The sequence below is a fragment of the Sorex araneus genome, chromosome 4 (assembly GCF_027595985.1).
Source record: "Sorex araneus isolate mSorAra2 chromosome 4, mSorAra2.pri, whole genome shotgun sequence".
NCBI classification, from domain to species: Eukaryota; Metazoa; Chordata; class Mammalia; order Eulipotyphla; family Soricidae; genus Sorex; species Sorex araneus.
This window is the reverse complement of record NC_073305.1, coordinates 57,703,541-58,734,758: the sequence shown is the minus strand read 5'-3', so window position 1 is coordinate 58,734,758 and position 1,031,218 is coordinate 57,703,541. Positions and strand designations below refer to the sequence as shown.

Genomic DNA, 1,031,218 nt, shown 5'->3' with positions numbered 1-1,031,218 from the left:
ACACTAGAGAAGATAGCATAGAATTGATAGTAACAATAATGGGGGTACATCTTTCAGATACAGACAACTTCTTTCATCACCCAACATCTTACAGCTAAATCAGTGTGTCAAAATTGGGATTTAAAATACATATATATTATACTTTAGGTGCAAAACTAAGGCACATTTCTTGCAACAATTATGACCAAGGCAGGGGACAGGAGTGTGGCTCAGTGGTGGAGCACAATGCGTGACTCGAATGGGTGAAGTTCTGGGTTTGATTTCAGCAGTAAACACACACACACACACACACACACACACACACACACAAAGTAAATAGGAAGCGTCTCACAGTACTTTTCTAGTATAGGAACTGTTGGGGGTGGGGGGGTGCAGGAAGGAAGAAAGAAAATGGTCAGAAGCCCTGAAATATGCTAAGTGACCACAGAAGATAACTAAACGGCATAATCAAAAAGACAAAAAATGAAAAGATGGTGTCTCTAAAACCAGGGTTAAAAAAGGAAAGAAGAAAAGAAAAGAGGGGAGCTAAGGAAGGAGGAAAGGAAAGGAATCCTTCAAAAAGAGAATTAACTGAATCCTAGCAAGAGATCTTAGGTCCTTGAATAGCATCCCTCACTGAAGGAACTGGAAGAGGAATGTGGATAAAGAAGCAACATAAAAAAGATCAGAGAAAAAGCACCACAGTCAAGTGTTTGGGTACTCTTGTACAAAGAAAGCTAAGGAGACTATTTTGGTTTCTTCAGTTTTCTTTTTATGTCTTTGGGATATAATCTAACATTTCCTCTTCTTTTCCTTTCTCTTAAAATAAGTATTGAAGGGTGCACAATTTTAAGCAAGAATCTTTGGGTGACCATAAAATAGACTCAGAACAATCAGGTCAAAAAGTAGAACTTAATGGGCAACCTAGACAACCTTCCCAGTGCCACCTCCTTTCTCACTCACCAGAGACTCGTTCTCCTGGTATCTAATGGTATCGCACACAAACACACACACACATTGGTTGTAGTGTTCATACATGAGAATGCCATGCTTGAATGGTCACTCACCTGTAAGTGGTATGGCTCACACACTGTAGTTGTGTTTGTGGAGAGTCACACTCTGAATTCACCCTTTTCAAGCCATCATGTAATTAGAATCACAGGATTACTCTTCTATATGGACCTTCTTTTTGATCTTTATGTTGTTGGTGTATCTGTGAATCATCAGTATGCCAATGTGTGACTAAATCACAATTTATTCATGTTAAAATGCTGTTTTTAATTTTGGGCTATCATGACTAATGCTGCCCATGAATTTCTTTGTACATGTCTTTCCTTCAACCCCTTCCCTCTGCTGATGTTGTGAAAACAGTACTACACACACATACACAACACACAAACACACACATCAGGTTTCCATGCTTGAACTCCCATTCGCCTTTGAGTGGGGTGGCTTACACACTACAGTTGCTTTGTGGAGAGTCAAACTCTGTGTTTGCGGTGCTATCACACAGCTGATTGCAGTGTGTCTAGAAATCAGTGATGGTGCTCGGGTCACAGGCAGCAAGGCTGTCAGGTACAACTGATAGAACTTCCAAGATTATGAGGATTGCATCAGGAATTGATCTTATCACTTCACTCTTTATTTATTTATTTATTTATTGCTTTTGGGGTCATACCCGGCGATGCTCCTGGCAGTGCTTGGGAGACCATATGGGATGCCAGGGATGGAACCCAGGTTGGCTGCTTGCAACGCAAGTGCCCTACCTGCTGTACTATCACTTCGGCCCATTCACACTTACTTCAGCCACTAAGCTGATTCCTCACACCACCCCACTCCACATGTCTTCTAGTGTAATGGCTGGGTCATTGGTATGTTCTTTTTTAGGAGATATCTCCAGTTTCTCAGAGGATGAACAATGTTATAGTCTCACCAAAAGAGCATCCAAGTCCCTGACATCTCTAGGTATTGATTTAAATATTCAACATTTTGGTAAGTAGTAAACTGCTATACTATTTAGGTCACTGATAAGAAAAGTGGAGTAATTGTCTTTTAGTGTAAGTACTGGTTGTTTAGGTAGCCTCTCTATGAAGTACATGCTTAAGACTCCTCCTCACATTTTACTTTGTTGTTTGGGGGCTACACCCATTGACACTAAGGGCTTACTTCTGGTTATGTGTGGCAATCACCCTTAAAGATTGCTCAGGAGCCCATGTGTAATGCTGAGGATCAAACTGGGGTTGATACATATAAGACAAGCACTTTAACATCTATACTAACTCTATAGCCTCACCCACTCCTTCTTTTCGAGGAAAATTCTAGAGCTATTTGAAAATAAATAGCTTAGGGGATATAAGAAAAAGTGCCATATGGATGGTGAGACTTGGAGTTCAGGAATGTTCACCAAATGGAAAAGCATTGATTTTTTTAATTATCAGTTCACATACCATTGAGTCCACACCAATGGGCACTGCTGGAAAATTCCACACTTGATCTTATTTATTCTCTGTCATCAGGCAGCAGTTCCTTTCTAAATCATCCAGTGTGATCTTGCTCCTCCTATAATTAAAAGTACTCAAAGGTTCCCTGGCTAAGAAGAGAATGAAGCCCAAACTCAGTCAGGTGGCAGGCAAAGCCATGTGTGATCTAAGCTACCACACCCCATCTACCCCACCAGTCTCTAATAACTCTTCCTGTGCTTTGTAGGATTCAGCCACCTCTATTAACTTTCACTTCCCCTGTGTTCACTTCCCCTGTGCTCCGTAGTTCTTTCCCCCAGAGGACTGCTTTCTAAGCACCTTTTCACATCCTTCAAATTCCAGGCTTCAAATTTCTCTTCCCCAAGGAATGTTTTTCAAATGCCACCTACATTTCAGCACCCATTTCTCTGATAACAGTCTCTACTCTTTAGAATATTCATCACACCATTCATGAATCTATGATTTGCATCATTAAATGTTTTGTCTAGTTTGTTTGTTTTGCATTTGAGGAAGCTATGAGCTGCACTAATTTCCCTGCTCTAGTCTCATTGGACTTATTAAATATATGGTTGGTAAGTGAAGTTTGAAATTATAAAAACATGGGTATATGATTGCTACTCTCTTTGAAAAATTAGTCTAGGTGGTCTGAATTTTGAAAAGACTTAAATGGTATAGGATTCAGAGAAAGGAGAAGGAAAAGAATGTTTTATGGAGGAGGTGGAACTTGAGGAGTACATAGACAAAAACAAAAGGATACAGACCTTTTCTTTTCTGTGAGAAGTTGTGTCACTTGACTAACACCATTTTATTCTATAATTGAATAATTTAACAGTCACCAGATACATCTAAAGAGATTGAGGAAAATGCTCATTGTTGCAGTGAAACTTGGCTTCAGAGAAGGATTTATGTCAGAGAATGGAAGAATCAAAACAGGAAGAGTAAAGTTTCAGAGGACATTTAATTTCATTTAGTTTGGGTTGTTGGTCTGCATATCAGAAAGCTACCCAGTATTTTAATTTTTTCAAAATATTTAAAGAATTTTTTTAAAAAATAAAATAGAACAGAGTTATATGAAACAAAAAATGAAATCTTCTCTTTCTCACCCCCTTCCCCCAAAGTAGCCATTGCTAACAGATGGGCATACAGTCTTCCAAATATGCTCAAATCATACACAAATGTATTGGATATATATATTATAAGTATATATCCAATATCCAATTGGATATATTTATATTTTAAATATATTTTCAAAAATGGAATTCATCCTGAGCTTTCTAAAACAAGTCACATTTTTCCATGATCAGTGGGATCACTTCCATGTCTGCAGATAGATATATATCTATATATACATTTTCCCTATAACTTTTAATGGTTGCACTGTACGTAAGGCAAGACTCTGGTCAAAGAATAAGTAAGAGCAAAGTAAGGTAAATTGAAAATTTAAGATGAATTTAAGAAAGATCAAAACTTAATGGAGGAAATGAGCCATCTGTGGAAATGACCCAAGAGACTGTGAAATGTGTGACTAAAGAATTTCTGAAACACCCCAAATCCAATCACAGTCTAACGGCACTGTATAATAATGATTTGTTTATGTGTCTGCCATCCTGCTAGACTGCCAACTTCTTGAGGCCAGAGACCAGGTATCCTTTGTGTACGCCAGTGTGGTGTGGTGTCTACAATACAGTAAGAATTCAATAAAAGTTGGTTAAGTTGAATAGATACACATCAGAGATTCACACCTGACTATTATCACGAACAAGAAAGCATACACTAAATTTATTACAATGTTTTCCACTTGTATAGAGATGAATTGTATATAAAGCAAAGAATCACAAAACCTTAAAAAAAAATCCCTTCACGTCTGAAAGAAACCTGAATTTTCTGTGTAGGCATGAATAATTATCTGTCATCAATATGAGTTTCTATAATTTTAGGAAATTAACCAACAGAGGTTGTTTCATTATTGTTCAGCATAAATTCTAGCATAAATCAGTTCTTTTTATTTAAATTTTAAAAATTCAAAAGAAGTGTGTTCTTTGTGGCCAATTTCCATCAGCACATGATTAACAAATCTGAAATGGAATCAAATTATGCACAATTCTGCAATTCGTGGTAAACAAATTTTTTAAAAATCAATATTCATCTTTGATCAAGGTTGTTTTGCTTCATCTAAATACTAAAATTATCATCTGTTTTCCTTCTTATAAAACCATGCATTTTATCTAAAGTTATAAAGCTGCATTTGTTAGAGCTAAGCAAAACATGAGATAAGGGCTGGCCATGGGAAAATCTGCCAGTAGAGTTCTCTGCTCTGATGACAATTCATTGAAGGTCAAAGAAAAACACTACACAACAAATTAATTACAATCATCAGCTAACAGAGGGATAAAATAATCACAATTTACACACAAAATAGTAGGAACACAAAGGCAACAATAAGCTCAAAATACACAAAATTTTTTCTTATGTCCTTCGAATTGGTGATACGATAGCAAAAAAGCAATTGTAAACATGGTTAAGTTGGCATACTTCCCTCTGTCCATCAGAAATGACTTGGCTTGTTTCCTGAGTGGTGAATACCATTGCAAAGAATAAACAAAGCTTTGCTTAAATAAATCTCCAAGCAGGAAAAACAAGTGATTGAAGATAGTACAAATTTCAGCAAAACTGTTGGAAATTTTGGAAGGTACTTAAAATCAAAGGCAACCTGGGGACCGGAGTGATAGTGCAGCAGGTAGGCATTTGCCCTGCACTCAGCCAAACCAGGTTCGATCCCTGGCATCCCATATGATCCCCCAAGCACCGCCAGGAGTAATTCCTGAGTGTAGAGCCAGGAGTGACCCCTGAGCATCGCTGGATGTGACCCAAAAAAGCCAAAAAAAAATAGGTAATCAAAATCAAAGGCAACCTAACCCAGATATTGGTGGTATCTGGTGTATTTTATGAGGAAGCTCTGAGTAGGTTTCAGATTCTAATGTCACTTTATTATTGGAAATGGCATCAATGAGCTCACTCACTTTCTTCAGTCACTCCAGGAACAGAACTTTGAGCACAATAAATTCCTCTACAGCATTCTTCAATATAATTACTTCCATTTTGAATTGAAAAAAAATACCGTTCAAAAAAAATCAAACATCAAGAATATAGACTAAAAATTCCAGAGCATATGGAGAGTATTGACATCTCAATGTATTTGGAAAGTTTGAACTCTTCAGAGGATGCTTTAATTAAATGACAATCTCTAGTTTCGTGATATTGAAAGTTGAACTCCTATGAAATGATTTTTGGCAGGATTAAGAGATGTCTTTCCTCCAAAACTCACAGAATAGTTTTGATAAAATAATTCTGAGTAGACAGGAAATCATTAGTTTCATAATGATTTCCAATTCAAGAAAATGGGTTTCTTTCTACTCTGAAAATGTCACACCATCTCTGAACTATTTCTTCTAACCTAGTACTCCTTTCTTACATATTAGATTTTTTGATAAAAACATTTTTCAATTTTAACATCTCTGAAATTCGGATTTAACCTTCTACTATAAGAAAATAAACCTACATTGTATTTATCTTCTACTACTGCCAAACCTTCATACTGAAGCTGCTATGTGCACAGTTTGGGGTTAACAACCCTTGGGAGAATTCACTGAAAGGAAATATATGACTCACAAAAGTGCTCTCCACATAGTGAACTGACTACAGAAATAGCTAGGAACCAACTCAGGAGACAATATGAAACAAGTACTTCTTTCCCCTATTATATTAGGGAAAGTCCTTAGGAATTGGGAATCTAGATCCTATTAGAAGAAAGGAAGGGGATTCAACTAAATGGTGAAAAGACACCATATTGTTTTAAGTTCCCTGAGTTATCATCAAGATTAAATGCAAAGTGATTTTTAAAAACTACACCTATGAAGGACTGGAGTGATAGCACAGCGGGTAGGGCATTTGCCTTGCACTAGGCTAACCCAGGTTCGATTCCTCTGTCCTCTCGGAGAGCCTATCAAGCTACCGAGAATATCCCGTCTGCACAGCAGAGCCTGCAAGCTACTCGTGATATATTTGATATGCCAAAAACAGTAACAAGTCTCACAATGGAGACGTTACTGGTGCCCGCTTGAGCAAATCGATGAACAACAGGACGACAGTGCTACACCTATAAGGTGCTTGATGAATATTATTAATATTTTACTATAAATAATTTCACTAGATCCTATTAGAAGAAAGGAAGAGGAGTCAACTAAATTGTGAAAAGACACTAGGAAGGAAAGGAGGTAAGGAAATTAAGAAAAAAGATTCTGTGGAGTTAAGCAAATCTTGGGTCAGATTTCAGATAATCAATCATATCTTTTTTTTTTATACTGAATCACCCTGATGTACAGTTACAGACTTACAACTTATGTTTCAGTCATACAATGCTCTAGTACCCATCCCTCCACGAGCACCCATTCTCTGCCACCATTCTCTCTCTCCTATTGGGTGTTGTGGTTTTCAATAGAGGTATTGAGTGGTCATTGTTTGATCTAAAGTCTACTAATCAGTCATATCTTGACCCATGTCACCTTAGGCAAATTTTTTTTATTTCCCTTGGCCTTAGTTTTTTCATTTGTAAGATATAAATTATCAGAATAATACCATATTGTTTTAACTTCCCTGGTTTATCATCAAAAAGAAATATAAGGTGCCTTTTAAAAATATACCTATAAGGGGAATGGAGCGATAGCACAGTGGGTAGGGCATTTGCCTTGCACGCAGCTGACCTGGGTTCAGTTCCCAGTATCCCATATAGTCCCCTGAGCACTGGCAGGGGTAATTCCTGAGTGCAGAGCCAGGAGTGGTCCCTGTGCATTGCCAGGTGTGATCCAAAAAGCAACAACAACAAAAAATACCTATAAGGTGCTAGATAAATATTATTAATATTTAACTATTTAAGTCTGGGGGATTTTTTGGAGGGTCACACCCAGCAGGAATCACCCTACTCTGCTCTCAGGAATCACTCCTGGTGCAGCTCCGGGGGCCATATGGGATGTTGGGGATAGAATCCGAGTCAACCAAATACAAGACAGCACCCTACCCACTATTCTATCACTCTAGCCCTTATTTTATTAAGTTTTTAAGAGTTTGTCACATGTTTTAGATGCTGAACAAATCACAAATACAACATATAGTGATTACTGCCCTTTAGAAGTTGTATTCTGCTAATACATTTCCTCCTCTTCTCAAAAAAAAGGGTTTCTTTGTTTTTGGTTTTGGTTTTTTTTTTATGATGAGCTATGGATTGACTAGGCAGGAAAGTGTTAACAAACTTGTCTTGCTACACACTTCAGTTTTTTGTTTTATTTTTATTTATTTATTTATTTAGTTTGCTTTTTGGGTCACACCCGGCGATGTACAGGGGTTACTCCTGGCTCTGCACTCAGGAATTACCCCTGGCAGTGCTCAGGGGACCATATGGGGTGCTGGGAAACAACCCGGGTCGGCCGCATGCAAGGCAAACACCCTACCCGCTGTGCTATTGCCCCAGCCCCACTTCAGTTTTTCAGTGTTTAGTTTTGTGTCTTAGGAAAGAAAATCTCCCTCATGTTTACATTTATTTGTAATTTTCTTTGTTTTCCTTAGACTGTGAATCTCAGTAAACAATATAATTTCAAAATTACGCCTCCATGGGGTATTTCTATCCCCCCAATTCTTTTCACTGATACAGCAGATAAGAGGTGAGGACCAGGAGAGTTAATTTTTCAGCTCTTCAGGCCTGTGGGGAAGGAGAACCAAGACAACTCTGGTCATAAGTGAATGACCTCAGACAAATAACAGAACTATAGTAGGAAACCAGGACTGGTTGCAATGAAGTGGCACTGGGGGTGAGAGGGAGGCAAGGTCAGTGGGGCACCAACATTAGATGCTGCCATCACTCCTCTGCAACCATGGGCAGAGGCTGTGGTCAACATGTCCTGAGGACAGCAAGTCAGAACCAGCATTTCTCACGCAGGAACATGAGTATTTCTTCACCATGCTATACTTGGAAGTGTCCCAAGGGTAGCAAAATGCATCACTCTACTGGAATACAATGGGGCAAGAAAAAAGAATAAAGTTGATGTATATATATAATGTACTATATATATATATATATATATATATAAGCACTGGAAAATTTTCAAGGTACTTCTGGCATCTATAAAGGCACATCAGCATTTATAAGAATTGAAGTAAAACTATACAGCTGTGTGTGGACCAATGTCTATCTCTACACACATTTTCCTCAAGAGATTAGTTAGATTTTTGTCTTCCCAGAATCCAGATTCAAAATCCCTGGAAATAAAGGGGAAGTGGAGTTTTTTCTCCCTGACTCCACCTGCTACATTGAAACTAATGAATAACTGTCCTACCTCACACACATGATTCTTAAGAGGTCCTAAAAGCATGGTAGCCTTATTGGACTTTTGCTGGGACATCCTGTGACAGGACTATAGCAGAAGCAACATCCCAACCAGAACTGTCCTTGTGACTGCTTTTGGTTGTGTCTTACCTCATTTGGTCCCTTGGTGCCTGACTTACTAGCTTCCCTACCCTTCAGAGATTCTGTGAGTTCCTTTTCTCCTCTTAATTCCTATTGTTGTAATTTAGAGCACTGTCATATAAGAGTTTTGATGGAACTGATATCAGTGGTTACCTCTGAGAAAGGGATCAGAACAGAGGAATGTTTTGCTATGCAGACTTTTTTTTTACGGGGGAGGGTCACACCTGACAGACCTCAGGGTGTCTGTCAGAACAGTTAGCACAGTTCTGGGACACCAAGGATCAGACCCAGGGTTCCACGTGCAAAGTATGGGCAATAGTCCTGTGAATGATCTTCCTGGCCCGTCAGTGCATAACTTTTAATGATGTACATTGATTTTCTAAATTTAAACAATGTACATCTTAAGGGATTTTGAACAGTTTACTTTTGAGTAAGTTTACTTTCTAAAATGCCCCCAGTAGAGTCTGAGCGCCAGTGAGTAGAACAGTGTTTTACACGACACCAACACGAATTCAATCCCTGGCATCTCATATCGTCCCCCAAATCCCACCAAGTGTGATCTCTGACTGTAGAGCCAAGAGTAAGTCCTGAACACCACAGACTCCAAAACAAAACAAAAAAAATTAATGCTCCAAAGAGTAGTTTCTGAGAAAAATGAGGATTAAAGTAGGATTTCAGTAGTAGTTACAGGATGGAAGTCTTACACTCTCTCCTCTGCTCCTGTTCTCATACCAGGGAGAAGTAAGAGTATTTGGCTAGAAGTTAAGTGGTCCATGAACTTGAATAGAAAAAGAGAAGAGAGGAAATCATGAAACCATACCCATTTTGGCAGTATCTTTGATATTGTCACCCAGAGAAATCAATTATTTTTTATGAATAGTCCTTATAATTTCTTAAAATATAGTTTACATTCATAAGTACTTTTTATTTTTATATCTTTTTGATCCATATCCAGTAGTGCTCAGGGATTACTCCTGGCTCTGAACTCAGAGATTACTGCTGGTGAACTTGGGTGACTATCTAGGATGTCAGGGATTGAAGCCAGGTTTACTGTGTGCAAGACAAATGTTCTACTTGCTGTACTATCATTCCAGACCAACTCATAAGTTCTTTTTAATTACCTTTGTTATTAAACCTGCCACTCAATCTTATTTAATGCAGTAGGAAAGATACATATAAGTGTATAACACATTTTGTTTTGTTTTAGAGCCATACCCAGAGTGCTTACTTTCTAGCTTTGAGTTCAGGGATCACTCCTGGAAGGGCTCATTTGGGGTGCCAGGGATTGAACCCACGTCAGTCACATGCAAGGTAAACACCCTACTCACTGTACTATCTTTCCAGGCCCTGTGCAAAACATTTTTTAAAGACTTTGGTAATAATAATCAGACCAAATGATTGGTTTCTTGTGGCATCATATGTATCTTATCTTATTTGTTTTAGAACATTATTCTGAGAAGGGGTCCACAGACTTATAAGAGTGCCAAAGAATTACATGGTGACTGTTCACTACACAAAGGTACACACACAAACACACACACACACACACACACACACACAGTGAGAACTTCTCCTAAACCTCTTTGTCCTTCATTTCCTTATGCCATTCCTTGTTTTATCCATTGTTTCTCTCTTCCTCACTTTCTTAGCTATCCACCAGATGCTATAGTTTTTTCCTTTTTTAATGCACTTTTTTAATACACACTATAAATTATATACTACCGCTACTTGAAATAAAGTAATAAAGTAATAAAGCTACTTGAAATCAAGCTGACAAAGTAATTTAACAAACTTCACTGTCAAAGGATAATTGTTCATATTTTGTGTTTCTGAAGAGACTGGGAACACTAAGAGTAAGGCATGTTGGGTCTCATGCAGACTAGGTATGAGTTTCGGCTCTACTCACCCAAAACAGGGACTTAGAATAATCACTAATATCCATCAAGTCTCATCTACTGAATCTGCATATGGGAATAACCTACTCTATAAGTACTTATTACTTTGCCTATTTTATCCATATAGTGTTGATGCTATAACAGTAATGCTAATAATTATTATGCTTAAAAGGGCTGGTACATACTAGGAAACTAGTAACAGTAACATAATGAATCATAAGTAAGAGACTTAGGATGGAAGAAGATCTTCCTCCTCCTCTTCAGAGTCTTGATTTTTTTGCTTCATACTATGATATGTTAGAATCTCCTGCCCCCATGCCAGGCTGTCTTCACCAGGGCTCCCTTGGAGGGGGGGCAGGTTGAGTTTCCCTCTCTGCCCCAAGCAGAACCCCGGCAGCCAAAAACCTCCAGAACTCAGCCACAGCCATGCTCAAGGCCACTCGTTATATGTTCGAACAAGCCTCACCCATGAAGGAACCAACAGAAGAACCCAGGTATGCGGAACCCATGGCTGAGATCTCCAAGCCTGCTAGGATCGGGACTGAGCCTTCTCACCCAGATCCCCAGTTTTCCAGTACCTTGGCAGTCACACCCACAAACTGACCCTGGCACCATGTAATCTCATCAACCCCCCCCCCTAGATCCAGAGACTATAAAACAAAGCTCTTGGAAGAGAGTGATGCAATTTTTCTTTTCTTTTTTAAATTTTATTGAATCACCGTGAGATAGATAGTTACAAGCTTTCAAGTTTGGGTTACAATCACACAATGATCAAACACCCATCCCTCCACCAGTGCACATTCCCCACCACCAGTATCCCTGGTATACCCCGCCTTTCCCACCCTCTCCCTGCCTCCATGGCAGACAATATTCCCCATACTCTCTCTCTACTTTTTAGGCATTATGGCTTGCAACACAGACACTGAGAGTTCATCATGTTTGATCCATTATCTACTTTCAGCATGCATCTCCCATCCTGACTAATTCCTCCAGCCATCATTTTCTTAGTGATCCCTTCTCTCTTCCATCTGCCTTCTCCCCTCCACTCATGAAGTAGTCTTCCAGTTATGGGGTAATCCTCCTGACCCTTGTATCTACTGTTTTTGGGTGTCAGCCTCATGTGATGTTATTCTATACTCCACAAATGAGTGCAGTCCTTCTATGTCTGTCCCTCTCTTTCTGACTCATTTCACTTAACATGATACTCTCCGTGTGACACAATTTTTCTTGGAGCGCGCGACCACATTCACAGCTACACGACCTCTTTATTTTTATTATCCCCCACTCCTCCCCCCTGCACAGCAGGGCCTGGCAAGCTACCCATGACATATATGATATGCCAAAAACAGTAACAACAATGTGCTCTTTGTCTTCCTGGAGCGAGCAGTCACCATTGACCTACACTAGCATGTGACAGGGACAAATGAAGATGTTACTGGCACCCGCTCAAGCAAATTGTTGAACAACAGGATGACAGTGACAGTGACAGTGATACTATGATATGTTGTTAAAACTTCATCAGGGTTGGGGCTGGACCGATAGTACAATGGGTAGGGCGTTTGCCTTGCACGCGGTCGACCCGGGTTCAATTCCCAGCATCCCATATGGTCCCCTGAGCACTGCCAGGGGTTATTCCTGAGTGCAGAGCCAGGAGTAAACCCTGTGCATCGCCAGGTGTGACCCAAAAAGAAAAAAAAAAAAAAAACTTCATCAGGGTTATCAATGGTTATTATAGCATTTTAAAAAATCACGAGGGGCTGGAGGGATAGTACAGCAGGTAAGGCATTTGCCTTGCATGCAGCCGACCCAGGTTCGATTCTCAGAATCTCATATGGTTCTCCGAGCACCGCTAGGAGTAATTCCTGAGTGCAACACCAGGAGTAACCCCTCTGCATTGCTGGGTGTGGCCCAAAAAGCAAAAAAAAATAAAATAAATTTTTAAAAATAAAAAAATTAATTTAAAAAGTCATGAGTAGGAAACAAAAGTCTATTGATAACCATATACATGATATTTATTTATGTAGTCCTTTATGATCTGTAGGTAAAAACTTAGTCTATACACATAAGTCAAAAGAGTATACTTAACCATATTAACTATGTTAAATAAGCATATATTTGGATTTAATTTAACAATAAGGACAAACTTATTTGTCAAATTTTTTATCCTACAGTCTTATTAATAGAATATTAATTTTCTCTTGTATGTTATTTAGTACTATATCCACCTCCACATCCAGAAACCTATGAAAGTGTGGATGAGAGTAGTTCTGCATTCTATTTATAAATATATTTTATTTCCAATGTATTTTATTCTCCTTTTAACTTTTTTAATTGAGATCCTGTGTTTTACAACGCTGCTATTAGGGTTTCTCATGTACATAATTCCCACACCACAAAACTAGTGCACCCCCTTTCTCTCCCAAGAACCCCAAAAGTTCTCCCTCTCAAGTTCCCCCAACTCAGTTTTATGGGTAAGTTCTCCCATTTTGTTGTCTTTGGACATTTGTTCCTCTCCTGTTGTGTCTCTTTAAGTCCTATATATGACAGATCATTCTGTGTCTATCCCTTAACTTCTGACTGACTTCACTCAGCATAATATCCTGTAATTCCATCCATGTTGCTGCGAATTACATGATTCTGCTCTTTTTTAGAGCTATGTACTGTTTCATGCTAGGTATATACCACAATTTCTTGATCCATTCATCTATAGCTGGGAATTTGGGCTGTTTCCATATCTTGGTTATTGTACTCAGTGCAGTAGTGAACATAGGTGTGCATATACCTTTTTAAGAAATTCTAATTTTTTAAAAAAAATCTTTATTCTAAGGAGGTCACAAATTTTTTATTTAAGTGGATCGGCATGAAAAGTTTCATGCTAAGTGAAATGAGTCAGAAAGAGAGAGACAGACATAGAAAGACTGCACTCATCTATGACATATAGAATAACAGAGTGGGAGACTAACACCCAAGAATTGTAGAAACAACTACCAGGAGGTTGACTCCATGGCTAGGAGGCTGGCCTCACATTCTGGGGAAAGGGCAACTCAGAGAAGGGATCACCAACTATAATGTAGTCGAAGGCCATGTGGGAGAAGGGAGTTGCGGGCTGAATGAGGGCTAGAGACTGAGCACAGTGGCCACTCAACACCTTTATTGCAAACCACAATAGCTAATTAGAGGGAGAGAACAGAAGGAAATGCCCTGCCACAGTGACAGGGTGGGGTGGGGGGGAGATGGGATTGGGGAGGATGGGAGGGATGCTGAGTTTACTGGTGGTGGAATATGGGCACTGGTGAAGGGATGGGTTCCCGAACTTTGTATGGGGGAAGCATAAGCACAGATGTGTATAAATCCGTAACTGTACCCTCATGGTGATTCATTAATTAAAAATAAATAAATTTATTTAAAAAAATCTTTATTCTAGAACTAAAATTAATATCTAACAAAAATTTTAAAGTCTTTTTCTTCAGCTGAAAACTAGGTACCTTCTAAAATGGTGGTAAGGATAATGTAGTAGTATGTAGATATAAATTTAGGTGAAAATAGTAGTATTAAATGTATATGTAAAGTGTAGTAATAATACATAACAGAAGCACCAGCATACACTGAAACCAAAGAAAACAAGAAGTCAGTGTCTTTCTATTAGCTATAATCACACTAAGAACCTTGACCCATATTGAGCACTGTTTGATGGCAACTGGGGAAAACAGTTGTATTTGTTAACCAACATAAGACCTACTTTCTCCTTAGACACTAATCATATGGGGGGAAGTGTGCAAAACAAAAGTGAATAAAATAAGAGTTGTTCAAAGTGCTCTAGCTGAGTTCAAGGTTATACAAGTCAGATTTTTAAGAGGAGGTAGGGGCTGGGGATGTGATTCAAGTAGTGGAGCACAGGCCTTGGCCTCAATTCCTGGCACATTCGGCCACCAGAGTGCTGTTGGTGGCCCTGTGACTCAGAAAGGAAGAAAGGAAAAAGAGAGGGAGTAAAGGATGAACTGATGGAGGAAGGGAGGAAGAAGGAGGAAAGGAGAAAAGGTAGGAGAGAGGGACGGAAGGAAGGAAGGAAGAAAGGAAAAAGAGAGGGAGTAAAGGATGAACTGATGGAGGAAGGAAGGAAGAAGGAGGAAAGGAGAGAAGGTAGGAGAGAGGGAAGGAGAGAAGGTAGGAGAGAGGGAAGGAAGGAAGGAAGGAAGGAAGGAAGGAAGGAAGGAAGGAAGGAAGGAAGGAAGGAAGGAAGGAAGGAAGGAAGGAAGGAAGGAAGGAACTTTTTTTCAGCTGTTCAATTCAATAGACCAAATTTACTTGCATTCCAGGTGGTAAGGGTGATGGCAGAAGCTAAAGTTGAATGAGAAGGGCTCCAGAACTTCATAGCTAGGAAGATTAAATGACAAGTATTCACTCTCAAGAGTTAATTCCAGAGGCATTGGCAAAGGGCACCACCTTCAGAAGTGAGTTTTAAATTTTTCTAACACCATGGGGAAGCTGTCAGCAAAAAAAGCAGACTGTGGAAACTCTACAGGACAAAAACAAGAAAAACAAACAAACAACAAAAACAACAAAAAAAAACAACCCTTTTTTTCCAGAGACAAATGGAAAGGGAAACAAAAGAAATGGAGAAAAATCTATAAATATAAAGGACCCTAAAGACATAACAATCATAATGAGTGGACCTCTTTTGGATCATGCTTTAAACAAAAGATTATTTTAAAGGATCATATTTAGCCGCCCCTCTTGGAGAGCCCGGCAAGCTACTGAGAGTATCTCGCCCCCACGGCAGAGCCTGGCAAGCTACCTGTGGTGTATCCGATATGCCAAAAACAGTAACAACCAGTCTCACGATGGAGACGTTACTGGTGCCCTCTCGAGCAAATCGATGAGCAATGGGATGACAATGACAGTGACAGCGACAGTGACATATTTAGCAGAAAATTAGAAATATGAATGCTGGGCTCTTGTGCTAGTAAGGAGTTATTGTTATATTTTAAGTGGTATGTGGATTTATTATATTATAAGATATGGATTTTTTAAATATGTGTACAAAATCCCTCTTAACAAGGTTTGGATATGTCTGAGTTTTGGTGGCAGCGCTGGAACCCAGGGTCTCACACATACAAAGCATGCACTCTATTCCTAAGCTACCTCCCCAGTCCCAAAATTAACTTGTTTTTCAATAACCAAGAGAAAGTCAGCAGAAATCATTATAAACCCTGCAGTCTCTGACTGAGGACATGCTTAAAACCTGCATGAAAATCTAGCACTTGAAGGAAATCTTCTTTCTGCCCTCTCACCTATCTGTTATGGTCTAGGCAAGACCTCTCATCTCATTTCTAGTAATTCATTTGGCTCAACTTTCTGATTCTTTTGCTAGATATGGATGAAATTTTAGTTTTTGCGGGCGGAGAGCACACTGTTGATGCTCATGGCTTACTTCTGGCTCTGAGCTCAGGGATCACTCCCGCAGGGCTCAGGGGACCATATGGGGTATGGTGGTTGAGCCCAAGATGACCATTATACCCAGTCTATTTTTTTTTTTTGCTTTTGGGTCACACCCGACGATACACAGGGGTCACTCCTGGCTCTGCACTCAGGAATTACCCCTGGCTGAGCTCAGGAGACCATATGAGATGCTGGGACTCAAACCCGGGTCGGCCGCGTGCAAGGCAAACGCCCTACCTGCTGAGCTATCATTCCAGCCCCTGTACCCAGTCTATTTCCAGCCCCAGTATGAATGTGATTGGAAATGCTCATGCTGCCCTGTCAGTGTCTACTTCCTGCCAGCCAGGCTATATTCCTAATATATCTGACCCATAGTCAGAGCACAGTTCTTTAGGAGCTCTTAGGAAGAGCACAGACCACCCTGGCCTCATTAATCTGAGTCTCCTGTTCAAGAGGGCCAGACCTCCAGCTACAGGTCAGAACCATCAAGGGACCTAGGAGTGAGCTGGCTCAGGAGGGAATATTTCACAGAGGTGAAGGCAGTTTAATATCTTTGTTTAGTTTTGGTTTTGGTTTTGGTTTGGGGACACACCTGGCAGTGCTCAGGTCTTACTCCTGACTCTGCACTCAGGAATCACTCCTGGTGGTGCTTGGGGGACCATATAAGAGGCCAGGGATTGAATCCAGATCATCAAGTACCCTCCCTTCTGCACCTTCTCTGGCCCTTAGTCAGTTTAATTTGACTGGGGCCTTCTAAAGAGCAGTGAATGAGGCAGAGATCTCAGGGAAATGCTCAAAATCTAAAGCAATCTGAAATCAACATGAATTTTTTTGGATGCAAAAAATATGACCCCGGCTCTCCCTTTCCCTGGCAAATTCTCCTTTGCTACCTTTCCTGTATTCCTTCCTCTATTTTGTCTCCTAGGCCTGTACAATTATTTCTATAGTCCAAGTTCTCCATAATTTAGCACCTAGGAGTCCTCAGGTAAGAACATAAGGGCAGAAATAATAATTAGCTACTAATAATTAGCTAATAATTAGCAGAGCCTGCCAAGCTTTCCATGGCATATTCAATATGCCAAACATAGTAACAATTTTGGTATCATTCCTCTTACCCTGAAAGAGCCTCCAATGCGGCACCGCTGGGAAGAACAAGTAAAGAGAGGCTGCTAAAATCTCAGGGCTAGGACAAATGAAGCCATTACTGGCACTCACTCAAGCAAATCAATGATCGATGGGATTATAGTGATAGTTATTTGGGACGTATAAATATTTAAATTAAATATTTTTAAATGATAATGCCTCACAATAGTGAAAGTTCTGGAAAGAAGATATTGTGCCCCATTTTCAGAGGAACATTTGTCAGATGGTATCTACAGCTTTCAAAACGTACAGATCTTTAGCTATAGTAATTCTGCTTCTGGGAATTTGTCTTAAGGGAATTAGCTATGCACAACATTTATGTGTCAGAATATTTATGATGAAACTATTGAAAAATTAATTGTGAACAACTTAGATATCAAAAGACTTTTAAAGACTCTTCAATGCATGTTAAACCAGATAGAAACTTTCATGGTGACAGTGAAGGTGTACTAACTTTTCCATCAAAGCATAAACATTAATACCATAATAACCATAAAATATAATAAATAAACTATAATTTCTCAAACATAATAAAATAATCTGTCACTGTCACTGTCATCCCATTGCTCATCAATTTGCTCGAGTGGGCACCAGTAACGTCTCCATTTTGAGACTTCTTGTTACTGTTGTTGGCATATCGAATACACCACAGGGAGCTCGCCAGGCTCTGCCGTGCGAGCAAGATACTCTTGGGGGCTGGAGCAATAGCACAGCGGGTAGGGCATTTGCCTTACACGCAGCCGACCTGGGTTCGATTCCCAGCATCCCATATGGTCCCCTGAGCACCGCCAGGAGTAATTCCTGAGTGCATGAGCCAGGAGTAACTCCTGTGCATCTCCGGGTGTGACCCAAAAAGAAAAGGGAAAAAAAAAAAGATACTCGTGGTAGCTTGCCGGGCTCTCTGAGAGGGGCAGAGGAATCGAACACAGGTCAGCCAGTGCAATCGCTGTGCTATCGCTCCAGGCCATAAATCCCATAATCCATAATTATAGATTATTAATCCATAATCCAGTTGATTATAAAATAGAGCTGGAGGAAATTAGAGGAGGTAAGGCACTTGTCTTGCTTGCAGTTGCTGTGACCATAACCGTGGCTTGAATCCTTGGCACTACTTGTAGTCAGCGGAGCACTACCAAGTGTCACTCCTAAGCGCAGAGCCTGGAGCAGTCGCTGAACACTTCTGGGTGTGGCCTTCTCCACCTGCTCACCCCCCAAAAGAAAATACTTAGCAGAGTGCTAGAAAGACTAAAATTATTTTTTCATAGCATCTTAAACATGGGGAGAGATTCATGATATTGAAAAGGGGAAAGACATTTAGAAAATTGTACATATTACAGGAGGACAACCTTGTAAGTGCATAGAAAGAATATATTACAAAGCATTGTGCAGATTGCAGTGATTTCTGGATAGTAGTATTCTGTTCAATTCCAACATTTTTCCTAATTCTCTGCTTTCCCCAAAAATATTTCCATAGAGACTTTTTAACTTGGGGTAGAGGCAGGGGGCACTCCTTCCTCTATCTACAAAAACAAGTAAAGGCAGAATAAGAATTTTGGGTTTTGCCCTCTTTCTCTTCCTCCTCTCAGGTGGAGAATGGTGGCTATAGGTAGCGATCAGTATAACACTAGTGCTAACTGTTCACTGATGGTTTTCCATTGGTCAGTCTCTTGACAGTGTGGAGTTCTTTTCTGTGCATGTTCTCATTAGTTCTCACCTCTCAGTAAGGAAGTAGAAGTTCAACTCTGGTCAAAATATGAGCAACGGGGACTTGTAGAACGTGATTAGTTTGCTGTGTACACAGAGCTTCTAACTTGATGTGATTCCAGAACCCAAACTGCCTTAGATACTCTGTTCTTCAAAACCCAGAATGAAGTTTCATATTGTATTACAGTATCTTACAAAATGCCATGCTTCATAGAGACCTAAACTCACTCACACCAGAATTCAGTCTCCAGGAAAAGCACCAGGTTAATGAGCTGCTAATGAGAGAGTTTGCCTCCCCATCAGGGAATCTCTTCAGAAGCCTCTATTTATTAGTTCAGCCTACTGACCTCTATTAGAGATATTTCTCTTTTAGTCTTCAACCATCCTAGCCATGCCTATATTCGTTAATGTGTTTCTAGGCACATAGCCTGATTTACAGAAAATATTTAAGCATGCCAGTTGGTTGAAGGATGGGATGTAAGTTGCATGAAGTCACAGATTGTATATTTCTTGGTAAACATAGTATCTGTGACATCATGATGGTGTCCAGTACAAAAAATCTTAAGATAAGTGTGCTGCTAACAAATCATGAAATATACCACCTAACATCTTATCTTCTCTCTCTCTCTCTCTCTCTCTCTCTCTCTCTCTCTCTCTCTCTTTCCCTAAGCCAATAAAATTCTTATTGTTTTGAAATCTTGCCTTCTACAATAACTTGATAGTAGAGTCTGTCATGCAGTCATGTTAAGTAAAATATGTCAGAAGAAGGACAAATACAGGATGATTTGGGGCTGGAGCTATAGTACAGCACTGGGTAATGTGCTTGCCTTGCACATGCCTGACCCGAGTTACCCGAATTCAATGCTGGGCATCCCATACGGTCCCTCAAGAACTGCCAGGAGTAATTCCTGAAGGCAGAGCCAGAAGTAATCCCTGAGCATTGCCAGATATGACCCAAAAGCAAACAAAAAATTTGGGTACGTAGTAAACTTGTATACCCAAAGCATAAACATTAATATTATTGTAACTATATTAGCTCTATTCCTCTGTCCCTTTTGGAGAGCCCGACAAATTACTGAGAGTATCCTGTCCTCACGGCAGAGCCTGGCAAGCTCCTCATGTTGTATTCGATATGACAAAAACAGTAACAAAAAAAAAAGTAACAAGTCTCACAATTGAGACGTTACTGGTGCCTGCTCAAGCAAATTGATGAACAACAGGACGACAGTGCTACAGTTCTGCTATATTAGCTCAATAAGTATCAAATAATATAAAATTTATTATGGCTTGCTCTTCAGGCCTTTATTCTCCCTTGAACACTATTTCACTGGCTCATCTGTTTCTTTACTTGCTTTTTTCCATGCTGAAGAAGCCTGCATTCTCTCTCAAATACATACTTCTTTCTTCCTCTCCCCTCACATCTTTCTAAATAAATTTCAGTAAAAAATATCTTGTTTCAAAAAAATTTATTATATTTTTAGTTCTAAATAGAATACCAGCTCTTAACGTCTTCTTCTATCTTAAATATTTTGGTAGTAGCTTCTTGCTATCTTTAAGTGATAAGATTAGATTTGCAACTGGTGCTACTCATAGAATTCACCAAGGATTTACACAAAGGGATTATCAACTATTTGAATTAAGTTCTATATTCCAAGGCTTTTTTCTACTAAAATAAATGTCCCCACCCTCTTTCAAAACAAAACTGCTAGTTCTGCTAACTGGGTCACTTGCCAGGGAGCCAATATCCTGTCTCTCCCCACCACCACCTGCCCCACCACCACCCCCAGTTTTGTCAATGGCCAAGACCTAAGAGTTGAACTCTAAGGACCTGCCAAAGCTTTCTATTAATGTCAGTTCCTACCAACGTCCTATACTCTCAGCCTTCTGCCTTCAGCCAGAACCTCCAGCTCCCAAAGCAACTGGCCAGATTGTATCTGGAAAGTTTCAGGTGGTTTCTAACCCAAAAATTCATCACCTGGAACCTAGGCAAAACACACAGGTCTAAGTTCAAAAACAGCCACCTTCTGCTTAAGTCTTGGCTGAGAAGGAGCCTTCAAAATAGCTCCCCAATTAAGCATTCCTGAGTGCATTGCAGCTATCCTGGGAAGTTGAATCAACAGCCCAATTACCCCTCACAAATGTATTAAAAGTTTGGGTGAAGCTTGTTTTTAAAAGTCTAGATGAGGACCTGAGCGATAGTACAGCAGTACAGCAGACAGGGCATTTGCCTTGCACAGGGTTGACTGGCATCCCATATAGTCCCCCCGAGTACCACCAGGAGTAGTCATGTCAGGACTAACCCCTGAGCATCACCAGTGTGACCCAAGAAGCAAAAAAAAAAAAAGAAAAGAAAAAGTCTAGATGAGAAATCAATCATCTAGTTCAGAGGAAGAAATGAAAGGGGCATTTCTCAAGAGGCAGGTGAGGGACAGAATCTCTTTGGGGAATTAGAAGAGGGGGCAAGTCAAACAATCTCCTGCTGATGATTTACACATTTAAGAGATATATAGCAATTGTTATCAATATGTAGAAATGTTAACAAATAAATGCATTGCATTTTACAGAGGTAAAGAGGTACAAAGAAAGGTATTTGAATTATTATTAAAGGTATTACAGCATTTAAATCACCATAACTGTTAAATTTTATTGTGCACGGTCAAAGGAAATTTAACAAGTCAGAACACTGATCAAGAAACAGAACCTTGGGGGCTGGAGCAGCACATAGGGTAGGGCGTTTGCCTTGCACCTGGCTGACCTGGGTTCGATTCCCAGCATCCCATATGGTCCCCTGAGCACAGCCAGGGGTAATTCCTGAGTGCAGAGCCAGGAGTAACCCCTGTGCATCGCCAGGTGTGACCCCAAAAGAAAAAAAAAAACAAAGAAACAGAACCTAGCCAGTAACCCCAGGAGCATCTCTTTTGTGCTCCAAGGTGTTGCCTGTTTTTGAATTTTATCTGATGAAATTACCTGATATGTAATCTTCTGGTATTGGCTCTTTCCTTTAACATTATTTGTGAGTTTTATTGATGCTGTTTGACTGAGTACTGCTTTAGTGATTCTTATTGATGTATAATATTTAATTTTTGTGGACTTTGCATCACTTAGTTATGGTTCCATTCAAGAATTAGCCAATTTCTTGGGACTGGAGTGACAGTACAGCAGGTAGGGTATTTGCCTTGCATGCGGCAGACCCAGGTTTGATTCCCAGCATCCCATATGGTCCCCTGAGCACCACCAGAAGTAATTCCTGAGTGGAGAGCCAGGAGTAACCCCTGTGCATCACCAGGTGTGACCCAAAAAGCAAAAAAAAAAAAAAAAAAAGTAGAAATAGCCAATTTCCAATTTAGAACTATTACAAATACTGCTGCTGTGAACATTCTAGCACTTGTTATTTGATTGATATAGGCACAAGTTTCTGGTTGGATACATGGATACATATATAAAGAGTGGAATTGTAGGTTAAAAGCAAAGCAAATATTCTACTTTAGCAGACATGCCAAACAATTTTCAAAGTGTCCTTATTTACATTTGGGCTAGTTTTTTAGCTCTGGGTATTAGCATCTTGTTTGAAAGAACAGACTCTGAAAACTCTTAACAGTTATGTGGAGTTTCTATCAACCCAAGATTATCAGTGTTTGCATCAATATAATGGGCACTGACGTCAGAGAAAGTGAGAACTAAATAGAGTGGGTATTTAGTGCTATGTCTGGCATGTAACAGGCACAGTAATAAATAACCATCTATTGATTGTTTCCATTTTTAATCCCAAATTCCATTTATTAATCCATTTATTAATCTGCATGTATGATGAAGAAAAAATAGACAACCAAAGAGAATGATTCTTGGTGGGTTCTAAATTATGCCTTTATGCATTTTTTGGGTATTAGGATGAAGACCAAACTCTTTACCAGGTAAAGAGAAAATGAATCTTAGAGTCTGTGAGAGCCCAAGGAACAAACAACATCAGGAAGAAACTTTGTGGTTCACAGATATAAATGGGAAGCTTCTATCAAGGTCAAATCTAATCAAACCAAACCGAACCAATCAAACATGATAGCAATGCCTGTCTTTCAGCTTCTCATCCAATGGACCATTCAACCCAGCCTACATAGTCCAGCAAACTTGCAGAAGTTTGAGTGAATATGAAATCAGCTGCCCTTACCCTTTTGCCTTTCCGGTCTCTCCTTTTCCCTGAAGGCTTAACTCCTGCTCTCACCACTTAATGCTAATACCTTTGGGCAGGCTGCACCGCCAGAGTTTAACCAACTGCCAAGTTAAATAATGCAGAGGATCCTAAGCAGATCCTAGGCCATTGGTCACCCTCCAAAACACCTTTCAATTTTATACGCACACAAAAAGATCTATACACTTATTCCAAATATTTATATATGTGCTCACATTTCACATGTGTATAATATGTAATGCATAGATAGCACTGTAGCATATAGATAACGTACAATTCTTCTTCATCAACAATTGTTCCTTCAGGTTGAATTCTATTCATGTGTCAATAGGAAATGCTTTTTCACAAGATTACTTTCCCCCCCCACACACACTACACCTCTTAAAATGACTCGTTCCCCTGGGAAAGTTGCTGTGTCGAGTATTGGATCAGATTGCTAATTAACAGGCATTTCTAGTGAAGGGCTGAATATAGCATTGAAGACAGATAGATAGAAAGATAGACAGACATATATACACATACATATATACGCAATATGCGTGCATGCATATGTATAATATGCATATATGTGTGATTACATATTCGTCCAAGGCAGAGGAGAGAGCACCAAACTTGCACGGAGAGAGACTGTGGATCTGCTCTCTGGGGAGATTCAGCTCTGGCCTAAGACCGCGCAAGAGCTGCCCAGATTTCCGAAACCGCGGTCGAAGTCCTCTGAGGTGATCGCGGCGGGGGTTGGGAAGATCCTGGAAATCCTGGTAGTTTTGCACCAGCACCCCTCTCCCCGCAGATCTACCAAACTGGCTACCTTTCCTGCTCGGGGTGAAAACCAGAGTGCGGGTGCACCACCGAGATTGCCAAATTACTCCCCGAACGCTACGGGGCACGGGGTGGGGGAGAGAGAGGGGGGTCGCTAACAGCCGCCGGGGGGCAGCGGGACGGGCGCTCGGCCCCCCTGGCTGCGCTCGCCGCAGCCTCCCTGAGGACGCGACGCGGACAGATGAAGACGGCTGTGGCCCATCTGTCCCTGCAGGCCCGGGCCGGTACTGAGCTCCAGCTCTCGGGGCCGGGATCCGGAACCGGGAGTTTTCTGGAAGCGCCGGGTCTCGCCTGCCCGGGTATCTGGGGCTCTTTGTCTCCCGGCCGCCCGCACTAATCCTGCAAACCGCGCGCACCGAAGGCGGAGGCCCCTGCGCCTTGGACGAACCTGCCACTGGCAAGCCGGTTCGACTGTTCTCAATTTAAAAAAAAAAAAAAATAGCTTCCTGGGGGGAAAATAGGAGGCGGCGGGGGAGGAGGGGAATAGCAAAAAAAAAAAAAAAAAAAAAAAAAAAAAAAAAAAAAAATCTCTTTAGAAATTAATCTATTTCCAGTAGTGGAGGACTGACACCATGTAAATCAGATCCTAAAAGTCCCGTTGGAAAGAAGGGAAAGAGGGAGAGAGATTGACGAATCCGTCGAGTTTGTTTGTTGTTGTAGGGAGCAGGGAGAAAGAACCTCTCTGCCGCGTGGGAGTTTCCCCAAACTGCAGCCGTGAGCTTGCCGGCTGTCCCACGCGGCCTGACTCCCGAGGGCGCCGGCAAACGAGGAGGTCGGCGGTGGCGCAACCCTGCAATCAGGTGAGAGGAGAATAACCATATTCAAAATAAAGACGCTTCTTGCCTAGCCCCAGGCTATGTGATCCCCCCTCACCCCCCCTCCAGCTGGAATTGCAACATCCAAAAGCCTGTCTTTCCCCTCCTTGATCCCAGAAGTAGTGCAAATGTGTGTGTGAGCTGTTGGGCTCAAGAAAAGGACTTTCCTCCGAGGCTGTATACATCATGGGAAGGCGTCTGCTAAGTATTTTGCTCTAAGAAGAGAGTGATTGGTGGCATTAAAAGAAATTTAAACAAAAGTCATCATTTCAGCGTTTGAGTCAGTGACCATAAAATGACCAGAGATTGGGGTGGGGGTGGGGGGACAGGAAAGGGGGGTGAGGCTCAAGCAGCTCTAGTCAACTATATTTAATATCTTTAATATGTCTGCAAAAGAGAATCCCTGGGAAATCAATAGACAGCCACCAGCTATGGGCTAACCTGTGCAGCCTGTAAGAACACTGCATCCCAAGCATTGCAGTTGAGTCAGGATGCCCCAAACTTGGTGTGTGAGTGGACCGGTCTCGATATGACAGCCCATGGATGTTGTCCCCAACAAGGGGGGGGGGGGGGTGCAGGTCAGGCCCAGTAGAACTGAAGAAGCCCAGGCCCTAGCACCCAACTCCTCAAAGTGGGAAGAACACAGGCCTCCCATGGCCTTTGCGGCCTGGCACTGCTTCTCCACAGAACATGAGGCATTAAGGCTCAAGATGGGCCAGAGGGACCCAGGCAAAAGTTCTATCCATGGGCACAGGCACCAGGAAAGAGTTGCGTGGGAGCCTGAAGACTCAGAGTTGATGTACAGGGGTTGCTGCCCGGCCATCAAGCCAGACTACCACCAAGAGTGGCAGATTTCCCCAGGGCAGTCTAGGAATCCAGCCCCTGGGTCCAAGTCCATGCTGAGGTCTAGTTGGGCCTCTCTTAGGCGGTGACTTTGTGGAACCAGGTGAGATGGTCTGCGAGGCATGACGGTGAAGCCCCAGGCACCATACCTGCAGGTGGAGCTTATAAAAGGAGTCTGTGCAGGAGAGACCCTGCAACTTCCGGTCTGTCTCTACCAAAGTCTCCACTCTCTCCTGCAGGGAAAAGTCTTGATTTCAAGGCACAGGACTTCTTTAAAACAGTTTAGGAAACTTTGTTTTCCATGATCCACATCCCTGAAGCTCCCATTTATTCCTGGAGCCTCTTATTTCCCTTTCAGTTTACTTTTTTTTGGATTTTTCCCACATTAAAAATGTGTGGGTAGAAAAAAAAGTCATCCCTAATTTCACAAACCCCCCTCCACCAAGTCCTTCAAAATGATCAGATTTTAATTCTCAACACTTCTCATTTTTTTAAGCATAGAATGAAGGGAGAAAGAAAGAAAGAAAGAGAGAGAGAGAGAAAGAAAGAAAGAAAGAAAGAAAGAAAGAAAGAAAGAAAGAAAGAAAGAAAGGAAGGAAGGAAGGAAGGAAGGAAGGAAGGAAGGAAGGAAGGAAGGAAGGAAGGGAGGGAAAGAGAGAGATGTAGAGTATGAGAATAAATTTGGAGGGTGGGTGAGCAGTGAATCAAGACCTCACCATCCCCTTCACCATGAACCACATTTCCTGAGTCCTCTATTATTCTGCCTGAAATCATCTCGTTTACAGAAAATATTTGTTTGCACTATTAGTTGGTACTGGAGTTAATTACTCAATGTGTTAACGTGAAGTAATATGTATAAAAGTAGGATCAGTGTTTATTGTGTGGGTGAGCTGTTGAGCGGTGCTTGAATAAACTGCAATTAGGGTTAGATAGAGATTAATTAACATGTGAGTGGCAAGGTGTAAAATAGTTTCCAACCCTCCACTTCAATATAATCTGCAGGCGAGGGAAGGAGAAGTTTGTGGAAGCTAATTAAATACTTTCATAAAAGCCAGTGTATTCACCCAACATTTGGAAGGAGAGGCACATTAGGGGCAACTTGTTTTTACCCAAATGTTTTCTTTCTGTGGAGGTAGCACTCCTTTGTGATGCCGGGAAGAGAGAGGTGGCTTATGCAGCTACAAAAAGCGCTGGGGATGGCAAGGCAGGTTCACGGGAAGCCTTTGGAAGCCTTTCAGCCTGATGGAGCATTCAAACCAGCAGATCTTTGGAGCTGCTGCCGAGATCAACAATTTCCAATTTGGAAAGGGGTTTGGGGTGCAGTGCTGGTGGCTGAACAGGATTCACAAGAAAGTCGGGATAGGAATTTGGGTTTTGAGCCTCTTCGGGTATATTGATACGGTTTCAGTGTCAGGGTGAGTTGTGGGTTTGTTTCATGTTTGATGTGTCTGGGTAGGGGGCGGGAGGTGTTTCATATGTGTTTTGTTTTCACATTAGCACAGAAATAGGGGTGAGTGTGCTGGATCTGGAATTCTGCTTCTCTGGACTATATGGAAATATTGTCTTGCAGATAAGAAAGCCTCTTTCTAGCTTTGAAATCTGTGTCTGTGTGTGTGAGTGTGTGTGTGTGTGCCCGCATGTGGTATGTGTGTGTGTGTGGGGGGGGGGTGTTTCAGAACATACTTCTGACTGCTGAATTTAAGGGCAGTTTTAGCTTGGCAAAGTGAAAAAACTAACCCACTGCTGTCGAAGCCCAGCTTACTTTCCCTCAGAGATCTCTTTGTTTCTTCTTGTTTTCCAAGGACACTTTTTCTTTCCTTTACCTGCCTTGTCACTATCCTGTCTGAAATTTCACTTCAGAGGGGGAGTGAGAGGGAGAAGTTCTGAGACTGAAAAAGGAGTGTTTTGCCTGAAGTTTAAACTACACCTTTTCTTGCTCCTATCTCTGATGTTTCCCTGTTCACGAGGTGCTTGCAGCTGAGTCCCCAGAAACAGATGCTCCACTCCTCACCATCCCCTTTTCCCAGTGAAAAAGGAGTCTTTGCGTCCACTAGCACTTTTTTGGGGGGTTCCACAAGATCATGAGTCTTCGGAGATGGAATTCACTATCAAATCCTCAGCCCTGTTTGCCCATATTATACCCATTGTAATCCTCTTAAACTGTGGTTGCCGCCACAAAGCTCGCGGGCTTGTAAAAGCCGGCTGGCAAGATATGATTGTCCCGCAAACAAAACCGTCTGAAAGTTAAAAAAAAAAACTGCACCACCACCCCCCCTTTCCTAAACCTAATTCTCTCGCTGGCTCTCTCGGTAGCTGCCCCCCCTCCCACCCTATAAGAACCCTCAGCCTGGACCACTTTTGTTGTCGCCCAGAGCACCCGGCCTGTTGAAAGTGCTGGAGCGTCTTTGAGCAGTTTGTTGTGATACGCAGGTGGAATGGTCTGCAAACAGATGAATTCAGCTCCTCCAAACCGAGCGCGGAGCGCGCTGCTTTTGTGCGCCAGGCACAAAACGCTGAATTCCTCCGAACTTACTTGGGGCCTGTCTAGAAAAGGGCCTTTCTTCCCTCTGCTTGTACCTCTGGCCACACTAAGTCTCTGCCCGCCCCCCTTCAGACCCCCTCCCTCTCCCCTCTGATAATCCTTCTCTTTATTTTAGAAAAACACAAAACCCGGTTCCACGCGGTGCTTTAGTGGCTAAAAGTGAAAGAGCTGCCTTGGCAGAATTCAGCTCTATGAATCACTTCGGAAAATTGGTTCGACTGAAAGGCCTTAGGAGGAAAAACGTTTTAATAGGATCCAGGGGAGGTTCTGCTGTTTCAATCTGCTCCTTAAACAGGTGGAGATTGGACCTTCTCAATTATACAAACAGTAAGTACCCATCAGCGGGGAGAGTTGCCCTCCGAATCCTCCCCGCACGCAGCTCGAAAGCAGCAGAGCCGGGCTTTGCCTCAGAAACCCGATCACAAGTCAGCGATTCTGATCGATTAGGATCGCAAGCAGTCAACCCTCGGTGCAGTCTCCCCGAGCCGCCGGCGGGGAGCGGGCTAGCGAGGGGGAGGCGCACCGGGCGGGCTCCGAGGCCCACGGGGGGATCTGGGCGCGCGGCCTGGCTCCTCCGGACGTACCTGGGGTACGCTTCGGGGTCGTCCCTTAGGCGGCGAGAGCTCTCTCCCGACCTCTGACGCCAGCCCCGGCGAGCTTGGTTTTGCATAAATTAATATTTACCCGTTAACAAGTTCCCCCCTCCAAACGCGGCGCCCGCGTCCATGCGCCACATCCTAATGAGGTAATTATCATTTGCGCGTGTTCGGGGCTGGCGCCGGCTCCGTGGGTAAATGGCAGTTTATTAGCACGATGCCCAGCTCGGCTGCAGAGGGCTAAGGGATACTTTGGCGACTAGACGGACACCTAAGGGAATTTGGGGGCGGCGCGTAGAGGACCTCCAGCCCTCCCCGTATCCCCCAAATCTGTAGGCCCCCAAAGTTGTGAATCACGCACGGAACTCTGCCTGGGTTTGGGCTCCTGCTCCTTCCCCCCCACCCACCCCCCTCCACCGGCAAAACCATCACGATTCCTCCCCCTCCCCCTCCCGTCTCTTCCCTCCTTCCCGATTTGCGAACCGCTCGCACTTTCCCGAGGGGAGCGCGGGCGCCAGTTGCCTCCTTTTAAAGTTTGAGGGGCGGTGGCGGCGGCGGCCGGCAGGCGCGGGGGAACACAGGGGCCGCTACGGGAGCCGCGCCGCCGCCCATGTCATTCCACTTCAAGTGACTTCATGTGATGTCAGCTGAATGTAAAAGACAGTGATCTCACGCGGAGGGGAAGATGTTTGCCATCAAAATGTGACAGAGGAGGCACGCTGCATGGCTCGGAAGGCATCTCCTTGGCGGTGGGGGAAAGAGGTAAACGCGAGGTGGCTGCGCGGGTCGGCTTTAACTTTGCCCCATTCCCTGTCCGGCTCCCAGCGCGAGTGGCGAAGGCCGGGGTCCAGGGAGCGACTTTGCGGAGGGGGTGGGGGGCTAATTCGAGGCTCCTTTCTTTCTTTTTTTCTTTCACCCTCTCTCTCTCTCTCCCTTTTCTTTGTAAGCCCTCCCCCCGTCTTTCCCCTTTCAGCTGGGGCTGGTGGGCTCCTTTGCGCACCGGGTTAATGGGTGGTAATTTGGTACCCTTGGGTGCACTTTATTCTGCCCCTGTTCATTTGAATGCAAATGGGTGACCTGGCCCCGGCAAGGTGCTTATTAAATTGCGGTTTCCCTCCCTGCCTTTTCCGGAATGCAGACTTAGAGGAGTGAGGCAGCACCCTGGCCCAGTCCGGCACAGCTCTGCTGGGCGCGCCATGGCCAGCTCGGCTTCCCTGGAGACCATGGTGCCCCCGGCCTGCCCACGCGCTGGAGCATCGCCGGCCACTTCCAAGACCCTGGCCTTCTCCATCGAGCGCATCATGGCTAAGACGACGTCGGAGCCCCGTGCGCCCTTTGAGCCGCGGCCGGGGGCGCTGGAGGCGGACGGTGGCCAGGGCAAGAAATTGCTCAACCTCTGCTCGCCGCTGCCCTGTATGATCCCCCTCCAGCCCTTAGGCTACGAGGTGCCGTCCAAGACGCTGCTCAGTTACTCGGAGCTCTGGAAAAGCAGCCTCCGGGCGGGCGGCGGTGGCGGAGGAGGAGGCGGCGGCGGTGGGGGCGGGGGGGCTCCGGTGTGCGGCGCCAGCGGCTTGTGCAAAACCAACTGTGGCATGTGCTGCAAGGCCGAGCTGGGCCTGGCGCCGTCTGCGCTGCCCGCGGGCAGGGTCATCAAGCCGCAGGTCATCAACCAGGCCGTGGGGCTGCCGGCCAGCGGCTCGCTCTACTATTTCAACTACCTGGACTCGGCCGCGTACCCGCCGTCGGAGCTCCTGGGCGGCCACCTCTTCCCGTCTGGCCTCCTCAACGCCCAGGCCCCCGCCGCCCTCGCCGCGCACCCCAAACTCTTCTTGCTGGAGAACGCCAAGTTGGCCGGCCTGGCCGCGGACAAGTTTGCCCATCCGGCCCCCTTTAACCATAAGGAGCGCTTGTCCGCGCCGCTAGAGCAGGTGCTCAAGGAGAACTCGGCCCTGACAGCCGAGCGAGGCGGCGTCAAGGGTCACGGCAAGCTGCCGGGGAGCTCGGCAGACGGCAAGCCCAAAAACTTCACATGCGAGGTGTGCGGCAAGGTGAGGTCTGGGCCAGCGGGGCGGGAGGCAGGGGGAGCGGCGGGGACTGCTTTTCTAGCCACCCAAACCAAGCCCCTCTTTCCAGTTGAGGAGCGCCTGGGTAGCTGCCTACTCCAACCGGGGCCTAGCTGGGCCTCAGTCTCCTAGTCAGTAAAATGGGGATGCCGTTGTCTGAGGCTGCTGAAAGGATTGGCGTGGATAGTGGGCTGGGGATGCTTGCCAAGCGGAAAGGGGTACAGGTTTCGAAAAGGGGTAGGAAGGGCTGGTTGGATGGGGAAGGCAGCGCTGGTCTTTCGCCACAGATGCACCACAAGGTCCCCCTCGTGTCCTTTCCCAGGTGTTTAACGCTCACTATAACCTCACCCGCCACATGCCAGTCCACACCGGAGCCAGACCGTTCGTGTGTAAAGTCTGCGGCAAGGGCTTCCGCCAGGCCAGCACACTCTGCAGACACAAAATTATCCACACCCAGGTACGTTACCCCCCCCCCGAATCGGGCTCCACCCGCTCGCCCAAGGCATTGGGAAGAGGCTGGCCAGGTGCGCCCCTTTAACCCTCCAGTGGACTCAGGTCCTTTCAAGGCGCCCCCTCCCCTTCCCGGAGGGCCTCTCCCCCCACCCTTCCCGAGAGCCTTGGCCTCACTGTGCCTGCGCCCCTCTCTGCAGGAAAAGCCGCATAAATGCAACCAGTGCGGTAAAGCCTTCAACCGCAGCTCCACGCTCAACACGCACATCCGCATCCACGCGGGCTACAAGCCCTTCGTCTGCGAATTTTGCGGTAAAGGCTTTCACCAAAAAGGTAATGTGCTGGGCGAGGCCCTTTCCTCACCTCACCTTGGGACTCAGCGGGTCACGGTTAGCGGGAAGGCAAAGAAGGATCCGGAGAGTGGGAGCGCGAGAAATGGCAGGCTCAGCTCCGCTTTTCTTTGGAATCGGGTTGTGCCGGGCTTTGGGTAACGGCTCTCCGGGCTGGGTTAATAGATCTCGCTGAATTCGGGCAGGCTGCCCTGGGGGGATTCCGAATTGGGGAGGTGGCAAGGAAAGTAAGTGCAGAGGGTAAGTGTAGTGGGGACAGGGAGGACTAGTAGCGCCGGATAGCAAAGGCATCTCTTTGTAACTAGGACTCCCTTTTCAAATTAAAAAAAAAAAAAATCAAGGCAAAATGCACCTCTTGGGAACAACTTAAGACTGGGGGCCGGGGTCTGCTGCTATCCCCAGCCCTGGCGTTCTGCTGGGATTTTCCATGGCGCTTTCGGGTCTTCAGATGGTGGGGGGTGGGGGGGCGAGGAGGGGGAGTAAGCGAAGTAACTTTTAAACCGAGGAAGAAAATTTTTTTTTAAATGAGGGCCGATGCTCGGGTTTGTGCGAATTTCTTGGAGCGAGGCTGCAGTCGGGAGAAGGAGCTGCTGAGACTCGGGGCTGCCAAACTTTGCAGGCCGGCGGAGCACAGCGGGAGTAACGCGGTGCAGGCCCTCTGGCTCGGGCGGGGCAGGGCCCGGGGCGGCTCCCGGGTCTCTGTGCTCATCCCCCCCGCCTGAGCCCCCAGGCTTGACGGCGACCGAGTTTGACAACTTCTTCACTCGGAGAGGTCAAGCCCGCCTAGCGAAGCGTTGCCTTCCTTGAGCGGGCACCTAAGCCAACGCCCCCCGGGACGCCTCTCACCCCCACCTCCACCTCCGCCTTCATTCCACATCGGGACCCCCTACCCTTCCCGGCATTCCACTTCATCCCCTCCCCACACTTTTGTTTGGTTTTGTTTTTGGTCTCCTGTAGGGAACTACAAGAACCATAAGCTGACGCACAGCGGCGAGAAGCAGTACAAGTGCACCATCTGCAACAAGGCCTTCCACCAGGTCTACAATCTGACCTTCCACATGCACACCCACAACGACAAGAAGCCTTTCACGTGCGCCACTTGCGGCAAGGGGTTTTGCAGAAACTTTGACTTGAAGAAACACGTGCGCAAACTCCACGACAGCGTGGGCCCCGCCGCCCCCTCCACAAAGGACCTGACTCGGACCGTGCAGAGCTGAGAGCTACTGCCTCACCCTTCCTTCCGACCCCTCCCACCCTAAAACAGATCACACGTATAAACTTATTTCTAAAATTAAAGGAAAGGAAAAAAAAACTATAGCAGAGAGGCTAAAATCTATTTATCGAAACCAGCGTATTTTTGGAAAGCTACACGTTTCCTCGATGACTGGCAGCAAACGCGTGGCTCCCACCTTTGTATATTCGGGGAAATTTATTTAAACCCAGTGCGCCGAAACATAGTGACTCGCCTCCCAGGCCTTGGCGTCTCCTGGGGAGGCCGGTTTTAACCCCCAGCTATCACGTGAGCGCCCCGGAAGCGCGCGGCGCGCCCGACCGTCTTTATACAGCCTTGTAAATCCTCCTGTACAAGCCAACCAGGAATATATACCTACATAACTCAATAAACGGAATCATTAGTGAGCGTTTTCTTTCCCCCTTCTCCCCTCGCCGTGAGGTCAGTTCCGCACCCCCTAAAAAAAAAAAAAGGAAAAAAAGGAAATAGATGCTAGTAGCATTTTCCTTCCCGAAGGCGACTTCCTCTAGGGCGCAGGGATCAGGGTGAGAAAAGAATCGGTGTTCCTGTAGCGCTTGCGTGTTAAGAACCCCTCCCCCACCAGCAGGAGCAAGGGTGCAAAGGCCTACATCTGCCTCCACGTGGTGCCAAGTTTCTATTTGGTGACTGTTCCGACGCTTGGGATTCTGGGTGTTGCCTTATTTGGGTAAGATTTTTTTTTTTTAAATAGGAGGGGTTAAAAGTGTCCGGGTGCTGCCAGAGCGGTGTGGGGTGCATCCTCGAGCTGAGCGTGCAGTTCTAGGGCAAAGGGCTCGCCCTGGCGCTTTTGAGCTTGTCTCCCTCCCGGCTGACCCAAACGCGGAGCGGGGGGTGGGGGGTGGGGGCGGGGACGGACAGCTCTTGCCCCCGGTCTTTTCCTGGAGGCGAGAATTGGAGGTTCAGAGCCCCCCTCCCTGCCCGGCCGACCTTTGCGACTCAGGGATCCCCACGATCGGTCTGGGGGCCCCACCATCGGGTGCGGTGCCGCGGAAGGGCGCGCCCGGGCCCCCGGGGCTCCCCGAGGGGCGCGCGGTGCGTCTCATTCCTGAATAGCTATCTCCGCTGCCGAGCACGCTGATGAAATGATCTCACGCTTGCTTTCTAAGTAATGACCCAAATTAAGAGAGAAAACAGAGACTCTTCAAACAGCATTACATTAATCATCTAATCATTCCCAGGAGGGGGCCGCCGTCGCCGCCCCGTTTGATCCGAATCTGGATAATCAAGAGCTCGGATTACTGGCGCGGCGCGGCCTCCCCCCCCACCCCTGTCGCCTCCTCATACTCCCCCCCCCCCCTACACACACACCGCAACGCCCCGCTTCCCGATCTCCCGCCACCCCACACTCTTAATATTGGCGCAGCAATTCAGCCCACGTCTCCTGGAACCTAGTTTCCCAGCGCGGGGAGGAAACGCTGCGCGGGGTCTGGAGTGCGCTTCCCCGGAGCGAGGGCGGCGACGGCGGGCTGGGGGCAGACCCCACGCGCGTTTCCTCGGCAAGTGCAGGCTGTTTGATAGAGGGGAACTGATTCCAGCGAACGGAACCGAAGGGAAGTTCCGAAAGCTACGTGAGGTCGAGTTTTCCCAGTGGCCGGTATACAGTAGGCGCTCGGCTGCAAGGGCCACTGCAATCCCCAAAGCTCGCCTTTTCTTTCAAACGTCTGCTCCAAGTCAAGCGCTCGACACAGTTTATCGCTAAATGTTCACACACCACTCACGCATGGGGGTGATTGTTCCCACTTTGCGGATGGTCTGAGAAATTGAAATGGAGACAGAGATCAGCTGAATGGCAAGTCTCGGGGCCCCAGACAAGCGAGGGCCGGGATTCGAACATCGCTGCAGCCCAGCGGGGGCAGCTCTGTCCTGGTCGCAGCCGAAGGTTGCATGTCTGGCCCCCACCCAACTCGCAGACCCATTGCGCGGGGAAAGAGAATTGTCGATTTTGTTTGCACAGAGGACGGCGACAGCTTCCTCAGGCTGTCGCGGGGTATTTTTAGTACCTCCGATTCAGAAATAGGAACGTGTACATTAGAATTCCGTTTCCTGAAAGGAGAGCGTCCTCGTTTTTTTTTTTTTTTTTTTTGTATTCCTCCCTCCCCGCCCCCTTCCCCAAGTCTGGGAAGACACAGCCAGGGGAGGGGGGAGACTAGGACTAGGAAGCGAGAAGAAATTTAAATGTTAGTTCGAGCTGGCTGCAGTGCGCTAAGGGGAGATAGGAACCCAGCGAGATAGATGAAACTTGGTGGATGCTACAAACCCCAGGACCCCCCAGGATAGATGAGGAGACCTCCCAGGCTAAGATATAGAACTGTCACCTTGCTGTCCCCACCCATATGGCTGTCCCTGGATTGCAGACGCAGCAGCTTTCCTTGTTCTTCTGGGTTTTATTAGCCCACTCCACATTTCTGGGATATCTTGAGTGCCCTGAGGACACTCATCTTAACCTAAAGCCTTTCTTTTATGCCTTTTGGAAAGGATCCTCCTTAAATATGCTTCTTGAGATGAGACAATCAATAGTCAGGATAAGCCCCCTTCTTCCTAAATAGTTCCAGAACTTTGGACAAGAAACAAGTATCCCAAAACTTAGCGGAAAGGCCTCCCCTTAGAGAATTGGGGGTTGGGTGGGTTGTTTTGTTTTTTGTTGCCCCCCCCCTCACCTGGTGGTGGCTCAACTTACTCCTGGCTCTGAGGTCAGGGATCACTCAAAGCAGGGCTTGGGGGACCAAATGGGGACTGAACCCGGGTCAGCTGCGTGGAACACAAGTGCCTTCCCTGCTATACTGGAATTGGGTTATTAAATAATCAGCCTGCTGTGAAAATTATGCTCATCCTTCCTCTTAAGAAGAAAAGATACATTGAAAAAAGCAAAAAAGTAGATGGGCATCCTATCCGCAGAGATAACTTTTAAATCATCAAGAGGGCTCTTAGAATCTTTTGTGTAATAACATCACAAGAGAAAGACACCTGTCTCTGGAAACTGGAGGGATGGGGATGGGAGGGGGGCAAGGGTGTCTGTGAACTAGAAGGCAGGGGAAATCAAGCTGAGGGGCGGAGCAGGACGCAACTCCCTCCAAGACTGCTCATTGCTAAGGCACTGAGAGCAAGGGGTTGGATAACTGGCTCTGGGGGGAGAGTAGAATCTCTTGCATATTCCAACCTCTGTGGGGGTTGTTTCCTCATAACCTGATTGTTACTTAACCTTCACACCCCTTCCTGTCAATCGCTCTCACCTGAGGAGGTGTCATTTCACATCTGGTGGTAATTGTAGATAAACAAGAGTTCTTTGGTATCTATAGGGTTTAGCTCTGCTTTCCACAGACTTGAAGTCATTCCTTTAAGATGTCTGTTTCCTTCAGGTGTGGCCTCAAGAAAGGATTCCTTCACCTGAAAAGTAGTGCGAAAGGGAAAAAGGAAACTTCTGCCTGAATTACTAAACACCTTTCACAGCCAGGGCATGTCCTGGAGCCAAGACTAAGCCTTTTCAGTAACCATATTAACTAGGATTGCTTCTTAGTTATTCACCATGCATCGGAATTGATGGGTGCAAGGTTTTGTTTTCTGCTTTTTATTTCTCCCTCTTTCTATTAAACATGACTTTTAGTTTGCAAAATTCACAAATGACTTAAACAAGGTAGTCATCAACTGCATAATAATATTCTAACCTTGATTAAATCGAAGAGGCCGCCCTTAAAAAATATTTTTTTAAATCAAATTGCGGGGGAGGGGAATTCTGTCACAGACACAAAAAGACTCCAATTATCTTTTCCCCTACAAGATGTTTGTTCTGTCCATGACTGCTCACACTTCAGCAATCTTGCCAGCAAGACTCAAAAAAAAAAAAAAAAAAAAACCTCCTTCTTCCAAAGCCACAGCCTTGTACATAACAGATTGTACAGTCCTATTGCCTTAGGCGGGTTAGAGGTTCCTCTCTGCAAAGAGCGACACAGAGAAGTTGCCAGCATCCAGACACATTTTGGGGGGCACTGTGCTCATTCTTGCCTTGGCTGCAGAAGCAGATCTATACAGTCCCCATTTCACTCCTCAGCTTGCAAGAGGATAGGAAGTTGGCTGAGCTAGACCCAAGAATTACAGCATCGAGCCATCCAGGTGTGTCGGCGGTGAATGGACTCAAGGAGGAAAAGGGGGAAGGGTGGGGGAGGGGCTGCCAGAGAGAGGACGGAGTCTTGAGAAAACGCTGGGAAATAAACAACCTCAAGGCAGCTGCGTTGCCCTTTTCCCTGCACTTCCCTCTCAAACGTCTGAGCAACCGGTTTGCTCCTAGAAACATGTTAATTGCCAACGGAGCTCATTAAGGCATGCACATGCAAAACACAGCAAGAAAGATTAAATGGACAAAAGCGCAATAATGAACTGTCAACAATCGGGCCCATCTATGCGACCAGGATCACTCAAGAATGAGGCATTTAGAGGCAACAAAGGATTGTCTGGGACAGGAAGAAAAGACGACCTAGACTTTTGTTTAGTCAACACAATTGATTACAAATGAGAGATTAACAGGATAGCTTCAGATTTTTTTTAAAAGAGGCAGAAAAGAAAAGTCCAATTAAGTCCACCGAATGTTAACTACATTGCGTTCCATGCCTAGCCCCAAAGAAATTCTCATTAAACCATCCCTGGCGATCCCTTTTGGAAAGTAATTTGTCTCCCTGATGGAGCAGAGAAAGAGAATCGTGTAAAAGAAAGCGTTAGTTCTTGGCACAATGAGCTTAGGAGACACACTAGAAAGAGCCAAAGGGGGAGTTAATGAGCATCTGACAAACTGCTTGGATTCAGGCCTAGAGAACAGCCATGAAAAGATGAAATTGGCCAACAACTATTCTTTATATCAAACATAAAAAGGCCAATCTGAAATGGGGCTGCTCAAAACTGGTTGAAAGTACATAGCCAGAGAAAAGAGAGCCCCAGCCAGCCCCCTTGGTGGACACTGGCTAGAGAGAGACAGAAGACAGCAGACCAGAGGCTAGGAAATGGGCAGAAAGTGGACACTTCATTGCCCAGCAAAATCCAGCCCCAAAGTTTTGGAGGTGCTGCTTTAAAGCTCTTGGTACCCACTCTACTACTTTGGATGGTACATTCTTTTTTCCGAAATACAAGTGGCTAGTCTTGGGGCATCCCCTAAAGGACCCTGTAGTCTGGTCATTAGCCACTGCCAATCATCAAAGCACTTGTCTCAGTTCTAGAGCCATAGGTCCCCTCAGGAGCACCTTATGTCATAGTTCATACTCTTCTACTCTCCTTCCTAGTGATCACCCCAATATATCTTGGCAATTCTGCAAGGAGTGGAGGTGGCAAGGAAATCCGGACACTGAATATATAAGACTTTGTGGAACCGATCATGAAGTATTTATAGGGAAGAATGCTGGGTCACATGCAGTGGTACTCAGGAATTATTCTCGAATTGATGGTTAGGGGACCATATGCAGTGCTAGGGATCAAACCAGCATCTACTATGTGCAAGGCAAGCACTTTAACCCCTATACTGTCACTCCAGAGGAAGTATTTAAAGTATTTGTCATTGTTCATCTCATTCTAAGAAACCACTCATTTTAATCTTTCTTTCTTTCTTTCTTTCTTTCTTTCTTTCTTTCTTTCTTTCTTTCTTTCTTTCTTTCTTTCTTTCTTTCTTTCTTTCTTTCTTTCTTTCTTTTTCTTTTTGAACAAAGCAGGTCAGTAGTACATGTCAATATGAGAATCAAATTATATGGTACTAAATGTGAACATCCAGGGATGGCAGAAGGATTTGGAGAGTGAGTGTCAGGTCAATAGAATCTAAGGATATGGTGCAGTTTTCAGCTCAGCCCACCACTAAGGAGCTCAGAAGAAAGACTGTGGCTCCTCGTGCCTTATTTAGCCTATTTTTGATATGGGACAAGTGCCATCTCAGATACTAGAGTGCAGCATTTAAATCCTGATTCTAGGTTTTGTAGTCTTTCAAATCCTTGGTAACAGCTATCACATCTCTGAGGGCTTGGCTTGCACTTCAGGATTTGCTCATGCTTCATGGGGGAAAAAATATTGGTGTCTAGAAGTTAAGAATGGGGGGAAAGGAATATACCAATTCAAAATAAAAAACATCACCTGAGATTAAAGACTAGTTCTGGTTTTCAAAGCACAGAGGTGTTATAAAATCTCACAAGGCATGTTTCCGGAAAGAGGAAAGAAATGAGCTTTACTGTTGCAGATAAACCAGTCTGATATAATTAGTTCTTCACCAAGGCACCTGTTAAGGCCACATGAGCTGATGTGATCACCACTGTTTCTCTTTTCCACACGCTCTTATAGTGCGAAGTCATATTTGGAGTGCTTTTTTCCAGAGCTTAAATGCCCTTGGTTTGTCCTTCAAAGAGGGTGGTAGCAAAATGTCTAGGGGAGATAACATCAGTAAGGAGAAGTTGAGTGAAGGGGATAAGGCCTGGGGTGCATTTTCAGAGAAGTCGAGTTCAGATTCTAGCCCAATATGGGGGAACTGACTTTTTGTTTTCTTATTGGAAAACAGCACTATACAAACACAAACACACACACGTACACAAATGCACACACACACACACTTATATGTGTATGCTATTCCCTCCTTCTCCTTCCCGTCATTATTTTTGTGACATTCATAATGACCAGGGTTTGTACACACGCCTCACTGTTGCTAGCACATTTTTAAAATTTAATTTTATTTGGGGGTGCGGGTGGGGGTCACATCTGATTGTGCTCAGCGATCACTCCTGGTAGTGCTCCAGAGGATCATATGGGGTGCAAGAGATGGAACCCAGATCAGCTGCATACAAGACAAGCTCCTTACTCACTTTCTTTCTAGCCCCTCTCTGGCACATTTTTCCAGTGATGGTTTGGACTGGAAGACACACATCAGGTTGCAGTGCAGACGCACTCGGGTACTTGTGAAAAACTAAAGCTCGCCGAGGGGCACTTGCGGGCTCTCCGGGCGGCTCCCTCTCACCACCCGTGTTCGGTGCTCTGGAACCACAGTGTGTGGACTGGATCAGGACAGCCGGTGGTCAAGGACAGGCGAAGGAAGAATGAGGACCAAGCTGGTTGCTGATTAGTTACTGTTTATTCAATCTTCCATCTTTCTCATCTCCCGCACTCCCAGCTCCAGCCTCTCTGCATCTACTTCAGCCTCTCTCTAAGTCTCTCTTCCTACTTGTCTCTCCCACCTTGCCCTCTAGGCTACACCCAGCCTGGTAGCAAAATCAACATAAGAAAGCCCTTCCTGAGGGTAGGGCATTCCAAAGCCCTTCCTGACTCTTAAGGTTTTTTTTTCCTTTCCTTAGTCCAAACACTAACATCTTAATACTAGTTATTTTTGTATGGACATAGCAAGAGATACATTGAGGCTTGCAAGGCAGCTCTCCTGGCAACATCTTGCCACAGACTCAGACCACAGCACTCAGGCCAGATTAATCATTCCTCACCCTAGCAGGGTCCGAATCTAGTTATCACTGTTTGGATCATGACAGCATTTGTCCATGATCAAGCTCTTAACTTATAGTTAAGCATTAGGCACTTTGGCCAGGCCCATCTCGATGCCAGGGTAGCACACAACTCACCGCTTGCCCTGGGTCCGTCTCGTCCTTCGTTGGGACCCTGCTTTTGGGGGTGCTAGGAAGTAAGGGCAGCTGAGGCTTAGGTCGAGAGAACAGATGCCCAGGAGGAAAATATCATGTAGAGTCAAATGACTCCCAGATTACAAAAGCATAGCATTTGCTAAGTCTTCCTGTGTCCATACAAAAAGGACATTGCTCTGAATAAACTATGCAAAGGACTCAAGGAGAAGAGAAAAACAGTATTTACAAGTCAACAGAACACTAAGAAAGAAGCTACAAATAAACAAAGAGGAATGGGAGCACTGTAAAGGGAGTAACCCAATAAACCTAAACTACCTGAGGCTATGTTATCCTGCAGGTACTCATGAGGGTTTGCACTCCATTTAGTTATGGTGCTTGCACATATGCTCACCGTGGATCAGACTCTTAGCTGAAGCATCTATGTCGTGTGTGATGATACATGCAGTGCTCATTGCAGTGCTCATACATGTTGGCCAGAGGTTGCAGTTCCTGGCCCTGGTTCTCAAACATCTTTTAATTGTGGTACTTGAAAAGGTTTGTGCATCTTTTGCAGTGGTTACACACACCCAGCTGTGGTGTGTCAGCACCAGGGATCAAATTACAGAGCTGCATGGACATGCTCAGGACAATTGGGATTTGGAAAATTTGAAGCAGAAGCTGTCAGTCCTTTTGCTTGTCCTTTGGGTCTGAAAACTGGCCATAGTATGATTGGCCAGGCTCCTCCTCTGACTCATATTGATGTGAAGCTAAAACAAGTTAACAAATTATAATTTAGTATAGTACCTGGCTTGGACATAGAATTATTCTAGCAGTTAGCAATTATTATTAGGAAAACAGATTACTAATTACTTAAATTACTAAGCTTTAATGTGGCACATTGTTAAAATTTTATTATTAGTCACTGTCACTATCACTGTCACCCCGTTGCTCAATGGTTTGTTTGAGCAGGCACCAGTAACATCTCCATTGTGAGACTTGTTACTGTTTTTGGCATAAGCCATGGGTAGCTTGCTGAACTCTCTGAGAGGGGCAGAGGAATCGAACCTAAGTCAGCCACATGTAAGGCAAACGCCCTACTCATGGTGCTATTGCTCCAGCCCTTTAGGAAAACTCTAATTAATAAACTTTAATGTGGCAGTTTATTTTTTAAAAATTTTACTTGTGTAGTCTTGTTTTCTCCTCATTATATTTTAGGTAGATTTTCTTGTCGCCATTTTACAGATGAACAAACTGAGTTCTCTGAGGATTCCATAAAAAATTCCTCTAGATGATATTGCTAATGCTTCATGAAAAGGAAACAGATTATTCAGTTTGGCCACAGTGCTATTGTACTAATATGTGAGAGGATCACAAAGTCAGGCAAAAAAGGGAAAAATATGCCGCCTAATGATAGTTACTGAGATGCCAATTCAGTGAATTGGTTTTGTGACCCTGGAATTGGAATTTTGACCCAAAGCAGTTGGTTTCTCAGACCACACTTGGGGAGATATTGCTTTTTGGGTGGGGGTCACACCTGGCGATGCACAGGGGTTACTCCTGGCTCTGCACTCAGGAATTACCCCTGGCCGTGTTCAAGGGACCATATGGGATGCTGGGATTTGAACCCGGGTCGGCCGAGTGCAAGGCAAACGCCCTACCCGCTGTGCTATCTCTCCAGCCCCCACACTTGGGGAGATATTGATTTAGCACTTGCATTCAACCTCACATAATGTAGCCTTTGAAAGACAAAAGCATCAACACACACACACACACACACACACACACACACACAAATACCCATGAGAGGGGCTGGAGAAATAGTATAGCCAATTAGGAGCTTGCCTTGCGCACAGGTGACCCAGGTTATTCCCGGGCACCACCTATGGTCCCTCAAGTGCTACTAGGACTGATTCCAGTAAGCCAGGAGAAAACCCTGAGCACAGCTGGGTGTGGCTGCCACCCAAAACAAATAATATTCACAGGACACTTGATTATGAAGATAAACTTAGGCATTCAATTCAGTGTGGTTTGGGATGCGCTAGTGGACATTTGCTATTTCTGCCTCTGATCTTCATTGACCCATCTGGTGACAGTATCAACCTCTCCTTCGAAGATTTCACCACACCTGTCTCTTGGTGTGCATAAAGTTAAATTGGCGCTGCTGTGTTACTCCACGATGATCAATTGACCTAGGTTTGACTAATGAAAGCACAGCAGTTTGCTGACTACAGTGATTAGCTCGGGGGGGGGGGGGGGGGGAGGGGTCACCTGACCTAAACCAGGTCAATAAAAAGTCTACCTACCCAAGCCTATCTAGAGGCTTGATTAGGCTGTTAGCCTGGCCTCTCTAGCATAAACATTTCTGCTACTGCCTAGACTGAAAAATTTCTTACAATGAGACTATGAAGGATGCAGAATTGCAGAGCAGATACTAAGACCATTTGGGGGCACCGGAGAGATAACAAGGGATAAGGTCACGCCTTCATGCTGCCTATCCTGGTTGAATCCCCAGAGACACTTGATTCCCTGCCGTCCTGCAGGGCCCTAAGCACTGTGGAATGTGCCCCCGTGGCCTCAGAGGCACTGCAGCACCGAGGTGTTGTCCAGGTAATTTCCCGTCCCTACCACAGATGGATCTCACATTTAACCAGCAGCCTTGCTGTAACTGCAGGGGGCGGGCCTCTTGGTCACAGCTTGGAAACCCACGGCCCTGCCCCAAGACCTCGCTGGATGCTAGTGTGACTGAAGCCCACACGGAGTTCATAGCTATTTGTTCTAAAAGTCCTCTAGGCTCTAAGACTCCTGGCTGAGCCTGAGTAGAGGAGAGAGAAGTCTGAGACATGGCTCTGCAGGAAGTGATGCCTGAGGTTTAGGAGGCATCGGCTACGGGGAAATAGAGGAAAAGATGTATCGAGCAGCCTACTTGGAAGCCCAGAAGCGAAAGGAAGAAGGTGAGTTGCAGTTTGGTATGTCTGGTTTTAGTATCAACAGATGATGACTTTGAAACCTGGTTCTGTTTCTGAACAGCTGTGGGACTTGGAGGGAAAGGAAGAAGGTTGGCCTTCTCCAAGCCTTAGAATCCCCTCCTGAAAATAGGCACGATAATACTTGTTAAATGGGGTTGTTATGACATGGTGCAGTAGGGCTGGGCAAATAATTAATCAGTTGCTGGTAAATGCCTGCAGTCGTTAATCAAGACATCTAAATTTCCTGCTGCTCATGTGGAGTGCTCTTCTGGAGCTTGACATGTCTTTGGGCAGAGATTAGTATCCCGTCTGTGCACGCGTGAGATGCCAACGATACATAATAGACTTTGGAAAAACCAACTTAGCAAAGACCAGCTGCTTTCAACGCTGGCCTCTCTGACCACAGTGTCTCCTCTTAACATTCCAAGACCCAGGTGACTTTAAAATCTTTCATATTAATAAGATTTAAAGATACATTTAAAGAAGACAATATATGTAAAGTACTGGCACATAGTTGTTGTTTAGTAAATTATAATTTGGGGATTAATTAACAAATAGGGGGCTGCAGTGATTTTTGGCAAAGTGGTTATGGATGCTACAAAAGAAGGGACTATGTGCTTTGCTCACTACTGTGTGTTCAGGCCTTGACACATAGTAGGTACACTAGTAGGAGTAAGTAGTTGACTATAGCTTCCACTCCACTCTCTTGTAGTTGGAAAATTACCGTATTTTGTCTTCTGGGTGGTCACTTGCACTCCTGTTCTGTAGTGATTCCATCATAAATAATAAGTGAAGGTCTGTCTGCTATGTGGCGTGTTGCAGTAGGCATACTACTATAAGAAAGACACATTTTTGCCTTGTGGATCTTATCTCCTAATGTTGGGAAACAGTGGACAAGCCAGAAATGATAACTAATTAATTTCAGATTATGGCCAGCAGGAGAAAGGCAATAAAGGAGTGGCCTTATAAGATGTGTGTGGAAGAAGTCTGCTTGAAATAGGTGACTAGTACAAAGTCTCAGGAACTAAGAGAAGCGTTGACAGGACTTACTGTCAGTTTCTGGAACTAGTCCACTGGGACTTAATAAAAACAGAACAAAATAACCCCCCCAAAACTTTCCTCTTTTATGGCACCCATTTTTCAATTGGTCACACCATCTCAAATCTGCTTGGGACTCACAAAAGGATTTTTTTTCTTTTCTTTTTTTTTTTTTTTTTTTAAGGTATGCCTCTGAAACCAGCCTTCTTAGGCAGCACTGCTGCTGGCCATTGACCCAGATCACTTTCCCACTGAATGACACGGGAATTGATCAAAGTGAAAAATTTTATAGAAAGAGATACTGCTGCCATGTTTTTAAAGCGTGCGTTTCCCAGCCAAGTCTCCAGATGGAATCACCGAAGCAACACATCCTTGACTTAAATGTGACTGTTTAACAGTTATATTGGGTAGGCCATATTTTTCCACAAGGAGGTGGTTGCTTGTCTTAGGAACTTGAGACTCTTAACAGACTTTTGGGTGAGAGCTTTCCAGGATACCACTCTTTTCTCTCACACTTCCTGAAGTCACAGAAGTCAGAGACCTAGCTGCAGTGTCAGGAAAGGAAATGACAAGAGTGACTGTTACCCAGCACATAGGATGATGAGGTTTGTCGGATGTCTTTAAGTGCCAATGACTTCCGCTCAGGCACGACTCCTGAGCAGAAAGATGGCTCAGTTTACTTTTGTCTGACAAGCTCCTATGTTCCCTCTTATACTTATAGGTATTGGGATTTTTTTCTGAGTTACGCTTCTCTATTCAGTACTGATCACTGGAATTATGCTATAGGCCTCCCTGCCATTGCAGAGAAAGCTTTTTCTGCGGTTTGACCCTTGAGGACAGTGAGATACTACTACAAATAAATGATGCTCATTTATTCTACACAACTGTGGCTCAATCTTGCATATCCAGAATTGTCTTATTTCTGGTCTTTTCAAACCTAGTATTGTCACCATTCTTTTCTTTAGTTCACCTCCCTCTCTCTATCCTCTCCCCTGAATAATATTCCTGTGACTTCCCTTCCCACATAAATTGGTCAGAATTGTCTTCTGCGGGTTGCACCAGAGGTACTGAGGTAGGGTGGCTTTACCATACTTGACCCTCCTTCTATTTAAAGTCCTAAGAGCAAAACAACTGAGGTTTAAGCTTGGGTATTCCTGCTTTGTGGTTTTTGTCTCCCTAAATGCCTTTTTTTTAAATTCTGAGAAAATAGACATGCACGAACTAAGTGACAACTTCATGGAGTAAGAAAATCATTCATCCACACCCTAGACTCAACATTCAGAATAAACTGTCTTTAGAATGAAGTGGGATGGAATGGGTGGATGGGTGGGTGGGAAATGAGTGTGTAACTCTGAGGTAGAACAGTTGCTTTGCATGGGTGAGTTCATGGGCTCAATCCTCAGCACCACAGCAAAAAAGAAAAAGAAAGCAAGAGGGCAAGAGACTTGGTTAAACAACTCAAAGAAGAGAGAAAACACATAACAGTGGTGAGATTTTTTTCAGTTGTTTTGCCTTCAAGAGAGCTTTCAGGAAAAAAAATAAAGAGATACAAACAAAAAGTATAAGCTCTTGGGCTGGAGCGATAGCACAGTGGGTAGGGTATTTGCCTTGCATTCTGCCAACCCAGGTTCAATTCCCAGCATCCCCTATGGTCCCCTGAGCACCGCCAGGAGTAATTCCTGAGTGCAGAGCCAGGAGTAACCCCTGTGCATTGCTGGATGTGACACAAAAAGAAAAAAAAAGTATAAGCTTTTGTTTGTAAGATAAATAAGTTCAGAGATATAAAATACAGCATAGTAAGTAGCACTGTAGCACTGTCATTCCATTGTTCATCGATTTACTCAAGCTAGCACCAGTAACGTTTTCATTGTGAGACTTGTTACTGTTTTTGGCATATCAAATATGCCACAGGTAGCTTGCCAGGCTCTGCCATGTGGACAGGATACTCTTGGTAGCTTGCGGGACTCTCTGAGAGGAACAGAGGAATTGAACCCAGGTCGGCTGCAAGCAAGGCAAATGCCCTACCCGCTATGAGTAGAAAGTTTAAATAATTTAAATGCTAATTTACAAACACATTATAAATATAAATGCATTGTACTGCATTTTATGCTTGAAAGTTGCTAAGAGAATAGATTTCAAATGTTCTTGCCACACATACACAAAATTGTTAGGGGAGGGTACTGTTTAGCTAACACACAGTGATAATCATATTATAATGTATTTTTTGTGTATCAACATGCAGTACACTTTAATGTTGCTTATATCGCAATCAAATGAGATGATGGGAACTACAGAGAAAATTTTGAAATAAAATAACTCCCTTTCCTATCACTCCTAAAATACTCCAAAAACCCAAGATATAGCCTATATCCTAGTGTTTTGTTCCACCCCACCCCCACCCCCTGCAAACTCTAGGAACAACTGGGGGGAAGTCTATTAAAAAATTATCTCTTAGTAGCTAAGGTCAACTATTGGGGCAGAAAGAATGCTGCTTTCCTTCCCCAGGTTCTGAACCTGGAAGTTGAGTTTTCTTTAACTTGAAGAACACAGGTTCTCCTGGGGCCTGGAGTGATAGCACAGCAGGTAGGGCATTTGCCTTGGCACGACCGATCTAGGTCCCCTGAGTGCTACCAGGAGTGATTCTTGAGTGCATGAGCCAGGAGTAACTCCTGTGCAATGCCGGGTGTGACCCAAAAAGAAAAAAATAAAAAAAGAATACAGGTTCTCCAATTTCACACATTGAGGGAAGAGAGTGTTATTTCTCTATCACTGTGTCCTTTTTTCACTGGAGGTCCCAGAATACCACCAGATGTATCCCTGGTGCCACTAGCACCATAAAGGCAGATAGCTCATTTTCTTGGGCACTGAATCAATTGGCCCCAGTTGCCTGAGAATTACCAAGTGTACCCCCTCTTTTCAAATTAATATAATTTCACCCCAATACTCGGTATGCTCCATAAAATGGCCAGTCAATATAAATAGAAGCTCAAGGTAAAAAAAAAATAAGCGGGCAGGAGAGATAGTGTAGTGGTAAGGCACCTCCATTCTCTGGACTCTTGTTCAACCCTCACCACCACATAGGGGTCCCTGAGAACTGCCAGTGTGACTGACCACCCCATCACCAAGAAAGGAGTAACAAGGTAGCACAAATATGCTAAGAACCTTTATAAAAAGGTTACTAAGAGAGATGAGGCTTTGACAGAGAGCTAAGACTCCGGGAAGAATAGTGGGCTATACAAAGCTGTCAGTCTTCAAGAGACACCAGAAAATAAAAAGAACAGCTTCCCTGATCAGATTTTCTTGGAGATACCCTTCTTGTTACCTCCTTCAACCTTGGCTATTGTAAAGTACGTGCTTGGAAGCCCTCAGACTGATCAAGTTCTTATAGGTTAGCACCAGTTGGGTTGTGTAGTAACAACTAGAAGGTGCTAGCCAACTTCAGGCATGGCACAGAGTTAATGGAAAAAGAAACGCAGGGAGCCAGAACTCCCTGACTGTTGTGGCTGATTCATGAAAATGCATGGCTTTTAGTAAAAATGTCCTGTTGGCCAGAATTTTCCTTCATAAAAATTTCTCATATGTCTTGTATTATAAAATTTGCAGGTTTTCTCTGGGGCTAAGGGCAGAACAGAGTTGGATGTCTTGAGTGAGCCAGAGTAAACATGTGATTTTAATTCTAGGTGTAGGATTAATTTGAAGAAGATGTACAAGGTCTCTATAGTTTTCTCTTAAATGTATAAAACAGACATAAGACTACTGACTATCTACTGCCAAGCTATATTGTATTAGGAAAAGAAGGCACTGGTGTTTGCAGTTGCATCTCTTGAGTGCTTTGTAGAACTCACAAGTGGCTGTTCTAAACGTAAAGTACTTATTCACATCATTTCTGGTTAGATTATGGAAAATCAATAGCTTTGGAAGTTAGTGTTCTATATTCCATCCTCTGGGGAAATAAATGATAGAGAGAAGAGATTTGGGAATTTTAAATGGTCCCAGGTGTTTAACAGCGACCGATGTCTCCTCCACTTGAGTTTTCCCATGCCTGGCCTCTTGCACAGCTCTCCCTTCTACTCAGTCCAGGCTGTTGGGCCTGCTCTCTCTTCAATCTCTCTCTTGCTGGTTCCTTCTCCCCTAAAGAATATGGCTTACTTTATAAAGGTCTGTTTGGAAGGGGAGGATTTAAATAATAAAAGGTAGCGTCCTTTGAATGGAATGGGTTTGGCCAACAAAGGGGCTTGTTCTTGGAGAGAGCTTTCATCTTCTCTCACTCCACTTCATCATCCTGGATGTTCTTTCTATTCTCCCTCTCTCCACATTTCCTCAAAGTATGTGCCACAGCCATGTGTATCCTTCAGTTTCTCCCTAAGCACCCCTGTAAATACCACAGAGTGGAGTCGTGTCATCAGTATGTGTCCTGTGTCCAGCATCATAGCATCCAAAAATCTAGGTGTGTCTGAATCTATTATGCACCACCTCTCTGAAACATATTCATGAGTTTGAGGCTGTTGATCAATACTACAGTGGGCAGGGCTCTTGCTTTGCTTGTGGTCAATCCAAATCAACCCAGGCATTGCATATGGTCCCTCAAGTACCCCCAGGAGTAATTCCTGAATGGTGACCAGGTGTAACTCCTGAGCATTGCTGAGTGTGATCCTCCCGAAAATAGTTCTGTGTTGAAAATGATATACAAGGCTCAGATTGTGACTTTTGCTGCCTTCATGTTCTCAGAGTGAAGAGTAAAAAAATCAAATCAAAAGAATTCATATTCTACTATGATTATTCCTTATGAGGAGGGAATTTTATCCATGTCATCATTATTTCTATTACTATTTTAGTTTTTGGGCCATGCTATTGCTGTTCAAGGATGACTCCCGATTCTGTGCTCAAAGCTCACTACTGGTTGTGCTTAAAGAATGATATGGTGTCTGGGATGCAACGGGCCTCTTGCATGCAAAGCTTGCACTTGCACCCTTTGAGCTCTTCCCTGTCTCTTGATACTGTTTTTATTCTCTCAAACTTGCAAGGCATATGCCATTTTGTTTGGGGATAAAAGAGGCAGCAAAGGTTTCATTTGGACCCCAGCTGTTACAGGCTGAGCAGGCATTTGAAGCCAGATCCATCTCCCAGTCTGTGCCCTTTCCTCGTCTCCAGGAGGTCTTTTCTTCTGCACATGACCAAATTCCACGCCTCCTCAAAGCTTAGTTCACGTGCTGCCTTCCTCCAAATGCCCTGTGTGAGTCATCTTCAGAACTCTTGCAGCTTTGTATCTCTAGCTCTCTTTCCGTGTTTGATGGTTTTCTGCCTTGGGTCAATAATTTTTCTGGCTGGTCTCTTCACCTGGGCTTTCCCAGCTGGCCTGCTGTGATCCAGCCCAAAGCTCCAGCTGCACCCGGTGTCATTCTCTCCTTCCTGCTTTGGAAGCTACTTATGTTGGGTGCTGTTTGCTCTTTGTTCTATCTATAATTTCCTTTGGCGCTCTTGAACATACTCTTCTTCCTCCCTGGTGCTTTTGTTTCTTTTTCCCTTTGTTTTTAAATTTTATTTTCATAAATTTTGTTCACAATAATTGATTTATGTCAATATTTCAACACAATATTGCTCCCTCTTCAATCCACCAATATTTCAACACAATCCACCAATATTTCAACACGAATCCCACCAGCATGACACCTTCCCACCACCATTATTTTGAATTTTTCCACCACCACTCAAGCCTGCATGCCACAGGCAGATGCTTGATAATTTATTTTATATTGCTTGTTATGAATAGATTGAGATGTGGTGTGGCCACTTTTTGTTCATGCACTCCGAGAATTTTAAAATTTTAAATAACTGGGGTCCAGAAACATCTTTGCAGTGAGCTAATCGGTTCTGAGATTCACTTGTGAGTCTCTGAGTCATGGCTGAATTGCACTTAAATTACACCTGGAGGCAGTTTGTGGGTGTAACAGCTAGGACCCCAAAGGGTAGAGAGATGGGGAGGTGCTGCCTATCCCTGACCCATTGAGGCCTGGAGTTTTCAGTCACTGGTCCCATGTACCTGGATTTTTTTTTTCTTTTTGGATCACACCCGACGATGCACAGGGGTTACTCCTGGCTCTGCAGTCAGGAATTACCCCTGACGGTGCTCAGGGGACCATATGGGATGCTGGGAATCGAACTCGGGTCGGTAAGGCAAACGCCCTACCCGCTGTGCTATTGCTCCAGCCCTGTACCTGGTTTTTTTTTTTCCTTGGGTTTTGGAAGTTCAAGACTGCCAGGATTAATTTGGGGCCGGTGGAGGGATGATGCCTGCTCCTGTCTGGGGCACCCCAGTGAAATCTGCCTGGCTCAAGGTCCAAAGACATCTCTGGGCCAGTCGTTTGGTTCTGAGATTCATTTGGAGTTTCTGGATCATGGTCGTTAGTATGCTTAAGTGTGGTGCTTCATTTTCACCAGCATTATGTTGAGCTAGCTTATGTGTCTCTTTTAAGGCTATTTTATGTCATTAAAAAAAATTTTTTTTGGGGGGGGCTGGAGCACAGCAGGTAGGGTGTTTGCCTTGCACGCAGCCGACCCGGGTTCTATTCCCAGAATCCCATATGGTCCCCTGAGCACCGCCAGGGAAAATTCCAGAGTGCAGAGCCAGGAGTAACCCCTGTGCATCACTGGGTGTGACCCAAAAAGAAAAAAAAATTTTTTTTTTAGCTGAGGGCCTCAGAGATACTATTCAGGACTTCACACTTCAAGACTGACACACTAACCACTAAACTGTCTCTGCCCCCTGGGCCACTTAATTTTTTGGTGGTCTCTCCTGATGGTGGTTGGGGAACTAGGTGGTGCCAGAGATGGAACTCTGGGATCCCACATGAAAAACATGTGTTTCAGCTCTTGAGCTATCTCTCTGGCCCCCTCTAAGATTACTTTAAAAATCACCTCCTCATACCTGCATGTTGGTCAAAAGTGTGGTGTGGTAGCATAGTACTCACAAAACATATAAATATTAAAAAAATATAAAACTATCAGGTCCTCTGGGAAAAAAATCTTGATTCCTAGACACAAATAGATTTCTTAGTGTATTCAGCTTGGTCATCTTTATGCCAGGTCCTTTCCTTTGTTTGAAGCATTATTACACTTAGCAACTATTTCTGCAGGCCATTTTCCTTGCTTTTTTTTTTTTTTTGCCCACTAGCATTTATATTCCATGAGAGCAGTGACCATGTCTATTACGTACATTTGTATATGCCCAACACTCAACTCCTTGACCCAGCACAGCCCCACGGTAGGTGCTCAGCAGAAACTTGTTGAGAATTACTGGATCGTGTATGTCATGTCAGTCTGCTCAGAAAGCACTTCTCAAAGCACTCCAGTGTTTTGTCATTTACCATTCAGTCAGAGCCGTATGGTCATTTACTTTTGTTTCTGGGCTCACCATCCTTCTCTTCCATACACTAGCTACTCTGACTGCCTTGCTGTTCCTCACACAGACTGTGCCCCAGGACCTTTGCATTTGCTCTACCTTCTGGAACCTTTCACCTGGTATTTGTTCCCCTGGAGCTACCCCTCGTTTCCTTCAGGTCTTTCTTTATTTTCCTGACAGTTCAAGTATGAAATGTTCCCTTACATGCAAACTCAACACCCACACTCTTTATTTTGCTTCCCAGCCGGGGTCTTTATATGTTTTCTTCACTGCTCTAGCCCTCAGTTCTCAGAACAGCATCTAACACAGCGTGCTCAGTTTATAGGGCTAGTGCTCCTTCTCATCTGCTCTCTGATTTTTCATGGCCTCAGATTCCCAGCAAGTCTTCACTGACCATCACTTTGAAGAATGGATCAGTCTGTCACTTGTTACTAAATAGGGTACCTTCAAAGAGAGTGCCTGACACATTAGAACAAAGTGCTGGTCTTCAGCCAGCATTTGCAGGCTGTTTGAAGAAAAAAATACTAAAGTAATATTCGAAGTCTCAATTTTTACTCTTCTCCCACCATTGGTCAATCTGTCTAATCATTAATTACACACATTGTCTTTTATGTGAGTGTGTGTGCGCCAGTGTTCAAACCCAGGACCTCACATGTGCAAGGCAGGTGCTCTATGCTAACCTTTATCTCCCGGCCCTAAGTAAATTTAGTGTGGTTTTGTTTGATTGTGTGTTTGTTTTTGGGTCACACCCGGTGATGCTCAGGGGTTACACCTGGCTGTGCACTCACAAATCACTCCTGGCAGGCCTGAGGGACCATATGGGGTGTCCTGGGTTGAACTTGAATCGGCCGCAAGCAAGACAAGCACCCTACCTGCTGTGCTATCTCTCCATTCCTCTAAATATTTTCTCTTCTCACTGCTGACATTTCACATGATTTCCCATTTTCAGACTCCATTTCTTTCTATTGCAGTCTATCTCAGGGGCCAGAAGTGGAATAGTAACAGCACCACTGGCTTGCATACATTTTAGGTTTAAAAAATGTTTTAAAACTCCCCCTTTGTTTCATTCTTTTCTCTCCCCTTTCTCTTCTTGTTGCTATTGATGTTACAATTCATGCATCAAAGGTTGTACTCATTCTGTGTGGTGCCTGCACATGTTTTCTGGGGATTACTCTTTTTTATTTTTTCTGGAGAGTAAGCCATAAACACCCAACTGTGTTTATGGCTTATTCCTGGTTCTATGCTTAGGGATCATTCCTGGCAGTGTTCAGGGGACCCTGTGTTGTGCTAGGGACCATATGCAATTTGCAGTTGGCCTTGAGCAAGGCAAATACTCTGCCTGCTTGCCCAAGGGTGGGGTGGCAGTACTTGAGTTGTGGTACTTAAAAACATCCTGGTTGTAGGGCTCACTGGGTGGGTGGGTGGGTGGGTGGGTAGTTGTCATCACTCTGGTATGCACACATGTGCTCTCAAGAGTCCTATTTCTTGACTATGATGCTCATACATCTTTTAGGGGTGCTCAATGGGGGCTATGTCCTTTGAGTTGAGGTGCTCAAATACACCTGACTACATACAGTGGGATTGGAAATTGTCCACAACACCAGGGTCATAGCAAGTTGAGTTTCCAGGCTCAGAAATCAGATGTGTCAGGAATGTGCCCGAGGCATGTGGTGGCTCTAAGGATTGAACTTTGCACTCTATGTACCCCCCTTGTATTTACTTGTATTTACAAGGGGGGTACATAGAGTAGCCCCTGGTTCCTTAGCTTTGCTCATAAGAGAGGAAACAAGAGGAACAGCCAAAGTTGAAGTGTTGAGTTTGGAGCATTTTCCAACCTAAAGCAAAAACAAAAACAAAAACAAAACCGTAGCTCAAGGGTTACCTTAATTTGTATGACTGTTATTTTAGACCTTTTAAAACACTCTTTCATTTAATTGCTTCAGATACTGTCACTGTCATCCCATTGCTCATCGATTTGCTCGAGCGGGCACCAGTAACATCTCCATTGTGAGACTTGTTACTGTTTTTGGCTTATCGAATACACCACAGGGAGCTTGCCAGGCTCTGCCGTGCGGGCAGGACGCTCTCGGTAGCTTGCCGGGCTCTCTGAGAGGGACGGAGGAATCGAACCCAGGCCAGCTACATGTAAGGCAAATGTGCTATCGCTCCATCTATTTCAGAAGAGTATGTAGACCTCAGGTTTACATCAGTTAAAGTTAGCTGTATGTCCTACGCTGTGTTGACCAATAAAGGCTAACTCCAGTCTTTTTATTTATTTTTTTTATTGACTCACCATGAGATATAGTTCCAAAGCTTTCATATTTGAGATTCAGCTATATAATGATTATACATCCATCCCTCCACCAGTGCACACTTTTCATCACCAGTGTCCCCAGTATATCCCCCCACTCCCCCACCTTCTGCCAATCCCAGTCCTCACCCTGCCTCCACAGCAGGCAATTTCCCCAATACTTTCTCTCTACTTTTATTCAAGCCTGCCTGCCAGGGGCAGATGCTAGATCATTTATTGTCCATTGCTCATTTTGAATATTATAGGTGCCATGGGCGCGCGCTTCTGGAATCCTAGATTGTAAATGGTTGGGTTCCAGAGACATTTTTGTAGGGCACTAACCCATTTTGGGATTCAATTGGGTGTCTCTGGATCAGGGCTGTTGATGTGCTAAGATAGTGCCCAGAGGCACATTGTGGGGGTGACAGCCAGGCCAGTGAGTGGGCGGGGAGCTGGGGAGGGACAGCCCAGCACCTCTGCCACCATGCAGCATAGAGATCTAATCCTGGAACCCGCATACCTGGGCCTTGCTTGTGGAAGCTCCTGGTCACTGCGATTCCATCTGAAGTAGGTGGGGAGACTGCACCTGCTCCATCTGGGGTGCCCCAGTGAAATTGGCTCGGTATGGGGCCCGGAGAGATCTCTGACTCTGTGGTGTCTTCCAGGACTCACTACTGTGTCTCTGTCTTTTGATCTCTTTTGAGATTTATTTAGGGGTCTCTGGAGCAAGGCCAGTAATAGAGTTTATAGGGTGGCTCTGGAGTTGGTTTGTGGGGGTGACTGCCAGTACTTCCATGTGTATTGGGAAGTGGGGGGATGTAGTCCACCCCAACTCCATGAAAGCCTGGAGATTTCAATCACAAAACCCACATACCTGAATTCTCAGCAGATTATATCTTGGGGTCTGTCCTGAGATAGTGGAATAAGGCTGGGGGCATGGAGGCAATTTTGGATTGTGGAAGCAAGTGGCTGCTGGGGGCTCTGCTTGGGCAGGCACAGGCCAACCTGCCCCTCCCACCCTTTACCCTCATCTCTTCAGCCATGTGCAGGTTCGAGATTAACAGTGGCTTTTGATCTCTTTCGAGATTTATCTATGATCGATAAAATAAAGCCAATAAATGAGCTTGTATAGCTGAGCCAGAGATGGTTTGTGGGCATGGCTCCCACATACCCAAGTTTTGGCTGTTTAATTTCTTGGTAAACTTGGTCCCACGTCGTTGTGGTACGGCTAAAGGCATAGTGGCAATCTTGGGGTGTCAGCAAGCCTGAAGGCACCATCAGGCTGCTCATGCACTCGCCCTGCAGGTACAGGTAGACCTGTTGGTGGCACCATACCCTTGCTAACTCCAGTCTTGATTCTACAGCAGTATGATTGTGGGTCAGGAGTTGTGGGCTGGCGTCAGCTTGTGTGCTCACCGGGTTTTATGATTCCACAATACTCAATAGGGTTGTCTGATTTTTTTCTTTGTTTTAACAAGTGCCTTCTTTCACTGCATAGAACTTACTTGTTTAGCAGAGATCTCAGAGTATTTTCTTGCCACCCTTCATCCTTCCTTTTGTGTTCTGCATGCTTCTTAGTATTTAGCAGTCTCTGCTGCTCATGCCCATCTTCTTGTCACTGCCCACCCTTATTTTCCAGCTCCTTGAAAACAGGAATTGTAGGGGTTCTCCAGAAAATTTGGTGAAAAAGTGAATAGATCCAAATATTTTGATCGCTTTTCCCTTTCTTTACCATTGGGTAGACCTATGTGACCTAAATGTGAGCCAAGCTGTAATTACTGATCATAGATAATTGGTGGTGATAAAATGTCTCATTTTAATATTTTTTAAATTAGGCAAACACATTTGCAAAATCAATAACTTATTTAATCGCCCTGAGTTTTAAACAAAGACTATTAATAGTTTGAAAGCTTCTGAGGGAGACCTGACTAGAAATCCCTCTTTACGCTTATTTTATAAGGTATGAAATATCACAAAATTTTAAAGTATTTGAAAGTTCATGAGTTTCTATAAAAACTCACCTTTTGTTCATTCCAAATGCCCCTTAAGCCAAATAATTCAAAATCCTCCAGAATTTGCTTCTGTTCTGTAGCACTTAGACTGATCAATTTTCAGAAGTTGTAGGAGAAGAAAATAAATTCTGTCTCCAAATGATGTTTATAATCTCATATCTAAATTAAAACATGTCGATTCCACAGCAATAGTCACTATGGAAATAGAAACATATAGGCCTCGATTCTAAATCAAGAGAGTGTTTAGCTGGGTGGTATATATTTTCCATCATGTTTTTGAAAAATCTGTTACAGTGTGTGCATTTTGAAAGGCTTGGATTTGATAAGCTTCTAAGAAATAGTACATGGATGGGTCATATTAGAATTAAATGTACTTTGTATACTTTGAAATGTAGTTTATTATTTCTGACACTATAAATGAAAATCCAATGAAGCTTTTAAATTTTATGTGATTTTTAAAAAATTACCAAAAATGTATTTGAAATAAATCTGTGGAATCCTTCGTAGCAGGAAAATATGCATAGACATAGCTCCATTCAAATTCTTATAAAATTCAAATGTTGTATTAAGAATACTAACAAGTATAGGATTTCAGAGCTGAAATAGAATTGCCACTCACATCTCAATTTACACCTAATTATCAAGCTTAATTTAGTTTTAGGAACTGTTTAAAAATATATTTGCTAGTTTAAAAAATTGTCGGCTTTAAAAAAACTTCAAAGGTAATAATAGAAATAACTTATTCTAAAAGTATACCATGTCAAAGAGACTTTAAACTTATTTAGAAGTTTTAGAAGTTAAAAAAGCTTTTCCCACTATTCAGATGAATAAATAATATATATTCTTTCAAATGTTTTCCTGTTAGTCAAGAAATAATCCTACAACACATATCTGCATACCCACTATGTGCAAGTCAGTGCTTTAAAATGGAATGCCACTTCTCAAATAACATAAAACACAGGCTATGGTCCTTTTGCTTTAAATATCATGAGCCAGGCATGTAACTCCTTCTGATAAAGTAAATATTCTCATTTTAAAATTACATAGTCCCTTTATTTCAAGGAGCTCATGATGTTTTTGAGTCAAAACACATTACCTTCATATTACCCTCATGGACTTAATGGAAATCAAGTCCTACCTACCTTCTCTTGCACCAGGCATGTCTGTCTAAAAATTAGAAATGGGAAGTAGTGATTCTACATTCCTTGGTGAAGGCAGACAGGGTGGGGCAGCAATTCTGCGAGTTCTTTGACCTGCAGTCACTCATCACCTGCAGAAAGAGGATGGCCTGTGCTCCCCTTCCCCATAACAAAGATCTGTAGTCTTCTCTCCCTCTTTTCTCACTCCAAGTATTCGATTAGATCAGCATCTCTCCCTCTGCTGATACTTAAGCTCAGAAGCCACCTGCTTATATATACTGTGCGGTGGTATGTAATAAAATAGGTCAGTTCATCTTGGGTCTGTGTTCAGAACTTTAGCCATTTGGACATCTTTTTTCGTGTACAGCTTGTCTCATAATTAGCCAGAATGCTAAAATCTTTCTCAGTAGCAGCTGACACCTTATAGTCATGCCTCCAAATGTATTGGGGATAACGACGTGTGAAATTCAGATGTGTGAGGTTTTTCTCCCCCCCTCCCTTTTGTTGTAATAGGGTTAATTCAGGCATCATTTTTTTTTCTTTTGTCTGCCGTTTTTCTTTCTACTCAACTTCATGCTCTTTGTTAGAGTACCTTGAGTATCTCAGAGGATTGTGCCGTTAGGATTCTCCTTTGGTACCACATCAACCTGCACATTTAAGTTTTTGTTTAGCTACTTTAGTCACACAGACTCGCTTTTAGTACTAAGTTAACAAATAATGGATATGAAGTTTTGCCCTAACTTCTGAAACACTAGTGTTATTTCAAGCTAGTAGCTGCAGGTAACCTGGAAGTGACTTAAGTGGTAAAGAAATAGATCATTTTAGGCACCGGGAGGTAGGCTGCATACCTAGCATGCGTACCTAGAATCTCCCAAATACATCTCATTGTGTCACTGGAGAACCACAGTGTCACCTGGGTGGCCTAGTTATCACTAAATCCACAGAGTTCAAAAGCATGACTTCCTTGGGCCCTTGCATTAAACCCCACTGCCCTTCTTAACCCCTGTGCCTCCCGAGGGAGGCAAACAAACAAGAAATGGATCACTTCACATTATAAGATTAAATTACATAAAATTGTTATAAGTTGGAAGTTAGAGTTTCAGGTTTGTTTGTGTGTGATTCTTTTAGATTGAGCTTCCTTTGCCTGAAGTTTTCTTGAGGCTGTAGATGCTGTGAGTTCTAGTCTGGCACACAGCCTGTTCCATGTACAAATGAATAATCTTTACTCCCAACTTTTTGCAACTTAATTTTCATCACAGCCATCTTCCGACCTTGTTTCCTTCCTGTGGGCTTCCTGATCCCCTCTCCTCCCACGTCCTACTGGATAGTTCCCCTGGCTAAGTGATTTTCACCTGTGGCCCCTTGACATATCCTGGTGTTGGTCAATGGTTCCTGTTTAAGAATTACTGTTTTTATCCTTAGGAGCACAAGACACTTTCCCAGCATTTGTCCTAGTTGACTTGATTTCATTAGCCAGGACTTCAATATTGTTCCAATCCTAAAATGTCACTGGCAAGGAACAGGGGCCAAGTATGACTGGCTAAAATTAATTGGAGTCTATTTCTTAGAACTGCCATTTGAGGTAGGGCAGCTTCTTGGAAGCACTCCAAGTTTGGAGAAAGGTAAACTCTGGCAAAAATGAAGTTGCAGTTAAGGGATGGAGGAAGCAGCAATGTAATTGAATGCCAGCCAAGTGTCTGCCACACATAATTTTGGGAAAGAAGGCAAGAGAGGTAGTTACAAAGTCAGAGTGGCATTTTTGAACAGATGAATGCTTTCTCCCAGATTAGCAAAAGGAAGATAGAGTGTAGAATACTATTTTGGATCAATGTTGTTGCTTTTAAATCCACATCTCACCATAATATATGCACCAGGTATAGATACTCAATGCTGGAAATTCCACTTAGTACAAAAAAAGTATTTGTCTTTAAACAACTGTAGCAAGCTCAGAGAGATGCTATAGGGGTTAAGGTGCTTGCCTTGCATGCAGCTGACTCTGATTTGATCCCCAAACCATATTATGGTGCTCACCCCTGATCACCACCATGAATGATCCCTGAGCACAGGGATGAACCCTGAGTACTTGTAGGTCAGGCCCGAACAACCCCCCTCCATTTTTTTAAAGCTGCTTATACGGTTATTGCTCTTTATAAATTAGTAACATAATTTACAATGAGAAGGAAGCGTTTAATAACCTTTATGCCCAAAGTTCAAAATATTATCAATGTGGAGCATTAATTAGCTGAAATAATATAAATACAGTCTTGATTTGTTTTCCTCTAAATTTGATTTGACATTTATATTAAACCCAGAATTGAAAAAAATGTTTTTGATGGTACTTGGCATATCTTTATACTACATTATGTGTTGCTGTAGAATTTACAAGATCAACATTTAGATGTCACCAGAGAGACATACATTCTTGTACTGTGATAGACATTATCAGGCACTCCCAAACTAGCAGCAGCTATTTACATTGAACTTAAATAGATGACTATGGAAATGTCAAGAAGCATTACATTTTTGGAAGTTGAAAACATTGATGAGAATAGGCTTTTTGCTTTTATTCTGCATTCAAGTGACCAAAAAGTGTCGTTGGTGCTGGAATGACTCTGTATGGGAAGAGCACAGACTTAAGGCATCCAGAAAATCACAAGCCCGGCATCATTACAAGTCTTTCGTGATTCAGGAAATCAATTTAGGGGGTCATCCACTAGCATTATTTTATCCTCATTATTTAGCTATTTAAAACCCAATCAAAAAATATAGAAAAGCATTATGCACAGAAGAATAGATTCATTTGGTTTGAATTTAATTTCTTTAAACCATGAAACATTTTGAGCATATGCAAAGTAGAGAATAGTATAATGAAATTCCATATTTCCTAAAAGTCAACAACTATCAAAATTTTGCAAAACCAACTTTCTCTCTTAAATATTTTCTGGTACATCTATTATTATTGTTGTTGTTATTATTGGGTTGGGGACCATATCTAGAAGTGCTCAGGATTTACTTCTTGCTCTATGCTCAGGAATTACTCCTGATAGAGTTTGGGTTACTGTCCATGGTGCCTGGGATTGAGCCAAGGTTGCATGCAAGTCAAGTGTCAGCTGTACACTTTTTTTGAACCCTCTGATATACTTTAAAGTAAATCTCACACATTATCTTATTTTATTACATTTTCATTTTCATATGTATGTATACATAAAATGCCATAATTTAATTATATAACCACAATGTAATTGTTACCAATCCTGGCAAGACTGACAATTGTTTGGCATCATGTAATATCCAATCTCCAAAATATTCAGATATGCCAGTTTCCTCAGCAGACCTTAAAACTCTTGAGAGTTGTTTGAAATTCAGAACTTTTAGTTTGTGTTTATATATGTTTCTGGTAATCACAATGTGAAATAGAGTTTTTAATGTGGGTTGTAATCAACAACATTTTGGGAACTTATTGCTGAGGGCACTGACAATTTTTTTGCTTGAAAGTCAGCAAACTTTCCTTCAGACGGGAGAGTCAGCTTCTATAGATGCTAATCAAGTTTAGTAAACATCTTAGCAATCAGCTACTTTTATCCCCTTTGTGGAACTACAGAAAAGTGTTGGTTCCCTTTTTCTAACTGAAGTGTCAGATTTTCCTTATTTTGGATATACAAATTATTCCTTTTTTCGAAGGCTATTAATTCAGTTACTGTGGGTTCTTGGCTAATTCAAATCAGAGGAAATGCAACCTTGTCTCATTTATTTCTATAGGGTTGAATTAAATAGTGGAGTAGCAGGGTCCACACCAGTGATGATCTGCTTGTGGATGTGGGGGGAGCCAGTGATTGGGCCTGGCAGTGTAGTATTCAGGCAATGCTTCAGGCCACTGGGGTTACACTTGGCCATGTTTGGGGGCTATGTAGTGCTGGAGGCTGGACCCGAGGCCTTACACATGGTTGTTAAGTGTTTTATTACTTCAGTTATCTTCCTGACTCCAGCCTCAGATTTTAAAAGTTGCCTTCTTGGGTCTGAGTGACAGTGCATTAGGTTGAATGAATTTTGCCTTCAATCCCTGGCACCCCAGGAATAAGCCTTGAGCACAGCTAGGTGTATCCCCACCCCCCCCAAATAAATAAATATCTCTTCCTCAAAGAAATGTTTTTAGAACCTTGTCTAACACTAAGGTGAAGGACACAATGGCAAGAGCAAATGTTTAGCTATGCTATACATTTATATTTCCTTTTTTCCCCTCCATGTTAAAAAGTTTGGGAGTTGCATGAAAATTTTCTTAAGCAACTATTCTCAAAGGTTCATTGAAATATCAACACTACCCCTCTAGCCAGAGGGCCTTTGAATATGCTACTCCAATTGTCGAGAAAACTCCCCCACCCATTGCTACACATCCTACTTTTTCCATTCCATCCTGTCAGTGCCTTTTCAGCAAAACCTTCTCACCTCCCTAGGTCATATTCCCCCATTGTGTGTTCTGACAACTTGGAAACAGTTTTTGGTGTAGAAATCAGATGATAGTCTCCAATATGAAGTTCCACACCTGAGAAATGTCGTTCTGATTGTGGCTTATTGCCCTGTGGTGGGGGTTCTTTCTAGGAGAGGACATCTTTCCCTAGTCTCTTTCTCTGATCTATCTGCATACTGTCCCTTTGTTCCTTGTGGAATCTCTGTTCAGGCAGAATTTAGGTCAGTTTCATTCTCCTTTACCCCTTTCTTCATCTCCCACTGCCCCATATGAGTTTTGTATTGTTTCTAACATGACCAGATGTCACCCATGCTTGATGGAGGTGCTCACAGACTTTAGTTATACTGCTTGCCAAGTGTCACTATTTGGTTGCAGAGCTAGCTGGGCATTGCACACTTTTTGTTGTGGCGCTCACTGGGAATCACAGTCTTTAGTTGTAGTTCTAGCATGTTTGCAGTTGCACTGCACCAGAGATCACACAGTGTGTGTGATGTCATGGATTCCAAAGCAGGAAAGTGGTGGCAATCACTTCAGGCATGCGAGGTGGTGGCAGGGATCAAACTTGTATTCTCACTGGCCTTTGCTTGCAAGGTAGATGCTGTTATGCTGAGTGATCTCAGAGCTCCTTTGTTCGATTTCAGGTCAACTGATCCAGGTATGGATGTAGATTTGCTATAGTCACAAGAGGATATACATATAGATACATCCCACCATCTTTGCCCTTTCATTTTAACCTCAGCACCTGACACATTTTTTTTCTTTTTGGGTCACACCCGGCGATTCACAGGAGTTACTCCTGGCTCTGCACTCAGGATTACCCCTGGCGGTGCTCAGGGGGCCATATGGGATGCTGGGAATAACCCGGGTTGGCCGTGTGCAAGGTAAACACCTTACCCACTGTGCTATTGTTCCAGCCCAGCACCTGACACATTTGAATAAAATAAATATTTGGTAAATAAAAAAATGAAGAATGAGGAACTGAAAGTAGTTAAATATGTGGACTGAAAACATCTTATAGTTATTTATGTGACTTTCTTTCAATTTAAAGTTTTCCCTGGGATTTCAAAGAAGGTAGGATTTGAGTAATTTATGAGATGCCATAATGTGTGTGTGTGTTTTTTTATGATCTCTGAAAATAATGCAATGCTTTTCTTTTTTGGCTTTTGGGCCACACCCAGCAATGCTTAGGGGTCACTCCTGGCTCTACCTTCAGCAATCACTCCTGGCGTTTCTTAGGGGGCCATATGGATGCCAGGGATAGAACATGGGTCAGCCATATGCAAGGCAAATGCCCTCCTTATGTGCTATTGCTCTGAACCATAATGTTATGATTTTCATAAACAATGGTTATAAATTGTGAGAGTGACTTAAAGATAATGATGGTTCTTTCAAGGCAAAAAAAATCCTTTGTGATTTTTGATGCATTATAAAATGTGTAAAGTGTCAGCTATTGACAATTTTCCCACTGCTTTTAAAGCTACAATTTACATTAGAGAACTAGGTGAATGGTGTAGAATCATTGTAGAAAGTCCATAATATCCACACCTAGGTTAACCACTGTACTTAGTACAATAACTAAGATATGGAAACAACCCAGATGCCCAACTATGGATGAATAGGTCAAGAAGCTGTGGTATATATTCATAATGGAGTACTATGCAGCTTTAAGTAAAAGCAAAATTAGGCAACTTGCAGCACCATGGATGGAACTAGAAGGTATCATGCTGAGTGAAGTCAGCAAGAAGGAAAAGGCCAGATACAGAACAGTCTATTTTATATGTGAGAGATACACAGCAAGACAGCAACAAAGGTCCAAATGCAATATAGTAGGATAACTGATCCACACAATTGAGTTGGGGGGATTAGAAGGAGGAGTGTTGGGGTACTTGGCAGAGGGAGATGGATATACTGGTGATGGGTATAGTGCTGGAATAATTATTAATGATACTGTAAGTCATAGAATCTCAATTAAAATTAATCATAGAATGAAAGTCTTTAATACCTAGTATGGTACATAAGTTTGTGCACATTGACCTAGGCAGTCTGGCCTCTTTCTGCTACTTCTTGCTTCAAACTTTATGTTCTAACAGTATGGATTTATTCTTAAAATATTCTAAGCTTTCATTTTTTTAACAGTTCTCTTCTAAATACAAGCCCTGTCCCAATTCTGTTTCTAATTTCCTCACCTACATATTTTCATATATTACCTGTGAAACATTAAAGTATAAAGGATAAGGTCCACTTTGACAATTGCTTGCTTCTGTACCCTCCAGTACACAAACACATATAACCTCTTCATAATACAAATAGTAATACAAAATTGTTGGCTACAGATCTTAAATAAATGATACTGGATATTTCTGTAAAATAAATTTGTAAAATTGTCTTGAAGATATTCTATTATTACACATGGATCCATTTCATGACTTTTAATTATATTATCATAGTGAATGAATAAATAATAGGGTTTTAAAATCTGTTTTTCTATTATTTATACTCATTATTCCTAATTTCAAAATATGCAAATCAGTATTTAATGAGTATTCTTTTACTTGCCACTTGTTGAACTGTGCGATTGTTTTTCTAGAATAGCATTGAAAACGTTGGGATATGGCAACACATTTTGGGAGTTTTGGATACTGCAAAGTTTCTCTATAAAGTTACTTTATTTTCTCCAAATCTTAACCAACACTTATTGTAAATTTGTGTTTTCCCACTCTTATAACTGAGAAATGGTCATAATTCAGATTTTGGTCAAATTCAGATTTTCCTGATTATTGTTTCAATTTAGTATTATTTCTTATAACCTTTCACCTGTGAGAGGTGGTAGTAATTTTTTCCCTGTGAATCTTATTCTTGGCTGTTCCTGTTTGGACATAGATTCAGTCTTGTGGATCTGGGTTTCTCTGTTGTCCCTGGCTGGTTGTTGTTCCTGTTATTATGTTTTTCCCCAACTTCTCTTCTTGTTAGTGATGGTGCTATATAAGCAGTCACTTCTTTTTAAAAAAAAAAAAAAAATATATATATATATATATATATATATATTGGCTTTTTGGGTCACACCTGGTGATGCACAGGGGTTACTCCTGGCTCTGCACTCAGGAATTACCCCTGGCCGTGCTCAGGGGACCATATGGGATGCTGGGATTTGAACCCGGGTCGGCCGCGTGCAAGGCAAACGCCCTACCCGCTGTGCTATCTCTCCAGCCCCTTAAGATATATTTTTACTAAAAACATATTCATTGAGGGCCAGACAGATAGTATAGAGGTTAAGGTGTTTACCTTGCATGACCAATCCCAGTTGCATCCCTGGCATCAGACATGGGTTCCCTGAGCTCCACCAGGATTTAGAGCAAGTATGTTCGGGAAAACGGTGATGGAAGTGGTGAGAATAGTCAAGATTTGAGACTATGTAGAAGGCAGAGCCAGTGTGACTGGCGGCTGAATTCTATGTATAGAGGGAGGAGAAAAGAAATGTTGGAAGTAAGATTTTGAGCTGACCTATTGAAGAGGTAGTGATGACATAGCAATAGAGAAGAGTGGTGGGGGTAGTTTTGAAAGGGGGATATCTTTAACTCTTTTTTTGAACAAATTGGGATTTGAGCTGAAATAGTATGAGGGAAATATCAGAACTGAGATATTTGTGGTTGTCCCTTTAGGCCATTTTTTTCCCAAAGTGGGGCGATATTGCTTCCTGTGGGATGCTGTGCTGACCAGGAGCAAGTGATCGTAACCACAGGTGTCAGTGTGTTGTGCATGTGAGTGTGTGCGCGTGCATGCTTTCACCTTGCTAAAAGAAGATGGATATTCAGGGGGAAGCTAGTGATATTTGAAAAGGGGGTAGTAGGTCAGATGAATTAAGGAACCCTGTTTTACAGGATCAGATTTAACATCAAGAGCTGGGTAATAAGATTGATGGTGTTGCTAGAGTGGTGCATAAAGTCAGAGGCTGAATAAGGTACCCCTCCAATACCTAGTTCTTAGGAAAGGAACCAGTGGAGAGGAGTTGTCAAGACTCTGGAAACCAAGTATAGAAGTACTTAGATAACAAAGCAGTTAATGTCTCAGAGATGCCAGAGGATGTGAGGCCCCTCATCATTCATTGAGAAAGATGAATGCATGGGACAAAAAACACTTAGACAAAAAGCCTGGTGAGTTCAATTTGGTTTGTCTCAGTAGATTGAACTGGAGAGAAAATCAGAGGTGAAGAAGTGGAAATGCCCCTTGTTTGTAAGGACTGGGCACAGCACACATGGCAGTTTTGCTTCTTTGCCATCTTGAGATCAGAAGTGTCCTCTTCTACTCAGAGCAAATTAAAGTTTTTCTTTTTCTCTATTTTCCCCCTCAATCTGTTTTGCATGGGGTGTTAGAATTCCTTGTTTATATCTTTTGTAAGCATCCTATTTTGTGTTTGAAGCCCCACTGAACAAGAGCTGCTAAGGCAGTCACCTCATCCAGAATTCTGAGCCCTTCTAGCTTCAGTAATACATTATTTGTTGAAATTGAACTTTTTTGTTCCTGATTCAGCTTGAAAATGGGGGATGAGTTAAAAAGAAGTCTTTGTCCAGTTCAGAGGCATTTTTGGCAAGCAACTATGTAATTTTCTCCAAAACATTTCTCATGACTACAGGTTAGGGCACTTCAGGGTTGATATTTTTGTTATTAAAAAGTTAATTTAAGGGGCTGGAGCAACAGCACAGCAGGCGGGGCGTTTGCCTTGCATGCCACTGACCCCGGTTCGATTCCCAGCATCAAGTGTGGTCCTCTGAGGTAATCCTGAGTGCAGAGCCAGGAGTAACCACTGTGCATTGCCGGGTGTGATCCAAAAAGCAAAAAAAAAAAAAAGGTTAATTTAAGGGTGATAATTAATTTTAGAGTGATAATATAATGTGAAGGGAACTTGCCTTGTCCATTGCTTACCCAGATTCAATTTCTAGCATTTGATATAGCCCCCGAACAACTCCAGAAGTGAACCCTGAGCACAGAGCCAGGAGAAAGTCCTGTGCATTGCTGAGTGTGCCCAAAAAAACCCAGTCCCTCGATTCATAAGTCTTTGCTTAAAACATTTTACTAATGAATGGTAATAATGTTAATTTCACTTTGGATTCATCCTATTTAGTTCGAATTTAAAATATGTGCTTTGTGAAAAGTGTTTTCTTTCAACTGGTAATTGCTTCTCTCTGGCTTTTCTGGAAAACTTGTGAGGTAGTGGGAAGAAAAGTGAAACAGAAATAATGATACTGAGTCAGTCCTCAGCTATGAGAGGAATCTGTGGTGTGACTTCAACTGTCACTTAATGTCACATTGCTTCCATCTCACTATCATTTGATGATTAATAATTTCAGTGTGGAATGTACTTTTCCTATAAAAAGTACCTTTGTCACCACATATTAACACTACTTCCGATGATTCGCAAGGATCTCTGAGGGAAAATAAACCTTTGATTTCAATACTGAGCTTCTTTTAATCTTGCGCCATATGAAAACCAATGCCAAATTATTTTATCTGGCATGCAGTCTCATGCTGTTTCATCTTGAATAAATGTTCTCATCAAATGCACTTTAATTAAGAGTCTGATCAAAAATCTAAGTTTTTCTTTTTAAAATATTAAAAAGGGTTCCTTGAGCAGGTGCTTGGACTTAGGATTTGATTGACTAAAAATGAACAAACATTTGAACACAACTCTACAGGCAAAACAGTCTACTCTTATCTTTAAATTTTTATATTCAGGAAGTTATTTTTTTGAAAGTATGAGCATGTCAGCAAGACCATTTAATCCTAAAATTTTCCCCAGACTTAATAATCATTGGATTCATTGCTAAAAATGAAACGAAAATAAATTTTTAAAAAATATTACAAAGTTGGACTGGAGAGATAGCACAGTGGGTAGGGCATTTGCCTTATATGTGGCCTACCCGGGTTCGATTCCTCCTTCCCTTTTGGAGAGTCCGGCAAGCTACTGAGAGTATCCTGTCCACACGGCAGAGCCTGGCAAGCTACCTGTGGTGTATTCAATATGCCAAAAACAGTAACAAGTCTCACAATGGAAATGTTACTGGTGCCCGCTGGAGCAAATCAATGAACAACAGGACGACAGTGCTACAGTGCTTGCAAAGTTACTCATAGAACGAATTGCAAAGGCTGTTAGGAATTGTCAAGATTAATGCTGTTCAGTACATTTTGAATTTTTCAGTAACTGATTTAGAAAAAGTAAAAAGAAGTGAACTAATGTTATCTATATATTGAATCTAAATTAATATATAATCAATAAAAAATAAACAATAGTATTTAGTTGATACTGTTTTTGAAACCTCATGTTATTTTTATTTACTTTTTATGGAATAACCATGAGATACAGTTACATAGCATTCATATTTGAGTTTCAGTCATATAATGTCATGTGTATTTTATAATCAAACATATCTTAGCTAATTTTCATTGGACTACTCTTGATTTTTATTTAGATTTCATAAAAGTTATAATTAAAAAAAGATTCACACATCCAGGTTGTTTCAAGTTGTTCTCAGTTTTTCCAGCTCCATTTAAATCAATAGCCATGATTTATTTTTTAAAAAGCAGGAGATGCAGACTAAATCCTTAATGCTGTATTAAAAGTTCAATCAATAAAGGTTAATGTACAGCGCACAAAACAAACTCCGGCTGTTTCTACCTTTATTTTTGAAAGTCATTTAAGATTAAAGGTGCAGTGACAAAAGAAGGCACATAAAATTTTAAGAACAGTTTCCCTCCATTTAATAGTTTTCAGATTTTATATAAATACTAATTTTTAGGTTCTCTACTAACAAAACTACAGAAGAATTCTGAAGAAACACTATACAATAATTCACTCAGTTTTTAAAATCCAAGCATATTCTATTGAAGGAAACTGAAGTGCTAAATCTAACGTGAAAATGATGCTGGGGTTGCAACAGGGAAGCACACAAGTATTAAATCTTAGATATTGAAAAAGTGAAGATTGAGAACGTAGTGTTGGTAAGTAGGATTCTATTCAAATTATAGTTTCAAATACAAATTTGAACTTCTGAATTTTATTTAAGTTTTTGTTTCACTTTTGGGGCCACACCGACAGTGCTGAGGGGTAACTCCTGGCTCTGCACTAGTGATACTCAGGGACCAAACCCAGGGTTAGACTGCCTGCAAAGCCTTATCTGCTGTACTATCTCTGTAGCCCCAAGTTTCCTAATTTTAAATAAGAGTGACGTATTTCATTAATATATTACCTCCCCCAAAGGAAAAAACATTTTGAATAACACTTGCCTTATTAACAATTCCCAGTGTTTTACAGAATTTTTGAACTGAAATATAGATGTTTTGAATTTAGAGATGGATAATTTGAACTCAGAGCTGGATCACTTTTTTCACTTAATTTCAAATGGAAATATTTAATAGAACACAGCATTTAAAACATAATAATTGTCAAACCTATTTTTTTATGAGCTTCTATAGACATTATAACAAGCTAACAGATTACGGTGGTGGTGGGCTCTAGAGAGAGGATCTGACCCAGGTTCCATCCCTGGCGCCACATAAGGTCCCTTGACAACCATCAAGTGTGATCCCTGAGCACAGAGCTGGGAATAAGACCTGTGGCCCCCAACAAAAATAAACATAAAATATAGCTAACACTAACCTTTTAAAAGATAGGTGGACAACTGTATTAAAACAGAATATAATGCATTGTTTACTGCTAGAAAAATTTTCTAAGAGGAATTAACTTGATTGATCAGTACTGTGTGTAATTTTATTTCATAAACAAGATTTAAATCCAATAACTTATGCTATATTAAGGTATATTTAGTGAGGATTTAATTGTGATGGTGGTTACATAGAATCTATCATTTGGGGGCTGGAGCGATAGCACAGCGGGTAGGGCGTTTGCCTTGCACGCGGCCGACCCCGGTTCTAATCCCAGCATCCCATATGGTCCCCTGAGCACCGCCAGGGGTAATTCCTGAGTGAAGAGCCAGGAGTAACCCCTGTGCATCGCCGGGTGTGACCCAAAAACCAAAAAAAAAAAAAAAAGAATCATTTGAACTTTATAAAAGTATACATTTTAGGTGCTGGAGTGATAGCACAGTGGATAGGGCGTTTGCTTTGCACGAGGCTGACCTGGGTTCGATTCCCAGCATCCCATATGGTCCCCCATGCACCACCAGGAATAATTTTTGAGTGCATGAGCCAGGAGTAATCTCTGTGCTTTGCCAGGTGTGACCCAAAAAGAAAAAAAAAGTATATATTTTAGTTTTAAACACCTGTAAGATTTTTAAGACTATAATCACCACCCATCTTTAAACCTATTTCTTCTCCCAAACTCCCAACACCTTCTCTCTCAGCACCTGTTGATCATTTTATTTTGTCCATTAATTTCATTACTCTATGCACTTAATGTGAGTGGAGTCAATATAATCTGATTGTTAAGCTTATTTCACTTGGCTTAACATTAAGGTTCATCCATGTTAAAGCATGCATTAGAATGTCCTTATGTTTTGAAGAACAATTATCTATCACATTAAAGTCTCATTGATGCAACACTGCAGAAGTTGAAAGGGTACACTTGTGAAGGGGGCAGTTCGGTGGTGCGTAGGCTTACTCTTGGCTTGTGTTCAGAGATGACTCCTGGCAGGGCTTGGGGTACCATAAGTGGTGCCATGGACTGAATTTAGGTCAGCTGTGGGCAAGGCAAACACCTTACCTGCTGTCCTATTTCTCCTGCCCTAAGCGTACAATTTTTCATCTTGTTGGTGCACATTCTTTCTACACCCGATTAGGTTGTTTTTGTGTTCTGAGGCCTTACCTGGTAGTCCCCAGGTTCTCTTTGCTGGAGAAGAACTTCTAGTGGTGCTCAGGGGACCATGAAGTACAGGGAACCAAACCCATGCCTCCTGCGTGGGAAGCATATGCTCAGAATTCAGCTTTCTCTCCAGTCCCTCTATATCCAATGTGTTGATGGTTTTCTTTTTTTTTTAATTAAAAAAAATTTTTTAGGGTTACACCTGGTGATGCACAGGGGTTACTCCTGCTCTGTACTCAGGAATTACTCCTAGCAGTGCTCAGGGGACCATATGGGATTCTGGGAATTGAACCCAGATTAATCACGTGCCAGGCAAACACCCTACCCACTGTGCTATCGTTCCAGCCCCCTGTATTGAGGGTTTTTATAGTAAAAATATGTTGATGTTTTTCTTGTATCTATAGAGATGATTATTTGGTTTTTATATTTCATTCATTTTTTTGCCTTCCTCTTTCTTTTTTTAAAATTTTATTTATTAGAGCATTAAAAAGCCATTCACGATTGGATTTCAGTCATACAGCATTCCAACACCCATCCCTCCACCAGTGTACATTTCCCAGCACCAGTGTTTGGAGGTTCCCTCCCATCACCCCCCACTCCCCACCCCCTCTCTTTGGCGGGTCTCTTCTCTCTCTCTCTCTCTCTCTCTCTCTCTCTCACTCTCCCCCCTCTCCTTTTGGACATTGTGTTTTGCAATACTGCCTTCCTCTTTCTTAACTAAGAAGTGTCACTGTCACATTATACGGAGAGCATAAGGCCTGTTTACAGATTTGTGTAGTCACTAAAAGCAGCTCTACAGGATTATAAGGTTAAAAACCTCTAAACTATATTTCTAATGTTGGGGAGAATTTCAGTTTGGGCTGTCTCAGGTGTTTCAGAAATCCAGAGCTTATATCACTGTCACTCCCACCAAGAACCTCAAAGCCAGGCTGTGGCAGTACATTTGTTCTTCTTACCAGGTTAGAAATCTCTTGATTCATCTCTCCTAATTTTATATCTTATTTTTAATTTATAACTAACACAAAAAAGAATATTTCACTGTTAATATACTTTGTTATGTTTCTTTCTCCCTGAATTTTATCTCTTGCATCCCAGAGATAAATCCTACTTGATCATGGACTTTTACTGATGCTTTTACTGTCACTGTCATCCCATTGCTCATCGATTTGTTCGAGCGGGCACCAGTAGCGTCTCTCATTGTGAGACTTATTGTTACTGTTTTTGGCATATCCAATACACCACAGGTAGCTTGTCAGGCTCTCTGAGAGGGGCGGAGGAATCAAAAAGCCCTACCGCTGTGCTATCGCTCCAGCCCATCCTTTTACTATGTTGTTGAATTTGGTTTGCTACTATTTTAATTTTATTTTTAAGGTTTTTGGGTCACACATGGTGGTGCTCAGGGGTTACTCCTGGTTCTGCACTCAGGAAATATTCCTGGCAGTGCTTGGGGGCCCATATGGGATAACAGGGATTGAACCCAGGTCAACCACATGCAAAGAAAGCAACCTACCCTCTGTATTATCTTCCCAGCCCCAGTTTGCTGCTATATTTAGAATGTTTGCATAGATGTATCCATCATGGAAATGCTCTAGTATTTTTTTTTTCTTTTTGGGTCACACCTGGCGATGCACAGGGGTTACTCCTGGCTCTGCACTCAGGAACCACCCCTGGCGGTGCTCAGGGAACCATATGGGATGCTGGGAATCGAACCCGGGTCGGCGGCGTGCAAGGCAAACGCCCTACCCGCTGTGCTATTACTCCAGCCCCTCTAGTTTTATTTTCTGCAGTACACTTACCTGCTTATTGTATCAGGATAATTTTGGCCTTACAAAATGAATTCATGAGTGTTTTTGTTTTGCTTTGGGACCACATCTAACTGCTGATTACTTCTGGCCCTATACTAGAAATCATTCTTGCTAGGGCTCAGAGAACACTAGGGAAGCCAGGGATCAAACCCAGATTAGTCGAATGCAAGGCAAGTGTCCTACCTACTGTACATTTCTCTGGCCCCTTCATGAGTTATTTAATTTTGGGGAAAATTCTGAAAAGAATTGATTTTTTTCCCTATAAATGTGTGGTAGTGGGAGCTGAAGGGATAGCACAGCGGGTAGGGTATTTGCCTTGCGCGCGGCCAACCTGGGTTAGATTCCCAGTATCCCATATGGTCCCCTGAGCACTGCCAGGGGTAATTCCTGAATGCAGAGCCAGGAGTAACCCCTGTGCATCGCTGGGTGTGACTCAAATTCTACCACACAATTTTATTTTTGCTTTTTATCTATTAAGCCATCTAGTGTTGAGAAGCTTTTGATTACTGATTTAATTTCCTTGTCATTGGTCTGCTCAGATTTTTCTAATTATTTATGATTGGATCTTGCATCTTTCTAGGAATTTATTCATTTATTTTAGATTATCCAATTTATAGGCATATCATTATCCATTGTGGTCTCTGATGACCCTGTGAATTTCTGTATTATCAGATGTAATGTCTTCCTTTTAAATTTTGAGGGTTTTTTCAGTCAAGTTAAACATTTGTTAACTTTATCTTCTTAAAATAAAATTCTTAACTTTGTAACCCTTTTCTGTTGCATTTATTTCTGGTCTGATCTTTGTTATTTCCTTCTTTCAGTTATATTTGGATTTGGTTTGTTCTTTTATTAACTTTTTAAGGTGTAAAGTTAGGTTATTTGAGAATTTTCAGTTTTCTTAGTATAAATGCAGAAGCAGTTCTTGGCTATGAACTGCTTTGCATCATTACGTAGATTTTGTGTGTTATGGCTACATTTTCATTCAAGAGATTTTTAAAATTTCCTTTATGATTTTGTAAATTCATTGGTTGTTCAGGAAACTATTGTATCGGCTTGTTTGTAAAAATTTCAGCTTTTTGTTTGTTGAATTTTAGTTTCATTCCCTTGGGGTTAAAATAGATTTAGTATTCTTTTTTTTTTTTTTTTGCTTTTTGGGTCACACCCAGCAATGCACAGGGGTCACTCCTGGCTCATGCACTCAGGAATCACCCCTGGCGGTGCTCAGGGGACCATATGGAATGCTGGGATTTGAACCCGGGTCAGCTGCGTGCAAGGCAAACGCCCTACCCGCTGTGCTATCACTCCAGCCCCAGATTTAGTATTCTTAAATATCGGTTTTAAATATCTTTTAAAATTTATTGAAACTTATTCAGTGCAGTATCACATATCGGCAGGAATATGTTCCACAAGCGGGGCTGGAGAGATAGCACAGCGGGTAGGGCGTTTGCCTTGCACGTGGCCGACCCGGGTTCGATTCCCAGCATCCCATATGGTCCCCTGAGCACTGCCAGGGGTAATTCCTGAGTGCAGAGCCAGGAGTGGCCCCTGTGCATTGCCAGGTGTGACCCCCAAAAAAGCAAAAAAAAAAAATATATATATATATGTTCCACAAGCATTTTGAGAAAAGTGGTAATTTGTTGCTTTTAGATAAAGTGAGTTATGAATGTTCATTAGTTCCATTGGGCCTAATAAAGTTTTTTTTTTTTTTTTTTAGCTACTGGTTCATGGACATGTTTGTCTGCAGGTAGAAAAAGCTTAAGAAACGGTGGTCTAATCTATGATTGGAGTCCAGCATTTCTTGGTTTTGTGCCATACCCAGTGGTGCTCAAGGCTTACTCCCGGCTCTGTTTTCAGGGGTCAGTGCTGGTGGGCTCAGGAATCTTATGGGGTGCTGGGAATTGAACCTGGGTTGGTTATGTGCAATGTAAGCACTCTGCCCACTGTACTATATCACTCAGACCAAAATCTGCATTTTTTCCTTTTTTTGGCCTGGATAATAAACCTTCCTTGGGTATGTAAATCTCCTACTATACTTGTCTATTTTGTTCTTCCTTTAGATCTTTTAGGTTTGCCCAGTATGTTAGGCTCTGGAATGGTTATTAACTTTTTATAAATTGACACCTTATTGTTTTACAACAGTTTTTTTCATCTCTATGACTTTTAGCTTAAAATTACTTTTGTCCAATGTACAGAAAACTATCCCGCTTTCCTTTATATGCCAAAATTTCTTCATTCTTTCCTTTGGTGATAGACTTAAGGTTTGTTTTCACCTTTTGACTATTATGAATAAATACTGTTATCAGTAGTACTGTAGCATTGTTATTCCATTGTCGTTCATTGATTTGCTTGAGCGGGCACCAGTAACATCTCCATTGTGAGACTTGTTGATACTGTTTTTGGCATATCAAATACGCCAGGGGTAGCTTGCCAGGCTCTCCCCAGTGGGCGGGATACTCTTGGTAGCTTGCTGGGCTCTCCGAGAGGAACTGAGGAATCAAACCTGGGTCAGCCGCATGCAAGGCAAACACCCTACCTGCTGTGCTATTGCCCCCAGTCTACTGTTATGAGTATTGATGTACAAATATCTGATGAAGTAATGAGAATTTCTTTTGTATTATTTATCATTAACCTATCCATTAAACTTACACAATTTCCAGATTAGATATGGTGAAAATGTTGCTTCACTGGAAAAATATCAACTTAATATCTGTCAACTGGGGAGAAAAAAAGAAAAACTCTGTTCTAGACATATTTTCTGAGAAGTTACGAAATCAGCTTTGTTTTCTTGCATTGAAAAGACATTTTAGAAATTCATACTCTATTAGGTCTTATTACCTGCTATTTCATTTTAAAATCATTAACACCCCGCCCCCACTGTTCCCCTGTGCCTTTCAAAATCTAAGATCCATGAGGACACGCACTTTTTTTTTGCGGCTGCCTATTTACTGCTTTATTCTCTGTGCTTAGAAATGTGTCTGCTGACACAAAAGAAAGTCAGGAAGGGCTGCTGAATGTATGAATGAAGCACTCAAATGTTATGCACCTTTGTGTTACTACAATCACTTCTAAAATCTCTACATCAGACTCTGCCTCTAATTTGATGGTATTGTCCCAGTGTTTTATTTTGTTCAACAACAGAAAAGCTCCTAGGTTGATAACTTCAACTTAGGAGGTATAATAAAAAGTACTTTGACTTTGACATCAGGGACTAAATGACCAATTATCATTAAGAGTTTTAAAAACATTTCATTGTTTCCTCTCAGTGCAGAGAGGAAACAATGTTGGTTTAGTTACTGAAAGTATAATGACTACTTTGTAAAGACTCTAACTCTGTTGTTGAGTCATAAATTAACTTTTTTTAAAAAAAGAAAAGCAAGAAGTTTTAAACGCTCCACAGTGTATGGACCAGGTCCTCTTTCTTGTAAGCAAGGAAATTTGACTCTGAGAGGTTAGATAATGACCAGAAGCATTTTCCTAGCCTCTTTGTTAAAGTCATTTTCTATTTCTTAGATTTTACTTAGGATATAATCTCAGTTCCAGTAAGAAAGGGTGATCACAATGCCAGGGTGTCAAATCCGAAAATCAGTTTTCCTTAATTACTACAATTTGACATGTCCTCATGTTTGTCTCAGAAAACTCTAAACATTCTTTGATTAATGGTAGGGAATTAAATTTCCTATTTAGACAAATTAACTTCTAAATTTCTCTCTCTCTCTCTCTCTCTCTCTCTCTCTCTCTCTCTCACACACACACACACACACAGTCACAGAGCTATTATGTATTATTTAAACTTGAAGTTTTCTCAAATTAATTTCTCTTCTGCTCACCTCCATATTTTCCACTCCTGTTTCCCCCATTTGAACTCACAGCCTGGATATTGCCTAAACAGTATGTGTATAAATATACATGTACATTTATATAGTATATATACACACACATACATTTTAGTATCCTAATTTAAGTAGGTCAAAATAGGCTGTTGAAATTGTGTTCTAAGTCATGTAGCTCTTTTTAGACAGTTTTTTTTTTTTAAAAAAAAAAGGAAAAGGGAACTCTTTAGAATTTTTCTTTTTTTCGCTTTGGGGACATCGTCAGAAACGCTTAGGGCTTACTTCTGGCTTTGTGCTCAGGGTCACTCTTGGCAGGACTTAGAGTATCATATGTATCATATGTGATGTTGGGTACTAAACTAAGGCAAGTCAAGTAGCTTATTCCCCCCAAGTACTATCTCTTGGGCTTGGGTACTTATAATTTAATTTTGTCTCAAGTTAAAATCCTTTCTTTTTAAGGGGGGAATATGAGTCCAAACTTATGTGGTGTCAGGGCTTGAATCCATGACCTCACATGTGCAAGGGGAGTCCTCTATCACTGAGCTATGTCCCTAGCCAACACATTATTTAGTAAAATAACAAAAAAAAAAGTGAAATGGAAAACATGAATTGGCTTAAAGTAAAAAGACAAATGAATATACCAAGAATGCAGAGAATATGCTATGTGGATAAGCTCTTCCCAGAGCACACGGAATTATTTTTAAGTTAGAAAGTAGCTCCTTTGACTCTTTAGCACCTTAGTGTAATAACTTCTCATACTGCAAAAATTTCTGCCCAAAAGTACTGTGAATACTTAGGCATTTTCAGTAATTCAATAAAGACTATAGAAACATTTTGAAGACACCTTTACTTGGAAAACTCTATTATCCAAAGAAAACATGAATTCACTGTTTGCATGAATAGAGTAGGTATATAGAGTATTTGGGCACTGAATGTTGTAAAAAACTATGACCAGTTTCTCTTTGATACCTATCATGAACAAAAATATATATCAGGGTGGTTCTTCAGCCTTCCTTATAGAAAATAATATCTGGAAATTTCTAAAGGAAGATAATTTATTATGATGACAATGATGACATTTAATTGGGGTACCTAGTTCCCTATTGGGATTTGAAAACAAAACATACACCGTTGATCCCCCCTACCATCTCCACCCCCATCCCCCCAACCCATACTGCATATGACACCTTGATACCTTGAGCACTGCCAGTAGTACAATCTGAGCATAGCATGTCATGCTAGCCCCACCAAACACACAAACAAAATCCCAAGAAACATGTAGTACCAAGACTGGAGCGATAGCACAGCAGGTAGGGTGTTTGCCTTGCACTAGACCAACCTGGGTTTGATCCCCAGCATCCCATATGATCCCCCGAGCACTGCCAGGAGTAATTCCTGAGTGTATGAGCTAGGAGTAACTCCTGAGCATCACTGGGTGTGACCCCAAAAGCAAAACAAAACAAAAAACATGTAGTACCATCTAAGGGAGGAAAATTTCTTCAGGAGAGAGTTGGGTTGGGGGAGAAGTTTCTGTGGTATTAACTAGAAATGAGAGAAACAGTATAGCCAAAGCATGGAAATACTCTTTTTCTCTAAATCAGAATCTATGGTATATGGACCCTAGGGCCCTTTTTAATTTTTTTTTTTAGCCAAGAACTACTAGTAAGTTAACTAATTTAGGGGAGAAAAATCCTGAACCTTTCCTGAGATGATTACATTGCTGTTTGTTTTATATTTTAATCTAATCTACTGGTGATTTAATTTACAGAACTCAAAGTGTACACTCAAATATTTGAGGACGTTAACATATCAACCACTGTTTAATTTTGGAATGTGCCTACTTGCTTGACACAATATTTTACCATCTCAACAAATGTTTAGCCTTTTTTTCACTTGACTAAAGAGAAATAAGTTTCACATTGCTTCATTCACCTTCTTATGTACATATGCTAGGAAAGATTGGATGTTAAAAAAAAAAAAAGAAACCTTCCTCATGTTCCTTTTCGACTACATCTAAATCTGTTTACCAATTCAAAGCTGCTAAAAAGCCCTGCATTCTCCTGTTAAATCAACTGGATGCCTAGAAACCAAACTGTAATGTAACAGAGGAAAAATTATCAATTTATTTTTGTGACAGAACATTCTTGAGAAGGTATAAAATTGTTGTGGTCTCCATGCCAGTTCTCTTTTTTTTTCTTTCTTTCTCTGTCTTCCTTTTTAAAAGGCTTTCAGCTTTTAAGCTGATACTTTTTATAGTTATATAACAGTTCTAATATTTTGTGACATTTTGTATTGTGACACTATAGATGAAATTGTCATCGGACTGACACTCTGTGCTGTTTATTCCTTAATTACAACTGTTAACACTGTAGAGAAGTGTGCTAATGTGCCAGCGCATATTATGAAAACAACATTATTGTTACCCACACCAACACCCACTCAACAGGATATTTCCAAGATGATAGTTTAAAGGAACTTATCAGCACAATGGACATTTCAGTAGGTTTTTTTTAGCTTGTTCTATTGTCTTTTAAAAGCACAAATGTGACATTTAAAATCTTAAATTGCAATGAATGTATTGTTAGATTCTCTTTACTATCATGTGCAGAATCTACTATTAAAAAAATTCTAATTTTTCTTTGCTTAAACAATAGTTAACTGAGGAATCTCAAAGCTACTTATGGTTTTTGACCCAAGCTTTATTATTGACTGCTGTTTCAGAAGTAATGAAAATAAAAGGGAGAAAGGGAAGGCAAGTTTAAAGATGAAATGATGGTAGAAAAGTTATTTACATTCACAGGGTTGATGATCATTAAACCACCACATTAAAAATCTAATAACTATTCCCAGCTCTACTAGGTATTTATTTTCAGAACCATGTCTGAGTTATCCTAAAATACCAGTTCAATTTATTATCCCATAACTTTTAGAAATCTCATTATATTCGTAGCATGTTGGGCCTCATATATATTTTGCTATTATGCAAGTGTTTAAGTGTTGCTGATTTCCCAGTTATTACAACAAACTTTAATAGTGAACAAAAAAATCACTTTGAGCATAAGCCTTGTTCCTATAATGAAATACCTAAAAAGTAAAGATGTAAGAAAATGCAAAATCAAAGCTAAGAACTGGTTGTCATTATTTAGGAGAATGACTGTAGATGATCTTAATAAACACACAGTACTCATTTTGTAGTTTATTTAATAAACTTTCCAAATATCAGTGCTTTTAAACATTTTCATCACATTAACAAAAGGCAAATTTATAAATTAATAATAGGTCTAAGTGATAGCTCAAATAACTGAATAGATTCTCTCCTATTCACCTTCATTAAGGAGCTAATATGAAGAAATTCATTCTCTCAGATTAGAGACCTACGTATTTATTAAGATTTACTAAACAGGTTGTTTGTTTATTGTTTCAAAACAGCATGTGAAGTTAGCGCTGTATCTCATTTTGAATGGTACTTTTTCCTTCATTTTGATTTTCAGCACCAATAGGATGTGGTGCTCTTCCTAAAAGAAATTGTTCCCATTTGGGAATATATTCTTTCACTGATGCCCAGTAAAGAGTCTGGAAAAAAAAAATCCAAAAGTAAAAAGCATATCAAGCAATTGAACTTGGCTCTTCATAATAGTCTAAATGTTTATTCACTTAAATGTGTGTGTGCATGTACACACACACATAAAATGCACTTCCTCCACAGAATATTTTATGTTAATTTAAGAGAAAATTCTGGCTACTTACTAGTGTTAATTTTCAAATTTCTCTGTAAAACTAGAATCTGGCAGAATGACAGGCTTTAGAATTTTATTGTGATTTTACACGCCCTCTTGTGGCCAACCTTGTGATTATTACCAGTAGTATAATTTAGAAGATCATTAACTGTTTTTATTTAAGGCTCCAACTCCCTAGATCAGATGATTACCCATACTGAAATTATTATAAAATGAGAATGAAATGACTAAATGTGAACAACTTATTTAAATTAACATAAAGGTTTGACCTGGAATGAGATCAAGAACTGAAATCTAATACAGTAGAGGATTTAGGTGGTTGGACATTTCATTTTGGATATAAAATACAACAAAATAAGTGCATCTACTATGTATTTTACTTTTAGATAACTTGATATGAAAACTCATAATTCGCATTTTTTTCTGATGAGAAAATAAGACATTACTTAGTCTAATAAATTTTAAAGGTGCTGTACTATTTAACTGACTATAACAGTCTATAAGGGCTAGGAGCTTTTGTATCACTTCCATGCTACATTTATGGGCTTTGAAGGTTTCTGAATAACTTCCCTATGGAAGCCAAAGAAAACCAAGTTGTCAAACGACTCTTGTGATTGGAAAGTATTTTCTATTAGATCACCATTATCAATCTCATTTTTGGAAATTCAATCCAAAAGGTAGGTAATATTTGAAAAATTAGGTAATGTTGTGAAAACATGATTGATGGATTATTTGTAAGAGCATTTTAAAAGGCTCAGGGCTTCTGAGCTGGAAATGGAGAGATTTTACTTATCTATACAACTGTGCATGTGGTCTGAGAAACAGCCCAACATACTTAAAATAAAGGTTATCCTACTGTGCAAGACTAGCAAAGAAAAAATACCCACCGAGGACCGTGGTTGGGAGTTTCTCCACTATTCATAGCTGGATTAACTCCTATTGTGTAGGCGCTGTACAGGCCAGAGTAAGGTTTTGGAGAATTCAACAAAGAAAAAGACATGCCCAACGCACAACTTTGTACCAGTTTTTTTTTCCATCCTTGATCACTGCCCTTTCTTACTATTCTAGATGACACAGAAAATTGAGGGACACATTCTTAGCCTTTAATTTTTGAGTCTGTTCACATCTCTGGTTAGGAAGCAAGAAAAAGCTGTATTTGAAAAACAACATTAAAAATATAAAAGCAAACTATTCTGTATGTAATATATTCCCTTTCATCCCAAACATATTCTTATACCAAATATAGTTCATTTTTTGTCAGCCATCATCTCAGTCTTTTCTTAAACTGAGCAAAACAAAACATACAAAAGCTACACTGTAGCTTGTGAGAGTAGGATTTAAATGGTGTTGGTTGAATTTTTGGTGAAGGGACTAAAATGCTACTTCTAACAGCAGACAGCAGAAAAAGCAATTTGGTAAGGCACTCTGTCATCCTAAGACTTAGTGCAGATTGTCTGTTATGGCTTCACAGGATAGTTGCTTTTAATTGACTAGCTGAAAAGATGCAGGATTTTTATAAAATTTTCACTTGATAATAACATTTTAAAATTGAATCTTACATGATACTGTGGACATAGACACAGCAGACAGATTTAATTGTTTTACTGAATAAATCTGGGAAATGCACATGTAGGATCATTGGTTTATAATACACTGTTAACACAATGGGATCACTTCTATTATATTTGCTCCTTAAGATTCTCACCTCAAGAGAAACCACCTCAGGTGGTAGCGATGAGTGAATCCTGGTTTGTAGAGACTTTTCTGCTACATCTATATCCTGTAACAGATACCAGCATTTAAAAAACAATGTTATCACATAACATACATACAAACATTAGTTGAAATAGCAATATCTGTATCCCAATTTTCTTTACTCTTCCCATTTGAAGTGATAGAGGAGGATGAAGGTACGAGGCCTGATCAATGATTCATTAAGTTTCAAATGGAGAGTACAGAGTTTCTTCGTTTTAGTAAAAGATATATGCGAGGTGGTGATGGTGGTTTTCCCATGTTCTGCCTTTTTGTTTTAAATAGCTGATAACTGCCAGTAATTTTTGCAAAAAAAAAAAAGTTTCTCTAAAACCGGTCAAAGTATTAACTTGGCACTAACATCACCTATGAACAGCCAGATGATTAAGTATAGTCAAGTATTTAGATACTAAAAACACATTTAGGCCATGTTGTTCTAACCTTGCAACTGAACAGTTTGGGCCAGGAAGACAGCTCTGAAGGCTGGGATGCATCCCCACACTGTGTGGTCCCCAAAGCACCGGGCCAACAGAAGGGCACCCCCATCTCCCCACCTTCACCCAGAACTGATGGGCAAGATCCCCAAACAAAAACAGGGGAAAAGTGGAGTTCCACTATGTCCAAATCATATTGTCATATATTAGGACCACACATTTCATTTGCTGAATATTCCAAAATTGAAATTGTTTGCTTTGGTCACACCAGCAGTGTCCTAGGCTTACTTCTAGCTATATGCTGAGATGTCACTCCTAACTGTACTTGGGGGACCATGTGGGGTGCCGGAGTCAAATCTGGATTGGCTGCATACAAGGCAAGTGCCTTACCCACGGTATTGTCCCTCTGTCCCCTCCACTTAAAATTTTTGTATAAACATAATGCATCATGCATTTAAAAGTTCAGTCAGACACTAAAGTACTACGTGACAAAAATCTTTGCAGTAGCTACATTTTTCTATACTAGGTTTCTAAGAATTAGAGTGATAGCACAGCGGGTGGGGCATTTGCCTTGCACGCGACCAACCCGGGTTAGATTCCTCCATCCCTCTCAGAGAGCCCGGCAAGATACTGAGAGTATCCCGCCCACACAGCAGAGCCTGGCAAGCTCCCTGTGGCGTATCTGATATGCCAAAAACAGTAACAAGTCTCACAATGGAGACGTTACTGGTGCCCGCTTGAGCAAATTGATAAACAACGGGAAGACAGTGCTACAGACAGTGCTACAGAGATTTCTAAGAAATTTCCATGGCATGTTTTTGTTTTTTGCTTTTTTGGGTCACACTGGCGATGCTCAGGGGTTACTCCTGGCTCCGTACTCAGGAATTTCCCCTGGCGGTGCTCAGGGGACCATATGGGATGCTGAGAATCGAACCTGGGTAAGCCACGTGCAAGGCAAATGCCCTACCCGCTGTGCTATCACTCCAGCCCCTCCATGGCATGTTTTATGCTAGGTAGTAATTCATTCCGCTGATGATGTTCAAGCACTATGCTTGAACTTCCACTTTGACCTGAAAATGTATGAATTTTATCTTTTAGTTTTACAAACACAGGGTAACAACTTAATTCATGTCCTGGGAAAAATTCACCTTGATTATTAAGCACATGCCCAGAAATGAAAGACTCTTAAGTTGCTACTGAAACAACTGAGCCCTTTAAAAGATATGTTTCTTTTGGGGCCACACCTGGCAATCTTCAGGGTTCACTCCTGGCTGGCTCTGCACTCAGGAACTGTTCCTAGTTGTGCTCAGAGTACCATATGGGATGCCTGGGACCGAACCCTGGTTGGCCATGTGCAAGGCAAGCCCCCTGCTATACTCTCTCTCCAGCTCAACAACTGAGCCCTTTTAAATGTTCCCCAAATCAGCACGATGTTGTCTTGAGCTTGCTTATGTTTATCAGGTTCACAGAGGTCTTGGTTGAAGGCCATGCAAATTTCCTCTCCTGTGAGCTTAGTAAGTTGATAGGAAAGAGAAAGTTCTTTGATCCATGTATAAGCACTGGAGCAGTCTAAGTGCAGGGCTGTTGGACAGACGGAGAGAGATGGAAAAGGGCGTGGGAGTGGGGTGTGAAGAAGCCAATGCTGAACAGGAGAAAAGAGATAGCAGATGGTAGCAGCAGGAGCAAGGAATGGGTGTGAAATGTAAAAGGGAAAAACAGGAAATTCCCTAAAGGGACTCCCCAAAGTTGCACAACCATTAATGCACCTGCTGTCTAGGAGAAGGTGATTTGAAGGGGAAAAACATCAATTTAGGGATTAAAAGCCAGTCTATTAGCGTGTCTCTCCTATACCAGAAATTTACAGCTACATGCATGTGACAGAGCTTTCGGTGCTGATGCTACAACAGATTACAGATGACTATAAATCTTCTGTGGTTCCAATGAGATTTGTATGATCTTACAAAATAGATCTTACTTTTATAAATCACACAGAACAAAATCAATTATACCGTCATTCTAAGAATAGCTATAAGTTATTAGTGGCAGATCTGGATGCCGCTAACACTACTAGAGAAAATTGCAAACATTTGTGTTCCCCAAATGAATGGCTAAATAGGGGCAGAGTTAAGGTTCAGACCTTGCAAACTGCATAACCTGGTTCAATCCCAAAACCACATAGTTCCCCAAGCACTGCCCAGTGCAGCCTGGGAGGCCCTGAGCAACCCCAGGTTGGCACTGCAGGGGGGGTTGCATTGAACTGCAACTACTGGCCCTTGCATTGAACATTGAACCACCAGCTTGGTTAGCTGAGAATCTTCAATAGGGCCCACCAAGACTTCTGAGCACCACTTGGGAACCCCCCTACCAGTAAAAGATCCCAGAATGAGGATAAGATCCTCCAGAAGAAAACATACCAGTCAGGACTCATGGCCTGATAGAGCAGGTCTATGGTTAGAAACTTCACTGGAATCTCTGGAGCCTTACACAAAAAGATTATCACCTCTTCAGAGAACTTTCTCTTTAGCTTAAGTGATATTTCACATTCTTGGATGCTTTGCTCACCTTTCTGATTCCTACTTCTCCATTTCTCCTTCTTAATCTAAGTAAGGGCTTTCTAAAAATTGTGACATTTTGCAGAATGATCTCTCTCATATGCGGGACTTAAAGATATAAAGCGGAACAGCAATAAAGATCCAAATGGGAAAACTAACACACAATTGAGCTGGGGTGCGTGAGAAGGAAGGATGAGAGGGAGAGGAGGGAGACAAGCACACTTGTAATGGGTATGGTGTTGGAATTACATCCATAAGATGCCATTGATAATAGTACCGTAAGGCAAATCTAAACAGGTAAAAGTTAAAATATTGCAATATCATCTTTCTTACTTTTCTTAAACCCTTTAGGATTTCCCCCCCTCTAGCTTCAGCTATTACTGTAAGAGAGGTGAATTACTTTTCTTTCTAGTATTTCTCATCTTAATGAAACTAAGCTCATTTTTTTTTTGAATGTAGTGAAAGAAAAATGGTGGCAATTCTAGTCTCTCTGAGACTTAGCCTGTACCCTTTACCTTCAAGTCTCTTCATTCTGGTCATTTCAATTTCAAAGTTCTATTGGCTACCCCTTCAGAATGTCTCTGCTAGCCTTCCATACCATTGTCAATGCTGTGGCCTTATTATTTCACTTACTACTTCAAATATTTACTGAATACTTTGACTCATGCCTAGACTGGCTCTCATCTTTCATCCATACTTAGCATAGAATTGATTCATTTGGCTAAAATAGAATTTTAAATACGTCCTTTCCCAGATTAAAAATAAAAAAGATCTTGCACTACACAGAGGAGGAGGTATGAATTTCTTAGCCCAGTTGAGAAATCTCTGCAATTTCCTATCAGACTTTTTGGTGGGGATTGTTGGGCCATATCTGGCTGTGCTTAGGGTCACTCCTGGCTCTGAGTGCAAGGATCACTCCTGGTGGTGCTCAGAGGGTCACATGGATCTCTAGGGATGAAACCAGGATTGGCCGCATGCTAGGCAAGAGTTCTACCTGCTGTACAATCGCTATATCCATGGACATCAAACTTTTGTAGCAGTTACAGCCTAATACTTCTATATGAGGACTTTATCTTTAGCAGTTGCCAGAAGATAAGGACTACTGTCCATATAACCTTTAAATCAAGAAACTACCCACATGTCGGGCATATATTATTCATTATTTATTCAATGAAAAAATGACTGTTGTGAAGGTTTCCTGAGTATAGACAAAACACATTTGTTTAAAAATTGACAGGAGGAGGTTGCTTGCTTTTCTTCTAAGCCCATGTTTGCTCTTGAACACTTACCTCTGTCTGTCCTCTGCTTTTTCCACTCTGGGGAAGTCCATGTTCTCTCTTGAATATATATTCCGTTCTTTCTCTCCCCTCACACTAATATAAGTAAATTCCTTTCAATAAGCTCTTTTCCTTTACTAAAAAAACCCAAAAAATCCAAACCAAAAATGTTGATAGAGAAAATGAAATAGTGGAGAGGAAAGAGACTAATTTTACTGAAAAATGCTTTATTGTCTAGTTTTATAGGTATACTACTAGCTCGTTTCAAAGAAAGAATTTTGGGGATGGGTCCCATCCTGTCCTCATAAAATTCAGGTCAGTGAACAAAAACCTGTACAGAAAAGCTGGCACAAGGGGTGAAGCCAACAGTTCATTACCAGGACCTGAGGGTGTGATACTGCTCAGGCCTTGCAGTGCCAGTGATATCTGGGCCACCCTGGTGATGCTGGGAGTCTCTCAGGCTGCACCCATCAATGCTCAGAAGACCATGTGGTGACAGGAACTAAACTGAAGTAGGATGCAAGCTCAGCATGGGCTGTAACTGCCGTAATGATTTCCTAGCCTCTAGAATAAAAATTTTAAATATCATCTAAAATTGGACTGGAGCGATAGCACAGCGGGTAGGGCGTTTGTTTGCCTTGCACGCGGCCAACTCGGGTTCGATTCCTCTGTCCCTCTCAGAGAGCCTGGCAAGCTACCGAGAATATCCCGCCTGCAGGGCAGAGCCTGGCAAGCTACCCATGGCATATTTGATAAGCCAAAAACAGTAAAATCAAGTCTCACAATGGAGACATTACTGGTGCCCACTCGAACAAATTGATGAACAATGAAATGACAGTGCTACAGTGCCTCCAAAATTGAACAGGAAATGAAATAAATACAAGTGCTCTCTAGTTTGTTTAATAAAAAAATAACGAGAAACAACACATTAAATGTTCTTGGAATACAGTATTTTTGTGGTAGAGGATGTTTGGGCCACACCGGGTAGTGCTCAGTGTCTACTGTGCTCAAGGGTCATTCTATGTATTCCTGGGAACCATGTGTGCTGGCAATTAAATCAGAGTCAGCCACATGCAAGGCAAGAGCCTCACCCCTGACTAGCTCACCATTTTGGAACCCAGTATTATGATTAAGCATTCTTCTTCTTTTTTGCCTTTTGGGTCACATCCAGCGATGCTCAGGGGTTACTCTGGCTCAGCACTCAGGAATTACTCTGGGGACGGAAGCCAGGTTGGCTGCGTGCAAGGCATTTAAACGCCCTACCCACTGGACTATCACTCCAGCCCCTGACTGAGCATTTTTAATAGGAGCATTCTTAGTAGGAAACGCTAAAAGAAACAAACAAAAAATGTGTTTTTTATAACACAAACTAGACAGCACTTGAATTTGTTTCATTTTCTGTTAAATTTTGGATGATTTTTAAAATTTTTATTCAGGGGGTGGCACTGGGAAATCATTATAGCAGTTACAGCACATGGTCCGCATGCACCCAACCCCAGTTTAGTTCCTGTCACCACATGGTTCTCTGAGCACTGATGGGTGCACCCAAGTGACCCCTAGCAACACCAGGTTGGCCCAGATAAAAAATGTCTCACTGAAAATTATTCTCAGTATCTTATAAAATATTATTTTATCCTGAGGCAGGATAAAAAAGTATATTGGGTATGGAACATTTTTTGGTAACAGATATTTGTGGTTATAGAAAAAAGAGGTTAGAGGTAAGTTGATCATTTTGTTTTATTTGGAGGCTACTCCCACTGGTGCTCAGGGACCCCAAGCCAGCTAGAACTAATGCCTGAGGGCAGAGCCGGGAGTAAGCCCCTTGCACAGTAAGGGTGTGACCCCCTAAAAATAAAACAAAAATACGTTTCTCATATTTGACCTAGAGAGATGGTTCACAGGACTGGAGCACAGGTTCATTCCCTAGCACTGCACATGGTCCTCTGAGTGCCACCAGGAGGGACTCTCCAGCACCAAGCCAGGCATGTACCCTACCCACTGCACTATCTCTCTGCCTCTACCCCCACCCCCAGGTGAATTTTAAGTGAAATACCTGAAATCTTGCAACTGAATTGGAATTTCTGATAGGAGTTCTTGATATATTTTATCTTCAACTTGCCATAAACACCTCTACTGCCCAGACAGTGGGTTTTAAACATACTCCCTACCCAAAGAATACAGGGCTCCTTGGAGAAATGGTCAGTTCTAAGCAGCACATGCAGGTCATAAGCCTGGAATATCTCATCATGCCAGAAAGAAAAGAAGGTATCAAAGACTATTCAGATCATGCCAGAGGCGTTCAGAAGCTAACTTGAGGAGGCTTCTACTAGGTAAAAACAGGTCAATTTGAACCTAAATAAAATAAAAATCGAAATGAACTAATAAATTTCAAATCCAATGTATACTTTTAAAAAAATTGCAATATAGTACAGTTGGTCAGTTTTGGAGTACACTAGAGAATAAGTTTTATTACTTTGAAAAATACATACAGAAAAAGGTAGGGCTGGAGAGATAGTACAGTGGGTAAGATTCTTGCCTTGCATACAGCCAACCCAAGTCTGATCCCCAACACCCCTTATGGTCCCCAGAGCCTGCTAGGAGTGATCCCTGAGTGCAGTAAGAATTAAGTCCCAAGCACAGTTGGTTATCTCTACCTGCATCTCCTGCCCTTCTCCAATAAAATCATCAGGCACTTATCCTGCATTTTTTATATGAATAAGTATATATTTCCCTCCTTGAAATGCACTGCAATATAGCCAGATAATTGAGAAGGGGAAGTTTTTCATTCTATCAGGATACAAATGTGAAGGAATAAAAGGCTGACTATGTTTTTGCAAGCCCTAAAGAATACATTTTGGTAGAGTGGTGACCAATGGTGATTAACATTTTCCAAAGAGAGAACCTGGCATTATAGAAGTATTTTTCTCCAAAGCACTAGATGTGACTCTATATTCAGAGGCCACTACATCTGCACTATTAATGCAGTGTCCATTAGTCTCATGTGGCTAAGTGTGTGAAATGTGACAACTTCAAATTGAAGATGCATTCTAAGTGTAAAATACTGATTTTGAAGATCTAATTACTAATTTTATAGCAGTTGCAATTAAAATAATTTTTATTTTAGCAAGTTTGACTTGTTTTATTAAAAGTGGCTACTATAGGAGCTGGAGTAATAGCACAGCAGGTAGGGCGTTTGCCTTGCATGCGACCGACCCGGATTCGAATCCCAGCATCCCATATGGTCCTCTGAGCACCGCCAGGGGTGATTGCTGAGTGCATGAGCCAGGAGTGACCCTTGTGCATCGCCAGGTGTGACCCAAAAAGCAAATAAATAAATAAATAAATAAAGGTGGCTACTATATTTGATATGCCAAAAACAGTAACAAGTCTCACAATGGAGACGTTACTGGTGCCCGCTCAAGCAAATCGATGAACAACGGGATGACAGTGCTACACTGCAGTGCTACTAGCAAATTTTAATTACTGAAGTGCGTTGGTTTGCATTTTGTTGCACAGAGGATGGAGATGAGAATAGATGGAACCAACCTCACTTTGCTTTTTTCGCCGATGGGGGTGTGATTTGGGTTTCAAGTGTAATGTTCAAGGCTATTTCTTGTTTTAAGTTCAGGAGTGATCCCTGATGGTGCCTGAGGAGACCATATGTGGCGCGGGGGATGGAACCACGTAAGCATGCAAGGCAAGCACTATCTTTTCAGTTCCAAGACTCACTGTGCTTAATAATTATTGAATAATCTTGATAAGCATAAGGAAGTTCATGCTGTCTTTTCAACATAGGTTTGATATTGTGTGTGTGGGATAACAATGTAAATGTTACTCTATGGCAAAATTTAGTAGTAGCCTATAAATATGCATTGACTCGAGATTAGAGAAAATGTGGGCACAAGAAAGACACTGAGATCTCTATCTTTCAGCTCCTGTACAGAGCCCTTCCTCCTAACCAAGCAATAAATATGTTTTATATATGTAAATTTATATATTTTGAATCTGACTATAGGAGGTTTGGTTTTCCTGATGGAGAAATTGGTTTTCCAATTTCTGGGACAGAAAAAAATAACTAAAGCATAACATATAGTTCACTGATACAAAGGACGTAAATGTTCAGGAAAGTTACAGTTTAAAGAAGAAAATGAGTCCTGCTGGGAGGAAAGAGGAGTCACGGTCCTGTACATCACTGACGGTATCTCTCCAGGAAAGCACAAGGGAAACTCATCAATGCAGGCATTCATTCTCTCTAATCTGCTCTAGCACTTTCCCTTCTTTCTCAGCCTGGAGTGTTTGTCCATTATTCTCACCAGATGTTTGTTACCACAACATTACTTTGGGTAAAAACTAAATGTTATGGGGAGGATGATGGTAGATATGACAATGTGTAGTCTGAAAAAACTTAGAGGATAAAGATTTTCTCCTACTCTTCTAAATCTATACCCATTGTGTATGTTTTGAAATAAAAATGGATGCATTTCATTTTATTAATACTAATACAAAAAGAGCTTGTTTTCCAAGTTTCCTACTTTTCATATTTACTTAATCTTCACTTTATATTCATATCTATTCTTTAATTATCTTTAAATCTTTGATAGAATTAGTCTCCTTATTCTTTTTCCAGAATTCTAGTTAATTTCTTGAACTGAAGAAATAGCTCAACAGGCTGGAGTACAAGCTTTACGTGCAGAAGCTCTGGGTTCAATCCTGGGCACCACATATTCTGCTGAGCACCACCAGGGTGGACTTGGAGCACTGTTAACGTGTCCCCAGTACAGTATCTATTTGACATTCTTGCTTTGCTTAGTTTTCTACATGTAGCATTGTCATCCTGTTGTTCATCAATTTTCTCGAGGGGGCACCAGTAACGTCTCCACTGTGAGACTTGTTGTTCTACATGTAGAGAAAATTTATTCTAAGATACATATTTTATTGGGCTTTTAGTATATCTAAAAATAACAGAGAGGAGGACTTTAGAAAAGCAGTGTAGTTCCCAATTAGAATTAATGACCTGTCTCCATTTAAATTTTCTCTAAAATCTCCCACTGTTGTATAATGACTTTATATCAACCATGTACACACCTTAAAACATTCCTATATTTTTAATAACTGCATTGCTAATGTGAATGAGAATACATATATTTCAGCTCTCTAGGCTTACTACAACTTAATTTTTTTATCCTTACTCACCCTATACCTATACATAATACACTGGTTTTAAATTTTTTTCACAATTGTTTTCTAAGTATTTAACCATATGATTTAAAAATCCTATTCTTATCTTCCTTTCCAAAAGTTAAAGCTTATTCCCTTTTTAGTATATTGGTCAGAATGTCTAAACAACTGATAAGAGGTCATCATTATCTTGTTTTTGTTTTTATAGGATCGCTTCCAAGTTTTAAAGGAACCATTTGTGTTACTTTAATTAATGTTAAAGATTTCTTTATTTTTTAGCAGTCGGGCAAGTATTTCCTGGTACAGTGCTGCTGTACCAAGCCCACCACAAATGCCGGTTCTCTCCACTATCATCTTAAGGTTCCCCCAGCCCCCGTTCCCCTTTAGCACTATTAGATTACAGCTCTATTGACTGTATCCAGGGTTTTTCCCATTGGGGACTGTCTAAGGCCTAATTTCATTCATCTTTTAAATTTAAGTAGTATTATTTTAATTTTTACCTTTTAGGTTACTTAATCAGTGCTCAAAAGGCCCTGGAGTCCCTTTTAGGATTATTTGCCTGGTGCTCAACACCAGCAATGTGGGGACCACTGGCTGTACTCAGGGGCTACTGTGCAGTGCCAGGAACTGAACCCAGACCTCTATGTGCTAGACATGTTTAGTTATAGCCCCTTTGAGTCCTGGCCCCTGGAACCATATTTAAAGAGCACCCTTGGCAAGGATATTAGCAACAGTTATCTTATGGATTCCTCATTTTCAAGTAAATGGATTAACTCAAATCAGTGGTTTTCATAGTTCTTAGAGCCATAGCAAGGCATGGAAGGGAAGACTAAATAGATTGAGTTTTTGGTCAAAGTTGGTCTACTTCTATTTCACATTTTTGAAAACATACTGAAAACCTTTAAAAGGGAATTTAATCAATATCCTCTTCTTAACTCTTTCCTAACTCAGAATTCTACAACCAAGTTCCATTTGCTTTATTTATGTTAATTTTATGGTAAATTAATTAAAATAACTTCCAGGGCCAGAAAGATAGCTAAATGGACTGGTGTAAATGTTTTGCATGCAAAAGGCCAAAGACTGAGAGCACTGTATAGTCCACTGAGCTGGTACCACCAGGAGTGACTATTAGAGGAACAGTCTCTAAGCACTGCTAGTGCTCCCAAAACATGTATTTTTAAAGTTAAAAAACATTATGGAGAACAAGATAAAAATTACGTATACAACTATTCAGTGTATGTAGAAGGATAGTAAAGAGCCTTCATTTCTAATAATAATCTGTGTGCAATAGATGCTCAATATTTATTGAGACTGAAAGGAAATGTACCAAAATATACTCATTTCTTGGTGGGGGGTGATGTGGAAGATAGGTCATTTTATTATTTTTGTTCTTTCAGGTGTTTACATTGAGAATATATCACTTTGATAGTTAAGGGAAAAACACCACATCAAGGTGATTTCTCAAGACTATGAAACTAGTTTGATTATTTTCTAGATATGATGATGATTTTCCACTATCTTACTTGCCTACATTTTCTATTATTTACCGTGCATTCAATACTAAGTGGATCGATCTTATATATCTACTCATATTTGTTCCAAGTCTCTACTTTTGTTTTGCTAAAAAGCTATCAGTACTATACTAATCTCTATGTAATAAGTTGGTATTACTATATATATCTCATAGTGCAGATGTTACTGGTAACCGCTCAAACAAATTGATGAGCAACGGGATGACAGTGATAGTGATACAATGATCTATATGAATATATATGGAAAGTGGGAAGGAGAGTTCTAAAAAGTTCTTGCTACCTGCAATATTATGTTATGCTATATATACATGTGTGTGTGTGTGTGTGTGTGTGTGTGTGTGTGTGTGTGTGTATGTATATGTTCAACCTTCTTTCCTATAATTTGCCAAGCGAGTTAGTGCTAGTATTCATGAACATTTATAGGATTACTCCATTCTTCTGGTCTTGGTCTTCCATAACAGTTCAACACAATGCCTTGCTTTCTGTCTATTCAACCCTAGCTCCAGATTCACTTTCTTTGTAAGTCTTCTTTGTAAATCTAGACTATTCTGCCCTTTAATAGTGCTCTATTTTTTTCACAATTACTGAGTAGTTCGGGTAATTTAATATTTGATCACACAAAGTTTATTTGTGTAACAACCTATATTATTGACTAAGTCTTTAAGTTTCTTGAACTCAGACTTACACTTATTTTTGATCTCATTTTCTGCCCAGAACTAACTCAATAGTTAGGCACACATTAGTTATTTGACCATTAAAAGAATGATGTCCGAAAATCAAAGAGGGTATTACCTGAAGTTGAATCTTCTAATTTAATTTTTATGACTTTTCACAGCAAATTTCAGATTATCCTATGTATTTCCACTTAAAAATAAATATTGCGAACACCATTGGGCAAGTAAGACATATGGCAATATAGAATGCTTTGGTAGCACTATGGCTGTGACTTAAATTACTGTGGATCAAACTGCCAGAAACTGAGAAGATAACTGAATTTTCCTCTTCCTTTATCCTCTAGTGAGGACAGAAGATAACTATATCATGCCTATCGATGAAAATATTTAACAATAAAAAACTGAAAACACTGCTTTATAACTTAAATAATATAGCCTTACTACCAAATGTTTTAGTCATAGGATCTCTTGGAAGCTTCAATGGAAGCAAACTTTAGGGTTTTAATTATGGATGAAGCCATACAATTCTGGAAGCAAAGTATAGCAAGCAGCCAAAAACGTTGCACATATGATTTTACTACAAATGGGCACATTGGCCAAATGGTGAGGCCCTGCGCAGTTGCACACTTTGACCACCTCCTCCATCATCATCAAAAGAAATGTAGGAAATCTGTTATCTAGGATATTGATTTTATGCGTTGACTGTGATACCAATAGGGCAAAATTCAATTATCTTGTTTTTTATGATATTAAATAGTTTTGCATTGGATCTAAATGCATGATAGGTACTTCATGGTGTTTTATGTCTTATAAAAAAAGATAAAAGATGGAAAGCTGCATCTTGTATTTCTTCTTGTGCAAAAATAAACTTAAAATTCCTTCTGTACATAGTGATTTTTTCTCCTAGACTTAAAACACTTATTGTAAGAAAAATTCAGGTTATTTTTTCATTTAAGAAAAAAAAAGGCTGGATCCTAGGATGCAGCTCAGTGGTAGAATATATGGATATAGGCCCTGGGTATGCTCATTTGTACCACTAGAAAAAGAAAAAGAAAAAAAAGAAACTAACTGTAGTTAATTCCTATGAAATAAGACTTTTTAAAAAAGATTTTTATCTGGTACTTGTCCACCTAATGAGTTTATAAATTATAATATGCCTCAGAACAAAGAAATTACTAATATCTTTTTAAAAGGTGGGGAAATTTATCTACTTGAATTATGGAAACTTACCTTTAAAAGATTAAGGTTCCTTTCAAAAGCAGTATCAGCTGCTTTCACCTGAGACGTCTTTTCCATAATTTGATCTTCAAATTTATTCTCCATTTGTTGAGTTAGCATTAATCTTTGTGATATTCTAAGACAAAAAATGATCAAGATTATATAAAGTATAAAAATCATTTGGTTTAACCAACATAAAAAAATTCATTTCTTAATTACACCCCACTTCAGTTCAACCTATTCTGAAACCCAATCATTAAGGTCAGAAACACAGTTCAATACATGTTCAAGTGGGCAAAATTATTTTTATTTTCATTAACATACATACCATAAGTACATGCTTCTGTTTTTTCAGCTTCTTTGGTCTTTTGAAATTATTTTAGAGTGTTGAAAGTATGTTTTAATTTTTTGGTGAAAATGCAAACTGTAATACATATCCCTTTGTACACATACTTATATATACCTCCCCAGACACATACATTGATATAACTTGCTATACGAAACCTTCTGCTTAACACTTCAATACCCCTGAATCTCATGTTACACATTTAGAATTGTGCTAAACTTCCATATGTTGGAAGAAGCAATAAAAATATTTTTTCCCTCTTTTTCCAAGAGAAAGATGATGGTTCCATATATGAGTGAGAGGCTCTGTGTATGTATGCATGCTCACCACAAGGTAAAACAGTAATTGAAGAAAAATGTAAAAAGTTGTAATTATCAAACTAAATTTTTGTTTATAAAATACTTTAGAAGTTTCTAACTGGCCCAATGCTGATCTTCTAGGTTTTTGGCTCTTTACAGTGATAAGAAAATATTAAATGGTTAAAAAATAGTATTCATAGCCATCTATTTCTTTAATAGGGAGATTTTCAAACACTGTTTCACATGGCTCTTCTTGAGGATACAATTAAAATTCTAGATCTAAGTGGTTAATTTTTGGTAAGGAAAGTATTGTAGAAAGCCAAGGAATAAGAGCTGGTTACTAAAGACAAGGAAAACAAGAGGCCATAACAGGAAGAAAAGACAGAGGAGGAGAAAGCTACTAAAAAATATAAGTGCAGTTTTGGTTATACCGTTTGCCAGGCCCAGGGGAAAAAGAAAATATAGGGCCTCTTGTTAAAAATTATGGATTTCAAGATGGCAACAGTAGAGCATTAAATCATGTACAGGCCTGTGACCAGTTGAAATAATCCCTGGGTAAGAGCCAGTGTGAAGCCTAGGAATATGAAAGGAAAAATGAATTTATCTAGATATTAGTAACAAAAGTAAAGTAATAGAGAACAGAATAATACCTTTTAAACTTTGCTCTTCTTAATAGACAGCGACATTCCCTACCACTCAAATCTTTCAAGTGTGAAACATTTAAATGACACACTTTCAGAATTTTTATGTTTTTGGGCCACACCTGGCTGATAAGCTCAGGGTTTACTCCTGGATTTGAGCTCAGGGAGCTGTATGTATTCCTGGACATCAAATGTGGGTCAGCCTTCAGTATGAGTTAGGTCTGAGTGCCAATACAAATGCTATTGTTCCCCACTTTTAAAGTTTTACGTCTTTCTGTGCACCCAGTATTCTACTAATAAAGTCAGTACAATTTACATACACCAGAATTTTAAAAGCAAACTTAGATTTCTTCATGTCTCTTAGAAAGGCAAATTTCTTGATCAAAGAAGTAATCCTAATCCAAGCTTCCTTATAAACTTTCTGCTAAATAGTAATAAACACTTAACATTACTTCTACCCTCAGCTTTATTTTTGATTAGCTTTAGTGCCTCAAACAACTGACTCTCTCAGAAGAGAAAAATAAAACTTGAGCTATATTAGGGGCTAGAGCACAGTATGCTGGGCACTTGCCTTGCATGTAGCTGACCTGGGTTTGATCCGTGGCACCCCATATGGTCCTCCAGCACCTCTAGGAGCAACTTCAGAGTGCAGAGCCAAAAGTAATCCCCGAGCGGTGTTGAGTGTGGCCCCCAAACAAAAAAAAACCCTTGAACTGTAATAATATATAAAAATAAAATGCACTTAAAATGCACTTAAAAGCTATTTTCCCATAATGCATAGTTTTTCTCATACCAGATGGGTCCAAGAATACCAGGAACCACGTAAACTCAATGTATTTCACATTCTCCCCTCTTTTTACCCCCTCAGTGTCTAACCTTAGTCAGAATTTTAAAACAAACAAGCAGTTGGTATTAAGATTTTATTGAATCAATAGAAAGAAATAAACACTCTATAAAAGTCAACACAGGAACAACACTGCACATGCATATGTGCACACACATAGAAAAGCAAACAACTGTGAGAACTGATTAGAGACTCATGGTCTCTATTAGAAGACTGCTCAGTTTTACATGTTTCTTCCGAACAGGGAAGTATGTTCATGTTCACTGGGGGAAAGCACAGTTGGATCCCTTTTACCTTACCTTGGCTGCTCTAGACACTGATGGAGAAAGTTTAGGAAAATACATTTTTCTTCTATTTTTGCTTTTGGGTTTTTGGAGCACACCCTATGATGCTCAGGGGTTACTCCTGACTCTGCACTCGGGAATTTTTCCTGGTAGAACTCAGGAAATCATACGGGATGTCAGGGACTGGGTCCGCTATGTACAAGGCAGGCACCCTACCTGCTGTACTATCTCTTCAGATGGGGAGAATACATTTTGATGCCACACTTTATATTATGAACAAGTTCACCTGGATGGAGTTGCTTGGGCAAAGATGACAGGGATCAAAGAGAACTGCTCTGAATGCTGTGAGCCTGAAGGTAAAGCATCTGGTCTGATGAAGATACTGAAGGTGCCTGCCCCAGGGGAAAAAAAGACAGGTGAAATTCCTTCCTGGAATGAAGCAGTGGCTTTCCTAAATGTAGTGAAATTTATTAATGACTGCTGATCTGCTGAGTGGTCAGCGCTGAGAAAGAATTCTTCTTTTACACACACACACACACACACGAGGGCATGTTCCTACTCCAGACTCAGGCGTCTCATAGGCGGGAGTGCAGGTCTCAGGACACACACACACACACACGGTCGTGTAGGGCTTTCCTACTCCAGACTCAGGAATCTCACACACACAGGAGGGAGTGTGGGGCTCAGGACACACAGACACACAGACACACAGACACACACACACACGAGGGCATGAAGAGTGTTCCTACTCCAGACTCAGGAGTCTCACAGACACAGAAGTGCACAACTCAGGGTACACACACAAACACACACACACACACAGGTGGGTGGCTAGACAATCTAACTTTCTAAAATTTAGGAGTCTCACACACACACAGGAGTGCAGGGCTCAGGAACACACACTCTCTCTCTCTCTCTCTCTCACACACACACACACACACACACACACACACACACACACACACAGCCCCCCCCCCCCGCCCCACGTGAGTGCAGGCTGTTCCTCCTCCAGGCTGTCTGGTCTTCAGCACCGCGGACAGCGGTCGCGGCCGGCCTTGACTCTTTGGCAGCAGGACCCGCGCGTGCGGCGCCCCGGCCCTTCCTCCTCGCGGTGTCGGTGCGGCGCCAGGGACCCTGGGAAGGCTCGGCCGTGCAGCCACTCACTTCCTCAGTCCCGCCGTCAGAAGGCACCTTTTGCCTCTCCACTCAAAGACCCGCCCTCCCGCTGCCCCAACTTCCTCCCGCCCAGAGGAACTTTCCTCGCTCCTCCGTGCTCCCCCGCCGCCATCCCGGTGGGGGGGAGGCTCGGCGCGCGGGCATCCGGGACCCCCACCTAGCGCCCGCTCGGCTGCGGGACTTCACTCACCGAGCGCCTCCCTGGGCGCTTCCGGGAAGGTGTCCGTTTCCGTGTCCACGCGCGTCCCGGAGCCGGCCTGGGCGTGGCCACGCCGCCATCTTGGCGTGAGCGAGGTGACGTCATCACGCCGCCACGAAGGCCGGCCCGGGCGGAGGCGGGTCCCGCGCTGACGCTCTCGGGGCTGCGGGCGCTCTGCGTCCCTAGCAGTCGCGGGTGCAGAGTGCTGGCGCTGGGAGTTCAGTCTCCAGGGCCCTGAAGAAGCAGCACCTGCACGTGCGGAAAGGGCTCCCGAGAACGCAGGGGCTTTGGGTTCGACTGTGCCTGAAAGGAACCCCGTGTGGGGCTTGGCAGGTGCACAGGTGCTGGCCGAACAGAGGACTTAGTTCTCCCAGGGCTTCTCTGCTGAAAACGCAGCAGAATCCCACCCCCCTCGCTCTTAGCTAGGACAGTAACGACGATCCTAACAACTGCCGTCAGGAGTTTCTGGCTTGCTTATTCTTAGCTGTTAATTTTCTAGCTTCGGTTCATTCGCTAAAACCTCTCAGTGTCCCGTCAGATGCATTTGACAAACAATCACGTTGTTTGTTGTTTGAGGCTGAGGGCTTTTTCATAGTTCAGGACACACTCTTGGTGCACCCCTTAGCATCATCCTTTCCCTCTAAATAATGGTGTGAGGTTTGCAACCTGATCTTACATCTTGAGGAAGAAATGACATAGTTTTCTTTTTTTTAGTATTCAAATCATTCTTTATTAGTTAAAACTATGGTATTCCTGTAGGTTGCTTAAAAAGATAGAAGAAAAATGAAATTTTCAGTGTATTGAATTGTTCAATATTCACATTTTGTATTTTACAATGTTTAAAATTTTAAATGTTTAAAATTTAAAAATAAATACATGGCAGTGTTCTAACTAGAAGTAATGTATCATTAATTGTTATAGATTATTTGTCTTCTCAGTCTTATTTCACTTCCTTCCTTCTTTCTTTCTTTCTTTCTTCCTTCCTTCCTTCCTTCCTTCCTTCCTTCCTTCCTTCCTTTCTTTCTTTCTTTCTTTCTTTCTTTCTTTCTTTCTTTCTTTCTTTCTTTCTTTCTTTCTTTCTTTCTTCTCTCTTTTTTCTTTCTTTCTTTCTTTCTTTCTTTCTTTCTTTCTTTCTTTCTTTCTTTCTTTCTTTCTTTCTCTCTTTCTCTCTTTCTCTCTTTCTCTCTTTCTCTCTTTCTCTCTTTCTCTCTTTCTCTCTTTCTCTCTTTCTCTCTTTCTCTCTTTCTTTCTCTCTTTCTTTCTTCCTCACCGCGAGATAGTTACATAGCTTTTGGGGTTTCAGTCATAAAACGCTCGGAAACCCATTCCTCAGAGTGTATATTTTCCACCACCAATATCCCCATATCCCTCCAGCCACCTCGCCCCGAGCCTGCCTCTATGGCAGGCACTTTTCATAGTTCTCTTCTTAAAGTGACTGTGTTGTAAATTGCAGAGTAAGGACTGTAATGCAGGTGTCTTTTTTTTTTGTCCCAACCCACAATGTCCAGAAAAAATTAGTTGCTACTTAGTTACCTTTGCACTTGATCTTTCTTTTCTTGGAAAATCCCCTTCCCTAAATACTTTCATAGACCCAGTTTCTCATCATTCATTTGCAACTTCCTAAAAAAAGAATCCCTGCATAAGGTCACATTTCCATCTTTCTATGTCCTCCCTTTCATGGGTTTTCTCCGCAGTACAGCACCATTTCACAGTATAAAATTACTTATTTGTTTACCAATACACCCCCTTACAACTTTGAACTTAAGTTATGTAACTTTGAACTTATGTCTTATTTGTTGCTACATGCTCAGCAACTAACATTTCTTGACATGCCCAAGGATATTTTTGAATCAATGGATAAAATAATCTTATGTATATTCTATTAGAATTTGTAAGAGTTCTGTATTTATTTGATAGGACTTTTAACAGCCTTAGTAAAGATGAAAGACAGACCTCTCTCAAAGGGTCCTGTTTTCCTGAAAAGAAATTGAACTTTTTGCATGGTTACATCCCATTCTCATCTAACAAATGAGGATTTTCCTTAATTTTATAGTGGTTTGCATAAATTAGAGAATAAGAGACTGTATATGTATAGTTTGTGTAAATTTGTATAGTCGCACAATAGGGACACTTTAAGCCTTTCAACTTTGAGCTGAGTTTTTTGTTTTACTTGGGGGCCACTCTCAGCTGTGCTTATTCCTGGCTCTGCTCTCAGGGCTCAGCGAACTATATGTAGTACTAGGGATCAAATCTGGCTTGACCAAGTGCAAGGTAAGCACCCTCCCTGCTGTACTATCTCTCTGGTCCTGGGTTGAGATTATTTTTTTAGGTGAGAAACTTTTTTTTTTGGCTTTTGGGGCCACACCCATTGATGCACAGGGATTACTTCTGGCTCATGCACTCAGGAATTACTCCTGGCGGTGCTCAGGGGATCATATGGGATGCTGGGAATCGAATCCATACCGCATGCAAGGTAAATGCCCTACCCGCTGTGCTATTGATCCAGCCCCATTAGGTGAGAAACTTAACAGCAAACCAAGAAGTGCTTTGGAAAATTTCTTACGGGTGATTTTTTTTTTAAATAGTACTGAAAATTCATTGAAGATGCTCAGCTTTTATCTAGATTGTGGTTTTTTTTAAAAAAATATATTGTAAAAGCACTTACTTCCTATGTAGAAATCGGCTAGTAGCTCCCCTCATGATTGAACCCCATCTTTTTGAACTATGAGTTGCAGCTCCATATGGGATAACTTAATGTGGAGGTCATGAAAAAATGTTTAAAATTTGTTCAAAAATAAATTCCTTTATCTTTACTATTAGTCATCTTTTGATGTGTATACCTCTATAATGCTGTCTAAAAGTATTTTGGGTAAAAGTTTGTGCTTGAAAAAAGTTTGAAGAGCCCTGATCTAGCCCACAGCTGATACTCGTCTATAAGACACCTGACTGGGGAGGAATAATCACTGGCTATTATATAACCTGTTAGGATGCAGCTACTGTATTTCTTGGGTAAGTTTGGGTGCTTTCTCAAGTGACATATTCATGGTTTACCTGTAAATTATTGCAACCTGCTAAAATTACACCTGCCCCATAATTGGGTATTCTGTAAATATGTAGTGAAGCTAAATTTCCTGAGAATGTTCTAATTGTTTCCTTAGCTTCATCATATAGAGTGTTGCCATTGTTTAGAGTGTTTATTGTCAATTCTATCTATCTATCTGTCTATCTATCTGTCTATCTATCTATCTATCTATCTATCTATCTATCTATCTATCTATCTATCTATCTATCTATCTATCTATCTATCTGTGAACATCTGTATTATAGGTTTCTGCCCTAAAGTACTTAGAACCAGGCTGGGCTTAGGGTATACATAAAAAAGCTAGAGAATGACAACAGATAACATGAAAACTATTTATTGAGTGCTTATTCTGTACTAGGCACTTTGCATAACTATATCGCCTAATCCTTTGAACAGTGCTAGGAAGAATACTGAACTTTTCCTTATTTTTATAAGTAAGAAAATAAGCTTAGAGAATAATTTACTTAAGATCACTTGCTAGTAAATTAATTCCATCTTGTTCTATGTTTGTATTCTAAGAAACTGCTATCACCAGAATGTTTAATTTCAAAGTATTCTTCAGATTGTAAGAGAACTAGAGAAGAAAGGAAAGCACTCTAGGCTGGCGTAGTCTAGAATAGATACTTTGGATTACTGAGGTGAAGTTTGAAAATGGAGGTTTGTTCTTGTAATTAGGCATCACAAGTGGGAGGAGAGTAGGTGTGATACTTTAAATAAAGGAGGCAGCATACAGAAGAGTGTGTATGGGAGTATATCTGTGGTGAGAACCAATAGAAAAGAAGCATTAAGGGGAAAAAGGTTTTCTCATTTCCCCCAGTTTTGAAGACTTCATTTCTGATACCGGAGAAGTTCAAAATAGAAGTTTGTCTGCTATTTTTACTATAAGTCAAATTGCTTTGTACAGTTGCTTTTCTTTACTTTGAAGTAAAATCATTAGAATTTTATCTTTACCACAGACTCCGGCTGGAGCAGTAGCACAGCAGATAGGGCATTTGCCTTGCACACAGCCGACCCAGGTTCGATTCCTCCACCCAGCTCGGAGAGCCTGGCAAGCTACCGAGAGTATCTCACCCACACAGCAGAGCCTGGAAAGCTACCTGTGGCATATTCAATATGCCAAAAACAGTAACAAGAAGTCTCACAATGGAGATGTTACTGGTGCCCACTCAAGCAAATAGATGAGCAATGGCATGACAGTGACAATGACCACAGACACTATTGCCTATCTTAGCACTGTAGCACTGTCATCCCATTGTTTATCGATTTGCTTGAGTGGGCACCAGTAATGTCTTCATTGCGAGACTTATTACTGTTTTTGGCATATTGAATACACCATGGGTAGCTTGCCAGTCTCTGCTGTGCGAGTAATGTCTTCATTGCGAGACTTATTACTGTTTTTGGCATATTGAATACACCATGGGTAGCTTGCCAGTCTCTGCTGTGCGAGTAATGTCTTCATTGCGAGACTTATTACTGTTTTTGGCATATTGAATACACCATGGGTAGCTTGCCAGTCTCTGCTGTGCGGGCAGGATATTCTCAGTAGCTTGCCGGGCTCTCTGAGAGGGACAGAGGAATCGAACCCGGGCTGGCCGCGTGCTAGGCAAACGCCCTACCCGCTGTGGTATCACTCCAGCTCAGCAACAATATATTTATTACCTATCTTATTATGGAAAAAATATTCTATACTCAGAATGTACCTGAAGTACTTTAAATTTACTCTTATAGATTTTGATCAGAGAAAAATTACAATCACATACCTCTTTGGGGGGCTGGAGCGATAGCACAGCAGTTGGGTGTTCGCCTTTCACACAGCGGACCTGAGTTCGATTCCTCCGCCCCTCTTGGAGAGCCTGGCAAGCTACGGAGAGTATCGAGCCCGCGTGGCAGAGCCTGGCAGCTACCTGTGCTTATTGGATATGCCAAAAACAGTAACAATAAGTCTCTCAATGAGAGACATTACTGGTGCCCACTCAAACAAATCGATGAGCAACGGGATGACAGTGACAGTGACCTCTTTGGGAACTTTTGTCAATGAATCAGCTATCATCTCAGTCCAATAAAAGTCAGTAGCAATGCAAGTGCTTCACCAATACAATAGATAAATTATTATCTCAGTTGGTGCCTACATTATAGACATTCTTTTGTTTTGTTTTGGGGCCACATCTGGCAGTGATCAGGGGTTACTCCTAGCTTTATGCTTAGGAATTACTCCTGGTGGGCTTGGGGACCATATGAGATGCTGAATATTTGGAGTCAGGTTGGCCATGTGCAAGGCAAATGTCCTTCACTCTGTAATATTGCTCTGGCTTCTACATTATGGACATTCTTAGGTAAGAGAACAAGGCTATGCTGATAAAACTATGTTCAATCTTAGAGATTTCTGGTGAAAAGTTGCATACACCTTTTCCTTCTTGAGAGAACAAATAAATCTTGCTAGCTCTGAAATTCACTTGAGAAAGCCATGGAATTTTCAAATGAAAATACACACAATAATTTTTAGGAAATAATTGGTATGTTGTATGCATAAGAAATAGGTATGCATTTTACTTCTCAAATTTCAGTAATTTAAGGCGAACAGAATCCTTTTAAATTGTCACACTTCCAACTGTGTATCATTAACAAAGGCATTCCTTTTGCAGTCTTGTTTCCTTGATTTCCCAGAGGTTTCCAATTCATTCGTTAGTCTCTCTAGAACTCTTTAACCCAGGCTTTTCTTGAAATGGGAATTTCTCTTTCGTAGTCTTTCTGACTATTTTTTAATTTTTTCCATAGTTTTCTTCACCATTTGTCCTAATAATTCTATATCAACTTTATCATTAATCCACTATTAAGTAATTCAGAACCTTCATAGGTGCAGAACTTGATTACTTGGTTCGTATGCCATTGTTCTAGTCATATTTTCATCATCATTTCCTGTATAATCTCAAAAACTTTCAAATGCATTTATACTTTCCTTTGAAAGAACTGGAGTTGCAATTTTACTGCATTGCAATCTCTTTTTTTAGGATCTAATGATGTGTAAAAATATCATCAGAAAAGTCTACATTGGCTCAATGCATTTAGGACAGATAATTTAAAAGCATACCCCCCTCTACCTCTTCATCCACCCCCCACCCCACATATCTTTCAGTTTATGAAAACAGTATGAGTGGTGCTGGAGCAATAGCACAATGGGTAGGGCATTTGCCTTGCACATGGCCGACCTGGGTTTGAGCCCCGGCATCCCATATGGTTCCCCGAGCACCACCAGAAGTGATTCCTGAGTGCAGAGCCAGGAACAACCCCTGAGCACTGCCGGGTGTGACCCAAAAAGCAAAAAAAAAAAAAAAAGAAAAAGAAAACAATATGAGAAAATCTTGTCGTAGTTTTAATATTTTATGTGAATATATTACTTAGCATTTTAGGTCTTATTTTCAAATCTGATTTTACTCTTTTCAGTTCTATTTAGTAACGACTTTCACATATTGGAAGCTGATTGATTATATTGATGGTTTATCTTACAATTACAGAAGTGGATATGGATGCCCTTTTTAGCATAATAATATACATGGGGAATTGGCACTTTCCCGACAACCATATTTTTCTAATTAGAAAGATGAACTCATTGTTTAATTATTTTGTGGGGGACTGTTTGGGTCACATCCAGTGGTGCTCAGGGATTACTCCTGGCTCTGCATTCAGGAATTACTCCTGGCAGTGCTTGGGGCATAATATGGGATGCTGGGGTAGAACCCAGGTCAGCCGCATGCAAGACAAGCACCCTATCCTCTGTACGATTTCTCCAGGCCCCTCTTTAATATTTTATATTATGTCTGCATTTCTTTTGTTGGAGCAGGGGTGGTTTACACACCTGGCAATGCTCAGGGCTTACTCTTGGATCTGTGCTCAGGGTTCACTCCTACAGGACTTGGGGGAATCATATGGAGTGCCTGAAACTGAATTCCGGTCAGCCAAATGCAAAGCGAGTGACTACTGCTGTACTCTCTCTCCACCCTCAGGTCTGAATTTCCTATCTGTGGAAATTAAAAAAGGTAAACAAGGAAGCCAGAGGAAAAAACTGAAAATTAATTTTCTTTAAGGTTATTAATATTTTTCCACAAGTCCAAACTTGTATTGGGTAGCTCTTTAGTTTGTTTATACATTCCAAAGCAGTGTTTAAATTAGATTAAACATAAGCCTCACTTTTATACTAACTTAAAATATTTGTAACCACTGTAAATGTCAGTAGCATTTTGAAGATTGTGTTGTTATCTTTTACAATTTTGTTATCTGAAGAATGTGTTTGATATGAAATAGGAGCTAAACATGTTGGCTTAAATTCCTAAAAAATTCCAAGAAAATTAATAGAAGGAGAAAGAAATGGATTCATTTTAACTCTAGATGGCAGTTAAACACAGCTAACAAAGACTAACTTGTTTGAATAGAGAAGCACAAAAATAATAACACATATTCTATTCTATTATCCAGTTAATTATATTCTTAAAACAATGTCTTAGATTGATATTATTAAACAAACTTGTATATAATGTAATTACACATAGTAAAATAGTGTAGGACTGTAATTGCAGGCTAGTTTTCAGCTGATAATAAAGCATACACCTGTGTAATGGTTTGTGTTGCTTGTATCTCATTTTGTCATTTTTAGTAACATTTAATTCAGTGTAGTTTCATTTTATGTACAATTATTTACCAATATTAATTCAAACAGTATGCCATTGGGAAAACTATTATAGATTTAATGTCCCAAAGTTTTTAAATCTCAGCAAAGGCTATATTTATGAAGAAAATTGTTCTTTGAAAGGGCACTTCATAATCTGGAGCTGATAGCCACAAGTGTCTGTTTGACGTTGCATTTTACTTTAACTTACTGTTCATTAAAATATACTTTGGAAAAGACACTTCTACTTATGTTTATTCACTTCACAATGCTGGCATTGCAAATGGCTTTTGGGACACTCAGATCATATTTCTGATAGTAATTTTAGGGAAAAGAAAAAACTTGCTAGATCACATTTGGTTCTTGTCATTACCTCTGGCATATGATTACTATACATTGATATGGTATTTAGCAAATAAAATTAAAGGTTGTAATGCAGCTTCAGTGAGTTTATTCTGATTCTTCAGGTAACTTGGAAAAGGATGCATTATATTTTGAAATAACTAATCCTTTTATTTTGGTGGGATGAGGGTGCCAAGACTTCAATGCAGGGCCTCATACGTGTTAGGTTTGTGTACTTCCATTTGATCTCTATTCCGGACCATCTCATCTTTTACCAGGTTTCCCTTATCCACAGATCAGTGTGTCACAATATTTTTGTCATTTTGGGAGGCCACACCCAGCAGTGCTCAGGCCTTTCTTCTGGATCTGTGCCCAGGGATCATGCCTGGTAGGCTCAGGGGTGCTGGAGAGAGAACTTGGGTCAGCTTTGTACACAGCAATTATCCTACCCATGTACTGTTTCACCAGCCTTCCTATCAGAATGTTTGTATTTGTTGTTCCCCTGAGCTGTAAAGAACCCTTTCTCACCCACCTTTCAAAAACTAGTCTCTCGGGTCCTGAGAAATAGTACAGGGAATAAAGAATTTGCAAGCAGACAGCCCTGGTTTCATCCCTCGCACTGCATCTTATCCCCCAAGTGCCAGCAGGAATGTTGTCAGGAGATGATCTCTGTGCCCCGAGCCAGGAGTAAGACTTGACCTCCCCGCAACATCTCTCGCCATCATTTGCTGCCTTCCTACTGTACTTTATTGTTTTACCCGCGCATTGTTGAATATTGCTTACTTTAAAATTATATGGACAGGGACTTGGGAAAGAGTACAGAGGATAGGGCATTTATCTTGCATGCAACCGACTGGAGTTCAATCGTCAGCACCACGTATGCTCCCCCAAAGCCTGTCAGGAGTGAATTGTGAGTGCAGAATACATTAAAGAACTTTGACTTTTACAGTGATAAGTTTTATTTTTTTAAAGGAAAGGTAAAAAGGACAGTTTGCTATATTTGAACAGACTGCAGTTTCAGATTTGCCACTTAATAATTAAGTTTTATCATTGTCAAGAAAGGGAAAATATTGACTTCTTTCTATTCTTCACACTCACATCCTCCCCTCCCAACCCCCAACCTTCAGTGTTAGAAATCAAATCCATAGTGTCAGCAGTCAAATCCCTGCCCTCACACAAGGGCTGTACCACTGAACCACATTACTGGTCTCAGGGGACCATACAGAATACCGGGGATTGAACTCGGGTTTTACCTATTTCAATGGCATTTATGAGAAAGTATGTCTGTGTTATGAGACTACCACACAGTTTTGTTATACGTGATAAAAATTTTGTTATAAATTGTTTATCTTAAGCTTAGTTTTATCTCATGGATTTTGGCTTCCATGACAGCAAGGTCCTAGTGTATTTTGGTTCTGATTTATTTCATAAAAATTGCCAGTTCATATTTCTTTAAAGGTTGTATCTTCTTCCATCTGAGATAGCATGAACTGAAAAGACTGATAAAACTATATTTAGCATGTCACTGTCACTGTCATCCCATTGCGCATCGATTTGTTCAAGCGGGCACCAGTAACATCTCTTATTGTGAGACTTATTTTTACTGTCTTTGGCATATTGAATACGCCATAGGTAGCTTGCCAGGCTCTGCCGTGAAGGTGCAATACTCTTGGTAGCTTGCTGGGCTATCCTAGAGGGGCGGAGGAGGAAATAAAAGTATTTAGCAATACTCTTAATAATAATAGAAATACTTTTTTTTTATAATAGATCTTGCAGTAGTATCCTTTGACTTATATTTCTTGTTAGACTTTTTGAATTAATTGTACAATGTTGTTTTAGACTTAGAGAACTGAGTAGTCAGTTTTAATTCTGGAACCTAACAAAAGTTAACTCTCAAAATTCATTAATAAGTACATAATTTAATTTTTAAACCCTCAGAATAAAATTTCTCAGGAAAACAGGACTAGCAAATTATTGAGGTATTTCAATTTTTGAGGGGGTAACACCCAGTGATGCTGGGGGTTACTCTTGGCTCTGCACTCAGAAATTGCTCCTGGTGGTGCTTGGGGGACCATATGGGATGCTGGGGATTGAACTCCAGTTGACTTCATGCAAGGCAAATGCCCTACCCACTGTACTATCTCTTTGGCCCCATGAGGCATTTCTTAAAATTGCAAAATACTATTATTCACAGAAAAAAAATCATTGATCCAACTAGTATTTTTTAAAGTATGCTTTACAAATGATGCTTTTAAAAAGTAGTTTATTGTTGTGTTTCTTTTATTTATTTATTTATTTATTTATTTTTTTGGTCACACCCGGCAATGCACAGGGGTTACTCCTGGCTCTGCACTCAGGAATTATCCCTGGCAGTGCTCAGGGGACCATATGGGATGCTGGGATTCGAACTCGGGTCGGCCGCGTGCAAGGCAAACGCCCTACCCACTGTGCTATCGCTCCAGCCCCTGTTGTGTTTCTTTTTAAAAAGTATGTATATTTTTGGTTTTTGAGGGGAGGCCTTACCTGGCAATGCTCAGGACTCACTCATGGTAGGGTTTAGGGGACTGTATGTGGTTTTGGGGATCAAATCCTGGTTGGCTGCATGCAAAGCAAGTGCCCCGCTTGCTGTTCTGTTACTCTGGCCTTAATTTATACTTTTTAATTTCCTTTAGCACAGAGCTATGAATAAGCTCTGAGTACAGCTGGGTGTGGACCAACCACCAGAAAAGAAAAATATTTAAAAAATTATTTGGGGTAATATGATTTACAATAGTAATAATGACAGAATTATATGCATAAAACATTCTAGCACCTCACCCTTCACCAGCATGTGAGCTTCTCTTCACAGTGACCCTTCTTACTCCACAATACCAGCCTCCCCACATCAGTGAGGTACTCCCTAATAAAGACAGGTTCTCAATTTCTGTTGTGTTTGGACATTTGTTGTCTCCTTACTATTTTTTTATATGCCAGATATAAGTGAGATCATTCAGTATTTGTCCTTCTCCTGATTAACTTCACTCAGCATGATCCTTCAGTATCACTTTTTTTTTATCTTTCTCTTTATTTAAACACCATGGCTTACAAAGTTGTTTATAACGCATTTGTTACAGGCATTCAGTATTCTAACACCAATCCCACCACCAGTGTTACCTTCCCTCCACCACTGTCTCCATTTTCCTAACCACCCCCCAAACCTGCCCCACTACTAGGCACAAAATGATTTATTTTATATTGCTTGTTACAGCTAAATGGCTAGTGGAATTATCCAAAAATACTCCAGTGAAAGAAAACTTGTGAAAATTGTTATATCACACCACGGGAGCATTGAGTCCTTGTCTGAGGTTTATTAAGCTGTTGTTGTTAGTGGAGCCTCCTGTGTTATTGTTTGAGCTTAGTTGACTCAATGTTACTTTCCCATCTAATTTGTTGTGCTTGGTACTGGGGTGTCAGTATTGTAGAATGCTCCAGAAAATCCAGAATATTTAACTGGGTAATGGTTTAATGTTTACATTATAGCACTATCATAGCATTATTGTCCCTTTCTTCATGGATTTGCTCGAGTGGGCACCAGTAACATCTCCATTGTGAGACTTGTTACTGTTTTTGGCATATGGAATACATCACGGATCCCATGCGGGAAGGGAGATGCGTGCTGAAAGTAGACTAGAGACTGAACATGATGGTCACTCAATACCCCTATTGCAAACCACAACACCCAAAAGGAGAGAGAGAGAGAGAACAAATTGGAATGCCCTGCCACAGGGGCGGGTGTGGTGGGGGCGTTGGGATTTGGGGGTGGGAGGGATACTGGGTTCATTGGTGGTGGAGAATGGACACTGGTGGAGGGATGGGCTCTCGAACATTGTATGAGGGAAACACAAGCACGAAAATATGTAAATCTGTAACTATACCCTCACGGTGACTCACCAAATAAAAAATAAATAAATTTATAAAAAAAGAAAGAAATTGAATTGAATAAAATGAAAAAAATATGTCATGGGTAGCTTGCCAGGCTCTGCAATATTTACATGTCCTCCCCCTAAAAAAATGAGTTTATATGGTAATCGTTGTGTAATGTGGGTGTGGCTGCCAGTCTTCCAGAATTATGGAAGGAGGGTAGAAGGAGGCTACATACAAGAGTTCTCAGCTTAAAGACTGAGGTACCTGGAATTTTTAGCAGTTTGATGTCTCTGCAGAACTTTGTCATGAGGCAGTGGAGTTGGGCCATTGTCAAGGTGGAAGCTGTGAGGGTGTGGGTGCGGCTGCTGGAGCTGGGAACTCAGTCCACCTCCTCTCCAGAGGTTTTAGCTGGGATGCTGGTGTACCCGTGGATTTTTATGACTAATTGATTTCTTCCCAGATTTAATCATGAGTTTGCACATTATAAGATTTAATCATAGGATGATGGATGAGCTTACGTGGTGGTGGTCCTGGTCCAGTGTTTCTTAACCTTTTCCTGTGGACGCCTTCTGACCTTGTTTCCTTTCTCTGGTTGCCCTGTCCTACTGATTGGCCCTGCTAGTTCTGTGGTGTGCCCACTCACACCCCCACTTATGTGACTTTCACCTGTGACCCTGTTAGAATATCCCGATGGCTCAGTGAGGTTCATATGGCCCTCTGTTGAGAAGTAGAGTTTTATTGGATGCTGCTGTGGCAACTCTCTGCCAACTACAGCAGAAGTTGTACTTATAGTAGATAGAAAATGTGTACATAAAAGGAGCCTGGCAGGGGTGAACTGTCAGAAGTGGCATATCACTTTGCCAATTCTTGATGAACCGAAAGAAAGCTCAAGGCAGGTACTCCTCATCCATAGTTTCAGAGAAGTTAGTTAAAGGAAATGAGTTTTAAAAAGGCTGGCAGATGTTTAGGAGAATCCCAATAATGAACTTCCTGGTTTCAGTCAGCAACATATAATGGTTAACTGCTGTCATTATTCATGCGTACACATAATTTATTTTGTATATTTTAATGAAAGACATTTGTTCACTGTGTTGAATGAGTACAAGAGCCGTTTGCTAATGTACTGCTTTCAACTTAAATCACGGAGGCATTTTTACTATTATTATTCAAATAGGGATTCAAGTGCTTGCTATCACTAGATGATAAGGTTACAGGCTTTTATGGAAAATAAGAATAATTAAATACAGAGTAGAGATATATATCATTATGTGACCATCAGTGCCTAATAAAATTTGTTTAAAGTTAGAAAAGGATAACTGAATTTGAACTAAAATTTTACATTGTCTTACAAATACATGTATATAGAGGAAGTCTTATCAAAAACTTGTAAGAAAATCTGGTCTATCTTTGAGAAAGGCATATGTTCTGGAGAAAAATATAAGAAAACTGAGCTGACTTAGAAGAATAGTTTTGTACTCTGTGAGAATTCCACTATTATACACATATCTTCAGTTGCTCTTACATTTAGGCAAAGCCCAAACTCCTTACTTTGATTCTTGAGGTTTTCAGTATTATGAACCTCAATCCAGGTTTTCTAAATTCAACTCATTTTTTGGGTGATGGAGATTTTCTAAATTCAACTCATTTTTTGGGTGCTGGGATAGCACCCAGCAATGCTATCCTATTTCCTTTTTCTTGCATGGTTCGGGCTACCATGTGTGGTGCTGGAAATTTGAACCAAGATTGCAGCAACATACAAGGCATTTGCCTTAACTTCTGTACTATATTTCTCTACCCCATCTCAGTTTTTTAGAATTAAAATTTTATTTTGTGCAAGACTTTCTCTAATAATGATACAGAAAATTGTCATGTTACCTATTTTGTCACCAAAAGTTATCTTTTATAAGGTCCAGCTAGTTTTGTTTTGTTTTTCTCTCCATTAAATACTGTGGCAATTATTTGGCCCAAATTATTTAAAAATTAGCAAAAAAATCAATTTATCATTGTTTTAGAAGTCTGGTACGTTTCTTAAAAGATTGGTTTTGAATCTCTATGATCTGGATGATCTACTGCACTCACCCATATGAGACATTTATAAATTAATTTGCAGGTTGGGGAAATTATTCAGTGGGTTGGAGCACCTACTTTGCATGCTGGAAACCAGGGTTCAATCTCCAGCAACTGCATGATCCCCCAAGCATCATGCTTGGAGTATCTCCCAAGCTCCCCTGGGTATGCACTGTAGCACTGCACTGTCATCCCATTGTTCTTCCATTTACTCGAGCGGGCACCAGTAACGTCTCCATTGTGAGACTTGTTACTGTTTTTGGCATATTGAATACAAAAACCTCAAAAATAAATAAATGGGGTTGGGGAGGCATAGGAAATATTTAATTTAGTAGAGAATATTTGGTTATATGGTAAAGCTTAAAGATAAAAAATCCTGTGCAATCTTTTGGGAGAATAGGACACACAATTTTTTGGGGGTCAGGCAGTGCTCAGGTAGTTCACTCATGCTGATTCTTGGCCTAGAGGGCAAGATAGTGCAATGCTATGGTTCAAGGAGACTGCAGTGCTGCTGGGAATCTGTGTTTCTAAAGACCTAAGGGCCCCTCAGTGGTGTTTGTGGTCTTCAGGGCCACACACAGTGATGCTCGGGAGATTGTGGTGCTAGGGATTGAATCCAGATTGAAGCATGCAATATAGCAAGTGTCCTAACCACTGTACTGTTACCCTTAAAGAAGCTTAAGTGAAGTGAGGTTTTTCTCCAAGGGGTTCAATAAATTATTAGTATTATTAAATTTAACTTGATTTTTTTGCATCTTTGCATGAGATAATTTTATACCTAGTAACCTATTTTGACATGATCCATACCATCTTAGTTTAAGCATGATTGATCTTTCAACATTTATTGAATTCATGAGTCATGAAAATGAAAATGTTAAATAATTGGGATTTAAATTTTAATTCCTAAAACAGCAAGAGCTCTAAGATAAGTAATCATAATTTTATTTGACTTATTTCTTCCTTCGATATTCATTGACATTTTGGCAGAGGAAATGGATCACCTTATTAATATAGTAAGATATCTTCAAAGAACGTACTTTATAGAATGTCAGAGTCTGTTATAAAATAGGAAACATCTCGGGGCCGGAGCGATAGCACAGCAGGTACGGCATTTGCCTTGCACACGGCTGACCCGGGTTCGATCCCTGGCATCCCATATGGTCCCCCAAGCACTGTCAGGAGCAATTCCTGAGTGTAAAGCCAGGAGTAACCCCTGAGCATCGCTGGGTGTGACCCAAAAAGCAAAAAAAAAAAAAATAGGAAACATCTCTTATTCATAGCCACTTAGCATTATGATTATGAGTGACCAGGAAGACCAGTAGATCTGGGGTGAGGGAAGATTATCACTGACAATGACAGTGGTACTTGGAAAGGAACAAGAGATACAGAAGATCAAAGTTGGCTGAGGAGAAAGAAATTGCTGTTTACATTAGGTTTCAGGGCTTGGGGGTGGAGGAAGGGCACTGTGCTAGTAGTGATAGTGAACAAAACCCATCTTTTCTTAGTTCAGTGCAATATGCTACATTTGGTATTTGACATTAACAAATTATATGAAGCCTTCTGTTTCACTTTTTTAAAATTATGGAGCTTTTTCTTTCTTTCCTTTTTTTTTTTAAAAAAAAGCACTCCTTTGAAATGTATTGAGGTTTAAGTCATTAGAAGAGAAAAACAGAGAGAAATATTCAAGTTTGGGGACATTATTTGTTCATTTCTTGCTTCTGCGACTGTTTCTGGACAGTCAGATGTATGGGTTGCTCTCACTGCCTGCCTTTATTCCCACTCTCCTCCCTGGCTCTAATTTGACTTGATAAGCTTCTATATCAGTTAAAGAATTATCTCAACATGAGTGTTCAATTGCAGGAACTTGGGTAATCAGTTTCAAAATTAAAAGTTTGGCTATAAAATTCAAAAGTAAAACAATAGTACAGGCTATTTATAAGACAGTTATTAATTGACTATCTTCTGGCAGCAGTCCTACAGGTAAACTTTAGTTTATGTTATCAAAGAAGAAAGCAGATGTAACTTGTTCTAAATCATTGTCAGAAAGGGGCACAGTGAAACTCTGTCTTTTCACACAGTCGAGCTTACTGAAGGGGAAAATTTCTTGTTTATATTGGTACTCCATTATCTTTTTAATTCTTTCCTTAAAAATCATATCTAGAGCCAAATAAATTTTTTTGTCTGTTATGGGGTCACACTTGGCAGTGCCCAGGTCTATGCTTGGGGCCACTCCTGGCAGTGTCCAGTGGGCCTCATGCAAGGCAGGCACCCTTCCCCTCTATACTATTTGTGGGGTTTTGGGCCATACCCAACTGTGCTCAGGGATCACAACAGGCAACTATTTTATCCCTAAAACATAAACGTTTGGCCTTGTTAACTGATGTCACCACCATTTTAAAAAACATCATGTAGCTTCCTGGTACTCATTTTCCCACTACATCCTTGATAGCAGAAATGAAGGTTCCTTGTTAAATCCCAGAGAGTAAAAGTCATGGAATAGAGGACTGATACTTTGCACAATAATTGTTGCTTTACAGAACCATTAAGTGTAGACTTAGAAGTAGTTAGGAATGTGAAATAATTTCTCATACTGGTTTTTAGCATTTAAAAATAATAAAGTAAAACTTCTATTATAAATACTTCTATTCTTTTTTGGGGGAGGGGATGTGTCATACCCAACAGTACTCTAGGGCTCTTCTTGGCTCTGTACTTAGGGTGACCCTATGTGGCCCTGGGGATTTGAACCAGGGTTGGTCAAGTACAATGCAAATTCCTTACTACCTACTGTTTCTCTAGCCCTACCACTGCTGCTACCACTGCTGTTCTTGATAACTGATTTACCATTCTGAGAAGGAAGAGAGATTAACTTATTCATAGAACCCTTGGAGCTAATTGAAAGAATTTTCAATGAGCGGTGTAAGGGGACAGAAGAGTTGACTATGGTGAATTAGAGTGTGTGTGTTACTTGTGAGACCAAAATTTTAAACTGTTTAAACCTGCATCTTAATGTAAAATGTTTCACATTCTAAATGAGGGTAGTAAACAGTATGAATTTAGAAAATTGCAGTCATATAAAATATCTGAACTGAATATGATTTATAAGCTAAAATATCTATGAACTTAATATGATTTTTAGGTCAAAAATTGTGACTGTTGGTGTATTCTTGTAATGAGTGTTGAGACCCAATGAATATAATTTTTGGAAGACTAAGGTTATATCATCAGAGATATATGGGGTTTAGTTTTTGCAGGGGGAGGTGTAGTAGAGGGGAGAGTGACTATACGCAGTCCTGGGGATTGAATCAAGGTCTGCCTCATGCAGGCAAGCTTCTTAACCTCTGTACTATCACTCTCTGACTCTAGATGTATTTTTTTTTTATTGTTGTTGTTTTGTTTTGCTTTTTGGGTCATACCCAGCGATGCACAGGGGTTACTCCTGGCTCTGCACTCAGAAATTACTCCTGGTGGTGCTTGGGGTACCATAAGGGATGGTGGGGATCGAACCCAGGTCTGTCGCGTGCAAGGCAAACGCCCTACGGGCTGTACTATTACTGCTCTAGGCCCTCTAGATGTATTCTTTAATGGTGGAACTGGTCTTCAATGTATCATAGGAAGAGTTAATGTATTATTTCCTACATTCCAGAGATAGAATAAAATATCCGCACTTTTATCTCTGTATTAGGAAAATTTGGGCTGTTTGTAAAGAGTTAACTCTTTTTAAAAAATTTTATTATTTTTTAATGAATCACCGTGAGAGTTAACAGACTTACAAACTTTCATGATTACATTTCAGTCATCCAATGATCAAGTACCCATCCCTCCACCAGTGCCCATTCTCCACCACCAATGTTTCCAGGTGGAGGGATCCTGCCACCTCCCCCACTTCCCCCTGCCTCTGTGGCAGGCACATTCCCTTTCACTCTCTCTCCTTTTAGGTGTTATGGTTTGCAATACGGCTACTAAGTGGCCATCATGTTTGGTCCATAGTCTACTTTCAGTACACCTCTCCCATCCTGAGTGAGCTCTCCAAGCATCATTTATTTGGTAGTCCCTTCTCTATCTCAGCTGCCTTTTCCCCCAGCATGTGAGGCCAGCTTCCAAGCTATGGAGCAATCCTCCTGGCCCTTATTTCTATTATTCTTGGGTGGTAGTCTCCCATTATGTTACTGTATATTCCACAAATGAGTGAAGTTGTAATGTTAACTCTTGCTGTGGAGCCACTAGAAATGCAGTGAATAGTGGACCAATGCTATCAAATTCAGTATCTCTATTTGGAAATGTCAAAATTTCTTGTTAATAGAAATAATTGTAGTGATATTATATGTTTGATGTATATCTTTTACAATAGTTTGGCCAGGACATGTCCTTAATCCTTTATCATTAATATTAAGGAGAAGTTATATTTAGTTTATATGCTTGAGAATGCAAGCATATATATATATATAATATATATATATATAACTTAGCAGTTGATCCATAAAGTGAATAAATTTTGATCCAATAATGTAGGTGAAACTTTATTTTGTTTGCTCTTAAGAGAACTCAGAAAAATAATTGGTTGCTGCCTATATAAAGATGACACCTAATATTAATTCTACTATTATGAAAACTAAAATGAGAAGTTAGTCTTTATAAATGTGATGTGTTATTGGAGATTGACTAACCCAATCTCATTGAATATAAATATTTTCATAGAAATGCTCACACTAATACATCAAAAACCATACTTTATTTTATGTATAGCAATACAATTTACATATTAAATAACACTATAATAGAATGATTTGATATAGTTTAACAGAAGAATAAAGGGAAAATTTTCAGGTTACAAAACCCCTCCCTCTGAACAAATAAAAAAAAACCACCACCACTTTTTCAATGGGTCAATGCAACAAATGTGTTCAGTGACTAATTGTCTAATTCCTATTGCACGAATGATCAATGGAATTTAAAAAAGAAAACCCAACTTTCACAATCACTGCCTCAAAGAAATAACACATGTTGGATTCTTTTGGAATGCAAAGATGGTTCTTGCTACTTCAATACACAGAAAGTTGAACTCACATATCCACCACCAAAAACCACCCTCAAACAAAACGCAAAAAAATCCTCAAAAAACAAAAAGGAAACCCAAAAACCAAACAAAAAAAAAAACACTATGACAGAGTTGAAACTAGAAAAAAATTAGCTTTATATGAAAATATAAAATTCTATGATTATATACCATAGATACAAAGTTCCCAGAAGATGCTTATCTAAGCAACAAAATATTTACAATTTTAATGATTTTTATCTATTTCAAAATGAAGGGAAAGAAACATGAGTCCACATGAAGGCTGAATTTTTTTCTCTTATTTTTTTTAAGAAACAATGGCTGCTTGCTAGTTTCAAATGTCCTAACAAAAAAGGAGTCACTACCCCAAATGTTGGAGAGTTGCGACATTTTACAAAATTGACTGTCTCCTTTTCTGGAGATGTTTATTTTTTAAAACTCAAGATATTTTTCTTGAAATTAATTATCCTCTGTAGAAAATGCTTCCCTTTGCAAATATTTAACAAAAATACTAAAAACAGTTTAACAGCTAAGACAAAGTAGAGGCCAAATATTATTACAATTTCTTTCTATTTGTAGCATGCCTTCTTTCTAGAGATAAGTGAAGCCAATAGTATATGTTAAATGGCAACTAAGGGAAAGTGCAAAGGGGTAAGTTGAATTACAACTATTTTGGAAAAAAAAAGCAGGCATTTTCCCTTCATATAAAAACTCACTGGCACCATTTGAACATAAACTTTTGAACATAGGAGTTGGAAATGCATTTTTCAGTATAACTGCTAAATTCTTAAGACAAGCTACATTCTGATTTTATTTTTTAAATTATGATAAATTTGGGTATTTTTTTGCTTAGAATTAGCAATATGTATCTTTGGTAAGTTGGTAACTATATTTTAAAATTTAAATACAGTATATATGCATTTAATAAAAATTTATAACAAGGCAGTTGTGCTGTATCTTTATAAAATAATTAAGGTTATTTGTTAATTTCAATATGTCATTCTGGTCTTCAAACAGCTGGACCTCAAACACTAGAACCTTGTTTGATCTTATTAAACTCTTCAATTTGCAATAATGTAAAAGCTCCAGGGTGTAACATTGGGAAAACCAATTCAGTTCAACTCGTATTTGAAATTCAGAAGTCATTTTACATACATATATATGTGTGCATATATATAATATTGCGGTTTTGGATCTAATGAAGAGTTCTAATAGGAATGAATTATTTTTTTCTGATGTCCAGCATGGCCACTTGGTTACCACTGCAGTTCAATTTTGTACGTGTGCATTTTGTTTCTGAATGAACAGACCTAATTTCACACACCTAAAAAACATAAAATAGCACACACTAACTTGCAATAGCTATTTCCCTTCCCCCTGAGTGCAAGTAGTAATAACCTTATTATATAGTTAAGCAATGTGCTTAGGTTTCAAAGAAAATGAATGCCATCTTTGAAACTATCTGCCTCTGGAAAGATGCAAGCATATTTTTGCCAATAATAAATGAAGGATTTCTTTCATTTGTTGAGGATGGAGGAGTTATCCTTTATTGAGGATGCACTCAGGTGAACATGAAGAGCTGCCAAATACAACTATCCTTCGTCAAGTGTGTTTGGACCATTTGGACAAGATAGGCAAATAGCCATTGCTTAAAGTTCAGTGGGTCAGATTTTGTGGATTTTGGTTCATACCTGCTACAGGCGCACAATTGCTCAGAGAACTTCTAAACCATCTTTCTAATGTTTCTGTCCTGTTTCTTTCCTTCTTATGTCATTATTCTAACACCCACGTAAGAGATAGTCACAGAATTGTGTTGGAGGGTATGCATTTCCATGAATTGAACCCTCTGTATATAGTACAGAAGAAAATATCTGTCCTTTGTCTTCTTGCCAACATTTACTTACATTAAGCGGGGGGGGGGGGGGAGCCTCACAAATAGATGCCTTTACTGAGATACTTCAAGTTGGACATTACCTGAATGTCCAACTTGAATATTAGGTTTGAGGGGAGAATCCACTATGCCAACTACTGAGAAGAGCTCTTTCTAACACTTTATTTGACTAAAACAATCCACTTCATGGTATGAAATAATCTACCTCTTAGAATATTCTGAAACCTTCTCCCTTCCTGATTCCTCTTAACCTTGTGGCAGTCTTAGTGATCCTAGAGTCAAGATTATCCCTTAAGCTAGAATTTTCTTGTGTCACCTCTGGTGGAATAGAGGGGCAGTAAAGGTATATCTGTCATTTACCACTTGCAGTTTAGCAAACTTAGCTCACCTGCACCCCTTTTTATCAAGCCTGGTTTACAAGGTTCATGAAAAGTGTTGCTTGTTGTTCAAACTATGTGATGAAAAGATGAAATTAACCCTGGCAAGTCGCATAGTTCCTGAAAATGTTGTTGACTTATGTTGACCTATGCACCTATGCATTGAAACTCCTGGATTTGACCTGTAGCCTCACTTTTTAGCAGTCCAGGTCTGTCAGCACTACTTTGACAAACCAGAGAAAGTCGGCTCAAGAGAAATAGAATCTCAGTGCTGATTATCACTAGTGTTTTTAACATCTATCCAGATAGTATGATAGTCAACAGGATGGATTTTTTGTTATTGTTGTTATTGATGTTTATTAATGTGAAAAATGAAGCCATTTTTCTTTGTAACAGTTCCTATTCTGGGGATGATTTATTGAAGTCATCCCTTAAAAAGCAAATATTCCACAGAAGCAATTGATCTTAGCACGTAGCTTATTTTCCTAAGTGAAATAACTTTTCTTGTGAATGCTTTACTTTTTCCTTTAAATACTGCATGGTGACTGTAGTTTCACATATTAAGCCAATTAACTTCTTTGGGTTCTGTGTAATCATTTACTTTTCAGAAGTTTATCTATTTTTCAGGTCAAACCACATGAAAGCAGACAAATCTGTCTTCCCCTTTAAGTGTCTTTATAGCCTCTGACTCAAGATTCTAATTTTCTTTCTCCAAATCAGATGTATACATGTGTGGGAGTCTAGACAAACCCAAGACTTTTGCTAATACAGTATTTTCAATTTAATCTTAAGAAGAATGTATGTAATTATAGAGATTCATCATGAAACATTTGGCAAAAATAGAAAATGTTAACTATATAGGTAGTTTTTATTAGGTTGCTATATGAATAATAGGAATTTTAAACAGAACTAGACTCAAAATTAGATATCTGCAATATCTTCCTTTATCTGCTGTGAGGTATGGTATAAAACTAGGAAGCATCCATGTAGAGTCACTAAAGGGATTCATAACTCAGTTGTATAAGGTATTGCCTTCTCTGTAAAAGATAGCCCTGATTTTGGGGTGAGGCTATTTCAGAGTCAAATGGAAATAAAACACAATGTCCACATAGCTACTGTGAAAACTGTAACACAGAGATATCCTTTATTTTGACACAATTGGGCATTTTTAAAAAGCTTTGAATATAAGTTTGTAACTAATAAGTGATGTTTACATGAAGCAACTCTTAAGCCTTCTAATTGCCTAATAGATATATCTTCCATCATAAATGGAATGATTTCAAGGCCATGATACTGATAGACCTTAGTAACTCCCAGTAGCCTGCTTTTCTTGAAGAACAATGCTTAACTACTTGGTTAAAATACAGAATGCATACATTATTGAACAGTGCCTTAAAAAATAGAAAAGAAGAGGGCTGAGGAAAAGTAGTACAGCATTGCCTGCTAGTAGAATGCAACTGCTTTAGCAATATAATAAGAATGATGATAATAATCATAATAAACTCAATATTCACTGTCATAACAAAGACTTTCACTGTACTGAACTAAAAATAGCATGTGTGTTGTCATGGAATGTCACATCGGGGTTGCTTTAATATTAGATTATAGGCAGTAACACTGATCATATAGTGCAAACTAGGTAAAACCGCGTTTCACTGTGAAATGAACAGAGGTGCAAATGCTCAGTAGGATACCATTAAGACATAAAATGGCAAAAAATAAATATCAAAACTTTTATCAGTGTAAAAAAGTAACTGGGTTATTGTATAACCTAGAGTCTGGCAAAAAAGGCCTCAAAAAAGTTCTCAGTCTTCCGAAGTTTTACAAATTACGTGCCCTTTCCGGATTTCAATCACACTAGAGATTCCATACTCTCGGCGGGGTCTGATTCATCAGCAATTAGAACAGCACCATTTTTGTCCACTGCCATGGGGCCATTTCCATTTTCTTTAGTGCTGACCAAGCTGAGCATTGCTTTATAGACAAACTGGTATTGTTCCTAAAAAACAAAGAGGAAGACATTTCATTTTAATTTAATTTTTTTCTTTTGTACATTTTTTACCTTTCTACAGGACTGGAATGATAGCACAGCGGGTAGGGCATTTGCCTTGCATGCAGCCGACCTGGGTTCAGTTCCCCCATCTCTCTCGGAGAGCTGGCAAGCTACCGAGAGTATCCCGGCTTCACAGCAGAGTCTGGCAAGCTCCCTGAGGCATATTCGTTATGCCAAAAACAGTAACAAGAAGTCTCACAATGGAGATGTTACTGGTGCCCACTCAAGCAAATCCATGAACAATAGGACGACAGTGCTACAGTGCTACCTTTCTACAATTTATAATTTTTTTCAATTTCTTTTTAAAAAAGGGAATCACTGTGAGATATACATTTAGAAAGCTGTTCATGATTGGGGTCAGTCATACAGTATTCCAACACCCATCCCTCCACCAGTGTCCATTTCCCACAACCAGTGCCCCCAGTTTCCCTCCCACTCTCCTCTATGCTTCTCCCCCTGACTCTTCCCGCCACCCCCTTTTTGGGCATTATGATTTTCAATACAGATACTGAAAGGTTATCATGTGTATCCCTTTACCTATTTTCGACACTCAGCTCTTGTCCAGAGTGATCATTTCCAAATATTGCTGTCATACAGGCCCCTTCTCTATCCTAACTGCCCTCCACCCCCTCACATCCCCCCCAGTCTTCCTTCCCCAAAGGAAGACTCTGTTTTAAGCACAGAGCAGCTTGATTCTTTTATCTAAGCTGGGAATACTTATTAAAAATCAGTCACTGTTAAAAACATGCTTGAGAAATAGAACACATTTGTGCGAAGAAACATTCAAAAATTGTTTGAATTCTTTCTGTTTTTGGGTCACACCTGGCAATGTTCGGGAGATACTCCTGGCTGTGCATTCAGAAATTACTCCTTTATTTCTGAGGTGCTTGGAAGACGATATGGGATATGGAGGACTGAACCTTGGTTAGGGGTGTGGAAGACCAAAGCCTTCCTGCTCTCTCTCTCCAGTCCCCCAAAATTGAATTCTTATAATCCAGAACCTTATATCTTTTTCATCTGTTATTGTGGAACTAATTTTTCCCCCGTTAGCCATTTCTTTACTGTTTGCTCTAGATCACCTCCACACGCATGCACGTGCTAAGCTCTCTGGACAGATCTCTCCTAGCATTTCCCTCGCCACCTGGAAAAACACCGACTCCTCTTCAAATTTCATATCACCTTTGTCTTCCCAGAGAGAGCTACATACTTCTTTGTGCTATTATAACATCTTGTTTATACTTCTATTAATGTTCATCATTAGTTTTCTCTTTTTTTTTCTTTTTTAAATTTTATTAAATCACTGTGAGATAGTTACAAGCTTTCATGTTTGGGTTACAATCACACAATGATCAAACACCCATCCCTCCACCAGTGCACATTCCCCACCACCAATATCCCTGGTATACCCCCCCTTTCCCACCCTCCCTCTGCCTCCATGGTAGACAATATTCCCCATACTCTCTCTCCTTTTGGGCATTATGGCTTGCAACACAGACACTGGGAGGTCATCATGTTTGATCCATTATCTACTTTCGGCATGCATCTCCCATCGCGACTGATTCCTCCAGCCATCATTTTCTTAGTGATCCCTTCTCTATTCCATCTACCTTCTCCCCTCCGCTCATGAAGCAGGCTTCCAGCTCTGGGGAAATCCTCCTGGCCCTTGTATCTACTGGTCTTGGGTGTCAGCCTCATGTGATGTTATTCTATACTTGTGGAACTAATTATTAATGTAGACAATTCATTAAGGATATCCCTATAACTAGATTATGAATTTTTATACTAAATTCATAGGTTATTAATTTCTTGGACCTCAGCCTATTCACAGTTGTGACCAGGTAATTCTTTGTTGTAGTGGGACTATGTTGTGCTTTGTCAAATGTTAGCAGAATTCCTGGGCTCTACTCAGTAGCTGCTAGAACACATCTCTGTCCCATCTGTGATAGCCAAAAATATCCTCAGACATTGTCAAAATTCCCCTTGGAGGCTAAATCACACCACTGTCCTAAAGAGAGAGTCTGAGTTTCAATGGACGTGCAGGTTTCACAAAAAGCCAGGTACTTACAATATCTGTGAATACTCCGGGTCTCATAAGATTGATCATTTTTGCAACCTGGAAAACATCCACAGCATTTTCATTCTCCAGTTGCTGGGACAAAGTGGTAAGGGCACACAACATTCCTGCTGAAACTGCTCCATACCTTAAGAAGAAAAGAAAGTGCTATCTCAGATTTACTAAGGGAATGAATATACTGGAATGCAATTACCATCACACACATTGACAGACACTAAGTGGACTGTATATTGAGAACTATTCTAGAACTCAAGTGAAATACAGGACAGGAGACAAGACTGAGAAAGCAGGATAAAGGAGATATTTGTTTATGAATGCAAAATCTCCTAAATTGGTTTATCAGATATACTGACTTGATATTTAAGATGGAATGAGAAGTTTACCATAAGATAGAAAATTTGATGTTGCAAAAAACTTCTCTGGCCCCTGAAAGAAATACTTTAAACAATACTTTAAACAACTCAATATCTTCATGTACATGCACACTGGATGAACACAGTAGAGACACCAATGGGTAGAAGAGCTAAGTCAAGATGCACTGTAGTACAGGGAGGTGCCTAGATCACCCTTGACCCCAGACTTTAGGTTTCTTTCCTTCTCAAATCCTCCCTAGAGGGAAAGTACTGGGGCGCGGGGGTCAAAGGCCTCAGGTACATTAGCAGTGTAGAGAAGTGAGTATAGCTACAAATCCGAACCACAGAGTAACAATGAAAGCAGGAGATCAAACCACAGCAACTGAATAAAAAATGTGCCTGTCAAGGAGGCCGGGGGTGGGGCAGGGGGCTGGGTCGGAGGGAACCTGGGGTGGGAAGTTAATACTGGTGATGGGACTGGTGCTGGAACATAATATTCCTAAAACTCAACTATGAATAACTTAGTAAAATTAATTCAATAAAAAATTAAAAATGCCATGCATTTCTCACAAATAGCTATTACCAGTTCAAACTCCACCATCAAATGCCTGCTGTAGAGGTAGACTGAGAGTGGGACTGGAAAGAGGGAAACTGGAGACATTGGTGATTGAAAATACTCACTGGTGCAGGGATGGGTGTTGGAACATTGTATGACTGAAACCGAATCTTGAACAACTCTGTAACTATGTATCTCATAGATTGGAAGGAAGGAAGCAGAGGGAGGAAGGATGGATGGATGAAAAGATGTTTGTCCGGGCTGGAGAGAGTACAACTGATAGAGCATCCATGTTACACACAGCTGACCTGCGTTCAACCCCCCAGAAACAAATATGTTCCTCCTATTCCCAACAGGAGTGACCTCTGAGCACTGCTTGGTGTGGCCCCAAAAGCTGGGGGTGGGGGGCGGGAAGCGGTGTGGTTTATTTTTCTCACTATTTTGAATTTGCTGTGCTTTTACTACTTTGATGTTTTTTTTTTTTTACTTGTGTTTTATTTTGTATTTTATTTTGTATTTCCTTGATTACCTGGGGAGCTGAACATCTTTTTATATGTACGGATTATCTGTATTTTCTCTTCTGAGATTGTCTATTAATATACTTGGATCATTTTTCTACTTAGTCTCTTTCAAGTGAATTCATCAGAGGTGTAATATCTATTGTACATGTTACAAGTATTTTTTTCAACTACTTAGTTTTTCTTAACATTATGGTTGTTATACTGAAAAATGTTTAGATAAAATAACATTTACTGATGTTTTGGTTTTGGAATTTCAGAAATCTTGTTTGAGAATGTTAATTTTACCTTTGTAGTGTTTCCTTACATTTTCTCACATTTTAATCCCTATCGGATTTAGTAAGTCTTGATATCTGAGAAAGCAATTCTCCACAATAGTTTTTTTTGGGGGGTGGGGGGAAATTGGACCCAGTTCAGCCTCATGCAAGGCAAGTGCCTTACCTGCTATACAATCATTAGATCTCTTTTCAACAGTTGGTGCCTCAAACATACTTAAATTCCTCAAGCATATTTTCATTTTTTCATGTACCCTCATTTCCAGAAAACTACTTCTCTACATTATCTAGTTTCACATACTTTTGAAACTAGATTGTCAAGGAACCAAACCGTGTTATTAGGATATTGAATATATAAAAAGGCTTGGAAGAAATTTAACATTTTTTGAGTTTTTCTATTATGAACATGATGTACTTTATTTTATTCTGGTCCTTACTAGTTTATTCTGGTCCTTAACAGCTTTGAATGAGATTTCATAGTTTATTTCATAGTTGTTCTTGGGTTTTATTTTGGATCAAATCCTAGATACTTTAGAGTTTACTGATTTTATGAGTAGACTCTTAGGATATTTTCCCTTTGGATTCTGTTAATAAATGGTACAGATTTTCACATGATGAACTTGTATCTAGAAATGTTTTATGTCATTGAACTTCTTTTAATTTGTGGATTTTCTAGGCAGTTAACTGCATCCTAGTCTTCCAATAAAGTAAGTTTTGCCTCTTTAATTTTGATACTTCATCTATCTTTTGCTTTTAGTTATACTGGTTAGGACCTCAATACTTTTGCCTTCTAGGACCTCAGTAGTTTTGCATTCTAACACTGCAAAGAGGTAACACAGTATTTTCATTATGTTATAGTAAAGATTCTATGTTTTTAAAATTAGAAAATTTGCAATAAGTGTCATATTTATCAAGTTAGAAAGAATATTTTTAAAGCTAATGAGATAGTACAGGGATTAAAGTATTTGCCTTGTATGAGACCAACCCAGGTTCATATGGCCCCTGATCAGAGCCAGGAGTAGGCCTCAAATATGGCTGGCTATGGACTCAAAATGAACAAAAGGATTATTTTTACTTTAAGCTCTTAGTTAGAAAGCTTTTAATTTTTGACTTAGAAGTAGCACTGTCATCCCGTTGTTCATCGATTGCAGGCACCAGTAACATCTCCATTGTGAGACTTGTTGTTACTGTTTTTGGCATATCAAATATGCCATGGGTAGCTTGCCAGGCTCTGCCATGCGGGCGGATTACTCTCGATAGCTTGCTGGGCTCTCTGAGAGGGATGGAGGACTTGAACCTGGGTGGCCTCGTGCAATCAAATGCCCTACCCGCTGTGCTATCGCTCCAGCCCCCTCTGCGTTTCCCAGTATCTATTATTCTATTTTACTTTTGGGTTTTGGGCTAAACCTGGCAGTGCTCAGGGAACCATGATGGTGCCAGGACTGAACCAGGGTAGGTGACATGTAAGGCAAGTTCTTTAACCTTTGATGAGCTCTCTGGTCTTCTATAAATTATTTTTAAAAAAGTGAGGGGGATACCATCCTCACCCCACGTTGGGGATGATATTGTCAGAGTGATTCGCCTATGTAGTGGGTACTACCGGAGAGTGCTTTTCTGTTTATCTTCAAGATAATTTCCAGGAGGATAACAATTATCACCACCCCAACACACACAAGGGTGAAAGACCCCGAAAGTCTGGGGATCTTTGCACTGAATCTTTTGTTATTATTAAAATATAGCCTGGTCAGGTCCTACTGGTTGGCAACCATTATGCAATGAAATTTGGTATATGCCAGGCTTTCTCACAGATAAAGTGAGAAACAACTTTATCTCATCAACTTAGTCTTAATACTTCTGTGATACAGGCACTGTTTCTATTTTGAGGTTGATGGCACAGAAACATTTAGGTGAAAGAACTGCTGTAATCTCATTCTGTAGTATTATATTTGAGCTATTATATGCAAATAACTCACTGTGTGTTTGCTATATGTCACATACTAGGCTTAGTATCTAGATTGAATACTTTATTAGTATAGAAGTATATAGTCTCAAATGTTTATGTCCTTGACTCAGAATCATCAGTGCATGACTTTTCATTTCATCTCTTTTTCCTCCTACATTCTGAAGCAAAACTTGGTATCACATTCATTTTTATTTTTGGCATAAAACCAAAAAGGGGGCTTAAGAATAGTTTATCATATCAAATGAATAATTTTCAAAAGGTTTTTAAATTTCAGATAAATGGTATCACTGTATCATTGTCACCCTGTTCCTCATCGATTTGCTTGAGCGGGCACCAGTAACGTCTCCATTGGGAAACTTCTTGTTACTGTTTTTGGCATATTGAGTACACCATGGGTAGCTTGCCAGGCTCTGCCGTGAGGGCAGGATACTCTCCGTAGCTTGCCAGGCTCTCTGAGAGGGACAGAGGAATCAAACCCGGGTCGGCCATGTGCAAGGCAAATGCCCTACCCGCTGTGCTATCGCTCCAGCCCTTTGTTACTCATACTAAAAAAATAAATAAATAAAAATGGTATTGGTGTTTTTGAGCCACATTCAGCAGTGCTCAGGGCTTACTCCCAGCTCTGTTGTCTGGGATCATTCCTAGAAGGCCTGGGGAACTATATGGCATGCTGGGGATTGAACCCAGGCTGCCTAAGGGCAATGCCAAGTCCTACCACTGTACTACTGTTCTGACCCCTCATTCTACACATATATTGTTATAGGTATTGACTTGATGATACCCTACTTCAGGAAAACAGGGTCTAGATTTTACATAACTTTTTCTTTTGGAGCTTAACACCAGGAAAAAACAATGAATACAAATGGCAAAAAATTGTAACCAACCAAATAATTACATTCCTCTCAGTAGGAAAAAGTAACCTAGACAAAACAATTTTATATGTGTTTACTAGATTCAGTATAGTCTAACACATTAATATGGCCCTCAGATCAGAAACATTTTAACAGGGCATCTATTTTATCCACTTTAATTCTATCAACATTTTTCATAAAGACAGTATCCAATATGTTTACTTAATACTTTCATGATTACATTTTTGAAAAGTAATTTCAGGATGTGGGGCAGAATTCCAAGACCAGAAAAAATGGTAGATAAATGGTAGTTTTAAAAAATATTTTCTAAAAAAAATATATATGTATATATATATTCTGTATTTTGCTTGAATTTTGTTTCCACCATTTCATTACTATTTCCCTTTGCACATACATATACATACATACACACATATATATAAATACATATATATATATATATATCGGGGTTTTTTGTGTGTGCTGGTCTTTTTTTAATTATTTTTTTTGGTTTCACTCATACAATGTTCCAACACCCATCCCTCCACCAGTGTACATTTTCCCCACCGATGTCCCCAGTTTTTCTCCCACCTCCTCATTCCCACAGCCTGCCTCTGTGACAGGTACCTTTCTTTTTGTTTGTGTGCTCTCTCTCTCTCTCTCTCTCTCTCTCTCTCTCCTCCCCCCCTCCTTTCCTGCATTATGATTTGCAAGGGGATTGCAGTTTTGGGCTGTGAACATGACTTCTGGTGCTTCCAGAAGTATAGGGAATCATTTATTTATGGGTCTCTGGAGCAAGGCCAGTAGAAGAGCTTCTGTGGTGGCATGGAGTTGGTTTGTGGGGCTACTGTCTGAGTATAGGGAATATAGGGCAGCTTCTAGGAGTACAGGAGGGGGAAAATCCTTATACCCGAATTTTCAGCAGGGTAGTATCTCAGCGAGGTCTGTCCTGGGACAGTGGACTCCAGATAGGCGCATGGCGGGGATTTTGGGTTCTGGGCTTTACCTAGGAGGGTACTGGCAAACCCACCCCCCTCTGAAGTTCCCCAGCTGTCCAGCCTTGGGTGGGTCTGAGATTAACTGCAGCTTCTGATCTCTTCTGAGATTTATTTATGGGTCTCTGAAGCAAGACCAATAACTGAGCTTGTGTGGCTGAGTCAGAGGTGGCTTGTGGGCGTGGCTCCCACATAGTTAACTTGGTCCTGAGTTGTTGGGAGTTCAGCCAGAGTCACAGTGGGGTATCAGGAAGTCTGAGGGCACCATTGGGCTGCTCATGCACTCGCTGGGGGTCTAGGCTGACCTGCTGGCAGCACCACATCCCCTGAGCCTAGGAGCAACAGCAGCAGTGGCCCCGGCAGGGACCATGACTGGTTTCAGGGCTGCTGGTGGGCTGTAGCCCCAGTCCAGCAGAACCTGACCAAGGGGACACACGCCCCATTTTTGCTCTCCAGACAGTGCTCAGAGAGGATTTCCTCCATAATATGCTGCAGGAGGCATGGGCTGGTTTGGGGTGAAAATGATGGCAAATCACTGGGACCCCATGGTAGGGACACTGAGCGCCTCTTCAACCCTAGGACCTCAACACCTGTGCTCTGAAGCTGTGCTGAGTCGGACCAGAAGCGCCTATTCAAACCCGCTAAAACTGCTGCCACCCATAGTGCCAAGAGCTGAGGGACTCCGCCAACATCCTCATGTGTCTCACTCTGGGCCCGCAATCTGTGGCAGATGACTGGCTGGTTTTGTTTAATGGTGTCTCCCTGTGCCATAATATCCAAGGGGCACCCACATTCACTCACGCAGACATTCTGTGGCCCCTTTGGCTGTGTAGAGTGCTGAGAGCTGCCCTCCCTCAGGAGCTAGTTGCAGTGCCCCTACATCTTGTCCATTTTCCTTGATCTTATAATTCCTTGTTGTATGGATTTATCTTGAATATTAGGTGTAAGGATTTCATTATCTGGGTGTCATAATTTGGGGGTCTTAACTGCATTGTTCATTCCAATAATGTACTGTAGTTAATGTGAGTTATATAGGAGCAATTTACCAAAATTCCATTTCTGGTCAGCTAATGTGAGCAAACCATTTGTGTCTATAAAGTCTATGGTCTCTCTAGATAATCTTTCTTGAATATACTTTTTAATTAATTTTTTTTTGGTTTTGGGGCCACAGTGGAGGTACTCAGTGTTTACTCCTGGCTTTATGCTCAGTGATTACTCCAGATAGGCTCGGAAGACCATACGGGGTGCCACAGATTTAACTACAGTTGGCTACATCTAAGGCAAATGCCCTATCCATTACTGTTCTGGCTCCTGGAATGTGCTTCTTATAGCACTGTTAGAATTGTGCCGTTCAAATATTTTCCTAAACATTATTGTTCATATGTTCAGCCATTATTTCTTTCTCTTTAATCTCTTCTCTTTATGGATAACCATAACTTTCATATCCTACTTTAATTTACGCAATGCATTTGTATAGCAGTTCATGTCTTTTTTAATTTATTTTTTTTAATTTTTAAATGAATCATTGTGAGGTACAGTTACAGACTTACAAACTTCCATGCTTATGTTTCAGTCATACAATGATCGAGTACCCATTCTTCCATCAGTGCCCTTTCTCCACCACCACTGACCCCAGTTATCCACCCCACCTCTGTGGCACGGCATTCCCCTTTGCTTTCTCTTTCCTTTTGGGTGTTAGATGCGAGCTCATGTCTTCTTGAGCTTTAATTAATTACTGTTTTGTAAGATTTGTTTTTGACTCATTTCATAGTCTTCCTTTAGATAATACCATCAAAGTATATTATGATCTGTGATTTCTGATGCTCTGTATCTTGTTCTTTATGTGTTACCTATCCTTAGGGTTTGAATGGTATTGGATTCACTTTTTTTCTCCTTCTAGCTTGGCAGTTGGTGATTTGTTTATTCCAAACGTGGACTGACTTTTTAAAGAGGTAAAGGTTTAAACTGATGAAACAGGTTTAGGGTCCTCCCCAGCTCTTACTATCAATGGGGGGGGGGAAGAGAGAGAGAGAGAGAGAGAGAGGGAGAGGGAGAGGGAGAGAAGAGAGAGAAGAGAGAGAAGAGAGAGAAGAGAGAGAAGAGAGAGAAGAGAGAGAAGAGAGAGAAGAGAGAGAAGAAAGTGCCTGTCATAGAAGGAGGTGAGGAATGGGATTGGGGGGTGGGAGGGGAAAGTAGGGACATTGGTGGGAGGAAATGTACACTGGTAAAAGAAGAGGTATTGGAACATTGTATGACTTAAACCCAATCAAGAGCAAATTTTGTAACTGTATCTCACAGTGACTCAACTAAAACAAACAAACAAACAATGCAGAAAAAAGAAAAAAGTTGGCTTTGGGGCCAGTGTAAGCACATCTGTGATGTAGGGAACAAGCTTGCCTTACTGCAGATGACCCAGGTTCAATCCTTGGGTTCAATTCTCAGCATTCCATAAGGTCCCTCCCCCAAGCACTAGCGGGAGTGGCCCCAAAACAAACAGAATAATAGCTGGCCTTACCTTTCTTAGCTACTCTTAAAAAAGGAACTAAATTTAAATGAAGTACCCAACAAGATTTACAATGACTAGAAACGAAGTCAAATCTGTCAAATGCACAAATACTTTGAAGTATTTTCTGCATATTCTGCATTACAATGAAGGAATAAAGACTGAAACAAAAAAGGCAATTCCTTCTTAGAAGTTTAGTAATTAAGTAGGATTAAAGAATGTCAAGTTTCATGGATTTGCACTTAACACTACTGGGGGCTTGGGGGATACAAGTAATTTATAACCTAGATAAAACACAAATATCATATAAATTCACTAGCTTTGGTAGTTTCCCACTTTCTCAAAGGACTCAGTTCAAAGCAATGCTTGTTAACAAGTTCTACTGAGAAAAAAAAAAATTAAAAGTATTCAGACTGCCTTGCCTATACCTAAGAAAGCACTTTCATTTCTTTCATATTTTAAGTGCCTGGTGCAGAGTACTGTTTACATACATTTTAAAACACACCCCAGGGTTCTCTGTATGTAGTCACAGTGGATAATATATGTTCCCATTTAATTACTTTTTACTGTTTCCTAAGAATACAGTCCAGAATTAGAATCCTGCTAATGGGAACTCAGTCCAGCTTCCCCCCAAAAATCATTAGGGCAGACCTCTAGTAGGAAGCATATCACTGTAGGAGGACACAGGTGAGGAATATTTTATGCATAAATCTCTGTTATATTGTAAATCATTATGCCTAAAATTTAAAAAAAAGCCATCTCAGGAAGACTAACAACACAAAAACCTTTCCCTGGACTAAGAAAATGTGAGGTGAGAAATGTTTTTATTTTTTAAATTTTTTAATGGAACACTGTGAAATACCATTACAGACTTACACACTTTTGTGATTACGTTTCAGTCATACAATGGTCGACTACCCATCCCTACACCAGTGCCCAGTCTGAGGTGGGAAATGTTTAAACCAGTGTGAAGGCTCAGGCAGATTGGGACGGACTCTGGCCAGCTGTCTCGCTGCACTGAGTGAGTCCCTTACTCTGAAGTGCTCTGTGGTTGCCTTCTGAACATATTTTTGATTAGTGAATCTTGCATTTTTATCTTATACTGGATCCCACTAATTATATAATTTTACAGTGCCTATTTTCTCATGAGAAATGAGGATCCTTAAATTGCCAGCCTAATGAGATGGTTTAGGATTAAAAAGCTAAACTAGTTTTGTTCTGAGGGCATCTTTTACAGAAAAAAGTGGATATATTTCTGTATCTCCCACAAAATAACTAACTCAGCAATTAAAATAATTATTAAGGATCCTTCCAGAGCTTTTGTTTGATTGATCTTTATCTCTATTTACTTTATCAGAACTAGAACTGGAGATATTAAAAAACAAAACTGTTGAAGCACGCATTGCACAAATTGTCATAGTAAGGGTATCTTTCCATGTCACTGTCACTGTAGGGTGTTTGCCTTGCATGTGGCTGACCCAGTTAGATCCCTAGCATCCTATATGTTCCCCTGACAGTCACTGTCATCCCGTTGCTCATCGATTTGTTCAAGCGGGCACCAGTAACGTCTCTCATTGAGAGACTTATTGTTACTGTTTTTGGCATATCCAATATGCACGGGTAGCTTGTCAGGCTCTGCCTAGAGGGCTCGATACTCTCGGTAGCTTGCCGAGCTCTCCGAGAGGGGTGGAGGAATCGAACTCGGGTCGGCCTCGTGCAAGGCAAATGCCCTACCACGGTGCTATCGCTCCAGCCCAGAGAAAGGACTAGTATGACAATAATAGTTAGAAATGATCACTCTAGACAAAAACTGAGGTTGAAAGTAGGAATATACATGATAATCTTTCAGTATATTTTACAAACCATAATTCCTTAAAAAAAAAGAGAGAGAGAAGGAAAATGCCTGCCAAAGAGGCAGGCAGGGGAGGGGGGAGGGGTGAGTGGTGGAAGAGAAACTAGGGACACTGGTGGTGAGAAATGTATACTGGTGGAGGGATGGGTGTTGGAACGCTGTATGACTGAAACCAATCATGAACAACTTGGTAACTATGTATCTCACTGTGATTAGTCAAAAAAAAATAGTGGGTGTCATGAACAATCTTAAAATATTTTCTTAAAATCAACACTGTATTTGTTATCAGTAAAATATTTTATTTTTATACTCATCTATGGGTTCACATAAAATTTCCTTAGACAAAATGGGGTAGCAAGTGGAAAAGTTTAAGAAACCTTGACATATGGCATCTTCTGCGTAATTTAAAAACAGCTGAATTTCATGGTACAAAATGTTAAGATAAATTGTGATTTCAAGAAATGCAGTCTATTTTTTAATAATATAATAAAAATATTAGAAGCCAAGAAACAGGCATACTAGAAAAAAGTTCCTAACAGGGTACCTTGGAACAGGTGTTTTATGTTATTTGTAGCCAGTCAGTTGGGAAAAGCTCTAAGAAAATAAACTGCTTTACTTACATTTTTTTTTTCCACTTCTATAGATAAATGCTAGAAGTTTTTACAAGTTTACTTAAAATTTTCTTACAGTTCTTAAAACTTTATGATTTTAAAAAATTGTGGTGCTGGGACCTTATACATACTAGAAATCTACCACTTGAGCTATATCCTTGGCCCCTGTAAATTGCTTTTCTGGTTCTTGCAACAAGATTTAAGCAGGCAAAATGAGACATGGGGTACAGTTCACATCATTCCATATGGTTCCCCAAGCACAGAGTTAGGAGTCAGCCTTGCTGGGAGTCACCCAAAAACAACAAAACAATATGAAACAGGACTAAGTTGTGTTAGGCCTGACTTCACCCTTGAGAATACAATGAGTTACTGGACACAGTCATGTGGACAAGTCGTTATCATGGACATGACAAATAGGAATGACACTGGCGAGGATCTGCTGCTCACCTCTAGGATGAGTTAGAGACAGTTTCAAAGGGAGTGACTTTTAAAGTGTGCGCTGAATGAAAGGGCATGTAGAGAAGAGAGAGGAAATGGTATTTGCAGGGGTAAGGGGACAGATTGGAAGGGTAGCTCGAAACATAAACTTAGACCAGAATGTGAAAGAATGGTACTCTAAACAAGACTTGGTAGTGAAGGGGGGTGCATTCAAAAAGAACTGGGTGTTTCTGGTTTCTATAGCTGTGTGAATGGATCAGGCGGGAAGTGTTTAATTTGATTTTAGATATGTTAAATTTGAGGTGCCTGTAGCATTGAGGTAGAGAAAGATAAAATGCAAACCAAGGTAAATGGCATTCAGAGCACAGAATACACTAACAAATCTTTGAAAATTGAAGGAACAGATACATTAGTTTTTCAGTAAGGGATGCACTGCAAAGATATTTGCAAATCTACTGTGTATTGGGCTGGAGCGATAGCGCAGCGGGTAGGGCGTTCACCTTGCATGAGGCCGACCCGGGATTCGATTCCTCCGCCCCTCTCGAAAAGCCCGGTAAGCTACTGAGAGTATCTTGCCTGCACGGTAGAGTTTGGCAAGCTACCTGTGGCATATTCGATATGCCAAAAACAGTAACAAGAAGTCTCACAATGGAGATGTTACTGGTACCCGCTCGAGCAAATCGATGAGCAACGGGATGACAGTGACAGTGACTGTGTATTATTTTTTTTACATTTAGCATAAGATGTCTAATAGCTGAATTAAATAAAACAGTTCCATTTAACTAGTTTTTCTTTTTTTTCTTCCCAAATATTACAATGAAATACAACATAACTGTATTACCAGCTTTGGCAGAAACTCTCTGGAATGCTATCATTAACATTGGAAGCAGTCTAAATTGATAAGATAGTGATGCTCAGAAATTACTTAAAAAGCTGATCTGAATTAGTGGAGAAAAAAGTTTAGAATCAGCCCTAACTTCCTACTCTGAAATTTCATAGACTAGTAGCAATACTGTTTTGATGCTATTGTATTTCCAAGGTTATTAGTGTGTCACACTTAAATTAATGTTTTTCTATTCTTAATCTAATAGTCAGGCCTGCAGGTTGAAATAGCCATTGTTTTCCTAAGAAAGACCACACAATGCTTTGGAAACAACCAGTAATATAGCTTTACATTCATAAAAGAGGGTAATTCATTATGATCCAGCAATACTTCTCCTAGCCTTTTATCCACAAGATATTTGCATCCCTTTGCTTCTAAATCATTATCAATGGCCATCAATGAATGACTGATACAGAAATTGTGGTGTATAATTCAATGGGATACTACTCTGCTGATCAGAGGGGTTGGGTTGGCACTGAAACTTTGGTGTTGAGTCTTGCACACATACAGAATTTCAAAGGCAATGCTTTAACCTGAATTATTATTGTTTATACTGATCATTTAATAAGTATAATATATGTACTGATAATATAATGTATGCACAGAAAACTTTTACTCCTTCTTTCTGGCTTTTGAGCCACACCCAGAGATGCTCAGGAATTACTCCTGGCAGTGCTTGGGGGACTATAAAAGTATGCCAGGGGTCAAACCCGTCAGCCATATGCAAGGCAATGCCTTATCCACTGTATTATTGCTCTGATCTTCTGGTAACTTTCTAAGTGAGCTACCTTATAAATAAAATAAGAGGAGGTACAGAACCAATGCTGTATTGGCAAAAAAACCCCACAACCATATATATATATGTTTGGTAATATAGAACTTATAAGTCAATTTCAAACTTGAAGTTTGAGTTCAAATACACATTGTAGGTTTAAGACCCTTCCTCTCTTGCGGATGTGAAAGAGTTTGGATTTGAACAATATTCACAGAGAAGCTTTTCTTCTTTCAGGGTATCTTTTCCACGACAGTCAGGATCACCTTATATGGGCAGCACTAAGGTTTGAACTTGTGGTGCATATTTTAAATAGTTCCTTCTATAATAATTGTTCCCTGAAATTCAGTGTGATTTGAATGTGCAGATACTTCCTCAGATTGTTGAAATCAAAAAACCCTTTCCACTATTCTAGCTACACAAAGAGAACTAAAGATTTAAATGAAGAGAAAGGCACATACTCATCATGAACAATGGTGGGGCCATCCCGTGTTAAGGCCTCTTCTTTGATGACATTGATCAGCTCGAAGGTACTGCTAATGGGAGCATCCGGGTTAGGCCATTTGGGACACTGAAAGTGCCGAACTTCTAGGACATAGTCATCCTACAACCAACAACAGGAGTCATCACAGTCCATTTGTTATCACACTTTTATAATTTTCACAAATCTAAGTGTGGCTGGTAAGAAGTAAAATGCTAGGGAGGCCCACTGAACATAGTAGGTCATGGTTGTAAAATAGAATCCTGCTCAAGCACAAACTTCAGATGAAAACTAGAAAAGTCTATATTTGAGTCTACCAATAACATCAAAGAGTTTAATGTAAAATAGCTATCTTACTGAGGGGGGGAAAAATCACCTCTGCAACATTGCAGGGATTACATTTCTGATGGCAAAGAAAAATATCTTGCTTCTATAATTAGGTCAGTAGACCTATTTGTATGCATATCTCAGAGGAACTATTATATTTCAGCTATCCATCTTGAAAAAGCAAATATTTGAAGGAAAGGGAAAGAAATGTACATACTTAAAATTTAGTGAGGCTCAAATGTCTGAGTCTTTCTCCAGGGTAGTAAATTACTTCATTATTGCTTAGGCTATTAGGAGGAAGTGAGGTTCAAGTTACCTGCGTAGCTTCAAGGATAAAGTCATGAATGATAATTTGTTCTTCATTGGAGAGGCACAGTCTGTCTTTGCTGATAAGGGTGACAGTAAAGGCCTCACAGTTCATGGATTCTTCTCGACTTGGCCAGTATACAAACTCATCTTCTGCCTATTGGAAGGAACAACAATAGAATTTTTCTGCCCCGCTCTCACATTTATTTTGGAAATTTCTTGAGATTCATTTTTGTCATTTTCCCCTACTTTGAGGAGGAGGGCACACCCAGAGGTTCGAGGCCATGCTCAGCACTGAACATGGGGCTCCCCACATTTCTTCAGTAGTATAGAAGTATATCCCCCATCTAATCATGTGGAGTTCAGTGGTGACTGCATTCTGTTGTAAAATAGACTTCATACATAATTCTGGGTACTCCGCACTTATGTCACTGTAACAACCAAAGATGCTTCTTCTACGGGGGCGATTATATACACACAAACCAATCGTGAAGCAAAAGAAATGACAGTACAGTGAATGCTTGGACATGAAAGCCCATGTTTCACTCCGTTTCTATACATTCTCCTGAGTAATGCCAGAGGTGACCCCCTAGCTCGGAGCAGCTCTGAAGCCAGATGTGACCAAAATGAAACAATAAAAGAGGCAGGAGAGTCAATTACCTTCTGTTTCACAATGGCTTAAGCATCTAAAACAAATTCATTGTTTCCTATGATTTCTAAATTACAATTCCACAGTTGATTAGCATGTTACAAAATTCTCATAGACCTTATTTAGTATTATACAACATACTAGAAAAGTAAGGAATTAAAAGATTTTTTATCATGTAATTTTACAGATGGGCTGAAAATCTTATATTGTTTAAAATAACACTGCTAATAAATGTTAACTGAGCCTTTTGGAAAGAAGCTGTGCAAAAGTATAAAGTGCTATTCAAAAGGTAATATGTTCAACATTTCTAAAAGAAAGATACATTAAAAATCACTCAGCCTTTTATCATGCAGGTGTTAATTTTGAGTAGCTTGATGACTTTTGTGAGAAAAATAATGATCATAGAAAACTTTACTCCTTTTTTAATTCAAATGGCAATTACTTTGTTTACATATATATACACATATATGTAAACTTTAGGCATTTATCCTGAAAATGCTTTGCTACTACTACTAAGTCAGAAATAATTCAGATAATGTTCAAAACAAAGATGATTTTGTTTAATCTTACACTGTTGCATTAGAAATGAGCCAGGAGTCCAATAAGACTTATCACCCTTTCAAGTTTCAATGCACATTATTGCCAAGTACATTTTTATTTTTAAAGCTCAGCATAAGGGGAAACAGATTAGCAACTGGGTTAGGCTATACAAAAGCAGTTTCTGTCAGGTTTTAATATATTTTGTCCAAGGAAGTAGGGCCTTTTTAATGGACTGGACCTCCAAATTTAATGTATAAGCAAAGTTTAAGCTTAGGACGAGATGCAATTCTAAAATTAATATAGTATGCCTTCATTTCCATATTTGAGAAGTGGGATAACAAGGAACATTTTAGTAAGGGAAGGGAGACATATATTGAATATAGATTTAAATTAAGGAATAACTGATCATTTTGAAGAACTATGAAATATGCTACTCTATAATTCTGGTCTCCTAGTCATTCTGCTTACAGATTGTTACTTAAAATGTATTTCAGTGTTTTCTGAATTACAAACTGGTGACTTTTGGGCTAGTCACAGGATTGTAGAAAAATCACAGTAATCTGACTTTCAGTCCTAGATTTGTGATCTCAGACAGGAATAAGTACAGCCTAGCACTGATGGGCCTCAGAGGGACATAGTTCAGGGAGTTCCCCCTACAGACTGTGGGTCACCTGACTCCGATACTGGAAATCCAGTCCTTTCCATACAGATGAGCTTTTGGTGACTGTTCTGTTAAGGGGTAAGAGCAAAATACTGACCCATCCAGCAAATGAACGATTTCAAAAACATAAGTGCCTCCACGTGGCAAACAGAATAGACCTCGATTGCCAGCTAATTTGAAAATTTACACTCTAGTTTTTAGTTTAATATTTTCAACTTTGTTGCCACTCTCTCATACAGAACAGTCTTGGTGTTCCGAAGCTAAATGTGACACAGTGAAGAAGTTCCTGTTGACTGGGCACACAGTCAAATGCATGTCATCGAGTCTAAGGGCTCAATCACAGCCTTTTTCTCCCAATTAAAAACACAAACCCTCTAATTGACAGGAAAACTGGCCCTTAGTGTGAATCTTGCCAATGTGGGGGGAGGAGAGGCAGGTCAGGGATGGGGACCACTATGATAACGATGGAAGGTAGTGATCACTTTGGGTGCTGAAAGGATACAGTAAAGTAATATGTATGATATCCTCTTAGTAAGAGTATTATAAACCACTGTGCCTGCCACAGAGGCAGGCTAGGGAATCGCAGGGCATGGGAGAGAAACTGGGGACATTGGTGAAGGGATTGGTGTTGGAACACTGTACACGTGAAATCATGAATAAATTTGTAATTTATGGAAATCTCATAAAAAAGTTAAACTGGAAAAAAATTCAAAAGCTCTAATGTGACACTTCTGGAGGCACATCCATATTGTTTTCACTTTGTGGGCTTATAATGTTCTAAGTTAGGAGGATCCAACTAATACAGTGAGATCTAAGTGCATTTCTTTCTTGTTTCTGGGGTTTACTCCTGCAAGGGCTTTGATCTCTGTGACACAGGAGATCAAACGGTCAGCTGCGTGCAAGTCAAATGTTCTATGTGCTCTACTATCACCCTGACCCTATAAACATAAATATTTAAGCATATATTTATAACTTGATCACTCTCTTACATATAGCCTGAGTTCCAGAGGGAAGAAAAAAGAGGTAAGAGTAGCTAAGTCTTAAAAGGACCTCTAAGTTGGCATAGACTTTCCTTCCCTGTATGGACTTAAAAAAATAAAAAATGCTGTGGGTGCATGCTACGCTGTCATTATGAGACTGGTTCAGACTTCAAGTTGTAAAGTCTAAATTTCATCCCTATAACCTACAGCCATTATATAGCCTTGGAATGAGGTGTCAAAGTAATTTCCACTCATGGCTTCACAGATCTCATTAATGTATAGCAGAATGCTTTCCTTACCAAGCTCTGGTTGTCTGGCAGCATGACAATGATCTGTGCATTGTGATCCCAAATCATTCGCCAGAAATCTTTCGTAGTATGTGGCAGAGGATGCTGGGTTATAATAAATTCATTACTCCTATAATAGCCCTTCAGTTAGAACAAAAAAAAATTAGTGATTGTGAGCCTTATTTTAATGAACTTCATATTAATAAAACTTATATTTGCAAAATAATTCAGTAATATATTGATCACACTGAAATAGTTAAAAAAAAAAAGACAGTACATTGGGGCAATTTTTGGATGTGCTTGCAAGTGCAGACAATTTTCTCTCCACATGTAATTCACTTCTAGTTACCCCTGCTGTTTTTACTTACTAGTAATTTCAACAGTTATTCAAAAACTACATGGGTGAAATTAACAATAAAATTAATTCCTTAACAAGCATTTTTGTTCTCCCACTGCTTAGGTGACTTCTGTTAAAGGTTTCAAGATACAGAACTCTCTGTAATTTTGATATTACACATTAAGAAATTATTTGAAAAATGCAATCAGCCACCTAGGTGGTATTTGTTCTTTAGCACCTTTCAGTTTAATTGTCTTTATTTATAATTAACTGTTGACTCTCACCATGATATAAGAAGCATTAATGTAATCTGTTCCTTTCATTCCAGGCAATGGTGCAAGGCCCACTCGAGCACGTTCGGCTATTATAGGGGGGAAAAAACCAAAAATATCACATTTGTCTTATTATATACACAGAACCAACCATGCTTTCTGAGACTGACCCAAGGAGTAATAGATCTCCCCGATGTTCCTTTCTTATTAAGATACACCTATATATTTTTTACCCAAGTCAAAGTGTTAGCTAAGACAATGTAAAATGAAGTTTTGCCACACATTCTCAAAAGAACACTGATATTATAGGAATGTTTTTTTTACTATGATAGAGGTTTTCACAGCAGGTCACTGACAATACTCTGTACAGAGATGACAGGACTTTAGTAAATTCTTTAGCCTGATTTGATATTCTTCTACTAATTTTAACATAGTCTTTTGCCAACCCGTTGCCCATCTCTCCCCATAAAGGGCTTAGATACACTGGCCTTTTCCAGTAGAGATTCTCTCTAATAATTACCCCTGCCTGTCTAAACAGTTTCCTCTTCTGTGTCTTAAGTTACGTGTACACAGGGCATTGACGGCCTTGATCTGAAGAGCCTGAATGATAAAATGATGCAGTTACACAGAATAATCCATGCCTGTGATTTAAGAGAGGGCTAAAAAGCTGTTATTGTGGCATTAACACAATGTGGAAGTAATCTAGTTCTTGAATTTGAAGGTTCCTAGCTTTCCTGTCATAAAAACACAGATTCGGTAGACACCACCATGTCTGATTTGACTGCTGCTCTAGCACAGTTTCTTTCACTCTGCATACTATATAGTCCAATGAAAAACTAGTGCATTCAACCAACAGGAGCTGATTTTAAGATCTTACATGGCACAACTGAAGAATTTCTGTTCTTTTCTTTGTTACATTCCTTCTGAGCACTAAAGCATTCCACATATTTTGCATTACACTGTGTGACCAGCTGAAAAAAAAAAAAAAGCAAGACTTTAGTTTTTCATTCAAAAGTAGATTGGTATTAACCAGTATTATTCTGACAATCATTTCTCATTATATATCATTGGTATAGTGTAATGCTTTAATATTCTATATTATATACCTTAGATCAAGTTCTAATGTGAATTATTACAATCAAACTGGAAAATTAAAAAACTAATGATCAAGTGCTTGATGAACAGGCATTTTTGTGTGTATCTCAGTAGATGTATATCTCTCAATTGCCTTTGTTGTATGCTTATTTTTATTACCAAGTTTTAGCTTCTCTGATGTGTAATGTGAGCAATACCTACTTAATAAATTATATGAATTTTCCTATTGATTGTCAATATTTCTGTGATTTTTTTCTGTAATTCCTCATAAGCACTGAAAATTAAGATAGGTCTACACCAGAAAAGACTGCTGAATGGCAATAAACGATTATCACTTTTTTGAAGACAAGAAAATTCTAGGTTCTCAAGAAATTTCTGTCAAAATAACATTATTCTGTCTGTTATACATAATTAGCCCAGGAGTTGGGTTACTCTTCCTTCTTGACTTCTATTAGTGATAGGGAAAGCAGGGTACTCAAAGTATTTAGGAAGAGTCTTTTCCAAATACTTCAGTATTTATGTCAAAGCCCTAGGTAAAGTGGTTATGCCTATAGGAAAAAAACACTAAACTAGGAACGTGGTTTCCAATGGAATGAACTGGTTTCTTTGATGTAGGTTTTTAACAAGTTTGCATCAATATATACTGCGGCAATGAAAAAGGCAGAATTTTAGGAAATATTGGTATATATATTTTTTGGGGGGTTGGCAACTCCTGGCTCTGCAGATGGGACTCTATGGGGTGCCGGGGATCAAACTTGGGTCGACTGAGTGCAAGGCAAACACCCTACCCGCTGTACTATTTCTCCAGTTTAGATACTTTGTTTTTAAAAACTCACTTTAAAACAAGCACAAACCTTCACTACTAATAATCTCAAATGGTTTGAAGAGTTCCATCATATCAGTAATCTATCTTTCACTTCATAGGACTTGTTAAAATTTGCCTGGAAATTTTTGCACCTTAGAGTCAAATGCAGTTTCAGAGCTTGTGGAAAATTTTACCATAAAAACAAACTGCACAGATTAATCTTATTTCCATCTCTGCATAAAAGAAAGATAGAAAATAGAAAAGTACTTAGTGTTTAAAAATGACAATGAATTCCTTGGGATTTTTTGGATCTTAAAAATTACTTAAATACACGTTTGATGTACTATGTTTTCTTTGATGAGGGATGAGGGGCACTGCGTTGAGAGCATATGGTGTGCTCGGGATCAAATCCCACACAAGCAAGGTAATTTTCTTACTGGCTGCCCTATCTTTCCAGCCCCCATAGAGATGTTTTTTAAATTTTTTTAAAAATAAAATCTTCCTTGTTCTATCGGCCAAAGACATTTATACAAAGAACAACCTTAAACTGTTTTTCCAGTCTTGTCTTTCCTCCGACACCTGGTATGAGGATGCTGTTAACATAGCTATGCAGCTGATTTGAAGATACTTCTGTCTCCTTTCCAAGAATGGCTTCCAACAAGGCATCATGGATGAAAATGTACTGCTCCTAAAAGGAATGATATTGGTAGTTAATCAAGGAGAGCTCTTAGAGGGTAACCAATTCATCCTTCCTGAAGTATACCTTTGATTGCCTCTCCTTGTAAGGGCCTCCCCACCAACCCCCTTCCTTCCCCCAATGTAGGCCTGTAGCAGTGAAATCCTGCAGAGTTCAGCTGGGGGATTTGCTTCAATATTTAGTTGCTTATTCTTTTTAATTTATTCTAGGGATAGAGCAAGTGAGGGAAGTATATTCAGTGAAGGGCTTAAGAACCATTCACTTACATTTTTGAGGTTACACAGCATGTTTTAAGTCTCCAAATCATCAAATACAACTGCATCTGATTTGTAAGTGCTTATTTAAGAAAATGCAGATTCAAGAACTATAGCGATATTAAAAACTTGAGCCAAAGAACATTGTTTTTTGGAAGGGGGCCACACCCGGATTGATACTCAGGGAACTGCACCTGGGTCTGCTGTGTGCAAGGCAAGCACTTTAGCAGGCCCCCAAAGACCATTATTATGGTCAGTGCATGTTCTAAGTCTGCAAGTGACTTCAAGTTCTACTAGAGTAAATTTGTGTCCTCAATATTATGACTTTCAGTTAAAGCACATGTAGAATCTCATGAGAATAGGGATAGGTAATTCTTACCTCAGTCTGGACGAGGTAGTTACGCTGTGTCCTGATATGCTTCAGGAATCCCAGGACATTAACTGTGCTTTTGTCTTTTATCTGTTGCAGCATGCTGTCTATTACAATATAGGTGCCTGTCCTGCCCACACCAGCACTGGAAGAAAGGAATATACTCAACTAGTACCTTTTGCTTTCTGATGTCAGAGACTGTGGATTGAAAAATAATTATAATCTAAGTGTCCAAAATATGCCTGAGCAACATAAACTAGTCGTGGCTATAGCATCTAACAGCTTTATTAGGACATTTCTTACCTCTTGAGTTTCAGTGAGGAGCAGAGACTACCTTTATGTGAGGATCTGGGGAAAGCTTATATAAAGATACAAGTTACCTTATTTGAAAGCAGCCTTTCCACAACAGAGTCACATTTCTTCCTCATTTTTTTTTTAAAAAAAGGACTCAGAAAGAGCCAGGTTCTATAGTGCAAGCTTCTTTGGGAAGAATTTGCTAATAAGTGCTTCACAACTTCAATAAAACCTAAGTCATTTTGATAGACAATCAATTTCAATAATTCCTAAATGTATTAGCAAAAAATATACAATTCTCATGGGATTTTAAACGGATGATGGGTTCCAGATTCTGCAAGGACTTTCTTTGTGGAAAAGATAGTACAAGAAAAACCTAAAGAAATGCTTAGAAAATGCTGTACAGCTATATAGCATAAATCACAGAATAAGCAATTTCTATTTGAATATCAAAGTGAAAATTAGCCAAGAGTACAATTTCAAGTAAAAGCATTTTTTTTTTTTTACGCAGCCAGTTAAAGACACTTAGTTTAGGAAGGAAAACAGGCTTTCCCTGTGCATATTTTAATATAACATGTATAGACTAAAAATCTGAAAATAAACTTCTTTTACACACGCAATACATGTCATTTGAAGCAGTGATTTCAAGCCCAAGAACGAAAATTTGTGGTTGAGATGAGATTTTTATAAATTAGGTACAGCTGATAATTCCTACAGTGGGGGTTTTATTGATAAGATGTTATAAAAAGTAGAGAATTCATCCCAAACGCAGATTGAATTTCCTCCTCTGAAGCACAGACACATTCTTAAAATTTATAGAAATTCCTATTTTAGAATAACTTCTTGTTACAGTAAAAAGACTATTTTGGTTTTGTGTGTGTGTGTGTGTGTGTGTGTGTGTGTGTGGGGGGAGAGGGGATTTGGGCCACACCCGGTTGTGTTCAGGGGCTTAATCCTGGTGGGCTAGGGATAAAATCCCTCCTGGTCACATGCAAGCCCTATCTACTATACTATCTCTCCAGCCCCAAAGTCTTACTATCTGAATCAAACAAAGAGTAGCAGGGGCCACGCTCACTTCATGTGCTGAATCCCAACTAGAAGAGGCCAGCCTTACCTGCAGTGCACCAACACGGGCCCCATCTCTGGCAGGCGGGCTGCAGAGGATCTCCGCACAAAGGTCAGGACGGGGAGGGCGTACTCTGGAACCCCCATGTCAGGCCACTGTGTGTAGTGATACTGGATCACCACCCTTTCATTCTGGCGACCCTTGGGATTTCCCTTCTGACCCTATGAAAAAGGTGAAACCAGACATCTGTGAATTGGGGCTATATTCTGGCCAAAAGAATACAAGGACTAGATAGTAAGACATGAAATTGGTAGGACACATAACCTATGATCTTGACTTTTGCTGGGCTGCGTTATGTCATCTAGGTGACCATCTCATCCCGTGAAAGAGATTACCTACCAGGATGAGCAGGATCAGGTAGCATTTAGAACCATCTAAATTATTTTGTGATTTGTCTACAAAGCCTCCAGGTTTCTGCCTTAATCTCTAAAATCAGCAATAAGTTCATCTCATATTCATAAATAAAATTTGTGATGTAGTTTAAGTGGTTTAACTGTTTACATTTTAACTTTGTTGGGTGAAAATCTCCCCCAAGTAAACCACCTGGTAAGATGTTTCCTTTCAAGACCTCTCAAAGCTTAATTTGGGGGTGTGGGAAGACTCAGGGTCCTTAACCAGTCAACATTCAAACTTGCAGGGTGTTTGGCCCTATTATAAAGGCTATTATCTAGAATGTAAGTCTTCTGTTAAACATATTTTTAAAATTTTTTTAATGTAAACAAAAGCCACAACTGTTGATACAATTCTAGGATTACTACTTCTAGCATTCTGTCTAGCCAGTTGTAAATTTCTAAGGGGAAATACATATTATGTGCATTAATTTCTTGTATTAAGTGGCAGAATATGATTTTTACATGCATATGGTATAATTAGTATTCCTTGAAATATGCTGTGGGAAGCAATGCTTTAAAGCTTTCAGGAAATTACTCAATCTGGTCAGATACACTGTACTAGGTGCTTTGTGAGGATCTTTCCTACTAAACACTGATGTCAGTTAAAAGGGTGAGGGGGATGGAGGCCATTTGTGGCCTCTCTTGGTGTAGTGCTGACAGCCTGGCAGTTCACTGTTTCAGCGCCATGCCCGGAAGTGCTCAGATTCAGCCCCATGGATCAAATGTGGGGTTCCTACATACAAAGCATGTTCTCCAGTTCCTGAGTTATCTATCTGGCCATGCGCACTCACTCTTTTTTATTAGTTTACCTTTTTCACTTTTGTATTTCGGACTGAAAAACGACGAATGGTATAGCAGGCGTGTACTTTTGTGCTCTTCAGTGTGACGATAATGTTTCCATACTCCTCACTATTCTCGGTTGGCCAATACTGATCACATTTTCGCTATAAAAAAGAAAAGTTGCAAGCACAATTTATGACACGAATCTGTTGATACAGTGATTTAAAGTGACTGCTTATAATTTCATTCCACAGTGACCCAAAAAGGGCTAAATTGTTTACGGGACTGTATTATCCCGAAAGACGTAATCTCTGGAGAACTTGAGCCAAAATCATTTTGGAAATAGGCCTAATATTCATGATCATCTTTCAACACATGCTGGACTTTACAGAGACCCAAGAAAGAAGCCTATATATTTGACCTGTGAAATATGTGCATATACTATATCACAAAGGGAACTTAAGTATCAATTAGAAGACTTAGCTGTAATCACAGTAAATTAAACTTGGGTCACCAAAGGCAAATAGAACCCTACAGTTAACATGAAGAAAAAGTGATTCTAAATTATGAACCTGAGTCTTAAATTAGCATCCTATACAATCTAATACATTCTAATATATTAATCATTTTTTAAAAAAAGTTCTAGTAATAAAGGTGTTAAAGTGGGGTTTTATGTCCCCTAACCTAAAGTATTAGTGACTTTTTTCCTTTTCATCTATATTTGCAATGGTCTTTCTCATTGTTCATATCGCACCTCAAGTATCAGCTCCTTTAAAATATCTCTATTGTATTGTACAATATCCTTTACAATATATCTCTATTGTATTCTACAATATCTCCTTTACAATATCCTATTGTATTCTACAGTATCTTTATTAGAGGACACATCCATTCATTCTGCAGAATTTCCCGATAATGCCCTTTTCATCCTCCATCACATTTTATCCACCTCTACCTGTGCTTCGCTGTCCCACTAGACCACACGCAAAGGTTGAATACTTTTAATTTCTGTAGCTCTTTATACCTGGTCAAGTCTTACTCTGAAGCAGGTAATTTATATTTTAATATTTCAATGATACTTCATAGTTTTTTAAAAATGGAGATACAGGATTATATATTAAGAGGTTCTTACTCTTCCTTTTTCCACAAGGTTCGTAATCATAATAATGATTCCAGTGTTTTGCTCCCAAATCATCCTCCAGAAATCTTCAAATGTAGACTTTAAAGGTCCCTGGGTGGCAATGTAGGCTTTCGCTTTGTTGTAACCCTTCAAAGATGACACAGCACAAAGGAAGATGAAAGCAGTATCACAGAACAGTTAATAATTCAAGTGCCTTCCATATTGAATAGGCCATGTTTTTAGTGAGAGCTCGGTGCACTATTAAAACACACACGGCAGTCTCTGCAACACTCTTCCATCATCACGCAAAGGTTTACAGAAACATTTCTGACTTACATCGACATAGTTTGCATTAATGTAGTCGCTGTGCTTAGAGTCTTTTCCTGGTAAAGGTCTTAACTTCACCCTACTGTGATCATCTATAAAGAATGAAAGGGGGAAAAAACAAAGTAAAAACAAAATGTATAATTCAAAAACTAGCAGTACCCTGAAGCATAAAACAAGGCAAACTGGTGATGTGGCATCTCTCACAGTGCCCCCCAAAACCTCATGGTAGAATTTCAAAAAGTTCAAAGATACAGATTTCCAACCCATCTCAAAAACAAAGGCTCACTTTTATCTTATGTTCTATTTGTGAGTGCCCAAGAAATGCAAATGAAACCCTTATTAGTTTGTGTAAAACAAGTGCAGTCCTTCAAAATTTCCCTATCCTATAATTTAAAATTAAGTTCTAAGCCTTTTGATTACCCTGGCCCTCATCTCTTCCTTGCTAAAACAAATATTAAAAGGTTAACATCTGCTTTCAGGAGATTCCATTGCTAAATGCTGTAGGACTCCCTGTTCCCCAAACAACCAAAGTGATTAAGGAAACCAGAACTAATCTAAGAGTGAGCTTACTGCAGGAGTCTGAGGAATGATCAGATTTCAGAATTCATTTAACCTTGTGAACAAAAGTTGTGGTAGTGATATCTGCATCTAGTGGAGCAACCAAGTTAATTTGTATTTTTAGGATGAGAAATTACATGAAAGAAAGATAAGGTCATAATTTTATTACCCTTATCTAGGAATACAAAGGGCAAAAGCCTTTTTTTTTTTTTTTTTTTTTTTTTTGCTTTTGGGTCACACCTGGCGATGCACAGAGGTTACTCCTGGCTCTGCAGTCAGAAATTACTCCTGGCAGTGCTCAGGGGACCATATGGGATGCTGGGAATTGAACGTGGGTCGGCCGCGTGCAAGGCAAATGCCCTACCCGCTGTGCTATTGTTCTAGCCCCACAAAAGCCATTTTCTGATTATAAAAATCTAGCTCAAAAATGAAGCCCAATGACTAGATTAGCCTCGGCAAGGCTAACCTCTGACTAATGTGAATGTGGGCTACCTGAGGCACTTGGACACCAAATGGTTATGCTTTAGCGGCATTGTATTATTATGTATTATTTCTCAGACTAAGAAATAAGAACACAGGATATGCTATTGCCATGCCTCTAGACCCCGAACCAGGCTGTTTCATTCAGGGAGGGTGAGGCCCTTCCACACCCCAACCGAGCCAGCCCAGACAGCTGAAAACCTCCAGAACTCAACCACCACCATGCTCACGGCCCCTCTCCACACACTTGGACAAGCCTCACCCACGAGTGAATCTATTCCTGGACTGCGCCATCTCGTACTTACACCCCAATATGCCAAGAGTAGCAAACCACATTTGATAGGGTTTAAAGCAGAAGGCAACCGATCTTAAGGGGAAATATATTTATACAGATATAGATACAAGCACAAAACGCTCAACCTTAACAACATGTTAATCATCTCTTATAAAAGGGCTTAATGTCTCCTGGGTGAAATTCAACAATTTCACACTCTTTTGTCTAAGAAATCTTTGCTTCATTTTTAGCGGATTCAAGCAATACAAAAATCTACTATTTTGGTTCTGCTTTGGGGGCAAGGTTTGGGGTTCGGGATGAAAAAATGGTTGTGAGAAGGTGTAATGGTGGTGGGATTGGTGTTCAGATATTAAATGTAATCAAACATTGGGATTTAGTTTTACTTCTTAAAACTAAATTAAAAATTTTTAAAAAAAGAATACATGCTTTGCAAGTTGTCAGATCCATATCTGACTAAAACTGTAAAAGACTGGATTCCTACAGTGAGAACAGAGGCAGGGTATCATGCTGGTGTCTGCATATACCTTGAAAATTGTGATGGTGCCTTGAGAAAAGGTTTTCCCTGCATTGTATTTCTTAATTCATTCACACAACAATTGTACCTGTTCCAAAACACTTACATATTACTTTACTCTCTTAAGGGCATTAATGCAGGAAAAAGATCAAGGTGACAAAAGCGGTATGTCCAGAGCCTGACCCAGGAAACGCCGTAACTCAATTCTCTTAACTGGGGCTTCATGTAATCTGCGTTTGTGAATGTATAACCTAACCAGAGATGACAGTTTTCCAGCAAAATGCCACGAGCCTTGGGCATATAACACAGCAGCTGCTTCTATGTGTGTCTTTCCTCATCGCTGTCACATACTTTTACCGAAAAGGAGGAAGTAAACTTTATTTCTAGTTTCTTGACTTTAATGGAGGTTGTTGTGGTGGAGGGAATGATGTATGTGAATATATATAGGTACCAGGTATATACTTGTACATAACTCTTGCATTGTATCCTTTAAAATGATGCTTAAGGTTGGACAAATTCTCATAATTAATATAAGATGGGCCTTGACTGTACTGGCCAATAAATAAGGCCAAAGTAATCGATTTAAAGACTGGAGAGAAAACTCTTTCTTCCTTCCTTTTTCTACAACTTTATCTAGAGGAGGAGTTAAAACTATATTCCTAAGTAACAGTTTATACCTAGAAATCCTAAAGAATCATAAACTATAATAGGACTAATAAATGACTTTATCTGAGGTTGCAAGATGCAAGAGTAATGCAAAAATAAACTGCATTTTCTGATACTAGCAGGAATCTGAAAGTAACTTTAAACAAGGAACTCTACTGAAAATAGCACTGAAAAAAATCTTAGAAGTGTGGTTAATGGGCAAGAGCAATAGTACAGTGGGTAGGGTACAAGCTTGCGGCTAATCTTGGCATTCTATATGGTCCCTGACCACTGCCAAGGGTAATTTCTGAGTGCAGAGCCAGGAGTAACACGTAAGCGTTGCTAGGTGTGGCCAACACCCCCCTAAAAGTATTCACGGAAACTAAAGATAATGTCAGTGCAATGACAGAGACACCATTTTTATGGCTTGGAGAATGGAACACTGCTAAAGTGGCAGCACTCCGCAAATTAATCTACACATTCAAGGCAATCAAGATAAAAATTCTAGCTTTTGTTCTGTACTAGGTAAGTTGATCTTAAAAGCCATATAAAAATACAAGAGATCCGGGAAAGCCAAAAAATCGTGATAAGGAACATAGCTGAAGGACTTATAGCCTTCCAATTTTGAAACATTCATATAGTATTATCGAGACAAAGTTGTAGTGCTATAAAGTTAGATGTATATATTAAGGAAACAGAATCAATGATCCAGAAATAAACTTTTACTCAGTTGATTTTTCAATAAGGGCTGAATTCAGTGGGGGCAAGTAATTACTTTCAGGAAGACAGTCAAAGGACTGTGCATAGTTTGCATGTCGGAGCCCCTGCTTTGATCTCAGGGTACACCAAGGACTGACCATCAGAGGCCTCCCACCAAAAGAGAAGTATTTTCAAGAAATCGTGTTGAAACAAACAATATGAACATGCCAAATGTAAAGCTGGAGCCCCAACTCACAACATACACAAAAGTAGCTCAAAATGTACCAGTGATCTAAATGGAAGTGCTAAAATGACTCTACTTTGTTTTGACACATAGGTATAATATCTTAAATTGAGCAAAAGTTACTTACATATGATATAAAAATACAGGTAACAAAAAAATTGTCTTTCATCAACAAACAGCTTGAAAAACTTATGTTTCAAAGGATGTCATCAAGAAGTAAAAATGCGGAGGTATGGTGCCGCCAACAGGTCAACCTGTTCCTGCGGGCGAGTGCATGAGCAGCCTGATGGTGCCTTCAGGCTTCCTGATACTCCAAATGTGCCGCTGTGCCTTTGTCTGGACCCCAACAACTCGGGACCAAGTTTTACCAAGAAATTAAATAGCCAAAACTTAGCTATGTGGGAGCCATGCCCACAAACCACCTCCAGCTCAGCTATACAAGCTCATTTATTGGCCCTATTTCAGAGACCCATAAATAAATTTTGAAAGAGGTGAAAAGCCACAGTTAATCTCGGACCTGTGCATGGCTGAACAGACTGGGGTAAATCAGAGGGCGGCAGGTTGGCCTCTGCCTATCCAAGCAGAGCCCCCAGCAGCCCCACATGATTCCACCATCTCAGGACAGACCTCACCAACATATAATCGGCTGAAAATTCAGGTATATAGGTTTTGTGACTGAAATCTCCAGCTTTCATGGAGTTGGGGTGGGCTATGTCCCCCCACTTCCCAATACACATGGAAGTACTGGCAGTCACCCCCATAAACCAACTCCAGTGCCACCCTGTAAACTCTACTACTGGCCATGCTCCAGAGACCCCTAAATAAATCTCAAGAGATCAAAAGCCAGAGATACATCAAAAACGAGTCCTAGAAGATATCACAGAGCCAGAGATTTCTGCGGGCCTCATACTGAGCCAATTTCACTGGGGCACCCTGGAGGAAGCCGGTGCAGTCTCCCCGTCTACTCCAGATGGCCCTCATCTCATTCTCTAAGCAAGGCCCAGGTATGCAGTTTCCAGGACTAAATCTCTGTGCTGCATGGCAGAAGAGGTGCCAGACTGTCACTCCTGGGCTTCCTGCCCACTCACTGGCCTGGCTGTCACTCCCATAATGTGCCTCTGGGCGCCATCTTAGTGCACCAACAACCCTGGTCCAAAGACAGAGCAATGAGTCCCGAGAGACACCACAGAGCCGGAGATCTCTCTGGGCCTCCATACTGAGCCAATTTCACTAGGGCACCCTAGATGGAGCAGGGGCACTCTCCCCACTGGGCTGTCCTGGTTGAACAGCACTGGTCCAGATATGCTCAATTGAATCCAAAAAATGGTTTAGTGCCCTGTAGAAATGTCTCTGGAACCCCCACTTACAATCTAGGATCCCAGAAGCGTGCAGCCACAGCACCCAAGATATTTAAAACGAGCAATGGACAATAAATGATCTAGCATCTGCCCCTGGTAGGCAGGCTTGAATGGTGGTGGGAAAATTTGAGCAAAACATAATGCTCACAAGTAGAAAAGAAAGTATTGGGGAAATTGCCTGCCATGGAGGCAGGGTGAGGACTGGGATGTGGCGGGCAAGGGGGGATGTTGGGATATACTGGGGACACTGGTGGCGAAATGAATGTGTGCACTGGTGGAGGGATAGGTGTTTGCTCATTGTATGGCTGAATCTCAAACATGAAAGCTTTGTAACTATCTCATGGAGATTCAATTAAAAAAAAAGTAATATGGAGTTCATGTCCAATTCAATCAGCTTAATCAATGGCTGAATAAATAGCAGTACTCCTACATTTTAAAAAAAAGTAAAAATGCACAGAATAAGAAAAAATATTTGCAAATTATGTATCTGGTAAAAAACCTGTATTAGAATGTATAAGCAGTGCTCTCAAGCCATTAATAAAAACGTAATTAAAAACTGAACGAAAGATTTGAATAGTCATTTCTCTGAAGATGACAAATAGCTGATAACTACATGAAAAGATCTTCAATGCTGCTAGCCATTAGGGAAATCCAAATCAAAACTATAATGAGATAACACTTCACACCCATTAAGACTGTTAATATCAGAAACACAAAGTAACAAGCGTGGGTGAGAATATGCAAGCACTGAACCTTCAGATATTGCAGGTGGGAATGTAAAATGATATAGCCAATTTAAAAAACAGTTTAGTAGCTTCACAAAATACTAATACTGTCGTCCCATTGTTCATCGATTTGCTCGAGCGGGCAGCAGTATTTTTATGTGGGGTGGTTGGGACACATCTGGCGGCGCTTTGGGGCTGCCCCCATCTCTTAGGAGTCACTCCTGCTGCAGCTTAGTAGCCAGGGACCATCATCTGATTTCACAGATTGAACTTGAAACTCCCAGGTACTTGGCTCAGCAGGCCCTGCTAACCCCCCATACTTCAACTGCGGGTCTCCACCTGTTCCCTCAGTGCCCTCCTGACGCCCAGTCCTCACTGAGGTCCTGTCACTGTAGAGAGTGGATACCCCCTGACTGTGACCATCAGAGTTGCTGGAGCCCAGGGACTGTCCCCAGACGCCTTCCTGGGACAGCCTGCCCCTGTGCCTCTCTCCCAGTCCCTGATGTTTACTGTCCTCTCACTGTTTTCATGGTTTCTCTTTGGGTTTTATTTTTGCGAAAATGGAAGGGGCTGGAACCAGGCAGGGCCCTGGGCTATGCACCTGCTCTGAGCACCTCCCTCAGACCAGTTAGACGGCACAGAGCAGAGCCTGCCACACGCCCAGCAGACCCCCTCTGCCAGTGAGACCCCTCGAAGGGGCTATGGCTTCCCAGTCTGCCCTGGTGAACAGCTGGGGCAGCTGGGGGGTACTGGAGAGTGTCGTGTGGATGAGGGCAGCCTCTCAGGCTCTCAGTCCCCAGTGGGCTTGGGGCGTCCTGGAGCCCTGTGCTCAAGTAGGGGTGGTGTGGGTGGAGACTTTGTAAAAGGCAGCAGAGCTGCCCCTTGCCCTGAAATGTTATTGTAAATAAACGGATTGCTCCTGAAAATTAATAAATTGCACTGTCACACTGTTATCCCGTTGATCATCGATTTGCTCGAGCGGGCACTAGTAACATCTCCACTGAGAGACTTGTTGTTACTGTCTTTTGCATATAGAATACGCCACCAGGAGCTTGCCAGGCTCTGCCGTGCGGGCGGGATACTCTAGGTAGCTTGCTGGGCTCTCTGATAGGGGTGGAGGAATCGAACCCAGGTTGGCTACGTGCAAGGCAAATGCCCTACCTGCTGGGCTATCGCTCCAGTCTGAAAATTAAAAAAAAAAAAGACTAGTTCTGAGACCAGCACACTACTTTACACAGACATTGGGGCAGACAACAATATGCCATGATATCGTCAGTATGCCGATGCTTCCTGGTAAGAGATGCCGCATGACATGGTATATATGCAATAGTGCATTAAATTAAGCCACCCACATTTAAATACTACAATCAAGGTTTTTAAAAGAAAATCTTGGTGAGATATTCCCATAGCACTTAAAATTTACCAATTTAAAGCTTATTTAAATTTCAGTGGTTTTAGTGTGGTCAGAGAGTTGCAGACCTACTACCACTTTCTAATCTTAGAACTTTTTTTAAATTGAATCACCGTGAAATAGACCATCACAAAGCTCTTCATGATTGGGTTTCAGTCATAAAATGTTCCAACACATCCCTCCACCAGTGTACATTTCCCACCACCAGTGTCCCCAGTTTGCCTCCTACCTCCTCTCCCCACCCCCTCATCCCCACCCCCATCCCACCCAGCTTCTGCCTCTATGGCTGGCCTCCCCATCTCCCACCCCTCCCCTCTCCTTTTCTCTCTCTCTCATTATGCTTTGTAACTGTGGTGGCTTTGAGTTGTGGCCAGTGAAAAAGCTTCCATGGTAGCGCTGGAGTTGGGTCCTGGGAGTGACTGCCAGTGCTTTAAGAGTGTAGGGAAGTGGGGTGAGGTAGCCCACCCCAAATCCGAGAAAGTTGGAGATTTCATTCACAAAACCCTCATATCTAAATTTTCAGCAGGAGAGTATCTTCGTGAGGCCCCTCCCAGGACGTGATGTGCAGCTGGAAGCAATGGCAGCAATTTTGCATTGTGGGAGCAATAGCTGCCAGGGGGCTCTGTGTGGGTGGGCACCAGGCTGACCCACCCCCAATGTACCCCATTTGTACAGCCTTGTGTGGGTCCAAGATTAACTGCGGCTTCTGATCTTGAAAGCAACAGTAATCACGCCCACGAGCCAATCCAACTCTACCATGGATGCACTTCCACTTTTATCATATTTGTGACCTTGGGATTTTGTTGGACAGAACTAAGGACATGATTGCAAGGATAGGAGATCCTTCACCTAAGAAAGGAATAGATTAATTTCCTAGTTTTAGAAAGATTTCTTTTAAACTCAGTTTACTTTCTCAATTCTTAGTATTTCTGTTTGTACTGGATAAAGCTCTCAGGCCCGGGAGATGTTTCAGAGGGTGGGAGGGCATGCTTTACATGTGGGGGCCCCACATTTGGTCCCCAATGCTGATAGCCCTTTGAGCACTAGTGGGTGTGCTCTAAGTAACAAACAACAACAATAAAACACCCACAACTAAAGCAACCCCCTCCCCCAACTCAGCCCTTACCAGTGAAAAGCAATGCTAATATAGTCAGGTGCCCTTCAAGTTTTGCTTCTCCGTATCTGACATGAAACCACATGATGTGTTTCAGTGACACTTGGAACATTTTCTTCCAATCACCTTATTATTAAGCTGAGATCCAACAAATTTGTGAATAAGAAAGGGGGCAGATGGGCTAATGAAAGGTTTAACTTCTAGGTATAATTCTTTCTTGACATCTTAATTCTGATTGGATTTCAGCTTATGCCTGGCATAATTTTTGCTTTCTGGCTGAAGAAGGATAAAAGTTTATTACTCACATGCTAAAATGTTGATGTATCTGTTTTTGTGCTTGTTATCTGGATGATTGGAATGTTCTGCAGTGATGTTCATATCAGCCGTACAGCGTTGGACTTCCTAGTGAAGAAAACAAACAGAAACATTACAAAGAGTTTCGGGGCCAGGAAAAGCTCAAAAGGTTGGAGCACAAGCTTTGTCTATGAGTGATCCCTGGTACTGCATAATCCCTTGAGCACTATGGGGTATGGCCTGAAAACAAAAGATTTATAAGATTTTAGGCACATCTGCAAAAACAACGTTGCAGAAAGATAGGAACTATATGCACACATACAGACATTAAGTATTTACACTCCCTCACCACAGTCATCATTACCTCCCAACTCAACTTCAGATATAATCACTGGCATATTGCTAGCAAATGTGTGAAAGATGTGAAGTAAATAATAGGATTCCATTTCATTAATCATCTACTTTTAGTCCAGATTTCCACCCAGGCCTGGTGATTATGAAACAGTACCCTTTTTTTTTAATATGTCACAGTCTGATGAATGAGGAAACTATGCAAGTAGATGTCAGTTAAATGTGATTAACAAGAATGAGAACTGAGGTAACTTATGGGACCTAGTGGAGCAGAGGAAGACTTCAGGCAGGAGATGGTTTACCTAAGTCTTAAGGATGCGCAGGAATATTCTAAGAAGTGGTATATATTTCCACCATAATTTACAATATGCTTATAAATCATCATAACCTTGTTTTATATCAGGCACCAGACTATGAAGACTCAACTAACTGCCACATGTGGCATAAGAATGTAGGACCTGAAGAATTATCTGTCAGTTGGATTTTATTCAAACAATCCTTCTTTAGAAAAACAACAATGAAAGATGCAACTTTTCCTGGCTAACTCTGCCTGGATATAAACATCATCCATTTCTAAGCATAAGGTTGCTGAAAAGCCAAATTTTTCTACAGTGTGTGCTTTCAACCCAAGAAAGTACTGCAGTTAACTAATAAGGGAAGTCATTAGCGGTGCACAGCTGCTACCAGGAGCAGAAGCAAAGTGACACAAAATTAACAGGAGAAATGTTTTACATGGAACAGATGTAACAGAGTTTAGGATCATGCGGGATTGTTCCACAAAGGAGTTGCAGGGCCACTATGGATGTCTGCATAGCATTTACATTAGGGAGGAGGAAAACAAGGAACTAGTTGTTTTTTATAGTGACCAAATTCTTCCCAGCTAGGAGTTCCACTATTCCTCTTCAAGTAGGAACTTGCTGTAATCAAAGAATTTGAAGCATAAACACAAGGGTCACACACAAAGAATAAAAATGCCACTATAGCCATTATTACAGTCCTTTCCTTCTTATTAAATATGATAGAGTCTGATGTTTTTTGTTCTTTTTTTTTCCCCTCAGGAGTAAAGGACTGGGCTATACCTGGCAGAGCTCAGGGCTGATTACTGGCTCTGCACTTACAGATTACTCCTTATAGTGCTTGGGGGACCAGAGGCATTGTCAGAGATGGAACCCGGGATGGCCACATGCAAGATAAGGACTGTATCTGATGTCTTAGCTCTCCAACCCTATTTTCCATTCTACTACAAATTAGTGTATAAACTGTGAATTGGAAAATGCTGATTTAAAGGAACTTAAGGTTGCCATTGATTCTTTTCTCTAAAATGAGAACAAAATATCAGCACTATGTATGTTTGGTGACAGTGAGAAGAACATGAGCAAAACTCAGAACATTTGGGTGGACATCGTTAAGAACTCAAAAGCCTAATGCATACCTGCCCTTAAAAAGTTTCAGGAGCATAAAATATTTGAAAATGGATTTGTATTCTGGAAAACATCAATCCATACGCAAATTTCTGAAATGAGTGAACACCCTTTTATTTCTTGGTTTTTGAAGGTGATACCCACTACAGATACTTAGCTTTATAATACTTCATGTGACGTTCATTTTATTATTTTTTCCCATGTTGCATGGCTGTGATCACACTAGTTATAGACTGAGGTTGGCCGTCTGTAATAAGATAATGCAACTGAGCAAGAGTCAGTGGGAGCAGCTGTCTGCACTGTTTAAAGCCGTCATTCAATACGGCCAATCAAACTCTCTGTTATCTAAAACCCTCAGTCAGATCTGATCCATTTGCCTTTATTTCACTTTTCCAATTATTTGAATGACAGGAAAACAAAGAATAGTCATAAATAATGTTAAATCTGATTTTATTGGAACTCAGGGGGTTTGCCTCAGGCCTTCTAATTTCGTCTTGTAGTTAATAATGTCATCTGTAATTCCTTGCAGAACTGCTTGGTTCATTTAGATGCTGATAATATCATTTGATCCTGGAGTGGCTTTTCTCCATCAGAACTGGCATTTCAAAGTTAATGTGATTTTAATAGGTGTAAAAACCCTTTCAGGTGCTGCTCTGCCAACAGGGTGACAGAGTCAGTCACCTACTCAGTACTGACAAACAGTTGAGGACACAAGCTTGTTTAGGTTTTGCTGTCTCCATGATAAAGTTGGAATTCTCAATTTGAACATTCTGTGTATTAATAACCACACAGCCATGGGGAAAAAACACCAGTTTAAAACTAAACAGATGCAAAGATTCAAAAAAGAAAGGCATTAAAATTTGTTATACTCAGAATTTTTTTTTTTTTTTTGGCTTTTTGGGTCACACCCAGTGATGCTCAGGGGTTACTCCTGGCTTTGCACTCAAGAATTACTCCTGGCAGTGCTTGGGGGACCATATGGGATGCCGGGGATCGAACCCGGGTCTGCCTCGTGCAAGGCTGTAGGGAGCCATTTTACCTTACTTATCTTATCCTATCACAATTTGTTTATCACTAGCTAATGCCCATGCCACACCTAGCAAAGGTTGCCACTCCTGATCCTACTGATCTTATCCTATCACCATTTGTTTATCACTAACTAATGCCCATGCCATACCCTGCATTTCTATTGGGGGTCCCCGCATGCATACTATACCACCTCCTCCCAGCAGGGAGGTATAAATACTGTACTGCCATAGAATAAACGCCTTTTCTCCCTCCTCCAGGCTCTGTGTCTGTTCATTCGGCTGCATCCCCTTCTCAGCCCCACGAAGGGTTCTCCCTGCTGAACAGAATGAGACCTCCACATCGATCTCCACACAAGGCAAATACCCGCATATTATCATTTTAGCTCCTATACTCAGAATTCTTGGGAAATGGTCTAGGCTAACTCCTAACTTCTTAAACCTGGTGACCCCAGGTTAGGTATGAGGTTACAGTTATGGAAAATTTGTTTTAAAATGAATTTATGATTGTCAGTAGATGTTTGACTTGTTTATTTTATATGTTTTGGGGTCACATAAAATTTTGTTGGGCAAAAAGAGGTCACAAGTGGAAAAAGTTTAGCAGTCTGAGCTGCTCGCTTCCTGCCTGGAGTCACTGATGAGAAAGGTGATTCAAAAGTCCACCAAGATCTACTGTCTGACCATTAAGTCAAACAACCCAACAGAATAAAATTACATCTAGAAATCTTTTAGTTTACTTAGCTTCATAGAGCAAAAGGTAGAGGAAAGTAGGCCAGCTAGAGTGGTTGTGACATCATTAGTTCTTTTTGTTTGTTTCTGAGACAACATCAGGGATCAGAGCTTACTCCTGGCTCCACTCACTCATGGCAGGGCTTAGGGGTCCAAGTAGGGTGCTGGGGATATAATCCAGAAACCCAGATCAGCCACATGCAAGGCTAGCATCTTACCTGCTGTACTATCTCTCTGGCCTCTTCAGTTCTTTTTAAAATGAATACAAAATCTCTTTCCCTGAACTTCCTTAGATAATCTATTACTCTCTATGAAAGTCTTAAAAATGTAGTAGCCTGTTACCAGTTATCTTTTTTTTCTCAGTAGAGCCACCAAAAAGGATTAACACCACTATTTTATAGTGCTTCCCATTTTCCCTAAATTTGAAGATGTCAGCATATTAGGAAACTATTCTATTATCTTATTGCCCCCTTTATGTTACTTCCTTTGCTGTTATTTTCAGAAAAAAGGCTATTCTTCCATCTGAATAGCTCTGATTTGAAACCTTTCAAACCAGGAAAGATGGGAAGGGACAAAATTAGAACAACGCCTTCCCCTTCCCCGACTCTCCTCCCTCCACTGCCAAAACTACCAGCTAATAATGCTTAAGCTATAAAGTTCAACAAAAGCTTCTAGCCACAGTATTTCTTACAAAATAGAAATAGGATGCAGATGCCCAGGATTTGTTAACAGGCATGATCCTGATGCAGCAAAGCCCATTTTAAGTCAGATCAAGTTTACAGAGGTGTAGCTGATTATTTTGAATAATTAAATGGTGTCAAAACCAGCTGTGATGAATAGCACTGGGGTCTCAAATCATAAATAATTGAGACACTGGAGTTGCATTTGATCATCCTGATCAAATTCTGTTCTCTAGAGGATAAATGTTTGTCCTGAATACCATCAACATTGTTAAACGCCTCAATATTCTTGCTCAGTCATCCAGCCAACAGTCAATTGAACTAAATCACTTTAACACCACACACATTTGCTGTCCTCATGAATACAAAATGTTTGACTTTAAACCATGTTCTTTTTAGTTGAACAGAAACCTTTTTTGGGTAAGCATCTAATAGCCACATTAAGTACCTGACATGCTTTAGTTTGTTCCATGAAACATATGACATTGCTGAATAAATCAGAATTCCTTCTTTCCACCACCTTTGCTTTGATTTAGCTCAAAATAATTTTAAAAAAACAACAAAACCCAAGAACAAACCGAAAAAAAAAAGTCGAAGAGATTATTTCAAAGGAGTTGTTGATGTAACTGATGTAATATGATGGCCTCTCTGGACCCTGGAATTGCATATATACAGAGACTTCGGGTTTTATTTTTATTTCTCATTGCTCATGAAAATAAGTACACCTCCCAGCTGAATGGTTTCTAGTGGATGCCACAGTACTCCCTTCTGTTATTCATTTGCTTCCCATGAACACTTTTGTGAAAAGAGGTGGGCAAGTTATCATCATCATCATCATCATTTCCATCTTAAACTAGAAATAAGACTGAGAAAGGAACCGTCTCATCCACAAAGCTAGAAGACAGCTGAGCTGCCATGAAAACTTGGCCTCCTCGACACGACTCTTGCTGCCAGAGATGTGCCTTAGTTAAGCGCCTCAGTGAAGAAAAGGGCAGTCTGTTTAATAGCTCCTCATTGACACCCTGTCACTGTTGAACTGGCACAGAACCCAGAGCTGGCAGGGTGGAGTGTGCCGCTCTCTACCTTGTTTCCTGCATACCAGTTCTTCAAATCAGAAGGCTGTGCTCACCCATGTCCTTGCTCCAAGGATTAATAATCAGAAACGCAACCACCATCAACATTTGTACGGCTAAGCGATTATTCTCAGGCTTTCAAGGACATTGCTGAGGCACTTTTCCCAACAAGTTTAGCAGGGAGGTGGTATTAACACCATTGCTTTCCATGACAAAAACTGGGGATCAGAGGGGAAGTCATTGGTCCAGGACAACAAAGCTTGCCAATATGGGGTCTCCAGCCACTTACTCAGACTTCCATACCCTGCATCCGCCTGCTATTCTAGTGTGTACCCTAGAACTGAACTCTACACTAGGATGGCTACAGCAATTAAAATTAAGAAGTGAGAACCTGGACTGGAGCGATAGCATAGTGGGTAGGGCGTTTGCCTTGCACTCGGCCAACCCAGGTTCGATTCCCAGCATCCCACATGGTCCCCTGAGCATCGCCAGGATTTATTCCTGAGTGCAGAGCCAGGAGTTAAACCCTGTGTATTGCTGGGTGTGACCAAAAAGAAAAAGAAAAAGAAAGAAGTGAGAACCTGAGTTTGCATTTTCTAACCCTGAGTCTGTCCCAGAGGGCATACTCAGGATACTTGCAACTGAGACTGGGGAAGTTTGGAATGGGGGGAAATTCCTATTAGAATAATAAGGGTTAAGTAGAAGAAAACAAAACACTAGAATCCACATGCCAGTGCCTCAGTTATTCTTTTGTTATGTTTATAATGAATCCTTTTCAAATTTCCCAAGAGTTAGGTCTCTGGAAAATAATTTCCAGTTTTGAAACATACCTCAAAATCCTCGGAGAACCCATGCTGGTTATTAGAATAGAGCTCACCAATGTGTTTGACAAACTGTTTGACAGGAATGGCTTCCATATCATCTGTGGGAATAAAACAATATTCAGAGTCACAGAGAATTCTTCCATAAGATCAGTAACAAATTCTTCCACAAAACAAATAATGGGTATAAACAGTCTGATAATCTATTTATTGAGCACAGATATTTGCATTTTGCATAGAGTAGTAAAATTGTATTACCTGAAGGAGAGTTCCACAAGCAGCCCTGACCTCTATTTTACATTAGAATCTCATAATAATTGCAAATGGTACAAGCTGAGTTAAACAGTTCTTAAGGCATGAGAATAACTGCATTTATTTTTTTATATTCAGACCATTTACATGGTTAAATGGCCCTTTATACCCTTAACCAAATATGCCACGGGTATAAATTGTATGACCAATGAAGGCTTTTCTAAGAGATAGCTGCTCAATGGCACCCAATTGAATGTCTACTCTTTGAAGTCTGAGTAATCTTTGGACACAATTACAGGTAAAGGCCACCGTGCTAGCTGCTTAGTTTTGGTAACTTCTACATTTAAATGTTCAGCATTTTAGTTCAAGACAGCTGTGTCTACACGATGCCAAATGATCAGTCAGACTGAATTAACTGGAATGTTTTTGTGTTGACAGACTAGGTATAGAGCTAGAAAGATTACGCATCCCACTTTATTATAGTGTGGACACTTCAAAAGGACATGTTCCATTCCTGGGCCCACACTATGTTACAAGCTGATTTATCCCGATCCAACTGACATTGAGTACTGAAAGAAAACTGCCACACCCCACTAAGCAGAGCTCCCAACCTCCTTCCTCCCTTCTTCCCTCGACCCTCCCCCGCAAATATTTCCTTTTAAAAATACTTCGCAGAATTTGAGATAAACAACAGACATGACATTTACTTTATTCAGAGTGAAAGATCTTTGGCAAACGCACAAACATCTAAACTGCCACAGATGCTTTTCTTAGCAAAGGGTATGAAGATCTGTATGTGTAAATGAGGTCCTACTTTGGCAAGAATGTTATAGATCCAGGCCTGACAATCTGATTTCTCTTCATCTGGTGACAGTTAACATTGACTATGTCATTCCTTCTTACTTTCTTTCGAGAGAGCAAAGCTCGAGGGTGGCTTTTTGCATCTATTGACATTTTCAAACTTGAATCATTCTTAAGTGGAAAATAGCATCTTTTATACTTTGTTTAAGAAGGTGACTTCTTCGTTCATCATCCAAACTGATTAGCACGGAAATATTACCTTTCAAATACACAGTTCTCTGTAAGCACAAATTATTTCTGTGTGAACAATTAAAGACCTAATCATTTTAATAGGCCACCTTATGAAAAAAATTGCCAAGTTATTTACAAATATTTCAGGATTGAAGATGTTCATGAATATGCAATCACTTTGCACGCCCAAGAAATCTATAGCTCCCGTAATGATGTAACGAGCATTAGCAAAGTAAGCAGAGCCAAAATGTTTCCCCAGAAGATTTAGCATAATGCACAGTTCAGGAAAAATTTCCAAAATTATCCAATCACCTCACTTAAAATGTTGATATGTAAGCACGTAATGATCAAATGGCAGAGCAGTTCATTTGAAATTGAGAAAAGGATTAATAGACACGAATTTGGAAAGTCTCTAAAAGATTAACTCAAGGGTAAATTCATCTTTGGACAAGAGGAAAGAATGCATGAAATGGGACACAACCGAGCAGATCACAATTGCTCCAACATACAGATGGCAGCATTTCTCTCCTTTCTAGCTAGAAAGGAAAGGCAAAATACTATTTCCAAAGGCAGGGATAATGTTAGTAGTGTGATAAGCTAAGGATCACATTTATTCTATTATGACCATTAAGAAATTGGTTATTCTTATTGAATTTTATGGTGCCATGATTAGGCAATGGCTACTTCACAAGTATCATGCCAGCTTGAGAGCTGTTTAACTCTGCAAAGTGAAAACCACAGCACTCTAAAAGTCAGACCTCAAGTCATTGCAGCAAATGCGTTTAGCTAAACAAGTTTTCCTAAAATCTTTTCCTTCCAAAGTACTCAACTCTAATAATCCACCTAATGCCACACATGCTCAGAAATCAGTCCTCAGGTTACATCCACAGCTAAATGCAGAAAAAATCAAGAAAGTCAGTAAGATAATCATGGAAATTTATCTTACTAGTCTAATATACTTCTTTACTCCAGAACTCTAGCTACACCTCTGTTTTTATAGGCACTACCAGTTATGCCATATAACTCTCAGACACGTAGCACAAGGCACACACTTGAACACATTCATGCCCGCCACTGTACTGACCACCAACAGCTAACCAGATAGCACATCATTTTTTTTTAATCAAGATAAATGAAGCCAACGGGTCATAAATCTTTTTTTTCCTCAGTAGTGAGATTAAAGATAAGGTTATGACTAATTAGAAGTCCTAATTGTTTTCCCCTTACATAGTTTTCTATTAAATTTCTCTCAACATGAACCAGCCAATTATGAAATTAGTGTAACTAGCAGAAGGCCAAGCAATTAGGCGAGCATCAAAGACCTGATCCACTCGGTCTGTGCCTGGAAAGCCTCTGGGTTATGAGATCTCTATCTCTAAGATGTCACTTCATATCTGAGTTTCATCACCAGGTGCAGAAAATATCATCTGCACTAGGTCTGGGCCGGGCACTTACTGGGGGAAACATATACCTTCACATGTTCTCCAGAGATACAGGTATTGTTTCCATATTCGCCCTTGTTGAGAAATTGAGCTCAGAAAGATGAACTGAAGGTTGGAGTAAGGCAGCAGAAGTGGGCTGCAGACCCAAGCCAATGCTCGTTCTGATTTGGAGAGAGCCGCTCTGGTCTGGGTCAGAGTGAAGGGGAAAGTACTGGGAGAAGCATTTACTGAGCACCTCGACAAAACAAGGTACCAAAGATGGTCTTTGCCCAAGGGCAGTACTTTTGCTGTTGTTGTTGAAGTGATGAACTTGAGACACGAAGAGGAAGAATGGGGCATAATTACATGGGGACGACTACAAGGGTCATAAGAGGGAAAGTCTTGGATGATCTAGGTGAGAATCAACGTTACTGATGGAGTGGTGATGAAGGAAAAGCATAAAAAACAAAAGATTAACTGGAATCCAAGTGAAGGTGTTTTCACTAAGTACCAGTCAGATGGGAGATTATGATGGCGTAACTTGAGCAGAGCAATGATAAAGTTGGCGAGAAGAGAACCACTATTTATCAAGCCTTTTTAAGGAGGTAGGGACTGTGCTGAGAAGTTTTCATACATTTATTATTATAAGAACTCAGTAAGAGTGACATTCTGGCCTCACATCACACACAATAATTTTGAGGCCTTTATGCAATATAAAATGAGTGCTGAGCCCCAAACTGGAATTCCTATTTATTTGGAAAACTGAATATCTTCATTCATAACACACCACAATTTCGAGGGAAAAAAACACAGAATTAAGCAGAGTACAACAGTTAGTATTTTTTAAATTAATTTTTAACTAATTTTAATCAGAATATTTCTGATAAAACACATCACTTTATTATTTTGTCCTAGTATTTTTTCTTATAGAATTTTCAGATACCATAGATGTAAAGGCAAAAATGGGCATACAACTGTTACCACTATAATATCACTTGTCAGCTGAGAATCAACAGCTAAATTATTAATATTGGCATTAAAAATATTATAAATGCTTTACTCTAAGATTTTAACCTTTAGTTGTTAGAATTACACCCTGAGGTGTTTTATTTTAGTCAAAGGCCTTTTGCACCATATTTGATGAAAGTTAAAATTAGCCTTTCTGGTTTGTACCCCCCCAAAAAGGTAGACCATCTACCTCTGGAGAATAATACATCAAAGATACAGGATCCAAAAAGAAGAAAATAACTTCAAAAATCTTGACCTCAAGTGAAAGACTGCAAAAAATAAGGAACAATGCATTTGAATATAAATAAAATAAAATAAAAAGCTGTTTCTGAAATTCATGATTATACCTCTACTGTACCTGAATTTTGGGAAACATTAGAATGAAGTCACCCATATTCTCTTCAAACTACTCAAATATGTTAAATTTACTTCCTCTTAAGACATAATAGATCCACAAAAAAGGCACACAATTAGCTCTCCTGGCTATTTTTGGTTTGGCAGCAGGAAAAAAAAAATCAGCACTGGCAGCTGTCTGCAGATATCCTCCACTGGGTGGCGCTGCAGGGGGCACGGCTCAGTGGTAGCTGAGTTTTTAGTGTTAATTCAATAAAACTGTAGCTTGTTACTCTTACCACCAATCTTGATAGGAAGCTTTCTGTGTATTGGGCATCCGGTAGCAATGGTCTGAGTGGAAATGACAGAGTCTGACAGTTCATTGGTGTGGTTTCACTTCTCCATGTTCCCTTTTCTCATCGAGAAAGCGGGAACCTTATTCACAATGCATTATGAAAAGTAGATGCTTGAAGTATTTGTATGAATGCTTGACAGTAAATGCTTAGTAGCTGTGCTTTAGAATTAGGTGCTATTCATTTTATGTACATGGCCCCTGTGATTTAGGGGCTGTGACTGCCCCTAATTTTTGGATGGGGGAAAGTGTGGCCTGGCTAAGGTGCACTGTCATTATAAAGCAGGGTAAGGCTGACTCCATAGGTTCCTTATGACCTCCCTAGACCTTAAAGTGAACATACACTTTGAGAAAGTAGAAACCATATATTTCAGAAAGTGTTTCATAAAAAAAAAAAAAAGGCTGACAGTTACACTTTATCTTTAATTATAAACAACAAGTACCAGGAAACTTCATAATAGCAGACTGGTCATCTTGATGTGAGATTAAAAAAAAAAAGTGTTTTCACATTTACCTCTTGCCCGGGATTCTTAGCTAGTGGCTGGAAGGAGTACAGCAGGTAAGACACTAGTCTTGCACGTGACTAACTGGGGTTTGATCTCAGAACCCCCACATGGTCCCCAATCCTCATCAAGAGTGAGCCCTCTGCAAAGAGCCAAAAAACAAAACCCAAATCCCAAATACTTATCTGCTGATAGCGTGTGTGCATGTGTGTGGCGGGACAGATTGCTGAATGACTCAAGGACTTTTCCCCACCTTTTTTTTTTTTTTTCTTTCTGCTTTTGGGCCACACCTGGCAATGCTCAGGGCTTACTCCTGACTTTGCACTGAAGAATCACTCCTAGCAGGACTCGGGGGACCAAATATGGTGCTGGGTATCAAATCCTGTTGGCTGCTTGCATGGCAAACACCTTATTCACTGCACTCTCTCTCCAGCTCCACTAAGGCTTACCTTAAGAAAATTATCCTATTTGTTTACTGTGTCGGTTCCTGGGTTTATAAACAACTACTATTAAGATTCCAGAAAGCCATAAGCTATTCTGTAACGGTGTCTGTAATGTTTGTTTCACCCACGGTAGTCCCCTCCGTTCTAATTCCCAGTTTGTTTATGGCCAGGAAGAAAGTATAAAGCCCCAGCACAGTTACTGACCTGATCTTGCTTAGACCTCTCTTCTGCTGTGCCCAGGTCTCAAGACAGAGGCTGTTTATGTTAACCATCCCCTGCTAGAAGACAAACCTGCACTTCTGAAACTCAGTCCCCTTCCTGCCTGCCTTCTCAGCCTTTTAGAGACCAGAGTTAGGCATTTTTCTATTCTTGGTCATACCTTTGTGTCAACTTTGGAAGATAAAGCAATATGAAATCAAAGAACATTATCAAGATTTAAGTTACAGAAGAAGGACACAACAAATAGATTTCTGTCTAAATCAGACTCTTACGATGCAAGGAGTGCTGTGGAGATTAGAATATTTTATTTCCTGCCATAACAAGAAATCTCTCTTCATTTGTGACACAATGAAGTCCATAAAGAAAGGGCTTCATTATAGTCAAAAGACCAATGAGTCTCCTTTGGAAATAATCTCTGTATAAATAAAATATGCCAACAAGGTTGGTTTAATCCCATGGGTTTAAAACTGCATGTTTAAAGCCCCTTTATATGCTACACCCTGCTGAAGCCAGTGACCTTCAAATTATTAAGATGCAGTTTAACTGCAGGAAAGGCATGAATCATTTCTAAGCTACACGTTAACAGCAACATTTTATTTTGTAATGTTCCTGTTACAAAGTTAGATTTTCTAATTTCTAGAGAAAAGCATTTATAAGGACATTAGTATTTGACAACATGCACATTCAGAAAAGCCCTTCCAATATGCTCAGTAAGCAAGTTCCTTTCATGAGCCTAAGTTCTGATTTTGATAACTTATATATAATGAAAATCTCAAAGAGCAAAGTAATATACAGTGAATATAATTAGGAGGGAATGTGCATATGTGATTCTTATTAATAAGCGAAGCAATGAAATGTTATTTAAGCTTATTGGTGCCAATGAATGTTCCCAGAGAAAATACCAGATTTAAAAGTTATTATAGGGCTGCAGAGTTAGTACAGTGGGTAAGGCACTGCCTTGCACGCAGACAACCTGGTTTGAACCCCAGCACCCCTTATGGTCCCCCAAGTCCCTCCAGGAGTGACCCTTGAATGCAGAGCCAGGAATTAGCCTTGATGGCCACTGGGTGTGGCCCCAAAAACCAAAAAATTAAAAAGTTGTGTACATTAAGGGTAATGTGACTCTTCAAAGACAAATTTGTGACCACACTGTATCTTAGAAGGAAAGCACATGAGGGGACTGAGAGATTACTGTCTACAATTACGCTTCATTACAGTGAAATGCTAGAAAGTCATTTTGAAAATATGTTAATAAAAAAATATTAAGAATTGAAGCCCTTTGGGGCTAGAGCGATAGCACTGCAGGTAGGGCGTTTGCCTTGCATGCGGCCGACCCGGGTTCGATTCCGAGCATCCCATATGGTCCCCTGAGGACTGCCAGGAATAATTTCTGAGTGCAGAGCCAGGAGTAACCCCTGTGCATCTCTGGGTGTGACCCAAAAAGAAAAAAAAAAAGAAGCCCCTTATTTCTTTTGTAATAGTTAAAGTTGAATAAAATTAAAATTCTACTTTCTTCATATACCATGCCTGAGAAGTAGGCACTGCAATTCAATTTTTTTAAATCATTTTTAAAATCCAACATCAAAAGTACTTGTTTCATGTTGGGTAATGACTCTTGTGTTCTCTTGGGACTAACCTTATTCCAAGCCTACACTTCCTTGCATTTCCATATTTTACAGAATGTGTATGAGACCAGAAAAGATATTTTCATTTTTAGAAGAGTATCTCTACTATATTAAACCAGAAAAACACACTGCAGAATTTACATGCTCAAATTTGTTGAAATTAGTGAAACTGATAACTCAGAATTCCCCAAACATTCCTGTAATGGCTCTTTCAAAAGATGAATATAAAAAGGTTAGTAGGGGGCCAGAGAGATAGTACAGCAGGTAGGGTGCTTGCCTTGCAAATGACACACCTGAGTTTGATCCCTGGCATCCCTTATGGTACCTTCCTGCCTGGAGTGACCCCTGAACTCAGAGCCAGAAGTAAGCCATGAGCACAGCTGGTGTGACCCCCAAACAAGACAAACAACAAAGAAAACATTAGTACCAAAACTACCTTTAACCAGTTGCCTTTTTTATAATACAAGTCAATGAAAGATGAAAGAGAAGATGCACATTTAAAAACCACCTTATTTCATTGACACTTTACCCAAATGAAGAGGCTGAAGTCTTGAGCTATCAGAACTGTCAGAGCAGATGCCAAGAAGTGGCGGAGCCATTTCTCAGCATCCTTGCTTTGAAGTCATGCAGAGAATCCCAACGTTAGCTCCCCCATTTATCTAAGTAACCCTGGGTAAATGCATCTGATCCTCAGTTTCCCCATCAACTGCATATCAATTGCATCTGGCTCCATAGGTCTGCAGTGAAAATGAAAAGAGCATGTGGCTGGTAAATTCCCAATGGACATAAAATGATGCATTTTCTTAAAATGGCTCAATATGAACTACATTTTAGGGACAGCATACTACATATTTTACATTGGTGAATCAGGAGCTCTATTTTTTTCTGCTTTGTTTTGTTTGGGGGGGGCATACCTGTCATTGCTCAGGGGTTTCTTCTAGTTCTGTGCTTAGAATCACTCCTGGCTCAAGGGCTTGGGGGATCATGTGGATGCCCCAAGGGGCTTCTGGGACCACACAGATCCCAAGTTGGTAGTGTGCAAGGCAAGCACCCTGCCCCCCTGTACTATCTCTCCAGTCCTTAGGAGTGCTATTTTTTTTTATAACAGTTTGGGAATGGAATTTCTAATTTCAACACTATTGTACATTATTTTAAGCAGTAAAATGATTGTTTGCTGGTGGTTATCTGAAAATAATTTTTTTTAATTGAATCACCTTGAGATACAGAGTTACACAGCTGTTCCTGATCCGATTTCAGTTACAGTGTTCCAACAGCCATCCCTTCACCAGTATACATCTCCCACCACCAATGTCCCTAGTTTCCCTTCCCCACCCCTTCCCCCCAGCCTGTCTCTATGGCAGGCACTCCCCCACCCCTCACCTTTTGGGCATTATAGTTTGTAGTACAGATACTGAGAGATTATCATACTTATTTAGGAAATAAATTTTTAAAATATAGAAAGTAAGAAGGTTAAGTGATTAAAACATTGATGAACTTTGTGTTAAGATTGTCTGATGATAAGACAATGTCTTGAACAAAGAATAACTGGTATCCAGTGAGCAAAATAACCACTCCAGGATCTTATAATGCTCTATTTTGGGGAGTAAGATGAGATTAACCCCTCAGGCAATCAATCATTTAAAATGACTCCCTTAAAGTCTCCATTAAAGTTCTCTTGGAAGCTTTAATAGCGAAATATATTACAATTTTATTAAAACTTTTTTTATTTTTCTGATACTGAACTTTCTTCTTGAAGTAATAATGTAATAATCAGAAGAACCCACTGGAAAGTTTAAGAAAAAAGGGACTTAAATATACTTTACAAGTTATAAACTATTTTATAAGTGAAATGAACTGAACAGGATTTTGTGATTTTGTTTAAGAAAAGATTGTGAACAAGCTGTAAATGCTTTTTAAAAAAAAGTCACATAAGGTAACAGCTCCCAGGGCTGGAGAGAGGAGAGATACACAGTAAACGAGGCGTTTGCTCTGCACTCAGCTGCACTGGATTTAATCACCTGAAACCCCATTTGGTACCCAGAGCCTCACCAGGGTGATCCCTGAGCACAGAGCCGGAAGCCCTGAGCATAGCCCAGTGTGGCATCAAAAAAAAAATTAATAGTTCCCTGTCACGGGACGAAGTCAATTTGTTTATCTGGGCATCCCCTCCAGTTAAGATGATGCCATCTATTTAAATACCCCACTTCCTTGAAAGATTTAAAGAAATTATCTTTATAAACATGTTCCAACTCCTCAGCTATGATGCCAGGTAAGGCCAACTGAATACCATGGAGTTCGCAGTGAAGAATTTTACAGCATTTTCCTTTCGATGAACAGAGACAGTTGTAGTAATTTCACAGTTGAAGATTTCACATTTAAAAGAAAAATAACATCTTTAAAGAAATGCCTCTGAGTTGTGCATGTTTAACTTGGTAATTAAGTCAGTGGATGGAAAATGAAACACAAAACTTTCCAAGTCGGCCCAGGGTTCTGGTGGATTGAAAGTTCTCAAGCCCAACTCAATCACTAGTGGCAGTGAGCCACAGGCCACTCCAATGGAAGTGTTCGATGACAGACATTGTAGTGAACCCGGGAACCAAAAACTGCCTGGTGTCTGTGGCTGCTGGGATAAGAAATGCCAGGACTCAGAATGCATGATCCTAACAGCTAACACTTCAGGTTCCCAGAGTGCTTCATATGATGCTTAGAGGAAGGCAGACATCCTCTTCTTCAATAAGATTCTGGGAACTAAGGCTCAGAGAGGTCATGGCAGTGAACAAAGGTTTGTTTCATCATGAATGCCAGGGCAAGATCCTAAGTTTTTGATTTCTGGTCCAGTGGGAAAATAAATATAAAAAATAAAACTTTAATGACAGCTTGACAAGTGCCTCAGGGGCTGCAGAAATAGCTTAATGCTTTGATGTAGGAGGCCCGAGTTTAGTCTCCAGCATCTCAGGACCCTCCAAGCACATGTCGGAAGTAATCCCTGCATACACAGTTGGGAGTAGCCCCTGAGCAAAGTCAGATGTGGAACCCCAAGAAACTGACAAGAAGTATTTCACATTATGCCCCCCTTTTAAATGGGAACAACTGCAAGATACCCAACAGTTGTGTTAACAGATTAATCAGAAGAGAGAAAAGTTCAGAAACATTTTCTTTTTGCTTTCTTTCTTCTTCTCCTTCTCTCTTTCTTAATTTTTTTTGAGCCATACCCACCCAGTGGTGCTCAGAGTTTACTCCAGGTTCTGTGCTCAGGGATCTGCCTTATAGGAAATTAGGGGCCTCCTGGGATGGCAGAGATTGAACCCAGGTAGGTCGGATATAATGCAAGCATCCTACCCATTGTACTTTCACTCTGGCTTAAGCATTTCTTGAGGTCAACACATTCTAGGCGATGTTAGAAGAAAACAGTTCTATATAGTCTATTGCACCAATCTGGTAGATCTGACAAAACTACTTGTTTTATGGAAATGGAAAACTGGTGATTGCCATCTGCCTCCTCATTAAGTCGAGTCTAATTCATCTTCCACCCAAAAGGGGGAGAGCAAGTAGAGGACAGGAGTTCACACAAAACTTATGCCATTGGTGTGGAAATCATTTAGCAAGCACAAAATGGTCCAATGTGATTTTTTTCTTCTACCTCATTTCTTTTTTGTCCCTGCTTTTTTTGGTTTGGGGGGTTCAGGGACTACTCCCAGCTCAGTGCTCAGGGACTGTAGGGCAAGGGATTGAGTCCTGGCTATCTGCAGGCAAAGCATGTGTTCTAAAATTCTGGGCATTCTCTCTGGCCCCTCTACTTATTTCTTATGACAAAATTTTGAAAAGCTTCTCTAGGGAGATAACCTGAGTGGTGAGAACGGGGCCAATCCTAGCACTATCTACTGACTTCACCTGGAGAGATAAAGCCCCTAACCATGCTATGACTAGTAACAATTGGCCAACAAATTAAGTACTCCTTACTGGTTCTTGGCAAATAACTTACATTTCTTTAATAGCCACAATTGTGAAGCTCAGACTATAAGAAGTTTATAGAATTATAGAGTTGAATACCTGCTATTTACCACTTACTAAAACTAGCATTAAGGAGACACATACATTCCTTTATTTATTTATTAACTGGGGTTTTGTTTGTTTGTGAACCACACTCAGCGGCACTTGGGGCTTACTCCTGCCTCTGCACAGCGATCACTCCTGGTGGTGCCCAGAGGACGAAATGAGGTGCCAGGAATCAAGCCTGGGTCGGGCACGTGAAAAGGCAAATGCCCAACAACCCACTCTACTATTTCTCCAGTACCTATTTTCCTTTTTGAAGCTCTTATTTTAGTGAGACATCTACAAACAAGTAAAACAAATGGTATGTGAGGTGGTGAACGCTCTTTTAGAGAATGAGGCAGACAGTGCGGGGAGATGCAGATGTGTTTGTGGGGAAGCTAGAGGAGAAATGTGTAGATCTGGAGTGATAGCACAGTGGGTAGTGCTTTTGCCTTGCAGGTGGCTGACCCAGGTTTGATTCCCAGCATCCCATATGATCCCCTGAGCACCGCCAGGGGTAATTCCTGAGTGCAGAACCAGGAGTAACCCCTGTGCATTACTGGGTGCGACCCAAAAAGCAATAAATAAATAAATAAATAAATAAATAAATAAATAAATATAGAGTAGAAATGTGCCTGCTTCAAAAAATTCTTGGCAAGATGATGACTATATGCGATATCTAAAATATGTATTTGCAATTACTTGGTGGAACCCAAAGGAAGAAAGTTTCAAACTGGCAAAAAGTGAAAAACATCAAAATCATCAGAGTGACATTTATCTACTAGGACTAAATGCCACTGTACTTCTACATCTTTTTTATCTTCTATGTCTATGACTTTTACTAAGATTTACTACTGTGTCATCAAGCCTTTCACCTAATACTGGGTGTCCTATCTCATTTTTTAGCAGAGGACAAAAGAAATATTCACCAGATCAAGACTATGTCCCTTTACTTCCACCCATATCTCCCAAGAACCAAAGTTGTAGCACAAAGATATTATTTTCAGATAAAAGATATTAGGAAGAAATTCACTTTTGAATCTATAGCAGATCAGTTTCTAAAACATTTGTCAGCACAGGGTAAGAATCGAAATGCTATATAATTCACATGGATTACAAATATGCAAGATTGACCTTTTTTTTCATTGTTACGTCTTTCCCTTGCACATGAATCTATAAACCATTAACTCAAGTATTTGTTTCTCTTTAACAGGATTTCATTACTTTGCAGATATGCACAGGAGCAAAGAGTCTGTGAAATTTAAGTCTCTTAGACTGGGAAAGCTTCAAAAGACTATAAAAATAATATTTTGTCATGGCTGTCACATAAAGCTGAGCACAAAAGGGGAACACAATTAGTCCATTGTAAATAAGAGCAGCGTCTGACTTACCCGGAATAGGAATAATAGGAATACTTTCATTAGGGACCACCCGAGGGGAGCTGCTATCTTCCACATAGAAATGAGCTGTCTGAAAACATTTTCTGTGCAGGAAAGAGAAAACAGGCAAAACAGTGAGACCAGCAAACTATACTTTGTCTGAGTTCATCATTTTTCAAGTCTTCTCAGACTTTCCCAGCTTTTCCCAACCCGTTGCACTGTGCGCATCCACGGAAAGGTGACAAGATGCAGGGAGGACAACACGCAGCCTATTGAATTCACCACAAACAGCTCCAGAATATACATATTTGATGATGCCACACCTATCCGGAGAATCAAAAGGGAAAGGCATGGTAATGCACTACTCAAATCCCTGAAAACTTGGCATGGACAAAGTAAACTTGCAGCACAAACCCTGAGGAGCAGTCTGCAATATTTCTCAACTTGACCTGTTAAGAGGACTTCACTGCTAAACACCCAAAACCAAGTTCAAAGCTACACCTCAAACCCTCCCCCAGAGCAGTCCTGGGAGCCCAACTCCACAATAGCACCACATTGTTAGCACTGAGCAACGCCCCCCCACCCCCACCCCAAACTGTAGACTGCTCTTGAAGGAGGGTCAGAGGGCGCTGAAGGGGGCAGACCCTCAAGATCCAAGGCCCTTGCCAGGCAATATCTGAGATGACAAGGACCCTTCAGTGTTACCTCCTTTGCTTTCGGTTTGGTTTGGTTATTACCTGTACTTCAGGCAAAGCAGGGAGCAAACACTGGTCATCATAGGACAGGCAGGGAACAGAAAAGCCATCAAGCAGCTCGCTCAGCCTCTGCCTCCTGATGCTGGCCGGCCCACAGCTTCCCAGCATTCACGTCACCACTCATTTCGGCCCTAATGAGCTGCCGGAAGCACAGGCTGAATATTTAATGAGGCTGCTCGGCATGAATGGCTATTGTGACCAGAGAAGGGTCCCTGTTCATCTGGCAGAGGGGCTTCACAATAGCTGGCCCTACTGCTGGGTCTTTTAGCCAAGCAGGCGGCATCCTTCTGGTGCTCCGTGTCACTGGGATCTGTCCCACTCCGCTGGAGGACCCCCCCCCCCCGCCCCCGCCAGCCCCATCCAGCACACCATAGCTTTGCTTCACTCTTGTCTGGGAGTTTATATTCCAACTTTCCTTCAGAGCTGTCTTTGCTATTCCACTCCCAAATATCCCGGGATGATTCTAGTGGGCATATCAAGTTGCTATGAAGCCAATGAGGGGGGGTTGGGGGTCCCTAGGAACATCAAGCAACTCTGTGAACTAACGGAGATTTCAGTGACAGTCAGGCCTCTAAGTTGGACAGATAATGCCACCTCAGCTGGACTCGCAGCAGCTAGAACCAGAATCCAAAATGTCACAGAGCAGTATTTGTCTTGAAGCGGTGCCTATTTTTAGTGGAAAGGAGCTCTGACCCAATGGACATTGGGGCATTTATCTGGACGCAGTTCGGACTGCTGCTCTGTACCAGGAGGGCTTCTGGACATCAATCACTCCCTCTCTTGGCACACATGTCACATGGTTCTCAGGCAGACACCGAAGAAAAAGGATTTCTTTCTATGAATCGCTTGGCATTGACACTGTTTTTCTTTTCTTTAATTTCTTTTTTTTTTTAACCACTCATTTAGTTGCCTTTACCAAAATTTGGAAATCTTGGAGTTGGCCTAATGACATAAATGCAGAATGTATTAGGGCTTGGAAGGCATATGAATCTTCTACTGAATGTAAAGAGACGGAAATCAGGTGAAAAAAAAGAAAGATCTGTCATGTTCATGTTTGTGCTAAGAGCTTCCTTGTTTTTTTTTTTTTTAATCAAGTTTTTGACTCTGGATTTTCTCTACCCCCCATGGGTTTGCAGATTTTTCAGAATGATATAAAAACAAAATAAAAATATTAGGAGTTTCAAAAGTGAACTAGAAAAAAAAAGTGAACTAGAACATTAACCATTTGATCTTAAAATACCTAAGGAAAAGCTGCTTTTGTCGAGACCTTGGACTATCAAGTGTTCAGTAGCCTCCTAAAAGTGCCTAAAATAAATGATATACACTCCGGTCATTTTACATAGTAGAAGAAAAAAAATCTTGCCCAGAGCCAAACAACTTGTTTTGCTATTGTAAGACCATAATTACTATGCCTTACTTCTTAAATAAATAGCTGTTCGGGTTTTTTTAAAAAAAGACACTTTACTGGCCACTTATTAAAGTCAAGTGATTTGGAAAGACCATAGCAGGGTTTTGTTATTGTTTTTGTTTTGCCTGGAAGGAGGTAGGCTGACAGTTTGTTATGTCTCCAGCTACATGTGGAGTTAGAGGCACCACATTCCCCGCCCCACAAGCAGTGTGTATTGAAGCAAATCACACGCCAGTGTCCCATATGCTGTTGTATAATGGATTTTCCCTGGAGCAAAAGAGCTCTGTGATAACCGGAGAAGACAGAGCTCCGGGGTAAAGGTCATGTCTGGGAGACACAGCTGTCCCCACCTGCACTTCCGCACCAGGTTTCAGCATGTCCCACTAAGAGGGGATGTCCTCTCATAAAATAAAGATCTGAATGGACTCAGCAAACTCTGTTCTACAGCACCGACACACAGCACGGGACAAAATGACAAGTTCTCTGCAATTTCTTTTTTGTTGTTTTTGGGCCACACCTGGCAATACTCGGGGGTTACTCATGGTTCTGCACTCGGGAATTACTCCTGGCGGGGCTTGGGGGACCGTATGGGATGCTGGGAATTAAAGTCTGGTCAGCCGCGTGCAAGGCAAGTGCCCTCCCCGCTATACCACCACTCCGCCCCCTCTTTGCATCTCTTGGGAGCCTTCAAGCCTGTCCCAGCATTCAAATTCATATTCAATACACAATCTTCACAGAAAAAATGAGGAAGGGTCCAAAAAGAGGAATGACCCCTCTGTAGAGTGAACATGAGTTCAGAACTGATATCGCATATTCCTGTATTATAACTTGTCATTTCAGGGCAATCCAGGAAAAACTTTGTTTTTGATTTGCTGTAGTATCCAGGAACAAAAGGTAAATTCCGGTCTTTTTAGAAGAGGAAAAAAAAATTTTTTTTTTGAGGGGACCGCTGTGGGGTTGAGTCACACCAACAGTCTTTAGGAGCTACTCTCAGCAGAGCTAGGGATTGAACCTTGGCTCCTGCATGCTAAGTGAGTGCTTCAGGCTTTTGAGTCATCTCCCTGGTCCTGAAAACCTAAGTCTCAATGCTTCTAATCACTTCAACTATTATACACCCCAAGGTGCAGTTATTCTCCCTAATTCTGAGGTCAGAGGACTAGAGATCAAATTTCTGTAAATGCTCAAGTGTGTCACTGGACATACAGCTTCAGTTTTCTATCAAGGCCCAATTCTCTTCTAGCTAAATGGACAGAGCCTCACCACACTTTTTATGTTTTCATCTTTTTCTTTTTCCTTCTCTTTTTCTCACATCTCCTACTCTGAATCTTCTTTAAGAAACTAAGAACAAATAAAGAATTAAAAAAAAAAGTTTTTTAAAAAAAACCTACTTTTGTCTGCAAACAATGCACATTGGTTATCTTCTTACTTTTTGTAGCAGCCTACATTTGATTGCCCTGAACTTCCCAACTTAGATTCATCTTAGTTAGGAAAGGTTCTGACTTTAGTCAACATCTCCCTGCCTTTCTTTCCTCCCCCATTTACATATACCTCAGAGTAGTTAAAAAATTTAGTTGATTTTCAATCAGCACTGCACATCCTTAGTTGGGAGGTTTAAATCACCCATGAAGGAGATCTCCCGATGATTTTAGCCAAGCAGGTGCAAGATGGGGCAGAGACTAGGGTGGATGAGAATCTCCCAGAGGATTCTGATTTGACCAGTCTATGGTTTAGCCATCACTGTGATCAAGGAAGATAGTCTCAGAAATTCTCCATTAATCCAGGAAAGCAACCAAAGGAATAAAACCATCTTGCATGTTAGGTACCACAAAAGTTAGATTTCAGAATTTACAGAACCGCACACGAGTTAAGAGTGTAAGAATCCAAGGGTATTGGGGAACAGAAAGAAAGTAGAACGGGTAGGGTGCTTGCCTTGCACAAGTCTGATCCGGGTTCAATCCCCAGCATCCCATATGGTTCCCTGAACTCTGACAAGAGTGATCCCTAAGTAAAGAGCCAGGAGTAAGCCCCAGCACAAGGGGAGTATGGCTTCAAAAACAAAACAAACAAAACAAAAAGAATTTAAAGACTTTAACATAAAATTATGTCAAATCCAGAAAGAAAAACTTTCTTACACGCACACAAGAGTAAGAATTTCCAAGGTCTTTTACTAAATTTGTTGTAACTGAGCAGCAGTGATAATACAGTATGCAGAGTTGCATGCAACTGGCTGAGTTTGATTCCCTGGTACCACATCTGGTACCCACAGCCCATCAGGAGTGATACCTGAGTGCAGAGTCAGGAATAAGCCCTGAGCACTGCACACTGTCAGGTGTAACCCCCCCAAATAATAATAATTTAAAAAATTGTTATAACCTTACAGGTAGGAGGGCATTCTCTAACCTGGCTCAAATTGTTCAAATGTCCCTTGTATTGAATAATAGTATGAGAGGACAGAAAAAAAGATTTTTCAAATGGAAAAAAATATTCCTCCGAATTAGGTCTCAAAACACTCTTTGCACTGGTTTACTAGCCAGCATAATAAATTTTCATTTTCTCTGAAGAAAATGAATTTGATTTTTGGCTTTTCAAACAGTTCATAATGTGTGTTTGGGGAGGAGGTAGGGGGCGTCATAAGTTCCAAGGGCCCTGTGACTTAGACACATCTGAAAGCCACTAAATTATTACATGTCTTTCTGAAATCCACTTCCATAGAAAAAGTTCCAGGGCAGAATTACAGGAAACATCTTCCTCTGCATGAGATACTGTTTCCTTTATTCAGACTCAAGAAGTAGGCAGGCCAGAATAAAAATAAAAGGATGATGGCAATCTGCTGGTGCCCCAGTTGGTCACACTTTTCATTTCCCTCTAGGTAGGCATCTCATCACACTGGCGAGAGCCAACTGTTAAAAAATAGCATCTTTCGAGGGCCAGAGCGATAGTAAGTGGGTAGGGTGCTTGCGATCCCCAGCACCCCATATGGTCCCCCGAGCCTGCCAGGAGTGATCCCTGAATGCAGAGCCAGGAGTAAACCCTGAGCACAGCTGGGTGTGGCCCAACCCCACCCTCCACCAAGAATCAGAACCGTCTCTTGTAGCAAACACCCCAAAGACACACCAGTGCTGCAGGGGCTTAGTCAAAAATGGTAAGAAAAAAAAATGGTCAAAAAAATGGTAAAAAACTTTTCTAAGTAGCAAAATGGGAATAAGCTTCTTGATTATCCTCATTCATCTCTTTTGAGAAAACCAATGTGGGCGTGCATATTTTAAGAATTCCTAGAAAGGCCTGACTGGAAATCAAATAGATAACGTGATACTGCTTCTGATAGCTCTTCAAATTCTGCGGGCTCTTTCCAGCAGCTCCTGTCCTCAGAAACCTGACAGCCCATGACCGCTGTCCACCCTCAGCTGGTACCTGAGGCCTGGTTGTGGGCCTGTTGCCTGGAGGGACTTCTCTGGCTTCTTGTCATAAATATTTGCATTTTGGTTAAAATTTCGAAAAGCAACCTCCTATTCTTTAAAGTGAGGAACATATTTTGAAGTGACTTTTCCCCAAATCAACAATTCTGTGCTTGCGAAAGCACAGCACATGTCAGAGTTCATCATCCAGTTAGAATGTTGTAAATATCAACCAGGTATCAATAAACAGTCAATGCCATGGAAACACACACACACACACACACACACACACACACTCACGCACACTCACGCACGTACGTACACACACCATAGTAGCACATGACAGATCCCGGTGTGTTTAATTGGCTCTCTGGGCTAATAAACACACACACACACACACACACACACACACACATGCATACATATACACACACCAGCTGCTCTAACACTGCTTTATCAGTATTAATAAATACTTAAGTCACAGGGCTCACTATTCACATGAAATACAGCCAACTACAGAATTAGCACCCCATCTCTAGAGTCCCCTACTTCCTTCCAGGAATCTCACTGTCCTGAGGCAGAATTCCCAAATGAGCAGCCTTCTGCACAAACCCTTTCCTATCCACCTTTTCTGTTTTTCCATGCACTTGCTCAGCTCTGGTACATAGCTGATGCCTTTATTCAGCCCACTTTCTGCCTTTCTGAAAGGACTCTGAGGGTAATTTAGGCGGCCAATCCTATCCAAAAGTCTAGTGCTAATCTTGAATCTGGAATGACAGAATCCTGGAAAGGGCTGAATTCTACTTCTTACAGCCAGGTATTAAAAAAGTTCCTCAAAAGGCAGGCATTCAGCCCTGCCTGCAAGGAGAGGTTTTCTGAGGTCTCTAGACATCTGTATCGATACACCTGAGCTGTCACAATCCTGTTGTGTGACTTGTCAGTGTGACTACAGGACAATGCAAGAGAAGGAGCAAAATATGCTTTGGAGATTCCAAGGAAAACCGGGTTTACCAAATAACCAAAGTGTTGATACATAGGGATTAGAAAGCAAGTCACTGTCTTCAAATTAAGCTCAATGGCTTTATAATCACATCAGGGCGACAGAGTTAGTTAGCAGTGCTGCTCAAAATGCTAATTGGGGCAGTTGGCCGAGCTGCTGCTGCATATTAATTAAGCAATCTTAACTGATTTATATACTGCTTTCATTTAAATTTACAGTGGCACGCCTGCTAATAATTCCATTTATTCTGCTGTCAAGTACAGAACTCACATTAATATTTACTTTTGTAAATGCATCTGTTGTAGTAAATGTGTATGAGCCCCTTATAAAGAGAAAGTTGAAAACGTTCACATGCCTTCCAGGAAAATGATTGAGAGCTGTGTGAAAAAGACAGGGGATTGATTTATTAGGGCAAAATGTTTCAAGAAACTGAAGTGACAAATAATAACAATGGAAGGAAAAGGCAGGGGGGGTAGTTGCACTTTTGCTCAAGGAAAGAAGAGTGCCTGTTTGAAATAACGTGGGGTTCCACTTGGAAAAGAGCCCAAAGGAAGTTCTGAATTGAGATTTTTCATATGCAACTGCTCACTGGCTGTTAAGATTCCTTGCTGCATGTTAAATTATTCTGTTTGGAAAACTCAAGTTTACACTTAGAGTATCTTTTCAGGAAGGGATCTTTTAGAAAAAAAATTAAAAATGTGTTTCTCATTTGCATAGCTCCCAAACCATAAAAAGGGGCATGTGATCTGAATGTGCTTTTGGGGATCATCAAATGGCTTATTTCACATCAGGACTGTTCTGGAAATCCTGGGACATATGGTTATCATACACTGGATAATGGGGCTTTGTCAGATGTGAGGAGAAAAGGAAGGAAAAGAAGACCGCAAAGTCAGGTGAAAGAGGAGACAGACATTAAAGGAGAAAGCGTTTTCCAAATATTTTGGATTTCATATGGTGTGGGAGAAATGTCCCATTCCCCTCTTGTTGTACCTACAACTGACAAGAAAAAAAACCTCTTAATTTCAGTGAGATTTGCATATGAACTGCCTGTAGTGATCACTTTAGGAAGGAGATTTGTTGTAATAACAAATCACATTGGTATACTTTCTTCTAATCACTAACTTTGTCAGCTCATCAAGGAATGGGAGGGCTTTGGGAGAGAGGAGAGCTGCTGAGACCACATTTTGATGAGTTGAAGAATCTCAATGGGGCAATTCTTAGCATAGCTGACTTCCTGTCAGGGGATCACAAAGCAGGTCTTCCCAGAGCTCTGCACCGGGACCAGAAAAAGTCTGGAAGTCAGTGGCTTTGAGGAAATTGTCTTATACCTAGGCCCTGGCCTGGAATGTTTTGGAAGTCTAGAATTCTAGATTGAGTTGCATGGTGTGGTAGGAGAAATGCAAGGGGAGAAGGGGTTTTGTGTGTGTGTGTGTGTGTGTGTGTGTGTGTGTGTGTATACTGCATTTCCTTTATTTTCAATCATTTTAAGACACTGACACAATCCTCTGATTGTGGAGGTTAATGTGACAGCCCAACACATTTTGGTGAGGGACAGGAAATGGAGATTTACATTTTATTTGCTACACATGAGGTTTTGTAGCTATCTAGCAAAACGATCTGGTGAAAAGCTTCTGGCAACTACTTTCATTAATATACTGACTAAAGTCAGTAAATTAGACATTTGCTATGATAGTGATATTTTATGCTCCCCACACCCCTTTATCCTTTAGAGTGATAGAAAGATCAAGAAAGGTTTTATGAGCTCCTTAACTGAGTGACCCCAGATGGTAATACTTTTTAAATATTTGGGATCCTGGTAGGAAGAAAAATGTTGATTCAAATATCACACGATCCATGAGAAAAAAATGCCAAATAATGTAAGAATTTTATATTAAATTTAAGACCAAAATACTTTATATACAAAGTGGCCTGGCCAAGGGAGACAGCTGAAGGGCTGTAGTTCATACTTTGGTACAGGAAGCACAAGTCTGACCTCTGGTACCATATGGTTCCCTGAGCACCACTGGGAGCAATCCCCATGCACTAAACTGGAAAAAGCCTTGAGCACCACTGGCGATGTCTCCAAAACCTAGATTAATAAAAATTCAAAGAGTAGGACCTGGAGAGATAGAATTTAAGGCACTTGCCTTGCATGCAGCTGAGGTCGGTTAAATCCCCAGTATTGCAGGTGGGGCTCCTGAGCATTGCCAGGAGTAAGCCCTGAGCACAGTCAAGGAAGACCTCAAAACATAAACCAAAAAAATTTAAAAGTAATTTCCAAATGGACAGAGACGTCTCAATGATGACTCAAACTCCAGAAATTAAGAAAATAGTGAGAAGTAAATTATATGAAAATCAAAGAAGTAGTGTAAAATATGCAAAAGGCAAGTTACATATTGGGGAAAATACGTGTACTGCTGATAAAATTCTCTCAGAAGAAGATTAACAATACAAAGGAAGAAGGGGCAAAGGATATAAACATTCATTTTCATGTATAGGAAAATAAATACAAAGGGCATTTAAACTTATGAAAGACGCTCAACCCCACTTAAAAGTAAATATATTCTTTCTCCAGGGACGTCAGCAAATATGCTTTCCTGACACACATCGTGTGAGAGGCCATCTTGGTAGCCCACCAGGAAGGGCAACTTGGCAGCATCCATCAAAATTACAAACGCATGGACCTTGTGAGACAAGCCAATTTTATGGATTCATTTCACAAGAAGACTTATCCACTTGCAAAATGACACATAAAGTTATTCACCACAGTAATTGTTGGTAATGATGGTTATGGGGGTCGGACCTATCAATACAAAGAAATAGCATGCTTCCAGACAAGGGAAGAAGGAAATGACAGATGCAGAGAGCAAGTGGGACTAGGTAAAAAGAGCAAGGCTGATGGTAGTAAAGAGACTATGCCACTGTGTACAGAATGTGAGTGTAAAGGAGGTGAATGGGCATGGATTCGTGTCTCTTTATACGCCTCAATCTTAGGCTCATGGAAGACAGATCAATGGTCTTCCTACCTATTTGCAGGGGATAGAGATCTGGGAAGATGCATGATTTGAGCCTTTTTGATTTTTTGCACTGTGTCAAGTAGAACCTGTTAAAAATGGAAGTAACTTTGAAAAATCAAGTGCTTCAGGTTGATCTTCACTGGTGTTTTTTCTTCTCCCTTCTCAGGGATAATCAGTGATCATTTCTGGTGGACATGGTCCTGCTCTGAGCAATTCTGTCCACCACCGCCCTGTGCCAGAGAGGACGGTGTCATTAAGAGGTGAGTCCCAATGGCACAGCCATGGCCAAAACCAGTTGAGTGGACAGAGGTGAGAAGCAGGGACTGTTATGCCAGCAGCCTGGGAGGGAACAGATTTGCTGAGAGGTCCAGAGGCTTCCTAGAGAGCAGCTGTGGATGAAATTAGGTCAGGAGGCTGGGGAGAGGAGGAACAGCAGCGGGACTGTGGGTGATGTTTTGCAAATAGAAAGAGGAACTGTGACACTGGAGGCAGGGAGGACCGGGCAGAGCCAGCTTGCTAGGATGGAGATCTGAACTCTCCAGGACAGGCTCTCTGTGCCTCTGTGTCTACTGTTTCAGCGTAGCTGGTGTGGCTTACTGGGTCGTGAGTAGGGGGTGTTGCTCCCAACTCAAACTGACTGATAAGATTCCGCCCACCCAACATTTCCTGGACTCTTCCTCTTTTTATTCCTCATAGCAGCCCCAGAAAAGAGTGAACTCTCCTCACACCCATTTTGCAGTCCCGGAAGCTTAGGTTCAGGTGCTAGCTAACAAGATGCTGGAGGCCACAGAGCCAGGAAGAGGTGGAATTACATTGCAAAGTCACATCACCCCGTGTAAAAGCCTGTCTTTCTAAAAAATATTTATTTTTTAATTTTTAGTTTTATTTTTTGCTTTTTGGGTCATACCCAGCAATGCCCTGGGGCTACTCCTGGCTCTGCACTCAGGAATTACCCCTGGCAGTGCTTGGGGGACCTATGGGATGCTGGGGATTGAACCTGGCAAACGCTCTCCCTGCTGGACTATTGCTCTGGCCCCTAAAGCCTGTCTTTCTTAACTACACATATACAGATCTCAACTACAGATGTATCTTACCTACAGATATGTAGAAAGGCAAATGAAACTAGATGATTTAGAATGAGGTGGTTTCTACAAATATGCGAAGTTTCCTGAGAGAGTTCTAGACCTGGACAGAACAGATAGCGCCTCCCCCAAGCTTCTGGCACTCAGACGTAGAAAAAATAGAGTTTCTGAGGATCAAAGATCAAGCTCCAAAAAGTCCATTCCAACTTTCCCACTTTGGGGCCAGGTACATAAATCGAGTGAATCTAGTCGATGTGGCAACATTTCTAGAGAGGATGCAGAAACGGCACACACACTTATCTCTAGGCTGTGCTAGAGGCACAGAGGCACAGTTTTATAATCAAGAGCACATTATATGTATAATGGACTGGTTACAAGCAATATTTTAGTGATGCCCAAGTTCTCTTTCTCTACGGTGAAGGGGTTCTATTTCAGTTTTCCCCCTTGGAGTTTTGAAGACTTCAGGGCCAGGCAGTACAGGAGGTAGAGTGCTTGACTTGCGTGCAGCTGACCCCGGTTCATTCCCTGGCACTGCCTATAGTTCACTAAGCATTGCCAGTCGTGACTCCTGAGCACAGAGCCAGAAACAGCCTGAGCACTGTCAGGAGTTGGTACCCCCCCATCCACAGCCCCACGCAAAAGGAAGACCCCAGTAAGTATAAAAAAAAATCCTGTGAAGAAGCGTTATCAATGCCAGCAGTTACTGATCCTTACTACAAGGTAAAAATTATATCATGCAGTTTAAAAGAAACTAGATCTTGAGTTTCTCATTAATCTTCTACATTAGTCTTACATTGTGCGTTCTCGAATCTCATTGGTATAACTGATATTACTGATGACTATTTAAAATTTCATCTCAATAATGTGACTTACCCATCACTAATAGAGCCAAATCTATGTAAAAATTCTAATGTAAAGAAAAAGTTCTTATGTGAAAATCTCTAAATTGAAAATACTAAGACCCATTCAAAAGACAGTATGAACCAGTGAATCTAATTATCAATTTAATATAAAAAATCAGTTACCATATTAATATTGAATGGAGTTTGCTTACGATAAGTCTGGCAGAAATGTTATCATGGGGATTATGTGTGATGATTAATATCCCATTATACTTTTATTTCATTTAAAACTCTTTTAGTTTAATGAAAAACTTATTCATTTCTGTTCTCTTTACTTTTAAATGACCTACAAATTGAGGGTTTTTCAAGATATTTTTCATTGGTAGGGCTATTATGCATGCATAATATGTTGTTTTTCTTAAAGCTTTACAACATGCAAACATATGAAATTTGAAAAAAAAATGGATGCAGTAGACATAAAGACATACAAGCACAGAATGCCCCCAGTATAAACCATCCTAGAAACAAAAGGCACCCCCCAAACTGCAAAGTAAAGCTGAGCAAGCACATACAGGACATCAATTGGGACCAGCTACGCGCAAGCTGAACTGCGGTTTGTGGATCTTACTTTGGGGGCCAGGGAAGAGCAGGCGTGTTTCAGCACTTTGCTTTTGTATAAAGGGATTTGATCCCCAACGCAACAAAACAAAACTCTGGCAAGCCAATCCCAGCCAAAGAGACACCCCCCTTAAGCTTGACTGCCCCTCACCTGCTCCCCTTCTCTCCTCTCTCCCCAGAAGAAGGCACTTCACGGAAACGTCTGGGAAAGCCCTTGGACTTTATTTTGTTACACCCTCTAAATGGACAAAAAACAAAAGAGAACAGGTATAGATGACAGTACTTGCACTTGGCCACCACCACGAGTTCCACAAGAATGCCTTCCCCCCACAACGAGGACACACCCCACCATAGGGCCCATCAGGAGACTTCCAAAAGAGAAAAAAAAAATATATATATATATATATATATATGCAAGATGGCTGGGTTAAGGACTTTTTGTGCTGAGGTAGACATGCACTTGATCTTAGCCAAAAGGCCGAGAAGCTATTGAGGTAGACATGCAAAATGAGACCTTTGTTCTTAAGAAGTGACTTGGTGTTCTAGAAACCTGCATTTCTGACAGGGGTTTGGGCCACACCTGCAATGCTGGGGGTTACTGTGCTCACGAATGACCCCTGGTGGTGCTCAAGAGACTAGATGCACTGCTGGGAATTGAACTGGGTTGGCCACATGCAAGGCAAGTGCCTTGTCCCCTGTATAATTCCTCTGCCCCCTAGAACCTGAATCACCTTAGGTGTTGTAAGGAGACCCCAAACCCAATAGTGACCTTTCTTATTTATTTTCTTCTTCTTTTTTTTTCTTTTTGTGTCACACCTGGCGATACACAGGGGTTACTCCTGGCTTTGCATTCAGGAATTACTCCTGGCAGTGCTCAGGGGGCCATATGGGATGCTGGGAATCAAACCCAGGTTGGCTGCGTGCAAGGCAAATGCCCTACCCTCTGTGCTATGGCTCCCCTTTCTCATTTCTATGCCCAACTCTCTCTCACTCTAACAAGCTGCCCTGGCAGACAGGATGGCTTAAAATACCATTAAAATAATGGGAACAGGGCAGGAGCTGACTGGATATCATTTGAATTTTTATTCTACTACATATTTCTCTGCATTTGGTGTTGCAAACAGACCAGGGCTTTGTCTTTTTCTCCAAGTACTCCTCTGATTTCTGAACAAAAAAACGCCTTCCTGATTCATAATATATGCTGTGGCAGATGGGGGTGAGATATGTCAGGGACAGCAGTTGTTAGGTTACTACGATGTACAGAGTCCAATATTTAGTGTCTCCTACAAATGTGGACAACCGGAGCCGCTGAGACTGCCCTAACCATTTGAAAGAAGCACTTTTGTCACAGAAAACCACTTAAGGGTCATTTAATTACGGAGAATTCCCAAACCACCGGAGCCACAGAATTTCTTGCTGAAAGAATTCCTATTCTTTGCAAACTCTTGATAGAACAGCAAATATAAACTCAGATATACAGAGGGTCTCTATTTTGGAAACTTTGTAGAGCTTATCCCTGAATGCAGGTATGGAATTCCAAGTGACATCTATCTGTTAACTTCTGATTTCCTGGATAGCTTTTTGCTTGTCGGAATAAACATACCCTAACTGGTGGAGGAAGAAAGGGTGGGAGTGTGCTACGATTCAGAACTTCTTGTCTCCCTCTATTGAGAACATTCTAGAACTACAACAACTGTCCTTAAAACATCACCAGCAAGCTCTGCGCAGCTAGGAACATTAATCTGAAGAAATCACGAGCGTGTTGGAGTGTTTTTGCAAATTTTCATAAAAACTTGAAATTTGCAGCTTCCTAAAATATTTAGACTTCTTCTCAACCCTTAGCCCTACTCAGAATTCTGCCAGAATCACTCTTTCGGGAATTTTGGAGCGGAGCCGGCTATCTCCGCAGTTTTTCCTCACACACAATCACAGGCGCTTAAAACTACCACCCGTAAACTGACAACACTTTGCTGAAAAGCAAATGCCACAAAGCCAATTACTAATATCTTGAATAATCGGGAGTTACCTGAGCATGGGGAGAGAGAGGATAGGGTCAGCCCTGGGAAGAGAGATCATTTCCTTCTGAGAAACCCCCAGAAAGGTGTCGGGGTGGAGGGCAGACAGAATGGACAGGAGTTTTCGTTTCTGTGTAAAGAGAGTCTCCTTAAAAATGCCTCCAACCCCCTTCTCTTGAACAGAATGGGCCCTGACTTCTAAGGATCACGGAGTATGTTTAAATGGCAACCTTTAGCACTGAATCTCTCCCTGCTTTTGTCTAATGACTGTGTGTCAGCCTGTTCCAAGAGCTTCGTCTGGCATCTCAGGGCCAACTCGACAGCAGGGGGCCGGTTACTATAACAACTGACAGCTCTGTGAATTCTGAAAGGCCCCCAGTAGCCTTTTGGGAAACAGTTATTGAGCAAAAAGTTGCCTGGGATCGGCAACATTAGCAGCCATGTGACCCAAATCTCCCTGCACACAGCTGCACAGAGAAAAGATTTAAAAAAAATAAAAAGGCTCCCACCTCCAGGAACAGCTGGGGACCCCAAGAGACTTCCCACTCCCGTGCCTTTTAGCGTCTCTGGGTGAGACGGTGTCATCGTACACTCAAACCCTCTGGGGCCGGTCAGATTTTTGCATTCTGAAATGTGCTTTTGCTTTTCCCACTAGCTTGACACGCTACCAGGTTTTGAAAAGCTGAACTATAAAAATTATACCTAATAATGAGAAAAAAAAATATGACCTCAGAAAAAATGGATAGAGATATAGATGCAGGTTCCAGGAGGAGGGAAGGGACAGGGGCAATCATCTGTTTGGAAAGAAAAATGCCTGTCTGGAACACCAGCGGCCCTGTGGGGGGCTGTTTGCAAATGGATAAAGGGGATCACAGAAAGCTGCCACAAAGCATGATTTGGGAGCCTGGGTTTTTCTAAACTGCAGAAAAGTGGAACAAACCAATCTTCCGATGCTCATTTCCTCTCCCAAACAAACTACAGAAGAGCCATAGGCTGACCCACGGCCTTTGTCCACGCTGAGGCCTCCATGACGTGGCTTTGAGTCTGCAGAGCAGAAAGGCAGTGTGATGTGGTTTGCTCTCTGCCCGACTGCTTTTATTATATGTTCTGTGAAAATCACTGGAAGCATCCTGGCCTTCAGGAAGCCTTCCCCGGCTCCCTCTCCCCCTGCACCCCTTCAGGAAGCCTTCCCCGGCTCCCTCTCCCCCTGCACCCCTTCAGGAAGCCTTCCCTGCCTCCCTCTCCCCCTGCACCCCTTCAGGAAGCCTTCTCCGGCTCCCTCTCCCCCTGCACCCCTGGCTGTAGTAGCTCCCGACCCTTCATCCTCTCTGGCAGGTGGGCAACAGAGAGCTTCACTCAGCACCCACCCTACCCACACTTAGTGCCACCAGAGGACATCAGAATAATGTCACCAATTTGGCCAAGTATTGGCATGACCCAGATAACTAGAGTCTTAAGTAGAATCTTAATCTTCCTATATTAAAAAAGAAAATCCAGATTTGTAATTTTTAGTTTATTTATTTTTGCTTTTTGGGTAACACCTGGCAATGCACAGGGATTATTCCTGACTCTGCACTCAGGAATTACCCCTGGCGGTGCTCAGGGGACCATACGGGACGCTGGGATTCGAACCCGGGTCAGCCGCGTGCAAGGCAAACGCCTTACCTGCTGTGCTATTGCTCCAGCCCCCAAATCCAGATTTTTTTAAAGTAATACTTTTAGCTACTAAAACATACCTGGAACATGTTTGTTTAAAAAAATTAACCACTTCTGAAGCCCCTAAAAAAGCCTTACAAGTTAACTTTTCTATCAGCACATTTATTTTATCAGCTTGCAAGTTCCTTTAAGAACATGCCATCTCATCTTGCTGAGTCTCCAGTGCCTGGAATAAACTAGATGCTTAAGAAATGTCTCTGTGGCCAGGAAGTTAGCTCAGTAGGTTGGTGTGCATGCTTTGGCATGCTGGGGCCCTAGGTTTCACCCCTGGCACCACATGGGCCTTCAAGCACCTCCAGGGCTCCAAGCCAAGTATAGAGCAAGGAGTAATGCCCAAGTACCACTGGGTGTGAGCCCCCAAATAAACAACAGTCTCCTAATGAATGGGAAAAGGGAGGAATAAATGGGCAGCACATAACAGGTCTTAGGTCAACAACACACACCTCTAACCAACATGTGAGTACCTCCCAATGCATACTACTACGTGATCCTGGGCCAGTCACTCTTTGGAAACCGTCTCCATCCTGCTCTCAAAGCAAGTGAGGTGAGTGCACTCCCACACCCAACTGTAATGAGGACACCATGATTCACTTTGATCCCGCGTTCACCGACCCGCGGTTGGGAACTGCTACCTGTGATGGTTCCCCTTTGCCACACTGTTCAGTCACTTGCACGAGAGGAAGTGTCTTGACCATGCTTGTTCCCTTTGTGGCTTTGTTGTGATGAAAGAGGGGCAAACCTTAAGCCAAATCATGGGCATTAATCTGTAAGCATGCCCAGGTCAGCTGCTAGAGCAGATGTGTGGGGCTCCTCGGCAGCTGTGAGTTTCACTGCTGCCGCCAAAATATAGGCACCACCGCCTTCCACTCAGATACACGTGGTCAGTCATTCTGAGAGCAAGAGAGGAGTGTTCCCACAAGCCTGCAGTCGACTTTCTAACGCATCTGTTTGTTTGTAGGAGCCTCCACAATGCCAACACAAATCCACAGCCCCACATGTGCAGTTTGCACCCTTTCCTAATTATTACACTGTCTTCTGCTGAACAGTCAGGGAACGGGGGAAAATTGTAATGTCAACAAAACTGAACAGCATTCATAATGAGGAGGCACCAACACATGGCAACATTTCAGAGCATCTAAAGATAGGAGGGAAAGACATTTTTCCCTCCCGTGTCTGCCTATGAAATTGCATTGGTATTGATGGATTTACTACTGTATTGATAGTTGGCTAGGTTGCTTAAAGAGATTCATGAATTTCTTAGTTCAGAGCATGAACTTCTTGCAATACTAAATTTTAACAGATTTGAGGTTCTAATTCCCACTTAAAAATTTCCAGTTGGGGCCAGGGATGATAGGACAGGGGTTAAGACATTTCTCTCACATGCAGCTGACCCTGGATCGATCCCAGAACTGCACATGATCTTGAGTATCACCAAGAGTAATCCCTGAGGACAGAGACAGGCATACCTGAGCACCACCCAGTGTGGCCCCTCCCTCCAGGAAAAGAATTTCTAATTTTCTATTTCTATTTATTATTCAGTACTGTTCTGAAGAGATAAAATTTGTTTTATGTTCTTGTAAAATTCTCTTATTAGCTAGAATTATGGTCAATAGGATGCTAAGTGTGTGATGATAACCCTGATCAGTCAGAACTTAGAACTGATAGATTATGCCAAAGTCAGCTTGAAGTACACCTGAAAATAGTTGGTCCTCCTGAAGTTTTCTTACATGACTTTAGCAAATTCCAATCACAATACATCTTTGAACATATGGACATGCAGAATAAAATTGCTATGGAAGGAAGGAAATGTCTCCAGGCAGGCTACTCTTTATCTAGACAAAATACTGGAATGAGGAAAATTGTTAGTTTGAGTCACAGGTTAACACTATGGTTATTTATGTTGTCTGAGTTTACAGAGCCTCAGTTTCCTAATCTGTGAAATGGATGCAAGTATTTCTTGGGATTTCTATGATGATGATGATGATGATGATGAAGATGAGGGTACATCAACTTAAACTCAGTTTAAGGTTTAACGAAGCTTCCTCTAATTCAGCCAAACTGTGTATCCACTCAATCAACTTAAACTCACTGACTCAGGTAAGGTCAACGTTCAAAGAAACATTTATATTCATTTTTCCCTTTCAATCTTTTTGGCCACATCAGTAGTGTTCAGGAGCTGCTCCACCCACAGTGCTCTCGAGTCAATCATGATGGTGCTTAGGGGACTATGTGGTGCCAGGGATTGAATCCAAGGCTCCTGCATACAAAGCATGTTCTTCCACTTTTAAGTCATCTCTCTGGCCCCAATAATAGATTCTTCAGAGCTATGTAAACCTTCAGAGCTATGAGGCTGTTTCAAGGTGAAAACTTGGCTTATCAGGGAGAGAAAATCTACCTGTGAATCAATTTTCTAAAAATTATAGGGAAAAAAAATCAAATCAAAATTACCTTTGTAACTCTTCACAACTCTAAATGGGATACCAATGTTGTCTCACAGTGGTTAAGTCATTCTGTGAAACAAATTAATGGATGCGAGGCCCTCCACATGGATTTCATACCTTGTATACAGCTCTTTTCCCAATTTTACCCCAAACTATGTAAATAAAAACAAACAAAAAGACCTATGCCATTTCCCCAAATCCCCCCTTACTCTCCATATGCCAGCAGCTGCACTACTTCAAGTCCTTGTAGGACAGTCGTTAGAACCCTCTAAAGTAACTTGTGTGACAAAGCAGGGAATCCAGAGCTTTGGGAATGTCTGACTGTGGTAATTCAAGGTGCATAATGTTACCATCCCGAAGAGGCCAAAATGGCACTATAGGAACCATCTGCTTCATTACTTCTCGCCTTTTCCGTAATTTCCGGTTCTGAACCAAAGCATGGTGAACATGCACTACAGTGCTTCAAGGGCACACACAGGGTACCCTTTGCCAAAGGAGGCAGACTATCTGCCAGCAGGTCTGAGTTGATTTTATCATTATTTAGCGACACTCTCTTGTCCCAAAGCATTTTGCGTGTATTTGTGAATACCTGCACAGTACCTTAAGCACTGCTGTGGATTTTAGCGCCTACATTTCTTCAAGGTAAATTTTTACAAGAAGCATCAGAAGAGATCTGCAGTAACCTACCTGGAACATCCCAGCTGACAATAATTTAAAGTCAACTTCTATCACAAATTCACATTACTGCCTGTAAAAATATAGCCCAGTTTCCAGTGGGGCTCTGGATGTGTTCTGGTTCATGAAAAAGTCCCTGAGATATCTACTTGTATTTTTAGTTTGGGTCAAATGTGAAGTCATGAGGCTAGTGAATGGCCTGCAAAAGGATCCCTGCCAGGAAATATACTCTTTTTTTTTTTTTGCTTTTTGGTTAACACCCGGCAATGCACAGGGGTCATTCCTGGCTCATGCACTCAGCAATTACCCCTGGCGGTGCTCAGGGGACCATATGGGATGCTGGGATTCGAACCCGGGCAGGAAATATACTCTTCATCCACTGACTCCAGTGGCATAAAATAGCTAAGGAAGTATCTGGCACTGCTCATAAAATACAACTTATCTTGTGTCTGTGAGGCTAAACATCCATCCGTGGCCAATGTAATCTACAAGCTCACAGCAGTGAGGTTTTCCTTCCATTGTGGGGTGTTGCAGTGGAGAGTTACAAGCTCCCCTCAGTTGTTCTGGTTCCCTGAACACTCCAGAAAGAGGAGTCCGGTGAAGGGAGGCTGGCTGCTCAACCCCATCAGACCTCATGTGGAAGAGAAGTCAACTTCATTGTTGTTGGGGTGCGGGAATGTGTCTGCTGGGGCAGCTAGCGAAGCTTTCTCTAATTCAGCCAAACTGTGTTAACGAGGCAGCCCATTGAGCTTCAGAGTTATTTTGGAAGGGAGGCGTGAGTCATACCTCTGACCTACTTACTTTGGGAAGTGCCTCGCTGGCATTGCTTGTGGCCCATGAGGAACATCACCCAAACAATTTCATTCACTTTATAGTCACTCTTTCACTTGTGTGACCCAAAATGGTTCTGCTCAGTTGGATCACTGACACTCAGACTATATTTCATCCCAAATAGATGTGTTTTAACTATATCTGGGATACTTTGCTCAACTGAGATCATCCAATTCAATGAACTCTAGAAGGAAATTCTAAAGGTTATTTTCAAATAGTGATGTTTAAGCAGTGGACATGTGCTTCAAAGGTTATTTTTAAGCAGTGGACATGCAACTGGACATCATATATATACAGTTACAAGATGTGATCACACTATGGGACAACATTAATTAAGAGCTATAAATCTTCTTTTCTTTTCTTTTTTCTTGCTTTTTGGGTCACACCCAACAGTGCACAGGGGTTACTCCTGGCTCTGCACTCAGGAATTATTCCTGGCGGCGCTGGGGGACCATATGGGATGCTGGGAATCAAACCCGGGTCGGCCGCGTGCAAGGCAAACGCCGTACCTGCTGTGCTATCGCTCCAGCCCCATAAATCTTATTTTCTTTATTAAAGAAAAACTCTGGGCCAGACAGATTGTCCAGTGGGTAAGGCACTTGTCTTGCATGCAGCCAACCTGGGTTTGATCCCTGGCACCCCATATGGTTCTCTGAGTACTACCAGGAGTGATCCCTGAGTACAGACTCAGAAGTATGCCCTGAACACTGCTGGGTGTAACCCAAAACAAAAACCAAACAAAAAGAGTAACTTCTTTTTATAGACACACCAAAAAACTCCTATCTGCAAATTCACCAGGAGTCAAGCAAGTAACCCTCAAGTGAGTCCTGAGGCACAATTTCATTTTCCCTTGTCTGTTTTTTATAGGGGCCACACCCAGCCTTGAGGAATCTGGGGCCAGCAATTTAATACTTGGCCTGGAGGTGTGGGCCTGGAATTTGGTGCCCAGACCTAGTGTTACTTCAGGGCTATGCCTGACTGTGCTCAGGGACCACGGTAGTGCTGGGGATCAAGCTCAGGGTCTTAGCATGTGCTGCTCATTTGACCTGTCCCCCTGGGCCACTTCTTTTTCTTTTGAAAGATGGGACTTCTTGGAACCAGAGGATGGCTCCAAAGGGCCCATTATGTGTTTAGCATGTGGGAGCCTTGGTTCAATCATACATCAGGCATCGAGCTGGGAGTAATCTTGAGCACTGCCAGGTGTGGATCCCAAAATAAATCCTAAAAATAGATTTATTGTTGACTAAAAATATTATAAAATATCAGGAGTATATAGCTTTATTCCTTTATGGGTGAAATCTAACTGGCTTATTTATTTGGAGTCTCCCAAGGAGGTTTTCAGGGGTCCCTGAGGCCATTCTTAGTGATGCTCAGTTGGTCACCAGGACCACCCTAGTGGTGCCTGAATAGATCCTAACATGCCCGGAATTCAACCTGGGGCCTCCACCCCCCAGGAATGTGCTCCAGTCCTTTTGAACCATCTTCAGGACCCCTCAGACCTGTTTCTGTATAGAGGACTCACCACACTGCCACAAAGTTTCTGTTCCTTCAGCTACTCTAACTAGTCTAGGTTCTGGCTCTCTGACCCCAAGCCCCATGCTCTCCTCCCAAGCTGACGGCCACTGACTTCCAGCAGCTGCGTGGACACCAGCCTGAGTTCCCGAGGTGCACTCTCCTCCCAGACTCGGCTGAAATGTGGCTCACAAGCTCTTAGTGCCACTTGGACCCGCTCCTCTGCACTCTCCTAACTCAGTTACATCTACTCCTCTGTCTCTCCACAGAGTCGCCTCTCTAGGATGCCCACCAGGTGTGGCAGGACTCTGGGAGCACTGGAGCAGGAGGAGAGACTGCAGGCCAGTCCAGTGCCCAGGCCATAGGACAAACAGCGAGTTGGTTGAGAAATACTTGGCTTAAGCCTTCTACACTGCCGCACACACTGATAATCCTGCAGCAGGGGGGGATTCAAGTGGTCTCGATTACCATCCAAGACACAAGGCCTCGGTCCTAACTCAGCGCCCGTGGCTGACTGTGTTGGGCTCATGGGCCTGCCTCCTTGGCGGTCCAAGGTGTGCTCTTTCGGGCAAAGGCCTGCTCTCCTGGACTCCAAGTTACCAGTTTCTTTGGAGATGACACAGGCCTCTTCTATCGGCCTGGCATGGTGTCTAGTGCCACCTTGAGTGGTCAGTCTTAACACAGGTGGTGTTGATAGCAACCCCCGTGCACAGTGCTCCCGAGTTAAACAGACAACCCAGGCTCACAAGATCTTTGAAACCTCTTACCACCAGAACACTCGGGCAAGGAGGAAAGACCAGAGTCAGTTCTATGAGAGGCCACTTTGGAACTATACTCAAACCATTATAGAAATTCCCTTTTCTCTAACGGGGGAGGTGGAGCAGATGGGAGTTGAGCTTAGGTAGAGGCTGCCAGGTGGAAATAGTCCGAGGGCTGAGGACTCCCCAGAGAGGGTGAGCAGCTCCCAGAGAAAGAGACACACACCCGTCCTGAGGTTCTGCCGCACCTCTGAGTTCAGCTGGGCCTGGTACATCTGGACATTTCAATTCCGCGAATCAACAAATTTTTGTCCTCTGGTGTTTAGCACATTTTGAAGTTTTTTTCTTTTTTTTTTTCCTTTTTTAAATCACAACACAAGAGGGTTCTTCTGACCAACACACAGCCAGGGTCTCCTGCACACTACTTAGCCCAACATCAGCACCCAACCTGTGTGAATTCCCGGCCAGCATCAGAAAAGCAGGTGAAGCCCACGCTAGGGTCTGGCCCGCTAGTCCCAAACTGACCCTCACGCATGCTCCTCGCCCACCGTGCATGGGTGCGAGGCATTTATCTCCGTGGTTAAATAAGCCGGAGTGTCCTGCAGTGGAGATGGTCCTGTGTTCCAAATCCACTTAGCGCAGAACCCTGGGGAAGGTAGTTGGCCTTGAGTTTCTGGGTCTTCCCTTTAAAAAGGGAGGCAGTAAGGGCTCCTGCCAGAGACCTGTTGTAAGATCACAGGAGACTGGATGTTTCCCCAAGTGCGTGGGGGTAAACCAAGACTCTGAACGTTAGCGAGCACCACCATCACTCTCATGGCAAAGCAGAACTCACGGGGAGGGAGAGTTCGATGGGCTGAACACGTGCTCTGTATGCAAGAGGCCAGGGTTTGATTCTTGGCACTGCATGGTCCCCTGAGCACAAAGCTCGGAGTAGCTGAGTACTGTGATGAGCATTGCCAGGTGTAGTGCCCCCAACCCCCTGAAAAATAAAGGAAAGAATTCAATGATTTCAGGTTTCTTTCCCTGTTATTTATCAAAGCACTGAATTGCAGTGACAGGAAGTACAGACACTAGGAAGCCAGATGTCTAACAGGCTATACACGGCCCCCGTGGAAGACGCAAGGTTTGGTTATCCCAGGACCAGGCACGCCTGAGGAACCAGACTCAAAGGCTTCAATGCTCTGCTTCTGTCAAGTCTGCTCACCAATCAGCTGCCGCTACTGAGCCTCAGAAGGCAAGGGACTGGCACTGTTATTCTAGCTTCGAACTCGCATGCCCAGAGGGAAAAGCACAGCTTTGCTGCATTCACCCAGTTTCTGTGTGAGCTCCCCAGTGCTTTCTCTCACATTAATGATTTTTCAAAAAGATGAACAGGAGAAAAAAAAAAACAGAAAAAAAGATGAACAGAAGAAAAAAAAACAAAGCCCCCAGGCTGTTCTCATGTACAGCCCATTCATTCATCCTGATGTTAAATCATTTTTTTCCCCTTTTCTCTGTAAGAATTTTCTTCTTCTCACTCACTCATGTGGAACAGCATAAAAAGTTTGGTAAGGGCTGGGAAACAGATGGCTCCATGGGCTGAGCCACTATGCACGCAAGCGCCCTGGGTCTGAGCCCTGACATACATGGTCCCTGCAAGCACTGCTGTGAGCAGCCCAGGAGAACCCTGAGCACTGGGTTATGCCCCCCACACCCCCCCACCGCAAAGTCCGAGAGGCTGGAGATGGAGTGTAGGGGTTAAGGTGCTTGTCTTGCATAGAGTTGACCCTGGTTCAAACCCCAGCACCACATACAGTCCCCCCGAGTATTATAGGGTATAGCTGGAGAGGCCCTGAAGGATGGCCAGGAGAAGCCCTGAGCCAGCAGTAGCCCTAATGGCTGCCAGGTGTGGCCCAAGCAGGGCGGTGGGGAGGGGAAGGAGGGGAATGAAGGGGGCTAGAGAGCCAGACTAGGGGTTAAGGTGCCGGTGTTGGAACAGGCCGAGCAGGACATCCTTGGGTCCTAGCACTGAACTCCTGGCATGGCCACTAAGACTTGGGAGACCCAACAAATGACAAAACAAGACAAAAACCAAACAAGTTTGGTAAAGGCGTCTGCCCAGATCTTCACGATATAGTCGAATGGTCTGGTTCCTTTTATTTTTAAAGCTCTGCTTACTTTTAAGGACTGGGTGGTCAGCTTGTAGGGCTGGAGTATAACGCTTTGCATGTGAGAGCCCCACAGTTTAGTCTCCTATATGTATGTACAGTTCCCTGAGCACAGAAATGGGAGTAGCGCAAATACCACCTCTCCACAAAAAGTGAAAATTAAAGCTCAGACTAAACAAAATTTTGAAAATATACAGATATATGCTCATATGGAAAGCATTATAATTAATTTTAAACATGAAATATTAATCCTCTTCAGTACTTATTTTCCATTTGGACCAGGTTTTTTTTAACAGTACAAGGTGCATCTAATGGGAGGAACTTATTCTTTCCACATTTCTTCTGCTGAACCACTTAGTGTTCAGTCTGCTTGGCCACAGGATCTGAAATTCTGCTTTGTCACATTAGCCTGTTCGGGGCTGGGCAGAACATAGAGGACTAAGGTGGGCCAATCAGAGACAACCTTGAGGTTTCTGCTGGAACTGCTCTCAGGACAAATTAATTTTTGCTGGGTCAGGTGTGGGTCTCTCTCTCTCTCTGCTTGGGGAGATTTTTGTGGCCATAATCAGTAGAAAGGAGAGTCAAGAGATGGGCTTGCTGATCTTTGGTCACTTCTACAGGGCAGTTAATCCCATGGTAAACAGTCTTGATGGACCAAAGGATCCAGATAAATATGTCTGCCAATTGCCTTTTTTCTGGGGGGGGGGTGTTGGGTCACACAAGGAACCATATATGATGCTGGGAATCAAACCCAGGTTGGCCACGTGCAAGGCAAACACCCTACCTGATGTACTATCACTCCAGCCCCATCCAATTGCTTTTTCTTGGGACAAGGATGAAACAGCGGTGACATTTTGTGTCCGGAAACTCATATTCTGACACTAACAACCAAGGACAGTAGAGACAAGGGCCACGAAGATTGTTTCATGGTTGGAAGCCTGCCTCATGAGCTGGGGAAGAAGGCAGCTGGGATAGAGAAGGGATCACTAAGTCAATAATGGTTGGAGGTTCGCTAGGGGTGGGAGATGTGTGCTGGAAGTAAATAAAGGACCAAACATGATGGCCTCTCAGTTTCTGTATTGCAAACCATAATGCCCCAAAGTAGAGAGAGAGTAAGAAGAAAATTGTCTGCCACAGAGGCAGGGGGTGGGGGAGGGGTGGGGGAGGGGTGGGGATGGCAGGAGGGATGCTGGGGATTTTGGTGGTGGAAAACGTACACTGGTGGAGGGATGGGTGTTGGATCATTGTATGACTGAAACTCAATCATGAGAACTTTGTAACTGTACCTCAGGGTGATTCATTAAAAAAACGACTCATATTCAAAATGCACATGATGCTTGATCAAGCTGCTCTGTGGCATGAGCACTTTAGTCACTGGTAGATGCCTGAGTAAACCTGAGATGATCTCTCCTTACTCCCCTGCTCTCGTCAACTGGGGACAGGCTTCAGGATACCGCCAATCTCTCAGCAGACCCTCTGCTGCTTCAAATCCATCAGTGTCCCACTGATTCCCACCTCCTCTGAGGCATCATCACCTTCTTGTCCTAGCTCAGTCTTCTCCTAACTGGTCTCAGTGCTTCTGTCCTTACTCCTCTTCAGTCCCTTTACCACACAGCTGCCAGGAAATCCTAATGGCAGATCCTAACACCCTTCTGGATAAAACCTGACACAGAGGAAAAGGTGGCAAGTATTATAATGGTCCGCAAGGCTGTGCATCACTCAACCCCCATTTTTCCTGCTTCTTTCTCACTCCCCACCTCCACCCACCCCCATTTTCCAGAGCTCCAGCCACATCTGCCTCTTGCTATCCAGCAACCTGCCTCTGGGCCTTTGCATAGATTCTTTCCTCTGCTTGAAACTTGTGCCAGATAAAGCCCACTTAACTTCCTTCTTTTTTAGGACATGATCAGGTATGAAAGAGTTAGATCTTTAAACACTCCACAATAACTTAAAATCCTAGCAAGCCCTTCTATTTCCAGGTTTTACTTACTCCACTACACACTTAACACAACCTAAGATATATATATATACATATATATATGTATGTATATATATTGGACTTACTTCTTTGCTTATTGATTTCCTCCCTCACTACAATGTAAAACCACAATTCCAGGGATTTTTTCTCTCATTTGCTCACGTTATTGTTATTTTGCTCTAAAATAACTGAATGGAAAAGAAAGGGGAGAAAGGGATGGAAATCTGATCCATATTCATCACAATGAAGCTTGCTAAAGAAAGGGCAAAAAACACCTATACCTGGAGAAGGGAAGGCATCAAAGGCCAAGTGGGCCAGCCGGCTCAGTTCATTCAACTGCGTAAACACTTCTGCACAGAAGCTATAAGCTTTCCATGGGAAATATCGAGAACCAGTCCAAGAATGACGGCAACATGAGGGTGGCTTCCAATCAGCCTATTTTTTTTTTGTCTTTCATGTATCAAATATTATATAATGTGCTCATTTCCCCTGATCACCCAGTCTTAAGCAAATGGCTCTGAAAAGAAGGTCAAAAAAGAGTGCTGTGTCTCCAACCGAGGGAAGCCTGTTCTCAGAGAACTTGGACCTGCTGGGAAATGCATCCGAATCCATCGTGCCAGTTCAAAAAACTCAAGTTCACCGTGGACATGGGATTTGAAGGCAGCAAGCAGCCGGGCCAGGATTTGAACCTAGATCTCCCTGATTTCCAGAGCCCATCATCCTTAAAACCCAAGAGCTCAGCCTCGGGCCTGATCGTCATGCCCTCCAGCTTCTTCCAGACACAGGTGGGTGGGTCTTCAGGAGCTGAAACGCTTCTGCTTACTATAGGGACGCCAGGGCCATGGCTCCCTTCCCCATGGGCCGGTGCTCCCAGCACAGCATGCTCGGCTCACAGCAGAACCCCCCGGGCCCCTCCACCACCTCCCTGTGAGGGGCACACAGGCCTACTCACCTCCAGTAAACTAGCACAGCAATGAGAAGGACGAGGCACACGAAGGTCAAGGCTGATACCACAATCAGAGGGATGATCCACTCCATCCTGCCCGGAGAAGGGCGGCTTATTATCCCAGAGGTGTTCTTTTCTGCTGCAAAAGGAAACCGGGCCAGTTAGGGCACAGGAGCGAGGAGCCGGGGCATGAGGCCGAATTCTGCTCTGGGTCAGTGTGTGTGGGTTCTGGAGAACAGGGCGGCCGCTCCGTGCTGCCCCACACAGGAGGGGGTGATGACACTGCTTCCCACCAAGTCCCGACCCAAAGGGGCCGTGTGTGCAGGCCGCTCACTGCCGGCACCAGTTTTTGCAGACGTTTTTTCCCCGAGGGCTGCCGGGTGGCAGACATCCGGTCTCCCTCCGAGAGCGGACATCTCCTGTGTCGCTCCACACACCCTGAAGCACACGCTCGGTGTGAAGGCAGCACAGACTCATCCCTGCCAAAGGCCGGTTCTCTGCAGGCCCCCCAGGCCCCTGGTCCAGGTGGTAGAATCAGCGGGACCAGGTTCTCCTCAGAGAACCAGAGTTGGTCACGGAAGCTTCGCCGTCTCCTTTCTCCAGGGGTAGCTGCACCCCTGATCTGACTCAGGAAACCATCTTTCCCTAACGGAGCGAGGGTGAGACAACGGTCTGTGTCGGGAGGCCCATGTGTTGCTGCCCAGATGGGGTGAGGAGCTCAGGCCCGGGCAGACGTTCCTCACGCCCAGAAGAATCTCAGCAGAATTTCTGAGCCACAACAGCAGCAGCTCCCAGGAGAAGCCCCTCCAAGCCTCTCCCTCTCCTCCCCCCCATTCCCATCACCTCCCAGATCCCCCAAGATCACAGTGTTTGGGTGGTTGTTGTTTTGTTTGGGGGCCACACCCAGCATTTCCCCGGGGTTACTCCTGGCACTGTGCTCAGGAGTGTGACCCCTGCCTGCGCTGTCAAGGAGGATCATACGCGGTGCGGAAAACTAGAACCGAGGTTGTCCACATGCAAGGCAAACACATCCCAACCGCGGCACTAATGATTCTCCAGCCCCGAGGAGCCTGGCGCTGGTCCTTACATTTGACCTGCATTTTGGACCCTTTCCTCCCCCACATCGCCACCCTGGCCTCATCCATCTCATACTCAAAGACCACGGGCAGACGGAAATGTGTGCCTCCCTCGGCTCTCGGCTCACGCCGGCTTCAGTGTGAGACGGTTAAACCTTCTCTCTGACCAACCGAAGCCGCTCACCCTCGCAGCTCCTTCTTCGCCTCTCAGGTCACGAAACCCCTGGGTCTTGGGAGAGAAGCTTTTCTCTCTTCAGAGTGGGCTAGATGCCTGCAAACGTCCAGGTGGCCCGGAGGAGCCCAGGAGCTTGTGGGGCTGGGAGGTGCAGTGCCCAGAGGGTGCCCGGGGTAACTGGCCTCCTACTGAGCCCCTTGACCCTGCGGGAGCTGCAGCTGCAGGGTGTGCTCAGACACACGTCTCCGTGCTACAGCAAGCCAGCCTGCAGCCAGCCCGCTGTCCCTGTGCAGGGCTCATCGGGCTGCGCTTCCCCCTGAAGAAGGGGCTAAGCAGGGGGGATAAAAAAAGAACTGGCTTTGGAAGCAGATACTTTTGTAGAGTCCAAAGCTCCTGTGTGTGGAAGAAATGTGTTAGGGAGCTTTGCACCAGGGCTCACCTAGTGGACTGACCTCCATCTCCCTTGGCTGATGCATGCGTAGGCCTGTGAAAACATCAGGGACACTGGGGCTGGAGCAATAGCACAGCGGGGAGGCTGCCTTGCATGCAGCCGACTGGGTTTGATTCCCAGCATCCCATATGGTCCCCTGAGCACCGCCAGGAGTAATTCCTGAGTGCAGAGCCAGGAGTAACCCCTATGCATTGCCTGGTGTGACCCAAAAAGCAAAAAAAAAAAAAAACCCACAAAAAAATAAAACAACCCCCCCACCAAAAAAAAAATAGGAAGGTCCCCTCACACTCAGTCTGCAGGTGAGACAGATGCAGGCAAATCACGCTCTGGTCTAAACCCACAACAGAGCACTTCACTGTCCACATAGTGCCTCCCAAACGGCCGTGAACCCCACTTCCACACCTCCCATCAGTCAGCCGCTTGCTAATTCCTTCCTGGATGCCGAGGAGGGGGTGCAGCAAAGAGGCACAGGCTGGTGGCCGCAGGAATCACTTAAAGGGAGACAGGCAGATGTGTGCAGACGTCCTTAGAATCAAGTGGATGCAATACCAGGGGAGGCATCAAGGGTCCAGGGTCACTGTCCAAGCCCAACAACTGAGGGGTCTCGCCATGCTTAGGGTGAGACCTGAGAGATGAAGGTGCATTCTGTCAGCAAGCACCAACTGAGGACGGCGGCGGGCAAGGAGGACAGCCAGAGGGCTCATCAGCGTGTGCGGGCCGAGTGAAGAGATGCTTCAGTCTCAGGGGCAGTGGACACTTCTGCAGGATTGCAACCTCAGGCCAGAAAAGGTCAGGCCTGGGTCCGAGGGATAGTACATGGCCAACCCGCGTTCAACCCCTGGCATCCCAGGTGGTCCCCTGAGCACTGCCAGGAGTAATTCCTGAGTGCAGAGCCAGGAGTAGTAAGCCCTGAGCACTGCCAGATGTGGCCCCCAAGCAAAACAAAATAAAAAGAGGGGACCCGCATGCTGTCCCGTGACATAATGTTTTTGTTTGTTTGTTTGTTTGTTTGCCACCGAGCCCTGGTAACTGGTCAGAGAAACGAGAAAACCAGAAGTGCTAATGAAAATAATTTTTGCCGGGTTCCAGCAGGGAGCAGTCTGGTGAAGTAATTATCAACTGGGGAGAGGGGGGCGAGAGGGTGGGACGAGGGGCCTGACACAGTGTCTCAAAGACCTGAGGCCCCTCTTAGTTGAAAATCTGACAGGAGGGCTGGGAGCCTCCCTGTGAGCCCTGGGCATATGGCTAGGATTCCCCAGAGGAGAGTTCACTCCTGGGCTCCTCGCAGGAAAGGAATCTTCCCACTGCAGGGCAGGTAGGAAGGGGTGGGTGGAGCGGCGTCTAACATCAGGGTGCTACTCATCCTGCACCCCTGGAAAGGGCCCTTGGCTGACACAGCCGTTTTTACTGATACCTCTAAAATACTGTGACTGCAAACCACAGTGCCCAAAGGGGGTGGGGGGAAGAGAGAGAGAGAGAGAGAGAGAGAGAGAGAGAGAGAGAGAGAGGAGGAAAGGATGGGAGGGAGGGAGGGGGAGAGAGAGAGAGGAAGAGAAGAAAAGCACCTGCCACAGAGTATAGAGGCAGGCAGGGAGTGGGGGTGAGGGGTAATGGGAGGGAACCTGGGGACACTGGTGCTGGGAAATGTCCACTGGTGGAGGGACAGGTGTTGGAACACTGTCTGAATAAAACCCAACCATGAACAGCTTTGTAATGCTCTATACCACAGTGACTCAATAAAAGAGTTAAAAAATGTATTACTGTGAACATTCTCGTGAATTGTGAATATTCTTTCTGCCACCCACAAACCAGTACACTGTGGCCAGTCCAGAATTTCTGGGTCTCATAAGCGGGTGTGGTGCTTAAGAGTGATGGGTCTAGGGCCCAGGCAGATGGCGCAGGGGACTGGAGCAGATATTTGCACGGAAGAGTTTGGAGTTCAATCCCCGGCATGGCACTGGTCCCCGAGTACCACCAGGAGAGACCTCACAGCCACAAACTGGGTGTAGTCTCTGAATATCACTGCGTGTAGTCCCCACACAAAACCAAATAGAAGCCCTCGTAACCAAAAGCACATATCGTGGTTTAATAAATCTGGGGCCAGGCTCCAGGGGGCAAAGGTTATTTCTGTCCAAAAGGACTTTCCCAGTAAATGCTGTTCTCAGAGAGGTTTTCTTTCCCAGTGAAGAAGAGTGATCCCGTTGCCTGTACAGCATGAGCTATTTCCCTTCCGCGAACACTTCCCAGAGCTCCATCTGGCTGGGGTATGCGGAAGAGGAGCAAGGTGGAAAGGGTCCCCGCTCACACCCACTCTCCCTGCGACGAGGTGGGGTGCAGATGAAAGCCCGGGAGGGTCAGAGGTGGGAGCCAGCCGGGCAGGAACTCTGCAGGAGCCCGTTCTGGCACTGCCTCTCGCCAGCCACGGAGCGAAAGGCTCCAGCAGCCCTCTCTAGCGGAGAGGGGTCCGCAGAGGTGAGATGTCCCGTCACCCATGGTCCGACCCATCCCTGTTCTGACTCCGGCTGAATCGGAGTAAAGAGCCTCCGTTCTGCTTTTTAAAAATATTTAAAAAAAAAAAAAGAAAAGAAAAACAGTTTTCAGTGGCATATGTCATCACTGAATTAATGCTGTTTGCCTTTTACTGGCTTGGCTCTCATCCCAGTAGAAGCAAATAAAAACGGAGTACAATGTACTATAAATGCTGCCTGCAGCACTCCATCGCAGGCACCGCCGAACCCCCCAGGGCCCGTGGGAAGGGTGCCTCGGCCGCTTCAGGACAGAGCCCCCGTGGCCGTCAGGACGAGGGGCAGAAATCCAAGAGGGCTCTGCGGGTAGGGAAAGCGGGATCCTTACACTTCCCAAGAAGGATCAAGATCATGATCTTTTCTTCTCAGTGTGCGTAGATCTAGAGCCTGGATTCATCTCGGCCAACCTGTGCTGGTTCTAAACACAAGTCACTAAAACTCAGCCACAGATACGCATATACGCAGATAAGCTGCAGAACCAACGACACTGCAAGCAAGAGATTCAAAGCACAACCACCCGGCTGGGAAAGGTGCCTGACAGAGAGGCAGGCTGGGAGTAAGAGGGAACCCGGGGACAGAAGAGGGAACTGGTTGACAGAAGTGGACACTGCAGGTGGGATTGGTGTTGGAAAATTATAAGCCTGACACTGAACTCTGAGTAACTATATCAATCACAGAGTGCGTCAGGTTTAATAATAAATTACACTGTAGCACTGTCGTCCTGTTGTTCAGCGATTTGCTCGAGTGGGTACCAGTAAGGTCTCCATTGTGAGACTTGCTGTTACTGTTTTTGGCATATCGAATACGCCACAGGGAGTTTGCCAGGCTCAGCTGTGCAGGCAAGAAACTCTCGGTAGCTTACCAGGCTCTCTGAGAGGGATGGAGGAATTGAACCCGGGTTGGCTGCATGCAAGGCAAACGCCCTACCTGCTGTGCTATCGTCATAAATGTCACTGTATCACTATGGCACTGTCATCCACTTGTTCATTGATTTCCTCGAGTGGACACCAGTAACGTCTTCATTTTGAGACTTGTTACTATTTTTGGCATATTGAATATACCATGGGTAGCTTGCCAGGCTCTACCATGCGGGTGAGATACTCTCGGTAGCTTGTGGGGCTCTCCGAGAGGGACGAAGGAAGCGAACCCGGGTCGGCCTCATGCAAGGCAAATGCCCTACCCACTGTGCTATCACTATAAATAATAAAAGAAAAATCACCTCGAGAGCCTAGAGAGGGTTCAGTGCCCTGGACCACATGCTTTGTATGCAGATGGTTCGGGTTTGATCCCCGGCAATGAAGGAACATCTGAGCACCACAGGGAGTGACCTCTGAATACCACTGCAAATCAAAACAGCAATCATCCACAAATAAATAGAGATAAGGGGCTGAGGAGCCAGCTCAAAGGGCTAGAGCACAGGTCTTGGATCTGTGGGACCTGCAGTTAAATTTCTGACACCACATTCCTGCCCCCACAACCACTGGGTATAGCCCTGGTGCCCCCAGCACGTCCAGTCCATTAGCACCGACCCATCAGGCTTGCACTATAGAGCCAAGTACCTGAGAGGCCTTGAGGCATCCAAGTGCAGCCCTGGAGAGATCCCCCCAAAAACAGCTAAAAAAGACAATTTACCATCTTACGTGCTTCTAGAAGTACACTTCAGAGTTGTTAAGTATATTCATTGCTGTGTGACCCATCTCCAGAATCAGCTGTTCGTCTGCCAAACTACGCCAGGATCCTTTAGACAACATCCTTCCCTATTCCTACCCACCCTCAACCCCCCCCCCCCATTCCACAGCTCCCATTCTGTCTTGTCTCCAGGACTTGGACCTGCTTTAGGTGGTTCTGATCAGTGCTACTTTCAGCATGTGTCTCTGGGACTGGCTTTTTCACTTTGAATAATGCTCTTAAGTATCATCCATGTGGAACAGGTGTCAGCTCCTTCTGCTGTCCCTCCCTCCCTTCCATCCCTCCCTCCCTCCCTCTTTCCCTTCTTCCCTGTCTCCCTTCCCATTTCTTTCCTTGCTGGGAGACTGACCCCAGGCTCTCCCCCATGCAAAGCCAACACTCTCCAGCACACCACACCCCTGACCTTGAATTTCCCCCTTTTAACTGAACACGAATCCACACTTTGCTCATCCACCCTCCACCCACATGAAGTGGGACTGGAGTCACCTGCTGGCCTCTGTAAATAGAGTTGCTCTGCCTCTAAGTGGATACACCCCTTTAAGATTCTGCTCTCATATATTTTGAGGGCATTCCCCCCCCAAAATAGATTGCTGGATCATAGCTCTATTTTAAATTTGGGGGCAGTTATTTGGGCCACACCCAGCAGTATGAAGGGGTCCTCCTGTGCTTGTGCTCACGAGTCATTCTTCTAAGTGTCCAGGGGACCATGTGATGCCGGGGACAAACCAGGGTCAGCTGCAAGCAAGGTAAACACCTTAACCACTGCACATCAATCTGGCCCTACTTTGGGGGTTGGGGGTGGGCCACACCCCCTTGGGCTCACAGCTTACTCCTGGCTCTGTGCTCAGGGAATCTCACCTAGAGGTGCCCCAGGGACCATCAGTGGTGCTTGGGGTCCAACCCAGGTCAGCTGCACGCACAGCAAATGCCTTCCCTGCTGGACCACTTCTCTGCCTCCCCTCGCCCTGCCCTTCCCTGACAACAGCAGTAACTGCCCCTCGCCATTTTACATTCCGACCAACAGGGCAGAAGGGGTTCGATTTCTCCACAGCCCCTCCGATCCTTATTTCTTTGTGTGTACTGTGGCGTGGTTTTTGTCTTCTTGCTGGACAGTAGCCCTCCGAACGCTGGCGAAAGAGTCAGGTGCCTGCTCTCTGAGTGAGAAGGCCACGGCCGCTGCCTTTATTTCCGAGAGCCCCGCTGTTACTCTGACGGCAGCGCGGCGCTGCCGTTACTTGTCAGAGCTGGGACACAGCAGCATGGGTTTCCATTCCTGGCGCCACCAGCTGTGCTGGGAACAAATGCTCCTTATTGCGACAAAGTTCCCTCCACAGCACTTAATCAACCAAGCCCACAGTCTGTTCACTGTCTTTAATTAGGAATCAGGCACCGAAGGTGCCTGATGAATTCCAGTTTTCTCTCAAGCCCAGGAGCATGGCTGGCTGAGCCTGTCCTGTCCATGGCCATCTAGAAATGTCACGAGAGCATCCTGGGGACCTGGGATCTAGACAGTGCTGCAGAGCACCCGGCCAGAGAGGCTGCCCCTCCAACTTCAGCTCCACTCTGGAGTTTCCCCCACAGCTGGTGAGCAATCTGTCCTAGGTCAAGGGACCCTCCAGGCCTGGGCCTTTGAAATATCCAAGGACTGAATGAGACCTCCAGGGAGCAAACCCAAGGACAAAGGCCCCAGGCACTCCAGGCACTCTAAGGACACACAGTGATTTATTACTATTGTTATTATTTTGGAACTGGAGCGATAGCACAGTGGGTAGGGCATCTGCCTTTCACGTGGCCAACCTGGGTTCGATTCCTCCACCCCTCTCAGAGAGCCCGGCAAGCTACCAAGAGTATCCCACCCGCACGGCAGAGCCTGGCAAGCTCCCTGTGGCGTAATCAATATACAAAAAATAGTAACAACAAGTCTCACGATGGAGACGTTACTGGTGCCCATTCGAGCAAATGGATTAACAATAAGAGGACCATGCTACTTTGATAGTGCAGTGTAGTTATTATTTTGATTGGTTTTAGGATCACACCTGGTGATGCTCAGGATTTACTCCTGGCTCTGTGCTTAGGGTTCACCCCAGGCAGTGCTGGGGGACCTTTATGCAGTGCTGGGGACTGACCCCGAGTTGTCAACTGCACACAAGGTGACTGACTGCCTTACTCTCCACCCCCCAGGACTGTTTCCAAATGAAGTAAGCTGTAGTGTTCTCCGCCTCCGGAAACTCCTGCTGGGTCTAACTCTGATTTCCACCCCATCTTCTCTTCTCGAAGCTGTACTGAGACTTATTTTTAACCCTTTGTCAAATGACTCACTCTTTGTCTCAAGCAAAATTCTTTGTACTATAAGCCTGTGTCTCAACCTGGAAACTTTCGGGACCAATAAACTCTTCATTGTGGGCTGGATGCATGCATGGGATGAGATTCTATGCACCCATATTCTCTACCTAATAGTTACCAGTAGCGCCCCCCACCCTGGTCATGACCTGCGAACCATGCGTTAACCGTTAGGGAGAGAAGGGGCAATTCTCCCCGCCTGTGCTATGTGGAGAACTGCTATCTTCTGAAAGACTTGAATTCAAAAGGTTACTTAATAGTTTACCTGACGCCAGGTGCCCTTCTCAGGGAAGGTGCCTCAGAGCAAGACAGGTTGTAAGCAGATTGTGGCTTGATCCCGCAGAAGGTGGCATTGGGGTCTGTGCTGGTTCCCTGAGCTACCTTCTGGGTCCTGTTCCTCTCTGGCCTGAAAGCCTCCAGGCCTGCCTAGGCCTCACTATGGGGCTTGATAGTGAGGTAAGTGATATGTATCGTTTGGCTTTTAGTATGACAGCGCCAATGGGAATCACGTGTCACCTGAAGATGTCACTGTTGTCACATCCCAAGCTCTCAAGCTGGGTTCCTAAAAGAGTGGCTGGTGCACAGAGGTGCTGGGAGTTGGCCCAAAGAACTCTGGGGGTTGGAAGAGGGGACCGTCCACTCTGACTCGAAGCAGAGCCCTGGCTCAGGTCTCCACCCACCTCTGTCCGATCTCAGCCCGCGGGCCGAGTTTGGCCCAGATACTGAAGTCTTCAGACCGTCAGCGCCTGGCTCCAGGCTGACAGAGACTGTAAAATTTCAGAGAATGAGTATTTCTGTAGTGGAGCTCTTGGTCTGAAAGAGGAAGCTGGTTCTCTAATTTAAGGGCAAAAAAAACGGAATCACCGGGACTAGGTCCCAGCGTGAAGACTGTGCCCACCCTGCTGTACTTCGCATCGCCCCAAGAACATAACTGCATCAAGCAGGGGTGTCGCTACCACATGCAAGTGTTCTGCTGAGGGAGGGAGCTTGTTGGGATTCCACACAGCACAGGTGGCAGAGAGCTTCCCACGCGACAGGACCCGGGGAGAGGCAGTGAGAGATGGAGCCAGCGCACCTGGGCCTCGGGGCCGGCCTCAGCTCCCAGGGCAGCCACAACCACCACATCCACTCTGCAGTACTGACTATGAGCAGGGGTTCCACCCACCTGGCTGAGGCATGAGTCAAAAAAAGAAGAAAAATATCAATAAAATTAAACTCAAGTAAAAACTAGTGATTCTGTACACAAACCCATTCTCTCACTCTAGGCCTGTGACTTGAAACATCACCAGTAACCAAATAAATGGCCCCTCTTCAGTGAGGTCACTGCCCTCAGTTTGCTGCAGTCCTCACCACACCCTAACGTCCAGCACCTGGCCTCCTCTCCGTTGGTATTATCTAATTTCTTTAGATGTCTTGAGTTTGCCACATTTTTAGAAGCATTTCCTCTTGAGACTTAAAAGGGGATATGCTACATCTTGGACATGATGGCAAAAATAGTTCATAACTTAAAACATTTCACTTTTAGGGGCTGGAGCAATTGCACAGTGGGTAGGGCATTTGCCTTGCATGCAGCCAACCTGGGTTCAATTGCCAGCATCCCATATGGTGCCCCGAACACTGCAGGGAGTAATTCCTGAGTGAAAATCCAGGAGTAACCCCTGTGCATAGCTGGGTGTGACCCAAAAAGGAAAAAAAAATAACTTTTATAAGAGATTGACATTGATTTGTCATAGTTTTTACTCAATATGAAAAGAAATAAATGTGCAACATTTGAGACAAAGATACATCCAAACTTTTTAAAAAAGAAGTCACTGCTAACACTAAGATGGTGATTTCATTGATTTCATAAGCCTCTAGCTGCAGAAGCATCTAGGGAGTGGGAGGGAGGGGCGGAGGACGGTGAGGACGGAGCATCTTGTCATGACTGCTGAGGAATTCAAGGGTCCTACCCTCAGGTCACTCATGTTCCTTACTACCCACTAGACACATGTTTCTGCTAAATTCCACGCTTAGCTCATAATGCCTTGCAGGTCACATCGGGTCCACCTCCTGTGTGTATAAACAGCGCCTGGTCGGAAATCAGCGGCAGCTGTCCACTCATGGGTCATCTGACAGCGTCCGTGCTACAGAGCAGAGCTGAGTTGCTGTGGCAAAGTTCTGTGGCTCCCAAAGCCGAATATATTTATTCGTTGGCCCTTCTATAGGATTCTCGCCCTTCTCTGGCTTCCACGCTTTCCCCCCCACTCTTGAATCTGAGTTGTCTGATGTCCCAAAGGAAGATTCGCCGCTGCTTTGGGAGAAAGCAGACCTTCTTACTGAGATGCAGGCCGGGAGAGGGCAGACATCCGCCAGCTCTCAGTTTAGTGCTCGCTCACAAGGGACAGTGAGTCTGCCTGCGAGGAGCCCCCACCATGGCGGGGTGGCCTTTGGGCGAGAGAGCATCTCCTTCCTCCTTCTAGGCACCAGTGTGGCGCCGTCTCTCTGCGCCTCTTTCCACTCGACACACCTAGGTCTCCGCTCTTCCGAGGAAGACATGAGTGGACAAGAGGCAGAGTCGCCACGGGGCTCAGACTCCTCAGCTACTCCCCTCCATCTCTCGGGTCAGCTGTCCAAGGGACTGAGGCTGGACACCCACCTCTCTACCCCGGGGCTGGGAATCAGCACAGTTTTGCACCTGTTCCTTCTCGTTCCCGGAATCTGGAGTTCAATGCTGATCCTAACGACTCATCCCCGCTTGCCTGGGCCACCCCCACCCCCGAGCCCGGGCCCCTCACTCTCCTACTCCTCCATCTCTCAATGCTAAATGCCCTCAGCCTAAACTCTTAGCAGTCCCATTTTCCAGGAGTTTGGGCAGGAAACCTCTGCAAGGAGCAGGCCAGGATACTCTGGGACCAGCCTCCTCATGCAGTGGATGAGCCCCTGGAGGCTGAAGGTCAACTCTATGTCCAGCAGCTCGTCGTTAGAGAAGCCCCATTGATCCAGCCCATCGCCACCATCACTGCCTCATTGGCCTGTCTCCCTCCGTTTTTTCCTCCCCCCCATAAAAATCTATACAGGAACAAGCATCACCTTTCAGATAAGTAACTAAGTTGCTCTCGTGCTATACTCTAGACTTCCCACTTCACTGAGAATCCAATCTTCAGCCTGGTTGACGAGTCCTGTCCTGCTCTGAATTGTGCCTGGAACTGAACTCAGCACGATCCCTTCTCCCAAGTAAGGTGCACAGGCTCAGATGCTTCCTAGGTGGATCCAAACAGAGTCCCCACCTTGGGGACTCTGAACGTGCCTGTCTTGTAGCCCAGAAGGTTCATTCATGGACTCTGCATGGTGAACTCCCTCTCATCGCTGGCTCTGCTCAAACGCCATTCTCCAATAATCGGATCTGAAACCGTACCCAGCCCCGACTCCAGCACTCACGGCTCACTGAAGTTAGACATCTCTTGGCCGACATATATTCAACTCCACTATAACACAGACACCAGGAGGGACAAGTTTGCCTTGATCTACAGTCTATTCCCAGTGCATGTTTAGTACCCAACACACAGTGGGAGTATTTCCTAAGTATCTCTTTGCTCTCTTCAAGTGCAAGAAATCCAACTTTCCCGCAGTCATTTCTAAAAGGAATGTCACTGTTCCTAAAGGAAAAGCTCCCGACAGCTTTACAAGGGGCCAATATTCCCTTCACCCAATTTTGCACCAGGCCATGCTGTACCTCTCCCTACAGCCAGGACAAGCAGAACCATCCCCATTGGAAACCCACACTTTGAAAAATGAGTCTATACCAGCTTTAAGGAGGAATGTAATTGAAAACATGAAAATTTATTCTAAGTTGTATCTTAACATACGAGATCTCAGCTTTAGATGAATTTTAATGTTTACAAGTGCAAAAGCAAATAAATATTTACCAGTTGCTTTTTTTTTTGCACTCTTATAACTCCACAACAGCTTAGATGCAAAAAAATTGTTGCTAAACATCTTGTAGTCTGGCAAAAGAAAGAATTTCTTATTAAGAAAACCCCTCACAACAATAACAACCCCCTCGTGCTCACAGCTCCTGTGCTGAAACTATCAGGGTGGTTCATTAAGATCTGAGCATATGAGAGTGCAACTCCATTGTCATCATCCTTGATGGGGGGTCCGATTCTCACATGGGTGCTCAGACCAGCATGGGGGGGCATTTATAAACTGGGAAATTCACACAATGGACAATCTCTGAATGACAGCACAATTTCTTGGGTCAAGACCGTGAGCTGATGCCAACTCTCCCTACCCTCACTCCCCTTATTCTTTAAGTTCCAATGTGATTATCACTTTTCCTAACTGATCTTTCTTCCTTCCTTCTCTCTCTCCCTCCCTTCCTTCTTCTCTTTTTGCAGTGCCACGGATCGAACTCAGGGTCTCACACGCACAAATCAAATTGCTCTCCTCTGAGCCACCTCCTGGGCTGCAGGTTCCAATCTCAGTCAAAAGGGATCTCTAACTTTTTCTCAACACTTCTCAATCTCCAGCTTTTGCAGCTGGTTCCCTGGATTGCCAGCTACTAGGCACTTTCCAGCCCTAACTTCCTGGTGTGCATGGCTTCTCCTTCGGGCAATGAGTCTCAGAAGGCGGGAGCAGTTTAGGAGGGTCAGCACCCTTCTTAGATTTTGCTAAGAAACAAGCATCAAGGCCAGATTTAATCCACCAAGAATAAAAGAGCAGGGGTCAGAGAGACAGTACATGGTCAGAGAGAGTACAGGGGTCAGAGAGGTAGTACATGGTGTAAGGCATTTGCCTTGCATGCAGCTGACCTAGGTTCGATCCCCAGCATCTCATACCGTCTCCTGAGCACTGCCAGGAGTGATTCCTGAGTTCAGAGCCAGGAAAAACCCCTGTGTATCACCAGGTGTGGCCCCCCCAAACAAAAACAAAAGAAAAAAAAAAGCAGATTTTTTTATTAGAACACAGACATCCCCATTCAGAGTCACACTTGCCCATCTCTGACATGTATGACTTCATGAATGAAGCATGTATCATTTCAGGCATCACAAGCCCTTTGTGGACCCCTCCCCTCTGCCCCCTCCGATTATTTGTCGCAAAGGGTCTGACTGTACCCAGCCACGTGGAGCCTCCCAGGAGAACTGGGCCACTTACCTGGGTTAACAGTGATAAACTTGCTATCCTCGGAAAATCGGTCCCCTCGGGATGCAGGCTTTTTAGATGGCATCTCAGGCCTCTTGGGGTCACTCCCTTCAGAATATTCCTCTGTGACTGTGGGGGGCACTTGGGTGGCGGAGACGGAATCGGGGTGCAGGTCGGGGTGATTATCCCTGGTGTCCTCGGGCTGGTCAGTGGGGCTGGCACCGGGGTCGTGCCCAGGTATAGTCTGATACCCGCCCTCGGGGGCAGTCCTATTGGGAGTCGAGGGGCTGGGGCTGGGCTGGGTTTGGTTCTGCTCCTGGGCCGTGCGTGCCACCCCATTCTTCTCCTTCTTCTCGGAGTCCTTCTCCCCCTCCTCCTCGTGCTCCCGCTCCCCGTCCTCGCTCTCACTCTTCTCGTCCTTTCCCCCTTCCTCGGCACCTTCGCCGTCCTTGGGTGGGGCTGCGTCAGCGTCGGGGCCCGGGGCAGCCAAGGCCTCCGTGGTGGCCAGCACGGGCCGGCCCGCCTGTTTGCTGGCCGCCGCGGCTGTAGGGAGGCGGGTGGGCCACACAGTGCTAGGGAAAGAGGAGATGCCGCCACCACCGAACCCCAGGCCGGCCAGGAGCGTACTGGTGACCACCGAGGCCACGGTCGCTTGGCTGCCACTGGATGACGGGCCCATGCCAGTCGCCATGGAGACGAAAGAGAAAGGGATGCCAGAGGACGTCCAGGTGGAGGAACCGGAGCTGATGGGGGCCATGTCGGCTGAAGAGGCCGGGGACGCCGTGGGCTTGAAGGAGACATCCAGGCAGATGGGAGGAAAGGAGAGAGAAAGAGAAAGCAGAGGTCAGTCTTGTGGATTGGGGACCACTCTCTCAAAGGGACCTACTCGTCCCTCACACTATTCAGGGGTCCCTGAACTTGGTGCAATAAGGTATCTCAGGTGGTCATCACTGATCTGAGTGGCCTTACAATGAACTGCACGTGCACCCAAATCTTCACTGACAAAGCAAACCCAACCTTTCACTGTGGTTTCTCAGAAGGTCGAGGAGACAGCTGGGACGGACGGGCACTTGCTGGGCACGCTGAAGCCCCTCACTGAGCCTGAGCACTGGGCTGGGAACAGCTGCCAAGCACCCTGCATGTGGCCAAAAAAACCCACCAAACGAAAAAGAAGCAAAAGAGGTGAGAGCAGTGGTGGAGAGGCGAGTGTCCAGGTTTAATCCTGGGCACTCATGGTCCCCTGTGTGCCAGGAGTGCCCACCTCAGCGCCTCCAAACCCAAACAAACACATGAAAACCAAATAAATAAAAAAGCAAAGGGCCGGGGGAGTTGTGGAGGTGCTGGCTTTGCCACGGGCCAATCCCTCTCGCTTCACAAGAGTCCAGTCTCTGGCACTCCACATGCTCTCCTGAGCCAGGCAGGGAGTGCTCCCAGAGCACAGCGCCAGGAGGTAGTCCTGACCACCGCTCGATGTGGCCCCTGCGCCAGGAAAATAAAAAGCTCAATTAAAGACATTTACAATTAAGTAAAGCAACAGGCCATCATTGAAGGGAGGGCCATGGAGGAGGCAGAGGGTCGCGCTGCTTCCGTGATCTCTGGACCCGCTAGAGAACACACAGCTCTACTCAGAGAAAGGCACGCGGTCTGCTTTCTGCCCTCCGACACAGAGGGAGGGCGTGGACAGACTCGAAGAGCTCTCTGTCTGCCCAGGTCTGCAGCAGCAGAAGGCAGAGCTCCTGGCACCACCAGCTTCCAGAACCAGCTTATGGCAGGCTGCACGCCCCGGCTCTGTCCCACACAGCTGCCGCATCTGTCAGTCTCTGGGCTGACCCACAGCGAAGCGGCTCCTGTGTGGATGATGGCAACCACCACAGGTCCAGGGAACGGCACGTGCCAGGATGTACCACATACCCAGCATGTCTGTGGCTTCCCATGCTACCCATGACCAAGGCTCCATTTTCCAGGGAGGGGCCGAGGCACAGAGATGTTGAGGCTGACAGGCCGGGCTGGCTGTGCTCAGAGCTCGGCAGGTTCTGAGCACCACCCTGGACAGGGGTTTCGGAGTGAGCTGCATTCTTCCCTCTCTCACTTACCTCTTAGCTCGCAACTCAGTGCATGGAACTGAGAATGGCATCCATGATGTCTACCACTCAGAACAACAGAGCCAGAACAAACCTGGTTTCCTAATCGGATCATCAAGGTCTTGTCTAACACTGAAGGGGGATCAGTGAGCAAACGCTGAGTTCTGAGCGTGGCTGATGACAGGGCACAGCCTGGGAGGTGCTGGGCACATTAAGGCCCTGGCCTCCGTTTCCTCAGTCGTAAAATGAAAATAAGCACAACAATCTTGTGAGATGTTGACTGAAGTAAATGAAATAATCTGGGCTGGAAAGGGCTAGGAATTTTTAGGTGATTGCTGTTAACACTGACACTGCGATAATATGAGGGCTTGAGTTGCTCCAGAAATTTGCAAATCCAAACAGCTCTGCACAAATAAGAGCCTCTGAATTTAGCATCTGACATACTGAAAGGCTTGAGCTGACTCTCTTACCTTTCTATCCCACAGACAAGAGATAATTAGAAAAACAAAGAATTTTTATTTATCCTGACAACTATTAAACAGAACCATCACTACTTCAACTCCACTGCACGGCTTGTTTTCACAATGTACTTCACTAGAGTGAATGATGTAAATGTTGGGGTCTTTTAAACCTCAGCACATAGACAGTTTAACAACATTATACTGCCACCTCGTGGTGATGGTGTAAACTACATGCAGATTAATAACCCGAACCCAGGACAAATCATTACCGTTTCTTACTTACCACTCCTGTTTTAACAATTCTGGTACCTTGGAATATTCGAGTGGTATTAGCTGAGAAACAAAGAAATTACATTGTAAAAAAATACAGCATTTTTGGGGAGGTTGCATCTTCAACAATCTTTTCTTTGGGACATAACTCTGAATTACACATTCTTTTCACTGGTCATGAAATGTAATACCTCTCCAGATATTTTCAGTTAAAACAAAAAATTTTTATTTTATTTTTTATTTATTTATTTATTTATTTATTTATTTATTTATTTTTTTTACAGTGCTACACTATGCATTTTATTATTCTCATAGAAACAATAGGAATCATAGTTGTGTGTAAGCAAGAAAATATTCTTAAAAATGCAAATAATATTTTGGTGTCACAATTTTATAAATACAAGAAATGATAAAGAATATTTTATAAAGAATTATTGGTAGTCACAAGACTTCTGGCTCACTTTTCTGCAACTTCATTTATTATACCACTAAAATTTATTCTTTTTTTTTTTTTTAATTTTTTAATAGTTTATTTTTAATTAGTGAGTCAACGTGAGGGTACAGTTACAGATTTATACATTTTTGTGCTCATGTTTCTCCCTTACAAAGTTTGATAACCCATCCCTTCACCAGTGCCCATTCTCCACCACCAGTTAACCCAACATCCCACCCCCACTTCCCAGTCCCGTCTCCCCCCACCCCACACTGCCACTATGGCAGGGTATTCCCTTTTGTTCTCTCTCTCTGGTTAGGTGTTGTGGTTTGCAATAAAGGTGTTGAGTGGCCATTGCGTTCAGTCTCTAGTCTATATTTGGCCCGCATCATCTTTCCACCACATGACCAACAACCACATTTTACTTGCTGTTCCCTTCACTGAGTTGCCCAGAATGAGAGAACAGCCTCCAAGCCATGGTGACAACCTCCTAGTACTTATTTCTACTATTCTTGGGTGTTCGTCTTATAGTCTATTATTCTATATTCCACAGATGAGTGCAATCTTTCTATGTCTGTCTCTCTCTTTCTGACTCATTTCACTTAGCATGATACTTTCCATGTAGATCCACTTATATGCAAAAGTCATGACCTCATTTTTTCTAACAGCTGCATAGTATTCCATTGTATATATGTACCAGAGTTTCTTCAACCAGTCATCTGTTCTAGGGCACTCGGGTTTAAAACAAAAAATTTTTAATCATGTTTTCTTACTGAGATGAAACTTACCTACAGTAAAATGTACACAAATACCGAAGTCTGGGGGCCGGAGTGATAGTACAGTGGGAAGGGCATTTGTCTTGCACTCGGCTTACCTGAGTTTGATCCCTGGCATCACTTATGCCCCCCCGCCCTCCTCCCCCACCCGCAATGCCAGGACTAATTTCTGAATGCAGAGCCAGGAGTAACCGCTGAGCATCATTGGGTGTGACCCGAAAAGTCAAAAATATCTATTTAAGTCTGTAGCCTGATTCATTTTTACCTCTGCAAATACCAGTGTGTCATCCAGAGAGATCTGGGCATTCTTCAGTACCGTCTTGGCTTACGTCTATCTAGTCAGTAACTACCCCCACCTGGCCAGAGAGATGCTGCAGGGGTTAAGGAGCTTGCCTTGCACGCAGCCGACCCCGGCTGAATCTCCCCCACTAGGGAGGCACATTTGCCCAGGTACTGCCAGCAGTGACTCCTAGGCTCAGAGCCAGGAGTGGCCTGGGGGCCACCAGGTCTGCCTCCAGCCCTGTGCCTCCCACACCCACTCCCCCCTTCCCAAACGGAACCATCAGTGTAATTTCTGCTCCAGTTTTGTCCCTTTTGAATGTCACAGACACGGATTATTAGTTCATTGTTCTATGATCATTTCTGCTTATGATTTCTTGTCCTTTTCCTAACTATAACATCCAGCTTAAATTTATTATAGATTATGCTCAATTAGTAATTTTACTATTTCCCCCACAAAAAAATCTAAGAGATGTACTGTGGTTCAACTCTATTTGCCCATCTTTTGTGAACTGTTACACACATTCTTTTAAGCCTTTTTTTTTAGAGGTGGGGGTTCCAAGCTATATTTAGGAGGCGCCCGGGGCCCCCCCACTGATATCTGGCTCAGGTGGATCAGCTTTGGCTCAGTGTGAGGGTCCAAGCATGTGGTGGTTCTTAGATCCCGTGGAGCTGGAGATAACCCCCCCCCCCAGGCCATCCTGGTGATGACTGGGGGCCCTTGGGCCAACCCAGTGACACTTGGGGGACCATATGGTGCTGGGGAGTAAGTTTGGGTTGGACACATGCCTTAACTTCTGTTATCTCCCGCCCTCAACTGTTTGAAACCCCCCTTAGATACTGCCACTCTTTGGTGGACCCTAAGGTGACTGTGTTAAGTGCAGTAAATCAGGACATTTGGACATCACCAGGGTCAGAGAGCCAGGGGTGGCCTTAACCTTCCCCCTCAAAAAAAAAATAGACAACAAACACTCATTTCCCTTGGAGATGGAATATAGATAACTAGAGCAACTGAATGGCACAGGTCAGTGAAACTGAGACTCAGTGAAAACATCAGTGGGGAGGGGAGGGAGCATGGCAGGGGTGAAGAGGTGGGAGAGGTATTTTGGGTGGTTCTGGGACTTTGGTGGTGGGTGAGAGGAATCCTGTGCACAGGGAGAAGTGAGAGGTGTGCTCCTGGAATCTTCCGGAACTGTGACTCAGTCATCCATCAGTAAGAATGGGGGGGAAATATATCACCACTGTCACGGTCAACTTCCTGGTGTGATTTTTTCTATTTATCGCCATGATCAAAGGATTTAACAAGATTAAAAACATTTTTTTTTTTTTTGGTGTTTGGGTCACAGCCAGTGGTGCTCAGGGGGCTTACTCCTGGTTCTGTGCTCTAGGTTCACTCCTGGGAGGGGCTCGTGGGACCATGCGTGGGGCTGAGGATCGAACATGGGCTGGTTGTATGCAAGGCAACTACCTCACCTGTTGTACTATCTTCTCAGGCCAACGATATTTTTAAACTGTGGTAGCACTGTAGCACTGTCGTCCCATTGATCATTGATTTGTTCGAGTGGGCACCAGTAATGTCTCCACTGGAGACTTGTTGTTCCTGTTTTTGGCATATCAAATACGCCATGGGTAGCTAAAACCCATAGAATTTCCCTTTGTAATGACTCCTAAAAGCATAGTACAGCAGTGTGAAGGTGACCAAGGTCACATTATTCTGTCACCAATGGCCAGAACTTCATCTTGCCCCACACACGGAAGCTCTGGACCCACTCAGTGTTCACTCCCCGTCCTCCCTTCCTCAGCCCCTGCTGGTCCCCACATTTCTTCCTGTGTCTGACAGTCTAACTGGAGACCCCACACAAGTGGATCAGGCGTATCCGTCCTTTTGTGACTGGTGAAGTACCACTGGTATCTTAGTTTAATGTCCTCCGAGTTCATCCGGGTGGTGGGATGTCATAGAATTTCCTTATTCTTTTAAAGCTAGCCAGTATTCTGTTGTATGTATTTATCACATTTCACCCGATCAAAGGGTAGCAGGGTGGCTCTCACCTTTTTGCAATTGTGAATAAACAGCAGAACTTAAACACACACACAAACACTGATTTTGGACCAGAGACATAGTACAGGGGTTAAGGCTCTTGCCTGGCCTGTGGCTGACTCGGCAGATCCTTGGCACCATGTATGGACCCCTGAGCCCCACCAGGAGTGACCCCTAAGTGCAAAGCCAGGAGTAAGCCCTGAACACAGGCAGGTGTGGCCCCAAACCAAAAAAACAAACAAACAAGACCCTTTGAGTTATCTAAAAACAATACAGTGTACAAACAAAAAAAATTATGCTTTCCTGAAGTATAGCACCATACCAAAATAAGAAACACTTCCAGCTCTGGGGTTTTCCTGAACCAGAAGAGGAATACATTTCTGTCGGACCCAGTGGGAAAACTTGAGCTCATCTTCTTGCAGGGCCCTGTTTAAGGGAGACTGAGCGTCTGCCACCTCTTCCCGGGCGGGTGTGAGCGCCCCGGGTCCCACTGTGGAGCCCCTCCTCCCATGTCCACGTTCCCTGTCTGGTGTCACGCACGACCTGAGGTGTTAGTTATTCAGTGTGGCTGCAAGGGAAATGTGCAGTGGAGAACGGGAGCCAATATAAACCCGGTGAAAGAAGGAAACAAACAAACAAACAAACAGCGAAGCACTGTGGCCTGGGATCAAATATGACCCCCTCCCTCCTTCCGAGGTTCCTGGATCGATGGTGCTGGCCGCAGACAGGCGCACGCACCTCCCTGTGTTAAGACAAGCAAGAAGGGGCCCGGGGGACCTTGCTGCCTGCTCTTTAGCCCGGCTCTAGTTAAGGCCGACGTGCCCAGCAGCCACGCCGTCAGCACGTCCGCTGTCTCTGCGTCTGCAGCACTGCTGCCAGGCCCAGTCTGGAAGGGAGAATGTGCACACCAGCAGCGCCAACTCTGGGTGCCCAAAGCCGCTGGAGTTCAGGAACCGGGGAATACTTCCATCTGAGTTCCCAGGTCCAGTGAGAGGACAGTGGGTAGGGTGCTGGCCTGGCACTGCGGGCCTGGCATTGTGTGCCGGCATCCCTTAGGGGCTCCTGAGCTCCCCCAGGAGTGATCCCTAAGCACAGAGCCCGGAGGAAGCCCTGAGCACCGCCTGGTGCAGCCCCCAAGAAAAGACACCTGTGTTCTCATGGAATTCTTGCTATAAATGAGCATGAGGATGCAGGCAAGTCTCTCAGCGTTAGTCACAGCTCCAGCGACTCTGTCTCTGCTTAAAATCCGTCTCGTTCAACTGCCTCTCTAGTCCTACAGAGCGCCTTGCGGGTGGGATCGTATGTCCAGAAATCACAGCTGCTAACAGATCTTAATACGTTCATTCAAAAAGCACATCTGGGGGCTGGATCGATAGCACAGCAGGTAGGGCGTTCGCCTTGCATGAGGCCGACCCGGGTTTGATTCCCAGCATCCCATATGGTTCCCCTAGCACCGCCAGGAGTAATTCCTGAGTGCATAAGCCAGGAGTAACCCCTGAGCATCGCTGGGTGTGACCCAAAAAGAAAAAAAAAAAGCACATCTGTCGTTGAAGTCCAAGTTCATTTGTGTAAAATATTTGGATGACAATATTTGTACATAATGTTCTCCCATATTTTATGTGTTTCTTCAAAACCACTTGTAGAGAGGAAACGTTGCTAGATGCTCAGTGGAGTTGTGACTCAAGGGAAAAGAATCAGAACCCTTATTTTCTTGGGTTTTTTTTTCCCCTTCTGGTCCCACTTAGAGGTGCTCAGGGTTAATCCCCGGCTCTGAGCTCAGGCATCACTGCAGGCCACTACTGGGTGACACTGCGTGCTGGGGATCAAACCCAAGCAGGCTGCACGCACAGCAGCGCCTTCGCCACGGGACTCTCTCCAGTCTCCAAAACCATTATTTCCCAGGACCTCTGGGAAGGGCAAAAAGGCTCTGAACACTCAGTCATCAATCTTTCTCACCCATTTACCGAAAGTGGAGAGGAACATAAGATTGACTCTGTAGGGGTAAAGGCGGGCTTGTAACTGTGCGTACATTATTGGAACAAGCAAACTAGACTCAACTCAGCATCAGTTTAGAACCTGATTCCCCCCATCTCAGATTCCAGGGCTGGGACATCACTGCGCCATCTGTGAAACAGCAGCTACACTCCAAGCTGCCAAGGTGGTGAGGCTCAGGTGCGGTAACTGGTGTGCAAATGTCACTGCGAACCACTCCCCAGGTACTGCCTGCTACTCTTACTATCATTCCTCCACGCCAGGGAAGGGAAATGCAACATTTTTTTTGGGTATGTGATCTAGAACAGGAGTGCTGGTGTATTTCCTACACTAGAGGGATGCCACAGGAAGCTTGACCAGGCTCTCGAACCCCATGTCGACATTATTGCTGGGAAGCTAATCACGCAGAACAAGGCTGCTGTGGAATTCTCTCAGCGTTGCCGGGCGCCCTTTCATCTCGAGTCCTGTTAGTTGATGGATCCCAACAATGGCCTTGACCACTCCTCCTCTGCGCCCTGGTTCAGCAGAAGTGGGGGGAAGGGGCGACAGATTGGGACTTTTTTTTTTTTTTCTTTTTGGGTCACACCCGGTGATACACAGGGGTTACTTCTGGTTCTTTACTCAGGAATTACTCCTGGCAGTGCTCAGGGGACCATATGGGATGCTGGGATTCGAACAGTGTCGGCCGCATGCAAGGCAAATGCCCTACCTGCTGTGCTATCACTCCAGCCCAGATTGGGATTTTGTTATCATATTGCCCCAGGCAGCTGGAGGGAGGAGCTAGCAGCCACCACAGGAAGGAATGAAGAGCCACGCCCTTTTGTTGGCATCTGGGCACAAATACCAGTAGGGACTTCGGGCCTCCCTCAGAACAAGTTGGCAGACAAAGGAGACCCTGGCCATTTCCATTAAGTCATGATGGCTGGAGAGCTTAAATATTCTGGGCTTTACATTTTTTTCTGCAGAGAAGGCCTTTTTGAATTGCAATATATTACAAACATTTAATTTTTCAAAGTCTATGCAGAAGGCTGCCGGCTCAGGGGGGTCTATTAATCAGGAAAGGCAGTTCTGCAGATTCCCGGATCTTGGGGGAGCCCACGAGAGGCCCTAATCATGATTTATGTGGCCACAGCGCCAGCCCCCACCTCGCCTGGCATCCACGCTCTCTCCCAGGGTCGGGCCGGCACCTAGCTGGCCCTGGGGCCTCTCAACACAGGCAAAATGCATTCAAGGCACACGGGAACCCAGAGAACAAGGGTTCTCTGTGAAATTAGCATAGCCATGTTATTCTCAACGTATTCAAATAAAGGATGAGCTCTATGTGAATATTAGCAAAAGAATATTTAAATGTGAAATGCAAACTTACAAGCCGGAGGGGGTCCTGGGAGAAAAACCTAAGCTAGAGGGCTCCTTAACGCGGGCTTCAATACCTATTACCATACATATGACACCGTATGAGCAGGATATTTATCACCAGGGCCAGGCATAATGATAATTACTTGAAGCCCATCATTCCGCAGGGTCCTCAGAGGTCGGGACTATCAAGGCTAAGGCAGTTTTGATCAGGAGCTGTGGCTCAGAGGTCAATAAACATGCTCAGTTTTCTCACACTAACTCAAGCCTGGGTCCTCATCCCAGGCCCCCAGACCTAAACCTTTCACATTGCTCACGCAGATGCCGCCCACCCGAGGCCCTCTCTCGAAACCTCAGCTTCCTGGGTTCTGACCTGCACACCCTCCATTCTGACTCCAGGCAATGAGTGTGCAGGTTTCAGACCTCTACCAGGCCACCCTGAAGTGATGGTATGCAAAATTTTGATAAGGAAAAGGCCAAAAGCCTTCACCAGAAGCCTGAATCAGGGGCTGGAGTGATAGCACAGTGGGGAGGGCTATACTGTCATGCAACTGCTTTGCATGCAGTTGACCTGGATTTGATCCCCAGTCTCCTACACTTTCCCCTGAGCACCCCCAAAAGTAATTCCTGAGTGCAAACCCTGAGCATAGCAGAGTATGACACCACCCTCCCCAACAAACAGACAAACAAACAAACCCAACCGACCAACCTACCAAAAAACAAAAAATTGGTTCAAAGGCCTTGAGGTGGGACTATAGAAATAGCCCAGTGGGTGTGGTGTCTGCCTTACATACAGCCAGCCAGGTTTGATCCCAGACACTACACACGGTCCTGCTAGGAGTGACCCTGAGTGAAGAGCCAGCATCCCTGAGTGCTGTGAAGTGTGTCCATCAAGCCAAAACCATAACTTAAAACAGGCAGAGGGCTAGGAAGATAGGGGCACAAAGGCTAGAATACATGCATTTCCTGATGGAGGCCTGTGCTTGATTCTGATTTATTCTTAATTTACTCTCCTGAACATATGGGGTAGGGCCCCCAAACAAACAAACAAACAAACAAACAAACAAACACAGAAAAGGGAGGACTTTACTATGGCAAAACTGAACCCAACAGCCCTGTCTTATCTCCACATGGATCCCAGAGCAGACTGAACTTCAGGCTGGGTGTCTTGTGTTTGGGTGGGGGGGGGGAAGGGGAGGTGTGTGCCACACCCTGTGATGCTCAGGGTTTACTCCTGGCTCTTCACTCAAGGAATCACTCCTGTCACCCTCGTAGGAACCAATGGGGTGCCAGGCATGGAAGTGTGGTGCAAGGCAAATGCCCTACCTATTTACTCTCTCTCTGACCCCGACTATCTTTGTAAATAAAGTTTTATCAAAACCAGGACTAGGATTAGGTTGCAGCAAGTAAGACACAATAGAATCTGCCTTTATTTAAAATTCTGGTACTTTGTTCCTTCAATTTTTACTTTAAAAAATCCCATGAAAATATTTTGTATCTTCATGACTAAATTCTTTTGGCACTGCTTTAAACTCAGTTCAAGAGCACTACTTAGTTCTGATTCTGGTCCTTTGTACTAGTTCCTAAGCAGCAAGAGCTGATCATCTTTTTGGGTCACACCCAGCGATGCTCAGGGGTTACTCCTGGCTCTGCACTCAGGAATTACTCCTGGAGGTGCTCGGGGGACCATATGGGAATCGAACCCGGGTCGGCCGCGTGCAAGGCAAAAGCTCTACCCACTGTGCTATCCCTCCAGCCCCAAGAGCTGATCTTCTTAAGGTCTGATTCTTAGGAAGCCCAAGGATCCTGCCAGCAGGGGCTAGCTTGCAAGGTTTGCAATAATAGGCAGATCTGTCTAGGTACCTTCCAGAAGTTCTTGAATGTTCTAGAAATTCAAAAAGGACATCTGACATTAAGGCCTAGATGGGGATTTTATGACTTGATAAAGCATTAAATATCAGGTGGATAAAAGGTGCAAATAATCAGGGGGCTTGGGCGGTAGCACAGGGGTCAAGGTGTAAGCCCAAGGCCGATCTGATTCCCAGTAGCACCAGTAAGTGTGGCCCTGTTAGTTCCTGGTTTCAAAGGCACCTCATCCTCAGGTCCCAGGTGGCCAGAATAGCCAGGAGATGTCCCTGAGCTTCCTTGGGAAATTAAAAAAAGGGGTAGGGGACAACACCTGGCCTTTCCTCCTCCCCTCTTCTGGTCCATGAACCCATCCAACCTCAGGTTTCACTTCCTGAGGATCTTTTGAGCATCCTAGTAAATTTCCACATTAATTCTCAGGCCAGGCTCATTTTGGTTTTGTGCAAGCCCCTGAACAGGTGGAAGGGAAAGGACCAAGGTGGGGTTCAGGGCAGCCAAGCGGCACACAAAGGGAAACCGGCCTCACCTTGGAAGAGCATCGTCTGGCTGAAGTCGCTGCGCATGTCGTTCCGACACACGGCCTGGACGCGGAACAGGTAAAGGCTATCGGGTGAGACATGGCTAATGGTGGCTTTCTGCGGGTGGAGAAAGAAGGAAGTGGTGAGTTTTGGAGCCTGGCACATACTTAGCTTATAAAGGCAAACCTAGAGTGTCTGACAGGTTCTGGGGACCCTGCTAACATCTAACAGTCTGTCTCCCCCCACCAGTGGGCTCACTTGGAAAAGAAAAGGCGCTCAGGAGTGACCCTGTCGACATCACTGAAACAGACAGGAGAGGGGAATTAGCAAAGCTGGTCAATGCACAATCCTGACCCTGCCCTGGCCTGCATCTTCCCTATGCTCATCAGTTTTCTTGTTTTCTGAACTACTCTACCTTGAAAAGGTTAATTATCTCCATAGCTTCTGAAATTCTCACTACACTAAATTTTCAGGGTGAGACAGTTGAGGGTTTCAATGATTAAAAGAAAAAAAAAATCTCTGCCTGTTTCTTTGCCACATCAAGTCCTCTCTGCATCTTAAGCCATTTGCTGGGTGCTGTGGGGCAGGAGCTGGTGACCAGCTGGCTACCAGGGAGGTGTCGCAAAGTCCAGCTCTGACACAGACACTCCCCAGCTGTGCGATTTCATGCCAGTGGCTGCATGCCTCTCAGCCTCTGCTTCCTTCGGCTTTAAAATAGAGGGCGAGGAAACCACTACCTCCCAGGGTGCTTGTAAGAAGATCGAACACACGTCAGGAAAGCCTCATTCACAGGCGGCCCCCAGCTTGCAGCAGGAAGAATGCTGCTCCCAATGGCCAAAGCAGGCCCTCTGTCTGCTTTTGTAAATAAAGCTTTATCAGGCCATAGCCTTGTCTATCCACCTACGTGGTGTTTGAGGAGTTTCTGCCCGCCACTGGTAGAGCAGTCCCCAGAGCAACTTAGTGAAAAAGCCTGAAATCTTTATGATCTGACCCTTTCTAGAAAGAATCCACCCATCCCTAGCCAAATGGCCACCCGCCTCATCCAGATATTCATTTCTCCCTGCTTGATTCCCAGAGGCTTTCACAAATGAGAAAATGGAGAAGCACTAACAAGCAGAGAGAACTTGCTTGCTGAAGAGGCAACAAAAGGCACTGATTTTCAAAGACTTCCTAATGGATGGAGTGTCTTGTCATTGAAATGGGGGTTCCTGGCCATGGACAGGAAGCAGCTCACTGTGCTTGAACCCAGTGGGCGCTCCCTACACTGCTGTTGAAAACCTCTGTGCAGGTAGTGAAATGTTACTACATTGTACCAGCTGCTCCTGCCAGGGAGAACGGCTTCCTGGTGGGGGCTGAGGCCATGTCATTGAACCATCTGCCACCTCACCGAGCATCTCTGGAAAGGGTGGAGGTCCCACTGGCCCCGACCCCCCAGGTTTGGCCTAAAGACATGGAAGAGGCCCGGGCTGCTGGAGAAAGCAAGACAACTGGGATGTTTTATAGAGATTTCTGGGCTGCAAGTTAAGAGAACAGCTTGGTTGCCACTAAGTCAGCACTCCTGACTTCTTGAGGAATTAAGAAAATTAATTTTGTGTGTCCCCAAAGAAAATTACCAACCCTAAAAATTCTTATAAAACAGAACTTGCTGTCAAAGCATGTTTTTCTCTTCATCTCTCTCTTTCTTCAGAAACTAATTTATGCCTCATTCTCTAAACCTCTGACCCCATCTTCTGTTCAGAGCAAAATCTTCCCTCCATCTAGGCAGGGATTTATTAGAATTCACTCCAAGCCGGTATCTATTCATCTTTGCATGTTTAATTATTTTCCACTTAGAACAAGAAACCGCCTAAGCGTCTAGATCGTTTCTGCTGATTAATGCAAGCCATTCTGACTTCAGAAAGAGGGAAAAATCCCTTACGACTTCCAGTAGCGACAAGAGAAAGGTGGAAATACATCATAACCTTGGGTGCCTTTCAAAAGACGCCTCTCTGATTTCACGAAGCTCATCATTCCCTAACGTGGCCCAGATAACAATGTCTAGTGGGAAAATTGAACATATAAATGGAAATGAAGTAAAAGAACCTTCATCTGAAGGAAGAGGAAAAATATTATCCTATAACTGATTGAATGGGCCACTGGAACTCTACTGGGAGAAACAAAGGGAGAGCCACTGTTAGAATCCTACTGTAAATACTGTTTATGCCAACTCTATTTCTAGTACTCTACCGTGCTTTTCATGTGCTCAGACAATCACGGGTCTCCTTTTTCAAAAGCCGTCCTCTGATGAAATAACAAACTCAGAGCTTTCAACCCAAACGTGTCTCTCTGCGTTTCTATGCAAAGACCGAGACCAGTGCTTGTTGGAGGGTTTGCTTTTAGAGGCGGAGAGGATGGCTACCACCAACATCGGTTCTCAAGGACCATGCTGTTGGCTGAACAGGGGGATAAATCTGAGAAGACAACATGAAGCGGGTGTGTGGAGTGGAAAGTTTGATGCCGTAGTGTGTGAGAAGGGTGGTGAGGGGCCATGGCCCAATGGGCGAGAGAACATGTGCAGCAGATCAAACAGAGGGTCTGCAGATGGCGGCATGATGGGGTGATGGGCAAGGAGGAGGAGGGAAAAGTCAAATAGTAGCATCTACAGTGCTGATTACAAGCCAGAACCCACTGTGCATTTTAGGACTGATTTTATGTTTACAATAATTCTCTTATATGACTTCAGGGAGGATGGCTATTATTTTACCGATGAAAGAAGAAGTCATCTTGAAGGGCCTAATTACGGAGAAATTTCTTTTCATGGTGGCATGGCTGTTCAGGGCTGGCAAGGGACTGGGGTCACTAGCTAAGCACATACTGGCCCCAGGCGACTGGGTGCGAGGGAAAGCAGGGCCCAGAGGGGGAGGCTCTCTGCAAACAGGGAGCTTTTACCAAGTCTTTGTCGCTGTCCTTGGTGAATGTTTTCTCCTTCTCGTCCTCATTCTTGGTCCAGCTGTAGGAGATCATGTAGTTCATGATGGGGGGGTGATAGATGGTCTCGGGCTGGCTCCAGGAGACCTGTAGTGCTGTCTGGTTCAGAGGCTGCACCTTCATGTGGATGGGTGGCGAGCTGCAAACTGAACACACACGTGGCCTGTTCAGGGGGGCTCAGCGCAACGTACATGCAGGACCATCTGCCCCTCCCTGTGCTTTCTGAGTCCAAGCTAGAGAAGGTGGCAGCTTAGAGCACAAGAAACTCCCTTCACACACATCTTCCTGCTGTTAACCTTCGCCTGTCTGAACACACACACACACACACACACACACACACACACACACACACACACACACAGAGTTTTCCTGCAGAAGCACTGAAAGGAACTTGCAGATGTCTTTTTTTTGTTTTGGTTTTAGGGTCAAACCTAAGGATCACACAGTGCTCTTTGCACCCGTTCTTTCCTGGCCTCAAACCCACTCTCCCATCACCTGCCCTTCCCACACCATGGGGCCCCCCTCAAGAGGCAATTCCTGAGTCCAATCCTCCCCTCATCGGTGTGGGAAATAACCTGGTCTCTCTCCGGGCCTCCCACATGATGTACAGCCTGTGCTCCAGCCCCCTGGCCCAGATTGCGGAAACCTTGACACTTGGTTCCCAATAACTGCTGCTTGCACCGATGGAGAAAAGGGGGCACCCCCTACAGAGCTGCAGTGGACTGAAGGCCTGACGGAACACTCCATTCACATGCTCAACCATGGTCGCTTGTGTCAGGGAATTCGGAAGCAGGAACTGACAGCAACAATTAGGCATCTCTGTCCTTTAAGAGAGACCGCAGGGATTTCCCTCCTCCCTACTCCCTTCTGCAGACAGTGAAGAAGAGATGACAATGAGGCGGGCCCTCTCGACAGGCCCTTTATCTGCCCGTGCTTTCCCTGTGCACTTCCTGACTTCCAGAAGCAAGTGAGGAGGAAATTTCTGTTGCTTCTGAGCCACCCCATGGCAGGTATAAGCTTGTCTATGGTAGTGGTTAGGATAGGCTAAACAAAGACAACACAGCTGTCTTCTGAAAAATACTGAAAAATATTTTGGGCCAGCGGCTGCGGAGGTGGTTCAAAGGGCTGGAGCACAGGCTTCGTGTGGGTGAGGAGCAGGGTCGGTCCTCAGCATCACAGTCCCCTCAGGACTGCTGGCAACTGCTCTCCAATAGAAAACTGAGAAAGAAAGCAGAGGGAAAAGAACAGGGAACATAAAAGAACAGGGAAGAGAAAAGGGCAAAAACAAAAAGAAAAGCAAGCAAAGGCAAAAAAAAAAAAAAAAAGCACGCTCACTCTCCCCCCAGTGACTGGGCCTCTTACCCCCCACAGGGCAAATAGCTGAGAGCCTCATTTCTCTACCTTTCACGGGTGCCTCTTCCATCAGACTGTGGGTGCCTCTCCCATCAGACTGTGTTCTGCTGTGAAGGTGGCTGCTCTCTGAACACGTGCGGAAGCATCGGTGGCTTCCATCCATGAGATGCCCACAGCTCTGCCCTTCTAGACTGGCACACTGGAACAGTCTCCAGCATATCTCCCGAGATGCTCCGCTCGGCCAGGGAGACGGTGACCCGCCAAAGGGAGCTCTGTGGGAGCCGGCACTGCCAGTCTGGACAAGTCAGGGGACTAGAGCAGAGAGACCAGGCTATTTCCACACCCATGAGGGGAGGATTGGACTCAGGAATCGCCTCTTGAGCTGGGGCCCAACAGTGTGAGAAGGGCGGGTGAGGGAGAGTGACTGAGTTTGAAGGAAAAAAAGAAGGGGTGCATAGGGCAAAGAGTCACAAAGACAGAGGGCCTGGGGGAGCTGGAGGAGGCGCAAGGAAGCCAGTGGGGTTGGATGCCGGCCCACAGGGGCCAGGTAAGTGAGGGTCCAATGAGGGAAAGGGAGAGGCCTCGGACCCAGATTCTGAAGCGCCACCGACGCCCGGGACAGCCCTGAGCTGGGAAGTGCCAAGTGCAGACCTGCCCTTTCCACAGTCCCCGGGTGGGGAAGCACGGGGATGGGCAGGTGGGCAGGGGTCGGCTGGAGGGAAGGCCGGTGGTGGTGAGGCTGTCCTATTGACCCCAGCAGGAGGAATGAGGGCTGGAGTGATGAACAGCACTCAGCCTGCCAGAGGGGACCCCAGAGAGTTCCCTGATTCCCACCAGGAGTGATCTCTGAGCACTCAGTCAGGAGTAAGCCCTGAGCAGTCCTCCCCTGGGCCGGGTGAGGCATATGGAGCGAGGGACGCGAAAGTCATGGGACGAGGCTGGGGCTGGAGGAGAGTGGCAGCGTTGGTGCAGATTGGCCCGGGGCACCATGGCTTGGAACTGTCTCCCCCCACCCCTGTCCCAAACCACATGCCAAGGGGCGCGTCAGGCACCCGATTCTCCAGGAGCCCCAACCCAACTCCGGCTCGAGGAAGAGCGCGGCGCCAGCTGCGGGTCGCTGCGGCAGAGAAGCCGCGATTGGTTCTGACAGGGTGACATCCTTTTGCTCTTCAACTGCCAAAGCGCGCTTCAGTGGGGGAGACGGGCTTTGGGCGGCTGAGACAGGAGGAAGGGATAAATTAATGAGGCATCCCCACTGCCCGCGAGGCACGGTGCTGCCTGCTGCGCAGATGCCACCAGAGCCGGGATATCAAACAGGCTGCCACGGAGCGGGAGTGGGCAGTGACAGAGAGCGGGCACCAGGTGGCGCTAATGTACCACTTTTGAATACGTTTAATTGCCATCCCCTAGCCCCAACATACATACTCCGTTTAGTGTGTGTGTGTGTGTGTGTGTGTGTGTGTGTGTGTGTGTGTGTGTCTCCCCCCATAATGGAGAGATCTACACCCCCACTGCCCCAAATACCAAATACCAATAATGAACCAAGAATACAGAGACAGCAGTTTCCCTCCTGATGATGGTCATGTCAAAGTTCCTGACTTCATCTTCTCCCCGCTCCTACCGCATCCTTATTTCCATGCGTTATGCAGGAGCCGCGTCTTCCCTGCTCCAATCGGTGGTGAGCTCGAGGGGGAAGGATATCCGCCAACAGTTACATCACAACCACACAAATAATTCTATCACCCACATGCGGATGTGACCATTCTTCTTATTTATTCTTCAGAATTAAAATAGCTGCCTTTTTCTTTACTGATTAAGATGATTCATATTAAGATTTTAAAACAGAAGCTCAAGTAAGTACAAAAAAAGAGAAAGTTTTTTTAAAATGGCAAACTAAAAGGCGAGGCGAGAGAGAGTGAGCAAGAGAAAGAGTGGAGCAGAGAAAAAAATATCTGCTTGTATAGGTAGGCTGGGGGGGGTCATGGTGGGAGGGAAACTGGAGACTCTGGTGGTGGGAACCATACACCCGGGAATGGACAGGTGTTGGAATATTGTATGACTGAAATCCAATCAATCACGAACAACTTTGTAACTGTGTATCTCATGGTGATTCAATAAAAAACAAAGTTTTTTTTTTTTAAAAGATGACCTTGATCATGTCCAACCTGAGTTTGATCCCATGAAGCTACATAGGGTCCCCCGAGTCCTGCTGGCTGAGGCCCCAAATCCAAAAAATAAAAATGAAAATAGATAAAGAAGGCAAAATGGCCGGAGCAATAGCATGGTGGGTAGGGCGTTTGCCTTGTATGCAGCCGACCCAGGTTTGATTCCTTCATCCCTCTCGGAGAGCCTGTTAAGCTACCGAGAGTATCCCATCTGCATGGGTGTGGCAGAGCCTGGCAAGCTCCCTGTGGCTGTATTCGATATGCCAAAAACAGTAACAAGTCTCACAATGGAGACGTTACTGGTGCCCGCTCTAGAGCAAATTGATGAACAATGGGATGACAGTGACAATAACAGTGACAGTGAAGGCAAACCGGAAACTCAGTAGTCAAGAGATCGCTCCTGTGCACTTTCTGCAGCATCTCTTTGTGGCCATATGAAAGCACTTGCACGGGAGGGGCAGTGATCCGGTGTGTAATGGAATGTGCTGCTTTCTGATAAAAAATATTTAAGTCTAATATATATATATACATATATATATATCTTTTTGGGTCACAGCTGGCGATGCACAGGGGTTACTCCTGGCTCTGCACTCAGGAATTACTCCTGGCAGTGCTCAGGGGACCATATGGGATGCTGGGATCTGAACCCGGATCGGCTGCGTGCAAGGCAAACGCCCTATCCGTTGTGCTATCGCTCCAGCCCCTATTTTTTTCTTTATAATAAATAAATATCTAATAAATATTTTTATCTTTCTAATAAAAAATACTTAAGTCACAGAAATGTTTTCTTAAACATCTGCTTTCACCTCCACACATGACTGAATTCTCATTGCCGGAAGGAGAATTCAGTAGCTGCGGGGCTGTCGCGGACCCGTACTTGTCCCACAGGTCACCAGCCGCCACACAGACCCAAATGGGGTTTCAAATGACCCGAAGTCGTGTTTGTAAGTGGGGTATGCATCCCTAAGTGGCAGTGGGTTCCCTCTGCACCCTGCGAGTGTGGACCATCACGCCCGCTCCCACCCGTCAACCCCCCCATACCCATCACCTTCACACAGCTTAATGCCACCACAGCTGCCTGTCCTCCAGGCCAAGTGAATGCCCACTGTCTGCAGCCAGCACTGAGAGCACTGTGACAGACGCCCACCACTTGCTAGTGGCCATGGCAGCTGCACCACGCACAGGCACTTTGTCAACCACACCCTTGACACATGCTTTTGCCCCCAAATGAAGCCTGTTGACTTAGCCAGAGGGGCCCCACCCAGCTCTCGAAGGAAATATCCCCTGCAAGGCACTTCTGACATCAGCCTTCCCCTTCTCAGGGGTCTGATTACCTTCCTGCCGGGGTCTGATTGCTTTTCACAGGCACCTCCGTGCAGGCTCTGCAGATAACTGCCTTCATCCTGAACCTCTTTTAATTACCCTCCTGGTCGCCGTTAAATAACGAAGAGGCTTCTAGCAGAGTGCCCAGAGCCCCTGATTCTAAATCACCATCCAGGTTATTTTCATAGCGATGTCACAGGAAATGGCCAATTCTACCCCACCCCGATCCTCACCTTCAAGCCCCTTCATCTGGACTGTCAGAGATGCGAATGTGCTGCATGCTGAGAAGTCAGAGGAACTTCACGTAACTAACTGGACTCAGAGACCCCTTCTGCACGCATCTCCCAGTACCCATCCCGGCTTGCACTTAACCAACAACTGGAGCCCTTTACTGGTTACGAATGAAAGAGAGAGTGCTGCCTGGGGAATGCGAGGCTCATTCACTATCCCACAACGCTGGTCAACAGAAACCAAACTGCCTGCCTGCAGGTGGGAGGCAGAGAAGCGACAAGTGACAACATACTCCATTCAGGGAGAGAGGTGTCCAGGGAGCCAGCTAAAGGTGGTGTGTGTGTGTGTGTGTGTGTGTGTGTGTGTGTGTGTGTGTGTGTGTCTATGTGTGTGTGAGCGAGCTGAAGATGTGTTATGTGTGTGTGAGAGAGACAGAGAGTGAGAGAGTGAAAGAGAGAGAGAGAGAGAGAGAGAGAGAGAGAGAGAGAGAGAGAGAGAGAGAGAGAGAGAGAGAGAGAGAGAGAATCCTCTTAAAAGCAGAGAGGATCAGTCAAGTGGAATGGAACCACAAGACTTGCCTTGGACAGCTTAAACGCTTGTCATTTCTTTATCGCACCAGCTCAGCATAAGAACCCTTGAACATCAAGTTCTTTAGGGTGAACTTCCAAAAAAAAAAAAATGTCTCTGGGAAGAATCTTCCTTTCAGATGAGCTGTATCAAATGGGGTCTAGGCAAACACCTAATTCCACTCCGTGACCAAGCAGACAATGTGGGATTTTAGACCTGGAAGCTTGGAGCTCCAGGGAGTCCCCTCCCTCCACCCCCTCACCTTCCCTAACGCTCAGGAAAGGGAGCTGGCTCTGGCGGAAGAGGCCAGAAACTGCAAGGAGGAAGTCAAAGCTGGACTTGGGCTCAGGCACTCTTGGGATTTACAACATCAGCATGATGCCTGGCTGGAACTGCTAGCTGCCAAGCAGAAGCCAAAGGTCAGACTCCATGCATCATCTTGGATGCATGCCAAACTGAATCCAAGAGGTGGGCTCAATAACTCCTCGTGAAAGATGAATGGGGACACGGGGGTCGAGAGGCCCAGAGACTGAGCAGGGCCATGGACCCAGTGTCAGAGGGGGTTTCCACACTGAATGCCAGTGTGTCACGTCCCACGCACAGGGGGCTGGCAGGTACATTCCCTCACATCCACCTCCCAGGTGTGTGCTCTGAGCGCAAGAAGGTGACCTAGAGGTTCGGCAGGTTACAGGGTGCTGAAACGCTGAAGAGCACTGCAGCAGGGAGCCCTCTGCACTCTGTAGGTGAAGAGGCTTTTCAGAAACTACCTTCCTGCCTCCTCATCTTCCTCGTCTACTCTGTCACCAGTGAAAAATGAGGATGGGCTCTATGGACAGGTTCTAGAGAGGCATCCAAAGTCCTTCTAAATCCTCTACACTGGGCTGCATCCCAGTCACCATGCTCTCCCACGGGATACACAACCCAAGTTTGTGGCTCCTTATGCCCACTCTAGGATGTTGGAAATGCATGTGAAGGGACCAGAGTGTCCTGTTCCCGAGACCCGGGGATGGGCTGAGTTAGTGCCCCTCACAAATCACGCCAAATACTATTTTTACGCCAGGCTGCTGGTTCCAGTCGAACACTTTTGTTAAAGGCTGAGATGCATGTAATATCTCTGTCCACTTCTCTGTGTGATGGTAGAGCGCTTTGAGTTTGGAAATACTGGCTGTGTAGTCTTATTTGAGGCAAACCCAGAAATGCACACTGAGTTGGAGAGATAGTACAGTGGGTAGAGCAAATGTCTTGCGTTGAACTCAGGCTCAATCTCTTGCACCCCATAAGGTCCCCTGAGCACCACCAGCATTGATCCCTGAGCACAGAGTCAAGAGTCAACCCTAATCACAGTTGGGGGTGGCTGAGGGAGGGGGTGAGGAAAAGGAGAAAGAGTGCCAGAGAAGAACGAGACAGAGAGAGAGACAGAGAGAGAGATTGAACCTGGGTCAGCCACATGCAAGGCAACAGCTCTACCCACTGTGCTATCTTCCTGGTCCCAAGAGACATCAACTTCTTATTCCTTTTATTTATTTATTCATTTATTTTAATTTTTAATTTTTTTTTTTTTTTTGCTTTTTGGGTCACACCCAGCGATGCACAGGGGTTATTCCTGGCTCTGCACTCAGGAATTATTCCTGGTGGTGCTGGGGAACCAAATGGGATGGTGGGAATCGAACCCGGGTCAGCCATGTGCAAGGCAAACACCCTACCTGTTGTACTATTGCTCCAGCCCCTTATTCCTTTTAAGACAGAGTTCTTAACTTGGGGCCCCTCTGGAGTTTTTGCATAGAACATAGGAATGAATGGATTTTGGTAAGGGAAAAAATGCACTTTTAAATTCATGCATCACTAAAATTCAGCATTTGTTTTTATTTCAAATGTTAGCAGCAAGCCAGAGAAGTGTTCACATGAGTGTAACATCACCAACAGAAATCACAGATATGTTTCTATTAGATTCAAGTTGTTGTCAATAGCTCGAATTTCCTTTCATTATTATTTCAAAATTACAATGGTTATTAGACCTGCTGCTAGAGTTTATAATTTAATGTCTTCATCAAGCAGCAGATAAATCATTATTTAACAATTAAACCATTTTTTTTGGAACATCTGGGCTTAGTTTTCTTTGTAATCTCTTTCATTTCATGCATCTAGAGCTGTCTATGGGTTTCACCACATGGCTGAAGGAATTCATGGCACCACAAAGGTTGAATAATCCAGCCCTAAGGATGCTATGACATGCTTTTAAAGAAAAAAATGTCATAGAAATTTTGCAAAAAAGCATTAGTAAAGGATTGGCACCTAGATTTGGGGCCACATATTTGCCTTAACAAGTGCAAACTGTAATCTGCTATGAGATCTTAGAAAAAAAAAGCAGACTGTTGGTTTCTAACCCCTGCTTCCTGGCACAAAATTCCAAAATCTTTTTAACTTCCTATGTGTTTGTAAGAGCAGAAGGAAGATCTTTTGTTCCAATGAGGCAGTTGTTGGGTGGGTTCCTGGATAGGGTAGGGGGCAGGAGAGCAAAAGATCAGCCAAAAGCCAGATCTGTGATTAGACTCTTGGAACGTTACCACCCCCATTCTCTAGAGAGGGATCAGGGGGCTGGACAAGGAACTCACAATCCATCATGCCCGAAGGAGGACGTCACCACCACAACTAAAATTCATGGGCTGTGAGAGACCTGAGTCTGGTGAACACACATCCCCCTTCCAGGAAGCAGCCAGCCCTACTTGACAGGAGGGTCCTGTGCCCCAGGATCCCCCAGCCTCTCCCCTCCCCTCTCTTCACCTGCCTGCTCGCCTGCGTCCTTTATCATAATCTTTAATAAGCTGGCTGTGTGAGCCGCTTTATGGGAAATGAGTGGAACCCAAGAATGGTGTAAGAGTAGCTCGGCTTTATAGTCAGAATTTACAGGATTTACAGACAGAAGTGGGTAACCTGCAGGCCTGCTTGGGACCAGCTTCGGAACCGGACGGCGGGTATGTGGGACTGAGTGCTCGAGTCCTGGCATCCAACACTCCCTCCCGGTAGGAAAATGTCAGAGTGCAGCACGAGGGCAGGGCACCCAGCTGGTGTAAAAAAACACGCACACATACATGCTCATGTACACACACTCATGTGAAACACACATACACACATCTATACTCACACGGACATGCATAAACACACTGATAACACTGATACACATACATAAGGACACACATACACTAACGTGGATTCACACACGAGCACACCCATACACAAAGGCACATACACATACACACACTCACTCATGAACACATACTCTCACATGCAGACACTCACAGAAGGAGCCCGAATTGAGTGTTCTTTGTAAAAGTCAATGAGAAAACATGAGAGGTGCGACCCCGCGTTTTTCCCAACTAAAGCTGGAGAATGCTGCCAAGTCTGTCTAACACACAGGTGGAGCTTTCTCTAAACTACCAGGGGCATCCCACTAATTCCCATGACCAGGTCCCAGTGGACAACCAGTTCCTCAACCAATCACCGAGCATCATATTGGCAAGGAAAGCAGCAAGCCTGGAAACCCCTCCTTCCTCTCCTGTCTGCAGGGGGTTGTGCACGGAGCCGAGCCACTGGCATCCAAGAGAGCAACGCCACAGCAGCTGGCCAGGGAGAGCCAGAGACACAGCCTCAGCTCCACCCCCCACCCCCAGGGCAGCTCTGACTCCCCTACAACAGGACCTCTCCGACCTCCTTAGACTCTGTTTTGTTTTTTTGGCCATTTTCTTCTTCCTCGGAGACCTAGAGGCTGCAGGAGGTATCCAAGCTCCGTACAGGAAAGAGGCATTGTTTAGCTTGTCGCTAAAGGAGCTGGCAAAGTTCAGAGTGATGCATCTTCCCAGCCTCACTTGACAGCAGCTGCTTTTTGGATTCTTGGTGGAAGGCTGGAGAATACCTCCCTCCCTTTCAACATCAAGATGCTGTGATTTCCTGCCCAAAGGGACAGGGACCTGGCCATATTAGAATAGGGCGTAACATCCTCCCCACGTTGACCTTTTCACTGCCTCCTTCTTCTGTTGCCAGTTCTAATCATGGCCCCGCCGAGGAGGGGCTGTAGCCGACACCAGGGTGCACCTCTTGGTGCTTGTAGGAAGTTCACTTTTCTCTGGTTAGTCTGTTTCCCACCACGAATAGGGTATTATGGAGTAAGGACTGGTCTAACTGGAGCCCACTAGCTGCCCCGCACACCGTGAGGCTGCTATCTAAACATCATCCTAGATCTAAGATCCCATAAACTCTTTGGGATCCTGATGGCTTAACTATTAATGACAATACCAAGGGGACTGAATGGGCTTTCAGGAAGTCAATAATCCTATATGAGTACGATCCAACAGGCCAGGAGGCCTCACTTGATTCCATTTGACCCTTAGAATATCTCCCCTTTAGAATCAGTGTGGTGCTACTCTATTTAAAAGAGGTGACCTGACTCTTTTCTGATATTCATCTTTGCTCTTCACTGGTGATGCGTCACCAGCATCTCCTCCCTTACTTGTTCTTAATACTTTAGAAGTGAGAGGTGTTCCAGGAGGCACATTATTTTCTAGATTCCAACCTTGCTTTGACCTCTCTATAAGGTGCCGGAACCAACTGGTCAGTTGGAAAGGACAGGCTGGTTGGACTTTTGGACCTCACTCACTTGGTTCAGGGGCTAGTTCCTGTGTGCTCAGGAGTGACCTCTGGGAGCGCTTGGGAGATGATGTGGTTCTGGGACTGAACTGCAGTCGGCCGCACGCAAGGCCTTACCCTGTACTATCTCTCCACCCCCACAGGCTTCAGTGAGAATGACTCCGGACTCTGTAATGCCCGGGGACTGGCCTCCAGCTGCCCCTGGGCGGGGCCAAGAGGGTCTGAGGGCTTTTGGGAACCTGCCAGACACGACGGGAAGACCAGGCTATGAGGAGGCAGTGCCCCCGTTGGCAATCAAGCACATGCTTTGGTGTGTGAGGCCATAGTTTGATCCCCGGAAACACATGCACACATACAAAGGCCTGCGGTTTTAGTATGGAGGGACGGGGAAAGGGAGGACTGAGCCCAAGCTAGCTGGAGCACCTGGCCGCCGCTGGTGCACGGTGCTTATGCTCTGAGGGGCTCGGTCTCCTGGACACTTCCCTGAGAGCCTCTTCTGGAGCCAGCTCAGAAGCGCAGATGCGACACCCAGGCAGTGCCTGTTCGTGTTCGGTGTCTGAAGAGAGGCAGTGTCTTCTCAGCATGAGCACAGGTGTGACGTGTGGCCGACACTCACTGTGGCCTAAGCAAGTGCTATGGAATCACCCCTGATGTCAGGGGGCCCTGAGAGGGAACCCAGCTATGGAGAAGGCCACAGGTTGTGCTGAGAAAACAGCAGAAACCACGACTGGAGAGAGTCACTGTGGCCTCCTGTTCCAGCCATCAGTTCCACTTTGGGGATGGGGCCTCAGGACAGCAGGTAACGCATTGACTTGGCATGTGGCCAACCAGGGTTTGATCCCTGACACCCCATAGGCTCCCCCAAGCCCATAAGGTCCCCTAAACCCACCTGAATGCAGAGCCTGGGTAAACCCTGAACACCATTGGGTATAGCCCTCCCCCCCACAAAAAAATAAAAAACCACACAAACAAACCAGAAGAAGAAACAAAAAGGAAGGAAGGAAGGAAGGAAGGAAGGAAGGAAGGAAGGAAGGAAGGAAGGAAGGAAGGAAGGAAGGAAAGGAGGGAAGGCGGGAGGGAGAGAAAGAGAGAAAAGAAAAGCAAAGTTCTGATTCCCAAGCTCTGGGGGCAGGGAGTCAGTGAGACCTTGGCTGATGCTCTGAGGAGTCTGTCCACGCCTCTGTCCCTAGAGAGAAATAGCCTCAACCAGCCATGTCTGTTGACGGAAGGATGGGCAGAAGAATGCAAGTAGATGGTCTCCTGGCTGTTCTGTCTATACCTCCAAGATGAAGCATGCAGACACGCTGACGCCCCGTGTTCTGAAGGCTACGCCTGAAGGTCAGGGAGAGCAGAGAAGTGCTGGGCTCTGGGAGGAACACTGCAGTCAGAAAAATGAACAATTGCTCGTTCCTGAGTCTGGGGACTGGACCCAGGGACACACACCTACAAAATATATGTTCTACAACTGAGTCACATTCTTGGCCCCCAAGTTACTGTTGTTGTTGTTGTTTTCAATAAGGGTCACCCCTTACAGAGCTCAATCCAGTGTGTTGGTCACTAGTGCTGGGGGGACACCAGGTAACACCAGGAGGGGCTGTGCAGTGCAAGGAACCAAGCTCCAGGCCTTGCGCATGTCAGGCATGTTCTCTACTACTCGAGCTTTATTGCCAGGTCCTGTTCATTTCCAGATTGCTGTTCACAAGCATTGCCAGGCGCACACACATACACGAGAGTTAGGGAAGACTTTTCAGGATAACAAAGCAAAGCTCGAGTCAGAGAGGGGTGCTAAGATGGTCTTTAATTTCAAGCTCTGCCTCTCCATGTACCTAGTTATCTATGATTTTTTTTTTCTTTTTGGGTCACACCCAGTGATGCACAGTGGTTACTCCTGGCTCTGCACTCAGGAATTACTCCTGGCAGTGCTCAGGGGACCATATGGGATGCTGGGATTCGAACCCGGGTTGGCCATGTGCAAGGCAAACGCCCTAACCGCTGTGCTATTGCTTCAGCCTCTATAATTTTTATTTTTAGTGAAGGTTTTTATTTAAGCTTACTTAGAAAGATGTGAGGGGAGAAAAAGAAAGAAGTATGTGTTCCAGAGAGAACATGGGATTCTCTAGAGTGAAGAAAGCAAAGAGACACAGAGACAAGCAAGTGAAAGGAAGAGCAAGGGCTTGAAGCGCAAGGCTAACTGCCTAAGAAATTAAGAAAACATTGTGAAAATAATAGACGATTCCAGTGTCAGCTCCCAGCTGCCACTAAAGTAGCTGTGCCCAGAGAGCATTCGTTGCCACCCGCTGCTGCTAGTTGAAGTGCCTCTGAGATTCCTGGCCTTTAGAATCTTTTTGGAGTAGCCTATCTTGGTTCAGAGGCTACTCTTTGAGAGTGAAAATGGTTTTATGAAATAAATTCTCTCTTCCTCGTGCCTCTCAGTCACGAGGGAAGAAGGCATTCCAGATCCCAGAAGCCACTGATTTCAGGTTCTGGAAGTGTGGTGTCAAATCCTACTCCAAATGTCAAACTCAAGCTACATTCCTCCTGTAAGGGTACTTAACATTGGAGGCTGGAGGAGAGTACTGCGGTCAAGTACTTGCCTTGCTAGGCAGGTGACTGTGGATAGACCCCCAGCATTATCCCCGAGCACCACCAGGGGTCACTAGTGAGCACAGAGCCAGGAAGATTCCCTGAGCACCTCTGGCTATGGTCCCCCAAATATTTTTTTTCTTAAAAGAGTACCTAGCCTAGTGTACACCAAAAACATCCCACCGATTAATCTGTGGTAGATAGAGAGACAAAACAAGAAACTTGATAGTACAAAATGATAACAAACTTTTGGCCTTAAATTACTGAACTAACCATTTTGTGGGGGGAGTGGGGAGTGGGGAATAGATAGGCAAGACAGATGGGGTACACTGGAAGGAGTGGGGTGTCGGGCACGTTGGTAGTGGTGAGGTGAGGCAATGTATATCATAACCATAAAGACAGGGACTAAACAGACTGCAAGATAGAGGGCTGGCTACGCACACAGCCAAATGGTTGGGCGGGCAGTGATGCCAACCAACCACTGAGCACAACTACATGTAGTCACACACCTCCCCGGACAAAAAAAAAAAAACACAACATAAATGTTAACATGATTGAAAACATGTAGTTAAAGAAAGATTACACCAACTGTGCCAGCTGTTCTAGCAAGAATCTTTTCCTTCTGAGATATTTGGCACAGGCTTAACTCACCCATTCATTTGTCAATCCATCAATCTGCCCATCAATCCATCCAGGCTAATATTTCCCAAGGAGCCACAGTGACCACTGAAGGAGGGAGGGAGGGAGAGGCAGTCTCACCATTATGGAGCTTGTAGTGTAGTAGGTGTTAAATTAAGGAGGCAGGAAATCACACAAAAGTAAAATCCCGCCCAGATATGTGGGTTCCAGGACTGAATCTCCAGGCTGCATGGCAGCAGAGGACCCGGGCTGTCCCTCCCCACCCAGCAGACTGGCTGTCATGCCCACAATTTGCCTCCAGGCACCATCTTAGTGCACCAACAGCCCTGGCCCAGAGACACAGCAGCGAGTCCCGGAAGACATCACAGCGCCGGAGAGCTCACCAAGCCCCATACCAGGCCAATTTCACCGGGCACCCCAGATGGAGCAGGTGCAGTCTCCCCACCTACTCCAGATGGAAGGTGATACAATTAAAAAAATGTGGAATTTATGCCCAATTCAATCGGCTTAATCAATGGCTGAACAAATAGCAGTACTCTTTTGTTTTGTTTTTTTTTTTTTAAAGTAAAATCCCAACTACAGTTGCGCTACAACATTCTACCCAAAGGGCCCGAGAGAGAAAGAGCGTACAGAGGTTAAGGCACTTGCCTCGCACGTCCCCATACCTGCTCAATCCCCAGCACTGCATGGTCCCTGAGTATCACCAGGAATGCCCCCTGAGCACTGAGCACATTCCCAAATACCTCCTCCACAGCCAAAACAAAAACAAACAAAATAATAACACCCCAAGTCCTGTGCTAAGATTCTTCAGATAACAGTCAGAGTTATGACTGTTAGGTCTTCAGATTGCTTGATAACCTTGCTTAAAATCTCCCAAAGGATTTCCACTGCTGTAAGAATTCTATCTCCCTTTTTTGGGGGGAGGGGGGGATTGGGTGGGGTGGAGTGGTACTTCCAATGATGCTCAGGGACCAAGAGGGCTACATATAGTAGAGCTGAGGGAGGGGAGGATGAAAGTATAGTGCTGGGATCAAACTTAACCATCTTAACCATATTTCCAGCCTCAAGAATACATCCTTAATTAATTCTTATCCCAGATTTAACTGTCATACACCGTTTCATGTTGGTTCTTCTATTTCCAGGCCTTTGCACATAACCTTGATCTCTAAAATCTCTGACCAAATGGCTTTTGGATCTACAGGAAGCATATGCAGGGAAACCTTACCCTCATTTCTTCCTTCACCGTGACACATCTCTTTTTTGTTTTGTCTCTATGTTAGGTCACACCTGGCACAGTGATTAGCAGCTACTTTTTAGTCAGTGCTCAGGAGAACTGTGGAGTCAGCGGTTGAACCTGGGGCTCTTGCATGCAATGCATGTGCGCTAACTTTAAACTATCACCTCCATGCTTTTATCATTCTTAAAACTCTATCTGAGTCATCTTCTGAAAACACCAGAGCTGTATCTTTCGTTGACTCATTTCTTTTTCCCTACTCAACCATAAACTCTGTGACTGGGAACTTAATCTTTTGTTAACTTTTACTTTTACAACCAAGAAGTCACTCATCAATGACACATGAATTGTAAATTTTTATGAGGTAGTTTTGAGAATGAAAGGAAATGAGTATGAATGGGAAGAGTCTCAGATGATAGCTGGTATCCTCCATGTTGTTTAAACCACAGTCAACAAACCTTCAATGGTGGGTCACACCACTGAATGTCTGGCTCATGAAAAGAAACTCATGCTTCTAGAACATGGGAGGATGTCTGGCTCATGAAAAGAAACTCATGCTTCTAGAACATGGGAGAAAAGGGAGAAAAACAGTAATGCTTGTTGAGAGGTGGCTCAAAGGGCTGGAGCACATGCTTCACCATGTGAGAGTCTTGGGTTTTTTTTTCTTTTTCTTTTTGGGTCACACCTGGCGATGCACAGGGGTTACTCCTGGCTCATGAACTCAGGAATTACTCCTGGCAGTGCTCGGGGGACCATATGGGATGCTGGGAATTGAACCCGGGTCAGCCGCATGCAAGGCAAACGCCCTACCCGCTGTGCTATCACTCCAGCCCCAAGTCTGGGCTTTAGCCTCAGCACCACATAGTCCCTGTGTAGTGATGGGAGTGGCCTCCATAAAAAAGAGGCAGTGTTTCATCAAGTATCTGTGGAACATCGACATCAAACTTCTATCAACTACTATGTGCATTGAAAATGATAACAATCATGAACTGAGCATATCAAAATGCTTTATCTACAGTCATGCGTTGCTGAAATATGTTATGTTGACAAGTAGCAGTGGTTCTACTTTATGGCATGCATGAGTGAGTAGTAGGCTAGATTATGCAGGCGTGCACACACCATGCCATTAACTGGGCACTTGCACTTTCTGACATTGACTCAACAACAGAGTCACCTCACAAAGCATTTCTCACAGGTCTCTCCCCATTATTAAGTGACATATAACTGCAACCATGCCATGGCCTTGTTATGGGCATAGTGTGAGAATTCTATACTGGACCTTCAGTAGTTAAAACAAAACAAAACAGCTCAAGTGGCTATGGAGAATGTATAAGAGTCTTGCTTTGCATGCAATTTACTCCATTTCAATCTCCAACACTCCAAATGATCCCCTGAGCACTGCCAGGATAATCCCTAAGAAGAGTGTCAGGCATAAGCCCTGAGCACAGACAGGTGTAGATCCCAAAACCTAAAATAAATTAAAAAAAACAGTTTTATTTGTCCTTTTTTGGTAATCACTAATTATCAGATTAGATTAGAAAGGAAAATGGATAGTGGCAATTATTTTTTAAAAAAGTGGGGTTGACCACAGAGACTGGCACACATCCAAAAGAACAAAAGCAACTGGTGTTGGCATGGATGTGGGGAGAAAGGGACTCTCCTTCACTGGTGGTGGGAATACCAACTGGTGCAGCTTTTTGGGGAAACCATATGCACGTTTCTCAAAAAACTAGAAATTGAGCTCCCATTTGACCCAGCAATAGCACTTCTGGGAATATACCCTGGGGGGGTCCAAAAACACATAGCAGAAACACCACCTGCACCCCTATGTTCATTGCAGCACTATTCACAATAGTCAGAATCTGGAAACAACCTGAGTGCCCAAGAACAGACGAATGGATAAAGAAACTATGGCACATCTACATAATGGAATACTATGCAGCTGTTAGGAAAAATGAAGTCATGAAATTTGTCTATAAATGGATGGACATTGAGAATATCACGCTGAGTGAAATGGGTCAGAAGGAAAGGGACAGATATAGAATGATGCATTCATTTATGGCATATTATATAAATAGATATATATGTAGTGGAAGAATAATATCCCTGTATCCATGGCCAGGGTAAACAAGCGTTAGGACTGGTCAGAGGTTGGAACTAACCATAAGTTGTGTGGGGCTGAGGGTAGGTAAGATAGAGAAGTGACTGCTATGACAATAATACCTGGGAGTGATCACACTGGACAAGATCTGAAGGTTAAAAGTAGATACAGGATATTTTTGATAATCTTTCAGTATCAATTTTGCAAACCACATGCCTACTAAAGGGAAGGGGAGAGGGAGAGAGGGAGAGAGGAGGAGGGGGCAGGGAGAGAGAGCGAGAGAGAGAGAAGAGAGAGGAAGGAAGGAAGGAAGGAAGGAAGGAAGGAAGGAAGGAAGGAAGGAAGGAAGGAAGGAAGGAAGGAAGGGAGAGAGGGAGGGAGGGAGGAAGGAAGGAAGGAAGGAAGGAAGGAAGGAAGGAAGGAAGGAAGGAAGGAAGGAAGGAAGGGAGAGAGGGAGGGAGGGAGGGAGGAAGGAAGGAAGGAAGGAAGGAAGGAAGGAAGGAAGGAAGGAAGGAAGGAAGGAAGGAAGGAAGGAAGGAAGGAAGGAAGGAAGGAAGGAAGAAAAGTGCCTGGTAGAGAGGGAGGGAAGAGGTGGGGGGTGGATGGAAGGCAACCTGGGGACACTGGTGCTAGAAAATGTAGAGTGGTGGAGGGATGGATGTTGCAATGTTGTATGACTGAAATTAAATCATGAATAGTTTTTTAATGCTCTAAAATTTTTTTAAACGTTTTCAAAAAAGGGGGGTGGAAAATGTTTCAGAGTGCTATATAAAAGATGTTGGTTTTGTTTGCCTCCTTAGCCCTTTTCCTGAGCTCAGAGTTTCTGAAAGTAACAAGGTAACTTCTTGGAAGTGTTTTGGGGAGGGCAGCTGTCTACAAAAGAATTAAGTGCTCATCTCAGAACTTCTTTTAATAAGATAACATAATTCAAGCTCATTAATCTGGTGAGTGGAAATGATTAAACTGGAAATAGAGCAACATTAATATTATCCCCAAATAGCAGAAAACCATGATTTCAATGTCAAACTTTTGAAAAGCAATCATGAATTTACTTCTTTGTTTGCTAATTTGGGTGGAAATTGTGATGCTCTTTCTCAATGTATTTCAATTTAAAATAGGATAGTTACTTAGGAATTCTCCCACAGTGGCATATGTCATTAAAAGCTGGAAGTGAGTAGCATTGAAAATGTAGCTAACAGAGACCCTCCTATCAGCAGAAGCTAAGACCATTCTCCAAAAAACAAAACAAAAGCACACTGAAGGTACACAGACAATCCTGTATCCTCTCTGTTTCCTTTCCTTTTATTAGATTATACAGTTGGTTATAACTATCAAATTAAATTATGAGATCAAATGGTTTTTATTCCACTGAGGTTTCAACAGGTTTTGTTAAATTAATAAACCATATGTTTCATGTTGTTGGGAGGAGTTCATTCTTCCTTCATTCACTCTACCAAAACTCTTCACAGCAGACAGTATCCAGAACTGCACCACCCAGTCATCCTCCATGTGCCTTGCATGTGTCACCGAAGAACTGAAATGACAGCCCATTAAATCCTAAAGTCTGTCCAATTCATTTACTGACAAGGGGTAAGTGGCAAACTGGACGTCCCTGGAACAATCCACTGAGCCTAAACACTGTTTCCATTTACTGGAATTGAAGTTTTCCATTTTTCATGGATGACATCCATTATGTCTTCAGAAACAATTCAATACTGAGATGACGTTTCCCCCTTTTCCAGTGGTGTCCGACATGGCCATGCATCTCATGCTTGACACTGAAAGCCTAGATTCTAGATTCTCAATTCCAGTATGTCCTGTCATTCTGACAGGAGGGTAGGAGGAGGTTGCATTAACTCAGGCCTTCCCCACAGTGCTGGCCAGTGATGCTCGTTAATGACAGTAGTAGCCAGAGGGGGAATGGGGCACGATGGTCAGTCCACTGAGACTGTGTTGCCACCTCTGATATCAAAGACGACCAGGTATTAAGGTCAATGGGTAAGCAGTTGGTTACCAAGTTAATAAAAGCTTAGCTCGTCTTAGAGTCTTAAAGTGAACTTGAAAAGCAGAATCAATCCCTTTGACTTATGATTTTGCTTATGATCTTTAAGACAGAAAATATACACCTAAAAGGAAATCTATGATTGGGTTTTATCTTAATTTGAATCATACCTTTAGGGTAGAGATCAGCCTACTCTAATTCCCAGGCCAACTCTGACCTGCCATCTGTTTTTTGTGAATGAAATTTTACTGAGAAGTATTTTCTACATCCATTCATTCATAATTCATACTCTTTATGGCTGCCTTCATGTTCCCATGCCTGAGTTGAGTATTTGGAACAGAGATCATCTAATGGACTATCTGATCCTTAAACAAAGTTGTTTACTGACTCCACTCCTCTGTAATTATTTTTCTTCTGTGACAACAGCCCATAAATTCATAATTCCATATTTAACTTCATAGCTCTCCTAGGCATTAACGGCTTCCATAATGATCAGATAGAAAATGCTAATCAGATAAGCTTTGTTCTTTCTGAATTATCTGGAGATTACAGAATGCCATCATTTTCTTCATGAACTCTGACTTATGGAAGACTGAGAAGAGTAAAAGACTCTTCCTGTGGGTTGGTTCTTTCCTCTGTTAAGATCAAGAATCTAAGCTGCTGGGGCTAAAGCGATAGCACAGTGGATAGGGCATTTGCCTTGCACACGACCGACCCGGGCTCGATCCCCAGCATCCCATATGGTCCTCTGAGCACTGCCATGGGTAATTCCTGAGTGCAGAGCTAGGAGTGATCCCTGTGCATCGCCGGGTGCTACCAAAAAAAAAAAAAAAAAAAGAAAAAGAAAACGAAAAAGAAAAGAATCGAAGCTGCTGCTGATTGCCAGTATCTGTGGCTGGCATTTGGCCAATAGGGTCTTTGCATTACCAGTATTTAACTGAATAATAAAGGGAGGACAATGTGGTCACATGGGATATAGTTCCATAATATATCTGTACTTTAGTATGGCTAAAATGAAGATGGTATATAATAAACATTGTTGAGATGGGGAGAAACTGAAATCCTAATACCTGCTGAGGAGAACATAAACCGATGCAGCTGCTTCAGAAAACAATTTGGGGGGCTGGAGTGATAGCATAGCGGGTAGGGCGTTTGCCTTGCACGCAGCCGACCCGGGTTCAAATCCCAGCATCCCATATGGTCCCCTGAGCACCTCCAGGAGTAATTCCTGAGTGCAGAGCCAGAAGTAACCCCTGTGCATCACCAGGTGTGACCCAAAAACAAAAACAAAAACCAATTTGGTAGGGATCAAAGTGATAGTACAATGGATAGGGCATTTGCCATGCTGTGGCCAACCCAGGTTTGATCTCTGGCACCCTATATGGTCTTCCAAGTCCTACCAGGAGTGATCCCTTAACATGAAGCTAGGAGTAAGCCCTGTACACAGCCAGGTATAACTGTGTCACTGTTATCCCGTTGCTCGTTGATTTGCTCGAGCGGGCACCAGTAAACGTCTCCATTGTGAGACTTGCTGTTATTGTTTTTGGCATATCAAATACTCCACAGTTAGCTTGCCAGGCTCTGCCGTGTGGTAGATACTCTCAGTAGCCTGCCAGACTCTCTGAGAGGGGCAGAGGAACCGAACCAGGGTTGGCCTCATGCAAGGCAAACGCTCTACTGCTGTGCTATCGCTCCAGTCCAAACACAGCCGGGTATGGCCCAAAATCAAAGTGAATTTTTTTTAAAAAGCCAGATCGGTAAAAGTAGAATTAGTCTATGACTCAGCAACTTGACTCAAAAGATTATAGTCAAAATATCTGAAAGCATATGTTCACAAAGAACTGTGACTACGGACAATGTTAGCAGCAGTTGAAAGGTAGAAGCTAAAGAAAACACCTCATCTTGGAGGCTGATTCGATACTAGGAAGATACTCAAGGTCACCCTGAGCATTACCAGGTACCACTCCGGAGACTCCTGAGCACTGAGAGTGGCTGGCTAATCCCCAACATAGCAGGACCTGTGTAGCACTGCATCTTTGAGTCCTTGTATATAACTGCTAACCCAGCTTGCTGAGAATTGCTGGGAGTGGTCCCTGTGTGCCCTGAGCACTGCTTAGGAGTCCCTCCCCCAGAAACCTCTCCATGTCTATAAACTAATAAGTGGATAATAACATGTGGCATATAGTCATACAACGGCACATTTTGGGTCATAAAACAGAATAAAATTATGATACGTGGTTGAATATGAACCTTAACATAAGATACACTGAGTCAAACAAATTAGAGGCACATCTGTACATGCAATGTATGATTCCTGTTTACACAAAACATCTAAAATAGGCCTATTCACAGAGTAAAAAACTATAGTGTGATTCCTAGGGCAGGGAAAAAAGGAGGAGGTGGTGGTGGTAAGGGAGAAGAAGGAGTGATGATAGTTAATAAGTACAGAGTTTGGGGGGGCAGGGTAGATGGTAAAGTGTTCTAGAAGTACACAGAGTACTAATTGCATAACCTAGTGAATATACCAATACATACTGAGGTGTTTACTTTAAAAGACTTAGCTTTATGGTCTGAGGTACTAAATCTCAATAAATTTGCTATTTTTAAAAAGCACAAGCAGAACTATCATTTGGGCACTAAAAAGGAATGGGATGCTATTAGATACTACAACATGGATAATCTTAAAATCCTGTTGTCATGGGAAAGAAAGGACGGTCAGAGGTGAAGTGGAGTTGGAGATAGATGATCCGACTGGAAACAGGCATGAAGGACTTCTGGAGTGATGAAAATGCTCAAACATTGGACTCTGAGCATCGGGAGAGTGCACTGATGGGTGGAGAGCAAATTTTACATGTGGGAACCCAGAGTTCCATGTCCAGTACCACATGGTTCCCCAATAAAACTGGATTGTGGAAATGGCTATGCAACAATAAACTTATCACAAATGTTTAAACTGAACACTTGTAACAAATCAACTTTACAGTATAGAATTTATGCCTTATGAAAAAAGTTTTTTTTAAAGGGGGGACGCTTTCATGCTGCTGACAAAAGAGTAAAGAATTTATGATTACTTTAAGAAACTATTCAACAGTACTGAATCAAACATGAAGAGAAATGTGCTCAAAAAGGCTATGGATATTTTTCTCCTGGATGTGTTTACTCTACAGAGATATGTTCAGACAGTAACTAATAGATAGGTTCTAGAATCTTGATCATCACCATGATGTAAAACAATCTATATATTCATATATTTTGAAATGTTTAGGGGCCAGAGAGATGGTATAATAGTTAAGGTGCTTGCCTGGCATTTGGCCAATCCTGGTTCAATTTCTGACACAGCTAGGTTCTCTGAGCATACAGCCTGGTGTATGCCGGTTGTGGTTTCAAAACCCCCAAACCAACTCTTCCCCAAAAAGAAATGGATAACTTCAGACATAGTTGGTATGAGAAAAAAAAAAAAAAAAACTATGATAACATGCAACAGCATACATGGCTTTCAAAACCAGTGAAGAACAAAGAAAACAAAACACCCAAGAGGACTAACTAGATGACGCCATTAACAAGAAATTAATCCACAGGTCAAAGTTAACCGTTGTTGGTTTTGCTTACCTTTGTGAGTACTTGCATAGTGACTAGGAATGGGAAGAAAGAGGTCTTCCTGGGAAGCTGGTGGTGTTAGTTTTTTTTTTTTTCCTTTTTGTATGCTTGGTGAGAGTAGCCCACTGCTGGTGGTACATAAGGGTTATTTCTGGCTCTGTGCTGAGGAGATCATACACAATGCCCGGATCAAACCAAGATCCAATGTGTGCCAGGTGTGCACCTTAATTCCTATTCTATTGCTCTGGTCCTTTGGTTTTAGTGACAAAAGTTTATTTACTCTAAAAATTCACCAAATTGGGGCAATAGTACAGTGGGCAAGGGGCTTGCCTTGCACATGGCCAACTCAGGTTTGACTGATGGCATACCATACAGTCCCATAAGCCCTGCTAGGAGTCACCCCTGCATGTAGAGCCTCGAGTAACCCCTGAGCACTGCCAGGTGTAGTCCCAAAGACTGTCCCACCCCACAAAAAAAACACCAAGTTGTACATGTATGTGTACTTTTCTGTACCATATTTTAAAATTATGTTTTTTAAAAATGGAACTAGGGAGGTAATACAGAAGGTCAGGTTCTTGGTTTTTGGTTTTGCATATGACTGATATGGGATCAATCCCTAACACCACAAAGGGTCCTCTGAGCACCACTAGGAATGATCCCAGAGCAAAGAGTCAGGAGTAAGCCCTTAGCGCAGTATGTGTGGCCCTCAAACCAACCAATAAGCGACTAAGCTCCCAACTCCTCAATAAAATGAACCACAAAAATAGTAAAAATAATATTTTAAACAAAAAAAAATTTGGGCCAGAGAAATAGTACAGGAGTGAGGTACTTGCCCTCCATACAGCGGATCCACGCCTAGTTCAATCCCGGTCACTATTTAGGGCTACCCAAGCAATGTCACGAGTGACGCTAAGGCACCGAACTCGAGTCAGCCCCGAGCACTCCTAGGTGTGGTCTCCAAATCAACAACAAAATATTGCCTCTACATTTCTCTGCCTCTAGAAAGACCACAAAATGTTGTATTACTCATACATCCACACAGTCAGCAAAGGGCACTTTAATTGTAGCAATTCTTTTTCAATGAAGAACTGATTCTCTCCCTGAGGACAGGTCCAGGGCTCTCCTCGAACTCACTGAAAGATCTTTCAACAGAAGGACTTGTCCACTTTGACAATTTAATGCAATGGAAACCATTATATTCTCTAACTTCTTTGGGTATGTTCTTTCTGCACAGCTAACTTTCATATGAATGTTCAGCCCATTTTTCAAGGAAAGAACTTTTTCTGGTTTATTTTTTGGCCACAACTGGCAGTGCTCAGGGGTTACTCTTGGCTCTGCACTCAGGCATCACTTCTGGTGGTGCTAGGGGATCATACTGGATGCGGGAAATTGAGCCCAGTCTGCTGGATGCAAGGCACCCTAAGAGATGTACTATCGCTCCAGCCTCTTAAGCAAAGAACTTACGAAAGAACTGTCATAACCTCAGCAATTCCGAGCTACCAGATCTTTTGCTCAAATTTGAGAGAAATGCCTTTACCCCCACTTTTGCTACATTCACCTCTCACAGAACACACACAATCCCTAGGGGCTCAACTTCCTCAAGGTAAATTCTCTGGAATAAAAAGTCCAGTTAGATTGTTATCTTTATGGCTATCTTGGCTTAAAATTACATGCCCATTTGAGGCTTTCTGTGCTGGCCCAAACTAAGATAGTTCACAAGTTTATGAGCTTCTTATCCATCCCATCACTTCAAGCTGATAGATGACAGAAAGCCTTTGACAATGTGTTAGCCCCAAATTACTTAAGTCTCATGTTTTTAGATGGAATTTCTTCAGACAAGTTTCTCTTTACTATCCACAAACAAAATCAGAGACAAAAAGGAAATGATCACATCCTTAAACCCTCTTTCCTGTTCTTTTTGCTCCTTTTAAGATACATGAGCCTGGAAAATGGGCTCAGTCTTATTATCGGAGTGTGTAAAATGCAGTTATTTGTGGATTTGTGGATGATAATCCTATTCCCTCTGTTCTTATCCAGGTCATAGCACTGTAGCATTGTTATCCTGTTGTTCATCGATTTGCTTGAGTGGGCACTATCCAGGTCATATGCTAATAAATATTATTCTTCTATTCAGTATGGGGAGAGAATTCCTCAAACTAAACCTCTCCAGATAATTCACCACACCAAAAATACCACTATCTATAATCAGTGTTGATAAATCACAAAAATGCTTATGATATTACCCAAATTTATAATTTCAAAGAACTGTATTGGCTTAGCAAAGCTTCATCTCTTAAAACCCACTGAACACGGGGCTGGAGCGATACACAGTGGCTAGGGCGTTTGCCTTGCACTTGGCCGACCCAGATTCGATTCCCAGCATCCCATATGGTCCCCTGAGCACCGCCAGGGGTATTTCCTGAGTGCAGAGCCAGGAGTAACCCCTGTGCATCACCAGGTGTGACCCAAAAAGAAAAAAAAACCCCAAAAAACAACCCACTGAACATTTCCTATTTCTCCTTCCCTTCCAAATGTTAGGACATGGACCAGCCTCTTACTTTAAGTGTTGCTCTGTGCTCTAAGCCACAATTATGACAAATCATGAAGTTTGAAGGTTGGTCCACAAGGGTAGAATTGCAGTTTTTTTGGAGGAGAAACCCATTTCACATGAGAAAGCAGACACGGGATGGAAAAAATCAAGACCCTTGAAAATTATAGACTCACATTTACTAAACACGGGGATTAAGCTGTTCTATGAGAGCTTTTAAAAGCCCCTCTGGGGCTAGAGTGATGGTGGAGCAGGCAGAGTGCTTGCCTTGCGTGCGGTTAACCTGGGCTCAATCCCTGGCATCACATATGGCCCAGGAGTGATGCCTGAGTGCAGAGCCAGGAGTAAGCCCTGAGCATCGCCAGGTGTGGCCCAATCCCACTGCATCACACACACACACACACACACACACACACACACACACAATTTTAAATTCCCCTTAGTGCTTTGAGCTTGGTAAAGTTCTCAGTGGTTGGACTGTCCACAAGAATCCAACATACTGAGGCACTGGTAGCAACTCAAACTGAAGTCTGAGCGCAGAGACAAACGCATCTCAAACAGGGACAAAGTCAAATAAACATTGGAAAGCTTTTTTCAGACACGAGGTGGTACTGTTACAAGGTAGGAGCATAGTGGATGACTCATCTATTACTAGTCAAAAGGCCATTTTGAATACATCTGTGCCAGTGAGGTGATTCCCCCAACTGCTTCTATTTAGAATCTGGACACGTTTCTCTTGGCGGAGAAACACAGGCTCTTAATATAGAGTTCCGGTGCTTGGCTAGGCTTGGACGCCTTTTTAATTCACGGCAATTTATGACAAGACATCTTCCTCTGGGCAAGGGTACTTAATCCAAATCTACCTTTAGAGGCTTCTGTCCCCAGGGGGTTGTCTAAGAAGTCCGTCATGTCGTGGTTCCAGGCGTCTCGGACAGCTGACTTGGACACCACTCTGCCATTCAGGCCCTGCTGTGGCCGGAAGTTGTTCCTCAGATACTCCACCGACTTGACGTGGTCTTGCTGCTCTGTGGTCAAGATGGAATAAAAAGCCTCGAGCTGGACAGAAAACCAGAGGGGGGGGGGAGATAAAAAGAACATCCATCAGAAAAGTGATGTGGCCCCAAGAGGGGAGGGGGCGACAAGAGCACCAAATGGTCAGAAGCCTCCGCTGCCCAGTCTTGTCGCCCCCTCCCCTCCTTGGCTAAGGGGAGAAAATGGATCAGAAAAAGCGAGGGCCACCTGGTCCCACAAACACCTGCAGGAGAGATGGGGCTCACTAAGCCATACTGACAAATGCCCTGACCTCATGGGCTTTCAGAAGGTGGCTAACATCGATGTGGGAAAATGAAAGGAGTTTACTACCCTTGCTCCCAGCGGGTCATCTGGAAGCCTACAAGAAACTCTAATGTTCCTCAACAGCCTCACAGAAAATGGGCTTCCTGTCTGGGCTTCCTTCCTGCTCTTGGCATTAGGAAGCAAAGAAGGCTGGGAGACAGGCTAGGGAGGGTGACTAGCATGAGCCCACCCAAACTGCATCCCGGCCTCACACTGTCCTGAGTGCTGCCAGAAGCAGCCCTGGAGGTCCCCCACACCTATGACCCAGAAGCCCCCAGCACCACCTGGGTCATTTCTAGTACCGCAAGGTGGGAGCAGCGTCACAGTCTAGGGCCCTTGTTTGAACCATCAGCCAGGTAGGCTGAGAATCACCGCGGGTGGTGTGGTGGTGGTGGTGGTGGTGGTGGTGGTGGTGGTGGTGGTGGTGTGTGTGTGTGTGTGTGTGTGTGTGTGTGTGTGTGTGTCTGAGGCCTCCTGAGCACTGCCTGAAAGTGACCCTTTTCCCACCTACCCACCCCTAAGAAGCAAGAAATTAGTATAGTTATTTTAGCTGCAATAACGTATATAATTCGATGGACAGATCTACTACTCTCTCTCTCTAATTCTTTTGCAAGTATATAAAAATTTGAAATTCCTCTATTTTTGTCAAGGTAATATCATCAGGATGGTCTCTAGTCAGCTAGCGAAAGCAGGGCCAGGATGGAGCTCCGAGGTTATGTCCATACATCACATAAATGGGATCTCTGAGGCCACATGGAAAACAGAAAAACAAAAGCAAAAAACCCAAAGTAGCTCATTATCTTCATGCTATCCCAATTCTCTACCATACATCTACCTTCTAATAACTCACACAGATGCTGTTTCAAATTTGTCTTTCTTCCCAATCTTTCTGATGTACAGTCTTTATTTTTAGTGAAGGGAGAAAAAGCAATAAAAGTAGGAAAAATGAAGGAAAGCAGAATGGGTGTTCTACGTGTGACCCAGTCAGATGAAGACAACTGGAGGTGTTGGAAAGAAAAATCCCTCAACCTAGTGATATGTCCTCCTTGAGAGGCTTCATCGTCAAAACTGAATCCACCAAAATATGTGAGAAGGTTTCAGATCTTCTTAGACAAAATAGCTTTGAATTAATATAAAAGGAATGAACCAAAACCGACCCTCTGGAGACAGTCTAGGGAAAGACGAGCAGAGTGATTAAAAGGGATTGAGGAAAACATCCTGTGTGGAAAGGTTAAAGGAAGTGGAACTGTTTTGCCTGAAAAAAAGGCAAGTAAGGAATAATTTGATTCAATGCCCTGTATATGGAAGATGCTGACCGGTCTTCTCCATGTCCTCAGAAGGCCAAATAAGAGGAAATTGGTTTAAATTAAAGTCAGAGAGACGTGAGTTGAATAGAGGGAAGCATTTCTTAATTTTCAGGGTGATTTATTTATTTTTTAAAAACTGGACTAGGCTCCCATCATCCACTGCCAAGTTAGACTGAAGATTTTCTGGAGGAGACAGCCATCAATTTAAAACTGGTCTCACTCTGAGATGCCAGAAGAGGCTGGCCTTGAGACCATCTCGGCAACACGATTCCCTGGGGAACTACGTCTCTTCATTGTGGTTCTTCTCTGGCATACTGGCTTCTTTCACCGTTAGCATTGAGTTCTCCAAAAGTTTATTTCTAAGGTCTCAGGGAAGAATTAGTCATGTAACTATGAAAAAGAAGCAGGTTCTGAATTTAACACAAAAATGCTTTTGCTTAAATGGCTCTTACAGCTTAATGACATACTATGGCTTAAAAGCTCAGCTGCTTCCCTGTCACTTATTCAACTTGCCCAGGGATTTTGAAGGAAGGATGTGATGGTTCTGAGCGTGAACTGATGACCAGAACGATATTATATTGTCAATGGGATCACAGTTTCCCTTGACAGTCGCACAAAGGAGGAAAAGCTTAGCAGACTCATCAAATGTCCTCTGATGGGTAGGCAGTGCTCATGAAATCCTGTTCTTCCTCTCAACCGAATGAAAATTGCCAGTAGCTTCTTTGGCTGGTAACTAGCATGGCTGATCTTTGAGTAAAAAAATCCTCCATGATCTACATTTTCCACTTGGAAGAAAAGGAGCGAGTGTATGGGCTAGAAGTCTCCTGGCACACCATCAGAAAGCTCCTTCAGCTTGTCCTCTGGTCCTTGCCTTTGCCTTGTAATCACACTTGCTAAGGGTGACCTCAACCATTAAGTGATCCTTTGCTCGATTTCAAGAAATATCATCTACAGAGACTACAAAGACAGAGTCTTCCAGAGCTGCACAAAACGGCCGCCCCACATGCAATGAGCCCTAGGACATACAGACAAAGCCACAGCTCTCTGGGCCTTTGTCTGCTGCACGTTTTGTGCTAGCTGTCTGAGTCTTTTAGATCTGCTGCACAGCAATCCTCATAGAAACTACACGAAATCAAATCACACTCTGTTTAAAACTTTTCAGCAGTTTCCTGATGCTTACAATGGGTTTGTATTGGATTCTCCAAACTCAAAAAGTCTTACTTTCACTGCCTGGTTTCAGTAATACCCTATCTTTAAGCCTTCCTTTCTTCTAGCTGTGTGTCCTTGATCAGAGCATTGCCTTCTGTGTCAGTGTTCTGACTCGGAGAGATAACATCATTACCTAATTCACATGACTGCTCCTAGCCTGAAATGGACTACTTTGTAGAAAATGTTTAGAATAATCCTTAGTAAACTGTATGTGCTTATTTAGTGCTATCATTACTAATGCTATCACCATTGTACCCTAAGCTTACTGTTAAGATACTCTTCCTGAGGACCAAAGAGATAGTAAAAGGGTTAAGGTGCTTGTGTGCCTTTAACCAGACCTGGTTAGATCCTCAGCACTGTATATAGTCCTTTGAGAAATTCTCAGATTGATCCCTGAGCACAGAGCCAGGAGTAAAAACTCAGCAGCATGGAGCATGGCCTCCAAACTAAACGAAGACATTCCCTTTGAAGGACCAAAATGAGTATAGAAGTTACTGCAGAAGTTTCAATGCACAGTTGGCATGTGGCCAACCTCAGTTCAACGTGCAGTACCATATGATCGCCCAAGAATTGTTGTGTGCAACCTGAAGGTTCTTGAGGGTACCACGTCCTCCAACCCTCTCACACCAAACCAGCAGCAAGGTTGGTCAAGAATGCCTGAAAAGGACTTGGGGCCAAGTGAACACTGCTTGGAAGTCCCTTTCCCCCAAATAATATATTCCTCTGCTTCTCTCTCTTTTCCTTCCTTATAAAATGTGTACTTACCAATCCCGATATGTGCCAGGTACTTTGTTATGCAAGTTCTGAACATTAATTCGGTTTCCAATTTAATTTTACCTTTAAATAACATTCAGTGTTATGCTTACCACTACAATAATATCATCATCAACTACTGTTTATTGAATGCTTATATACAAGGCAGAATTTTAAGAGGGTCATATGCTTTTAAAAAGGAGCAGAATATGCAGCTCCATAATTGTTGTTACTTAAACTTCACAGAAATCCCCTAAGCCTGGTAGCATCAACATATTATTTTTTTCACTTGTAAAAGAAACTGGGCTTAGATATAGTTAGGTCACTTGGCCAAAATATTATAGGAACCCAAGCGATGAAGTAAAGATCAGAAAAGATCTGTATGGCTGTCTTTTCATGTTCTAGCCACTTCTTGCAACAGACAGAACAGATGCTCAGCATTATTCACTTAAAGAGTGACACCACTAATGATGATAAGGGGTCCCCAAAATTCTTTTTACTGATTCCCAAAGCCCATATCATTGCAGGACCCGTTCTATAAGCATGAATCTATTACTACTTTTCCATACTCTGGGAAGGAGCAGTTATTGCACATACAGCACAGAAAAAACTTGAGTGGGGTATAAGTGGTCAGAAACAAGGAGAAAATTCCCCACCTTTTCACAAGCCCATGCTTTACAGCACCCTCTTCTTTTCTAGAAACCAGGCATAAATACATCTGCATATATATTTTTTATTTTATTGTAATTAATGGTCTTTATCATTTAACATAAAAAAATGAAAAATTTTATTTCTGTCACTGTCATCCCGTTGCTCATCGATTTGTTGAGCAGGCACCAATAACGTCTCTCATTGTGACACTTACTGTTACTGTTTTTGTCATATGTATTACGCCACAGGCAGCTTGCCAGGCTCTGCCATGCGGGCATGATGCTCTCGGTAGCTTGCAGGGTTCTCTGAGAGGGGCAGAGGAACTGAACCTGTCACTGTCATCCTGTTGCTCATCAATTTGTTCGAGCGGGCACCAGTAACGTCTTTCATTGTGACACTTATTGTTACTGTTTTTGGCATATCCAATATGAGACAGGTAGCTTGCCAGGCTCTGCTGTGCAGGCAAGATACAAGTCCATGCTTTGCAGCACCCTCTTCTTTTCTAGAAACCAGGAATAAATATATCTGGATATATATTTTTTCACTTTATTGTAACTAATGAAGTCTTTATCATTTAGCAAAAAAAATAAATGAAAAATTTTATTTCTATAATTATAAATGGACTTTTTAACTACTGAAGTGAACATTTAAAACACTTCTTTCTTTTATTTCTGCTTGGGGAGTTGTAATTGCATTTTAACAGTGCTGTTTCAAGACCAATTTTAACCTTGAATTGCAAATGTGATCGCTCGAAGTGTGTATAAATCATTTCAACTTAGTTTTTATTATAAAAAATATTACAGAGAATAATTAGTTTTTAATCTGTTGGTTCAAATCAAAGGGAAGTTGAAATCCATTCAGGCCATTCCTGTGTAGCAAACGCGCTTGTCCACAAGACCTACGAAGGGCCCATTGTGGCCGAAAAGGGAAATGAGAGAAAATCAAAAGTAATATAATTATGTACCATTAAAGAGCTGGTGTGCACAGTATTTTAGAGGATGGGTATATAATAGCAATTAAACAGGGCCAGAGTCCATCAAAAGTATAATAAGAAACTCCAGGGTAAGCATTAGGCACTGAAATGTCACATGGAAGGTCACAAAGAGACTTCAACTTCCCCATATATGTGAGGGGTGACAGGCAGGCTCTGTTTTGCTGCCTCATTATTAAACAAGCCAATGCTGATGGAATATTAAATTGCCCAAAGCTTGGAGCAGCCAAAATTTGACTTACTGGACCATGGCTGCAGAGATAAAAATCAGAGAATACTCATCTAACCAGGGGGACGAGCATCTCCTGCAGCTACACACAGTTTTGCACAAAGGCCACTACAAAAAGGACTTTCTACAGAAAAGGACTTACCCATAATTAACAATGAGAGCCATCAGTAGCAATTAATAGTGGCAGCTTCACCCCACCACTTAGAAGACACATTATGTAGTATCAGAAGAGAAACTTTCGAAATTAAGTGATTCATTAGTTGTTTTAGCCTTGAGATAAATATTAGAGCTGCAACAGCCAGCAACCATATGTGACTGTTCCAGCAGAAATGTGGCCAGCCCTACAGCTTGAAACGCTAATCATTTGGAATGTGCTTGGTTAAATATGCAGCAAAAGTATATTTATGTTTAATATTTTTCTCTTTTAATGTGGAAAATTTTAAATGATGTCTTTGGCTTGTGTTTTATTTCTAGACACTGCTACCCTAGATACTTAGTGACCATTTAATACAAGTAACAGAAAATGTCCTCGATATCTCCTAAATGGTACCCATGAAAATGTTCTTCACACATCCCATCATTTAATCTTGAGTGAGTCCAGGAGATAAGTATTATTGCCATCACCATTTAGAGATTAAAAACAAAGGTGTCAGTAGTTAAATAATTTGACTTTAGAATGCAGCTACCCAGGAAATCAGTCTTTTTTATTTGTTTCAAACAGGGCCACACCCTATGGCTCTCTGAGCTTACTCCTGGCTCCACGCTTCGGCTTCACTCTGGCACACCTGGGGACCATATATGGCACTGGGGATCGAACCCTGGTGAGCTGTGTGCAAGTCAAACACCTTGCTTGCTGTTTTATCACTCCGGCCCTAGGAACCGTCTTAATTCAAAATCGCTGTTCCACTCTTATGACCGAGACAGAAAGGTTGGTATAATAAATAAATAAAATAAAAATCATGGCAATAAAACTTTCCTTAACTATTCAAGTTTATTGTTAGGAGGAAAAATAAATTAAATATCCGAAAGAAACAAACTAGATCTATTCAGAATTATTTATTGCTCTTCTGGGAGATCCCCCAAGAAGCAGTTAAATAAAATTCATGCTAGGAAAAAAATATAGCTAGTGCCATATTTAAACTATAGGAAGTAAATGGATCTGGAGAGGAAAGTCTAGGAGAATTGCCAAAGGCCTAAGCACCATCATTTGAGAACTGGGTAATGTAGTATGAAACATGCCTTAATACTGGACTCAAAAATGATCATGTTCTCCAACTGAGATCATGTTCTCCATCCATCTCAATATGCTGGTTCTGCTCCTCTGACCTTGCGCACAAAATCAAGAGCACTACCATTTTGTCTGGGTGGCAAAGTACTAGTACCATTTTGCCTGATCCTTCCAGTAGATGGTTAGTGGGGTCACATAAACCACATTAACTGCAGGCCAACTGTACCAGCATGGGATTCCATGAACACCACAACTATTTAGATCTATGTTGTCATACAAGCCAAAGACAAAATTCAATTGGCTACAGGGCTGGTTTGAATGTCCAAGGAAACTCACGGAATAAAACAGAAAAAAAAAAAATGGTTGCTCATATTTATTCTGGAAAGCTGCAAAGAAAAAAAAATCCACATTATGCAAGCTCAGAATGTGAGCTAAGCACTATATTTTATGTTGGAATAATCCTCATTTTTTTATTACTTGGATAAGTGAGAAGGAAGGAGAAAGAAAAGAAGGAAGGTCTGGTTGTGTTTCCTTTCTGATGGAAGCAGACATGGAATTCTGTCTACTTGGCTCTTCCGAATTGGCTCTTTGCCTGTGTGAAATGAACATTCTGTACTAACTTCAGAAAGAATGTTGGCGGGGTCAGGGTGGGGAGGTCTGAAGTGATAATACTTGGATGGCTAATGCTTTCCTCTCCGAGGGCTGACACGGCTTTGACCTCCATGGAACTTGCCAGTTAAGGATCCAGTTTGGCCACATGATATGAGCTGTTTTCCTCCCTTGGGAGGGAGATAGGGATCTCTGAAGCAGTGCCTGAGAAAAGTCAAATATTATCTAAAGATGGTTTATCATAAAGAAACTGGGAAGGCAAATGTATCCTTTCATTTCTTCACTATTTCCTTGAAACACTAAGACCCACGGAGAAGTCACATATTAAAAGGCACAGAGAGAAATTGTCATTATTGCTTTTCTCTGAGTAGATGGGGGGCAGAGAGTAGAAGAACAAACAGATGGGAACAAAACATTGTCTAAGAGCCCCAGTTACCAAATGTCAAAGTGCTTCTAATGGACAAATGCTTGACAAACTGCCTTTCCCCTTGGACCTGCTAAATAGCTGAAGTTTCAGTAAATCCCAGTATGTGTTTCTGGTCTCTATTTGTCCCCTACCAGATAATTACCATTCTTTTCTCTCTCCCCTTAACAGGGCATCCTACCAAAAAAAAAAAAGTGGCAAAATGTGTATTTCTTAACCTTAATCTCATTATCATAAGTCTTTATAACTTTGAAGACAAAAAGCATTTATCTTAATTGACAAAAAAAAAGAAAAAAAAGAATTCCTTTTCAAAGGCCCCTGCTGTAACCAGTCCCGAGGATATAAATATTTGGACTGTAATTTTATTTTAGTTTAATAAAACAATGCTGACTTCACCATTAGGAAGAAGAGTTGTTCCATATTTCATTATCTCCTTAATGCTGGCAGATCCTGTGCAGAAACCAAAATGTTAGTCTGTCTTTGTTCATCAGAGTGGAATTAAAAGGAAACAAATCCCAAAGTAAAATGTCTGCCAACAGCAGAGAGGCCAGATAAATCTATCTAGCCTGGCCCCACACATCTAACTTGGTAAGAGGGACAAAGGATGTTCTCCTGCAAAAGTCTCCTTCTACTCAACCTAGGGGCCTGTTTACCCCTCAGAGGGGAAAAATGGAATGTCTCAGGCTGCTATCTGGTAAGACATGACATGTAAGACAAGTAAGACATGTAAACTATCTACAGATTTATTCAAGGGTGGATACATGATCCAGGGTCAACTTTGGTCATTTAATTTTGTTTTTTTGTGGACTTGGGGCTGTACCCGGCAGGGCTCAGGGGCTTTTTCTGGCTCTGTGTGCAGGAGTGACTCCTGGCTGTACTTTGGGAACCATATACAGTGTTGGGAATCCAACTGGGGTCTGCCATATGCAAAGGAAGAGCTTTAACCCCCGTACTAGCTCTTCAAGCCAGTCCTGGTTAATTATTGGTTGATAAATGTCTGCTTGTATCTCTCTACTTAAATTCTCACCTAGAATCATAAATTCTACTGTCAGCTACTGTCAGCTACTGTCAGCTGGTAGCTGGTCCTTGGAGTAAAAGGAAAACTTAGGCTACGTACTAGTCCTTGGACAAGCCAACTGGCACCAGGGTACTAGACACAGTCAGTTGGACATGCACCCAGAGCAGTAACAGTAACAATAAAAATGATGAAAATAGAAGAAAGGAGAGACCAGGGTTTTGTACAAGTATGGCGTCTCTGAGCTGCAGCAGAAAGATTAGCCCAGAAGGCTCCTGGACAGAGTAAATTATGCATCTCACTTTTGAGCTGTAGCCACAGTTATGGTTTCATCTCATGTTCGCCCAGTATTATATCCTTAAAAAGTACTCCCTTTCTTGAGAAATTTTAAGAGAGTTTCTCTTGCCTACATTAAAAACAGACCTTACAAGGACACGACCCAATTCTATTTCCCTCACTATCTATTCTGCATTCTCTGCCCATGTTAGGGAAAATCTCTAGCTAACTCACCAATGCCAGCTAGCTTCAAATACCTTATCATACATGTCTCTTACATTACTGATATTATCATGTAATTCTAAAATCTCCCCTGCCCTTGATAACACCCGCTTCCCAGCCGTCAAACTCTGCATGCCCCCAATCTTCCATTTTTAGACATTTTCTGATTAATAGTTCAAATCTGCTTTCTTATAAATTCTGTTCATTGTTCCTGGCTCTACTTTCTTGAGTTGGGGAAAAGGAAAGTATTCCTGTGCTACCTCACTGAGAGGCTGCATCTCTGATGAGAAACAAATCCCCTTTGCAATTTCTCCCATTTTCTAGATATTATTCCTCTGAGTTGATTCCAGGGCCTCTTATCCTGCTAACCCCTACCACCTACCGCTCTATAATTCCTCCTCCTCTGACGCTGCCATCAGACCCATCTCACCAATTCTCACCTAGAATCAACTCCTCAGTTTAAATTTACCTTTTTGTGAAATCTGCCTGGGCAATATGCACAGAGAACCAATATAGTATACATGGGCTGATCAACTACATGAGGTCTGGAATCAGAGAAAGCCTGAACCGGCTCTGGCTTCAACATTCATTTCCACTTATTCTTGGGACAACAACAAGCCATTTTGTCCTTGTGTGTATCAGATAAGATTTTTTTTTTTTTGCCACTACTGATTAATATTCTTAGCAATGAGTTTGGCACATGGAAAGAGTTAAATTGATATATTTATTTCTTCTTCATGTATACAAGTATATTTTTTGCCCCTAAAGTTTTCGCTCAAAACATGATCTTTGAGGTCATACTCTAAGGTGTAGTAATCATTTGTGTCAACCTGGTGACACTTGAACTTACTTCATTTTGGTCTGTATCCTCTATAAAATATGGATAACGAATGACATGTACCTCTGGAGATAGTTTTTCCTGAGTTTACACAGATATAATGCAGTTTAGAAGAACTCCTGGCATAAGAGATTATCTTTAGGAAAACTATTATCTCCTTGCCAAATGGACACTGCTACGGTATCGAGCTGTATGCCTACTACAACTAGTCAATTTGGCGAGTTGATTTTCTGCTGAGCAACCAAGTTTTAAATTTCATAACTCTTGGATTCAAAGCGACATCTGCATGTTGGAAAAAATGAAGGAAATAACGAAGAACAGAGGATTTAGAAAAAAACCCTACGGGTGCATTTGTGCAACATTAGATAAAGTCAACACAAGACACATCAACACAAAGCCGCCTTGGGGGTGGCATATCTACCTGGTGGTAAGAGATGGGAACAGGCTTCCGGAAGACTATCCATTCCACAATTTCGCTACAGGGCGGGGTGGTCAAAGAACCAGTGTAGCGGTAATAGCTGCCCAGGGAGGCAGGCAGGAGCTCCCGGAGAACAAAAGGATCCAGAAAGGTTTCTTTCTCTGTAGGGGGGGAGAGGAGAAAGAAAGTCACAATAAGGCACACTGTGCTGCAGATACACAGCCAAAACCTTCTCGTGCGGGTGCCACATCACAAGCCTTCTGTTTGTTTACATCCCGAGAAACGCTAGCATTTGGTAGTGGGAGCCACAGAAAACAAAGCAGCATTTCCCAGGGCATGCCGTGACTCGGAACGCCCCAGGACTGTGCTGAAGTTCATGAGAAACAGGCCCAATGATAGCCAACGCTGGGCTGCATTGTAGTCCCTCCCATAGCCCCTCTACACCCCGCCACCCCTGCACTCTCTAGAAAAAAAAAATAATATAGACAAGTCTCAGAGAAGTCTGCAAAAAAGAAATGGGACTTGGCCTTGGTTAACCTGCTCCTTCCCAGTTTTGTTTCAGCATAGACCCCTTTCTCTATCTAACATTCAGGAATTCACCATCAGTATAACCAGCTTGGGGGAGTATCACATGAGGAATTAGCCAGAAAACAAACAGTAAAGTATGACTTCAATTTCATTTTTTTTATCATATATTTCATTATGATTACATTCAAGACCACCGAATCAAAGCGAAAGCTACTCGGGGTACCACTCTGAACCTGTGAAACAATAGCCCTGAAAATAGCTACTGCAGCTGCTGCTTACACAACTGGAGAAACCTCCCCAATGGAGAAAGAAATGACATTTAAACCCAGAGGCCTGACAATGATATCATAATTCTAGGGGGATCATAATTCTAGGGGAAAAAACAAGGTCCAGAAGTGGGGACCGTCTGCCCGAGTTCAGCACCCAAGTAGCAAAGTTGGAAGGAATATGAAACCAGGTACTTGAGGCCAAAGTTCGCATAACTTGAGCTTATTGAAGGAAGCAGCTCAAGTTGGTAAGATGAATATCAAGGGCAGGGGCGAAAGAATCAACACTGCAGGCCATGGAAAGAGCAAGGTGTGGCAAGGTCCTGGGGCAGGAAGGAAGTGTGCAACAGAGATTAAGGTATCATGCTCTAATTTCCTTGGTGACGTCAGGCCCAGCATACCTCAGAAAAAGTTCTCATCTCTACATCTGTCTCCAAAGGTCTAGGCCTGACTAAGAATCCTTTCTCATTACTTTTAGATGTCAGGCTATTTATTATAGCGTTAGTGGCTTGCCTTAGATGATTTATATCGCCAAATTCAGGGGTTCCTGAGGGACTACAGGAGCAGACACCTATATTCTTTCAAGTCTCAGATCTCCAATTTCCTCTTCTTCCATGCAGAATAACCCGTACAGGTAGTTGGGCAAACTTATAGTCCTAGACTTAAGATGTATGTTTATAACTGTGGGACAATGTTAAAACCCAATTCAATTATGCTAGAATAAGTACAAAGGTAATCTTTCTTTGTTAGAAACTGCCTCGGCTAGAATTTATTTAATTTCAGTAGAATTAAAGCAAAAATACCAGCTGCTATCCGAAGGATTTATATGTTGCAAGACATTTAAACAATTCTTACTGTATATGCCAGACTCCGCACCAGGCTGTTGCACTCAGGGCACCCCAGAGGGGACAGGTGAGAGCCCTCCCCACCCCAAGGGACCCAGCCCCGGCAGCCGACCTCCACTACCCAATCACCATCACGCTCTAGGCTCCTTTCCGGACACATTATAAGACACTTCCTATCCATTTTCCATAGTTACCACACCATATTTGATGGAGTTCAGACAATAGGAGGCTATAAAACCAAAAACATATGCCTAAAACAGTAATGATAGGTCTCATTCCCCTGACCCTGAAAGAGCCTCCAATCATTAGGAAAGACAAGTAAGGAAAGTCTGCTAAAATCTCAGGGCTGGAAGGAATAGAGACGTTACTGGTGTCTGCTCGAGTAAGTTGATGAACAATGAGATGACAGTGATACAGTGATACTGTATATGCCACGCCCTGTTATAAGAACTTGTTCATGATTTATGCATCCAATGCTGAATCAACCATATGCACAAGGCTCAATATTACCCCCAGCTTATAGACCTGGTATGCAAGACCCAGGTATAGACCCCATTTCACTTCATCGTCCTCTGGAGAATGAACTTTAATACTGCCATTTCACAGATATAAAAGTCAAGGCACTGAGAGCATAAATCACTAGATACAAGTCATTAGAGAACAATGAAGCAGCACAGCTATCCACAAGGCTCAGAAAAATCTTGTTTTATGCTCATATAGATTTTTGATTCATTTTCTATTTTATTTTTACTTATTTTTTTTTACTTTATTTCTTTTATATTACCTGCAATGCCTGCACTTGATCCCTTGAGCGATATCCCCAGCACTAAATTCATGGTTGAGGGGCGGGGGGAATGTTTGGGCCACACCTGTCTATGAAAAGGGCTTTCTCCTGGCCCCTATTTTTTTTTTTTTTAATTTTTTATTGTGGAAAGTTACAAAGTTACAAAGTTTTCAGGTTTAAATCTCAGTTATACAATGCTCGAATACCCATCCCTTCACCAGTGCTCATATTCCACCACCAAGAATCCCAGTATAGCTCCACCCCGCCCCCTCACACCCCAAACACCCCCACGCCCCTAGCCCCCCCACCCTAAGCCCCCCCCCCGCCTGTGTAACTAATAAATTTCACTTTACTTTCACTTTGATTGCATACAATATTTCAACAAAACTCACTATTATTGTTTGGAGAGTCTCTCCCCTAAAGTCAGACCTGCTGAAAAGGAAGCATTAGGTAATTTGTTTTCCATTGCTGAGGATGAAGAAGTGTGAGGTCGAGTGACCACACTTAGCGGCCTCTCAGTTTTGCTGGCCCCTATTTTTAAGGTTCTCTTTTGGAGGTACTGGGGGGCGGGGGGGCTATATGTATGTGGTGCCAGGGATTGAACAACTGGGGTCAGTTGTGTGCAAAACAAGTGTGTTAACCCCTATAATTATCTCCCCAGCCCTTCCATTCATGTTTTTAAAAGGAAAACATTAAACATAAACTCATAAATGCAAAACTCTCCCAATCATAGGGTTCTATAATCAACACGACAAAAGCAGTTTCTGTGAGATAAAAGACATGGAATAATGGAATTGTCCTTTGCCCACTGGCAAGTCTGGGCATTAATTTAAATCTGGCCTAATGATGGGGGAAGCCTTCGAAAGCATGCCTGGCAGGCGCATGTTGGGCAGGGAGGAGGGATAGTTTTGGCCTTTGCTTGCTGCCACGGTGCCTGCTGAGCTGTGTAAATCATCAGCACCAGGCTTCAAGCAAGGGAGACTGTACAGGGCTTGACATCACAGAGCACAAAAGCACCACCTTCGTTTCCCAGTTCCCCGGCAGGAGACTCAGCATCACACCTAATATGCCTTAGGGTCAAGGGCTTCAGACTCAAGTGACCAGAAAATCTTCAAGAGTATTTCTCTAGAGACCCGAGTCAATATTATGACTGCCCTTAGGTCTGCCATGCGCAGATGGAAGGGGGCAGGATAATTCCTCCTGCCTGTGTTGGCAAATTCCCCACCCCTCCCCCCATGCATCAACTTAAGGAAGAATCTGTGGCTTCAAAGAGCATGAAAAGGGGCTGGAGAGATAGCACAGCGGGTAGGGCGTTTGCCTTGCACGCAGCTGACCCGGGTTCGATTCCCAGCATCCCATATGGTCCCCTGAGCATTGCCAGGGGTAATTCCTGAGTGCAGAGCCAGGAGCGGCCCCTATGCATTGCCAGGTGTGACCCAAAAAATCCAAAAAAAAAGAAAAGGGGCTGGAGAGATAGTATTGGGGTTGAGGCACTTGCCTCGCATGTAGCTGAACAAACTTTGAATTTCTGATACCATATATGGTTCCTGGAGCCCCACCGGGAGTGATCGATCATTAAGTAAAGAGTCAGAAATAAGCCCTGAATATTATTGGGTATGGACCCCAAACCAAACCAAAACAGAAAACAGTATAAGAAATGAAAACACAAACAATTGCCCCACCAATCAGAAGAGACTAGGTTTCCAAAGGGAGCACCTTTAGCAAAATCAGGCATTACTTATGTATTTATCTTTTTTGGGAGTCATTGATCAGTGCTCAGGGATTACTTTCAGCTCTGTGCTCAAGGATCACTCCCAGTGGGATCCAGGAAACCATGTGGTGCCTGGATCAAACCTGGGCTCTTCCTGTATGAAAGCTTATATTCAGTCTAACTGGGCTGGAATCTTAAGAAAGGCTTGTGCCTTTGATTGGTTGGTTTGTTTGGGGGCCACACCCTGTGATGCTCAAGAAGTGCTCCTCGGCTTCTTGCAGAAATGCATCTAGACTGTGAACTGAGCTACAACCTTGTGCCAAGAGCCACCCTCTAAGACCCCCAACCCAGATGTAGGACTTTTTAGTGACGTAGCCTGTAGGTGGTCCTGGGAGGGGGAGGGGGTTACTGGCATGCCTTCCACCCAGATAAGATCCGGAGCTGCGGCACAAGAAACGGACCCTCTGCTCCTAATGTTCCTCCTAAGAACTCAGAGTCTTCACTCTCAGCAACAGAAAGAAATTATTAAATGATGCCTTTTCAGCAGGGCTGATTGTTGGGGGAAAATTCCAAACAATAATAGTGAGTTCTCTATTGAAATATTGAATGTATTCAAAGTATAGAGAGAATAAAGTGAAGATCATTAGCTCCTTAGGTGGAGGGTGGGTGGGAGGGAGGTATATTGGGGTTCTTGGTGGTGGAACATGTGCACTGGTGAAGGGATGGGGGTTTAATCAGTATATGACTGAGACTTAAACCTGAAAAAAAAAAGTGCTCCTGGCTAAGCTCTTAGGAATCACTCCTAGCGGGCTCTAGGGATCGTATGAGACAATGCTGGGGATCCAACCCTGGCTGGGCACATGCTAAAGTATCTCTCTGGCTCCAGGGGGCTTGTTCACTTGACGGGGACTGATGGATGTTGGAAATGTGACCACTGCTATGAACGCAGAGTGGCTTCTCTGTCCTTGATCCCTGAGTCTCTTCAGGTTCTGGTTTAGACTGAGTAGAATTATAGTGGGGTGTGTGGGTAGGAAGACTTGGTGAAGAAAGATGGAGACAAGGTTGCCCATCACTGCCTTTGGACATCAGGACTCGGAGATCTGCAAGGGTTTTTAGACTGCCCTGGTTTAACAGCGTTGGGAACCAAAATCCCCGTCTTCAAGCAAAATCTTATTTAAAAGCCCAACAACCTGTAGCGCAGCCATGGGTCACATGGAGCTGGCATGCCAAGGCCACTCTGCTGGGCACTGGCTGAGTCGGATGCTTTTATAATAGAGATGGGAAAAGGAAGATTCGGAGAAGCAAGGGCTGAAATCCTGAATCGAGTCCCTGCCTGAGCCAGAAATTTTTCAGCCTGCCTAATTCGAATCCCAACTCCTCTACCTGGGAGCTGTGACTAGTGCTGGGGCATTAAACCTTCCTAGTATGGTGTGAAAAATCACATAATTTTATATAGGAGGTCTGCGGATGACTCACGGTAAAAGACCTGCTGGGGACAGGAGGTAACTCAAAGGGCTGGAGTACATGCTTTGCAGACTGAGGCCTCGGGTTTGATGCCTGACACCCAAGGGTCCTCCTGGGCACTGCAGAGATCCTTTTAACCCTCCCCACATCCCAACACTAAACCAGGAACAGTTCCTCTACCCGAGCATCAGTGGGTTTGCTTCCCCCAAAGAACAAAACAAATTTTAAAAAGTACCTGTCTGGCAAGTGTGATGACAAGTTCTATTCCTGGTACCACATACATGTGCCAAGAATGGTCCCAAGGATTCTACCATCTGGGAGGCCAGGCACAGCCACAATGATGGCACAAAGGGAGCAAAGCAGCTGACTGTAGTGAGTCCCACAACTAAACTGTAATCCCTGGAGAGCACTGCAACTAAAAGATACATGAGAACCGTGACAGGCATGCGGTCCTGGCAAGGAAGTGTGCTGCACTTTAGGTGACAGTGTCCCAGAGGGAGACAGGACAGGGGTAAGGGTCACCTGACTTGCAGGTGACCGACCCTGAGTCAATCCCTTCACCACTTGCCACCCGAGAGCTGTAGTGAGGGGCCCTAACACCTCCTCCCCTTCAAAAAAGAAAAAAAGAAATTCTACTTAAAAAGAAAATACCCCAAAACCAAAAAAAAAAAAAGAACAAAAAACCTAGCAGCAGAGGAACAGATTGCAGCTATGTGTGTGAGAATAGCAAAAATATGTGCAACTCTGGGCAAACATCACAACCACAAGTCTGTGTGACTTTTGGTTATTGCAACAACAACAAAGAAGGGAAGAAAAAGGAGAAAAAGATGGATAAGGGAGGAGCATGGTTTCTATGTGCTGGAGGCCCGCATATGAGATGTTTCCCTCTATACCACTGGGAGCAGCCCTGAGCACAGAGCCAGGATAGCCCCTGAGCACCACTTGGTATAGTCCAACTGCCCTGTTTCAGAGTTAATACAAGAGAAACATTCAGAAAAGAGCTTCAACTATAGCAAGCATCTTCTAAGTGAGAGATTATTAATTGTATTATAATCTGCAGTGATAGCACAGCGGGTAGGGTGTTTGCCTTGCACATGGCCGACCCGGGTTTCATTCCTCTCGTAGAGCCCAGCAAGCTACCAAGAGCATCTTGCTCGCAAGGCAGAGCCTGGCAAGCTACCCATGGCGTATTCGATATGCCAAAAACAGTTAACAGGAAGTCTCACAATGGAGACATTACTGGTACCTGCTCGAGCAAATTGATGAACAATGGGATGACAGTCTGATTAATAATTGTTAATATTAATATTAACAATATTAATCTAATTATTTAATTGCATCATTATTGTTACCATTACTTCATTACTCCTCTAAACTAGCGAGGTCTAACAGACCCCTTACACAGTCAGGTTATTTCCTTAAAGGTCTGTGCATCTTTTTTTTCTTTTTCTTCTCAAACCATATTACAAACGCATGAGAAGTACCTCATGTCTGACAAATTCTCTATTGGTTTGTTTTCTTTGTCAAAGTTTCTAGCATAGCATAGATTTCTAGCATAGCACAATTGGTGTTTATTAGCTGTGTGACCGAAAGAAAGATCTTAGCCTCTCCGAGCTACTTCCCTTATCTGTAAAATGGGACTGTAGAGAACATTTATTCCTCAGGGTGGCTTTGGCAATTAAATAAGCTAATATAGATAAGGAGCTTAGTACACTGACTTGTAAACTCTGCCTTATCAAAGCAAGCACTTGGCTGAGAATAGGCTGGGTCATTTTGTCTTTTAAGCCAGGAATTAAATGAATATTTTCTGAAAAGTACCAGATAACAACATTTTTAAGTTTTGATGGCCAAGAGGCAAAATTGAAAATGTCATAAAGGTATTTACATCAGCAAATACATTTCTAGCCCCTTCTGAAACATATTCAGTGTGCTAATAATAACCGAGGATAATTTTAAAATTAAAAAAAGAAACATCTAGTAATACAAAATTTGGAATTCTTTGAGGTGGGGGGGGATTTCACGGAATTACAGTTTAAATATAAAAACCTTTCTGGGCCCGAGAGATAGCTCAACAGGCTATGGGGCATATTTTGCACGAAAAAGGCCTAGGTTTGATCCCCAGCACTGCAAACCCCCCTGAGCACTGCTTGGTGTATGGCTCCCAAACCCTTGCCCCTCCACTGCAGCATGCTCACACACACACATGTGCGCGCTCACATGCACTGCACGCGCACACACACACACACACACACACACACACACACACACTTTTTTTCCACATCTGAACATATGTTTTCTGGGCAGGGGCCAGAGCCCAAGAGCCTTCAGGAAAATATGCTTGTTATTGATGCAGATATTAAGGTATCTTCATCAATAACAAGCATTTGTTTTGTGAACTTACAGTGTGGAATTAACACCTGCTTCAATTATTTATTATCTTTCCCTCTGGTTTTCCAAGTCAAATATATTTGAACATCAAACTTTACTAATCTGTTTTCTGTTTTGAAAATTTTCTGTCCTGTTCAATCACTGAGGTGGTGCTCCCTCTACTGACAAAACAGAGTGCCCCAACAGATTCCTTGTCAGTGAGGAATCCTGTAGGAATAGGGCCCCACAGAGACGGTCTGGAGAACACAGATCCCGTTGTTGGTTCTTAAGGGCTCAGCCTTCTGGACCAAAGGGCTCATGGTTCTTCAGGGTTCAACTCTCTGGACCAAAGCCTCAAGACTTCTTGAGTCAGGCTGCTGGACTGTACCTTGCAGCAGAAAATATAAACTCACTCACAAAAAAGGATTTTAATGAATTGAAGTAAAATAATATAAACAGAAGAGCTGTGCTTTTAGTGGTGAAGTTATTTCACTTTCCTCTGCCCGTTTGTTCATCTGTAAAAGGGCATTTTAACAGCATCAACTTCATTAGGAGGTTCTGAGTATTAAATGAATTAACACTGGATCTCGGCTTAATGGAGTATCTAGCCCAGAGGATGCACACACACACACACATAGATGCTCTGGAAAATGAATTGTGTTAGAAAAGGGCAGTCTGACTCCCAAACCCATCAGAGGGGACCACACTGCCTCTAACTTTGATCCTAATTAGTAATTTGCATTCACAACATTCCAATCCCAGACACTTAACTAGTTGAGAAAAATATTTGAAACACTCCACTTATACCACCATTCATCCCATTATACCATAATAAGCAGGTACCGTGCACTACTAGATAAAAGAATGAAAAGAAATGAATCTCATATTCCCACTTTCAAGGATCCCAGTGCTGTATGCAGACAATATTATATTTTAATAATTAATTGTTCATCAAAGGAAAAGATGAGGAACAGGGATGCTAAATTCAAAGTTATTCAAATTGAAAAAATGAATAATGTATGACTTTTATATTAAATACACACTGTATTAAGTAGTCTACATTTCACCCAACTCTGTCTTTCATTTTTAAGCATTTTGAACGACAATATGAATAATCAGTTAGGGGAGTTTTATTTAGAAAAAGAAATACCTTATTGGAATGCAAACAGAGTATATCTGAAGATGATTAAATTTTTCTTATCAATTAGAAAATTTTGAATGAGGCCTTTAAAGTCATGGTCAACCATTAAACCCATGTGGCCCCGTTATCCTTGCAGTTTCCTTTCAACATTAAATTATATCTGGCTCAACTCTGTTCAATTTCTTATTTCTGATAGCAGTGCCAAGAGGCAATCTTTAATTAAAGAAAATTTGAAAGATTCAAACATGCATAATTGGATTAAAAATGTGATCATTAAAACATTAGATGATAATCATTTGATTGATTGCATTTTCCAGTGTTAATAACCTAATATTTTCAGTGCTTCAGTTATATAGGAAAAAAGTAAGCCCTTTAAAAACTAAGTAGAGCAGTTAATATATAGAAATCTGTGCCATAATCAAGTATTACTAAATTTGACTGAAAACACATACAATCAAGGTATTATACTAAGTCTATAATAGATAACACTGTGTCCTCCTTCCCAGAAACAAGGAATCAGTACATATCTCAGGTACATATCTCAGATCAATTAACAGGGGCTGGGGAAATAGATCAATGGGCAAAGTGCATGCTTTGCATGCGGGAGGCCCAGATTAAATCCCCAGTACCTCGTGCATGGTTCCTTGGTAGAGCACCATCAGGAAAGCCCAAGAATAGAGCAGGAAGGAGCATCCAAACATGATCAGGTGTGACCCAAAAGACAAACAAGTAAGACAAACTACAAACTATCAATAAAAATCCTGAGCTTCTGTTTTCATTCAATTTTTTTTTTTCTTTTTGGGTCATACCCAGCAATGCACAGGGCTACTCCTGGCTCATGCACCCAGGAATTACCCCGGGCGGTGCTCAGTGGACCATATGGGATTCTGGGAATCGAACCCTGGTCAGCTGCATGCAAGGCAAGTGCCCTACCTACTGGGCTATCGCTCCAGCCCCCTTTTTTCATTCAATTCTTTAGAATTTGCTACTACTTTTTTTAAATAAGGGAAAGCTAGTAATATTCCCTTAAGTGTTTAAAATCACTAGGGACAAACTGGCCTTCTGTTTTATGCTGAAGAGAAGAGGGAATGAGAGAGAATGGGGGAAAATCAGGTATTAAGCAATTCAAAATGAGGCAAAAAGATTTATGACCTTGCTGATCAAAGCTAATGTGCATGCAAATTCCCCTGGGAGCTTGTTAAAAATGTAGGTTCTGATCCAGTAGGTCTGGGGTTGAGGCTGAGATTCTGCATTTTAAATGAAGGTTGGCCTCACACAAGCCGCCCCCACTTCTAGAAGGCTAATTGCTCTGTGTGGAGTGGCTCCACTCTCCCTTAGCAGCTTCACCCCTTGCTGCCTTCAGATCCTTAGGGACTACCTCCAGGCCTCTCTGTTGTCAGATGATAATGCTACCCCAGGGCCCTTGCACTGGCTCTTCATTCCGCCAGGAACATTTCCGCACTGTTCTATTCATGCCTGATTTCAGACCAAATGTCTTTCACCTGCTGACAGCTTGGGAAAATCAGTGCAAAGGGATTTGGCATGCTGTGTAGTAAGAACAAAACGTGCAAGGGAGAAAGTAGAAGGAAAAGGTCCAGAACTCACAGGCGTTAGGAGGTGTAAAAAATCAGCTGCTGCCTGCAAACTGTGAAGACACTGAGTCAGCAGTTCTGGTGAAGTTTGCACTGGCCGATGTGATACGGTGAACATGAAGGGTCTGACAGGCTGGGCAAGCCAAATGCAGGGACAGGAGAAGTCATGATGGAAAAATAGAATCTGAGACCAGAACCCAAGGGTTTTAAGGAACTTGGCATTTGAAAGTCATAGGGGAGATCAGAAAGCAATAAGTTTTAATTAGAATGTGCAAAAATGAATACACAGAAACCCTACCTGAATGAGATCAGGAAGTAGAAGTCAGTTCCCACACACATCAGCAAGCGATTGGACCTAATGTGCTCACCTCTCCAGCAGAAAGTGATATGACTTCCCTGTGACTGGGGAAGGGAATTCCTCACTAACAGAGCACTCTTCCCCTGAAGGCTGTATGAGGAAAGGCAGGCTCTAATTTTAGGGGAGTGCACATGTGTCTCCCCATGAGGCTGCACATTCTAAACGGCCTTTTAGATGTCCCCCAATAAACCCATCTTACTGGTGATAAAACTGATTGCTTTTTATTTGAGGTTAGCAGCGAGCCGACCTCTGCAAAGAAGTTAGTTTTATGGCCTAAATACAAGCAGCAATACCTGCTCTGTATAATGAGTGGTTCATTATCAGGCAGCAGCCATGATAATAAGGCATGATACATCCTCCAGGGAGAGGGGCTGGGAGAGGCGTAGGCAGGGAAGTGAGGTGGGCCTGTTTACTCGGGCAGCTTCTACTATGGCTCCTGATGGAGATGTTAAGGAACAACAGCTTGACTAAAGTGACAACAAGAGGATCCCGGGGAAGGCCTACAGAGTTAAGGGTACAAAGCACCTCAAAGGATATGAGCTCTATTTTATGTCAAATAGCAGCACTGTTATCCTGTTGTTCATCGATTTGCTCAAGCGGGCATCAGTAACGTCTCCATTGAGACTTGTTACTGTTTTTGGCATATTGAATATGCATGGGTAGCTTGCCTGGCTCTGCTGTGTGGGATGGAGGAATCGAACCCAGGTCGGCTGCTTGCAAGGCAAACACCCTACGCGCTGAACTACCCTCCAGTCCTATGTCACAAGGAAATCCAGATAGGAAAGGGTACTAAGCAGAGATCACAGTGAGACTGAAAGGGATCTGGGTCTCAAAGGACCAGCATTTGCCCACCTCCTTCTCGGGATCTTTGGGTTCTGTGACCCTCACCTAAAGCCTAACCGGAAATGACCACGTGAGAAAATAAATGTCACTGAAACCCAATCACTTTTACATTCTTAAAATCTCTTCATGATCAAGCTGCATATTTTGATTTGCATGATATACAGTTGGTCACTCTGTCTTCTTCTAGGGCCCCTGGGTCAGGAAGTCTGATACCTTAGGAATTTCTTGAGAGGAGTGCAAAGGAGTCTTTTGTATAAGGTGACCTTTGAGAAGCCCCTAAGGACTGGTGAACCTCCCCTGCGATTAGACTTGGAACATTCAGCCCTAACAGTCTTAACAGGAGACAGTTGGGGCTGGAGACACAAGTTACCCACAAAGGTCACTGAATTAATGAGTCACGCCTGTGTAATGAAGTATCCATAAAACCGGAAAGGGCAGGGTTCAGGAAGCTTCCAGACTGGTGAATCCATGGACACACGAATGAGGGGCTGTTCGGAGACAACTCAGCAGTTTTGTGCCCTTCCCACATGCCCTACCCTAGACATTGCTTCTATCTCCTTGCTTCTGGGTTAAAAAATTTTATACAAATTGGTGAGCTAAACAAACAAAACCAAAGACTGGTGATGAGAGAGAGAGAGAGAGAGAGAGAGAGAGAGAGAGAGAGAGAGAGAGAGAGCACAGTGGGTAGGGCACTTGACTGCATGCGGCTGGCTGGGACTCAACTTCAGACACCTCCTCCTGTCCCTCTGGTTGCCAGGAGTGAGCCCTGAGTGTAGGGCCAGGAGTGAGCCCTGAGCAAAGCCAAGTATGGTCCAAAAGCAAATACAATAAAACAAAAACATAAGTGCTCTGAACCTTTGATTTCAGTGGGCATCTCTGGAAGCCCAAGGAGGAGCTGTGGGTCCCAGCCGGTCACAAGTGCAGCATATCAGTGCTCAGGGGGCCACCAGAGACCTATCTTGCTGTATTAGATGTTGCCAGGACCAAACTTTTTCATTTCAGTTGAATCACCGTGAGCTACACTTACACAATTTTCATGTTTGAGCTTCCGTCATACAATGATCAAACACCCATCCCTCTGGCAGTGTACATTTTCCATCACCAATGTCCCCATGTCCCTACCCCCCTTATCCCATCCTTCCTCTATGGCAGATAGTTTCCCTCTTACACTCTCTCCCCTTATGGGCACTATGGTGTGCAATACAGATAATGAGAGGCCATCACATTTGGTCCTTTATCTACTTTCAGGACACATCTCCCATCCCGAGCCATCTCTCCAACTCTCCACTTGGTGATCCCCTTCTTTGTCCCAGCTGCCTTCTCCCCCAGCTCATAACGCAGGCTTCCAACTGCGGAGCAAATGTTTTTAAGTTAGAAGGAGTTGTATAGGCTTGAGGCCTGAACTTGAAGATCTGATACTATCTCCAAGTCAAAGTTGAGTTCACACTGGGGCTGATGTTTAAGAATTACTTGTCAGTTGGGGAAATATTTTCCCCCCCACCCCCGCACTGGCACAGGGTACCATTAACTGTCCAGCTCAAAACCAGCCCTTGACTCCTTACTTCCTTTATGATAAAACCTTTCCACAGCCATATATGGTCTGTCCAGCCAGGGGGGCTGTCTCTGGTCCTTCTCTGCTCATCAGCCCCAACTGCTCCTCACCTAGCGGCTCCCTCTGCATGGAACTGTCCCCCAAATGCACTCCATCTGCGTGAAGCTCTTTTATTCTTTAAGTGTCCGTTTCTTGTCATCTCTTGAGAGTCCACCCCAAGCACCCACCCCCTGCTATTCAGTACCTGCATCCCTCTTAGCTCATTTCCTTCCCGGCACGGGTTCTGTGACTGCTTCCCCTGACAGCCTGACTGTTCTACAAGGGCAAAGACCCTGTCTGTCATGTTCACCCAGTACAGGGGCCGGAGCGATAGCACAGAGGGTAGGGCGTTTGCCTTGCACGCGCCCGACCCGGGTTCGATCCCCGGCATCCCATATGGTCCCCCAAGCACCGCCAGGAGTAATTCCTGAGTGCAGAGCCAGGAGTAACCCCTGAGCATCGCTGGGTGTGACCCAAAAAAGCAAAAAAAAAAAAAACCAAAAAACAAAAAAAAAAAACATGTTCACCCAGTACATCCAGCAATCCAAATGTTGCTCACAACTGAGTCGTACCTAATAATTAGGTATAAAGAAAATGAAGGAACAGTCAAGCATAGTGGATGTTGTATTTTTAAGTAACTAATCATAGATATCGCATTTCTTCATATCTAATTCACCATCAATTATAAGATAAATCATTCTTTTTCTTGGTTTTTGGGCCTCATTCATCAGTGCTCAGGGATTACTCCTAGAGGTGCTTGGGGCACCCTCTGAGGTGCCAGGGATTGAATCCAGGTAATCTGTATGCATTTGCAAGGCAATTACTTAACCCACTGTCTTTCTTTTTTTTTTTTAATTTATTTTTTATTAATTGGTGAGTCACCATGAGGGTACAGTAACAGATTTACATATTGATTTATGTAACAGATTTCATACTTGAGTTTCCCTCATACAATGTTCAAGCACCCCTTCCTCCACCAGTGTCCATTTTCCACCACAGTGAATCCAGTATCCCTCCCACCTCCCAATCCCATTCCCCCTTCCTCCGCCCTCCCCCGCCTGCCTCTGTGGCAGGGCATTCCCTTTTGTTCTCTCTCTCTCTCTCTCTCTCTCTCTCTCTCTCTCTCTCTCTCTCTCTCTCTCTCTCTCTCTCCTTTTGGGTGTTGTGGTCTGCAATAGGGGTATTGAGAACCCACTGCACTTTCTCTCTGGTCCAGGAAGCATCACTATCTCAATGTTGTTTAAAAAATACAATATTACTAATTAAACAGCAACATGCTACTAACATACTATGCATCAGATAGACAGTTCAAAGGCTGAGCACACATTTTGTACATGGTCCCCCAAACACCATTGAGATTGATCCCAAGCATTGATCCAGAAGAGGCCCCATGCAACAGGGAGTATGACATAAAAAGCTTTTTCTTTCTTTTTTTTAAAAATGTAGTCTGGTTTAAAAACAAAACAAAACTGTTAAACACAGAGAAATGCGAAAAAAATGTAACCGTGCATGATGTTAAATTCACTTGTGGTTCACATCTCACAATAGATACAGATATCCAATCAGCACTGTTCACTTGAAACTAACAAGCTAATTATATGAAACTAATATGTCAATTATATTCCAGGTAATGTGAAAAAAAAATGAGTCACAGAATTGAAGAAACAGAACACTGATATGATTCAGTAGGTTTCACATCAATGAGTGCCTATGAGTTTTATGAGGGCATTAGAAGCTGGGCCTAGAAGTCATAAGACCACAGTGAAGGATCTACACAGGTTCATATGGCACTGTGAACTCGCATCCGTTAATACTAACCGGGTTCTCCAGCATCAGCTTGTACCTCACTGAAATGAACATCAAGACTTCAATCTACAGTGGTTTGTCTGCAATTCATGTCTTTCTACTAAATTTGCATTATATGCTATAGCCATTTTCAAAATGAGACCCCGTAACCTTTAAAAGGAGGTCTCAAGATGCTGATATGGGTTAAAGACTCACCCAAATTCAGTGCAGTTGCAGATGTGGGTCTCACTACAGTTTGTGTTATTGTTGAACAGTGAAATTCATCTCTAGGCAATCTGGAAGTTATGCTACAGCAAGACCCTGAATGTATCCTCAGCAGGCAACACAGCTCCAGAAAGAGAGGTGCTTTAAATTGGCTGGAAAAACTGGGTCAAACCACCACTAAGCAAAAAAGGGCAAACTATGGCTCTGGGTAAACCCAGTCTCATACCTGTTTTTTGAAATAAAGTTTTATTCGAACACAGTCATATATCCATTTGTGTCGATTACCCAGTTGCTGGGGCACTAAAACAGCATAGCTAAGCAGTTGCAGAAGGGAATTTATATGACAGCCAAGTCAAATCATTGGTGCCAGTTTGTTAAGTCCTGCACTACTATGAAGATATGTTAGAGATGGCACCATGTAATAGGATTTGAGCCCAAACAGGGTAAACTAAAGTGGGGAGGTAAAAATGTGGAATTTATTTTTGTCTCTGAAAGGGCTGAGAATTCAATGTACCCCTGTAGGTATTCAGAACAGGAACAGTCCACAGTAAATCCTAAAGGGTCCACTTATGGCATTAATAATGAGAGTTATCGCAGATTCTGAGAAAGAGCATTCTATTAGAGACAGAGGAAAAGACCACCAATTATTTGGATCCTTGTATACAAAGACCCAGAAAGAGATTTCGAGTCATGAACCAGCCACTGTACTGAGGACCAAAGACACTTAGCCTCCTTTAGTTTGTTGGCAGTTTCAGCTGACTAAATGCAGAATTTTGATGGCAGAATTGATGTGCAAAATAAACACATGTTGACATTAGGATTTCCCTCCCCCCAAAAAACTACTCAAAGAGCATCGTCTTATCAACAATGGTGGAAATGAATGTGACACTGAAACTGTCATCATACAGTGACAAAAACTGAATACCATCACTGAATGGTTCTACTGCTTGCCTCTGCCCTTCTCATGATCCATCAGTTTCAGTGTGTGTGGGGCGAATACCCTCGCAGCTTTATTCTGATGCCTCATCATAGGTCTAACTCAGTGATCTTCCATCGTTGGTCAGAGTGGTACCACTCAGGGAAATAGAACAGCTGAAGAACATTTACCTAACTCACAAAGAATGAGGTGACTTTGGGGGGTTGATGTTTGTTTGGGGGTCACACCTGGTGTTGGGAATCCAACTTGGCCTCACACATGAAAGGCATGCATCTATTATTGAGTCATATCCCAGAATGAAGTGATTTTTACAATAAGCTGGAAGTAGACTGATGCTGAAAATAGAAACTAGCCCAAAGGAGCAGGAAAAAGGATGCGTTTTAGAGTCCAATATGCCTGGGTTATAATCATTGCCCCATTGCATGAAGTGGAACCAATCTCTTTATACCTAGGTTTACCCTGGAACATGGGATTAAGGACGCTTATCTCACTGAGCTGCCACTAGGATTAAATAAGACTCAATGACAGAACATCTGGGTCAGTCACAGCCAGGGATGTACAGATAAGAGGCTACTGCTTCTTCCTTTTATCCTCCTTGTGGCACTCTGTTCAATACCCCTCTCCTCGGTTTCAAAAAGTCTGGTACCACATCCAAATTTTTGTGACCACTGTCTTTCTTCAGTATTTAATTTTTATTTTTGTTGACTCAACTAAATCGGTGAACAGATGCTTTATTTTAATACTCGGGAAGTGACAGGACTGTCAGTCCCACTGTTGTTCTATCCCATGAGGCCTCCTTGTTGATTCAGGTCAACGAGAAGCAAGGGAAAGGCTGGGAGGGGAGGAGGCTGGCAGAAATGTAGCTTAGAGAGTTCTGACTGAGAGCCAGGCATGGGAATGTACATTAATGGCATTAGTACTGGTATGATTATTACCTCATTATAGAGTTGAGCAAACAGGGCCACAAAGAGCTTAAGTGATTCGGAAAAAAAAACAAACAAAAAAAACTAGTCCAAAGCAGTAGTTTTTAAAGCCAGAATCTGTGTTCCTGGCCACTGCACAGGGCTGTGAATGACACCTCCCACCCCAAAAGATGTCCAGATGTCCAGATCCAGCTTCCCAAGAGGTGTCATTGGCATGTGGATTTCTCTGAGCTCAGATCAAGTAAGGCCATTGGATTCAAGAGGAATCTGCACATTCCCTTAGTTGCTTAGCAGAATAAAAATAGAGGCTATTACTCAAAATCAGAGGTTTCCCTTTCTCTCAAACCAGGAATTATAACCTTTCTACAGGCAAACTGATCTATATGACAGGGCAAACATGTAACTATTGAGTATCAGGTCTTCATTTGTAAGTCACCCCTCCTCTCTGAAGCCCAGGGCCCCTGCCCCATCCCTCTGCTCCTATAGATACAACTCATTTTGTTAAATTTGCTTCAGATGCTATATCCCCATATGTCTGTAATTAAATCTGTTCTTTTCACCTATTAATCTGCCTGATTATTTTGATTGCTCAAGCACTCCAAGGAGAACCCAGAGGGGTAGAGGAAACATTTTCTCTGTTTCTGCAAGCGTCTTTCCATACCAAGGTGACATTCATGGAACAGGGTAAAGAAGTCTCACGGCATAGCCCCAGGCCCTCCACACTCAACAGCAACACTCCCAGAAGGTAGATTCCCAGGGCTCCTAGAATCCTGTACAAAGGGAAGAATACTGAGGAAATGGGTTGGCCAACAGAGAAGCAGCCTCAATTTCCAATCTAAAATCACTTTTTTTTTTTGCTTTTTTTGGGGGGGTCACACCCGGCGATGCACAGGGGTTACTCCTGGCTCTGCACTCAGGAATCACTCCCGGCGGTGCTCAGGGGACCATATGGGATGCTGGGAATCGAACACGGGTCGGCCGCATGCAAGGCAAACGCCCTACCCGCTGTGCTATCACTCCAGCCCCTAAATCACTTTTGAAGGTTTTTTTTAACCTCTGTCTTCAAAGAATTCTGAATAGTCTCATTAAGTATTAGTTATAAAATAGAAACCACACAGCGTCTCACTTCCTGGCGTTTGCTAAGAAAAAAAATAGCAGACATCTATAGTGGTAGTTCTGACACAAGGAAATGCAGGAAACGGTGGAAATGGCTAAAGTATGCCTGTTTCCAGAAGATTTTGAGATCAAAAGTGTGCAGATAAGCATCTGTCCTTCCTGGATCCATAAGAGATGGGAGCCAATTAGTTGACACCAGGCTGATGCATATTTATAGTATACTTCAGGAAGGTTCCATGTCATTGAGTCTGGAGCCATAAACTTCAAACGGGAATTAAAAAAAATTTTTTTTTTAATTAGTGAATCACTGTGAGGTACAGTTCCAAACTTATGAACTTTCGTGTTTGCATTTCGGTCATACAGTGATCGTTTACCCATCCCTCCACTGGTGCCTTTTGTCGTGTTAAAAGGTTCAGAACTATCCATGAGCTGCAGATGAAACAGCATTGGGTTTCTTTTTCAAACGGGAGGAAATAATTGGAATGGTTTCTTTCTTCAAGGTACAATTACAACAGACTTTTTTATTAATACCATTGAAACACATTTACATTATGTAGTGATTTGGATAAAATAATAGCTAAATTCAACCTATGTAAACTGTACAAACATTAAGTAATGACTTGAGTGGCTACTGACATTGTCCCAACATAAACCATTGGACAAAGGCAATTCTATTACAGAGCTTTTTCAATAGCTACCACTGACAGGAGACAGGGCTGACATACTTTTTTCTGTGCAGGGCCAGGGAGCCCAAAATTGAAGGTTTTTATGGACCCATCACTGTCTCTCTATCTACTCAACTGTTGTCATGTAAAGGCCGTCCTAGACAACAGTTAAATAAATGTGTATGGGCATGTTCCAATAAATCTTTATTTACAACACTGGCAGTGGCAAGTCATGATCCACAGGTGAGACTTGCTAATTCTTGATAGAGAAGGTACTGGGACAGACATCAGACCCTCTTCCTTCATGTTTTCCCAGGCCAAAAGCATCTAGGATGAACTTTCACAAGGCGTGTGCTCTCATCACCCCTGTCTTATAAGGTAGAGACTGACGGACAGAGAAATCCAGCAATTCAGACAGGATCAAGCAGCTTCCATGACGATGAGGCAAAATTAGCACGTAGAAGAGCCTGAACTCTGAAGTAACTTCCTCAAACCATTGTTCACAAGTATTCCTAGGAGTCTAATTTCAAGTGGAAAAATAAGAAAATTCCATTTCTTTGAAAGTGCTCCATAATGCAGACTTTTTATAAAGATTCAATTTAAAGTTCCAACTGCTTATTCATGAGAACACATGAAATTACTTTTCAGACCAATCGCATTGGGCTCTTTGACCTTCAGCACCAAGAATAGCTGGGACAAAAATAAAAGATCCCTCATGACATTAACATTTCCCAGAGGCAGGGGGAAATCGTGCTCATCATTTTTTCCCCCTCCACAACTTGACTAGCACTTATTACGCACTTGATGGATGGAACAATGGATGGAATCTGTGATTAAAGGAACTGAAAGTTCACATACACAAAACAGGCGAGAATCCTTTGAAACGGCAGCTCATCTTTGCTCTCTCGTGCTGCTAACTAGGAATGACAGAACCCTTCTGCCTTGTAGTTTAAATTTTTCTGAAAGACTCTTTCCACAAGTCTAGGATGGAGATTCTTCTAAAGTTCACTTTGGGTCTTTTTCAGAAATGTTAGCCTGTTGGGCTGAATAGGTAATACAGTGGGTAAGGTGCTTGTCCTGTATGTGTTCGACCCTGCTTCAATACTCTGCACTCTATATGGTCCCGAAAAGCCCCCCCAGGAGCAGACCCTGAGCACAGAGACAGGAGTAAGCCTCGAGCACAGCAGAGCAAGGCCCCAAAACAAAATGAGACATTTCCTTGGGGCCAGGGAAAGTGCTTGCTTTGCATGCTGCTCACCTGGGTTCAATCTCCTGCATGCCACGTGGTCCCCCATGCAGGTCAGTGATCCCTGAGCTAAGAGTTAGGATTAAGACCTGAGTACAACCAGATGTGGCCCAGTACCCTCCATCACCCCCAATCTACACAGACACACATACACACAAATAAATGAGAAGAAAAAAAAAATTTAGCCTGTTATCCTCAGAGTAAAAATCTCATGCCATGTATCCAAAGGATAATCACTATGATGCCAAAATGATAATGAAGACTATGGTTTGGTTCAATATTTCTTCACTTGCCCTTTCAAAAAGAATCTCTTATTGATGAACATCCATTCAGTCTGAAAGCGACAGGTAGACACTTTGGCAGAAAACAAAGGGAGATGACCTGGGAGGAATGAGAGCCTGTTTGAATCAAGACCTTGCCTCGGCTTGCTTTGCTGTTCTTTCTATATTGTGGGGTACCTATCTGTAGGATTGGAGCGATAGCACAGTGGGTAGGGTGTTTGCCTTGCACGCAGCCAACCTGGGTTTGATTCTTCCATCCCTCTTGGAGAGTCTGGCAAGATATTGAGAGTACTCTGCCTGCATGGCAGAGCTTGGCAAGCTACCCGTGGTGTATTTGATCTGCCAAAAACAGTAAACAGTAACAAGTCTCACAACGGAGACGTTACTGGTGCCTGCTCGAGCAAATCGATGAACAATGGGACAACAGTGCTACAGTGCTACCTATTTGTAACCCAAGGGGTTTCTGGAGTACTCTTCGATGCCTATTGGACTAACTGGATGCTTGCCTGCTAGAGACAGAGTAAGCTGGCCCCAGGAGCACAGCAGTGAGAACCCTTGTGTTTAGACCTGATGTCTGAAGTCCCATCACTTGTTTCTGATTTCCTTTTTCGAGACTCTGAAAGAAGCTATTGGCCTCCCAGGTCATCCCTTAATGCTGTAATCCTAAAGCAGCCACAGTTCTTTCTCTGGCCTGCAATCACTTTACAGACAATACAAATAGTCGTCAGGGACACTTACGGTAATGTTTTTTTACCGTGCTGCTGCTTCCCTCTCTGTTTGTTGTGAAGTCACTTGGTATTTGATGTGTCCCAGAGGAAAGCACTGTCTATAGCCTGTACTATCTCATTCGAGGTGTTGTTGCTCTTGATTGCGAAACTTTACACTCTTGCAGCAAGGGGCACAAAATACAAATGTACCATTGGTGAGGAATCCTCAAGTGAGCTCTGCTTTGACTCACACTCAGAACAAAAAGCGCCCTTGTCTGCCTTCTTGAGTCAGCCCCGATCACCACCGAAGCCCTCCAGAAGGAACTGCCACCATTTTTAAAATCACCACAGTTTTGCTTTTCTTTCCACCTACTGGACAATGTATGTTAACCAGAACATGCTTATTTTCTTTGTGACTGAATTTCATGTTGAGAGGAATATTCTATAGAGCCTTTAGAACCTCACTCTGGTCATGCGATGCTCTGATTTCCAGATGTTCTTGAGGGGGCCAAGATTCCACTTTTTATCACCAGGACAAATTGACCAACTGCCTGGCTGTCCAGCCCGGAACATGTCTGCTCTGCTAATGACAGGCACTTGAGCATTTTCTACGAGGAACATCAATGCCGCAAACATTCTTGCTCCTATCTGATGGAACATTTATATATCCGAGCTTCTCTAAAGGAGGCACACAGGAGTGGATCCACTAAATCAACCTGATGGATACTTTGAGATTTTCTACAGAGAATGACTGTACTGACTCCTCTCACCAACAAAATAAAGAGAGTGGCTGGCATTCAGAGCCTCGCTGACACTGGACACTGTCTGGAATTTTAATAAGTGACTTTCTGGTGAGGGTGGCTAGTTCATTTTTATGATTTTAAAAAATGTAGTATCCTCTAAACATTAATGTCTAATATGCAAACAGCTGGAATTGCATTTGGTGGATATCATGAAAATGAATAAAGAGTAGATAATTCAAGAACTTGGGAAGTATATGAGTCATTGGGTAAAACACTTATGAAACATTCCTATGCCAATTCATATATAAATTTATTTTTAAAGTGGGTTCTAAGAAAAACTAGGACTAAATACTAAATAAATTGTTTGGGAGCCAGTATTTTTACCCGTTGTGGTATTCACAAGTGCTGGTTCTTGTACCAAAAAGCAGTATAAATGAGCTCACACAGTGGTGAATTGGATTCACAATAAAATTTTCCTCTCCTGTGGATGCTAGTGGTAGTAGGAATAAAATGCCCGATTACATCAATTTTAGTGCTTCCATCAATACCGTTCAAAGGATAGATGGGGTAGAATCATGGCAAATCACCATCCCTTCATTCTATTTCTATTTCTGCATGGTGCTGAAGTTTGCAAAAAATCATGATTTACACAGCACACTGAATATGAAAGAAATAGCACTTTAGGAAATCTCAAGAGTATCTTTAAAAATTTTTGAGATTTCTAAAGTACCTCTGCCCAGTCTCTTGTTGCCAGACACCTTCACCTACTCTGGTCCTGCTGGAACCCCCAGGATTTCTTCTCTGCCTTGCCAACCTCTTTGAACTCTTTTGGTCTCACTGGCTACTTTGTCTGAGACGCATCTCTAAATCCGTCAAGTCTGAGTTAAATCTGTTGTTCCACATCTTTAGAGCAATTACATGCTTAACTGTGCATCTCTCCCAAGAGTCTGGAAAGTCAGAAAGGGCCAGTCTATGTCCAGCTTTATAGTAGTTGAGATCAGGCACTTAAAAAAAAAAATCTATGCAAAAAAGGAACAAACACTGCTTGTAAGAAATCCTGAGCATTTAAAAGAGTCAGAGCACCAAGAAGACACACTTTTTAGAAATGTGAGTAGGAAGACAGATCTAGATAATAAACACAAACCTCTGTGCCTAAGTGAATCTGCCTCTGATGCCTTCCTTCAGCTGCTTTGCCTTTGAGAGCACCCCTAGTATTCACAGGAAGGCCAATCTCACTGCATGCTTCAGTCTAAGATAAACATGGTGGAGATACCAGGAATTCCTCCCTGATACAGGTCTCCACTCAAGGGTTGTGCTGGCTGTATAGTTTTCTGGTGGTCTGGCCAAGGTTTTCTTACAGTTTACAACAATTTTCTTCAGCCACTCCACCTATTTTCCCCTTGCCCATCAGGTGTCAGGCCTGTGTTGTGGTCCCAATATTCTCCCTACCAGTCCTGCTTCCTCTCCTAATTATGCTTCCCAGGCAGCTATCCTTGCCAAAACACTCACTAATTAAAATTCCATCTCGGTGGCTGCTTCACAGAGGATTCTAATGACCAATGCTAAGTATGGTTGGCTGGTGTGGCCAGATTACTCGCTGCCATTTCAGCAGAAGGAACATATACAGATTTCCCCCATCAAAACACATTCACTTAATGAGAAATTAATATTCTAAGATATGACTCCCACAGCTGAAGGAATGAAAGCCAATTCGAAACTATAACAGAAATACGTATTGATTTTTTTGTTTTATACATCTCTATTATTCCCAAGCCAGAGATTCTGTGAAGGGCACGTTTATTTATGTCCCATTCAATTAATAGATCATTTAAATCTCTCACAGGACCTTTAGGTAAAAACGCTTCAAATTTGAACAAAAGTGTTTTTTAGCTGTTTCAAATGTTCATTCTTTTGGAAGAATGACAGTAGGGAAGAGCGCTATCAAAATGAAAGTCAGCAATCACCCAGAGAACTAAGGGAACAACGGTTTCTGAAATATTATCCTTTGTACTCTCAACTGCATCAAAAGCCAAGTGGCTTTTAGCTCTTTCTTCCCTTCCCCCACTTTTTTTTGCTTTTTGGGTCACACCCAGAGATGCACAGGGGTTAATCCTGGCTCATGCACTCAGGAATTACTCCTGGCGGTGCTTGGGGGACCATATGAGATGCTGGGAATCGAACCCGGGCTGGCCGCGTGCAAGGCAAACGCCTTACCCACTCTGCTATGACTCCAGCCCCCTTCCTCCAGTTTTATGTTTTGATAACCTCACTTATTTGTATGTTTACTTGATTTACTCATTTGGCTAATATTCTTGAAGATATACTTTTTGTCCTATTCATGTGAAGTATTCCTCCTCAGAGCCTATATTGCATTTGGGGGTGTGGGGAGCACAGCTGTTTGGGTTTTGAGGCCTCACTCTCAATGCTTAGGAAATATTCTTGGCTCTGTGCTCAGGAATGACTTCCGGTAATGCTCACAGGACTGCATGTGGTACTGGGGTTTGAACCAGATTTGGCTGCATGCAAGACAAGGACCTTACTTCCTGTACTCTCTCTGGCCTAAAGTCTATACTTTAGAAAGTGATATGTGGGTAAATGAACAAACAAGGCTATTTCAAATACTTCTATGAGAAGAAAAATTAGAATAAGGGATGAGGCAGGGTGGGTAGTTTCATAGGATAAGGTGACTTTTCTGAGAGAACAAGATATGAAATGAGACCTGAACTTACAAAGGGAGAAACCCCCTGCTATGAGCTAAGAGACAAAATTTTCTGAAAGGAACCAGAAAAGGCAAATATGAAGGCTGGAAGGAAAACACAGCAGAAAGCTGGAAAAGAGGGAAGCATCATTCTAAGGCCATATGTGCTAACCTGGGTCTGACTGAATGAGTGTGCCAATCCATGATCAAGCAGAGTGCGCATGTAACACTGCTGCTGAATAAATATGAGACCATCCTTTTCAGATCATTCTCTTCTGTTGGTCTCTGATTTATAAATTAGGAGTTAAGTTGAAACCAGATCTCAGGCAATTCTGCAACCATCCCATGCCAGGTAAAGTATGCCTGCATGTCACAGCCTCTTAGACGGTAATTGTGGATAATGAGGAAGGAGAACATGATTATGCCAGCACACAGCTCATGAACAAAACAATCTCCATGCAATGAGATGTGAGGATCTAAGAGCTCAAGGAAGCCTACTGCTTATCGTTAGCAGATGGAATTTCTTTCACTTATCATTGTGGGAAATAAAACTATGTATATGTACTCAAAGGCCACACTAGTGAAAGAATAAGGTTCTAAAGATTCTAGAAATCTTCAAAGTGTATGTCTTTTTGTTTGAGGTGCTTTTGTATATATTGGGGCCATACCCAGTGATCTTCTGGGACTATTCTCAGCTTTCTACTTCAGAAATGCTTGTTTTTTTAACTTTTTTTTTTAATCTCAGGGACCGTACCCAGTCATACTCATGGCTTACCTGGCTCTGCACTCAAAGATACTCCTGGTGATACTCTGGGGACTGTTTGTGTGTGAGGAAGCAAACCCCAGTCAGCCTTGTGCAAGGAAAGTGTCCTACCTGATATACTCTTTGGCCTTAGCTCCAGGGTTACCACTGATGGTGTTCAAGGGATATGTAAAGTTACAGATCTAAGGTGGATCCCCCATAGGCAAAGCAGGAACTATCTCTAAGGCTGCATTTTGTTTTGGGGTAGTGGTGGGCTTGTTTTGAAAAACAAATAAACAACCAAGCAAAACAAAAACACACACACATCCCAAAACAAGAGTCAGGGGAAGAAAGATTTACTTTTCTGTTTTTTAGGTTTTTGTTTTGGGACCACACTTAGCAGAGTTCTGGGGTTACTCCTGGCTCTGTACTCAGGAATCACTTTTGCAAATGCTCAGGGAACCATATGGGATGCGGGGTCGGCTGCAAGCAAGGAAAGAGCGTGATTTACCTTATGTGATGTTCTCTCTCTTCAGCCCTGAGATCTATCTTTTACTATATTTCAAATTCACAAACTCATTATCTAAGCTACAGACTAGAATTTCAAAAACTTTAGTCAATGAAGTCTTCAAGATGATGGGGGAAAAGAGGCTCAGAATACATAACACATTGCCCACCACACCCGCTTCTTCACATTTCTCAGGCTCACGAACTGTACGATGCACATCCCATTACTTCCTTCTCACCAGGACTGCTACCCACAGCCAAACACATATGCACAGATAAAACACATTTTGCAATAGCATTTTGGTCTGCAGTGGAATAGTCATACAACCCCTCTCCTAGATCAGTGTGAGGGATATGCATTGCAAACACAAACTAAAGTGGAGAATTGAAAGGTAGCAATGGAAACTTCCTTCAGTGAACACCTCTCTGATCTGTTTCCAATCACCCTGTTTTACCTGCCTTTACTAGGTTTTTTAGTGCTACCTGCCACATGCCCAAGCACTTCTAAGAGCTGAATAATTAACCTAAAATCCTTACTTGCTTCAAATGAACACTGACAACTGGCTGCAATTTCCCAGAGAGAAAGAGGTGGAGGTGAGGGGCACAATGTTTGTTAAGCTCTGCAGAGTTAGCTAATATCAAAAGACAATCCTTCCAGAGAGGTGAAGAGACATTTTATCACAGCCTCAGAGATGAAGGGGAGATTTATTATAGTTACTAATGCTATTTCTGTCAATGTCTCTGGAATTCTAATTAGATTATTAGAACTTTGCAAATCGTTATGTTACATCTACATTCCACACTCCCTTCAACAAGGGTACTTTTGAAATTAGAGAATTCTGATGTCATAGGTAATGATGCATTGCCGATAATAAAATTTCAGGGAAATTCCTACAATAAAAACCAGTTGGTAAAGACAGAACCCATTTATCTTACTTCTCTCCCAGCTTTGTGCCTGAGGGTGAGACGTCTGTTGCACAGAACAGTGACCTAGCTTTTTCCACTTCAGTAGCTGATGATGCTTGTTCACATGTAGCAAAGTTTAATAATTTGTCACAGCTACTTAAATGTCTTCCCTAAATCGGAGAGGCAAATAAAAAAATGTATAAATGAAAAAATGCCCGAAAGAGTATCTCTACCAAAGATATGGCGCAAATGGCAGGTTCAATGCATATGGATAGTGCATCTCAGGGCATTCTGATTTATCACATATGCATTCCAAGTAGTACCTGAGGAGAAACAAATTGCTTACTGTTAACCCAGATCCATTTGCAGGTAATAAATGGGCATGCTCTCTACCCATCAAATAATGGCTCTAATGCCCTTCAACATCATGCTTGAGGAATGGGTGTCACCCTCCGTGCTCTGCGAGATAACCCCATTCCTTTTGGTGGAGATCATAGCCCTTCACATCCCAGCAGAAGAAAGTTTACATGGCTTACTTACCATGATGTACGACGCCCTTCAACCCATGGATAATAGGATCCAGAGCAGAATTGTTCCTTGGACTGACCTACATGTAAAGGAAACATGATTGGTTAAATCTATTCTGGCATCAGACACAAGAGTCTCAGTTTAATCTTCTAAAGGAAAGGGGGGGAGAATAGATGTTATCAAGGAAGCTGCTTAGGTCCCACATATACCATGGCTCTCACCGAACTAAGGAGATTGATGACATAATAAAATCAAGTGAGGAAGTCTAAATCAAAAGAAAGAAACTTCTCAGAGTATATTTGAGCAGAACAGCAATACCACCATCATGGCAAAATCTTAAGTTACTACTATATGTATCTTTGTTGTTTTGTTTTATTAGAAGTACACCCTGATTAGCTAGAGTAATTGAGAGACATCTGGGAACAATCCATCATAGACTAAAGATTTTAGTATGCTCTTCTTTTATGTTTTATGTTTTCTTTGTGTGTGTGTGTGTGTGTGTGTGTGTGTGTGTGTGTGTGTGTGTGTGTAGCACTGAGCAGTGTTCAGGGCTTACTTGTGGCATTGTGCTCAGAGATTACTCATGCTCGGGGGAACATGAGGTTCTGGAGATTAAATCAATATCAAACCCATGCAATCCAAGAACCTTGACCCCCAATTATTTTTAATAATTTTTGAACCACGCATGGCTGTTCTCAGGGAACTTTATAATGTGCAGGAAATCAAATCCAGGTCAGCAGCATCCAGGTGATGCACGCTACCCACTGTACTATCTCTCCAACTCCAGATCTCAGTAGCTACTGGTGACTATATTTTTTCCTCTTCTTTTTAGAACACAGGTCTGTCTTACTTTCTAAGGATCCCAGTTCCCTGTACCTTACCAAATACCACAGGGAACATTTCTACAGATCAAAGTAGGGGAGGCAGGAAGAGGATAGGAGCTAGGAAGACAGTAGTCTCTTGCCCCCATTTCCTTCTGAAGTTTTAATACTCCTAAGAGTTAAGTCTCTTTGATTTGGACCTTCACCCATTCTTTTGTCAACCACCTGATACTACTTAGCATAACATTTCATACTTGTCTCCTTTATTAAAAATTAAGAATTCCTCCAACTTTGTGGCTTTAGACACAATGGAATGGTTACAAACAGAATGACATGATGTCTGAGATTTGCTTCAAAAAATCCAGGCATGGTAGCAGGGGTTTAGGTCAATGAGACTTGCCTCTATTCAATCACTTACAATCTAGAGTGATGAGCTCCAGCATGTGGGTCAGGATACAACTTTCTCTATTCTTGTGTATGTTTGATTTCCTCCCATAACTTTTCCTCCCAAATCTATTACTTGTGACCAACACAGCTCCTGAATTTTCTCCCCAGAGATATTGTTTCTATTTGGTTCCTTTTAACACACACAAAAAACTGGAAATCTTGACAAATCTTATTCAGTGTGCAGCAAGATCAAATTTGTTTTGTTAGTTAACTCAAAAGAATTCTGGGGGCTGGAGCGATAGCACAGCGGGTAGGGCGTTTGCCTTGCACGCGGCCGACCCGGGTTCGAATCCCAGCATCCCATATGGTCCCCTGAGCACCGCCAGGAATAATTCCTGAGTGTAGAACCAGAAGTAACCCCTGTGCATCGCCGGGTGTGACCCAAAAAAGCAAATAAATAAATAAATAAATAAATAAATAATTCTGGGAAATCATGGATTGAATTTTAAAGTAATGGAAACATTTCCACACTCTTTCTCCTTTCCAGCTCTCCCATGTTGGTTTATGAATCCTAGCTTTCTCTCTGATAATAAGCCACACCCTCACCGCACATGTCTATTTCTTTCCTCTGCCTCACCAGGACCAGGTTAAAGCAGCAGTTCTCAATAAGAAGTGCTTCTTGTGCCCTGTCACACCTCATACCCAAGCAACTCAACCATATTCTGAAACACTTTCTGTTGCTACAAATAAGGATGAATGTAGGGCAAGGTGAGGAGGGGCTGAGGGGGTACTGGCATCAGGTTGGTAGAAACAGGGCTCACAAAACAGACCCCAAAGCAAAAAATTACCTGGCCAAGATATAACTGAGCTGAAGCTGAGATTAAAAAGATTGAATCCTGGACTGAAAAGATTCTCCGAGTTTAAGTTATTGATATTAATATATGGGCCTTTGAATTATGACAAATTTGAAATATGGGTGTGAGTCCATATGGAACTATGTTTATAAACTAATAAAATGACATAAAATTTGGTACTACACTGTTGCACACAGTACCAGTAAGTCATTTTTGTTTTTGTTATTTTAAGTACAGTGAATAGGAACCTAGACTATTAGATTCCAAAGGTGTAATTCTAAGAGTTTGCATATATATATATATATATATATATATATATATATATATATATATTTCCTGACTAAGAATTTCTAGCTATGGGCTTAGCATACTGGCTCAACCATGATATTTCTTTAAAGACAAAAAAATCACAGAATATATCAACATTTTTAAAAATCTTACTTGTACCGATAGCACAGTGGGTAGGGCGTTTGCCTTGCACGCAGCCGTCCTGGGTTCGATTCCCAGTATCCCATATGGTCCCCTGAGCACTGCCAGGGGTAGTCCTGAGTGCAGAGCCAGGAGTAACCCCTGTGCATTGCCAGGTGTGACTCAAAAAGCAAAAAAAAAAAAAAAAAACCTTACTTGTACCATGCATTGAAGATTAAAAAAAAACTAACTTGGTCAAAAATAATTAAAATTTCAAGAGTCTACCAATAAATGTGGTAATTCTTTTGCTGTGTGTTTTGTTTTCAAGCAGTACCTGTCACTGCTTGAAGCTGCCTCAGGGCTCAGGGTCTGTGTTCAGAGCTCACTCCTGGCAACACTTGGAGAACCATATGTGGTGCCGGAGATTGAAGTGGGATTGGCCCCATGCAACCTCAACCTCTGTACTATTTCTCTCATCCCAATGTCCCCAAATTTTAAAAGTGATGGAAAAAAAAGGATATCAGAAAATTACCTCATTTTAAGTTGAAGTTATAGACAAACAGGAGGGTACAGATATTCATACTATATCCATGGCAAGTGGCAACATGGCCACAAAATCTTGCTTGCCATCCTTATCACGTGTATCTTTTCAATCTGATTTTGCCCTTCCTCTCATTACATGCATCTATCAACTCTTCCACTTACTGAAACTGGACTTGACTACGTGACTGACTTGGGCTAATGAGAGATTAAGAAGCATGGGACAGGCAATATAGAAGACAGAAAAGCAGAAGTTTATGCTCCCTTGTTACTCTTTTAAATACTGAGATCACTGGGTCAGAAAAATAGGACAGTGGGTAGGGTGCTTGCCTTGTCCACATGGTTGACCTGGGTTCAGTCCCTGGCAACCCATATGTTTTCTGAGCCTACCAGGAGTGATTCCTGAGTGCAGAGCAAGGAATAACCCTGAGCACTGTCAGATGTGGCTGCTCAAACAAACAAACAAACAAACAAACAAAAAACAAACAAAACATCTCTACTGAGATGACTAGCGAAGAATGCAGGCTAGAATATGGATGAACGACAAAAGGAATAGACAGCTCCAGTTAAGGTCATTTAAGACCCCTTAGCCTGCCAATTACCAAGTAAATAAGTCAAACCAACCATGCAGCTTTAGTTGAACAGCACCGAGTCTAGTGGAAATCAGCAAAGCTGGACTTGACAACAGTAACTCATTACTCTACAGAATTAGCAAGAATTCAAATTAGAATTGTTCCATAACTGAAGTCATTTAACACAAAGTGTACGTTTATTTTACAGAGTTTCTATGAGAGTGTGAGTGTGTATGCAGTGGTGAAGGATGGAGGGGTGTGTGTGCTATCAATAGTTTTTATAATCAATATAGGTAGATGATTATTCATCCTACGGTTTTCTCAATGAGAGTCTACATCAGAGAACACAGAATTTGCTGTCAATTTTAACAACTCAGAAACTTCTCAGAAAGTGTGCTTGCTAGCTCTATTCCACAGAGCAACATTTCAGAGATGCTCATCTAGGATTCTAACGAAAGGAAAATGTATTACAGTCTTATCTGATGATGTAAAAGAAAGAAAATGATTCTAATTCTTTATCATTTACACCGAATAATAACACTAGTAGCTGATGTAAAAGAAACCAATCCAGGTTCAATTTCTGGCCATTTGTCACAACAAAAATCTCTGTATTTGATTATCCAGGCCTGGACTCTGGGCATGACCCTAGATTCTAAGGTCTACAGATGAAAGGTGTCAACAATGCCCATTCATGTCCACATTCTCTATTGTCAGTTTATTTGGCTGGGGTCAAGGTGATAGATAAGGATAAAGAAAGAGAAAAATGGAAACTACTGGTTTGTCAATAATTTATTGATCAATAATATTGATCTCACTCTCCAGTCTTTATCTTGGTTTCAAAATTCAGGGTAGAGAATTCAAAAACGATGCTAATAAATGCATTTGTTTTAGGTAACTCAGAAGATTTGCTAAATAAATCTCTTCCACTCAGTGTTTTATTTTGTCACATATTAAAAAATTCATGAGTATAAGCAAAATCATTTGAAGAATTTTGAAATATATCTGTAAAAGAAGCTTGAGTTAGTTAAGTGGATTTATCTAGGTTCTGTCAGGATGGATGAAGTGCTAAGGAGGAGTGAAAGAAAATGGATGTTTGGGTCAAGGACGATCTTGAAAAAATTCCAATATTCTCATCTGAAAAATGGGGATACAATTTCATAATGCTACTTTAAGAAATAAATGTGTAAAGATTGGAATATAATGCTGAGTACAAATACAACATTAAATAGCAAATGGATATTGTTGGGTAACAACTTGACCCCAATACTTGAATTAAATGACTACCAAAACAACATCAATTTTATCCCTGAACTTCTCAATGTGCTTGGCTCTAGATGTAATATCTACTTGAGCGAGAATTTCAAAAGATACAAATTCATGTTTTATTTGACATCCACTCAATTCCATAATAAGCTGCTTTTTTCAAAGTCACATGAGGAATTTTCCTGGCTCTTAAATTTGCTTCCTTCCACTTTAAGATCAAAGGAGTTGCGCAATAATCCTGCAAAGGCAGCAATTGTACCAAAGGAGCTTAAAATGCAATGGGGCAGGATGGCGTTGGCGGGGAGGGTAGGGAGGGGGAGGATGACATCCCTGTAGCCTACAGTGTCTCTGCCCTCATCATAAAACTTAGCTCCTAGCACTTCCATTTCAGAGCTGCTTTTGTGGTGTTAACTGCATTCAAAAGGCCAGCACAAAAAGGTGACAGAGGGGCATCTGATCTAAAGTTATTATGCCGCCTCTGGACACAACCAAAATACATAGAGAAACAAACAAGATAGGAAGCCCCGATGTTTCAACTTGGGCAAAAGGCCAAATTATCATAACTGCCAACAAAATCTGACTTTATAAGACATTTCTTTCCAAATAATACCACACCATCAAAATCCCACCAATTACAAATCAGTAGCCAAGTTATCAATAACCTTTGGAGATTTGTCTATAGTATAAGAGCTGTGGGAGGGGCTGTATTTCTGCTTGCAGAAAAATAAATGAAGCAAAAGCGGTCCACCAGACTGCATGTACTTATGGTCAGATCTGTGCTGCTATTTACTGTTCCTGTCCACTGTGCCACTTAGCCCTTGTCTTGGATCCTAATAATCTTCGAATCTACCACGGCCAGACCATCTGCTAAACAGAATAGCCAAGACAACCTACTTGCCTTGAATCTGACATCACCAGCTGCTCCTTTAGTCCTATAAATGCCACATGCAGTCTATAACCTCTTGTGGGAGGGAGGATTTACATCCGCTGGAGGTGAATGGCTATCCCATTAACCATGGATGTGGAGAAAAGTGACAAACAGCAGGACCAGGCCCTCAGCATGGACTCCCTGAATTTCAGAGATGATGATGCAGCTCCCTGATAGTTGGCAGGTAACTGGGCATTCTGAACCTAAAGTTTCTCATCAGTACAAGGGCAAAGCACTTCTCATGAGATCTGATTTTAGATGGGATTCTCATCTTCCTCCATGACTCTTATTAAGGAGAATGAAGCTAGGTTGCTGTAGCTTCTTTTGCTCTGACTTCACCATACTGCTTACCATTCATCAAATTTTGCACAGGGGCCATGCTTATCTTCTTGTATTATCACAATTTTAGTATATGTGTTGCCGAAGTGAATGCTCATTCACAAGATTTTTTTCTTCTTTTTTTTTTTTTTGGCTTTTTGGGTCATACCTGGTGATGCACAAGGGTTACTCCTGGCTCATGCACTCAAGAATTAACACCTGGCGGTGCTCAGGGGACCATGTGTGATGCTGGGAATTGAACCCGGGTTGGCCACGTGCAAGGCAAACGCCCAACCTGGTGTGCTATCGCTCCAACCCCTCACTCACCAGATTTTGATCTAAGATGCAATCAAGAAATTCTTGGTACAGAGACTAAAGTAACAGTACAACAAGTATAGCATTTGCTTTGCATGCAGCAAACCATGCTCAGCATGTCATATGGTGTCCCAAGTAATTACTGAGTGTGGAACCAAGAGAAACTCTTGAGCATTGCCAGGTGTGGTCTCAAAACCAAAATAAATAAATATAAATTAATAAATTCCTGGAACAAATAATTTACAATTTGGCTATCTGCTCACAACTACAATTCACACAGTCATTATCCAGTACAAAGAATTGGTGAGACACCTTCATTAATACACTGAATACTAGTCAATAATTTGGGGAATGTTTCTTTGTTCAAGAGGACAATGACAGCATCAAACCACTAACCACATCCATTGAGAAAACATAGTTATATTTTCTGACTTTCAGGTCTCCTTTTCCATTCTCACAAGTATGCTTTTCTTCCTGTATGGACTCAAGCCTCAGTATCCAGGGTAAATTCTTTCCTTTTTCCTATCTGACAATCCAATATTTTCTGGTGGTGTAACCACCAGAGGCTGGTAACAAGAGGCTTGTAACCAGCCTCTCCAGGTGGTTACAAGAAGAAAAATGAGCCTATAGGTGCACTGAGTATTCCAAACTATCAGGGGATAATGCCAGAGAGGGAAGCGGAAACAATCCAGAATGGGGTGTGGTAGAGGAAGAGGTAGAGGAATTTTTTTCACTTTGGTTTTGAACCTCTCAGGGCTTACTCATCACTCTGTGCTCAGGAATGCTTTATGTCACTGGTGGGGCTCGGGATACTATCTGGGGTTCCAAGGACGGTACTTTGGCCAGCCTCATGCACGGCAAACACTTTACCTGTTGTGTTATCCCTACAGTCCCTAGTTGACCATTTTTTATAAAATGAAGGATTTGGGTACTCCCGTCAGCAAGAAATCAAGTGTGGACTCCTGGCCAGCAGACTTGGTTTGACTTTAAATAATACATTTCCAGAATCATACATCCTCATAGATATGCGAAACAGCACAATGGCATCTCATAAGAGAAGGAAGAGCTCCTGCCAGAGGGGAAGGGTATGGCCCCGTATCATCATCTATTTTCTAGCACTTGACAGCACACACTCCCGAGACTGGTTCCTACCAGCAGATGGGAAGACTCCCAATTCCTCCAGCCATGGGAAAAAATTAATATGAAAAGGCAACATAATTATAGATGCTAATAGGATTCATCCTCCCTATTTAAATGAGCTGAGGCATTGACACGGCTTGCTTATTCTTAATATTAGTGGGAAACAAGTCACTTCACAAGTTATTCCTCTTCAGAGAGTTGAGATTTGTGGCCATAGATGGCAGTGGAACGCTCTTCTCTACTCCTTTTCCTTCTCTTCCTCGGAGAATTTTTGCCTCATTGGGCTAGGAATGGCTCAAAGGCTTTGCATGTGGAGGCCCAGGACTGAAACTCTGGCACTGCCTGGTCCCAAGCACCTCTGACGATGGCTCAGAAACAGAGCATGTACTCCTCACTGGAGTACGAACCAAATAATTGTCATAGTTGGCTTGGGAGAGTCAAAGACTGGGAAAACAACCCACCAGGGTCGAGTGAGGTGCTGTAGTCAATCTGCACAACTGCAGGTCTTGCCAGTAGGACGCCTGCCTACAGCCCATCCAGGCAATTTCTCATTTCATAAGGATCAAAATATCCCAGGGTGGGAATACAGTGCCATTTTCTCTGGCTTTGGACTCACTCAACAACCAATTTCAAAGTCAATGCAAAAGAGAGGGAGGGAGTGGGGAGGCTGGGACAGCTGGCAAATGGAGCTTCCGGAGGAGCCCAGGGGGTGATTTTGACCTTCCTTGTCTTTGTAATGCATTGTATCTCAGACATCTCAGAGCCAAGAAAGGACAAGGGCTGCTACTAGAGCAGTTTCAGAAGGGTCCCAGAACCCACCTGCCCTCCCCCTGCCACTCTTCGAGGAAAGGTTGCTCTTGAACTGGAAAGAAGCCAAGCAGGAACTGTAACCTAATAAAAGGAAGACCTGTAGTCTTAAGCTGCAGTGCAAGCGTTTCCACATAGATATTGTCATGACCTTTGAGGGAAGAAGAAAGAAAGAAAGAAAGAAAGAAAGAAAGGAAGGAAGGAAGGAAGGAAGGAAGGAAGGAAGGAAGGAAGGAAGGAAAGGAAGGAAGGAAGGAAGGAAGGAAGGAAGGAAGGAAGGAAGGAAGGAAGGAAAGAAAGAAAGAAAGAAAGAAAGAAAGAAAGAAAGAAAGAAAGAAAGAAAGAAAGAAAGAAAGAAAGAAAGAATAACTGCAAGACCTAGGGGTGGCGGGTGGAGGGGACTGAGGCAGGAGAAGTACATTTCAGGTTCAGTGACTCCTGTGAGTGTCTCTTGGTTTGGTGTGCAGTGCCGACAACTCTGACTTTCTCTTGTTCATAATCCTGCCCTGCATTGAAAAGCCCCAACAATATCAAAGACCTGGGGGAGCAAGCAGGGCCCAACGTGCACATGGAGCAAGTGACTTCAACCAAAACACATTAGACGTGAACTCTCACCCCGTTTTTTCATTCCCTTCAAGCAAAAAGCTGCACTGGGCACTCCATTTACAAAAGGCCTGAAAGCACTTATTCGGGAACTGCAGTAAGTCCCCGCCATGCATGCAGCAAGGAAAACATAAAAGACAAGGCATCTTGTATCAAAGGGGTCACCAGATTGAAAAAAATTCCTCCTTAGGAATAGTGGCGGTTATCCCTTTGATTGTAAGTAGCCAAGGATACAGGTGATATTAGAAGGAGTGTGGTGAAACTGTGCACACAGAATATATGACATGTTAAAATGACCTTACTCATCTAAAAGTTGCATAAAGAGGCTATAGGGGAAAACGGAGAGTGCTGGAAACCCAATTCATAAAACCTAATTCTTAAGGATGAGTAATCTATTCGTCCAAGCTTACTTCTTGCTGCGGTAAGTGAACTAAGAGGGCTCTCAATGATCTCCAGGTAATCAGACCCTGTGCAATTTCTTCCTATGAGGGGCATGATTTTGTGACTAACTTTTAACCAGTAGAATGTGGCCAAGGCGAAGGAAAAACACTTTTATGATTAGGCTGCCCACATCTAAACCTCCATCTTGCTAGCAGACTCTTCTATTTCACTTTCCCCCTTTGGTGAAATAAATAGTAATATTAGAGAAAACCACCAGCAAGGGTTCAAGGTGGCCTCTGATGGACAGCTAGATGGAAACAGAAGGAATCTGTAACACACTTGGCGAGCGAAGAACAGATCACTGCGCTCACAGATATTAACCCTCACAGCAGGGCTGAGGACCCAACTTCCCTAAAAAAGCAGCATGTCACTATTTTCCCTACACGGGAGTCATTAATGCAGGTACAGTGGATGCAAATCACTGTGTCTGTCCATGGTTACCAGGCTTTTTAATACTTTCAGGAGTGAAAATACTGAGTAGTAAGGATGCTCAGAGTCAAGAGTCAAAAAATGAATAAGTATATCAACAAATAGAAAATAAACTCCCCTATCAGGGAGAAATTTTCTATAGGAATAAGTTACTTCCTGCTCCTTTTGTGGGGGGTTTTGCAGGAACACTGGACTTTTGTGTTTAAGCTGCACACTATCAGAAGAGAACCATTTGCTTCCAGAGATGTCTTTGTAAATTTATGGCCCATTTGTGTTGCTAAGATAAGATTAACATCTTGCAGTGCCACTTAGGCTGGTGGAGGCTGTCTATTTATGTAAGACCTTTTAGGTTACATATTTGACCCTTGGCTTCTCAGTGATGCTTCCTCTTTCATGATTAACCATATAAAAGGCAGGTCTGGTCCTTTGGAACAGACCCTTGATCCTCCTGGACCTTAATTCCTATGTTCCAGCCGAGCTTCTGGGGATTGGGGAGAGCTGTGAGGTGGGAATTCAAGTTCCGAGCCAGAAAATTTGGCACCAATCATGAGCAAATCCCAAATGGAGCAAATAAACATTGATAATCAGTCCCGGGACAAAGAGTTTTCAGGAGCTTTTAGGTTTAAACAAACATCGGAAAGCAATGAATTACAGCACCAAGCCGAAGGCAATCACAGGGAAAGCTGTCCCCGGGCAAGGCGGGCGGCAAGGCGCACAGGAGGGAGCAGCTGTTCTCTCTGACTCAAGGCTACCCTGGCCAAGCACAAACTAATTACCTACCCCCAAAGCGGATCTATTTATTTTGGGGGAGGAGGGCTTCTATGCTGTGCTTCCTCTGGACCTCTGAATGATTGCTTCAATAATGTAGTCTCTGAAGATCGATTAAGTATCAAACCACTCTCCCTGGCAATAGCTCACAGGGCATTCCGTCCTCCAACCCACACACTCACAGGAGAGCTTTGGTGCCTTCAACTCTCCTTGCCACTGTCCTCTGAAATCAACCCAGTAACTGCTCCAAACATCCCACTTCATCTACTGACAAGCCGGTGAAAACTGTTTCCACTAGACACTGCGAAAGCTGTAAGGACATCTGACTTAACAATCATTGGTAAGCAACATTTTGGGGGACACCCACGTTTATGTGGACAAATGTCTTGCAATCCAAAATTAGAAAGTTTCTTTCAAGGAGGTATTACTCTAAACAAAAGCCTGCCCCATCCCCTCCAGGTGGCCATACAGATGAATGCTAACCGAACAATTCAACTTTGTATTTAAAATGCACCTGAGTTTAACAGAGGATAAAATTAAATTGCAACAAGAAAAAGGCAAAATCTTTCCCAGCAGGCCTTGATTAATAGAACGGGCCATTTGTAGCAGAACAAAATGAAAAACAAGAAAGTTTGTTCCCAGTGATCATTGTCTCACTGGGCCAACTTTCTCTCCTTTGAGAAAATAATATGATTTCTTCATAGAGCATGTAGTCTACTTATTCAAGCAACAGTGCTCCACATCTTTTGATTCCTCCCTGTAGTTCAGCTGGGAAAAAATAGCCGCAGTGGGGCAGGTATACATAACATTTAACCAGAAAGTAGCTTATTTTTATGAAATCTGCCACTGAAAGTAACCTGAGAATAAAGTACTCTTTAGAAAAATGTAAGGATGGATCTCCTGCAGGTCAGTGTGATGAGCTCATCTTAACTAGTAACTAGGGTACATAAGACTGGAGTAGGGGCTTATTGCAGAGTTTTAAAAACACTTTGAAAGAAACATTAAAAAATCGGCTCTTTCAAGAGATGTGTGAACATGGGAAAGGACGATCAAATTAGAGTGCTCAGTAAAATGGAGATTAATACTCTCTAGTCTCAATATGGACTGGAGTGGTACCACAGCGCGTAGGGTGTTTGCCTTGCATGTGGTTGACCCAGGTTCGATTCCTCCATTCCTCTCGGAGAGCCCAGCAAGCTACTGAGTGTATCCCGGCCACACAGCAGAGCCTGGCAAGCAACTTGTGGTGTATTCGATATGCCAAAAACGGTAACAAGTCTCACAAAGGAGACGTTACTGGTGCCCACTCGAGCAAATCAATGTCAAAGCATGGGATGACAGTGCTACAGTGCTCAATATGGTTATCAAAAAGAAACAAATGATGATTTGGCATGGTACCAAACACATAGAACATTCTTGAAACTAATTGTTCTTTTCCCCAAAGAGGCAGGCATACATCCGTGTGGTAACCAAGTACGTACACAGAAGACATACAATGATCCAAATAAAAACCTACTTTGGATTTCAGAAATACCAACAGTTGTTGGGTGGGGGAGTTTCAAGTAAATTCAGTCAGTCATGCCACACCTCCACCCCAACAAATCCCATCCCAAATTTTCATTTTAATAATATCAACGTGTCATTCAACCCAGTTCATTAAATTTAAAACTGTGAATTACTTTGATTTATCCATTTCTTGTCAGACACAAAGTTTCTGTATGATTCTACCTCTGAAACATGAGTCAAGTTTGTCCAGCACCTCTCTCCACTGTTCCCTTCTCTATCCAGTCTAGATCACTGTGTCACCTTCTTAGCTCTTCTGCCTAATATCCCCGACCTCCCAGCTGGCTGGACCACCCACCAACTTCTCATTTCAGTTAAGAAAGTGGTCCTCCCTGTGGAATCTCACCACAAACACCTTCAGTTAGTTTTGAAAGAAAAAGCGAAACCACCAATGATAATATTACTCTAATCTGACTGACCTGGAGTGTGGCCACGGAGTTACAGTGATCCCATAAAGAGGCAACTGAACCACACACAAGCCTGTTCAAGAGTTCTCTAGGAACTGCAGGTGCTGATGCATTTAATCTTTCTGTCTTTTAGTTTTGGTTGAGGGGACAAACCCCATGCTCAGGAGCTACTCTCAGTGTTGTTTGGGAACCATGTAATGCCTGGGATTGAACCTGAACCTCTGGCATGCCAAGCATCTACTTAGTCCACTGAGCCAGCTCACCAGGCCCACCAGCAAGTCCATACTGCCAAGATTCCCCATGGTCCACTACAAACCCTCTCCCTCCTCTCTCGTCCTTAAATTCTCAGACTATTCCCTAAGCCTTTGCAACACCCAGACCCTCTCCACCTAGAATGGTCTTGGATGGGCTCTTTGCAAGGTTGGTTCTCAACCACTTTAGACCTCAGCTCACTGGCATGCAAACAAAAAAAAATCTTTCAAGCCAGAGAGCAAGTGCTGGAGGAGGGAGGAGGTGAGGAGCTTTCCTTGCATGCAGCTGATATGAACCAGTTTGATCCCTGACACTGTATATGATGAAGCCTAGATTCCATCACCTGTACTCTGCATCACTGGTCTTCAGCAGTGCCAGCAATACCCTTTGAGCACAAAAAACAAAAGTAGCCCCTGAGCACCACTGGGTGTGAACCAAACCACTCCTGACTCCTCCCGGACATAATCTTCCTTGATTACCTCATGCACACTGACTTTTCTCAAAATATTTGATGATAATTTTGTTTCCAGTCACCCACAGCAGCTGCCAATCCATGCAGGCCAGGAGGCCAGTACAATGATTAAACCAAGGCTGGAGAGACCCTGTTAAAGCAGGTGGGAGGGGCTTGTCCTACCAGGTCCCCCCCCCCCTTACACAGGCCCTCCCAACACATTCACAGTCACAGTCTATTTAAGCACTTGCTTATTGGGATAGGAGCAAAAGTTAAGCAGGTGGAGTGTTTACCTTATACAAAGCTGACCTGGGTTCAATCCTTGGTACCCAACATGGCCCGAGTACCACTGCAGAAATGAGCCCTGAATACCACTCAGTATGCCACAAAACAAGCAACAACAAAAAAATAAATACTTGCTTCTCCTGACTGGGTTGAGAGCTCTAAAACTATAGTAAGGCTCACATGTTACAGTTACTTGATTTAGCATTTCCAGTTCTACCTTGGCGGAGGCAGGTTAAAAACAAACATTTTATTGAAAGAACAACAGGTACTTATTAAGAGAGAAAAAAGAAGGGGAAATAACTAAACGAGAAGTTAAGAGAATTTCAGCCTAATTATCCAGAAAGTTATAAGAATTCTAAGATTTTGTTCAAAGAATTTAATTCAAATCTTGGCTAGGTGGGGCTGATTTGACTTGAGGTTAAGAGACCTGACCACAAAGTCGAAGAGATGAAGCCTTGGAATAAAGCTGCAGGGCTGAGAAGCCAGGAAAGGAAAAGGGAAGGAGAGAGAAGGAGGGAAGAAGACAGAGAGAGGGAGGGAAGAAGCAAGAGAAAAAGAAAATGAGAAAGAAAGGAAAGAAAAAAGAGAGAGAAAGAAAGAAAGAAAGAAAGAAAGAAAGAAAGAAAGAAAGAAAGAAAGAAAGGAAGGAAGAAAGAAAGAAAGAAAGAAAGAGGAAGAAAGAGGAAGAAAAAAAGGAAGGAAGGAAGGAAGGAAGGAAGGAAGGAAGGAAGAAAGGAAGGAAGGAAGGAAGGAAAAAGAAGGGGTAGGGAAGGAAAGGAAGGGAAGGAAAGGGAAGAGAAGATATAAATAGTTATATTTAAGCTATGTTCTTAAATATAATACCACCCTCCTATATTTCCCTGAAGTCTGTAGCCTAGGCTACAACCACTTTACTAAACTCAAACAATATCCATTCACACAAACGCTTAGCAGAGTATTGGGTATATACAGAACAAATTAAATTATGATTAACTAAATATTTTTATTAAATTAATACCACCAAGTGACATCGAATCAACCATCCACCCACTTATTCATTAACTCACTAGCACATTAGTCAATTAATATTTACGAAACACCTAAGAACTGCCAACAATTGAAATAGAGTATATTTTTATAGCGGATATACTGACTACATCAGAGGTTCACAAATGTTTTTGTTCCACTGCCCCCTTTTTAGAAAAGCTAGTACTCAACACCCCTTCCCTCCTGGACATCCACCTTCTCTAAAACAAACAGAAAACACCCGGATTGTATGGAAACTACTACTACCCCCTGCCTGGGTTGGGAGTGGGGTGAGCTATGATGAGTGGCACAGTATTGCCCACTGGGAAAGACTAGCTTAGGCCAACAAAAGCAATAGGAAATGACACACATCTGACCCCACCTGGTTCCCTAGTGTCACATGCCTCCCAAATTTCACTGGGTGTAGTGCTGGGGGCTCCCAAACCCCACAGGCTGGTGGCCTTGGAGGTACACCCAGTTATGCTGTTCAGGCTGGTTGGGAATTGCCAGGGCTGGCCTTTAGTCCCACTGTACACAGCTGGGGAAGCCCCCTCTCCAACCCCACCATCTCACCCCAAAACAGAACTTTGTTCCCTAGCTGTATTTACTCAAAGCCTACGAGTTATGTAATAGGAAGTGAGTATTAGTAAAGTATCATTATCAAGTTAACAAGACTTGGAATTCTATTTTGTTTGAAAAGGAAAGGCAATAGGAAGTCTTCAAAGTCTTTGGGGCAATAGTCAAGGGCTACTGCAAAGAGTGAAACTAACAAGCATGGTTCATAGGTTTGAAGTCACATTAAAGTCACAAAAGTCTACAAACAGCTTTTCACAAACATTGTATTATTCACTTCATAGTATCATTACAAAAGCTATCACTAAATTTTAGAAGTATAGGAGTTCTCTAGGAAATGTGAAAGATGTTTTAGAATCTTAAATCTGCCAAGGCCATCTCTGTTCTATGAGGCACAGTGCAAAGATTCTGTTGGAGAGTTCAGACAATGAATCACAGTCTCTCAGCTGACCTGGAGTGGAACATACAAGCTCTTAAACTTTTTAACTTCAGAAAAGACCTTTGTAAAGTGTACTGCATGCTTTATTGCCTTCTTAAACATAAGTCTCAGAAGATGTTTATATCTGGCCCATCAGAATAATAATAATTCTGTGACCAGGTTTAAAGAACGACCTAGTCTTGGAGGGAGTGTTCACTCCAAATGAGTGGCTCCTGAAGTTAGACGAAGTACTTGGCCCTGAACAGAATGCAGGTGATTCAGTGTGTGGATGAAGGGGCATGTAAATCAGGTTCTCTGAAGCTTCAGAATAATTTTAAAAAGATATCCATGTTGTGGGAGCTACAATTGGGAGTACTGCAGTTCTGGGAGTGTAGATATATGTGGTGCTAGGAACAAACCAAGGGCTTTACACTTCAAAGGTTGTGCTCTACCAGTTAACTCACAACCTTAAGTCTCAAAATTATTCTGAACTTGCTACCTCTGTATTAGCTTTGTGGTAGTCATGTGTTCTACCAGTTAACATACAACCTTCACTATCACTATCACTATCATCCCCTTGCTCATCGATTTGCTCGAGTAGGCACAGTAACAACAAGTCTCCATTGCAAGACTTGTTGTTACTGTTTTGGGCATATCAAATATGCCATGGGTAGCTTGCCAGGCTCTGCCATGAGGGCAGGATACTCTCGGTAGCTTGCCGGGCTCTCTGAGAGGGGCAGAGGAATCGAATCTGGGTTGGCTGTGTGCAAGGCAAATGCCCTACCTGCTGTGCTATATACAACCTTAAGCCTCAAAATCCTTCTGAACTTGCTACCTCTGTATTAGCTTTGTAGTAGTCAGATGACTAATCCACATCTAAGCAGGGAGCCGAAGGGAGATCTCATTAGTCTCAACTGCAAGAAGCAGAGGTACTAAGATCATAATGGTCTTTCCTAGACATCTGGGTTCTCTCTTAGACATCTGGGGTTTGGGGAGGTTGTTGTTGTTTTTATTTTTTTGGGAGTCACACCTTGTTGTGTATTCCTGGTGGGCTCAGGGGGCTGTGTGGGGTGCTTGGGATTGAACCTGGGCCTGCTTTTTATAAGGCAAGCACCCTACCCAGTGTATTGTCACTCTTGCCCCAGAAGTATGTGCTGTGGTTGACTTTTTAATCTATTTTTAACTGAGGTATAACTGAAAAGAGTAAGACATAAGTCTTAAATATACAACTACATGTCACTGGCTGCATGTGTCTCTCTCTTTCAAACAAACACACATACTGACATATACACACATGGAATTATATACCAGCCTTATTTATCCTGCTTTCACTAATCACTGCACCTACAGGATTCATTCATGTTGTTTCATGTTAGTGCTAGGCTTTTATACTGCTGTAGAGAATTCCACCATAGGAAAATGCCATAATTAACTTATCCAACAATCTCCTTTTAGTAGGAAATGCTTCTGTCCTATTTTTTTTTTTAATGCTTCTGTTCTAAATGATATAAGCCATCACCATCTTGGGTAAGAAGGCAGCACAACGTTAATTAATTTAAACTTTATGCAAATGCAATTCCAACACTGTGGCCACAGTGATCCTGGAATCAACAAAGCACCATGGTCAAGTGCAAAGATTCTAAGAATCAGCTTGAGTTGTAGGTCTCTGGCTCATTTACAAAACCAATGAACTACTTTGACTATCAATTCCCTCAGTTCTTGAAATAAAGACAGCACCACCAGTGCTGGGGCAATGGCTCAAAAGTCTAATGCACATGCTTTGCGAGTTGGAGTCTTAGGTTCAAGTCCTTGCACTGCATAGTCCCTAGAACACCTACAGGAGTGGACACTCTGCCCCCATCTCTAGTCTCAAGAAGTGAGCCAGGAGAAGCATGTAAGTACCACTGAGTTCGATCCTATATAAAAATAAAAGATTATACCAATGATTTCTTGTAACTGTCAAAAGAACAGAATAATCCATGTACTGAATAATCATTGAAAATATTGGCTCTCATCATCTTATAATAATACAATATACACAGAGCTTTGGAAAAATTTTCTGTCAATATAAACAACATCAAATGGTTTACTAAAACATCATTGGAAGCTCAGTTTTGTAATTTGTTTCTACAACTTGAATTTCTAAAATCAATCAAGGCTGTAACTAGTAAAGTTATACATACTCTAAATTGAAATTCTTAGATAATAAAGAGAAGTTAATTAATACTGACTTCAAGCACATATGAGAGTGACATATTAATTCCACTATTTGGGCTTACTGTCAGGGAAGGTGTATGAGTTTCATACTCTCTCTTCTATTAACAATCTCACTGCGCAGTGAACAACCTGCTTATATTCCCAATTCCTTGAAAATTTATTGAGATTATGAAAAACCAACACATCAAGATTTTAGTTGTCAGTCTGTGCAAAAGATAAACATTTTTTAAAGTCTCCTAGTGTAAGTGAAAATGTTCATTTGAGATTTTTGTCATCTGCATTAGTGTTGCAAAGCTAAACTGACAAGAGGGTTATCTATGAATTTTAGATCCTCAGTAGGCCACCCGCTAGAAAGCCTGAGGAGATTAAGATTCTTCTTGGAAGTCTGGCTACAACAATACCAATGAGAAGGCAAGATTTGGTAAGCAAGACAATGTGATGATGGATATTTTCTTTGAGGCCTGACCATCCAGAAACTTTAACTGTGACTCTGTCCAGTTAGAACATTCAGTTCAATCCCATTTTTGCAACATGATATTCACTTGTACTGGTCAAGGAGAATAAACTGCAATAATTATTTTAGGTTTAAAAATAGTTTTAACTTTTATCCCAAAGTACATATGCAATACTTATGTTTGTTCATTGCAGCGTTATTTATAACAGCCAATATCTGCGAACAACTCACCCAAGTGTCCACCAACAGATGAGTGGATGAAGAATGTGTAGAGTTATATGCATAATCAAATACTACTTAGCTAGGAGATAAGATAACATCTTATAGTCTGATGCAACTTGGATAAAACTGGACCAAGTCATGCTAATTAAGTGAAATTAGTAAGAAATAAACAAAAAAACACCAGATGATTTTACTCATATGCAATGTATAAAGAAAGCAAGGGATAAGATAATCCGTAGTAGAAACAATACTGATATACTGTAATAGAATAGTATACTGTGGTGTGTTAGTTGTGAGGGAAGCACAGGTTATGGACCTTGGGATAAAGGTGGAGGGATTCTGGCAGATTCATGGTGTAGTAGCACTATGAGTTTAAAAACAATACTAGGACTACTGTGCAACAAATATATTAATAAATTAGCTCTTATACAACTTAACCATGTGAAGGGCCTTGAAGTAATCAGGTCAATACATAGAAAAAGGAGGAGGAAAAGTTTCAGTAATAGCACAGAACCTTGCAAACTATTAATAGTGACCCCCACATAAAAATGTTTCATGTCATGAGAACACTGTCAAAGAGATACTGGCATATCTTCATAGAGTGGAATAATCTGTGAGAGCCTTTCAAAATTATTATGGGCATTACTCATAAGTCCAAAACCAACTTCTAGGATTTTAGGTGAATTAAAAGTTAAGATGAGTGGAAAGAGAATATAACAGTTTGTTAAAGGGAAAAGTGGGAAACCACTAAAAGCCATCCATTAAGATAACAAAGCAAAGGATGGCATCACTATTTAGCATAACATCACAAAGTGGTTAAAAAACAAACAAACAAAAGGATAAGGAAAATCTAGCTACCAAACATCCAGATATGACTATGACAAATTTATAAGGTCAAAATGACTTTATAAGTTACAGAGCGTCATCCTACTCAGATGGTGCATATTTATAAATGCCTTTAAAACTTCTGACAGCAGATACAGCAAACATCAGCGATCCCACAGGAGGATGGCAACAAGGGCAACCTACTTTCCTCCTCTCCTCCTTAATGGACCCTCAGGCTGCTTGAAATTTGAAGAGCATGATTATTTTTAGAACTATAAAAGAAGTCATTTGCATTTTAAAAACACTGTATTCAAATGCTGACATACTTGTAGATATCAATTTTTGATATGTTTCGATGTATATCACTCTTTGTGCATATATGTATATATAAAATCATTATTTTTATCCCTGAATTGTGAAGTATGCAATGTTCTATACTGGAATAGATTGAACGACCTTGGTTAAGACCTAGAGAAGATATAATTCTCTATGAGGTGGGACAGATAGTGCAGTAGATAAAGCTTGTGCCTTGCAGGCAGTGGACCCCACTTCAATCCCAGGAATCACCAGTGGGGTTATTTGAGAGCACATAAAAAGAGAGGAATCACCTCTGAGCACTGCTGCATAAGTGCTCCCACAAAAAGAAACACATCCATAGTGACTGCTGTAAGAACAGACAAGGTGATGAGGAGTCAGAGTGGACACATGCTACCAAGTGGAAGAAGGTCACAGTAATCTCCAGTGTCCATTGCTGCTATTAATTCTCAGTTTCTCAAGGACAAACATGAACACAGACTTGAAGAACATGGCCATTTTCCTCTAGCTAAATTTGATATGAGTTACAATCTTCATTCTAACAAGCAGAACCTTTGTAAACCTGATTAAATGACTCCCAGACTGGATGAGTACTATCCTAACTTCTGGTCCCAATCTAGCCTTCAAAATATGATCTGCCAGTCATCAGTCATCGATTGGGAGGTCAGAATGGGTTCTATACTAAGTATTTTACTGTCATTTTTTCACTTGGTAAACAACCCAAGAGACTAAGAACAGGTAATCATATTCATATAACACATATAGCAACTAAAGTTTTATAGCACAAGTAGCTTGTGAAAAGTCACAGCTTTTCACAAAAACCTGGTGGGGTATAACTCAGTTCAGAGGCCTTGGTCCTCCTGGTATTACTTATGCCATTCCCTGCATAGTCACAATTCCTAAAGGCATGGTTCTCCTAGTTCCATGACCATTTATCCAATCTTGTTGGTCTTTTCACTTTTCAATTCTTTTCATTTTGAGACCACTGTGGTGCTTAGGAGATCATGTGATGTTAGGGATCAAATCCAGTCTCTTACATGTACAGCATGAGCTCCAAACCCAAATCCTTATATTTTTAAGGATGTCAGAAGCTACCAAGTATCTTTTGAAAAGCCATACAAGATAAGAGAGACAGCTGGGGGTAAGGTGGTTGCTTTGCATGTAGTCACTATCTGGCACCCCATATAGTCCCCAGAACACTGCCAGGAGTGATCCAGAGTGGAGAACCGGGAGTTAAGCGCTGTGCTCAATCCAGCAGGGACCCAAAACACAAACAAAGCCATGCAGATGTATAGGAACATACATGTGCACATGCTTTTAAAATCACCCAGGCATAAACAACAGTCAGAACAGAATACCTAAACAAAAGGAAGGCAGTGGCTCAAAGTGTTAGAATACCTGGAGTTCATGATTTGCATGCCAAAACCCTGGGTTTGATCCGGGCACCACATGATCTCCAGCACTGATAGAGATCACTGGATGTTCCTTCATCACACCCCACGACCTCACCCCCACAAAATGAGTCTCTATCAGTGCTGCAAAACAGTGTTTTGGTGGGACAAAAGGTATGTAAGGGAAAAACAAGTCCAAGATAGCAGTACTTTAAGAATACCATAATAGAAATGGCCAGATGTTGTTTTCAGAAAATATTTATTGCTAAAGTGTACCATGAGTCTCTAAGGGATGGACATTGCAGACCAGACAGCATTTCATAGGTCCATCAATAGGTTAAAAAAGGTTAATAAAGGTCCATCAACCTCGAAGACTGGTGGTCCTCAAAGTATGTGTGGGAAAGGCTGGCCAAGTGAATTCCAGAACAGCACCACCAGCAGAGGTTCAGAGTTCAACCAGGTGAAGGCAGAGTCTGCCACTGAGACTTAACTTCTCAATAAGAAATGCACAGGGAGGGTGTAAATTTCATCTGAGAGATGCACTAGGATGGTTCTGGGGGGAATAGAATGGCAAATATTAATCTATATTGGCTCTATGAATCAGCTGTGTGAAAAAGATTCAAAATGAGATCACTCTTCACAAAAATTCCAACACTCTCCAAACTAATGGTATTTCATACAAAAATCTCCTGCGTCATCCCACACAGCTGGCTTCCAGTAATTTATATAGTAAAAGAAATGCCGCCTAAAGTCCCAAAGTGTGCATATTCAGACACCATTTCTAAACCCTAGTACCATAAACTATTCTCATTGATTACACAAGACTCACCAATTCACAGCCCTTGAAATTCCTACTGGCAGTATTGCATGTGCAGAGAAAATGGGGAACAATTGAAAAGACAAATGAATGTCCATGTACTTAGAATCATGAAGGAATTGGACAGAATAGAATACTAGTGTTCTGTAACATTACTTAGTCTAGAAATATGAAGCAATACAAATGCTAATAGGAGTGTCTGCTGCCTTGCAAACTCTATTGTACTCTTGCTTAAGTTACCCACACACCTAGGACTTGTCTCCCTGATAAACTTACAGAGCAGGGCTAGAGTATCATTCCTTTTTTGTAGCACCATTTTGGTGCCAAGCACACCAATGCCTCTGAATAAATCTCTGCTGGGAGGATAAATACCTTCCTATTATGGAGGCATAAAAAGGTACTTACTTATTTTGCAATCCATACAGTAATACTGCTTGGAATATTCAGTACCTGATTACAGAATGTCTGATGTAATCCATACTACAATAAAATAAGTAATTCCATGCACTGAAGTGTAGAGTGTTGGCTGTAAGTTAGTTGGAAGCTCAGTAGCAATGGGTTTTCTTATGAAGGTAGCTTTTCCTCTCATCCCTTCTCTCTGGGTCAAGATCCCATTGAAAGCTGGAAACCACATCATTGGGATAGGGAAAATTTAACTGAAAGAACTATTAACTAGTAAACAGTGATTAATTACCAAAAAACAGGGCGGGAAAGAGGGTTTTTAGGAGAATCGATGGAGCAAGGCAAGGGAGAAGATAAGGGCTTAGAGAGAGCTCTTTTCACCAGACTGATAATCACGGCTCTGTGAGGAAGGTATGGATCTCAGAGGAGCATGCAACCCATACCAAGGAACCTACTGGAGGCTGGAGGCTGGTCAGAATCCATAGGATGGGCCCACAAGATAGCAGGTCACTTATTGGAGAGTATACAGACCGTATCTACAATAGTGGCTCAGTACATGTTAGAGAAATTTACCAGAAGATACAGGCACAGTATAGACAAATTACTAAGAATGTAAGTGGCTCAAGTAGGTTTGAAGGAACAGACAACCAAGTAGTGAAACACAATGCCAAGTGGTGATGTGGAGGAGGCACTGTGGAGTGCCAATATGAACTCCCATAGGAGCTCACAGATTAAGGAATGGGATGGTCGACCTTTGTGGTACCCTGAAACACCTTCTATTGACTTACCCAGCCACTCTACTGGCCACCCAGACCCAGATGCAGACACATCAGAACAATAGTGGGAAACAAAAGTAGATTCGTAACTGGGATAATAAATAGCTACATGGCATGTCTTGACTTAGGGATCTGAGAGAGTGGACAGAGATTTCCATCGGTTTATCGTTAACACATGTCAAACACTCTATAAGGTACTGATAAAAAGCTTTCTCCTTCATCCTGTAAGAGAAAAATTAAGACATGCAGATGCTCAATGAATAAGCAGTGAATTAATAATGAAGGTTAAAAAAAAAAAGAATGGTGCCTGTGTCTATAGCATCAAGAACCATTTAAAATAGGAGACTTGAGCAGATCTGTTTCCTCATTAGTCTTCCTTTGGTAAGAAACATAATTTATACAAGCACTTCATTAGGAAAGGTCCTTCCATACACTGTGGGGGTGAAATCTAAAACTGACTGTGGTGTTTTGTGTGACCATGAATCCAAAATCATAAAAGGTTACTGATGGTTTTAAATCTGGCAATTCTACTTGTAGAAGTTTATCCAAGGGAAATTACAATGAAAAAGCACAGACATTAAACTTTAAAAATAATAAAAATGAAATAATGAAACTGACACTTGTCTAATAGTATGTTTTATACCTTTGGTCTTCCTGTGCAATGGAATCATAAACAGTTACTAAAAGATATGTTGGAAGTACTTAGTCACCTGGACAATAGAAACTATGTCCATGCACTCTATTGATTGGGAAACAGATCTCTCTCTCTCTCTCTCTCTCTCTCTCTCTCTCTCTCTCTCTCTCTCTCCACACACACACACACACACACACACTCTCTCTCTCTCTCTCTCTCTCTCTCACTCTCTCACTCTATACACACACTCTCTACACAAACACATACTTTCTTTATACTCTCTTTCTCCACACAAACACACACACAGACACACACAGCATCTAAAATCTAACTTTCCTACTAATGCTAATTATGCAACTCTGGGCTCAGAATACAGTGTAATATAGACAGAATACCTATAATCCTGAATTTCCTTATCTATAAAAGGGCAAGACACAGTGTCGTTGTAAACACTGTTTTGGTTTGTTTTGGGGATCATACCCAGGAGTGCTCAGGGCTCACTCCTTGCTCTGAGCTCAGGGGATCAAAAGGTGTGTGGGGATCAAACCTGGGTCAGTCATGTGCAAGGCAAGTGCCCTACCCACAGAATTATCACCCCAGTCTTCACAGCTTATTTATTTATTTGCTTGTTTGCTTGTCTGTTTATCTATCTATCTATCTATCTATCTATCTATCTATCTATCTATCTATCTATCTATCTATCTATCTATCTATTCTTTTTGGGTCACACCTGGCGATGCTCAGGGTTTACTCCTGGCTCTGCACTCAGGAATTACCCCTGTCGGTACTCAGGGGACCATAAGGATGCTGGGAATTGAACCTGGGTCAGCTGCATGCAAGGCAAACACCCTACCCGCTGTGCTATCTCTCCAGCCCCTTATTTTTCTTTTGTAGGACTTATTATTATTATTATTATTATTATTATTGTAGGACTGAGAAGCAACCTTACCAGGCCCTTCTCTACAGAGTCTTCTCTGAACCTCTGGTCCTAAATGCTTCTCTAGGGGGCATTAATTTAACAAGTAAATTAATACTTGACTGAAAGGGAATAAAAATCACACCAAAGCTTTCTATGCTGTGAAAATAAGAAGCTGCTCATTCTCCTATTAACAGTGTGGTTTTATAGTTGTTGGTTTTAGCTGTCCATACTTGAAATTCATTTGCAGCAAGACAGCTAATAACAATCTTGAATTTTTTCAAGTAATATTTTCTAAAAAAAAGTCATGTCAGACCTAATAAAACAATGATAGTAATTAACCCAAATCATATCCCAGAACATTAATATTGCTCCTCAGCCACTGTGGCTAATATAGATACTACTGAAATATGATGACTTTCTCACTGACAATGACTAAAGTCTGTTATTTTTCTTAGTGAAATTTCAGCCATAAATATCCATGAACAATTGTTTTATCCCCTCAATTCCACGATTATAACAGACTTTATATCTGTTAATAATATAAGATTTTAAAACTTCAAAGTGACCAAACCTCTCTCCAGATCTAATTAAAATAACAATTTATTATGATTATCATTAAGACATCTTAATTATAAGAAATATCAAAAACACTTAAAGGCATACAAAAAGTATAAAAACTAAAGTGAATTCTATCATCTGGCTGCACTCAACATTAATATTTTGGTACATAAGATTTCTATTTATCTAGTATGGTAGGGCGTTTGCCTTGCATGTGGTTGACCTGGGTTCGATTCCTCCATTCCTCTCGAAGAGCCTGGCAAGCTACCAAGAGTCTTCTGCCCGCCCGAACAGCAGAGCCTGGCAAGCTACCCGTGGCGTATTCGATATGCCAAAAAACAGTAACAACAAATAAAAAAATAAATAAATAAAAGAAGTTACATGCAAAAAAAAAAAAAACAGTAACAAGTCTCAAAATGGGGATGTTACTGGTGCCTGCTCTAGCAAATTGATAAACAACAGGACGACAGTGTTACAGTGATATAATTCAATTGCTGTTTCCACTGACATTACAGTAGACATTTGTAATGGGGTAAGTACTTTATATAAATACTTTTATTAATTTCACAATGACAGGACCAAAGAGATAGGGCAAGACTTTAAGGCACTTGCTTGCATGTGGATATCCCCAGTTCAATTCACAACACCTCTAGGAGTGATCCCTGAGCACAGATCAGATCACAGATCCCCAAACACCATTGGATATGACCCCCAAACCAACAACAACAACAACAAAAGAACAAACCCTAAAGCCCAAATCAAGAGCTTGAGAAGACCTATCTTGTATCCCTAATAGGAGGGGATTCAGCATTTCTAGCTCTAGCAGTTGTCCACTCATCACAGCTTCTTTAACATTTCTTTTTATTGCATTACATTCTCTATACCAAAACTGAAAAGGAGGGGGGGCAGGGGGAGATGAACAGATTTGTTACTACTCCTATGACAAAATCTATAATCCAGGGGCATGGACATAACTCTGGTTCATGGGGTTGATTATTTCCCAAAATACTGGACAGACTGTAGCATTAAAATTTGATAGCACACTCATGAACCAACTCAACAGGCAGCAAACACGTTAGCAGGGAAGTACTGAAAACTCTAACTCAGGGAATAAGATTAGGAGGAATGATACCCATTTGATATCTATTGATTGGGATGCCTGTGTTTTATTCCCCTGGAGTTCTAGTCTTTATTTTATTTTAATCCATTGCAACCTCTTAAAAACCTTCCAGTGTCCATAGTAAAATTGTGCATTAAAGACTGATATTGATATGTTTCATGTTGCACAGCTCTACAATAGAGCAGTTCCATGTATAAAAGGTAATTTCTTTTGATCTGTTTTGTCACACTGGAAATATCAACATCAGATTATCTTTTGCATTGAAAACTTGATTTCCTATGCTGTGCCATGATCACTCTCACCCATAAATTAGAAGTGTTAAGATGTTCCAATTAAATTTGAGAACAAGAAAAATGTGAAACCAGTAGTGAGAGAAAGAAAAGTTATAGCCCTATGGTTGGCTGTTTCTCACTTTTCACAGTGGGTACATCTGCTATGGATTATGTCTCAATAAAATTTCTTGTCAATAGAATTAGATTCTTAGGTGCATCATGGGAAGCAGCTCTTCCAACAATTCGTATGGTAAATAATTCTTACAATGAAGTATAATTCTATGAAATGATTAATCACCTGCTGACTTCAGCTGAGATTTTGTGTTCTATGCTCTAAAAATAAAGAGGCTTTTGGGTCACTAAAAATGTACTGATGAAGGGCCAGAGATAGTACAGCAGGTAGGATACTTGCATTATATGCAGCCAACTGGAATCTATATCCAGTGCCTCATATGGTCCCTTATCCCTGTCAGGACTGATCTCTGAGCAAGAGTCAGGAATAAGCCCTGAGCACCACCAGGTATGACCCTCCGTGCCTCAAAGGGTATACTGATATGCTGACAACATAAACAAATGTGCATAAAATATTGTTAAACAGATACTGAATAAAGATAGCTTTTTATCATTTAACCAAAATGTTTGGTCTTGATTTTGGTTTTTAGGTCACACCCAGTTGCATTCAGGGATCACTTCTGGCAGCCTCACAAGACCGTATGGGGTGCTGGGGATAAAACCCGGGTCAGTGCCATGCAAGGCAAGAGCTTTCTATGTTGTACTATCTCTCCAGCCCTGACCCAAATGTTTTTAAGTTGCAGGCAATAAACTACTGACTTGAAGAAATATTTATTTTGGCTATTAGTACAAAAGTACATGAGGAATGAAGACTCCTATGGAGATTATTTTTCCTAATTGCTATATTTTGTAACACATTTAGCTTTGTGTTTTATGCTGCACATATTATAATGAAAGTTTTCTTAACTGATCTTCTAACAAAGAAAGTGGCAAAATACATTTTCTGATATGTATATATCAATGCTGATATTCCCTCTAGAATCTGGCAAATGAACTAGAGTCTTAGTCAAAGACAAAACATTAAAAATATTTATCTGTTCATTTGTTAAGTAATTCATTCACAGCTTATTTACTGAGCATTCACATGTCCTAATTCTTCTCTTATTCTGTTAATACAGAGGGGGAGATAAAGTTTTCAATCAGTTCCTTTTAAGATTTTTGGCAACTATAATTATGAATCACAATCTACATAATGTCTTATAACTTTGCAAAAAGCAAAAATGCCTCAACTGTGCTTGGCAATGTGAGATGCTGTTTAATGATGCAGTATTTTATTGAGTATATTTATCACAGTATCCTTATCTAATCTTCTTTTGATAGGCATTTTGCATGATTCTGCATCTTTGTAGTGATTTTATCAATTCAATTCAGGAGTTCAAACATTGTTGGGGGGAGTCACACCTGACAGTGCTCAGGGCTTACTTCTGGCTTTGCACTCAAGGATCACGACTGGTATTGCTCAGTGTATGCATAATATGTGGTACTGGGCACAGTGCTCAGGTCAGCTGCATGTAAGGCAAACACTCTGCCACTGTACTCTCTTCAGTCCTAATAGTGTTTTCTTTTCTTTATTTTTTTTTGCTTATGAATACAACGTTCTATTTTTTTAAATCATTTCTATTTGATTAAAGAACTATGATTTAAAATTTATTGATAGTTGAGTTCTAGGAATCTAATAGTTATTTATTTTGCAGTTTCATCTACATTTTCAAACTTTTATAAGCAATCAAGTAGAAACAGAGATAAACAAATGGGACTATATTAAGCTAAGAAGCTTCTGCACCACAAAAGACACAGTGACCAGAATTCAAAGGCAATCTACAGAATGGGAAAGGATATTCATCCAATACCCATCTGATAAAGGGTTGATATCAAGGATATATAAAGCACTGGCTGAACTCTACAAGAAGAAAACATCCAACCCCATCAGAAAATGGGCCGGAGAAATGAACAGAAACTTTTCCAAGGAAGAGACATGAATGGCTAAAAGGTATATGAAAAAATGCTCTGCATCACTGATCATCAGGGAGATGCAGATTAAAACAACCATGAGATACCACCTCACACCACAGAGAATGGCACACATCCAAAGGAACAAAAGCAACCACTGTTGGAGAGGATGTGGGGAGAAAGGGACCCTCCTGCACTGCTGGTGGGAATGCCGACTGGTCCAGCCCCTTTGGAAAACAATATGGATGCTTCTCAAAAAATTAGAAATTGAGCTTCCATTTGATCCAGCAATACCACTTCTGGGAATATATCCTACAGGAAAAAAAAAGTATAGTCGAAATGACATCTGCACTTATGTGTTCATCGCGGTACTGTTTACAATAACCAGAACCTGGAAAAAACCCCAGTGCCCAAGAACAGATGACTGGTTAAAGAAACTATGGTACATCTATACAATGGCATACTATGCAGGTGTTAGAAAAGATGAAGTAATAAAATTTGCATATAAGTGAATCAACATGGAAAGTATCATGCTAAGTGAAATGAGCCAGAAAGAGAGGGACAGACAGAGAAAGATTGCACTCATTTGTGGAATATAAAATAACAGAGTAGGAGACTAATACCCAAGAATAGTAGTATGTAATACCAGGAGGTTGACTCCATAGCTTGGAACTTGGCCTCACACGCTGGGGGAAAGTCACACCAAATTGAGACGGGAACACCAAATAAAATGTGACTGGAGATCCCTTGTGGTAAGGGAAATGCGTGCTGAAAGTGGACTAGTGACCGAACATGATGGCCACTAAATACCCTTATTGCAGACCACAACACCCAAAAAGAGAGAGAGAGAGAGAGAGAGAGAGAGAGAGAGAGAGAGAGAGAGAGAGAGAGAGAGAGAGAGAGAGAGAGAGAGAGAGAACAAATTGGAATGCCCTGCCACAGAGGTGGGGTGGGGAGGGGGATGGGGCTGGGGGGTGGGAGGGATTCTGGGTTCATTGTGGTGGAGAATGGACACTGGTGGAGGGATGGGCTCCCGAACACTGCATGAGGGAAAAACAAGCACAAAATGTATGAATCTGTAACTGTACCCTCACTGTGACTCACTAAATAAAAATAACAATAATTAAAAAAAAAGCACCAAGAATTACAAAATTCTAGTTGGGTTTTTGCACCCAGTGTTCCATCACCAATTCTGCCACCACTGTCAACTGCCCTCCACCAGTGTTCCCAGAGTCTCTCTATTCTGACCCATTGGTCAGAGTCTCCTTATTCCAGTATCATACTGTTTTATAGTACATGGCTTTATGCACTATGGATTTATAATATAGTTTCAAGTTAGGTAATGAGATAACCCCATTCTGCATTTCAAAGAACCAGCTTCTGGTTTCATTGGTTTCCTTGCACTACTTTTTAAATTTCTGCATCATTGATTTCTGCTCTGGTTTTATTATTTCCTTCCTTTTGCTGGTCTTTGGATTCACTCATTGTTGGTTCTCCAGATGCTTGAGATGTGCAATGAGGCTGCTAATTGTTCTTTTTCTTCATAATGTAGGCCTGTACTGCTATGAGTTTCCCTGTAAGTACAGCTTTTACTGTGTCCCATAGGTTGTGATAACATGTTGTTTTATTATTATTAGTCTCAAGGAATTTTTATCTCTTCCTTGACTTCCTCTTTGATCCAGTTGTTATTTAAGAGTGTGCTGCTCAGTTTCCAGGTACTAAGAGTTTTTCCACATCTTCCTTTTATGATTAATTTCTATCTCTGTGGCATTGTGGTCTGATAGGATACTTGGTGTGATTTTTATGCTTGCAAATTTGTGTAGGTTTGTCTTACAGCATAATGTGATCTATCCTGGAGAATGTTTTGTGTGTACTAGATAAGAATGCGCATTTGGCTTTTTCAGGCTATAAGGCCCTGGACATATCCAATAGTCCCAGTCCTTCTGAGTCTTCATTTAGTGCTCTTATGCCTCTACTGATATCCTTTCTAGTTCATCTGTCCCATGGTGACAGTAGAGTGCTGAAGTCCCTGATTACTATTGTGCATCCATCCATATGTTTCTTTAGGTTTGTGAGAAAAAGTCATATAAACATTGCTGATTCTATATATTGGTGTATATATTATATTTGGTGTATATATTAATTATAGTATTTCTTTGGTGTATATATTAATTATAGTATTTCTTACTCTATTGTAGTTCAATTCTACAAAGTTAGTACTTCTTGATCCTTAACCATAAATTGTGTCCATTCCTATTTCTAATTACGTTCTTTAGATTTTTAGATTAAACACTGTCTGATATAAGTATGGCTGTCCCCCAAATCTGGAAACAACCCAAGTGCCCTAGAACAGATGACTGGTTAAAGAAACTTTTGTACATATATACAATGGAATACTATGCAGCTATTAGGAGAGATGAAGTCATGAAATTTGCTTATAAATGGATAGATATGGAGAGAATCATGCTAAGTGAAATGAGTCAGAAAGAGAGGGACAGATATAGAAGGACTGCACTCATTTGTGGAGTATAGAATAACATCACATGGGGACTGGAGTGATAGCAAAGTGGGTAGGACGTTTGCCTTGCACATGGCTGATCTGGGTTTGATCCCCAGAATCCCATAAGGTCCCCTGAGAACCACCAGAAGTAATTCCACATGCAGAGTCAGGAGTAACCCCTGTGCATCACTAGGTGTGACTCAAAAAGCAAAATACTAAAACTAAAAAAAAAAAAAAGAATAACATCACATGATGCTGAAACCCAAGGACGGTAGATACAAGGGCCAGGAGGATTGCCCCAGAGCTGGAAGACTGTTCCTGAGTGGAGGGGAGAAGGCAGATGGAACTGAGAAGGGATCACTAAGAAAACAATGGCTGGAGGAATCAGTCGGGATGGGAGATGCATGCTGAAAGTAGAAAATGGACCAAACATGATGATCTCAGTGTCTGTGTTGCAAGCCATAATGCCCAGAAGAGAGAGAGCATGGGGAATATTGTCTGCCATGGAGGCGGGGGAGGGTGGGAAAGGGGTGATATACTCGGGATATTGATGGTGGGGAATGTGCACTGGTGGAGGGATGGGGGTTTTATCATTGTGAGATTGCAACCCAAGTATGAAAGCTTGTAACTATCTCACAGTGATTCAATAAAATTTAAAAAAATTAATAAAATAAGTATGGCTGTCCCAGCTTTTTTGTTTACTGTTGGGTTGTATGATTGTTCTCATACTTTACTCTGAGTCTGTGTCTATCCTGGTTTTTAGATTTGTCTATAAGCAGGAAATGGATGGATCTTGGCAATTCTGCCACATTATATCTTTTAATGGGGGAATTCAGTCTACTGACATTCAGAAAAATTATTGATATAGAAAGCTATGCTGCCATTTTACTGTGTGGGGTTTTTACTTTTACAATTAGTGTTTGGTTTATATAAATGGTCTTTCAGTATTTCAGTCAGAGCCAGTATAGTTATAGCAAATGCTGCCAGCACTTGTTTGTCTGAGAATGTTTTTATCCTTCCCTCCCATCTAAATAAGAGTTTGCAGGGAAGTGGACTCTAGACTGAAAGCTTTTTTCAGTGACAGATTTGAATATACAGTTCCACTCTTTTCTCTCTTGTACCATTTCCTAGGAGAGATCGGTTGTGATTCTTTTATTGTTTCTCTTACCTTTAAGGTTTCTCTTCTCTCTAGAAGCTTTAAGAAGTCTGTTTCTCTCTTTGGATTTTACCACTTTGATTACTGTATGTCCTGACATTACTATGCTTGGGTTTATTTTGCTTGATGCTCTTTGGTCCTCTTGAATCTATGTGTCAGCCTCCCTCCAGAGAGTGGGGAAATTCACAGCTATCATCTCTCCCCCTACTTCTCCTTCCCCTTCCCCATTTTCCTCTCCTTCTGGAATTCCTTTAATTCAGAGACTGTTTCTCTTGCCGATATTCATTAAGAACCTTACACTCTCTTTCATTCTATTACTTCTCTTTTGCCAGTTTGCTATCATTGATGGTTTGTATTTTGTCTTCGAGTTCGTCTATATGGCTCTCTACCTGTACAATTCTGATACCATGGTTTGCTGTTGTGTTCTTTGGTTCCTTCAGTTCATTTTGTATAAAATCTTTCATCCTCTGTCCTCTGTATCAGTTTATCTTTGCATTGTTCAAATTTCCCATCTACTGATTACTTAATTTCACTGGCCAGTGCTTGCTTAATTTCAATTGCCAATGTAGAAAGTGTTGATTTCAGGTCCTCATCAACCTGGCTAGAGTTCTAATGAGCTTGAGAATTTGCCTGGGTTTCTATCTCTGACATAGCAGCTGGGTTCCTTAGTTTCCCTGTTGTTCTTTGAGTTTTATGTGGATTGATATTGGAGTTTGAGAGCCCCAGATACTTAATACCTGATACATTCAGTTGTTTAGACCAAAGGGCTACAGATACTACCTCTGCTGCTCAGATTTTTCTCTTTACTATGTAGTGTTATCAGAACATGACAAGGGGCTTTAGAACTAGTCACTCCATTTAATTTACTGAGATATAAAACTGTAAGATCTGCGAGGTATGGTTGTTCTTAATGCTTCTATTTTAGACACTGTGAATTATGTGCTGTCAATGACAGGGTTTCATGCACACAATATGCCAACACTATACCCTTCACCAGAGGTTCTACTTCCCCTCACCATTGTTTCAGGGTCCTCTAATCAAACCATAACACCCTAATCTCCCTGTAATGATAAGTTCAGTTCTGCACACCAGTTCTCAGGTAGTCCTTTCTGGCTATTGGCTATCCACTTACTATACTGCTTTATATCCCACACATGAAAAAAATCATTGTGTTTCTGTCTCTCTCTTTCCACTGACTTCACTCACCATGAAACCTCCAAATCTATCTACAAAGCAGCAAATTGCAGGGTTTTGTCTTTTCTTATAGATGAGTAGTGTTCAACTGTGTGTATTTATCATAGTTTCTATATTATCTAGCCATCTCTAGATATAACTTGAGTTATATCTAGATTTTGGCTACTGTGAATAGTGCTGCAATGAACATAGGAGTGCAACTGTCTTCTGAAAAGAGTTTTTGTTCCCTTGAGGTAGATGCCAAGAAATCAAATTGCTGGGTAATATGAAAGCTCAATTCCTTTGAAGAGTGTCCATGTTTTCCAAAATGTTTGCACCAGCACACACATCCACCAGCAGTAGCTGAAGGTTCCTTTTGACCCACATCCATGCTAGGGTTAACTGATTTTGTTCCTTTCGGCATGTGCCAGTCATTGGTGTGAAACGGTATCAATTGTTTTGATTTGCATTTCCCTGATGATCAGTAAAGCAGAGCTCTTTTTCATATGCTTATAAAAACTTATCTATATATCTTCTTTGAGGAAGCTTCTACTTATTTCTTCCTCGCATTTTTGATGGGGTTAACTTTTTGGCTAACTTTTACAAGTGACTTATATGTTCTAGATGTTAACACTTTGTCAGATGAATGAATGGAGGGCAAATATTTTCTCCTTGTCTATGGAATATCTCTTTATTCTGGTCATCATTTCCTGTGAAGTGCAGATGCTTCTGAGTCCTACTTGTGTATCTTTGCTTCCATCTGTTTGGCCAATGGCATTGACTCATTGAAGATGCCTCAAAATTTAATGTCGTGAAAGGCTCAGTTTATGTTTTCTCAGTATAATTATGGATTTTGTTCTGATAGCAAGGTCTTTAATCCACTTTAAAATTGACACTCGTGCATGGTGTAAGACAGGTGTTTGATTCATTTCTTTTTTTTTTCTTCTCTTTTTCATAAGGCTCCCTCTTGGACAGCCTGGCAAGCTACTGAAGAGTCCCCTGCCCGCACGGCAGAACCTGGCAAGCTACCCGTGGCATATTCAATATGCCAAAAACAGTAACAACAAGTCTCACAATGGAGACGTTACTGGTGCCTGTTCAAGCAAATCGATGAACAATGGGATGACAGTGCTACAGTGCTACATAAGGTTGACTGTTTTCCCCACTAACATTTGACTGAATAGGTGTTCCTTGATTCACTTCATGTTGTTTTTGAAAAGTAAATGTCCATATGCTTGAGGATCTGTCTCTAGGTTCTCAATTCTATTACTGGTCAGAGGGTCTGTTGTTAGCCCAGTATCACACTTTCTTGACTACTACAGGTTTATAGCAAACTCATGACTCACTAACTGTAAAGATAGGTGCATTAAGCTACTGAGCTACTTCCCCACGTTTGCAAACACCATTCTTCACTGAACACTGAAATTTCTATGTCACAGTCTGACCATGCCTGGTGCAGAACAGGTATTTCATCATAATTTGCTAAATGAATAAATCAAGTTGAAAGAAAGGGAAAAAGCAAAGAATTGAACGCCATTTCATTTGGAATTCTCAAAATAATGTCAAGTTGCAACTTTATTTTGGCAATTACAGAGGCATTCTGAAATTTACAAAGCTATACCTCTCATGCCCAGATCACATATTTGGCTTGCAAAATTAAAGCTGAAGAAGACAATAACTGCACTTCATGAAGAAGCACAGGATGCAAGAACCGTACTCACATACTGAGTTTCACTGTGCTGCTGCACCTGAGCCCATGCAGTGTATTTCTACTATTTAGGATTTAAAAAGAAATCTGACGCTTCCAAAACAGTGTTATATTAAAGGGCGCTTTGTGTCTTGGTAGGAAATAAAGCAAGTAAGATTCCCTCCCACGCAGAAGAAAGGATAGACTACAGCATGGTGCCCTGAAGCAAGAACATCATATACAGTGATTATTTGAGAAAGATAAATATGCCACAAAGCTGTATACTCAAAACCAAGCGAGGCTTATTACTCTTTGTCCATATGGTCTGTCTACGGGTGGCCATGATCAATCATTTACACCAGTTACAGTTGGAAGATGGCTGCTCTAACACTTTAATCTCAGAGTGGACTACTAGTGACATTCAAGAATTTTAAGGCTTTCTAAAAATTATTTATGTATACACATATATAGATATATAATACATATGGATATATTATATACACATATATATAATATATGAGACATGGGATCTGGGAGAGCTGGGAGGCTGATAGAAAGACATTGCTGATTAGAGAGAAAATTTAAGCGTACTCCTCCTCTGCGTGTGTCAGAAAAGCCTATAATGTCAAGATTACCAGCTCTTCTATTTTTGAATTCCACTCCAGAATGTTAGCTTGGCAAGAAGTGAGGGACAGAACTTTGATGGTGGATCATTTAAGGTTGGATAATCCAAGTGACATGAGAATGACATGCAGCCTTGATAAAAGAAAAATCTAACAGGAAAATAACAACTTACTTTCTACCAAAGAATGTTATTTAAAATTTTTTTTACTAAGGAATACTTATGAATAGCTAATTCTGCAGAATCAAAAACACCTAGGAAATCCTTTAGGAGACCCACTCCCACAACGTAGGAGCTCACCTGCACTTCTTTTACTTTCTTTCTCTTTCCCTAAATAAGACTTTTCTAGGGCTGGAGCAATAGTACAGCGGGTAGGGCATTTGTTTTGCATGCAGCCGACCTTGTTCAATTCCCGGCATCCCATATGGTCCCCTGAGCACCGCCAGGATTAATTCCTGAGTGTACAGCAGGGAGTAACCCAAAAAGGAAAAAAAAAAAGACTTTTCTAAATTATGTGGAACAATGAAAACAAACAAAAAGCATACTAAATGTTCTAGAACTCTGCTAACAACATGGACTAATAAGAGGGGTGGCATAATGTGAACTGCACTGCATTTCATTTCATTTGACTGATTCATCTGATTTCATTCTGTTGATGGTTTCACTGGAATGGAGTCCTGCATCTGATGATGGAAAAAATCAAATTAAGAAAAAATGACTCAATTTATGAGCAAGTTGGCTTAAAATGAGTCAAACTACAGAATCACACTGAAACTATATCCACTATTGAGACCCCAACACCTCAGCTGGTGGTGTCGCCAGGCTGACCGTGTCCCATGACTTTCCCTAGACACTAGTTTACTTGGTGTCTAGATTCTCCAATGACAGGTGTCATTAAAATGCAGGCACAGATTCTGCCACCTGGTCAGAGATTGCTGCTTTCATTCACCATCTGTCACAAAATGACATCAGAAGGAAAAGGAGAAAGCCATCACAGGCTTGAATATTTTTGTGGAACTGGACCACATTTGGGGAAGGGGGGCGGTAATTACCATTTGTTTCAAGGTACTTGTCAGACTGGAAAGGGGAAGAGAGGGAGGCTTGGGATGAGGGAGAAGGAGAGGGAGAGGGAAATGAGTGGGAGTTGGGGGAAGAAAAGAGAAGAAATTGGAAGCTTCGACATTTGAAATGAATCATCTTTTTCACTCTGTTATAAGAACTACATATAAGTAAGTGAAAGAAGACAATGGAAAACTCCTTGGAACTGTAACTGGTGCGGTCAAGTGGTGAGACATGAATGCTACAAGGCTGCAGTCAGAATTTGATTTAACAGATATCTACTTAGGACAGTCAGAATGTAAGACTTCCTCATATTATGAGTAGATCCAAGAATGCCCCTGAAAGATTGTCCAGGTCTATGTGTACAAAAAACTGGACTATATAATAAAGACTTGATGAAGAAAAAGCAAAACATTGTTTCTGAGAAATATCTGTCTCAAAATGTGATTTTGTTGGATGAAGTCTTATTAGGGAAGAGACAAGTGGAATACTACAAAAGATGGACTAGTAGGACATAACAACAATAAAAAAGGTTGTGTGCTAGCTCCTAATTTTTAACAAGATTGTGAAATGGAAAAACTATCAGTAGAATAATGCAGCACAACAATTTTTTTAATAAATTATATATTTCTAATTAGTGAATCAACGTGAGGGTACAGTTCAGATTTATATATTTTTGTGCTCATGTTTCCCCCATACAAAGTTCAAGAACCCATCCCTTCACCAGTGCCCATTCTCTACCACCAGTAAACCCAGCCTCTCTCCCACCCTCCCCAGTCCCATCTCCCCCCACCCCACACTGCCACTATGGCAGGGTATTCCCTTTTGATCTATCTCTCTGATTAGGTGTTGTGGTTTGCAATAAAGGTGTTGAGTGGCCATTGTGTTCAGTCTCTAGTCTATATTCGGCACACATCACCCTTCCCCCGCATGATCTCCGACCACATTTCACTTGGTGTTCCCTTCTCTGAGTTGCCCAGAATGAGAGACCAGCCTCCAAGCCATGGAGACAACCTCCTGGTACTTATTTCTACTAATCTTGGGTGTTAGTCTTATAGTCTATTATTCTATGCTCCACAGATGAGTGCAATCTTTCTATGTCTGTCTCTCTCTTTCTGACTCATTTCACTTAGAATGATACTTTCCATGCTGATCCACTTATATGCAAACGTCATGACCTCATTTTTTCTAACAGCTGTGTAGTATTCCATTGTACAGATGTACCAGAGTTTCTTCAACCAGTCATCTTTTCTAGGGCACTTGGGTTTTTTCCAGATTCTGGCTATTGTAAACAGTGCTGCGATGAACATATAAGTGTAGCACAACAAATTAAAATAGTCTTCTCAAGGGACCAGCAAGATGACTTAAAGTATTAACTTATCCTGTGAGGTCCTGGGTTAGATCTTCAGCACTACATGGTCCCCCAAGTACTGAGCTTGAAGTTATCCCCTAGCACTACTGTGTATGGTCTCAAAAATGGAGTGAGAGAGAGAGAGAGAGAGAGAGAGAGAGAGAGAGAGAGAGAGAAAGAGAGAGAGAGAGAGAGAGAGAAAGAGAGAGAGAGAGAGAGAGAGAGAGAGAGAGAGAGAGAGAGAGAGAGAGAGAGAGAGAGAGAGAGAGAGCGCAAGTTAAGGAATTTTCCTTGAAAGCAGCCAACCCAGTTTGATTCCTGGGATCACATATGTTCAGTCCCATGAGCACTGCCAGGAATGATCCCTAAGCAGAGTCAGGAATAAACCCTAAGAACCATTCCCACCAATTTTTTTTTTCTCATAAGATTTTAATCATTCTTAGTTTCCAATTTAGATGATAGAACAAGTACAAGAGAAATCACTGTCAGGGTCGTGAAATAGGACGAATTTTTAAATATCAGCAGAATACTCTTCATTTCCCTGAATTGTGGTCCTGGTTGAGAGATTAAACTTACAAATTAGAGGGGCTATTATTTCCCAGTTAAAGACTCTGCCCTCTCAGAACCCTCTGGATTACCTTTTCATAATAATAAAAAAAAACACACAGATTTTTTGTAGCAGTGAGTATGAAGAAAATACTACTCAAAATTACTATTGTTGTATTCATTTTATGTATATATTTATTTATTTTTAGGGGGGGAGTCACACTCAGCAGAGCTCAGGGCTTACTCTTGGCTCTGTGCTTACTGATCACTCTAGGCAGTGCTCAGAGGACCGTATGTGTTTCTGAGGCTTCAACCTGAGTCAGCTGCATGCAAAGCAAATACCCACTGTTCTATCTCTATGGCCCTCATCTTATTTTTAAAAGATAAGGGTATTAAAACGTGGTAACAGTTTAATCATCTACATCGAATTAGGCCCTTGGCCAAATCACTAGCTGCTAACCAATATAGAGAATATTGAAATGTGTCAGGTAAAAGGACACCCCAAAAAGCTTTCATAACGGGAAAGAGAGTAATACTGCCATGCAATAAAAATGACTACCAAATATGGTAAGAAAATAATGTTATGGATGATATTGACAAATACACTGATTCATTCATTTGCTATGCAGAAGATCAAGCCTTGGGATTTAGATACGCAAAACATATTCTATCAGGATGTTTTGAAAAGCAACAATGCCAAGGATTAATTTCAAGTGTGTGCTATTTTACACTTGATAACACAGTAAATTGGTTGCAAGTATGAAGAAATTTTATATACTCTCTTTTGACTATCTAGTTTCAATTTAAGAACTAGAAGAAATCAATCTGCAAGGAAGGTTGGAGCAGCATAAAACATCTGGATTTTATTACGAAGTAACTAGAGATCCACAACCCGGTTTCGGACAAAGATAATGATGAAAAAAAACTGCTACTTGGATTAAGGACCAAGTGAGATGATCTGGAAAGCTCAGTCTGAAATTATATTCATGTAGTTTCACATAAGTCACAGAGTAAGATAGGAAGGGTTTATACAGCAAAGAAGCCATATTGAACCATATCAAAAACCATTTGTAACATTATTATAAGATTAGTTCAGTTGGAAAAAACACACAAATTATTCATTTGGCATGGTTTAAGCCCTGTATGCAAACAATGTGAAAGACTGTCAAATTTTTGCACATTTCAATTGCTTGTTTTGGCATTTGATAGACCGAATTTCTATGTAACTTCCCTAAAAGTTTCCTTTCCAAAAAAATTTTATATGCCCTGATGCAATTACTGAAAGGACAGATGAGTGTTTATTTTATATTGTATAATTTTCAACAAGCAAAAGTAAAAAATATGCCTATGTTCCCACATATCTATCACCCAGCTTCATGACGAATCTTCTTCCATCTACATCCTCACATTCATCTGAATTTTACTAAAGTAAATTATATCTTATTGATAAATATTTCTATGTGTTTTTATTTTTTTAATTTTTTATTATTTTTTTAAAATTCTTTTATTGATTCACCATGTGGAAAGTTACAAAGCTTTCAGGTTAAAGTCTCAGTTATACAATGCTCAAACATTGTTTTTAAAGGGAGCTCATTTGATGTTTTTTTCAAACAGATTCTGTTGGCATTTGGGGTGTGACTTTTCACATTACAAATTACAGCTCATAAAGGCAAAGACTTAAATGTAGTTTAGCCAAGAGATGGCTGGTGGGGGTGGAGGGGCAGGGGAGAACAAAAGAACAACAGTTTGGCGCTAAAGACATTATACAGCAGGTCAGGTGCTTGCCTTGCATGTGGCTGACTCAGGTTTGATCCCTGGTACCACATATTGGTTCCCTGAGCACCACCAGAAGTGATCCCTGAACATAAAGCCATAAGTACGTACTGAGCACTCACTGTTGGGAGTGATCTAAGGCCACCCCACACCCCCGCTCTCAGTACTAAACAAACAATGGTTCTACTATTCACCAGCAAAACTTAAATACTTGATATAAATCATACAACTGTCAATCATTTGATAGAAATAGGGTACCACTTGAAAACGCTTCTCATTATTCAGTCCACAAAGGCTTTACTAGTATTTATTCCATGGATAAAATGCTAAAACATTAGGCAAAGTTAGCAAAAAATTTATAAGACTAAACTAAGGATTTAGAATCCAGACCATATATACCCATTGGCCTCTTGATTCTTTTGCTTATGTCTGAAGAGCAGAAATAATACAAGCAGATTTGATTTATCTCCAGATCTACTCTCTAACTGAAATGATGCTAAGAGTGATGGAGAAAGCCTGGACAATGCTGACACAGGGCACACACTGTAGGGAGCCATTTTACCTTACTGATCTTATCCTGTCACTATTTGTTTAATCACTAGCTAACCCCATGCCACACCTAGCAAAGGTTGCCACTCCTAATCTTACTGATCTTATCCTATCAGCATTTGTTTATTACTAGCTAAATCCCGTGCCACACCCTGCATTTCTGTTGGGGGTCCTGGCACCACCTCCTCCCAACAGGGAGGTATAAATACCATAACTGCCATAGAATAAATGCCTTTTCTCCCTCCTCCGGGCTCTGCGTCTGTTCTTTCGGCTGCGCCCTACGAAGGGTTCTCCCTGCTGAACAGAACGAGACCTCCACATCGACTTCCACAACACACAAAATGGCACTGTATTGGGGCACTCAGAAAGGAGGAGATTTTCAGAAGTGTAATGAAGGTTCTTATTCATTAATTTATTTAAAATTGGATGATAAAAACATAAAGAACCACATGTTCAAAATACAGAAAAAAATGCTGAACAGGATAAGGTACCCAAATTCCTATATATAGGTTGCTAGTATTGGAAACAGGTTCATAAACCCTTTCCAATGTTCCATAATGGATGAGATCATTTGATATAAACATTACACTGAGAACAGCAGGTCAGTCATGCACATTGTAATGATGTTTCAGCTGCAATGAACCATATATATGAACAAGATCCCAAAATAGGCTGTTCCATATAGCCTCAGCATGAAGCAGGCTGTACTATGTAGGTTTGTGTGATCACAGCATGATCTATTCCATGACGAAATTACCAATGAAGACATTTATCAGAATGTCTCCCAACTGTTAAGTGACACATAACTAGTAGCTGAGTTCAGGGTTTATTAAATGTGTGACTAAATATCTGAACTCCATTTTTTGCATCTAAAAAAAGAAGTGATTAAAACTATTTTCCTCTTATGTATATGTGAACTTACCTCAGTGTAACCAGAGAAATCCAAAGTGCTTAATGAGTGCCTGGTGTTATACTTGATCACTTTATTTAAATATACAATTAACGCTTATCAATAATAGAATCCAATGGGGCCAAAGAGATCGCATAGGGGTTAAGGCACTTGCATTTAAGGTAGCTTACCCAGGACTGATTCCTATCACCACACACAATCCCTTAAGAATCACAGGGAGTTATACTTGAGCACAGAACCAGGAATAAGCCAAAAGCATCACTGGATGTGGCCCCAAACCAACACCCCTCCAAATAATAACAGGATTAATTAATATGCAACATATCACTGAATGGATTTACAAAGCATAATTGTTAATAGCTACTGGAAGAAGATGGGGAATCTGGGCAAAAGAGGCCCAGTCCCGATCTGAGCAGGCTTAGAGGTCTCAGCCCCGGGTCCCACACACCTGGGTTCCTCTGTAAGTTCCTTCATGCGTGAGGCTTGTCCGAACGTGTGGAGAGGGGCCTTGAGCATGGCTGTGGCTAGGCTCCAGAGGTCTTCAGCCGCAGGAGCTCTGCTCGGGGCAGAGAGGGAAACTGAAGCCCACCCCTTCTGAGGGGCCACAGGGAAGACAGCCAGGTGCTCAGGCAAGAGACTCTCTGCTAGGCAGTCACACCCAGGGAATGCCCCCGGCACCATGTAATTCCACCAACAGCCAACATCCAGACACTATAAAACCAAACTGCCAAAAGCTGCCGAGTGGCCAAGCGACATCTGACAGCCTAGTTCTCCCTCTGGGAGAGCCTGGCAAGCTACCAAGAGTTCCTGCCCCCATGGGAGAGCCTTGCAAACTTCCCATGGTGTGTTTATATGCCAAGGCCAGTAACAATGATGGGTCTCATTCCCCTGACCCTGAAAGAGCCTCCAATGTGGTACCATTGGAAAGGACAAGTAAAGAGAGGCTTCTAAATCCTCAGGGCTAGGACGAATGAAGACATTACTGAAACGGCTCGAGAAATTCGATGATTAATAGGATGATGATGATGATGATGATGATGATGATGAATTGATAATAGCTATATAATATTCCAACTTCAGAATGGAATTTCCATTATCACAGATAATGTCATGAAGATTTTTAGTTTCCCAAATGAAAATAAATTACTTGGGATTAATTTTCTGGCCTCAAGTATCAGTTTGAAAAGCAAGCAAAAGAGGTAAAAATTAAAAAAAAAAAACAACATTTCACATGGTTACAAAAATGATGGTTATGAACATGCTAAATTAACCCAATTTCAGAATCTGGAGCTTCACTCTGAATCGTAAGTACAAACAAATCTTCCTTATATGGTCAAATTCCGGACAAAGGCCCCAATTTTAGCACAACTGGTGAGGACGGTTCACTGTGGACATTTTCAGAGGAAATCAGAAAATGTGGCTCTCTGTGTAGGTGGTGGTCACCAAAGGCACATTTCCTGTCCCCAACAACAGTAGCTTCTAAATCTGGATAAAAATTCCTCGTCTCAGAATTTTTCTACTGACACTTAGATATGCACGTTTGTTTCTAAGACATCCTTATGTCGAAACTTGCCAACCTCATCAGAAGAAATTCTGTGGCTGCAGTCCTTCAAATGCATGGATCCAATTTACTTCTACCATCTGTTAATAATGGACTATTAACACAGATGGTAGCCAAGTATCAAAAGTTGTTATTGTCCTAACAGCATACCTTGTATTAAGCATGCCTTCCAGAATATCCACATAACATGTTTGACCATGAAACCAAAGGGGAGGACAAACAGTAGCTTTTTTTGAAGGCAAAAGAGAAGACAGGTAAAAAACCCAAAAAAAACAAATAAACAAACAAAAAAACCTCAACCTCTGTTGTGGTTTTGTAACCACACCAAGTTTTGTAACCTTGGCAAGGTACTTAAAACTCTCTTTCTCTCTCTCTTCCCAAGTGTGTTAACACTTCAAGACCAGAAATAAAAGCTGGGGTCAGGATGAAAAGAATCCAAAACCACAACACTTTACATACCTACTAATCCTAAGGATCGAACAATATAAGTCATACTACAATGACACTAAAATATTTGTAAGTTCTTTTCTGTAAGTTCTTTTATCAACTAGTCCTGCAATACAAAAAGGTTTTCTATCCCTCATGAGATAACCTTCAATTAAGAGAAGTAAATTCCTGAGATAGGAACCATTTAAATCTGGGAAAGTAGGATGGTGATAATTACTGTTCTGAAATATCTCTTGCTTATTTTAATGACTGAAGTTAATTTCCTAGCATCATAGTGTGCATTTAAAAAATTCAGGAGCAGGGAGGTGTGGAGAGATAGTACAGGGGGTAAAGCACTTGCTCTTCAGCAGCTGATCAGAGTTTGATCCCCAGTACCTCCTGTGATCCTTAGAGCACCGCCAAGAGACCAAGAGTCATTTCTGAGCACAGAGCCAGGAGTAAGTCCTGAGCACAGCCCAATGATTCCCCCCCTCCAATAATCACTATAATCACTGTCATCCCATTGTTCATTGATTTGCTCAAGCAGGCTCCAGTAACATCTCCATTTGTCCCTGTTGCGTGCTAGTGTAGCCCGATGGCATATTGGGGGCTCTTTCAGGATAAGAGGAATGAGGACACTGGTTTGTTACTGTTTTTGGCATATCGAGTATGCCACAGGTAGCTTGCCAGGCTCTGCTGTGTGGGCAGGATACTCTCGGTAGCTTGCTGAGGTCTCTGAGAGGGACGGAGGCTTTTGGGGTGGCCTCTAATTGCCTTTACAGGTATACCAAGACTACCAAATGTAAGCTTTTGGTCGACTGGCATGTTGGTAAACTTGCAACATGCCCCCTATAAAAATAATAAAAATGCATAATTTAACTGAAGCTTTATGCTCTGGGAAAAGTGAGTTTCTAGTTTATGGGTATTTTCTGACCACAGTAGTTATTCGTTCGTGTTAATTATTAAATGTATACCCTAACAATATTTTTATTACTTATAAATATGGACTGGAGCAATAGTACAGCGGGTAGGGCGTTTGCTTTGCACAGGGCAGACCTGGGTTAGATTCCTCCATCCCTCTCGGAAAGCCCAACAAGCTACTGAGAGCATCCTGCCCCCACAGCAGAGCCTGGCAAACTATCCATGGTGTATCTGATATGCCAAAAACACTAACAACAAATCTCACAATGGAGACATTACTGGTGCCCGCTCGAGCAAATTGATGAACAATGCGATGACAGTACTACAATGCTACTTATAAATATAACAAATTTAAACATTAAGGCTATTGGATTCTTAGAAATTCTATATTCTGAGTCATCATGATACAGATGGTACAAAAGAATCAGTGAGAGAGACTCAAATAAATCTCAAAAGAGATATACAAGAAATGCCTCCAGCACCAGGCTTAGTCTCATACCTGGGGCAACTCGGAGGTGGTGGGTGGGCCCATGCACCACCCATCCAAACAAAGCCCTGGCAGCCGAAAACTCCACACTTTAATCGCTACCATGTTCACGGTCAGACTCCACAGGCTTGGACAAGCCTCATCCAGGAATAAATATGTTGAAAAACTCAGGCTACCTCCCCTCATCTCCCTGTTCTCTGGCAGTCACACTCATGAACTGCCTTTAGCACCGTATAAGCCAATTAGCCAGTTAATTGATTAATTTATGAGTCTCTGGATCATAGCCAGTTAATCAACAAGCTGCAGAGATGCTCCTGGACCTCAAAGTAACCATCCAGTTAAAATTTTAACTCCAGATCCATCACACCATTCAAAATTTTAGAATTTCTGGAGTAACATCTCAAATTCTACACGACTGTTAAACCAGGAGTAACACGTCACATGGGATGGGGTGTAAAGTAGGAGGCAATCAATCTCAATTAAGAAAATATTAACACACAAGACTTAACCTGTAACAACATATTAGTAATCTCTTATACAAGGGCTTAATGACTCCAGGATGAGAACAATGATCTTCACACACTTTTTTCTAAGGAAATCTTTTTTGATCACTTTTAGTGAATTATTCACAATAAGCAATTTGGAATAAATTATTTAGGGCCTGATATTGAGGTAGGCTTTGGTGGTGGTTGGGAAAAATGGAAATAATGGTGGTGGGAAGGTGTAATGGTGGTGGGATTGGTGTTGGGATATTGAATGCAATAAGTTATTGTGAACAATTTTATAAAAATAAAATTTAAAAAAATTTAAAAAACCCCAAACCTCAAAGAATCAGAATGTTTATTTCATATAATGGAAACTACTTCAAAATTGTATTTTGAATGGTTTGCTTTTATCCAATAATAATTTTGTGAAGGTTATATACAGACAAATCCTCTTGGGTCTTTAAAAAACACCTAAGGAGAATGGATTCCTTCCATTCACATACCACCAACATAATCATATCAAAAATGTCCCATTACTCATGAGAATTAATTCATTTTTGTAAAAAATGCTCAGACCAATTCTTCAAAGCCATTGTGGAGTTTATTTAGATTTTCATTTGCTGGAACTATCATAGGTTTGGAGCAATATCCGCTTTGGCAGAACATCCTGAACTGCATTTAGTAAGAGTCATATTTTCACTTCTCAGCTGGAAGATTGCATGAGCAAGATCTAAGGGATCCAATGAAGGCCCATTCTTTACAAAATCTATCTTACAACATTTTAGTTTTTAAACAAACAAGATCTACTTTGCACTGCAAGTGGAATAAGGCAATCAAAAAAGACCCAGGTTTGCTTTTTGCTCAAACACATGGTTTCACAATTTCATTTTTGGCTTTTGGGTCACTCCAGCCCCAAACTCTGGCATTACTCAGGGCTTACTCCTGGCTCTGTGCTCAGGGGTGACTTCTGGTGGTGCTTGAGAGACTATATGGGGTGCTGGGGTAATGGCTGGATGGGCTGCATATAAGGCATGTAAGGCCTTACATGTATATAATTAGTACATGTATATATACCCACTGTACTAATTCTCTAGCTCCTCAAAATTTTATTTTTAAGATAGGTGATAGGTGGCTTTCTGTTTTTTTTTTTTTAAAGATGAGCTGGTAAACTGTTTTAAAATTCTTCTCTGTTATAAAGAAACCTAAATGGAAGGTCTTTGGAACCGTAAATTATAATGTAATAGGCTATAAAATGTGATCAGCATTAAAGGCTACTGTAACTAGGAACCATTCACTTAATTTGCCTTTTATTCTAATGATTTTAATCAGACTTCAGCCTGGTGATCGATCTGTACTGAAATACGAAAGGGAAGAATGCGATACTATGATACTATGAAGGACAAATATGATTTTTATGTATTAGGCTATCTCAGGATTATCTGCAGAAACAACTGATGACATCTCCAAGAAAGCTGCTAGGGCAAGGGGGTGATGTCACAGCTTCCACAATGGAAGTGGCATCGTTGACTTCTGAAATGACATCAGTTCACTGCATTTTCAAGAACAACACATGCCAACACACACATGTGGACGGAAAGTGATAATCACTCTTGTCCAGCTCTCTAAAATTAAGACAGAACCAAAAAAAAACCAGAAAGCCTATTCAATACACTTGTACAATGCACATAAAAACAAGGGGGTAAAAAAACAAACACCACAGGAGAACACATCAAATGTGAAAAGCAGTGAAAAGTCAGTGCAGACAAATTGCCAGTATCTAAACAACAATGAGGATGTTACTACAAACCCGATCAGGAGCTGCATTTAAAAATCCCTTCGACTTGCTTTCCTACCCCAGAAGTGTTATTTTCATTAGTCACCAAGCTGCTTCATATGTAGGCTTCCAGAGCCTGGAACTAATTTTCTTCTTCCTACATGAGAACATCAAGTTCCTACAATTTTGGTCAGAGAAGGGACTCATTTTTCCCAAGGTCCCAGCTACCACCAACTCTTTTCTTTATGACAAATAGAGGCATCCTCCCTGGTTCCTCTCCAGCACAGCTCTCTTGCCACCATCTCCAGCTTGGCTCCAGGATGCTCATCAAGTGAATCCCCTTTGCCTGGCCAGGATTTTAATGGATTCCTGATAAAAAAAAGAAAAGTCCAGGCTTGTGACCGATGTAGCTGTGTGGAGTCCAGCTGCAGTCGAAGTGGCTTCCTTTTGGGTCTCCAAACACATGTGTCTCCTGCTTTGGCAAATGCTCTCCTCTTGGTGCTAAGACCTTCCTGGACATTTTAACCTCCACTCTACTGTCCTGTCCTAGCTGATGCCTCGCATCCCTAAACCAGGTAGAGCCTTATGACATAGTCTTGAGTGACTGAGTATCTCTCACTGGACTTAATCCAAAGCACCTGGCAGACACGTAGCTGGAGGGAATATTTAGTGATTGAATATGGAGAGAAGCCAGATTATTCTTTACCCTGGCTGGGATAGACTAGTGATTTTGCAATTCTTTTTTACTGAGAACTCTGAACAGAACATGATCCTCTACAGTGGTGTAAAGCACAATCTGAAAGCACACCCTTCCCGTTGGTAGGCTATTTTTTCAGTTCTGTGAACGCTGTTTCATTACCACCACTGTCACATGAAATTATCTCTTTTAAGAATGGTATTTACCCGTCGCCAAAATAACCTTACCTAACAGAAATACCCTCCTTTCAGGTAGCAGGAGGAATTATCACTTGTATCCAGAAGAGCCTTGGAATCCCCTAGTTTGGTTGCTTTCAAGCCCAGTTGCAAGAATCTCCTTTTAGACATACTTTCTTTGCCTTACTGAAGGTCATACAGGAGATGTAGCTTTGATGGTCTCAATATCTGATGACCCCACTGTCAAGCAGAGATCCTCTGAACACCAAGATCGCTAGTCATTCTGATGGTTGGTCTCACTGTACACACCTCGCTTTGTGGCCCAAGGATTTTTACATGAAGCTTTTACAACAAGGATGTAATTGAAGGCACTATGCTTTGCTGAGCCTCTGGGCAGATTTCACACATTTGCCCAACAGAAAAATGCTGTGCACTATTTCATCATTTATGAAGCCAGAGAGGAGAAGATAATTACTCTGGGGCTCTGGCAGATAGAGGCAGGGAAGGAAGATTGTCATTCTGTGCAACTAAGTCAGCTGGTGGGCCTGAGTGCCTCTTTGTGGTAGGTTGCTGTCTTTCTGATCTGGGAACTTTTTTTTTATTTTAAAGGCCCCGAGGCAGAACGTAGCCAGATGTGAGCAGAACAGCTTCTGGCCTTCTGCAAACTTTCTGTAGCAGCTGAGAGAGTCCCTTAGTTAAGTGGAGAGCACCTGACACCACTGTCCTTGGCCCAGGGTGCTGTGAGTTCTCAGCATGAGTTCCCGAGGGTGTCAGTGCATAGAGGAAGCCGTGGTTCTGCTAGATCTTTAGCAGGTGTGGGCAGTGCCTGGAACACCCTCCTACAGAAGAGTAAAAGGACCATCCTTTTATTAAAGCAATGAGATTAGGGGAGCTGCAGGGCAGCAACCATAAAAACCCAATTTTGATCATCGTAAAGCTGGTTCCATTGGTTGCAGAAGAAAATCAGAGACTTTGGAAGCAGGCAAGTGAAAAGCATGAGGGCCTTACAACCCTAGTAAATTTTTAAAGAACTACTGGCCAGAGAAGAGGTTTTAAACATAAGCTTCTGGGGCTAAAGAAATAGTCCAGTGGGTAGGGTGCTTGCCGTGCATACAGCTAACCCAGGTTTGATCCCTGGCCCCAGACACTCCCCAGGAGTGATCCTGAGAAGAGATTCAGAGGAATTCCTGAGCACAGTTAAGTGCAATACTAAAGAACAATCACCACCACCACCAACACAACAAACTAGCACTGTAGCACTGTCCGTCCCATTGTTCATCAATTTGCTTGAGCGGGCACCAGTAACATCTCCATTGTGAGACTTCTCGTTACTGCTTTTGGCATGTCAAATATGCCACGGGTAGCTTTCCAGGCTCTGCTGTACGGGTGAGATACTCTTGGTAGCTTGCCGGACTCTCTGAGAGGGACAAAGGAATTGAACCCGGATCAGCCACGTGCAAGGCAAATACCTACCTGCTGTGCTATCGCTCCAGTCCAACAACAAACTAATAACAATGAAAACAAAACAAAAATTTTTCCTCAATTGAGATCTTTCGTCATAGTCCTACTTGCCTTAGGTCCCAAGGTCTCTCGCCAGGATGCCCGCCCCAGGAGAGGACAGAAATATTTGGAGGGTGTGCCCACACACCTGGGAAGATAAAACAGGATCAGTGGAGTTTGTGAAATGTTAGGAGTTGAGAAGAGAGGAAGAAGTTTCTGGAAAAAGAAGCTGTGTGCCTTGGCTTCCTCTTTCATCACTGAGGCACAGAAGCTGCTATGGCACGAGTGTGAGGCATCAAAAAGAATCATGAATGTGGGATTGGCACAGAGAAACACAAAGTTCTCCACCCTAGTACAGAGCCAAGTGAGAGTCAGGGAGATAACTCAGCAGGCAAAGCCTGAGCCAGGCCCCGAGCTCAAGCCCATAGCATTGATTGATGAGTACAGCACTCGGCCCCCTGAGCATCTCAGGAGAGTCTCTGAAGTCCTCTGAGCACGCCAGGGTGGCCCTGGTCATCTCGTTTGCTAGAGGGCCTGAGTTGCACCACTGGGCCCACTTGGCCCAATTTCACTGGGGGTTATCCTTGGACCCAATGGGCAGTTCTTGGAAGAACCCTAGTACAGAAGCCCCCACCCCCCTACCAAAAAAAAAAAATCCAACAACAAGTAGGTTCTACCATTACCTCAATTATCATGACACGTACAAAAAGGAGGGGAGGGAGGGGAAGCATTATCCAAAATAGAAAGCCAAAATAGAGGCCAGCTAAACTACTTTTGGTACAGGCAGCTTCTTGCAGAAATGTCTCCAGACTGAGAACTAAGCCTTGGCCTCATGCCTGCCCAGGAGGGGAAAGGTTTTTCTCTCTCGCCTTTTTCTTACCAGGGGGAGGGCGTGGTGACCGCCATATTATGAGGACCACTAATGAGAGATACAAGCTTGCAGTGATCCAATTTCTGGAAGAAATTTCCCTGGACTTAGTTGCTAAAATACAGAAACCCAAAACCTCATATCTCTTCATAGCAGGTCTGACTCTAGTGAGTTTTTTGTTGAAATACTGAATGTAACTAAAGTAAAGAGAAAGTAAAGTGAAATTTATCAGTTACACAGGTGGGGGTAGGCGGGTGGGGGGAGGGAAGGTATACTGGGTTTTTTTTGGTGGTGGAATATGTGCACTGGTGAAGGAATGGTTGTTTCAGCATTGTATATCTGAGACTTAAGCCTGAAAGTATTGAAATTTTCCACATGGTGATTCAATAAAAAATAAATAAATAAAATTAAAAAAAATAAAAGAGAAAGAGTAAACTATTTTTTTAAATGAATGATCATGAGATAGTTACAAAGTTTACACGATTGAGTTTCAGTCATACAATGATCCAACACCCATCCTTCCACCAGTGCACATTTCCCACCATCAATGTTCCCAGTATCCTCCTGCCCCCAATCCCACCCCTTCCCCTGCCTCTATGGCAGATAGTTTCCCTCTTACTCTTTCTCTACTTTGGGGCATTATGGTTTGCAATACAGATCTGAGAGGCCATCATGTTTGTTTTTTTTTATCTATTTCCGCACACATCTCTCATTCCAAGTGATCCCTCCGACCATCACTGACCAAGCTAGCCTTGAGGAAAGCAGTTCTAAGCTCTCTCAATCTAATAAATTTGTAAAGGAGGAGGAAAAACAAAGGTCACATTATCTAATGGATCACAAGCCCTGTTCAGGTGAGCAACCATTTTTCTCTGACTCAATGGAGGTGAATCATTCTTGCTCCTGCATAGGTGCTGCCCTTGGTAAGTAAGTAACCTTTGCCATGGCATAGATAGCAATGCAATTTCCCAAAGTTCTTGCTCCACCCATGTCAACACCTGTTTTTTGCCAAACAATCAAAACTCAAAGGTGGATTTTTATTTTTATGACAAAAGGCAAAAATCCTGAAGTCAGAAATAGTATCAACTATTCTCTCAGACTAGGCTGCATTTGAAAATGAAAGTTAATCACAAGCAGAAATGAGAAAAAAGCCTAATACTTGGAAAGTAAATAACTCATGAAGGAACAAACAGTGGGTCAAAGAGGAAATCCAAAGCTTCCTGAAATGAATGAGAACGAAGATGTGAGCTACTAGAACATATGTGCCACAGCAAAAGTGGTGTTAAGAGGCAAGTTCGGAGCAAGGCAAGCATTCATTAAGCAAGAAAGGGCCCACATAAATAACCTAGCAGCAAGGGTAAAAACAACAACAAAAGAAAACAAAAGCAAGCAGAAAAAGAAAATAATAAATCTCAGAACAGAAATTAATAAAATAGAAACCAGAAAAAAATTCAAAAGATCAACAAAACAAAGAGCAGGTTCTTTGAAGAAATAAATAAGACAGATAAACTATTAGCAAGGCTTGCAAAAAAATGAGAGAAAACCCTAGTAAACCAAATCAGGAACTAAAGGCTTTACAGCAAATAACACAGAAACTTAAAGAATCTTCAGGACAACTTCAAGAAAAAAATTTTTTTCTGTTTTTGTTTTGGGGCCACGCCTGCTGTGCTCAGGGATTAATTACTTCTCTACGATCAGGCATTATTTCTGTTGGTTCAGGGAACCATATGTAATGCCATGTCAGCCACATGCAAGATTTCAAGACTGGACCAAGAGGAAATATACCACCAGAAAGGCACAGTTATTATCAAAGAAATCAAAGTGATGATCAAAAGTCTCCCCCAAAGGGTGTGTGTGTGTGTGTGTGTGTGTGTGTGTGTGTGTGTGTGTGTGTGTATGTGTGTGTGTGTGTGTGTGTGTATGCGTGCATGCACATGTGTGCACGGCTATAATGGGGACATTGGTGACGGACAATGTGCACTGGTGGAGGGATGGATGTTTTACCATTGTATGACTGAAACTCAAACATGAAAGCTTTGTACTGATGATTCATCCAGGGGATTCAAGAATGCTTTAACATTTGTGAATCTATTAACACAAGAAAAATTAAAAATCATGTGGTCATATCAATAGATATAGAGAAAGCATTTGACAAGATCCAACACCCATTCATGAAAAGACCAATCAAGTGGAAATTGAAGGAACTTTCCTCGGCATAGTTAAAGCCATTTACAACAAACTCATAGGAAACATCATATTCAATGGTGGAAAACAGAAAGCCTTCCTTCTAAGAACACACAAGACAAGGTTGTCCACTCTTTTTCCTCCTCTAATTAGTTTCATAATGAAATGACCTTGAATGAAATGTTATTTGAAGACTTGTTACTATTTGTTCGTAGTTTGTTTGCCTCTGGTCCACACCTGGCAGTGATCAGGGGTCGCTTCTGACTTTGCACTTAGAAATCACTCCTCACAGGCTCAGGGAACCATACAGGATGCTGAAGATCAAGCCTAAGTTCAATGTGTATTATGCAAGCACCCTACCAAGTGTACTATCTCTTTGGTCCCAATACTTTATACTCTTTAAAACCATTACTCGATATGGTATTGAATGCTCTTACCATAGCAATTAGGCAAGAAAGAGAAACTAAAGGTATTCAGATTAAAAAAGAAATCAAACTCACTATTTCTGGATTACATGATACTAAGAAAACCCTCAAAGGCTTGTCAAAAAAGCTCCTAGAAACAATAGACTTGTTTAGAAAGTATCAGGTTACAGAATCAATGCACAGAAAGCAAGAGCTTTTCTTTTCTTTTCTAATTTTTTGCTTTTTGGGTCACACCTGGCGATGCACAGGGGTGTTATTCTTGGCTCTGCACTCAGGAATTACCCCTGGCAGTGCTCAGGGGACCATATGGGATGCTGAGAATCGAACCTGGGTCGGTGGTGTGCAAGGCAAATGCCCTACCCACTGTGCTATCACTCCAGCCCCCCAAAGCAAGAGCTTTTCTATATGAAAATAATGAAAGACATAATAGGACATGAAGAAATGAATGTACAGTCCTGTTTGTGGATTGGAAGGGCTAATACTGTCAAAATTATAATCTTTCCCAGAATAATATACAGATTCAATTCAATCTGCAGTCACTATAAAAATACCCATGACACTTTTTAGAGACAGGCCAAGTACTGTCGAAATTTATATAAAGCATTAAAAACAACAACAACAGCAACAGACAAAAGAAAGCATATTTGGAAAAAAGATGAGAGGCTTCTCTTTACCCAAGATCAAACTATACTACAAGCTGTGGTAATCAAAACAGTGATACTGGAATAAGGACAGTCTCTCAGACCAAAGAATAGAACTGAGAATACAGAAACAGATCCTCAAATACATGGACAGCTAAATTTTAGCATAAAAAGCTAAGAGTATGAAGTGAGGCAAGAAAATGCAATTCAACAAAGGGTATTTGGAAAACTGGTTACTCACATGTCCCCCAACTCCAAAAAAAAAAAAATCACCCCCTCCTTTTTTTTTGCATAAAAACACAATAAGTACAAAAAGTTAAAACCTCCACAACCATGCACAAAAAAAACTTAAAATAGATCAAAGACCTCAATTTTGGAACTGAACATACATTTTGTTGTGGAGATCATAGGTAGAGTACCTTATGACATAAATACCAGAGATTTAATACCACTGGCCAAGCAAACAGAAGCAAAAATAAACTAATGAAACTAAATAGTTTTGCACTGCAAAATAAATCATCATTAGGATAAAAATACTCCATGGATCAGAAGAAAATGTTTGCCCACCACTCATTTGAAAAGCACTATAGAAATTTAGGAGAAAAATCAAGCAACCCCATCAATAAAATCAGGGGCAGGAGTTGTGTCATACATGATATTAACAGAAACTTCCTCAAAGAACACATGCAAATGGCCAAAAGGCATATGAAAAAAAATGCTCTGCATCAGTTATCATCAGGGAAAAGCAAATCAAAACAACAATGAGGTGTCATCTCAGATCACTGAGACTGGCACGCCAAAAGAATAAAACAACTGGTGTTGTCATAGTTGTGGAGAAAAAAGGGGCCCTTTTCATTGATGTTGGTAGTGTCTACTGGTTTAGCCTTTTGGGAAGACAAGTGGACACATCCCAAAAAAACTAGGAAATGAGCTTCCATTTTACCCAGTATCTACTCAGGGCTTTTCAATTTCTTAGCATCTACCCCCAAAACTTTATTCATAAAAGACATTTGCACTTGTATGTTCACTGCAGCACTATTCACAGTATCCAAAACCTGAAACAGCCCAAGTGTCCAAGAACAAGTGATTGAATCAAGAAACAATTACACAGTAACAATTATTCAGTAGAATGCTTGACTTTAAGAAAAGATGAAATTACGCAATTTGCTGCTACAGGCATCTGGAGAGTACTGTGCTGAGTGAAATTAGGACAGGGACAGACACCGAATGGTATTTCTCATATGTGGTACATAAAGAAACATAACAGGGCAATAACACATGCTGAAAAGAAACAGACAAAGAGAACTGGTCTTCGGTAGAAAGCTTACTGCAGCAGAGGGATGGGGGCACTGGGATGATGGTGGAAGGTGTAGTGCTAAAATATTATGCATGGAACCTTACCACAAATAGTCAGTCACCCCATTGCTCATCTATTTGTTCGAGCGGGCACCAGTAATGTCTCTCATTGAGAGACTTACTGTTACTGTTTTTGGCATATCCAATACGCACGGGTAGCTTCCCAGGCTCTGCCGGGCGGGCTCGATACTCTTGGTAGCTTGCCAGGCTCTCCGAGAGGGGCGGAGGAATCGAACTTGGATCATCTGCGTGAAAGGCGAAAGCCCAACCGCTGTGCTATTGCTCCAGTCCCACCATGAATAGTACTGGATAGTATTACAAACCATGGTATCTAAAAAGTTTTTTTTTTTAATTTTAAATAGCACAAACAAACCTATGACTGGTTTTACAGCTACCAGTCTACAGGTAGTCTGCACCCCAAGCAGACAGGGCCCAGTTGAGGTACTGTGGTATCATTCCTACTTAACGGTATGTTGGTACTAATTTAGGTTCTGCATTATCTGATATGATTTGAAAGGTTAGATTATTTTGGTAGTATCTGATTGTAAGTAATCAATTTTCCATATAAACTACTGATAACTGCTTCATAACTTTACACTTCAGCTTACAAAAGGTGTCAGGGGAATGATTTACTTTCAGCTTGTGGGGGCAACCCACAAGTATTGCTTAAGTTATAATGAGTATTAACTACTGTTGAGCTTCTGCTGTACTACAGACATGCTCACTTCCCCTGCATTAATACAAACCCACGTCAACCACCAAGACTGTTACCTTATTATTTCTTCCTTTTTTTTAAAATGAGGCAACAGTGCAATAGAAAGACTAAGAAAGACTAGGTGAAATCTCATCATCAGCCACTCTCCAGATCGTATGTCCTTCTCTCCCAGAAGGGAGCATAACATGACGCTTGCCATAGCCATGCTACCGGACCCCAAGCCAGGCTGTTTCACTCAGGCTGCCCCAGAGGGGGGTGACTGAGAGAACTATCTGCCCCAGGGGAGCCAGCCCCGCCAGCTAAGACCTCCAGAACCCAATGGCCGCCCTGCTCAAGACTGCTCCCCATATGCTCAGGTCAAGCCTCACATGCGAGTGAACCTACTCCTGGGCCACACGACCACAAATGCAGCTGCACAACACATCATAAGACACACCCTACCCATACTCCAAGAGTAAAACACCACATTTGATGGGGTTCAAATAGTAGGCAACCAGTCATAGAGGAAATATATATACATATATATTTACAGATATATATATATATGTAAGTTCACAAGGCTCAAGCTTTAACAACATGTTCATGATATCTTATAGAGGTTTTTAATGGCCTCTGCCAAAATAGAACAATCTTTATACTCTTTCTTCTACGGACACTTTTATTTTGTAGCATTTTCAGTATTTTTTTTTATAAGCAACAATACAAAATACATTATTTTGGTTCTGCTTTGGGACTGGGATTGGGGTTTGGGATGAAAACATCCCAAATATGGTGGTGGGAAGGTGTACTGGTGGTGGGATTGGTGTTTGAATATTAAATGTAATCAAATATTGTGAACCTTATAAAATTAAATGTAATCAAATATTGTGAACCTTATAAAATTAAAAAATTTTAAAAAAGAAAGTAGATGAATTTCATTTATGTTTACTGCTACTAATGGGCAGAACTGGACTTTAATCAATCTGGTATTAGTATATTTTTCTCTCATCAGGCCAACTCCCAAGTAATTTATTTCCCTTCGTTCAAGAGCTCTGTAGTAGGCAATGAGAAATATCAAAGAACCAAAGGTCCTTGTTTTAAGGAGCTTCAGAGGCAGAATGTGTGTGTGTGTGTGTGTGTGTGTGTGTGTGTGTGTTGCAACTCCTCTAACAGCGTCATATTTCTATGACACTGCAAAGGGAATTGACAAGGAAGGCAAGGGAAGGGCCACAAGAGAGAGAAGAGGGGGATGTGTGCATGGAACATAACGTCTCCTTAGTTGGGATAACAATCCACAGGGATTGTATGTGTATGTTCCAGGCACACCCTCTAATTTGAGCCTTTCTCAAAATGGACTAGACAAAATAAATTGCCAGAAGAAGCATTCATTCACATGCAATAGTTCTTAAAAATCTCTAATGATCACATCATTAGCGTTGGCAATACTTTTAACCACACAGATACTAATAAAGGATCGCTTAAAAGAAGACACTCTTCCAACATAAATAAGGCCAAATAAAGGCTGCCTGGTTTACAACTTTGACAGTGGAGAGGAACTTAATATAGAAATTAACTAGTCACTTGGGTGCCAGGGGAAAGTCAGATGGGTCCCTTCTACTTCCAAACGTCCTCCCGACCATCTGCAGTCATCTGGGTCCCTGTCAATGTTACTTGTCTCTTTCCCAGCTGATGGCTGCTCCAGCTAAATAATTTATTTCACCATCCAAGGTGTTACAACTAATTATTTTAGCTCCTCTTTAAAATGGGAAGAGATATGTAGAGATATTCCTTGAGGAAATTTTAATTTAGTATTTTCTGGAATTATGGAGTTACCATACCAATAACAACCCCTTAAGATGTTAGAACTTTGTGCCACAGCCAAAGTAATCAGAGAACTGAAGCACACTCCTCCAAAAGGCAAGTTGACAGAGAAGATGCTATTTTTGATGTGCCAAAAGCAGTATGTGTATTTCGACGTTTCAATTCTGGACCAGGCTTCAGGGTATAGGAAAATAATCACTCATAGTATTCCTACTCATTTTAGGGTTTCAACTCTAGTTGCAACTAATTATCATAAGCATCACAAGCACACAGTTTAATATATTTAGCCTTCTCCACCAAGCTTTCCAATACACAATCTCATCTGAATTTCACAAGAAACTAATTCAATATCTATAGCTCCATTTTATGGGCAAAGAGATTGAGGTGGAGAGGGAAATGTAACTGCGAAGAAAGTTGGCAGTTAGCTGGAAGGGAGAATCCTGGTATAGGATGTGTCAATTCAAACCCAAACTTTTTCCTGACACTGATTTCATAATTAAAGAGAACCTAAACATCTGAATAGTTCTCAAAAACAGAATCTTCTCTTGGGAGAGTTGCTCTGAGCGTTAAGTGGGATCATCTATAGAGTATGCTTGGTGGAACTGGCAGCAGGCTTGCCATGTGACCAGAACCCAGATTACCATTTATTTAAACTACTACTTATATTCAAAGAGACTTAGAGGGGCTGGGGAGATAATACAGTGGATGGGGCAATTGCCTTCCAAGAGGCTGACCTGGGTTTGATCCCCAGCATGTCATATGGTTCCCCTAAGTCCCACCAGAAATGAACCCTGAGCACAGGCTCAAGATTAAGTCCTGAACACAGACAGGTGTGACCCTAAAACAAAACACAAAAAGCAAAAAATTCACCTCTCCCTCCTTTCGGAAAATCTGGGGCTTGACCTGCCTGAACTGTTTTAGACTGTAAGGGCAACTATTAAATGTTAAGTATGAAATATGGAGGAACCAAAGTTTTAGACCAGTTGCCATTTTAAAAAATATGAGATTAGCTGGACTACCAATTTTAGATATGAACCTAAATATTCATTCCCTTTCTTGAAAGACTTAGAAATTGGTGTTATTTGTTTACATTTCTGAGACATCTGGTGCTAACACCTATAATAAGATCAGTGATTTTTCAGTTTTTTTAAAAAAATATAACTAGTGCCTGGCAGCTACCTTTGGAGATGCCTAAAAATAGAAATAATTCACTGAAACCTCATTAGAATGGTACTCAAGGATACAAGCTATCAGAGAAAATACTGCAGAAAGTCAAGTAAGACCTCAACAGGTTTGATTCAGAAGTTTAAATAATCAGACATAGAATGCTATTATCCATTATACTTGGCGCAAACCAATTTCTGATAATGAGACTTTAGGAGAACCCTTCACCCCAAACATTGAGTTATCTGTTATACTCAAAGGACTGACATGAAATAAATATCACACAAATCCAAATGTATCAAGTTTAATACTGAATTGTAGGGGGTTGGAGAGAGTATAGCAGATAAGATGCTTGCTTTGCATGCACTCAGGTGCAATCCCTGGCATCCCATACGGTCCCCTGAGCACCACCAGGAGTAATTCCTGAGTGCAGAGCCAGGAGTGTTCACCTGAGCATTTCTGAGTATGACCCCAAACCCAAACAAAACAAAACCAAAAAAAAAAAAAGAGAAAAAGAATTAATCAACACACAAGAATGCAGCATCCTCCCACTGCAATATTATATACTGGAATGATAATTTTTTATTACTTTTTAAGTAAAATCAGTAAGACTTGTGCTGGAGAAAATGTACATTGGGCAAGACTCAAAATTACCAAGCCTTACCCTTGGTAATTTTGACTTAGTTTTGTATCACAGCATCTAAAAATGGAATGAGAGGACCCAAGTGATAATACAGCAGGCTTTGCACACAACCAGCCGACATATATAGTCCTCTAGCCCAGCCAGGAGTGGTACGTGGGCAAAGAGTCAGGAGTAAACACTGAGCACTGTCAGGTATGACACAAAACACACCCCAAAATATTAAAATTTCTAAAGTGACAATAATTAAACCTAAAATAAATCAGTATGAATAGCTTAATATACTTCTTCTGTAATGCTTTGGCAACAGGGCCATGCTGAGACAAGCAGAGGAAGATTCTCCTATGAGTTGGGGGTGGTGGTGTTATCTCTGTGAAGCTTTTCAAAGCATCTCCCAGGGATAACCCAAAGCGAAACATTTGCACATACTCTTTCTGCTGTTTGTTTTCCTTCTCTAAATGAATGTTCTACTAAATGGGCACTTATTCCACAAAATCACTGCAGCACCTGGCAAGAAAGACACATGTGGGCTCTTTAACTCAAGTCCACCGTGAGGTGAAGGTGAAATGCCGTGAAAGAGGACTGATTTCAGTACTTCAAACATGCATATCTGTCCATTGTATCTGAAGAATCCACTTGATGAAAGCTAGGCTGGCCAGGGATGAGTATTTCTCAGGTGTAGTCACTGACTAGATCCAGCTGGATAACCCATTTGAACAGCCCTTGCTGCACCTATTACAAAATTCTGCTAACTCCCAACAGTTAAAGCACGGTTACCCTCTTAGCACTGATATTATGGGTGGGATAATATTTAATTGGGGGTTGTCTGATGTTTAGATATTGGTCAGCATCCTACTTTCTGTCTACTGGATGCCAGTTGTATCACCACTTCAATCTGACCAACAGAAAAGTTGGTCACTTGGCCAACCATGCCCCCCCCCCCCGTCTCCTACCTGTGAAGTCCCCCAAAGAACCATTATCACTTAAAAAGTTCTCACATATTTAATTCTCCACCCTGTTCACTCACACTATCTACTTCGAAGGACACTACTCATTTGACACCTTCTGTAGTCTTTTTCTAAAGGGGAGGAAGCAAAAAAAAAAAAACAGCTATAATCAATTCCATAAATTATTACCAGCAGAGTTTAGAACTGCATCAAAGTTTTAATTATGGACAAAAAGAGCAAAAACCCCATTTCTTTTTTATTGTTGTTCTGGAGTTACACCTTGCAATGTTCTGAGTTTACTTTTGGCTCTGCACTCAGAAATCACTCCTGGTGGTTCTCCAGGGACCATGTGGGATGTCAAGGATCAAACCCAAGTTAGTCAGGTGCAAAGCAAGTTTTACCTTTCTTTCTCGAGGCCCCAAAACACATAATTTAAAAGAAAAAATAATTTTTTTAAATCGAATCACTGTGAGATAGAACATTACACAGCTGTTCAAGATTGGGTTTCAGTTATTCAATGTTTCAACACCCATCCCTCCACCAGTGTACAATTCCGAGGACCAATGTCCCCAGTTTTCCTCCCACCCTGCCCATCCCCCCCAGACTGCCTCTATGGCAGGCATATCTCTCTCTCTCTCTCTCTCTCTCTCTCTCTCTCTCTTATTTTGTGCATTATGGTTTGTCTGAAGAGTTATCATGAATATCCCACCTACTTTCAACACTCAGTTCTTGTCCAGTGCGATCATTTCCAACTACTGTTGTCATACTGGACTCTCCTCTATCTTACAAGAACCCAGATTTCATATACAAGGAAATGATTCTCCAAGTATCAGCAAATTTGAGAGGTCTGAAAGTACCTACACATGTATGACTACTGGAAAAAGTAACATATACTCTTTGCTTTCCTCAACAGAACACCCAACCTTTCTGACAGAGTTTAATCTTTATGGCACAAACCCTGGAGAGATAAAATTGTTACTGAAATAATGACACTAATATTTAGTAGCCTGTATAGTACATAAGAAACTATATGGAAAAAAAGCTCCAGACCTCAGCATGTCCATCTGAAAAGTGTACATCATAATGCCATTAGGGAATACCACTGGACAGTAATTAGTAATTAATGTGAGCACTTCTACCATTTTACATGCATTAAGCCGTAAATGGTAACTTGTTTTTAAGGTCTAATTAATTAAAAAAACTCCTAGATACATAACAAAATCATTCAATATTTGTATTATTGTGGAGTAATTGGACCACAGTGATAGCACAGTGGGTTGGGTGTTTGCCTTGCATGTGGCTGACCTGGGTTCGATTCCTCTGTCCCTCTCTGAGAGCCCCGCAAGCTATTAAGAGTATCCTTCTCACCTACCGAGAGTATCCCGGCCACACGGCAGAGCCTGGCAAGTTACCCGTGGCATATTCGATATGCCAAAAACAGTAACAAGTCTCACAATGGAGATGTTACTGGTGCTTGTTTGAGCAAATCAATGAACAATGTGCTACAGTGGAGTAATTATAAAAATACTAGCATTTATCACCATTCATAATTAACTTATTTTTCTTGTGATGAGAACATTCAAAAGGTAGAGCTGATAAAAATATATTTACTCTCCAGAGCACAACAATCATTTGTTAATGAACATAACTGTTTCCATATCTTCTAGTTTTAGTGTTTTCATTTTCTCCAGATAAATACCAAACCCACGAGTTGGATCCCTAAATTGTTTGGTAGCTCTTACTTTTATATTTTGATGAATCAGCATATTGTTTTCATAGTGGCTATGTAAGTTGATATTCCCACTAAACGGCAGAGCCTGGCAAGCTACCCGTGGCATATTCGATATGCCAAAAACAGTAACAAGTCTTACAATGCAGATGTTTCTGGTGCCCGCTTGAGCAAATCGATGAACCACGGGGCAACTGTGCTACTGTGCTATTCCCACTAAGAGCACAAAAGTTCACATTTCTCCCCATCTTCATCAATATATGCTATTTCTTGCCTTTTGGATAATAGCCATTCTAACAGGTGTGAGGTGATAGCTCACTGTGGTTTTGATTTTGATTTTGCTAATGATTAATGATGCTTATCATCTTTTCATGCACATTTTGACCATCTGCATGCTTCTTGGAAAAAAAAAGGTCTACTCAGATCATCGTCCCTAAGTTTAATAAGATAAGCCTTTTGGAAGGGAGTTATATGACTTTTAAAATATTTCTGGATATCACTCTCCTATCAGATACATAATTTAAAAAAATTTCTCTCATTCTACAGGCGGTATTTTCATTTTACTATTTTATTATTATTTTCCTTGCTGTGCAGAACAGTTCTAATTTGATGTAAATACGTCCACATTTTCTTTCTCTGTCTTTGCTTTTGGATTCAGATTCAGTAACACATCTTCAAGACCAATGCCAAGGATCTAGGCTCTAAAGTTTTCTTTTAGAAGTTTTGGAACTTCTTTTCTTTCAGAAGTTTTATGGTTTGAGATTTATGTTCAGGCCTTCAATCCATTTTGAGTTGATTTCTGTGTATGATGAAGCCTCTTCCATGTTTCTGCATGTGGCTATCCAATTTCCCCTACACTACTGAAGACTGTCCTTTACACATTGTTTATACTTGACTCCTCTGCTTAAAATTAAATGACTGGGAGCTAGATGGGGTAGTACAATGGACTTGCCTTGCATACAGCCTACCCCAGTTCAAATCCCAGCACTAGATATGGTTCCTAGAGCATTACCAAGAGTTATCCCTGAGCAAAGAGCCAGCAGTAAGCCCTAAACATCACCAGGATATAAGTTTAAAAGTACAATAAGATGATTACATGTGTATATTCTCATATGGTACTACATCAAATTAAATATTTCTGTGCTAAGAAATGGGGTCTGAAATAAAGACCACCTATGAAATGGATAAAAGGGTAGTACAGGGTTTAATGTCCTTGATTTATACAAAGTTGACCCCTGTTCAATCCAAAGCACCGCATATGGCTTCCCAAACACCTAGTCAACAGTGATCCCTGGGCACGAGCCAGGAGCAAGTCTTGTGCACTGTCTGATAAGCCTTCAAGAGACCCCCTGCTTCGTGGGAGAAAATAGTCACATACCATACATCAGATACATGACTAACATATAGCACTTACAAAATTAAACTACAAAAACAATCTTATCACAAAAAAAGGTAGAAAGCATGAGCAGATGCTTTCACTAAAGAAAATGTACAGATGGTCAACAATCATGCAAACATGTTCACCATCTCTGATTATCAGGGAAATGTCAATCAAAATAATAACAAGCTATCACTTAGTATCATGAGAATGACCTATGTAATGAAAGTTGAAAACAACCAGCTCTGTGGAAAATGCAGAACAAAAGGAATCCTCACCACTGATGGGACTGTAAACTGGTTTAGTCTCTATTAGAAATATTTGATAACAAAAGATTTCTCGAAAACTAAAAATGGAACTACCCTTTTTTTTTTTTAAATTTTTATTAAATCACCATGTGGAAAGTTACAAAGTTCTCAGGTTTATATGTCAGTTATACAATATTCAAACACCCATCCCTTCACCAGTGCCCAAATTCCACCACCAGAAACCCCAGTTTACCCCCCGCCCCCACCCCCTACCCCCTACTGTATAACTAATGAATTTCACTTCATTTTTTCTTTACCTTGATTACATTCCATAATTCAACACAAAACTCACTATAGTTGACATAACTCTCTCTCTCTCTTTTTTTTCTCTTTTTCCTTTTTCATTTTTTTTTTTTTTAATTTTTCCCCCTCATCCCCCTTCCTGCGCCTCATAGTATGGTGTACTCCACGCCACGTTGGCCAGCGTGGGGCTTTTGCTTTTAACAGCCAGAGGTGGCTGTTACATTAAGAACCTTCAATATTTCAACAAAAACTTACTGTTATTATTTGGAGTTTCCCCCCCAAGTCTGACCTGTTCAAATGGAACCCTTTCACATTGATGACAATTATAAATGTTAAGTCGCGCGGACGCTACCGCGTCCGCGCGGTTTTGGATTTCTGTATAAAGTCCTGGGAAAATTCTGCCAGAAATTACATATTTCCTCCGTTAGCCGGCGTGGGGCAAAGGCTTAATTCACAGTCTCCATACATGGGTGCAGGCACTTGCTGGAACCCCAATTCCTAAAGCTGTCTCTGGTTCCCGCTTGTTCCACATCTACCAGCTCTGCAGGGGCATGGGCGCCCGGGCCGAAAACCCGGCCGGCCGGAGCCGAGCACGGGCCCGACTAGGGCTGGCTCTGTATCCTGCGGCTGTTTCAAGTGGAACTACCCTTTGATCCGGTGATTCCTCTCCCATGACCTCTATCCAAGAACACACACACACACACACACACACACACACACACACACACACACACACACACACACACACACACACACACTTGTTAATTTGGTTAAAAAAGAAAGTGTTAATTTGAAAAGATATACGCACACCTATAATCAATGAAGCTCTATTTAAAATAGTATACTGATGGATATGGTATTGATAGTTATTTTATTAATGAAATAAAAATGAATTAGAAGTAAAAGGGTTATTCCTAGGTTGCCTTGTTCAATGTAGTTGTAAATGGAATTATCTTTAATTTTTCATTTTACTGGTTTCTTACTAGTTCATAGAATCAACATATTTTTAAGTGTTGTTTTTTTTCCACCTTAAAACTTTAGAGAATTTGCTAGTTCTAACAGCTTTTTGATGGAGTCTAAAGCATTCTACATATAGATTCATGTCATTTGAAAATAGTAACGACAGCTCTCATTAGTATTTATGCTTTATTTGGAAACATTTTTCATCTTGGTTATCTGGGGAAAGGAGGGTGAGAAAAGGAGAACCACTAGCTTCTAAAACTGGCATGTAATGTACATTACTAAGAGCATTTTCCCAAGGGATCTAATCAGCTAAACCAGCATTTCTGAACTAGGGTCCTGTGGTTCTCTGTAGACTTCCACAATATTCCAAGGAGTCTTGTAGAGAAAACTGTGTGAGTGTGCACAGGGGCCTTGGCATGATTAGTGGGACATCTGCTAGGACAGGGGGCCTACAATAGAAGAGCCAATGTTTGGGAAATTGTTGAGAAAGACCAAGCTAAGCCATCTACCAGATCGTACACTATTAAGAATAAACAAATGGATTGGAAGTCATAAACCTAGAATTAGAGGGGTTGGTGGGCTCCCAAGTGATTCGACTGGTTCAGCACAAGGGACCAAGGATGCAGTGCTGCTCCGGCCTTGCAGTGCTGGGGATAAATAGATAATGTTGGTGATGCTGATGGCCCTCCAGGGCCACACTCAGTGAAGCTTGGAGGCCGCTAGGGCTGCGCCCAAGAATACTCAGGGGCCATATGGCCCCAGGAATGAAACCTGGGTAGGGTGCAGGCCAGGTCGTACTCTCTACAAGCCCCAAGAGCTAGTTCTTGTCTGGGTAGATTCCAGTAAGTTTTTGCCCGGGTAGATTCTGTAAGATCATGTTAACTCAAAAAATCCCCAGAAAGTCAGATTTTTCCATCTGCCCATTTCTAGTGATCACTATAGAGTACCAAATATTTACTCTGATACTCTGACAATCAGAATCTGTGACTTATGTTAGAACTAAAAAGCAAAACAATTCCAAATTGTTGCTCAGTAATGTACCAAAGAAAAGTACTTGGTTACTGTCCTTGAAGTTCAATGATTTAATTAAAGATGTAAGATTTTCACATGGTCACATTCACAGAACTCAATGTCTGTTAATTATGCAGTGCTTTGCCAATTATTAAATAGTTCTCTGTAACGTCCACTAAAAGGAAATTTGAATTACAGGTCATTTGCAGACAGGAGATGTACTGAATATACTTGATAGGCTATAAATTCAATGTTGTACATCTGCAAATTTATTCCAAAATCACATCTGAATATTAAAAATGATGCTGGGCTTCACTTAATGGTAAGTCCTCTGAAATCAATTAGCTGTTAAAATAGCTTAATTGGAACATATGTATTTTAATTTGTATGTGTGTATAAAAAAGTATTTTAAATCAAGCCCAAATATTCTGAAATTACACTCCTAGGTAATGTAGTGAAAGAATTGAACTTATAAATGGATAAAACCCAAGGATGTGGAAAATGTGAGAAGGATGATATTCAAACAGCAACAACTGGAAAGGAATAAATTAAGAATCATATTGGTTTACTGCAATCCTGAAAAGTAGTCTAAGGAAGACATTTTAACAACTTGTCACTATCCACAGACAAACTCACATGGTTTCTGACGTAAAAAGTTACTGTATTTTGGTAGACTGATATGATTAGCTCCTTTTCTCTTTTCTTTCCTCCCTCTCTGCCCCTCCCCTCCCTTCAATCATTTAATTTGGGGTGAATGGGTCCTTCTTTTAACCACTTTAACAGAACAGTTAACAGTGAGAAGAAAAAAGGTAAAATTAAAAAATAAAAGTATTTATTGGATCAGGCACAAAACTAAAGAGCTGGGGGCTAGACTTCATGCTCCACATGAAGTCTAGCCCCCAGTACAGTACTAGTACTAGCAGCAACCTTTTGATCCCCCAGTACAGTACTAGCAGCAACCTTCTGTGCACTGAGCAGGGAGTACTACAGGAAGAATTTGTCTTTTGGAGTCACACCCACGTGAGCTCAGATTACTCCTAACTCTGTCCTACTCTGAGTTTTTCTCATGCATCCCTCATAGCAGTGCTTGTGAGGGGAAGGGGGGACCATTTGCGGTGCTAGAGACTGAACTAGGGTCAGCTCTGCAAGACAAATGCCTTATGCCCAATACTATCTTTGATAGCCAACAATATATATATATGTACATATATATATGTATATATTTTTTTGCTTTTTGGGTCACATCTGGTGATGCTCAGGGATTACTTCTTGCTCTGCACTCAGGAATTACTTCTGGTGGTGCTCAGGGGACCATATGGGATGCTGGGAGTTGAACCCAGGTTGGCTATGCTATCACTCCAGTCCCGCAACAATATAATTCTTGATGGAAATATAGTTTAAAGTAGTTAATTTTTAAAAGTACAATCGAAGCACAAAAACATCGAAAATTAAGTTATTTTTTTAACAAAATATAATCAAGCACCACAAATAAGCAAACAAAAATTTAGAAGACCATTTTAGGTCACCACATATGAAAGGGATGACTTATACTTAGTAATGGTGCTTTCTTTATATATAAAAAAAAAGAACAGAAAGGGTGAGTATGGGACTAGAGTGATAAAACAGAGGGTAGGGCATTGCTTTGCATGAAACTGACCTGGTTTGATACCTGACATCCCATATAGTCTCCTGAGCACCACCAAGAATGATTCCTAAGTGCAGAAACAAGAGTGACCCTTGAGCACTACCAGGTGTGGCCCAAAAACTTAAGGAAAAAAAAAGGAGAAAGGAAAAAAGAAAGTTCAGTTTTAAAATCCACTAAAAGAAAAATTCTGCTCTCTAAATAACTCTTTAACATTTTGAAGTTATACACAGATGTAATTCTTTCATTTTCTTCCTTCACCGTTTGTCCATCTGACCTGACATGTCCTCCTCTGTCTCCCCTTGACAAAAAAGATGGTACTGTTGAAAAAGGAATTCAAAGGCCAACATACTTTAAAACTCATGGTTCCCTCAAGTATTCTGATATCAAATTAAAATTCAAAACACACTTAAAATTTTCACTGAAAGTGGCCCAAATATTGTGCTTAATAAATGAGAAAACATTAAATTTTGTTCACTTAAGACTAGCTGAAGGAGAGAAGTGTGGAAGGAGGAAGAGAAACAAGAATATTAATAGCATGAAAATGCAACTAAATATACACACAACACAGAAATGAATCTGTCAATAAATATAGAGATACTGGAAATAAAATACCAAGAAAAAGGCTGAGATAAATGAGAAATAAAATAAGTTAAATAATTCAAAAACATCACTACCTCCTACTGCTATAAAAGCATTTCATGGTTGGGGCTGGAGTGATAGCACGGCGGGTAGGGCGATTGCCTTGCACGCAGCCAACCCGGGTTCAATTCCTAGCTTCCCATCTGGGGCTGGAGTAATAGCACAGCAGGTAGGGCATTTGTCTTGCATGAGGCCAACCTGGGTTCAATTCCCAGCATCCCATATGGTCCCCCGAGCACTGCCAGGATTAATTCCTGAGTGCAGAGCCAGGAGTAACCCCTGTGCATTGCCGGGTGTGTCCCAAAAAGCAAAAAAAAAAAAAAAAAAAAAAAAGCATTTCATTGTAATAATTAAAAACATTCTCAGACCCAAGTCTTTTTGATACAAAAACCCTATTTTTATTCATTGTGTAGTATTTGGGCCACACCTGAAAGTGCTCCCAGAAATTACTTCAGCGAACCATTTGGGGTACGGGGGATCAGACCTTGGTCATTTGCATGTAAGGCAAACACCTATCTGCTGTATTATTGCTCTGGCTTCAAAACAAAATGAAAATTCTTACACTGTCTATATAACTACAACATACATGTGTATATGTGTGTGTATGAATCTTAAACAGTGACCCAGACATCAGTTTTACCAAAAGTCAAATTATTAATGATGTGGCAGGATGCATATCTCACCTCTGCTCCATACAGCAGGTCCACAAATATGTCAGTTCCCTCAGTGCTGTTTTGATTAAAAAAAAAAAAAAAGAGGAGACAAAAAAAGTCTTGACCAAAACTGAAGAAAAGGATGCTATTCAAAGACCTGCTTTTGTGGTATGTTGTTTTATTTCAAGTCTCAGTAAAAAGGTTCTCGAGCAGCAGACATGGTCAAGTAAGTGCTTAATAGACCATTTCCTGAGCAGTACGTGAGATCAAGACAGTGAGCGAGGGCTAGAGAAAGGTAACTGCTAGGGGAAACTGATGAAGTCCACTGAGAACAGAGCGTGGACTTCAACCTGGAAGAGTTTATCTAGGAATATCCCTGGGCTTCAAACCTTTCAATTTTCAGGTTAAATGCTTCTATAGCTGATAAATCTGTCATAGAGGTGTTTTTCAAAAGAGCTTCAATAAATTTCCATTCAACTCAGTTAAGTAGTGACAGACTAAGCCACATTGTCTAACCACTTAGAAGGGATGTATCTAAGTAATTTAAGACTCAATCCTCAAGGAGCTCATAGTACACAAAGGTAGAAGAAAGCAAACAACCAAATGGTTTTAATGCCAGATGGGATGCTGAGAGAAACAGGGTGAAAACAAGGACAAATCATATCTACCTCCGGTGGGGGTCAAGAAAGTGAAAAGCTGGTAAGTGGAGTAAAAGGCTTCCTTGCCCTGGCTGAGTAAGTCACGCATGGAGAACTCTTCCTGCCTTCTCTGTGGCTATAAATAATCCCAGGTGCTGCCATTTCATTTAATTACTAAGACTTTCCAGATGGAGAAAAATAATTAAGCAGTCTATACCACTGACATACTTTAAAGAACGGGTTAGCAAGTTGCATAGCATTTGTGATCTCAAATTCGCTTTCAACTCTGAAGAGCAAAAAAAGGAGAAATGACCAAACTACAGACTTTAGGGAGAACAAAGAGTTCAATTACATCCTGATAGAAATTAAAAAAAAAAAACACACAAAAAAACCCCACACAACTGTAGCATGGGTCCGTACTCTACAGCAGACACATACTGTTCACATTAGAAGGAACTTGCAGAGTGTCATCTGTAGGTTGCAGAAAATAAAATGCTTTGTGATAATCTGTAAAGATACAATTTCTTAATTTTATTTCTTAAATGTACAGAAGTATGACATAGAATAGACCTATGAAAAGAATACAAAGTTTACTTCTTTGTGTTTGTTGGAAAGTTTCGGAAATAGTAACTAAAGGCCTAATACTGAAGCTGCAAATAACATTAAGTAACAACAACAAAATCTACATGATGATACAGAATCATGATGATACAGAATCATGGATCTATAGTTGTAAAGCTTAGCGGAATCAAAAACACAAACAAAATTTCAAGGATTCAAATAATAATGGTGACTGGAAAACAAATGAGATGTGTTTCAAATAATAAATTCAACGATAGTTACGTGCTTCCTAGAAAACACAGCATCAAACTTAAAAAACTATAAATAAAAAAATTAACGTTGAGGGAGGGATATCAAACAGTTGCGCATTAGGTTGAAAGTCACTAAGTCGCTAGGAGCTGCATATTTAGAAAGCACTTTAACTCTCAAAGGACAATGGAAAGAAATGTTCAATCAGAAATAACCAAGAGTCTGAAGACTAAAAAGCAAAACCAGAATCCAAGTCAGAGTGATGATATATTGTTGATGTAAAAAATATAGACACAATTAAAGATATGGTGGTTCTGTGTATTGGCATTTTCTACACTGAAAACTTAAATAAGAGTGAATTAAATCACTTTTATGAGTTCTTTCCAGAGCAAGTATCTATCCTACAAACTGCTTAACATTCCACTGCCTTTCACTCGCATATAAATGTTTTCATATTGCTTTCTTAAACAACTCTACAAGTATCTGAATACAAGAATATATTCAAAGAGCATTTTAGTAATCTCTGATATTTTCTTTATCTTTTCTGATATTTTCTAATTTTATACAATTCAATTTTGGCTATTATAATGACCAGTATATATTCACTTAAGACAGAAAATAATTATTTTAGATTTTAAAATTGTGCAATTAGCTAAACAAGTACTTATTTTCTTTGGTGGCTTAATGGTAAGTTACCTACCCCCTGCTGATTTCTTATTTCAATTGGCTTATTTCTAAAAACATTTAAAAATAAAGTTTATACTTGCCTTTCACTTTTACCTTCTAGAGGAAGTATGGTCTAAGAGTCCTCCTTTCACCAGGTACCTTATTACAAGACGCTGCAAATTTGTCTTAATTATTGCAATTAGTGGCTTCATTAAAAAACAAAAGTGTTCTGTGTGGACCAAAATGAGTACAAGCCAAGACAGCTGCATAATTTACTGTCTCTCTTACATGAGAATAGTTTTTCTATGTAAAGAAAATCGTTTTTCCTTTGTGTTCACTACTTTTTGTACAGCAAAAAGCCTGATTCCCATTTTTTCATTGAGTCTTATCTTCAATTCTGCCTCTAACCAAAATGTGAAAGGCACCAAAGTTATAGGGTCCAAGATCACGTTGAGACCAGGATTCAGCTTGGCAGTTAAATACATGGCTTATATATGTGAGGCTCTGGGTTTAACTTCAGCAATCACCCCTCCAAATTTGGTGACGTGAAGACAAGAAGTTGCCTGGAGATTGTGTTGCAATGTGAATGTACACCTCTTCCCAGGCAGACAAAAAGTTGAACACCCTTGGGGCTGGAGTGATAGCACAGCACCTTGCACTCGGCCGACCCGGGCTCATATTGCAGCATCCCATATGGTCCCCTGAGCGCTGCCAGGAGTGATTCCTGAGTGCAGAGCCAGGAGTAACCACTGTGCATTGCTGGTTGTGACCCCAAAACCGGAAAAAAAAAAGTTCAACATCCATTGCTCAATTCTTATTTTCTGCTAGTTACATTCACAGGACATTCTATGTGAAATCTATCACATTTACCAGGAGAAAATTGAAAAAAAAAAAAGAAAGTAAAACAACTCAACAAATTAAGTTCACAACAGAACAGCTGCAATCATCTGCTAGTTCAGGTCAATATTTGGTTCCTTGGACATCAATGTACCAAATATGCTTGTGTCCATTTTGAGGTTTTCTTTAGTTATTATTTTGGTCTGGGGCACTCCTGGTGTTGTTTGTGACTATCTCTGGCTAGCTGTGTACTTGGAAGTTTATACTCACTGATGCTCAGGGGACCATAAAGTACTAGGGATCAAATCGGTGTCAGCTGTTTGCAAGGTAAGCACTTAAACCCCCAAACTATTAATTTGGCCCTACTTTCATGTTAAAGAAACATGCACTTCTTCATTTCTAATCATTGCAATGACCTGGAATAGTAGAGATGTGATGAGCAAATGAAAAAACCAAAGTGTAAGGAAAACAACCTACTAGCCAAAGTCAGTGAGTATTATCTACATCAAACTTAAATCTTGAGTGGGTCTGCATGAGCCATTCTGGAGATAAGTTGTGTGGGTTCATGGGCACCAAGTCAGAGTACAGCCTCTTTATGAGTGGATATTGCTTCTCTGTACCTGTCTGTCACTATTCTCTGAGGGCACTTGTGAAAGTGATGTTACGAGCAGAGGCAAACTGCATCCATTCATTTAATGTGGCAGTTACTACCTTTACTAGCACTGAATCTGTGCTGAACACAGAACAGACATCCCCATACCAATATGCCTGAAGAGTCCAGGTTTGAATTGGAAAACACATGAAACAGTGCGGGCTGAAATGTGTGAATGTCTATGTGAACTTGCAAGAAAAATAAAGGAAGCAGCTCAACACACCCATTATCTAAAAAACAAACAAACAAACCTATTTTATATTATTTGTCCCCTATATTCTAACTACAAGACAGCAAGCCAAAACTTAGAGAACTTACCAGATACAACAAACTTATGGGAGTGTGTGAATTTGTGTGAGCGTGTATGTGTATGTGAACTAGCAGTTATATCTGAGAAATACTTTTAAAATCTGAGGCCTTGATTTCACATTAATGTGTTTTGGAGGTTTGTACAGCAATGTATATCACCTGCTTATAGCTCTAATTGGTATATTTAACAAGAGTTTTTACAGCTGCAAAAAATAGAAAGTGTTGGCCATAACATAACATGCAGAAAACTATAGTCCTTCTAGTATACTCATGAAAACATTTTCAATGCTAATTTTCCTATAAAGAAAGGAGACCTAGCGGGTGGGACCTGGTTGGGTGGGGTGCAAGAGGCATTCTACTAAAGGGGTATCGAGGAGGGCAGGCTTACTGAAGGAGAGGGCTGACTCTAGGAAAAGCAGCATGCCAAGCCAACTGTCACAGAAAACAGGGGATTCATCATTTAACTGTAGAGTGGTTCAAGTTATTCAAACACTCCCAAAGGCAAACCAAGATCAGGGTTTAGAAACAGAAGGGGGGCAGGGGCAGCTCAAGCGACACACCAACGGGGCAGTGCTCAGAATAGAGACAAAGAAGATATATTCACCAGGGAGTCTTTATCAGAGAACATTGGAAGTCAATGCACATAGATTCACATTATGTTGCATATGAAGACTGAACACTTCATTTTACAGGTACAGACACTGAGACTAGAAAGTTTCAACAACTCTTTCAGCATCAGGCAGATGTTAAGTAGAAGAGGTAGTACTTAAAGGTTAAGTATATTTCACTGGCGACTAAGCTATTAAAACACAACAGTCTACAGTGGTTCATGAATGGAACTGGGGAAAGACATGTGTGAGAAAACAAACTGGATCATGAAGACCAAAAGATGGCTTCCCCTTGAATAACACACTGTAAGAGATATATTTCATAAGCTGAAGAGATAATAGAGGGGAGTAAGACACTTGCCTTGCATACAGCCAATTTGGTTCTGATCTCCACATTGCATATGGTCTCTCCCAGCCCCCTGAGCCCTTCCAGAAGTGACCCATGACCTCAGAGCTATGAGTAATCCAGAGCACAGCTGGTTGTGGTTCAAATATCCCTCCACACACAAAAAAAAAGGAAGAAGAAGAAGAAGAAGGAGGAGGAGGAGGAGGAGGAGGAGGAGGAGGAGGAGGAGGAGGAGTGTCTAGAAGAAGAAGAAGAAGAAGAAGAAGGAGGAGGAGGAGGAGGAGGAGGAGGAGGAAATATGGCTTATAATATGAATCAGTATGACTCTTTATGTGTAAAACATTTTAAAACCTACTAAAAATATTTTGATGAGCTGAATGTAAGGCAAGCACCTAAATCCTTGAACTATCTCTCAGGCTCTACTACAAAAATTTCTCACCATATACACATATCTACTTTGATTCTTTTCTTTTCTTTTTTTTTTTTTTTGGTTTTAGGGCCACATCTGGGGTGCTCAGGGCTTACTCCTGATGCTAAGCTCAGGCATCACTCTTGGTGAGCTTGGGGAACCATGTGGGGTGCTGGAGATTGAAACTGGGACAAGTGTATGAAAGACAAGTGCCCTACCTGATGTGCTCTCACTCCAGCTTCCTACTTTTTTATTTTCTGAAAGCATTTTTTCCTATTCCATATCATTATTTTTAAAATGCTCTCCAGGACCTGCTAAAATAATTTTATGCTATACTAGAAGGTTAGAATTCACCATTTGAAAACCAGTGCCATAACCAATATTGATGATCACAATTCTAAACATTTTTGACATTTGGATAGATTTCCATTTTTCACAAATAATCTCCCATTTGAGTCAATATACAGAAAAGAAAAGGAAAGAACGTTCAAGTTAAGGAGGAGAGATAAGCAATAGAGAGAAACATCTGTCACATGTACCCGCTAAAGAGAATAGTAAAATTAACATGCTACAGAGTAGTTCCATCTAATGGACAAAAAGGCTTTGCCCCAAAGCAGAGGTTAAGGATTGACAGTAGAGGAGGTTGTGTCTAGACATTTATTTCCTTTGTTAGAAAGATATCATTTCCCAAAAATAATACAGTGAGAGAAAGACAAGTCACAGTCACATCCTTCTACCCAAATCTCAGAGTATACAAAAGCACCACATGCTAGAGAGTGAGTACAGGGGCTAAGGCACTTTTTTCATACCCCAGTTCAAACTCTGGCAGCACGTGGTCCAATGAGCACTGTCAGAATTCACCTCCAACACATAACCAAGAGTAAACTCAAAAATCAAGAGGTATGATCCCACATCCTTCCCCTGAACCAAGACACCAGATTTTCTCTAGATATCTAGTCAAGACTCAATGAATTCCTTGATTTGATATATCCAAAAGACTACAGGAGTTTGGCTCTTGGATACAATACTGGTTCAACAGTTAATGACACATTAATACAAAGACATTAAAAGAGAAAAACAGTGTCTGGGGTGATAGCTCAGGGTTCAGGGGCCCATATCTTAAATGCTTGAGACTCTGAGTTTGATTCCCAGCACTGCAAGGTCCCCTGAGGTTTCCTGAGCACTGATAGGTATGAACTTAGTAGCCACCTGAGCAGAACATCATTGGGCTATGAATTGACCAAATATGGCCAGAAGCGGCTCCAGGGATTTCTGATCACTGTATGGGAGGCCAAGTAAGAAACAAACAAACAAACAAACAAAAAAGAAGATACAAAAAAAATGGGAGTTCATAATGTACTGACTTTGAAACGGTCTCAATAAAAACTTTTGTTACCATGGGGATTTCAGAATGGGAAAGAAAAGGGGTCTCTTGAGAGAAGTGACTGATGCTATTTATTAATCTACTTGTAAGTAATGTCAAAATTTAAAGTTCTTTCCTAAAAAACACCTTTTTTTCATGTCAACCTCTTAATATGCTGAAGGAACCTATTCAAAACGCTTCGGCAGTGAAGTAACTTCAATGATAAATGTGTTCTTCAATCTGTGCACCAGTCAAGTAGCAATAAAATCAGAATAATTCATGCAAAATTTTTCATTCTGTTTCTAAACACACTTATTTACATTTTAAATCACACATTAGACAATATGAAATATCTTTCATTTAGACAGGTGTGAACTAGAAAACAGATGCATTCATTAAACATGGAACAATTCGGCAAATTTAAAAAAAATACTCAGAGAATACTCTGGTTTAAACACTTGAGCCGCTGCTAACTTACTTGAAAAAATATGGCCATGGCTCCGATTATTCTGTTTTCAGAAATTGCAGTTTGGAAGCTGTCAAAGTCATCTGGATTATAAAAGAAAATCTGCATCTGCAAAAGAGCAATTAAAAATTTAGTATGCACACGTTCAAGTCCAGGTAAAAATAAAACAATAGTACAATGGACACCGATTAATAAGATTTTGACAAATGTATTTTTCTACCTGTTAACTTTCTTTGCTCAAAAAATATGAGAGAATACCCAGATATTATCCTACCTCAATCAAAATACGTATCACTAAAACACATCTAGCCCAACTACAATGCTTTTACATGAGTAATTCCAATTCCTTCTTTCATGTTGTTGCAAACGTTTTTTTAGTAAGAAGCAAAATTTTAATGGAATTAACTACCTTGAAGTCAAACAACTAGCCTATGAAAATCTGACCACATGTTAAAATCATAAACATGTTACTTGACAGACTTATATAAACAAAACCCAATGTATTTCTCAGTCTTGAGAAATGGCTCAAATAGAATATTCCAAGAATTTCACAAAGGATTAATATGATAATAAGAAAACTAATCATTTATGTTTTTACAGCAAGTTATCCCATATATTATTTCATTTAATCCATCTAACCACTCCCAGTAAGACAAGCTTGAAATTATTACACAAAATTACAGAAGAGGAAACTGTGCTTCAGAAAGTTGAGCTTAACCTGGGTAAAATTAAACATCAGAGAAGAACGTAAAATCCAAGTGCATTCAGTTCATCCTTAATAGTTTCTTTTATGTTTGGCTACAGATTCTTATTCAAATAACAGAACATAAACCAAATGAACTCATTATATATATTAATATTTGGACATATACTCATACTTATTGTTATTTAAAAAATAAGAAAAATGGCTACAAAGCATTCTTTTTGTTTTGTTTTTTTTTTGCTTTTTTTTTGTGGGGGGGTCACACCTGGCGATGCACAGGGGTTATTCCTGGCTCTGCACTCAGAAATTACCCCTGGTGGTGCTCAGGGGACCATGTGGAATGCTGGGAATCAAACCCGGGTCGGCCACATGCAAGGCAAACGCCCTACCTGCTGTGCTATCACTCCAGCCCCACAAAGCATTCTTGAAAGACTGCAGAGCTGATAAAAATAACAGAATTGGGTTCCTATTACAGTTCCCACATTCTCTTACAGTAGGATTTCAGGCATACAAGTTGATTTCTGCTTAGTTTCCTCAGGTATAGATTTAAGAATTTGCCAGGAAGGCTTGGGGTCAGACAAATCCATGTGCTATATAGTTCGCAGCACAATGCCTCATTTTCATGAAGCTCAAGATAGCAACAGCCTGTTGCATTATCATAATAATCTTCACCAACATATTTTAAATTATCTTAAATTATCCAGTAAGAATGTGATTTTGCTACCTCTATCCTTCACAGAATAGAAAATCTCCAGTAACATTAGCACTCTTCTATTTCGCCACTTTTTCAGGAGTCATTAAGATATTTGCTGCAAAAGATTGATCAACCACGGCCCAGGTGGAGTTTGAAAATTTTGTACTAAAAAATAAATCCTCAGCAAGAAGGCGAAGAAAGATAATAACTGGTGCAGATAAATGGTAAACAAAGCCATGCTTATGGAATTCACCAAGATGTTGAGAGCAAGGAGGTGTTTATTTCCTAAAAGATGATGAAACTGAGTAACCCGATTAATATCCTCTCTAGGAAAAGTCACCAACTCAAGTGAATGGGAGAAAGATAGGTAGGAAGATGCTTCTGGAGAATTTTCTTACAATAATGGTCTTAGATGTTGGATATGTAACATCTGTAATCCAGGGGATAGCTTTGGTACAATGCTAGTAATCCAAGAAATAAACTCCACACTAGTATGTTCAGAAAATTGCACTTCACTTTCCTTTTAAAACTCAAGACCTCATTTTTTTGCATGTAGCTGTCCAGTTTTGCCAGCACAATTTGTTAAACATGCTTTCCTCACTCCACTTCACATTTCTTGCTCCCTTATCAAAGATTAGATAATCATATATTTGGGGGTGTGTGTCAGAGCATTCAACCCTGTTCCATTGGTCTGCAACTCTGCCTTTGTTCCAGTACCATGCTGTTTTAATTACTACTGCTTTGTAGTAGAGTTTGAAGCTGGGGAGGTTGATTCCTCCCATTTTCTTTTTCCCCAAGAATTGCTTTAGCTATTTGTGGGGGCTTATTGTTCCATATGAATTTCAGAAGCGCTTGATCATTTCTTTGAAGAATGTCAAGGGTATCCTTATAAGGATCGCATTGAATTTGTACAATGCTTTGGGGAGTATTGCCATTTTGACAATATTAATTCTTCCAATTCATAAGCAGGGGATGTCTTTCCATTTCCTCATGTCCTCTTTTATTTCCTGAAGTAGAGTTTTGTAGTTTTCATTATACAAGTCCTGTACCTCCTTAGTTAAGCTGATTCTGAGGTACTTGATTTTTTGAGGCACAATTGTGAACGGGACTGCTTTTATCATGTTGCTTTCTTCTCTCTCATTATTTGCATATAGGAAAGCCATGGACTTTTGGGTATTGGTTTCATAGCCTGAAACTTTACTATATGAGTCTACTGTTTCTAGGAGTTTCTTGGTAGAGGTTTTAGGGTTCTCTAAGTATAGAATCATATCATCTGCAAATAGTGAGAGCTTTATTTCTTCCTTTCCTACCTGAATGCCCGTAATATCTTTTTCTTGCCTAATCACTATTGCAAGTACTTATAGTACTATATTGAACAGAAGTGGAGAGAGTGGGCATTCTTGTTTCGTCCCTGTTCTTAGAGGGAAGGCTCTTAGTTTTTCCCCATTGAGGATGATGCTCGCCGTAGGCTTGTGATAAATGGCTTTGACTATATTGAGGAATGTCCCTTCTATACTCATTTTGGTGAGAGTTGTCATCATAAACGGGTGCTGGATCTTGTCAAATGTTTTTTCTGCATCTATTGATATGATTATATGATTTTTATGTTTTATTTTGTTGATATGATGGATTATGTTGATTAATTTCCAGATGTTAAACTATCCTTGCATCCCCCGGATGAATCCCACTTGGTCGTGGTATATGATCTTTTAGATGAGTTGTTGAATTCTATAGACCTCCACCTATCACCATGTACAAAAATCAGATCAAAATGGATTAAAGACCTCAACATCAGACCAGAATCCTTAAGGTACACTGAAGACAAGGAAGGCAAAACCCTCCAAGACATTGAAGCCAACGGTATCTTCAAAGCTGACATGCCACTGGCCAAGCAAGTGAAAACAGAGATAAATAAATGGGACTAGCTCAAATTAAGAAGCTTCTGCACCTCAAAAAAACAGTGACCAAAATACAAAGACAATCTACAGAATGGGAAAGGATATTTACACAGTACCCATCTGATAAAGGGTTGATATACAATGCACTGGCTGAACTCCACAAGAAGAAAACTGCCAACCCGATCAAAAAATGGGGTGATAAAATGAACAGAAACTTTCCCAAAGAAGAAATCCAAATGGCTGAGAGGCACATGAGAAAATGTTCAACATCACTAATCATCAGGGAGATGCAGATCAAAACAACAATGAGATATCATCTCACACCACAGAGACTGGCCCACATCCCCAAAAAGAAAAGCAACCGGTGTTAGCGTGGATGTGGGGAGGAAGGGACTCTCCTTCACTGCTGGTAGGAATGCCGACTGGTTCAGCTCATTTGGAAAACAATATGGACAATTCTCAAAAAATTAGAAATTGAGCTTCCATTTGACCCAGCAACACCACTCCTGGGAATATATCCTGGAGAGGCAAAAAGGTATAGTAGAAATGACATCTGCATTTCTATGTTCATTGCAGCACTGTTTACAATAGCCAGAATCTGGAAAAAACCAGAGTGCCCCCAAACAGATGACTGGTTAAAGAAACTTTGGTACATCTATACAATGGAATACTATGCAGCTGTCAGAAAACATGAAGTCATGAAATTTGCATATAAGTGGATCAACATGGAAAGTATCACGTTGAGTGAAATGAGTCAGAAAGAAAGAGACAGACATAGAAAGATTACACTCACATGTGGAACATAAAGTAGCAAGTACAAGCTTGCAATGATGCAATTTCTGACAGAAATTTCTCTAGACTTAGTTACTAAAATACTAAAATACAGAAATCCAGGGGCTGGAGCGATAGCACAGCAGGTAGGGCATTTGCCTTGCACGCGGCCGACCCGGGTTCGAATCCCAGCATCCCATATGGTCCCCTGAGCACCACCACAATAATTCCTGAGTGTAGAACCAGGAGTAATCCCTGTGCATCGCCGGGTGTGACCCAAAAAAAGCAAAAAATAAAATAAAACAAAACAAAATAAAATAAAATAAAATACAGAAATCCAAAACCGTGCAGCCGCTAGTGTGGCCACTCGACCTCATATCTCTTAATTCTCAGCAATGGGAAACAAATTATCAAATTCTTCTTTTTCAGTAGGTCCGACTTTGGGGGGGGGGAGAAACTCCAAACAATAATAGTGAGTTTTTTTATAGAAATATTGAATGTAATCAGAGTAAAGTGAAAGTGAAGTGAAATTTATCAGTTACACAGGCAGGGTGGGGGGCTGGAGAGGTGGGGGGGTGGGGGAGAGGTATACTGTGATTCTTGGTGGTGGAATATATGCACCGGTGAAGGGATGGATGTTCAAGCATTGTATAACTGAGACATAAACCTGAAAGTTTTGTAAATTTCCACATGGTGATTCAATAAAAGAATAAAAAAAATAAATAAAACTCAAGACCTCAAATTAAGTAAGTTCACAGAAGAGTTTCTTCTTCAGTCAGTGAGCAGGGTTATTGTTTAATGCATCACCTGAATAATGTGTGATATAAAATACTTTGAAACTTCTTCAGGGGCATTTTCACTGAAACTGGCTGAAGAAACTCCCTTTATGAATTGAGAAAGTATCTACATTACACCTTCACCCATCAGGATAATACAGTATCTTACAAAGAGAATTGCAGCACAGAGTAGTAGATTGACTGGTCTAAACTATCAATTTTCCTTGTTTCAGCTCTAAAGTTGTAGTCCACTGCAGTTAACTTTTGAAATGATCTTAAATATGACAGCAAACACATGTTTGGGTTTTGCTGAGTAAACTGGACTTCATATTGTTTTGGTAATATTGTGGAAGCAAATTTGAGGAGAAGTTGGAGATGTATCTAGGCACAGTTGGCAAGTACACATGTTGAGTTCAAGAACTTTCTGGATCTATTGTTAAGATACATCCATCTCCATGGTCTTCCCTTCAGTATACTCTCCTTCACCTCTGTGCTCATACAAATAAAGTGAATCTGAATGATTGAATAACAGTTCCATATAATCCTAATCCAACATCAATTATTTAAATATCACCCTAGTGGCACTTGCTCTATCTCCCTCTTCTGGCATACAGACACGAAATTTTCCCTGGAATTACTTGGTATTAAGTGGAAGAAAATGTACCCCTTCAGCAGCAAATACTTAAGTACATAATTTCTAAAAATCAGGACATTCTCTTAAATGATCACAGGATAATTATTAAAATTAGCAAATATCACATTGATAAAATTCTATTATCGCATCCACAGTTCATTTTAAAATTCTGGCTAAGTGCCCAGATGAAGTCTATTATAGACCATTTTGATTCTCAGTTCAGGAATGTAAGCTCAAACTCTGTACTTAGTTGTTATGTCTTTTTCTATTAAACCCTCCTATGCCTGCTTTGACGTAGAATAGTGATTCAGACCGTCTCTACACTAGAAAGTGTACAGTGGAATTATGTTATGATGTGAAATCAGGGTCTATGTAATTGTCCCGCATAATTAGGTTCAGGGGCAGCATCTGGGTCAAATTACCACAGAACAAATACCGAGTCTTTATAATGCACTGACACAAGAAATAATCAAGAAACACTCTGTGTAAGCTCATCTCAAATTAAAGATTTAAAAAAATTGATCACAATTAAGGTAGTTATTTGTCAGGTTCCTCCACTATAAAGTTATTAATTTCCCTTTGTAACCAAAAAGAAAATATTTTCCCTCCCACCGTTCCTCCTATATTCATTAATGGTTTTCCATCCTGGTGTAAGGACTCACTTTGCCTTCACCCCAGTTTATTATCTATCACTCACTTATCTCTATCAACACGGACCCATTTTTTGCTTCTATTTGATACAGTGATTCATAACCAATAAGTACCATTATTTGATACTGACTGTCCTCAGATTTACCTGATGGAATACTCTTCAATGGACTTCTTTGTCAGTTTGCATATTTATAACCACTATCCAGCTTTTAGCACCTTCTTATTAACTGGCACAGATATTCTACTCTCATCTTGTATTTTCTCAGTTCCCATCTCAAAATTAGTCATCTTGCGAATGAGTTTCAGTTTGTTTCCATGAGAAAAAGAATTTTAAGTCAAAACTCAATATTTTCCAAATGTGTTTGAGATCAGAACACTTTGGTTCTTCAAGAAATTTATAGAGCATATAACTCCATGAATATATTCCAACCAGGGCCTTTTTGGTAAAAGAGTTCAACTTTATATAAGTGGATTTTCTGTGGAGCTCTTATATAACTGCTGTCAGGGTCACAGTATCTTTCCCGTGTGTGCATCTTCTATTTACCACATATGAGGAGTTGAGGTTCTTTTTCCTTCTATATGCACATTTTGACCTTTCCTGCCCAGATCCCCCATTTTCCAGTAGCTAGGCGGTCACACCCAGAAACTGCACCCAGTGCTGTGTAATCCCATCAATGGCCAACATCCAGAGACTATAAAACCAAGCCACAAAGTGGCCGAGTGACATCTTATAGCCTAGTTCTCCCTCTTGGAAAACTTGGCATACTACCGAGAGTTTCCTGCCTGCATGGGAGAGTCTGGCAAGCTCCCCATGCCGTATTCATATGCCAAAACCAGTAACTATGATGAGTCTCATTCCCCTGACCCTGAAAGAGCCTCCAATGTAGCACTGTTGGGAAGGAGGAATAAAGAGAGGCTTCTAAAATCTCAGGGCTAGGATGAATGGAGAGGTTACTGAGACCGCTTGAGAAAATCGACAATCAACGGCATCATTATGATGATGATGATGATGTAGAAAAGTAGGAGACATCAAAAATCTCCCATCCATTGAAAGAAACTGCATGAAGTTCAGTTGAAAAACCACTGGCAGACTAAGTGTACTGGTGTGAAATAACAAAATCAGTTTAAGAACTTTCAAACTCATGAATAACAATCACAGAACCTGAATGAGATCATCTAATTTTACCTTGTGAAATGCAGGACTGGAAAGAGCTTTGGGTATATTCTATACCCAGGTGAAGGTAACAAAAAACACTGCGTATCATGCGGCATAAACTGTCATTTGGAAAACAAGATCTGGCAGAAACAAAAATCCTACCACTGACTAGGAATCATGTGCTAAAATACAGGTAAGGAAAATGACTGAATGAATGGAAAAGAGATGCCATGAGCTTTTTTCTGGTGCTAAGAACATAAAGTTGACATAGTCAATGCTCTATCGTCGCAGAGTACACACATAATCTACATAGGTAAGTCATGATCTGCACAGCATGACACATAAAAGAGTCAAAATGAAACACATACTTATCTTCTCCTTTGTCCTGCAATGTGCTATTTATCCCCTTGTATTTAAAACAAATCCACATGCAATTTGTTTGAAAAATGATGTACATTGCTGATTTCAACTTTGCATCACTATCTAAGTAGAGTGAATATAAATAACATATCTGAAAACTGAAGCATTTTAGAGTTGTTATATTATGTTGTTCAAACTGTGAGTGCATAATCTATGCCTCCATTCTATTAATATTCAGTTAGATAGCACCAAAGATCTTCATTTTAGAGTTAAAAGAACTCAAAAGCTTTCAAAATTTATGTGATTTGTAAGAAATGTGATTGAGATTGAGACAGAAATCTCACTTTTTAAGGTCTTAACGCATTGTACTTTGGCTAGAAAAAAAAATCAGATTAATTCCCATTTTGTGTACAATTCCATGACTGATAAAGAGACTGTACTTAAAAAGACTGAAATAAGATGTCTCAAAGTTTAGCCTTTGTAACCAAATATAAACATTCTTTAAGTAAATATATCACAAAGAAACATAAGGCAACAAAGGATTCTTGGCGAACCGAGAAACATGTCATATAAATACTAAAATAAGGCAAGCAATAGGCAAGAGTAGATCTTTTCTAAAAAGTGGACTTAATAATGTTTAAAATTATAGTTGTGTTTAAGTACCTAAGTTATCTCTCACATCTCTGCGATAATAAAAGCAAGAGGAAATGATTCAATGCTCAGAATGAAAAATCCAGCTAAAGATTCTAAGTTGATTTAGAAAGCTGTTTTAATTTCCGCTAAAATGCTTCTGTCTCTTACACACACACACACACACACACACACACACACACACACACACACACACACACACACACACCCTGTCCAAGAAAAAAAAAACTCATGATAAATAAAGGAAGGAAAGAGCATTCAGAGGAAAGGCAATTTAGTGAAATATCTGATACACATTTCCAGGACACTGGTGGACATGTTTTACAGAATCAAAGAATAAAGAAGAACATACAAGAAAAGAACAGATGGAGATGAGCTGAGATAAATATGGAACTGAAAAGGCAATGGAAGACTAAAAATCACCTAGAAGGAAGTGGCAACAGAACAGAAAGAATGAAATATATTTTTCTGATCATTCTTGATATTACCCAGCACAAAGCCAGTAGAAAGTGTGTTTGAAGGAACAATTGCCTAAGAATGATAATCTGAAGTGAAAACGGTAAAACCTCAAATACAGTTTATGAATTACTGAGTTCACTTATTAGAAGCCTTGCATAGGGTAATGTGAGAATTGAGGTTTCTGTATAATGCTTTGAACTGAATGAGAAATTTAGATTATGTATATCTTTGCTCCTACTAGATTACTGACTCAACACAGCATCTATCTAATTCTGTAAATCTGTCACTGCCATCAGATGGCATGATGTGTGCAGCCAGAAAGTATCTCAGTTTCATTCAGGGATGCCTCTTCGACAGTGCTGTTCATTGTAATTAGGTATGATTTTTTCTTTTTTGTCAGTGGAGGGCGAGAATGAAAATAAGGGGAACTGAGGCACTTGTCTCGCATGCAGTTGACCATGGTTAAATTCCAGTAAGCACTGGCTCCCAAAACATCGCCAGGTGCAGCCCTGGAGACCTCAAGCATCTCTGGATGTGGTACTCTGGAGTCACCCAAGCACCATGGCACTGGAGCAGCCAAGCGGTATTGCATCTGTGGGCCCTTGCATTGAACAGTTGGTCCAACTGGCAAAAACCTGCGTGGAGGGGCTACCAAGTCTCCTGAGCACTGCCTGGATGATTTTCTTTCCCTCCCCACAAATCATCAAAACAGTAGGGGTTCTGTGCGACTAGAAATTAGGACAAACAAATGATAAAGCTACAGGCACTAGAGTGAGGTTCTTGCTAGCGCCAGGAAAAACTAACAAAATGAATGTCAAATGGAGAGCAGGATCCTGAAAGACTGAATAAACCTGCAGGGCTGGAGAAAAAACTCAGGAAGGAACAAATCCATGTCACAGATTACTTTACTGTGCTTAGATCCCCACGTATGATTCTCCTGGACAGATGGTTTTACTTTTTCTTTAATCTTCAACAAATTAAAATCATTTTCCACCCAAGTAATTCTACTCTGAAATGTTAATGCCCCAACAAAAGATAAATCTATTTATTTAAATAATGATAAATACATTACATTACATAAAATATGAAACTAAATTTAACTAAATATCTGAAATACAAAATGACAATTTTGTTTTCTATCAATGAATGGCTTTTTATTCTCACTTTCTTCTCATAGAAAGATCTAGGTATATTTTTACAACCCTGTGATGGTTAATTTCATGTGACAATTTGTCTGAGCTCTGGTGCTCAGTTATTTAATCAGACATTATTTTAAATGTTGCTAACATTCTGTGATTAGTACTTAGATTAGAATCTCAGTAAAATGAATTATTTTACACAAAGAGGTTTTATACACATGTTTCCAAAGTGGGCAATACTGTGTTGGGAATGGTATAAAGTGGCAGCTGATGGGGGTGGCAGTGATGGCTTTTAGTACAACACAGGGACACTTCCCATTTATTCACTTAAAGAAGGGAGATTTCAAAGGGGTTCTGAGTGACTCTTTTTCTGAAAAGATGGCAGTAGACCAATTTAGTCTGGAAACTGCTAGAAAGACGTAAGTCTCCTTGAGAAGAAGAAATTAGCTTTTGAGCTTCGTTGATCTCAGCATTCTACTATCTTCATTTACATATTTCTAGGAGGCTTCTGCACTACAACTCAACACTTGTGTGTCGTAGAGGAAAATTACATTAAGTTCCTAAGACAAAAGAACTGGGAAACATTAAATGGAGATGAAAGACCTTGGATAATATAATCAGACCTGATTTGTAGGCTGAAAACATTGGAAAACTCTAAGGTTCAGGGTTCTTTCTCTGTCATAGGGAAGTAACACAGTATTCCCCATGGGATCCCTGTAATTATAACTCACTCACTACACACATTTTGGAAAAATAAGAACAAACTAAACATCTCTCTGTTTTCATTAGGCATTTAACTTTATGATAAGGGATATGAAAAATAAGATGCAAAGAAAGAGTTTCTACTAGCCATCATGGAAGACACATATATTGGGAGATTATTTTTAGAAGAATCCTGCTTGAAAGAATGGCAGTTTCAATACCTTTACATGCAAAGTAGAATTTCAATCATCATTCAAAAATATTTGCTTTATACATTAACAATAATCAGAGAACTCACTGATCCTCAATTATTTCCTTTTTTCACTTATCCTGAAATGGAATTATCTTCAACTGCTTTTTAGCTGGGGGATAAAGAACATAAAGTTACACTAGGGCTACATGTACCATCAGGTGTCTAGATATTTGGGGGATCACTTTCAAAAGTCTCTGTAACTTGTTTTGCTGTTACATTTGTTCTAGCAGACTTTTGGAACTTCTGGTTCAATGATGAATACATTAGTCAAATGAATACATACTATTTGCACATTTCTTCCAATAGGAATGAGTTCAGGTCCTTCCCACCCGTAACCTGAGCATTCCATGAATTTAGTATGCATGCATGCTTTATGAATTATTTCTTGCAGTTAGGTATAAAATTGAAATAAAGAAAGCAGAAGCAGTAGGTGATTGGTGAAAGTTTGGCCAGATATCCTTATCATATACTGAGAAAAGAGGGCAGGAAACTATAGCTCTTCTCTCTCTGATACGGTTGATCCCTGTGAATTCAGTCACTGTCTCTGAGTTCTGACATTCCCGTGAATAAACTAAGAATGGGAAATGCATCAGTGGGTTACAGTGAGAAGAACATAAAATGGTCCTTCATTACCTAGCCTATTTCAGACATATGATTTTTAACTAGCCTTTAAATTTTATAAGACCAGTGCTCTAATCCCTGAGCTACAGAGCCCTAACTTAAATGTCTTTCAAATGTAAAGGCAGGGTGTTGGCACACAGTATAGCATATGCATCTGGGCTCAATCCCTGGAACCGCATGATCCCCTGAGCATGACCAGGCCCAGCTCTGGAGACCTATGAGCACTACTGAATGAATCTCTGAGGGTCCCAACACCACTGGGGTGGCCTGCGTTCTCTCCAGCACCACATCTGCAGGCCCCTGCACTGAGCCATCATCTTGAGAAGCCAAAGTGGAATCCGTGAGCCTCCAGAGCACCATCTGGAATGCACCGAAAATTTACAAAGTAGGACCGAAAGGGAGAGAAAGAAACATGAATGAATTAGTGAAAGAGCTATTTGCAACAGCCCTGAATTAGAACTTAACCGAATTCTAATCAATAATGGAATGGATAAACAAACTCGGACTTAATCACACAAATAAATACCTAATCAGGCACACAACAAGGACAGGTAACAAAATAGAAAACCTCATAAACAAATTTTTTTGGAGTCAAGTAGGCACAGAAAATAAATACAAAAATAAAAAGTAAATGAAAGATATGTTGTATGAATGTATAATTCTTTCAGGGAATGAAATTCAAAAATAGGAAAATCACAAGGCACTGATGGCATTGCACAGGGGTTGAGGTGCTTGCCCCGTATCTGGCGGACCCCCGTTCAGTCCCAGTACCACGTATGACCCCCTTAACCTTGCCAGAAGTGATCCTTGAGCACAGTCAGGAGTAAGACCTGAGCATAGTTAGATGTGAATTCCTCCACCCTACCCCACCACATGCAATGGGTAAACAAACTTAGAGGCCAACCCCTAAATAATTCCCTCTGAAGTAGTAACTGGGAAAGGAATTCTGGGAGTGTTTGCCAGTGAAGCCTGGTGATGAAGGGAGAAAATTTAACTTGAGGGACCAGAGGGATAGATAGAGAGTCAGTGGCTTATCCTGCATTCAGCCAACCCGGGTCTGATTCCTGACACTGCATATGGTACGTACGGTCCCCTGAGCACAACCAAGTATGATCCCCGAGTACAGAGCCAGAATTAAACCCAGAGCACAGCCAGGTGTGTCCCTAGCAAAAAATATATAAATAAATAAGAAGTTGGATTATCTCCCCCGCTCCAAGGACTGGTATGTATGCTGTGCGTTACATAGTAGTATGTATGAGAGCCAAAGAGCCAAGACAGATTCCTATCACCACATAATACTCTGAGCACTGAGTCAGGAGAAGCCCCGCCAGGTACGTACCAATTGCCTCCTGCCCTTCTAACTTAGCTGTATGATTATTTGTGACATTTCCTCTTGTGTGTGATAATTTAAATATGGGGGGCTGGAGTGATAGCACAGCGGGTAGGGCGTTTGCCTTGCACGCGGCCGACCCGGGTTCGATTCCCAGCATCCCATATGGTCCCCTGAGCACCGCCAGGGGTAATTCCTGAGTGCAGAGCCAGGAGTGACCCTTGTGCATCGCCAGGTGTGACCCAAAAAGCAAAAAAAAAAAAAAAAAAAAAAAAATTTAAATATGAATAAATAAAATGAGAAAAAATAGCTGCCCTTTTGAACGTGGGATGAACACTAGGCATAATCTTACATAAGAGCAGGGCAGGGCCTCCTTGGCTTGTCTGCCTCACATCTACCAAGTTGAGGCTTTGTTAAACCTGAGGGTGAGGCTAGGGACAGATTTATCTGCTTGGTGGATGAGAATAAGGAAACCTGCCCCTGGGTGTCTAGAATCATGCCAGCATAGGACAAAAGACAATTACATGGACCAAGTGCTGCTTCTCTTCACATTCTCCCTGGAGACAGATACTGCAAATAAAACCAAAAGGGGGTCTGGCCATAAAGCATCTCTGAGAGTTGCTTGGACATATCTAGTTCTTACAATACTCTATGACTTCCTTTTTTCTTTCTTTTTTTTTTTCTTCTTGGGTCACACCCAGCCATGCACAGGCGATGCACTCCTGCTTGATGCACTCAGGAACCTGGCTCATGCACTCAGGAACCTGGCTCATATACTCAGGAATTACTCCTGACGATGCTTGGGGGACCATATGGGATACTGGGAATCGAACCCAAGTCGGTCACGTGCAAGGCAAATGCCCTACCCCTCTGCTATAGCTCCAGCCTCCTATGACTTCCTTTAATCCCTAGCTTCAGTCTTGGGGGAAGGAACCATCTTTTATCCCCATTGCTCATCCATTTGCTCCAGCGGGCACCAGTAACATCTCTATTGTGAGACTTGCTACTGTTTTTGGCATATCGAATACGCCATGGGTAGCTTGCCAGGCTCTGCGGTTCGGGTGAGATACTCTCAATAGCTTGCCGGGCTCTCCGAGAGGGGCAGAGGAATCCAACCCGGGTCAGCCGCGTGCAAGGCGAACGCCCTACCATCCCTACCCACTCTACCCACTGTGCTATCGCTCCATGTCATACAAATGCAAACTAACACTGAGATATTGGGTCTTAAGGACCTAAAAAAATCTAGAATCAAACTCGAGGCATTTGATTAAGTTACTCATTTAGTGGCAAAAGCCTCTGCCTCACAAGCCTGAAAAACACAACCCCCAGGGAAACCAGTCCCCGCCAGCTCTCCCCTCCCCTCCCCTCCCACCCACACCCACATGCCAAAGTGCAATCCCAGTGGCACTGCTGTCTGCAATCTCAGGCATCACACAAAAGTGTGAAGTGTCACAGTGTATTGCAATGGAGTATGTGTGAGCAGCACAACTGAAGTGTGATGCCCAGCAAGCACAGGTGCCAGCATCTGTGTGTGTGATCTCTGGTCACTGCAGCAGCAGTAACAGCAATAAGGAAAAAAGGGGAATGAAGTGAGGGGCTCAGGTAGAAACAATTATAAAATAGAATCCTCCCCATTCAACGTCCTGATGGTGACTTCTGTTCACAATGCAAACTACCTGCTGCTTATCTCAATGATTTTAGCAAAAGGCTTATAGAAAGGTGGTTCTCAGACAGGGATAATTAGGGGCCTCTGGCCATGTCTTAAGACATCGGGATGCATAATAGGGGAAGGTGATACTGGAATCTAGTAGTTTGAGGTCAGGGGTACCAGGAAACACAGAATAATGCACAGGATAGATTAGCCTTCCCTCAAATATCCATGTTTCTGCGTTGTGACAAGTTTGTCCTACACCCAGTCACACTACAGCTAGACAACGGACATGGTAAAGCACACTGTGTTCGTTTTTCCTTCTGGTTACTGCTGAGCTTAAGGGGAGAAGGAAAAAGTCAATTGTCATGGAGCTCCTAGAAAGGCAGCACACTTTTGTACTAATCTATAAACCAGAATTTTAGACCACTTTCATCTATTTTTGGAGCTACCAAAATAACTTTTGCTTCTGTTAAAACAAAAACCTCTTGCTGGTGCGGCTACTGTACACAGAGGTTGGTTCTGAAAGGCAGTGGAGCTTAACACCTCGGGCACAGTGTGTGGTGAGGGAGGGCGGGAGGACCCTAGGTGCATCTGGAACTCATTTGTATTTCAAAAACACGAAAATAACCACTACAGTGTTTGTGTTCTTTGTAATATGAAACTTTTTAGAAATTGCTTTGTACTTGAGAGTAACAGCCACATGATTTACCATGAAATGAAGTCTGGAAAATCATTTTGGATAAATGGACCTATAAATTCAATAGAATTTCCATGACAACATAGACTGCAACACTCAACCACAAATAAAAGGTTATAAATCATTCAAAACCAACTAGGAATCAGCAATATGTCTACCATTTTTGAAATGCAAGAAACCTGAAATACACTTTATTCATTACTTACTCAGCAACAGTTCCTATTACAATTCTTTCCTCACTTATAACAGTGTACTTTCAACCCCATAATAGGCTTTAGGGAAATGATGATGCCAAGAATTTATAATTTAGTTCAATAAAATTAATACAAAAATAGTGTTGGTTATATCCCATTTCTCTCCCAGCCTTGAAGGAGTGCATGGCTTATTATCAGGAAATGCAAATCCAAACAATGAGATGTCATTTCACACCACTGAGAGTGGCATATATCTAAAAGATTAGGAACACCCAGTATTGGGTGGGGTGAATGTGGTAAAAAAGAAATCCTCATTCACTGTGGATGGGAATATCATTTGGTTTAGTTTCTAGGAAAGAGTATGGAGACTTCTTGAAAAAATAATGATAGAGCTTCCATATGACTCATGTGATTCCATTTCTTGGCATTTACCTCCAAAATACAAAACTATTAATTCGATAATATACATACACATCAGGTTCATTGATGAACTAAGTATAATAGCCAGGATATGGACACAAGCCAAATGCCTAATGACAGATGAATGCCCAAAGAGAAGCTGTTAAATATATCATAATGGAATATTATACGTTTTTAAGAAAAGATCTGGATGGTACTGAAGTACATCATCATATTAACTGAAGTAAGTCAAAGGGAGAACAAATACTGGGACAAATATCTCCCACAACTGTGGTGTACAGAAAACCCAAACAAGGGAAGAGACAGTATGCAATGATAACAACTCCTTGACCTTTGATAAAAACCTGAGACTACCAAACAACGAGGGGAGGGGACACTGGGGGAAAGAGGTGCAAGGAAGAGGCCTAGAAGTGACACACGGACAGTAGTCACAAGTCTCAAAACACTTTGCTGGTGAAGGCACAGCACACCTGTACATCAAAACCATAAATGCCAGCACTGGTATAACTATATTAGCTAGACTACAATAAAAATAGAAAAAAAAAAAGTCAGAGCTACCAAAAAGGTGAATGCACTTTTAGAAGAACAAAGTTCTCCGTCTAGAGCAGGAACAAGAAGCAGTCACACCATCTCCTGAAAGGCGCACACGCTGCATATATTCTCAGAGGCGTCTCACAACACCCATTTTGTTCTACTATTGCTGCTACTGAACTTAGTGACTTTTTTGTATATTTTAAATCTATCGCAAGGGTACATCTCTTCTCATTTTTAATTTTCCTAAAATCTGATATGAAGGAGGCTTTAATTAATTTTCCTTTCATGATTTTCTTCTCTGTTATTTAAAGAGACTTTATTGTGAAAATACAGACCTTGCAAGAAGGACTGCAAATAATAATATACAAATTCATTGGTCTTACCATTGTTGTATAAGGGGAAAAAAAAGCTGGCATGCAGAATGAACAGAAAAATGGATTTTAAAAAGGTTCTGAAGCAGCCTGGGGGTGCATAGCTTAGTGGCTAAAGACCAGCTCTCAGGTGCAAGAGCGTGATTTCAATCCCTTATCTGCCACATGAGGTGAGCACAATCCTCACAGCGCTGCTATTTGCATGAGGTTTGCAATTTTTCTGTGAGAGCTGGGTGCCATAAGCATGATTAAAGAGTTAATGCCCAGCAAGCACTGCAGCTCAAAGCAAAGATGTATGAGCACTACAGGCAGGAGTGGAATCCCACTCCCACCCCTGGCAAGGGCTACAATCAGAATGTGCATAAACAATAGAGTTCAAGAGTGTGAATTGCTGCCCCCCATCTCGCCCAGTAAGTAAATGTGCAAGCACCACAAACAACACGCCCCCCCTCAAAAAATGACACGTTGTGATCACCACAACTAACCTAGCTTATTTACAAACCCTTGTCATCACAACATCAACAGAGACAAGAAAAGCAGAGAAAGAAAGAAAAAAAAAACCTATAGAAGGGAGGAAAAAAGAAAAAACTCCACCAATTGACACCAACAAGAAATTTCCACAATATGTATGCTAGTAGAAGAAGTGAAAATGTAAAATAAAGGATCATTAAGTTTCAAAATGTAGGATAACATGATACTGTGCATTATGTATATAGCTGCAGAGACACACAGAGTTAAAAGCAATTACTTGGAAAAGTGAACATTAATAACAGTGCTTTTTTATATTAAAGGGAAGGGACTCAGGATTAGATGTGGGGAGAGGTGAAGAAAATGGTTTGTTTATCAAAACTTTTAAAATACTTTTTGGCTCTAAATAATAGCTCATCTGGTATCACTGTATCACTGCCATCCCATCGTTCATTGATTTACTTGAGTGGGCACCAGTAATGTCTCTATTACTCTCAACCCTGAGATTTTAGCAGCCTCTCCTGACTTGTCTTTCCCAACGATGGAGTTGTTTCAGGGTCAGGGGAATGAGACCTATTGTTACTGTTTTTGGCATATTGAATACGCCATGGGTAGCTTGCCAGGCTCTTCCGAGCGGGCAATAGACTCTCCGTAGCTTGTCAGGTTCTCCAAGAGGGAGAACTAGGCTATTAGATGTCTCTCGGCTAAAGCATCGCTTTCAGGAGCTTGATTTTATAGTCTCTGGATGTTAGCCGTTGATGGGATTACACGGCATCAGGGGCAGTTTCTGGGTGTGACTGCCTAGCTACTGGAAAATGGGGGATCTGGGTGGAAGAGTCGAGCAGACTTGGAGATCTGGTAAAAGAAAAATTCTTTAAAGTAATTTTTTTTAATGAAAAAGAAAAGAACAAAACCAAAGATCCCCTCTAAATCCCCACCGTAGAGGGAGGAGGGGAAGCAAATGGATCCATTTGGGAACTTCGTTAATAGACAAACTTCATTAGGAAAGTGCAACCAAAAAAATGAATACATCAATCTCTAGTGACTGTGCAAATTTATACTGGTTACTATGATCCAGCTTTAGGCTTATTCTCCTTTTTTTCATTCTCCAATTACTCTTCATTTATTTCTGCGTATAATGAAACAAAGAACTCACATTCAAGGACATGCCAAATAAAAGAGAGAGAGAGAGAGAGAGAGAGAGAGAGAGAGAGAGAGAGAGAGAGAGAGAGAGAGGAGAAAGAACTGGAATTAACTACTGATTCAGATCTATACAGACCATTCAGTTAAATAGCCACTCTGTTGAAAGTGTGTTTATTTAGACTAATAATTTCCCACCTGGCCATAAAATGACAGAGTGCATACCCAAGTAAACACAAAATATTAATTCCCCAAGACCCAAGAATGTATCTGGTCAGAAATACAGCCATAAATTAAGGAGAAAACAAGGCTGCCTCAGCTAGTTTTGCTCCTGGGCTAAACCTAAAAGGAAGAAGCTTTTAGGAAGTGGTGGATGGTTTTAGTGGCGAGGAGATCAGAGCTCTGACCCCATCTCTGCTTTGATCAAAGTAAGATATTCTTGGCTCAAGGACCCTTTTTTTCCTCGAACTCTCCAGAGCACAAATTTGGCTTTCAAAAGTTTGCATTGAGAGCAAACACATGATAAAGGAGCAAAGACAGGGTTATAAAATGAAAGCTCAAGTTCAATGTCTGCCTAATCCATTACAAAGGCCTTGGGCAATTACTAACTGTTTTTGGGTCCCCATTTCTAAATGTGGAAAATCGAGGCAATGTTGTTATGTTTTTTCTAGGTGATGATAACTTAAAAGGATGTTTGATGATTGAGTATGACCAGATTGGTTTGATTAAAGACCATGGAAAATAATAATGCCACAGAACCTATAGAATGATGTAGATATAGTCTCCTTCTCTGTTACAATCATCATTTAAAAATTTCTATTGTGTAAATTTTCTTTCCTGTTTTTTTGGGTCACACCCAGCGATGCACAGGGGTTACTCCTGGCTCTGCACTCAGGAATTAGCCCTGGCGGTGCTAAGGGGACCATATGGGATGCTGGGAATCGAACCCGGGTTGACCGCATGCAAGGCAAACGCCCTACCTGCTGTACTATTGCTCCAGCCCCTGTGTAAATTTTCTTTTAAAAATAAGATGTCCCATTGACTCATTACTTGATACTAAATCATTCATTATAAGACTTTAGGTTAAGTTCCTGTTGAATACATTTTCCCATTTAATATTTGTAGACCCCTGAACAGCTGAAAGGATATTACTCTGTACACCTTAAAAATCCCACCTATGGGGCTGGAGTGATAGCACAGCGGGTAGGGCATTTGCCTTGCACGGAGCCGACCTGGGTTCGATTCCCAGTATTCCATATGGTCCCCCGAGCAGCACCAGGAGTAATTCCTTAGTGCAGCACCAGGAGTAACCCCTGTGCATTGTCGGGTATGACCCAAAAAGAAAAAAAAATCTCACCTAGATTCTACCATTAACACTATACTACGTGTGCTTAACCAAACATCAGTCCGTTCTTCTATCCATTCATTTAATCACACATTAAATTTTAATGAGGGAAAAAAAACCCCAAACATTAGTACTCTTCAAAAACAAAGCCTTAGTCAAAGTAGTAACCTCAGCATTCAGAGAGAGCCAAGCAATGTTTTTCAGGTTTTGAGTCCAAGCCAGAGGATGCCTTGCTGGTTTGCAAGGGGGTTAAAAACTCTATTAATGAGAGTATCTTGAAATTCTGAGTGCTACATCTCAGCAGGGAACTGTTAATAACTTGGAAGAAAGAGAGTTTAAGGGAGGGGATAAAAGCAAAATATCAAAGTTACAGCTTTATGAAGCCAAGAATCTATCTACACAAGATAGTGTGTGCCAATACTCTTGTTATCAACTGGTTCCAGTCATGCCTCAGCCTGAGTAGCTAATACTAAAACAAATGTATAGAGAGATTATACATTAAATATTATGAAATATTTGTTTGCTGTGTCTTTTCTCAATACTATAATACATAATGTAACAGTGAACTCATCCAAAAGTCTACACAGGAAGACTGTTTCATTATCACCGATTTTAAGAGCCAGTCACACAGAAATGCCCACAAAACCTGCTGCTCAATACCTTGATGAAGAAGTTATTTCAAACCAAAAGGAACTTAAAATTGGCTTCCCCAGTTGGGATCCTAGCTGCTTTGTGCACATAATAAGGAAGATTAAAAAGTTCAACGGCATTGTTTGTAATAGCAAAATACTGTTGACAAGTTCCCCGTTTCTCAATAGAAAATTAGAATCCTTACTGTAGAATATTATGCTGTTCTTAAAACTGTATCCTTATTGTGGAATACTATGTTGTTCTTAAAAAGAATGTTAATTCTGCATGCAAGGAGGCCCAGGATATATAAATATGTCAAAATGAGTTAAATATGTCAAAAAAAGACTAATTACACATCACTTTAATGTGTAAGAAAGGAATACAGAAGCAAGCAAACAGACCAAATTGTAACAATCTTCAAGGAACTTAATTGTAGTTAAGTCAGAACAGAAAATGCAGCAATAAAACCATGATTGCTATTTTACGTATTTTTCTTTTTTACTCTCTATATTCAGTTTATATGACTGTCGGTGAGAATAATTTATCACTATAAATATTTCAGATAGTAAGCAAAGAACTTCAAGTACAAAGTAAGATGAAAATGGGAACCAAACAGCACAGAGATGAAGATTTATCAAACTTACAAAGTAGTGACATACATAGAGAGCAGAACACATTGTCTCATGTAGGAGTCTCAGTGGGCATACCCACACAACACAGCTACCATCCCCAAAGATTCCGATACCCCCACATGGTCACAACCCTCAACCCAGAGCACACATCTCGACTAGTTCTCGGGACAGTGTTCTTTCCCACTGCTGACCAGATGACTTCCAGGACCCTTTACCACAAGTCTTCTCCAGACCTCAATTCTCATTCTTATAAGAGTGATATTTGTAGAGGCTGGAGACATAGCACGGTGGGTAGGGTCCATGCCTTGCATGCTGCACCCCACCCCATATAGTCCCTCGAGTCTACCAGGATAGATCCCCAAGTACAGGGCATAGATTAAGCCCTGTGCACAGCTGGGCGTAGCCCAAAACTCAGAAGAAAACAGAGTGACAGTTGTAGAAACAAGCGGCTCCTGATCCCTGGTTTGTGGACAGATTAAAAGGATCTGTGGCCAAGGTATCAGTCTTCAGAGGCAAGCTTTAGAACTATTTTTTATTTTTACTATATCTGGGGGGGTTTTGGGCAGAGAGTCTCTTGCCCCCATGCCTGGCTGTCTTCCCCAGAGCCCCTCGGAGGGGATGGGCTCCAGCTTCTCTCCCCTCCCCGAGCAGAGCTCCTGGCGGCCAAAGACCACTGGAACCTAGCCACAGTTATGCTCGAGGCCCCTCTCCACATGTTCGGACAGGCCTCACACATGAAGGTACTGGCACAGGAACCCAGGTGTGTGTAATCCCATCAACGGCCAACATCCAGAGACTTAAAAGCAAGCTTCGAGAAGCGCACGGCCGTGAAGCTCTCTTCTGGGAGCTTGCTTTTAAGTCTCTGGATGTTGGCCATTGATGGGATTACACACATATCTTGTAGCCTATTTCTCCCTCTGGGAGAAACTAGCAAGCTTCAGAGAGTTTCCTGACCACATTGGACAGCCTTGCAAGCTTCCCATGGTGTATTCATATGCTAAAGCCAGTAACAAAGCTGGACCTCATTCCCCTGACCCTGAAATAGCCTCCAGTGCGACATGGACATCTTTGGGAGGGCCGGGTGGAGAGAGGCTTGTAAAATCTCAGGGATAGGACGAATGGAGAGGTTACTGAGGCCGCTTGAGAAATTGACGATCAACAGGATTTCATGATTCATGATTCATGTGTGATTTGGATCACATCTGGCTGTGGTCATGGATTATTCCCAGCTCTGTGCTCAGGGATCATTTCTGCTGGTATGGGGGGTGGAGGGGGGATTCGTATGTGTTGCCCGGGGGCCAGTCTACATGCAAAGCAAGTGCCTTAACCCCATGTATTACCTCTCCAACCCCGGCTACTATAAAGGTGCATGCGAGTAAGTAGATGGAATAGGGCTTTAGGGATCCAGAATGTAAGATACAACAAATTAAAAATAATTCACAACCTATGATAAATAAGAGGGAAAAATGGAGCATTTTATTCCATCTTAACAGAGCCTCGTGTCTTGATTCAAATATATCACAATTTAAATAATTTTTGTGAGTTCCATTAATAAAACAGATACCATGGATTTCTATCTTCTAGGAGGGAGGTGCTGCTGTTCTCCCTTATGGTGTTTTAAAGACAGGAGAAGGGTGGAGCAGAAGCTTGATGGAAATGCTTCAAGGACAGAGAGTGAGCAGACACAGACTTGTTCATTCATGGTAGCACACAATGAGCAGGACCATAATGCAACTGCAAGCACGAAGGATCATTGTCTTGGGATTAGAGCTCAATGGAAATGGGTTCTGCTCACTGGCGCTCTGTTTTCTCTTTTTAGGCAGCTTGGACAAAGTTATTCGCAGCAACTAAGTTGGCTGGAATTCAACCTATGTTCCATCTGCTAGATGCTGTGCAGAGTATCTGAAGTCAATTGGTCGCTACCCCTGACTAAGGTTATGCTAACTAGCAGCTGAGTGACATATACAGCAGCCCAGCACAGACCAACAGCAAGCACATGCAAGCACAAACACACACCACACCACACCGCACCACACCACGGCACTTCACCCCTCTTCCCCCGACCTGACTCAGAGCCAGAAATACAGGCAAAAACAAAAGAAAACAGATTCCAATCAAGGACAATTATCCGAGGGAATCCTGCACACTAAGTAAGTGATGAAACATGTGTCTTCAGTGGAAAGGAAATGGCACATTTAAAACTGAACAGCCTCATGTCAATGAACTGTCAAGTTCCCTCCTAATTCCCATCATAAGCCAACTCATATTCGCCTCTGGTTAGTTAGTATCAGCAGAGGAGTTGTATCATCACCACAACAAACAATGCTATATCCCTTAGGTGAAGAACTATGACTAAGTGCATGCAACTTCCCATCCTGCTTCTTTTGACTTGCACAGACTGGATCCACGGGGATTTAGCATACAAAGGCAAACCATTCACTCGAGCATTGTTGAGTTTTCAAAAGGGCCACGGGGAGGGGTTCTATTTTCATTCAGAGCATTGTATTCCATCTTAATATAGCCCTATTTCCTGTACATGGGCCTTATATTTTTTCAAATGTTCACATGTCAAGAACTTTGACCAAGCTGGCTAAATGATTCCTACTCATACATTCCTTGACATGATTGTCTATTTTCACTTTACAGGGATGATAGCAATCTTTTTGTTTCCAGCCTGGGAGCACAAGACAGTGTGGAACTATAGCTCTCTGACTTTTCTGAGTCTTAAACAGCACATTAGGACCCATCTGGAGTCCTTAGGCATTACCTTTTTGGAACATTAACCACACAGCAGATGGATTTTTCTCCCACCTATTCAAAAGCATTCTACTGGGCTTCCAGGTCATCAACAGTGTGGCTCTCAGAGCTGTGAACCTGTCCCAGAACGGCCTTGGCAGTGCTCTCTTTGATACTTGGCACTCCTTGCAGGAAAGTGCCAGGTTTGGTTTCCAGTTTTTTTTTTTTTTTTTTTTTTGAGCTGTCACCAGTGTGCACTCCATGCGAATGGTTGGAGCCAAGAGGAAACACACTACTCAAAGAGGGCTGGAGTGATACTTAAGGGTGTTGGACACCCTGACACATCTCAGAAAAAGGTGTCCTATGGGTGTTTGGCAAAGTACTTCACAAAGCAGCAAGTCTCTGAGAGTGAAGAGGCGGTAAACTGTTCCCCACCCGTGTGGGCAGAACAAACAGCATAAACTGGAAGATGAAGGAAATGGCTAAGTGAGAATTTCCCGACAATGTTCTGTCCCCTGAGAATGGACAAGCCTCACTTCAAAGATCAGCACAGAACAGCACACACACACACACACACACACACACGCGCACGCACATGTGCAAGTTAACTATTTAACTATTTCTTCTCCCTCAGAAGAGGACTGCTGAAACCCTGTTCTCAATTCCAACTATCCCCGCAAAGAGCTAGTAAAAACATTAATTTCTTGTCTACTATCAGAGTCATTTGCTCTTATAGGACAGATAACCCCTGATATCCAGATATAATATCTTTACATTCATCTCAAATTCATTCAAAAATTGCTATCTTGCTTTGGAAATGAATCAAACTGCTTGACTGCATCATTTCCTTTGGCCTTTAGCTCTCTAGTCTATCTGAATAATCCTTCTCACACCTAGGGGCTTGACAGTCTCAAGACAGTTCAACAAGGAGGGTGTAGCTCCTCGCCCTCCATGAGCAACCACCATTTATAGCAGGAAGTCAAGGCTAACAGTATCTAGCCTCAATTCTATTCCTCCCTTTCTAAATCAGTAGTGCTCAATCTGGGAGATGTTGTTCCCCATAAGTCTGGGAACACTTTTGTTGTCACAGCTGTGGCAGAGATGCTGGTGTCTGTTATAGGGATAATGTAGAAGCTTAGACACAAGTAAACATCCTGCATGTCCATGACCCTGTTCTACTTGTGGCAAATAGACAACGTGGTTCATGTCCTCCTTGAATGCAAAATGAAGTGTGTAATTTATATCTCAGCAGAGGTTGAAAGCTTCCCACTCCATGGCAATGAGATTAGCACATCAGCACTTCTTAACAGTGTGTGTGTGTTTGTGTGTGTAATCTCCAATCTGATCAACATGTTTACATCATGACATTTGTCTAATCATTGCTGAGTTATGAATTGTAAGATAAAAACATATTTTAGGGGCTGAAATGATAGTACAGTGGTCAGGGCACTTACCTTGCATGTGGCTAATCTGGACTCAATCCCTGGTGCCCCATAAAGTTCCCCTAACCATGTATGGAGTGACCCCTGAGCACAGAGTCAGGAGTAAGCCCTTAGTACTGCCAGTGCGGTCCCCAAACAAAAATGTATTTCATAAACACTGTTACCACAAAATCTTTGATTTTTTTTTGAGTAACAGCACAATTAGTAGTTGCATTCATGATTTTGCTACCACCACCCCCACCACCCCCACCCCCACCAAAAGTGAATAAATGAGTATACAGTGAAATGCATAGCACGTGAGTATGTATACATCCCACTATACCATAATGGCACAATTGTTAAGAGTGTTGGATGCAGATTCACATGAACTTGAGTGTGACTCTTGTCTACTTGTGCTAGATGGCTGTGCTTAAATAATATTATGGCTTAAACTGTGTCCCCTAAAAGTAAAGTTTTGAAGTCTTAAAGTACAGTACTTGTAAATGTAACCTTATTTTGAAATGGGGCCTTCTCAGTTGCTAGATAAAGTCATTAGGAAGGTTTTTAATTCAATACAATGGTGTCATTGTGAGAATAAATTTGGACAGGGAGATGGTTCAAGTAGTGTAGTGTTTGCTAATGTGCAAGTCTGCGTGGGTTCCCTGGTACTGCATGGCCCTGTGAAATACACTGAGTGTAATACTAGTGACCCAGAACAACACTGGGGATGCCCTCTATTTAAAAACCGAGAGGGGGTCAGAGAGATAACTCAATGAGCTGGGGTGCATGATTTGCATGTATGAATGCAGATTTGATCCCTGTCACTACATGGCCCCCCAAGCACTGCTTGGATCCAGACCTAAGCAACTGAACAAGAAGGTCCATGGCACCAAGGACATACATGGCAAGGTATAGAGAGAGACAGAAAGAGGCGTGTGGGGGGAGGGGGGAAGGGAAGGAAAATCGAGGGAAGGTGGCAGGGAGAGAGGGGTAGAGAGAGAGGGAGGAAGGAAGGAATTTGGACATAAGGACACCCCTAAGGAGGGTGATGTCAAGGAAGATGTAAGAAGGCAATGCACCTACAAGCTTGAGACTGCCAACAAATCACCAGAAGCTAAAAGAAATGGAACCAACAGATTTTTCATTTACAGTCCTCATACAGTACTACCCTTGTCATCATCTTGAAGTTTTAGCTTCAAGATGTGAGAAACAGTACGTTTCTGTGGTTCTCAGTTATCCAGTGTGCAGTACTTTTCTACGGCACACACAATTCAAGGAAGGTTATCTATGTTTTAGTTTTCTACCACTGCCAATCATAGTGTCTTGTTCACAGAGTTGTGGTAAGAAGTAAATATGATCAAGCAGAGGGACTAACTCATGGAAGAAACTCAACAAGGAGCTATTCTCTCCTTTGCATGCTCAGGCCTGAGAATTTGAGCCATTTTAGTCCAATTTAACAGTCCCATCTTTTTGTTTTAAGCACATTTTGCAATTCTAATCCCAAATATAAAAAACAGTAAGTATAGTGTCATCTTTAAAATGAATATAATGCTATAATAATAGCCCCATATTAATTACAGCTTTAAATTTTGCAATGCAGTAAAAGCACGGACTCAATTCCACTAATACTTGGAACATAATTGGGCCTTAATTACAATAATAACCACAATAACAGTTTATGATGTTAGTGTATCAATTCAAAACAACCAGAAGCAGAAAAGCTTAAGATATAATTCTATCTGGAAAACGCCTACTCATATTTCAAGATGCAAGTGAAGTGTCACCTGCTAAGTGAAGTATACCTAATGAGCAGCCACTTTCCTGATCTGCTTCGCCCAAGAATCTTAAAGGAAAAGGCCACTTTCTACTTGCAGTACAGACCTTAATTTGGTCTTTCATAACTCTTTATAAACTCATTTGGCAATGGACATGCCTCTCTCTGTAAGCATTGTGTAGTCAGAAACCACATCATCTTTGAATGCCCTACCAGATTAAGCAACATGGCAGTTAAGGCTTTGCAAAGAGGTAAGGTGCTTGCCTCACATGCAGATGACCCTGATTCAGTCCATCCCTAGCTTTGTATGGTCCCCAAACACTGAGGAGGATCCCAATCACTGCCTGACAACCTCTCCCTTTCTCCTAAATATAGCACAAGTGGATTTTCAGAATACACAGAGATTGTTATTCGTGACCTATTTCAAAAAATTTGAAATAACGGAAATATTCCAGACTCACGGGCCTGAGTTGCTACCTCAAAACTCCACTGTTATCATCGCCCCATCCTACCTGCAGTCTTCCTAGCATCCACATGAAGTCAGAAGACATCCCAAAGATTCATCAACTTGTCCAAATCTTTTCTATTCATCAAATATCTCCCAGGAAGCTTTCCCTTCCCATCAGGAACCAGCTGTTAAGATCAACTGAACCACACAAATGGGATTTTAACTGTAATAATGACTCAAGCTAATTCAACAGGTAACATGCACACTAAAATCAAACTTGAAACCAAAGACCAAATGAAGGAATAATAATAAAAAAAAAAAACCAAAAGAACAGGACAATTGACACAGTATGTATGAATATATGTATATATAATCTCTCAAACACCTACTATGTGAAAACTTTACTACAGATATGCTGTATCACTGTATCACTGTCATCCCGTAGCTCATCAAGTTGCTTGAGCGGGCACCAGTAACATCTCCAGTGTGAGACTTGTTGTTACTGCTTTTGGGATATCGAATACGTCACAGGTAGCTTGCCAGGCTCTGCTGTTCTGGCAGGATACTCTCAGTATCTTGCTGGGTTCTCCAAGAGGGATGGAGGAATCAAACCTGCGTCAGCCACTACAAGGCAAATGTGCTATAGACATGCTATTAATGAAGCTATAAAAGTTTCTAAAATTACAGATATAAATGTAAAGCTTCCAAAATATAGATATACTATAAAGGGAGTTTCTAAAATTCAGCACTGTGGGACTGGTGATAGTGCAACAGGCTGGAGTTGAAGCACAAGCCTGGCATGTAAGAGACAAGGGTTCAATACTTGGCACTGCACGGTACCCTAGCACCCCTTGGAGTTATCCCTGAGCACAGCACAAAGCCGTGGTTTTCCCTAAGCACTGTAGAGTGTAGTCCCCAAACAGAAACAAAACCAAAAACTTCTTCACTGTATAAACAGCACTGTGAGAAAACCAAATCATCTACCCACCAGTTTGCACCTCTGCTTCTTTAAAAGTCCCAGGAGTGAGGGAGAATTAGGAAGGGGAGTGATCATACATTTTTTAAAAAGCTTTTTATTAGAGAATCACTGTGATGTACAGTTACAAACTTATGAACTTTTGTGTTTGCATTTCACTCATATGTGAGCATTTACCCATCCCTCCACCAGTGCCCATTCACCTCCACCAATGATCCCAGTATCCTTCTCACACCCCCACCCCATCCCCCACCACCCCACTCTGCCTCTGCAGCAGGGCATTCCCTTTTGTTCTCTCTCCTTTTGGGTGTTGTAGTTTGCAATAGAGGTATTGAGTGGCCATCATGTTCGGTCTATAATCTACTTTTAGTTTGCATCTTCCAACCTGAATGGGTGGGTCATACATATTTTAATTTACATTTAGATAAAAAGAAATCTTAAAATGAAGGCCATTCCCTAAAAACGCAAAAAAGTGCCCTAAATATAAAGTACTGCAGACTTTTTGTATTTGCAATACCTCAAGTGTGAACCATACGTCATGCTTATCTTTCTTAGAGCAAACAGAATTGTGTCTTCAGAATATTAATCATCAGCTACAGAAGTCTCAAATATATTAAAAGCAAGGCAGTAGAGTTCAAAATACAGATAATAGCTTACAAATTACTGATACTATTTCCTTTGGAGAGCAATTACATTTATAAATATGAATACAGTCTATATCAAACCAGAAAAAAAAAAGGATACAGAAATATCTGTCAAGAGATTGATGTGCCCTTAGGAAAAAAAAATTAAAGGCAAAAAATGCACACATATTCTTTGTTTTTTCAAATAAAGCTGCTAAAGCAAATGGATTGCAGAGTCTGCTCTATAGATAGGTATGTATATTTAACATGCAGAATGAACTAAGCTTCCTGGTTACTCTTAGACGCTCCACTATGCTATCAATAAAGCAATATGTAAATGAATTTGACTAACAGAAAAGGCAGTTTATTAACATTTAAATACAGATGAAGTATTTTCCTTATGCCATAAATCTAATCTAATCTAATCTAATACTAAATGGCTGAATATTTTTCACTTTTGTCTATTTTTAAGTCAAGCACCAGAAAGCAAAAGGTTAACCAAATGCACCGAAAGAACAGGTCTTTATCTTTTTTCTTTATCTTCGGATCTTTTTATCTTATTATTATTTTTTTTTGGCTTTTGGGTCACACACGGAGTTGCACATAGGTTATTCCTGGCTCATGAACTCAGGAATTACTCCTGGTGGTGCTCGGGGGACCGTATGGGATGCTGGGAATCGAACCAGTGTCAGCCACGTGCAAGGCAAATGCCCTACCCGCTGTGCTATAGCTCCAGCCCCTACTTTTTTTTTTTTTTTTTTTTAAATAAAGGTCATTAACACTCAGAGCTGGGGGTTGGAGGGCTGGGGCCATTACCTGTAGAATTGATGCTGTGGTGAAGTACTCCAGGATCATAGGGCTACATCCAAAGATGCTGGGGGAAATGGCGGGGGGGAGAAAGGGCATGAAGTACTGGGGATTGAACTCAGGGCCTTACATATAGAAGGCATGCGCTCCACCAGTAAACCTGGGTCCCTGGCCATGGCCAATTTTTTGTCTCTTCTTCAAAGCAAGGCACTATTTTTTCATATCTATGAGTCTACCCCTACAGTAATACATTTTTGTGTGTATTCATTTCCAATATTTTTTTATTTCCAATATTTTTATGCATCATACACCTGGATTAATGAAATGCATAGTAAGATATTTTAGTGTGAAACACACAAAAGTAGAAATTTTAAAAATGATGTGCTAGAGGTAAAATAAATATAATTTCAAAATGTCATACCAATAACTAGTAAAAATTCACAAACTGTTTTTCAGATAAGATTGACAGTTAATGTCAGGGGCATAAAGGCATATACTACATTGTCTTGATGGTTTATAATTTTCATCCTAGCTTCAAGTCAGATTCAATTATATACTCATTAATTTTTACCCATAAGATGACCCACATAGAACGTGGCGATTAGAGCATTTTACTATGTTAGGAGTAGTGTTTTAGTCATAAATATTATATTATACACAGGTCCACATTGTAGCATAAAGATTTATTTGAATTGATAAAACATAAAAATAAATTTTACCATTATTCCCTGAGCCGCAGCAGTTTACTCTGATGGAACCCAGTTTGAAGGATAATATTTTAATGTCAGGAGTTCCCTTGGGTGATTGAAAGAAACATATTCCTAAGTCCAAGATTGGAATTTCCAGTTGGTTTAGGGTGAATTCCTGAAATCTGAAGAGTTTGACATGAAAAAATCCAAATCAGGTATTTCTTGCCCCCACTTAAAGAAGCTCCAACTCAGAAGGTTTGATAGAAATAATCTGCCAATCACAATGGGACAGTTTCTAAACTCAGGGCACTCCTTTCTGCACACTAGGTCTTCACCCTGGCTGGACTCAGGAGTCGTTAGGAGGATTGTTGAGAGAGCAGATGCCCAAGCCAGAAAATCTGATTTAGTAGTTCCAGAGTAGTGATGCCAAGTGATTCCCAAGGCAGCTGATTTTGGACAGTGCTTAGCACCAAAATCCCTATCCAAACCAAACTGGAATCAACTTGTTCATTTCCCCCTTGCCACCTTCTATGCCTGCTCATGGATGACGATAAATATTTATTTTGATAAATGGTCCAGGGGCGAGCATGATGCCTGAAGTTGTAAAGTGAGTCAACGTGGAAGGGAACCTTAGTTCTGCTCCTGAGAATCTTTTAAGTCCTGTGAACAAGATTCCTATAGCTTTGACCTCCATCTCTGATAACCAAGTTCTGATTTTCTTTGACGAACGATTTCTTCCCCATCCTTAATATAAGAAAAGCTGCCAATGGAGCCTTGGGCTATAGAGATGAAAATGTGATTTATTCAGCAACAAAGAATTTTAGTGTGAACTGTCTTAGAAATCTTTTATTTTTCCCCACTAGAGTAGCTGTAAGCAGCCTTAGGAAGACAGCCTGCTTGAAACAGGAGCGAAGCCCTGGGAGAGTCCTGATAATGTGTCTCGATGGTCGTAAATCATTCTATTCCTAAACTTTGCAAGAAACCTGCAACATTCAAATTCTATGTATTCCTTAAGGTAGGTGGAGAGGGATTCTATAGTTCCCAGTCAGAACAATACCAGATAACACACCTGATCAAATCAGGTAGTATCCCTGGGCTCCTTAGACTGTCCATCTGTTAAGCCCCAGTCAAGTTTGGGTTTGTATTATTTTTAAATGAAATCAAAAGTTTGGACATAGTACAGGGGTTAAAGTGCTTGTCTTGCACACAGCCAACTTGGTTTGATCCCTAGCATGGCATATGGTCCCCTGAACACCACCAGGAATGAGTCTGAATCAAAAGCAAGGCCTGAGTATCAGAAGTGTGCCCCTCCCCCCAACACTCACACACTCTCTCTCTCTTTCTCTTTCTTTCTTTCTTTCTCTCTCTCTCTCTCTCTCTCTCTCTCTCTCTACCTCTCTCTTTTCTTGGTATTATTTTAAGTTCATATTCAAGTATTTATACTATTTTCTTAACACTATAGTATAAAATGTTTTCTATAATATATAGTACACATTATATAATATATACTATAATATATAATGTTTTCTAAGAGAAATTTGACAAAACTACATTCTTTACAGCAACCACAAAATTTTAGCTTCCCTTGAAATCCACTTAAACAGCTATGAAATATTTTCCTTCCCTGCTTTGCATTCCCTTTGATTTAATGTCCAGGTTGTGTACTGCAGAATTCATAAAATGTTTTACTTGTAAATGTCTCCAGAAGCATCCCCACCAACATGTCACAGGACTCTGAATATCTTGCAAGTTCAAGCACAAATTGCCTTTAGGCATCCTCTAGCTGTTCCATATCAGTTGATTATTTTAAATGGGCATAAGACAATGAAATTCCTGCCCACCACTTGAAAGGTTACTCAGAAAAGATGCATTTAATTACATGAATCAACAAGCACCTTCAGTGCACACTTTTATAACATGTGCACAGCCAAGTAAACACTTCAAGAGAAAGAAAGATCTGCCAGAGTTGGATTTTTGAACTTACATTAGAACAAGCCCTACTCTCCCAGGAGACCATTTCATTAAGAAATGAAAAATTTCATAAACTAAAACTCATTTTCCACGAGAGAAGAGGCACACATCATTTGGAACATAACCTGAAAACTGCACACCTGCTACTCAAAAGAGAAAAGTACTGAGCACTGTCGGCTGAAAGATACAAGAGATGTGTGAAGAGAGATTTTTCTTTTCCAAGATTCCGTTGATGCAGATTAAAAAAAAATTTTTTTAAGTATTTCCCAGACACCGTACCTTCTCATTTTGTTTCAAGGTTATCATAAATTTCAAATTTCTGGCAAAGTAACCTCCTTTTATATTTCTTCATTCAGCTCACAAAATATTCATTCACACACTGTAGAGGATACAATGTGTGAAGACTGTAGGAACAGAGAAACAAGGAACCAGCCACTTGTTCAAGCTTATCTCAAAGTTCCTTTACTCCGAGCTTTTAATTAAACCAAAGTTATGTGCTTTCACTGGACCCATTTTTTTTTGCTTTTTGGTCACACCCAGCAATGCTCAGGGGTCACTCCTGGCTCTGCACTCAGGAATTACCCCTGGCTGTGCTCAGGGGAACATATGGGATGCTGGGAATCGGACCCTTTTTTGAATGATACATATCTTCTGGCTTTGGAGGAGGTGAAAAAGAACATATTCTCCTTTCCAGATAAAAGTAAAGGTGGTGACACAGCAATTATGCAATGCAGCTAACTTGATTCTCAGCTGAGAATAAAGGACCACAAATGTTTTCTGAAGCCAGCAAGACCCTGCTAATATATAGTGTCCTTTAATTTTCAGTGTTCGTGTTCCAGGGGGTTCTAAGCACTTAAAAGAGGGTGGGTGGTAAATGAAAAAGGTGGTAAGAAGGTATATAAGATTATGAAAAACAGTCTTCCTGCTGATGACATTTCTGGGTTTTCCTCCATCATGACTGAGCAAAAGGGAATTAATAGCTACCCACTGCATAGATGGAAGGGTTGACTTCTTATCGGTCTTGTCTATGCTGAAGGTCACAAAATATGTATCTTGTAAGAAAGAATGATACACTCTAGACTATACTGTTTACACCCTCATTTACACCATCTAAGAGATAAAGGCAGTCACACAATCTGAAAGGCACAGAAGTGATAAAACCCAGGACCCAGGTAAACCTGACTCTGTGTGTGTGTGTGTGTGTGTGTGTGTGTGTGTGTGTGTGTGTGCGCGTGCGCGCGCTCGCTGCTTAGGTATGTACAATCCAAAATCAAAACATATCTACTTGCCTCATGTAGATATGTTTTCTCTATTTCCAAGACTACTGCCATCCTCTTTTATTTTTTGTAGAAAAAAAGGGAAATCTGTTTGTCATCATCAGCATATAAGTTGCCTCCTTATTTTCTCCATAAAACAGCATTATTATCTTAACATGTTGTATTAAATATGAAGCACTTGGAGGTGGCTTGCAGAGGTAATTGTTTTACTTTCAGCAGGCTTCTAAGAAAAGCAAGTTTAGCTTCCCAATATGAAATACAGTAATTAATGAAGTGTCAGGTTACTAACGTACATATAAAAATATGAGTGAAATTAGCTATACATCCCACTATTTTAACTGCATATGGGAGCTAAATAACTGGACTGCTATTTGCATTTGTGTAGATCTAAACCAGATACTCATTTTATAATGTGGGGGAAGAAGAGGTAAGCACTGGAAAAGAGAAAATCATCCTGCATTTAAAAACTCAAAGGCCTCTGTGAATTTCTAGCTAGAACAAAGGGGTCCTACCATCCTGAGGCATGTACTGAACTATTACTCAGAAACTCAGCATTGACATCCAGCACTAGAGAAAGGGGGAAAAGCATATTACATAAGATGACAGCTGAATAGGGTAGAAAAATCTTCTATAAAACTAGAACTTTATATAAGTCTGGAATTGTGAGCAAGTCATTCAGAGATACTATTTAAATAGCAGAAAAGTTGGGACTAGGAACCAAGGAAGCCAAGTAATAATTCCTGCATTCTAGAAGTGACTTTCAAAGTCTGCATATGGCAATTACATATAAATTAATAACATGGTAAATGAACAAGGTACTTTTTTTGGTTTGTTTTTTTTGGTCAAAACCTGGCAATGCACAGGGGTTACTCCTGAACCTGCACTCAGGAATCACCCCTAGCAGTGCTCAGAGGACCATATGGGATGCTGGGAATCGAATCCGGGTTGGCTGCGTGCAAGGCAAACGCCCTGCCTACTGTACTATTGATCCAGCCCCGAACAAGGTACTTTAAACAAAAAGTCTTTTAAAGTTGTGATGAAGCTCACAAATCTAACAAATACGGGTTCTCATTTGGAGCTCAGTTTCGGGTTCTGTCACTTAAATACTTCCCCTCGCCAAGCCTCATTTACACCATTCATAATGTAGGATGGGAACATTTCCTTCTTAGAAAATTTGTGAAAATTAAATGACACAATGATAAGCTCAGCATAGTCTTGCAAATGCTCTTAAGTATGCTAAATGCTCATAAATGAAAGTGGCTAGTATGAGCATATCCCCCCTCACCAGCATACATACCTACAAATCTAACATAATGTGCCATTTAAGGAAAGGTCTAAACACTACAGGTAAGTTCCATGTGGTTATTCATTAGATCATCATCATCATCATCATCATCATCATCATCATCATCATCATCATCATCCCATTGAGCATCGAATTTGTAGAGCGGTCTCAGTAACATCTCCATTCTTCCTACTCCTAAGATTTTAGAAGCCTCCCTTTACTGCCCTTTCCAACAGAGCATTGGAGGCTCTTTCAGGGTCAGAGGAATGAGACCCAGCTTGTTACTGGTTTTGGCACATTAATACACCATGGGGACCTTGTGAGGCTCTCCCATGTGGGCAGAAAACTCTCAGTAGTTTGCCAGGTTCTCCCCCAAAGAGATAAGGACAATATTTAGATAATCATTAGATAAGAAAAATATTTTCAAAAGCCTCTATTGATATTCTTCCTTTATATTCATATGGAGAGTTTCTGCATGGGAAAAGGTTACTAGTTCAGATTCTGTGTGATGCATTCTGAAAGTTTTGTTTTTAAAGAATCAGCACTGTAATGATAAGAGACAGAAAGTTCCTGCAGACTGATCTTAGGGAAGAAAGACTTGAACTTCAATCCAAGGAAGCAAATAAGTTTAATCATGCATGTCAATACTGATTAATGGACAGTGGCTGTTTGGCTCTGATCTTGCAGAAGAATTAAGCAATCTTATCAGATTCAGAGATCAGTTAGTGAATATCTACCATTCTTTCATTATTCTTACTACTTTCCTCCCAAAACAAAAGGCAGTTAATGAAATGTGACAAAATATTCCAGGGCTGACAGTGATATGGAAGTGAAGGAAACAAGAAATCTGGAAAGATTCATTCCTAAACGCTCCACCAAAGCACGGGCAGGGCAGAGAAGACACCAGAATATCATCAATTATCGGCAACATCCAATTTAAGCTTTACTCTAATTCCATTCTTACCTAACTGGCTGTCACCCCCAGGTTTACAGTGGGGAGAGGGTACACTGCTGAGGTGAGTGGAGCACAGTTATCAATATGAGTTTAGAGAGAAGTATGCTACTTTGTGCAGCCAGCACATCTGGGAAGATGAAGACTAGTGCAGAATGCAGAATAGATCTGGGAGAGTCAAACAAGGTATAAAATAAAGAAATTGAGACTTGCAGTGGCCCTGCTGAAGTCCCGTCCTTGGAATCTCTAGCTGAATATTGTTTGACGTCATCTTGCCTATCCAAAGTCTAATTCAGTCTCATTTCAAAAATGCCATTTATGAATTAAAGCAAAGCTGGCACGATCAAAGGAAAAATGAGATTTCTGAGAGATTTCAGTAGACCTGACCTGAAGCCAGCCCAAATAAATTAGGAGCCGAATTCAGTGTTAGAAACCAGAAAACCTGTCTGGTTAGGGATGGCTGAAAATGTTCAGAATGTCCCCCTCATCTTTTCCAAAAGAAAAGCTTAATCAGAAATTTTTATTGGCGGTCACATCAAGAATTCTCAGGTGATCAGCTCGAATGACTTTATTGATCATCACCGGCCTGTAACCTCCCTAAAAATGAGCATCCCTGTTATTTTTCTAGAAAAGCCCTTCTTGTGAGCATGCAGACAAGATGGCCGCATTGAGGACATGAGTCTAATGAAGTGTCTAGCAAGAGTTCCTTAAAAAATGCCCATCTTAAGTCCCCCTTTCAAAGGCCAGGAAGTCTGAGACTCTCCTCGGAAAATCATCTGAGCCTAGGACCACCCAGAGTCTTTGCACCATCCTGCCCCACTATTTCTAGAACTGACTCTGGCATCCCCGCTTTATCAATCTGGCCCAGTACATCCAATGCCTTTGCCACCCAAATTCCTAGAATTGTCCTTCTTTTCCTGGTATAGGTGACAATTATTTTATGTACATTTTAAAATCTTTATATGCTTGGCTTAGAACATTTCATATTTGATCTCAATTACTATTACTTCTTATCTACAATGTTATTTGCTAAAAATATTAAATATACAACTAACTTTTTCCACAAATTGAGTATCTGCCTCCAGTTGAACCCTTTCGGGACTAAATAATCTTTGGAACACAGAAGTTTTCTGCTCAAAGCACCCGCTGATCAAGCTGCAAAAGGTGTCTCCTAAGAATGAGACAGGCAATTTTCTCTGGAGGCCTCCACGGTAGCAGCCAAAACACTGTACTAATAACTCTTCAATTATTCTTACTTTAACAGTTGTTCTTTTGGTAAGTTCTTTTACCCACACATAATATAAACCCAGCGGGGCCTGGTTTCAAACATCACCTCCTAACCTTTTATTCACCAACTTCCAACCTGCTGGTATATTACGAGAAAAATTCCTTTTCTTGACCCTTACTTGTGTCCTTTATTTGATTGGCCCTCGAGTGGCAGTGGAGTCAATCCTTCATGTCACAGGTCTGGAGAGAAAGAGAATCTCAGAACTATGCATCATATAGGCTATGATCCACAAAAAGAAAAAAAAAACTAACATGTCTTATGTCTTAATCAACATAACAATAAAAGAATGACAGAACTGGGTTAAGGGACTGTTACCATATGATACATATTAAGCCATCATAATTCATTACTAAGGGTATAGAAGACATGGTATAGGTAACAACAGCTTTCAAGGCAATGCAATCTGTTTATATGTCATTTATACGCTCTGATTCAAACACAATACACACCTAAAAGCTGGACAAAATGAGGTCAAACTCTATATAACTTATGTCTTTTGAAGAATTAAAAGGGGGGAGAGTGAAAGTGGGGGGTGGGTGTGAGATCCAGTGAGTGGAAGAAAAATGCACCAGTTTCCTTTTCTGTTTCTTGGCTAAAGGCTGTTCAGCTAACTCAACACCATCTTTAGAGGCTCCAAGTGGGTAAATTTAAATTTCCTTCAGATAAATGTTTTCCCAAATGAGAAAATGCTATTTTTAATGAAACCAAATAGCCTTAATTGGTTGTGATGGGAAGTAAACTCAGAGATAAACACTGCATAAATAATTCAAGTCTTTCCATCTGGGGAAACTTCTTCCTGAATTGGATAACGAATATTCAACCTAAGACAGACTTAGTTTCCTCTGAAAAGCAACTGAAACCTAAGCTAACATTCACATACGTAAGAGGCAAGATGGCATTCCGGGACAAAGTGAATTTCACAAAATGATTGCTCTCACCCAACACTGCCCCATCAACCTTGTTCAATGAATGCAAATGAAAACACTTACCCAGATCTCACTTTTTGTCCTCTCCTTTACCACAAAGCGACTTAATTGAAAATAATTACTTTGCTTAGTCTTGATTAAAAGGATGGGTAAGAAATGGTCCCAAGTTTCCAGGACATATATAATAAAATCCATTAAGTATTAAGGGCTATAATAAACATACAGGAAAAAGTAAATAAGAATGCAGACAGGTAATTAATTCCAATGGGTGGAGAGGGAAAGCTTAATGGAAGAGTTGGCATTTGGGTTGAGCAATGATGTATCTGAGATTACAGGGATATTAACAATAATGACAATATAGCTGCATAATACATGTTATTGATTATTTTTATTTTTTATTAATAGCCACAGTTAAGATTTCAAGAGTGTTTACTGCATGGCAAACTCAGAACTGCTTTAAATGAAATTGCTCATTGACTCCTACGCTAATCTCATGAGATAAGCATCAATATTAACTCCATCTCAAAGATGGGGCCTAGAAACATAAGTAGGTTAAGTGACTCGCTAATACTGCACAGCCACTATGGAGCAAAGCTGAGAAACTAAATTCATAACCAGATGCCTGAAATACTGCCTCCAAAAATGGCAAGCAAGTGAAATGTGACAATGAAGGAAAGAGAAGTAAAGAGAAAGTTAAGAAGCGTTCTTCTATACCATACTACATTTACAGTACCCTAGCTCATCTGATTAGGTAGAGATGCTGCCTTTATACGACTGGGGACAGGTTATCCTTCAGACGCAAGCAAACTATCTGCAGTGTCCTGATTAAACCTAGAGTTGTCATAATCCTCAGACCAAGAAAACTGACAATTAGAAGTCAACATTCCATGTTTCTTTTAGTTCTTCATACAAATTAACTGTTGACACTGAACTGCTACGTGTTTCTAAAAATTGTGCTATATCCTAACAGCTATGATGTTGATCTCGGTGAATTCATTTCAATGGTAAACTTGTCTTCTCTCTTGTGTACTTTCTTTCAACTAGGTTATATCATTCTTTACACAGAAGATGGGTCTTTTACATTACTGGAACGTAAGAGAAGATTTCAGAGTCCTAGTGATAAAAATGGAAGAATTTCAGGGGCTGGGGTGATAGCACAGCGGGTAGGGTGTTTGCCTTGCACGTGGCCAACCCGGGTTCGAATCCCAGCATCCCATATGGTCCCCTGAGCACCACCAGGGGTAATTCCTGAGTGCATGAGCCAGGAGTGACCCCTGTGCATTGCCGGGTGTGACCTAAAAAGCAAAAAAAAAAAGGAAGAATTTCAAAGAAAATTCTGTTATTACCAATGCTTATTCTTTATACCTAAGACAAGAAGTCTTGAATTTTAAGCATATGAGATAATCTTCTGATCTGCCAAATAGTAAAAGAACCAGGAAAGATATTTTGTTTTTGTGGGGAGAGAATAATAAAGGCAAGCTCATGGGGCCAGTGGCCCACTCCTGACAATTCTCAAATGGGCCAGCAGTTCAATGCAAAGCTTGAGGATGTGGCGCTCCCTATACTATGAGGTTCTGGGGATTATCTGGCCACATTGTCTGAACTCAAATATCACCATGTAGGTGATATTTGGGGAAAGACATGGTGGCAGGAGTCAAAATGGGGTTAACTACATGTAATGCTTGTGCCTATACCCATGTAATATCTCTCTGCAGCCACCTACAAGACACTGTAAAATGAAGGACAATAGCTCCTACGTCCCTTAAAAGGAAAACAACACTTTTTCTTTTGCATTCACTTTATTCTCTCCTGAAATGAGTGCCACAGTGATGCATAAAAGGAAAATTCTAATTGTAGTATCCCAAGGCAGATATAAAATTTCTTTAATAAAATAAACAGGGAGGCATTAAAATCATTCTGGAATAGGCATAAAAGTCATTTGGTGATAATTGAATGTTGATTTAAAAAGTCTTGATGTGTGCTGATGGAAAAGAAATAGGGTATGGAAATAAACAATGTTGCATTTGGACAGACAAAATGCTGGAGGTATATAGCTAGAGATTTGATTCTACAAAATAAACATAGAAGTATAATGGAAAAACATTGGTTTACCTGTATTTGTTGTGATAATTTTTATATGGTCAAATTAAATAGAATAGGAAAATGAGTTTTTCACATCCTTATGATGTCTTCTGTCTTGAAAAATGAGGATTTCAAACTGATGAACTTATTCTCACCTAGCCTGATTAACTTTCTTGACACAATTTCAGTTCAATACTACAAAGGTGCTCAGAAAAGTGCCTTCCACCTGGATGTTCAATTTTATGAAAGAATGGTTCATTGTCAGGATGCAAGTTACTTGACCATTTTAATATATGGGATCAAAGGACACAAATTCATGGGAACTCCAGGGAGAGCACATATCTAGCATGGTAGGCCCTGAATTGGGACCCCCGGCACTAAATAGCCCCGACACTATCACTGCCCAGTACACACTTTCTGACTCCCGAGCATCACAAGGAAGGGCCCTGCCCTCCCTCTGCCAGCTAGATTTGGGTGGACAATATTTTTTAACTTATTTATTCATTAAAGATAAAATGTTGCCATTCAAATTCCTATACGATGTTCCCTAATGAGTTTCTTTAGTGCAAATACATTTGAATTCATTCAAGCAGGCAACTGGTAATTTACATAGCCACAGACACAGTGTAAGCAGCATCTCTGGGAACTCATGGTCACAAATGAAAAAACGAAAGAGGAAACCACTGCTCCGGTCATAAAAGTCTAGTGGAAGATTTTACAGGCAGAAATTAGAAGTAGCTTTTAGCTAACTATTAATCCAGTAGAATCTTCCAGAATGTCAGACGTCCAAGAAATGTCAAAAGCATAAAGAAAGGTGGGATGGGAGGGGAGTGATGGGGCCAGAGGCTGGAGTACAGCCGACAGTCACTTGCCTGGTAGGGGAGAGACCTGGTTTTGATTTCCTGTGTCCCACAGAGTCCCCTGGGCACCACCAGGTATGATCCCCGAGAGCTGAGCCAGAAAGAAGCCCTGAGCATTGCCGGGTGTGGCCCGAAAACAAACAAACAAATGATTGGGCCAGGAATGTGGTTTAGTGACAAAAGCACTTGTCTTGAACATTTGAGTTCCTGGATTTAATTCCCATCACTCTAAGATGCCACAAAAAGGTGGTAAGTAGGCCCGACCACATGACTAGATATGGCCTAACTGCTCTTATCAACCAACACCCCCCAGCCCCAAAGCCATAACCTGCACACTGCAGGTTTGTCAGAATGGAGACATTTTGTACAATATTCTTACAATACAAAGGGGAAAAAATCCAAAAGCATTCTCAATCTTTTGTTAAATTCAACCTGAGAATTCTGTATGTTTCAAGAATTGTGCATGGAATCATCTCAACCTTTTGACAATTCACTCACACATAGGTAACTATGTCAGCAAGGTACTATCAGTCAAGAAACACCATTTTGCTTCTGGATAAGTTAACTCTGGCATCCAGAGAGTCTCCAACATTTCCAAGCCAAGTTAATCTTCCTCTAAAATACAGTGACAAAAAAATGAACTTCAGTATACAACTGCACAGAAAAACTAATATAAACACAGTAAATATTTAATGAATACCCAATACATGGTGGGTGTTAAGCAGAAAACTCCAGTATGCATCAGCTCATCTAATTCTTTTTTTTTTTTTTTTTTTTTTTTTTTGCTTTTTGGGTCACACCCAGCGATGCTCAGGGGTTACTCCTGACTCTGCACTCAGGAATTACTTCTGGCGGTGCTTGGGGGACCATATGGGATGCCGGGGATCGAACCCGGGTTGGCCGCATGCAAGGCAAATGCCCTACCCGCTGTGCTATCGCTCCGGCCCCTCATCTAATTCTTATACTAACCACAAGACTCAAATATTAATACCCACATTTTATGGAGGAAGAGTCTGGCATACAGAGAGGTCCTGACTCAGATGCACTCAGCAAAGGAAGTAGAGCTAGACCCAAAGAGCGGCCTGATCAAGAGCATCCATTGCTTCATGCCAAATCCCTACATCTGGCTCTAGCAGCATGTCAACCCCAGGTGTAACCTCAGGAAGACACCTCACTGTCACTGTCATCCCATTGCTCATCAATTTGCTCGAGCAGGCACCCGTAATGGCTCCATTGTGAGACTTGTTGTGATTGTTTTTGCATATCTAATATGCCATGGTTAGCTTGCCAGGCTCTGCCGTGAGGGCAGGATACTCTCATTAGCTTGCTGGGCTCTCCAAGAAGGGCGGAGGAATCAAACCCCGGTCGGCTGCATGCAAGGCAAACACCCTACCCACTGCGCTATCGCTCCAGCCTGGGAGATACCTCAAGTCAGAAAAATTATAACTAAAAACAGTATATGTGCAGAGAATATACCTTAATTCTACAGAGAGCTGGAGACTGAAGAAGCCTAGCATGGAGTGGTCTCAAAGCAGAAATCAAGGTGTGGACATAGCTCACAACTGTGTACTTCATTGTCCAATGTTCCACTATCTAACTCTACTCCTGAGAAACATGTGTAGCTTCCAACAAATTCCAGGAAGACAGAGCGAATGATCTGTCACGTCCCAGAGAGCGCCCATGGGAAACCAAATTATATATCTTAATCATTATCCACTGCACATTCCCCATAGGTGGTTCAATGCTTGATTTCTTTAAGTGTGCCTTTGTGTCTAGCATCTTACAAAGCATTAAAGCTCATATTTGAGGGAAAATTTTCTCTAATTTGTGAAACCTGGAATCTACTTTAGTGTATGAAATATAAATATGCTTTGAAAATGAAAGCTCTTTCTTCTTGTGTTCATTAGGAGGAGTCTTTCAAAATTTAGAGGCGATCCTCACGCTATGTTTTATACCCAGATGCACCAAGCAGCTATAAAAGCAACATTTTAAATATTAAAGACTTACCGAGTTGGTTGTTGGCTGGAAAAGTAACTACCTATAAAAAATAATTAACACTGAAAACCATCAGAAACCAGCAATTTCTTATTAAATCTATTTAACGTCAAGAATGTCTCACTGAGTAGCATAACTTTTTAAAATATTTAAGACAAAGAGTCACTTGGAGGCTGAGAAGATATTTTTTATTAAACATACTCAATGATTAGCACTGCTTTAATGCAGAAGGAATAGGCAAATATTGTAACTATTACAAAGCAGAGGCATCTAATGTTTACAGTTGTGCTGGCAAAAGACAGAATTCTTTTCTTTTTCTTTTTTTAACCTGGAGAAAAAAAATCTGTGATTTCAGATATAAGTGACTTCGGTAGACTCCACTACTATTTTACATGTGTGAGACATGATCCGTGGACTAGCATATCCTTTGGTTGAGAACTAGACAGCCTGAGTATAAATCATGACCCTGCACTTATTACACAGGAGGTCATATGCAAGGTTTTTAATCTCTTCTTAACTAAATTTTCTCATCTGTAAAATGGGGATAAATATTGCTTCTATCTTATAAAAGCTTTGATGAGGAATTTAGTTAATAAATGCAAAATATTTAAATCTATGTAGAGTACTCACAATGTCAGTGTATTGGTTGTTTTGATCAGATTACCCATATTTTTAGCCCAAATCTTCCACACTTCTAAATTGCTCGAAATTCCCATGCTCCTAGGAGCTGCTGCGTCCCTCCCACCCCACCTCAGCAACTGACCTTGTCTGGTGCAGACAGAATTTTTTTTTTCTTTTTGCATCACACCCAGCGATGCACAGGGGTTACTCCTGGCTCTGCACTCAGGAATTACTCCTGGTCGTGCTTGGGGGACCATATGGGATGCTGGGAATCGAACCCGGGTCGACTGCATCCAAGACAAATGCCAGCTGTATGAGAACCTACACAGTAGCATGTCACATACATATTTTATCTGCTTTTTCTTCTTTTCCCCCCCTCCATTTTCTCTTCTTTTCCCTCTTTTTTTTTGTGTGTGTGGTGCCAAGGATAGAACCCCGGTGTCATGCAAGTCAGGCGCTCTACCACCAAACCACATCTTTAGCACCACAAAAATATTATGAAAACAATTTAAGATACATGAACATTTGCAGAACTGTCATCTATGGAATTAAATCCTCGGGATGGCAAATACTAATTCTGTATGTAGACCTTCTTAAATTCCAACATTTTTTAAAAAGGATCTAAAGTTCAAAAACTAATAACCTTTATTAGGCATGGGGGAAAAAAAAAAAACCGTGAAGCAAACATGCAAGTTTGGGGAAGTAATCAATGCTTTCGCAAGACTATTACTTCTCTTACACAATCTTAGAAGAGGAGAAAGATATAAATTGACTCTTACCAGAGTATGGAACTCTAGGAACTCTAGAGTATGGGACTCTAGAAACTCTAGGAAGTTTCTTTGCTTTTCTTTTGAGGGCAAGTGGAGGACATACCTGGAGGTGCTCAGGGAAGATATTCCTGGCTCTGTGCTCAGGAACAATCCCTGACAGTGCTCAGAGCATCTTAAGTGGTACCTCAGACTCCAACTGGGATCAAATATTCAAGCAAGTGCCCTGTCTCCTGTACTCTCGGCAACCCTGGAAACTCTCAGAAGTTTTCCACTAGCATAAAAAAATGAGCTTTAAAAAAACCCTTAAGTTATATGTATAGAAATTTTAAAACAGAGCATAAGTAACTATCATATGAATTCTAGCATATTTGATCATATGCTCTACAAAACTATTACACCACGTGCAACAAACTTACTTCAGTTTACTTTCCTAACATTGAACACAGGCTTCCGACATCCATCAAGAACACATATAAGAGACTGTTGGAAAGGGAAGAACTAAAACTTTCCTTCTTATTAATAATTACACATCTTTAGGTAGATTGTTTCTTTGACCCCTCCAAATAAACCCTTGGGAAGTAAAGAGATGCATCCCTCCAGCAAGTCCAGAAACAAACTAAGAAAGGTTAGTGAAATGACTCTGCCTGGCTGGATCACTCCTGGGCTATCAGGGATTGAACTCAGGTTGACTGTGTACAAGACAAGTACCCTACTCTCCAGCCTCAGGTCAATGATTTTAAAGAAAGACAACGAAGAGCTTTTCTCTCTTCCAGTGTATAAAGAAGATGTGAGAGTACACAGGCATATGGCTGCCATCTACACTGAAGATTAAAGGAAAAAAAGGAAAAAAAGTTCACCACGCCAGCACCTGTTCTTGAACTTCTTGGCTCCAAAACTGTGAGAGCCAGTCACCACAGCTGAACAATCTTCCACGGACAGACAGTGCTCAGCCATGAAGAGCATGATTGTGGCGGACAGCAGGTCTGTGTAATAGCATTTAAAATAGAGGCTCTCCGGCATGGGGTACTTCTGCACCAAAAGAACATTATCCAATGGGTAGATATGTTTTTGACTATCGAAAACCAAAAGGGGTTTGGTACAGGTGAACATGTACAGGAGTGCTACTAAAATTCCTACCAACGGAACTATAATGCCCCACAATGAAGAATGATTTGGCCTCCAAGTGTTGTTGAATTTGAGAACCCATGCTCTGGAGCACTGCCTATCATATAATAGGTTCTCAATAAACGCTACTAAATGAGTAGGTGGATCAAGCCAACAATTCCTAATTGAGTGACTGTTCTGCCAGGCAATGCACATGGCTACAAAGATAAGTCAAATGTGAGCCCCTCTCAAGGAGTATTCATCACCAAATACATAAATATATATGTATATATAATTTTTTTTCTGAAATATCAAGAAAGGAAGAGGAGAAAGACATTGAAGTAAAGAGCCTGACACATGGATGAAGAGAGGTAGAAAAAGGTTAAGAAATGTTAATGCAGTCAATCAGGAAGCAGAACATCAAAGGACTTATTTCAACAAGCCGAACATCTGGGTTCATGTCGGCCAAAAGAACTTATCTGTAAACATATTCCTTGACCAATGCACAGATTCCTTGATTCAATGCACTATCTGTGTATATTCAGCATTATTAACTTATCCACTTATGGCCTCAGTTTTCACACTTGTAAAAGTAGGCTAAGTAAAGTATTTGTCTAATAAGGCCACTGAAAATATAGAAAATGCAGTTGAAAGTCATTACCATTAAACGACCACCACTACTAGGTGGAAGGGAAGTGGTAGCAGTTAAACAGAGTTATCTGAGCGCAGGGCTTAGCAGAGCTATGCACACATGCATGTCATATCATAGTCACAACAAAAAGGAATGGAGTGTGCACGAGGGAGCCCAATGACTTGCTCGTGGCTATTTAATCAGAAGATGGCACAAAATTACCCAGCATTTGTCTTCTGTCTTGTTCCACAGCACATTGCCCTAGCTACTGCTTTTCTTACTGTTTATTTATAAATAGGGTTGGGTTTTTTTTTTGTACCAAAATCTCAGTAAAATTGCTCTGGGGACATTTTTATCTCTTCCTTTCCCAAGAAGTTGCATATATAAGTGAACCATTAGAACTGAATCAGGTCAGTGAATCACACTGAATGCCAATAAAAGTGAGTCAAACGTGTGCCTGAAGCCAATACCCTCCATTTGTTTAACTCTTGCAAGAATCCGGTGACAAACTGTAAATGTTATACATAAACGTTTTCACATTGTGAATTCCCTCAACTCAAATTTGAATTCCTAAGAGTAGTGGCAGGAGGACAGACCACTGTCCACAAGGCATGGACAGACAGAAAGAAGATTCAAAGGTTGGTTTTAAGTTTTTGGGCCACACTCAGATGTTCTCAGGGCTTACTCCAGGTTCTGTACTCAGTGACCATTCCAGGTAATGCTCAGAGGTCCATTGGGGGGCCAGAGTTCAAACACGGGTTGGCCATGAGCAAGGCAACCATCCTGCATGCTTCTCTCTCTCTGCCTCCAGAAGTTAGAAAGACAGAAAACACCTTTTATTTCTAATAACCCAATATTATTATTCTCCAAGGTGAAATTTTTGACTCCCCAGCCTTCAATTCCTTGTGAGGGTTTGGAGATATTATACACAAGACTCTTGTTGAAAGCTTTGCAAAAATGCCCCTTTTCCAATGAGTCGTACAATGTCCACACTCCAACAAATTTCTGGCTCAAGTGACTTCTCCTGATGTACCACAATTGCAGACCCCCCCCAATTTTCTGACTGTTAAATAAAAATTTCCTGTGTTATTATAATTATTATTTAGTTTCTATACCCTCTGCAAAAATGTGAATTTCATTATAAGAAATTTTGTCCATTCGCTGATGAATTCCAAGGGCACTCAACAGTGTCAGGCCCAGAGAAAGCACTTAATAATATGAACACATCACTGAATTAACATGATATCATGCTTCACTTGTATAACAGACAGTTAAAAATTAACAATGCTTCCACTAATCTGCTGGACCTACAATCATGGCTGGTTCAATAATATTGACTAGGGCTCAAGAGAATGGCTACTGTTACATGGATTGCCTTTACAATGACCAATTTGCACTGGATGGGCCCGCCAACTTTCTACCAAGAAGCTACATCTCCTCCATTAGAAAATGATAAATGTCATTGTCATCATCAGACATTTTCCATGATCTTTAGTGTGCTGGCTTTTATGCTGAAAGCCAAGGCATTAATAAAGCAATTGAAGGAGTAGTATTATAAGTCTATGAAAGTCAATGGCAAGGTTTCACATCTGTCACTTTGAAATAATAAAGGACTTCTGAGAGAGTGCTGGGGACAGGGCAGAGCAGGACTTTTTTTTTTTTTTAAGACAGAAGATGAAGAAGAAACCAAAAGCAAGTAAGTGAGGAAAATGAGGCAGATTCAATTAATCACTTCCCCTACTGACACTTTAATGCATTATTGTTACAATTACTTTGAAATGTCCTGGAAAAATCCTTACACCTTCCAGCTCCGCCCTGCTCTATCCGTTTTTCAGGGAAGAAAGCTGACGGACAACCTCTTTGATTGGCTTTTACGTTTGGAGGTGTGACCTCCTAGATTGTCGGTGCTGCTATACTTGATGAAGTCCCCATTAAGCCGGGTGGCAGGAATTCTGGTCACTCCCCTCCGGCTCTGACTTGCTTGTGAAAGAAAACAGTCTCCAAATGCGAAGTCTGAAAAGTGCCATTTTCAAGCTCGGAGCAGAAGCATTTCACATTTCAGCTTTCAATGTGACCCCAGGGTGGAGCTGTTCTGTTCCCATGCTACTACTTCATTCTGCGGCCAAGGAGCCTGCTTTGGTGAAAGACCCAGTGAGGGGACTCTGTCCTCATCACAACGCTTAACATTCTCATCCATCAGCCAAATCAATACGGAGCAGCCCTGTGCTCTGAGAAGGATGCTCGGATAAGGACAGTCACATGGACTACGTTAATTTAAAAGGAATAGAGTGAGTTTGTTCCCATTTCATTAATTGAACCAGCACCTCCAGCGAAGAGCTGCCGTGGAGGCCAAGTTCACGGCAGACAATCAGACAGAAACCCCAGCCAAACCACCATGCTGGTTGCATTCATTTTGAAATCATTCAGTAGTTTTCTTCTGCCAGCATGGATTCTTTGAAACTTTCTTCAAGATGGGCATGAGCTGAGCTGTACCTAAATTCTTGTCTCTCAATGAAATGACTGAGCAAGGATTTGAATGGACACTAACTGCAAAGTAAATGACAAAGAAGGAAGAGTGGGAAAGTGGGTTTGAAAGACATTTGGGCCAAGAAACTCATACCTGACCCTGGGCACCAGTTATCCCAAAGCCCACAGCCCACCCCACCCCACCCAACTTCTTTGAGGAAGCCACAGCAGGGTCTGCTCCACACAGCACCAGTCAAGCTGGGTGAGGGCAGAGGCTCTGCCACATTGCATCTCAGTTCCGTTCAAATCCTGGGTCTGAAAATAACAACGACTTCCTGTGATTAAAATAATTCACAGACTCAGCACACAACGAGCACTCAAGTAACATGAACGGATCATTTTTCGCTGTGAGAAACATCAGTAAATAAGAAGGCTTATTACCAATTCCATTCCTTTCCTCCTTCACTCCCTGTTGTATATTCATGCCCAAAGTACAGCAACAATGAGGGTGGGCAGCCGAGACCCTACATCTCCACAATGGAGACAAGCTGCTGCTAAACATGTCATTTGAACTGGCATCTTATAGAAAGAGGAGATGCTGGAGGAAAATGGGATTCACAGAGAAAAAAGCAAAAAAGAGGTCCGAAGGTCCTGAGGCAGAAAGAGGCAATGGCTTTTGAAAGAAAATCATTGACACCAGAATGGAAACTACAAGGGGAAAAAGTATTTCCAGATGTGGCTGGGTGGGAGGTAGAGTTGGGGTCATGCACATAGTATGCTTTTATAGACTAGCTATGCCAGCATGTCATAGGCAAATTGAACACCCAATGTGAGACTAAAACAAGATGAACTCATCATGTCTCTATCTTAAAAGTAGGTCAGCCATTCAACCATTTCAATATTATCTTGCAGGAGCAAATTTATAGATAAGCCTGTGCAAATTCTGCCATCTGATCCCCCTTAGCATTAATAGTTCTGCCTGACAAAGCCATCTGCACTGGCCTAACACTCCGCTCTTCAAGTCTCTTACACATGAAGAGGCGTCATGATTTTTCACTGATCTGAAATTAAAATTTCCAGCCATAAAAAATATATTTAGATCCAAGGCTACATGTCACTTTTGAAATCTTGTCATTTAAATCACGTTAGGCATTGAATGAGATATAGGTGAAATTTAAGTTTCACTGCATTTTAGTCTCGATCATGGCAAATTTATAACCCAGGAGTAAATCTTGCTGTCAAAGAAAATGTCTTCACTAAATCAGATTTGTTGCTTCCCTCCTTCCCTCAATACTTTTGTAAAACTGGAATGCTCTTCCATAAAATCCAGTTGTTTGATTTCTGCCTACCTACAAAGATTGGCATTCCCCGTTTAGCCATTGAAAATGGCGTAGTTTCTCGCAGTGTTATTATATTTCGTATTCAGGCCTGCTCGGCAAATGGAGTGTTGAAATTATTTTACTCAAATCCATACTGATTGAATCCAAAATAAATTGCATGAGGGAAGGACACCAATAAGCTTTCTTACAGCTAAATTCCATCACAGTCTTTATCCCCATGAGGCTCTGAGGCGCCATCTGACATGCTTCATTGCCTCTGCATTTTTAAGAACAAGAGTTCTTTGGCTGTTGTGAGGACAAGTTTTCCTTCAACTTCTTTGGCTAATCCATTTTTTTTTCTTTTTAGGTCACACTTGGCGATGCTCAGGGGTTACTTCTGTCTCTGCACTCAGGAATTACTCCTGGTGGTGCTCAGGGGATCATATGGGATGCTGGGAATCGAACCTGGGTTGGCCGCGTGCAAGAATGCCCTACCCCCGTGCTATTACTAAGCGCCATTGGCTAATCCATTTCAATCTTCTCCAAGAGGCACCATCTACTACCCTTTGGGGGCCAGTATGACTCAAGGCTTAAGAGGACCAGTCCTCGTCTGACCCACTATCACTAGTTACTCTCCACAGCACTAAGGCATTCATTTCTTTTTTTGTTGTTGTTCTCAATTTCTTTATTTTTTTTTCTGTTTTTTTAAAATTTTTTTTTAAAGAAATATTTTATTGAACCACCGTGAAAACAAGAAAAAAAATACAAAGCTTTCAGGTTTAAGTCACAGTCAAATACTGATTAAACCACCATCCCTTCACCAGTGCACCCATTCCACCACCAAGAACCCCAATACACCCCCCTCCCACCCCACCCCCCATCTAAGTAGCTGATGATATTCCCATTATTCTCTCTATATATTGAGTACATTTCATATTTCCATACAGAACTCACTATTGTTGATTGGAAATTTTCCCCAACAATCAGGCCTGCTGAATAAGCATCATCTAATAATTTCTCTTCCTTGGTAAAAGTGAAGACTATCGCGGCCGCGCGGTTTTGGGTTTCTAATATTTTAGCTCAGTTCACAGTCAAAATGGATGGCTGCAAGAATCTGCTCTGGTGCCAAAATGGGTTCGGAGACCTCAGGATCACAGTCAGTAGGCGGGAGGCTCTGCTTCTCGTGCCGAGGCTCTTGGTTCATCTCTGGGCGGAAGGCGCGCCGGGAACACCTCCCCTCCCAGGATCACCTACAGGCTACGTCACTAAAGAAAGTCCTACCTCCTGGTGGAGGGGTCTTAGAGGGTGGCTCTCACCGCGTGGCTGCTGCCGATGCCGCCATTTTCGCTCAGAAAAATGGGGTGGAGAGGGGAAAAAATCCCTCCCCGGGCTGCACGAGGTTGTAGTTCAGTTCACAGTCAAAATGCATGGCTGCAAGAATCTGCTCTGGTGCCAAAATGGGTTAGGAGACCTCAGGATCACAGTCAGTAGGCGGGAGGCTCTGCTTCTCTTGCCGCGGCTCTTGGTTCATCTCTGGGAAGGCATTCATTTCTGAGGGCTGGCTAACACTTTCCTGACATTGATTTCTAGCTCTGACTTGTTATGGGAGTGGTAGATCCACCCACCTAATTTTTTTTTTAGATGGCCTCCAACTGGATACACTCCTGAACTCCTAAAAAAGAATGCATCTACCCGTTCCCTGGGGGTCACTGTCTCAGTGGAGCACCACGTTGGACCTAAGAGATGTCCTCTCTTCTTTCTCTCCACACATGGATGAAGAGTTGATCTCATCTCTCAAAGAGTTCCCATTATCAGTCATTTTCTCTGCTTGATCACCCATCAGATCTAAGTAACTGACAGTTAATTCACTTAACATATGACTTTAGGAGCCGCTTCAGGTGACCTCAGACTGAAGACTGCCTTAGTGCATTTCACAAGCCACATAAGAGTCCACCCTGCAGACCATTTGGAGCCCATCACTCTCCATCCAACAGTCTAACAGATTCTCATTTCCCTCAGGGTAAGATCTACCCTCATTACCGTCAGCTCCCTTGTCAACATCTCTAGTTTTCTCTCTTATTGTGCTAATTTGACTTTTACTCAGATCTGTCGTTCTCACCCTAAATTCTGGGCCTTGAAATATTGTTCTCTTTGCCTGGAATATGCCTTCCTTTGCCCAGTTTCCAAACGCTGGAGAAACAACAGCCCTGAATTCTTGAGGTTTCATTTACTGAGACGATGTCAGGCTTCGAGGTCAGATACACTATTCACTGAATTTTCTTCAGGATACCCTGAAGGTCACTGGCTATCTTATGATGCAGTTAAGAGTACTAGTTCTACCTTGCTCACCCAGCACATAGCTGACAAACAGAGAGTCAATGCCTCTTTGTTGACTATTTCAAAGGCAAAGGATTCAGTCAAAAGACCCGCCTCATTGCAGGAGCAAATCAGTCTCAGCCCAAAGAGTCAAGACAGTCTGGGGTCTTATTCATATTTTTGGCTTATTGATCTCAGTAGAGTTGATGTATTATATCCTCAGTTTTGTGTGTAATTTAACACTCTTCATTTCATACTGCTCACGAGTGCATCTTGCATCCCAATCTGTATCTTATGATTTATGAATCCCCCTCCACACCAAGACCTATACATCCTCAGTGCTCATGAGCAAGTCAACTGATTGATCAATGATGGCATTTCCAGTAAAAGCCTGTTTCCCTTTACCCATAATTATGAAACATGTTCAAGCTGACTAATACCCACTTAACCACAGCCTATAACAAAACTAAACTGAAGGTTTTAATTTAAAGAAATGTATTATCTCTCTTAAAATACCAGTTAGTTTGATGTATACTTTGTTATTCTCTGTCTAATGATTCTCTAAAGCAATAAACCTATTAAGATATTTTTATCAGCAACTCATTTATGAAAATTTGGATAGATTGATAATTAGGTAACCAGAAAATATTATCAATAACAAAAATGATTTTAATAAATGAAGCATTTTTATGATCTGTTAAAGTCGTACTGTATCACTGTCATCCCGATGCTCATCAATTTGCTCGAGCAGGCACCAGTAACGTTTCCATTGTGAGACTTGTTGTTATGTTTTTGGCATATTGAATACGCCATGGTAGCTTGCCAGGCTCTGCCTTGTGGGCGAGATACTCTCGGTAGCTTGCCAGGCTCTCCGAGACGGGTGGAGGAATCAAATCCGGGTCGGCCGAGTGCAAGGCAAACGCCCTACCTGCTGTTCTATCGCATATAAAAGTAATTTAAATAAAAAATAACCCAGAAAATTTTGCTATCATATTAAAATTATGTGTATGTATAATACATATCTGCAGGGACTTAAACCTGTATTTGGATACACATGATTTCACTAAAAGCCCCCTGCAATTTAAAATTCCAGTCATTCAGAGTATACAAATGATTGAAGCAAATTGTAAACAATATATTTACTCATCAAATCCATATTCCTTTAACAGGACATAAGGATAATCATGAAAGCAATTTATGAAGTCATTCAACCACAGCCAGAAAATGCAGTTAGAAAATCAGATTGGACACTGCATTGTGACAGGTGGAAGGTAGCCAGGCAATAGGAAATGCACTGTGTTACTTTAAGAATGTAACTCTTGCACGGCACTCGTAATTAAGTTTTTATCATCACTTATAATATAAAGCTTAATATAAACACAAGTTTTATGAAGGAAGGAAACCTGATCTCGCAGAATAAACAGGAGCAGCTATATTTGCATGTGTGCATTTCTCCTTTTCCTCCCGCTTCCAGTGTAATCAGAAGAGGAACCGGCTGGCTGGAAATAAGAGGAGGTTTGAAGGTCATTCACATTCAAGCCAATTTGCCTTGGATTTTAATTTATGTGTTTTTAAATGTGGACAGCATCCAGATGGTAAGTTTTCCAATGGAGATGGATAAATTAATAAATAAATAACCCAGGCATCCCTTTAGAGGACATGCTGCTATTTTGACTCATAAATAATATCTAGTGTGTTAGTCATTTTTAAGAGCATGCCAGGAATGTGAATCAAGTGAGGACACTTCTGGTCGCATTTGATAATGAGTCCATCTTCAAATAATGGACACCTTGCTTTCCCTGTTAAGCAAATTTTGAACTGCGGAAAATGGGAGGTGAATGCATGAGATGAAGTAAGCAGTGTGTCCTAATGGGCTCAGACCTGGTCAGTTCATGCTTGCTACAATTACTAAACCGTTCCCAGGTGATGGATGCAGGAAAAAATCTTGCAATGTGGTTATTATTGATATAGGATTCTAACCATGATGTACAAAAGAGGTAAACATAATTTCTTGGTGGGTGAGAGACACTCGAGAATCTACCAGACCCAATTTCCGATTTCTCTGCAGTTACCTACTCAGAGGATCACTGCAGTGGGCTCAGGCTTGCGCTATGCTCTATGGTCACTGTCAGCTGGACCACTGGAGCCAAAATGAACTCATCAGGGTTTTTTGTTTTGCCTTTTTTGGGTCACACCCAGCGATGCTCAGGGGTTACTCCTGGCTTTGCACTCAGGAATGCCTCCTGGCGGTGCTTGGAGGACCATATGGATGCAGGGGATCAAACCCGGGTCTGCTGCGTGCAAGGCAAACGCCCTACCCGCTGTGCTATCACTCAGGCCCCTCATCAGGTTTTTTGTACTGGATCTCTATCACTGGGCACAAAGGACTTTTGGTGAATATCAACCTACAATTTACAAGTTCAGTAAATATCAGGAAGCAGGATGCACTATACCTACTGAGACAACCTCTTTATAGCAAAAGATACAAAAGAATCCAAGGATATATATATATATATATATATGTATGTATGTATATATATATATATACACACACACAGACACATATATATACAATAAAGTTTTTTTTTAAAAATCTTGCTCACTTTCCAGACCTTTTCTAGTCATCTATATGTCCCTGAGTTCATGAGATATTCCTCTATTTTCATAAGGAACTAACATTTTATGATTAAACTAACAACCAGAGTTTTAGTTCACGTAACCCATGAGTGCTTAACAGTGCCACAATACAGGGCAAGGTTCTGCTTTCAGATTGTGACATGATTTGCTTTTTAGATAGTTACCTAAAAGTATGCTGTAATATGCTGGTTTGCTAGGAAAGTATTTAAAATGCAATCATAATTCCTCAGCACTCCTGCTCTACTATTTGAACAAAACAGTTTTCTTCTGACTGAATTAACAACAGGACTTAATGAAAGCACATATTTCATAATGTGTTTGGTCATGCATTTCAGTTTTGTTTGGAATCAGAATCACTTCTCCCCTAGAATATGACAGATTAAACTATTAAAAATGTATAGGCAGTAATTAGTGTATCGTTGCCAGAAACACAAGAATATTTTCCAGTATAATGTGGGTGTCACCACAAAAAGGTTATGTTGAAAAAACCCTCTACAATTAAAAAATGCATTTCTTTCAACAGGACTTTAAAAGAGTATTTTTAAGTGGCTTTCCTTTGTAAGTTGGATTCATTTTTTCCTGTCAGAACAAAGAACTATGCAGATTCTAACTTCCAGTAAACCACTGTCTTCTTCTTTCAGTAATTAATGGATCCTTTGATACCAAGTCATCCTAAAGGACATTTTTCAAACCTTAAATGCAGGCTGAGTTGATTCAAACATAGCACATCTACTAAGATCTGGGGAATAAGTAATCACAAGGTAAAAACACTTGCCCAAAGCATTTGGTCATCAACCAGATTTCGAACAAGAGACACAATTTTCTATTATAACAAGGAAAATTACTTATGGAAACATAAAAATGTGCTTTTCTTCTAACCCTTGGCTTTGTCCATATAGATTCACATGCATTTTCCCCGGGTGACCATTTAGCAAATTCCTTTTAAAAGAAAATCACATGGGCTCTGGGGCATGTGTTTTGACAGATTTGGGAATCTACGTTCATGAAGTTGGTTTATTTCTTTGGCTGGGCCACACTGTCTAGGTTAAATCTGATTAAGTCAGCCTACAGGTAAGTTTCTGTCAGCTACTTGGCTTAAAATATGTCAAACTATTTGGAGAAATTATAAATTATATGTAGACAGCATCATGGCTTTATTAGGCATAGGGCAAATTATAAGCAGTCAAGATACTGAACTTCTAAGGCTCTAGCTGCTGAATATGGCATCTCAGAGCTGTTGTAGAGGGAAACAGGCTTACAGAAAGGAAACTGTTTCAGGGGAGGTGATGATAGTAGATTTGTGGTAGCTATGAACTGGAAATCAAACTGCTAATAATTACCTTCTAAGATTAGAATCAGAATATGGGACCATAGGGTTAGAAAATCAAGTAAGGTGATTTGCCTTGTACAGTCACCCCAGGTACCACATAGGATCCTCTTAGCCCTATCAGAGTAATCCCTCAGGACAGCTGGGCATGGCCCCAAACCCAATAAAACCAACAAGGCAAGAGAAGCCAGTTATAAAAGCATAGGCAGTCGAGGCCAGTTTAAGTAGAGGACTGTGGTAGGGAATCTTAAGGTGCTAGATGGCACAGTCTTTCAATGATTGCAGCATTCTTCATAGCTTGAAATGCCTAGATGAATTTGCCCTATTTTTTTTTTTTTGTCACTGGAGGATGCAGGAGGAATGGTATGATAAAATTTTTAAAAAATCATGCTTTAAAGCTTAAGCACCCCATTTTCTCAAGAAAATACAGTGTCGGCTGACTATAAGCAATTACCATAAATGAGTGTTTTGACTTAAAGTAGTAACAATAACAAAAGTAGATGATAACAAAAGTTACCATTTATTTGCTCACATGCCTGGTACCCTGTCAATTGCTCTCCACTTATATTTATTTTCTTTTATAAAAAGTAGGACATAATCTTAGATTGTTCCCACTCTAAGATGAGAAACCCGAGGCCTGCAGAAGTCAAGTTATATGCCCAGTAGCCACGGCACAAATAAAGAGAGTGGCATGCATCTTGGGCCTCAGGAACACAGTTCAATTTGTGTCTTAAAGATTCAACGCTTTATTTTTGACAATTTTGAGATAAGCCTAAACAGGGTGGTAGTAATCTTTACTGAGTTACACAAGTTCAAGATACACACATTATATGACATTCCCTTCTAAGTAAAAATATTGACACATAGTTAATTAAAAAAATTGTGAAATGCACTACAATTTTTTTATCACTAAATGATAAGATTCTGAAATCTGTGTTCAAGAAAGACTCATCAAAGGCAAGTATTTAATACAGTTATCATCAAACCCTGTATGTGATAAAAGCTACTTCAGTCCTAGAGATCAATTCCATTATGGCTATTTATGTAGTGACACTAGTAAATCTATGAGAAATAAACCGGCCCTACTTACACCATTGATTACCAAGTCTTAAGACTGATGATATTGCACACTTTAATGCATGGGCTACAAAATCATTTTTCTCTTTAATAACACCCTTTATTGAAAAAGAAATCATTTAAGCATTGTGACAATAAAGCATTTCTATTAACCTTTTGAAAAACTTGTGATTAGAAATGGATCAGCAAAATATGAGAATGAGTATTAAAATGATTTTGTCTCCTAAAAGTCAATACTTGAAGAACACAGTGCTTGAACACACTTGAACACAGTTCTCTTATAGCTGATAAAATTGAGTTTCGTAAATTATTGAAGATAAGAACAGTGGTATACTCCAACAATATTTTAATCAAATTCATTTTCTAAGATGTCTCTGATAAACATTGGTAAAACGTTGGTAAAATAGGCCAGAGAAATTAGCTGAGTTGTCAGGGCACTTGCCTTGCAGGCTGCTGATCTGGGAATGAGGGTTCAATCCCATATGGTCCCTTGGGCACCAACATGAGTGATTCCTGAGATCAGAGTCAGGATTAAGATCTGCTAAATGTGGCCCCTCCCCAAACCCCCGCCCCCCCAAAAAAAAGGAAAAAAAAAACAAGTAAAAGCAAAAAACCTAAAACCCTGGTAAAACATTTATGAACATTTTTTATTAGCTCAAAAAAACGATTCATATGCAGTGAATTCTACACATTGACACCTAAGTGTCACCAGTGGCTCACACTTGAATGTTATGTTAAATATGTGAAGGATAAGGCAGATCTTGAGAGAGAACTCATTCAAATAGCTGAGGTCACATAATAGAAATTCAGATGCAAAACATTTTTCCAGGAAAGATACACTTCATAATTTTCAGGAAAACAAAATCTTGGATCCCTTTTGTAGAACTAGTATCATCTAACCAGACCATATCTATTTTAAAAAATAGCAAGAATTTCGTTATTATAATTAAAAAAATGTTGTCAGCCTGCCAGGAGTAAGCCCTGAGTACCATTAGGTGTAGCTCAAATCCCCAGTCCCCAAAAATTTTTTAATTGAGAACTGGATAAAGAATACCTAAAAGAAGATCATTACAGTTATAGGAACACACAAACATCAAACATTCTCAAAGTTCTTCCCTGTCCTTCTGCCAAGGTTGCAAACTAAATTTTCCATTGCTAAAGCAAAACGTAATACAACATTCCCCCTAGTAACAGGAGCACATCCGTTTGAAGATATTTGTGTTGCTATATATATATACATATATATGTATCTATACATATATATACACACATTCAGACCTATAATTTTTTTTCTTACAATTACTTCTCTTAAGCACAGATGTGGGTAGTGACAGCTAAGATACCACATATTAAATTTTTTTAGTGCCTCATCCCACACTTGTGTTACAGAGTCTAACTCTAATTTTACTACCCACATATGAAAACCTCCTGGTTCTAACTCCCAGATTACATAAACATCTCCTCTCTAACGGGGGTCACAAGCCTGACTTTCATACTCTAGGAAGGCAATCTCGTGCTAATTAAAAAGAGAAATTTGTAAGGACAGGCCAAAAAAAAAAAAAAAAACGGAAACATCAAACTAATGGGGTCCAGGGCATAGGTGAAGGCTAGAGTATAAGCTTGGCATGCCATAGCCCTGATTTGATCTTGGGTACCATATTGGTCCCCCAAACATTGCCAGGAGCAACCCTGAGCACCATCAGGTGGAGTCCATTAATTTAATTCTAAATACTGTCACTGTCATCCTGTGCTCATCGATTTGCTCAAGCGGGCACCAGTAACGTCTCATTGTGCGACTTATCGTTACTATTTTTGGCATATTGAATACACCATGGGTAGCTTGCTAGGCTCTGCCGTATGGTCGAGATACTCTCGGTAGCTTGCCGAGCTCTCCAAGAGGGGTGGAAGAATCGAACACGGGTCAGCCATGTGTAAGGCGAATGCCCTACTGCTGTGCTATCACTCCAGCCCAATTCTAAATAAGTAAGTAAAATAAAAGACACTACTAAGAATGTAGTGAATCATTTCCTGTTATCTGATATTGGCAAATTCATACAACTCATGTCAAAAACATAAAACAAAGCCCTACATATAACCTAAAACCAGGAATATGAACTCAGGTCTAATGAATTTATCAGATCTACTGTTAGATCCACACATTTCTTCAAAAGTGTTTATCCCTCAGATCACATGCAAAAGTTGACAAAATGAAGAACCCAAAATAAAAGTTACCACTTTCCTTAAATGCCCACTTCTTACCCACTTGATATAAAAGGTATTATGTAGCGAAATGGCCAAAATGATTTCAAAGACTGAACTGTCAAATCCAGGCACAGACAATGAAACTCAGTTCAGCTCTGCATTGAACCTACTTTGCCATTCCATCTCAGCTTCAATGGCAAGAACATGGGCAGCCAAAGTGAGGTGAAATGGGAAAGCAAAGACAATTAATGATAATAAGAGCCAAATGTTCATTTGAAGTTACCCAGCATTAAAAAAGTGTATGTCCTAAACTGCTTTTCCTTCTTAGCAAAAGCACACAAATAGAAAGAAGTAAACTTCCATCATAGCTAATGCCAAATAAATTACATGATGGAAAACTGGACAGATGGGAACTCAGTAACAGCATCTAGATAGAAAAAGAAACTCAGTGATCACTACAACCAGGTTGTGTTAAACCAAAGTCTTGAACGAAAGCAGAGAAAATTTTAAAAAAGGATGAAAGTGAATATGTCTAGAAAGAGTTTCTAACCACTAAGTGAACACAAAGCAGCCTCATTTTATCTTCCTACTAATGACCAAAGTGAGATTTAGTGGGATATTTTCATGTGTGCTCAGGGCATACTTTTGACTCTGTGCTGAGGAGTCAGTACTGCAAGTGCTGAGGGAAAAAATATGGTGCCAGAGATTGAACCCAGGTAAGACCTGACCCACTCTACTATCTTTCTGGTCCATAAATCTGCATTTTTTCCCAAGACTTTCATTAATTTTTAAATAACTTTAGCTTTTACCATAGACCCCCAAAAAATAAAATTTAACTGCTTTACATACAAGATGTGGCATTGCCAATGTTGACCTTGGGTTACCTAAGACCCCTGATTACAAATTAGGGATAAGCCCAGTTTTCACAGTCTTTCATACAAACTAGCACTGTCACTGTCATCCCATTTGCTTAAGCGGGCACTAGTAATGTCTCCATTGTGAAACTTCTTGTTACTGTTTTTGGCATATTAAATATGCCACGGGTAGCTTGCCAGGCTCTGCCATCTGGACGGGATACTCTCGGTAGCTTGCCAGGCTCTCCGAGAGAGACATAGGAATCGAACCTGGATCAGCCTCATGCAAGACAATGCCCTACTTGCTGTGCTATCACTCCAGCCCATACAAAAACAAAAACAAAAGAAGAGGTGGGTGGAGCCATATTACACTGGGTTGGGTGCTTGCTTTGCATAAGGCTGACCTGGATTTGAATCCCTCCTTCCTATACAGTCCCTGGAGTACTATGAGGACTAATTTCTGAACAAAGAGCTGTAGTAACCCCTAAATTGCAGAGTGGTGAAAAACACAAAACAACAAAAAGTAGATGTAAGATACTTGTTCAAACCTAGGGGGAAATCTTCATTTGGGGGTAACTATCTGCAAATATATATATAAAACTTTTTTGGGTCACACCCAGCGATATACAGAGGTTACTTCTGGCTCTGCACTCAGGAATTACTCCTGGCGGTGCTCAGGAGATCGTATAGGATGCTGGGAATCGAACCCGGGTTGGCTGCGTACAAGGCAAATGCCCTTCCCACTGTGCTATCTCTCCCGCTCCCATACCTGCAAATAAATTTGTTGCTGCTGGGACTGAAAAGACAGCACAGCAGGCAGGGCGTTTGCCTTGCACGCACATTAGCTCGGTTCAAACCTTGGTCCCCTTATGGTCTCTGGAGCGAAGAGTGATTCCTCAGAGCAGAACCAGAAAAAAACACGTAAGTACACCAGGTGTGGCCCCAAAACAAATATCAAAGATTCTATTATTCAATTATAGATAGTGGTAAAGATGACTGAGTGGAAAGATATACTGACCAAAAAAAAAAAAATTACTTGGAGAAGGGTAGAAGAGATAGTTCAGGGCTTAAGTTGCTTGCCTTGCATGTGTCCCCCAGCACTACATATGGCCCCTGGACATTACCAGGAGTGAAACCTGACTGAGGACAGTCAAGAGAAGCCCATGAGCACCTCTAGGTGTGGTCTGTCTGCCCCACTCACAAAACAAAATAAATGGGTGGGCTGGAGCAATAGCATAGCAGTAGGGCATTTGCCTTGCACGTGGCTGATTTGGGTTCAATTCCTCCATCCCTCTCAGAGAGCCCGGCAAGCTACCAAGAGTATCTCGCTCACACGGCACAGCCTGGCATGCTACCCGTGGTGTAGTCAACATGCCAAAAACAGTAACAAACAAGCCTCACAATGGAGACGTTACTGGTGCCCGCTTGAGCAAATTGATGAGCAATGGGATGACAGTGACAGTGACAGTGATAGAAATGGGCAATAATATTATGAGATGTGATACTTGTTAGTGATTTACAGAAACAATTGGCTGGAATTTTCAGAAACATCTGAAATAATCTCTTATACAAGGGCTTCATGGCTCCAGAGTGAGATTCAACAATCTTTATACACTTTCCTCTAAGGAAAGTTTTTTGGATTTTTTTTTAGCGAATTATTCATAACAAGCAATATAAAATAAATCATTTAGGACCAGGTTTGGGGGCAGGCTTCAGTGGTGGTGGTAAAATTCAAAGTAGTGGTAGTGGGAAAGTGCAATGGTGGTGGGATTGGTGTTGGAATATTTAATGTAATAAATTGTTTACAACTTAAATAAAATGAAGTCAAAATAATAAACACAACGAATTAAAAAAAACAAACAACAACAAAAAGAATAATTTCTGAGTTAGCTCTGGGCATCACCAGGTGTGGCCCAACCCTCCACCAACCCACACAATAAAAAAAACAAAAAATAAAGAAAAAGTGCTGATTTTCTGATAATTTCATCAGGACAATTAAGATTAAAAACTACATCTGGTTTTGGGGCTGGAGCAATAGCACTGCGGGTAGGGAGTTTGCCTTGCAGGAGGCCGATCGGGGTTCGATTCCCAGCAACCATACGGTCCCCTGAGCACCGCCAGGGGTAATTCCTGAGTGCAGAGCCAGGAGTGACCCCTGTGCATGGCTGGGTTTAACCCCCCCCCCAAATAAAGAAAAAAAAACCTACATCTGCTTTTTGTGGGGGGAGAGGAGAGTGCTGCTGTGGTGGGAAGGGCGGGGCCCACCCACCGAAGTGCTTTAGCGGTTGTGTATGCCTCGTGCTGTGCCCCCAGAGGTTCTCAGGGGACCAAGCTGTGCTGGGTTGGGGCTCAAACCCAGGTCTCTTCTGGGCAAAGAGTGTGCGCAGGTCCTTGAAGCCATCCCCTCGCCCAGTACGTGTTTTGTTTGCATCCTTTTATTTCTACTCCCGGAGCACACCTGACAGTGTCTGGGGCGTACCGGCCTGGGGCTCTGCTCTGGGGTTTCCGAAGTGCATGGGAGACCAAGTGGTCCAGAGGACAGAACCCAGGTTTTGTCATGCAAAGTATTTAGGCAGCCTTTTCAGCTCTCGGTCTGGCACAAACATCTGCTTTCTATCTATTTATATATCTGAGTTGGAATCCAAGTTGTGTGTAGGATACAAAGGTGTTTTGTTGTTGTTATTACTATTGTCTGCAGGGTTGGGGATTGAATCCAGGGCCTCACACATGCAAGGCAAGTTAAGTGATGGCTTGCTGAGCATCCCAGCCTCAGCTCTTTTTGTTTTACTAAACAATTAAGCACAGGAATTTAACCACAACATATATAGCAATAAAGTTAAACTGCAGTCTTTTGAGGATGAATTTAATGAATTAGGGAAACATCTTCCTAAGTAATGAGTTCATTTTGTTTTAAATTTACTCATTGCGTGCGTTGTTTTAATAAATGTACAATAAGGTTATGGAGTATTAAAAAAAAGATAAGAGCCAAAGAAAATAAAAGTTACAGGATAAATATACATCACCCAAAAAATTAATTACCATTTTTATTAACTAAAATAAGATGTTTTATTTTAGTCAAAAAATAAAAGTACTACAGAAAGGTCCTTACAGCTTATGTACAAAATACCTCAGAAACACTAGTAGTGCCGCTAGGTTTGTTATCTTAATCTGTAGCTAGGTGAATTTCAAACCTACAAGGTGTATCATGCCAACTCTTAGCAAATTGATTTACTAATCCACCCGAAACTCTTATCAAGTCTGGAGCCAATCTTTCCACCTATCACCAAAACCCAGGAATCCCTCCCCATTCATAGGAACATTAGATATGTCAAAGAAATTGAAGGTCCTATTCAAATCCCAGTTTCCTGCCGGTTTTGATCTCCTCTTCCATCCTTCACACCCTAATCTACTTAAATTGAACAAAGCCTTTTGAGTAAGACCTGCTGAACTTTCTACCCTCTCCGGAGTCAACAGAAGGTGACAAGGATTGTGACTGCCAGTCAGCATGTCAAAAAAAAAATGCCCATCAATGCTGATTGTGGTGAGTCAAGTGCATTGGGTTTAGACTTAACTGAAACACAGAAACATTTCTGCAAGGTACTTCTTGTGAACCTGAACTGAAAACTCCTCATATGTCCAAGTCAATTAAGATAAAGAGCAGTGGATTTAGTTTTGGTTCTCTGAGCTTGGCACTGAGGTTATAAAAATTGAGGCAGCAAATGGTCCCTGCCTGTTGGAGTCCAGCAGAAATATTTACAGCAGTCTTCACTGCAAGCTTTCAGAATCCTAGGAAACCCACAAGGTTGATAATGAGGCTATGATTAACAATTCCTATTTTCCATACAGTAAAAAGTGAAAGACAAATTAGTTGTATAGAAAATTTTTTGCTTTCTCTCTAGATTATCATTTTGGCAGTGGGTGCAGAGCAGGGAGTGATTGGGGGGGAAAAAGTCTTTTGTTTGTTTATTTATTTATTGGAGGAGGCACTCTTGCACTCTAAGTCTTCTCAGGGGTTACTCTTGGCTCTGTGCTCAGGGATTTCTCTGAGAACTTATGGGCCATGTGGTGCCAAAGACCAAACCTGGGCATCCTGCATAAAAAGCATACACTAAGCCCTTTGAGCTATTTTTATTTATTTTATTGAGTTACTGTATGTCATGATTGGGTTTCAATCATATAATGCTCCAACAGCCGTCCCGTTACCAGTGCACATTTCCCACCATCAATGTCCCCAGTTTCCCTTCCACCAACATGTCTTACAATGTATTTTTAAAGCCTCTAAGCTTACAAAACTTCTCATGCAATATTATAGGGTGTATTAACCTTGTATTAGGAACTTGCACCCTCACAGATGGAAACATTTTTTTAATAAGACACTATCAGAATGTACACACCAAACCCCCAGATTCTATTATAATGCCAAGGTAATTAACTTCACTTGGCATCCAGAACATCTTAATTCATGAAAATAAAGGCAGGCAACAGCAAGCTAGAACAAAAAGAACTTCATTTTAGATAGGAAACCCTAATCATATCATTAATCCATCTAACTCCATCTCACCAATAAGTTGTGAAGTCCAGGACAGTGTATTTTATATTATTGATTTGAGATACATGTAATATAGAGAAATACCTCCTTTTTCAAACAGAGGTCCTTAGTTTGTTTTCAAAAAACCAAATGTTCTAGTGTTGGCTTATATTTCCATGTCAAGAATTCAAGCAGCATTTTAAACAATTCCTACATTTCAACGTCATGTCAAATGGCTGGTGTGTAGATAACTAAAGCTTATCTTAAATATACACTCTACATAGCTTTGCTGTTTATAATGGAAGTTTAAGAATCAAATATCCATCAACAATATTATACCATACCCACACCACAAAGAGAAGCAAAAAATTTATCAACTGAACTATGTGACCCTATACTAGGCTTTTAATAAATTTCACATCTATAATTCCTCCCAAAATTCTCATAAGGCAGACATTAGCAGTAAATGAAAGCTTACAAATGAAAAACAAATTGGGTTAAACATTGCATATACAAACCCAGAGTTGCATAGTTAATAAATATCAGTGTTAACATTTGACTTCTCGTAATCTTAGACCTGTTAAGTATTTAAATACCATGACACAGGAGCTAGAGAGAAAATACATGTGGCTGGGTGCTTATCTTTCATGTGGTCAACTCAGATTCCATCTCCAGCATTACATATGGCCCCTTGAGTGCACCACTTCAAGTGGTCCCTGAGCACAAGCCTAGGTGTAAGTGCTGAGCATATTGACCCCAAACAAACAAACAAACAAACAAACAAACAAACAAATACATATGTACATGTGTATAATGATTCAGAGAATTACTGACCAAGGAAGACTATTATGATCTAGTAGATGAAGATGAGCCTATAAAATTATGTATAGTACATTGGCATTTCTAAACCTTGTGATATGCTTGTAAGAAAAACAAATTCTTCTTAAGTCATACACTGTTTCAACTATTTTATAATGATCATAGTACTTTTATAATCAAAAGACTACAAAGCTCTCCACATTTTGAGAAAAATTACTTTCCTATGCTTTCAGATGTCTTTGTAGTTGTTTCTCCTTAGGAAAAAAAATAAGGTCTCAGAAATAATATTAAATTAGACTAGTTCTTTTACCCATAAATTACAAAAAATTGCAAAAAAGCTGAAAGAAAAAAATAGATTTTTAAAGGAGCATATTTTCAAAATATGGGAAAATATTCACTAACCTGTGAAGTGGTGATGCAGACTATGAACATACTTTGATACTGACTGTATTTTTACCTTTCACTACCCCTGCAGCCAAATAGTAGAAGGAAACATAAAAATGGAAGTAGGAATTCCTTTTGTTCAATAGAAAATAGCATCTAAACTCAACTACTAGGTGCCTGCTGCAAAGCTAGCCTTGCCCGTGTCTGACTTGTTTTGATCCCCAGCACCATTTGTGGCTCCCCCTGCCATCAGGGCTGATCCCTAAGCCTGGAGCCAGGAGTAAGTCCTGAGCACCACTGAATGTATCCAATCATTCCCCAACTATCAAACCAACCAAAAGGATAACTTTACTTTCTACTGAGATATCTATCATGATGGTATTATGGTTATTTATTTGTCAATTGATGCTTTTATAAAATGTGGTTTTAACAAATGATGATTAAATGGCACAATGCATTGCTTTGCTATAATGTTGATTTAAAAAAAATAATCAATTCATGATCAGGACCACTATCTACAAATTTTTCAATATCTACCTACCCTCGCACCATCCCCTGCTGCCGCATGTTTGTACAGATATCCCCTAGTACTCTGGCCACTTCCCACATGCCAAAGACAAAAGTTTAATGTAACATAAGTTGATTTGTTTGTTTTGCTTTTGGGGTCACACCCAGCAATGCTCAGGGGTTACTCCTGGCTCTACACTCAGAAATTACGCCTGGCAGTGCTTGGGGGAATCATACGGGATGCTGGGAATTGAACCTAGGTCGGCCAAGTGCAAGGCAAATGCCCTACCCGCTATACTATCAATCCCGCCCTGTAACATAAGTTTAATGGCACATTTCAATAACTCCTCTTTGAGTGAGGGTATCTGTATGCTCAGCAATGAAAAAATGTCCTACCCACAATTGGCTCTGGAACCTGTAACCCTATCTGGAATAAACAGGGCAGAAAATAAGTGAGTGAATGAATACAAGTTATTCTTATAAACATCTAGGGGCTTTAGAGTAACCACAAAAACTTAAACCTTTGTTTACATAAGCGTCTGTATTTAAATTGTTTTTCATTATGTGTCATAATAATTTCTAAGAACTATCAATGATTGTAAATGAGGCCTAATACAGGCCTGTACAGTGTATACACATTAATGACCAGAAAGTAGAAAACTATAACAAAGAAACAAGACTACAACAAACTAAAAAGTTTCTGCCCAGAAAAAGAAACTATTATCAAAATGAGAGGACATCCCGCAGAATGGGAGAAGATATCTGAGAATAACTTATCTGACAAGGGGTTAATAAACAGAATATATGAAAAATTCATAATAAAATTTGACCCCCCCCCGGGAAAAAAAACTGCCTCACTTGTTAAGAAAACAGTAGGGTGGGGCTGGAGAGATAGCACAGCGGGTAGGGCGTTTGCCTTGCACGCAGCCAACCTGGGTTCAAATCCCAGCATCTTATATGGTCCCCTGAGCACGGCCAGGGGTAATTCCTGAGTGCAGAGCCAGGAGTAACCCCTGTGCATCTCCAGGTGTGACCCAAAAAGCCAAAAAAAAAAAAAGAAAACAGGGTGCTGAATATACACTTCTGGAGACAAAGAAGACAGACACATCAAAAATGTTCATCACCTCTTATTAAAACTAAAAACCAAAACAAAATGAGCCTCACACCTGTGATAACAGCTATTATCCAAAAGACAAGAAAAAAAGTGGGGGAGGACATGGAGAGAAGGGAATCCTTGAAGACAGTGGTAAGATCATAAATTGGTGCCGTTATTATAGAAATTTGTATAGATTCTTAATAATCTACAAAAGAAGTTCCTTATATTTATCTGCTTTCAGAGAGGTTGGCTACAAAGGCAAAACCTGGAATGTAGAGAGAGCACCACGAACCTCTGTGTTCCATGTAGTGTTAGTTACTATTGCCAAGAGCTGGAAACAATGTAAGTGCTAATTAACAGATGATTAGATAATGAAGATGTGGTATATGTACACAATGGTATTCCACTTAGTTACAAAAACAAGGAAATCCTGCCATCAGTAACAACATGGATGGATGGATTATGCTTAGGAAAATAAGTTAAACACCATATGGTTTCACTCATGTGGTAGATAAACAAATGAATGAACTAAATAAAACAAAAAATCTTTTACACTATAAGACAAAATTAGGTGTAAATAAAAAGAAAAAAGATGGAAAATGAGACAATTGAATTAAAGGAATCAACTATATGGTTACGAGCAGGACCGGAACTTTTAGGGATAAAATTGATATACTATATAGAAATGTTAGTTATAATGAGTAGCACTTAAAATATTAAAAAGTTGTAATGCAATGGTAAGTCAACAAAATTTTCAAGAAAAAGAAAAATTTAACTTAGTGGGATGAAATGACCAACAGGTAACCAGTTTTGTTTTGTTTTTTAACTACACTCAGCCACTAGGGGTTTACATTCCCTTTGAGACCCTCAAAGATCAAGTCACTTCCTTCTTTCGTGAGAAACCCTTAAAAATGCCAAGGCATAGAGTAAGAGCTATAGCTCAATGATGGGTAAGATTCTTTCTCATATATGATGCCTTGAATTTGAATGTATCACTTGTATCATTTGTCATCCTGTTGATCTTCGATTTACTCGAGTGGGCGCCAGTAATGTCTCCATTTGTCCCTGTCATGTGCTAGTGGAATTTGAAATTCACTAGCACGAATTTGAATGTGTAGCAATAAAATCACTCACTGTATCACTGTCATCCTGTTGCTCATCAATTTGCTTGAGCGGGCACCAATAACATCTCCATTGTGAGACTTGATGTTACTGTTTTTGGCATATAAAATAAAATAAAATAAACCAACACCCATTATTACTCAATTCATATACCACAATTGGTTGCAAGGAAGTTACTCTCCAAATGTGGAACTTCTTTTACCACTGGCAATAAACCAGTGCCTACCAGCCACCATGCTGCCCCAAACCCTGGCATTCCCGATGTGGGTGTTCTTTCTTCCTTAGGAAGCTGTATCTCTTATAACTTGCTTCTTTTCCTCTTATGAGCATTAGAAGAAGCAACACTACACAAAACTCAAGCGGAAGAATTGCAGGCACAGGTAAGACAGATGTAGTGACTAGTGTCATTCAGAACCGGCCTACTAGAATGGATCATTCCAAGAAATCCTGTACTAGTTTATTCCAAACTCAGTTCCAACCTGTATCTGCAGATTACCAGTAAACTGAAAAGAAAAGGAGCATCTGAGCACAGTGAGGCACAAACTGAAAACAGAGCAGGGGCCAGAGAGATAGCCCAAGTGTTAGAGCAAATACCTAACTTGTGCCAAGGTCCTGGGTTCAATTCCTGCTAGAGTAAAGCCCCTTTCCAGACTCTGCCTCCAATTACCACTATTTAATTAACAAAAGAACATTTTATTTGGGGGAGGAGGAGGAGATGATCAATTTGAAAACATTGTTTCATTCACTAGTAATAATGAATGAAATTTTCTTGAATTTATTTTGAAAAAGTTTACAATATTTAAATGAATTTGATATGCATTCTAGTTCAGATTCATCCTTTTGTTCTACGGGATCCACTGGTTAAGGGCTTATTGTCTTGTTCACTATGAAAATCCCAAATATTTCTCACAGAAACACTGTGGGAGGGACTGGCCTAGGATAGGGAGAGGGAAGGGAGGAGAAGAAACGTACAAATTCAGAATCCTCCACATATGGTTACTGGAGAATGTTCTAGTGAATGAACGTGCAAGAAATGCAGCACATAATTCTCATGGCTCCTGCCTTAGTTCATGAATGAAACTGATAATCTCAGTCTCAAATTCCCAAAGGCAAGCCTTTTAACTCTGCTACAGTAATTGCTCATGTACATATTAACAGCTCTCAAAAACCTGGACCTCATTGACTAATTGGAACAATCTGTCTTGATATGTAGATGTAATGGTTGTTAATGTAAGAGCGACACTCTGGAAGAACAGACCTTGAGAAGAGCATTTTGTGAGCTGCACGACTAACTCGGAGCCTCGCAGCAGGGGGCAACAGAATGAATGTTTTTATTTGGGAGGAGCTAATTTATTTGGTCCTTTCACATTCTTTAGCCAAAAGGTAGTTGGGGACGAGGGGGAGGGGGAATTTGCTTCTTTAAACCCTTTATTGATTGAATTAAAACGTTTTCTTTCTCAGGGATTAAAGTTTCTTACACTGTAAACTACAGAGAGAAGTGAAGACATAATATAATGTTGCTAGTTTCTATAACTTTGCTTTGCTTTTTGTTTTGTGGGGACCTCCCTAACAGTGCTAGGGGGCCACCAGAGCACTGCCCAGTTATGTGCAGGAGACCATTCAGTACTAAGGAGCAAATCCTCTAGCCCTTTGAGCTTTCTCCCTGGTCTCAAGACTGCGTTTTTTTTTTCTTTTTTTAAAATTCATTTATTTTTTAATTAGTGAGTCATAGTGAGGGTACAGTTACAGATTCACACATTTTCGTGCTTGTTTTTCCCTCATGCAATGTTCGAGAGCCCATCCCTCCACCAGTGTCCATTCTCCACCACTTATGAACCCAGTATCCCTCCCACCCCCCATCCCATCCCCCCCACCCTGCTCCGCCTCTGTGGCAGAGCATTCCAATTTGTTCTCTCTCTCTCTCCTTTAGGTGTTGTGGTTTGCAATAGGAGTATTGAGTGGCCATCATGTTCAGTCTCTAGTCTACTTTCAACATGCATCTCCCCCTCTGCTCAGGATTTCCAATCACATTTTACTTGGTGCTCCCTTCTCTATCTGGGATGAATTTCCCCCAGCGTGTGAGGCCAGCTTCCAAGCCATGGAGCCAACCTCCTGGTGTTATATACTACTATTCTTGGGTATTAGTCTCCTACTCTACCATTTTATATTCCACAGATGAGTGCAATCTTTCTATAAGACTGCGGTTTTTCTTAATAAGTACTACAACCTGTGCTTTCCTGGGGCTGTATCCTTGAAACAATCAGACAGACAGAATCCTTTCTCCTCTGAAGCTTTCTCCTCTGAAGAAGGATGATGAGCAGAAGTTAATAAACAAGTAAATTACTCAACAAGCAAGCTTAAAAATTGAGAAGTCATATGAAAAAAAAATGACATGGGCAATGGGAATGAAAGTGACTGAGTTTGGAGGGGAGAAAGCACAAAGTGTGATAATGAGTAGGATTGGGAAAGGAGTGAGTCACGGGGAGGGATAATCAAGAGAGAACATTCTGGACTGAAGAAACAGCTAGTGAAAAGGAGGTGGGGAGGTTGGGGGCTGTGAAGAAGTAGGTGCCAGATGAAGAAGAGTGGGTTTGAAGAGTAAAATGAAGATATTCGGATCTACTTGGTATCTCCCTTGATAAGCATGTGCTTCCTTTAAAATATTAACCAGAATTCAGCATGTCCCCAGGGTACCCATCCATATCCCAAAGCACTGCCATATCTTTTTTATTTCATTCTTCAGGTGTGTAACTTATGATCAAGTTCAGACACAATTCCTCTTTTGCTAAGAAAATTCCAAGGCTTCCCATCTCCTCTGAAGCAAACCTCATAAAGCTTCTAACAGTCCACAAGACTTTATTTTATTCTGATTATTTTGCTGGCTGCTCCTCCTCCTTGCTGGTGAAATGGGCCAGCTGGATACTACCTTAGGAACTTTACATCTGCTAAAATAACTCCTAGAAACTGGACCCACACAGGAAAGGCTCTATGGATGATGTCTTTGTTTGGTTATGGTCTTTCAGCAAACACCCATGTGGTCAAAAATTAAATGTCAATTTAAAAAATGATGGGAAGATAAAGAGACAAAAGATTATGAGAATTCTTTTACCCCAAATCTTTCTTGACCAGAGAATGAGAAACATTGAGACAAAAAAATAAAATTGCTCAAAATACAGAACTCTGTAACATCAATGCAATGAAGGTTTAATGGGGGATATTCAGAAATCAAAGCTGTATCTGTATAATAAGAGCTGGGATTTAGAAGTTATTTTATTATTAACCCAAATAACTTTCATGCATTAACCCAAATTTTAAAGTCCTGTCCTGAAAGACATCCTCAAACATTAAAGAGATGAAATATTTATCTTTAAATAAAAAGGGTTTTGGAGAAATTTCCTAAGTGGTTTCCACATATCACAGCAAATACACTCATAAAAGTACTCGTGAACAACACAGTGTTAAGCTATGCAATCCACATAGGGTAGTTTTAGGAAATTTTGCCCTTGTCAACGAAATAAAGAGTGGTATGCGATGAAATTCTAGGTTGGGGATTTAAAGAAGAAAATAAACTCTCAATTGATCTTCACTTCTATTCCTTATAGATCTTTGAAACTCATCTTTCTGAGTGATGATGGCATAAGAACTTGATAGAGGATTTGCATCTGTGATGGCATAAAATCTCCCTTCTCAACTTTTCATCAAGACAAAACAAAGAGGGGCATAGCAAGGGGAAGGATCCTGGGTCATAAATCCATTGGACTGAATGTAGACTACATCTGGTGTGGCTGGTTTTGCACTCAGAAGGGGAACCCCTGTCAGGGTACAAAGGTCTTTCCAGTAAGTTCTGTAGGGCTGAAGCGATATTACAGCCGGTAGGGCATTTGCCTTGCACGTGACCAACCTGGGTTCGATTCCTCCATATCTTTCGGAGAGCCTGGTTAGCTACCAAGAGTATCCCGCCCGCACGGCAGAGCCTGGCAAGCTACCCATGGCATATTCGATATGCCAAAAACAGTAACAACAAGTCTCACACTGGAGTCGTTATTGATGCCTGCTCGAGGAAATCGATGAGCAATGGGATGACAGTGCTCCAGTGACGTATATGTACATATATACGTATATGTGTGTATTTTTTGTCCTGGTATTTTTTGGGGTGTGAGGGAGGCACACCTGGCAGTGCTCAGGGCTTACTCCTGGTTACGCATTAAAAAACATGACCTGGTGGAATAAGGGGATAATATAGGGTGCCAGGGGTTGCATGTGAGGCAAGAGCCCTACCTGCTGTACTATCTCTCCAGCCCTCTGTCTATTCTTTGATTAGAAATAATAAATTGAAAAAGTTACTTTTTTATTTAGCCCAGTCACACTGAGGGTTTGCTGAAGGTTCTGTAAGTCTTCAAGTTCCTTCAGTATCTAAATTTTATCATTATAGTCTGGGACGTACAGGTTGGCGTTGTACGGGAGCTGTAGCCACTAGTTACAAGTGATGAAACACTTGTTTGAATGGAGATGTGCTGCACGTAGAAGATATACTCTGGATGTCAGGGACAACATGAGATAGCTCAGCAGCTTCATTTTATAATGATGTATGTTGAAAGAGTAATATTTTAACATTTTAGGGGAAAATCACAGATTATTAAAATCAATTGACTTTATAGTTGGTTTTACAATTATCACTAAATAGTGTGAACCATATAAAATTTGAATTTTTGAAAGCCATATTAAATCACTTACTTCTTTTTCTCTTTTGCAATGACCAGCTAACATTGCATTTTCCATTGCACTGAGTCTCAATTTAATGTAATGAAAATAGACTAAGGGGTTCAATTTAGACAATTTACTAGTATTTTCTATAGATATCTCTATACAAGATAAGGATAATCTTTTCTGTTTCTTCCACCTCACCATTGTGTTTTACTGCTGGTTCAGAAACTGCCGAACATTGGTAGCCTGTAAATTTTTTCCTTTCTGTTACACAATTTAAAAGTAATCAACATTTCAGGGGCTGGAGCCATAGCACAGCGGATAGGGCGTTTGCCTTGCTTGCAGCCGACCTGGGTTAGATTTCCAGCATCCCAAATGGTCCTCAGAGCACCACCAGGAGTGATTCCTGAGTGCATGAGCCAGGAGTAACCCCTGTGCATTGCTGGGTGTGACCCAAAAAGAAAAAAAAAAGTAATCAATATTTCAAAGAAACTGCATCTCCTGCATTGATGATTCTAAAAACAACCTTAAGTGGTAAGACACAAAAAAGACTTATCAGCTTTTGTAAAAGCAAGGATTCAGATTTTGTTCACATCAGATTCTGGATTGCAGAGTACTAGTAGTTATTCTCAACCAAGTGTCAGGCAGGCTAGAAAGGATCTTAAAGGATGAAGAAAGGGCCAGACACAGAGACCTTCAATGGACAAAATGTGATCAGAACTATTTCTCAATACAGCCCATATTAATATATACAACCCCACTGGTCCTTCTCACTATACTTCATGAAATAGAAAGTTAGCAACATGGATGGTAGGCCTTAACATCCTTCACTCAAATAGAGTTAAGGGGCAGTGAAAAACAGTTACACACACACACACACACACACACATATAACAGTCACTGTGTGTGTCTGTCTATCTGTGTTGGGGCATGGGAACCCATTTGGAGCTCAACAAATTTCATTCAGAAATTATTTTCACTTTGCCTTTCAAATAGGCTTTGGAAGAAATAAAAAGGTGTTAACACTGAAAACACTTGCTTTTTCTTAGTCACTACCCACCCCCCCCCCCGCCTCCTCCCCCTCCATGAACCTGAAATTAATCAGATCTGCTGCAACAAAACCACTAACCTTCTCCCAGATTTAGCTGTTTTATCGTGGTAATCTGCCATGCCCCCTGCCGGACACCACTGTCTCGGGAAGGACCTCACCAAGATACTATAAGCTGCTGAAAATTCAGATATGCAGGTTATGTGACTGAAATCTCCAGACTTTTTGAGGGTCAGGGTGGGCTACCTCCCACAACCTCCTAGTACTTCTGTGAGACTTGGCAGTCACTCCCACACCCCAAAGATGCCACCCAGTGGGAAAAAAAATCAAACTACCCTAGACTAACCTTCCTGATTAAAATACTGAATGCCCTGGTCAAACACAATGACCTCTTAGTACCTATATTGCAAACCATAATTTAGCACAAAAGAAGAGACAGAAAAAGAGGAAAGGTGCCGGCTGGGGTGCAAGGGGGGGAGAAGAGAGGGGATGGTGGGAGGGAAACTGGGGAGATTGGTTGTGGGAAATGTACACTGGTGGAGCAATGGGTGTTGGATCACTGTATGACAAACCCCTTTACAATCATCTGGAGCATCAAAGTTCCTCCCCAACCCAGTCATGGATTCTCTATACCGAGAGTAGCTCAAAAATTGCGAGTTTTTTTTGTATAAAGAGTGTCATCTGCATGTCTGTAATTCTCAGTAGGATTCCATTCCTTAATAGTCACCACAAGTCAGTGACACATCATCCAGTAGCCCTGAGCCAAACTGACATCTAAGACTGACTGTGTGAGGGGGATTATCAGATACGGCGATTTACCACGCCAGGGACTAAGGTCCTTTTCTTCCCTCACACAGCCTGTTTTCCAGCTTTGTACAACCAGACATTAACTTTTCCACAGAGGACAATCTAGTACCAAGGCTTCCTGAAATGTCCCTCTTAATTAACACAGGGCAGGCAAGCAAAAGATCAGCCAGATGGAAATTAAATATTTCACAAGGAAAAACTGAAACACTCTTCTCAAAAAATGGAATCTTTATCTCAGTAGAGTAATTAAATTTCCACCAGCCCCTTTGCCATTTAGTAGCCGTCTCTGCAGAGGAAATGACAACTGCCTAACCACAGAAGAGCAAATGCCAGACAACCACCCAGCAATCTCTTTAACACTTCCATGAAAGATAAGGAAAATAGGCACTCTTGAGTTCCACTGACCAAGGGCACCCTGTGACCAAAAACAGCTATTCACAGAACTTGTAATAATTCCAGGAAGTTAAAATACAAGGCAGGGGGGCAAAAAAGCATGATAATGCAAGCTATTTTTTCAAAAGCTTCAATCTCTCTTTAATGACAGTTCCCTATAATGACAAAGCAAGATGGTATTAAGTTCATAAGAACTTTCAACAATTGTTTGCCAGCAATCCAAAATGATCACTAATTTTTCAAGGTAATTAGAATTCAAGTCATCTGTGTGCTCTGAAAACACAAGCTTGAAAAGTGTCTTCGATTGCACATGGATTAAGGAGTAAAGAAGAGGAGAAAGTTTTAAAGCTAATTTCAAAAGAATGATACTATTGTTATGCACATACCAAAAGGAAGAGGTGGGGGACACTGGTCATATAACTTTGGTCATATAACTTTGGTCTGACACTTTGGTCAGAGTGAATTAAAACAAGATAAATAGGTTTCTTCAATGGGAAGGTCTTTAAACTGCCAATAAACAAAATAAACTGTCAATAGGCATTTCACATAGATTAATTTATTTCCAGCAGAGAAGAATCCACACATGTGCTTGCCAAACTAGATACTTTGCTCTAGAATATCAAATTCCTGAAGCCAGGGGAATTTGGTGAGGAGTCTCCCTTCTGCCCCTCACAAACACACACACACAACACACACACACACACACACACACACACACAAACACACACACACACTCTCTCTTTCTCTCTCTCTTTCTCTCTCTCTCTCTCTGAATTGACAGTGAGACTTCTGTGTGTCACAAGTTAATAAGCTCTCCTGGGAGAAGGAAAGCAGTCGAGGTCAACCTGGGACATCACCTACTAGGTTCAACACAGAATGATATAGGAACACTCGAAGAATCAAGGGCCATTTTGCAAACTGAAAGGCCAATCAGTAGGCAGATTACGTGGAACTAGGCAGGACCTGGATTGGCAGGAAGAAATGCAGAAGCAGGCTACATTAACACGCTGAAGCCATGAATCCTGAGGACAACCACGGGCTCAAACAGAATGTTAAACTGAGAATGAATAAAAAATCAAGGTTATACTCAAACTAGCTTCTTGGCTCCTGGATAAACCTTATCTGACTAAAAAACTGTACAACACCAAGGCAGAGCAGAAGTGGGGGGGACAAGAGCTATACCTAGATACTTTGGTTCTTCCAGCCCACTAGCCAGCAAACAATCCAACAACATGGTTAAAACTATGTCAGAAGTTCTCTGTTCTCTGTGATATTAAAAAAAAATAGTGCCAACTATACAGGCCACTTTTAAAAAACAGCAGTTCATAAAATCTCTACAAGAAATTGGGAAGATCTCAGAAACTTCCACGATCGAAACTTTACTGTTGTTGCTTATAATTTTGGTGTAAGAACTAAATCAGGGGCTGGAGTGATAGTACAGAAGATAGGGTATTTGCCTTGCATGCTGCGACCCAGTTCAATTCCTGGCATCCCCATATAGTTCTCCAAGACCACCAGGAGTAATTTCTGAGTGCAGAGCCAGGAGTAACCCCTGAGCATAGCTGGGTATGGCTCAAAAAGAAAAAAAAAAAGGAAAAGAAAGGAAAAAAAAAAAGAACTAAACCAGTCATAAAAACAGATATAAGGTTCTTTAAAATATTGAGATTTCCCTTCCAATGGGTATTTATTTGCAAGCTCCAGAAATATTAGTGTATTTACTGGTCTCAGAGCCTAATGCACTCTCAATAATATAGATGTGGTATATGCACCATAATATCTTACTAAAAATTATTTTGAATTCTAAAAAACATCTGGATTCAAGGGTTTCAGCTAAGGGATTATAGACCTGTGCCATATGGTAATGTGTACATTATATATATTAGAAAAAATATCTTTGCTTCTATTCACTAGCTAAGATGCTCTAAATAGAGCTTAAATGAACCAGCTGCGAGTTTCACTAGAAAGGGCATACACAATCAATTTGGATCACTTAAGCTTATTGAAGACTTCAACTCATAAAGCTCCAATAAGTCGGAATCAACAACTCCCGCACTCTTGTATTGTAATAAACAAGACTTTAATTGCTATTGAAACAATCATACAATGAACATTCACTTCAATGGCACTCTCAGAGACTTTTATATGAATATTCCTCTTGGCATTAACTCCAACTTAAGTGTTTGGTAGCTGAATGTGATTCCTATTAACATGACATGAACTTTTACTTAAGTTTCCAATCACGAACACAGAAGGAAGGTGGGAGAAAGAGCGTATGTCAGAAGGCACAGAAGCACTCTCAGATACATTGACAGTTGGTCAGATAACCCAAATTTCAGAAGTCAGGAAGAGTTGGAAGAGGACATTACCATGATGGTTTCAATCACTGACTATTCTAAGCCCTTTGATTTCAAAGATACTTAATTTCACCTGCATAGTTCCTTTTACCACAGGAAGCAATCTGCTCCTAAGATTCAGGGACTTTTAGTGATTTGGGCTTGGGGGAAGGTCAAGTTATTATCATTTCAACCAAAGCTGCTCGGCATCTCTATTCCTCAAATAACTCCATTAATACTGGCAAGGACCTTTTTAAGCCCACCTGCACCTTTTAATCCCACCTGCACTTTGCAAATTACCTTTTCTATCTTTGTTTTGTTTGTTTGGGGCCACTCACAGCAGTGCTCAAGGCTTACTCCTAGCTTTGCTCAAAGAGATCACTCCTGGTAATGTTCAGGGCACCACATACGTTGTCAGTGATTGAACCCGGATCAGCTACTTGCAAGGCAAACACCCTACACCAATTGTACTATCTCTTTGGCCCCTCACCTATTCTATCTTAATAAATCTTAATAACAATCTCTAAAGAGGCCCTCTGTTCATCTAATATGTTCCTCCCTTAAAGAGACTGAATTACAACAGAAGTCATACGGCTATTTGTATGACTTTCTTCAATGTCTGTCACCACTACAGTATAAATACCATTAGGGTAAGAATGAAGTCGTCTTTGTTCACCATTACAACCCAGTGCATTCATACCAGGAGGCATTCAAGAAAAATGTGCCCTGAGGAAGGAGTAGAGCTGAGTAAGAGAAGGTGAGGGCAGCAGGGATCTCCTTTGGGTCTCATGTGCCACACATGGCACTGTAATCTCACTCTGATTTTCTTTTCTAAATGTGCCTGAACTACAATGAGTGTTGGCCACTGAAGAACGTGTTTTGTTGTTCAAAGAGCTTTCCTTTTCTATTAGACTGAATAACTTTTTTACGTTCAGGATTTCATCCAGGACAATGAGGAGAAGTCTATTTCCTGAACTTCTAACATCTATAACAAAGTTGTTTTCAATGACCTCAAAGGATTCCCAGAAAGTGGCAAAACCCACACAGTCAACTTTGTTGTCAATGATCCCCTGGGGAGCATATCTAGATTCTCGTGGGACAGATGCTTAACACCCATCCTGCAGCAGCAGAACAAGGCAGCTGCTGAAAACAAACAAGCAAACAAAAAACAGGGTGGTGATTCTTTCAAGTGGGATCTAAGGAACCAGAACCAACTTTGCACTTACCTGTATGGTGAGGTACATTTCCTCATGAAAAATCATCAGAGAAGACCAGCCAGTATAGAATGCAAGAGAATGCCTTGCAGGCAGCAGCCCTGAATTTTATTTCTGACATCACATATGAGCTCCTAAGCTCAAAAGCTAGTAGTAAGCCCTGACACAGTTGTGTGTGTCCAATCCCCACCCCCCTGGAAAAAAATGAAATTTCTCAGGCACTGGTTATTTAAAATTTATGTATTATATGTATTTATGTATTATAAAAGATGTCACACAACTATAGATATCACTTCCTCTACTCTAGCCACACAGCAGTGTTAGCTGGTGTTGGATAATGGCCTCATATGAGAACTGTTACATGAGTTAAGGTATGTTTTGTTTTTTTTTTTTTTTTTGGTCACACCCGGCGATGCACAGGGGTTACTCCTGGCTCTGCACTCAGGAATCACTCCTGGCGGTGCTCAGGGGACCATATGGGATGCTGGGAATCGAACCCGGGTCTGCCGCATTGCAAGGCAAATGCCCTACCCGCTGTGCTATCACTCCAGCCCCGAGTTAAGGTATGTTGAGCAGCATCCTTGCGCTCCATCACTTCTAGATTCTAGATGGACACCATTGCCCACAACGGTAACAAACAAAAGTGTCCCCAGACAATGCCAAATGTTCCCAGAGAAAACACTGTCTAGAGTTGAGAACCAAAACTATCTACACCAATTCCAGAAGAGTTTTCCTCAGTACACTTCTCTGACTCACACTTACTGCATCAAAGGCAATGTCCCTAGTTTTGATAAATTATATTTTACTATTTTCATTTCAATGTCTCTGGAAAAAAGTTTTGTGATGTGGAAAAAAATAAACAAATCTGAGGAGCTCAAACAGAATGAAAATTTCTAGAACTTCTACTAATACAAAAGCTCAACTAAACTAATTTAACAAAAATACTGCAGACACGTTATGGGTATAAGTGAACAACTTTTCTGTGAACATCTGAAAGTGAAATTCAGTTCTATTACCTTTGATCTCTGAAATTTCAGTCCTTCCTAATATATCTACTAAGTAATTTTAACATGTTTATCACATTTAAAAAAAAGCTATAAGCCAGATGGGCTTCGATGAGAAATCCAATTAATATTAACTACCATACCATCTGATATTACTTAAAAGAAATTCAAACAAACTGGTCAAACAGTAAGTCTGGGCATGATAGGTGCCATTTCTAATTAGATTCTAATTTAATGGCATTCTCTGGGTAACAACAACAACAAGACACCCTTAAATATTCATTTAAATGACTAAGTTTCCAAAGTTACATTCATAGAGTCCCTGCACTTTCCCAGAGCCACATAATGGGAGAAGCAGAGCTGTCTGCTTCTGTATAAAAGTATAAAAGAGAAAAAGGAATCCCACTTCCTAGCACTGGAGGTCTTCTTTTTCAAATAGTAGGGGCTGGAGCAACAGTACAGCAGGTAGCACCTTTGCTCTGCACGGGACAGACACTGCTTTGATCCCTGGCATCCTATGTGGTCCTGCATGTCCCGCCAGAAGTGGTCCCTGAGTACAGAGACAGGAGTATGCCCTGAGGACCACTGGGTATGGCCCAAAACACAAAGAAAACAAAAAACAAAATCAAAGAAATTTCCAGATGAAATCTCTAAACTTCCAAGCACAGGTCTTTTTGTCCAGGAAAATATTTAAGACAATATAGAGATTTGAGAGTAAAGGACAAACTCTCAACTCCCAATAGGAACAATCAAAAGAACAGAAAAGAAATCCCAAACTAAAAAAGAAAAGAAACTTGAGGATATTACAGAACAATAGTACAGGGCTTAATAGCAGTTGTCTTGCACACAGACAATCTTGATATTATCCTTTGCCACGGCATATGATCCCTGAATACCACCAGGAATGATCTCTGAGTGATCCTTGAGAAGTGAACCAGAGGTAAGCCCTGAGCACCTCCAAACCAAAATCATAAAAATTTAATTTTGCTTCTAGGAATCAAGTTTTCCAGAAAAAGAAAAAAAAAGAACACTGACTTCTAAGAAATGATCCATTCAGTAAGAAAAGAGAGTCCATTAAGTAAAATCACACTTGTAAGACATAATGAGAATCATCAGGGCAGTACGTTCCACTGAGAGGAGGCAGAATTGATACTGAGAATTTAACAGATAAACTAGGAAAAAATAAAACTGGTATGAAGCGTATTCTCAGAGTGGTTATTGCTGGTGTTTCCAGCTATCACAGATAAGAAACAAATCCATAAGTGAATATAAACACCTAAAAGGAAAGAAAGACATCTATATCCTCATTCTTTAATCTATGTTTCAAGGATGCTAGAAGGTACATGAATGGGCTGCAAGAATTAAGGTAAACCATGAAATCTTATAAATTATATGTAAATCTGTGTGTAGAAACACATACATCTATTAAAAGGGGATAACACATACTCATCAGATTCTCAAAACATACCATGACTTAAGTTGTAAAAAAATCAAGATCTGTAATGTGTCTTGGCCACTTGGTTACCAGAGGGTTGGGATACAAGTGCATAGCTCACACGTTTGCGTCTGGGATCACAACCAAACAATAGGCATGGTCTAAAACCACAGCATGTTTCAGCCTAGTCATATTTTTTTGTTTTTGTTTTTGCTTTTCTTTTTTTGGTGGGGTCACACCCAGAGATGCCCAGGGGTTACTCCTGGCTCTGCACTCAGGAATTATTCCTGAGTTGCGGGACCATATGGGATGCCAGGAATCGAACTCGGGTCTGCTGCATGCAAGACAAATGCCCTACCCGCTGTACTATCGCTACGGCCCCTTGTCATAGGTTTGAATGACAACCCATTTAGTTCTTCTACACAGTAAAAAGGTTAATCACATCATGACCAACCAACCAAGAAACCTTTTTATACCACCATGAGGTATGAATGCATCCTGATTTAATGGAGATAATAGGGTTAGCAGTAAAAAGAATGTGTTAGCCCCTCTCAACATTAATAGAGTAGGCTTTTCATCCTGCCCTCACCAGATAAAGGTGACCTATTATTCTCACCTTTTTTCCTGCCCAGCATTATGGATCTTTACAAAAACTGATAAGGGAAGGCAAAATGGCACCTTCCATAACAGCTAAATGCATAGCAAGTCATCTACAACAGTTTCAAATCTCTTTCTCAAAAATTTCCAGGGCCAAACAAACTTTAGTACTGCTTTCTTACTAAGAGCCCATTCTGGGACTCCTTTTTCATCTGTCAGCTAACTTTTTCTCCTTTCTACAAGGTGGAAGTCAAATCTGTGAGTTTCATCTCAAATTTCACCTGTAGAAAGCAAGATTTCAGAATGAGCAGTGGAAAGAAGTTGGCAAACTCTGAAAATCATTAGCTGGGGCAGGTTCTAGTAAAACGGTGTTGATAGCCATGACTTCTATATACTTCCTTGCTTAAATAAAGATGGGCAATTCAAGAATGAACAGCTACCCAGCATTCTGCCTAGGAAACATTTCCAGAGACAAAGGTCCAAGTGTGATTTGCAAAATGACTGGGGATGGAGACAAAGCATCTCATTCAAGACTCAAAACACATTGCACTTGGACATCTCCAGTTTCTCTCACCTCCACAGGAAACCGCCGGCCGTTGATGCTGTGTTCAGATCCCACAGAGCCATTGCTATAGCCCCAGTGAAATTCCACCTTCTCGGCTTTGAATCTACCAGGCAGGCCAGCACCACTGACAAAATAGTCATCTTTCAGAAGGATGGCAACTGCATTAAATGGAAAAAGGGAAAAAAGTGAGTTTTAAAACCAAACTTGACTTCTAATAAAGTCTATGATCAAATAATGTGAATTTTGCCCTCACTTACCTGTTAAAAATATAAGTCAGAAACACCAGTGTGAATAATTTAGCACATTTGAGCTGCGGATGCTCTCAAGTTATCAATTGACTATAAATCATGAACATTCCCACAAAATGGTTCTCAGAACCTCTTACATTTTTCAGGGATGAAGAAAAAGAAAAGGAGAGAATGACAGAGAGTCATTCTCAGTCAGGGTTTCCCAAATCTGCTTGATGTTTAAAATTATCTGCACTAAGATATTTCATTTTTTTAAACAGAGATTCCTGGGGCTACCCCCAAATTCAAGGTCGACAATGAAGTAGGAAATATTCATGCAAAGCTAGATATGAGAGGAGATTCTATGATTAGAAAATAATAGTCTGGAAATGAAATTTGCAGTTTCTTTCAATATGAAAGCAATAATGGCAGGAAGGTAGTTTGGGTTGGGAAGAATATTAATTGTATCTGACTATAATGCTCAGGAAAACACTGTAAAGATTCTATTCAAGGTACTTAAATAATTTTAGATAATGAGATTTACTTTTCTGCTTCTTTGGCTCCCATCATAATTAAATTTCCTTTGGTCCACCTCAAAGAAAACAGCAATGCCCACAGTTGGTCAAGAGATGTTTCAAAGGCTGGAGCACATGCTTTGAAAGTGGAAGTACCAGGTTTCAAATCCTGGTCCTGCATGGTCTTCATCATGGCAGGAACAACTCCAAAGCACCACAGGGCATGAGGGGGAAGAATGGTGTGGGAAGGAGGCTGGGAGGGGGAGGAAACAAGGCATAAAACTTAGGAAGCGGGGCTGGAGTGACAGCACAGCGGGTAGGGCGTTTGCCTTGCACACGGCCAACCCGGGTTCAAATCCCAGCATCCCATATGGTCCCCTGAGCACCGCCAGGAGTAATTACTGAGTGCAGAGCCAGGAGTAACCCCTGTGCATCGCTGGGTGTGACCCAAAAAGCAAAAAGCAAAAAAAAAAACAAACTTAGGAAGCGATCAATTCAAACCCCAAATTTAAAAAAATGTCTTCTACTTCATTGAACCCTGGGAAAGAGAAATATTAGAACTAAGACTTTCACTGGCAGACTTTTTTTTCAAAAAAATTAATATCCAAATGCATTAAAAACAGATCATATGAATTATGCAGCTCCTCGTTTCAGTTTTCTTTTCTTTTCTTTTTTTTTCTTTTTGGGTCACACCCAGCGATGCTCAGGGGTTACTCCTGGCTTTGCACTCAGGAATTGCTCCTGGCAGTGCTTGGGGGACCATTTGGGATGCCGGGGATGGAACCCAGGTCAGCCGCGTGCAAGGCAAACGCCCTACCTGCTGTGCTATCGCTCCGGCCCCACAGTTTCATTTTCTAAAATAATCATTTGTGCAACAAAAAAACTGCTCTGCTAAAGTCAGTGTAAACTGTGAAGATGCCAATCAGTATACAGAGTAGTTGTGATCAAAAACCAAGCTTGTTTTCATCTGGAGGAAGTGCTTGTATTCTCCTTGTTTCCGCTTCCTAACAAGATCCTAGTTAAGGGTTTCAGAGGAAATCCTGCATGAAAATTAGATCTCTATAAAACATAGGGGCTACACTAATGAACCATTTCTAAAACACTGCAATTAGTTTCAGCACTTTTCTAGATAAAGGAAGCATTAAAAGCAAGTAAAGGAATCCTACTCATATAAATTCCATTTTATGGCATTGAAAAGGCAGTTTTTCTTCAACTTCTGAAAAACGGACAGTGAATCTTCGATGAATGGGATAGCAAATTAGAGAATTATAAAAGGTGAATGCAAGTGTTTCTTATACCAATTAAACATGCACAAGCACTGATTCCCCTTTTACTGTATGCTAGGGATCAGCAAACTTTTTCTCTAAACGGCCATTTAAGGCTCTTTGGGCCACTGGATCTATTGCCAACTAAGCCTGCTCCTTGTGGCACACACGCAGCCAAACAAACAACACATCAGTGAATGGGGCTGGCCGCATTCTAATATAACTAAGAATTTGGATATAGTTTCCAAATGTCACAGAATATGATTCTTTAACTGTTTTCAACTATTAAAAAATGGAAAAGGGCCAGAGGGTGATCATTTGGGATCCCTAAAATAGATTAGCTCCTGAATTCAAAATATTTATGCATCAGATAAGTGATGTCTTCAATACAGTTAATTACACTCAATCTGTTATAAATTCTATAGATAACATTTTGCATCAAAAGGATGAAGGCAAAGCATTCTGACTGCATCTGTTTGAATACACTCAGGGATTGAGTAGCGTCTTATAAATATTTGATTTTACCTGAATCATTAATGTCGCTGTCAGGGGTCATTTTACTTGTTTTATATAAATAATAAAAACCATTATTTGGGTACTGTACAATATCAACCATTAATCTTGTATTTCATTTTATAGCTTTTCCCCGTAGAACACACAGCATGCTATATGCACAGGCCTTCCCCATCTGAAGATGGCTTAAAAGTTCAATATACATATAAAAGTAGGCAGAACTTTCTAGCTACCATGGAACACTGTCCTGATGAGTACTGCATATGTAGCTGTGTTTTGAGACAAAGGTTGTTACTGCAGAACACAAGAATATGAAGAGCTTAATGCACAGACAACAAACCTGGGGTGAGAAGACCATTGTACCATTTAACGGGGGCATTTAGACTTGACTATGCCTCCAGTGTCCACCACCATTCAGTCTCCACAACCTACACGGCAAGGCTGAAAGATGCCTGAACTCATACAGAAAAAGCACTGAAAGCACAGAGCAGCAAACAGCTCAGGAGGGAAAGCCTACCGGCAGTTGCCGTTCATCTCATGAGGATAAAGATGGATGCAGTTAATGGTCATAGCATAAACTGCAACCACATAGGTCTAATCTCACCCTGAGTTTTCTGACAGAGTTTCATTTGATCATTATTTGCTGCCATATGTATGGGCATGCCCAAATGTGCTCAAAAACAGTGCTCATTACCTATGCCCAGGTCAATACTGGGGAGCTGCTTCGAATGGTGCTCAAGGTACCATGTGGTGCTAGAGATCAAACCTGGGCCTCTTGCATGCCATGCATGAGCTCCAGTCTTTTCAAATATCTCTCCAGCTCTCGTGGTCAATTTTATAGCAAAAATGTTTTCCCAGCAAGGAAAAAGGTCATTAGGTAGGGTTGGTATAACTCAAACACTTGCTAGGAAGTCTAATGACTTATGTAAATGTTTTGAATTCATCGAAAAGAATGGAAAAGATTATTTCTTGATTATTAGTACTGATTAATCATATTATTAATGACTTCTATTCCTTGGATTGTATCCAGAAAAGAATACCTAAATTTGATGCGAATATGCCGTACATATGGCTTTGATACTCATTTTCCACTTTGACTCAAAAGTACGTACTTTGGAAAGAGAATTCAATTACTGTGGTACTGTTGGTAAATTTTAAAATTATAGACATAGATTTGCTCGAGCAGGCACCAGTAACATCTCCATTGTGAGACTTGTTGTTACTGTTTTTGGCATATTGAATACACCATGGGTAGCTTGCCAGGCTCTGCCATGCAGGCAGAATACTCTCGGTAGCTTGCTGGGCTCTCAGAGAGGGACGAAGGAATCAAACCTGGGTCGGCTGCGTGCAAGGCAAATGCCCTACCCGCTGTGCTATCGCACATATATACTGAAGTTTATCCATGTATGCCCCTCATACCACCCCCATATTCATGTCTATAGAGCATACTCTGGTTTCCCTTCCAGAGGCTAGGGTCAGTCCCCAGCATCAGACTGTTCCCAATGCATTTCAGGGAGCAGCTCAGAGTCAGGAGTAAGGAGCAGCACCACCACCTCAAAAGGCAAACTCGCTGGCCAACCATCAAGAAATATGACCTCTGATTCTAGCCTTCTACTAACTTTCCTGTTGGTCCTCACATTTCTTTTAAAAATTCTTCATCAAGAAATTTACAAGGGAAAAAGGTAAATAAATCAGCAGTCAAATCAACAACAGAAGCAGCCCTGTAGATGGGAAAGGCTGCGACAGGTGTACATTCTACTCCAGTGAAGACTTGGTGCAGGGACCGACGGGAACTGCTCCAACTCAGCGGTAAAGGCTTCCTCTTGGAAAAGTACTGACGAGGGGAAAGAAGGTCAGGAGAAGGTTCTGGGAACATGAAGTTAACTAGAAGGCCAGGGTCACTGGTGCCAAAAGCAAGCAGCATGCTGGAGGACAGAGAAAGTAACGGGGCAGGAGGAAATATTTAACTCAAAAACAAATGCAAAGTCTTGGTGCTGGGGTGATGGCACAATGGGCAGGGCATTTGCCTTGCACGTGGTTGATCCGGGTTCGATTCCCAGCATCCCACATAATCCCCTGAGCACTGCCAGGAGTAATTCCTGAGTTCATGAGCCAGGAGTAACCCCTGTGCACTGCTGGGTGTGACCCAAAAAGAAAAAAAAAAGAAAAAAGAAAAAAGAAATGCAAAGTCTTAGGCCTAGGTTATTCCTATACCCACATGATGGAATGAGAAAGAAAGTGGGAAATTTCGCACGGAATAAGCCTAAGAAAGATCAATCATTGGCTAATTAGTGGGGAAGGCCTGGTAAGAAAGCAAAAAAAAATATGTAAAAAATATTGACAGGATCACCACAACTGGGATGGGAACCAGCTTAGTTATTCGATATTAAACAGGCATGGGGTTGTAAGTACTAAATTGAGCAAGATGAACAATGTGGACAAGTTGATCCTTCAACCATATAATATACTGAAGATGAGAATGTACAAGATCTGAGGCCTAAAAAACAAGCGAGTATCAAATCCTCAAATCAAAATTAGATACACAACTCAACTTATAAATAAGCACTGCATCTCCACTAGAAAAGGACACTCTGTCTAGCTAGAAATGAGTCCGCAAAACACCTTACTGCAAAGCATTATCAGAGTGATGGAAGAAGACACAAACCATTGGTATGGGGAGGACGGAGGGAGGGAGGGAGGGAGGAGAGAGAGAGAGAGAGAGAGAGAGAGAGAGAGAGAGAGAGAGAGAGAGAGAGAGAGAGAGAGAGAGAGAGAGAGAGAACAATAGGCAGAGCACTTCTCTTGCACAAGGCCACCCTGGGTTTGATCCCTGGCACCTAATATGGTTCCCTATATTGAGGAATTTTTAGTAATTATGAAAATGCCAGGAACGATCCCTGAGCACAGAGGTAGAGGTAAGCTCTGGGGTACTGTCCAAATAACAAGAAAACAAACAACAACGAAATAATAAATTTTAGCAGACATGAAACTGAGCTAGAGGAGTCTGAGAGCTACCTCAAAAGGCTGCCATGCATGCTTCGCCCAGGACGAGGGGCAGTTTCATATCTCATACCATCTGTACCCCCAAGCACTGCTGGAAGTGACTCTCAAGTCATGTCCCAGCAGCAGCCCCGACAAATCTACCAGATAAGATCTTAAAACAGATCAAAGCAGCTCCCACTGCTGCCAAGATGTGACCCCGGGGGGCCGCACGCGTGTGCAGCTCCTCCACAGCTGCACGAGCGTGAATTCAGACCCAGCTGAACCAACTTCAACGTGGACTGCTCCTTGCAGATTGCCTCCAGCCAGAGAACTAAGCCGCGACCCCATGCCCGCCCAGGAAGGGAAAGGTATTTCTCTCTCTTGCCTGTCCCTTCCCAGGGATGAAGGGCATGGGGACCACCATATTATGACGACCACAGATGGGATTTTACGACAAAAACTGCAGCAAAAGGGCACGAGGGTGCTCTTGGGAAGGTGGGAGGCACCAGCCCCTCCCACCGCTGCCGAGATGTGACCCCGGGGGCCGCACACGTGTGTGGCTCCTCCACAGCTGCACGAGCGTGAATCCAGACCCAGCTGAACCAACTTCAACATGGACTGCTCCTTGCAAATTGTCTCCAGCCAGAGAACTAAGCCGCGACTCCATGCCCGCCCGGGAGGGGAAAGGTATTTCTCTCTCTCTCTCTCTCGCCTATTCCTTCCCCGGGATGAAGGGCGTGGGGACCGCCATATTATGACGACCACAGATGGGGTTTACAAGCTTGCAATGATCGAATATCCGGAAGAAATCTCCCTGGACTTAGTTGTTAAAGTACAGAAATACAAAAAATACAGTAGCGGCCGCGCGACCTCATTTCTCATCACAACAGGTCTGACTCTAATGGGGTGCTCCTAATAATAATGGTGAGGTTTGTGTTGAAATATTGAATGTAACCAAAGTAAATAGAAAGTAAAGTGAAATTTATCAGTTACAAGGCAGGGGGGTGCGGGATGGGAGGTGTACTGTGTTTGTTTTTTTTTTGTCTTCGGTGGTGGGATATGGGCACTGGTGAAGGGATGGTTGTTTCAGCATTGTATGACTAAAACTTAAGCCTGAAAGCATTGTAATTTTCCACATGGTGATTCAATAAAATAAAATTTAAAATTTAAAACAAAAACAAAAAAAAACAGATCAAAGCAAACAAACTGATGAGAAGTCTAGTCAGTGAGAGAGCCAGTGAAATAGTTCTGAGTGGAATTAGAATACAAGTATTATTAATCGGACCAAAAAAAAAAATCCTAACATCTGGTCCTCTGAAATAGAATATTAAAAAAAATGAAAAGTCAAAGTACATTTAATACACCACAAAAGAATGAATCTTTTGTTTTTTTAATTAAACTTAAAATTTCTTTTCTGGGCAACCTTGAGCTAACTAAAGATGCTCCAGGGTATTACAAAGTCAGGTTGGGCATGCCCAGTGTAAATGGGGCTGAACACCCAGATGTTTCCAAACATCTGTCTACTTGGCTGATAGTATGCTTTTAATTAGAAAGCTTGGCAGTCTCTCTCTGAGCAAAATGACCCATTTATTATTGACACAAACAAAACTCAGTGTTAAAAAGAAGTCATCATCCAGGAATGAAGACTCCACATGAGTTTACCTTCATGCCCACATTTATAAACATCAAGGGTCATTATAAAGTCAGTTGAGAGCACGGATGGAAGAATAAAAATTATTAAAAATTCCATTCCTTGGCTTCTATCCCAAGAACACAAAAACATTAACCTGAAAAGATATTTCCACACCCTTGCTTATTGCAGAGTTATTTACAATAGTTATGGTTTGGAAGCAACCCAAGTGCCTCGAACGGAAGAGAAGAAAATGCGGTACATACACACAAAGGAATACTACTCAGAAGAAAAGATGGACCCTTGCAGTTTGATACAATCTGGATGAAACAAGAGGATATAATGTATGCTAAGCAAAGCAAATTGGGGAAAAGAGAAATACAAGAATATGACCCTCATATATGGGACATAAAGAACAGACAGAGGCCAGTGAAAAGAAACTCTGAGATTCTGCCTATGGATTCGAGACAGCTAAGAGGCCTGAAGTGAGAGGCAGATCATAAGGGACCTAGGGTCAATGGTGGAGAGAAACTGGCATATGACAGATACTAGTATTAATATCATTGTAAATCATGAAACATTAATTAAAATTATTTTTGATGTTTACTAGCAAGAAACTTTAGAAACTCTAAGAACATATACTTGGGTCACTGTCATCCCGTTGCTCATCGATTTGCTCGAGTGGGCATCAGTAACGTCTCCATAGTGAGACTTGTTACTGTTTTTTGGCATATCCAATATGCCACGAGTAGCTTGCCAGGCTCTGCCATGTGGGCAGGATACTCTCATAGCTTGCCGGGCTCTCCGAGAGGGGCGGAGGAATCTAACCTGGTCAGCCGCGTGCAACCACTGTGCTATTGCTCCAGCCCAATATACTTGGTATGTATATACCCAATAAACTTGGGTAATGAAGAATATATTTGACTGGAATATTTTCATGGACCTGCCCTCCCCAAAAGTAAACTAGGGAATAAGGACTCACTGAAATAAAGAGCTACTGAGATTACCTCCTTTAGCAAGAAAACCTCTATTCCCAAAATCCAATAAGCAAAATACTTAAATCTTTTAAATACTGTAAAACCTTGGTTCTTCTCATTGCGGGGTAAGAGGGAGGAAAACAGGAATGAGGAAGAGAAAGGGGTGAAAATGAGAAGCAGGGACTTTGAAGAGGTAAAAGATGAAACCTGCCACTGGGTAGGGAAATGGTAGGAGGCCTAAGAGATCCTGAAAATGCAGAAAGACACAGCTAAGCCACTGATAGAATGGAATCAGAATATAAAGAGTGTTTGGGAGGTAGCTTCAAGATAGTAGGTGATTTTCAGGGAATAAGGAGACCCAGGTTCAATTCCTAAAACCCGTGGTCCCTAAGCACCATTAGGGAGGGTCATGCAGAGCAAGGAGTGGAAAGCAACCCCCGAAAACCTCTACATGTATATAGCCTCCACCATAAAAATCCTCTAAATGCCAAGAGGAGAAACCTGAAAAGAAAGATAAAAAGACAGACGCACATTTACTAGAAGTTTCCTGTCCAATGTCTACAGAGTTAAGAGACCATTTATTACACAGTACTTTGATACTTGTTTGTACTAAGAAACAAAGCTGCAGTGTGAGTTGAGCATTTACGTACATAAACTTGAGATTAAATCATCTCTCATAATGATCATCACTGAAAATCTGAAGGGGCACCCAGAGCATTAGTGGGTGCACACCCTGAATAAGGTGCTATCAGTTCGTTCTCCATCTTTGAAATAAATCATTAACTCTCTAAAGGTCAGAGGCAGCCTGAAGCTTAAGCAGTGAGTTATAGTGGCCACAGAACACAGAATGTCCTTCAAAGCTCATATCTGTATATGAGCTGGACACAGCAATCATAGCTTGGGTAGGAGCAGAGCAGCTGGGCAAAATCCTCGGCCCATGTACCTTAGGGAAATGACTCAGACTATGTATATTTAGTTTTCCTTCTATCAGTGCAAACAAGGTTGTTCTCTTCTGAGTGTAAGACTATAGATGCTTATGATGGCACCACTATAACAGTTCAAGAGTCACATAAAATAAATGTAACGTTCTTCAATACAAATATAAAATTTGAGGGGGCTAGAGGTTTGGACTACACTTAGAGGTGCTCAGAGCTTACTCCTGGTGAAACTCAGGAAATTTTATGTGGTGCTAGAGATAAGAATCAGCATCAGCGATGTGCAAGGTAAGTACCTTACCCCAGCACCATTTCTGCAGTCTGCAGGAAAAAATTTTGTAGGTACCAAAATGAAGTATTATAGAAATGAAGCTACTTAAGTACATCTAAATATACCCACAGATCTACTTTTATTAACATAACCACTAATTTTTGAACTAATCAAAGAAGTATATCTAAATATGCCACAGATCTACTTTTATTAACGTAACCACTAATTCTTGAACTAATCGATGCTAGTATATTAAGTCCAACAGAAAGGACTGTAAGGAGACCATCTACCCCACAACACACACACACACAGGGCAAACCAATAAAGTGGGAAAACAGAGAAGACTGCAGCAAGGCAAAAATACAGTAACTGTTCTTAGTGGAGGTAGAGATAAAGGTGCATAACTTTGTATACCAAATATACAAACAATAAGACAACTGTAAACAGTGCTACCTCAATGGTAATAAAATTTCTATTCATAAAAAAGCAAAGGCAAACATTCATTTTTTTGTAACTAGTGTCAGATGAAAGACAAAGTGATTTTTAAAAAATATCCTCTCAATACTTAGAATTCATAAGAAACCATGGCATATTAAAATATATCAGATGTACTATCTAGGCCTTAAATTCTGATCATTTAGCTAAATACTAATGCTATGAGCAGCAAGATTATCTTGAAATGTTCTTGATGAATGCATTACCTTTTCATTCTACAAAAATGAAAGAAAGGGAAATAACTTTAGATGAAATTCAGTGAGAAATGGCACCACAATAGACAGTTATGGCTCCTCAGGAAGAAATACAGGGATGCTATCTGTCTTGTAAAGATATTTCAGACAACTCTGGAGAACTGGGTTAGGTGCAACCAGTTGTCTATTGATTTTGCTGGGTTGAATATACAGCACTCACAGGAGTTCAAGACAGATATGAACATTCATACTATTTTAGGGAAAGTTACTGTCTGTATGTAATAGGTTACTTTAAATATTAACTTCCTATATTCATATTTTAATATCCAAAAAGACAGTCTATGCTACAGATAAGTAACCTGTAAATTATGAGAAAAAAGATAAATACTTCTTCATGAATGTATTTTTGAGAACTATGAGGTTCAGGAAATTACTTTTAAAGAAGAACATTATGTTATCTAAACATTAATAATTAATAGAACACTTTTTATTCATCAAGGCATGAAGTTAGATATAAAATTAACACAACAAGGATATACTACATGGCTGATAATACACAGGTTTTTATATTTTCCTCTGATAATTATAGATTAACATTAACTTGGAATTAGAAGAAATGATACAAGGGTTCTAAGTTCCCTCAGTCTGATTTTCCCAAATGGCAGTATCTTGCAAAAATACAATGTCGAGGGGGTTGGGACTCAGCAGCAAAGGACAGGCGGAGGATGTGTAAGAACCTGATACACCCCCCCAACACACACACCCTCTCAAAAAATCCAAAGAGGAAAAAAAAAATCTATAAATAAAATAAAATTAAGGATGGACTAGAGGGCTCCCAGGTAGTGCATAGGGCCCGGGGACTCTCAACAAGTCTTGCCAAACTGGACCAAATGGTTCATTGTTAGGGCTCATGGATGAAATCCAGCAGAGGCCTTACACTGCGCAGTCCTTGATTTAAGGATCCCGGTGCTACCTATGGCAGAGTTTGGGAGTCCTCTGGGGAGGCCATATAGTGTTGAGCACTGAACCTGGCTGGATGCACACACACTCTCAGTCTCCTCAGATCTAGCATTTTTTGAAGCTGATATTATCCAAGTGGGTGATCAATACTAATCCTGAAGGATATTCCCACCCTACCCTTTTAATTTAAACACGAAGCATCCTGGATTATATGTGAACAAGTACTCAACAGGTTCTCTTATGATCTAAAGAAAATAAAATAACTGAGTCTTCAGTGTAAAAAGGAATAGAAAACTTATGAACTCATTTTGCATTTTAGGAAAATCCCAAGAATTGTGAAAGAGAGGATAGGCACAGGCATGCGACTCAGGTGGGCAGTACACGCTTTACAAATCTGTGGCCTCAGTTTTGGTCCTGGTCTTCAGACTCACACATTTCATTCCCAGCACTGCCAGTTGTGGCCACCACAATAATAATAATAAAATTAACTACAGAATGCAAGATATCTCTGGGTTTGTACTTATCAAAACCAATAATCACAAACCAGGTTTATTTCTGCAATGGTTTGTGCATTTCTGAGAGAAGGATAGGGCCGTGCCTGGTACTCAGGGACCATAGCTTTCATATTCCCCTGGGTGAGTCCTGGTGTTGCTGGTGAACGACTTGATTGGAGAGACTCCAGTCCTCCCACACGCAAAGCATGGCATCTAGCCTTCGGCTATCTTTTGTTGGTGGTGGTGTTGTTGGACCCACCTGGCAATACTCAGAGGGTACTCTTGGTTTTGCACTCAGGAATTATTCCCGGCAGTACTCTGGGAACATCATATGTGATGTCAGAGAGCAAACCTGGCTAGCTGTGTGCAAGGCAAATGCCCTACCCACTCAACTCTCACGCCAGACCCACCTTTCAGTTATTTTCCTGGCCCTACATTGAAATGTTCTAAACCACTAGAAATACTCTTTTATGAGCTTAAAGGAAAAAAAGGGTTTGGATACAGCTCAAGAGGCTAGAGCACATGCACAGCACCTCTGGCACCCATGGTCAGTCCCCTGGGCTCTGCCGAGGACAAAATCCAATCACTGAACTAAAAGCAACATCTGAGCACTGCTGTGGTCCCTCAAAATACAAAACAAAGAACACATAAACAAATGATATGTTCTTATTTATCTATCTTGGTTTTGAGGTCACATCCGACAGTGGTCAGGGCATACTCCTCATTATTTTCAGGGAACAGGGTATGGCAGTGTGAAAGGCCAGTATCTAAACTACTGGACTAATCCTTCAACCCCTGCCATGCTCTTATTTTAAATGCATATCAATAACTGCCACTTTAAAATTTTATCCTACAAGACTCACCTTAGATTAGTTAGAATTTTTATGAGACATTGGTTACCTAGTGTGAAATGAATTTGGCCATAATAAGTATGGTTGGAAAAGGAAAAAGATAAATTTCTGTTTCTCAGAAAGCCATACTCCCTCTGAGATTTCTAAGCTCTGTTCACACTGGGCTGGTTGTGCTGCAAAATGAGGTGCAGGCACTCAGACATGCAACAAGTCTCAGATCACTTTAGAAAGTCAGCAGAGTGACAAAGATTGATAATCAGCTCTCGAAGACCAAGGTCATGAATCAACTTGCATTGAGTGAACCCTACCCTCGTCTAAAACCTGTCACTGGAGATAGCAAGCTGAAAGCTGTCACGGAAACGTGTTATCTCTGTGGAAGGCTGTCAGGCGTTGCAAGTGGAGGAGAAAACCCCTATCAGAAAGCCCAGTGAATTGCCTTTGGCAGACTTCCGGAATGTGGCACTGAGGTGGCACTCCACTCTAAGATCTTATTACAGTCAGTGTGGCAAAGCTCCTGCCTGCCACATTCAGATAGGCTAAGTACTAGTATTTCCATCTCAATTTGCCAAGGGACACTAGCACGTGAAATATAAAGCAGGACCGCAGACATTCAAATTCTAAGAACCAGAAGAGCATGCATTCAAGAGTCAAGAGGTGGGAGTGAAAGGTGGTTACAGACAGTATTACCATAACACAGTTCTGAGTGACTACACAAATGGATGAATGAACATACAAGAAAGGGTATCTGCTGGGAGGAAAGAAAAACTGCTTATGGGTTTGTCATGAAAAAGAGCCCAGAGCTGGAAACCATGGTGTAGAGAGAGCGGGAAGCAATTTGATGAACAAACTGGCCCAAGACAAGCCAAAAAAAAAAAAATCAGCTGTCAATCATTTCAGACGAATACTGGTTTGAAGAAACAAAGTTGATTCTTCTAGTAATACATGAAGTCAGTTTTAAAAACGGAGAAATTTCTGTGACTCACAGCATGAATGCGACCGAAAGGCTGATACTGATGACATTTTACTAGAGACTTAGAGCAGCCAAGGATTCTCAAACAGATTCCTCAGAGTGACTTTTAGTGTATTCTTGGTTATAGAGAAGAAAAAAATGAAAAGAGATACCAGGGGCTAGAGCAATATTACAGCAGGTAGGGCATTTGTCTTGCATGCAGCAAACTCGGGTTCGATTTCTAGCATCCCTTATGTTTTCCCAAGCACTGCTAGGAGCAATTTCTAAGTGTAGAGCTAGGAGTTATGAATTTCTGAGCATTGCTGGAAGTGACCCAAACATGAAAGAAAGAAAGAAAGAAAGAAAGAAAGAAAGAAAGAAAGAAAGAAAGAAAGAAAGAAAGAAAGAAAGAAAGAGAGAGAGAGAAAAAGAAAGAAAGAAAGAAAGAAAGAAAGAAAGAAAGAAAGAAAGAAAGAAAGAAAGAAAGAAAGAAAGAAAGAAAGAAGGAAAGAAAGGAAGGAAGGAAGGAAGGAAGGAAGGAAGGAAGGAAGGAAGGAAGGAAGGAAGGAAGGAAGGAAGGAAGGAAGGAAGAAAAGACAAGAGGCAAGGAGAGATACAAGGAAAGGAGAGAAAGAGAGGGGCTGGAGTGATAGCACAGCGGGTAGGGCGTTCGCCTTACACGCGGCCGACCTGGGTTCAATTCCCAGCATCCCATATGGTCTCCCCCAAGCACCACCAGGAGTAATTCCTGAATGCATGAGCCAGGAGTAACCCCTGTGCATTGCTGGGTATGACCCAAAAAGAAAAAAAAAAGGAGAGAAAGAGATTTTTTTAGTGGTCAGGGTTATATAAGTTTAAAAATAAGATATTGGCACTAACAGATGCTTGCCTTACATGCAGATGACCTGGCTTTGATATCCAGCATCTCATACAGTCCCTGAAGCACCACCAGAAGTGATTCCTGAGCACATTCTAGAGTAAGCCCTGAGCACTGCTGGGTGTGGCCCCCAAATAAAAAAAAAACAAACTAGCAAAACTAAGATACAGATGATATTTCTAACATGAACAGAATTCCAGGGAGCAATCAGCAAATATATAATATGACAGCCTGGTATTGATAATCAGAAGACTAGAAAGTAAGGAACAGCATGGCTTCCATGTGACATCCTGCCCATAACAACACATAACCGTTGGTTGCACACTAGTAATTAAGAGAATTAAGAGAAAGACAGTGAAAAAAAAACATGGCATTTTGTATTCACAATCCCCAAGGGACAAGTGAGGTGGGCAAAAAGGCAGCAGAACTGAATTGTTGGTCTGTATTCATATAAGAAATAACAAAGCAAACTCAAGGAAAAGAAGAAATTTTCCTTTTGTCTGCACAGTCATGGAAGGAAGGCAGGAGGGAAGTAAGGCGAGAAGGGAAGGAAGGGAGGGAGGAGGGAAGGGGGAAGAAGGAAGAAAGGGAGGGAGGGAGGGGAAAGAGCAGCTTTTTTTTTTTCTTTTTTCACACCTGACTATGCACAGGGGTAACTCCTGGCTCTGCACTCAGGAATTGCTCCTGGCGGTGCTCAGGGGACTATATGGAATGCTGGGAATCGAACCCAGGTCAGCATGTACAATGCAAATGTTCTACCCGCTGTACTATTGCTCCAGCCCCAGAAGGAGCTATTTCATATAATATTTGCAATTCATACTTAAGTACATAAAAATTCATACTCCTCCCATAACAACAACAACAAGAAAATGACTAATCAGGGTGAGGGATATGGCTCAAAGTGAATGTTTGAATGTGAGAGTTCAGGTTTGATCCTTAGCAATGGCATCACGTGTCCCTCCAGGGTACCAAGCTAGGAATGACTCCTCCCAAGATCTCTCACAAGTTGCAAAATAATCTTATTTTGCAAAACAAAACAAAACAAAACAAAACAAAACAAGTTGCAAATAATCTTATTAAAAAGAGAGCACAGAACTAAAGATATTTCCCATGAGGAAAGACAAATAGCCATCAGATAGATGAAAAGATGCTTAATATTACTAAGCGTTAAGAAAGTGCTAAGTAAAACTATAATGATGTCAAATAATTTTATTAGAGATACAAATCTCAAAAATATGTGATAGAAAGTACTGCCAATAATGTGGATAAAAGAAAATACGCAGTGACTATGGATACAGTATGGAGGCTCCTCAAAAAAGCTAAAAATATAACTACCAAAAAAATCTACATTATCACTTCTGAGTAAATATCCAGGGGGAGACCATTCAGTCAGAGAAATAAAACCCCCAAGTTCACTGCAACATTATTATAGCAAACAAGCCATGGACCCAATCTTAAGTTCTCTTAAGGAATGAATAGATAATAAAAACATGTCACACACAAAATTGACTAGGATTCAGACACAGTAAGAGAAATCCTGTCACTTTCAACAACACAGATGAACTTTGAAAGTGTTAGGTTAAATAAAATAAGTCTGACAGATAAAGACAAATACTACATGATATATATATATATATATGTATATATAATCTAAATTTAATACTGTATGGGATTACACTCATGTAAAATCCAAAAAATGCAAACTCGTAGAAATAAAGAGGAGATGGCATTTTCCAGAGGCTGGAAGCAGAGATTAATGGGGAGATGGTGATCTTATAAGACGGAGTGCTGGGGACTTCCTCACTGAAACATGTGCTCCAACACTTTAAGATCACTTCCGTGACCTAAAGAAGTCTACCATTCGTAAATGTGCTCACCATATATAAACACAAAAAGATGACTGTGATGTGACATGTATATTAATTTGCCTCTTGGTGTTAATCACTTTACAATATATGTGTACCAAAGTATCAAATTATACATCTTAATCTTATATAAAGCTCTCTGCCAATTATAGCTCAATAAAGCAGGAAAAAGCTCAAGTTACATTCCTGCCTCACAATAATAACATAAAGCTCTTAATATGAATTTGCCCTGCTTTCAACTATTGTGAATAAGCAACACAGCAATATAGTGGGAGCAGAGGGGACATGTAACTACAGTAACTGAAAGAGTGAATTCTATTCTTGCTTAATTCAAATTAATTGTAATTTCAATGACACCTGGCTAGTGATTCATCCCATACAAAGGAAAGGTCTAAGCATCTCTTCTACACATCTTCCACGTATTGACTGAATTAATCATTTGAGGTTGATATCATTTCATTATGCACATCTCATATTTTTCAAAAACTGAGGTAGAGTGGCTAAGTCACCTGTACAAAATTACACTGCTGGTAATGTGTAATTTTAGTTCTCGAATTAAGGGCTGAGGTCAAAGCTGCTTCTCAGTTGTGTTCTGTAGAAAAGACTGCACACCCCTCTTACACACTTGCAGTTAACGGCTACTGCCACAGACTAGTTAGTACTTTTCAACCGTTTTACAACAGTGAAGTGTCAGTGGCTTGCAACAGTGCATTGCTGCTTTAGTCGTCTATATTACTTGCAAGTTATGGTGAAGCTTCAATCCTGGGCACAGGAATGTTTTGTGTTTCTCTGTGGACAAGGAGAGAAGAGCAGAGCCTACCTGTTTTCCCTGTGTTTTTCATCCAGGTTTTGTTTGAAGACTCATTGTCAAAGCCGTCAAGTTGCAGGTCCTGATACTCTTCACCAACTCGTGCGTGCTGGTCTATGATGTCAATAGGAGACTGGTGTCGCCCTCCGCAGCTGACACTAGATGTGACCCAGTGTTCAGGACCATAGGTGCCTATAAAAAACGAGCAGTATTCCAAGGGTCAGAGACAGGATAACAGACAGGAAGCCAACTATTGCAGCGACAAAAAAAGTTTTCCTACAGTTCCCAAGTTTTAAAAGATGGTAGTGCAAGGGCCAAGGGTATATATAATACAGGGGTATGGTGCTTGCCTTGCACTGGCTGATTCTGGCTCAATCCCCAGCATTGCATATGGTTCCCCAAGACCGTGTAAGGTGAGACCAGAAAACAAAAACAATTTTTAAAAAACCTAAACACCATAAAAGGAGTAGTGCCATGAAAAATATGTATGCGAGTTATTGAATTCATAGGGAAAGATTTAAGAAAATAAAGTGCTACTTGGAATAGTTTCACTTTTTGATTTGTAATCAAACATTTGGTAACTCTCTCTGTAACCCGATTAAGGAAGTTGAGCAGAAGGGCTGTCATAGTTATTCGCATTTGGAAAAAAAAAACTAAGTAAGCTTTCTAAAATAAGCAGAGCATTTATTCACATAAAAACAGCTTCATTAATTTAGCAAGTTTTGCTATTGCAATCAGGATACTAAACACAACTTTTTTTTTCTCAGCTCCTCGGAGTCTGTCAAGTAGAAAATAAAAAAGTAAAAGAATTTCAAAGTAATATGACACAGAATGACTGTAATTATAAATAATGTTATCAATGAGGCACAATTTTCCTTTGGCTACCTGGGAAAATGTCTCAATCTGGCCAGCTTTGTGCCTTTGTATGTAAAGGCACTTGCTTCCTGTTCTCAAACATTTTTTATCATGGTTACATTTAGCTAGGTCTCAGCACATGTATGGTAAAGACTATGAGAAACATCACAGAAATGAAGGAATGAAGTGCAGCTAGGAAGCATAACTTTAATGGGTACTAAATTCAATAGGTAGAAAAACCCACTTCCACGTTTCTCTTTGCTATTCAGAAATACAACAATCAGAGTAATATCAACTTAGTTGACAGTAAGCACTGAGATTTTTTTCTCTTCCCTCTACTTAATCTTCTTGTTACAACAAAGCAGAAGTAGCCTATTCAAAGAAAAATCCTTGGAAGCAAAGATTAAGATGAATCCACTATTGAATAGTAGATACAGAATAAATCTAAGCTTTATAATAAATCATAGGCTTTCCAATCGATACAGTGCAGTGTGTATTAACATACATTCATATAGAAGAGCACTCTTATGTTGTTCAGCTTAAAATTTCTTTACCTATCAGTTAAAAGAGGATGAGAGAAAAGTTTTATTGGAAAGGACCAACCCACTATCCCCAATTTATTCATGCCTCACTCTAAAGATATGCTTATATGATTGTGGCCACAAAGACACCTTAAGGTAACTCTCGCCATTATTATTTAAACAGTCCAGGTTATGTGCCAAACTCACCGCCCTACACTCATCTGTCATGATTTTCACCACCTATTACAGTTCAAAGATGACAAAATGGCACCATGGGGGCAAGTGGGGGGAGGAGAAAGCAGAAATAGTTTTTGGTCATGGTAATGAAATTTTCTTTGTCAGAAAATCAATGGGAATAGGTCCTGACAGGCAATCCCTTACTCTTGCTATATACTGTTTTACTATCTGACAAATAACTTTTATTAATTCTATGTCTGGATCATTTTCTGTAATCCTTATTCCCAATTATAAGGAATAAGGAAATTATCATAAATAACATATGATAATTCTGTTATTTACTAATTGGCAAAGGTCTTGGGGAACTGTCAAAAGTAATTTACAAATGACACAATACTTCCTAGAAGAGTTAACATTAACATTTTCTTGACTGTAATAGTTCAACTAAATTAAGGGACAGTAAGGACTTTTCAATCATGTTGTTTCTCTTTTGGTCAAATTTTCCTAACATTGAGTCATAAAGGTGCATTTGTATATAAAATAGCCAAACTAAATTTTCATGTTGTATCAATACATTTGAAAAGAAAAAAAAAGAAGAAAAAATGGTACAAAAATGAGTGGCTCAAATGATTTTATCTACTCTTTCCAAAATTTTATTTTACTAAAGCACTGTGAATTACAAAGCTAATCACAGTTGGATTTTTGACATACAATGTTCCATCTCCAGTTCTGTCACCAGTGTCAAGTTCCTTCCACTAGTGTTTCCAACTTCAAGATGAGAGGGAACTAGTCAACACTTATAAATACATAGAGACACCTAATAATTACCCCAGTAATTAAAAAAAAAAAACAACCAATAAGCTTTGGAAAGTATCTGCCATTCATACTATTTCTCGTACCTTCCAGACATGAGTGAAAGATAATTTGGCACTTGATAAAAAATATAATCAAGATTCATACCAGTGAGATTCATTTATTCACTGGTAACAATCTGCAGATTTAAGCCGACTGCATGCTTGCTTTCACACTTCCACCCAATATACATTCAAGTGCAATTTTAATTGAAACTGATCTTCCACTTCAGATTTTAAATTAATTCTTCTTTGGAGTGCTTCATGCTCCAGACACCCGTGCTTTGCAAAAACCCGCTGTGTCACCAAGTGAAGGAAATAGAATACTTTTCCCAAGCTTGCAGGTATTGATTATCTAGTCCCATATTGAGGCACCACTGCCATTCCACACTATATAAATCTCTTCAGTGTTGAGACACTTTATAAAGGATTGAAAATTATATCATTAATCATTTGCAGTTGTGCAATTCTCACAGTATCAAATGCTTTGTTTTTCAGAACTTTAAATAAATGCTTTTAAGTAAAAAACATGACACTAAATAAAGACTGTGGTTAACTGAAACCAAATCAACAAGACGCCTTCCTCTCATGGTTATATATCTAAAGGAATAAAAAAGAAAAGTCATTTTCACTGAAGTTTTCTCATAATGACGCTTAGAATGAGCAAGCTATTTGCATTTTGGCAGCTGGATCCATTCGAAGCGGCACAGCAACTCTGACATGGCAACCTAACACACAAGGTTATGTTTCAAAGCAGGAGAGGAAGGGGCTGGAGTGAAACCCCACAAGACCATGTCACCTGCCACAGGTAATTTTTCTGATGAGAATGCTGTAGGAAGGAGATCTTGGTGGAGACATACTGCTCAAAGAAAGCCTAGAAGTACCTCTCATTCAACTGATGACTTAAAAAAGGAATATTTATTCCATCCATTCACAAATGTATCTGAAACCCTTGGCGATGCAATTGATCTTAGTGTAAACATCCTTCCGCAAGGGAGGTGGCCATTGGAAATGCACAGGTGTTCTGCACTAGCTTAGCAATTTGCTTTTGCTGTCTTGGGGACATCTTACATCTTAACACTCCTTAGTTTACTATTTGTTCTTTAATGCCTGTCCACCCCACTAACTGGTAACTATGAGAATAAATGAATCTCCATCACATTCATCCTTACTCCTGAGCCAGCATAGAGTCCTTCATGAGTAACTTGTTCATATATATGAGGGGGCACAAATAAAGGAGAAAGCAAAATGAGAGGTTTGCATAATGGTGTCTTCTAATATAACACAGCATATACTCTGTGCATTGTTTTCGAGTTAATTTTATACTTCCCATCTGCTGTCTTCTAATTAAGTCTTTGCTCATTACCTTGGTCTCAAGGGTAGGGATGAAACTTCCCAAGTAAAATCATCTGGGGTTGGAGAGATAGTATAGCAGGTAAGGCATTTGCTTTGCAAGTTGGGGATGCTTGTTCAATCCCTAGCACTGGGTATGGTTCCTTCGTGGCAGAAGAGATCCCTGAGCACACAGCCAGGAGCAAGCCCTGAGTACTGCCATATCTGACCGTAACAAACCAGCAACCAAAAAGAAAAAAAAAGTTCTTTTCTTCGTTAATATGTTAAATCATTCTCAATGGGAAGAAGGTCAAATTAGATGTAAATAATCATTGCATGGTGAACAAGCTCATCCAGCTCAACTAGGGATTTTAAAAGGGTCCAAACCTTGGTTTTCAATGCTTATTATAGGGCACAATTTTTTTGAAGGCTATCTTATATTTTCTAGATTTTTACGTAGTTCTCTAATTCGAGAAAGTCAATCAAGGAAGAGAATTTGTCTTTTGAATCATTTGGCATATACAATTTAAATTTAAATACCAAGTCAACACCTATTGAGAGGCAAGTTTTGAATTCTATGGGACAGAGTTGTCCCAGATGCTGTGGGCGTACTCTGAAAAACCCGGCTATCATGGGCTCAGCCTTCTCATTTGCACAGCACAGCAACTTAGTGACGAGCACATCAATGTGAGGTGGTGAAAATTAAAAGAGAGAATCCATAGGAGTATCGAAGAGAATGTCAGTAATGGGTAGATTTTCTGAGCTTAAAGAGTCGGATTATTGTTGGTGTTATTGGGCTGCTTTGTGACAAAATGTTCAGCAAACCATCAAGAGTGTGTCTATACAATAAGGGCATAAAGACGCATGACTGTGGGTTAAGAAAGTGGATGAAAGCACTTTCCTGGTAATCAAAATGGATAGCCTCAAAAGTCCATGGACTCCTCCCGAGAGGATAGAACATAAAAAATAGGTGACTGACGTATGGTGGAATAACTCACTTAAGGTCAGAGAATGTCCTAAGACCTTCAGATGTCTGATGCTTCCCACTTGGTCAGAGGACAAGACTCAAAAGTATAGGCTCTAGGAGGTGAAGTAGAATCCTAAACAGCTGGAACAAAGAATAAAAAGAAGAGAAATAGGGGCTATAAACATAGTACAGGACGGAATATACTTGCCTTGCAAGTAATTGATCCCAGTTAAATCTCCAGCATTGCATATGATCCCCTGAGCACCATCAGGGGTGACTCAGGAGCACTGAGTCAGGAAACGCATCTGTACACTTTGGGTGTGGCCCAACACCCCGCTCCTTCCCAAAGAACACCATAACCAAGTGATGAAGGGTAATAACACCTGTAATATCATGAACAGCTGATAGAGTATAGCAAGTAGAACTTACGGCTTTTGTGGGATTGTTTCTGAAAAAAGATAATCCTATTCTAAACATGAGAAAGACAGCTGATAATCACAAAACTAAGAAACATTCACATTCTACCAAACACTTAAGGTCAGGGGTTGAAGAGAGAGCATAAGGGCTAAGGCACTTACTTTGCATGTGATTCTTGAGCATAAAACCAGGAGTACTAAGCTCTGAACATCACTCGAGTGACCTCAAACACCCCCCCGACCCCTGGCACCACCCTCAAAAATAAAGATCATGAAAAACAAGAAAAAAGAAAAATAGTGACCTTGCAAGCTTAAGGCCATAAATTTATTCCCTGGCCCCACGTGACATGCAGAATGTAATCTCAGCAATTCTGTCTTAATAATAATAAAAAATTCTTGTTATTATTATTATTACTACTATTATTATTAATTTTTTTGGTGGTGCACCTGGTGATGCTCAGGGATTACTCCTGGATCTGTGCTTAGGGACCATTCCTGGCGAGGATGAGGGGACAATATGGGGCGACAAGTACTGAACACAAGTTGGCTGTGTGCAAGGCAAATCTACCTGCTATACTATCACTCTGGCCCATGAATGCTGCCATCTTTGATTTCTGCTACTACAACTAGTATGTGTGACCTCAACAAGCACCACAACCAAATGTTGTATAACCCCTGCAACAAATAGTGGTGGGGTCAGGGAGGGAGGGGTTACATATCAAGAAGACAAAATCAAGATGAAAAATGCAGTAAGGTACTCTGAATGTTGGGACCATCAAAGTCAATGGGAAAATTCAAGGGCTCTGAATAATATTTTGAATGTAGTTAACGGAAATTTCCAACATCTGACTCATCATTAAACTTCATTCAAAGGGTCATTCTTTTGTGGCCACTCTGATAACAATGAAGATGTCTATGAGGTGACATGGAAACCAAATGATGGCTTAAGATTCGTTAAGTGGGTTACTTTTTTTCCCCTTTTTGTTTTTGGGCCCATTCCAGCAGTGCTCAGGACTTACTCCTGGCTCTGTGCTCAGGGATCACACTTGGTGCGGCTCAGGGAACCATATGGGATATTGGGGATCAAACTGAGGTCAGCTATGGGCAAGGCAAGTGCTCTACCTGTTGTACTATCTCTCTGGATACTAAATAAGCCACATTTTAAACATCAAACTTTACTGGGTTTACTTTATTCTGTTTCATTTTGAGGCTTTGACTGGTGATGCTCAGGAATCACTCGGGGAGGGCATGGAAAGACCATTTGTAGTGCTAGAGATGAAACCTGGGTCACTCAGGCGGAAGGGAAATGTCTTACCTGCTGCACTCTCTTTCTTGGGACTAAGAGGCCCTATGAGGAAGCTGAGCACTAATTTTGAGATAATGCTGGGACTCCTGCTCCATTTTGCAGAAATTTTCTTCAAAGAGCAAAGCTCAAGGAAAAGGCTGGTCTTTAAAAAAAATAAAATAATACCGTAACAAAGCAGTGGGTGTTATTTCATTATTTAAGATTATATAAGAGACAAAAAAAGTTGGAGGTATTTATCATTTAAATTTATAGTTAGGAAATAACATTATCAACTTAATTTATGGTTCATTTGTGCACTGAAAGAAACAACTTCTGCCACCTCAGTGTACTATTAACTAGTCACTGCATTTTGCTTATTCTGAGTAGCTGCAGTTCAATAGAGTATTATTCAGAAGACACATTTGTACAGTTGGATGAATAAATCACACAACTGGAGATTTAAGTTCCCACTGGTCTTTTTTAAAGGAGATAGATTTTCCTATGTGAAAATAATGGCAAATACTGTAAATATGGCCCACATTTGAGACGCCTATAACTGTTTAGTGTCTTGAAGAACAGCTTTATAAAAAAGGACTTGGGCAACAGCATATATTTTGAACTCAGACTTTGATAATGTCTTAAAAAAAACCCTTCAAATAAAAGTTACAGAAATTTTCTTTTTTGCTAACCTCTGATATAAAGCGATATTAACTGAAAAGTCCAGATAAAAGCACTTCAAACTGATTAGAAACAAGACTTCTCAATAATTTAAGTAAATTGTCTCATTCAATAAAGCTTGCTATTAATACCTAACCCGAGAAAAGATAAAAATTGCTACTTTTAGAGCATATACATCATACTTTTGCTTAGGAGTAAGGACTTTCAGATATCTATCTGTGGTTTCTGTTGCAAACAATGCTTCTTTAAATACATAAGCAGATCTTGGCAGAAAATTAGTCTCACCTTGAATTTATTTTACCGTAATATATCCAAATAATGGTTTCTATTCGCTAATGAAAAGCCATTAAAAATAATGAATTCTGTCTAAATCTAATTAAAAACAAAACTAATATACATGTTATGTGCTGTTTCTAGTCAAATATGCTTATTAATGCCTCCCTCAAGGAATTTATATTAAAAGAATTACCTATATGTAGGGATATTACCCTGCATCTTATTGTCTACTTTTAATCAACATCAACAATCCAAAAATATGAGTGTTCATTTTTTTAACCTAATATTACAATTAATGTTTTCCTCCCTTCCAAATCTAAAACACATCTTTAAACTATTCCAATTTTTAATTAAAAAGCTTTATGGGACTTAGGTTCAATTCTTTCACATTCTTTTCTACTGGTACCTTAATTGGCTTTGGTCTGCTTTTTGTTTTGTATATGAATAGTGGAAATAGGGCAAATAACCATATTGCTGAGTTCTATTATTTGTGTTTCATTCATGTGAATCTCTAAAGTTGTTCGATGTTAACAGGAATATTTCCTTCTCATTAAGCCAATTAAAGGTTGGCTCCAGGTTTTAAAAAAGGCATTTTTTGGTTTGTTTTGTTTTTACATTTTAGGTATAAAAATTTGGTTAACTAAAACTCAAAGGTAAGCATTTTAAGTTCTTTTAACCACCTACAGCTTAACAATAAGATCAGAAGAAATACCAAAACATAAACCAGAAATGGGAATTACTTTTATTTTCAAATTTACTTATCAATTTTATCTTCTCTCGCAGTGTTGGACTCCAACCTGGTGCTGCACACATGCAGAGTAAGGAGACTACAGAATTACAATCAGGGCCCAGTTAAATTCTGAACACCACCTGGGGCTGGAGAAATAGCACAGCAGGTAGGGCGTTTGCCTTGCACGCGGCCGACCCGGGTTTGATTCTCAGCATCCTATATGGTCCCCTGAGCACTGCCAGGGGGTAATTCCTGAGTGCAGAGCCAGGAGTAACCCCTGTGCATCACCGAGTGTGACCCCCAAAAAAAGAAAAAAATTGAACACCAGTTAACCATTTTTCTCTAAATTAATAAGGTCTCTATATTAGGGTTCAGTGTGTAAAGTTAACATTTGATAAAAAAACAAATCTCTAAATCAGTGGCCCCAGATTCTACTCCTAATGCAGAAATTCTGTCTGGGGCCTATTTTACTTTTCTGAAAATGGAGAGTTTTCAAAGGAATGAAAATAGCAGTAAGTAATCTCCAGGAGCTGAATTGTAGAATCTCCCCCCCCCCCAATCTAAGGAGAGAGAGGCTCAAAAGCCCTGTGTGTAATATGTAATATGTAAGCAAGTGTGTCACATGACCGAAGCTTCACCATGAGCATATGTACAATAGAGGTCCTAGAAAGATAGTCTAGTGACTAAGTGGGCTTAGATGTATCAAGGATTGTAACATATCTTATATTCCACTCCTGACACCAAAATTAAAAAGTCTCTTCAAAAGAGGAATCTACCCACAACCAAGCATGCTAACAAATTATCACTGTAATCCCATTCTTCATCAATTTGCCCGAGCAGGCACCAGTAATGTCTCCATTTGAGACTTGTTACTGTTTTTGGCATACTGAATACACTACGGGTAGCTTTCCAGGCTCTGCCGTGGGTGTGAGATACTCTTGGTAACTTGCCGGGCTCTCCGAGAGGGGCGGAGGAATCAAACCCGGGTCGGGTATGCTGTTGCAATTTTCTCTCCATGAAAATTACTTTCTCAAAACAAAAAATGGTACAACATTAAAACAAAACATTAAAACAAAATTTCTGCATTAATGAAATCTACTGAACCATTGACCCACCTTAAGAAGCCTACAATAGTTGGGCAGGGCCTTATTTAAATCTGGGTTAACTTTACTTATGTTTCAGTTTTCTTTGGTTTTGGGGTCATATCTGGCAGTTCTCAGGGCTTACTTCTGGCTCTGAGTTTAGGATCACCCTTGGCAGGCTTGGACGACCATCCTGGGGACAGGGGTGGGAAGCCAGGTTGGCCATAGGCGATACAAACTCCCTGCTTGCTGTATTAGTGCTCCAACATTACTTTTGTTTGCTTTAGACATAATATGTGATTGGTTTTAAGATGCATCTGAGCCTATTTTTTGTGTGTGTGAGTTTACTGGGGGGGGGGTGTTGTTTTATTGTTGTTGTTTGTTTTGTTTTTGCCCCACACCTGACTGTGTTCACAGGGCTTACTCCTGCTGGTGCTTAGGGAACCATTTGGGATGGAATCTGGGTTTGCTGCATGCAAGGCAAGCACCCTAATTACTGTATTATCTCTTCAATCCCTGCATTTTAACGTTTCACCAAAAAAGTTATTATTCATACTTTCTAGTAATAAACTATATTATAAACTATAGATAGACTAAATCCAGACATAAAATTTCAACCTTCAAGTGAATTATGTCATTCAACATTCAATGCTTATTTGGTAAAGAATTATTCTTTTAAAATCCAGATGTCTCCATTAAAAAACAGTTAAGAAGAATCATGTTCTTTAATGAGAAGAACATGGGTAGGGAGACTAGCAAAACCATTTCTTTCCCAAGGATGTTAAATAAATATTAACAATCAGGTTCCTCCAAAACACTATTTACCAATAAAGATGACATAAACTAGCAATGTTTGTCAAAGGTACTAATGGGAACCTGGTGACAGCCTTGTCAACAAATTCGGTCATTTCCATCCAGCTTCAACCCTGCAAAATGCACTTGAATGTGGCAGTGGTCAAGTGTTATAATGATTCTATTTTCTTAGACACAAATCACAGGTAATATAGCAAGCCAGCTCTAAATTTTAAAACATGTTCTCAGAACTTCTCCAAGAACAGGTTTTGCAACACTGAGAAGAATCTAACAGGTATATAAAACTTTGTGTGGTCTTTTAACAGGACATAGTCAACATTCAACCACCGCTATATACGTTCTTAAAAGTAATCACAGAATGTGTCAAGACAAAATTATCACAGGGCTGGGAGCCCTGGGATTGCTGGAGAAATGCAGGAAGCCAGGGTTCAATCACTGGCATCAAATGTCCACCTCCACCCTCAACCCCCTTCCTAAATACAGCCAAGAGTGACAACTGAGCACAGAATCAGCAGAGAACCATAGTACCACGAGGTGGTGTCCCCAAACTAAAACAAACAAAAAAAACATATTTACAGGAAAAGCAAGTCCAACAATTTGTGCAGGTACAGCTTGATTATCTGCACTTTCTGTGGGATTCACATCCAAATCCTAAATTCTGGATGACAAGACACTGCTCCTGGCTGCAAAAATAGCACCGATTGGTATTTTGCAATTAATCACATCCCATTATCTCTGTCAAGATATTGACGCAGGAAGGTATGTTAATATAGATCTACGTAATTACCACCAACACTTTTCTTGATCAGAGAGGATGGTTTCATTGTTACTGTTCAAAACAAACCTCCAGAATTTATCTTTTATGCTTTTTTCCTTTCTGTTTTTGGGCCACACCCAGCAGTGCTCAGGGCTTACTCCTGAATTTGTGTTCAGGGCTTGGGTTCCAGGGATTGAACTATGATTGGCCAGGTGCAAGGCAAGCACCTTCCCACTGAACTCTATCTCTTGCCTGACTTCCAGACTTTTATTCAGAAACTGAGGGAAGAGCCAACCCTATTTCCAGAATATGAAGGAAAGAGAGGAAGGAAGCATACTAACAACCAAGAAGAAATGAACTAGAGACCAAAATTGACATGGAAAAGCCAGGAGTCAAAAATGAATAAATTAGGGAGACAGAACCAGATCACAGTACTATTGAAATTTAAAAGCTTATCTCTAGACCTTTCTTCTAAAGTATTTATGTATCCACCTTGTTAATTTTAATATATATGTATATATGTAAATATAAAATATATGTGGTAAATTTACTTATAATATATATGTATGTGATATAATCAGAATACTGCTTTTAAAAGGCGAACAGTTCAATTATACAACACCTTCTACATTCATCACTAAGATGAAAATGTCAAGTCATACAGATATGAATCAGAAATGCGTGGTGGATGGAATATTTAAGCATAACATCTGACTTCTCATCTTTCCTCTGCTCTGTCTCTATAGGAAAGGGATAAACGTGCATAAGAGTTTAAAGATCTCATTTAGATAAAAGGAGAGGAAATAAGTCCTGAGATCTCTTGTGACAAATTTTGACTCTTGATAGCCCCAGAATGAGGAGACAATCTCTGGTAGTCTTGCTGTGAATAGTCACAGTCGCACCTCTCCAAAGTCTGCGCCTCAGAGATGCCACACACAACACAATGTACACGGGCCAGACAGGTCCAGATGACCTTGCGTTATTCTCAAAGACCAGAGCTACCACCCATGAGAAAAAACAAACTGACAGGTAAGATCACGGGGCGCCTCCTTTCTCGGAGTGGAAGCCCTCCTGTGGAATACTATATTGGCAATAACATGCCCCACAAAATGTTGATAAACACTACCTGGTCCAGCACATAAGATATCACAATCATAGGTGAGAAGCTGAAAAGTTCCCAGAGACAGAATTTGGGAGTCTGGTGTTTGGGAGAGCTAATCAACTACATGCCCACCCACTGACATAAGGACTGAGAAAAAAAAAAAAGAAGAAACTAAAAAAAAATTTGGGAGGCACTCAACAGCTGAGGGGCGTGGTGTGGAGGGGGTGTGTGGCACTGGAAAGCACTTCAGAGAGTGTAGACAGGATGATTAACTCCCTTCCTGCGACAACTATAAAAGGAGGGATATATGCTCCAAAATGTATTAACTATTAAATGCTATCTGGGGAACTGTCTAGACATAAAGAGCCACATTTATGAGGTAAAGCCCAAACACCATGATGGATTCTATGTCTTTCTGTCATGCTATGAATAGATCATTTTAACGTATGCTTTTCTCTATTCCAATAAATCTAGAGTATAAGTGACATATAATAAAGGGGATCTAGAAAGAAATTGGAGGGATTTAGAAGAAGTACAAGTGACAGAAAGAATATAAACAACTCCATTCCACCTCATCAGGAGACTTCACTAGTGGAGCTTTCTAAAATACCACCACATGCACAGCGTATTTCCATATCTTAACCTTATTCATTTCTTGTCACACTACCTGGACAAAGAGAAAATAAAATCTATGATCTCTTTACTTTTCTAATTTGATCATCAAACACATAAAAGGAACTTAATTTTTTAAGAAATCTATTCCAAAGAGGAAGCATGAAAAGGAATTCACAAAACCCCATCAAGGTAAAGAATATCTGATGCAACATCTTGGAAAGTTTTAAAACAAGCTTTAAAACTAAGGTAAACAAAATACGACTAACCTAGAATTAGACATACGGACCAAATGGCTGAGCACATACTTTGCAAGGTGGAAATCCAGTTCGATCTCTCGTACCATATAGTACCAAGAGCAACACTGGGAGTGACCCCCAAGCACACAGTCAAAAGTTGTCCCTGAGCACTGCCTGGTTTTGCCCCCTCCCCCCCGCAGAACAAAATTATATAATCAACGTAAGTGAAGATAACAGTATTAGAGCTGTGCGAAGAAATACTGGAGTTTGAGGCAAAAGAAGGAGTAAGTAACAAAAAAGATTATATTTGAGAGCAATATTTCCTTTTCTGTCCCTCTTGCCATTCCCTTTATCATTGCAATGGCCAACGTGTGCAAAAGAGTTTCGTTGTGGTACTCACCCACCCATCTATGGATTGCACACTTAAGTTTTGCTACTCAAACGGACTTGTGAATGTATAACTTCTTGCAGTTACTGAGGTTTTTGTCAGTCTAGTCCATCATCAGTATTAAATGTTCCTTAGCTATTTACTAGCATGCTATCAATGAAATTGCATCAAGGAAACATTATTCATTATGAAAATATTTGTTATACACTAGGTATTGTGAAGAAAGCTTTCTACATGTCATCTTCTTTTATCCTTTCATAAATTTACTTCAAGTATCACCCAGTTTTTCTATTTCACAGATAAAGAAACTCTTAGTAGGTAGGAAACTTGCCATCATGTACTTAAGTGATGGACCAAGAAGTTAATTCCAGAGGTGTGGAGGTAACTCATATGTTATAACTGGAACTTAAAGCTACAGCATGTGAGCCAAATGCAGCTCAGCACCATTTCTTTTTGTAAATAAAGTTTCACTGGAATCTCGCCATATACATTAATTTACATATTATCTATGATGATTTTTATGCTATAACACCAGAGATGAATAGCTGTGAAAGAGACAACAAAGCCTAAATATTTACCATCTGGCCCTTTTGGAAAATGTTTACTAACCCCAACTCTTCAGCACTGCAAAATACTGCTTCCCTGGCAGAAATATAATATAGGTCATATGTACATGTGCATACCCTATGCTCCAACAACTCTACTTCACACTAACCATTCTAGAAAAATACATATGTATACCAGAGGGCTGATTAAATTTCAACAACATTTTTAATATGAAAGAATCAGCAATACTGTAAATAACCACCAGAAGGGGCTTACGAAGCAAATTATATCCATTCCACAATACTATACTATGGTTCAAAAGGAGAAACTCCTAGTGAGAAAAAATTCCAAATGGATGAAATATTTTAAATAAAAGTATACAGAGCAGTGTGGCAAAGCTTCGGGTAGGGAAAGCAATTTTACATCTGTGAGAGTCAGAAAAGATTGATTAAATCTAACACTTTAATATTGAACTGTTTTGCATTGCAGAAATATCCTTAAGTGTCACCAAAAGACAAATAACGAGCAAGAACATTTACAATTCACTCTGAAATAGGGGATAATAGGAAAAGTTTTTAAAAAGTTGATAAACCCAAACTACATGTAAAAATAGGGAAAGGAGGAGTCCAAGGAGGAGTCCAAGGATTAGCCTAAAGAGCTAGAGTCCATGCTATGCAAACAGAAAGCCTGCCTCAATCCCTGGAACCACGTGGTATCCTGACCATTACAGGGAACATCACTCAAGCACAGCAATTAGAAGTGGACCTGGAACATCACTGGGTGTGGCCCAAAACAAACATGCAAAAAAGAGAAATCAACAGCTCAAAAATATATTCAAATGGCCCCTTCAAATAGAAAAGGGTGTTGTACCTCATTAAGAATGAAACATCAGGGGCTGGAGCGATAGCACAGCGGGTAGGGCGTTTGCCTTGCACGCGGCCGACCCAGGTTCGATCCCCGGCATCCCATATGGTCCCCCAAGCACCGCCAGGAGTAATTCCTGAGTGCAGAGCCAGGAGTAACCCCTGAGCATCGCTGGGTGTGACCCAAAAAGCAAAAAAAAAAAAAAAAAAAAAAAAAAAAAAAAAAAAAGAATGAAACATCAATTAAAATTATATAGTTGCATATTTGGACCCCTTAATTTAAAATGTCTAGATGCTTATTACACTGTTAGCAAAGATGTATTCAAATAAGTGCGCCAATTTATAGTAAATGAGAGATTAATAGAATTTTACAAACAAAATTGAAAGTAACTATTAAAATTATCAATGTTCGTTATGTGGACTATGGTGGTAATTTGGCAGCGAAACTTGCCTATAAGCAACGCTAAGATTATCCATAGGGCATCACTGATAATATCAAGATGGAAAGCAAATATTGAACAGATTTTCAATGTGAAGGGGCCATTTGAATATATTTTTGAGCTATTGATTTCTCTTTTTTGCATGTTTGTTTTGGGCCACACTCAGTAATGTTCCAGGTCTACTTCTAATAAATGAACAAATATTCATCACCAAAGGAATAGTCAATTTGATTACATTAATGCAATGGAAAAGCATGAAACTGAGAAGAAAAAGAAATTAAAATGAAAAGATCTAAAAAGGTTATATTGTTAAATAAAATTAATTATAATATGCCACCATTTATGCTTAAAAATGAGAACATAATAACCAACATCATCAATATTTATCTGCACGCACATAAAGTTCCTGTGGAAGCATATTTAAGAGACCAACACATCATTATAGAAAGAGAAAATAGAGAAAAGAGAGTTTCCACTACTTGTCGACTAATATTCTTTAAATACTATAAACTGAATCTTATAAACACATAAACTTATTTAAAAGTTAATTTTTTAAACCAAAGGCATTTATAACAGAGTAAACAGTCTCTTAGACTGTTAGGTGGGGGAAAAAAATCTAGCTACATAACTAGTACTACAAAATTATAGCATGTTAGGTAAAGGGAGGGGGTGGAAAGCAAACTCTAATCAAAGACAAAAACACACCATGGTAAAAAACTGTCAACTAGTGATGAAAAATATACACTGTTGTACTCAAATTATCTATTCCTTTGGTGATGAATATTTGTCTTGCTTGCCATCTTAATATTATCAGTGATGCCCTATAGATAACCTTAACCTTGTTTTTTAAAGGCAAGTTTTGCTGCCAAATTACCACCATAGTCCAAAGAATGAACATTGAGTAAGCTGTTATTGGTAGCTAATGAAGGCTACTTCTGAGAAGAGTCAAAAGATGCTAGTGCCACTGAGCAATATATTTATTTCGAGAATGTGTACATGACAGAACACTGAAACTTCAAAAAGTAACTTACTGAAAATAAATTGACACATTCACCTCTGAAACTAAGGCCTGAGAATGAACATTCTCAATGAACTGGGACTGCTGAGGTCTAAATGTTCAATGCTGTGCTGTCCATTGCCCCAGTAGATGAAAGATTATTTGGGGAACGAACCTTTTTCATTTCCTTTTCATCTTGAAAACAGGTAACAAGAGTAAGAAAGCAAGCATGCACGGGATAGGAGAAACTGCATGGGCTAGACAAGCGCTAGGGAAATAGCATCTAAAAAGAATACTGAGAGTGAGAACAAGACGAAACATGATGAAACAATGTAGTTAAAAGAATCAGGTCTTTTTCATGTGAATATGATGTCAAATCCACACTAAGTATTGTATTTAATTTATTTATGGGAGAGGTTGGGGCCACACCTAGGGGTGGATAGGGGTCACTGATGTGACTGAAACCAGGTAAGCTGCATACAAGGTTAGTGCATTACCCACTTAACTATCTCTCTGGCCCAAAGAGACTATTTTAACCTTAAAATGAGACAACTATAAAAAAATGACAATACTACAGAGAAGTTATAATGTTCCTCGCATGAGTTTAGTTTTTAATCCCATATGAAAACTGTAGAACTACAATTACAAATAGGAAATGAAGAATGTTACTAACTGGACAAGCACAGAAGCTGTTATTTGAATCCTAGTGTGGATAATGCTCCCATATGGCTGCATTAACTACTGCTCCTTTACTGTATGTGATTTTCACCCATTATTTGTGTCTCTGAGGAACTGGGGAGACTTTTATTTTGTCATCTAGTTGCAGACCTAAGCCTCCTGGCAATATGCCATTCACAAATAGAACAAATCCATTTTCTTTGTCAGGTTGTTGATAAAAATGCTTAAAAAATAAAATAAAACAAGGCCAACGAAAGAGCTTTCAATCATTACAATGGAGCATTATTCAGAATTCCCTAGGAGGAGCTTTTCAATCTACTGTGAATCTTCATTTCTCTGGCTCAACTCTGCAAACATCAGGAGATATTCTGTCAAGGTTTTCTGTGAAATCCAGATACCCATGTTCAATGCTCATGGAAATCTGGTAATCTCTTCCTCACACAGCAAAGTTTTAAAATAGGAAGAAACCAAGAAACTCCCTAAGGAGTAACAGAACACTGTGCTTTGAGGGCAAAATGCACTTTAGTTTTCTTACGCTTGTTACCCAAGGTAACAGAGCAGGCACTAGATAAATAATTGCATAAAGTAAAACTGGGGCATGGAAAAGGAATTTAAAAAGAGCAAATCAGTAAAACCATAGAAACATGGCCAATCTTCTTCTTATCACTGTAACAGGAATTATGGCCAAAATTAAGTACTGGATAAAAATTTTCATAAACCTATTTTAGGATCTAAATTGATCTTCAATGGAGAATAAACAAATGCACTTATAAGTTACAGATGGAACCTATTAATATTGACAGCAAAAAAAAAGTCCTCCTCATCAAAAAGCTTTGATATTAACTTACTAAGAATTTTATTTCTAAGTAAAATGTACTTTAAGTTGATTAAAATTTGGCAGTCCAGGTCAAAGAGATAAAAAACATAGTGGTTAGGTGCTTGCTTAGCAGAGTCCACCTGGATCTGGATCCCCAGCATTACATATGGTCCCCTGAGCACAGAGCCAGAAGTATGCTCTGAGCACCCAACACTGAGGTCCCCAAAACAACACCCTGCCCCAAATAATGTAACAGCACCTATGCTGTCCAAGAATAATGCCAGCAGTTATCTCCAAATCCCCAAAATTGAAATAAGGAACAAATGTTATGAGAACAAGAATAGCCAGGTGTTGCAGTGAAAGTTTTAAAAGATCACCTCACATGTTATGAATCACGTGTGAGCTGTAAACAATAGTGTTGTCTCCATTAAATAGATGAGGCCCCCTCCCTTCTGATCTGGGTCAGAAGGAAAGCTGTCCAAGATCAACTCTCTAAGCAACTAGCTTTAATCACCTACTTCAAACCCATTCTTCATTGACAGCTAACATTTGAAAGTCACTAAGCCATGAGCTAAGGTCCATAGATTTCTGTATTTGTTCCTGACTATACACTCCTGTTTTGGCTTTTTTGTTAGGGTGTCACACCTGGCGGTACTCAGAGGTTATTCCAGTCTCTTCACTCAGGAATTATTTCTGGTAGTACTTGAGTAACCATATGGGATGCCAGGGATCAAACCCAGGTCAGCTGTGTGCAAGGCAAATGCCCGACTGACCCACTGTACTATCTCGCAGGCCCTCATTTCTTTGAAATTATTTTCTTTCCCTGTTTTGAGAATAAAGAAAGTGAAGCCTACAAAGGGCATTTGGTATTTAGAGCACACCTTTACGCAAGGAGAAGAACCAGGGCTCAGGCTATTGAGCTCAGAGACCACCATGAACATGTTCTGCACTAATAATTATTAAAGAGGTGTATAATCCCCAGCCATTTACACCATTGGACAAATCTTGAAGTCCATATCAACTTGGGATTCATATGTAAGTCCAAAAATCCAATAATTAAGAGGAACTCTCTTCACCAAGTGATAGACTAGGGAGAGAATAGCATACTAATATTTTTGAACTTGGCTCCTCTTTACCAGCAAAACATTTATTATTATCACATGCTAAAGAAAGTATCAATGAGGCTGACACCCAAGGACAGTAGATACAAGGGCCAGGAGGATTGCCCCAGAGCTGGAAGACTGGTTGATGAGCGGAGGGGAGAAGGCAGATGGAAGAGAGAGGGATCACTAAGAAAATGATGGTTGGAGGAATCAGACGGGATGGGAGATGCATGCCGTAAGTAGATAATGGACCAAACATAATGACCTCTAACTGTCTGTGTTGCAAGCCATAATGCCCAAAAGTAGAGAGAGAGTATGGTAAATATTGTCTGCCATGGAGGTAGGGGGAGGGTATGAAATGGGGGATATATACTGGGGATATTGGTGGTGGGGAATGTGCACTGGTGGAGGGATGGGTGTTTGATCATTGTGTGATTGTAACCCAAACATGAAGCTTGTAACTATCTTGCGGTGATTCAATAAAATTAAAAAAAAAAAAGAAAAAGAAAGTATCAATGTTTTAAAAATCATCTGACTGCAGATGAGGCTCTAAAACAACAAGGCAGATTAAGAAAATAAACAGAGAGCAAATTTTTATTATTCAACAACCTCCAAATACAACAAGGTCTAAACATCAAATAATGACCATATGAAATTACAGAAAATATTTCGTAAACACTGTAAAATTATGATGGAAGAAAATCCCGATGAAAAAATTGAATATGTATTAAAATGACATATTCTTGTGTATTAAGGATGGTGAAGCACAGTAAGAGATAACCAAAATGAACACCCGTGGAAAACTAGCCTTAGGTGTGAAAGTCTGATACTGGTTTAGGTGATTGATGATCACCAATATTATTTGGGTTTTGGGGAAGGAATTCCTCTCTCTGTGCTCTGAACAACTTTGCTGAAAATGACTAACAGAATCCCAAGAAGGTGGAGGATCAAGAAGGTGGTAAATATGGTAACGGTGCCTCCCTCTGGAAGATGGTGAAAAAAACTGAAACCAGTCAGTGTGCAAAGTACACTTGTTCCTTCTGTGGCAAGATCCGAGTAAAGAGATGAGCTGTACACATCTGGCACTGTGGTTCCTTCATAAATTCTGTGACTGGTGGTGCCTGGACCTACAATCCTACTTCCATAGTTACATTCCAGTCTGTTTCAGAGGACCTAAGGAATTGAAAGACCAGAAGGCCTCCCATTTAAAAAATAAAATAAATGGGCTAGTGTATGCTTTAAAAAAATCTGACTTGGGGCTGGAGAGATAGGTAAGGTGCTTGCCTTGTATGCAGTCAACCTGGGTTCGATCCCTGGTATCATCCCATAGAGTCCCTAGAACTGGCCAGGAGTAACCCCTGAGCATCACTGAGTGTGCCCCCCACTCAAACACAACAACAACAATTTGGCTTGTTATGTCTTGAGATGCATTGTATTTATTACATACTTCTTACTGACCATTCAATTTCTTTAAATATACTGGCTCAAACTGTTATAAGCAGATATTCCCTGATGACATTCTAGGCATAATACTACTACGGGAGAATATTCACAGCTACATGATGGGCTCCTAAATGTCTGGCAAGCTTTTGAAATACAAATAAAAAAACTAAGAGACCAATTGTCTTACACATGTTGGGAAAAGTACCCTATGAAGCAAGAAACATAAAAAATAGGACAATCAGATGAGTGGATAAAAAGGTCATGGTGTATATACACAATAGAATACTGCACATCTCAAACAAAAGACAAAATCTTACAGCTACCTACAATGTGGATGGAAATGGAGAATATCATGTTAAACCATGTAAATCAGACGGAGAAAGACAAATAGTAGATGATCTCACTCATCTGTGATATAGAGAGAAAGAAAACAAGGAACAGACAGTATTATATGATGACAAATTCTTGACCTTGAATCACAAAACTCAAGGCAGAGAGAGGAGTGATGTGAGTTGTAAAAAGGTAGATTAGAGGTGACATAGAGATGTGGTGGAGGGTCTGGGCACTTTGGTGGTAATGGTGCAGTACTTTTGGTAAATTAATATTTTTAAGTGTAAGACTACTATAACTATATGTAATTAAGATGCATTTAAAAATAAAAGTTAAATTAAAAAATTTAAATATAGGACAAGTAAGATTGAAGTGAGGATACATAATGTGACTAAGCATGAAACATATTTTTCTATCTCAATTTCAGGACAACAACAATGAATGAAGCAAGCATATGTCAATTTCCACCCAGCATACTGATGACCTTAGCTGAAATTCTGTAGATCAAGAGAAGATGCTTAGTGATTTCCAAAACAGTAGGATCTTGGTTGTGGATAACATGATAATTAGTACATAAACTAGAAGCTCCTTTCTTGGAGACAAAACTGCTAACTCAGAACCTGAGTGAAAAAAAAAACAAACACAATTTTTAGAAGAGGCTGGAGATAAAGAAGAAAAGTTTTTATAATAAGCTTTCACATTCTTGATACCCTTAATAGTCAACTATGGGAACACTTAAAGAGGTTGTTTTCCCTTATTAGCATTACATTTCTTCCAACTCTGTCCAAGAAAACACTAACTCAGAAAACCAAGAAGAAAAATAATTGCTAAAGAATTAACATTTCCATGGCTGGAGCAATAGCACAGCAGGCAGGACATTTGTCTTGCATGTAGCCGACCTAGGTTTGATCCACAGCACCCCATATGGTCCCCTGAGCAATATTAGGTGTGATCCCAGAGCATAGAAACAAGGGATATCTAAGCACCACCTCATGTGGCCCCCAAACAAAAGCAAAAACAAAGAACTGACATTTCCTTAAACAGTATTTGACAGAATATCCTGCTTATAGAGTCGTATGAACATGCCTCTAAATCTCAGTGATTCAATACATCAATTAAAGTCCTTTACAGAATATTTCAGTAAACATTCTGAATGTTTACTGAATGTCCCCTAACTTTGGATCCAACATCAAAGAGAAGCAAAATTACTCTTTTTAGGCTACCCAAATCAACATGAATGAAACTTAGTTCATTACACTATTGCGACCTTATACTATGGTAGCCCTTATTTGACCAAAAGAGTAGTTAACCCTAAAGGTCCTGCAAACTTTTTTAAGACTGTAGCTGCACAGAGGAATCACTGGCACCGTCAGCACAACCCTTCTCTGCAAGCTTGGAAGGCTGCTAGCTTAAAAGGTTTTTAACTCCTCTTGACAATCCCTTGGAGGAGCATTAGGACCCGGAGAGCCACTAATCACAAAACTCATGTCTTGAGTCTATCCAAATACTTTGTATTTCAACCAGTGATCACTAGGCATCCGAATTTTCCACTGCAAGCCTCAAGTTCTCCATTATTCTATCCTGAATTTGATACTTGCTGATTGGCATCATCAAGTATTAGCAATAAAAGTATGGCATTTTCTTCATTATCTTATTCCCGAGTGCCGAATTCTATGTCATACCTTCTCAAATGACCTGTAAGCAAACCACTGCTAACCATTTCTCCCTTGCTATCACTGTAGCCCAAGACACATTCATCTTTCCTAAGGATTACTGCAATGGTCTCCTGCCTGAATCCCTAACCCACTTTCCCCTGCCTGGATCCATTATCAACATAGAAGCAGTAATCATGTTAAAGTTAGATTATGTCACTTACCTGATCAAAACTCTCCAAAAGTCTCTTTTGTCATTTAGAGTAAAAGCTAATAACTGAAAAATAATGGACAAGGCCAAACATATCAACTTCCTGCCCCCAATTACCTCATTGCTGGCAGCTCCTACTTATTTTGGCATTGACCCCTCTATAAAAAGTCAAAGGGCCCCCTTGCTGTCTCTTAAATATATAAAGCGTTTTTCTACTTTACTCCCCACTTAAGTCTGGTCACAAGTAACTCAGCTTTTTTGAGAGTCATATACCATCACTTACCCAGTGAGACCTGCTCAGAGACAATAGGTTTTCATATCTAACCAGCGATGCACAGGGGTTACTTCTGGCTCTGCACTCAGGAATTACTCCTGGCGGTGCTCGGGGGACCATATGGGATGCTAGGATTTGAACCCGGGTTGGCCATGTGAAAAGCAAATGCCCAACCCGCTATGCTATCACTCCAGCCCCCTAACCTTGGGATTTTTGAGTGTTTTGATATATTTAGCTTACAGGGCATGGACAGATGCCTACATGTGATCAATTCTAACTCAAATGTTCCTGGCCTGTTTCTTTCCTAATTTACCACTATAGACTAGATCTACCAAAGTCAAAGCCAATAACTAAATACGACTTGAGAAGCAGATCTAGATCCTAAAATGTTCTTTCAACAATTTGACATAAATTCTGTGGGGAAAGAGCAAGAGTACAGCTGGTAGGGCATTTTCATTGCATGCAGCCAACTCAAGTTCGATCTCCACCCCACACACATACACCCCAGCCCTGACAGGAGTGATTCCTGAGTGCAGAGCCAGGAGTAAGTCCTGAACATTGTCATATGTGGCCAAAAAAGGATTAAATAAAATAAACAATTATGAGCACCCTTAAATTTTGACTATACTTAAAAAGCAATGTTAAAACACCACTACTAATCTATTTTGACTATTAACTACAGCAACTCCTAATTATAAGGGGATATATTCCCTAACAAATTTATAGATAAATTGATACACATTAATAACTATCTAGTTTAAAGCAAAATTCACGTAATTCACGTTAGGTATCTCTTTCAAGTATTATTGAAGCTTCACAGGTTAAGCTAGTAAGCTAGCTTCCAAAAGTGGGACACATAACGCCAAGTTTGAAAACAAATTAATTACATTTTCTTCAAGTCATAGGTCACTGTCACTGTCATCCTATTGCTCATCGATTTGCTTGAGCAGGCACCAGTAATGGCTCCATTGTGAGACTTGTTGTGACTGTTTTTGGCATATCTAATATGCCACGGGTAGCTTGCCAGGCTCTACCATGTGGGTGGGATACTCTCAGGAGCTTGTCGGGCTCTCTGAGAGGGGCGGAGAAATCGAATCCAGGTTGGCTGTGTGCAAGGCAAAAGCCCTACCCGCTGTGCTATCACTCCAGCCAAGTCATAGGTATTTATCAGTTTTCTGTTTTGCTTTGTCGGTAATTTTTATTTTCTTGACAAGAGAAAGAAACCAAAATAACTTTAATAGTAAAATGGATATCTCTCTCAGACATGAAAGAAATCCACTAAGATATTTTCTGAACAAGAAGAAAGGGAAAACTCCTTAAAAGTGATCTTGTTCCTAACACAAAAACAAAGAAAGACAGAACATAACAAAGAAAGTACAATGATTCCTTTCCTTCATGAGATACCAAGTTTCTCAGCACAAACCAAAAAGGTCCCCCATATACTAGTCAATCATCAAATTAACTTGGATTGAAATGAGAATAACAAAAATCCAGACCTCTGGTGTTTCTGTAATGATAATGTAGAATAAGGCAAGCCTGAAACTCAAAGTTTCGAAATGTTACAACTTCGTAACACTATAATTTATGGCAAATCAATAAAATAATTTTTTTTAAAAAAGGGAAATTTCAATGCCATGTAAAAAAAAAGTCAAAGGAAGAATTATCTGTGCTAAAAACAAATGATATTATTGATCAATGGTTGCAGGTAGACCTACCCAAAATTGGAACTTCCAAATTATCTTAAACACACCTTGAAATGTTTTCATCTCAAACACAACCTCATTGGCTTTTGTATCAATTTTCATGTTGGGTAAATGAGTTTGTCCCACAGACAGAACCGGAAAAACACACTGGCCTGCTGTAGTTTCTTGTAGCTTCTGGAGGCAAAATACAATGCCCACGTCTCTCCTCCAAGCCATCACAAAGCTGCAGGGCCAGGTGCCTGTCACCCTCAGCAGGCCATCTGTAGCTGGAAGATGCCACATGTTTCTCTCTATATGGCCAGATGTGCTTACCAGGGCCATCGGGGTACAATCCAGATGCAGGGATCACAAAATACTGAATATACAGGCTATTTGTGTTAAATCATTCTGAAAGGGATAGTTTGAAAAAGCCAGGAGGAGCTCACCTCCCCAGTTTATTTCTTTTTCACCTTTTATTTCTCAATCTGCCCATTTACTGCCCCTTCACAAGGAAAACTTCCCATCTCTGTCAAAACTTTTTGTGTAACCCTAGAATGTAAGTCAGAAGTCGAGCACTTCTTATGCATGTGTGAGGCCCTGAGTTTGGTCCTGGATATCATAAAAAAATTCTTACCAAAAAAAAAAAAATACCTTTTTCTAAAAAAGCTGTCTTACTTTACAGTCCTATATGGAACTACTGTATACCATCTGTTATTTTATTTATTAATGCAAATACTTGTTTAAGGCTTTTCTTTTCCTTTTTTTTTTTTATTCTTCTTGTTTTGCCACTATAGAATGGTGGTGGTAGTGCCAGGGGTCAAACCAGTAGCTCACATTTGCAAGAAAAATGTTCTAGAATTTAGTCACAAAACTCAGTCCTATATAAGGTTTTCTTTAGTGGTCATTTTTACTGAGCTCTTTGTCCAGATTAGTAGGACACTATAAAGGGGAAAAGGTTTTCTGACCCCCGAAAGAAGGCATACCTAAAAACAAAACTGCAGTTGGTACCCCTATCCACAAACCATTCAGGAAAACTAGAATTTCTTTTTGTATATTACATTTTCTCTTCATCATGCCCTGCACCAAGTCTTTGGCTCCTATTACAAAGAGGAAGTAACTGATGCATAAGGGAGTAAAGAAGGCACATTTCAGAAGGGAAAGTGATAAGTACCCAGCAAATATTCTACAAAGTTGACAAACTATTAGCATATGTTTTCTTTGTAAAATCTGCTGAAACAAAATCAGAGGAGCATCATCACCACCACCACCACTATCATCTGTGACAAGATTCTCCTCACCTTCTATTTAAGAACTGAGGAAAACAAGTTGAGAGGGCTTAAATGAATCACCAAAAGTTGACTGAAGTGTTAGAACATTCACTTTACCGTGTTCAGAATCCATATCAAAACAGATCATGCCATATAGAAATCATTGGTCACCCAAGGACAAGGTTTGCAAAAGAACTTTTGCTAATGCCCAAGATACTACAGTTCAGCATAGCTACTTTGGAGAAAAGTCCGACAATGTGTAGCAATGCTGTAATAATTTTCATACACATAAAAACTAATTGATTTTAAGGAAGAGAATTACACATGATTATGCTTTATTTTTAATGTCAAACAAATAGAAAAACAAACTGCTCAACAGTAAGGAATACTCACCTGGTTAAAAAAATGATATAATCATGAAGACCATTCAAAAGGGGAAATAATTATGAAAAAATTTTAAAAGAAGCTAAATAGCTATCAAGATTATTATGACAAATGTATCTAACAGTTTACTCTAAGAAACGCTTCTCTAAGTTTTACTCCCCTTCCTTCTTGTTTTAATGCTGAGATGACAGAGGTCATACACATTTGGCTGTGGCACTTGCCTGGGGGTTCACACTTGGTGGCAGAGCTCACACTTGAGTTGTGGTGCTTATACACTTGATGAAATGATGTGGTGCCAGGAAAAAGTATTTGGACTCATGCCTGCAGAGTGGGGGCTTTTGCTATTCAACTATCCCTGGGACCTCCATAAAATAAAATTCTTTACACATATGGCTCCTGACTGCTTATAATAGCCATCTAGTACTTGATTCTGGTCCTGTATCTTAATATGAGAAAAAACATTCATTGTTAGGTGTTCTCTTTACTCTGACTCAACTTATACTATGGCATGCTTGATTTATTTTAACACATATTCCATACTCCCACCCCCCAATGGGAGACCAAAATCTTTTATCTAAAATTGTACATCATTTTCATATGACATAAAATATTTGCTTTATATGTTCACTATAAAAAACCTATAAATCATCATTTATTAATCTATGAATATATAATGTAGTCAAAAATTCATCCAACCTTTTGTTTTCATATATGTGTGTATGCACACACACACATCTTTTTTTTTTTTTGGTTTTTGGGTCACACCCAGTGATGCACAGGGGTTACTCCTGGCTCATGCACTCAGAAATTACTCCTGGCGGTGCTCAGGGGACCACATGGGATTCTGGGATTCGAACCCGGGTCGGCCGTGTGCAAGGCAAACGCCCTACCCGCTGTGCTATTGCTCCAGCCCCCCCCACACATATCTTTATAAACATAAATTCACTGACCCAGGAATAAATGTCAGAGAGCATTCCAACAGTAATCAAACAGATGCAACTATCTTAACCAACATAGAAAGCATTTGCTTAAATCAAATTTATAATCAGTGTTCACTGACATTGGGCTGGAGTGATAGCACAGCTGTAGGGCTTTCGCCTTTCACATGGCCGACCCATGTTCGATTCTTCTGCCCCTCTCAGAGAGCCCGGCAAGCTACTGAGAGTATCCCACCCGCACGGCAGAGCCTGGCAAGCTACCCGTGGCGTATTGGATATGCCAAAAACAGTAACAATAAGTCTCACAATGAGAGACGTTACTGGTGCCTGCTCAAACAAATCGATGAGCAATAGGATGACAGTGACTGACTGACAGTTCACTGACAGTCGTACACAGCAAGTCTGGGGTAAAGGTACTAGATTTGACCAAAAGCCAAGATTACCAATCAAAATGTCTTTATTCCTTTTCTCCTTTTACATGTTATACCGATCCTTCCCAGTAAAAGAATAAACTGAGGCATTTAAAATGCAGCTCATATAAGATTTACAGTTTTGGTGCATTATTTATACTTGAAACTAGGCTTGAACCCACTCCGACATTGGTTTATACATTTCTTAGTACTTCTGTCAAATAAAGTGGAGATTAGGGAGATGAATGGTCTGAGATGAACTGAAGATCATGCTGATAAAATGAGTAAAAATGGTATTTTTCAAACTGAAATTTAAAGATTCCATTCTTCCCAGTTCAATGAAAAGGTTCTAGGGTTCAATATTAGAGACTAAAAGACAATCAGAAGCTTCCTGTGACAGCCCATTTCCCCACCAAGAACCAGGTGACTTACCTTCCACCCCCAAACCTGCAGCAGACCTGAGTCTGCTCCATAATGTTCCGGTCAGGCCAAAGCCCTTCTTTCTAGGTCAGTTTACTATGATATAAATTTCACTGCTTCTGGTGAAAGTCTACTGCCTTTTTTTGGGTTCACTAATCTCGATTTCTTTCTTTCCCTTGAATGAATGAGAGTCCATGCTAAATGCAATGTGCAACAATTCCTACCTTTCAGCAGTCCAACTACAGGTTTCATGGCAACTCTAAGAAAGAGCAATTAGACAACTTCAGCTAGCCCTGGACTACCCTAAGTCACTAAACAAAGCAAAGGAAAAACAAAACACGAACTCTAAGCAAAAACAAACTCTTGATACTCCTAGACTCTAATAGTTGAACCTTCTATAGTAATTCTAGAGGCATTTGTCCATTTTGTTCCTTTCTCCCCCAAAGTTCGTTCCCACAGTCTCTGGCATACGTAACAGGGAATAAGACTCATTCATTTTCTATGATGTAAGAAAGAAGTAAATGAATTGGAACCAAGTGAGTGGTTCTATGTATCTCAATATACATTTTCCAGATAGAATTAACAGAGCATTATGAAAACGGATTGGCTCTGCCTTGACTAAATGATACATCCAACAAGAAAAGAAGTCATGGATAGTTTGTGTTCAATTCTATGAATTCCAGAGCTATACCATTGCAATCAATGTTGGCATTTGTTAATGACTGAAGCAAGCTATATAATTGTTCTGCAATTCAGTATTCCTTTTCATAAATATGGAATAATATCTAAGTCATAGCATTATAATAAAGTTCATAACATGGTATCTTATAAACAGCATACTACAAATTATATACAAGCCTTGAATATTCTAAGCACTATTATTACCCAATATGAAATATGCATTAGGACCATATATGACTGGCTATCTAAAATTTTATTTGGGGTGGGGGGGTATTGGGACACACCCAGCAATTATCAGGGTCCGTCCAGGCTCTCTGCTCGAATAACCCCTAAAAATGCTCTGGGGACCATTTGTGTTGGGGAAGATTCAAAGTAGAACTGGCTACATGCAAGGCAAGTAAGTGCCTTACCTCCAGTACTATCTCTCCACTCTTAATACTAATTTTGCGCAGATACTTTGAAAAGAATCCATTTGAAGGTGGACCGACAGAACAGTGGATATGGCATTTGCCCTGCACACAGCCAACCCGGTTCGATCCCCAGTACCGTATGGTGCTCCATGCCCCTCCAAGAGTGATTCCTGAGTTTAGAAGCAGAAGTAATCCCTGAGCATCGTTGGGTGTGATCCAACCCATCCCCTTAAAAAAAGGAACCCGTTTATAACCAATTTACAAATACTCTGCAAGTGAATATGGTTAAGTTAATTTAAAATGTTAACACTGGAGTTAGCCCAGATTCCTTACTAAATACATAATTATTTTATTCCAATTGGGTTGTTTTTAAGGCTAAATGATTCAGGGAGACACTAATCTGGACCGCATTTTCTTGTAAAATTCTAGGTCAATGAGATGGTATGCGATCAAATGACAATCAAGTGAGTTGAACTACCCAATGGTTCATCAAGAGGGTTTTTAAGAAAATAGAACAAAGTCTCAAGTTGAAGCTGAGCCAAATGTAAAGCCTAGACAGAAAAAGGACAAACAAAGGAACTACAATAAAGAATGGAAGAAGGTGGGGCTGAGGCAGTTAAGACAAGAGGAATTCATATGAATGGAGAATTACTGGCTTGACTGGTGCAAGGATAAATGAAGACCAGGTCAGATCAGATCACTTTTCCTTTCAGGGAAGGGCAGTTTAGCAATTTGGAATTCAACAACACTGGAGGGGGGAGGGGAGGGCTGATTTCCAATTAACAATTTGCTACAGAAGAGGCTAGGGACAAGGGGTGACTCACAACCTCCTAATAAATATGTGAGTGACAGTGCAATTAAGTAGTGGGCACTACAGAGGAAACACCTCGCACCTCCCACCCCTCAACGCCCCCCAGCCCGAAATCCTCCAATGTACAAAAAAGGATCTTCTACACAACATTTCTCATCTCACCTCATACCTTCGTGAATATTACTGATTAATCTCATCCTAAGTTCCGGTTTCTGCTATAGAACCATCCTGCCAATATCATTGGGAAAGTCTCCAAACCACTCTGATAATTATACAATAAAATTGCTCCCTGTAACCTATCAACTTCTTTTATAATTCCTTAAAAGATAACACAATAACCATTGTGGTCTACCATTAGAGCTGACAGATTTTAATACTTACAATTCTATAATGCAGTAATGAAAGTTTCTTTTCCAGCTAGTTAGATGTTCTTTGCATGCTTTAAATGAGCTATTGATGCTAAAGTAAGTTGTCTATAAAAATAGGTGAAATTGGGCTGGAGTGATAGCACAGTGGGTAGGGCATTTGCCTTACACGCAGCTGACCCAGGTTCAATTCCCAGCATCCCTCATGATCCCCTGAGCACTGCCAGGAGTAATTCCAGAGTGCATGAGCCAAGAGTAACCCCTGTGCAATGCCAGGTGTGACCTCCCCCCCAAAAAAATAGGTGAGATCAAACCATTGTAAAAATAAGTAAAATAGGAGCTGGAGCAATAATACAGTGGGTAAGGTGCTCACCTTGTAAGCAGGTGATCCAAGTTCGATCCCCAGAAACCCATATGGTTCCCTGAGCACTTCTTAGTGTGGACCAAAAACAAACAAACAAAAAGAACACGTAAAATCAAATTTCATTTGTTCATATTCTGATATACTGTCTCTCTTCTCCATCTCTGAATTGGGAGAAGATAAATGAGTAAGAGCAGTTATCTTGTCTAAATCATTCTCTGTATTGTCCAGCATTTGGAACTCAGCCAGAGCCATATTAAATACTTAAAAAAAAAACCTAAAATGACTCATATTTATTACATATACACAAATGATTAATGGTCAATTAAATGTATGCCTTATTGATTAATCAATAAAGTTGACCAATTTTGACTATTATTTCCTACAGCGTGTATCTGTTCTTCAGAAAATGTGATAAATTTTATTATAAATATGAAAAATGAACCTTGAGGCTCAGTGCAATTTTCTCACATACACATTATTTAACTCTCACCATTTCACTTTGATGTTATATTACAACTATGTCACAGACGAAGAGAATGCAAAGAAGTTAAAGACATTTATTCAAACCACAGAGTCTCAGAGAAGAGCCAAGATTTTCCAACCAGATCCAGCTGATTCTAACCTCCAGACTAGTGCCTCGAGGAAAATTTGGTTCCTTATATCTTATTTTTTAAAAAAATTTTGTAGGAGGAATGGATTAGGCCATACCCAGTTGTGCTCAGAGGCTACTCTTGGCTCTGTGCTTCCTTTACATTTTAAATAATCAAATCTATATACTCCTTCCCGACAGTCTGTTGTGGTATTTCCAGCTTCAGAGTCAATACAGCTGTCAACAGTTTTCAAAAATGTCAAGGTTAGTCCTCGAGACACATCCCTCTCACCATGTATTTCATACTCAGGCTTAGAGAAGCTTAGGGGACTTAAGAGCTTGAGGTGTCAGATATATTTGAGGAAGAATATAAATCAACACATGTACAACCAAACCCCAAATCCCAGGGAACTGATACAGTCAGAAATGCCTCTAGATATCAGGATAATAATTTAATTCAATGAGTCAAGATGGGTGGAAAGTAACAGGGTAGGGCAAGGACGGGGGAGAACCTCAAAGAACAAATTCTTTTAGAATTGTGCTTCTCCAAACGCTAGCTAATAGGATGTCACAAAATAGGTTTGGCAAAGGCTCATTCAAGCCCTTCTCAGAGATTCTCATTTAAGAGCCCGGGGGTAAAATTCAGATATCTGTATTTCTAACAAGCTCCCAGGTGTGGCAGTTCATTCTGGAACCACATATTCAGAACAACCATCAAAACAAAAGAAATTTCCATTCACCGGTATTCGCTAAACTTGAGAAATGTGGTTAGAGAAGCCATAAAAAATTTTTGAAACAAATCTTTATTTTTTCCATTCTATTTTTATTTATTAAATCATGCACAGAAGAAACAGGACATCAACTCCAGAATGCCTAACCCCTTCACAAAAGATGTTCCACAAATTTATTGCTTAGGGGACAAAGCAATAAGCTATACTTTTCCTACAAAATAGTAAGTGTGAAAATAAAGGGAAGTGAAATTGTTTGGGCTTCACATTAATTTAGAATTTCTGTATAGAACTCAGTCATGGGGTATTCCCACTGCAAAAATTGTGCTATGTGCCTGTCTCCACATTCAACCTTAAAGATGTCATTAGAATGAATAAATGTTTATAGATATTTATTTTGTCCAAAATAATGTTTATGTGTGAAAGCACCAGCCAGTCCCGCTTTCTGGTCTCTAGCCAAGTAATATCCATGGTATTATCTAACGAGTCTTTAAAAGAGATGAAGGTGACACTGGTGAAGCTAATGTTGACCCAACTCTGACCACTCTGCCTGACTTTGTGTTGACTTACCATCTTTGTTTTCTAAGTTTTATCTTATTTAAAACATTTTTACTTGAGGCTCTGTAATTTGTAATAACACGAAACACTGCTAACATATGATTCCATAGGTATAATTTTTTAATACTACACTCTGCACCAGAGTGCTGCATCCCTCCACCACTGTCCCACCTGCAATCCCAACTCCCCCAAACCCCACCCTGGGAGACCAATTCTTGTGTTCTGTTTCCTATCGCCGTTTGTCATTTCCCTTACTGTATTTCTTTATATCCCATAATAGAGATCATTCTATATCCCTTCCTCTTCTTCTAATGATTCGGAAATGACACTGTATAGATCCATTCACCTAGTAGCAAATTACATGATTTGGATTTTTCTTACAGTCAAATAGCATTATATTGTAAAGATGTACCATAGACACAGTTTCTTTATTCAGTCATCTGCTTTCAGACATGTGGGCTCATACCAGATTTTGGCTATTATGAACAGAGCTGTAGTGAACATAGGAGCAGAAATATTTATGCTGAATAGATTTCTTGGGTCCTTGATGTAGATGCCAAGAGTGGAGTTGCTGGATTATATAAAGGTAAATCTTAGTTTTTTGTGGGGTGTCAATATTATTTTCTAAGAAGGTGGAACCAGTCATCATTAACACCAGTAGTGGGCATTTCTTTTCCCCCCAAATCCATGCCAATATTGTTTTCTTTTCTTTTTTGGGGGGGAAAGGAAGGGTTCCTGGGTTACACTCAGCTGTGCTCAGGCTAACTCCTGGCTCAGTGCTCAGGAGACCATATGGTGTGCCTGGATAGGACTCAGGTTAGCCATGTGCAAAGCAACCAGCCTGCTGTTATACTATCTCTCTGGCTCCATTTTTATTCTTTTTTGATGAGCACCAGTCTCACTGGAATGAGGAAAAAATGAAATTAGTCTCCTATCTCACACTATGCATGAAAGTCAATTTAAAATGGCTTAAAGACCTCAGTATCAACTGAATTCAGAAGTTATATTGAGGAAAACATAGGCAGAACCTTTCCATGATATTGATTCAATTAAGATGCTTCTGTACTCCAAAAGAAAAAACACAAAAAAGAGACCCCACAGAATGGTAGGAAACATCAGCCCAGCATTCTTCTGACAAAAGGGTGATATCCAACATATATAAAGCATGTGTAAAACTAACAATAAGAAAACAATAAATTTCGGGGCTAGAGTGATAGCACAGTAAGTAGGGCGTTTGCCTTGAACGTGGCTGACCCTGGTTCGATCCCCAGCATCTCGTGTGGCATAATTTCTGAATGCATGAGCCAGGAGTAACCCCTGAGCAACACCGGGTGTGACCCAAAAGGAAAAAAAAAGAAAAAAAAATTTCATCAAAAAGTGGGGAGAAGAGTGAAAGAGAAACTTCCTTTTATCTCATATAGTCAGGGAAATATAATGAACACTTAACATGTTAACAAATTCTTAACATTTAGAGTCCAGTTCAGACATTGTTATTATTTATCTCCATTTACAAATAACTAGTGGAAACTAATGGATTATGAAATAAGGGAAGAGAGAGATTGGTATTGGAACCCTGTCTCAAGTGTCCAAAGCTATACCTATCCAGATTTGCTGTCCTTAAACATATGCATTTCAGAAGCTGAACTACTTGAATATAGGAGTTACAAGTGTAACATAAAGAACATATGAATATATCCCCAAACATACACCCCAAGTCCCACTATAAAGCTGTAACATCTTACTATTAAGGTACAGGCCAAAACCAATCAATCTTATCCTCTGATTCAAAAGAAAGGGGAACAGAACTATTATCTTAATAATTAAAAAACCCAAAAAATAAAACCACTCAAAAAATCCCACCATCTTTTCTGTATCTGGACAATTATCTCTGTATTGGGGAAGAAAAATAATGACTTTTATCAGCGGTCAGGCACAGTATATTAAATGCCTTGTTCCTGAGGCAGATCTCATTGATCTGTTTTATTCAGACTCAGTTTCTAGAGTTCACTCCATAACTGAACTTTATGACTAGATTAAATGATGCAGAAAAACAACTCAAAAGCTATATTGTTATATTCACATAATGAAAAATGCTACATTCATTGGAGGGCAGCTGACTACATAAAGAGGGAATTTATCACCTTGATACAGATGACCTAACACTAACACAAGTTTCAACTTCAGTTTTTCAAGGAGTTGTGAGACCAAGAAAAGAGTCCAAAGGGCTGCAGTGCATGATTTATTTGAAGGATACCTGGGTTCAAATCTTGGCACTGCAGTCCCTCAAACACTGCCATGTGCAACCCCCAAAGACAAAAACAAACCAGTTTGTTAAATTTAACAATTGCATACTATTCAAGACATTTAAGAGATGTTCACTGTGTACCAATAAACAAGGTAAACAAGGCAGAGTTGCCCTAAATTCATGAGAATGTGTATAATTTAAAGGATTTAATGAGTAAAACAAACAATACATACTTAAACCTTGTGAAAAAGAATATGAAGTAACTTAAAAGGGGAGGTAAATATATGAAGAAGCTTTTGAAGAGCTCTACACAAGACTGGACTTTTGAGGAGATAACATCTAAGCTGAGCTTGAATATACACATCTAAAGGGTAAGAAAACACAGATGTTGGTGAAATGGGCAGGATAGGGCCCAAGCACATGTGGAATGAATGGAATATATAAGTCTCTAGAAGCACAAAGAAAGGCAAAGAAATGTCACTCTGGACTCTGTTAGGAAGGCCTCTCCTAACAGACGTTAACCAAGCATCAGGGTGTAGATGGTAGGATCGAGAGAAAAGTACTATGAGAAATAGAAATTTTAAGAACAAAAATGAACCCACCATAGCTGCTATTTCCTTTTAGTCAAATATATTGACTCTTGACCCTTAGATGTGCTTGTGCCTTTAAGGCATTGCCTAAAATAACCCAGATGCACACGTGAGGCGAATAAGGAAAAGGATCTAAAAGGAAAACAAAATGAACACATGACCCAAAGAATACCTGTGATATTCTCTATGCTGGAAATCTGAAATTGGGATGCAGAATTAGTTATGCAGCAATCCTGGACCTTTGAAGATGAGAGGAAGCACAGCATCTCCAAGAGGTCATCACTTAAAGGAAAACCAAAAAAGATCTAGAAACAGAAAACAACGACCAGGTGCTGAAACAAGGCAGAGCAGCACCACCCCTGCAAAACAGCAAGGTTGTGAAGTCAGTTTCCAAGCACTTTTCACTAAAGGCTTCCTTCCTACCTTGAGTTCTGGCTGGATGCTCTCTCCAGCTTTGACTCCGAAAGACACACATATAGTCACAAATTTCCATTGTGCTTTAAACAATTTTATGTGGAGTCCCAGTCTTGCTACCCAGTGATCCTAAGATGATGGGGGAGGGTTGATATGTTACATTTAGATTAGTTGACTATTTCCTGTTAAAAGACAATCGTTAAGTGCAGCTTCTGTATCCTAAAGAGAAAATCGAGATGGGAAAGACTCAGTTCCTTAATTTGAAGATATCACCATCTTCAAGAAAAGAGGCTCATTAATGCAAACAAGAAAGGAAAATACCAGACATAATAAAAGCCTACGAATCATGGAGAATCATTTAAAATAAGAGAACCAGGTCACTTTCGAGGAGAGACAGCACGAGAATCATTGGCCTTCACCTGTTCTCAAATACAGACATTACTACTTTGTTATTACCGTACTTGATTCAAGATCATTTCTTGAATATAGATGTGCAACTGGTACGATGCCTACACAAAATTAAAAAAAAAATGATAAGGTCCTTGGTGGTTTGTTTGAGGAAAGTGCAAAAGTCAGCAAGACACATAAACCTAATCTTCCAAGGCAGATAATGAAAGGTGATTGATTACTTATACGTACCATACACGTCTGCTTGCACACTGAGAGGGATGGTCAAACCCTCAATGTATCACTTTCAGTTCAGAGGCTACCTCTGATGCTTTCACATGGACTGATTTAAGAGTCCAAAAGTTGCTGCTACAATATAATGGTAAAACAAAATTGTGTGGCAATAAGTATTTTATACTTACATATAATGGTGATAAGAAGGTGGGCAAAATCATCTACAAAATGCAATTCTTTGACCAATACTCCACGGATATGTGGAATGAATTTCTTCCACTTCTGAGGGAGAAGCTAGTGAATGACACCCCAACTAAGAGTTGAGGTACATGTTGCAAATCTAATGATTACCTAATCATTCCTGGGCATGTGACAGAATTGGCAATGATCTGCAACAGAAGACCTACGTACAGTGACTACATGGTTGCAGGCGTTCCGTAAAACTGCTGCAGCCAAGTCAATAAATTCATAGAGTGCATTATACAGTGTAGTGCATCATTCGCCTAGAACTGCACAGCCAAAGAAGCAGAGCAGATGGCAAGTGAGAAAGAAATATTGATCACCATGAATAATTTTTACTAAAAAGCATATAAAAACTGGATTTTAAAATATTTCAAAATAATTTATTCACTGTGGTCTCACTGTTTTACATTTCTGTTTATAAATATTTACAATGCACTACCTTCATAAAATAATTATTATTCAGTGTTCACAGTTAAGAGAAAGGCATCAGAAACTGACTGTTTCAGAGTATGTCTCTACTAATCTGTGTGACAATATTTTAATTTAGCATTAATTCTCAACTCTTCCCAGTTAAACATACACGGCTTTATTTGCTCTGTTTCAGGTGGTGTTTATAGGCAGGCAACAGTCACCACAGCACCCAATTTTATTTGCAATGATTTAGTGATACAATGAAGTGACTTCAAGTTAGTATTAATGTGGAATACTAACCAGTTATCAATCCAACTTCCTGTGTACATTAAGTCAACAGAATAAAAGAAGCAAATCACAGGGATGAGCACAATGCAAAACAATTTATTTAATGAAAGTTTAAAAGGAGTGAGAGATACTGAAGAACTATTCCAGGACAAAGTTAGCTCTATAGCCAATTATTAAAACCCCATTCCTGAAAGTTACATTATCGGTCCAATCAGAAATGTCACTATATTCTGAAATGGCTCTGAAAATTAAGGTGTGCAACTGTACTATTCATTGCTAAATAAAAATCTCAACATGGGTATGAAAGCCTTAGTATAATTCCTCCCTCCCTCCCCTCCCTCCATCCCTCCCTCCCTCCCTTCCTTCCTTCCTTCCCCACAGCCACATACTGGCTCTATAGTCAGGGCTACTCTCAGCAGTGCTGGGGTAAATGTGGAACTCTGGAGAAAACTCAAGATTCCTCCATGCAAAGGATATGCTCAGCTCATTGAGTTCTCACTCTGGTCTTATAGCTTTCACATTAGCATCACTGTCACACTGTCATCCCATTGCTCATCGATTTGTTCGAGTGGGCACCAGTAACGTCTCTCATTGAGAGACTTATTGTTACTGTTTTTGACATATCCAATTCTACACGGGTAGCTTGCCAGGCTCTGCCGCGAGGGCTCTATACTCTCGGTAGCTTGCCGGGCTCTCCCAGAGTGGCGGAGGAATGGAGCTCAGGTTGGCTGTGTGAAAGGCAAACGCCCAACCGCTGTGTTATCACATATCAAAAATAATCCTTTATATTTCATTTCATCCATCTTTAGGTTATTTGCTTTCAACATCGTTACACACAATCTATAAAGTGTCTGGAACAAACTGTGGATTTGATGTTACCTTTGTAGACTAATCAGACTAAATTCTTCTAGATTATAATTAATTAATTTATATTTTGCTTTTTGGGTCACAGCTGGCGATGCACAGGGGATACTCCTGGCTCTGCACTCAGGAATCACCCCTGGCGGTGCTCAGGGGACCATATGGGATGTTGGAATCAAACCCAGGTTGGCCACGCGCAAGGCAAATGCCCTACCCACTGTGCTATTGCTTCAGCCCCTCATTAATTTTTTTTAATGAATGACAACACTGAGAAGTCTACCAAAAGATGCAGTTAGAACTTTCTTCTTCTTCTTTTTTTTTTTGCTTTTTGGGTCACACCTGGCGATGCACAGGGGTTACTCCTGGCTCTGCACTCAGGAATTACTCCTGGCGGTGGTCAGGGGACCATATGGGATGCTGGGAATCGAACCTGGGTTGCCCGAGTGCAAGGCAAATGCCCTACCCGCTGTGCTATTGCTCCAGCCCCCATCAGTTAGAACTTTCTAATACAATTCTACATATATGTGAAACACTAGTGTCAAGAACTGTCTCCTCTTCAATGACTATTCCCTCATAGAAAAAAAAAATAAGTTCATAGTCTGTCTGCATGTAAGGAAGAGTGAGCAAGAAAGAGTAGAGAGGAAGAGACTGGGACAGAAAAAAGAGACTTGGACATTATGGTAATACATGCAATATAAATAATGAACATTAATTAAAAATAGCTTCCCATGGTCCTTTTAGAGAATGGGGCTCACAAGTCTGGAGAGAAAAAAAGAATCCAAGGAAACTTTAATATGCAAATTTCAATTTTAAATAAATACATAATTTTAGATCATATGCTCTTTTGTTTTGAAGGGTTGGTAAATTTTCTTTCCCCAGAAATAATGAAGTTGGCAGCTTTCTCTCTGAAATTTAGATGCTATTCCAGAGTAACATATCATGCTATTTCACCTATCTTAGGAGAGAAGAAAAAATTAAAATTCTGTGATGTTCCACAGTGATATGAAACAAAGCATTTTTATTCTACTTCTGATAATATTAAAACCATCTATTGTTTAAAATACTCAAGTATATTTCTGTATACTATAGATATGTGTGTGCCTGAGAATGCTTTTTTTAAAAAAAAATTTCAGTGGGACTGAAATATAATATAAATCTTTAATTCCCCAGAGTAACACAGTATGATAATCACCACATACATTCCACTGCCAAAGTAAATTTAAGACAAGGATATTTTTAATAATGGGTAACTATAGGAGAATTTGACATTTAGTTATAATTGAGCAGACAGGTTTCTAGCCAGAGATAGCTATATTTCTCAGGATCCAAACATATGTATAAATAGATTTAAGCCATAGTTTTGCTTTAAGTCATTTTATCCCTGGTGTTATTTCACACACATTTATGTAGATGTTCATAAATTTTTCCTAAGTCCAAAATGAGCCAGCATAGTATTGCAGATTATAAATATTACTTTAAAATTAAAAACAATTTGAACATTACCATCGTCATTAGCTAATGGCTTTTATCTTCCTCTGGGACAATAAAAGCATTAAAATTCAATTTATGCAACATTTACTTCTCATAAAAATATGGTCATTAACATTTTCCTGCTGAAAAACATCTAACATTCTGTTGGGTCACGAATAATATAGACCCGGTCTCAGAAATGAAGAGATAGAAAACATGAAGAAGCAAAAGTATAAAGTTCAAGGATATGACATAGAGCACAGTCAGCAAAGCTAATCTGTCCAAGACAGCAGCTTATGCCACCACTTAGATCCAAGAAACAGGAGGAGTTAATGTTAGATGAATTGCTGGAAGAAGTCATTATGTAATGGTCATTAAATGGAAACAAGGTGATGATTATACTCATGCATCACATGTTTCCCATGCAGTGTGGTTGCTTAATTCAAACTCAGAGACACGTGTCCCTTTTATCTGAATTGATTTTTCTTCAACAATTGGGATTTGTTGACTCTTTCACTCTCCATCTTGTTGAGATGTTCTCTCCTGCACAGCTTTTGGTATTTCAACTTTACAGGATAGAATTCTCATACTTTTACCACAAAAACCTTTCCGGAGGACACCTGCCATAACTTAGCTCAAGAAAGAATAATAGATGCAGTTTGCAATTTTTTGTAAGGAACGAAGGAAAATATCGGATGAGTGTCAGTATCTGGAAATTCTTTATATTTCTTGATTCTCTTGAGTACATTCTCCTCTCTCCAATCTTGCCTGCCAAATGGTGCCATTTTTCAGGATTGTAATAAATGTCTCCCCTGTGAATCTGCAGGTCCCTATTGCTTATTTCATTAAATTGAAAAGCTCTACAAGTCAACCCTGGCTTTATCTATCATTTTATCTTATACAGACAATCAAAATGATAGAAGCAGAGGGTGTTTATAGTTGTCCAGGCCCCACGAGTTAGGGAATACTGTGATTCAACATCACTGCTTGCTTTAGACTCCCACAATGCTGCATTTGCCTGTAAATAAATGTGCACATTTACCACTTACACATGCCCCAGTATATGATCACTACAGGTTACAGATCAGACCCTCACACATGAAAAGCTCAGAAGGAAATTATGTATATTTCACATTGAGGCAGTGGGCCAGGATAAAGGCAGTAGAAGGGGTGGATAGTAAGTTGAGTATGGATAGGATTTCAGTGTTCACGTCAGCACAAAATGTGAAAACAAACAGGGTATCATCAAAATTAGGACTCAAAATCCTTTAGGGAGACATACTGAGAGACCAGTAAGCCAGTAAGAAGCCTTCCCCTGGTCCCAGCAGCCTTAACATTATTTTGTTTAGAGATAGCAGCTGGTTTATACAGCTTACGTATGAAACAGACCTAGGTTTACATTCAGAATCACTTTAAGAAAGTCAATGTAGGGGAATCTTGCAACATCTCAAGGTCCAGCAGATTCAGACACCACTCCTCATCTTTCCTCTGGAGTATTTACAAGGGAGAGGAAGAGGAAACTAAACTCAGGTACATGGAACTGTCCCCTTATTTTTTTTTTGCTTTTTGGGTCACATCTGGCAGTGCACAGGGGTTACTCCTGGCTCTGCGCTCAGGAATCACCCCTGGCGGTGCTCAGGGGACCATATGGGATGCTGGGAATCAAACCTGGGTCGGCCACGTGCAAGGCAAAAGAAAAGAAAAGAAAAGAAAAGAAAAGAAAAGAAAAGAAAAGAAAAGAAAAGAAAAGAAAAGAAAAGAAATTGAATCACTGTGAGATAGTTACAAGTTTTCATGTTTGGGTTACAATCACACAATGATCAAATACCCAACCCTCCACCAGTGCACATTCACCACCACCAATATCCCTGGTATACCCCCCCCTTCCCACCCTCCCCCTGCCTCCATGGCAGACAATATTCCCTATACTCTCTACTTTGGGGCATTATGGCTTGCAACACAGACAGTGAGAGGTCATCATGTTTGGTCCATTATCTACTTTAGGCACGCATCTCCCATCCCGACTGGTTCCTCCAGCCATCATTTTCTTAGTGATCTCTTCTCTATTCCATCTGCCTTCTCTCCTCTGCTCATGAAGCAGTCTTCCAGCAATGGGGCAATCCCCCTGGCCCTTGTATCTACTGTCCTTGGGTGTCAGCCTCATGTGATGTTATTCTATACTCCACAAATGAGTGCAGTCCTTCTATGTCTGTCCCTCTCTGACTCATCCTACTTAGCATGATACTCTCCATGTCTATCCATTTATAAGCAAATTTCATTACTTCATCCCTCCTAACAGCTGCATAGTATTTTCCCTATAACTTCACTGAGTGTCATTGACCAAGATGAGTTAAGAGACTTTAGGGGCATTGCCACAGTCCATCTCTATTGGAAGAGAATGTACAGCAGGGGCCTGGGGGCTAGAAATTATGTTGATTAGACAAGCAGCCAGGAAGAGGCCCAGCCTATGGATTGAAACCCCCTTCTCCACAGCCCCATGACTAATGCATTTATAATACTGCTTAATTGCCACTGCAGTATCTAATCCTAGACTACTAGCAGCCCTTGGTAAACCTTTTGAGGTGTTGTTTGATTATCTCTAAGTGTTCACCTTCCAACAAAGGCACATACCCTAGGGACTCAGCCCAGTACTTTCCTGATCTTCTGTATTCCAGTACTTATTCCTTGCCCACTCCAATTCAAGGAAACTACTTAGGTCTTGTTTTCCCCCCATCATTTTTCCTTTTCCAGAATGACATTTAAATGGAATCGTAGAGTAATATTGTTTTAACATACTGCCAAAGCTCAATGTCTCTGACTTTTAAATACCATAGGACAAAGTCAACAGCAAGTCCACTTACTCATTATCTTTGCACTCTTTTCCTCTGAATGAATGTTTATGCTAGGAACTTCTAACTTTTGTTCCTCTCAAGTAATCCTTGTGCCTCAATAACAAAACAGAGTTGTTGCAAGGTATCAGAAAAAGGAGTGAAGCTTTGAATAGTCTAGAAATGAGAGAAGTCCCTTAAAATAAGTGATTTAAGGTGATGTCTGGGTTAGAATTTAACCTGATGATGATGGAGGGGCAAGATTGTGAGAAGGAAGAGATGAACTATATCTCTGGTATTTTATACTATATTTTTAGAAAGAGACTAGTATAGGTTGGTAGCATGAGTTCAGAGAGAGAACAAAGAAAAAGGACTCAAGAGATATAAAGAGAAAAAAAACTGATCAGGCCAAGAATGTGACTCAGTGAAATCCTAGCTCAGATTCCAATCACTGCATGGTCACCCAAACACTGTTAAAAGTGATTCCCGAACACAGATCTTGGAATAACCCCTGAGAACCACCATGTGTGGCCCCAAACCCCAAAATTAAAAAAAAAAAATCAACATAAAAACTGACATAAGCTTATGAGTTAATAAGAGGAGGGGAAATAAAATTCCAAATTTGGGCATAATGCAAATGCATTTATGACTACGCTACTCATTAGAACAAGAAGAACTAAAGAGATCAAAGGTAAAAATGCAAGAGTTTTGGGGAGAGAATACTAAGTAAAATTTTAAGGTCTTTAACCATACTTTCGAATACAAAGAAGGAAGTTGTCTACACCTGCCTCAAGATCAAAATGGAATTTTCAGAAATATCAAGATGAACATGGTTTTATAAAAGCTGATGATATAAGCTATTATGAGGCTGCCTGGGGAGACAGTGCACAGAGTGAGAAGGAACCTCCAGATGGATCTTTTGAGGAATTCCAACAGTTAAAGGAATTGAATGAATGACAGTGATCCTAAATCCAATCCTTTTATCATTCAGAGACTTGATGTGGTTAGGGTAATGACTTGTCACTCTCAGACCACAAAACTGCAAAGAATTCTCCTTCACTGGTGAGAGCAAGATTGCAACAGATCTTTAAATCCAGTATGATAATGTAGGTAGGTTACAAGGCCACTTCTGAGGCTAATACTGCCACCATCATCATCAATATCATTCAATTTTGATATGGGGGACACTCCCGGGTGGTGTTCAGGGCTTACTCATGGCTGTGCATTCAGGCAATGACATGGGGACCTGGGGACTGAATCAGGGTCAGTTGTATGCAAAGCAAGCACTGTCTTTCCAACCCCGGATACTGTCCTTTGAAAATTTCGGTTTCAATACCTAAATAAGTACGTACCTAATAAGTACGTGTCATGAATCAAATAAAGAGGACAAATATTGATGCCAATCAACATCACACTCATTGAAAGACTAGCATTTTAATGAATTATTACTAAGGATAAATTCTTGCACATTTCTTCAACACTCTCTAGACTGCCTCAGAGCCAGGCATAAAAACAAGACGCTGGAGAGATTCAGTGCAATTCAGTGAGTCTCTGTCCCCAGGAAGACCAAAGAGGACAGATTGAGAGACATCCTGCTGCTAAATGATTCAGATCAACACATGGGAAGAATTTTATCACCACACAAAGATGAAGAATGTTACTGAAAATATACAGTCTTGATGTAAGATCTGTAATAGTGAGTGAAAGAATGCTCTTCCAAAATGGAACAAAGGTATACTCTAAAGTTTAAAGGAATACAAATTCCAAGCAAATGTTGACAAGATTATTATGAAACCAAAATCATGGTTATAGTCGAGGAGCTCAGCTGATCTTATTGGAAAGTGGTTGATGTGGTTAGGGATACAACTGGCAGAGCCCAGGGGCTAATCCCGGCTCCATGTTCAGGAATGACCACAGAGGGACTCAGGGCACTGTCTATGGTGCTAGGTATTTAAACCAGGGTCAGCTACCTGAAAGCAAAGTCTCTTACCTCCTGCACTATCTCTTCAGCCCAGAAGGAAAAAAAAATTATTATTATGACTGGAGCAATAGCACAGTAGTTGGGTGTTCGCCTTTCACGCGGCTGACCTGTGTTCAATTCCTCCGCCCCTCTCGGAGAGCCTGGCAAGCTACTCAGAGTATGGAGCCCGCATGGCAGAGCCTGGCAAGCTACCCATGCGTATTGGATATACCAAAAACAGTAACAATAAGTCTCTCAGTGAGAAACATTACTGGTGCCCGCTAGAACAAATTGATGAGCAATGGGATTATGACTTTTATATTTCTATGGTACAAGTTCTGCAAGGCCAGCAAGCTGGAAAGGAAATATGTAAGTCCTTGGACACAATAGAGGCGATGGGTTCTTGTCAGCCTACTTGATTTCTTGCAGAATATTCTATTCTTCAGTTTGCAAATGTTTATGAATAGACCGCCCCATGTAGTAACAGATCTTTTGTTCCAGTTTTGACTCCTTGTATTAATAATTTAAACCTAAGGATCTAAAAATATCCAATTTTACATTTCCCACGGCAGGCATAAATGTGGCGAAATAATTACCAGAACTGAATCAGTCAGTTCGGGTCTGAATCAAGATTTCCATGGTCAATGAAGAATCCCCTCACCCCCGCACTCCAATCTCTTACCAGAGGTTGAGGAACAAGAATGCATCGCAACCTGTCCCTCATATAATCATTCAAAAATCTGTTTGAAATATTAACAAGAAACTTTAAGGCATAATTTCTGCTTCTGAAGTTCTTTCTGTCACTGATAGTTAAGAGGGCAAAACCACCAGAGTCCAGGTGGGCCAGGCAGCTCTCTGTGAATCAAACTTGCCTCCCACATGCCAACTGGACTCTACATTTCTGTCACTTCCCCCCGCTCTAACCTGAGAGCTGTAATATAAACAAAATTATGAAGTTTCATTAACATTCTCTAAGCAGAGAAAATGAACACCTTTGCAAAGTTTAATAGATGATTTAGGCGATTTCAGGCATAGATTTTTTAAAAAAAAACAAACAAACAAACAGCAGTTCAGAGAACATGGCGTCTGGATTTAACAGCCTGAAATGCCATTTGCCAGATGTGGAAACTTGGTTTCTTTACCTCACTCAGATTCCTCACTGGAGATGAAGGCGACGCTGCTTCCAAGTGAGCGGGACCAAAAGAGTCAGAGAGCCAGGGGCCTCGTGAGATAGGTGACACCTGGCAAATACTGCACAGAGTCTCACCTAAATTATGGTTTCTCTGCCAGGAATATGGGAGAGCCCCTCCAAACTTCTTACTGAAGCTGCTACCTTCCTCCATCAAACAGCTCCAGCAGTCTTTCTTTCATCTCTGCTTCCCATCTCCAAGTTAACAGCTATGAAATCCTCACTGAGTTACTATCAACAACAAAGACTGAACGTACCGTTCATCTGTTACTAACACCCAATCTTTCTCTCATTTGCAAAGAGTCCCATGACACATATTTTTTAAATCTCTGTGTTTTAAAGTCATTGGGTCATCCTTTCCATAATCTCAGAACTTTCCCATCTTCCATTTCCTTTCGTTGAAGTCTTTTCTGAATTTCACACACACAAAAATTAAATAAATAAAGTCAAAAGGTTATATGCTAAATAACCAAGACCTTTGTGGATGGCAAGGAAGCAGGGCTCACAGCATTGCCAAAAGACCATTCTGGTATTGCTATTAAATACCAAAATAGGCAATGCTCCCAATTTTGCTTATATATTTTCACTAAGTGCCTCTGCCTCTTCATTGGAGTGTTAGCAAGTTGAGCTCTGTTAGTGAAAGTGAAGAAGAAATGCCTTTCTCTTTCCCTGACAGCTATATTCCCACTGTGACAAAGATAATCATAGACATTAACGGTGGTAACAAGCTATTAGATCATCAACTTGGTGCTTCTTCCAGGGCAGGCAAAGCATCTAAAATAACACAGTATCATGACTGCATTTCCAAAGGTAAATACATTAACCCTCACTCCCAATTAACAAAAAGCTCTTTACACACATAGACTAAATCCCTGTGCTTTATAAATAGTCTAGGTATCCTGTAAGCCTCCACTGTGGAAGTATTCAATTTTCTTTCCATCCTTACTTTCTTTCTCTAACACACACAATCTCTTGTTCCCTTGATTATTTTTGCCACTCTAGACCAGTCAGTGCCTCTGCCATCCTCTGCCCTTTTTAAAGAACAATAACTCCATATTCAGAGAACATACATTTCAATTAAAAAGCATGAAAATGCCCCCAAAAGGTGGGGTAAAAAAGAGATTCAGGGGTTATTTGTGAATTGTTGAATTCTAATTACCTGGGGTACCTGAGCTGTCCTAGATGTGCAGTAATCCTTTTTAAAAGACTGGATTACAGGTATGGATGGGGAGAGGAACAATGGGACAGGCAACAAGCCATTTCCTTTTAGTTTGGGGCCACACCCAGCAATGCTCAGGGGTTACTCCTGACTCTGCACTCAGGAATTGCTCCTAGCAAGCTCAGGGGACCATATGAGATGACTGAAATTGAACCTGGGGTGGCCACTGGCAAGGCAAGCACCCCACCTGCTATACAATCGTTCTGGTTCCATAACACAGTGTCCTTTTTAATTCCATATAAGCAATTTTTCTGTTTTTTTTTCTATACTGAAGATGGAACTCATAACTTAAGCTTCTTAAGCAATCACTGTGGCCCTACACATGTTCTTCTCCAGCTTACACAGAATCCTGTCTTCCTGAGAGGGCATTCAGATTTCCTCTTGATTTGTATTATTTTTGCTTGTGTGTGTGTGTGTGTATCAATTGTTGGGGGCATCTGAAGTACTATGCAGTGCAGGGGATCAAACATGCAAAGCATCTACTTAATCCTTTCAGGAACTTCCCCAGTCCAATAATCAAGTCTTTTCTCTCTCCAGTCCCATATACAAGTCTTTTCTGTTTTTTAAATGAAAACTCAGTTTTTATGGAATGAAATTTGCGTAGGAAAATGTGAAAAGAATAAAAGAGAGAAAATGTGTTCAACAGAGAACACAGGCTTTTCCAGAGTGGAACTAAATAAACAAAGAAACACAGAGAGAAGCAAGTAAGATACTTCTATGTTCCTTGCAGCACTATTTATAAGAGCCGGAATCTGGAAACAACCCGAGTGCTCAAAAGCAGACGACCAGATAAAGAAACTATGGTCCATCTACACGATGGGATACTATACAGCTGTTGGGGAAAAATAAAGCCACGAATTTCACTTATAAATGGATGGACATGAGAGTATCATGCTGACTGAAACAAGTCAGAAGGAGAAGGACAGATGTAAAATGCATTCATTTGTGGGACATAAAAAAAAAAAAGTATGAGACTAATGCCCCAGGACAGTAGAAATACAGGCCAGGAGGACTGGTCCATGGTTGGAAGCCTGCCGCATGTGATGGAGGAGAAGGCAGTTTGGATAGAGAAGGAACAATTATGGCAATGGCAGATGCCATAATGGTCACTCTGGATAAAAACTGTGTGCTGAAAGTAGATAAAGAAACAAATATGATAACCTCTCAGTATATGCATTTGCAAGCCATAATGCCCAAAAGCAAAGAGAGAGAGAGAGAGAGAGTGAGGGAGGAGGAAGGGAAGAAGGGAGGGAAAAAGAGAAAGAAAGAAAGAGAGAAGAGAGAGGGCGAGGGAAAGGGAAAAAGGAAAAATTCCTGCCACCATAGAGGCAGGCTGGGGGCAAGAAGTGATGGGAGGGAAACTGGGGTCATTGGTGGTGGGAAATGTATATTGGTAGAAGGATGGTTGTTGGAACATTGTATAACTGAAACTTGATCATGAACAGCTTTCTAACTGTGTATCTCATGTTGACTCAATTGAAAAAATATTCAAGAGAGAGCATGGGCTTGGAAAGCAAGCCTTGCTCAGTCTTTCTGAAAAATCTAAGCAAGGTACCAGAAACCTCTCCCCTCCCTCTGAAAGGAAACAAGAGGAAATCCATATTTAGCATTAGGCACACTTATCATCTTGGTTGCAAAGAATGCTTGTCCCAAGATAAGCTTTTGCAGGAAAGGTTAGAGGAAAAAATATCTCTTGTTCCAGCAGCACTTCAAACTGTAAGGATGAGTTAAGCTGAATGATGCCAGAGACAACCACAAGAATAGGATTCAGATAGAAAGAAAACCAGACAGGAATAAGTCCCAATCGTGCAAGAAAGATCCCACCCCAGACTTTTCAGTTCCTTTAATCTAAAAATTCCTATTTTTTACTTCAATCCAGTTTAACCTGAAATTTCTCTTGTATTTCCAAACAAGTCCTAAAAGTTTACCTCCTCACTTTTATCTGGGCCACATCTGATCAGAAAGTTTCAGAAATATTAAGCCATTCTTTCACGATGTACCAACCTCTTGCACTTGGTTGCAACTTATCATTCCCATAACCAGTCAGAACCACAATTGCTTGAATCATTCCACCCCCATAGCATTCACACTGTATACCTGCCTCCTAGCACAGGAATGAAATACTGTCAATTCTATCACATGATAGTTTCATAAATTGCTTGTGGTCATTTAAAAAAGATTTTGTATCTAAACTATGTGATTTTGTATCTAAACCATGTGATGTGCTTCTTATCCATGGTGACTGCTATAACCAGTCTATAACGCTTCTGTGGTGAATCTTCATCCTCATTGTGTTTTCCAGACAGATGGTCATGGAAAATGATATGGGATGTTCCCTATTCTTCTGGCCAACACGGCTTTTGGAGCTTGGAACCAATGTGCACAACTAGTGTGTCCATCTCCTTCGAGACTCACGTCTGGATCTTTCTGACTGCCAAGGATCATGTTCGTGAAACCCACCCCACAGATGTGTCTATGAATGCCCACAGTGTGTTCTCTGGTCACTACTTCACTGCAGTCAGAACAGCTCTTTTATTTCAGCACCCTTCTTAGTTAGAACGATCTACAGGGCCCAGAGGAGAAAGGAAGGGTGTGAGGTATTATGGGAGTGGAGAAAATTGCTCTGCTTTTCATTTATTTATTTTTATAATTTTATTTTACTTTGTTTTGCTTTTGGGGTCACATCTGGCAATGCACGAGGATTACTCCTGGCTCTGCACTCAGAAACTACCCCTGGCAGTGCTCAAGGGACCATCTGGGATGCTGGAAATCGAACCCAGGTTGGTAGAGTGCAAGGCAAACGCCCTACCCACTGTGCTGTTGCTCCAGCCCTGCTCTGCTTTTAAAACAGCCATTTTCTGTACTTTAAGACATGCTCATTACACAGGCGAACCACAAACCTGACCTGAAGTCCACACAGGTTTATCTCTTTTCTGCAGGCCCACAAATTAGCAAGGGATCAAATACCCCAATGCCGACATGATTAAGCTGGACTAATTATCACTGCTAATAAAAGCACTGTCGTCCTAGTCAGTTCACTTTGGAGATTTTAAGTAGAAATGTGACTTTTTTCTTTTAAAAAATAAATCTCAGCTAAAAACCTGTGAAAACTCTTCCTGATTTAACCAGAGCACACATCCCCCACCAAGAAGGGATTTTAGCAGAACACTTTCCTTTATTAGGAGCTGTCATTTCTCATCATACCATGTCTAAATTTGTTCAAATGTTTTCACTAATTTTCAATAACTTGGTAAAAATGTTCTAGAAGAGGTAAGATACCAAAAGGAACTCTTAATGTAAGAACAAGCTCATGTCCTACAAAATTAGTGTGCTTGAAAAGGTCTTTCAGAGTTGAAAGTAAACAGATGTCTTGAAATTTCTGCAACATAAGAGAACAGTGCCAAAATAGCACATTGATGCAGGCAGGGGGACTAATCACTGAATGCAGATATCTAAGGCCTCTTATTTATGAACTCCAGACAGTTTATCCACCGTAAACAAAGTCTAACCGAACTAGGCTTACTTGTGGACAGGCATTCTATCTGAATTAAAATATGCACATTTGCAATCCATGGGATAGAGAGACCCCTTCCAAAGGTAGAAGCAAACTCACTATTAAATAGCTCACCATTCAGCAGTTATAGTAAAGTTAATTCACTTTCACACTTAAAGATATAAGTTCATTAGTACTGAAAGTCCTCGCTTAATGTGGTCGATAGTTTAGCAAAGAAAGCAGCTGCTCAAATAACGCTTTTTCCTTCTACCCCAGCCAGGACTCTCTTCTGTATCACTGCTATCACAAATAAATGCACCAAGCAAAATTAGAGGGCCGCTGGATATGTTCAGACTACAGTCATTGTGATTCAGTTAAGAGCAAGATCAGTAAATGAATGATCTTACACAGGCCGTGCATCTATGAATGACATCATTTCTGCTTTCACTCTGTTACTTTCAGTTTTACCTGAGATATTTTGGTAGGTTATTCTGCCAGGGGGAGAGGGGTGGTGGGTGCAAGGAGTGTCTCAGAATGTTCAAAAACATTTCCATATAATTTGGAACTCCTTGCTCTCTTTATTCCATTTTATGTTTTAGAGAAACAATTTACTTATAGTGATAAAAAGTTATTGTTTCTTATTTCATAATGATTTCCAAAATCTTGATGCAATCAGTTCAATATGCAAGAGGAATGCAGCTTAGCAGAAGGGCACTGGCTTTGCAGACTCTGGGTTCAATCCCCGGTGCCACCAAAAACCTGCTCCCCCCCAAAAAAAAGAATCCCATTTCTAGATTAAATCTGGTTCTAAATGAAATCTGTCTCTATTCCCTATTCCAAATCTCTCAGGCATAGTAAGAATTAACATTTTTATTTATCACATAAAAATGTATTTTATTCCTTAGCTTTTGCCTATTGTGAAGTTATTCTCAGAGTACAGCCTTGATCACACATCTGACTGAAAATTGGAAACTTATCCAGTGTGATTTCACTTAGTGCTAGAGAGGGTGGAGCTGAATTTGGGACTGTCTGAGAAAAAACACAAAATAGTAGTCCCCAGCTGTGCCATAATAACCTTCCAGAAAAATAAATGAGATTTTAGAACTGGATTGTCCCGATACTTAAAAACGGAATCAATGGCAGTACTATATACAAAAACTTATAGCCAGAGACAAGGGGAAAGACAATACTGAAAACATATTGAAGGGATGATTCCACCAAACAAGAAACAGACTGAGGAAAGCTTATTTCAGCAGTGATGTTCAGTAACAACAGAGCTTGAGCAACTCACTTCATGTCTCTGAGATGAGAACAGAACAGATTCCGTTTACTTCTGGGCCGAGAGAAAATTGACTATGGTCACTGTTAGCTTAAATTCCATATTCAGAGTCCTTTGGATAGTACTTGGACATACAGTAAGTGTTTGAGAATTTATTAGCTTTATTAATTTAATAAGAGCATTTGCATTGAGAATGCAAAGGGAAGTGTGCAGTGTATGTATATAGTCACAGGGCTCAAAAGAAATTTATAGCTGAGCCTTATTACCTGGTTCAGGTGGGTTCATGCAATCTTACAGATGTGCTTTGATCTAAGTTTTCCTTAAAAGGGGTTTAACATGTCATCTGGAGCAGATATTCATCAGATGTTTGACAAAACTATACACAATTTCCTAACAGGCCACTAAGTTTTGATACCCTACTTGAAATATGGGGTTATATACTGTTAAGCAGGTATTGCAAGTGAAATGATATTCATAATATTCATAAACTCAGCTTGTTCCCTTGCTTTACACAGAAATATATTTAGCCAAGTTGGGGGGGGGAATAAAACCCTACCCATTGTATAGAGGTTTTTATGATTGACACTGTAGCTTAAATATCCAGTAAACCCTCCTCCAATATCCTCTAGAGATTCGTAGAAACTACAGATTTAAGTGAACTGGTGGGACAAAGCAGGTCTTTCAATAATAACATCATTCCTTCAATGCTGGCTGGATATTTTTTTTCCTCATCAAGATTACAAAGAAATAACACAAAAATGACAGGAGTGCATGATATGCCATAGATCTCAAAGCAAATTTAAAAAACAGCTACATGCCACAGGCAATTTCAGTAAGGGATGGGGAAAATACAGCTGGCCAATGACACCATTTTGTTTGGACTCTAAATGAACACTTCTGGAATTCACTAGCTACAAAACTGTGAGAGGTTTTGGCTTGTTTGTTTGTTTTAAAATAGAGTCAGCTTATCACAGGTGATAGAATATTCCCAAGAGAAAGAATACAGACTAATTCTAAAAAGACCTTTACAAGATTATATTTTGGAAGGCAGCGCATGATAACTATTCCAATCACCCCCTTGATAAATACAAAGGACTTAAAATCAGAGACAGTTTGATTATTGAGAGCCATGAAATTGTCTGTTAGAAAGCTTCAGTCGATCATAAAATCAGACAGTTCTTTCAATTGAGAGACACTTAAATTCCTCATATTCTGGTCTCCAGATTCCTGCCTCTGGACTCAGGGATCGCGCCTGGTGATATATGGGGGTTATATAACACGCTGGTGCCATGGATCGAACTCAGGAAAGTCACATGTAAGGCAATACACTTAAACACTGTACTATCTCTCTGGTCCCAATGTTTTCTTAGAGGTTGTGTGGAAGTGGGAGTGAGGGGCAGACAAGGATCCTTACCTGGCAGTGCCTATTCTAATTCTGTTACCATGGCTCTCTTTTGGCAGTGCTTGGAGACCATACACAGTGCCAGGAATCAAATCAGGATTGGCTGCATGCAAAACAATTGCTTTAATCTTGCACTCTTCTCTCCAGCTCAAGATCGTTTATTATTTCACCTCCAAAAAAAAAAAAACCTTGTAAAATTATTGGCAGTTTCTCTGTATTTGCCTAGACCTTTTCTATGATGATGGATTTAGCCATACACCTTCACACTGCAATTTCATTAAGCACTGGCTCTCCTTAGATTCAGTGTCTTATGACTTTTTATGAGCTCTGCATGTATTTATTCCATTTTGCTAAGCAAGCATCCTCTTTTTAAAACTTATTGGAAGGCGCGTGTTTCATATCTGTTTAGAGGCATATGGTGTCAAGCTATTCTGTGGAGCTTGGTAACCCTAGGAGAAGTAAATATAGCGTGGTATTGCATCAGAAAACCATGCTGTATTTTTTAAAATTTTTTTTCTTAATTTGTGCCAAAAGGAAGAAAGAAACAGGGGAGTGGGGGTAGGGAGGGAACCAAACAGACAGACAGAGATGTTATGTTTGCAACATCTCTGTCATTTCCTTTTGCTCAACACAAAAAGCTGGGTGAACTAAAATGGTGAATGCACTGTACTGATTTCTGGTTTTTCCAGAAAGTTTCAGTCTTGTCTACATGCAATAACAGAAAGAACACATTGACACTGAACTTTAGCAGTCACTTCAAGTAAATATGCCGATGATGGTAGTTGCCACCTATTCGTAGGAAAGGTGGGCTTGGCACTGACAAAGTGGTTCAGCAGAGCAGGCATGTCTGAAGGGCTGCTTGGTTCCAACACCACAACAAAACAAAAGCAGATCATAGGAAAGGCAGTTTTAATAATCAGGGGATTAGACTTAAATGTTATTTGCAAAAATTTTTATACTCAAAGCAAACATTTGAACACCAGTAACACCTAGATATCGAACAAAATGTTAATTAATGCTAGTATCTTTCCTCATTCCAGAATATGTTAATTATTCTGGAATAACTGACCTGGCTTCAATCCAACAAGCACCATCACATATAGATACATGCATTAACACACACACAGTGGCACTCACTTACTTCCCTACTATTTCAACTCATCACACCCAAACTGAAAAACTAATACAGCATTCATTAATTGGCTCTTCTGAAAGGTTACCAAGAAAATAAAACAAATATTAAGAAGCACTTACACATTTCAAACACAATGATTTTTTCAGAGTGACAAATGCTAAATCAATTTTCCTTTTCCACTGACATTTACAGATATCTCAAGAACACCTAAAATAGAGTTTGATTCCTAATAAATATCAACTTACAAAAAACTCCAGGGATGCATTGGAGAGTTACCAAAAGTCCTTTTTCAGCTCAGAAAATCTCGAGTTTGTAAAATAAGATGGTACATATAAGCATCCTTTAAAATCTAAATTTCAACAAACCACAAACACAAAAGTTTATATAACCATACCATATGGTTATACACACAAATTAGAAAAAAATTTTTTCAAGTAAAAAAATAAAAGAAAGCAGAGGGAAAAAGGTGCTCAGTAAAAGAAAAAACACACACATATATTGATGCTTTATTAGAAGGAGCCATTCAGGCTAACTACAGAGGAAAGAAATTTAAATTAAAGGGAACACTATTCTTAAAATCTTTACTAAGAGAAAGAATTTCATATCCAACTTTAGAACAGTGAAAAATCTTGAGTCCAGAGAGAAGGAAAGGTGGAATTATAGTTTCAAATTCCAATAAAAGCACTCAAGGCAACATTCTATTCTAAGATAATTCACAGAAGGGGATAAAAAATATTTAAAAAATCAACTCCAAAATCAAATGCAGGATTGTTTTCCTTTTCATTAACAGCTTAAAAGCTTCTTGGCAGCACCAGTAATCTGTCAGAAAGGGTGAAAAATTGTGCTTAATAGATAATTTTAAGGCTATACTCAGAAGATGTTAATAAATATATTGGAGCTGGGAGCCTGAAGTGGCAGCAACAGCTCGATGGGCACAATGTTCTCCCTTTGCTCGTCACCTACTATACATCTAAAAATTGGATCATTCTGACTGCATGTTCTTGCCTCTAAAATAATTAAGCAACTGAGTAATATTACCGGATCTTAAAGAAGACAACAGAGCACTCAGTGGGAAATTTCTTCATCTGCCTTCATCAAGGCAGGTTTGTTTTACGTTGTTATGGGTTACTTTGAATCAAGGATAGGGGTTCAACTTTACCCCTCAGTGAGGGCAAGAGCCTTTCAGATGACTTCAAGAATCCAGATCTAATAGTCAATGTAGGAGATTGCTCTGGCACTGAATCTGGGGTAAGTTTATAAGGATAGAAGTTCCTGGTGTTCAAGAGGGACCAGAAGGAGTTTTGTACAGAGTCCCTTCTGATTCCCAAGGGCAGTTTGCAACAATGGGTTAAAAAAGAAATAGTTACTAATTTTTTATTGAAAATACTGGCAGGGGTCCAGAGACATGGCTCAAAGTGTTGAAGCATACACACACACACAGACAGACAGACACACACACACACACACACACACAAACACACACTTTGCATGTGGGAGGCAGGGTCCCTAGTACCACCAGAGACCCCCAAGCACTACTAGGAGTGACCCCCAAAAAATAAGGAAAAGAAAAAGAGAAAGTGAGAAAAAAGAGAGGGAGGGAGGAAGGAAAGATTGGAAGGGAACACAATAAATTCTCCTACTCTGAAAAATGCTGCCAATCTCTAAGATTAGGACTTCTCCAAGGCTGGTTTCTTTGAAGGAAGCACATTTGCAACGGAAAGTATCCAGAGAGCTTCCTTTTGATTTTCTAGCACATCTAAGTGACAGGGAGCAAGTGTGCTCTCTTCAGAGGCTTCTATTTGACTTTCCCATCTCCTAAGGGATATCAAAAATGAAAGCCTAGGTCTGCGTGGTCACTTGGTTCAGAAGACACCGGAGGCTTAAAAGCAAGAATTCTTTAGGTGTGCCTCACTTTTTTAGAACTTCAAGGATCAAACTGCTTCTAAGCCCAACATCCTATTACTTCAAATGGCTCTTTTAAAAGTGATGTTTTTGCAGTGTATATATGTACGCATATATAGTAAAAACATAAGAGGTATTTCTTTCTAGCTGCCACTAGTAATTTTTTACGTATCAGCAATATATAACCTTAATAATAAATAGCAACCTAAACAATGAATAATATCCTTCTCTAGAATTGGAATATGTCTTTAAGTCATAATCCAGAGTCCCCAATATATCTGAAGAATTTCAATGTGACTGGTTCCGTTTTGATGCAGATTTATCAAGGAAAAGAAAAACAGCTGTAGTGATGGGCACCAGAGTCTTCACTCTGGCTTGTTTTTGTGTGTGTCTGTGAACAAGGTGCACATGAGGAGGAGACATGTTCCTGTGATTAACTCTGGATTTCATTTCTCATTTCCTTTCCTTGGTGGGGGACACTCCAGGCGGTGCTGGGAGCTACGTGTGACACTGTGCTGGGGACATCATGTCATGATGGGAACAGAGGTCCCCACTCCCACATGTAAAGCCCATTGAGCTACCTCTAGGGCCCCTCATTTATCATTTCCTTAAAGCTCACCAAAGGATAATGACATAATGACAGCCAACGGGAGGGAGTCCTGTTAAAGGCCAAGCAGGGTCACTGAGCAGAGCTAAATGACTGCTTAAGAGCCAGAGGGCTGGAATCAGCCCACATCTGAACCTCATTGCTGAAAAGAAAATTGGGAGATCGCATGCCTCACTTAGCCTCAAGTTTCTGAAAGAGGGTGAAAATCGTGTCTATAACAAAAGCTTATAAGTTTTCTAAATGAAGTGCTTAGAACATATCCTAGTCAGACTAAGAATTTGGTAAGGGTTTCAATTTTTTTGTTTTCTTGTTTGTTTGTTCAGGGGCTGTAGGATAACATGGGGTTTATCCTTTTAGCCTTGCTGCAGGGAACTTAGTTTACCTTAAAGCAATGTCCTTTCTGTATGGACACAGGAAGACAGTTAATAGTATGCTTTGTAACTTGGGAGCTGACTGACTCCAATATTTACTCCTGGGCATCAGCTTTCTCGACTTAGTTGCCCTTAGTTCCTAGCACCCCAAAAGCAGGGTCCCAATGAGGGACGGAATGGAACTAGGGCAAACTGTGAGCTACTCTGGCATCGAAATGGGCCAAGTCAAAGTGCCACAAATACTCAACTATAAGTTGAGAGCATGGTCATAGACAAATGCTGTCATGATCCAAAAGTAATAACGAGAATAGGACCCTGCTGGGGTTAGGAAGACTAACCTGACCTAAGAACTGTAGTCTGGAATATATAGTGAATATCCTCAGGAAGAACCAAACTCTCTTACTGTGCTCATACAGAATGACATTGCTAGAAATATTAGAAGTAAATTTACTATAACTAAGTGGATTACTAGCTGAGGAAGGAAGAAAGTGACACACCCTTGTTTGGATCCCACCCTTGAGCTGATCTCCTAGAAATCTGGAGTATTCTTCTTAGATTTTGTCAATCTCCTGGAGAAATGGTCTTACCCCTCCTTGTTCATTTGTTAATGTTCAACCCACCTTTGTGTCACCACCCTATGTGATTGCTATATAAACTAAGACTTTAAGGGGAGAAGGGGCAGAGGCAAGACAGAAACAGCAGAGAAGACACAGAAGAGAGAAGACACAGAAGTGGAGGAGAGAGGAGACACAGAAGCAGGAGAAGACACAGAGGCAGAGATAAGACAGAAGTAGGGGGAGAAGAGACAGAAGAGGGGAGAAGACACAGAGGCAAGAAAGAAGACACAGAGAGAAGACACAGAAGCAATAAAGAAGACACAGTAGAAGACACAGAGCGGAGTGAGAAGACACAGAAGCAAGAGAGAAGACACAGAAGTAGAGACAGAGAGAGGTCAAGAGAGATCAGAGGAGAGACTACAGAGACAGAGAGAGACAGAGAGACAGAAGAGAGCATAGCAGCACACACAGAAGCAGAGCACAAGAAGAAGCCATCCCGATCTAGTCCATACACAGTGGTTTGAGAGCACAGAATGCGAGCAGAGAGAGAGAGAGAGAGAGAGAGAGGAGAGAGAGAGAGAGAGAGAGAGAGAGGGAGAGAGAGGGAGAGAGGAAGAGAGAGAGAGAGAGAGAGAGAGAGAGCGGCCCCAAAAGCCTGTGAACAACACAACACACATCACATCACCCCCTGCTCTCGCACATGCCTTTATACTTTTTACAGCGGGCCATACCCAGGTTTGGGGGACCATATGAGATGACAGGCATTGAGTGAATCTGGGTCAGCAATGTGCAAAGCAAGTGCCTTACCTGCAGTAATATCACTCTGGCCTGAGGGTGGCAATTATTAATAACTTTAAGATATACATGGACTGGAGCAATAGCACAGCGGGTGGGTTGTTTGTCTTGCACATGGCCGACCTGGTTTCGATTTCTCCATCCCTCTTGGAGTGCCCGGCAAGCTATGGAGAGTTTCCCGCCCGCACGGCAGAGCCTGGCAAGCTACCCATGGCATATTAGATATGCCAGAAACAGTAACAACAAGTCTCACACTGGAGACGTTACTGGTGCCCGCTCGAGCAAACCAATGAACAACGGGACGACAAATGGACGGGACAACAGTGCGAACATATACATCATTTTGTGGTTCCCTTGAATTTAAGACACCTTTGCTGATAGGCAGAAAATACATCTTTGAAAACACTTTAAATGCAGAGATTTGAGAATGAGAGTAGAAAGCAAGATGAAATCAGTTGCAATGCCAGTGACTTAAGGAAAACCTACACGCTTTTCCAGGTTGAAAGAAATATAAATACACCACTGATGAAGGGACGCTTTCTCCAGTTTCTGCAGAAGGACCAGGAAAGGCCACTCCTTCTGGTGGCTCCACATTGTACTGAATGCTTATTTTTAGTTGGGGCCATTGAGTGTGGGTGGGGATGCATGCACCTGCATATCTTTACCACTCAGTGTCACCCAGAAAGCAGCCGTAGTGGAACTGGGAGACGGTGTCCATCAAAAGCACATGGAGCAGGCGGCTTTCTGTCCATCTGTTACTTGCAAAACTGAGAAACTGTGCTCTCTTCTGCAGATCACACATTTAAATGAGAAATGAGCAAAACTGGAATGTGCTTGGAGGTGAGAGACAAGTGCTGGGCTGAGGAGAGAAGGACCATACAGCTAGTGGGAACATGCAATCGTGAAAAGAAAAGGTGATTGCAAGAGCCTGAGGAGTATGGTTGAGGGACAGTGAATCCGCCAGCTATCTTCAAACCAAGAAAAGTGGGTTTTCCTTTGCACAGAGATACGGATACATCAGTGAATTCTACTCAACAGTGCAAGAGTAAAAGTAGTATGTGCTGTATGCAACTCCAAGAACATAATTATTTGTTTGTTTGTTTTGGGGTCATACCTGGTGGTGCTCAGGATTTACTCCTGGCTCTGCACTCAGGGATCAATCTTGGTAGGTTTGTGGAAACATGTTATGATCTAACTAGGGTCAGTTGCATGCAAGGCAAGCAAGGTAAGCATCCTACCTGCTGTACTAGTGCTTTGGCTTCTCCAAGGGCTTACTCTTAAATGTAATGGAATGTACTTTCAAATTCCTCTTCATACTTTTTAGCTCTCCAGAAAAAAGTTAGATAGCAAGAGGTTGGGCACCACCAGAAATCATGACATAATGTGCATGTCAGGACTGGAGCAATAGCACAGCAGGTAGGGAATTTGCCTTTCATGTGGCCGACCTGGGTTCGATTTCTCTGTCCCTCTCAGACAGCCCTGCAAGCTACCGAAAGTATCCTGCCCACAAGGCAGAGCCTGGCAAGCTACCTGTGGCATATTCGATATGCCAAAAACAGTAACAACAAGTCTCACAATGGAGACATTACTGGTGCCCACTCGAGCAAATCAATGAACAATGGGACGACAGTGCTACAGTGCTAATGTGCATGGCAGAGAAAAAGATTGTAGGAGTCTAGATTTCTGACAGTTCACCACAAAGCACAAAATTGTACGAATGCAGACTATTATGAGAACAAAACTCCTTCCATTTTAAAAGTTTGTTACTTGGCTTATTATCATAACAGATGAACAAGATTTCAAATATTCATGACTAACAAAGGTATCTTCATGTTGCTAATGGCAGTCCAATATTAGAAAATCCAAGTTTTAGAACAAATGCAAGAACATAAACCTCTTTGTGGAATACTTGGGCATCCAACGCCAGGGAACATTCCAATAGTCATTATAATATGCAATTCCAGTAACTCTAATTCTCACACACAATGTCTCTCTGTATACACATCTTTCTTTCCATCACCATACTTTCATTCATATACAGAACTTTAATGTGATGACAGCTGTGTTTAAGACTGACACCTTTCTTTTTACTCCAAGTAGGGTATATAATTTGGGTACATTTCTCTCACCATTGAGAATCAAAACACCCAGTGGAACAAGCTAAATGTTCTCACAAGCGAGGTAATTATAACTGCATCTTTGAGTCCATGAAATATTCAGGCATGAAAACACAGGTGCAGGAATGAAAGACAGGTCCTAGACCGATTCACATGTGGCTCACTCACAGAGAGGAAATTTGCTTATTCTGGGCTTGATGGCATAGATATCTAATGGGGTGAATTTCTACAGTGGAGATTATTTTCAAACTAGCTGATCTACTGATTACATGTTTGATATAAATGCCAAAGGAAAAAAAAAGAGTGGCATCTCTGAGGAGACAGGATGGGGGATATCTATTAGATCATCTCATCTCTTTCCTACTGCCTCTGGAACAGCCACTCCAGAAAAAGTAGAAAAACAATGGGATACAAAGAGCAGCAAAAGATCTTCGGCAGATGACACTGTACTGTGAATCATACCCTATAGCATAAAATCAGACTTTCCACAGGAAAGACACAGTAGGACTCAGACAGTTCATGGGAACCACTACCAAGCAACACTTCAGTTATCATGTAGACTCACCTGGTACAGAACCTCACTTTGTTCACACAAAAACCTAAAGCCTGAACTGTTAGGATGGGGAATTGGAAGACAGGAAAGTGAAATTGACAGTTTTTTTCACAAATTATTTTGTGACTGCCTAGAGAGTGCCAGATACAATGATGATTAAGAGCCAAAGTGAGAGCGCGAGATTGAGACCCTCTATATACACTTGTCTTCTTTTTGCTTTGTTCTGGTTTGGTTTGTTTGGAGGAAAAACCCAGTAGTACTCAAAGTTTATTGCTGATGGGGACCAAGTAGATTCAAAACCCATAATTTCTTATCGTTTTATGTATCACCTATTTGCCATACTTCTAATATGTAATATGGCTCCTATTTGATTAGAGGATCCCAATCATAGAGCTGAGGCAATGACTCTGCTCTTATAGTTTTGTGTGTATTACTATAAATTCTTAACCATATGGATTTCCTAATTGGCAGTCCCTGCTCTAAGACATCCAGCAAAACCGTTTAGGAATTTGGATTCACCCCGTTGTTTATGTTTTGGGGTCCCTGTCAAGTGGTTTTCAGGGGCCGCTCCAGGAGGACCACTCAGGGGAGCTGGAGGACCACTCATGTTAATGCTCAGGGGTTCACACAGTCTAGAAATTAAAATTGGGATTCCTGGGGCAAGAATTATAGCAGATTTGGTAGGGCATTTGCCTTGCATGTGGCTGACCTGGGTTTGGTCCCTTGCATCCCATATGGTGCATCCAGCACCACCAGGAATAATTCCTGAATGCACTGCCAGGGGTAACCCCTGGGCATTGCCAGGTGTGACCCAAATAAAAGTAGCACTGTAGCACCATTGTCCCATTTTTCACTGATTTGCTCGAGCGGGCACCAGTAATATCTCCATAGTGAGAATTGCTGTTACTGTTTTTGGCATATCGAATACGCCACAGGTAGCTTCGGCAGCACATATACTAAACTTGTAACAATACAGAGAAGATTAGCATGGCCCCTGTGCAAGGGTGATGCAAATAAAAGTAATAAATAAATAAGTACATAAAAATAAAATTGGGCCTCCTGATGTACAACATGCACTCTAGTCCTTTCAGCTCTGCTCCTGTCCCCTGGCTACATGAAAATCCGAGAGTAAGAAGGGGCTTGGGTGGGAGAGGAAGGGGTTCATGGGTCTCTTCCAGTCTTAATCTGGATCTACATCTAGTCTCCTCACAGATCTGAGGAACTGCCGGTAACTCAAGAGATACTGCAACAAGAAAGAGAGAACACAAGCATGCTGGGACTTTAAAAATCTACAAGGACTGCTAATGAGGATCAAAGAAACAGGGAGACTAGTCAACTGGTGTTGCACTGGGTAAGCTTCCCATGGTGCTGGTAGTTAGAGATACTGAGCTCAAAGGAAACAAAGCGAAACCCACGTCTTTCTTTTTTCACCAGGCAAACTCGCCGTGTCTTGCGAGCTCGACGGGCTTCTGGTCCACTGTTTTGAAAAGTGAATAACAAAATATAATGTTGGTTTGAAGACCAGCTGTGATGAGGCAAATGAACCCATAAAAATAGTACCTTGCACACAGTAAGAACTTCACAAATGACAGTACAAGACATTTTCTTATTTGACCCTTTTAAAGGCTAATGCCAAGGACACTTGGTCAGCTCATGCTGGGGAGCTCATAATACATTGAAGATTTTGTATTTTTCTACATCTTCCTCCTAGGTAACATGCCCGAGGCTGCTAGAAATAATCACACTATTTGTGATCCTATGTTTATGCAACAGAAATAAAATGGAATTTTATGGTCTGCTGTGTTCATCTCTGTTGCCCACACTGTGTTAATTCCATGCAGTGCTGGGTAACAAGAACTGATGCACTATCCAGTCAAAAGATGCAGCTCTCAGGCCAGCAAAGCTTTACCTGGATATCAGCTTAAAAAAGGATCAGGCTGATCCCATGTCTGTAAATCTCATCCCATGTGTACTCTATTTAGCATAGTAATTTAACCAACTTACAGAGTATATCTGTTCTTATTCATTTGAAATAAGTAAACAAATTTGGGTGAGGAAAACGTGTGTGTGTGTGTGTGTGTGTGTGTGTTTTAATGTTTCAAATAGCATTTTTTCAAATAGAAGAAAAACAATAAAATTGTGAAGAATAAAAAGATAAAAAATAATCACCCTACTTAGATTAAAATAAATATTGTTGGTTAATAAGGAGATAACAGAATCGCACTCTTTCAAGGGTAATCTTTAAGAGCTGTAAGTGCAACTCCAATCCTGGAGCTAAGAATAAAGAATACTTTTAATGTTTTTTGAAAAAAATCAGCTATTTTACTTAGCCAGTCAACTGGTCAAGTGGACAAACACTAAACACTTGAAAATATTAATAGGGCTGAAGAAATAAGCTCTATGGAGTAAACATGTTTTACATGTGGGAAGCCAGCATTCGATTCCTGTACCCAGAGTCACATGTTTCCCTAAGCACTACAGAATGTAGCCTGAAAGGAAGTGAGACAATTAACAAAGCGCCAGAGAGATACTACAGTGGGTAGTATCTTCCATGCTGCCAAGGACGTCCAATACCCAGAGCCCAAAATGGGCCCCTAAGCCCACTAAGAGTGATCCCTGAGCACTTTTAAGTATGGCCCCCAAACAAACAAGCAAAACACACACACAAAAAAGAAGAGGAGTTAATGAATTATCTTTAAAACTAAGCAACAGAAAAAATGGTTCCAAAACCTAAATTGAGTTTACAAACAAGCACAACCAGTGTTACACTGCTGAGCTATATTTTTATGGTTTTTATTGAACCACACCTGACGGTGCTCAGGGATCAGTTCTGGCAATGACTGGAAGACCCTGTGGTGCCAGAGATAGAACCCAAGCCTTCCCATACGTAAAGCATACACCTAACCTACTTAAAAACCTTCCCATTAGGAGGCTGGAGTGATAGTACAGTAGGTAGGGCTTTTGCCTTGCACGTGGCCGACCCGGGTTCGATTTCCAGCATCCCATATGGTCCCCCGAGCACAGCCAGAATAATTCCTGAGTGCAGAGCCAAGAGTAACCCCTGAGCACTGCCGGATGCAACCCAAAAAGCAAAATAAATAAATAAATAAATAAAATTAAAAAAAAAAACCCTCCCATTTTAAACATTCAACTCTTCTAGTCTCTTTTGTGGGGGGGGGGGAGGAGGTTGTGAGGGGATGGGTCCAGAGGGGGCTGGGGAGATAGTGCTACTACAAAGTGAATCGCATTGACTGCAATGCTGTGTATTTCCTTAGGAAAAAAATCTTAACCAGAGTGGGTCATAAAATTAAATACCTTCCTTCCTCGATTGAAGAAAATGAGTATGTGGTAAGACCAGAATGTGGTTGTAAATAGGGGGAAGGAAGTCTTGTTCTTTGGGAAATAAAGATTGTTGAGACTCAGCGCCAAGTGGCTTTGCAGAAGACCCAGAATGCAACTGGCTTAGCACTGAACGCTGCAGAGGGCAGAGGTTCAAAGTTTGTAAAGGTTGGGTGGAAAAGGCCATTCTTCTGTCAAAAATACTCTTACCAATGCCATTAAGAAAATATTCAGAAAAAAAAGGTTCATTTTATTAAAAAAAAACATCAACTCTACAACAGTCTGAATCTCAGGGGCAAGATATATTGTTAATCCATTCCACGGATGCTTGCAGAATCCTCACCCTAGCCAGTGGTGAATCATGGGGATTTGGGCAAAGCAATAATCAGGACAAGTTCTCACCCCAAGACTCCTGTGATAGATAATCCTAAAAGAAGTATAAAAAATATTTCTAATGGCATTAACAGTTGAGGTAATTTGCACTAAGCTACAGCAGGAACCAATGCTGAGGTAAAGACACTGATGAAAAGAATGAGCTTAACATCACAAGATCTAGGAGCTGTGGAGACACAGAGAACAGGAAAATAAATGCCAGATGAGAATAAGGCAGGTGATGCTGCAGGAATGCAGAGGCAGCAGGAGAGGAAGAGACAGGGAAGACTTACCTCTGGGGGCCACAGGTGCCAGGGAGCAGGATTACAGGGCAGAGGAAAGCGTTGGGTCCTATTAAAGCAATGAGATAAAGAAGCCCCCATATTTCTCACTCCTTTGTAACAGTTAAAGGCACCATGACCAGAACGATTTATCCATCTATCTATCTATCTATCTATCTATCTATCTATCTATCTATCTATCTATCTATCTATCTATCTTAAATTTGGGAGTGGGGGGAAGCCCTGAGCCCCACCTGAGCAGTGCTTAGGGTTAATTTCTGGATCCATGCTTAGGATTTACCCCTGGTGGTGCTTAGCGAACCATAAGTTACTGTACTGGGATGGAAGCAGGGTCAGTTACCTGTAAGGCGAGTCTGACTTCCTCTGTCATCTCTCCTGCTCCTATTACTTTAATTTTGAAACACATAGAGGCAATGCCTAGTTCTTGAAGAAAGAAAGAAAGAAAGAAAGAAAGAAAGAAAGAAAGAAAGAAAGAAAGAAAGAAAGAAAGAAAGAAAGAAAGAAAGAAAGAAAGAGTACTGTACACTAACAGTTCTAAGGTCTTCCATTTAAAATACCTTATAGAATTTTCTCTCCTTTCCCGCTTATTGTTTTTCTCTAACCTATTAATAAGAAAATTTATTTTTAATTGTGAAGGTAAAAGTATGTGCAGAATCTAGTTTTATATCCCTCAATGAAGTGGTGTGATAATGCTCATAGGTCATGAGATCCCCATCATATGCTAGGTGTGGGGGGACATGAGAGTGATGGGGGCTTGTAGGGAGGGCGGTGGGGAGGAAGAGAAAGAAGAAAGGGGAGGGGAGAGAAGTCAAATCTGAATCTGAATCTTCTAAAATCACCCGTTCTATGATATAAAATTATGAAGCTGATTCTTAGATGACCTAGGTTAAAATGTCTTTCACAGCCACTCTTGGGAGAAGGGGCGTGAAAAAAGGCCACACAAAATGTAAAATCTGTACAAATTCTTTATATTCAAACCTTAAACTCACACACATGTCATTCTGCCAAGATGGCTGCCCCCATCACACTTGGTATGTATGACTATATTTATAGAGAAAGTGTAGGTAGTAACTCCATCTTCGTCTTTCTCCATAAATACTTATACTGCCAATTGTCAAATACAAGAATTAAAAGCAATTTGGGAAGTAAAAAAAAAAACCCTCATTTTGCTATTATACCCCTAGTAATATTTTAACATTAATAAGCCCAAGACTAAAAAAAGGACATAACTTTTATTAAAACCTGATAGTTTACTTCTGACACTCCAGAGACTTTTACTTAGCAGAAACAGGAGAACATGAAATCATATTCAGATGATAAATCTCCCCCGCCCCCAAGAAGCTGAAGTGGTTCACATAAAAACATCACTGTGGGTCAAAGTTGAGGGACCATCAGTCATGTTGCAAAGAGGCCACAGGTAGTTCTTTCTACTCTGCTGGCTAAAGGATGAGCTGGGTGGCTTTCCCCCTGACTCTGATGCTCAGGGAAAGTCAAGCAACCTTTGTTCCAAGTGCATTTTTGTACACCCTTCAGTCACAACTAAACGGAGTTGAACCTTTTGTGATGATGCCCAAGAAGATCTCACAAAGAAAAGTACGTGGAACCAGACAAGCTATTTTACTATTAAATCCTAAGATTCAAAGGATTCTAGGAGAAAAGAAATATTCTAGAAAAAAGACATTAGAATCCCTTAAATTTATGACATGGGCTGAGGGTGAGGGAATCACTGAATTAAAAAGAAAAACCAGGGCTGGAGTGATAGCACAGCGGGTAGGGTGTTTGCCTTGCAATCGGCCAACCTGGGTTCGATTCCCAGCATCCCATATGGTCCCCTGAGCAAGACCAGGAGTAATTCCTGAGTGCAGAGCCAGGAATAACCCCTGTGCATCGCTGAGTGTGACTCAAAAAGCAAAATAAATAAATAAATAAATAAATAAATAAATAAATAAATAAATAGAAGACCCATTAAAAATATTTAATCTTGACAAACTACATAAGTTTTTCAAAATCTCAATGTAATTATTCAATAAACTAGACTGGGGTGGATGTGGTGCATATTCACTAGTGCTCAGGGACTGTTTCCACCTCAGTGGGACACTTCCCACCACTTCTGGGAGCGGAACCTGGGCCTCACATGCTTTGTGTATGCTCAGGCCCTAGAGTGATCTCTCCTGGAATTTTCTCAAGTGAAGCAGACACTTGGACTGGAGCAATAGCACAGTGGGTAGGGCGTTTGCCTTGCATGCGGCTGACCTGGGTTCGATTCCTCCATCCCTTTCGGAGAGCCTGGCAAGCTACCGAGACTATCCCACCCCCACAGCAGAGCTTGGCAAGCTACCCATGGCATATTTGATATGCCAAAAACAGTAACAAGTCTCACAATGGAGACATTACTGGTGCCGGCTCAAGCAAATCGATGAACAATGGGATGACAGTGCTACAGTGCTACAGTGAAGCAGCCACTTAATCTTCATTTCCGGAAATAAAACAAATTCTAGGACACATTTTGGCTTAGAAAGCTCATCTTTTTTTTTTAAATTAAACAAGTTTTATTGGATCACTATGAGATAGTTACAAGTTTGCATGATTGTGTTTCATTCAAACAGTGCTTACGCACCCATCCTTCCAAGAGTGCACATGTTCCACCACCATTATTCCCAGTGTCCCACCTGCCACCCCCACCCTACCCCACTCCCTGCCTCTGTGGCAGGTACAGTCAGAAAGCTCATGTTTCGTTATTCTAAAAATGTATGTCTTTTGTCTCGGATAATCAGTTAATACCATTTTAAAAATGTTTGGGCGAATGTTCCAAATTCATGTTAAATAACAAAAAGCTTGAGGGCAGAACAGATCAAGTCTACAACAAACAGCACTGCTGACCTGGGTCATCCAATCAGTGAGGGGGTGCTGCTCTGGCATAGAGGACGTTCAGCAGCATCCCTGACTTCGACCTACTGACATCACCGCTACATCTCAGCGTGCTATAACAGCCACACATGTAACAACTACAACCATATCTGGAGAGACACAGCCAATCTTCAGGGAGAGAAAGTGGGAGAAAATTCACCCTGAGGTGTGGACCATCCCAAACACAGTTCTAAGAAAGTATATTATTACATCTGGAAATGATTATCAGGTAACTGACACATTTGCTTAGCAGAGAAATTTAAAAGGAGGAAAAAAAAAAGATTTCCAACCTCCTTAGCTCTGTCAATTTCATAACTAGAAAAAATCAATCTAAAACTTGAAAAGCAGAAAACTAACATTAGGAAACTAAATCGCAAGTGTGGTTTTATGGAAATGCAAGTAATACATTATATTTATTGTGGGGGAGGGGCACAACGGTGGGCCACACTTATTAATGCACATAGGCTACTCTTGTGTCGGGGGCCATACAGGGCACTGTGACTCCAAGGAGGGGATGGCCACCTGAAAGGCAAGTGCCTCTGTTTGGCCCAAGCACTTGCAATTTGAAAGCTCAGAAGGTCTATCAAGTATCTAGGAGATATTAGTTCTATTTGTGAACAATTAAAACACTTCTTCACACAGTACTGGCAACTGCCATGATTCATATGATTTAATCTTCCCAAACAGAAAGGGTTTGGAAAAAGTAGATATGGGGAGAAATATCAAATTTGATTTGGAGAACATAACTTGGTGTCTTTCATTTTACACTCACTTCGGGTATATGAGCAACCTTTTGATTGTGTTACAAACACATTTGGACATGGGTACCTGGTAGCCCTTATGAGGGTGGGGGCTGCTACCTTATTCAATGGGGGAAATTACTTGTGGGGCAATGAGTTATCCACTGTGAAGAGTTCTTAAGGATGTTCCAGGGCCAACTGAAAAAACAAACCTCAAAGAGCAACATAGCAGCTGGGTGTATAGACAATCAGGAAGCTCGACAAATCTCACTACTCTTCCCACTGACAAATGAAGTGCTGTGAGTTAGTCACTTAACCCCTCGCCTCATATTCCTTACAGCAGAACTCCGCAGAATCCATCATCCGCCTCATTTATCTGTCCCACAGCTTTATGGGAAATCTCCCTCAGATCCAGACCGATGGAAGACCAAAGAACCATCCACGTTACACATGACTTCCGGAAACCTGTCTCTCCCATTACCCCACACACCACCCCCAATCTGCTGGGCCATTAGACTTGAAGAGGAAGAAAATATCGAAATTCCCAATGCTGAAATCTTTGCAGAGAAATTTTATGTTCAGTTTCTATTCAACATTAAATTCCCAAAGATGTTACAAGAGGAAAAATACAACCTCATCTATGAAGCTTAGAAAGGGCCAGGGGGATTGTCCCATAGCTGGAAGACTTCTTCACGAGCAGAGGGGAGAAGGCAGATGAAATAGAGAAGAGATCACTAAGAAAATGATGGCTGGAGGAATCAGTTGGGATGGGAGATGCATGCCGAAAGTAGATAATGGAGCAAACAAGATGAACTCTCAGTGTCTGTGTTGCAAGACATAATGTCCAAAAGTAGAGAGAGAGTATGGATAATATTGTCTGCCTTAGAGGCAGGGGGAGGGTGGGAAAGGGGGGGTATACCTGGGATACTGGTGGTGGGAATGTGCACTGGTGGAGGGATGTGTGTTTGATCATTGTGAGATTGTAACCCAAACATGAAAGCTTGTAACTATCTCACGGTGATTTAATAAAATTTAAAAAATTAAAAGAAATGACACAATTGGAAGTGCGCCTTAGTTTTACAAAACAAGCAAAGCCTTCTATGAGCTTCTGAACCCTTCCAAGATGCCACAGAAATACAGTCCAGGCTGATTTTGTCCTTATCGTGCTTGAAAGGCATTATTTTGCAGACTCAGATGGTTAGCAGCAAACCGAGAAGAGTTCTCAAATGAAACCTTGCACTTCTCTCATTCCAGCCAGCAAGCCACATAAATGGGATAGAGGGCTGCTGGCACACGCGCAGGGCCAACATCACCCTGTTACAACAGGACAGGATATAACCATTTTCAAAGCAGCCAAATAGGAGACCTCCCCAGCTGGCAGGGACAGACATCAACAGCCTCTCCCCACATTTAGCTCACAACAAATGCCATATCAGTGAATGAAAAGCCAAGGAACAGTTGAGGGTCCCACTTAGAATGAATGTGGGGCCAGTTTTGCCAAGATGACTTCAGACCTACAACAAGGTCTGGGACCTGAAGAAGGATCATGAGACTAACTAACCACAACACCAGTTAGCCCCACTTTTCTTTCCAGCAGAAGCTCTCAGCATTTTGAGCAGAACACAGCCAGGAAAAAAAAGGGGGGGGAGGGGGGCAAAAAAAGACCAAATACAACCTCATGTTTTGGAAGTTAATGTGCCTACCAGTGGAAAAGATCAAATGAGCAGAACAGAAAATAGAAACAGAATTCTCAAATGGAATTTGGTTGCTTCACTCTGGAGTTTCCTGTAGTTGAAAATAGAATCCAGACACTTGACAGTTACATGCACTCATTCAGTTGTACAAAATGAATGATGGCAGATTATTTTCAAAGAAAAGCCAGGAAATGCCGTGTCACCTACACAGATCAGTAAAAAGAGAATAAGTTTTAGAGCCTGTGCTTTATTTTCCCAAAGTTTATTATATTTTATTTGGGGGATCGGGGCGGGGGGGGGGGGGGCTGATGGTGAGCACATTCAGAGACTGAGGAAGTGGTTGAGGTTTAATGCGAGGATCCAACCCAGAGCTCCAGAATGAAAAACATGCATTCAGTTGTTTGGCCTATGTCCTTGTTTCCAGACTTTCGAAATAATAAATAATAAAATAATATCAAGAACACTCTGGAATTTGTGGGAGACAGGAAGGTGGTCTTCTATATTAATTATCATCCACATGAACACCAAACACCATAAGATGAACGAACATCTGAAATATCACTATACATTGGCTATTTCATGGCATTCTATCAGGGCATTCAAGACAGAAATTTCAAGTACGTAATCCAGGCTTTCTCCAAATCCCAGTATGTCCATGCTTAAAATGTCCTTCCTTGAACATATTAGACCAGTTCCTCTCAAACTTTCATGTGCCTCTAAAAAATAGCATTTGATTAAAATGCAGATTAGCTCCCAATTTGATAGCTGTGGGTGGAGTGTGTGAGATTCTGAAGTTGCAACAATTTTTCAGGTGGAGCTGATACCCCAGGTCAAAGGATCAAGATGAGAGCAGCCTGCGCTGGTTCCTATGGAAACATTATGGGCTACCTCACCAAAAGCCTACTTTTCTCTCAAAATCACTATTGATTTCCTTAGAAAATTACTGAGTTGGGCCTATGAAATAAGTCAAAATCAGGTGAAGACAGACTCAGAAATCCTTGTCCTTTCTGCTATACTGGGACTCACAAAATCCTATTTGCCTAAGGATTTGCATGAGAAGGTCAAGTTGAACTTCCTGTGATGAAGTTGTTTTCCATCATCTCTTGATGGGAAGGGATGCTGCTTTAGCTTCTTCCATAAAATGCTGAAGGAGCCATGTTGGAACCAGAAGGTGACAAGAAAGAGGGTGAAAACACTCACAAAAGAAGAAGACATATGTAATGCAGAAAAAGACTCAAGGATTCAGAAAGCTATGTAGTTTGCAGGTCAAGTCCAGACTATTTTGGAAATGGTCATGATTGAAAAATATGAATTGATTACTATGATTACTTTATGCTGTAGTTGCAAATATGAGAAAGGGAGCAGATATTGTTTGGTTCTTTTTTTTTTGGGGGGGGGGTCAAAACCAGTGATGATCACAGGTTATTCCTAGGTCTGCACTCAGGAATCACTCCTGCTGGTACTCAGGGAACTATGTGGAATGCTGGGGATCAAAGCCAGGTTGGCCGCATGCAAGGCAAACGCCCTAACCACTGTACTACTGCTTTGGCCTGTTCATTTTGTACTTGAGGACTCAAATACTATCTTTTTTTTTTTTTTTTTGCTTTTGGGTCACACCCAGCGATGCACAGGGGTTACTCCTGGCTCTGCACTCAGAAATTACTCCTCGCGGTGCTTGGGGGACCATATGGGATTCTGGGGGTTGAATCCGGGTTGGCCGAGTGCAAGGTAAATGTCCCACCTGCTGTACTATCACTCTAGCCCCTCAAATACTATCTTGAGAAAAACTTTTCATTTTTTCAGAAAAACTTTGCTGACCTGCAGCCTAAATTAGCAGATTAAATTACCTATCCATATGCTCCATCCCATAGTACATTCACCCTTGTTGGAAATTCAACATGAGAAACCACTGTTTTCCTAGTTGGATAGTAAACTCCTTAGCTATCTTGTTTATTTTTATATGCCACTCCCTGGTACAGAGAAGGCTCCCTAGGAGATGGTAAATATCTGTGTAAATTGTAATTAAACTCACACTTGGTAATCCAGAGATTTCAAAATCCCCTTCCAGTATCCTGGCTCTACTATTGTATAGTTTTTAGAATATGCTAAAATGAGAGTTCTCAATATAACCTCCCATTAATAACAATCACCTGCTTTTCATCATCGACAAACTCCATTTCCTCCCTCGAAACCAGGCACGACAGTTTCTAAATCTGCACCAGATCCAGAAGCAGTAGCCCTCGAGACCTGGAAGTCCAGGTCAGAATTTGCATGCCCGTCAGACCCTTGGCCAGCCTCCAGACAGCCAGCCTGCTTTCCAGCCAATTTGAATCCCTTTAGAGAGAGACACAACAGTTTGTTGAGCCCAAAAGGAAACAAATTTTTAACAAAGGAAGAAGAGGAAAAATCCCCAACATCCGAAAGCATGAATTATTACATGATACTTTTTTTCCCTTCTGCAGTGCGGCGGAGGCAGTGGTGGCCACACTCAGTGGTTCTCAGGGGTGACTCCTGGCTCAGTTCTCAGCGACCACTCCTGGTAGTGTGTGTGGACGGGGGGCTGGGGGAGTCGGCTGCATGCAAAGCAAGTACCTTAACTCTGTGGCCCCACTCTAAAATATCCTAAAGAGACATTTAAAATTTTCTGTAAAATTACCTTGTGGCAAAAATAGTATGATTAAATAGATGCCCAGTTATTCTCAAAAATTAGATTCCTTACAATATCTGGAGTTGGGCCACCAGCTCTATTGTATTCTCTCACACACTAACTATACTCTCAACCACACAGTGGGGAGGGAAAAGAAGCCAAGGCTTAGGTAATTCACCTTAGCCATTCAAAATCTTTTTTTGTTAATTTTTTAAATTTTATTGAAATGGATAAACATGGAGAGTATCATGCTAAGTGAAATGAGTCCGAAAGAGAGGGCCAGACATAGAAGCTATTCAGAATCTTAACTTGCTAACATGAGATGGCATAATAGCGATCATCTTACACATTTTCAAGGTTAGAGAACAAGACACCGGTGCCATTTTCATTTTTTCGTTTTCGATGCAGTAGAGGCTTCATTTTCAGTATTGCTAAACCCGATGGCTCAGAGATGGGGCACAGTGGTTTTCAGCTACACCCAGCTGTGCTGAGGGACCAGAGAATGTTGGGGATCAAACTCAAAGCCTCCCACGTGCTCCAGAAGAGAAACATGTACTCCACCACTCAAGCTATCCCACAACCCTTCATATTTCCTGTAATTTACTTGCAGCTGACGTTTCTGCTTTTGCCTTTGATGTTACTGTTGTAATGAGCAGAGGTGACACACAACTCATTACAACGTGCACCAGAAACTGAACTTAGTTGTGATGCTCACATTCATAAGCTAACACTGTGGCAGGCCTTTTCAGTCTAAGCTCAGGAACTCCAGCTCCTGCTGTTTGATTTTAAAGCAAAACTAAAGAAAATGACTCAAAGAACAACCTTGACCCTTTTCCAAATTTAATTGCTTTTCCTCTCATACCATTTTAACAACAAATTCATTGTTTTCCATACTTGCCAGAATGAAAGATACCCGCCCACATTTCTACACAATATTATGAGTTCTGTGCCTGAAAATACATGTAACATGATAACAGAAGCTGATCAACTAAAAAAATCTAATGCAGGCTGAATCGAACTATTCTTACTCATGAATGAGAAACACTTTAAATTTGACATATGTCCTTTGGGGAAAATCATAATGTCTTAACTAGGAAAGAAATATGCAAGAACAGCCATGTTATGCAGGTTTAAATCCATACTTAGCTCTACCATGAAGTCATTACTTCTCATTGTGCAGCTCGAAATATTGAACAACATGCCTGCAAAAAGATTACTCAAGTGAACTTCAGAAAAAACAGTCAAGGAACTCACAGATATGTATTAATTGTAGCACTATAGCACTGTCGTCCTGTTCATCAATTTGCTCGAGTGGGTACCAGTAACATCTCCATTTTGAGACTGTTACTGTTTTTGGCATATCAAATACATTACAGGTAGCTTGCCAGGCTCTGCTGTGCAAGTGGGATACTCTCGGTTGCTTGCCGGGCTCTCTGAGAGGGATGGTGGAATAGAACCCAGATCTGCCACATGCAAGGCAAACCCCCTACCCACTGTGCTATGGCTCCAGCCCATGTGTAGTATGTGTTAATTACCTCAATAAATTCTATTAACTTCCAAAAAGACTCGGGCACTGGGGTCAGAGGGTAAAAATGCTAATGGCGGAAGGGAAGCAAGACAACAAGCAGAGAGATGATTTTTCTGAAGAAAATTAGAAGAAGCATAGGGAAATGGGTTGAGCATGGAGGAAGCATTGTTTCAGAAATGCACATAGAAGGGCCAGAGCCATAGAGCAGCAGGTAGAGCTTTTGCCTTCCACACAGCCAACCTGGGTTCAATCCCCAGCATCCCAAATAGACCCTTGACCCCTCCAAGAATAACCCCTGAGCACTGCCAGCTACAGCCCCAAATTAAACAAAAACAAAGTAAAAAATGGTTTTAAAAAGAAATGCAAATAATAGACCTCTCTGGAAGATAAAGTTGAAATAGAGTGAGAGGTAGGGTAGAAAAAAATGAAGCTGGAAGAAGATTCAAGGTGATAAATAACAAATACACACCCAGGAGCCTGTCCCTAAAAGGGGTTCCCCACTGGGCTCTACAAAACCTACAACAGAGACAGAACTGCCTCAATACTTGGTGGAGGCCTCCTGGTGCATCCTTCAAGTATTGCCAAAGTTTGTAGTCAAGGACCCTGCAGACTATGGATCCTTTAAGCATGCAGACCTTTTAGCCTGGGTTTTATCATAAATATTCATGAAATACTTGCTGAATAGTTCTAAATAAACATGATTCAGGAGACCAACATTTCCAGGAACTACTTATCTTTTTGCTGCTATTTAGTTTTCTGGGATTTTTTTTTTTTTAATCGGGGTAGTTGGGGAGGGAGGGGGGCAGAGCCACAGGAAGCAGAGTTTACTCCTGCCTGTTCCCAGGAACAAATGCAGTGCCATGGATCAAACTCAAGCCGGCTACACCCAAGGCCAATGTCTGACCTACTGTACAATCTCAGTCATTCAAAAGTTATTTGTAAAGGTGGGCGAGCAACATCAACAGGCTGAGTATATATAAGTCATTCATGCGGGAGGGCCAGGTTCCCTCCCAGACACTGCACGTTTCTTGAGCACCACTAGGAAAGACACCTGAGCACAGAGCTTAGAGTAGCCTCTGAACACTGCCATATGTGGCACCAGAACAGTAACAACAACAAAGAACAATCTATAAATTATGTTTACTTAGGCATCAAGCGATAGCACAGCTGGTAGGGCGTTTGCCTTGTACTCAGCCGACCTGGATTCGATTCCTTGGTCCCTTGCAGAGAGCCTGGCAAGCTACAGAGTATCTCGCCAGCACAGCAGAGCCTGGAAAGCTACCTGTGGTGTATTTGATACGCCAAAAACAGTAAATGGAGACGATACTGGTGCCCACTAGAGCAAACTGATGAACAACGGGATGACAGTGCTATGACAGGCATCAAACCCAGATGTGATGATAGTGACATTTATATTTTATAATTTTTAAGGGAGGCTGTTCCCATCAGTGCTTGGACGTGAGAAATAGAGGCTCTAGGGCTAGGCTCACTAAGGTTGAAATTCCCAGCGGGGACAAAAAACTCTTAACTTTTGGCTGGAAAGAAGCAGCATGTTGCCGAGGAAAAGAATCCAACAAGAAGATCACATTTGGAAGCACACAGCTCAACAGTCCAGGCCAGAGGAAGTTCAGCAAATTGAAAAATGCTGAGTAAGTGAAATATATAATGTAGAGTTCCCATTCCACTTAAACTAATTTAATGTTGCTACAATTAAAAACAAATCAGGAGACTTAAGTTATCTTGTTAAACACACAAAGACTGTAGGATCTCAAGTACAGTGACACATACAAATGTTAAGGTATAGCCTAATTAGGCATAATTTGCATAGACTCTACATTTTTGCTTTATGTTGAGATCTAAGGAAGGAAACAAAATTTCTGACCTGTTGGTACAGCATACAATAATCTTCACAAAGCATGAGATCGGGGCTGGAGCGATAGCACAGTGGGTAGGGCATTTGCCTTGCACACGGCCAACCTGGATTCGATTCACAGCATCCCATATAGTACCCTAAGCACTGCCAGGAGGAATTCCTGAGTGCAGAGCCAGGAGTAACCCTTGTGCATCATCAGGTTTGACCCCCCCCCCAAAAAATAACAAAAACACACACACAAAAGCATGAGATCTTAGATCTCGATGTGCCATTTTCCACTCCCAATCTGCTCCTATAGCTTTAACACTATGAACCATCTTCATTCATCTTCTTAAATAAATCACATTAGATTTCAATGCAATTTTTCTTTACCTACATCCTGATGATATTAAAATGAGAGGGAAGGAAAAGAATGCAAATGATGAGAGAATTATAAACAAAAGGGAAAAGGAAATAGTTCTTAAAGAAACAGTTCTTAATTTTACTCGGGCTGGGAGATAGTACAGGAGCTGGGTCTCTTGTCCTCTAGTCCACCAACTGGGTTTGACCAACACCACATATGGTCCTCTGAGCGCTGCAGGGGTTTGCTTGGCATGGAGCCAGAAAAAGCTCCAGGCACCAGAAGGTGTGGCCCAAACCCCTCCCCTCAAATTTTATTGTGACAAGTCCCTCTTTTCCACAATAACAATGTTATCTATTATAAGCCAAGATTTGTGCAGCCACTAAGAGATACCTTTATTGCCAACAATGTAGCTCCACATTGAGTATTTGCCTTGAAAGCATGAGGGTCTGGGTTCCATCTCTTGTCCACATACTAAAAACAGGGAGAAATCTGGGGTCCAGAGGTAGTAGAGGGGTTAAGGGATGTACCTAGCACTGGGAACTGAACTGGATTGGTGGCCACGTGCCAGGAAAGCACCCTGCACCCTGTACTACTGCTCCGGTCCTTACATCCTGTTTGTCTATTTTATATTGGATTCTTGGACTTTTATTTATTACATAGCTGAAACCTCTTGGTTTTTACTAACTTCTCCATAGTTCTACCTTAAAAATATGTCATAACTGGGACTGGAGAGATAGCACAGTGGTAGGGCATTTGCCTTGCACACGGCCAACCCGGGTTCAATTCCCAGCATCACATCTGGTCCCCCGATCACTGCCAGGAGTAATTCCTGAGTGCACAAGCCAGGAATAACCCCTGAGCATCTCCGGGTGTGACCCAAAAAGAAAATAAAAGTCATAACTATGTTAGTATGTCTAATTAAAACTGAAATATTCTCAGCAGTTATGCAGTTATGCCATTTAGAACGGTTACGCAGAAACTCAGTGGTTACACCGTCTAGAATGGTCAAAATGAAGAACATAGACAATTCCAAATGCTGAAAAGGATATTGAGCAATAGGAGCTCACTATTTTTTTTTTTTTTTTTTTTTTGCTGCTGGGAAAGCAAAAATAGTACAGCCACTGTGGAAAAAAAGTTTGCCCATTTCTAACAAAACTAAACAAATTCTTGACATACAATTGTGTTTCTTGGTATTTTCCCAAAAGAACTAAAACTTACATCCACACAAAAAGCTGCACTCAGATATTTATAGCAGCTTTAATCATAATTGCCAAAACTTGTAAGCAAACAAGATGTCCTTTAATAGACAAATGGATAAATAAACTGTGGTACCTCTAGACAATACAGTAATTTTTTGGTACTAAAAAAAAGAAGAGCTATCAAACCATTTAAAAAAAAACAGAAGAAACAAAAATCTTCGATGCATACTAAGTGTCGGTAGCTAATATTTGAAAAAGCTAAATCCTGTAGGATTTCAGGTACATGACATTCTAGAAAAGGTAAAAGCATGAAGAAGACAGTGAAAAGATAGTTGCTACCAGAAATTGGGGAGGAAGATAGAGTGAAGAGGCACAACATATGTGGTTTTTGAGCTACATGACTACTCTGTATAACTATACCAGTAAAAACTTTCCAAAATATATTTGTTCAACACCAGAGAATGTACAACACTAAGAGGGAATCCTGATCTAAGGTGTAGACTTTGGATGGTGTTGACATTCCAATACAGAGTCACCAGTGTAACAAATATCCCGGTTTGGTAATTGACACTGACACTGAAGTGGTAATGAATATGGATCATGGGGGAAAAATCTGTAACTTCCTCCCACTGTTTTAGTGAAACTAAAATTGCTCTAAGGAAAATACAATCTTAAAAAAAAAAAACCCTCAGTTGAGTCATGCATGTACAAACAAATGAAATTCACATCACTGGGTGGAGCTAGTAAATAATGAAGGAAACAGAACAAGGTCACCCCAGAGCGCAGAGCTGGAAATACTCTGGAAGGCGGACTTAACACGTGAGGAAGGCTTTCTTTGAGAACTGAGATGTGGGAACGAGTCTGGACATGCATTATATTCTTGAGGAGGAAAATCTTTCCTCACCCAGGGAACAGCACCCTCTCAGACACCAGGGCTGGTCCTACATTCTGACATGACCTCTGCCGCTTCAGCATAGCAAAATTTCACACTTCAGACACCTCCTGCTTATGGATAAAAAGGAAGAGGATTTCATAATTGAGGGGTTTGGGGTCTCAGTACCCACATGGTAAGTTTTTCTTGTCTCATGAGAAACAAATAATATGAAACAACCATCATTGTGTGCCCTTAAGACTAAAGGTGAGTTTACACCTCTTGGAAAGCAGAGGAGAGAGCTTCAGGGAGGGAGGGAGGGAGGGAGGGAGGGAGGGAGAGACAGAGAGGGAGGGAGGGAGGAAGGGAGAGAGAGGGAGAGAGAGAGAGAGAGAGAGAGAGAGAGAGAGAGAGAGAGAGAGAGAGAGAGAGAGAGAGAGACTGAAGGAAAGCAAAGAAAACCTGGCAGAAATTTTGTTTAAACTGAGTCTCTTTAACTCCATGAAGGCAGATCACTAGACAAATATATTTCACTGATCTAGATATTGTGTAGCGTTTTGCTTGCTTTCTATTTCTTGCAGCATAAATAGAAAATAACCAGTGATCATCTCAAGGTGTTCTGGTATTTTGTCACGTCCTTACTTAGGAGAGGCACAACTTCCCATCAACCCCATCTCACACTTTGGTCCATGAACCACCAACTAATTTGCATGTTCAGCTAGAACCTGGAATGAAGCAAGAGATGGTGGCTATACACACACACAGACACACACACAGACACACAGACACACACACAGACACACACACACACACACACACACACACACTGCCATTTCAAGGCCACGCTTAACCAGAGACAGAAACAGTCTCTTTAGATGTGACTTTAAATGCAGAGAATCACAGGAATAATCACCAATGCCCTGACCTTTGGGAGAACATTTCAGCTACTGAGAAGCCAGTTAAAAACCAACTCACCTACCACAATGCGGGAACAGACAGCTGAGAGGCCCAATTTTACCACTACTGAATTCTCTAGAAGCCATTAACAGCATTTACAGAAGGATAAAAGGGTATTTACAGATCCAGGCTTTCCCCAGGAAATGAAGTAGCCTTTTTGATTCACAGTATAAAAGAAATCAATGAAGATCACTTGGCTAGCAATGTAAAATGTATGTTAGACAAAAAGAAAAGAGGTAAAGAGATGGTTTAAATCATCACCAGGAATCAGTGCAAAGTCAGGGCATATTCCCCCCTTTTTCCAAATTCATTCAGAGTCTAATTCAAATACAGTTCTCTCAAAGTCTTAAAGTGGTAGCAGGAGTTGTTTTAGGGACATTTCTTCTGCAATTGATTTCTAGATTTACAATTGAAATAAACAGACACATGGAATTTACTAAATGCAACCGGCATTTACATCCTATTTTTTATCATCACAACTATTTGCACAGAGAGACATTATGCTCATTTATTTTAGATGAAGCTCAAAAGACGAATGCCATGCATCACACAACCAGAAAATGACGGAGATAAATGAAAGACCCGGGTCTGAACACAAAGGTTTCTCCAGAGTACCACGATGTTCCCTAGGGTAATTAAAAATAAATAGCAGGGGGCTGGAGTGATAGTACAGTGGGTATGGCATTTGCCTTGCAGGCGGTCGACCTGGCTTCGATTCCCAGCATCCCATAAGGTCCCCTGAGCACCGCCAGGAGTGATTCCTGAGTGCAGAGCCAGGAGTAACCTCTGAGCATCGCTGGGTGTGACCCCCCAAAAAAATAAGTGACCTTTTCTTAGAATTAATAACTGAGTTTTCATAACTTAGAAATACCTAATTGTTTCCCTCTTCATTTATACCCCAAAGAATGCATCATTTCCAAAATGCTATTGAAGTTTCTACTCACGATCCCACCACCACTCCTTAAGCCCATCATTCATTTAAGACACAAAGCAACAACTTTTTAATTAGGATCCTTTTTCTGCACAGGGGTTACTCCTGGCTCATTCACTCAGAAATTACTCCTGGTGGTGTTTGGGGGACAATATGGGATGATGGGAATAAAACCTGGTTGACCGAGTGCAAGGCAAATGCTCTACCCACTGTGCATTGACTCCAGGCCCTAGTTAGCATCCCCTGGGAACATCTCTCACCATGTTGTCTTCAGCCATTTCCTCCCCTCATCATAACTCCACAAGTTGGGGGTGGGTGGGGAATACAAGCATTCTCTAAACTATTTCAAACTTCTTTCCTACCTTGAAGTTCTATTTTACTGATTTTAAAGCTTCACGGTCAGTTTCACTGAAGGATGTGGACTGCCCTTTATCGATGCTATTTGGGTCCTTCATGTTATTATGAGAAACTTTATGAAATGTCCCTTGTTAGAAGGACATGTAACTGTTGTTTTGAAAAGTGCTTGTTAAGTTTGCAAAAGCCTCCAAACACTGATAAAAAAAATCAGCAAACAAGCAAACACAAAACAGACAAACAGAAATACAAAAATACACACAGACACACACAAAATCCATGAGCACAAGTAAGGTGTGTTACAAAACTTCATACATGGCTCATGCCAAAGAAGGGCGTGATTTTAGCAAGACGCAAAGAACCTGCAAGACGAAGATGAGTTAGACGTGAGCAACTGCCAGGCAACGTGGCATGTTCATCACTTAAACACTCCATTTCATTCCAAGGTACCAAAACGATAATAGACTTTATTCTAATTGGATTGTCTGCAATGAGCCAATTTAAGTGCTAAATGCTGCGAATTATTCAGCCTGACATAGCAATGCACTGATGTGAGCCGCTGCAGGGCAGGACGTTTGTGGAAAGTGTGAGTTCCCAGAGCATAATGAGAAGCCATGAGTCTAAATTGGCAGACCTCCACCCCACAGATTCATATTGTCTCAACAGCTGCAGGGGACCCAAAAAGCATCAGCTGCCATCTTGACCCAAACTGCATCTGCCATCAGCCACAATGGCTGATTCTCTCTCCATCCAGCCGCTGCGTCACTGGAACAAGGCAAGTTGAAGACTGAATAGAGGAAAACACAAAACCCAAGGAAGGCCAGGGTTCGCCATCCCTCTGGTTCCATTTTTCTTTCATATTCGTAGTGTTAGAATGCTGGAGATTATGAAAATAGGTAAGAGTTTTAAACCTGAATCTGAAATGGAAATAGATCAACCACAATCCAGTGAATTGAGCCAAAACAAGTTGTTTAATACTGCTATAACTCGCTTCATTTTAGATAGGGCACAAACCATTTGATTTTACTCCAAAACTTTCTATAGAAAAACGAAAGGAATAAATAAACAAACAAAAATCAAGTTTTTGACCACAGGGCCAAACTACTGATCACAGGAAAGTGAGGAGGGAGAGAGGGTGAGAAGGATCAATTGTACTGAAGGACAGAATTGGACTTTTGGAAGCAAATTGAACAGAACGTATACACAGGATCATGTACAACGTTGCACACACAATGTTTATGTTAAAATACAATGGAACTTCCATAAAATAAAAAAAAAACTGAAATTAGAAGTTTAAAAAATATGACCAGCATTATGATAATGCTTCCATGCCACATGGCTACTATGAAGATTAAATTGGTATGTAAAGTTTAATAATGAACTGACAGGGCAGAGAGATTGTACAAGCCTGCCTTGCGTGTGCCTAACCCAGACTGAATCCCCTGCACTACATATGATCTCCCCAGCCCTACAGAAATGATCCATGAGCATAGAGCCAGGAGTAACCGTGAGGCAGGTGTGGTCCAAAACACATTCATTCTCAACCTTGCCAAAAAGTATAGATACAAATTAGATAAATATATATTTATTTATGTAAATAAATATTTATACTTGCAAGTTTTCTTCCGAAAGAACATTTTAATGATAAAAACCAATAAAACTAAGCAACATCTCCGGAAGCCCGTGTTTGGGCTACATGATTATCATATCATTATCACGGATCACACACACACCAGTGTCTGATTTGAACGTGAATTTGATCTGCAGCACAGTTCTGTCACAGCTTCACCTCTTGAAATGATTTGTTAGAAACACCGAGAGGATCAAAATAGATGATCCTGTGCGTGCCATCTAGTACTAAACTTAGGAGTTTCAAAATTAATTTATCAGTACGATAATCTTTTTACTAAAACAATCTTCAACGTGGCCCTATTTCTGAATCAAACTATAATTCCATTAAATTTTATGACTTGCTCTGTAACAGCCAAAAATAAGTCTAAAACACTATGAAAAACTCAATTTACAAATGCCAACAAAGAAAATATAGAGCCAACTTTTAACGGCTCAAGAGAAGAATGTTTTCTTCAGCTTCTTGACTGAAGGGTAAATTAAAATTTCTCCCATGGCAAATGCAATTGACTCCATTTGGCCTGAAGGATTAAAGTGCCATAATATTCATGTCTGACTTAACAGTGCCTTATATATTTCTACTCATAAGAATTAATAACAGTTGAGTAGTTTACTTGACCACTTTTCCCTCAAATTTGCTAAGTCACATAGGTCCAAACACATTAATTTTAGAATGGGCTGCAATTATGTGTTCAGCAAGCATTTATAGACAAAAGCCAAGCTGTCCTAAATTTGTGTCACCATTTAGGATCTCCTATACTGTTCAGGTTTATCATATTAGCTCTGTAAATTCTACAAGCATATTCCCTATGATATAATGCTCTTGTTAAGAAACCAATTTCTATTTACACGGACTCTTTGAACAATAATCTGGCACAAACATTTTTGAACTTCTCAGAAAATAAAAATTACAGTCATCTATCTAAACTTCTTTGGCAAAAGCCTAAACTACAGCTTCTTCAGAAGCAAACACAAACTTTACCGCACAGATACCCCAAAATGGCACAAGAAATAAGAAAACGATGACAACTAAGATTTATCCCCCCCTCCCCGATCTATTTGCAGAACAACAACGCCTTCCTCCAACATGAAGCCATCTCTTGCTAAAAACAGTAGAGACACTTGAACATTTCCCCATTAATCAGGGTTTCAGCTCAACTCCTCCGCCCCTGCAGTGTTCAAGCCAACAGAAAGCACTGGGAGATGTCCCGTTATATTCAGAAAACACAGAACTAAAAAGGCGCTTGAGCAAGAATGATGGTCCAGAACACGCTAGCAGGAAAGGTGATGCAGGATCACTCAGAACGATCTTTGGCGTACAGGCTAGGGGATAGCTCAGCGGGCTGAGAGAACACGCTTTGCTGGCAGACATGCAGCGTCACTCTCCCACACCACCTGCATCCCGGGTAGTGAGTGGCAAGTAATCTCTGGTCTCACCACATGTGGCCCAGAACCCAAAACCAAACAAAACAGATTTCTCTTCCAGGGTTTTTGTGTTTTGTTTGGTGGCCACACGTAGGGGGTCCAGGGGTAGTACCCACTCTGCAAGGGAAGCAAGCGCTCCGGTATTAGAGCTATCTTCCTGAGCCTCTCATGGTATTCTAAAACTTATTCTAAAACTTATTCTCCTTAAATACCCTTTTTTTTTAGTAGATGACCATTTTAAAAGAGAAAATAGTAAAGTTATGTGTGGTGAAGCAAAACACAGCCACTAACTTCTTTCCTCCCCGCCCCCTCCTCTTCATTAGGTATATTACATATTTCCGTTCTCTTTTTACTTAGATACTAAGGCCATCAACACCTTCTCAAGGGCCTACCTTTGACTTTCTAGGCAATAAACTATGGCAAAAATTAAGTAATGAAACTAGAAATATGTTTGGCTTGGGGAAAAAAGGAGAGCTTAATGTCATTTCAGAACTGCATCTTTATTCATAAAGACAAAGATTGTTCTGAGTTACTTATGAAGAATGCTTTCAGATGCTCAAACTTGGAACAGGAAAACAAGGGGATGGGCAAATATCTCCTCCTACACTGCTGTCTTCATTGTGTGAAAAAGACATAGACAATGATGACTACCAGATGGCAAGTTGCTGCCAAATAAGGCCGAGTCTCCTTATTTGGAGAGCGCATTTCTCAAAAATGGGGCAAGGAGCAGAATTTTAAATCCGCAGGCAGGCTTAGACTTGAACTGGATCTAAAAGTTAAAGACCAACCTGGAAAAACACCGAACACTGATGAGCTTCTTCCTCTTTTTGCCAACAGCCAAAATGGAACCATAAGGAAACTTTATGACAAGTAAAATGAGCCCCTCTGAACACAAGAAACGGGGGTCCAAAGTCACAATGCCAGACAACAGTAAGATCTTGACATTGAGCCTCATCTGTCTCTAGGTCATGATGTCAATAGCAGAAAGAATCACCTGCCTCAAGTCCTATTCCACTCATGACAGTAAGTGGGGCCCTCAGGCCAAGGAGAAAGGCCAACTCCAAGAAGCCACAGTTTCCATTAGCAGGAAAAACAAATCTAGGGCCTTTGTGATCCCACAGGCAATTAGCTAAAAGGGGAAAGGGGAGGAGCCCTTTCATGATAGCACAGGCGCAAAAGAAAACTCTGGCAAATTCAAGCTTATCTCTTGGAGTTTAGCTCTTCTCTAAGGCCAAGCCTCTAGGTTTACAAGGTTTTGAAAAGCCAGACATTCCCCCTGGCAAGAAAAAGACAGCATAAAAAATTAAAAGCTGGGGTGTATTCCCAGGGAGGTTAGGAAAACAATAGAATAGACTGATCTGGTAAGTGAATAAGGCAGCAGGGAGGTGGCCAAGGGGCTTGCTTACTGAAGAATATGCTATAAACGGGGAGGGGACGGAACCATGAAACACTGGATATGCCTTTTAAAAAACCATAAAAGCAAGATTACATGAAGACAAAAGAAAGGAAAGCCACAAGGAAATAGAACACCTACAAAAGTCTTCCCAACTCCTAAAGTTTGCTGCAAGAGGGTAACTGCCACCTCACATGCTATTTTTCCCAAGATGGAAGAAAGCGGCTTCCCTCTGGAATGCACCTGCCTCGTGCTTGGTCAGTGCTCTCGCACCGGACACGTCACCTCGGCCAAGGCTCCGCAACAGCCTTTCACATGTGAAGGTCCTTATTATTTTAAGTATGAGGCAAAAACAGCAAGCAGTCAGGACACTGAAGAAAAATAAATGTTTAATCAAGGCAAAATAAAACATCACCTGAACATCTAGCTGGATTTCTAGCTTCAAATCCAGGCAGCCTGTTCCTTGCAGTAAACCAAGATCCCCTTCTATCAAGCCACCCTTGAAAAATTCTCAGCTCTGCCTAATTTAAATGCTTAAGAAGAAACCAAGAACTGCATGGAGAATAAAGAAATACCAACCTCCCAAACCTAGCTCCCAACTGACAAGAAAAAGGGGAATTAAATATCAAAACTATGCAGATTATTCAAGTATATCAAACAAAAAAGGCAAAAGATCAGAAAAACAGTCATGAAAGTTTTGGAAACGACTGCCAGTCTTCTATGCACAAGAATCAATCATAATGACAAATTCCAATGGATTTTTTTCCCTCAGCTTTTTTTGTGTGTGTCTGTGGTACATTAAAGGGTAATTGAGTCATGCTTAAGTGAAGTATTGCAGTCTGAGTTCAGTAAGCAAAGTCTAATTCTAAATGATGCTGAGACACTATGGGATTCAAATTCATAAATAACTCTGAAATTGTAAAAGGAATCAAGAAAACATACTCACTGTTACATAAATTCCTATCTTTTCAGTGGAGATTCTTTTTACCAATGCACAGAGAAAACATGACCACTTAGGAGTTGATTTTAAGAGTTGAGTTTATCAATGCTCAGGGGCCATAACTACATTTAGATGAGAATTATTTATAAAGAAGGATCAATTCTAAAGCTGACTCTGTATTGTTGCATACTGTCCTGCAGTATCAAAGAATATTCTTAGAAGCATATTCTGTGAGGCTCCAAAAATACTCCAAAAAACAGAAAGCAGAAAGATCTGACCCTGACTACTTGTTCTTCATGCGACTCACAGGAAAAAAAAAAAAAGACCAGATTAGGTTAGGAAGACATAAAAGGATATACACCAACAATTTAAAAAGAGAAAATTGAGGGCGTACATCATCCTGAGGAAAAATGCACAGACTTACCAGTAGAAAAAGAAGTGCAAATTGAAGCAACTTTAAAGTTACATTTCACTGCTATTAAAATACAATGAAATTATAAAACCCAATTTCCTGTTGCAGCTCTATATAAATAGGTACACAGGACCACCTTGCAATGAAACCAACTTCAATCTTTCTAAGTGATCTCACCTTCTTTAAGATGAGTTGTTCAAAAGCTGTTAATTCCAAAGAAATAACTTGGGAAGGAAAGAAATTAATTTATACCAAAAATACTATATTTCACTAGAAAGTAGTGAAATATAGTATTTCACTGAAATACCGAAAACTGAAAACAACCTAATACCTCAAATAGGGGAAAAATTCTACAAATGATGGCACAGCAACACAGCACACAAATTGTCACACATATACACATTCCTATTGAAAAATAAGCCTCTGGACAATGCTAACAGAAAAGTATTTAAGAACAGTTTCTCAGTCAAAAGATGCAATTGAATAAATTCTTATGATAAAATCTAAAAGGCAGAATCAAACGTAGGTCTCAACCACACACATCAATTCTAACGTTTCATTAAACCAAAGTCATGGAATCAGTATCCCAATGTGCATACACTTTTACCCCGCAATCAGCATCATATTGATTGTGCTCCTACATTTTTAGTGCAAGTCAAAAGGTAGGCATATGGAACAGAGAAAAGGTACAGGAGAGAAGCAGATGCTCATGAAGTTCCCCAGGGAAACACTTCAGTCCCCACCCCTAAGTCTCTAAAACAGAAATACTGCACGTAGAGAGAGAATTTATAGGAGAATGTGGACATTGCTGGGAGAACACAGAGAAACTTACTAAAACAAGCATGAAGATCAAGGAGAACTTTCCTGAATATACATTGAGAAACATGCCAAGCAGACATTCTCCAGCTCAATGGAAGACAACTTAAGTCACGCTTTGTAAAATCACAAAACTGAAACTTTTAAAATGTCTAAGATTTCCCCTCCCCCCTCAATAACTGACCCGCTTCTTTTTCCTGCAGCTGCGCATATAATTTCCTTCTGATTGCCAAATATAAGGTTATAAAAATATGAAGCAATAAGTTGTTTGGGGGAAAGAAAAAATGACGTTTTCCTGAGAAGATCCTAGAAAGAGAGGAAGAAACAACTTTGTTACTGAACAAAGCACAGAGCAGAGCAGAGCATAGGAAGAAGTCAAGGACTGAATCATGAAGGGCTCTGAGATGCAGCAAGAGTCAAGGCTTCCTCCTTAAAGGCAAAGGATGGGAGACTTTAAGTAAATTCATTCCTCACGAGATTTGTTCGCACATACATGTTTGCAATTATATCGCATTTACTTCCCTTGCTCTTCCTATTAGAGCAAGGGTAGAACTTCTGTGGGAAAGAAGGCAATGATCAATTGCACAGGAACAAGCAAGATTTAAGAGTGTTCAAAGGCAAACAATAGATGCCATCTCATTTGTTATTTTATAGTTCTAAAGTTGGTTCCAACTGCTATAGGAAAGACTTGGTACTTATTCTCTTAAAAACAGAAAGCAAAACACATTAATAACCACAAAAAATAAAGAAGGGAAATACAATTTCTTTTCTTTTTCATTTTTTGCTTCTTGAGTCACACGTGGCAATACTCAGGAGCTACTCCTGGCTCTGCACTCAGGAATTACTCCTGGCAGTGCTCAGGGCACCGTATGGGACGCTGGAGATCGAACCCAGCTGGGCCACATGCAAGGCACAAACCCTACCCACTGTACTGCCCAGCCCCAGGAAATACAATTTCTAAGCCAGAAACAGGCTTGAATAGGCAATATGTTGAAGAGAAAATGCTTACTGGCTAAATATATAAAATGATGTTCAACAGGTTCCACATATTTCCTGGGCAGGCAAAAATTACAATCAAGCAATGTGATTTATTGACAAACTCATGTGATGTCCATAAACGAACTCTGGTGGTAGAGAATAGCACATTCTTTCTAGCATGACATATATGAGAGTTTGGTAAAATTCACTAATGAGCACATTAAACTTATAAAATTTGAAAGGCAATTTTTGGATAGATGGATGGAATGATGGCTACATATATAAGTGCGTATACCAACAGGTTGGAAATGGTATACTGAACCTGGGAAAAGAACAGAACACTGGAAAACTACCTCAGGGAGAAGCAGTGCAATGCTGTACACCTTTCATCACACTCCACATTTCATGACATCATTGTCACAATTGTCATGCAATCTTTTAAAAAGGAATTCTGGTGCCTTATTTAAATTTCACATTACAGTCATCACCCCCTTTTGTGCCAACCACCCACTAAAACTCCTCCCCAAGCCCAAAAGGTATTAAATTTGTGACAGTAGGGCCGGAGAGATATGATGTAATAAAAAGTGCTTGTCATACATGTAATCAAGCCAGGTTTGATCCGTGACGCCACATATGGTCCACCAAATCAGGCTAGGGGCTCAGAGCCAGGAGGAAGCCCTGAGTATTACCAGCTGTAGTACAAAGCTCTCTACTCCACCCCTAAATAAAATCTATGACAACTATATGGTGACAAATGCAAAGAGTCCGAGAATTATTCAACAAGTTTCGGGGCTGCAGACCCTAAGTGTAAGCAGAAACCCCTGAAATTACTTTAATCTGCAATCATAGCAACATGATTAATGCACTTTCCTTTAATGTCAGTGTTATTCATTTTTTATGTATATCAGTGATAACTGTCACACCAATAGAATCTCATTATGTCTACTTAAGCACATAAAATCAAATTAATTCTTGTTTGCTTTCTTTTGATCTGCTCTTAATTCCTACAGAAAAGAAACACAGAAACAGAAGGTTTTTGGGTTTATTACTTGATTCAGTCTCTAAATTACATAGGAATGAATTGTTGGTCCTGAAGTACCCAAAACTTTAACTATCTTTCCCATAGTTTCCATGTGGAGAATTAAACGCAGCTGATGACCTCCCTACATATGTATCTTAACTTGATTTTCCTTCTATAATACTGATTTTAAACCCTGACTCAAACCAGTACCCCACTGCAGTCAAACTTCAAAAGGAATAAGTTCTTCAGCTTTACTACAATTGAAGTTCCACTGACAAGTTGATTTCAGATAAAATCACAGAAACTCAGGATCTTCCTGGATGGATTGTGATCATTGGTGTTCTCTTAATTACAGGAGAGTTTATCTGCGCTTTGCTTATGGTTCTACCTAATGTTGAAGTAACTTTCCAAAATAGAAACAAAATTTCTAGAATATATAAATTTCCTGTTTGGGCAGATTTTTTTGCCCATTAAAGGATGAGCTGAGATCTCCAAGCCTGCTCGGATTGGGACTGGGCCTCCTCCTACCAGATCCCCCATTTTCTAGTAGCTTGGCAGCCACATCCACAACTGACCATGGCGCCGTGTAATCCCATCAATGGCCAAGATGTAGAAACAAAGCTGCTGAAAGCCCGTGGCCGAATTTGAGGCTGCATGACCTCCCCTCTTATAGCCTAGTTCTCTCTCTCGGAGAACATGGCAAGGTACCGAGAGCATTCTGTCTGCACAACAGAGCCTGGCAAGCTCTCCGTAGTATATCAATATGCCAAATACAGTAACAATGATGGGTCTCATTCCCCCTACCCTGAAAGACCCTCCAATGCAGCACCACTGGGAAGAACGAGTAAGGAGAGGCTGCTAAAATCTCAGGGCTACGACAAATGAAGATATTATTGGTGCCAGCTCAAGCAAATCGATGATCAACAGGATGACAGTGATACAGTGATAAAGAGAAAGGATGCTGAAAAGATACCATCATCCAAAGACAACAAACAGATATTCTTTCTACATGGTGGAAGAAGGCAGCTTGCTGAAGGGCTAAGAAAATCAGGAGGGCAACTCTGGACTCTACAGGGGCAACTGCCGAATTAGCAATGTCCCCTGGAAGCATGGGGAGAGATGACATGTCTGTGGATCCAAAATGAAGGCCTCCCCCATTTTTGAGTTTCAAACTGATTTAGGTTTGTGTCATCCTAAGCTTTTTCTTAACAGTAAAATATAAAAACTTTTATAATGAATACTTATTACGAACAAAGAGGTGAACAGGAAGTGGGTGGGGGGAACTAACCAGATGGCAGCATACAGAATGCATGATCCCAGAAAGAAACGTCTTCAGAAACTGCATTATAATTAAAATTTGAGTGCTTGTGCAGGACTTCATGTTTCTCATGTTTTGCTTTTAATATAACATTGCATTATAACAATATATAACTTTCAGATGTGTATCACTGAAAGTCAACCTGCATATACTACATACATTTCACTGCTAAAGTTCAATTCAAACCCAGTGGGAATTCTGTGTGTGTGTGTGGGGGGGGGGGGTGTCAGGGGTGGGGGCGGGGCTGGAGAACCACGCCCAGAGTGGAGCATAACCAGGGAGTACACATGAGGCAATATTTGCGGGTCAGTCCTGGTGATGTCTGGGGACCACGTGGGGCCAGAAATAAAGCATGGGCTCCACTATGCAAAGCATGTGTTCCAGCTCTGGGAAGGACCTCCCGGTTCCCAAAATGGCAGTCAAATGTGCAGCAACTTAATTTTGGCTTAATTTCCTTACTACCAAAGACAGAAAAACTAAAGCATTTTCTGGGAACAAGATTGGTCACAAATGTTGTAAGAGTCAGCAGAGGGGCCAGGGCAATAGTGTTTGACACCCAGGACACCATATGGTCCCCTGAGCCCACGAGGAGTGATCCCTGAGCACAGAGCCAGGAGTAAGCCCCGAGCAAGGCCGGGTGTGCCACCACCTAATACCCCCCCCCTCAAAAATAAATAAATAAATAGATAGATAAATAAACAAATAAACAAATAAATAAATAAATGCAGGAGAAACGCTATTCATCAGAACTTTAAAAATGTAACTTGGGCCAGAGTGGTAACTGACTCAATCCCAGGCACCACATATGGTCCCCTTAATACAGAGCCAGGAAAAAACCCTAAGTATAGCCACGAGCCAGGTGTGGCTCAAAATCCCAAAGAAAAACAGATGTTTAAAAAAACTCAAGGAACCCCGGATGGGTCAATGGTGAAAGCCTTAGAAGTGTGATGCTGTAAGCTGATCACCAGCTCCTAGTTCAGTCCCTATAGCTTGGGTGGGATTCCCCCCACACTATAACACAGTGAACAATCTGATATGATGCAACCAGGTATGTGTGAGCACCACAACTAAAAGTGTGTAAGCAGCAACGCCAAGTATGTGCAGGAAGGTGAGCACTTAAAACCAGAGTGTGAGCTCTCTGGGAAGCATGTATACAAGCACCACAACTAAAGTGTATATTCACAGCAACCAAGGGAGTATGCCACCCTTGTCCCCATCATCACAACAAACGCTGTTTGGATGGGAAAATTGTACATGTGTGTGTGTGTGTGTGTGTTGGAGGCAGGGAATGGATGGGGTGTTTACTGTGGTAGATTTTAACTCAATTATGTTGGATTTCTGCAATATGTTTCATCATAATATTTCGATTGCAGGTCTTAAAATGTTTTTACATTTGACTCCACATTCTCAAAGGCAAAAGTAAAACGTAACTTCCATAGTTCCAATTTTAATACTGAACTGTGCATTTTGGAACTCAGTAAACACCTAACCAAAAAGTACATTCATGGGTGGAAGTGATAGTAGGGCATCTGCCTTGCATATGGTCGACCCAGGTTCAATTCCCAGCATCCCATATGGACCCGTATGCACTGCAGGAGTAATCCCTGGGCATCACCAAGTGTGTTCCCCCCCTCAAAAAAAAAAAACCCTAAAAACAAAAAGAGTGCTTTTATAACTCTAAAGATAAGCACATCAAAGGAAAAAATATTCTTTGCATAATACTTGTAGAAGAAGAGCAAGTTTCCTTCAAGACACAAAAGATAATATTCCCGTATATGCAATTTGAATAGAGAAAAAATAAAGATGCTGTATTTCTTCTAGAAAATGAAGCATTTGAACACTGATAAAGAATTAAAAATCTGAGCCATGCCCATGTCCCCAGGCCACTGCCATGTAAGTTCATCTACTGACCTTGTTCCAGAGACTCATGAATAAATTTCTAAAGAGATCAACCGGCCACAAAAATTTCTTGGACACCAGTTCTGGTCCAGCTGAGACCTCCAGGATGACCTCAGAGGGGGGCAGGCCAGCTCCCACCCAGATAAAGCCTTGGTAGCCGCTCCCACGCCCCAAAGCTACCATGCCTCCAGCCAGACTGCTCAGTTAAATATTTTAAATTTTCCAAACTCTATTACACTAACTTCCCAGTAGTAGAACACCAGATTGGATGGGATGGAATGCAGAAGACAACCAATCTCAACCAACAAAAACATTAGCATGGAAGGTTTAATTTCAACAACAGCATGGTAAACCCTCAGACAATGACTTAATATCCTCCTGGTGAGATATAACAATGTTTACAAATTTTCTTCTATGAAAATATTTTGTAATCATTCTATTACCCATTTAGTGGTAACAAGCAACATAAAATTATTGTGGGCTTGCTACAGGGGCAGATTTGAGGGGTAGTGGGGAAACTGGAGATAATGGTAGGGGTTAGACAACAGAGGCAGAGGGATTGGTGCTGGAATATTAAATGCCTGTAACAAATCATGAACACTTTATAAAACCACAGTATGTAAAATAAAATAGAGAAATCAAGTTACAAAGTAAAACAAAGGGGCTGGAGTGATAGCACAGTGGGTAGGGCATTTGCCTTGCACAAGGCCGACCCAGGTTCGATTCTCAGCATCCCATATGATCCCCATGCACCACCAGGAGTAATTCCTGAGTTCAGGAGTCAGGAGTAACCCCTGTGCAATGCCGGGTGTGACCCAAAAAGCAAAAAAAAAAAAAAAAAAAAAAAAGTAAAATAAAAAGAAGCATTCTTAACTTTAATTGTGTCCATTGAAAATATTCTAATATTGGGGCTGGAGCGATAGCACAGCGGGTAGGGCGTTTGCCTTGCACGCGGCCGACCCGGGTTCGAATCCCAGCATCCCATATGGTCCCCTGAGCACTGAGTAATTCCTGAGTGCAGAGCCAGGAGTAACCCTGTGCATCACCCAGGTGTGACCCCAAAAAAAATCTAATATTGGTTCTGTTTACCACCCACAACATTAAGAAATCAAAAGTCAGGGCAAATATCTGAACCTGTCTGCCTTGACTTCAGCAGTTCTCTCTTAAACATGTAGCTCTGACACTCAAATCCCAGCACCGACTGGCAGAAAACTTTCTGCAAGACACACCAAAGTCATTTCTGGGTCCTGGGGATTAGCGCTAAGAACCTAACAAAGAAATGGACTAACTGCCCAGCATTGCCAAACAACTGTTATAAAATTAAAGCTGATATCAGGAAATGAGGTTTGGAAGACAAGAAAAGAATCCTGAGAATTGAGTGAACAGTGACAAAAGAAGGAAGAGGAAGTGAATTCCCTGAAAGAATTCCCCATCCCTAGATAAGGCAGCAGCAGATTCTAATGTGAGGGCTGGAAGCTGCATCCCAGAGCATGGAGAGGAGGGAAATGTATCTGGGAGTCCCAGCTTCAACTTCTCACTAGCTGGCGTGTGAAATGGGAAACCTCTAATCTCTGCTGACCCCCTGAGGCCCATGTGTCCTGCCTGGCTCTCACGGAATAGCATAAATCGGAGTGGAGGGCCAGGAAACTCTTGGAGTCTGTGCCGTCAGACCAGGAAAATAACCTTCTGGTGATTACATCTGGTTTCCAATTATCCTTACTATGGCAATATGAAACAAGAACAGAAGTCTGTTCCTTTCAGAAAAGCAGCTTTTCTGAGCATTTCCCTGAATTGATTACAAAAAAAAAAATAATAAAGGCCATGTTATTCCTTCATCAAAGAGCAGGAAAAGACAGAAGGAACCAAATGTATAATTTCCTACCCATTTACAACTTGCCTCCTGAGCACCAAAAAAGAAAGTCTTTCTTGTTTGTTTGTTGTAAATCAAAGATCACTTTATACTTTTGTAACATTTAACAACTTATTTATCTGGGACGGAACCCCAGCTTAAAATGAGTGGGTTGATTTTTGTCAATAAGGAAAAAAAGCTGCTGAGATTTTAAAGGTGACATATACTCATCTATATGCTCTTCATGCCTTGACAGACTGAACAGATACTTTTATTTCATACCCCACGGAGACACTTTTTAAAAAGATACCATTAAGTTGAGAAACAATTTAAATGCAGTGGAAACCCCAGCTATGTGCTTGAGGATTCTGTAAGAGTTAGAAAACTGACCACAAAACTCGGCGGATATGAGCCGGAGGCTTGTGGGCATCTGACAGGAAGGTTTTAAATCCTATAAAACACTCAGTCAACCTCGTGTTTTGAACAGTAGAAGACTGTGTCCTAGGGACACTCCATGGATCAGGGAGACGGGATTAACACTGTCCACATGTGCCTCTCCAGGGATGAGGAGCCAAATGACATAAAAAAAAAGAAAAAAATCCAGTAGCAGAAACCAACGGCCCTCATAGCAGACACAGAAAACAGGGCGTGAGCACTTCCTTCTTTTGGCACAACATTTTTTTCCTTTCCATAAAACTTTCACAGTCTCTTGAGTTCTAAGAGGCAGGTTGGGGGAGAAGTCGCTCCCTCTGGATGGCGGCTCACAATCATGGCAAGGCCGGGATTCAAGTGGTGGGTTCTGGCAAGGCTGAAGTGGATAAAGGGCCCCACAGCTGCACGGGGGTGCTGAAAGCGAGGATGGACGGGAGGAGGTTATGCCAACACAGAGGCACAGAGCTACACAGGCTGAATCAGTCCTGGGCATGGAAAAAAAAAATCCAAAGCTCATCAGATTCTCCCCCACCCCGAGAAATGGAACACCCAGATGTGAAAGAGACTATTTACAGAAGCATGTCTTCCTGCCAATACCTGAATGACATCCATCTTTCTGGCTGACAAGTTTAAGTCAGTCCAGAAATGTGAGAAGATAGAAAGATACACAGAAAAAGGAAAGTGATGGGAAGAACTCTCAGATGTTAATGACACACTTCCTGTTAATAAAATGTAAAAATAGAGTAACAGCAATATGACCATATGACTTAACCAGAAGGTCCTGAACTTAATTTAAAAAAAAAATAAAGGATATATTGGAGTCAGGGAGATAGTACAGTGGATATACTTGTATGCCAAGCTGTCGACGCAGGTTCAATCCTGGCCACCCCATATGGTTCCCCACGTACCACCAGGAGTGCTCCCTGAAAACAGAGCCAGGAGTAAGCCCTGAGCACTGCCAAGTGTGGAACAAAAATAAACAAATACAGAAGCAGTGAATATATATTTGTATAAGTCATTGTGACTGGCTGGGACGCATCCATAGAAGCTTGTGCCAATGGGCTACAATTACTGTTCACCAAGATCCCATAAGGAACCAATACCCAGTCCAGCATGGCAGTCAGAGACAAGAGAAATGAATGCAAAAGAACTGGATAGGCATAAGGTGTGTCATCAGGCGGCTAGGAAGCCCCGGCGGCTCTCTCTCGCCGCCTGCATTTGGTGGTCTCGGGCCACTTACCCACCTAGCCTGCAGCCACCGCCAACAGACGCATGAAGGAGGGAACAGGGCCGCCAGGCTGGTTGGTGATCAGTTGCCGTTTATTCCATTCTATCCACGCGCCTGTCCCAGTCCCACTAAGTCCCCCATTCCAGTCTCACACTGCCCTTCACTCCCACCTCCTCCTATCTCTCCTGCTCATCTCTCCTTGCTCCATCTCACAGCCTTGGTCTCTCTCTATTCTCTCACCAACTCTCCTCATTGCGGGTAACCACCACACCCCATCCCGTAGCACAATCAACATAGGAAAGCCCTTCTTCCTCTCAAGGGCAAAATACCACTTAGGGTTTTTTCTCCTTTACTTAGTCCAATAACTTAATTAGCATCTTAATTATCATCTTAATTCTACTTCGTAATATTAGTTATTTTGTACGGACACAGTAGGAGACACATTAAGCTTGTAGGGTGGCTCTCCTGGGGACAGCTCACTATAGATCTCAGACTACAGTGCTGAGGCCAGATTAATCTTTCCTAAAGCTAGCAGGGTCAGTCCTAATCCAGTTGTTACTTTTTGGATCATGACATAATTTGTACATGACCATGCTTTTAACATATAGTTAAGTATTATGGTGCTTTGGCCTGGCCCATTTCAATGCAAGGGTAGCTCACAGCTTGCCCTGGGTCCATCCAGTCCCTCTTTGGAACCCTGCTTTTGGGGTGCTAGGAACTAAGGGCAACTGAGGCTAAAGTTGGGAGAATAAATGCCCAGGAGTAAATATCAGAGTCAATTAACTCTCAAGTTATAAAAGTATAGCATTAACTGTCTTCTTGTGTCTATACAAAAAGGATATTGCTCTGAATAAACTATGCACAGGACTTATGGAGAAGAGAAAAGGAATATTTACAAGTTAACAGAATGTGATAAGAAAATAAAGGGGAAGCAAAACACAAAGAAAGAGGTTACAAGTAAACACAGAAGAATGGGAGCACAGTGATGGGAGTAACCCGATAAATCTAAGCTCCCTGTGGCAAGGCAGAAAGGACAAGCTAATGTTCTTCTACACTAAGGAGTTAAGTTCTTTTCAGATAGAAGGCCCAAAAAGTCATCACGTAAAACCCTGCTACTAGGATTCCTGGGGAAACTGTATGTGCATGGCCAAGGGCAGGAAATACCAGATGGAAGGAGCAGACAGCTCCTAAAGATGTGTGGAGGCAGTGGGGCATGGCATGATTTGTTGGAGGGATGAGAGATAAGACACTGGCTTAGCCAGAGTGCATGGCACACCGAATATGCTGGAGGCTGATGAAAATGGACAGGGTTTGGCAGATTTTCAGTGTGTATGCCACAGGCACACACATTCAGCTCTGACATGAGCAAGTGAAGCCATTCCTTCTGGTGGGATAATTCTGCTGGTTACTAAGATACTAAGATGGTAGATCCCTTTATTTACCCACAAGAAGTGTGTAAGCTTCACCAGAACCAAGATTTAGGGTTGCTTTGCTTAATGGCAGGTCTCAGATACCATATCAACATTGGCACATTAATCCCAGGCTCAAAAAATGTATAGATTACTAGGAAGAAAACACCAGAGTATAGGTGTGGGAAGAACGGGGTAGAAGAGACGGGCGAGAGACGTGAAGAAGGAGAGCGATCAGTTACTAGCACTCAACTCCAAGTTGCCCACAGTCATTATTTACGAGCACCTGCCTCTGTGTCCTCATAAACCCACGCTGGGCTTACTTCCATATTTTATCACTCACATCTTTGTCTCCCTGAAATTAGGTCAGATTTCCTCATTGGCAGTCTTATCCATATGTCCCAGTATTGGCAGAATCTCTGGCAGTACAGGACAGGGTGGTAAGTCTTACAAATAAGAGGGTAATAAAACCACTATCGCACATCAGTTGGATGAAATAAAAATATTAGTAATTTCAAGACCCAGTTCATGGAATTTAAGGCTGCTCCTAGAGGCACTGGGTCCAAGCACATGCATTGCTAAGCAGTTCTGCACGATGAGCGACATCTCCAGGGAAAGGTGCTATCTGTCTGTTTCCCCACATACTCACACACAGCGGAAAAGGTCTTTGGAGGCACCCTGAGAGCCACGTGCCACCCTTCCCCTCTGGCTCAGGCAGGCAGAGCAGGCTGATTGGCATGCATGAAGCACCCCACATGGAGAGACAGATCGGGACAATCATGCTGGGTGATAACCAACATATCAGTGTATATTTAGCATTTTCAGTCCCTGCATACCAAACTGGTAGGAAATGCAGTACCTTCTCATCCAATCTACTCTTTATTACCATATTCCATTTTAAGATAAATATCTTCAAGGAAAGGACAGGCATAAAAACAGGCAATCATGAGTATGTAATTAAACAGATTCCTTTTTTTAAATGGTAAAAACATATTACAGTAATGGTACTAATATCATGAATAACAAAAAAAATTTACAAAAAGTGGACCCTGAACTGTAGGATGGATTAAACCCCAAGAACTGGTGGTCAGCCTAGGAAAGAATTTGGCAAATTGGCTTATCTCAGAGGCAGTGTAAAAAGTTTCAATACTGAGAAAAAAAAAAAGTATTGGGGGGTGGGGGGAACAGATGGGGTGTGTGCGGGGGCACAAGTGGGAAGGAAACTGGGGAATTTGGTGGTAGGAAATATACACTGGTGAAAGGACAGGTTTTAGAACATTTATGACTAAAACCCAGTCATGAACAACTTTGCAATTGTGGATCTTACTGTGATTCAATAAAAATAGATAATAAATAAATAAATAAATAAATAAATAAATAAATAAATAAATAAATAAATAAATAAATAAATAAATAAGGGGCTGGAGCAATGGAACAGCGGGTAGGGCATTTGCCTTGCACGTGGCCAACATGGGTTCGATCCCCAGCACCCCATATGGTCCCCCAAGCACTGCCAGAGGTAATTCCTGAGTGCAGAGCCAGTAGTAATCCCTGAGCATTGTTGGGTGTGACCCCAAAAGCAATAAATAAATAAATAAAAGTCCCTGTAATTCCTGAAGGTTTGGGAACACTGTTAAAAACTGATTATTCCTATCTCAGTGGACAGTGGAGACTTCTTTGTGGGTTGCGGGATCTCCAAGTGCATTTGCACAGTCCATGAATGACACACAAGAACATGCAGATACGGGCCAGGGAGGTAATACAGGAGTAAGCTCTGAGCACTCCTGGGTGTTTCTCTCATGGCAACATGCACCCTGCAAAAAAAAAAAACAAAAACAACATACAGTTGACACTGTAGCTTACAGTTTACGAAAGAGCCCCAAGGCTACATTCAATGTTGCTCCTGAATCATATTTCCAATTTTACCTGATCTCAAAGTACTTTGCCCAGAGTGAGCAGCTAATAACATTTTCCTATCATCTGCTTGTCCATAGACATCCAGTGAGTAGCAGTAGAGCAATTGACAACTTTGTGAACAACAAAACTTAAAAATGGAGTCAGTTCTTCGTTTAGCAATCAAACCTGCACACTCAAGAGTCTATAAAAACATGCTGGGAAGGAAAAATCACACAGCATCATCACTCTATACAATTTTATCTCTATCCAAAACTGTAAATGTACACTGGCGTGGCAGCAAAATACAATTCACACCAGCATGGAGGCAGAACATAATTTAAGAGGAAACCAGAAAAATATAAGCAATGCATAAATTCACTGGTTTATAGGCTTAACATTATTTTAATGCAGAGTCCTCCAAACTCTAGGGTCCATTTTCATTCACCTGGCTTGCCTTGTATTTCTTCCATGCCTTCATCAGCAGGTCAGAAAAGACTTCTCAGCTCTGAGAAGCAATACCATGTGCCAGGCCCCGAACTCATTTTCTACGTTCTTACATGACAAACGTGTTCACAGCATCTCTCAAATCATAACTCCTCATACGACCAGATTAACACACTGAATTGGGTGATGCAATTTGTGCCAAATGAACCACAATCAACTGTGAGCTACCAATGGAATACACTGGCATCAAGAGGTTAAAGCAGAGGTCACAGGGGCTTGGTGAGGACAACTCCCTCGTCAAAGACCACAGTGAGTTCAAGCCTGTCAATGCTAGAACGTTGTTCCATCCTGCTACCTATATTCTTTATAAATGACGAGACCTGAATATTGAGATAAGAATTCTGAATCACCCCCAAATCCCATAGACTTTCCTTGTCATAACTGCAACGAAGCCTGCTGCTATTATGGGGTGGAAAATGAGTCTGTACTCTGCTCTGGGTCTCCAATTGTCTGAGCCTTTAGAAAATGGGGTGTCAGGGAGGCATGCACTGCAGTAGCCCGGAGGAGTAATTTACAGGAATTCTCCTGCAGCAAAGGGCAAACAGAACAGCCTCTGCACCAAGGGAGAGCTGTGTTCTGGCCAGCTGTGCACACCCATTTGCAGGTCTGTAACAAACTCTGACACACAGCTGCAATTGAGGAGCAGGGCTTGAACAGAGAGGCTGGGAGAGGCCAGAAGGACAGTGCAGCAACCATGATGGAAGTCATTTAATTTTCTAATTAAATTTTCAAGTGGGTGGGAGGTAGCCTATTAAAAATACACAAGAAACCAAATTGGAAACTATAGATTTTAGGGGTTAGCATCAGCATTATTATTTTTTTTAAAAAACGATGATACACATAAAAGGAGACACTATTACCTTGTGCTATTTCCTGATTGCCTGCAACTTTCGGTTCTGGCCATCATGATCCCTGTCATCTCACACTCCTAATTGCGCTGATGCACTCAACGAGACTATTTGTGTTTAAAACTGTTAGAAAATTACGTTTCTTTAAAAAGGCATTCAAAGAGCAATTTCTATTTGCACAGTACTTTTCTAGTTATTTTTTTAAAGTTATTCTTAACAACCACCATGTAAAGTAGGTCAGATTTTGTATCCTTTATACCTTGTCTTTCAAAAGACTGAATCAAGGAAGGTACAAAAAGGTTAAGTGATTTTCCTGGGGTTGCACACAAAATTGATAGCAGAACTTAAAATGCTGCAACAGCTGCTAACCCTCAAACAGTGACTTCATGGAGGGGCTCTCATTCCCTTTTTTGGCTCCATTTCAGAATGTTCTGGGATCTTTGTCTCAAAGAGAGTACACAGATCCCGGAGTGTATATAACACATCAAAATCTACTATCTTAGCATCCAAAAAAGATGCCCTGAATTCATGTCACCCACTTGGGTCACCCAACTGTGCAGAGCAGAGACAGCTCCTTCTGGAAGGTGCACTTTCCTGCTGAAAGGCGGCACTAAAACAGACAGTATTGTTTCTCCAAAGCAGGAAACAGCAGTTCATTCACCCCCTCCTCCCTCTGCCCTGCACTCAGCCCCCAAACAGCCTTGAACACATCTGGAGAAATCACTTTCCATTCATTGTTTTCTTCAAGTTCACTATCAAACACAATCCTCTGAAGCAGTCTGGCCTTTTTTCCAGAAAAGTCTCCCTTTGAAAAAAACGTTCTACTCCTGGCCCTGCTTGGCTAAACAGCCCCCACCCCAACTCCTGCACAGGAACACACCCGCCTTGGCCTTAACTACCTCCCGGAGCGGGCTCCACGCTCCTAGGCCTGAGGGAGACGGGGTAACTAGTGCTCTTCATTCAATGCATCCTGAGAGGCGCCCCCCTCTCACAGGCCTTTTGAAAATGTCTTAGAGGTTAAGCACTTTCCTCAGCAATACTCGCCTATAAATTCCCAAAACCTAGGTCCAAGGTTCAAGTCCACTGGTTTGCAGGAGGAGGGGTTTGAGGGCACAATTCAGTGACTACTCCTGGCTGAGTGCTTGGGGTGACTCCTGGCAATGCTCCGGGGACCATGTGATGAATGTAGCAGCAGCCAGGCCTTTGGAATATGAAGCATGCACTCCCGCCACTGGGCTCCCTCGTCTTTCTGGCTCCCGCACTAAATTAATCTTGTTCCAATGCCACTGCAACCATTTTCTCTTTTACTTTATCTTTAAATTTATTTTTTGGGGGGGGATGCTCTTTTTATTCCTACATCTGATCACATCAACAGGAAAGGAATCACCTAAAGAAGTATATCATTGAGCAGAAATATAACTGAAAGGACTAATGCTCATGCCTTGCACGACAGAGGCCCGGGTTCAATCCCCAGCAACGCAGTCTCTCAAACATCCCAAGAACAGTTTTTATCCTTGAAAACTATGGGTGTTGGCCCACCAAATGCAGTATCTGGAATGCTATTCCACAGAAAAAAGTAATTACTGGTAAAAAAAGAAATATATATATATATGTATGTATATATATTATATATTATAAATGGGGGCTTAAATGTCTTCCATCCCAAATTAACTGGAGTACAGCCAATCTCTACCAGTTATGTAATTTATGATTTCATTTATGTAGCTTTCTTGACAGTAAAACTTTTAGAAATGAATGGCACCTATGGGGTTTCCAGGAGTTTGGATGGAGAGATTAAGTTATGAAATGGAAACACACAAGGGGTCCTTTTGGGAACTGTTAGGTATCCTTTCCACCCCCCCCCACCTCTTTTATTTATGGTTATTTTCAAACTTCATGAATTACAAAAAAAAAGTTATTCAGAGTTGGGTTTCAGGTGTACAAGGATCCTACATCAATCCCTTCCCTGGTGTTCACTTCCCTCCAACAATGTCCCCAGGTTCTCTCAAATCCCCCATCCCCGCCTGCCTCTATGGCAGATAATTTTTCCCTTTCCTTTTCTTTCTTTTTTCTAGGTCCTGTGGTTTGCAATACTTTTACCAAGAGGGTATCATGCATATCACTTTATGTCCTTTCAGCACTAAGTCTATGATGGTGGATTCATGAAACAACACAAGTAATAAAACTGCATAAAACAATACACACATATATAAATTAACCCGAAGAAACCTATTAGTAGGCTGAATTGTTAATCATCTGTAGCATTGTAGTCCTGTTGTACACTGACTTGCTTGAGCAGGCACCAGTAACGTCTCCATTGTGAGACATGTTGTTACTATTATTGGCATATCAAATATGCCACGGATAGCTTGCCAGGCTCTGCTGTGGAGGTGGATACTCTCAGTAGCTTGTTGGGCTCTCTGAGAGGGACGGAGGAATTGAACCCAGATCAGTTGCATGCAAGGCAAACAACCTACCCGCTGTGCTATCACTGCAGTCTGTTAATAATCAGTAATATACAAAAGTTTATTAAATTACTACCATTGAGAGACCCAGGGAGTGTATATGAGATCCTTGTACAATTGCATGTAAAACTATCATCTCAATAAAAAATGAATTAAAAGGAAGATTAATTCTGTTAACCAGGACAAACATTGTTGGACGGTAGTGGTGATGGAAGGGGTGGGAAAAATGTCAATAGTTTCACTTTCAAATTCATCAAAACCAAACCCAGGGTAGTCCACTTTTATTTGTTTTGGGTTTGGGGGCCACATTCCACAGTGCTCAGGGGCTACTCCCGACTTTACTCAGGTATCATTCTTGGCAGGGGTCAAGGGGCATATGAGGTGCCCGGACAGAAACCAGGATCACTGTGTGCAAGGCTAGAGCTCCAATCCTCTGTACTATCCCCCTGGTCTGAGGGTAGTCCTCTGAAAAGCAAAGAGATCCTTTTTAAGATGCAGGACTAGCTCCCAATATGCTTTCCTCACCTACGATGAGAAGTACACCTACGAGAGAGAGTACACAATGAACACTCACAGAATTCACCCACAGGAGAGTCCTGCTGATCTACAACACAGTTGAGTGCTGCAAAAGCACTAAATCATATTGCTAACTCTCAAACTTTACTCCATCCATTGCTTCGGCCCCAATTCACAATGAAAGAGTCTGCCTTAAATGCCTACCCCAAAGTCCAATAAACAGAAATTTAGGAACACAAAACTTTACTTTCTAAAGTAAAATACCCTCCTGTGATATTTTCAATGTCAAAAGGATAGCCTCCTCTGTCTTAGGATAGAAGGAGAATTGCTCTTCAGTTTATAAGGTCAAAACCCTGCACATTTATATGCATGGCAGGTGATTTTACAAGCTGGGAAACCTGGAACAAATCATTACCTGAACTGTAAGCTTAATCACTGGCAAGATAGGCCAGCAGATCTAAGGAAGATTAAAAGGACAGGGAGAAAAGCATTTAAATAGCCACATACTATATTCTGCTACAGAGTAAAAAGCATAGCTGGTTTATAGGAAAGGATGCTGAGATTCATCCCTGTGGGCACTTTGAAAAGGACTGTACAGGAGACATAAATTATGTCTCCTCGTTCCTGGGCACATGTTGATTTTTATAGACAATATCTGCACTCTGGTGTAGGAAACACATGAGGTACTTTCCAACTTTCCAACACAGAAGCAACCAGGAGACAGGTGAATTTTGAAAGCTACTTAACAGTTTAATGGAGAGGAGGGCAGGAAGGTTACGTAGGAAAACTAAGGTAACATTGTGGAGACTGATGGGGATAAAGAATGCATACATTACTAGAAGATGTCAATAAAAAAATACTCATCAAGAGGACAGTAAGCCTATAATTTTCACATTGACAGAAATAGATTCAGACACTTTTGAGCTCCAAATTATATGTGTGAAAAGTTTTGGGAAATAAACTTATTTATCTACCATAAAAAAATCAGTCACAACCAGGAAGAACACTTTTGTAAAGAATACATAATTTGGACAAATTAGTTTTCATATAATATGATATTTTTAAAGGTTGAAAGTGACTATCATAGGAAGAGCTCGAAGGTAAATCCAGTGAAGTGTAAGTCATGTAATTTGGACAACAAAGGAATGATCAGAATACTCTAAAATATCTATCAAGAAACTGAAAAATAAATTGAGTGCAATATGATATTTTGAACCTATTTAGCATAATGCCATAAATTTCTTATTTGTTCTTAGAAATAAATGGAAGGGCAAAGGTAACTCTGATTCCCTTCATCCTCTTCTGACTCATTTAGGCTAAGAAAAAAGTTTTTCTTTCAGATCACTTATTTAAGATTATCAAGTCTAGCATCAATAAGTCCCCGTTGGAACTATACTTTTTCCACTAAATATCTGTATCTGGAGACTGGGTAATTACCATGGGTGAATCTCAGTTTATTATTTACAATGGGGAATTCATAACTTTTCTTCAAAATCCATTGGAAAATAAATATGATATGGCTGTCAAGAAGCTTCGAACAAATTTCAACACTCGCCTCTGCCAATGTTACTGTTAACATGTTTGTCCTGTTTTCCTCTTTAGTTTTTTTTAAATTTCTCAACAGCCAATAAAGAACCAGCTCTGATTTCCCATCTTAGTTCAGGTTCAATACAACCTTTTCAGTCAACTGCTGGGGGACTGGGGACGGACAGCAAATGCCTGCAACATGTGATCCTCAAGAGTGATTTGTGTAAACAAAATGTTTCCTCTGGCCCTGTCACCACAGGATCCCAGTCCAATCAACAAATACTTATTGAGGCTCTCATGGGCCTGTCTGTGTTGGACCCTGAGAATATAATGGGGAACACAGAAGTAGGACTCCTGCAGGAATTGGAAGGAAATGTTTCTGATTGACTCCAGAATGCAGTGGGGTAACTAATTAGGTGAAGGAGATCCTGTACAAGCAAGTTTTACTCAATTTTCAAGGAGATCTTTGCAAAACATGGAGAGTTACAGAGGCAGCTGAATCATAATAGTTAACAACTCGAACTCTGCAACCCAACTGTGGTACTTCTACCTGCAATCAACATAACCCAAACACTATGGGTCTTAAGTGCCATAAGGATGTTTATTTTTAGGGGCTGGAGCAATAGCACAGCGGGTAGGGCGTTTGCCTTGCACTCGACCAACCCAGGTTCGATTCCCAGCATCCCATATGGTCCCCCCGAGCACCGCCAGGGGTAATTCCTGAGTGCAGAGCCAGGAGGAACCCCTGTGCATCGCTGGGTGTGACCCAAAAAAGCAAAAAAAAAAAAAAAAAAAAAAAGAATGTTTATTTTTATGCCCAGAATGTTAATAGTCGATAATAACACCACCCACCTCAGGAGGTGAACAGTACCTGATGCCCAGTTAATAGGGTTGTCATTCTTATTTGCAAAGGAGTTTGATTTTTACAACCTTATATCTTATGGTTCTTAATCCTTCAACTACCCGAGAATCTCTCAATAGCTTGCAGACATATTTATTTTTCCAAAATATGCTACTTCCCGAAAGCTTGGAAAGTTCTTAAATCCTCTGCGCTGAGAGTACTCCAATTAGAACTTCCCTGTCACACAGGGACTCAGCAGCATTCACTGGCACTTCATCAGTAGTTGTCGATAATGACGTGCTACCTATCAAGATAACAGTCTAAACGCAATACCATCTGTTACATCCCTCTGTTAAAAACCGGGAATGGAGATTTCAGACACATCAAATTTGATTTTTATACCTTCTTTTCTGTTATCAGTCAGACCAATCCCGTCAGACCATCTTCAGCTTATACAAACAAAAAGTACGCCTCTTTCTTACTTCATTGACACAGGCATATAGACGATGCTAATCAACCAACAGGGTCCAAACACCTCTTTCAGAGCTCTGCAGTGTGAGTCTGTAACATAGTTAACCAGCTACTTGAACTGGGTGGATACATTGGAGAATGTTTCTTAAACTTTATGAGAGAGATGTTTCTTGCCTCTAAAATGTTACAATTCACTTCACAAAGTTATGGAGAAGACCACGTGAGTACAAAAATTCTTAAATATAGCACAGTGCTAAGCTATTTTTCAGCACTCAGTAAACTCATCTACTCTATTTTTTTCTAGCAACACTTTTGAATTACTTTTTAAATATCAGCAAAATTTATTTATACCAAAAAGAATTATCAGTTTGTGCTAATGATTTAGTAAAACAACACAACTGTCGTTTGAGAAGTGCTAACTTCCAGAAAAACTGACACTGATGGGGATGAACATCATACGTCGAAACTATCTTTACTAAACTGGGAAACTGAATAGCTTTCCGTAGTAAGCAAAAGGAGTCCAAAAGATTCAATAAATACCAGATGTATAATGACTTCAAGTCACATTGGTCTGTATTAGAACCATTTTTGTAAGAATTCTAATTTGGGGAGAGGAGTTTTTGCATAAAGATAACTCAGGTGACACAAAGTTCATGCTTTCATGCAGGAAGTCAAGATCCCATCTTGATTATCATGTTTCCCTGAACACTGAAGAAAGCAACACCTGGGCACAGACTAGGGCATAGGCCCTGAGTACTGCCAGGTGTGTGTCCCCCTGCCCCCAAATAATCTAGATTAATATACCTTTTCCATAAGTGAAATCCAATTTCTAATTGTTTCTTCTGCTTTATTCCTGGTGCTTTCCCAAAATAATTTGTCCACATACGAATATTTCTTTGTCCAGAAACTTCAATCTCTGAATCAAACCAATTCGCCATCATTAGGTGATCATTGGACTCACCAGACAAGGCTAAGACAAGAAGGATTCTTTTCTTTTTAAAAAATATTTGGGGAATAAGTATCAGATGACACCTGGGGTGCTGAGGGGCTTCTCCTGGGCCTATACTAAGGAGTCCTTCAAGGGCGTGCTAAGAAAGGTGACTCCTGGAATCAAACCCACATCAGTCAGATGCAAGGCAAGCATCATACCCTGTACTTCTTTGAAAGGAATGTTTTACACGAAGAAAAATTTCATAGAGACTCCTATCACTGCCAGGACTTGAGAAAAGGTGTGACAGGATGAGTGATCTGAGATCAGATGCAGGATGGTATGGCACATTGGAAAATTTACTGTGATATAAAATTTTACAAACTGTAAACAGATACAGCAGAAAACTAAAACCAACAGTTCTAAAGTCTAAATACACTGAATTGTTGAGGATCAATGTAATGATATTAAATAGTCTATGTTTTTGAATGTGCATTACTAGTTATAAAACAAAGCTCTCATATATATAAATATATGTGTGTATGTATATATATACATATATGTACACTAATGTAAAGAAGACTTGAAATACTACACGTCAAAAACACCTCGTTTTCTCTCCCACATATATAAGCAATGTGTTCTCTTAGAGATTCAATTGATGAAACAGGACTCAGGTTGAGTTTCCATTTAAAACACCCATTTTTTCTATCACTCTCTCTCCAGTGCAAGAGTCTGAGGACATTGGATTTCAACCCTCTGCACATTTAGAACAAAAAAGGAGGAACACAGTATCATAGCTATTTCAAGAAATGCCTGTAATTTCATTGTTGCTAAAGCACCCAGATGTCTTTGCTCAAAGATTCCAGAGCTATTGAGTTAGGACCTGAAAAAAAAAATTGACAAAAACTACCTATGAAAAGGCAAAAAAAAAAAAAAAAGAAGAAGCGGGATGGGGAGGGGACGGCGAGGATTGAAGAAAAAGAAAACACAAACACCTCCATCACTTATGTGGTAAAATGTTGGTCTCCTGTTCCTTTGATAAATTGTTCTATAATTAAATTAGGCAATCGAGTTAAGCTTAAACTTTATCAAACTATGGATTATTTCCTATTCAATAAATATCTTAAGGATAATAATTAAGTTTCAAATCTGACCTTCATTGCAAAATGAATCATACCCTGCTACTAAAAAGAATGCAACAGCTGTCCTCGTGTACCCTGAAGAAAAGCTTAAGTGGGAAAAACTTAAAATATCTTTCTTCAAAATGTATGAGAACAGTTAAGTGCTAAATCTCATGTTTGTCGGCACTTCAACAGAACACTTGCTAAGATGATTACATGTGCTTCACAAAAAATTCTCTCCATCTTAGGTTTCTCTGATATTGATTCTTTTTTTGCAGGTATGGCTGAATTAGAAGTCTCTGTTTAATTAAATCTAGATTACAAAGATGGGTCTGCTGTGGAAATGACAAGGGAAATAAGCTAAATATTAAAATAACAAGGAGGAAATACATGCTAAAACACACCAGAAGTTCATTATAGAAATAGTTTAGTAAAGCATGATTGATTTCTGGGACAAAATGTGATACCCCCCCCAGATCATCCATTTATCGCTAGATTCCATTTTTACACAATATTAATTAACTTTAGGTAGACTCTAAAGACTTAAACAGCTAAAATTCAAGCATTAAAACTTAAGTAATAACAGCCTTTCTAACAAACAATGTAAAAATACTGGTTGAATAGAGAACTATTATAACAACCATATTCAATTAATGGAGTATATTAATATTCTACTGTTGCATTAAAGTTAACTTTCCAAATTAAATTAAACAAGTTTGAATGAGACAGAAACAAGCTAAGATGGATTCCCACTAGCAAAATCTTGGGTATCAATTTGAACACCAAAATGACAGAAACAGACTAACCCACTGAATAAAATAAGAACAATGGGTCTAAATGATAAACATTAATGAGTGACTAAAATATCAAAAGGGGCAGAGAGAAATTATTTCCTTCCAGTCAAATGTCAACTACAGTAGAGAAATAAAGAAATTAGAGTTAGGAAACCACTTTTAGCAATGGTCAAAATGGCATCAAGGATCTTCAACAGCTTTAATACTGGTGGATAAAGATCTGATGGAAAATGCATTATTTACAAGGATGCAAAGTATCATTTGGCAAATCACTTAAAATAATTACTTAGGGAAACAGTAGATTTAGAGCTGAAAAATATGATGAACACCAGATTTAACCAAGTTCAGAACATCAGCATTAACCTCAAGTCCAATGTTTCTAGGTAAGATGCCCTAATAGAAACAAAAGATAATAATGATTACTCCAGTCAGGAATGTATCATCTAAATTGAATGGGTACATAAAGAGATATCCAGGAAACCTAATCTGAGGGTATTCTGCACAATAACTGACCTATACTCCTCAAAATATCAATTTCATAAACTACAAAGACAGATGAGGAAATGCTTCAAATGAAAAGAGGCTAGAAGGACAAGAAAACGTAGTGTAATCCTTGGTCAGAGGGGGAAATGCTAAGAAAAAAATTAATGGAGACAAATAATGGAATTTGAATAGAAATATAGATTTACATAATAGTATCACACTAGCACTGATTTCCTGATTTAAATCATTTACTATTTTTAGGGGTTTTTTTTCAAAGTGGCTTGATTTCCCTAGGAGAAGTGAAATATTTGTAAGTAATGGGAAGTAACATTTGAAACTTTCTGAAATAAACGGAAGAAAATTGATTCAAAAGCTGATGGAGAGGCAGAGAAATAGTACTGAATGACGCAAGTTCCAGCCCCAGCACCACATATGATCTCCCCTTACTATTTCCAGGAGTGATTTCTGAGCACAGAGCCAGGAATAAGCCTGGAGTACTGCAGGGTGTGCCATGCCCCACCCCACCCCCCAAATACAAAACCTCTTTCCCCCAAATCCTGTCTAAGACTCTCTTAACAGTGCATGCACCCTCATGTGTGGTGACTACTTATGTTAAAGGAAATCTCCCTGCTATTATTTATGTATCTTGTACTTCACTGAATTCTTTCTCCAACAGAGACGGATTCTGGTGTTCAGGTTAGAGCTGACTTTCATATCTTCTTTTGGAACGGGAAGACTTAAAACTTGTCCCAGGCAAAGTTCCCGGAATGTCCTGAGATTCAAGGAGGCAGGGGTTTGTCTGTAGGTCAGGGAGAGCCAGCAGACACTTAGTGAGGTTTCATGGCACCTAATGGGACAAGCAAGTACCATCCATGCCCAGAAGGCATTCTCTGGGGTCCTCCCGCGTCCTCCCTCACCTGTAACACCTCCAGTATAACATTTTGAAGTTTGAAATCATATAAAAATGCAAAGATAAGCACACCCTCTGAACATTTCAGTGTGAAAATGAAAGTTTGAAATAATAGAAAAATGCAAAGGTAACCCTGCCTTCCACCACCACCACACGCTTACGGGTGAAAAGAAAGACATAAATGACTCAGTTACGGAACACATAATTGAGTACCTTTCTATGTAGCACTCTTTGGGTTCGGTTGTTGTTTGTTTTTATGTATCTCCCTTGATATTACCTTAATCTGTTTTGGTATTCTCTGGAACTCTCTGATTGAATTGTAACATTGTTCATATGAAAAATTACATTTTGAGTAATGTTCTAATACAGTTTCATTTCCAGGAATGTGACTTCAGCAATATTTAGGCAAGCGGAATATTAATTTTTGTTTGAAAGTAGAGACTTGGATGCAAGGATAATCTGAGGTCTTCTTTTTCTGCCCTAAATAAATATGGATAATTTAACTGTCAGGCTCCTTTCCTCACTGTAAGCTTACTGAACATCATCCATAATCAAATGCTTGCTGCCATAGCTAGAACTCACTAAACAATAAGTAGTCCAAGCAGATAAAGTGACTGTAGCCCAAGCCAAAGCACAGCAAACAATAAGAAGCAGCTCATATGTAAAGTTTCAAGAATTTCATTAACTGGTAAACAAATTTTCTTTTGGTGTGTTCCTTTTTTCCCTTGCCTTAAAAAATCTGAAACCACTCCAAGACTGGGGCAACATGTTTGGACAGCATGAGTTAAGAAATCTCTAAATGAGACCATCTTCAGAATATTACTGGACTCTTTGTTCTTAGCATATATTTTTCACTGTATCTAAAGGTATTTTTTAAATTGGTTTAAAGACTCTTGGTCAGGGCAAAGAGGTAACTACCAGGAGTTTAGAAATCACAGCAGAGTCATCCTGTAGATCATTTTCAGCTCTGCTTTCCTTTCCTCAGGAGAAGGAAGCTAAATTTGTTTCACTAAGCTGAAATGAGATTTAATGATGGCACTTGAAAATATGATGCGATGGCTACTCATACTTTAAAAATAGTATTTACAGATAATGTTTAAGTGTAAGACAATCAGAAAATTGGAACCAGGGAGTTTTCTCTTATTAGAGAGCCTGAAATATGCTTCATTGGTTTGCTTGATCGTCCATGAACACTAAGCACTGTTTGACTTCATCCCTAATCAAAACTTTACTTAAAACAAAATAGAAAAAAAAGGACAGAAGTCCAGTTCTCTTGCTGATCAATTCTCCAACAGCAGAAAAATGCCACAACACTCAGAGTCTGTGAAGCAAACATGCAATCAATTGTTTACACTCAATTAAGCAGAAAATAAAACCCTTCTATTTGGCAAAAAGATTGTCTATAAAACACAAATCTGAAAAGAAACAAAATGGACGGGTTAGTTAATGTTGCTCAGAATGATCGTGGGTCTTAGCTACCAAGGAGTTATTTCCCAGAAACGTGTTCTGTGTTAAACAACCCTTCCCACCAATTTCCCATAACCAGATTCAATTGTTCAACTACTTCTTCTTCTAAGAATTCAAACATCAATAAAGGAGCACCGGGGAAGAGTAGACTCTCACATGCAAGCAGGACACAATGCAGAACTACCCACATTGGTCAGTGTCCCTGACCACTACCCTACTTGCACATCTTTGTGTAGTTTCCTGTCGATCTCATACCACATTAATTCAGTGAAATAAACCAATACACGATTCCCACAACAGATATATAAAAGCAAAGGTAAGGAAATTCACTACTAGTTTCTAATTCAACATATTAAGAATATGACAGTTCAAAAAAGTACTGCTTACTTTTATGTGTGTGCATGAAGGGCCACAGGAAGACATGGCTTTACACTCTACTCTCAGTAATAGGGGAATATGAGTATCTTCATCTCCATCAACTCATCATTTTCCCCAAGGGAAGAAGATGCTTCTCAGGTTGGGTAACTGCAAAGCAGGAACCTACTAGGATGTTGTAGGGTAGCTTAAAGGCTCCATAACTATCGAGAGCTTTTCCATAACGTTAGTCACTAGCTTTCTCTCAGTAGTGCCCAACACGCTCTTAGAAGATTGTGTGTTAGTCACTGAGCTGCTCTAGGATTTTCATGTGTGTTGTATCTCCCTCTGGAAAATGACCAAGATTAAGCTTTTAGAAGGTATGAAAAGCTCCACTGTGATGGTAGGTCCCACAGTGCTGTTCCATTCATCGTTACCATTGATAACAGAGATTGGTCTGGCACCTCATCTTTATTTCTCTTGGCGGACATTTACCAAGGATAAGGAAAAAGGTAAACCATAAAGTAGCATAAGTTAGGTTGCAAACACAAGCGGTCACGAATAGATTAATAAAAGTATGCACACAGAGAAACCAGGAATTGGAAGAGCATTTCAATCATCACTAGATAGCTGTCAGTGGCATAAAAATGGATAATCATTTTTGCTTTAACTTTAAAATATATTTTTAACTACCTTATAGTATTAAAAAAACCCTGCAGGTGTTTCTGGTTTGTTTTAATCAAAACCGCATACTGGAGATTTTTACATAGAAACCTCAGAACAAATTTTACCCAGTGTCTGCTTATAAGAAAAACTGTCACAATTTACCCTGTTATATGATCTATAAGATTTACAAATTGGTTGAAAAGACAGGGAGGAGGGAAACCCACCTCTACACCTCATCTACTTGTATTTTCATAAAAGAGCATGGTTTTCAAATTGGCAGAGTGAAATAAATGACATTTTGCTCCAGCTGACAAAGAAAGCAAGCACCACATGTCAAGATTATTTACCGACTACAAATGCAGGACAGGTCTGGAAGCAGCTCTGGGCCCACGAGGAGGAATTCTGATTTAACCTGAAGCATCTCACTTTCCCGAGCCGTAACCATGCTTTTCTCTAGCGGTTTCTTTCCTAGGGGCATTTGAAAACTGCCAGGAATCAAATTTGAAGATCACTTCCTTGGATTTAGTAAAAGTGGCATAGGGAAACCTTGAAGTACCAGGCAGCCTTTTCCAAATACCAGCTTTTCAAATAAAAACAAGATGCGCATCTTCAAAGATTTAAATAAAAAAAAAAAAAGAAGAAGAAAAAGCCTATGCCTTTGAGGAGAATGTCAACTTAAAAAAAAAAAGTTTATAATGCCCAAAAGTACAGAGAGAGTATGGGGAACATTGTATGGAGGCAGGGGGAGGGTGGGAAAGGGGGTGTATATTGGGGATATTGGTGGAGGGGAATGTGCACTGGTGGAGGGATGGGTGTTTAATCACTGTAAGATTGTAACCCAAATATGAAAGCTTGTAACTATTTCACAGTGATCCAATAAAATTTTTTAAAAAATGTTTAGTTACTACTCCAATTCCATTCTCTGTCTTTATAGACTGCTGTCAATGAAAGCAAATCCCTTAGGCTCTGACAACAGAACTGAGGTTACAATGACTGAGAAAGGGCAAGGGGTGGGAAGGAACCAATGAGAAGAGACCTAAGGGCAGTGGTGACAGAAGACTGACACTTTGGAAGTAGAAGTAGTACAGCAATAACGCATTCCTGAAGCATAAATATGAACACTATAACATGATAACTCATTAGTAATAATTTTTAAAGTAATCATGATTAAAGTCAAGGATTTTCAAAGGTTGCCATCCGGGAGGCCTCTGGGTACATGTTCACTCTGCCAGAGATGAAATACTACCTCATCAAAATCAGGCAGGCATTTTTTTTTTTCCATCTCCTCGCTTTTCATGGCTTAGCCTAAAAGCAAAATGTCTTTCTGCAGTCGCTCGTCTAGACAGATCAACTGGATGAGAATCTCTGTTCCAATATAGGGCAGAATACAACCAGTAGTCATTTACTGCACTTGTTTCTTTACTCACCTTTTGACGTCTCCTCTGCTAGACCCAATTCTATGCTCCCTGAGGGCAGGGCCAGCATCTTAGATAACTCATCATGTTTCACTGGCAGACCATGTACTTTCATCTAAGTAAATGACTCCAACTTTAACTCAATTACAAAATCAATATCTATCTCCCACAGCAGTTAGCTGAAGGAAAATAATATCAATTCAGCAACTATACAGGTAAGTTTCAAAAGAGAGCAACTGAAAAAAGCAAGAGAAGTTCCTGAATTTAACAGAGGCAAGGAAAGACTATACTGGGGCCAGAGTGACAGCATGGTGGAGAGGGCGTTTGCCTTGCATGTGGCCAACCTGGGTTGGAATCAGTTTAAATGTTCACTGGTAGACAATCAGGTAACAAGATCCCACTAGGGAAAAAAAAGGGGTGGTGGTGGCTGGAGTGATAGCACAGTGGGTAGGGTGTTTGCCTTGCATGCAGCCAACCCAGGTTTGATTCCCAGCATCCCATATACCATATGGTCCCCTGAGCACCACCAGGAGTCATTCCTGAGTGCAGAGCCAGGAGTAATCTGAGCATCGCCGGGTGTGACCCACCCCCAAGAAGAAGAGACAATAGTGTCCCAAAGATGTTACACATTTTAACTGACCACTATCACTTTATTTAATTTTTATTTTATTGACATATATATATATTTTGTGGGGGGGCTCACTCAGGTGGGGATTACTCTTAGTTATGTGTTATTGGTACCATGCAGTACATGAAATTGAACCTGGGCTCCTGCATGCAAGAAGAGTCCCGGCCCTTTGAGTCATCTCCCTGGCCCTGACTTCAATCACTTTTAATCAAAAAGGTTCTGAATAAAGACAAAACAATTAAGATCAAAACAAGGTAAGGCCCAAGCTATAAAAGCCCAGCAGTAGGGTGCTTGCCTTTGAAGCAGGCAGGCCAGCAGACAGGGAAGGAAGAGCACTAATTCCTGGAAAGCAACAAACCCAATAGTTTCAAAACTGCAAAAACCCACTTGTGAACATGGAGCTAAGCCTGATAAGACCTTTACTCAGCACAGACCCAGACAAGGCTGGACCACCCTTCTCCCCCCCTTCTCCCCCCCACCCCCGCTTCCAGAAAACTCCAGCAAGAACAAAGGATTATCCAAGATCATCAACTGCTCCAGATTCTACCCCCATGTCAACCACCCCAGCAATGGGCTCTTACTTACGTAAAAAGCTCCAGAAGGAACAGACTGAGAAAATCTATGAAAGTCAACTTGAACCCTGTGTGTGTGCGTGTGCGCACGCGCGCCACACACAGCAGAATCTTATCAGTCTTAGATTTCCCCAGCCAGTCCCAGGGTGGCAGAGACAGACGGAGAAAACAGCAGATTCCCTTCTCAGTACTGCTGCCTCTCTTCTCAATACTATCCACATAAGTCACCCAGGGAACCCCACTTTGAAGACACACAACTGATCCCCGACACCCCCAAATCCTACTGGGAGTGATCCCTGAGCATAAAGCCAGGAGTAAGCACTGAGCACCACCTGGGGTGCCAAATTCACCCCCAAATAAAAAGAAAATTACAAGGTAACTACTTCATCCTATAAAAGACATTTCAAATTTCAAGGTGAGTGTTTCTCTCTCAACCTCATTTCTGGCCAGGTTTTATATTCGAACCCTCAAAGACAGAATTGTGTCCCCTTAGAATTCATATTGATTCTTATATAACACTGTAAGCTACCTTAATTCCTTCTCAGAAACAAGGTGAACTTTGCATTACTAAATGCGGGAGTGTCTTAATACACACACACACACACACACACACACACGCACACACATGCACACACATATATACTTGGCGTATTTTCTTTTTATATGGAGAGAGAGCTAGCATTCTTTTGGCCATAATTTCTGAACCATTTCAGGAAGCTCACTTAGTCCAACGTAAGGAAGCCTCCCGATATCTTTCATGGAGGATGGAAACTCAGATGTCACATATGAAGGCTGCATACTCGGATCCAGTCATGCCAGTTTGAGAAGACCTGACAAGTAAGACATTCCTAGCAAAATTCTCTCAGGAGGTGCCAGAAGAACTGCTGGTGACCTACCCTGTTTTTTTCAAATACAACAAAGTAAAAGCATAGAATGTTATTTTAGAAATGTTTTAAAAAGATTCTAGCATTAGAGATTATTCTGCCTAGAGAAATCAGAATTTTTTTCCCAGATATAGGACCTTTGTGTTCTAAAAGACTAGTGAAATCAGCCAGAATGTCTAGTCAGAAAACCGCACGAAAAGGCAGACTGAAACGAGGAACAAAAGAACCCTATCAGGACACGAAGGTGAAGATGAATGAAAACAGGCTTGGTTAGAAGATAGAAATGTAATTCAGCACACAAATTCAATAAAATTATTCTTTCCTGCAGGGCTACATTAACCTTTTCAGTGATGATTTTTAAAAATACAAAAAAGATTTTTTATGTACATACAATCAGGAATTCTATCATCAAAACCCCTGTCCATGTGAGTGGCCAAGTTATTAAACAGGTGATGATTACCTGGGAACATCAACACCTTTAATGAGCTCAGAATATTGGAAATGAAGCTTATGTCAGCTCTGTCTGCTAACAGAAAACTAGCCTTAGCATGACCATCAGGTTTCTAGGAAAACCCCAAATCACGATGGCAGTGGGCTGCAGCAGAGGAACGGCGATAAAGGAAAACCCAGAAGACTGGTTCTCACATGTCACAGCAGCTGTATGTCTACTTCTGTTGTGGCATAAATGATGCAGAAAGAGATGAAGAAAGTACAGGAACATGTAATAAGTACTACATGATAAATGAGGAAAGCCTTGGAGTGGAAGAATTTATTCCAACATCATGTAATAAGGGTTCTGAAACAGGCAATGTTAAAGAACTTTAAATACAAAGAACACTCGAAAAATTAAGATGTTTTCGAATATAAAATAACAGAGTGGGAGATCAACACCCAGGAGTTGTAGAGATAAGGACCAGGAGGTCTGCCCCACAGCTTGGAAACTGGCCTCACATGCTGGGGAAAAAGGCAGCTGAGATAGAGAAGGGAACACCAAGTAGAGGATGTTTGGAGGACCCATTCGGATTGGAACATGCGAGCTGAAAGTAGACTATAGACGGAACCTGAAGGCCACTCAATACCTCTATTGCAAACTAAACACCCAAAAGAAGAGAGAACAAAAGGGAATGCCTTGCCTCAGAGGCAGGGTGGGGTGGGGGGCGGGTGGGGGGGGTGGGGGTGGTGAGAGGGATACTGGGATCATTGGTGGAGGTGAATGGGCACTAGTGCAGGGACGGGTAAATGATCACTGTATGAATGAAATGCAAACACAAAAGTTCATAAATTTGTAACTGTACATCACAGTGATTCTCTAATAAAAAATTTTAAAAAAAAGAAAAATTAAGATGTCAACCAGTCTTGAGTTGTAAAGTACTTAGATAAATAATTCTTGAACTCACAGACTGCCATTCATGGAAATAAGCAAAATTTTTAAAAATTTTCTGGAAAATACAGAGAAACAAAATGAGATACAGTTTATAAGTCCTTAGTAGTTCCAAAAACTCTGTCACCAAAATTGGGCCAAGCCAAGCTATTATCCTTAGGATCAATGATTCATCTATCTAATGCAATTAGGAGCAACTTCGTATCAAGTGAATTAAAGTCATTACAAAATATGTCATATGAGAACAAAAGTTTCCAGAGCATTTGGCTTTCCAAAGTATGTAAACGTACTTAATAAAAGGAGTTTGCTTTCAGACAGCAAATCCATCTGAGCAAGACATTCAGCTCAGGGGGAAACTTTCCAACTAGTCACTGGCCTTGTACAAAAAGCTCAGGCAGTTGACTAACCCACAATTTATGAGTTACCCAGATGCTCTTTAATTATGTTTCAAAATGCCAAATGAGTTTTCCATTTGGAAAATTGTTCCCAGCTTATGTTTTCGGGAAATGAAATATTTGGCATGTACTTGATTGGGAAGGAGGGACATTACATCCTTAAGTACTAATGCCATGTGACTGGCAGCTAATCAAACTTGGAATTTCGATTCCATTAAGCTCTTAGCAGCAGCATGAGATTATAAGGGGGATATCTACATTTGATGCATGTGACTGAGGGAGGGACAAGGGAGTTGCAAAGAAAAACCACAATGACATGGGGATCATTAAAGCAGACTAAAACTGAAATAATCATTTCTCTCAAAGGAATTAAAGGAATATTTAGAAATAGCACAAGTGAAAAGTTAAGAAGTCAACACACAAGCAATTTAAATAACCTGCAATTCTACTGACCTACAATCTTTGTCTGCACTTACCATCCTGAGTCTGATGTGCAAGATACCACTAATAGCAATTTTACAAATAGATCTTAAAAGTTCTTAAATCTGTTCACCTCTGAAATTAATATTTTATCATTAAAAATTGGTAAAATTTTTAGCTATATATCGAAGGTTGATAAAGAAATAATCAAACTCATGTAGAGCTAGAGGTTCTTAAGCAGAACCAATTTTTATTCCAATTACCCTGCAAATGCAGAGCATTTGCAAATCTGCAAACATTTTTAACTGTTCTGACTTCGGAAGGCAAGCAGTACTGGCATCTCACAGAGAGTGGCCAGCAATGCTGCTGAACACTGAACAATCCCTCGCACTCACGAATGATCTGTCGCTAAATGTCAATAGTGAGAATGGTTGAGAACCACTATAGGGGAATGAAAAATTTCCAGTACTTACTAGTCACTGACTTCCAAACTTTGTGTCATTGTGCCTAGAAGCTATCAGGAGCTACATAGAGAGTGAAAAGACAGCCAAGAGGACAGGGACTGGAAGGAAAGAAAAGGAGTTTGGAGTCAGGGTGATGCCTAGGAGTATCTGAGCCAAGGGCGTGATAGGGTGATGCCTTGGAGTATCTGGGCCAAGGGCTTCTTTTCTTTTCCAAAATCAAAACAAAGAAAATGTTGTCAATTCTACATTTCTAAGGAATAGGACAAGTAGATTTTCCCTTCAAGGAGTTATCACTTTAACTAGCATTTACTTCCTCCCTACTGGACTCCAGGCAGCAAGGAAATACACAGCCTCACATTAGAAGATAAAGACAGGAACACACACAACATGTTGAAATTGTTAAGCAGGTAACAGATGAGTCAAACAGGCAGATAATGGAGATAACAGTGCTAAAGGCAGTGGTAAAAAGACAACAAAATCTACTTAATGGGGCCAGTGGGGCAAGGCCAATTGCTGGAAGGACCGGAATGGAGCTTTGCATGCTGAAGGAAGGCCCAGCTTTGAAGCTTGCCACCCAGATCCCCTTCAGCACTGATGGGAATGATGCCAGACCACTCACCTGGGAGTAGCCCCTGCACACTGCCCTGTGTGAATCAAAACCCAAAGAAAAAAATAAATCAGTGGCCACCAATTTAACCTGTTTTAATGAAAGAAACACTGATCTAGTAGATTTTCCTTGGTATAAAGAGGAAACGCTCTCACCCATCAAACTCAATATACTGGCCACAACCTGCACGCTAATCCACATGCTACTACATACAGCGAATAAATATTGGCAAGCAGAGTCATGTCCATTCCTTCTCTCCTCATCTTATATCCCAAGATCTTTGGCTTAAAATTAAACAGTCACTTGCTGACTGTTTTAACTTTTCATCTCACTGGCTACTGAAGTCAGCATCTCTGAGTATGTTTTAAGATAGGAATTATAAAACAGGTGTAGGAGTATAAATTAACAATCTAAACTGTGATCATCTCATCAGTCTGCTAATCTGGCTGACTTTAGAAACTAGACTTTTACTTCCATATGAATTGCTATTTCTCTAGAACATTATGTCCAGTAAATACTCGATATTGTGTGAATAAATGAATTAAACATCCTTATTAGTTTGCCTGATGTGACCGTTCTATTAATAGACTCAGACAGCATGAAACTCATTTTCACAGAATGATGAAGAGATGGTGCAGTGTATAGGAAGTGTCATCATCATCTGCATTGGGTCACTGTTCCCAGGAACACAAAAAAGCCACATCCAGAAAAAGGCCACGTGCTGCAGTGGAAACCACCTTGGTTCTGGTTTCCACATTCTCAGTTGCAAAATGAATTTGTTTGCTTCATTATAAGGTAAAGACTTGTATTATATACAATTCATGGAGATGAAAACATACATTCCATGGGGCGAGACAGACAGACACCAGCTAATGTATTTGCCTGATATATGGCTGGCTAAGGTTTGATCCTCAACACTACATTTGGTTCCCTCAACCCTGCCAGAAATGATCCAAGAGTACAGAGCCAGGAGTATGCCTTAAGTACAGACAAATGTGTAAAAAACAAACAAAATCATTGAACTATAAAATTTTAAATATCATTTTAATAAAAAATGCACAAATATGTATGATCTGAAACTACAAAGTCACATAGAAAGGAGTTAAAGATCTAAGGTGATGAAACATTAGATGTTCATGTTACAGAGAGCTTAATCTAAACTGAGCCTTCGGACAGTGAGAGAAATTGCCTAGAAGCTTCCAAAGAAAGCTGTCCCTCTAGGCTTACACTGGCTTACTAATCAAAATTCAAGTTGTTTGCTCACCATGTAGAGCAAACAGACGATCGTCCCAGGGCTCACATTTCCCAATAATTTTGGTAAAGAAAATTTTATAACATTGGTTTATTTCTTTTTATGTATTTGGGGGTGGGCAACGTACAAGGATACTGAGCTTGGAGACATGCTTGAGAGTGGAGATGCTGGCAGCTACATTCTTAGTTGCAAAATTAATTTGTTTGCTTCATTATAAGGTAAAGACTTGTATTATATACAATTCATGGAGATGAAAACATACATTCCGTGGGGCCAGACAGACAGTACACCAGCTAATTTCCAGAGCCTTGGAAATCTTGTGGTTCTGGGGATCAAATTCAGGGCTTGTGTATGTTGGAGTCTCGTCCAGCCCTGAGAAATCTCTGGTGCCTTGGTTCTCTCTTTCTCAAAAGAGAAATGAGGTCAATTCCAAAGAATTATTTTTCATGGTAACTTACGCTGCTTCTTAATAATGACTACTTTTCAAGTTTTATTTTTGGTTTCGATTGTTCTTCTAAGAAAAGCAAATATTTTACTTAAGTCACATGTCAAAACTTGTCAGTTTTTTAATACCCTTGATGACAATCACTTTCTACCACTCAATAAAAAGTTAGGAAAAACAAAAATAAAATTCCTGTATACAGGGACTTATAGAATAAGACTCGTTACTGGTTAAAACATGTCACTACACATATCTATAACTGTCAAAGCCTATTAAAATATGTTGTATTCCTAATTTCAAAGTTGCAGGAGGACTTTATTTTGTTTTAAAAATGGGGAAAATGTCAAGTCACAATGGAAATAAAATGCACACCAAATAAAACGGGGATCGTCCACATTTCATATTTCAATCAGTTAACACCTGATATGACAACAACAAATAAAGAAAACCCCAAAATAAGAAAAAAAGAGAATGAACTCTCCTAGCTGTTAGCCACTAGCATCAGTAGGAAATGAAGAGAGCTGTGTGTGTGTGTGTGTGTGTGTGTGTGTGTGTGTGTGTGTGTGTGTGTTTGGGTCAGGGGAGGGTGGTGGGGGGAGAACCCATCAAGCAGAATGCCTGTCAGCTCTCCTGAGACTAATTTCTTCCCAGGATCCTCCAATATTCCAAAAGACTCCAGTGGTAAAACTTACAGGGCTAAATGTTTTGGTGAATTTTGGTGATAAATGCCACAATATGGGCAACAATTTGGATACCCTGACAGTTACAGTGAAAATTATTTCATACGAAAAGTCCCAAATTTAACAACAAAGATTCAGGAAGTACTTCTCTTACTTAATAAGCCTTGGCAGCATTTCAAATTAAATGCTCTATTGTTCAAGGAGCTAATTATGTTAAGATTAAAACCCACAGAACGTTAGGGACATTTACTGTACTTTCAGTAATTATGCCAGCCTTCTATATTCAAGACTAGTACTTGTTCTTAATTTTGAAACGTGTCATGGCTAAACCAATAAATTCCACAACACACAGTTTGCTCAAGTTTAAATATTTTGGAACCATAGAGATATTTTCCTTCTCTGACAAGCAATCAATTTGTATTTCCCCCTCTTATTACTATCATTTTCATTATTTCAGTCCCATTTCATCAGAAGTTTCTATCATGTTACTATGTGAGAATCCCATGAGAATGTTTCTGACATTAAATTCCACGTGTAGCACTGAATTTTATTCTCTTTGGTATAGTTTGATTAAGCATTAAAATGTGATGTACTTCTGTGAATTGTTTGGTCAGCTGTTTTCCCCATTCTAGCTTAATAATAAACTAAAACCAACCAGAAACAAGGCACCTTTGTGGCAGCTCTCAAATTTACTTACTAACCCCCTGCCAGCAGCCAAAGCTTCTGTACCAAAGTTTAAAAATACAAGATTAACTTCTGAGGGTCAGGCCAACATTCCCTGCTAGCTCCATACGGCTGCAAAATATCCATCTTCTCAACACCCAAGGACTAAATATCCAAATGCTAACTCATGTTCCTACACGCTCTGCCTAGACACCCCAGTAATAACTAACAAAAGCTGGAAACTGCACAGCTTAAATGACTGAACTTTCTTTGCAGATTAAATGAATGATGTTAGACTTGGAACAAGAAAATGGAGTCTTAGAAGTTACACTTCAGAAACAAAAAAAATGAAAAAGAAGTGCACTGTACAAGGGAAAAACCTTCTACTTGGAAACAAAAATGGAAAAGCAAGATAAAATGAAAGCTAGGAAAGTTAGAAAAAAAAAACAAAAATAGAATTCCTGCTTACAGGGACTTATAAAATAACATGCATTACTGGTTAAAACATGTCTTAATATGTCTCTCTTTTTTTAAAAAGAAGAAACAGCAAAGAGATGTTCCACTATTTATGAATTTGGGAGGTAGTTGAAATTTTCCTAAATTAGTAGTTAAATAATTTTGACAGATTCTGCAACAGACAAATGGCATATGAATGGATGGATATATATATATATATGATATAAGCTATGAATTACTGCAAGCTGGAGTATAAGCTATAGAAGAGCTTATGCAGTATGACCACATTCACTTTCATAGATATAATATGGACTCCTATACTCCACCCCCCTCTGTGAAGTAGAAATCCTGGAACACTTGCAGCTAACATTTAAGGGGGATGAAGGGTGGGGATGGGGGACTTCTACTACACTGACAAAACAAGGAGAAAGCAGACAGGATCTGAGACTGAAACAGGATCTACAGTCAGTCCTTACTACCACTGGTAGGTTCTTGGAAACGAACTATAAACAGACAGACATGAAACAAAAGCAGGTCAGCTAGGATTATTCACTTTTCTGATCTAACAAAAGAATTCAATGCATTTTTTCTAGGTTATATTTCACTATATGCATATTGCTTTCATCAGAATTGGGGGGTTGAGCCACACCCAGTAGAGCTCAGGGATCACTCCGTAAAGCATTCAGTGCACTAGATGCAGTGACATGGATAAAATCTCTAACATCTGCATGTACAACATGTGTCCCATCCCATTCCTCAGTTTTTTCTGCCCTAACTGAAAAAATTAAAGTGGTAAGACAACCTTCAAAAAACTTGCTGATATATCATCTCGTGCAGCCGCTTGATATCTTATAGCCTAGTTCTCCCTCTGGGAGAACCTGGCAAGCTACCGAAAGTTTCCTGCCCACATGGGAGAGCCTGGCAAACTCCCCATGGCGTATTCATATGCCAAAACCAGTAACAATGCTGGGTCTCATTCTCCTGACCCTGAAAGAGCCTCCAGTGCTGCATTATTGGGAAGGACAAGTAAAGAGAGGCTTCTAAAATCTCAGGGTTAGGACGAATGGAAACGTTACTGAGACCGCTAGAGAAATTCGACAATCAATGGGATGATGATGATATCATCTCAACTTATTTAATTATTGTGGGGTGGGTAGGTGGCCAAAGTTAAAAGTCCTCAGAGGCTATTTTTGCTCTCTGCTCAGGAGTGACCCTTGGTGGTACTAAGGAGCATATGTGGTGCCAGAAATGGGCCTGTGCGACAAGTGCCTTAATTCCTGTACTATCTCCAGCACTGTATCCTCTCAGTTTAAACAATTAATTTGCCACTGAATATTTGGGAACAAGCTCTTCCTGGTTTTTTCATTCTAAAACTAACATTTTTAACTATAAAAAATGCAATTCAAATTACTATCTGGATGAGGAAACAATAGAACCATAGCACACATACTAAATTCTCATTAAAAAAACAAAATTTGCTGGTGTTGGATAGCTAGTACAGTGCTTCCCTTGCATGCAACTGATCCAGGTTGGATTCCTGGTATTTCAAAAGGTCCCCCCAGTCCCATAATGAGTAACCCCAGAGCCAAGGTTAGTCCCTGAGGGACAACAGGTGTGATCCAAAACAAACAAACAAAAAAAATAATGCATTAGAAGTGAGGTTGAGACAAACAACACCCAAATTTATGTTGTTTGAAATGCATTATTTTGAAAGAGAAGTTGATTTTAATTCATTGTAATTCAGCATTTTTCAAGAGTAGGGTCTGGATTTCAGTTACAGAGATTCCTCACTGCCAATTGCGTCCCTATTTTGGGTTCTCAGCAAAGTGTACCAAGAATGATAGAATCTGGCTAACAGGCCATCTTTTAGGAGTAAAAAGACTTGACACAGGCTAAATGTGTTTGGGGTGGGGAGAGAAGGGAAGGACAGAGAATGAGAGGGGGAGGAGGGGAAGGGACAAGGAGTTATTGCAAGCACAAGGCAACCCCCACCACCAGATAGCTTTTTGAATCTCTAGCTATGTCCTAGAATAAAATGAATAGAGGAAACACTTCTTTCAAGTAACTCACTCAGTAACCTTCATTTTGAAACATTTCCCAGTTCCCCTTATATATAAAGAAGGGAATTTACTGACTAATCAAGTATCCTGTGTAATTAACATTAAAAACATTATGATTCCTTTAAAAGAGAATCCTGTCTCTTTCAAAGCCTTTTGCCTTGCAGATGGAATTCAAGTGCCCCTGACATCATCCACAGGCATCCCAAGGCCCTTCTGAAACAGCTCCGTGAATGGCAGCAAGAGGAAATACTCCTTCAAGTGTCAGTTGCAAAATCCAAATGTGGCGGAAAGAAGCTCCAGTCTTTATTAATACTCAGTATTCTAAGCAGCTTTGTGCTTTGACATTCGATTCCTACACAGTGAAAAGGAAGAGCAAAATGAGCAGGGGGGAAGCCAGTACAACATATCTTTATCCACTCTGGGTCACCTGCTGAGCACATGGCTGAGGGTAGAGAGAAAATAGGGTTTCCAAAGGCAGAAACTTTATCCCTCTCTGCTTATCCCAGGTACCTGGTGGAGTCTAGGCTCACTTAGACTTAATAACTTTACTTTCCTACTAAATAGGGCTGGAGCCATAACATAGCAGGTACGGTGTTTGCCTTGCATGCGGCCGACCCAGGTTTGGTCCCTCTGCCCCTCTCGGAGAGCCCGGCAAGCTACCGAGAGTATCCAGCTTGCATGGCAGAGCCTAGCAAGCTACCCATGGCGTATTCAGTATGCCAAAAAAGTAACAAGTTTCCCAATGGAGACGTTACTGGTGCCTGCTCGAGCAAATTGATGAACAACGGGATGACAGTGCTACAGTGATACTAAATAGAGTGGGTTTCCTAGCTTTGCATGCCGGATGCATGGGATGCATACAATAAAACAATGAAGTCATCAAACCCCAGTTAGTTTTAAGCCTACAACTGTCTCATTAAGCCCCAGGAAGCATTTCTCAGCTATGACACTATGACATATCTAACCAAATCAATCTTCATTGAAGGGTGTTTAGCAGTTTCCCTGGCCTACCACCTAACAGTCAATAGCACACTCTTCTGTTTCAAGACTAATAATTCAAACTATCTTCAGATTTGGGGCTGGAGCGATAGCACAGTAGTTAGGGTGCTTGCCTTGCACGCGGCTGAACCGGGTTTGATTCCTCTGTCCCTCTTGGAGAGCCCAGCAAGCTACGGAGAGTATCCAGCCTGCATGGCAGAGCCTAGCAAGCTACCCATGGCGTATTCGGTATGCAAAAAAAGTAACAAGTTTCCCAATGGAGACGCTACTGGTGCCTGCTCAAGCAAATTGATGAACAACGGGATGACAATGCTACAGTGATACTAAATAGAGTGGGTTTCCCAGCTTAGCATGCCGGATGCATGGGATGCATACAATAAAATAATGAAGCCATCAAACCCCCAGTTAGTTTTAAGCCTACAACTGTCTCATTAAGCCCCAGGAAGCATTTCTCAGCTATGACACTATGACATATCTAACCAAATCAATCTTCATTGAAGGGTGTTTAGCAGTTTCCCTGGCCTACCACCTTACAGTCAATAGCACACTCTTCTGTTTCAAGACTAATAATTCAAACTATCTTCAGATTTGGGGCTGGAGCGATAGCACAGTAGTTAGGGTGCTTGCCTTGCACGCGGCTGAACCGGGTTTGATTCCTCTGTCCCTCTTGGAGAGCCCAGCAAGCTACGGAGAGTATCTCGCCTGCATGGCAGAGCCTGGCAAGCTTCTGGTGTATTCAATATACCAAAAACAGTAACAAGTCTCACAATGGAGACGTTACTGGTGCCCGCTCAAGCAAATAGATGAGCAACAAGATGACAGTGATCTTCCGATATTGAGACCCCACAGCTGAGTTTCAACAAGTCCTAAAAACATAAAATGAGGTGTATATGCATGCATGCATGCATGTGGGTGCATATGCATGCGGACGTGCATATAAAAGAAGGGGTAAAAAAAGCACTGTGGTTATTTGTGTGATAAGGGAAGCATTTATGCCTCTGACTCAAAATATACCCTATGCAAGGAGTACCCACAAATCTGAAATGATCCTGGTACCTTTAAATATTCAATCCAATGGCAACAGTAAAAACTTATAGCAGAGGCTAACTCCGAACACCGGAGAGTAATGCCTATGAGACATGGTCACACTGAGGAAATGCAGTTAGGCCAAACCCACATCTCAAGACATGGGACAGAAACAGAACAGGGGCTGCTTCAATTTATCATTCCACACAGGAGTAGCATGGCTGGCCGAGCCGACCTGCATATCAAGGAAGCAGCGCAGGCTCAGTGCAAAGAAGTCTTGGATTCTCAGCGGCTAAGATGGAGTACACGTCAAAGCTTCTAATACTGGACTCTGAGAGATTCTCTGCATATGAGAGATTCTCTTCCCAAAATACTACTAAAAACAGCTATCATTAATTCTATATTAACTGTCAGGCAGTACTTGAATCACCAGATGTAATCCCATCCACTCCCTTCTACTCTACTGGACACTGTCTGATGGACAGACCACGGGCAGAAGAAAGCTGATTCTCTCCTATCAGATCGAAGAGCCATTGAAGTGGGTGCTGAGACATTAACTGCAAAAAATAAATAAATAAATAAAACAACCCTTATGTTTTAGTATCTTCATTCATATCACCTTCTGAATAGCCACTCACCTCTTTTCCTCATGTTAAAGAGTATAATACAAGAAGGGGTGTCTTCTTGCAGTATTTTAGTAGTGAATGAGCGAACTCTCTTCCCTCTCTCATAAAAAGTACCCAATCTCTGGAGCTGGAGCAATAGCACAGTGGATAGGGCATTTGCCTTGCACGAGGCTGACCCGACTTCGATTCCCAGCATCCCATATGGTCCTCTGAGCACTGCCAGGAGTAATTCCTGAGTACAGAGCCAGGAATAACCCCTGTGCATGGCCGGGTGTGACCCAAAAAGCAAGAAAAAAAACTCACATAAAACACTTATAACACATATTTTGTTATACATTCCTGATTTATTTCCTCAAGGAAATAATACTCAGTAATATAAAAATGTCAAACATTAGCATAAACCTGTATTATTTTATCTCTACCAACTATCTAAAATTAAGAAGGTTTCTAATACTCAGAAACAATCTGTCGGCCAGATAAGACACCACCATTCTTTAACAAGATGCAATGGTTTTCCATGTATGCCTGGATCTGTTTTCATATCAAAGAAATAAAATAAGAAAAGTAAAAATGTAGGCCAGAATGACAGTACTATGTGTAGGACACTTGCCTTACATGTGCCCAAGTTGGATTTGATCCCCAGCACCCCATATGGTCCCCCAAGAATGCCAGGAGTGATCCCTGAACACAGATCCAAGATTTAGTCTAGACACCACTGGGTATGAGCCCCAAACAAAACAAAAACTAAATAAAAATAAAACAGCTAAAAATGTATCTGGTCAGCCAGTTGGTCCTATCTATTCATTTTAGCAGTTACCTGGTGCCCCTACGTAAGAAAACACCATGTTTATTTACCTAGTTGTTGGGGGTGGGGAAAGGGCTTTCTGGCTATTGCCAGTTTTCCCCACCACAAACTGTGGCTCAATGTATCAAAATAACCTATTCCTAAAGCATGGAAATCTTCCCCTTTACTGCACAACTAAACAGCCCACCTGCCTCCCAATACTTGTATCAATTTACTTTTACCCTCCGGTTAGAGAAAGAGGTGGAGAAAATTATATTTGCCACTCTAATATTTCTTTTTTTTTGGGGGGGGGAGGAGGGTCACACCCAATGATGCACTATCTCATGCACTCAGGAATAACTCCTGGCGGTGTTCGGGGGACCATATGGGATGCTGGGAATCAAACTCGGTTCAGCCTCGTGCAAGGCAAATGCCCTACCCACTGTGCTATTGCTTCAGTCTTATCCAATATATTTTTGTTTCCTCTTCACCAGTCTAGTGATGGGATAGTTCTGATCTGAAATCAATTTGTTGTATTTTCTAAAGTTGGATCTCAAATCATTAATATGATTTCATTGAAAGCATCATTGTCTCTAAATGTAGTGGTGCTGAAGTTAAAAAAAAAAAAATAGTGCAGTGGCTTCAGAGTGCTTGCACAAGTCCAAATCCACAAGCTGGCCAAAGGTTGAGTACTTTACCTCTCACAATGTCTGGATTCTTCAGCGAGTAGATACAGGAAGTGTCTACACGGAAACTGGAGCAGAAAATGTTCACCTTTTAAGATACATAGCTTGTATTTGCCAAAAGAGAGGACTTGAAAAACACCCCAAGAAAAAGTACTGAGACATTTTATATATATACACCTACTCACATCCCTGGAGTCAGTCACAAGCCGGCACATTTCACAGGAGGTCAGGAAAAGAAACTGTCTGAGTGAGCGCTTACCAAACACACACCAGGTAACACACATTACTGCCTCATCATCAAGTCATCCTGAGAATGAAGTGTGGTTGTTGCCATTTTACAGATGGGTTCAGAGAGAGGTGGCCAAGAGAGATAACAAACCCAATAATCCATGGAATAAATGAGCCCGAAGCAGCTCTTTCTCACCCCTGAAAACTGGACTCTTACTGGGTTTCACACATGAGCTATCCTAACACTATAGAGATGCCCTTTTCTATTTTTTTTTGCTTTTGGGTCACAGACAGCAATATTCGGGGGTTACTCCCGCTCTGCCCTCAGAAATTAATCCTGGCATTGTCCAGGGGACCAAATGGGATGCCAGGAATCAAACCGGGGTTAACTACGTGCAAGGCAAATGCCCTACCTACTTTACTCTTGCTCCAGCCCCGGAAATTTATTTATTCAATGCAGTCCTTTCCATAGCAAGGAATTTTCTAGTGTTTTCTCACGGAGATTTCTGGTTTTGACAGAAAATGGAGTACATAAGAAAAGCTCCCTTATCCTAGAATATTCAGTCTGCTACTGGCTGAATAGCACAAAGGGGAATTTCCAGCTGCTGAGAGCTTTAGACATGGCTTCTGAAATGTTAGGCAAGAACACTCACTTTAATACACGGATCCCTGGATGCTTAATGTCTAGGGTCTTTAAAGTTAAACAGTCTTGCTGAGACACAGGTAGAAAGAAAAAGGGCCATTCATCTCCTTTAAAAGGAAAGGCAAGCAGGTGATGTGGCTTGAGAGATGCAGTTTCAACCCCTCATGGTCATTTCCATGTCACCAAAGAGACCAGACCCAGGATCAATAGGTACTGGGGTACAACAGAATTCTGCAACGTACAGCTGGAAGCAGCTCTTTCTCCTTTCTCCTACGTGAAGTGTCACCTTGAAATAACAAACATGTCACCTTGTTAGGTCCTGGCAAAAATGGCAAAATAAATATTTTTTACAACATGTGAACAGAACTCTCTTTTTGTTCTCCAAATTCTTAAAGACTTTGTCAAACAGCACAATCCATGAACCACGAGGATCCAGGGGATGAAAATACTTTTTGCTTTTCCTGTACTTGCCAGTGTAGTCCTCATTTTTTAGGCACTTAAGCAAGAAAACAGAACGCTTTTTGTTTTCTTGAGTGAAGTATTAAAGGAGAGTGAAGTATTAAAAAATGGTCTTTGAGATACTCTGTCCCTTCATTCCAGAAACAATGAAATGGAAATACAGACTGGCAACCTTTTAAAACCTTTTGTTTTTCTTAAAATTCCTAATCTCCTTTTTGTTTTTGTTTTTGCTTTGGGACCACACCTCCTGGTATTCCAGGCTTACTCCTGGCCTCTGTGTTTGGGAATCACTACTGATGGAGATCAAGGGACCAGATCAGGGGATGCCAGGGACTGAATTTAAATCAGCCACAATGCAAGGCAAATGCCCTTCCTGCTACCCTGTCACTCCAGCCCCTGCCCTTCATCTTTATCTACGGGTAACTCTACCCCACTACTGATATTTCATGTGATTACAAAAAAATCCTGGTCATATGCATTAATTGAGATTTCAGTAAATGAAATAATTCACTTCAAAAATGGAAGTCTAAGGCAGCCCAGTTATTATGATGATGATTGCCTCTATTTTAACCAACATTTCAATACAACTTTACGGTTTATACAGCACTTTCACAGATTTTATGTAATCATCTGATGCTCTTAAAACTGGGAGGTAAGAATCATTTTTCTCACTTTGCAATGAAAAATTTAGCATCAGCAAAATATATTATGTACAAAAGCTATTTATAATGCCAAACAAAAGAAAAGATAACATAATGATATTTATATACTGGCATATATGTGCATTTTTTTCAAAATGATGAAATTATAACAGTGTATTCACATGTATTCTCACTTGGATGATTCCTAAATCATAATATTAAATTTTAGCTAATGACAACAGTATGCATCATTATTGTTTGCTTCCTCACTTAAAAAATAAAAAACAAACTCCCCGAAACATTTTTAATATTACACGTATTTACATTTATAACTCTGATGTTTGGACTTAGAGAGAGAAAAACCAATGAGCTGATTATATGCTCTGCATGCAGGAGGCCCAGGTTTGATGCCTACACCATGCAGTCCTCCAAGCTTGGATAAACAAAGTAATTATTCAGCAAGTCAAGTCAGCAAACTCCAGTCCACAAGCCAAAACACAGCCTCCATCACTGATTAAAGAGATGTCTCACAGTTCTGAATCTGTGCTAGAGAAGCTCACCTGAGTAGCTGCAACTGAAAACCATGGGGCCACAGTACTCAAACATTTAATACAGGGCTATTTCCAAGGTATAGTTTACTAACCCTGCTCTGAGCCTGAGGGTCCCTTTTCTGGATTTGTGGGGGTAAGGCCTTTAGAGAGAAGGCAGTGCCTGTTAAAGCTAAGTGAGCACCGCTGATGAGCAGCAGGAGGTTGCTGACTATCTAGAGCTGGGGCAGCAGAGAAGAGGGTTGAGAGAGACAGCAGAGGAGATAAGGTATTTGCCTTGCATATGGCCAGCCAGGGACTGATCCCAGACACTGTTTATGGGCCCAAGTCACACCAGGAGTGATCCCTGGCACAGAGCCAGAAGCCAGCCCTGAAGACAGCTGAGTGTGGCCCACAAAATTAAAGTTTTTAATTTTTAAAAGAGGAAAAAAAAAAAAAACAATGAGAAATGGAGAAGCAACATAGTGAAGATGATATCCAGAGTGGCCGAGCACACAACAAACTTTGGGGATGTTTGCAAGAGAAAAACACATCTAAGAACCTCACTATAGAATCTGAAAAGTGTGCAATCCCCCCCTAGAAACACAGACAACTGATTCTGGTATTTTCCAGTAATGCAGCCAAAATATAATTCTGTCATGAAAATCTGCCCACATACTGACCGCTAGGTTTTATTGTTCTATGCTTTTTACAAATGAGGATCACAACCCTAAGTCTATTTTTTTCTTTTTTTTTTTTTTGTTTTTTTGAATGAACATGGAAGTACATGGAGAGGCAGCCAAGAAGCAAGAAACATCTATGTGGAGAGGTCTAAATCCCATTCGTTGTCAGACCCCAATTCCTCATGAGCTGCATCGTCACTGAGTTATAACTAACAAAGACAAATGGGCCCCTAACAGACAGCTCACAGCAAAAGGAAAATTAGAGGCAGGACAAGCCATAGTGATGTATGGGGGTGGATTCCATACCACCTCCTAGGCTGCAAAGCTGGGAGGCCACTGAGTCAGATTTTCTTTACCAACATTGTCAAAGGTAACCAAGCCACAGGTCAGGGAGCCCACAATTCTGCTGAAATCTTACAAACAAAATCTGAGGAAGTCATGAGAGAAGCCCTTGGTGTAAATATATGCGCACTCAATTAAATTAAGTATGAGGTGATTTCGGGTTACAAAGACAGACGCCCAGAGGAATTCTAAATAATCCCAGATCTAGAGAGCGTGCCATTAGGAAACTGGAAAACTACAAGAAAGCTCATCCGGCCTTGACCCTGGAGTGCACAAACTTGTTCTTACTCAAACAGGGGAAGAAGAAAAAAAACCAATTACTTTCCATTCTGGGATGCAAACTAGCCTGAGGGTAGTTCTAAAAGGCAAATATGTTGACTTAGCCCATCAAAGCCTTTACAAAAATAAATTCACAGGGAAAAGAATTTAACAGAAGAAGGGAAAAGAACCCCCAAGGGGGTAAGGGTAAGGGATAAAAGGAGGATAAGAAAACAAGAGGCACAGGGGGGCAAGATTATTCTCTTCCAGAAGTTATGATTTGTGAATCAAACAATTCTAAAGGATGAAATAAATCACCAGGAGGTTGTGAGCTGAGGAGGGATGATGACTTTCACTCCGATCTGAACGCTCATCCTTTACGAGCTAACACAGAACACCGGCCATGGCATGGGGTTATAAGAAAACTAACAGGGGGCTGGAGCAATAGCACAGTGGGTAGGGCGTTTGCCTTGCACGTGGCCGACCTGGGTTTGATTCCCAGCATCCCTTATGGTCCGCCAAGTAATTCCTGAGTGCAGAGCCAGGAGTAACCCTTGAGCATAGCAGGGTATGACCCAAAAATTGAAAGAAAGAAAGAAAAAAATGAGAGAGAACTAACATTTGAAAAGCGCAGTCCACAGTCCCACATGAACCCAGGTCAGGTGCTGGCCATGGGCCTGTTTTCTCCTTCATTTGCTTAGTTAAGGAAGACCTGGGGAAGCAGGGATGAAGGAGACGTTGGGAAATGACCTCACTTCTTAAACCACGTCTCAGGACAGAAACAGAGGAAGTGAACAGTTTCTCCTAGGGCTAGGGTGACTTGCAGAGAGGTGCTCAGCCCACGGAGTCCTTAAGAACTTAGATTCCTCCTGAGGAAGGACAACTGTGCTCACACTTGACAGCCCGGAGCCAGAGCCATAGAAAGTAGAGCAGGCAGGGCGTTGGCCTTGCACGCAGCTGACCCGAGTTCAATCCTCTGCATCCCATATGGTCCCCTGAACACCAACCACCAGGACCAATTCCTGAGTACAGAGGCAGAAGGAGCCCCTGGGCATCACCAGGAGTGACCCAGAAAGACAAAAACAAAAACAAAAACAAAAAAAACAAACCTTGACAGCCCATCTCTAGGTCGAAGGCTCAGGAAGGTATTTGCCAATGGGCTCCATGTTGGTCTAAGCCACACTCTCTCTCACAGGGAGTCTGTCCTTTATAGATATCTATATCTTTATATCTATATATCCTTAATTTTATAGATATATAGATATCTATGAAGGACAGAGAATACTATTACATCTATTACAGATAATGGAAGTATCATCTATCCTTTTTCACTGGAACTCTATCCCCCACCTGGCCCAGGATGGGTGCTCAGGTTATCTCTAAAGAGGAAGGAAGGCTAGAGATAAGTTCCAGGAGGATCATGCCATGGTTTGGAAGCCGGTCCCCCCATGCTGGGGGGAGAGGCATGTGGAGAAGGCTGGGATGGAGAAGGAACCACTAAGTAAATGAAGATTGGAGGGATCGTCCAGGATGGGAGATGTGTCCTTCAAGTAGACCAAGGACCAAATACAATGACCTCTTAGTATCTGTATTGCAAATCACAGTGCCCAAAATTAGAGAGACTAATAAGAATTGTATCTGCCACAGAGGCAGAGAGTAGGGTGCGGTGGAAGTGGCCGGTAAGACACTGGGAACAATGGTGGTGAAAAATGTGCACTGGTGGAGGGATGTGGCTCAAGCATTGTTTGACTGAAATGTAATCATGCAAGTCTGTAACTGTATCTCACGGTGATCCAACAAAACTTCTTTAAAAAAATAAAGAGGAAGGCAGGGAGAAAGAGGGTCATCTGGAGGTGATTTGACACAGAAAGAATTGGAAATCGGGGTCAGGATATAGTACAGAGGTTATGGTGACTCTCTTCATGCAGCTGACTATGGTTCACCCGTCCGCACCACATGTGGTTGCCTGAGCACCACCACCAGGAGAGATTTTGTGATTTCTCAACACAGAGTCAGTCAGGAGTAGCTCAGGGACACCAGCAGTAGGGCCCAAATCCTGCTCAAAAAAAGAGAAAAAGGAAGTTTAAGAGTAGATTTTAACTGGCATCATTCTAATTGGAATGATATTCCACTCCACAAAAAAACCTGACTTCATACACGAAAACAACTCTCCATGTTGCTTGTGGAAAAAAATGTCAACTTCCTCCATGATCAGCATATTTAACTCCCATTCTGGACAAATGGCTGTCACACAGCATTTGAAAAAAAGCAAACACTGGTCTCTTGAGTGAGTGAATGAGGGAAAGACAAAGCAAGGAGCAGTGGTCTGAGAGCGCCTTCCCAGACCTTTCTCAGGGTGAAGTCTCTTTTATCTGACCATTTTAGGGGCACCTGGGAGTAGAACACAGGAACAATGTGAGAATGGGAAAAAGCAACACTGCACGTTCCTAGTAGCTAGATCCCATTGGCTTCCCTGACCCCTTTCCAGGCTATTATTTTTACACTGTGTCTCTCAATTCTCAAAGCACAGATGTTGCTATAAAACCCTTAAAATGCCCAGGTTATTGAAAGATTCGGGTGGCTGGTGAACCAGATTTAAAGATAGCAACGGCAAGTAGAGGTTTAGCTACAAGGTGAAAAATTAAGAGCTGAAACGAATTCCGATCACCATGCAAAGCTGAACTTGGTTGTTTATTAGTGAAAGATCAAGTGACAAGCAAATGATTCAGGTTTCTAATCCCTACGGGATTCACCTTAATTCTACCAGAATCCCTGAGATGTTCGTGTTTGCTACTATGCCCACAACCGGGTGGCAGGAGGAAGGAGGAGGGGACCCTCCACACCCCATGAGTCAGGGGGAGCACCAACTACTGATCTTCTATCAGATAAGAAAGGGCATTGCAGATGCCAGACCACAACGTACGGTCACTATACTGTCAGCTCTTAGAATACCTGCCAGTCTCCACTCCAGGTAAGGAAAGGAGTTGTAGTCAAGAGTAGGTGTTAATTCGGTGGCAGGAGGAAAACTACCTCCCCAGAAATGTTTATTAAGCTTGAGTAAGGATAGAGATTTCATAAAGGATTTAGTCATCTTTTCACTTACAGGAAAATGCTTCTGTCCCATAGTTTTTTGCTTTTGAAGGTTAGGTTTTGTGGTTGTTGTTGTGTGCGTGTTTTGGTTTGGGGGCCATGCCCAATAGTGCTACTTCTGATCAGTACAGGAAAGGGGGGAAGGGTACTCCTGGTAGTATTTGAAGGACCCTGTGTAGCCAGGGATCAAACTTTGATCTTCTCCTGCATGCAAAGCATACACATTAGCCCTTTGAGCGCACTCTCTCTCTCTAGTTACATTGAGCAACTTTTAGCTGGGCGCTGGGAGGGGGGACTCTGTTGGTTTTTAGGGGCCACACCTGTCAGTGTTCAGAGGCTATTCCCTGCTCTGCATTTGAGAGTCCCTCCTGGAGAACTCAGGGGACGACACGGTGCCAGGGATGGAACTTGGGTCAACTGTGTGCAAGGAAAATGTCTTAACTCTGTACTATTTCTTCAACCTGAATGTGCAACTTTTTATAAGAGTTGGTAGTGATAAGTGAGTTCTGTTGAGACACAGAAACAACCCTAACATTTCATGCAAGCCAATTCTCTTAATCTGTCAAAATTCTCCCCTTCCAGTAAACTAAACATTCACGACCAATGCACAGCTGGTCTTTCCTTTATGGATTTAAACTATGTGTGCAGAATTTAACGATGACCTATGGATTTTAAAATATTCAGTCCTAGATTTGAAAACAGAGCCTGTTTTAGGATCGCAGAATCATGGTGCCAATGTAGCCTGCTCTGGAGGTCCAGGATCACAGTGGGAACTAAGGCCGGGTACAGCATCCTTGCCATTACAAACTCCTGCCCTCTGGGCCAGAGTTATGTACAAGAGTTAAAGCTCTTTCTTGCCTGGCACGCAGTCACCCATCTCCTATCCCCCATGGCAGATGGTCCGCCCTAAGTACAGAGGAATTACCACTGCGTGTGGCCCCCCAAAGTCCCCACCCGCACAAAACAAATAAAAATCTCTGCCCTATAGAAATTTGTTATTCTCAAGGAACAAATGTCCCTAAAGAGATCCTGAGAAGGCAAGAAATAAAGTTCACCCTTGAGGGATGTGCTGCTAAACAAATACGCCGATGTGCTCTCAGAGTGAAATTCCCACCAGATTTCTCACTATGTATTAGTATGAAAATGATGAAGTACACAACAAAGTTGAGAGAATTTCATAGCCAACGCCTTCATGTCCTCTGCCTAAATGGGTTTCACCCAGGAGGTGCAACAGACGAAATCTATCCTCACTAAAGGGATAGGGAAAGAAAGGCAACTGACTGCACCAATCCATCCTGAGCTCATTAAGGAGTGAGTGGGGCTCACCTGTCCCTGGTCCACCACACTGGCAGCCCCCCTGAGATTGGTTCCTTCTCTGACAGGTGGTTCCTGGTGCTACATAAGAAACCCCATGCACCCACACTGTCTCACCAATCTTCAGAGAAAGATGCTTTATACTTGCATGAGCAAATGAAACTATTAAAACAGAGTTTTAATATTAAAGGAGTAACTATTAAAGCAGACTTCAAAAGTCCTGCAGTGACACCAAACCTTCTCACAGCACTTGAGGTAATCAAGACCCTCAGGGGCTTTTAAAGGTCATGCCCAGGCAGGGTCACATAAGAGGAGAAACTTAGAAGCTTCCAGTAAACTCCTTTGAGTCTGTAGAAATACTAACTAGGCAGATGGCAGATAGCATGAAAAATTAAGGGGAAATACTTGAAATAAATTTTTACAAGCAGGTCTAGAAAACAAAGTTTAAATATGTAAAAGGTTGCTATCTGGCTAAAGTCTGAGAAATGCCCTCTAAATGCTAATTATGGCTCCCCGGCTAAAGTTCAAGGGAAATCTTTCCTCAGAAGCAAAATGAAATAAGTTCAGTGCATTTATCATGTGATGATACAACTTCAAAGCATGCACCCCAACAACCTCAGCTTGTGTTACATCATCCCCTAGAAGATTCCCTCCCCCATCTAATTTCTAAATGCATTTCTAAATCATCAATGTGCTCTGACCATTGCAGGACAAGAGCAGAAAACGTACACAGCAGAAGAAAAGTCACTGGCATCAGCGTGTGCAAATCACCCAACCCTGGTACTGATGGCAGGAGTGCCCCGCCCAAGGAAGGAACTCTGAACTGATTGGTTATGCCAACACACGCCCTAGCTCTCCCAAACCCGACTAATTAACACCACTCTAGGCCTTCCAATAAGGCTTGTGAAAACCACTGTGACTGATCTGGGCTCACCTGGAGCTGAAAATTACTTTGCCAATAACAGAGAACAATACTTTCCACATAAACAACAACAAAGGCAGGCCTCTTCAGTGGCCCTGCATCATTTCTTTTCTTGTGGAGCATTTCTCCAAAGCTTTGAAGACAAAGAACAGGACTCCACTAAAAGCCAACTCTCACTAGACAGTAAAAGAAAGACAGCAATTTTTTGCCCGGAAGGATTTCCTCCTACAGTGCTATCTTTTGATCAGATGCCTTTGCAGGATTTGGGATTTTGTTTTCAGCCTCAGTTTAACAAAAGCTTCAAGCAAAATGTTGGTACCAGTTTGTTTGTTGTTGTTTCTTAACAACAACAAAAAAGACTATTCAGTGATTCAGTGGAAATTCTAAAGAACAACACATTCCTTGTTGTAAACTCCAGAGAACAACAATTATAACAAATAACCTGCTTTTGACACCTTGTGTCACTGAAAATACCACAGGTTAAAGCTCATTCTGCAGAGGATTAGCATTAAGTCGATAATTTTAAAACTTGGCCATAACAATAATTAATTCATCTTTAATATACTCCAACAATTTGGATAATTCACCACATGACTAGTCTTGTGAAAAAAAGCCAATGTGAGACAATTACATTTTGTATAATTTCACATGACAGAACACTTGAAAAGACAAAGTTTTAGAAATAAAGGTTAAATTAGTAGGTGCCAGGAACTGAGGTCAGGGAAAAGACTGGGAAACCAGAAGAATTCTAAAAGCAAACTAGGAGGGCTTTTTATGGTGCTGGGACCATTTACTTTGACCATGTGCTTGAAAGCAAGAGCCTACACAGGTGACAAAACTGCACAAGTCCCTTTCCCCACCACGGGCCTCCTGCCCCAGGCCTTACCTAAGGACAAAGTAAGTGGGGGAATCTGAGTCAGGTAGGAGTTTGCATCAATGTCAGTATGCTGGTTGTGATACTATACTGTATTTCTGGAAAATGCTGACATTAGCAAAAAAAATTATCAGATATCATTAAAAATTAATTAAATTAAATCAACTCTACTTCCACGCTCTGGGGAAAAAAATTTTTTTCTCCAAGTAGCAATTATCATTTGAAAGACTATGACAGCTGCAAGGCTATGCCCAAATGTCATTAAAACTGAACATGAAGACTGAGGGAAATGTTCATATAGAAGGAAATATCTTCTTAGTCTACACACCACTCTTTCCTTTTCTGAGCCACACTCTCTGGGTTACTTCCAGCTCTGTGCTCAGGAATGGGTCCTTGTGGTGCTAGGTCCTGGCTTCCCACACAAGGAAAACAGGCACCCAGCCCTTAGAGCCAGCTGTCTGGCCCCTCAGCCCACCCACCACTCTTCAATTTTATATCAGTCCTAGAGGCAAGAATTTTTTTTCCTATTAAATGTACACAGAATGTTTCCTCCTCTGTATTTCAACACAGTTAACATAATGAAAAAGCAATCATGCATACTTTGATGACTTGATGTACAAACTAGAATCCTTCTCTGCTGTCCCAGCATTTATTAAGTTTTGAAACGAAATGCTAGTTAACAAGTGATACATTCTACTGGTCAAAACTAGGACTTTCACAAGACAGGAGTATTCTGGGGTTCAGGTCCTTAGCTCTGTAACAATTCAAGTATTCTTGCCACTTACAAGTCATCCCATTCAGATTTTCTTGCCAATTTAAAAATAACAGGAGTCATGGCTTTATTAGGTTTGCAAACCACCTGCCAAGAACCTAGTGAGCCTAAATGTGAACTCTTTCCATAGATTCAGGCATGGGGCTCTCCCAATGTCAGTGCAACATGGGACTTCAGTATGATTTTGCTAGAACCAAGTTTTCCATAGCTAAAGGAAGGAAGGAAAGAGATACAGAGAGAGAATGGGAAGATTTGTATTTTTATCATCAGATTTTTTAATCTCATGATGGCTCAGAGTTTTTCTTGCTATGTAACATTTTATGTTGCTAGTTTGAAAGCAACCAAATCAAATGAGACCTGCATTTGAACCTACTCTGTGATTTACTAATACAAGATGCTGAGCTATTTAAGGAAACCCCACTGAGATACAATGTCCTCAACCCTACAATATTTATTTAAAGATCCCATTGAAAAGAAGTCCCTATGGTCTTAAGCAATGCCTGACACATAGTAGGAACCTAATAAAAGATAACTAGGTATGCAGATAAAGAAGGTAAGCATCTTTAAGTATTTAAAGCACTATTATGTATTTTTAAGCATTTAAAATAAAATTATCTTTAAGATGACCAGTCTTTGGTCCTTTTTATAACTGAGGTCTATTATTTACCATTATTATAAGTTCTTAAAATTCACTCCTAAACTAGTCACAGAGGTATAGCTATAACAATGTAATATTCTCCATCTTCTTTTTCATCCACCCTTGCACAAATATTGGAAGTAAGGATTACTAAAATAGAAAAAAAGGGGGGAAGAGCTGTATTGGCAGACACATTAAACAGAGTTTGCTAGGACCAGAGAGTTATCTCAATGGGCGCAATACTTTCTTTACATGCAGGAGGTTTAGGTTTGATCCCTGAAGGGCACAGTGCCATGTGTGCTACTGGGAACAGCCCTCGAGCAACAGAGCCTGAGTGAGCAGGAGGTCCCAGCACCAGTGGATATACCCCCCAAAGCACACGGAAGAAAAATCAGGAGTTTATAAAAAACTGGCCTATCTTGTTAAGTTAAAAGTAACATGATTCTACTCTTTAAAATTAAATTTATAGTCTAAAATTATACACAAAGGCATCATAATTAAAAGTTAAGGAGGTTTTATGAGTAAATAGGCATTGGGCTGCCATAATTTTACCTCCCCTCAATTGGCATCTCATGGCCTGTTTTCAACAGAAGCCATGTAATAACAGTGTACTTCATAACTAATGCACTCATAGAGTGAGAAATCATTTACACCCTTTCACAAAAATACACAGGGGACACCTAATATCCCAAGAAAGGGTTTTCAAAAAATTTTGTTCCACACTGCATTAAGAAAATAATTGACACATCAAAGTTAATTGTGTATTCCCAGGATAATATGATTATAAACAGTACGTAGATTACAGGTCTGTTTATACTGCAAGTGGCAATTTGTACATTTTTTTTGGTACAATTTTTTAAAAGAACAGAATAGGCTGTTAAAGCTGAAGATCTACTTAAAGGAACAAAGATTAAAAGGCATTGGTAATAATGTTAATAACAATGGACTAAAACCCATTCACTGATAAAACTCCATTCCCTTCACTTTGCTGCTGGTGGTAGTGTGCCACCTATTGTTGCAAACCAAGCTGCTGGATTTGCGGTTTTCCTATTCATTGCTGGAGGGAAGCAAAGGCATCTGACTCTTTCTAAAAAGACAATGAATGTTTATCCTCCTTCTGCTTTCCTGTCACTTCCAACACCTGAAGTACAAATGGACCACAAAGAAAATAACCTTTTAAAAAATTTATTACAATGCACTGACAGCACGCATCAGTTGAACCCAATGGTTCTCACTGAGTTTTGTCCCCAGCGAGTACTTGGCAAAATCTGGAGAAATTCAAAGAGTTGTCTAGATGGGGGTTGTGAAGGTTTTGACTTGCAGTGGGTCAAGGTCAGCAATTCTGCAAAACATATGCAATGCACAGAACAGGTCCTCTACAATAAAGAATCATCCAGCCTCAGTGTCCATACAGCCAAGGCTGAGACAGCTAGATTTAAATATACACAGTGTTATTTCTTCCCAAAGAAGTTTTTTTCTCCTTCCACTTGCCCCCTCACACCCCCTGTATTTTTGGACACACTCAGCTGTGCCTGATCAGGGCTCATTTCTGGCACAGCTCAGGCCCTGCGGTGCCAGGAATCAAACCTGGGTTGGGCACAGGCAAGGCAAGAGTACTTGCTGTACTATCTCTCCTGTAGCCAAAAGAAAAAAGATTAAAAATCATTTTAATGAGGCAAAAAGTGTGTGTGTATGTGTGTGGGGGGGGGAGGGGAGAGGGCGGGAATAAACCAATTTCACAAACTTACCATTCAACAGTAATAGACTGATGAAAATAGGAGGAAATGTTAGGTAACATATCCATCATTCTTCTCTAGATGGGTATAGATATCCAGTAAGTGCACAAATTAGCAGCCTATTATTCAACCCCATAAAGAAGAACTGAGGCACACACAGGCCAATTAGTCTCTCTAGCCCTGCAACACACATGACTTCAAAGTGATGATCAGTTCCTCTGCTGACCCTTAGGAATCTTTGAAGTATAATACTCTAGCCATACTCAAAATTGTCAGTGCCAATATGGGGGACATCCAATACTGGGCACACATTCCTCCACGTGTCTTCTACCCCCTCTTCCCTCAGCCCACAGTATTCCACTCATTTCAGGTAACATACATCAAAATCCAGAAACATTCTCACATGTTGTTCTGAAACACAGTGTTGGAAGGAAAGAGTTATCCATCTCATATCCACAATGACATGTGACTTCAGGAGAAGTGAATACAAGTCCTACCCTGATGACTGGAGTCATATATAAAATTGAATATATTCTCAACCTCTGTGTGTTGAGACTATTTCTTTCAATGAGACAGCACACATTTGGGAATCTTAACAGGGCCTATTAATTTTAACTCTGTGCATGACATTGAAATATGAGACTTCTTGAAAAATGAGGCATTAATACTTAGATAGCAAAACTGCCAAACACATGTAAGAGGTTAAATGGAGGGAGCAAAGATTAGACACACAGGAATGGGGGTAGAGTGGGAAGTAATAGGAAAAAGAAATGAACAGAGAAGCAGTTTATCTTCGAAAGTAAATGAACAGCATAAAATTGCAGAAAAAGCACATTGGAATTAGATCCTGAAGACCCTAATTTGGGGAGGAGTGTCACAGAGCACTGTATGTGACTTGAGAAAAATGATTGAACCTCTCTTTCTGAGCACTCAAGCACTAACAAACTAAAGGGGCCAATTCTACCTTCCCAGTCCTCATCAGAAGGCATTCGGGAGATTGATAACTAAATCTAATGGTCTCAAGAGCAGCATAACCAATTCATTACTATCCATAGAGTATAGAGCTAGACAGGAAATTAGTGAAGCTATTTGTAAGGATCTGCAAAGATCTTTATTACCTATGTTCACAACAAACCAATTCTTAGAGAGTACATGACGCACTAAAACATTATATGTATTAATTTAATTTAATGTATTAAAGTAAGATAGTGAATTAAAGATATATAAATACAACACTGGGACTGGAGCGATAGCACAGCAGTAGGGCATTCGCCTTTCACGCGACCCGTGTTTGATTCCTCCACCCCTCTCAGAGAGCCCGGCAAGCTACTGAGAGTATCCTGCTTGCACAGCAGAGCCTGACAAGCGACCTGTGGCATACTGGATATGCCAAAAACAGCAACAATAAGTCTCACAATGAGAGATGTTACTGGTGCCCACTTTAACAAATCGATGAGCAATGGGATGACAGTGACAGTGAAGCACATCAGTGGGTGTACAATAAAAATCATATGAAAGGACTCCCTACCCCTGAAATCTTTAAAACTGGTTGGAGGGCAGTGAAGCAAGAGAAGTGAAAGAGAAGAATAAAACTGAGGGCTAGACTGTGGGCTTCATTTGAACATAATCCGTTCCTTTGGCTTGAATCTATGCTAGAGTTAATAGATAAGCCACAGAATTCTGAAAGCACTTTCACAAATTCTTGGTCTTAGAAGGCAGACTAGCTGTTGCCAGAGCAGATGGAAATCAAAAATGGTGATTGCCTGCTTCACGGGTTTGGAGTTTCACTTGAGGTGACGAAATAGTGGTGGAACTAGAGAGTGGGACGGGTTGCATCATACTGTGAACATTCTAAGAGATACTAATTTGTACAACTAAAAGTGGTTAAAATGGCAACTGACGGAGCAGGAATCCCTGGTGGTGCTCAGAGGCTAACCTGGCTCTGCACTCAGGTGTGTGACATGGGAAGGCTCAGGGGGACCACATGTGGTATCAGGAATTTGAACAAGCATCACACCACAGCTCAGTTAAGGCAGGTGCCTTATCCCCTGTACTCACTCTCCACCCCGGCAGTGGCAATTTTTGTTACTTGCCCAAGTTTTAGGGGGATGGATTTTGGAGTTAAACCCAGCCAATGTTCCAAGGCTATTCCTGGCTCTATGCTCAGTAGTGACCCCTGATGGGGCCTGTGGGGGTTGAGGAGACAATCTGGTGCTTGGTGTCACAATGCAGTTGAACATACAAGTTCTGTATCCCTTGTGCATTTTCTTATTCTTACAAACAACTTCTTAATGTTGTATGTAAGAATAAGAAAATAAAATCATCACATTTGACCATGGTCACTAATACCTCCCCAGCTAATATATAGGGACTAAAAAAGGAAAGAATGTTGGGGCTAGAGAGATGGTACAGTGGGTAGAGTACTTGCCTTTCCACAGCTGACCAAGGTTTAATCTCTGGCATCACATATGGTCCCCTGAGCATTGCTGATGTGGTCTCAAACCATTAAAAAACAAAGAAAGAGGGGAGGAGAGGAAGTGACCTCTGGTGAACTTCTTGTCCAGTTAGGAAGAGTTTTAAGTTGAGATGCCCAGTGAGGGCTATAAAGCCCCTGACTTCTTCCTAATCCAAGCAATCTAAAGCCCCACGATCTGCATCTCCCTTATTTCTAGTGCTTATAACTCCCTGAGATTCTCTAGTTTAACATTTATCACTGTCCAAGATCATACAGAACACCTAACAATAAAATGTTCAACAACCTGAGGCTTTCAACCTCAGCAAGTTTCCCGTCATGAGGTTGGCATGCTACTCAAACCAAGAATATGAGAAATAAAAAGAAAATTATGAGAACAAGTGTGTCACTCATAAAGGTCTATCCTATTATTTTTATATTCCAGTGTAAAATTTATGTAGCTACTTTAACATGATTTTAAAAAACTATTTCAAGTCATTCTACAAACTGAATTTTTAAAGTTTTACATAAGTAACCAAAATATATTAAGTAAAATTCTATAAACCTCTAGGAAACTACAATAATCTGAGACATTCTTTCAAATCCATCAGACCAGCAGGTTAGAACAAAAAAGATACAAGAGCATCTCCATTCATACTATGAAAGCATAAATGAGACTAATTTCAAAAGACTGGAGGTGTGAGTAGTGATGATTACAAAACCCACAATTCTCTGAGAATCCAACTGGGAAAAATTCTTGCAGGAAAAAAAGGGGACAGAGATTGAATACAACAAGAGTCCCGATTTCCAGCTGAGACAGCATATATCCTAAAACCGTACCTACTAGGTGCTCACAGATTAGCAACTAAAATGGTAGGGAGTTCAGCAATATTCTCTGGCTCCTACCACAGCACTGGACACAAAGCAGGCAAGTAAATATTGGTGGTTACATATGACAACCACATAGTTACTATGCTCTCTACAATAGAAATGAAACACACAACACAACCAAATTTAAAGGATTCAAGCTTCTCCAAATCTCCAATCTAGAGCTCTATTTGACTCAATCATCCAAGGAAAACCTACAACATGAGACTTAAGTTCAAAGATTCAAGATCCCATGTTTTAGGTTTTATATTTGCCTATCACGGGGTGGGAAAATATATTTAGAGCATGTGTGTAATTCTGAAACAATGGATCCCTCTCTTACAGGGTCAGCATTTTATTGTTATTGCTGTTTCTCTACATACCACACATTATTCCTGGTTGGGACATGTGATTTTTCTAAAAGTGACACACTTACCTGACACCTACATAAGTGTAAATCACAGGTAAGCATAACTTGCCCATATTAGGAAAACAACTGGTTGTGTCTAATGTGAGTATTTGTCCACTAACAGAGCTCCTCATAAATCTGAAAATTTTCAATGAGAAAGAGAGAAACAGAGTGAGAGAGAGAAGAGAGAGGGGTGGGAGGAGGAAGGAAAGAAGGCAGGGAGAGGGAGGGAGGGAGCAAGGGAAGGAGGGAGGAAATAAAGAAAGAAAACATTTCATTGGTGAAATTAAAAAACAGGTATGTAGGGGCCAGAGAGATAGTACATGGGTTAAGCACTTGCCTTGCATGCAGCCAACTCTAGATTATTCTCTCGCTCTCCCTTGAGCCCTCTCAGGAGTGATGCCTCAGTGTAACACCAAGAGAAGACCCTGAATACTGCCAGGTGTGATCCCAAAATCAAATACATAAACAGGTGGCCTAGGTACTGGGCCCCAATTGAAGTTTTTATACAATCTACTTAGACAATATTCACCAAGAAGAGATTCTTGAGAAAGGGTAACATAATTTTCATTAAAACTCTAGAGTTTCACATACTAAGACAGTTGGTCACTGTCTCTACTGGAAAAGCATACTGAGCAACAAGCAAAAACTTGCTTTAATGTTCAGGAAAAGGTGGAGGTACAGAAAGAGGAGGGGGTAATCCATGACTTGTTTCTTAATATCATACAAAGGAAACTATGGACAGACCCTTCACTAGGAGTGACAGACCCTTCACTCCCCAAAATTTAGTGACTAAAACTAGAAGTTTCCCAGAATCCAACAATATAGACTGAATTGTATTAATTTTCTGCTACCAACCAGTGTGCACATGCATGCACACACACACACACACAGACACAACACACACACACACACACATATACACAAATAGCCTCATAACAATGGTATCAAATCACTAACATTAATACATGACAGTGCTTGAGAATAACCTAATCTACATTCTGAATTCTTAAGCTGTAACTTATAAACCCATATGAGATTGCATAATCTGAATGTGGGAGTCATACAAATTTTGCTTTAAAATAAACTCACATTTATTCCACAAAAAAATTTGCTTTAAAATAAACTCATATTTGATATATCAAATTGGAATGCCCCACTACAGAGGCAGGGTGGGGCGGGGGAAATGGGACTGGGGGGTGGGAGGGATACTGGGTTCATGGGTGGTGGAGAATGGACACCGGTGGAGGGATGGGCTCTCAAACATTGCATGAGGGAAAAACAAGCACAAAAATGTGTGAATCTGTAACTGTACCCTCACTGTGACTCACTAATTAAAAAATAGATAAATTTAAAAAAAACCTCATATTTATTATCAGTATCTGATTTGTATACCTACCTTATATATCTGGGGTTGCACAAAAAGTTCTCAAGCAAAAGGATTCATAGGTAGAAATATACTAATAACTCCTGGTCTAGTCAAAATTCACACAAAGTATTACAAATGATATGGTACTATTTAAATTACTCTTTTGGGCAGAGGATATTAGGATAGGGCTGGACCACACCTGGTATTGCTCAGGGGCCATGTTTTGTAGGGAATCCAATTGAGATTGGGGGCTAGAGAGAGTAGAGGGGGTAAGATATTTGTCCTGCACACAGCTGACCTGGGTTCACTCCCTGGCACCACATATAACTCTCTAGAATCCTGCCAGGAGTGATCTTGGAACTCAGATCCAGGAGTAAGCGCTGAGTACAGGGGGTGTGGCCCCCAAACCAAAAACCAAATAAACTGAGGTCTGCAGCATGCAAGGTAAGTAACACCTGCGCTATCTCTTTTTCTCTGAAAATGACTTCTGCTTTGCCACACCTTCTAATTTTTTGTCTTCATAGCTATGCTATCAAAGACAAAAAAAGAAAATAATTGATTGTGGTAGTTATACCAGAACTCCAATAAAAACTACCTATGTATCATTATAAGAATTTACAAAAACCTATTAAGAACAATCTAAAAATTCTAAGCCAGCTAATGCCAATTTTTTGTCATTTTAAAATTCAAATATAGTCCCTATATATATATGCTTCTAACTCTCTGAAAATATTGAATTTATTTAATGAGCAGCATTATGTGACTCAAGTTAGTAAAGGTAAAAACTGAAATATGGAAATGCTAGGTATTGCTACCACAGGTTAGGAGACATACTGGAAATTTTCCTCAGGGGCTGTGATATGCATGTTTTCTGGCCATTGAACATTTAGTTTCTACCTGCTGTTTGACTATCTCTTGCATTACTATTTTCCCAACTTGATCTTTCCTCAATAGGCCATTCAAGCAAGGAAATTCAGTTTCCTCTAGACCACTGGTCTTCAATCACTGGCCCATCAACTCTAGGTAGTCCACAGGTGTAGAAAGGTAGAAACTCCACTGGGCTACCACCTTGCTCTCCCTGCTGCTCCATTACCCATCTGCTGGACAGGTGCTTCCACAGCTTCCATAAAACCAGGAACCATATGGCAACCTATGGGCTCCCATGATATTCCAAGAAAGCCATAGGTGATGACTACTTAAATGGGGTGCCCGTAGCACGAGACCATGGGTGGGGCGGGGGCAACAGGTAGGATGGGGGAGGACACAAAGCCATAAAGAGGCACGGTTCGAAAAAGACTGAGAAACACTGGGCTAGACCATGCTTAACAGAAAACCAAGACACATTCAAACACCAAAGTCAATCTAAGTTTGGAGCAGATTTATTCCCTCAAGCGAACCCTTTCTGAGGTAAGTTTTTCGGCTTGCCCAGATTTCACCAGCTCCCCTATCATTTTGCAGCAAAATCCGTCTTTGCTTAAGCTTATCCACAGTAGTGAGCCTTCTGTTGTTTGTGACACTGACTGATACAGCGCAAGTTAACTCTGTATTATTTTTGGACTTCCAGGGAGAACCATATGCTCGTTGTTCAACAATCAAGGCAGCCTGCAATCAGCAGGCAGGCAGAGGGGCAGTGATCATCAGCATCCTAAAGGGTCCCCTCAAAAAAACAGAACTTTCAGGTGTCACAAGCTATAGGCAGGTGCTGGTGTCAACTTCCTTCCATCAGACATACCACAGGAAGCAAAATTTGGATATTTAAACAGATCCAATTTCATGTTAAGTCCATTTTGGAGACTGCAGAGATGAATCAATGGGCTAGAACATATGCATTGCATGTGGAAAGTTGTGGAAGGCCAGGTATGCTTCTTTGCACTGCCTGGTCTGCCGAGCACTACCAGAACAATTCCATCACCACCAACCCACCCTAGCAACATCACATCAACCCCTGTGGAAAGAGCCAGGAGAAGCCCTTGAGCACTGTCAGGTATGACCTGAACACCAAAATAAAACTGTTCCGGTACTGCAAAAAAGTATCCCTATAATTTACTTAACCATGTGCTCTCATTTGGGCAGTGTCTATTTAAAATGGTAATCTGCCTACAAGAAAAACAGCGCATGTGTACAAAGAGGTGGGAGACAGATGCTCAGGCAAGTAACATTCTTTATGTCAATAAAATATACACAATCTGAATCAAGGGAGGGTTGGAGATGCAAATAAACAAGCAAGAAAAACCACAATAAGAAAATAGAAAATTTTGCTAGTGTGGCTAATCTATACAACAAAAATCAAACACAAAGTCATTTGTTTTGTGGCATACTGGGTTGTACTCAGGGATCTCTGTGTGCGGTGCGTGGAGGACCACATGTGGTACCAGGAGTCAACTGAAGTCAGCTATATGAAGGGAAGTGTAATGCTAACCTCTCTCTGCACTGTATCTCTGGCTCACAAAGTTAAATTTCACAGGTACAATGTCTCCACACAAACATATACATGAGCAAGTGTATTATAACCCTCTATAAAATCCTCTCAAAACAATGACAATAAGAATTTCCCAATAAGATACACATACACATGAAGTACACTACTAATATTTACACAAAAATCACTGACAGTTTATTTCAGAGGAAGAATGCGAAGGACCAGGGCTGAAAGAACAATGAGATATACACAAAATATTTCCACCTTTAGCCTGAACTATAAATATGGATTTTTATATAAATTAAAAATCATTCATAAATACACAGTAATCATTTAAAACTTAAATTCCACTTATGTCAATTTAGTACTGATATTTTGCAGGAAAAAATCCAAAATACAAAAGAACTTTTACCAGTTATAGAAAGTTGGCTCCAGAGCCAAAGTTTGGGTATACTACTTACTCACTGGAATACTTTCCTATCTGCCATGCATCTACCTGGAATTTGCCCCAAGGATAGTTTTGGTCATTCTACTACAACAACGAAAATTTCAGGATTAAAGAACACTCAGATATCAATGAAGTATGACATCTCACACATCACCTATTATTTTATCAGGTTACCACAATCGTTCCACTAACAATTAGCAGCTCCTGGGTCTCTCATAAATAGAGTGAATAATGTCCTCCATAGTAAGAGCTTGGTATCCTGTTTTATTTCAAATCCATTTCTAAGGAATGCTTGAGAAAGTTTAAATCACTCCTTACCCTCAAAGACCCTCCTCCCATATATTTTTTCTTTATATTTCAAGTTTACAAAATAAAGTCCTGTAAAATGATTCACAAATTTCCCAGGCAGTCTATTCCGATCATTTATCTAGGTACAAAATGCATAAAGCAGGCCCTCCAACATTATGCTGATTTGAGAGCACTAATTGTGGCGGTGGTTTTATAAAGAATGTTATCTATTTCCATCCTGTGCAAAATTAGGAGAAACTGTGGTTTCCTGTTCCAGGGTGTTGTCCAAAAAAGTGACTGCACAGAAGTCTGAAAAAAAATGATCCTTGGCATTTTTGTTTCAGGAGAAATACTTGGAGTATTTCCCGCTGAGAAAGGAAATGGGCTTGTCCCGACTGCAAAAGGCCCGTGTGCTCCAAAGACTGCAAGAACAAACACAATTTTAGTTTTAACAATGCTGAATGAGCTCACTTTTTCATCAGCACCCTTGAGGGGACCTGCCATGGGAAAGCCAACAAGCCTAGAGATGATTCTTATGTCCCTTGATGGGCCAGAGACATCCCTAACCTCAGTTTCCCCACAAATGTTACAAATAGGGATAACATCTTCCCTTCCAAAAAAGTTTATTGCAAGAATCCAAATGACAAAACTGTGCTTAGCAGAATGCCTTACAATATTTTTTGGGGGCAGGGGCTTACTCCTCGTTTGGGGCTCAGGATTCACAACTGGTGCGGCTTATGAGACCATATGGGATAGGGTGCTGGATATCGAAGTCGGGTCAGCAGCATGCAAGCCAAGTAGCCTAGCCACTGTACTGCCACTAAAGCCCCAGAAACAGGATTTTATATAACAGAGATATAAATACATCGGTGCAGAGAACATATATCCATACCTAGATAGTTATTTTCCCAGGGTATTGGATTAAATAGAAAAATATTCAAGATGCAGTATAAGAAAAATTAAGGGTGAAAAATTCTTTATGCACCCTATTCATTATAGCAACAAATTCAGCTGAACAAAATAATGAATAAAAAGTCTGAAATGGCAATTCTAATATGAAATGATAAAATAATTTTTCAACTCCTATTAGATGCTACAGAAGGTATATTAAAGATATGCTTGAGAATAACTCAATTTTTTAAAAGAACATCCTAAACTTGAAATGGTTTCTCATGACACATTTGGAAAACAACTTTGAGATTTCAGGGAGGAGAGAAGCTGCTTCTCTCAGGGATTAGGCATCTAAAATGGTCTTCACCAAAGACTCAAATTGCTCACAGAGCATCCAAGTCACAATTCTTTCTCAAGACACAAACACTGATGAGGATATAACTTCATCCTATCAGAGGCTGCAGCCGGGCCAAATTCTATTTGGAGGAGGAGTAAACCCTCAAGGCAGTTTCAACCTCAACTCCCTGTGTAGGGCGATTCTCACTGCATGTCCCAAGTCCTGAGTCAGACCAAGGACAGCCTTCAGCATCTGTTTTCTAGCAGGAGCAAGAGTGCACAGGGGTTGTGCAATGAATGGATGCCCAGATACAGCCTAAAACTAGGCAAGGATTGAAGCAGGCAGCTACAAAACAAAAGCAACAATGTTCCTTTGCCCATCTATTTACAACTCATGGCAGGAGGGCAAGAAGAAACTGCAAATGGTTTTATATAGTCTGAAGAAGACAACAAGAGGGAAAAGCAGAGCTGGTACAAAGAGAAGCTCTATATATAGGATGCAATTATGTAAGAGTTTAACCATGGAAAGAGAATCAGAAATTCATCCTGCACAGACAGGCTGCATTGGCCGTCTTCTCTGTTTTCTCCAGAACAGGAAGTCCTGCAGAACATTTGGCCACCTGACCAGCCCAGTCTTTTTATTTGATGGGGGGAGGGGGTGGGAGTCAGTCACACCTGGCTCAGGGTTTATTCCTGTGTTCACAGATCTGTACGTGGTGCCAAGGACTGAAGCAAGTTCAGTCACATGTAAGGCAAGCACCTATTCCACTTCCTCTGGGACCTGAATGGCCCAGTCTTAAGGCAGAACTTTTTCTTTTTCCTTGTTGTTATACCATTCCTGGACTGGAGGGATAGCACAGTTGTAGGCGTTTGCCTTTCAGGAGGCCGACCTGCGTTCGATTCCTCCGCCCCTCTCGAAGAGCCCGGCAAGCTACTGAGAGTATCTCGCCTGCACGACAGAGCCTGGCAAGCTACCCGTGCGTATTGGATATGCGAAAAACAGTAACAATAAGTCTCTCAATGAGAGACGTTACTGGTGCCTGCTCGAACAAATCATGAGCAACAGGATGGCAGTGATACAGTGATATATCATTCCTGGGTTCTGCTCTGAATTTCAGGACAATGAGCATACTTCATAAAGCATACTTCAAATATTAAGAGCATACTTAATATTTTGTATTTTTTTTAAAGCCTAAACATTAGGGATTATCAGCAGCCCTGAATTCTCCCAAAAGTACTGTCAACAGAGCTTGCTGCAGTGAGAGCAATGTGCTAGATCTTTACCCTCCAACTCAGTAGTCACTCCTCATGTGTGATTATTTAATGCTGTGAAACATGCTAAGTTTGGGCCAGGGATTCGGGGCTCATTCTATTCCAGCCTGATCCCATTTTAACGAACTACATCTGCAAGAAACCTATTTCCAATAAGGCTATATTCTAAGGAACATGAGGGTCAGGACTTTAACATGTGGCTTCTGAGAAAATACAAATTGAACCAAAAGACGGAGGAACTTAATTTTAATTTTATTTCACTCCAATTTGAATTTAAATGAACACATGTGGTGAGTTTCCACGGCGGTGAAAAGCATAGTCCCAAATATTTTCTTCCTTTCACTGTACTCTCTCCCAAGGACTTTCTGTACATACCAGGCACTGGGGAAATGCAACCTGATAGCAGCAATGGTACTAACTGCTTCCGTATCAGTCCCCACAGAGAAAGCCTAGACTCAGAGAGGGTGAGTATTTGCACTTCAAGTCTCTCAGGGAAGCCATGAATCAGGCTTTTACATCAAAAACCATATCTTGAACTGAACCAGCCGCTGCTTCTATTCTAACTTAGTGTCTGTTGAGGTTGGAGAAAGAGTTCCAGGAGTGGAGCAAATTCTTTGCACTGCAAGAGGCCCAAGTTTGACCCCCAGCATGGCATGGTACCCCAAGAAACAGCCAGGAAAAACCCCAGGACACCAAGCCAGGAGTAGCCCTTGCACACTGCCAAGTATGGGCCCTAATCCAAAATTAATAAACTTAACACCTGCAACTTCCCTAGAGCACACAACGGTCACATGGGTAACGACATTCCTCGCTGCCTCTCATGAGAAGAGGAGTTATCACTCAGGTAGTAACTACTATTAACTGCAAGGGTTAAGTAACTGTTGTTTTGGGTCTCAGGAATGTGACAATTAAATATAAATCATAAATCACAAAATACATCAGTTAAAGCTCCAACAGTATTTATCAGATGTTAAAGACAGAAGCAAATACTTTAGATAGGTATCTTTGAATCCTGACTCTTATTATGCCTATTTAATGGATGAGCAAACTGAGGCTTTCAAAGATGAAGTGATTTTCTTCATGTAACAGGACACACAGATCTCCCAGACTGAGACCTTGCCATGATTCTAAATTCCACAAAGTACTCTACCATATGATTTCATACAACTTACTGCCATGCCCGCTTAGAACCAATAAGAATAATGGGAAACAGCACATTATTCAACATGAACGTTTTTGTGTTTGGTCTTTGTGGGGACTGGACCACACCCAGAAATGCTGGGCTCCTGCATGAAAACAAAGCATGTATTTCTTTGAGTTATCTTGCAGGCCCTCAATATGAACTTTTACCACTCCCCAAAGGGGTTCACCTTGCATCGTGTCTATGCCACATTAACACAGAGCACCAAAACACTTTACTTCCTCCATGTCACAGTATACACATGTCTACACAGCATGTCCTTGAAGATATTCCTGGTGAGTAAGGTTTATCTCAAGTAATAGCTTTGCAGAAGACTTGTAGGATAAAGCATGCAATGTAAAAAATAAATAAATAAAGCAACATCATGGCTTTTCAAGGGGAAAATTATTTCAAGTCCCCAGATAATAAGATCAATAGACAACTTCCCAGTGGAGGCATTTGCCTTTAACTGACTAAAGCAACAGCCTCGCAGCTTGCCTCAAGAGGCTACCCCACAGTTTAATCGTCCTCACTGTCAGGATTCTGTCCTCATCTATAGTCTAAAATTCTTTCTGTTCCATTTCAATACGGTAACCACAAGCGGCTCTCCCCCCTATCCCCTCAGTACTATGCACCCACTAAAAATCCTTCATCAGTAACTGCTCATTCCAAATCCCTACCAGTTACTGAAGAGGGGCCTTTCAAATCACTGATCCTTTGAAAACACCAAAGACAACAAAAAAACAATCTCCCCCTACAGGAGGCATGGGATGGAGAAAAGATGACAAACATGAAAGAAACAAGGACAAAAATGAACAGATCAAATTTCCCTTTATTCCTGAACAATGCTCTTGAGAAATGGAGAATGTGTCCCTACTATGTGGATTGGTCTCCCCAAAAGGGTTCAGGTCAGCTATTCCCAATATGTGCATTCCAAGTGTTTCCAATCAGTGGCACCAAGGTACATGCATCAAGTTCTATCAAGACTGCTTGCAAGAGAAACTCAGAGAATGCAGATTAACTAACTGTATTGGGAGAGAATGCCAGAAACCTTAAGTTTCAGAGAAACTCTTCCTTCCCTGTCACAGGCAAAACTCTCCTCTCTCCTGTATATCCAGAGCCTCAGTACAGGACATGCTCCCTTTTACTTTACGAATTCTAACTCAATGTCCAGGCTTCCTCAAACTCACTGAGAGTTGGCACAGACAAAGGCAAGCATGGAGGTTAAAGGAATATGGCAGAAGTAACAAGAAAGTAACAAGAATCCCCTCTTGTAGGCCAGTCACCAAAATTGCCCCCAAGCGAGATGTCAGAGTTAAAAGACAAATGTGCTGAGTTAAAAGACAGAAAAGGCCTGGATCTTTAGTGACAGCCTAAACTCGCATCACTAACTTGGCAGGAGTTCAAAATACTTTCCGATTCTATTGAACCAATGAGATTTGAGACCCTGTTACAGCTATTGGTGTTGTTAATATATTGTCAAAGACACTGCAACACAAGTGGAAACCCAAACCATATGCAGTGAGATGAAATACAACTCTCCACCACTCTGTCACCTTGGCTAGATTTATGAGACCTCTGTACTTTAGAGAAAAAGTCCCTTCTATCTCAGTTTCACAATGATTTATTCTGCAAATAAAATCCAGTTCTGTTACATATGTCAATTTAAGCTTTTATAAGTCACATTACCCAGTATCTAGAAATGGCTAATTTAAATATGTACTTTACCTGAAACAAAAATCACTAAGAGGAATGTGAAATATACACATAAACACACAGAGTCCAGAAACACTCATGGACAAATGAGAACTAAGGGAATATACTGACAATACCTGTCAACAGGAAGGATTCTGAGGCAACCCATGATAAAAAAAAGTTAATAGAAAGATCCTGAAAATACAGCTAAAAAGGTGAATAGTCTTGGATATAAGATATTTCAGTAATGTCAGCTGTTTCCAAATTCTCCAGCCCTTCCCAAATTAAAGAGGCATATTTCTAAGGCAATTTCCCTCTTTCACATCATTCAAAAAATATTTTAAAGGTAGATCTCCAATGACTGGAAAATATTTTTTCCCTTCCAACTCCAAAATCTAAACTCAAGTGAAATAAATTATTAGTTGATGTGAATACCAGTATCTGAGACACTCCACCAAATTTTTTTCCAAAAAAAAAAAAGGATCTTTCTTTTAGAAAAAGTTTTCTGAGTTACCAATTTGAGCTTCAAAAGCTGTGAAAGCACATCCACATGTAGTCTTTTGTGTACACAATTACCTGTACCCAAACAACTTGACCATATCATTTTCTTTCTCTTTTAATTTAATTCCACTAGTAAAGTGCCATTGGAAAGAAGCGCCTTAATTGTTCTTTGGTGCCAGTTACTAAGTATAACATTTCTTGTAGACAAGAGGGAGGAGCCACCCCCATTCCCCTCAACCCAGCTATATTTAGCCACATCGCTTTTACCTGACAGTCGAAAGGATTGAATAAAAAAGATCTAAAAAAAATTTCACCTAGTATCTTAGATTAGCTCAATACCCCACCAGTTTGAATAATGCCTCTATACCCACAGAATATTTCTGTTCCCTTTATAAAAAAGAAACCCTTAATGAAAAAGAAAGAAGCCTCAAAAAACTTAAGTATTTGTGAAAACAGAAATCGGTTCTTTTCTTTCCACTAGAATAGGCAGTGAAGACCTCATTTTAACTCATGATTTCTTTCAACAAGCATTGCTCTTGGAAAACCAAACAGAAACATGTCGCTGCAACCGTAAGCCGAACAGACACAAGCATACACAAAAGTCTTAAACATACACAAAACTCCTCTTATTTTTGTTTTCCTTGAGTCACACCCAGCAATGCTCAGGTTACTGCTGGCCTTGTGTGCAAGAATTACTCCTGGCGGTGCTCAGGGGATGATAGGAGAGCAGGGACAGAACCCAGATCAGCAGCTTGCAAGACAAGCCTTACCCGCTGTACTACTGCTCCAGTCCTACAAGGCATCTCTTTAATCTTTTTTATGCTTGGAATATCACCTTTCACTCAAGTGAGAGAAGGAATCCGGAATTTCAACCTCTGTTGATGACTGAGACTCAGGGACGCTGTCTCGTTTGCCAAGGCGCTGAAAAATCAGATGGGCCAGACAAGTAATGTGATTTGGAGATGACTGCTGGACTAGAGCTGCTACTGACTGGATTCCACAGGACATCAAAAGACCGCCTGGCCACCCACCTACGAGATGGTCAGACTTCTTCATCAAGACCCTGAATGAACGGTTTGAGGCTTTTCATGTTCCTGGAGCAAGCAGACGCCACTGGACTACACTAGTACACAACAGGGACGGACGGAGACGTTACTGGCACCCACTCGAGCAAATCAATGAGCAATGGGATGACAAGTGATACAAGTGAATCTTTTTTAAAAATATCTATATTAGTTGATAAAACAAGTTAATATCTTTTTGTTTGCTGCAATTGGTAAATCAGTGGGCAAATTAAAAGCATTATGGTATCCATCTATCCATCTACAATGATCTGTATCTTGCCTATTTTTTTTCACATTTCCTGTCTCAACAATCTTCTCGCTCTTCTTCAGTTCAAATTTGAAAAAATTAAACTTATGCTCTATTCCATTCATTCACTCAGAGAATGACTGGCCTTAGTAGGCAGTCAATGATTCATTGATGAATTAAAAGACTATTCATGCTCAAATATGCATGACCAAAGCAAAAAAATATAGTTACATAATTCACACTTCAATCACTTATAATAAAATCCAAATCATCGGGGGCTGGAGCAATAGCACAGCGGGGAGGGTGTTTGCCTTACATGTGGCCAACCCAGGTTTGATTCCCAGCATCCCATATGGTCCCCCGAGCACCGCCAGGAGTAATTCCTGAGTGCATGAGCCAGGAGTAACCTCTGTGCATCACTAGGTATGACCCAAAAAGAAAAAAAAAATCCAAATCATTCTCATCACATACTTATTAAATCACTTAGTTTAAAAGATCAAAGTCTATTATTTTCTAGCCTTAGAACAATATGGTAGATTTGCTCAACTCACAATTCAATGAATAAGGTTTTTACTTCTTAGATTACATGGGTTTATAGCACTCAATACTTTTAAACTTGAAAGATTTAGTAACTTGAAGCAAACAGATGAAAAACAAAAAAAAATGGATATTCAGACAAATAATGAACAAAGAATAGTCTTAAGAAAGCTAATTATATTGAGTCAAAATTAAAATGAATCAATGATTAAGGCAAAATCAAATTAAAAAACAATCATACAAATCAATAGTCATTAGAACAGCCAAGACCTCAGTATAAGCACTGTAGCACTGCACTGTTGTCCCGTTGTTCATCAATTGGCTAGAGCACGCACAGGTAATGTCTCCATTGTGAGACTTGTTGTTACTGTTTCGAATACCCATGGCTAGCTTGCCAGACTCTGCCATGGGCGTGGCATACTCCGAACAGCTTGCTGGGTTCTCCAAGAGGGATGGAGGAATCGAACCCGGGTTGACAACGTGCAAGGCAAATGCCCTACCCACTGTGCTATCGATCCAGTCCAACACCAGACTAAAACTCACAAAATATCTAAGGCAATCCTTTCATTTAAACACGTCATTTTTCTCTACATTTTTGTTGTTGTTGTTTTTCAACTTCTCTAAAATGATCCTGCAATACCTCTCACGTCTTAAAGCACTTCTTTAAACAAGAAAGGGATGATTCCATATAAGTTCAATCAGATAAATTACTATCTTTTCCAGTCAAGCCCCCAACTCTGCCAAGCTCGGTTTAAAACACTGAGGCCAAGTATTGAAGTTGATCCATCCAACAAATTCAACTCTGTGGCAGCTGGAGAATATTTACCGTTATACTTTAGTTTGTTTTTGCTTTATCTGTCTTGCTGATCTAGGCTTCCAGAGGCAGCTGGACATTATTTTGAAAGCAACAGAGCAATATCATAGAGCATCTTCACATCCACTGCTTTCGGGGCCTCTAAAATAAACAGTCGTACTTCCATTCGACAGAGGCCAAACTCAGATCTAACGGAAAATATTTTTCCGATGTAGTCAACTCAAGAGCAATTTAATTCATTTAACACATCAAGAAAGCTTTCCTGCCACCCAAATAATGATTATTTTCTATGAAACAAAAATACTTGGTTTTTTTCTTGAGTGATATTTCTTGTGAAAATTCAGCTTTTAGAGAAACAAAACGAGGGCCAGAGACATAGCTCAACGGGTTGCAGTGCATGCCTTGCATACACAGGGGCGGGTCCTGAGCACCAGTGTCTGTGGATCCAGAATGAATACTCAAACAAAGCACATTTAAAAAAATTGTAAATGACCTTACAGGAGATATGCTGTTCGGCTTGCTTGAGGCATTTAATATTCTCTGGCTGTGTATCATATGCATCAGAACCTACATACTTCTCTCAATCCTTATTGAATTTATAAAGCACTAGTTTTTAAGACATTTTAATTAATATGTGCTATCTTCCAACTATTGTTCATTTAAAGACCAGCCCATTAAACATGGGAAGCTTAGATTTTATATAGCTCCTTTTTAAATGCAATCTTTCAGAATTCCGGAGACAAAGACACTAATAACATGCTATCAATTTTATTTACAGAAACACAAGACAAGAACTAATTCCAAATGACAGTTTTAGCAGAAGAAAGCAAATGAAGAAGAACTAGCGCATGAAAAAGAGTAAGAAAATTCCACTTCTTTTTGAAAAATTGTGGGATATGGGATACTATGGTGTTACTAAGATAAAATTTAGTTATGAATTCTTAATTAGTTTTCCTCACTTGGCACTTGGTTCAAAAAGTTTAGCCCACACAAGCAAATTGGAGGTATCAGTTCCTGTAAGAATCAACTTTAGGGGCTGGAGCAATAGCACAGCAGGTCGGGCGTTTGCCTTGCACGCGGCCGACCCGGGTTCGATTCCCAGCATCCCATATGGTCCCCTGAGCACCGCCAGGGGTGATTCGTGAGTGCAGAGCCAGGAGTAACCTCTGTGCATTGCTGGGTGTGACTCAAAAAGCAAAAAAAAAAAAAAAAGAATCAACCTTAACTCAAGGGATTTGCTACCATAAAGTATTATGTACAGTTTTAAAGTAAATCCTGGTCAAGTTACAAGAACCTCACACTGGAGCTAATATTTGATCATTTTTTACCAGACTCACAGAAACAATAAAAAAGGTTGAGTGTGGGGCTGGAGTGATACTATAGCGGGTAGGGTGTTTACCTTGCACTCAGCTGACCCGGGTTCGATTCCCAGCATCCCATGTTGTCCCCTGAGCACCGCCAGGAGTAATTCCTGAGTCCAGAGCCCGGAGTAACCCCTAACCATTGCCAAAATGCTAATAAATAAATAAATAAATACATATATACATACATAAATAAAAAATTCTGGGGCACCATCAAGCATACTAGGAAGGTTGGATGAAAACAGTTTAACTAGGGAGACAAAGGGACAAAGGCCAAAGGGGGAATCCTACCCACCACTAGCTCTTGGCCTACAGTCTCTAAAAGACCCTAAAAGCTGCTTAAGCTACCCATTGTAGAATATTTTTGAATGAGCTGCCCCAGCAGTCTGATATATACTTGGCTACAGAATTTTTGTCTTTTTCTGATGATCCTATCGCACTAACATGAAAAGCATAATAGTTAAACAATTAAATGAGTATTAAATAAGGAAAAACAAAGAGATAAAAGCAGCAGCTGTATGTAAGTGTAGTTGGCACCACTAAATACACGAGAGATGAAGACCTAGTGACTCTGTTATGGGGCCAACACTCTCTTGAACATCAACACCAAGCCCCAAAATGTCACAACCTCAAACAACATTCAGTTCACCATTTACTTCCAAGCACTTACTTTACGCAATATGCTCAATAACCAAGATACAAAATGGCAGAGAAAACCCTAAAACAAAGAAAAAATAATAAAGCCAAAGATAAGACACCTTACTCTCACCCATGAAAGAGGGGCCTGGAAATCATCAAACCAGGCAACAGTAAACACAAAGTAAACAAGTTTTCCGTGCGGGGGGGGGGGGGGGGGGAGGAGAGGAAATGACATTTCAGATACTGAACCTTGTAGGGTCAGGGAGAATGCTTAATTGATAATAAAGTACAAGCCTTTTATGTGCATGATCCTGATTATGATCCTTGGTACTGAATGTCCCATGCCCTGGTATGGCTGTGTGTTTCCCCCATATATTAAAGACAGGGGGGAGAGAGAGACAGAGAGAGGGGTGGGGAGGAAGGGAGCGAGTGGGGGGGGAGAGAGAGAGAGATATGCTGAGTCTTGTGTATTTCTATATCTCACTGTATTAAAAGGAAAGGACAGTCAAAGGGAATGTCAATATTAAACAAGCTCCAAAATACTAATAAATAAGTCTATAAATTAACTTTTCATTTTCTGAGAATGACAATCTGGTTAAAATAAAATACAACTGAGAGAGAGAGAGAGAGAGTAGAGAAACAGTATATAAAACTGTGCTGAGTATGACCTTACTTTTCTAGTTAAGCAAACAAGATCAACATTACATATGTGCATCAGATTTTCTGGGGATGGGTTAGACCACACCAAACAGAGTCCAGAAGCTATTGCTAACTCTGTGCTGAAAATTACTCATAGTGGTGCTTGGGAGAACATATGCTGTTCCAGGGATTTGAGCGGGGATCACTTGCACACAAGACAAGTGCATTACCTCCGTACTGTCTCCCCAGTCCAAGAATCACACTTTAAAATAGATGAAGCTAAGTAGTTGAGAAAATTTTGTACTTGTCTACAAGGAGACTATTTTGTCTTGAGGCAAAAAAAAGAGAAATATTTATAAACTCAACAACAGAAATATTCCAGATGATTCTGAGACCAATTTTTTATCAAAGTTCACTACAACAACCGTAACGGCAGCTTTTTCTGGTGTAGAAGTGACTTGAGGAAGGCAACATGTCAAAAAAGATGCTGTAACAAATATTCTCCTTTCAAAGCAAATGTTGCTTTTTGACAAATAAACTTAAGACTGTAAGAATAAGCTCTTTGTAATGTTCACTGGCCCAAGAAAAATGGCTTCTGAACTACTTAAGCTAACTTACAATTTTTCCTCTTATTAAGTCACTGCACTATGACTAATTAAGTAGTAATGTAGATAAGTAAAAGAAACCCCCAAACCATATGGCTATAATAGCAAATATTTCCACAGAGATCTCCTTTTCTGGAAGCATTCACATGAAATGCACAGGAATGGAGGGGAGGGGGTATGTCTGGGAATGGGACACATGTGAGGCACAACCCCCAGGGCCACGCCTCCGACCCCCACCAGGTACAGGACAAACTCAACCCCAAGCATAAAATACCACTGTCTGAAACAAACTAGATTAAACCAGTAAAAGCCAATACCAGTCCATGTGATTTCTTCTATCAGATAGTAGGCAAATGTGCTGTATCTAAAGGATGTGTTCTCATTCTGATAGATGCCACAAACTGCCCTGCAAAATTGTGGATATTAAAGTATATGCCCTATAGAAAATTTACGGTCCTGTGTGGAATTCATTTAGAAACTGCATCATAGACACCACCTCTGGCCAATTATACTCCATCTGTCCCATAAAAAGTCGGGAAAATACAGAGAACAGAAGAATGCCAGCCAGCCTGAGCCAATGGAAATACTCTGAGTTGGCTCTCTTGGCTCTTAAGATGAAGATAACATCTGTCATGAATAAGAAGCATTTGAGAGGAAAAGGTGGGAAGATGTGAAGATCTTAGACCCTTAAATCCCAGTGGTTACAGAGCTAGACTAAAACTGTGTTTCAAGTGTAAGTCAGTTGCTTAGCAGCTGTGTTACCCTGAACCAACAACGTCACTGCACTTGAGATACCATAGAGGGACGAGAGAGTGGGGCCATTTGTGGAAGTCATTTGTCGAATACCCTGATGTAGGGATTGGTGGTGAAACATTGTATGCCTGAAATCTAATCACAGATACTTGCACTTAACAACGACTAAATACAATTTTTAAAAGAAGGAGAAAAAAGGTATCAAATGAGACGACAATAATATTTTAGTCAATGGCCCCATATAGGAGAGTTAAGTGCAAAGGTGCAAAAAAGGTTTTGAGCGGTATGTGGGAAATAGTGGCATAGACAGATGAGGAGAGAAAGAGAAATGAAGATGAAGAGAAGAGAGAGAGAGAAAGAGAGAGAGAGATCATTTTAGGCAGCAAATTTAATATTCCAAACCCTATTTTCCAAATCCAATAATTTTTAAAGTGGAACTTCTATCACCACATCAAAACTAAAAGCACAGCTGTGGAGAGAATATGCCTGTTACAGAGAGATGGAAATGGGAATTCATTTGCATGGAATTGTGCATGCAAAGCACCCTCTTCTTCTTGTTAGACTGAACAACATGATTACACTTATTTTGGCAGATATAATTTCTTGATTGACTCTTTCTGAGATATTTTGTAAGATACAAATGTATACATCAATGCATAAATTAAATTCTTTATCTGAAAATATATTTTAAAATATCAAAAACTTTACATTATTCTATGAAAATAGTTATAAATAATTGGGATATGAGTTTATCTTCTTCTGTCTCTTCTCATTTGAAGCAATTAGGAAACTGTCACCTGCACAAATACCCATCATACATATGTAATCTTTGAGGAGCCCTCTCTTAAAATTGCTATCCCCCCCAAAAAAAATATACCTTCTTTTTTAAATGGAAGGGAAAATCTCAAAAGTCATCATTTCCCCAAAAAGAGAGATAATAAAAGTATCCAACAGGGACCACAGAGATAGTACAACAGGTAGGGTGCTTGCCATGTACATGCCTTGTACATGTACATTCAATCCCTGTCATCCCATATGACCCCCTGAGCACTGCCAGGATTCCTAAGCATAGAGCCTAGAGTAATCCCTGAGTATCACTGGGTAAGACCCAAAAACAAAAACAAAAGAAAACAAAAAAAAGCACCCAATGCATGGTGTTAGATATCTTTCTGTTTCAACAGTCACCAGAATTATCCTAATTCACATAATACCCAACATTCCAAAATTCTTAATACAAGAAATGCTTACAAATGGACCAACTGGACTAAGAGAGTAAGAAAAATTATCAGTGAATGTGTTCTATGTACGGAGAATGGAAATTCAAGAGAGAGGGATGAATGGGAACTTAAGTTTAATGTCACTCTCACCTGGGCTGAACTATCACAAGGAGTGATAAAGGTAAAAACCAGGTGTTTCCTCAAAAATTTTAAAAAGAGAACAAAAGAATGAAAGAGCTGTTCCACTGTTGATGTACTCCCAATGAGCATGCAAGTAATAGGACTTAAATTGCTCACTTAAATGTGTCACTCCTTGATAGTTTATTCCTCATCCCTATAAATGGGAACTGAAGTCTCTCTCAAAGTTTGTGAGACAGCTGTTTACAACATTATTAATATGTTTCTGAGAAAAATTCTGCAGCATCAATCAGCTATGAATATTCTAAGCTTTGGCTGAAGTTGAGCCCTCCATAAAAATATGAGAAATTCAGATAGGGTGTTAAGCTCAACTTTAAGGACACAGATCATAAAAGGAACATCCTCTGCAGAAAAATGTCCATCAATCTCTCCTAAGAGGCTGAAAGTGTGAGAATGCCAGACTGTGTGAGTTAAAATTTCAAATGTTAAAAGAGAACATTTCCTACTTAAATATTCTCATAAGGTCTTATTAACAAAAACAACAAAACTCAGGGAAAGAAAAATTTCACTGCATCTCCTCTAGTGGTTCTAAGCTATATTTTAGTTCCCAATGAAGAAACCCTCTGACCAATGTTAAGTGATAGGGTTAGGATGGAGTGAAAAGTGTGAACTGTCAGAGGGTAGGGTCACATAAAAGACACTCTACAAATCCATGTTTCTTTTTTCTGTGAAAGGCTGAAACAGCAATGTAAAATGATAGCATCCTTCATTACAAGAGAGTAAGACATCTCAGACCATGTAACTCTAAAGCATAGCAGTCTCAAAATTCACACAGTAAAGATTCCAAAAATATGGCAATTCTGATTTGCTACACAGGTTTTTCAGAACTGGCAGTATTCCCAGGGTTATGCCAGATGACATCACAACATTTCTCAGAGCTGATTTTAAATACAGTTTTAAGTGAATAAATTTGACCAGTCTTTGATGTAAATCTAACTTGCTGGGACAACTACTGTGCATTACAAAGGTGCTGTCTTCACACTGCAGTATTATAATCATACCATGCAGAGGTTTTTGTCTTCTTGGCTGTAAAATATGCACCATCTGGAGGGTACAAGAACCTCATGGCATTCCTTAACTAAAATGGATGAAATGGGTTTCCTTCCTTGCATGCTAAGCCAACAGAGCAAAACAAATCAGAAGCAAGACATCCTTTTACTCCAAGTTCAGGACCATGACAGACCAGTTCACTGGACAGACTAACTGATTTTCTAGACTACAAGCCTCTCACTTGAAGGTGGACAGAAACCTTCAATGGGGAGGAGGAAAGAAAATGGTAGCTATGTTATTAAAAACCAAAACAGCAACAAAATCTTGCAAAAGTCATTCGTACTGGAAATAGACTCTTTTCTACCTTTCTTTTCTATATGAAAATAATACTTTTCTGGGGAACTATTCAGTCCCTGACAATACTGCCTACTGACTTGGTCTAAATGCAGGGGATGGGGTGGGAGGGTGGGAAGAGGAAAGTAGAAAAAGAAGGTGAGCGGGGAAGAGGAGAAGGGAGAGAGATGGAGAAAGGCAGTGGAAAGGATCAAACAATATTTGCTTTTGAAGTAGAAGTTAACCCACAAAGGTTTGCTTTTTGACTGATTCTTTAAGCTGGAGTATTTCCTGGTAATATCAATGAAGGTGGTGATCAGCTAAGTGAGGCGTGATAAATGGGCAGCCTACCCCAGCGGCGACGTGGGCCTATTCGGCCCTGGACATAGAAACAGAAAAGTCATTCATTACCCAATGTGAACAAACAGAGCACACGTTTGTGATAAATAACCGCCATTATTGAACTACAATGCTCTCTGGGAATTCCTCGACACTTCCTTGACATTAATGTACTATTCGTGGAGGGTTCGGCAAGGCTCTCTCAATATTATTTAGTGCTCCATATTTTATGGAGGAATACCAGCAAAGACATTTACTTCTCCTTTATTAGGATGCATGCTTCTGAACAAATACTGGGCATCTTCTTTCCTCCTATCATGTGTCGCGTATGCTCCTTTTCTCCTGTAAACACGCAGGTGTATGGATGTGACCCACATTCCATGTGTGAAGAACATAGATCTGTGTTAATGTAAACAGGCGCTAACAAAACATAACTACATAAAATAGACAATCTTTGTACTGGCTTTGACCTCTTCTGCGTGGAGGCCACGTACATGGAAAGGAAATAAAAACTGCTAGGAAAATGAGATCTCTTTCATGTAATTCCCACAAACGTGTTTTAAAACAAGTTATGGGTTCTGCCAGTGACTTATCCGTCTTCCTCTGGATGCCTTCATCAAGCCAGTCCCCACTGCTGATGCTCAATACTGTCCTACTTGAAACCTTCCCAACATATGCCACCCACCCCAACTGGGAGCATTTAGGTCCTCCTCTGCATTCACGAAATAACTATAGTGTCCGGTCCATTTTTCATACTTACTGAATACCAAGCACTAAGCAAATAAAGAAGTCAGTCCACAAACAGAAAATATCTTGTCTACCTTAATCCAATCTACTGGTATTTCCCTCATGGACTATGGAGAATGCCTTCATCTGGATGTTCCCAGATGCGACCAGACATACCTGGTGACACTGCAGTTCATATCACATGTGCTGATACAAGAAAGGATGAACAAAATGTATACACAGATATGAACTATCAGCCACCCATTACAAATCTGTGTGTAAAGGCACACAGATTAACTATAGTTCCTGAGAAAGTAACTTTGCAAACACAGGATTCTAAATAGGAATGACAGTGAGAGGCTCAGCAGAGAGTTCAAAGGGCCGGAGCAAGAGATTTGTTTGTGGGAGACCTGGGTTCCGTATGGTTCACCAAGAACTGCTGAAAGGAAGCCTCAAAACCAAAAGGCTTATATGTAAATGACAACTTGAAAATTAAGCAATGACAATACTAACTGTAAAACAAAAGCTAAATATTATACATGGACCATATGCTAATACAGCGCATTGTAAAGAGATGATTTAAGAATGTGCTTTACAGAAAACTACATTCAATGTTAAGATCAGGAGCTAATGTTTCAAAATAAATAGACTAAGCATCTCTTCAAGTACACATGAGGGATATTCTATTATGTCTTAATATAGACAATTTAAAATACTATGTAATGAGCACAACATGTGCCCTCTTCTTAAATATTATAAAGTAGATAATCTCTTATCTTCTGAATCTTTAAGCCATTATAATAAAGAGGGATACAAGTGAAGGCCTGTTTTTTAGAATATAAAATCTTTGTGATTTTCTTGATATTAATATTATATTGGTAATTTCCTAAGTAATGCTGACATGGTCAAGATATATTAATATATATTATTTGTTATAAATATATGAAGAAACACATAGGTATGTATAAATGCAATGATAATATAATAAACTACCCTAACAGCAAGGGCCAGGAACATGTTAGTGGTATCACAGAATTCAAAGAGCAGACTATTCAGTTAGTTGATGAGATTCAAAAGAAAGATGTTTTCCCATGGATTTATGAATGCGACTGACATTGCCCAGGTTTTTTTCTTCTCCTAACATTCTTAATACTGATACGGGTGGGCAGAGGGAAGAGATGAAGTGCAGTTAGGAAAAACATGTGCAATGATCAGGCTGGAAGACAAGCATTAAAACTTCTCTTGAAAGGCCAGGACTGTAAACTCAGATGGGACATATGTCTCACATATGTGAAGTCCTGATTTCAATCCCTAGCCCCACAAAACAAGAACAAACTCTCCACTCAACCCACGCTCTGCTACAAGTAACCAATGGACAATTCTGAAATGCATATTAAATCATATCACTGTATCACTATCATCCTGTTGTTCATCGATTTGCTTGAGTGGGCACCAGTAGTGTCTCCATTTGTCCCTATCACGTGCTAGTGTAGCCTGTTGGCATACTGGGGAACGAGGACCATCATTGTTACTATTTTTGGCATATCGAGTACGCCATGGGTAGCTTGCCAGGCTCTACCATTAAATTATATAAAAAACTTAAATGGAAAGTCACTCCTTTAGCTCATATTCCTCAGAGCAAACAAGTTGTGTTGCAAAAATGAATAATTCTCCTAACAAAAGCTGCAAAAAAGGTGTTTTCCCACCTATACTGCAAATGCCCCTCAAAATTTTCCTCAGGTACACAGGATGATTGCATGGAAACAAAGTTTCTATGATTGCAGAAGACTGAAAGGGATTCTCTGCTCTGCAAAGAATACACTTACCCTTTATGTTTCTGCTTTTTGTCCTCACAAGGATTACTCCTGGTGGGGGAGGGGGGAGGAGGGAATGGGGGGGAAGGAGGAGGTCATATGCAGTGCCAGAGATAGAAATGGGTAAGCCACAAGAAAGGCAAACACGTTACCCACTATACTATCACTATCCTTTCACTCCTCTTATCCTTAAAGAGTCCACTAAAACAACACCAGTCAAACCCACTCAGCTTCCAGGTAGTTTTCTGCTCCAAGTCTCAGGGCCAAACCCAACTTAGATAAGAACAGGAAAGTAATATACTACTATCTACTCAGAGGTAGAGAGAGAAAAAGTACTTGCAGAAGTACAGTAATTACTACTTTAGGTCAAGGAAGTTCAGGAAAGGCTACATTTTGCCATCATATGACCATTTGTTTTAAAAAAAAAATTTATGTTCAGAAAATCTTATATATGAATATTGTGCCTAAGGGATTTTAGGTCTATTATACCTAACAGACGAAGAAGACAAGACTCATGCCTCTATTCAGAAGCAAGGTTACACAGGGTGTCAGAATAAGCAAATGGATGAGAAAGTATTTTTATCACCGTTTTAAAAAAATAATATGTAACTCCAGACAGCTACTAACACAAAAAAATTAAACATCTGGCCATTCTATTTTTACAAATTCACAGCCACCAAAAATGTGAAAGGGGGGAATTGTTAAGTTCTGGGAAATACAGAGAAATGGACTGAAGGACCCCCAGATCACTGTTGAGACTTCTTTGGGAATGGAAGGATCAGGTGAAAGGACAAATGCAATTCCCAGTGATCCCTCACTGACCCAAATTAATCACCAATAACCTCCATGTCATTATCATGTCAGATCCACTTAGCATCACCCAAGGTTAGTCTCCTGTGCCTCCATGATTTGAATGTATTTGCATTAATACTCACCAGATGCACCAAACCACAGGGAAAAGGGGTCCCGCTGACATAAAAAGAATAAATGATTTTAGCAGATAAATACTCCTAGAGAGAAACAAGTTGAAGAAGTTTTGCTGGGCTACACCACCCCAAATCCACATTAACCATTATTTTTAACTGACAACTTTGTTTGAGGGGGTGGAAGGATGGGCCACTCCCAGTAGTGGTCAGGGCACACTCCTGGCTCTATGCTCAAAAACCACTTCTGGAAGTGCTCAAGGATTGAACGTGGGTTGGCTGCATATACAAGACAATTGTCCTGCCTGTTGTACCATTTCTCTGGCCCTAATTGAAATATATTTTATTCTATCAAAACTACAGCATGTCCTCAAGTACTAACGCTTATGTCCTCAAGTACTAATGTTTAAGTCATTGGTTTGACCCATGATGGGACAGAGGGGGAGGAGAGACTTAGGCCTACACTCAATGAAAGGATATTACTCAACACCTGCTTTGGGGTATGTCTGTTTTACAGCCACATCTGGCTGTGCTCAGGACTTACTCCTGGCTCTGTGCTCAGGGATCACTACTGTCAGGACTCCAGAGATCAAACATGGGTTGGCCTCATGCAAGGAAAGCACCTTTCATCTACCTTACTCTACCATCTCTCCAGCCCCACAACATCTACTTTTGACTGAACTCACCACTTCCAAGATTCCAAGAACCTACAGGTGAGAATAAGTGATGACTTATTGCAGTGCAATAGTTGTTAATGATAATGATTGCAGTAAACTTTAAGCACTCTCTGTCATGCCCACACTAAGTAATTCACAGGGATTATTCCTATGACACTTAGAAAGTCGTGGCTATTATTTTCATTTGATTAACAATATCATGAAGTTAGCAATAGTAGCTTAGAAGCAAATCATAGTCTTTAGCAGGAGAGAGGTTGCTGGGAATTGAACCTAGGGCTTCACACCTGCAAAGCAAGTGTTCTGCCACCTGGCTATATCCCCAGCTCTTGAAATCTTAGGAGATCTTAGTTTTAACTCTCATAAAGTATTTCCCTCTATTGTAAAAACTTTAACTGTAATACCCTGTAAAATCTGTAAGAGAAATAGGGATGAAATACTTAAATATCTAAATTCCCCTCAAACTCATCTCTTATATTCCCAATAGTATTTGTACTTCTCTGTAATTGTCCTAATGAGTCTATGATACAATATGACCTCATCTTCTACCTGAAGCATTTAACATACTCGATTTTCAAATAAAACTGATGTGTGTGTAGGAGAGGGGTTGGCAGGGAGGGCGAGTCTGGAGAGATAGTACATTAGATAGGGTGTCGGCACCTGATGCAGGTTCAATCCCCAGCACCATATACAGTCGCCCAAACCCCTTCAGGCATAAGTCCTGAGCATAGCTAGCTATATTCTCCCCCTCAACCCCCGAACCTCTCACACACACACACACACACACACACACACACACACACACACACACACACACACACACACACACACAGCTAGGCTGGGAATGTGGCTCAGTGATAGATGCCATGCCCTCAATCCCTAGCACAGCAAAACGATAAATTATAAAATTTGGGAGGAAGCACATAGGGATTCTCAATGGAGTTCTATTAAGTGTGTAAAATAATGATATATTTCCCCATAACTACCCATGTCTGCCAACATATTAAAATTGATGGTAAGCTTTGTGCATCTCCAGAATGCTCACATTTTCACACACCAGTCTCAGAACAAACACATCAGTCAGAGTTTGAAGATACTCTCTTCATTCTACTCTGAGAAATCTCCTGTATTTGCTGTTCTGTCACTGCCAACCTCTGATGCCAGGCTTCTTGGATGAAATCAAGTAGCTGTCCAAGAGTCAATTCCCTGTGCCACCCTACACTGCTAGTTGAACACTGTATAGTTGATGAACACAAGAAGCAGAAATTTAAGGGGTTTAGGTTTGCCTGAAATTTTTTTCTTACTGGCGAAAAAAAATCTCACTTTTATATAAACATCTCACTAGGATTGAAAATCCTCCCAGTAGAATTAGTCTATACTGATCTCCTTACTGGACAGAAACTCTCTTCACTGCAAAATTTGGTTTGTGTTACATAGAATAGTACAACTTGTATTATCTGGCAGCAAAAGGTCTTCTGAATTTTACCGATGACAACTGCAGACAGCCTTACGATGTACAATCTTACCAACCAAGGAAGCAAACAAATGAAAATTCACTCTGGCTTAACAGGCAGAATGTTCATCTATAAAAACAATACATTTCCTAAGTCAAAGTGAAAAAATATCATTAAGGAACTAATTTGTAAAATAAATAATTCATAAATTTTTTCAAGCTCTCTGATCAGAGTATCACATAATGTTTCAGAATCACTAAAGTGTTGTTATATTAAAATATCTCGCAATGTAATATAGCAATTACACCTAAGTGTAGAATTTTTTGTTTTGGGGGACCAAACTCGGGTATGCTCACGCACCTGAGCTCTGCACTCAGAAATTATTCCTGGCAGTGCTCAGGAGCCCATACGAGATGCTAGTGATCAAACCCAGATAGGCTGCATGCAAGGCAAATGCCCTACTCACTATACTATCTCTCCAGTCCACTGAAGATATAGTTTCAAAAGCAAAATTAAAAAATTTTCAAAACCCTGCTTATTTTGTATCTTTCTGTGTGTAAATGTGTGTGTACTCAGTAAGTTATATAAACAAATTTTAAAACATTAGTACATTTCTCTATAAAGAAAATCAATTTCAACTTGCATTGTGAATTCATGTGGATATATATCTTCATGAAAAATAATTCCTCACTGGTATAGTTAGTTTTTTGTATTCTTGCCCTTTACTACCTAGTCCAAAATATAAAAATAATGTAAATGTTAAGTTTTTCATAACTTTTTCTAAGTTAAACCTATATAATAGCATGGATCTCTTATACAAAACAAAGCATACCACAGTTAAGTTCTTCTTACATCTCTGCATTAAATGATTTCACTAATAACCCATATACAACTGATTCAATAACCCTAGCTCCATCCACCTCCCAGTGTAACCAAACTTTCAAGTGCAAAGGGCCTAAGTGGATGGGGTAGATGTTTGAATGGGTTCTGTCTGAAGAATCCAATTTATCAAGTTTTCTTGATTGGAAAATTATCTCACAAAATGAAAGGATAAGAGATATTCAAAAGCTGCAGAGAAGGGTGCTCCCATATTCTTCTCTTTATCTCAAACAAAGGGAGGGGACTTGAGAAAACATTTGTCATGAAAGATTTAAAACTAACAATGATCCTCTAAGATAAAAGCTCTAAGAACACAATCACAGAATTTTCCTGCTGTACATATGGCTGTTAGAGACAAACACTGGGCTAAAAGAGTAGCACTGTAAGCACTGCCATCCCGTTGTTCATTGATTTGCTCGAGCAGGCACCAGTAACATCTCCACTGTGAGACTTGTTGTTACTATTTTTGGCATATCCAGTATGCCATGGGGAGTTTGCCAGGCTCTGCCGTGCAGGCAGAATACTCTGGGTAGCTTGCAGGCTCTCTGAGAGGGACAGAGGAATCGAACCTGGGTTGGCCATGTGTAGGGCAAATGCCTTACCCGCTGTGCTATGGCTCCAGCCCACTAAAAGATTGAAGATTTCTATATCACTGACTTGATACTTTCTGAGTTCCAAAAACACCCTTTCCATGGCCATGTGAAAAATAATTTCATGTTGGAAAATTCCTCTCATTGCTTAAATTGGAAAAAAAAAGCTCTAAGCTATTAGAATTTTGACAAATATTACACTCTTAAGGATGCAGTTCCTTTCCTTCAAGGGCTGGATTTATTTTTCTTGTCTATTTGGTTTTTCCAAACAAGAAGAATCACTGTGAGAACAGAAATGGTTTTTTTTCCTCCTTTCCTTTGCTACAGAGGGTTGCTTTTCTTCATTCATTCCCAGAGCTGGCGGTGAATGCTTCCATTGGCGAATTATTACGAATAAAGTTCCAGAGGCAACATGAACCTGTTCTTTAATGGAAAAGTTAAGTCTTAAGTCAAGGACAAGAAGGATTCTCTAAATATTAAAAACAAAATTCCCAACAGGCAGAATTCATTGTCAGGTGGCTTTTTACCTTTTTTTTAAAATACAATTTGAAACTCAACTGCCACTTCATACTTGGGAACGTGGATGGAAAGTGAAGAGGTGAACAACAGAACCAGGCGAGGAAGTCAAAGAAACAGTACAGAAAAGACAAGAATGCTGCCTTAGAGGAAAGCTTCCAAAAATAAACTCGCTGAACAAAGTCATAAAGCTTCCCAGTCAGAAAAGAGATTCCCTTCTTGGCTGGACCACTGACTGTAACTGAAGTGCTTACAGTGGTGTTAAGTGTTGCCGAAACCCAGAGGCATGAAGGAATAAGATATGACTGTGATGGGTGAGAGGCAGTGAAATTGGGCTGAGAATGTGATTCAAGTGACACAGTCCATACCTGGTTCATGTGAAGCACTGGGTTTGCTCCCCAGAACCACATTACACCTAGAATTGTTAAAAGTGGCCCCAAGAGGGGCTGAAGCGATAGCACAGTGGGTAGGGTGTTTGCCTTGAACGTGGCCAAGCTGGCTTCGATTGCCAGCATCCCATATGGTCCCCTGAGCACCACCGGGAGTAATTCCTGAGTGGAGAGCAAGGAGCAACCCCTGTGCATCGCCAGATGTGACCCAAAAAGCAAAAAACAAAAAAACAAAACAACAACGACAACAACAAAAGAGGCCCTAAGACACATACTTCAGAAATTCTGGATACTTTCAGGTGTGAGACCCCGAAATATCATCAATAAAATATTACTGAGTCATGGTCCATTAGCTACACATGGTGGAGACACATTATATAATGTCCTTGCAGCTCTGTTTACTCATGTATAAAATGGAAGAAATAACAGCAACCACTTAATAAAGGAGATACTGTAATAATCCAGTAGTATAACACTATGTAAGTTCTTTTGGATGATTCCTCGGGGAAACCCTTATAATTATCTTAATCATACCATCACACATATTGTTATTCGTATGTGTATTTTAAAAACTCATCACTCCCTAATGTTGATTATGTCTCACTTTTCCATCTTTTCCTTTTTCTTAAGTCCCTATACTCAGGTTGGTTCTGACTTTCCCTCTTTACCTTTATAACACATTTCAAGTCCTTCAAAGGAAGAAAATACTTCCTACCATAAAGGATTAAATAAGATAGAAAATGTAAAACTTTTTGGGTTTTCTGTCGATCTGAAAAGAGCACACTGGATTAGAGAAATGGATTAGAACAAACAGGGAGAAAAAAGTTTGGGAACCTGAGCGATGGTACAGCGGGTGGGGCATTTGCCTTGCACACAGATGACCCAGGTTTAATCCGTAGCATACCTTACGGTCCCCCAAGCAACACCTGAAAGAATTCCTGAGTGTAAAACTAGGAGTAACTCCTGAACATTGCAAGGTGTTACCCAAATAGTCAAACAAAAAGTATAATTTTCTCGTTATTATGGTTAGTACTCTCCCTGTAAAAGGTAAAGAAGTTCTCAAGGGACAAAAATACATATATCCAGATAAATACAATAAAATGTTGACATAGCACATATGAAACATTGTATTTAAAACTTCGATGGAAACTAATTTTTGATTAGAATGAAAAGAACTTACTTCCTAAATGTTCACAGTGGTTCCAAGTGTAAATTAAAAAATAAAATAAGTCTTATAAAGGTGTGAGAAGTAACGAGTAACCAAGTTTGCTGAGGTTCCCACGAACCTCAGGAATCCCCATATACAATTTCCCACTATTCTAACAAAGGAAGTGAAGAAAGAAATTGAACCCCTGAAGATCACTTGAATGATCCCCAGTGATCAGGAGCCTCAATTAAGTGAACAACAAAACTAACTTTTCCCATTTTGAGGAGCACAGCAATTCAACACCAGTGAATTACTATTTGATCACCTATAGCCAAGAGGACAAAGGAACACAGGAATGAGAAATTTTAAGAGGTTCTTTTATTCGTGACAGTTAATTTTCTATGTCAACTCCACTACCAGAGATTTGGTGAAACATTATTTCTGGATGTGTCTGGATGAGATTAGCATTTAAATTGGTAGGCTGACTAAAGTAGACGGCCCTCCCCAATGCAGGTAAGCCATATCAAATCTATTGAGGGCAAGAACTGAACAAAAAGGCAGAGAAATTAGCATTCAAGCCTTGGCTACAGGAATGAAGTGGACATCTGTCTTGGGCCTTTTGACTCAGATGGGAGCTTACACCATCTCTCCTCCACCTCCAGCTTTCAATCAGCAGATTATGGAATTACTCAGCATCAGCAAAAATCTCGTCAATTCTATAAAACAAATCAGTTCATCTCCTATTTTTCCTGCTTTGGAGTAGCACTTCACTAAATTATAATTATTTACTAAAAGTGAGCTCACACTTAGCTTGTATGAAGCACTGCTAGTTCGCCTGCCACCCACTTTGCCCCCAAACTGGCCACAGTACCACTGGGAAATGGTCTCATCACCACCACCACCTAATATATGCGGGAAGGTGGTCTTCCAAAGACTACATAAGAAGTGATTTGTTCCACATCCAATGCTTTGTAGTTGGTTGATCAAATCTGTCTTTAATCTGGCCCTTTTCATTATTGTTAATAAAAGGCTTAAATTCTAATTAACCAATGTTTATTATCATTAGTGTTTATTATCATAAAATACATATGTGGATTAACAACTCCTCAAATCCAACATTTTGTCAATTATATTACAATTGTATTTTTCCTATTTGACATCTTGGTTCCTCAGTTAAGAATTCAAAAAAGAGTTCAAGCATTGTGATTAATCAATGAACTTCCAAACTGTTTTTAATCTGTAGGTCTGTTCCCCCTCTAATTCCTTTACTCCTTGGGTTTACAATAAACTAGTGTCAGGGGGCTGGCAAGATAGTATAGTAGATATGTAGCTACTTGCCGTCCATGTAGCTGACTCAATCCCTGAATGCAGAGCCAGGAGTAAGTCCAGTGCACAGCTGGGTGTGGCACCCCCCCCCCCCGCCCAATCCCAAAAACACAAATTAAATGTCTTTAATTTTGTGCAGATTCCCACAGTCCCACTTGACCCACTTTTTGCTTATTGCATGACCCAACTTTACTTGGTATTATTTCCATGTTACCCCATTTACTTTATATAATTAGGTAGATTTAGAATCTTACAACTAAGTTTTCTATCCTATTGGCATAAAGTATTACTGTGTAAAAAGTACTGCATGCTTCGATCACTGCATCACATCTACCTCGTTTCACTGAATCATTGTTGCCCCCACAATATCGCTGCAGCTTGTTTCTCAGTAATATCAGCACAATTATAAAAAAATAAAAACTAGAAACATCACAGAATTATGCCAACCTACATTTTTGCCAAAAATAAATAAATAAATAAAATGGCATACCATCTTTAATGATTTTGATGTGAAATATGGTATGGATGTCCTAGTTTAAAATGTTAATGATCTTCAATGGTTGTTACCTAGATTTATAAATTTATTCAAGGTGGTTAAACTCTATCATCACTTGAGTAATCTTCCCTAAGTCAATCACAACCTCAAAGATAATCTCAATTAAAATAAAGAAGATCTCAAAGACCTAACTGTCGCCTTTTTACCTGAAATACTTCATAAAGAGAAATATCTTCACTCACTTAGCTATGTGCCTTAATTTATATATCTATCATAAATGCTTCTCTAAGTTTATTCTTTATCACAATCCTACAGAAGAACTGTTTGAAATGAAGAGTCCCTAGTTTCTGGTACATTTGCAATAGTTTGTTTGCTGGTTTGTACTTGAAGATTGGTTTACTTTGGTTATAAATTTTACAACTTGCATTTTCTTTCAGTGATTTTGTTGAATATTATATTCCATTGTTATTTTGGCATAAAACACTGTCAAAAAATGTTTCATGAGAATCTAATTTTCTTTCCCTTATAATGATAATTTCTTTGGCCTAAATGTTCAAAGGTGGTTTTTTTCTCCTTTCCTTTTCATTTAAAGACCATACTTTCAATACAATGTACCATGTCTCAGTAATAAGTTGAGATGATTTTATAAGGAACAAAGTGACACTTTCAATATGTAGCTTCAAGGGCTCTATAATTTCAATAAAGTTATCTCATTGTATTTCTGTTTAATTTCAGTTTTCTTCCTATAGAATAACCATGATATATATTTGATTCTCTTTTAGATAATTTCAATGCGATTTAAAAAAATCTTTAATTTTTTTTATTTTCCTTTAATATTCTTGAATTCTCCATCCTTTTAAATGTTCATTTCCGAGTTTCTCTAATGCTGACATATAATGATCTTCCATACCCCCAGTGTGTCTTTAATGTCTTTGTCTCATTTTAACAATATCAGGTATATGGTTTTCAACTCTTGTGAGCTCTGTTCTTTATTTCTTCTTCAATTACAGTAATTTTCCCATATTTTATGTCAAGTATGGGGAAGAATGAAAAATAGTTAAGGTTTTATGAGAAATCTTCATGCACTGTGTTTTCATAAATGGAATCCCCAAACCCTTGACTTTGTGCTTTCAAAGCTCTGCCTTCCCAAAACCTTAAATCTGATCTACAGTGTTTGAAATCCAGACATATTCCCTAGGCTTCACACTTACTGATCTCAATCTGGATTCTGCTCCTAACATCTCCTCTTGGGTGCCTGGAACTACCTGGGAAAGAATCATCTGGGTGGGTGTTTTGGGAAATGAAAGAGTCAGAGGTCACCGAAACTTGCTACCTGAAAATCTCCTCACCTCTACCCATCAAGTGAACAATATGACAACTGTGGTCTACTGGCACATACACTTTATGTGGCCCCACAATGCACCAAAAGGGTGGTGTGGATCACCCCTTGCTTATCTAGAGGCCAATTCTAAACAGGTCTTATCATGAAGGGCTTGTATCTTGCAGGCATATCCTAAAACCAACGATGAGGGATGTCTTGCAACCCGATTTTAATACAAAATTGTATGGAGTTTAGTCATTTAGATTTCTAACTGTACTATTTGTTGAAGGAGAAAGTTGGGGTTTAAAAACTTAGCTGAACCCTTTTCTCAGAATTTATCACAAAATCAAATGATAATGCTATAAAGTCAAATCAAATTATTCATGTTATTATAAAGTTAGTAAGTACTAAATTATTTCCAATCTACCCCAAATCATATACTTCCACAAAAGAATTCTTTTCATGAGATTTTTCAACCATTTTTCTTAGGCTTTCATGAAATAACTTTAACAGACTTCAGCTAAAAGAGGTTTAGCATTGGGCGGTGGCGATTGTTCAATAGAATAGTTACCATACTTTGCATACAGGGCTGTCTTTGATCCCTAACACAGAGCTGAGATGTTACCCCTGAGCACAATAGGTTGTATACTCCTCTTCCCCCCACCCCGCCAAAAAAAAAAACCTCCTCTCAAAGATTTAGCATTAATGTTCCCTAAGATTTTCACTTACTGCAAATGTAGCATAAAGATACATAAAAAGAAAAATCAATTAATGAAACTGTCATGTACCTCCCAACAACCTTCATAGAATTAAATTTAATGTTATCAATAAGTGATCTCCCGTTGAAAAGATACATTTCCATATAAAGTTCAAAAGTGGAAATGAACCTGGCCAGAGTGAAAGTGAGTAGGGTGTTTGCCTTGCACACTGCTGACCTGGGTTCAATCCCAGCCATCCCATATGGTCCCTGAAGCACAGCCAGGAGTAATTCTTGAGTACAGAGCCAGTAGTAACTAACCTCTGAACATCACTGGGTGTGTGACCCAAAAATTTAAAAACAAAAGTGGAAATGAAGCAACACATTCATTATAAGATGGCAATTATCTTGCTAAAGCCTTCAAACAAGGTCAAATCCCTGTATTTCCCCATACCAGTCCAATCTCCCCTCATTTCTAATAACAGAAAAAGTTAAACTGCTCTTCAATACATTTTTTAAATAACCTATAAACAACCTGCATTTTTGTGGTGATGAGTGCTTTCCTGCAGAAAAGGTGTCCAAGTAACCTTGAACCAAACAGGAAAACACAGGTTAGCTCTTCTCTCTGGGTTCATGAATTCACTCACAAAAGTCGAAATATGAAAGAGCAACAAGGCAAAATGTCTACTGTGCATGACTGTGCCTTCTCTGTGTGAATGTCACGACCTGAGCCTCAAGACCTCACCTAATAATAAATAGCAAAACAAAACACAAAGCCCCATCATCTGAGATCATCAATATGAGACTAAAGTCATCTTACAGATTTTGTAACAAACTTATTACTTGTCAGCAGGCAAGGAATATTAAGTAGCCAAAAGTCATCAGTTATGCTATCTTCAGAACTTCCCTTGTAGTATTACTTTCAGGATTCGAGATGGCCAAGTGGTGGGCAATTTTTGTTATTCTCGATTTATTTGCTTATTTGTTTGGGGGTCACACCCAGCTGTTCTCAGGGTCTAGTCCTGGTTCTGTGCTCAAGGAATTACATGTGGTCCCAGGAATGGAACTGAGATCAGCCCCACGTATGTGCCCCTGTACTCTCTCTCCAGCCCCACTAGCAATCTTATTAAATAAAATAACCTCTGACTACATGGGGAGGGAGGGGAGGAACTATCAGTTCGGTTTAGAATTTCCATATACTAATTATGTTTTAGAGACAAATCAGGAATCCGACCTGCTTTGTTCAGTGCTAGCTCCCTAGTGCCTGTAACAGAGTTCAGTATAGAATAAGAGCTTTATAAATGCTTGCTGGAAGGATGTATGGGCCTCCCTTAACCTAATAAACAGAGATTGTATCTTTTATCTTGCTTGGTAATGACTGAGACCATAGAACAATAATGTTCTCAATAAGCACAGGCAATAAAGAATGGATAAACTACTTTTGATCAGCAAAACGATGAAGCCCCATCATCTGAGTCCTTACAATCTTGCCAATATATAAAGCTTGTATTGTCCTATTAGCTCAAATAAGAGATGACACTGGGAAATGGTTATCCCCATTGTAATGTATTCCATCTCTAAGCTGCACTGGAAACATGATTACAGCCAGTAAATGAAACAATGGGATTTCCTTTAATAATAAACAAAACTAAATCTGAGAAAGCCACGGCCGAAATGAACAAAGTTGCAGGCAAATCACATAGAACCTGAGTCTGAGGAGCCCCGCAGAGGAGAAAAATACACAAGATGTAAAGAAACTAAGCAGATATGAGTTTTAATCCTGTTTCCAATAGAGGCTACACTAAGCCCCAACATCTTTATTCATTAAAAAAAAAAAATAGCAACTTTAGTTCCCATATTCTCCTGGTGGAGTAAATGAGATCATGTATGTACTTGACACATGCAGTCCAATTTCACAGAGCACCTCTCAGCCATCCTGGATAAAACAAAGAAAGACAGAGAAGGACAAACAGGGACATCAACAGAGTCAGGGCTAGAGAGAGATGGAGGCACTATAAGGGCACCTAAGCTTATGCAGATATATGGAACACACTAAGCACGATATGTAGTTAGTTCTAACTTAATATTCTTAGTTATTCCACACTTAAAAATTCATAGTCTCCTGAGCTCTGAGAAGACTTCAATAGAGGGGCTTAATTATATACCCAAAAAAGGGAAGAAAGGAGAGGAGAAAAAGGAAGAGGAAGAGGACAACGATGGCAAGGATGACAACAAATAGGACTGTGTTGAGAGGTTAAAACTCAAACAAGTTATCACCAAACACAAATCCAGTGGATTTCAAAATTGCTCTGTGAATACTCAGGAAAGCCTATGCATGCTCAAGTCTGGTCTTATATACAAAATACGGAAACACGAGGAATCATGTAATGGTTATGAAACATAAAGGGTTCTAAGCAAGATGGTCCAAGAGTACAACACAGGGTCACCAACATGCTGCACTGGTGAACTCTGGACACATTAAAATGATCAATCTGAAGCCAGATGGCCCAAGATCAAATCCAATTCCACCACTTACTGGCTGTGGCTTTGGACAGGTGGGCTAAATTTCCATTTCAATATCCTCATCAGTATAAACAAAACCTTGTAAGAGTTCAGTAAGGATTAATGGAATAGCTAAAAGCCACTTAAGAGAATGTTTGGCATGCAATAAAACACTACATAAACGTTTGGTACATAAAGAAACCACATTTTTGTTTGTGTTCTATAAGAATATTAACAGGTCCTTCAGCGGAAGATTGCTGGGATAAACTGGACGAGATATTTTATGTAGAAAGTATATATAGTACCAGGCCAGACATATGGTATGCGTCCAATAATTGACAATGTTGTTTAATATATCCAGTACTATTAAGGCATTCAGAACTCCTTAAGCGTGGTGGCTATAAGAAAACAGCATAATTGCACATGAATACATACACCTGCGAATTTTATGATTCTTATATTCCTCACTCTCTCAATTATCTTGGAGGACAGCCTCTGCTATTAAGTTGAGTGACAGAAAATCTCTCTCTCACACACTACAGAATTTTACTCTGTTCTGCGCCAGTAACCTACTCCACTATCTATCACAAGAGTTTGGCCTTTGCTAAAACTAGCAGATGAGAGCCTCTTCATGGTTATCTAAGCATTATCCTGGGGATGGGACAATGGCAAATGTCAACTGCTGTCTTCAGAGAGCAGCCTGAGTTTCATCCTCTGTCCCACCTCACAGGAACTGAGATCCTAATGGCACTGCCAATTAGTGCCCACGCAAAAATAATGTGTGCAATCTCCAAGGTGAGCACCACAACCAAGTTCGTGGGTAAAATCAAGGGTGTGTAACCTCCCGGTCACTCCAACAAAGGTGCAGAACAAGAGGCAATTGACTCGGTTGCTAAGCATTTTGTGTTAACAATATTGCTCACAGGATTTACAATTCAAAAGTCCCCAATAAAGTGTGGGGGTATTTAAAGCCCTATGATGGGTATGTATATTTAAATGAATTCAGAAGCTGCACATTAAATATTCATCAAGCCAGCAAAACAATTGTTCACAGCATTTTTATCTGTCTCCACACCTTCAAACACTTCCCACATCCCCATCCACATCACCCAATTTAAGTCAGGGTTGGACCAAGATGAGAATACTAAAGTAGGCTGATAACAAGGTTCTAGAGTGTTAGTACAGCATGTAACTGAAGTAAGCCATATGCATGTTCTTTAACCCCATATACTATCTCTACTTCCACTAGGATTTTTTTTTTATTTTTCTGTTTTGGGGTCACACCTTGTGGTGCTAAGAGCTTACTCCTGGCTCTGAGTTCAGGGATCACCCCTGGAGGGGCTTGGGGAACCTCAGGATCGTACCTGAGTCAACCACCTGCAAGGCAAGTGGCTTACCTTCTATTTCTGGTTGACATCATCTATTTTGAATAATCTTCAACCTTTTACAAAAGACAATAATTGATTTAAAAAAAAGAAAATTAAGGGACTGGAGTGATAGCAGAGCTTGCACGCGACTGACCCGGGTTCAATTTCCAGCATCCCATATGGTCCCTCGTGCACCGCCAGGAGTAAGTCCTGAGTGCATGAGCCAGGAGTAGCCCCTGTGCATTGCTGGGTGTGACCCAAAAAGCAAAATAAATAAATAAATTAAAAGATAAAAAAAGAAAAGTAAGGGTCTGGGATGTGGCTCAAATGTTAGAACACATGTCTTACACGTGTGGGGCTCCGGGCTCAAGTCCAACATGATATAGCCAGCCCGTATAGCACCACTGAGTGCACCACTCCACTCAGGGAAAAAAAAAAAGGATTGATCAAAGGCTAAAAAGGAAGATGAACAATATTTGTGGAATGGTCAACATATAAACAGACCAAATGAATAAATGGTTGCCATTGCTCAACTACCTCTGAGAGAATAAAATTAGTAATGGCTATGACACACTATAGGTGAAACAAACAAACAAAAAGAACAACTAAAGCTCTCAGAAAGGCATTGCCAGAAAATCTATACTTAGCATCATGAATGCATTATCTGTGGAATCAGCACCTTATCATCCTGCTACACCACATGGACTTCAACACCTGTTACATCCAGAAACTTTACCTCCCAAGACACTAGAGAATGGAGTCATGATTCTCCCCCACTATGACCTCCAGTAAATTTTAAAATAAAGCTTCTTTTGAAGACAGGCCTGCTAATAAATTATTTCTGTTGTGCCACCACTAATAGAAATCACACGGCTCCAGGTGAACAATAATCTCAAACACTAGATCTGATTTGTAATCTCATGATATTCTAGAACAGGCAGAAGAACAAAACAAAGCTGGAGCTGCAATAGCTGGAAAGGAATGCTGTTAGTGCTCGGGGAGGGAAATTTTGTATTTTTGGCGTGTGGGAATTGGAAAAGGACTATAGTATTTTTCCCCCCTGTATCTAACTGACACAGTTGATTGCACCTTGAAATGCAGTCTAATAATGTATACTGCCTTTGTGAATCAGAATATAAAAGCTAAAGTTGCATTTTGTGGAAAAACAGATCATTTTACAACACCGAAACAGACAAGATCGAATAGGGCACTTCACAGGAATTCAGCGTTGGCCAAACTGAGGGCGGGTGACATGACCTTAGAAGCAAGTGATTCATTTCCCACATGGCCGGACACTCTGGCTCCTCTCTGCTGGACAAAGAGTTGATACATTAGTCAACTTGGCTGCATTAGAGGTCAGCTTTCTGCTACAATAGTATTGTGTAATTTCAGAAAAGAAAAATTTGTTGGTGAACAATAAAGACTTATTTCTTTCTCACTACTATTCTGGTATCCTACAGGTAGAGATCAGAAAACTCCACTTATGTCTTATTCTGTAACCAGATATGACCAAGAACTCCATGATATGATGGTCACATCATATCTCTGCAGATGGCAGAGTAAAAGGTTGGCCAAGTAAATCCATGCTGCCCATTGAAGCCAATACTCATGTGCTTGCACTAAAGTCAGCTGACCACAGAGAAGAACTGGGTCCAGCCTGAAGGCAGCAAGATGTCCAATACATAGTTTAAGAGCTACAAAGTAATTACAAAGACAGACTCAAATCTGGTCCAACTCGGGTCTATTAATTTGTGCAGCCAAATTCACCCTAACCTACCTCTCTGCTGACAGCTTCCAACTTCCTACACAGGTAGGAGGATGGATATTGGTTCAAAGAGGGCAATGGATGCAGTACAGGTATCCAGTCATTGACTGGCAGGTGACCAATCAGATATTGATTCTCTGTGGTGTTGCCTTGACAACAGAAGAACACTGAAGACCCACAAAAGCAATTTGAAAGGCCCTATTAACAGTCTATCGTGGCCACCAAGACTCCTTAATATTGTAATAAATACTTGTCTATTTTGCTTATTTGAAGTACATCTCTGTCACTTGCCATCTGAAAGCAGCCAAAGAGATAATGGAATTTCTTTATACATGGAACCAACCAATTGGAGAAATTCATATACTTGAAAGGTGCATGTAAGGAGTAGAATTTTCCAGATGGGTTTAACACATACATTGCTGTTTTGACTAAAGTTCTATGGGATGGAGGGGATAAAGACTAATGAAAAATACTGAAAGTTTTTTTTTTTAATGTTAAATAAAGCCACTCTTGGCATTACCAATGCTAGGAAAGAGCTCCCCAAAAGAAATTATTTACTTAGCCACACAGCTGACCCAGGTTCAATTCCCACCACAAAAATTCTCAGCATTCACCTCATAGTCCCCGCCTCAATGTACCTTAATTATTACCAATCAAGAAATCTCACATTTTGCTCTTCTCCCCTTTGTCTCACAAGTGTGCCATGTTGCCAGGAATCTTCCTATTAAAGTGCTCTGTATCTCTGCTTGGGGCCACAATTTTAAGTGACTGACTAATGCAGACCGTCTTGATGTTAAATAACTGAATTTCTTTGCTTTCTCATCTAAAGATGATTTCAGTATGATTGCTTAAATGAATTCTGTTACAACATTATGTTGCCAGGCCATATAGTTCTATTCATCTTCATACAAAAAAAAAAAAAAGAAGAATAAAATTGCCCTCGGTCCCGGGAGCTTACAATGTTCAGAATGTCTCACCCATAACATGGAGAATCCACCTTCTCCACACAAGAGATAGTCATGCAATGGAAGTAATGTCATAAACTCCATAAAGTGATATTGCATCATCAATAATATTTAATTAAGGTGAATCATGTTTATCTCAAAACTCAATGCAGATTTTAAGTTAGGCCTAAAAATATTTGGAGCCTATATTTCTTTGGACTTAAAGTCCATGGCAAAGATAATATTAAATTACAATTAAACTCACTCCTGCCCTCTCAATAGAAACTGGTTAGAGTACCTTTGTGAGGGTTATTTTCAAAATCAAACCTGTTGTTCAAAGCTGTCAGGGCTAAAGTCTTTTAAACTTGGGTCCCCTCCTAGTGGAGTCCTTTGTTCTAAGTGCTTCAGAGTTAGATTTTTCATATCTTAGTTTATGAAAACCAAGGTTTAGTTATAACATTAAATTGGAAAAAAAATTCTGGCCTTTTGGTTTGCGACCGCTTGAGTAATTCGATGATGATGATGATGATGATGATGATGATGATGATGATGATGATGATGATGATGATGATGATGGCTAAAATGCAATCATGAACAATTTTGTAATGCTCCATCTCATGGTGGACTGGAGCCATAGCACAGCTGGTAGGGTGTTTGCCTTGCACGCAGCTGACCTGAGTTCGATTCTTCCATCCCTCTGGGAGAGCCAAGCAAGCTACTGAGAGTATCCCGCCCGCACAGCAGAGCCTGGCAAGCTACCTGTGGTATATTTGATATGCCAAAAACAGTAACAACAAGTCTCACAATGGAGACATTACTGGTGCCCGCTCCAGCAAATCGATGAACAATAGGATGACAGTGCTACAATGTTATCTCATGGTGATTCAATAAACAAATATTTTTAATATATAAAAATGTTGAAATCCATGGTGTAAAATTATTCACAGCTCTCTATTTTTATTTGCTATGGTATAAAATCCTTAGCATAATAACATAAATATAATAAATACAATTTTAAAAAGTAAAGGTTGATTACCAAGTTTAAGTATTCTCAAACTGACCAAAGGACTACTCGTCTAAATATTATCTGGGGAAAAAGAGTATAAATTTCACTTGTAAAATAGGAAGAAGTTTGATGCCACTCACTGGCATCCTTAGGGGTTTCCCAAGAGCTGCAAGATTTGGAGTCTAGCCCAGACCAGACTCCAATCACCAACACTTCTGCAACTTATCAGTTTAAAAATAACACCAAACAATTCTGAAGGTTTTCTCATCATGTTTGGCTAGGTTCGAGAATAATCACCATTTTAAACTGCTCCCCTGTGTGATTATTATGTCTCCATGTCTGGTTTCCTCTCTACAAAAGAGCAGGCCCTAAAGATCCATTCTCTGAGCTCTGGAAGAGCCTGTGTGTGCAGTGATATCAGGATGGCGCCCAGGTAGGGTTACATAAACCTGGGAAATAGGAAGCGCATTGTGAAGAGAGCAACTTGTCTTTCAATAATCTGATAAAGAGGTGTTAACAGAAGAACCACAAGTGCTAGATGCCTGTGTCTGGGGCCTTTGTTGAACCATATGTTGGAGTGCTCCAGCCCTATACAAGATCAAAACTGCAGTCTCCCAGATAAAGTCAATCTGTGAGTTTCCTTGCCAGAACAGGAGGGAAATAAAGGTTTCTGCTTATAAGAAAAATATAGAAGAATCTTAGTACATAGTTGAGAGTCTGAATGGGTAAATATCATCTTGATAAAACTGAGAAATACAGACAAAATATGCAGTGACAGATATATAGAAATATTTTATTCTGTTATCAACATGTGTGTAGAGGTGTATATTTATAGCTAATTGAATCCTGCACACACATTCTTAGCAGGCTTAGGATTTTTAAACCGGACTCTATCAACTATAAACAAGTTAAAATACAAAACAAAAAAATTAATTAACCACTAAAACTTACGCTAATAAATATTTCCAACACAGAACTGATCCAGAATTTAAAACTATTCATCAGAAATAACAGATGCTTTTTTGAAGAGAGCACAGGCATGGCCCATAAGTATATTAAAAAGTATTCATCCACCACTTATTATCAGCAAAAAGAAAATGAAATATCAGCCCATTAAATATATCAAAATAATTATGAACAACCAGTGGTGGCAGGGATATAGTGAAAAAGGGTCCCCCAATACACTGGTGAGGTTCACTGGTGATTACTCTGGTTCAATCCCTTCAGACAACAGTATGGAGATTTCTCAGAAAGGAACAGAGCTTCCATATGACCCAGCAGTTTTACTGACATCTACTTCCCAATGAAAAAATATTAAAGATACACACCCATATTTGTATACTCATAACAGCATGTAGCAAAGTAGCCATGATATGAAAACAACTCAAATATCTAACAACAAATGAATGGATTTTAAAATTTGTGGTTATGGGTCGCAGATATAGTACAGGGGGGTTACTGCACTTACCTTGCATACAGCCAAACTAGGTTCAGAGCAAGCCCCTGAGTGTAGGTCCAGAAATAGACCAAATAGTCAACTACCACTTGTTGTGGCCCAAACCCTCCCACTCAAAAATTAAAATCCAAGAAATAGTTGTATGCATACATAATGGAATATTACACAGATGTAAAAAAAGATAAAAATCTTGCAGTTTGCTGCAATTTGAATGGAACTTATTAAGTTCCATTAAGGAGAGTATCATATTAAGTCAGATATGTCAGAAGGACAACGGCTGGTGATCTTCCTCCTGGGTGGTATAAATAAAAGCAAACCAAGGGAATCAACAATATCAAATGTTGACAAAGCCCTGATCATGAACTGCAAACCTGAGATCACCAAGTAAGATCACCAAGTAAGAGGTAGCAGTGGCAGACTAGAACTGTCATACGGTAGCACACACTTTGGTGCAGCAACTTTGTGCTTGAAAACCAGAAATGTTAACAGTGTTATAACCTTGTCACCTAAACTACAATAAAATTTTAATTAAAAATAATATTCATGAGCACCTAATGATGAATGAGAAATACTGAGCAAAGAAAACTGCCCAATGTGCCAGGTCAAGTCTGATTTGAGAATGTCACTGGCATATACTTCTTCCCAGGGACAGAATCCAGCAAAGTTGAGTAATGACAAGAAACTTTAATTAAATTCTCCATCTGCTTATAAATTTGATGAACTTCAAAAACATACTTGCTCACCAAGTCAGGGTGTCTCTTAAGCAGGAATCCTTTCTTATTAATCTTCGACAAACTATTAAATTTCCCATCTTTTCACTGACCAATGGTAAGAAGCCCTCTCTCCCTATGATTTACAAGGAGTCACAGAAATTAGAAAGTGATGTACAGCTTATGCAATTCATTTTAATAGGAATTTGAATGGCTTCTCTTTCCCTTTTTCGAAATACAATATCCTGAATTGTCCTCTCCATGCATGTGATAAATAACTTGGGCACAGAAAATGAAAAATTTTTAAATGGGAAGATAAAAGGCATGATTTTGTATTCTCTGTTTATAAAGGGCCTGTTCTCTGAGGTGAAAAAAAAAAAAACAAAAACCTGCAGGCCTGCTGTGTTTCCACCTGCAAAACTCCTATTAAATCTAATAGAACTTAGAGGAGTACATAAGCATCGCGAATGAAACCTAATTTCCATCTCGGTTCATTGGATTTCCAAAAATTACATCAACAGCGAAATCAGATAGATGGTGGATGCTGATTTTATGAGGCTTCTAATAGGTAAAACTCTATTTTAATATTTAAAGAATAATTACCACTCTATGATTCAGCCAGGGTCTATCAGAACCTATTTTGTCACTACCTCTTTCCTTCGTCTGGTTAAAGACAGAACCAGGAATACATTTTTAAGATAATTTCAGAAGCGGAAAAAAGCATATTCATTAAGATGCACTGTAAATTCAGAAACATAAAAATCACAAGAATTTCCACGACTCAGAAATCAAAGGAACTTAATCATTAAATTCAATTTTCTACTCATTGCATCTAAAATGAGTCACAGAGCAGACAAGCGTATGCATTTAGAACTTGGATGAGGTGGGTGGTGAAACACGTCTTAATCCATCTATTAAAAAACCCTTTGAATTATTGGGGAGACCTGGTTCAGACGCTCTCCTGTGGACAGATCTATGAACTCACTCCGTGAAAAACCCACCTTTGTTTTCTATCAACACCATTACTGCCTGTAAAGTCTATTCTAAGAATATTCAGTCAAGGATGCAATGCATTTTTTTTTCTCCTACCCAGAAACGTTGAAATGACAATGCTGAGGTATCATTTCTGTTTTCCCTGACTCACAACCACTGGTTTAAAACATCACGCAAGTTCTACTACAGACTGAAGGATAGGTATTTGGGACATTTGAACTTTGTCAATTACATTTTACAATTTCAAAAATTTAAAATTGACTCGCAAGTCTTGTCTTATAATTTGAGCAATCTCTCCATCAAACTTTGCCACCCTGTCCGAAAACTCACAAAAAGGTCTGTGTTTTCTTTTTCTGAAATGGCAGGGAGAAAGTCTGATCGACGGCATAATAGGAAACACAATCCACAATATGAAAGCAAAAGGTCATGTCACACTTTGCAACGTGCGAAATTTGTAAATTCATTTTCCCTCTTCTGCCTCCCAACATCTTCCTTTCACAGGAAATCACACTTAGCAGAAAATATGAGTTTTTCCTTTGATAAGAATGGGTAAAGAACACTCCTTTATATTCTTCCATTAACAAAGTAAACACCCCCAGGAGATTTGCTTGCAGCTTATACCATCATACATCCCAGTGGGGTAACCCATATGGGAAATAAATCAGTGACACCCTTTAGCTTAAAGACCTTCTGGTCTTTATCTTTAGGATAATCTGATAACTATTATCCTAACCCAGAAGGAAACAGTCCACAGAGGGAAACATCATCACTGAGATACTAGAACCAGAGGGCTGCTCAAATTTTTTTTCTTTCTATTTTTGTAAAAAAAAAAAAAATTGTGAGAGGAATTTTATTATAAATACTTATGTGTTCTCGGTAGCTACTGAGAGTATACTGCCCGCACAGCAGAGCCTGGCAACCTCCCCGTGGTGTATTCAATATGCCAAATACAGTAACAATGATAGGTCTCATTCCCCTGACCCTGCAAGAGCCACCAATGTGGCATCGTTGGGAAGGACAAGTAAAGAGAAGCTGCTAAAATCTTAGGGCTAGGACGAATGGAGACATTACTGGCGCCCACTGGAGCAAATGGATGAACAATAGGATGACAGTGATGCCAGTGATACAGTGATACTTATGTGCTGTCCTCACACCCAAGAAGTCATAAAATTAAAGGGTAAAACCACTCCAACAAATGGTACTTGATGGGGTAATAGGGTGAAAGGAACTTCAACAAAAGGTACATGGGGGAAATCCTTCTTAAGACTGCTCCCACTATCTGGGGGCTTCCCTGTATTCCTTCTCCCTCTTTCCCTTTCCCTAAATAAAGTCTTTTCTAAATTCTGTCCCAAGAAAAGTACTTTGGGAAACAAGATAATCACATACAAAAGTAAATAAACAAAACTAGATGAAATCTGATCACTCCTTAATACCATGCACAAAAAATGAGTTAATAAGTGAATAGAAGGCCTGAAATCATTAAATACATACCAGAAAGCACAGGGCATATTCCTGGACTTAGACCTGAGAGGTGTATACTCAGTGACTCAAATGTTAGGTAAATGGAAGAAACCTGGCAAACTACTATTTTGCTGATAATTATTTGCACATCATATATCTGGAATGGCTTGATATCCATGATATATAAATAGCTCAACCAATAGCTCAACCAAAGAATAAGAAGATTCAAATAGACATTTCTCCAAAAAAAAGTACAGATGGCCCAAAGGTAGATGAAAAAAATGCACAACTTCACTTTTAATTAAGGAATGAAAAGAAAGCTACAGTGCAGTAAAGCCTCATGCTTGAGAGAATGACCTATACCAAAAGAATGGAATTAACAAATGTTAGTGGGGGTGTGGAGAAAAAAGGAGCAGGTACAAAATCAGTGGGGATCTAAATTGATACAAATTCTATGAAAACAATATTTCAAACTAAAAATGGAAATACCATCTGATCCAGTAATACCAATACTAGTCATTTAATAATAGTGTCCTTCACAGAAGCCAGAACATGGAATCAGTTTAAATGTCCACTGGTAGACAATCAGGTAACAAGATCCCACTACTTTTAGATAACTATGAAAATATATCTTTCGCAACAGCTTGGGAAGAACTTAAAAAGGCTATGCTAAGTAAAGTTAAGATAGGGAGAAGAAAGATAATTATTTGATTTATATGTGAAACAGAAATATCCAAAGCAACAAACTGGAGAAATAAGATCAAAGTAACTTAGACTCTGAATATGGGAGTTACCAGAGGAGAGTCAGGGGGAAAACGGAATGGGGACATGAGTCTTTCTGCACCCCTCATAGTATTCAGGGGACCATATGCAATGGCAAGAATCAAACTTGGTTAGTCATTTGCATGGCAAACACCTTATCCCCTACACTATCTCTCCAGCATCAAAAGAGTCATTTGACTCTGTGCTGACCCTATAGTGTTAGGGGTAGGTACTATGAAAAAACACACACTGGTACACATGAGATTTTATCTGATGACATATTTGACTGGCAGGCTGAACCCAGGGCCGCATGCATGCAAGGCTTATGCTCTCCCATTGAACATCTGAGATTCTGCAGTAATAAAGGTTGACCAAAAACATTATTCAAAAGAAAAGGTGAAAGAAACAAAATAGACTAAAAATGCTGAGGCTGTTCACTGCAGACTGGACAAGCCAGTGTTCCTATGACCAGCAAAGCTGGACATCAAGATCCCAGTAAATTGATCACCAGCACTTGTTCTAAAGAGATCTGTCAAACCCTTCATAATCAGTTCACATAAAACTAAAACCCCAAGTGAGAAAATGCCCGTGTCTGCAAAGGGAAGAAAGAGAGCATTTATATATCAGGAGAGAGGAAAAACCCACACTTTAAAACTGCTGCTTTGGCAAATGCCTGATGTTATGAGACGACCTATTTTTAAAAGTTGGGGCGGGGGGTGGGGGGAGCGGTGGTTGCTGGGGGTGGGATGGGCATGGAAGCAAAGAAACAGAAAAGTCAAAGTATGTTTATAGCATCATAGCATCGTTTCATCTTTTTGACATATCAATGAAGATTTTTTTTTTGGAGAAGCAGGAAGGGTGAAAAAGAGCCCCTACCTTCTGCAGTTAAAATAAAGGATGAGCATCTGAGGAAGAAAAGCCAACCATCAGCACTTTTAAGTTATCCTTAAACAAAAAGACACTGATGAGCCATATTTATTTTAACCCCTTGGCAGAAGAGGTGGTTGAATATATTTAATCACACAGCATCATTGGAACGAGGATGGGGGGGATGGAGATGGGAATGGCAGGGGAGGAAGGGAGGAATCATTTGGAGATGTAATGCAAACTCAAAGTGGCTAATTCCTGAGATTACCTTAACTGCCCAAGCAATTGGACAATGCAATTCAGACCAAGGGGAAAGGTTGCTAATCTACTTCTCACCTTTGCCTCCAGGTGGCCCCCAAGCCAGCATCTTCCTACCAAGACAAGGAAAGTACCAGCCATCTTTGTGTGTCTGCAGAACCTCAAATGACAGTGGAAGCCTGTGATTAGTCCCCAGATACTTCGGGGTGACAGAGTACCGAGGCAGGGTCCCCAGTCAGCAGTGTTGGGGACCCCAGCAAGTTCAGTGTTCAGAGTGGTACCAGAGACCAAATCCAGGGTTCCTGAAGGTGACAACTGTGCTCCAGTCCTTTGAACTATCTTCCCAACCCCCCCAATATTATTTCTGGTGAACTGGCACAGAATAATTAACACCACTTCCCTGCTCTGGGAGTGTTAAGATGTGTCAGATGCCAACACCAATATACTGAAAAGGAGGTTGGTTGTTACTTCCAGAGAGCACGAGGAAATTCAAGACACCAAAAGCTTTTTTCCCAGGGGCCTTGGAAAGTTCCACCACCACCCACCCCACCCCCAACCCTTCAAAAGTGCATTTGAATCTTTCTCCCTGAAGAAACATGGATCTTATTTGCACTGAGCACTTTACTGAATTTCCCAGTGAACCGTATATCAACTCCAAGGAAAGGTGGTGATTAATACAACAAATGGATCTAGCCTCAGTAGATTTTTCATACCTGACAGCTACATCCTGGAGGAAGTACAAAAGACCCTGGCTTGCAACTTTTAACTTTCCAAATGCTTGGCGATTATTCTAACAGATCCAAGAGATTCATGACAAACTGATGCCTTTTTACTCTCTTGAGGAAGGGACAACGTGTGGTCCCTGGCTTATCACCCAACAAGAGACAACCAATCACATCTCAAAGAATAACTCTCAAGAATCAATTAAAAAATAAAAACAAAGTCTTTCATGGAGTGTACAGTGGATATTTGTCTTGCACATGGGTTCTATCCCTGGCACCACAAATGTTCCCTGAGCCCCTCTAGGAATAAGATCTGAGTGTGACTACCTGTGGTCAAAAAAAAAAAAAAAAAAACCCAACAAAACAATCAAAAAAGCATCCCAGCAGGAGTGCAATAAAATATGAACATTAAGTTGAAAAGATATCATGAGTTCTTGACTGCACAGAGCAACACTTGAGATGGGGCCTACTTGATTGAGAAATGTCTGTAATATCAAAAAAACAAACTGGAATTGAAGAACTCAGTAGGAAAGAGAAAATGTCAGATAAACCACTATTTAATATGTTGAAATAAAACTCCTTTGAAGATACTGGGTTGACTAAATTATTCTATTCAATTTAATTCAACTTTCTACATTTTTAAAATCTGGTCACCAGGAAAAAAAAAGTGCCTTATGTTTGCAACTCACATCTACATTTCACGCTATTTCTATTAGCACCATTCTAGAACTGGAGCCAGCAAGCTTCCTATGAGGATCTGTGGGCAAATATTTTGGATTCCATCTATGGTGCTAAAGCAGTCCAGGACAATATACAAACTAAAGAGTATTGCTGTGTCCTGATAACGGCTTATTTAAAAAATGGGCAGACAAATACATTTGGCCTATTGAGCCCATGTAAGCTTATCTTGGGTCTAGATGCTAATTTCTTAAACTCTGTGTTGCAATCCTATATGAGGTAATAACTTAAAATGAATTTATATGTGACTTATTATTGGTAAGCATTTGATTTTTGGGGATCAAACATAGTACAGGGTTTAGGCCCTTGCCTTACATGTGACCCAGTATGGTTCGATTCTCTGCACCACATATTGTCCCCTACCCCCCAAGCACTGCTGGGGTAATTTCTGAGCACACAGCCAGGACTATGGCTTTGAGCACTGCCAGATGTGGCTCCAAAACTGTGTGTGTGTGTGTGTGTGTGTGTGTGTGTGTGTGACAGAGAGACATTTTGATTTGTATACCTGTTTTATATATCAAAACACCCAGGGCCTCGCCTCATAAAAGTTTATCAGTTGCAGAAGTGGAGAGATTACGTACAGTGGAAAAAGTGCTTGCCTTACATATGTTCCATCCGAGTTTGATATCCTATACTATATATGGTCTCCTGAGTCCTTAAGGACTGATCCCTGAGCACAGAGCCAGGAATAAGCCTTAAGCACCAATGGGTGTGGCCCCAAGACAAAAAACAAAAAATTACCAATTGAAAAAAGCTGAAAGTTGAAAAAGGTTGAGATCCTTATCTAGGTCACCGATTTCTTGTAAAGAAAGATCAATACACAGGGGCCCATGATAGAACTGCAGCCTGTAAATATGTGTTAGTACCCAGGATGAGTTCTGAACAGATCTGTATTTGAAAGAAAGCCTTTAGACAGTGTATGGGTGTTCTAGTTCTTATCAACCCCTCCTCCCTGCCCAAGATCCTCAGTGGGTTTCAAGCAATGGCCATTTGAGTTCATTCTGCATTCTTGCTGTAAAACTGGTGTCAGAGGCACTATGCAGGCAGAAGAGATACTTACCTTGCACTTACCTTGCAAAAGGCCAAAGTAAGTTCCATCCTGGGCACCCTATATGTTCCCCGGAGCCCAACTGGGAGTGATCCCTAAGCACAAAGCCAGTCGCAAGGCCTAAGCACAGAAAGCTTACATCTTGATAACATGATTCCATCAGAAGGGACACAATTATTCTACTAAAAACGAAGCTAGAACTACAATTAAAAAAAAAATACTGACAACTGTTCCACAAAATGTAAACAGAGGGAGTAGGAGCCAAAGCATGGAAGCATCCAGTCACTTAAGTCTCCGCCCACGGAACAAGTAGCCAATCAGAATAGATTATTGGATTGCTGGAGTGGGGCCAGCAGTAGATAAAAGGAAACCCCTAGGCCTTCCCCTCTCTCCCTCTCCTCTCACCCCCACCTCCCTCCTTTCCACTTCTCCCTGCTCTCTCCCTCTCCTCACTCCAGTAGGGCTGTGCACTCCAGAAACATGGCCCCACCCAGGCAGGCTGCATAGGCCCAGACACACAGGCAGGGTGCAGACGCCCGGGAAAGCTCAGAATACAGGCAGGGTTGGGGCACTCAGGTAGTGACAAGCACCGAGCACAAGAGTCTCACCCACACGCACGTGGCCACGGCCAGAGATTAGGAAAGCCAGGACAGGATGACAGGAAGTGCTGGGGTATCCCTGGCAGGCCCAAACACAGGTGCAGAACAAAAGGATCTCACCCACGTGCAGGTGGCCGTTGCCCGAGATGGGGAAAAGGTGCACGGGATAGAGTGGCAGGGACCAGACCTGGTTATGGGTCATGGGAAAGCAGACTGCCGAGGGCCAGCAGAGAAGGCATTCACAGAACCAAGAAGCATCAGGGACATGAGCGGTGATGTTGCTCACGGGTAAAGGAGAGACCTGGACAGCTGGGGTGGGACGCGGACCCATCTATTTTATCTGTACAATAAACTCCAATCATGAAACTACCGAGTTCTGTATGCAAATCTTTCATACTGTTCTCAAGCTTTCATACAATTCTCAAGAACTCCCCGTCGCAGGGAAATCCACTTTGATGCTTACAGCTGATGCCATTTTAAAATTGGGGGGCAGTAACATTAATATTAAACCACCTACTAAAATACATGACAGGGCTGTTCTTGCATCCAATCTATGGAATCAATCTGCAATGGGCTTAATCTCTTTGCTCTGCTTTTCAGGCTCCTTCCCCATCTCTGAGTAACTAATCTGGGCTTGAACCTTCCCTAATCAAATCATGGAATGATGATTGAAAAAGCTCCACCCAAGCTGAGTGAGAGCACACAGTAGCTTATTACACTAACTCGGTGAATTGCTAACAATTTCCACAGATTTAAAAGAATCTATGTATTTTGGTTTAGAGAGATATCTCAACAGACCGGAGTGGCCTATGGGGAACCACATGGTCCCCATAGCACTTTCAGGAATAAACCTGGGGCACATACACACACACACACACACACACACACACACGCGCGCGCGCGCGCGCATATACACATAAAATGTATGTATATATTTTAAGGTTCTGCAGAGACTTAAGATCACAGCATGTACCTCCAGCCTATGACAAACAGTTGTGCTTTTAGCTTTTAGCATCTCCAGTCATTGCCCCTGCAGCTTCCGAAGAGTTTCCCTCCCAAACCTGCCTCCTACCTCCTGCCTGAAGAGCTCTAGCCCTACTCCGCTGTGAAGAACACACTGAAGTAGTGCCCACACTCAGTGGTGGAGCCCAGAGAAAGAATGAGTCAGCTCTGGCTCCCCACCAGACCCCCAAATAACAATGCTGCCCGCACAAACGCAATTCTCAAGCTGACTTATCTTCATGTCACTTGCAAAAACCAGGTAATTTGCGGAACACTGTCCCCTTCCTTACATTCACACTCCTTCTCTTCTTTCCTGCTTCTTTGAATGTAAAATGCACACACAAACCACACACACACACACACACACACACACACACACACACACACAGACACACCCTTCAGGTACAGACCACTGGGGAGAAATTAGGAAAATATGTGTGACTTTGAAGCAGCTAAACCAGGCAGTCAGGAACCATTTCCCCACCCCGCAATCACTCCCCTGAGCCACCAGTTCATCTTTTTTGTAGCAGCAGCTGTTTGCACACTTTTTCCCTCCCCAGGAAGTCACTTCCTAAGGTGGGGGCTAAGTCTGCAATGTTGGGTCAGGGGCGTAACACCAGGAAGAGTGCCAGACAAAGCTTTAGCAGGTTTCTGTTGCTTTTACCTTAATTCCGCTTTACAGGAACAATAGAGATATTGCCACACCATAGGTGCTCTCCATTTCTCATTCCCAGCACCCCAGGAAAACTTGACTTTCATCACTCAACTTTAAATACCAATCCTAGAGGACTGGGGTTGGGGGTGGGTGGCTAATGGGCTTCTTAGAGAAAACTCAGTACTCGGGTACTATGAGGGACACGGGCACCAACCTCTACAACAGACACAACCACAATCCTGAAATCTCCACTAGACTCTGCCCCCAGCTACTGTGCTAAGATCTCTAAATCCTCTACCAAGTTTTTATAATATCTGTATACATGCATGCATGCCCCCATCCTATTTTTGTGGCTACCCAGACAACAATCATGGTATTCCTGGCTTGGTACTTGGGGGTTGCCCAGTACTCAGGGTCACTCCTAGAAGGGCTTCAGATTCCATGCCAGGCCAGACATCAAACTTAGGTTCCCACAAGTACAGCACATGCTGTACTGCTGTGAGTCATCACCCCAGGCTATAATCAAACTACTCTGAAATCAAACTATGACTTGAAACCAGTTATAAGGAGGGAAAAACCAAAGTGCAATCTCCTTTAAGAGCACCTTCCACTGCAAAGATAAAAACAACTAGATGTTAAAAACCACAAAAATGATTAAACATTAAAAAGCAACACCACACTGAAATCCTTAGGAGGGTGATAAACTATAGGCTTCTTCAAATGCAAAATGGCTAGAAAAAATTTTCAATTCCTTTTGAAGAAACATTTTGCATTCCTGTTCCAGTAGAACAGTTACAAACAATGTAGACAAGTTACAAATGATGTCTACCCTCATTACTGTCATAAAGAAATTCCACGTCCAGTATTATTTTCAACCCAAAGATCCCTTCTGAAACTACAAAGATCATTAACTACTTTTAATTTGCTGTCACACACAGTAGTTTGGTGGGATTTCGATACGGAGAAAGAAGCCTAAGATGTTGAGGTGGGATTTAGAACAACAGTCGTGCACACTCCTGTCGACAATCTTTTTTTTTTTTTGTCTTTTACTTGTTTATTATCTGTAAATAAAAGCATGGAATTTATCTTCTTCAAAATGACGTATTTCACTTACACCATCCCCTCAAAGTCTACTCATGCTGTCACAATGACAAAATTTCATCTTTTCATGGCTCAGTAATATTCTGTTGCGTGTCTATATCTTCTTTATCCATTCTTCTGAAGGTGGGCACTTAAGGTTGCTTCTTTATATTCTCTATTGTGATAATATTATAACAGACAAATGTCTAAACTCTTTAAATTAGTGTTTCCAGTATTTTTTTTACAAGTGTTAACATATATAGTTTATTGTACAGAGTCACTGAAGTGGCCTACGCACCACTATCACTCCAGTGCCCAATTCCTACCACCAATGTCTTTTTTTTCTTTTATTTCGTGGGTGCAGGGTGCACCAAACCCAGCACCAAACCCGCTTTACTCCTGGTTCTGTGCTCAGAGATCACTCCTGACGGTGCTCTGGGGATCGTAGGTGCCAATATCAAGCATAGGTAACTGGATGCAAGGTAAGCTCCTGACCTATTGTACAATCTTCTAAGCCCCCTGCCCAAAATATTCTGGAAATTTCTTTCCTGCATGGTAACTGAAAAACTCTTTCAAAGGTCTGTGCTACTGTGAGCAGGATTCATTATGGGAAGTGTTTTTTTCTGAAATAAACGATTAAAGAAATTATCTAGGTTGAAACAAAAACATTTTAAGAAGGAACAAAAGGGGACCCAACACACACACACACACACACACACACACACACACACGCTTGAATTCAACAGACTCAAAAACCCTGCCTTTTAATTTTGCTGAAAAGAAAATTTCATAGGAATGTTTTGCTTTTCACTGATCTTTTTGGTCCCTCCTTCTCCCCTTCTCCTTCCCCTCCTCCTCCTCTCTTCTTTTGAATACTTATGATTGAGCTAAAAACAAAGAGCCCAAGAGTAGAAATGGGGAGAGAGAGTACAATGGGTAGGGTACTTGCATTGCATGCCACTGACCCAGGTTCAATCACCCCATATAGTACACTGAGGACCATCTAATTCCTGAATGCAGAGCTAGGAATAACCCTTGAACAATACCAACTGTAACCCCCAAAACAATTAAAAAACAGATAACATTCTAGTTTATTTGGGGAGACTGAGGATAAGGGGATGCTAGGTATGCACTTGACTCCGTCACACCTCAGGGCCTAAGAAACTTTTTTGTTTAGCTTTGGGGTTACACCTTAACTTAATCTTGGTTTTGTGCTCAAGGGTAACTCTTGGCAGGAGTCAAACCCAAGAAAGCCATTGCAAGCAAATATCTTACCTACTTTATTGTCTCTCAGCCTTCCTCTCCCTCCCCCCACCCTCCCTCCACCCCCACACTCTTACGTGCACTAAGCCAGGAGCCTATACTCTATGGTCCTGACTTCACTGACAGATCCAAGGAAGGCTTCACAAGTCTACATTCAGAGCCCCAAGGAGCCAAGGGCAGAGTGCTGGTAAAAAGGAAATCACTGTACCAATTCAAATGCCCAAACCCTTGGTTTATGAAGAAGGGCAAAGGGAGGCCAAATGATGGCTAGTTAAGTGAACTCTAGGACTAGAAGAACCAGGCCTCTGTGTATCCAGGTCTGTGCTTCTCCCTCCATGTAAAATTTCCTTTCTCTTCACCATCATGTTCATACCCACATTCTTCTCTCCGTTTTTGATGAAGAAACTAAGATTCATATACACTGACCACCAATACACCTCCCATCATGACTTTATTTCATAAGAATCAATCCCAGTGGTAAGTGACAATGTAAAAAAAAAAAAAAAAAAAAAAACACCCAACAACTAAGATGTCACAATTTTCTCTTCATGAAAATTACTTCCTCAAAACAAAAATATGGTACAACATTAAAACAAAAAGAGTCTCTGCATTAATGAAATCTACTTAACCATCAACCTGAGTTAAGAAGCCTACAATAGCTGGGCACGGCTTCTGGGCACGGGGCGGCCAGCTGGGAGCACAGGAGGCCACTCCACGATGTTCCGAATTGAGGGCCTCACAGCTGGACCTCGAGGAGATGAAACGGAGGATGCGTGAAGACATGATCTCCTCCATACAAAACTTCCTCATGTACGTGGCCCTGCTGTGAGTCACTCCTTTTATCTTAAAGAAGCTGGACAGCATATGAAGGCTGGTCATCACGTATGAGTGCAGGATATGAAGAACCTGATTACAGTTTCTCCTTCAGTCTGCAAATGCGAAGGCCCAGAAAGATGTAAGAGACTCTCTGATTGAACGGACCTAAAAGTTCTACTTGTTAAGAAACAAGTTTGACTCTGGTGACTGACCTTCATAGCTGAAACAAAACTATTTGGAACACATAAAAAGATATTTTGTGGTCCTAGAACGCCCTTATGCCTGTAATATTCAGCATCTGTCTATGTTGGCATAATGGTAAATAATAGCAAATTCCCTTTTCTTGCAAGTATCACTTATAAGGGAATTATGTCTGCGGTGAATTATGTCTGTGGTGACACTACCTTGTCATTTCTATCTGTTGAAGAGTCTCTTACAGCTAGTTGTTTTATGGAAGCCAGCACACAACCACGATGACAATTAAGCACAGGAATATTAGTCTATACTTTTAATAAATGTATTAAGAAAAAAAAGAGAGAAGCAGCCTACAACAGGATAAGCACCATCTCTGTATTTTGCAGCCAATGTGGGAACTGGGCTCCAAGAGCTGATGACGGGAATTTCCCCCTGGGAAGCCTGAGTATCTGCGTGACGCTTGGATCTGAATATTTGGAGACATATTTTTCCTACACTCCTTCAATTCACAGCTTATTTTCAAATACATGAAGTTGGGTCCAAAACCTAACCTTTCAGATGAGAGGACACGGAAGAAAGCAATAGTTCCATTAAAAAAATAAATAAATAAAGAGAAAATCAATCACTGGCATTCATTCACAAGTAATTTTTGTTGATTTGGGGGCCACATCCATCAGGGTAACTCCTGGTTCTGACTCAATAACTACTCCTGGCAGGGCATGGTCGGGGGGGCTGGATAAGGGGGTGCATAGAAAGGGGATTGAATCCAGGTCAGCTGCATGCAAAGCAAGTGCCTTACCCATGGTAAAGCTATTGTTTCAACCCCTAAACTAATAATTTTTGAGTGCTAACTATGTACTACCAGGCCCTGTGTTAAACTTGAGAGAAAACTGAGAAACAAAATCGCTACCTTAATGTATATGGTAAAAACAAAAACAAAAACAAAAAAAAACAGTAAAAGTACAAGATAAGGGGACTTCAAGGGGACACTATCAACAGCATTTAATGTAAATTCTGGAAAGAGTGAATTCAGTCATGGAAAGAAAAACAAAAAATAGAGGAAATCATCATGGAAGAGTCCAAAAGCAAGATACATGACGGAGGGCAGAGACAGTGTGGGGTTGAAGGTGCTTTCCTGGCACGAGGTCAAAGAGTTTGATCCCCATTACCGAGGTCAAACAGTTTGATCCTCAGTACCGTATATCGTGCCTAGACCCACAAGGAGTGATTCCTGAGAACAGAGCCAGGAGTATGCTCTGAGCAGAGCTGGGTATGCCCCAGAAACAAAACAACTGATAAATGAAGGTGCCTGTCCCAAACTGCCCTCTCCTGTTAAAATTTTTATATTGTTAGAAGGACTGCACTTATTTGTGAATATAAAATAACATCACATGAGGCTGACACCCAAAGACAGTAGATACAAGGGCCAGGAGAATTGTTCCATAGCTATAAGCCTGCCTCATGAGTGGAGGGGAGAAGGCAGATGGAATAGAGAAGGGATCACTAAAAAAATGATGGCTGGAGGAACCAGTTGGGATGGGAGATGCATGCTGGAAGTAGATAATGGACCAAACATGATGACCTCTCAGTGTCTATAATTGCAAACCATAATGCCCCAAAGTCGAGAGAGAATATGAGGAATATTGTCTGCCATGGAAGCAGTGGGAGGGTGGGAAAGGTGGGGTATACTAGGGATATTGGTGGTGGGGAATGTGCACTGGTGGAGGGATGGGTGTCTGATCATTGTGTGATTGTAACCCGAACATGAAAGCTTGTAACTATCTCACGGTGATTCAATAAAATTTTTTAAAAATTTTTTCTATGTTGTATGCAGAGAAGTTGTGAACAGTATTAAACATTAAAATCATGTTGTATGCCCTAGAGTCCTGCTCTGCCAGCTGCTCAACAACTTTCGGGCACACTCCATCAACGTCAAGGAGATCAACCTGAGGCCGCAGATGTCCCAGGTGCTGCCCAGAGACATAGGCAGGTGCGTGTTTGTCAGTATGCAGATCGTTACAACATGCCAGCCGACCAAAAGCTTACATTCGGTAGACTGGGAACATCTGTAAAGGTGATTAGAGGCCGCCCCCAAAGCCATCATCCCTCTCAGAGAACCCGGCAAGCTACCAAGAGTATCCCGCCAGCATGGCAGAGCCTGGCAAGCTACCTATGGCGTATTTGATCTGGTGTATGACAAAAACAGTAACAACGATGCTCCTCATTCCCCTAATCCTGAAAGAGACCCCAATATGCCATCGGGCTACACTTGCATGCGACAGGGACAAACGGAGACGTTACTGGCGCCTGCTTGAGCAAATTGATGAACAACAGGATTAGAGTGATATACAGATACAATGATGCAGATCGGTGGTCATGGCAGCTTCTGCCTTCTCTAAGGAACTATGAAATTTCATCTGCCTCAAGGAACCAAGTTCTGCTTGGTACTGGCAACTTCCCGTACACCCTCTGGCTGCTGGATTTAATGACTCTTCTTCAGTAACCTGGAGGGTCACAGCCATTATTTATTGCAGTCATTTTGTTTTGAGTCATGTAAGAGGAAAAGTATCAATAATCTTTGCTCCAAGACAGATTTCTACAATCTTCTTTTCTATTCCTTACGGCAGTTAGGATGAAAGGACCACAGATGCTAAGGAATCCTGGGTTGCCTAAATGTGGGATTGATTACACTGACCATTGGCCTTCCAGGCTACAGGTCTCTTTAATCTTTCCCCATCGTTAATATTAGGGAAATGCTGCCTTGCCTCCCAGAGAAATTATATTCAGTTATAGGCTATGAGAATGTCCCCTCTGGTCATCAAATTTAATGTGATGATTATTAAAGGAAATTTGCTAATATTAATGCCCACTTTCAACTCGAGGGCCTAAGCTACAAATTTCTCCTCGTTTTGGCTGGTGAGGAATGAGCCAAGGACGAAATCTGAATAAAGTTAAGGAGGAATCTACTGCTATTCAATTATTTAATATATCATGTAAGACAGGGGTAGTGATGCATTTTCTGCCCAAAGATACGATTACATGTGAAGATACAACAAACTTTTGCTATCCAGAAGCCTCTTCATCATGAGGGATGGGAGTGACAGTATACATGAGGCCCTACACTGTAACACTAATTAAAAAATTTAATAATCACAATGCTAACAGTTGATACTAGCCAACCAAGCATCTGTCGCATCTGTAGTTTAGTGAGACCTTTCAACAACTCTGATGGTGGATACTGTTCCAGTCTACTATTTACACATGAAAACATCACAGTTTAGTAATTTCAAGTCTTCCCAACCTTCTCCACTTTCAAGATTCAAATTACAAAGAAGAAATGCAAATCAGTGATTATCTCTGACCAATAGAGTCAGACCACTAAGGCTAATGTCCCAATTCCACCACTTAGATGAATGCTAAAGCCTAAGATTATTTAATCACTCTAAGCTTCAGTCCCCTTGCTGGTATTTCATGCTGGGATCAAAATTAAAGGGTAGATAAGAGACTGAATGAGATGAGATACCTGAGTAAGCGCTGGGTCTACGCTCAGCCTACAGCAAGATCTGGTCACTAAAATAATACTGCTGCCAGTGGTACTAAGCGTGAGGTACCCACAACCTTAATAACTTTACTATCCATTTATTTTAGCCATTCACTGTGACTAAAAGAATCCAAATGAGCCTTAATATAATATAAACCTGGCATGACAACAAATAAAACCCCGATTCCTTTCTCATTCCCACACCATACTAATCACCAAGTAAGGTCCTATTGCTGTAGAAACACCAGTTTCACATGTCCCAGACATAACAAAAAATATTCATTACAACTTGATGATTTTTACTCATTTTTCATAATACACAACCTGTAGATTATGGTTAAAATGCATAAGGAAAACGCTCCATGTTTTAAAGACGTTTGCATATTCACTTGCAGGGAGCAATCTGCTCTGCTATAAGCAAAGCATGCTATCACTGACGTCTTACATTTCAATTTTCTTTATACCAAAACAACAAAATATTTAAACAGTTAACATCTGCTCAAAGACCTACGAAATGAAAGACTTAGGAAGGCATAGGCGGTATGTTGACTATGGGAAAAGTCAAACCACATAGAGGCCAGATTTTTGAAAGCCTGACCTATTATGTCAGAAAAAGAGGGCCAAGTGCCAGAAAATGTATGGAGGGAAAAGTGAAACTGTAAACAATCTGAGGAAATTTGAATGAACAGATGGCAATAGAGAATAAAGACAAGGAAAATTTTTAGATAATTATAAATTTATTCTTTTTAAAAAGACTCAGATATGCCCAATACAACTCAATACTAACTAAAAATACATTTTGTACTGATTATTTTTTAAAAAGGTGTTGAAAAGAAAGAAGGGAAGATGAAAGGAAGGACAAGGTTTAGGAAAAGCAGATCTCTAAAATAATCTCCTGCACTCCTATAGTAACCTGGCAGTGCAGAAACGTTAACATGAAAGTAAGGCTCCAATGCTCATAGATTCATCAACTGTGTTGTTGTCCACAGGAGGGATACAATTTCCTCCTCAGCAAAATCTGTTCCTCCAACAAGGTATCCAGTGGAAACAACTCAACTGCCATGGAAAAGCATCACTGCTAGCATACGTGAAAAATAAAAATGAAAACAATGTTTGTTTCTGTATGGCAAGAAAACTAGAGCAGTTGATTCTCACTGTTTCTTCTTCACAACTGAGCCAAACTTGGAACTAACTTCAAATCCTTTAGTTAAAAGAAAACTGATAAGTGGTGGTGGCCACAGAGAGGACAGGGAGCATCCAGAAACCTCCACTGGACAACAGTCAAGGCGCAGAGGAAGGTGCTATGCTGGGAATAGTAGCTATTGCCATTATTTGTGTTTTGTTTTGTTTTGTTGCTTTTGGGTCACACCCAATGATGCTCAGGGGTTATTCCTGGCTCTGCACTCAGGAATTAACTCCTGGTGGTGCTTGGGGATCATATGGGATGCCAGGGATTGAATTTGTGTCTGCTTCGTGCATGGCAAACGCCCTACCCCCTGTACTATCGCTCTGGCCCTGTTGCCATTATTCTTAAATAAGAGGCTACGTTTGTCCCCTTCACTCCCCAGCTTAGTATTTGTTAAGAGAGATAAATAGAAATAGACAGAGACAAAAAAGAGAATTAAATGACATAAAGAACTGGAAATGTCAATGCACAAGATGTCAGGTACAACTGGTTCCCGGGGTTACTCGAACTATCATCACAATAGACACTGTATTCATCAGGTCAACATGAGTGTCTGCCCAAAGTCAAAACAGCGATACACTCACCTTCTGAGGAGAAGCATATCCAAAGGAAGGGAAACATGGAGTGGGAATTATCAGGGAAGTGAAAGGAAGACACTCACTTGCTTGGCCTGGCACACACCATCCATCCTGGAATACTACTATGGCTAGTACTGAAGGGCCAGGGTGAGGGGAAGATGGCAGGCTATAAGAGTCCAAACCTATACTCTAGTCACTGTCACAGAAGCCTGTGGATAAGCAGAGGCTCAAGGAAAAGAAGGCACTAAACCAAAAGCCTTCAGACACCTCCACTCCAACCAATCTTCTTCCTTCTCTTCTTTTGTACCAAGCTCATAGCTTCTTTCTTTTGTAATCAATGAATTCATAGTAAACAGTAAACGATGGCTTGAGGGATCAGAGGGACATTCCAATGGCATAGAGAAGTATGTGAAAAGGATTCCTGAGATTTGAACCTTAATTCCTGCACTCACTGGCAGGAGAGAGTCAAGAACTGAGAGCCAGGAGGCCCACCAACATAAGGCCACTCAAGTAGATTCAAAAGTAACGTGAAGCCAGAAAGTCTCCCGTGCTAAGGAAGGGGTGGGGCGCATGGCTGTGCTTGTCAGAGCCCCGTTAGAACAATGCCCCAGCTCTAAGACGTTCCTCCCTACTCTCTCCCTACAGAACACTAAGCTCTTTGGACACAGCACACCAAGCAGAAACATGTGCTCCTACAGGATACATTTCAGCCTCCACAACCTAGATCCCACTTTTTGTTCATAATGATGCATTAACTGTGTCCTTGCAAATTTCTTCCGCTGTTGAAACTGCCAATCACTACTAACCCCCCAAAGTAAGGGGAGACTAAAATAAACACATTAATGACAATTTCTGAAGGTAAGAGAACATGTGAAATTATTTCCCAACAGCTTGCTTCCTGGCACTGAAAATTTCAGTTTCTAGGATCATCATTCAATGAGCATACAAGTAAATTTATTACAAATATAGAAATCCTGGACACCTAAAACTGTCACCCAGATCTCCCCGACCTTGGCCTCAAACTGATCATTTAATAAACGTATCATTTTTGTTGCTCCAGTTATATGATGATGTTAAATCAAAGACCCGAACATGTCTCAAGAACGCATCTTTATAATAGGAAGTAATTTCCCAGTGTCCACCACACAAGTCTGAATTACAAATCTAAGAAATGAGACAACCTAAGTACACAAGGTAAATGTTGATAGTTTTTCTTACCCATTAAAAAACCCTGGGGGCCGGAGGAATAGTACAGCAGGTAAGACGTTTGTCTTGCATGCACCTGATCCAGATTCAATCCCTGGCATCCCATATGGTCCCCCGAGCACCAACAGGAGTAATTCCTGACTGCAAAGACAGGAGTAACCCCCAAGTATTGCCAGATGTTCCCCCCACAAAAAAAAATCCCATTAGCTCTGGCTTCCCAAAACTATTCTCAAACTTGAGATCTAATAGCTTAAGATTAATTGCATTTGAAGCAACAGAGAAATCAAGACAAATAAAAATTACATCATACTTGTTCCCATTTCATAAATGATTTAAACAACATGAAACAATCAAGTGGATTGTTGTTTTAAACTTATGACTCATATCTCAGCATGGCAAGAGGGAAAAAAAGAGGTGTTGATTTATAATTCATTTCAACCAAGAATTTCTTGCTAAATACAACAAATGAAAAAAATCAGCCTCTGCATATACTCTATCTTACTGATATACATGACTCAGCCACAAATCAATCACTCTACCTACCTATGGCAGAGATAAATTATTTCTTCAGATGTGCCATCTAAATAAAATAATTAAATCACAATATGAATTAAATCTCGGTGCAGGGTGGTGGCAGGAAGACTACAAAAAGGTCAAGGAAGGCAAAGAATTTTAGACACGGAAGGGATTTTGAGAGTGACATAATCTCTGGGAAGCTTATTATTAAACTCATGGCAAAATAATTATCTTTAAAGGTTTTGCTCCAGCACTTTGTCATATGCATCTGTAGAGAAAGCATGCACTCATAACGCAAGCAAAGAGCATTTTATCCACAAAGGTCAGGAACACATCAGCAGCAATTCCTTCATTCATGAAGAGTTCTAACTCTGATTCTAAACACTCAAAAATACTCAATATTGATGTTTTCAGTCAAAAAAAAAGGCATCTGGTCTGACTTCTGTCATCAAGCTTGATTTTAATCCAAAGGACTCAACTGCGATTCTATGATAAGTAGGTAGCACTGTTGTCCCATTTTTCATCGATTTGCGATTTGCTCGAGTGGGCACCAGTAAGGTCTCCATTGTGAGACCTGGTGCTACTGTTTTTGGCATGTCCACTACGCCACAAGTAGCTTGCCAGGCTCTGCTGTGCGGGCAGGATACTCTAGGTAGCTTGCCGTGTTCTCTGAGAAGGGTGGAGGAATCAAACCCGGGCCTGCCGTGTGCAAGGCAAATGCCCGACCTGCTGTGCTATGGCTCTAGTCCAGGTTTTTGGGTATCTGTGAGAACAGGATGAGTTCGTATGTACCCTGTGCTTGAGGAAGGGACAAAAAAGGTACAGGAAAAAAGACAGTAGTCTCAAGGGTCCATCAACTGTCAGATTGATACTACTGTGATCGTAGTGGTCAGTGGCTTCACAGCTGTGCTTTGGAGAGGTTCTAACCTAATGGAGAACTACCTAAATTATTTGGCCTGATACCCCTTTTTCAGAGTAATTCCTCCCAATTATCCCTGTCCCAGACAGGTCCACTACCACCCCACTCTTCCATACCCCAGTAATGAACCGCTAAAAAGGAAGTCCAGAATAAGCTGATGTCCAAAATCTGAACTCTACCACCATATGCCAATTGTGGAAACACCCCATGGACAGAATTCAATCTCCACAATGAGAAACTTTCCCCATTCAGCTGAATCATTGCATTCCCTCACTTAAAATAAAATCCTATAATAATCCTCATTTGAGACAAACCATAGTCAAAGCAATCTTATCATTATAACGAATAAACTATCACTGTATCACTGTCATCCTGTTACTCATCTATTTGCTCGAGCAGGCACCAGTAACCTCTCCATTGTGAGACTTGTTGTTAGTGTTTTTGGCATATCGAATATGTCACGGGTAGCTTGCCAGGCTCTGCCATGTGGGTGAGATACTTTCGGTAGCTTGCTGGGCTCTTTGAGAGGAGCAGAGGACTCGAACCTGAGCTGGTCCCATGCAAAGCAAACGCCCTACCCGCTGCGCTATAGCTCCAGCCCTAACGAATAAACTATCATTCTCTAAATACTATGGTTTCTGAACTCTCTTGCTCTTTTCAAATGAAATGCATACCAAAATATGAACAAGGTTATTTTCTGGTATATCATATCAAGGAGGAATCCACCCCAAAAAAATTGCCCAACAAAGTATCAAATTCAAAGTACTAAGGGGTCTCCAGAGAAAGGAATATGGTATTTTTATGTATATTCCACACTGATTCAGAAACTTATTATATGTAACTACTGTGACAATCATATACTATATTTAAGATACCATCGAAGTGTTCATCTCAACTAGAAATGAGATTTTATAAAGGCAGGGAGTATGTCTTGATCACCTTTATGTTATAAGAAGGCAGACACAAAAGTACTTAAGGCATATGCTAAATTGGAATTTAATCATTAAAAAACAATTGACTGAAAGGCACACCAAAATATGAAAAATGAGAAAGACAAGATTGCTGAAAAGAAAATTACATCAAAGGTTATATCAATCTGAAACTGTCAGCTAAGGTGAGGAGTGAATTTTGGCAAGAACCACTTTTATCTAGAAAGTGAGTCAGCAAATAATGGTCCATGGGCCAAATCTTACAATGTCCACTTTTCCTAAATAAAGTTTTACTGAAGCACTGTTCTCATCATTCACTCAGACATTGCCTATGGCTACTTCCATGGAGCTGAGTTAAGTGGTACAACAGACATTACATGTCCTACAAAGAATATAGTATGTGAATCTTTGCAGAAAAGAAAAAGGAAAGAAAAGAAAAGAAAAGAAAAGAAAAGAAAAGAAAAGAAAAGAAAAGAAAAGAAAAGAAAAGAAAAGAAAAGAAAAAAGAAAAAAGCTTGCAACCAACCCCTTGGCTAGAACAAAGAAGAATTCCAGTGAAATTTGTTAAAAATTAAAGAGAAAATTAATTTTTGTTTTCAACCTTAAAATGGTTAAACTTAAGACTCATTTCCTTCACTTGATGAAAAGCGGCAAAAACCCAGAAATACTTGAGAATTTATCACCTGCTGAAATCATTCATATTATAGTTGCCGCAGGCGTCTCACGATGTCAAATGCATTCATGACAACTTCAATCTTACTATAGTTGCTAGACGTACTACTAGATCTTGTTAGTAATATATGTTAATGAAACATTCGTGCAAAACCAAGTCATGAATTTTAATAATTTGATAGCTATCTCAATATAATCAATCTCCTTTGCAATCCCATATATCCCATTGGATTTGTGACATTAAAAATACTGATTATGGAACCGGACAGATAGTACAGGGATTGAACTAGTATTTGATAGCCACCTAGTCTCCTCAGCACTGTCCAAGCGGCCCAGGTAATTACCAGCACCACAGAGCTGAGGCAGCCCTGCATCCTTGGGCCCTCACCTTAAGCCGCTGGCCTAGTTCCTGAGAACCCCTGGGAGTGACCCTGGCCTTCTTAGACTCTTCAGAGGCTCCCCACACACGCACAGACATACACAAATCATTAAAAATAAAGTAAAATTAGATACCTGATGCAAGGAATGACATGTGAAACCTCAGCCTTGACACAAAATTTTTCCAACTGCTAGGTATGCCCTGACATTGAAAATCACAGTCTGGAACCATGTGAAAAAAATTGCTATTACTCTAGGAGAGGAAAGGTAATGGTCAACATGACCCATTTGTGGCCACAGGAAAAATTAGAATGGAAAGTGCTCAAAGTAGGAGCTACTATTCTTGGACAATCTGAATTATTGTTAGAGATCCTTTCTTTTTCTCAGTTGTTGGTAATCTCCCTATATCAAGCAACAGCTTCAAGAAACAAAACCAGTGTACACAATGTCCTTGGGAATAAATGGCCTGATTTCAAGACATTTTACAGGACTCCACTGGGTAACGAGGGGTAACCACAGCCATCCTGGGCAGGAATGCCTACGTAAAAAAGGTAATTCTCATAATAGATAGAAATAGCTTTACAGCCCATCAAGTCAATAAATCGGCCTTTTAAGAAGTTTCTAAGTACAAATCGACTTTAACAACTCCATAGGAACCATTGTGATATAATTGTATCCATCACATCAAAATTAAAAGCTTCCAATAAGAAATGAACATTAGGTCCAGAACAGGCAAAAAAAAGGCATTAATGGTCCATGGGGTCAGTGATCAAGCATTAATTAGCTTCCCAAAAGGGCCTAATAAAGCAGACCACAATGATTCAATTACATCCCATACTGTCCAAAGTTATGTGGGGGCCTTTTACTTCACAGATGACTGAAAATCCAAACAGCTAATGATACCACCTGGAATCTTTAGCCTCGAACACCAGTGAGATAACCCATTCAGTAGAACCAAACACAGGAAAGTTTTGTCACAGACACTGTGACTCTACTCAAGCTGCCAATGAGGAACAAGGGAGAAAAGAGGAGTAACAGCATCCATTAGATGATCCCTTGAAGGGCATTTTTCTTTTCTCTTGGTTCTTTCCAAAGCAATTGTCCTTAACTTTCGTCATCCACAGGAAATACAAATGAACATTAAAAGACCACTTAGAATTAATCACCACAGAGATCCCATCTTCCAAAATCAGACTATTGCAGGCAAAGGAACAGGGGAGAAGGATAAAGTTAAACTCTCTTTGTTTCTTAAGAAACTTTTTTTTCCCCTCTCCACACAAAGAATACAGCTCCGAGGTGAAAAAAATATATCTCTTTTAGCCTGTCATTAAAAAAAAATTGCTTTGAAAAAAGCTGTTAGGTCCTTATTTTTCTACCTTCTGAGATATATGTTCAGGACAGGCACTATTCTTTGCTTACCAACATCAGCAGTGAGAACAGGGAGACTATGGTGGCGATTCAGAATGAATTCGGGATAAATCCATTTCCCCGCCGTCACTGAAGCATCTACCGCGCGTGCATGCAGCTTCTATTCCCACTGGGATGTGTAAAAGACAGCGTGCTAATTTTCCTCAGATTTAGCATATTCTACATCTACATCATCTAATCAGAGAATAATCATTTTTAAATACATTCGTTTCAAAACTTGACAGACATGTGTCATTTCTGGTGTATTAAAAAAATAAAATAAAAAATTCACCAGACATGACTATATAGAAGGACCAAAAGGTAAAAACAGGACTTTTCTCTGAAATTAATACCCTGTCCGCGTGCAGACACTATCAATGATACATAAGTATCACTGGGATGGATTGCTTACCTGTTTCCTACATCTTCTCTACCTTACATATTCAACCACCTGGGTTCTGCAATAAGCTGAACAAGCAGCCTAGTTGGGGGATTTTGTTGCTGTTGTTGTCTGCTTGGTTTTTGGTCCGCCCCCAATGGTAGAGCTGGAGGTTTTACTTGACTCACCCCTTAGGAGCAGCATTATGTGGAGAATCACGCATTGGCGAGGGCTGATTGCAGAGCCTCGCTGCGTTCCTGCTTGCAAAGAATACACTGCCAATCCTGTGCGCAATCTCCTGGCTCCAGGTTCAAAATTTTTTCAGAAAGTGTTCCAAAGAGAAAGGGCCATAAAGAGAGTCCAAGTGATAATAAAATACTTCCTGTGGTTCAGTTCTTAAGTCAAACCCACTGTCAACTCTTGTGCTCAGCTAAGCTGGCCGTTGAGTGTGCTCTCCTCATCCTGAAGAAAGGCCAAACAACAATCTGAATTGTTTTATTTTTTCTTTCCTCACGTTTAGGGCTTGAGACAAAAGTGAAAAAGATAGTAAAAGGAGTAAGGCACTTAGTATATGCAAGTGATACCTGACATGTGACGATTCCAGTTCAATCTTCAACACCACATATGGTCTGGCCAGCCCCACTGGGAATGAGTACCAGGCACAGAGCCCACGTGTGCCTCAAAGAAATCCCTCCCCCAAACAAGTGAAATAAAACAAAGCTCAGAACAAACAAGGAAAAGAAAAACATTTTTTTTTCCTTTTGCTCAGGGCCTAATATCGGCTCTGCATTCAATGGTCAGTCCTGGGTTTGGGTTTTTTTCCCCCCAGGGGGTTGAGGGGGACAATATGGCACACACTTACACACTTGCACACAAAATGGGTACTGGGGATCAAATCTGATTGGCTATGTGCAAGTAAGGCAAGTGCCTTACCTGCTGTACTCTCTTCAATGCCTTTTCTTTCTTTCCTCTTCTTTTTTTTTTGGGGGGGGGGTGGGTGTGGTGCTCGGGGAGGGGCATAGCCGTGACTCTTGGGTCTGTATTAAAAAAACACTCCTGGTGGGACTAGTGGGACCATATGGGGTGTCAGGGATGGAACCCTTAGGTGGGTCACATACAAAACAAGTGCCTTCCCTACTTTACTATCTCCCCAGCATTGCAACGTGAGTTTTGAAGAAGCTAAAATGAAATGTCAACTGTCCACAGTGAATATTCCTCTTTAAAATGTCTAAGCAACAACTATGACAAGCTCATCTGACACCCAGTCCATCTCTTTCAGGTAAGTAGGAAATAAATGCTCTTTTTCTTTTTTTTCAAATTTAATTCCAATGACTGGTAAGGGTAAAAAACTCCAAATTATCTCTGATTTGGAAAACCAACATACAATGTCCATTTAAACTAAAGTGGCATTTATTTGTAAATCGAATTAGTGGTTGCTGCTTTTTAGCCTAGAGACTGAGGGCAAAGTAAAAGGTTTGGGCTGGGATGTGACTCGGAGGTAAAACACACGCCTTGCATGTATGCGGTCTTATCCATCCCTGCATTAGTGCAAAAAAAAAAATTAGAAGAGGCCCTGTTTCTTGCATGTACATCAGAAGACAAACAGGTCAGCCCTGTTAAAAACTTTTCCACTTGCAACCTCGTTTGTCCAAGGTAGAAGAAAAAAAAAAAATATATATATATATATATATATATATATTTGGTAGTGAGTATGCAGTGGTATTCAGGGCTTACTCCTGACTCTGCACTCAGGGATCACTCCTGACTGATCTCATGGGACCACAGGCAATGCTGGGAATCGAATCCAGATGGCTGCATATAAGAAAAGTGTGCTATCCGCTGTACTTCCCTTCCAGTCCCCACCCTGAAATTTTTTGCATGACTCCATGTATTTAGATACAGAAAATAGGTAAGTCAAAGTTATCAATAAAAAAATAAAGACATATTTAAAACAAAAGTTTTAAGATTTTTTGCTCTTCCACATTTAATTTTGAGACGACATATGTGTTTGCACCACTTAAAGAAGCTAGGCAGCGGGATATTATTATCCTGATCCAATACAGGTACATGTATGCTCCTATTGCCTACTGAATTTTCTATTGCTATATGTATATCTAGATATAAAGACTATATTTCCAAGTTTGTCGATCTGAGCACCAGACTGCTTTCAATTTGATGTGGAAAGTTCTGTATTTCCCTTTCATTTTTTTTCTCTCCCTGAAGGACATCTGTATATAAAGTGAGCACTGTAATTGCAGTCAGATCTACACCAGCAAAGTAGAGCAAAACCTACACAAATTATAAAGCTAATTTAACACCAAAAAATCTGTTTTCACCAGAAACATGCAGTTAATGAAGGTCTAAGGATTTGGAAAGGACTTTAATTAGCTTGAATTATCTGGATAATTACATTGATTTTTGCTAAACTAAATTCATTCTTAATTGGTAAAGCTAATTATATAAATATATATCTCGTCTACAATTTTCAACCAAAGGGTTTTTCATTACATTTTCGAGGTAACTGCTAAATTGTGCTCTTCACTTTACATTTGTATAAACAAACCCCTGGTGTGGACATGACCTAAAAAAAACCACATGTGTCGCCTAAATTGTCCTCCCCCTAATTACATCATTCTATAAACCACATAGGCTGAGGTTAATATGCAGAACCTATACTTAATTCACAAACGTGGCTTGGAAAAATGGTTCACAGTTGCCTGAGAGAAGCACAGCCATGAAGATTTCTGTCGCATTTCTGCATGTAATTAGCCTCTTTTTTCCCCCTCTGCTATTTATAAATGCATAAATATACCTGCGCTCTACGTAACGATGACAGACAGTGACAACATATTGATATACAGTGCCACTTCGTAGTTGGAAATGAATATTTCATTAGCTGAGTTATCACTGCTGGGTTACGACCTTCAACTCTCTAATTTTAAATTCATCCGTTTTCAGACTATTAAACTGTTCTTGAGCACACCACAGAAATTACAGATGTAGAGGTAAATTTTCAAGATAATTTTTAATTCCAAAAAGGTCAAGGATATGCATACTAAATTCTTTAAAAGAATTGTATCTCATAATGAGAGCAAATGGGTCATTTAGGTGGTTAATGATATTTGCTTCTACATGTAAAAATGGAAAAGCAGAAGAAACAGATCATGATCACTGAATGAAATTATCAAGCTCCTAATTTCCCAGCAACATGCACAAGAAACTTAAGAAAGATGAACTATCCTGAAGATCAACTAATTGGACCTAGCATGTGCATGGAAGCAGACAGTGAAACTGAGATGCTAACTGCTGAGACACTCTCCATTTTCTCAATTACAGTGCCCCTTACAGGAACAAATACTGAGGTCCCTTCTTTTACACACCCAAATGTACACCCAAACTTCGGAAGCTAAATGTATGCATTTGCAAAAGTCAAAAATGCTTGCATATTGCATACACATAGACCATGAATTTTAAAAATAGCTATTTCTTGCCCAAGTCAGCCCTAAGAACAGCACCAACACACCTAGCCACTAGCCTGGAGTTTTGCTCCTCAGCTCAGCTGTGAGAACAGATAAAGAGGCCCCTGAGTGATGTTCCTCTGACACCATCAATTATTTTCCTCCTTGAAACTTCTGCAGCAGACTTTGACTCACACAAATGCCATGACCCTGCACAGATTTTGCCATTCCTGGCTTTCACCTGATTTTTCTGTCTTTCTCTTCCCTGATCAGTTCAATTCCAAATCTTTGTCCCACTCCATTGCTTAGGCTCAGATAGCCAACAGCCAGCTAGACTGCTCCAAGAGGACATCCTGTTAGTACTTCAGATATCTCTGTGGATGGTCTGCACAGATCCCTTTGATGGTTTTTTATTTCAAAGTCCAAAAGAGAACCAGGGAGACAGGCTAAAGGGGCAGGGGACATGTCTTGCAGACACAAAAATCAAAAGATTCATTCCTGGCATTGCTTGTCTCCCTGCACTGCCAAGTGTAGCCCTGATTGCCCCCAGAACCTCTGGGGCTGCTCCAGCCCCGCAGAGAGTCTCTCTCTGCAAAATGCAAAGCTCAAAATTCATGTCCAAAGGCTCTTAAAGAGTCAGGCTCTTCATGGCTCTAAGTTCCCCTATCTCTACTTCTCACCCCTCAAATTCTTCCCAGACTCAAGATGCTCCAGGGACTCCCCAGTATGAGCTCATCCCCATGCCTTGCTCATTCTCTGCCCACTTGCATCGATCTGCCACCATTAGTTCCCACTGCGCCCCAGCCAACCTCAATCCCTACCCTCATTTCAGTGAGGGTATTTAAGTGTGCTCAAACAGATGAGCTCTACACACTCTCTATGATCAAATCATTCTCCTCCTCCTCCTCCCTGCAAATATTACCAATCCACCAGCAGCATGTCTTAGGATAGACGGCAGCTAGTTCCAAACTAGATCAACAGTTCTCAGTTATTGCAGTTACCACATGATGGCATTATGTGAATTGTCAACTGTGTCTCCTACTGTAAGGGAGTCCCAATAAAATGAATACCCTTTAAAGGATGCTTTAGTACCCAAGACTTAGAGCTCGGCACAAAGCAGAGAGAACCAGAAGATAGATTGTAGAAAGCAAATTACACACTGAAATGAACAACCACATTCATGTAATTAGGATCGCAAAACAAAAGAGTAGATCTGGGATGAAACCCTGTGCTAAATGATCACATGGCAGGGCAAAGGGTTCTATAATAGTCCAAGTCAACTAGGCCAATATTCCTCTTGTGTATTCTCTTTGGCCCTTATCTCTATAGACCACTCTGTCACAATTAACACCATCAATGGCTCCTCTCCTTTAAAAATCATATAGCTCATTGAGCTGCACAGTAAGATTTTCCTGTACACATCCTATTTTTAAATCAATAACTGCTGAAATTCTTCGCCTTGTGTCTGTCGTTCACACCAACTGGATGTGAAGACAGCCCTCATCAGTCTGATAGTTCACTTTTAATTTATTGACTGATTTAACACAGGACACAACGCTGATGAAGAGAGCACTGTCCTCATCTATTATTAAATTAGCACTGATTGGTTTGTCAAATTAACCAAGTGATACTTTTTTTTTTAAGAAAACAGCATCTGACATTGACAGGAGAGTAAATGAGACAAGCTAATAAAGAAGTTAATGGTACTTTGGTTTCCTTAAGGTACATTTCAGGGTTTTATTTCAATTCGATAATTATGTGGCACAAGCATCACAAAGAGCAGGACTGCCAGACTCAAATCACAGAAGTGCCAGAATTGTGCATGGCACATACGAGTTGCCAGGGAGTTGAACTTGCGACCACATCACTTGTAAGGTTGCAGGGCAGGCTCTCTCAACACTAGCTTAAGCAGCGATGGGTCACCAACTCATGTCAAGTGGCCGTGAAAATTCTGGCAACAACGAAAGGTTTCTGAATGACCAAAAATAAATTCAACATTAACTCTGTAATGAACCCCAGGTGTCTCTGGAAGAGCATCCATTATTTCTTTTTGAAAAAATGATGCCACTAGGCTGGAGCAATAGCACAGAGGGTAGGGCATTTGCCTTGCATGCGGCTGACCAGAGTTCGATTCCTCCGTCCCTCTCAGAGAGTTCGGCAAGCTACCGAGAGTATCCCACCCACACGGCAGAGCCTGGCAAGCTACCGGTGGCGTATTTAATATGCCAAAAACAGTAACAACAAGTCTCACAATGGAGACATTACTGGTGCCCACCTGAGCAAATCTGTGAACAATGGAAGGACTGTGCTACAGACAGTACTACAGTGCTGCAATTGGACAGTTTGAGGTCTAGGCCACTGTCCAATTCCTCCAAAATAATTTAATGCAATTATTTTGTAAATAATTTAAATAATTTAAGTAATGTAAATTTAATGTAATTATCTGTAAAATAATTTAAAATACATTTTAATGAAAGTCAAGAGATATGAAAATGTTTAAGTCCTTACTTTATGGCCTCAGAGTTTTAAAGTATCAGAGAAAGCCTGTGGGAAAGGACTACCTACTCAGTGCCACCCGTCAGCACCAGCTGGAACTGCAGGTCTTTAGTGAGGTGGCACTGGCCAACTCAGGCTGAGCAGACGCTCTAATAGATTTCAGCCACATTTAGTAAGAAAAATGGAAAGAGTAATTAATTACTTAATAAATTATGTTAATTTAAGTAATTGACATCCTCATAATAATTCAGTGGGATACCAGCTGTTTGTCTATAGTCACAGATGAATGGGGCAATCATGCTGATTAAAAGCCTTCAATGGACATGGACTAAATCTTAGCGGAGGGCAAGAGAGGTGAGAAGAGAGGACAACGGAAACCAATTCCAAGTGAAGCATTCTGCAAGTATTTACTCTGAGAAAAGCAGACTCTAAATACCGAGTCATCCTCCAACATTTTAACTGAGAAGAGTATGCAACTAAACCTTTTTTCTCTCTCTCTCATACACAGCAGTGTTTAGGGCTTACTCCTGGCTCTGGGATCAGGGATCACACCTGGAGGAGCTCAGGGGAACAGAGCCAGTGCAAAGGATTGAACCTGGGTTGGCCACATGCAAGGCTTACTCGCTGTAATATCATTCCAGCCCCACTAGAACATTTCACTGTCTCTTATATTCTTAGAATAATCCTAAATCTTAGAAAGTTTTCAATATATTCTATTTAAAGATAGAAATTCTAGAAATTAATCATGAATTTCGCAGGTAGAGGTAGGTCACTTATATGTGCCTTTCCTATCCAAATCCTTTTAGCTTATTTATCTTGCTTTTGGGATCACACCCGGCTTTGCACAGGGGTTACTCCTGGCTCATGCACTCAGGAATTACTCCTTGCATTGCTTGGGGAACCATAAGGGATGCTGGGAATTGAACACGGGTTGGTGGAGTGCAAGGCAAAAGCCTTACCCACTGTGCTACTATTTAGAGTCACATGGCACTCAACGTTTTGGTAAGTACTTAGAAGTCATGTGAAATTGCACTGTAGCACTGTCGACCTGTTGTTCATCGATTTGCTCGAGTGGGCACCAGTAACATCTCCATTGTAAGACTTGTTACTGTTTTTGTTTCTTTATTTTATTTTTTTGCTTTTTGGGTCACACCCGGCGGTGCTCAGGCGTTACTCCTGGCTCTACACTCAGGAATTACCCATGGCAGTGCTCAGGGGAACATATGGGATGCTGGGAATCGAACCTGAGTCAGGGGCATACAAGGCAAATGCCCTACCCGCTGTGCTATTATTGCTCCAGCCCAAGACTTGTTACTGTTTTTGGCATATCGAATACATCACAGGGAGCTTGCCAGGCTCTGCCGTGCGGGCAGGATACTCTTGGTAGCTTGCTGAACTCTTTGAGAGGGATGGAGTAATCAAACCCGGGTAGGCCGCATGTAAGGCAAATGCTCTACCCACTGTGCTATCACTCCAATCCCATGTGAAATTGGCGAACAAAACTTAAGAGACCCAAATCAAACAATCTAAGAATTAGAACATTACAAAAACTCTTTCCTGGTCCCTCTGGAGACATGTTCTGGGCCCTCTGAGTCAATCCATGTTTTTTGGCTACCAAATCCCAGTACCTGATAATGCATCATTATTATAACAGATCATATGCTCAAAGGAAGAGAATGCACAAAGGCACACAATTTAAGCTCGTATACATTTTACCTTCATATTTAGAGCTAATTGACAGGAGTACCTAACAAGTTTTTTCAGTTAATGAGCTGGAAAGAAAGTCTTAGATCCTAGAAGCAAGCTCCACTGTTTCAGGGCAGCTTGGCAGTTAATAAAAATGGTGAAACAAGAAATCACCGAGCCACAGAGACTGAGTAGGAGGCAGTGAGTATTGTCATCCAAGACACAGGGCTCACACTGCTTGATTTTCCAATGTCATCTAGAATGTGTGCACTGTGGTTTTAAGGATAATATTAACAATTGCCTTTTAATTTAAAATACTCCATTTATAAATGTCAGAATTGAGTTCCAAGGCACAGCAAACAAACCAAGTATTTGCAGACTAGCTGCAGAACAAAGGAGAGACAAACCTACTTTGCCTCTGATTTAGTATCCTGCAAGAAACACCAGGTAGTTCATTAAGCCTTCTCCAAATTTTTACTGAAGGTCTAAGAGTCTGTCATCCACACACAATTCTGTTATTTTCTAGCTTCATAAGATAGTCCCGTCCCAACAACAAAGTCTGATTGTTATTTCTCAGAGCTGCTGATCAAATGACTAATTTCAACCTACTTGTCATCACTTGATTATGCCTGATTTTACCATAATTAGAGAAATATACTTAGTTTTTCTATGTGACTTCCATATCTGCTAATGACACTGTGGGCATTAAATTGTGCTGCTTATTTTTTCCAAAACAAAAACCACACACACACACACACACACACACACACAATACTGGTGTGTGTTGTGGGGCTTGGGAGAGAAGGGAGAGACACCCAGCAGCACTTACGAGCTATTCCTAACTGTTCAGGGAGTACTTCTGGTGGTTGTTTGGGGGACTATATGTGATGCCACAATTTAAACTGAAGTATGCCACATGCAAGGCAAACACCTAGCCTTACTCCCATAGTATTTCTCTACCCCACAGCCAATTTTTCCTTCTTCTTTTATTGTGTTTGCTCCCAACTGTGTTCAGGGCTTGCTCCTGGTTCTGTGCTCTGAAGAATCACTCCAGATGATCTCAGGGACTACATCTGGTGCTGGGGATTGAGCTTGATTCTGTCATGTACAAGACAAGCTTGATTCTGTCATGTACAAGACAAGCTACTTGTATACGTATCAAGCAATAGTACAGTAGTACTATTGCTTGAACCTCCCAACCTTTCCTGAGTACTTTAGTTGGAGGTTCTTCAGCAACAGATTCTGAGGCAGACATCAAAATCCTACTATGATATGTGTGGGATGGAGACAGGTGGAGGAGGAGTAAAGACTGAGAACCACTAGCCAAGGAACAATAGTTTCCCTAGCCCTTGCCTGTACTCCAAGTTCCTCTGGGTTCGGAGAAGCAGCAAGAGATGAGTTGGAGAGGGCAGGCAATTGTGTGTCTGTGTGTCTATGTGTGTTGGTGTGAGTGTGTTGGGGGAAGGGAAGGAAAACACAAAAACATGTAGAGAGTGTGGCAGTTAAGCAAATCAATAAGTAAAACTTAAAACATAAAATGAAAGAGGAATACGGGCTGAGTACCAATTCCATGCACTGCTACCTTCAACTCTGAACATACCTACTTATAACAAATAAGGAAATCATGAAAGCAAGGAATTTAACTTCTGAAAGCCAGATGTAGTAGCAGAGCCATCATAAGATGGCTCAAGTGGGCTACTGAAAAAAAGAGCCTCACCTAATTACCCTCAGCCTCTCCTATTTTTATCTCTAATGGCTTTTAGGGCTTTTTTTTTGGGAGGGGGGGAGGGAATCCCTAGCCTTGAGAGATTTGGAGATATTTTGGGTTTATCTCTCCAGGAAACTAGTCACCTGTGATGTACAGGACCATGTACCAGGCCCCAAGCCCCCAACACCAGTGTGTGTAATTAGGAAGGCAATTAGGAGCAATCACATACTTCCGGCCAATTACCCTCTCACAGGTGGGGGACTCACTCTTAAAATTAGACTTGAAGACCAAAAACCTACTTGCACAGCATTCTGTCCTCCACTTTTGGTCTCTACAAAGATTCATCAGATGTTCCCCCAGTTAACTTCAGACACTCCCAGAATGGAGAACCCTGTGCAGCTTCTTAACAGATTTTAATCAATAGCCCAAAGAAGAGGGATCTCAAAATAGCAGCATAAATGATCAAAAAAATGTGTTCTGTAGCTTTGACGATGGACGAAAACATTGCCAACTTCCTTCCTTTAGAATGTGTGTAAGCCAATCTTCTGAAATAAAGGCAAAAATTGGTCACGATGCTTAAGATTTTGATCTCCTTACAATATACAAAAGGGTTCTGGAGAACGTGACCCCTGCTTTTCTCCTTCTGTCCCCCTCTGGGATCTCATCTCAGAAAACATTCATCACTCTCACTTACTCAACTTTCATGATCTTCAGCCAGATGTGAGAGCAGCCCACGCACTGTCCTGACATGCAGGTGTGTGCATTTCACTCCTTTCATGTCTACACCAGAGAGAAGAGAGATGCATGATCTGGTACAGTCACAGTGCCTGCCATGGAGCAGGCCACCAACTAGCACTGTAGCACTGTCTTCCCGTTGCTCATCGATTGCTCTAGCAGGCACCAGTAATGTCTCCATTATGAGACTTGTGGTTACTGGTTTTGGCATATCGAATATGCCACGGGTAGATTGCCAGGCTCTAACGTGTGGGCGGGATACTCTCAGTAGCTTGGCAGGGTCTCAAGAGGGGCAGAGGAATCGAACCCAGGTCAGCCTCATGCAAGGCAAATGCCCTACCCGCTGTGCTATCGTTCCAGCCCAGGCCACCAAGTATGTTATATAAACGTATGAATGAATGAATGAATGAATCCATGTGTCCTATATATCGTTCACATGGCGGGTATTGTGTTAGGCACAAGAAATTCAGCAGAAGTGAAAATACCTGACACCTGAAACTCAGGATATTTACACGTCAGGAATCCGGGTGAAAGACACAGACAAAATAATAGAATTTCCCCTTTTTTGCTTTAAGGAAAAGGTGAGCTTTAAGGAAAAAGTGAGGTGCACACTTCCAGGAGTGCTCCTTGTAGTGCCAATACCAGGAACTGACTCCACAGCTGCCACCTCCACAGCAAGAGGTCCAGCCCTTTGACCCACCCCCCTGCATCCCCCAGTGCCCTCTTTTATGGGACAGTTTCTCTAGGCACAATTAGGTCATTTCATGACCACATGCCTTGTCTCCACACCATCCTAATTTTACCTCCTATTCCAGTCATAGTTGCAAACAATCCTTTGCTTTTTACGTGTGTGTGTGTGTGTGTGTGTGTGTGTGTGTGTGTGTCCAATTCTTTGCTTACCCTGCTACAGCACACTTATTGATCTTGCTGGTTGCTCTGCACCGCCATGAGAGCTCCCTAAGTCCTAGAATTAAGAAATGTTCTCAGTATCCTGGGGGCCTAGAAAATTTAATGTCATCTAATAGGTGCTTAATAAAGATGGCTAAAACAAGAAAGCCCTGATTGAAACAGCCTATTTCTCTGTGCTATACAATCAAGCAGCCATTAGCCACGTGTGGTCATTTAAATTTAAAGCAAGTGAAATTTAAAATTCAATTCCTCAGCCTCACTAGCCATACTTCAAGTGCTCAATGGCCACATGTGGCTAATGGCTGCCATACTGGCACAGAAGGGAACATTCCCAGCATGACAAAGGATTCTGTTGGCCAACACTGGTATGGATCTTTGCAAAATAAAGCTACCAAGTAAACACTTTAATGTTTATTGACTAACAGAAATGTTATTTCTATGTTCCACTGAGACATGTTATTCAATAAAATGCTCCAAATACTTTGTTAGGAACTTCTCTACATGTGGGAACAGGTTAGGTACAGTTAGGCAGAGATCCAAAAGCTTGAAAGCAAAATCTTGCCTCTTGAGAATTTCTCAGACCAGTATGTAAAGCAAAGCGCACCAATTAATAGCAAACTACGATTCGGTGGAAAATAATCAATCAGAAAAACCTAGAAAAGTAGGCAATAACGAATTCAAGTTGGGATTCTATAAAGCAAAATTTAAAATCTGCTCACATGTAGGCAAACAAGTAGTTTTGAGACGCTTGTTAAACAAGAGGCTATTGCAAACACAAAATCTGTGTAAAATAAGATTCAACTGCAAGAAACATTAGAGAATGGCCTGGAATGACAAATACTTGGTGGTGAGCTAAGAAGTACAAGAGAAAAAGTGGAGAATTATAAGGCCACAATATCAATACAACCAGAGAACATGGCGAACAGAGACAGTACAGGGGGCTAAAGGGCTTCCTTTGCATACAATTGACTCTGGTTTAATCCCCAACAATGCAATGACTTGGAGGGACCAAGAAAAAACCCTGAGTACTGCTGGGTGTAACTCCAAAACAAAATAAACCAAAAAAGTGTGGTATGGGCAACCTTAGCAAGAACTTGAGTATATGTCTCTTCTTATCCTGGCTTCTTTTTATGTTTCACCTGTGTTTTCAGGGGTTGGATCAATAAAAATATATTTAAAGGTATGAACCACCTTTAAGCGCACACACACACACACACACACACACACACACACACACACACACACATATGCCCCGTTCTTACCACTGGGCAAACTATTATGTGATCCTAGAATTTCTATCTAGGTTTAGCAAGGGAGAAAGCACCTATCTTAAACTGTTCAACAAAAGCAAATTTATGATCCTTCACAACAATGAGCACTGTAGTACTGTCCTGTAGCACTGTCCTCCTATTGTTCATTGATTTGCTCAAGCGGGCACTGGTAATGTCTCCATTGTGCGAACTTAACAAAAATAATAACTTGTTTCTTTAAGAAAATAGACCAGTGCCAAAGTTTTCATATATTCAAAAAAATTTGGCAAAATACTTTTGGACCAGAGTTAGTTCCAGCACCATACACAACAAATGGTATCTCTTGACCCGTGCATCACTCCTCAAGACAAAGATTAAAATCTAGAGATGAGGAGATGTCAGACCAGACAAACCCACTGGTGGCAGAATCCTCAACTCTCAGCTAAAATCTCTAGTGTTTTATTTAGACAGAAAAGAGCTAATCGTGTGAAACTGTATTTAAAACTAAAGAGCCCTTGATAACTCACTGTATCTTTTAATATTGACTCAAGTGTCAATGAAAGGGTTCCTTTACACACAAACATTTCTCTTACATTATGTAAATACTACTAAAAAGACACACCCCCCAAACAAGACAGGTCATGTTGTTTTGCCAGCTTTATCATGGTCTTTCAAGTCCAAAATATTGGGGGAAATTTTTGATAGTTTTTTTTTTAAACATCATATACAATTCTGAGCCAGTTAAATTTCTGGAAAGTGAGGACATGGGACAACTTGCAGAAAACTAAGAAGCACAGAAACCATAGACATTTGAACCGGGTGGAATGGATGTTAGGAAAAAGTCAATTCTTCATTTGGAGAACAAGTCAGAAGTAGTACAATCCTAGTGCAATTCGCTTACATATTTAATCCAATCTTGTTTCATATGTTTGTATGTTCATAATAACCTGACAAGCTACTTAACAGCTACACATAGACAGAAGCAGGGTAGAAACAACAGGAAGCATGCATCTGCCTCTGCTGCCTGCATGCACAATTCCATGAAATATCCCTCTCTCGTATCACTTATACTGATACTAATGATAAAACAACTATTTTAACTTTCACAACGTCCCATGAGCATGGTTAAGACGCGTCCTGCCTGCTACACTGAAAGCAAATAAATGGAATGGGTTTGAGACAGGACATCCAACCAAAGCTGCCCCAAGCTGCTACAGGGAAGCCACACTTCATCGGCTTCCCTAAGGGTCCAGACACCTGTGCAGAACCACAGGATCAACTCTCATGTAATTATAGAAAAGGCACGTGCTTCAAGGACCAGGAAACAAATTCCAAATGAGGCATTTACATGTGTGCTACCTTCTGTATAAGTCTTAGATAAGAGCATATTGAGTGACTCCTCAGAACCTAAGAACATGTTTTTCCTAGTGAACTGCCCAGACCAGCAAAGAGCCTCACACTGAGGAGAGCTTTGAGTAACCAATTTCATTTTCACTTTCTCTCTGCAACTTTGTTTTGAAAAAAATCATCCCTCAAGCTCATCTTGTGTCATGTCCTTCCTGATCAACTTTGAGGAAGGACTGCAACCTCTCAAATACTCTTCACATCTTAAATGGACAAATAATGAACAGGTAGAAATTAGAGGGGCTTTAAAATTCTACTGAGCATAAATAGAGTACTAGTCCCTTTCTTAGGAATTCAGGAAATAGCACTGAGCATTACATGAACTTATTTAACATTGACTATCTCACATATAAGTAACAACAATAACTGTGACACACTCTTAGGATTTGGTGTATGGGTGGAGGGGGTGGGGAACTATTTTCCTAAAACACTTTTACAACAAAAATATATAGAAAAGTCTCTCATTTTGGTTACAAGGATCAAACTTCCAAATCCAGTTTCTCTGTACTTCTCACCATATCTGTCCACCAAACTGAAGTCCTTGATGACTTTGCATCCCAGGTCAGCTTTAATCTTTCTTCTTCCTCAGTTCAAACACAAAAAGTAGTTTCTAATTCTATAAGCAATCTATTATAAAGCCAGCAAAACACTAAATCCCATTCCAATATTTTCAAATATTCTCTAGTCAAATTTTGTTTTCTAAATGCAATTAATAATATTAATTGTATGGCATGACCACTTTCTTTTGAGAAGCTTTTACCTGACTACATTTGTCAAAAACTCTTCCAAAGATTTGATTGGATAGATACTATCCCACAAACACAAATCCAGCATATCATAGAATCCACTAGATTTCAACACATGTATTTATTAAGACATGCACCTTTGTGTTTTCATTTTAAACCCAGTCAACCAAAATCAAATGGTTTAAATCATGTTTTTGCCTACAAAAGCAATTCCTTCATGGTTGATTAACTCAGTTATTTTCAATCTCTAGAATATGGACTTGTTCCATTCATTTCCCCCACTCTTGGGTATAGAAAAAATAATTAAATCTGAAAAGCCCTGTACTGAAGGGCATTGAGGAAAGCAATACCACATTCTTTAATCTAGCAGTCCTGTTTGGTGCAATTTCTTCTAAACAAGTGAAAGAAGGAACACTGGGGCTCTCTGGCAGTACCCAAAAATCTAGATTCTAAGTAGACAGCCACCAAGAAGGAAACGTATCAATGACTTAAGCCCATCTTCTTCCAGACTATGGAATACTGAACAGTTATTTTTTAAAAAATGGAATTCTACATATTGACTCTAATGAGTATCTACTCTGCATTGTTAAGAGAATAATGTTACCAAACCCCAGATGTTTAAAATGAATAAATCTATCTGATTGGTTATATATTTCTCATTCTGAATGAACCGATTAGAATAGCTCTTAATTTTTCCTAAGTATGTGAACTACTCCAAAGTCTATGTCTCAGGCAACACTGAAAGGAGGACAAGGGTGAAGGAATATCATCTTAACACTGCTCCAAAGACTGGGTGGGGCAAAAGAGATAGTACACGGGTGAAAGCACTAATCTTGCACATGGCTGACTTGCGTTTGACTCACAGCATGGCACATGGCATATGGTCTCCAAGCACTTCCAGAAGTGATCCTTGAGCTCAGAACTAGGAGCCAGGTATCAAACAGTCTACTCACCCCCAAAATAGACACTTAGCTGGAATTAGAAAGCAACGGCCAAGTGAGAAAGATAAGTTGTGCAGGTACAATGATTACTTTGTGCTAGCACATTTCTCTCTCCATAGAAATTAAATAGGGAACACAGTTAAAAAAAGTAAAATGGTTCAAATAAGTCTCAAAATGTATTAATGATCATTACATTTGGTTTGAGGTATAGGAGTCACATGTAACTGTCAGCTTGTGAAACTCAAAGGACGGCCAAAGTATGAATTAAAATGCTTTCAACTTACACAGAAAGATTTTATTTTAAAGGAAGATAAAGCCTTCAAGTTTTTTCAACCCCCGTTTTCCCCCTGGCTCTTAGATGTCAGAGGAAAACTTGAGCTGAACAGAGTGAGAGATTTGGCAGGTTTTCAGCATCCATTCAACATTACGGAAACTAAAAGCTTCATTTAGATGAAATGACAACATTTCAATATAATGTATCTTATTTTCTCTTTGTTCTGATCTTTTTAAAAGGCACTGTACAGTTTAGAGAGATAAAAGTCTACTTTCTCTTATCAAATTCAAACTCCCTACCTTTCCAACCTTGCCCCAAGTGAAAGATAAACAGAAGCAGAAGAAAAAAAGAGGCCATGGTAAATGGGGATGCAAGGTTGCTTTTGGAGAGAAACAAAAGCCAGAGTAAAGATGAGTTCTCCAAGTCCAGAGGGAGGAAGTGTGTGGAGGGAGAGAAAATTCTGCCAAACAAACTGTAAAAGCAGAGAACAAAAAAGTAGAAAGTAAAAGGGGGTGACACAAGATACTAGAGTCCATACTGGGAAAGACTATCCACTGGAAACATGATAAAAAGCCAACTGTTCATTGCATTAAAGCACAAATTTGGAAATAATAATTACACTCTGATCTAGAAAAAAATTAAAAACCAGATAAAAACAATTTCCATTGTTTAAAAAGGACCTCAAGCAATAAGCTCACTTTTAACTCTTTCGGAAGCCATTTTGATAGAAATTAGAGATGATTTTAATGGAACAAAATAAATATAAGGGTAAATGCTGATATAAAGAAAATAACTTGGGGGTGGAGCAACTGATAGGTAGGGAATTTGCTTTGCATGTGGCCAATCCGGTTCGATTCGTGGTACTGCATGTGGTCCCTTGAGCCTGCCAGGAGTGATCCCTGAGTGCACAGCTGGGAGGAAACCCTAAGTACTGCCGGGTCCAACCCAAAAATCAAAAAAGAAAGAAAGAAAATTACTCAATTTGTCTCAACCACCGAGGTGTGTATGCACTATACATGAACACTCCACAGGCTACCATTTTCATATCATTATTTTTATACTTTGTCGAGGTTCGTTTTTTGGGGGAGGGCTTTTTGGATCATACCCGGTGATGCACAGGGGTTTTTCCTGGCTCGTACACTCAGGAATTACCCCTAGCGGTGATGAGGGGACCACATGGGATGCTGGGAATGGAACCTGGTTCAGCCGCGTGCAAGGCAAATGCCCTGCCTGCTGTGCTATCACTCCAGTCCCCTTTCTCAAGTTTTTAATTCAAGCCATGTCTTTCTTTATTCACAATATCAGCTGTTAAGATGAAGCTCTACAATTCTAATCCTGGCAAGGTAGACAAAAACTGAAAATTGACTGGTGACTTGCACAGATTCAGGGTGAACACAAGTTTTATTATTAGGCAACTCCTGACTGTTCTTCATCTCCAGCCTGGACTGGCTACAATTCACTTTCTCCAGGCTTTCTAGGACTGGCGTGGCACAAACCAAAGGGAAAACCCATGCCAGAACATTTGTTATAATGAGTGGTAAGAAATATTAAAGTCTGGCCTCCTATAAATAAACCTGTCAAATCAAAACATCATGGCCATGTACTACTTCTCAATCAACCCTGTTGTCATATACTTCTACACAGTGATGCACTGTCAGTGCCTGCCATTATTACATCTGACTTTCTACAATTGCGTTTCTCAACCAAAAGCGATTCCACCTTGTTACTCACAAACCATTTCATATGGAAATGGTTTGGTATTCCCAACTAAAATGTGGGGCCTTTAAGAGACAAGAAGAAAAGTACAAAGAACCATATCATCATTCTTCTTTCTTGTTCTATACTCTCCAAACCCCATGCTTTCCATCCTCCCTCTGAAGTTTCCATTTCCAGAGTTGATCTCCCCTAGTACCATCACTGCTGCAGCCAAATCATGCAGTGAGGTTTGACTTTTAATTCCTTGTTACAACAAATTCAGGTCTAAGGGGGTTTATTTCTGTCATCCTGCCATTTGTTGGTGACAATTTTATTATTCCTAAATTCATTGTGAAATACAACAATCCTACACTCCCATACATCATCACCCTCTTAAGGAAGGTATTATGCAAAACACATGTCCATAAATTTAAATGTAGTCATTTCTAGTAAATATTTCCATTTATGGTGACTTGAATACATATTTTCATCACATTAAGCCTAATGGCATTTCATCCCCCAAGGATTTCTTTCATACACAAATGCTCCATTTCACTAAATAAGTAAGAAGAGAATATTTCTGATGCACATTAGCAAGGCTTTTCCTTTTAATCAAGCAGATTTCTGTATTTTACCCCTCCCTCTCACCTCCCCTCCCCCCATCATGGAAAACTCACTCTTCTGCCCAAAATTTTCCATTAATCATCACTTTTTAAAAAAAAAAAATTTCCCAGTTTTCTGGGTCACACCTGTCCATGCTTAGAGGATACTCCTTACTCTGCACTCAGGAATTACTCCTGGTGGTTCTCAGGGGACCATATGGGATGCCAGGGATCGAACCCAGGTAGGCTGCATGCAAGGCAGATGCCCTATCCTTGCTGACCAAGGGACCTCTACTCATTTTTTAAAAATAAGTAAATAAAGTTGATTAACAGTCATCTAGCTTATAGCACAGACTTTGGGAAAATAAGCAACTTCTTTAGTTAACCCGATGCCAAGGACTTCTAACAGAGATTCGCTACAGAGGCAAATACAGACATGCTCAAAACAATTCAGTACTGATAATTTTTTGTGTTCACAGAAACTCTACTTGCCAGAGGCTAAGGAGAAAAATCAGTCAAGTCTTTAGGAAAGTAACCAGCAGTTAAAATGGTCATAAAACTCTTCCAATGTCTAAAATTATTTCTTGTAATAAATGGCCCTATCAAAAAAAATATATCATACCCGTGAGTTGCAGAGATATAAATTTCATGATTTGTTGTGATAAATTGTGAGACTCGAGGCATTTCTGATGAATAACTCCCTCCCTCAATCAAATTCCAAGACCATAAACATGAATTCTAATAACTGTATTTAAGACCAGTATTTTACAGACGAAAATCCGAAATCAATTAATATATCTTAAATTACTATATTTCCTGCCCTCTCAATAAATCTGTTCTGGAACAGAAACTCAGAATCAAATATCAGCTAGTCACCTTTATTTGTACTTTGAGCATTCTACAATCCATAGACATGACAATGAACTCTGAAACCAATCCACCTTTTATGTATTTTGGCTATATTTAATTTAGTAATGTAACATATAATATCTAAATACCAAGAAATTAATATACACAAATAATTTTAATGTTCTCAATTTCCCTTAAGACATTCTGAAAAGGGCAGTACACAACTGAAGTTACCATTAGACAAATTACTTAAATGAAAACTTATAAATTTGGGGGTGTCTGTGTGAGCATAATTTGTGTATGACAGAGAAATAATTATATAACTAAACAAGACAAAACTATAGAAAAAATAGTGGAGCCTTTATACTACTTAAAACTTAGCAAATAAATGCAATGTGATAAATTACTTATTTTGTCAATATTATAATATTAGAGGGTTACTCTCAGCTCAGTGCTCAAAGGTCATTACTGGCAGTGCTCAGGGGATCAGGTATGGAGCTCCAGTATGCAGAGTATGCATTCAAGCCCTATTTATCACAACCGTTTTAATCTTAGTTTATTTTGTTTGGGGGCCACACTCAGCAATGCTCATGGGTACTCCCTCCTGGCTCTGTACTCAGAGATTACTCCTGGTAGTCCTTGGGACCATATGGTTGACAGGAATTAAACCCAGGTGGGTCCCCTGCAAAGCAAGTGCCCTACCCACTGTACTATCTCTATAGCCCAGAGCAACAATTTTAATTAGGAACAAACATATCATACTTTAAAGTAATAATTTCATTAAAGACTAAATATATTTACAATTAAAATATACATTCCTTCTTATAAAACACTATATTTCCAATAATCTCCTTTTATATGTAGTCAGAGAACTAGAAAATATCACAGACATTAAACACAAAATCTAAGTGGAAGAAAAAAAACTTAGAAAAAAAATCAGTATTTTAAAGGTAAGAGAGACAGTACAAGGTTAAGTTACTTGCCTTGCTCACAGCTAATTCTGGTTCAATCGTGGGTACCATATAAGGTTCCCCAAGCACAAATAAATAAGTAGTATTTACAAAATGTCTATTGTGAACAGCAACGATGAAATAATTTTGAGGAAATAATATAGTTTGTGAGAAAAAACTACAGGATAGAAAAAAAGCCGCTACATTGTTTCCAACATTTGAAGTAAAAAAAGTGCTTCTCTTACGTTATTCATCATCAGTGCATTTCTGGACTTGAGGTACAAATTGTAGGAACCAAGGGAGCTGAAATAATACAAGTGGGCATACAACTTAAATAGATATGTTAGTATTATGCTATCATTCCAATTTAAGAAAAGCATATTTCTGGGCTGGTCTGGCATATGAATGATCTTACTATACACCTTTGCAAACTCTCAGTAGACCTGCAATTGAAACATCAGAATAAATATATGAGATCTTGGTATATTTAACCTTCAAAGTCACCAGCTGTCATTGATAATGAAACTTCATTTTCAAAAGAGAAAGCAGAGAAGAGACTGAGTTTCTTGTGAGGAGAGACTGCCTGAATCTTTTATGTTAAAACACATACTAGAGACCTTGGGACAGAGCAAATACATAACAATCCTCAGCTTGATAGGAACTAAAGGACACTCTGACACATGCAATATCAAGCAATTGCACCCCTCCTTCATACTATTTTGTCTAATCTAGCCACAGAAAGTGAGGAATCCATTTATGGAGAATCTGCCATTATTACCACACAATACCAAGTAGTAAGCTGCAGACACTTGACAAAAAGCTGGATCATAATGACCTGTCACTCACCATTGAGAGCTCTATTTTCTTTTCTCCCCCACACCTCCTTCCCCTCAAGTGATCACTTAAATAACGAGGGGGAAAATGTGCAGGCCTTCCTAGCTTTGAGGAAGAGTTGTCAAGTTTCACAGCTGGTAGCCATAGATGTTCTCTGCGCCACAGCCAGGTCCAGAGATTCCGAGGTGTGAATCACTGCTAATGACGCTAACATAAAAATGGAGGCAGAACCATGGACCTCCAAAATAAAACAATAATAATGAAAGAAACCGCCTATTCAATCTGGGATAACTATTATTCATCACCTTTCACATGACAGGAATGGTGGGCTTCTGACTTCGACTGTGTGTGATCCATTCCATGATGATTTCACGCATTGAATGTACAGAACCTGCCAAGCATTCCGTTTCTATTTCCCAATCTCCAAAGGATATTGAACACCAGGCCATTACTTGATTCCATAATACCGGACCCATCCAGCACAGCCCGGCCTGCTGCATTCAAATCCTAAAAATCTCACGCAAGTAAGGGTGTGGATCAATAACTGGATTAAAGAACTGCTAGGAGAATGGCAGTGCTATCAAAAGCAGTGAGCCCCCAGAAAAGCTCTACCCCACAACTGCTATTCTACTGACAACTGTATATCAGATCACTCTTGGTCGGTCGTGGGGCTGCTGTGCGCGCTTTAAGACAGTGAATAGGCTTTCAGACCCTAAAATGAAATCTCACTAACTTTAGTGGTATGATATGTGTCATGTCACTATACCTTTCTGCATTCTATTCTCTCCCCTTTTTGCTTGGGATACTGGATCCACAGAGATACAGGGCTCATTTCTATTCAGGTCTACCCCAAATACTATCTGATCAAACAGACTTTCAACAACTTCTCTTTTAAAATAGTACCTCCTTCCCTTTTATCAATCTCAACTGCATTTATTCTTTTGTCATAGTGTTAATTGAGGAAGCTTTATTATTTTGTCCACATTATACTATTAGTTTCTGCCAGGTAGCACTGTAGCACTGTCGTCCCATTGTTCATCGATTTGCTCGAGCAGGAACCAGTAACATCTCCATTGTGAGACTTGTTGTCACTGTTTTTGGCATATCAAATATGCCACAGGTAGCTTGCCAGGCTCTGCTGTGTGGGCAGGATATTCTGGGTAGCTTGTTGGACTCTCCCAGACAGAGGGAGGAATCAAATCCGGGTCAGCCCAGTGCAAGGCAAACGCTCAAACTGCTGTCCTATCACTCCAGTCGTTCTGTCAGGTAGGAATGGAAATTTGTTTTGTTTCCTATGGTAGCCCTGTTGTCACAAACTGATCCTGCAACGAGGCAACTGTCTGTTTGCCTTGAGAATCATTCAATGCATTGAAAACTGTTGAAAAATATACATGCATGCATGCACACATAAACACACTCAAACTCACTCAGTCTAAGGCACTGATTTGTTCAGTCAGAGTATAGAATGATGGCAAAAAATAATGCGGTAAATTCGTTTGTTTCTGATTTGGTAGTCATAATGGGCTGTGCCCAGGGCTTACTCCTGATTCTGTTCTCAAGGATCACTCTGCCGGTGGTCTGGGGACCAAGTGGGGAGGAGGGGCTTAAATCAGGGTCAGCCACATGCAAGGCAAGCACCCAATTCACTTGCCTATTTTCCAACTACCAGAATAATGTTTGAGAATTATGAGAGCACAACTTCCTGAAGACTCCAAAGAAAAGGGGGGCTGCCATGAGGCTTTTTCTGGTTTGAGAAAATTACAATACTTCAGCATGTACAAGTGACTATCTCCTCCATTCCAGAAAGAATCTTTTTGTTATTTTGTTTTGGTACCACATCCAGTGATGTTCAGGGCTTGCTCTTGGTTCAGAGCTCAGAGATCATTCCCGCCAGAGTGCAGGGAATCATATCGGTGCTTGGGAAAGAACCCAGGCAAGCTGCATGAAAGGCAAATACCCTATCCTCTGTACTATGGCTCTGGATCCATCCAGAAGAATCATAAACATCTCCAGCAATCATTCTCTATTTAAAAGACTACAAAGGTAGTGCTGTTTTTGGCATATCAAATACATCACGGGGAGCTTGCCAGGCTCTGCCCTGCGGACAGGAGACTCTCTGTCACTTGCCAGGCTCTACGAGAGGGATGGAGGAATCGAACCTGGGTCAGCGGCATGCAAGGCAAATGCCCTGCCTGCTGTGCTATCACTCCAGACCTGGAGATGTTACTGGCGCTCACTTGAAGAAACCTAGGAACAACGGGATGACAGTGCTACAGTGCTACTAAGGTAGTGCAACTTAATAAACAGTTCTGTGGTTAGAATGGCAGAGCATGCAGACCAGTGCTAATTCTCAAGGGAGTCTGACTTGCTCTCCAGGAAGTCACTTTCCCCCACACCAGGATTTTCTTCTTGCAAAAAGGGACACCTCTCAGAGGGCTAGTGTGAACATCAATTAAGACAGAGCAATTAGTCCAGTGCCTGAGACAAAGTCAGTGTTCAATAAGCATTATCTGCCGACTCCTCTCTCTACTGCTCAATTCTCTGAACAGTCCCAACCAATGGAGTTTTCTGTGAGGATGCCAAAGTTCAAGAGGCGATCACAAGTCACTCGCGACTGCTAGGTATGTGAAATTTGACTTCTGTACATTTGAACAGAATTAAAACAAATGCTAATGAACTAGAACAGAAATTTCTTTAATTTAAATTTGAATCACTCTGTATATTCAATTGAACTGGACAATACAAAGATCCTTGAATATATTTTATTGGCAACCATATCAGGCTTCAGAAATCAAATTTTAATTCAAAGGCAAAGAAACTGTCTTTTATAAAATCTTTTTTGGTTTTGTTTTGGGGCCACAGCAGGCTGTGCTCAGGGCATACTCCTGGCTCTGCACTCACGGATCACCCCTGGTAGCCTGAGGATACCTTAAGGGGTGTCGGGGATCAAAGCGAGATTGGCCACATGCAAGGCAAATACCCTACGGCTATACTATAGCTCCAATTTCACCCTTTTATATCTTTTTTTATCAAATGATCCATGGGAATCCTTAGCTCTTAAGACCTGAGAAAGACAAGGATTCGAGATACTACTTATCTAACGTGTATTTCACTCATACTTCTGGGGTAAATCATGATTGCCATAAATCAATCATGTAAATCCCAGTCTTCTGACAATGATTACCTTAAGCATGACCACATAATCTGATCTGACCAGTGAGCTAGGAGAAATTAACAGCCTGGTGTAGGAAAAATTTGGTTGCTCTTAAACAGAGATATGGAAAAAATGATTCTTCTTTCTCTGTACTGTGCACCTGAGGATTTGGACTTCAGGAACCATGGAAGTCATATTAAAGCCATGAAGAAAGGTATTCTAAGGATCCAGCTACTGGTTAAGAATGGTTGATTTGGAGAATTGGTTTAAAGGTAGTATAATGCAAGGAATTTGCCCAGAGGTATCCTACATTTGAAGTTTTAAGGAAGATAAAGCACCTAATGTTTATGCCCAGAGAATCAGTTGTTTTTGTAGAAGCTTTAAAAAAAAAAAAAAAAAACAGGAGTTTTTTAAAAAAATAATTAACATAAATAATTTTTGAAAAAAATCCTAATCCTCAAACATGTGCCTGGAAATAAACTAACTTCTACAGAGTCTGAAAAAGAAATCCTGGTATTATTGCCAGTCAGGAGCTAGTACTCGACAAAGGAAGCCAACTCTGACTGGGACTCTCTGGCAGTGGGGCATGTGGTCCAGCCAGCTGAGTGCTGAAACTTACCTTTCACACTCTAGGGGATGTGAGAGAAAGGGCAGTCCTTACAGGAGAGGATATTAAAAGACAGCTCATTAGGGAAAGGTGTAAGAATATAAAAGCCACAGGACCTTCAGAAAGTGTCAGAATCACTCTCCACAAGGAAAATGTAGATGATGAACTTCATAAATACCTCCTGGTGTTATCAAAAGGAGCCCCAGAAGCAGAAAACTTATACCACAAATATCTTTTCTCAGCTTTGCAGGTAATAGTTCCATAGCCTAGGACAGGCCCTTAATTTATTTTCTACTAAAATTTGTCAGTGAACAATCAATATCTAATATTTTAATGGCATGTGCAGCCTGCTAAAAGAAAGAGTATTGTCCTAACACCTGCAACTAAGAGGGAAGGGTGGGAAGAGAAAAATATTGCAGGAGGAAAGAGGCCAACAATAATTGGGGCAGAGCAACTAAACTAAAGATACCTTTGGGAGCAACAAATTCTCACACAGCTTTATGAGGAACTTGTTTTTCTTCCAAGGAATGACCGTCACAGAGAATGTGGATTGGCTGGATCAAAATAATTTGTAGGTCTAGGGAAGATGGGAAAGTCAACCGAATTTGTGGCAATCTCAAGGCACAATGAGAATGTTAAAACACTGCCACAAACTTTGAAATCCAGCCTCTGAAATTCCCCCATACCCATAATATACAGGGGTGATATTTACAACGCTTAACAAATCTGAAGCAATAATGGGTCACAATGAATGGGAGGGAAAGGGAAAGGTGCTGAGGAATCCTTGAATCACAGAGAGGCCCAAACTGAAGAGTAGCTGGATGAAGGCAGAGGGAGGTAGGGGGAAGCAATAGTACAACGGGTAGGGCATTTGCCTTCCATGCAGCTGACCTGCGTTGGATCCCCAGCATTCCATATGGTCCCCTGAGCACTGTCAGGAGTAATTCCTGAGTGCAGAGCCAGGAGTAACCCCTATGCATCTCAGGTGTGACCCAATAAGCCAATAAATGAATAAAGAAATAAATAATAAAGAGGCATCTAAGAAAGAAAGAAGGAAAGAAAGAAAGAAAGAAAGAAAGAAAGAAAGAAAGAAAGAAAGAAAGAAAGAAAGAAAGAAAGAAAGAAAGAAAGAAAGAAAGAAAGAAAGAGAAAAAGAAAGAAAGAGAGAAAGAGAGAAATGAAGGGAAAATTAGGGCCAGTGTGTATTTTAAGATTTAAAATACACTAGGTGATAGTTCCAAACCAGGATACTGCATGTCTCGCCCTTTTTTTTTAATTAGGACTCAAAATGGTTCCCTTAGTTTTTAAATGAATTTAAGAAAAACTCTTGAATTTTTCACATCACAGACATTGTATATGACATATAATTAAAGGCTTTTCAATCTTTTCAAAAAAAGATGTTACTTTGCCATATTGGGTTGCCAGCTGTACAATCAAGTCAAAAGTTTTGCTACAGCAATCAATTTTTGTAAAATATTAAGTATATAATTTAATAGGAACCATAACACACCAAAATGGAAAAGTAACACAGGCCACCAGATATGAATAGTATCTGGAAAATAATGAATGTCCCAAGATCAAATTCTAAAATTCTCTTCCAAATGAAGACTCTAGACATGTTCTTGTTTCTTTATTTTTAAAAAAAATTTTTAATTGAAGTTCTATAATTTACAATATTAATGGTTTCCCATACATATAATTATTCCAATACCACACCCATCACCAGTATACCCACCTCCCTCCCAAAAGGACCCCAACACCCTTCCTTTTCGACACCCTCCCCCATCACCACTAACTCCAAAGTGTGGATCAGTTCTCCCACTGGGTGGCCTTTGGCCTTTGGCTGATGCCTTGCTATTCCAGTCCACAGACATATGAGTGGGATCATTCTATATCTGTCCTGTTCTTTCTGATTTCACCGAGCATGATATCTTCTAGTTCCACCCTTGTCGCTACAACTTACAGGATTGGTTCTTTCTTAGAGCTACAATGAACTCCATTGTATATATGTACCACAACTCCTTGATCCATTCATCTGCAGAAGGGCATTTCAGTTGTTTTTGTATCTTAGCTATTATATTCAGGGTGGCAATAAACATAGATGTGCATAAGTACTTTCAAATTAATGTCTTTGTGTTCTATGGATAGGTGCTATTGCTGGACTATATGGGAATTCTAGTCCTACATTTTAGGAGATATATGTCTTCTGAAAAGAACTACTACTAAGATCTATTGACACCAACTTGTCAATCACTCCTGGATAAAGAACACAAGAAGACAATGACTATGTCATTTTTAGTCACCTTTTATCCACATATTCAGTATTATTCTCAAATAAAGGAGAACTTTTTATATACTAATATATTATTAAATATTAGGGGCAAGAATGATAGTACAGAAAGTAGGACCCTTGCCTTGCACTCAGGTTCAATCCCCAAAATAGTTGCTAAGAGTGGTCAAAAAATAATAATAAACAGCAACAACAATAACAATAGGATTCCTAAAGTTCTTAGAAAGCATTTCTCAAGAAGACAGAGCTTAACAATACACAAATACCAGTTCTCTGCTTTCTAACCTACATGAGGTAATGATCACATAATAGAGATTAAGATTTAAAATAAAGTACAGGACAGGTTAAGTTTTTACGTGAAGTAAGAAAACCAAAGAGGTAAACTACCCTGAAACTAATGGGTATCTAAGAGGAGACTACCAATTAAAAAACAGAAGTGATATTAATTTTAAGACCACTCAACAAAACACTGAAGACAAAAATTGTTACCTAAAAATGGCCACTGACTAAAATAATACTCAAAATAAAATAACTTTACAAGCAAACAAGACTATATATAACATAATAAACTTGTACCTTTTGTTCAAGTACAAGATTACACTTAACCTTGTGAATAGGAATTTGGTTCTGAATTTAAACCGAAAATGTAAACTTTAAGTTGCTGATTCTAATACTATTTATTATTAGTACTAAAAATTACAATCCAATGAAACATTTACATGCTACAAAGTCCACCCCACTTAAAAAAAAGAAATTCATGGGGAAGAGTGTAATTCAACTTAAAAATTTCACCAAAGAGCAAAGTAATGCAACTCAATGGTAGACTGCAGGCCACAAATGGTCCTGGGGCCAATCACTGGCACAAGTAGCAAATTCAAAGTAATTTCATCAAAGAAAGGCTAATAAAAGATTACCATAACATATTAAAACATCTGCAACATCATTTAAGTATATCAAAGAGTAAAAAGGAATGCTCCCATGTTGTATTTTGTCAGATAGTAGATTTTATTAAAAAAAAAAGTAAAATAAGGGGCTAGAGTGATGGCACAACGGGTAGGGCATTTGCCTTGCATGTGGCCTACCCGGGTTTGATTCCCAGCATTCCATATATTTCCCTGAGCCCACCAGGAATAATTCCTCAGTGCATGAGCCAGGAGTAACCCCTGTGCAACACCAGGTGTGACCCAAAAAGCAAAAAAAAAAAAAAAAAAAAGTAAAATAGTACATTTTATTTAGAAGAGGGTATGCTTTAAGTAAATCACATAGCACTTGCAAATCGTTCAATTATTATTATTAAGCATAGAAACTGAAAAATTCTTCTTTAAACTTTGACTTTAATCATGTCAGTTCACTAACACTACCTTTGCCCCCAAGAAGATAGTCTGAAAAAAGAGAACATCATTTTAAATTTACATGGAAGAAAGATGTTTTACTTTATCCATTATAGATATGAAAAATACATACTAATAGATAACTCTATGCCTTCTATAGGCCCATTAAATTTATAGAATGCCAAATATTAAGATTTATGTTATTTCAAAGCAGATATTGAACTTATCTCTCCCTCAGTCAATATTTACTGCTTTGACTCAATAAATCTTGATGTTCATTTTCAAAGTAAGTCAATATCAGTTCATTAAATTTTGCATGGCTCATATCAGCATTTCGTAAATGTGAAAAGTCAGTAAAAATGTTCCACCTAAAAAATTCGAATGCCACCAATGAAAGAACAGAAGAGGCCTTTGCATTTATTCCTCTGCCTTGCCTTTAAGTTTTCTTTCCTGCCCTTTCTCTACCTTCAATATTATAACATAGAAAACCATCTGAATTCAACATCTACTCTAAAATAAAAGCATTAAGTTAAAAATATTATGAATCTATAGATCTATAAATTGAAAACTTCTATATTTAATTCAGTGACACAAAACAGTAGAAAGGACAAACATGACTTTTCTCCAAAAAAACTGCAACTGTGTCTAAGTCTTCAGATTTCTCAGCTTACCCATTAGTGGGACTTTATTATCCATAATAATCTAATATATCTTGTGGCTTACCCGATTTCATTTTTGGTGCAAAATTAGTAAGCATGTCCTCATGAATGTGCTATAATTACCAAAGTCTCTAATGACTGTCATTAGGTGCTAAATACAATGCCATGTTCAGAATGTGGATAAATGTTTATAAAAAGCAAATCTCCGGAAGGACAAATGTTGGATCAAAGACCACTGATAAATAATTAACATTTTAGATATCACTCAAAAATCCCTCCCCAAACTCTTAACTAACCTACTAATTTCAGAGCCAGTTAAAAATTCAAACTCTCAGCCTTACACTATGCATCATTAACACTGACATATAACATTTGATAACAATACAACACTAAAGCATTATCTCATCTTCCTTAACGGTCTGCCATGGGTCACAAGAAATTCAGGGAATTTGCTGGGTTCCCTTATATGCCAGTGCCCACTGTAGGACTGTCGCACCTTTGTCCTGTTGTTCATTGATTTGCTCGAGCGGGCACCAGTAATGTCTCCATTGTAAGACTTATTGTTACTGTTTTTTTTTCCAATCTGGACTTTATTGATCTAATAAAATTACATTAAGAATTGAAATGAATCATACATTATTGTGCTCATGTTTCCCCCATAAAAAGTTCGAGAACCCATCCCTTCACCAGTGCCCATCCTCTACGAGCAGTAAACCCAGCATCTCTCCCACCCTCCCCAATACCATCTCCCCGCCCCACCCCACACTGCCACTATGGCAGGGTATTCCCTTTTGTTCTCTCTCTCTGATTAGGTGTTGTGGTTTGCAATAAAGGTGTTGAGTGGTCATTGTGTTCAGTCTCTAGTCAACATTCAGCACATGTCACCCCTCCCCCGCATGACCTCCGACCACATTTTACTTGGTGTTCCCTTCTCTGAGTTGCCCAGAATGACAGACCAGCCTCCAAGCCATGGAGTCAACCTCCTGGTACTTATTTCTACTATTCTTGGGTGTTAGTCTCCTAGTCTACTATTCTATATTCCACAGATGAGTGCAATCTTTCTATGTCTGTCTCTCTCTTTCTGACTCATTTCACTTAGCATGATACTTTCCATGCTGATCCATTTATATGCAAACTTCATGACCTCATTTTTCCTAACAGCTGCATAGTATTCCATTGTGTAGATGTACCAAAGTTTCTTCAACCAGTCATCTGTTCTAGGGCACTCAGGTTTTTTCCAGATTCTGGCTATTGTAAACAGTGCTATGATGAACATATAAGTGCAGATGTCATTTCGACTATACTTTTTTGCTTCTCTGGGATATATTCCCAGCAGTGGTATTGCTGGGTCAAATGGGAGTTCAACCTCTAATTTTTTGAGAATCGTCCATATTGTTTTCCAAAAGGGCTGAACCAGTCAGCATTCCCACCAGCAGTGTAGAAGGGTCCCTTTCTCCCCACATCCTCTCCAACAGTGGTTGCTTTTATTCTTTTGGATGTGTGCTAGTCTCTGTGGTGTGAGGTGGTATCTCATGGTTGTTTTGATCTGCATCTCCCTGATGATTAGTGATGTAGAGCACTTTTTCATGTGCCTTTTGGCTATTTGTGTCTCTTCCTTGGGAAAGGTTCTGTTCATTTCTTCGCCCCATTTTTTGATGGGGTTGGATGTTTTCTTCTTATAGAGTTCAACCAGTGCTTTATATACCCTTGATATCAACCCCTTATCTAATGGGTATTGTGTAAATATCCTTTCTCATTCTGCAGTCTTTGTATTCTGGTCACTGTACTTTTGCTGTGCAGAAGCTTTTTAGTTTAATGTAGTCCCATTTGTTAATCTCTGTTTACTAGATTGCTTAGTTCCGTGTCATCTTTAAAGATACGTTTATCTTCAATATCGTGGAGGGTTTTGCCGACCTTGTCTTCAACGTACCTTATGGTTTGTGGTCTGATGTTGAGGTCTTTAATCCATTTTGATCTGACTTTTGTGCATGGTGTCAGGTCGAGGTCTAAGCCCATTCTTTTGCATGTGGTTGTCCAGTTGTGCCAGCACCATTTGTTAAAGAGGCTTTCCTTGCTCCACTTCACATCTCTTACTCCCTTATGAAAGATTAGATGATCATACATTTGAGGCTGTGTGTAGGGATATTCCACCCTGTTCCATTGGTCTTCGGCTCTGTCTTTGTTCCAGTACCATGCTGTTTTAATTGTTACTGCTTCGTAGTAGAGTTTAAGGTTAGGGATGGTGATGCCTCCCATCATCTTTTTCCCAAGAATTGTTTTAGCTATCCGTGGGCGTTTATTGCTCCATATAAATTTCAGGATTGCTTGATCCGTTTCTTTGAATGACATGGGTATCCTTATGGGGATCGAGTTAAATCTGTATAACGCTTTGGGGAGTATTGCCATTTTGACAATGTTTATTCTCCCTATCCATGAGCAGGGGATATGTTTCCATTTCCTCATGTCTTCTTTTATTTCATGCAGTAGCGTTTTATAGTTTTCTTTGTAGAGGTCCTTTACTCCTTTAGTTAAGCTGATTCCAAGGTATTTGATTTTCTGGGGTACAATTGTGAACGGGATTGCTTTTTTCATATCCCTTTCCTCTGTCTCATTGTTTGCAGATAGGAAGGCCATGGATTTTGGGGTATTGATTTTATAGCCTGCGACTTTACTGTACAGGCCAACTCTAGTAAGAGTTTCTTACTAGAGCTTTTAGGATTCTCTAGGTATAATATCATATCGTCTGCGAATAGTGAGAGCTTGATTTCTTCCTTTCCGATCTGAATCCCCTTAATATCTTTTTCTTGCCTGATGGCTATTGCTAATACTTCCAGTACTATATTAAAGAGAAGTGGTGAGAGTGGGCATCCTTGTCTTGTCCCCGATCTTAGAGGAAAAGCCCTTAGTTTTTCTCCATTAATGATAATGCTTGCCATAGGTTCGTGGTAGATGGCTTTGACCATCTTGAGGAAAGTTCCTTCAAAACCCATTTTGGTGAGATTTTTTTATCATGAATGGGTGTTGGATCTTGTCAAATGCTTTCTCTGCATCTATTGATATGATCATATGGTTTTTATCTTTACTTTTGTTGATGTGATGGATTATGTTGATTGATTTCCGAATGTTAAACCACCCTTGCATCCCCGGGATGAATCCCACTTGGTCATGGTGTATTATCTTTTTGATGAGTTGTTGGATTCTATTTGCTAGTATTTTGTTGAGGATCTTCGCATCAGTGTTCATCAAGGATATTGGTCTATAGTTTTCTTTGTTAGTGGTGTCTTTGTTTGCTTTTGGTATTAGGGAGATATGTGCCTCATAGAAACTGTTTGGAAGGGTTCCTGTCTTTTCAATTTCCTGGAAAAGCTTGAGGAGAACTGGCAACAAGTCTTCTTTAAATGTTTGGAAGAATTCGCCAGTGAATCTGTCTGGACCTGGGCTTTTGTTTTTGCGAGACTTTTGATTACATTTTCGATTTCCTTGATATTTATGGGCCTATTCAGGTATTTCAAGTCTTCTTGGTTCAGTCTTGGGAGATTGTAGGAATCAAGGAATTCTTCCATTTCTTTTAGGTTCTCTTGTTTCATGGCATACAGACTTTCAAAGTAGTCTCTGCCGATATTTTGAATCTCCTTGGTTTCTGTTGTGATGTCCCCCTTTTCATTTCTGATTCGGTTTATTAGGGTTTTCTCTCTTTCTTTCTTTGTGAGTCTTGGTAGCGGTTTATCAATCTTATTTATTTTCTCCAAGAACCAGCTTTGTCTCATTGATCTTTCGGATTGTTTTTCGGGTTTCCATATCATTAATTTCTGCTCTAAGTTTTATTATTTCTTTCCTTCGATCTTGTTTGGGTTCCTTTTGCTGGTCCTCTTCTAAGATCTTGAGCTGCGAAGTCAAGCTATCTATATAGGCCCTTTCTTCCTTTCTGAGAAAGCTTGCATAGCTATAAATTTTCCCCTTAAAACAGCTTTAGCTGCGTCCCATAGGTTCCGGTAGCTTGTGTCTTCATTCTCATTTGTTTCAAGGTATTTTTTGATTTCTTCCTTGATTTCCTTCGTGACCCACTCATTGTTCAATAGTGAGTTGTTTAATTTCCAAGTGTTTGATTTGGTTCTCCGTGTCTGTGCGTGATTAATTTCCATCTTCAGTGCATCATGGTCTGAGAAGATAGTTGATACAATTTCTATCTTCCCGATTCTATTAAGGTATAATTTGTGACCCAGAATGTGGTCTATTTTGGAAAATGATCCATGTGCGCTGGAAAAGAATGTGTATTCTTTCTTTTTGGGGTATATAGCCCTGTATAGGTCTATTAGCCCTGAATCTTCCATTTCTTCCTTCAGAGCCATTGTTTCCTTGCTGAGTGTTGTTCTTGTCGATCTATCCAGAGGTGATAAAGCAGTGTTGAAGTCTCCTACTACTATCATGTTGCTAGTTATGTCCTCCTTAAATTCTTTTAGGAGTTCTTTTAAGTATTTAGCTGGTCATTCATTAGGTGCGTATACGTTTAATAGTGTGATTTCTTCCTGTTGTACATATCCTTTGATGAATAGGAAATGACCTTTACTGTCCCTTCTAATCTTTTTCAGCCTGAAATCTATGTTGTCAGATACTAGTATGGCCACCCCCGCTTTTTTGAGGGAGCTGTTTGCTTGCAGGATTGTTTTCCATTCTTTGATTTTTAGTCTGTGTTTGTTCTGACTATTCAAATGTGTTTCTTGTAGGCAGAAGAAAGTTGGGTTTAGTTTCCGAATCCATTTTGTCACTCTGTGCCTCTCGATTGGTGCATTTAGACCATTAACATTAAGAGAAATTATTGTCATGGATTTTGTGCCATTTTTCTGTAGGGGTTGTTGTTCTTATAGGCCTTTTTCCTTGTCTTATACTAGCCCTTTGAGTCCTTCTTTTAAATTTGGTCTTGAGTCTATGAAGTTCCTGAGCTGTTGTTTCTCCGTGAAATAGTATATGGTTCCTTCAAGTTTAATTGAGAGTTTAGCTGGGTAAAATATTCTTGGTGAGGCATTCATTTCATTGAGTTTTTTCACTATATCCACCATTGTCTTCGGGTTGGAGGGTTTCTTCTGATAGGTCTGCTGTGAATCTAAGGGGTGCTCCTTTGTATATGATCTCCTTCTTTGATCTTGCTGCTTGCAGTATTGTGTCTCTATCCATAGCATCCATCATTCTGGCTATGATATGCCTTGGGGATCTTTTATTTGGGTCCCTTTTAGCTGGTACCCTTCGGACTCCTTGGATCTGGATGTCCATATTTTCTAACTCTGGGAATTTCTTAGCAATGATGTCTTTAACTGTGTTTTTTTCATTAAGATTGGTCCCCTGTGGTTCTGGTACTCCAATGATTCTTATGTTGTTTCTCTTAAAGTCATCCCCTAGGACTCTAATTCGCTCTAGAGCCATTTTGAGGTCTTTTGCCATTATTTGTTGTTGCCTATATGCTTTCTGCAGCTCATCTTCAAGATCACTGATTCTTTCTTCGGCAGCAGTCATTCTACTGTTAAGGGCTCCTACTGAGTTTTTTATTTCATCTACCGATTCTTTTAATTGTGTCACTTCTGTTCGTAGCTTTGAAATTTCTGCTCTCATTTCTGTTCGTAGCTTTGAAATTTCTGCTCTCATTTCTTCCTGGATTATCTTGGTGGATTGTTCCAATGCTGCATCCATATCCTCCCTTAATTTATTGGATGTTCGCTCCATAGTTCTTTTGAGTTCTTCAACCATCTTCACGATTTCCTCTCTGAATTCTTTATCAGAGAGGAGACTATATTTCTGGGGAGTCATTGCTGGGGTTGCAGAGATCCTCCCTTCCATCTCTGCTGGTGGTGGAGATTTTCGCTGTTTCCTCATGTTGATATGGGTTTTACTATTAGGCGCTCTCCTTAGCTTGAGAGGGGTCTCAAGAGAAAGCGTGGGGCTATGATCTTTTTAAAAAGGACTCTATGTGCGGCTCGATGAGTTCATTAACAGTTTTTGTGAAATGAGGATAGGCTAGGTCAGTTGACTCTTAACATATAGTGACTAAGATGACCAGGGTATTCTTCAGAGGGATAGATTCTATCGATTAAGGCCAGAGCACAATGCATTGAGTGGGAAAAATATCTTCGGCCACGTGAGTGGCCGCTGCTCCAGAGGGAGGCCATGCCCCTTACGTGTGGACATGCCCCTTACAACCTGATAGAGATGGGAGGGGTCAGGCCCACCGCAGGGAGACTCAGAGGCGAGAGACAGACGGGGTCTGGGGTCTCCGGGGACCCAGGCCGTAGCCTGGGGGGGGGGGATCCCAGCGCTCTTCCACAGGGGGTAGGGTCCGAGAAGGAGAGTGCCAATCACCTGAGAGAGATGGGAGGGGTCAGGACCGCCGCAGGGAGACTCTATTGTTACTGTTTTTGACATATTGAATACACCATGGGTAGCTTGCCAGGCTCTGTCCTGTGGGTGGGATACTCTTGGTAGCTTGCCAGGCTCCCTGAGGGGCGGCAGAATCGAATCCGGGTCAGCTGCGTGCAAGGCAAACACCCTACCCGCTGTGCTATCGCTCCAGTCCAGTCAGCACAATCTTAAAATATAGAATAGAGTCCAGGGATGCCTTGCATGTGTCTGGCCCATGACTTGATCCCCATCACCACAAGAGCCCACTAACTTTATAAATACTGTGAATCAACCCCAAAGAAAAGAAGCAAGAAACGAGTAAACTAAGTTCATTCTTATTTTAAAATAGCAAAATTAGTCATTTAAAAATAAATTTTCTTTTAGCTTTCAGGCCACACTTTGTAGTGCTCAGGGGCTAATCCCAGGGATACATTTAAGGGACTGTCAGGAATTGAAACAAGAATTCCTGCAAGTGAAGCATGCACTTCAGCCCTGGGAGCCATCTCCCCAACCCAAATATCAAGGGGTTTTTATTGTTAAGAAAAAGCAAAGGAAGATGTCATAAAATGTGTTTCTTTGATTATTGTTTGAATTTTGAATCACACCTAGTGTTGCTTGAAGGTTACTGGTCCCAGTTCCATTTCTCTCTCTTTTTGTGTGTGTGTGGGGGGGAGGTGTGGGGGAAGGTCAAGTCACTCATAACAGTGCTCAGAAATTACACAGTCCCAGGTATTAAACCTGGGTCTCCACAGCACACAAAGAATAACCTCAGCCCATTTTGGATGCTCTCTTTCCCCTTCTCCCTCCCTCTCCTCCCCCACCCCAATCACAGGCTGTAACAATTTCTTTCAAATAGTGGAGAGGGGGAAAAAGTCAAACAGCCAAAACTTGGAAAATGCTCAAGGTTTCTTAGGCATCTGGCAACACACTTTTCTTTTTTATACATAAAGCCTTGGTTAATATATGACCATATGTGTTTGTTCTCACACTATCCATCCTTGTAATCATAGATCAAGTGTAAGAAAAAGAGTACTTAAAAGAAGACAGTTTGTTCTTCAATATAGTCCCTACCTTGAGGCCCTACTATTTCAAAATATTTAAACAGGAGCAGAGGAACTCAAAACTTACAGGGAAAGTTTTGACTCAGAAACAAAGCTTAAAGTATACTAAAGATATGAACTAAGAACTACACCACATATTCACCAGGCTCGAAGTTAAATGTGTTCTCTTCACAACCAACCCAATATTCATCATTTACTCATTTTTAATCAAATACAATGCCACTGTCAAACTCCTTGGGGATCAACAATTCACTTTGCTTTCTCTCTCATGTACCACCTTAATGAATCCCCACATTTCTTCTTTAACTCAAGTCCATAACAGTAGAAACTGTAGTATTCTTCATCCTGTCCTCTTTTCTTCATTGACTGATCCTTAATTCTACAACCACTGTCTCTACTTAATCATAAAACCATTTTTGTCAATAGCCAACAGAATTTCACAGCAAAACCCTATGATGGCTTTCAACCATCACTAGTAGGCACCATCTGTAAGACTCTTCATGGTTCTAGTCCTCTGCTCTCAATTATCTCCTTAAATTTCTCTACCCCCCAATATGCTCTGAATGTACTGAACTACTTTCAGTTCCCCATCACTGACAGATCACATCAAGCTTCTAGGCATTTCACACGTCACCCTAGATATCTGTCTTAAAGGCAAGAATGTGGCAAAAGCAAATCTGAGAAGCATGGATGGACCCTCCCATTACTGCAAAAACCCAGGTAATAAAATTTCTAGATGACCTGAAGAAACATAAATAACTCCTGCTTAAAAGGTGCAAAGGGATTAATAAGAACTTAGAAATTAACTAATAAAGGAGAAAGAGAATTTTTTTTAAAGTTCAGTTAAGACCTAAGTAATTGTTGGGGGGAAGAGGGAGGACGCATTTATTTATTTTTTATGTCGGGCCTGGAACCAGGGGCTTCATACATGGCAAAGCACGCAGTCTACCACTGAGTTACAATCCTAGCCCTGTGGTGACAGCCCCTTTGAGCTGGGATTTAAAAGGCAGATTACTCTCCCCAAAGATATGGTTCAAGCATAGCAAAAGACCTGTATAACAAATAAATTATTTCTGAAAAATGATTCCCTATGACACTTTTGTAGAAGGCTTTAAAACAACAATATTAACATTAAACTTTGACATTCTACAATGCCTTCTATTCTTTTAGTGACAAAAGCAGGCTTCTGTGGGCATATATATTTTTGCTTTCCCATATACATATATATATGTATATATATAATTTAAAATAGACATGGAGTGTTATTTTAAGAATTTAATTACATCTTAAGTTCACCAGGGGATCTTGTTACTTAAAAGAATCCAACAGTGAAAACTTTTGTAAATCACCCATTCATTTACCTGGATTTTATGGCAAGATACCCCGAAAGTGAGTTCCCAAACATGGGCTTTGGCTGGAATCTTATTTTGTCCATCATCCATTTACCCACTTTTAAAAATGTGCATTAAAATAGACACAAAATGAAATGATGTAGTACAAAGCTTGAAAAACAAGGAAGTTACAGCCCTTGTACTCAAGGATTCTACATTTAGCTGGAGAAATTAGACATGCTTCCCCTTCTGCCCCCCCAAAACAAAATCTACAAAATGAGATGCTTATGAATAGTATAACGAGGTAGCATATAATTAAGAATCTAAAAATACCTATTCCATTCCAGAGGCCAAAAATTATACCAGGTGCTCACATTTTATACAATCCTCAAAGTCAACCTCAAGGAACAACGTTTTATGCCCACTCATAGCTGAATAATTCAACAATACAGTGGCCAATTAGAATGGACCTTGGATGACTCACCCCTATCTACAGTCAGGCAGGAATGGCTCTTTGAATAATTCTGCTCGATCTTTATACTGTACACCATACCAGACACTTCTTGCAGTGAACTTTTTGACTATTACACATCTAGTTTTGCATTTCTTATGGGTGACACTGCGCCCCTTTTATGAAAAAAATAAATAAATGTTTTCATCTATATAAAAGGAACATGAGATATACATGTCTTTATATGTACAAAAACGAAAGCAGTAGATTAAAATAGAAGGAAAAACCACAACCTGTTTTTCTCTAAGAGTTCGAGGTGTAGGAGGGGAAAAAAAGGTAACTTTATAAAAATGCTTCACATTTTCATTTGAATTTGCTCCAGATTTGTTTCTCATTTCACTTCCTTACTATGACGACCTATGTAGCACACGCTTCTTTATTACAGAAGTACTGGGCAAACTCCAAAATTCATGAGCTGTCATCACCTCAAATAGCACAGAAAAATATCTGTATCTCGCCAAGTGAGACAAACAGAGAACAAATTGCTTTAATATTTTCAATGAGAAATATCAAACTACCTCGTTCTCAAGCATAATTCTGTGTGAAGTATCAAAAGAAATTCCCCCTTTTTTCCTTAAGACTTAGAATAATGAAAATAAATCCAACGATTTCAAGCAATCTTAAAATTCCACTGTTGTTATTAAATGTTGACAATAATAGTATCTTAGTGTTTCACTTCTTATCTCCTAATCATATTCTTAGGAACAAAGTTATCAGGACCTCCCATTATACAGTAAAAAAATTAAGAACCAGCAAGACAACAAATGTTCAGATGATCACAATGGGACTAGATTACAAACACATTAGCTCTAACTCCTCATAAACAATTCCCTATAGGTGTGTGCAAGAGCACTGTTTGGTAAGCTTTCCAAAGCCAAGCTCTTAAATGCTGCTAACATAAACAAGATGTATTCAGTAACCAAGGTGATGCAATGAAACAGAAATAGCTTTTTTAGTCTTAAAGTCAAAAACTACACCAACAACTGCCATGATTACTTTCCTCAGTAAACAGGAGTGGGATGTTCCTGACATAACCTGCTCAGCATCGTTCACCAGACTCAACCCACACAAGGGCAACTGATGAGAAGTACAAGGAACCCAGAGACCTCAGAATCACTAATGCCCACTCACCCTCTAAATCCATCTCATCCATTCCTTTAGTATATCCCATTCCTTCACCTCTCTGAGGCTTTTGCAGGACTGTCAGAATCACTAGAAATCCAAAGTATAGACCTGCCTAAACTATTCCCTCTAAAAGTAATATAAAGAACTTGTCCCTTCCCAAAAACATCTTCCAGAATTGTATATGCATAAGATTAACATCTTAACATTTCCTCAAAGACTCAGACTTACAGAAAAGGCAAACCTTTTTAATAAAAGAGCCAAATTAAAATATTCTAGACTTCCATCAGACACTCTTAACAACTACTCAACTCAAGCACTCAAAGGAATGGTGTGTCATGGCTGGGTTCCCAATAAAATTTTATACTCATAAAACACATGATAAGTGGGTAATTGGTCTAGACCTAAACTTGAAAGTTGTTTGCTAATGTTCAATCTCTCCAAAACAGTGCAATTCTAGATCAAAAGCATTTAGGTTGCTTCATTTGGGGGGCAGTGAAAATTGGAACTGTCCAAAAAAAAAAAAAAAAAAAAACCCACCTCTGTTAGGCATAACTATCCACTTATAATTGCAAAAAATCAACAGCAAATTTAAAAAAGTGATTTTTTTAAATAGCAAGAAATAATAGTAGGCAATTTAGGCCAGAAATTTATTAAATTTCTAGTATTTCTCAGTTTATCTTCATAGCAATTCTATAAGCGAAGAAATATTATGCCCATTTTATAGATGGACCAATATCATTAAGATATTAAGAAATTAAACCTTTGAATCATGGTCTACTGATAAATTTCAAAAGTCATACTCTCATGTAACATACCCTCAAGGCACCAACGGCATTCCTTAAAAAGGAAAGAAGACAAATCAATATATAAATGGAATGACATTTAAGTTAAACCAAAATAAACTTTGGTTAAATTATAAGCATTTTCCTCTGCAGTAAGTCTTTCTCTTGGAAGTCTCATTTTTCCAGCAACAGGCATACCTGTTGAGAAGGGTTTACACCCTAGGAAAGAGTCTTGTATAAAATTTGATGAAGTTTTAAGATGCTGATTTTAGTACTGAAAGAAGCAACAACTTCCTGCCCTTTCATTAAGGAACTTCTCTGATGGATCACAAGTTTCCTCAGAAGGAGAACAAGATTTTCTTGGACTCAGACATGAAACGACCACCATTACCAAGGAATTTTCAGAAGAAATGAGAATTCAGGCATTAAAGAAACATACCATCAACTGCTATTTTTCTCATCCATTTCTTCTTCAGTGTCACATTATGCCTAGCAAGTGGTTTCACGAGTGCTGCCAAATCAGTCCATATAAAAAAATATTAGATGGCTAACTTGATTCAAACAAAACCAACAAAACTCAAAAACAGAACAGAAACAAACTAATAGCCTAAATACCCTATCTAAAGAGCCAGGAATGGTACTATTAGTCTCTGAAATAAGATTATTTTCTCGATTTGTAAGTGTGGAGGAGGAGAAGTGGGCTGAAAAGAGGTATCTTCCTTGACTCATGAAAAGTATGGAAAATTCAAATCCCAGGGTTCATAAGTAAACTTCGTACTAGACCTTATTAGTCTATTCCCAGTTCCATAACAGCATTTTGTCCTGCAAAGGGAAAGATGAGAGGCTGCAACAGGGACCACAAGCCCTGTGAGAGTTAAAGGGCATATTTATCTGGATGTTTACAGAAAGGTACATCAACCCTCAACGCCACCAAAAGTGCAACTCCGTATGTCCAGACACTATGCACTCCACAACCCCTCTAAATAGAAGAGAGATCCTTTAAGTCGATCGTAGTTACTATAACAACAAAGGCTCCATCACAAAAATTGTGACACTCACATGCCAGTTCTCAAGAAAGAACAGAAAAAGGCCTTGTCTTTTTCCACTACCACTTGCCACTGAAGATGCTGATGGGAAATAGCTTCCAATATCCTGAATAATGGCATTATTATTCTAAATTGATGAACTGTAAATAGCAGTCCACTTTATGCCTCTTCTAACTAATAAGGAACCACAGAGTACAAAATGATAAATTTTATTTGAGTTTCTTGGCAAGATGCAAGATGCTTTTATATATATGTATATGTATATATACATATATATAAAATTTTGGCCTTCATCCCTTGATTTTCTTCATTTATCAGAAATAGTGACAGAAAGGCACTAATTAGATAATTCTAGTCACAAGGAACTGGGTGTGATGGAAGACTTCAGAATCACTATCTGTTCCTTGCAAAACAAAACAGATAGGCTATTCTCCCTGTAGGGGCAGGAGATTTATCAATAGACAAAAGGATGCAAAAAAGCCAATAGATAAGGTGTAATTAAAGATCAGGACTATAAATTTTATACTGACATAAATTTAACAGGATGTGCAGAAGAAAATTCAGGATTTAAAACCAGAGCATTATGAAAATAATACCTTCCATTCTATTTGCAACAATATTGCATAATATACAGATTTATTATTAAGACTAATACCCATGTCTCCAAGCCTTTTTATATAAAGGATTTGAATTAGTCAGTGCCAAAGTAATTTCTAAAGTGGTCTATCTTCCTCAAGCACTTCTCATTAATTAGCTACAATATATTTTCCATATTATTGTGAGCATCCAGACCCTTTTTAGAAATAACAATCCATCTATCACATTTGGAGAAGTTTCTACAACAGAGTCTAGAAAAATCTGTATGTTCTTGAAGATTTTCGAGTTTTTTCCTCTTCAAAGGATAAGAAAATGGATCTAGGAGATAGCACCAGGATTAATTTTCACATGTGCCCCACGCCAGTGATATCGCCAGTATCACACAGAAAAATTGACGCATTAGGTATGGCTTTGTAGCCTCCAGTTATGCCAGGGTGGGCCATCCTAGCACCACAAGACCCAAGTAGTACCACCTTCTTGGGTCCTTTCACTGAACAACAGTGGCCCAAGTAGCCAAAAGCTACCAGGGGTGGCATTTGGGCCCCTGAGCATCACTTGGGAGGCAAATATTACCAAAATAAAAATTGAGGCTAGAGAGATAGTACAGCAGGTAGGTTACTTATCTTGCATTCGGCCAACCCCAATTAGGTACACAGCACCACATATGATTACCCCTAGCCCTGCGAGGAGTGGATCCCGGAGCACAGAGCTAAGAGTAAGTCCTAAATATAGTCCATGTGGCCCAACCACCCCCCAACACACACACAAAAGACAAGAATATTATTTCCAATAGAATATGCAACACACTTATGACACTGTCCTTTCTCTTCACTGTCTGAAAAGCGAACAATAGAAATGAAAAAGAAAAGGTGTACAGAAAGCCAAAGATTAGAGGGTTGAACTATAGTCAACTAACAAGATTTGATCTGAAAATAATTTTGCATTTCTTAACAGCACATAATAGATCATTTTGATATTGTAAAGTATTATAATATTTAGTAGACAATTGGCAGCTCGAGATTTGTTTTGTATTTTCTGCTTTCAGAAATTACAGCAACTGAAAAGCCCAAAATGAAAAAGGTGGTGTCTTTGGAAAATTACTAGTTTGGTACAATAACTCATTAACAAGGAAAGTTCTGAAATAAATGCAAATTGAGGGGAAAAACCAGGCTGAGAAAACAGGTGGGAGAAATAAATTAAGGTACTTAACAACCCAGAGAAAAAAACAGACTCAAATGTTTCAGCTTTTAGTGAAGTACAAAGGATGTGAACAAACCGAAGTTAGGTGTGAGAGTGAGTCTAAGGGTGGTTTACAGTGAGTTTTATGGGTTGTTAGCCGGCCTGTGTGATCCTGATGAGTCAACTCACCCGAGTAAGCCCAGTATGGGTCACCTGAGGCCTTACGCCTTCGAACCTGTGCCGAGCTCCCGTGTCTGTTCTCGTGCAAGGTGCCCGCGTAGCCTTCTGTCAGCGCTGCAAGAGAGGAGAGTTCCAGTGAGACAAGCATCACCCTGGGGTTGAAAACAGGGAGTGACCTAACATTTCCTGGAAGTACAGGCTATGGGGCTATAAGAACGGAGACTACCACGATTACTATTAACACCAGTTCGCAATCGTCCTCTATGCCCGCAAGCACAGTGCACAAAGCACTGAACAACATACCTCGACGCATTTGCAAGCTACCACCTAGCAGTAGGAATAGTAGTTTTAACGGCTAGACTACTTTATTTCCTAGGTAACAAACTAAAGCTTGGAGTGAAGTGACTTAGGTTGTCCCAGGTCCCACAACGCGTAGACCTGGAAGTTGCAGTTAAGGTACTAATAACAGACAGGTATAATTAGGGCAAAAGGTCTCAGAGCCTCATGGTGGTTTGCTAAAGAGCAAGAGCGTCCTTGGAGCTTGAGAGAGCAAGAGGTGATCCTCCCTCTTTTAGACACTGAAGAATTAGGCCTCGGAGACACCAAAGTACTTTGTGCTGATTATGCAGTTAAGCCTGCAGCAAATCAGAAAAGCAAATGCAAGCATGCCAACGTGCAACCGGTAATAAAGACAACATCCACAGTCCTTGGAACTCCCGCTTGTCACACCTAAGAATGCGAAACTTAGACACCCATGCCCCCAATGCTCCAGGTGAACAATGCTCATGAAAGAAACCACGATGCAGTTTTTGAAATTCCAAAATGAGCCTAATCCTCTGTCCTATTCTAGAGCGAATCCCTCTACCTGCAGTGTTCCAGGGAGGGCATACCCTACAAACTACTCTGTAAAAGAGAATTTCTCTTGCCATAATCCCACATCAGAAGGTATTCACGTGTAAGAAGACAACTATCAAAGGTGCCCAGAATCCAAAATGAATTCGATTACACTTTCAATAATACATCCCACCTGTCTGTTTTAATATTAAAATGAATACACCCAAACAAAATCAAGTGCTTTAAAAAGACAAGAAAATGGTGAATTGAAATGTATATTCCATTTAAGATTAAGGTGGCACCAGGCAAACATAATACCTTCTCTATTTCAATTTAGTCAAAGTAAGAATAATCATCTCACCATGATGAGTAGGTACTTCGTTGATAATGTGACAATTATGGAGAAAAATAAGGAAACATATAGAGTATCTTATTTTATGCTTACATGTCAATTGCAAACATAGGCTTTACAAGAACAAAGAAACAAAGATCTTCCATAGAGACAGTCCCTTTAAAGGGAAAAAGAAATCCTCTAAAATGCAAAAACACTTATAAAACATAAAGCTGGTAGCATTTTTGACAGCTCCTAGATTCTGAACACGTAAGTCCAAATTCTGAATACCTAAGTCAAACCTTCGTCATCATTTTTAAAGTATAAATCCAAGTTAAGTACCTTCCATCCAAGCATCCTACAATTTTGTGCATGAGCCATTCAGAGTCATGGACATTAATATTCAAAGTTTTGCCAGGTCAGAAACAAAATTCTGGGCGGGAACAATACTACATCAGGTAGGCCATTTGTAAGGCATTGCCTTATACACAGTGACTGCCCCCCCGCCACCACCACCAGGTTCCATCCTCGACAATACACGTGGTTCCCAAGGCTTCCAAGAAGTGATCCCTGCCTGAGCTCAAAGCCAGGAGAAAAGCCTCACGGAGCACTGAGTGTGCCACCCCCTCCAAAAAAACAAACATCAAAACCCCCCACTACATCAGGTAGGGCGTTTGCCTTGCATGCGGCCGACCTGGGTTTGATTCCCAGCATCCCATATGGTCCCCTGAGCACCACCAGGAGGAATTCCTGAGTGCATGAGCCAGGAGTAACCCCTGTGCTTCGAGAGGTGTGACCCAAAAAAGAAAAAAAAAAACCCACTTCCTGGGCTGGAGTGATAGTACAGCAGGTAGGGCGTTTGCCTTGCACTCGGCCAACCGGGATTCGATTCCCAGCATCCAGTATGGTTCCCCAAGCACTGCCAGGAGTAATTCCTTGAGTGCACAGCCAAGAGTAACTCCTGTGCATTGCTGGGTGTGACCCAGAAAGAAAAAAAAAACCCACTTCCTAATAGACGTTTTTTCCCCCACTAAATAATTACCAGTTCACACGAGATCCATGATCCCCAAATAATCCTCCTTGTATCAGTCAAGAAGTAAAAGGGTATCTTGACCACAGAGATAGAACATGGAAGTACACTGCCCTAATAATGAAACTATGAGCACATGAGTAAGCCCAGATTTGTCTTTTTCAGGTACTAGCCTGGTTTCCAGGAAATACATGGTGGAAGTGGGACATTTTGAATAGAAGATACAACAGAGAACAGAGGGCAAAGACACCAGCGGAGACCAATGGGAGAATCTTTGTACCCTGTGCTCAGAAGACTCAAGTTTCCAGGGCCCAGTTGAGGCCCTGACTTAGATTCTAACATGGAATGTTGGAAGAGAAAGACCCTTCCTGAGAAAGTGTTGACAGTCTAAAGGTGCTGCTGGCCACATCCCAGCAGTTAACCGCAAGCCCAAGGTGGGCCAGGGAAGCGGGGTGTTGACAGGAAAGCTGAAGCGTCATCAGCAGTGACAGCCTCCATGCCCCATGCTCACACTGAGGCCGTGGGGAGGGAGCAGCCAACAGTATACTGTCTACTCCCCACCCGCCCGGGTCCAGGATTTGACACCCATCCGTGTTGGAAGATCTCAGAAGCAGACAGGTGCCCGCACCTGCAGCATCTGGCTGGGGCCACTGCCTCTGGCCCCTGGGCCTCCACTGAGGGCACCTATCTGTGGATAGAGACTGCAGAAGTGAGAGGGGGGCCCAACAACAGAGCCCCCTGGAGGCCCTAGAGTAGTGCTTTCCTCCCCTTGACTCCTGCGTGCATCCTCTATCTTCAAGTCCTGATTCTTCTTCCAGGCAGTGACTGAGAAAGAATACCTTCCAATCATTCGGCAGCTTGGTCCGACTCAAACTCTGCCGCTGGCCATCAGTCACCTGCTTCTCCGCCAACTCCGACTCTTCTTTCTGGCAAAGCACTCGGTCAAATCTCACTGGCTGGATAGTCAACACTTCTCAATCCCAGGGCAAGGCTTTGCACAGGAGCCAAAGGCCTCCCACTGTGCTCGCTCCAGTGCTTGCTTGACCTCGACATCGCCTGCAGGCCTGGCCCATTAGTGTCCCCCAGAAGCATCTTCAGACCAGATATCTTCTTCCATAGGTGTTGCTGGAACCTGGACAGCAGGTGCTCCCCTGTGACTGCGGTCCCCTCCTCTCCATCAAGTGACCATGAGTTCTTCTCCTGGTTCCTTCCTCACCATGCTCTGCATTGCTGGTCGTGTTTGTTAGCAAGTTGGCCCCTTCATGCTTGTGGAAACCATTGGGGCCTCAGGAGCAGTTTTACCCATAGAAACACATGAGATATGGGAAACCAGGGCCCTGGGCCCCGGGTCATCTCCCCCCAAGCCCAGGGCTGCAAACGGTGCTCATAAGCCCAGAACACTTTTCCCACATCTGGCACCATGGAACCTGATAAAACCGAAACCACAAGTCCCAGAGAAGCCCACCAACTCATACAGATTTTAAAGAGGAATCCCAAATTATCAATAAAACAGAGAAAAAGGCAAGAGAAAGGAAATGGGGCCACACAAAAAAAAATTAAAAAAAAATAAACCAAACCAAATAGAGCCTCACTTCCCTTGTCTATAAAATGGAGCTTAAAGTACCACTTTCATAGGAGTACTATGACTAGCACACAAGCTTCTCATCAAAGGCACTTCACAAAGCCCTGGGCAGAGTGCATGTCAAATGCTTGATAAGGGCCAGGGACACAGTTCACAGGTTGAGGCGCTTGTGCACCTAAGCCCCTGAGAATGTGAGGTATGGCCAAAGCCCCCTCGCCCCCACTCCAAATAATAATGAAAGTCGAAATCTTAGAATAAAGTAAAATGCCTGCCAACGTAATGAAAATGTATCTCAGAGACCAAGTCTGTAAGCACCAGACCCCACCACGCCAGCCACAAGTCATGCACTGGAGAACCATGCAAAGAGTGCCAGCTCCATCAGTAAGGCTGGTATGCTGGACACCAATCATGGTAAACCATATTCCTAGTGGAACTTGAACCTGACCAATCAGCAGAGTTTTCTCTCTTCCTAAAACTGTTATGACAGGGAGCCAGAAGCCTCGTGAGACCGGATGTGGGTCAACTACAGTATCTCTGGAGGAGATGAAAATGGAATAAACTAGAGGAAACAAAAACCTCTGAATCAATTCGGGTTCACAAAACTTAAATCTATGACAAAGCCAATTTGAAAACAACCCATGGGGCAGTTTCATATTTACTCAAACTAAGCATCTGCCAAAGTTCACTTTCCTGTGACTTGCCAGCAAAAGATGCCTCCAATGACTAACAGTGACCGTCAAACAACTCATTGCAACGCCTGATCACAAATTTCTCCATCCAGAAAAGACCATGGTAGAGACTCTCGTTACTCCCAATTCCGGATGCTATAATCATACTAACAACTACAACTGATGCCCTCCACCTGCCTTTGAATTTCATTGGTTTGGAGTAGGACCCAGATAACAGCACTTCTTCCCCGACCTCCCCCTCCCTTTAAAGCTCTACAGGTGACTCTATTTTGGAGCAAGCCTTAAGAAGCACAAACCTCCTTGCTTGGCAACCTACAACTCTGACATTCTCAACTCTCCCCTGCATTGCCTGTAACCTGGCAGGTGATGCTGTAAGACTAGAAATGACCTGGCTGGGCAGAAAACAGCAGCATGCAGCAGAAATCACACCGGTATGAAATTAGACAAAGAATCTGAACTGAACCAGAGTTTGAGGCAGGAATCTCAAATACAAATAAACCAGATTACAAATATGGGAATGGTTTATCTTCCAGGATGTTATTAATTTCTACATGCATCCTTTACAGAAGATATTATCTAAAGTTGGAATCTCCACGCCCACTCCACCCTTTTGTTTCCTGAAAAGGAGGTGCTTTACATTTCCCAGAACTTTTGAGATCACTGGGGTTGTTGGTACAAAGGATGAAAAAGGCAGCCAGCAGCATCTCTCAGTAAGTCAGTGTCATCACTGGCAGCTATATTAACTGTCCTGCCAGGAAGGCAAAGCCACAGAGATTTTCTACCAGATCCCAGGATATTTATATATATTTCATAATTCCATCTCTCTTTAGATTAGATGCAGGCCACAGATTTCAGAGTTTCACACCTGCAAGTATTCCCCCAAGTCCACTAACATAAGAGCAAGAGAGCAAAATCTACAAAGGTACATCCAATTTCAGATACAAGGGAAGTAAATATAACAAGCCCTAGTATGACAATGCAAAGTACTAGAATCTGTATCCTCCCAAAACCCAGCCATCCACATACACCTCACTGGGACGTAAGAGATCTACGCTGAGAAGCTGAACCCTCTGAAGAGGTTCGCTAGGGACTGAGATGTAGTTTTCCATAAATAGCCCCATTGCTGATGTAACAGAGAATTCAGGACCATGCAAGGAAGATGGGCGGGCCCTGTCTTCATCTTACTATTGAGATACAGTGCAGGTAGCACACACAAGGTACAAATGGGCAGAAAAGCTGGCTCAAAGGGCCATGCTGCCTGACTTGTGAAGGGGTCTAAGCTCCCGGTGGATGAGTAGTTCTCAGCCGATCTGGGTTGAAGGCCCTGCATTCTATTTCCAGCACCGTGTGGTTCCTCTAAGCACTTCTGAGGTATCCCTGATGGTCCCCAGCACTATTGGACTGGATCAGCACTGGGCCTAGTGTCTCTTGAGAATGGTCCCTGACCCCACTGGGTGCTGCTAGAACCAAGAGTAGAAGTTATCTCTTTCTGTGGGTGCACCACAATGCATGGATAAGTTACATAAACACCAACAGAAGCACAACCTTCTCCTCTCCACTCCTGCTTTCTAGTCACTGGCTTCCCATGAGAACAGCAAACATGTGATGCAAGAAGCTAGAGTGATAGTACAGCAGGAAGGACATTTGCCTTGCATGCAGCTGACCCAGGTTCCATCCCTGGCATCCCATATGGCCCCCCAAGCCCAAGCACAATGAGAAATAATTCCTGAGTGCAGAGCCAGGAGTAACCCCTGAGCATTGCTGCGTGTGACACAAGGGGAGTGGGTGGGAAGCTGGAAAAATTATCCTTACTACCCAGTAACATTTTTAAAGGCTGCAACTCAGAAATGAACAGAGTAGCAAAGGAATTTATGATCTAGCACTAGATTTCTTACACACAGACTATTCATTGAAGATGACTATATTTATTTTTCATCTTATTTCTTCTATGTCAGTAATGTGTGTTTTCTTTTTCCCTGAACAGCAGCATCATCAAGTATGACTTACTGGCAGTTGCATCATTTAAAACAAAACACAATGCTTCAACACTTTTTTATCCAGCAACGAGATGCATTTTTAAAGCATTTTAAAAAATCATCCTTTGAGGGCCAGATAGAGATCACTCAACTGGTTGGAGCACATACTTTGCATGCAGGAGGCAAGGCTTTGATCTGCATCATCCCTAAGCACCCTGAGAAGTCAGTCCCTATCACTGAGCCAGATGGACCCAAAATAACTGTATTACTGTCATCCTGTTGTTCATTGATTTACTTGAGCGGGCACCAGTAACGTTTCCATTGTGAGACTTGTTGTTACTGTTTTTGGCATATCGAATACACCATGGGCAGCTTGCCAGGCTCTGCTGTGCGGGCGGGATACTCTTGGTAGCTTGCCGGGCTCTTCAAGAGGGACGGAGAAATCAAACCCAGGTTGGCTGCGTGCAAGGCAAATGCCCTACCTGCTGTGCTATTGCTTCAGTCCAAATCAAAAACAAAACAAAAATCATCATTGAAAAAGTGGTTCAAATATGCATAGAATATGTTGGACAACTTAATATCTTATTGGCAAATAGCAGAGATTTGCAAAGAGAAACAATCTGTGATTCCCAAGTAAAGATACAGACTCAGCACACCACATTCAATCAATTTTAATACTTTTTGTATTCTTTTAAGCTCAAGCAGCCAACCAACAGCAACATGGCAGTGATATGGTAAGGCTATGAATCATAGTATTGATTTTCAATATCTTCTGTGCAGAAAATTAAATTATGCAAATGCATGCCTTTACAGATCCTTACCTTAATGTGAAATTACATACTTGCTTATATCAGCAACTTAATTATACAATTAAAAATGGAGCATGCTTATGAAAATATGTAGTTCCACTCTTCAGAAGAGACAAGAAGTGTAAATCCACCTATGGTTATCATGTGACTAATAAGAGGGAGGGGTTAGTGTCACACAAACATATATTCTAGCAAGTTCTCCGGCACAGAACCCATGATGTTTTATGGAGCTGAAATCCTCAATCAGCAAAAAGCTCAGGAGGCATTTTAGTGGTGCTATATGATGCCTCGAGGAAACAGAATAGCAGTGATGTAACCAGGGTAAAACATACAAAGGAGGGGCTAGAGTGATAGCACAGTGAATAGGGCGTTTGCTTTGCACTCGGCTTACCTGGGTTCGATTATCAACATCCCAAATGGTCCCCCTAGCACCGTAAGGAGTAATTCCTGAGTGCAGAGCCAGGAGTAACCCCTGTGCATAACCAGGTATGACACAGCCCAACCAAGTTCAATCCCTGGCATCCCAATACAGTCCCTGAGCCTACCAGGAGTCATTCCAGAGTGCAGGGTGTACCCCCCACACACACCAAAAAAAAAAAAAAAAAAGTCAAGCATGTACACTGCTGTACACTTAAGAGTGGTCTGTAGTGTGCACACACACCACACACAAACACACACACAGGAACACATCTGGGCACTGAAACTTATCAAACTCAGGCAGTGTTCAAGGTCTGGACAGTCTAATATTGAAATGAGTTTAGGAAGGAAATATTGAGTGCTCCCACCACATAGGAGAATAAGTCTCTCAATTATGACAGGATGAAAGTAGAGATTTCAAAACCAATAGCACTAACTAGCCAGTGATGCCTCCGCCTCCCTCAGCAGGCGCAATCTTAAGTCAGGCTGGTTGCTATGCAGACAGCTACACGAGTGACAGGTATTTTCATGAGAGAATTTCCATAAACTACCACCTCCCAGAACTTCTGTGGAGTCTACCTCAATTTCAGCCCGCAGCAAAAAGATAAAACTATTTCCAGACCCAAAGGCCCAATCCAAGCCTATAAAAATATCCTGAGTTACCACCAGTTAAGACATCAATGAAACTATGTGCTATGTGCATGATTTAATTTTCAAGATCTACCCGGTTCTAACAATAAAGGCTTTTATTATAGGAATGTAAAAGCAGATGTGTATCCCATTTGCTGTAACTGCATCTTTAGGAGGATTCTACGTAATCCCTACGCTCTGTGTCTCACACAAATTTTGACTGGGGGAGCAGTGAACTTTCAAGCTGTGTCAAGTATTCCTGTTAATTTGTAGGGTAAACATTTCTTATACATAGAAACCAGCACATCTAAACACTATATTCAACAGATTTCATGATGTAGGTTTCTTTTCCTAGGCTTCACTGCCTAGGAAATAGAATAAAAGGGTCACTGCATCTACTTGGTATAAAAATAAAATGTCCTTACATATTGATAAAGAACGTTTTTCTTTTCAAATGGCAAGTGTGTGGATTGAAATTAAAGTGTGCAACTAATGTTTTATTGTTTCTGACAAAGGTGATCCATTTACATATGCATCTGGTCCACATGAAAATGAATGAAATTTGAGGTGCCCGCCAAGAAAGGAAGATTTGGGCCTGGACCAACTTTTCAAAATAACCACAGCATTCCTCCACATTACTCTTTGAGCTAACTTACTGAACTGACAGAATTTACTTGATGCCAAACTAGTCCTAATCTTTTTTTTTTTAATTTTATTGACTCACCATGAGACAGTTACAAGCTTTCTAGTCCTAATCTTTTAAAGGAAAAAGTATTTCAATAGCAGAGGTTGTACAGAGGTGGAACCAGAGGAAGTTTATGATTAACAGCCCAGTGTTCCATCTACAACAGGCCAAATACAGTGTACCAAAAGCAAAATATGTAGTGACACTTGAGGACATTTCCACTTAACTGTATATATAATTCTGGGTCATCCCAGAGAAATGAGACCCAGAGAGACAGCTCAAAGGACTTAGAGCCAGCTTGCAGTAGGAAGGCCAGGATTAAACCCTTGCCCCACAAAATTCCCAGGGCATAGACCCCAGTGTAGCCCTCCCCTTACTTAGCACCATGGGGTGTGACCCCAAAACAAGCAAACAAAAACATACAGTCCAAAGCATTTAAGAGCCTGAGACAAGTCACTTCCATCCAAAACTGAAAACAACAGAGCAAAGAAATTCCAATTCTTCAGTGCCAGCATGAAAATTACAGGATGAGGATTAGGGATGATGGCTCTCACAGAAAAAGCCCTAGTTCTTTGCCAAAATTATTTCCAAAAATAAGTTGATTAAAAATAAGTGACAAACACATTTTCAAATCCAAACGACTTGTTTCCAAAATGGTAGAAAAGCAGTTAATCGGGCTGTTTATATCTGTTATAACTACCCACACAACAAACAAATTAAAGATCCCTCAAGGATGGCGAAATCTCTATCAAGTATAATTTTCTCTAAATTTTAAAGAGCATTTAAGAACATTAAATCTCACACAATACTCTAAAATGAATAAATCTTTATCTTTTTTATGCCTACAATGGACAAAAGTATAAAATTATAGCTAAGAGTAATTAAATATTCTGATCAGTCTCTCATCTTCTTTGTGCTTGCATTTCAATTAATTGTAGTAAAAAGTACTTAGTGAGCGTCCCATAAAAGTAGAATCAAGAAGTGCATTCCTTTGTAACCACTGCATCACAAATCATTCTTCTAGTTGTTTGTGATACTCAGCTAACCTCAAATACAATAGCTTATATTACAGTAGATTACCTATTTTATCATATTCAAATGTACTTTATTGTCCCAACTACCAAAATAAAAATACTTTTCATCATCTGAAGTGATAAAGAGACCTAATGTAGAGCCGCAACTTCTTTTTTTTTAAGCAAATAGATTACTAAAACTCACAGGCAATTTAAAAGAAAAAAGAATGCAAAACCAGCTCATGAAAACTAACATAACACTGGCGGAGGGATGGGTGCTGGAACACTGTATGACTGTACCGACCACAAACAGCTTTGAAACTCTCTATCTCTTGGTGATCCAACAATTAAAAAGAAAAAAAGAAAAATAAAATAGGTCAGGAAGAGAAACAAAATAACTTAACTTCTGCTTATTATAATACTCTAAAATAAGTGATAGCAAAAATCAGATTCTAGTTTTTAATCGGGTACTAAGGTAAAAGGAACAAAAATGAACAGCCATCCTATGCCATTAACTATGACACTGTTCACAACTGTCTGAAATAAAACAACAGGTTCAAGAAAATAGCACCTTTCTAAATTGGTTTATACTAAGGCTCATTAGACATATGTGATGAAAATCTGAAATATACCAAGGTTCACTTTACTCAGATGTGCCTTTCAAAAATAAAAAACAAAAACAAAACATGGCTCCTGGCTTCAAACGTTTAGTAGTAACAACTGAAAATCAGTTAGTCAGCTCTCTCTATTTTAATAATTTGGCTCTTAATAAATCAAGTCTCCTGATTCTTTAACATCACCAGAAAAGAAAGATATTGAGAGTTTGTGGCAGTGTCAACAGCAAGGAATCTGTCCATCTTGTACAATTGTGTGTTCCATTTGAATCTTTAATGATCCACACTAAGGTCCAAATGAGTTCAGAGACTTCACACTGGTAACCATCATGCTACATGCAGCCAGACCTAGAGGTTTTATGTCACCCAGGCTATGTGGACACATTTGTTTTTATTTATATGTGTTTTATTATATTGCCATTATGAGGAAAACCCATCAATGAAACCCCAATGTCTAATTTTGAATGAGAATTCTGGAAGATATTCCTAAATATCAACAACATGTTATATAAACAGCAACTGGCTCTTCACACAAGAACTGTGACTCAATTCAACCCTATTTGTTTATTTCAGTTGCTTATCTGAGTTTTTCATTTATCGTCTGGTCCCATGATTAATTCATTCAATTGCCTTTCTTCCAATAATCCTATGGTTTAAGTAAAATAAGAAAAAAAAGGTATAAAGTGCCCCCAAGTTGTCCTAGTTCTGAAATAGGCATTGCTATCAAATCTTGATGAATGACACTGTACCACAACTATTCTCAAAATGTAACTTTAGGAGTGATAAAAATTTGAGTTAAGAGCTACTCCCCCTGCTCAAAAGTCAACATCACAAATAAGAAGTTTCTACATGCCTGGCAGAAAATTAAGAATGAAATCATTTAACAGAAAGCAATTGCACATGTGACTCTACCCCCTCCCACTATTGGCAAGAGTCCAAAATAAAATCAGAGTCAGGGTAGCACTTACTGGAAAATGTAGAGGGAATCTCTGACATGCTACAGAGACTAGCACTTAAGATTACATAAACACTGGTTATTGTGTAGCAAAAAGAAAGCTAGTCCTATTCAAGCAGAAAAATAAATATTAAGTTACAAGCTGTGTTAGGTAAATCAAAATGATTCTACATAGATTAATACAAGCTTATTATTTATATTTTGTTTACTTTGGGAGAGGGTTTGCTGGGCTTATTGAGTCCTGTCATACTTTCTTTCCTTAATAACTCGTAATAATGCCCATTTCAAAACCAAAGTGCATGCCTGGCAAGCAAAAAATGGCAAGCACTGAACACATCACTCACATTTTCAGAACTGAGAGGTAAATGAGCTTCACAGTAACTAAAGAAATCCACCACGATATTCTCCAATTATGTTATATATCAGGGGAAAAATTTTTTTCAGGAACAAACCCCAGTCCATAAGTTTGGGAATCAAACAACAAGGGCTATCCAACCTGGACACTTTTTTGACTCAGGGCACAGCTCACAGCACAGAATGACTTGATTCTGAAAGCTTTAGCTTAGTAAACCCAGAACTTAGCACTTCCAGGACCAGACTGGAGATACCACTTCAACCCTGACCAGCGAGTCACTCTGGTCTATAACTCTATACTATCCCCCAAAGTGCTATGCATCTGCTGGGCTAAGTATCTACTCCACTTCCACTCTGGCTAGCTAGTTAAGTAGTTCCTAACATTTTTTCAGCCAAAAAAAGAACTTCTAGGGCGTTTGCTAAGATTCTACCAAGTACTCATCATGTACCCAAGGTAGATGCTCCTAAGAAATCATTCAACAATCTATATCCCACATTGATTGCTACTACCTTCTCGGAGCTTCCGGTGTACCAGAAGGCCAATCACTAAGATTAGCTTGAAATTTGTGGACAGAGAGAACAGTGAGTAAGGGCTTGTGTTGCACATACCTGCCCTAGGTTCTATCTCCAGCGCCTCAAGCACTGCCAGGAGTGATCAGTAAGCCCTCACCACCACAGGGATGGATGGAGGTGGGCGGGGGGAAAGGGGAGGCGGACCCCTAAACCAAACAATTTGTATACAAGGTTAAAACTTGGAAAATTTATAAGGCCAGAGCGATAGTTCAGTAGGTAGGGCGTTTGCCTTGCACATGACTGACCAGGGTTCGATCCCCAGCATCCCATACGGTCCCCCCAGCACCACCAGGAGTAATTCCTGAGTGCAGAGCCAGAAATAACCCCTGAGCATTGCCGGGTGTGACCCAAAAAGAAAAAAAAATTGGAAAATTTAAATGAAATAAAGATGACATAACGAGAAAAAACACAAGTAAGGAAGAATATAACAGAGTGGTTGAGAAGGACATTTCTGGTAAAGGCACAGGCAGGAAGGAAGAAGCATTGAAAAGGGAGGAGCAGAGTGCATGAGGCTGTCGGGAAGGAGGGATGGAGCTTGAGCCTGGCTGAACCCCCACGAGCTGTTTAGAAGAGGAGGAGGGGGCAGCCAGAACAAGAGCAAAATCCTACAGGACTTTAAAGGCTTCTAAAAGGAACTTGCTCTTGAGAAAAAGAAGAACAATAGGAGGCAGTCTGCATGGTCTAATATGCTTTCCTTGAAAACACATAATGCATGTACTGGAACGCATTCCTCCAGCATGCAGATGGGTTCACTGCTCCCTGTTATCAAGTGAGGTGTCGACTTAATCTCAGTTACTTTTGCTATTATTCTCTGCGACTTTCCCCCTTCACCCCTTATCATCTGAAACAGGACTAACACTAGTTAGACCCAGCACAGCATTGCTTATACATGTCAAGTTTAAAAAGGTAACAGAAACCATTACCTATAGCTACCTTAGAAACAAAGCAAAGAAAGACAGCAAGGATACTGTGCTTTCTCGCAGATCTGTATTGATCATAAAACCATAATCTCAGTATCACACAAGAATAAAAAACTACCTATGATACTTGATGTACATGGTGGCTGAACCATAGATTTTTTAAGAGGATTAGGGATTTATTTATTTTTTTAAAACTGCATAACAGCTTACATATGAACCTGTCCATGGCCTTAAAATTTAATGTGGCTTCTCTCTATATCCCAAATTGATTCCTATGGGGAGAGAGTGAAATCTGGGGTTTAGGCCATAGCCAGCCATGCTCAGGTATTATTCCTGGCTCTGTGCTCAGAAGTGACCCCTGGCAGAGTTAGGGGAAACCATACGCAGTACTGAGGGTTGAACCAGTCAGCCTCATTGCAAAACAAGCACCTTCATCAAATAATCCTTGTACTATTTTTCATCCCCTTACAGAAGTAAATATGGCCACTCAATCATGAACAAATTCGTCATTTTGTAATTCACTGTGGTTCAATTTAAACATTTTTTAAACTATGGTAGCTCAAGAGGCTGAGAGCATGCTTTGCATGTGGGTGTCCTGGGTTTGGTCCCTGGAACTACCATCTCCTCAAAGCAACCCCAGTGATTCTTCAGCAAAGAACTCTGAGTAGTGCCTGAGGACTGCTGGGTGAGGCCCCCAACTCAAAGCCAAAAAATAAAACCCCAACTCTGTTTCAAAAGGAACATTAGTTCCTAGCTCAAAGCTATGAGCCATGAGCAATGAAATAGTAAGAAATATCAACAAGGCATATTTAATAAATTAATCTGGATAATTCATTGTGGTATGACGGTCAAAAATTTGGCTTGGCTCAGAGATGTAGCTCATGGCGCAACATCTGCCATGCTTGTCTTAGGCTCTGGGTTCCATCCTGAGCACAGCAGAAAAAAAAATTGATTTTGCTCAGGATGCTCTGTCTGTAATCACGAAACTATTAACAAGCAACTCTTCTTTGTGGGGCCAAAAAGATCGTACAGGATGCAAAGTGCTTGCTGGACATGTAACTGATATGGGTTTGAACCCCAGCACCCAGAGGACACTTCTGAGCACAGAGCCAGGAATGAGCACCACTAGGTGGGGTAACAAAAGCCCAACCACTCCCCATCCAAGAAAGCATCAAACAAATAAATGGAGTTGTGGGGGGGAAATCAAACTGCAAATATGCCTGCTGGCCAGTAACAAGAGAAAGTATTAACCGAATGCACCATTATAGTCCAATGCACCATTACATCAAGTCCACAGAACTATTTCCCCCTTTACAACAGACCTCCCATCATTGTGTTTGCAACAGTTAATGTAGTCTTGTCCCTAACATTTAGAGAGAGAGAGAGAGAGGGAGAGAGAGAGAGAGAGAGAGAGAGAGAGAGAAGAAACTGGCTGGGTAACCACTTTAATGTGACAACTCAAAATATACCAGATATACCAGAACATTACAGATTTGCTGCTTTGTTCTTTTCAACTATGGGGGGAGGGGGGGGAACACCACCAGAAGTATCTTCCATTTTGCTTTTCTTGAAGAAGTTATTAAGTTCAACTAACAATGCAAGTCTTAACAGAAATACTTTAAAGGGGCTATTACAATCTCAAATAAGATGATTTAAATTGAAAATTCTTAATCACATAAAATTTTCACAAGAACATCAAAATGACTAAATGCATTAAATGCATTTATATCTAAGTCAACTCTAACTAGTTCTAAAAGCAATTTCTTAAACTAATTACATGGGGAAAAACTTTTTTGGATAAAGAGCAATTTAACCAAAGTTCTTTTCTGATGAAGAAAAGGCAGCTTTAAATAAGCAGGGATTTTTTTTTTAATTTCTTTATTTGGCTGAGCCTTCTCTATAATCTCTGAATTTGAGAGATTATACAGGAAAAATTTTTTGGTGCTTTTGTTTTTGTCCTTGGGGGCCATACTGGGTAGTGCTCTGAAACCATAAGGTATTGGGGAATAAACCCAGACTCCAGCATGCAAAGCAGAAGCCACTGAGTTACTTCCTGGGCCCTGCAAGATCCACTTAAAGAGTCAACTGGAAATGCAATATTCTGACTGCAGAACACTTAAATCCCAAACCAAAACTTTCAGCTCACTATTTCTTTTTTGTTCTCAACCGTATTTGTTTATAGCAAGTTGAATGAAATCAATTGCAAAGAGCCTTTTCAACTCTGAATTTAAATCTTTTTATGTCTCGGCAATATAGTAAATTTAACTTGGGGTGGGAGGGGAAATAAATGACACTTTCTATTATTTATTTTGTAAACAGAATAATAATAAAAGGAAATTTTGCAGCTTTGGGACTCCCTATCAAGCAAAATGTTTTAAATTTTTAAAAATCCCTTTAAATCTGAGACAACACTTGAGAACCAGACAGCATATGCAGGGAAATACTCTGGAACAAATTGGTATCACATAAGCACCAAAACCACAGGACTGCAGACAGAAATCCTGAGTGAATTTTTGAAAATAATGACTTCTTTAGCATTGCTCACAGAGGTTTATTAAACACATTTGCTCCTAAATCTCACTCTGGTGTAATCAGTGAGTGAAATCCAGTGAAAGGTGAGAGCAATGAATGGTAGAAGAAGCTGATGAGAACCTCAGGATTTTCTTTTGTGCCATGTTCAAGTTAATCCACCCTTTCATAGTTAACACAATGGAGCCAAAAAGGCTGTAGATTTTAAGAGTTTCAAAAATTATACATGATATGAGGTTTATTCAGAAATCAGTGCTTGCGAGAGAAGGGAAAGCACTTTCTGAAATGCATTTAGGACCTCACCCTTGACACTGCAGGAAGCAGCCTTTAATGGAGCAATGCTTTGACAAGAGAGTTCTCACTAAAATAATTTTAACCGAAATGAAGAAACACTCAGCTCCAGGACAAAACAATGAAAGAAATGCAGGCACCGTGTGGACATATTCTGGCAAAAATGTATTGAAATGATGCTCATCAGTGTCAGAGAAACAATTTTGTTCCTAACACTCCTCCTGCAGTGCTTTTGTTTCTAAATGAACAAAGACACAGCAAAACCACAGTGCAGAGTTTCTTCAGCACAAGCTGTGACCAGGAGCCGGGGGGTTGCTCTTCCACCAGAACACCACTGTCTGTTAGCCTGACCAGGCGCTGAGGAGTGAATCAACTGCGGGATGCCATTTCTCAAGGCTCAGAAAAGTTAAGCACCGTAGCAAAGTCACTTTATGCAGCTCAGGATTGAGAAACTCAAACCCACATTCTGTAGATCCAGGGAAATGAAGGTCAATGGCACTGCCTGGTGATTCTGAGGGTCTACGAGACAGAAATGTGTCCTGGAAATGGGACTGAAAGAATGAGCAACGCACTTGCTTTGCATGTGTTGACCAGAGTTCAAACCCAGGAAAACCCCTTGGGTAACTGAAGTCAAAAAGGGGAGGGGAGGGGAGGGGAGGGGAGGGGAGGGAAGGAGAGAAGAGGAGAGGAGAGGAGAGGAGAGGAGAGGAGAGGAGAGGGGAGGGGAGGGGAGGGGAGGGGAGGGGAGGGGAGGGGAGGGGAGGGGAGGGGAGAGAGAAGGAGAGAGGACAGGAGAGGAGAGAGGAGAGAAGCAGGGAGGGGACAAGAGGGGAGGGAAGGGGAGGAGAAGAGGGGAGAGGAGAGGGAAAAGAAAAGAAAAGAAAAGAAAAGAAAAGAAAAGAAAAGAAAAGAAAAGAAAAGAAAAGAAAAGAAAAGAAAAGAAAAGAAAAGAAAAGAAAAGAGTGGAAGAGAATGGAGGGGAGGGGAGGGGAGCATAATCTAGACTTCTTCTTTTTTTAAATATAAAGACCCAAACACACTACTAGCACAGAGCATGTTGATACAGTGACCTTGAGCCACAACCCTCCTAGACAATCTTAGCAGACAGCTCCTACTTGGTATGACCTAATTGGCTATTCTGAGGTCTGAAAATGCTCAAATTTCTTTCTTGTTAAGTATTAGTAACTAACTGACCAAATCATATCAATGAGGAAAGATCCACTTTTAGATAACCAGTTCAAGCTGCATCCTGTCCTGGGAATTCCACGGGGTCCACTTAGAGGCCCAACCCTGTGCCCCAGAAGAGCAGTATGTGTTGTTTCCCTTTGTTCTTTTATGATATTTTACACTAAGAGTTCCCACTGTAAAAACTCTCTGGTTGCACTAAAAATACTGTAATAAAAGTGATAATTCCTGAAAATTATTATAGGGCTTGCAAAGAGAATTCTAACACTACAGCCTACACAGGAAGGCATTATGCTAACACCAATGAACTGCTGAGAAAACAATTCACTTGCTCTGAAACAAACAAAAAAAAAACATGCCTGTTCCACACAGACATATGTTCACATTTTTACTGAGATTTGGGGACTGTCAGAAGCCCGGGCACTGGTGCTGTTCAATTCAGCAACGCTGGCCACTTGGGGCTGCCCTTGACTGAGATGTGTTGATTGTAAAAAGAACACAAGATTTCAAAGACCCCATCAGAAACAATGACTGCAAAATAGCTCATTAATTATTTTTCTCTTGATATTAATTTTTATATGTACTGAATAAATAAACATCCACCTAAAACATCTAAAATATATTACAGAGCACCTTGAAAAGGGCATATTTCTTACTGATGCTTCAGCCTCAAGTATAAAATCTAAGTAACCTAGAATCACTGTCATCCCATTGCTCATCAATTTGTTTGAGCGGGCACCAGTAATGTCTCTCATTGAGAGACTTATTGTTACTGTTTTTGGCATGTCCTATACGCACAGGTAGCTTGCCAGGCTCTGCCGTGTTGGCTCGATACTCTCAGTAGCTTGCCGGGCTCTCTGAGAGGGACGGAGGAATCGAACCCGGATTGGCCGCGTGAAAGGCAAATGCCCAACTGCTGTGCTATCACTCCAGCCCAAACTAGAATACTTTAAGGAAAACCTTTCCCTTCATTCTCTCTGTCTCTCCAGCCGACTCCTAACAAATTATGGGAACTCGGGTTCTCTTGGTTTCCCTCTTCAATCAAGATGCCTCTAATTCAGTGAAAGCACCTTTATAAAGGCATTCGGTACACTTGTTTATGTTCCATGTTTTAGCAAGGCTCCTAAATGCATCAGAAGCACTGGCACCAAGGGATGGAAGAATACAGGAACAAAATCCCAAGGCTTGGCTTTAAGTTCAACTCTGTCTTTTAAAGGGAACGAATATTGGGGATACATTTAGAAAGCAAGTTAATTTTAGACACTATTATTAAAAAAATAACAAACACATAGTCAAATGAATCACTATGTTCATGCTGAAAATATAGATCTGTCACAGTGACCAGAAGGTTTTTGAGGTAATGTGACTTCAGGAAATTTCCCAAAAACTTTAACCTAAAAGCAAACTTTCCAGGAAATCAAGGCATACATGGAGTGTCCAGTATCCCAAATATCCGAACAGGATTACTCATCTGAGAAGAGCGGAGGGAGGGGGGAGGGGAGAGAGAGACAGAGAGAGACAGAGAGAGACAGAGAGAGAGCAAGAGTGTGCACCAGTGCTGTTTTTTGAGATACACAATCCTAAATGCCAAAATCACTATGCTAAAAAGCTGGCACAGAAATATACTCCTAAGGTCATGATTTTCTTGGTCTATGGTGATGCTCCCCAGGGAATTTTTAAACAAAATCTTTCTGGAATCAGATTAAAATAATGGACAGAGTGTATTCTAAGTAACACTAATTTGCTCAAATCATCACTGGCTATTGAAGAACAAAGAAAGTGAAAAAAAAATTTTTAATGATTTAGAAAAACATTTCTCATCAAGTGCTCCAAACTGATGTATCTGCAGAGGGCACAGAGATTAAAAATATGTTTTGTGCTTCCTTCTGTTCTAGGTTTTGAAGGTCACAGGACCCACAACAGATGTGGCCTGGTTTGAACCACAGAAGTCTGCATGGCTAGGAAGTGTAAAAGCACAACAGCTGAGACACTGTGGCTACGACAGTTGGTGAGTGCCATCCAGCGGGGCAAGCCACTACCTCTGCCAGAACAAGTGGCATCTCTTGTAGGCAAACAGCCCAGAAATGGGAGCCGCAACTTTCATGGCCCACAGCGGGTAAAAACCTATGCCACTAAATATAGATAAAGCACTGGCCCAGAAAGAGTGCAGTGACTAAGCAGCTTGCCTTGCATACAGCTAACCCAGGTTTGATCCCTGGCACCAATGTCCCCTGAGCCCTCCCAAGACTCAGACTTATGCCTTAAACTAATGAGCAAGGAAAGTAACAATTTGGGGTGACACCTGAATCCTCGCTGCTAATGTGAGATGAATTTTTGAGCTGGTAAAGGTTCCACCCTAAGATGACTCACTGCTTTGCAGGATTCCTGGGTGAGCAATCTGGCCAAAGGGGGAAAAAAAAAATACTAAGCCTTGAATTTTGAATGTCAAGTCAGTAGTAAGGCCTGAGTACGTAAGTCTGGATGTGAACAAAGAAGGAAGGAAGGAAAAGGGGGAGGAGGAAAGGGAAGGTGAAGGGAAGGGTGGGAAGGGGAGGAGAGGGGAAGGGAAGGGAGGGAAGGACAATGGAAAGGAGGAAAGAAGGGAAGGAAGGAAGGAAGGAAGGAAGGAAGGAAGGAAGGAAGGAAGGAAGGAAGGAAGGAAGGAAGGAAGGAAGGAAGGAAGGAAGGAAGGAAGGAAGGAAGGAAGGAAGGACTGCAGAATAGAAAGACCTGTCTAACCACATCTAAATAGCACTATAAGATGCACCATCATTTTATTGGCACAAATAAAATAATGAACCATTATTTTGCTGGCAACCATCTTATGTCCACAAAACTGATCAATAAGCATATTATCACACATCTAGACATTTCCAATAAATTTGTTTTTAATAGCACTTATTGCTTTTTCTGATTATAAAAGCAATAAATATTTGTTGTAGAAATGCATTAGGTAAAGTACATCAATGAGAAAAGTACATTAAACAGACAAGAGTACATAAAAATCATAAACAATAAAATAAAAATAACCATAACCACAGCTAAATTTTGGTGTATCTCCCTCCCCATTCCAATTATCAATGAGAACATCTATTGTTAGCATATAGTGAACTGAGACTGTTTCAAACGAAGTAACTTTCATAGTGAAAGAATGTGTAAAAATCAAGTTCCTTTCTACAAAATTTACAAGTATTGCCAGTAACAAAACATGAGATTCCCAAACTCAACAGGTCTACCAGTAAAAGATGAAGAAATTACTGTGATGATCCTTCAGGTTCCAGGGTCACTTGAACAAACTTGGGTTTTTGTTCAATAACCCAATGGCAGGCCAGGGAATTGGTGCAGAGAGTTAGCATATCCTTTGCATGCAGGAGTTTGATCCCCAGTGATGCACACTTTTCCCCACAGCCAAGAGTAACCTCTGAATACTGGTATGTATGCCCTCTGCCCTACCCCCCCAAAAAAAATAAAACAAGAACCAACTTGACAAACTGGTGGATGCTATATAAAGTTCATAAGCAAAACATGTTGTCAATAATCAGGTGACAACTTTTGCAAGAGGGAGAAACCCAGACAATCCACACTTTCCTCCCCATTTGAAACCATTTTTAGGAGCCAAAGAGAATACGGGAATGAAGGAGAAGCTGACCCCAGTGTGTTCGGTCCTTGGCACCACATGGCCTCTCTGAGTTTTGCCAGAGGAGATCCTGGAGGGACCCAAGTAAAGCCAGGAGGCCTGGCTGGTCCCCGGCAACAAGAAATTCCGAATGGCACAGCATCCTCAGGACTTAGCACTGGACTGCTGGCCAGGTGGGAAAACCAAACAAACAAAACAAACAAAAACCACCAGGAGGGGCCTGAGTATCAATTAGTCAATCAGTCAAAAAACATTTGTAGTATCAAGCCACATTGAACAATAAGCAACTACTGGCTCAAGATACATAGCTGCCAGACGCCTCACTTACTATCAACTATGCTACCATCTCTCCCCACTAGAATGCTAGGTACTGAATGCCAGGCGGCCCTACTTCTAAGCTGCATTTCTAAGATTCTTAGATCCGACGCTTTCATTCTTATTTGGTGGTGGTGTGGGGGTAGGGGTAGGGGGCACACACCCTGCAATGTTCAGGACTTACTCCTCTCTCTGCACTCTGGCTCACCCGGACCTGCTGCCTACCATCTTTCCAGTCGTTGTTCCCTAATTCTTTAATGCATGTAGGTTTGCAAACCATGCTGAGTATGTCTAGTATGGAGTGTGGCAGCGTGTGAAAGAAATTTCACCTGAAAACTTATTATGTGATAGGCACTAATTTAATCGTGTAGTCCTCAAAGTACTCCTACAAAGTAATCACCATACATCAACCCACTGTAGAACACAAAACTGGACGTTTCAAAGTAAAAGGGTGTTGAGGCTGGAGAGACTGTGTGGCCATCAGGCACATATCCTGCATGCAACTGACCAAGGTTCAATCTTTGGCACCACATACAAATCCCTAAAGTCCCCTCAAGAGTGAGAGTACCCCTGGTATGGCATGGAAAAAGAAAACAAAATACACTGACTTATTCAAGATCACATATGTAGGAAGTGGCAGAGACATGGTGAAAGCCAGGGCAGCAAAGTGAGTCGTTCGTTCAGGTCTATGTCACTCAGTCTTCTCTGATCACCTCTTCTTTGCAGGCATGCTAAGCAATTGTGAGTGATACAGGACTCTCACTGGATGAAAGACGGAAGTGAGGATAAGGAACTCAGTATCACAAGAGAAAACAAGCAATTCAAGTATTGCTAAGTCAGAGAGAGAGTACAGGAGTTAAAGTACTTGTTTTGTATGCAACAGACCCCGGTTCAATACCCAATACCCAGTATGGTCCCCCGAGCACCTCTAGCAGTCAGGAGTAGCTCTTGAGCACTGCCAGTTCTGGCTCCAGGCCCCCTTAATAAGCTAAAACAAAACAGCATCATAAAGAGTTCACATGAGCCTTGCAAAGAGCTGCACCTTGCAGAATAGTGCACCAACACTATTCAAAAAGGAAAAAAAGAGAAACCTCAGGCCATAAAACTGCTCCAAGAACTGCATCCCAAATGGTATCAAAAATCAATTACAGGGGCTGAAGTGATAGTACAGCAGGTAGGGCTTGCACGAAGCCGACCTGAGTTCAATTCCCAGCATCCCATCTGGTCCCCTGAGCACCACCAGGAGTAATTCCTGAATGCAAAGCCAGGAGTAAACCCTGAGCATCACCGGGTGTGAGCCAAAAAAAAATCAATTACCAAAAAAGCATCAAATGGGGCTGGATCGATAGCACAGCGGGTAGGGAATTTTCCTTGTATGCGGCCGACCCAGATTTGATTCCCAGCATCCCATATGGTCTTCTGAGCACCGTCAGGGCTAATTCCTGAGTGTGGAGCCAGGAGTAACCCCAGTGCATTGCTGGGTGTGACCCAAAAAGCAAAAAAGAAAAAAAAAGGCATCAAAAACTGCTGGTGAGAAAACCAATCCAAATACCGAAATAAGGTCAGAAAATGCATTATGTGTTCTGAATGTTATATTGGTATAAAATTCAGTGAATTCACCCCCAAATTACTTAATTACCAAAGGACATGTACATTCTTTGATTTGCCATTCATTATGCTTAAAGGTCAGCTGAGGTGAAGCTGTATATTAACTTGTAGTTTTTATATCATCTCAAAAAAGAAAAATATGCTAGTTATGTAACTTTGTATGACACTAACCAATAAGGGTCTAACCAAGACTCACATGCTGGCATTCTTTGTTAGTCAAAAATTACCTAGTTTCTCCAAATGCTTTCTCAAACCCCTTAGTCATTCTATTATTTACCTCATTAATGACTTGGGCTTAATATGGATTTAATATTTATTATTCTGTTGGCTAAAAAAAACGTGTTTTGAACTTCTTGAAAATTTATGATTTGACACTGCAATGACTTTAGCCCCTGGCCAAGATGACATGAGCTCCAGTACTAGTTCTCTTTTCTTTTTATTTCTAAATTATTACTCAGGAAAAAAACCCTGTAAATTCTAAGTTCCACCTCAGCCATAATAATAGGGGTGAGAGGCTTAGTATATCACAACCTCAAGAGAACAGACCATCTAATTTAAAAAAAAAAAAAACCTTAGGGGTACAAGAGAGAGAGTACCATGAATAAGGAACTTGCCTTGCATAAAATCAACAGGGAGTTTCTGTCCCTGGCATTCCATATGGTCTTTGAGTGAGCTCTGAGCATCATTGACTGTGGGCCCCTGTTGGATTACAGCTCTAAGCATTTTAGGATTAACATTGGTTTGTCCTTTCTCCCCCGCCTCCCACAGGAAGATTAGATTTGAGTTACTCCCATCACAGTGCTCCCAAGGCACACCCATTCCATCAGGCACTCCCAAACCTCTGTGTTTATCTTTAACTTCTCCTTTGTGCTCTTTCCCCCCTATCTGTTAATAAGCAATATTCCCAGATCAGACTGTGTGGCTTATAAAGTCAAATTCTTCTGAGGGCTTTGGATTCTGTATATGTAAGTGAAATATTACTTTTCTCTTTCCTTTTCTGTCCTTTGAATAGTTTACTTTAGAGCTTTGTATCAACACAGGAAGACAATGCTATGGTTTTGTAACATGGAAGTTAATTAACCCCAAATAATATTTACTCATGGGCATCCATCGTATTTACTCGACTTAAATCTCAATTGGCTTACTTCCTTATAAGGAGGGTCCTGGCAAAGGACTTGGATGGACTCAGGGCAAGCTGTAAGCTACCTGGCATCAAAAAGGCATAAGCTAGGCACCAGAAGAAGTATAATAAGTTAAGAGCACAGTCATGGAACAAATTTTGACATGACCCAAAAAGAAGTAACTGAAAAAGACCCTGCTGGGGTTAGGAAAAACTAACCTGGCCTGAGGACTGTGGTCTTGGGTATATAATGAGATGTCCTCAGGAAGAGTCACCCTTTTAGCTTAAGATATCTCTTACTGTGTCCATATAAAATGACTAGAAATATTATTAAGAAGTAAATTTAAGATGACTGTTTAAATGGGTACTGGCTATGGAAAGGAGAAAGCAATACACCCTTACACGGAACTCTGCCCTTGGGCAGGTCTCCTAGCAGGAATCTAGAATGCTGAGCGTTTACATGAGATTTTGTCCTCAGATGGATCTCCTAAAAGAACTTCCCCTGAAGGAAGGACTTTACTTCTGTACATTGTTTATGATAATGTTTAGTCACACCTACATGTAATTTCTTTCCCCACTCTTCATGATTTCTCTATAACTTAGGCTGTGAGACTTGGATAAACAACAACTGATTACCAACCAGCCGTCCTTTGTTCATCTGCTGCCACTGGCCAACTGGCAGGGGATAGTGATCAGCCTGAATACACAAAGGGGAACCCCAGGGGTAGGCCAGGGACCACCACCGAGGATCAGCGACAACCCCCCTCCTCCCCTACCCAAACAATCTAGGGATGCAAGTCTAAAACGTTGATAAACTTAGTGGTGAAACTTTGGACATCAAAATTAATTTTGGTGGGAGGTGTTATTGGAAAAATTGACTTCATCAAACTGGTTTTAAAGAATTATAAAATATATGTCCTAAAATAAATAAATAAATAAATAAAATATATGCCCTAGGTTAAAAAAATGTCAATTTACAGTTAAGTTCAGCAATTTTCTTGATGCTTCTTATTTATTCTAAGAATAATGCTATTAAAAAATCTTCTATCGGGGCTGGAGTGATAGCACAATGGGTAAGGCGTTTGCCTTGCATGCGGCCGACCCAGGCTCGATTCCCAGCAGCCCATGTGGTCCCCTGAGCACGGCCAGGAGTGATTCCTGAGTGCAGAGCCAGGAGTAACCCCTGAGCATTGCTGGGTGTGACCCAAAAAGAAAAAAAATTCTTCTATCAAATGAAATTGATTCCCCCCAAATTGTCCATTTTTTCTAGATATGGTCAGCCAACCAAATTCCGCTTGCAGTGATTAATTCATGCACATCTCTATCCCTAGAGGGGAAAATAACATTAAGTTATAAATGAAGAGATCCTTTCACTAAAAAGGAATGATAAACAGTGTACAGCAGTATAATCAAAAATCCAGAAGACAAAGCCACTACACATAAACTACAGTGATGAAACTTGGCTAAAGGTTATAGATAAGAGGGCAGTTCCATTGAGATTTATATTACAAGGTCCTAGAATCTGATGATTCATTGGAAATATTGAAACTAAAGAGGTTAGAATAAATGTGTGAAGAAGGCTGGCCTGGCCATCATCCACCCCAGGCACAGTCCCAAGCTTCTGGCTGCTCCCCAACAAAAATTCAATGGTGCTTTCTTACTTGATACCAGTAAGGCAAACATTCCACATTGTTACCACCATCTGACTATCCAAAACACAAAACAGGTATTGTTCCAACTGCACAACACTTTGCTACTGAGCCAGGCCCTGTTGTCTCAATCCTGCTCAAAAGTGGATTTCAGGAAGCAAGTAATAAAAGAAAGCAGAATATGAACATCAACCACCAATCCCTGGGAAATGAACATTAGGATCAAAATGTACCACACTGAAGTGAGCACTTCTCATGGGGCTTAGGGGCCCCTGCAGGATACACAGGAGTCATTTCAAGCAACATCAACAGTAACAATAAGGAGTTGAGGGGGAAAGTGGAGTAGAGAATCAAATCTTAAAAAAAGGGGGATCATCAAAAGGGAACAGTATAATAACAAGAATCTCTCTACCCAATTTTAAGTGTATGGCTAGAGTAATCAAGACTGTGTGATATTAAAGGACAACCAACATATAGATAAATGAATAGAATAGAAAAGCCAGAAAAGACCTATAGAGTACAGCCAACTGATTTTTGGCACCAGTGCAAAAGTAGTTCAATGGAGGAAGAATGGTCTTTTTGAAACAATGGCATGCGTACAATCAGATATCCACAGACAATTAAAAAATGAATAAATAACTGCCATAAATCTCACACTTTACACAAATATTAACACAAAATGAATCATTAATGTTAATGTGAAATGTAAAACTATTTGGGGGACTGAATGTGAGAAAATCTTTTGGGCCTGGGGCTTAGTTAAGATTTATAACACCATAAGTATAATCCAAAGAAGAAATGAATAAATGAGGCTGCATAAAAATGAGCAGCTTTTACTCTGTAAAGGATCCTGTTGAGAGGATGAGGGAACATGCTGCAGACTTAGAAAAAAATATTTGCAAACTATCCAAGCAGTGAAGGCCGCTTGAGTGTAGGAGAAACCCTCACAAATCAACACACACACACACACACACACAAATCAATCCAATTAGAAAGTGAGTAGGGGTTGGGAGTAGATGTCTCACCAGAGAGCAAATGACCAGATGAAAGACTATTCTACATCTTTAGCCAACAGGGAAACGCAAACTGAGCCACAGTGAGACATCACAGCACACCTACCGGAAGAGCTAAATAAAAACAGACACCACCAAAAGCTGGTGGGAATGCAAACAAGCTGGGTCTCTCAAGGCTTGCTGCTGGGGATGTGAATGAATGAAGATATTCTGGAAGAATTGGCAGTTTCTTAGAAAATAACAAAACAGTTAACAAGATGATCCAGCACTTGTACTCCCAGGCACTAGTCCTAGGAAAGTGGAAATGCTCATGTACAATAGCCTCTATTCCTATTCGTAAATGGCTTTCTTTGCAAGCGATAAGAAACCAGGATTCATGGGAATCCCTCTCAAAAGGGGAGTAACCTTTGTGGTACACCCATGTCCTGGAATACTTCTCTAAAACAGGGCTGAGATGGGCTGGAGCAATAGCACAGCGGGTAGGGCATTTGCCTTGCACGCGGCCAACCCAGGTTTGATTCCCAGCATCCCATCTGGTCCCCTGAGCACCACCAAGGGTAATTCCTGAGTGCAGAGCCAGGAGTAACTCCTGTGCATTGCCAGGTGTGATCCAAAAAGCAAAAAAATAAAAATAAATAAAAAACAGGGTACTATAGCTGCACTCAAAAAACAATATGGAAAGAGCACCAACACATTGAGCAGTGAGGAGGGAGCCAATCTCAACAGGTACATGTTGCATGACGTTTTTGTAAGTTAACATTCTTAAAATGACAAAGACCTATGTAGGCAAGAGGGGATCTGTGGTGTGGTTGTGGAGATGGGGGTGGAGAGGGGAGAGAAAGGTTTGTGGTGATGGAATCATTCTGTATCTTGATTCCAGTGATGTTTACACCAACCTACATGCTAATACACATAAAAATAGAAATATAAGGCACACTGTAACAATGTGAAACACTTGATTTTGGTCCTACTGTGGGTAAAATGCAGTCAATAGGGGAGCTGGTTTAAGAGTATATAGACATTCCTGTGTCCCTGTACATAGAAAGTCTGTACCTCTCTGTGAGTCCAGAATTAATTCAATTAAAAGTTAAAGAAAGAATATCTTTCTCAGTCTAAGTATGGTCACATTTTTACTTTCTTCCCCATCTACTTTGATAACTGCACTTGGAATTAAGGACATTACTTCATCAAAAATGTATGATTATAAGTCAGGAGTGATCCCTAGGTATAGCCCCAGAGATAAACTGGTTTGATGTAAAACCAAAACAAAACAAACACACACAGAGAGACAGAGAGAGTACAAGAGGTAAGGTGCTTGCCTTGCATGCAACCCATTCCAGTTTAATCCCTGGTATTACATATGATCCCCTAAGCACAGCCATAGATCAAAGTCTCTCCTGAGCAGAGAGCCAGAAATAACCTCTGCACACCATATAGTATGGCCTAAAATCCCTCAAGCACCAAAAAGAAAAAAATATGTATAAAGACTAAAGACACATCATAAGAAAGTTCCCTTTTTTTTAATTGTCCCATAAATGTCACCACTGGGCCAGGGCAATAATAGAGCGGGTAGGGTGCTTGCTTTATACACAGCTGACCTGGGTGATCCTCAGCTCCCCACATGATCCCCACAGCCTGCCAGGAATTACTCCTGAGCCAAGAGCCAGGAGTAAGCCATGAGCACTGCCAAGTATGGCAAAAAAATAAAAATAAAAACCACTATAGATAATATGATCATGAAAATTAATGATAAAATAGGAACAGAGAGGGGATAGCAAACCTACCATTGCATTACACTTGCAATTTCCTGTTAACCTTGTGATAAAATGCTGGGAAATAAAACAAAAGTGTGTTAACACACATTAACTGGGCCTTTAAACAATGCACCAATTAAGGGATGGATTATATAATTTCTACAACAAAGAAATTTCCTGAGAAGAAAGAGGAAAAGAAATGAGCATAGTCTTAAATATTTGACTAAGGTTGAATACTGAACAGTGTTAACCCCGAGACAGGCTATAATCCAACTATGTAACTGAATTATTCACTCCTGTCTATCCTCTAAAGAATGTTTTTCATTTCACTTTTACCTCTCAAATCTCTCAAACTGAAGAAACATTACTGTCATAGCTCTAAAATGTGGGCTGGAACCTTTATACACTTAACAGAAAGTAAAACATTTATTCATATACTCACTATGTCACTATGTATCATGCATCTGTGTGCCAGACAGTATACTAAATCCTTTAAAAAAAATAATAAGCAATCTGTGTAAGTTTAAAGATTTAACTAAAATAAACAGACTTGACATTAAAATATTACCATTAATTCCCCAATCATATTAACAGCTTCCCTTTGAAGCGGTAATAATGAATTAAGGGAAACAGAACTCTAAATTTAACTTTCATAGTTCATATACATAGTTGCTTTGAATAGGAAGTTTGCAGAGAAAATGTCTACTTAATAGTTCAGAAAGCGGATTCTGATCCCAGCCAATAGACTGGATGCCTCTTCTGCATCTGTTCCTCACACTTATGCCTATGGCTGCTGCTTCCCCAGTGAGAACCACTGCTCCCTTTCCAATTCCCTATGCACTGTGAAGCTGCCTCGTTGAAACCAGCCCTGGGTTCCAATCCAACTGATCAAATCCCCCTTCTGCTGGCCTGGGTATGACACTTTGTGTAGTTTCTTCTGCAAACAGAAATCGAGACAAACCTGAGACACAGATGACAGAGCAGAAAGACGGAAAGACCTGAGTGCCAAGGCTGTTGCTTGGCCAGGCTAAGTCTCTGTAAGAACACCACCTCTGGATCTACACAGCAGAGAAAATGTCTTTATTTTCTCATTACATAGTTGGGTCTCTCTTGGCTTGCAGCTGAGGGATAGGTGGACTTTACAGAAATGACAGTTTTATGAGGAGGAAGGAGGGTGATTCCTTGTGGTCTCTGATTTGGTGTGGCTTTGGCATAAAGGTCCACACCCTATCAAGGTCAGGGGTTCCTCCAGGTGGGAAAAGAGGGAACATGAGAGGCCACATCAGGTGTCAAACCCAGGGCTCCTGCATGGAAAGCATGCACTCCAATGTGGAGTTACCTCCCTAAGCCTCTTTGTGTTTTAAAGGAATCAAGTCCCAATAGAACATTTGCCTTACTTTCCCTGGGTCTCTGGCACTGAAAAAAATGATGATGATGATGATGATGATGATGATGATGATAGTATAAGAAAATAATCAAATCCATCAAATACTGCCTCACTTAGGGAAATATACTGAGCATGGTACCGAGTAGGAAAACTAGTGCACAACACCACAACACTGGTCTTGCCATGTTCAGGGGCTGGAGAGTCTAGGCATTAAGGATTTTGCCTAGCAATGCAGCTGACCCCAGCTCAGACCAGGTAGCATGTGGTCTTCTGAGCACTGCCAGGAGTAGGAATAGACACCCACCCCCCCCTCAAATTATAATAATGTTCATCTGGATAGTTTAGAGATTACATAATATTCCATAAAATAAATAGTTAAGCACCACCATCTAACATGTTAACCATGTGCATTATAAAAAGTTCATGTTTTGATGACCTCTCAGTGTCTGTGCTGCAAGCCATAAAGTCCAAAAGTAGAGAGAGAGTATGGGAAATATTGTCTGCCATGGAGGCAAGGGGAGGGTGGGAAAGGGGGCTATACCGGGGATATTGGTGGTGGGGAATGTGCACTGCTGGAGGGATGGGTGTTTGATCATTGCGTGATTGTAACCCAAACATGAAAGCTTGTAACTATCTCACAGTGATTCAATAAAATTAAAAAAGAAAAAGAAAAAGTTCATGTTCTTCTGGACAGTTCTTTGTGCTATGTCAGGAGAAAGGCCCAATAACTTTATTACCAATTACACAGAGACTCTAAAATAAATATCACATCCTTAATTTGCAGATATCTTTGTAACAGGAGAAGTGGTTCTAATCCAGACTTGCATCCGTACGCTAATTTCAAATCTCAAACAATTAGCAATCCAATCCAATCTGAGGACACTCTATTACTTAAAGCAATAAAACCATGCAGGCTGCAATTCTAATGGAGGCATCCAATTGGAACAGTAACCCACACTCTAATAGATCCAGATAGTGGCCAGTGACCAGGAACAGAAATGTACAATAATTTCAGAGAAGCAAGAGTCAAGATCACAGGAGAAAATTTGGTGCAAATTTATTATGCTTGGCTGAATTTACAATGTAGTTGAAAAGCAAGAAGTAGTTAAATAATCCTGTAAGACAATCACCAGAGAGACGTCTGATTAAGTGCCTAGTAAATAGAATAGACAATAAATTAAAATTACGAGCAAGAAGAGGACTTAAAGAGATCACAGGTAAAATACTTAAATAATCAAGGCCAACACAGCAGAAACAAGTGACAAATCTAATTGGCTGTTATAGCAGCCACAGTCTTGTGAGGGAGAACTTCGAAAGCCTCTAATTGCATTTCTCAGTGGCTGGGATTAATCCACAAGGAGAGAACTGCTTTAGAAACTGCGCTACAGGCTTCTCATCCTCACATTTAGTATTTGCTTCACACCTACCATGAGCTCTGGCTACAGCAGTGAAAGAACCTGATAAAGTCCACTCCCAACAGAACCTCAACCTTGAGGTCATACACTGAGCAATCATTGAAGTGGGGGGAAAAGATGAGAAGGAAATAAGAGGAGCCTGTCATGTTGCTTTTCGATCATGGGACCAGTTCTGCAGGTGTGTTCCGATTTCGTGTACTCAACCAAAGCCTTCGCAGTAACGTGGGCGATATTTCATAAGCATGAAAGTTCCCTTGCCAGTACCAGCAAGTGGAGGAGTGAAGGAGAAGCACACAAATTGCCAAGCGGTGCTCAGGAGAAAAAGGTCCACTGGGGAAGGTCAGGAGACTCCTGCAATCTGAGAGTGGCCAGAGGAGCTCAGAAGTATGAGAGACAATCTGGGTCTCTGAGAATGAATGTTCCAGTTCTAGCCAGGGAGCTTCAAGATTCAGGGAAGAGAGAAAAGGCATGTGTAGCTACAGGAAAATGAGCAGAGCCACGTTAGAGAAGCAGAAGTGGTCAAATGGGATGAGGACCAGATGTCTCAGATGCTCCCAAGAGACACCTCCCTTCAGAGGCAGATGTGGTCCATCACGGAAGAGGAGACATCTGAGCTCATGTTGTAACAGCAATACTCGGCACAGAGTTCCTGTTTTGTCATGGGTTTTGTTTTTTGGGGGGCCACACCTGGCTGTGTGCTCAGGGCTTCCTCCTGCCAGGCTCGGGGCGCTATCAGGGGAACCGGGAATCAAACCTGGGCAGACTGCTGTACTACAGCTCCAGCCCTGTGATCCTTTAATTTCTAAGAACACAGATCCACACTGAGTGACAGCACTGTTCACCTCAGCATGTGCCTATAAACAGAGGCACTCCCCCGTTACATTCATCTACTTGAGAGGCGTTAGAGAAGCAACACCAAACACCTTCCTGACTCCAAGGGTCCGAGGTTTGCTTTTATACCACTACCTATTCCTTTCTGAAATTAACCAAAGTGTAGGGTTTCAACATACTGAATCCATTCCTAAGTGTTTTCAGGAGCCCATCGTGGTCCCCCGAGCACCATCTGGGAATAGCCCCTAAGAATATTGCATGTGCCTCCCCATCCAAAAAAAATAATAATTATTATGTCAGCAGAGAAATAGGTACATCAAGGAGCCACTGAACTTGAGTTGCGGCAAAAAGGAAAGGCTTCCTCAATGAACTGATAGGCAAGAAGAGGTCTGAAGAATGAATGGGTATGTGCCAGGAAGACTGGAAATGACCGGGTATAACAGCTTCACCCAAAGTAAGGGATTAACCTAAGTGATCAGAACTACTTGCTAAACCAGTAAGAAATGTAACAATCCTGTTTCTCACCAATGTGTATGATAACAGCAAACTGCACTGTGGGTTATGCAAGCACCTTTCCCTAAATGATTTATAACTGGCATCATTTCCACAGAAAAAAAATCTCTCCTTTTTATTCCGCTAATATTGACCTTGTGAACATTTCAGGCAGCAGCAATTAGTCTAGCATTGTCTAGAACAGACGCTGCAATACTAATTGAAAGGAAAATGATTTACTGGTTTAGAAAATCAGTTTGATAGACTTCAGACAGCAACTGATTCACGTGCCAGGCTGGACAGATAGATCCCTAGCCTGGCCACAGGACTTAGGCTGCAAACCTTGGCAACAGTAGCATTTGGGCAGGACACAGTTTACAGAGTGGGCTGAGCCATGCACTACCTGGGACTTGGCAGCGTGTCTGGCCTCTGCCCACCAGGTGCCAATAGCAAACCTTTCCCCCAAATGTGAGGCAACTCCCTCTTCAATGCAGTTTATTGCCTCCACTATTGCCAAGTATCCCTTGTGTAGCAATGTCAGCCCACCACCTGAAAAACAAGGCACTACAGCAGAAGCCAGGGGCATTTGGGAGAATCTGATGAAACACTGGGGGAGAACAGAAAGCACAGAGAGAGCGTGCTACTCCAGAAACAGGACTGTCAAAGAAACGCACACTTCACTGGGCCTTACACATACAGGCTCAGTGCACAAACCAACCAGGATTCAGATTTGGGGGAGTTGGGGACAGAGTCAATAAACTGCACTGCAGAGGAAATGAGAAAGGACAGGAGAAAGAAACTGGGGGTGGAGGGGAATAGGGTAGGAAAGCTACACAGAGCCTATCTCAGCTGCATCACAGATAACTGGAAACAAGTGACCCAGAAGAGATGAAAACAGGGGCTGGAGCAATATCACAGCAGGTAGGGTGTTTGCCTTGCACACAGCCGACCCAGGTTCGATTCTCAGCATCCCATATGGTCCCCTGAGCACTGCCAGGGGTAATTCTTAAGTGCAGAGCCAAGAGTAACCCCTGTGCATCACTGGGTGTGACCCCGCCCCCAAACAAAAAGAGATGAGAACAACTAGAAAGAAAGATAGAGGAAGGGCTTGGACTCCGAGAAAGCATGGCCCAGACACTCGTGTTGGAAAACGACTCCAGACCCCAGGCATCCCCAAACTCCCAGGTCCAGGTTCAAGGGGACAAGCGTTTGGGAATATTCACGGCTGGGAATACTTGCAGTATGGTGACCTGTGTGGCACTGAGAACCAAACCTGGGCTTCAAACTCGCAAAGCAAGTGCTCCAGTCCATTGAGCTTTCTCCCGGGTCCTGGAGTCTGTTCTTTTAATGAAAGAAATGGACCCGATTCTGGAAAAGGAGCATAATGGATACAGCACTTGCCTTGCATGTAGCTGACCCTTGTTTGATACCCAGAACCTCTGAGCCCTACAGAACCAGAAGTAAGCACCGGGCACAGATGGGTATGCATGCCCACCCCAAAAGAAATAGACCCCAAAGATTTTCTTCATTTTTACACACAACTCAACAACTCTTCTCCCACAACTGTGTGATTGCCTTTTCATGGTGGCAAGATGTTATAGTTCAAAAGCATGCAGAGCAACATGATATTTCATATATGAAATCCCTGTGGTTTACAAAAGCTTTTGTAAGAAGAGAAGTAGAAATTCTTGACTAGAGTGAGGTTCAGCAATTTCTATGGCTTTTAGAAAGCCAAGCGATGGATACTATCTGTTCCATGCCTGATGGATCATTAGAGGAAATTTATAAAGTCAACAAAGCTATGTGTAATAGGTAAGAATCCAGTGTGGGTTGATTATCCCACTTCAATTTAAGAATCCAGCTTCAAATTCTCTGTGAACATCTCAATTCAATGTCTAATCAAAGTCAACAGCACAGATTCCATGCTCCTATTTCAGATGGGAAAGGAGACAAGAACAAATACAGCACCATGACGAAGGTTATCAAAACCCAGCTCTCCTCGGCCAATTCATCAATGGGGTCGCTATGGGCCTCAGGACCACATCAGAGCCCTCTACTTTCCCAAGGCCCCAGTTTCTAACTAACATGGAAAACCTGTAGTCATCTAGGCACTGAACTTGGTACCCAATTCACTGTTTGAGACAGAGCAAATTTCCCTAACTGGTATCAAAGCAGCAGAAATGCCTGGCAAAATTTCTATCTTCCCAGTCTGGGATTTTAAAACTAATGGGCAGTATCAAAAGCACAACACCTCTTTCATATGCTAAAGCCAAGAAGCATTAAGGTGGGTATGTCACACAGATTCATGTCTTGTCCAGCACGCAGGACAAATCTACTTGGCATTTTTCAACCTATACCTATGTCCTGTTACAGTAAGAGCTAAAGCATTAGCAGTCAGAAATACATAAGGAATCTTTAAATAAAATAGTAATGTCATAAAAATACAAGCTTCCTTGAGAAGTGTAGCTGGTGAGCAGTTGGAGAAAGATGCTGAAATTTTTGTTTGGCTGGTTTAGATCACACCCAGCTGTGTTTAGGATTTACTCCCGGCTTCGCTCTCAGGGATCACTCCTAGCAGTGCTCAGAGGACCATATGGGATGCCTGGGATCGAACCCAGGCTGGCAGCATGCAAGGCAAATGCCCTACCCACTGTACTATCATTCTGGCCACAGAATCCAAAATTGCTGCTGTATGTTTTCTCTCTTATTTTCTTAAGCTTATTGTTTTAAACAGGAGCGTAACATATCCTAGTAAATAATAAGATACAAGTGATTCCTTACAGTAACATCTACTGTTTCACCTTCAGACACAAAAATATGTTTATCAGATCTCCCAGTGCTTACCACATGCTGTGTTCTTTATACTGACTATACAGAAAAAGGAGGCACAGTAATCTCAACCCATGTACACCCCAGCCCAGGCTCTTTACCTGCTCTGTTTTGTGAATGGGGGGGAGGGGGCATGGAAAAACACCGACTGTATAGAAAAAGGAGGCATAGTAATATCGCCCCATATACATGCCAACCCAATACACCCCAGCCCAGGTCCTTTACCTGGTCTGTATTGTGAAAGGGAAGGGATGAGGTGGGGGGCGGGGGGCACATTCACTGTGGGAAGGTGGGGGCAGGGGGGGAGGAGGAGTATATATATCAATTTTCGATGTGGGGGAAACAGAAGACACATTTTAAATTTTTGCACAACTAGTTTTGTGGCAGACAAGTGTCAGGACTCAAGTCTGCTACCTTGGTTCCTGAGAATTTGAACTTGACTGTTCTCCTTTGAATAATCTGTATAATGGGAAGGAAGGAAAGCATGTTCCTCATAGGTTGTCAACATTATGCACTGCCGTTAAGAAATGATGCATAATAAGTGCCAACACTTTCCTGTGTACGGTCAAGAGTTTAAACACCAGAGGCACAGAAGGACAACTGTCACAGTCTGCACAATTTAAGACACAAACACACTTTAAATGAAGTGTTTCCAAGAAATGTTGATATGAAAGTTGGACAAGAACTGCACTATATCTCTTGCATCAAGAGAGAACTTAAAAGAAAGGCACGACTAAAGATGGTAATATATGAAGCCCTACCAGCAATAGCACTGTAAACCACAATACAAAAAACAACAACAAAAAAGACTTCAATAATAGTCCACATTGCTTATATTTTCCACAGGATAGATGATCTAAATCTTCTACTGAGCAGTAAGTAACCAGTTTCTCCAAAACTCTGACAATGAGATTACCCCCTCACAGTACTGAGAATGGCCTACCTATAAGAAAAAGACCAGAAACCACTGGTATTTGGTAGCAATGTCATTAAAAAGCAATCATTATTTACTGCTGGTGAGGAAGTCGCTATGAAAAATAGGAAAAAGACTTCTCAAAAAATTAATTTGTGAACTGCCATATGACCCAGGAGTCCCAAACCTTGGCAACTATCCCAAACTGATAAGAACATTAGCCAGGGGTGTATGTGGGGGTGTGAGGGGGGGACATGCAGGGACCAGAGAAATAGTACAGGTATTTGGGCATATGCTTCGAAGTGGTGGCCCTCAATTCAATCCCCAGCTCCCCATACTGTCTCCCAACACCACCAAGAGTAACACCTGACCGCTGCCGAGATGTGACCCCGGGGGCCGCACATGAGTGCGGCTCCTCCACAGCTGCACGATCGTGAATCCAGACCCAGCTGAACCAACTTCAACATGGACTGCTCCTTGCAGATTGTCTCCAGCCAGAGAACTAAGCCGCGACCCCATGCCCGCCTAGGAGGGGAAAGGTATTTCTCTCTCTCGCCTGTCCCTTCCCGGGGATGAAGGGCGTGGGGACCGCCATATTATGACGACCACAGATGGGGTTTACCAGCTTGCAATGATCCAGAAGAAATCTCCCTGGACTTAGTTGTTAAAGTACAGAAATACAAAAAATACAGTAGCGGGGGCGCGACCTCATTTCTCTTCACAACAGGTCTGACTCTAGTGGGATGCTCCTTATAATAATGGTGAGGTTTCTGTTGAAATATTGAATGTAACCAAAGTAAATAGAAAGTAAAGTGAAATTTATCAGTTACAAGGCGGGGGGGGGGGTGCGGGGGGGGGCAGGATGGGAGGTGTACTGTGGTTTGTTTGGTTTTTTTTGTCTTCGGTGGTGGGATATGGACACTGGTGAAGGGATGGTTGTTTCAGCATTTTATGACTAAGACTTAAGCCTGAAAGCATTGTAATTTTCCACATGGTGATTCAATAAAATAAAATTTAAAAAAAAAAAAAGAGTAACACCTGAGCACAAAGTCTTGAGAACTTTTGAGAGTGGTCAAAAAACACATCTTAAACCATCATTAACAATATTGTAAATCACAGGGTCTCAATTTAAAATTAAAATAATTTATCAAATTACCAAATTAGTCTTAAGAGTATAAAATGATCATCAAATATTGAAGATCAAAAATAACCAAATTAATTTGTATAAAGTGTTTCTACTAGGTTAATTGCGAGGCAGCAAGAAGAGATTTCAGATTTAAAAACAAAATCAATTCAAGAAATAAAAACAGTTTTAAAACAAACCCAAAACTGCATACCTATATTCACTGCAGCACTATGTATAAAATTTAAGATATAAAAACAACTCGAATATCTAATGAACAAGTGGATCAAGTCATAGAACACACAGACACACAAAGACACATACACACACAGAACATAGTGGAATACTATGCAGCCATAAGAAAAGATGAAATTTGCTGCAATATGATAGAGCAAAAGGTATGATTTTAGTGAAATATGTCATAGAGAGAAGGCCAAAAATCTGGATGATCTCACTCTTCTGTGGCATACTGAGAAATAAAGTAAAACAATGAATAGTAATAAATGAAAATAAACCCATGGGCTTTGACCACAGAACTCAGGTAAAAAAGTGGTGGGTTTGGTGGAGAGATAGACAAGGGACCAGAAGTGCATATGGACAATGATGGAAGGTCTTAGGAACTTTGGTGGGGGGGGGGGGGGTGCAGTTAACTATACACCAAAAGCATAAACATAACACACAGTAATCTCGTTACCTCTGTAGCACTGTCTTCCCATTGTTCACCGATTTGCTCAAGCAGGCACCAGTAACGTCTCCTGTGTGAGACTTGCTGTTATTGTTTTTGGCATATCGAATATGCTACGGGTAGCTTGCCAGGCTCTGCAGTGCGGGCGGGATACTCTCTATAGCTTGCCGGGCTCATAGAACCTGGGTCACCCTACCTGCCGTGCTACCGCTCCAGCCACAACTTGAGTCATTACCTCAACTCCAATAAAAAGGAAAAAATTATTGAAGGGCACTGCAGGGTGTGGCATAAAGCCCCTCATCTCAAGAAAACAAAGTTGAAGGTAGAATGGGTTTCTGTTGTTGCCAAACAAATAAGCAAATTAGGGGCCGGAGCGATAGCACAGCGGGTAGGGCGTTTGCCTTGCATGCGGCCGACCTGGGTTCGATCCCGGCATCCCATATGGTCCCCCAAGCACTGCCAGGAGTAATTCCTGAGTGCAAGGCCAGGAGTAACCCCTGAGTATCGCTGGGTGTGACCCAAAAAGCAAAAAACAAACAAACAACAACAACAAAAAAAATAAGCAAATTATCCTTGCCTCCACCCAACCCTTTTGGAATGCCTCCACATTTCCCCAAAAGAAGAGCTAATGATAGCCTTATCAGAATCAATTCCTGGGCACTAGTGAGAAAATGTCAAAGCAACATGAGCTAAAACAAGACAAGACCTATTGTACTCTACTGGGGCTTAGAAGCAGACAGGTCTGTGAATGGTGAGGCACACAACACAGCATCAGGGCTCATGTGGCACCTCTGAAGAAATTAGAAAACAGCAGCCCTCCCAGGTGAAAGCAATCCTGTAGGTAAGTGACATCATCCTTCTGCATAAAGTGAAAGGTCCCAACTTTTCTCAAGGGGCATCATTTGGGAAACAACTGAATTTCTGTCCCTCTCTCTGCTAGAGGTCATTCTACAAGAAAAAAATACACAACATAATAGTAATAAATAAAGAAGTCGTATAATAAATAAATAAGCCGTCTATTTTGTGGCTGTGCCATAGAGAGCATTCAAGAGCATCCTCATAATCCTAAATTACTGCTGAAGATCCAGCCATCATATCCACATTCCAGCATCCAGAAAGCAAAGACTAAGGGTGCATCTGTGGTTAAGGCTATCATTGGTGTATCATCTAGTTGTGGCCATCGTAACCCTGGTATATAGTCCCCTGTGCACAGCCGGGAATGATCTCTGAGTACAAAATCATGTGTAGCCCTGAGCATCACCAGTTATAATTCAAAGGTTAAAAAGGGGAAAAGGAAACTTTCTGTAAATTACACCTGCTTACCATTTATATCCCAGGAGTGAAATTTTAAATTATGCCTAGTTAGTTACAAAGGCAGCTGGAAACTGCTCTTTATTCCATTCGGTTTTATATCCAACTGGATCAAACAAACTTCCGGTGTTGAGAAAGAAGAGAAAATGATCTGCATACCTCTAGTCCACTCTCCAAGTTTCCATTAATACACTGGTGTATGACAAAAGGTTGTGACCTCTCCTTGGGATTCTCAGAATGCGACACAGTCGACATCTCACAAAATATATTAATAGTTAAAGAGCACATACTTTAGAAAACCAGACAGAACATAGTATAAAGGATTTTAGAGATCATTCAGTTCAAATCTCTCATTTGAATATTAATGTTTCATAACAGAGACCACTTTGCATAGATATGTAACGCTATATTTTTTAAATATGGCATTATCACTCATTTGCAACCTACCAATCCTTCGTTAATTATTACAACAAATGCTTTAATGCCTTTTTAACATTTAAATCACCCGTGCAATTAGCACAATGTCTAATAACAAGTGGAAATGGGCACATAACTTTTGCAGGCCATTTAATAGGAATGTGGATGCCTCATTGCCACATAATAGATAAGGTGACCACCTTCTCTGAACCAAAACTCAAAACACACGAGCTGCCACACAGGAAGGATGGGAAGCACTGAAGAACCAACACTGATGCCAGTCTGCCAAAGAGGGGACTCCGTGCAACTACAAGTATGACAACTTTTTTTTTTTTTAGCTTTTTGGGTCACCCCTGGCTATGCACAGGGCTTACTCCTGGCTTTGCACTCAGGAATCACTCCTGGTGGCACTCAGGGGACCATGTGGGATGCCAGGAATTGAATCTGGGTCGGCCGTGTGCAAGGCAAATGCCCTACCCGCTGTGCTATCACTCTAGCCCAAGTATGACATCATTTAAGAAAATTAAAATAACACTTAAATGGGGGGGTGGAGCTGGAAAGAGAATTAGAATAGCTTCCATGGTTAAGGGTCATTTCTCTCATTCTACATTGTAGCCCCTTTCCTTAGCAACATGCCTGGTACCTACAGGGACTTAATAAACATTGTTTCAAAGTATCTGCCAAAAATGAGAGAAACGTAAAGCTCCAAACACCAAAGCACCAAGACAAGCATTAGAAGGATCTGAGAGACACTAGAAAATCAAAATACAACTAATAAGGAACAGAACCTGGCTGTTTCAAGGGAAGACGCTCAGGGTGCCAAATTAGCATTCCTTAAGGTGGTAAAATAGTATTAAGATGCTGCCTACAAAAAGAAACCCAGGAGCATCAGAGAACATCATTCTTTCATCTAATTTCCCATGGACTACTTACTCAATAAAATACCAACACACAGCTGAGTATAATGCCATATGTTGAAGCTGCTCCATATGATTTCCCTTGCGTGTTTTTATACTTCCGCTACATATATAAGCATGCATAAACAAAAAAAAAAGTATTACTTTGGACAGGAAAAGAAGGGGTATTGATGTTTAGGGACTAAGCAATTCTCTAGTGTTTCCTCTTTTTAAAAAAATCTCTTAAGCAACTGTGACAAAATATTAGCATCTGCTAAAAGTGTTGGTGACTTTTCTCTCTGTCAAATTTTTCCATAATTCAAACTTTTAAAAAGTATGACAGTTAAACTAGAAGCAAAACCTGTTTTAAAGAAAATAATAACATTAGTAACACTTTACCCACTGGGCCTTTTTTTTTTTTTTAAACCCCAGAGTGAATCTTTCCTGGGATTGAAAGAGTCAGGCTTTCCAGGGAGCAGCATAAAGAGAGTGACGGTGAGCTACTGAGAAAGTGGACAGCTGGGGCTGGAGAGATCATACAGCCAACAGAGTACTTGCATTGCATGCGACCGGGTTCGATCCCCCACATCCCATTTGATCCCTTAAGCATGGCCTGGAGTAATTTCCGAGTGCTAAGCCAGGAGTAACTCCTGAGTATGACTAGGTATGGCCCTGCAGCTCCACCCACCCATCTCCCCCTGAAAGAAAAAGGTGAACTTTACCATAAATAACAGTCTGAAGAAATGAAGTCAACCATGAGTCAAGAGATATGAAAATGAATATATTAGGCTTATTTCTCTGTACCACGGTTATTCTAACAGCACATGAACAATAACATGTTTTATAAAGTATAAAATATCTATACTGTGGGAAACTATACAATAGTTAGCAAACAAAGACCCTTTATGGAATTACTTCTATAGATGCCCAAGATACAGTAAGCAAGAAAAAAAGTAGGCTGTCTAAGGACTAGAGAGATAGCATAGAAGTAAAGGTGCTTGTCTGGCAAGCAGTTTACTGCTTAATCGCCACCTATGATACTATGATACAAGAACACAAAACTGATTCATAAATCATCTACATAACATGAAAATCAGTTATATCCATATGTGCACAGAAAATACGAAACTTCCATAACAATGTCTAAGATATCTGGAACTAGAAAGGGTTGGTGAATTACTAGAACTTTTTTGTTACAGTGCTTTCTTGCATTGCATTTATAGCTTAAAAATTTTAAAAGAGGGACTGGAGAGAGAGCGCAGTGGTTAAGGTTCTTGCATTGTGGGGCTAGAGTGCTCATACAGCAGGTAGAGTATTTGCCTTGCATGCAGCTGACCCAGGTTTGATCTCCAGAATCCCATAAGTTCCCACAAGTATTGCCAGGAGCAATACTTGAGTGCATCACTGAGTGTGACCCCAAAAGCAAACAATAAAATTAAAATAAAACACCTTCAGACTTAAAAAAACAAAAAGTGCCTAGTACCACATACAGTGCCCTGAGCACAGCTAGGGAGCACTCTAGCACAGCCCAGGAATGAGCACCACCAGCTGAGGTCCCCCAACCAAAACACATTAAAAAGTATTAACACTTTGGCAGAATAAGACAAAGATTAAAAAGAGTTGATGCGCCAAATATACTCATTCCCCAACTTTTCAAGATACTAAGAAATTAAGCGTCTTCCTTCACTGCAAGTTTCATATAAATATCAGTAACTGGTTAGGGTGCAGATTTAAATTAAAGATATTACTCATACTAGGCTCAGTGGGACAGCTCTCAACCATACTCTGTGCCATCTCCCAGGGACTGTTTCCCCTTCCACATTTTTCAAATGGCAGGCAACCCACAAAAGCTCTCTGCAAGCCTTAGTGTCCAAAGCATTGCAGAATGCCAACAGTTTGCAAGCTCAATCTTGCCCATAGAGAGGGGAAGCCCATTCTGCACTTTCATTCCTCTTCAGACTTGGGAGTAGGAAGGACACCAGAGGATTTGCTTGTGGACAACATAACTACACCTCGAGGCACAAAGGGCAGGAAACACAAAGCAGAGAGAAACAACATCTGGGAAGCAGCAGCTGCCTTACCATCGCAATCTTTCCTGTCCTTTAGGGAAAGGCGCAAAGCAAACTGTAGAGAGAGGAAAGGACAACAGGAAAATGAGAGACAAACTGATGAAGACACCTCATTCCAAAGGAACAGTACCAACAATCTCACTGGTATACATGGGATACTGCTAAAATTTTGGTTTTATTGGTGGGTGGAGGGACCCACAGTCAGTGGGGCTCAGGGGTCCCTCCTGCTCTGTGCTCAGGGGACCATACAATGCTGAGGGGTTCAGCCTAGGATTCCCACATCCAAAGCAGATACTCAACCCACTGAGTTATTTCTTTATTCCCAGGGAGGCACCATTCATAAAGCAATTGTCAAACAGCAAGAGGTACCACATCCATGTACGTGCTCTGCAGTAAAACAAATGCAGTGGCCGGGGCTGGAGAGATAGCACAGCGGGTAGGGCGTTTGCCTTGCACGCGGCCGACCCGGGTTCAAATCCCAGCATCCCATATGGTCCCCTGAGCACGGCCAGGGGTAATTCCTGAGTGCAAAGCCAGGAGTAACCCCTGTGCATCGCCAGGTGTGACCCAAAAAAAAGCAAAAAAAAAAAAAAAATGCAGTGGCCTAGGATGGCAGCTTTACCTGACCCTGGTACAAAGCAAACAAAGGACCAAAAAGTTTCAACCTAGATGAGTCCTCTTTAATCTGGGGTTATGTTCCTCCCACTCTTCAAGGACACCAAGTTGTTCTTTTATGCATTTTACCTGGTGACAATAAGTGATAAGAAACATAGCATGTGGGGCTGGAATGATAGCACAGTGGATAGGGTGTTTGCCTTGCACACAGCTGACCTGGGTTTGATTCCCAGCATCCCATATGGTACCCTGAGCACTGCCAGGAGGAACCCCTGAGCATCGCTGGGTGTGAGCCAAAAAGCAAAAAAAAAAAAAAACAAACAAAAAAACACAGCATGTTCTTTAAACATCCTTATTGGACAAACTTAAGATTTAGGGCATACCAACCGTCTAATTTCATTTTAAACAAGCTGATGAAGCCCAAAGTTAGAAACCACCAGCAAAGTCATACCTTGGAACAAAGAAACAGAAGATTCAGGATCTACCTACCATGTTCCCCACTTCCCACTCCATCCCCCAATAAGCCAGATCCAGAGATACTGCTCTCTCCCTGCCTGTTTCCCCACCCTCCCCATCCTCCCCCTGCAGTGCTCTTTCCACACGTGCCTCAAGCACACTGCAGACAAGCTCACCGTCAACTCCCCCACAATAGCTTCCTAATCGATAGCCCTGTGTGGTCGTTAGTGGGTGAGGAGAAAACACCCAGAGCGCAGTCACCCCAGGCCCTGTCTGCACTTGTCTTTTATCACCATCAGCTCAGCACACCCACTGCCCTGGCACCTGTGCCCACAGCCCCAGCAGGCCAGCACATTCAGAGAGCTGTCTGGCTCGAACAGGATTTAACAAGCTGGCTCTGAACAAGGACCATGAAAATGAAGCCTGTTGTCGGGATGGCAGAGAGCAAAGCCGGAAACGGGCAGGTTGCTAAATCCACAGGGAGGCGAGCAGGGGGCCAGGTGGAAGCGAGTCTTTCAGGGGAAAGTGTGGTGGATGGTCCATGAGACCAGACCTGGGGTTACTCGGGGGCTATCCTGGTTTTGTGCCAAGGACTGGCCCCTGGCAGTGCTCAGCACACCACCATCGGTGTTGCCGATTCAAACCAGGGTTGTGGCCCCTGAAGCTACAAGTAAGACAAGTGCTTTACCACCTGAGCCAGCTCTCTGGCCCTGGAAGCTCCTCTTCTTATGAAGGTGGTGCTGGGCCGGAGAGAGTTCAACAGGCTGAGCAGAAGCATTTGAGCTCAGCAGGTTTGATCCCATTCCTAGCACCTAGCACTGCATAGTAGCACGGAGCCCCAGAAGCAGACACTGAGTACTGTGGCAAGTACCCCCCAACCCCCACACACACCAAAAATGATAAGGTTTTGGCTACTTAAATCTCCACCTGAATGTGGTTTGGTACAGAGGATGCATCAATAATTCAGCAAGCAGGGAACAGACTTTAGTTCCTGGATTTGGATAGCTTTAATTTCTTCACATTTGTCCCCTTCGGTGGGACACCAAATAGGGAATTTAGTTACCCAATGAGTTTTTCTTTAAGACAATGGCCATCAAGAGTTTCTACTACAGCACTGGGAAAAAAACAGACCGACCACAGGACCAGTGATTGAAGAGGAAGGGTGTGGATGCTGTCTCCTCCCCAGGACACTGAGCAATGCCCACAGAGATACTGTCGGTTGCCCCAGCTGGGAGGGATCCAGTGGGTAGAGGTCAAGGTCACTATGCTACAGGGTACAGAATGATCCCATGCCTTGTACAGAACAGCCCAAAGCAATTGATCTTCTTTCAAATGTCCAAAAATGTCAACACTGAGTAGCCCCGCACTGTATCATTAGAAGTCCAGCAAACCTTCAGGTTGCTAACCTCTCCTTACACATGATTGAACTGAGGCATGATCCCTGGCTAAATCCCAGACCCACAGAGCTCTGGATTCCCACCTGGTCTTCCTCTTTCTGCCTCCTGTACCTGTGATCCCCACCACTGTACTACCTGGATTTCCAGACAACACATTTTTACTTCTCTCCAATAGCTACTCCCCAAGACAGATTCTGACCCCCTTGCTCTAAGTCTCGGGAGAGTAGGGCTGGAACCTGGCTTGTTCCCACCTTCCCCTTCAAACACAAGGTGGGCTCAGAGTGGTGGGCCACAGAGATGTCTCTAAAGTATGATCACCCATAACCAAGCTGCCTTTCACTCCAGGATGACCTTGGACTACACTTTTCATTGTGGCTATGAGTATAACCCACATCAGTATTCAGACAATCACCCTAGTGCAATAAAAGATTTCTCCTCCAAAATGTAGAAGAGGTGAACTGTCATCTAATATTAGAATTGGAAAGTTCTTTTTCAATCAAGGAATCGACTGCTAACATGTGTGAACAAGTCCATGAGAAATGTTATACAAATCTGTATTTTTTGTTGTTGTTTTGTTTTGTTTTGTTTTGTTTTAGGGGAACACACATGGCTGTGCTCAGAGCTAATTCCTGGCTATGCACTCAGGGATCAATCACTCCTAGCAGGTTCAGGTGTCCATAAGGGACACCAGGGATAAAACCCAGATCAACCTGTGTGCAAGACAAGTATCCTAGCCTCTGTACAATCTCTCTAGGTCCCATATTTGTTTTTCAAAGGCAAAAGAATCATCCTTCAAATCATCACAGGGACTGGACAACCAAGAAAAGGTTAAGAACTGTTAGTAGAACCCTATTCCTTCCAATTTTCAAATGAGCAGATTAAGTTAGAAGATCAAGGCATTCCCAAGGCCCTCCACAGCCTAAGACTACAAAGGGAACATAGGAAAGATAGTGTTAACTCTTAACAACTAGGGGAAATCTCAGAAACACTATTTCTTATTCCTGAATTTGGAGTATTCAACCATTGTAGCAAGAGTTTTTAATGCTATTGTCAAAATGAGGGTCAGCCCAAAGATAAGAACTCCAACCCCGGGGCTGGAGCGATAGCACAGCTGGTAGGGCATTTGCCTTGCATGCTGCCGACCCAGGTTCGATTCCCAGCATCCCATATGGTCCCCTGAGCACTGCCAGGAGTAATTCCTGAGTGCAGAGCCAGGAGTAACCCCTGTGCATCGCCAAGAAAAAAAAAAAGAACTCCAATCCCAAACTTCATGGACTCTCACATGGCAAGTGAAACTTCTTACAACCTTGGAATCTCAAGCTCAAGAAGATGCATTCTAACAAAGGTCTTGATCTACTTGACACAAACCATCCTCTGAAAACAATCAGAAGATAATGGCAGCTTAATGGTCTGACACCTGTATGAGTGAAGCAAACCCACGTTGCTAAGAGATGTCTATTCATAACAGGACTTTTAATAATAGAGAGACATATGGTCTTATCCTAGTTCCTGGCAGTGAGCTCTTAACACCCTTGGAATTTCCAAAGTGAAAAGAGAAAGAAGCAAGGTGTCTTTAGTCATCAAGAGCCTTTCAACCACACCTGAGCTTCTGTTAATGCACTGACTTTTAGAAAATCCATAGATAATGGAACAATGAGGGCTGCCAGCTACCCATGTGACTAAGATTAGAAAATTCTGCCTCACAGCACTGCCACCTTCCAGGAAGGGGAGAAGGGTCAAGATAAAGGGACTTTGGAGACTGAATCCCCAGTTGACAAAGATTTAATCAACTGTGCTTGCATAATCTGCTCAAAACAAAGAACAGAAACAGCCCGAAGGACAAGGTTCACACAGAACATTAGAGGGGGTGTACGAGACTACACCTCCATGCCATAGGATGATGCACCCCAAACAAAGGCAGAATCCCTTGGCACAGGATCCGTCCAGAGCTCATCTAGACCCCACATCTGGTTGTTGTTTGAATCTGACATTGGCACTCAAGCAGGGAACACCTTCGTAGTGAATTCCAGGTAATCTTAAATCCAAGTCAGGTTCAGAGAGACCTGGTAGAGTCTGAAAAGATGTATCCTGCACCCAGCTCAGAATGCAAACAGTCCGGTTCCAACCAGAGAAAATTCAGAGGCAGGTAAGGACCCTATTCAATCAGGGAACAGAGAGTCCACCCGACCTAAAAGTCCTTTCGCTGACAACTCCCTAGCAATAAGCTTTAGCCAAATTCAGGCCACATGAAGGGAAACCCCATACGGAATCAGTGATGTAGCGCAGTGGTCCAGCACTTGCTTGCATTGTTTGTTTGAAGCCCTAGGTTCAATACCCAGCATTAAAAAGGGGTGTAAAAGAAAAAAAAAAAACTTAAAATGACCAGCATTGCAAAACCAGCTCAGGTACATAATTTCTCCCCTTGGCATTATATCCCTCCATACTGGGGTTGCAAAAGTCTTTCTTTAAAGGTGCAGGAATTTCATTTACTTTCTGGGCTCTCTGCTCTCTCTGGAGAACCCCATGTTCTCTCAGATACATTTTTTTTTCCTAATAAAACTTTTCTCCTTCACCATTCATCTTCTGAATTTCCTTTCTATAAGATAGACAAATCTAGGAACCCCGGTGAAGAACTGACTTCTGCTTTACCTATTGAGAACATACCTTGCTTCAGCCAGAGGACCCTGGATATATGGGTACCCATCATGTATCTGGCATCTGACATTTGGAGGAGTATGAACAGTCCTTCATCTGTGGGATCTGATACTGCCTTAAGGTAAGTTGAAGTTGAGCCAAGTTGCAGCGTGAGCAAGCCTTAGACATCTTGTTCCCCACATATAAATGTCATATTACCTCTCACTACTCTTGGCCTTTGATTTCTCTCTTTTAAATAGAAGGAATATTTCATGCTTAAGAAATTCATGTTAAACCAGGAGTCAGTCGCTGGATTATATAGAGAACAATCTCCAGGTCCTCTGGAGAAAGACCTCTGAAGGCTAACATGGATAATCCCAGGGACAAAGATAATTCTTCCAAGCATTTGCCAGAAGCAGAAAGACCATCATCATCAAACTACTGATACCAGCTGAATAGCCCCATGTTAGGCATCACTGTCCCTTTTGTTCCAATATAAACCCCAAACCCCAAGCTACGAGTAAAATTATTTGGGGGAGCAACAGGTCTGCCTTCTTCTTTTATTTTATATTTTTTTGCTTTTTACTTGGGTCACACCCGGCGTTGCACAGGAGTTACTCTTGGCTCATGCACTCAGGAATTACTCCTCGCAGTGCTTAGGGAAACATACGGGATGCTGGGAATTGAATCCGGGTCAGTCGCGTGCAAGGCACACACCCTACCCACTGTACTATCACTCCAGTCCCAGGTATTCCTTTTTCTCAAGTAGCTCACCTCTAAAGAGAACTTTTTTTATCATACCTACTCTTGGTCCTGAAGTCCTAGCTATTGAGGGGTAAGAAACTGCACCTTGGGTTTGGTTACAATGGGACACCCCATTAGTGCGTGCCTAGAACTTGAGAAGCATGTGCTAAGAGGGAGTGCAGTAAACTAAGTGTGCTGGCAGTGGAGAGGAGGAAGCACCATCTCTTCTCACATCCCTCAGGCCCCTGAGTTTTCACAAAGCCAACAACCTCATCACCTGTGATGTTTTAACCCAGGGCAGCAGCACAAGGGATTAGCACCTGGGGCAAAGGACTGAGGTACAAATCCAAGCTCTGCACCCCCCAAGAGAGTAGGAACGAAAGGTAAGGGTGTGCAAATGTGCACCCACAGGTAAATACAAGATCACTCTTTACCATTCATTCTGAAAAGCCTAGAACTGGAGAGAGGCTGGAAATGCATGATAGAGCTCAAAAGGGTGGAGCATTGGGCTTGCGTACCACAGTCACCAAGCCCTGCCTCTGATACTGTGGGGCAGCCCAGGCCCCAAACATACTAGCTTGCGCATCGTAAGCCCACACTGCCAGGCTGAGTGTCCCTGGGAAAGGTGCCCACCTCTTCCACCCAGACAGACTGCTGGAAGCAATCATGTCCCCTCCCCCAAACACCAAAAACAAACTAACTACTGAAAGGAACCTAACAGTCTACCAATAGGAAAAAGGATAGAGTATGTCATAAGAACATCTTCACTAAGAACTTAAGGGCAAGTTCTTCTGTCAACAGGAATGAACCTCCCTGATATTAAGTGAGCACAAGACAGACACACAAGAACAGATACTTGTGTGGTTCCATTTATTTGAAGTTCTAGAATCGGCAAAAGAACTGTGATGAGTAAAACGACAATAAGATTTACCTTTTAAGGCTGTGGAAGGATGGCTGGAGTGACAGGGATGCCCAAATGTCTACAGAAGTTGATTACTCGGGTGGAAGCAGCAGTACCACTATATATGTGAAAACATGTGTATGCCTAATAACACAGCACCTGTAAGCTCAGGCTCACCTACAACATTTGTAAATAGGTTCACAATAAAATAAGTATATTTAATATGGGTGATGGAGTGATAGCACAGTGGGTAGGGCATTTGCCTTACACGCGGCCAACCCAGGTTCGATTCCTCCACCCCTCTCGAAGAGCCTGGCAAGAGTATCTTGCCCACAAGGCAGAGCCTGGCAAGCTACCCATGGCATACTCAATATGCCAAAAACAGTAACAACAAGTCTCACAATGGAGACATTACTGGTGCCCACTCAAGCAAATCGATGAGCAACGGGATGACAGTGATACAGTGAATATGGGTGATGAATATCAATTTTTATATTAATTTCTACAATAACATGTATGTTTTAATTCATACATCTGAGCTTTTTAGTTATTATAAGAAAAATTCTTGTCTAAAATGGCAATTATCAAGTTGCAATACAATAGCAAACATGGTTCAAACAAACAAAAAAAAACACATGAATCTTAATATGCTGCCTCAAAGTACAATTCTCTTATTCTTCCAACTATTATCACTTTGAAGATAGCAATTCTTCAAAACCTGCTTTGGCTTAAAGGGTTAGTGCACAAGCTTTGCTCATAGCCAGGAGCAACCCCCAAGCAAAGAACCACTGGAATAGCCCCTAAGTGCAGCCATATGAGACCTACGCCCATCTCCATCCCCCCCCCAAAAAAAAAAGTTTCTGGGCTTCTCTTCATTTACATTCCGTAAAAAAACTAGCACAAGGGGTAGAGTAGAAGGGGCCCTACCTGTTAGCCCACAAAAAGAACTGTTAAAATCACTTTCAACTATAGGAGAAACTCCTAAGGCCAACCGGCCCAGGAATGAAAATTAAAGGGCCTCCATCCTGCATGCAAGGTGCTGGAGAGGATTTATCAGATACCTTGTTAGCAGTGGGTGCACATGTGAGAAGTATCACACTGCTATTCTGCATGTTCTGACAAGACCAGAGGAAACACAATCCCCAAAGAATCAGAGAGCACAGCATGCAGCCTGATTAATCACCAGAGGGAAAAGCCCATATGGTGTGATGGGCAGAGCTCCCTGAACACACACAGGAAGAAAGATGGAGCGTGCAGTAAACAGAACAAAGGGGCAAGTGAGGGGGTGGGCTGGAGGACTAGCAGCCACTAAAATCTCCCACTACACATGTTTCCTGAAAACCTTTACCATCCTAGACTGTTTTCACTTAGCTACTAATTACAGAGGTTCCTTATAAAACAGGGCCTTTTGACCTGGATGGAGGCAATGCTTACAGCTGTAGCTTTAATGAAAGGGATGCACATTTGTTTCTATCAGAGTTGTTAAGAATAGTTTACATAGATTTCCCGTAGAGTATAAAAGCATGCAATTTAAGGCTCATCCAGCCAAAGGGGAATACAAGTAACAGATGTAAGGAGTCTGGGTGGGGGCTGCAGAGTCCCTGAGTAAAACTGACATAGCTAACCAGGAGTATGAGAAAATGGGGTTAGTTAGCTTCCTACATTCAGAAGAGAAAACCTAAATTAAAAGCATTAGGGAATGGGGTAAGACAGTTCCACTGCCACTTAAAAAAAAAAAAAATAGAAACCCTAGAGTTCTACCTTCAAAGGCAGTCAAGTTCATTTCAACATCTTCCAGATAGTCATATCCTCACTGAAGTATCACTGCAGTACGAGGTAAATTAAACAGAAATATGTTATAATGGGTAATAAAAGTAGGTAACCAGGGAATCCATTGAGCCCAATTTAGTTATAAATTTCCCTTAAAGTTAAGCTAAATATAAAGAAAAGGCAATTAGGTACAAGCTTTTAGCACTGCGCGGAATTATTTTAATATTCATTTCTATCGAGTCAGAGCTACTAGAAATCTTGCTTTTGAACATTCTAAGCTTATTTGCAGTTTTATTCCCTAATCGATTGACACATCGGTATCTTTAAACAAAACATCGGAATAAAATGATTTTTAAAGAAAACCTCACCTTGATATGGGTTTATACTGGGGTCTCAGGATACAGTTTGAAAGAGGTCATGAGTCAACGTTTCCTCTTGATTACAAAGCGTCTTGGGCCAGGGAAACAGTGCAAAGGGTTATCTGCTATGCATCCTTCTCATGTGGGGGGTCTAGTTCAACCCCCAGTACTGCATATCCCCCTGAGCACCGCCTTATACGTCCCCACCAAAAAGGGCAAGTCTTGCCAGAGCCCAGAAATGCTTTGAGGGAAGGTGTGCAAAGAATACACGCCTACACAAGTCCCAAGTTTGCTGGGACTCTGAGGGCCAATTCCGGAAGAACCAAAGAGATGTTCTCTTCCCCAGAGATCTTTGCCCTCTAGAAGCCCAGGGTCTGACCTCAACACTAAACCAAGAAACACTTGTTCCTGAAAACCCTGAGAAGAGATTTCAAAAAACAGCCCCTCTATGGGGGGAACACCTCCTGCATTTAACCTTATTTTCTTGGAGCTTTTCAAGTGTTTCCAATTTATGCAAATCATTTTTTTTCAGACTTCTTTGTCATCACAGGCATTTTCCTTTCCAGAACTGGCTTCTTTTGTTCTTCTTTACTCCAATGAATTCAGACTATCTCCTGGCTTTTGTTTCTCCCCTGTAGTAAAACTCTATTGTGATGCAGTGGCAGACGATTTAAGCTACAGTGACAATCATTTCAGAAAATAAAGCAAGCCTGCTTTCATAAACTCTTACTTCTAGAAGCAATATGCCTTCTGTAGCAGGAGAAAGGAGAATACTGCTGCCTTCCCTTTTAGCTCAGAGTAAGACTACAAGGGGACTTAGAAACGGTAGGTAAAACACGGGTGGATTTTCAAAGCAGAAGCTAATTTAGTTTCCCTTAATGGTGTCTGGAACTGCAGGGGGATTCTCAAGAAAGAGTGGTCCAGCCAACCCCATGATCCCCACTCTACTTTCCAGATATGCAGAGATAGTTTCTCTGGTGGTCTGGCCTGCACCTCACAATACACTGATTGCAAAAGCAGTTCTGAAAGCCCAGCTGTGTTCTGTTTGAACCAGATGAAAGAGATTTGCAAAAACACAAAGCGATGCACTCTTTGCAATAAAACTTCTTGGTGCTGGAAAATACTTTCCATAAAAGTGTGCTTTTTGTTTTGTTACTTTGAAAGTTCTGCAAAGTCTCGGTTTCCACTTTTAGTACAGTTAAGCATCAATCCATATAACCTACATCGGTCCTTTGGATTCTCTGCCTTTTTTAAGAGTACAAGAGACCCGAAATTAAAAGGGTCATGGACCCAGACTATAGAAAGGCTTCAACTGCCCAAGGGCCAAATCCACACCGCCTGGTTGGGTAAGTCAAGTTTTACTGGCTAGTTTCACATATTGTGTATGAGCCAAATCTAGCCTATTTCTCTAAATGATTTTATGAATAAAATTTCACTCAGACTCAGCCACACCCATTTGTTCCCATATCATCTTGGTTTCTTTCCTGTACTATGTCACAATCAGGCTCTTTGTAGGAAAAGATGATGCTGATGTCGAAAAATCACTTCACACGTGTGAAATCACATCTAGCGGTGGCAAGCTAAAGATTCCAGCCTGCCTCTTCTCCTTTGAGGGGCAACAGAGAAGCATGCAGAGTCGGTGAACAAACAGAATCTCACACATGCTAAGCCCTACCATGTGGCCTATCCCTGCCCCCACCCCCAGCCCAAGATCATCAATCTTTTTTTGTCTTTGTTTTGGGGCCACAGTCAGCCTTCTCTTTCTATGTAGACAATGGATCTCTGACTTGATTACTGATCGAAGATCATTAAAAAGGTCCTAACTTCTTACTGTTTCATTGAAATTGACATGTACACCATAGGACCGAATGCTAAGTTATAATGCTATTGCTAAACTCTACAATATTTCTCTTAGTAGAAAGGAAGAAAGCTTTCTCATTCCCTTTAAATACTTAGTTTGAAAAAGAGATTGGGGTGGGGGCAGGGGGGGAGTCTAACAGATCACAAAAGGAGAATAAAGAACACAGAAAACAGCACTGAAGTTGGGGGGTGTGGGGGTGGGCCAGGGGTTGGACTGAACCCGGCAGTGCTTATGGATCACTCCTGACAGTACAGGGCGACCATATGTGGTGCCAGGTATAAAATCAGGTCAGCTACATGCAAGGAAGGTAAAGCAATTTAATCCCTGTACTATCTCTCCGGCCCACTGAAATTTTTTTGGTTCCAACTATTGAAGTATGACTGATTTTAAGTTATAAGATGCTTAAGTACCTTTAAAGGGTATTAAAAGGTATAGTGTTAATCTGATGATCACAGACATTCTGAAAGGATTCTCCCCACCCACATTCCCCACCTTGCTTTGTATGTGTAAATGCATATGTTTACTCTCCTAACAAATTACAATTTTAAAAGTGTTATCAACTATAATCACCAACTAAGAGGATTTATGTTAGATCCTCACACCTTATTCACATAACAGATGAAATTTTGTGCCCACTGACTCATCTCTACCTATTTACTAAATATATTTCCCCCTTTTTAAATATATATTTTGTTAATTTGGGATCCATAGGGCTTTTTTTTATGGATCAAGCTCGTGGCAGTGCCAGGGGGCTATATGTGATGTTGAGGACAGAACCACGGTGCACACCATGCCAGGTAAAACTCTCAACTTCTATTACTACATATCTTCCACCTCTAAAGACTTTTAAAGAAATCATGGCCTCTTCCCTATCTTATTTCAATCTTATCTCTATTGTACCTCAATCACTCCTTAACAAATAAATTGCATTTTTAATGCCTACATGTCTTAGCGAATCATCTCTCAATGTCTCAAATGCCTCAAATGTCTCTAAAATGCCCACAGTTGATTTTCAAGCCCAACTAGGCATTCCCTGTTTAACTCAAACATCACGTACTTCTTTTTTCCCCCTTTATCTCTTTTATTGGAGTATTTTAGCACACCTGGCTAGGGCAGGGACTAAACCTTTTGCTGGGACTCATTAGTACTAAGTCCAGTTACCTAATGGGAAGAAAATGTCCACTGAATCTACTGAATCCTGGCTGACAGACAACACTGATAAGAACATGTATTCAATTATAACACATTACAGGAACATTTAAACATAGGAGTCCCGAATATATTAGCAAAATGTAATACTGAGCCAAGATTAAGGACATCTCATGGGTGGTAAGTAGAAGCATTTAAATTTTCTCTTACATAAAACATAGTATTTCCCATCACAAAACCTAATGGAAACATAAAAATCATTTACCCTAACAAGTGTCAGAGAGGCATTAAATTCAGAATTTCTCACATGTTAATCATTTATATATCACCTTAAATAGTTGGACCTTAAGATGATGCCTACCTCTCCATAAAACTGAAATGTCTAATGTAATGAATGGGCAAACTGCACTCTTAATATTCTTCCACTGTTAATCTTTCTTTCAATTTTTATTCCAAGGAATAACAGCCAATTAATAAAAAAACTTAGTCCAGATTATACTCTATTGTTATAGAAACAACTTAATAAAAGGGCTGGGGAGATTCAGAATTAAAAATTTACAACATATCAAAAGTTTTATATGTGCTTTCATAGAAGTAACTAACTTTTGCCATGAACTTTTCAATTCTGATCATTTCCACATGATAAAGTGTGATAATAACAGGTAGAATCTATCAAACAGCATGTGCCACAAATTATAGTTAGGCCATTTTTGTATCCTATTTCTTTTAATATAACAATGATAGTTATTTTATTGTTCACATTTTAAAGCTGAAGACCCCCTGCATGAAGCTTCTAAAAGAATGTCTTATTACTAAACCCTGTCACGAAGATTTGCATACTAATCTGTTCAATTCCATGGGACATGCTTTTTATCACTCCCTATATCTCTACTATATCACTGTCTGTAGCACTGTCATCCCACTGCTCATCAATTTGCTCGAGCGGAAACCAGTAACATCTCCACTTGTTACTGTTTTTGGCATGTTAAATACACCACAGGTAGCTTGCCAGGTTCTGCAGTGGGGGTAGGATACTCTCGGTAGCTTGCCGGGCTCTCTGAGAGGGATGGAAGAATCGACCCCTACTTGGCCATGTACAAGGCAAACGCCCTATCTGCTCTGCTATATCTCTACTGTATATGTCATATAAATTGTCAGTGGCTCTTTTACATTTTAACATATTATTTGCAACTTAGGTGCAAAACAGAACTCTTCACCAAACTTTTTTTGGGAGATGGAGGAGGGAGTAGGCCATATCCAGCAATGCTCAGCCCTTACTCCAGCTGTGCTCTGGAGACTATATGAGATGCCAGGGACACTGGATCAGCCACGCGCAAGACAAACACCTTACCCCCATGCTCTCTGTCTGTCCCCTCCCTCTTCACCAAAATATTAACTGGTACCACATATCCAGTAAGGAAGCTGAATACTTAAAGAGGATACACCACATGGCAACAGAAGAAAATAATCCATTATCTATCATAGATTCTTCACAGTGTAGGAATAGAATGCATGAAGAGGAAAAAAGTAAAGAAAATATACAATGATCCCTCTCTATGCTACCTACATTATGTACGCTTCAAAACTAAACTATATTGTATCTTCAAGCTCTCTATAACACAATACCCCTTGCTTAACCCCATCAGTATGATCCAGTTCGAAGCCCTTGCATATACAAAGTGTGAGTTAGTTCAGGTCCTTTTTTAAAAAGAAGCCACCCCCAGAATTGTATGAGCTGAGGGGAGAAGGGGGCACTCTAGAAGATGTTGGGGTCCAAACACAAACTTCAAATGTGTTCAACTACTTAGGCTATCTCACAGCCTCCCAAGGATAAGTCAGTTTTGCTCACTGTGACCCCAGTGTACCTAACAACTCTTTGGAAGTGGCCATATATCCTTCTGGGTAATGAAATTTTACTGATATATTATGATCTGTCTGTTCTAAATGGTCACTGACTTCAGGCAAAGTGTGGCAGGCGTTAACCTTCCTAAGAGAGTTCCCTGGAATCCATATGTCCACTGAAAATCCTCACTGAACTGTATGAGATGCAGCAAACAGCACCCGATTTCCCTTCCACTCAAATGCTGCCACATGCCCTCAAGGGGAAAGTTTGGTTTAAAAGTCTTTAGACGTTTTTCTAAGCACACAATATATGTATATACAGAAGGTCTCACTTTAAAAGGGGAGTGGAATGAAGAATTCAGCAGTGGAGGGTGCCTGCCTTTCAAGCATGGGACAAGAGGGTAGGAATGGACCCCAGCAATGGCCCACATACCACAGTGCAACCACAGCCACTCTGCTCTTTGCAATCCCTTGTACCACAACCAACTGGGCAACCCACAAGTACAAAACAACAAAGTGGGTGAGACCCTAGCCACCACAAGAAACAATGAAAGGGAATGGAAGTACAGGTGGGGGACTGAGGGGGACGGGGGGGGGGGAAAGATGGGGGGAAGCAAAAAAATGGATTCCATTCTGTATTGTTCCACAAGTTGCTTTTATGATCCAATAACACATCTGACTATCTTTTATGCCAGTACCTATAAACATGCCATTAGAAGGTGCCTAATACTCATCTTCACTGTGCTATGTTCTGTCTAACCAGTCCTCAACACAGTGATTTTGTCTATGTAACACAGCAATTCTTCTCAAAAATCAATCATTCTCTAAGCAGTTTCATCTGTGAAATATAAGAAAATGCTAACATCCCTTCTGAGCAAGACAAAGCTAAGAGCTGAACTTGCCTGGCAGTAAGTGCATCATCCACTAATTTCCTTTAAAAACAAAATAAATAAAAAATTCTCTAGTAAAAGCATGACATGAGCTCAAAAGCCAACGGAGGGTTGCTATTATCTAAAGAGCTTTGTCTCTGGTCAAATATGTAGAAGGGCATTCCAGAAAGGACAGTGGTCAACTACCAGAAACTATCTGTGTGAATGGTTTTCTCTTAGGATATGGAATCAATAAACAGTACAATGGTGGCCATACAGAGGGAGGAGGAATTTGGGGGCAAAAGCATACTGTGCAGAATTCAGGGGCCAAGGCTCTTCTGAGTTTTGCTATTTGCTCTCTCACACGCTTCTGCCCATTTCGCTCATGTTCCATGTATCAGAGACAGAATGGCAGACCAGCCTGGAGGGGTTTCTTTTAGGAGTAACCCCACAACACTCAAATATGGATCTGACCCTGTCTCTGGTAGGTCTCTGCCATCATCTCACATTCTCACCACTAGCCAGTGGTCTGAAAGAATCAGGACCTCACTTCCTAATAAGTGATAGTAACTAGCCAAGTAATGGTATAAACCCACATCTGCACCCCAAACCCACTGCTACATACAAGGAGAGCTTGTGAAGTTGTCCAGTCAGGGCCACTGGCTAGTGGAGGCCAATGTCCGAATAAAATCATAACCCATAGGAGGCTTGACAGTGTCCAAAGGAAGGTTTAAAAAGGAAATAAGGGGCCAAGAGATAGTGAAGGGCTTAAGGTACATGCCTTACATGTTGTCAGTTTTGTTCCCAGAACCATACGGTGAAAGCCTGAAGGTCCCCAAGTACACCAAGGTGGTCCAGTACTCCTAGGTGGACCAAATCCTCAGACCTTAGAACTGAATCACAGACTCAGCTGGGAGGGGCCTCCAGGGGGAGAGAAAGAGTGGGAGGGAGAGGGGCTGGAGCAATACCACCAGCACCGTGGGTAGGGTGTCAGCCTTGCACATGGCCAACCCAGGTTTGATTCCCAGCATCCCATATGGTCCTTCAAGCACTGCCAGGTGTAATTCCTGAGTGCAGAGCCAGGAGTAACCCCTGTGCATCGCCAGGTGTGACCCAAAAAGAAAATAAATTTCAAAAAGAGTGGAAGGGAGAGAGGGAAGGAGGAAGGGAAAGAGTTTAATTTTTATTAAAACAAATGGAAATGGAACAGTGACATTTAATGAAACATATTACCCCTAACCCACCACTGATGTTTCAATCTAGCAGCTGAAAAGCTCACTCTTCTAATTCTATGGAAGTCCCCTGGCTGGAGTTTTTCTCAACTACAATAAACTGAGATTCCCTGAACAGGCTCACTCTCAAATAAATGGAAGCTGGTTAAAGCCTCAATTTCTCTTATCAACTAATCTCAGTGACAGGATAAGCACCCTCTAAAATGGGAGACTTCTACTGTGTCCTCATTATGATTATCATACTAGTTTGTTCTCCTCCATTTCTTGAGAAAGTTATCCACCATCAATAAACAAGCTAGAATTTCAGATGCCAGTTCCAACTGCACTTACACAACAATGTCCTCAGAGTAGCGGATCAAATGCAAATCAATGCTTTTGGAATTCACATTTGCCCTTGCCACCTCCACTAGGGTGACACAGTTCTAAGAGGGGATCACAGAGCCAGCATCTTCCAACAGAGATTAGGCATTCCTATTGGTATTTACTGTATCTCAGTGCCAGCTGGCCTCAAAAACCAAGGCTTTTTATATGAGATGCTCCCAAGACTCCCCAGAGGGAATTTCTTTTATACCACTGAGCCCACATTTTAAGTCAGGCCACCGTCAATATGCATCTAGTCTTGCTAAAATCTTCCTAAACCTTGTGTAATCTCCAGTCAACACACCACCGTGTCTGTGTACACGCACGTGTGAATGAATACATATAGTTTCAAATCTGAATTACAGATGATAACAGGGGATCATTTACAGGAATCATTCCACAAGAGAGGTCATTTCAACTGCCAACTTATTTCTGGCTGGCATTTGGGACCTGCATTACAAGAGCACCCAATATACACTGCAAAACTCTTTTTTTCTTAATTCATCACTTTCCACCCTACAATGTGAAATCCAGGGATAGATTATTATGTTTCAAGGAGTCCTGGAGTATTGTCTTACTGGCCACCATAAAGTCCTTAACCGATTTCAAATCCATCGCCAAACCTCAACTCCTGTCATCTCTTTAAATCAAAAGGTTCCTGGGGCCAGTTAGGAAATTCTCCCTGAGGAGGACAGAGAGAAAAGGACACTTGGAGAGCTGGGCTGGCACAGTAAGGTCACCCGTCTCACATGCTGCGACTGACAAGCATCGCACCAGAAAACCCAGAAAAGGGAAGCTGGGATGTGGCCATGTTTACCATTTGCGAGGCAATGACCCAGAAACGGGAAAAGGACACGGAATTTAAAGTAGCAGCTGACAAGGGCACTGACAATTGAATTTTGCAAGCACAAATGGGAAGTCCTTTGGTATGGAAAATGCAAGGCGGGAGGCTGGGCTCCTGGCTCCTTTCTTTTCCTTGAAGTCTCCCCGCAGTCCACGGGCTTGCTCAGTGAGGAGCCAGATTAGAATGCTCCAATCCACCAAAGAGCTAGGAGGGGTGGGGATGGGGACCGGGGAAATGTGAAGAACCTCCCCCACCGTGCAGCTAATCACTGACAAAGCTCAAGACCAGCTTCCTCTGCTGGTAGCCTCAGAGTTTTTGGGAAGATGGAGGCAGCCTGGGAAAGGGGCCTCTGATGAGCTCATGCTTTATCTAACACTGACTCCTCAAAGATCCCCAGCTGGGATGACAAATGCCTGGACACAAAGTCTAGGTTGTCACTTGGGGACCCGCTTCCTAGGCTAGTCAGGGAGCACATCAGCTCTTCTAGGCTTTGGGGTCAGAAAACAATTTCCCAGGGCAGCGCCAGTCTAAACCCTGGCCCCACCACGTAATCCCTTGTGAATAATAGAATAACATAAATCTGGCTGGAACATGGATTAGTCCATGGGTAGTGGTAATCGTGTGTGTGTGTGTGTGTGTGTGTGTGTGTGTGTGTGTGTGTGTGCGCGTGCGAGAGAGAGAGAGAGAGAGAGAGAGAGAGAGAGAGAGAGAGACAGAGAGAAAAAGAGAGAGAGACAGAGAGACAGAGAGAGAGAGCACGCACGCGCTTCAAGGGAACAGCCTGCAAGACACCTGCCCCATCAGCCACCTCAAAAGAGGTGAGAGAGGGGAGATATCAGCCATGACTAGCAAGGGACTCCAGGATCTTGTCCCCAAACCATGTATTTGTGGAGAAAGGGAACTTAAATGACTTCTGTTAAGGAACAGCTTGCAAAAGACAGGTACCCAATTCTACTCCTAGACGCTTGTCTGAGCTTCCCCACACCCCTATCTGACATAATGGCATGTGATTAAACTGTCTTATTCTGTTAGCCCTTTAGCAGACATGGAAACAAAAAAAGTCATAATCCTACCATAAAGCTGTCATATTTTGAGGGCTATTTAACAAATTGATTTCCCAGAAAGGAGCAGGTATTGCTGCACATTTAACCACCACCCCCACAAATGTTTCTCTAAGTGAATGCAAATTGGCCTCTAAAGAATTTGTCTAATGCGTTAATAAAAAGATTTCTATGACCAATGAAGCTACAAAGTCTTACTTAAGAAATAATTCACGCTTTCCTAAGTTCTTTTTCATACTTTGGCATAAATATGAAAGTTAACTGTTTTGTTCTCCTTTCACTGCAATCACCATTTGCTGGAAACATCAGCCAGTCACTTCCAGAAGGATCCTAAAGTCCGTATTTCGTCCAGTCAGGCGAGGTTCCCTAGTGTTCAGCCCCAGAGCCCATTTACAGCCTTGACAAATGCATCTGGTTGGCGGACTCTCCCACACTGCCCTGAAGAATCATTAATCGTCTTTACCTGGATCAATAGTGGCTGTCACCCAGAACAGAGCTAAGACAGCCAGCACAAGTGCCTTCCGCTGAAAATCTGGGTCTCTGGGTATCCTGGCAAATGATTATATACCAATCTGAAGTGCCACTTGAAATCCCCTAAAATAAATTTCAGATAATAAGATTTTCGAGCAAAACTATTTCCCACTTTTCCTAAAGTTTGGTGAAAGTCTCCTTGCTATGTCCCTCCCCAGAGGAAATGAAGTGGAATTTTGGGTCATTTCAATAGAGACTATTGGCATGTCCCACAGTGGGCAGTACTGCTGCAATGATATAGTACCTTTCTCATGGTAAAAGTGGGGGACACTTCATCCACTGAAATAAGGTAAAATTTCTAGGGAGGCATTGAATAACGCCTCCCCCCCCCACCACCACCACCACTTACCCATACCTGGAAAAGGGTTCAGTAGACCAAATAAATGTGCAAAGCTCAAGGCTGAAGCAACAGTACAGTGGGTAGGATATCTGTCTCACAAGCTGCTGACCTGGGCTCAATCCCCAGCACCCAATATGGTCCTCTGAGTCTTGCCAGGAGTGAGCCCTGGGCACCTCCAGGTGTAACCCACATAACAAACAAAAACCATGGTAAGCTCCATATGAGCTTTTCTTTCTGGTCCTGATGGGAAATGTCATGTTTATTATGGGTTAAATGATTTTGGATAATTTGATAATTCAATTTAATTTTTTGAATGGCCATGCATGCATGCACACATTTTACCAAAGCCAAAGTCAGAGGCACAAAAGAATGGACAATTGAAAGCCGTATCTTACCCAGCCTCCCAGGCTAACACCTTTCAGCAAAATGCTGGTAATAAGCCTATGTTCCTGCAGGATAGGGGTATCTGATATTGTTTCACACCATGTTTTATTTTCTACTGAATTAACAAGATATCCGGGGAAATATCGATATGTACATATAAACATGTGTATCGGTTTATAAACAGCTGCTTCACTGGCTATAATAGCATATCAGCCATTATTTAGAGTATCATAATTTATTAAAAGAGTCACTATTAATGGGCTGTCAGGATGTGTCCAGTGCTTTCCATATCCAAACACTCACGCAATGAATAACCTTGTACAAGTCATTTTGTACTTGTGGAAGTGTCTCTGTTCTGATAAGCACCTGGGGACTGAGTTGCAGGATCAAAGGGTAAGTGCATGTATGATTATGATGGACATAGTCTAATACTCTCAAAGAAGCAATACCAATTTCAAGTCACCCAATAATGAACGTGGAAGATTACCCAATTCCCTACAGTCTCACCAACTACTTAGAGCACAGGACAATTCTAAAAGGCCATTAACCCTGGTGCTGAGAATAATGAGTTAGGGATCAGAAGGCTGGCATGAGCCAAATCCTCCTTCTAGCATTCCTCTTGCCTCCCAATTCATTTGCCTTAGGAAGGAGATCACTGAAGATCAGATGTTTGGAGAATGGGAAACTGCTGAAGTTCCATTTCTGCCACTTACCAGTTAGTTGCATAAGCCTGGAAAGACTTAACATGTAGGTTCTCTAAAACTCAGTTTCCTGGTCCCAGAGGACATGCACGAATGCATCCTTCTACTGAGAAAAATCTAAGCCAGTCTCTCCCCATGCAGGAATGCAGGGAGGATTAAAGGAGATGTGCACAAGGCATGGTTGCAGTGACTGTATAGCAGATGCTCACAGGAACTGCATTCCTCTTCACAGTCTGAGAATTTGTAAGAAACCATCCCAAGGCCAAATGAGAGATCATGACAGAAAGAGACAGGACCCTGCTGTGAGCCAGAAAATACCCTCTCAGGGGCCAGCAGCCAAATAGGAAGCAAAGGCCACACCCAAGTGAGAGGAAAAAAGAATCAGAACCTATTTAGATGATGGGATGGGTAGCAGAGAGGGAAAAGGGAAGAAGGGTGGAGATACCACTCAAATCTTCAAGACAGAACTTGCTCAGTTGCAGGCTCCATTGGTACCCAAAGCTCATGTACTGCCCAAGTCAAAATCCAAGGGGGCTGACTTGGACATTGTCATATTGTGAAGTTCTTTCTCATTATCATATCCTGCTACTCCCTCCCTTGACCTTCCATGGGCACTAACTCCCCCCAAAATGTACCCTAGTTGTCTGAAACTTCCAAGTGGCTGGGATAAGGCACCCTGATGGAATCTTCAAGGGTACTATTTTCTTCTATAGTACAAAGCTTAGCACTCAAATACCTAGAATCTTATAGGGAAATTTCAATCTACATTTGCTGACTTGTTGAATTTTGCCTGGGGGCCATACCCAGCAGTACTCAGTGTTTATTCCTGGCTCTGCACTCAGGAATTACTCCTGGCAGGCTCAGGGGACCATATGGGATGCCAGGGATCAAATCCGGTTGGCCAAGTGCAAGCCAAATGCCAAATGCCCTACCTGCAGACCATCACCCCAGCCCAGACTGTACTGTAGAAACTATCTGAAGTGATTGCAGATGTGCCCTTTTGAGCTCCCAAAGATAAAGGGAGAGAGCCAGGAGAGAAGCCACCCTCTCTCTGGCTTCTGTGCATGTGCCCTGGAGCACTCTCTGTAAGACAGCCACCAGAACAACCACAGAGGTCCAGGGGCCTGTCACCTGTGGAGAGAGCTCTGGGGGCATGATGACATTCCTCAGTTTTGCTGATTCTGAGGGAAATTTACACAAATGACTGCAAATGTTCCCAAACAACGTAGCACTGTAGCACTGTCCTCCAGTCATTCATTGAGCAGACACCAGTAACATCTCCATTGTGAGACTCCTTACTGTTTTTGGCATATCAAATATGCCACAGGTAGCTTGCCAGGATCTGCCATGCAGGTGGGATACTCTTGGAAGCTTGCTGGGCTCTCAGAGAGGGACAGAGGAATCAAACCCGGGTCGGCCACATGCAAGGCAAACACCCTACCTGCTTTGCTATCGCTCCAGACCAAGCGATGGACTGGAGCAGGGACCCAAACAAGGAATCAAAGGAGAAGCTGTAGGTAAGTTCACAGAAAAAAAGAAGAAGAAAAAACTGACAGGTCTCAAAAGAATATAGACAGGCAAAAAACTGCTGCCAGACAACACATCTGAGGAGATACAACCTCAGTGTAGAAATGACCCACCACCACAACCACCACCACTTTAACTCACACAGTACACCTAAGAGCAGGGAAAATGGTGTGCCTCTCACACACACAGAAAAGAGCAGAGGAAATGGCAGCCCTCCTTACACACACACACACACACACACACACACACACACACACACACACACACACTCACAGAGGAAGAATGGGAATAATGACACCACCATCACCACCAGGATACCACACACTATAACAGAGACACACACAGGAGAAATCCAAGAAGCTGTGATCGCCTGAAAGCCAGAAGGTGCAAGTTCTCTTTGAAGTAGTCTTAAAAAAAAAAGAGAAAAGATCTCTGGTCACTTCAGGAAACAATAAGAAACAAATGGCAAATAGAGGCATGATTTCCTCACTATGTTCTGTATACTTCAAACCTCAATGCACTGCAAGACTACGTGATGTCATGTCTGCTGGTTCCACTAGCAGCTTCTTCTAAACCACAGATGAAGCGCTATGGATCTAAACGTTACCAATATAACAACCCATTCTAATCACAGCCCAAGATAATAATCACCTAATTTCTACTTTGTGCATCAAGGCTATTATTAAATGCCTAGACTCAAATGGGAAGTCTTCCTTATAACTAAATCAACCATATTTTTAAATGTGGGTTTATTTGCTCTATTTCCAATGCCAAATTGTAGCCTCAAGTCTTCCCCTATGTTTTTCAAGAAGGCTTCCAAAATGCAAGTCCTAAATCGGGAGAAGGCCCCGACATCAGGATGTGAGAGAAGTAAATATGGGAGAGGAGAACATGGTGCACTATGAAAAGGAAAACAATTCAAAGGGATTTCCACTTTGGTTTGGCTACAAACTCAGAAAGTGCTGCTGACAGTTGAACAACCCTGAGGACAAAGCCAACTGTCACTTGCAGAGGAGATGTTTGGATATTTGGTTAACCAAGTCTTAGGGGTATCACACATTTCCAAAAACGGAAAAAAGTATACCCTTGACTTGGAATAGAAAATTACAGTGCCATGGAGAATTGACTACTAATTCCAGACCAAGCCATAGCAACAGCTGTTACCACTGCTTCTTTGACACAGAACCCATTCAAAATATTGTCCCCGGCCTGGGCCGCAGACACCATTCAGTGTTCAGCCACAGCTTTCCCCAGGATGTCCAGGTTGGGGGGCTGTCCATTATCAGCCCAGCTGCCTGCAGCCATCCTGCTCATGTTTATAGCCAAACTCTTGCAATTCCGAAAGCAAAAAGCAATTCAACTTTCGTGAAAATAAAAACACCTCAATGGGCTCTGTAATGACTCATTTTTCAGCCCAGGTGTGACATCCCTGTAATTAGTCAGCACAACACATGAGCTTTGTTAGACCTAAAAACAAATCCATTTATCCACCATAGCAGAGTTATTCACACCACGTGGAAAATTAGTAGGAAGGAGGAAAAAGCTTTCCACTTAAAAACAATTTGACTAATAGATCACATATGTTCCGCTTTGTCTTCCTATGCCCCTTTCCCCCTCCCCCCACCTCTGGTTTTTAAATTTTATTACCCTGGGGCATTTGCACCAAACCATTTCTTCTTTGTTGCCTGGAAATTAATCTGTCCCTGCTGTTTACTCCTCATTTGAGTCATAATCCTCCATTTGTGACATCACAATTAGCCACTTGTGGTGATGATTATAATGTCATGAACAAAGGATTATGACTTGGAATTAGAAAAGAAACAGCAGGAGTGCTAACTGCTGGCAAAGTTCCTCTATTCAAGTAACTGCACCCCAGAATCAGGGGTTGGAAGATGAGACAGTTAAACAGGATGTGGGACTTCTAACTGGATAAACCCACCATCTAACTGGAAGTTGTGGCAAACAGAACCAGGAGCTTATACCTGGTGAATAAAAAAAAAAGAGAGAACATTTAAAAATTACATTTTTGCTCAACAGTTTTCATTTTTCTGTTGGAAATAGGGGTTTGGAGCCAAGAATCAAACCCAGGTCAGCTGTGTGCTTACCCACAGTACAATCTCTCCAGCCCCCAAAACTCACTTTTTTTTTTTTTTTTTGCTTTTTGGGTCATACCCGGCAATGCACAGGGGTTACTCCTGGCTCTGCACTTAGGAATTACCCCCGGCAGTGCTCAGGGGACTATATGGGATGCTGGGAATCGAACCCAGGTCAGCGTCCTGCAAGGCAAACGCCCTACCCGCTGTGCTATTTCTCCAGCCCCCAAAACTCACTTTTTAAAAATGATAAACAGGCCAGAAAGATGGCTCAATCGTCTAAACATAAACCTTGCATACAGGAGACCCTGATTCAATTCCAAGCTCCACATGGTCCTCTAAGAATCGCTGGGAGCAACCTCCAAGCACTGAGCCAGGAGTAGCAAATACACAAAATCAAAGAGGGGTCAGAGGGACAATGCACTTGGCTTGCATGCAGTCAACTATGGTTTGGATGCCAGTATAGTTTCTCACATGATCCCTGGCACCACATATGGTGCCACGAGCAGTACCAGAAGTGACCCCTCAACACAGAGCCAGGAGTAATTACAACGGTGTCAGTGATCCACCCCCTCAAAAAAAAAAAAAGAAAAACTAAAAGATAAACAGGCAAAGAAATGGTATCTATCCTTCACCCATACCCATCACTGTCTATATTCAGCTAAATTTGCTTGAGCATTCCCTATGTGCTAATTTTTCTCAACTCCTAAGGGCATTGCAGGCATCGTGTCCCTTCCCCTCTAATACTTTAGTCAATTTCTTAACAAGAACAATAACCTACACAATGATCACTGTCATCCTGTTGCTCATCGATTTGCTCCAGTGGGCACCAGTAACGTCTCTTATTGTTACTGTTTTTGGCATATCCAATACGCCATATCCAGAGCTTGCCAGGCTCTGCTGTGTGGGCGCAATACTCTTGGTAGCTTGCTGGGCTCTTCGAGAGGGGTGGAGGAATCGAACACGGGCTGCCCGCGTGAAAGGTGAACGCCCTACCACTGTGCTCCAGCCCAACACAATGACCACATTCAGGAAATTAAATGTACATATAAAATGTTATTTATGGTTTGTATTCAGATTACATCAAACTACCCCCAAAATTTATTGTTTTCATTACTAGCTCACTGTATATAATCAAAAAAAAAAAAAGAAGAAGAAGGCAATGTCTTTTTTCAACCATCTTTCAATAGCCAACAGGATGATGAATCCAAATTTCTGATGAATCCAGGATTTAAACTTTTTTAGTTTCACAGTCAGGAATACTGCAGCCACTTATTTGGTGCTCAGAACAATCTCATATCAAGCATTTTGCATAAATTATCTCATTTAAGCTTCATTAAAAACCCCATGAGGCATAAGTCCTAAAACGCATACTTTCTGGAAAGAAAAATGAAAATCAATCCCTAGAGAATGAAGCATGTACTAGAGATATTTCCAGGTGAAACAAGGAACCTAGATTCTCCCTATGACAAAGCTTCCTCTCAAAACCTGAATTCACCCCGCCCTAGCAAAGTCTGACATGAGCAGATTACCAAGATCCAGTCAACCTTCAGAACTAAAAACAGATCAATACTCCCCTGTAAATGAAGACTGCAATTAAGAATGCAGATTCCAGGGTCACAGCTGACTACAATGTTTCAATATCTGATCAACAAAGAATATTCCAATATGCATCTTGCCCTCTGTGCAAGTTTTATGGTTGGATGTGCAGTGGGCAGCTTCGGTGGTATTATTAACTGCCTATTTAACAGATCCAGGAATGCCATTTATTCTAAACACAGAGTGAAAATGTTCAATGCAAAGGAGCTTTTCACAAGCTAAAAGCCTTTTGGACAGGTGGCCCTTAAATTGCCTACTTCACAGACACGAAAACAGCTTCAAGGGAAGTTTGAGCATTATTATATATATTTTAAGGGAACATAAAGATGTGAGATTAATTCAACCTCAATTAATTCAATTAATGTGAGATTAATTCAAAACCAAATCTAAACTGGTTGTAGAAATGAACAAAACTTTATGACCTAAAAGCTGTGGCCACATGCACGTGATTTCTACAAAAATATGTATCATGAGTCTGATTTCTAATACTCGTTTTTCCGTTTAATACACACCATGATGCACATGACATAAACCATGTAAGATTTCTATTGTCATCAAGTTCGACTTGTGACACCACATGCTGACTGGATCCTACTGATCACTGTTACATTCACCAACTCTAGCCCTAGGATCAGAAATAGCAAAAGGAAAAGTTTGCGTCCCACTGATTCCCGTCAGCCTGACCAGAGGCTGGCATCAGAGTCTGGCATCTCCAATCTCCTGCCATCCCACACTGACTTGTCTGATGTGTGAGCTTGTACTAACTGATTTTATGGAACACATAGAGAGATTTCTCCAAAATCAATCAATGAATTTCCCCATGGTATTTTGTTGTGTTTCATTTGTTTGGGGGCCACGTGGGCTCAAAGGTCTCTCCTTGTGGCATATGGGGTGGCAAAAATCAAACCTGGGCCCACCATGTATAAGGTGAGTACCCTACCCACTGTACTATCTCTCCCGTCTCACCCCACCCTGTGATATATATTATACAAAGCTACATAGCTGCCAACATAATTTCAAAATTAGGACATTCAACTACTAATACAGACGTGGAGTTTCTCTCGAGACTCAACAAGGGCCACAGCGGGCACATGTGCACCCCAGGCAATGCTGGTGGAATGAGAACATCAGCGCCCATCCGCCACTATCTGCCACCCCACTCTCTTCACTCTCAGCCACACATTCCTAGAGTGACTTTATAATTAATTGCCTAAATCCAGTGGACTCTGGGAGTGAAGGGGCACACTGTTAATAATTACACCAAAACGAGCTGGCATTAGTGGGACATATGGTCAGCCGTCCCGGGTTCCCGGTGTTGGCTCCAGTTTCCGTTCTCGGCAGCCGGTGTCTTTGTTCTCTTCTACCCCAACTGCTTTGGTCTGCAGTGTTCCTCAGCTTTGCTTGGGGACTGAGAGGCAGAGAGATTTTAATGTCTAATTAGTAAATGGCTTAAGGGGACAATCGAAATTGAAAAAGAAAGTGCTACAGTCATGGGGCAGTTAGAGAAAAGTGGGACAAGTTGAAGGGGACAAGGAGTCACAGATTTTACTGTTAACCTCATCATCTGACTGTCAGGGGGATTATTAGCTGGAACAGAATGAAGAGACTTTGAGACCACACAGTCAAGGTTCTGGTCACTGGAAGGATTTGGAAGAACAGCTGGATAACTTCAAGGAAAAAGCAACAGAAGCCCTTCTGAATCTGAGCAACAACTCCAAAACCTTGCATGCATTCAGTACTCCTGATGAGCTGTCAAGATCATCTTTTATAATGAACCCAGTTGGGCTCCATGCCAAATGCAGTGGCCATTAGTTTGAAAACAGTTTGAAATGTTCAAGCTTTGGAGTCATATAATCAAAATCAATTAATGTACCATTTGGGACTCAGTACATACATCTATCCCTCAAGCCAGCAAGCATTCTAAACTATCCAATCTGAATATAGTACAATCTAATAATGCTTTTTGCAGTCTCTCCAATCCTATCCGGCTGGTGTCCTTTGAAAACTCTTTGCTTATCCTCATCAAATAAAACTTAAGATTGACCGACTTTGTATTCTTGGTAGGCTGGAAGAGAAAATTTTGATCAAATCAGAAATCCTTGATTCAAGGATAACTCAAAATTTTGGAGTAATGAAGAAAAGTGCAAGAGTGCAGTATGTGTTATAGGGGCATTAAACTTCTGGGCAAGAAAGGACTTCAGTTGGTGGTCAGTCAGAAATGAAGGGGGAGCGGCAGGGCAGAGAGATAGTACAGGGGTTAATAAGGCTCTTGTCTTGCCTGTTGCCGATCAAGTTCAATCCTCAGCACCATCATGGATGAAGTTCAATCCCCAGCACCATCATGGCCTCACTCCTGAGCACTGCCCCGTGCAGCCCAAACCCACTTCTCCACCCTAATTGGGCGAGGTTGGGATTCTTTTTAATATTTATCCAAGTGGAACATGGCAATAAAAAGGATTGCAGATAGTCAATTTAACTAATTTTTTAATAAAGACCTGCCAAGCTGAGAATCTGGGAAGTCAGAATGGAACATGACCTTTGTGCTCTCTCAGTCAGTAAACTCATGTGGGGATGGTGAGCATCTTGTGTGCTGATGCTCCGAACTGGAGGAGGCAAAGACCCAAACACAGAGAGGAAAGCTACAACAGAACACTGGCAGGAAGTGGGAGGAAAAGACCACAAGGTGGTCCTGACCACTTCACCCCCCTCCCCCCACTCCTCTCCTCGATGTAGTGGGTCTCTACTTGTAATGGCAAGACCACTAAGAAAATTATTTTTTAATTTTCTGGTGGGAGGTGGTTTGCGCCCTACTTGGCAGTCCACAGGGCCTACTCCTGGCAGTACATACGGTGCCATGAGGTGCCAAGGACCAAACCAGGTTCAGTTACATGCAAGGCAAGTTCCCTCCTCACTGTAGTTGTCTCTCTAGCCCCTAAACACACATTTTTAAATGCAGAGAAACTATTTCCCTGCACCAAAGAGTAATACAGAGCATGTCCTTTATTTTATAAACCTCAGTGGCAAGGACTAGAAAAATAATACAAGTCGGACACTTGCCTTGCACAAGGCTGACCAGGCTTCCAACACCCCCTGTGACTCCCCAAGCATTGGCAGGAAGGAGTGACCTGTGTACAGAGACAGGAATAATCCCTGAGCACTGCCAGGTGTGACAGAAGGGGGGGAGGGAATTCCAGGTTAGGAAATAGCTCAATGGTATACAGCACATGCTTTGCATACTGTAGAACTCTAGCACTCTCATCCCGTTGTTCATTGCTTTGCTCGAGCGGGCACTAGTAATGTCTCCATTGTGAAACTTGTTGTTACTGTTTTGCATACAGGAGCCTGAAATTTGGTCCCCAGCACAACACAGGCAGGGTCCCCCCCAAATTCTTGGAAATCATCCCTGAGCACTGTTGGCTGTGGCTCTAAAATAAAAAAACCAACCAAAACACCTGCATGAGACTGGCCATTCTGGTATTCAGAAGTATCCTCAGCCACTAGTTTGAGTGTCTTTTGCACAGAATCATCCCAGAGACCTCCTCCTCAGGGAAGGACTATGGCAAGAGGGTTCTCACCTGGGCCTCTGGCTTGCTTGTGAGACCACGACCGGAAGCTACCCCCACACAGCACATACTCATTCCAGTCACAGGCCCAAACCATGTGTCGAATGCTAGAGTAACCTAACGGGCTGCATATGTGGACTGGCGCCAGCTCTGCACGGTGGGATGCACTTTCCAACAAGGCTTCTGTACTGGGTACTGAACCTCCCAAACACTTCTCATAAATTTTAACTCACGTGGAGAGCTGTACAGAAACAGCCTTTCAACCAGCCTCCCGCGCCTTCCTTCCCTGCTCCCGACCGCACAGTAATCACTCCTAAGCACTCTCGGACTGACTCATGCTCTGGGTGTTGCACATCAAAGGCAACTGTTCATTTTCCCAACCTGCGCCCTGCAAAGGAACTGCTAACTTAAAAACACAGTGGAAAAAAATAAAATCAAGTCACTCTACTGGTCTACTATCCCACAGCACATCAGGAATGTAGGGATTTTTTTTTCCAGATCAAATTAAGAGGGGCTGAAAATGAAAATTTGGTAAAACTTAGCTACTGAGGCACGGGTAGGGGAAAAAAGGGTTTTAGACACATAAAAGGCACATTTTTGGTTAGTTAGTTGGTTTTAGTTTGGGGGTGTGCTCACAACTTACTCCTATCTCTGTGCTCAGGGATCACTCCTGGTGGGGATTAGAGGACTATATGGGGCAATGGGGGTAGAACCCAGGTCTTCCATATGCAAGGCAGATGCCCTACCCACTGTACTATCTATTCAGGCTCTGGAAAGGCACTTTTCAAAAAAATATTTTATTAGTGAGTAACTGTGAAATAAAGTTACAGACTTAGAAACTTTCATGCTTGCATTTCAGTTATACAATGATCGAGTACCCTTCCCTCCACCAGTGCCCATTTTCCACCACCAATTGTCCGAGCATCCCTCCCACCACCTCCACCCTGTCCCCTCCATCCCACCCCAGTTCTGTGGCAGGGTATTCCCTTTTGCTCCCTCTCTCCTTTTGAGTGTTGTGGTTTGCTATAGAGGTATTAAGTAGGCATCATGGTCAGTCTATATTCTATTTTCAGCCCATATCTCCCATCCCTAGTGGGCCCACCTAGCACCCTTCACTTGGTGGTCCCTTCTCTATCTGAGCTGCTTTTTCCCCCAGCATGTGAGGCCAGCTTCCATGCTGTGGAGTAATCCTCCTGGTACTTATCTTCACTATTCTTGGGTGTTACTCTCCCATTCTGCTACTTTATATTCTACAAATGAGTGCAATCTTTCTATGTCTGTCCCTCTCCTTCTGACTCATTTCACTTAACATGATACTTTTCATGTTGATCCACCTCTATGCAAATTTCATGACTTCATCTTTTCTAACAGCTGCATAATATTCCATTATGTAGATGTACCATAGTTTCTTTAAGCAGTCATCTCTTTTCGGGCACTTAGATTTTGGAAAGGCACATTTTAATAACAGACCTTGATCTACAGATTTCAACAGGTATTTGTTCAGCCAATAAATAAATACAAGGGCAGAGAGGGAGTATAGTGGGTAGGGTTATGCCTTGCATGCCACCAACCTGAATTTGATCCTGCACATCGCATATGGTCCCCCAAGAACTTTCAGGAGTGATCCCTGAGCACTGCCCAGCATCCTACCAACCACCACCCCCTTGCCCCCCAAATAGCAAAACAAATACATAACTACCTAAAAGTCACCACTAATCCATTAGTATATTGATCAAATTGCTAATGGACTATGGTGCCAAAAATCAGTCTGCAGCAGTGTGACCTTTGTGAGGAAGTACTGTATCTCTCTACCTTTTCCAATTAATTGAAAACGAATTCAGTCATAGAAACTGGTCCTAAGGACTGTTGGAAAGATGTGAAAGTTCATGAGTACCTGGCATATTGCAGAAAGTGCCCAGAAAGAAGCTCACCTAAGAGGTAGTGATTTAACATTAAATGTATTTATTCTTACCTGTATTGATTTGAGTCTCATAGAACAAATAATATTCATTGCTCAATATTCTCAAGCTAACCATGAAGGGAACAAGAGAAACAATGTTGGGCTATGTTTCCACAGTTACCCAAACTCTGCTCTGGGGGTTCCTCTATCCACTGCCTGAACAGCAAAAGGTGAACAATAATCTATGGCTTAGAAATGCAAAGTGCAACCTCTGATGAATAAATGACACAAAGATGACAGGATAAAATACACACATATCTGATGACCAAGTACCCCACAGACATGTTCAGAAGAGCCGAAAGACAACTTTGTTACATATATAAAGGCACCGATTAATGCTTATCATTGGGTAATGATAGAATATAAAGGTAAAACTCAAATGCTTCTTAAGAAAATGATCAAGTTGGGGCTAAAAAGAGTACAAAAGGTAGGACACTTGCCTTACACGTGGTCAGCCCGGGTTCAATCCTCAGTATCCCACATGGTCCCCAGAGCACCACCAGGACAAATGCCTCAGTGTCGAGCCAGGAGTAAGGGAGTAAGCCCCAGGTATCACTAGTGTGGCCCAAAAACAGAAAGAAAAGGAAAGAAAGAAAGAAAGAAAGAAAGAAAGAAAGAAAGAAAGAAAGAAAGAAAGAAAGAAAGAAAGAAAGAAAGAAAGAAAGAAAGAAAGAAAGAAAGAAAGAAAGAAAGAAGGAAAGAAGGAAGGAAGAAAGAAAGAAAGAAAGAAAGAAAGAAAGAAAGAAAGAAAGAAAGAAAGAAAGAAAGAAAGAAAGAAAGAAAGAAAGAAAGAAAGAAAGAAAGAGAGAAAGAGAGAAAGAGAGAAAGAGAGAGACAGGGAGGGAGGGAGGGAGGGAGGGAGGGAGGGAGGGAGGGAGGGAGGGAGAGAGAGAGAGAGAGAGAGAGAGAGAAAGAAAGAAAGAAAGAAAGAAAGAAAGAAAGAAAGAAAGAAAGAAAGAAAGAAAGAAAGAAAGAAAGAAAGAAAGAAAGAAAGAAAGAAAATGAGAAAGAAAAAAAATGATCACAGGCCAGAGTGATAGTACAGTGGGAAGGGTACTGGACTTGCATATTGCTAATCCAGGTTTGATCCCCAGCATGACATATGGACCTCCTACCCATCTCCCCACCACACCCCCCCCCACACACACACACACAAGTGATCCCTGAGCAGTGCCAATTATGGCCCCAAAACAAAAACAAAAAAAAAGAAACGAAATAAAAATTATGAAGAGCTGAGCTAGGGGCTAGAGCAATAGCACAGCAGGTAGGACGTTTGCCTTGCATGCGGCCGACCTGGGCTCAATTCCCAGCATCCCATATGGGCCCCTGAGCACCGCCAGGAGTAATTCCTGAGTGCATGATCCAGGAGTAATCCCTGAACATCGCCAGGTGTGACCCAAAAACCAAAAAAAAAAAAAAAAAGGAGCTGAGCTATAGGGGATATAGGGGATAGGGCTCTTGACTTGAACAAGGTTAACCTGGGTGCCCAGTTTCCCCTATGGTGCTCCAAACAGCGCCAGAAGTGATACTTGAGCACAGAGCCCTGAGCATTGCTGGATGTGGCTACAAAAAAGGAAAAAGAAAATGATCAAGTTTGCCTTGCCTTTCAAGAAATGCATAAGCCACTAAGAACAGAGGTTTCTAACAATAGGTTATTGGTTAAATTGTAGTAGACTACAAATTATGGTGCATGCACAAGCAAGAATATAGTGAACTATCATGTACCCATTACCCAGTTATATAAAGTATCTAAAATTTAGGGCTAACTTTTGTTTACAGTTAAAACACTGACCATTTGCCTGCTCTCTTTTTATTTATTTGGGAGAGTCAGCTCTCAAACACTGCATCAGTAAAGATGTTCCATTAAATGGGAAAAAACAATAGTGGAAGATTATCCGTTAAGAGAACTCCTGATTTTCAAAAGCAACAGTATGTGATAATACATCTAAATGATAGGAAAAATACTTATGGATGATGATGATAAAGTTTTAAAAGTTTCTGGCATATTTATATATATTACCAGGTGTGACCCCAAAGCCAACAGAACACATGCATATACATGCATATATGTTCTTTTTGTGTATATTATATTACTTATATATACTCTATTGCCTTTTGGGTCAAACCTAGTAGTGCTCAGGCTTACTCCTGATTTTATTCTAAATGCTCGTCTGAGCAGTGCTCAGTGACAGAGTTCAAATTTGAGTAAGCAATGTGGAAGGCAAGCATTCTGCCCACAGTACTATCTCTCTAGACTCTTCTGTATTTTTAATAACTTTTATAGATAATTTGTTAATTGTACAATGAATCAACCATACGTTTCTGTTTTGGACCATACCTGGCAGTGCTCAGAGCTTATTCCTGGCTCTATGCTCAGGAATCACTCCTGGTGCAGCTCAGGGGACCACATGGGATGTGAGGGATAGAACCAGGGTTGGCCACATGAAGGCAAGTGCCCTGCCTGCTGTACTATTGCTCTGGCCCCAACAACCACACATTTCTTAACAGAGAGGTAGTACAGGAGGTAAGGAGCTTGCACTGCATATGGCAGACACCCTGGTTCAAATTCCTAGCATACATGCAGTTCTCCAAGCATCACCCAGGGTCACTCCTGAACACAGAGCCAGAAATAGTCCTAGCCGCCCTAGCGTCATCAGGTGTCACCTAAAAAGCCAAAATAATAATAATGACATACAAACTAAACTCAGACTGATACTTTTCTTAATATTTTAGTGCTAACAACCTATTTCCACTAATGAGATACAAATTTACTGCTAAATCTTGCTTTCCTAAACTTTTCCAACCCAGATGCCCTTCTTATCAGAAATGATCCAAATCAGCAACAAAAAGGTATAAAAGGAGAAAAAAATTAACACATGCACACAAGTGCAAAAATCTGCATAAAGACCACTGCTTGCTATACATCACGTGTTAGTTTTTACTAGAAATCATTATTCAAAAAAATGTTAAGAGTTGATGCAAATTTATAGGGCAACAGTGCTGAGTGACAGACATCTGCAGAGAGGTAATGCTAGGCTGTTTCTTACTTTGTTGATTCAACAATCAGCACTGAATGTCTTCTGTTCTAATTTATTTTAACTTCTGCTTAATTAAATGCATAAAAGAACTAATGTGTTGGATTTGGGGATTTAAAATGACTTTCACCCAGCTGTTTTTAAATGCACTAGGAAATTTCTTGAATATAATTGTTCTTTTAGAGGTAAAAAAGCAGACTGTAACTGTGACATTCACACAGAGGGGAATTATCACCCAGTGACACGAGCTGACAACTTCTAAACAGTAATTCCCAGTGCTAGTTGGAAAGACATTCTAGGATTTCTCCTGCTTCTCATAAGGTGCTTAAAAACTGCCAAAAGGAAAGGTCAAAATATAATTATGCTAAAATTCGCTTTCAACCAATTCGATAAACGGGTGCTCCATCATAGTTGCTAAATGAAACAAAATCAAGCAGCACATCAATCTAATTTTATGGAGACTGAGGAATCTCCTCCTAATATCATTGTAAAAAAAAACAATTTCTTGCTTATTACTGCTTAAAAAACATATTTGGTGAGAGCAATAAAAATAAGGGGGTTGATTCAATAAAAATAATTTAATAAAAAAATAATAAATAGGGGGTGGTGGTTTGAGGCCAGAGAGATAGTACAGCGGGTAAGCCACTTAGCTTGCACATAACTGATCTGGTTTCGATCCTCTTAACCCCAATAAGAATGTTCCCTGAGCTCAAAATCAGAAGTAAATTTCAAACACCAGGAGTGGCCCAAAATCAAAATAACAATAATAATAATGATGATGATGATAATAACAATAATAATAATGTGAATGAGAGATAAAATGAAGATCAACTGTCATTGTCATCCCATTGCTAATCGATGTGCTCGAGCGGGCACCAGTAACATCTCCATTGTGAGACTTCTTGTTACTGTTTTTGGCATATCGAATATGCCACGGGGAGCTTGCCAGGCTCTGCCGTGTGGATGCAATTAGCTTGCTGGGCTCTCCGAGAGGGGCGGAGGAATCGAACACGCGTCGGCAGCGTGAAAGGTGAACGCCCTACCGCTGTGCTATAGCTCCAGCCCGAAGATCAACGATAACGATAATAATAATGTGAATGATAGGAAATATGGGGATCAGTATCCAGATTTTTCTACTCCGGCTGCAGAGATCCTACAGGGGTTCAGGCTTTTGCCTTGAAGGTGGCAACCCTGATGCAGTTCCGTGCACTGCATATGGTCCCCGAATACCTCCAGGAGTGATTTCTGAGCAGAGAGCCAGGAGTAGACCCTGAGCACCACTAAGAATGGCCCCAAAACTATTCCTGGTTCTGTGCTCAGGAATCAACCTGGCCATGTTTGAGGGCACCATATGTGGGGCCAGATATGAGACCAGGCTCAACCACATGTAAGTCAAGTGCTTTATCCCCTGTCTCTCTTGCCCTAGTTCAGCCACATTTCTCTGGCTCTCAGAGATGCTCAATGGAGATTTTTTACATCCATGTTCCTTTTTCCAACTATATCTTAACATAAAGAATATACATTCCGTTTACTTCCATCCTCCCGTCTAATCAAGTGTTCGGTTCAGAGTTCCATTTTCAAAAAGAAGACTACGTAGGAATATATTTCCAACTCAGTCTGATGCTTAATGCAAGTTCCCACTCAATAATAGCAGTGAATTACAGTAATATCTGTAATGCAGTGTAATATTTTACAGAATAAAATATCAGGAGGAGTTGACTTTGAGTTTAAAGAAAGAAAGAAAGAAAAATATCAATCTGGTATTTTTATCCTATGGGACCATTTGGGCTCTTGTTTATTTACCAAAAACACTCTAATACCAAAGAAACACATTCAACCTATTAAACCACAGATATTTCATGTTCACAAAGCACAAAGAGCTAGATTTACACACAGGGATAACCTGTAACTTTAAACTCCAAAACCTGAGGGGCTCTTAAGAAACCATTTTCTCTGCAAAGCATTCCCACCACCTCCTGGGGAAGCTTTAGTGGGGTGAAGGTGGAAGCACCACCAATTTTGTGCTCCCTTCTCTTTCCTGAGCCCCATTTCAGCCTAGAATGGGGTACTGGAATGAAGCATGCTCTCAAATGAAGCAAACTTAAACACGCCCTTATCAGGTTCAATTCTTTTGGTTTTTTTCTTTTGGGGTCACACCCGGCGATGCACAGGGGTTACTTATGACTCATGCACTCAGGAATTACTCCTGGCGGTGCTCAGGGGACCATATTGGATGCTGGGAATCGAACCCGGGTTGGCCGCGTGCAAGGCAAACGCCCTACTTGCTGTGCTATTGCTCCAGCTCCCAGGCTTAATTCTTGGGTTTTATGATATTCCCAAGTTCCTACCTTCCCTAACTTAGGCTAAGTCTACAGAAGGCTGAGATTTCAATAATGACATTTTTTTCAAATGCCATTATGGGACTGGGGAAATAGCACAGACAGTGTAGGTGCATTCTTTGCAAACAAGAGATCCCAACTTGCACCTGAGTACCACACAGGCCCACCACCATATGTGGTCCTGTGGGGGAAGCTTCTACATTTCATGGCCTGAGAAGCGCCACATCCTTGGGCCCAAACACTGAATGATGTCCAGCCTGGCTAGCCAAGAATCACCAGCAGTGGGTCCCAGGCCTTTTGAGCACTGCTTTGGGGGAGTGGTGAGGGAGAAGAGGTGGATGGGGTACTAGGAGGTTGGGACCTGGATTTCACCAGCAAGGAAGCCAATAAGAGGGTCTTTTTCTGCAGGACTGTTCCCCCCACCCAAAAGAAAGCAATTCTTTTCAAATAACAGCATACATTAACTAGCCCATGACAAATTCCCTGACAAAGTGAAAACTCACAAGGCAGGCTAATGTCTCTGGCCAGGATGCAGGAAAATGCAAGTGGGATGGACAAGGATTTTGCAACACTCCTGCTCCCACTGGTCTCCCCTTCTGGAGGTTTTACATTCCTTGTCAGGAGGTTAATGAGTTAGTGGGTAGTCTGAGCCTAACTCTGGAGTTTGTCCATATGGAAAGCAGAGATAAGCAAATAGAAGATGTGGTGCCGATCAATATGGGGGCAGATAACGCCATTCTAAACACAGATTACAAGTCTGCAAGGCACTGTAACATAATTTAAACAAGTATTACAAGACGGACTCCCACCAGGTAAGGTGCTCTCAAGAATAGCCCAGGTATGTCTTAAGTCACAGTGACATTTTAAGACCCCTTGGAACTACTATATTCTTTGACACCTTTAAATGTCACCTTGTTAACCTGAAAGAATTAGCGAATTCTCAAAAAGAACTTCATTTCTGGAGAAAGCAAGCCAGTCTTGGGTATTCCTGTTTGTTTTGTTTTGTGTTGTTGTTGTTGGTCTGGTTTTAACAGTTAAGCACTGAACAACAGAGTGCCAGCACAACCCCATCAGTTCAAGTTCCACTTAAGAAAAGTGAACACATTTACTGCATACAGAGTCCTATGTGGCACACACAAGAGGTTATGTGTAGGGTAGGTATCAGTGAGACCGTGAAAGACAATGAAAGCTGGAGAGAGCGCGCTTTCAATGCAAGGGCCAGACTTGATTCCCAGCAACCATGATTCTCTGAGCACCATCAAGAGTGACCTCAGTGTAGTCCCCAAGCACCACCAGATACGGTCCTAAAACAGAATGAGAGAGAGAGAGAGAGAGAGAGAGAGAGAGAGAGAGAGAGAGAGAGAGAGAGAGAGAGAGAGAGAGAGAGAGGGAGGGAGGGAGCAAGGGAGGGAGGGAGGGAGGGAGGGAGGAGACTGCAATGGTGTCAATAATACTTAGTGTCCAATAAAATTGTTTTCTTAAAACTCTATTCCGGAGGTGATAGCAGTACTAAAAAGTCATTGGGAAGAAAGTGGCTTATGAGGAAAGAGCCTTCATTATTGGGATTAGCGCCCGTACAAAAGGTACCCCAGAAAGGCCACTCTTCCCTTCTAGCTACTAAGTACCAGAAAAGGCACGGTCTGTGAACCAGAGCCTGGCTGGCTCTCTTACCAGACATCCAACCTGCCAGCAGTTTGATCTTGACCTGCCTGGGCTCCAGAACTGTGAGAAATAAATATCGCTTTATGCGTCTCTCGGCTGGATGTGTTTGCTGTAGCAGCCCAGCAGCCTGGACCTAGACAGACGCCTGCTCAAAAGTGCTGAATAAAAGTGGTCTCGGGTCAAAGAACCAGTGAGCCAGTCTGGACGGAACTCTAGGTGTGCTGAAGTACAAAACAGGTTTTTCTTTCCCCTCCCCAGTAGTGTTGTCACTTGCAATATACAAGAGTTCACTCATGCCTGCTTGCAGCAGATCGGGGATCACATGGAGTGACAGGGGGCAGTGCAGCTGCTCGAACTCACAGCCTCAGGAGTATGAGGCCGGTGCCCTAACACTGTGCCACAGCCCCCATGACTGAGCCACCTTACCACACTGCCTTGTCCGCAGAAAGAACAGCTGTAGCTAATTGCTCCCTGAACTGAAACGGCATCAAAAACAGCACACTTGCAGGCCTGTGGTACTCTGCCTCCATGCCCACATACCAATGTCCTATCCACTTCTCAATGCCCTACCAGAGCCTACCAGAGATGTCAGGACATGCTACCATCCTCTCTCAGTCTGTGCCAATCAGTCTCGGGGGATGGGCAGCTTCCAAATAGTGCTTTGAGGGTCTCCTTGTTACTCCCAGTAGTACCTGGGGATCAATACAGCTATATCCAGCAGTGTTCATGGAACATACAATGCCTAGGATTGAACCCACAGTGTACACATGCAAGGCATGTGCTTTGAGTCATTTTGCCAGCCCCTTAATGTTAAACACAACTGAATTTGCAGCAACAGATGACACAATTCAAAAAACACTGTGCGTCCTACAGAATGCCAAGAAGAATCTGCATGATGCGGTGGCTAACAGGAAAGTCCTTGATGCAAAAGAGAAGGGAAAGGCGAAGGATTCTTTCATTCAATGATACAGTATAGGCACGGAGGTCACACGGCAAACTGGAGTCGACTGTCTGACATAGATATAGCAGCATTATTATCTATAATGGGAAGTCTGGGAAGACCGGACAAGAGTGAATGCTCCTACAGACCGAAGCCATGGGCTCCCAACAAGTGTGACCATGTGCCAAAACCACAGCCACCTGCAACATTCTTTCAAGCCTTGCAATACAAAGACCAGCACCGCAATGTACCACATGGTTCAAATTAGTCCTTCGGACTCAATTCTGAGTCTCAGCAATTCCCTAACATCTCCAGCTCTAAGCAAGAAGAAAAAATGAAAAGGAAAAAGAAACTAAAAAACAAAATAAAAAAGAAAAGGTCAGTCATTCATCCCACAGGAAAAAGAGGCACTAGAAAATCTCTACCTGAGGGGCCAAAAAGATAGTACAATGGGTTGGGTGCTTGTCTTGCACGTGGTGGTTTGATCCCTGACACCCCACATAGTTCCCCTAACCTACCAGGAGTGATCCTCAAGTTCAGAGCAAGGAGTAAGCCCTGAGCATCACCAGATCTGTGTGTTTGGGGAAGACAGAAAGGAGGAAGAAGAAAAAGTCTTGACCTGACCCAATTTTGCTTGTAATAATTTAGCTTAATCTACACAACATCAATGCAAACCTTGGTCCCCAAAATCAACATTTAAACTAACCAGTCCTGAAAGCAGCTCACAAGGAACCAGAAGATGTCAATAACAGATATGCAAGGCACATTATTCGTTTACCAAGGGACAAAACTGTAATTATAAAGCATTTCTATATTAACTAAATTTCAGCATAACAAATGAGTGGGAGAAACGAGGCCACTATTGATTGGAAATATATGAAATAAGCAATCTGCGAATTAGCTCTGAGTGAGAAACTCTATATTGTTGCTCTCAGTCATTTCAAATAAAGAGCAGTTTGTGTGGTGAAGTGAATCCTGTTAATGAATGGCAGCAGAGTTTAAACAGTTTCAGGCCCAAATAATATCATCGCTTGAAAATATTGCAGGGTCACATTTGTTGTGCTTATACTCCAGGATCTCATTAAACTTCTGGAAGAGTCTACAATGCTCAGTGGAGGAAAGTGCTCACAAAGTAACCTTTTAAAGAGAGCGATAAAACCATAAAACCAATTAAAGCTTTACACATTTCCTCTAATACTTTTTGTAAAATTTGCATAATTTCTGATTTGACAAAGGAAACTCATTTCTTCTCCCTCCTCAATACACACAGACACAACCCAGAGCCTCTGTGATAAGGCGTTCCTCCACATGGTGCCTCCTGCTTTCTACAAAAAACAAACCTGTCTGCTTCTGCTCTGTGGCTGAAGGCAGGACAGGGCAGGGAGATTTTAAGGGAGCTATTTTCAGAATGTTCAGGGATTAAAACCTGCTTCCAATATCGCCCAATCTCATTTTCCATCTCAGCAGTACTTGAAACATACACTAACAATATACTTGGTCTGGCTTGCCAGGTTCTCTCCCATTTTTCATGCTTAACAATTTTTTTCCTAAATTTTGCCTTGGAAGTCACCCCCAGCTATGTCAGGGGTTACCCCCAATTATTGCTTGGAGGTCATTCCCAATAGCGGTCAGGGGAACCAAATGTGGTACTAGGGACCGAATCTGGGCCTCCAGCAAGTAAAGCTTCCATCCCTCTGAGCTACCTCACTCAGGTAGAGAGGTCTGGGGAACCAATGGAGTGCTGGGAATTGAAGCTGGCCACGTGCAAGCAAGTGCCTTACACACTGTACTATCTCTCCAGCCCCCTGGCTTTGAATTTCTGGGGCTATACCCAGCGGTGCTCAAGGTTTACTCCTGGCTCTGCACTCAGGCATAAATCCTGGAGGTACTCAGGGTATCATAGGTAGTGCCAGCAATTGAACTTGGGCCAGTCATTTGCCCAATCCTCTCTCTCCGGAATACAATGTCACTGTCACTGTCATCCCGTTGCTCATCAATGTGCTCGAGCGGGCACCAGTAACATCTCCATTGTGAGACTTGTTGTTACTGTTTTTGGCATATCCAGTGTGCCACGGATAGCTTGTCAGGCTCAGCGGAATACAATGTAGATGAGAATAATCATGTGCAGGTTAGGACGATTTCTGTAAAAATCCAGACAGAGAGTAAATGACACCATGACCTCAAACTTTCGGAAGCCCGGCAGCCACACCTACATCCCACCACCACCATCATGAAAACTCAACAGGTTCACAACTAAATCTTAGGAGAGATGCAGGGCAAGCCACTACAATTTATAGGTACACTGGTCTTCAGGCGAAGAACTCTGGAGCACCCTCAGTAGAATGGTGACTGAGTCCCCACAGCTGCCACCATGCCAACAGCTCAATTCCATGGCTGCTTGGCGAAAGCTCTGCAGACACCAAATTGATGAAAATTCCAAGTGCCCAGCTTTCATGCTGAGAACTCTGGGGTCATCTCAAAGTGGGGCTGGGTGACATCTCCACACCTCACCCCCTCCGCAGCCACATCCCACTCCCTCCAGGACTACAGATCCTGGAGTTCCTGATGCACAACACCTCCAGATCCCAAAATACTGACAGCCCAGAAGGAGCACACCAAATTAGATGGTGAAGTAACACAGAAATCCACTAAGCTCAGGACACAAAAACAGTAACTTGGTGGGCTCAACGAGCAACAAGCTGCTTAGTCAACCCTCAGACAAGGATTCCCTGGCCCCAGGATGAGATATAACAATTTTCACAAATTTTCTTTTACTCTACTACTTTTTGATAATTCCATTAGCCATTGGACTGGAGCGATAGCAAAAAGGGTAGGGCATTTGCCCTGCAGGCAGCCGACCTGGGTTCAATTCCTCCATCCCTCTCGGAGAGCCCAGCAAGCTACTGAGAGTATCCTGCCCACACGGCAGAGCCTGGCAAGCTACCCGTGGCATATTCGATATGCCAAAAAACAGTAACAAGTCTCACAATGGAGATGTTACTGGTGCCCACTCGAGCAAATCGATGAACAATGGGACAACAGTGCTAACTGATGAATGACTGAGTTGCAACAAGCAAAATGAAATATTTTGTGTCTGCTATGCCTGGAGGCTTGAGGGTGATTGGGAAAATGGGGACATGGTGGAGGGGTGATCACTCGGCTGTTGGAGGAAATGGTGTTGGAACACTGAATGTCTATAACTATATTATGAACAAGTTTGTAAACCATGGTGTTTAAAGAAAGGAATTGTTTTTAAAGAAAGCAAATAATTTAGAGTTGGCTGGCCTTCTGTCCAGTTGCAACCAGCCACTCAACTCCACCAGTGCAGCAAGAAAACACACGTTTACAATAAGTCAGCAAGCAGCATGGCTGGCTTCCATAAAGTTAATCTACAAAAATAGGCAGTAGGCCATATGTTTGCCTGTGGGCTGTGGTTTGCCAACCCCACATTTGGAACAAACAGAAATAAAGACTAGTAGCCAAGCTATGTTTTATCAGTTGGATAATTCTGGACAAGTTACTTAACTTTGCTTTAATTTCTTTGTGAAACACAGCGGGAGGAGCAGGCACAAACAGAACTTTAGAGGATTATTCTGAGAAGTCAATTAATAAAGGTATAGTAAATGGTACATATTAAGTACCAGATGATGTGCTGAAAGTACTGAGTACATATTTTTTTAATATCTCTTTTAAAGTTATGTCAAAGATGGCAAACTTTCTAGGAAAAATTCTTAAGAAATTTCCTGTCCATCCCTATGCCAATGACTGTCAATCTTAAAAACAGGCATTTTAAAAATAAGGAGGCTAAAAAAGTCAAATAACCTATACAACCCAATTTCTGTTATTTGATGACAAATTTGAGTTTGAACTTATTTGTGTGTGGTTCTCTTAAGACTTGAATTCATTCATCTAATAGGATTTGAATGTCACAGGAGATGGTATCTGCTATTATTTTCAAGGTCAATAATGCTGGTTTAAGCAAGAAGGAGCAGCTGGTGGGATCTCAGTTTTTTAAAAAAGCATCTCTTTAATCAATCTAGTGATTAGTTGTGGAGATGACAGACTACCACGATAGAGTTGTAAAATTCAAACAGTAATGGTAATACCAGGTTTCCTGGTCATGGGCAGATAATCTAAACGCATCCTTGATTTCACAAGTCAAGGACAAGTGTGCTTCTGGGAGCTACTGGACGGAGGTCAGTGAATGTTGCCTAACATTCTATACTTGAAGTGCCAAAAAGCTGCTTAAAACTTAAGGGAAGTCAGAAAGACAACAACACAATCACAGGCCCTGGATTTTGTGATTATCTTTTTATTTCACCTATATAACAAGTCCACAAAGTGGTTTTCCTTCTGTCTACAGCAGACGTGGGAGAAGGTGGCAGAGAGTTTCGGCTGCCTGCTCCAATCTCCGCAGTCACTTAGAAGCAGCAGAGAAGTGAGCATAAGCTTGTCAGGGCCACCACACACCCACAGAAGCAGAAATTATTTGCCAAATGAAGACTGGTAGGTTTAACTTAAGGGAAATAAGATATCTAGTCTGTGAGCTACTCGGAAGGAAAAGTCCTGTCTTCGTCAGATTCAGAAGTAATTCAGACAGATAGCAGGAGAGCAGAAATCTCATCACCTTCACACCAGTCGGAGCGTTTCATGGCTTGGCAGCACCAGCCTTGATCTTGACCAGCTAGGATGAGAGGAACCAGGTTTTATCAAGCACCTGGGAGTTTATTACACCCCGCAGCTTTCTCCTTTATAGAATTTTCTGCCCAAACTCAATAGCCACCAGCATTCTGGGGAGGTTAGTATCATTCTTTATTTAAAAGTAAACTACACTTCCACCTGTCTCTGCTTCCCAGCGCAATTAGACATTTCATCTGGCAATAAGAAGGAAGAAAGTAAGGGTTTTTTTGAGAGCTAGACTGCTACTCCTTTTCAACACAATCTATTTTTTGTTTCATTTTTGGAACTTTTCAGATTCATATATGAAATTCCCACTAAAGGGCTTCACATGCATGTCCCCTTTATATAAAAATACACACATACATAAATGGACTGAAGCAATAGTACAGTGGGTAGGGCATTTGCCTTGCACGCGGCTGACCCAGGCTGATTCCTCCGTCCCACTCTAAGAGCCCAGCAAGCTACCGAGAGTATCCCGCCCTGGTAAGCTCCCCATGGCATATTCGATATGCCAAAAACAGTAACAACAAGTATCACAATGGAGACATTACTGGTACCCATTCGAGCAAACTGATGAACAACTGAACAACGGGAGGACAGTGCTACATACATAAACAAACATGTATATGTGGGTGTGCATATATTCTTCAAATTTTCTCACCGTGCTGTAACACAGATAAACAAAATGACAGAGAATTGAATCTGACACTAAATATGAACCGTTTAACAAAACTTATCTCAAAAAGTTAACAAAGTGTTATATATGAGCAGCCTGTGGCAGTCCCCATTCAAACAAGGGTGACACTGATAATACCACCATGATTTACCAGAAAGTTTGTCAGGGTACAACCCTCACCAAAACAAATACAAAACAAATAAAAATGGATTAAAGACCTTGATAAAGACCTGGCTTCATAAGGCAGAGGAAAACATGGGCAGAACTCTGGGCATGACAGTGAGCATGAAACACCACTGACCAAGCAGAAGTAAAAGTGAACAAATGGGACTCCATTAAATTGAGAAGTTTCTGCACCTCAAAGGACATGATGACCAGGGTACAAAGACAACCCACGGTAGGGAGGAATTATGTACTCAACATTCATTTAGTTAGGGAATATCAAAGATATATAAGGCACTGGTAGAACTTTAAAGAAAAAAATACCCACCCCCATCAAAAAATGGGGAGAAGATATGAACAGAACTTTCCTCACAGAAGAAATACAAATAGCTTAAAAGCACATAAAAAAATACTCTGCACCACTCATCATCAGGGAGGTGCAAATCAAACCACAATGACACATCAACTTATACCACAGAGAATGGCACACATCAAAAAGAACAAGAGCAACCAGTGCCAGAACAGATGCAGGGAGAAAGGGATGCTCACTGTTGGAGGGAATATCAACTGATCTAGTCTTTCTGAAAAACAATATGGGCATTCCTAAACTATCTAGGAATTGAGCTTCCATTTTATGGAGCAACTCAACTTCTTGGAATGCCCCACGGTCAACAAAATGGAGAAAAGACATTTGCACCCCAATGTATTTCTTGCAGCACTATCCATAATAGCCAAAATCTGGAAACAACCCAAAATATATGTGTTCAAAAATATATGAATAGATAAAAAAATTATCATATAGAGAGACAGATATAGACAATTGACTATTACTCAGCCATGAGAAAAGTCATGAAATTTGCTGCTACATGGAGGAACTAGCAAGCATCATATCACTAAAGTTATGGGGGCGGGGGGGGGCGGGAGACAGACACAGAATGACCTCTCTAATTTGCACATATAAAAAAATAAAATAATGGAATGATGAATACCCAACGACAATGGAAACAAACTTAACTCGTGGTGAATGAGAGGCTGATTTCTGTCTTATGCCTCTACAGTACCTGCCTGTTTCTCCCTCCTACAGACCAACAGTGTGAGCCTATATGTATCACTACCTATTATTTGGGAGATCTTTAGAAACTGCTAAAACAAATCTTTCTTATACATGCCAACTACCAAACCATTCCCCAAAGGGATTCGTAGCCTTTCTCAAGTTCCTCCTCGGTACTGGTTCCCATTCAAAGACTACGCCAAGGAGAGAACATTTGCGTAGAATAAATTTACTGATGACTGATTGCTCCTCTCATAATCTTTTACTGTGTAACAAAGAGCCCCACAACATAGCAGCCTCCAAAAACAAAGCATTTATCATCTCACTTCAGTGCATTGAGAACTCAAGAATAGTCCAGCAGTGTTGTTTCTGGTTCACGATCTCATTCTCTCATGAAGCTGCAGTGAAGGAATCTGGTGGGATGCACTCCAAGTAAGTGACTTGATCTGAAGACTCAATTTGAAGTTGACTCACACAGTTTTCAGTAGATCTCCTGGGGGGCCCTCCACAGGCACCTCTCCAGGGGGCTCTTGGTTTGGACTCAGACATGGCAGGCAGCTTTAGCCAAAGCAAGTGACCCAAAAAAGCGAATCTCAGTCCTGTAGACCACTTCTAACAGAACTCTGTTCATTAGAACTCAGTTCCGACTCTTGAAAGGAGTATCAGAGAAGTTAATGCGCCAATTTTCAAATAAGTCTTGTTCCATTCTCCCCACTCCCTTCCAAGATGACAGGACAAAAAGAAATCAGATCTAACTCAGGGTTACAAACCGTAAATTTAGATCTAGAAAGAAGGGAACTTAGAGTTGATTTCTATTGAGTGGTCCACTAGCCAGACATAGTCCACGAGCTGCCTCCCTCAAAGTGTGTATGTTGATAAAGAAAATAAACCTTGATGCGGCACCTGGCCTGGTGCTCATTAAAAATGCTCATTAACATTTGAATTGTCTATACCTGTAAAAACTGTAAGGGGTTGGGTTCCTCTGCACTCTGTGTCCTTCAATCACTATTCTTTCTCACAATCTCATTTCATAACTCGCTCCTAAGTGCTGGTTTTTTATGTGACTAAACCTGCACTCCATGTAAGAATGCTAGTATTTTCAGACAGATGCAGATGTATCATTCACACACTCCATCAAAATGGAAGGAAAAAATATAAGTCAGATGATTTACAAAGTTCTTTATCAACTGCAAAATAAAGGGGGTAGAATTTATAAACAAAGTGAAATAAATTCATTTTTTTAGTGATTCTAGTGTTTCTGATATTTATAGCATGGAAAAATGTCTCAGTCTAGAAAGAATCATTCACCCAAAATGCCATAATTCGAAAAAATATTCCATTTTATAAATGCTTACATATTCCATATTGCCTTAGGCAGTCAGATAAATAAGATATACACAAGCACAAAAGCGCACATACAGAAACTAGGAAAGAAAAGGTATTACCAAAGTAATAATTTATCTGAAAGAGAGAAAGAGGGAAAAAAGGGAGGGAGGGAGGGAGGGAGGGAGGAGGGAGGGAGGGAGGGAGGGAGGGAGGAAGTCAACTCTCCTTCCACTGAGAAAGCCCCTTGACTGAAGTCTGACTTACCTCTTTATTCCAAACTCATGAAAACAGTACTTCAGATTCAGCATACAGTAAGTCCAGCCTCTTCTTTTAGAAATGAGCGAAGGGTCCAGGGAGACAGGACCAGGGTCAGGGCCATGCCTTGCACAGATTCCGTCATGACATGCCCTCTTGAGCATCATCAGTGCATGTGGTGCTGGAGCTCTCTGGGCATTACTGGACGTGGCCCAGGTGGCCCCAAAGTACTACAATATCCTATACTGCTGGCACTGAATCACCAGCCAAGTAGGCCCAAGGAGTGGCCCTGAGTTTTTCCAAACACCTCTGGGGGTTCATAAATTAATTAAAATGAGGGAGGTGGGGATTTAACTCTAATAGAGCACATAACTGATGTGCTCAAGGCCCTGAGTTTGATCCCAGTTCCTCATGGGCCTTGCGCATCACCAGACCAGAGATCCTATATCACTGAGTGAGCACCAAGCCTTCAGTCACTACCACAATCAGACCGAGTACCACCAGGAGTGGTCCAGGGCCCCCCAAGTTCTACTAGGTGCAACTCCTACTTAATATTGAAAAGGGGGTGGGGAGAACATTCAAATCAATGTAATGAAGTGGCTGCTTCCGCTCTATCTACTAATTGTTGTAACTGATCATCTTTGGGTACTGGTTTATAGTGAGCCAGATGCTGCTCTGCATGCATCCTTAGCACTGACCCCTTCAAACATTCCCTCCACACAATAAAAGAGGACTGACTATTAATCCTATTTTAATGTTCAGGAAACTGAGGCTCAGAAGTTAAGCAAATTTACCACTCAACAGTATTGTGAACTCGTTCTAGATTGAGTCTGGATCCTGACCACAATTCGATATTGCAATTCACACCTTACAGACCTGAGACCTTTCCAAGAGAGAGAGCTTGGGAAGGTTTGGTTAGAACTATTTCCCAGTCAATGTAACAACACAGTAACAATGCAAGAACAACAATGCAACACCTCTGCACTGAAATTAGAACTATAATGAGTGTCAATTGCATTCACTCCTTCCCCAAACAATCCTGTTAGAGAGGTTTAACATTCATTTATTTTATGATTCTAATTTCTTTATTTCTAATAGTATATTCATAATTTCTAAATCCACATGGCAGCTATAATCTGATTTCCTCTAATTTTAAAATCAATTCAGTTCTTTCCAGTAAACAAAGTTATTGTTATAGGAAACAATATTACAACCAGGAATGAAAAACTAGTATCATTCCGCTTAAGTAAATAGGTCACCAAAAATATTAATACTAACCCATCAACACACTCAACAGCAAGGCTTCAGGATTCTTTCAACATAGTCCTGAATGAATCACTCAAAACGCTGAAATTTAAATTCAGTGGCCATTTCATGATGAATCTAATTGCTCTGCGAGCAGAAACAGAATTTAACATTCAAGGTTTCTCAAGTGTGAGTGAGTGAGTGAGTGAGTGGAGTGAGTGTGTGAAGGAGTGAGTGAGTGAGTGAGTGTGAGTGTGTGTGTGTGTGTGTGTGTGTGTGTGTGTGTGTGTGTGTAGGGGGGGACGGCGTTGCACCACGCATGCACACATATCCCTAAACATTCTTAGGTAGCAAATGCTCAAGATCAGAATCCGGATACCTACTTTTTGACTCCCCTTCTATTCCCTACTTGCCTCAAATTAACTATCTGCAAAGTTTTCTCCACCTCAGTATGTGCACACAGCGCCATCAAACCATCTTTCTCTCCACTGAAGCAGAATGCAGTCAGTCAAGAGCTACCGAAAATTGAACTAGAAAATACTTAACTGAGTGGCACTGTTTGGACTTGCACAATCATAGCTTTTGTTGATAAAACAAAACATATATTTTATATGCCTATATGAAGCTTCGAGAACATCTAATCAAACTGACAGCTGTGGCGCTAAAAGAATAAAACCAGCAGCATTCTCTCTTTGATGTTCATCAGGCCAGGGCTCAGGACCCTTAAAAGTAGGGATCAGCGAGTCTTTCAAGCTGCAGGAGCCCCGGGGCACCCCTGTCATGTCTTGAACAGGGAACAGGGTAGGGGTAGGAGGAAAATCACAGCAGAGCTCCTGCTCCTGAATAGAAGGCTGTCAGCAGCAATTCCCAAAGTTGTCCTCCACAGCAAGCCACAGGAATCAGCGCTACTGTCTGCACAGCCTCAAGTTAAATGCAAAGGCATGGTGAGCCGGATTTGTAATTTCTGAAACAAGGCATATACTGAATTCTTCCTTAGAGGTTATCTCTTCTGAGATGCAACAAAGAATATGAGCCAGGGAGCAAAGGTAATGACCACACGCCTCTAGCAAGTTCATTCATTCATTCATTCATTCATTCACTCATTCAGGTAAGATCGATTAGGTACTGGGTGCTATGGTATAGCAGTACGAAAGGAAAAAATGAAGCAAATCTTTCACTCTCTAGAGAATGTTGAGTCCTAGTTGAGGAATTGACAAAACAAATGCTTGTGTTCACAGTATGTGATAGAAAAATAAATTTTGAAAACACAAGTGTGATATGGGTGAGGTGGGGGAACAGGAATTAGAAGGCCAATTTGAAACACGAGACAGTTATTTTAGAGATGGAAAAATGAACTCATTATGGCCAAGGTGACACCAAGGCAGAGCTAGTACTTGAACACATCACTCCCTGACTACAGGATCAATCTCAAATCTTAATTTTGATAGCACATTGATTCCTCCTAATTCTATGCCTCATGCTGAGGTGTCACTCTCCTGGGACACCCTTTGTCAAGGCCATGTGCAATCATCATGCCCAGTGACCATGTGGCCAACCCTGAATCCACAAGCTCTGGTGGCTGCTGGGCCCAAGGAAGAATGGTTCCATTCAGGCAAATTTTGCAGCCCCTAAGAATTAGATCCTCTGTGTCCCAGGTCAGAACCTGGAGCTCTAGTATTTCTCAAACCCGTTCCTGAAACGACCGATCCACAAAGTGTGACTCAAGTGGGGTGCCAAGGAAAGCACAGAAACCACTGTCAAAATATACACTTACATCACCCACAGCCACAAGGCAGGGCCACATGGACCCCAGCAGCACAGCAGCTCACTTTTGAACGAGCAAAGCAGAGGCATCTTCCCCAGTGATGCTTAGCAATCAACTTAAGGATGAAGGACTCCAGAGCACTCCCTATAAATGTGTACTCTGTGAGAAGAAAAAAGTGTATATGTGGAAAACCTGAATACCTGAAAGTCTTCTGTATTTTGTTGCTAGGGGGGAGATTCAGAGGGGTTGGGCCACGCCTGTTGGTGCTAAGGGATCACTCCTGGCAATAACTGAGGAACCATATGCCCATATGCAGTGCAGAAGACGGAACCAGATCTGCCACATGCAAGGCAAGCAGACCTAAGTGCTGTATTATCTCTCTGTCCCCTCATTACACCCCTTATTTCATTTTTAGTAAGTTTTATTTTGAGCAAAAAAAAGTTGGAGAGGTAAGGTCAGTACAGGGCTGTTAGACCCAAAAGTAAAAATTAAACTAAGGAAAGTTATCTTCAATATGCAAAAGATGCCAAGCACAGCCCAAACCTATCTCCTAAAAAATAAAATTAGTATTTTAAAATTATATAATTTCTGATTTCCAATAGGTCCATGAAATAGAAGCAGATCAATGAACTATTAGGAGTCCAAAAATCATCTACTTGGAGAAGAAATTCCATGAAAGCAAATTTTAGAAAGAATGTCACCAAGGTGGGGCATCTTTTTAAAATGTCACCAAATGGGACACTAAGCTACCAGTACCTTAGTAATTGTCTTCTATAGTAGTATTTTGACTACAGGAATGTTTCCCCTAAAATGTAATCCTGCTGACTTCCTATTTTGTAGAATTCCTAGCTCTTACTCACACATAAATTAGAGATAATAAAAGCACTTCATATTATACTTGTTAATACCTGAGATGAAAGTCATTTCTGTGTTGACTCACTTTTCCATCAGGTAAGGAATGCTTAAGGGGATACATATATATGTGATATATGTAATATATATGGATATATATGTGACATATATGTGCATGTGTACGTGTGTATATAATAAATTACACATGTGTATGTATATTTAAGAATTAAATAGCCAGAACCAGAGAGACAGTACAGCAGGTAAGGTGCTGGCCTTGAACTGGGTCAACCTGGGCTCAATTACTTGCACAATATATGGTCCTCACCAGGAGTGAGCCCTGAGCAGAACTGGAAGTCCTGATTACCACTGAGTGTGACTCCCCACAAAACACAAACAAATGAAAAGGAATAAACTGGCCAGGCCAGGCAGGGGTCTCAGGTCACCTGGGAGTGCGCCTGTCCTGCAGGTGTGAGCCCTTAACTTCAGTTCCCCACTGCCCCTGACCTGAGTGCAATCAGGGTGGCACAAGCTGCTGACTGTGAGCCCTGGTGCCACAACAGAAATATCTGATCTCTGGTGGGTCACAACTAAAACATACAACCGGAGCAGCATCACAAACGCGTGGTGTGTGTGAGTCCTGGTGATCACACCAACAAAGGGGCTACTCGGGGTGTTCAGCAGTAAGGCACTTGCTTGCATGTGGCTGAGTCACAATCCACTTTCCAGTATTACACATGATTCTCTGAGCACCACTAGCTGAGACCCCCCAACCACCACCACCAAAAAAAAAAAAAAAATACAGGCGGGGAAAGAAGAAAGGAAAGGAAGAGAAGGTAGCACAATTGAATCCTTTTCTGTCACCAGCTAAGCCGCAAGCCAGATGCAGGAATCCAGGATAGAACAGTCCATAGATCCAAAATACAGATTAGATTAGAAATATATATCCAAGGGCTCTACAGGAAACAGTGGGTAAGGCCCTTGCCTTACAGGGGCCCAGCTCAGGTGTGATCCCCAGCACCACATATGGTCCCCATGCCTGGCTGGAGCGATCCCTGAGCACAGAGTCAGGAATAAGTGCTAAGCACCATTAGGTGTAGCCCAAAAAGGAAGTGGGGGTGGGGGCTGGGGAATGTTCATTCATCTAACAATCAAGTCCCAAAGACACGAGGCCAAAACTGACTCCCAAGTGTGCAATGACTAGCTGAGAACAGATGCCAGGATGTGCAAAGAGCAGCCCTCACAGACAGGCTCAAGTCAGGGGTCACCCACCTCTGCACACACCTCTCATTCACTTCTCACAACATCCCAAAGGAACAGAAGAAGGGCCAGGGAAAGAGATCAAAGGAGTGGAATGCAGAACTCAGTCCTGTAGGCTGAGGACCCTGAATATGAGCCCCACACTTGCTTGGCCTTATAAGTATCACCAGGGTGCTCGGGCTTAGTAGCTCTGCACTGTCAGGCCCAAACACCAAACTGCCGGCCCTAATCCTAGAACTGAGCTAGGAAGTGACCCAGGCTCCTTCCACCCCCCAATCCCCCTTGTTCGGCTACAGAAGTCCCTATTTTTAAAAAAAGGAAGCAATTGAGGTCCAAAGAGATTAACTAGCTAAGACCAACGATTCAGAAAAACAATACCACACCTCATCTCTTTTACGGGACTCTCCAATAGTGCACCAGAATTCCTATGACATGAAAAACAGGGCTAGAAATATACCATGCAGGCAACTCTGTAGCACAGGTTATATTCCTTAATTAGCAATGCATGTTCCTTGACAGTTTCCCCACTTAACAAAGTACAGACATGCTGCTTCTGGTTCCTGCTGGTTTCACAGGACAACTTCCTTTCTCACAGGAAAGCAGATTCTAGAACTTGCCTTTCCATATCATAGAAGCAGAGTCCTTGTCAGTTCAGTGTGTGAGCACGGGTGGGCGGGAAAGCAGACAAGCTGGCAGGTTTGACCAACATTCAATGTCTAATGCTGCAAAAAGTCCCCTTAGCACAACCAGGAATGACCCCTGAGAAGTCAGGAGGAAATATTGAGAACCACCGGGTGTGCCCCCAACCTCTCAAAAATGCAAGAAATAAAAGACAAGATATTTACTAGCAACTGTACTGGAAAAGGGTAATTATAAGAATAAAAAATACTTAAAATACAAGGGGCTGGAGCGATAGAGTGATACAGAGGGTAAGGTGTTTCCCTTGCATGTGGCCGACCCGGGTTCGATTCCCAGCATCCTATATGGTCCCCCTGAGCACTGCCAGGAGTAATTCCTGAGTGCATGAACCAGGAGTAACCCCTGTGCGTAGCCAGGTGTGACTCAAAAAGCAAAAAAAAAAAAAAACTTAAAATACAAAATAAATAAGCATATTGCAAAATATCATATGCCCTATCTCTTCCTCTACAGCATATCTTTCCTTTATGTACTGCACATAGGAAAGAAAATCTCTAAGGATATACAGCAAATTATCTCTATATCATCTCTAGGATATGAGATGATTTTTTAAAATATCCTTCCCTCTTTCACTTGTAGATGATTTTTAAAATTTTTTTTCCTTTTCCGGGGCTGGAGCAATAGTACAGTGGGTAGGGTGTTTGCCTTGCACGCGGCCAACCCGGGTTCAGCATCCCATATGGTCCCCTGAACACCGCCAGGAGTAATTCCTGAGGGCAGAGCCAGGTGTAACCCCTGAGCATCACCAGGTGTGACCCAAAAAGAAAAAAAAATCCTTTTCCTTATATGTACTTATAAAATGGTCTTATAAAAACAAAGGTATTGGCTGGCTAAATCTACCCCATAATATTGTTAAATCCTTCCTTTCACAGGGGAATTCTGTAGTTCCTGACACTTGACCTAATGACACATATGGAAAAGCTCTCAACTGGGGAGAGGGAGATCAACCTGTGCTCATGCCAGAAAATGCAAAGTATCTGCACATACTTTGGAGGTGCTACTGGCATCTATTGGGTGAGAGGCCAGAAATGCCAGAAAACAGAACTGCCACCCATAGTCGAGCCAGCATGAAGACACAATGCAAGATGAACATCCTATGCTGTTGGAAAGTGCAGAGTCTGAAGATCTACCCTGATAGAAAACAAAATATTACCAAGAGTACTTTAATTTGAAATTAAAGAAAAACGGTTCCCAGAAGGATAAAGATGGGAAACATCTGCTCCTGGAGGCTCTCCTAACCCTAACATGGTCCCTGGGAATTTAGTAATTCCGTCCATCCTGGAAGAGAGCTGAGAGGGGGAGGGGCATAGGAAAGACACATGACAGGCACAGATGGACACCACAAGCTCTGTCCATGGCTAAAAAAGTCTGCATCTGCACAATGAGGATTTTCGTATTACGGTTTCATTCTTGAATGATTTTACAGAAGAAAATATAGAACTATGTATTATACAAGGTAGAAGAAGTGACAGTAGGGGGGCTGGAAAGAGTACAGCAGATAGGGGGTCTGCCTTGCACTCAGCGGAGCCGGCTTCCATTCCTGGCACCCCAGATGGTCCCGTGAGTTCTGCCAGGAGTGATTCCTGAGCACAGAGCTAGAAGTAAGGCCCAAGAACCACCAGGTGTGAAAAGTGGGAAGGAGAAAAAAAGTAGACTGATGTGCCCTGCTAGGCAAGATGTAAAACCCCTAAAACTTTCAATATAATGGTACATGGAGACGTCTCAGCATCAAAGGAAAGTTCATTCCCATCTAGACCCGTTACATCCCCTGGAGAAGACTATGGCATGTGAATTAAGCCCTGCCCACCAGCGCTATCACACTGCTCTGCAGTAATCCACTAGCATGAACACATAAGCCAATGGCTGCTATCATCATCTAACAATGATTTTTGTTCAAATCCATAAAATTAACAAGAGTGCAAGTTATAAACAATTTCTTTTTTTAGAAATCAAAATCCTCCAGGGGTAAGATTACCTCTGCAGACTAGAAATCAGTATATAAGAACTGATTTCAACTTAATCATCTAAACCTTACCAAGACACCAGATGGTCTTTTAAGTATTTTGGGACTTTTTTTTTAATCTTATAGCCAACACACCCATCTGGTAGCATACAGAAATTATGTTTTTCCTTAAAAAAAAAAAGAGAAAGTGGCCAAATACATTGGTATAATTGAGGTTGATGAATAGGGTTCTAAAAGTGTAGGCAGCAAAAAATACAAACATGCACACAGATAAATGGCTAATTTATCTGGGCCATTCAAGTCAGCAGAATCTTATAAACTTTTTTACTAAACAACCCCATGGCAAGAAATAATACACACACACACACACACACACACACACACACACACACACATGTATATGTTTAAATTGCTGAATCATTATTTAGATGTAAATAGGATTCCAAAAACTTTAATTGGTACTCAAAATTAGCTTACAAGTTAAAGTAAATACAAAAGGCACATCATAAACACAAATAGGCAGAGGCCCTTCCAAATGCAGTAATCCAACAAGGCTCATTTTAAAAATCTGCAATAAAACAACAGAAAGGGTGTAGGAGAGAGAGCAAAACAGTGTGTGTGTGTGTGTGTGTGTGTGTGTGTGTGAGAGAGAGAGAGAGAGAGAGAGAGAGAGAGAGAGAGAGAGAGAGAGAGAGAGAGAGAAAAGAAAGCAGCTCAAAACGATAGCATTAGTTTCATTTTATTTGGAGGGTGAGGGGGGTAAGGGGCAGGCAGGACACTCTCGGCAGTGCTGAGAGATCATATAGTGCCAGGAATCAAGCTCAGGCCTCCCGCCTGCCAAGCCGACACTCCAGTCCTTTGAGCCATCAACCTGGTCTGGGTGTTTGCAAATTTCCTTTTCTTTTCTTTTTTGTTTTTATTATTTTGGGCCACACCCAACAGGGCTCAAGGCTTACTCCTGGCTCTGCACTCGGAGACCACTGCTGAGGTTCGGATCATATGGGGTGCTAGGGACTAAACCCAGGTCTGCCCAGTCCAAGGCAAGCGCCCTACCTGCTATATTTTTACTCTGGCCTCTGTAAATTTTAAAAGAAAATCTGACTATGCATTTGATAGTGAAATGTTTTCTTTGTAACGACTAAGTATTCCAAGAAGTGCTCAGAAACATTTATTCCACAGCAAAGACCACTGCTGGTTAGAAACAAATGGGCTAGGATGCAAAACTTCTTCCTCACTTACTCATCACTGAGTCCCACAGTCTTCCTCACGAAAACCACAGATTCATCCAAGAGCTGGAACACTCACACAGCCTATTAAGGCAGGTGCCAAATCGCTCTTCTCCTGGCCAGGGCTCAATCATTCATGAGCCTTGGATTGGCTGCCTCTCAGCAGTTTTGTGCAGAATTCTCCACTCCGTTCTTCAAACATGAGTCTCATTCCACAAAAATCTTGTATTACACATTCCTGCTGATGTTCCCCGGGTACATGGCAATGGCCAATGCCGTCATACTTTGCTGGCATTCAAGGTTTCTAGAATTTCAGTCTATTGTGCTCTTGGCTTCCTTGTGACACATAATGTATCAGAAGATCATTTCTCTAGCCAGAAAGACAGCGCAGCAGTTAAGGTGCTTGCCTTGCATGCAGCCAACCCTGACTGGACCTGAGACACCATATACGGTCCTTGGAGCAAGACCTGCCTGGAGTAATCCCTGAGCATGGTGGGGTTCCCACCCTCTTTCCCCAGAAAAGACCTTTTCTCCCTAGCAGTTTCCAGCTCTGCTTTTCATTCTATCACTATGTGAGACACTGCATTTCTGCAGGGGGGGAAAAAAACAAACACAAGACAAATTTATCAGGCATTGCAATCCTGGGTACTATTTTTCCTTTGAGGGGATAAGGGAGGAGGTAGGGGGAAGGGAGGGAGGGGGGAGGGAGGAAGGAAGGAAGGAAGGAAAGAAGGAAGGAAGGAAGGAAGGAAGGAAGGAAGGAAGGAAGGAAGGAAGGAAGGAAGGAAGGAAGGAAGGAAGGAAGGAAGGAAGGAAGGAAGGAAGGAAGGAAGGAAGGAAGGACTAAACACGAGAAAGAGAGAGAAACCAGACACCATTATTAGTAAAACCCTGCATCATATCTATTCAGACCTTCATTCAAGCTTTGGCATTGTCAAGCCGCTCTTTAGAGGTGCTTTTTGACAGGCCAGAATACAACCCACTGGCTGAAATAACAGGTCAGAGGAACTCCATATAGAGTCCAGCCCTCAAACTCCTACTCCACTGATAGCAAACACTGTCACCAACTATATGATCTTGTACATAAACAAAGCATTTCTCTGGGTCTTTGTGTTTCGGGATCGTCCTGGCAGTTCTGGGAGCCAGCAGGGCACTAGTCATGGTGACAGGGTGGGCAGCAGTGCTGAGCCATCAAAGCTATGGCCCAGAGCATGTCATACATACTCCAATCCCCTAACTTATCTCCCCAGACCCAAAATTACAGCTTGGAGTGTCACCCTGCTCAGCAATAGAATAACATATTTCTGAGAGAAATCAAGACATCAGCAAAGATCTGTGATGTACATTTCAGACAATAAAACCTAGTTATTCTGACTGAGCCCAGAGTTACAGCTAGGATTATTTTTGACTATTTTTTGTTTAAGGGGGAAATCTGGTGGCTTTTTGAGATGCAGGCTATACCTTGTTGGGGAAGGGGTGTTCCCAGAGGTGCTCAGAGAGGTGCTTCCTGTGTGCCAAGCATGCACTCAGCCCGTCAAGCTATCTCTCCAGCACGTCACTAGGATTTTTAAACTCACATCTGACTGCTCCCAAACACGGCTCTACTGTATGAAACTGGATGCATTTCTTAGCTAGTGGTCTTGCTGAGGCAGTTCAAGGAAAAGCCATCCTTTATTTTCTCATGTAAATAATTGCTTCAGCCAAGATCAGAATCCTTAAACTGGAGATTGACTACCCAATCCCCTCCCCACTGCCACCATTACTCTTTCCATTTGGAGTTTGAAATACACAAGGAGCACATGAAAACATTCTCTAGAGAAACATTCAAGCAATATGCCATCACTCTTCCTACACAGGGTAATAGAATCTAATAGAACATTTTCTAGCCCCTCCCTTTGGAGGAAGTGTATTCCAGATGGCAACCAAATACCAATGTCAGGGGTGTGTTCTGCCGCAGAAAGCCTGAAAAGTGCAGTCATTCCCTTGGTGCATTAGCCTGGGGTCACCCCAATCAAACATCCTGCACTTAGCTGCTGGCATGAAAGGAGAAGCTCTGTGTCTCAAGACGAAGGACTGAGGCACTTCAAGATGTGTGCCTAGGAACATTACATTTTCCTGCTGCACTGTTTTCACTCCACTCCTGGAATTGAACATGTATGACCAAATAGAGGCAGATTAAACATCTACTACTCTTTGGATCCTTGGTGCCTAGGACCACGTCTGGAATACATGAAGGCAAGAAAAAGTTCCTTATGCCATGGATTGCATGTCAAACCCAGGTAAGATTCAGATCTGACAGCTGGAATAAGAACTGCATGAATAATAAACACAGTTATATGTTCCAGGGTTGGGACTATTCTACTTTGGAACTCAAAACAGGTCATGTTCAAATCAGTACACTGTATGAAGGAACAGCTCATGGTTACCAAGTGGTGCTTCAGTATGTGATATGCAGGTCACATGCCCGAACACTAGATGCAAGGGAGTCTGAAAAACTGCTCAGACAGCCTGCCTCTTCCAGAACACAAAGAGTGAGCAAGGCTGAAACCCATAAAGGGGTTTCCCAGAGCAAACAACTGGAAAACAGCATGCAAGAGGTATGTGAGTATGGCCTAAGCCATCAACCACAACTCAACTGGGGTGGTTTTTATTTTCTGTGGTTCAACCCAAACACTGCGTTTTCTGCCAACTTGACCAAGAAGAGGTGTTAATCGTTGTCAATATTTGCTAAACCTGGGCTTCTATTTGTTTACTTTCGTCTTCAGTTTTTGCTTATATCTTTTATACTGATTTTTTTTTTATGCCTGGCTTGGAAATGTTTCAAGTTTTTCTATGCTCTTAGTTTGGTTGGAGGAACTGCAATATCCAAGCTCAGGAGGCTCATCCATTGTGTGTCTATGAAGCATGTTTATGTCTAATTTTGAAAGACAAAGCAAACCAGGCAGCCCCAATGTTGTAACAATGTCTCAGCAACAAATGGAACCTGTCAGACATAAAGCAACACTTTCTTTTCTCATTGGAGTGACTTTAAGACAAATGAGAATCTTAGACGTTCAAAATAGGGGGTAAAAAGTTCTAGCAATCTAAAGCTCGTAAATAACAGGAGATTTAAACAACAAAAGCAAGGAAGGGTTGTATTTGCAATGGCAAGGTCACTCAAAATCTTTTTTACGTTTATGACCCCCCAAATCATAGATAATATGGTATGCTGACTTGCATCCAGAATCTCTAACTCAAAGATTTCTTCTAGCTAATAAAGACAAACTATGACTAATTCAGATGAACACAGACCAACAGATGAGGGTAGCAAAATACAGGAGGCTAATATGAGACTCATATCCTGAGTGTTGAAAATAAATCTTTCAAAATCCTTTATAAAAAGTCAACTTCTCGAAATTACAAAAACAAAATACACTGGGCTTTTGAATCACTCTTTCACTCCTTTCAGCATTCTTTCATTCCTTATTTAATTCTTCCCAGGACTAGTCTTAGTTCCATTAGCTCTTCCAGCTACTTGAAAGATTTCTATTGTCATGTACTGGTCACACACAGGCCTCTTCAGAAAGGATATAGGAACTTTCTACTTTTATGTGAAATCACATCAATTTCAAAAGGAAGGCTTATGACACATCAAAATAAAACCAAGAGGTCAAAATAATAGTACAGTGGGTAGAGAGTTCTTTTTTTTTGCACACAGCCAACCCAGGTTTGATCCCTGACACCCCATATGGACCCCTTAGCACCACCAGGAGTTGCAGAGCCAGAAATAAGCCCTGAGCACTGCCATGTGGTCCCAAAACACAAAAAATAAATAAATAAAACCAAGATTTGTGGGGGATGATGTTTGAAACTTAAAGCTCAAAAGCTTACTTGTGTACATCTGCCAAAAAGGATTTTCTGAAGCTGAAGAACTTTTGACACAGAAGGTGACACCTCTTTATCAACTCCAAGAATTCCAGGGTATGTCATTAGCACCCAATTAGTTATTAATAACTTAATATTCACACATCTGCTGAAACTCTGTAGGTGCACAGTATAATTTAAATGTGATTGGGATCACCGGTTTTTAGGGTAAATGCAGTACACATAATAACTTTGCATCTTCAGACCCTCCTAGGGGAGGTATCTATTTGTTCCTTTTTGTAGGTGAAATGGTCAATTAAGAACAAAAGATATTCTAATTAATCCAGAAAGAGTTCAACTGTTATACAAATCAAACTGATAAATGTAACAAGAATTTGCTGACTATTACCTAGAACCACTGTGCTGGATAAGATGTCTTGTAACGTTTTAAAACCCCAGGATATATCTTTTATTTATAAATGGTGACCACGGCTCTAGTCACCTAAAACACATATAGTTCTTCTTTCATTATCTACTCCTTACCAATAAATGGGTTTACACAAGGCAGGGGAGTTACAGTGGGGGGTGAGGGTTGTCCTTTGTTTGACTGTATTCAGAGAGCGGCCTGTTGAAAATCCCGTTCTCATCATTAACACAAATTTTAATTTATTTATTTATTTTTTTTTGCTTTTTGGGTCACACTCGAGGATGCTCAGGGGTTACTCCTGGCTTATGCACTCAGGAATTACTCCTGATGGTGCTCAGGGGACCATATGGGATGGGGGCCACATGCAAGGCAAACGCCCTACTTGCTGTGCTATCGCTACAGCCCCACACGAATTTTAGATGAATTACTTCATCTTTGTTGTTTTTTTTTGTTTTTTTTTTTTTTTTTTTTGCTTTTTGGGTCACACCTGGTGATGCACAGGGGTTACTCCTGGCTCTGCACTCAGGAATTACTCCTGGCGGTGCTTGGGGGACCATATGGGATGCCGGGGATCGAACCCGGGTCGGCCGAGTGCAAGGCAAACGCCCTACCCGCTGTACTATCACTCCGGCCCCAATTACTTCATCTTTGTTTCACTGTGTTTTTTTGGTTTTTGGAAGGTTGTTTTTTTTTGTTTGTTTGTTTGTTTGTTTGTTTTTAAACAAGGAACACTCTACACTACAAACCAGGCCTGGCCCTGAAGCCTGGAATGGCTTTACACTGGCAAGGCAATATTGTTCAACCTGGTATTATTTGAGGGCCATCCGGACTACATATGGCAAGAACTAGGAAAGCATTTAGTAATGAGGATCAAACAGGGGGATTCACACATGCTAGCCATATACTCCATCACTAATGCCCTAGTGATGCTCCTTTATATGGGACTCCCATTTCTACTATCAACAGACGTAAAATGTCTCAAGCAACGCCCTGACTTTCGCACCTCCAACTCAACATTTAACTGTGATTACTGAGGGTCTCTCATCAAGAGGTGTAGAATGGATGAGCTCTGATGGAAACACTCATCAATTTCATATCCATCCTTTCTAAGAGAGGCCAGTCTCCCACTGCTGGGCTAAGGACAGAAGAAACTTTCACAGGAAGGAGACGGGAGGTACAGAAGTCACACTATGCACATAAAATCTCTTTTGAGGAGATTTTGAAATAACCCTAGCAGGTGCTACACAAACTACCCAACTGGAAGCATTTTCAAATCCTGATGCACTGTGTTCTTTTCCCAGACCTGCTAGGAATGCAAGCACTCAAGAGCCATTCCCTTGCTATTTCCCTTTCACTGTGCCATGCTTAAAAGGAGATTCTACTTTCAGACTAATAAATGTCAAACCAGAGAGTGGGACTTATTTTTCTTAGCTTGATGAGAACGTTGAATATTCATTTTATTTCACAGGCACTACTCAGCCACACCTAAATAATAAAGAAAGTATGTTGCTTGCCAAGCTCCAGTAAGAAAACTGTTTCTTTTGAAGGTCAAGGGAACAACAAGCAGTTGTATAAACATTTGTGGGCATGCAGACAAGTTTACGAAGCACAAAGGACACTGAAAATAGGAGATTGGCTTCAAGAAGCTTACTATTCTGAAGAAAAAAATAAAATCATTCAAAGAAAGCTAAGAAATTCATAAGCCAAGCATGCAAGCCAAACTACCCAAACCCTAGGATGAATACTACCCTTAGTATTTCTGAAGAATGTATTTGAGAAAAGAAGGCTATGTGTTCAGATTTAATTAGAAGGATTTTCATCAGAGTACTCATAATATGTAAAGGTGTAAACCTCATTTATTCACAATAAGTAAACAATTAAATAAAGGCACAGTACATGTATTAAATCAAGCACTTCTGGACAGCACATACTAAAGGTAGTTAATGAATATGTAATGGTGTTAGAACAACAAAATACAGCTTAATGAAGATTAGAGTTCAACAGTATTCACTTTCATCAAGGAAAATCATGTTTACACACACATACACACACATATGCCAAGTTATACAGACTGACTAAAAGAACAGATTCTGGGGTGGGGGAATATGTTTCCCCAGTAGTGGACCCCAGTTGGGCCCAGGGAACTCTACTGGGGATTCTTAGCCTGGCAGTGCAGGCCTGACTTGGGGGCAACAGTGCTTCAGCCCAGTGATATGAAATCCGGATGGGGTGGGGAGTGGGAGTAATCAAGCAAGCAGTGCCAGAGATCAGACTGAAAGCCTCATGCATGCCAAGCATGTCTGCCAGCCCCCTAAGCTATCTCTCTGGGCCCCAAAATGAACTTTTCCCTTCTCTAATTCTTACAAAGAACATAGGTAGCTTTTATACTGGAGAAAGTTTTATTGCCCGGGGTGAGGAGCACATCCAGCAGTGCTGAAGGGTTACTCTGGCTTTGTGCTCAGGGATCACTCCTGATAGTGCTCAGCAGACAACTTATGGTAACGGGGATCAATCCTGGTCAGTTAGGTACAAGGCAAGTACCGTACAAGCTGTACTATTTTACCAAACCCTGGGGAAAGTTTTTTGAGACCACTATATTTTTTAATTTCTACTTCTGTAAATCTTCTGGAAAATACTAAGATGAATATAAGCCCCAGCCCCATGTGCACTGTCAAACCTCACAGACTATGAACTCATGACCAGTCTTGTTTCGACTACAATCCCTCCGTGCATATTACCAAGAAAAGTCATCTCAATTCTGTAATCCTTATAAATATGGATTTACGGCTACTAATAAATTCAAAATTATTTAAAACAAATTTTTATTACCACTCCTAAAAAGCTTAAAAATAATTCCCTGGGATCTGGGGAGATTGCTGAAAAGGCTGGAAGGCTTTGCAGGCAGATGCCCTGGGTTCGAGCCCTAGCATGGCCTGGTACTCCAAGCTCTTCTGGGTATGGACCCCTAACAATAAGTAAATACATTCCCTAATACTGTCCCAGATCCAGTCAGGAATCAAATAAAGACAGCATGAAGACTGGTTGTATATCTTTTTTAATTTTTCATCTACAAATTTTTCTTTCCACCTCCTTTGTTTCAGCTTTGCAAGTCAATTGCTTTAGAAAATTTAGATCTGGGCCAGAGCTATATTACAGCTGGTAGGGTGCTTGCTTTACATGCAGCTGGCCCAGGTTTGATCCCCTGCACCCCATATCATCCCCCAAGCCCACCAGAAGAGATCCCTGAACTAAAAGCCAGGAGTAAGCTCTGAGCACCGTAGGGTGTGGCCCAACATCCCTCACTCCCAACCCCATTCCTGAAAGAAAAAAAAAAAAAAAAGAAACCCAGATCTTGGGCCAAGCAACAATCTGCCTATAGTGGCTTTTAGCATGCTTCACAGTCCTCCATAATCTCTGTAAATTGGTATCTGGGACACTTGAGCAGTTTCGAATGTTCCCGGTTTGGTTTTGTTGGGAGGCTTGGCAAACTACTTCTTAGGAGGTAATGTGTTCTACATTAGTTGCTCATAATATCGTGTTGTCATTGCTTTTATATTATTAATGTTGATGCTCCACACCTAGATCCATCAATCTGTTAGTGGGCTACAAAATGATGATGCTTTATTTCCACTACTTCATTTTCCTTTTAGCTACAATAACTTTACAGAGGAAATCTACTGCCTGGCTGTGCAGATTTAAAAGATATTGGGGGTGGGGGTGCACACCTAGCAGTACTCGGGGGCTTATTCCTGGCGTTGATGTTGGCATTTGGTTTTTGAGCCACACCTAGCAGACCTCTGGGCTTATTCCTGGAGGTGCTCAGAGGACCATTATGTTCAGGGACAGAACAAGAGCTGGCTCCATGCAAGGCAAGTGCCTTAACCCAGGTGGCTGTTTCGGTTTTGCTTGTTTTTATTCAGAAGCCACACCCAACTTTGCTCAGTGCTTAGTCCTGCCTCTGCACATCACTCCTGGTGGGGTTCAAGAGACGTTATGGAATGCCAGAGATTGAACACAAGCTGAGTACGAGGCAACTAAGTGCCCTACATGCTGCATCATCTGTCTTTCCCAATATTAAAAGATATTCTATTTATGTGTGTGTTTATTTACGTTTTAAGGGTCACACCCACAGTGCTCTAAAGGTTATTCCTGGTTCTGCACTCAGGGATTACTGCTGGCGGTGCTCCGGGAACAGTATGGGATGCCAGGATCAAAGTAGGGTCGGCTGTGTGCAAGGCAAATACCCTACTCTCTGTACTATTGCTCCAGCCCTAAAAGATATTCTAAATCTTAAAAACACACACACAAACACACGCGTGCGCGCGCGCGCGCGCGCGCGCACACACACACACACACACACACACACACACACACACACACACAGTTTTCACTACATTCACTACATATAGAATGACCAGAAGCTATAACCCAAAGTCTGTTGTTGCAATGCTGGGTGTTGCTCACACATTTAGCTGTAATGCTCGCCATCAGGCTCTGGGACTCAACCGAGCCCAGGAGCTCCCCTGAGGCTGCACTCCTTTCATCATGTTACTTACACACCTGCTCTCCAGGTCATGCATTTCCTGGCCTGGGTGCCTGCACGTCTTTTTCATTTTCTAGTTGGTGCTCACTAGGGACGCACCTGTCATTGTGTGCACCTGACTTAGGCATGACCACATGACTCCTGTGACACTAGGGACTGCTGACGGCAAAGCTGCCAGACTCGGAGCACTGCCACCACGGCATTCAGCATGGATTTGATGTCACATGCTTGCGAATCAGGCATTCTAAGCACCCAAAGCTACTCCACTAGGCCCATACTTCATTATTTTGTAGTGAAAACTAAATTGGCAAGGGGGTGGGGGGCGGGATGGGGCGAGAGGGTGTGGAGAGAGAGTACAGCAGCGAAGGCACTTGCCCTGCACAAAGCTGATCTGGGTTCAATCCCCAGGACTCCATATGGTCTCCCAAGGCCCTCCAGAAATAATCTCTGAGCGCAGAGCCAGGAGCAATCCCTGAGTACTGCCCAAAGTGGCCCCAAACAAAAACCACCCAGATTTCAGAGAGCTCCCCACAATGAACAAGGATGAACCTTCTGGAAGTTATGTCCGCTCAGTGCACAGAGCAGCAAAGAGAGAATAAATTGTTCACAAATTCAGACTTCTCCTCAATCCGCTGTGACTGCAGCGCAAGGAACACCTGGTCTGTGATGCTGGGCCCCCTGCAATGGGGCCAGGCATGTTCCATCCTGTTCTTGGAAACAGACTCCTCAGATGCTTTCCCAAGAAGCTCAGAGGCCTCTGTGCTGCTTCATGAGCCCCAAGCAGATATCCCTGAACTGGGCAGACAATCCCCCCGAGGCTAACCAGGAAAGGTCCTCGCAGCAGGGCAGCAAGGCAGTAAGAACTGACAAACTGCACGTGAGAAAAAATGGAATCAACAGTCTGAACTCAATTTAATGATGGCTTTCCAAATTGGAAGGCTGACGGGCCCAGGGCAGAGAGAGGCACACGGCACCGCACGGGGTCAGGGTTGTGGCCGGTGGGCAGCTCTGGTGGTTGTGAAAAATGACCAGAGGAGCAGATTTAATAACATGGGGTCGGCACAGGGGCTTCTGCCTTGGTTCTTTGATTTTTACAAACTAACAATCCAGACAAGTGGGGAGCAAGAAAACAACTCTGCAGGTAAACCTTGCGGCTGTTCCTCCAGTGACCGTGCCAGATTTGTCTCCGAAGGTTCCAGATGGGGAGGCTGGGTATGACCTCCTTATTGCCAACCAGGTCTCCTCAGAAAGCATTCATTAGCTAAATGTGCACCAGTCCACAGGAAAGAGACCCAGGCCATTAAATATAAATGCAAAACAAAATTAGACCCATCCATCCTAAATCTCAGCTCTTTGCAGCGTACAAGGTTCACTTCCTGCTTTTAATTTTTCTAAAAGGCAGAAACAGTGAAATTAGAGCCAATGGGATGCTTCTAGATTTGGGCTCCATCCCTTCTCAACCAAAAATATAAGTTTGTGGCCTTGCTTTTGGAGGAGGAGGGGAGCACTTGGTAGGTACTCCCAGTTTGTGGGGTAGCTCACAGAGGTGTGGGCTGGAGATTAAACCGGGTCTCCTACATGCAAAGAAAGCCTGCGCTCCAGTCCTGTGGACCAGCTTCCCCACCCCCACAGATATCAGCTGTTTCAGAACCTCTGTCAGATTTCACTAGCATCTGCTGACAGTTCTAACTTAGATAAAATTCTTTTGGAAGTACTAAAGGCCAATTTTTTTTGCCAGGAGGGGGGAGGGAGGGCTGAGGGGAGGGGAGAGAGAGTATTTAGGGTTATGTGGTGGTGTTGTATAGCCAGTTGTGCTCAGGGACCACTCCTGACACTAAAGTTTAAGGGAGCATTTCAAGTGTGAGAATTCAAACTAGGGCCCTTGGCCCATCTTTTTAAATGGAAGCACAAGCCCATCTGCAGTAGTATAAAATACAAAAGCTGACCAGCCAACAACTCTGATTCCTCTTTTAAAGCAATGAATAAAAAGGGTAGCACAGAATAGAAATACAAGCTTGCAAAATGTTCATGTTATTAAAATTTGCAATAATAAAAATTACTGCCTAACAAACTGCACACAACATTAACTGTAATCCATGGCTTGCCATACACATAACTATAGCCCATTCCTCACCGTACCCTGCCCCATCCTCTTCTCCTGAGACTTCCACTTTGCTTCACTGACGGAAAGCACCACACAGGGACAACGATTTTCAAGTTTGTGCTCACTGTGAGACTTCCAGTGCCACAATGCTCTGAACCATAGGTGTCTGAGGAAGGGAGAGAGTAGAAATGCAGGAAGGAAAACAGACTGATTTCTTCCACTAGAACCAGTAGCACCAGAGGTGACAAGATACTCGAGGGTGTGACCACGGAGAAAAGCTGCAGATTCTTCACTGTTAACTAGAACGTAACCTACTGAATTGGTAAGAATTTCCACTACTCTCTCCATATCTCCAAGCAAGATCTTCAGAGAGCCCTTCTCCCCCAAACAGTGAAAGCATCACACAACCCCCAACAGCCTCACTTCTGATCTGCAAATAACTTCCCACTCAAAGCACTGTTAGAAGAGAAAAGAAACTCCAGACAGGGATCTTATTTTATTCAACCTCTATACTGTGAAAGTGAAATATCCACAAGTGAATACTGAATAAATCACTGCACTGCCTTTAAAATAAAACCTAAAAGCCTGAATCAGAGAGACAGAACAAAAAGCTGGAGCACATGCTTTGCATGTGGGAGACCCACATGGTCCCCCCTAAACATGAGGGGCAACCCTGAGCTTAGACAGAACTAGCCCCAAAGTACCTGTGGGTGTGGTCAAAAACAAAAAGGAAATGATCAGCCGAAAGCCCATTCTGCAGGCTAACTTAAGTTGCAGAACTGCTTTATAGTAAAACTCAGGTTCTGGGAACCAGAAAGAGTGCAGGATTAAGGCTGCTCTGATTTCTTCAAGCACCATCAGGAGTGACCCCTGAGCACACGGCCAGGAATGAGCACAGCTGGGTATGGTCCAAACTAATGACCCCCACTCCCTGCCCCTCCCCCCCTCAGGTTCTGGATCAGGCACTGCAGGCATGAGATAGTCACGGGAATTCAAATAGGCAATTTCTTTGCTCCCTGCCCTGCCAACTTCATCTGTTGACTGGGATGATCCTAGCATCCTTCCCAGGGTCTGTACAAGGATTTTATATTGATCTTAGCACTTAACACAGGATTTGGCTTTTTGAAATGTTCAGCAAGTGTGTTCATAAGGAAGAGAATGAGGAAGAAGATGATGATGGTAACCACTCCCATGCACTAGACAGACCATTTCAGTACTGGAAATAGCCTGGTGATAAACACCACGTCTTATTCTCACTTCTCCAGGGTGCAGCTTTTATTGAGGGGGGGCTGGGAGGGAGGGCAAGACAAGACCATGACAGCTGTTCCGTGTCCATCAGCTTCTTCTCTTAAAGTTAACGTGAACTTTCATATTCACATAAAGCACTTGATTGGGAAGTAAAGCCATCAATCACCGGCTGTGGGCAGGGCTCTCCTGGGGCAGCTGGTGAGGGAATGGAAGGTGGTGATTTCCCATCTAGGTGATGGGAGGGTGCTGAGCTCAAAGCCCGAAGCTACTGAGAGCATCTGAGCGGCAAACTCAATTACAAATATACAAAGGACCTCACACACCTACTCTGTGACCAGGATGGACTAGGTTTTTCATTTCAAGTGAAAAACCTAAAAGTGGTGCCTCTTGCAGTTCTGCAGGAGTGGCAGTGGTCCCCGGCAGCCGAACAAGCGCGGGGCCGAGCCCCATGAAGAGCCGCTGCTGGGTCACCAGGTGCAAGCATCACCCTTTGGTCCTTGATGAAGAGGAACCAACAGGCCCTACACAGGTGTGGCTGGAAGTCAAAGGGGTGGGACTGAGTCTGCTGACGTGCCCAGGCCATTCCATGTTCTGCTCCCACTAAATGAAAATGAAGACACGCCTTTACTGGGATCATGCGTAGGTGAAGATATTAAAGATCATTAATGAAGGTGTAAAATGTGAAGCTGGCCAACAGGCAAAGAACCGGGGCCCTGAAGCAAAGGTAGATCTTCTGTTTCCATGAAGAAATATCAAGGGCAAAAAAAAAAGGAAGAAAGAAATATCAAGGGCAAAAAAAAAAAAAAGAAAGAAAGAAATATCAAGGGCACATTTTAGAGCAATGAACAGTTCAATGCCATGAACCATTGCACAGGTGTCCCAATGGATCTTCAGGATAAAAATTTGACCTTGATAAAAGTCAACTTGAATTTTAATAAACTCTGAGCAATCTAAAAAAAAAAACTAAAAAAGAATTCACCAGAAAGCAACACATCACCTAGTTCTCTAGACAAGAAAAAGAAGCTCTTAAAAGTGGGCAATATTCTTCTGCTAAGCATCCAGCAACCTGCACTTATGCCTTTGTCAGAATCAATCTAACACTGTACTTTACGGTAGCTGGCTCAATAGCATCTTCTACCCCCAAAACTGACAAGTTGATGATAGCCCAATGCCAGAATCTATGAACATCACCTTGTGTGGTTAAAGCATAAACGACAAATATTACTTTACATGGCAAACATGATTAAGTTAAGGATTTTTGTCTTGGGACCACATCTGGGACAGGCTCAGGAGCTACTCCTGGCTCTGTGCTCAGCGTGCGCTGAAGCATGTAATGCCAGGACTGAACCCAGGATGTGTGCATGGAAAGCATGTACTCTGGCTCACTGAGCTCTGTGCTTCTGGTCTGATGCTGAAAAACTATGCAGACTGGTCCAGATCCAATGAGAAGTATCCTTACAGTAGTGACATTAAGGGAGATGTTCTGTATGGAAGAGAAGCTAAGGGGACCATGAAGACAAATACTAGCCAAGGTACTAACGCCAGAAGCTAAAAGAAGACAAGAACAAGTTCTCCGAATACATAGGTTTTTTTTTTTCCAGAACATTCAGAGAGAGCATAGGCCTGCTGAATTTCTGACTCCAGGGTTCCAGAGTGTGAACAATAAATTTCTGGAGCCTCTCAGCTTTGCTGTGGTAGCCCTGCGAGACTAATACTATTCCTCAGTACTAAGTAAGTATATTCCCAGATAAGAACTGCATCTTTATTTCTTCCCTCTGAAGTGGCCCAAGTGGTAGGTTGAATAATGTAGGTACCAGGTAAGAAGCAGTGTCACAAGTTCACAAAGCAATAGTGCAGTCAGAGGCAACAGAAACAAGGCAAAGAGGAAGCATACAATTATCAGCACATGAAGAAACCAAGGCTGTCAGCTACAGCTAAGATTGCCTAGTACTTCAACTTGGTACGTCAAACATATATTTAAATTGCACAAATATAATTAGACAAATGTACTTAATCAAATTATACTAATGCAATTTTTGCTAATTACTTAAAGATTCAAAACCTCCAGGTCACAGAATCTGGCAAGAAAAGATTACATCTTACAACTCCACCCTGAGTTTCAGCACCTCTGGAGACAATCAAAGCTCTCGCTTCCCACCACGGGTTCATGGGACAGAAGATCACTAGGATATTCTCAATAGTCCACAAGTTCCAAAGATTTTACTGGTGGCAAGAGCCCTAAGGATTGTCAGTGAAAAGACACTTTCCTGCAATAAAAACTTATCATGTTGTATGTGGGGCATTATAGACAAATTATAAATTATTGCTTAAAAAAATGAGGGTTTCTGCAATATTTTCCCCCTTGCAATAAGGTAAATATATACATTTCTTACATTTGATAAGCACTACTGTATGGTAATTCTGACATTCTGCTATGCATAAGAAAAAGAAAACCAGATAATAATATTAATGTAAATATCCTTAATCTTGAGTATAAACTCTGTCAGCATCATCTCCATAACAGCATCTGAAGAGAATCAGCAGAAAGATATATCTCTTCCCTCATTCTTTTTGGCTTCCACGTAGCCTCTACAGGTTGGGCTGTATGAAGAGTTGCACATAAAAACTCAATACCACAACTTTGAAGATGGTGGTTGAAGATCTGACAAATCTTAAAGACAACAAATCCCCTTTTAAAAGTTAATCAGGAGTGTTTTCTTCAAATTATGATTTTAAAATTCCACCCGACTGAGTCAGAACGCCAAGTGGGAAGTGAAATCCGATTATGATGCAGAGATTATACACAGTTCTTCTAACAAGATTATTCCAGTCTGAATAAATAATAATTCACAGACTTGACTGATTAGATGGCAATCCTCATTTATCACCAGCACCAGGTCGCCAAGATCCTCTAGGGCTGGAATGTGATCCTGCGCCGCGTTATCTACAGCCACAGGCAGTACCATGATGAGACTGACCTGTCAACACAGCAGGGACAACAGTCACACTGACACATACACACAGGCAGGGCCAACTACATACACACACACACACACACACACACACACACACACACACGCACTAGTAACAGTACTGAGGTATTGTGAAAGGGGCAATTTGGAACCCCCTGGACTCCCTAAGAAATCTACATTTCCACAGGTCCACTCTAGGTTCACTAACACCTTCAAGTCCATCAGAACAAGTATCTGTTGAAAAAGAAAGTGGTCCACTTGGTCTCTATGGCTCCTTTGGCTTCTAATTTTTCCTGTGAACAAAGCCTTTACCATTGGGTTCAACAAACATTACCTCATAGGTATTTCTTCCTTCAGTTCTCTCCATACCCTTGTGAAGTAAGTGCTACTATTATCCTCATTTTTTTTTCTGAGGAGGAAATTAACCACCTTCAGTTCAAGTAACTTGCCCAAGGTCGCTCTTTTAAGAAATGGCTCAGGAGTCAGAATTCAAATTCTGATCGCTCTTTTAAGAAATGGCTCAGGAGTCAGAATTCAAATTCTGATCTGAGCTGGAACATGAAGCAACTAATCTAACTAGAAATGAGAAATTGGCATCGATAATCCTGTAATACCAGAACATCTTGTTGCTGGCAGCAATAATAGGATATTTTTATAACCTGAGATGCTTCAAACTAACATAAACATGTGTTCAGCTCCTAATTATACACAGACTAATGGCTGGAAAGAAGAGGGTCTTTGCCTCCTCAGTAATAAGCGTGGGGTAGAGGAATCCAATCCAGAGCAGAATTTTGTATCTGATTTGGGTGAAGACAGACTACAAAATCTAGCTAAATCTGGCACATTAGAATAGATTGGAATGAATAGAAGTGGAACCATGCTAACATAGGATTTTTACCCTATAAACTATCATATTCAGATTACCTACCAAAAGCGTAAGTACAGGTACAAGGAGAGATCAGACTGTTTAGGAAAAAAAATTGGTACAAATATTTTTATCGGCTTTAGTAGTAACAGTCAATAAGTGGAAGCTACTTAAATGTCAATCAAGTGACAAATGACTAAACATAGCATGGTGCAATCTTAAATGGACTTTTACTTATCCATAAAAAGGAATAAAGTTCTCATACATGCAACAGCCTGGATAAATCTTGAAAGCATTAGGCTAAGGGAAAGAAGCCAATCACAAAAGGATAATATATTGTATGACTTCCTATCTATGAAGTGTCCACATAGACAAATTGTTAAAAAGACAAAAGTAGATTTGTTGTTGCCTAAAGCTAAGGGATCTCGTAGGGAAATGAGGAGGTGATTGGTGAAGGACATGGGTTTTTTGGGGCGTATGGAGCTTAAAATTAAAAGCTGGCTGCACAATCGATTTTTGAACAACTATGAGCATGAGGATAACACTTTAGAGAAGTGGACTGTATGACATATGAACCCTATCTTAAAAAAGTTATTGCCCCCCAAAAAATGCATCTGGAGCATTTAGGCATATATATTTAGAGATAGTAATATACTATAATTGCTAGAAAAGCTAACCTGACCTTTTAAATCACTCAAAATAAAAACACAAAACACACTGCCAAGATAAAGTTCTGAGCTTTTTAGTGTAAAAGACATACAAACAGGGCGATATGATTTATTTGGTGGAAAAAAAACCTACCCCCTGGTGTTCATTTCAAGTTGGGAGCTGACAGCACTATGGAACCCTCTTCAAGAAACTAAAATGTTGTCATGAGTATCATTTATGTGATTGAAGCAGTTATCTAAATTAAGATACATTTAAGAATACAAAATGTAGAGGCAGGCTATTTGGAATAAATCCATACTCCACTGTTTCAAAACTTGGTTGTTTTGTGAAATGATACCAATCATTTTCATTATCCAATAGTTTATAGGCTAATCAGTAAAATGTTTACAATATAAGATAAGGTCCCCGTCATCACAGATCTCATTTTACTTTTAAGTCATAACATCTCAGCATTTTAGTGACAAATGACCTATGAACCATAGTAACAGAAAATTTTAAGGAAAAACTAAATATCATCCAATAGCTATTTTAAAAGGGGTAGGACTCTATTCTAAACAGAGCTCCTGATAATAAGGAAGTTCACTCTAAATATATATTATGTCTCAATAAATATCCAAAAGTTCGAAGAGATAATACTGCTATCTTAATACTTTATCAAAGGCATGGTATAATGTCAGAACTCTCAAACCAAAACATACTTAAAAGTCCCTAATTTTTTAACTTTTAGGATTCCTAACTATTGAAATTTAAACTAACACAATAAAACATTATATACATCCTACTCTTTCCTTCATTCTTATAGTTGTCAAATTGTCAATTTTATTGGGTCTTATTTTCACATCAAAAATAACAGTCGTATGCAACCAAATCATGCCTGTAGTATGGCTGACAGGCGTCGATGAGCAGAAGTCTTTATTACACACTCAGAAAGTCCATGTGTGTATTTTACAAGGTCTCAGCTCTCCTTTGAACCTTGTCTATTATAAATACAGGGTTTAGATATATTCTCACTTGTGATCACTTACACAGCTGACTATTTGCAGGGCAAAGGAATGCAATCAAACACTAAAGCTTCAAGGAGATTAGAGAACTGCCAAGGTCTGAACTATATCAACAGCTCGAAATCAGCTCATTCAACAGCGCTTTGACAGCATTACACCCACAGACCAAACACGGCATCAGTGTGCGCATCAGACATGGCATCACATTCCAGCACGGCTTTCTGAGACTTGGAGGGAAAGATCCCGGCATCAGAGCTATTCCCAGAGGACCAGCACGGACATCTGGCTCAGGCCTTATCCCTGTCGCAAAGACTGTCCAGTGAGTTATGCTGCTCAAGTGAGGAAAATTCCCAAACTAGGGATTTAAATATCAGTTCTGTCTTGCAACCTGTTCTTTAAAAGAGGGTCCAGAGAGGGGCTAGGGTAGTGAAGTGAGTAGTGACTTTGCCTTGCAGATAACTTGGGTCCTGCACCTCAGAGGTTCCTCCGAGCATGCCACGAGCGATCCCTGAGACCAGAGCCAGGAAACAGCCCCAAGCATTGCTAGGTGTGGCACAAAAATAAAAATTTTTTAAATTAAATTTAAAAAAAAGAGGGTCTGGAGAGATAATACAAAGGTTAAGGCTCTTGCCTTGCTTGAAGTCAACCCTGATCCACAGCACCACATGTGGTACCCACACATACGCCTGCACCTCAAGGAATGACCCCAGAGCACAGAGCCAGGAGATAAGCCCTGAGCACCACTGGCTGTGGTCCTCAATCAAAACAAAAATATTCTATTTGGGAAAAAATGTATAGAATGAAAGAAAATTTCTCAACGGTAAATGGCAACTTTGAAACATCTACAGCAAACATCATATTAGAATGATAAGAGTACACTTCCCCCCTTTTATTCTGGAGGTCACTTTTACCTACTTCTGTTCTAAAGGCTTTAGTCAGGGCAATTAGGCAGGAAAAAGAAATCTGATGGGGTCAGGGAGACAGCTGAAGGACCAGAGCACACGGGTTATACCCACAAGGCCAGGAATACAATCCCAGATCACACAGAACACCAAGTGTTGGGCATAGCCCTGTTGGTCCCAAGATTTTCCAGCCCAAGAACTCGAGTTGGAGACCTGCACAAGCAGAGTACCTTGGGTCCTTGAGCCTTGGGTGAGGGGAGAGGATATAAGAGGAGGTGAAGGGAAGTATTACTCTCTAAAATAAAAAAAAGCTATCTATATTTGTAGGCAACATGACCTTGCATATTAAAAAAAATCTTTAAAATATACATACACACACAAGCTTGTGCACACACACACACACACACACACACACATACACAATCCAAGCAAATACAGTTCAACAAGGTTGCAGGGTTGCAAGATACAGGACGAGTAACAACATCGATCGTTATTTCTCTATATAAGAAACAATAAAATATAAAGAAATTGTGTTTCCCACCAATCTATCCCCACTAAATTCCAACTGCCCAATGTATAGGCTGGAAGTTACACGTAATCTAATGTGATATTACTCTGGTTCTCTGTGGAATAAATGGTCAGGAGCATTCAAACAAATCCAAGCATGATGCAGTTCTGGGTGTTGCCTTGCCTCTCTGAGCCAACAATGAATAAAGCTCAACCACATCCCAGACTTTCTATGGGCCTACTTAAAAACTTTTTGCAAACTAAATTTGTTGCTAAACATACAGGAAAATTATCATCCTTCTTATAGAAGCCATCCCCAAGATCCCTAAAACAGAAGCCATTTCTGTATAAACAGGAACACTTTATCTTTCTACTTCCATGAACACTTATTTCTCGTTAATCCAGTATTGTGAGTGCTATCTACTGCTTCTGTGTGAGTGCTATCTATTCTAAAGTGTAGAATATTGCTTACTCTACACTTTAGACTGACTTAGATCTCACCTACACAGAATCATCATTTCTTACCACTACTTCCATTGCCCTCACACTAGACTAGGACTGGAGCACCTGCACTGTTGTTGCAATCAGTTATTTGCATGTTCATCTTCATTACTAGATTATTAATTACTTAAAAGTAAGTTCCATATTTGTTCACATCTACACCTTCAGTGACTTTATCACTGAAATCCATGGGGAGCTTTTCACATACTTGTAATCTCCTCTTTCTCAACTGACCAAGATATAGACTCCTAAAAGAGTGGAATGAAAACTCCAGGGTATTTTAGTTATTTACAAAAACAAATGATTCAAAAACTTAAGCAACATGGGGCTGGAGCGATAGCAGTGGGTAGGGCGTTTGCCTTGCACGCGGCCGACCCAGGTTCGATTCCCAGCATCCCATATGGTCCCCTGAGCACCGCCAGGGGTAATTCCTGAGTGCAGAGCCAGGAGTGACCCCTGTGCATCGCCAGGTGTGACCCAAAAAGAAAAAAAAAAAACTTAAGCAACATGTATTTGTGCACAAATATTGTAATTTGGAGGAAATAATAATTCATTTAATAAATTTGGAAGGATCTTTACATCTGGTAAAAAGTTGCTAGCCACTCATTTATTCATTTGTACTGTACATTTTCTAGGTTATAAGACTACAATTATTAGGTTTGATTCCTGTATCCCAATAACAGTTCCTGGCTCTAATGACGTGAAGATACTAATTTTAGCTCATCTTAAAGAAATGCTATATTCATACTTGACAATTATTAGAGCACTTAGGGGAAAGTATGCTTATATTTCTTCCCATCGTTGTTGTCAGAGAAACTTGAGATGATAAATATTTTGAACTATGCCAAACCACAACCACACTGCAAAGAATACCAACTGAACTGGAAAATTCCTTCAGCTGAGCTGTTTTTAAAACGATCCCCAAAAAGCTCTCCAAGGAAAGACAGTAACTTTTTATTCTGATTGGGGGTGGACAACAGAACAAAACATTTTTTGATCTGGAAGAAAACTCCTATTAATAGAAAAGCAAAGAATATTGAAGTATTAATCAGATTTTTATAGTTTGGTACTAAGGAAAGTACTAAAGAAAACTTCACTGTGCTATTGCTATGTGGCTTTTCATAATCACATGGGGAGAAAGACTGCCAGAATAGTGGGATTTGTTGATACTGAGTTAGTCCAAGTAAGCTACTTCAGAAATGAAGTTCACGAAAAGCTCTTTAAATAAAAGCTTATCTCAAATCTTCTCCGGTCAACAACTGCTTTAAAAAAAAAAAAAAAAGATTCAAAATAAGGTATAGGAAGCAAGTCTAGGCTTCTCCCTCACCCCAATCACTTGACTTACTAACAATAAGATCTTTCAGTTAAAAGTACACATCAAGTAAGAAGACAGTCTAGGGGGTTAAGGTGCTCACCTTGCATGCAGCCAACCCCATCTCAATCCCCTGCACTGCATGTCCCTGAACATGGCCCAGAGTGACCCCTGAGTAAAATGCCTGAAATAGCCCCCAAGCACCACCAGGTGTGATCCAAGAACCCCCAAAACTAAGAAATTCTCCCCTGTAGCACTGTCGTCCCATTGTTCACTGATTTGCTCGAGGGGGCAAAAACTAAGAAATAAAATAAATAATAAAAGCACACACCCAGCTGACTAATTCTACCATCCTATGACCAAGAAACATTATTTCAATGCATGCTCAGCCCTGCAGCACATGGCACTGAATACCAGCGAAAATGCCCTGGCCCCACTGCTTGGTGTGGTCCAAAGACATGAGAATCATAAAAAGGAAATGCAAAACCAGTCCGAGCCCAGGCCAAGTGACTTTGGGCACATTACCACAGCCCAGGGAACTTCTCCAAGTTCATTACTTAAAATTTATGCTCTCTATTCATCTCCTGTTTTCAAACATTTTGCTTCTTTGTTTCTACACTGGCATTCCTACTTTGGCATCTTCTCCCAAGCATTCTTATAGAAGAGCCCCTGCAAGGGCAAGGAGCCCAGGGCTGAAGATGAGTACACCCTCTAACCAAGGTTAACCTGCAAACTCTCGAGGAGATCAAATGGAATCTGCCACTTATTATTACTTCGCAACCCCCACATGCCTGCAAAAGAATCTACACTAAACCTTTACCCTTTTTATCTCCCTCTTACCAAAGACCACAAAGGCAATATCAGTTGCAAGCTTTAAGAAGATATTGCTTTCCTGTAGGTGCACAGGGCTCATAAGAAGCTTTGTTCACAAAGATCTGGGTATATTACATCACGGAGACCTTTTCAACTTTGAAGTGCAAACAAGCCGCAATACGTGCAAAGGAGCTCACGAAATGCTGCACAGTAACCAAATCTGCCCATGTCTGCTCCTGCTCTGCTCTCTTCCATCCAGAAATTATTAGAGCTATGGATCTAATTCCTGCAACCTTAAGTCAGGTTTCTGATAAAGTCTAAAGTGAACAACTTGAAAACACAAATGCCCATGTGCTCTCAGGTGCCCCTCTTCCCTGTCATGGAATTAATCAGAAACAATGCCAGCAGGACTGGAGAGAAGGGACAGTGGGTAACGTACCTGCCTGGCACTGGCCAACCCAAGTCCAATCCCGGTACCCCATATGCCCATCCCAAGTCCTGCCAGGAGTGATCCCTAAGCACAGAGCCAGGAGAAATCCATGAGCACCACTGGGTGTGCCCCCCCCGCCCCCTCCACACACACAGACACACACACAAAAGAAAACAGCATCACAAAGAAGAGATGGCAGATATTGACACCACAAGTTTGCTTAAGCTGTTAAATAAAACTGCCTAGGAGACACAAGACACTAAAAATATTACTCAACTTCTCCAAGTTCCTCAAGTTCTCCACGCTTCCTTTCCTTCCTTGCAATACAGGAGTGACTCCCCCTCTGCAGTGGTTTAGTGTGGAACATCTTAGACATTCCTCTGGCAGTACTTGGCACAGAGTAAGAGATGGCTTGATGCGAGTTACTCTTGCAGCTCTTCCTCACTCTACTTCCAGACTGCTTTTACCTTAATCACCTCTTTTTCCCCCAAATTCAAATCTCCCATCTATTACAGTATCAGAAGATGAGAAGACAATGTTTCAAGACAAAGAGGAAGGTGGGGTGGGGAGACAGCGCAAAGAATGAAAACACATGCTGGAACCCAGGTACATGATCCCCCAAGCACCAAGATGGAAGCATCCACCAGTACTACTGAATGTGCTGGGGGATGGGGGTGTGCGGTGGGGGCAGGGTAATGACAAGATTGGAAGAGAGGAGGAGCTGGAGCAATAGTACAACAGGTAAGGCACTTGACTTGCCTTCAGTCAACCGGGGTTTGATACATGGCATCCCATACGGTCCCCTGAATCCGCCATGAGCCAGGAGTTACCCCAGAGCATTACCAGTTGTGGCCCAAAATAACAAAACAAAAAAAGACCGACCAGAAGGGAGGGAATGACAGGGAGCAGGAGCTGTTTATTTTCAAGTTAAACAAAAGAGAAAAAAAAAGATATGCTTTTTGTTTGTTTTACAAATGACTGCCATATTATTTGTTGTCTACACAGCTAGAACACAGAGAGCACTCTTACGGATTACTTGTAAGCAGGAAAGAAATTGTGAAAATGGAAGTAAATGCTCAACATTGAAACCAGATGACAAATCTCTCCATAAATTTAGGGATATCTTAAGTATCTAACCAGCATCTAACCTAGGATTCCCCCAAACACCTTGACACTATTCCATTTTTAACGGCTGCTCTCCTCACACAGCAATGTCTGGTCAAAGGGCAGAAAGAGTTTCCTTTAGCTCCATTTACAATGAAACAACAAAACACAAACCCCCACCTCATGTCACCTTAATAAACCTGGACACCAGAAAACCAATTACTCATTTCCCCACAAGTTCTCCAACACGGTTTTCGTATTTCAAACTTCTCTTAATGACTTTCCTCTACATCCAGCAAATAAAGAATCCTCCCATTGATAATTAAACACCTGCAAATTCTTATGAAGGCATTCTAGAAATTATTTTTTGAGAAGCTAAGTCTGTTGAATAAAACATCCCCTTTATTTCAGAGCGATGAGTTCAAATAAAAGAAAATGGACCATTAAATGCAACCTGTCAGTTCTTTGGGGCTGTGTTGCTGTAGTAAATGATTAGATATTAAAACAGTTACACCCCCAAGAAGTTAAAAAGTAGGTCTCATAGAGTGAGTAGTTATCATGAAGACTAGAACTCACCTGTTAATTTCCGGTTAAAGAGATGTCAAGCATTAAAAAAAAAAAAAAGGAAGGACCAGAAAGACACTGCCAGTTTAAGGCAATAGTCCTGCATGTTGCCAAGCCATTCTGATCATGAACACCACATGGTCCCCGAAAGCATCACTGGTAATGAGGCCCTAGAGGTCAATGAGCACTGCAGGATGCAGACTTGAAAGTTCAAGATTACTTGGGTGGACCAAGTCATCTCTGACACCCTGGGTTTGTACAGCCCCACATGCTCATATTTTGGGTTCTCTCACTGGACCACCAGCCTGTTTGGCAGAAAATCATTGAGAGAGAACACTAGGGTCTCTGCTTACCACTTGGGAAGTCACTGTCACTGTCATTCCGCTTCTCATTGATTTGCTCGAACGGGCACCAGAAACATCTTCATTGTGAGACTTGTTTTTATTGTTTTTGGCATATTGAATACGCCATGGGTAGCTTGCCAGGCTCTCCGAGAGGGGCAAAGGAATCGAACCCGGGTCCACAGCATGCAAGGCAAATGCCCTACTGCTGTGCTATCGCTTGAACGTGAGCTAGGCTTAGAGCATCATGAGACAGGTTAGTTTTACCATACCATTTGGGAGGTACCCCCCAAAAAAGAAGGAAAACAAGTAGAACTGTCACATGCCAGTCTCAGACCTTCAACAATTACCATGTATGGAAAACTTTTGTTTATTACACTCATACCCACTCCCTTTTCCAAATGGATTTATTTAAGATAAATCCCAGACATTACTTCCCCACCCCTAACTAATTCAGCATCTATCACTAAAGGATAAAAACTCTTTAAAAACTTAATTCCAACAGAAGTATCTGGTCTATATCTAAAAAGTAACATCAATGCCATAAATCAGATAACATCCAGCATTCAAATTTCTCCATCTCTAAACAAAAGAGAAAATGTTTAACATTGATTTCGAATCAGGATCCAAATTCTACCTACGTGTTGCATTTCGTTGACATGTCCCTTTAATCTCTTTTAATCCAAAGGTTCTTCTCTGCCTCTTGAAACTGTTCAATATATTTGTTAAATAAATGAGGTCAATGAAACATAGAATTCGTCTTCCTTCTTGGGTTTAGCTGATTGCATCCTAGACTGGGCATTTACATTTCACTTTCCCTGAATTTAGAATTGAGAGGCTTAGGTCATTAGAATCATACTTCTTTTTTCCCAAGATTACATGAGAGGGGAGGAAATGGATCTAATTGAATGACAATTTAGTAATTTGCCAACTAGACTTCACACTCCCACCCTAGCCCACCCTCTACTCCTGTCACTGCTAGGAGCTAGGAGACCACCCACTGCAAGAGATGCACGGCAGAGCTACTCCCTTCCTTCTCTGGCTGAAGGTGAAGAAACTTGGTAAACACAAAGAGAATGAGCCTCAACATCATCTGCTTCCTATCTCACACTTAAAGGCCCCATTTCCTCGCTTCATCTAAGTTTGGAGCAGTAGGAACACTGAATGCTGAAGAACACATTCAAGTCACTTACATGGTACATATTCTGCCAATACGAAGACAGTCACCTCTTCTGTCTTATGTTAAATAAAAAATGAAATGCAGGCCATAAAATCCCCCTTTAACAGCACAGCAGCCAGCAAATGTAGATTTTCTCGCACTAAGCAATTTCTACTATCACTGCAAAGGGAGGGGGGGAAATCAGCCTTTCTTTCATTTTGCTGTCAGGATGGCCGATTAGAGAATAGGAAAATGCATTTTTAGTTTTTAAAAAAGCTTTAACAGGAAATAGGCCACCATAAAGTAATCCGTCTACAAAGCAATAAGGGATGTCATCGTTTTTACCTTACACTTAAGTCACACTCTTGATTCCTATTCAGCTGCATTTCAATTATAACTGTTATTTGAAGACAAGGCCCAACAAACACATAATGTCACCTAAAAGTGATTATTAAAAGAAAAAAATTCTGTAGGGACAAGAAAGTTATTTATTGAATGCATACACTACTCTGCTTAACTCAGAAAGCACAGAGCCGACTCAAGGCTTGGATATTTACAAAGCAAAAGAAAACAGTTTTGAGAATGCACAATTGATATTTTTTCCAGATTCAGATACGGTTGAAGAAATTTTTCAGTGATACAAACTTCAGCATTTTTACGCTTTTACACAAGAGATGTGACTTAAACAAGCCCCACCCAAATCAACTTATTTTTAGCTGGGAGCCAAAAATACTTGGAAATATAGTTTCAGAGAATTTAAATATCCTGAGGCACCCTGGCTGGGGCTCACGCTCACTGCAGATTGGCACCGGGGCCTCACTGTCACATGGCCCCATGGAGATCACACACACAGCCCACGACATGTGTGAGCTGTGTGTGACACATCAATACTTTCCTCAAAGAATTCCCATGACTGGAGTAAAACAAACAGCGGTCTCCGCTGGCAACCTATCCCAGGGGATACCAGCTCCAAGAGTCGTACGAAAGCTGATCCTCATGCTCCTAATAACATAATAAATGGCCCCTCACAGGGATAGGGCCAGCTACTGATTCTAGAATCTGGAAATAAGAACTGAAAGTCATCTGTAAAACACTTGAGGAAAGAGGAGAGACAGGGGGCATTTTTCAAAAGGAAGAATTCTGGGGGCTGGAGCAATAGCACAGCGGGTAGGGCGTTTGCCTTGCAAGCGGCCGACCCGGGTTCGATTCCCAGCATCCCATGTGGTTCCCCCGAGCACCACCAGGAGTAATTCCTGAGTACATGAACCAGGAGTAACCCCTGTGCAATGCTGGGCATGACCCAGAAATTTAAAAAAAATAAAAGTAAAAGAATTCTGGTACCCAGAAAAGTAAAAATAAAACCTCACTGATAATATGAAATGTATAGCATTGGCAGCCATGTAACCTCTTACAGCCTAGTTCTCTCCTAGGAGAATCTGGCAAGGTATAGAAAGCATCCTGCCCACACAGCAGAGCCTGGCAAGCTCTCCATGGTGTATTCGATATGCCAAATACAGTAACAGTGATGGATCTCATTACCTTTACCCTGAAAGAGCCTCCAATGCGGCACTGGTGGAAATAACGAGTAGAGACCCTGCTAAAATCTCAGGGCTACGAGGAATGGAGATGTTATCGGTGCCCACTCAAGCAAATCGATGATCAATGGGATGACAGTGACAGTGATATAGTGATAGAATTATTATGGGTTAAATTGTGACCTCCCCAAAGAATAAAACATTGGGATATTGGGATCAGGGAGATAGCACAAAGGCTAGAGTATGTATTTTGCATGTGGGAGCCCTGGCCTTGACACCCAGCACCAAATGGAACCCCAAACACCACTGGGGAGCAATTCCCAAGCACCGAGCCAGGAGTAGCTTCCAAGCACTGAAAGGAGTAGTCAAAAAGTTTGGAGTCCGAGCTCTGACTACCTCAGAATGTGACCTTAGGGGTCTTTTCTTTTTTCTTTTTTTGCAGGACTAGAGTGATAGCACACCGGGTAGGGCGTTTGCCTTGCACATGGCTGACCCAGGTTCGATTACTCCACCCCTCTCTGAGAGAGCCCAGCAAGCTACCGAGAGTATCCCACCCGCACGGCAGAGCCTGGCAAGCTACCCGTGGCGTATTTGATACTCCAAAAACAGTAACAATAAGTCTTACAATGGAGACGTCACTGGTGCCCACTCAAGCAAATCGATGAACAACGGGAAGACAGTGCCACAGTGCTTTTTTTGCAGGGGTTGAGAAGGTGGCGTAGAGCCATGCTTAGCAGTGCTCAGTGGCTACTCCTGACTCTGTGCTCAGAGTCATTCCTGATGGTGCTCATGTGACCATACTGGTACCAGGGAATGAACCGGAGTCGACTGCATAAGAGACGGGCATCTTAGTCCCTGTGCTGTCTCTCTGATCAGAAATTAAGTTAAAATAAGGTGGGGCCTTAATTCATTATGACTGATGTTCTTATCAAAGGGGGAAATTTGATTACATGAACCTCTGAAAAGGGATTATTAAGGACATACAGGGAAGATGAACATCCACAGGACCTGAAATAAATCTTTCCCTGCCAGCATGCAGAAATTCTAATCACAGACTTCTCGTCTCCAGAATTGAGATAGTGTATTTCTGCTGCTGAAACCAATAAATTTATGGAACTTTGATAGAACAATGCCAGGAAACTAATACATGCACCGACATGCAATATGTAACAGGTGACAACAGTAACAGTAATTTTTAAAATATGTACTAGCTAGTCACATATTTTGATAAGTACTTTGTACTTGCAATCATGAATTCCTTTGACTGTCCCCACAAGTAATTATTATTATTATCTCCAACCTGCAGACAAAAAAATCTAAGGTTTGGTATCATACACCTTAACATACCATCAGAGAACTAATTAAAAGGACTATATGTTTCTTTCTTTCATATAATGAAAAGTCTGGAGGTAGAGAGGTGCTCAAAAGCTCAAAACAAGGCCCTACTCTCTGCAATCTCCATGGTACTTCCCTCAGGGTCCTTAAATGGCTGTTGTAGCTCCAGACATCAATCTATAGTCACAAGTGAAATGTCAAAAAGTGAAAACTCAAGAAGAATATACTTCCCATCTGAAAGAATTCTTTTACAAACAGCTTTCTTGGAAGCTCCAAACAACAACTTCTATTTATAATCATTATCCACTCCTTCTTGCATATAAGTTCAGAAATATTCTTTTCCAGTGAAGTTCATTATCATCCTCCAAAATAAAAGGCATTGATTAGAAGGAAGGAGAGACTAAAAGGCACTGATTAGAAAGAAGGAGAGACTAGACCTTAAGCACACGAACCAAAAAAGTTAGGAAAAGTTTAAAAAATTGCCCAAGGACTATAAAAAGAGGTGAAGAAGGGTTGAAGAGGGTTTGGTTTGACCTACTGAGAGTTGTTCTTCCTGAGTTCACTGGCCACTCCCTTGGGGTTTCAAGGTAAACTGAAAACTCTAAGCACTAGTGTCCAAGAAAAAGTACAACAGAACAAGTCTCTGGTGTGCCCCAAACAGCATTTTCTGAATAAATACTAGAGACTGTGGCAATAAATAGGAACAGACTTATCCTCCCTACTACTAGCCCCTCAGGTACTTGTTCACATGGTATTTATAACCCTCAAACAGGTGAAGTCTTTCCCATGGAGTCCTTTAAGTGCAAACAGCAACTGAAGTTTTCTTCCCATCTTCTTTAATAGCTCCTTTCTAATTATAGAAAGCCTATATTTATAGGCATCCACTCTGCTTCAATGTCAATACTTTATCTCTGCTAATTGAAAGAGCAATTTTAGATAGCATCACTAAGGAACTAAATTCTCTAGCCTAGGGCAAAGGCAATAAAAACTAGCCTGAACATCCATAGTTAGTCCCAGTCACTCCTAAACAAGTCATCAGGGTTTTCTCTGTTCTTATTTTATTGGGGGGGGGGGAAGCACATCCTGTGGTTGTGCAGGAAATGTAATCTGAGCCTCTGTCTGAGAGACCAGCAAAGCACCCCAGCCCTCGGAGTCATCACCCCAACCCCATCACTGTGGCCTTCTAAAGTTTAGGAGTCAAAGCCTTCTCCTGCTCCATCATTTGATCATCAACACTATGAATGACATCTTGTAGTGGATAACCTTGGGGAAAGAAACCACCACCAAAATTAGCCTCGTGATCTCTTTTTCCCATCTCTCCATTTTATGATCCTCCAATTTTTTTCTACATCACCCATGAAGGTACCGCATTCTGACCTTCCAGTCAAACCAACCAGAAGCTGTCCTGGGAGGGATCTCGGTCTCAAATGGATCATCATCCCTACAAACAAGACTTTGCAAAGAGCCAACTCACTTCACACCAGTTGGCTACTAGCTTCCTCCACCTTAGTTCCATCACTTTCCAAACTGGTTATCCTATTTCTCTTTTGTTCTGAAAGAAACCCAGAGTTTAAGCCAAAATCTGGCGGTCGGTCAAAACTTGTTCCATTGCTAACGGGCAAGGAAACCCTCTTCTATCAGCTGAATAAAGTGAGATTCTCTCTCATTCCTTCTATGCACCACTTTTCTGTCTCTGCCCCCTTCTTTGTCTTTCTCTCTCAGCCTATACCCTCACTTCTCTTGGAGTTTGTCTTATCTCTTTCTTAATTCACAAAAGTACTTTGAGTGCATGAAAGAGAGAAAGAGACAGAGACAGAGAGAGAGAGAGAGAGAGAGAGAGACAGAGAATGTATTGTGTGAAAGTGTATGTGTGTGTATGTGTGTGTAGTGTGCATGTATGTGTGCGTGTGTTTGCATGTTTGGGCCATAAAGGGACCATATCTAGCAGTGCTCAGGGAACTACATATGGTGCCTGGATTCAAACCAGGGTCATGGTTGCAGCTGCCAGCTTGGCAAGTGTCTTAAATTTTGTACTACCTCTCTGGCTCCACACCGTGTTTAATGTAAAACCAAGAGATAGAGGGGAGAACAATCACAGAGAGATAGGAGAGAACAATACCTAGGTCCTCTGGAAAGAGATCCCTTAAGGCTGTCACACAGGCTCCTGGAGACACAGAGGACTATTTCAAATCCTTTATCAGATGTAGAAAGGCCAGCATCACCAAACCTTTGACACCAAGCAAACAGCTACAGGACTCCTCACTACTCGTGGTCCCACTTTCTCTTTCCCTTATATGAACCACAAACTCGACCCTGAGAATAAGGGTTCCTGGGGACAAGGCCACCGTCTTCTCAGGTTGCAAGCACCTGAATAAACCTGTTTTTCTCCTGCCTATTCTTGTCTCTGAACTATTGACTTCTGACTGGCAAAGAACTGTACCTTGAGTTGGGTCACAGTATTAAGATCCACAGTCGAACATTAGTCTAGTTCAGTTTCAGGGGAAGACACTGAAGTTCTGGAACAGGGAATATCAGCATCATTGCTGTTGGTAGCAAAATAATCGCCTCCCCTTTATCACATTTAAGCTGTAAGGGCTCCTTTCCCAAAAATAACATGTGGAAACAAAAGAAATAACTATTAAGAGACAGTTTGCTAAATATCTAATATATATTGCTCTTCATTTTTGCTCAGTAATCCATACAACTTGTCTATTAAGGTAAGAATGAGCAGAGCCAGAGAATAGATTTTAAAAGCCATGAAAAGTTTCACTTTGTTCAGTTATGGGATATAATTATTTGCATAATAAATCAGAGAAAAACACTTTCAGTTGCAAGAGCAAAGTAATTTACAAAATTCATCAGTCCCTGCTATTTAGTAAAATTAGATCTTTACCTGCAGTGTCTAAAAACCCAACAACATAATCTTTCAAATCAAAATGTGTGGCAGGTCCTAAAATATGTACTGCAATCTGTCACTTAAAAATAATAGCAAAAAAAATTATCATCCACAATGATTGACAATGGAAAACTACATAAGTGTACCAACTTCTGTTCAGCACTAATTACAATTAGCAACTCTCCTTTCTGAAATTCTTCCAGCTCCCCTTCCTCATTTACCTTCTCTAAGTCAAAAACAAGCCCTCAGATTCTACAAAAAGCTGACAACTAAGAATTAGTTCTTTGATGACTCACTCATCATGGTAATAAGGGAAGGAGGTTAAAAAAAAAAGAGGTAAGAAAAAGCATCAACCATAAAATAAAGTGAAAGTCTCCATCCTCCAGAAACCGTACTTACTATGGGTGAAGGAAAGGCAAAGAAGATTTTAAGAGAACAACCATTTACTGCATCCAACATACCACTTGTCATTTGAGAATCTAAGAGCTCTGAAGTTGGGGAAATTCATGTTGACCAAAAAGAATAAGGGTTTTCAATAATTCCAAGAAAAAGAACCTCTGAGCAAGTGGTTACACCAGCTACACCATAGATAATAGCATTTATTAGTAAATAAATGTTCCTCGTAATGACAATTGAATCCTGGGCTGGTCACTTTTGATTCACCTTTCTTAGTCCTAAACAGACTCTCAAGACCATCCAGAGCTCATAACGGTTCCCACTTCAGGACATGAGAGACTCAAAGGCACTTACCACTTATCTCACCATGGGAACTAACCAGTAGAGCTATGGAGTTTGCACTAAGTGCTTTGGATTCTTTCATTCACTCAAACACTAAAATAATTCTAAACTAAAACATCATACTTGGCCAGGGTTGTGGCTCAGTGATAGAGCACTTGCCTTGCATTTGTGAGGCCCTGGGTTTCATCCCCAGCACCACTCCCCCCACCAAAAGAAAAAAAAAACATACAAAGACCATACCGACGCTACTTGGTCACAGAGAACAGATGTATTTGGAAAATATGTATCCCGGCCTCCTCTGGTACAAACAAGAGAAAGTGAAGGAGAGAAGCCCTATGGAAGGAAGGGAGAGGGGAAGGGGAAAGAATTTAATTACGTTAAATCAAAAAGTACATTTCCAAAGCACAGCATCCAGAGGTGAGCTTTGTTTGATTACTTTATTTCTATCCTTCACTTTACACCGGGGAGGAAGAACTACTTCTGAACGTCTAGTATTAATTCAATCCCATCTGCAGCTCCCACTGCAATCATAGTAAAGGCTCAAGATTAAGTCACTTGTTTTAATGAGATGCCTGCAATATGGAAGGCAAAGCATTTCTACGGTCTCTGTCACCAGGTACTGCGATTACCTGAGCATTGCCTAAAGCAACACTAGTACCAGAACCACGCTGTCAGTGGGTGCATTTGACTAATTCCCTGGAAATGAAAAACAATACTTAACATTCAGTCCTAATGATTTTTACTTCCTAATGTTAAGTACTAGATTTTGTTGGCTGGTTTGCTATTTGGAGGGCCACAGCAGATAAGCCTAAGGGGCTACTCCCAATTTAGTGCTCAGGAAACCATGCAGTGTGCCAGGGAATTGAACCAACAGCTCCTATACTGACAGCATGCAGCCCAGTCCTTTAAGCTACCTCCCCAAACACAAGTACTGCCGTTTTTTTTATATTTTGTAATTTAGATAACATTATGGTATAAAAGAATATGCGTGACTGATTTTAAAAAAAAATACATGTGTATTGGGTATGTAAGTGTAGGATTTAGTGATGGAAAAGTGAATGAAGTCATTGAGGGCCACTGATCCACACTCCTATTAAAAGGGTGACTTGTTAACTTCCAGTACCCTCAACAGCCAGGCAAAATGACATCACCTTGGAACCACTCCATTAGTAGAGAGGGGGAAAGAAAGAAAGGGGAAAAAAAACTCAAGTTTCATTTCAGTCTTTCTTTGAAAGGCATTTGATTCCTAGCAGATTCTGAGCACAAACAATGGCTGACCATTACAAATCTGTGGGGCCACCTCATTATGAGTTCATACTGCAACCAAATCCCATTTTCCCTCTGCAAATTCAATTCACATCAATAGCCCCATATATCACTGGCTACTGCTGTTGGCTGCCTGATTTTGAAACATAAAAATTTTTTTGAAAGATTACTGCCAACACATAATAGGCAAACTGCAATTTCAATTCCCTACACATGTGCTTGAAAGAGGGGGGGCTATTCAAGCCACAAAATGTAAATGAAGCCTGTTGTTATCAGCTGTTTATAAGCCCCATGACATCTCCTCCCTTTATTCCTCCAGTCACGTAAGGCAGGGAGGGGGAAAAAAAAAAGACATCAAAAGTGCTACCATTCAAGAAAGTCCTTTTATAATTCAACTCATTCCTAGTTCCCTGGTCTCTTAATTTTCTGAGCTTCGTACACAAAATACAATAGAATTAAGCGGTGGTAGCCAAACACAGCCAGTCTTCATTAGGCAGAACCCAGTGCGAGCAACAACGCAATCATGTTTACTGAAACATTTTCATCAGCAGTGTTTTGTGATGAGAACTAACATCTGAGGGTGAGATCTACTCCAACAAAGACAAACTTCCAGGGAAACCAAGCAAACCCAAGTTCATAAACAAACCCACGACCTGGCCTCTTGCAAATTTCTGGTTCTGTCTATAAAACCACCTACCTATTACACTGCAGCTCTATCACTCACCTTCACCTTCATTGTTGATTCTTGCAGAAAGCAGTTTCTACTGCATTGAAAATATTGTCCTATTGGTACTGTAGTGGTAGGATAAAATATGGTAGTGAAGCACCATGGTGAATTAATGCCATTTTTAGAGTGGGAAACAAAACAAGGCATGATGAGGTCACAAATTCAGTGTTGGATTTCTCAATAGCTTTGCTACTATGATATTTTCAGTGGGATAATTCCTTCCCACAGGAGGCTTTCTGGAACAATTATTATCTGTGGGAATCTGGGTTCTGTTGGAAGTTTAAAAGCATCCCTGGGACTGGAACGATAGCACAGCAGGAAGGGTGTTTGCCTTGCACGTGGCCGACCCGGGTTCGATTCCCAGCATCCCATATGGTCCCCAGGAGTGATTCCTGAGTGCAGAGCCAGGAGTAACCCCTGAGCGCTGCCGGGTATGACTCAAAAAGAGAAAAAAAAAAAAAGAATCCCTGACCTTGATTTACCAAATGACAGCACCACCTCCCAGTTCTGACCATTAAAGATGTTTCCCAACCTCACCAAATATTCTCTGTAATAGGGAGAAGGAAGGGAGCTGAGGTGGGGAAGGGATCTAACATACATCATACCCATCAACAGGCAGGATTTTTAAAAAGATGTAGATGGTTTCTAGAAGAAGGGTTACTGTCACTGTCATCCCATTGCTCATCGATTTGTTCGAGCAGGCACCAGTAACATTTCTCATCGTAAGAGTTATTGTTACTGTTTTTGGCATAGAGAAGAAGGGTACAACACGGGTAAGTCTATTGTATACCCAGGCAAGCATGTATCATACCCATTAAGCTTTCTGTGGCACTGAACAAAGATATATGCCTGCTAAGCAGAGGCAGGCTATGATACGTAATCATTTTGATCATTAAAAATCTACCAACAGTCTTTATAATACTTATTCTTTATAATACTTATTCTTTATAATCAAAAGCACAAAACTTCATTATTGCATTGACTCAACCACTATTCAAAGCAGAACCCCTGGAAAATACCTGCATGGGTTTTCCATATAATGAACAGAAAGTTTAGCTTTGTGGGCCAAAACTTTTCCTTTCATCAACTGTCCAAAAAGTCTTATGAAAAAATTCTTCCCAGTCAAGTCTCCCAAATAGAATATGAGTATGCCATAATACTTTGTGTAATGGAAATAAAGGTCAAAGTTGTGGGTTTCTTTTTCTCTCCCTGAACAGCTATCATTAAACTTCTGCAAACCAATAGTAAGACGGACAATTTTTATTTAACAGTTAAAGAAACCAGCTTCCAAAAGCTCAATTGCCATCTGCAATTATAATCAGGCCTAATTTAGAATACCCCACCATGTTTTGGTCTTAATTAAAAGTGGCACATCCTTGCAGAGGAATGCAATAAGAATTCACAATTCAAATGTTTGCAGGAAACACACACACACACACACACACACACACACACACACATCAAATGTTGCAGTCTAGATAGTAGGCAAGAGGAGACCAGTTTCTTAATGGACGCGGCTTTATTATAAACTTTGTCTAACTTTCGTATTCTAAATTAGAAGTGCATGTGGATTATGGGAAGACAATTTGCCAGAAATACAAATGGCTTTTTTTAAGCCTGCCATCCTTCATACAGCACATGGCTGATCCTGTATTCCAGCCACTGTTATCTTTCCCCGGCATAAAGGCACAGAGCTTCAGTGTAATACTTCCACTGATACAAAATCGTTTTTCCACCACACTAAATAAGATTTACCAAGTACCGCTTGGCCTCTAAGTTTAATAATTAGTTATAATAATGCGCGCCTGTACATTTATAATTCAGTGTAATTTTCATATTATGATTCCTTAATATGGTCTCCGACACAATCAGCCCTTTGCCTACATAGCATTAGTGCAGACATTATTTGAAAACCACTATACAAACTCCTGCTGCGGGTCAGAGCCACTGAATAGAAGACAAATACAAAGACAACAAAGCGTGGGGAGCTGGGGAGTTGGGAAGGACACAAGCACACCTTTCACTCAGGACTAAAGAAGGCTTTCCTTTCTCTCTGCGATGTGGTGACTTGACTCAAGGAAAGCTCGCTTCTCCCTAAGTGTGTTAGTGTGAGACTCAGGTTCCCCCATCACAGCAGAGCCTCTGGCGAGGCAGGCAGGAGGGAGATGGAAAGCTGTAAACAATAAGCGTGCCTCCCTTGTAAGTCTGTAAAATTAAGCCTCTCTCAGTTGGACAATTAGCTTTATATAGCTAATCAAGAAGAAAGAAATGAAGGCCATCTGGTTCTTGGAAGAAGTTCTGTAACTGATTAACACTATCTTCTTAAAAGTAAACTTCCTGTGTACAAGAGGGCAGGAGAAAGCAAGTAGAGAGGAACTCCCTTCTAAATTGCACTTACTGCCAACTGATAAACCCTCTGGCAGATCAAACTTGTAATTCTTCTATCCAGAAGGCAGAGAAAGAGTGATTAATATCAACACCCTAACTGGAAAGACCTCATTTATTGCCCAGTTCTACCACTTACCAGTGAGTTAACCTGTGGCAAACAAGTCAACCTCTGCATGATAGACTGAACAGCTGGCCCCTCTACCCAGGTCCATTGCCAGTCAACCCTGCAGTACCTCCCAGAGTGGATGTTGGGGGCATAGCCATGTGACCTGTTTAGGTTAGTCACCTGACTTCAAAAATGGATTCCATGAAGGTGGGATGTACTCAAGTACCGAGGGCAAGCGTGGAGCTGGTCCCCTATACAACTTAGACCAGGCACTCGATCCTTCTAGGAAGCTTCCAGCTGTTCCTTTTCTCATGCCCTCTCCATCTGCTTTCTTCCTCTCTTATGGAGCCAGGTGTTCACTGTCTTACAGGCCGGGGCAGGAAGTTCATTCCCAGTAACACCCTTTCCCAGTAACACAGCAGCAGCTGCCAGAGTAGCAGTAGCAGCTCAGCCTAAACGGTTTCAGGAGCCAAAGAGACTGCTCAGAAAGCTGGAGAATATGCCATGCAAGAGGTTCTGAACTTAATACTCTATGGTACCCACAAGCACTGAGCTAGGGGAGAGCTCCCCTGCTGAAATGAACATGAAAAGGGGCTGAGAAACCCACTATACGGCCAGATAAATAGCTCTAAGGGCTGGAGTATATGGTTTGTATGTGGGAGTCTGAGGGAACACCCCTGGCATTACATGTTCCCTCTGACAACTTCTGTGTGTATGACCCCCAGGCACTGCACCAGGCATAGCACTACTAGGTGTGGCCCCTCCTCATATATAAATTGGAACTCATTAACTATGCAGCGTAGTTGGGAACAGAGCCATCTGGGTTGCCACATAAAGCTAGATTCTTGGAGCCAGGGACATAGTATGAAGGTAAGGCACTTACTTTGCATAAAAATGACCAGATTCAATCCCCTGAGTTCCACCAGGAGTGTTCTCTGAGCACAGAGTCTGGAGTAAGTCTTGAGCATCACTGGGTATGCCCAAACCCCCTTATCAAAAAAAAAAAAAAAAGGTGAGTTCTTGATGTAATGCCCAAAAAGTTGAGTTCTTGATGTGCACAAGAAGGCATAATCTGAAGTGAAATCTAGCCGACTTTGCCAAGCTGAGCACTCTGGGTCATAACAGCTGCTCTCTGCTCAGAGGAAAGGTACTATTTTTGCTTGTTGGGTCACACCCAGCAATGCTCAGGGGTTACTCCTGGCTTTGCACTCAGGAATTACTCCTGGCGGTGCTTGAGGGACCATATGGTTTGCTGGGGATCAAACCCGGATCGGCTGTGTGCAAGGCAAACACCCTACCCGCTGTGTTATTGCTCCAGCCCCACAGAGGTACCATTTTCTTTGACAAATGTACAAACTATCCAAAAGGCGCACCCAAGTACAGTAAAGAAGTACGTGAACAGATGTAGTTAGAATCAAAAGTGTTGGTATATTGGTTATCCTACAGCTGGTAGGGGTACCCATGGAGAAGAAAGACCTACCAAGGTGTTGGTTTATCATGGGGTGGGAGTTCTTAAACAAGTGAAAATATTCAAGATAAAGGGACCCAGCCTATTGGCTACCAAATAAGAAAATTACAAATAGGGAAAGAGAAAATTATAAGCTAGAGAGATGGTTCAAAGGGCTAGAATGCATACTTTATATACTTCACCCCCCCACAGCCACCCCCCACTGCCCAAAGAAAAAAAACTAAATGGAATCATGTGGTATTAAAATAGAAGTAGAGACAGTGAAGTTGTAACTTTAATACTTAAAAATACAGAACTATATACTGGTAAGTATATGTATATATACACATAATCCCTAGATGTGTTTACTGAAAGCGTCTGGGAGAGAAAATATCTTACACACTGCCAGTACTTAATGCCAGATGTTGGTTTCTAACTATCATTTTTCTCTAAAGGACTGCCTTTACTTCTCAATTCCTTTGCTGAATCAATGGCTCATATAGATCTAAATTTCTTGTTGCAGAAAGGGAGCATTCAAATAATGATGGGGAAAACGTCAAAGGGCAAAGGAACCAATCTGGAGGATTATCACCTATCTATAGGGAGGATATTTAAGTATAAAAATAACTGTAATAGACCATAACTCATTACTTAAAACAGGAATGAGTTCAAACTGATAAGTGCAAAGTCTAAAAAGTATGATCAGGGGTTCACTACTTATTATGAAGGGATGCTACAGGAAAAGTCTGCTGGTGCTAACTTTATCAAGAGATCAAAAATTAGCATCACAAGTAGTGGGCACATATGAATCGTGTGACAAGAAAATTAATACAGCCTCACTTGTGTGATATTTCTCCCCAAGAGCAAAAGGTGAATCTACTCAGGAGGAAACTTATTAATGAATAGTCTACAAAATAATTCACCCACTATCTTCCATGGGGGTGGAGATATGACACAGTGGGTAAGGTTCTTGCTTTGCCTGTCGACCTGGGTTTGACCCCCAGCACTCATATGGTCCCCCGAGCACCACCAGGAGTGATCCCTGAGGGAAGAGCCAGGAGTCAGCCCTGAGCACAATTGGGAATAGCCCCAAAACAAAACCAAAAAAGTCTATGGATCAGAAGCTGGAGAGAAAGTACAGTGGGTACAGTGCTTGTCTTGCAAGCAGCCAACCTAGGAGTAATCCACACCATATATGGTCCCCACCAAACAATGACAGGGTGATCCCTGAATAAGCCCTGAGTTCAGCTGCTAGTGGCTCAAAAACAAACCAAAGAAGTGGATCTTAAAACTCCAGGAAAGCCTCAGAAATTATTGCAGGAACACAGGAAACTAACAACAAGCACATGATCCCAAATAGTTCTTTTTTCATTGAGATGTTCAGAGTCATTCTGTATGGAATCGGACCATTAAAGAGGTGTTATTTAAGTTAATTTCCCAACTGTGATGGGAACACTGTGATACTGTAGGAAGAGGTCTTTATACATTGGAAATACAGGCAGAGCAAAGTTTGGAGACTGCCAATGAATTCAAACCAATTTAACTATGAAAATCTTATATTCAAACCAATTTAACTATGAAAATCTTTATGTGCCATTACACAAATTCACCTTTTTTATGGTGGTGGCCTAGAGGAAAGTGTTGGGTCACATCTGCAGTGCAAAGAGAAGGGAGTCCCTACTCTGAGCCTGGTGCTCAGAGGTAGTTTCCATGGTGCTGGCAGGACCAGGCAGTGCCAGGACTCAAACCTGGGGCTTCTGCAAAGAGGTTATGGAAGGGGCAGACTCTTTCAGAAGGTGAATGGGGAAAGTCACCCAGAGAGGTCCTGAAATAAGAGATGCCCTAGGGAAAGAGCCACTAGCAAAAAGTAATCCAAGAGGTTGGATAATGATGCTGACTTTAGAACAAAGACAATCATCAGCCAATCTCAGTGTGTAGTGGGTACAAAAGCAGTGGGCTTTCCCATGTATTTGTTTGCTTGGGCTAGTTTTGTTTGGGAGGTCACACCCAGTGATGCTCAGGGTTTACATCTGGTCTAGGCTATGGAATCACAACTAGTGCACTTGAGGGACCATACAGGGAGCCCGAAATCGAACCCGGGAGGGCCACATGCAATGCAAACACCCCACCTGTTGTACTATTGCCCTAGTCCCTCTTTCCATGTTTTAGCTCATTTCTGCCTCACAACAACTTTCAGTACAATCATCATTAAGCATTAAGAGGTAGAATTATTATTAGTCCCGGCTTAAAGATGGAAACAGACACTGAAAGGTTTCAGTTCCTCCCCAGGTCTCAGGGTTCCTTGGCAACACAGTCAGGACTGGACCCCACCAACCTGACTGCTGGTCAGTGCTTATCCGCTACGTGACAACAGCAAGCCCCGGGGCCAGGGGGCTCGGACTGCTGGGCCATCCTAGACCAAACCCTAGTTAGTGAAGTACGTAGAGGGAGGGAGGTCTAGAGATTAGCATTTGGGTTTGGTTTGGTGTTCTGTTTTGGGGGAGGTTTTGTTTGTCTTTTTAATGTGCAAGGAAAAGATGATTCCATAAGCAAGGAAATACTTTAGAAGGCTGTCACCCATTTGTTGTTTGTATTTTGAGGTCATACCTGGCCGTGCTCAGAGTTTACTCCTGGCTCTGAGTTCAGGGATGGCTGCAGGGAGGACTCAGGGGACCAGATGGGATGCTGGAGACCTGATGCTATACTACTGCTTTGTCCCTGTCGCCACATTTTAACTCAGACAGGAAGAAGGCCTAGAGAAAGTCATTAGAAAAGACAGAGAGCACGGACCAGTGAGTCAATGTTAACTCTGGAGAGAAAGTCAAAATAACTGTGTTTAAGAGCTGGTCCAGGGGCCAGATAGACAGTACAGTGAGTACGTTGCTTGCCTTGCAGGTGCCGACCCAACATTCCAAAGGGTTCCCCCCACCCCCAGCATTGCCAGGAGTAACCCCTGAGCATGGCCAAAAGATCAAAAATCAAATGAAAAGCAAATCAAAAATGCCCGTAAGATCACTTTTCAAGTAAAACTATCTCCAACTGTTGGGATTAGACTGAATCCAGAGGTTGCAACACAACGCTGGTAGTGCTCTATTCTTGTCCATTCACATATCTTTTGTTTTTTAAAGCACAAACTATACAAACCCTGACCTGACCCTCTTTTTCCCACTCTTCCCTCACCCTCCACCCTGCTTTCTGCCGCACCCCCCCCTCCACCCACCTCACCCTCTTCCATTACAAAGCCTCCAGTACTGGCTCACAGTTTTATTGAGACTGCACGTTCAATTTATGTAACCATTTTCCCCTGGTAACAAACAACAGTCCAGTTCATTCTGATTTCATAGTTTCCCTCCTACAAAGAGAAATCTCTCTCTACTGCCGATTAAGTCATTTGTTCTTCCTGAATCTCATCAAACATTTTACCTGGCACAGTAATTGGGAGGGTTTTTAAACAGATAATTTAACCTTGAGAGGATGTTCATTTGACTCAACACATCCTTCCAATCTAAGAAACACACAAATTCCCTTTCACCTCAGCACGTCTGTCTTTAATTGTGACAGCAGTGCCAAGAAATTCATTTTCAAAGAGCTGATTGAGCCACAAGGGAATATTAATACCTAAATATTGAAGCAATCCTGATGCTCTGCTTAAAGGGAAACTGGGTTTGCTTGATGAAAGGGTTCCCAAATGTCTCTGGTCTATGCCTTTAAAAAAAAAAATCTCTTTAGCATATTTCTCGTTCTTTCTGCATGAAGTCAGTAAGTAAATGGCACCATTTATTTTTCTTAAAAACAAAAAAAAGAGAAAAGTCCTTGCTCTCTATTGCCAGTAATTGCATTTGCTAGAATACTGCTAGGTTTTTGAGTTTCTGAGTCTACTGGGTATGATTTTCTTCACTTCTGACTATGGAGGAATAAATGTTCCTTCGACTTTCACAGTCCAAGTGTAGTGCACTCTGTAGTGTGGCTATGGATTCGATGTATCTCACATCACATGTCCGGAAGGAATCAGAGGTGAACTCAGGAAACAAGGAACAGAGGGAGTGTGGCGGATTGCTACCTATTCTTTGTCATCATCTTGTTCACGTTAGTGGTTGTGCTATTAAATGATCACACATACCCCCCCAAAAAAATTATTTTTAAATTCCAGGAATCCAAGCATTCAGAACAAGTAAAAGGATCCCATTCTCCCAAAGCTGGTATATCATCAAATTCTCGCACATGATTTACAACCTGGCAATCTTGCTCTTTCCATTGATTATCCTACTATTATGGGCTCTAACTACTCTCTGCCCATTCCAAGAACTCTAAAGTGTTGCACTGAGAATACACTAATGCACCTTTAATGCAGAGCACATGGGGGTGGGGGGTACCCAAGGAACAAAATAAGCTGAAGAATGCATAAAGCCGAAGCTCCTTTCAAAAGCAGTGGAAGTTAACAGCTTTTCAGAGAGGTAATCAGGCAATTCATGCCCAGCAGCTACCTGGGCTCAGAGCGTTAACACTTCTGCCTGGAAATAAGCCACATGCTACAGGGAACCAAAACCACATGTGCATCTCACTTTGAGCAATGGCCATGCAAGAAAACAGTGTGTGAATCTGGTCAAACTGCACGGTTGCTTCAAATGTTTCAGAAAGATGCTTCCTACTTCAAGTCACGCACCAGGAAGACCGTTAAAACTGTCTTCTTTGCTGCATGGATATGGTTTATCAAAACCTGAATTCAAACAGGGTCAACACACTCCTGATCTGCTGTTTCTTTCGGTATTATCTTCCAGCTAGAAATAGTTTTAATATGTTTTAAACAAGTGGAGAAAGAATCAAAAGAAGAATACATTTGACACATGAAAAACATGCTCAGCGCCCATCAGCAAAGCCTCCTTGGGACCCGGCCAGGCCCACTCACTGACATAGTGTCTGTGGCTACTTTCGAGCTATGAAGCAACAAGTAGGCACAAGTGAGATACATGATCTGCAAAGCCAAAGAAATGTCTGCTATCTGACTCTGCACAGAAAAAGTTTGCCAACTCCTGTCTTAACTCACACACACATTTCAGGAAAATAGCTCCAAATAAAGGAAAGGATCACTGAAACAATGCAGTTCGTTTAGACTTTTCCTTCCAAATATGCTCCCTTTTAAGACCACATGGCAGAAATGGCACAAACCACACATGGTCCAACCAAAACCTTTCTGTTTGCTGACTGGGTTGGAACAACATGGTTAGAAGTAGGACAGGAAGATGAAAAAAGAGATGAGGAAGGCCAGGGAGATGAAACAGCGAGTTAAGGTGCTTGCCTATACTAAGGGTGGTAATAAGTACAAAGAACTGATTGTTACTTAAGAGCTCAACACTAAAGCATCCAACATTAAATAAGACAGATGGACTGACACAGGTGCAATCCCTAGTACCACATATGGTCCCAAGAGTACTGCCAGCTATGTCCCAGAAACAAAAAATTTAAAAAAGGAAGTGGGAATGGAGGGAAGGCAGAAGACAGAGAGATGAGGAGGCATTTCACATATGGATTCCACTGGATAAGTATATTAAGGTCCTGGGAATCAGTCATCCCCATTTGTTTTATATTTTGGCCCATACCTGATGATGCTCCGTGGTCAATCCCAGTGGCTCAGAGGACCATGTGGTACCACAATCAAACCTGACCTTCTGCATGGAAAGCAGGTGCTCTGTCCACAGAGCTATCTCTTCAGCTTCAGTTACCCCATTTTACAGAGACCATCTGAGGCTTTCTACCACCGCCCCCCCACACACACACACAAGGTCCCAGCAGAACACGGTATCCTCAAAGCTCCTGTCCAGATTTCACTGGCACTAGACCCCATAATTTTAGCTATTCAAAAATAAGCTGCACACAGTTTAAAACTCATAGTGCTTTTTGCTATTCATTAAAAAAGATCCTGAGAGACTAAGAGAATAAGTAATGTTTAAATGAGTGAAACGAGAAATAAAATTTGAAAGGAATGAAAAATTTCAAATAAAATTTGAAAAATTTGAAAGGTCACTTAACAATTTCTCTTATTCAGTGTTGGATGCTTTAGTGTTGAGCCCTTAAGTTACAATCAGTTCTCTGTACTTATTATCACCCTTAGTACAGGCAAACTCATCTAGGTAAACACACTGGATAATCTCTTTATCCATCTGCTATGAAAACTGCTGGCTATACTCAGCATCCTTGCCCTGTGGAGATGCCTTCCACCACAATTACCTCCCAGGGCAATTCTTTATATCCAGTAATAAATTACTTGGAATCTAAGAGATGGTGACACTACATCTACTAAATGATCCAGGTCTTCAGCAATCTCTTAATAAAGCCTGATGATGCAGTCACTGGTTGTACTGCAGTCTGTAGAGCCATTACAGTGACAATGCCTTGCAGTTGAATACACAGAGGACTTAACAAGTGTCCAGAAGTATTCCCAGCTCTTGACATAGACTCATCTATTAAACCACTAATCCTCACATCCCAACAAGATAGCACCATAATTTCTTTTCTGTTACAAGTTAGAAAACTGAAGTATAAAGAGGCAAAGAAACTTGTCAAAGACCCACTGCCAGTAGGTGGCAGAACTAGAAATCAAACCCAGGCCACCCAGTACAAGTCAACATGCCTTACCATACTTCACTGCCTCTCCAAACCAGATCAAACAAAAGACATATACTTAAATGTGAAAATGAACCGTGTGCGGTCAAGCTTACCTGTGGAGTTAAAAGCAGAACGAAGGGCAATTTTCAATTTTTAAACTAATTAGGAGAGAACAGTCAATGCAGACTAGAAGAAATAAGAAAGCATTTTCCTAAAATGTGACTACACCTACTTTAAAAAGAAACATCTGGACTGTTTCAAGATGGTAGGGTATTTCCAGCTAACTTTACTTTCGTAGAAAACCAGAGTTGAGCAGAATCCCCTGAAACTTCCAGAATTATGCTAACCACAATTAACCCTTTTCTCAAAAGACTCATTCTATAATGAAGGTTTATCAACCTGAGGGATAATTTTCTAGAAGGAAAAGGTTGTGTGCAAGTCATTATCAATCTAAAGGTCTAGCAGAGGCCTCAGTATCATCTTCAGGCTGAACTCAACATCAAACTGTTGATGGCCAACACTTGGTTAGCTCATCACTCCTCATTTCCAACTCCCCAGGAAAGATGTAACAGATCATGTTCCTCCTCCCCAGAGCCCATCCTTCTCTTCAAAAGGATGGAAAGTCATCCTGGATAATACCCCCAGGGACCAACAGCAAAGGATCAGAGTAAAAACAAAAGATGAAAGCTTTCCTTCATGTAACCCAAATTAGTGTCGGTCCAGCCCACCATAAGCCAGTATCAGGGAAGGCATTCTTTACCACTCAAATGCAACACTGTCCCTGTCGTGCTTCTCCTACTGTGCTTCTCAGGCAGCCTGACACAATAAAGAATTTAGTTACACAAAAGAAGTCCAGTGGAATGACAGGCTTCTGGGCTACTTAATTCAGCAGAGCAATCAGAGATTACTGCCTCCCTAGCTTCAAAGTTTCAGCTTGCCTTGGAGGAGCCAGGGGATATATGTTCCCATTCCACTGGACCAAGACGAATCATATGACCAATTCTACACCAATCACTAATCAGGCTGTAAATCAAATAAACCCAACCCTGGAGTGAAGGATTAGCTTCCCTCCAGCTATACAACTTCCTAGCGGAGAGCAGATACTCTATAAACCGAGGATGCCACAAAGAAGTCAAACAGCATCCAGAACCTGTATGTGTGCATGTGTGTCCATGTGCGTGTGTGTACGTGTGCGTGTGTGTCCGTGTTTGTGTGTGTATGTGTTTGTGTGAGAGAGAGAGAAAAAGAGAGAGAACAAAAACAAAAGGGACCTCATGCATGGCAAAACATGAGCTTTACCACTGAGCCACAAAACTGGCCCCCAGAGGTACGTTTTCATAGTAAAGAAAAATCCTATAAAATGAGAGCATGAGAGTGATCCAGTTCCGTGCGGCCTCAGATTTAGTGCTGTGTTTGATGCATCAGGCCTGCTAGCATTTGGCTCCAGGCAATTCAGTTTTAATGAATCCCAAAGAATATAGTTTGATCTGACTTCTGAATGCATGCAGCATTTTCTAGGACAATATTCCTAAGTCTTTAAAGGAGACTCTTATCAAGACAAGGTTCACACTAAAATAAAACCCTGCCAGGGACTGCCACTTACCCACGCTTTGATTTCACAGGGGATCATCCACACTCCATCCATTCCACCAGCTATGGAAGGAAGGACAAGTGCTTTACATAGACCCCCTGAAATTATGCCACTACGGTCCATTTAGGATGTGTTCATCACCTTGGCTTTTTTTTTTCCCCAAGAGCTCAATTTCCTTCCTCTTTTCTTGGCAAAGACCCTCTAAGAGAATCTCCTGACTGCAGTGCAGGGTGCTTAGTCCTACCTCAACTACAGGAGCAAGTCGGAAGCTAAACCTGCCCGGTTATGACATGAGCTGAGCATGAACCAAGTTTTGTTAAATAACAAGAAGACAAGTTATCTAGACCCAGGAAGAGTTTCTCTCTGGCCAGAGATGGCTCAGAGGTCTGAGTCCATGATCTGTGTATGTGGAAGTCATGGGTTCAATACTCAGCTCTGCAAACTCCTCTGAGCACTGCTAGATGTGGTCTAAACCACCCCCTACCAAATAAAATAGTTTAAATAGCTTATTATATGCCATATATAATTATATGTGTCACACCCACAAACTGCCCCCAGCACCATGTAATCTCATCAACGGCCAAGATCCAGAGACTATAAAATAAAGCTCCCGGAAAAGAGCGATGCAGAATCTCGCATGGCAGAGCCTGACACGCTACCCATGGCATATTCAATATGCCAAAAACAGTAACAATAATGGATCTCATTCCCCTGACCCTGAACGTAACAGGACGAATGGAGATGTTACTTGCGCCAGCTGGAGCAAATCAATGAGCAAGGGCACGACAGGGATACAGTGATATAATTATATACACATCAAATAATACAGTACAGAAGAAGTGAGTTTACTGTTGAGAGCAGAAAAGGTACCAGGAAAAGGTAAAAGGGAGAGAGAGAGAAAGAGACAGAGGAAGGAAAAAAGGGAGGCAGACACGATTCATGATTTTAGGGTCCATGAACCACCTCCACTGCCAAGCTCATCTTTACAGGCCTTATTCCAGAGACTCAAAAATTAAACTTAAAAGAGATCAACTAGCTACAAAAACTTCTCAGACACTCATATCTAACTGAGACACCAGTGGCACTCTAGGGAAGGGTGGGCCAGTTCCTGCCCAAACAAAGTCCCAGGGCCCATTCACTTCCACACCCCAAAGACACTGGAGGCAATAATGCTTCCACTGGACTCCATCACCTCAGGATTATTGATCCTCATAGTGTACCTAATTCTGCCAAAACCTCAGGTACTCAGGTCCTTGTGGCTGAAAGCTCTGCCATCTCAGAATCTGGATGGGCTACATCCCCCCACCACCGCCCAAACTAGCCTGTACTTCTGAAAGCTCTGGCAGTCGCAACCGTGAGTCACTTCCACCATCATGCAAATTCAGCGGCAAAAAATTAACTTGAGTTGGACTGACCAGTTAAAGACTCTAGAGTGTGTAGCCACATCCATGTTCACGAAACATCGCCATACTCTAAAACACTGATAATCCAGCAATAGCACACTAGATTGGATGGGATATAATCTATAAACCAACCAATCTTGACTAACAAAAATATCAACAGAGAAGCTTAAGTTGTAACAACATCCTTAGTAATCCCTCAGACGAGGACTTAATATCCACAGGATGAGATACAACTCTTTTCATTAATTTTTATCTAAGGAAATATTTTTTGATTATTGTGTTATCCATTTATGGGTAACAAGCAATATTAAATAAATTATTACGGGCCTGCCAAGGGGGTAGGCTTGCGGAATCATTGAGAAAATGGAGACAATGGTGGAGGGGAGGTGACAGTGGTGGTGGGATTGGTGTTGGAATATTGAATGCCTGAAACAAATCATCATGAACAACTTTGTAAACCATGGTGTTTTAAATTAAATAATGTTTGGAGGAAAAAAATTAAAATAAATTTTTTTTAAGTATATAATTTTTGGACCTGAACCCAGCCACACCTGAAATTCAAGCTTATCCACAAAGCAAATTTTCCAAGACCCCAGTGGGTACACATAGCATCAAATCCTACACAGACTACTCTTGCCTCTATATAAGTGTGACCATTTAATTTATAAAGTAGAATTTGTATACAATAAAAATTAACAGTCTTTGGGGCTGGAGCGATAGCACAGTGGGTAAGGCGTTTGCTTTGCACGCGGCCAACCCAAGTTCGATTCCCAGCATCCCATATGGTCCCCTGAGCAACACCAGGGGTAATTCCTGAGTGCAGAGCCAGGAGGGAGCCCTATGCATCACCGGGTATGACTCAAAAAGAAAAAAAAAAGTCATTAACATTAACAAAATACAAGAGTGGGTTCTCAAGCCTCCTAGCTCTGGGCTGGAGTGATAGCACAGTGGGTAGGGCGCTTGCCTTACATGCAGATTACCTGAGTTCGATCCCTGGTACCATGTTTCGTCCCTGATCCCAACAGGAGAAAGCCCTTTGCAATAGCCGGTATGGCCCAAAAACCAAAAGAAAAAAAAAAAAACACTTTGTTTTAAAATTTAAAAATCTTCTAGTTCTGAGACCTGAGCTGTTTCTATGTATTTTACACACCACAGTCCGGCTCCTAATGCAGTCCTTGTCAGGCTGCTCTCTGAATCAAATGAATTACAAACTGAAGGAGAAAACAAACAATGTAAGAATAAAACCCCAACAGGAAGGATGAGGAACAGGATGTTCCTGTTCCTCAGAGTGTTACGAGCGAAGGCCAGAGAACAGCAGCACCCCAAAACAAGAAAAGTCCTTGGGTCCAGAGACCTGAGTGCCTATCACAGCTCAGTGCTCCTGGCCGGTGAACAAGCTCATTTTCTAGCTCACGGTTCTAATTTCTCTATAAGACAGACAGTAACAACCCAAAAGTGGCTATAAAAGTTAAAATGGGGAATACATACAGAAGGATACCAGACTTGATACCTGATTCTGCAATGAGTTTTATAAAAATAAGACCATTTTTTTTCTCTCCTACTCTACCACAATAAAACCTCCATGCAAATTTGACACAACTAATGGGGCTCTGGGGAAATAAGACTCAGAGCAAGTTGACAAAAGGCAGTAGTACTGAGATTCAAATATCTAATATGCTACCTAATACAATTATTCCAATTTGCCCAGACCCTGAATCCTTATGCTGTTAAGTGGGAAGAAGAGTCTTATATTACAAGCTAACTGAGAGAGTTTGATGAGAATTTGTTGGTGGGATGGGGAATGAAAGCCTGGTACTGAAACAGAAACCCAATAAAGCTCATGTACATGTGAACACACACATGCTCTTATGTTTATTTTTATTACTTGAACTGCTGGACTGATAGCACAGCAGGTAGGGCATTTGCCTTACATGCCGCCAACCCAGGTTCGATTCCTCCACCCCTCTCTGAGAGCCTGGCAAGCTACCGAGAGTATCACGCCTGCATGGCAGAGCCTGGCAAGCTATCCGTGGTGTATTTGATATGCCAAAAACAGTAACAACAAGTCTCACAATGGAGACATTACTGGTGCCCACTCGAGCAAATCGATGAGCAAGAGGATGACAATGATACAGTGAGCTCACAGAGACAAAGTGTCCCAACAGGCGATGTCGAGCTGCTGGAGGATAAGTTGTGTCCCCCAATGAAAAGATAAAATCCCTAAGGCCTCGATCCTCAGAATCATCAAACAGATGTAGTAAGTTCATGTGAGGTCATACTGCAACAGAATGGATCTTTGATTCAGTCTGACTGGGGTGTCCTTAATAATGAGTGAGACAGATCCAGAAAGAAGGTAGCAAGGTGACACAGACCTGGGAACATGGCAAGAGAAGAGGAAATCAGATACTGCGATGCTGCATCTACAGGCTAGGAATGCCAGGGATCAGAAGGGAAAAGTGACAAAGAACAGAGACTTTCTTCGCGCTTCCAACAAAGGAACTAAGCCAGCAAACACCTTGATCTTGGCCTTCTAGTCTCCAGAAAGAAGGCAACACAGTTCTGGTCTTTAGAATCACTAAGTCTGAGGTCCTTCATGTTGGCAGCCATGAGACACTATCATAGAGAAGGCCACAGAGGTGCAGTCGAAAAGGTTTACCATTCAGCACGGGGTTCAAAGTGCAGGCTCTGGAAATATTCCCACCATGGTGCATTTCACCATAACAAGGTAACATCAGTCAATGAGAAGCCGGAAAGAGATATACAATAGTCATCAGCTCAAGAACATAAATAATAAATGAGGTTAACTAATCAGAAAGGAATGGGTTTGCAGTTTTATTAAATATCATTTTGCCAACGGTTCCCATTATTTCTGTGCTTTAGAAGAATGTTTAATAAACAGCTAATTTTAAAAATCTAAAAAAATGTAACAATCACTTTCACAACCCACACAAGCAGGTTCCAACACACTGACCTGCTGGGAAAAATAGTAAGAGCAGGAGAGAAGCAGAGAGCAGAAAAGCATAAATTCTACGCCCTTATCGGTCTACACTACACCTGGCCTTGAGGGTTCAGTCTTCAAAACTGAGGCCCTCTTCAAAAGAGGGGTCACGCTTGCTGTCAGATGGTAATAGACACTGTTCGGTTAATTAACCAGGTTTTAGTAAAGCTAAAACCCAAGGCCTATCTTTTCCCTGATCCCATAAAGCATTTGTGGCAGTTTGGTTTTTAACCAATACAGGAGTAATTTGAAATCAATTTCTTCTCTCCTTGATGAACAATGGCCTATTTAGTGTGACCCACAGAGAAAATTAGAAGCCCCTGTACGTGAGGCAGCAACCTGGAGCCCTACAACAGCAAACTCCACAATCCTGCCTCAAAACTCCTTAACTGGGACCATGAGGAAGCTGGTCTTGCTCCTCTATGAAATGTGCTCATCTATCACCACTGCCTGCACATCTGACCCTTCCTCTGAATTGCAAGCAAGTCCCATACTCAATCCTTCTTATTCAATCAACACACGTATAATGAGCAACATGATGAGCTAGGCACTCAAGAGACCCAAGTGAGCAAGACAGATTACAGCCTTGACCCTTCTGGCATATACAGGCTGGCAAAAGGCCATCGGAGACCTAAAACAGAAGCCTGGGAAGGTTCCGTTAACACCATCACAGAAAGACAGTTGTCCAATTAGCCAGCTGCACCTCACACCCAAACACTGGAATTCCACCACTTGATGCGTAACATCGTTAGTCGTGCTTTGATGTGTATTACAATATTACCTGTTCTGATAGGGTCACTGTGCACTGTGAGACCCAGGGAGATTATGCATCAGTTGTCTGTTCTCTCTGTCCAGCCCTACCACATGCTTAAATTCACCTCCTTTGCTCAATGTCAAGCTCTTCCAATTAACAGTATTTTTTAAAGAGGCATCTACCCAACTCAAAATTTCCCCTTACCTTCACTGTCTTTTTCCTGATTCTCTTAATCTCCCAGCACATTAAGTTTGTTTCCCCCACAAAAACTTAAGCTTCACTAAAGACATTATTTGCTTTGTCACTTTTTCAAAGACCTTGAATGAAAGGGGCAGAGGCCACAAAAAGTGCTCAACAAGTATGAGGGACAGATGGATACACGGCCAGAGACCAAAATCTCTCAGAAGACTAGTTAATTGTTCTTCAAATCACCAACACCCTGAGAGTCCACACATTACTCTCAATTTTTATTGAATAACTGAGTAGAAGAAGGCATTGTGAACCGTGATTTATATTCGCAAAGTATCTGAGATTATCCCAAGAATGTATAATCGTTACTTGTTTGAGTTTAGGAAAACTCATTAACACATGGCAAACGTGGTGTTACGCTGCTTTCTTCAGCTATAATGTGAATGAGAGCACTCAACCACGGAGGTGGGAGAGGTTAAACCACTTCCCTGGCTTAGAAATCTTTATTAAAATCTATTTTACATGTAAAAATTTTCTAAGTAAGATTTTATTTGCAAAGCAGTTTCCAAAAGAGATTCCTGAATGCAGACTTGAAAATATTCTACTTTAAAGCATTTTTTAAAAAAAAAAAAAAAAAGATGACCTGAGATTGGGAAGTAGCTCCAAGCTTAGGATCCAGTTCAACGCCCAGCACCACAATGGCTTCCTGAGCACTAGCGATGATGGATGGAGTTGGTGGCCCTGAGCACTGCTAAGCCAGAGCAGCACCTCCCTAGCAGGCCTGAGTACTGAATCAGGACCGCACAGCCAGACTGAGTATCAGCCACAGTGGCTCCCCCGTTCCCGAGTCCTGCTTAGGTCTCCCCAACAAATGCCCAATATGTACTTACTGAGAGATGACCGCCTGTGGAAATGAGAATATGTTCAAACGTCAATGTAGAAGGTTTTAGGAAGTCAAAATTACCTTGAACAAATCCCTTGAAACATACACATATAGACACACACACACACACACACAGAGTACATTTTAAGTCAGGATATTATATATGTGTGTGTGTGTAATGCCAACATCTGCCACCCACTGAGCCTGATTCAAGTAAATGAAGGTTTTCATGCAGGTGACTAGGAATTATAATTACTATGCTTCTCAATACCCAGAAGAGGACAGATGATAGAAGGCTGCGGAGTGCTCATCCTATCATAAAGTCTACACAAACTTCAGAGATAAAATACACTTGCTAGAGTAAGGAACGCAAGCACTGTGAAAACACCTAGAAACATGTGTTGAACACAGCAAATGTTCATCCATCTACAGATTGCAGGACTGAAAACACTTTCATCTATACTCTGCCTCTTCTAGAGAAGCTCTATCAGTGGTGCAGCCCCAAGAGCCTGGTGGCCAAAACCCAGCAGGGGGCAGGCCGTTAGGGCCACACACAGTGGCGCTGAGGGGTTGGGGGAACCTCGGTTCTGGGGACTGAACTCAGGGCCTCATGCATGCTACCGTATGCTCTAACACACTGCCCCAAGCCCTCCTGACTTTAGAGATAACAAAATCCACCATCCATTTTGGTGGATAATCTGATCCATCCATTATGAGCAGAACTACATCATACAAAAATTTTTTATATTCCTTAAGCCCCAGAATCTTAAGATATAACCTTATTTGGAAAAAGGGTCTTTGCGGAAAGAATTATGAAAAGCCCGAGACAGATTCTGATCCTATACAATTAGTGTCCTTTCCACACCAACAGGAAGAACATCACTCTGAACCTAAAGGAAAAGAAGAGGGTGAAGCACTTTTTTTTTCCAACCCTTCATTTTTATTTTTGGACCCCACCAAGCGATACAGTGGGGTGACTCCTGCCTCTGCACTCAAAAAATTGCTCCTCGTGGGCTCAGAGGACCATATGGGATACCGGGGGTTAAATACAAGTTGGCCACACGCAAGGCAAGCGCCCCACGTGCTGTACTATCTCACCGGCCCAGGGTGACGTTTTTTAAAATAAAGAGCCACTGGCGACTGCCAGCAAGACACCAAAACCAAACAGCGAGGCACACTACAGATTCTCCTCGCAGTGATCAAAAGGAACAAACCCTGCCACAGTGGTCTCAGACTTGTCACCCTAACTTGACACAGTACATTTCAATGTTAAAACTCTGCAAACTAAGACACCTGTCCACGGCAGCCCTGCCGTGGCTGGGCTAGCCTGTCCACGAGCCCACCAACCTGCACGGCTCCTGGCGGGTCATCAGTATGTGTGAAATCGCTCCCCTCTATCAGATCAAGTAATAAACTGGAAACCAGAGACACGAGGAGCTGTACAGGAGAACCCACTCGCTTTGCCGTGAAGAGAAAAGGAGTCACTGAGTGGGATAGAGACCTGAGCTGGCCCGCTTCAGTCAAGCAAGAAAAGGCGTCTTCTTGATTCCTCCACTTGGCTGGCCCACACTCGTTTTCTTCCCTGTGGTGGATAAAAACACCCAAGGGGAAATGCGGACTCATTCATCAACATTCCTCGCCAGACAGTGAGCTGCTTAATAGCTTTATCGATTCCTTGTTTTGCTCTACGCTATGTGTTACATTGGCTCAAGCAGTCCATACAAGAGGAATCAAGATGGTGTGGGCAAAAAGGCATTATTTCGTTTTAAGCTTGTTACCACTGAGGCCAGTGAACCCTGAACAGAGAGTAGCCCAGCTGCAAAACAAGCATGTGCAAAATGTCTATTCATGCCATGCCAAGAGCTCCTGTCCATGGCCAATGCCCCGAGCTCTCAATGCCATGTCTTAGTTGGTAGAGGAAAACAAACTGTGGTGACAACTGTGCGCTTTCAAGGGGATTTTTCATGCAAGAATAATGTTTTGTTTCATTTTCTATTCCAAGTTAATGGTTCCAAAATGCTCAAAGGGGATAAGTTTCACATTAGTAAAATGATCCTGACTACAACACACATACCACCATCTATCGCATTAGTATCAATACATGGCCAGAGAGAGAGAGAGATTAAATGGTTCACAAAATCTTCCAGGAAAATAAAAGGTCTTAAAATGTTCTTGAAAATGTATCTACTGATGGAGCCGGAGAGATAGTATCATGAGTAGGGTATTTGCTGTGCAAGTGGCTAACCCAGATTTGATCCACACACCCCACATGGTTCCCTGAACCAGGAGTAAGCCCTAAGCACTGCCACGGCCAGGTTTGGGATCCCCCACTCCCCCCCAAAGAAAAGAAAATGTATTTATTTTTTAACATGGTAGCAGCAAACAACATATAGGATATTGAAACAAATTTATGAAGTTAGGTTAACAGCTTAGCTGGCAGCTATTATTCCACAGTTAACAATACAAGGAAAGCAAAACTTACTATTCATATTCTACAGCATTTATTCCCATCACATACACAGAAAAAGTTAGGTTAAATGGCATAAGAACCTTGAGAAAATCACTAATTCCGAAATGCAATTGAGACTCAACTCATACGCAGGCAATTATCCTTTTTGTTCTGTCAAAAAGGAAACAATCACGGGCAAGCAGCTGTGAAACATGAGTTTTTAAACCTACTTCTGCCACTAACTCACTGTCACCCAGATTGGAACTGAGTGCCCTGACCTCAGTTTCCTCATCAGGAAAACTTGAGACACGAGTTAGACTACAACAAAACCAAATGCTAGGTTGGAAGGCATACCCCATCAGAACCTCAAATACTTCCCTACCTGTCCCATCGTTCTCAAATAATTAAAGTATTCACCATATTGTACATTCTGTGTTTCAACAACAAAATATCAGAATTGTTATTGGTTGGTTTTTCATTTGTTTGGGGGTCACATGAGGCAGTGCTCAGAGATCACTGCTGGCAGGACTCTGGGGACTATTTGGGGTGTTGGGAATTGAGTACTGCCAGCGTGCATAGGCCAAGAGAATACCTACAGTACTATCTCAGGCAGTATACAAAAAAATCAGATTTGAACAAGGATTCTGTGCTTTTAAAAAAAGGTTTTGAAAGCCACCAGTAAAACATTGTCTTGGGCTTTGTTTTTGCTTTAGTTTCTTGGTTCTGTTGTTGCTTTTGCAAATAATCCTGTTATAAATATGTATAGTCATACGCTCATAAGAAAAGCAGTTTGAACTTATAGTAAAATTCCACATCTTTTTAAGTTAATGTGGCTATCTAGCATTCTCATGTACAAAGCTGAGAGAAAATTTGGGGGGGCTCAGACTGAAGTAACCAACAAATTTTTTTTTTTGCTTCCATCATTGCATTTCCAAAAGAAGCAACTTTTGAAGAAAACCTTCTGTTTTAAAATAGTTGGTGGCCAAAAATATAACCGCCAACATGGGGGCAAAAAGGAATAGCACAATGGCTTGGAGGCTCCACCTTGCAAGCATATGGTCACAAGTTCAACGCCCCTGGTGTCCTATAAACACAAGAGCACAATCCTGGCATTGCTACTGTCTGTGGTCCTCAGTGCCACAAGAAATTTCCAGCAGCACGAAAGTCAGGTATGTGTCCACACCACTGTAACACCTCTTAAAAATAAGAAAGTGAGACTCAGCTTGCGCTTCGAGTCTCAGTGAGCACCACAGTCAAAAAGGGAAAAAAATGTACAAGCATGGGACAGGAGAGCAGTCAGTACCTAGAGCAGGTAAGGTGCTTGCATTGTGCAGCCAATTCGACTCCCCACGCTGCATGATCCCACAGTACCACCAGGGGTCACTCCTGAGCACAAACTCAGGGAGAGCCTATTTGCATTTCCAGTAGTGGCCCATAGTCCCTAGCCAGGACACCCCTCAAAGCACACATGAATGTATGTGATTGCCTGTTACAGTAACATCATCATCAATAACAATAAAAGGAATTTTTTAACTGCTATAAAATCACACATTTTCCACACTTGCTAAAGCCAAATATAAATTGAGATAGTCCAAATTTGTTTTCAGAGCTAATTGTTCTGCATAAATAGGTTTCGCCTTGAAGATGGACAAAGTATACATTACATGAGAGAAGGGGAGGGTGAAAAACACCTTCTTTTCAAGTGCTTTTTTTTTATTTTAAATTTTTGTTAAAAGAGGCTGAGAAACTGACTCAGAGGCAAGGCGGAGCCCCAACGCCCCAGCTGGTCTCCCAAGCATGAGGACAACCAACCCCTCTCCCCCAGTGGCATGAAAACCAAAGCCAAAAAAAAAAAAAAATGTCCCCCAGTACTCCTACATTATTTAAAAAATTAAATTAAATTTAAAAAAATAAAATGCCCCCCAAAATACAATGATGCTCATACATGAGTCCATAGCTGGCCCAAACCGTCTACTTAAAGAAACAAGAACTGTTAAAATGTAATATAGGTGCAAAAGAGATACAATACAGGGTTAGGAAGCCTGCCTTGCACAAGGCTGAGCCAGTTTGCTCCCCAGCACACCACCATATGGTTCCCTGAGCACCACCATAAGTGACCCCAGAATGCAGAACCAGGAGTAAAGCCCTGAGCACAGCCAGGTGGGACCCAAAAACAAACTAGCAAACAAAATGTTTCAACATAGTAAACGTTCTTATCTTTCGCCCGTGATGTGTACAGGTAAGCTACTTCTCACCTGTGACCCACACTTATAGAACTAATAGACTCTACAACCCGAATCCGGTTTGACCTGGACATCTTCGCTAAAATTTCATCGAGAGCTCTATTACTACAGTGTGCAGGTATGTGGCCCACCACTAAGTTATTAAAAAAAAAAAAAAAAAAGGCCACTTCATTTAAGAATCAAAGCCTAGGACCAAACTATCAAATTCTAAACAAAACCCTTCTCCATCTTCACTCAAGCAGCTATCAGAGACACCTCCCTGGCCAAAGTTGTGACATCTAGACCTTAACTGAGACTACAACTGCTGCTGGCACACCCTGGAGAATACCCAAATTCTGAGAATGCGTTCCCACAATAAGAAAAGACAGCCTCAAATTTCCAGTTCTACTTCAGAGAACTTTTTTGAGCAGCTGTAAAACGCTGAAAAACGACACGTCTCTCCCATCTGCCAGAGTCAGAAGCACAATAAGCGAATGACATAAAGCGTGCCTATGACCGTGCTCTTCCTACCATGGGCTTTGACAGAAGCCAACGGTCATCCGAAAGCACAGATGGCAAAGCTCCCAGCATCAGGGTGCGGGGGGGGGGGGGGGGGGGAACATTTATGTGGCTCGTTTCTGTCCAGGAGACGGGAGCTTATCCCTGCTCTGTATACAGACGCAGGCTGCATGTCCAGATGGAAACCCCAAATCCTAGAATGTCATCTGCCTGTTTTGACTAAATGACAAACATCTGTAAACAAACAGACAGGCTTTCTCACTTTCCATCCAGATTAGGAAAAACTCCATTTTCCCACAACAGATTAGGAATCTTTAGGGGGGTGGGAGGGCGGGAGGAGGAGGAGGGTGAGCTAATTGTAACAGCTCCCAGTCGATTTCAGACCTTAGTGATGCTTCAATCAGGCCAATTCTGTTGTACCCTCATGTTTCTTCCTGCAAACTATTTCCCCAAATAGCTGTACCGACTTCTGTCATGCCTTATTGATAAGCATCGGGCTCGAAAGGCAGGCCGCCACATTAGTAGCACAGCCTCCACGGATGATGGCCATGCCATTCCCACCCACCCCCATCTCCCCCAAAGTGGCAGATCTGAGGCCTGAACTACTGTGCTGAGAACCTGGCACCAAGTTCCTACTTAACAGTGTTTGCCAAACTGATTCAAACTCTACCTAACAAACACAAAGCATCCTCCATCCAGGTGGGCCTCAGCGTTAATTATGGATGTGGTTAGGGTGGGGGTTGGGGGGAGGGGCGAGCTGGGGCTGGGGCTGCCCTCAGAAGCCACCACTGTCCTCCAAATAAGCAGCATTTGCAACCACTGCCTCTCTTCTGTTTGGACTCCCAATGTCCACTAGCCACAATTCAGGCCTGACCTACTTTCCCGGAACCTATCAATCAGCTCAGCAGCCACCAGGTCAATTCAGACTTGGTCGGACCGGAATGGAAGAAATGCCCACGAAGCTGACAGCCCACAGCTGCACCCCGCACCAGCGGAGATGCAGCACTCGGCACTGTAATCCCCCCAGTGCCCTCTCCCGGATGAGCCTTTTCATCCTCTCTTTGTGTTTGATTTCATTTTGGTCCACAGCATCCTGATTAGGCCCGTGCTGGGCAGAGGCACCGGCCGCCAAAGACTTCTCGATTCTGCCCAAATACTAAGCAATAACACTGTGGGACTCAGTCAAGAACCACACCTAAATTCCGAGTTGAGGCCCTGGTTTCAAAATTATTTATTTTTTAAAAGTAATTCTATCAATCAATATACATTCATTACATGCCACAGTGAACACCCTGAGATGCATTTTATTTTTTAAACACAGCTGCCCATCTGCTGCCTACATTGCTGATAAAGCTCTAAATGATTAAGGAAAAAAGCGAACTCGTTTGCTGTGATAATACACAGATCTGTGTATCTTTCCAATTGCCTTCAAGGTTGAAAGAAATGAGATCTTGATGAGTACCAGCTAGCTATTAATTAGATTTAGTAGCAACAAAATATTACTTTTCGAGCACTTTAAAAGAACCCAGAACAGCTACAGAGCTAGCAGAATTTTTCTTCTGTGTTTTGGTTTCACTGACCTCCCCTCCCCCCTTTTTTCTCATTAAAAATGCGTTGATCTGAAAGGAATAGAGAGAGCAAGAGCTGACGAGTCGATGCAACTGGTTATTATAAAAACCTCATTCATCTACCTCTAATTTTTAAAACCTATTTCATTTCGTTTAGCTAAGAAAAGGTGTGTATACACAGCTCAATTTCAAGGAAAAGACTTCAGCTCTTTAAGCAGTCATTTCTACCCATGTATACACAGCCTTGATGGCGGGGAAAATTGAGGCCACCATCTTCCTTTTTATAGTCAAATTATTTCTACCTAATGGGGCTGGAGTGATAGCACAGCGAGTAGGGCGTTTGCCTTGCACGCGGCCAACCTGGGTTCAATTTCCAGCATCCCATATGGTCCCCTGAGCACTGCCAGGAGTAATTCCTGAGGGCAGAGCCAGGACTAACCCCTGTGCATCGCCAGGTGTGACCCAAAAAGAAAAAAAAAATTATTTCTACCTAACTGAGCAAGGAAATGCTGATTCCTGGACTGGAAGGAGGGTTCGAGTGCCCTAGAAGTAACCCACTACAGTGGGCCTGTTTCAGGCACACACAGTGTTAGGGTTCCAAAGGAGTCTGTCTAATGAGGGGTGCCAAGTAAAGCAGCAAAGAGGGGAACACAGAGAAGTGGCCAAGCTGCCCTGACTTGTCCTGACCTGAAGCTTCTCAAGTTCCAACCTGCCTAGGAATCACTTGGGGACTGCAGCCGGAGTACTGTCCAGAGTGAGATCTGAGATTCTGAATTTCTAGTAAGTTACCAGCAGATGCTGGTGTCAGAGGAATGAAGAGAACATTATGGGACCATCCAAAGCGGGGCTGGTTCTGTCTACACCATGGGACAGCACAGACCCAGCCACACAGCCAGGGGCTAAGAGGGAGGTTTTCTTCTCTTTTCTATCTGTAGTGGGGGATAAAGGACAGTAATTTTCATTCAATGATGAATGGATTCATTCCCTTTTCCCCCAAACTGGGTGTTTTTTACAGTTACTACTTTGGAAATGAAATCATTTAGGTGGGGTAGTTTATATGAAAACAAAACAATGCAACCAGAGAGACAGTACAGGAATTAAAGAACGTGCTCTGTCTGCATGCACTGACCCCATTTGTTCCTCAGTACTGCATGGGGTCCTCCTGAGTACCACCAGAGGTCACTCCTAAGCAAAAAGACAAGAATAGTCCCTCAGCACCACTGGATGTTGTGCAAAAAAAAAAAAATGTTCTGGGGCTACAGCTCCAAGGGCTGGAGCATGCGATATGCATGTTGGGGGGCCTGGGTTTAATCCCCAGCACCATCCAGTTCCTCAAGCATTGCTTGTACACACTGCAGAGCACCAAGTCAGGAGCAGCCTCGGAGCACTGCCAGGAGTGCCCCGCTGACACACACACACACACACACACACAGAGAGAGAGAGAGAGAGAGAGAGAGAGAGAGAGAGAGAGAGAGAGAGAGAACAGGGGAAAAAATGGTGTGCCACAGTCTGCACTTGCTCCAGTATAGTTAAGTTCCAAAAAAAGGGAAAATTCAGTCACTATTTTGTCCAGGGCCTCCTACTGTTAACTCCAAGCAGTTTTTTGTCCCTCTTTTGGCCATATTCAACATTTTACTTATGCCCTTAAATTTCCATGTCCATTTCTAATCTGGGAGTGCTGGAAAGAACACCTCTTCACTAGTTTTTCTATTCTTGTCCCTAGACTCAATAACCGGAACACAGTGGAGAACGACTAATTCACAGGCTTTGAGGATGGCCCTACAGGCACCCCTTCATATTCTTATGATATTCCCTTTAAAAATCATTCCAGAAAGCCACATTCCGAGCAGGCTGCCTACATGAATGGTTAAGCCTAGATTCCAATAAATCTCCCTCCCCAGTGCCAAAGTCTATGCCCCTCACCCCCAAATCACAACTATATTGGGTGCTCTAGTGAGTATTTTCAGTGGACATTTATCACTCTTCTACTACCAACTTCCAAACTCGTGATCCGCAGGATTCAACTTCCGCTGCACTCCTCACTGTCCACTCCTTGTCACGCCACCTCTCCACCTTGTTTCCACGCCCTGAATGTGCGCACACTTGAGCTACAAGTAGCACTGCAAACTTTTACCCTTCTTGCTGCTCCAGCTCCAAAAAAAAAAAAAGAAAAGAAAAGAAACAATACACAGTAGAAGCGCGGCTATACAGATAAGCCAGAGAAAACTGAGTCCCACCCAAGGACAGTCCAGAACCAGGGACTGGGTCAGAGCATGTCAGCACCGCATTTCTGTGGTCCAGTGACTCAGCAGCTCCAGCAGTGCTGGCCTGACACAAACACTGGTATGTGAGCACAAGGAAGTGAATGAAAACTGTGCACTGGACAAGGCCATAAAATGGAGAGTAGCTAATAGGTCAAGGATTTCCTTAAAGATGGAGTATTGAACTGCAATCAAAGAACCATGTCAAAATTATTAGGTGGCAACCAGGAAAATATTTTATATGACTATAACTGATGGGGCCAGAGGGAGAGCACAGGGGTAATGCACTTGCCTGGCCGATGGTTGATTCCAGTTTCATCCCTGACACCATGTGGACTCGAGCACCATTGCAGGGCCCAGGAATCACCAAGAGGCACCTTCAAACCTCCTAAGCACCATCTGAGAGAACTACATCCCCTTCTCCCGTCACCACACCACACACACACACACACACACACACACACAGGCACACAGGCACAAACACACACAAATATAAATTAGTGTTTTGGAGGTTGTTTTTGGATGGGGCCACACCTGGCAATGCTCAGGGCTTACTTCTGGCTCCGGGACCACTCCTGGTACGGTACAGGGGGGTCATATGGGATGCTGGGGCTTGTACCCAGGTGACTATGCCCTACTCTCTGTACTATCTCTCCAGCCCCCAAAACAAACTATTTCCGAGGGCCTGATGAAATAGAGCAGCGGCACAGTGCCCCTGCCTTGCAAGGTCGGAGGGTAAAGCCCTTGTGTCCCACGTGTACAGGACAGGTAGACAGTGCCGGCAGTTCTGCTGTTCGCAGTCCCCAGTGGGGACTTTGGGCAGCACCACAGCCATGAGTGTGTGTGACTTCTGGCAAGCTCCATAACCAAAGATGTAGGAGCTCCAGGTTGAGGTCTAGGACCTCCCTCCCAGGCCCCAGCGCATACTACAGCCAGGGCACTCAAGAACCCCACTACAAAAGGAGCGCACTAACTCTTCCTAAGCCACAGACCTGCACCACCAGAACTCACCTCAGGTCACTATGCCTTGGTTATGAACGGATTCGTCCTCGTGGGTCATGCATTCAACAGGTTTTTTTCCAAGTGCCAATTTTTTCAAGAGTCCCACTTGCACTGACTAAGTTACTTAACTGCACAGTTTGAGAACAGGGATTCTGTATTAAATTTACTTTCCTACTGTTAATAACTTATTCAGTTTATATGTGTTTTAAAAGAAAGTCCTCCCCCCTGCAAAAAAAAAAAAGAAAAAAGAAAAATAGTGTCAGTGTGCAGACAAACTGAGAAAATAAGTAAATAAGTTAAATTAAATATTTGAGGAACTGCACTAGGAGATAAAGGAATTCCTTGTGTATCTTTTTAACTTCCGTATTTCAAATTTAAAAAATTTAAGGACCAAGACTGAATGCTACAAATTCTTCACTAAAAACCCTGTTTGGAGAGCGTGTCTGTTGGCTTGCTGTTTCCACGTTACAAAATAATGGATGGTGATCGGTGCTACAGGCACTACAAAGATTGTGTCTCATGTCACCTCAAGGCCTGGCTTTCTACCTTGGGTAAGACAAAAGCGGAGTAAAAATCTTCTGGGCCCACCACCACGGGGGTCTGGCCTAAGTGAGGCACTCTACAGCTCTGCAGAGGAGGCCCAGGTGTGACCTCCTCCTCTGGCCAGAGGACTGGAAGCGGACTGACTGAACTGAACCGGTAGGCTACACTGAGCCAGGGTTTCTTCAAGCCCTCCAAGCAAGCTCAGTTACTCCTTCCCAAGAAGGGAGACAAGCAGGACGGTTCCAATGACTCACCCAGGCCTGTGTCTCCTTCCAGCATGCTGACAGCATCACTGTGGCCAGCGTTCTCCCACCTCTGTCTTGTGCAGCAACTTTTCAGAACTATTGGTCCTACAAAAGACAGCTTCAGAAACTACTGGCTCAAGTAGTTTCTGAAGTGCAGTGAAGAAGTTTGCCAACAGCCCAGTGCTCCTTCCCTCACAGTGACCTGCAGCAAACCCAGGGGGACAAGATCTAATACCATGCCTGGCTTCCCTGCATGGATAAGGTGCTTACTGGTTGCTATATTGTCTTCACACATGAGTCCAAGCCCAAAACTCTTACATGGAAATGACCTGCTAATTGGGTCCCCAGTGCCTCCATCATAAATAGATACAAGGACTGGCAGCAAAATTTGCAAGCTTCAGCTGCCAAGACAACCACCTTTTTTATCGCCTTGCTAAAGAAGTTGTCCTTTCTGACCTTAAGTTTCAAATCCTAGATATTTTGGGATGGAAAAGTCTGCTCAATCAGAGAAATCTACCACCTAATGCAAGCAATTCAAGTAGCAATTAATTCAAAACCCACACTAGCGAAGCAAAGTAAAAATTAAAAAGAGAAATTAAGCAAAAAGCAGGCCATATTTATAATCTCCTTTGTCTCAACTGTTGAAGAACCTTTACCAAAAAACTGTTAAAGGTTCCTAAGACCAGTTCGTGTCTTAATATCCACCCCCACCTGTAGTTACCAATTTAAGGGTCCAGAGGCAGGTAACAGTCCCTGACACACAGCAGGTCACTAACAAGTTGGAAGGAAAAAGTCCTTCAAGAATACTGTGCCACTGACCAAAGGAAAAGTTGGATCTTCATCTTACATCTAAAGAAATAAGCTTTCTGAGCAAGATGGGAATTTTTCTCCCAATATAATCCAGCAATACCACTTCTTGGCACACAAAAACATTCATTCAAAAGGCTCTATGGACACCTAGAATCATTCATTACTGAGCTTACTATAATAGTACAAGAAACCAACCACTCAAATAACCATTTAGAGATGAATGAATTAATCAAAAAGTTGTGGTATATATACAGAATGGAATACTATGTAGCTCTAAAAAAGAACAAACTCAAGCCACTACATTAATGGGACTAAAGGAGATGGTGCTGAGCGAAATGATTACAATGAATTAGTTTGTAACCAGGTGCTTGCCTTGTGTCTTCCTTTGTCCTCCCTTTCAACCGCAGCACCACAGATGGCCTAAGGAAGTGCCACTAGGGGTCACTCCTGAGTAGATGCAGGAATAGTCTGATACATATGGCCCAAATCTTTCCCAGGCCACCTCTTCCCCCACCGTAAGACACACACAGACACACATGCGCGCGCGCGCACATATACACACACAGACTTCCATTATTTTCTATAATGACTATGTATCACTCAGGTTATAACAAAAAAAAAATGTTGAAAAACAGGAAGATGAAGCTAATGTTCTCGCTCAAACCCAGAGATGAGTCTTCAAACAGTGCTGAGCCAGATGCATCAGATTGTTAAGATGATTGTGGATTCATTGGTGGGGGGTAGGAAGAGGCAGCAGGAGGGTTTTGGGGGTCTGTTGTGTGATGGCTGGACAAACCCAGTGGCATCTGGATTGCCAAGAACCTATACAACGTGAAAGTGGCTCAGATGCCAACAGTCCCAGTTTGATACCACAATGGTAAGTAGCCTTAAATCAAAGCCAGGCTACACCAGCAAAGTCTGACAGGGAAAAATTAATGCATTTGGGGCAGCAGCCAGAGAGAGGAAGAGAAAAAAAGAAAAACACCCTGAACTTTACTTGAAAGTACAGTGCCCTGCTGGAAGCGTTTGTCTTCATAGTTAAAAACAAATGAAATTGCTTCTTATTGATTTTAATTTAGGTTGGAACACTTGCTGTCCAATAACGCCAGAAAAGGAAACTGCAAACGGGGAACATGATAAGAGAGAGGAGCTCGGAGGCCGTGAGACACTGCCAGCCTCCGGTCCAAGCACTGGTGACAATGTGATGGCAGGATCAGGTGTGGGCAAAATATATGCAGAGACACAGATTTGCATTAATCTCATCCTCTAGGGCATCTTACCATTACAGACTCATTTTATTATTTTTCCTTAAATTCAGACTCTGAATGTTGTTCAATTAAGTTTTACTGGTTTCCTTACAGATCCTTAGGATTCTCATTTACAAATAAAATCAAGAGAAGCAGTTAAGGCTAAATGTTATCAGCATGCCTCCTCCAGAGATGCTGTCCCTGGCACCAAAATAAAAGTCCTCAAATTCCTGGAGATAAAATCTTCAGAATATGTGAACACAAAAAGAAATAGAGAAGAAAGAAGGAATGAAGGGAGGAAAGGAGGGAGGGAGGGAGGGAGGGAGGGAGGAAGGAAGGAAGGAAGGAAGGAAGGAAGGAAGGAAGGAAGGAAGGAAGGAAGGAAGGAAGGAAGGAAGGGAGGGAGGGAGGGAGGGAGGGAGGGAGGGAGGGAGGGAGGGAGGGAGGGAGAGAGCTCTTTGGGGCAGGCAGAGGAGGTTGCTGTTCCTTCAATACACTCACAGTTACCTTTCTTTTATACTGACACCCTCTGATTGAAAATGACCAAATTCACCCTTGGTTAACAGAGGCAGGAAAAAAAAATACAGTGAAAAGCTCTTGGTCATCTCAAAGAATCCAATTAGCAGGCACACAATCCAGCTTCTGAAAGGTCAAGGATGAGAACAGCCCAGAAGATACAGGCGGCAAGAACTGAATGAGTTATCAGTATCCTTGTGTCACTAGGCTTAATTCCAGAAAAATTCCAGAATTAAAAAAAAGAGAGAGAGAGAGAAAAATGAGTTCCTCCCTAACCCAGAGAAAATGCGTGACCAATCTGGCCTGAGTGCCATATGACCCTCAACTGGGGGTCTGAACAAAGTCTCTTCATCAGCAGAAGACCCCATAAAAAAAATACCCACCTAGTACCCAGAGTAGCAAAGATGCTATTAACAAAATAAAATTAATAATAATAATAATAAAGAGAACCAAGCAGACAAAACCAAAAGGAAAACACCAACACCCTGAGAGAGGCCAATGCCATACCTATTTTCATATTTAATTTTCCTAATGAATCTGTGAGGTAACAGTCATATTACAGAGAAGGAAATGGGGGAATCAAGGACACACAGCTTGTGTGAGATGCTTCAGTTTCTGTTTACAAGACCAGTGTGAGTCCTCAGCCTTCCCTGTGCTATTTTACAGCATTCTTGGACAACAGTATCAAGTCTAACTGCTCAGAAAGACACTCAAGGGCCAGTCAACGTTTCCAACATCAGTTCCCATGCTGCTCAGATCTCTGCAGGGTCTTCTGTGTGGGCTAGCAGTCACTAATGACTTTATGTCATGATGAAGTAGGTAACACACATTGTAAACATGGGTCCAAGTCCAGAAACACTGGACTGCCCTGGGAATAAGATCATTTACCCACTGCCCAACAACCCTAAAAGATTCTTTACTGCCCTCTGCTCAGAATTCCCCTGGCTTCAGCTTCATCAAAAAAAGAAGAAAAAAAAATAGACAGTCAGGGCCAGAAATGTGGCTCAGTGGTTAAGGCACATGTCATCTATGTTGTGATTCTTGAGTTCAATCCCTAGCATAAAGGAGATGAGAGTCAGACTTTCAAAGATTTCCAGTGTACCCAATCCCAAGAGGATACCTCCCTCATTACTGCTGCTCCTAAACATTCAAAGATCTCCAATCAATAATCCACCATTCTTTATCTCCTACCTTCAAAGTGAGGGAAACTATTTGGGGAAATTTACCTTGCTTTCCCAATTTGCAGACCATGTTTCGGAAGCCGGAAGCACCACGCAGAGGAGATATCTCAACTAATATTTGACTTGAACCCATTGCTTTCATGCTATTGTATGTAAAAAGATAGAGACCCTTTTTTAATGACAGTCCACTAAGAGGCTCATGCATTTGTTTCTGTCTCTACAGACTGAAAACAATCAAGTCCAAAAGTTTAGATCTCATACACCCAGTGAGCCTGGTCACAATGCTCTTTTCAGAATCACAGACATAAGAACACATGGTCAAAATGAACATCTGGGCCAGAGAAGACAGTCCAGAGGACTTGCATGCAGTCAATATGGATTCTATCCCTGACATCACATATGGTCCCCAGGACCCCAAGAGTCATGATCCCTGAGTCCAGGACCAGAAGTAAGACCTGGGCAGTCAGGTGTGGCCTAACCACCCATACTCCCCCACCACCATCACCACCAATAACAAGAAACACGTACACACCCAGAGCCACCAAACAAAATTCAACCTCTCATTTTTATCAAACATAAGCAGAAACAGACTCCTTGGGACCAAATGATGCTACTGCCAAGATATGTTCGTGACTTTGCAAGAACTTGCAATCTCCATCTCCTCTCAGAAATACAGAAACTATCTCAGCATCATCTCACCAAGATGAGAAATAATGGAACAAAAATGACCTCTCTGGCCATCCATGGTTGGATAATCCTGGACATTTCTGTCATTCCCGCACTCTGGTGCGCCTGACTCCATTACACAGTCTCCTGGCCACAAAAATATGGGCCTACCAGCTGCCAAGACAAGTGACTCTGCGTTCTCTCCTTTACTCTTCGGCCTTGCCACAACTCTCTCCCCCTCACATCTCTGTGGCCACACACTCATCAATGGGTGAGTACAAATCTAACATGAGAGGGGACAAAAACGCCCGGCAGCTGTGTGGAGGTTGCACTCAGGAATGAATCATGGGGTTACTTAACAAGGAAAAAAAAAGGAGGCGGCAAACTCATTTCTATTGAATCAAGGGCCTGGGTTCCATGGAGAAAGACAACGGATCTGACCTTGCTTCTCACCCCTGAGCTTTCATGCCTGGCGTCTGATTAGCGAGTGTCTGGAACTAATTAACAGGTGTGGCAAGAAAGAAAGAAGAAAACAAACCTTGGCAACTTTCTCTGGGGGAATTGATGACTCCCAATTTACAACAGCTCCTGGAGAACAGGGCTGAGAGCAGGGCTGAGAGGGCCGTGGGGTGGGTTTTATTTTTCGGAGAGTGGCCGCCTAGTGGGCCTGGGAGCCGCAACCCCCTTTGCAGGAAGCAAGTCAAATATTCATCCCTACCTACATGAATGTTTCCTGGGCTCCAGATGGTGCCAAAAATAGCCCGACAAGAACACCTGAGTGGACCAAACGCTGAAGCCTTTGCAGAGTCAAGGGGCAAGAAAGTGTTTGCTAAGCTCTGGAATTAAGACAGCAATGAAGGAAAACAAATATTTCCCCTCTGTCAGAGACATGACTTCTCTTTATCTACGCAGAAACCAGTAGAAAACACACATTACACCTTGCAAACTGGCCCTCTGCAGACAAAAGGTGTTAATTATATGCCCTGTTACTGCCTGTTACCCAACGTAACTTACCAAGTTCCTAAAAAGTTTCTACAGTCTCCCTGCTCCAAAAATAATTCTCTCAGGGCTGGAGAGATAGCACAGCAGGTAGGGCGTTTGCCTTGCACGCGGCCTACCCAGGTTCGAATCCCAGCATCCCATATGGTCCCCTGAGCACTGCCAAGGGTAATTCCTGAGTGCATGAGCCAGGAATGACCCCTGTGCATTGCCGGGTGTGACCCAAAAAGCAAAAAAAAATAATAATAATTTTAAAAAAAATAATTCTCTCTAGAGAGTAAAAGGGAATGTGCCTGCCACAGAGGTGGGGGGTGAGGGGTATGGGGGAGGTGGCGGGAGGGATACTGGGAACATTGGTGGTAGAGAATCGCACTGGTGGAGGGATGGGTACTCGAACATTGTTTGACTGAAATGTAATCATGAAAATTTGCAAGTCTGTAACTGTATCCACAGTGACTCATTAAAATATATATATATATATATATATAATTCTAAGTGCTCTTTTACTTTATTCTTAATAAAATGTTCTGTTATACTTACTCTGGGGGACTGGAGGACAATCTCCCAAATACCCTGCTACCTCCAGTAAGACTCAGGAGACTGCCAGGCTTACCCTGAGATGTGGGGGTCTATACCCTCTTTTATTAACACACACCATTTGATGAGTTTTAAAGGCATGACAGCACTTCATCAGCAGTGTCAGACCGACCTTATTCCAAGCATCCCTATAGTGCTAAATATTAAAAATGTGCATCTATATAGGGCCAGAGAGCTAGTAAAGGGGTGTCGTGCCTGACTTGCATGCAGTCCCCCTTGCCTCCCCCAGCATCCCAAAGTCCCACCGGCACCGCCAGAAGCAACTCCACAGCAAAGGGTCAGGAGTAGACCCCAACACTACCAGGGGACACTTTCCAAACACAAAATAAATAACTGAATCTAAGTTAGCCTCACCTGACCTTTCTGCCTTTCGGGACTCAGACCAGTCGTAAAGAACCCAAAGGGCAACGCACTCTGTGGAAGTGGCTGTCACGAGATGTGCCCAGCCTGTGGAGTGTGTGTGCAGGAAAGCATCACGGGAGAGGGAAAAGGGTCACTGGCTTTGGTGTCAGAGGCACTTTCTAAGGCAGCTGATCGGTTTGGCAACTTGAACTCAGCAAAACTGGTTATTGGCAGAAATATCAAGGACCGTTTTCAGAGCAGGTGTGTCCAAGCCCCAAACAGAAAGCCTACAGAGCGTACAGCAAGAGCTGACCAAATTACCCAGGCCAATAAGTAAAAACACCTGTAAGAGTAACAATAATTCCACTCCCCCACCCCACCCTTTCTTCCCCTGCAAAACCAGCTGGGGAGGTGATCTTTCTAGAAATCTACAGAACCCACACCAGAGTCAGCACACAGTGGGAGCAGCTGTCAGCACTGGCAGGTGCAGGTGACCACATCCTCCCAGCAAAGGTGTTTGCCCTGGGGCCAGGGATGTGACTCAGTGCTCACAGGCTTTGCATGCAGGAGACCTAGGGTGGGTCCAGAGCACCGCCCCAAAACTAAGGCAGGGTGAGGGAGGGAGGAGGGTTGCCTTGATAACTTGGTGAGAGAAACACCGAAAGCTCTGGGCGGACAGAGAATCCATGGGGAAGACTAGTTCCTTACAGAGTCTCTAAAACCTGGCTTTGCTGGAGAGGAGAAAGCCCTTGAGGCACCCTCCTATCTTCCCAATGGGCGTGCTCCACTGTTCTCTCCTGGGTTCCCCATGCAGCCGGAGGTGGCAACTGAGCACCCAGTAATGTTCTTTAATGCGCTAAACTGAAGACTTCAACACCCTTGTTTATTCCTCGTAAAAGAATTTACAGCTCAAACTCAGATTCTTATCACCTGCACCAAACAAAGGGCATGTGTCCACCCTGCCAAATGTTCCCTGGGAAGGAAGCATCCCCATCCAGAACCTGAAAAACAATTAAGCAGGAATGGATTTTCCCAGCTGTCCTGCTGCGTCCCTCTCCAGCACCGGCCACCCTTGCACAAGTTCTCAGCACACAGAACCCCAGGCCATGACAGACCTCACCAAGATATAATCTGTTGAAAATTCTGGTATGTGGGTTTTGTGACTGAAATCTCCAGACTTTGTCAGAGCTGGAGTGGGCTACCTCCCCCCACTTCCCTATACTCATGGAAGCATTGGCAGTCACACCCACAAACCAACTCCAGCGCCACCCTGTAAGCTCTACTACCGGCCTTGTTTCAGAGACCCACTAATAAAATTATGTTCTATATCTCAGAATCAGGGAGAAGAGTGAAAATTGTCATACAGAGCACTACAGAAGTAAAATGCTTTTTTAAAGGTAAAAAAAAAAAAAGTATCCCTGGACCAGTACTACCCGGTAGCAATCCAATGCACGTCATGAGTCCAAGGCTCAGATGTAATTTTAAATGTTATGGCAGTCACATAAAATATTTAAAATAAAAAAAGATGAAGAAGCAGGGAGGCTAGGAGACAGTACAGCTGTGCTCCCCAGCACCACATCCCTCCTGAAGACTCCTGAGCACCACTAGAAGTGGTGCTGAAGGCCCCCATCACTGCTGGGATGACCTGGGTATCCCCAGCACTACAGGGACCCAGTCTAAGCAGCATCACATCCTCAGACCCTTGCACTGAACTGCCAGAATCTCCAGTGAGGGCCCTGGATCTCCTTCCTGAACACCGCTTGGAAGATACCCCCTCCCCTGCAAAAAAAAAAAAAAAAAAGCAATTTTACTAATATATTCTACTAATCCAATATATCTAAAACATTTCAATAGACCATCAATGTAAAATGTTCATGGCAATTTACAAGCCTTTTTTTTTTTTGTCTTCGAGATCCAAGGCATTATTTTAAACGTCAAGCTCATGTCAATTGGGAAAAGCCACATTTCCTGAGCTAATTGGATCCATGTGGGCAGATACAACCTAACAGAAAGCACAGATTTACAGACGTTTTGCAGTAAAAATACGCTAAAGCTCAACATCAAAACAGGCCCTTAAGGGAGTTAAATTCATACCCAGAACACGAAATACGGGATTACATGATGCTACTCAGGACTTGTATATTACCAAACAGAACACATTTATCTGGTGTCATTTCTGTTTCTTTGTTTGGGGGCATGGAGCACACATGGCTCGAGGGTTACTCCAGGCTCTGCACTCAGGAATCACTCTTGGTGGTGCTCGGGATCCAAATGGGGTGCCGAGGCCCAAACCCAGGTCAGCTACATGCAAGGCTTTACCAGCTCTACTATCTCCCGATCTGGTGCCAAGATTTAAAAAATACTTTCACCTTTATCTGCACTGTCCGAATTCCTTATCAAAAATAATACTGATGGGAGGACCATTTAGATTTAAGAAACAAACTACCGTATGTTAACAATGAACTGATTCATAGTAAAGGTAAGATATTATACATTGTATAAACAATAGGTGGAATGGATTCATTCAGTTATGTTTTAAGAAACTTCTGTCACAGGGCCCATACTTAACACTTTCTTAAACAACTAACTCAGAAAGGTGTCACTTTGGAATATGTACAGTCCTACTACAGCCATACTCTGGTATAAAAGCTCAAAGCATTAAAAAAATAAATTATTTTTAATTAAATAAATTTAAAAACCCTAAGACTCTATCAGAACAGCCTACCAACTTGACTATGATGCAACCATGAAGAGACTGGATTTTTCCCCCCGAATAAATGAATGTGAGTCAAATATGTGGCCAAATCAATTTCATGGCTCAGGAACCTTTGCATATGGTACTTGCTATAGATACCTGCTTTCAAAATAATTCTATGGCTTAAAAATTGTAGCAGCAAACCTATTTGCAAAGCGGTGAAAGCCCCTTAGATATGGTTCTACATATGCAATTTTTGAAAGTTAGATAAGGGTTCCCTGTATAGCACAGAAATGGTACCAGAGTTCTCTCGTAGGCAGACTTAGAAAGGAAACTATGATCCAGTTCTGGGTTTAGCAAGGAAGAGCTTTGTGATTGATTGGCAATAACTGCCATGACTACAGAAATGGGAACCTTTCCGTCAAATGACAATCCACAAATCCTATGCAGAAAACCTACTAAATGGCAAGAACAGAAAGTTAAACACATGAGCTGTACACTTTCACCAAATGTCTACATACACACCCAGGGGGAATTAATGATGGGGCCACACATTAACACAGAGCTACACAGAAAATCATGAATATCCTACTCACACAGAGCATTTCAGCACTGAAAATACCATATCTATTCCTTCCAATTTCAAACCCACAGGGAAAATTAAAACCTAAGCCATCTTTTAAGACAGTCATCTGAAGCACTGTAGCACTGTCATCCCATTGTTCACTGATTTGCTCGAGCGGGCACCAGTAATGTCTCCATTGCGAGACTTGTTGTTACTGTTTTTGGCATATCAAATACGCCATGGATACCTTGCCAGGCTCTGCCATGCGGGCGGGATACTCTCAGTAGCTTGCTGGGCTCCCCGAGAGGGACGGAGGAATCAAACCCGGGTCAGCCACATGCAAGGCAAATGCCCTACCTGCTGTGCTAAAACTCATCAATAAAAAAAGATGATCCTTGGAACCATGAAGAGAGGACACTTGCCTGGCACACCACCAACCTGGGTTCAATTCCTCGCACCTGCTATGTGCCCCACACACAGACCCCAGCCCACCAAGACTAATCCCTGAGCACAGCGCAAGTACTAAGCCCTGAGCACAGCTGTGCAGCCTGAAACCAAACAAAACAGAAAATGATCCTCATCATCACGTGTGCCTTAAATTCACTCATTGCCGTGCCTGGCGCACCTCTACAAGAGACGGAAGACTCGTAATATCAGAAAGCCAAGTTCAAACTCTTGATCCCACCAGTCCATTGAAGTGCATCTCTGCTCTCCCTGGCTCCAGCTCTCTCACCATTTCATAGAATGACATGGCATTTAATTGGGGGCATATTTATACCAGTTTTTCTTTCATAAATCCTGAGCAGCAGCTATTGCAGACAGGTATCAATTATAATACCCTGTGTGCCTAATGCTCTTCTGATGCATTATATACATAATCTCATAGAATTGTTACAAAGACTTGAGAAGCGGAAACTCTCATAATCCCCATTTTGCAGATGAGTAAAACCAATAAAGCAACTGAACCAAGGTGGCTCAGACAAAGCTAGGATTCACTAACTTGGCCAGTTACTTAATTAGATTGACAGATCTGTATAATTCCCTTGAAAATCATTCATTTGTCACTGGCCTGTCTCATCAAAATCTACAGGGCTCAAATTTCATTCCCTCAATTCACCTGCTAAAGATCCCAAAGCAAATAAGTCATTTCCAGAAACCCCTGTGTTTATTGGAGGAGAGTACTTACACTTCCACCGGATTCTCCAAAAATCAATTTTCCCTTTACTCAGCAGCATGAGTGAGGGCAGAAGAAACCTCAAGAACCAACAGCTTCCTCACAGACGTTTTTCATTTAAAATGCCCATTTTAAGATATATCCTGAAAGAACTCTGATGCCAGAGTTGTCCAGCCTCCATCACATGAAATAATTCTGGCAGCTTCCTTACAAATTGACCAATTGAGAAAATGAAGGGCTGATGTTTAATGCTGTCCAGTGATTTTTCACACTCTCTATTCACTGCTTTTGCACACACATAAAGTAAAAGATCACTAGTTTGTTTTTGTTTTGAAATAAAAGCAGCTGGTGGAAAGAATAGTGGAAATAATAGAACTAGCTGCTTTTATTGTGCTTTGGTTTTGGCTTTTTGGATCACTCCAGAGATGCTCAGGGATTACTCCTGGCTCTGCACTCAGGAATTATTTCTGCAGTGCTTGAGGAACCATATGGGATGCTGGGGATCAAACTCAGGTCAGCTTTGTGCAAGGCAAATTCTACCCACTACACTATCGCTCTGGCCCCATAGAATAAGTTTTGATGAGAATGTTTCAGACAACTTGGCTTCTGCCTAAGCACACTTGAAATCACCGCGATGCTTCACCACATCTGCCCAGGAGAGAGCATTAGACACAGTGGTCAACTGATACTTGTTCAAGCAAGCATAATTTGCAGCAAGAAAGCCCTTTTCCTAAAACAACCAACTCAAAGTCATTACTAGGCAACAAAGCCATGTTCATCTTCAACATCACAGTAAGCTCATATAAACTCTGCTGCCCTCTACATAACTTGTGCATTGGTTTCAGAACCACTACAGCAAAAATGAGGGAGCCTGCTTCTCCTGGATCAACCCTAGATCCAATATGGTTTCTGATTCAAGAACACTAGATTTGTAGATTTTACCTCAAGTTATCTGAAAGCGGGCAAATATCTTGGACCTCCCAAACATAACTTTTCTGCCCTAAGATATCTGACCTCTAGAACACATCTTACACACATCTTACTTTAAGTTGTAAGTATTTTGATGGCCAACAACTTCAGAAAGAATACATTTTGCTTCTATTTTTAAATATGGACTTCAAACACCGTAACAATTTTTGAATTCCTTGAAGGATGATATTAACCTTGGACATCAGATCTCTTAAGAGGGGGCAATCAATGTACAATTTCTGGGAAGAATGTGCAATGACCTCAATGTCTTCTGAACTATCTGTCCTATAATTGTTTTTAAAACACCTATCCAGAGCAAAGAAGATAGAGCAAAGGACTGGAACACATGCTTTGTACAAAGTAGGTCCCCAACACCACATGGTGCCCTCTGAGCATTTGCAGAAGTAAGCACTGACCACTACAGGATATGGTCCCTGGGGAAGGGGTAGTCTCCATTCTTTTTGGCCTCATACAAGACTACCATGTTCAGCAGCTAGTAGGACTGAGGTCCTGCCTTCTAAGAACAAACAGTCTAATTAGATTCCTAATCGTATACAAGGAATGCAGGAGAATACAACATGTAGTATTAGGTCACATAGTAGAATCAGAATAAAGGAATCACTTCCTCAAATCTTCCATCTGTCCATGAGCAAAGCTGTCCATTTTATTCAATATATATTAAGTTAGGCTTTCATGGTTTGGGATTTTTTTTTTGTCTTTTTTTTTGGGGGGGGGAAGGAGGGAGGGTGCACACATTGGTGTTCAAGACTTATTAATGTGGTATGGGCACAGCACATGCAAACTAAGATCTCGGGCCAGAAAGATGGCTCAGCATGCTGAGAGCACGTAGGAAACAAAGTTCAATCCCCAGGATTGCATGATCTTCCAAGCGCAAAGCTGAGAGTAGGCCTCCAGCACTGCCAGGAAAGAAAAATAAAAGGCCACTGGAGGCCCCAAACACAATTTAAAAGGGCTAGAATGCATGCTTTGCATCTAAAGTCCTCACTTTGAAATCCAGTACTGCATGGCTCCCAAACACTGTCGAGCAAAGCCTGGGTGGTACCACATAGGTGTCTACAAATCTGATGAACTATTCAAGCAGCAAGTGCTTGTCTGCAAAGGGGTTCAGCTTTATGAACCATGCTGGTAAAAATAAAAATTATTTCATCAGCCAACAATCAATGCCATAATCCAAACATACACATGTGCATTTTACACACAAATAACCTGGGTCGTGAAAGACCTCAAAACAGGCAACCGCAACAAAATTCGTTCCTCAAGTAGCAATCTAGCAATCACCTATCCTCAGGTGGCAAATGCCACCAGGGACCAGTTGTGCATTGTAAATAACCACTGTGGGTCAGGTGAGCGCCCATCTCAAGGGGCTGCCACTATTTATTTCACCTGATTATTGTCAGGCAAGAATACAGGCCCTTGGTTAAAAAAAAAAAACACCAGACCCAGTTTTTCAAAAGTATTCAGACTTTCTATTAACCCACTGTATATATATATAAGAATCTCCCAGGGGTCTGCAGCTACTTGGTTACATGCCTTTCCTCTGCCCTTACCTTACTAACACCAAATACACACTGCAAGAACTCTGCATTCCCTTGTCAGATGGCAGGGATGCTCCAATGTCTGATTTTCAATCAACGTTTTTCTAATTTTTAATTCAGTGTTTTTCTTTTAAACACGGGATGGTCAAACAAAGCATGTGCTGGCCAGATGTAATCCCCAGACCTCCAAATAACCCAAATAGCAGCTTTTCTCTATTTTTTTTTTCAAAATGAGACACCAGATCCAGAACTAGCTTTATGTTTTGTTTCTTGACAAAGAATCTTGCCGCCACTACCTCAGCCATAAATAACATGAACCAAGTCTTAAAAGGCTGTACACAGCTACAATGGGAGAGCAAAGCTCCACTCTTTGCCTGAACTCCAGGAGAAAAATGGTTTAAGGTGTAAAAACAAAAACAGCTATCGGCATTCCTTTAGCCAAGATCTACTCACTACCCAGTTTGCAGCTCCCTCCGGATATTCTTAGCAAGGTTTGCAAGATAATCAAAGGGTTCGAGACAGCGCCTCGGGAAGCAAACTCTCAGAGGAAAGTTAACAAGTACATCTCAGAAATCACAACCCGAAACGCACTGGGCATTTGACTGCCCAGCCAGAAACCCGCAATTACTGAAACTCCACAAGAATTTCAGACACCATTTAGTTAAGAGTAAAGAAAACAACCCCAAAGAAACTGGGGATCTTGCCCAGATCACACAGCTGGCTTGGCTGGCTCTCATGGCTAGTTCTCAACACCAGAGGACAAGTCAGAATACAAAGCACCTCTTGCCAAGTACAACTCCCTCAGACCTTTTCCTGCAATCATGAGTCAGAGCTACACTTAAGTGATACACGGGATACTAATAATACCTCGTTATTATAATGGAGCCATATTCAAAGGCCCAAAATAACAGCCCTCATGTTATAAGCTAAATCAATTTACATCACTTTGAAGGAGTCAAAAAAAAAAAAAACTCAATACAAATTCTCTCTATGCAGTTATTATCAGCTAATTCAGAAGTAAAGTTAATTTGCTAAAAGGTCATCCCTTGACTGTAACCAAATAAAAATCCTATACTAATTGCTTTACTTCCTTATTTAATTGTAGCAAATGCGAGGACAACGTTACTTCACCCAGTGTTTATAGTCCTCACTTACATGGGAAGAGGAGGGTGAAATACAAAAAAAAAAAAAGCTGGATCTTTTCATTGGCCTTCCAGTACAATTATGAAAAACAGCTTTCAAACAAAGAGCAACAAGTCAAATTGAAAATAATCCCTCACTGATTAGTACAAATTATAGACTGGAGACACTACAAGCGTAGACTTGGTCATGTGACACCCTCTTTCAGCTTTAAGTCCCTCCCTGGAAAGTGGAGGCATTCATACTTTCTTCTTGCAGGGAGGATTAAGAGGCATTATTAAAATCTAGGCAAAGTGCCTAGGCAAATGGCAAGTACTTGGTGTGAGTGGGCCGTTAAAACCATTGTCCCATGGCTACTTACCCAAGGCAACAGTGCTGGAAGCAAAAATGTCAACCCCAGGGACTAGAGCAATAGTACAGCAGGGTAGAGTACTTGCCTTGCAGGCAACTGACTCAAGTCTGATCCCCAGCATCCCACTATAGTCCCTGAATCAGCTGGGACTAAGACCTGAGCACCACTGTCTGTGGCTCTCCTCCCTCTCCCAGTGTCAATCCTGGCCTCTGGTTCTCCGTGTGGTTTACACAAGTTGTATAAATGTGACTCTCAGACACACCCTGCCCAAGGCACAAGTCTTCAAGAGACATTAGATGTTTTGTCCAAGACAGACAAGTTACCCCATAACTGAGCCAAGATACTAGAAGCTCAGAAGCTCTCAGCTCCCCTATTCATAGGACTGAAACACTTGGGGAAAGTGGAATTATTTTTGTTAATGAATAAAAATAATTTACAAATGACCACTGCTTTACACAATATTCTTTTGGTGATTCTTAACTAATTTACTCATTTAACTTTTAAGAAGTCAGTGATAGAGACAAAAAAGAAAAGTGCCTGCCACAGAGGCCAGCTGGGGGATTGGATTGGGAGTGGGGTTGGCAGGAGGGATACCGGGATATGGGTGTTTGAACATTATATGACTGAAACCTGATCATGAAAGCTTTGTAACTATCTTATGGTGATTCAATTTTTAAAAAATCAGTAATACTTCCTCATTTATTTAAATCATGTGCTATGCATGGTACGCTGCTTATGCCAAGGTCAGGGAGATGGTTCCAAAGCCAGAGCACAGTTCTTCATGCTGTAGTCCTGGGTTCCATGCCCGACACCAATACAAGTTGCCCTGGGCATCCAGGAGCAAACGCCCAACACAGAGCTTGAATAGCCACTGAGCACAGCCAGGTAAGCTCCCCCAAATCAGAAGACTAAAAAAATTATGTATATGTCTCTTAGCCAAATTTTCCCAGAGTTAGTTTATCTCAGAACATTGTAAAATGTGTGAAAAAAAAAACTGCTATAAGAATTCAAACACCCCTTGGTTTCCTATGATCAGTCTGAATTCCTCAAAAGTATATCCACCACACTATCAATTGACAACTGGCTTCATTCTGGTTAGGAAAATAGTATCGCAGACCCAAAAATAAGACCAGTTGTCCTATTTTCTTGCATGGAAGTGTTACATATTCGATGAACTATGCTTTCATTTCATCTTTTTTAGTTGCTAGATTTCAGCAGCCAACTGTGTCACTTTGCTACAGCCCCAAAATAGCTAAGTCGAGTAGTTTAAAATCACATTTTGTTGTTTGGCCAGAAAACCATCATGCTGGTTTCAGTTTGCAAAAAATTGATTAGAGGGCAGGAGCTCCGCACAGTATGTGGTTCTCATCTGCTTGGTAGGTGTGAATCCATGGCAATACGGAGGCAGGGACATGCGTGTGTTCAAGTGTCACAGAAGTACAAAACAAAAAGCAGAATCCAAATGCTAATGCTCTGGTGACACAAAATTAAAACCCAGAGATGAGGGCCAGAAGATAATGGTTCGGTGGCACTTGCTTTGCAAGTGTGTGGTCCCGAGTTCCATCCTTGGGTGCTGCCAGCATGCACAGACACAACCCAGGCAGCTCTGCCACCTGAGATCCATGATCAACAAGCCAATCTTAGCTAGGCAGGTGTGGGAGCACCATAACTAAATGTGTGCAAGCCCAGATGAGCACCACGGCCAAATATGCCCATACCTCAAACTGATGTGTGACCCAGTGATTGTGCTAGCGCCACAACCAAGCATTTGTGGGACCCCTGGTTGTCAGAATAACACCAATAGAGGGAAGGTGTAGGGTTAACCCCCAAAGTGAAAATAGGATGCCCAAGCTATAATACAACAGGTATTTGGCTGCAAGGCGGCCGACCCAAATTCAACCTCCAGCACCCCAATGGTAACAGAGACCACCAGGTGTGATCCGAGCACAGAGCCAGGAGTAAGCCCTGAACACCACCAGGTGTGATCCCCCCCAAAAAAAAGACAGTAGCAAGGAGGTATATTCTCCTTGGTCACAAGTGTTCAGGCTATTAGAGGAAGGGATCAGTATTCCAGGATGCAAGACCTCGAGACTCTCTACAAAGAACAACATCATACAGAGATCTCATTTTCTTCCACTTACTTTCAATTTTTATTTTTTTGGTGTTTTTTAGTTTCATTATTCTTGTTTTTTAATTTGGGGGCCACAGTGCTCACCCAGCACAATGCTAACCCAGCAATGCTCATGGTTTATTCCTGGATCTCAGGGTTCCCTCCTGGCAGTGCTGGGGACCAAACCCAAGTTTGCAGCGGGCAAGACAAGCATCCTGCCTGCTGTTCTCTCTCTCTGGTCTGGCCCCATTTTAAACTGAAATTTAGAGAGCCCTGCAATATAAGCGAAGAGGTATCTTATACTTCACTTACACATTATCATTTTCTTAAAACTCAAAATGCAGGTAGTTTACTTTTATGCTTATATTTCATATTTTATATTTTACATGAGAAGCCTGGCTTGATATGGATCAAGTCAGGAATAAAAAACCATCATTGGGCCAAAACAATAATAAAAGAGGCAGGGCACTTGCCTTGGGTGTGGTCGACTGCATATGATTCCCCCAAGCACCTCCAGAAGTGATCCCTGAACACGCAGCCGGGAGTAAACCCTGAGCACTGCTGGGTGCATCCAAAAAAACAAACAAAAATCATACACACATTTATATACATTTCCCAAGTGTTTAACCTTTACAACGGTCCTACCCAAATCTCTTTTTTACACATAAAGTTTAAAACGGTTCATTTACCAAGCACTTACTATGATTGTGATATTGTGATTCACAGTAGAAAATTGTGAATTTGGTCCTCATCCTGTTTCTGGCACTGAGTTCCTAAAACTCTAGTGCCTAAGAGAGATGCTTGAGAAGTTCAACTACATTAATGAAGTGACTTTAGGACCCCTCCACGTTAGGCTAGCTGGAGGCGTGATTAGGAGAGAGAATTTTCAGCCCCATCCTTCTGACACAGGGGAATGGGAAGAAAATATCGGTTGCATCAATCCCCAACAATCAAATAAATTCAACAATCAAGCATGGGTAACAAAGTCTCCACTGAACCCTAATGGAAAGGGTTCAGAGAGATCCAGGCTGGGGAACAAGAGGAGCTTTGGGAGGAACGGCACAGCAAGACGGCATGAAAGCACCTCCCCCCCACCCCTCCCCACCCCCGCCCGGGGCCCTCACCCAGTGCGTCTCTTTTCTGGCTGCTCCTGGGTTGTTTCTGTATGATATAAAGCAGTACTGCCCCAAGAAAAATGTTTCTCTGAGCTCTGGGAACCAGAAGTATAGGAAACTTCTGACTGTAGGGGAAGGAAGGATGGTGTTGGAAGCCCCGATCTATAGAGAGTTTAACCAGAAGCAAAGTGGACACCCTGGACTTCTTGCATTTTTCACTGTCACCTATGGTGAGTGGAGACCAGGTTATCTGGTGAGACTGGGTCCAAAACCAATGGAATTTGATGCTATCTCCAGGCTGAATCAGAATCCATGTGACCTCCAGCTGGTGCCTGAGAATTGCTGGGTGGAGTAGGAAGGAAAAGCCACACATGCTGGTTTCAAAATCATAACCATGAACAGAGTGAAGCCTGGACATGAATTCTCATTCAAGCCTTCCAAAGACCTTAGGACTCATAGATTACCTCTACACTATTCACCAACATAAGGAGAACAAGGCGAGCCAAAACGGCTAGACAGTTGTCCAGTGTCACTGTCATCCCGTTGCTCATCGATTTGCTCGAGTGGGCACCAGTAACATCTCTCAATGTGAGACTTATTGTTACTGTTTTTGGCATATCCAATATGCCACAGGTAGCTTGCCAGGCTCTACAGTGCGGGTGCGATACTCTCGGTAGCTTGCCGGGCTCTCCGAGAGGGGCGGAGGAATCGAACACGGGTCAGCCACGTGAAAGGCGAATGCCCCACTGCTGTGCTATAGCTCCAGCTCGGTTGTCCTAGTTCCAGAGACCCCATTTCATGAGCATCATTATATCCTGCACAATCTTCCACAGCTACCAAATTTAGGATGAAAGTTAAAAGTAACAAGTTTTGGGATTCTAAAAACATGTCTTTGCTCTATGCTAGATTTCATTTGTTTGTTCAGGACTAGAGAAATAGTATAGCAGGTAGGGAGCTTGCCTTGCACATGGACAACCTGGGTTGGATACCCAGCATCCTATATGGCCCCCAAGCACCACCAGGAGTAATTTGTGAGTGCAGAGCCAGGAGTAACCCCTGAGCATCACCGGGAGTGGCCCCCAAACAAAAAACAAAACAAAATATGCAGCAAGAAGTTTGGCAAATGGTTGGCAAAACCAAAATTCTCCTTCTATGTGAGAGCTAACCATCATCCCGCAACATCAGTTAATTCCTTTTAGAGAAAAGAAACTGACCTGGAAAATGGTCTGTTAACTGTGAAATTGTGTGTAGTGTGTCTTGCAAGGGATCAAAACCAGAGCCTCACACATGCAAGATTTTACATCCCCAGCCCTGAAAACTTTTCTTTTTCGGCCACGCCCAGCAGTGCTCAGAGGTAGGCTACTCCCAGGCTACACCCACACTGTGAGTGTGGGTGCCCGACCCAGGAGTCAATGTGGCGTAAGGGATTAAACCTGAGCCTCCTACACACTTTCACAGGCAAGAAGCCCACCGAGCTAGTTCTCCACACCCCCACCTAAAATATTTGAGTCTTTTAAATAGTCCTATCCAAGTAGTTATTTAAAAAAAAAAAATGAGCCTTTAAAAACTGGCAAGCCATCTCACACAGTTAAGTAAAACTTGCTGATAAGAAGCAAGAAACTATATAATCCAAGTGCAGTCAAAACTGTAAAACTTTTGATTTGGGGGAGTGGGTTAGTGCCACATCTGGCTGTGCTCCAAGTTTACTCCTGACTCGAGGCTCAGGGATCACTCCTGGCAGAGCTCAAAGGACCATACACAATGCCAGAGATTGAGCCTGGCCAGCCACATACAAGGCAAGTGCCTTACCCCTGTATGATGTCTCAGGCTCAATTTCTGACTTCTTAAAAACTTACTTAAGTGTTGGGGCAGTAAGACAGTTCAAAGAGCACAGCACATGCTTTGTACTCGGAGCCCTGATTCAATCCTGGTACCACAAGGTCCCCTGGGCACCACCAGAACCAGAGTACCAAGCTGGAGTAGCCCCTGCGTACCTCCAGGTTACAGCTCCCAATAATAGAAAAAACTTACTAAAAAAATACTGTTAACCAGAATCCTAACCAACAATCAATTAATACATAGATTTTATGTTATAAGTAGCTCCTATATTCTGAAAGAATAAAGAAAGCAAAAAAAAAAAATTCTTTTTACGCCTTAGGAGAGCTGGAGAGAGATAACTCAACAGGCTGATTTCCCAGCAACACAAGGTCCCCTGAGCACCACTGGGAGCAAATTTCCAAGCACTGCCAGGTGTGACCAGAAGCAATCCCCACCCTCCCAAAACAGTCTTAAGAGAAAACTCTTTTATAGTACTATATTTATCTATTCACTGGTACTGAAAGTTTTGTCATTTTTAAGAAAATCTACATCTGCATGAAGCCATGCAGTTCAAACCCAAATTGTTTAAAGGTCAATGATCTTTTTTTTCTGTCAAAACCCCATCTTGCTATGAAAGATACCAGCCGAGAAGGCCCCTCCAATTATAGGGCTCCACAGGAGACAACAGCACACAGAGCCCTCTAGCTACTTAAAGCAATCTTGCACAGCCATCACCCATAAACCTCACCGTCCTTCCCATGATATGAACAAACCACAAACTGATCAGTTATCTATTTTAATCAGACATTATTCAAAGTGGCATTTACCTATTCTGAGAATTGTTTTTCTCGGGGTGAGGGTGGGGGGTCTTCTTATACTTTGTGGGGCCATGGACCGAACAGTTGGGTTGCATCCCACCCCTGAGATGTTATTTATTTATTTATTTTTGCTTTTTGGGTCACACCTGGCGATGCACAGGGGTTACTCCTGGCTCTGCACTCAGGAATTACTCCTGGCGGTGCTCAGGGGACCATATGGGATGTTGGGAATCGAACCCGGGTCGGCCACGTGCAAGGCAAAATGCCCTACCTGCTGTGCTATCACTCCAGCCCCTGAGATGTTATTTTTAAAAAGACATCATTAGTGAGGGGTGGGAGAGATCACAAAAGGCAGGGAATGTGGTTGTCTTGCACACTTGACACTGGTTCAAAACCTAGCACTACAGGGTTATGACCTAAACACCCCCACCTCCTCCAAATCATGTTCAAAACCTAGCACTACAGGGTTATGACCTAAACACCCCCACCTCCTCCAAATCATAAGTCTTAGAAATTTAAGACAAGAATCGTAGAAGAATGTAGGGGGACATAAAAATAGTTTACAAAACACACCATTTTTGGAGTGAGCCAACAACAAACTTATAAAAAAAAAAAAATTGACCTTCTAAGTACATAAAGCATTGCCCAGATCCTGGGTTTGATTCTTTGCAAGCAATGTGGCCATTCCCATGTCACAGACCCGAAACAGAGGCATCTCAATTTAAATCACTTGCAGATATTTCCGGAAGCCTTAATGTGTGTGTCATTTAGACAACTCAGTGACTGCTGCTGAATTCCACAGGCTCTCACTGCCTGCTGGGGGCAGGCTCTTCTCAGAAGAATGTTTCTCACTTTTCTAAACCCCCTTTACTAAGAGCTCCAGCTTTGTCTAAATGTTAGTTCACCGGTGAGGAGAGCTGAACATGGAAGCCGGGCACATTTCCTTGGCTTCCTTTACATCATGAAATACAGGTTTTGCCTTTGCTTCTACCGAGGCAGAGGCAGATCGTGGTCAACCTGTAACCAAAGTGCATCAAGGGCTTCCTGGAAACGGTGGGAGCACAGAGAACATTTGCAATAACTTCATTCAGATGAGCATCCATTTCTCCCATAAGCTCTGTTTATGCACTGTGACTACATGAAAGGTATGCCCAAGGGTAAAATTATTAACCATAATTTTTAATCTTGTAATTCAAAATGTTGTCTTATTATAATCTTTTTCCTGCCTAGATGCAGTACTGCACTGTCCTGCACTCTAGAAGGAAAACACTAAATGGAAATTCAGATTATCCAAACCCCTCCCCCCCAAAAAAAAAACACTTTTGCCATAAAACAAAGAACACAGCAAAATGCCAGCAACACTAATTTGTTGGGGGTGTTTTTGTTGGAGGGGGGAGCTACACCCTACAGTACTCAGGGTTTACTCTGGATTCAGTGCTGGGAGAGGGTTCAATCGCTTCGGGGACCAAGTGCCAAGCAGTACCTGGCAAAAGTAATTTGCCTTCTTCACCTATGTCAGGCTAATGTAGTGTTAAATACTGTCTGGGTCAAACAGTTTTGGAGAAAATGAAGAAGAGCCTAAGACAGGAGAAGGTCCTTAACAACAACTGCTCTGGGGCACTTTAAATGATCTTATATAAAGGGAAGACCGTGCATTACAACTGGGTACTGCTTTTTAACCCATTATATTACATTAATTTAGGAGTTTTGCAGAATAGAAAGCTTAAAAGAATTGTTCTATTTTGCTTATTAAATGATTAGCATGCCCTATAATGCTTCAGGCAAACATTATAATCTTTTATTCAGTGAAATCGGGTACATAATTAAGGGGAGAGGCTTAGACTCACTATTGGTTCTTTTGCCTATCGTCTTTGTGCCACTGTCAACAGCACCTTCCCTTATTTCCACAAGTCTTGTTATTCCTATTTGTGTTAATAATCTGACTTCATCTGCTCTGTAACATGAATACTGGTTAAAAGAAACATCAAAAATTGTACTCCCTACCTGTGTCAGAGGAACTAAATCAATGATTTTGGTTTCTTTAAGTCACAGCTAGTATTACTTGGGAGACTGCACAGTGCCAGGGACCAAATGCCAGGTCCCCATAGTGCTCCAGCCCTTTGTGCCATCTTTCTGACCCAAGACTCTTCTTCTTTAAACAAGACACAGAAGAGAGAGAGAGTTGGGGGGGACAGAACTGTAGGATTTTTCACTTCTTCTATGAGACTGCTGACTTACAAATATTACTTCCACGTATTCTAATTAGGCCATCAAGGATGCCCACTTTACTAAAGCCTGCACATGCAAATACATGGCGATGGCTTAGAGGGAGATTCACCAGACATCAATCACGGCTCCTGCAATTCTGACACATCTTGCAAGGTACACGGCAGAGCTGCTCCATCTGAAGCGTTTCCAACATCAGCCTCCAAGATGTAATGTAATCACGTTACAAAACATATCAGAATCAAAGAGAAGGGATTCACTCCGTGGGCGGGAAGAGAAAAGAAATCAATAAAAAAAAAAATTAAGTTTCTGCTCAATAGCTTACGAATAAAAAACACATTAAATGCTAACCTGCTCAGGTAACATATGGCATGTCTCCTATTGGAAGCACTAAAACTCAGTGGAGGTATATAGCAAATGCTTAATTAAACTATGTGCAAGATATGCTTTAATGAGGGGGTTGAAGAACATGGAGGAAGTATTAAAAACAGGCGAGGGTGAGGGAGACTGAATTTATCATTGTGGCTTCAGGGAAAGCACAGGAATCCATTTATATTTTTTTTAGTTTCATAAATTTTCTTGCAAGGGTATTTTTTAAAGATGTAGGAAAGATGGAACTGTGTCCTGTGTCATGGGTGCTAACATTCTGCTTTGGAAAGTGGAAATCTCACTTAAAACATGATTCAACACCTGCCCTACTACTGATCTGCTGGGAAAACTCATGCCAGGATGAGACTTGACACTTCACAGCTCCTTGTACCCCAACCTAAACTCCAGTGCAACCTAAAAGTCCGCGTCCTTCTGAAAGGAAACAAAATTACAAGAGCTTCTGGTCAAGAACTGGAGTCCTTCTGAAAGGAAACAAAATTACAAGAACTCACAAAGAGAACTGTAATCCAATACCAGAAGCATTGTTACCTTTCAGACCAACCAGATAAACGCTTCCGGAGCTGGTGGCAACTTATGAAAGTTGGGGGGGGGTCCCCAAACAAACTGCAACTCCCAGTTTAATGCTAGTTAGGAGTGGCAGGCTGGGGCGCCTCTTCTCACCAAGGTGCATTTGAAGCAATCCTTGAGCCTGGAAGTCCCGTCACAGAGGCACCCACCTTACTCCAACTGTTGCCCTAGAGCCAAGAGGGGACCCAGGCCGCCAACAGAGGTGGCCGATTCCCGACACGCAGCTCGGAGGCGCCCCCTGAGGTCCAGCGGCGTCGCAGCACCTTAGGAAAACGGAAAACCAGCGTCTCTGCCGCTCTGACATTTTAACTTTGCCTGGTTCCAAAGGCTGCGGCAGTCTCCAGCGCCACTTTTCCCAGCCCAAAGCGCTCTGTCCTGCGCCTCTCCCGGTCTCCTCTGCCCCTTTCGACACCCGCAGCTCTGGGTCGCGGGAATGGGCCCGTTTACCTCGTGAGGGCACCAAATGACAATGTGCAAGAGACAGAAATTGTCCAAGCCTCACGAAGGCGGCATCCCTGGCAGTCCCATTGTGGGTTCCTCAGACACCAGGAAAAAGAAAATCACGGCTGGTCCACTGACTGCAGACCCCAGCGTTTGGAGCAGGGGGTGGGAGGTGTGATTCAAAACTCCTCTGCGTGCAAAGGCTGCCTCTCAAGCCCCCCCTCCACACGTCCCCCATTAAAGTACAACCCTTTCAATGCTCAGCCCCAGGATGCACACCTGAGCCTACTCAGCTGGCAAGTCCATGGCGAGGCAGCAAAGTCCGCAAGAGACAGATGATTAACGCCAATAGTGAACCATGTTCTTGTAAAGAGAAAAGCGCGTGTTTAAGGAGAGAAGTCCATGCCACCCCCACGCCCCAGTGGCGGCTGGACACTGGGCATATGCCAGGCCTCTGGGTGAGAGTGGACACACATCCTTGCTCCACATCGGGGGGTGGCTTAGCAAGGAGCTCCATGTGGTCCCCAAGACTGGGGGCAGGAAGATGCACAGAAGGTAAAGGGGTGCCTAAGGGGGCAGTGGGGGCGTGCTTTGTGCTTCTCACTGCCCCTCAAGGCCATCCCAGCGCCTGTGAAGAGGACACTCGTTATCAAGTCCCCATGTGGGTACCCAGGTGCAGCAAGAGCTCCTGCGCCCTGCTGGGGGGATGGGGGGGACACACGGTGGAGCTGGGGGATCCCGCTGCACCAAAATCCTGTGGCTAGGCGGCAGCGGTGGCCAGAGAGAAGAAATCTCGGAGCATGTCCCCTTGCCTGGGTTCAAATAACCCCCAGCTCCGGATATGCAGGAGCTGGCGGAGGAAGAGGCTAAAATAACCGGGATCTCTCTTGTCCTTAGGGATAAAAAGCAAATCGTCCCCTTCTCTTTCACCCCTTCCCCGGGTTAGTTAGGGCAGAGGACGTGGCCTCCACCCTCGCAGAGGGGGGGGGGGGCAGACAGCGTCCAGGGAGCTCAGGACAGCAGCAGCGGGAGGTCTCCTTAGAAAGGATCTTGGAGGCTGCTGGCCCGACCCTCCCCGTGGACAGAGATGAAGGGAGGACACTAGCGGAGGGCTGGAGCGAAGGGTCTCTGAGTCTCGCACACCAATCGTGCGGTCATTTATTATTGTCATCACTGGCCAATATTGTTCCTGGCAAACCTGGCCAGAGAGGCGCCGTCTGGATCCGCCAGCCACGAACTGCCTGTAAAAGGGCACAGATGAAGGTGGGCAGAGCGAGTGAGCCAGGATGAAATCTGCCTGGGCGCTTGGAACGACCCTGCCGCCGGCCACTCTCCACCCCTCGGCCCGACCCAGCGGAGCAAAGCTGCAGGGTAAAAGTGGGGGATCGGGTCGAGGGGAGATGCAGCTGTTCCGGTATCGTCCGCACCCGGGTCCCCGGGGCCGGGGAAGCTGCCCGCTTGCCTCGCGCCGGCACCCCAGCGCTGCCGGTGCCCCGGCCGCCAAGACTAGAACGCAGGCTGCTCCTAACATCCCGTCCTTTGAGCCAGCCTCCAGCTTCACAGCCCAGCAGCAGCCTCTTCCAAAGGTCGGGGACCGGCAAGGCAATCTTCCCCCGTGGAGTTCCTTCAACCCCCGCTTGAACCAGAGGCGCAGCCGGGACTTCCCCCAAGAGGCATCCTCCCCACGGCTGGTCTCCCCAACCTCCCGCAGAGCTCGTCTCTACGGATCCACAAAGGATCAGAAGAGTGAAAACCCTTTTCTCCCGGCTCTAGCTCCCTAGACCCCCCTCACAGCCGCGCAAGGAGCAGACCCCTCCGGCCCCTTTCCCCGTCCCCCGGCCCCGGCTAGCCCCCCGAGCCCACCCTTTCCAAGCCGAGTCTCGGCGCCGCCAGAGCCAACAGAGCGGATCCCTCTCTCTTTCCCCGGCGCCCGACCCCCCCCCTCCACCCTCTCCGGGGTCCCCGGGACGGGCGCCGAAGAGCTCCGCGCCCCGGCCACAACTCCGCATCCCCCGCGCGCGCCGCTCGGGGCCGCGTCCCCTCGGCGGCCGGCACTCACCGGGGAAGCACACGACATAATGGAGCACGGAACTGGTGATTTTCAGGAACAAAATCCACCAACACGGTTCCAGTAACCTCCGCATGTCCGAAAACGCACATCGAAAAGAGGGGAACGCAGGGGGTGGGTGGGTAAACTTGTTGAATAAGTTCTTGCCTCCGTGCGAGCCTCCGCTTAAGCCCGGGCTCTTCCCCTCCTCGCCCGCGCCACCGGCCCCCCGCGCCCGGCGGCCCGAGTTTCCCCCGGAATCCGGGAAGCCGCCGAGCGCCCCCCGGAAAATCTCAAAAAGTGACCGGGAACGCGGAGGCACGCGGGGGACGATCCTCGGCGAAGAAGGGTGGCTTTCCGCTCCGAAAGGCGCGAGCGCGGCGCCGAGGGCGAAGAGTTCGGCGGCCGGCAGCGATGCCCGGGCTGGGGGCAGGCAGGGACCGCGGGCGGCGGCGCCGGCGAGCGGCCGAGGCTCCCCAAGTTGAGTCGGCAGCGCAGCCCGAGAGCCGGCGGGCGGCGGCGGGGCTGAGCGCGGCGCGGCGTCTCCCGGCTTCAAGCAGGCAGCTCCTTCCAGGGCCCCGGGAAGGAAGGAGGCATGTTTGCGAGCGGGGAAGGGGAGGGGAGAGGCGGGGAGAGCGAGGAGCCCCCCAAAATAGAAACGGCCAGAGGAAAACACAAAGGATCTCAGAGGGACGCTGGGGCGCGGGCGCCTTCAGTCCATGCTCCTGAAAGTTGTGGCTCCGGCGCAGGCTGGGAAGGAATGGGGAGCGCGGGGCTGGAAACTGGCCATGCCTCCATACAGGAAGAAACATGTGAGCATGGATCCTGGCAGAGACTTTAAAGCCGGCGAGCAAGCGAGCGAGCAGGGGGCGCGCGGCGGCGGCGGCGGCGGCGGCGGCGCGCGAGCGGGGCGCGCGGCGGAGGCGAAGGCGGCGGCGGCGCGCGCCCCAGGGCTGCGGACGCCGGGCGCGCGCTCTCCGCGCCCTTAAAGCAGTCGCGCGCAGCTCCCGCCTCCGCGGGCTCCCGCTACCCAGTGGTCCCCTGCTGCGGCCCTGGGAGTCGTGGGGGCTGCTGCGGCTATTTGGGGGTGGGGGTACAGGCCGGGGACGGCTCGGGCCGGGTCTCGGAGGGAGGGAGGAAGGCAGTGCCTTCGGGGACAGTCCGTTTTTTGTGTTTTTTTTTTTTGCCAGATTCCCGTTCTTCGAGCTCTTAAAGACGCCGTGCTTTGCGCGGGCTTGGTAAAGTGTCCCTCGGCCCGCGTTCCTCGCGGATTCCGAACTTGAAGGAACCCTAGATTGAGTCTGATGCACCGAGGAGTGCGGACGGCTGAGTTTTGGTGTTTGGATGGGGTTTTTTTTGTTTGTTTGTTTGTTTTGATTTTTTTTTAAGGGCGAGCGGTTTTCCAGCTCGGTTTCACCACCCTAGCAGCCCCGCGGCAGGCGCGTCCCGCGCCTTCCCAACTCGCGCCCCCTGCCCGTTGCAATCCCCCCTCCCAGAAACAAAGCCGAAGGGTCTTTGCTCTCGGGTAGCAACGGGATTTCACGTTCCTTTCTTCCTCTCTTTGTGTTTTTTTTTTTCTTTTTTTCTTTTCGGGCTTACATTGGCCGAGTCCATGACTCGGGAACGGGGGAGGGGAAGAATATCGATCCTAGCCTTGCAAAATCCAGCCCTTCCCGGACCCACACCCTTTCCCGATGCCACGATGAATTGCTTGGCGGACTTTTCCCAACTCGCAGCTCCCCCGGAGGAGGGAAGGCTCCCAAACTCCGGCCTGATGCAGGGAGGGCGCAGGAAGTGCGCCTCTTAGCCCTGCTGGGTGAAAGCCGCGCCGCCGGTTTCCTGGCAGCTACTTGGGGAGCGGCCGCCTCTTTAGCAATGGGGAGGGGGGAGGGGAAGACCGGGCTTATCTGTGATGTGTTTTGTCCCTGGGCTCTAGGTGAGATCTTTATCGCTTGGATTTCTGAAATGCGCAGGCGTTTTTCCCTCTTCGCTGGTGCTAAAAGTGGGGGAGGCGAGCTTTTGATTAAACGTGTAATTGAGCCAAGGCAATTAGCCATTTGTAATTTTTGCCTAATTTTTCAGCCTCAATTTCAAAGCTATCTCGACCTGTTTTTAACGTGCCCCCGACTGTTCTAACCCCATCCCTACGCACACACAGGGTACCCCACCCACCCATACATCCCAACCGGATGCTCCGTTTTTAAATAATATACAGATGTTCGAGCTCCTCCCGCAAGATGTGATTAGGGAAGCAGTTTCGCACCCACACTTCCCAAAAGCAAAACCTTTGAAAAGTTACATTTGGGATTACAAACTAATAAAATCCAGGAAGTTCCCAGGGAGGGCCCCTGTTCTATCTTTAGCAGAACGGGGGTGAACACCCTCCCCCCAGGGTGAGGAATGAGTGGAGTTTGTTTGCTTTGGAATTTGGTTCTTCCTGGTTTTGTTGGAATCCTGACTCCCACTGAAATGCTTGCTTGCCCTGGGTCCGATTTCTTGGGAGCTATGTGTGAAAGGGACATCCTTTAGGTAAGACTCGTTGGATTGATCCCCACTGATCATTCGCTAGAGAACCAGTGGAAATGTGGGAACATCTGAACCAGAGATAAAGTAACAGGGGCTAGGCGTTATCCACCTTGCTGATATCCCAAACTGTTGGGGTCCCCCCGGAATACTTTCTAATGCAGCCCAAAGCAAGGTCTGTCAGTACAAGTGGATCCTCCTTTGCAAAACTATTGATAAACGCTGCCAACTTGTGGACTGTTGACTCTATCTCTGGGGCATTGTGCTCAATTCTTTCCATAAAGTCTTCAACATTTATTGGGAATGTTTTTAAAAAGACAAAACATATGACCTTCCTGAAGTTTACTTTCCAAAGTGTACTCTATGTTTTCTCTTTTTTTTTTTTTTTTTTTTTTTTTTTTTTTTGCTTTTTGGGTCACACCCAGCGATGCTCAGGGGTTACTCTTGGCTCTGCACTCAGGAATTACTCCTGGCGGTGCTTGGGGGACCATATGGGATGCCGGGGATCGAACCCGGGTCGGCCGCATGCAAGGCAAACGCCCTCCCCGCTGTGCTATCGCTCCGGCCCCATCTCTATGTTTTCTCACTGGCTTCTTATAATTCGGCCAGTTAGAAGAATTCTTTTCCCCATCTGGTAGACAAGGGGATTGTTTGGAGAAGTAAAACAGTAGATCCCAACGCAGCTCAGGAAGCAGGGAAACATCCAGGGGGTGAAGCATGATGGAACATTACCTTATGCCTCAGGAAGCTCCACATTCAGAAATCAGGTCTTGAACTGGTGTCTATGCTGGATTAAAGTCCTTGTCCAAGCTCCCAAGGATCCTGGAAGCACCCTTCACGGGTTGGCCCTACCAGTTCCAATTTAAAGTAAAATAAAGGGCCTAGAGAAAAACACAGTACAGGAAGGCACTTGCCTTGGTTGTAGCCAGTACCAGTTCAGTCCTCAGCACTGTACCATGGTCCCCTGAGCACCCCCAGCAGTCACTCCTGACCTCAGAGCCAGCATTATTCCTTGAGCCCCACTAGGTGAGACCTCAAAAGACAAACAAACAGGGTGCCAGAGTGGTAGTCCAGTGTGCAGGGTGCTTGACTTGCATGTGGCCAACCTGGGTTTGATCCTTGGCATCCCGTATGCTCTACTGAGCCCATCAGGAGTGATGAGTGCAAAGCCAGGAGTAACTGCTAAGCAGTGCCAGGTGTGACCCAAGAACCAAAGAATTTCACAAACAACCAACACAGGGTGCCTTGTCATTTATTCTGCAACCAATTGCAGGATGCTTCACTGGATAATGCTGTGAGACAAAATAACTTGGTTGCAATTCTGCCTTACTGCCATTTGCTAAAGACTTCCACCAGGGGCTCCATGATACTGTAAACACCCAGAAGAGTTAGGGTGAAAGAGCGGAGAGTGCCAGTAAGAGAGAGTCTCCCTGTCAGGAGATTTAAAAAAAAGAAAAAGAAAGAAAGAAAAGTCTGGGGGGGGGGGGGAAGACATGCTGTGTGACCTGAGAGATTGTACAGCAGGTGAGGTGTTTGCACTGCACACACCAACCCAGGTTAAGATCTTCAGCATCACATAGAGTCTCCTGAGCACCACTAGGATGGGTCCCTGAGCACAGAGCCAGCAGTAAACCCTGAACACCAGCAGTCCAGAAACCAAAAGAGAAAAATCAGATGCTGTATTAATGACAAATTCCCCCCTAACTTAGCAGCACAAAACAATACAATTGTTGAACAGTGTATGTGGCTCAGCAGGAGAGCCATACTTATGGGAGGCCCTTGTTTTGATCTCTGGCACTGCTAAAAACAAAAACAAAAAACCCCACATGCATTGTCTTAAGAGTACTTAGATCAGAATTTGGGACACAGGTGAGCCTTGATTTTTGGCTTGTTGTTTGGTTCTCTTGTTCTGGGGCCACAATCAATAGTGCTCAGTGATCATTCCTTGCTCTGAGTGTGAGGACCAAGAAAGCAACTTCATGACAGGCTACTAAAAGTTTTTAAATTAGCTAGACCCTAGTCTCTGAAACAGGCACTTGCACCTTCCCCCCAAATGAGGTAATCATCTTGGGACCCCGTGGGGAGGTCTCACTGCACTGTCTCAGCAGTCTATCTCAGCAGTCTGGCAGCCTGGACTGCAAAACTACAAAGAATGTGCAACTTATGTAACCATATGCTATATAAAGTCCCCTAAAACTAGAGCAGGGGGTCCTTGTCCTGAGGCCATTGCATCGTTGTGGACTTGGACCCTAGCTGGAGCTAGCAATAAAATCCCTTGCTTTTGCATCACAAGAGTGCTCTCTTTCCTTACCCTGATTCCTGGCACAACATGGGGGGTGCTTAGAGGGCCATATACAGAACTGGGGATAGAACTCAGGTCAGCTGCACTCGAGGCAAATACTTTCCTGGCTGGACTAGGCCCACATTGGGCTTTGGGTAGGGACACAGAGTCTGACGTTGAAGTTAAGGGGTCGAAGTCAAATCCTCTTTTTGTGTTCATTAGTTGGTTTGGGCCACACCCAGGGGTGCTCAGAAGCTAGTCTTGACTTCTGTGCACAGGAGTAACCAGGGCAGAGTGTGGGGGATAGTATGTGGTACTGGGAATCTGAATCAGGGTGCTTGGAATATGAGGCAAGCATTTTTTTGTTTTGTTTTTTTTGTTTTTTGGGTCACACCTGGCAATGCACAGGGGTTACTCCTGGCTCATGCACTCAGGAATTACTCCTGGCTGTGCTCAGGGGACCATATTGGATGCTGGGAATCGAACCCGAGTCGGCCACGTGCAAGGCAAACGCCCTACCCGCTGTGCTATCACTCCAGCCCCAAAAGGCAAACATCTTAACCACTATATACTTCTCTCCCCTGAATATCCGATTCTTTTCTGGAGCTCAGTGTCTTCTTCAAAGATGAAATACTGATACAATTCAGGTATTTGTTTTGGTTTTAGAGCCACACTTGGCTATGTTCAGGGGATCATATATGGTGCCTGGGATTAAACTAGGGTTGGCACAGAATGGAAAAGAAGCATCTTAATTTAAGTTCTGTTTCTCTCTAGCCTCAATTCAGTTGTATTTTGGGGGTTTGGTTCTGGTTTTATTGTGTTTTTTGTGAAAAAAACAGCTCCCACAGCTGAAGACCTCCGGAGCCTGGCCACAACCATGCTCAAGGCCCCTCTCCACACATTTGGATGAGCCTCATGCATGAAGGTACCGGCAGAGGAACCCAGGTGTGTGGGATCCGGGACTGAGACCTCCAAGCCTGCTCGGATCGGGACTGGGCCTCTTCCGCCCAGATTTCCCATTTTCCAGTAGCTAGGCGGTCACACCCAGGGACTGCCTCCGGCGCCATATAATCCCACCAACAGCTAACATCCAGAGACTTAAAACCAAGATCCTGGATGAGAGACATTTTATAGCCTAGTTCTCTCTCTGGGAGAACCTGGCAAGCTACTGAGAATTTCCTGCCCACATGGAAGAGCCTTGCAAACTCCCCATGGTGTATTCATATGCCAAAACCAGTAACAATGCCGGGTCTCATTCCCCTGACCCTGAAAGAGCCTCCAATACGGCATTGTTGGGAAGGACAAGTAAAGAGAGGCTTCTAAAATCTCAGGGCTAGAATGAATGGAGATGTTATTGAGACCGCTGGAGAAATTTGACAATCAACGGGATGATGATGGTGATGATGATTGTTTATTTTAAAGCCACACAAAGCTGAGCTCAGGGCTTACTCCTGGCTCTGTGCTCAGGGCATGCTCGGGGGGACCAAACAGAGTGCCTGGGATCAAAACTGGGTTCACTTACATGCAAGGCAACTGCCTTCTCTGCTGTACTATCTGGCTCCAGATCAATTATTTTAATTGTCAGGTGGAGTTCCCTCCTCTGAGGCTGGCTATTGGCCAGGGTTCAATCTTAGGAGCCACCCTGAGGTCCACGACATATAGCTCCCATACAACTTGGCAGCTTACCACTTCAACACCAGTGGGAGAGCCCAAATTAACATATTAACCCCAACTTTGACATCCTCCAAGCTAACAAAATGTCTCAGGAGTAACCATTTCATCACACTTGCCATATAATGTAAAATAATACAGGAAGTGACTGCCCCCACCCACATCCTCAGATGATCTCACCGGTTCTCAAATGAGAATAGGAATCCTGGCTACAGAGTTAGAATTCGGCTGCCAGGGGGATGGTGATCTGAGAATTGATGGGTAGTTGAAAGTGATCACCTGGAAATCAGACTGTTGGATTGGAATGTTACTTTATATATATTAGGGGGCCGACCTAACCACACACGACTTAGTTTCCTCATTTATAAGGAGGGAATCAGAGCTGTACCTACTCCTACACAGATTAAAAGGAATCATTCTTAAAATGTTCAAGTGTCAGATAGAAGACTGAGTTCAGTACAGAACCTGCTGGCTTGGGCGAAGCTCTGAGTTCTGTCCCCAGCTCCCATATGTGTCCTCAAGCATAATCAGGTGGAGCCCTGGTGGACCCTGAGCATTACCAGACCCCAGCAACATGGTATCGCTGGCCCAGCCCTGGGTCTTCACACCCACTCGGCAGAGCATCACCTGCACTGCTAGGGAAGCCCCCCTCCTCAAATTATTGTTTATATTTAAAGGAGAACTAGACATATCTAATAATCCTGTACCAAATACTCACTTTATAAACATAAACAACTTGTCTGCTATTTTTTTTTTCTGCCCTCTTGTCTTTCTTTTCTTGAATTGTAGTAGTAGCACCCCATTAGTCCTTTGTGCTAATCTCCGCTGATGGTCTTGGTAAGCCTAATTTCTTCTGCCTTTAACTCACCATCTCACTGGCTGAGCAGTAATGTGGAAACATTTCCCAGCACTGGGACATGGATCCCAGAAAGTTTCTCAGCCTTCTGATTGGCAGAGAGATGCCCCCCATGTTCCCAGTTGGCACAATCAGAATTGGATTTCCTTCTGAGTTTGTGACTCCAAACTTAAACCTTGAGAAGCAAGGGGGGTTCACTTAAGAAGAGCTGGCTGAAGGACATGGGGGGTAGGGGCCAGAACAGCACAATAGCTCCACTTGAATCCTTGAATTGAGTTGCACCTGAAGACTCTCCAAATTCTGGACTTTACAGTGACTTGAACTGACAGATTTCCACCCCCCCCCTTTTTTTTTCCTTTGCCTCTTTGAGTTGCATCTTCATTAAATTGAAATGAAAAACTTGAAACTAGGAACTGATGGTGAAAGATTAGTAAGACATCCACATTTTACAAAGAGAGAAGCAGTAGTTCTTAGAATTAAGTGATTTAGTGGCAGTGATTTGATACACTATTTAAAAAGGATTAAATACCAATAGCAAACATGCCTGATAAGGCTCCTTTGGTAACAAGTAAGCGAGCCCTAAGCAAACCAACTAGAGCGAAGAAAGGAAGTTATTGATTCATGTCGCTGCAGACAAGTGCTCGGTTTTGGCAAAGACTGAATCCTGGGGCTTCCAGGACATCACCAAATTCTCTCTCCAGCTACCAAGACTATGTATGATCCTCTTTCCTTGATGTTTCTTGGTGACTAATGTTCTCCAAAGGAGCGTTTTCCTATTGTCCAAATTAATCCTCCCAAGTGTGTTTTTCAAATTTTTATTTGCTATTTATTTTGTGTTTGGGAGCCATACAGGGCTATGCTCAGTGCTTACCCTTTGCTTGTTGCTCAAGGATCACTCTTGGTGGGGCTCCAGAGACCCTGTGTACTGCAGGGATCGAACTTGTTTGGGCGTATATGCAGGGTAAGTGCCTTACCCACTGTACTATCTTTCCAGTTCCTAAAATGTGTCTTGAAAGCATTGCTTAGGTCCTTTATCTCTCTCCAGACAAAAGACCTGGACTTCACTAACCTAGTAATGTAGACAGGGCTTATTTTTTATTTTAGCACATTAGGAAAATATGCAGTAGGACAATCATGGAGGAAATGTAACTATTATCTCACCTAATCCTTGGCAAGAATTTCCTGAATTTAGATATCTGTTCTTGGTCCCACTTTATTATTTTAGAGTTATTCTTTGAGAACTGGATGGCTTTTACAATAGGTAGGGCTCTTGCCTTCATGTAGACAACCCTGTTTGATGCCCAAAACCCCATATGGTGTGCTGAGCCCTAATAGGAGTGGCCCCTGAACACAGACAGTAGTATAGTCTGAGCACTACCAGGTATGACCTCCTCAAAAAAAAAAAAAATTGTTCTTAAAAAGAAAAGTTTTATTTCCTCCCTCTGCTCCACTGTTGTCGTTGCAATGATGGTTGCATGCATGTTTGACTGTGGTGCTCACACATGTTTCATTGTGATTCTTGCAGTGGTTGAACATCAGACCATCATGCTCGCCAAGGGCTTCCCTCTATTATTTAAAAAAAATTTTTTTAAGTTTTATTTTATCAAGTAATTCACAATATTTGATTACATTTCATATTCAAACATCAATCACACTACCATTACACCTTCCCACCACCATATTTTGGGTGTTTCCATCATGAGCTCCAATCCCTGCCCCAAACGATATAGTCACTGTCACTATCATCCCGTTGCTCATCGATGTGCTTGCGCGAGCACCAGTAACGTTTCCATTGTGAGACTTGTTACTGTTTTTGACATATCCAATAAGCCACGGGTAGCTTCCCAGGCTCAGCCGTGCAAGCGGGATACTCTTTGTAGCTTGCCGGGTTCTCGGAGAGGGATGGAGGAATCGAACCCGGGTTGGCCACATGTAAGGCAAACGCCCTACCCCCTGTGCTATCGCTCCAGCCCAAATAATATAATATAATATTCACTTAATATAATATGATAGCATAATATAATAATATAATAATATAATATTTTCTTCTAAGGTTGGTTGTCTCCTACTTTGAATCCCATCAAGTGTGGTGCGGTACTCTTGGAGTATGGGTAGGGTGTGTCATATGAATGCAGCTGAGCCGATCAAGAAACGGTTCATTCCTGGGTGAGGCTCAGCCATGAACATGGCGGCAGTTGTGTTCTGGAGGCTTTCAGCTGCCGGGCTGGGTCCCTTGGGGTGAGGAGGGGGTCTCACCCGCCCCCCTCTGGGGCGAGGGGCTTCACTCTTTAGTTTCACATGTGCATTCTGGTTTTTCTGCTCCCCAGTGATGGCTGCAGTGCTCACACATGTGCCCACCTGGAGTTGTCCTTCCTGGCCCTGGGGCCTGCACATCTGTTTCTCCTGGTTGCATGCTTATAAGAGGTCACAGCCCTTTGTGGCGTTGCTCATACTCTTGTGTCTATGCTGTAGCCAGTTCATATACGGAAAAAATACCAGGAATTGAACCAAGTTCTACTAAACCAATGAACTTATAAACCAGCATACTAACCGCCTGAGCTTTTCCTCTGGACTCTGACTCTATTTTATTTCCTTATCTATTAATTCACTTTTGGGTCACCCAGGAAATGGTCAGGAGACCCCCACAGTCATTTCCAGTCATGTTTAGACAACTGGGCTAAACAGTTCAGGTATGTGCTCATATGAGCTGCTTGGATGGAGTACTGAAAGCAGGAATAAAGTGTAATAGGAGCAGAGTGAGGGACGGGGGATAACTGGGGATATTGGTGGAAAAAGTGAACATTGGTGAAGGGACTGGTGTTGGAACATTGTGTGCCTGAAACTCAACCATGAATAACTTGTTAACTTTGTAACTCACAGTGATTCAACTTTTAAAAAAGTCCCAGTCCAAACAAATTTTAAAAGTCAGTAAATGACTGCAATTTATTATAGAAAGTGAGTTTTATTATAACTGCTATTATGTTCAAGTGAAATTGGGATTGGTAAAAGATATTTAATAAAAAAGAATTTTGAAAAAGGAAAAAGAGATAAAGTGCTTGGGCCCAGTGGTGTTTGGGGGCCATCAGAACTACACCCAGCAAAGCTTGGAGGCCATATGGTGGCAGAAATCAAACTTGGGATCTATTCATGCAAAGCCTAACCCCCAACCTATCATGAACAGTGAATAAAGGCAGTGACGGGTGTGATGATTTGATGTGACACTTCCAATGACTGGAGAACAGGCAGGGGTTGATTCTCTGGAACACCCTAAGTTCCCCAAAAAAAGATATTCCTAAAGTCTGCCGACCAAACTTAAACAACAAAAGTCAGAGTCCAAACCCACAGTAACATGATTCACAAATATTGTATCACTGTAACACTGTCGTCCAGTTTGTTCACCAATTTGTTTGAGTGGGCACCAGTAATGTCTCCATTGTGAGACTTGTTGTTACTGTTTTTGGCATATTGAATATGCCATGGGTAGCTTGCCAAGCTCTGCCATGTGGGCGGGATACTCTCGGTAGCTTGCCGGGCTCTCCGAGATGGATGGAGGATGTAGGCAAAAGCCCTACCCACTGTGCTATCTCTCCAGTCCTTATAAATATTGTATACAGTCCAGAATAATCAGGGATGATAACAATTTGATAACAAAGTGAGAAGACTCTTCATCATAGACCAGGGATATAGCTCACAGACAGACTTCTTGCCTTGCATGTGTGAAGTCTTGGGTTCAATCACCAGCACCCCCATCCCAAATACTGAAGATCCTTCATCACCCTATTTCCAAGGTAGAGGAGCTGGAACTCAGTGTTGCACTATGGGAGATCATTTACATAATTATCTATGCATCTGCATTTATTATTAAGTTATGAATCACGGTGATGCTTTTAAATTAGAGGTGTGAAACCTGAGCTAGGGAGGTTGCTCAAAGGACTGGCACACATGCTTCCCATGCTGGAACCTTGTTCTGCTGAGCCACAAAGTGCCCCAGACAACAGCGAGAGCAAGAGTAACCCCAAGCACTGGGCTGGAGCAGTGCTGAGTACCGCCAACGGTGATAAACACACACAGAGTCTTCATGCAACCATAATAGTGTTTTGTGCAACTGTAGAAAATAAAGGAATGTAGAAAATAAAGGAATGTAAAGTGATTATAAAAATATGTGTAAGCAATGTGGGTTGAAGCAATAGCACAAAGGATAGGGCATTTGCCTTGCATGCAGTTGACCCAGGTTTGATTCCTCTGTCCCTCTTGGAGAGCCCAGCAAGATACTGAGAGTATTTCGCCCTCATGGCAGAGCCTAGCAAGCTACCTGTGGTGTATTCGATATGGCAAAAACACTAACAAAAAGTCTCACAATGGAGACATTACTGGCACCCACTCAACCAAATCAATGAGCAATGGGATGACAGTGATACAGTGACAGTGATACAGTGATACAGTGTAAGCAATGAATTTAGGTCTTCTGTTTAAGATTATTAGTAAAGAAATTTACAGATGAAAAAGCTCATGTTTCTCCTATATTATTATGTTATTCTTGAAAAGCAAGTCTTTTTTATTGTATTTTTAAAATTTTTTTTCTGGTACTGGACCACATCTGGGGATGCTCATGGATTATTCCTGGCTCTGTGCTCAGGGATCACTCCTGGCAGTGCTTAAGAGGCTTTATGAACTGCCAGCGATTGGATCCAGGGTGACCAAATGCAAAGCAAGGGCCTTGTCTTCTGTATTATCTCAGATTTTAGTGGGGGAGGGAAATTTGTTTAAAAAAACAATGCTTCAATTCACAATGAACCTCATATAAAGTATGCTGTACCATCTACATTTGTATAGTTACACTCCATGTTTTTCTTTGTTTGTTTGTTTATTTTTGACCTTACCCTGTGGTGCTCAGGGGTAACTCCTCTGCACACAGGAATCACTCCTAATCGGGCTCTAGACTGAATGGGATGCAGGGGATTGAGCCTGGGTCTGCCACGTCTGAGGTAAATGTATTATTCACTGTACTTTTGCTCTGGTCCAAACATACCTTTCTTTTTTTTGCTATTTTTTTTGTTATGTTTTTGGGTCACAACTGGCAATGCTCAGGTGTTACTCCTGGCTCTGTGCTCAGGAATTACTTATTCTCTATGCTATTTATGCAATGATGTATTACTGAACATTTCTCAGTTGTGAAGAAATGTAACTGAATCATTTAAAAAATGAAAAGAAGGAAGAAATAGCCAGGGATGTGGCTCAGCAGTAAAGCACATGCCCTGAATGCATAAGACCTGGATTCAATCTCCAACACTGCAAAAACAGAAAGAACAGAAAATAGGGAAAAGATCAAAGAACAAAGAGAAGAAAATCCATATGCAAATTATGTCTTGGCAATACTAAATTCTGATAAAATTGCAATGAAATGGATACTCATTTCATCAGGGGTCTGTGAATTGGTATACATATCCTACAAAACAATTAGATGTACCAGGAACCTCAAAAATATTTATATCTTTTGACTTAGAAATTGAACTTTCAGTACTCTCTTAAAATGAAAATAATCTGATGTGGATCTCCATCAAAATTATTTATAAAAATGTTCCTTGCAGTAGCATTCATAATAGCAAGTTATACATATGCAATATGTTGCTGTACCAATTATTTATATAGCGAGTTGTTGTATGATTATTTAAACATTGTAGCACTGTCATCCCATTGTTCATTGATTTGCTCAAGCGGGCACCAGTAACATCCCCATTGTCAGATTTGTTGTTACTGTTTTTGGCATATCAAGTACGCCACTGGGAGCTTGCCAGGCTCTGCTGTGTAGGCGGGATACTCTCGGTAGCTTGCCGGGCTCTCCGAGAGGGGTGGAGGAATCAAACCCGGGTCTTGTAAGATAAATGCCCTACCCGCTGTGCTATCACCAGCTTAAGAAACAAAACAAAACAATAGGTGTTCACAGTGGCCCGGGAGATAATTCAAAAGTCTGGAGCCCATGCTTTGCATTCTGGAGCCTCTGTTCAACCCCTGCATGGGCCTTGCAATTGAGCACTGCAAGAGAGAGGGTGACCTCCAAGAACAAAGGAAAACAAAACAAAAACCAAAAAGTGTGAGTGTCATAGCCCACACAACTAAATCAACAAAATGACAAAGAAGGGAAGGGCAATAGGGACTGTTTTTAAACAGGGGAGCCTCTCAAGCAATCCTTTGGAGGTCCCATGGTCACTGCTAGCAACACTCAGTCCTTCAAGCCGGAAGATTGAATGTGAGGGTCAGAGGATGCAATACTTCTTGGATCCAAGAGGTTCCAGAGATTTCCAGGACCACAACTCATTTTCTGTTGGTGTTCAAGGGAGTCAGGTGGTATCTGGATTGTACTGGGTTCAGATATATGCAAATCAAGCATCCTAATTCCTGTACTATTTTCTGGGTTTTTAAAAGTAATTTGTAAAATAAGATCTGATATATACAAATACTATTATTACATATTAGATATATACATATACTAATACTCAGTAATAATAACAGACTAGCATTCAACCATGAGAGAAAAGTAATAGTGCCCTTTCAAAAATATCAACAGAGTTTGAGAATATTATATTGAGAAGCCATCCAGAGGTCTGGAGGGGGGGTGGAGGGGGACACTGCATGAAAGTGTCAGATCTAAATAGGCCAAATTCATAAGATAGAATGAGATAAGAGCCAAGAAGAGCTGATAGATGGAAAAAATGGGAAGACGTTGCTTACTAAGTTAAAACTTGCCTTTGTAAGTAACTTCTGGGATTGAAAGTATAGCATGATGATTATAGCTAATAATATCAGACTATATGCTTGAAATACAGTATGCAAAAGAGTAGATTTAAATGCTCTCACTACAAAACAAAATGGAAATTTTGTGATGTGATAGAAGTATTACTAATGCTATGGACTCATCGTTTGGTAATATACACAAATATCAAAATAACATATGTCAGTTATACCTCAATAAAACTGGGAAGAAAAGGAAAACACTTAATTTGAAAAAAACATTTTTAAAGCTAACTCATTTAATTATTATGCTGATGTGAAAACATGGTTAGTTCCTTAGCCAGTAGTCAGTAGAGAATTCTCAACCCTTAAGAACATATACACTTCAGTGCCGGGGAAAGAGCTGAGCGGGCTGGACGGAGAACTGGTTTTGATTCCCAGCCCCATTGGGTTTCCTGAGAACCACTGACTCTGGCCCACAGAACAACAGAAATTTAATTTCAGTATATCAAACTACAAAATATATGTGTATTCCAAGAGTCTGTGACATCATTTTATTTCATTTAAAATTATTTTTTAAAATTTTTATTGAATCACCATGAGGTACAGTTACAAAGCTTTTGTGATTGAGTTTCAATCATACAATGATCAAACACCCATCCCTCCACCAATGCGCATTTTCCACCACCACTGTCCCCACTATCATTCCCATAACCCCCACCCCCTCCTACCCCCTGCCTCTGTGGCAGGCACCTTCCTTCTTACTCTCTCTCTCTCTCTCTCTCTCTCTCTCTCTCTCTCTCTCTCTCTCTCTCTCTCTCTCTCTCTCTCTCTCTCTCTCTCTCTCTCTCTCTCTCTCAACTTTGGGGAATTATGGTTTGCAATACAGATACTGAGAGGCCATCATGTTTGGTCCCTTGTTCTTTGTCTACTTTCAGCACACATCTCCCATCTCGAGCAATCCTGTAATCACCATTGACTTAGTGATTTCTTCTCCATCCCAACTGCCTTCCCCCCCTCCCTGCCCCACTCCCCCACTCCCGGCACATGAGGCAGGCTTCCAAACAGCAGGGCAATCCTCCTGGCCCTTGTCTCTCCTGTCCTTAGGTGGTAGTGTGAGATCATTTTAGAAGTAAATTGTTTTGAGAAAAAACTATCTGAGGACTTGAGACAGAGCTCAGTGGACTGGAGCTTGCACTTTGCATGCCGGAAGCCCAGGTGCAGCCCCTGCACGGTGTCCTGAGCACAGCCAGGGGTGACCCTGAGCACAAGCTGGGAGAAGGCTCTGATGCTGCTGGGTGGGGCCCCAAACAAATCAGGACAAAAAGATTCATAAAAAGGAAAATGACAGGGCTGAAGTGATAGCACAGTGGGTAGGGTGTTTGCCTTGCATTCAGCCAACCCGGGTTTGATTCCCAGCATCCCCTATGGTCCCCTGAGCACCGCCAGGAGTAATTCCTGAGTGCAGAGCCAGGAGTAACCCTTGTGCATCACCAGGTGTGACCCAAAAAAACAAAATAAACAAAAAAAGAGAAAAATGACAAAAATTATCTAAGTGCCATTTTATAGTCTTTACTACAAATACACTTACTTGAAATATTAAAAAAAAAGAAGGTAGGGGGCTGGAGTGATAGCACAGCGGGTAGGGCGTTTGCCTTGCACTCGTCCAACCCTGGTTCGAATCCCAGCATCCCATATGGTCCCCTGAGCACCGCCAGGGGAGATTCCTGAGTGCAGAGCCAGGAGTGACCCCTGTGCATCGCTGGGTGTGACCCAAAAGCAAAAAAGAAAAAAAAAAAGAAGGTAGTCAAAACAAAATAAAAATAAAACATACCGAAAAATAACCCAAACAAGGGGGCTGAAATGGTAGTCCAGTGAATGGAGCTCTTGCCTGCATGTAGCCACCCAGGTTCAGTCCCCGGCATCCCATATTGTCCCCTGAGCCCACCAGAAGTGATCCCTGAAGGCAAAGCCGGGAGTAACCCCTGAGCACCCCTGAAGCTCTAAAACAAGTTATCATTCACTTAAATCACTTTCTTCTTGAAAGGATTAACAATTAGTCATATATAAATGATATTATTTACAAAATAAACCTTTTTTTTTGCTGGGGTGCTGGACTTCACAGAGGAGGGAAAATAAAGTGTTCTGGGAAAGCTTCCATTTAAAGGGGAAACCAGATATCTGCCTCCTAATGGAAGAATAAAATACCGGTAACCTATAAAGTAATCTTGCCAAAAAGTTGAATGTGAATTTGTACATTCGGATTCTAGATAAAACTATCAATTTACAGCAAATACAGAAGAAAGAGGGCACATGAAGTTGACCTCACAGGAATGAAGGCAAGAAAATACAGCGGCCAGAAAGATATTTGAACAAACTGGACTGTATGCTTAGTATATAGGAGACTGGAGTTCCACCCTGGCACCTACCTCTGGTCTCCAAACACCACCTGAACACCTGAAATAGTCCCTAAGCACTGCCAAGTATGGCTCCCAAACAACAACAACAACAACAACAACAACAACAGTAGACGAGGAGGAAAAAAAAGAAAAAACAGCTTTAAGAAATGCCATGCTCAACTCAGCAGTCTTGCCCATAAGCCACCTCTGGTGGGCACCAGATAATTTTATCATCGGCCACAATCCAGAGTCGCATTGTCCTTTCCCGGAAGGGAGCATAACACAACACACGCCATAATCATGCCGCCATAATCATGCCGCCAGACCTCATGCCAGGCTGCTTCATTTGGGGCGCCCCAGAGGGGGACGGGTGAGACCGCTCCCTGCCCCGCTCATGTGTGTGTGTATATATATATATATATATATATATATATATATATATATGCACACAAGGCTCAACCTTTAACAACATATTAGTGATCTCTAGAAGGACTTAATGACCCCTGGATGAAGTACAACAATCTTCACACTCTTTCCTCTAAGGAAACCTTTTCTGAAGCATTTTCAGCGGTTTTTCATATCAAACAACATAAAATAAATTATTTCGGTTCTTCTTTGGGGCAGGATTTGGGGTTCAGGATGGAAACATCCAAAATATAGTGGTGGGAAGGTGTAATGGTGGTGGGATTGGTGTTCAAATATTAAGTGTAATCAAATATTGTGAACTACTTTATAAAATATTTTAAAAAGGAAAAAAAAAATTAAAAGGGAAAAGAAAGAAAGAAATGCCTTGCTGGGCTCGGGGGGAGCTCAGAAGCAGAGAGCTGAACAGGAAGGCACGAGGCTGAGGGTTCAATCCTTGACTTTCTGAGCATCATTGGAAAGAAAACTGCTCTCCTGATCCCTGCTACCTAATTAAGGAGCACAGGGGCCTGGGACCGATCCCTAACATGCTATGGCTGCTCAAGCATGGAGCCCATAGCCCACATGGTCCCCAGCACCTTGATTTTGCCCCCCAAAACCAAATTATTTGGGCCAGAAAGTTCAGAGGTTATGTGTCTTGCCTTACATGTGGATCCCAGTTGGATCCCTGGCATCACATATAGTCCCCCAATTATCCTATCACTGCTAAGAGTGATCCCTGTAAACCAAAAGCACAGACAGATGTGACTGCCGCCCACCACCTCAAAGAAAGCCAAAATGCTGTGCAAGCAGGCGGCCTAGGTTTGACCCCGGTCACCTCCAGGAGCAACCCCCAAGCAGTGAACTAGAGTAGCACCAGCACATGGCTGGTTACGTCCAATAACAAAAGCCAAAAAAGAGGAAAAAACAGCATACAGATGGTAAGTGCAATTTTTTTTTTCAGATTTGATTAACATTGTCACTATTCTCATACTGATTTTTCGGTTTTCATTTTATTTTTTATTTTTTTATTTTTATTTTTTTTTAATTTTTTATTGTGGAAAGTTACAAAGTTACAAAGTTTTCAGGTTTAAATCTCAGTTATACAATGCTCGAATACCCATCCCTTCACCAGTGCTCATATTCCACCACCAAGAATCCCAGTATAGCTCCACCCCGCACGGTTTTCATTTTAGATATCATAATCTTGTGAGATATTGCCAATGGAAGAAACTGAGTGAAGGGTACTGAAATTTCAGCATATTCTTTCTTTTCCACTTTTATTTATTTATTGGAAGGAGAGTCAGGGACACACTCTGCAGTGCTCAGGGGCAACTTCTGAATCTGTGCTCAGGAGTCACTTCTGGTGGTGTTCAGGACCATCTGTGGTGCTTGAGATTAAATTGCTTTGTTCATATATAAGGCCAACACTCTACCCCCTGAACTGTATCTCCAGTCCTTATTTACTGATTTGTCTGTTTACTTATTCATTCTCTTTGTGTCTCCCCAGCAGTGCTGCAGCAGTACAAGAGCCATTCTGAGGGTTACGAGGGGGCCTCTAAGGAGATACTATGTGGTGCTCGGGGCATTGTGTGATGCCTGGGATGCCACTGGGGTTGACCACATGCAGCCATGCCTTAACCCTTGTCCTATTTCTCCAACCTGTTTTCTTCTTTTCCTTTATCCTGTTATTTGGAGTGAGGGTGGGAGTTGGATCACATCCAGTGGTGCTCGGGAACAACTCTAGGTTCTGTGCTCAGGAGTGACCCCTGGTGCTCCTCAGGGGACCATATGCAGTGCTGGTCAGCTGGAGTGGCCAAATACAAAGTGCCTTTTATAAATCCTTTTTAAATAGTAACTTTTTGAGATACAAGTCTCATATAAAATTTTATTTTATTATTATTAATTTGGGTGAGAGTTTGGGCCATACCCAGAGGTGCTCAGGGCTTATTCCTGGCTCTGTGTTCAGGGATTATTCCTGGTGGTCCTCAGGGACTACATGGGGGACCTAGGATTGAACTGGGTCAGCCGTGTGCAAGAAAAGCACCCCGCTCTCTAGAGTGTATCTCCAGCCCCTTTCATCTAACATTTGGAATTTTAAAATGTATATTTAGGCCCCTAAGAGATAGTACAAAGGGTAAAGCAACTAGCCTTGCACGCAGCCAACCCAGGTTTGATTCCCGTCACTTCCTGTAGGTCCCAGCACTGTCAGGAGTGATTCCTGACAGAATCAAAGTAAGCCCTGAGCACCACTGGATGTCATAAAAAAAAAAAAAATTGTGCCCCACCCCCAAAAGAAGATTAAAAAAAAAAATCTACCGAAGGGGGCTGTAGTGACAGTACAGTGAGTAGAACACTTGCCTTGACCCAGGTTTGATCCCTGGCACCCCATCTGGTCCCCTAAGCTCCACCAGGAGTAATTCTTGAGTGCAGAGCCGAGAGTAACCCCTGAGCATTGCTGGATGTAGTCCCCACAAACAAAACAAAACAAAACATGCCTTAAGATTTTTTTTTTTTTAAAGTACTACAGCAGAGTGTGTTATCTGCAGTGCACCGTCATCATGCGTGCCAGCCCTGGAGAGTTCTGTGGCCAGTGCACACAAGCACCACTGCTGAAAATTGTGCAGCCCCCTCTGAGCACTGCCACTTCAGTGTGTGAGCACAGCAACCAGCCCCTGAATCTCTGCGAAGGGAAGGAGAAAGTAGTTGGAGTCAGAGGCTATGACTTGTGGAGTAAGTAAAACATGATCTTTGCAGGTAGGACAGACATCAACATTTTGAAATTTTCCCTGATCACTTCAATTTTCAGCTCAGTTTGATACTGTAATGAAATTTATTAATGCTCTTGTGTGAAAATGTAATATCTGTAATAATGGCACAGGGGTTTTCTTGAATTGATTATTTGTGTTTCTTTTGCTTTGTAAGTCACAACTGTGGGTGATCAGGGGCTACTTCTGACTCAGTGCAGGAGGATTATTCCTGGAGGTGTGCGTTGTCCATGCAGTGCCAAGATTTAAACCCAGGCATCCTGCATGAAAGTATGCACTTTCCCACTGATCCACACCTCTGCTCCCAGACCTCTCTATCCATCTATCTATCAATCTATCAATCTACTATCAATCTACTATCTATCTATCTATCTATCTATCTATCTATCTATCTATCTATCTATCTATCTATCTATCTATGGGGCACTATATATAATATCATGTAGCATATATAATGTATAATATATATAATTATTATAAAATTTCTTAGAACTTTCACATATTAAATCTTAAAATAAATTTGCCAGAGATATAGTACGCTGGGTAAAGTACTTACCTTACAAGGGGTCAATCTGGATTTGATCTCTAGCACCTCAAATGATCCTGTGAATATCGTGAGACATGATTCCTGAGCACAGAACCAAGAGTAAATCCTGTGCATCATCAGGTGTGGCCCCCCAAAAAGTAGTAATTTTAATTTAAAAAATAATTTACTATAAATCTAAAATAAATAGAATACTTATTATAGCAACTAGAGGACCATATATAGTACTTATATTTATTACCTAATTTCTATTTTGCTACTATAAAGTGAGAGATTTTACACATCTCTTTTTCAAGCACACAATTGTTCAAACCTATAAATATTGGTTAAAACTCTGAATTACAAGTGACTAAAGTCTAGCTTAAGCTGACTTAAGTAACAACAAAAAATGACTTTAAAATCTTTAATAAAATATTGACTAGTTCAGTCCATCAATATACAACAACATATAACGACCATGTTTTTATCAGGAGTACAGGCTGTCTGTATATTTTGAATAATTAGTCAATACATTCTATCTTGCGAGGCTCTGCCGCGTGGGCTCGATACTCTCGGTAGCTTGCTGGGCTCTCCGAGAGGGGCAGAGGAATCGAACTCGGGTCGGCCACGTGAAAGGCGAACACCCAATGGCTGTGTTCTCGCAACGTTACTGGTGCCCGCTCGAACAAATCAATGAGCAACGGGATGACAGTGACAGTGACTTGAAGGATTCTATCTTAATAAGAGATAAAAGAAAATGACAATCATAGAGATTAAGGCAGACAAAAAAATTTAACAATTATTGCCTTGCATGCAGCCAACTACAATTTTGTTTGATCCTCAACACCACATATAGTGCCCCAAGACAGCACATGTTGCCCAAAATGAGACAGCACATGTTGCATGTGTGAGACTAAAGATAGATAGATAGATAGATAGATAGATAGATAGACAGATAGATAGATACAAAGTCAATATCATTCATGATAAAAAAAAACACGAAATCTTGAATAGATGAGACATCTCTTCATCTAATAAAGGTCATCTACACCCGCGGCCCCCCCCCACATAGATTCACACAGATAAACTCATAAAAGACTGGATTATTGGGGTGAGCATGTGGCTCAGTATATGCTTTCCTTCTGTATGGCCTGAAATTCCATCTTCTGCTAGTGAAAAAACAATGAAACAGATGCTGAGGTTACTGCCGCCAGACTACCAAGCAAGGCCAGGAAGTCCACTCTTGACATGCTGGCGGTCCTATTCAGCATAGCAAAGCAGACCCAGTTAGAAGGTAAGAAGTGAAAACCATTTCTTCTGCAGACTGGATCTAAGAAATCTTGGATTAAAGGACCCAACGAAATCTACAACAAAAAATTGCTAGCAATAAAGGAGCTTCTCAGGTTTCTAGAAAACAAGGTTGATCTATAAAAGTAACTTGTATGTCCACAAATGATCAGGAAATAATAAAAAATTGAAATTAAAAAACTCATTTGTGGGCTGGAGAGATAGTGCAGAGGGTAGGGTGCTTTCCTTACTTGCGGCCCATCTAGGGTTCACTCCTCAACATTCCATGTGGTCTTCAGTATTCACCAGGTATGATCCCTAAGTACAGAGCCAGGAGTAAGCCCTGCGTAGCTCCAGGTGGGCCCCCATCCCCAAACAAAACAACAGATAAACAACAACTAAAACCAAGCGAAAGTCAAAAACAACTTATTTACCAAACATTCTACCCTATGTACTATTCTACTGAAGACATATAGATTGACAACAGGCACTTGAAAAAATGATCATCCTCACTGATAACCAGGAAACAGCAAATCAAAACAATAAAGAGATATCGCCTCAGTGAGAAGGGCACATGTCAAAAAGATCAGAAACAAGTGCTGGTAAGGATGTGGAGAAAAACAAGTCTTTGGAGACAAACACCTTCAGCTTCTATGGAAACCAATCCTTTTCTTCCAGCCTCTATGGAAAAAAATTTTTTTTAAGTTTTTTATTAAAGATCCATGATTTACAAAGTTATTGATATTTGAGTTAGGCATACAATAATTCAACACTAATTCCTCACCTGTATCAACTTCCCTTCACCAGCCTTCCCAGAGTCCCTCCCACACCCAACCCCCACTCACCCCGCCTGTCAAGTTGACGAGCACCTAGCAAAGTCAAGTGGCTGCTGCTTCGGTCTCATGTTTTCATGTTTGTTGAATCTGTGTTTTGGGCATTGTATGTATATACCACATCTACATAATCCATTCATCTGTTGTTGGACACATAGGCTGATTCCATATCTTAGCTGTTGTTCTGAGTGCAGCAATGAATACTGGTTTGCACAAGTCCTTTTGAGAGAGTGTTTTTATGTCCTAGGGATAGATGCCCAAAAGTGAACTTGCTGGGACATATGGCAGTTCAATTTTAAATTTTCTGTACTATCCCTCCAGATCCTGAAACCAGGAGTTTAAAGAATGTCAGCAGACATGGATGGATCTGGAGGGTACTGTGCTGAGTGAAGTTAGTCAAAGGGTAAGGGACAGACTCAGAATGATCTATCTCATATGTGGAGTATAAAGAAACATAGTAGGGGCATAACAATTGCCCCAAAGCAATAAACACAAAAGCATAAGAACTAGTCTTTAATAGGAAGTTGGGGTGGAAGGTGGGTTAAGCTAGTGAGGGGAATGCTATAACAATGGTGGAGGAAGTGGTCACTCTGGGCGGGAAGGGGGGGGGGACAAGATGTGTTTGAAAGGTAAAGTGATATGCATGATACCCTACCAATAACAGTATTGTAAACTGCAGTCCTTGGGAGGTGGGCAGGGAAGGAAAGAAAAAGTGCCGCTTATTCCAGAAACAAGTTGGAGGCATGAGGGAAACTGGGGACATTGGTGGAGGGAAGTGGACACCGGTAAAGGGAACATTGTTCCCAAAATTCTATCATGAATGACTTTGTAATTCACAGTCATTCAATAAATTTTTATTTATTTTTATTTATTTTTTCTTTTTGGGTCACACCCGGCAATGCACAGGGCTTACTCCTGCCTCTGCACTCAGGAATTACTCCTGGCATTGCTCAGGGGACCATATGGGATGCTGGAAATTGAACCTGGGTTGGCTGCGTACAAGGCAAATGCCCTACCCACTGTGCTATTGCTCCAGCCCCTCAATAAGCTTTTAAAAAATGAAATAAAAGATAATGCCAGTAGGTTAGTCTCATTCCAATTTGTTTTTTTCCTGTCACTGTATCACTGTCACTGTCATCCTGTTGTTCATTGATTTGCTCAAGTGGGCACCAGTAACATCTCCGCTCATCCCTGTTGCATGCTAGTGTAGCCCGATGGTGAACTGAGGGCTCTTTTAGGGTCAAGGGAATGAGGACCATCATTGTTACTGTTTTTAGCATATCAAGTATGACAGGTAGCTTGCCAGGTTCTTCGTGTTTTTTCTACTACAGGTTATATTTCGTCTATGACTCCCTTTTCCTTTTAAGGGACTTTCCTTTTCCTGCCTTTAATTTCTCCAATTGTATCATAGGTTCAGAAGAAAGGAATGTGCTGAATGGCCAAGCCTGGGTCACATGTCACAGTACACAGCCACAGGGTCTGGAAGCATAGGTTAGATTTCCCACCCATACATGGCCTCCCTAGCATCCAGGTGATCCCAGAACTGTTGGGGCATCCCCACCTCCTTCCCCTGCAAAGAATGAGTGATTACAAATCATGAGTATGTTTATAATACTACTCCTTATTTATATGTCAAAAGCCTAAAAAGTATAGTATTTAGTGTTTCTCCGCAGCCACAGTAATAGTGACATTCTGGTTCAATCTTGCTTCTCTCTACTGAGGTTTCAAAATGTACAGCTCAGTTTTCCAATGCCAAATCAATCATTACATCATCATCCATCAAGTCTGAATTCTCAGTAATGGAGGTGTCTTTCTTTCCATATTACCAGTCTGGGTGGGCAAAAAGAGTCATAAAGATGTATGACAGAAGACTGAGAATTGGATTACACAAGGTTAACTAAGATTCTATTTTCTGGGTCCATCTTCACAACATAAATTTTGTTGCTCCACAGAATGAATGGGCTAATTGTTTGGAAGTTTTTTACTTCAAGCTCAGAGGAATATTGTACTGAAATTATATTACTGAAATGGCAAAGAGCTAGAAAAATCAGCTATAAACAATTATTATGGTTTTGTTTTTGGCTTTTTGGGTCACACCCAGTGATACAGGGGGTTATTCCTGGCTCATGCACTCAGAAATTACTCCTGGCGGTGCTTGGGGGACCATATGGGATGCTGGGAATCAAACCCAGGTCAGCTACATGCAAGGCAAACTTCCTACCCGTTGTGCTATTGCTCCAGCCCCAATTATTATGCTTCTTTTCTTTCCTCCAGAAAAAAAAGCTTTATTTAAGAGAATAGAAAGAAATATACCTGATTTCTTTCAGTACCTGTATTGCAAACCATAATGGCCAAAAGGAAAGAGAGAGGAAGAGGGGAGAGAGAAGAGAGAGAGAGAGAGAGAGAGAGAGAGAGAGAGAGAGAGAGAGAGAGAGAGAGAGAGAGAGAGAGAGAGAAGTGCAGAAACTGGGGACATTGGTGGTGGGAAATGTACACTGGTGAAGGGACAGGTGTTGGAACATTAAATGACTGAAACCCAATTATGAACAACTTTGTAACTGTATCTCAATTTAAAAAAAACAAAAACCCTTTCAAACATATGATTTTTAAAAAGGAGAGAATAGAAAGGGAGAAGGACAGGAAGTGTCCATGGTGGGAGAGAAGTTATCCTAAGTAAGTTTCCCATGAGTCTGTTTATTTTGAAGTTATTAAAGAACATACTTTTTCTACCTAAAACCCACAATTTGTAGTAGCTGTAGGGGCCAGGCTAATTGTTCTAAAGTACCTTTGTAAAATATTTTTTTCAAAAATTCTGCCATGTTTGTTAGTGCTTGGAGGCTGCTTCAGGCTCTTCTAGAGTAGGGAAATGGGGTGGAGAGTAGGTTGTTGCTGCTGTGCAGTGCCAGGAATCGAACCAGGTCCACAGTGTGCAAGGCAAGTGCCATATAGACAGACGGCCTTGTCCTTTTCTTTTTTTTAATTTTATTGAATCACCATGTGGAAAATTACAATGCTTTCGGGTTTAAGTCTCAGTTATACAATGCTGAAACAACCATCCCTTCACCAGTGACCATGTTCCACCACCAAAAAAAAAATAAAAACACCAAAAACCCAGTATACCTTCCATCCCACGCCCCCCCCCAACTGATAAATTTCACTTTACTTTCTCTTTACTTTGGTTACATTCAATATTTCAATAAAAACCTCACTATTATTGTTAGGAGTTCCCCACTAGAGTCAGACCTGTTGTGAAGAGATATGAGGTCACATGGTTTTGGATTTCTGTATTTTAACAACTAAGTCCAGGGAAATTTCTTCCAGATATTGGATCATTGCAAGCTTGTGACTCTCAGCTGTGGTCCTCATAATATGGCGGTCACCATGCCCTTCACCCCCAGCAAGGAAAAAGGCGAGAGAGAGAGAAATACCTTTCCTCTCCTAGGCAGGCATGAGGTGCGGCTTAGTTCTCAGTCCAGAGACATTCTGCAAGGAGCTGCCCATACTAAAAGTAGTTTAGCTGGCCTCTGGAGCCATGCTCGTGCAGCTGTGGAGAGGCCACACACGTGCGGCCCCCAGGATCACATCTCGGCAGCCTGGCCTTGTCCTTTTTCTCCATGTCAGTCCCACCATATCAGTACACTCATTCTCACAGCCATCAAAGCCCTACAGGACTGGTTCTCATGATTTCCTTCATTCTTTTCAACTCTTTTTTTTTTTTTTTGCTATTTGGGGTCACACTTGGTGATACTCAGGGGTTACTCCTGGCTCTGCACTCAGGAGTTACTCCTGGCAGTGCTCAGGGGACCATATAGGATGTTGGGAATTGAACCCGGGTAGGCCGCGTGCAAGGCAAATGCCCTACCTGCTGTGCTTTCGTTCCAGCCCTTTATTCCTTTCAAGTCTTTTAGGCCTCAAAATGTTCTAGTCCCATGAGCCTTTTGCCTATTTCTCAGATGACGCTCAATTTCCACATCAAAGCTTCTTCTCCTCTGCGTTATTGTCATTTGTGTCAGGATAACTGTTGTGCGAGGGCTGACCTGTGCATTGTAAGGCAGGTATTTAGCAGAATTAAAATCTATTCTGTGTTCTCTATCCGTGAGAAGCAACTCTGCTCTCCCCAACTCCTAGATTTGACCACTCCCCAATCACCCCCATTTTGATTCCTGTTCTCGCTGCAGAACTTTCCCAACTTTCTGTGTGATTGCTCAGAGTTCAGAGAGCTTTTCCTCACCTTGCATTTCCACTGGTGACTTTGTAGCAGGCAACACTGTCCTTCATCAGTTGCATCCTATGTAGGTGAGTGTGATCCTGTTGGTTTATTTATCACTGGGGTGTGTGTCTCAGCCAGACAGGAAGCTCACACATCAACAAGGCTCCCAGAACACAGGACAGAGTGTGCGCAGACCCCATGCACAATCCATATTGTGAAGTGTGTTGGGATAAAGAAATTTTCCCCAGGCCTGTCACCAGGCTCAGTCATGGGCAGAGGGTTTCTGTTATTTATTTACTTACTTATTTTTAGTAAGTGCCTGGCTGTCTTGAGCAGAGACCCCTCGGAGGAGGGCAGGTTGAGTTTCCCTCCCCACCCTGAGCAGAACCCCAGCAGCCAAAGACCTCTAGAACTCAGCCACAGCCATGCTCAAGGCCACTCTCCACACATTCAGACAAGCCTCATGCATGAAGGAACCGGCAGAGGAACCCAGGTGTGCAGGACCCAGCGCTGAGATCTCCACGCCCGCCCGCTCAGATCGGGACTGGGCCTCCTCTACCCAGATCCCCCATTTTCCAGTGGCTTGGCAGCCACACCCACAAACTGCCCCCTGCGCTGTGTAATCCCATCAATGGCCAAGATCCAGAGACTATAAAACAAAGCTCCCGGAAGGACCTCTTATAGCCTACTTCTCCCTCTCGGAGAACCGGGAATGTACTGAGAGCATTCTGCCCACATGGCAGAGCCTGGCAAGCTCCCCGTGGCTTATTCGATATGCCAAAAACAGTAACAATGGTGGGTCTCATTCCCCTGACCCCGGAAGAGCCTCCAATGTAGCACCACCTGGAAAAACGAGTAAGGAGAGGCTGCTAAAATCTCTGGGCTAGGACGAACAGAGATGTTACTGTCATATGCTCGATCAAATCGATGATTAATGGGATGACAGTGATACAGTGAGTTTTGGTTTGGGGAGCCACACCCATCAGTGTTTAGGGCTTACCCCTGACAATGTGCTCAAAGAGCATTCCTGGAAGTGCTTGGGGGATCATTTGTGGTGCGGGTATCAAACCTAGATCAGCCGCATGCAAGGCAAGAGTTTTACCTATTGTACTATCTTTCCAGCCCAAGTTTCTATTTTTCAAACTCCTGATGAAAATCTTTTATTAAAAATAAATTTATTCATTATTATTATTTTTTATTTTCAGGTGGGGCACAACTGGAGGCTACTGTCAGCTGTGCTCAGTGGTTTCTTCAGGCCCTGCTGGGGGACAGTGTGGTGCTGAACTTGAAATGCAAAGTACCTCTCTGGCCCCAAATGTGTTCCCTTTTTCTTCTCTTTGTTGTTGTTGCTATGACAGAAGGTCACACATTTGTGCTTCTCATACACTTTCCTTAGTGTCTTTATCAGGCACTCAGCAGGAGCAGTCTCAGACAGAGGCATTATTCCTCAGGGGGTCCCTCCCGCCCCTCCCTGTATCTCCCCTCTTGAGCTTAAATATCTTATGCCTCATTTTTTTTACACAATATTATTCTTACCAGGTTGAACACCTGACAAATCTCACCTCCCTTTATAGTCTTTGAATGTCTGTAGCACTTTATTTTGGTGCGTGCATGCGTGCGTGGCTCTGTGTGTGCGTGCGTGCATATGTGAGTGTGTGCGAGTGAGAGAGAGAGAGAGAGAGAGAGAGAGAGAGAAAGAGAGACAGAGAGAGAGAGACACACACACAGAGAGAGAGAGAGACAGAGAGACAGAGAGAGAGACAGAGACAGAGACAGAGAGACAGAGAGACCCACAAAACTTCAGAGGTTGCTTCTTGCTTCTGGGCTTTGTACTCTAAGTGGTGCCAAGGACCTATCTTTTAGTTTATCTTGGTGATATCTCTCAAGCCTCCAGCTGTTTTGTGTTTTTTTTTTTTTTTCCTTAAAGAGGAACCACACCCTGCAGTGCTGGAGGGGTAGCAGCAAGTGATGTCAAATCAGGTGGAGATCAAATCAGGACTTCCACTTGGCAACTTTTCTTACTCTTAAAGGTCTACTGGTTCTGAATTAATCTTTTAATGCTTTCTCTTTCTCTCTTTTCAACCCCCTTCCCCTCACCTCCCCAATCTGGTGCCATCTTTCTATCCCAGATGTGACTGAGATCCAGTGATCTCCTATAAGGAGGTCTTAGAGCCTCCCCCCAACCCCCCAATAGAATGTATCCAACAAATGGAGAATATTTGTGCTGTGAATCATGTAAGCCAGGAAGGCTGGAGAAACATCTTTCATATTGTGCTGCTATTATAGGTGCTCATATTTGTAGATTTCTCTCCCTTTCTAGATTTTCAGGTCCTTTGGGACAGAGACTCTATTTTCATTATTTTCATCTCTGTGGGTGCCCTCCCTGGCACACAGCAGGATGTTTTTAATACAGCAAATGCCCAATAATTGCTTATTGAATCAGTTAATAGTTTGCTTTTAAAATACAGATATAGAAAGTATTTTTTTTCCTCCTCTAATGTAAGGACATAAAGCCATCTCTACTGGGAAACATGAAAAGTTTGCAAATGTACTTGATTCATCAGAAGATGTAATGAGAACTTGAAATGGAGGGGAAGTCAGGCTTCTGCATGAGGTGCACAGAAAGAGACAAATATTAAAAATAATTCAGATATGAGAAGGCTGGTGAACTGGAAAACCAGTAATGCTGTTAGTCAGTTTCTACTATGAACTGTTAGCAGGCAGGGGAAAACAAAAACGGTGAAAGTACCTGGAAGGCACAGTTGTGAAGCCACCTCGAACATTGTTTGCTTATTTTTTTTGGTCAAGTTCAGAACAGAGTAAATAGAAGCTTATATATATATATATATATATATATATATATATATATATATATATATATATATGAGAGAGAGAGAGAGAGATGGTTTGGGTTTAGTAGTTTACAGTTGTGTGATTTATAGACTTCCGCATGGCTGAAAATAGAGGATCTGAACTTGTAGTTCCTAAGTCATGTTGGCTGGAGAGTTTTTTCCCGTGCCTTGTGATAGAAGCGCTCCGCTGGGCTGGTGCTCTGGGCGCTGAAGTCAGGGCACGTGGACCCTGTTGAGATTCAGTCGTGGCAAGCCAGGCAGATGGTGAGAAAAGAGGTTTTTTTTATTTCAACATCGTCAAACACGTGGCGCAAAGCTATGATTTATGACGCCATAAAGACAATTAATCCTGAGCGCTGGGGGAAGCAGAGAGGGAGGGAAACCGATCAGAGGTAATGAGGACTAGAAATGAAGAGACAGGTCATGGATAACCTCAAATTCTGCTTTGCCAAGCAGAAAGTCTGGCACCACGCAGGAGAATACTGATGCTGGCCTCAGAATCCTTAGTGAAATGCTCGGATGTCTCAGTTTCAAACAGAGGATCAGCCAGAAGGCCAAGCAAATGTCCAGGGAAATGATAGAGCATCAAGATGGGAAAAGACCCCAAAGAGACTCAATATCTGACTTGGCTCCTGTGATGTTCTCGGCAGCCAGAATCTAGGCCATCCCAGAAGGGGATGGGATAAAAGTAGGCATGATCATTCCTGCTTTAGGTGCAGAGAGGGGGAAGTGAATTGCTGAAAAATCTCCCAAACTAGTAGGTTACCAAAACAGAATTTAAAGCCATCCCTTTCTGACTCCTGACTCACTACTCAGAGGGTGGTGCCCGCAGCATTAGCATTACTAGGATGTTCAGGATGCTCAATATTACCATGGTCTCAATTGGGACCTGCAACCAAATTGGCACTTTAACACTATTTCAAGAAGATCCATTTAACTGAGACTGGGGAGAGAGCTCAAAAGACTAGAGCACATGCTTGGCATATGTGGTTTGTTTATAGATTTGGGGGCCACACCTTGATAGTGCTCAAGGGCTGCTCTGGACTCCATGCAGGGTGCTCATTCCAGGTAATGCTTAAAGATCCAACCCAAGGACATCAGACCCCAGGGCATCCAGGATGCAAAGCATGTGCTCTGCCTATTGAGCTATCTCTCCACCTTGAGAGCCAGGCTTGATTCCTAGAAAAGCATGAACACTGCTGGGGTGGCCTTGGTGGCCGCTGTTGAAGCTGGGTATTGGCCCTGGACCAATATCATTGGAAGTGGCCCCTGATACTGTTTGAGAGACACACCACCCATCCCCCAGAGATGATTCACCTGCCCATTAAAACTCCAGAAGTTCTGGCCCAGATTTCAATAGTTTTCATAGATTAGAATGACCAGGTGTGGAGTCACCTGCTTCCTGGCAAATAGTTAGATTAGATTCCACAGGGGTGAGGTCTGCACACTGATAGCAGTTTCAGCTGTCCAGGTGACTCTCCTTCTTAGCGTAATACTGCCTTGAGGCTCCTTCTCAAGGTTGCATGGGACAGCGTAATGAGTAATGAGAAGGTGCCAGAGGCCTACTTTCAAGTTCTTAGGAAGATCTTGCCTCTTTATCAAGCCCATTTGCTTAATCTAATGGCTTTCCCCATTTGTCACTGACCATAACTATCCAGAACTTTATGTTTCATTTGTTTTGGGGTCACACCCAGTTGTGCTTAGGGCTTACCCCTTTCTCTGCGTTTGGGATCACTCTGGCAGAACTTCGGGGACCATATGGAGTGCCAGGGATCAAACCAGGGTTGAGTGCAAGCAAGTGTCTTACCTATTGTACTATCTCCCCAGTCCTCAGAACTACCTAGAGCTAAAACAATAGAAACACCCCCTCAAAAGACCAAAAATAATTAAAACCAAAATCAAAACCCAAGAAAACTTGATATACTAAGTGCACTCCATGGCAATAAGATCAGAAGCTCTGAGAAGGGATCCTGGCAACTGCATTATAATTTTCTAGGGGCCATTCAGTGGTGCTGGGGGCAGGAATACTCTCAGGAGTGGTGGCCTCAGCTCCTGCATAGGCCTTACTGTTCTCTGCTAAGGTTACCATGGCAATATCTGGCAGTGTAGGGAGGCTTGGAGCGATAGCACAGCAGTAGGGCGTTTGCCTTGCATGCGGCCAACCCAGGTTTGATTCCTCTGCCCCTCTCGGAGAGCCCAGCAAGCTACTAAGAGTATCTTGCCTGCACAGCAGAGCCTGGCAAGCTACCCATGGTGTATTCAATATGCCAAAAACAATAACAACATGTCTCACGATGGAGACATTACTGGTGCCTGCTCGAGCAAATCGATGAGCAGTGGGATGACAGTGACAGTGGTTCTGTGGAGAATTAGGAGATACTAAGGATCAAATCAGGCCCTCTACCATTTGAGGTATGTCATTTATAATTTTTTTGAAGACCCTAAGTGTTTTGCATGTGAAGCCGAGATTGAAAATTCCTGCTCCTGTTAGAATATCTAGGACCAAGAATCTTATCAATTTTCCAGCAGTGAATGCCAGTTTGCAGGAAATAGGGGGAAAGGAAGAACAAGTAAAAAAACACCATGGGAAAGCAAACAGCCAAATCAAGGAACTGCAACCTACATTCTCTAATAAATGCACCAGGGTATTAAAAGAAAGACATCCAATAAATTATTTCCAATTTGGGCACATAGATGTTCACTTTCTTTTATTTTTTAATTTTTCCATATTTTGGTTTTTTGGGTCACACCTGGTGACAATGTTCAGGGGTTACTCTTGGCTCTGCACTTAGGAATTACTCCTGGTGGAGCTCAGGGGATTGAATCCCAGCCGACCATGTGCAAGGCAAACGCCCTACCTGCTGCGCTATCTTTCCTGTCCCACTTTTTTTCAACATAAAATGTTCTTTTTATTACTTATTTTTGAGGGTCTTCATGCCAGGCTTTTTTCACTTGGGGCACCCCAGAGTGGAGCAGGTAAGAACCCTCCCTGCCCCAAGGGACCCAGCCCCGGTAGCCAACCTCCACTACCCAACCACCACCACGCTCCAGGCCGTTTCCTGGGCACATTATAAGACACTTCCTACCCATTTTCTATAATTACCACACCATATTTGATGGAGTTCAGACAATAGGCAACAAATCATAGAGAGTAATATATGTATATATATGTGTGTGTATATATAATGCATATGCACATATATACACATATCTCGCAGAAAGCCCAGTAAGCTACCAAGAGTGTCCTGCCCACACGGGCAGAGCCTGGCAAGCTACCCATGGCATATTAGATATGCCAAAAACGGTAATGATAGGTCTCATTCCTCCGGCCCTAAAAGAGCCTCCAATCGTTGGGAAAGATGAGTAAGGAGAGGCTGCTAAAATCTCAGGGCTGGGAGGAATAGGGATGTTACTAGTGCCTGCTCCAGTAAATCGACGAACAACGAGATGACAATGATACAGTGATTTTTGAGGGCTTAGGTCACACTCAGCATGCTTAGGGCCAATTTCTGGCTCTGTGTCAAAAGTTACCCTTGATCATATGAAGTGCTGAGGATCAAACCAGGGTCAGCAGGATGCAAAGCAAGCAACTTAACCCCTGTACTATCTCTCTGGCCACCAAAGTTGTAGCTGTTGTTGTTTTAATCTTTGAAGCTCAAAACTTTACATTTTATTATTGTCCTCCAGGGATTCTGCCAAATAAAAGTTTGAGGAAACTGAGAATGACCCTAGGTTTTCTTGGTTTGCTATTAAGTGGATTCCACTACTAGATGAAGAATTCTTTTGGAGATGCAGGGATGGGGAGATGAGGTTTGGGCCATACTCTGCAGTACTCAGGGTTTATTCCTGCCTCCGCTCAGGAGTGATCCCTGGAGTTGTTCTGGGGATCATAGGTGGGCTTAGAGTTTGAACCTGGGTTGGCAGCATGCAATGCCAACACCTAACCTCGTATACCATCTCTGTAGCTAAAAGTAAAGTTTTTGCCTGTCAGACTTCATTTGGACTTGTTAATTTTTCCTCCTTTCTTTGGGGGTTGGTGGTAGTTTGAGGACCACACATGACTGTACTTAGGGCTTACTCCTGACTCTGTGCTCAGGGATCACTCCTGGTGGTGCTCAGTGGAACATATGTGGTGTTGGGGACTGAACCAGGGTCAACCACATGTAAAGCAAGTATCTACCCACTTGACTATCTCACCACCCTCCAGGATTTGCTACTTCTCCTGGGGTTTTTACAGTTTAACTTCTTCCCTGCAATGCTCTGTTCCTAATTGCTGTTGAAAAGCACTTAGTGTTTTTCTTTTTCCTTAATACTTCCTCTTCCAGACCTTCTTTACATCTTGTTTTCCTTTTCTCAGCTAATTCCACCCTTATCCCGTAGGACCATTTCCCAGCCCTTGCAATGCAGTCCAGCCTTTTTTCGGAGTCGTGCTCTGTTGCGTCAGAAAAACTCAGTAAATGGTGGAGTAGCGCCTGCTTGTTCTTTATGGTAAATCTAAAAATGGCTTCTTCCAGGCAGATCATTTGGAGAGGAAACTTCGATAAATGTTCCTGTCTTTGGAAGGTCAGACAAAAGAAAAAAGAAGAGGGAGGGATTGAACTCCCAGGAGACCAAACAGGAAGCATAAAACGAAGTGCTTTTGCCTGGAATGGAGTGGCTCACTGGAGCAAGGAGAGCAGACAGGAACTTAAGGATTCTAATTTTGGCTCTTCCATTAGCTTCCATGACAAACTCAGGAAAAGTCACCAAACCCAACTGTCCCAATTTCCGTTAGTCAATGGGGACAATGTTATTTTTCTATGCCACAGAAGCTTGGGATTTAAAAAAAAAAACCCACATTAAAAAAAAGCATACTAAAAAATAAACCAGTTTCCTTGTTCATTACCAATGCTTATTTTAGTGCAGGCAATTATTCTCCCACTCAAAATTTCTACCTGTATTTCATTGGCCAAATGGATAATACCACCATTTTGAGAAGCGAGTTAAGAATTTCCTTAAGCAAGTAGTTATTCTAGAACACCTCGCTGATATAAACCAGTTCCTAAAATCCATTACATTGATTTGGTGGCCTGGGGACTCTCATTTCCATGACTGAAATGAACAATTTAATACTCAACAGAGAGCCCCTTAGTGACAAGGAGGAAATTTGAGTGCTATTATGCACATATTAAAACTAGAGGTATTCGGTATTGGAAATCTTTGAAAACTAGAAACAAATTCATTTCCACTTAAGGGATCCAGAGAAAGCAATCCTATAAAATTCCTTCTGCTTAACTTTTCTTCCCTCCAATTTTTGAAAAACTAGCCTCATTCTCCCCAGGCTCTTCTTAGCTCTCTTTACAATGAACCCAGTCCTCTGAAATCTAAACAACATCAATCCCTTCTAATGTTTTCTTGCAAAAAATAAGAAAGGCATTTAAACCGTTACATCCGCTCCACAGTGTGATAAAATTCCATTGCACTTAACATTTATATCGTACCCTTTAAAAATTAACCATATTCTGCATTTCCCAAACACTTTACTTCTACTAATTAATATCACAGTTGGGTAACTGACTTTTTATTCTTTTCTCCAGGCAAACAAGCTGAGAGTTTAAGTGATTTACCCTTTCTGAGCGAGGAGGTCACGGACAGAATCCCAGGATTTGAACCTATACAAAGACCATTAAGGCAATTTTTCAGGGACTTAACAAATACCCACCTGGTGATGTTAAACTGCCTTTGAAGAAAGCAGCTGTTGGCTCAAATTGAGGCCTACGAGAAACCCTGTGGATTTTAAGGGTAAGGAAGAGCTTTATGAGGTGGGTTGACTTCCCTCCCAGGAGGCAGCCATATGGAAGACAAGTGGGCCAGTGAAAATAGCCGAGTATTGACAGTGTGTGCAGGGGGGAGCGGGTTGTGTGATCTTACCGTCTTCAGATACTTTGAGGTATATGTAATACTATCTCCATCTAAGAAATTACCAAAAAAAAAATCTTAGAAGTAATAATGCTTCAAGGGTTGAAATTTGAACTGAGAATCTGAAGTTAAAAATTCAAGTTCTAACCTTTACCCTCCAGATGTTAACCCTATAATTCTATCTGCTAAAGTTACTCACCTTCTTTCATTTACTTCTTGTTTGCTTTGGGGCCACATCATGCAATGCTCAAGGGTTACTCATGACTATGCTCTCAGGAATGACTCCTGGCAGTGCTCAGGGCACTATACAGAGGATGGAAACTTGCCCTGTGCAAGACAAGTGCCATATCCAGTGTGTTTTCTCTCCAGCCCCTCACTCACCTTCTTAAACCAAGTTGTCACATCTGCTCTGCTTCATGTAAGGAAGTCAGATGGAATGATTTCTTATTTAAATGTGAAAGCTAAGTAGAGTAAATCTCATTGACTTCAAAGTTCACATTTTTGAAATAAGATGCCACAGAGGGCTAGAGAGATAGCACAGTGGGTAAGACACTTGCCCTGCAAGAAGCTGACCTGGGTTTGATCCTTGATACCGTATTTGGTCCGTAAGCCTGCCAGGAGTGATCCCTGAGTGCAGAGTTAGGATTAAGTCCTGAGCACAGATGGGTGTGGGCCCCTCAAAACAATAAAATAAGATGTGACAGCATTATTTTTATTTCTCAATTATAAATGACATCTTAGAATTGAACAAGAAAACAATTTTGGGATAAAAATGAATGACAAGGGTATTGATGAAGTTAGATTATTAAGAGTATTTTTCAAATCACTGAAATCAAACGCTGGGTTTCAGGTATATCTATATCTTTATATCATGACCTCTATTTTATCTATTTAAAAATACCACAATTGTTTTATTTTTAGAGGAAAAGGCCAGAAGTGCACATATACTTCTCTGGTCCTCACTACTCCAGAGTTGCATGCTGGGCAACATTCTCAGTTGATCTTGTAGTTGGCTGGCTGTCTCCTCTATCCAACTCCTACCCTCCACCCCCATGTCATCTGCTTTGTTTAAAGCTATATTTTTAACATGTATAGCAAAGCCTGGCACATTGTGAGTGCTTGATAAATATTTATTGTAAGAATATGGAAAGGAAAGAGCAAATTCCACTTGATTTGTGAAGATGTAAAATATGTCCTCAAATTATTTGGCTCTTCTCCGTATAAAAAGTGAAGATTAATTCTATTCCCCTTGAATGCAGGACAGAATTAATCACTCACTTATGAATAGACTGTGGCAGTGACAGTCTGTATGATTTTTGTGTGTGTGTCTGTATTTTAGAGTTACACCCAACTGTGCTCAGGGCTTACTCCTGGCTCTGTGCCCAGACATCACTCCTTGTGGAGCCTGGGGGACTGTATTGAAGTGCCAGGGATAAAACCCAGGTCAGCTGTGTGCAAGGCAAGCACATACTTGCTGTATTATCACCCTGGCCTGAAAAAGTTTTTATAGGAATCACTTCCAGGGTTATTCTGCCAACATTGCACAGGGACCCCCAGGACCACAATCTCATGGTACAGGGAAGGATAGCCATGCAGTGCTGGGTCAGAATCTGGACCTTCGATATATTGGACATGTGTTCTACCATTTGTGCTGTCTTCTGGACCCAGTGATGTTTAAGTCTACAATGTATATTTGTTTTTTGTGTCATGCCAGTGGTGCTCAGGGCTTACCCTTGACTCTGCATTCTTGGATCACTCCTGGTATGGCTTGGGGGATCAACGGGGAAGCTGGGGAATAGAACCTGGGTTGGGTGCATGCAAGCCAAGCACCCTATCTGCTATAACAGCTCTGGGTTCTGAGTTTACAATGGAAATAATGCTGTCTTTATCTTGCCATTTTTCTGATCACTCACCTGGGAAGAACCAATGTTAGTACATTGAAGATGGAGAGAGTCACTGCTTGGTAAACTGAGGCCCTACCAGCACTATCCCACGAAGCAAATGCATGAGCCACTCTGTAAATGGGCCTACTTGCCCCAGTCAAGTCTTCAAATAACTCTGGTTATTGGACAGTAACAACATCAGAGACCCTGAGCCAGAACCACCCAACTAAGCCAGTTCCAAGGGATATTGTAGATATCCCTTGGGGATATTGTAAAATAAATGCTTCTTTTACTTATTTTATGCTTGTTTTTGGACCATACCCCCATGGTGCTCAGTGCTTCCTCCTGACTCTGTGCTCAGAAGGCAGGGGTCAGGGGACTATATGCAGTGCAGGGGATCAGACTGGCAAAAGTCTTTACCCTGTGTTATCTCTCTGGTTCCAAATGCTTGTTTTTGAATGCCATAAAGTTTTGGAGTAGTTTTCTACACAATAGATAAATAGTACATGCTTCAAATGAACCAAAATGGAGTTGGTTATGATAATTCACATGTTCTTGTTGATGGATAGTGGTAATCTCCAATGATGACAGGAAATGAAGACCCTGATTCTTCCCGACAACATTAGTGAATGAAAGGAACAAAGGCAAGTATGAAATGGGATTCTGCCACCGGAACAGGCAGACATGTAGCAATTATACAGCCAGCCTTGTGAATTCAGTCAAGTCCCGGTTCTTTCTCATTTTAAAGTTCTTCAAAGTCTCCTGCAAGAAAGGTTCATTCTGAGACAAATGTGACCATGTTGCCATGGCAGGGTCTACCCACCTTCCAGTTGAGTCAGATGCAAAAAAGCATTTAGGAAGTAGATTGAGATGACATGAACTGAACTAGATTCTAAACTTTAGATGTCAGTCACGAGGCATTAGTCTTCTGGGCTCACCAGATAATTATACCTCATTCATGCTAGAATGAAGATGCCTGTACAAAATTTCTTGCCAACTCCAGATCATTTCACACATGAAAACTTACTTTTACCATCTCTAATGCTAATTCATAAAACTTCTGGGGTGGATTCAGATAGGGATGTTTAATGCTGTAGGGGAAGAGGCTTTGCTGGGTGTGTTGATTGGTGTATGAACAAGATCCTTCAGCAGTGGACTAAGTATGAATTCTTTTTTTTTTTTTTTTTGCTTTTTGGGTCGGCAATGCACAGGGGTTACTCATGGCTCTGCACTCAGGAATTACCCCTGGCGGTGCTCGGGGGACTATATGGGATGCTGGGGATCACACTCGGGTCGGCCTTGTGCAAGGCAAACGCCCTCCCCGCTGTGCTATATTGCTCCAGCCCAGTATGAATTCTTGATTAGGTAATTTTTGAATATTAAGTCACAGCACCTAGATCCATGCACATATACAATAAATATGCCCTAATGTAATAATAGAACTTCCCACTTTTTTTCAGTGTTAGGGCTCAAACCCAGGGTTTTGCACATGCACTTTACTATGAGCCATATTTCCAGCCCAACTCACATAGTTACAGAAAATAAAAGTTGAAGTAAGAGATATTAATGGAGATTATTTGAGACAATGATAATCTTCACATGAATTACCAGGCTCTCTAGCTAGCTAGGAGATGACTTAACTGAAAAGTTCACAAACCAAACTAAGATATCTAAATAATTTCATTTTAAAGCAATTTAAAACTTACTTTTCAGGGTTTAGAGAGACAGCTTAAATGAGCAAATGTCTAGCATGAGTAATGTCCTGAGTTTGAACCCTTTCACTGCATAGGACCCAGACAATAACCAGGAGGAACCCTAAAAATAGAGAAATAAATACACATCTCTAAACAAGGGTAAGATAAGGAATAAATTACCAGACTTGATAGAGTGTATAGATAAGTTAAAGACCCACACTACCTGATTCTGGGGGGTGTTTACATTTCCTCCCCTTCTCTCTTTTTGCCATATCAATCTTTATGGCACTGGTGTGTTTATAATGGTGAGATGAAACTTGATCAAGGCACCTACCAGATGGAAGGGACTTAGGACCATCACACTTGCCTGCTCTATCGGAGAAACACCTGTAAGTACAACTAATCAATGCCTATTGCTGAAAATATTAATGAGAAACCATTTAAGTGTTTCTTAAGCAGAAACACTGGAGTCACTAATATAAGACCTCATAGATTGAGAATTGCATGATTCTTGGAGGTGACCACTGCATTATTGCATTATTAATTTACTACAGAATGCCCATCTTTCCCATCTTCCCTTGTTGAGGCCATAATGATCAGGATATAATATACACACAAACACACACATGCACACACACACAAACTCATTTATCATTCTTGCTGGGGCTTACACACTTGATCACCAATATCTCTTTTCTGGTCCTAGGTAGGAGAAGGTTGGGTTGCTTCTAGGGGTTCTCCACAGTTGCTCTTCATGGTATTTGGTAAACCGTGTGGTTTTGGGGGTCAAACCCAGGACTGCTGCATGGAAAGCATGTGTTTCAGTCATTTGAGCCATTTCTCAGGCCCATGACATATGTTTTGGGGCCATACTTGGTAGTGCTCAGAGCTTACATCTATTCTGTGTTGGGGATAACTCCTGGTGGTGCTCAGAGGATTATATAGGGTGCCTCTGATTAAACCACAGGGCAGCTGCTTGCAAGACAAGCACCTTACCTGCTGTACTATCTTTCTGAGGCCACTATTTTTTGAATGGGGGCCATATTCAGCAGAGATCTGCCGGTCCTAATGTGCTAACAGGACCTGATGGTGTGGTCCTCATGCAGTACTACAGTGCTCAGGGGCTACTAGGGTTACTAGTGCTACCCTAATAATGTTCAGAGGGTTCTGCAGTGTTGGAAACTCAGGGCCTCACATATGTTAAACATATGCTCTGCCACTTGTGCTATTGCTTTGATTCATAATATCCATTTTTCCGTGGGTGTTTGTCAGTATTCTATCCCTCCCTATCTGTATTTGACACATGTATTCTTCTACTTTAGCTATACCTAATGTGTCTCATAAGCTATTTGCTTCTATATTTCATTTCATCTTTTTTTTTTTGCTTTTTGGGTCACACCTGGCGATGCACAGGGGTTGCTCCTGGCTCTGCACTCAGGAATTACCCCTGGCCGTGCTCAGGGGACCATATGGGATGCTGGGATTTGAACCTGGGTCGGCCGCGTGCAAGGCAAACGCCCTACCCGCTGTGCTATCTCTCCAGCCCCCTATTTCGTCTCATCTTTTATCTTATTTACTTCTCTTATTTTGTACTGCAGAATTGAATAATTCTTAATAATACAGCACATTACAAGAGATTATCACAGAATTAAGAGATTTTGAAACAAGTATTGGTTTGCAAAATCATAAAACTATCATACAAAATTTATCTAGATGATCTCTCTTTGAAAATAGCCACTGGAAAAATATTTTTGTTGTTTAACAGGAGTGATAGCACAGCGGGTAGAGCATGTGCCTTGCACCCATGGCGTATTCGATGTGCCAAAAACATAACAAGTCTCACAATGGAGACTTTGCTGATTTCCCGTTCGAGCAAATCGATGAACAACAGGACGTGCTACAGTGCTACAGTGTTTTTTTTCCTTCTTAGGTCACACCCGGCGATGCACAGGGGTTACTCCTGGCTCTGCACTCAGGAATTACCCATGGTGGTGCTCAGGGGACCATATGAGATGCTGGGAATTGAATCCGGGTCGGCCGCATGCAAGGCAAGCGCTCTACCTGCTGTGCTATTGCTCCAGCCCCGTACAATGTGTTTTAACCTATAGATCTTATCTCTAAAAATAGGAGGAGGCTTTGAGGAAAGAAGACATTGCAGCATTAAATTCTCTGTGGGTCTGTGCAAATGAAAATTTGGAGAATGGCTAATTCAATTAATTTCTATTCATACTATCAGTGAAGCAAGAACTCAGAACAACAGACCAGATGCAAGAATGCAAGTGAAACAGGATGTAGAAAACCAGTGACTGTTGCACAAACAGCTTGGTAACCACAAGTATATCTTTGGTTAAGTTGTGTGGATCAGCTCTGAGGCACAAGGTTTATTTATGAGGCCCATACCTGTTGTAGAACATATTCCACAAGGGGGAGCCGATTTGCCTGAATCGGTGACTTATTTCACTTCATAAATCGCTCTGCTGATAATTCACCTGTTTTCTTGAAACACCGGTCTCACCTCTGACAATTCTAAATTGAATATGAAGCCAGTCTCCCTTGGAGTGAAAGAAAACAATGAGAGTGGAAAGCTATTACAAATGAGTTTTGCTAATAGAATATCTTATAAATGGGTCCCCATTATGAGATTCAGCTGTGTAGTTTACTAAAATGCACATTTCTGGGTCTCACAATGGACTTAACCTATTAAATTAAAATCTCAGGGGCACAAGAGATTGAATATTTTGTTTGTCTGATTGTTTTTTGGGTCACACCTGGCGGTGCTCAGGGCTTTCCCTGTCTCTGAGCGCTGGGATCTCTCAGGGTGCAGTTTGGGGGATCATAGGGGTTGTTGGGGATCTAACTCAGGTTGGCTGCGAGCGAGGTAAATACCCTACCTGTTGTACTATCGCTCCAGCCACACATGAGTTTGCATTTTGATCAACTGAACTAAGGATTTACTTTAACAATTTTCATCATGACAGAGTAGTCTTGCTTTATTTGTGTCAAAAAAGTCATTTCTTAGAAATTTGCATTTAGGGCCACAAATATGTGTAGTTGAAGGATAACAAATAATTTTTGCATCTTTATTAGGATAAGATAGTGGACCATTAAAAATGCATTAGTTGATACATAGGGAGCATTGAAACTATTTGGACATTGTTTGGCTTTGATAGCTTTTTTGATTGAGTTTAAACAGCCAAAGTTGAAGGCCGATTTCCCTTCAAGTTGGATTTGTGCTTTTCAACTCAGAGCCTAATGATTTTTTTCAAAGGTCTGAGATAACATTTCCGAATTAAAATTGGTTTTACTTAAATGTCAGACTCCTACTATCTCTTCAACTCCCATTTGTCTCATCCATAATTAATTTCCCCAAAAGTTATAAACTGTTTGAGTGTTAGGATCCTCATCTGTAAAATGGGAATAACAGCAGAATTTGGCAATTAAAACTATTGTTTTCAGAAATATTAACTATAGCTACTCCAACCTGGTCCCTAATCTGAAGTTTTGAAATTATTTTTTTCTTTTGTACTGCACCCAGTGATGCTTGGGGTTACTCCTGACTCTGTGCTCTGAGGTTTCTCTGGCTGTGCTTGGGGAACCACTTGGTGTCGGGGATGGTTCCTGGATTCTTGCATGCAAAGCAAGTCCCTAGTTTATTTACTCACAGTGTTTTAACAACTAATAATTGAAACTCTTATGATATAGCTACTCAGGGTTAGGGCTAGGGTTTTTAGGCTCATCAATGTTCATGAAATCAGTCGAAGACTTTAAAAATGAGAAAATAATAAGTAAAGATCAACAACTTTTCCAATTATTCTTTTGTTTTGAGGGATAATATGCATTCCAGGAAACTTCCCCTCCAAGTAATACCTACTACAATGATTCTCCAACCATAAAAATAAGAACTTGCCTCCAGGGCAGGGTTTGCCAAACTTCTCAATTAGGAAGACTCACCTAAAGCATCTTAATAAAAGAAACAGACATTTTAGAACTATTATGAAATACTCTGATCTAGTACATCTGGGAGAAGAAAGGAACCACGTTAGAATTTTACATGAGATTTATGGGGGGCAGGGAGGGACACTTAAGACGAGTCAAGTTGACAGTGTTGGCTGCGGTCATTATCCCTTTATTAATCACCAAACTAAATTCTCTTTGTGAAAGCATCGAGCAGTTTTCTAGAGAGACAAACTGGACTAAAAGGAATTGGGCAGCCAGGAGGCTGGCTTTTATTTGACTCTGATTCCTACTAGGATGACCCACTTCTTGTCCATTTTCTCAGCGGTGAAAATGAGGGTAAGGCAGCCCCAAGCAAGGGTGTGAGGAGACTGAGTTAATGGTCATTTCATAATAGAAGCCGGTCTTTTACTGTTAAGTGCTTCTTTGAGCATTCCATGAGTGTTTCTCAGAGAATGTGTTCGAAAGGATCTCTTCATCTCTGCGTTAGTTAGCCAGGCTTGTCTGCAAACACTCAGATAATTCGGAATTAAGCCACATCAAATGAAGTTAAGATGGGCTTGGCGAGTCCTTTGCACTGCCTGGGCTAGCTGTGTCCCTCGCTATGTCAGTTCACTGCTTGAGATGAACAATGGTCTGTTAGTAAATTCCATTTCAGAACTTGTCTTGAACTTTTCTGTGTGTTCTGATGTTAGATGACCTTGGTGAAGCTATTTGGGGAGCCAGACATGCCTTTTGAGGCATATCCCAGGCTCATTTGGCAGGTGGCAGCTCTGGGCACCGTTCCCACAGCCACTCATTCTCCAACGTGGTCTCAGAGAGTCCATGTTGCCCGCTGGGCATTTGAAAGGACATACTGACCTTTTTTTCCAAACTGTGGGAGAGTGGAACATAAAAAGCAGTTGCAATTGGGTGTGGACAGATCTGGGTTCCAGGAACACCTTCATGATCTTGTGTGAGTGTGGTGGGGACACATCAGAATTTCACCCACTAAGGAAGGAAAAAAAAGTATTTCCTCTCTAGGGTCTAATGATCGAATAATACCAAGCACATAAAGGGAAGGAGTGATAGTACAGCAGTTAGGGCAGGGCCCAGAAGCAAACAAACAGACACAAAGATGAAGCACATAAAGCACCACGGATTTATCATGGACTATGGGAAACACTAAGATTTTTGTTGTTCTATTATCCTCAAGATGATCAATTTTGAGATGCACCTAGGTTTGTGCTTTTTTGTTTCTATGTAGAACTCTGTAGAAATCAGGATATGTCTTATACTTGGTGGTAAGTTTGAGTTTAATTGGCAATGTTCTTTCTTTCTTTCTTTCTTTCTTTCTTTCTTTCTTTCTTTCTTTCTTTCTTTCTTTCTTTCTTTCTTTCTTTCTTTCTTTCTTTCTTTCTTTCTTTCTTTCTTTCTTTCTTTCTTTCTTTCCTTCTTTCTTTCTTAATTGAATCTGTGAGAACAGTTACAGGGCTTTCAGGGTCAAGTCTCAGTCGTACAATGATCAAACACCCATTTCTTAACCAGTGCACATGTTCCACCACCAAGAACCCCAGCATACTCCTCCTCCAATTCTCCCCCTGCCTGTGTGGCAGATGATTTTCACTTTACTCTCTCTTTGCTTTGATTACATTCAATTTTTGAGTAAACCCACTATTATTATTTGGAGATTTTCCCCCGACAATCAGACCTGTCAAAATGGCATCATTAGATCATATGTTTTCTATTGCTGATAACAAAGAGCATATGATGTTGCATGGTCGCGAAAGCGGCCACCCAGTTTGGGGATTCTGGTATTTTAGTAATTAAGTCCAGAGATATTTCTGCCAGCAGCTGCTGCATTCTGAGATTGGTTTGTGTGCCTCTGGGATCGTGGCTGTTCAGGAGCGAATGAACTGTTTGTGGGCGGCCGCTCGGGGTCTCATTTGGGTGGGGAGCAGGGCCGGTTCTGCCCCACTAATCGCAAGATTCCCCATGCGTCCCATCACTGCAAGCTCCTATCTCTCTGTCCAATTGGCTCTGAAAGGTGGTGATTGCCATGTTGCTGCAAAGTGGAAAAGGCTGAGTGACAAACACCCTTCCCCTCCCGGAGCTGCACGGGGCCGTACCTTAGTTCACAGTCGAGGAGTATATCTGCCAGCAGCCAGGCAGTGCTTTTTCTTGAGGGGCACATTAGAACAAGGTGTGATCGCCAATTGATGTTTTGGGGGTGATGGGTGCAGATATAGGCCATAACAGGACTTGGATTATTATAGTGTTGGTTCATGTATATTCTCAGATGGAAACATTTAGCAAAGTGTAGGTATTCTGTTTATTTTTCATGTGTTGTTTTTGGGTCATACCTGGCAGAGCTCTGGACTTACTCCTGGCTCTGTGTTTAGGTGGACTCAGTGGACCAAACGGAATGCCAGGGATAGAACTTGGGTCAGCCACAGGCAAGGCAATTGCTCTATCCAATGTACCATCATTCCGGTCCCTGTTTATTTTTATTTCTTGGTTTGGGGGCCATACCCATAGGTTCTCAGGGATAACTCCTGGATTTGTGCTTAGGAGTCATTTCTGGTGCTGCTCAGGGGACCATATGTAGTGCCAGAATTTGAAATGGGGTCAGCCACATGCAACTTCAGACCCTTAACCCTTGTTCTGTCTCTCCAGTTCCAATTCTTTTCCTTTCAATGATGACAAGTCAGTGAACTTGGTCTCTTTTGGATTTGTGGACAAACTCTGCCAAATAATAGATTTGCCAGAGTACCTGGCTTCCAAAACAAAACCATCAACACACCCAAAGTATGCAAGTTCCTCTCAGAGAAACACCGACTGATGTCTCTGCCTGGGTCCTCCAGACCCCGGGCTGTAGTGTGACTCCTGCTCACTTATTTGCTTAGAAAGATACTAAACCATGAGTAGGACAAAAATTGATATGGGTCCCTGTGGTGGAAGAGGAAATGGCTAATTGCCTGTGGCCCAGACTCATCATCATGCAGTGTGGAGGTTGTGCCTTGTCTGGAAAATCAAAGTGTCCCTGAGATCAGTGTGCGGACTTGTTGGTCATGTCTGGAACCTGCGCTAGGAGTGAGTTGTGTTGACATTCCTGTTTCTGCAGTCACTGAGTCTACTTTAATTCAATGCTGCCTTATCTCACTGCCATCTGGATTGTCACCTACACAATCTCACTTAACTCTCCCAGCAGCCATAAAACGTAGGTGGTTGGAGTGGAATGAGCCTTCTGTGAAATGGGCACAGAAAATGGGGTTCAAATCCCAGCTTCTTCACTGATTAGTTCTATAAATTTAGGTAAATCCCTAACTTCACAAAAAATCTAGACATTCCTATCTTTAAAATGGAGATAAGAATAATACCTTTGAGGACTGATATGAGGATTAAACATCCTTGTCCCTTTGGGCTTCCAAGCACCTTATTGACACAGCGTCAACACTCACTAAAGATTTTTCCCCAGGTGTTTAATGCTGCTTCTTCAGTACCTCAAATACTGCTTGGCAGGTAATAAGTGAAATCTTTGCACAGAGAGAGAGAGAGATGGGGAGAAGTAAGGGAGGCGGTGCATCAATCAATCTATATGAATGAATCTATATGAATCAATCTATATGAATCCCCATTCAAGCTTTAAGCCAGTTCTGGGAACTTCAAAGACCCAGAGAATGATAACAATTTGTATTTATTGTATTTCATAATAACAAAACACATTCATATGGTTTAATTCAAACCTCCCAACAAACCCCAAATAGCCGGGTATTCTTATTAGTATTTATTATTTTAAAAATTATTTTTGGGGGGTGATGTTGAGGCATACCTGTCTGTTCTCAGGAATTAGTCCTGGCTCTGTGTTCAAGGCCCACTCTTGGAGGTGCCATATAGCCTCAGGGGACCACATGTGGTGCTAGATCAAACCCTGTTTGGCTGTGTGTGAGGCAAGTGCCTTACCTACTGTAATATCTCTCCAGCACCTTAGAATTTCTTGAGAAATTAGAGCCAGGAACAGTGAGGTAGTGGAGCATCACCAAAACAAAACAGTGATAGCACAGCAGGTAGGGTGTTTGCCTTGCACATAGCCGACCTGAGTTCGATTCCCAGCATCCCATATGGTCCCCTGAGCACCACCAGGAGTAATTCCTGAGTGCAGAGCCAGGAGTAACCCCTGTGCATTTCCAGATGTGACCCAAAAAGCAATAAATAAATAAATAATAAAACAAAATAAAACCTAACAAACACCCCTTGCTTTCTTTCCTTCCCCATTTTCTCCCCAACACCCCCCCATCCCAGCCACCCCAAATTGAGGACGATCACAGAGCAGTAGTCTTGGGTTAGCTAAAAGAAAACTCTCAGTGTTCTTGCAGTGAGCCTATTCATCAGATTGGCCCAAGACCTTGGAGACCAAGGAAGGTATGGATGGGGGAGAAAACAGAAATCAACCTCTTGGTAGCAAAGCAAAGAAGAGAAATGGGATGCAAGCTGGATCAAGTGGTAGTTTTTTCAAAATAAGGGTGACTTATGTATGACACTCTCTCGAAAATGAGTTGTTCCAGCTGATTTGTGATGACCCAAACTTAGAAAGGGATAAATCATGGCAGCTGAAAGGTCAATTTGAAAAATGATTCTCTGCTTTCTAAGAGAATTCTCAATAGGCTGAGTAAAAAATCTAGGTAACCAGCCAACACTGGAAGACATACTTACATTCTCTCAGAACAACACAAACAGGAAAGTCAGAATGAGAGCTGGGGAGATAGTTCAAACAGTTAGTGCACGTGTTTGCGTGAGGGAAGCCCCACTGGGTTCCTAACAGTGGCCCACTGAGCATCCCAGGAAGCTACAAATTGGGAGTAGCCCCTGAACACCACCAGGTGTCCAAGCGTGACCCTAAAACAAAATCAAATAAGCAGTGAGAGAGAGAGAGAGAGAGAGAGAGAGAGAGAGAGAGAGAGAGAGAGATATCACGTAAGTTTCTGCAAGAGAGTTTCTGTAAGTTTCTGCAAGTTTTCTTGCAGAGAAATAACTCCATAGACAACCACAGTACACCCATTTAGCCATTGCCAAAATGAGGAGGGACTTTGTGTCTCCTAGCATGGAATGGAATCCCTCAGTCAGTGAAAAAAGAAACAAAATAAGCATCTAATAAAATCGTGTTGGAATATGTAGGAAAAAAGGACTGGGAGTTAAGAAAGGGTTAAATTTGATTATTGGGGAAGAGAAAAAAAGAAAGGAATGAGTTGTTTTACATGTCTTATTATTTTTCCTCCGAAGCGCTAAAGAAAGCTACATCTGTGGGTGAGTATCCTAGTGAAAATAAAATACAGATTTAAAAAAATTCCTCACAGATTCTTTTATATCTCTAGGTTTCTTTGTAGACTTAAAAAAGTTCCATTTATAAAAATTTGATTTATTCACTTTTATTTTCTGAAACATATCTACTGCGTTGAGGTACATCAATACAGTTAAATGACCCATCACCAATGGATTTTGTAAGGACTTCTCCACTGGCTGTTTCCTCTGCTGTTGGGACTAACAAATTGCTGGGGAGTTAGTCTCCCAACCTAAGTGATTAGAAACCTTTCAGCACTTTCAGTGCAATAAAGCTCATTTAAAATGAGTCTGTGATTACAAATGACTGTTTGAAGACTCTGTCCTATTCTGGATTAACAGATGGACTTTCCCAAATCTGTTTGGGATCATTACCATAGCAAGGATACTTAAGAAAAAAATCTTTCATCCCTTATCCTCTTTTCTGACTGAGTAAGTTAAGGCTGCTGCCTTGAATCTTTCCCTTTTTTTTTTTTCTTTTTTTCTTTTAATTCTCAAGGGTCAGGTTGAAAAAGTCCTGTCTTGCACTATTTGGAAATTCTCTTTTCTTTCTTGGAAACTACTCTGCAATGGGACAAGTCATTCTCTGGAGAATGGGAGTCCCCATTTATTGGCTCAGCAACTGGGGACTTGATTACAGTTGCCAGGAATCTATTGAAATGCAGAAGGAATGCACAAGTTAGAATTTAAGTTTCTCCAACAGAGTTTCAGTCAGCGAACGCCTTCTAAAAGATCATAGCTAAGGCATCTGTTAAACTCAGATTGTAGGAGGCAGGACTGGTGAGAACTGTATAAAGCAGCACTTTCCAACAATCGAAAGAGCTTGTTAAGGCATTGAAAGTAAAAGTGGGGGGCCCTTGGTGAAATGATTGCCCCTCATGTCTTTTCGTCAAAGTCTTGCTTATGCTTCATTTAATAGAGGTATGCATTAATCTTCGAAGAAATTCATTTGGGGATTGAACGTAAATATCTTCACCCCCTCCTCCGCGGCATTGTCATGTAAAACTTGGTCCAAAAGTCATCCAAGCTGAATTTGGCATTATATGAACTGCCTATCAACACTTTTGATTGTCTCCCCACCCCACCCTTGTGGAGAATTAATTTGCTTTCCTTTGGCTCATAGCCATTTAAAACAAAATTTCTGCTTTGAAACTGAAAACAATTGTGCTGGCCCTGCCCCTCTTTCAAGATTTACTTTTATTTTCCTATTTTCTGCTCCCTCTATTTCCGTACCTATAGTTCTGGTGGTCTCTACTGTTTGCAGGTCCCAGAACACTCCCAGCTGTCCCATACTCAGTGCTTTTACTCATTCTATTATTTTTCTCTTCCTCCTTTTGTTTGACTTGGCTGACTCTCTTCCTTTAAGTCTCAAGTCAACCTATCAGGAAGTCTTCTCTGAATCCTGCCTGGGTTAGGTCCTCTGCACTCCTATGATTTCATCTCCAGGAATGATCATTTCATGCTAAAAGATTCTATTTTGTTTATATTAATACAAACTACCTCTGGTCACTACACTAGAAATGAACAGCACTTATATGAGTAGTTGACTGGCTTGAGGATGGGGTGCAGCAATGCTTCTTTTGGGCCGGAGGTAATACAGAGGTAGGGTGTTTGCCTTGCATGCGGCTGACCTGGGTTCAATCTCGGGCATCCCATGTGGTTCCCAAAGCATCTCCAGGAGTAATTCCTGAGTGCAGAACCCCTAAGCATTGCTGGGTGTGACCCAAAAAGCAAAACAAACAAAAAACCCCAATGCTTCCATATATATATATATGTATACATATATATATGTTGCCTTTTGAACTTTTGTTCTAGGTAAATTTATTACCCATTCCAAATACCATTCTAATTTAAAAACAATAACAAATCTGAGCTACAGAAGCCATTCTATTTTATACTTCTCTCAGATTAACATCTTTGCGGCACATTTCCAAATCTGTCTCTTTGGAAAAAAAAATCTTTATTTTTAATTTCGCAAGTAATATGTAAATCCTTTCCATTATAAATGCCAATGCAAATTAGTCTTTCTGCTACCAGGCTTCTGTGATATGATACTCCTATCATTTCCGTTCTAGTCTTAAATGTGTTTTAAGTTGAGTAATTCCTTCCCCCAACCTACTCCACCCTCCCCAGATCTCTAGGCAGTATAATAAACTTGGAGAGGGTCTGTTGTTGGCAAAATTTAGTCTTGACGTGCTTTTAAATGAATCATGTTGGCTTTGTTGAAAGGGTTCATTAGGGTCAACGTTAACTGTCCCAGTTTCTCTGGAACTGAAGGGGATGCCTGGGATGCTGGACTTTCAGTGCTAAGATTGGAGAAGTCCCAGGCAAATAGGGATGCTTGCTCAATAGGGGTGCAAATAGGGATGCTTGCTCAATTACAACAGGCATCTGCCCCAAGACCAACACTGGGCCCTACTGCAGAACAACTCACCATGCCCCCGCTTTTCTACTTTTTCCTCATTTTTCTAGAAGCATTGTTCATCAACTCTGTGACATTTTAAAAAAGACTTTAAATTCTACTTTAAATTTCATAATGAAGTAAATGGTATAAAGAAGAAATTTCTATGACATTTGATGCTGTTATGTTCTTACTGAAGCTGGGAGATTTATCACCTTTAATGGTGCATGCAAAGTAAATCTTATTTTTAACTTCAGGGCCCCAAAGAAAATATACCATTTTGACATTTTTTTTTTCTGAACTAGTCCAAGGTTTTACTAAGCCTAAAACCACTGAGCACAATATGTATAGTATGTTAGAAATAAGTAATTAAAAAGTCCATTAGCAGATGAAAATAATGAGTTTGTGAATGAGAGGGGCAGAAAGGCTCATAAAAAGTACTCAAGCTGAGAAAAAATTGAAGAAGATTAATTTCAGTGAGAAGTTGATATAGAGAGCTCATTGCATTTTTAGCCTAAAACTGAAACGCATGCTGAATAAGACGATTCCAGACTTCATTAACCAGTAATCTAATGTACACAGAGTGACACTGAGTAAATAAATAATGGACAAAAAGAAATAAGTTTTTCAAAATAAATGTCTCTTAACATTAGTTGGCTAATTAGTTCAAATAACAGAGCAACTTTAAAAAACAAGTCTATGAAGTCATTTTCCTCTTTGATATTCCCTTCTCAGTATTTTATTTCTCTCCTTACTTCAGAAACCCACAAGTAAAGGGAATAATTTCATATATTTTGAGAATCTTTATTAGAATGGTGAAAGCTAGAGATTGAAGGATTTGTTAACAGATGGGTTAGTCAGATTACACAGAACATTTTAAGATGGTTTACTTGGATAATTTTTGATGGTTTGGGATTCCCAGAATAGGGACTGTTTACCTGGAAGTGTTTCTGTGGAAGCACAGAACCATCTGAAATTTAAAAATGATTCACCAAGTGTTGTGTTTATGTAGCCATATTTTTTTCTTCACTGTCACTGTCATCCTGTTGCTCATCGATTTACTCGGGTGGGCACCAGTAACGTCTCCATTGTGAGATTTGTTGTTAATGTTTTTGGCATATTGAATATGCCATAGGTAGGTTGCCAGGCTCTGCCCGTGGGTGGGATACTCCCAATAACTTGCCAGGCTCTCCTAGAGGGGCAGAGAAATCCAACCCGGGTAGGCCATGTGCAAGGCAAACGCCCTACCTACTGTGCTATTGCTCCAGCATTTTTTTTTACAGGAAAAAAAAATCAGTTTTCTTTGAAACTTTAAAGGATCCCATGAGCCTCAAAACACAGTAATATAGTTAGTGATACATAAAGTTCTCTGCCTCTCTTTGTCTCCCTCTCTGCTGCCTAACTCCACCCACCTAGAAACGGGCTAAAACCAGTACAGAATTTGAATCTCCTTTTGTTTGTTTTGTTGGCCATGCGCACTTATGCTCAAAGTCATTCCTGGTGGGGCTTAGGGGGCCACATGCAGTGCTGGGAATTGGACTAGGCATCAGTTTCATTTGTAAGGCAATAATCTTAACCCTTATACTTGTTCTCTCCTATCCTTCCCTTTTTATTTCTTATTTTGATGGTGCTAGAAATTGAACTCATAATCTCACACATTAGAGGCAAATGTTCTACTGCTGAGCTATATTCTCAGCCCTCGGAGAAAGATTTTTGGAGGAAACATGGTTTCGATGCTCATATCTGGTAGATTCATTGTAGGTTTTTTGCTGCAAGCTTTTTTGCTGTATAACTAATTGGTTAGAAGGAATTTCCTATAAATAGGATAAAATTAAGAAAAGTAAAAGAGGGACATTAATTTCAAAGGACATATTGAGGGCTGGGGAGATGGCTCTAAGAAGTGGAATGCCTACTGGGAGCCAGGGATCAATCCCTGGTACCAAATGATTCCCTGAGTACCACTGAGTGTAGCCCCCAAATTAAAAATAAACAGAACAAAAGAAAATATTAAAAAATGACAAAAACAAAGACTACTGTAAAATTAATACAGAAAATATTTAAGTACAGTAATAATTCATGTAGTTGAAGAATTGATAACTAGTGTTCTCAAGACCATGGAGTATTATTAGCTGCTTCATATATAGAGATAGATAGACATAGGATGGTTCTTGGGGGTCACCAGGCATGTACACAGTATTGTTTCAGGAAGAGAGAGTCATGTGTTGCTTGGGGGATTGAACTCAGGGCCTCATCCATGTCAGACACATGCCTTGCCACTTGCATGCTCTCCCTGACCCCTAATTCTTCTTTCATATCTGTCCTGGTTTTGATGCATTGGAGGGATGACTGTGCTCACCAAGGGATTTGCAAAGTGACAGAGCATTTCCTAGTATGCAATGCAATTTAGCCTAATCTCTTATTTAACACTTCTAGCAAGTTTCATCACCACAGTTCCTATCAAGTCAATATAAGCATGTGCGATCATCCACTATTTTTAGAGTGCCTCATCTATTGGTTACTGTTTAGAGAGCATTATGAGGACCAAGATTTATGTAATATAAAAATGGGAGTGCTGCATTCATTGAATCCAGACTTGAAACCAAACTGTCAAGCCAAACTGTCAACCCGTTATTTTATCTATTATTGTAAAATTGCCTTACGGCCAATTAGTTATGTGGTGAAAATGCTTGTCGAAAAGAACTTACTGTGAAACTAATTAGAACCCTTAATGCCAACAGCGAGACATTCTGCACACAGAATGACTTGCCCTGGATGTAGATGGGATGGATTGAGTTTTTGCTTTAAAAAACCAGTTAGGTAGGTTCTGCCTCACTGCTGTTGATCATCCTGGCAGATGCAGTTCCTTCTGGTAAACGCAGCTTTGTCAGAGGGAGGGGGAATAGGTTTCCCAAGGGGTATTTTATCCTGCATTTCCAGCTCCCTTGGTGCCAGCACCTTCTCAGGCTACTGCAGAGCCTTACAAGTCTCTCTGTTCACGTACCTGACATTTTGTTGCAACTCTATGATTAGCCTCTAACATATACCCAAACTACCACATCTTGGCCTGCAATTTCTGCTCAATCTTTGAGTAGATCACAGAACTTATCAATATACCAAGGCAAAGAAATGAAATTAACTGGATTAGGTAGATGATTCCAAAGGTTTCCTATGGACTGATGGCCCCAGATTCTTTCCATCCTTCAACTCTGCTATCCACAGTTATGAGTTAAATACCTTCACGGTGGCAAGAAGGTTATTATAGTACTGAAAGAACACAGTGTCAAGAAAGCATCACAGAGGAAGGAGATTTCTCTTTATTGGAAATCCATTTTCAGTCACATGTCTACAGCCTAATTTCCAAGAGGCTCAGAAATTGTGTCGTTTGCTTTTTTCAGCTTCCTGTGGAACATGAGCAATGAGCTGCTGCTAAGAAAAAGTAGAAAGTGGTGGTTAGCGGGGGTGTAGTGCTGCCAGCAGGTCAACCTGTACCCATGGTACTAGGGTATCAGCAGCCTGATGGTGGCTTCATGCTTCCTGATACCCCCAAATTGCTGCTATGCCTCTGGCTGGACCATCCAACAACTTGGGACCAAGTTTCCTGAAAAATAAAATGGCTGAAAGTTAGGTGTGTGGGAACCACACCCACAAACAACCTCTGGTTCAGCTTTACAAGTGTGTTTATTTGCCTTGCTTCAGAAGCCCATAAATAAATCTTGAAAGAGATCAAAATCTTCACCTAATATTGGACCCCTGCAAGGCTGAACAGACTGGGGTAAATTGGAGGGAAGCAGGTCAGCCTGGTGCCTGCCCAAGCAGAGCCCTGGGCAGCTACTTGCTCCCATAATGCAAAATTCCTGCCATACCTTTGGCATCTCAGGATGGACCTCACGGAGATACAATCTGCTGAAAATTTGAATATGAGGGTTTTGTCATTAAATCTCCAGGCTTTCTTGGAGTTGGGATGGGCTACCTTCCCCCACTTTCCTGTACTCCTGGAAGCACTGGCAGTCACCCCCAAGAACCAATTTCAGCACCACCATGTAAGCTCTTCTACCAATCTTACTTCAGAGACCCATAAAAAATCTTGAAAAGCATTAGAAACCACAGTTAATCTCAGACCCATAAAAGGCTGAACAGGTTGGACTAAACTGGAGGGGGGTAGGTTAGCCTGGTGCCCACCCAAGCAGAGCCCCTGGCAACCCCTTGTTTCTACAATCCAAAATTTCTTTATCATGCCCCTGGTCAGATTCCACCATCTCAGGAAGGACCTCACTGAGATATAATCTGCTGAAAATTTAGGTGTGTGGGTTTTGTGACTGAATCTCCAGGCTTTCTTGGGGTTGGAATGGGCTTTCTCTCCCCCACCTCCCTGTACTTCTGGAAGTGTCTGCAGCATACACCCCAGTGCTTCCACCCAGTGTGAAAAAAGCTACTCCACCCTTACCTTGCTGATAAAAATACTGAGTGCCTGAACAAACACAATGGCATCTTGGTACCTGTATTGCAAACCATAATGCACAAAAGGAAAAGGAGAAAGAGAAAGAGAAAAAGAAGAAAGTGGGGTGTTGGGGGATCATGGGAGGGAAATGGGGGACATTGGTGGTGGTAAATGTGCACTGGTGGAAGAATGGGTGTTGGATCATTATATGACTGTAACCCAATCACAAACAGCTTTGTAATGCTCTATATCATGAATATTCAATAAAAGAATTAAAAAGAAAAAAGTGATGTGGAATTCACGCCCCCTTCAGTCAACAATAAATAGCAGCACTCCTACATAAAAAAAGAGAGAGAAAAACAGAGAAAGTGGTGGTTAGATTGGAAACTCAAAGCATCTGCAATGCAGTGGCACTATCACTCTCTCTTACATCACTGCTTTACAGTCTTTGACTTTTGGGACACAGGAGGTAGTGCTCAGGGCCCAGGGCTTACACCTGAGTTTATACTCAGGAGTCTCGCCTGGCACTGGTGTCTGAGATAAAAATCAGGTTAGCCACTTACATACTAAGCAAATGCCCTAACTGCTGTACTATCTCTCTGGCCCCATAATTACTTTACATTCTAAATAACCACACTGGCACAGGCAAGCACAGCTTACTGGGACAAAATAGACTTGGTTCCAGTCTCTGTGTCATTTACTGACTGTCCCATAGCACAATCCTGATTCAGTGATTTTCTGGTTAGGTAGTTCTCAGTGTCTTTTTTCCTTTAGGCTGCTGTAGAATTTGTGATTCTCCCCTAAGAGCCAATTTAATTAAATTAATCAAATAAGGGACAGCACGGAAAAGGTTATTGTGCGGCAATGCTCTTGAGATAGCTTTGTATTTGCTTATTTAAAAAAAAGTTTGATTAAAAATCCAATAAAACAAACAGGCTATTATATATTATTATCTTCAATCTCAGAGTACATATTTTCATGTACTTATGAAAAGAATATTCCAGGAATCTTATTCGTCCTTGTATTATAGGAGTAAAATCACTGAGGAATTTCTCTTTTATCTTTCTTCAAGGTTGTATCCCAGTCCTTATAGTGGAAAGTTTAAGTTTTTTATGCATATCTTGGACTTTTTTAATAGGCTGTACATTTTGTTTGTTTTTGTCACACACAGTGGTGTTCAGGGCTTACTTCTGGCTATATCCTAAAGAATCACTTCTGCAAGGATATACGGGACCATAAGTGGTGTCAGGATGGAACCTGGGTCAGCCACATGCAAGGCAAATGTGTTCTCTACTGTACTTTTTTCTCAAACTTGCTGTAATTTTAATCTGTTGCTTTTGCTCAAACTAAGAAAAGTTATTTAACAATGTGTGCTGATTGTAAAAGAAAACACTAGTAGTATAACACTACAGAATGTAAGAAGTGGACGGTCCATTTCATCTCACTGGTTCTTTGTCCACCTGTTCCCTATCTTGAAATATCCTTCCCCTGTTTTGTGTATAGTTACTACCAACTTCATTCACTGTATGTGAGTATGAGAGAAAGAGAGAGAGAGAGAGGGAGAAAGAGGGAGAGAAAGAGAGAGAGAGAGTTGCATACCCTGGAGGTCTTAAAATGTTGGGAGATCTGGGACTGGAGTGAAAGTATAGCAGGGGTATAGCAGAGTGGGTAGGTGTTTGCGTTGCATATAGCCAATCCAGGTTTGATTTCTCTGTCCCTCTCAGAGAGCCTGGCAAGCTACCGAGTATCCCACCTGCACGGCAGAGACTGGCAAACTACCTGTGGCGTATTTGATATGTCAAAAACAGTAACAAGTCTCACAATGGAGACGTCACTGGTGCCTGCTCGAGCAAATCGATGGACAACAGGACATGCTACAGTGCTACAGTATTTTGCATTTGAAGTAATTTCTATGTTATCACATAAATCTGTTATTTTATTATTTGCTTTCTATTTGCTCTACCAGCGCTCATTCTGCTTCTCTTATTTGGGTTTTCTTTGCAATACTTAAATATTTTAAAATTTATTTGTAGTGTTTTAAAATAAGCAGTTTATAGGAATATATATAGATTATATAGCATTGTAGCACTGTTGTCTCGTTGTTCATCTATTTGCTCGAGTGGGCACCAGTAACGTCTCCATTGTGAAATTTGTTGTTACTGTTTTTGGCATATCGAATATGCCATGGGTAGCTTGCCAGGCTCAGCCGTGCGGGCGAGAAACTCTTGGTAACTTGCCGGGCTCTCCGAGAGGGACAGAGGAATCGAACCCAGGTCGGTCATGTGCAAGGCAAATGCCCTATCTGCTGTGCTATCGCTCCAGCCATAGAATGTATGTATGTACTTACATAAATATTTAAAGTGGTAAAAAAATCTTCTGTAAGTAAGATTTAGGCTATGATTTAATGTAGGTAGCTGAAACCAGGGAAAATGAAACTGCGGATAAAGGAGTTATGCGCAGTTTATTGTGGATCAGTAGAAAACATAATTTTTCTATAAGAAACTCATTTCAAAGCAGCATAGAATGGAAATGGAATAATGGAAAAATTACATCAAGCAAGCTGTTATTAATTTTAACATCAGTATTTGTTATTATCTGATAAGAGATTTCAAAAAAGATTATTGGAGACAAAGAAAGGCATTACATAGTGATAAAGGTATGGATTCACCAGGAAGACATCTGATCTAAAATGTTGTGCCTGGGGGGCTAGAGCAATAGGACAGCAGTTAGGGTGTCTGTCTTGCACACAGCCAACCAGCGTTTGATACTTGGCGTTTCTTTTTTTTTGGGGGGGGTCACACCTGACAATGCACAGGGTTTACTCCTGGCTCTGCATTCAGGAATCACCCCTGGCAGTGCTCAGAGGACCATATAGGATGCTGGGAATCGAACCCGGGTGGGCCGTGTGTAACGCAAACGCCCTACCCGCTGTACTATCGCTCTAGCCCCTATACTTGGCGTTTCATATGGTCTCCTTCAGGAGTGTTCCCTGAGTGCAGAGCCAGGAGTAAGCCCTGGGTGTAGCCCCGAAACAAAACAAAACAAAATGTTGTACCAAACAATAAGATAAGTATAATAAAAACTGATAGAACTGAAATAAATATGCAAATTATTTTATCTCTTCCTGGTGCATATTGTAAAAGCTTTTTTATTGATGTAATTAACCAACATGGTCTTCTTTACTACACTGAATACTTTATTCAATAACAGCTGAAGACTTCCTGGAATATTTATCAAGACAGGACATATTTGAACTAGAGCGATAGATAGTATAGCTGGTTGTGCTCTTGCCTTACTTGGGCTGACCAAGGTTTGATCCCAGGAACCAGCAATGTTCCTCAGAGCACCAACCAGAAGTGATCCCTGAGCACAGAGCCAGGAGTAATCCCTGATCACTGCCATGTTGGCCCCAAAATAAAATAAACAAAAATATAAGAAGAGGATAGGATATACTCTGAGTCTTAAAACAAACTCAAACCAATTAAAAAAAATGGAAATTATGCAGAATATGTTCTCTGATCACAGTTGAATAGGTAGACAGCAATGAGATTGAAAAGAAGCAGACACACACACACAAAAAGATCAATGAAAAATTAAAAAGATAAATTTTAAAATGTAGAACAGAATGAATAAACTGTTTTGGGTTTTTTTTTTTTGGGGGGGTCACAACTGGCGATGCTTAGGGGTTACTCCTGGCTCTGCACTCAGGAATTACTCCTGGTGGTGCTCGGGGGAACATATGGGATGCTGGGAATTGAACCCAGGTTGGCTGCCTGCAAGGCAAACGCCCTACTCATTGTGCTATTGCTCCAGCCCCCAAATGGATAAACTTTTATCTAGTCATACTGACAAGAAATATATATGAAAGGAATTCCTGATATGTGGAATGTAAAATTAGATATTACAATAAATCCTGCAGCCTTTATGACCATAACAAGAAGGCCAAGAAGACAGTATAAAAACATACACGACCAAGGCTTGATACCTGGCACTGCATGCCCTGACTAACTGTTGTGGTCCCTGAGCACTGATTTTCTGCCTATTGGTCTGAGGCCCAATGTAAGAGCCATTTCTGTTCCTGTGTCACTTCTCTGGCCTTTGAGGGCCTCCAACACAGCATGTACCGATGCTCAAGGAACCATGTAGTGCTGGGAATTGAACCAGGTTGGTGGCTAGCATATATGCCCTCACCACCCTACTATCTTCTGATCGTTTAGTATCTTTATCTTCATAAATTTGACATCTCTAAAGAAGTGAAACAGGGTCCAGAGAGCTAGCACAATGCTTAAGACAGTTGCTTTTTATGCAGTGGGCCCTGGTGTGATCCCCAGAACTGCATTTGGTTCTCTGTGCATTTCCAAGAGTGATTCCTGAACACAGAGCCAGTAGTAGCTCCTGAGCACTGCTAGGGATAGCATAGCTCTGCTCCTTGCCAAAATTACTAACTGCTAAAACTCAGTCAATATGAAATAGACTACCTGTATAGGTTTTGGATACTGAGAGAATTGAGTTCATGATTTAAAACCCCCGAAATAAAAAATTTTCAGGTCCAATTTGTTTTCACTGGAAAATTCTATCAAATTTTTAAAGAATTAACCCAATTTTATAAAATTTCTCCCAAAATGTAGAAGAGGAAGTACTTTCCAACTTATTTTATGAAATCAATATTATTCTGATACCAAAAATATTGAAATAATACAAAATAAAACCCACATAAACCAATGTGTCATGCATTTATATATTAAAAATCCTTAATAAAATATTAATAAGCTAAATAGAACAATGTGTAGAAACATGCACCATCATTAGTAGATTTTTTTTCAGGTACACAAATACCTGGATTCAACATTTTTTGTTTGCTTTACTTTGTTTTTTGGGGCCACACCCAGCATTGCTCAGGGGTTACTCTTGTGTCTGCACTCAGAAATTATTCGTAGTGGTACTTGAGGGTCCATATGGGATGACGGGATTAAATCTGGATCAATCAGTGTAAGGCAATGCCCCACCCAGTGTACAATCCTTCAGTCCCTTATTCAACTTTTGAAAAAAAATATATTCTATCTTATCAAACAAGAGAAAATTATAATATAAAATCTCTACATATTTATATAATGAAGTAAATGTTATTACGAAGGAGATAACATCCTGTTATTAAGAGTCTGGCACTTGATAAGCATAGCATTGTAGCACTGTTGTCCCACTGTTCATTGATTTGCTCGAGCGGGCACCAGTACCATCTCCATTGTGAGACTTGTTGTTACTGTTTTTGGCATATTGAATACACCATGGGTAGCTTGCCAGACGGCGGGATACTCTCCGTATCTTACCAGGCTCCCGTGAGGGCGGGATACTCTCCGTAGCTTACCAGGCTCTCTGAGAGGAACAGAGGAATTGAACCTGGGTCACCGCGCGCAAGGCAAATGCCCTACCTGCTGTGACTTACTTGCTAGTCACAAATAAGAAAAAGAAATTTAAATTATATTTACAGTAGAACTCTGAAACACAAAATAATTTAAAATCTACCAATTTAAGATTTTACATAAAAATGTTGCAGAGTCTGAAAATAATGCAAAATAAATTGTGATATATATATATACCATATTCATGGATCTTTAAGCTATAAATATTGTTAATCTGTCAGTTCAGAGGTTGGAGACATAGCAGAAGGGGGTAGGGGTCTTTCCTTACATGTAGCTGACCCCAGTTCCATCTCCTGCACTGCATAGTCCCCTGAGCACAACCAGGGGCCACTCCTTAGCTCAGAACCAGGGATAAGCTCCTGAGCACTGCTGGGTGTGGCCCAACATTGCCCCATTCTCAGATCCCCTCCCCCCGCCCCAATCAGTCACTTCAAATTTATTCAACACAGTCCTGGTTTAATTTTAATTGTCTTTTTTTTTAATAGAAGTTAACAAACAGACTTTAGAATTAAGAGTGGATAGAGATAACCTAAAATTGTCAAAGCTATAAAAAATGAACTGGCCAAAATATTAATTAAGAGCACTTCCACTATATTTGTATTATTGTAATCACAGTGTTTACTGTAATTATGACTAGAATAATGTGTGTTTCTTGAGGGAAGAGATCATTTTATGCTTTCATCATCTTAATAATTTCCTGTATAATATTAACACAAGTGTTTTCAGTAAAATCTTACGTTGAGGGGACTAGAGAGACAGTAGAGTAGGTAAGGCACTTGCCTTGCACATGGCTCACCTGGGTTGAATTCCCAGCACCTCATATGGCCACCCAAACCTCGCTAGGAGGGATTCCTGTATGCAGAGCAGGAGTAGGCTCTGAGCACAACCAAACAACTCCCCCCAAACAAATAAACAAACAAACCCAACACCCCTAAATCCCAAGGCAAACAAAAACAAACAAAAACTTGTGTTGAGTTGGTTAACATAAAAGACTATTTTGTACTTACATAATTTTGACTTGAGTAAAAAAAAAAAATCTGGGCAGCTAAAACACTGACCGTGTGAGCAGGAGTCTTCTGGTGATAACATTACATATATAACAGCTTTTTCTCTTGCCAAGAGTAAGGTTCACAATATTGGGACTCTAGTTTCCATTTAACATAAGGGAGCATCCCTTGTGGTTATTCAGTGAGTTTGCTTTTACACCAAGAAATAATTTGGAATATGGCTATAGCCAATCCTAACTTTAATTATTCATGGTGGGTACTATTTGCCAATCGACATCTTTGTTTATATTGAATTTGATGATTCTGATCTTTGATCCCATATGGCTTCTCTTTTAACATTATATATTGCTCAATTCTTCATGGTATGACTGAGGAACTCCTCTGACATTTGAGATAAGCTCCTTAGTTCTGGGAAATATCAACCAATGGATTTCTATATCATGCCAATTTTCTAATTCTTTAGCCTTAGTCTATAGCCCTGTGGACTTTTATAGTTTAGATAAATCTAAAAGGCCATCTTTTTCTCTTAACAGGAGTTGTAAATTGATACTAGTTCATATTTGCATATTTTCAATCTTTTTTTTCTTATCCAAAGTTGTTTGCTTGCAGTGAGATTTAGTCCAGGTTAGTGTCAATTGAAATTGTCCATAATGGTGGACAAACGCCCTATATTTGGCGTTTCATATGGTCTCGTTCAGGAGTGTTCCCTGAGTGCAGAGACTGGAGTAAGCCCTGGGTATAGCCCCGAAACAAAACAAAACAAAATGTTGTACCAAACAATAAGATAAGTATAATAAAAACTGATAGAACTGGGGCCGGAGCGATAGCACAGCGGGTAGGGCGTTTGCCTTGCACGCGGCCGACCCGGGTTCGATCCCCGGCATCCCATATGGTCCCCCAAGCACCGCCAGGAGTGATTCCTGAGTGCAAAGCCAGGAGTAACCCCTGAGCATCGCTGGGTGTAACCCAAAAAGCAAAAAAAAAAAAAAAAAAAAAACTGATAGAACTGAAATAAATATGCAAATTATTTTATCTCTTCCTGGTGCATATTGTAAAAGCTTTTTTATTGATGTAATTAACCAACATGGTCTTCTTTACTACACTGAATACTTTATTCAATAACAACTGAAGACTTCCTGGAATATTTATCAAGACAGGACATATTTGAACTAGAGCGATAGATAGTATAGCTGGTTGTGCTCTTGCCTTACTTGGGCTGACCAAGGTTTGATCCCAGGAACCAGCAATGTTCCTCAGAGCACCAACCAGAAGTGATCCCTGAGCACAGAGCCAGGAGTAATCCCTGATCACTGCCATGTTGGCCCCAAAATAAAATAAACAAAAATATAAGAAGAGGATAGGATATACTCTGAGTCTTAAAACAAACTCAAACCAATTTAAAAAAATGGAAATTATACAGAATATGTTCTCTGATCACAGTTGAATAGGTAGACAGCAATGAGATTGAAAAGAAGCAGACACACACATAAAAAGATCAATGAAAAATTAAAAAGATAAATTTTAAAATGTAGAACAGAATGAATAAACTGTTTTGGGTTTTTTTTTGGGGGGGTCACACTGGCGATGCTTAGGGGTTACTCCTGGCTCTGCACTCAGGAATTACTCCTGGTGGTGCTCGGGGGAACATATGGGATGCTGGGAATTGAACCCAGGTTGGCTGCATGCAAGGCAAATGTCCTACCCGCTGTGCTATTGCTCCAGCCCCCATAATGGTGTTTTTAAGATTTATTTTTCACAATAGTACATAATATTATCATTTTATGTAGGCTCTGAGCACATCTGTTGTTAGGCACCTGGGTTGCTTCCTGATCTTTATGATTGTAAACAATGCTGTGAAAAACATAGGTACAGATATGATAACAGTATTATTGGAAGTTACTGGCCCAGAGTTGCATGTGGCCAGATTGACTGAAGCATATCAGTCCTTTAATGCTTATAACAATGTAGATAAACATGAGTGAAATTATGTCATTTTTCTCATTTGGTTCTACAAATAGTGCTTGACTTACAATTTTTTTTGTTTTACTTTTGGGCCATACCCAGTGGTGCTAAGTGGTTACTCCTGGCTCTGCACTTAGGAATTACTCCTGGTGGTATGCTCAGGGGACCATATGGGATTCTGGGGATTGAATCCAGGTCAGCCATGTGCAAGGCAAATGCCCTGCCTGCTGTACCATTACTCCGACCTCCTGACTTCATTTTTTTTTGACAGTAATGGAATGAGAACAATATGCATTCAATAGAAATGGTATTTGAATTCTGAATTTTCTGAGACCAAGGTAGGGACAAGGGGAGCAGGCAGGATAAGATTAGGATATGACCTTTAAATAAAGGATATGACCTTTAAATAAAGGAATCACCTGGTGTGGAAGGTCTCAGGAGAGGTCTACATAGTGCCTGACAACATGGGTGACCCAGGAAGGTCCTGCTGGATCCAGACACCATAAATTAATCATTCCAGCATCCTCTCTCCTATTTTAATGCCCACATTTGTAGAGTACTATAAAGAAATGTTCACTCATCCATCTTTGTTAAATAGGTACAAAAGAGAAATGGCTTCAGTCTTTCTTCACAATTCTGCCTTTGAAGACCCCTTCAAAGTGTATCTGGAATCTGGAATCTATCTGGAATAGCTATGGAATCTATTAAATATCTGGAATTTAAATCTAGGTATTTAAATATTTAAATTAATATTTAATACTATCTGGAATCTCCCTGGCCCTACTTTCCCTTCCTTTGCCTTTCCCTAAATAAAGTCTTTTACTGAATTTGGCCATTTGCTCTTACATCCTCTGCTTCAATTTTGGCTGCTTGGAAACAAGAACCTGAATGCCTGCGCCGGCTACAGCACTGTGAGAGAAGAAACTCTGGAGTGTCTTGCTGGTCACGGTCCTGTCATCCATTGTAACATGAGGAAAAACAACTGATATTCTGCATATTGCTCGTAGAAATTTGGTTTAGTTTAAATATTGAAACATATTATTGGGGCATTAGGGATTAGCAATTGAACATTGGGTTTCAGAAACTCTCTTCTTAATTTTTAATTTTTCTATATTTATTTCTAATACCTAGTTCACCTAGGGAGTGTATGTCTCCTTTTCTCTCAGGTAGATTTTTATAATTTAAATATCTGAAAACTGGAGGCACTTAGAGGATGGGGATAGGGAGAGATACTACCATCTTGGGTACACTATGTGAAGAATAAATTGGACTTGTCATTCCCTCACAGAAAAAAAATTGAAATAATCTTGTTTTGTTTTGTGTGGTGGCCACATCCAATAGTGCTCAGGGCTTACTCTTGGCTCTGTGCTTAGATTTCACTTCTGGTAATGCACAGGGGACCATATGGGATGCCGAGGATCAAATCCAGGTTGCCACGTGATAGGCAAGTGCTTTATCTGCTGTACTATCTTTCTGGTTCCTTCTTTTATAAATTTATTAAAAGTTTGAGTCAAGATTTGAGTTATCCTCCATTATGCTTTTCTATCCGGCTGCTGTTTCCATGAAAGTAATTCTGTGTTGAAACCAGTCTAATTGGTGGGGTTTGTGCGGACTTTAGAGGGTTATATCCATAAGAGTCTCTAGAATTTGCATTATTCCAACTTTATGATATTGCTTTGACCATTCCCAAAGGTTAGATTGCACAATATATCATCCTTCCTCCTCTCCTTCCTTTGCCTTTACAAGAGAGGTGATGTTTTAAGAAATACAAACATGAAAAGATACCTCCTTCTTTTCTTTTTAAATCAAACTGATAGAGAAAGAGTGAAAGAATAAAACTCCGGGTGAATTTAGTCAGTCACTTTAAATTTCACCCATCGATCAGCAAAATGGACATCGAAGGAACTTTCCTCAATATAGTAAAAGCCATCCACCACAAACCCACGGCGAGCATCATTCTCAATGGGGAGAACGTAAACTCTAAAATCAGGGACAAGTCACAGTTGCCCGCTCTCACCACTCCCATTCAATATAGTACTGGAAGTTCTGGCTATAGCAGGTAGGCAATAAAAAGTTATCAAGAGCATACAGATAGGAAAGGAAGAGGTTGTCACTATTTGCAGATGGTATGATATTATACTTAGAAAATCCTAAAGACTCTATAAAAACACTCCTAGAAACAACTGGTTTGTATAGTAAAGTGGCAGGCTACAAAATCAACACCCAAGAGTTCCTGGTTTTCCTATATACAAATAATGAAAGAGAAGAAAGAGATATTTTAAAAAATCCCGTTCACAATAGTACCTCAGAAAATCAAGTACCTTGGAATCAGCTTAAACAAAGAGGTGAAGGACTTATACAAAAGAAATTACAAAACACTACTTCAAGAAATAAAAGAGGACACTAGGAAATGGAGACACATCCCTTGCTCATGGATAGGGAGGATTAACATTGTCAAGATGGCAAACTGCCCAAAGCACTATACAGGTTAAATGCAGTCCCTATCAGGATACCCATGACATTTTTCAAAGAAATAGACAAAACACTCCTGAAATTCATGTGAAACAATAAACTCCCACGAATAGCTAAAGCAATCCTTGGGAAAAAGAAGATGGGTTGCATCACCTTCCCTAACTTCAAACTGTACTACAAAGCAGTATTAATTAAAACAGCATGGTATTGGGCCAGAATCAAAACAGATAATGGTATTCCTGATGGCAGCAGATAAATGGACTCCCCTTCCATCCCAGCCAGGTATGTCCCTTCTCTTGCTCTTCTATCCTTTGGTCTTCCTTGCTCTTTCTTAGACTGCAGGTAGGGCTTGCGTGCCTAGAAAGATGCCATATTTAGTCAGAGACTGGAGGCTCAGACAGTGACAGGTACGGAGCACAGGAGTCACACCCTCAAGCACATCGCAGTGGCTGGAGACTAGGAAAATTGGGAAAGAACAACAGGGAACCGTTGAGGTATAGTTTGAGAAAGGCCCAGTGCAGGATTTCAGAACTAAGAAAGTGTACACTGGATAGAGAATGGTGTAGGAACAAGACGAGGTTATCATCCATTGGAGTCAAGTTGATGGTATGAGACAAGGAAGCTGGGTGACATGACACCCAGCAGTTTGGAATTGTATGAGTGACAGTGTGTACCAGGGAGAGGTCTTGACGTTTAGGGAGGGATCCAGACCCATCTATTTGAACCGTACAATAAACCAGTATTTTATATGCAAACCCTTCATGCAATTCTCAAGAACCCACCAGATCAGGAAAATTCACTCTCATGCAAGCAATATGACATCTTACATTCAGAAGGAATTTAGCATCTGCTATCATGTAATTATGAGATGTCTGTAAGTTTCTTAGGCTGTATAACAAATCACCACAAATTTCATGGCTTAGAACTCTGGAAACTTTTCTTACAGTTCTGGAGATACAGAATCAGGTTCAGTAGTTTAAAATCAAGATGTATAACTTCTGGAAACTTAGTAGGGAAACCTATTTTTTAAAAAAAAAATTAATTTTTTTCCTGTTCCAGCTTCTAGAGGTTATGTACAATCTTTATTTATTTACTTATTTTTTGCTTTTGGGGTCATATCTGATGTTTCTCAGTGCTAACTCCTGGCTCTGCACTCGGAATCACTCCTTCTAGGCTCAGGAGGCTATATGGGTTGTTGAGGATCAAATCCGGGTCAAGGGGCTGGAACAATAGTACAATGGGTAGGGCATTTTCCTTGCACGTGGCCCACCTGGGTTTGATCCCCGGCATTCTATATGGTCCCTAAAGCACTACCAGGAGTTTGCTGAGTACAGAGTCAGGAGTAGCCCCTGAGCATCACTGGATATGACCTCCCCCCTGCCTCCGGCCTCCTACCTCAAAAGCAAATCTGGGTCAGTCATGTGCAAGGCAAACACACCACCTGCTGTACTATAACTCCAACCTGGACGGTTAGGCACTATCTTGACTGTAGTTAGATCACAGTTCTGTATCACTTCAAATGGTTTATTTTTTCTCTTTGCCTGCTTTTTTTTTTTTTGCTGTTGTTTTTGTGCCTGCGATTGAACCCTGAGCCTCACCCATGCAATGTTTGTGTCCTATTATATTGTACCTTCTTGATAAGGACACTTGTGATTACATAGAACCCACCTGGATAAGTCTGTTTAAAGATACTAGTTACAGCTGCAACTTTCCTTTAACCCTATAAAGTAAAATCATCATAGGTTGGGGAGATTAGAATGTAGATGTCTTTGGATGGCCAGAATTCTGCCTCACACAGCAAAGGTAGGAAAATGCACTGCATGTTCTCATTTTGATAATATGCTTCAATTATTCCATCTTCAGTTGATCTTTTAAAAAATATGTGAAATTCTTAGGCTTAGCTGACATTTAATTTTCACATTAGCAAAGTGATAAGGATTAATCGAATTATAATACTATTGATGGAGGTAGTGAAAGAATTTTGAACATAAACTCATTTGTCTTTAATCTCGGTCCTAGTAGCTAATTACCCAGTCATCTAGAAGAACAAAGAAATGGCTACAGAGTACTCAGTGGTCTTTCTGCAACAAAGGACGTGTACTTATAGTTAAATGTGTGGAATAAATTATCCTTTAGCAGATTCAAAAGCATCATACTCCCAGCATACTTCCTGGCACCAAGTTGTGTTCCATGAATGTTGGTTAAATGAAAGGCACATCAGGATTCACTAATATTTGAATATGTTGTCAGGAGGTGGGACTGAAGCCATTTGTTATTAAGCCATTTGTCATGTACTGGGGACAATGCAGTATGACCTGTAACTCATAATTTGGGTAGATTAGTGTTGATGGCATCTCATTTTGTCTCTTCTCTGTTAATATGCTTGAACCAATTTCTATGAGTCCCCAATTCTCCTGTGTTGGATAAAGTGGAACACCATATACCTGAAAAAATGCTCTTTCTCAAAGTTTACTCACAGGGTGGGGGAAGCATTTAGTGTATCAGTTAAGATCATGGACTAGACAAACAACGAAAGAGAAGACATATTTTTAAAAAATGCCATTCACAATAGTACCTCAGAAAATCAAGTACCTTGGAATCAGCTTAAACAAAGAGGTGAAGGCCCTATACAAGGGAAATTACAAAACACTACTTCAAGAAATAAAAGAGGACACTAAGAAATGGAGACACATCCCATGCTCATGGATAGGGAGGATTAACATTGTCAAGATGGCAATACTGCCCAAAGCACTATACAAATTTAATGCAGTCCCTATCAGGATACCCATGACATTTTTCAAAGAAATAGAAAAAACACTCCTGAAATTCATATGGAGCAATAAACTCCCATGAATAGCTAGAGCAATCCTTGGGGAAAAGAAGATGGATGGCATCACCGTCCCCAACTTCAAACTGTACTACAAAGCAGTAGTAATTAAAACAGCATGGTATTGGACTAGAAACAGAACTGCAGACCAATGGAACAGAATTGAATATTCTGTCACAGACTCTCAAATATATGACCATTTAATTTTTGAGAAAGGAACAAGAAAAGTGAAGTGGAACAAGGAAAGCTTCTTCAACAAGTGGTGCTGGGAAAACTGGGTAGCTACCTGCAAAAAAATGAACTCTGACCTCTGTCTAGTGTCAGGCACAGAAATCAGATCAAAGTGGATTAAAGACATCAATATAAGACACAATTCCATAAGGTAGATAGAGGAAAATGTAGGCAGAACTCTCCATGACATTGAAGCTAAAAGCATCTTCAAGGATGAAACATCACAGACAAAGCAAGTAGAAACAAACAAACAAATGGGACTACATCAAACTAAGAACTTCTGCACTTCAAAAGAAACAGTGACCAAAATACAGAGAGCCCACAGAATGGGAAAGAGTATTTCCCAATATTTCCCCAATGCCCATCTGATAAGGGATTAATATCCAGGATATACAAGACAGTAGTATAAGAAAACACCCTCCAACCCCATCAAAAATATGGGGAAAAGAAATGAACAGAAGCTTCTTCAAAAAAGAAATCAAATGGCCAAAAGACACATGAAAAAATGTTCCACATCACTAATCATCAGGGTGATGCAAATCAAAACAACAATGAGATTCATCTCACACCACAGAGACTGGCACACATTCAAAACAATAAAAGCAACCAGTGCTTGTGTGGATGTGGGGAAAAAGGGACGCTCTTTCACTCTTGGTTGGAATGCTGACTGGTCCAGCCTTTCTGGAAAACAATATGGACAGTCTTTCAAAATCTAGAAATTGAGATTCCATATGACTGCAATACCAGTTCTGGGAATATATCCCGAGGATGCAAAAAAGCAAAGTTGAAATGACATCTGCACCTGTATGTTCATTGCAGCACTGTTCACAATAGCCAAAATCTGGAAACAACCCAAGTGCCTGAGAACAGATGACTGGTTAAAGAAACTTTGGTACATCTACACAATGGAATACTATGCAGCTGTTAGGAAAGATGAAGTCATGAAATTTGCTTATAAGTGGATAGACATAGAGAGTATCATACTATGTGAAATGAGTCAGAAAGAAAGGGATAGATATAGAAGGACTGCACTCATTTGTGAAATATAAAATAACATAACAGGAGACCAACACTCAAAGACAGTAGATAGAAGGGTCAGGAATATTGCTCCATTGTTGGAAGCCTGCCTTATGAGTGAGCTGGGGGAGGACAGCTGGAATAGAGAAGGGATCACTAAGAAAATGATGCTTGGAGGAATCGGTCGGGATGGGAGATGTGTACCGAAAGTAGATAAAGAACCAAACATGATAACCTCTCAGCATCTGCATTGCAAACCATAATGCCCCCAAACAGAGAGAGAGAGTTTGGGGAATATTGTCTGCTATGGAGACAGTGGGAGAGTGGGAAAGGTGGGGGTATACTGGGGATATTGATGGTGGGGAATGTCCATTGGTGGAGAGATGGGTGTTTTATCATTATGTGATTGTAACTCAGACATGAAAGCTTGTAACTATATCTCATGGTGAATCAATAAAATTTTTTAAAAAAGGTCATGGACTAGGTAGTTGAACAGCAGATGTGCTCAGATCTAACACTGACACTTGCTGAGAAGCAGTGGGTCTGCTTTAATTTTCAGTTTTTTCACCTCAAAGCGAGGATGCCATTACTTCTTGAATCATGGGATTGTAGTGAAGAACCAAGAGCTAGGTGAAATGCAGGGTTAGTAACGGGTACATAGTGACTTCTTAATTAATGTGAGTTAAGGTTTGCTTAATTGAATTATCACTTCTTATCTGATAGAACTATAAACAGATAATCTGACATTTTCCTGTGCTGGTGAATATTTAAAAATTAATTTTTTGAAGATCCTACATAGAGAGCATTTATATTTTATCAACTTTTGGTGAAAAGTATGAAATAGGTAAGAAAAACATGGAGGTCTAGGAATAGCTCAGAGATTAAAAAAAAAAAACACTTGCCTTATGTGATGCCAAGAGTTTGATCACGGACATTGCCCCAACACATGCCAATCTTGATCCCTATGGCACTGCTATTTGGGGTTCCTAGTACCACAACACATGTGCAGTCTCTGGTGTGGTGCAACCTAGTCTGTGTGAGTACATCCAAAGGGTGATATCCCCAGCAAGCAGGCATGCAAGCATCACAACCAAATGTATGCAGCCTCCAGTTAAAGCTACAACAAAAATAACGAAAAGGGAAGGGGGTAGATTTTAAAGAAAATGCACAAAATACTAGTAAATACAATGGAGAATGCTTTGCTTAATTTTCATCTCTCACCCAAGGCTGATGGGTAAGTGTGGAATGAATACAGCAATCTACAAACTTTCTGAGCAACTATTGGAGCTGATGTCTATGACACAGAGAAGGTAATAAATATATGAAAATAGACAGTGTTGCTCTGTTTCTTTGTAATTTACCAGCCACCTCCTATGCGTTTTGTTGGTATTATCTCTAATCATCATAATAGTCCTGCAATACCAGCATTTGTCTCATTTCATAGAAGCAGAAATGGAGGATGACCGGGAAACTCACAGCTAAATGGAGTGTGAACTCGGGCCTGCTCTGCCTGGCCTTTATGACCTATTTCCCGTGCACAGTTACTGTTTCCCTCTCACTATCCTTATGGGGAACATAAGTTGTGGAAAGAATATCTAATGGATACAAACAAAAGCTATGCTGTTAACAAATATAACACAAAACTATGGGGGCACAAACAAAATGACAGCAGAAATATGTAAATTTTATGAAAATGAGATATAATTTGGGTCTCAAACGCATGTAGACATTGGAAGCTACAAGGAAATGGTAACATTTTCCAAGTTATCAGAATAGCCTAAGCACAAAAAAGATGGAGAATTCACTTAAGTAGGGCACACTATTAAATTTCTGTTTTCTTTTTTTGAGCAGTAATGGTACAAGATTGGTTGTTCTGAGGCAGAGAAAGAGCTATGCATTTTACTAAGAATTGCCTAAATGACTGAGACTGCATCATTCAAGGAAAATAGAGAACAGGCGGAACATGGGTAGAGAGGTATTTGGACTAGCTTCAGTGTTTTTTTTTTTTTTTAAACTTCTTTAAATGAAAGTATTTGAAAACGCAGTGTGAAAATAGCAAGAGGTATGTAAAATGGCATAACTGACATGGAATATGGTTTAGTGGTTTCTCAATCAGCAGATGGTCCAGCAATTCTACCCTTAGGCATGTACCACCAGAACAGATTACAGGTATCCCAGAAAAGCTGTATACACAAACAGCAGCATTTATTTTCAATGGCCAGAAAGTAGAAACAGCTCAAATGCCCCATTATTCAATCATAAAAAGGCAAGCAGTACATGTTACAACATGACTGAACCTAAAAAAAAGTGGTTAAATGAAAAACCTAGACACAAAATACCACATTATTGTTTCTATTTCATTCCATTTATATGAAAAGTTGATAATGGCCTCATCCATAGAAACAGAAAGCAGATTGAGTGGTTTCTAGGGACAGCAAGAAGCAAGGGTTGAGGACTGGAGTGATAGCACAGCGGGTAAGGCGTTTGCCTTGCACGCGGCCGACCCGGGTTTGATTCCCAGCATCCTATATGGTTGCCTGAGCACCACGGGTAATTCCTGAGTGCAGAGCCAGGAGTAATCCCTGTGTATCACTGGGTGTGACCCAAAACGAAAAAAAAAAAAGCAAGAGTTAGAGGACAATGGTAGGTGAAGGGAGGCATGGAAGTGTAAATAGGTATAGGATTTCCTTTGGAGCTGACAAAAATATTTTGAAACCAGAGACAGTGATTGTAAAACACGGTGAATATCCTTGACTAAGAATTGCACTTTAATTACACTTTAAATGTGGAGCTTAGCAGTTGGGGGTTGAGATGAAACCTGGGAATGTTGGTAGAGGTAAGTCACACCTATAATGGGATTGATGTTGGAACATTGTATGCCTGAAACTCAACTACAAATAACTTTGTAAAACAGGATGCCTTAATAAAAAAAATTCAAAAACTGTAACTTTTATGGCATATGTATTTTACCACTGTAAAAAAAAATCTGATTTTTTTTTTTTTTGGCTCATGAAAAATGGACTAGTTCCTGACGTTCTATTTGCTCTCAATGAAACGAACATCTCTGAATGCAGCAGTTATGTGTACCTGGGTTGAGAACACAACGTGACAAATGACCTGGCACCTGAGCTGTGGAGGAGGAAGAGAGTGGCATGGAACATCTTCAAGAGTGTCAAAGAAGTGGTTGAGAGGACGAAGAACCTCCGGCTCTGAGCACATCTTTTCAATTCCACCATTCTTCCTGCACAAACATACGCCTCAGAGACCTGGGCCCTATGCAAACAGGATGAGAACGCTATTCAGGTATCCCAAAGAGGAATCGGAAGAGCTATGCTAGGAGTATCACGTCTCACTCAAGTGAGAGAAGGAATCTGGAGTTCCAACCTCTATTGATGATTGAGGATCAGGGACGCTGTCTCGTTTGCCAAGGTGTCGAAAATCAGATGGGCCGGACATGTAATGTGATTTGGAGATGACCGCTGAACAAGAGATGTTACCGACTGGATTTCATGGGACGTCAAAAGAATGCCTGGCCGCCCACCTACGAGATGGTCAGACTTCTTCATCAAGACCCTGAATGATGCATGCTGAAAGTAGATAATGGACCAAACATGATGACCTCTCAGTGTCTTTGTTGCAAGCTATAATGCCCAAAAGTAGAGAGAGAATATGGGGAATATTGTCTGCTATAGAGGCAGGGGGAGGGTGGGATTGGGGGGATATACCTGGGATATTGGTGGTGGGGAATGTGCACTGGTGGAGGGATGGGTGTTTGATTATTGTGAGATTGTAACCCAAACATGAAAGCTTGTAACTATCTCACAATGATTCAATAAAACTTAAAATATTTTAAAAAAGACCCTTAACGAATGGTTTGAGGGTCTTCGTGTTCCTGGATCAAGCAGACGCCCTTAGGCTATACTAGCATGCAATAGGTTCGAATGGAGACATTATTGGCGCCCGCTTTGAGCAAATCGATGAGCAATGGGATGACAAATGATACAAGTGACACAAGTGAAAAAAATATCTGAAGGTTGTCTGAAATTCAGGATACATAGATATTAGAGAATATGAAGATATTTGCAGAAGCATCAGCTAGAGCTTGAGTCTTACTATACTTAGATGCTAACATTTTTAGGAATAATGTCCTTTATGTCTCTTCTGTTAATTTTTCCTATTAGCTCAAATATGTAAGTTTGATAGCCACCTAAAGTATCTAATTATAATAGCAAGATATATTTACCAAATTATTTATGTTGTGGTTCTTTTTACACATATAAACAGTTGTTTACATGTGTAAATAATAGAAATTTATACATTTTTGTGTAATTTTTCCTTCATTCATACCTCGCCGTATTCAGCATCACTCCTGGTGGTGTTCAAAGACCATATGGCACCTTTTGGGGTTCTACCATGGATCAAACCTGGGCTCTCCAAGTGAAAATATGTGCTTTGCCCATTGAGCTCTCTCTCTCCAGCTACCCTAATAGAAAATGAAAATAAATAAGACAAATTATAATGGAATCACCTATGTGGTAAATAGGGTTAATGGAGGTTTCTTTCTTTTCACTTTCTTGTGTACATTTTTTCAAATATGAAAGAAACACTGCAGAGTTTATAAATGTGGAAAGAGATACATTAAGAAGTTAGTGTTGCAAAGCTGCCAGGGGTGAAGATGGCAGGGGTTCAAATTCAGATTTGCTAGAGTCCAAAGCTCAATTCTCACTCAGCTTTGACTTAATCTTGCTCAAAGTGATTGTTTCATTCTTCAAAATTCCACCTAACTCTATTCACTACCCCACCTCCAGCCTCTAACTGACCAAATCCTCCATGTAGCCTTCAAAACACTGGACTGCAGAGGAGGGCTTCTGCTAATTCTTAAGAACATGAAGAACTCAATCCATTTCCAGGAAATTATCCACCTACTACCAAAATGCCCAAGGATGGAGCATCTGCTGTGTGCAGGGCACAAATAAGAGGCATTACTCAGAAAATCTGAGTCTCAAGTTGTCATTAAGATGCCCAGTAGCCTAATGAGAGTTTTGTGATAACAAGACACTCACCTGCTCATTTATCTATTTACTCACTATTGAATTCACGAGAACTTTAACTGTTAATCCCTGATTGTGAGTAATGAGCTCCATATGACATTTTGTTGTTCTAAGAAGCAGAAACAAACTTAAAGTGAAGAAAAAAGGATAAGTATGCTACCACTGAAACTTTGGATGGTTTTATAGTATTCAAAGGATGAAATGTATCTGACACCCAGGATGGGACTTAGTGGTTTAAAGCAAGTGCTCTAAAGACAGATAGACTGAATTTTAATCTGCAATGACACAAGCTCAGATCTGGGACAATTTTCTTAACCACTCAGTGTGCTCATCTGTAAAATGAATATAATAACAGTCACTTACTCATAGGTGGTTATGTGCAGAAGCAGTGATGTGTGGAAAGGACTTATCACAGTGCCTGCTACTAAGTGAGCACTCAATAATGGTTAGTTCTTTGAATTCTTTTCACTAAAACTTATCAGTGCAGATACAGTTTCTTAACTTGCCAGTCCTCATGGTAAAGAATGATCACTCAATTCTACCAATTATATATGCTCAAGCTTTAACCATAGGGAACAAATGAATTCAACATTCTCTTAGTCCAAAATCTAGATTTCTAGAAGAAAGATTGTTTGGTTTGTGGAACTTACATCCTTCCCTGAACAAATAAACTGAGTCCTATAGGCGAATGCCTCTTAACTAATCCTGGAACACAATGTTATAAGCACAAGAATGGAAGAAAGAGGGATATGTGTTAGACATATCCCAGAGAAACTGTTGAGTGAAAAATAATATGAGTGAAAAAAATAAAGGAAAAATGCTACCTTTGTGTGTTTGTGTGTATATGTGTGTGTGTGTGTATGTGTATGTGTGCATGTGTGTGGTCATATCTTGTAGTCCTGGCTATGTGCTCAGGAGTGACCTCTTCCGGTGCTCAGGAGACCATGTAGTATAGACCAAACCTGAGGCTATGGGAAGCAGCTGCTTGTAGGAAAGTCCTTACCTCCTGTACTAACTCTTTAGCCCTACAAAATGCTGCTTCTTGATGGCATACAAAGATAAAAAGAGGTGGAAGAAAACTATTTTTCTCAGAATAATAAGCATATCTGTATTTTTATTTGGGGGTGGGCAACACCCGGTGCGGTTCAAGGCTTACTTAACTTCTAGCTCCGTGCTCCTGGCAGTGCTTGGGAATACTGTATGATGTGACAAGTATTGAACTATGGCCAGGGGTGCACAAAGTAAGCGCCCTTAACCCCTGTGCTATCTCTCCAGTTCTGCTACAATTTTTTAATAAATTCATCATTGACACTTGGGTTATCTTGGCTATTATAAATAATGCTGCAATAAGCATAAAGCTACATACACTTAAAATTACTGTTTTTATGTTGGAGGAAGATATACCAAAGTGTTGTTGCTGCATCATATTTCTATTTTTAATTTTGTTGAAGAACCTCCAAATTATTTTTTGTAGTGACTACACTAGTGGATATATCCATATCCACACAGTGACCAAACTCATTGAAGTTTCCCGAGAGCTCAAGATGCCACTCTGTCTAACGTTCATCGACTTAAAGATGGCCTTCGTTTCTGTTGAGACTGAAGCGGTCATCAAAACCCTGGCCAAACAGGGTGTTCAAACTCAGTATATCAAAATTCTCCTCGAGCTGTATTGTGGATTCACCACCAGGATCTCACCATTCTACAAGGAAGTGATCATTGATGTAAAGAGAGGGGTGCGGCAGGGTGAAACCATTTCACCAAAACTCTTCAGTGCCACCCTTGAGAACATCATGCGACGACTGGAATGGGAAGGAATGGGAGTGAAGATAGACGGTCGGCAATTACACCACCTCCGATTCGCTGATGACATCCTTCTTACAACGTCAAACATTCTCATAACGCCAAGTGGCACAAATGCTGGCCGACTTCGACCACGAGTGTGGAAAGGTTGGATTTCAACTGAATCTCAACAAGACGATGTTCATGAAAAACGAACTAGTCCCCGAGGCTCCATTTGCTCTCAATGGAACGAACATCTCCAAATGCAGCAGCTATGTGTACCTGGGTCGAGAAATCATCATGAGGAACGACTTAGCGCCAGAACTGCGCAGGAGGAAGAGAGCAGCGTGGAATGCCTTCAGGAGCATCAAGGATGTGGTTAAGAGGACGAAGAACCTCCGACTCCGGGCACATCTTTTCAATTCCACCATTCTTCCTGCACTAACATATGCCTAAGAGACCTGGGCCCTACACAAAGAGGATGAGAATGCTACTCAGGCATCCCAAAGAGGAATCAAAAGAGCTATGCTAGGAGTATCACATCTCACTCAGGTGAGAGAAGGAATCCGGAGTTCTGACCTCCGTCGACGGTCAAGAATCAGGGATGCTGTCTCATTTGCCAAGGCATCAAGAATCAGATGGGCCGGACATGTAATGCGATTCAGAGACGGATCACTGCACTAGAGCTGTTATCGACTAGATTCCATGGGACATCAGAAGACTGTGTAGCCGCCCACCAACTAGATGGTCAGATTTCTTCGTCAAATCCCTGAATGAACGATTTGAGGCTCTTCCTGTTCCTGGAGCAAGCAGATATCATTGGGCTGCACTGGCACGTGACAGGGACAAATGGCGACATTACTGGCACCCGCTCGAGCAAATTGAAGATCAACGGGACGACAAATGGTACAAGTGAAGTGACTACACTAATTTACATTCTGACTGTTGGGCATGAAAACTTCCCTTTCTGTTTATTGTCACTAACAGTTACATCTTTAAAACTTTTTTTAGTGATGGTCATTCTAACAGGTGAGAAGTGGTATTTTATGGTTTTGATTTGTATTTTTCTGTAAGTCTTCTTTGTCTTCTGTGTTTTTTCTTGTCTATTATGTCTTCTTTGGAAAAATGCTTGTTCAGATCCTCCATTTTTTTTTTTTTGGGTCACACCCAGAGATGCACATGGGTTATTCCTGGCTCTGCTCTCAGGAATTACTCCTGGCAGTGCTCAGGGGACCATATGGGATGCTGGGATTCGAACCCCGGTCGGCCACGTGCAAGGCAAATGCCCTACCCGCTGTGCTATCACTCCGCCCCTCCTCTGTCTTTTTTTTTTTTTTTTTTTTTTGCTTTTTGGGTCACACCTGCGATGCACACGGGTTACTCCTGGCTCTGCACTCAGGAATTATTCCTGGCGGTGCTCGAAGGACCATATGGGATGCTGGGATTCCAACCCTGGTCGGCCGCGTGCAAGGCAAATGCCCTACCCGCTGTGCTATTGCTCCACCCCTCCTCTGTCTATTTTAAGACAGGATATTTTTTTTTGTTACTTAGTTGAATCTTTAAAATATATTTTGAATATCAACTCTTTATTAGATATATGATTTTCAAATATCTGCTTGCATTTTATAGGTTACTTTTGGTTTTGTTGATTTTTCCTTTGGTGTGCCTTTTAGTTCTGTGTAGTCCCATTTAATTATTAATTTTTTTAAAACTAGGGAACACATCCAGTGGGGCTTAAGGGACCTGAGTTTAATCTTGGTGATACTTTACTGGGCAACATAGTGTGATGGCCCTGCAGTGCTGAGAGGCCACCTGACACATACTAGGAGGTAATCAGGAAACTATACAATGTATTGCACTGTGGAGGCCATGTGTGTGGCACGTCATATACACTAGGCAAATTGTTCCAACACTTCAGCTGATAGTTGGCCTCCACTGGTTGACTTTTGCTTTGTTTCCCTTACCATTTGAGTGGAGTTCACAGATATGGTTAAGGCTGATGTCAAGGAATATGTCAAGGTATTCTATGGTCTCAGGTCTTTTATTTAAGTCTTTACTCTGTTTTGGGTTAACTTTTGTATATCATGTAAAATAATGGCCCAGATTCAATTTTTTTGCTTTCTGGTTTTCCCCAAAACAATTACTGAAACACTGTCTTTCCCAATACACATACACACATGCATATATATTTATATATATAATTCATATATAGGCTTTTTGGGTCATGGAGGTGCTCAGGGGACCATATGGAATGCTGGGGATCAAACCTGTGTTGGCTGCATGCAAGGCAAATGCACCACCCATTGCACTACTATTCTGCTGCCCCCCATTTATATTCTTAACTATCTCTTGTATTGTAAATCAATTGGACATATTTGAACATATTTGGTTTGGAGTTATCTATTTTGTTCCATTAATCTCTACCTCTATTTTGGTGATAATGTCTAAGTTGTTTGATTACTATAGTTGTGCAGTATTGTTTAAAATTAGGAGGTATGTTGTCTTCAGTTTTGTTCTTCTTCTTTTAAATTAGGATTGCTTTGGTCCCAATCATTTTCCGTATTATCATTGATTGTCTTGGATATCCAAAGAATACCTCTATAAATTCTCATTTCTCTTCTCAAACAAATCAAAATAAGACAAAAAAAGAGCTTTTCTGGATAAGCATTTCCTGAAAAAGACATTGCAAATTAACATTAAAATGAAAGAGAAAAATCATAGTGTTTTCCTCTTCCCAATCTATGCATAGGACTGAATTATTAGCCTTATTATTTTTCCAGAGTGAGCTAAACTGTTTTTAAACAAAATCTGCCATCCTATCACCAATAATAGATTAATAGATTTTTTCTGCATATAAGTGTATATTTAGTTGTACTAACACCCAACTGCAGTTTCTTGTCAAATAAGATATGTTATCTAAACAGAAAATTTGGATCATTTCACTCAAATCTTTTTCTTTTGTAAAAGATTCCTGCCTTTTGACTGAAACTATGGTTTCAGTCTCTGAATACGTTACTTGCAAGCATTTCATTGCAAGTAATAGAAAAGCCTACTTGAGTAATATGATTTTAAGTAATAAGTAAAATTTGTGTGTGTGTGTGTGTGTGCGTGTGTGTGTGCGTGTGTGTGTGTGTGCTGAGACTCAGGGTTTCATATATAGGAGATACTCACTCCATCATTGAACTACATTCCTGTCATTTTGTTACCATTTTAAAATATTTGTTTGGGATGTCCCCCGGCCTTCCTAATGGGGACAGTGTTTTGGACCTAGAGTTACTACTGGCAATGTGGGAACGTGGGGCATAAAGTAGCAGGATTGAGTCCATGTCCTCAAATACGCTAGGCATGTGCTCTACAATGAGACACATCTTTGGCTTCTTTATCCCTTTAATTTTGCTTTTGGCCACACTCTCTGATGCTCAGGGATTACTTTTACTCTGCTATGGGATCACTTCTGGTGGTGCTTGGGGACCATGCAGTGCCAGACCTTAAATCCAGACCTCTTACTAGCAAGCATGGTCACCAGCCCTTTGGGCTAGCTCCCTGACTTCCATTTTACTTATACCTCCCTTCACCCTGGGAGTGGGGGCATTTTTTAAAACTAGAAAAGTGCAATGGTAGGACAGACTTTAGGAATCAATAGCGCTAGTGGTTCAATCATATTATTAAGAATTCTGCTTCTTTTTATTTCTCCACATAATTTCCCCTCCGCCCACACACACTTGGATATACTCAGGCTTACTTCTAGCTCTTTCTTCAAGAATTACTTCTGGGAGGGCTTAGGGACCATGTGGGTTACCAGAGATAGAACCTAGGTCAGCTGTAGTTAAGGAAAGTTCCTTACCTGCTGTACTTTTCTTCAGCCCCTCTATCATCAATTTTATTTAAGGATGTCTATCTTTCCTGGCTGTAAGAGTCTGAATACAGAAATGGTCTACACAGAGGCAGAGAGAAAAACTTTCTTTCTTTTATTTTTTTCCTTTTTCCTTTTTAGGTTTTGTAATCCCATCAATGGCCAAGATTCAGAGACTATAAAACAAAGCTCCCGGAAGAGAGCAAAGCAGTCTCTCACCCCTGTGTCTGGCTGTCTTCACCAGGGTCCCTCAGAGGGGAGGTGGTTTGAGTTTCCCTCCCTGCCCCAAGCAGAGCCCTGGCAGCTGAAGACCTTCAGAATCCAGCCACAACAATGCTCAAGACCACTCTCCTCACGTTTGAACGAGCCTCACGCATGAAGGAACTGACAGAGGAACCCAGATTGGGACTGGGCCTCCTCCACTCAGATCCCCCATTTTCCAGTAGCTTGGTAGCCACACCCACAAACTGCCCCCAGAGCTGTGTAATCCCATCAATGGCCAAGGTCCAGAGACTATAAAACAAAGCTCCTGGGAGAGCATAGCCGCATTCGCATTCGCTGTTGTATGACCTCTAATAGCCTGGTTTCCCTCTTGGAGAAACTGGCAAGGTACTAAGGACATATTGCCTGTAAGGCAGAGCCTGGCAAGCTCCCCATGTTGTATTTGATATGCTAAATACAATAATAGTGATGGGTTTCATTCCCCTGACCCTGAAAAGCCTCCAATGTGGCATCGCTGGGAAGAACGAGCAAAGAGAGCCTGCTAAAATCTCAGGTCTAAGACAAATGGAGATGTTACTGGTGCCTGTGTGAGCAAATTGATGATCAATGGGATGACAGTGATGCAGTGACACAGAGTTTTTGGGCTACATCTGGTGATTCTCAGGGTTACTCCTGCCTTTCTACTCAGGCACCTCTCCTGGCCATGCTTAGGGGACCATCTCAGATGCCAGTGACAGAATCGGGGTCGGTTAAATTCAGGGAAAGCATCCTATACCCACTGTACTATCAATGCTGGCCCCAAGAATGTTTTTTTTTCCCAGTGAAAACTTCCATGAAGTTTTCATCAGAATTTCCCCAAAAGAACCCATTCACTATGGCTGGGAGAAGGTAACACCAAGTCACACAAAAACGTAACGTCTCTTGGATTCTTGTGAGCCACACTTCATGAATGAGAAATCTTCCCTTAAAAAATCTAGAAGGTATGCACATCTTTCAAATAATTCGTTCACAGATAATGTGACCCTTGAAACAGTTTCCAAATCTGTCTTTTAAAAAATTGTTTATTTTTAGGTTTTCAGCCCACACTTGCAGTGCTCAGTGGTTACACCTGGCTGAGCCCCAGGTGGGGATGGGGATATGTGGATGCCAGGGATTGAAACCTAGTTGGTGTGTGTATCTCAGTTTATACTTAGGGGCTTTAATTTCTTGAGGTTAGGAATCATCTTTCTTCTGCATCTCTTACCCTTTGCATCATGACTGATCTTTGTAACATGCTCTGAAAGTGACTGAATGTAATAACTAGTTTCCTTAGAAACATTTCTGTATACTCATTCTGTTTATAAATTCTTTTTTGTATTTGTTGGATCACAAATTTGAATCTAGGGCCTCACATATATGAGGTACGTGATTAGCTACATTCCTGGTATGTATTTGTATATTTTTGACACTTTGCATGCATTTTACTTCCCATCGTTTGGACCATTAATGGAGCCATAATTTCTGTCCACTCAGGAAATATGAATTTCTGCTGTGATTTATATGTAAGTTCATAGAAAACTCATGGAAATGGGAAAAGATGCACCTAGTTTGAACAACTATAACTTTTTTCTGTCAACAGAGATAGAATTATCTGCTGTTGCCACACCATGTGAAAACCTTGCACTGTCTCCTTCTCATTTCTTATCAGGGTTCCTGTTTCAGGGATAAACAGCTTTGCATCTACAAGGACGCTTACTGAGAGCAGTAAACTCCACTTTCATCTTTGTGTCTACTTGAGGCCAATTTAAATGTTCTTTCAAAGCGGGTCACATTATTATCATTCCTAGCATTTAGCTCAGAATCTGGTCCAGAGTTACTATCCAAAAATTATATAGTAAAATGAATAATAGAATAATAGAATAACAGAAGGAACAATAGAATGAAGCTATGAAGAGAGAGAAGAGAGAGAGAGAATTTGAGTGAGGTTTAAAAGTTCTGGCAAACCCACTGAAAATGAACAATCTCAGTATCATTATAGCAGATCGTCTTGAAAACAGACAAGCAATTTGCTGTTGTTTTTGATGAGGGCTAACAACAACAATAATAATTCAAAATACTAAATAATATTATTGGATAGTGCTTTACACATTAATAATCCATTAATAATACATATACTGTGTAAAGCATCTTGGCATATATTTCAGGTTGGGTTCTATAAAAGCATACAACAAGAGGAAGTTTGGGGTATAAGATATTTATTAGGAAATAAATATGTGAAAGGAAGAAGACTGGATCCCCAAATTTTCAGACAAAATAGCAGATAATTTTGGGGTAATAATTTTAGGGTGTCCTGCATTTGGTTGAAATAGCTAAGTTTTGTTTTCTTGTTTTGTTTTGGGGACATGCCTGGCAATACTCAGAGTTTACTCCTGACTGCACTGTTGGGGCTCAGGAGACCGCTATATTGGTGTCAAATCTGGATAGGCTGAATAAAAGGCAAGCGTTCTACCCATTGTACTATCTTTTTGGCCCCTTTTTGTTGCTTCGTTTTGTTTAAAATAGCTAAGTCTACCCACCAGATAAGGAGTTAATATCCAAGATATATAAGACACTGGTAGAGCTTTCAAGAAAAAAATTCAATGTTATCAAAAAATGGGAGAGGAAATGAACAGAAACTTCCTTTATAAAGAAATCTAAATGGCCAAAAGGCACATGTAAGAATGTTCTATATCACTAATCGTCAGGGAGATGCAAATCAAAACAACGGTGATATATCATCTCATACCACAGAGACTGGCACACATCCAAAAGAAAAACAACAATCAGTGTTGGCCCGGATGTGGGGAGAAAGGGACACTCATTCACTGTTGGTGGAAATGTCACCTGGTCCAGTCTTTTTGGAAAATAATGTGGACATTCTTCAAACGCCTAGAAATTGAACTCCCATTTGACCCAGCAATACCACTATTGGGAATATACCCTGGGGGTGGGGTGCAAAAACACACAGCAGAAACACCATCTGCACTTAAAAAATTTTAATTAAAAAGAAATTTTTTTTTTTTTGCTTTTTGGGTCACACTCAGCGATGCTCAGGGGTCACTCTTGGCTTTGCACTCAGGAATTACTCCTGGCGGTGCTTGGGGGACCATATGGGATGCCGGGGATCGAACCCGGGTCAGCCGCCTGCAAGGCAAATGCCCTACCCGCTGTGCTATTGCTCAGGCCCAGACAATTTTTTTTTAATTGAACCACTGTGAGAGCATTACAAAATTGTTCATGATTGAAATTCAGTCATCCAATGTTTTAATACCCATCCCTCCACCAGTGTAATTTCCCAGCACCAGTTTCCCCAGTTTCCCTCTTTCCACTTCAAGATACCCCCACTCCGCCCCCCTCCCCCAGTCTGCTCCTATGACAGGCACTTTCTTCTGTCTCTCTTTCCCTTTCTCGCCCTCATTTTAGGCATTATGGATTGCAATACAGATTCTGAAAGGTTATCATCTATAAACTTTACCTGCTTTCAACACTCAGTTCTTGTCCAGAATACTCATTCCCAGCTAATATTATCATAATGGAGCCTCGTCTATCTTAACTACACTCCATCTCCTACATTATTGACCAACCTTTGGCCAGTCTAGTCAGCCTGTTTTCCCTGCCTTGGATATCTCACACCACAGAAACTGGTACGCAAACAAATGAACAGGAACAACCAGTGCTGGCTCGGAAGTGGGGAGAAAGGGACTCTCATCCACTGCTGGTGGGAATGTCAACTGGTCCAGCCATTTTGGAAAATAATACGGACATTCCTCACAAAACTAGAAATTGAGCTCCCATTTGACCCAGCAATACCACTTCTGGGAATATACCCTGGGGGTGCAAAAAACACACAGCAGAAACACCAGCTTACCCTATATGTTCATTGCAGCACTATTTACAATAGCCAGAATCTGGAAGCAATCTGAGTGCCTGAGAACAGACATATGGATAAAGAAACTACAGTACATACACACAATAGAATTCTACACAACTGTTAGGAAAAACTGAGGTCATGAAATTTGCCTATAAACTGATAGACTTGAGAATATCATGCTGAATGAAATGAGAGAGACAGATATAGAATGACTGCACTTAGTTGGGACATATAAAAAAAAGTGTGAAACTAAAATTCAAAGCTATCTGCACTTCTATGTTCATTGCAGCACTATTCACAATAGCCAGCATCTGGAAACAACCTGAGTACCCGAGAACAGATGACTGGATGAAGAAACTATGGTACATCTATACAATGGAATACTACATAGCTATTAGGAAAAATATAGTTATGAAATTCACTTATAAATCAATGAACATAGAGGGTATCATGTTGAGTGACACGAGTCAAAAGGAGAGGGACAGACAGAATGATTGCACTCAGTTGTGGAACATTGAAAAATAAAAACATAGCATGAAATTAATACCCCAGGACAGTAGAAATACAGGCCAGGAGGATTGCTCCATGGTTGAAAGCCTGCCTCAGGTGCCAGGGGAGAAGGAAATTGCGACAGAGAAGGAGCCACTATGGCAATGATAGCTGGAAATGGTCACTCTGGATAGGAACTGTGTGCAGGAAGTAGGTAAAGAAACAAATATGATAACTTCTCTATCATATTTCTATGGCAAAATAAAATGCCTAAAAGGGGAGGTAGAGAGGAAGAGAGGGAGAGAGGGAGAAAGTGAAAGAGGGAGAGAGGGAGAGAGAGGGAGAGAGGGAGAGAGAGAGAGAGAAAGAGAGAGATAGAGAGTGCCATAGAGGCTGGGTGGGGGGAGGGAAACCGGGGTCATTGGTGGGAAATGGACACTGGTGGAGGAATGGGTGTTGGAACATTGTATGACTGAAACTGGAGCACGAACAGCTTTGTTACTGTGTAGCTTACGGTGACTCAATAATCACTGTCACTGTCACTGTCATCCCGTTGCTCATCCATTTGTTCGAGCAGACACCAGTAACGTGTCTCATTGAGAGACTTATTGTTACTGTTTTGGCATATCCAATACACACAGGTAGCTTGCCAGGCTCTGCCTCTCGGGCTCGATACTCTCAGTAGCTTGCCGGGCTCTCTGAGAGGGGCGGAGGAATTGAACTCGGGTTGGCCGCGTGAAAGGTGAAAGCCCAACCGCTTTCGCTCGAGCCCCTCTGACTCAATAATAAATAAATAAAATAAAATAGCCACAACTTCACCTCCCCAGTTCACTAGTTCCAAGGCTGCTCCAGAAATAGTGTGATCTGGAGTGGAGGTTCTCTGTCGCTGAGACAAACTTGGAGACAAGCGATGACTGCTGAGTTCACTGGCTACACTCCCTGCAGCTGTGCACTTGCCTTTCCTTGAAGGGCCCGTGGGTGGCCGATTTCTGTTTACCATGGCACACTCGAGTGGATTTAATCATCATGACAGCTCTATAAGCTAGATACTGTGCATTTTCTCATTTTTCAGATAAAGACATTGTGACTTAGAGAGGTCAAGTAACTTGTCCAAGTGGTGGAGCTGGATATATATCTAGATCTGCCTGACATCCTGGAGCCAGGGCTTTATGACTGGTTCTGTGAGTACAAGGCTCAGATATTTATTAGTTTCTGAAAACCTCTGATTGGGAGATGACCATGCATTTCCTTACTTAAGTCAAATTTTAAGACCTAAACTTTTCAATGTTTCAAGGACCCCTTGTCCTACCACCATCTATCTTTCATACATTTTGCCCTTTTTGGCATAGATGGATGATTAAAGCTGGGTGTTAGGGGGAAGAAAAAGATGTTAAAAATAAATATGTCAAAATGAACTTTAAGGAGAGGGAATATATAGTCAAAATTCCAATCCAAGTGATACAGTTCCTGAAAGACTTATTCCTGTTTATTCCTTATTTTTCCCAGAAATACTCATTGAGTACCAACTCTAAGCATTCTCTCCTTGTCATCCCGCTGTTCATCGATTTGCTCGAGCGGGCACCAGTTACATCTCCATAGTGAGACTTGTTGTTACTGTTTTTGGTATATCGAATACGCCACGAGTAGCTTGCCAGGCTTTGCCGTGCGGGTGGGATACTCTTGGTAGCTTGCTGGGCTGTCCGAGAGATGGAGGAATCGAACCTGGGTCAGACAATTCTAAGCAAAACTGTTAATCAGCACTAACAATGTGCTAAAGAACAAAAGGTACAGATCATGGCGACCCGGAACCCCCCTCCCCAAGAATATGAAAGTGATGATGAATATTATGAAGTGTTAGATTTAACTGAGTATGCAAGAAAAGATCACTGGTGGAATTGAGTGTTTGGTCACAGTTCCAGATCTATGGTAGAAAAATACTCTGTAGCCACCCAGATTGTAATGGGTGGAGTGACTGGCTGCTGTGTGGGATTTTTGTTCCAGAAAGTTGGAAAACTTGCAGCAACTGCTGTAGGTGGTGGCTTTCTTCTCCTTCAGATCACCAGTCATAGTGGCTATGTTCAGGTTGACTGGAAAAGAGTTGAAAAAGATGTAAACAAAGCAAAGCGACAGGTAAAGAAATGAGCAAATAAAACAGCACCAGAAATCAACAATATAATTGAAGAAGCAACAGGATTTATCAAACAGAACATCGTGATATCCAGTGGATTTGTTGGAGTCTTTTTGCTAGGCCTTGCATCTTAAGGACATGAATGTGCTATCACAGTGAAATCACTGTGAGAAGAGAAATGGTGGTGACAAAGGGTCCCAACATTGTGTGCTGCCACATTCTGCAGGGAGATGAGAAACACCTATTTGGACAGTATCAAGCTCACAACGTAGCATTTTGCCGTCAGAAGCTTGGCAAACAAACTATAGTATCTGCTATAAAATAATCTGTATGGTTTGTGTACAGTAGTAGTCCTGGGCAAAACATGACTTTTGTTTTTTTTTAAAATATGCATTTGTTTAGAAATTAGCCCAGAAAATATCATCATTGAATAGATATGGGGAGAAAAAAAATTGGTTGGAAATATTCCCCAGTGAACTATTATTCTTGTTTCATTTAAGTAAGATGTTTTTCATCGTGCTTTATAGTATATTGGCAATATTTACAAATTGTGTTATAACTTTAGCATTAGAACTGACTTTTTTTTAAAGTTACTTAAACATTATGAATGCCCTTTTGTGGAAGAATTTAGAAATAATAGAATCATTATCAGAATTTAAGCTATCGTTTCTTGCAACTCTTTGCTTATATAATAACTGTACTAAACAATATCAAAGAAGACTCATTTGATTTTTTTAATGTAAAATTATAAAAGTATTTAACCTGTTCCTGGGTTTGATACCAACACTGCTAAAGAAAAAAAAAGTATATAGGCTTTTTTTTTTATCAATTTATTTATCCTTTTGGGTTGGACAAAGGTAATTATTTTGAAGGTTCATATTGTTAGGTCACTGACTCATTTTGTTAACCGAGTGAACTTTCTTTCTTCCTAAAGTCCTAGTTATTATGTTGACCCCTTTTCAGAAAGATAATGTCATGTGAAATACTTAGTATATTACAATTTTAAGAAACTTGAACAATGATTTTCAGCATAATTATGAAATTGTAACTTAAAGAGAATTGTCTCCTTGATGTAATCTGTGGATTGCAACTCTGTATTGGGCCGCAGAACTGAATGTGGTATGGGGGGTCATAAAAATCTTAAAATTTGTTTTAAAATAAATTTGTGATTTATAATCAGTAAAAAAAGAGAACAAAAGGTACAATGCCTTCCCCTTAGTTCCTTTTTTTTCAGGTTTGAAAGATTGATGTTAAATAATTATAAGGTAGATTTTAATCACAATCTTGTTCTTTTTTTTCTTTTTGGGTCACACCTAGTAATGCTCAGGGGTTACTCCTGGCTCTGCAATCAGGTATTACTCCTGGTGGTGCTTGGAAGATTATATGGGATACTAGGGATTTAACCTGGGTTAGCGGCATACAAGGCAAATGCCCTGCCCCCTGTCCTACCACTCTGGCCCCTTTAATTACAGTCAGAGCTTCTTGTAAGGCCCGTGAGGCTCACAAAGCTCTTGCCTTATCTTAAACCATCCCCCTTACTTTTACCTTCCTAATCCTGGTCATTCTTAATTACACTCTTGACATTTACTGCTTCTTCTGTGCTTGCTCCATGAGATCCCTTGATGGATCCTTTTCATTATAATGTTGGTCTCCGCTCAAATGTCAATACCTTGGAAAAGACTTCCTGGCTACATTGTCCCACCATCCATTCATGGGTGTCCGCTGCTTTGCAAAGCTTATATAGCTTTGTCAGAACAGAAGCCCTGTCATTTCTTTAGCATCTAGAAACATGCCTGACACCACGTGGTAGATGGGCAATACATTCTTTATATTTTCCATGGTTCTGGGTATCAACCCTAGCTCATATAGGCTCTCTCTACTGCTGAACTACATAAACGACATGCCTGACCTGTGTAATAGTTTTTTTTTGTTTGTTTGTTTGTTTGTTTGTTTTGGTGATACTGGCAGCTCAGGGGTTACTCCTAACCTGATGATTGGGGGTTGATCCTGGTCATGCTTGTGGGGCAGTGCAGTGCTGAGGATTGACATGGGCCCTCTACATGTAAAACATGCACTCCAGACTTTTGAGCCACCTCTGGGTCCTCCAATATATTCTGAAGGAAAGAAAGAATTATTCCATAGCAGGAAGTTTTGTAAGCTATGACAATCCTTGAAAGGATCAACTATTGGGGCTGAAGAGAAAGTATAAGGGTATGTACCAGTCCATGGGTCCTATGACAGGGTTTCTGAGCACTGCCCTATGTAGGTCTGAAGGCCCCTGAGCACTGCCAGGACCGAACATTACCACAAATCCTGACACTGAGCTCTAGGACTATTTCCAGGAGTATTGCCAGGAAAGATGCCCTCCACAACCCCTTCCGCCTTCACCCACTGGTGGCCCCGCTGAGTACCTCTTTGATGCCCTTCCAAAGAAACAAAAACCAAACAAAAACAGGGTCAACTACCTAATTAGGGGGACAGGTAAATACTAGACATATTATATGCCCATGACTTTTCACTTCAAGTGGACTATGAACTTCTGAATGTCAGAAAACCCATGTTATATTTCTTTGCATCCTTTTTTTTTCATGTTTGCATTTTGTTTATATCCCTTCCCCCAATGTTCCCTCACACCCTTCCACCCCCCCCCCCCACCTCTGTGGCAGGGCATTCCCTTTTGTTCTCTCTCTCCTTTTGGGTGTTGTGGTTTGCAACAGAGGCACTGCATGGCCATTGTGTTTGGTCTATATTCTATTTTCAGCATGCATCCTTTTAAGTCAGCACTTAATACTGAATTTTTGATTCTGAAGTTGCTTAACTAAAATTGCCTAGAGCCCAGAATCTGGAATAAAGCTTCTATAACTTTTGAGTCCTTCTATGACTGAGCATTATCGTACTTTATCCCAAAATTTTAGTTGCATATCCATGTTATTTTTTTGTTTGTTTGTTTTGGAGTTTTATTCTATTGTAATCCTAGAAACTCCGGCAGACAGAGTAAATGGATGAATTATAGGACTTATAGGACTTCTTTTCCCAGCTACCTTACAAAGTATGTTGGCCATAATTATACCATGTACATAGTATGAAACACCTAGGAGAGATTTAATAAGCAGTAGAATGAATTCTGCAGCCTGGTGTGGCTTGGAGGATGATTATTACATACCTTCACTTAGTGTCTTATTGAGATGTCTTTATGACAAGTGAGGAATTGTGGGTTCTAATCTGATTTTGCATATGCATATGCTAAATCCAGTAACAAGCTGGATCTCATTCCCCTGACCCTGAAAGAGCCTCCAGTGTGACATTGTTGGGAGGGCCGAGTCGAGAGAGACTTCTAAGATCTCAGGGAAAGGATGAATGGTGAGGATACTGAGCCTGCTCGAGAAATCGATGATTAATGGGAATTTCGTGATTCGTGATTCATGAATCTGATTCTGCTGCTGAACTCTTGAGTGACCTCTCCCTGCCCCTATCCTCATGCCTGTCTACTACTCAGTTTTCTCATTTGTTGACTTAAAGCCTAATGTGAGGACTTATATGTCAGGTTGCCCTGTCGCTGGCAAGTCATCCCTGGGTAATACATGTTGTTGACTCTGTCAGTGAGAGCCCAGTGTTTTCATTTAAACTTCCGGGAGCAGAAATAGGGTATGGACTCTATAGTGATATAAAAAATACAGCAAAATAATTATTTTGAAAAGTAACATAATATAATCAACAGTAAAATACAGACAATAGTTTGATACCATATTTTTTAAAAGATTCAAAATTAATGTAAAAATTCTTGGTAAACAAATATCAACACTTTCCATAAAGATAGGATCAGTAACAGTGCTATGCAAAGTCACATACAAGTCTAAGGTTAAAACAAAAAAAGAATGAAGAGAGACCAGGCTTGTGTGGCAAGCCCGGAACAAAGTATTTTCTTAAATAATCTCCAAGCTTTCTTCTGGTTATGAAATTGCTTAGTTACCAATTATCCCACATTTTTTTAAACGAAACTACTGATTTTATTTTACACAAAAATTCTGTAGGGTTGGCACAGTGCTCACCGTTCCTTCTGAAAATGTAGACTTTGTACAAGGAAAAAATAAACTACTCTGAGCTACTTCTATGTGTACTTGGGATATAATTTAACATATTGAAATGCTAAAATAATTTCAGAACAGAGTAATTATATGTGAACTCAGAATCCAAATTCAACTGAGCCCATGTAACAGCTCATGGTCACCTAAATACCCATTTGCTTACTTAAGAAATCCTTATTGAAGGCTTTTGTGTTTCCTTATCCTGACCTGGATTCTGGAAATACAAAGAGGAAAGTTATGTAGAACCTGCTCTTGGCATGCCTAAGTGTAGAAGATAAGAAATGCTGGAGAACACAGGGAGTTTGACATGTTTTGTCCCATGACAAAACACTATCTTGCGGAAGAATGCAACTTACAGCGCAAAGGCTTAGAATGGGAAAGTTATTCCCATAACAATTATTGTAAAATATTTAGATACAAGTTCAATGCCTTACCATTCAACTCTTTTTGTCTATTAACATTGACCTAAGACACATTTCAAAAACAAATGACATCTATATAAAAGACCACATCCAATCACTTTTTTGTTTTGTTTTGTTTTGTGGACCACACCCAGCAGTGCTCAGGGCTTATTCTTGACTCTGAGGTCAGGAATCACACTTGGAGTGCTCTGGGGACCATAAAGGATGCAGGGATTTGAGGTCAGATCATCAGCTTTGTGCAAGGCAAAGTGCTCTGCCTGCTGCATTGTTGTTCTAGCCCAGTGTGCAGTCGTTTATGCCTTAAAATGGTCATCCCTTGGTTTGGTAGAGGAATGACAAGAACTCAGTTAGATATTACCAAAAAAAAAAATCATGACTCCAAAGAATGTAATCTTCAGTGAGGAAAGTAATGATGAAGAGAAGAGAAGGGAGGAAGGAGAGTTAGGATCAGCCAGACTTACTTTTTAAAAAACAAGTCAGCTTTAATTTTAATTACTTGGGGTTTAATTATCTGGGGTCTGGGCCACACTACAAATGCTGAGGTCTAGTGCTGGGGCAGGTGTGGGGTGCTTCCTGCAGAGTGGGGGGCTTTATGGTGAGAGGAGTTGAAACCAGTGTTGGTTGCATACAAGACAAGTGCCTTCACCCTTGTACTGCCTCTCCAGTCCTCAGAGGTACCTCTGTCAACTCTATCTGTATCAGCTTGGTGTGGGTGGTGAAAGCAGAGATGCAAGCGTGGGAAGAAGCAGTTAATAAAGGTCCAAGAGAAGGGTTGCCTTCTTTATATTTTTCTTAAAGCCAACAAAGAAGGAATACTTTTTTTAAAACGTCCAATCTTAGAGTTGTGTATTAGAAATCTTGCAGAGCTTATGATGAGTGAGGGTGCGGAGAAGTATTTAGGGAGTTTGAGAAGCCAATGTTTACTGCTCAGCTATTCCAACTCTAGCTCTGTAGCACTGTTGCACTGTCGTTCTGCTGTTCATCAATTTGCTTGAGCCGGCACCAGTAAGGTCTCCATTGAGAGACTTCTTGTTACTGTTTTTGGCATATTGAATACACCATGGGTAGCTTGCCAGGCTCTGCTGTGTGGGCTAGATACTCTCGGTAGCTTGCCGGGCTCTCTGAGAGGGACAGAGGAATTGAATCCAGGTCAGCTGCGTGTAAGGCAAACAACCTACCCGCTGTGCTATTGCTCCAGTCTGTTCCCACTCTATAGAGGCAATCTACCTGCCAGGAGAAATATCTTTCTGGTGAGTTCACTTTTTTACCCCCACGACACTGTCATGATAGCTAATGTGTGTATGTTAACACTTTCTGGGCGATGCCAAATGAGCCTGTTGTTCATCTCTTTCCCGAGTTTCAACGGCTGTGTTAAACCCTGACATTTCAGTGCTGTCGAACTGAATGTGGGTAACCCCTGTGTTTTGATGACTGTGATCAATTTTAAATTTTTCCAGCAGGTATATAATTTAAATACATGGTTTATTAAGCTATCCCCTTGAGGCAGGTAGTTTCTGTGATTGGGGACATGTTTCAGAGATGGCCAGTTTACATTTATTCATGAGACAGAACTGTAGATAAATTTAACTGCAAGTGTTTCAACTATATTTATCTTGGAATGATATCAGAGGTTTTTTTGTGTATTTGTTTTGGGTCATCCCGGGCAGTGCATAGAGGTGGATCGGATTGTTTAGAGGTCACTTCTGGTGTTAGAGGGCACCTTGTGGCACTGGAGGTTGAACCCAGGCTTCCTGCATCAAACATGCACACCAGCCTATTATACGCTTTCCAATCCCTCAGGTTTTGCTCATTAGAACATAAAATGTCAGAAGTGGGTTTTTGATTACTAAGACGACAGGTGTTCAAGAAAGGTAGATTGGCTGGATATTTTGGAAACATTTCCCAATCTTACATGGGCAGGGTGTGAGACCTGACTGTATCTTTTACCTTGCTACCTTCAGAAAAGTGTCTGTAGCTTGATTCTAATATGGCCTGGCCTCCATTCACTTAGAGGATTCTGGTTGCTTGATGCTGGCTAGGAGGCTAATGAAATCCTGTCTCAGGAATGCTGTAGTATATGTCTTAGGAGAGTTTGTCATGCAAAGAATGGTCAGAGCACATTGGACTTAGAACTGGGATGTCACTGTCCTCGGAAGTAATGCCACTTTTGGTTGTTGCTTGCTGAACTGAATGAGTGTTTGCATAAAAGAATGTAGTACTGGATTCCCTTTTATTGCAGCAAGATTTGGAGCAGTTAGGTTATACGGACCAACTTTTTGATATATATTAAACACTTACTGAACAATTTTTATGCCCTTTTGAAACAAACATTGTAAAAAAACAAAGCCATTTCCCCTCAGTCCCCATGAAAAAACCCTGACAAAAACAACCCCCTGGTAGTCTGTGCTTAATCAGCCTAGCTTGAGTTTGTTTATATGACTCTACTACACCCTGCCAAGTCAAAATTAGAAGATTCCATGCAGAGATTTTTGTTCTGATACTAATACTAATGCTTATCGTGAGATATATTCCTTGTCTCCTTTCCTTATGTGTGTTTCAGTGGAAAATTCACTTAACTTGTAGGAAAAAAATACAAGTGCCATTGAGTTTGGAGAATTTTGACATTTAGGTTTCAAGGTTTCTTGTTTTCTTTCTTTTTTTTCCTGGATACTTCTTGCTTTCACATTGGTGTCCTACTAACATGCCTTCCCTCTCTCCCAGTCAGAGCTGCTACCAGTGATAGAACTTTGTAGTGCGGTGAGAGCAAATATGTTGCAAGTGAGTGAGTAATGTGACTGTAAAAAGGGACATGGGAGCACCATTTCACAAAACATACCTTTGTAATTCCATGCAACAGTGTGAGTTGTAATAATTATATAGAAAGTACAGTATCTTTTGATTTAATGTGGATAGATTCTTGAAAATTATCTTTAAAACAATATAATTAACCAACTTAATACAGGCTAACTGATATAAAAATACTTAATTTCCTATGGCATATTTTTGGTAAACAACAAGAGCAACAAGAACCACACCTCACGAAAGCTCTAAATAAAAGACCTAATACACTTCTAATTTTAGACTACATTTGTAGTGATTAATTCATCCCTTTTTTTTCCTTTTTGGATCACACTCAAATGCTCAGGGGTCACTCCTCACTCTGCACTCAGGAATTACCCCTGGTGGTGCTCAGGGGACCATATGGGAAGCTGGGAATCAAACCCGGGTCGACTGTGTGCAAGGCAATTGACCTACCCACTGTGCTTTGGCTCCAGCCCCAACTCATCTCTTTTATAACCCAACCCACATATTTCACTTCAGGGTCTCAGGTTGAAGTTTCTCTCAAAAGCTCATCAGACACATACCTAATCTCACTTATAATGGGGCAATTTAGATATAACAATGTACCATTAGTGCACATTCTGAACCTCCAGTACTTTTCTCTGAGATTTGAGAGGAAATCAGTATAGCTCGAGCAAACCCATGCAAATATGAGGAAATCCACATAGTCAATGACCCCAGCTCTATCCCACTTTATTTTCCCTCATCAACATCGTAAGAATATGACACTAAAGGGACTAACATTGTCTAAGGACAGGCTGGCATAGGTATTGTGAAGAGGGCTTCAGGGCCAAGAGAGAATATAGGAGTTAAGGTGCTTGACTTGCATGTGACAGACCACAGTTGGATTCCGAAACACTGTCAAGAGTAACTCCTGAGCACTGCTGAGTGTGGCGCAACTCTCCTTTCCTGCCCTCCCCCTCAAATAGATGGGGCCTGGGGAGATAGTGCAATGGGTAGGAACTGCCTTGCATGCAGCTGACTGAGTTTTGATCCCTGGTATCCCATATGGGATACTCACCCAGGCACAACAGAAGTGATTTCTGAGTGCAGAGCCAGGAGTAACTTCTGAGGTTTGGGCAAGTATGGCCTCCAAAGAAAAGCAAAAACATAGAAGAGGAGAGTGGGGTTATAATTGGAGTTGGTACCCCTTGTCTAGAACGATCTGGAGAAACTCAACCTACCTGATACCCAGAAGTGAAATGTGTAGATAACACCCTTGCTTTGCACGCGGCTGCCCCACACGGTCCCCTGAGCTTCACCAGGAATGATCCCTGAGAGCAGAGCCAGGAGTAAGCCCTGAGCACTACTGGTTGTGGACCCCCAACCAAAACAAAAAGAAAAAAATAAAGTAAGGAGTCATTACATGGGGGTGAGGATGATGAAGAAAAATTTCATAGTCTAAGTATTTGAGTCGGTCCTTAAAGCTTGGCTATAGCTTAAATACATGTCTAAATTTGTTCCTTTTCAAAGAAGAGATATAGCTGTTGAATGTGATTTTATTTTCTTGAAAAGACCATTTGATAAAGCAAATCGATGAACAATGGGATAACAGTGCTACAGTGCCACAGTGCAATATATGAAACAGTGACTGCTCATTTTCTATGGGGGACCAAATTGCAAGTCAAGTCAGTGGGGAGAACCATAAACAGGATCCTAGAATACTTGTTAAAATTAGTGAGTAAGAGAACTGAAAAAAGAGAGAATTAGGTAATTTGGCGGTGGGGAAAGCAATTATAGAACATGAGAAATACTCTTTTTTTTTGCTTTTTTTGGGGGGTCATACCCAGCAATGCTCAGGGGTTGCTCCTGGCTCTTCACTCAGGAATTACTCCTAGAGGTGCTGGGTGGCCATATGGGATGCCCGGGATTGAATCCGGGTCGGCCACATGCAAGGCAAATGCCCTACCCACTGTACTATCGCTCCGGCCCCAAGAACTACTCTTAATTGCTTAAATATTTAGGGGACACTGTTTTAGAAACAAAAATTTGCCAACAATTTAAGGAGGGGTATTAAAGTGTTGATAAGTGGCTGAGATATTGCATACATTTACTTCATATTTACTTTTAATAAAATAAATGAAAAGATGAAATTTGTAAAAGTAATAGTGAAGTGGATCTTGCTTCCTTTTTGTGGTAGTGTGAATTGTTTTAACATTTTATCTTTTTTTTTTTTTAAATAGGCTTTTGGTGCTGAATCAATCAGGTTTTGCTTCAGTAACTAACAATCTTCACAAAATGGCAGTGGCTTAGAACAACAAATGTTACTTATTCACACTATGTTGGTGGTAGGTCAGGGTGTCATGTGCTGGTAGTGGGTCAGCTGAAGTTGACGGTCTCCTTGTCCTCACTATAGTACTTAAGTTTTTGGAGCTGCTACTATCCTACCATTGCTGATCACCGTAACAGACGGTAGAGAGACTTTGGAAGGTTTCAAATGGGCAATAAATGGTGATAATATGCCCCTTGCACTCACAACTATTGCCAGAGTCACATGACATTCTGCTGGCAAGGGCAGCAGGAACTGCAGACCTGTGCAGCTGTGCTGGACAGAAAGGCAGCAAACTGGGAACATTCTGGGAGCTGAACAGATAACTGCCTTGGGCCATCACTGTTAAAATAAAAAACGTCTTTACCTATTGATACAGAAATTCCATTCCTGGGAATTCATCCTAAGACAACATTCCCATAAATACCCAAGCTTATATATTCAAGGATCTTCCTTCCAGCACTGAAATCCTAAATTGAAAACCTAAATAATCATTAATAGAGTTGATTAAATAAGGGGATACCAATTCAACGTAATTTTATAGAGCTATTAAAAAGAATAAGTTAGTAGTTTCAGATAAATTGAATGATTAAAAATGATAAAAGCCTGCACATAGAATAACATCACTTATGTTAAAAAGTATATGTACTATTAACAATTATGACTACATCTTCACCATCAGAGGGATAATAAAAAAATGTCAGTAATAATGATACTAACATAGCCTTTGTTTCTTGAGCATTTGCCTACGGCCAGCATTTTGTTATGTGCTAAAAACTTTATAAACATGGTATCCAGCTGAGGCAATAGGAGTCATTTACATTTCTGTTACATTCTACATATGAAGACCTAAGTTTCAAAGAAGTTAAGTGACTTGGGCAAGGTCAAACCAACCCATACTTGTATAGCTAAAGACCCAAGGTTGTCTGAGGTAATGACTGCCTCTGACAGTTGGGATTACTAGTGGGACTAGAAGGAAGGACATTTACAGTTGGCTCTGTGGAGTTTAATGAACTTCTATTTGGTTTTCTTATAAAGTTGTATTCATTTTGCAAAAATAATTTAAAAGTAAACATTTTCAGGGCCTGAGAGTACAGGAGGTAAGTCACTTGCTTTGCATGCAGCTGATCAAATTGCATGCAACTGGTTCAAATTGCTGGCCCTACATGTGGCCTCCACAAACCACCAGGGTCCACTCTTGAGCACAGAGCCAGGAAAAATGGCACCACCCTCTCGGCCCCTGCCCCCCCAACCCCCCCCCATAAAACAGCACTGAGAAATGTGGCACATACCTATTTCCCCCATATATTTAAAAATAAATACATTTAAAAACTTGAAGTGAGGGCTGGAAAAATAGTACAGCAGGTAAGGTGCTTGCCTTACATGTGGCTGACCCAGGTTTGATCCCTTGCATTTTAGATGGTCCCCGGAGACTGTCAGGAATGATCTCCGAGTGCAGAGGATCCAGAAGTCAGCCCTGAACACTGCCACTGTGGCTCAAAAACCAAACCAAACCAACACCTCCCTCCCTCAATCAAATAAGCCCTTTCCCACTCTCTCAAACTCAAACAAACCTTGAAGTGATTCTAATAAAATAAACAGAAAATGTGTACAGAGGTCGGAGATAATCATGTGAAAAAGAAGCGGGGCATCCTTGGGAAAACAAATCTACAAGTGTACCCAACATTGGTCTAAGTATTGGAGTTGAGGGGTTGAAGGCAGGAAAACTTACACTGGATTCACTGAATGTCTGAAACAAAGATAAGACAGGGAGCCTGGTGGGGTGTTCTGGGAGCAAGGGCAAGCTTGCCAAATGGCTGGGAGTTTACAAATTGCCTCCTGGAGGAAGATTTAAAAGTCATCTTGAGAATTCTTCCCCAAACACTGAGGACAATGGATCACAGAAAACAGGCAGTAGGGATGTATGCTATGACTCATGTCAGGTGATCTGACAGCCTTTTAAAAGTAGAATTATTAGCTGGGAGTAAAAGAACTATTATGATTATCTGCATTTGGAGTGTAGTAGGACTGTCTCAAGAGCCCCTGCTCTAATTCTTTTTACCTGGGGTCCTGCTGGGGACTTGGGTGTGGATTCAGAGACAGGTAGTAGACTGTCACTGCACTTTCAAGAATGCAAAATGTATGTACAAGTGTCATAGCATTGTGGGTGATAGGGAGAAAAGCTGGAGATAATCTAAATATTAGGAGATGGCAATTCATTAAAACTATTTGGTGAGAAACAAGAGCCAGGAGGATTGATTGGTCCATGGTTGGAAGCCTGTCTTCCAACCTTCTGGGGGAGAGGGCAGCTGGGATAGAGAAGGCACCACTATGACACTGATGGTTGGAAGGGATTGCTCTGGATGGTAGATGTGTGCTGAAAGTGGGTAAAGAACCAAAGATCTTGGTGCCTCACATGAAAAAATGCTCTTCATCACTAATCATCAGAGAGATGCAGATCAAAACAACTGAGATGCCACCTCACACCACAGAGACTGGCACACATCCAAAAGAACAAAAGCAACCCCTGTTAGTATGGATGTGGGGAGAATGGGGCCCTTTTACACTGCTGGTGGGAATGCCAACTGGTTCAGCCCTTTGGGAAAACAGTATAAATCCTTCTCAAAAAATTAGAAATTGAGCTCTCATTTGACCCAGCAATACCACTCCTGGGAATATATCTTGGAGAGGCAAAAAAGTATAATCGAAATGACATATGCACTCGTATGTTCATTGCAGCACTGTTTACAATAAACAGAATCTGGAAGAATTCCGAGTGCCCAAGAACATATGACTGGTTAAAGAAACTTTGGTACATTTACACAATGGAATGCTATGCAGCTGTTAGAAAAGATGAAGTCATGACCTTTGCATATAAATGGAATCAACAGTATGCTAAGTAAAATGAGTCAAAAAGAGAAAGACAGACATAGAAAGATTGCACTCATCTGTGGAATATAAAGTAACAGAATGGGAGACTAGCACCCAAGAATAGTAGAGATGTGTACCAGGAGGTTTGCTCCATGGCTTGGAAGCTGGCCTCATATGCTGGAGGAAAAGGCAGCTCAGATAGAGAAGGGAACACCAGGTAAAGTGTGGTTGGAGGACCCGCTTGGGATGGGAGATGCTCTCTAAAAGTAGACTATAGATCAAACATGATGGCCACTCAATACCTCTATTGCAAACCACAACACCCAAAAGGAGAGAAAGAACAAAAGGGAATGCCCTGCTACAGAGGTGGGGTGGGGTGGGGGAATGGGAGGGATACTTGGATCTTCAGTGTTGGAGAACGGGCACTAGTGGAGGGGGGGGTGGGTATTTGAGCATTGTATGACTGAAACACAGGCACGAAAGTTTGTAAGTCTGTAGCTGTACCTCATGGTGATTCATTAATAAAAAAATTTAAAAAGAAACAAACAAAGATCTTGGTGCCTCTTAGTATCTGTATTGTGCAAACCATAATGCCTGAAAGTGGAGAGAGAGAGAGAGAGAGAGAGAGAGAGAGAGAGAGAGAGAGAGAGAGAGAGAGAGAGAACTGACTGCCATAGAGGCCTGTGTGTGTGTGTGTGTGTGTGTGTGTGTGTGTGTGTGTGTGTGGTGGTGGTAGTGGGGTGTGGTTGGAGGGATACTGGGGACATTGGAAACCTTTATTTTTTTTCTTTTTGGGTCACACCCGGTGATGCACAGGGCTTAGTCCTGGCTCTACACTCAGGAATTACCCCTGGCGGTGCTCAGGGAACCATATGGGATGCTGGGAATTGAACCTGGTCAGCCGCGTGCAAAGCAAATGCCCTACTCACTGTGCTATCATTCCAGCCCTGAAGAAAAGGGCAGGAAATTTTTTTTTTTTAATACTGGGTACATTGGGAAAGGTATACTGTTAGAGGGATGGGTGTTAGAACATTGTATGACTGAAACTGATCATGAAAACTCTGTGACAATGTATCTCATGGTGATTCAATAAAAACACACACACAAAAGTATTTTGTGATATCCATGGAATGCATAATTACATAGACATAGATGTTTGTTTACTAAGGTGTTATTAATCTATGGCCTGTGGGCCAAATCTGCCCCTGAGTATAGAATGATTTTTATCACATTAAACATTTGTTTAAAAATTAAAATATTTCAGGCCAGAGGGACAGCTCAAAGGCTGAGTGCGTGCTCTCATGCAGGAGATCCTCATTCAATCCCCAGCACCACATGGTCCCTGAGTGCCCAAGGAACCCTGCCCAGACAGCACCCGCAGGACCCCCAGCAAAAAGCTAAGAGTAGGCCCTGATATCCACTGGGTTTGGTTCACAAACAAAGCCATGCATTGAAAAGATTTCATGGCATATTAAAATATTATAAAATTCAAACTCACAATCCATAAATAAAGTTATTTTTGAGGGGGGATCATGCTTATTCATTGCTATTGGCTATTTTCTTTCTTTTGTTTTTTTTGACCATTTCAAGGATTGAACCCAGGGCCTAATAATACTTATGAGGCAAGTGCTCTACTGCTGAGCTACATCCCTGATCCATTGACAGTTTTCTTGTGGCAATGGGAGTTGAGTAGCTGTGGCAAAAACAATAGCCCCCAATCCTAAAATATTTATCATCACACCTGGACCTCTGTTCCAGAATATATCATCATGGTGTGTGTGTGTGTGTATGTGTAGTGTATATATATTTCAACATATATGTTCACATATATGATAGTTGTAGGTATCTATATGATTTGACGCAACATACTATCTGCAGTGTGCTTTAATAACACATTGATATATAAAGAGCATCAGTGCACAGATTATATTGGACATACAATGAGAGAGATCATTTTCCTTCCTTCTTGGCAACAGAAAACATGCCCTTTGGCACAGGAAACAAACCCCTTTTAGTTACTTGCCTCTTTGCTGCTCACATGTAGCCTCAGGCAGGCAGAGTGTTTCGGAGTAAGGAAGCATTTAGTTAATCCGTTTTGGGTGAGACTCAGAGGCAGGGACACAGGAGAACTGGCGCGGAGCATTGCCTGGGCCATCTCACTTATAAGGGTAATTGCATTTTTGTGCCATGAGCATACAATTCATTGCTCTCCCCCCAACCCTCTGCTCGTTTGTCCTTTTTTTTCTAGTTTCTGACTTGCTACTCTGCCCTCCCTTTCTTTCACATTGCTTAAGAAGTTGTGCTTCTCACACTGCAGGCAAGTCTCTGCATCATGTCTTTGAGCTTTAGGTTTATGACAGATGCCAGGCAGGTTTGATTCCTCCATTTTAGAGAGAAGGAAACTGAGGCACAGTTAAGTCGCAACTCAGGTGGGCATTTGGCTTCTTGACTGGTGCTCTGACAATTTGGCAGGCAGGCTGCTTTTCCCAGCACACTTCCCATGTCAGTGCTCTTCTCTAACCCAGGCTACTTTGCTGTTGCAGGTCTCATGCATGTAAAACACATGCTTCATTTACGGGGCCCTACAGGTTATTTCTCTTTCAATAATGTACCAGTATTGTTTTTGCTTAAAAAAAATTAATGCAGGGTCAGGAGAAGCCTGTGTGGTTTGATCCCTGAATCTACATGTTACCCTGAGTTCTGTTAGCACAGACTTCAGACCTGGGTATGATGCTGAGACTAGGAAGAAAAAAAAATTCAATGATCAGTTATTATTAATGGCTATATTTTCTGCTTGATATCTAACTTCCTCAGCAAGAAAATTCAGCATTACTTCCAATGACTTTTTCTTTGTATTTCAGTTAGTTTGGCTAGACTTATTGTTTTTGTTACGGGCTCACACTCAGTGGTGCTCAGAAGCTACTCTCAGTTCACTGCTCAAGGGATCCTCGTGGTGCCGCCTTTATCCAAAGTCTGCAACCCAGTCCATTGCTCTATCTCTCCAGCCCTAGACTTTTACAATCTTCCCAATATTTACTACTTCCCCCCAACTGAGATTATCATTTCTGCCTCTAAACAGCAATAATTTCTGTCTCTAATTATTCTCTGCAAGATTTTAGGCATGAGATTGATCATAGATATAAAGCAGAAGATGTTTGACGCACACAGATCTGGGGTCCCTCGGGGTGGAATCCCCCTCTGTGTTGTAGGCAAGCTGAGTCTCATTTTTAAGCTCCTTGAGGACAGAGATCACAGGGTTTGGCAATAAATTACTTGTGAGGAGTCAAGGATGGTGATAAGCTGCAAATTGACTTTATAATTTCACACTAGTGAGGCATGTTGGAATATTCACTAGTTCCATCCCATCACATCAGAAAGGATATTAAATATTAATGGACTAGAGTCTCTCACCGGGGCGTGAATGCATTAAGAAGCAGAGTGTGCACACAGGGTGAGTTGGAGGAGGCAACCCTGGCCTTTCTTCTCTGATTCTTATATATGATTCATTCTGATGGAGAAATTTCTTCAAGTATTGAATGAATACTAATGACCTTGACCTGGTAGGGGGTTGTTCTAGCATTTTTCCTCCCCTTTCACTTTTTTTCAAATGATTTTGTAATGGTTTAAAAATATTTTATTTTTTAACTTGCAGCACTGTAATTTACAGTGCTGTTAATGATAGGGCTTTATGCATATAACAGCCCAATATCATGCCCTCCACTAGAGTGTCTTCTTCCTCTCACCATTGTCTCAGTATCCCCTTCGAGTCTCTCTCCAGCCCCCAGCCCTTGGAAAACTTAGTTCTATAAACAAATCCTCAGAATCCTCCCCTTTAAAATTTATCACTAGTTTACAGTATTACAGAGTTTTAGAAGCATGGTTCAATACCTCTGTATGCATATGATTCTCAACACTCTATCATCAAAGCTCAAGTGCCATTCCAACACAAAAAAGATCTTTCTTTTTATACTCAACATTTTGGGCAAGGAAATATTGGTTTGCAAGAGTGTTAGTATTTAAATGTTTTCGGGGTACAATGTTACAACAGTATGCCCACTGTGACTCAAGCTACTTCCAGAAATTACAACAGATTAAAAGGCATTACGGCCATAGGGGAGACCATTTAGTCCACACAAAATAAAATGGTTTCCCCAAGAAAGAGAAACAGCAGAAGTCAAGTTCATGTGGAATGTTACAGCATATGTTCTGAATTTGAAAACATCACGCAGAAGGAAGGCAAGGAAACAAGATTTTGCCGCATAGCTTAGGAAATGTGTGGGAAAGTGTTTGTAGCAGGAGGATTCAATTATAAGCGCTTCCTGTCCTTCCCTTATGCACGTATCACTTTCCCTTCTAGACCAGAGAGTATAGTTAAAAAAAATTCCAGATGGGTGGATTTGCAACCTCATCAAATCAAATGTGTGTGGGGCAAATATATTGTTTCCCATGTGCACTACTCAAAATTTTTGTGGTTGCAAGTGACAGAAACCTTCTTCAAAAATGACTTCAGCAAAACCAAAAAGAACTTTGAAGGGTGGTGCCATTGAAAAGAAGAGTGTATAGACCTATTTAAGTCCTGGTTGTATTCAGGCACTGACAGAATGATATCAGGAATCTGTCTTTCTCTTCACTCTTCACTCTCTTCATTCTGCTTCCCCCAGAGCTGATTTCATTCTTTGCGGGAGGGAGTAAGAATCATCTTGGTATAATGCCCAGGGTTTCAGGGTACTCCAGATTTTGGAGACATTAGCCCTGGCTATGTGAACCTAGTTGTGTTTGATGGTGGTGTATGATGGTTTGCTTCTTAGCGTAAGTGATACTTGTTGGTCTTGGGGGATCTTGGGAGGCAGCAGAGCTATACCCTGTGGTGTCAGGGATTGAATATAGAGTCTGTCACAAGCTAAACATGTATGTTAATGATTTAAGCTAACTCTGCAATGATTATACTTTTTTGGAGGTGGGGAGGTGGTGTTGGGTTATGCTCAGGGACCATTTCTGGTTCTGTGGTCAGGAGTGACACTGGGTGTGCCAGGGATCAAACCAGGGTTGGCTTTATGCAAGGAAAGTGCCTTAACTCCTGTACTATTATACTAGCCTCTATGCTATTGTTTGTTTTGGGGCTATACCCTGTGCTTCTCAGGGATCACTCCTGGCTCTGTGCTCAGAAATTTCTCTTGGCAATGCTTTAGGGACCATATGGGATACCGGAGATCAAATCTGAGTTGGCCATGTGCAAGGCAAGCACCCTGCCTGATGTGTGATCACTCTGCCCCCTATGCTATTTTAGTGTAGCATACTAAATGACCTGGGTCTAACTAACTTAAGTTCATCAGAAAGTATCATCTTTTTAATGACTAGCATAATACAAAATACAAAAAACAACAACCACTTAGGCCTGAGGGGGCTGGAAAGATAGTACAGCAGGTGGGGCTCTTGTCTTGCTTGTGTTGACCTGAGTTTAATCTCCAGTACTGCTGGGTGTGGCCCAAAGACAAACACCAATGTTAGTTCAATATCTTAGGTCTGGGGCTGGATCAATATCACAGCGGGTAGGGCGTTTGCCTTGCACGCGGTCCACACCGGTTCGATTCCCAGCATCCCATATGGTTCCCGAGAACCACCAGGAGTAATTCCTGAGTGCATGAGCCAGGAGTAACCCCCATGCAATGCTGGGAGTGACCCAAAAAGAAAAAAAAAAAAAAAGCTTAGGTCTGTCTGAATCTCATTAATCTGGTATGTATCTTGAAAACATTTGTGGCCAGAAAGTTTAAATTACCCAATTAGCTTGGGCTAGGTTCTATGCCCAGGCCTGGAACTAAAGAGGTGGTGTTAATACCACTAAAACTACTAAGACTATGATAGGATTCTGGGTTATCACCCTTTGAGAAGGGGAAAAAATAATAATTGTCAATCAAAATCAGAAGTCTATTACTCTTCAGAAGCCCATTCACCTAAATATCAAGGTAAATGTAGCATCTGGAACTATGCATCTAGTTTGTAGCATCTAGTTTGTTAACAGGCTGGAGTGATAGCACAGTAGTTGGGTGTTTGCCTTCACGCGGCCCACCCGAGTTTGATTCCTCTGCCCCTCTCGGAGAGCCCGGCAAGCTACTGAGAGTATCAAGCTCGCGAGGCAGAGCCTGGCAAGCTACCCGTGCCTATTGGATATGCCAAAAGCAGTAACAATAAGTCTCTCAATGAGAGTCGTTACTGGTGCCCGCTTGAACAAATCGATGAGCAATGGGATGACAGTGACAGTGAGTTTGTTAACACACTATAAAACACCAAGGTGTGTCAGATTTCCTTGTATGGTATAATATGCTATATAATAGCTAGCCAGAAATCTGTGGCCAACAAGTTATTACCATAGAAACTCCCTTTGAGGAGACAATTAGTATGTATTGTTATCATAGGGATGCCATAATTTCATCAGGAGTTGCTTACAAAGGTGCTCTTTTTTGATTGTCCAGGCTTTTTTGGATCTTGACATTGCAATCAGTTCCGGGAGATCAGGTCTCACATCAACACATGCAATGCAGCTAATTAGTGGCTGGTCTGATGTTCACTTGGTTTTATCAACTTTTCTACTTTTAAGTTAACAGAGCTTCCTGAGACACAAAGAAAATATAGTGAGTGCAACGTTGGGTTGGTCAGCCTACATTTTGAATCTCTAATGTAATAGTCACCAAGGTGAAAAATGATCCTTATTACAGCCTACAGCATTGTAATGCAAAAAAGAAAAGATAAAATATTGAGAAAACTGGTGTGTTCTTATGCTTTTGGGAGATTTGGCAAGTTTACCTAGGGGAATAAAATCTAGCGATAACTAGTGCTGGTTATATGCCCTTACATGAAATGTAGGGGAGTGCTGGAAACTGGAAGTATTACTCTAAGGCTGACATTTGGGTCTCTGGCAAGAATTGTCTGAGATCTCATAGATTGCAACTTTGGTTGCAATCAGTGGAAACTGATCAGCTAACTTGGGCAAAAAAGATATTTGTTTAAGATATACTTGGGCAAGTAGAATGGAGAATTATAGTATTGAAAGACAAGGTAGGTTACGTGGCCAAGAATAATCTCACAGTTGTCTTACGATTGAAATAGGACATTATTGTTCTTATCTCTACTTGTTTCTTTACTCAAAACATAAAGTTTTGGGAGAGAGAGGGCATATGCTCAGTTCACATGCCAATTTCTTGGCTAAAGCAATTGATGGGAGAAGGGGGTTGCATTTATGGAGGTGAAAGCCTTGAATTGCCTTCTCTGCGAGATGAATTTCTGCAGAGGAGAGGCAATTCCTTTAAATAAAAGTGGGTTGAATTTAGATCAAGGAATGGATAGTTGTAACTACAAAGTAATAGTTGTCTGTTCTATCTCAATGATTGCTTTAAATGAAAATGCTGGCATCAGAACCAACCCTATTGTATAAGAATTACAGAATGTGAAGTCCTGATATTTCTGTTCATTAATTACTAGTTTTTAAATTAGTTGGAGGCTTTTATAAACTGAAGCTGAAGAGTATTGGACAATATGGATAGAGGAACATGCATGTATACACATCTGAAAAATACTGTAGTAATTGCTAAAACATTAGCTTGAGTGGGTTTGTAGAAAAGACTTGTGCAGTTGTTAAAAATAAAAACACTCCCTCCAAATTTACTAAGGAGCATGAAGGACCTACTTCTGGAAAACATTTAAGCATTACAGAAATTTCTTGGACAGTTGGCATGCAATGCCTCCAATTCATCCTTGACAATACAGAATAAACTCATTGAGAATTACATTTGAAAGAAGTTTCCACACTCAGTATTCACTTATATTCACAACATTTATATTAAGTAATTTTATAGGTAGTAAAGTTCAGAAGTTAAGTGCTTTGGTTTTGAAATCAGACAGAAAGGGGCTCAAATTTTGCTCTGCCACTTACCAGTTTGGCAATCAAGGATACTTAACATCTGTTTGAACTTTCTCATATGTAAAATGGGTTTAGTGATGCCAAACTCACATGGCTGTTGTGAGAATCACAGTAAGATAATAGTTGTGAAATTCTCAACATGGTCCCTGACTCTGGGCCTATGCTAATAACTATTCTAACTAAATAAACTAAGACAAATTATTTACATATTTCTTATTGGGATGACCAACTCCAAGAGCCTAGGGATGGATAGAACAAGACACTCTGTGGTCTGTAAAGCCTACTGGAATGGGGCAGTAGAGATATAGATCTTTCTCACTGCTGCTTCTCTCCATCTTTCCCTTCTGACAAGGATTTGTTTCAGATTTGGTCTCAGTGTTGCTTCCAACTCTAGTCTGGTGGTAATGGCATGCACTTGCTCTGATACTTTTGGGGAGCTTTTCTTTCTATTCAATGAAGGGCAACACTTCTAAGAAAGTCAGAGCTTTCTATTTTTTTACACTGACATCTCTAAAAATGCCTACTCTTCTTAATTTCTTTACCAAAGACTGTACACCCACCAAAATTGTTCAGGAGAGAAAAAGAAAAGGGTGGGGAGTAAGAAAATCATGGCAGCCCTCAGACACTTGAGAGACATTCCCTTTTTTCTACCAGAGTAGCATTAAATTATTTATTAGTCATTAGAGATGGGAACTTTTATTAGCTAATGAATATAATGATGAAAGGAAAATTGGTACGAAATATTGAAAAGGACATGGAAGAACTAGAATTCACATGTGTAAAAAGGTACAACTTGGGAAAACTGTCCAGTTTTTGAAAAAGATAAACAGAGACTTATATAGGGTCAGAGAGTCAGAGTACATTGGGTAGGGCATTTGTTTGGAACATGGCCAACCTGGGTTTGATGCTTGGTATCCCATATGGTACCCCAAGAACTTCTGAAAGTAATTTTTGAGTGCAGAGCTAGGAGAAGCCCCAGAGCATTCCAGGGTGTGGTCTGAAAGCCCCTTAAATCACTCCCTTTCCAGAAAACACCCAGAAACTTATGATACAATCTTGTCAATTTACTTCTAGAGATATAAAAGTTTATGTCCACTTGAAAACTTACACAGGAATGCATGTTGTGATTAATTGATAATACCTTACACTGAAAATATCTATAATTAACAGATACAGAACTAAATAAATTGTACTACACTTCAGTGGAATACTATTAAACACCAAAAAGAGTGAATGAATACACAACTCAAATGGATCTTGAAATAATTGTGTGTGAGAAAAGCCAGCCAAAAGAGCATATGCCATGTGATTCATTTCAATAAAATATAAAAGTTTCAAAAACTTATATGCCAGATGTGGCTACAAACCAAAGACAATACAACAGCAGAAAAGGTAAACTTACACTGATAGAACATTACTGGTTGCCTAAGAATGATGGATAGAGATGGATAAAGGGTAGATGGAAACATTAGAAGGTGAATGGAAATATTTGTCCATAGGGCAGTGATGGTTTCACAGGTGAAAACGTATGTCAAATGAATCAAATTGTGTTCTTTAAATATATGCAATTTAATATATGTAAATTTATCTCTCTGTAAAACTTCTGCAGTTGTTTTTAATAATAATAATAATAATAATAATAATAATAATAATAATAAACCCAATGAGATTAGGACGTAGAAGGCAAGAATACTATTCAGTTACTATACAAAGTCTGTCTATGCCATTGGACAAGTCTTTTCCACTTATTTTTTGTTTGTTTTGTCTTTGGGACCACACCCAGCAGTGCTTAGGGCTTACTCCTGGCTCTGTGCTTATGAATCAATCTTGGTGGTACTTAGGGGGCCATATGGGATACTAGGATCAAATCTGGGTCAGCCACATGCAAATCAAGTGCCCTAACCACATTACTATTGCTCCAGACCTATCTTCTTTTAGTCTTTATCCTTTCATTTAAAAATAGTTCTAGGTAAATATATTTATTTTTATTATTATTATTTTTTAAATTTTGGGGTGACACCGGCAATACTCAGAGGCTACTTCTGGCTCTGCACTCAGGAATTACCCCTGGCGGTTCTTGGGGGACCATATGGGATACCAGAAGGATAGAATCCCCATCAGCCGCATGCAAGGCTAACACCCTACCCACTGTACTATTGCTCTAGCCCCAGCTCTAGGTAAATTTATATCTAAAATTTCACTGGGTTAAAATTCTGATTTTTTAAATGGCCTTTTGGCCTATGGGTAAATGCACCAAGGTATTAATTTCTTCAGTTGATCTCCTAATTCTGTGGCAATTTTCAAATCGATTTAGTGAATTTTTATATTTCAACCATAGAATATATTGAAAGTTTTAAGCTTTGAAAAGAAAAACATAAACCTAAGCCTTCATGTTAAATCTATTATTAGAACCTGAAGTTTTATAAGCAGCTCTTGGATAAGGGATGTAGGTCAACAGTGATTATCACAGGTGAGATAACAAGAGAAATATAATCACACTGCCGTAGCACCAGCTAAATACACTCTAAAGCAACTGGACCAGCTCATAGCGTCTTCACTGCAAAATCTTCCTCGTGCTCTTCTGGTTAACAATTATCTCTTGGACGTTAAAAGAGTACAAGAGGTACTGGTGTGATGTTGAGGAAAATTCTATAATTTCTCCACATTTCTCTTTTATAAACTAAGTATAGTAACTGGGATAAAATGAATAGAGGAAATAGTATGTGCAAAAATTTTAGAATAGTTACTGGCACAGGATAAGTTCTCAAGTACATATTAATTTTAATTGCTTTAATTAATATTATCACTAGGTATTACAGTTATTTAAATCTGTATATCATCTCCAAGCGGGAACAGTAATGATTTTAGATCCATCTTTATCCTCCCAAGAGCTGAGCATATAGTAGGCATTCAATAAATGTGTTTTTGGATGAAGGCATAAACGATGACTAATAGCAAAGACAGGGAATCAGGATGTTAATTTCTTCATTGGACACACAGCCTCTGTATGAATCTTGCTGACTGCAAAGGAAATGTCACCAACTGTCATAGAAGCAGCAACACATTGCTCAAACATATGTGCTAGGGAAGCCAGAAACTTGTTATTGTATGTGTGAGAAATCCACAATGAACACAGTCAAAGAAACTGTTTTTGGACTCTTCACTGAACTCCAACAATGTATTTATATACATTTTATTCTCTTGTGATTTTACAAGGATCATTTATCATTATGTTCCTTTGGGGAAAGTTCATGGAGTAGAATAATAATTCCAACTTGGCAGTGTCCTTCCCCCTTTGCTTTCTCACTTATTCTCTGAGGGCCTTTTTCTTCCTCCAGACTTGAGTCATTCCCTTTGGAAGCAGCAGCAAAGACTTCACTACTCAAAGGAGAGACTTCTGGTACAAAAATTCCAAATGCGTGTTTTCAGAATGTGTTTATATATTCCCCAGAACTAAAAGAGTCTCTATCTAGGGAAGAGGGAGAGAAGATGGGGGCACAATTCAAACTGGAAGCTGAGTTAGTTCTACTTTTGGATGATACTGAAATGAAATCACTAACTTCTAGTGAACAGCCCACTTGCCACTATATCTAGATTGAAGTGATAGATGCAGGTAATCTTGAGATTCTGGATAGTTTTATGTACAAATCTCCATCAATGCATTCTCATAGTACATATTCTTTCTACTCCAGGAAGCTCACAATGTATTTCTGAAAAAGTATGAGATATGAATCCACTATGCACTGATGATAATTTGTAAAACCTTGATCAAAGTGAGGCAGTATAGAATCTACTAGAATTTACCCCATAAGCCCTGATGCCTAAGGGTACATTATCTTTCTGTAGTGAGGAGAACTCTGGAATCAAAGTGTTTGAATTTTAATACTAAATCTACTATTTTCAAGTTGTATGGTCTTTTCCCCATTCATTTTATCATCCTCCCAACTGGAATTCATTTTATTGAATTGTAAGCAACAGAATCTAACTTAAGTAAAGATAGTTTGTTAGAACTGTATCAGGGACCATGGATTTGAAGACATCATCCATGGAATATTGGGGGGAAAGGAAATTCCAAGTGGTCTTCTGGCCAGAAGAGCCAAGTCTGAATTCAGTTCTTCCAGTCTCATTCTTTTTCTGCCCAAATTCAGATTCCACAAAGGAGGCATTTGTTTCATCTAGCATCTTGGATTTCTTTGTCTATTGGTTGTGGTGGGCAAAAGCTTTGTCTATCAGTCTCAACTAGAGACTATGCCCTAGTTATTTTAACAAACTGTAGTCCCTAGGGTAGAGTAATTTCTTAGAAAAATAATGCTTTCCAATAAGATTGTAGATTTTAGAAAATCAAAGAATACAACCTAACAAACTTATTTGGCTTTTCTGAGTAATAATATGCGATATTATTTTGATTATGGCACAGTGACCAGAGCAAAGGACACTTAATACGTATGAGCTGTTATCATCCACGTGAATGCAGGCTACTTGAGGTCAAATGTTGTAGCTGTGTTTGTCTATCTCTGTTGGACAATATTAGAGAGCTGCTAACTAGTTAAATGAATGTGTGAATGAATACTGTTTTACTATCAAACAGTAAGATTTTGTAGTATATTTATAAAGCACTAAGGTAACCTCCAAACAGATGCAAACCATGAAAAGTAAAATGTAACCATTTCCCTTGGTTTTTCTTAATAAGGACACATTTATGCCACAGGTTCATATCCTTGACCCCTAAGGTAAATTCCAGCGTGATACTCTGGGTGCTTTAACATCGATGTGTGTAATTGTCCCTGGAAGCATCTGTCTGATTACCTCTGATGGTGATGTGCTATGCTTAGTGTCCTCGACACGGGTCACTTTTATAATGAGACAGAATGGGATTAGTGGTCTTCACACTTTATCTTTTGAGAGCCATTGTTATTATTATGGTTTTTACTGTAAGAAATTCAGGTCATGGGTGGATTTGTTTATTTTTATTATGAAGCACTCCCTGTGATTTTGGTACTTGAATTATAAGTTTTAAAAATATTTGGTTTCTAGGCTTACAGTCTTAATGGGGTTTTTTTTGGTACCAATAATAATTTAATATTTTTAAAAGTTTGTCTAATAGATATTGGGGCTTCAGCAATAGCACAGTGGGTAGGGCATTTGCTTTGCACGTGGTCAACCCAGGTTTGATTCCTCCGCCCCTCTCAGAGAGCCCGGAAAGCTTCTGTGAGTATCTTGCCTGCACGGCAGAGCCTGGCAAGCTACCTATGGCGTATTCAATATGCCCAAAACAGTAACAACAAGTCTCACAATGGATACGGTACTGGTGCCCGCTCAAGCAAATCGATGAGCAACGGAATGGCAGTGATACAGTGACAATGAATGGACAATGAATAGAGTGTTAGCTTTGTGCCAGTGATATTGCTAGAGGCTAGAGAGTTGCATGATAAACAAGAATAAACATAGCTAAGCATTTGGGGCTAGAGACTCATATCAAATACTCTCAAATGCATGTTAACTCATCTGTGATGAGCATTATTAAGATGGGGGTTTTTACTATTTTTATTTAATTTTGGGCCCATACCTGGTGGTGCTCAGGGCTTACTCCTGACTCTGCACTCGAGGATCACTCCAAGTGGGGTTGGGAGCACCAAATGGGATTCTGGGGATTGAAGCCAGATCAGAAGCATACAAGGCAAACACCTTACCTGCTGTACTATCATCTGGCTGCTGAAGATGTGTGTGTGTGTGTGTGTGTGTGTGTGTGTGTTTTGAAGGGGACTCTTGCCTTCTCTGAATATCAATAGTGTCTTTCACAACTTAGTGATCATTATGCTAAGAGCTGATGGTTGAGTTATTATGATTTGGGCAAAAAGGAAGGAAATGAGAGTTCCAAGAAGCATGTGCTGAAATTGTACCTGCTCTGAGATTAGAAGGAATGTGGCAGAGAGAACAAAAAACCAAGCAAAGGGAAGGATGACAGGAGCAGGAAAATGGTCTAGTTTTCAGCTAAGGAGTTGGGTTAGGTGTTAGATCATGTTGGATTTTGAAGTCTATGGTAAGGATTTTGGTCAGTTATAAATTTTAATCACTGATACATTTTGCAATTAAAAAGATGACTGAGGAGCCAAGGATGTTGCTCAAAGAGTGATGAAGCAAATTCTTGGTATAGGTGAGCTTTATAGTGTTTGATCCCTAAGACTGCATTGCTCAAATCCATGTGGCCCTGGTGACCGTGAGCACTTTTGTGCTGAATATCACCTGGAGTGGACCTTGAATTCCTTGAGTACCACTGAAAATGTCCCTACAGAAAAAAATGAAAATATAAAATAAAAAGAGTGCTGAAATGGTGGTTTTAAGTAAGGATTGGAGGAGGCTGCTGTGATGGCAATATTCCAATGTATTAATTATGACTCAGAAGGCTTCAGAGACATTTCTTGGGTTGGTGTGTATAGCAGATGACAACTGTGGTGAGAACTGTTCCACCAGGCATGTTGTTTCCCATCAGTTACCAACATTTGATAACTGACAACTCAAATACTGTTAAAACTGGCCTCTATCAGAGGCCTCATTAGCAATCAAAATTTCACATTATCTCTCACATAGATAAGTGACATCCACAAAAAAGAAATGTGAAAGAAAAAAGATGTAAAACATCATTTGTGGTCAGAGAGAAAGTACAGAGGATAAGGCATTTGCTTTGTATGTCTCTGACCCAGTTTTGATCCCCTGCAACACATATGGTCCACAGAGCAACTCCCAATCCCCCAGAGATTACCCTTGAGCACAGAGTCAGGACTAAGTCCTGAGAACTGGCAGGTGTAGCTACCCCCACTCTCCCAAACACCTGTACAATATAATTACCCGTGCCCCAACTAGATAGTTAACATTTCCATGGAATAAAGTAGTTGCAATCTATTTTTGTAAATCTTTCTTTCAGTTGTTTTATATTTATTTGTCAAATAGTGACATGCTAAGTCCACTTATTTTCTAGGTCTTAATGAATGAAAGATGATTGAAAAGATGCAGGGGGATGGATGTAGGATATCGTTGGTTTGTCCTTTCTCCCTTGCCACAGAGTTTGGGCTTATCTGGTAATAATCTCTAAACTATTCTAGACTACATTGGTATGTCCTGCTCCCCTTGCCACTAGGAGCTTAGGTATATCAGTCACACCCATCAAAGTGCTCCCGAGTCACTTCCATTCCTTTGCTTACCTATAACCACTTCTACCAGTTTATCTGCTCTTCCTCTAATCAAACTCTGTTAATTTGTAAGTTCAGACCTTGCTAGGACAGTGTATTTGTATTATAAGTTAATATTGCCTTTCTCCACTCCTTATGTCTTTTGAATAATTTACTTTAAAACAATATCCTTTTTGTATGGACAAAGAAAGACAATTGTTAATATGCTTTGGTAACATGGGACTTAATTGGCTTCAAATATTATTCACTCTCGGGCATCTGCTTTCTTGACTTAAGCCTCAGCACCCCCCAAAGCAGGGTCCCGACGAGGGATGGGAAGGACCCAGGGCAAGTGGTGAGTTATGTGCTACCCTGGCATCGAGATGGGCCTGGCCAAAGTGCCTAATGCTTAACTATATGTTAAGAGATTGGTCATGGACATGTCATGTCATGATCCAAAAGCAACGACGAGACTAGGACGCTGCTAGGGATAGGAAAGACTAATCTGGCCTGAGCACTGTAGTCTGAGATCGAGATGACCCCAGGAGAGCAATTCTATAAGCTTAATGCATCTCTTGCTATGTCCGTACAAAATGATTAATAATATGAATACTTATATGTTAGTTGGACAAGGAGAAGAGAAACACACCCATGGGATTCCGCTCTTGGGCAGGTGTCCTGCTGAAAGAGTATCTGTACTAGAAGAAGCATCCCCTAAGGGAGAGAACTTTACCCCATTGATTGTGACCACACCTA

General features: G+C 41.4%; 3 protein-coding genes, 3 non-coding genes and 2 pseudogenes across 9 annotated transcripts; 6 read left to right on the top strand and 2 right to left on the bottom strand.

Moving 5' to 3' along the window:
• The first annotated feature begins 24,823 nt into the window (after positions 1 to 24,823).
• On the top strand, positions 24,824 to 33,450 carry FEZF2 (FEZ family zinc finger 2). Of its 2 annotated transcripts, XM_055135664.1 has the most exons (7): positions 24,824 to 24,959; positions 28,475 to 28,686; positions 29,603 to 29,717; positions 30,094 to 31,003; positions 31,341 to 31,475; positions 31,669 to 31,801; positions 32,776 to 33,450. In XM_055135664.1, the coding sequence occupies exons 4-7, from the start codon at positions 30,152 to 30,154 to the stop codon at positions 33,033 to 33,035; spliced, it is 1,380 nt and encodes a 459-aa protein (XP_054991639.1). In that variant the 5' UTR covers positions 24,824 to 24,959; positions 28,475 to 28,686; positions 29,603 to 29,717; positions 30,094 to 30,151; the 3' UTR covers positions 33,036 to 33,450. The 2 variants fall into 2 exon arrangements, with proteins under 2 accessions (XP_054991639.1, XP_004616525.1); XM_004616468.3 differs by lacking the exons at positions 24,824 to 24,959; positions 28,475 to 28,686 and having other exon boundaries at positions 29,438 to 29,717.
• Positions 33,451 to 79,605: 46,155 nt separating this feature from the next.
• On the bottom strand, positions 79,606 to 110,879 carry CEP15 (centrosomal protein 15). Its single transcript, XM_055136676.1, has 6 exons — positions 110,816 to 110,879; positions 98,556 to 98,798; positions 97,476 to 97,581; positions 94,788 to 94,911; positions 81,864 to 81,938; positions 79,606 to 79,994 (listed from the first exon to the last, which is right to left on the bottom strand). Exons 1-6 carry the CDS (start codon positions 110,877 to 110,879, stop codon positions 79,860 to 79,862), a joined length of 747 nt encoding a protein of 248 aa, XP_054992651.1. The 3' UTR covers positions 79,606 to 79,859.
• Positions 110,880 to 117,328: 6,449 nt separating this feature from the next.
• On the bottom strand, positions 117,329 to 916,016 carry PTPRG (protein tyrosine phosphatase receptor type G). Of its 3 annotated transcripts, none has more exons than XM_004616469.2 (30): positions 915,638 to 916,016; positions 727,518 to 727,622; positions 471,250 to 471,429; positions 454,439 to 454,587; positions 371,572 to 371,667; positions 295,320 to 295,386; positions 267,812 to 267,969; positions 257,167 to 257,359; positions 231,281 to 231,465; positions 228,361 to 228,469; positions 219,111 to 219,160; positions 216,298 to 217,072; positions 202,915 to 203,047; positions 188,041 to 188,127; positions 175,785 to 175,876; positions 163,183 to 163,274; positions 157,085 to 157,181; positions 148,746 to 148,828; positions 148,422 to 148,556; positions 147,319 to 147,453; positions 146,106 to 146,278; positions 144,707 to 144,842; positions 143,918 to 144,064; positions 142,354 to 142,447; positions 141,489 to 141,565; positions 140,880 to 141,008; positions 137,761 to 137,907; positions 137,098 to 137,240; positions 124,058 to 124,193; positions 117,329 to 121,938 (listed from the first exon to the last, which is right to left on the bottom strand). In XM_004616469.2, the coding sequence occupies exons 1-30, from the start codon at positions 915,720 to 915,722 to the stop codon at positions 121,792 to 121,794; spliced, it is 4,335 nt and encodes a 1,444-aa protein (XP_004616526.1). In that variant the 5' UTR covers positions 915,723 to 916,016; the 3' UTR covers positions 117,329 to 121,791. The 3 variants fall into 3 exon arrangements, with proteins under 3 accessions (XP_004616526.1, XP_054990710.1, XP_054990711.1); XM_055134735.1 differs by having other exon boundaries at positions 202,915 to 203,044; XM_055134736.1 differs by lacking the exon at positions 188,041 to 188,127.
• LOC129404559 (U6 spliceosomal RNA) lies at positions 532,766 to 532,869 on the top strand. Its single transcript, XR_008629953.1, has one exon. It is a non-coding gene; the product is annotated as a U6 spliceosomal RNA (small nuclear RNA).
• LOC129404191 (mitochondrial import receptor subunit TOM5 homolog) lies at positions 672,727 to 672,877 on the top strand (annotated as a pseudogene).
• Positions 747,182 to 747,331, top strand: LOC129404473 (U12 minor spliceosomal RNA). The gene has a single exon (XR_008629886.1). It is a non-coding gene; the product is annotated as a U12 minor spliceosomal RNA (small nuclear RNA).
• Positions 762,974 to 763,106, top strand: LOC129404697 (small nucleolar RNA SNORA51). Its single transcript, XR_008630065.1, has one exon. It is a non-coding gene; the product is annotated as a small nucleolar RNA SNORA51 (small nucleolar RNA).
• Positions 916,017 to 1,002,559: 86,543 nt separating the features above from the next.
• Positions 1,002,560 to 1,003,027, top strand: LOC101556471 (FUN14 domain-containing protein 1-like; annotated as a pseudogene).
• Positions 1,003,028 to 1,031,218: the final 28,191 nt, after the last annotated feature.

Excerpts from the sequence above, each read along its gene's own strand:
- FEZF2 (XM_055135664.1), top strand. The coding sequence starts at position 30,152 with ATGGCCAGCTCGGCTTCCCTGGAGACCATGGTGCCCCCGGCCTGCCCA. Across the intron at positions 31,004-31,340 it reads CATGCGAGGTGTGCGGCAAG|GTGTTTAACGCTCACTATAA; the intron begins GTGAGGTCTGGG and ends GTCCTTTCCCAG. Across the intron at positions 31,802-32,775 it reads TAAAGGCTTTCACCAAAAAG|GGAACTACAAGAACCATAAG; the intron begins GTAATGTGCTGG and ends GGTCTCCTGTAG.
- PTPRG (XM_004616469.2), bottom strand. The coding sequence starts at position 915,722 with ATGCGGAGGTTACTGGAACCGTGTTGGTGGATTTTGTTCCTGAAAATC. Across the intron at positions 203,048-216,297 it reads GTTTATCACTGTTAACCCAG|CAGAAAAGAACACCTCTGGG; the intron begins GTAAGTGGCCCA and ends TTCCTTTTGCAG. Across the intron at positions 141,009-141,488 it reads TTAATGCTTCTTATATCATG|GGCTATTATAGGAGTAATGA; the intron begins GTGAGAGTCAAC and ends TTCTAACTGAAG.
- CEP15 (XM_055136676.1), bottom strand. The coding sequence starts at position 110,879 with ATGGCCCAACTCCACTGCCTCATGACAAAGTTCTGCAGAGACATCAAA. Across the intron at positions 94,912-97,475 it reads GCCCAAGCAACTCCATCCAG|AATATCACAAAGATTAATGC; the intron begins GTGAACTTGTTC and ends TTTTTGTCTTAG. Across the intron at positions 81,939-94,787 it reads GGAACCTTAATCTTTTAAAG|GATATAGATGTAGCAGAAAA; the intron begins GTAAGTTTCCAT and ends TATCTGTTACAG.